We start from the raw sequence: 1153433 nt of genomic DNA, 5'->3' as shown, positions 1-1153433 counted from the left end.
TGGACTATGTGGACAGCCTGTCTGCATATACATCTACATACGTAATCGGCAAGCCAATGCACAGCGGGCGTCAGGAGGTTTATACTACTCTTCCCGTATATTTGAACGACGGAGAAACTACTTTCTATATGCCTATGAATGTACCTTAATTTCTCTCACCTTATTATCACGACCCTTACGGAAGATATCTGACGGTAGTAGTATAATAGTCACCTATGCTTCTTCGAATACTACCTAGAATCTCCCCATGGAGTTTCTCAAGTCCAACCCAATTTTTTCCTCCACGGATTCCGATTTGCGTTCTCTGACTGTTAGCGTTGCATTTTCGTATTGGCTATTCGACTTGTTACGATCCTAACAGCACGTATCTGAATTTTTTGATTATTCCGTGGAAGTCAAGGAAACACGATTAACCCTTGTTGTTGTTGTTGTGGTCTTCAGTCCTGAGACTGGTTTGATGCAGCTCTCCATGCTACTCTATCCTGTGCAAGCTTCTTCATCTCTCAGTACTTACTGCATCCTACATCCTTCTGAATCTGCTTAGTGTATTCATCTCTTAGTCTCCCTCTACGATTTTTACCCTCCACGCTGCCCTCCAGTACTAAATTGGTGATCCCTTGATACCTCAGAACATGTCCTACCAACCGATCCCTTCTTCTAGTCAAGTTGTGCAACAAACTCCTCTTCTCCCCAATTTTATTCAATACCTCCTCATTAGTTATGTGATCTACCCATCTAATCTTCAGCATTCTTCTGTAGCACCACATTTCGAAACCTTCTATTCTCTTCCTGTCTAAACTATTTATCATCGACGTTTCACTTCCATACGTGGCTACACTCCATACAAATACTTTCAGAAACGACTTCCTGACACTTAAAGCAATACTCGATGTTAACAAATTTCTCTTCTTCAGAAACGCTTTCCTTGCCATTGCCAGTCTACATTTTATATCCTCTCTACTTCGACCATCATTATTTTGCTTCACAAATAGCAAAACTCCTTTACTGCTTTAAGTGTCTCATTTCCTAATGTAATTCCCTTAGCATCACCCGACTTAATTCGACTACATTCCATTATCCTCGTTTTGCTTTTGTTGAGGTGCATCTTATACCCTCCTTTCAAGACACTGTCCATTCCGTTCAACTGCTCTTCCAAGTCCTTTGCTGTCTCTGACAGAATTACAATGTCATCGGCGAACCTTAAAGTTTTTATTTCTTCTCCATGGATTTTAATACCTACTCCGAACTTTTCTTTTGTTTCCTTTACTGCTTGCTCAATATACAGATTGAATAACATTGGGGAGAGGCTACAACCCTGTCTCACTCCCTTCCCAACCACTGCTTCCCTTTCATGCCCCTCGACCCTTATAACTGCCATATGGTTTCTGTACAAATTGTAAATAGCCTTTCGCTCACTGTATTAACCCTTAATTTTTATATATGATATTAGCAAATTTAATCATGGCACTTTTGTTGCCTTAGTCTGTGTTCACTTTCAGAACTCAAATTAATCATCAAATTAAATAATTTAGTACGATTGCATTCTGAACTGCTGGGGTATCCATGTATCACCACAATAAAATAGAAACGGTGAATGGCTGTGGGAGTATGAAGGAGAACAGTGGCGTATAAAAGTTTACAAAAATAATGACAAGTTTTCATTCATCCTTTGATAACTACAATCGAGCTGATAAATCTTACAAAAAGAATGACAAATGAAAATCAGGAAAGGAATCATGCTTGATTGGCAGGGCATTCATTGGTATGGGAACTATATAAGGTCTCTCCTGAATTAATTTCTACGAGGTGCATTCAAGTTCTAAGGCCTCCGATTTTTTTTCTCCGGACTGGAAAGAGATAGAAACATGCGCATTGTTTTAAAATGAGGCCGTGTTGATTGTCAATATGTTCCAGAGATGGCAGCACTGTGCGGCAGATGGAATTTTACCGCCAGCGGCGAGAATGAGAACTGTTTTAAATACTTAAAATGGCGACGTTTTCCTTACTTGAACAGCGTGCAATCATTCGTTTTCTGAATTTGCGTGGTGTGAAACCAATTGAAATTCATCAACAGTTGAAGGAGATATGTGGTGATGGAGTTATGGATGTGTCGAAAGTGCGTTCGTGGGTGCGACAGTTTAATGAAGGCAGAACATCGTGTGACAACAAACCGAAAGAACCTCGGGCTCGCACAAGCCGGTCTGACGACATGATCGAGAAAGTGGAGAGAATTGTTTTGGGGGATCGCTGAATGACTGTTGAACAGATCGCCTCCAGAGTTGGCATTTCTGTGGGTTCTGTGCACACAATCCTGCATGGCGACCTGAAAATGCGAAAAGTGTCATCCAGGTGGGTGCCACGAATGCTGACGGACGACCACATGGCTGCCCGTGTGGCATGTTGCCAAGCAATGTTGACGCGCAACGACAGCGTGAATGGGACTTTCTTTTCGTCGGTTGTGACAATGGATGAGACGTGGATGCTATTTTTCAATCCAGAAACAAAGCGCCAGTCAGCTCAATGGAAGCACACAGATTCACCGCCACCAAAAAAAATTCGGGTAACCGCCAGTGCTGAAAAAATGATGGTGTCCATGTTCTGAGACAGCGAGGGCGTAATCCTTACCCATTGAGTTCCAAAGGGCACTACGGTAACAGCTTCATCCTACGAAAATGTTTTGAAGAACAAATTCCTTCCTGCACTGCAACAAAAACGTCCGGGAAGGGCTGCGCGTGTGCTGTTTCACCAGGACAACGCACCCGCACATCGAGCTAACGTTACGCAACAGTTTCTTCGTGATAACAACTTTGAAGTGATTCCTCATGCTCCCTACTCACCTGACCTGGCTCCTAGTGACTTTTGGCTTTTTCCAACAATGACAGACACTCTCCGTGGCTGCACATTCACCAGCCGTGCTGCTATTGCCTCAGCGATTTTCCAGTGGTCAAAGCAGACTCTAAAGATGCCTTCGCCGCTGCCATGGAATCATGGCGTCAGCGTTGTGAAAAATGTGTACGTCTGCAGGACGATTACGTCGAGAAGTAACGCCAGTTTCATCGATTTCGGGTGAGTAGTTAATTAGAAAAAAAATCGGAGGCCTTAGAACTTGAATGCACCTCGTATTACAACGAAATCCGATTTCGTTTGCATGAATCCACTGTGAGGACAAATTCTATTCTAATGGAATCAACTACGCCCAGGTACACCACAAGCTATGGTTCATGGAGAACAGTGAGCTGTGAATATCATTTCACAACTCTATGCCACTGCAGCAATACTTTACCCTTTCACCTTTATTCAGGCGGCAACAGGAAACGGCAAGGTGTGGGCGAGGGGCAGAGTCAGCGGTAGCTGTAATATTCTGACGTGTGCACGAAAATTTGCGAACTACGCGGACTGGCGTTATGGTTATTAGGACGTAGCAAACTTCCCTATTAGACCCCTGAAATCCCGGCAGATTTGTGTGAGGTGCACCCGTTCACTGGTCTGGCCGACCAATTTGACTCACAGGCACGACAGCGCGTGCTGGAATTGTCAGACGTCAGACGGGCGGTTCAAGACGAATAAGTTCATCCTCGTGATACACGATCTGTCCGAGGAGATATGCAGATCCACTGTCGGAACAGTTGGAGACTTCCACTGCATCCTAGTCCACCGCAAGTTGCATGCCACGAGTCTCACTCACTAGCGAAATACCTGAAGTTCGCCAACAGGGAAGGCCCAGGAGACGAAGAAGCAAAGAATCCAACAAGTCCTATACAGGAGCCACATTAGCAAAAGAAAAAAAGAAAAAAAAACCGACTCCACGTCATACAAACCAATCGAACTGTCCTCCACTCATTGAATCCTCCCTCCTGATTGTCCTGCTAACCTGGTAGCCAATCCAGACACAGCGCCAGGGTTCCCATGCTGCGGGGAGCAAGCCTATGCTGTGCATATGCTGAGGGGAGCCAATCGGCGACTCAAATTCTCTCTTTTCTGAAAAAATAAGATTTTAGAATAGGAAGCATGGCCATGTTTCGGCAAAAAACGTCTACCTAGATGGGACCACAGTCCCTCATTTACTAAGAGACCTAATCTTTCCAGGCCAACTACTTCCAATTTTAGAAAGAAGGATGTTAAGCTTCCCAGACAGTTCTGCCAGTGAGATATGTATTCTTTCCGCTCTCTGAAAGAACCTGGCGACTTCCTGGCCTCAGGGGAATTACAGTCTTGCCTCCACTAAACACATGCACCAGCAGCTCTGATAGTATTGTCCCAGCCGGCCGCGGTGGCCGAGCGGTTCTAGGCGCTTCAGTCCGGAGCCGCGCGACTGCTACGGTCGCAGGTTCGAATCCTGCCTCGGGCATGGATGTGTGTGATGTCCTTAGGTTAGTTAGGTTTAAGTAGTTTTAAGTTCTAGGGGACTGATGACTTCCGATGTTAAGTCCATAGTGCTCAGAGCCATTTGAACCATAGTATTGTCCCAGCTTCTAACATGAGAATGCTTATAGTTGTATGACCGACGTGCCATTTGCACAAAAGCTCAGATTTCACCAGTCTCTGTTAAGGCATCATTTAAGGCCCACAATCCAACTTTCCCTCTGTTCTCCGTCGCCTTCACTACGGCTCCTCGGATACAAGTTCTCTACGGGCTACACGTGCAGTTATAAGAACATTCTGCTCACAATTTGCTCGTGTAAAAGAAGTCATAAGCCACACATACCAAATGTAGTATTGGGAATATGGTTATCATGACCTGAAATGTGAATATTAATCTGACCGATAGAATAGTTAAAGTGAGAAAGTGGCTTGCCACCTTTCAAGTGTTCAACTTGGCCACAAAGCCTTTCATTACATACCATCCAAATAAACCGTTTCAGAGTCCACGATTCAGAAATACCGAGAAATTCTCTCGCCTGGACTCTCATAAGTTCAGCAGAATCGCAACGGATAAAGTGGTATGATTTTTCCTTGCTTGGAGCTCTGGAATGCGATCACCTCAGTGGAGCTAAGCGAAGAAAATGTAGTGCGAAGTCTGAAATCGACATTCTGGGAGAGTGCTATGCTAACACCTTCCAAACAACATGGTTTACGGATAAACAAAGCTTATATACAAGTAGTCATGAGTCATGTGTACGGCTTCAAAAATTTTGAAGGCATATAAAGCACAAAATAACTAGATAGTGGGAAGAATAGACGAGGATACATATCTGCGGAAATCTCAACAAAAAAGGGACAGATTAGTGGCATGCGTGCTAATACTTCGAGGTATAGTTGACAGAGAGAAGCACTGTAGCTGAATAATTATAGGGACAGGTTGGAAACTGTAAAGTATGCCTATTGTAGTTGGTTAACACAGTGTAGGAAATAAATGGACAGAATGAAATCAATTAAAGACTCAATATTAAATTTAAAAAAAGGAAAGCCAGAAGCATACTGAACTGCAACAGACTCCTTACATGGGCTAAAATCACATTTGTGAAATTGTGTACTACGTTTTTATAGTAACTTAACAGCAACACCGCCGAGCGCACTGAACTGTCTGCTGAATGTTAGGGTGCAGAAAATTACGTTGACAGTGACCCAGAATATTTGAATGTTTCCCACTCCATGGCTACTTTTTACACGGACTTGTGTCCGGTCACAGTTGTTCGTGAACATAAATTTATTTCATTTCCTCACATGCTTAGTGGAAAGAATAGACGAGGATACGTATCTGTGGAAATCTCAACAGAAAGGGACAGATTAGTGGCATGCGTGCTAATACTTCGAGGTATAGTTGACAGAGAGAGGCACTGTAGCTGAATAATTATAGGGACAGGTTAGAAAGCTGTCTCACAGGCGCGGTAATACTACGGCCAACTAATACAGGAGGCGCAATTCACGAGGAGATTCATGTTTACAAAACAAATATTTCCGGGATGGTATCACTATTTTGTAAAAGAGTGCGGTCAGTGTAACTACAATTCATCTTCAAGAGGTATACGCATTGAGCATTTAAGATAATGTTAATAGGTGTAGTGATTGGACAGCCGTCCAGATCTGTCAGTTGACTAACAAGCACTTGTAGGCAAGCAAGTTTTAATTTAACTTTGTGCATGCTACGTATAACACAAAGGTTTCTCTGCAATAGTTACTACCCGACCATGATATTATTGCGCTTGGCCAACCGTGGTCAGTACCAGAAACAAGCTATACGTTACAGTAAACAAGTACGGTGGTGACTAAGGAAAGTGCATCGCACTGTGGATGATTTCAAGACAATTGTGCATATACTGTCTAGTGGTTCATCGCGTCCTCGTGAAATTCGCGATAAAATCTCAAGATAAGCTGTCTCACAGGCGCAGTAATACTACGGCCAACTAATACAGCAGGCGCAACTCACGAGGAGATTCATGTTTACAAAACAAATATTTCCGGGATGGTATTACTATTTCGTAAAAGAGTGCGGTCAGTGTAGCTGCAATTCATCTTCAAGAGGTATACACATTGAGCATTTAAGATAATGTTAATAGGTGTAGTATAACGTTAACTACGGTTTGGTTTCACAGATTTCTATTCTGAAGGAACACTACTATAGTAATAACATCGTCCTACACGATCGCAGCCAGGCACAGCGACAGCTATGCATCAGCTAATGAGGCACGGAAACAATGGGGCTGCGAGATAAAGCTCTCCTTTCCTGAGGTGAACAACAGCATTAGGTCTGCAGCAGGGCTATGAAGACGCCTATCTCGACACGAACAATGCCCGCCCCGGTATCCGATCAAATGCCATCACCCGGCGCTTGTTAGCAGCCTAGCGACGTTGCTACCCTCGCAGGAATTTATCACGATTTCCTTCGAGAACGCAAGTAAAACGTCCAGCTTGGTGTGTCCTGACTGGGGAATGTGTACGGCACTGACTACCCTCCTTAGGAGAGGCAGTGTGAGGATAGTTGCCAGTAGCTCACCAAGGCTGTCTTCCCGGCGCTAGTCGCTGAGAAGTTAGTCGGATAAAGTTCCTAGCTTTCACACGTCGTCTTTCGACGCGGACCGCCATCGAGCGAGAGATTTCTCCCATTAATTATGTCTCGTAAGAGGCAGAGTCGGCGACGCGTGTCATTCCTGGCGATGACCAGCAGAAGGCGCGCCGGACGAAGGATAGTGGCAAAGTTTTAATCATCACCTCCAAACGAAATACCAAGCTGCGACCACAACACTCGAAGTTAGCGCTTCTCGATATATTGACTCTTAAATGAAACAACAAGTTTAATGTTACCAGTCACTGTTTATTTATCTCCAAGACACGTTTCAAAGGTTTAAACCTCCATCAACAGGTGCATTTACATTTGATAGTATGACATTTGTGTGTGTGTTGTATTACGATTGCCGGCCGCGGTGGTCTAGCGGTTCTAGGCGCTCAGTCCGGAACCGCGCGACTGCTACGGTCGCAGGTTCGAATCCTGCCTCGGACATGGACGTGTGCGATGTCCTTAGGTTAGTTAGGTTTAAGTAGTTCTAAGTTCTAGGGGACTGATGACCACAGATGTTAAGTCCCATAGTGCTCAGAGCCATTTTTGTATTACGACTTTTTGGAGGAACTTGTGGCACCGTCTAGTGGAGAGACAACACACAATTTCAGAACATGGTTTTGGGTTTCTGTGACAAAAAAATTAAACATATACCTAACGATAAACATAAAATAAGTAAAATAGAGTACCTCCAGTGGTCACAGGTTTCTTTCACTGTCGTAACACATGTCCATCTCCTCCTCCGTCCTCTCTCTATCCATCCCCCCTTTATCTGTCCTATTCTGCTCCCTCTCTCTCTTTCTCTCTGGGTCTGTCTACCTCCTCCTCCTGCTTCTCTCTATCCACCTCCCCCTCGCTGTCTCGTCCATCTTCTCCCCCTTCTCTCTGACAAACTTCTCATCCTCCCCTCTCTTTGTCCACTTCTTCCTCTTCCTTCTGCGCTCATTAATCTGTTATCACTACCACCTCAACTCCAGTCGGAGTTCGGTGATTATTTTCAATGTCACATTGGCGGTTATTGTCCAATTGTAAACTTGCTCGAGGGCTTCATTTGCTTTTTCCGCAAGGAGTTCTCTTGTTTTCTCAGTGACTATAGTGTTGCTGTCATCAGCAAAGATAATCTTTCTCCATGACTAACAGAGCTGTTAAATCATTTTCGAAAGGAAGTAAGCCGCTTTGTTTCCATAAAAATGAATTTTATCTGGTGCTTGTGAACTGGTATCTCGAAACTTACCTTCCCGTGACACCAGTGGCGTTCTCACAAAAACGTTTGGGAGATGACAAAATGGTTGAGACTTTCGTGGCCAATTATTGATGTACTGGCTGATGGTTTTTTTTCTCGGTATCTACATTCGACGTTTGTTTGACGTTTCACCAGCACTTGTGGCTGGCATTTCCAAAGATTCACCCTCCACTTGCAAAGACAGTAATGAAATGTGAACTTCGGCAGTGCCAGCCACTCGTGCTGGTGAAACTTAGGAAAATAGTTAAACTTTGGCCCAAGATTCCAGATACAAAGCAACAGACGGTGTGTGAAGTGGAGATGGTACGTGGCGTATTGTTTCCAAGCCTAGTTGTTCGAATAGCAGTCTGTATAGCAATCAAATTGCTGTGTGGCTCGTGACAGTGGTGTTGTAATATGGGCTGTTTAATCTAATTCCATGAGTCAGTGTCACTCCTATATCACACCTATAGACTGAATCTGACTTTGGAAAGACGATACAATGTAGAGGAGTCGAGTGCGTTGCGTATCGCTCGAAGCACGTGGACGACGGCCTGGTGAACAATTCCGTGGCGGCAAGGAAAACAGCAGCATCATTACAGTTCTTTTTGTCAGCAGGCGAGAGTTTATGACCTGCAGCTGGACTCGCTCTGCAATGCGTCTGCAGAAATTCCGAGCCACGTTCTTCGCGGCAGTGACATAGTTCGCAGCGAGTCCCTTACAAGGCGAGGTATCTAATAACTAGCGCAAGGCGAGCGCACGGTCGCTGTGACAGCCGCTCCCAAGGTTTGACCGACTCTTCGAACTGGGCTGTCAGCGAAAAGCCGTCAAGCTCGAAACATCGCTTTACTAATACTCGTAATAACTGTTTGTCTGTTTGATCACGCTTATCTTCAAAACTACTAGACGAATTTTCAGGGATTTTCATACGTAGTTTGAGCTTAGCTTGGGGCAACTTTTAGGCTTATTTACTCAAAATCGGATCACAAAAAAAGATCTTAGTATATTGTTTTATCAAAAAACGGCGTGTCGTGTCTGTTCGTCTGAACATGCTACCTACAAGACGAATTTTCATAAGGTTTTCGCAGATAATTTGAGTGTAGCTTGGGGCATTGCATAGGCTTTATTTTATCGAAATCTGTCCACGAAAAGAAAACGATATCGTAATTTAAAATGTTATCTGTACTAATATTATAAATGCAAGTGCAGACACAGGTAACAGTTAGTCATAAGTAAATCAGCTGTGACCTGTAGTTAAGCAGTGGCCTGCTAGCCACGCAGCTCAAATCATATGACCAATGAAACATCTAAGCGCAGTTACCGCAGGGTCTGTTAGCTAACGCGTTTCCTATGTAGACAAGGACACCCATGTCGGACTGAAAACTGACGTTGGCCAACATCCAATTTTAGCAGCTCCTAAGTCCATCATGCCACACGGCAACATGGTAACATTTTTTTTTTCCCTTACGACAAATGCCAGTCTTTCAGCCAGCCAAATGGTATATAAAAAAAATGGTTCAAATGGCTCTGAGCACTATGGGACTCAACTGCTGTGGTCATAAGTCCCCTAGAGCTTAGAACTACTTAAACCTAACTAACCTAAGGACAGCACACAACACCCAGCCATCACGAGGCAGAGAAAATCCCTGACCCCGCCGGGAATCGAACCCGGGAACCCGGGCGTGGGAAGCAAGAACGCCACCGCACGACCACGAGATGCGGGCAAATGGTATATATACTTAGTCTATAATGAGACTACAAAAACTAAAAGTTAAACAAATATTCCATTTGGCCAGCTGTACAAGATGTCCTACACCGTTACGCTTACACTCATGCGGATGGAAGAGTATTAAAAACTGAATACTTTAAAATAAGTTCAAATGGTTCAAATGGCTCTGAGCACTATGGGACTTAACATCTATGGCGCATCAGTCCCCTAGAACTTAGAACTACGTAAACCTAACTAACCTAAGGACATCACACAACACCCATTCATCACGAGGCAGAGAAAATCCCTGATCCCGCCGGGAATCGAACCCGGGAACCCAGGCGCGGGATGCGAGAACGCTACCGCACGACCACGAGCTGCAGACTTAAAATAAGTAACTAGCTAACAGTAGGAAAAGAGAATTTAGTTTTTTTTTTGTGTAAGCAGATTACAACGTATAGCAACAACTTACGTTCATTGCAACTGTTCCAAATGCTGCATTACACTACTAAAAAACCTGAATTATGAACTCAAAAATCATTTGGCTTCGTAGTTTGCACACGTTGTGTATGATAGGCGTGTAGCTGCAGGTCCCACAGTGCTTACAGTACTATATTCCCCCAACTGTGCCTCACTCTGGTAAAGTATCGTATGGTTATTAATGAGTCTTCTCCTGTATGGTCCAACATCATTTCCTCAAATTCTACTGTGCGAACAATTCTTTGTCGAGAACTAGCTCGCAGTACCTCCTGTCAAACACGTTACTATACCCATTGCCCTTCCTTGGATGCACATTATGCCAGTGCTTGCTACTCCAGCCGACATCAGTGTCACTAATTTAGTAAGAAATCAATCTGAGTTTGAAAGACACTTTTGTACATACAGCGACCGATAGATTGTATAAGCACTGTATTTTGTAGCCAGACTGCAATGTCCCAGTACTCCGCCAATAAATTAAAACCTACTAATTTTTAAGCACAACCGAAAGTAATTAATACACATTGCCAGTCCAACATTCACCGCATTTGTGAATCACGAATCTGATTGATAAAGACTACTACATTCTTAATTTGCGCACCTCTTCGCATCTCTTGCTTCAGAGCCTGTTTCTGATATTCACACAAGACTGATGTCATGTGAAGACCAGACTAGATATTCGTGCCTTTCTTTTCGGCGGTGGGGGGGAGGGCGGTAATATTCGTCACAGATAACCGAGTTATCTGCAGAGTACCAGAGTCCAGTGCCTTTTACAAAAGACTCGCTAGCGACAGAAGTTGAAAGGGGAGAAAAGCAACAGAGGCATTATGACACATCGAGTAGTCTCACACTAAAAAGCTACGCCTTGTGACAACATCTCTGCGTGTCCTTGAGTAGCTGTTGTGTGTGCCGCAATAAAACGCCGAGGAAGCGTGCCAGAAGATCCGACACAGCTGCGGTGTCTCGATGGTCAGGATGAGATAAGAGAAAATGCAGCGGGTACGGAGGAGTCAACAAGTGCATCTCTCCATGATCTGTCGACCAGAGTAGCAGAATACAAAACATAGCACAGAGTCTGCAAGGTGATGCAGCGTTCGGGTACATCAGCGAAGACGCGCAAACCGCACCAATCTGAATGTCGAACGCACAAAAATTCATCCGAAACCAGACTTACGTATAGTTACAGCCAAATCAGGCTGCAGAATTATGTAAAAATGTTACTTACTTGGGTGCAACAATTTTGGGGGGAGATCTGGTGGATGTTTGGAAAAGGATAACTTTTGTTAATAAGTCATAGCTTGCGGAGGGAAGAGGGTTTCTGCGTCTCCGTGTACAGGCGTCGAATTCTGTTTTTCTCAATGAACATTGCGAATCGATGAGCGTGGACTTGTTCTGTCAAGACAGGCCGCAGAGGTACCTTAGAGCTATTAGCTAGCTGCAGGTGGAATAAAATGCAAGAGATTATTGTAAATGAAAACCATATACTGCATAAATCTTCGAGAACATTGAATTTTGATGGATCCTACAACGGCCAAAACAGAGACTTTTACGACAATATACTACTCCAATCTATCTGTTTTTGTACTATACTGCCGCAACATATCTATATTAAAAAGCCGTATAATCAAAGCTATTCGATCGATGAAGTTGGTTCTGACGATCTCCATCAACATAAGAAAATGTACCTCAGTGGCATGTCTGACATCATTATGGCATTGCTAATCAGAGTTCGGTTCTCGCATATCTTTCCCCTTATTTTCTGCTCAGATAAGCACCAAAGACATTCTGGCACGATGGCTGGGTTAGTACCGATGAGTCGTATCTAGCGGCGGTCGAATATTGAACGTTACTTATATCTTTTCATTTGGCCGTCTTTTTAACCTATATCCAACGATAAAGCACCTCTGAGTAACTGAGCCACCTGAAAGTCTGTGCAGCTCAAGATTCATATCACCGAGTACTGGCGAACATATGGCCCGCTGAGGAACATCTGCCGCCGTAGTATTTATGCATGAGGTGAGGATCCGTGAGGCGGTTCGACTCACGATTCAGCGAACACTCGTGGTGTAGACCATATGGCGTCTCTCCAGCGTCTTTCCAAACCGGAACGTGGAGACTGCTTTTCTTGAAGCATGTCCCCGCAGCATTACCGTCCACCACTTCGAAACGGTGTGTCCTGTTGTTGAAGCAATAACTCTCTCTGGTACTTCGCTCGATTCACGCTCTCTCCACAGCTGCCTCAGCAGTATTCGACCCGTAACGAGACATCCATGGTAGCTATTTCATTGCAGTGTCTTAACGTTCACGAATTCGAAGTCAATCCAGGTTACGCTGTTCAAGGCATGTGCTTTGTTTCTCATCTAAATTTCCTCTGCCACCCTCCTCTCTCTCTCACTCTCTCTCTCTCTATCTCTGTAGAGGACGAGAGAGGGCCGGCCGCGGTGGTCTCGCGGTTCTAGGCGCGCAGTCCGGATCCGTGCGACTGCTACGGTCGCAGGTTCGAATCCTGCCTCGGGCATGGATGTGTGTGATGTCCTTAGGTTAGTTAGGTTTAAGTAGTTCTAAGTTCTAGGGGACTAATGACCACAGCAGATGAGTCCCATAGTGCTCAGAACCATTTGAACCATTTTTTTGGACGAGAGAGGAAATGGTATTCGTTCGAGTAAGCTGCATGACAATTTTGCTGTCGATACTGTATATCTAGCATATGTATAATGAGAATAAATATTTTAGGCAACGTACACAGATACAAAGATACTCGTTTTTCCCTCGCTCAGTTCGCTAATACAACAGGTCACAAAATAATAAATATTTAAAATTACACTCCGAATTATTTCGACATCTGTTTCGATTAACTGTTTTCTATCCTTATCTACATACATAAAAAAAAGTTTTGCATCACCCCGGTTCCCACAACTCCTGAAGACTGTATCACAGACACAGTCCCTTTGACTGTTCAGAGATGTCACTTAACCTGCCCGAAGATGTAAACAACCATGCATGAGCAGCGCCTATTAGATGCAGGGTGTCACACAGCCGATCAGTTCCAGTCATTCCGTCAAGAAGGAGGTACACGGCTCATGTTGTCTGTAGTTCAACTATGCCTAGACGGTCAATACCGCGGTCAGATCTCGTCCGCATTGTTATTTTGTTCCAGGAAGGGTTCTCAACAAGGGAAGCGTCCAAGCGTCTCGGACTGAACCAAAGCGCTGTTGTTCGGAGAAACAGGAACTGCCGATGACATACCTCGCTCAGGCCACCCAAGGGCTACTGCTGCAGTGGATCACCTCTACCTACGGATTATGGCTCGGAGGAACCCTGACAGTAACCCACCATGTTGAATAATGTTTTTCGTGCAGCCACAGGACGTCGTGTTACGACTCACACTGTGCGCAAAAAGCTGCATGATGCGCAACTTCACTCCCGACGTCCACGGTGAGGTCCATCTTTGCAACCACGACACCATGCAGCGCGTTACAGATGGGCTCAACAACATGCCGAATGGATAGCTTGGGATAGGCATCACGTTCTATTCACCGATGAGTGTCGCATATGCCTTCAACAAGACAATCGTCGGAGACGTGTTTAGAGGCATCCTGGTCAAGCTGAACTCCTTAGACACACTGTCAAGCGAGTGCAGCAATGTGCAGGTTCCCTGCTGTTTTGAGGTGGAATTATGTGGGGCCAACGTACACAGCTGGTGGTCATGGAAGGCGCCGTAACGGCTGTACGATACGTGAATGCCATCCTCCGACCTATAGTGCAACCATATTGGTAGCATGTTGGTGATGCATTCGTCTTCATGGACGACAATTAGCGCCCCCATCGTGCACATCTTGTGATTGACTTCCTTCAGGAAAACGACAGCGCTCGACCAGAGTAGCCAACATGTTCTCCAGACATGAACCCTATCGAACACGCGTGGGATAGACTGAAAAGGGCTGTTTACGGACGAGATTACCCACAAACCACTCTGAGGGATCTACGCCGAATCGCCGTTGAGGAGTGGGACAATCTGGATCAATAGTGCCTTGAGTAACTTGTGGATAAATGTAAATGTCGTGTGACTAGGGTCTCCTGTCGGGTAGATCTTTCCCCGGGTGCAAGTCTTTCGATCTGAAGCCACTGCGGTGACTTGCGCGTCTATGGGGATAAATGATGATGATTAAGACAACACAACACCCAGTCCCTAAGCGGAGAAAATCTACGACTCAGCTGCGAATCGAACCCAGGCCTTTCGGATTGACATTCTGTCGCGATGACCACTCAGCTACCGGGGGCGGACAACTTGTGGATAGTATGCCACGACAAATACAGGCATCTATCAATGCAAGAGGACGTGCTACTGGGTATTTGTGGTATCAGTGTGTACAGCAATCTGGATCACCACCTCTGAAGGTCTCGCTGTATTGTATTACAACATGCAATGTGTGGTTTTCATTAGCAATGAAAAGGGCGGAAAGATGTTTACGTTCATCTCTGTTCCAATTTTCTGTACAGGTTTCCGAACTGTCGGAACCGAGGTGATGCAAAACCTTTTTTGGTATGTGTATTAGCGTACTGAGCAAGGGAACAAAAGAGCGTTCGTATGTTCCAGTACGTCCTTTAGAATACACGAGGTATGGCAAAACAGTCGCGTATTCGTATTCAAATGCCAGTTCTCTAAATGCAGCCAACATGATTCACGGGGATAACGTCGTCTTTTGTTACAAATTTTGCAATTAAGTTCCCGTAGCTTCACAGCTATACGTCCTCGCGGGCTATACCCGCCTTTTAAGATGCTAGCAACACGTCTCTGAATTGTTCGATGTCTGCAGCAATGCCTAATCGATAAGTGCTTCAAACTCTGGAGCAGAATAGTACAATTTGTTTCCTACCACTTGCACTGCCATTTCCCAGAATCCTTCCAATAAAAACAATTTGTAATTTCATATAATTTTTTATCACCATTAAACATTTGAATAACGTAAAGCAGTCCAGAAATTAATAGCTAATCTTGTGATCTGATCTATGCGGTTCTTTCTCTTTTTATGGGCACTGAGAGCTGCTGTACCCCTTTGCGAGTTTGTCGTCTTGCTCACAGTGCTCCTTTATGTTACTGCAGGAGCGTTGAGGGCCATGTTGCGGATACTTACAAGGGAACCTTCCCATCGCACCCCCCTCAGATTTAGTTATAAGTTGGCACAGTGGATAGGCCTTGAAAAACTGAACACAGATCAATCGAGAAATCAGGAAGAAGTTGTGTGGAACTATGAAAAAAATAAGCCAAATATACAAACTGAGTAGTCCATGCGCAAGATAGGCAACATCAAGGATAATGTGACCTCAGGAGGGCCGTGGTCCCGTGGTTACCGTGAGCAGCTGCGGAACGAGAGGTCCTTGGTTCAAGTCTTCCCTCGAGTGAAAGGTTTAATTTTTTATTTTCAGACAATTATTATCTGCCTGTCCGTCCGTCCGATGCGAGATAACTGGCCGTATTATCGGGCAAGGTAGAAGAATCTTTTTACCCATTCGCCAAGTGTACAAGTTAGGTGGATCGACAACATATTCCTGTCATGTGACGCACATGCCGTTACCAGTGTCGTATAGAATATATCAGACGTGTTTTCCTGTGGAGGAATCGGTTAACATATGACCTTGCGATCAAATGTTTTCGGTTCCCATTGTAGAGGCACGTCCTTTCGTCTACTAATCGCACGGTTTTGCGGTGCCGTGGAAAAAAAACACAGACACTAAACTTATTACAGTGAACAGAGACGTCAATGAACGAACGGACAGATCATAACTTAAAAAAAAAATTGTAAACTCTACACTCGAAGGAAGATATGAACGAAGGATCTCTCGTTCCGCAGCTGCTCACGCTAACCACGGGACCACGGCGCTCCTTAGGTCACATTATCCTTGATGTTGCCTTTCTTGCGCATGGACTACTCAGTTTGTATATTTTGCTTATTTTTTTCATAGTTCCACACAACTTCTTCCTGTTTTCTCGATTGATCTCTGTTCAGTTTTTCAAGGCCTATCCACTGTGCCAACTTATAACTAAATCTGACGGGGGTGCGATGGGGAGGTTCCCTTGTTAGTGATCGCTAAGTCTACAGGAAGGCGGATTTTCCCCTAGAAAAACTACGTGATCACCGACAGACATAATAGCGATTTGGTAACTGTGAATGGTAAGGAAAGACGATGATTACTGAAAGAACTATCACGAAAACTGGTAGTAAAAAATCAGTGGGGGCCACCTTAAGGAACATATTCGTTAGATTGTGAGAGGATTACGATGTGCAACAGCTGAAGATTAACAGTGTCTTTTTAATGTCACATTCATCAAGGCTAGACTCCGGCTTTGAACGAAGTGTAATATCCTGTCAGCGTCAAGGACTGTGATTTTCGAAACTAGTGATATATGGTGGACGAAATAAACTGTTAAGGGTGAACCGAGGGCGCTAGACACGTGCCGAAAGACAAGAGCTCGTAAACCACATACACAACAAGATTAATATCTCACAAGGCCGGCAACATTGCCTTATTATCCTACAACTCGCCACGGCTCGCACACGTCGATCCTTCGTGCTGTGGTGGTGTGCGTCTACTCTCTATGGCAAAGGCTTTTCTCTCCTACTCGGCGTAGGCAGAACACAGTTTATGGCCACTCGCACTGTCGGTGATGCTTATACCGGCGGATTCCTGTAACGGATTACTATTGAGTTCAAGAAGCGAACGGCTAGCCAGAACCAAAGTCCAGATCGATACTAAAGCTGCAGTATTCTACTAAGAGCGTTAATTGAAATTTTTAACACTCAAGTAAGCATCGCGCAATTATAAGCCATAGTGAAGGCATCCGCCACTTAACGTGAGCACTTCACGCTTGCCGGAGAGTACAAGTTGACGTGGCGTAAAATTGTCTTCAGTGCAGGATGGATCTACGAAAGGACGAGGCCTGGTAGTACTAATGCCAGAACCCACCTATGCCAGTAGTTAGCAGACACCTAAAGTGACGGCAATTCTGAAAAGCATTAACAACTGAATGTTTTTGTAATTAACTGCACGAGGTGGTCAGAAAAAGCTTGTAAGGGTGTTGCAGGAGAGGTTGTGCTGAGAAATGATTGTTAAGGAAAAAATTCGATATGTTGGGTTTTTTCCGAGTTATTTAGATTGAAGCTCGCCAATCAGGTCGTTGCGCGCGCAAATTTAACCACATGAACACGCTAAGCGTAGCATCCGTGGGTCCGTAAATTACTACTTATTCAAATGCTTATTGTCGTTTAAAATGTGCCTTTTTCAGAAGCTGGAGTTAGGAAACCAAATGGAGAACACGTTTGTGACACCGTCTCTGGGAGGATGCTTAAATATGCTCGCAACGACCTGATCGGCTAACTTCATTGCTACATAAAACGGAAACGGCGCAACGTATACTTTTTTTTTATCTTAACAATTATCTTTGAGCACAACCCCTCCTGCAACATCCTGACAAGGTTTTCAGGCTGTTTCTAACCACACTATATACGTGAATATTAACTCCGCCCGAACACGCCTCGGAAGCCCCAACGCTACTGATCGACCGCCGTGTCATCCTCAATCGATATGCGTCACTGGATGCGGATGTGGAGCGGCATGTGGTCAGTACAACGCTCTCCCAGCCGTTGTCAGTTTTCGCAACCGGAGCCATGACTTAGCCAAGTAACTCCTCAATTAGCCTCACAAAAGCAGAGTGCACCCTGCTTGCCAATAGCGCGCTTGGCAGACTCGAACGGTCACTCTTCGAAGTGCTAGCCAAGTCCGACAGTGCTTAATTTTGGTGATCGGACGGGAACCTGTTACCATTGCGGCAAGATTGTTGGCCATACGGGAATTCAGAAGCCCCGAATTTATGCCCGACCATTACATTTTCGCTGGTTTGGCTAAATCACTTAAGGGGAATCTCAAGATGGATTTTTTGACTACGTCACGGCCGCCCTTCTTTGTTTCTTCTCCAGCAAGGTTAGAGTTTCGTCTCTAGTGATAAGGGTGTCGAGACACAAGACTCCAAACTTAGTTCTCTTTGTTGCCATTGTCACTGTTCTGAACAACATCTCATTCTCACTTCCAGAAAATCAAATGTAGAGTATCTTTACTCAGGGAAATAGAAGATGTAGTTTTTTTTCTATCAACCAGCTGTTCTGTAAGCCACACTAGGCCTGTACACGTTACTGAGTCACGTTCATGTGAAACTAGTCGTTCGCTGGAGTTTGTTTTCACATCGATAATCGTAAAGTAAAAGTTGAGTTGATTTTTTAGAAACGATAAATTTATTGATACTTAAGCCACTTTATTAAAATTACGTAATCACACGTCTGTTTCATTCCAGTACTGACACACGATTAATTATTTACTGGTATAGGAAGCGAACTGAGACACCTAATTAATTCCCACCCGACGCACACACACATACACACACTCACACAAAATGACGTAAGGGAGCGGGCACGCGGGTTCCCGCGTGGAGGAATGTCTCGTACGGTCTGTTGTTAGAAACTGAATACAAACATGGCCACATGGCTAAAAGCAAACACTGCAGGTTATAATGAAAACAAAGGCAACATACGAGGGTCGGTCAAAAAGTAATGCCTCCCATTTTTTTTCTACTTAAAGAAATTAAGTTAAGTGAAAAATTTGAATTTGGCGCCATTCCTCAAACCTTCTTCTGCAATCCACTGCAGTAGTAACTTTCTGTGTCAACAGGTGGCAGCACAGCAGAAGTTTGTAAGATGGCCGACATCGATGTTCGTTTGAGACAGCGTTGTGTGATTGAATTCTTGAATGCAGAAGGTGAAACGCCCATACGCATTCATGAAAGACTGGAGAAGGTGTATGGTGTTGTGACAGTGGATGTCAGCACTGTTAGACGATGGGTTCGTCGTTGTAAGGAAGCTGAAGGGCAAACACCGTTGACTGACGAAAAGCGGAGCGGCAGGCCGGTGAGTGCAGTGACTCCACACAACATTCAGCAAGTTGATGACATCATTCGTGGTGACCGTCGGGTGACTGCAGATGAAGTGTGTCGCATTATTTCTCTTAGTAAAGGCAGTGTGATCACGATTATTAAACAATTGGGGTACTCAAAAGTTTGTGCACGGTGGGTTCCAAGAATGTTAACCGATCAGAGTAAAGAGGCAAGGAAAACAATAGCCTCCCAACACTTGCAGCGCTTCCGTTTGGAGGGAGATGAGTTTCTGAAAAAAATTGTGACCGGGGACGAAACATGGGTGCATTTTTTTGGACCCGAATCAAAGAGGCAGTCAATGGAGTGGCGTCACACAAGCTCGCCGAGGAAGAAAAAATTCAAAACTGTGCGATCGGCAGGGAAAGTTATGGCAACAGTTTTCTGGGATACAGAGGGTGTGATTCTGGTTGATTTTTTGGAGCAGGGATGCACAATAAATTCTGTTCAATACGTCACAACCCTCAACAAACTTAAAGCACGTCTTCAGCGAGTTCGCCCAACAAAATCAATGGCAGATGTTCTTCTTTTGCATGACAATGCAAGACCACACACCAGTCGTCACACCTCTGACGAGATTGTCAAAACTGGATGGGAAGTTTTGCCTCATCCCCCATACAGCCCTGACCTGGCACCATCAGACTTCCATCTGTTCGGGCCACTAAAAGAAGCTCATCGTGGGATTCATTTTGAAGATGAGGAGGCCGTCAAAACATCCGTGCGTCAATGGCTTAGGAAGCAGAGCTGTGATTTTTACCGTGCTGGGATACATGCCCTTGTTCAAAGATGGACCAAAACTGTAGAGATGGGCGGAGATTACATTGAAAAATGACAAAATGATCCTCAATGTTGTGGTTTTCAACCTATGTAATTGCATTTAAATTTCCTGACAATTAAACGTAGAAAAAAAAATAGGAGGCATTACTTTTTGACTGACCCTCGTAATTTCGTTCAGTACTGATTTGAAAGACATTTTCGCGTCAAAAGAGATACCATAAACTTAGATTTGTGTATTATTTATTTTATGATCATGTTACACTTTGCCGCATCCCATTCAGCATAGTTAAGTATCCTTCAATCAGTTCATGGGTGCACCCTAGGCTACCACGCAAACTATTTTAGGAATGCCGTCCTTGACTGCGTGCAGCCTCCATCCTTGCCGTAAAGTTGCGGGGAGCTGCAATCGTGCTTCTGTCTGCGAGCGCACGTCACTGCTAATGCCCGCCCTGGCCGGCACGTCGCGACCCCTGACACCACGGTTTCCCGCCTGGCTCACAGGTCCCTCACCAGCGACCCGTACCTGATTGGCGACAATTTGCGAGCCATTAGCGGACCCCAGCTTGTGGATCGCGACCTAACATCGCCCAGTCGCATCACACAGACTCTCGCTCCGCACGTAAAGTTACAGCCACTATCAATGGTCTCAGCGATTGAGGTGGCGGCGTGGTTATTTATTTATGAATTTATTTCTCCTGGCACAGGAATTGCATTCTGGAGGATGAAAAGATCTTGTCTCTCTAACTCACGAGGTATAGTCTCCCACACCGAGCGAAAATGTTCGAACTGTTCCTTTAAGGTCCTTCCTGGCAGAATGCTTTTGTACCTTCCTTACCTTCCTTAATCGCCAACCCTACGAAGTTTTATTGTTGGTTGCGTAATCGCCTTCTTTTTTTTTTTTTTTGACACGTATTACTGACACGTGACTGGGCCTCCTAGACCGCATCTCGTGAACAATCTACTTGTTTTTTTTTCAGTAAAGTACAAAATGTGTTCGCAGGAATGCGTCAGTTTTAACGATCCTTAGTGTAATACAATTGTTTGTCGGTGGATGAAGGAAGATGTCAGTGATGTAGATTTAGGAATAGACTTAAAAGACCAAATGTCAGTGGTCACAACTCTACTAGTGGACGATCATTGAAAGGAAAAAGTTCTGGAGAATTGTGATGGTGACCTTTACAGTTCTCCAATAAAACATATAACATGTTACTTAAAATGTGTGCTGAGTAGTGTTAAAGGAAAAATTTAAAGCCCAGCACTAAATATCAATTTTGGAGACATTCTTCTTGTATGTACGGAGCCCAAATGTGTAGGATCAAAGTGTGTAATTTAGTTTTATGCGAAAATAAAGTCACTGCAATTTTTCAGAATTTAAAATTCAGTTCCCTAAAGGTTTACTCGCATTTGTGTGTACTACTTAAAAATGCACAAAGCTAAGTGATGTTTTGTGATAAAAAATAAAATATTGCAGGATTTACCTTACACAATTAAATCAACAAGGATTATTTAAACAAGATTTAAATAATTGTAAAAATGAATATTATATGACTTAAATTAACAATTTCAAATGACTTGCACCTTAAATCTCGGTTTAAACGTAGGGGTCCTAGAGATCCCACCCCGTGGTATACGTTACAGAAAAGTCACCTCATGAGTTAAGGCTTAATTACTCTGAAATTATTGAAAGTTGATGTCATTGTACTTAAGTAATAAGCACTTTGGTAGGAATGTTTACTAACAAAGTTCAAAAGAGGGATCATCACAAATGTCGTTATTATTTACTTGACTTGCAAATGGCATCATTGTCCAGGGGCCTTCATAAATGCGTAGTATAAATATAATTCAATAGCTCTCGAGATTCGTTAATGACAAGCTTGAAGCTAAACTGCTTGTTCGCAAAATCCCATTTTTATTATCATTTCACGTTATTTAACCCACAGTCACAAACACTGCCGAAAATCACAATGAAAATTTGAACTTCGGAATGCACATAAAAGTTAAGAAGAGACCCATAGTCTTTCTGACCACACAAATCAAAGACGTTCACATCGTGTTCACTCTCTCAGATGTAGAACGAGTCTGACGCTATTAGCGCCCAGCAGGAATAGTATATGCATCGCAGATTGTTCTGGAAGCTTTCAGAAAGTTCAATTGATCAAATGTTATCTAGATAAGTTTCATTTTTAAGTTTTATAATTTTTTAATTTGAAGATTGAATTTCCCAAATGTAAATTCCTTTAGATTTATGAAAATAACAGGCAATGACGGCACTGTAAAATTAGAGTAAGTATTTCTAAAGTTACTGCTTATGTTAAGTTGGTACTTTAATAGGATATCGATTGTAAATCTATAAAAATATAAATATAGACATTTGTCTTGAACAACACCAAAACGATTTTACAAAATAAGAATAAGTAATAATATTCTGTTGTATACTCTTCTAATGTCCTTCACTGGAAAACCAATTTTCATGGCATAGCGTCGTAGCACAAGTAACTTAGATATACTAACGCAAAATAATACGTGTGAGGCAAGGTTTCGCTCAAGTACTAGAAAACTTTATAAATGTCCAAAATCATAATTATACACTTTATAATCAAAAAGTAGGTCAAACGCGCCTAGTAACCAGTTGGTATCGCAGATTTCCGTCGGGGCCAGAAATTCCGACAGGGCTTGGTTTATTTTAAGGAACAGTGGTCAAATCTCCATCAGACCGCCATAGTCTAGATTTTCCAAGTTTCCCCAAAGCTTTTCAGGCAAATGGCCGGCTGGTCTCTTTTAAAATAGGACACGGCCGATTTCCTTCTCCACTGTTGACGAGTCTGAGCTGGTGTTCCGTCTCTGACATTATCATCGGGATTTTATACCCTTTACCTAAGACATCGGAACAGTACCCTGTACAATGTTTCAGGGGCACTAGTAATTATCGGAGTTGACGATAGGCGAGAGAATTAAGAAAGAAAAGAGATATTTCCAACCAAACTCTCAGTATGTATGGGATTACTGAAATTTAAGTGTTACTCGCAACAGGTACATTAAGACGATCAACACACGAAAATGGCTACTGACATAAAGTTAGAACAAAAATCACCAATAGCGCCAAACCTATGTTTCAGACCTGACATACACCCTTCATATTTCGTTCAACGTACATAGACCGCTGCCACAATGGTCTTAACTGTCTTCAGTACCTACGTCAAGCGATGATTGCTCAAAAATGTATTCCTAAGGGACCAAACTGCTGACGTCATCGGTCCCTGTACTTAAAAACTACTTAAATTAATTTAAATTAACTTATGTTAAGAACTACACACACACCCATACCTGAGGGAGGACTCGAACCTCCGGCGGGAGGGGCCACGCAGTCCGTGACATGGGGCCTCAAACCGAGCGGCTCGATGATTGCTGATACACTTACTGTCTTGACTCATCTCAGACGTTCTTTTCCATTTATGGGAGTAAATTGACTGTTCTCGAGCGAGTGTTCGTTTCGTAGTTGTATACAGTGTGTTTCACAACGGTAGGCACCTCCTGACAGACAGAAAAAGGGTGTGTGTATATGTGTGTGTGTGTGTGTGTGTGTGTGTGTGTGTGTGTGTGTGTGTGTGAGAGAGAGAGAGAGAGAGAGAGAGAGAGAGAGAGAGAGAGAGAGAGAGAGTGAGACAGAGAGAGATGCATGCAGGATGGTCACGTTTGCAGGTTTACTTGCCCAGAACGGCAGAGATGTGGTCGCCCATTTTACCAGGCCTTGCAGTGTTGTTGCAGGCGACAATGAATAACACCGATTGTCAGTGAAGTATCTCCACATCGAAGTCTCTCGCAAGCTGGCGCTATTCACACAAGGCCTCTGGAAGAAGACTAATGCCAGAGCTTGTAAAGGGGGCTGACCAGACCGGTTCAGAACTGCGTTGCTTTCAGTACGACGCGCACTACGGTTAATTCTAAAAAGAGCCCACTCTTATGAGAATGAACACATTATTCATTGTACTAATACCCGTTTCTAAAATTTTGTACTTCTGAGTGTGAGGGACTATTAGATATGCGGCAGTATTTACGCTCGACATCGATCCCCACTGGAAACTAGACAGTGAATACAACAGAAAGCATTGGTTGGAGCATTTGAAAAAGTATTGAGTAATTCAGCTGGACACTAGGTATTTGTATTACATTAATTATGTGTCTTTGTACGGTTTAACATAAGAAGCAAAATGTAGAACATGCATCGACCTTAACGGCTTCAGTCACTTACACATCGCTTTCTGAAAGCAGTATTCACTGGAGTTGCGGTGTCTGGTCTGCAGTAACACTAACGGGGCTTTTATGCGTTCAGCAGAAGGCATCCTCATGAAGATGCAAATGTCTAAGCAATTTTACTATTTCGTGTTCCTACACAGTAATTTTACGAGTAATGTATCATTTTTCCTCGGATGGTAAAGGTGACGTATTCTCGGTGCCTGCACTCTATCCAAGCTACGCCATACAATTTTACTCGCACAAAGACATTACATATGCTTGGACCTCTAGGTACACTTCACGGTAAAATATTAGGCGTGTAGGACAAATTGCAAACATTGCCTGGATAATTCTAATCATTCCACTTGCGTGCATTTTAAGTCGCAGTTCTGTAATTCGACTCACGTACCAAAATATAATGCAACATCAAAGAACTTTCGATGAATGTGTAAACGAAAAACAAATGGTTTAGTAACATCTATAACTAGTATTAACGTTAATTAAATTGTGTATTCTCATCTTTAAAACTCTAAAGCGTGTCTGGTCGGTCTCTTCCTTGTTGACCTGTTGACAAAATATTTATGATCTATCAGCTCATTGTCTAGCCTATAATGTATTAATGTTAAGTAATTATTTCTTTTTTCACATAAGCTCTTTTCTGAGGTTTAATAGTACTGTTATCACTTGTGTTTGCAACTTTATGAATTCGTTCTTGCATGTTGTTTGACACATTGCTTTTACTGGTACATTAATCATCCAATACGGACTGTAACAAAATATTAAAGTCATAGCGTGTAGGCTTTCACGGCCGGCGTCTTCTGTAATTAAAACTTCCGGGCTAAGAGGCCGTGGTCCAATAGTAGAAATACTTCTCCCTGACGTTTCGTTGCCAGCTGCGGGCAACATCATCTGAGGTGAGTCTACGACTGGCTGCTAGGCCGTGGAGGTCCTGTTTATATAGAGCGCGTAGAGGGCGCCACCACTCGTCACGTGTTGTCAACAGTAAAACTATCTCTGGCTGGCGTCATTACTCTCGATCGAAGGTAATCGATTGTCACATCTTTGGTACAAAGTCGATCGCCATATCTTATTTAACTTCAAGCCTTCCTCTTTCCTGTTAAAATTATTGTGGTGTTAAAAAATCTCTACAGCCTCTCTATACATACGTGCATAATAATGCGATGTCTTAGCTAGCACGCTCGTCTCACTAAATTTTATTTCATGGTCACCTGTTTCAAAAACATGTTCCGCTACAGCCGATTTGTCCGTGTGTCCCAGTCGACAGTTCCCTTTATGTTCAGCTAGGCGAGTATTGATACTTCTTTTTGTGGTTCCTCTGTCGACTGGGACACACGGACAAATCGGCTGTAGCGGAACATGTTTTTGAAACAGGTGACCATGAAATAAAATTTAGTGAGACGAGCGTGCTAGCTAAGACATCGCATTATTATGCACGTATGTATAGAGAGGCTGTAGAGATTTTTTAACACCACAATAATTTTAACAGGAAAGAGGAAGGCTTGAAGTTAAATAAGATATGGCGATCGACTTTGTACCAAAGATGTGACAATCGATTACCTTCGATCGAGAGTAATGACGCCAGCCAGAGATAGTTTTACTGTTGACAACACGTGACGAGTGGTGGCGCCCTCTACGCGCTTTATATGAACAGGACCTCCACGGCCTAGCAGCCAGTCGTAGACTCACCTCAGATGATATTGCCCGCAGCTGGCAACGAAACGTCAGGGAGAAGTATTTCTACTATTGGACCACGGCCTCTTAGCCCGGAAGTTTTAATTACTGAAAATATTAAAGGTTACCATAATTGATTGTTAAATTAGTTGTTCAATTACTCACATGTGTGTAAAAATATCCAAGCGTTTTTACATTTGTAAATTTTAAAACACCAATGTGGTTCTGCCTACAATACGCTTACAACTTAGTCGTGTCATCGGAAACAGCGGCCGGCCGAAGTGGCCGTGCGGTCCTAGGCGCTGCAGTCTGGAACCGCGAGACCGCTACGGTCGCTGGTTCGAATCCTGCCTCGGGCATGGATGTGTGTGATGTCCTTAGGTTAGTTAGGTTTGACTAGTTCTAAGTTCTAGGGGACTAATGACCTCAGAACTTGAGTCCCATAGTGCTCAGAGCCATTTAAACCATTTTTTCTTAAAACAGCGTTAACTCAAGCGTCGAAAAACCAAATAGCACTCTACATCCGGTTTATTGGAATAATAGCAGAACACATGAATCAACCTCTATATCTGCGGAACATTGATCTCAAAGAAAAATATTTGAAACAATTGCTATGAAAATCAGTTGATTTTGCCTACTTAATTCAATCCGTAGCGTTTATTTGCTCCTTTTACGGAGAGAAAAATCTAGTGAGCTCTAAACTCTAAAAACACCTATTGTAATTTTTGTGTCAACTGAAGCACGGTTCTGACCTTGATACTTCATGTATTGAAGTCAGTCGCAACAAATGCCGCTATCGCAACTCATTTTCTGCTGCACTGTTAGGCGAATGTACCTGAAAAATAAGAGAAATGGTATTACTATTTACAGGCCAGTTCTGAAGAAGCAGAAGGAGCTTTGCAAAAATCAATCAAAAACTTGCCCACAAACAGCACATTGCTATATCCCGAGTCAGTTTTTTAAAAATATATATACATCATAGTCCCACTTTAAGAATAACATAGATTTGTGTATGATTCCTGAAACACATTTCACTACTGCTGTGGATCAGCCCTGGTTTTTTGCTGTTTTGTTCTGAATTTCTCAGTATTTTTCAAATCGTTTTCACCAATGCACATTTTTAGGAGGAGTACGCAAAGTCGAATGAGTACAAATGTAATAACAAATAAAGTAATACGTTTTTAATAAGCCTAAGTTTCACAAGAAACATTAAATCGCACTGAAGTAGTCTCAGCAAAGCCGAAAAATATTTGGGTAAACTTAAGCAACGCTATGCTTTGAATTAGGTGGACCAAGCTGCATGAAATATTACTATATAAGACTAAATACAAAGAACAGAGAATAAAATCACAACTGTTGAAAATGCTTGACAAAATATTATCAAACAAGATTCAGTTCGAAATAAAATAAATTTCATGATTGATGCGTCGGAATTGATCCTTCCTGCTTTCATGGTTGTTGACCTCTCGAGAATCTCGAGTACTAGATCAAGGAATGCATGTGTGCATGCGATATTTTACAGTTATTAACATCTTATCAAATTTTGTATGACAGTCAGCTGTAGATGGAACGATTTTTAAAGGGCCAGTTCTAAGAGTTTACAATATTTCGTGTGAATATAATACCTGCGTGATACGGTCTGTCCTAACAGATCGCTGACGTTGCATCGTACAGTGGTAATCTAATAGAAGAACCAGTCTTACGAACAATAATAATAATAACGAAAATCATTCATAAGTAGGCGCAGATTCTGTTCCACGCTTAAAAATTACTGGACGCAGTCATGGAAGATGCCATTGTAACTAAAATATTAATAACTTCAGTACAAGATCAAGCCACCGTCCCCTTGTCTATTTGTTACCTTGCGAAGATAATGGAGAATAAAATAAGTTTGAAATTGTATCCAGATTTAACTCGAGATATTCACCGAGAACACAACAAACAAAATGTTGAGATGTATACACGCACAAACGATAAAAATTAGTCACCCCTGGGAGGCATAATGCTAAAATTGTGCAACACCGCCGGTAATAATAACCTCTGTTAAGCAGGGAAGAGCATCCGCAAGTTTCTTCCGGTATGCCACACAAGCTCAAACCACTCACTGAGAGCAGAGCCCGTACAGTTACACAACTGAAAGGTTGATGATTACTATGTTCCACCTGCTCCTCAAAATAGTTCCAAAATTTTCCCTTGTGATCAAGCCCGGGCGATTAAGGGAAAAGGACAGGGTTGTTGTTGTTGTTGTTGTTGTGGTCTTCAGTCCTGAGACTGGTTTGATGCAGCTCTCGATGCTACTCTATCCCGTGCAAGCTTCTTGATCTCCCATTACTTACTACAGCCTACATCCTTCTGAATCTGCTTAGTGTATTCATCTCTTGGTCTTCCTCTACGATTTTTACCCTCCACGCTGCCCTCCAATGCTAAATTTGTGATCCCTTGATGCCTCAGAACATGTCCTACCAACCGGTCCCTTCTTCTTGTCAAGTTGTGCCACAAACTCCTCTTCTCCCCAATTCTATTCAATACCTCCTCATTATTTATATGATCTACACATCTAATCTTCAGCATTCTTCTGTAGCACCACATTGCGAAAGCTTCTATTCTCTTCGTGTCTAAACTATTTATTGTCCATGTTTCACTTCCATACATGGCTACACTCCATACAAACACTTTCAGAAACGACTTCCTGACACTTAAATCTATACTCGATGTTAACAAATTTCTCTTCTTCACAAATTCTTTCCTTACCATTGCCATTCTACATTTTATATCCTCTCTACTTCGACCATCATCAGTTATTTTGCTCCCCAAATAGCAAAACTCCTTTACTACTTTAAGTGTCTCATTTCCTAATCTAATTCCATCATCATCGCCCGATTTAATTCGACTACATTCCATTATCCTCGTTTTGCTTTTGTTGGTGTTCATCTTATATCCTCCTTTCAAGACACTATCCATTCCGTTCAACTGCTCTTCCAAGTCCTTTGCTGTCTCTGACAGAATTACAATGTCATCGGCGAACCTCAAAGTTTTTATTTCTTCTCCATGGATTTTAATACCTACTCCGAACTTTTCTTCTGTTTCCTTCACTGCTTGCGCAGTATACAGATTGAATAACATCGGGGATAGGCTTCAACCCTGTCTCACTCCCTTCCCAACCACTGCTTCCCTTTCATGCCCCTCGACTCTTAGAACTGCCATCTGGTTTCTGTACAAATTGTAAATAGCCTTTCGCTCCCTGTATTTTACCACTGCCACCTTTAGAATTTGAAAGAGAGTATTCCAGTTAACGTTGTCAAAAGCTTTCTCTAAGTCTACAAATGCTAGAAACGTAGGTTTGCCTTTCCTTAATCTTTCTTCTAAGACAGGGCGACGGACTAAATATTGCTCAAATTCAAGATCTTTTTCTCCGTACTGGAATGTAGTAGACAAATGGGGTTTGCCGCAATAAATAAAGCGTACATTGAAGTTTTTATTGGCATTCTTTATTGAAAAATATTGATATCTTCGTTGTGTAATTGGGATTTTTCCGAGGCAGCTCTGAAGGAGTTACATCGACGATTGTCGCTGTAGCTCCGGTTGTGGTTATCTGAAACATATCACCCTGATACTTACAGATGTAATTTTAGTTAGTCGTAGAGATTTGCAAAAAAAAAGAAAAAAAATTGCCGAAATTTTAGGTATTTGGTAAAATGGCCATTTTGGACCCCTGATTTTTGGCTGAAAAAAATACTAAATATAAACATAAAAAAATCGGCTACAATGAACTGAAAAGAATTCGATTTGCTTCAAGGGAGACCAAAAATCATTAAAATCAGGTGAAAATTGTAGCGTGGGCGACGACAACCATGCCGAAAATCATGGCTTTAAGAAGAATGCGTTTGAAGTTTGACAAGTACACTCCTGGAAATTGAAATAAGAACACCGTGAATTCATTGTCCCAGGAAGGGGAAACTTTATTGACACATTCCTGGGGTCAGATACATCACTTGATCACACTGACAGAACCACAGGCACATAGACACAGGCAACGGAGCATGCACAGTGTCGGCACTAGTACAGTGTATATCCACCTTTCGCAGCAATGCAGGCTGCTATTCTCCCATGGAGACGATCGTAGAGATGCTGGATGTAGTCCTGTGGAACGGCTTGCCATGCCATTTCCACCTGGCGCCTCAGTTGGACCAGCGTTCGTGCTGGGCGTGCAGACCGCGTGAGACGACGCTTCATCCAGTCCCAAACATGCTCAATGGGGGACAGATCCGGAGATCTTGCTGGCCAGGGTAGTTGACTTACACCTTCTAGAGCACGTTGGGTGGCACGGGATACATGCGGACGTGCATTGTCCTGTTGGAACAGCAAGTTCCCTTGCCGGTCTAGGAATGGTAGAACGATGGGTTCGATGACGGTTTGGATGTACCGTGCACTATTCAGTGTCCCCTCGACGATCACCAGTGGTGTACGGCCAGTGTAGGAGATCGCTCCCCACACCATGATGCCGGGTGTTGGCCCTGTGTGCCTCGGTCGTATGCAGTCCTGATTGTGGCGCTCACCTGCACGGCGCCAAACACGCATACGACCATCATTGGCACCAAGGCAGAAGCGACTCTCATCGCTGAAGACGACACGTCTCCATTCGTCCCTCCATTCACGCCTGTCGCGACACCACTGGAGGCGGGCTGCACGATGTTGGGGCGTGAGAGGAAGACGGCCTAACGGTGTGCGGGACCGTAGCCCAGCTTCATGGAGACGGTTGCGAATGGTCCTCGCCGATACCCCAGGAGCAACAGTGTCCCTAATTTGCTGGGAAGTGGCGGTGCGGTCCCCTACGGCACTGCGTAGGATCCTACGGTCTTGGCGTGCATCCGTGCGTCGCTGCGGTCCGGTCCCAGGTCGACGGGCACGTGCACCTTCCGCCGACCACTGGCGACAACATCGATGTACTGTGGAGACCCCACGCCCTACGTGTTGAGCAATTCGGCGGTACGTCCACCCGGCCTCCCGCATGCCCACTATACGCCCTCGCTCAAAGTCCGTCAACTGCACATACGGTTCACGTCCACGCTGTCGCGGCATGCTACCAGTGTTAAAGACTGCGATGGAGCTCCGTATGCCACGGCGAACTGGCTGACACTGACGGCGGCGGTGCACAAATGCTGCGCAGCTAGCGCCATTCGACGGCCAACACCGCGGTTCCTGGTGTATCCGCTGTGCCGTGCGTGTGATCATTGCTTGTACAGCCCTCTCGCAGTGTCCGGAGCAAGTATGGTGGGTCTGACACACCGGTGTCAATGTGTTCTTTTCCCCATTTCCAGGAGTGTATTTATCATTTTAAGGGACAAAGCTTGAAACTTACGGGATATCATTGATGCCTGGTCCATAATAACTATCGCCTCGGCTACTGGATGGCCGCTTTCTGCTACTTTGACCTGATAAGCCCTCGTTTTCCTCCTCAAAGCCCTTTTCGTCGCTGAGTGCATCGAAGCTGGGGCCTGTCTTCACAGAATCGGGGCATTCCTTCGCCGATTTTGATTTGAAGGGGTTTGCGACGTGCTTTAATGTATTAAGGCCTACATTGAATAGAAACACGGCCAAATTCGAAACAATGTTGACCATTTCGCTTCGGGTGGATGTTCTCTTTGGAACGTATCTCCAAATGAGACTATTGAAACTTTCGTTCACATTTTGTGTATAACCACTTAAACAATGTTCCAGCAAATCAGGTTGACTCAAATCTGTACAAACAGGGAGCGTGAGTACGGAACCAATTCCCTAACGGTGAGGCGTGAAGTGCACGCTCGTCTTCAAACGCTCACAGAGTCGTTACTTTTTGGAGTTCGTGCATAATATTTTGGGGAATAATCCTTCAATGTATATACATTAGAATTGCGTTCTTTGAACGCGCCTGTTATCATCATAGAGTCCGCTGTATATTCTTCACGATCCATCCTTTTTCATCCAAGGTTGTGAATTGTGAATAGAGCCAGCACATATATAATCCCTTGTCTGGGTAACGAGCGCTGCTTAGGTTAAGCTTGTTGATGGAGTGCCACTTCACAGTTCCCAAGTTTGCTGAGTAATTTCTCGGATTACCATTCCTAGGCAGACCGCCTTTGCCAGACTTCCAATTCTGCCTGCCCTGAGTAGATGTGTTCCGCCATTTCTGCCGCCAGGATATTATACAAAGTTCTCTTCCGCCATCCGAAAAGTTGACGTCCTCTTCAACAGAGAATGGGAATGAAAGACCCTCGGGCTTTGCAACCTAATACCGTCAGGGTCGAAAAAGCAAGAGTTGGCCAAGAGAGGCCGATAGAAAAGAAAACAGAAGATGTCTGACACAAGTAAGTGGAAGTAATGTGACATATAGCTAAGGGCCCAATGGTTGCCACCCATATCCTCCCAAGAAGCGAGCCCGCTGGCGGGACTGTACTTTGGTCTCTCACTAGATCTGGCATCGTTGACCCTATCAGAAGCATGGCCCCCGCCAGGACAGCATGTAGATTAACAGAAATAAATATGGTAATGTCCTTACGTATGAAGACGATTCTGAAGAAAGCGAAATTGAGCTAGAAAAAGCAATGTCAGTTAGGGAAAAGAGAATATAACCTTCAAATACCAACAAATAAAACTAAAATCCGGGATTGTCAGGGGAAATGCTCCACACACTCAAAAATAATAATAAATAATACACCACTTGAAGAGGTCTCCAACTTTACTTTTTTAGGATGCGATGTAAGCTATGACTTGGACAAGACAAGAAATATGTGGAATAATAAACAAAACATTCCAGAGCAAAACATGGAAGGAAACAAAATTAAAAATTTATAAAATCATGACTACACTGGTGGATTTCTATACAAAAAAGTGATAAAAGTAAAATAAAAGTAGCGGGAACGAAATTTCTTAGAAAAGTGGGAGGTGTTATCGGGGAAAACCTTATAAGAAATGAGGATATTAGGAATGAACTAGATATTTATAATATTTATGAAAAAATTGAGGAAAATAAAACATTATGATAACACCACCTACAAAGAATGAGAGAATCCCACGTCTGGCCATGCTTACCAGCCAAGAGGAGGAAGTGACAAATGTAGGAAAACCCAGAATAATGTGGCAGCAAAAAGTGAAGATGGAGAAGACACAAGTGGATAAGCTTTGAAGTGGAGAAGAAGAAGTATATCCGTCACGTAATGTTCAACGAGAATGTTGACGTACGCATCCTGGTTCCTGTTCACTGGAACTGATCTAAATGAGCCCAGATCATGGTACCAGAAACACGCCTAAAAATATCACAGAACGTTTCAGTCGTGAACTGCACCCTCCACATAATGTGGAGTGAACGCCTCACTGGGCCGTCGGTGCATTCGACACCCTGCATCGTCTCAAAAGTGACAAAAGGATGACTCATCGGACCACACTAGTGGCATCCAGTCAGCTATTGCTTAGTCTCTCTGCTTGGGCTACTGAAGCTTGATGTTCCGCTGACTACAATGGCCTTTTGCGAGGTACCTGGCTCCAAATGTCCATAGCATTCAGATTCCCTTCGCAGTGTTCGTTCGAAACAAGGATGTGATGGACCTGCATTCACTGACGGTATCTACTCCTTCCGATTTTAAAATCGACTGTCATTAACAAGGTGTGACACTCATCTCCGGTCCCTAATTGTCCACTGTCTTCACATTGTTCTATATTGCTGCGAGTGGTGTGTCATTCCTTGTAGATACATTGGACAGCAACATATCGTGCAACTTCATCCACGGTGTGGTCGTGGGTACGTCCACACTCGATGACTCATTTCTACCGTTATGTCATGTTTGCACTTCAGCACATGTTCATGCACTGATACCATACGACGTAGTGGCAGAAACCCAACACACTGATATGATTACATCAGTAGTGGCGCGTCATACGACCGCCTGGTTCCATTCGTACACCAGGTACAGCAATCCACTGTTAAGGGCGTGACTCATACTTCGTTTCAGGTGGGGTTAAGTTCTGTGTGCTTCCCTGAGCATTGAAAACAAAAATAAGCAGTATCAGGTTTATTTACTTCCTTGGAGGCATGTTCCGTCTTTGCAACTAAATGAAGCATCTTCAGCGGTCTGTAATACATGTTTGACTCTAGACACTCTAAATGACACACCAGGGAGGAGCTATCTGTATCTGAATAAGATGGAAATCACTGTAAATGTATGGATAAACAAATGGTTACAATTTCAGAAAAAACTGGATGGTATATTCAGGAGAAGGAGCTACACAAACTGAGCAAGCCAGTCAAGCGTTGGTCCACCGGTGGCCCTTATGCAAGCAGTTAATCGGCTTGGTATTGATTTATAGAGTTGTTTGATGTCCTCCTGAGGGATATCGTTCCAAATTCTGTCCAATTGGCGCGTTAGATCATCTGAATGCCAAGCTGGTTGGAGGCCCCTGCCCATAATGCTCCAAACTTTCTTTATTGGGAAGAGACCCGGTGACCTTGCTTGCCAAGGTAGGGTGTGGCAAGCACGAAGAGCGGCAGTGAAAACTCTCACCGTGTGCAAGCGGCCATCATCTTGCTGAAATGGAAGCCCAGGCCATGAAGGACAACAAATCTGTGCGCAGAATATCGTCAACGTACCGCTGTGTTCTAAGGTTGCTGCGGATGACAACTACAGAGGTCCTGCTTTGAAATGAAAAGGCAACCCAGACCATCAATGTTGACAACAGTGATGGTCAATGGCGGGTGACAGTCAGGTTGGAATCCCACCACAGTACGGGGTATATCCAGACACATCTTCGATCTGGAATCTCATTGACTGGAGTGTAATTGCCTTCAGCGACGAGCCCCGCTTCAAATTGACACTCGATGACCAACGAAGACGTGTCTACAGACGCCCCAGTCAGAGGTGGGATACCAAACTGAGTGTCGTCCTCCAAACAACCCGACAACCAGGAGTGATTGTCTCGGTTGCCATTTCTTTTCACAGCGGGACTCGTTAGGTTGTCGTCCTCGGTAGCCTTACAGCACAGCAGAACTTCTACAACATTCCACATCCCGTTTTATTGTCCTTCATGCCAGGCCATCCTGGGCGTTCAGTTCAGCAAGATGATGCCCGCCTGCACACGGCGAGAGTTTCTGCTGCTTGTCTTCGTGCTTGCCAAACCCTACTTTTGCAAGCAAGGTCGCTGGATCTCCCCTAACTGAGAACGTTTGGGGCATTATGCGTGTGGCCCTCCAACGAGCTCGGGATTTTAACGGTCTAACGCGCCAGTTGGATGAAATCTGGCACTATACCCGTCAGGAGTAAATCGGACAACTCTGTCAATCAGTACCAAATCGAATAACTGTTTTCATAAGAACCAGAGGTCGACCAACACGTTATCGACTTGCTCAGTTTGTGAAGTTCTTTCTCTCGAATAAGTCATCCAATTTTTATGAAATTGTAATAATTTGTTTGTCTGTTCGTGCTCCTTATATCTACCGATTGCCATCCTATTTGGATAATTCCTTCGTGTTGCATCTGATTGTTATACACACCCACACCCACACACAAAAATGCATTATGTAGTAGTTACAAGTATGTTACTATATTAGGTTTTCTCACATTATTCTTTGTTTTTAAGGCTAGAAACAAATTTTGCAGCACAAGTTTCGTTAGTTTAAGCTATCGTTTGGTCATACAATTTCCAGTGATGCTAGCCCATGTCTGTGATCCTGGAGATATGCTTACTTCGTCCCCGTACTCCAGATGGGCGTCCCCGGCGTTTTTTTTTTTTTTTTTTTACCCACATTTATTACAACACTTCACTTGCAGTTTTCTTTGAGTGTTTAACTTGTGTGTGTTTACAGTGTATAGTGTTACCAAATGTCACCGTGTGTTTATCTTTCGTATTTTCTTTGTGTTGTATGTGTGTGGTTTGATATTCGTTTATCTGTTTTTGTGTGTGTGTGTGTGTGTGTGTGTGTGTGTGTGTGTGTGTCGTTCATTTGTTTTGTTTTGTGTATGTGTGTTTTTTTAAATGATTTGGTATGCTTGTATTCCAAGAAATGTGTGTCTTTCCCCGACGACCAGAAACACCGCTGCATTGATACAAAGAAGTTTCTCACAAGCAATAGACATTGAGCAGACGGAACCTCAAAAAATGGTCGGGCAGCTTGAGAAACCCGGCTGGTACGTGCCTGCGGAATGACGTAGCAGAGACTGAGCCGGAGGTGGGAAAGAAGCGATCGGCGCTGCCACACATCTCCACGCTCTTTCTTGCGACGTGTTTCTTACCTCTTCTTACTCTCTGCTAGGTCCCCCAATACCACTCCACGATACAATTCGCCACAGTCGTCCAGCCAGTTACCATGTTCGCTTTCCCGCAGGCTCGTCAACGTGCCTAGTTATCAAAAGACTAGTGCATAAACAATCACAAGTACAGAATCAGTAAAGGTAACAGAATAACCAACCGGCGTTCCATAGCACATTAACGAATTCCGTAAGAGTGCTGAAAAACTCTTACAAAACCTCTTTAGACAAAAAGGATTTCTCTAATAATAATCTACTATGAGATTGTAAATTTCTACTTTTCACCAGAGCATCAACTCTGTATGGTGTCCGTTAGGAGATGCACCAAGTACGAATCTAGTTTCAACCATAACCATAGACGATCGCATTTTTATGCTTCTTATGAATGTTGACTACTTCTGTCTTTTCACCATCTGCAACCATCGAAAATGACCTAAGGTCGAATCTGCTTTCTTGGCTATTGTAGTAAACAGTACAATCAGCGGTGAATATGAAGTCGAAATTGTTAATACGTTTTTACGTTAGCTGCACATTTTACTTAGCTGTGAATCGTCAAACAGTGTCTGTTCCTTCAGACATGTATGCCCTTTTGGAGCACATTGTAATGTAATATACAGTCACTGCACTAACACAGACATTGTGTAAATCACGAATATTAAGTTCGCGATTAAAATGACGTTATAATAATCATTTCTCCCTGTTTACGTGAATGTCAATAAAATATTTAAGGCGGAGAAAATTGGGGACTGAAATTTCATGAGAAACCGCAACGAAAATCGCCTTTGTTTTAATTATTGCCTCCCCAATTCGCGTATCATATCCGTTTCAGTCTCTCCACTATTTTGCGATAACATAAAACGAGCTGCCATTCTTTGAACTTTTTCGGTTCATCCGTCAATCCTATCTAATGCGGATCTCACACCGTCTAACAATACTTCGGAACATGACGGAAAGATGCAGTCTCTTTTTAGGCCTGTTGCATTTTCTAAATGTTCCGCCAATAAATCGCAGTCTTTTGTTTGCTTTCCCCACAAGATTATCTACGTCATCGTCCTAATTTTAGTTCTTTGTAATTGTAATCCATACGAATTTAGTTCAATTAATGCCCTTTAGACTTCTGTGATTTATCTTAGTAGCCATGTGAATGACTTCACACTTTTCATTATTTAGAGTCAATTACCACTTTTCGCAACATACTGATATCTTACATAAATCATTTTGCAATTTGTTTGATCATCTGATTACTTTACGCGACAGTAAACGACAGCATCATCTGCAAACAAACAAAGAGGATTAACCAGATTGTCTCCTAAATCGCTTATGTAGATCGGAAAGTTCTTAACACTGCCTTGGGAAACGCCAGATATCATTTCTGTTTTACTCGATGACTTCCCATCAGTTACTACACACTGTAACCTTTCTGACAGGAAATCATGAATCTAGTCGCACAACTGAGACGATACTCCATAGGTACTCAATTTGATTAGAAGTCGCTTTTGGGAAAACTAAAAATATGGAATCATTTTGACGTCCCCTGTCGATACCACTCATTACTTCGAGAGAATAAAGAGCTAGTTGGGTTCACAGGAACGATATTTCCTTTGAGGTAATTCATAACGCTCATAATTTTGATTCTTCTATTTTTTTATTCTTCTACAGAAAATACGAAAATAAGAGGCATCTCTGGTCGACTTGTTGCAAGTGACATGCGGAAGATAACCATGCAGTTGGATGCTACTGTTATTACTCAATGTTAGCGTGGTGTAAGTGCGTAGGGAACGTGAAAAGTCAGCCAGTAATAGCAGTTTCAAATTACAGATCGACTTTCACTCTCGTAGAAACTACATGCCTAACACTTCTAATATTTTTCCTACAACACCCACAGACCTGCAAAATAAGCCTTTGCCATATTTACTATGGCTGTTATGATGCAGTAGAAAGCGCACGCAAGCATCATTAGATCGAAGAGGTGCAGCAGAAAACCCACTCCTCAGGCAAACATGAGAAGTCTCACCGTGATCGTTGTGGACTGCTGTTTGTTCGCTCTCACACTTTCCTTCGGTTCCCTAATGCAGGTTGGATCTAAGAAAGGCACATAGGCTTTAGCGCTCTCTCGACTTCGAGGTCACTTTCTTTGATATGACAAACATAGTTCTTTTGCATGAGTTGAAACATTAAAGGATCAGGGAAAAGGCTCAACAACGCTTCTTTCCATATCTGGAAAGTAGAAAGCAGGTAGTTATCCTCCAGAGTCAACAAACAGCGAGGACATTTGAAACTGACTGAGGTCGTTTAAAGTGGGAGGATGGCAGCTCGAGGAGTCTGGGTGCCACAGGGTTCCGTTCTGGGTCCATTGCTTATATATGCCACAACATGCCACCAAACATGACAAATTACTCGAAAAGTTTTCTTTTTGCATATGACACAAATGTTATTGTGGAAGACCTGGAATGTAATATAAATATTGCTGACAGGGCAGTCCGTAACATCAGCACTTGGCTTTCCAACAACAAGTTGACACTAACTGCAACGAAACAAAGTGCTTACAATTTCTGACATGGTACTCTTTCAAATGTTAAAATTTACTGTCCCATCGTGAGCAAACAGTCAGTGAAGACGACTGTTCCAAATTATCAGGAACCAGTAAACCCCCTGATACCCCATTTTTAGAAAACGGAGGTTTTTCACACATCTCTACGTTTCTGACGTCATGCCTACTGAACTATGTGTCGTACAATGGTATAATTTTGCAGGTACATTCATTGTTGCGTGTGGACGGCGTCTGCAAAATATTTTGCGCCGAGAGTTAGCAATAGAGAAGTAGTTAAACGTCGTGTCTGATGTGGAAGTTTTACTGCATGATCCTCGAAAATATAGTAAGAGACAAAACTTTTTTCCCTTCTTTATTCTGAGGGTGGTGGCTATAGCCCCAATAAAAATTATTAGAATAATAGTTCAAATGAATATTCTTAATTGAATAAAGTGTGATAGTACTATAGTTGGAGCAATCTTTTGTCATGTTATATAAAGTTTCGAAGGTGTGAAATTATGTTCAAAGTGTGTTTAATAAACGAAGTCTGTGTGAAAAATGTCAAGTGGATAAAAATAGCAAATTATAAAAGGCTTGTCATCGCTAAAATATTCAGAAACATAAAGCACCATGTGCAACAGGTGACTTCCATATACATATTGTTGACAGTTGTTTGTTGCATTGTACAAACACGGTACACAAAATCACAACTGTTTAATGTGCTGAACATATTCTAAAAAGTGCAGATCCCGTGTACCGTGTTTGTATGATGCAACAAGCAACTGTGAATAATATGTATATGGACTTAGCCTGTTGCACAAGGTGCTTTATCTTTTTAAATATTTTAGATGTCACAAACCTTGTATAATGTGCTATTTTTATCCACTTGATATATTATGTGTGACGTGAGTGTAAAATGAACTTGTTTTACAACAAAAATATTTTAAGATCTGAACTCTGTTGAAACCGGTTGTCATAAATAGAAAAAAATATTTTATGCAACCTTGGGTGTTGAATGTTGCCGGACTGTGTGGCCGAGCGGTTATAGCCGCTATAGTCTGGAACCGCGCGACCGCTACGGTCTCAGGTTCGAATCCTGCCTCGGGCATGGGTGTGTGTGATGTCCTTAGGTTAGTTAGGTTTAAGTAGTTATACGTTCCAGGGGACTGATGACCTCAGAAGTTAAGTCCTATAGTGCTCAGAGACATTTTGTTGAATGCTTTTTAACAATTAAACAGAGCACCCTTCAGCTCCCTCGAAGTACGAAAATTCAAAGTCTGGGTAATTTGTGCGCCTTGAGTCATGCTGTCTCAAGACACAAATTTTGGTGTTTGTCGTATTGAGTTAAATTGTTGACTTAATATTATACCTATGAACAAGTAGATTATGATAGTATTTTAAATTTGGTCTACAATTATACGAGAAACTGAAACCAAAATTTTTGTTGCCCCTGGAAGTTGTCAGATTGGCAAACGAATTGAGAAAGTGCACATTTTTAGCAGTCTATTAGTATAGATGAGCATAGTTGGAATGCTTTCTTGGAAGTAACACGTTCAAGATCTTGTGCGCAAACGAATGTAGCCGTCTTGATTATAAGAATAATCTCCACCATATGAGCACCCACCAGGAGGGTGGTCAAACTGATCCACAGTGTCAGTTCGCGATCTTCGTGTAGGCTGACATTCTAACTATGCCGTACTTGTACATACTGGCGACGGACAAGAACATGGAAGCACCAACAACACATTATCATACCTGACACGGAGCAGGTGCTGCTGGTGAGGTACGATGCGACATAGCCATACGCTGAACACAATGAAACGACAAATGAAAATTTGTACTAAGGGCGGGATTCGAACCCGGCTGTGCAGCTAACTTGGCAGTGGTTAGCGCACCTGCCTCGTGAGCGGGAGACCCGGGTTCGAATCTAATTTTCATTGGTCACTTCAGTCTGCGTTTATACATCTTTGTGAAACAGCCTGTGTCGGTGGTGCCTGGGTGCGACATCCCCCCCCCCCCCCTTTCCCCGGTGCCGCTGACGCCGTCGCGGCTGGGAGGCTATCGACCGACCGACCGTCCGGCGGCAGAGCCGGTGTCCAGCGCGGGGTGCGCAGGCGGCCCACTTGCTGGTAGTGTTCCGCGGGCGCTGCGTCAGCCGGAGAAAGCAGCGGCCGCTTTCATCGCCTTTAATTACAGTCCGCGGCTCGCGGCTCGTACCTGAACTGCCGTTGCGGCTGCCAAAACCTGCCGCGCGCGCCTCACAGCCACCTGCCAACGTCTCCGTCGAGTACCTCTACTGGTCCTGCGGACCATCTGACCGAAGTAGCTCCGTGTACGAGTAGCTCGAGCGCCTGCTGAAAGTCTTTCAGTTCCGCTCTGTTACTTGCGCGTCCCTCACCTACTACATAAATCTCACTGGGAAAGAGGACCTACAGTTTGTCGCGCAACCACCTGTAATTCCTGGCGATTCTTCACATTATTAAGTTAAAGACAGACTGAAATATTCCGTGATCGCACCGGGACTCGATTCCTCGACCTTCTGGTTTCTAGGCACGCTCTTTACCACTGTTCTTTCTGTTTTTCCGTCGTTCTTCTTCTCTAGTTCTGTGCGAATGTTGCGTGCCACCTCACAAATTCCATCAATGGCAATGTCTTATCAGAGACGGTGGTCAGTACCCTGACTGAACGCACTGACGTATGAGCCGGTAAATAACAAATATTTGCTGGCGATCGGATTGGAACTGTTGACTCGCAGCATACCAGCCAAAAGAATTAACCACTAGTCCACACTGCGTTACCATTAGGCCATCAGACCCGACCAAATATCTTCATAATGTTCAGCTACCAGGTGTCCAAGAGAGCTTTGCCATCGTGGGTTCAGGAAGCGAACTGTCAGCCCCATGCGCACACACACACACACACACACACACACACACACACACACACACACACACACACACACACACATATTCATATGGAAAAACTACACAGGTTGTTCCATAGGCGTGGAACAATCCTTCTAAACAAGAAGAAGTGCATAAACAGAGACCTAAAGTCAAGTAGTACGACATGAAAAAAAACAACTGTGAGGCTATGTTAACAATAAGATGATTATTTTGGATGCTGTCATCTTGGATTCAACTCGTAATTTTCAAATGGAAAGGAAATCACAGACGGTATAGCTGTCTGGGCATACGTGGATGTCTATTTTACCCAGGTCGTAGTGGTCGAATGGAGTGGCTGCCGCTCCCGATTTAAGTCCATTCCATTTGTATCTGTGGAGGCACGTGAAAACAGTTTTGCAAATATGATCAGAAATCTTATACACCTCAGGACGCGGATTGTCGACCTTGAGACCGTTTTGCGGTACATGTGTTGCTTAATGTTCACGAGGAATGTGTGAAAATTACTTTCTACTGTTAGTACACCGTTTTATTTATCATTCTACGCTACACTGTATAACACTATTGTTACACTTGGTTCTCTATGCAAACTGTAGAGGGAGACCCAAACTCCATTACAGTTAAGCAGCTGCCAGTGACTGTTGGTGCAGAAGTTATGGAAACATGAAGAGCTTGCATAGGATAGACTAGCTTGGGGAGAGCTTCCTCTGACCAATCAACGGATTCAAGACAACATAGAAACTGACGCATGAAAAAAGACTGGGATTATGTCTATGTTAAGCTTATACATTATGGATAATCTAAAACCTATGCCTTTGTATTGAATATAATTACAGAAAACTACGACCAGTCAGTTTTTTAAATACGTGTTTACTCCCGTTAACTGTTTTCGAGCCTTTTCAGTCTCAATTACAGTTACATCTTTAGTTCCAATGCGTGATGTTTGCTACGCCGACTCTACGTCAATTCACAGTAGTTCCATACTCAGGGAACGAGCGTAGGGGAGTAGAATCCTGCATCGCCGTTCCGGGCAAGGTCTTAGTGGAGGTAGTTTGCCATTCCCTTCCTCCGACCTGTTAAGAAGTCCCAAGTCTGTATGTGCTTCGTGTGCCTCACTATGGAGAGTGCCCGTACAGTGTAGTGTTGAGTTTGTGTTGTCATGGATGAAAGGAAGGGAGAAGGTGAAACACGGTGCCAGCACATAGCCTACGGCTCTCGAACAACACACGGGAACCGCCAAGCTTAACATCCTCATCCGGTGAATCACCATCAATAGTGTCACATACCGCCAGTTCGTGAGGCTCTGTGGAGAGATGTGAAATTTTCTGGGCCATTAGGCGACATAGAAGGAAGACTGGTCCTAAAATACGGTCGCCAATTATCCCAACCCACACATTCCGACTACACCGATGATGATGATTCGCTGTCACCATACCATCGGGGATTTGCATACTATCCTACAGCTGCATGTTATGAAAGTTGAAAATACCACTCCGCGTAAAGGTGGCCTCATCTGTGAATAGGGCGGGTGATACAAATCACGGAATCGTGGTTGCCTGTTGAAGAAACCTGTGACAAAACAACTCCCGACATGGAAAGTCTGTCGCTAGCGAGCTCTGCACACGCTGTAAGTGATAAGGGTAGTAATAAATGTCATGGAGAATGTTCCACACGGTCGTCTGGCTTACCCTGTACTGGCGCCAACTGCCTGGTACTGAACGGTGGTCGCCTTCCACATTGTTAATCACGTTTTCCTTCAAGTCTGCTGTCCGAACATTTCGGGCACGTCCTTCATGATTTCCTGCTTCCTGAAACGACCCTGCTCAGACAAACGGAAAAACACTGCTGCAAACATTCAATGCTGTGGTTGTTGTCGGCGGGGATAGGTCTCCTGATACAACCTTGCTGCCCGCCGTTGCCATTTACCTCTCTGTATATAAACACCATGTCGACAAGCTCTCGATTCGAATACGTAACCTGTGTGTACAACGTTGTATCACATACACTAGGAAGTGGGACAACAAGAGAAGTGAATCGGACACAACATTACCAACTACTATGGAACAAGAGGGCGCTAGGGCAGGACGTATGAAGAACAGTACCACGCTCTAGGAGGAAACCATGCATACTGTACCTGTGGTTGCACGGTAGAGCGCGTATTAGACAGCAGTCTCTGTAACAATGTATGATTGAATAAATGGTCTCTAGCATGGGAACCACGTACTTCCAGACATAAGTTCATTAGAACTGTTTTGTACCGTATCCTCTCGCCTATCAATCCCTAGAGTTTGCACAAGGTGGAAAAATCACCTTGTACATTTTCGGCCAGACTTGAGTCTCTTCCCTTGCTAGACTTATATATTTGTCATCTGAATATATTTTTGAACACATATCAGCCTCAAAAAAACTATTTTTTCTGATAATATATTTTTACTATTCATATCGATCCATTTCGTAAAATCGATCTTGAACCACGAAAATTGGTAATGATAGTTGTCAACTGAAATATTCTAAAAACAAACTTAAAGTAAACGTAACATCGTTATGATTCGGTTTAACATGCAAAAACAATTTCTATTTCCATTTAAAATTTTGCCATCTACAGTAAAATCGATCTTAAAAAAGAACAGGGCGCTTCTATTTCTCATATTGCCAAAATCTGAAACTTTTGTTATTGGCCACTAGGCCTATAAATCTGTACGCAAATAATTATTTCCAGAAAACATATACAACTAAATCCGAAAAATAATTTCAGTCATGGTGATTGTAATGCGGACTACACTGTTCTATAAGGTACTGTAAACTGGATTTGCAATCGATATACCGAACCATGCATAAGATATCATTGGATTTTCTTTAGAGATACTTCGCTTAACATCAGAGCAAGATAGATTTAGTAGCTATTGAGTTTGGTACATGTTACTCTCCGATCGACTGTATTCTTTATGTAGCTCAAGAATGTTGCATAGTTTATATTTGAGAAGTGCTAATACGTGTGGCAAGAACTTATTAATAAACGAAGGATGTGGTTAAAAGCAACACAACGTCCCAACGATTTGTAATTTCGACAACGCTGGAGCCAATATTCTAACAGTAAAAGTTCATATATGAATAAAGATACTGAGACCGACCTTGCAAAATAAGTAACACTTATCTGCAGATATAATGTAATTTCTATAATGCAGTAATTTAATCATTGTCAAAAACGTTATATGCACTGAAGAGCCAAAAAAACTGGTACACCTGCCTAATATCGTTTAGGGCCTCGGCGAGCACGCAGAAGTGCCGCAACACAACGTGGTATGGACTCGATTAACGGCTGAAGTAGTGATGGAGGGAACTGACACCATGAATCCTGCAGAGCTGTCCATAAATCCGTAAGAGTACAATGGGCAGGAGATCTTCTGAACAGCACGTTACAAAGCATCCCAGATATGCTCAATAATCTTCATGTCTTGGGATTGTTCCTGGAGCCATTCTGCAGCAATTCTGGACGTGTGAGGTGTCGCATTGTCTGGCTGGAATTTCCCCAAGTCCGTCAGAGTGCACAATCGACATGAATGGATGCAAGTGATCAGACAGGTTACTTATGTGAGTTTCACACGTCAGAGTCGTATCTAGACGTATCAGGAGTTCCGTTTTACTTCAACTCTACACGCCCCACACCATTGCAGAGCCTTCAACAGCTTGAACAGTTCCCTGCTGACATGCAGGGTCCATGGTTTCAAGAGGTTGTCTCCATACCCGTACACGTCCATCCACCCGATACAATTTGAAACGAGACTCGTCCTACCAGGCAACATTTTTCCAGTCACCAACAGTCCAATGTCGGTGTTGAGGAGCCAGGTGAAGCGTAAAGCTTTGTGTCCTGCAGGCATAAAGTGTAAACGAGTGGATCTTTGACTCCTAAAGCCCATATCGGTGATGTTTCATTTAATGGTTCGAACGATTAATGGTTTGCACGCTGACACTTGTTGATGGCCCAGAACTGTATTCGGCAGCAATTTGCGGAAGGGTTGCACTTCTGAACTGTTCTCTTCAGTCGACGTTGGTCCCGTTCTTGCAGGATCTTTTTCGAGCCGCAACGATGTCGAAGATTTAAAGTTTTACGGAATTCCTGATATTTACGATACATTCGTGAAATGGTCGTACGTGAAAAGCCATACTTCATCGCTACCTCGCAGATACTGTGTCCCAGCGCTCGTGCGCCGACTACAACACCACCTTCAGACTCACTTAAATCATGATAACTTGCAATTGTAACAGCAGTAACCGATCTAACAAGTGCGCCAGACACTTGTTGTCTTACACATGCGTTGCCGACCACAGCGCCCTATTCTCGCTGTTTACATATCTCTGTATTTGAATACGCATGCCTATACAAGTTTCTTTGGCGCTCCAGTGTAGTTCGAAAACTGTATGCTCAGAAACATGAATTCTTCGTTAGATCTTGATTTTAAGGAAGGGAGGGCATTATATCTGTCAGACTCGTAACAAAACTTTGGATACGGTCAGTTATCTAATGTTCCCTTGATTTATAAAATAGAGCATGGATCGCAAGACTGGGAACTGACTGAATGTTTCGTGACGCACATATTTGTGTTTTTGGGCGAAGATGTGTTACAAAAGCGAGAGGGGAACGGCCGCCTGGTCGTCCGGCCCCGCTGAGTTACGTGGTGGACGCGCCGACGTGCTCTCAAGTCGTTCTAATTAACAGCCAACAAATAAAGTTATTTCATTATTTCTGAACGGCGCGTTTAGCTCATAACGGAGGTAAAAGCGTCCGCGTTTGGCGCCACTGGTCCGCTTCAATTTTTTTTCACAAATAGAACTCGATGAATTAACTGGATACCTGTTTGCCTTTAAAATTTAGAGCTTTCCCGACGCTTCTTATCTCAACGAAGTTAATGTGTCGAAAATAACACTCCCCACTCGCCCAATACCTTTTTGCTTTTAATCATACTCCTCATATCTTTTTCTGGACGTCATTTGGCAGGAGCAGCCAGGACTGTTTCATCTTTGGTGGAAAGTTGCCCATAATGTTTACTTCTACATAATTTCTGATTACTGCATGACCAGTACAAAACTGACTCCAAGTTTTTCTCTTCTGGTACGAACAAATGCAAAGAGATCACAACTGGACGACTTTGACTATATCAGTGTATCTTAAATGAATTCGCAATTCCGAATAAGGATAACCTTTAGCTGTAGGATGGAATGACAACCAAAATTTGTGCAGGATCGGGTCTCGAACCCGGATTTCCCGCTTTTCGAGAGCTGTCGCATTACTACTTGGCTATCCCTCCACGACTCTCGGCCAGACCCAAACTTCCATGTGTCGTCAACCATGCGCCTACGACCTGTACTCGGACATCTGTTATGGGTGGTATATTCCCGTACAGGACAGACGTTTTTCGTGCTTATGCAGGGTGGTCAGAAACAGTCTTAAAAGCTCTTAAGGGTGCTATAGGGCGCGTAATGTTGAGAAATAATTTTTTCTTGCGTTTCGTACACAAAACTTGAACCCTCTTAACCTTTTACACCACGACAGTCACTTCATAAAAGAAATCAACACACATTACTAAGTGACAAACAGCATGATGATGTCAAAACAGGACACATTTAGCTTTCTAACTGCTTACAGTGCCATATTTTCACTTGGTGGGAGAAAGTGGAACTTTTATATTTTCAGCAAACTCGGCGAGAGCACCGAATAATCAGCATACCTACGATGTTGCAGCGCCCTGTGAAGTATGCAGCCCACCCCTCAGGACTCGGAACACCATCAGTTTAAATGTAACGACCCGGTATCTTGCCATGTTGAGAACTGAATAACTTGTGTTTTTTGTAAGTGCAGACCATTTGTCAAGAATCAGTCGTCAATAATACTTTTGAAGATTTCGTTTATTGCTCGTTCTGTTGCTGCAGCTGTGTTCTGCTTGACTGCGATGCTTACATCGTCAGAAAAGAGAAGGATTTCTGCTTTATCATTGTAAGATGCATGTTCATTTACATATACCACGGAGCCCATAACTTATCATTCATGTTGCTTCGTGCCACACTCCATAAGATACTGTTTCCCTGTCCTATTCGGCAGTAATGATTAGTACTGACTCCAAGCCAGAATCTGCCCTTGCAACTGATCACAACATCGGGTCATCTCTCCAGCTAGACGTGACTTTCGCTACGCCCTCGAATGACCTTTCGATCGACGCCGTAGGCCTGTTGCCATCAGACCTTTCCTGACGGTCCTAGCTGCCACTCGGGATGTAACGCTGGTACTAATCTTTGCTGCAGCCACCGTGCGGAGGACCAGGTATGGAACTGTAGGTGACTGCCTTTAGAAACCAGGATGTCAAATACGGACACTTCCCGCGGACCTCCTTTACCAGCAGTGATTTGGAGCTGACACCTCCTGGCCAACGTTTGGCCAATTCTTTGGGGGAACCATCCAGTATCCCACACGCTCAGAGCACAACCTCAGTAACATTTCATTAATTGCACGAATTGTCTTCACTGACTTCTGACATAACAATGTTAACAGACCCAATACTATGCTCTAAAGGGCACACTAAATTTTGAGTATGCCAAATATTGTTGCCTTGATCTCGATGCCTTCACACCATAGGAAATTCTACTGGCCGGCCGCTGTGGGCGGGAGGTTCTAGGCGCTTCAGTCCGGAACCGCGCCGCTACTACAGTCGCAGGTTCGAATCCTGCCTCGGGCATGGATGTGTGTGATGTCCTTAGGTTAGTTAGGTTTAAGTAGTTCTAAGACCACAGATGTTAAGTCCCATAGTGCTTAGAGCCATTTGAACCATTTGAAATTCTTCTTTCTTCGGTAGACTAGTTGATGAAAAACAGGAGAGACCATTACGTAGGCCTTCTAGAACATTTGAATTCAGCTACTTTTACCACAAGAATAATTAACAGCTTTGGAGACACAGAAATTAATAAATAATATTTTGCATATTTTCAGTCGCTGACGTCCAGATGGGTAAAAATCCTAAGCAAGTTCCATCTTAGGCACAAACCTCTTATTGCACAAAAGTAAGTAATTACATGACGGTTTCAAAAAATATTCTTTTCAAAAACTACGTTGCAAATGAAACAAAAATATAATTTTTCTACAGTAGAAAAAATTTTGACTGACAGGGATAAAAAATTAGCCATCTATTTACGAGAAAAAGTCACAGGATGGTTTTTCCATTGATGCACATTTTACAAATGTTCGTATCAAAAGTTATAATAACAGAGAAACAAAACAAAAATTATCACACACTAGCTTCCTCGACTACTGCGAGTATTTTTTCCCTTGTCCAGGACTGAGTCAGTTCTCTTCCCGATATTTGTAGGGTTACAGTGGCGTATATTATTTTAGGAACACACGGAGAATTATTTTCGTATTTTCCATGATTCTGAATTATACATAAATCGCCATTAAGTTTTGGACCAATCCGACAAATCTCTTCCATCTCTTCGTAAACTGTGCCAATCTTTTCTTCTCTGTTTACCTATTGAATCCGATTACGATACATATTCTAATTTTTCTTTTCTCTAACATTTCTACCTCTGTTTCCCTTTACTGATTGCTGAATAATCAGGTAAAACAATCCTATATGCCTTAGTACATATATCGCTAACTTATCTCATCATCTGGTAAGATATAAGTATGTAAGATGTCGAAGTATTTCTGTAGCACTGCACTTCGTATAGGCAGTGACTTCTTCTGTGACTTTTTCACTCTCTACGAACTGTTTCGATCCAGATACAAAAGTTCAGAAACTGATAATTGACGTTACATCAGAAACTTCCTGAGTTCTTCTTTTGTCTTTTCTATTTGTGTTAGAGAGAGTATGAAGCTTTTGGTAGCTTCCTTTAAAACTTCCTCTGTTTGGTAATTTAAGACAACGGCACGAAGATTTTTAAAGCCGTTTAGTGAAGGAGCAAGCTAGTCTTGTAACATGCAAAGTGAGTAATTTCCAGTCGTAGCTGGATTTGAACGTAACAAGAAGAGTAGGGCCCGTTTGCAACTGTGTACTGGACCTCGTGGCTTGGAGTACGGCAGCAACCGAGGCCAGATGTCAGGGCCCTGTACCGGCCCGGAACTTCGTTTTATTCTCCGGCGCAGCTTCAACTAAGGCTCCCCTGTCATTCGAGAATAACTGCGGCTCCGAAATCGCAGCTCTCTGGCGGGTTTCCCATTACCTTCAGCAACGCCGCCTTATTACTGCATTTCTCACTCCTTTCCTTATTACACTAATACACTATTACATGCAGACAGTTTCGCTGTGTAGCAGTCACTGCGATACATTTATGTACTTCATAAAACCTCCCTGTGTCAGAGGACCAGCCACTTTGCTCATTGCGAGCATGAAATAACATCTTAGTTGTACGTGATCCATTACAACAACAGATACATTGTAAACTAAATTGCTTAAAGTTCTGCGAATGACTGTAGGCAGCTTTCTGTTTAAGTTTCTCATGCAGTAAAACTGGAGTCCGACGCCTTCACCTGGAGTGCTTATTGCTTTAATCAGCGGCTTGTACGTGAACTTCTATCTTGACACCGATAACGCCACCACGTACAGACTAGTCGACTCTTGGCAACTGAGCTATCGGGTCATGAGGGGTCAGACAGCTGCCTAGTTGCAAGTGACATCACCTTTAGACGCAAGCACGGAGGTGGAATTGTGGCACGGACTTCGCGAGACAGCAAAACGTCGATGAGCCATCCTGACCGAGGACAGCCAACAGATAGCAGCATCTTAAATTCTGTGTGTAAAAATGCATCCATGCATGAGGAACTGACACATTCTCGCGCTCGTATACATGGGTACAAAAATATAAGCCTATATCTCTGACGTCGGTCCGTTATAGAATTTTGTAACAAGTATTACGCACGCGTATTAAGACATTTCTGGAGACGGAAAACCTCCTATTGTTGCGTAGAAGATCTATTATTCCTCGTTATTTTGAAACTAATTCCAAACAACTATATTCCATTATCTTCATCTGTTACGATCAATTTCGGAATTCTGGTGGCTTCGTCGTGAGGCACGTGCTGTGACAATCAAATTGCTTCGCCCCCGCAAAGCATATTTCCGAGTAATTATGGAGAGCTCAGTAGAGATCAAGATGTGTTTCGAAAACAACGATAGTATGAAACCCAGCTCGGTCTGGTCGCCCATGAGACCCAAAAAGTAGCAGATATCGGCAACTAGGCTGATCCATGTACTTTGACTTCCAGAAGGCGTTGGATACAGTTCTGCACTGCCGCCTAGAAAACAAAATAAGAGTTCACGGACAGTGAAACCAGATTGGATTGAAGAGTTTTTAGCAAACGGAACAGAGCATGCCATTCTCAGCGGAGAGAAATCTTCAGTGTAAAAGTAACTTCGGAAGTACACAAAGAAAGTGTTCCACGACCATTATTTATCAATATATAAATATGACTTAATGGATAACTGTGGATGTTCCATAAGGCTTTTAGCGGAGGATGGTGTTGCACACAGGGGAGTTGCAGAAGTCACAGTGCTGGATAACTAAACCAAAATGCAGGAAGTCCTGAAGAGTATCTCCAGTCGGTGCAGAGACTGGCAGTTGTAAATGTTATATATTTCGGATAAATAGGAGAAAGACACATTATTGTACGATTACTCGATTTCAGAACAAACACTGGAAACAGTGACATACGTAAAATAGTTTTAGGAGTATGTGTGCGGAGCGATCTGAAGTATGACGACCAAATAAAATTAATCTCGGGTAAGGCAAAAGTCCACACACACAAAAAAAGACTGTTCACAAAACCTTCGTTGACCAATGCTTGAACATTTCATGTCAGTCTTCGACACGTAACAGATAAGATTGATAAAGGAAACAGAGAAAATCCAAACAAGAGCAGCGCGCTTCGTTCCACTAAGCGCGGAAGTCACGGAAATGTCCAGTTATCTCCAACGACAGATGCTTCAAGAGAGTCATTCTGCATTAAGGTGCTAAATTTAAACTCCGAGAGCGTACATTCCTAGAAGCTTCGTCCTACGTGTTTCTCGCGAAAAGACTACGTGGGTAAAATTAGAGAGATTCGAGCTCCCATGTTGGCTTACCAACAATCGTTCTTCTTGCAACGTATTCACGATTGGAACAGAGAAATGGAGAGGCAGGGGGTCGGTGGATAGACAGTGGCCCAATAAGTACCCTCTGTCTCAAACTGGAAGATGTCTTGCGGAGTATAGAAGAAGATTTAGATGTACCCCCACAAAAGTGCCAACGCCAGATAGACAAATCCGTTGATGAGTAGTTGAAGGAAGAGTGACACATAGAGTTGTAACACTACCGCACACTGTCGTAAGTACGCGTGCAGTACGGCGGTTTTCCTAGCAGCTTTGGTCAATTAAGGTCGTACCCGCATTACCTGCACAGTAGATGTGTTGCATGTCTATCAGGCGTTACCTGTAGTCACAAAGATCGCTTTCTTTAAGTATGCGATCAGTGTCTTACTAGTTTCCCCTTCAAACCGAAAACGGTGAACCGTCTAGGAAGTAAGTGAAGATACATAAAAGGCCGCCTAACATATGGTTCGTTTTTGTTCCACATAGTTATCCTCCAGTCTGTTACGTGAAAACAAACAGTATTTATAGCAAAATTGTTGATTTGTTCCGTGAAACGGAGGGATGTTATGGTAAAAATAAAGAAAATAATACGTATTCATCACATAGCGCTAGAAAAAAACAATTTCCTCCAAAAACTGGTAATAAAAATACGCAAAACAAAAATATATCAGTTATCATTTCAGTACTTCGTCGAACTTTTATAAAACATGTTTCTGTTTCCAGAATGAAATTTTCACTCTGCAGCGGAGTGTGCCCTGGTAAGAAATTTCCTGGCAGATTAAAACTGTGTGCCAGACCGAGACTCCAACGCGAGACCTGTTGCCTATCGCGGGTAAGTCCCGAGATCGAGTCTTGACCTGGCCCACAGTTTTAATTTGCTAAGAAGTTTCATGTTTCTGTTATTGATTAGCAAATTTCGCAGTCATCATTAGTAACAGGAAACTCTTGCCTTTCATCGTGATAAAGAACGTTCTGTTGAGTACAGAGTAACAACAATAATTTTTTTGTTTGTGCATATAAAAACGTACTTGCATCAAAAGTAATTACTTTGATTTGAAAAAAGGTCAATAATTATTTATATTTTTTGTATTTGTGCATATAAAATGTACTTGCATCAAAAGTAATTACTTTCGTTGCAAAAAAGCGCAGAAGTTACGCGATCAACCAACTTTCACTCCTCACTAAATACGATTTATATTCCGTAAAGATATAAAATACACAATGGACTAACATCGAATGGTGTGCGGTGTGCAGAAAAAAAAAATGGACGAGAAGTCGTCATCTCACAGTTTCCATCTTAAACATTCACTTTCCCTACCAATGATACCAATACTACCAATAATCCTACTATTTAGTACATCATTTATGTACTGTATCAAAACTATCGAACAATAGTTTTGGGAGAGTGCGACTCTAATCACACACAATGAAAGTAATCACATCGTATCACCGACTGCACATTACCAAACAGCTGATTGAGTTTTGACAGTACCGTCCTCTATGTACTTCTTGTTCTGTCGTTTCTCTTCTTGCTGACATTGCATAACTTCGAAAAAGACTTCGTTTGGGTTCTCTAGTTAAATACGTAAGTGGAGCTTACAAAAGCCTGGATGCCATTTGGGCTTTACGTGGGCGCCAGTTTAGCGGGAGCTGTGAAGGTGTATGAAGATCACGTGCAATAGCCGAGGCTGAGACGTTCCCTAACAATCTCAGGCTTAACCATACCAAGTCTGTTTATTGACATACGTTGCAACGTGGTTTTCACCCACGCATTTGGGTGTCACCATCTAGCTAACTACCTGTTCCTGTACACAGAAGCAGTGCGGTTCATTGCTGGCGTTCTTCGTGGGGGAGTAAAGAGATAACGAACCCTCTGGATGGGGATCTGTAAAAATTCCATCCAGCCGGCTAAGCGAGTGTCCAGCCGCTGAAACGAGTGCGTCGAGTTGTTCCATAAAGCATGCGTGCCATGCGAGTAGAAAGTGCCGCATACCTGGTCACAGTGCCTCGTTCATTCATCCCACGCTGCTTCCTCGTTATCCTTGGGAGCACGCAGGCGTATCTCGGACCGCAGCGTACGCCGAGCACGTGCGCCTAGCCCATGACGCGCCCGCCGCTCATCATATGCTACATTCTTGAGCTAGCCTGCTTCTCACTTACAAGAACCACCAGACGTGGTGGTACCATTACGACTAGCTCACGTACCTATACTCAGTCAACTTACAGTTCTTTTGTGTAACTTGTTACATTCAATAAGACAATTGCAGCATGTGTCATGAAGAGACAGAAGTTCCACAGGCTCGCCGAGAATTTTGTCACATTCACGATGTGTCGTACTATATGTAGCTAACTTAATCATTTTACAATAGGAATAATTGTATTTAATGAACACTACCGGTGTTTGCCTTTTTACATATACGTCGCGAAGGTAAGGCGAATGCCGAAAGCTGTACTTTCGGATTCAGCACCCACCTGATTGACAGCCAACCATCGCAGCAAGAAACCTAAAGCTGCACCACATCTCCTACGGCGATTATAGTCTTATAACGAAATAACTACATGAGTAACGGAAGTCGTGAATCTCTTTAAAATTGTATTGAGCCTCTTCTTGGCTGTACTATAATCAAGTTCAGTTTTAAGAAGCGAGTTAAGATTGTTTATTTTGCGGCATACGTTGTATAGGGGGTGGACAAAGATATGGAATTTCGCGATAAGTTGATACTTGACCTTAAATGTAGGCGCCAGCCAAGTCTGCAGCGGGGTGTGCTGTTGTATTTGACTACGAACGCCATTGTGCAGTGCCCTCAGTACGTTGGAAGTGTCAGTCTTGGTCAGAAAAGTGTTCTGTGTAGTTGTAAGCGCATTATGCTGGAGCACAGCGAATTCGAAGGTGGGCAAATTGCTGGTGCTCGTATTGAGGGTGCCGAAGTGTTTTGTGTTTCAAGAGGCACCGTATCGAAGATTTATACTGTATACAGGTAAAGCGGAAAAATATTGTATGCTAAGCTACAACGCTGTCGAAAGTGTGCACTCAGAGCTCGTGACGGGCGGTCATTGAAGATGATTGCAACGAAATGTAAGAGACCAATAGCTGTAAAAGTCACTGCAGAAACAAATGTCGCACTAGGGAACACTGTCTGCACTAAAACTAAACGAAGGAAGCTCCAGAAGTAGGGAACTGCAGGGCGGGCTAGAATTCATTAGTGATGAAAATGCCCGTAACAGAAAAACGTGCTGTCGAAGCCATAACACCTGCACCTTGGAGCAATGGGAGAAAGTCTTTTGGTTGGATACGTCTTGTTTCACACTGTCTCCAATTTCTGGCAGAGTTTACGTCCCAAGAGTGAATTATGGGAAGGAGGGTGTGAGGGGGAGGGGGAGGAGGGGGGGAGGGTGGTTACGATTTGGCAGCGGTATCGAGGTATTCCACGGGCCCCAGAGCTACTCTGCAAGATTCCGATACTGACAAATATTTTGTGACATTTTGGCTGATCACGTCAACCCCGTAGTACAATGTTTGTTCTCCAATGGTGATGCTGTGGTACTGGATGACAGGAGTCATGTTTACACACGTCATAGCATTTTGTGAGCACGGGGAAGAACTGTCGCATTTCTCCTCCTTACCACAGTCACCAGGTACCAATGATAGTGAACCTTTGTGCTCTAGATTGAAGATAAGAGTGCGTGATCGCTGTCTACCTCCATCATCGTTTTGCAGGAAGAATTGTGTAAGAGTCCCGCGAAAACCATACAGGAGTTGTATTTATTCATTGCGAGAAGACTGGAAATTGTTTTGAACGCCAACCGCATTAGGCAACTTAATGGGTTGCGGTTTAGGTGTTTCCATTTCTTTTTCTTCCCTTTTCTGTATATCTCTGGCAAAAATAAACCCGCTTGAACTGTTTGCGATATAACAAATGATCACTGAATTACGCATACTATCTTATGTCGCTAAGAGGACGGCTATTTGTTTTGACTATTGTGGGGATTCTAATCAACTGGTTACTTATCTTTGAAAAAGTCTTTAAACTGTGGTACGTGTGAAATGTCAGGAAAAACATCTTTTTTATAATACTTCGCGGAGACATTACTCTGAAACAGCATTTTGGTGATTCAAAGATCGGAATGAAATATAAACTGTATGTGAATGAAAAATGTATACGCAAATTGCCTGGAAATAACTAAAACATATACGGATGTTGAAAACTTTATTTTTAAGTATAGCTGCTTATACAGAAAGAAGTGGTTCGCCGATTTTGGTTGAGTGTTTGGTTAATTAGGTTGTCTGGGCAACGAACAAAATCAACAACTAAATGTGACAAAACTTTTGGTAGTGATTAAAGCAAAGAATTTTCCTTTCTTGTGATATTCTTCCTAGGATGAAGCACACATGCATACATTCATGTAATGAACGGCATAAATTACAGTCAAAAAGCACTAAGCTATAATGAGGATATTCAGCCCAGTTGTCAATCATCTGTTTATTACCAAAACATGTTTCGGGACAACATTATCCCATTTTCGAGTACTAAAAATAAGGAAACAATATAAAACTATCCTCCTCATACCGATAGACATATAAGGATTTCAGACGTCCTGAGTTATAATCTACCCTAAAAAATTTTTTATGCCATTAGGCCTCGTCACAACTTAAAACCAACTGCACACCTACATTGTCAACTCAAACAATAAAATATAAAACATCACAAGCCGGTGCATCCACAATTCCGAGGTACAGTGTCAAACTGAAAGCCGCTACCACCACCCAACAACGACGATATTTATTTAAAGCGTAATCCTCAGCACCAACGATACTACTGTCTGTTATAAAATCTTTGACAAATTCCCGTCTGGTCCCAGCTCATTCTAACTTAAATGTACCTCCATCCTGTGTAAATCCTATGTCAGTGGTAAAATATGTTGGTGGCTGCTTCTTAAGGCGGATAACCTTGTGTCTGTCGGTATAAGGAGGTTTGTTTTATTTGTTTTCCTTGTTTTTAGTACTTGAAAGTGGGGTAATGTTGTCCCGAAACATGTGGCAAACATGTGGCAAAAATCACACGATTGATAACTGGGCTGAATATCCTAAATATTGCTTGAATAAAAGTTGTATGAGGGCTTCACATCGGTTAAAAAGCGTTAAATATCAAAAGAATTAGTGGTGGAGACGGGACAGCAGACGGTCAATTCGTAAACTATATTCTTCATTAACGTTTAATACTATGTGTTCTCTCAGACGTGACTGAGTAATGGTGTGCTTCTGGGTGTTCTATCGAGATTTTGTTTCCATTTTCTGCACAGTACACACATTTTGGCGACCAACCAAGCCGACGTCTTGAGTTGCTGCTATCTTTGTTGTTATATGTACTCGCTGCGTGCACCCTAACCAGACTGTGAATTGTTGTTAGTCTCATATCGCTGTTTATAGCCGATTTCAATTCTCTACGCCCACTCTTTTGTCTCTCACATACTGATGTTCCGTGAAGTGGAAATTCCCTCAGCGTTTCCCAACTCTAGCGGATGTGATGACCTGCGATACTTTAATAAACTGAGTGCAGGAGGCAAAACAATATTTAAATTTGAATCGCCATCCCCGATTGTTGGGTTTTCTAACATCTTTATTTCGATGGGCTCCTTTATCATGCTGGGCCAGATAGAGATTTAGAGCGAAACAGAGAAAGAGAAGCTTATCTACTCTTCTGTTTGCCCAGTATCCCCAAAGATCGGTGGACTCGTGTGGAAACATGGCATCCAGTTTATTTAGCTGCCTTCAACTAAGGTAAGTTCTCTGTAATGTTAAAAACGATCTACCTCTCCGAGAGCCGTGTGTGTATAGAACGCCATGCGAATGTGGCATGTCCTACGTGGGGCGTACTATCAAGGCAGTCGAGGAGAGATGCAACGAACATCTACGACTTACTCGACTAAAGCAACCAAGGCAATCAAGTGTCGCAGAGTACCGCCTCGAATATGATAGTGAAATGAAATACGATGAGACCAGCACCGTGCTGCGAACGCCGAATATCTGGGAGAGCATAATTAATAAGTCTATCAAAATAAAGATGTGTGAGGTTAATCGCTTGTTTTTCAGTATTCAATGAAAGTGACGTGAGCTCAATTTTTATCTTCACATCCGTACGCTGAATTTTTTTAAACAGAAATGTCTAATAATTGATATGTTACGCAACACAGGTTCTGAGAACAAACAATGTGATCTTTGGTTGTCACCAGCATAGTCGTTGCCAGTACCATTCAGTGAGAAGTGAGGGAACCGGGTATTGCTCACGTTACTGAGCCGTCTCGAAATAGCTATCACAGCACAGAGATACGAATGCAGAGGATTTTGGATTCTGGAAATGTGATTTGGTAAAGACTTATTTGAGAATTGTGGAGATTCTCAATTAACGTTCTCGCTGCATTGATTGCTCGCTCGTAATCTATGATAAGTTTGTGAAACGGAAATTTTCGGTGATTTCTCTTTATTGGTTCGGGTTAGCTAATTTGATTGTCGAAACAAGATAAGTAAAATTATCTGTGCACACGGTTCCCACTGAGAAGTTGTATACTTACCACTACTTTACAATTTAAGTAACCGATTTCATGGCAGAGTAATATTTTCTTAATGAGAAGCGAATTTTTGTAAAGATAGTTTTAACTGCTAAGCAATACATTTTTTAAAAGGTAGTCTCTTTTCATCATTCAGCAAGTTTAAGTTTTTCCACCACCTCCCCACGAAAATTTAGTTTTGTAATTGTGTGCCACCGGTTGCACTTTGTGGAACACAGAGGTTAAAACTGAAGCGTGATCTGTTTGTAACAGTTGTATGTCCTTGCATTGCACGGCATAAGCGTTTCTTTTCTCTACCTGTTTTTCTGCTGAACTTTGTTTTTATTATCACCATTTCCGAGCAGTAAGGAGTTTCCGTTGTCACAGGTAAGCCATGAAAATCTATTAGGGACAGTTTCACGTCACAGTTAGGACAGTAAGATCATTCACAGTTATGCATTGCATTGCAAAATTTTCTTCAGGTTCAGTTTTGGTGAAATTCAGTGCCGTTCTTGTTTCTTATGCAGACTTTCTCATTCTTACAGAGAAGTGTTATATTCGCGTTTGTGCCGTTTAATGTTTGGAATTTTATTTAGTCAATTTGCATAAGTAAATCTACAGGACATTTATACAGAAACATTTTGGACATTTATCCTTTCAAAATTCGATTTGCGATTTTAAGTAGAATTTTTACTCTGTTAGTTATATGGAGCTGCAAGTCACGTACTGTGACCTCAAGTGTTGTAACACTGTTCACGGCACTGCATGATACAGAATTTCACAGGACAGCTTATTCAGTACACACGTTTTTGGGTTGGGTCCGCCTTTAGCCAAACACAATTTTGTTTCTTATCCAAAACTTGTTTCATTGCAGTTGCAGCATCATCAGTAGACTTTTTATATTTTTACAGTGCCTGTAATACATAATACATACATAGATAATACATCAGGAAAATTACACCATGTGGAAAAAAGCCGTAAAATAAAAGCCCACTGATTATGCTGCAACTGCAGTGAAACATGTTTGGGATGAAAAACAAAACTGTTTTTTGATAAGACGAACCTCACTCAGAAACATATGTATTGTTAAAGCAAATACTGACAAAATAGCTTCAACCTCTAGAAGCTTATTTACTGTACATATTTACGTTTTCTAAAAGTTAACTGTAATTCAGTCATACAGTTTCAGACTGATGTGGTGTCTTCTTTTACCAGTCAGCATTTACGTAATCACACTACTTGCATTGCTCAGTGTCTCACTCCACAGAGAAATACACCAGAGTATAAGAATAGGAAACAAATGCAGTTAACAACAAAAAACACAAGTTACAGTCAGAAAATATAATAAATATAGATTGGGGTTTGAGTTTAAATAACGCTTGCTGTCCTGCACTGAATTTATTACAATCTGGCAGGCCATCTCATCCACCACAGTTGGAAAACACCGAGAGAATCTGCGTCTCACGGAATATCAGTGCGAGCAGTGAAAAACAAGAGAGCGCCAGAGGGCGTAGTGGGCTCCGGGAATCGACCTCGACTATAAACAACGGCGAGCGACCAGCAACACTTCACAGTCTGCTTGGAGTCCAGGAAGCGAGTAAAGGTAACAACAAAACTCGCAGCACCTGGAAGTGACGACTGTGTCAGTCGTCGAAATATTCCGCATGATATGGAAACAGCTTCTCGGCAGAACAATCTGAAGCTCAATTAACGGTTAATACTACTGAAAGTTGACGTTCACAGTCAATAACTCTTTCACAGTGTCATTCTTTCAGAAAAGGCTCTCATGTCCAGTTAATGAATAAAACTGACTGTTCAGAATAGTGTATGCGTCCTTAGACATAGGATAGTCTTGCTGTGATGACGGATGACGTAGCATGTCGCCATGGAGGGAGCGAGATATAAGGGGTAGCAGGTGCAATAAGACCAGCATTTCTATCGCCTCAAATAATTAATACAATTTTTGAGGATCAAGATTTGCTAAACTGTTGTATGTTACTTCGTTAAAAAGAACCTGTGTTCAGTTTGTCTCTGACCGAAACTGGTTGTCTGACGTAAGTTGTAAATCAGCAGCTCTTTAAAAACAATTAATAAGACATTGTACCCCAGAAAGGACATTTCAAGGCTCAGGATACCACAACTGTGCCACAAACTTGTAAAATAGATGTGTGACTGTGAGAGAGCCATTGGACAAAACGGAAAAAAGAGAATTATCAGGATATAATTTGACGCTTCATTCTTCCGTCCTATCTCGTTTATGTTTTCTATTGCTCCTCTGCCATTCTTACAGCTTGAAACTCGTCCACACTTAGTACTCTGCTCTTATACGTTCTTCCTTCTAACATCTGAAACTGTGAAGTTAGAAACTGAGAGAGATGGCGCAAAAGGACGACGGTTCAGGTAACCGTCCAACCATCCAGCTGTATGATTTCCGTAAATCTCTTAAGGCGAAAGCCGGAAAGGACTTTAGAAAACACATGTCCGATTTACTTCCCCAGTCAGAGTTTGTGCACCGTGTCTAATGGCAGCATTATCGACGGAACGTTCAACACTAGTCTTCATCCCTGTGAATCTTAACTTTTCCTTCCTGCGTAACTTCCTTAATGCGCGTCAGGGTGCTCACCTCCTCCCAGAGAAAAATTATTTTTGTGGGTATCTTATTCCTTTCATTCTGTTCATGGTCCGAGGAACGCTAACCTTCTGGTTTCCGATATTCTGTCCACGTTCTGGTAGCCTTCTCTTTCGCATCGATGTTTCCATCTGTCTTCACTATGCACTGCACTCAAGTATTTTCTTAGGAATCACGTTTCCAAAACCTCTGGTTTGTTTATGCCATGGATCATATACACACCAAAAAAAAGTTTTGCATCACCTCGGTTCCGAGAGTTTCGGAACCTGTAAAGAAAATTGTAATAGAGATTAACATAAACATGATTTGCGCCCTTTTTATTGCTCACGAAAACGACACATTGCATGTTGTAACACCATACAGCGAGACCTTCAGAGGTGGTGGTCCAGATTTCTGTACACACTGGTACCTCTAATACACAGTAACACGTCCTCTTCCACTGATACATGCCTGTATTCATCGTGGCATACTATCCAAAAGTTCATCAAGGCTTGTTGATCCAGACTGTCCCACTCCTCAACGGCGATTCGGCGTAGATCCCTCAGAGTAGTTGGTGGGTCATGTCGTCCATAAACAGCCCTTCTCAATTTATCCCAGGCATTGTCGATAGGGTTCATGTCTGGAGAACATGCCGGCCACTCTAGTCGAGCGGTGTCGTTACCTTGAAAGAAGTCATTCACAAGTTGCGCACAGTGGGGGCGCGAATTGTCTTCCATGAAGACGAATACCTCCCCAATATGCTGCCGACATGGTTGCACTATCGGTCGGAGTATGGCATTCACGTATCGTACAGCCGTTACGGCGCCTTCCATGGCCACCAGTGGCTTACGTCGGCCCCTCATAATTCCACCCCAAAAGAGCAGGGAACCTCCACCTTGCTGCATTTGCTGGACAGTGTGTCGAAGGCGTTCAGCCTGACCAGGTTGCCACCAAACACGTCTCCGATTATTGTCTGGTTGAAGTCATATGCGACACTCATATGTGAAGAGAACGTGATGCCAAACCTGAGCAGTCCATTCGGAATGTTGTTGGGTGCTGCATGGTGTCGTGGTTGCAAAGATGAACCTCGCCATGGACGTCTGGAATGAAGTTGCGCATCATGCAGCCTGTTGCGCACAGTTTGAGTAGTAACACGACGTCCTGTGGCTGTACGAAAAGCATTGTTCAACATGGGGGCGTTGCTGTCAGGCTTCCTCCGAGCTATAATCCGTAGGTAGCGGTCGTCCATTGCAGTAGTACACCTTGGGCGGCCTGAAAGAGGCATGTTATCGACAGTTCCTGTCTCTCTGTATCTCCTACATACACGGACAACATCGCTTTGCTTCGCTCGGAGACGCCTGGACACTTCCCTTGTTGAGAGTCCTTCCAGGCACGAAGTAACAACGCGGACGCGATCCAACTGCGGTACTGACTGTCTAGGCATGGTTGAACTACAGACAACATGAGCCGTGTACATCCTTCTTGGTGGAATGACTGGAACTGATCGGCTGTGGGACCCCTTCCGGTTAATAGGCGCTGCTCGTGCATGGTTGTTTACATCTTGGGCGCGTTTAGTGACATCTCTGAATAGTAAAACGGGCTGTGGCTGTGGTACAATATCCACAGTTAATGTATCTTCAGGAGTTCTGGGAACAGGGATGATGCAAAACTTCTTTTGATGTGTGAGGAATAGAGTTCACTGATGTAGAAGCGTTCGAGCTTGACCACATTCTCGTGCACCGTTATTTCGGCATTTCAGGGGATGCTGCTGGTTCACTGCATCTGTTTAGAAAACGGAAACATAGTCAATTAGATGCTGCTAGTTCATTGGACCTGTTTATAAAACAAGAACATAGTCGATTAAAATGCGTATTCTATTGATTCAATTTTTTTCCAAGAAAATCATCATCTACACTTTAGTAAGAGGTTAGACATTCGTTAGTTATTTACACATTCAGCTAGTCCACGCGAAACATACCTTAATTACCATCCTTCTGGTACTATACTTCTTTTGATTATATCCGAATAAGCGGTTCCTGATAACCACACGTGATGCCAAATCAGGCCTGAGGATTCTCACACTGACAACGCAGCTTAGCTTCTCGCTTATGATATTTGCGGCTTTTTGTATGAACTTGATTAAATGGAACAGTAGGATCCATTTAGTGAAAGCACTTTTATATTACGAACACATCCTTGACTGGTATCTATAAAATAGCACTTCGCAATATTCAGTTTCACTAGGTTTACGTAAGCCTTGAAGGCTGTCGCTGAAAGCCTACAGATTTCCAAACCCAAGTTGAAGGCGGTTTTCTTGGCTAACTTTTTCTGTTGCCTTCACAAATATTTTAAGTAACTGTCCTCTGTGATTCTTTTTACCGAAATTACTGAACACCATAAAATACTGTCCATACCCGAGTATTTTAAGCCTGCTTAATGTTTTATTACTGTAGGTTTGTGCTCCGAAGCCTCTTTGGTATTCCAGCCTGTATCTACTTGAACCTACTTGATGTCTTGAAGCTTTGACCCATCTTATTACTTTTGCCCTTCCCTGTTCCTCATCATTACAAATTAACTAAGCCTTGATGTCGCAGGATATATCCTATCAACCTTACCCTTCTTTTAGTCAAGTTGCGCTATAAAGCTCATTATCACAGTTCGATTCATTAACACCTATTGTTTATTTGATTTACCCATCTAATCATCAGCATTCTTTTCTACCACTACATTTCAAAAGCATCTGCCCTCTTCTCGTCTGTTATCTCGTCCTTACGTTCCAACTGATATAAGAGGCTACACTCTACAAAAATACTTTCATAAAAGGCTTCCTAATACTTACGTTTCACTCTTTGACTTATATGCCAGGCTACAGTCTATAAAAATACTTTCAGAAAAAACTTCCTAGTACTTAAGTTTATATGCGATGTTAACGTATTTCTCTTATACAGAAGTAGTGTTATTGCTATTGCTAGTCTGCATTAAAGTATTCGTATGGAGTGTAGCCATGTATGGAAGTGAAACGTGGACGATAAACAGTTTAGACAAGAAGAGAATAGAAGCTTTCGAAATGTGGTGCTACAGAAGAATGCTGAAGATTAGATGGGTAGATCACATAACTAATGAGGAAGTATTGAATAGGATTGGGGAGAAGAGAAGTTTGTGGCACAACTTGACCAGAAGAAGGGATCGGTTGGTAGGACATGTTCTGAGGCATCAAGGGATCACCAATTTAGTATTGGAGGGCAGCGTGGAGGGTAAAAATCGTAGAGGGAGACCAAGAGATGAATACACTAAGCAGATTCAGAAGGATGTAGGTTGCAGTAGGTACTGGGAGATGAAAAAGCTTGCACAGGATAGAGTAGCATGGAGAGCTGCATCAAACCAGTCTCAGGACTGAAGACCACAACAACAATAACAACAGTCTGCATTTTACGTAATCTTTACATCAGCAGTCGTCAGTTATTTTGCTTCCCAAACATCAAATGTGTTGACTACTTTTAGTGTCTTTCCCTCGTTTTACTTCTGTTGGCGTTCATCTTATAATCTCTTTTCATGACAATTGACCTGCCACACTTTTTTCACCCGACAGAATTACTTCATTGAAATTACGTCATCGACAGAGCTAGTTCATATTTATCTGCTTGAACTTTAAATCGTTTTCCAAATTACTCCTTGCTTTTCTTCTCTCCTTTCTCTATGCACAAAGGGCCTGTCAAAATCAGATACAATCGTAAGTCACTAAGATATACACGGAAACGTAAAATGTGCTCCTAAAGAAAGGATGCATGCTAGTACGCAGAATACACACTTCCAGCAGTCACACGTGTGCTTTTTTCAAATATTTTGAGCAAATTCAAGTATGAGGGCTCCTAACCTCCACTGCAGGTGCGTTCGCCTTTCCTTGTCCATTATTGATAACTGGAAAATGAAGTTAATTCTTAGTGTCCTGCTATTACTATTATTGTTATTATTTTCAGTGTATTTTGAGTGTGGAATATCGTATTCTACGTTTTTGTTTTCAGACTGATTGTCTTTTAATATGGTATTGATTTCTTTCCTAGAATTGTGGGAGAGAGATGTAAACTGAGTAATGATTTATTTCTTTAATTTTCCAACATCTTCTGTCCTACATTACTATAATTATTTTACACTTTGAGAGAATGACAGTTCTGAAATTTGACGATTTCATCATATAAGTAAGTCTAATGAGTTGAAATGTCATGAAAATGAGTATTTCAATGCGAAATACGGTTCCTGACAAAGTTCTTCAACAAATTTAAGATCACCACCTTTCAACCTCTGTGAAACTGTCACTGCTTTCCCGGGAGTGAATATTCACCCAGTAAATATTACTGGAACATTTTCAGGTACGATGAAACAATGCTACCGTATTTTGCGTAATACAAAATTTTCTTACACGAGTCTTTTCAATCCTGTCAGAAGTGGCATGCCGTTAGTAATCTGGGAAACCGATGTTTCATAAATACTTAGCAAAATTTATTCGTATCAGTAGAGGAAAATGTCCAAAGCGAGCATAACGAAGGCAGATGCAAAGTGGTCGCCAGCCCTAAAACTGAACGTGGAACGGAGAAAGCGAACCCGTCGTCGGGAGCCGGCTGGGAACAGGCGGACCGGAAGCCGTTTCGCCACCGGCCTTAACGTGCGCTGAGCTGAGCAGAGGCTGGGAAACTCGCCGAATCGAAGCCCGCTCACCGTCTCAAACATGTGAAAATATTTAGAGCGGAAGAAGTCGGCACAAAGTACGGCATACGAGTTGCGACATACTCGCAATAATGTTTCACATTGAACCAGGAAATATTTGTCATGCTATAAATCCACTCAGGGATCACAAAAGTTAATTAACCAGGTAATTAATTTCTGTCAACTATGATCATCTCCAGACATGAGTAAAACCAGTACCCTAAATAATTCGAGTCACTGGCCATACTACCTATACAACCAATGACGCGTATTATGTAACACACTGGATTTACGCCTGTCTGATGACGGTCATCGTTGACATAGATTAATTTAAGGTTATTAAAGTTTTTCGATCCATGATTGAATTTATAACAAAACAAATATGAAATATGTGTTTGTTTAAGCCTCCAAACTACTTTGCCTCCTACATTACTCTTAGCACCGACTTTCAGCACTTCCCTGAGAGGGAAATCTCCAAAAGAGATGGACTCTATTATCAAACAAATCAAAAGGAGACAATTACTGCTTACAAGTACAATCAAGTAGCAATGTTGCAGCATTTCGAAGTTTTTATCTAAACTAATTTTCAATTAGCTGCAAAACGTACTTAGCTTGTGCTGGTCGTATTCCTTCATTACAAGATTGCTTCTACTAGTATACCATTGTCAAGTGCACCTGTCGATGTTACAATTAATTTAGCTTACTTACCATTATGTGTGTCTCATATAACGTTGTTCTATAATTTCACTTACGTCTAGGTGGAGTGATGTTCAAAATGCGTCTTGGCGTGCATATTTGTCTAGCAACAAGTTGTGTAAGTCACGTAATTTGGTATGTATGGAATACTATTTGCAAAAGATGAAATGACAGTCCTCGCTACACGATGCTTTATGTTTACAGTCTAAATCTTATCTCTGAAGGTCAGAAATTGTGGTTGTACATCTTAGATATCAGAATTAACTGCCGTTAAAGGTTGACTATTGTTTTTGGGTATCATGTGATTTTTATTCCTTTTCTTTTACAAAAATTTAATATGATTTTCTAAATATTTTTTATGTTTCAAATCGATTTGTTCGTTGAAGATGACGTTGGGATATTTATTCGAATATGTTTAAATTTCCAATTGTTAGGCCTTTAGGTATTGTATGTAGAATTCTACATATAAGGCCCTCCATTACTCTTAGCACCGAATTTCAGCTCTTCCCTGAGAGGGAAATCTCCAAAAGGGATGGATTCTATTATCAAACAAATCAGAAGGAGATTATTACTGCTTACAAGTACAATCAACATTTTGGAAGAATTGGAAATTTACACACAAACGAATAAATAGCTCAACGACATCCTCAATGAACTTCTAAAAATAGTACATACAATACTCAAATTCCCTACAGCGAACATTCTGGAAGAATAGTAAATTTCAAAACATTCGAAGAAATATCCCAACGACATTCTCAACGAACAAACCGATCTGAAACTCAGAAATTATTTAGAAAACTTTACTGAAATTTTAGAAAAACAAAACAGAATAAAAACCAAATGATACACAAAACAATTGACAACTTTTAACTACAGTTAATTCTAATATCTACGATATACAGTCACCACCTCTGACCTTTAGAGATACTGTTTACTCTGTAAACAAAAAACATCGTGAGGCAAGAACGTCATTTTATCTGCCAAAAATAGTATTCTATACGGCCGAAATTACGTGATGCACACAACTTTCCACCAATGAAATATGCGCTTCAAGATGCATACGAACGTCATCCCACCAGGCGTAAATAAAATTGTAGAACAACGTAAATGAAGCATACGTAGACATAAGAAAGCTACATAAATTTGAGCATCAACAGGTACACTTGAAGATGACATACTAGCCGAAACAACATTACAAAGAATAAATACGATTAGCACAACCAAAATAAAATATTTATCAGCAAATTGGGAATCCATCTATAGAAAAAGTGTCGTAATGCTGGGAACCGAGCAGAGAAGAAATTTTAAAGTAAGGAAATGCGTTCTGACTATTGTCGTATCCGTCTCTCTGAGCCTCCATACCACACTGAAAGAAACGATCTCAGAGCACGTGTAATTCTGTTGTATTAAGTTTGAAAGTCGACGTGATGACTGCGGAGGCTGAGTAGAGCTGTATGTAGTTCCCTTACGTAGAGAATCATCTCTGGCTTCACCTGTAATGGATAAGGTAAACGACGGCAAAGGCTTCTGAGTCGTTAGGCCACTGTATCTTCTTATTCTAAATTCCTCAAGAGATAACAGCTATAGCCTTTCGTCTACTTGGCTACCAGTCATGGCGGAAGTAAACGTTCAGCCACAGCAACCAAGGAACATAAAGAACTACCAGGACACTATCGAGGCGGCACCACAACAACAATATTTTAGATTCTCTCTCTTTCAATACCTGCTTTCAGTGTTTACCAAATGACGACGGCTTATCAATAGCAGCCTCAAGAGTTTTACAAAGTAACTCCGCTTCTCCGCAAAATTTAAATGGCAGGGTTCAGCCATCCAGAGGCACCTGACGAATCCTGAAGAAGATCTCAGCAAGTGGATTGGAACTGAAGAAGTTTGAAGGACAGTATGATGCAACCTAACGATTCAGTATTACAATCACTAACGACTGCTATGGAAACTAAAATATAACCTAAAAATGTTAGGCCTGATGAAGATCTGACTCCCTATTCTCCCATTTTAAACGTCCTCGTGTCGAAGAACGTTAACGATTAAGTGGACAAATAAAAATCGACTCGGATAGGTACTACAAGGACCAGGTGAGGAGGGAAGTCTATAAAACCTAACTGAAAGGGCCGGTCATTGACGCGTATGCTATGGGATTCAGGAATAGTTAACCAGAAGAACGGAAGGAGCGGTAGAAGGTACAAACCCTATGAGTAGACAACGGGCAGACAAGATAGAAAAACATGATGAATAAAATGAAAGCAGTCAATTTCGCTCCTTTTGTCTTCCCCACTATAGTAGCGTGTTCGGTATATCCTTCGGCACCATTGTAACGCAACAAAGTTTCAGCTTATTTACTAAGCTGTCATACTGAAAAGTGTGCCAAAAGTAATATAAACGTTGTTGATTACAAGGAAATGTAAATGAAACATAAACACTGGATATACTTGTGATGAAAACTATTTCAACATCTCAGTGTGACACGAATTTGAAAAGCGGCGAAAAAAAATTTTTACCACGCAGGAACAAGTCGGACACAGCGGCTTTGACATGAAGTAGCATTTGAAACCAATACTGGAAACAGACAGAGAAGCATTCAATGATACACTTTTGGCGATGTTTCGTTCTACAGCCTTTGAATGAACGGTTGTCAGAACACGCAAACATGGCAAACAGGCGCTTCAAGCGTTCACAGTCTACATCCACATTCCACAAGTCATCTTATCGCGTATGGCAGAGGGTACTTTGTGTACAATTGTCCTGTACTAACCCGAGACAGACTGTTTTCTAACCTATTTCTTTAATGATGGCACTTTTTCGATTATCGTAGACAAGTGTCAGAGCTAAGTAAAGAAAAAATTCTGTCGTATCTAATGATCTGCTACGAATGGAAATTTCCCGTGAAACGTTCGAGCTCTTTATTACAATAATACTCCCGTAATGACTCCCCTAATGGAAACTGATACCTGCATAAACATAGTCACGAAGAACATTCAAGTGTATTGTACTTCCTCTGTTCTTCCTTCTACTCCATTATAGCTTTTCACTTGAGTTTCTGTTCACGTTTCGATGAATCACTTGGACAATTAATCTTTGGTTTCAACTCTGGGTGATACTTACATTTATGAGCAAGCACTGGAGTCGATGTTCTCTCTATTAAATGGAAGTAATGCATTATATTTGACGAAAGGTTCCATGTTTGAGCGGAGTGAAAACAACACTTCCTAGAAATTACATAAAAAATATCCATCCGAATTTTCATAGCCAAACGAGGAGTGAGAGATAGACATATGGGGTATCAAATTGACCAGATCTAGTACTGCAAAAACTTTAACTGCGTGATGGTAATCACGGTAGTTAAGGAAAACTTAATTATTCGTTTGAGGGAAAACTGAAATATCTCACGACTGCGTAAATTATTGTGTTTCGAGCTTTCTGAACGAAATTCGAAAGTAAAAATGTTAAAAAAAGGTCCTATTTTGTGAAATGATTCGTCTAAAAGTAAGAAATAAAATAGATTTGAGAAACATTTGACGAGCCTTTAAATGATGCCTGGAATCATGTACAGCAAATGAAATGCCTGTTGAGAAAATTAAAGTTTAGTTTTTAATGTAGAATTTTAAAAAGTACTGGAGGATATTTGCTCTGATGGAATTTCACTCTATGCTCTCCTTACGTCACTAACGTATGAGCATCTCAATTGCTTTACATGGTTTCCAGTATTATTCAAAAGTGTTTCAAATCTTGCCCTAATGTATTTTAGATCTTACTTTTACACAAGCGAGTTCACGAAAAATTTGACCGTTTTATTTTTAATTTACTTTTTTTTATTTCTTCTCTCTGCTGCACTCACAAACACTGGGTGATTTAGAGATTGTTCGAATGACCTACATGTTCTTCTAACGAATTCTAGCGTAAGCAGCTTCTCTAGAGAGACGTTTTCTAGCTTTTCGGTCTTGTTTTCTCAGATAGCTAGTTCTGATTAATTTCATTTATAAGCATTCCATATACCAAAAAATTTACTAAAAGTTCATCCAAATTCTTAAAAATAATTTTAATTATCCACATACTACATTTGAAGACTATATGGAAAGAAGGGATTAAGTCCAAATCACACGAAAATGAATTAGTGGTATCATTATGAAGTTCATCGCATGCACTTTCAGTTGGGTGAACTTAAATGAATGTCATGGAGTTGTAACCAGATCAAAATATGTTATACACGGAGAAAAAGGGTCAAGTCTGTCCAATTCAGGGACAGAAAGGGAGCAGTCCAGCAGGTGCGGATTTCTGAGTTGTATTGATTTTTTTGTTTGCTTTTACGGAAGTCACATTGTTAAATGCAATGTCATTGCTGATCTTTCTTATGTATTGCCGAAGCTAACAAGGAGTAGATTAGACATTAGCTTCTTTGCTTTGTGCTGTGGTGGAACTGATTTTCGTGCCATGATTTGTGATAATACGGAGCAGCCTTGACAATCGCTTCAGCACTTTGTGGTGTGGTAGATTGAATTGAATTTCGTGTAAAATCCAACTAAGGTCGGTGTTTCAACTGGTGATGGAATATCCAGCGTGAAGCTGCAGTGGTAATTCTAGAAAAAGACAGAGCTATATCACTGCATGGTATTTCAAAGAAAAGATTAGAAACTATGAGGAATTCCTTCAAAACTGAAGGCATGGCGCCAGTTGATAAACGAGGGAAACACGGAAAACGAGTTCATCAATTTTCAACAGAAACAGAGCAAACCATCTGCGCTCACATCAAGTCGTTTAAAGGGCAGTATGACAGCATAAATAAAACACAGAAACTGTATTTGCCTGAAGAACTCACAATCAAAAAGACGTTCAAGATGTTTCAAGAGACACATTCTACTTGTTCTGTGTCATACTAAACTCGTCGTAAAATATTTAATACAAAATTTAATATCTTATTCGGTTTCCCTCGAAGTGATATATGTAGTACTTGTGATAAGTTTTCTGTAACTTTAAAAGCTCTAGAGGTACAACTCACACATGCAACAGATGGAAAGGAAAGATCAGACGTTCAAAGTAATATTAAGAGAGAAAAGATTGAATATGAACTGTACAGCCATAAACTTAACGCATTCTATCAGCGTAAGAGACAATCTCGACAGAGAAGCAGGAAGTTTACAAACACAGAATCGATATGTATGGATTTCCAACGAAATCTTCCATTTCCAAACATCAGCACCAACATTCTCTATTATAAATGACAGCTTTCTCTATATCTATTTAACACATACTAGCTTTCACACAGTAATGGAATGTCTTATGTTTGTCCTGAAACTATAGGGAAGAAAGGTTCAAATGATGTTTCTTTGCTGCATTATTATGTTACTTCGTTTCTGGATCCTGAGCTTAAAAATTTCAAAATCTTCTCTGACTCAGGTGGTGGTCAAAACAAAAACTACACCCTCTTCAGGTTCATCCATAATATTGTCCATCACGCAAAGCAATTTGAATCAATTTGTGTGACATTCCCAGTAAGACGACATTTATACCTGCTAAGTGACAAAGACGTGGGACACATAAGATGTGAAACAAAAGCTGAGCTCCCAAGGGACTGGACAGACATAATTAAAGATATACGTGTGAAATGCACTCCTTTTCAGGTTGTTGAAGTTGATGGCTCAATGATACGTGACTGGACTGATTTCTTGCAACGAAGATACCGGCCAAAATGTCCATTCCCATCGCGAATTATTAAGAAGATGAAGATAGAATGTCAACATCCAAGGCTTATCATACGTCATGACACTTACAATGGAACTTGAATCACATTAGTTGTTACTGCTCCTGCTGGACGAATGGAAGAGGAACCATAACTTGCAGAAGGAGAGTTTTTGTTCCCTTCACCGTGTTACAAAGGTAGCCTGGTAAAGACTTTAGTCACAGTAATTAAATGAAACTAGGTCATATCAGTGTGTGAAATAGCAGGTCCTGCTTTATTATAACAAACCTGTTGAGATACCATGCTAATGAGGGATCGCATATCCAATGTTTCAAGACTGTTACCTATCACCAAGGAAAAGTATCGTGATCTACAAGAATTGAAGGTGTTCAGTGACACAGGGGCCCAAGAGTACTATACAGATATTACTTTCCGGCAGTGAATTTACAAACACGTTTTGTGTTATTTGTTTGTAATAAGTAAAAAGTGAGAAATGAAGACTCTGGGTTATAAAAACTGTGATCTCTGCTGATAACTGAAATTACGTTCTGTTAACTATATTTTTAATGTATGTGCCATTTATTGAATAATGTTGGTAGGTGTATACCAGGTGATTTAAAGATACAAAAGTTGAGATACCGGCCAATATTGTGATTTATACATTATAATTTACATGTGTCAATGAAAATAAAAACAGAATATTGATAAACGGTATTTGTCCCTAAAACCTGATCAGTCATGAACGTACTGTACAATAATGACTACACTCAAAGATGAATAGATCTTTGTCAAGGGAATTGCAGGGAAGTTTTATAGTGAAGTATCATCCCAATATAACGTTTCATTCTGACTTTTACAATCTATTTATTGCATTATACATAGAAATTAAAAAAATAGACATTCAGATAAAAAGACATACAGATCCAATTTTTAATAATATTTTTGTTCCACTTTTAAGGAATCCTAAAGAAAAGGTCATTGAAGGTACTGTATAAATTACAAAAGCATATTTCAATAACCAATGAAACTGTAACTTTTTAAACTTTAAAATTGCTCTCCTGAAAAATATATAAAATTGACTTAACCCCTTCTTTCCGTGTGGTCTTCATTTGCATTAACACCTTTATTTTTCTTTGTGTACATCCGCCAAACGTCCTGCACTGGAGCTGGCATATACACCAGCAAAAGACGTTCGCTCCTCAATTGCATCTTGCCCTGAAGGGAAGCCCCACTAGCCTGCCTCGACATTCGCACCATCTTTTTATTTGTTATAATGTACGGCGGAAGAGTTGAGACCCACATCTTTCTCCGACTTGTGATGGAGTCTTGCTTACCAGTTTCAGAAAAAAATTCGTGTTACTGGGACTTGTGAGACTTTTTTCTCCGTTCAACCACTGCTGGCAAATCACATTTTTCCACCTCAGTTCAGATGAATATACTCGTAGTTGCTTCAAACACTTTAATTTGTTGCATTGACCTTGATTTAATTGTAGCAAAGCAAAAAAATCTTGGGTTAACTTCCAGACTGAGAAGAACAAACTGTTAACCTGTCTCTTGCTTACGTGAAATACAAACATTTAGAATACTTCCGTTTAAAATTAAACAAAAATTAGTTCAGTCTTTAGTCTTATGGAATCTATACTAATGTGATGTCGTTCAATTCGGCATGACTTCAGAAGCTTGAGCTAGCGACGAAGGTGTGTAACATTCATTTGTCTGATCACTTCAGCCTTTCCTACGCCCAGTTAGGCTGGATGACGCCAGACAGGTGACGAGATTTTCACTTGTTCTATTTCTCCGTCATTTTCTTAGACACTGGCGTATTCAGTGTCTCCCTTCGTGTGACAATACCTATCGTTATTCTGATACCTGATTGCATACGACCAGCCTCTTAGCTGTACTTTGGCATAATATCAGATATTTATCTATTTCCCGCTCCAGACCAGGCATGCGACCTTGTAGCATGCGTCTTATTCAAAACGACTCTCCATTCGAGAGGAGTTTTTAGTTTCGCATATTGTCATTAGCTTTGTTTCCATCGATCTACCCCAGCTGGTATTCCCTCTGTCCAGCGAAGCTGGTTTCCCTCTGTCCAACAACGGACCAAAATCTTTGACACATTGTGATCTATCCATTTCAGTCATATTCATTCATGTGCTTCTGTTAGTTACATAAAGATATGAACACACAACAAATGACGCCAAATAACAGATCAGAGGGAAGCACTTCTGCAGTACGGATGTGAAACTTTCTGCACTAGGTGCTGGACCAGCAGCTGGCTGGTTTTCACTTTTCCTCCCTCAGCAAACTGTGCCTCAAGAGTGTAACAATGTTATCTACAGTCGTAGCGATAATAAATGGCTCTTGTGTTAATTGGGGTATCAGTTCATCACGTTCAGCTTCAAGCATTCAGGTCCGCTCACGTTTGCGTATAAGTACCCCAATCATCTCTACCCCAATCATCTCCAAGCTCTCCGACGATCGAGAATCCTCCATTTCATTTCTATTTATCCCTGTTTACAACAAAAAATAGCAGAAAACAAGAGATTTCTAGGACTAAGGATAAACGGTTAGTTCTCTAGGAAAATACATATTAATGGGCTGAACTAGAGTATTATCCAGCAAGAGTGACACGGTGAAGTTTGACTGCTTCTCACAGTTTCATTTCTTCATGTCATATGGGCCAATATTTTGTGACAACGCATTTCAGGCTGGACAAATCATGTCGAACGGGAGTTGTGTGTTAACATGTTAATTGATTTAGCCCGTACAAGCCTCTATTATAAAAGGCCAGCATTAGTATATTGATATCGCCGCACAACTTCTCGGTGATAATATTCGTAGTTAAGAAAACGAACTTAATTAAAACGAACATCAGTATCCGTCCAGTTAACGAAACACAGGAGAATCGTGTTGACGTTTTGAGAATGTCCTGAATTACTATCATAAAAATCTGCAGGATTCTGCAAGTCTCATTTTCGAAACAGTTCGACAAAATTTGAAGGCTGTTAAAGGCAATAGTTTGATATTCAGACCTAAGGCTAAGGCTTTTTTCCTAGCAAACGCTTTTTATTACATTTATAAATAGTTTAGACTCTCTGTGTTGTAGGTTAAAATTTATGGAAACAAATGGAATAATAGCAAAAATATTGTTCTATGAGTACTTAATGTCTATTCCACTATCTTATTCGAACTGTAAGTTATTAAAATGCATTGAAACTTTCTAAAAGAATTTTCATGTAAAGAGGCTAAATATTTTAGTAATTTATCCAGTCATTCTGACCTGATTACATTCATACCTATCAGAAGTTACAGTTCGTGTAAAAATATAGTTCCAGTAAATGGTGTTGCACTAAGTGAACACTAAACATTTCTTCATATCATGCAGAACAAGATCACGAGCCCTCTAGGCTGAACCTGTGGTGACAGACCTCCCAGGGGAAATTTTGCGATAACCTAACATAAAAAAAATATTTTAGTGCAATGTTCCAATTAAAAACTAATAACTCAGCATTTGAAGTTTATTACTTACTCGTAAATTTTTTCTACATAATTTACAATTTAATAACTTGATGACACTGAACACGAAAAGAATCTTCGTTTAGCACTTCCGCTTTTAAATTCATCTTTTTTATGACGATTAATTTGTATTTTATGGTGATCCAAATTCGTAATTACATATAAGCATGTAGAAACGTATTAGTACAATGATTCTTTGAAAAATAGGACTAACCTATAGGGAAAGAAATATAATATACGTACAGGAACCAAGAGGAAACAATACGACTGGAAGACCAGGAACGAAGTGCTCGGATTACATAGGATGCAAGAAAGGGATTTAGTCCCGTCTGAACATAGAAGAAGCAGTGACAGAAATAAGTGAAAGGCTCAAGAGTGGGATTAAAATCCAGGGTGAAAGGATATCAATGATAAGACTCGCTGACGACTTGACTATCCTCAGTGAAGGTGAAGAAGAATTACAGAATGACTCGTGTAATAAGTAGAGAATATGGGATGAAAGTAAACCGGAGAAGGACAAACGTAATGAGAAGTAGCAGAAATGAGAATAACGAAAAAGGTAACAACAATGTTGGTGGCTCACGAAGTAGACGAAGTCAAGGAATTCTGCTACCTTGGGAGCAAAACAACCCATGACGGAAGAAGCAAAGAAGACGTAAAAAGCAGACTATCACTGGCAAAAAAGGGCATTCCTGGCCACGAGAAGTCTGCTAGTATCAAATAAAGGGCTGAATTTTAGGAAGACAGTCCGGAGAATGTACGTTGGGAGCACAGCATTGTACGGCAGTGAATCATGGACAGTGGCAAAACCAGAACAAAAAAGAATCGAAGCGTTTTAGATGTCCGAAAGAAGAATGATGAACGTTAGGTGGACTGATAAGATAAGAAATGAGGTGGTTCTCCCACGATCGGAAAAGAAAGGAACATATGGAAAACACTGACGTGAAGAAGGGATAGAAGGATAGGACATGTGATAAGACACCAGGGAATACCTTCCATTGCACTAGAGGGAGGGTAGACGGTAAACGCTATAGGGCAAGACAGAGACTGGAGTAAATCCAGAAAATAATTGAGGATGTATGGAGTAAGTGCTAGTCTGAGATGAAGTGGCTGGTGCAGAGAGAAATTTGTGGCGGGTCGCCACAAACCAGTCAGACTGATGACTCAATAGAAAATAATAAAAATAAAAAAAATTTGCTGTTAGAGTGTTGTTCATCTACGAAGACGGTGCAGCCACCACAGCAAATCTGGGTGTGTACTGCGTAACGGTGACGGGCACTGCATTCATAAGACTGTAGTTCGGATAACGATAAATTTTTAAGTGAGTTCGATTTCGCGAAAAATCTCAGCCAAACCAGAACCCATTACTTTTTTTGTTTTGTCAAATCCAAACTGATGGCCATGTATTGTACACCTAATCTTCTTTTCTATTCTTCTGTGTATTATTCTTGTCAGCACCCGATACATGCTCTGTTAAGCTGCTTGTGCGGATGTCTTCGCTTGTATTTGTCTTTGCTACCTTCGGGATTGTGTGGATGATATTATCCGAAAGTCTAATGATGTATCCTCAGTCTCAAACATTCTACACACTTGCACACTATTTGTCACATTGATTTTAGAAATCCAAACTAAATGTTATGTATAATTTTTACCTTTTAAAGTTTTTGCAAGCTCCATCTAACTCTGGTAGAGATTCTCTTATGTCTTCCATGTGACGTCACCAGCTCCAACATAAGACACACATCTTTAATGTTGCCTACGCCTTCCACGCGGCGGGCACAGACTTTTCCGCCTCGCTCTAGTAGTTGTTACTTTTACAGACCTACGCCGACGTGATGAGGGCTGATCAGAAATGTTTATACGCGACCCATTTTCTATCGGTTGTAGCGGCGGCAAGATATGAAAGCAAGGAGCAAACACATGTTGTTTACGGCGTTGTCGGGGACCGGAAGGCGAGGCCGTGGCCGGCGGAGGGCCGGTAACAGGTAGCAAGTAGCAGGTGAGCCGAGCTGAGGTGGTCCTCCGTCCTTGTCCGACATACGCAGACGCGTTCAATGTCAGGCGGGGCGGACCGTTGCGCCACACGGTATGCGGGGCCCGAGGATTGGATACAAGGGCGCGCACCTCACTCCGCGTCAGCTCGCGTCGCCTTGCCTTCCGCCGGGGCTGCATCCCCGCGACACACATGCAGGCGAGGCCACAAGGCGCCTGACGCAACGGGACGCACCGCATCGCCCTGATGCCGGCTTGCCACCAAATGCGGAGCGACGATTCCGCGTATGGACGCGCACGCAATCGCCTACCTGCACTTAGCCTCAGTGGCTGTCTCAAGGTCGTAGCGTTGCGGCCGCCTTCGGTCTAATTGATTTTTCTCTTCTTTTCTTTTTTAGCAATTGCTCGTCGCCACATCTATGATAGCATAGTAGCATGGTCAATGGCTGCGTGCGACAACACTAGAAACGACGCATGAAGTTATTGACCTTTACTTCGTTTGGGACCACAGTCACGTAGAACTTTTTGAAAGAAATTTCCGCCATTTCACTGTTACCTATTGATTTATTTTACACAATCTTGATTTAGATTTTGTGGCTTTTTCAAGCGCATGTTGAACTGAAAATTAATAAAGCGTATATATCGTACAGTGCAGGCATAGGAACAAGAAATCGCTACGTATCTGATAACATCACTTACGTGTTAAAATGTATCTGTCCCGGCTGTGATGTGTCATCGGGTAACGCAAAGATGATGTGGCTCATGTACACACGCCGCTGTCCGCCTGCTTAGCTGGGTGGTAACGTACTTGCTTGTCATGCACTGGGCCTGGGTTCGGTTTCCGGCCGGATTGGAGATTTTCTCCGATTGGGGACTGGATGTTGTATTATCCTTATCACCGGCCGCAAGTCGCCCTATGTGACGCCAGCTGTAAAAAGACTTGCACTTGGCGGCCGGACCCGATTGGGACATCCCGGCCAACGATGTTGTACAGATTAGGGACGTGAAAATACGCAAATGAGTGGAATTACATAACAGTATGTAAACTTTGACAGTGAGAATTCCGCACAGTGTGAATCCGTGATATGCTGCAACTAGAGTCTCTAGACGCCTTGTACTGGGATCATAGAGAGCCCGGATAAGCTGCTGGAAAACACACTTCCATGCGGTTTGTAGGTGCGTTGCACGGGGACCATAATTGTGGCGGACTACATCACAGATATGTTCCAAGAGGTGTTAGGCGAACGTAGAGGCCAGCGAAGCTATGATACCCGTCGCTCTTCGAACGAGACTCGCACGCTCTTCCCTACTTGTAGCCAGGCGTCATCTTGCTCAAATTTGGCTTGTGGAACTGCCTGCAAAAGGGGCAGTGTATCGGGATCTAAAACGTTGCTGATGCAGTGGTTACTGTTCAGACTGCCCTCGGTGCGGAGGACGTGAGATCATACATTGTAGCTAAAGGAGCCCCAGACAGTGACGCAAGGAGTTTGTCTGCTATATCGCTCAACAATGCAGTCTGCCAGACTGCTTTCACGACGGTAGCGACTAATACGGCCATCACTACAGGACAACTTAAAACAGAACTCGTCCAAAAGCATTACAATTCGCTAGTCAAGGGTCTGAAGGCTTGTTGGTTTTTGGTCAATGACAGCCGAAGAAATGGCATGCGTGGCACCAGTCAAGCCCCTCAATAGACACCGTCTGAGCGTCAACGCAGCCAGGTCCTCACCTATTTCAGTGCTCCAACATCGAGCCAATGCTGTGGACGCAGCTGTTCTGTCGGTTGCGGTCGTGCGGACAAGGCGGTGATCTTCCCGCGCTGTGGCCTCACTGAGTGGTAAAATACCCGCCAGTCGCTGTGTACGATCCTTCTCTGTTCACTGGCTCCACCCAAACATCGTCGTTGTTGTAGCGTGTTCTGAACGAACTTCAAAGTCCAGGAGCGGATAATCCGTTTTACGAAGTCCAATCATTCCGCCCCACTCGAACTCGATGCACACCGGCACTTCCTTGTACGTTTCGGCTCGGTCTGATGACTGTGTACCGACTGAGCGTGCTCCAACCCTGACCTGTCCGGTGACACAAAAGACGGCTCTCCGGAGCTTATGTGCACGTCAGCTCTCAAGAATTTCATTCACTGTTGTACTCATTATCCGATTTCGAAGTTATTCAGACCATACCTTCTAGGAGTTGCAATTTTCACAGATAGTAACGTATTTCGGTCGATTTAAACGTCACCTCTAACACTATGGTGTTTGTCACAGCTGGAGAAACAGTTGCGACAAACTTACTTCCGTACAGCACGACATTGTGTCGCAATGTTTCAAAATTTGATTCTTTGTAGAAAAGTTAATTCATCCGACAAAATCTCGATTGCCACAAGGCCAATAATTTCATTGTTTACTACCCGAAACCACTTATACATAGCATAATTGTGATTTTATAAGTTGGATAAACTTTTTAAAAACCCAAAATCGAAAAACTGCCAATGATTGAGCAACACCGGTGGTACAAATTGCTATACAATTTGTTTTAATGATATCGACTAACACTAAGAAAAACGTGAACCATCTATATCCAAATGGAGATATAACGATTATTTCTACCCAAGAAGAAGAAAGGGATAAAAAGAAGAATAGGAAGAGCACGGTAATACTGTGAATATAACTCTTTGTATCAATGGTTTGTTGGTGAAGCGAACTGACAAAAGCAACAAGACTAGAGAATAATCCTTATGTCTGTATTTTCATAGACGGCTTCAAATGTGTAAATTCGTTCGAAGCACAGGAATTAGATTAAACGTTATGGTGCAATAGAAATGTTTCTAACACGTATCAGATTCATAGCCACAGAGTGTAAGGAAAAGTTTTCAGGTGCTGATGACTGCAGCTTAGCAAAGGAGGAAGACTGGCTACCCTTGTGTAGGCACCCATGGTAGCGTCAATGTAAGCCTAGTGGAATTCGTGTTCATCTCGCCGGAATTCTGTCAGCTTCAAACATTGCAGCTGATAGTTTGGGTCTAGCTTCTCCACATCTGGAACCGTCAGAGAGATGGGGAAGTTGTCTGACGTCAGCCGCTTATATGAAAAGGACGAGGCGAGGCGAGGTGAGGTGACGCAGACGCTTTCGCACGCACAGTCTCTGGATCGACTTCCGCGGCTCCTCGGCCGTGGCCGACATGGAAACACGTCTTCATCTTCGCAACTGCTCCGAGCCCCTTACTTCCGTTTCTCAAGATTCTGACGTACCGACACGCAGTTCTTGGGGCACGTCTTCCCCCTTAACGTTGCGCAGTATTCACGTGTACAACGTTGCAAGTGAAAGCCCAGCTGCATGAAAATCATCTAAACCTCTCTCCAAATACGACTGCATGACGTAAACCAGCGCATAGAATGACTGTTTGACTTGATATCGGTTTTCCTCTCATAGTGAGTTGTTCCTTGTCTCCTAAGCATCTAATGTCTTTCCCTAGGTCGGTACAATTCACACAAATTGTTAGAGCCACATACACGTTCTAGTTCACACGGAATCATCATACCGTTGCAGCCACAGGCTGAGTGACCCACTTACAATATTCAGCTATTGTTGATGGGAAAAGAAATCCGATAGAGGACCAACTGAAGAATACAAATGATATTTGATTTACGTTTTGGTTTTAGAACTTAATTAAACATAATAGAAACATAATCAAATTTTTAAGACACATCAGCTCGTTTACGATTTATTCCTGTCATTTTAGCAATTTTATTTTGACGGATTCGTACGATGATGACAGTTTATTCCCAAAATATCTGTCAGGATGTATTTTAATAATTCAAACAGTAGTGAAGGTTCCTCGTGACAGATTTATGTACCAATCGGAATGAGATGGTTGCCTTACCCCAGTAAGTGAAGTAGAATGAACCAACCAAAACATCGCCAACGAGACAGAACATTATTCGACTGGCAGTGAAAGTTATTCGGCAGTAGAGTGGTAAAAAAGTTTACAACTGTACGTGTTACACGTACATTGTTTGGTACAAGTTCCTTATCTGTGGATATTGTAAATTTGAATCAATCAAAAGTATCCTTCTATTTACACGGTGCCTGTTGGTAGACAAGGAAATGCTGACAAGGAAATGCTCATAAATTGGTTACACTGAACTAGCCAGCTACACAGTCTAATTGTGTGTCACCGGCCGGCTGCTGTGCCGATCGGTTCTAGGCGCTTCAGTCTGGAACCGCGCGACTGCTATGTCGCAGGTTCGAATCCTGCCTCGGGCATGGATGTGTGTGATGCACTTAGGTTAGTTAGGTTTAAGTAGTTCTAAGTTCTAGGGGACTGATGAGCTCAGATGTTAAGTCCCATAGGGCTCAGAGCCATTTGAACCATTTTTGTGTCAGGACCGAGGAGAAAAGAATGAATCCAAGCGAAAATGCGAGGGGAAAACAAACCGAATGATCATGTTTGCGAACTTAGCTAATGAATCAATGATACGTGCTAAACGATGCATTTGACACATAGACAGGTAAGTGAACACTTTCCAGTATTCAATCAGATCTGATGTCACCGACAAATTAGATGTCTTTACAGACTAAATTTTACAACAGTAGCACGCAAAAATACTTTCTTTACTTGTAGAGAACAACAGGGATAACAGATAAACGTATTTCTGATCTAGAGGAATTGAAATGCAGTTTGACTTCGATTAAGAGCTACGATATAAGCAGATTCGAGGTCTCCTTGTTTGCGTTTCGGCAGCGCCGACTTCCTAACGTTTTTTACAATGCTTTCTTCGTGAAGGTCATAGAGTATTCTGTGAACTCGGTTCCACTTTAAGTAGTGCGTTTCCTTACCGAGATATGTACTGGCTTGCTCATCAAATACGAAAAAATCGAACGTGAATCATACCAGTGACATTATGCTTAATTTATAACGTATGTTTCTTACAGAATCGATATTCCCTCCGTCGGTGACCATATTGTGGTGGCCAGAGCATGAATCGACAGACCAATGTAATACAACTGATATCGTTGGGGACGCTCTCTAATGCAGCTGTCTGTTAACTCCTGGCTAAAACGTACACCGAATAAAGAATTATCTACCTTCATCCACAGGCTTTGCTAAAACCTGTGTTTCGCGTTGGCGTCCACCTGACACGGTTGTGTATGAAAGATCTGTTTTGAAGCACTCTAGAGGATTGTCCTCAACAAACCTGCTCCGCAGAGCAGAACTGCGTAAGACTTTCATAGACGCCCCATGTGACACCAATTTTCGTGCACAGTCGGAGACGAAAAAAGATAAAATTTCAAGTAAAAAGTATCACCATTTCAGAAGTAAGAAGAAAAACCGACTTCAAATTTAAGGAAATGTTCAAAACTGGTTCAAATGGCTCTGAGCACTATGGGACTTAACTTCTAAGGTCATAAGTCCCCTAGAACTTAGAACTACTTAAACCTAACTAACCTAAGGACATCACACACATCCATGCCCGAGCCAGGATTCGAACCTGCGACCGTAGCGGTCGCGCGGTTCCAGACTGTAGCGCCTAGAACCGCTCGGTCACCGCGGCCGGCAAGGAAATGTATTTCGACATTAATCTTATAGTGAACTGCTTGCAGGCAATAACGGAGTGTTTGAAAACCTTTGTCGAATGTTACATCTGTTCAATCTGTACAAGAAATACTGAAGAACATTAAAATAGGATTATTATATCTTAGAAAGAAAGGTTCGCCTCTTAGTAACTGCAGGGTCCTCTACGGCCTTGATCCATCTGTTGTAAACATCCATTCAAACTATATCAACGATTGTCACTGAAGTTTGGTCTGATACTTTCAGGTGTGTTGCAAATGTTTTGCTCTTCGCTCGTTTATAAGAAGTACACTCCTGGAAATGGAAAAAAGAACACATTGACACCGGTGTGTCAGACCCACCATACTTGCTCCGGACACTGCGAGAAGGCTGTACAAGCAATGATCACACGCACGGCACAGCGGACACACCAGGAACCGCGGTGTTGGCCGTCGAATGGCGCTAGCTGCGCAGCATTTGTGCACCGCCGCCGTCAGTGTCAGCCAGTTTGCCGTGGCATACGGAGCTCCATCGCAGTCTTTAACACTGGTAGCATGCCGCGACAGCGTGGACGTGAACCGTATGTGCAGTTGATGGACTTTGAGCGAGGGCGTATAGTGGGCATGCGGGAGGCCGGGTGGACGTACCGCCGAATTGCTCAACACGTGGGGCGTGAGGTCTCCACAGTACATCGATGTTGTCGCCAGTGGTCGGCGGAAGGTGCACGTGCCCGTTGACCTGGGACCGGACCGCAGCGACGCACGGATGCACGCCAAGACCGTAGGATCCTACGCAGTGCCGTAGGGGACCGCACCGCCACTTCCCAGCAAATTAGGGACACTGTTGCTCCTGGGGTATCGGCGGGGACCATTCGCAACCGTCTCCATGAAGCTGGGCTACGGTCCCGCACACCGTTAGGCCGTCTTCCTCTCACGCCCCAACATCGTGCAGCCCGCCTCCAGTGGTGTCGCGACAGGCGTGAATGGAGGGACGAATGGAGACGTGTCGTCTTCAGCGATGAGAGTCACTTCTGCCTTGGTGCCAATGATGGTCGTATGCGTGTTTGGCGTCGTGCAGGTGAGCGCCACAATCAGGACTGCATACGACCGAGGCACACAGGGCCAACACCCGGCATCATGGTGTGGGGAGCGATCTCCTACACTGGCCGTACACCACTGGTGATCGTCGAGGGGACACTGAATAGTGCACGGTACATCCAAACCGTCATCGAACCCATCGTTCTACCATTCCTAGACCGGCAAGGGAACTTGCTGTTCCAACAGGACAATGCACGTCCGCATGTATCCCGTGCCACCCAACGTGCTCTAGAAGGTGTAAGTCAACTACCCTGGCCAGCAAGATCTCCGGATCTGTCCCCCATTGAGCATGTTTGGGACTGGATGAAGCGTCGTCTCACGCGGTCTGCACGTCCAGCACGAACGCTGGTCCAACTGAGGCGCCAGGTGGAAATGGCATGGCAAGCCGTTCCACAGGACTACATCCAGCATCTCTACGATCGTCTCCATGGGAGAATAGCAGCCTGCATTGCTGCGAAAGGTGGATATACACTGTACTAGTGCCGACATTGTGCATGCTCTGTTGCCTGTGTCTATGTGCCTGTGGTTCTGTCAGTGTGATCATGTGATGTATCTGACCCCAGGAATGTGTCAATAAAGTTTCCCCTTCCTGGGACAATGAATTCATGGTGTTCTTATTTCAATTTCCAGGAGTGTATATTTTACAAGGCATTTTAATCATTGTATCAGCTGTTACTGGTATAAGCTCCAAGATAAGAGACGACAGTCGAGAAACTGGTTACATTGTTTACAGTACAGTTATTTACAGAACTATTTTACTTTAATTTTGGATTGCTACTGTGACTGTTTATATGAATGTGAAAAACAAATGTAAATCTGGTTCAGTCGAAAGTGGTTTGAGTACCACAGTGCTTTACTAGGTATGGTCCTGTTGGAGGTGGCATGCCATTGTCTTGCTCTTACCTCTGAACTGACTCACCTGCCGGTTACAGGGGAAACTACATTTAAACGCGGATTCTGACCACGGTACGACTTGGCATTGTCACATTAACAAGTCACTGGCCAAGGTGAGAGACGTGAGAGAAAAAAATCCTGAACCGACAAGGACAAAACCTTACGCTTTTAGTTTCGGAGTGCGGCACTTGCATATTTTTCTTTTTCTGTTTTACTTTTTCTCTTTTTCTTCCCTTTCTTCTTTTCCGAATTTTTCCTTTTTTCTATTTCTTCTTCTGTTTCTCTTTTTTTCTTTTTCTTCGTAGTTTTCTGTGATTATCTGTTGCCTTTCGTCTTCTGTTTTCTTTTCTATTTTTATTTCTGTTTTTCATTTCTTTTTTATTGCTTCATTTCCTTTTTTTTTCGTTCCCTTCATTATCTCTTCTTTTTGCTCCTTTCTTTTTGTTTCCTTCTTCGCTTTTATTCTTTTCTTTCTCTTATTTCACCCACTGAGCCACAAGTCATAATATTTACTGTCGAATACAATTGCTGTATTTCTAGCAAGGTTGGGTTGAAACAGGTTTCTAACTTTTAAGTGATTACAATAACTGTTAGAGAAACTGTCTTAAGTTGCGTAGGTACTAGTTTCGGACGACTTCTACATTATGAAATCATCCATGTACAGAAGTCTTGGATCGCAATCAGATGTGCATGTAAGTTATTTACCACAAAACATCTAAAAGTCGCAATATACAATGTAGCATCCACATGTGGACACATTGTACGTCAAAACGTAAGTTTATGTTTTACCATATGGCACAGTGATATTTACGCGTGTTCGCTATATAGTATATTGCCATGTTTACATGTTTTGTGGTCAAAAACTTGCATGCGCCTCTGGTTGTAATGCGAGACTTCTGTACGTAGATGATTTCATAATGAAAAAATCGTCCGAAGCAAGTCATCAATAAATAAATAAAACTTCCTACTCAACTTACTACGGTTCCACTAACAGTTATTGTAATCGAATACAAGTGGTTGCACTAACAGTAAAACTAAAATGAGCAATACATAAACACTCTTACTTACAATTACAAAATATGCTGCAATTTTACTTACCTAAAAAAAAAGAAAAAGAAAAAAGAAAAAAAAAAAAGAAATCTCGCTTGACGTCGAATGGCGTTATGTTCCATACTGCTTGACGACAAACTTTATAAAGTTTTAATATCTCCGGAATTTCATATCAGACATTTCCTTTTTGAGGTAAATAAACATAATAAGTTACAAAAATTAATGATAGAAATTCCAAGCTCCTCTGATTGCTGTGTTGAGACATAAACTCAAAGTCTTTTTGCAACTCGAAGCTATTTGAACCGTTCCCGAGGAATTTTTATAAAAATACGATAGGCAATTTAACAGACTCGATCACAGTATCGCACATTGCACCAACTGAACATTTAAGTCATCGACATCATTGTAGTTGTCAGTAAGGATAATATCATGGCACGGAATATGATACTTTCATTAGTGCTCGTATATTTGCTGCACTTGATCACTCCTCTCAATTACAGCAAATCCAGTATAGTTCTCTCCTTGTAAAGATAATGAGCGGGTAGTAAACTAGTATCACATGCGTATTAAGGCTACATGTCATATATTTAAAGAGCACTTTACTACATGCTAACCGTAGTTCTGTAATAGCCGACATGAACAGCACAAAATGATGTTCATCTCTCTTAACGCCGCAGGTGCTGAGCGGTGCATCTTGTATTACATTCATAACGTTGTCCAGGTAGTTTTGCTGGCAATTATTTCTGTAATACATCTCTGAAAATCTATTATGTTACATTTCAGAAAACAGCAGTTATCGTCTTTCAACAGAGAAGCTTTTCTACACCATCAACAGACAACAACATTATTACCTTCGTAGTCTTTCAAAATGTAAAATACTATCGCTTATATCTTTAACATTGATCGTGGCATGACTTCCAACACTTCCATAATGTGAAGCATCTGTGTCGCAAGCATCTCTTCCTCACGCCTACATAGTAATCACTGTGAAAATATTCATTCTCAAACATAATAATGCATATTCATATCCAGTAGTCGCCAGTACAACCTACGTGAACATTCACCGACCGGATTCTTTGAAGCGCGGAGACCAAATCTGCAGTTTTTCAACGCAAAGTGTCGTCTTAACGAAGAGGAATCTTCAGACGTAAAACTGACTTCGTGCGTACCCCTAAGAAATGTTATAGGACCATTATTCTCTTTTTAGAATTCCGGACCTCAATCAGTAAAAACGGAATTCTTATGGGATGACGTTAGTGTCAGCCTGTTTGTCCATCTGACTGTTAAAAACCCTTTTTCTCAGGAACAGTTAGATGTATCAAGCTGAAATTTATGCCATATACTAAGGTCTATAATACCTAGGCACTGTAATAAACATAATGTTCTAAGTCAATGCAACCAAAAGATAGGGCCATTTATGTCATGCAGTTTCACACTCCAAAACTCACTCATCAAAAGCTGTAGGGTACTTCCCGTTGGTCTAGAATCGGAGAATTTTGAAATAAGTAAGAGTTTACTGTACAAGTAAAGGAAAAAATCTGGAAATATTAATTTGTAATTTTATCATATGGAAAAAAAATGTCATTTGCTATCTGGCTGTCTGTCTACCTGTCCGTCAGTTAAGTCCCATTTTTCTCAGGAACTGGAAGCTATATCGTGTTGAAATTTATGTCGGCTACTAAGGTCTATAGTCCCTTGGCGGTGAAAAAATGGTAAATTTCTAAGTCAATTCAAGCAGGAGATACGGCCATTTATGTTATATACTTTGATATTAGAAAACTCACTCATCAAAATGTATAAGATATTTCCCGTTGCTCTAAAATCATGGAGTAAGGTAATAGGTAAGGTTTTACTGTACAAGTGAAGGAAGAAACCAGAAAACTGTTAATCTGTCTCTATCCCACACGAAAAAATGTTTATTTCACCGTTTGTTATCCGGCCTCGAACTTGAAAGGCTTGGAATCCCTGGTACTGATATCTTGCCGGTATCAATGTCGATAACAAGGCAAAAATCGGAGAGATTCTCGATTCTTGGAGTGGATGAACTGAATGCATATATAATCACATTTATACGGAACCCTCAGTGGGCGAGCCCAGCTCACACCTGACCAGCTTTGTTCTCTTTGTTCACGCATTTTCTCATTTCTCAGGGTCGGCTTTCCTCATCACGCGGCACCTTCTATCCTGCTGGTAGGCATAATGTTCACTCTTAGCTTCTTCATATCACTTTGGATATTCGTCAGTCATCAGGTGTTCTTTCTCTCTTTGTAACCATAGACAGAGATTGGAATACGTCAAGCAAATAATTGAGGACGTAGGTTGCAAGTGCTACTCTGAGATGAAGAGGTTAGCACAGGAAAGGAATTCGTGGCGGGCCGCATCAAACCAGTCAGTAGACTGATGACAAAAAAAAAACTATAGATAGGCGCATTTTAACGACATAGTCCTCTATTTCCATGTAACCTCAGCCTAGAGTGAGAGAATTTTCGTTAAAAGCTATCTGCTATGAATTCTTTTCACCGAAATAAAAATCAGCCGTCAGTTGCACAAAACCATTACTTTTACTTTTCCGGTTTCAAAGATTATGCTGTCATCTTCAGAAGTTCAATGCAGGTGGAAATCGTAGGTAAAGTCACGACGAATTAGGCTCAGACTATAACGACCTTCTAAAAAGGTTAATTAAGAAATATAAAAAGTTTGTTAAAGCATATGTACAATAGTTAAGCGTTAGAAAAGAATGAGAAGTTAAAAACGAGTGTACAATCCGTCGTAAAAAGCCATACCTTCATTAAAGAACATTAAGCTGTGACACTTCGCCAACAACTTTCAACAAATTATTTATATTTTTACATAAATCTTTTTAGGATGTCTTTCTCGTTCGATCCTTGTTTCACTTCAGTTTTCTTATGGTTTAAACCTGGACTAAAACTCTGTAGATGACAGATAAATCTGTTGAAACCAATGAAGTGAAATTAAAATGTTGTGTGAAAAGAATACACACTGCATGTGTTGAAGAGCAGCTGTGAATAAAAATCCTGTTAAATCATGTCGTACTTTGTCTTTCGATGTTATTCCTCTCGACAGCAAATTTCTGTTGTATGAATCTTTTGTTCGTGAGCATTTTTTGATGCCCAGATTTTATTGCCGGACAACAGAGCTAGTGTTACAGCTGTTTTTTAAATGTTGCCTATGACTTTATGGACGTCTTTGTATCGCGTTGAACCTCGGAAAGTATACGTCACTTGTGGCAGCCGGATGTTATTGTTTCTGTTATGTCCGCTTCAATTTATCCGTCCTCCGACATTACTGATACCAGATACATAAAGTTTTTAACTCACCGTTACGAAGCTTGACATCTTTCGCTTCTTTGTTATCGAGGCTGACGTTGGACTCATGAACTCGGTCTCCGTTCTATTGGTGCTTACTTCATATCTTGCAAGCGCCTTCCTCCACTCCTCAAGTTCTCTTTGAATTTGCTAGATGTTATAAGATATAATGGCCACCTTATCAGCTTACAGCAGGTATCACGGTGTTACTTTCTGTATCTTTGCAGTTAGATAATTCATTACAACAGTAAACAAAATAAATAACCTAGTGGATAATATTGGAAGTTTCAATACGCTGATAGCCGATGTTGCTACTAGATACAGAGAAGTTGTAACGCTAGGACATTGTATCTAAATTCAGGAAGACCTAGAGAACATCGAGGCTTGTTACAGGTATTGGCAGTTGACCAACGATATAAACAAATGCAATACATTGCGCCAAAATAGTCATTAGCAACTGCGTAGAATCATATTATATTCCATACGATTGCAAGAAACATCGCAGTTCAGCTATACAGACGGAGACTACTTACGTAATGGAAACCTAAAAGGAACCGGCTGAAAAATACATGAATAGGTCCGAGAAGGTGAATGTTCATGCTGCATGTCGCTACTAAAAAGCACGGAAGAAACAAACAGTTTCTAAAGTCTTACAAAATAAAACGCTATCAGCCGCATGAAGATGAGAAGCTCTACTAACAACGCTTTTGCACATAGAATGTAAAATACGTTTGTAGAATGAAGCATAAGTAGCGGTATTCTTTATCCTTTAACTTATGAAGCTGCTCTGTCCGGAACAAAGGTATGTAATGTCTCAGCGATGTGTCATCGTCACTTTCCCAATACGCAATCCAGTTGTTTTTCCATCAGTCTTCTGGCTGGTTTGATACGGTGCCATCCTTTTCATCTCAGACTCGCACTTGCAACCAATTCCCTCAATTATTTGTCAGATGTGTCCCAATCTCTGTCTTCCTCCACATTTTTTGCGCTCTATATCTCCCTCTACTACCACGAAAGTCATTCTCTGGTGTCTTAACACATTTCCTATCCTATCTCCTCTTTTGTCAGTATTTTCATCGCTGAGTCTGCGGGCAACCTCTTCCTTCCTTACTTTATCAGTCCATCTAATTTCCAACGTTCTTGTGTAGCACCATATCTAAAATACTCTGATTCTCTTGTGTTCCGGTTTTCCCACAGTCAATGTCTCACTGCCATACAACGTGCACGAAACGTGCTATAACGAGCATATTCATTCTTCCCGTAGTCATCCCCTTCTCTCTACATTTTTAGGAAATAAATACAGTGACTGTCTTTTTACCTCGGTGTTGCTTGCGGTGTTGATTAATATAGCGTATGCAGCTGTATTAATCGACGCTACTTGTTTATGTGTGACTTCACCTAGCAAACATCCACCACTATAAAGAACTAATGGTAGTCTCCAAAGAGTGTGAAAGTAGCTACAAGGAATGAGGCCAGCATCACCGACCGCTTCCCTTAAGACTTATCTCCAGACACGAATCATCTGTAACGCTCTTGCTAAGCAATCTCTACTCTCTGGCGGCTCGATTGCTGCCAGAGATAAAGCGCTCAAGTCTCTCGTGATTCACGCAGGCTGAATAATAAATCCTTGCAAAAGTCAAAGCACTTTAAGACGGCCTTTGACCTCTGGTACTTGTTGCTCAAGTTGTGAGCGAAATTTTTGTACAAAGCTCACTCTCCTGCGTGACAGTTACACAGATACTCGCCATTAATTGGCGGCCTCAGGGTATCATCATGGGCCAAACCACTACCAACAGGACTAGCTCATTACGTCTGTCTTTATGATGGTGCATCTGTCGTTGAGATCTTTAATCAAGTGCAATATCTTGCGCAATTGGTGACTGTCTAGACTTAGCAGTTCGTGAAAATTCTATCAAGGAATTTCACGGGTCGTCCTACATACTGTCGTCATTCATAAAGTTTTTCGTAGTGTCTTACGGATGCAAGCCATAATATACGTTGATCGTAATACGACGGTTGAGAGTACTTAGAGGGTCTTCTGCTCCTTTTTGGACAGCTGTGCCGCTGTTTATTTATTCCTTTTTCCAATGTGTAGTATGAACAACACAAATACAATGATTTATAAAACCAGGAAATTTAACAATTTTCTAGCTGAACTTCATACAAACATCTCTAATATACCTTTTTAAAGCTTCTCTTAGGGTTTTGAAATACTATGAGGTGACAAAAGTCATGGAATAGCGATATGCACATGCACCGATGGCGATAATATCACCTAAGCAAGGTACAAAAGGGGAGTACGTTGGTGAAGCGGTCTTTTATAATCAGGTGATTCATGTGAAAGGCTTTCCGACGTTATTATGGCCGCTCGACGGGAATTAAGAGACTTCCAACGCGGAATGGTAGTTGGAGCTAGATCATGGGACATTCTTCGGAAATCGTTAGGAAATTCAATATTCCGAGATCCATAGTGTCAAGAGTGCGACTAGAACACCAAATTTCTGGTATGACATCTCACCATGGACAACGCAGTGGCCGACGGCCTTCACTTAACGACCGAGAACAGTGGCATTTGCGTAGAGTTTCCAGTGTTAACACACAAGAAACACCGCTTGAAACAACCGCAGAAATCAATTTGGGAGGTTCGACGAATGTATCCGTTAGGACAGAGTGGCGAAATATGTCGATAATGGGCCTGTGATCGCATCGGTTAGACACTATAATACTGAAAAACTGTGACCTGGTTAGGTGAGTACCGATTTTAGTTGGTATGATTCCAGTCTGCCACAGACTCCACTAAGAAACGGACGCAGGTTTTCAAGAAGGCACTGAGCAAGCTGGTGGTGGCTCCATAATAGTGTGGGTTGTGCTTACATGGAATGGACTGGGTCTCTGTCCCGACTAAACCTGATTATTGACTGGAAATGGTTATGTTCGGTAGCTTGGATACGATTTTGAGCCATTCAACGATGGAATTTTTATACGCCATGTCACCGGGCCACAACTGTTTGCGTTTATTTTGAAGAACATTCTGGACAATTCAAGCGAATTATTTGGCCACGTAGATCACCCGACACGAATCCCATCTAACATTTCTGGGACACAATCAAGTGGCCATTTCGTGCACAGAATCCTGAACCGGCAACATTATTGCAATTGTGGGCGGCTGTAGAGGCAGCTTGGCTTAATATTTCTGCAGGGAACTTCCAACGACTTCTTGAATCCATGCCATGTCGCGTTGCTGCACTACGTCAGGCAAACGAAACTCCGACACGATATTAGGAGGTATCCCATGACTCGTCACCTCAGTGTTCGGCATGAGGTGCACTCTAGAAGTATTCATTTGGCAGACCGGTTTTCGGGTTGCGGACAGTTTGCCATACAGACCTGTATCCCTATATTACCAAAGGCGAATGCCGGGTAGTGCTCTTGAAAATACGCGGTCGATTTCCCTCCCTGTCCTTTCCCAATCATGCTTGTGCCCAGTCTCTAATGATCTCATCCTCCATTTGATGTACAGACAACGTACGTATGAACTCTATTTGCTTGAAAAACTATAAATCATTTTCCGTCTATATTTGATTGTAACGAATTAAACTGTTAATGTCACTACCGTTATCTAGGATTTCTACTGGGAACTAAAAGGTAGAACATAATTAGTAAAAATGTATTACGCAGATATTTTTAGATATTTATATTTTGTTAGTTGAATTATTTTTAGAAAAATTCTTTTTTCTCTATATATGATCTATAACTACACGTTGAAATTATTACTTAATATGAGGATTGTTCGCAAACACTCAGGTTGTGAAGTTTGGGAATTATTTATGTGGCACTAAATTTGCACAATAGCTTTAGGTATACTTAGAAACTAGTTTTACTCACTTTTTGACTAAACTGCCACATGTGTTCCGACTTCTGGTGAGTCAAAGTACGGACATTCATTTACCATCACCGCACAAGTATTTAAGCACATCGCTTACAATCGTTGACCCCATCATCGTCTGCAAAAGTCTTTGGAGAAAGAATTTCTTCATCTTTGGAAACGTTGAAGGACACTTTCAGTAAGATCTGAACTGTACTACGGATGATCCGAAACTTCACAGCCAAATGACGGCAGAAGGCGAGCAATGGCTGTTAAGCAGCACTCGTTGTACGGACGGCTGTTGTGCAGTACACAGACGCTCACGGCAGCTTTCGTCGCTGTTGAGCATGAATATCGGGACGAAATTTTTGTAACATCTCACAGCAGTCATCAGGCCTGATAAAGAGTCCTCGAAGGAAAAAGTAGTTGAGGAGACGTTCTTTCCTATCTTTAAAAGCGGATGCCGTGGTACTTCAATTGCGGTTTTAATTATTTATGATGACTGTGTATGGCGCTAAGCAATTTATGACAAATATTTTCTTGCGGGTAGTGAGCTTCTTAACTTTCATTACCACCACAAATCCGCCTCGAAATAGTAGTACGAAGTTTTCAATTTGTGGGATTTTGAATTTAGTTAACTGCGCCATAAAACATACGGCATATAATCAGAATAATACAGAGAGAATTTCAGTCTGGTACTATACACATTAACAGCTCATTACAAATAGATGTTACATAATGAAATGGATTTTAAATGTTGTCTGACTAATATGTAGCCACCTCATGGGCTTGATGGGTAGCTGCCATTAGTTCTTTTAGGGATCTTTTGTTGGCAGAGCTTGCAGATGAGGCGATGATCCATGGTTCGTTCTTCTCCACATTAGCAAAGGGTGAGGTCGCAAGAAAATCCACACTTCTTCTGGTTGGTCTTTCACCTGCTGAATTTAGATCATAGCCTGTTGAGAGTTTTCCATTTCGACCAACTCTCTTCATGGTCAGAAGGCAATTTCTCAAATAGTACCGTCCATTCTCTTATGTTGCGGCCTCGGTTACACCAGGAATTTAGTTTGAATTCTGAAGGTTGTTCAGTAGGGATTTCTGTGATATGGAGGATACTTCGTCTTGATTAGAGAGGGGCAGTTGCTAGTGAGTACCCACACAGAGAATGCTTTATTCCTTTTAGTGCAACGGAACCAAAACTGAGGTTTAGTGAAGTGTTGGGCATCATGCAAAAAGTTCAGTATTTGACAACACCGAAAGTTGTGAAAAATAATATTTGCTCCAGTATTTGTTGACTCGTTCTCCTAATTTATGGACAATCCTCCGAAACTGGGCACGTATCTGCTTTTTCGACGGGATGTTAAAGAGAAAGAATGAGGAAAGAGAACATTTGTAAACAGTGTTTATCTTTAGTATTATCTTTCTGCAAGAGTAATAAATGGAAAATGATTAATCCATTGAAATACAAAACAAAAAAAAGTACGTGGTGTTTAAGCAAAAGACATCTAATAAAAATTTGATATCTCATGAAAAGTAAAAGCTCTCCAAAGAAACAACGCTAATCGTTTTCTAAGGTTAGTCAACAACGTCGTCTATATGAAGGAATGCACTACAAGTGTCCGGACCGAACGTGAGGGCAATATTTTACAAGCTATGGGATGTGAAAAAGTGCAATTGATACGAGAAAAGAAGGTAAGAAAGTAATTTTTTAAGGAGAAAGAAATTCACATTGAAGATATGAAGCATATTGTTAACCAACGAAACTTTTCACTGTGGTGAAAGTAATTAAACAGCCACCAGCGCTTCAGTTTTCTCAGGAAATCCGTAAAATTCGTTATTCAAACTTCAAGTGCCTTTCTGTAACATTTTCTTTGGAGGTTTACACCTGAAAACGAAGAATTTCTCGAATGTCATTACACATCTAAGGAAACAGCATTTTTCTCGCGCGTACTACCTATCTCTTAATTGCGTGAAAACTGCCAAGGTAAGCTGTGGAACATTGCAAATATTAATCCCACTGAAACATAAAAATTAATAAACGATGGATAACGTGTGTTGTGCGCGACGAGTTTAATAACATTACTCGTCACCAATTACTGTGTGATTTAGCGCAAGTGAGCCAATATATTCACGAGAAGTAATATTATGATGGAGCTTCCAAGAGGTAATCGTTGCTCCCTCTGAATAATTAGACCTTTTAGATCCAAGAACGGATACCTGCATCTCCTGCGAGTTCATTATTCCACGCTCATAATATTATGCGCTGGTCCGATCGGAGGGGACCGGTTTTCACAATAAAATACGTCAGCATTAATTAATCCAACCTTCAGGAAAGTTACATCTTTAACACACACACATCTCACCAATCGTGCGCTGCTTTGTTGAACATGGATTTCGCTATACTCAGAACCGTCCGTTTCCCATAAATCTATCAAAGATTATCTTGACAATGATGTCACAATAGCGTACTGTGGCATTCATAACTTCAGTGAACTGGTGGAATGTTCTGAAGTTCATCCCTCCGTCCTGCAGCCAAGTAACGGATGTCAGTTTTTTCATTAATTGTCTTCGTGTGTTGTGCAAAGTCACTCAGATTTCAATGAGGTTACACATAGTAGAAGATATTTGTTTCTTGTATTTACACCAGTCATCCATGTAAGTGCATTTACTATTTCCTGTCTCCTAGATTTGGCAATTGCAACTTGTTTCACCATTCATTGGGTACTTCAGAAGGAAGGAGACCAACGTTAAAGGAATAGTACGGACCATAATGAAGGGAACACCTCACTTAGTCAAGTATTCTAGCTTAAACTGTTCCCGAGATACAGCTGAAAGTCACGGTGTTTGCTGTAGTGACCATTTGACAGCCCACGGCACCTGGCCTTTCTTCTCTGATTTATTGTCTGTGGTAATAAAGATTGAATAACGATGCTTACAGTCGAAAAGTATGAAACGAAAGTGAAATTGCTTGTTCGCATTTTACGTACTTTTGCGCAAGTTAAAGAAGAAAAATTCTGTCTACATGAGCTGTAAATTCATTGCGTGGCATATTAAATAAAAAAAATAAGCGGAGAGCTAACGCTAACTGTGGGCGTTACAGTTCTTGTTTGCAGTGCTGCTGTCGTAAAACGGACAGCACAGTCATCTTATCTTACACCATATAATCGCCAAAGGTTTATCCCAATGTCATGAATAACGGACTTCCAGTCAAATCTTTCCTTTCTCTGCCTCTGTCTGTCCGAGCAGTCTCTTAGTTTTTACCTGCCCACGAGTCAAGTAAATGCAATTTGCTTGGGAGACGTTTTTGCGTACCAGCTATCGTTCGCCACTGCTACTGTAAATCCGTTGTCCTATCACAACTGTGGAACTGTAAGTTTTGGTTTGAATTTTCTCGGCAAATTTCGTTGAACTGTGATACCTTGTTCGCAATTTAAATCTATGTTGGCCCTTCCACTTGTGGTTATTTCTTTCTGACCATTTATAATTGTCTGCGGTCTGTTTGCTGAATGAAAAACAGATAGTTTGTTACCGATCGTAGGAACTATCCAAGTGCCGGCCGCGGTGGTCTCGCGGTTCTAGGCGCGCAGTCCGGAACCGCGCGACTGCTACGTCGCAGGTTCGAATCCTGCCTCGGGCATGGATGTGTGTGATGTCCCTAGGTTAGTTAGGTTTAAGTAGTTCTAAGTTCTAGGGGACTGATGACCGCAGCTGTTAAGTCCCATAGTGCTCAGAGCCATTTGAACCATTTTTTTGAACTGTCCAAGTCGCAATTGCACGCGTTGCGTCTACCTATTCTCCGCCGTCAACTGTTGCAACATTTCATCCTGAGAGTCGCCGAGAGATCTGGCTACTGAATTAGGCTGTGATGTTTTGTTGGTTATACGACGCTTCCTTAAATTTAATGCTGTCGAATATCATTAGTTTCATTACTTATTCTACTTGGTCAAATAACGTCATTTTTTGACAAAATCGCACCTAGTCTACCTCGCCTGGTAACGAGAAGAACGTGCTTTCAAGTAAAGTAAAATTACATCAGACTCAACATTTCTGACACTAAACACAAGTCCGAAATATGTCAAAGCTGAAACAAACAGTGACTGGTTGTCACACGCTATCGAATCTCTGGAGACTTCCTGTCGGATAAATGATGCTCCGAGCACTATACGCAGTATCCTGTTTTGATGAGATCAGTGGCACTATGAGAACCGTTACATAGCCACAATCAGTTTAGCTACGCCACTGCGTATTGATGTGACCATGTCAAAAACAAATGCATGCAGTGCAAGACAAATCGAACAAAGCGCTCCACAGCAATCTGTGCACAAACCAAATGTTTCACAGTCGAATAACTGAACTACTCACGGCGGCGTGGTAGAGCATGGTTCCCAAATCTAGAAAACACTAATTATCTCATGGCACCTGCGGAAGCAAGAAAGAAGCCTCCTCTGCAATCTTTTCAATGAAACTGGAGATTCTAGAATCCACAACAAGGGTTGAATTATGGCACGACCTAGTCCCGTTAAAGAAGTACCATTTTACGTTGTCAAATGCTGCTTCCAGGTCGACAAATTCTATGAAGGCGCCCCGGTTTTCCTTAAGTCATGTTTCCTTTACGTTGCAACATCAAAACTGCTTCTTTGGTCTCCTTGCCTTTCTTAAAGACTAACTGATCGTCATCTGAGAGATGTTCAATATCCTTTTCCATTTTTCTGTATATTATCCTTGTCAGCAACTTGGACGCATAAACCGTTACGCTAGTTGTGCCACAGCTCTTGAACTTATCTGGCCTTGCTATTTTCAGAAGCGTCTGGATGATGTTTTTCAGAAAGTCGGAGGTATGTATCCAGTTTCATACATCCTACATTCCAACTTGAATTGTCGCAAGGTTGCCTTATCTGTTTGCAAGTCTTCTAAAGCTATATTGAACTCCGCCTAACATTGAATCCATTACGTCTTCCGTATCGACTCCCATTTCTTCATCAAACTCGTTATCAGACAAGTCTTCCACCTCGTAGAGGCCTTCAGTGTACTCCTTCCAGTTACTTGCATCTGCTTTATCCTCTGTGTTAAGAAGAGCAATTCCTGCTGCACTCATTATTACCACCCTTGCTTTTACTTTCACCGGAGACTGTTTTCATCTTTCTTTACGCTTAATCAGTCCATCCGATAGTCATTTCTGTTTAGATTCCTTCACGTATTTCTCTCGGCCACTTCATCCTGGCTTCCCTGCACTTGCTATTTATTTTATTTCAAAGTGACTTTTACAGGGTGTTTCAAAACAAAATTACAGGTTATAAAGCTCTGTAGCATTTATTATATTCAACTTCCAATTGTAAATAATATATCAAATGAAATATCAACTGAAACAGTTTTTTTACAAGTGTTCAGTATGGGCACCATTCGTCACACAGTAAGTCGATAAGCGAGTTCTTCCCAAACCTTGATCAGAGTGTCTGGAATAATGTTACAACAGTGTCCTTTCCAAAGTAAAGTATATCAGATTAGAGGAGACTTATACAAAAAATCCCTTATGAACCCCTACAGGTCAAAACCGATGCTAAAAGTCGCATGGTGTCAGACCGTCTGTGAACGTGGAGGTGATGCAAAACAAATGTCATCCGGTCGGTTGCGGCCAACCTAGCGGTCGTGTACGTCGTTTAACCAGTCGCATACACAGTTGTGCCAGCGAGGCAGCAGAAGATCTTGTTGCCAAAAAGTTCTATGTTTCAGCTTCTTCCAGTTGAGGAAAGAGCCATAGTTCTAACGTATCAAGATAACAAACAGCAGTTACAGCTGATTCAGCGAAAAAAAGGTCCATAAACTTTCCATCGGAATGTGGCACAAAAGATATTCAGTTTAGGGGAATCTCCTTGCAACTGTACTATCTCCTGGGGATTTTCTGGCCACCATATGCGCACATTATGTATGTTCACATTTCCACTTAGGTAAAATGTCGATTCATCACTGAAGACGGCACCATCCAGAAAATCTTCATCGTCAAGCAGCAACATTTCGTTTGCAAAGTTGGCTCGTAAACCATAGTCTGAAGGCCTTAGAGCTTGTAACAACCACAAAATATATGGGAGTAGTTTTGAGTGTCTCCTTAAAAATCTCCACACAGGAGTCACTGGAAACGGTAATTCACAACTAGCCATCCCAAATGAATTCTTGGGGATACACGTGAAAAAGTCTCACTCGTTCAACACGCTCTTCAGGCACTCTTGGTCTTTCTACAGTCTTCCCCTTTGCAGGGGTATAAAAACAAAACTTTTTCAGTTGCTGTTTCATTTGATGTATTATTTATAGTTGTGAGTTGAATGTAATAAATGCTATAAAGCCATAAAACACGTATTTTCATTTTGAAACATCCTACATTTCTATACCACGAATTTCCTTGAACATTTCTACACTTCCTTCGTTCGTCGATCAGTTAATCTTCAGTTACTCACGGTTTCTTCGCAGTTACCGTCCATGTATCTATATTTGTCTGTCTAACTTCTGTCACTGCAATTTTTAGAGATGTCCATTCCTCGTCAACTGGACTTTCTACTATGGTGTTGATTAGCTCAGCATCTATACCATCGGAGAACCTCAAAAACCTACCATCATTCCTGATTATTTCAATATTCCACTTCTTTCTACTCTGACTATTCCATACGATTCTCTTAAACTTCAGTCTACACTTCATCACTACTCAATTGTGATTCGAATCCGTGTCTGCTCATGGGTGTACTTTACGATCAAATATCTGATCTCGGAATCTCTATCTGATCATGATTTCATCCAACTCAAATCTTCCTATATCTCCTGTCCTGTTCCAAATATACTCACATCTCGTGAGATTTTGAAGATTGTCTCCTATTACTACTGAAATTTATTGCAGAACTCAAGTCTTTCTCCTCTCTCATTTCTACTACTAAGCCCATGTCTTCCCATAATTCTTCTTCTATTCCTTACCCTATTATTGCGCTTCAATCTACCATGATTATTAGATTACAGTCTCTTTTTATATACTAAATTATATCTTCAGTATCCTCATATACATTCACTATCTCTAGTATAAGTCCTTGGATATCATGGGAAATATTGAAATCAATTAATTAAAGGAAAAATAGATAAAATTCAGCAGATTACTGAGGCTCAAAAAATGAGACAGACAGGGAGTGCAAAATGACCAAGCAAGGAATGGCTAGAGGACAATATAAGGATATAGAACCAAGCGAAAGATAGATAGCGCCTATAGGAAAAGTAATGAGATATTTGGAGAAAAGAAAAGCAGTTGTATGAATATCAAGAGCTCACATGGAAAACTAGTACTAAGCACAGAAGGGAAATCTGAAATGTGGAAGGAGTGTACAGAGGGGTATAGAATGGAAATGATGCCCATGTTATAGAAAGGAAAGAAGACATTGATGAATATGAAATGGGCGATATCATACTGCAAGGAGAATCTGGCAGAGCACTGGAAGACCTAATTCGAAACAAGGCCCCTGGAGTAGATGAAATTCCCTCAGAACTAATGATAGCCCTGGAAGAGCCGGCCATGACAAAACTATTCCACCTGGGGTGCAAGCAGAATACCCGAAAATTTCAAGAGAACTATGATAATTCCAGTTTCAAAAGAAGCATGTGCTGACAGATGTGAATATTACTAAACCATCAGTTTTAATACGGCATGGTTGCTAAATACTAACACGGATTCTTCGCAGAAGAATGGAAAAACCGGGGAAGATCAGCTTGGACTGAGGAGAAATGTAGGAATGCTTGAGACAATACTGACCCTATGACTTCCCTTGGAAGATAGATTGAGGAAAGGCAATCCTATGTTCACGGCATTTGTAGATTTACAGAAAGCTTTCGACAAAATTGACTAGAATGCACTTTTTGGAATTCAGGAAGTAGCAAAAGTACAACACAGGAACCGAAAGGGTACTTACAACTTAGACAGAAATGTGTTATAAGAGGTGAAGGACATGAAAGGGAAGCAGTGGTTAAGGTGGGAGTGAGACAGGCTTGTAGCCTATCAACAGTGTTATTCAGTGTTATTGAGCAAGCAGTAAAGGAAGCCAAAGAAAAAGTGGGAGAAGGAATTAAAGCTCAGAGAGAAAAACTAAAACTCTGAGGTTTGCCCATAGAAATTTCAATCTGTCAGAGAACGCAAAGGGCTTGGAACAGCGGTTGAATGGAATGTACAGTATCCTAAAAGTAGGATAGAAGATCAACATCGAAAAAGAAAACAAGGGTAATGGATTGCAGTCGAATTAAATGGTGGCATGTTGAGGGCATGAGATTAGGAAACGAGACATTAAAAGTAGTAGACGAGTTTTGAAATTTGGGAAGTAAAATAACAGACGATGGCCGACATAGAGAGGACATAAAATCTGGATTGTCAATGGCCAGAAAACTTTTCTGAAAAAGAGAAATTTGTTAGCTTCGAAAATGTAGCTTTAGTGTTAGGATGTCTTTTCTGAAGGTATTTGTCTCGAGTATAGCCATGTATGTAAGTGAAACATGGACGATAAACAGTTTAGACAAGATCAAGAAGAGAAGCTTTTCAAATGAGGTGCTACAGAAGATTAGATAGGTAGATCACGTAACTAATGAGGAGGTACCGAACTGAAATGAGAAGAAAAGAAATTAGTGGCACAGTTTGACTAAAAGAAGAGATCGGTTGATAGAACAAGTTCTGAGACTTCATGGGATCACCTATTTAGCATTGGAGAGAAGCGTGAGGGATAAAAATCGTAGAGGGAGAAGAAGAGATGAATACAGTGAGCAGATTCAGAAGTATGCAGGTTGCAGTAGTTAATCGCAGATGAAGAAGGTTGCACAGGACAGAGTAGCATAGAATTACATAGAACCGGTCTTCAGACTGAAGACCACAACAATAAACAACGAATGCTACACCCGTTGTACCGTTTTCTACTGCTGTTGACATAACCCTAGATTCGTCTGACAATAAATCCTTCTCATCTTCACAGTACAGTTCACAGACTCCCAATTGACTGAGCCTCTGCATTTCCTTTTTGCAGTTGTAAGCGTATTGTCAATTCGCTGGCTTAGTTGCGGAGTATTTTTGCGAGCGGATGCATTTTGCAGAGCACGGAACACGGAGCTGCTATGTTGTGTTGTGGGTAGTCTGCATGGGAAAGGCGTTATTATGGAAGTTCAAGTGTGGCTGCAAGTGCGATTATTGTGAAATAATGAGATATGGAAGTGAATTCAGTGAAAAGTGAGTACAGAATTAATTAAAACTGAGCAGTGCCGGCCAGCCGTTGTGGCCGAGCGGTTCTAGGCGCTTCAATCCGGAACCGCGCGACTGCTACGGTCGCAGGTTCGAATCCTGCCTCGGATATGGATGTGTGTGATGTCCTTAGGTTAGTTAGGATTAAGTAGTTTTAAGTTCTAGGGAACTGATGACCTCAGATGTTAAGTCCCATAGCGCTCAGAGCCACTTGAACCATTTTTTTTGAGCAGTGCCGCCGATAACGTATTTGAGTATACGCCCGTTTGCGTGTCGTACCATACAACATCAATCATCCGCGCCGTGTTCGGCCTCCCAAAATGAACTAATGTAAATCAGTAAAATAGTTTACCACAAAGGGTTGCTGTCAAGTGCCAGTGTCTTGTGAGAACATACGTTCGGTCATCGCGTTTCAGCATCATCAACAATGAGCAGCGTCGCGACGGTTACGCGTAAGAACTTTCGTTCGACCATTCGGCCTCTGCATCATCAACAATCACCCACGTCGTGCCGGTTACGCGTACGCTCGTCCAAGTGATAACTGTGAACAGATAATCACCATCATTGCCTGTGTATCTATCACCGAAGGTTCGACCAGGGTCAAATCAGCAAGAATGTTAGTCGGCATCAACACTTACTACTTAGTGTGTAAACAGTTCACCCGGAGATTTTCTTATCGTCTCAGAATATAATTGTTCATACCAGACGTAGGACAGAGTTGTCTTTAGTGTTGGTGGCTCCCCTAAACCCGTCTGCATATTTGTGTATATAATTTCAGGCAAGGCAGCAGCAGTGTGTAGCAGAACTAATACGACCGCCGCTGGAGTATCAGGTACGTGGCGTGGACAAGGCACACTGTCAAAGGGAGAATAGTTTAAGGGTTCAAATGGCTCTGAGCACTATGGGACTTAACTACTGAGGTCATCAGTCCCCTAGAACTTAGAACTACTTAAACCTAACTAACCTAAGGACATCACACACATCCATGCCCGAGGCAGAATTCGAACCTGCTACCGCAGCGGTCGCGCGGTTACAGACTGAAGCGCGTAGAACCGCTTGGCCACACCGGCCGACAGCATTGTGTAATATGCACAGCAGAGTCGATTTTTTGTTTCACAATGTCAATGCTCCACGTCGTAAAGCAGCATCTCTGAGGCGCTGGAGTGTGAATAATTGCGTCTGTGAAATAGACTGGCTTTACAAGAGTCCCAACCTAAAGTCAGTAATCGTACGCGTAACCGGCACGACGTGGGTGATTGTTGATGATGCAGAGGCCGAATGGTCGAACGAAAGTTCTTACGCGTAACCGTCGCGACGCTGCTCATTGTTGATGATGCTGAAACGCGATGACCGAACGTATGTTCTCACAAGACACTGGCACTTGACAGCAACCCTTTGTGGTAAACTATTTTACTGATTTACATTAGTTCATTTTGGGAGGCCGAACACGGCGCGGATGATTGATGTTGTATGGGATGAGTTAGAACATCTTCGCTCCAGATCCTTCGTCCAATATCATTATATCACTAACTCCTCTGGTTTCGGCTCTCGGCTAAGAAATCTGCCATTTATTTAGACATTCAGACACCTTACTGAAAGCGTTCCCAGTATAAAGGCGAAGGATGGACACATCCCATATTGATGTCCAGTAAAACGTGCCTGGATAATTTGAGCAGATAGTGTACTTCGTTCTAAACATCAGAAATTTAGACTTGAAACGTCCCCTTAGAAAAATTAATTAATTACTGTGCTGATAAACCTCTTACATTATTTGATTTTCAAACAGCTGTGCAGAACTGAACGCACTCAGACATTTCGCTCTTTACCTATTCTGATCAACACTAAATTGACACACAATATTTTTAGCGCAACGCAATCTGACTTTCAAAAATCCCTACAAAAGAATGGCCCTGACTAACAATAACCTATACCTTTCACAAATCACTTACCTCACAAAAATCTTCGTTACTCGAACTACTGCAATACAGCGAGCGCCACTACTGCCAGCTAAATTAAAGAGTCAAACTACTGAAGGCACTAACTACTGATAGGCATAGTTAGCAAATGAAAGATTTTGATTGAGAACAAACAATGTATTTACCTTAATAGTGTACAAAAGTCATAATATATATAGCAGTTCATGACATCCAGTCTTTCAAAACTCCGCCATTTCTCTCCCCACATCCACCACTGCTGGCGGCTCACCTCCAACTGCGCAACGTTACGCGCTGTTAACATCCAGCTGCCCAACACTACAATAGCCAACAACAATGCAAACCAGCCACAGAGTGCACACAGCACAGCCAGTGATTTTCATACAGAGCGCTACGTGGCGTTGCAAATATAAAAACCTAAACAGCCTACTTACAGACTGTTCTCTGTTGTACGGAATTAAAATTTTCCTATGATCGATATAGCCTTGGTTCAAAGCATTTTTGTTTGCCTGTACTGCGGCAAGTAAGGAAACTGAATAATGAAAATTGATTTCTGAGTGCCTGCGAACGCAGGAGGCATTGTAGAATACGAACAATATAATCGTCCAGCTGGACATGAGGAGAAAGGGAAGAGAGCCCTTCCTGTTAGAGCGAGCAATAAACTCAGTAAATTATCTGACTTAACCTGAATTTCGTTCCTCTGCAAGCGTGGGAAGTATCGCAGAAGGCATATAATAAGCGAGGCGCCGTTAACGGGACGAGCGCTTATTCTGCGGAGCGAGCCGTAAACTCAGCAGGAGGTTTTATTCTTCTGTCGCCGCACAGTTCCTTGGAAAAGCTGATGGCTACCCTTTTGCGACAGACTCGCTCGTTGGAGGTTTAACTGTCTGTCAACGAAGCAATGTGCCTGGTTGCGATAATTCCAGAGCGAATGAAGTTCTGAAATGTGCATGAATTGGCTATATGTTTAGTGCGTCCCTCCTAAGAGTCGTCAGGCGCATTTCCTCTGGTGTTGCGGTAGATATTTGCAACTTCATTTTTGCAGCGTGTAGCTGGAGTCAACACAAACAAATACGGATCATTATGTCTCTTTCAAGCAACGTCCAGCGTCGGTGGGAAGTGTCGGCTTGTTTCCCGTTACAAACAAAATTGTTCTTAAATCGGAATTTTACGTATCCATTCGACAGAGCGGTTCCAAATAAGTCAAGTGCGATATTCGTTTCAGCGATACGTATTGACAGGGACGGTAAAACACAAGGAATAATGAGTAGTCCAACAGCGACACCACTGTCATGGCCCGCGCCGACTGCTGCCGCCATGCAGGAAGGCGCTGCGCATTCGCTGTTCGAGTACCACCGACTATTCCTCGTGTTTTATTTTTCCTGCTAATAAGAATCGGTAAAACGAATATCGCACTAGACTAATCTGGTAGCTCTATATCGAATGGGTACGTGAAATTCCAGTTTAAGAACAATTTTGTTCTAAACGGGAAACAAACCAATGCATTCCGTCGACACCGGATGTCGCATGGCCGGCCGCTGTGGTCGAGCGGTTCTAGGCGCTTCAGTCCGGAACCGCACTGCTGCTACCGTCGCAGGTTCGAATCCTGCCTCGGGCATCGATGTGTTTGATGCCCTTAGGTTAGTTAGATTTATGTAGTTCTAAGTCTAGGAGACTGATTACCTCAGATGTTAAGTTGTTGTTGGTTGTTTTTTTTGGGGGGGGGGGGGGAAGGAGACCAGACAGCGAGGTCATCGGTCTCATCGGATTAGGGAAGGATGGGGAAGGAAGTCGGCCGTGCCCTTTGAAAGGAACCATCCCGGCATTAGCCTGGAGCGATTTAGGAAAACCACGGAAAACCTAAATCAGGATGGCCGGACGCGGGATTGAACCAGATGTCAAGTCCAATAGTGCTTAAAGCCATCTGAACCACTCTTGGATGTCGCATGAAAGACGTGATGAGCAGTCTCTGTTAGATTTCTACTGTTTAGAGAGGTAGTTTTATCGTTGTTCTCGGTTATGGAAGCAAAACAATAAAAATTATGGCACCTAGAATAAGTGACAGCTTAAAATGCTGTGAGATCTTTGAAGCACTCAGTAAAACAGTACAAGCAGTAAGGAAGGAAGGGTAATATACTGAACAGTATATTCAAGACCCCAGACGGAATAATAAAAATGGAAGATCAAGAAAAATGTTCTCGTATTATAAAGGTTATAAGACATGGATACGGGCTTTCTGAACCAGTGCATCGAAGATGCAATGACAGAAATAATAGGTAGGTACAAGAGTGAGACTGAAACGCAAGGTGGAAGGATATGTAATAAGATTTGCTGCCGATATTGTTATCCGCAGTGCGGAAGAACTGCAGGGCCTGTGTGCTGAAGATAAGATGAAAGTAATGAGGAGTAGAAGAAATGTTAGCGATTACATTGGGGATAAGAAGCGGACAAACTGATAAATGGTAACGTTGAAGCAAAACAACGCATGGCGGGCAAAGCAAGGAGACTGCACGGGGCAGACTTCCACAGACCGAGAGGGATTTCCTCTTTAAAGGAAGTTGCTAATAACGGACATAGACCTTAATTTGAGGCAGAAATTTCTAGAAATATAAGTTTGGTTTGTAGAAAAATCTGAAAGAACGTGTTCTAAAAGTTTGAGATGTTTTAAAATTTTATTTTTATAGGGGTCCAAAGCCTCAACTTGTTGTGAGAATTGAAACATGGTCTTAGGCACAGAACTAAGATGCATTTCCTATCCACATGAACCGCCGATATACTATAATGTAAAATGAAGCTGGAAGCTTACGTAGTGCTTGAAAGTATCCAAAGATCGAAACTGGTCAAAGGAATAGATAATAAAAAAATAGTCTACTTGGACAATATCTTCAAAAAATTTGAGATGTGGTTTCATAGACTGCTGAAAATAAGCCGATTGATAAGTTACTAAAGAAAATTAGAAATTGTAAATATGTGGTAAGGACTTGTGGGACCAAACCACTGAGGTCATCGGTCCTTAAGCTTACACACTATTCAGTCTAACTTAAACTAACTTACGCTAAGGACGACACACATACCCATGCCCGAGGGAGGACTCGAACCTCCGACGAGGGTAGCCGCGCGGACCGTGACAAAACGCCTCAGGCCGCGCGGCTACCCAACGCGTCGAAAATTAGAAATTTTGTAAAAGTGACGCTGGGAGCTTCGAAAGTGATAGCGGAATTCAAGACAGAATATCCCATGGCTTTTGACGCAAAAACAGGAGACAGGAAAGGAGATGGAACGTCACCATTCTTGCTGAACGTAATAATACAGGAACCTCTGAAAACAAAAACCGAGGTAGAATAGGGAAGTAACGTAGGAGTAAAAATGCGTGTAGGGACAGTATTGTATCTCTAGGATAGTGTGCTTTGACACACACGAAGTTTCGTGGTCCGTGGTTCAGTCTAGTGACCGATTTCAGAATAACAAGAAGGAATGGGCACTGGAGACCACAATAATCTGTTCTCGGCATTTTCTAATGTTTTTATTGTTGTGAGACATGAAATTGTATTTTGTGTAGCGTTTGTAAATATTTATAATTCTACCTTGTTAAGTGCCGTATAATATGTGGAAGCAGTCTGGAAGACATTGTTCTTCTGTTACAGAGTTTCATGCTGAGAAAAATTCTATGCGTTTTTAAAACAATGTTACATAACATGCGGGCAGCGAGGAGCTTCGTGGGTCGCGCACCTTGAAACGAAAGGTCGTCTTCCACCATGAAACATGTGATACTGTTTTAGCAGATGAGCTGATTTCTTTAATGTCTTATCAATTTTACCTATTTCTAAAACGCAAATTCGTTTTGGTTTTGCGTAGCTTCTATTTAAAAAATGTATTTAACTTCTAACTAAGGTTTGATAATATTTCCACTTAATCTGTTTTGTCTTACTTATAATTGGTACACATTAGAGTAATAATGTAAAAGGTAGGCTGTTAATTGCAGTACTAACAAGATTTTCTCGATTGCAACCCTTTTAAACTTCAGTAGAAGATTTGTTCTAGGTGCATGACCACATCGTACCTTGAAAAGTTTTCTATATTTGAAAAAAAAAAACTTCCTCTCCCGGAATAATTTTTGTCACTTCAAAACCAGACTACAGAACACAAAAAGAGAACGCCACCATTTAAAAGTGAAATAAGGAAATTATTAATGTCCTATTAGAGATGAGGAAGTATGAAAAGTGTTCCAATATACAACACTCTCCCCTACTGGGCTTTTCGGATTACGTAGCATTAATCACTGAATATCTACCTGACCTGAAAACATTGGCACGAAAGCTGTTTCAAAAAGCGAAGGAAGTTGAATTAGAGGTAAATGTCAAAAAAATAAAATTCATGAAGGCAGAAAGAAATTACAAGTCATAAAGGCTGCAAACCACGCAGGTTGTTTGAAGACGCGGAAGGGTTTTAATATTGTTGGTTATTGTAATCAACAGGAATGATGAGAAACAAGAAATAGAAACGAGAATCAAAGCGGCATCCATATTCACTCAACGAATTATTGTCATCCAAAATTTTTTCAAGAGGAACCAAAATAAGAACACATAAAATTATAATCAGACCAGTACACTGTGTGGGACAGACGTGCAGAGAATACATAAGTAATCGGAGAGAAAGATAAAGGGTTTTGTAAATAATATTTGTATCAGTTTGTGAGGGAGGAGAATGGCGAAGACAAAAGAACAGGGAGGTCGAGAAGATACACACGTCTAGGGGTTGTAGAGGGAACGTGGTAGATCAAGTTTTACGTAGTAACCTATGTCCGGAAACGTCATCCAACGATGCTACAGACTGTCAAAGTTAAAGGCGTTGGCGCATGTAAAAGTGTGTATATACACATTGATGCCGTGATAGTATTACAGACTTTCAAGGACGATGGAGACGGATAAATAGATCAATTTGAGGTAAGAGTTCCTGGTTCGGAAACTAACAAGTAGAAAGTTACAAGCGAAAATTATTCTGATAACTCTGACAGTGAAATAGACGTACCGGTACAGTTCTTGCTAAGAATGTAGGACATGCGACTTTCAGAGGTGGCTATACCGACCAAGACAAAAAAGTCCAGTATACATGGGCTCCAAAATTCATACTTGATGAGTTCACTTGTTCATCTTCGCTAGTATGAGACACATCTCCTCTATTGAACAACTGCTCATAGTTTCTTAAGGTATGCATTTTAGAGCACATGTTTAAGAGACTCTTTCCGTGCTTTGGTCCATAGTACCACCTCTGAAAGCTGATTACCCTACACTTTTAGCAACAACAGTAGCATTACATGTATTCCACTATCAGAGGTAACAGAACCGTTTCCGCTTATAACTTTCGACTCGCTCGTTTCCGATACAGGGTCCCTTGTCTAGAATCGATCATTTATCCTTCTCCATCATTCTCAAAAGTTTGTAACGTCATTACAGAATCACCGTTTATGTACGTACCATGTACTTTTACAGGCGCCCATGCCTCTACCTTTTACTTTCTGTAGCGTCGTTGCATGACGTTTCCGGACATGGGTTCCCTTGTAAAGCATGATTTACTAAGTCCCTTCTACAGTGCGTACAATGAATTGTGAAACACCCTGTATAATGGATCAGCTACTGTTGGAGAAGTCAAAACACGGAGACTTATATGGGGAGGCTATGTCTGCAGAAAAAACGAGGGATCAAAATTGAGAGAAGTGTCAGAGAAGAAACCAGAAGGACAAAGACCTTTATATCAACCGAAAATAAGATGAAGAGACCAGGAGACCACGGATCTTCATATAATTGAAGAAAAGGTAGAAGACGCCATGGACGGAACGCTGTGGAAGAGGCTGCTTGATAAGGTCAAAAAATAGTCAGAAGTTTGTGGGGCCAGCAGAGTAATCATGTAAGTAACATAAAGTAAGAAATGTGGACGTTCTTCACAAATTCAGCTAGGATAATAATATGTGGAAAATACCAAGAACGGGCAGCATGATAGGATATGAGTTAAGACATCAAAGAATAACTTCCATGGTACTAGAGGGAGCCAGAGAGGTCAAAAACTGTAAAGGAAGACAAGTACACTACTGACCATTAAAACTGCTACACCACGAAGATGTGCTACAGATGCGAAATTTAACCGACAGGAAGAAGATGCTGTGATACGCAAATGATTAGCTTTTCAGAGCATTCACAGAAGGTTGGCGCCGGTGGCGACACCTACAACGTGCTGACATGAGGAAAGTTTCAAACCGATTTCTCATACATAAACAGCAGTTGACCGGTGTTGCCAGGTGAAACGTTGTTGTGATGCCTCGTGTAAGGAGGAGAAATGCGTACCATCAGGTTTCCGACTTTGATAAAGGTCGAATTGTAGCCCAACGCGATTGCGGTTTATCGTATCGCGACATTGCTGCTTGCGTTGGTCGAGATCCAATGACTGTTAGCAGAATATGGAATAGGTGGGCTCAGGGGGGTAATATGGAACGCCGTGCTGGATCCCTACGGCCTCGTATCACTAGCAGTCGAGATGACAGGCATCTTATCCGCATGGCTGTAACACATCGTGCAGCCACGTCTCGATCCCTGAGTCAACAGATGGGGACGTTTTCAAGACGACAACCATCTTCACGAACAGTTCGACGACGTTTGCAGCAGCATGGACTATCAGCTCGGAGACCATGGCTGCGGTAACCCTTGACGCTGCATCACAGACAGGAGCGCCTGCGATGGTGTACTCAACGACGAACGTGGCTGCACGAATGGCAAAACGTCATTCTTTCGGATGAATCCAGCTTCTGTTTACAGCATCATGATGGTCGCATCCGTGTTAGACGACATCGCGGTGAAAGCAAATTGGAAGCGTGTATTCGTCATCGCCATACTGGCGTATCACCAAGCGTGATGGTATGGGGTGCCATTGGTTACACGTCTCGCTCACCTCTTGTTCGCATTGACGGCACTGTGAACAATGGACGTTATATTTCAGATGTGTTACGACCCGTGCCTCTACCCGTCATTCGATCCCTGCGAAACCCTACATTTCAGCAGCATAATGGACGACCGCATGTTGTAGTCCTGTACGGTCCTTTCTGGATACAGAAAATGTTCGAGTGCTGCCCTGACCAGCACATTCTCCAGATCTCTCACTAACTGAAATCGTCTGGTCAATGGTGGCCGAGCAACTGGCCCGTCACAATACGCCAGTCACTACTCTTGATGAACAGTGGTATCGTGTTGAAGCTGCATGGGCAGCTGTACCTGTACACGGCATCCAAGCTCAGTTTGAATCAATGCCCAGGCGTGTCAAGGCCGTTATTACGGCCAGAGGTGGCTGCCCTGGGTACTGATTTCTCAGGATCTATGCACCCAAATTGCGTGAAAATGTAATCACATGTCAGTTCTAGTATAATATATTTGTTCAATGAATACCCTTTTATCATCTGCGATTCTTCTTGGTGTAGCAGTTTTAATGGCCAGTAGTGTAAAATGAGGCTGTTGGATGTTACTGCTACCCTGAGGTAATGAGGCTGATGCAAGAAAGGAATTCGTGGCAGGTCGCGTCAAAGCAGTCAGGAAACTGAAACCAACCTCTCAGCTCCCCCACCCCCTCCCCTCTCCTCCCTCCCGAAAAACACGTAAGGAGAACATTGTCCACTTGAGTCACCTTATGATGAGAAGCCGTTGCGAAATCGATTCGCTCGGTAGCTGGGGTAGAATGCAGGGCAAAAGGAGTACGCTCTTTTCTCCAGTCGGATCGCACATCAGAAAGAGGTGTCAATTCAACCGGCCAACAAGAGTCTGATTCTACGTGCTCTAGTGCAACAGCTTCGTGATAAATGAAGACCGGTTGGCCACAGGGATGCTATTGCGGTCAACGCTACTGGTGCAGGCGGTGGGTCGAGCCGCCAGGGAACAGGATAGAGCGGATAAACAAGACGTAACGCAAATCAAATGGTTTTCGTGGAACGAAAAAAAAGAAAAAAAGAAAGAAACACACATACAAACGACACAATCTTTACTTTAGTGGCTTTCCATGTGTGTGCGTAACTGCTTGCCGAGTCTGCGACCGCTACTGGAAATATATTCAAGTTTTCTCCATTTAAGCAGTATTCCCCCATACGCTAGTGCTAGTCACTTCATACCGCACACTGTAATGAGCAGCTGCCACAGTCGATAACCATCGCAGTGACGTTGCGAAGGACATATACGAACCAGTTACTCTGACGAGTAGTTTCTCGGTATTATTTGAAGAAAGATTTGCAGTGACGTGTAAAGTTAGGGGAAGTTTACAAGGGACTTCTGCAATCGATGTTAATAAATGCTCGGCAGGGAAGGGGGAAGAAGGCTGTTAAATATGTCTCGTGGCGGCAGTGTGCAGGAGGTCGAGCGGTCAGGATTTGATAGTGGGCATCCAGGGCTGCCGTTAAATGACAAAACAGGACATTAAGTACAATGAACAGGATATATTTCAATATACGGAGTGCAAAGGGCGCCCAAAGGGTCGTAAGCTAGCAGGTTTAGGCCAGTCTAGGAGGTCGAATAATGAATTAAAATGGGCGACGGAAGGGGAAGCGGTTCATGTTAACTTACGTTGGTGGTCGGTCGCGAAAGGCAGAGCCAGAGGCTCTGCCTTCCAAGAAGACGTCTGTTCTGCTCGAGGTCTGAATTCCAAGAGAGAGAAGCAAGTGTGTGTTCCGCTCCGCAGGACGCTCCGGCGTCCACACACGTGATCGGTATCCCGCGCACGCTATTGGCTAAAATCAATGGCGTGAATTCGCTAGCAGTTGCAGTAGAGGGCTCAGGGCGTCTCCTGTCAGCAGCTTTAACTAGACAGAACTTCCTCAGTTTTGAAAGGCAAGCGACTTGTGTCACGTAGACACGGCGTGAATTACTCTGGGAGAAAACTTGTAAAGATTCCACTGGGCCTTTGAAATAAATTTCTTAAACCAATTCCCTAAAATATTCCTTGACTGGCTGCCATCCTGTACAGACGCTATCGAGATGAAGTTTCAATTATGTTGCCGGCCGGAGTGGCCGAGCGGTTCTAGGTGCTACAGTCTGGAACCGCGCGACCGCTACGGTCGCAGGTTCGAATCCTGCCTCGCGCATGGATGTGTGTCATGTCCTTAGGTTCGTTAGGTTTAAGTAGTTCTAAGTTCTAGGGGACTGATGACCTCAGAAGTTAAGTCCCATAGTGCTCAGAGCCATTTTTTTTTTTCAATTATGTTAAGTAAGACGTTATAAATCTAATCAGCTGACTACTGTACAAAATGGCCAAGCTAGGAGTGTGGCCGATAGGAAAGACTGTGAATTTAGGAGTAATAAGGTGCGATTTATCGGAAAGAAGGGATACAGAGGTTCTGTATAGGGGGAGCCACTGTGAAAACCTTCAGTCCCTCCAAGATCGATCCTACGCCTGCCAAAGCCAGTAACAGAGAGAAAGATCCGCTTCCCAGAATCGCTATAGCTAAAAACTCGCCCCAGCTGACTGGGGAAAGCTCATTCGTCGCCTGTGAAACGCCGCACCGTCAGCGCTGACACAGCAGCATGGAAAAAGGATCGAAAACATTGAGGCTGTTACAATACTTAATAATAATTATACACTGTAAACTACAATCAGCTTCACTGTCATCTGTTCCGAAAAAAGGCAGTATAGATTTCTAATACTCACACATTATGGTCACAACTTCTGAATATTTTTCTTGGTTTCAAAACTATGAATAAATTATTATGAATAAATACACAACGATTCACGCGTCGTTGACACAGAGGAGAGACCCACGTGACAAAACGGAGATCGCTGATAACCTCACTATTCAGGGCCCGTAAACATAAACACCAAACACCAAACAAAACAGAGACACTATACGTAAGTGAAGCAACATAATGAATGGTAAATGTAGAGTACCTGAGGACAACGTGCGAAATCTAATAATGGATAATTGTTGTAGTATATCGAATCCACTGAGAGCCATCCCCATATTTGTGTCCGACACAGAACATGTTAAAAGTTCTTCCCAACACAGACTGAAATCTATACAGCTTAAATAAATCTTCTTTATGAAATAAGCTTCTTGCGATCTCAAGAATGTGATGAACTCTGAACGGAAACTGCACTGTCAGGAGAATCCGAAAATATGACCGACAATTGCTGAGATGTTGACTCTATTCCTTTAAATGTGGGAAGCAGCACATAAAATGCCAACAGAAAGCGACATCTGCTCAGATGTACTGATAAACACAATGCACGATCTCCTCCTATACGTGAATATTAAGCAAAATAGCAAGCAAACAACCAAACATTTCTGCCAAGAGAGTAAGGTAATGCTGTATTTTGTCTAAAGGACAGATATCTCCATTCTTCTTCCACAGATAACTGAATGCGTCATGGACATTCCTTTTTAATTGTAAATTACTCAGGCTCCGTTGTAATATAATAGCATTTTTAATCTTCTTGACACATTCTTGTACACCACATATGCCGTTAGTAATCGAACAAATAATGACGTTCGTCATATAGCGAAAGCTAAATAACGACTACGTCATCGAGAATTACAAGGGACCCATCTGGAATAATGAGTAATATGCATATTCCCCATCATTCAAACAAAATAGAATTCTGTATTAGCATCATGCGACAGTTACCGAGCATTTGCTATCAGGCGGCTTTATGAAACGCTTTGTTTATTGCTGATCTCTATTGGATGGCCAGCAACAAATGTGGAAATATTCAAAATGAAAATTGTTTATTCGTTCCGCCTGTTAACAAAGACGAAAATAAAAATAATAGAGTATATTCTCAAATATGTTCCTGGTCCCATATCGATTCTCATTATCATTATCAAAGTCCTATCATTAGGCGCCACAGATGAATATTGTAGCAATATAAATGAAACTTTCCGCGTTAACGGTATTAGGACTGTTTCACCAGAGAGAGCAGAAAATAGAGATTGCAAGAAATGGCGAGAGCAGAATCAAGAGATCAAACAGAACTATATTCTAAATGAAGCCCGCAAAACTGAGGAATTGTGTTCGTGTACGACGATAGAATCAACGCTCATGTTAAAGAGCAACAGTGTAAAATACCTCTTTATCTTTGTTTTTTAGTGTGTGTGTGTGTGTGTGTGTGTGTGTGTGTGTGTGTGTGTGTTTGTGTGTGTGTGTTTTGAGTGCATGGATGCGTGTCGTTCCGCCAGAGAGCTAGTATCGTGCGGAAATCTAATCTACAAACGGCAAGCTCAGGGTATTCGACTGACTGAAAAGATCAAAGGGGACCCGCGGCCCGGCGTTCCTGTGACTGTGAAAGTAAGATCACGACATCGCCGGACGAAATTGCCTGCTTAAAGTAATGTCTCAATTAGGTCATGCGATCGGCACTACCTTCTCTGGCTCTAAAGTTAAGAGGCACGACAGCCCAAGGAGAAAATTGCGAGAGCGTCGAACATCTCGTGCAGATAGGAGTGCGGCGGGTTATTGAGGATCAGTGACCAGAACGCTATACAAGTTTCGTTGAATTGCCCACCCCCACCCCGTCCCTTCTCCCTTTGACCTTTCCAGTCATACCCGTTATATGGGCTAGACGTCCCAACGTAAGGTGAACTGGTACCACAACACAGATTTTTCTTGGAGACTAAGTTCGTCGTGACGACATCCTCAGATAGAACGTTCTCAACCTTAGTGCCGCGTCGCATTTGAGCCCGAGACCTATTTTACGAAAGCCCAGGAAAATGAAAGGCTGTGAACGGTAAAGGCAGTTCGGTCTCGGAGTTCCTGGGTATTACGTTGCTGTGAGTGTGGTAGCAATTGTTTTGGTCATTCCGTATATACCGTCTCAGAACGTTGTGCAGAGTACAGTAACACATCAAATATCGACATTTGAACAAATCAGCGGTTACTGAGATCAGACTCTCAAATAAGTACAAAAGCATGTCAAATGGGAAAAAACATGAAAGTCTCTTCGGGTTTGCTGCCGGATCCTAAAATCAGTTCTCAGAGGGACTCATCAGCAGAAGCAGAATTTTCCTGAAGATGGCGACCAGTTAAATCGCCGAAATATCGAGTCAAGTTGATTTTAGGATCCGGCAGCAAACCCGAAGAGACTTTCAAGACTTATTACGCCGGGAAAGCGTACGTAATCACGGGAAGAAAACATTCTCCCCACATCATCAATCTATTGGAATTCCGTCATCAAGAAGGCCAATGACATCAGAATATGCAGGATCGAATAAAAAGTAAAAATTTAGTAAAAGTACGCACAGACTGTGCCTTTGGAACGTTTGGAATTCTGAGAACAGAGATAAACCAGTTTTCAAGACGGAATCCTATTTCGGACATCCATGTTTTCGGCGCAGTAGGACGACAAAGTTGCAGAACGGGTCGGATATGGTGATAAGTCAGAAAATCAATCTCCGAACAGTACGTTGTAAAAAGAATTCATGATATGTTCTCCTACTATTGCATACATCGGCGGTGTAGAGACTGTCGCACGTGACGAAATAATGGCAACTTTGTATTCGCGAATTCAGTGGCAGCATGGATTCGAACGACAAGATTCTCTTCTGATGTTACGGAACTAGCAAACACCATAGTCTTCACAGCATGCCACAGAAGATAGTCAAAAAGTGTAAGACCTTATGAGCGAGGTGGCAATAAAACAACGCGACCTCTGTGTCAATCGATTTGGGTATATGGCGTCCACATTTGCGTCAATGTGAGTTCGATTTCTCGTTCAGTAGAGTAGGAAGAATGCCTCTCAGATGAACGAGATAGATCGGTCTAGTTAGCTCGGTTGGCATGAGACACAGCCCAATGATCTGATCACAAATTATATTCGGGCGAGAGTTTGGAGGCGTCGGGACATTCTGTTAAAAATCAGAACTCTCCTGAAAAAATCAGGACGAGTGGAGCCCCACTCTAAAAGAACGTTTTAATATGACGAGGCCGGCCGCGGTGGTCTCGCGGTTAAGGCGCTCAGTCCGGAACCGCGCGACTGCTACGGTCGCAGGTTCGAATGCTGCCTCGGGCATGGATGTGTGTGATGTCCTTAGGTTAGTTAGGTTAAAGTAGTTCTAAGTTCTAGTGGACTGATGACCACAGATGTTAAGTCCCATAGTGCTCAGAGCCATAATATGACGAGTCCCCCAACGCCCCTCCCCTTCCCAGTTTCCGTAATCGTGTCACTGGCCTTCCTAATCGTTAGCGCCAGTATGAAGCTGACAGCAAGCAGGAACTGTCGCTTACTGTTTATTTCAGCAATTTTAAAATATTTGACAAGATTAACGATCTCTCCAAGTGTGAAGTTCGTAGTTAAATACGGTTCCTGAAGGGAAAAAAGTCCGTCCTGTTGAAATTTACGAACTAATAACCGAAATTATGGTAATGTGATGAATGGAGTTTCAGTTCGAAAATTCTGTGTTACGTTTAATGAAGGACGAACAAATATTGTCCTAATATAATGTTTCATCCGCCTGAAGTTTTGGGTCGTTGTCATTGCGCTTAATTCCCACGAAAATACTTAACTTTATTGGCTGTCAGATTCGATGTAATATATATATCGATTCCTTGCGCAACTTGATCATATCGCGGTCTTGTAAACATTTCACGTGTACAAAGTTTGATGGGTTGTGCTGTTGTACGGTAGCTTAACGTTTCCAGTACTCCTATGCAAATGCAGACTCAACAGTAAAACGCTGTAAAAATTCTCGTTGATTAAAGGACACAGTGAGAGTGCAGAGTGCACATGTTGTGGAGCACCGACATAAGAACTCATATGAAGTCCAGCATACATAAAAAGCTCCTCTTCACATCAACAGATCAAGATACAAAATCAGTAACGATAAATGGTGAACAAAAAGTTTCCGTTTGACAGCGTTTGGGCAGCCTATATGCAACCAGCGCGACTCGGATGCGAGGAGTCGAGGGCTTAGTGTGGCCTCCGAACGGCAACTTTTTGATCGCGCATTGTGCTTATCGGCGAAGGTAGTTTCAAAGATGAATATACAACTTTCGGCAGAAGAAACCACATTTGCATACTGTACTGTGCTGTAGTCCATCGACTGCACGATTGCCATAATTAAATCACGCTTCAACAATAAGTTGTGGTGCTCGCAGGCAAAAACCAAATCAGTTATTATGAACGTGTTTAAGGCGTTTGAAAGAGTGTAACAGTGATATTTGAATCTCCCAGCAACGTGAACTTCGAGCGGATTCCTTCAATGATTAGGCTCTACCATCCAGATATGCCACTGCAAAGAGTGTTGAAGTGAACTTGGTGTGAAAGTGGAGGGCGTTTGACATCATGTGTATTAGAAGTGTTGTGAAAGTTCGAACTCAAGAAAAATGTTGTAGCAATTTCGATTAACAACACAAATACCAATTATGGAGGAAAGACAGGGACAAATAAAAGCAATCTTCATTTTTGGTTCTAAGAAATGAGTGAAAATAATTTAATAGATTTAGTACGTCCTGCGCATATTGTGCACAATGCTGTCAAACTGACGGAGATGGATTACCCGCTGATATAGAGCTCAGAATTAGTAAGATCATTCTGGGTCATAGTAAAACTATGGGTCAAAATAAAACTATGGTCACAGTAAATTTTTTGGTCATAGTGAAACTATGGGTCATAGTAAAACTAGAAGTAAAACTAGAAGTAAAACTAGATGGTTCTCCCTTCTACACCTGCTGAAAGGGTCATTGTTGTTTTCCAAGCATTAAAAATACTGCTTCCTGTCCCTTGACAATGTCCACTCAGAACGAAGGTTTTTTTCGAAAATCATCTCTCCCACCCTTTAGTGTCTTTCAAATCAGTTAAGTATTTTCTCTAACAGTGTTCTGTGCACTGAAAAAAATGTAACTGTAGTGGAACTTGCAGTTAAAATCAACATGTTACTCCTCAAATTAGAAGCGAGAAAGTATTAAAGATCTATAATACCCGCAGTAAAAAAGCGTTACATGAATTGTAAAACGAAATGTTTTATCTGTTCAAAAATCACTACAGTTCCCTATGATATTTGCACTGCATACAGAGTGAAGGATGTGAATGATTTATGGTACATCTTAAGGCCATAAAATGAATAGTCCTAAATAAAACCACTAACTTGATTAGTGATCAAGAACTGCGTAATTTTGTAAGATCTAGTGCCATTAACTTCACTGTGGATAAAGGAGAACTGTTTGACGAATACTGTTGAATAAAAAAATACTGTGAAGGTAAACTGCTGATTCATAATACAAAATCAAATGTTAGTATCAATAAAATATGGCAGGAAATTTTAACCGACTTTCACAATGAGCGAGTCTGTCTAAAACGTATTAGGAGCTTGATTGAGATCTCACTAGTTATTTCAGGTATTGATGCATCTGTCGAAAGAGTGTTTTCACTAATTAAAACTTTGTATACGGATTAAAACAAGACTCAACCCGTAAAAGACCTGAAAATGATAAAAACTACGTTTGTCAGTCTGCCTTGTTTGGGCATCTACAATTTGATATTAAATGAAAATAAATGTCCAAGCCAACACACAACACTAAAAACTATTACCCAAGAACCGCTAAGTGTGTACCATCATCTTTCAACGTAAACTGTGTGAAATTTGTCTTTATAATTATTTCCAAACTGTAAATATGCAGTTCTGTTCTTAACGTTCCATCAGTGGAATGTTACATTATGTGAAAATAAATTACTATGAAGCTTATATTGACGGTAATTCTATTTTCTCAATTTTTTGTGCATTATTTTGAAAATGTCCTGAATTTGGTTGAAATGAATGTGAGAAACCTGTTTCAGAATAAACCTCGTAATAAAATAGCTCCTTACAAATTGGTTGGTTACAATAGTGCTACAGTGGTTTCTGTGCGCGCATTTCGGGTCCGTGCCGTGGATTTTAAAAAAAAAAAACGTGTAGATAAAATCATAACGAGTGTTTCGCATTAGTGTGTAATTTAACTACCAATCTCTTTAAAACAATGGTTACACAGGCTAGAGTAGTGGCTCCGGAGAATCTCAAGTTTATTGTATGTTTTGTGGAGTGATGAAGGGGAACAAATATACCGAGTGTGGAAGAGACATTTTTCGTAAAACATACAACCACCTAAAGCAGATAACAAGCGTACATGACTTGAGCTTCGGTGGGCTCGGTGTAATACTGTGCAGAGATATGCCCAATGGCCGTTTGCCTCGTTTTTCCATTTGCTGTTTGACGCTGCCACAGCTCTCGTATTCGCTCCATACTGGACTTTTCAGGCTCTTAGCATTCCTTTCCACGCGATATTTCTTCTGACTTGCGTTTTCTATAATCCCAATCATAATTGCATGTGAGACGTCATCTTTCATTATTTTGTGATTTTCAATTTAATTCCGACTCTCACTCGGATCGCGACGAATATTTTTATCGTCTCACTCTGGGTGCTAGTGGTCCTCTGCAAGATCTTCTCAATGACATCCGTATCGGTGTCCTATGTAAACGCGTTTCCATGCTACTCAAATTTATAACTTTACATCAAGCTAATTCGTAACAATTACGCGCGTGTGCCTATACTCGTACGATGACGTTACAGACAAAACAATTATTGCGTGACAAACTCGTACAGACATGATCCATCTGATATGGACTCAACCATTTTTTATGCATTATTTGTGCCGTAGTTACTAGCGATTCAAATTTAACGGTATTTTGTCACACAATGAAGTTCGACCAACGAGCGAACAGACACTTTTACGTAAAAAAAAAGAGTACTTTTCACCCCATAGTCTGGTTAGGATTGCAGTAGCTGGAGCATGACATTATAAGTGGAATGGGAGGAAAGGAAATAGACGGTACAATGAGTACCAGTTGCGTGAGAAATTGCGCCAATGTAGTAAGTGGATAATATGACTGGCTGCCACCACGGGAGCCAGCGCACAAATTCTCTAAGATTCAGTTACTAATATGTAATGAAGTATAATTCAGATTTAATTGTCTATCAAGCTGAATACTCTCCACATAATTCAGACCCCTTTTTTACAACAATTTCAACTAATATTAGATTAAAGACATTCAAACGAATTATTTCGTGCATCATCGGCTCCACCAAAAATGCGTTACGAAACCAAGTGATTCAGGCTGTCTTGTCAGTCGCGCACGAGGGGTTGGACAGTATGGTTCATGTTAAAGGCTGCAAAGCCATATTCAATAGCTGCGATTTTGCGTGCATGGCAGAGAAGAACAGCATAGAAGTGTAGATCATTTTTGCGAATATATTTCCTTTAAGAAATTAATGTGGCAGACTACACGAAATGTGAATCTTGTAACCGTATAGGCGTACGTTTGTAAGATACATCGTTTACAGTTTGATTCTTTATTTGCGAAGTTCGAGTAATTCGTGTGATGAGACAATAAAAGAAAGTTTCTGACATCACAGTTTGGAACTTATTAGATAATTTAGAAGAAATGACAGACTTAGGCATATCACCTCTTATTTTACAGCCTCACCTAAATAACAATGAATTCACGACCTGAGCACTGCATCTGCGCTGGGCCATGGACATCTATAGAATATCTCTCAGGCTGGTGGAAAATTACAGAATTCCATGGTCCTACATTGAAGTGGCAGAACAGTCCTAGGCATATTGCATGCCCTGCATTTCCAGTTACTCTTCATTTTTGGTAACACGAAAGAGGGATAGGAAGTAGGAATTAAGGTGGAGAATAATTGTTGCTTTGGAAACAGACTAAACTCGTCACATTCGGTAGCTGGCGCTCAATTAACTTCTGACTTCACGGGAGTTCCACACAACCACTCATATCGATCAAATCCGATTATTCTTCTTTCCTTTGTACTGCCGTAGCCTACACATTCAGCATGTAACACCAATATCAATATAACTTATAATTATCTCACACAACTTATTTGTCTGCTTTTGTTTAATATGGCTTCTGTATCACGATGATCTTTGATATGTCGTATATGTGTTCTATTCATTATTTACAGGGTGGCAATTATTGAACTATAAGAAGAAACGTAAATTAGTTACAAACTACGGCGTGAACACACTTTATTCAACGTCACTGCAGATATTCGGATTTAGATAATGACATGTTCAAAATACCTGACATCATTGGCAATGATGTGGCGAAACGAATAGCGAAGTTCTGCATGAGCCGCTGAAGTGTCGGAACATCGATGATGTCGATGACCTCCTGAATGGCTATTTTCAGCTCAGCAATGGTTTTTGGGGTTATTGCTATACACCTTGTCTTTGATATAGCCACATAAAAAGGAGCCTCATATGTTCAGATCCGGAGAATATGGCGGCAAATTGAAGTACCCCAGAGCCAGAATGCGATTCCAAAAGTGCTCCTCCAGGACATCAGACGCTCTCCTGTTTCGATGGGATGGAGCTCCATCTTGCATGAATCACATATTGTCGAAATTAGGGTCTCTGTGGATAATGGGGATGAAATCATCTCTCAGAAGCTTCACGTACCCTTCGGTAGTGCCATCAAGAAATATCGCACCGATTATTCCGTTACTGGACATTGCATACTACACAGTCACCCGTTGAGGATGAAGAGACTTCTCGATCGCGAAAGTCGCATTCTCAGTCCCCCAAATAGGCAAATTTTTATTATTGATGAACCCAACCACATGAAAGTGGGCTTCATCGATAAACCAAACCATATTCACATTAGTGTCCTGTTCGTCGATTTTGTGGACAATAGTGCTGGCGAAACACAACCGCTGTCCCATGGATCTGGGGTTTAACGGCTGATGGGTTTGAATTTTGTATGGGAAGAGATGCAGGTCTTCAACAACAATTTGTCGCAGTGTCTCTCGGTTGACTCCTACCTGTTGTGCAGTTCGTCTGATCGATTTCCTGGAGCTGGTTTGAAACACAGCGACTTCTCTATGTTTTCAGGCGTTTTCACCCTTTGTGGATGACCGACACTACCAACACTGTCATCACGAACACTACCCGTTCTCTCAAAGTTGCGAAACAAATTCCTGATTGTTAGCACAATTATCTTCAGCTTGAACTCGGTCGCAAACTTCCTTTGAGCCACAGCTGGGGAAGTCATTGCTGGCATAGTAGGCCTTCACAAGCGCTATACGCTCAGGCACGCTGAACCATGACATTTGCGCGTGCATATGGCCGACAACAAAAAGACGCGTGCGCATGCGCATACTAGTTCCCATCACACTCCACGGCCAACCGTGCAGTTTGAACGTCCTAACGCAAACCGTTCTGGAGTTATGATTTAATTTCTTACAGTTCAATGATTATGACCCTGTATGTCAATGTAATTAACCTGTGCACGTAATTTTAAAATTAATAAGAGTAATAAGAGAACGGAAACGTTAAAATTTTACTTATAATACTGGTTCAGGCAGAGGGTACTTAGGTTTTTAATCATGTGACTCATGGAGCAAGTCCCTCTGCAAAGAAACCTGCGTGGTGGGAATAGAAAATGTGGATTTGGCGGCCGAACTGCAACGCTCCCCTGTGGCAAGAGTTAGTCGGTGGCTAGCATGTAAAGTGTTCGAATCTTACGAGCTGAGTGAGGCAAGGAGAGCAGCCAGATTTTAAATACAGCCTTGGATGTGGAAGAAATTTGGATCATTCTTGATGGCATACGCTCCGCACTACGAAAATCCGACGCTGATAAGAGAATTTTCACAACATGTTGTACAGCAAGAGCCATGGGTACCTTTGCAGCTTTTCTGTGCAACCGTAGGAGATCGCCACACCCATCACCTTTGGCTAAATTAACCAACTGCGTACGATAAAACTGGATGGACCAGTAGTTTGGTGTTTTCCGAGATAATAATGTTCTTTTGTTTAAACTTTGCGTTGAAGACATACATTTTATCCTTAGTCATTTCCCTAAATTGAGTCCTGTTTCAAGTGCTGCGATATTTCCGAGTATCCTACTTCATTGGACTGAAAAGTAATTGATTTCCATAACAGCATTTAATAGCTTCGTGGGGTAGTAGGTTCCTTTACCAATCAGTGAGTTTTGTTTCGAAAGTACTCCACATGTTTTCAGAAAAGGATAGTAAAAGTTTCACTAAGATGTAATTGCCAAGGAAACATCTAAAGTGCTTAGCTTAAATGTCATTCTTATTGAATTATCAGTACAGTACCAAAATTACCCGAATAAAACTGTTATCAAACGAAGTAAGCATTGTCTAGAGACTTGGACGGTTAGCCCAAGGAATAATTAATGTACAGATTTGTAATAATATGTATATTTCATGTGTTTGCAGTTAATAGTGTTTTACATACTGTGTGATAACAAAACGTGTTAGTCTCGATCTTAAACTGGTTTTAGGCTCGCCATACAAACTGTTGAGCCAGCTGTACTTTACGAAATACAATTACTGTTCTAATGAAATGCAATTACCAATTTTGCAATATTTTTGTTCTGTAATAAGTAACTGTTTCAAATGGCTCTGAGCACTATGGAACTTAACATCTGAGGTCATCAGTCCCCTAGAACTACTTAAACCTAACTAACCTAAGGACATCACACACATCCATGCCCGAGGTAGGATTCGAACCTGTGACCGTAGTGGTAGCGCGGTTCCAGACTGAAGCGCCTAGAACCGCTATGCCACACCGGCCGGCAATAAGTAACTGGTTACCATTATTCCAACTACTACAGATTAAGGGAACACAAGTCTTATGTGTGCTCTGTTTAGTACACAGAAGTGATAAAACAAGTAGTACCGTGAACTAATGACATAACGATTTGAAGATCATTTCAGTGACGATATTTCTCAATAAACTGATAAAAGATACTCATTTCCAAGTTACTAGTGCTCCACCACTAATAATAATTTACAATAACGACCATTCTCTCTGCTTTAATATGTAGATAGTAAGAGTTACTGAGAGCCAGTGCTGGCCAAAACGTTATAATACTCCTGTGTTATTCAAGACAGGCTCAAATGACTCTGTGCACTATGGGACTTAACATCTGATGTAATCAGTCCTCTAAAACTTAGAACAACTTAAACCTAACTAACGTAAGGACATCACACACATCCATGCCCGAGGCAGGATTCGAACCTGCGTCCGTAGCGGTCGCGCGGTTCCAGACTGAAGCGCCTAGAACCGCTCGGCCACACTGGCCGGGCAAGACAAGCCGCTCGTACATTGCTCGCTAAAGTGTAATACTGTCTCGAGCTCTATAAGCAAAACTAAACGAGCGAGGTGGCGCAGAGGTTAGCACACTGGGCTAGCATTCGAGAGGACGACTGTTCAAACCCGCGTCCGGCCATTCTGATTTAGTTTTCCCGTAATTTCCCTAAACCGCTTCAGGAAAATGCTGGAATGGTTCCTTTGAAAGAGCACAGCCGACTTCCTTCTCCGTCCTTCCCTAATCCGATGGGACCGATGACATCGCTGTTTGGTCTCCTCCCCCAAATCAGGTAACCAACGCAGAAATTGTAGTTCAGTATCAAGTAAAGTAGACACCAACAGTTAATTCTGTTAATAACAGTGCTAGTACTTTGTAAAATTTTGCCTAATTAGTATGGCGACTGTTTCTTTTTACCCAATCGGAGTTTACTTGGTTGCTAATAGAATGTTGGTTCGACTGCCGTTTTTTCTGCCATTACTCCTTTCAATAGATGTCTTTAGAAAAACGAAGAATAGCCCGATACCGGTTAAATCTAATTCCTTTCACAGGAGTATCATTATCGGGTGTGTTGCTAATTTAGTAGCAGCCGGTAGTGTTATAAGAACATTTTGCTCTTCGAGCCGAAGTGCGGAAGTGAAATCGTCTATCCACGTATTCCGTTTGCGTCGACAAAGTAAAAGTGGATGTTTAGGCAGAGGGAATGTTTCCGCGTTTTGGCTGCAGCACTTAGAGGCTCTTCCATCTATCAGACGAGGCAGCGGTGGCGGCTTAAAGCGCTGACGCGCCGACACGGGCCCCACGCGAAGCGGACACCGCATCGGCATTACGCCCTGTCCCGCCGCCCGCCCCAGGCCACGCTGCCTGTCTGTCCTGCCTCGTCCACTACGCCAGCAGTCCGCAGGCTGCCTGCTGCACACACCCGCCAGCCGCGGCTTCGTGCTCCGCTCCGCAACCAACCACTGCGGCTCGCTAATTATGATAAATTGCACGTCATTAGTCGTCTCGTTTATTTGACGCAGCTGATGCAAAATAGCTGATAAAGTCCTCGCTATAGCGAGTGCGTCATTAGCGAACTGTAGTAGCCCAAGATAACTGTCTAAAGTGTCTCTTGAATACATCACAAGCGGGAACTCAAGTTCTCGATGCGGTTAGAATCGTTATACAACTACTTAGTTGTCCATTCTCTTTGTACCTGAAGATCTTGAATTTTGTTAAGATTAAACTCATCTTAGCACTTCTGCTGAGAGCTACGTATTGTGAAATATGGAAGTCAAGTTTAATACAGCTGTGTCGTTGGTTTAACGTACATGATCGCTATGCTTCGATTAGACTCGCTGCTACATTCACCGAAAAGCTATAACTTTTCTTTGAACTTTATACAAAAGGTGGTTTCGGAACCACATGACTACAGGAGTGCAGGAGAACTCATACGAAGTTTTGAAGTTAGGACCAAAGAGCTTGTAAAAATAGACTCACCGAAGGGTTGCAGACGCGGAATGTTTTAAACCTTTGGCTGGACCCTGTAAGGTTGATGCAGTACGTTGTTCTGAAAGCGGTGCTGATATTCTTGATAATAAAAGCGGGTTAAAAGCTGTGAGCTACCTGGGGAAGTTAACCTTGCATTACTGAGCAACTGTTTCTCCAGGTATCCAGTCTATCTTACCAAATTCCCAACCAGACTAACATTAATTGTAATCTTTTAATAGTCATCTTACAACAACCGGTGATATATATATTTTTTATATTTTATTATATATTATATATATATATATATACATTCATATATATATATATATATATATATAATATATAATATACACATTCATATATATAAAGAGAATTTAAATAAAAAGAAATAAATCAGTTTATATTTGGACATTTATTTTAACATTGATCATCATTCCGTTAAAATTTCAGCATATTAAACTTGATTCATATCTAAACTCGTTCCTTATTTAGGATTGTGAAAATGTGAGTTTGTAATCTTATGGAACACATCAAATATGGAGCCAAGATTGGGAGACTGCATACAACACAGCATTCATAAAATAACACAAGAAGAACATTGAAACATATGCAGGAGGGAATTAACCACAACCAACTGATTCAATTTTTACCCAAAGATGTTACAGTCATAACGAAAACCTGTCCGTTATGAAATTACCACACTTTGGTGTACTAAATTCATACTAATTGTCTGTGAAATCTTCTCGAATAGAATAACTGAGGGCTACTTTGATGATTACACCACATGCTTCACGTGGTAAACTTGGTTTACACAAAGAGTGTAGCTCCACAGTAATTTTGATAATTAAAATAAATTACATAGAAATGCAATTTACAAAAGAAAAACCTTGAACCTGTCATCATACTACTAACCTAATGGGTCAAACATTTATATAAGCACGTGGTACTGGTCTCACAAAGTACACCCCACATGGGTTGAACATAAAGAAAAGTTGCTATATTGAAAAATATAGTCAAGGCGAGACGTTATAATCTCATGCACATTCGCATTTAAGATTGATGATCTTAGTTAGAGTTATGGATCATCAACGCGTGGTTCCACATTGCTCACAAAGTAGTGACAAAGCAAACTACTGGAAGATATTCTGAACTTCACACTCGAATTACACTGTGTTGCAATTTAAGATAACATAAGATATTTTATATCTGAACCTGAAACAAAGGTGATTAAATTTTCAGTTAGGCTGAACTTAAGAAATCCAGTGTCCTACGGACTTAGCAGAGACACGCTTAGCCGGAGATCTTACCACTTCAGACGCTCGCCGTGGACAGACTGGCATAGGCCCCTACCGAAGGTGCCTCACAGATACAAACAGAAGTGACCAGAGAGGCAGCTTCCTATACCAACATGACAAGGGACGGACAGGACCATACCAAGAATAGAAACCGCTTTGCTTTTAGAAAGCATAGCTACCTGTTCTGACGTTGGTCCTACTGTTCTCTAGCAGACAGGCTTGTCTGCTACCATCGAGCATGCAACTAGAAATACATTTGCTCATTCATCCTTTCACACAGAAGGGAAGGGGGATGACAGTATCTTATAATATACACTATATAAAAGAAAGCGCATGTAGGTTCCATATGAGATTGTGTGACACGAATTACATATAAACTGTGTTTTAAAGTGTAGTAGTGTGACAGATCATTCTTGTTTATGTGTAAAAGTAACACGTTCCACGCTCAGTCTCCTCCCAGATAGAGTCAGAAACACCACAGTAAATTTAGAAGTGGAATTTATGCCGTAAATGGCAACAGATTTAAGAAATTAACAGGAAAGGAATCCAACAGAGACCTTTCAACTCCATTGTGGTGTTAATAGTCTGGAAGGTTGAAGTGCTTGTAAGTACTCAGATCGTTCACTATATAGCTGGTGGTGCATACGTATAGTATTTGTCAGTCGTAACTGTACTGTCTACACATTCTTGTGTACGTGAAGAAAAATGAAGAAGAGTTGTGCAGCATTTAATCGCACAACTAAATTCGGGAAAAGAACCAATATTATCTCTCACAGATATGTTTAGACATTTTACATTATGGACTTGCACTTAAAGCACTTCCATTTTCAGCAGGGATACGTCACTGACTCTACAATCCTTTTTTTAAGGATGCTATGTTTGACAGTACCGGTGGATATGAGTCTCGAAAATAAAAACATTTCAGTTCAAAAATTTGGATCACTAAACAGCGACATGCTGCATTCGCGCCCGTGCTTACGTAATAAGCTGCATTTGGTTGTGAACTAACAGTTATGGAAAATTTCTTGTAGTATGTAAAAACACAAATTGCTGAACAGGCACTGGTTGTAGTTTGTTCAACAATTAGTTGGTATGTTGTAGTTAGATACTGAAATGAGACGCTATATTTATGATATAACGCAAAGGAAAACGTGTTATAAATTTAGCACCACGATAGTGCCTTTCAAATTGGTCGCTGTGCACGGTAGACCACTTACGGGGTTGTGCGGCATTAGATACTACAGAACTACCGGCGGAAGAAAATCTTTCAGGCCGGGTCGGAAGTCGTGCTTGTACAGCTCAGTCGGCAAAGGTCCAGTTTCATCTATTTCCGTCTCTGTCACCTTTAAAACATTGGAATTCATCTAACGATGTTTCCATTGAAATCTAGTTCTGCAAGATCTGCAGAATATCCATCTACGAGCCCCATTACATTTTGATAGACTCGAAATGTTTCGCACCTATAAATTTATTTCGATGTGAGAGAAAGCCGACGTATGAGAGTCCATGTTTGCCTGTTTAGAGATGGCTGGATCTGTAAACAGTGATACCTCAAAACCGCTGTTCTTCCAGTGCCAAAGTACCAGTTTGGGTGGAGCGATAGTCTTAATGAATAATGTTTATTTTTCTTCTGAATGCGGGCTTCGTCTCAAGTATTTTTGTATCCATTTGGTACAGAAGAAATGGCTGCTACTCAACACCTGTGGCCTTCTTAAAACATGCTGAACTGGTACTACTGTCGTTTTGTGGGGCTGTATGTGACTTCTGTTTGCGAAGAATATATGTCACTGATGTTTAAACACCGCCTATGCTCAGAAGTGAGACATATTAATATATGGATTCCCAGCTTTGAAATAAACTGAGCGGCTGATCCCGGCGGAGGTTCGAGTCCTCCCTCGGGCATGGGTGTGTGTGTTTGTCCTTAGGATAATTTAGGTTAAGTAGTGTGTAAGCTTAGAGACTGATGACCTTAGCAGTTAAGTCCCATAAGATTTCACACACATTTGAACATTTTTTTGAAATAAACTGAAATCACTGAAAGCCTTATAACATGCCAGGCCCTGTTAGGTTTCACACGAATTTGCTGCGGAAACAGCCCCTTTCCTAGCTCATACTCCTAGAAAATTTCTTGTGCAGTGAGTACTCCCGTGTGGAAGGGAAAGAGCGAAAGTCACTCCTACTTACGAAACGGGTAAAATGTTACTACAACCCATCTATTACAGGATCGCAAAGATTATTCTAAGTTCGAACATTATGACGTGCCTGTAGAAAAAGAAGCTTTACTGAAAGAATGAGTAAGAATTCAGGAAAAAAAAAACAATCATGCGAACAACTGCTGCTTTATTCAGTTGCGACAACTTGCAAATGACGTAAGTTAAGAGGTAAGTTCCGGCTTCCTCAATGCCAAAAAGGTGTTCGAGTCTCTTGAAGTACACCTTACGTCGTAGATCCTTTAATCTCTTTTATTTCTATTAGATTATTTGTTTTTAAATTGTTATTTTTTGTTTTATTTATCACATCGCTTAACAAAGCTACTGTGTCGCAGAATAGCTTCAGAGATATGCGGCTGTTGCGAATTTTTCACTATAGTATGTTACACAGAACGGTGAGGGTTCAACAGAATAGAAAGGGACATCTGTTGTCCCTAAGGAAAGTTAATTTGACCTCTAATGTTCCCAATATAAAAGAAGTTATTAGAGAGGCTCACCATTACTAGCAGATTATTCTGTAGGAGTGTATTGTCGCTGGACAATCGTAGGAAAACGAGGAAAGAAATGCACAAAATTTCAATTTAGAGCAATGAATGGCACATCCATGTGTTGATAAACGTAATATCATGCCCGTAACAAATAAGAAAAACCCTATAGCGTCCGACTACAAAATTAGTCGTGAACATCTGGAGCACAACACATCGTATAAATATTTAGGAGCAACATGAAATGCGAAGAACAAGTAAAATCTGCACTAATTAGGTTAATGGCAGAATTAGTTATGTTGAGGCTGGAGCTCGCCATTGTATTAGGATATGTTCCATCTTGGGCAAACACAAATTTTTTCTTTCTCCCTAGACACGTTAGACTGAAGAATAGAGTATCAGTAGTATTTTTCTCATAAAAAAATGTTTGGATGGACAACGAAACGGAATGTGTTACACAAAAACAAATTTACTTTAAATATTAAATTTGTTAGAAAGGTTCTGGTACAATGAGCGTGGTGAGGGAGGATTCTAACCTCCGCCGGGACCAGCCGCACTGTCCATGACTGCAGCGCCTTAGACCGCTCGGCTAATCCCACGCGGCAGTGATCTACAGCTGACTGCTCTAGGATCCTTAGGAAGTAGGAAAGATATCAGAAATCGAATTAATTCAGAGAGGCGCAGCTACGATCGTAACAGGCTGGTACACAGTAGCCTACATGAAAGAGAAAACAGATAGATTAGAGAATTTGAACGGGTGTCTTAAGCAGAATGGTACTGTCATTTTTGAAAAATATTTTTTCAGTAAATTTAGAAAACCAATTTTCGGTGTAGAATTTGCGACTGCTTGTACTAATGCATACCGTGAAAATAACATAAGAGAGATTAACGCGTGTGCAGAGGTATATAGTCACTGTTTTCCTCGGTCAGTATGTGAATAGAATAGGGCAGAAATTCACTAATACTGGTACTACGTACCGACCTCCTTGCACGGCACCGTGGTTTGTGAAGCGTATACATCGACGCCCACACTAGCGTCCATGGAAACTTACCACCTAGCAGGCCCATGCACAAGTGGTTACGACTGCTGAACTGTAAATCATCTATGCGAGAGGAATAATATAGTGTGAAGCTCCAATATGATGCAGTTAGAAGTTCTATGCGTAAATTATTGAATCAAGGGTCAAAATGGTTCACATGGCTCTGAGCACTATGGGACTTAACATCTATGGTCATCAGTCCCCTAGAACTTACAACTACTTAAACCTAACTAACCTAAGAACAGAACACAACACCGAGTCATCACGAGGCAGAGAAAATCCCTGACCCCGCCGGGAATCGAACCCGGGAACCCGGGCGTGGGAAGCGAGAACTCTACCGCACGACCACGAGCTGCGGACTATTGAATCAAGGAAGGCATGGATATACAGGGCTGTGAAAAACGGTATGGCCAAATATTTTGGGAAAAATTCCAAACCCATGGAGGCATAGAATTTGTTGAACGGACATGGGTCCAGAAACGCTTTATTTCCATGTTAGAACTCATTTTCTGCTTCACTTTATAACCACATTAATCATAGGAAAAACAGAAACAGAACATACCAGCATTACATGTAACGTTTTCTTACCTGAAATGTTCAAAATACTCTCTCGGTTTACGTTTCGTTAGAATGTACAGAAGTTGTAATTCTTAGGTTCCAATGCAACGAAGGTATTGTTGACATGTAAATCACTTCACTGCTTGTGTTGACAAGCGACTAACCTCGTGATTCTCCAAGCATCAAAATGGCTCTGAGCACAATGGGACTTAACATCTGAGGTCATCAGTCCCCTAGAACTTACAACTACTTAAACCTAACTAACCTAAGGACATCACACACATCCATGCCCGAGACAGGATTCGAACCTACGATCCAAGCATCAAGTACATAGCATCAACTGTTTAGTGTTCATCACGGACTATATGAGCACGCAGCATCAACAGTTACTGTTCATCACAGGCTTGGTTTCCGGTATGCTTTAATGGAAGAGAACTCAAATGCGGAGTTGTCACATGCCCATTTGCTGTACGGATTAGAAGGTGGTAATGGCCGTGGTGCTCAACGTTTGTATCGGGAGAGATTTCCAGAAAGACGGTTCCCCGACAGGAGAAAGTTTGAAGCAACTGACAGTCGTCTCAGAGAACACTGGAGTTTAAGCCTGCTACTCGGGACTGGGTTTGTTGAGATCTAGAAGGGCGAGGACACCTCAGCTGGAGGAAAAACTACTTCGTGCAGTTGACAAGCCTAGTGTCAGCTTAAGACAATTAGCTGCGATAAGTGATGTTGGACATACGACTGGACAGCGCTACATGAGATCCTGCTGCATCCGTGCCAAAATACTGGCTACTAGCTGTGTTTCAGACGTGACTGAAGGCACACGCCACGCAAATGGTGTAATGTCCTCATTCTGAATGCACTTCGGTAGTATGCGCTGTTTAAATATGGCATAAGAACTTTCCTTGTCCAGCTGCAGGTATTGGTTCAAATGGTTCAAATGACATCTGAGGTCATCAGTCCCCTAGAACATAGAACTACTTCAAGCTAACTAACCTAAGGACATCACACACATCCATGCCCGAGGCAGGATTCGAACCTGCGACCGTAACGGTCGCGCGGTTCCAGACTGTAGCGCTTAGAACCGCTCGGCCACCCCGGCCGGCTGCAGGTATTCGTATTAACATCAATGTGTAGGTGCTGTGATCGTGTGTCGTATCCAGTGGCGCCAGAAAACGACACCCTTGGCGTTCGTCCACAACGCTGTCCTCCAGTGCATGCCAGCAGACTGCGGTGAGCGCGGTAGCGTGTAACACGTGTGCGGTCACCACTGTAGGACAGGCTGAAGCGGATCTCGTCTGACCGCATCTCGCCACTCACCACTCCAGCGACATCGTTCACGTGCTCGCTGCACTCAGAGGCATTTGTGGTTTGTGACAACGGTACCAGAGACAACAGCACAAGTGCCATCAGCACGCTCTGCCTTGAATGGCGCTGTAAACAAGCTCAAATGTCGCACTGCGAAGGCCCCATTCTTAGAGACTCACCATTCTACTCTATACAAACTCACGGACCTGCTGATAATGCTTTCTTTAACGTCGGCGAGGAGCAAATACATTTGTTTCCACATTCCTACAGTGTCTGACGATTCTTCTGAGATTGGCGCAAGACTGACCATTTCGGTCACACAAATAAGGGAACTGAAGTTAGAACGAGTTAATTACTCAACGAGTTAATGGAAGGACCAGAATGACAATCCAATAATAGTACCAAGTGGCTTAATTTACGTTTTTCTCCTACAACGAGTGTAACCGTAGTAGTGTATTCGTACAGTAATCGGTCTATCTGCCTATTTATGCACACTGTGTTACATTTATTTACGTTCAGGATCAACTGGTAGTCACTGCACCACTCACCAAAATGGTTCAAATGGCCCTGAGTACTATGGGACTTAACATCTGAGGTCATCAGTCCCCTAGACTTAGAACTACTTAAACCTAACTAATCTAAGGACATCACATACATCCATGCCCGAGGCAGGATTCGAACCTGCGACCGTAGCAGCAGCGTGGTTCCGGGCTGAAGAGCGTAGAACCGCTCGTCCAAAGCGGCCGGGGCACCACTCACCGATCCTCTGTATAATAACGTGTTGAATTCTGTCTGCAAGGAAGCCCTGTATCCACTTATAACTCCCGTCCTCTACCAGGTAAACTAGCATTTTGCTCACTAATCAACAGTCTAAGACACTTATTTACACAACTTTTAAGTCTCCCGTCCAGACTTTAATTACTGTTAATCGCTAGAACATAATCACAGTGATTAAGCGAGATACCAGAGTCAATTACGTCGGCAAGTACGAAAGGAAGCTGATGCCTGGGTTACGGTCAGGACTGGAATCTGGAAGGAAGGAGCCGATTTTAACAGAGAGGAAACAACGCTCGGAGAGTTTAAAAATGACTTGTGGAAAACTAAAGAGGATTGAAATAGGTAACGACGAATGGAGTTCTCAGATTTATCCCATCTAGAACACGTCTGTAAGAAATTAGAGAATTCTTCTGATTCATGTCATGTGGTATGTCGTTTCGCTAGTCAACAGCCCAGGGATTACAAGGCACTCTGAATATTATTTCCGAGAAATGTTCAGGATTAAGGAAGAAAACGCTGTAGGGGAGACAGAGCAGGTGCAAGGGACGGCGCCGCGAAGCGGAAGCGCGCGGATCATCGGCGCGGCAGGTGCGGTAAAAGTGGCCGCCGGGGCTCGAACTGGCTGCCGCAGCGCCGAACGTGTGACGTCACGCCGGAGAAAGCTCGCCGCCGCCGCCGTCTAGGTTGACATTTCTCCGCATGCCGGCCGTGGGACAGGGCACGCACTGCTGCCACGCAAAACTCATCGCCACATCACGCGGAACCGCGTCCTGCCGACACGATGGAAGATCCTACCGCGTCCCCACGATTGAACACTTTGCAGATGTGACTTTGCACTTGTCAATGATTTTTGTATCCTTCTTATATATTGAATCTGTGCAGCTATGTAGTATCTATGTAGTATCTATATAGTGAAAATAATTTAAACCGATAAACCCAGGGAGGTTGCACGGACACCGAAACGAAAGCTTTTCTCTAGCATCACATTTTTCTGTGAGGATTTTTTAAACCGATAGAGGGAGTCTTCTGTGGGTGATAATTAATTAATCTAACAAACTCTGCGCGGTTTCCTGGCCTGGGACAATGAAAACACTTTTTCTAATATGTTTTGCTGTGTGGACAAAAAGAAAAACAAACAACTTTTAATTGGTTCAAATGGCTCTGAGCACTATGGGACTCAACTGCTGAGGTCATTAGTCCCCTAGAACTTACAACTAGTTAAACCTAACTAACCGAAGGACATCACAAACATCCATGCCCGAGGCAGGATTCGAACCTGCGACCGTAGCGGTCTTGCGGTTCCAGACTGCAGCGCCTTTAACCGCACGGCCACTTCGGCCGGCAACTTTTAATTCTTTATTACCAAGAGTAGACATTAACACAAGTTCTTCAATTACAGTAGAAGTTAAAAATATCTCCATTGACTTGTAAACCTACACCGCTGGTCGTGTCGTGTCTTACACCGTCACTGCAGGAGTGTCTTTCATTCCTAATGCTATCCGGGCAACCACATCCTCTTCTGATTCAACAGAGGTTTTGTAAATAAGATTGCACATCTTTTCTCACACAAAAATGTCCATATGGGGCAGATCAGGGAATCGAGAAGGCCATGGTACAGGACCACCACTACCAATACACCACTGGAAACTGTCGATTCAAAAATCGACCATTGGAGTATGTCGCCTCCCTGTCATGCCGGTTGCGCTGTCTTGTAGCGAGTAGCACGTCATCCAGAAATTCTGCAATGCTCTGGCGAAGAAACAGTAATAATATCTGTCATTTGATGGCCCACTGCCGCGCGGGATTAGCCGAGCGGTCTAAGAAGCTGCAGTCATGGACTGTGCGGCTGGTCCCGGCCGAGGTTCGAGTCCTCCCTCGGGCTTGGGTGTGTGTGTTTGTCCTTAGGATTAGGTTAAGTGGTGTGCAAGCTTAGGGACTAATGGTTCAAATGGTTCAAATGGTTCAAATGGCACTGAGCACTGTGGGACTTAACTACTGAGGTCATCAGTCCCCTAGAACTTAGAACTACTTAAACCTAACTAACCTAAGGATATCACACACATCCATGCCCGAGGCAGGATTCGAACCTGCGACCGTAGCGGTCACGCGGTTCCAAACTGACGCGCCTAGAACCGCACGGCCACATAGGGACTAATGACCTTAACAGTTAAGTCCCATAAGATTTCACACACATTTGAACATTTTTGATATCCGCTGCAGTCTCCCACAGCTTGTCGGTTTAAATAATTTTCATCCTGTATATACATCACTAAATTTGTCCGCCGCCACGCTTTCTGTCTGTATGTGAAGGCTAAACTCGGTAACTATTGTAGTGGTTTTCATACGCGTTTCACTAACAGGTGGGACGGGACGCTCGTACAATAGGTACAATAAAAACATTTCACAAGTACCTATTTTTCCTTTTCTTCCGCAAAGCGCATTTTTTCAGAATTCCCGTTGCGAAACCATACTAGATGTAGATGAGTAGGAAAAACGATCCTGCAGTTTTCGAATACAGTATTAGTGATTTGCTGCTTGATATAGCCACGACGATGAAACATCTAGGCATAACGTTGCAAAACAACATGAAATGGAACGAGCACGTAATTTGGAGGAGCATGCGTTTGTAGGGAACATAAATGATCGACTTCGGTTTATTCTGAGAATTCTGGGAAATTTTATCTCAGCTCGAAAAGAGGCCGCGATCTTGAGTATTGTTCGAGTATTTGGGACCCCCACCAAGTCCGCTTAAAAGAAGACATCGAAGCACTTCGGACGCATGCTGCTAGATTTTGTACCAGTAGAATCTGACACACACAAGTATTTCAGAAATGCACCGTGAAATCAAACGGGAATCCGTCGAGGGAAGAAGTTCTTTTCCTGAAACTTTTTTTTTAGGTATTTTAGAGAATCGGCATTTGCGACTGACTTCAGAACGATTCTTCTACTGCCACCAACTTACCTGTCGCATAAGGTCAGCAACGAGTCAAGATAAGAGGGATCAGGGCTGGTACGGAAGCATATAGACAGTCGTTTCTCTTTTCTCGCTCCATTTGAAATAGGAACAGGAAAGGAAATGACATGGTAAAAGGTACCGTCCGCCATGCGCGGCATGGTGTCTTGCAGAATATGTATGTATACGTAGAGATAGATGTCTACGTCTACATGATTGCTCTACAGTTCACAGTTAAGTGCCTGGCAGAGGATTCATCGAAACACCTTCAAGCTACTTCTCTACAGCTTCAGTCTCGAACAGAGCGCAGGAGAAACGAACATTTAAACATTTCCGTGCGATCTCTTATTTCTCTTATTTTATTAAGATGATCATGTCTCTCTGTGTGGATCGGCACCGAAGAAATAATTTCTCATTCTGAGGAGAGAGTTGGTGGTTGAAATGTCATGATCCTGTCGCAACGAAGAACTTGTCACCCCAATACGCGTGTCATATCTGTGGCACTCTCTCCCCTATATCGCAATAACACAAAACGAATTGTCCTTCTTTGAACTTCTTCGATGTTCTCCGTCAGTCCTATCTGACGCGGATGCCACACCGGGCTGCAGTACTCCAGACGAGGGCGGACAAGCGTAGTGTAGGCAGTCTCTTCAGTTGATTTGTTGAACTTCCTGAGCATGACTGCAATGCAATGGTATGATACATATTCGCATTCGGAGGTCGGTTGTCCAAATAGCCATTCGGCCACCCAGAGTCTCTTTGCATATTAATTATCTGCTTAGCTGTGTTTGCTGCTTACTTTTGTTGCAATTGATTTCGAAGCCTTCTGTGGTTCCCCCCTGAGGGAGTTCGGCCTGTGCCTGAAGATGAAGCTGTAACAACCTTTTAAATCAACTGCAAATAAAGAACAACACACACACAGTGCCTCTTAGAATGAAAATAGTCTCTATGGCTAGAAGAGAGAAATTTAAAACTTAAGCTCCCGTTATCCAGCGTCACGGAAACTAGATTTAGGGTTTCCGTGGTTCCCTAAATACCGTGACGACTGCCTCAGAAAGGGCGTCCGGCCATATAGTTAAATAATAACTAAATTTGCCAAATCCGAAAACACTCCTGACAAGGATGTAACGTGAGAACCAGAGGTGTATTAACAAACGTTTGTAATGTTTTCAGCGCGGAGAGCTCATTAAAAAGTTGAACCAAATACGTGCAGACGTCATATCCTCATATAGCTCACAGCACATAGCAGTAGGAATAAGATCCGAAGACGTGCCATGCTTTGCCTACAAAAATGTAACTAGTTTGGTTCTACGGAAGCTGGGAACATTACTGTACTCCAGTAATTTTATTCGGCTTGATGCGACCTGGCGATCACATGCTGTTTGTCAGATGAAGCCCATAATTTCAGCGTCATCTAGTACGGTTGTCAATATTACATAGTTTTCACTTCGAAGTTGACCAACGACAACAATGGAAACCACAAGAGTAACGTCTTTTGATGCTCAAACCCCACCACTTAGAGGAAGAGGAGCCATCCTAATACCGGTATTATAAGGCAATTTCGTTAAAGAAGTTGTTTACGAGAGTTATTATTATTATATTACAGGTAACTATTTACGACGTCACATTCACTGCTCGTAATTTTTCGTACAAGCGCATCTAGCACTTGATCTGTGGATTTGTTCTTCTTCTACAAATAATTTCGTCACCAGGTGACGTATTAACTTGTTGACGACATATTAACTTCTTAACCAAAGCTGAATTTTCCTTTTAGAAAAACTTTCAAACCCGAAATGGCTAGATATCTCTTAACTGAATAACGTTTGTTTCTGTGCTGAGAAGGAACAGTGTATACAGGGTGGTCCATTGATCGTGACTGGGCCAAATATCTCACGAAATAAGCGTCAAACGAAAAAACTACAGAGAACGAAACTTGTCTAGCTTGAAGGGGGGAACTAGATGGCGCTATGGTTGACCCGCTAGATTGCGACACCATAGGTCAAACGGATATCAACTGCGTTTTTTAAATAGGAATCCCCATTTTTATAACATATTCGTGTAGTACATAAAGAAATATGAATGTTTTAGTTGGAATACTTTCCATTCCATGGGAAGAATCACGGAAGTCATTCTCCACGCAGCTATGGAGTCTGACAAGAACATTGATCGGGAGAGAAGGCTTTCATCTTCTTAATTTCTGTCTATAGTTGTTGAACCTCGGCTGATCACCTATCAAGAAGCAAATGATATTAGCTTAAACAGTATTATTATGAATGTACTCAGTTTTGACGACCCTGAGTGCTTGAAGATATCGCTCTCTGGATGTGAGATTCTCTGGCTTTATCGAAAGTGGAAGAAATTCACTGACGTGCCAGAGTGGAATGGATTCATGGAAGAAGCCACAAATCACCGACAGTTAGTTCGTTCAAAAATAATGTGCCTCTCATTCTTAAACTATCCCGTCAATCATACAGATGTCAAAATCGACGTTGGGTCAGGGATGAACCGGATGAATCCTTCACTGGTTATATTAGGTTGCTCGGGACACGCAGTCGAGGACATCTCAAATAGGAAAGCTTCCATATTTGGAGCCAAATTCAATTGCAATAAGAGCGTCGACAATAAGCCTTAATCCAAATCTTTTGTAAATGAATGTACTGAGCCCAATCAATAGTGAAGCTAGAAATGACCGTGGCCTCACTGCAGAAATCACTGCATGTGACCAAGCAAGGCACATTTTTCTCCATTTATCTTAATTTCCTCGTTTGTTTTTTAAACTCAACGACACAATGAAATTGAGAGATGACTCAAACGAGGAAACGAGAATTGTGCAGGACACAAGGAAAAAAATTCGTGGTAAGTTCCTACATGACCAAACTGCTGAGGCCATCGGTCTCTAGTGTTACACACTACTAAATCTAACTTAAACTAACTTATCCTAAGGACAACACAGACTCCCATGCCCGAGGGAGGACTTGAACCTCCGACGGGGGGAGCCGCGCGAACCGTGACAAGGCACCTCAGATCGCACGGCTACACCACGTGGCAGGACAGAAGGAGTTCTGAACGTCTCCATCGCACAACTCGGGAAGACTCTGCTCTGCTAACGATGGAAACAATGACAAAGGAACGGAAAGGATGGCAGCCTCGGCTGTTTGTGACATGTCAGCCGAGGGAGATCTATAGATACCTCTACACCCGAAGGTAGAACATAGTTATGTGTGCCTATTGGAAATTTAATTTCGTTGATCAACTTTGACTTCCAAAAAATAACAAAAATGGAATTAATTTGGTTTGCCGGCCGAGGTGGCTGAGTGGTTCTAGACGCTACAGTCTGGTACCGGGCGACCGTTACGGTCGCAGGTTCGAATCCTGCCTCGGGCATGGATGTGTGTGATGTCCTTAGGTTAGTTAGGTTTAAGTAGTTCTAAGTTCTAGGGGTCTGATGCCCTCAGAAGTTAAGTCCCATAGTGCTCAGAAACATTTGAACCAATTACTTTCGTTTCAAGTGCATGAAAGCTTAATAGCGCCTAAAACTGAAAAACTATATGCTACAACTTTGATGAACTGACATTTTTCATTTGGATTAGCCGTTTTTGTATTACAGACGTTGGAGCCGACTTTTTTACAAGTTGGTAAAAATGACCAAATTTTGATAGCTGATTGCTGTCAAACGGTTGCACCAATTTTGACGTTTAAGTAGGTAATTCGACGCAAAATTAAATGCTCTTGCATTTGGTAAGTATAACTTTTTCAGTAGGATGCATAGTTTCCGAGTAACAGGCGAAAATCTTGAAAAAGTGCCAAAATTACGTTACTATTCTGCCACAGAAAATTATACCGAAGGTTTAGAAGGTCGAACACTTGGCAGCTACACACACTCAAATGTATACACAAGATAAAAAAAATAAAATCTTCTACCTAATTTTTGTAACAAAAGGGTGTTTTTGTGGCACCGTTACTGGACTCTTACGCACTCATTCTAACTGTTCACCGCCACTTGAGTCACAGTAGGAGCTTAGCCAAGTTAGACTGTGAAAGTAGAGAGCAGGTAAGCTCTAGAAAGGATACTAGCCTTGAGATGTCCGGCTTGTAGTAAATCTGCTGCGACATGCGTACTGAATTTAACAGACGGCACTGGTGTCTCCCGCCTAAACAAGTACTGATGTTCACAGTACCTCTTGATAGAAACAGCTATAGAATTTTTGATAGATGGTGTTCCGCTACTTTTAACATGAAGTTAATGATCTGAAATTTCAAAACGGCTACGCTATGCTACAGAGTGAAAGATTCATCCTGGAAACAGTCCCCAAGGCTCTTTTCTCCGAGGAGCAAGGTAGGCAGGAGCACTTGTCTGAAGTTTGCAACGCAGAAGAGAGACACAAAAGGAAAGCTTTGAGGGCGGGCGTGAGGCGTGCCAGGGTAACTCAGTCGGTAAGAGCATTGCCAGGAAAATACAAGGATCTGGGTTCGAGTTCCGTTCCAGAACGCAGTTTTAATCTACCAAAAATTCGTGTGGTATGGACTCTGAAGCGGAGCGTAACATATTATAGTGCCCTAAGTGTTTCTGTATTTCATTTCTAGGATGTGATCAGTTGTCTTAGTGGTATTTTGGCTGCGTGCGTTCTAAGCATTTAAGTGAGTCGAAGACCATCGCTAAAGTCTATCTTATCGTAGATGTAGAAAGTTTGTAATATGCTACGGTGGCAGCAGCGCCATAAAAGCAAATACTTGTCTATCCGTTTGACGTGACAGCAGCACCTATGGTGTTGATGATAGCAAAGATTTCTTCCGATGAAAATTAACGGGAGAGTTTCCATAATTTAATGAGGCGTAAAACAGTCATCACGATTAATGAAACAGTTATGCACCCAGATTATCACAGTTTATTAAACAACTGAACATCATAAACATATGTTTTATTGTTATCCATGAAATGTGGAGTAGCTACAGATAGGCTGTAAATAGTGAGAACAATCTTGATGTCTACGCTTTGCTTCCGAATGGTGTGCGAATTTAAACTCATCTGGCCCTTGCCACATATAAAGTACCTGTGTTGTAGAGACGACCGCATTACCTAGAGACAAGCTTAATGCAACCGTAGTGAGACACTTTCTTTGTTGGTGTTTCTTGAGAATCCTGGCTAAACCTAGAAAAATTCTTCCAAGATAATAACAGCCGTGTATTTAACAACACTTAACAATTGCACGATCGATAGCTCGCACAGCGTCTCCTGCATCACAATCTTTGGCGCAAAGGGGGCGTGGCAGGTTTGCGGCGGCGAGTGCCGTTGAGACAATTTTTCTGGCAGAGACGGTGAGTGAAGCAGTACTGACAGAGAAGTCTGCGGTGCAACGGACCGACTGATTGTTGAATTCACCGCCCATATGACTTCCACGTTGGTCTGGCTGAGAACCTTCTGGACACGTGCGACCTGCTCCGGAAACGGAGTGGACGCAGTATTCCTTTGGCCGATCAAGTATAGAGGCGAGCGGTGAGTAGTCGTCATCCACACACACGTCTTCTGCCGGCTCCCAGTTTTTCCACTGTTTGTCTCACGGTGGCTTCGGATGCTCAGTGAGCTGCTTTTAGTTCGTTGCTTCGGTGCCGAGACCCTGTGGCATTCATAAAGGCTGGTCTTGCTCTCCACTGTGAGAGTTATAAATGTGACTGGCTCGCTTCCAGGGCGTGTTGTGTCCTGCTACTTCCATATCGGATTCGGTTCAGACTTTTGTTTATGCTGTTCTCTGTTGTTGTGTCTGGCTTGACGACATGAGGAGCGTGTCGCTCTTATCAAAACATAACAGCTTCAAAAAAATGGTTCAAATGGCTCTGAGCACTATGGGACTTAACTTCTGAGGTCATCAGTCCCCTAGAACTTAGAACTACTTAAACCTAACTAACCTAAGGACATCACACACATCTATGCCCGAGGCAGGATTCGAAAATGCGACTTAGTGGTCGCGCCGTTCCAGACTGTAGCGCCTAGAACCGCTCGGCCACCCCGGCCGGCCATAACATCTTCCATTTGCTAATTGTCATTGAATTATTTGATGATCTCTTTTAAATTATTGGAGGTTTTGTAAGTTGCTTTAACGTTTAATTCGTCATTATTTAGGATGTTCAAAGTATTTTTGTCTGGTACGTTGTGCACTAAATCACCAAGTCATCTTCTTTAGTTATTTGGAGACCGCTAGCTTGTGCGCGTTACCGGGGCAAATCTTCTTGTATGTATTTCGGTGGCTATACTTCAAAGTGAAGTTTATGTTTACATAAGTAAGGTTCATCAGCCAACGGCTTTCTCCCACCTATGTTTTCCGTCCCAGATGACGGTTAAGTGTTTACTATTTCCGCTTCGTGGAGGGATTTGAAGCTGAATGTCGGTTTGCCGCTGAACTACTTCGCTATCAGGTCTAAGTGGAAGGTAGTTGCCTTGGTCAGTTACCTTATTAGCTTTTAGCAACGTTTCATAACTGTTTTGTCTTCAACGCCAACGTGTAATCTGATGAATTAATTTTTATTCGTTTTACTTAAACATTACTTCTCTGTTCATGAAGCTATCAGTGTATGTTTGTACCTTAGGACGTGTTCCCGCTGGTTGCTACGGAAAGGAGGAGTGTGGTGAGCAGCGTATCGGGGCTGCCCTAAGTAAATTCGTGTCCATTCGTCTGGACCACATTGCCCTACGTGTGGTGGTTTCATATCGAGCAGCATTAATTGTATTTTTGTTTCCTTTTAATGAAATTCTTTTTAGGTAAACTTCTATTATTTGTAGCATTTTATTCGAACACATTCAAGAAATGTTTATGGGCTAACCATTTGAGGATTCTTTTCTCAGAAGATTTTGTCAGATTGTTGTGTAACTTCAACTGATTCAGTACTATCTTGCTTCACTTATTAAAATTGGCTGTAAATATTAAACATTAGTAACCAGTCGCACACTAGATTTGTACATTTTTTCACAAAGAGAGTAACATTTTTTGTAAATTTAAATTTTCATACTTCATGTTCCCACGAATGACTTTTGGAGAGTCGAGATCAAGTATTTCAATTAACACTCTAACCTTTTGTTAGTTGATCTTACTGAAATATTCGATAAATTGTTGATCGATGATCAGTAATTGTTCTTAACCAATTTTATTTAACAGTTTGGTCTTAATACGTCAAGGCGCTGTTGAGCTAGTAAGTAAAGTCATTTTGCTGGCAAGCGCTAGTAAAAATTTTCATACGATTGACGTTCAACCCTTATTTGACACGGTCCTTCCACTCCCAGGCAACCTTACGCCTGTAATACGTGCCAGACCTCTACGTTCCCCGCTGTTAATATCGTAACTAATACTGAAGATGTATTTGTGAGGTCTTGTGGATCACTTGCGTTCTACTTTTAGACATATCTATTTTTCCGAAAGTCGTCAAAGTATGAACTTCAGATGTGCCCTGTGAGCTGTGTCTCTAACAACATACGCCGTTTGGCATAAATGATTGTAGCTCAAGACTACCTCTGGTATGCCGGCTCGGCGAGTTTGGAAGTCCACCGGAAGGCATGGACCTCGGGTACAGACGGTAGACAGCACTGCTCAAATCTTCGAGCGCTACGTCACCGCCACAGCGTTGTGACTCGGAACTATTCCCCTCTTGCCGGCGTAACAGTACTCGCTGCTGTCCTTTAATTCCAATACCGCAGCAGCTCAGTCAGTCAGTGTCGTGATTTCACTGCGCTCTGATATTAATCTCGCTACATATCGTTGGTTTGATTCTGGATTAGATACCTCTTACGTTTTAGATCTCGTTTCATTCACTAGACTTGTTATTCTGCCCTGCCCTCTCCATTATTTGTCTTTTTCTCTTTGTTGTCCACCTACTTACTCTGAGGCGACTTGCTGAGTCTGTTGCGAAATGGTGCGCCAAGTACCGCACTAGTCGCGATTTGACACAAGACGCCGGTCGGTTTGAGAGGTCAGTCTCAACCATTACGGGAGACACTTGAGCACCTGTGGTTCTGGTATCACGCCTTCTGTCCCTTAAAAAAGGTCGACGACTGCTGTCGGACGAGGATGTGCAGCAGGCAATTACGGACTTCTTCATGCAGCAGGGTGGTGTTTTACCAAACTGGTATTTTCAGCCTGGTACCTCAGTGGAATGAGTGCATCAATGCGACTTTGCCTCATTAGCATACGGCCTTCGAACGGAGTCGTTTTGATCGCCTCTCATAGTTTTGCCATTACAAAAGACATAAAATCCATGTATTTACCATACAAGTTAATACCAGTTACAGAAGTGAAACTCCTCTCCGTCCGAATAGGCCTCGCAAGGCGCAACGGTATTGACCGACGCCATGTCATCCTCCACCGAAAAATGAAATGTGTGTGAAATCTTATGGGACTTAACTGCTGAGGTCATCAGTCCCTAAGCTTACACACTACTTAACTCAAATTATGCTAAGGGCAAACACAGACACCCATGCCCGAGAGAGGACTGTAACCTCCGCCGGGACCAGCCGTACAGTCCATGACTGCAGCGCCTTACACCGCTCGGCTAATATCGCGCGGCATCCTCCACCGATAGACGTTACTGGATGCAGATACGGCGGGGTATGCGGTCAGTTCACCGTTCTCGCAGCCGTTGCCAGTTTTCGTGGCTATAGCACCTACTTCATAATCAAGTAACTCCGCAATTGATCTCACAAGGACTGTGAGCACCCCGTTAGCCAAAATCACTCGGCAGACTGGATTTCACCCACCCAAGTGCTAGCCAAGCCCGACAGCGTTCAACTACGATGGTTTGACGGGAACCGATGCTACAACTGCAGCAAGCTATTAGCAGAGAAGTGACACTCATTAAATTTTTAAAAACAATTTTAGTAATCCTTATGCAAAGTTATCAACACCCACATGACGCCAGAACAAAAAGAATGGTGCAAATACGAGAAGTCCACAGGTGAGTAGTCAATGTCGCTGCATAAGACATTATGCTTGCAAGGAACATTCTGGGTCTTCCGAAGGTTGACGGGGACATCTACTACGTAATTCCTGCATAGATGAATCAGAATGAGGGTATTACTTTCAGAACTGTCGGCATGGATTTTGCACGTTTTTTTCGTCTCTCACGCTAAAAAGTGGAGAGTCACGTTTTTCAGTATGCGCGGATGAGCAAAAGAACATTTAGATCCTGAACTGACGACATAACTTTCGATGGAAAATGGAGAATAAGCTCCTAAGGTCGGATTCTGTATGTACTGAGAAACTTACACGCAATTAATCCAACTTCGAATACTAATTACAATTTATAAGAAACGTCCAAGTCAAATACTCTCACTATAGTTTAAACGCTAGTATTCGTGTTCACCGTTAAAGGAATAAAATTTTAAGGTCAAGGACGTCGAATAATCTCGGAAAAATTAATTGGCTAATGGTCGATAGTCAATTCGTTCTTTTGTCAGGCAACGACAACTTACGCATTACAACTGTCGAAGTAACAAACGTTTCCTCTCCAGTACAACTAAGACATATTTTACCCGCTGAAAGCACTTCTTTTAATGTAAACCTCTGTTGTCTCAAAGACTCGTCTCCTGATTTCCAATAAGTTTCATTAGAATTTCTAAGTGCAGACTTAACTATTTCTCAATTAGACCTCTTTTCTTTTCACTTACAAGCTCCTGCTTGTTAGCTTTTGACCGGAAACAGGCCACTAAAAAATAAGAAGACAAACAGTAGCATTTGATGAATCGACGATTATTTTTCCTTTTTTCATCGACTGTACTGATCCTCAGTCTCCGCTCATGGGCAGCTACTCGGCTAAAATACATTCTCTTGGCATTTTTACTCCCTAAAAAAGTAATCCCCAGGGTCCTGCTGTCTGCTGCATGTCTTTCGTGACTTAAACACTCATATCTGTCGAAGAGACTGGTGCTTCAAAAGTCGTGTTCAAAACGGTCAAGCTGTTGCAAAACGCAAGTGTGATCATAGTTCGAGCCGTCTAACCCCATCTCGCATGGCATGTGTAACACCCGCGAATAATCGTTATTAATACATTGCTGTTTATGGAGGTACACTCGCATAATTTATTGCACACCTGCAGTAGGGCAAGCAGGATGCCAATTGAGAGCGGACACATGGAATCTGGGCCGGAGTACATTTAAACCGGTTCCCACCTCTTCTGCTGAGGCAGTCGCACTGACAGCGTGACCGGCGCACTAGTGGACCGCAAATTACTTGGTCCACCTTTTGTGGCGGATGTGGTGAAACATCGCTCTATTTTTTCAAAATAAATGGTTTTTAATGCGACGTAATTTTAAAGACGGAGGCAGCCCTTCACTGGGAATTACTACTACCGTAGAAAGAACGAAAACTGGTGTTTAAGTCCTTGATTTTTATGCCCACAAACGCAACAGGAGCAACGAGTTAACTTATGACTGCACAATTAAATATGAGCTAACTGAGTGTCACTTTTGGAACAAACCTCTCAAACAACGCAATGGCAACAAATTAGAACACGATATCGAGCTGCACTCAAAATGTAGACATCTACATCCACATGGATACTCTGCAAATCACTTTTAAATACCTGTCAGAGGTTAATCGAACCGCCTTCACAATTCCCTATTATTCCAATCTCGTACAGCACGCGGAAGAAACGAACACTTACATTTTTCCGTGCGAGCTTTGATTTCCCTTATTTTATTATGGTGATCGTTTCTCCTATATACGTCGGCGTCAACAAAATATTTTCTCATTCGGATGAGAAAGTTGGTAATTGAAATTTCGTGAGAAGATCTCGCGGCAATGAAAAACGCCTTGTTTTAATGATGTCCATCCCAAATCCTGTATCATTTCAGTGACACTCCCCTATTTCGCGATAGTACAAAACTTGCTGCCCTTCTTTAAACTTTTTCGATGTACTCTGTCAATCTTATCTGGTAAGGATCCCACACCGCGTAGCAGTATTCTAAAAGAGGACGGACAAGCGTAGTGTAGGCAGACTAGTAGATTGTTACATTTCATCAGTGTCCTGCCAATAAAATGCAGTCTTTGGGTAGCATTCTCCAGAATATTTCTTAAGTTTTCCTTCCAGTTTAAGTTGTTCGTAATTGTAATTCCTAGGTATTTAGTTGAATTTACGGCCATTAGATTTGACTGATTTATCGCGTAACCGAAGTTTAACGGATTCCTTTTAGCACTCATGTGGATGACCTCACACTTTTCGTTATTTAGGGTCAGTTGCCAACGTTCGCAGCGTACAGGTATCTGTTATAAATCGTTTTGCAACTCGTTTTGATCTTGTGATGACTTTACTAGTCGACAAACAACAGCATCATCTTTAAACAATCTAAGATGGCTGCTCAGGTTGCCTCCTAAATCGTTCATATAGATGAGGGACAGCAAAGAGCCTATAACACTATCTTGGGGAACGCCAGAAATAAATTCTGTTTTACTCGATGACTTTCCCTCAGTTACCAACTGTGACCTCTCTGACAGGATATCACGAATTCAGTCACATAACTGAGACAATATTCCATAAGCACGCAATTTCGTTGCAAGCCGCTTGTGTAGTACAGTGTCAAAAGCCTTCTGGAAAACTAGAAATACTCAATCAATTTGGAATCCCTTGTCAATGGCACTCGACACATCGTGTGAGTAAAGAGCTAGTTGTGTTTCATAAGAACGATGTTTTCTAAATCCGTGTTGACTGTGCGTCAATAGACTGCGCAAGCCTGATTTTTTTTCACGACTGCAGAAACTACCAATCGCTGGATATCCGCTGACAGGTGAACACAAGTAAGTGGTAGCCGTGGGATTTTGCGTTGAGGGCAGAATCACAGAAAAAGTGCAACAACTTATTGCCTCCAATTCTGTTTTAGGCTTAGCGATTCTCAAGTTGGAACAATCCGCCAGATTCGGCAATTATTTGGGGACGAATCAACGGGTACCTCACAGATCAAGGAGAAGTACAAGCACTTCAAAGATGGCCGCTCGGCAGTGAAGAGTGAAGCACGTTCTAGTACGCCTCACAAGGTACTAATGTAAATAAGGAGGACCACCAATAGGTTCTGCGTCGTCTTCATGATGCAGTGAGACGCAAACAGCCGGACTTACGGGCAGCGGGCAGTTGGCACACTCACCGTGATAACGTACCCGCTCATCGTTCTCAATTAATTCAGAATTTTTTGGCCAAAGCCAACACGGCTGTCGTTTGTCAGCCCCCTGTTCCCCTGACCTAGCGCCGAGAGACTCCTTGTTTTTCCCTAAACTGAGAAGACTGTGGAAGCTGCCAGATTTCATAACGGGGAAATATTATGCACAACTCGGTGGATTAGTTGCCCACCATCCAAAGTGACGCTTCCCAGCTACGCTTACAGCAGTGACAGCAGCTTCGCGAGAGGTTGTAGAAGCTGAAGGGGATTACTTTGCAGGTGATTAGAGCCAAACAACTGTATCTGAATAAAAATTTATTTTATATATAGCAGTCGGATACTGTTTGAACAGCCATTATAGTGCCGTGATGTGAAGGCCTGAAAGTGTCCAAGAATTGGAATTGGTTAAGAAACAGCCAAATAGTTTTTCATATTAGATGAATATAAAAAGCTGAAAGTTCAACTAATACTGAAACGGGTGAACCAGTACTTATAAAATGAAATTTCTTTTTCTAACTGTATATTTTTTAAGGTAGCTACACTCTGAACAGAGGATATATTAATAACGACAAGACATTGGTGAACAGTAATTTTTCTAGATTAACAATGAAATGTTAAGAATGTTGAGCAAGAGTGTTGTTATTGTCTGCAGTCCGAAGACCGGTCTGACGCAGCTCTCGACGCTACCCCATCCTGTGCAATCCTCTACGTTTCTGTATAACAGCTGCTGCCTACATCCATCTGAACCAGCTTACTGTATTCAAGCCTTGCCTCCTCAACAATTTTTACCCTTAAACATCCTTCCATTACCAAACTGACGGTTCCGTGATGCCTCTGAATGTGTCTTATCAGTCGATCCCTTCTTATACTCAAGTTGTGCCACAGTCTTCCTTCCCCCCACCCTCCCCCCTCCGCCCCCTCCACAATTCGAGTCAGTCCTCCTCAATTAGTTACTCGAACTACCCCCATAATTTTCAATATTCTACTGTAGCACGACATTTCTAAGGTTTCCGTTGTCCTCTCATTAGAACCGATAATCGTCCACTTTTCTCTGCCATACAAGACTCCACACTATACAAATTACAAAAGACATTATAACACTTATATTTATGTCCGACTTTAACAAATTTCTGTTTTTAAGCATCGCTTTTCTTGTTATTGCCAGTCTGCATTTTATATCCTCTTTAACTTGCCCACCGTTAGTTATTTTGATACGCAAATAGCAAAACTCATCGACTACTTTTAGTGCGTGACTTCCGAATATAATTCCGTCAGCATCATCTGATTTAATTCGATTCCATTTCATTACTCTCATTTTATATTTCTTGATATTAGCCTTGTAACCTCTTTTCAATATACCATCCATTCGGTTGGTTGAATTTAAAAGTACCCAGTGCGTCATGCCAGATATGAAATACAAGAATAACTCTACTAACTATAACAGAACCTTGGTTGCTTCATGTATTATACTACGAACATAATCCGCCTCAATGAACTACCAGTAATGAGAACTGTCGAGTTTCATAGCGTGTGAAAAGTGTTACCAATCGGAAAAGTCTTACGCTTTGTATGAAGAACAGTTCACTTATAGGTCTTGTTCTTATCTTCTCATAATATTGAGTACTGCAGCTACACTCAACGTATTGTTACACCTATAAAGAATAAAATCACTTGAGGAAATTTGCCTCAGCTAGTTTGTGAACTTTTCGAAAAACAGAAGTTAAATAAAGGTCAAGACTCAAAATCACGTCAGCATGCAGTAGAGTTAAACAATGAAAGACAAGATTCAAAAATTCGTCAGCGTGCAATAGAGATCAATGAAAAACATTGTGTTGTTCCAAAGGTAATTAATTGCTCAACATTCTACAGCAGCTAAAGAAACGCTGAATTTTCTGCGTGGAAGGTTATTTACTCAAAGGTTAGTAATTCCTACATCTTCTCTTAAGCTTTTCAGCCGGATAATTCTTAATTGTGCATCACAGTTAGCAGCTGTGCCTTGTAAATCACTCATGTGCAAGACCTTTTCTTATCTTAACAGTAATCTATTACTACCGGTGTCACGACCTCTGCTAACAGAATTACTAGATCTTTGCACAACATCCTAGATTTAATGAAAGCTGTCTAAGTAATCTTTGCTCCTCTGCTCCACTATATCCTCGTTTCGTCAGGTAAAAGGTATCGTCTGAAATACCGATCGGTAATATACGAGCTAAAGTAATTGCTAGGCAGTAATAAGACAGCAGTTCAAAATAATTCCCAGCGTAGCAAAACTGGATAATCAGGGCTAATCAGGGCATACCATACGTGGCCAATAGTCTCCACTCCGCGCTCTCTGTAACGTCAGGCTGCGCATAGGATACAACAGTGCACACACACAACATGTCCATACCAAGGAAGTGATTTTTGGAGGCTCGATTAAATGGAGAGAACAGGCTGACTTCGAACGCTACGCTACGAATTCCACTCTGTTCCAACCTTTTTACTTCGGAGTACCACTTGCATCCAACGCCCTCAATTATTGCAGCAAATTTTGTATTGTAGGCATCCACAGCTGTAGAACTGTATCATGATGACGTAGACGGCTTCAGCTGTATGATAAATATTTGTGATCTAACCAGTGTCATGGCGTTAGTCACAATTTCAGGGATACATATTTATTTCATAACTTGTTCAAACAATAACCAGTAGCTAACGCAAAATTCTCTGTCCTATTGTGATAAAAATTTTCAGCTGTCAAGAGATCGATAGTACAAGTCCCTGCAGTCCGCCATATTTTAAACTGGACTGTCGATCTCTTGACCATTGAACATTGAACATTTTTATCACAAGTGTACAGAAAATGCTGGGTCATCTACTGGTTATAGCTTGAACTAAGCTACGAAATAAACATGTACCCCTGAGGATGTGGCTCTAACGTCACAAAACTAGTTCGATCGTAAATAAATATTTATAATATAGCTGAAGCGGTGTATTTCATCATGTCTCAGTTATTAGTTGTCCGACTACGGTAACTGAGTGGTCAGCGCGACAGACTGTTAATCCTAAGGGCCCGGGTTCGATTCCCGGCTGGGTTGGAGATTTTCGCCGCTAAGGGACTGAGTGTTGTGTTGTCCTAATCATCATCATTTCATCCCCATCGACGCGCAAGTCGCAGAAGTGGCGTCAAATCGAAAGACTTGCACCCGGCAAACGGTCTACCCGACGGGAGGCCCTAGTCACACGACACGACGAGTTATTAGTTGAATACATCCGGAGTCTATCATCTGCTGCAGCTTTACCCTTTAAGGGTCCCTTGTACCATGCAAATGATTATCTGATGTTTCAATACATAAATATCCTTCTTGTCAATGTTTCTCATGTTCCTCTTATCGCCTGCCCATTTCTTACCTATCAGTCCACATGTATTGACCACGCGACTATGTGTCGCTGCTGTAATCGTTAGATCTGATCAATGGTGCGCTTCCGGGTGTTCTGCCGAGTTGTTGTTTCAGTTTTCTGCAGAATATTTTCGACGACCGATCCAGTCCTCTTCTTCAGCTGCTGCGAATTTTGTTGTTATGTTTACTCACTGTCAGGACTCCAACCACAGTGTGAGATATTGTTGATCTCCCGCCGCAAGTTATAGCCTAGTTCAATTCCTGACGCTCACTACGCTCTTTGATGCTCTTTTGTTTTTCAGTTTCGAAGTAGTCACCCTGTTTACGAGAGGTCCACTTTCTGATTTCTTGGAATTAATCGCGAAGAAGTTTGACGATGGTTTCACAGGCAGTAGATTGTTTCACGTACTGACATCAACTTATCCCGTGTTCGACGGAAAATATTATGAACAAATCGATTAGGAGGCGATGGGTAGCCCGTTATCACCAGTCGTGGCGAACCCATCCGTGGAACACTTTGAAGAAAACGCACCAGAATCCCCCAAGTGGAAACCAAAGTATTTCTATCGTTAAGTGGACGACGCGTTTGTGGTATGATCAAATGGAGTGGGAAAGCTTCAAGAGTTCCTGGAACATTTAAACTTTATCCACTGGAATAACTTTATCCATTGGAATATAAAATTCAAGGAGCCGGCCGAAGTGGCCGTGCGGTTAAAGGCGCTGCAGTCTGGAACCGCAAGACCGCTACGGTCGCAGGTTCGAATCCTGCCTCGGGCATGGATGTTTGTGATGTCCGTAGGTTAGTTAGGTTTAACTAGTTCTAAGTTCTAGGGGACTAATGACCTCAGCAGTTGAGTCCCATAGTGCTCAGAGCCATTTTTGAAAATTCAAGGCGAAATAGAAAAAGAAGGCCAACTGCCTTTCCTCGAGAGGTTAGTTAAGAGAAGAACGAACGGATTCCTGGGTTCAGTGTGTATAGAAGAAACGCACTCTCCCGTCCATCCCCATACCTCGAGCATTAATAATCCGCCACAAGGAAATTCCGTGCCAAAGACTCGGGTCCCGTAAAGCTCGAACACTTTCAGAACAACTCGCCGAAGAACTACCCCACCTACGAATAGTGTTGCGAAGTCATGGGTACTCAGATTATGAAACTGAAAGGGCGAAGCAACCAAATTAAAGACGCCCGAGAAAGAAGACGAGAATGACACCGAGGAAGAGAATCCAGAATCGCTTATCTCCATTACAGTGGAATATTGGTAGATTCCTGTAGACACGTAGCATCCAGCGCATTGTTCTCCCTTCAAATACGATAAAAACTGTGATTTGTAATGTTAAAGACGATGAAGGTCTTCGGAATTGGAGTGTGTATCACATCCCATGCGAATGTGACATGTACTATGCAGGAAGAACTGTCAGAACAGTTGATGAGGGATTCAAGGAAAATCAACGGCATATCCGACTAAACAATCAAGCAAATCAGCTGTCCCCGAGTACTGTCTCAAATATAATTATGAAATGAAATGCGATGAGACCAGTATGGTGGTGTTAACGCCAAGTTGCTGGAACAGTGTAATTAAGGAATCTATCGAAGTAAAAATGTCAGAAAATCTCATAAAAACGGATGGAGGTTTCGATTTAAGTAACGCTTGGGAACCGGCACTAAATTTATCTCGCCAGCCATCGTATCTACCAGAGCAGAAAAACGCCGAGAAAATTTGTGATTCACAGAATGTCAGTGTGCCAGGAGGTACTTGGATTGGAACAACTAGATCAAAGTAGTTGAAGGAAAGGCAGATAGTAGGCGAAAATGAACTGGAGAAATCACAAGGAAATGTGTTACCTGTTGAAGAAGTATCTTGCAAAATACTCGTTAGAATGACTCTCGGACATTCTTCGCCAGTCTGCAAACCTTACCAGGTAACATCGGCTGAGATAGACGAAATAGGGATGATCCAAAGGATACTAGTAAGTTCGTTTAGTAAGTGCGAAGGCGGCAGAAAGGTTGTGGTCAAACTCCAGCAGTGGGATATACAATTGTGGTCACGGACAGGTTTACTGTCAAAATTCTTAGAGCGCATGTTTCGAGACTCAAGCAACGTATAATTTCTTCCAGTATACACGGTCCAGTTACGATAGTGTGACAACAACCTATGTTCGGGAGAGGGGGGAGGAGGGAAGCACGGAACCAGTGGAGAGATTCATCTGACGTCCAAAAGGGCATGATCAGTAGCTTTCGGGCCAAGGGTGGAAAGCATTTCCGAGACAACATGGTTTTTGAACTGCTGGCGTGCCGGGCGTTAGGTATACCGTGCATGGCAGAATGTTGCTATCCAAACCCGGCATCGAGGCAACTGTAGTACACCATGGGCCATGGGTCACAGGGATAAACGACGATTGCAGAGATTTGTGCGGGCTAACAGACGTGCGTTGAGCAACTGACCATCCAGACGAACCAAGGGATTACCAACAGTGTCTCCTCAACTACAGTTGCGACTGCGCAGCAGTGGCCAGCTTCTTGGCCCTACGCTGACTCCTGTTGATCGGCGACGAAGACTAGAACTTGCACGGCAACACCGCATAGACGCCCACTGAGTGACGACAGGTGACTTTTTCAGATGAAACATCTGAAAGCAACAATCGTTGGAAAGCTACAGGCCGAAGGCTGAAGGAGCTTTATGGCCTGGGAAATGTTTTCGTGCGTGTCTACCAGCAGTACAATGCATCGTGTCACACAGCTCGCAGTGTACGTGCGTGGTTTAAAGAGCACCGTTTGCGTACTGCCCTGGTCACCAAACTCCCCGGATTTAAACCCAGTTGAGAAGCTGGGGACGATTTCGATCAGGCTGTTCGCACCATGCATCTTCAACCGAGAAACATAGCGCTGCAGACTACGGCACTGGAGTCGGCATGATTCCACATCCGTGTCAATAGCTCCCAGAATGTAACTGACTTCCTTCCTGCACGTCTCGTAGTGATCCGCTCTGGAAATGAGTTTATTCAGGCTTTTGACAGGTGGTCAGATGATGTCACTGGACAGTGTATATCTCGTAAAGTACATAAGCCCTACGAGAAATTCGAGCTCATTCACATTCTTTTCTTTCGTGCATCATTTGCGAATGGCACAGACCATAAGGTGTAGTATGGAGTGAGGAGGCGCTTTCTCCGGGCTGGGGGCGGTGGCGGTCTCGATGGCGGGAAAGCCGCTGCTCCGTCATCAGCCGTGGGCGGGCCGAGCAAGGTTAAGGTTCGCCATTTGCCCCCCTGACCCACATATGCCCGCGCAGTGCACTCTGCCAGGCAGACTCCTGCGTGTCAGCTCACCACCGATCGCCAGGGTCACCAACATTTCCTGCTTCGCCATTATTAGAAAGTGCGCGCCAACTCTACCGTCTATGTACATATATTCCACAATTCGACTTGTTATCGACAGTATTGACGTATTCGGAAGAAGTGCAACATTCGCTGAACACTAGAAGGAGAAACGATTTGCGCTAGACCAGCGCCGGCCACGGTGTCCCAAACTTGACGTGTACAGCGTGTGTGGGCAGCGTGCGGACCAAGGACCGGCCTGTCACTCGGCTTTGTCGGTCCTTCTCGGAAGTACCCGGAAGAGCGTGACGTTTCATTTAGCATTGCGGTGCGGTCGGGACAACGCTGACTCGGCAGAATCGTGGTGTCAGCGATGTTTACCCTTCGCTATTTGTTCGCGGTATGAAGGACGTTTACAGGTCCAGCGGCTGTTTGCACAAAAAGAGGCAGTCTACCGATCTATCATCACAGTGCTTTAAAATGAATGGGAATGACAGAAGAGACGGATAATATTCTCAACTCGCATAAGCGAAGGGCACTGCTTATTTGCGATGAAACGACTTTATAGTACACGCAGAAACAAGTTAATCTTCTAGATGAAAATGAAAGAGCAAAAAATTACAAAGGTTGACAGACAGGATTCATTGTTCTGTACTTCAAGAAGTAGTTTGTGCTAAATTTGCTGGCACGGAGCACATGAAGAAATTGGTGGTCCAGCTAACAACATTTCTGAAGTCGCGCCGCTTATTCCATTTTAGTTGCAACAGTTTTCAGTGGTAATGAATGTAGGGTATGGAAACTTCATATATTACTGAAAAGTGCCTTGGTTAAGTCAAGGGGCACACTTGGAACGGTTTTTCTATTTAAATCTCGCTACTGATGAATTTACGAAGCAAAAAGGAGTGCAGGAACGAAAATTACAACATCTGATACGGTTTTCAGACTTCGCATTTTAAGTGGACTCATCTGCACACTGCCCACAGTAAGACATTGCAAGGTAACTTTTTTTCAAATTTGATGGGGATGCATTTAGAAAGTAAATCGGGTTGAAAAGGGATACATTTTGACAAAGTCAGTCCAGCTCCCTAACCTGAGTGACGTTAAAGGAAGCGCGAGGTTTGAAGAATTCTTTGTGGCCTTGGAAGAATTATAATGATAGTTTTATAAAGGTTTCGAGGACACTGTCAGTCTAATGTTTTCGAGCTGTTTTCGAGACCGATTGCCGTATCAGTTGCAAGCGCCCCTGTGCGTGTGCAGATGCAACTGATCGACCTGCAAGGTAATTCTAGTTTTAATTACAGATATTTTTAAGTTACAACTGTCCAGGACGTCTACATTGCTTTTCGCAGGTAGATTTTTCAAATCTCCATAATGAAGTTGCAAAATTGCCACAATATTTCGATCCACATATTTGTGTGAGAGGTCTTTTTTCAATTATGAAAGCAAATAAGTCACGATTACGTATCAACTTTAGTACTAAAATTCGTCAAGTTGTCTGCGTCTGTCTGTACACCGACAGTTCGTACCAGATAAAAATTATGTTACGTCTTCAGCGCCCCAAAAATTATTAATTAATGCTGAACACTTGTTTTGTCTGTGATCTAAGTTGTGGAAAAACTTTAAATATAAAGTCAAGTCGTATGGTGTACGACTGTCTGCCATTTAAATGCGGCGCGTTCGGTGTTTTCCCCTCGTCTACCTCCTCGCGCTCAGACAGCGCGGCATGGCGGTGGGGGAAATGTAATGTGAAGCAGGGCCGAGTGCTTTGGCACTCGGGCCCAGGCGTGGCCCGCGAGCCGAAATCTTGGCCAATCCTGCTCTAGGCTAACACTTCATTAAGAATTATACAGAAAGACATGCACTGTTCAGCAGGTTCCATTTTCAATAGGCTTCGAACAGAAGTGAAACAATTTAGTGATAAACCCTAAGGATTCAAATCTAAGTTGTAAGGTTTCCTTGAGGAGCACTCCTCTACTGAATAGGAGATCCTAACAGTAATTGAGTAATTTTTTCTGTAACGCGGAATTTTTTCGAATGCTCTGTGTTTTATTAATTCTTTAATTCTTTTTGTATACTTTTTAATAAACCTTCTGTAAACCATGTATTGAGTCCTTCTGTGATCAACAATATTTATCTCGCACGGTCAAACGGAATCTCAGAGACAAATAAACGAATGCCTTATAGTGCATATCCTATTTATTCACATCTTGGGATTCGTACCTCACTATGCTGCGTCTCCTCTTCCAATTGCACAGTTGTTACTACATTAGTGTCCTGATTATTCTTGTTTTTCTCGTTAATCTGTTGGGTAGAACTGGGCCAAGAAAGCCTTATTTCTTTCCAGAATGTCTCCATGCTGCAAACAGTGTGCTGATTTCATTACATTGCCGTTTCTTACACATTCCCACTTTCTTAACATTACAGACGCTACTAGTTCACATCATTATGACCAACTACTAGAATCCACAATAACTTCCGCCTCAGTCACAGTAGACAGATGAGCAAGAACTGGCATAATTGGTATCTGGTCCCTGCATTGTTTACCACACCTGCTCAGGGGTGCATAGTGCAGGAGTCACACAATAAGGATGGCGTTAGGGGTTGCCCTACGGATGTTGCGTTGGTTTAAGACGCGTGTGGCAAGGCTCCGTACCTTTTTGCAAGATGCACCCTCTGCACAAGACAGATTCTCACGGTATACGGACAAACGTAACCTCTGGAGACGAATTCACCACCGAAGTGGGCAATGGAGCCTTCATCATGGATTGGTATTCGTGGAGAGTGCTGAGGAAATAATTCTACGACCAGCACCTTGCGTTTTTCAGCACTCTGACGTCCATCCGCCCTACAGAGTAGAAAACACGGGGAAGGAAATGTAAATCTCTTCCAATGATAACTAACTACATTAGAGAATTTGAGCAGCGTGCGCATCTGGTGCTCTTGATGATGCTCTGTACGTCGTGTAGCGACATGAAGCTCTGCGGAAACCTTGGTACTTTTCGAGAGGAGTAGACTATGTGCTGGCACCAGGTTTTATCCCCTCTCAATACTCGTTACCAACAACAACATAAATATGACACTACGCTATACACTCACTCAGTGTTTTCACGCGTACTAGACGGGTACACTTAACATGCCCTATTACCAAGTCACCAAGTGATGTCAGTTAAGGAGATCTGCGCTAGGCCGTGAGCTATACTTCATCGTAGTTACCACAAAATGAAAAGATGTTAATCGTTAGCAAATGATACTGAAAATTTACTTTCTCGGTGATGATCTCATTGTTGTGAGCTCGCATTAAGCAGCAGGAGGGTCACCAAACTTGTCGCAGAAGTATGTTGAACCTTGGCTGTACCTACCGAAACGCGCAGTTGTCCGCTATAAAACAACATCCACAAATGGCACCCTAAAGTAGACCAGATGTAAAATAAACGGACTGTAATACCCATACTAAACTTTTTTCTAGTTAAATACCTGAAGCTCATTTCTCGACAGTTTCTAAATGTCTGTCGCGTATTTTTTGCGCAAATTACGCAACTGGACAGTAGCCCAAATTTTTTCGTATCACATGAAACTGTACAGCTTATCCTAATAGTGCTGAGAGCTGATGGGGGTAGTGTGCAGTTATCATGAAAAAATACTGTCGTCTTGATTTGCATGCGCCTTCCACTGGGAGCTTTCTATTCTCCAGGCAGAGACGTGGGAAAAACTATTTTCCACTACTGGCTTTCCTATTTGGTCAGAATTTCAGGTTTCATTCCAGTTGACGAGAAAGGACAGAAGGAAATACATGCTACTCCTTGTGTCACGACTAGGGATGATATACATTCATCGGCTCATTAGCTCAGCCATAAGCTCATGCGGAACTTAAAGCGAGCAAATGTTTCGGCACTGGAGCCAGTCTTTGTTAATTGTTGGTATAGGCCATGGACAGTTTAAAATTTAGTGTCCTTGTTTCTCGTGGAGTGCGAAACATCGACTGCCACACAGTATTCCATTCGATTGCGTTAATTGCAGTCATTGACTTCAGTAATTCTAAATAACATTCAAGACTGTCGTGGACTTTATTAAAACTGAAGAAAACGTTCTCACTCCATCTGAAACGGTACCTGTCAGTTGTAAGTAAAATATAACATAAACCACACCTGCTGTAGTCTGTATGTGTATGTTATGAAGCACAGTTGCAACCAACAGTACAGTAACATCATGCGAAATAATCCCGATAACCCTTTCACGGGCACAGATAGCCATTTCAACAGTTTTAAAACACAGGGTTGAAACATTGTTAACTAATTCAGGAAACATGGTCTTAAAGTTATAGTTCTTTCCAGTTCCTTAGCTAAAGGTGCACAACCACAACAAAACACATTTTTTTAAAGTCATTAGTTAATCGCAGTTTATATGTAAAAGAAGTATTGAGTAACATGTGTGCTTTAATCTCGTAATGGAGTTACAGGTTTCCTCACATGTCATAACCAAAAGTTTATATTCACAAATGCTTTGTCTCTCTAACCGTCTTCTTAAATGCAAATCATTTTTGCCATCTATTGCTGACTTTGGATCTATTCAGCTGATGCCGTGATACTCTCGATAGAGAACTGAATCATAGGAAATCGAGTTCAGCATCACTTTTTTTATACAAATCCTCGAAAAGTTACATACTTGCAAAAAATAAAATAAAATAGAAAAATAAAAATAGTACCATTGTCGTTTGATGTACTCTGAAAAGCGGAAAAAAATTTTAGTACAGTCTGCAGTTCCGCGTACAGTCGTCGTTAAAGTCCTTATCTTCGCAGAGGGGCGTTGTAATACGGTGCTCAGCGTTCCTCCAGCTCTGTTAAATTTGCGCAGCGCTAGATATTGCTGCTAGTACAAGTCCTACGCTGCTGTCTTGCTTACGTCATACCGGAGGTGATTTCGTAGTTTCCTTCCTTCGACCTGCTCTCGTGAAGCCGTATTGACCTGGCTGATTCGGCGATCAAAGCTGTCGCCTGCTTGCTTTCTCCCCCTAATAATTATACAGGTTCCCAAAAAAGTTTTACCACAAATTTCTAAGCAATCAGCATTTGGGCAAGAGTCTGTGGAATCTCTAGAACGACGCATGTCGTTGCCAAAAGACTGAGTCCACAAAAGCAATTTACTGTACCATGAAAACCACATTGACGTGAGTCCAACGTTCCATTTATTGATATGAACGCGGATTACGCATTATATTACGATATTATTTACAATCATTTTATTAGTTCTCATTTTCTCGAATTATCAGTATTTTAATACCATCAAAAATTTAAGTGTCCTCAAAACCAACACATAACTGGACGTAAAACTTTACAATTATTGTTGGTGTATGTAGAACGTCCATTTCAAGCAGAGTATAACTGAGCTCTTGTTTGTCCATCTAAACAAAAAGAGAAGTGTGTGTGTGTGTGTGTGTGTGTGTGTGTGTGTGTGTGTGTGAGAGAGAGAGAGAGAGAGAGGGAGGGAGGGAGGGAAGAGAAAGAGAGAGAAAGAGAGGGAACTCAATTCTATAGATATCGGGCTATCACTGTTCACAATAGGAATATGTGTGAAGTTAAAGGTGTACAGTACTTGGTCGCAAGGTAAGCAGTTTTTCCTTGTCTTATTCAAAGCGCAGTTTGACGTTTTTCACATCAAAGATTTTAATAGTTACTGGTCCCTACAAATCTCCGTAGCCATCCGGAAACATAAATATCCCTAGCCTACCATGGCGTCTGACCGAGCGACGTCACGCAAAGGCTAAAGCAATCGTTTCGTATCCAACGCAGATTTCAATCCTACTTGTTTTTCATGGCTACCTTAATTATAGACAAAAATAAACAATGTAAAGAAGGGGCATGACCGATCCCAAGTAGGTACGAAAATAGTACTCGCCCTCACGTTTCAAGGAATCGACTTAATGAACTTCTTAAATTAGCCTCAGATTCATTGAAATAAATGCTACGTGAAGTGCCAGCAAACGCCCTTCATCGGATCACTGGATAGAGTAAGGTTCAAAGTCTTATGTTCGCACATACACTATACAGTGGCCGAGCGGTTCTAGGCGCTTCAGCCCAGAACCGCGCTGCTGCTATGGTGGCAGGTTCGAATCCTGCCTCGGGCATGAATATGTGTGATGTTCTTAGGTTAGTTAGGTTTAAGTAGTTCTAAGTCCAGGGGACGGATGACCTCAGATGTTAAGTCCCATAGTGCTTAGATCCATTTGAACCATACACAATACCGTATGTCAACATAAGCACCATGCGATGCTTGAGAAACATTGAAACGGTAGTTCATTTCATTCCACACATGAATCAACAGGTCCGTGTTTATTGAATCGGCAGCTTCAACAATTCGATTTATTAGATCTTGAAAAGAAGTTGCCATAGGTGGGACAGACATTGTGTTTCATTTATCCCCACAGAAAAAATGGTAAGGTGTGATGTTGGTGATCTGAGACGACAATAATAATGAACAAGATATTGTTGTCTATCTCTTCCAGCTCAGTGTTGTGCGATGTTGTTGTTAAGAAAACGCCGCACCTCAAAGTGAAATTGAGGCGAGGCGCGGTCATGTACAAATATGAAATCATTAGAATCTTCGTGAAGTTGAGGAAACGACCATTTTTGCAGCATGTACAAGTATGACATTCCTGTCGCACTTGCCTCTGCGGAAAAGAAAGGTCCACAAACTTTATAAACAGAGCCGGCACAGAACACATTGTTTCGGAGAGTGTCTTTCACGTTCGACGATAACACTATGATTTTGTGCCCCTCAAATTCTTACATTATGGCGGTTTACTTTACCCGATAGATGACGTGTCCATGACTCCGAAGAGATCAGTCGTTCAGAAAAAGTGTCCTACGTCATATCCTGGAGAACTGAATTGCAAAATTCGAACCTTCTGTTATGGTTGCCGGGACGCGATTGCTGTAGTAACTGAAACTTTTAAGGCTCCGTATGCAGACGTCATTGCAGAACAAATCAAACCGTTGTTTGAGGAAGTTGATGCTCCTGGCTTTCCGGTCTTGTAAATTACCGAGGGCTCCGTGTGAGCGTATCTTGGATACGCTGAAGATTTTCATCAAACGTGCGTGCTCTACCAGCTCTCTTTTCTTTGCATATGCAACCAGCTTCCAAGAATTTATTATGTTAGTCATAAATATAATTGCACAGAGTCGATTTCATGTTGCATCAACGGCGGAACGCACGTTGCACTTGATCAATGTATTGACTTCGCGCAAATTCCAACACGCAAAATGATTTCTCTCCAGGTTTAGTCTGCATGTTACTACAATCCAGCAACAGTGCAGCTATGTCAAAACTCTGAACCTTTCTCTATCCAGTGGCATCTGCAATGTGTGTCTGTTTTTTATGGCTTGTCGTCTGTTATAAGAAATTAGATTTGTTCTTTCTTGCTGAATCACCCATTACATAATGTGTGTGTTTGTGTGTGTGTGTGTGTGTGTGTGTGTGTGTGTGTGTGTGTGTTTGAGGGGGCTGGAGGGTGGCATTAGCAAGGCATCATATTTGCTATCTTTCCCTGTGCAAGGTGGGAAAAGTAGCGATCGATCTTCAACTCTGATGCTTAATCGAGATTTGGTACCCAATACATACAAACAATCGTACTTTCAGAATTTTAGCCAGAAATTGTCGTTAGCGAATGAGGATTCTAAAATGCTTTAATACATGCTTTTCTAAGACCTACGCCCGATTGTTTTTAGATGGGAGTTTCCTGTTTATCGGCATCACTAACACACACTGGTCTCCGGGGTATTTCTACCATCTAGACATTTATACTAATTTTCCTCAGTTTTTAGAATATTTTTTTTCAATTGTTCAAAATATTACTTAAAGATGTAAATACATCACAGCTTTACGCATCTCTGTCAAGTGAATGCCAGATCCTATACTAGTATGAACCATGTTTCAGACATTCGACCGTAATGTCGGTGATTGTAATGAACTTTTTTACAGTATCTTGTTACGGGCAAGTTTTCCAGCAGAAGGGTTTGAAATTTAGCCTCAAAACTAGATCTCAATCCAGTCAACGCTCACTATACGTTGCCATTAGAGGTATGGAAATTTCTTCCACTGCCAGATATCGAACCGGTTTCCGCCAGATGGAGTGGTGCAGCGCTGAAGTATGTTGATGATTCGGCCACTGATTAGTGTAAATGTGTAATAAAACGGTATTTTGTCATACATGGTCTCAGTTTCAAATTTTTATGTTCTCTAAACAGTTCTCGTACGTTCTGCCGCATCTGTTAACGAGTTTAATGCTATGTTTAAGCAAAATGATGTTTTTTTTCCTTTTTTTTTAGATGGTACAGTCTCAGCGAAGTCTGTGTTTGTATATCTCGCATTTTATTTTCTTAAACAACGTGGATCGGTAATTTATGGATCATTATCGGAGTATCCGGGAAAAAACTTCATTGTAATTACTGCAGTCGCCTTCAGGCGGCGTTGTGGGTGTGATGTCCCTGGTCGTTAATGGCCGTTGTATCCTCAGGAACCCATGGTACATAGAACTTTCGAAGAACCACAGTCCATACGTTTTCCCTATACTGTGACGATCGTACAGAACACTGTCCTCATGGTGCTAATTTCATCAGTCGCCTATACACATCAATGCTCGTGTTCTGCACTATCAAAAAGCGTCATATTAAAGGTTCCTTTTATACTAGTTGTAAATATGTCGATGTAATTCGCGTGCATAACAAGAATCTAACGTATCACCAAAGTTTTTGACATAAGGTTAAGCGTTCTAGGGACAGCTTCACTTCCTGTTGTTGAAGTTATGGCTACCGCTCGTCTACAGTACTACCGTGTTCGCTTTACAACAGGTCTCAATGTCTCCAATTTACTGACCACATACATTCACTCTAGCTAAAACACAACTGTGGAGGATGACCGATATTTGTCTTTCCATGTCTCTCATTGATTCATACGACACTTTTGTTATGGTATACATGCTTCGCTTTGTTGTAGTCGATTATACTGAAAATAGATTGCAGAAACTAAAATGTAACTTTTTCCTTTTACCAACCATGTTCGACAATATTCATGGTCTTGTGGACTATAAAGTACATAGAGCCGCAAGCAGCGTTTAAACGCTTATACATAACATCTAAAGACCACACGGAAAGAAGGGTTAAGTCCATTTTATAGATTTTTCAGGAGAGGACTTAAAAGTTTAAAACATTACAGTTTCAGTGGCTGTTGAAATATGCTTTAGTAATTTATACAGTACCTTCAATGACCTTTTCTTTAGGATTCCTTAAAAGTGGAAAAAATATTATTAAAAATTGGACCCTGTATGTCTTTTTATCTGAATGTCTGTTTTCTAATTTCTTTGTACAATGCACAAACTACATTGTAAAAGTCAGAATGTAATGCAATATTGGGATGATACTTCACTGTAAACCTTCCCTGCAACTCCCTTGACAAAGATCTATTCATCTTTGGAGTCTAATCATTATCGTACAGTATTACAGAGGTTGAAAACACCGCTTCAGTTGTAAATTACTTCATTTTCACACGACCGGTTTCGGACTGTTACAAGCCCATCCTCAGCTGTCGTAGCTGTGCTGTGGACCCCGAGCGCCGCGTGTACCAGGCGCGGTGTGCTGCCTATGAGCACAGAACGTGGGCTGACGTGGGCGACAGCTGTATTATTTGGTTGCCTTCGCGCCTGCCCGTCTGGCTTTGCTTCGGTTCCTTATGTGGTGCGTCCGGTTGGTATTTTTGCAGCAGACTCTGTGTTCTGCGCTCATAGGCAGCACACCGCGCCTGGTACGCGCGGCGCTCGGGGACCACAGCACAGCTACGACACCTGAGGATAGGTTTATAACAGTCCGAAACCGGTCGTGTGAAAATGAAGTAACGTACAATTGAAGCCGTATTTTCAACCTCTGCTATAATACTCAGTTGCGGATGTTCTTCCAACAGAATTGTTTATTGTACGGTATGTTCACGACCAATCAGGTTTTAGGGACAAAAGTGTTTATCAATATTCTGTTTTTATTTTCATTGAACTCGTGTAAATTATAATGATTAATAAGCCATGTCTCAAATTTTGTATCTTTAAATCACCTGGTATACAACTACTTACGTTGTTCAAAAAATGGTTACAACACATACACTAAAAATATACTTAATAGAACGTAATTTCAGATATCAGCATAGATTACAGTTTTTATAGCGCACAGTCTTCATTTCTCACTTTTTACTTATTACAAACAAATAACATAAAACATATTTGTAAATTCACTGTCGGAAAGTAATATTTGTATAGTACTCTTGGACCCCTGTGTCACAGAACACCTTCAGTTCTTGCAGATCACGATACATTTCCTTTGTGATAGGTAGCAGTCCCGAAACATTGGAAATGCGAAGTCTTATTAGCATGGTATCTTATTAGGTTTGTTATAATAAAGCAGGACCTGCTATTTCACATGCTTATAAGTCTTTACCAGCCTACCTTCGTAACAGGGTGAAGGGAACAAAAACTCTTTATCTGCAAGTTATGGTTCCTCTTCCATTCGTCCAGCAGGAACAGTAACAACTGATGTGATACAAGATCCATTATCAGTGTCACGATGTATGATAGGCCTTGAATGGCGATGTTTTATCTTCATCTCCTTAATAATTCGCGATGGGAATGGACACTTGGTTGCAAGAAATCAGTCCAGTCACGTATCATAGAGTCATCAACTTCAGCAACCTGAAAAGGAGTGGGTTTCGGATGCGTATCTTTAATTAAGTGTATCCAGTCCTTTGGAACGTCAGCCTTTGTTTTACGTCTGATGAGGTCCACGTCTTTGTGACTTTCCAGGTATGAATTTCGTCTTACTGGAAATTTCACACGAATTGATTCAAATCCCTTTGCATGATGGACGAGATAATGGGCGAACCTGAAAAGGGTGTAGTTTTTGTTTTGACCACCACATGAGTCACAGAAGATTTCCAAATTTTTAACGTCAGAATCCAGAAACGAAGTAACATAATGATGAAAGAAAGAAACTACTTCATTTGAATCTTTCTTCCCTGTAGTTTCGGGATAGACATAAAACACTGCATTACTGACTGAGAGTCGATGTATGTTCAATAGATATAGAGAAATATGTCGCTTATAATAGACAATGCTGGTGCTGACGTTTGGACATGGAAGATTTCGTTGGAAATCCATACATGTCGATTCAGTGTTTGTAAAGTTTCTGCTTCTCTGTCGAGATTGTCTTTCATGCTGTCTTTTATACTTTATGGTGGTGCAGTTCATATTCAATCTTCTCTCTCTTAATATTACTTTGAACGTCTGATCCTTCCTTTCTATCTGGTGCATGTGTGGGTTGTGCCTCTAGAGCTTATCACAAGTACTGCATATACAAGTATCACCTCGAGGGAAATCGAATGAGATATTAAATTTTGTCTTAAATATTTTACAATAAGTTTCATATGATACGGAACAAGTAGAATGTGCCTCTTGACACACCTTGAACATAATCTTCATTGTGAGTTCTCAGGCAAATATAGTTTCTGTGCTTTATTTATGCTTTAATGACTGGACCGTCCATTAAATGACTTAATGTGAGCGCAGGTGTTTGCTCTGTTTCTGTTGAAAGTTTATGAACTTGGTTTCTGAGTTACCCTCCTGTATCAACTGGCGCCATGACTTCATTTTTTAAGGAATTCCCAATAGTTTCTCATCTTTTCTTTGAAATACCATGCAATGATATAAAGGCCTTTTGACAAATAGACAATTCTGTCATAGTATTGTCTCTCATTATTCTGACCTTATAATGAAATGTATAACCACACAAAGCAACTACTGTCTCATCTCTGCGAGGACTTCGGCATTGTACATTGTCAATGGAAATCAGTCCAGTCAGGTGACAACTTTGCTCACTCCAGTTCTTCAGAAAATTGAAATTAGATATTAATGTAGACCTCTTTGCATCGGTCAGCTAATCAGTGCAATACTTCTTGCAGTTACAATGCACCTATTTCACCTATTACAATGCCTATTTCACCTGGGATTGTTCTTAGCTTTTTAGATACTTCAGATTGTCTACCATAGCTCTGTCTTTTTCTAGACTTACCACTGCAACTTGACTCTGGATATTCCATCACCAGTTGAAACACCGACCTCAGTTGGATTTTACACGAAATTCAATTCAATCTATCACACCACAAAGCGCTGAAGCGATTGTCAAGGCTGCTCTGTGTTATCACAAATCGCGGCACGAAATTCAGTTCCACCACAGCACATTTCATTTAACAATGTCAACAATGAGACTACCATAAAAGCAGACAAAAAAAAAAACAATACAGCTCAGAAATCCGCGCCGGCCTAACGGTTCTTCAGTCTGGTACCGCGCGACCGCTACGGTCGCAGGTTCGAATCGTGCCTCGGGCATGGATGTGTTTGATGTCCTTAGGTTAGTTAGGTTTAAGTAGTTCTAAGTTCTAGGGGACTGATGACCTCAGCTGTCAAGTCCCATAGTGCTCAGAGCAATTTGAACCATTTTCAGAAATCCGCACCTGCTGGACTTCACCTTTCTGTCCGTGTATTGGACGGACTTGATCCATTTTCTCCTTTACATCTTATTTTAATCTGGCTGCAACTCTGTGACTATACCCATCACACTCATTTAAGTTCACCCAACTGAAAGTACATTGGATGAATTTCATAATGATATCACCAACTCAGTTTCGTGAGATTTGGACTTCACCCCTTCTTTCCGTGTAGTCTTCATCTGAGACTACACTATAAACTATACCAATAATGACTTTATTACGGCGTAGCAATGTTTCCGTTGCTCTTATCATAGTAAAACAGTATCAAAAAAAGTTAAAAACAAAGACAGTACTAATTTCATTAAGGCTTGCATTCATACCAAGAAGGCTTAAAGCCAAATAAAGACGTGTTGCTTCACAAAGTATTAAAAGTTTTGAGCCATCCTTGTAGCTTTCATCGTGAATGATAAAAGCGGCACGGTATCATATACAGTCGTCGAGTAATAAATGATTAATTTATTCGATTTTATCTTACGATTATTGGCTATTTTAGCTGTTTTACCGCAGAATTTATGTGATAGTATTCGAGATATGATAAGGGGCAACAAAAATGTTTCCGTTCGAAGACTTACAGTCCATAATCGGTATGTCAATCAGTCATATCGCCGTGAGCATTGAGGCAATCATCACATCGAACACCAGGTTGAAGATGGCTGTTTGGTAAAACACCGCCTCCTGCTCTATGACGAAGTCTGTAACTGCCTGCTGCACATTTTCGTCCGACAGCAATCGTCGACCCTTCGAGGCCTTTTTTAAGGTACCGAAAGCATGAAACCACATGGGAGAAATCAGGACTGTAGTGTGGGTGCTCGGCGGCTCCCACTTGCGTTGGCGTAACTTCTGCGTTACGACTTTTGCGATAGGGGGATGTGCGTTGTCATGAGGCAGCAGCACCCTGTCACGCACCATTTCGTAACAGTGGTTTTCGACAGGCATGCTACCCTGTACACATTCTTCATTCTCCAATTGAAGTGTACTGGGGTTTGTCCTTCGGCAGCCAAGAACACTATAATAGCAAGCTGGTTCTGTTTGGACGCATTTTGTAATAACGTCGACATGGTTAACATTTTCGCATTTACCGTCTCCGCGTCGGAAAATACGAATGCCACCCTAATCCCTTGCCTATATGCCGGTGCTTATAATCGCTCATTGTAATCGCTCTACGTTGCATACACGAGGTAGCAACGCCCTCAAACAAACTTTTTGATCGCTTGTCAAGCACTATCAAAAGAAAGTCGAAGTTCCGAGACCTTTCTAAACCAGACTGCCTAACGCAGTGTAGGAATACGTTTCGCTATAAGAGAGTTTTCGGAACTCCAGATGTAATATATCAGTTGCAGGATGTTCGGATGAAATAGATGAAACCTCAAATCAAATGAACCAGGGCATGGAACCCTAAATCACGAGCACCGGAGCAATGGGGTTGCATATAAAGCATCAGAAATTACAGCACTTGCATAATATTTCATTGGTCCGTTCCCTTCTCTCGTTACCTTGTCCTGGGCAGGCGAGCGTTCGAAATGTCTGCCAGTTCTGCAAGTGTCTCGCATTAGCCGTCTGAGCCTGTCGCACGTGCGCAGTGCTCGTACACGTAGTCTTTCGAAACCTAAAACGTGGCTGTAGCCACTCTAAACAAAATAGTTCTTAGCTCAGATTACAGTGTCGATATTTATAAACTTCGCACTAGAGCATTTTGTGCATGAGGATATTAATGTGAGTCCCAGTCACTTTAATTTCTTATTCTTTGTGAATGTTTTTTTCAGTTTCCGGTTACTTTCCGTTGATTACACTTCGCCGTCACACCAGAGAGTTGCCCTTGATACATTCAGGCAGTCTGCGATACGTTTCGACTGAGTAACCACACCTTGCTTATCAGCCTTCTTGAAACTCAAAGCGCTCTTCCATTTTAACTCAGCTACTTGTGACTAACTGCGTGCCGAGGGAGATGGAACTGTGGTAAGCACACTGGATTCGATGCGGAAGGGCGACGGTTCAAATCCGCGTCTGGCCATCCTGATTTAGGTTTTCCGTAATTTCCCTAAATCACTTCAGAGATGGTTCTTTTGAATGGGCACGACAGACTTACTTCCCTATCCTTCCCTAATCCGATGGGACCGACGACCTTGCTGTTTTGTCCCCTTCCCCCAAATCGACCAACCAACCAGCTAAATGATCTTAACATAACAGACTTACTTCCTTCACTGTAAGAAAAAAAAAAACAGTCGAACTTATAAGTAATCAGTGTTTCGATATTTTTATAATATTTTCATCCAGAGAGGGTGACTTAGAATTAGTTTCCGCTATTGTATAAGATCAGTGATATTTCCTTAGTTGTTAAGTTCCAAATGGTGCAGCGAGTGCGTTTGTTGTCAACTTTGGAACGTAACAGATATTCACACAAATAAATTCAAAACGATTAGACGGAAAAGTTACCGTGTTCAGCACGATCCCAAAAATAGCTGAAGGAAGTGCCATTCCGCTTTCATTATAAATCGTAACAATCACTACCACTTACCGAGTTTCAGATGACGCTACGCTGGATGTTTTTGGCATTCCCCGAGATTGTGGTGAAGTAACCGCTTAAAACCCGATTTTCGTTGTAAAAAATGATCAGTTCAGGACTGCGATGTGATCTCATTTTTCATTGAGGCAGAAGAAGTTTGTGCAGTTACACTCACATCTTCATTTTGCGTCATCTGTCGTTTCAAGACGTATATACCCCACTTAAAATACGTCCATAATCGTAATCACAGGTAATTTACAAATACCGAAGGTAATGAAAGACATTATGAATGCTGAACAGAGAGCGGCTACTCGTAAAATATTACGATTTAAATTTACGTGGTTCGTTGATTTCTCGGCTGCTCTCAGTTCAGATGTGTCATAATTCGGCCTATATAATCAATCCAGTGATGACAGAACGTTTCTATCGGTCAACCAGATCCGTGATGCAACTGTACGGTACCGAGCTCTTTTCTAGAAATGGTTATCATTCAACTCGTAAGAATTAACCTAAAATGGAAATCAGACTTAGTAGTGCAGTTACAACCGTGCAGAAAACATCAGGTCGTAAAGTTTATGACGTCCACAATTGATAGTACAATGAGGGGCTAATAATAATGCTTTGTTCAACTGATGCTCTGAACTCTGGTATCAACTGACATATTGAAACAAGTCGAACTTTTTTTTTAATGGAACCGTATAATTTTCACAACTGCGTTCAGTAGCTCTTAGAATGATGAATAAAGTGATAACGCGTTCGTTACTATTGACGTTGAACCCTTCCGCGAAAGAGTTCGAATGCAGCCATTGTACTCTATTGCGCCAAGCAGAGCTCTCAAGCCAGGCTTCGTAGTTATATCCAGCGAGACAGGCCTACACTACGAAGACAGAACCTCATTTCAAAACCAACACAGATACAGCTTCAGTTACAGTTTTTGTAGATGGATGGCGTTTGCTAACTTCTGGACGCATCAGATGGGGCTTACTGAAACTATTTCAAATGTGTGTACGTTTCCAGGTTTTTGTGGAATCAACTGTAATTTCGTCAGGCAGTTTTTCCTCATTGGTCTACATGTCTGCATGCAAGAAATTGTGAAGCAGTAATGATCTGCCAATAGATAACGAAGTTTCTGCTAGTTTTGCAGTGGAGACAAGTAAACAGTTGAAAGACTTGATACAATGACGAAATCAGGCATGAGCATATTTACAACGCAATAGCTGATTATGGTCGATTTGCTTTTCAATTTTAGAATATTTCCCTGAGTCTTCCGCAAAGATTTTCAAGCTCAAAATTAACAAGAGTTACATCATTGTACTCGTCTTTTCAAGCGCTTTCGGATGCCGTTAAAAGTGTATATCATTCTATTTTAAAAAATCATATTTTCTTCAATATCTCGAACGATACAAGAGTTAAGATTCTTTATTACTAACCAAAGTACATGTCCCATAGTGTACTACCATTTGCCGAAAATGTTGTTTCTGTATCTACAACTGTTCACGAAACAAAAGGCGTATTGTATCATACGTGACTCACCCTGCAATACAAAGGTACTGGGAAAGTTTTGTAATACGACGCAACATTAAGTCGCAGGTGGCTGATTGTTGCTGTCTTGTGAGAATACTTCATACCTGCATTGTAGCCGCTGCACCAAGTCTGTGGGCGGAGCCGTTCGCTAGAAGGGTTACTTTGAAGTCCTTGTTATGGCATTTTGGTCACGAAGTGAGATTCGGGCAGTTTTGTGGTACAACTATGGGCAACACTTTGGAGAAATGACTGTTGCACTTGGTCATATGTGACCACAGCATAAAAATATATTTAGGTAGTACAGAGAACTTCAAACAGGAAATTCCACTCTGGACGACGCTGAGAGGACGTGAAGGCCACGATCATCAGTTACGGAGGAAACATTGATACTGTGAGGAAAATACTAGATGAAAACAGGCTAGCGACCTATAAGCAGATAGAGGTTACCTTAGAGCTATATGCACCGGAAATTCATTCTATTCTGCATGATCATTTCCAAGAAAAGAAACTTTGTTGTGTCTGTGTGCCACATAGACAGCTGGAAGAGCAGATGACACGATGTGTGACTTGGTGCTGGGAGATGTTAAAGAAGTTTTCTAGGTACTACCTCAGTATATGAGTAAGATCGTGTCAGGTGACGAGACTTGGCTGTACTATTATGACGTGCCGACTAAGATTCAAAACAAACTTTGGATCACTGAAAATACACACCCGCAGCTGTCAGAAAATCCCGATCATTAGATCGAGTGGAATTGTGGAGAGTGTCATTTTGGACATACAGAAGAGAGCTAATTGGTACGCTGAGCAGTGCCTGCCCAAAGTCATCCAACCTTTGAAGAACCTGCGACCGAAGTCAATAATGGACACTTGGTTTCTCCGTCACGACAACGCTCCATCTCAACCGCGCCTAAGCGTGCACAGGATATTCGCAGGCTACAGGACTGAAACTTCTTGATACAGGAACTTGGGAGAACTGGTTTAAGGATTGGTTTCGTAGCATGGCGAGGCGCGTTCAATGTGTCGGAAATTACTTTGAAAAAATTAAATAAATAAAGCTGTACTGCAAAATTTTCCTATTACCCTTTGTAATACCCTAAAGCCACGGCAACTTTAATGGCATGCGTTGCCGTTATTATTACATTCTGCTGATGTAATTATGAACTGTAAGTGCTGATGGACATATTAAACGCAAAACTAGTGACACCATCCATTCGAGCGTCATCGGTTTTACTGCACATGCTGGATTGTGGCAGATTTATGTTGATTTTTGGTGACAATCAGTTGAGTAGTACTTTGTGTGCCTGCAGCAGATTATCGAAGCACCGTCTCGTTTGTGGTTTTTTTTTTTATTTCCTGTGTGCTCTTTAGTTTAAACTCTTAAATTTCTTGCGTGTTCGTGTATATAACAGACAGATTTCCGCGTTTTAATGACTGCCTAGTGTATATTTCAGCCGTCTTTAGTATGGATGGGGGCCCTTCGTTCACGGATCCAGATGGATATATGAGGGGCTGGATCTGGGGATTCCAGGAACTTTCAACATGTACGAGGTGTCCCCCGATAGGTCCACTATTATGACCACCCCAGGTACTACTTGCACTGATGTTGAACCCTCACCTTTTGTCGGGCAGCGAAAGACTTCTTTTGGGGGGTGGGTGGGTAACGGTTCGTCTGACGAACAAACTGCAGGCGTTGTGTGTATCTGATAAACATCCTGAACCAGATGTAGTCGCTTGCCCTGTTTGAGGCGAAGTCTTGGCCTGCCAAATTTGGGCTGCCACAGGTGATGGGATCTCTGGTATCTGGTAGCTTTAACGTCAGGCGCGTAATGGGGCCCTAAGGGTTATAGCTGTGAAGGAGGGGAAGATTTCAGTATGCACTCTTGTGCATACTGGAAAGAGTCATCCCAGATGGGGAATGGGCGGTTCCAAATGCCAAGAAGAGCACGGGGTTCAGCCAGCTGCAGGTGATGCACGTCGGCGCCAACGATGTGTGTCGCCTTGAACTGGAAGAAATTCTCTCTGGTGCTTACCCGAAGTCGTAAGGAATGTCAATTTTTTGCTTGCGAGATTAAGATGGAGCTCACCATCTGTAGCATCATCGACAGGACCGACTGCGGACCTTTGGTACAGCATCAAGTGGAGGGTCTGAATCAGAGCCATTGACAGTCCTATGAAATGTAGGTTGTAGATTCCTCAACTTGGGCCATAGGATGGTGGGTTTTCGGGTTCCGAATAATATTTCAGGGGCCCACTACACACAGGATGCAGCTACATGGGTTGGCGGTTGTGTGAAAGAGACTGGGCGATATTTTAGGTTAGAGGATCTCCGGAAACTACAGAAAGGGCGTCACTCTAAAAGGGTGTAGGGAAAACACAGGAAGGTAAGTAGACCAAGGAGCAATCGGTATTGTAGTGGCTGTGTTGGGAAAGAACCAGAGCTCCACCCGCTAATAGAAAGCACTGAACCTCAAATCGTTAAGTCCTGGTTAAAGCCGGAGATATGTTGAGCCTAAACTTTCACAAAGGATCTAACCACGTTCAGAGAGGACATATTAAATACAGTGGGTGATGGAGGGTTTATTGTCGTCACATGTAATTTACTTTGTATTGAAATTGAAGTAGAAAGCTCCTGTGAGTTAGTAGCATGGGTAGAGATTATACACTACAATGGCAGTAAATTTATAATTGTTCCTTTTACCGACTCGGATGATACAATTGCTGAAAATTTCAAAGAAAACTGGAGTCTTGTGTTAAATAGGTGCATCATTCATACAATTATAGTTGGGGGTGACTTCAATCTACTCCCGATATGTTTGCGAAAATACGTGTTTAAAGTCGGTGATAGGCATAAAACGTCGTCTGAACGCTTTCCTGAAAATTATTTTGAAAAATTAGTTCAGGAACCCAGTTGAAGTGTAAATGATAGTGAAAACATACCTGACTTTTTCGCAACAAATGATCCTAGGCAATTAGGGAGCATCACTGCGGAAGTTCTCCCGACGCCTTCCTAAGAGACAGTCTCCGCTCCTTCCTACATACCTATGTAAGCGTAGACCAAATGTGGGTTGACTCCAAAGAAAAATATCGGCGGCAATTGAAAGATGTATACCAAATAAATTAATAAGGTATAGTACTGATCCCTAATGGTACCCAAAGCAGAACATTATTGAAAAAGTAACAGAAAAAGCCTCCCAAATTTATAAGTATTTATATATTGTCGATGTCTTACTGAAGCTCGAAACTTAGCGCGCAATTCAATATGAGATGCTTTTAATAGTTTCCGCAACGAAACTCTGTCTCTAAATCTGGCAGAAAATTCAAAGAGCTTCAGGTCGTATGCAAATACACCAGTGGCAAGACATAATCAGTACCTTCACTGCAGATCGCCATAGTAATGTTATTGATGACAATGCCACCAAAGGAGAGTTACTAGACACGGTTTCCCAAAATTCCATCACCGAAGAAGACGAAGTAAATATTCCAGATTTCAAATCTGGAGCGACTGCCAACATGAGTAATTTGAACGTTGATATTCTCGGTGTACCGAAGCAGCTTAATCCTAGCAACACCGACACATTTTCAGCAACCCTCATTACCTAGGAGGGGTATTTGATGCCCACCCTAAAAATACGTTAAAAAAGGAAAATTCTTAGTATTTGTTGATTTTTATTAACAACATAGTTTTTCAGGAAGTACTAACGTGTAAGTAACGTCCTGACCGAGAAAATAGTGAACATGACTTTCATTGTGGTAAGTGACATCTACTAATAAGCTTTAAATTTTGCGATAAGTTCAACTGAAAATTTTAAAACATTACGGAATCTGGCAGAACAACATATTAAAAACAATAAATATTCTTTCAAAGTTTTAACATATAATTTTAGATTACAATGTTTTCAAAGGGTGGACATAAAGTGACGCCCCTCCCTCCCCAACGTCTCTCCGCCCTTGATATTGCGAGGGTTAGCTCAATAAAGGAAAGGCATCCAGTCCATATCGGATACCAGTTAGGTTCTTTTCAGATTATGCTGATACAATAGCTTCATACTTAGCACAGGTCACACCAATACTCAAGAAAGAAAATAGATGTAACCCGCTGAATTAAACCCCATATCACTGACGTCGATACATTGTTCGAACTTCGTGACTTACCTCGAAGAAAACGATTTATTGACGAATAGCCAACAAGGATTCAGAAAATATAGTTGTGAAACACAACTAACTGTTTATGCACCCAGAGTAGTAAGTGCTATCGACATGGGATCTCAAACTGAGTCCATAGTTTTAAATTTCCAGAAGGTTCTCGACACCGTTCCTCTCAAGCGAATTCCAGTCAAATATTGTGCCTATTGAGTATGGTCTCAATTGTCCGAGTGGACTCGTGATTTCCTGTCAGGAAGGTCACTGTTTGCAGTAACTCACGCAAAGCCTTCGAGCAAAACGCAAGCGATATCTGGGATTCCCCAAGGAACTATTTAGGGGACAATCTGAGCAGCCCACTTAGTTTGTTTACAGACAATCCTGTCGTTTGAAGAGTCATAAAGTCATCAGATGGTCGAAAGCAACTGAAAAATAATTTCGGCAAGATATGTGCATGGTGCGTAAAGTGTGGAGTCATCTACATTAGTACTACAAGGAATCTGCTAAATTTCGGTCATACGACGAATCACGCAAGTGTAAATGCTGTGAATGCTCAGGGATTCCAGTAAAGAATAACTTAAAATGTAACAATCACAAAGATAATGTTGTTGAGAAAACGAACCAAAGACTGCGATTTATTGGCAGAACGCTCAGAAAATGCAACAGGTCAGAGATGCCTAGATGACGCTTGTCCGTCCCCTTCTCGTATGCTGCTGCGCGGTGTGGGATCCGCATGGGATAGGATTGACGGAGGGCATCAAAAAAGTTCAAATAAGGACTGCTCGTTTTGTATTATTGCGAAAAAGATGCGAGAGTGGCACGTACATGATACGCGAAATGGGCTGGCAATTGCTAAAAACAAAGGCGTTTCTCGTTGCGGCAGGATGTTTTCATGAAATTTAGATCACTATCTGTATCCTCCGTAGGCTAAAATATTGTATTGGTGCCCACAGCCATAGTAGGAAATAATCATTGTAACAAAATAAGAGCAATCAGAGCTCTTACGGAAACATTTAAGTGTTCGTTTTTCCTGCTCGTTGTTCGAGAGTGGAAAGATAGAGAAATTGTCAGAAGGTGGTTCGATGAACCCTCTACCACGCACTTAATTGTGAATTGCAGAATAGTCATGTAGTTGTAGATCTTCTTCTTCCTGTCCTTTATTACGTATCTCCTGATGGACGGCATGTTAATTACTGGATTTGGCAGAGGGTGCCAGGATGCCCTTCCTATTCTCCCCCTCCGCCTCTTCTCCCCCCACCCCCCCACCCCCCCCCCACCCCCCCACACCGCGGGACGGAGTTTGCGTACTCTGCCTGTCTGCTTCCAGTGTTATCCATGTGCAAGTGTAACAACGTTTTTTAAATGTTTGCGAATCGTGTGACTGAGGTGGGACTCGGGTAGCAGCCTGGTATCAACCGAGTTGGCTGTAGGAAACTGCCTGAAAACCACAGCCAGGCTGTCCGACATACCGGTCCATACCGGTACTCTTCGTTAACCCTCCAGGTGGATTCGACTCGTGGCCGGTGCGTCATTATTTATATTTATAGCGAAAGGTAATGTATGGCAAATAATCAAATGAAACGGAAGCAGATGAATACTAACTAAAATGTGCTCACAGTGCCGCAAGCCAGTATCACGCTAAGAAATCAAAGGTGTAACTTCTGAAGACGATCCTGAAAAGGCTCAAAAACTAGTCTGGAGGAATGAGTAAATACCTCAAAGCGATTGGTCGCAGTTGTTTGTGTACGTTCTGAGACTTCTGGAGGATATAGAGGCAAGAAGAAGTCTTACTGCATGTGGCGACAGTATTTTCCGGTCATATGAGGTTCTCGTCCAAAGTTATACCCAAATTCTGTACTGTATTGTGATATGGTATTGGGATTTCGTAGAGAACTCAGAACTAATTAAAATTTCATTGGATACTGAAATAAATTGGGCTTTTTCCCATTTGGTTTAAGTCCCTAGTTTTGTGCCCACTTGAACACTGAAGGGAGACCGTCATTCACCTGGACAATGAAAGTACTGATATCTTCAGAGCTGGTGCTTAGACAAAGCTAGATGTCGTCAGTATAGAAATGATATTTACAGGAGGAAAGAACCGACGAGATATCATTGACTAACAACGAGAACAACAGTGGACCGAGAACCGACCCTTGTGTCACATCTGAGAGAATATGCTTCCAGGATGACTTCTCGTTTTTATGGAAACACTCTGCTGTCTGTCAAATAGCTTTCTCACCAATTCAGTGTCCTATCTGAAAATTTTGTATGTAGCATCTTTCTGAAAAGTATGTCAAACTTCACGGTATCAGCTGCTTTTCTGAAGCCTAGCAGTGTGTACACTGTGGCCTCAGGGTTATCCATGACATATTTCAGGTCATCAGTTATCTTAATTCAAGTGTAAAGTCAGTGCACTGTTCGACATTTACCGTATACCTGTCTTCTACACCCTGCTTTTGCCTAGCGAGTGTTGACCCGCGGTGATTCGTCCCTTTGTAGGGCTTGGTTGTCTTGTGCCAAATTCAGACGTGCTGCGAGCGGGGCAGAGGCGTCCTCAATACGTATCACAGAGACAGTCGAGTTTTATTTCTCCAATGAGCAGAGTGCACTGCTTGTAATGCGGCCAATTAAAGATTCTCGATTGTCTTCATCCTCCTGTTCCAACAGGCTGCGAATCGAGCAGAGAGAATCCCAATCGGGGATATTTGGTACTTTCGGCATTCGTTGGATAACAAAGAGAAATCTCTGAAAACCTTGCTCGCAACTGGTGCATTGAGACTATCGTAATTTACTCCTTGGACAAGGTTATCAATTGTCTCAGACCAAAACTAAAATTTGTGTGTATGTATTTGGTGATAAATTCTCTATACCTACTGTGAACGGGATATGTCACTGTCAGAAAAAGTAATTCAGAGAATTTTATGTAAATATGAAGCAATTTACGGAATTTTGTAGACATACGAATAAATAAATGAACCGGTACAGCACACATTCATCTTGCCCATTTGTTGCACAATATTATAAAAAGATTTTTTTCCTGATCTATGTCGGACTGCAATGCGTGCGGAACGACGATGTAGTTACTGGAATGGAAAGCTCAGTATAATTTTCTTTCCCGCTGTATCTCGCTTGGTCGTGCAGAACGAAAAATGTTGACCAGCCAAGAAACACATTGTATGTTCCCGTGACTCGGTGCACACTGTTAGATAAGCGTTGCCCGACATAAATTGTTCGCCATTAGGAACAACGAAGTGGCGCCACAAAAACGTCTGCCCCCGTCACGGACCGCGCTCGCCGCGTTACGTGCTCGCTGTTTTTAGTCAGCCGCCGTACACGAAAGGGGCCCAGGCGCTGCCCCGGAGAAATCCCCGGCTCTCTATACGTCGAACCCCGCGGCTTCCGCATCGACAGACACTTCCCTAACCAGAGTCTCACTGCAGCTATTCAGCAGAAAGCGCTATGCCGTGTTCTTGCGTCGGTTGCTAACCTCCACATGAAACTTCTGAACTATGTGCGGCTAATGTCAATGAAAGGTAAATTGTTTAGCAGGTTCTTGAAGAAGATGCTGAAATTACCCTACAAAATGAAACTTTGAGCTTATGTCTTTCACGCCCAATGAGGAGTCATTTATTGTACATCTTCAAAAACTACGTGTGTTCATCATTTGTTATTGTTTATTGTTTTGATTTATACTACACCTACTGCAGTTTAAAAGAGTGTTACGCCAGACGCGAATCGTTTTTGCTTACTGGGTAGAGATGGGTAGTTCGCGAACGAACGGGTGCAAAGGAACGGTTCACCAAGATGAACGAAAGGACCGAGGAACGAATTCCAAGGAACGATCGGTTCGTAGTTCACTCGGTCACATCGGTCTACTTATAGTTCCCAGGAACGAGGAACGATCGGTTCATAGTTCACTTCGGTCGCGGGGGTCTACTTATAGTTCCCGGGAACGAGGAACGATCGGTTCATAGTTCATTAGTTCACTTCGGTCGCGGCGGTCACTTCGGCAGTTCTCGTTCCAGCCTCGGTCGCGTGCTCGTCTCAGTCTCGGTCTCCCTCGGCCGCACTCGTCGTTCTTCGCATGGACCACCTGTCTCAGTTCCACTGCCGACTGCTCCTAGTTAGTTCAGTATCCAGTTGTTCGTTTCGTTCACTGCGCTCGCCTATTTTACATGTGTTCCAAACTGTTCTAGCTCTTGGTTCCCGCTATTCAGCGTCCACGACAGGTAATCAAAAGGTATTTTATAGTTACGTAAATTACATAAAAATTACGTTGTATGTAATAGGTACGTCTTTTTAGGTAACAAAAGGGCATATCAGCTCATTTCATTATATCGATGAACAGCAGAAGACACACTTATAACAAGGCAAATTTTTTTTGTTATTCATGTATTTTTTGGTTTCATCGACTTGATTTAGCAGCTAACTTTCAATAATTTGCTTAATTTTTAGTGTAAGAAAATTCATATAAAACTATTTTCTTGTATCTTTCATATACAAAACATTACATTTAGGAAGGCTCTAATTAGTTTTAAGTTTGGTTGTTTCCAATTTGCATTATCTGCTAGTTTGGTTTCTTCGAAAAAAAAGTGGGTTGTGGGTCATTTTGGCTCAGTAGGAAAAGCGGTGCCTCTCCATTTGAAAAGACATAGATTGCCATAAAATCATATTTACTTATTGTCTCAAAAACATTTGTTCAGAAGGAGCTTTCGAACCAAAAACTTTATTACTGCAAACTTAATTATTATTATTATTATGCATTAACCTTAATAATACAACATAAAAACCTAATTTTAACTAAGTGACGCAAGTATGCGAAAACCGTATTTTATATTATGCTTCCATTAAAGTCTCTACTTCGCCTACGAACTCAGAGACAACGTGAAGTATTTATAGGGTGTAAACGATTATTGTTTACAACGTAGCATAGATATGTAGTGGAAGTCGAAACGAAGAATTTTATACAAGACACTTGTGGTCTATTAAGTTGGGAAACAGTCACCAACAGGTTTACAAGACTACATGAGCTATAGCCCATGCGCGTCACGTGAGATTTTCATGTTCTCTTCTCCAGCTCTCTACACATCGTCATAGATTGTTTCGCAATTGTTGCTTGCATTAGCTTGTTATTTCTTCACTGCCTAATTACTACATGTTTGTCTGTTTGTTGTATCTGCTCGTAACGGGCAACACATCGTCCGTAATTGGCGAGCAGTCTGTACTCGGGGCCGGTTTTCCGTGCGCCACCCTATATTATTTCCATGCGATCAGCCACACAAGGCTATGGTTGGCTAAACGACAGGTTCTGCAGAATCACAGAAATTACTTCTAAAAGTGTTAAGAATTCTGTAATGAATAAAAACTCTACACTCCAGGGTGGAGGCAAGTGTCCCCTCCTGGTGCCCTCCATCCTTCAGTCACCTACACTACTAGTTTTCAGTTTTTCATAAGAACCATATACCGAGCACAAATGAACGATGACTAGTAAAAATGAACGGTTCCCAAAAAAGAACGATCAGCAGTGAACTAGTTCCCAAGGATGAACGAGTTTGCCCATCTCTATTACAGGGTATCATCCTTGTTGGCTGGTGTTTATTCCTCCTTTGTGCAAGCATTCGGCTTTTTTCTCCCTTGTCCCTAGAACATGTTGTAGTCGAAAAACATTGGTAACACTTTTAACCTTCGCGATTTTTCTACTTGTAGAAACCACCTTTTTCTTTCTTTTATTTTGCAATTCACTCCACTTTTCTAAAACTGCGTACAAGTTGTCTTCACAGAAGTTTTACTGTGGTTCCACTTGTTTTGCCTTCGGTGACGAGGGACGAACCTGCTGTCTTCAAATCATGGAAAGAGTAGCAATGAAAGCCAATCACTAATGATGTTACTCTGCAAATAAATGCGAAACGCTATTGATGTAACAGTTCCTTAAATTACGTCACGCTGAGACAGAAAAAATAACAGTTGATATATGACAGCTGTTGCGAAAGATTGTAATCTAACCAAAAGCACACTGGTGTGCAAAACTAAAGACGGAAATAACTTTTGAATGATGTGTCACTGCCAAGAGAAACATAGTACGGTGAAACTTGGAATCTACATAGAAAGTGCAGCTGAGGATAGCATTGGAGTGGGTTTGCATCAAGCGGGAATTTGATACGTGCCGCATTTTCGGCACACAACTCTGGGCAGGAAATTAACGACTGCAGTACTTGAGCCATTGACGTGAGACGACTGGGCACTGCATGCTTCTTGACGTATATCTTGACAGTTTTCGGTACACTGCATGTCTCAACGACGTCCTGAGTAGTTACAATGTCTTGCTCCTATACTAAGCAAGACTGTCCACAAATGTGCATGAATGTTACATTCTGAATGTACGAGCACTTTTCACAACTATACCCATAAGCTCTCGATTGGCAGGAGAAGGAATGAAACAGGCATTTTCACCATTAAATGTCGATTCTTCGAGCTGTGAAGGAATTTGTCTGACGGATTCGACAGGAAAGTCCAGAAATTCTCGTTTTTGTATTTTAACCCTGCATCGTCTGCCCCAACATCTTCTGGTTATACGAGAAACGTACATTTTGCGCAACTCTCGTGGTGCACTGGTGCGCAAAACTTAAGGACGAAAAGAACTTTGTCGGCTGGGGTGGCCAAGCGGTTCTAGGCGCTACAGTCTGGAACCGCGAGACCGCTACGGTCGCAGGTTCGAATCCTGCCTCGGGCATGGATGTGTGTGATGTCCTTAGGTTAGTTAGGTTTAAGTAGTTCTAAGTTCTAGGGGACTGATGACCTCAGAAGTTAAGTCCCATAGTGCTCAGAGCCATTTGAACCATTTTTTGAAAAGAACTTTCGCATGATGTGTCTCTGCCAAGTAAAGCAGCTCGAAGAAACTTGCACCGTACGTAGAAAGAACCCCTGCAGTTTAGTACAAAAGGTAACTAAAAGAAATACGCAATGCGACGAACAAAATGAATATTTTACTCTTCTTCCTTTTCTGCCACTCCAGGATTAGACGTCGGATCTGTTACTGCCTCACCATCTCTTCTTCTGGTTGCTCCACGTTTTTATTCAAAGACAATAATTACACTGCAGGCTCTGCAGTGTTCCCAACTCTCGACATATGAGGGTAAGTTCAGCACTGTCGAACATGGTCGTTTTGATGCTCCATGTGTTATGGTGTGGAGAGACAGATGTCGCATGTGCATACTGACCCCTAAATTTTAGGACACGGGACACACAACGATCAACGTTATTGTGATATTGTACTCCTTCCCCATGTGCGCGTTTTCAGCGGCGCATTCGGCCCTGACTTTATTTTTATGGATGACAGTGCAAAACCCCATCGGAGCTGTTGAACGAGAGGATATTCGGCCAATGGACTGACCTGCCCGTTTCCCCGAGTTAAATTTTATCGAGCATGTGTGGGATGCATTGGACAGACGTTTTGTAACACGTCCACGTGCACCAACGGCCATCCAACATTTGCCAACCGCGCTGGTGGAGGAATGGAACGCCATACCACAACAACTCCATACTAACACGCCAGCCAGTGTGGGAGCACGTTGCAGAGCATGCATTACCGTCCTCGGTAATCACACAACTTGTTAAAAACCATGTCCCGCCGTTTTTAATGTCCAGGTGACCACCACGAATCGCGGTGACTGCAGTGCATTTACTACCTTTGAACAAAACCATGGGAAAAGAGGAGTATAAAAAGACCGAATAAGAGATGGTGAGACCGGAACAGGCCCTAGGCCTAGCATGGAGTGGAAGAAGAAAAGAAAAAATAAGAATGAAAGTGTCATATCTGTTCGTCTCATTGCGCATTCCATGTACATTGAAATGTAACACCCATCGACATTTATCATGAGTTTTGCCCAGTATAGGAGCAGGACGTCGTAACTACACAGGGCGTCGTTGATGCAGGTAATTTACCGAACTGTCAAGATCTCCATCAAGAAGAGAGCAGCGCACAGTCGGCCCACGTCAGTGACGAAAACCCTACGAAGTAATGCAGCCATTGAATTCCTGCACAGAAGCGTGTGCTGCATTTCCGGCACGTTTCGAATTCCCACTTGGCACTCATCCACTGCGATGCCATCGTCCTGTTGCGACAGCACCTTGTGACGACGAGACTCAGCCATCAGGGCAGCATGACATGGGAACTCTGGGCAGTGCAGTGAGCAGCCACCCGCAGCGTGGAGTGTGGCACCAGGCCGATGGCGACGGTGGAGCTACTGAACAAGACGCAACTATTGGAAACTGCCGAAACTGTGGGTTGTCAGTCCGGCCGGTATAGATATATATGTTTCTCCGGTAGCCACGCAGCAGGATTTATTGAGCAATTCTGTCATTCGGTCGCCGATTGTTAGGTTGATTGCTGAGAACCTTTTGGTGAGCAACTGGAAGTTTGAACAACGTACTACAACCTTGCTCTGGGACTTGGTCGCACAGCCGTTGCTCTGTTTACAACTGTCATACTAGCTTCCATTAGGACATTGCACTGTATTCCACCTCTATTAGTAGTGGCCCACGCCAGAAATACTGTTTTTATTAAATCGGTTTTAAATATCTTTATATGTGTAAGACAGTAGTCTTGGCCTAAGAGCTTTTCGACGTAATTTTATTTGTCCGTGTCTGTAAACTCGACTTGTTCGTTAAATTATTCCAATAATTTATTTAAAAACATTCATTGTAACTTAATACGTTCAGGGATGAACAAATAAAATTTATTTTTCTTGTGAATCACGACAACTATGTTAACTCTCACATTTGTGAGATTAATAAATTAACAGTGGCCTCCATATTATATATTTACCCCAGACACCCACTCCCTTTCTCCTTGCAAGAAAAATTCCTTTTGTTTCAGGTGAAACTTTGGCAACTAACATTTAATGTAAATGATGCCACAAATAAGTTATATGTATCAGTTTAAAACATCGTGCCGTTCCGAGATTCGAACCCTGATGCCTGCCTTGCGAGAGCTTTGCGCTACTAACTACGCGTCAAGGACTGACACAAAACTTGACCTGGTTGAACCCCAGTCCGGAACAAGTTAGCTAGCTCATTACATATCGATTTCGATAGGCTACTTTTGTAAACTCTATGCACAGCCACTGCATCGGAAACATTGCCTTTTCTGAGACGTAGTCATTTAACCAATCATTGGCCTTGACTGTAGTGCATGTCATATGCTTCTGGTTCGAAAAAAGATATTGTAGCGGTCCGTGTACAAAAGAAAAACAATTAAACGAAAAATTAAGTATAATGTAAAAGGAAATGGTGATTAAAACTTTTTTGTATAAGTAATGAATATCTGATGTGTTAATTAATAATCTCAGCTTATATACTAATAGTCAAAATGTCCACGGGTGTGCTGCCGGTCTATAGTGTCCAACGGGCACAATATTTCGGCGATCATACATGTCGCCATCATCAGGTGAACTGACGGACTGAGCTCCTGTGAACGTGCCGGCACGGAGATCCGTACGCTATGGCTGCTCAGAGGCTCCCTCCGCCGTCCGCGCCCCGCGCCTCGGTCGAGCGGTGGAACAGATTGCGACGGCGTCTGAGATGACGTCGGAGTGATGGCTCTGTCCGCCGTGGCCGTCACAACTATACGTTTGCTCGATTTACTCTTGATTAACCCGATCGCTGGTTCCCAAGCCTTGCTAAGATTATAGCCACAGTCACGGTTTATGAGGTCGTCATTGGTGCGAATTTCGATGGCCTCTCTAACAACGCTGTCCCAGTATCTCGACGTCTGTACCAGAATCCTCGTGCGCTCATATTCCATGGCGTGATTTTCCGACAAACAATGTTCAGCGACCGCCGACTTGCTCGGATACATCAGGCGAGTGTGCCTCTGGTGTTCACGGCATCGATCCTCGACGGTACGCATCGTCTGACCAATATACGACTTGCCACATTGACACGGAATCTGGTACACGCCGGCCTTCCTCAAACCGAGGTCATCTTTGGCGCTCCCCACCAGTGCACGAGTTTTATTTGGAGGACAAAACACAGTTCCGACCCGGTGTTTCTTCAGAATGCGAGCGATTTTCCCCGAGAGTGCGCCTGTGTATGGAATAAATGCAGTGCCTACCTCCTCCCTCGTGACTTCATCCATCTCAAGAGGTTGTGCTGCAGTGGTTGGGCGGAGAGCACGTTGAATCTGCCACTCTGAGCACCCATTTTTTCGAAATACAGTTCTCAGATGTTCCAATTCCTGGGGTAGACTCTCTGCGTCAGAGATAGTGCGCGCCCTATGTACTAGAGTTTTAAGTACCCCATTCCTCTGTGAAGGGTGGTGGCAGCTGTCTGCGTGCAAATACAGATCAGTGTGCGTAGTCTTCCGATACACCCCATGACCAAGGGTGCCGTCAGCCCTTCTCTTGACCAAGACGTCAAGGAAAGGTAATTTACCCTCCGTTTCAGTCTCCATAGTGAATTTGATATTGGGGTGTATGGAGTTTAGATGTGTAAGGAAGTCAAGGAGTTTATCCATACCATGTGGCCAGATGACGAACGTGCCGTCCACGTAACGGAAAAAGCAAGTAGGTTTCCATACGGATGACGACAGGGCTTCCTCCTCCTCATAAACCGTGACTGTGGCTATAATCTTAGCAAGGCTTGGGAACCAGCGATCGGGTTAATCAAGAGTAAATCGAGCAAACGTATAGTTGTGACGACCACGGCGGACAGAGCCATCACTCCGACGTCATCTCAGACGCCGTCGCAATCTGTTCCACCGCTCGACCGAGGCGCGGGGCGCGGACGGCGGAGGGAGCGCGCCGCGGGCGGAGGGTATTTAAATCGGCCACCGCCGCGACTGAACCCAGTTCCCTCTGAGCAGCCATAGCGTACGGATCTCCGTGCCGGAACGTTCACAGGAGCTCAGTCCGTCAGTTCACCTGATGATGGCGACATGTATGATCGCCGAAATATTGTGCCCGTTGGACACTATAGACCGGCAGCACACCCGTGGATATTTTGACTATCAAATACGCCGGGAGAAACTCAAGAATCATATATACTAATAGTTTAATTTGTGAACCGTGTAGTAGACTTCGTACAAAAATAACTGCCGGTTCTCTCGAACGATATCTAAATTACAATACCTTCGCTGAGCCGTGCTTCCTTAACAGATATCGTACTCCGCCTCAGTGTGAGTACATGGTGCTACATAACATACTTTAAAGAAAATTACACATAAACTAAACAAGAGTGAGTAATTAAATAATGATCAAGGTTAGTACGAGTAAGAAATGAGTACGCTGAAACAGTGAATGATTTCTTTACCTTAGCACTATTATTTCTTTTCAAAATAACGTGGTACATCAATCTGTTTCACCTGTCCTAGTAATATACAAGTACATTCTGTGTAATAATAACATTAAATGAGGTAGTCGAACAGTGGTGTCTAATTTCATCCTGTTTACCCGATGGCTGACGTGAAGAAGCGCAGAGGGAAAAAAAAAAGAATGAAGGTCACTAAAGACATTTGATGGACGAAATTTCATTACTGTGTTTCTCTGTGAGCGCTTACTGTCTCTACTAATAGCTATAGAGCTGGATGTAAATATTAAATGTATTTAATGAAATCATCACAGAAGCCAGCCTTTTCAAAACATGGCAAATTTTAGCTACACCATGTGAATACATTTGAAGTTGTGCACACAAATTTAACATCGAAAATAATTACTGCAAAACAGCTCTGTCCGTAACCATAGAACAAGAGCTACACTGAACTTATGCTCACCAATAAAGAACAAACATAAAACTCAAAGCAGCACTTTCCAACAAGAAATAAAACTGTACAATAAATTGGCCAAGGAAATTAAACATATTACTAAAGCAAAAGTATTTAAAAATGCAGTTAGAAATACGTGTTAAGCTGTACATTCTACACTGACGGGCTAAAACATTATGACCACCCGCTTAATAGCTTGTCTGTCAGTCTTTGGAACGAAATACATCACTGAGTCTGCGTATCAGACATCCTACAGTTTCCTGGTAGGTTTGTGGCATTAGATACCTGCGCACAGGTCACGTAATTCGCGTAAATAACGAGCCGCTGGTTTGCGTACTCGGTGATGGCGCACGATAGCGACCCAGATGGGTTCCATAGGATTAACATTAGGCGAATTTGGTCACCGAGATATCAACATGAGTTCACTATAACGTTCCTCAAACCACTGTGGGACAGTTCTGCCTCCGAGACAACGGCAATTATACTGCTGAAAGATGACATCGCCTCAGCCAAGGCATCAGGTGGTTCGCAACTGTCAGCGTGTCTTCGATTACTACCACAGGTCCATGTAAGCTCAGGAGATTATTTCCCACAGCATAATATGGCCGCCACCAGCTTTCGTCCGTAGCGCGCTGCACGTTTAAGTCATCGTTCACCTCGATGACGGCGTTTGTGGAAACGGCGATCGACCTAATGTAGCAAAAATGTGATTCACCGAAAGAGCCATTAGTTTTCCATTGATCTATGGTCGAATCCCGATGATCCCTTTCGCACTACAATCGTAACTGACAATGTCGTTGGGTCACCTTGTGAACTTGTAGGCATGGTCTGCTGCGGAGCTATATGTTCAGCAACGTAGGATGAACGGTGTGCTTCGAAACACTTGTGCGTGCACCAGCATTATGCTCTTCCGGCAGAGCTGCCACAGGTCACCATCTGTCCTATTTTACAGAGCCCCTTCGTTCTGTGAAGAGTCGGGGATGTCCAACCATTTAGCGGTTAGTGGTAGTTTCACTGTCCTATCTCTTTCCATAGATGGTCATGACAGTACCTCGTAAACATTTGTCCAGCTTCGCCGTTTTCGAAATACTCGTTCACAGCTTTCACGTAATAATAATCTGTACTTTGTCAAAGTCGCTTATCTCAGTGGATTTCTCCATTTGCAGCCCTTATCTTCGCTACGGCGATCTCCCGTCTGTGTCTGCTCCGCTTACAAACCTTTGTTACAGCATCACGTGCCCCCACCGCCACCAGGCGGCATCAAACATCGTTGTGGGCAATGGTCATAACGTTTTGGCTCTTCTTAACAACAAGAGTAGAGGTTTGGTAAAAAATGTAACTTATATAAATAATAATAACGATAATAAAACATACATCATTTCATGTACTACTTTCACACTGTCTTTTCTTTCCTTTTTCTTTTCCGGAAATACTTTCTCCCAGAGTTCTGTAACGTATAATACTGTACTAAAGCCTTATCCTGTTTCTGAGCTCTACATAGAAGGACGCTGGCTCAGTTTTTTCTGGCTGCCAAGTTGGAATTTGCGTTGCACAAATTGGAAACAGACATGTCTCTATGACCCTGACATTAACTGATTGTGCAGTACTATGAAACAATGTGTATTTAGTGACTGGGAGTGAGAAATGAAAAACGGTGCAAGACTAGCCTTTTATGTTATTAAAAAACTTCGTAAAACAATATTGTACTCTATTGATAAACCGAATAAGGTAGTTATATGAATGTGTAATATCATTAATTCGCCTATGTGGGCAATGGATCCACCTTCTTCAGTGCGGATACACATGTACAGTCGTGGACAAAACGAGCGAAACCCCTCGCCTTTTCGTTATGCTGATCCGCACAGCTTTAAAGTCTGCTACACAGCATAACAGGCAAGGCGACGATGTGCCACCAACATAGTACGCACAGGCATGAAATTGAAAAACTATCCGTACTTTATCAGACTATTTTAAATCATGTGTAAGACTATATTAATACTGATTAGTGTCTTAAACACAACACGTAAATACATGATATAAATGAAAGAAGAAACGCTAATTAGTATGAAATGTACTAATAAAAATGAATTTCAGCTTACCGAGATAACATAACTGTTTTAGTAAGACAAAGTATCCCAAATCGCTAGGAATTAGCAAAATATTATGCGCATTCGGCCGCGAAACATTCTGTGTCAACGTTCAGACCAGTCATACTGGATTACCGTTGCTGACCTACCATGAAAGTGTGCGAATTTAGCAATGCGTGAAGATTCATAACGAAATTAAGTTAAACATCATTCAGTGCCACACTTAAGTCAGTTCAGTTATTGACAGAAGCGGAAAAACTAGGCAGTAACATGTATGAAATTCTACAAGAGTTTCATATTGACATCCACAGGACGCCGGTACAGAATAAAGGCAACAATAAAACGTATTGGGGGGGGCGGGGGGGGGGGGGGCGAGAATTTCTTAAAATTGCTTTACTGATAGTCTATTTGCCTCCATCGAGATTAGAACCGAAAACAAACCAGATCTCCCTTGCAATAGCAAACACCTTTCACTACATTAGCAAACAACCCAGGCAAACAGCCCTCTATTATTACCCCAGACATGAATAAGCCGACAATTTCGCAACGAAAAAGGCAAAATGATCTGCAGTTCCTGTTGCATAGAGCTTTTTGGACTCAAAAACATGAATTTTCTACAGTTATGTCACCGCTTATGTGACAATCATTAGGGATGTTTATCGAAATAACAAAATACTGTTATTAGCGAGTAAATTTAGTAGGATAATTCTGCACCACCCCAGGAAATAAATGGCGACCTAGCTGCCAAACGTATTCTACAATCTTTCGAATTCTCCATTAGACTTGCCACAGCCAGAAAACGTTCATTAGCCGAAGTGTTTCTTAAGCTAGCTAGCAATGGGAATGCTCGCACTTATAAGACGCGGTGGCATTAATACTGGGATCTGAATTACCACGTGTATAGACAATTTTATTTGCATTCCTGTAAACGTGATTTGGATCGAAAGTGTAGTTACGATTAATATGCTAATGTATCGACTGCAACTAGAACATTTCGAATAATGAGTAGGGGGAATTATTTATGCGACCCTCATCTTCAGTAACTGTCGTAGCTATTTTCGTTGTTAGGATTTCGTCATCTAAATCAGTAAAAATGGAACCCTACTAGTCTCACATTCTTGACCGTCTATCTGTCTACCCAACCCTTAAAACCCGTTTACCTCGACTACGGGTAGACATAATAAGCAGAAATGTATCGCACTTCCTACGGTATATGGTTCCTTGGTAGTGTAAAAAAGTGAGCTTCTATATCAACGCAATCTAAACATACGGCCGTTTATGTAAAGAAAATTTACGCGAAAGGTCAAAAAACGGCTCTAAGAACTATGCGACCAAACTTCTTAGGTCATCAGTCCCCTAGACCTAGAACTACTTAAACCTACCAAACCTAAGGACAACCAACACATCCATGCCCGAAGTAAGATTACAACCTGCGACTGAAGCAGCCGCACGTTCGTGACTGAAGCGCCTAGAACCGCTCGGCCACCGCACCCGGCGAAACCCTTTTCACCTCATGTATAATGATAATACATACCGTCTAGTGAGGATAGACTGTATTCGCCAGCAACTCAGATCGTTTGATCACGAAACTTTTACGAAGCTACAACCAAATTTTGTTCGAAGTCGTCTACAATATCCACTTATAAACACCTTAGGAACGTCGTATGCGATATCCACTTCTGAAGACACTGTCAGATACTGCAGTACCATAACAAGTAGTTAAGAATTAATTGGTCCATGCATGACACTTTATTTCAGTATCAATTTAACGCACCTAGGTGTTTGCCTATGGCTGAAAATAATGTACAAAAAATTAGTAAATAGCAAACAACTTCGATGTTCAAATCAAGTGTAACTCAGATGTCGCAATTACAACATAATTTCGTTGTTACATCAACATGACTAGATCTACAGGATTTCTTTGCAATTCAGACTTACGTGCCTGGCAGTTTGTCAGTTTCATGCCTGTGCATAGTATGTTGGTAGCACTTCGTCGCCTTGCCTGTTATGCTGTGTAGCAGACTTTAATGCTATGCGGATCAGCATAACGAAAAGGCGAGGGGTCTCGCTCGTTTTGTCCACGGCTGTACGTCCGACCTCCTGTGGGAATTTCAGAGTAGCGAGTAACGAGTAAATGGACAGGGACCGCGGACAGGTGGCGCTCGGCGTGAGTGTGGGTCGGCTGTGAAGCGTGCCGCGATAGTTTGCGCAGTTGCGATAACGCTGTGTCCCGGATGAGCAGTGGTTAACGCACCTGCCTGGTAAGCAGGAGTTCCCAGGTTCGAATCGTAGTCCGGTACACAGTTTCGCTCGTCGTTGCTGATTCCGCGCAATGTCTCGGTGTAACCGACATCAATAACCCCTTTCGTTGACTTTCTCCCCCTCCCCCTGCCCACCACATTCAATTTATATATAAACAAGGTAGTACTGTTTTAAACAGAGTGGCCTCGTAATAGACAGGGTGTACGCTCCGTCCATCGACATATTGATCTTTGCCAGTTTTACCCCCGCTGTCTTTTCTTTTCTAAACAACAGTTTCATATATCGCGAAATGGCGTATTATTCGGACCGATTCCTGTGTCTGATCTGCCATTTATGGTAGGTGATGGGCGACCGTTGGAACCAGGTCGTCACGTGATTACAGATTCCGAAGGCATCTGGGACAGAGAAAGTTTGGCACTGAGAAGACAACACGTTACGAGTACCTCTGGTTCACTCTCAATCGTAATGCTGCTGTTACTACGATGGTGACGTCTGTGTTCTGAACGTGAGTATATCGGAAGATTGCACGTTTAATAAGATGGTCAGCATGTTTACGCTGCAGCGAGAACATTTGTGAACGATGCTTATAGCGTGGTGTTTGACTTCGTTACATAATAAGATTAAATATTGTTTAAATATATCTATAATGCCTTGATGATAACGTACATATTTGCTTAAATTAATAATAAATCATAAGCACGGAAGTATGAGCTTACTTGGTGTAAATCGTTCAAATAATTTGATTTTTACCTGCTTCCACAAGAGGGTTATATTGCCCATCTCAGGCACTGTTTACTGGGTTAAAGAAACGTGTATAAGTGCATGTAAAAGCAAGCATGCACGTCTGTCTACTGTTATACCGCTTTTAAATGTGTTGGACCACTTATGTTATTGTAAGTGAACACTGAACAGAGCCCTGACAAATTGTTTGATTCAATACCAAGAATATAAACGAGAAATCCGACTGTACTCGCAGCTCGGATTTCCTCTGTCCTCTCTAAATTTCCTAGATAAAGGCAACACATTTTTTTTAAACAGACAGTGTCAAACCGTTTTTCATACACGTGTAAGGTGGCAATCACTATGGTAGTTATGTTTTAAGGAATTCTTGTTGAACTCTGAGTAATCTCGGTAGCTGCTAAATTTCATTAACAGTAAAATGTCTATTCACAAAACACACATACGCATACACAAACATAATGAGGGTTCTTAAAATATGAAGCCCTATTGTATCATATGATTTGGGAAAAATAAAAGGTAAAGAAAAAGAAATTAAATGTAAAACGAAAAGTTACGTCAATGTAACTGCCAGAACATTTACAATTCGTGGACTTAGAAATAAAATCCTCCTTCCATCAACAATTTAGATAGAACGAGTAAATCCTGATTCTTCAAGGAATCGAATTGCCGTGCATAAAATAACTTGAAACATCTGATTACGAATGAGTTGATGTGACAAATATTCCGCATTAAGCATGTAAAAGAGAAAAAGTTTGGGAAAGGCTTGAAATTAAGATTATTGGAAGTAGTTATGTTATCTGTGTGTTCTCATTATCAAGCACTGGAATATTACAATCGTAATTTCCGCTCCGTTTCAAGGAAAAGGTAGTTTCTCACCCTCCTCAGTATTTATGACGTCATATCTCCTGAACTACGATTCGCACAATGATACACTTTTGCGCACACATTCAGCAGCGTATGTGGATATTGTAAGCAAACTGTGTTGGGAATACAATTAGTGGTAAAAAAAAAAATTAAAACGTCATGCCGGATACTGAAGTTTTACTGCATGAAAGTGTAGTAAGCAATACACTTTTTTCCTTTCATCGCTTTGTCCGAGGATGGCAAGGAGAAAAAGTTTCGTAACGCTCAGTTTCCAACTGTAAAACTTGTCTTACTGTGTTAAACCTTTAACATCAGGTTGTATCCCTTAATCACTCGATTATGACTGAATTTTAAATTTTTAATTTTAGTCAATAATCATATGAGATACTGAAAATGAAATTTTTTTTTTACCCTGAAAGTCGTTACGTAGGCAACTGGGATCGGTTCCATCAACCATGAACCGTGTTAGCCGTTCAATAATATACATGTCAACCACAAATGTCAGCCACCCACATCCGTTGCTTAGATGAAACATACTTCCTCAGATTATCACACGATGGGCATCATATATGGGAATATAACATAGACAGAAAAAATTATTAAGTTACACATGGACTACCGACAGGATAATAAACGTCAGTGTTAACAAGAGACAAAGGATTCAGCTTTAAAAGAAACTGAAACAGGCTATTTTCTGTCTCTCGGCGTAGAACTGTTGCAACCACAATGTACACAAAAGTGTTACCAGTCAAAAACAGTTTTGAGTATATAATTTGTTATGTAAATCTGTTGAACTCGTCGCTCTTTTCATAAATACGAGATCGACTGCAGCCACTCGATCTATTCCAGATCGATTTCTGCTGAAGAAAACTGCTTCGTTAACTATAATCTAAAACTCTACGAGAGTCGGTTCTAATGTAACATAACACTGCAAAAATTGTTTGAAATTATCCATCCCTTTTCTTACAGATGTAATTACAAATTTTCTTTTAGAAAACAATTCCCTTGCTCTATTAACATGTATTGGAAGTCAGAATCATTTCTTATTCGTAGTGACATAACACGTTTTGTGGGCGAGCTTCGCTTGGTAGCCGCGCGGTCCTAGGCGTCCCGTTACGGTTCAAGCGGCTCCTCCCGTCGGATGTTCGAGTTCTCCCTCGGGCATGTGCGTGTGTGTTGTCCTTAGCGTAAGTTGGTTTAAGTTAGATTACGTAGTGTGTAAGCTTAGGCACGATGACCTCAGCAGTTTGGTCCCATAAGATCTTACCACAAATTTCCAAATTTTTTGTGCCAGAGCAGCTTCAATGAAATAATCGCGCAAAGCAGAACACTGCTCATTTTTTTTTTTAGAAAAACGCCTTTGAAATTTCAGCGAAACATGATGTCAAAATATATAGACTCTGACGAGTTGTTTTACTCAGACGACCGGCCCCGGTAGCCGTGCATGTTAACAGAAGGCTTCTGGGACGAGGAGGTATGCCGGTCCAAGGTCGAATCCGACGAGGGGCGTTGGTGTACCGGCCAACCTGTGGTGTCCCACATCCCATTATCTAATTACCAGGCTGCTTCCCATGTTTCGCCTCAGATACACGCTACACTAATATTTACAACACTTTCTCACACCTACATGCACACATTACTCTACACTCTAACAGACTGAGTACACTGCTTCTGTCCTGGGGGTGTGAGTAGGAAACTTATGACCTGGGCTGTTTGGTCTCCTTAAAGGCTTTCTTAGCATAAGCACTTAAAAGTAAATATTTTAATTATTGTTTAATAATTAAAACACCGTTAAAATACATTGGTAACTCTTTGTATGAACAAAATCCAAACTGAGTTTCATAATTTCTGATCAAACGGAAGCATTTGATAGACGCCACGATACCTCTCTGCCTGGACAAAATGCAAAATGAGTTCTGTAATCTCATGATCAAACGGAAGCATTTGATAGTCACCACAAAACATTCTGTTTGATTTTTATTCTAGCTTTTTTCTAGCGCGATTTTTTATTTGATAAACTGATCAGCTATAACATTATGGTCACCTACCCAATAACCCGCCGGCCGGAGTGGCCGAGCGGTTCTGGGCATTACAGCCTGGAACCGCGCGACCGCTACGGTCATAGGTTCGAATCCTGCCTCGGGCATGGATGTGTGTGATGTCCTTAGGTGAGTTAGGTTTAAGTAGTTCTAAGTTCTAGGGGACTGATGACGTCAGAAGTTAAGTCCCATAGAGCTCAGAGACATTTGAACCATTTTGAACCTAATAACCCCTTCGTCCACCTTTGGCAATGATAACAGCGGCGACGCGTCGCAACATGGAAGCAATGAGGCCCTCGTAGGCCGCTATATCTGCATACGCAAGTCACCTAATTCTCATAAAATCCGGGGAGGGGCGGGAGGGGGGTGAGAAGCTCTGACGACACGTTCAGTAACATCCCAAATGTGTTCCATCGGGTTCTGAGCTGGCGAGTTGGGAGACGACAATGTCAATAACATGGACTTCAGGAATCGAACTGCATACACTACTATTAATTTTGTGACAATAAACTCCAGATATTTATGACCCAAACTCTTGGAACAGTCTGAAGAGCTGTTGAATAATAAAAAAATGAGATGTAGTAGAGTGAAAAAAAAGACCAAATGGGATTACATTTAAGTCATGTTTCCATTAGAGAGCGAAAAATCGATAAGCAAACGAAAGTGTAGATTTAATTGTACGCAAGGGAAATAAAAATGGTAATACACATATTTACGTTATTCCATTCAGACTAGTAAGACTTATTTTAAAAAGAAGCAAAAGTAATCCGTGCAAATCATTAAAGTCTATCCAACAACACTCCCACATTTTGATAAAATCTCACTATAAGGTGTATAAGGCGAATTACAATACGGAATTAGAACAAAATTTAATAAGATTCTTCAGTGGTAAGCTTCGGGTTTGTGAATAACAATGAAAATAAAAAAAAAACTTAACACTCAACCATTCGAAGTATCATAAAAATTATAACAATAAAAAAGTGAAGAATTATAAGTTTCCCAAAGCTACGTAACTTTATTAAGGTACTTTATTCGCAACTACTATTTCATGTCCATGTAGGTGCATCTTCAGGTTTATAATGGTTATATTTTCATAATGTAGATAGATAATTACGGATTCCCAGCTTTCGGGAAGTGATCCACGTTAAGAGTCAAACCAAACTAGTATGTTGTCATAGTATGACAATACTACATGATAACATGACAAACTAAAAATTGGGAATTTTTAAAGAAAAATGAAGAGATGCATTTTGAGAAATCTAACAGAAGCGTCAGGAAACTGAATAAAGAGGTAATTATGACGACAGTGAAAATGGAATGGAAATAGGCGCTACCTCTAGACAGTTGACAGAATGGTAGATGGACAAAGAAAGTTCTTTGCTAGACTACGAGAGTTTCGAAAATATCGAGTCAGCTACATAAAGGAAGGTGATTGATGATTTTATTTATTTCAGTGACATGTTCACGTAAAGTTCTTAATGGATATACGGGTTCCGACTGCCAAATCATTGTCAACAGCCCATAAATGTTATCTTGCCAATGGCCGTATCAGAACATTCGAGGAATCAATGTTTGCTTAACATTAGGTCTAGTGGGGGCCTTATGAAAACGTTGTCCCCTCGCATGTTCTGATGTAGCCGTAGCCTAAGAAGTTACTGATAATGATTAGCAAGTCGGAAGCGATTTAGTCATGAAGGAAGGTACATGAACGTTTGACTGAAATTAAGTTTATTGGTAAGAATAACGTGCTAGCTGACGTACGTTTCTTCAAAGAACGTTGAAGTCTGAAAAAGATATTTATGATGTCAGAAAACACGCAGAAGTATTATAGATGCGTGATGCTTTCGGAAGAACCTTTTACCCAGAGTGGATGACTAACGACTGAATATGAAACTTGTGATGATTATGACAGCAATAAATCCGATCACGAATTTCTATTTATAAACTGAAATGAGTAAGTGTGAATCCGAAGACATAAAAAATCGGATGTTCAGTTCACTGTTCATTTGGATTTGCACTAGGAATAAATGGAGGCCGATAGCGATGTCCAGAAATTAATGGTCATCGAGGTCCTCTTAAGTACAGGCGCTTTAAAATGGAGTAAGGAACTCACAATCTGTCTGGGTCCAAGAGGAGTAGGTACCCCAAATGTACTTAATCAAGGTAGGAAATCATTCCGACAGCAGATCTGGAATATTGTCAAATGAAGATAAATGGGAGATCATAAGAGTGACAGTTGTGTGTTTCTGAATGCACCGAGTGTGTTAACATTCAAGCTAAAAAAAATTATACTGACCATGCGATAGTGTAGAGAAGTAAAAAAATAAGAAATAAAAAAAATTCAAAAAAAAACTTCTCACCACGAAGCAATCATCCGAATGAAACGGAAATCGGTAGATGTGGTGTACATGTACAGACAAACAAATAATTACAATTTCAGAAAATATGGATAATTTATGCGGAGAAATAGTTTCACAAACTGAGGAAGTCAGTAACGCGTTGGTCCACCTCTGACCTTTATGCAGTCACTTATTCGGTTTGGAAATGATTGATAGAGTCGTTGGACCTCCTCCTAGGGATATCGTGCCAAATTCTGTCCAATTGGCACGTTAGATCGTCAAAATCCCGAGCTCGTGTCAGGGCCCTGCTCATAATGCTGCAAACGTTCTCAATTTGTGTGTGATCCGGTGATCTTGCTGGAAAAGTAAGGTCTGGCAAGCACGAAGACAAGCTCTAGAAACTCTCATCGCGTGCGGGTCGGAATTATCTTCCCGAATCGTAAGCCAAGGATGGCAAGCGGTGAAGGGGGCGTAGAATATCGTCGAGATACCGCTGTGCTGTAAGGGTGCTGTGAAAACAAATGGTATCCCAGATTGTCACTCGTGCATCTCGGGCTGTATGGGGGACGACAACCAGGTTGATACCCCACCACTGTTCGGGGCGTCTTCACACACATCCTCGCTGGTCATCGGGGCCCATTTGGAAACAGGACTCATCACTGAAGAGAATTCTACCCCAGTCATTGATATTCCAGGCCGAAACGTGTGTGTACTCGTAGACACCCCGGTCAGTGGTGCGGTATCAGCGTGACTACGCCAGCTATACGGTCCGACAACCAGATTTTCTTTTCATTGCAGCACCCCTTTGGTTGTCATCGGCGGCACCCTTAGCACAGCGGTACGTCGGCAATATTCTATGCTTCATATCGAGGTATGAAGCAAGACAGTGCCCGGCCACGCACAGCGAGAGATTCTATCGCTTGTCTTCGCGCTTGACAAACCGTACTTTGGCCAGCAAGGTCGCAGGATCTCTTCCCAATTGAAAACGTTTAGAGCATTACAGGCAGGGCCCTCCAACCAGTTCGGGAGCTTGACAGTCTAACGCCTCACCTGGACAGAATTTGGCACGATATCCCTCAAAAGGATATCCGACAACTCTATCAGCCAGTACCAAGCCGAATAAAAGCTTGCATAAGGGCCAGACGTGGACTAACCGTTATAGACTTGTTCAAGTTGTGGAGTTCTTTCTCTTGAATAAATCACCAATTTTTCTGAAATTCAGATCGTTTGTTTCTCTGTACATGTACATCACATCTATCGATTTCCGCCCAATTCGAATAATTCCGTCGTGGTGCGTCGTTTTTTCAACCTTCAGAGTGTATCTCGCTCCTTGGCAATGGCATCGCGCTGACAACAAAACTGAATGTGCGATGGACAGTTTCCGTAATAGTAGTGCTGTGAATCGCGTTACTTGTGTGTCTGTCGCATACTTTACGAGTTCATTACTCAAATGATACGAGGAACGAACAGTATATAAAGAGAGAAAGTCATGACAACGTGACACGTGCATGGTACGTGAGACGTCGTTTCGAAAATTTGCGGACACATCTGTCGTCTCTACGCCTTCAGCCTCGGGCATGAGAACTATACACGACACGTGCGCCCCGGTTCTGCGTACTGAGTGAAGGAAAAGAAAAGCATAGTGACTGATTGGCGTTCCCAGATCTGCGCAGAGAACGTGCAAAAGCTGTTAGTACCGTGCCAGCGCCTCCTTTAGCTGTGGGTGCCAACGAAGTTTGTGAAGAGGATTACGAGTGGCCCATTGGTAACCTGACAAATGACAAGTCAGCCGGCCGGCCTGCTGTCAGATTATCGAGCGCGGGCGCTCGCCAGCCGTGGCCCGGCACCCCTCAAAAGAACGCGGCTATGAAAGGCAGAGTCACGACCAACAGATCTCTCTCTCATACACTCCTGACAACTCAATGCTTACCAAATCTGCAAAGAATAATCTCAAAGCAGTCTGTTCGCAAAGCTGCAGCGTCAAGGGCATTCGTATGAAACAAAACACTTTCGGCAGATTTGAAAGTCTGAAAGATGTACGGTCTTCGTGATTTGTGATTCGTTAAGTCCTAGGGAGCAGCTAAATAAACAAGCTATGAGCATTTCAACCTAACAGTCATAATCTGATTATATCCTGTCTGATAAAATGAAAAAGGAGATGAAGCGTGGACATAAATTTACCGACTAAATAAGACTGCTGCTCTTGTCCTCAGACGGCCAGAGTGGCCGAGCGGTTCTAGGTGCTTCAGGCTGGAACCGCGCGACCACTACGGTCGCAGGTTCGAATCCTGCCTCGGGCATGGATGTGTGTGATGCCCTTACGTTGGTTAGGTTTAAGTAGTTCTAAGTTCTAGGGGACTGATGACCTCAGATGTTAAGTCCCATAGTGCTCAGAGCCATTTGAACCATCTTGTCCTCAGATCGAAGCACGATGAAGTCTTTTACCTACCTGATACATACAGTGTTACATTTATGCTAGGAGACTCTGTGTTATATATAATATCACAGTATATATGATGAAATATCTGTCTGCTTCTCATCAACGTCGGAGCTATAAACTGTCTGATTGAAATAGTGAAGTACACAGAAGGGTAGCTGGGGAGGTGGAAACGAAACGAAACTTCACGGTTTGGACAATATGTGATATTATTTCATGGATTACAAAATCGGCTCAAATTTACAAAGAACTTGGCAGGTATCAGTATGGTGTCGCTCCCCCCCCCCCCTCCCCCCTGGCCTCGATGCATGCACTGAGTCGGAGGGAACGATGTTATAAAGCTGTTGTATCCTCTTCTGACGCAAGCTCGCCCAGAACTGATCCTTGATATCCCGGAAACTGGCGCCGAAAATGAGTGGACATCTGACCTGGTCCAACACAAATGCAGATCTGGTGGTCCTGCAGGCTAAGAGAGTATTTCAACATCACGCATCAGTTCATAGAGACGAGTGCCGTGTGTAGGAGAGAGTTTTCCTGGTGAAGAATGGCACCACGATACTGTCACATGAGAGATAACACATGAGGACACAGGATGTCCGTCACGTGTCGTTGTGCTGTCAGAGGTCTCTCAATCACTACCAGCCGCGGTCTGTGACAGAAGTAACACCGCTGTGCCTCCCCAAAACAATGGAGAAATGTGGCCTCGCCCTAGGTGGTCGCCATACTCGCCGACGATGGTAATCTGGGGTAGTGCAGCACCACGTTTCATCGCTGAACACAATGTGACGCCATTCATCTGCAGTCCATGCCTCCCGGTCACGGCACATATCCAAATGTAGCAGTTCGTGTTGTGGTGTTAACGGCAGCCTATGGATGCTATGGTAATTCACTATTCCAGGCGCTCCTAGTCTCCGAAAAATGGTGCAGGATGACACAAAATGTTGCGGGGAGTCCATTACATGTTCTCGGATGACAGACGCGGATGCGAAGAGGTTACAATCTGCCTGGTGGACAATACGGCGACCCTCGCTTGCGGTGGGCAGACGTACTTCCCTCGCTTGCGGTGGACAGACGTACTTGACAGAACCTTGACGACGAGTATGTCTGCCCTCACGTTCTCATGCAGTTGAACACCGGGGCACTGTCACACCTGACAAATCTCGATACAACACATTTATACCAGTTGTCAAAATGGAGATCCATAATCAAATCCTTTTTTAACTCTGTGAAAGGCTGATAACGCTGTCTCACACATATACGCGGATTCTCCATATCCTTTACAGCGATATGTCAACATTTGACACTGTTCGTTCCCTTTATGTGCTCTGACAGGTCTGGTAAATACACTAAACATGAAAAGCTCTAACGGACTCTGTTGAACATTCTACTTGTCACTCTAATCATTTGCAACTCTAATCATTTAAATAATTACGAAAAATCCGCATCGATTGCACAAACTACCTGGTGTTTACCTAGGTTTCAGGGTGGGTAACCACGCCTTCTTCAGAACGAATATAAAACAGCTTGCCTAAATAGGCGTAGTCAAAGGCTAAAATTAACACCTACAGCGGCAAGACCCCATAAAATTTTTTTTACAAATACACGGTATATATGTACCAAGTCAATAATATTACTTATCTAAACCCTGTGTGTGCTGTCCCGCCCCAGCCAACGTACGTCAGATATAGATATATAGAGCAGCTGTCAAGCAAGACACAGGGCGCTTGTTCTGGAGGAGCAGGCGTCACGTCCCTGCCCGGCCTTCTAAATTCAACTTCATTAGGATTCAGGAGTGGTTCCTCTGAATAGGCCATGGCTGGTTTCCTTCAACATCCTTGTTCCGTCCCAGCATGTACGCTGTTTGCAATGGCCTCCACGTCTGCGGAACGACAAACATGCCGTTTCCTTAAAATAGCTCAGCTGATAGCACGATTCCCACAAAATACAAAGGGTCCCTGTTTCGACTCGGAACATTTAAAGCAGAGTGTGTATCAAGTAATGAAAGAGGCATTATAAAAAGTAATAATAAATAAATAAATAAATAACATAAAATAAAAAATCCTTAATGTCTATTGGTGGTCACATTTCGCTTCAGTTCTTTTTTTTTCTGTTTCTTCGAAGTATACATTCTTGATATTCTCTCACTGAAGAGCCAAAAAGTTACGACCTCTGCCAATCGCGAAACTGAACACCGCCTGGTAAAATTGCGGACAACGTGTCAGAATAACGAAAGCAGCGGAAGAGAGACGACGTAGAATCATGTTATCGACGATAGGGGTTGCAAATGTGGAAATACATTTGTATAAGAGATTTTGACATAGGGTAGATTTATGACACGTATCCGCAATTGCGAAGACTTCCCCGACTGCAGCGGCATTAGGTACGACGATATTACCTGTTGGTGACAGACAAAAATTTGGGCCGGACCTGGATTTTGAGCGGGTGTCGTGAGCGGTTGGCTTAACCACTTCGGCTACCTGAACACGGTTCCAGGACCGACACAAACTTCGACTCCGTCGCTCGCAGCTTTACTTGGATTCCCGCCATAGGATTTCAAGAAAACAAACGTATTCAACGTTGTTATTACCATCATCATTTTGTTCGTCGACGCTTGTAATACTTTTATCAACGCCTGAAGAAACAGGCATTGAAATTTGCCACCGATAGGTAAAATCTTCGTACCTAATGCAGCAGGAGTCAGAAAGGTTCCGCCGCTCCGAATAAACTCCATAAATTTAATGCAGCTACAGGATCGTCACAAATGCCTGTTTCTTTATACATTGATAAGAAAAAAAGGCAGATTGTGTGGGCCTGCGTCTCGGAACGAGCAACTCAGAAATGGCGGAGTTGGCTAGCTTTACGTATACTACTTTCGACAGTATTTATGGAAAGTGTAAACACGTGAAGGCGACATGGTTTTGGACACACATGCCTAGTCAGATAATGTAGAGGTAGGATTGTTGCCCACTCTGTAAATTAAGACAGACGCGATCAGCGGCAGATCTAACCATAATTTTTTATGCATGAATGAGTGTTTCGAAGCACACAGATCACAAGAACGGACCCACAAATTTACAGACCAATATCCTTAACGTCGGTATGCTGCAGATTTCTTGAACATATTCTCAGTTCGAATACAATAAATTTCAGTGAGAAGGGCAAGATTCTGTCCACGAATCGGCACGATTTTAAGAAGCATCGCTTGTGCGAAACTCAGCTTGCGCTTCTCTCACATGATATCCTACAAACTATGGATGAAAGGCAACATGTGAATTCCACATTCCTCCTGCCCCACTGCAGACTGTTAAAGAAAGTACGAGCACACAGAATAGATTCACAGGTACGTAAGTGGCTCGTAGGCTTCCTTAGTAACAGAATCCAGTTCTTTGTCCTCGACAGCGAGTGTTCATCAGAGAGAAGGCTATCGTCAGGAGTGACCCAGCGATTGTGACAGGGCCACTCTTATTTTTTGTGTACATAACTGATCTGACGCACAAGGTGACCAGCAATCTTCTGTTCACCACGACTGTGGTGTTTCCTTTGTCGGCGGGCAGGACGACGGTCTCTTTGCCTTCTCTGAGGGCTCGAGGTGCCGCTCTTCCTTCGCGTGAGATGTTGCTGGTGGTCGGTTTCGCTTTGGAGAGAATCCGACATGTTTACCTCCTGACTTCGTCGGCCTTGTCCTCGGTTAAACTCCGGACCGCCTGTTCCACTGTGGACATGATCTCAATGGAGGGGAGGTGAGCTGGCGTCAGTGCAAAGTTGAGTCCTTTTTCGAGTATGGGAGTGGCGTCGTCCAATAACTTCCCCGTGAGGTTAACCACGGTCCGTTTCATCGGCTGTGTCTCTTCTTGTTGTCTGCCTGGTAGCCTTGCAAACTTGTCAATCTGTTTGTTAGTGGATTTCAGGTGTGTCCAGTCAGCCTGGGCCCATGGAACTGATCATCTTAGAACATCTAAATTCCATCCACGATAATATACGGTGCACCATGGAAATCGAGACGGAAGGGAAATTAGCCTTTCTTGATGTACTTGTAGAGCGGAGATCAAATGGCACACTGAGTTACAGCGTGTACCACAAGCCTACACATACGGACTTACATTTACATGCCTCGAGTTACCACCATTCTGCACAACTCAACGGGATGCTCAACACACTGGTTCACAGAGCATACTCGATATCGGACGAACAAAATATGCACAAAGAACTCAAACACTTAGAAAATGCACAGCAGTCGACAGATCCAGACAGCCCTCAGACGACGGAAACACAGCAGAAACCCAGATGAAGAACAGTCTAAAGATGAGGAACCAGGCCTTGCCTTTCTACAGTATGCAGGGAACGTGACGTCAAAAATTGGGAGACTTCTAAAACAACACAAAACTGACACGGTCTTCCGACCACCGTCCAAGATACGTGCCTTACAGGGACAGTGAAAGACGGATTTGGCCTCAATAAAGCGGGGGTTAATAATATTCCATGTGGTTGAGGCAAATGCTACACCAGTCAAACAATCCGAACAGTCGAAGACCGCTGCAAAGAACACCAACGCCACACGCACCTAGGCCAGCCCAAGAAATCGGCACTGGCAGTACACTGCTTGGAAACTGGACACAACACGAAACACGAAGAGACCAAGATTCTGGCCCCTACCAGCTTCTACTGGGACAGCATCTTCAAGTTGGCCATTGAAATTCGCGTAACGGACCATCGCATAAACCGAGACACAGGTTTTCAACACAGTAAGGCATGGAAACCTTTACTTAGCTTCATCAAAGAGTGACGCCTCAAGCAGACATAAGATCCTTCCACGACGGCCGCCGGGGACGCTCCACGGGATTCTGCATTTTCCACCACCCCCACCACCCGGCGCGACGCCGGGGACGGAGCGGACCCGGGTCGCCGCCCGCAAACGGATTGTCGGCGGCCGCAATCGAAGGTCGGCCTTCGCAATCGGAATGTCGAAGGCCGTAATCGGACCGTCTGCGGAGGGAATCGAAGTCCGACTGACGGACATAAATAACACCGACAATGAGCAGACAGACCATTCCATCAGAATCACCTGATGATGGTGGAAAGGTTATTCGCCGAAATATCGTGGGACTTCAACGATCGCATCCGGCTGGACACCCGAGAGCCCTGGAAACAGAAACTAGAAAAATGCAAGTTAATGCGGATGAGTAGGAAAATCAAACCTGTAATGTTCGACTAAAGCATTAGGTGTGCTGCTTGATACAGTCACGTCGATTAAATGTCTAGGCGTAACGCTGCAAAACAGTATGAAATTGAATGACTAGTGAAGATTGCAGTACGAAGGCGAGTGGTTGATCTCGGTTAATTCGGAGGATCTTAAGGAAGTGCAGATCATCTGTAAAGGAAGCCGCGTATAGGACAATAGTGCGACCCACTACTCGAGCGTTTGGAATCCGCACCAAGTCGGATTCAAGGGACACATCGAAGCAGTTCAGAGGCGGGCTGTTAGATTTGTTAGTGAGAGGTTCTAACAACACGCAGTTATTGAGATGCTTCGGGAACTCGAATGGGAACAACTTGACGGAAGGCAACTTTCTTTTCGAGGAACACTTTTAGGGAAATTTAGAGCTGACTGCAAAACGATTCTACTGCCTCCAACGTACATTTTGCGTAAGGTTCACGAATGTAAGGGAAATTAGGGCTCGTACGAAGGCATATAGACAGTTGTTTTTCCTTTGCTCTCTTTGCGAGTAGAACAGTAAAGGTAGTAGTCATACAAGGTACCCTCCACCACGAACCGAACGGTAGCTTGCGAAATATGTATGTAGATGTAAATATTGTTGAACACGGCGCTCCATAGCAGACGACGACCACTATGCCTTTTACTGCTGACTCAGCGACATTGCCATTTGTGATTCCAGTGGGCACGGGATCACCGAGACTGGACCGTGGATCAGTGGAAATGTGTCGCCTGCTCGAGTGAATCACCTGCTTTGTAACACAAGATCGATCATAGTGTCCGGATACGTCGTCATCCAGACGAACGGGTGCTGAAAATATGAACCGCTCGAAGGACGCAACCCTCTGCGGGCGGTATTAAGCTACAGGGGACGTTCAGGGCTTCCACTACGATTGCGATGATATCTTAGAGCTGGATAACTGTCCGTGCAACTCGCCCAAAATCGTGCTACAGCACTGAGGAGCGTGAAAGGGAACTCGTTTTTGTCTTGTCTACAAATTCTCCCGATCTCAAACCGATGGAATACATCTGAGATGCTGTCGGGGGCCAGATCCGCGAGCGCAAACCACCAAGTAAGGTTCAAATGGCTCTGAGCACTATGCGACTTAGCATCTGAGGTCATCAGTCCCATAGACTTAGAACTACTTAAACCTAACTAACCTAAGGACATCACACACATCCATGTCCGAGGCAGGATTCGAACCTACGATCGTAGCAGCAGCGCGGTTCCGTACTGAAGCGCCTAGAACCGCTCGGTCACAGCGGCCGGCAAATCACCAGGTATTGCATGACGTATGCGTAAACTCCACATGCCTCTGGAAAACTGTCAAGGAATTGTCGAATACATGCCATGCAGAAACGCTGCCATATTGCGTATTGCATTCCAAAGGTGTAGTAACACACTGTTCGACAGGCTGTTGTAAAATTATGCTCATCGGTCTATCTACATAATGCGGTACACGCTTCTTTGAAACGCAATTTTTTTAACCGTCATTGAGACTTTATTGGTCAACGGCCTTGCCGCAGTGGTAACACCGTTTCCCGTCAGATCATCGAAGTTAAGCGCTGTCGGGCTGGGCTACCACTTGGATGGGTGACCATCGGGTCTGTCGAGCGCTGTTGGCAAGCATGGTGCACTCAGCCCTTGTGAGGCAAAGTGAGGAGCTACTTGATTGAGAAGTAGCGGCTCCAGCCTCGTAAACTGACATACGGCCGGGAAGAGCGTTGTGCTGACCACGTGCCCCTCCATATCCGCATCAAGTAACGCTTGTGGGTTGAGGATGACACGGCGGCCAGTCGGTACCGTTGGGTGTTCTGTTCCAAGGCCTGTTTGGACGGAGTTTAGGAGAGGCTTTATTAACCTCATTAAATGTACTAAATTTGAACATTTTCCTACGATAGAATTGGAATTACAGTTAACTACAGAAAAGATGTGTTAGATAAAAAATCCAGAAATACCAGTATTATATACTCGTTTGGACTAAAGGAGCTTTTTCTGTTACTTACCTGTTCTTTGACCTCTGACAGTGCTTTGTATAAACCAGAAAAACCAAGTTCCGAGTGCACGTCAGGTTGCACTTCACCTCATAACTGGATGGGGAGTTAGTTCACAATCAGAGCAAGACATAACCTGCCATGTCAAATAGGACCCTCATATCAAATAGGACCCTCACTCCAACCCTAGCGTTGAGGACAGAAAATGCTCAAGAAGAATCTCACAATTCAGAAGAATGCACTGCAGAGAAAGATTACGTCACTGAATCTTCCGGCAAAACTTCGGACACTGTTGCAGCAGTGGATCTATCGACAATGTCTCGGGGATCGTAACTGTGGCACAGGGTCTGCTACCCTGCGAGCGTTAGACTACGTGGGGAAAACACTTGCCGACTTCTTCGGAATCAGTAAGGCCGAAGTACCAGCCCGATCTTGACCAGTACACAACGATGGTCCGAGAGAAAGAGGAAGAGAAGAAACGGCAAGACCTGGAAATGGGTTGATGGTCAGGGAGCGGTTCGAAAGACATTCTGGAGAAGAGAGAAAACATGCAAATAGCGTCACTACCATTGACATGTGGTAACCATGGCAATGGCACGACCACACAAAACTGTATTTCTGGATCGGAAGTGCTGGAGAAATACTGATGCTCTGTTTCTGCACAAACATCCAATAATTTCCTGGACCGAGAGGGCATCTGACGGATTTGGCATAATGAGTTGGGAGGATTTCCATAACAACCAGGTGTACTTTATTGAAGAGAATATGGAATTTACAACACTTCTTCTGATTAACTGCAAAAATAACTTTTCTGGTTACCGTTAACATTTGCAATGATTAGGTTATGTGCGTAAAAAGTTCCTTTTTAATGTTAACGTAAGTTGAAGTGGACATGCAGTCTAACAGAGGGAAAGTCATTATTAAATCAGCCCAATGTGTAGTTTACACGTTGACAGGAAGCACTGCCAACATAAGAAATGACATGAATCCAAGAGCTGTGGATTAGTTTAGTTTGGTGTCTAACCCTGAACTGAGGATGTTGTATTATGTTTATATGATCATGTATTTACCTTAGGTTTGGCATTAAATTTATTATCTTTATACCTCAGACTAATTGTCTTCGTTATGGTTTATACCTGCCACTTTTAAAATTTAGAGAAAGATAGCGAAGTCACCTGAAAATACAAAACGTTTTTCTCAGTTTCATGTGATTTGCTTTATAAATTAACTGGTACAGCTGCATGTGTTTCAGTTTTTTAGTTATAAACCTCTAGAATTTATTCTCACACATAATTTAACTGTAAATGTGATACGAAATTCCCTTGGGTTTATACCCGTTTTTATTTCGTTTATTCGAAATACTTCTTTCGAAAATTTCAGTCTCTAATTGTTATTCGTCAGGATACGTCCGGCATTCTTTTTCGTCTTCATACTATTGTTACGTCTTAGAAAGAATGAACTAGTATTAGATGTTATGTTCAACCACTAAAATACGTGTGATCTTTGTTAATATTCTGTGCGCTTGATGTGTAGAATTTTTTTATGATGATATTGTTATTTTGTTATGATATAATTACTTCATGAATATCTTCTAGTGGTGTCACCTTTCAAACATTTATTCATAACTCAGCTTTTATTGCAAATAGCAATTAGCCAAGTCCGTAGTAGAATAAGAATCAAGGATATTTAAATGACGTGGATGGCTGTACGGCTGTTTCAGTGGTTAGCACACTGCACTCGCATCCGGTTATAATCGGTTCTTCCAAATTTAAGTTTTCCGTCATTTCTCTAAATCATCCCAGGCAAATGACCGGATATTTCCTTTCGAAGGGCACAATCGATTTCCTTCCCCACCCTTGACAAAATCTGAGCTTGTGCTCCATCTCTAATGACCTCGATGTCGACGGGTCGTTAAACATTAATCTTCCTTCCTTCCTGTTTCCTGTATAACGATGCTAAATCCCATTAAAGAAACAAAACAATAAAAACTGTTACGTCTCAACTGAACCGCAGGAAGTTGCACTGCGTCCCGATTACGCCTTTCAGACATCCAATACGCTCTCGTGAACGGATTCCGTTTATGTGTGTCGATCGGTTGTTTCAAGGTTTTGTTTTACAAAATGTCATTCCATTATTCATAAGCTCTCCTAAAACATGGTTAATGCCGCGCGGGGTAGCCGCGTGGTCTAGGGCGTCTTGTCACGGTTCACGCGGCTTCCCCGGCGGAGGTTCGAGTCCTCCCTCGGGCAAGGGTGTGTGTATTGTCCTTAGCGTAAGTTAGTTTAATTAGTGTGTAAGCCTAGGGACCGATGGCCTCAGTAGTTTGGTCCCCAAAAAATTTTCCATGGCTAATCATGTTTTGCACGGTCTGTTCTTTCCAGAGAACTGAATGTATCGCTTCCATCAGCCTCCAAGTCTCCGATCACAGTTGCAGCACCGGAGAACTTCCATGTACTGGTAGCTCGACAAGTTCCACAGGAATGTAAAATGACAGCTGCAGCCCACTATCGCACCTGGCCGGTACAAAACATGCCCAAGCAATGCCTGCTGCATTCCTGGGCGGGGCTTCAAAGCAGACGTCAGTCTGCGCTCCGTACAACATGATAAACTTCGCTAGCAAGCCCGCCTGCAATGGGAATGTTAATTCCACGCTTCGTTATGTTTCCATTTGGTGTTGCATACATATTCAAACTTTTGGGAGACATTAGAAAATAAATATTTATAATGTGGCTATAAACCACAAAACCGGTAGTGCGTTAAAGAAATTGTTTGAAGTTACTGCTGTTTGCCAAGTTCTTGCTATGAAATGTACTACGACAGCTGGGGTTGCCCCGACCACCGAGTCGTTTTGTAGTAATAGTTTTATCACACTCCCTTGTGGTAATGCTGAATTTACATTTACACTTGTCGATTTTGTTCCTTTAAGAACGACGTTTTGAGTTCTGTCTGCAAGGAAGTCTCAAATCCAGTGGCAAATGTGGTCTGATCGTTCCGAAGCTCGTATTTTCTTCACTAAACGGCAGTGCTGGATGGAGTCAAATCATGTCCACATAGACATCGTAATAAAAATAGTGTGTACAATGATACTTATAACTGAGGAATCTTGACATATTTGCGGCGGCGTCCGCAGGGCGAGGCAGCATGCAGAAGTTAGTACCTCAAGGCAGCACCACTAGCCAAGAGAAATACGACCCCGTAACGAATTTTTGATGTCATACTAGTCGGGTCGTCCGCCACACTTCGCTAGCGCTCGGCTTTGTGCATGAGTCACGGGAAATTAATATGTGACCGAGAAGGTACCCACTTAAAGGTCTTAACATTGTTGTGTACTGTCGAGAGTTTGCATGCATTTAAACTCGCCGCCAAGAATTGTTAAACTCGTCTGAAGTAGTTACTCGCTCCCAGCCGGAGACGGCTGCTGACACTCGTAAGAACTGCGGTGTCACGTGTCTTTCTCGTGGTTCTCGAAATAAGGACAATCGCTGCCAAACGCCGCAACGAATCGGAGGCATCGACGTAGACATGCCCCTAGCCACTACCGCAGCTGTGAAGCTATAATGTTAGAACGCAGGGCCGCTCTGTCCATTCTCTCTATGAAATCAGCGATCTATTATAAACATTACTTGCGACAGTATCGCCTTAGTACAGATCCGGCTGAACTTTAAATCCAGTTAAACACTATTGTACTCTAATGTGAAGCTATCATCGTGTAATGAAGTGCTGAATCCTACAAGTTTCAGTAAATTACTAATAACTTATGTGTATCCCGCAGTATCCGTTCGTCCTCCTCCTGAACTAGCCTTGCTTCAGTACGCCATAATATCATTTACAGACGAAATAGAATACAAAAAAAGAGAACTCAGCAGAGATTGTAAAGCATACAGTTGGAGATGACAGTGTTTTGGCAACAACATACAGAACACCAACTATCATATACACACATTACAGTCTCGTAGAAAATAAAGAAAAAGGTTTTGTAAATTTGAGGGTCTTCACGACAGAATAATACAGGAATACTATTGGAAGGGGAACCTTCAAATTCACAAGGTGTTGCAGTAAGCGATTTTGCTGCGGTTCGAAGAAACTGAAGGAAAACAACAAGTAGTTCACATCTCTTTATTATCTCTGGCAGTCGTAGAAAGGCTTATCCTTGATGCATACGTGATATAAGTCAAAATGGGTTGAATCATGGTTGATACGCATTCGTTCAAAGGTATTAAATGGTTCAAATGGCTCTAAGCACTATGGGACAACATTTTTGGTCATCAGTCCCCTAGAACTTAGAACTACTTAAACCTAACCTAAAGACAACACAAACATCCATGCATAGGCAGGATTCGAACCTGCGACCGTAGCGGTCGCACGGTTCGAAGCTGAAGAGCCTTGAACCGCTCGGCCACATCGGCCGGCACAAAGATATTAGCTAAGGGCATAAGTTCGTAGCGTATTTGTTTTGCATGTTGGTATTCCGGATGGTACGGGGTTATTTATCCATTGCCGTTTTTTATCTGTAGTTCGCTGTTGCTATCTGAGTTTAGGTAGTGTCATTTTGTCATTTGGAGATAGTGAGTAAAGCTGTGGACGGTAGAAAATGGAGTCCCGAGTGGAGAAATCGTAACATTTCCGACATATTCTTCAAATGGGTCAAATGGCTCTAAGCACTTTGGGGCTTAACATCTGAGGTCATCAGTCCACTAGACTTAGAACTACTTAAACCTAACTAAACTAAGGACATCATACACATCCATGCCCGAGGCAGGATTCAAACCTGCGCGGTTCCGGACTGAAGCGCCTAGAACCATTCGGTCACGGCGGTCGGCGACATATTCTTCTGTTTGACTTCAGTAGAAGGGTGACAGCAGCGGAGGCAGCCGGAAACATTTGTGCCAGGTACGGAAATAATGCAACTGGACAGAGCACGGCAAGAAAATGGTTTTCTCGTATTTAGGAGGATCGTTTTGATACTAGTGATTCTCCACGTTCAGGAGACAGGAAGACCTTCGGGGTTTGATGAAGATTAATCCACAATGATTCACGTCAGTACACTCGAGAACTGGCAAAGTGATTAACTGTCGTCATTTCACCATCGTGCGACATTTACACGCAACGGGGAAGGTTCAACAATCGGGACTATGCGAGCTGCATGTTCTAAGCCAAAATCAGAAGGTGGCAATATGTGTATCCTGCTCGCTCGTCATTAAATGATTCAAATGGCTCTGAGCACTATGGGATTTAACATCTGAGGTCATCAGTCCCCTTGAAATTGGAACTACTTAAACCTAACTAACCTAAGGACATCACACACATCTAGGCCCGAGGCAGGACTCGAACCTGCGACCGTAGCGGTCGCGCAGTTCCAGACTGAAGCGCCTAGAAGCGCTCGGTCACAGCGGCCGGCTGCTCATCATCAATTGGCTGTATCATTACTGGTGACGATAAATGGTGTCTTTATACTAACACAAGAAAAGAAAGGAATGGTTGAACCCAAATAAAGCAGCGCATCCACAAAAGATAATGTTACGCATCTGGTGCAAAAGCGACGGTGTGTTGTACTACGAATTGCTTCCCCGATGTGTAACCATCACTGCTGACATTTATTGTCAACAACTGAGACGTCTTGCAGACGCAGTCCATGGTCAATGACTAGAAAGACAGCGTGAAGTGATGCTACTCCACGATAACGTCAGCCCGCATACTGCTAGACTGACAAAAAACATTATGCACGAGTTGGATTGGGAAGCCATTCTGTACCCACCGTATTTACCTGATCCTGCGTCCTCAGATTTCCGCCCATTCCGCTTTCTATCGAACAATCTTCAAGGAACTTCTTTTCCACGTGAAAATGCGAAACGAACATGGCTCGATGAGTTGTTCGGCTCAAAACCACGTGATTTCTACAGTCTTGGAATCGAGAAGTTACCTCAGCGTTGGCAGACTGTTGTAAATGACTAAAGTCTGCCGGCCTCGGTGGCCGAGCGGTTCTAGGCGCTTCAGTAGGGACCCGCGCGACTACTACGGTCGCAGGTTCGAATCCTGCTTCGGGCGTGGATGTGTGTGATGTCCTTAGGTTAGTTAGGTTTAAGTAGTTCTAAGTTGTAGGGGACTGTTGACCTCAGATGTTAAGTCCCTTAGTGCTCAGAGCCATTTTTGACTAAAGTCTCTGTTTTGTGTATCTGTTGTGTTTATTAAACTAACGGAAAACGCTACGAATTTATGTACCAGCTCAACAGTCATCAGGTATAGTACTAGGGCATATATAACAACTCAAATACCGCACTGATAATAGCTAGTAACTAGCCGAAATCTGGATCCGCTTTAATAAAACTAGAACCGGAACGACAACTGATTGATGCTATCATTTTTAAAGTTTTCAGCTTGTTTTCGCCTGAAATTTTCGCAAATAACGCATGCTTCTAATGAATGGTAGGATCGCAGCGCAAAATGCATCTTTGTGGCAGACTTAAAGGTGCAAATCCTCGCCCATTGGCGTAACGTGGATTGGTTGAGATAGACGTGCGAGACAAGCACGCCAAGCTCATTGTAACTGGCAGAGCTCTTCTTTCGCCGCACGGTCTATAGTGACAGTACGAAAGGGACGTGGCTCGTGATTCACGGCTGTGAACAGCGTAACGTTTGCAGACAATACGATACGCTACAACAAGCTACGTGCAGCGTTTTGGGAAAACTGTCGGCAGTTTTTCCGGGATTGGTGGCTGCGCTGCTGCAGCAGCTTTCGTAACAGTGTCGCGATGGAGAGCCGAGGCGATCCGAAAAGTGCGAGGCGCGCTTACGCAACGCCCCCACCGTCGCCCCCCGAAATTAAAACAGCCCGCGGGGGTTGCGTAAGGCGGCGGCGTGCGGCGTGTGCCCGCGCGTGTGCAGTGCGCTCGCGAACGTCCTTCACGGCGCGAAATTCCTTGCCCGCGGCCTGCGGTGGATGCCGGCCGCTAGAAAGCTGGCCGCCCCGCCCCGCTCGGCCGGCAGGCTGTTTACACGCTACGCGGAAACCGGCGAGCCTAACCCTGCACCGGGCCACGCTCAGCTGCGTCTAGGCACCTCACCTCCTCCGTGAAAGAGGGTCGGGAAGAAGACAGCGTGACGTATCACGAGCGTCAGATTCTATATGCAGCTCGTGAGCGACGTGCGCCACTTGCGATACAACTCGTGGTGGTGAAGTCAAATAGGAGAGCGTGCTGAAAACCAACGCTTCCGAACTTTTTATTCTGTTCTTAACATCAGTTGAGGTATTACATGCCATGCGTGTTACTCGGTCGACCTTCCCGCTTCGCTCACGCAAGTTGCAGCCATCAGCCGCTAGATTGCTCTGAATTGTAGCGTGTATCATGGCGGCGTGAAACGTAAAGCCCTCGTCACAAGGGACGATTTAGCTAACATTGACGTGGCGCTCTGTTAGTTTCGTGACGTTACTAACTGTTATTTCACGCTGAGGGCCCATTCCGTCTCGTGAAACACAAAACAAATTCTGCAGTATTTCGGCAGCGTCCCACGTAAAGTGGAACCAATAGGAAGCAAGAACACTTCTTACGTCACAAGCGGAAAGCACGACGCCATAGGGTATTTGTCGTGTTTAGCAGAAGCCTATATTCTGTGAGTTTTATTTTATACGTTATATCACGTTAATATATGCTGTTTCTAAGCACCCGAACATTGAATGTCTAGAGATCGAATCGTTACTGGTACGATTTGTTGCAATAAAATGACGGGAAATGTCACATTGGTGCTTAAAGAGTTTTCTCATTTTTAGTTTCGCATTATAACTCGCGCATTTTAGTAGTAAGCAGTTTTAAGGCAACAACTCGTTGAGGGTTTATGAAAAGGTGTCGTTCTTCTTTGTGTTAGTTATAATTAAAAGTCGGTTAATAATACTAAAGCCTTTAGACGGCTGTAACATAAAATACGAGTTCGCTAATTTCACAGTTACAGCATAGTGTAGTTGACTTAGGTGCCACAGAATGGAGTTGAGGGTGGACAGCTACAGGGCTCGCTTCCTGCTGTTTACAGTTTCTTTTCTTCACCTTCCTGTTTTCAAAAAGTTTGTGGGACTTCCCTATGAAATAAATAAAAATAAAACTTCAGCTGTCGGGAGAGATTTTGTTCGATTTGGTGAACTTTAATAAACTAATGTCCTTACTCAGTACACATGTACCTTTCATTTTTTGTCTTATTGCACGTTCACAGATATTGAGTTTTTATTTATGTATACCATAGACAGAACAACATGGGCAGGAAAGTCAATGTGGCTTTTAATCGAGCTAAGGTAGGAATCCTGCTCGCGTCCATTTTCGTGAACAAACTTACGGTTTGCGAACCAAATAAAGCCGACAACTGCCGCTGAAGGACGCTGAGAGCGCTATCGCGTTAACCAGATCATGCCGTGTGCGGGCGGCGCTGTGTCTCGTGAAGTTTGCGTACACGTCAACGTTACCTGTTTCGTTCCGTGTGCCGAGGGCTGAACTATGTCGTTGCGCGAGAAAGAGCGAGCTGTAATCGACTTTCGAACTGCAAATGACGTTCTGTAGGATGGTGACTGTGTCGACATCAGTAATGGGAGACGTTGGGTTATTCGTGCTCATAATGAAGGGAACGCTAGTGCTAACCTCAACGTGTGTGACAGAGCTCGGAGTGGATGACCGAGTACGGCCACCGACGAGACTCATCACAATCGGACTGATGAACTCATGAAATAAAATCGTCTATAACACAGAGACAGTTGTCAGATAAGTGCGGCATATCACGAGAGCATGTACAGATCATCGTTGCAGAATTGCGGCACAGAAAACTGTGTGCGTGATGGGTCTTGATTTTCACAAGTGAGTCATCAACCCGATTCTGACGAGTCTCGTCGGTTGTCGTACACGGTCGTCCAGTTCGAACTCTGCCGCACACGCTGAGCTTAGCACTCCCGTTTCCTTCAGTACGAACACGAATACCCATCGTTGCGCGTTAATGAGGTCGATACAATCGTCACGGGACGCAGCTTTCATTCTTCTATGGATTTCAATTGGAGACACGTTTTCTGAGGTTAGAAACTCTATTACAGCACGCTGTTTTTCAAGCACCGACGTAATTACGTTAAACACCACCATATAATACGCTACAGTTCGAAGCCCACTATCGGAAGTGGGTTTCAATTCGCGCCAGCGATTTTTCAATGCCGATAGAGTAATATGCATGAGATATAATACCTCAACCGACATTGAGATCAGAATAAAAAAATCGGAGGTATTGCTCTTCAGCATGCCTTCGTACATCCACCAATTCGGATACAGAACTTCGGATCATTGTAACTGGCTGGTGTGAAGTGCATAGTTTTGCCTATAAAATGTACTCTTGAAATTCCTATTTTCCCGGTTTGCTGAAAACTGACGCCAGTTATCTTCGCTACGCGTTTATCCGTTACTGAACATAAATGTAAGATATTCATCATTTGGATTTGCAGCTCCTTGTGTTTACCGTGTTTGCAAGTAAAATTTTTGGATGTAAGGTCCGCCAGTTGTGCAAAACACAGTTTTCTTCCAGTTCCCAAACATGTTTCAGCATCTCTGTGCCATCATCTTTAGGTTTCTGTTGTATTTAATCTGTACTGTGATCATTTTTACTAAATGATTACAACATTATGTGGATATTTAGCTCAAACAACAATTCGTTTCTTTTTTTAATACATTTTCAGTCGGTCCGCATGATTTTTCAGGACCATTTGTGTATTATTTATTACAGGTAGCTTGTAATCTCCAACCAAACGATTTTGATAAGAAATTTTTTTTGTAGTTAACCTATCATTTTATGCCCCAAACGTAATTTAGTTTGTCGCGATATTTCGCACCTATATTCGTTTTTACTTACGTTTTTGTGTGGCAAGTCCTATTATCCTCATCATCATGGTGAGGTATTGTGAAGTACACGTAAATATAACACATATTTTCACAAATAAGGTCGTAAAAGCACTTTGCACTTCATCAAAACACACTGTAATTGTGGTGGTTGTGTGCCCCAGCCCCGTCAGTGTGTTTTGGTCAGACACTTTGTCATTGGTTCAGTGATTTAAGATTTTGGTAGCAGCACTACTCTGCCCTTTAGGAAATAAAGTTGCTAGGTATTCTGGAAATCAAATAATGTAATTCTATCGGTGCTGTGCGTGGCTCATATTCTCCACAGAAGATGAATCGCAGGTTCTAAAGTCAAGGCTTGTGTATACTGCACTACGCATCTGAAAGAACCGTTATTGTCCGTCACGTTCCTAACCTAATGCTGTAATCGCAGAGAAATGCGTACAAAGATTACTTGCTATTCACCAAATATATTCACTTGTCTAAATAAAATGCAAAAATTTAAAGCCTTCCAATGAAAATTTCCTCTCTCTGTTCCATTAGTTGTCTCAGAGTAGTTACTTTGCTGCGGTCTGACGTCAGTCATCCCACCGTTTGTAGCGCCTGTTCAGTTCCTCAGACAGGGCTGTTACGTTATCTCGTAGTTAGATAAATCGCGCAGATCACTGCACAACATCAACGCTGTATATTTCCAGCATTTTCTCTAAAGAATAATTCTCCTATTCGTTGACAAGAGTAGCCTGTTCCTTGTCAAACTTAGAAACATTTTTCTAGTGAATCTTTTTTCCTTGGCTTTCCTGTAATTCCTGTGACTTAGGCCGTAAAAGTAATATGCATTAAGTCAGTTGGATGCCTATAAGTAATCATTACCTCCGAGTAACTTATCGACGATCGTTTAGCAACCTTGTTCGGTATAACAGAAAATTGAAGCTGAAATACCTAGGCAATCGTACTAAAAATACTATATTTTATATTATTTAACACTTGTTATAGACTTCAACAGATTTTTCTAGTCGGTTAAAACACCCATTATTAGCCGGCCGCGGTGGTCGTGCGGTTCTAGGCGCTGCAGTCCGGAACCGCGGGACTGCTACGGTCGCAGGTTCGACCTGCCTCGGGCATAGATGTATGTGATGTCCTTAGGTTAGTTAGGTTTAAGTAGTTCTAAGTTCTAGGGGACTGATGACCTAAGATGTTAAGTCTCATAGTGCTTAGAGCCATTTGAACCATTTGAACACCCATTATGATACTTCGGGCAGAAAATTTTAGAAGTTGCGAGTAATATAATATTCTTCTAAGCATAGTAAACAACGGTGCATTCATTTGCAACTATTAAAAATGAATGAGATAACGAACTTAATTAAAGTTCATATCAAAATCGAATATATTTATCCTGCGGGAGTGACATGAAGTTGTAAGGGTAGTAAACTTGTATCCATTTGTATTTCATTCCACAAAGGGTAGCAACAAAGAAATGTATGGCAAACTCAGTTTTGTTAACTTTGCTGTAAACAGCTCACAGTTTTTATTTCACTGCGTAGCATTGTCGACTCGTATCCATTACGTCCATAGGCATGCGCAATACCAGCATACGTTATCTTCGCCCGCTGCGTGTTTCGTCATCCATGCGGGTAATACGCAATAGTTAGAGTTGGTCGAAAGTCTCCAGTTTGGAAGCAGTGATGTAGATGCCTTAATACTTGATTTAAAAATATCCATGTACAAATATTAACAACTTCCATGAAAAACTCAATAGTTATAACTACAGGACTCTTATTGACTGGAAAATAACTGCTATCAACACCATCCCATTTAAACTGATTAAGGACAACTCAGTGTAACATCATATAATTTCGAAACCTAACTGAAAACCTTGTTCGCTTCTTAGAGTACGTCTTGGAGACACTTACGCAGAAAGAAAAGCTTCATTTCCATTCCCCCACGATTTATGATTCAACACAGTGGTGAAGCAATATGAGAAGCGCTATTACCATTCCAATTTCAGATACTGAGAACGTAACTCACGGTTGTAACTACCTATTCTCAGGCTCGCACGTGTAGCGAAGAGGCGGACTTGTGTTATGTAATATATTTCACGACTAAAGTTTGTGTTTCACTAAACGTCGTTGTACCACCGATAAAGATTGTCCCTTATGCATAGTTGTCGGGACAATGTCTTTCTTTCCTTTCTGACATTTGTTGCAATATCCGTTATGTGAAACCAGATACACAGATATTAAAAAATAGATTCTGCCTAAAATTCCATTTTCATAGACACTGCCCATTAAGCTCCATCAGCACTTCGAAAGTTACCCGCCCTAAATGCCTCTCCTAAGCAAAGCGACAAAAGTACACATAGTAAGTATATCTCCAACTCAGTTACAATACCTCCCGTTCAGTGCGCCTTCTCATGTACAGCTTTTTTAAATTTATTGGCTTTTTTGACGTGTCCATACAGCCATCTCAACACTGTGAATGTTATATTACGGTTTGTTTTGACAAGAAGGAACGTATTTCAGTTGTTTATTACAGACAAACTATGGACGATAGAAACACATTGCGCACTGGGCAGGGAAGATTCAAAGTTTTATGTTCTCACAGACGTTCAACATTAGCACTATCAAATACTCAACAAGAATATCATGGGCTGCTCGATACACATCGAAATGGCAGTCCATTTCATTCCACAAATGTATCAGCAGGTCCCTGTTTAATGAATCGACAGCTTCAACAGTTCGATTTCCCAGCTCTTGAACAGTAGCTACCATTGGCGGAATAAAGGCTTTGTCATTTATGCAACGTTACAGGAGAAAATCGCAAGTTGTGAGGACTGATGGCCCCGAGAGGGCAAAGGCAATGAAAAAGATCTTGTTGTCCACCTCTTTCAATTCAACTTTGCGGTATGGTGTTATTGAGATAACGCCACACCTCAAGGTGGAAGTGACGCGGGGTGCCATCATACATAAAAACGAAATCATTGGGATATTCATGAAGTTGAGGAAACGACCATTATTGCAGCATGTCCAGGTATGACATCCTTGTCATAGTTTCCTCCGCAAACAAGAAAGATCCATAAACTTCGTGAACAGAAATTGCACAAAACATGTTCAGTTTCAGTGAGTCTCCTTCACGTTCGACAACAATGCCAGGATTTCGAGACCCCCAAAGTTTTACTTTATGGCTGTTTGCTTTACCCTATTGAAGAAACGTCTATTCATCGGCAAACATGAGTCTTTCGGAAAAAGTGTCCTCCGCAATATTCTGGAGACATGGAACACAAAATTCGTACCTTCGGTAATGTTCACCGAGACGTAATCGTTGTAGTAACTGCAACTTGTACGACTTCCTCTACATGCGTTGTTTCAGAACACGGCACACCGTTGTTTGAGAAAGTTCAAGTTCCTGGCCTGTTAGTCTTGTAGATTTCCGACGGCTGTGTGTGAACGCATCTCGGATACGGTTGACATTTTCATGAGACATACGTGGTCGAATATTGCTCTTCCCTTTGCATATGCAACCGACTTCCAAGAATTTTGTGTGCGAGGCATAAATATATTTGTGAAGAGGCTCTTTTTACATCAATGACGGAATACGAGTTGCACTTCGCACAAATTCCGACGCGCATAACGTTTCCTCCATGATGTCTTCGCTAAGTTGCTGTAAACAAACAACTGTGCTGTGTCAAAACTTTGAACCTTCCTCTATCCAGAGACATGTGAAATGTGTTTCTATCTTTTATAGTCTGTCTGAAATAAGCAGTTGAAATCTATTCTTTATTTTTGAATCACCCGGTACATTAGTTGAAGTTTCACCCTGATACGAAGTTACACGAACTTAACAAAGCAGGACACGTTCCAAAATGAACAAATTTTACTTCCACTATATATCTTACACTGGCTGGCCCTACGGCGAAGAAGCAGCAGATTGTTTCTCGTCGCCTGTGCGACTTACTTCTTATTTTCTTAAGCTCCTCTTCATACAATGCCCAAACTTTTAGTAGATTGCGGAAGCTATCTTTTGTTGGACGACTACAGTTAAGGCACCTGACTAAAGTCTTGTGCTCAAGGAAACTGTGTCCGGTTTCGTGAGTCCAGTGATGCACAGGTCGCCAGCAGGTCCTTCAAAAAATTTAGGCTGCAAACAGTTTAAATATCGTGTCATATAAGCACTTATTGAGCAGAATAGATGTGTTTCTCAGTAGCAAGGAAGAACGAGTGGTCGTAGCTCTTAAGGTATGCACTTTAGAGCCCATGTTTACTGGTCATTTTTTCTTGTTTTGGTCCGTACGACCTCCCCCCAAAATATGGGAAGCAAAGAGCTTGCAGTACATGAGGCCCACCGTCAGATGTATGAGAACAATTTTCGCTTATAGCTTTCGACTCGGTCGTTTCTGGACCAGCATTCTTTACCTCAAATTGATACATTTACCCTTCTACATCATCCCTGAAAGTTCGTAACATCACGAAACCACACTATAGAGTTTTCGGGAGCGTAACGGAGGCCTATCAAGTTGAAGTCGAGAGCCATGGTTTGAGGCGTGATCGGTTGATCCAGTTGGTAGAATATTGTCTGCTAAAAGGAAAGTCATGCGCTGGAGCTGCATAATTTTAACCTGACGAGGACTGTTTCAGTGCACATTCTGCTCCACAGTTAATCATTCATTAGTAAGACTCAACTGGCTGCTCTCATTCAATTTTGTTGCCATGATCTCACCATTTCCTGTCTATCATTATCACTGCATCAACGTTACACGAACGCCACAAACAAAAAGAAAACAAAGGAATGAAAACAAAGGAAAGTAAGTTCACCCTCAAACACAATAACAAGAGCTTCACTTTCACTGCACGCTCTCAAGTACAGCAAGCCGATGTTAAGGGACCACCATTCGCTCTGACACTACGCTAGGAATCCTCTTGCAGCTTGTGAAATCGCCTGACTGAACGCAAAAATCTGCTTTGGCTTCTGAATTTGGGTTATTACCGTATTGCTGCTTCTAAAAACTTTGTTACTGCCTACTGCTATTCCTAGATTCTCTGGTTAAACTATCTTGCTCTGTTTTGGCTCTAGTCGTCTTCCTACATCTTCATGACAACTCTGCAGTGCACACATAAGTGTCTGGTAGAGGGTTCTTCGAAACACCTTCAGACTAATTCACTACCGTTCCATTCTCCAACAGCGCGTGGGAAATATAAACACTTAAATCTTTCTGTACGATCTCTGATTTATCTTATTTTATTTCGATGATCTATTTTTCCTCTGTAGGATGTGACAGTAAAATATTTCCACTTTCAGAGGAGAAGGTAGATGATCGAAATTTCGTGAAAAGATCTCGCCGTATCGAGAAACACCTTTGTTTTAATGATTGTCATCCAGATCCGCTTACCATATCCGTGACACTCTCCCCCCTATGTTCCTATAATACAAAACGAGCTCCCCTTGTTTCGACTTTTCCGATGTCTTCCGTCGATCCTATCTGGTAAGAATCCCTTATCGCGCAACAGTACTCTAGCAGAGTACTCTATCAAGCGTAGTGTAGGCTGTCTGTTTAGTAGACCTGTTGCATCTTATAACTGTTCTGCCAATAAAATGCAATCTCTGGTTTGTCCTCCCCACAACATTATCTATGTGATAGTTCAAATTTATATTGTTCACAACTATAATTTCTAGGTATCTCCTCATACTTTTCTTATTCAGAGACGGTTGCCACTTTTCGCACCATGCGGATATCGCGCTTAAGTCTTTTTGCAATTGGCTTTGATCTTCTAATGACTTTACTAGACGATAAATGACAGCACCATCTGCATAAAGTTTAAACGGACTGCTCAGATTGTATACTAAATGTTTTATGTACTTTACAAACCGCAGAGGCCATATATTCCTTGGGGAACGTCGGATATCACTTCCGTTTTACTCGACGACTTTCCGTCCATTACTACGTACTGTGACCTTTCTGACGGTAAAGTACGAATCCATCTGCACAACTGAAGCGATACTCTTTAGCCAAGTAATCTGATTAGAAGTCTCGTGTGAGGAACAGTGTCAAATGCCTTCTTTGACTCGGCACGGAACAGTTGTGAGCTATTTCGCTTATTGTACTTTACTGTGTTCCAGTTTGTGAACAAATCAGAGTATTCGTGAAGACAGTGTCGAATATTTATATTTCAGACTCGTTGCGACAAAAGTGAAAAATGAGAGACTACCGACACTACATCGTGGTACGCACGTCCATTTGACGGTATTGATGGAGGACAATGAGGTAATTCACAGATACGAGGCAACTGAGAAACAGGCGTGCAGTTGGCAGCACGGGAAAGAATGTAGTGAGGGTTTAGTCAAGTTCTTTCAGAAGGACTTGGAGGTCGCTGCGTCCAAATCGACGACAGCGGCGATTGCGCCAAAGATTTCAAACAGCAGACTAGTCCCAAGTCGTGAGCAAATCCTGACAGGCTGCTGTCGGCGGTCGCAGGAAGCATCCATCACGGCGGTGGCTCTACTTAATTACATGCCAGATCGCTATCGGCCTTCCACCCCGTTAATTACAACTCGTTACAGGCCCCTGCCAGTTTCCTCTTTATAACGACGGGATATGCGCAAATAAAGAGTCATGTATTCGCACCGGGCTACAACTGTCCTTCAGTTGGATACTTCGAGCTACCTGCAGTCTCTCTCGTTCGGAACGAGAACATGCGCTCTTAAATTAAATTAACGCCTGAGAGCAAAAAAGAAAAAGATAGAAACGAGAAAAAAAGAAGAAATATCAGTCAGACGCAGGTATACACTAACGAAAGTTAGCATTTTTCGTCACCACGTAGTTAGAAAGCCTTAAGAAAAAATCGGTGTGGCGTAAGGAAACAATTACAGGACCAGTATAATGGAATGAACAGTGTAATGAGCACCGATTACGGATCAGAGTAAACTGAAGAAAGGCTAAGGTAATAATGTGTAGCAGAACTGAAATTAGCGATGAACTTGACATCAAAATTGGGGACCACGTAGCAGAAGACGTGGAAGAATTCTGCTACCTCGGGAACAAAAATAACGTATGAAAGACGAAGACTGAACACTATCGGAAGCAGAAGAAGAAGCCTATTTGTAGCAATCATACCCATTATCTGAGAAAGAAACTTCTAAGAACGAACGTCTGGTGGTCAGCAATGGTCTTGAATCATGGACTGCGGGAGAATCGGTAAAGAAGGGAATAGAAGCGTTGGAGATGTGATGTTACAAAAGATTGGTAAAAGTTTAGTTGACTATCAGGTATGACATGAAGAAATCCTCCAGAGAATTGTCGAGGAAAGGAATGTGTGGAAGATACTAAGAAGAAGAAAGGACTAGATGATAGGACATCTGTTAACAGTTCAAGGAATAACTTCCATAGTACTATAGGGAGTAGTAGAGCACAAAAAACTGCAGGGGAAGACACACGTTGGGATACATACAATAAATAATTGAGGACTTTAGGCTTAAGGTTTACTCTGATATGAAGAGGTTCACACAGGAGAGAAAGTCATGGCGGCCCGCAGCAAACCAACCTCAGACACGTGACAAAAACATGAAGCACAGAATTAGCAATAACACGCAGCTAGGTGTAACTTGAGAATTAGTGCTTATTCTGCAGAGTCACTCTGTACTGCTAGAAAGTAAATCCATAAAACTAAAAATGTAATGCCTTAAGTTCCATTATTTTGTATTTGTCTACGTTCCTCGTGAAATTTTTGTGTCAAGAAGTTTGACCCCCTGAAAAACCACAAGTAAACACAAACAAAACGAAAATATGTATTTGACACACAAATTGGGCAGGCGAGTGAGAGGAGATTTTCTCTCACTCACCTGTCCAATTTGTGTGTCAAACAAAGGAAATACAAAGCGAAAGCAAGAAAGCAAATTAAGTTAGTTGGGTAGTTCAATAACTAACGAAAACAGAGATGCAAACGGTATCGAAAGAAGAATCGTTGCGACGAAACAAGCTAGCAGAAATAAAATTAATTTATTTATGTACTACATCATATAAACACATTTGTTTGCAATATTTTTAGTTACAATTCTGAAGTCTGAATTGCCTCAAAAAAGAAGAAGAAACAGAGATGTCAACATGGAGAAACGAGACAGAAACATCCCGAATCAACAGAAAATTAAATGCGCAAGTACTAAAAGAAATGAACGAATAACAAAATATTAGTTAGTGTTTGTCCGCCCTCGGTATCTGAGTGGTCAGCGCGACAGAATGTCACTCCCAAGGGCCCGGGTTCGATTCCCGGCTGCGTCGCAGATTTTCTCTGCTCAGGGACTGGGTGTTGTGTTGTCCTAATCATCATCATTTCATCGCCATCGACGAGCAACTCGCCGAAGTGGCGTCAGATCGAAAGACTTGCACCCGGCGAACGGTCTACCCGACGGGAGGCCCTAGTCACATGACATTTACATTTTTAGTTAGTTTTTACATAAAAGAGAAACTACATTAGTCATAAAGAAAAACTTTAAAAAAGTATCGGTAAGAAATTGAGAGGTAGGCGCAGTGCATTCATACCGAAAAATGTGATGGGTGGAATGAACAGCAACGGTTAAAACCAAATGGTATACATAACGGAAGACATACCACAACAGACACCTCGTCAAGGTATTGATGTTGATAATAATGACGACGGTGATCAGAATGAAGTCATTGTAATGAAATGCTTCTTCCAGAAAAGAAAGGTGTCAACCTACTGAAATATAATAATAACCAAATTAAAGATAAAAGAAAATAGACGAAAACCACGCACGCATTTAAAATCCTCATAGACGTGTAGATAATTATTTGTTTACTATGTCGCTAAAATGATAGGTTCAATCAATATTGCACCTCTTTCAAAATTCTGGGAGCTGCCGCGATGAGATACTGTAACGTTACGCTTATGTAGGCGAGCTAATCGGCCGCCTCGAACTGGTACAAGGTAGGGTGAATTTGTTCGCGAAGCTGTGTGGTCCCAGGGCCAAAGAGCCAAGAGCGCGCCGCGGCTGGGTGGGGCGCCGTGGCCGCTCCACGTCATCAAGGGACCGGATGTGGGTTAATACCAACCAATACGGGGAATTATGGCGACGGTCGGTTAGGAGGGCAGACAATGCTCCATGAAATGGCGAAGTGTCAGACAATCTAAAAGACGGCTAAGTTACAGTTCTCTGAACTTCGACAATAGATCACAGTCAAATATTAATGCAAGTCTGAATACATCTGTGACCTAAGAAAAATGAGGCGCATCCAATGACACAACAACATTTCAATATCTTTAATACTACATAAATTAATATTACAACTCAATAAACATTTTCACAATGAACCTTTGAATTAACAACTTATAATTGCTTCCTGCCATTTCAACATGCAGTATCTGAGATGATAGCAATGTACGATACCTGTCGTATTCTCCACATTTACAAAGCCAATTAATACTGCATGAACATCTCACATATTGTCAAACTTGTGTAATTATTCAATGAACAGAAGTTTATTCAAATGTAGAGTGCAAGTGCTATTAAAAAATTGTGCTAATTTAAAAGTGGTCAGATGCGTGTGTTAGTGGACACAAAAACTGAAAAGAGAACCAAAATACACTTCTTTCAATAAATCGCAAATAACTGTTTAAACAATATTTAAGGGCAATCTGTAACCATTTATTGTGAGCACACTTGCGCAAGAATGCTGGTTTACTTATTTATGAACCAACTATTACTTATACTTACTGTAAATGAGCTGAGTGTAACCAAATGTTTATGAAGTATCTTTATTTAAATATTGTTGTAATACATTAATTTAATGCGTGAAGTGGTCAAGTAGACTCAAATGATACCTATAGAATGTAAAAATGTTGCGGTTTTGTGGGGACCGCCTTAAACCAATGGAAAAGTAGACAGTAGCAAAACACTATGGGAGTCAAGTGGAGACTGGGACGACTCGAGTGAAGAGCTCGAGGGAGCTATTTTGGACACTTTGTCGAGTTCTGGAAGAAGGAAGACATGCCTATGGTAATGTGCATGATTCAGTTGTATATGTGGTTGATTCTGGGTATTTGAACAGTCGCCGTCATACTTCTGAAGGGACTTTATATTTCGAGAGGACTGAATGTGCTCCAGAGTAGGACTCTGTTTTTCCGTTTGAATTACGTAACAGAACAGACAGGGTTTGAGTTACTATTCATTTCATCACGTGTGATAATTTGTAAATTATCGTGTTGACCTCTGAACTCCTTTGAGCTGGTGAATCATTGTGATCACGAAATGGACGTAGTTGTCACGTATCTTTGATAACATTTTAGTTTGTGGATTTTGCTAACGTTCTCGTAAAGTTCTCAACGCAATTTTAATTCATTTAAGAAGAGTATTTCTGTCTGTATTACACCTGTTTATCGTAGGACCACTTTCCGTTTATTTGAGATATCAAATCTTGAATAAAAATATTACGAAAAGAATAGTTGCTATTCACCATACAGTAGATACGCTGAGTCGCAGATAGGCACAACAAAAAGACTGTCAAACAAAACTTTCGGCCGAACAGACCTTCATCACAATAGAAAATGTACACCCACGCACACACCACAGTCTCTGGCTGCCAAGGCGTTGCGTGAGTGCGAATTGCGTTTGCGTGAATGCAAATTACGTTTGCGTGAGTTTGTGTGTGTGTATTTTGTCTATTCTGATGAAGGCATGTTTGGTTAAAAGTTTTGTTTGACAGTCTTTTTGTTGTGCCTGTCTGCGACTCAGCATCTCCGCTATAAGGTGAGTAGCAATTATCCGTTTTATAATATTATTATTATTATTTCATCCTGAATATTCCATTGTTTGATTTCTTGAATGAACATTATTGAACATGGTTATCTGTCGTCTGCATCAATTACTGACGTTACAATAGAACCCTTGTTACTAAACGATTTATTTTGCGTTACCGTATATTTTATTAAGTCGCAGTTCTAACCAGTGCATAGACCATTTGACTGCAAGAACAGCTACAGGTTATTATTCCGAGCGAATTAGCGGCATGGTATGAAAGCAGACGTGCGCGGCTCGACCTTACGACACAATCGAGCCATTCTTTTTAAACAGAGCCGTGCATTGCTCAATTATCGAAAGTACGAGTAACCACAGGTAAAGACGCAACAGGTTGGCTTGTATGTGATGCTGTTTAAAAGAGAAACTACTTAGCAACAGTAACCCCTAAGTACATTTAGTGATACATGTGAATGCCGTATGTAAGATTTGTCGCAAATGCAGTTCGTAGCAAAGAAGAAAAAAATTAAAACATCTCGCCTGATGCGGCAGTTTTACCGCATAAACAGCGAAAATAGATTATGCGATAAACGGTTTTCTTTGATTTTGTCGGGGATGTAATCGAGAAAGAGGTTCGTAAAGGTTTGAAAATACGTGTAAAATTTAGTGGAAGTTGCTAGGTGTTCTCATTCTCAGATACTGGATGAATGAAGTCTGCGTATTCGTCCGTCGTGTCCAACAATCCTGCTTTAGTCGCTCCTTTTCTTTCCAGATAGCAAGTGGCATGTGCACCAAGTTTAGTTGAAATCGGTCCTGTGGTTTAGAAGGAAATGGTGAGCATAGTTACATACATATGAGTGCATTTTTACCATGCGCATGGATTAGAAGAAAAACATTGCAATTACTTCAATACGAGTAATTGTGAGTAAGATGTACAATACCTTAGAGAAGGACTTCTGCATTTTTTTGTGACGGTTTCAACGATTCTGAGAGAGAGTTTCTAAACACGGTTTTCTGAAATTCCTTCACCAAAGAAGACGAAGTAAATATTCCAGAATTCAAATCAAGAACCAATGCCGACGTGAAGTAACTCGAATCAGATATCCTGGGTGTAGTGAATCAACTTCAGGTTACTTTCAGAGTCTTCTGGTACAACAGCTCCGTACTTGGTATCATACACAATGGCTCACTCGTAGAAGGAGTTGTACCTAAAGGCTGGAAAGTAGCACAAGTCACACAAGTACGCAAGGAAAAAATAAGGGTGATCCGCTGAATTATAGATCCATATCAATAACGTCGATTTGCAATAGGATTTTGGAACATGCATGCCGCCTTTGAATATTGTGAATTACCTCGAAGAAAACGATTTATTGACAAACAGCCAACACGGATTCAGAAAATATCGTTCTTGTGAAACACAACTATCTCTTTATCCTCACGAAGTAATGAATGATATTGAAAGGCAATCTCAAATTGACTCCATGCTGTAAGATTTCCCCAAGGCTTTTGACACCGTTCCTCACAAGCGACTTCTAATGAAATTGAGTGTTTACAGAGTATCGTCTCAGTTGTGCAAAAGGATTTGTGAATTCCTGTAGAAAAAGTCGCAGTTCGTAGTAATTGACGGGGAGTCATCGAGTAAAACAGAAGTTTTATCTGGCGTTCGCCCGGGAAATGTTATAGGCCCTCTGCAGTTCCTGACCTACGTAAACGACATACCAGACAGTCTGGGCAGACCTATTAGAATGTCTGTAGATGATGCTGTCATTTACCGTGTTGTAAAGTCATCAGATGACCAAAAAGCTGCGAAATGATTTCGACAATATATCTATATGGTGCGAAAAGTGGAAACTGACTGCAAATAATGAAATGTGCGAAGTCATCCATATGAGTACTAAAAGGAATTCGCTAAATTTCCATTACACGATAAATCACACAAATCTAAAGGCTGTAACTTCAACTCATACGTACGGGTTACAATTACGAATAACTTAAATTGGGAGGTATACATAGATAATGTTGTGGGGAAATAAAATTGACTGAACATGTGTCTACTAAAGAAACTGCTTACATTACGCTTGTCCGCCCCTATCTGCAGTAATGCTGTGCAGTATGGGATCCGCATCAGGTAGGGGTGACATCGAGAAAGTTCAGAGGAGGGCAGCCCATTTTGTATTATCACGAAATAGGGGAGAGGGTGCCACGAGTATGATAGCCAAATTGTGTTGGCAATCATTAAAACAAGAGCGTTTTTCGTTGCATCAGGATCTACTTTCATAATTCGACTCACAGACTTTATCTTCAGGCTGTGAAAATATTTTGTTGGCTCCCACCTATATATGGAGAAATGATTATCCTCGTAAAATATGAGAAATCACACTTCGTACGGAATGATTTAAGTGTTCATTTTCCCAGCGCGCCGTTCAACAGTGGAAAGATAGAGAAATAGCTTGAAGGTGGTTCGATGATCCCTGTGCCAGGTACTTAATTGTGAACTGCAGAATAATAATGTAGATGTATATGTAGAGAAATAAATTGATAAAGGACACCTGGGGCCCCTGTCGTTCAATAACACCTTAAAATTGACCACGGAGAGATGGTCTGGTATTATTTAAAAAATCAAATACTTTCTGCAGTATTATCTGAGCACGATTTTTTTCTAAAAGTTCTTGGAAATTGTAGGAGACCCTTTATAAGAAATGATTTGATTATGATATACCTCCACATTACAAAATGGAGACTTGTGACATAAGTTGCTGCCACTGCTCAAGAAATCCGAATCGATGGCGATATTTTCAAACATGTCAATAAGGCAATGCTTAGGACAAGCATTTGAAAACTGACACTAGTAAAATAGTGTTTGCTGTTACTGACCGGAATGAATCACTAAGTCATCTGCAACATCATGGAAAGCATTGACTTTTACCATCCGCCGTCTTCTCCGTAGCAGAGATCGCAAACGCACGCCTGTATGTTGAGGCTCGAATCGGAGGGAAGTCGGTTCGAAACCAGATGGTGGGTGAAATTAAATTTTGAAACCTCTCTGCAGTGGCTCATGAAGTGGGGGCTTTTGATACTGCTGATAATGATCCTTCCATCGGATGGAAACATTAAGATTGGCGGTCCCCTCATTGCTATTAGAGAGGTGTACGCTACGCGCCGGCATCAGGTGTAACCCTCTTCCTTACCGTCATCACACGTCACAAACGTAACACTACATTACATCCGCTTCCATTACACTCAACTGCACTCATCGAATTCACATACGACACATCTCTGACATATCTGCAAGGAAAGGGACCAATGTGCGACAGGTGGCTGAACCCATCCCGTTGGATACCCCAGCCTAAAACGCCAAACGACATTACATTTTTATCCTGCATTTGTGTCGATGCATCTGTGGCGGAGTGGTGAGTAGTGTGAGAGCCGTGTCAAAAGTTAAAAACGTACTCCTGCAGTTTACGTTCGTCTTGTTCCAGAGGTGACCATCAGAATGAAAGAAAAACTTCTTGTTGTCAGCTAAGATACATGAACATCGACAAAAAAGGCCACATGAAACCGCTTTTAACAGTGGAAGAAAAAACAACAGTGCCTCCAATTTGAAAAAAGTAACATATTTTGATCAACACTTTCAAATTAAACGAGGAGAAGATATTTTTCCGTAAGATTACATTGCGTGTGTCACACAGCAATCCCGGACGACCAGTAATTTCCAACTAAAGATGTAGGGACCCAATGGCAAATAAAAAAAAGCAACAGTCATAAATAATAAGTAGTCACCTTGGCGAAGGTTATGTGTGACAGGAGCGGAAGCGTCGGTAGTTTTTTTATCGGGGCACGACACAGTTAAAATATCTCACTATATCAGAGACAAAATTATACTCTGTATCTCTAATGTTTTGCTATCGCTGCCGCAAATTTGTTTTTTCTATTTTTTACAATAACTGAGGCACTAAAACTCTCCTCACTGCTGCCCCCTTGTCTTTCGTCCGTCTTCATGTAAGGACATATTTTTGTTACTTGTAAATTTAGTAACATAGATGATGATATTTAAGTTGACTTACACTTTTATTTAGTAGGCATTTGGTTGAAATCCATTTACTCCTAATGTATTCAGATTTTATCTTTCAGCTGTTTAACTAGGTTGGGAAGCAACTGGTTTAGTGACGTGTCGAATTTGTCCCACCAGCACGACGTCATATGCATATTTGCGTTTTCTACAAGTGGAATCTTGCAGTCCCATTTCCTTATTGCGAAGTCCGATTGGTGTTTTGTGTTATGCAAATCATTTGGGTGCATTATATTCTATATTATCACGGTCCGCCTTCACCCAGCTTTTCCGCACCCCAGATGACGACTCTGCACCTGACACGAAAAGAAATCCCAAAAAATACACGTAAAGGAGCCCCATTTGGTCAGGCAGGTGTTTTAATACTATCTAATAGCGAAATTACAATTATTCTTGTTCTTTAACGTGCTCCTGCTGTGATCACTGTGACTTATAACGCTACCGAACAATTAGTTTTTGGAAGATTTAAGCACAATCCTTTTATTATACGTTCATACTTTCTTTTTTCGTGGGATACACTGCAAGGCGTAGAAACAGACAGCCGCGAAAGTCCGCGCTCATATATTCAAGACAATTCTCAGCTACACGCCTACCAGTGTTCCCTAGTGTAACGTGTACTAATTTTTCATAGTAGGCCTGCAGTCTACAGCCTACAGAAAAGAACAGCATCGTTGCTAAAGCTGATTTTTTTTTTATACATAACGATGTTTGGTATTGTATTAGCTGGAGAAGTACCATCATTAATTAATCATTGTACCTGAAATAAGCACAGTCCCTTCACATTAATGCAGCCACCGACTACGTTCGAGTTCAACGAGCAGTAACCACTCACAGACGCCGCGTGGCAGTAGTAGCAGTGGACGGGATAGAAAGCGTGTCCGTGGGGACGTTATCGTAATGCGGAAATGTAGCGAATTATCTGACGTCCAAAACGGCTTTATCATTGGTTTTCGGGCCAAGGGTAGAAATCTTTCCGAAAACACTAACTCTGTAAACCATCGTCGTACCACCGTCTATTAAGTGTACCGTGTATGGTAAAATGGCGCTAACTAAAACCGGCGCCGAGGCAACTGTGGGGCACCACGGGCCATTCATGATAGAGGTGCATGACGCCTGTGGAGATATGTGCGGACAAATAGACGTGCAACTTTCGAGCAACTGACCGCCCAGATGAACCAAGTGTCTATCAACAGTGTCTCCTTAACAACCGTTCAGCGAACGTTGCAGCATTCGAATGGTGCTGACTGCTGTTCATGGGCGACGAAGTCTGGAATCTGCAAGCCAATATCGCACCTGGACGTCCACTGAGTGGTGACAGGTGTCCTTCGGACAGAAGGTAGCGTTTACAGCATGAAACGTGTGAAAACAAACACCCTGTGACAATCATCGGAAGGGTCCAGGCCAGGGGAGGGAGTGTTATGGTCTGGGGGAATGTTTTCATGGCATTCCCTGGGTGATCTCGTTATTATCGAAGACACAATTGATCAACACATGTATGGAATCTTCCTCGGGATCATGTCCACCCCTACATGCTGTTTGTTTTTCCTCGACACGATAGCATCTACCAGCAGGACAATGCAACGTGTCACATAGCTCACAGTAAACGTGCGTGGTCAGAAGAGCAGCAATACGGGTTTTCCGTACTCGCCTTGCCACCAAATTCCCCGGATTTAAACCCATTCTAGAGTGTGTGGGACCACTTCGATCGGGCTGTTCGCGCCATAGATCCTCAACCGAGAAACCCGGCGGAGCTGGCCACGGCAGTGGCGTCGGCGTGGCTCAAAACTGCTGTGGATATCTTCCAGTACCTCACTAACTACTTTTCTACATGTCTCGCAGTGGTCCGCTCTGCAAAAGGTGGATATTCTGGCTTTCAACAGATGGCCACATTAATGTGACTGGAGAGTGTAATATCGATTACACATAATGGAGAAATTTTGACAAGTTATTGAGCAGATGTTTACATACCTCAGTCACAACAGATCTACTGTGTCTCCAATGAAAAATTACAGATGACTAAAAGAATACTTTCCTGATTGTACCGAGCGAGGTGGCGCAGTGGTAGCACACTGGACTCGCATTCGGGAGGACGACGGTTCAATCCCGTCTCCGGCCATCCTGATTTAGGTTTTCCGTGATTTCCCTAAATCACTTCATGCAAATACCGGGATGGTTCCTTTGAAAGGGCACGGCCGATTTCCTTCTCCATCCTTCCCACACCCGAGCTTGCGCTCCATCTCTAATGACCTCGTTGTCGACGGGACGTTAAACACTAATCTCCTCCTCCCTCCTCCTGATTGTAAACAAGGCGCTCCCTTCATAAGGTCAGTGCAAGAGTTACAACACATAGTTGAATAGTCATCATTTCGACAGTAGTTTCGAAAACACTGCCTCAGTAAATATACGGGCTGATCCTCTGAGGAAACGAAATGCTACGCAGGTACCCGAGGTGAAAGCGGTATGTCAGAACAAACAGTGCATAAAAACGAGAGCACGCGTAACTTTCAGAACGCACTCGCGCTTTGTTATGTCGACAACTTTACGCTGACGCTTTTACCAGAATAGACAATACCCCACAAAGAAATCGTTTTGAATACGATATTTTCCACATCCTTCTCCTCTAATAATGTTGAAACAGTAGTAGCAATAACTGACGGCTGCTTTCTGCATTTATTGCGTGACAAGAATGCAACTGAAACATAACATAATTCGATTAGTGGAAATACAAATGGTTAATGTACATGGTAAAAGACGTTTACGTATATCACTGACGCTTATTTGCATTCTTTAACATTTGTTGCGTCAGTTATTCGAACATTTTAGTTCTGTAAGGTTATACAACACTTGCATAGAAACCAAAATGCACTTGCAAGACGCGAGGGGCATGAGAGGGGAAACAGTTGTAGAGAAGAGACTGAAACAGATCTATAGCTCATCCACAATATTATTCAGTCTGTACATTTAGCTAGTACATATAGCAAGCAGTACAGGAAACCAAGAAGAAATTTGGAAAGGGGATCAAAAGTTGACTGCAAATAAATAAAAACTCTGAGATATTCTGATATTGTAATTCTATTAGAGACGACAAAGGACTTGGGAGAGCAATTGAACGGCATGGATAGTGTCTTGGAAAGAAGTAATAAGATAAACATCACCAAAAGGTAACTGGACTGTAACTGAATTAAATCACTCGATGCTGAGACAATTAGAGTAGAAAATGAGACACTAAAAGATGTAGACCAATTTCGCTATTTTGCCAATAAAGTAACTGATGAAATCCAAAGTAGAAGGGATATAAAGTGTAAACTGTCTATAGCTAGAGAACCATTTATGGAAAAGAGGAATCTATTAACATTAATACTAATTTAAGTTGATGAAAAAATCTTTTAAGTTGTTTGGTCGCCTCATTTTCCTTTTCAAACGTCTTCATTGATCGATGTTTCGACATCCCTGAAAGGATCTTATTCATGATTCCAGCGGTGTTCCTTGATGGTAGACGCAACTTGAAGACTCATAAGATTTTGTCATTAAGGACAACGGCTAAGAAAGCCTGCACACTTATTTATAAATTTAGGTGTTTGGAAGTTTTTCTTGAATATATTTGTGTGGAGCATAGTCTTGTACAGAAGTCAAACATGGACGATTAGCAGTTCAGACAAGAAGAGAACAGAAGCCTTTGAAATATGGTGCGATGGAAGAATAGTTAAGATTAAATGGGCAGATAGAATAACTACCGACGAGATGCAGATCAGGGTCTGGAAAAAAGAAATTTATGGCACATCTAAAAGAAGATATTGGTTGATAGAACGCATCTTAAGGCATCAAGCAATCGTCGATTTCTTATTGGAGTAAAGTTTTTGGAGGAGGTTGAAACTGTAGAGGAGAAGAAGGACTGAAAACGGTAAGCAGAGTCAAACGGATGTAGATTTCAGTAATATTTGGAGACGATGAGACTTGTTCTCATCAAACCAGTCTTCTGACTGAAGACAATAAAAACAACAAAATGACTAGAATGCGCCACATGCTGAAAGTGCTGCGTAAGTCAGACAGACAGTACATAGAAGTAACCGCCTACAATACCGGTTGCATTCCATAGCCGTTGATGAGATGTAAGTTTTATTTAACCGTAAACATACACAAAAGGATAATCAGTAACATAGTACATATTCTGCGCATGGAACTACATAAAGTGTGAATTTAAATTTCCATCGTATGTCCAACAAGTGATTGTCTAAGATCGGTCTCCCTACTGCCATGTAGCCACATTCCTTTCTCCCCTGCCCCAAGCCTCCTTCTCTTTCGCATTTTCACTTTATTATCTACTGTATATGACACTGCACCGACAACTCTTCACGAAATAGACAACACAAAACATAGCTTAGCGCGTCGCTTGGAGATAAAAATGACAACCGCCGCCGTTATCCAGAGACATTGGTCGTTACGCAGCCCATGTGGCACACCCGGCTTTCGGTGGTACCCTAGATTTGTCCTGTCGGACTCCTGTAAGGTGACCTGAGGGGTATTGATGTCCGCGGAGTTTTCATCGAACATACAAGTCGTGTATTACCTCACAGATCATACAGATGTGAAGAAAAGAGCTATGTGACAACAGAGAGTGCACGGGATCGTCCAGCAAGTCCGCGTATGATGAGCAATGACAAACGTATCGCCAATGCCATTTCATCCCGCAAACATATTAGATGCGGTCTTACCACTATGGCTCCCATTCCACTGCTAGAAAGAACCGCGCGGGATTAGCAGAGCGGTCTATGCTCTGCAGTCATGGACTGTGCGGCTGGTCCCGGCGGAGGTTCGAATCCTCCCTCGGACATGGGTGTGTGTGTGTGTGTGTGTGTGTGTGTGTGTGTGTGTACATTTGAACATTTTTTGTTAAAAAGAAGAACCCTTCGTCTCAAGTAATTTTCGATGATATAATTTCCTCACGCCAACTTATACTGACGTCTACCGCGACTTCTAATTCCAGTGACATCATTCCATAATTAGAACGTCCAGAGACGGTACTCCTGCTCCCACGCCAATCTCTGTGACATCTGAAGTGCGCTCATCAGAGGGCATTTGTATACAAGAGTAGATTTTCATAAAATAGGAATTTGCAGCTTTCGCACGCTGAGTCGTCGAGTAATCGGTTGTGCTGAAAACTGTCAGTGCTCCGTAACAAGCCGAGAAAACCGACGACAAGCACGCCAGTCTCGATCTATTGGCTACGGAGTTGAACCTGCAGACAATCGCTTTTCCTTTTTCGCTTAATAGACGTTCTAGCACTAGGCCATACAGCCAGTGAGTTGTTTTTATTTTCAGCTATAATGACTGTACTAAATAAGCACTAGGAATATTGTCTGTCTACAGAATTGTAGGCTTTTTCGGAATCAATGAATGTAATAACTGTATTAAGGTTCCGCATTGTTCTGATCTTGAGAACTGTTTTCAAGTTAAAAATTTGCTCTGGGTACGATCTATTTTTTTCTAAATCCCTCTTGGTACTCGCCAGTTGTTTGTTCTGCTTCGTCTTCTATCTTATTCAGTGGAGCTTTTATATAATTTTGTAGGTGACTGGAAACAGAAATATCCCTCGGTAACTGTTGGTGTCTGTCCTATCACCCTTCTTATGTATCGAATGGATTATGGCTTGTTTCCACTTGTCTGGTACTCTTCCTTTCTCCCAACATTCTTTAATAACTTCATAAACTATTTCAGCTACCCGCTTCCCTCCCAGTTTCCACATCTCAACTAATATCCCGTATTCACCTAGCACTCTGGTGTTTTTCAGCTGGTCAGTTTGATGCAATGAGGATGGTTCCGAAGGTGGATTTTCCTATTGAGGATGTCTGAAAACTAGTCATTGTGTTGATACCTCACAGTTTAGAAGATTTTTGAAGTTTTTTGCTGGTAATTCACAGTTGTCATTGTTGTTTGTAAAGAGTTGAAGCTTTGAAGTGAAGACTCACCGGTTTGTACCCTTGTTATTTTTTCTTTGAAAAGTTTGCAGAGGTCTCTAGTGTTGTTCCGCCTAAAATCTGTATCCGTTTCTTCTAATGTTTTTTTTTCTTCATATTTTCGTTTTTCTTTGCGAATAAATTTTTTCTGTCTGTTCTTTGATCTCAGTGAATGTATTCCAACCTCTTTCCGTTTTGCAGGAGTCCCATTTTTCCAAGCTGTTAGTATACGCTCTATCGCTTCATCACACAACTTGTTCCACCATCTATGTTTCTTCTTCGTGGTTGTTTTAATTCTTGCTTCTATGACCTTATCTCAATCCCCCACCTTCTTTTTGTGAAGCTTTTCGACGATTTAATTTCTGTTGTCTGACAGAAATTTTGTGTCAATTCTACGGACTTTCTAAATTTTGGGGTGTGATTTCTTACGTTGAAATTGGGCTTTGATTTATAATGTATGATTATTTTCATTTCTCTTTCTTAATTAATACTGTCGACACGGCTCTGTGATGTTCGATAAAAATGTTCCTTTAGTGTATGATTATGTTGAATTAAACAATACAGATGTGTTTTTAATCACAATCCTCACTTAATTGCTTTTGCTTTAATTATTTCCCGCAAACAGTTTTCTCTAGTTAAAACTAATTTTATCTAATGTTCAGAGTTATAACTAGTTTTATCTAAAATTCAAACATATATAGCAGTAAATTCTAGTTACAACTATGAAATACAGCTGTAACAATGGCATTCAGTATAAACTAATTTTAACAAGAGAAAATGCCCTCTAACTAAAAATCTGTTTTGAATGCAACATAACACTACAAATATATTCTGTCTACGAATCCAGTCCCTCTTTTTTTAATTTCCACGTGTCCTGCTTATGTGCTTCGAAAAATATACGTGTTATCTCTACTTGTTCACTTTGCACAAGACTTCTCATAAACAGAATACATGAAATGTGGGTACAGCTGCCACAATGATAGCAGAAGTTTCGTCTCATATAATGAGACAGTTTGGTTACAAGAACGATTCTGATGTCAGTCGATCTAATCCTAAGCGTTTCCATGACAGTCGCTCACTCAGTGAGCAAGGCGCTAGATACAACTACTGCGGTTCCTATCTTCCCAACCTACTGGTGGCGCCGCTATACTTTAAAACAGCAGCACTTGTATTATCACATCTGGAACCAAGCTTATTTGACAAGGTTTTCATCACTTGCGCGCTGCAACATTTCAGTCCATTGCACATAACCTTGCAGTTCACAGCAAGGTTGTAACAATAACGTTAATGCGGTGAATTACTAGGCTGACATATGCAGTTGACTGACAAACTTATCAAAGAAGTTTGAGTTCACAAGTGCTTACGTAAGAGCCGACGTACATATCTAAAACATAGAAATTAAATCACAATCCGGTACTTGTAATTAAAAGCAAATATTAGGGTATACTTAAAGTGCTGCCATGGAAGACAACAAATCTCAAACCAAAATATTTATAGTTAAACAACTGTCTCTCGTGTTGCAGACTAATGACCATGCCTAACATAATTAAAAGAATCAAATATTGTTAAAAGTAATAGTAAAAACTCAGTTGCAAAAGACGAGTAATAGTTATTCTTATCAACAGCATTGTCTATCATGTTCGTCGACTAGGCAACAAGTTTCTCCTCCTTTATTTCTGCAGCGTTAGTCCCGCGTGTGACAAGTTTTGCTCGTAATGCATAATTTTCCATCTACCTTAGGCATTTATGTTATTTTTTCTGTAGTCGAATGGCCTTCCTGTTGGTGCGAGAATCAGCTACCGCACTGGAGGTAAGCCGCATGAAGCATCTTATTTGTCAATCGAGAAACACTTTTTTCTTTTTGTATTGTAAGTACTTGCATCTCATGTTTCTGAGGTCAGAGAACAAGCCAGAATTTGAACCAGTATTAGTTCGTAAAAGAGTGGAAAACAGTTTGAAAACTATGAATGACAGGTGCAAAATATACACGGCCTTGGTCAGGTGGACGGATTCGATCCAGAGCACGTCCATGAGCGACATTGGCCTTGTGGCCAAAATAAATCATAATTACTTTAACGTTACCAGAGAAACGAAAATTTGATCCTTCGAGAAGAAGAGTGACTTCGAGTTAATGAAGGAAGACAACTGGTAATTTATCAGTCTTCAACGCGTTAAAAAAACATGTAAAACAGAAGAACGAAGGAAAAGGACGTCACGTCAAGCCTTCAAAAAAAAAAAAAAAAAAAGGAACTGGTCAAAATGACAGCCTCATTGCAGATTCTGACGACGGGCGGTTTTTCATCAGTATGTGCAGCCATGTTTACAAGCTCCCAGTGTCACTCGTAACTTTTACGCGACGGAAAGTTTATTGAGTCTGGGATGGAATCAACATTGCATTTGAATAATGGACTGTCCTGCAGCGAATTTCAGCGTATATAAAACGATACCCTCCCGTGGTACAGCAGTTATTTAAACAACGAACAGAGTGCCTATGTCAAAACCGCTGCAGGAGCTTAAAGTTAGTAAGTAATTCTTACAATTTGTATTCAGGCCGTGTTTCTTCGACCATTATATTACTAAATAAAATCGAAAAATATGCTTCTTCTTTCACAAGACAATGCACTAAACTAAATCAATTACACTGCAGGCGTCTTACGTGGAGTATCACTCACGTATCCTTGAAAAGTTTGATAAATAGTGAATCCATAGATACCAGGATGAAACTAAAGCCTTACATTAACGAAACCACCAAAACGTGTTGAAAGAAGTAAAGATGATTAGTTTTAACGTTCCGTTGACTACGTAGTCATTAGAGACAGAGCACAAAGTTAGCTCAAACAAAAGACACAGGCGTATAAATAGCCGTCGGTAAATTGATCTATTTTCATTTCCTTCAGCAGTAATAAAATGAGCCATTCTCTTCTTATAGAACATGTTCCACAGGTTCCCTCAAGAATTCTCGAACCTAGTAACTTCGGATAACACATAAACCCAGATTCCAGTAGACTGTTGTGTATATTTTTACAGTAACTGGATATGTGAAAGATAGGTAGAGCTACTATAAGACGGTCAATCGCGAGATCACAATCGCTAGAATATGAATATGTTACTGCCGTGGTTTTGGCATGGTTTTATGTGTATCCATCTCTTGTGGGACCTGCACAACGCTCGTATCGTTTGAATTTTGGAAAACGGCTGTATTTATGCCTCTATGCATATTTGCGTTTGTGATATTTGTTTCAAAATCAGGAATACTCAAAACTGCAATCACAATAACTTTTCTAGTCAAAAGCAGTAGTTACAATATTTAACTATAGAAATAGTAGTGTGCCTTTGGTGAGAAATACACACAGTTTGCTCTTTACTATATTTTATGTTGTACTATGTGTTTCTGGATATTCACTTGTTTTCTTGCGTGTGCTCGTAAGAGTATTCTTTCCATTCGGACACTGTAATACGTACGACAACACACATGCAGTCCAGTAGGATAATTATTTAAAATAATGAATTCTCCCTGAAATAGACTAACATTATGTCAGCTCTAATATGCAGCTGGCTTCCGTTTTCTTTCCGAGACAAGCGTTTTTGCGTGATTTTATCACAGTAGTAAGAGATGATTGTGTCATCTTTCTTCATACGTTTCCACATCACCTCACTAACACCGAACAAAGACTCCCAAGGACGCAGCTTGAAAGAGTACCTAACTAATAGAAACCGTGCTCTATTTTGTAATGATATGCAGCTATATAGGTCGACACAATCGTAAATCCCAATTAACCTCTACGTCAATGGACAAAGGCTACTTTGAAACTTACGATTTTAACAGTGAGATAACTCTTGAAATCTTTATTATTTCCTTTGTCCCGTATGAGGTTTCGAGAATGGTCAGACATGTGGAAATTTCCTCCGTGACTCACCGCCTTGTGCCAGCTTCCAGTGTGAGGTAGCTCAGACCATAGGCCCACACAGGTGCGGACTACTTTTATAATACATTTTATTGAACTGAAGTGTTCTGGTACAGATTCCTGCATTATGATATGAAATAATATATGGCCAATATCTGTTCAGAGTGTCTGAGCTTCTAGGTAACATCACAAATTTGTCAAGTGAATTATGCTTATTTCCAAGTTCTTCCCCATTCATTCTCCGTCAGGCAAAGCAGTGACAGTTTCTGTCTAGCTGAGGACGTATTTAGAAATGATTAAATAAAAGAAAGGTGAAGCGGAACCACAGTAGATACAAAGAAAGACTATAGTCATTTGTAAACATCTTGTGTGGTTTCACTTGATGTTTATCCTCACAGCCATCTATTACTGTTCAACCAGTCTCTGAGTAAAGTTTCAGAAGACTTAGTATATTCTCTGTGCGCCTTGGTTCATATATTAGCAGAAATTTCCAGAAATGATTACAGCAACTAGCGCTTATCTTGAAACGTGTACGTTATTTATTTCGTATAGACTGTGAATCTACTGCCAAGTTACAAGCAGACTAGGAAACTTACAGGTTGTAAATACCATTCGGTAACAGATTTTCAGATTAATGCAGTAATTTTTTTCTACAAAGGAACGCTAAATTTCTTTATTAAGAACAGTATTACCCCCGCCATTTACTAAGCATGAACGCTGCCCACTCAATACCTGCAGGAAGCCTTAGTTTTTATAGAATCGAAATAATAATATAAGTATTGTATAACAACTGTTTTTACAGCTCAGTCTTCAAAATTAACTCTTCGTGGATTTTCGTTTGTGAGGAAGACTTCTTAAACTAAATCAATTACACAATTATGTGGGGTATCACTCAAGTCTCCTTAAAAGTTTGATAAACGGTGAATCCATAGATACCAGGATGAAACTAAAGCCTTAAAGTAACGAAACAAAGAAAACGTGTTGAAAGAAGTAAAGATCATTAGTGTTTAACGTTCCGTCGACTACGTACTCATTAGAGACAGAGCACAAGGTCTGAGTAAGGAAGGAAATTGGTAGTGCCCTTTCAAAGGAACCATCCTGCCATTTGTCTTAAGCGATTTACGGAAATCATGGAAAATCTAAATCATGACGGCAAGAGGCAGATTTGAATGCTCGTCCTCCCAAATGAGAGTGTAGTCTACTAACCACTGCGCTACCTCGCTCGGTAAAATGGGTTCACAGAGTTTCTTTTACAGGATAAAAGAGAATCGGAAAATCTGACGTAAAGGACTATTGGTGTTACATGTAGTGAGACTTGGAAGTCTTTAGCCAGACAAGAAAAATCTGTTATGTGGAATACCAAAGTTAAAATACTTTTTCTGAAGACAAAATCGCTTCAGCTGTAAGTATTTTATTTATAAGCACGATCAGTTTCGCGGTATTTTAGCCGCATCATCAGGTGCCATAAAATCAAGTCATGTTCTTCTCAAAGAAAGAGAATGGGACGACCCAGCGCTAATGGTCAGTAATTTTTCGTTGTGTAGCTGACATCTGTTATAAAATAGCGTAAAACAACAAAGAACGCTCCCGTGACACCGGGAGTACCAGTACTTTGTTAGCTAACGGATCTCCATATACCGAAAAAGTGATCAAAAACCGGCCGTAGATGCTCAGCTGTGGGATGACGCAACATTAAGCAGCACAGATCCCTCATTTGTTACGGCAAACTGTATTTTGTTCATCTAATCCTGTCACAGAAACTTTTGTAGGTTTTACAAAGATAATTCATGACCTAGGGCACTAAGCTTCCGTGAACCAGAACCGAAAGATAGAACATATGTTAAACTGTTTCATAGGAGATCAATATAGCCATTTTATATTTATGAGCTGAGGTTGCAGTGGATACTAGATACACGATTGTACGGATCAAATGTGAGTTCTCCATCGGAGTAGGAGTGTGTATTTACTATATGAAATAACTGTAGGTATTCTTTTGATGGAAGAACTGTGTAACTCTTAACTCACTCTCTTGTTTACAATTCCGTTCCTACTGCCACTCCGCTTCTGTATAATTTTAGTATCAGCTGCGCTATGGCATTACGTGCGAAGCAGCGACCATTACTTTCGTAGGTATATACCAGTTGGGTTATAAACGTTAGTTTTCTTATCTGTCATCAAAAATTGTTCTCCATTGTTTTAAACAGAATGAAACGATATCTAAACGATCATCAAATTTTCGAGTCATTGTCAGCTAGTGAAGACTCTGACTTATTGGACACACCAGATTTTTTACAAGATGTATCCGATTTTAATGAGAATGAAAGATAAATACCTCATCATGAAACTGGCAGTGAAATAGAGAACGACAAAAAGATAGAAGAAGAGAATGTTCGCGAACAAAAAAAATAGTAATACAATCTGGCTACTTTTATGGGAACAACTGTCACAAATTAGAATAACAAGATGGCACATCGAGATATTATAAAACAACTCGGCATATAATTTTTCAAAGCAAATATTAAAGAGAGGAAAATGAATTCCAGCAATTTTACTAGGGCTTTTCAGACTGTAATGAGCGATGTTCTTCACAAAAATTTTGAAATTAATAGCAAGGTCCAGGAATCTGCAGTGCAAGTCTCAGCAGGAAGTTAAGGGCGTCACGATGCAACATATTTCCACACTTTAGAGACATAAAAACAACCAAAACGTGTTGTAAATGTGAAAAACACGTGTGCTAAATGCATTCTAGTGACAAAAAGGTATATCTTGATCGTGATGATTCAAAATAAATGATGATTTTTTTATCGAATGTCTTTGTTTACTTTTTAATTACTCTCAAAACATGTTTCTAAACATTGTTGACGTATATTTTCTTTGTTTTAGAAGTTAATCCCAAAACCTATTTAAAACCAATGTTAATGTAAGATCCCTAATTGTTGGTAAGATTATGGTTTTTTCCTTCAGAAAGATTGATTTCTCATAAACAGAAGCCTTTCTTTTATTGTCTTGTTAATAACAGTTTAGAGAAACTTAGAACTAAATAAGTTCCAAGTGGTTTTTTTCTTTGGGGTTAAAAACGATCTCATGAAGTTACTAATATCAGTCCAAAGAGCGAGTATAGTTAAGGGTTAAGAATATGTTGACGAAAATGCAATAATTTTGTTCATCGTTGGTTTATTCTTCAGTATGACTACTTGAACACAAGTTTGCTTGACATTATAATTGCGTCCAAAGTCGACAGACTGGAACCTAAAATTGCGTCCAACTCCACACATTAATGCCTATTTGATTTTCTATTCGACTTATGTATGCTGCGCAAGAAAAGTGCACACGCACCTCTGCTAATATTTAAGTTCGCCTCGTGTGTGTAGGGACAAATGACAAACACGTCAACAAAATTATTTGCCAAGATGCGGTCATGACATCCAGAAGTATGTCTTTGCGTCGATTGCTTTTTTCAGTGCTTTCAGTTGCAACGTTTTAGCTTCGGTATGACGCTCTCATATCCGCGAACAGATCACACTTCTTCCCTTCTATTACTCAGATATTCAGTTCTTCTTCAGTCATCTCAAACAGAAGAGCACTACTTAGAGATTGAGCTCATGTGTATCTTGTCAGCAACATCATTCTTAAATAGAAAAAAGTGTTTGGAATTCTTTCAAATAACTAGTGTATAATACCCACACTGTTACATCTTCGATGTATAAGAATAAATTTATAGGTGTATCGAACAGTACATTTATCTACGTCAAAGAGCATTCCGGAAACAGCGAAAACGAAATAGTTGGCCAATTGGCAAAGAACACTATCAAGAAAGTATTATCATTTTTTTCTACGTCTGTCTTATACAACGACTATAACCGTAACGAAAGGGGCATTTGATGAATGGTATCAATTCTGTAAAACGTGCCAGATGACAAGAGGACGACACTTCGCAAGGATTCAACCATAATTGCTAAAAGAATATGATATTGAAAGTTATAACTCTCAATACGGCGTACATCAATAACAAGAACGTAAAATGAACACGGGTGTTGTTCTGCACATCTCTATAGATGCAAGGTTTTAACACCTGCATGTTGGGAAGATCAACTTTCCGAACTGGCAGCGCTTAACCGCCAAGCTGTTGCCGCTAACGCGTTCAGGAGGCAAAATTCTATAAGGCGATCGTAAAGCTGGAATTCCTCTAGCCACAAGTGTGATAAACATAGACCGACAATTAAAACTATGTCCACTGAAGAGACAGATATTCGTTTGGTGCACGGTGTTAATCTCTAGCCCTGTTATTTGTTTCGAATGATGAGTCACATAAAACATACTAGGTGTAAGAATAATTGCCAGTTCTTAACACACTAAGCAGTAGAATAAGAAACTTGACATATCTGTTATTTAGATAATAATATATACCTAAAATTCACTGTAAATGTAACAAATGAATATGTATTTGTAAACATTAAACAACAATGTAAACGGCTAAATAGCTGGCCAGCTAAAGACCGTATCCATCTGCATATTATAAAAATGGATGTACGTATGTAGGACGATTCCTTCGACCACCCGCTGTCGTTTTTGCAACTCCCAATGTTAAAACTGGCCTTCATAAACGACATGTGAGATTTTCATAGTCTCTCGCTCCCTACGCACAAATTATTAGTCCTACAGAAAAAATGAGTAGTACCGTTTTGTAGAAAAATTAATATAGTTAAATCTTGTACGAGAATACGCTCTCGCTAGAGGTCACGGTTTTCTAGTTATTCAAGAAAAACGAACGAAAGTGACCTTCAAACGCACCTCCACCCACACTCAGAACTCACCAGTCAAGATTTCGAGTATGTTGTTCGCGGGACTCCGTCCTATCACTGTACAAAAATTTCCGACTATACGAACTATTCCAGTATTCGACCTTTTTTGGTCTCTACTGATTAAGACATTACGCCACCAGCATAGTCGACTACTTCGTTAACATTATAAATTTAAACGTGCCCTTGAGGTTAATGAAAGAAAAACAACTTTTGTAAACGTTACGCTAAAACTAATTACGTTGACAATTCTATCCAGCCGTAATCCTTACAAGCATATTAGTTTTGTAGTTAGAAGGCCTGATAATTACTAATTAATTTTTTGATTGTGCACCGACAGGATCATTTTTCCGTTGGTTCCCTTCTTTTCCTGCTACAACAGGACATGGGATTCATATAAAAAGAACTTTAGGGGTGAATAAAATTTTGATAATTTACTTATGTGAAATTGAAATAACGCAGAATTATATGCTTTTACAACTCAGACCAGATTTTAGGTGCAAGGAAATTTTGCATTTGCTTCATTACTACGAAACGATGAGGTTCCCAGAAGCCTTCTGATGATGACGGAGAACTTTAGAGCTTGTTTTTCCGTGCTGTGTCATTTTATAAGCTAAGGTTTCTCCTCACATCAGATTTTACGTGGGTATTTTGTGGGTGCAAGTGGTATGAGTTTGAACCTCTGTATCTCGAAAACAGATAAAGATATCAAGAAAATTTTCAGGATTATTCGAGACCGGGATCTTAGGAATATGTTGCGCAAGTTTCAGCCATTTGCTGTGCTGGAATCCGCGGCTCGGTTTTGGTACCCAAAAACTATGTTGTTCGGGTTTTCTCTGGAATCTTCCATGAATTAAATGGTGCCTCCATATGCCCCTTAAGGTGCACCGTAGGCCACATGTAAAGCGAAAAGAACCAACCAATTTGCTCCATTTGCCTGAGCTGGAGGAAGTGTGTAATATTCAAATTTTGACCCTGTACTGTAGGGTAGTTACAGTAAGACTATCCTTCTGTTGGGTACATAAATAGTCCCTAGACCAAGGGCTATCTAAATCAGATGACCTTGCCTTTCTATTAGAAATAGAACTCGAGGTATGAGCCCCGGAAGAATCCCCCCCCTTTTTTTTTTGCGGCATTTTGGAACATTTCAGGTAGCGCATGCTGTCGCCTGCGTGCCGATGTCTAGCGGCGGACTTGGAGCGGCCACTTGTTAGCACAGAGCCCTCGTCGCTTTTGAGAGTGAAACCGTGTCCGCTGTTGGACGGCCTCGCGCTAGACAAGCCGCGGACCCTGCCAGCAGCGCCTGTGGCGTCACCGCGCGGCCTTCTGCGGTCCGGCCGCCCGTCTGCTTACAAACTGTGGCTGCCCGCTCCTCTCTCCCCCTCTTGGTCCTTCTAAATACTGTGTTTTACCCACCTTTCTTTATAGCTTACGCCTAAAGTTTCTGAGAATTTTGAACATCTTGCACCACTTTGCGTCGTCAGACGCTTTTTCCATGTTGATAAATCCTAATCATCGTGTCTTGATTTGTCTTCAGTATTATTTTCATTATCAACCTCCATGTCAGAACTTTCTTCTGGTGTCTTCATCTTTTCTAATTATGTTGACCAATTGATATCTGTTGAAAATGTTTGATGGGACTCTACAAACTCTCATTTAGCGATGATGGCAAAATATACTGGTTGTGAAATAAAAACACGTAACACGATTTTAAATCAAGAATATCAAGCTCATTTCGAAACCAGGTTGACAAAAATTCTTCTTGCTCTCGTATTTGAGATGCATGTTTGCACATTATTCGCTTTATCTTGCATCTACACTCGTTACACGTAATTATCTTGCAAGTGGTGTTGTTTCTCCTTCGTCGATTGTCATCGTTGGAAATATTTAAGACTTTTTCAGTTCGATGAAATTTACAAGATTAATCGTCCAAAAAATAACACAATCGAAAGAAGAAAATATTGTGGTTCACATTACATGGTGAAGATTGGGACGACAGCAAGCCCGTGGCTCGTACGTCACAGTTGTTGCTCCTGAAGCGCTTGCTCAATAGCTCCGTACCTCATCCTCTGAACTGCAGGAATGTTTAAAGTGATTAACGGAAATTAAGTTCAGGACTTTCGTGGCCGTAGCCAGTTACGGTGCCCATGTGTCCATGGGGGAAGTCTTTGCACTGTGCTTACGGCATAGGATGATATTTGATAGAAAAACGTATATATAAATGGCGATCAGAAAGCTTCCATTAAAACCGTGCAGTCTACATTCGGCATGCGAATCAGGAAAAATCGCCGTGAGCATGGAGTCACTCATCCAACCGATGCACCGTGTTTAAGATAACACTTTGGTACAACGCCGTGTCCCGCTGCATGAAGAAGTCGGTAACTGTCTTCTGCACATTCTCGTCCGACAGGAATTTTCGACCCTGCAAGGCATTTCTTAAGAAGCTGTAGGCGTAATAATCGTATGCGAAGAGATTAGGATCATAGGGCTGGTGCTCAAGTCTCTCCCATTTAAGTTGGCGTTTTACAACATTTACGACATGGGGACGTCCGTTATCATTAAGCAGCAGCAATCAGCACGGAACTTGGCGCATCATTTCACAACAGCGGTTTCTACAAACATGCTGCCCTATGGGCATTCTTCTTTTTCCATGGATGTCTACCGGTGTTTGTCCTTCGATTGCCAAGAACAGAATAACAGCACGTTGCTCCTGCTTGGAAGCATTTGGTTAAAACGTCGCCATAGTTCATGTTTCCACCTTTACCGCAAGCCACACGTGTCCCTTGCCTACAGATCGGCGGTTATTTACCCGCATCGGAGACACACTGAATTGCATGTACCTTGCAACAACGACTTCAAACGGAAACTTTTTGATCATGCCTTATATATCTGTATCTTAAGGTAAAGGAATTTCGGTGATGAGGATTTAGGTTTCAAGGAGGAACAAGGCCGAATATATTAGTTTGAGTAGCGAAACGATTTTGTTATAATTGACTATATCTGCAGAATCAGCTCCCAATGCTTCTTTTGAAACAGTTATTAAATGTAGCATCTCTCAGCTTCTATGCAGAAGTTATGCTGTGGCACAAAGTTTCAAGAATTCCGTTTACGGAACTAATGTGTTGTTAGAAGACTGTCAGAGGCAGGAAGAATTATTTTCAAAGTATGCTCTTCAGGCTCGGCAGATCTCTCGCACTCAACACATTTCACATACCGCCCGAAAAGAATGTAGTAGCACTAGAAGAGGTGGACGAGGTAGCTACAAAACGGCATCGCCTTTTGCTTTCCATCTTTCAGGGAACACCGTTGTTCAAGAACAAGATAAGCAAAGTAAGTGGCGACTCCACTTTGTTGCAGACAAATACATGTTCGAAGATCAAGTTGTATATCGTAGAACAACTAGACTATTTGTCTCTGAGATGCAGTATACTCTTGTACGATTAAGAGAGGACGAGGAAGTTCGGACCTATTACGCAATCCGTTACTATGTCCGCCTATAAGTGAATGTGTTTGTGGATTATCAAAACTGTAGTTTGTGGTTTCTCAAAGAACCATACACGGCTGTTGCAACCACTGACCATTCAATATTTCGTGAAGGCACCAGAGAGGCAGTTGTGACGTTGTGCTTGATAATGGAAGCAAGATTTAGGAAAATTAAGACTTTTCATCGGATTACGTTGGATAGTGTGAAATGGTGCAATATATAGGTGTAAGCTATAAGGAAAGACAGGTAATATGTAGTATGTACAAGAACCATAAAGGAAAATGTGAATGGAAGACCATGACCGAAGTGCTCGGATTAGAAGTGGTATATGGCAGAGATGCAGTTGTTCCGCTCCTACAATTCAGGTCATACATCGGAGAAGCAATAACGGAAATAAAAGAAGAGATAACGAGTGGTTTTAAAATTCAGGGTGACAGGATATCAGTGATAAGATTCGCAAATGATGTTGCTGTCCTCAGTGAAAAATGAGGAAGAATTGCAGAACCCGTTGAATCGAATGAACAGACCAATGAGTACAGGTAATAGATAAAGAGTAAACCGAAAAAAGACGAAAGTAATGAGAAGTAGCAAAAATGAGATTAGCGACAAACTTAACATCAAAACTGGTGACCACGAAGTAAACAACGACAGCAATTCTGCTTCCTTGGAAAGCAGACAAGTTAAAGCAAGAAAGATATCTATCAGTAATGAACATCGGCCTTAACGTGAGGCAGAAATTTGTAACGGGCTCTAGACAGCCTCTGATGTCCTATTCAGAGATTTGATTCAGTATTTGTTCATTCCACAGCTGGACAACCTAAAACGATTATACTTACGGTGGCGTATCACATAGGTCACCATGCTGGAGTACTTGAAAAAGAAGCGGTGGTTGCTTCAAAGTCGCTAGCAAACAAATGAAAAACAAACTTAGCTGAGCAAAAACTAAATAGTTAGAGAATATCCTTTATACTTCATAACAAAATATTTAACAACTGATGCCCTCCATTGGGAGCACTAGGGAAGCATAAAATAAATTTTATGGTCTCTCCTTCCGCTTGTGACGTACAGTGGTGACGTTTCTAAGTTATCAGGGTTAGTAAAGAAAGGAGGAAGTCCACGAAGAAGGCTAAGAGACTTTTACGCTCGGAGGAACAGGTAACACACTGTTAGCTTCCTGCTTGGACGATGAATAGTGATGCACGCAGAGGAGTTACGGATGAAGTTTAAAGTAAATCGCACCCCGGAGAGGTGTGTGGCGAGCAAGTGGATTAAAGGGAGAAAGGATCTACCGTGGTTTAATATCAAAATTCGGCAAATGGTGAGAAAACTGAGACTGTTGCACTCTCGGTTCAAAAAATAACAAAGAAATTTTGAGCATAGAGCTACTTAATACAGTCATAAGTTAAGAGAGAAAAGCTTCTACCCACAGATCGTCGCGGCTTTAGAAAGGAAGACTCGTATGTAAATCAGCTTGCCCTTTTCTCGCACGATGTCCTGCGAACCATAGATGAAGGGAAACAGGCACATTCCATATTCCTAGGTTTCGGGAAAGCGTTTGACGCGGTGCCTCGCTCCAGACTGTTAACTAAGGTTCGAGCATACGGAATAGGTTCTCATGCTTGTAAGTGGCTCGAAGACTTCTTAAGTAGTATAAACCAGTACGTTGCCTCGATGGCGAATGTTCATCAGAGGGGTGAGTAGCATCAGGGGTATCCCAAGGAGCTGTATTAGTACGACTGCTCCAGTTATCTATGTATGTAAACAATATGACGGACAGGATGAGCAGCAATCTGCTGATGACGCTGTATAGAGCGGGAAAGTGTCATCTTCGAGTGACGGTGGCAGGATACAGGACGACTTGGAAACAATTTTGTTTTGGTGTGATGGATGACACCTTGCTCTAAATGTGAAAACATATAAGTTATTAGAAATGAATTAGAAAAATAACCCTGTCATGTTCATTACAATATTATTGGTGTACTGCCTCATACGGTCATGTCGATTAAATTTCTAGGCGGATGTGAAACGGAACGAACACGTAAGGTCGATTGTATTGGAAGCGAATGATTTGCATTGGTTTATTAAGAGAATTCTAGGAATGTGTGGATCATCGATAAAGCAGATCGCGTACGGAACACTTGTGTGATCCCTTTTTGAGTACTGCTCGGATGTTTTGCTTCGCCACCAGATCGGATTAAAGGGAGACATCAGTTCAGAGGCGTGCTGCTAGAATTGTTATCGGTGGATTCGATCAACAAGCGAACATTATGAAAATGCTCCACGAACTCAGATGGGAATCCATGGGGGAAAGACGAAGTTTAGAGAACCGGAATTTACGAGAGACAGCAGAACGATTCTACAACTGCAATTAACATCTTAAGTACGGACCGCGAAGACAAGATAAGAGAAATCAGTTCCATATTGCAGCGCTTATGTTGTTCAGAAGTACTGCAAAGTTCTTTAGGACATGCATTCATTGGCAGTTGCGAATATAGACAACCATCAGCTGTACAATGGAATGATGACAGTGAAAATTTATGCCAGACCGGGACTCGAGCCCGGATTGCCGGCTTATTGCGAGCGGTCTCCTTGCCATTAGGCTATGCGAACACTACTTACAGCGAGACCCACACTTCAATACGTCGTGTACCATGTGTCTACAACCTACACTCGTACGTTCATTATGTGCAGGGTGTATCAAAAAGAATCAATCGATTTGAAAAAAATCGTAACTATTCTGTTAGCTGAGATATGTGCATGAACAATATACTGTTGGAAAGAACAAACCGTCAAATTTTACATGGTTCCCGCTAGGTAGCAGCAGTGTGCGCCCACTTCTGCTCTAGTAAAAATGGTGTCGGGACAATAGAAAGCGTTTTGTGTTCTATGTTTTGTGCAGAGCGGGTCAGTAATAACTGTTCAGCGTGACTTTCGTACTAGGTAAGGTGTGAATCCTCCTACAGCACAGAGCATTAGAAGATGGCATGAGCAATTCCAGCACAAATTTTCACTGTCGTCATTCCTTTAACAGCTCATGGTTATTCACATCCGTAAATTCGAATACGCATCATGTAGGAGAAATCAGGGCTCGTACAGAAGCATACAAAATAGATGGTCGTTTTTCCCTCGTTCCGTTTGAAAGGGGAACAGCAAAGGAAATGAGAAGCCGTGGTACAAAATACCCTCACCGTACACCGTATGGTTGATCAGGAGTATGTATGTATGTAGATGTAGATGACGGAGGAAGATTATGGTGTAATGTCTCGTCAACGATTCGAGCATTAGAGACGGAACACAAGGTCGGATTGGAGGAGGTTCAGGAAGGAAGTCGACACGCCCTTTCAAAGGATCCATCCCGGCATTTGCCTTAACCTATTTAAGGAAATCACGATAAACCTAAAGCTGAAATGTCGTGCAGGAATTTGAATCGCCGTTCTCCCTTATATGACCCCAATGTGATGACCACAGCGCCACTTCTATCGGTCCAGCATTAGCAGCGTTTCATATCTACCGACTCTTACACTCTGTAAACGACGCAGGTTAGCGCTAAGCTTGGCCTTTTTCGGCCAAGCGAGAAAAACAGATGCAGTCCACTGTGTCGGGACGCGTGAATGTCAGCTGCTAGAATAGAGCTCGCATCAGAGTAGCGGCATACTGGGCGTCGCTAACAGCACGCGGTTGTTTTGGCCTCGATTTTAGCTGCTCAACTGACTCCGTAGAGACACGGCGCCCCAGTGAGTGCAGCGGAACGCACTGCAGCCGGCGACGGCGCGACCGCGAGAGTTGCAGGCGGACCTCGTTCGCCCCGTTGCTGACTCCTGACGTGCCGTACTGCAACGCCCAACGAAACTTGACCCAGTTCGGAGAGGTTAGCCGGAGTAAATAAATACCAGCGCAGCCGCTACTGACAGCTGGCGCCCGGAGTGGGGGCACGCTCTCCTTTCTTCCTCCGGCTGGCACGGCTGCAAGCTAGCTGGCTGGACCTCACCTCCGACCCTATTCTGACACGTATTCCCGGGAACTTTCCTGACGCACTCTAATCCCTCTATAGAGGGCCGGTCCCGGTACCTGCCGTGTACCACTTCTGGGTCCGCATCTCACTTAAAAGGTCGCCACAGTGAAACGCTTGCTCTCTAGCACGAAAGAGGATTGTCAGGTTTATTGTCGGTTACATTCTGTAATAAAGTTTCATAATCTGACAAACTAGTCTGAGCACAAAAGAACTAACTATTCTTAAATACATTCATCACTTTTCAATCCATCCTTCTTCAGCCCTATTTCACTATTCTCCAGAATCATATACCAATCCCCTTCCCTTCCTACCCCCCCCCCCCCCCCTCTCTCTCTCGCTCTGTCTCTCTTGCTCCCTTAACTTTTACTAATCTAACTGGCGTTGTTCTTTTCCTTGAATGCTCCTCTAATTAATTTCTTCTGCGAAACTCATATACTCATAAACGCTCCCATCTTTCTCATAACATTTTTTTTTTCATTGGTGTGAGGCGTATTTGCTTTACAGTCATTAAAGATATTTGAAATCCTTCTTTTGTAATTACTAACTAGTTAGAACTTAGTAGTTTCAAAGACTGTCTTCCAGTACGTTTAATAATGTAAAGAAAGCTTCTGATATGAAGTTTTCTATTGCCTTGATCGCGTGTATGTGCAATGTATTACTAAGTCTCCATCTTCAAAACCAAGTACTACAGGTAGATATAAAGATGGCAGCTTAGTCCTGTCGAAACCAGTAGTCCAGGCAATAAAAAACTTCATATCAGAAGCTTCCTTTACATTGAATTAATTAACTGGTCGCTTTCCAACCGACAACGTCACGTATATATAACCATCAATAATCATAAGAGACTGACACTTCCTGACAGATTAAAACTGTTAGCCAGAGCAGTCATGGACTGTGCGGCTGGTCCCGGCGGAGGTTCGAGTCCTCCCTCGGATAAGGGTGTGTGTGTTTGTTCTTAGGATAATTTAGATTAAGTAGTGTGTAAGCTTAGGGACTGATGACCTTAGCATTTAAGTCCCATAAGATTTCACACACATTTTTTTTGTCAGCCAGAGTTGGGGCTTGAACCTGGGATCTCTGCCTTTTGCGGGAAAGAACTCTATCAAATGAGCTACCCGAGCAGGACTCACGACACTTCTCCCTCCCCCCTCCCCCTCCCCACCAAGCCTCCGCCCCCACCCCCACCCACTCAACTTCACTTCCGCCAGTACCTCACCTCGTACTTTGCAAACTTCACAGAAGTAGAATGAGATGTTCACTATGCAGCGGAGTGTGCGCTGATATGAAACTTCCTGGCAGAGTACTCCTACATACCTTGTGGGAGTAGCTCTCCTGGAACGAAGGCTACGGACGAAACTTGCGTTAGCCATAGTCTGGGGAATCGTTCCCGGTTTGACACACTTTTTATCTGCCAGGAATTTTCAAATCAGCGGACACTTCAATGCAGAATAAAATTAATTTTCGAAATGAAGGGGTGAAGATGGTGTTAGAACGCTTTAACAACGATATGGTAGTGCTTTGTGAGATCACACGAAGTCCATAAGTTTCAAGGACACAAAGAACATCGACCTTTTAACAACTGGAAACCATAAGAGACTGTTTTAATATTTTGATATTCTCTGCCGCAAAAAAATAAGTTAGCTAATTCTTCCGAGTTATGTATAACTTCCAGCTATATTCAAAGGTGGGTTTTTCGCATGAGAGTACGTTTTGCAACGATTTGAGTCGACCTGATAGCTTGTATCTTGAGGCTGATCTCATGAATCTGGGGCTAGCAAAACATAAAAGTTATTTTTTTCAATTGAATGCTTTCTATACGTGTAAAACAAGGGTGGAAAAGAATAAGTGACGGGCACAAAACGCAGAATTTATTTAATTTCAATTTTGTGTTAAACATTTTCAACTTTTTCAACACTCAAAATTGAATTTCGTTGGGTACTTTCATAGATGTATTCTTAAAATATTCACGCTGTATCTATCGAATTACATGCGCGTCTTCAAGCTATCGAACTAGTGATAAAACATACGGGTGCCAAATAATACGTCTCATTTAAGAACAGAAAATTGAAGTAGTTGGTGACATTTCCACTGACTTCCTGACCCGTTCTGAGACTGTCATTCTCTACATCTGTATTACTTTTACAGTCCTTTTAGACACGGTAAACAGTAGGAAGGGCGTATTGGAGAGGTTTAAAATAGTGTAGAAAGCAAGGTAACTATCTGATATTACTCAAATAGCCAACTTGAGTAACATCGATAGGAAGTTCTTCAGCTCGAACAGTGACCCATAAATACTTCAAGCATACCGTACAAAGAACTGTTTCTCAGGTGGCACCTTTCTATTTTAGATGGCCCTGGATGTAGTTTGTATGAGTTATAATAGGTGTCGTCGTGTGGGTCCTATGTCACAGGCGGGTGATTCTGGATGCGGGCGGCAACGAGGCGGCTGCGCAACATTTATCACGGCATTACGTATAATGTGGAACATGGTACCAGGAGTAGTGCGCTATGGCGGTGCTCTGCTGTTTTCTGTGCTTTGTTGTGCAGCGATGATCGCTGACGAAACATAGTACTACGACAGAATACAAGTTTAGCTTTATCGTTGTAGAAAATGTATTAAATGGCTGTGTAGCAGATTCTTTGTAAGCATCAACTTCTACACTGCATATCACGACAAGACTGCAACAATACTGCTGGCTCCACAATCATCTCTTTCACGAGGTCCTATTAGAAACTATTATGACAGCTGGCGGGTGCCAAAAAACCTGCAAAAACGGAACCGCTCCAGGATCGCCTTTTTGTCCGTCTTTCTTTGTGTCCGACTGTTAAAAACCCGGATAAACGTACCAGGTTGAGATTTACGTCACATAATAACGTCTATGTCCCTTATCGATGTAGTAAATAAAACCTTCTAAGTCAATGCAATCTAAAGATACAGCCATTTATGTCACATACTTTGATACTAGCAAAACGACTCATTAAAGCTTATAAGGTACTTGCTGTTTACGTATAATCATGAAATTTGGCCAGAAGCAAGGCTTCACAGTACAAGTAAATGAAAAAATTCAAAAATCGTTCATTTGTGACTATATCACAAAAGTTATTCTTTTGTTATAAAGTTATCCGACTCCAAACTTGAAATTAAAACATTCTCGAAACTCTTGAAATTCCTGGGGCTGATATCTTGCCAGTATCACTGTCAATACCTTTTTTTTTCTTTTTTTTTTAGAGATAACATCAGGCGGCATTAGATTACAATCTACATCGGCAAGACTGTATAGAATTTCAGAGGCATAAAAGTAAGGCAACACAATAAAAATGTTTCTTTGCTCCTGAACTACTAAGATATTCTTCATCACAAATTTTAACACTGGATGAACACATATATTGTTTCTGAGCAGAAGGCTTGTCAGTGGTTAAAAATAAAAATAAAAAGTACCACACACACACACATTTGAGATCGGTCCCTCTCCATCAGCTGTGTCTGTTACGAGGTCGCGGTATATGCTGGGACTGACAAGTACAAAAGTATGTGATTTTAACGCGAGACGAAGACCCATTGTCGAATGTGTCGTTATTTTATGAAGCACGCATATTTACTGATTTAACCATACAGGTAGAGTGGTGGCAGCCTGATGACGAGGATAGCATTGCCTCTCGAAAGGTGTTGTCGAATTGCGTGAAGCGCGAATAAAGTGACTGAATGCTACCGACCAGTCGTATCGTTAAAATAAAATGATTGTAAGACTGATCGATAGCTTCGACAGGTGAACCGATTCAATGTACGGCTCTCTCGAGCTTTTTCTCTCTTTCTACTTTTCTAAGAGCACTGCTGTAATCCACTGATCGCACTTTTGAATGATATCGTAGCATAGTACGTTGGCTGTCGTAGCTGCAAGGGCTTTAAAAGGTGACGCTGAATTTTGTACAGTTGCGACGTTATTGAAAGCGCAAGGAAATTGTCGAAATGCTATGGTGTTATTATATAGTTTATCTCGTTTAGAAATGTGAGACATTATTATTCAAAAAGCAGAATAGCCTCCACCTCACGTACACAATATGGTAGCATTGGATCAAAGCAAGTGTCCGTTGGCTGAGGAGGACAGGTGCGTCGACGGCATACTGCGTGGTACTGACATGCGAGTGCGAGGACTACGCACGGCGTCTACACGGGCGCACCTCTCGCCAGTCGCACTCCGCGTGGGGGAGGGGGTAGCAGAGGTGGTGCGCTCCAACTGGCTCACCTTAGCGGGTGCTGGCCGAGTTTCTTCCTTGTCATGTCGGCTGCGTCCCAGGCGGGGCTGGCCCCGGGCCGGGGGCGGGGGTGGTGGAGGCGGCGGGGGCGGCGGCCTCGGTGTCGAGGTCAAGCGAGTGATGCGGGGGCGGCGAGCGGTGTCGCGCGGGTCGACGCACCACGCGGCCAGGATCACTGCGCACCTCACTGCACCGGCACGGCGCGGCACCAGCGGCTGTGCTGTTCGCGCAGAGTCGCGCGGACGACTGAAGGCCGCCGCGAGCCGGAACATCGCCGCCCCGCGCCGCCCACAGTGAAAGTTGCGCCGGCCGCAGCGGAAAGCGCCCCTCCCCGCCCCCCCCCCCCCTATCGGAGAAGCTACTCTCTTCCTCCCTCCCCACGTTCTCGGAAGCAGACGCAACGACACTGCCATTCGACCTTGTAACCGTGTTACATGGGACGGTCAGTACCCAATGGCGTCAGCCATAGATCCAACTGGAGGGTCATGACACCCCTCCCAAAAAACATTTTAGTAAAATAGTTTATATTTCTGCCGATAACAATTCCTAGATTTTTCTGGCAACATTCGAAGGATAAAGTAGTCTCGAAAATGGCAATGGGTTGTAGAAAACGAAAAATATATAAATTATTTCTTGACGTCTTCCCTAAGAGACAGTCACCATTCCTCACATACTATTTTGTAGGCGTCCACCAAGTGTGCAACATATTCAAATAATTAAATTAGCGCACCGCCTGTATTTTACAGTGTCTGTATAGTTAGATCGAATGTTCCTTTACACATGTATGTATGTTCGAAGAAACAGACACTGCTGACGATCGATAACCATACTAAATCACCAATTTTTTCGCAAATTGCTAATATAGTACTACAACACCTATACAGGTTATAAAATCCTATACAGGTTATAAAATCCTATACAGAATATAAAATTTGTGCTGTAAGACTCGCTGGATTTCAAGCTTGTCGCAAGCGCTCGTTTTAACCACTGGGGTTATCTAAGCATGCTCCCAGCACCGTTCCAAATCTCCATAAATCCCAGCGATTGCTTCTCACAGTGCTCGCACAATTATGTGACTCCCACATAGCGTCAGATGTTTAATTTTTCTCGTCAGTTGACTTGGCTTTGGCATGCAATACGTAAGTTCAGTGTTTGTACTTTATAGTCCTGCAAAATAGAACGTATTTAATGTCAGAGCCATGGCAATCTGACGAGAAAAATAAAATAAATCTCTCCCTAAATGGGAACCACAAAATTGTGCGAGCGCTGTGGGAAGCAGACATAGGGAGAAATCGGGTTTGGGGTTCGTGCTGGAACCATTCTCAGGAAATCGAAGTGGTTAGGATGGCCACTTGTGAAAAGCGGTAATCCAGCATTGAATCCTGGCCCGGCACAAATTTTCATATGTTTCCAGTAAATTGTATAGCTGTTGTACCATATTTGCAATTTTAAATTACATTTCATGATTTAATACAGCTATCGATCATCAGCAGCATCTGTTCCTTCAGGCATGTATGCATTTCCGAAGGAACACTGCACCAGACACTGCCAAATATGGACACTGCGCTAATGTTTTTCATGCCAAAGCCAAGGCAACCTAACTAGAAAAATAAAATAAGTGTCTCCACAAGGGTGAATCACATACCTGTCGGAAGCAGACACCGGGACATATAGATTTGGGTAAGTCCTGGAAGCATGCTCAGGTAGCCGAAGTGGTTACAGCGACTGCTCACGACAGTTGGAAAATTCAGGCTCGAGTCCCGAGCCAGCACAAATTTTTATATGTCTCCGGTAAATTGCATAGGTGTTGTGGTACAGTATTCGCACTTTGCGATTACAGTTCGTGCTCAAAGGATTAGTTTCGACAGTAATTAAAGTTTCGTAATAAGTAAATTAAAGAGTCGGAAAAGATTCCCCGTGGTCAGGACACCTTGGGAGCATCCCACTTTTCAAAGAACGCAAAAGCTCGAGATACTTTTAACAGTTCCCATAACGAGACTCAGTCTCGAAATCGGGCAGAAAGTCCAAAGACATTCTGATCAGACGAGCGGCAAGGCACAAAAATACCTTGATAATTTCGTTTGTGCACTGTCCCACAGCCTCGACACATTTTTCAAAATAAAACATTGTCTGTCTTCGGATGTAACATTTTACTGTTTTTTTGCCATTGGCCAATTTCTACTGTACAGCCTACTTGCTTGATATTGACAATATGTCGAAACTGACTAGCAGTAAACAAATGAAAATAATTTACAGCTAATAACTCACCGTGTTTTCTTCGGAAAAACAATGACTGCAGTCACTGCATGATAGCGATGGTAATGTTAACAACGACAACACCACTAAAGCTAAGTTACTAAGCATTGTTTTCCGAAATTCTTTATGCAAAGAAGATGCACTTAATATTCCTGAATACGAAACATTCACAACTGCGGACGTGAGTAGTTTGGATGAAGACACGCTCGGTGTAGTGAAGCAACTTAAATCAGTTAAGGAAAGTAATCCAGTCAAGATAGTGCACCATTTAGGTTCATTTCAGGGTATACTGATGACGTAGTTCCGTTTTCCGCAGTCGAATACAACCACTCGCTTGATCAAAGATCACACCTAAAGACCGGAAAGTTACACAGATCACACCAAACCAGAAGAAAGAAAATAAAATTAATCCACTGATTACGGACTTATATAATTACATTCACTTGTAGCAAAATTTTGGAAACTATACTGTGTTCTATCATTATGAAATTCCTCTAAATATACGATCTACTGGCACCAGCACAAATACAAAAAACAATGTTCCTCTAAAACAAAACAGGCTCACTCTTCACACAGGGTGTCAAGTCGATTCCATATTTTTAGATTTCCAGAAGGCTTCTCACATCGTTCTTCACAAGCGGTTTCTAATCAAATTGCATTCCTATCGAGTATCGTCTCAGTTCTGCGACTGGATTCTTTATTTCCTGTCGGAAAGATCACAGTCCATAGTAATTTATGGGAAGCTGTTTAACGAAACTAAATTTATATCTGCGGTTCCCCAAGGTACATTAGAGGCGCTCTGGTGTTCTTAATATATTTAAACGATTTAGGAGACGACGTGAGTTGCTTGCTGTAAGGGTACGGATATCAGTTCAGTTCCTACATATCCCATATTGACCTCACTCGTATCTGTCGGACCGAAGCCCATAGGCGGTGCGAACTATAGGTACAGAGATTTGGTCGCCCGCTCTGAACGATGAATTTAATGTTTCACAAGAGAACCTGAATTTACTTTATACTGAATAATAACTGTGTTTGATTTGGAGGACTTTCAATTACAAGCAAGGTGGATCAATACTTATGAATTGTTATGTAGCACTACGGCTACCACCTTGAAGATGAAGTTATGGAATGAGTGAAATTCTTAGTTTATGAAAATTACTGATTCTAATTCTCAAATGAAATCACTTACCAGGAAAGTAGCAATGCGACCATCACATGCAAATCAAACACGTTAGTTCTGAAGGAGTAACTGCTTTATGAAAAAACTGAGTTTAAGACAAATAAGCATAGTCGTAACGATTTCAACTAAAAAAAAAAATTGATTCGCAGGTTCCTAGCAAGGAGATCCAGTTTTCCAGCTGGAACGAGGTGATATTTACTACCGCCTCGCATCTGGTGTGAAATAATCCCTCGCTTGGTTTTGGCAAGCTTGGGGCCAGGGAAACTGGATTCACTACATTCAGAGACCTTTGGCCTGCTTTTCCGGTAAGACAGTTTGGTTTTCGAACAAAATGAAGGTGGAAATAATTGGGCGAAAGACCATTCACGGAGGGTGCTGAACTTGTAGACACTGTAATCGACATACTACGGAAAGAGGTCGAAAACTGAAACAGCCCACAAGGTTTTCAGCTTACACATTCATTGGCTGGTGGCACCGGTTCAGGCATAGCCACAGTGCTCATTTCAAAAATTCGTGAAGAACACCTAGATAGAATTGTGAATACCTATTCAGTTCAGCCTTCGACCAACGTTTCCGCCACAGCTGAGTAACCATACAGCGCCACATTGTCATTGCGTCATTGAGTGGAAAATACTGATGAAATACACTGTATTAACAAACTATGCTCTGTATGGTGTCTGCTTTCGAACATACGATGCCCGGTGTAACAACTTGTCGGAGGTTACCAGAACAGCTGAATGCTGATTTACCCATATTAGTAGGGAACCTTGATCCTTTTCTATATCTGCATTTTTCCATAGCTGAGTTTGGCTCATTGGCGGGTCGTGGCAGCCAACAATATAGAGCCCCCAATGTTCCAGAGTAGTGGATGAACAGATGCTCTTCATCCCAAAATAAGAACAGCAGTTACTTTTTGAGTAGATACCACGTAATGTTAAAACTGCAATGTGTGACTTTCCAACCCGCCAATTCATAATGTCTGCTGGCTCAGTGGAAATTCTATTGCTCCTGAGGAGTTCTTCTAACGCATATCTCAGCAGTCTACAGCTGTGTTCCGTCGCGTGCCAGTTGGACACTGACATGAGGCCGTTCACCCACGAGATATTTAGTCATTTTGTGATTTGCTTTGATCCTCTGACGGCTTTACTAGGCAGCAATCGACAGCATCATCTGCAAACTATACAAGCGATGTAAAGAACCACGTTGGTTTTAGATTAATGTTGGCTCTTCAATACGGGCTTCTTTAGTTTAGTGTAGCATTGGTTTGGCATGGGACTCTCGATCCTGACAGCACTGGCAGATAGCTTTACTCCCAAGGTACAGGTATCAGGGCACTAAAGTACTGTGACATATGACCCATCAAACTCTTACTCTCACTAATGCACATAACTAACAAGGAGATCGCACAACATCCGGATTTTTGTAATTTTTTATATTTATGCTATGTGAAGTTCAGAACTCAAATATCCACTGCCAAAAGCAGTTCGACACTAGTCTTAAAAATTCTCTAAAAAATCGACTTTGAAGTATCCTGACCATGTTTAGTAGGCAAAAATGAGGCAGAACGTTTTCTTTTTTTCCGACAAGGAGTATAGCTCTATGGTAGAATGCTCGCTTGCTATATGGAGGAGCCTGAGTTCCATTCCCATCGCAATAAAGTTTTTAAACAGAGGTGTATGCTCTATGAACATTTCTGTTTAGCGTACAAAATACAAAAGCGGAAAAAAGTCAGTAGCACTCGAGACTACAAACTGCTGAATGAGGCCTTGTTCCGTTCACTATTTATGTCGTTTTTGTTTTCTTTCAGCTGTAATACCTATGTCATTCAAATATGAAACTGATCATATGTGAACTATGTAACACACTTAATTGTCATTTTTACGAAGGATGCACGTCTTCTTATTTCTAATTCATGTCGTACATAAAATGCCACTTTTCAGTCCTATCATAAATTCTTAGTTATCGATAATAAAAATTTGCTAATCAAGATTGTTTGATAAACATTACAAATTATTTTTTTCTATCTTTATGTATTTTACGCTTCATGGGAAAGCTCATAGAAGAAGAATCTTTGTTTAAAAATTTCATTTGGCAGGAAGCGAACCCATGCTCCTTCACGTGTCGAGCGAGCACTCAAGCACAGATTCACGCTGCTTGTCGAACTCACTTCAGCGTATTAAACACCGTCAGATAAAATCAAAGTGAATTTTTTCGAGAATTTTTGCTAATTGCATTGCAATGCTTTGGGTGAGTGATATTTGAGTCTTAAGCTTCACTTACCATAAAAGTGAAAAGAAACGATAGCATTGTGCTCCTCGTAACACATAAAAAATGATGAGATAGGTGTCTTCAGATCAGAAAAGTTTGTGCTACACACCGTATTTATTATACTTCAAGTTCATAAGAAACATCCCTACTACGTCTAAAAGTTCATTCACAGTACATTAGCATTCACAGGATTTCACAACTTCACTCGAGTTAGCCATTGCTTTTCTGATTCAGCACTGTGGCCATAAAATAATACACTATACGTTAGATCATTTTATGCAAAACTAACGTGAATCAACAGTTATTTATGTTCGTGTCTACTTCCCGCACTCCGATACGCTATTGTGCAAACCGCACCCGCCTTCGACTTATTCTACAGATTTCCTCAGATCAACTGCCATTCTGCAAGTCGGCAGATAAGCAGGCGCCAAAATGCTCCTACATTGCTATCATCAGGGACATTGTCAAAAGGTGAGTTTAAAACCTCTTCTCTTAGAGTATACGTACTGCTACTGTGATGATGGAACCAGTCATGAAGCCTATGGCTAAGTTAGGATTCAGTAAACAAGTGGAGTGTATCGGCGTGTCTACCACAATTACAAATCGAACTCCCCTGTGTAATTGTGCTGTGAATAGAAGCTCATCATTTTTTGTTGAAATAATAAAATATAAATTCCGTTAGGATCATGGGTCAAAAGGTTAATTCAAAACTTGTGTAAAAGATATTTGATGAGCAAGTTACATTAGGTTTGTTAAGTGGCAGGAGGGAAAAGAGTTCCGGTCAGGTGAATATAGTGTTATAAATACAAAATTAAATAGGGATAATGCAGGAGTAGGTTTAATAACGAACAAAAATAGGAGCGCGGGTAAGCTACTACGAACAGCATAGTGAACGTGTTATTGTAACCAAGATAGACACGAAGCCCACGCCTACTTCAGTAGAACAAGTATATTTGCCAACTAGCCCCGCAGATGACGAAAAGGTTGAAGGTATAATGAAATAAAGGAAATTATTCAGATAGGGAAGGGAGACGAAAATTTAATAGTCATGAGGAACTGGAATTCGATAATAGGAAAAGGAAAAGTAGTAGGTGAATACGGAATGAGGGTCAGAAATGTAAGAGGAAGCCACCTGGTGGAATTTTGCACAGAGCGTAAATTAATCATAGCTAACACTTGGTTTAAGAATCATGAAAGAAGGTTGTATACATGGAAGAGACTCGGAGACACTGGAAGATTTCAGATAGATTATATAATGGTAAGACAGAAATTTAGGAAACAGGTTTTAAATTGTAAGACATTTCCAGGGGCAGATGAGGACTCTGACCACAATCTGTAGGTTATGAACTGTAGATTAAAACTGAAGAACGTGCAAAAAGAAGGGGATTTAAGGAGAGGGGACATAGATAAACTGAAAGAAACACAGTTTGTAGAGTGTTTCAGAGAGAGCATTATGGAATGATTGCCAAGAACGGCGGAAAGAAATACAGTAGAAGAAGAATGGGTAGCTTTGAGAGATGATATAGGGAAGGCAGCAGAGGATCAAGTAGGTAAAAATACGAGGGCTAGTAGAAATCCTTGAGTAACAGAAGAGATATTGAATTTAATTGATGAAAGGAGAAAACATAAAAATGCAGTAAATGAAGCAGGCAAAAAGGAATACAAATGTCTCAAAAATGAGATCGACGGGAAGTGCAAAATGGCTAAGCAGAGATGGCTAGAGAACAAATATAAGGATGTAGAGGCATATATCACTAGGGATAAGATAAATGCAGCCTGCAGGAAAATGAAAGAGACCTCTGGAGAACAGAGAACCGCTTGTATGAATATCAAGAGCTCAGGTGGAAAATCAGTTCTAAGCAAAGAAGGACAGGCAGAAAGATGGAAAGAGTATATAGAGGGTATATACAAGGGCGATGAACATGATGACAGTACTATGGAGATGGAATAGGGCGTAGATTAAAATGAAATGGGAGATATGATACTGCGTGAAGAGTTTGACAGAGCACTGAAAGACGTAAGTCGAAACAAGGCCCCGGGAGTACACAACATTCCATTAGAGCTAGTAATAGCTTGGGAGAACCAGCCATGATAAAATTCTACCATCTGGTGAGCAAGATATATGAGACAAGTGAAATATCTCATACTTCAAAAGGAATATAATAATTCCAATCCAAAAGGAAGCAGGTGTTGATGGGTGTGAAAATTACCAAACTATCAGTTTAATAAGCCACGGCTGCAAAGTACAAAAAAGGAATTCTTTACAGACGAATGGAAAAACTGGTAGAAGCCAATCTCGAGGAAGATCATTTGGAATTCCTTAGAAATGTTAGAACACGCAAGGCAATACTGACCCTACAACTTATCTTAGAAGATGGACTAAGGAAAGGCAAACCTACGTTTCTAGCATTTCTAGACGTAGAGAAAGCTTTTGACAACGTTGACTGGAATACTCTCATTCAAATTCTTAAGGTGGCAGCGGTCAAGTACAGGGAGCGAAAGGTTATTTACAATTTGCACAGGCACCAGATAGCAGTTATAAGAGTCGAGGGGCATGAAAGGGAAGCAGTGGTTCGGGAGGGAATGAAACACGGTTGTAGCCTATCCACGATGTTATTCGATCTATACACTGAGCAAGCAGTAAAGGAAAAAAAAGAAAATTTGGAGTAGGAATTAAAATCCATAGAGAAGAAATAAGAACTTTGAGGTTTGCCGATGACATTGTGATTCTATCACAGACAGCAAAGGACCTGGAAGAGCAGTTGAACGGAATGGACAGTGTCTTGAAACGAGGATGTAAGATGAACATCAACAAAAGCAAAACGATGGTAGTCGAATTAAATCAGGTGATGCTAAGGGAACTAGGTTAGGAAATGAGACACTTAAATTAGTAGATGAGTTTTGCTATTTGGGGGAGCAAAATAACTGATGATGGTTGAAGTAGAGAGGATGTAAACTGTAGACTAGCAATGGCAAGGAAAGCGTTTCTAAAGAAGAGAAGTTTGTTAACATCGAATGTAGATGTGTCAGGAAGTCCTTTCTGAAACTATTTGTATGGAGTGTAGCCATGTATGGAAGTGAATGGTGGACGATAAACAGCTTAGACAAGAAGAGAATAGAAGCTTTCGAAATGTGGTGCTAAAGAAGAATGCTGAAGATTAGATGGGTAGATATGTAACTAATGAGGAGGTACAGAATGGAATTGGGCGAAGAGGAATTTGTGGCACAATTTGACTAGAGGAAGGGTTCGGTTGGTAGGGCATGTTCTGAGGCATCAAGGGATCACCAATTTAGTATTGGAGGGCAGCATGGAGGGTAAAAATCGTAGAGGGAGTGCAAGAGATGAATACATTAAGCAAATTGAGAAGGATGTAGGTTGCAGTAGTACTTGGAGATGAAGAAGCTTGCACAGGATAGAGTAGCATTGAGAGCTGCATCAAACCAGTCTCAGGACTGAAGACCACAACAACAAGAAGTGCAGAATGCGACAGCAATACTCTACAGAGGACGGTGAGAAACAGTAGCTGACAGGAAATAGTGTGCGTTTCGTTGGTAAAGGCATTTTTTTGTGGGTCACGCGCCATAGTGAAAGAATAACCATGAAGCGCCTGCAGCAGCAGCAGTAGCAACAGAGATCAGTCACTGCCTGCAGCCAGAACGAGAAGGGGAAGACAGTCACATTTGAAAGTAACTATTTGCCCACCCATTATTATTATTATTATTATTATTATTATATATTATTATCGTTATTATTCATTTATTAACATATTTGTTTATACTTACGTTTTTTTATTAATTTTCCAACAGTGCAACATGCCCCTGATGCAGTACTAACAGACCTGCTGGGAACCGGACACACACGTGATCAACTTAACACTGCTTGCTCCATCACAGCATCAGCAGCACTTAACAGGTGATCTTTCTCAACTATCTTCTATTCTGCATCACCACCACAGACGTGGCAGAAGCTGATATAACTTTCTCAACTCATCGAGCCTCAATTAAGGACTGTGAGAATACTGCTATTCACCAACACATATAAATAATTTGACAGCTAGTGGATCTAAACGTGTGAATGTTTATCACCCAGCAGTGACTTCGATGTAGTAATAGAAGTAGAATGTTCAACATCTTGGTGCTGGGTTTCAGTACACGTGGTATGAATGGGACACTCTGTGCAGCATGGGGGATTGCATTTAGAGGAAGATGATACCGAGTACAGCGCATCCCATAAACCTATTGACACACTTACGTTCAGAAGGAAGTTGTCCATGAGAGGTACGTACAGACAATCAATGCTGCAGTTAACTTCAGTAGACACACATATTTATATAAAACACTCAAGTGTTGTTAAGTTACGTCATATATACTGTGCATTAATGATTACTACAGACTGAGCCATTGACATTTATCTGTACGTTATAGCTGTATACTATAGCTTTGTGAACTATTTGTGTCAGTACAGTGTAAATATTAGTCAACTGAAACGAAGTATAAAGGCCTGTATTCATCCTGTGCCAAAGCCAACTAATATTGACCCTGTCAGTACGTCTGCAGAAGCTGATTTTATGGATGGAATACCTATGTTACGTTGTCATGCCTACAGAGCTGAATTCTGTACAGGCCAAATGTAAGGCGTATAGATAACAATTATTTACGAAATATTGCAGAACAGAATGACTGCAAAAAATAGTGACTGTTTATAATTATATATAAATAAAAATATTGCTTGCAAAATTATTATTATTTTCCATGCCATCCGTATCCTATCACCAACTGTCTTACAGCCACAGCTCGCTTTAGAGCAGTGCTGCCAATTTTATCCACAGAAGAACTACGGAAAATAACTCAGCATATAAACGCTTGCTAGTTACCAAGTGTCATTGTCCATGTGCAAGGCTCCAGCCGCCGCCGCTGCCGCACCCACAGCCGCCATCACCACCATTACAGCTGATGCCACCTCTAACGCTCCTGCAGCCACCTTGGAACCCATCGTCGATGTCTCTCTAACACCTAACAATAAAGAAAGAGATAGAGGCACCCCTCCGTCGATAGCCACACTCTAAATACGCCACCAACATAGGCATTCCTTCAGAAACGACTAACCACATTAGCAAGCCACCTCTCGTCCACGTAAGAGGCAATAGGACGAAATAGCAAGTTCAAAACAATTAAACTCGACAAGTGCTCTTGAAATTTAAATTATGCATATGCCACTGACTGCTGTAGTAGTACTAACTCTTTAAACCTTTATATTCTAATTGGATTTCCTGCATGATGTGCAGAGGCAGACAAGATGCTGCCAGAGAGAGACTGAGAGCCGCACCAGGTGCACAGTGAACTCCTAACCAGAAAAGAGCGGAAGAACGGTGCTTTGCCGGCCGCAGTGACCGAGCGCTTCAGTCTGGAACAGCGCGACCGCTACGGTCGCAGGTTCGAATCCTGCCTCGGGCATGAATGTGTGTGATGTTCTTAGGTTAGTTAGGTTTAAGTAGTTCTAAGTTCTAGGGGACTGATGACCTCAGATGTTAAGTCCCATAGTGCTCAGAGCCATTTGAGCCAGTTTTGAACGGTGCTTTGTGTGAATGGTCAGACAGCAGCCAGGCAGGGGCTGGGTCACGGACCGCCAGTGCCAGGGGACAATGCACAGATACACAGCTGCATTGTCTCCCCATTCATCCCGTTCCCCAGTCTGACTTGCGGGGCACACCATGTGCCAGGTTAACGAGGAAAACTTGTCTGGTGTTGTGAGGGGTTTTAGAGAAGTGCTGTCGGCATATCTCGGTGTGCAAAACGACAGGCTCTGGCTGAAGATAACATCTTTATAAAGTGTACTCAAAACAACGCTGATTGAACTTTTTGTGGGTGGCTGGTTGCCTGCCAAGCAGGCGCCAAGAGAGTAGGAGTTTTTCTTTTCCTTTTTGTTTTCCCACAGTGGCGAAAATCCACCGGCGGGAAAAACACGATCTTACATTGGTAGATGGCCCGTGACATAGCTCCTGATTCCTACCTCTTAAACTTAACTTAAGAGTGGAAACGCAGTTGATTGGGAGAATAGTTTTACAGAGGCGCTGGAGGGAAGATAAAAAGTATATAAAAATTCACGATGCGCCAGTGCTGGCTTTAAATTCGATGATTGGTTGGAAAATTTTTTGCACGTGAGAAGCAGCCTCCAGGCTGAGAGGAGCTGTATTTATAGACATTCAGACAGCAGACTCAACTGGAGGAGATTGAGAAGACGGACTTCGGCTACAGAGATGATGGAGGACACTTCGGCTTCATAGACTGGGAGAAAGGAGACTTCAAATCGAGATTGTGAGGAAAGATGGAGGACCAAGACCAGCTAACGCGATTATTCTCGATGCTAGCCATCCCTGACTCTGGGAAGAAATATTCCAGCAACAGCATAATAGGGCTGGATAGGGGTGTTAGCCTGTTAAAGTATGGAAGTAGTGAACCCTCTATTGGCCACTCCGCTCCAGTAATATGTTTTTCTTCAGTTTCTCTCATTTTCTCATTATGCAATCACTGCATATTTGCTGTTTAACTACGCTGTAGGATAACAACGAAAGGAAAACTGTATAATAAAATTACTACACTCCTCCATCTCATAGCCTTGTTAACAAATAGATTCAATCATTAACTCGAACCCCTATGTACTGCATGATTCAGAACTGTTTATAATGAATGCTTAATTCCTTCAACATTTAACATCCTAATTATTGAAAAAATGATGAATATATTTTACTTCTTGATTTTCCTTTAGTAGTTAATCAAACCCATATCCATAGGCAGAATTAAATGAAAGTTTACTGAGATCCCCTCAGCATACCGTGCACAGGACTTCATAACTTATCGCACTGTTTAAGTTCCGTTGTGCAACTTAATTAATCGACATTCGCTCTTGAGGAGCGGTCTGCTTCAGTACCTGTGTCTGTCAGATCATCAAGGTGAAAACCTCACGAGCTCGAGGGCTCTCTCAACCTTCTTAACGCTCTGGCTAGTGGACAAGCCATAACGCGCTTCTCGCATGTGAATGAGACACACACTGTTGCACCACTTCTTTCTCCAAGAGCAGTCAGGATTCAAATGAGAGTTAAAAGTTGATCAATACTCATAGTGACTAAGGTTTAGTGGGTGTGGTGTTAGATTCCTAAATAGAAATAGATTCCCTGTTACCATAACCCAACCAACTTGCTACCCTGCGATGACTACACATCTTATTATTTTTAAGAAAGAAAATATAATAATACATTGAGAAAACAATTTTTATATCTTCCTTTTTCAACCATCTCAGTGCAGTTTAATAGGAGGGCCGCCATCAACCTGACATCGTATATTCACATTATAATGTTTATAGCAGGGCACATCAGTCTTGAACACTTGGGCAGCCAGTTAAATCCGTGTGAAATATCATATAACAATGATATAAGCTATGTAGGAAATAAATAATAGTAAATACAATTTAAACTACGACATCCTACTGTACATCTCCTATAAATGTCAAAAAGCAGTTTACACACATATTTAGTTTTCAGCCACCTGAATATGTGCTTCTAATATCAAGTAACAAGATCCTCATCTTTTCTCTTGTAGAAGTCATAGTCCTACAGCTGAAGTGTCGTACCAGATAGGGTTGACAGAAGAGATAGAGAAGATCCAACGGAGAGCAGCGCGCTTCGTTACAGGATCATTTAGTAATCGCGAAAGCGTTACGGAGATGATAGATAAACTCCAGTGGAAGACTGCAGGAGAGACGCTTAGTAGCTCGGTACGGGCTTTTCTTGAAGTTTCGAGAGCATTCCTTCACCGAAGAATCAAGCAGTATACTGCTCCCTCCTATATATATCTCGCGAAGAGACCATGAGGATAAAATCAGAGACATTAGAGCCCACACAGAAGCATACCGACAATCCTTCTTTCCACGAACAATACGAGACTGGAATAGAAGGGAGAACCGATAGAGGTACTCAAGGTACCCTCCGCCACACATCGTCAGGTGGCTTGCGGAGTATGGATGTAGATGTAGATGTAGATGTAGACACATTCAGGAATAATTAGTTCTAGAATATTTAGAAGGTCTGGGCTAAGCAGCTCTCTTTAATACACCAACATCGTGCCATGACCATCCTTCTTTAAGAGTGGGTTAGTGGCTGTATTCAAAGTATGGGCAGATCATCAGTAGTCATAACGTATAATATGTACCCACTACCCGCGCACAAGTTAACTGTGAGTACTGCCACCCTGCGTTTATCGCGTTTTAGAGTAAAGTATCATAAATTCATTCATTTTTCGTGAGTGACAGCGAAAAACTAGCTGATGAGCCCAGTTTATTCACCTTGTATACCTGAAAAAAGTAAAAATGATCTATAAATTATTTTTTATTTTTTTTAATTTGCATGTACTGTTGCTGGTATTACATAATAATCGTATAATAATAATAATTGCCGAGCGGTATAAGGCGCTGCAGTCACGCACTGTGCGGCTGGTCCCGGCGGAGGTTCGAGTCCTCCCTCGGGCATGGGTGTGTGTGTTTGTCCGTAGGATAATTTAGGTTAAGTAGTGTGTAAGCTTAGGGGCTGATGACCTTAGCAGTTAAGTCCCATAAGATTTCACACACATTTGAACATTTTTTAAACAATAATAATAATAATAATAATAAAATAGTTTACCCAGTCGAGTGAGACCATTCAAAGAGTAACTATGTCAAAGTGCATAGTAACACTCCTCTCTGCAGGACACCCATCATATAACTATTAGTGCTGATGATGATGATCAATAGGATTGTATCTGAAAATATATACGCTTAACTAATAATTTTCTTTTCTTTTTCCTCGAAGGTGAGGCAGTCATGAGCAGCAGCAACCATCTGCTTTTGGAATAATGTTGTTTAACATTAGTTACAGTTTGTGGAAGAGAGTGTCATCCTTATACGTGGATAGCACAGCAGAACAGCTGGGCAGTATAGTATGACACTGTATTTTGATGTGATTTCGGACACGGTAGTACAGTGCAGTTGCCAGACGGTACGATGTACCTGAATGTGGTTTCGGATATGATAGTACAGTGCATTAGCCAGACGGTATAGTACGCTGCTGTTCCCAAATGCAGTTTTGAATGGGATAGCACAGTGCCTTAAACAGACTACAGCACAGCACTGCACCCAGACACGATAATGGGATTGGGTGTTGCTCGTGGCTTGTAAGGTTGAACACTGAGGATAATTGGTGGGCATGGGCAACTGTAGTGCCATGGAAACTAGAACAACTATTTTGGACTGCATTCGTATCCCCTGATCAGTCATCTCGAATTGACATCTCTGATTCAGACATCACTCATGACGTTATAAATTGCCATATTGGATCTCCAGCTTGGATTCTGACATTATCGATGGTTTCATGGCTCGAATGGCACTGAGCACTATGGGACTTAACTTCTGAGGTCATCAGTCCCCTAGAACTTAGAACTACTTAACCCTACCTAATCTAAGAACATGACACACATCCATGCCCGAGGCAGGATTCGAACCTGCGACCGTAGCGGTCGCGCGGTTCTAGACAGTAGCGCCTAGAACCGCTCGGTCACTGCGGCCGGCAATGGTTTCATGGATCGCCATCTTTAATTCTAAACTTAGAACAAAGCAGGTTAGTTTCTTTAGGGCGAAATCATAGAAATACAATTACCTGGGTAAGTGGTTTACTGTCGTGCATTCAAGGTGACTGAATAAAATGGTTGTAGGGGTGCAGGTTAGCTACATATAACTCATGGAATGTGATTCTGGTTTAAACATATCCATGCTGATTTCTACCTGCAGGGTAGCGGTACAGGCGGATGTAGACCAGGAAGATCATCCTTTGTTTAAGTGATTTACTGTTTTGGAATGTCATCTGTGAATAACATACTAGAAATTCATAGCAGAGACTTCTTCTGAAGTGTTCTGATGGGTAAACCCTATAAGGCTTCATCAGAGAATTGCATAAATTCTGTACACATAAGGATGTTATACATTGTACGTTTTACTGACATCTGTCAGGTTTCTGAAAGAGAATGTGCTATGTAGGATTCTCGTTGTTGATGCATAATTTCAATGTTCTTGGGTGGTTCTTACACACAGTGTGTGGTAATCCAGTAACATTGCAGTTATTTGTGTTGAATTCCGAAATAAATGATATCAATCATTATCTAACAACAGTACTTTCATGCCAACAAATCATTAAATTATTATAAATTACCACTACATTTAACTCTTAATCTGATGAAAATCCTGTAACAATGCATTTAATTTTGCTGAAAGTAAAACCACATTCATTGGTGCACTATGCAGTTCTAGTGACATAGACGTTGGAGACAATGGATACTCGAAGTCTCGTAACAGTTGTGTGTGTCCTGTTCCAGTGTATCATGGAGCTTATCTGGAAACAGTTCTGTGTGCTGCTGCAATATATTCATTATGGCTAGTAAGCCGGGACGCTAGGCGTGAGTGGTGGAAAGAAAGGTGCTGGAAATGTTATGTGTTCTACATAAAACGTAAAACATTCATAAATCACGTGAGGAATCAAAAATGCAGAGCTAGTCTGAACGATAGATCACCTTCTGTTTATAGAAAGGATGGTTAGGATTTAACGTTTCATCCGATGGAAATCACACCAAGGCATACTTACAGCGAAAATCAGTGTTAGTTAAAAATAATACTGTCACCATCAAGAGAGTGTGTTATCGCTGTGGTACAACTGGCTGAGAATCCATGGTTATCAATCTACTATAGCTATAGAGCTAGCAGGGAAGCTGTTGCAACATATAGTATGAATCTGCTATTATCGCCATGCTGAATTCACCATGGGACCTACTGTTTTTATCTGTTGAATCTACAACTATTACAACCACTAGTACTCTACCAAGTAAGCAACATCGATCATAAGTCTGTATGAACTATTATAGTGCATTTTAGTGTAAAAGAAACCTACAGTTGATTAGAAATGATTTAGAAATCTCTTGAAAACGGCTGATTTATATGTCAGTCGTTTATGTGTACTGTGTTGTAGGACATTCGCAGTCCAAATCAAAAGGGTTACTCTGCCATGTTTATAACTACTTGCAACACTTCTAAGTACAAGACTTTCGTGCTAATTCTGCTGAGCTATAAACTAAAACCTTAGAAACGCGACTACGTGGACTGCAATTGCTTTAGATTGGATGAAAAACGCTGGAAACCAAGTTGAAAATGAAATCCCTTGATTCTGACGCAAAACTGAAAACTCACGTTGCGTCTCCTACAGACATCAGAGTCCATCACATGAAGATGCGTGTGGGATGATATGAAGTACACCATTTCCCTGTAACATCTCGGATATAAATCGAGTCGTTTAGTTTCATAGCTGTAGTAATTGTAAGTTACTGACAGGAAGTGGTGAGCTTCTATCAGCTCCATGCCAACGTTTCTCTAGCCATTTTCATGACAGTTATTGTATGAGAGAGATATTGTGGTGATCTAGTGTTACGTTCTGTTTTTGTTCACGGCCTTAGTGCAGTATATTGTATAAGTTCTGACGTCAAACACTAACGCATTGCATTTGTCTGTTTCCACCGAAAGGCTTGCTTTCAGCTCGCTGGCTAGTGAGATGTGTATTGATAATACTCGTTTTTTTTTTTTTTTTTCAAACTATAACGAACTTCGAAAAGCTGATACTTTACTATAGGCAATGGCTAAAACAAAAAGAATGTTTGTAAAACCTATTTAGCTGAGATGAAGAACCCTCCTCGAGACTTACAGAGATATGAAAGATACATCATCAACGAACCTAGTGCTATTTGTTTACAAGATTCATGCTTCTTCTGCCACACTACAAAAGCGTTTCCTTGCATTCCTTCTAGAGCAAAGGCCTGTCCTGCATCTCTGATGTCACAGGAAGCGGTGGCTTAGATCTAAATTTAGAGTGTCCGAAATAGCACTGCGTTCTAATACACTGAAGACGCAAAGAAACTAGTACACCTGCTCAATATCTGTAGGGCCCTCACCGTCCGTTGTGGCCGAGCGGTTCTAGGCACTTCGGTCTGTAATCGCGCTGCTGCTACGATCGCAGGTTCGAATCCTGCCTCGGGAATCGATGTATGTGATGTCCTTAGGTCAGTTAGGTTTAAGTAGTTCTAAGCCTAGGGGACTGATGACCTCAGATGTTAAGTCCCATAGTGCTTACAAGGGAACCTCCCCATCGCACCCCCCTCAGATTTAGTTATAAGTTGGCACAGTTGATAGGCCTTGATAAACTGAACACAGATCAATTGAGAAAACAGGAAGAAGTTGCGTGGAACTGTGAAAAAATAAGCAAAATATACAAACTGAGTAGTCCACGGGTGGCATAGGTAACATCATGGACAATGTGAGCTGAGGAGCGTCGTGGTCCCGTGGTAGCGTGAGCAGCTGCTAAACGAGAGGTCCTTGGTTCAAGTCTTCCCTTAAGTGAAAATTTTATTTTCTTTATTTTTGCATAGTTATTATCTGTCCGTTCGTTCATTGACGTCTCTGTTCACTGTAATAAGTTTAGTGTCTGTCTTTTGCGAGCGCACCGCAAAACTGTGTGATTAGTAGACGAAAGGACGTGCCTCTCCAATGGGAACCGAAAACATTTGATCGCAAGGTCATAGGTCAACCGATTCCTCCACAGGAAAACACATCTGATATATTCTATACGACACTGGTGATGGCATGTGCGTCACATGACAGGAATACGTTGTCGACCCACCTAACTTGTACACTTGGTGAAGGGGTTTTCTTGTGGATGTGCTAATCACTCCCAAAAAAGTGATGAAAACATAAGAGTTTGTCACATAAACTGAAAATAAAAAATTAAAATTATTACTCGATGGGAGAATTGAACCAAGGACCTTTCGCTCCGCAGCTGCTCACGTTACCACGAGACCACAGCGCTCCAGCGTTCCCAGCATCCTTGACGTTACCTATCTTCCCACAAACTACTCAGTTTGTATATTTTGCTTATTTTTTCACAGTTCCACACAACTTCTTCCTGTTTTCTCAATTGATCTGTTTTCAGTTTTTCAAGGCCTATCCACTGTGCCAACTTATAACTAAATCTGAGGGGGGTGCGATGGGGAGGTTCCCTTGTTAGAGTCATTTGAACCATTTTCGTAGGGCCTTCGCGAGCACGCAGAAACGCCGCAGCGCAATGTGGCATGGACTCGACTAATGTCAAGTAGTGCTGGAGGGAATTGGTACCATGAAATCTGCAGAGATGTCCATAAATCCGTAAAAGTACGAGGGGGTGGAGACCTTTTCTGAACAGCACGTTGCAAGGCATCCCTGATGTGCTCAATAATGTTCATGTCTGGGAAGTTTAGTAGCCAGTGGAAGTGTTTGAACTCAGAAGTGTTCCTGGAGCCACTCTGTAGCAATTCTAGACCTGTAAGGTGTCTCATTGTCCCGCTGGAATTGACCACGTCCTTCGGAATGCACGGTGGGCGTGAATGGATGCCGGTGATCAGACAGAAAGCTTAAGCACGTGTCATCTGTCAGAGTCGTATCTAGACGTATCAGGGGTCCCATATCACACCAACTGCACACACCCCACACCATTACAGAATCTCCACCGTCTTGAACAGTTCCCTGCTGACATGCAGGGTCATGGATTCAAGAGGTTGTGTCCATACCCGTACATTTCCATCCGCTCGATACAGTTTGAAACGAGAGTCGTCCAACCACGCATTATGTTTCCAGTCATCGACAGTCCAATGTCGGTGCTGACAGGTCCAGGCGAGGTATAAAGCTTTGTGTCGTGCAGTCATCAAGGGTACACGAGTGGGCCATCGGCTCCGAAAGCCCGTATCAATGATGTTTCAAATGGCTCTGAGCACTATGCGACTTAACTTCTGAGGTCATCAGTCGCCTAGAACTTAGAACTAATTAAACCTAACTAACCTAAGGACATCACACACATCCATGCCCGAGGCAGGATTCGAACCTGCGACCGTAGCGGTCGCTCGGTTCCAGACTGTAGCGCCTAGAAGCGCACGGCCGCTCCGGCCGGCAATGATGTTTCGTTGAATGGTTCACCCGCTGTCACTTGTTGATGTCCCAGCATTGAAATCTGCAGCAATTTGTGGAAGGGATGCAGTTCTGTCACGTTGAACTATTCTCTTCGGTCGTCGTTGGTCCAGTTCTCGCAGTATCTTTTTCCGGCTGCAGAAATATTGGAGATTTGATGTTTTACCGGATTCCTCACATTCACAGTACGACCATGAAATGGTCGCATGGGAAAATTCCCACTTCATCCCTACCTCGGGATGCTGTGTCCCATTGCTCGTGCCCGACTATAGCACCGCGTTCAAACTCAGTTAAATCTTGATTACCTGCTATTGTATCAGCAGTAACCGATCTAACAACTGCGCCAGACACTTGTCTTATATAGACGTTGCCAATCGCAGTGCCGTATTCCACCTTTTTACATATTTCTGTATTTGAATATGTATGTCTACACCAGTTTCTTTGGGGCTTCATTGTAGTTATAGTCACAACAATACGTTTCCACCCAAAGTGCAGTGGCTGGAGGTGACTGTTTCTGTTGAGTGATTCCTCCTGACTTCATCCTAGGGAGCCACGATCTGTAGATGAATTTATAAAGTACCATGAGCAAAGGAACATATTTTTAAGCCGCTACTTGCAACTCCATTGTGTTGCTAGGTATTTTTTACACAAAGCAACAGCATTTGTAATGCGTTATATGTCATATGCTTCTGTGTGATGTAGACTGTGTGGCAATGTTTCATGCTGTCTCCATTGGGTTATAATAATGCCACACTGTGAATCTAGAAGCAGGAAAACAGTCTGTCGAGTTTTGAAACTGGTGGAACAATTATATTTAAGGGCAATGGCTATAGCTGTTAACTTACATGTGGACTAATTGCAGATCTATGTTTGTCGTTCAGGCACATTGAGACGTTGGTTGTTCCCAGTCCTGTATAACGAACTGTTTTCTATGAATTACAGGGTATGCCCTACAGTAAAAAGTTGTATGAAACATCTAATGCACATAAGTCCACAGGAACTTCGCATCGTAATCAGAAAAACACAGGCACTGCAATGCCGTATTTATCTGCCGATACCGGTCAAGCGACTTTCAAGAACAACGCCTGACCTGTTAGGGAATATACATAATGGATGTACGAGTACAGGTCGTAAATGCGTGGTTGACGACATATGGAAGTTTGGGTCTGGCCGTGAGTCGTGCACCGATAGCCAAATGGTACGTCAGTCTGCTTTCTGCAGCGCTGCGGCGAGGGCGTCCAGTTTACGTCCCGTCTGCGCGGTCCCGAGTGTCCGTAGTTGTTTATTATTTCGTCGCCGCTAGTTTAGAGTCCATCACCATTGACGTAATATGGCACATTCATACAACAAACCACCATCAAGATCAGTTTTTAACCCGATCATGGATGGGCGCGAGCTTTTGAAGTGGAAAGTTTTATGCGTGACGACGTTAAAATTGATCCACAAGACACAGTTGGTATCCATCGCTATCACGAGCAGTGTTGTTTGCGTCAAGTTAGTAAGTGACGAGGTGTGTAACAGAATCGTGCGCGCACGTGCGAACGATCTTACATTCAAACGTTCTGATGGCCATGTTGGGGCAGTCTTTATAGATCACGCGGGGTTTGGCCTCCGTACGATACGAGTCTTCGAACTCCCGTTCGAAATACCACCTGACGTAGTCACCGCGGCTTTACAGCCTTACGGCAGAGTGGTCAGCCACATGGCCGAAAAATGGACCACCTTTACAACGTACCCGGTTCTTAACGGGGTAAGACAGATCAAAATTGAACCGACAAAACATGTAACATCCTATCTTGTCATCGGCGGATGCAGGGCGATAATTATGTATGACGCACTAGCTCCGGGTGTGGCCAAGAAGGACACGACAGGTCGGATTGTCTCCGGCAACGGCTTGCGCAAATCCCGACAGGTGAAACTATGCCTCCTTCTGCGGTGACGACCCTTCCCCTCAATTATGCCGGCGTTGCACGGGCGGCCAACCTTTCCCCTGCCGACCACATTCGTCCGATAGCCGCCCCCGATAGCGAGGCCACGATGGATTCTGCAATACTGGATCCGGCCACAACAACGACGCCCCCTCCTGAGGATAATCACCGATCGACCTTGCAAAGAAACACGGATGATAGGATGAACATTGACCCATGGGTTGTGCCGACAGCGGCTTTTCTACCAGACGCCGGAGCAGCTGTAGAGATCCACCCACATTCGGATACTGAAACACACGTTCGTAAACAGCGCTCTAGGCGGAAACACAAGAGACGGCGGCATGCTCCATGGGACGAGTGCTTGCAGCGAATGTCTGACATGGACTGTGGACAGTCAGACGACCGTACTGGCGGTACAGAGGCCACAGTAACAGCCCATCTAACAGATCGCCATGGTGACGGTTTCAGTCCCTCCGACCCCATGGAACAGCAGGATCACACGCAGACAGCCGCTGCCGATTACCAGCCAGTAGCGCCGAAGGAGTCTGCGCCGAGTGTCGCAACAACCACCAGCAGCCGATGGTATTTCATGGCGACTGGGCGGACGACGGTGAGGAAAACTCCTTGCCCATAGTGTCGGACGACAAGCGGTGGAATTCACCCCACCAGTGCTGATCCTTTTCCACCATCAGTGACAGCGATGAGACAGCCTGACGTCACGTGCACACACCCCTTACAAGGGTGCTGATGGCCAACACAGGTGACATGGATAGACCTCAAACTTATCGTGTAGCGACTATCAACACCAACACTATACGGAAAAGCGCTAAGTTACCGTTGCTGCAGGATATGATGAATTCTGCTTCCATCGATATAGCCCTTCTCCAAGAGGTGTGCGTCGACGACTTTCCAGGTATGTACGGTTAAGACGTATGCGTCTCTTCAGCATCTCCCACATGCAGCGGCGTCGCTGTACTTCTTCGGGAAGGGATAGTGGCGGACGATATCCTCTTTCTGCCTGGGGCAAGGGGAACGGCACTCACAGTACCGGGTATCCGCCTTATCAATATCTATGCACCTTCAGGGACGGGCAAACGTCGCGAACGTTCACGATTCTTTGCGGAAGACGTCGTCCCGCTCTTCAAAGGCCGCCACTGCCATATGGTGTTCGGAGATGATTACAATTGCGTACTGGCACCCAGAGACCAACTCTCATAACATAATGCGTTCCCGGAACTCGAGACGCTAATCCGGGACCTGCAGATGGTGGACACTTGGGAACATCTTCAAGGCCATCGACCGAGATTCACACACATCACGAGTCACTCTTCCAGTAGCATCGACCGGATTTATGTTTCACGCCCTCTTGCCGCTGGGACGCGGAACTGTGGCCTGCATCTTTCTCGGACCACTCTGCTTACATCTGTACCATCACCCTACGGTGACAACAAGTGTGGAGAATTCGCAGCCCTTGGATATTAAACGTTGCTCACATGCCGTACCCGGATAGCCGCCAAACCGTTGAGGATACCTGGCATTCGTGTGAAAATCGCCTCCGTGCATATCCCACAACGATCTGCTGGTGGTTGGACGGCGCCAAACGGGCACTGAGGCGAACGTTGATAACCTACGGTAGCGACTACATCGCTTGGACTGATATACTCTCGATTTTTACTTCAGGTTACTGCGAGACTGCGATGCTATGGCGCCGTCTCCAGAATGACAAAAATGGTTCAAATGGCCCTGAGCACTATGGGACTTAACTGCTGTGGTCATCAGTCCCCTAGAACTTAGAACTACTGTAGGATGGCAAGAACTATGCCCCTTACATGAAGTCATTAAAGATCACCTAATTCACGTTGAACGAACGGTAGGGCTGAACAAAATGACTGACAAGGCACAATGCATCTTATAGAGGGTATAGTATGGACGTATTGGAATAATTAATGTCAGGTAATGGTTTTAAAGTAATTCACATGACATGAAAACTTTGTGGAAACGAGTCGATTTACTGGACGCTAGTTTACCCCAGGGAAGTATTTAGAGTTGACTGTGGCCGGCTGGGGAACAGTGAAGTAAAGCGACAATAGGCAGCTTAGGGCGGCTCAAGCTCTGAGAAAGCACTAACGCGGTGTGGCCTCTAGCCACCTTAAGATGAGTGACAGCATGGGTGGTTGACCCCATGTCGGTGTACCGGGAAGCAGACGGAGAACTTGTACGCCTGTTGATAAACGTCCGTCGTCCCGTTTTCAGTGAAACATGCGAGAGAGCCGCGGAAAGCTACGGTGGAGCAGTCAACAGAGGTCAAAATATGCGTGTTCGTGACTATAGCAATTTCACACTGAATTGACGGCCCTCAGAGTCTGAAGCAAATCAGGTGAAGAGCGACAGAATGAAATACGCCGGCCTCCAATGGGAACATAGGACCGAGGAATTTTAAGTACTCTCCTGGGAGTCAGAATTCCGGAAAAATTGGTGTTTGTGCAGATGCTAACCTTGATGGGTGACCTGGGAGGAGCTAAATAACAGAAGTTAAGAGGAAGGGAAATTTTGTGGGAATTTGTTCACTTCCCAGAGCAGGCATTGGTCGGCGCTGGGAAGCAAAGCATAATTAATGCGAATTGCGCTGCAATTGGCGTAAGTGATTTTGCTGGAGGGGAAACCGAGGCGAAGAGCAGACTGTGAGAAGTCTCTGTAGAGGACTTCCATTCCCAGCTTGCCTTGAGTGCGGACGTGGCGTTCTTGACTCAGCTTGCCTGAGAAAGAGTGAGCATCTCTGCAGTTTAGTACTTATCAAAGGGAATGTTTGGGCTTGGAGATAGGAAGTTTTGGTTCAGCTATGTGCTGAACAAGATAGCTAGGAGTGAATAGACAAGCACAGCCTTGCAGCACCATGAGGTCGGCCGACGTCCACACAACGACGCTGCTCCGCCATGCTGTATTCGGTGATATTGCGCCCGCTCTGGCCGCTGATTAATTTGTCGGATCACATCAGCAAAGTTTCCACGAGGGTTTCATGGCCGTGTATTGTAGAATTCTTCTCACACTTCACATTATGCCTGGTTCAGTCGATAGGAATTACTTTTGAGTATCGCGCTTTACTCCACGCAAACGCAATTTATTACCACTGCCTGATAGGAGAGTCTTGTAATGTCATGATTGAAGGTCTTGAGTTAAAATAAATTTGTGCTAATCGACTGCATCTGTTTTCAGTCAAGTAGTTGAAATCCCAAGTCACTTTATTAATTAATTTTATGTTCAACATTTGCATCTGGTGTTCAATAGCTGAATATAACATCAATGAGCACCCCTTTTTAATTAAAAGTGATCAATTCTGAATAAATTAAAGTCAACACTGCCACCGAATTCTATCAGGAGTCACAGGACCATATTACTTTTTTGCGTTATCCGATATTGCGGCAGTTTTGCACTCTCTGTTGATCTGTTAGTCAATTAGTTGGGGTGAACACACACCAAAACCAGCTATGTGATGGGTGGGGTGTTACACTACTTAAACCTAACTAACCGAAGAACATCACACACATCCATGCCCGAGGCAGGATTCGAACCTGCGACCGTAGTGGTCGCGCAGTTCCAGACTGTAGCGCCTAGAACCGCTCGGCCACCCCGGCCGGCTCCGGAACGACAAACGGCGGTCCATCGTGATAAACTCAGATCACTGCTAATATACAACGCCACCTAAAGAGGGTGGTCACCCGCTCGAGAACGCAGTATAGGATAGCGAGCGAACGCCCGCCTGTGTTCCACGTACTTCGTGAACGTAAACGATGCTTCATCGACACGGAGGCCGGTCGTCACTTCACCACGCAACAAGACATAAACACAGCGTTCTCGACCATTATTTCCAGCAGTTCAGTATCCTGATCAGATAGCACTGGAGGACGTCTCTCAGACGATTTACGGCACCGTCACCCCGGCATTAGAAGCGGCCTTGATGGAAGAAATTATGGAAAAAAAAGTGATCGACGTCATTAGAAAAGGAGCTGTAAACAAATCTCTGGGTCCTAAAGGCCTCCCCTTGGAATTTTACCGGACATCTCCAGATGTGCCGCTCCAGTGGTGTTTGTAGAAGGGATGACTATTCCTATTCACAATCCGTCCGGTGGCTCACGGATGCAGGACCACCACCCGCTGGCGCTATTGAATTGCGGCTTTAATATCTTTTCTCGATTGTTGGCGGCGCGAATACACCAGAGTTTATAATACATAATCTCATCCGATCAAACGTCATTAGGAGGCGACAATAATATTCAAACAGCACTCAGTGAATATCGTGACTTGATCTCACCGGCGACAGCATGTCATCCGAAGGGTGCGCCGGCGGCACTCGATTTCGGTCAAACTTTCGATCGTGTGGACCACGACTATTTGGAAGCGGTCCTCCAACATATGCAATACCCACAGCCATTCGTCACTGTCGTCGTGCGACTACTCCGTGGCGCGACATCCAAGGTGATCGTCAACGGCTGACTTACGCAACCCCTCACCATTTCGCGATCGATACGCCAAGGCTGGTCTCTGTCCACTTTACTTTACGCTGTGGCCATGGAACCACTCCTGTGCGACCTGCGCCAACGACTAACGGTTATGACGTTACGAGGCCACACTTTCCGATGTAAAGCATACGCCGACGACCTGGTAATTGTCATCCGCAACGGCGACGACACCGCCAGTGCACTGAATTGGATATCTGCATATAGCATGGCCACTGGTACCAACATCGCAAAATCAGTGGCGATGAACATCGGGTTCGGACTGCCTGAGGACAGCGTCGTCCCCTTACAGCTCAGAGATACTTCCAAATGCCTCGGCATTGATTTCACAGGAGATATACGACGAACCGGTGCTTACAACTCTCGATGACTTTTACAAAATGTTCGGACTGGGACTGGGATAGCCAACAACCGCCTACGAGCACTGGACATCGTTCAGCGGACCCAGTATGTCCACACACATTCAGCGTCACACATTCTGCACATCGCCCAGACATTGGCTATCCCATGAGTTCAGGAATGCTTTTCAAAATCAAATATGAGACTCTCACCCTTCCACCTAATCGGGGAGGGCTTGGCCTTTATCACGTTCATGACAGAGCGGTCGCCCTCCTTGTAAGCAGGTTTGTCAAACTATGGCACCGCCGTCCGGATATAATGACGAGTTTGTTATTAAAAGAACTAGCGCCGCCCTCCTTTTCGCCACTTGTGCCGATACTCCACGTCCCCCCGTCACTCTTCTACATCGGTGCCTTTTAACACGAACTCAGTTACGTTCGCCTTGCCTTACCAGCGACTCGACTGGCGACGGCACGGACGGTTTATCGTGTCCTGCAGCTTGGACGACCCGATAACATCGTGGAGAGGAAGCACCCGAACGTCAACTGGCGAGCTGTGTAAAGGACGATTCACCACGTAACACTGGACACCGCCGTCACGGCGATGTGGTATATCACTGTCAGCGGTAAGCAGGTGACCAGATCGAGGCTACATGCGATCCATTAGGTGGACTCCGCCATTTAGACGAGCTGTGGCTTTCCAGACAACAATGAAAACCGTCTTAGCTGTGGCGAGTCTATAGCAGTGTGACACTTAGTGAAGCAAATGTCAGCGTAGTTCCTTCGAGTGACGCCGAATCATATCCAACCCAAGACTATATTATTCCTAGATGAGACGTATTACCCACGCACGAAAACTAATGCCGTGACGTGGCTTCGTGGACATGCAGTGCATTATTTGCTTAAAAACGGCACTAAGGATACTTTAGACTTTTGGAACTATTTGCAGAAACGACATTGCAAGATCCTCTATAACCGGAAGTATCGACAATATTTTTTCAACTATTTGTGGAGTGCCTTCCACAACCCTCCACGCAGCTGAATCGTCACCAAAGTTACAAGACGACGATAGAAGACTACGCGGTGCAACTTGGGATCTACCTTGGTCATTGCGAGAAATCATACCTGATGATAAAGCAGATGGAGAGTTTCGTCGGGACCGCTCTCATTGTGTAGCAGTATTTGCCCCCTTTCCTCTTTTTGTCATCAGTGCGCAGTTTCTGTTTCCCATCCGGTGCAATGTGTAGTACCAGTTAATGGTGGTACGGATTCCACCCTGTGGTTTTATTTACTGGCTTCCTTAGCCTCACACTTTGTTCTCTTTCTTTTTGCTCTTTGCTGCAACTGTAAGTATGTTTTCAATTATGTGCGCCTCCAATTCGACGCAACAAGTGTACTCATTAGTTTAAGTTACTTACTGCTTAAAAGAAAAGCAAATTAAATAATTAATTAAAATTAAAAAATTAAATGAACATTCAAAACAATAAAACCGTTGCATCCTTTGTACCATATCCCGGAGGAAGAGACATTGTGGCCTGGCCTCGGGATGCAACCCCGGCCCACCTTGCCTTCGCCACCCCACGACCTGATCCATTTTCCATTTAAAAAAATGAAAAAAATGGTAAGGCGACAGCTCGCGATAAGCGGGAAATTCGGGTTTGATTCCCGGTCCGGCACAAATTTTCATTGTTGTCATTTCATTCTACAGCTGATGGTAGTCATTATTCGCAACTGCGAATTCGTTTGATGTGTTTCGTATCGGCTCTGGTAGCTGCAGTGCCTTTACATCGTAATTAAAATAACACAGGTTCTGCAGTATTGCATTATAAAATTGTATTCTCACAACGACTGCAAATACGAGTTTACGTCCGTTTATGGTTCGGAAAGGCCCTGACTGTGGTGATCTTAATTTGTGTTGACAACTAAGACCACCCTGAAGGGAAAACTTGCCCGTTGTTGCTAAAGAAAAGTTTCCTCTCCTCGTTATGCAAAATCTCTTGGTGACATTCTTAAGTGTTTTGAAACTGTTATGTAAATCGTTACGACTGTCCCGTTCTCGTTGGAAATATTTTACATACGGCCGTAAAAGTTTAAAGCGTGAAGTGCCTGTCACAGTTTACGCTGTCTTCACATGGAGACATTTGCCACGCTTATTCATACTTGGGCATTGCGTCAAAAATAACTCGACTAGGTGGTAAACTGGTTATGGCCCTGGATCCACATTCGCAAGGGAAGGGAATAAAACTAGCTTCTTGCCATCTAGATTTTTGGTTTCCCATGATTTCCTTAATCTATAGTGTTGAATGCATAACTGTACCTTCGAAAGAATACTGTGGATATTCTGCGTCATCTCCAGGTCGGTCGCGTCCTTTTCAAAGCAACCATACCGGCGTTTGCTTTGGGCGATTTACGGAAACCACGAGATAACGTTAAAACTGGTTGGTGGGAAGGTGATCTGAGGTATCGTCCTCCCGAATGCGAGTGCGGTGCCTTAACCAAACAGCTGCTCAGAGAAATTTGTTGTATGTGTTTGTCACTAACTTCGCACTTAGACTGTGATTAATGGAGAACTAATCATGTAAATGGTCACCGCTTAGCAATATTCTCGTAGAGACGATTTTTTGTACTTGAAAATCAGTTGATGCGTTCCAGACGTGAGATGACGCTAATAAGGTCCATGTAACATGCGAGTAACTAACGGGCCAGAGTTTTATTCATGATTAGACCAAACATTGTAATGCATGCCAGCAGGTATATTTTGACCGTATCGAAGTCGAAAGGAGCCTAGCACTGATATACAAATAAACGAATGAAAATTGCGGTTGTATGCATAAAGGACAAGACAGCTCAGAAAAAATGAAACACAGACACTCAAGCACTGACATTAGCACCGAATGACAAACAGGAGCAGAGCTCACATCTGTCATAAAAGACAGCCTAAAGTATGCGGCAAAGATTACGACATTGGAATCAGTCTCATTTCGAGCGGCTTGTACTATTAAATTATTGTAAAACCACATCACTCTTTCTGAGGAAGCGGCAGTAGGACTAGCGCACTAAGGGTTCCGTACAAACTATCTCTCTCTCTCTCTCTCTCTCTCTCTCTATATATATATATATATATATATATATATATATATATATATAGAGAGAGAGAGAGAGAGAGAGAGAGAGAGAGAGAGGAAAAAATGTAAATAGACACCCTCTTTTGTTTTGGACTTAAAGGCACCTTTGTAAAAATTCTACATTTTATACCTTCATAAACAACTATACCAAGTTTAAGAAATGATGAAAGATGAAACAATGATTCGTATCCATTATTTCTATTCGAAAACAAAGGTTTACAAAAAGCTTGTAAAATGGAACTTAAAAAAAGAAGGTGCAAATATGGGCATCCACGTACAAAAGTGCAAGAAATCTTTCAAAATATTTTAATGAAATGGGTGAAAACAATACAATACGGTAGAATAGTCTACAAAAAGCAACTTTCGTACTTTTATGCATGAAATCTGACATTATTTACAGTAATCACAAAAGTAAGTAACTCCTTCAGCGCTAGCACAATCTAAGTGTGTCCACTTTTGACACATAACACATTTAAACTACACCTCTCCTCTCGTGTCTTGAGAGAACTTTTCATCACGAAAGATGCAACCTGCATCGCTTGAGTCTGGTGTATCCCCATCGTTCACATCAAGGTCATTATCGCTGTCCACAAGGTGAGGGCTGCAGTAGCCAGAAGAGTCCAATGATGGATACGGTAGTTTTGTGGAACAATTTTTTTTTTAAGGCCTTTGGATTTTGCACCTCTGTCCATAGGGAGGCCTGTTACCCCAGAGAAACTCAACGACCTCTTCTTGAGAGCACTTTCATCAAGCGACTTTGTCAACTGATCTTCGTATGGCGCTCCAGTGATGTGGCACTCTGTTGCTGCTCTTGTCCCCGCGTTGTGGTTCTCTTCTTAAAGTTGAACGCAGGAGATATGTCGAATGGTGAAACTACATTTCTTTAAGTCCTTGGAGAGCTTGTTTTGAACCCATCCTGTTGGATGGGCTCTACCAATTGCACCAAGGGGACAGCCACTCATTGGAGCTTGGGACATTGGGACACGTCGGTTGTGGGGAAAATTATCATTGGCGGGACATAATGTCCCGAAACGCTCATCCATGCGGTAACTGTGATTGTAGCCCGTCTTTCTGCAGACGTTAGACCTGCAATTTGTTTCTTCCCTTGCTTCCCTATCACTTTTGGTACTTTGCTTTGGACAATGAACAGGCCTGTCTCATCCACGTTATAGTCTCGTTCTGCTGAATATGAGTGTTTTTGAAAGCATCTGACAATAAATGAAAGAAAACCCTCGCATTCTCTTAATTGAAGCCTAACGCTGTGGCATATGAAGTTCCACAAGGTTTGTGAATTGACAGCTGATCCTTCTGTCTCTCACGAAAAAAATCAGCCCAAGCTCGTCCTGTTTCTCCTCCTTTGAAAGGAGTTGTCAAACTATTTCTCTGGGCAAGTAAAAATGCAATTCTTCTCAGATCCGCCAAAGCGCAGCCAAAGAATTTTTGCTCCATCTCAAGGAGATAAGAATCTAGCTGTTTCTCGAGGTCTGCATTTAAAATCGATTTTCTTCCAAGCTTTGACTATTGAACCGCTTGCTCAGGGGGTTTATCAAGTTTAAGAAATCTCTGCAAAGTGGTACGAGGCACTCCGATTGTTCTCGCAGCACCTTCACAGAAGCGTCCTTTGCTTTCACGGCTGCTATGGCACGCGTACTATCTGAGATCTGTCCCACTGATGCCTATGGTTCTTACATTCATAGCACTTCATCGGTCTCGGCGTTCTGCTAGGACCAACAAAAGCATTAGGGTCTATTATCGCAATTTGAAAATTCTGTTTGTTTGTTTGTTGCTGTGTGAGTTGTATATATGAACTTTAAACAAAATTCGACAAATAATATCCCCATAAAATCCTTTAATTGTTTTACAAGAGAAGAGATGGTGTAATTATGGGCTCTCCTTAAATAGGCGCCCGTTTTTACACCAAACCCATGGGCCCATATTTACACCAACCATTCTTAATCACGTCTAACTTAAAAACGTATGTAACGAAAACGTGCTTCTAAAAGTAGCTTAGGATTCCGTTATTCTGGATATCACTGAGAAATTGTTTTAAACTAATCAGAAGGATATAAAAAGAAAACGATTTCACTTACCTGCCAAACGTCTGCAGTCCTGAACAAACACCAATTCACACAATAACTGACGCTGTAACCACACTGCTTGAAATTATGATCGAGAATCTCGACGCTTGTTTTCTGTTATCGATATCGGTACTGGTGCGATATCTGTCCTGGAAATTCCAACACTGCATCAAAATCTCTACAGTAGTTCCTGAGAGTAGCTCAGACATACAAAAAGAATCCAGCAGGGGACTTCGGTTTATATATGCAGAGCGAGAAGGTTTACTAAAATATTTTATTTACTTACTAAAACGTGACCACAGCTTATATTTGTGTTTGTTTCCAGTAATATTTTTCTATTATGTTTTTGATGAATCATGAATGCAATGTAAGTTGTAATGGAAAAAAGATGGTTTTATGTGATAGAATTACAGTTTTACAGTTGTCGGGTTTCGTTCCCTTACTTGTACCGTGAAACCTTGCTTCTTGCCAAATTTCACGGTTCTAGACCAACTGGTAATACCTGTGGGTATTGATCAATGAGATTGCGAGTATCAAAATAGATGACATCAGTGGCCGTATCTCTTGATTGCATTGACTTAGAAACTTCACTTTCTTGCACCGTTAAAGGACGACAGATATTATGCATAACATAAATTTGAACGTGATACGTCTATCGTGAGATAAATGATTCTTAACAGTCCGACAGCCGGACCAGACAGACAGACGGACAAGAAGAAAAAGAGATATTCGTCTACTACACGTATGACACGAAAGAAGAGGAGAAGTGTTGACACAGAAAAATTACGAAAAAATCGAGAAAGAAGCAGTACAAGAACTGGAAAGAGAAAACAAAAGCAGGGCCGGAAAAAAATTCAGAATTTTCACATGGCATCCAAGTTACGACAGTTAAATTACGAACATCGGTAGCTGTAGATAAGGACTGACGTGTAAAGACAACCGAATGTTACACGCATATCTAAAATTTGGTACTTGTATCATACTGAATGACAAAACAATAGTAAAAGTCTACCAGAATATTATCGCGACTCTGCGCACCATGCACCTGATTTACTGCGCTCATTGGCAGGCAAAAACTTATTTGTTATTGTATTTTGGTTTTCGGCCGAAAATGTTTTCGATAAATTGTCTCAAAACCACGTAGTAACAACAGTGTTGTAACCAGTGTTCTTGCAGCATACGATGTGATGAACATTTAAGTGTGTGAAATTTTCTTATATATTTAAACTCTGTGTTCCTAATCGTCAAGTTGGTATCTAAGAAATTTGTGAAACTTATTTTTGATACAGAAACATGTAAATCTCAGAGCAGAGCAACAAGACTATGTGAAAATTTATTTTGAATGGTACGTCAAACAGTTCGTCTGCAAGAAAGCAATCCGTATTCCATGAAATTTATGTACGTCATCCGACTGCAAAACAAAATGCCTCAGTTTAAAATGTTGGCGCTGAATATCGCTAATCTTTAGTCGTGCACACAATCACTGTACCAAGACTGTTATTGTAATTACACAGCAAATGAACATAAAAATCTTTTATTGGTATTAAGCCTCTGAAATGATACTGATATTATTTCTACAAATACACTCTGACAATCACAGTGGTCATGAACTTCGTTGGTAATTAAATTTATTGGCCTACCTGTGCGCACGGAACGCTCGGCTACCCTGTAATTTGTTACTATTGGCGGTAATGATGCGACGGCCAAAAATATAATTTCTTTTGCCGTATTTGCGATGCGCAGTGCAAGACGGTATCTTACGATTTTTCATAAACGCTTCTCAGTACACAACTCGCGATGCACAATGCGATTGTGCAAACAGAGCCCTGAAAGCAAATGAAAAAGTGGAACTAACCTTCATGACTGATAAATGAGAAGAAAGACTCCACATTTAACAGTGCCTCATTAAGCCATAACAACAATGCACGTTTTCATAAAGTTCTCGCACATAAGCAAGTTAGCAGTATTTCTTAATAGCTCTCCTGTGTACAGTCGCCTCCCTTGACAGTTGTCTCAACAGTAATACAAGATTGCTTCATTACAAAATTAAACAGCAACCGCCAACCATACGGAATATTCTAGCAATGAGGAGCTACACCGTTACCTTAAAAGTCAGCTTTTATCATTCTTCAATTAATGTAATCTCATTTGCTCAATATCTTTCCTCACAACACATTATCACGAAATTCTCTTTAAATAATGCTTCTTCCACTACACAGCAGGCCAGCTTCCATCCTTTTTACGCAAAGTACATCCCAGACTGTCCAAACGCTCTCTTACAAGTATTCTCTTACTTACTCTGACAAAGCAAAGTTATCATCTCTGATGAACATCTCTGAGTGGTAAGTGAGTGCACTAAGAGATTATTTACTGGGCAAAGCTAACCCACCCACAAAAATAAAAAATTAAATCAATAAAAATTTATTCAAACAATGAATTCTAGATCGTGGAATTCGTTATTATTTTTAGTTCTGTTCATTCCTTTATACTTCAGTTTAAAATTACCATCTCCAAAAAACTGAAAGTCCCAGTTAGTTATTATTTTATTAAACCTGTCTAGAAAAATAATTTTAAATGTATTAGCAAGCGCCATAAAAATTTTCTCCCCGTATCTAGTTTTTAAATATTCACAGCCTGTAATATGATACAATTCATTTACTTCTAGCTCACTAATCTTTTTAAACAAATTAGAATTGCTTGCATTATTTAGCTTCTTCAGTTGAGTATCCATTTATATAGAAGAAAAAAATAATAATATTAAGTTGTTTTATTCTATATAAATGTGACTAATAAGTGGGATGAATTTAAATTTGATACTTTTGTTGATAGAAATAGGAAACCAAGAGAAAGGAAGGTCAGTGTAATATTTGCAAAGAATATTTTAAACCATCTTTCTAGTGTAGAACATTTGAGAAGTGCAGACCATAGTGGATGATATATTAAAGCAAATTTAGGAAGAAGAATACTTTTTCGCTTGCTATTTTTACTTCTCCAACCTTAAGAGCATGCGAAATATCATTATTGTTTAAACTGTTCAACCAAATTGTGTTTTCCAGTAAATATTTAGATCTGTATATTGCCATACAGACTCCAGCGATTGGTGAATAACAGAATGGATCAATATTAGGTATTTCTAGGAACTGTTTTCTTAGTTCTAAAAAGCCTCTTCTCAAAATATCTGCATCAGAATTACAGTATTTGACAATTTCTTTCTTCCTATTGAACACATAACTGTCTCTAACTCTTGAGCTGTGCCATTTGAGAAATGCTTGTCTAACTTTTAACTTCATAGTGTCAGCACAATAATTCGGATATCTGGAATAAGTCCTATGCAATTTTCAATTTCGTGTGTATTGAACAAATGTGGGAAGTATCCCTTTCTCAATTATTTCAAATCAAATATTTTTGGAAAACTTATAAGAGGGCCTTTTACAAAATTACTGCTATCTATAATTTTTAGTTCTAAATGCTTTATCTCCAGTAACATCAGTTTAGTTCCTACTTCAAAATGTATTGTGAATCATAACCCTTAGCACAATGAGCTATCAATATACAATTCCTGTTTTTATCAGATATCAGCCACCTACAGAATTCTTCATTTGTCTTAAATTTATAAAAGTATCTCCTTTAAAATTGTGAACTATTATGAGATTCGGAATAGGTACACCAGTTTCTCGTTGTGCTTCATAATCAAACCGTATGAATGTTTCTGTATAGGTACAATTCACTCTCTTAGGGAATCCATCTTCACAGCATCTAAACTGTTATCAGCAACTATTTTACAGCATATGAAGCATTGGTAAACATAAAAATCTTTGAATTCTCCATTAATATAACAACCATCTTTATTACAATCCCCACCTCATCGCTACCTCGGAGATGCTGTGTCCAATCGCTCGTGCCCTGACTATAACACCACGTTCAGACTTACTTAAATCTTGATAACCTGCCATTGTATCACCAGTAACCGATCTAACAACTGCAGCAGACATTTGTTGTCTTATATAGGCATTGCCGACCGCAGCGCCATATTCTGCCTGTTTTCATACCTCTGTATTTGAATACGCGTGCCTATACCAGTCTCTTTGGCGCTTCAGTGTATAAATGAAAAGTCTTGGATCCAGTTTCTCAGGTTACATACATCTATCTGTCTGGCCAGAATGGAACTACCACATATCTCATGTACAACAACATCACAAATAAGTATGGTGATCATCAAAATAACTAGTTGTTATATACACACTGTTAGAATAGCTTACCATTAATGTCAGTCATGTGTCTATCAACTTCACTCATTAAATACCTTGACATTAGATGCATGACGAATACCTCACGATTTACTTTTCCTCAGTGTTTCCTCTTGCACAGCATTTTCGTGAACAATGTAACGTATGAAAAATGGTCCCTTGTATCAAAGAACTTGTGAGAAAGATGGTAAGACTTCACCAAAACCTTTCACCTACATGCAGTCGTTTGACATTCATGCATCCTTGCAACTTCTTCCTATTTTCAGCGGCCCTCTTCATGTTGGATAATGCTAAATCAATAACTTCATTATGACATAGGCGTCTCTGTTTGGGTAGTGGTACAACTTATCTGACTCGGCCAAGTGTCTGCTTAATCTTTAACACCAGAAGAAGGGACAATGAAGAATCATTTGGTAATTCATTCAATACACTTTGAAACAAATAGAGACTACTATCCCGAGTGTTGTGTTTGCTGTGACAACACAACCTGCAGGATTTCCCAAGCTCCTTCAAGCTTTCACAACGGTTTGAAGACGCATGATGCAAGGAGTTAAAGATGGGCTTAATTTTCATACGATATGATGAATGCAACCGACGCTGGGATCGGAACTGAGGTCCATTATTAGCTATTATCTTGTTTATGTGACTAACTTCCTTCAAAAAGTGTTTAATAAATGCTGCAGATAAAGATTTTGCTGTTGCTCTACTTAGTTTGGTAAATGACACAAATTTCGATTTAAGTTCCACTGCCACAAAAACAAATGAGTAGCTATTATTTTTCTGGGAAAGGGGTCCAAATAAATCGGCAGCTGCGAGTTCTCTTAATTTAGTAGGGATTATGGAAAATAGTGGACCAGAGTGGGATGCAGTAGGAGGTTTTGCCTTTTGACGCAATATACACTTTGGAAGCACATTACCAATACTTTTCTCCATACTGTGAAAATATCGTGTATCACATTGCTTGCAAAAAATATTTTCAGGCCATAAAATGGGCGTTACTAAGGTGAACGCACCACACAAGCTTGTTCATTAAGTCATTATGAGTACATACCACCCATAATTCTCTATTAATACTCATATTATTGAAACGAATATTGTTCTGCATCAGATAAAATTGTCTCACAGCTACATTGTACCTCTCAATCATTCCATTTCTCTTTGATTTCCCTCCATATAGGTTCCTTATCTTGTTCCTTAGGGAGCAAGTTTTAGTGAAATTTAATTCTCCAATGCAACCTTCTGAATGTATAAGACATTAAAGTTATTTTCCTGAGAGTGATATTGATTTGTCTACAACCTAACATCAAACGTAATGTCCCATTTCTTTTTCAACAACACGATGTGGACTGTTGTAAGAACTCACAGCAGGTTCAATGAAACCTTGACCTGAAATCGACTGGATGTCATTCTTTATTCTTTCTTTATACCGCTGAAGTAGCATAACGTGGATCAAAAAACTTTTTATTTTCCTTGACTTTAAATTCATACAAAAAATGTTGCACGGTAGCATCTTTGTTGAGAAAGACTTCAGAATGTAACTGTAAGATATCGGATGACGCTTGCGTATCTATTCCAGAAGCAGCCTCTGCACTGTCTACTTTATTACATGTAATTTTAGAGATGTCAAAAGACTGTTCCATTTCCTGTAATGTATTGGATTTATGACCAATGGCTTCAGCGGAAGGTTGTGATTTTGACGAAGATAAAAATTTCAAACAGTTGATGTCTTCTTCCTGTTTTGTAATCCAGTCCTCGAATTGCAGTCGTATTAACTTTCTATCGACTACAGCTTTTGCCTGAGCAACATTAAAATTCAGAAAGGCCTTGTTTTCAGTCAAGAAACGGCACCAAATATTACATAGCTAGTAAGCAGTGACACAATTAAGAAGTTATCAGAGAACCAATGACTTTGCCAAACGGAATTCAAACGTGTTTGGTTTCTAACCTGTACAGTTTTACCAGTAATAATATCCTTAATTTTGGTTCGTTACAGTGGAAATGTTTGACAGATAATTGAGGCCTGACATTTACTGAAAGCTGTCTCACTGATAACCGAAATAGGACTACCCGAGTCTAAAACCGCTGATTAAGAAGCCTGTCCAACATAAACTGACACTATAAGATGGATTAAGATGATCTGATCGTGTACCTTCTCAAATATCATCAAACTGGACAAAATTTATTCGTCTATCCTCTGAATCCACGACAAAAAATGTTTTTCCTAAGAAAATTTCACCAAAGTCCACTATCATATCTTTAGTTATGTTCCCTACTGATTGAGGATGTACATCTGTTTCACATTCACTATTATCATCTTACCAAGGCATGTAATTAATTACCCAGTCAAAAACATTGATTTCCCTTCAATTTAGTGCTTAGTCCTCAACAGCCGCCGACCGAGGTGGCCACGCGGTTCTAGGCGCTGCAGTCCGGAACCGCGCGACTCATGCGGTCGCAGGTTCGAATCCTGCCTCGGGCATGGATGTGTGTGATGTCCTTAGGTTAGCTAGGTTTAAGTAGTTCTACGTTCTAGGGGACGGATGACCTCAGATGTTAAGTCCAATAGTGCTCAGAGCCATTTGAACCATCCTCAACAGCCTCTCTGTTTACAGGATTATGGACGGTTTCACATAACACCTTTTCCTCATTTCGATTACTAATAGGCTCCCACTGTTCACAATGCATCATTTATATGGTATGAATACGGGAATTTTCTGCACCGACAGACTGGTCGTTTGCCTTTTGTGCCATCCGCCATCCCTGTGACGGCCCGTCACGTCTAACTTTATCACGAGGATTAGGTGGTCTAATCTCAACTACTTTAGCATGTCGTTCTGGAGTAAAATTTCCACGGTTGCGCCTCCCCTGGTTACTTCTTTCGTAATAACTGTTATTATCACTCGAAATAGCTCGTGCGTGGTTGTAATGATTGTCATGCTATCTGAAATCAGTGTTCTCATTTTCTCGATCTGAATTGAAGTTTCGTTTTTCACGCCGTTTACTGCTATTTCTTTCATGATACTGATCTCTGTCGGAATCATCATTATTTCATCCTAAAACCACAACCTCTGTTTCTGTGTCTGAAATCGCCGTGGTTGTGCGACTGATTTCGCCAGTGCCAATTGTTTGAATAATTATGGACTATTAGAGAATTGATTAGTCTCTTCATAAATGTTGATCCGATTCGCGAAATATCCATCACCTGATCTGTTTCGTTGGCGTCTTTATATTTACTTCGAAAGTAAAATTCCTGGCTATCAACTTCTTGCAGTAAATTGAAAAGCCTCATGTCGTCCTAACAGCGGGCTGCCAAAATAATGCATCGTTAGATTAATCAAATAAATTCTTATTAATTCAGAGAGACTTCACGAATTCAGTAAGAAGCGACTCTTGCGTATCATGTGCTGAAAATAATCTGCCGGGCCAGTAAAGTCGGTCTGTTCAAAATTCTTTAGCACAATGATAATGTTTTTGAATGTGTTTTGTGTTGATTCAGACCAGTATGCCGACAAGAATGCGTAATAAAATTCACCTTCCGTTTGGCATTCCTGTGCGATAGCTCTCATTCTTGTGGCTGGTTCAGATGCGAAATAGCCACACATATATTCAGGTTTATGACCAATTGGCAATGAAGATGGGAGACAGTACTGGATCTGTTGAATCCACTATCTGGTATGAATACCATTCGCAGAATTTCGAAAAAGTACGAACTTTCGAACTGTAAGAAAACGTCTGTAATCAAATGAGTCATTGTGATGAGAGCGTAAATTATTTTTCGCTCTGTGTGAACCATCCCCACTATTTTGTTTGCGTAACGCACTATGTTCGCTTGTCAGTACACCTACATGGCATAAATCAGAAAGTCCGTCAGATGTATCAAAATGTAAAGGATAGCTGTCGGTACAATCATTCCCGTGATTGATTTTCCATTCAACGTGCGATAATCGGCCATCCAGTTTCCTTACGTCAGACTTGTGCTGTTGATTAATGGTCATTTGTCTCTGTTTGAAACGATGAAGAGAGATATTTTTCCGCCTCTGGAAAGGACACAGGCTGCGAAGCATCAGAATTTTTGTCATTGTTAGTCAGTTGGGTCACGGTTACAGAAAGTTCATCTACCTGTTTGGTAACTCTATTTAACTCTTCCGGGATAACTGTTTCTTTAGCCTTAAATGACGTGCATTGCTCTTGAAGACGTTGTATCTGAGTTTCAGACTGAGTGTCCTACTATTTTAACAGTAAGATTTTGGCCGTTTCATTTTGTTCAACTCTCAACTTTACTTATTACAGAGCTGAATTCCTCATACACGTCTCGCCTAATCTGTTTCATCTCATCCTTGAAGCGCTTAATCTCTTTCCTAAACTTTCTTTAATCTCTTCTTTAAAACTTTGTTTTCCTTAACATTTTTAAACTCTAATATTAGTATCTGCAAAAGATCGTTGTCCTTATCTTTGGCACTATTACCGGAAGGAGTGGAGACTGGCTCAGTTTGATTAATAGCTGTGGTTGCAAAACCTGAATATCCAACCACAGGAGCTGATCGTTGTAGAAAATTAACATCCTACAGAGTCCCTGTCTAAAGCAGAATCCCTAACTCCACTTTCCTGTTCCATGTTTGATACCGAGAAATCACCCTGATCAGTCCTGTCAGACATTGTTCTGTCTGTCGCAGTTAAATCAGCAGTGTGAGAGGATCTCTGTTCAACTGTCCCTTCTCAGTAGACAAAATTACCAGAATATACATCAGCTCCAGCGCTAGCATTTGCCCTACCTCTTGCAGCTTTTGACAATTTGCAAACAAAAAGGAAATCACGCACACACAGAAGATCTACACCACACAAGTAACTACTGAAAATACTTCCTACAAATGTCAACGGAAATAGAAAAATATTTACGTTACCACTGACAGAGGTTACTCTATAAATGGAAGTCAAGCTTCTGATAGTACCACTGTACAGTAAAATGCCTAGCTTAAGTAAAGGACACGATAGTACACCCCAAAAGTAATCACTGCCTATCTGACATAATAATGCTTAAAGAATCAGTAAACAAGAACACTTTTAAATGGGAATATATCATTAGCAAAAGAAGAGCAAAGTTAGAATCACTTATTCTAATCATATAAATAACACTACAGATGCACGAAAATGGAATAATTTCAGTTGCACTACATTCTGTAAAATAACTGTCACAAATCGGTGTCAAAATTGGAGAAAATGCACAAAACTGTATTGCTGTTCAAACAAATAGTAACCGTTCTTCAGAAACTTTATCAACAGTAATAAATATGCAAAACAAACTGTGTTGTTGTAATGGTATACAGGGTATAATTACTTCAGTTGTTGCATCACAGACCTTCAAAGTAATTGCTGTCAAAGCTATAACTGAAATTTAATATGTACATGGTTGCACAAAAAAAAATAAATAAACTTTAACTGAGTGCAAAAATCAGCAGACTGCGGTACCATGTAATTACGCATCCTGCGAGAGAGGTCGACAAGTGGAAGTTCCTTCTATATTTAAATTCGTGTTTGTGTCACGTTAGTATCTAAGAAATGCGTAAAACTTATTTTTGATACCGAAATAAGTAAATTTCAGAGCAGGGCAACGGAACTATGTGAAAATTTGCTTTTGAACGGAAGTATGTGGATCCCAGCTACACGACGCGAAATCCAGACTAGCCGGTACGTCAAACAATTCGTCTGCGAGGAAGCAATCCATTTTCAAAGAAATTTACGTACGCCATCTGACTACAAAACAAAATCACTCAGTTTAAAATGTTGACCATAATATTGCTATAATATTGCTAATCTTTACCTTTAGTCTTGCAAACAGTCACTATACCAAGACTTTTTTTGTAGTTACACAGAAAATGCACATAAAAATCAACGCATCTGACTTTCTGATGAAACTACTTGAAAATTCACAAAACAGAACTTTACTGAAATCTTTTATTGGTACTAAGCCTCCGAACTAATACTGATACACTCCTTCAATCACTGTGTCTTCCAGTGGACATGAAATTTAATGGGAATTAAATTTACTGACCTAACTGTGCTGACGGAACGCTCGTCTGCTCTGTAACTTGTTGCTATTAGGAACAATGATATGACCGTCAAAAATGCCATAGATGGTATCTCACCAATTTTCATAAATGCTTCTCAGTACACACCTCGCGATGTGCAATGCGAGTGTGCAGAGTCATGAAAGTAAATGAAAATGGGGAACAAATCTTAACGACTGATAAATGAGTAAAAAGGCTCCAAGTTTAACTGTGCTTCATTAGGCTATAACAATAATACACTTTTTCATAAACTTCTCACACCTAGACAAATTAGCACTATTTCTTAATAACTCTCATGTGTAAAATTGCCTCCCTTGACTCTTGTTTCAACTGTGCTTCAATACAAGTGTGCTTCATCACAAAATTAAACAGTATACGTCAACCATATGCAATGTTCTAACAATGGGAAGCTACACAGCTACAAACATAGAAACCATGATTACCTTAAAAGTTGGCTTTTATCATTCTTCCATTAATATAATCTCATTTGTTCATTATCTTTCCTTACAACACATTATCAAAAAATTCTTTATAAATAATTCTGCCTGCCACCTGCCAGGCCAGCTTCCGCCCTTTTTAAACCAAGTACATTGTCAGACTGTCCAACGCACTCTGCTACTGTTAAACCAAGTACATTGCTAGACTGTCCAATGCACTCTACTATTGCTACTCTCTGACTTACTCTGAAAAAACAAAGTTAACCTCTCTAACGAACATCTCAGGTCTCAAACTAAAAACTCGCCTAGTGAAACAGCGACCATCAGGTCGGTGAGCGTTCAGTGACTGTTGTGCTCATTTCTTTAAGTATTACAATCTTCAAGACACTCAGCATAAGCGCTTGTGGATTACAGGAAACTTTAAATTGTGGACATTCACAGCTGTAGAATTGTATCACGATGAAAAAGACAGCTGTATGATAAATATTTATTTATCAAGCAACTAGTTTCACGGCGTTAGAGCCACATCTTCAACTTGACTACTGACTTCTTGACGGTTGAACACACTTATTACAAGACATAGGGTAAATGAAGTTAGTTAAAAGACTTAGCTGTCAGTGGGTAGTGATTTATATCAATGAAACAAGTTGAAAAGTTGTGCTGGACCGGGATTAGAACCTGGGTGACCAGTACACCATCTGGACAAAATGGTTCAAATGGTTCTGAGCACTATGGGACTTAACTCCTGAGGTCATCAGTCCCCTAGAACCTAAGGACATCACACACATCCATGCCCGAGGCAGGATTCGAACCTGCGACCGAAGCGGTCGTGCTGTTCCAGACTGAAGCGCCTAAAACCGCTCGGCCACCCGGCCGGCCCATCTGGACACAATGCTCACCACAACAGCAGGGATTGTCCTTCCACGCCTCCTGTCAGCCAAATTCTAGACTTATGCCACACACTACTGATGCAGTGCCTCTGCTTATTAGCCTCACTACTCATGGCATCTGGCCAATTCCTGTAAGATTTTGATCTTGGTGTGCATCTGGAGATGAAAACGTAGTAGTCACGGGCATTGGAATGCTGTAGTAGGGGAAGGTGAAGAAGAAATGGTTACGGGAGAATACGGGTTTGGTAGTGGAAATGAGAGGGGAGAAAGACTAATTGAGTTCTGCAAAAATTTCAGCTAGTAACAGTGAATACTTTTTTCAAGAATCACAAGAGGAAGGGGTATACTTTTAAACAGCCGGGAGATACGGGACGATACCAGTTAGATTACGTCATGCTCAGGCAGAGATTCCGAAACCAGATACTGGATTGTAAAGCGTACCCAGAAACAGACATAGACTCAGCTCGCAATCCAGTAATGATGAAGATTGAGACACAAAGTATGAAGATCGAGTTGAAGTTTCAGAGACTAATCAGGAAGAAACAATGTGCAAATAAGTGGGATGAGGAAATCCTAAGAAATGAGGAGATACGCTTGAAGTTGTCAGAGTATACATACGGCGATAATGAATAGCTCAGTAGGCAGTTCAGTTGAAGAGGGATGGACAGGTCCAAAAACGGCAATCACAGAAGATGAAACGAAAAATATAGGTTCAAGGATGGTAACTGCGAAGAAACCGTGGATCACAGAAGAAATACTTCAGCTAATCGATGAAGGAATGAAGTACAAAAATGTTCATGGAAATTCAGGAAGTCACTTGGGAATAAAATAAATAGGAAGTGCAGGGAAGCTAACGCGAAATGGCTGCAGGAAAAATGAAGAAATGGAAAAAGAATTGACTGTCGGAAAGACTGACTCAGCGCATAGGAGAGACAAAACATCCTTCGGTTAAATTAAAAGCAAGGGTGGCAGTATGTGGAGTGCAATGGGAATCCCACTGCTAAATGCAGGGAAGTGAGTAGAAAGATGAAAAAAGTACATTGAAGGTCACTATGAGGGGGAGACTTGTCTGATGACGTGATGTTGGAAGAAACAGGAGTCGATAGGAAAGAGAAAGCGGATCGAGCATTAGAGTAAGATTTAAAAGAGCTTTGCAAGATTGAAGAAGAAATAAGGTAGAAGAGATATATAACATTCCATCCGAATTTCTAAAACCTTTGGGGGAAGTGACAACAAAACGACTATTCACGTTGGTGTGTAGAATTTATGATACTGTGGATATACCATCAGACTTTCAGAATAACATTAGCCACATAATTCCGAAGATAGCAAGGACTGACAAGTGTTAAAAATATGGGACAATCATGCATGCAAGCTGGTGACAAGAGTAATATACATAACAATGGAAAAGAAAATCGAGAATCTGCTAGATAACAACCAGTTTGGCTTTAGGAAAGGTAAAGACACCAGAGGAAGTTCTGGCGTTGCGGTTGATGAAGGGAACAAGATTGAATAAAAATCAAGACACGTTCATAGTATTTGTAGACCTGGAGAAAGCGTTCGAGAATGTAAAATGATGCTACATGTTTTATATTGTGAGAAGAACAAGGGTAAGGTATAAAGAAAGACGGGTAATATATAATATGTACAAGAACCAAGAGGGAATTATAAGACTGGGAGACCAAGAGCGAAGTGCTCTGATTGAAAAGGGTGTAAGGGATGGATGTAGTCTTTCCCTCCTGCTGTTCAGTCTACATATCGAAGAACCAATGACGGAAATAAAGAAAGATTGAAGCGTGGGTAAAGGGATATGAATGATGAGATTCGCTGGTGACATTGTTATTCCCAGTGGAAGTGTTGACGAATTACAGAATGTGTTGGAAGGAATGATCAGTCTAATGAGTACATAATATGGATTGAGAGTAAATCGAAGAAAGACGAAAGTAATGAGAAGTAGCAGAGATGAGAACGGCGAGAAACTTAACATCAGTACTGCGGATAAGGAAGTAGACGAAGTCAAGGAATTTTGCTATCAAGGCAGGAAAATAACCTGTGACGGACGGAGTCAGGAGGACATAAAAAGCAAACTAACACCGGCAGAAAGTGCATTCATGGCTAAGAGAAAGGCCTTAATTCGTGGAAGAAGTTTCTAAGAATGTACGTTTGGAGCACAGCAGCATTGTATGGTATTGAAAGATGGACTGTGATAAAACCGGAACAGAAGAGAATCTAAATATTAGAGATGTGATGCTACGGAAGAATGTTTAAAGTTAGGTGGACTGATAAGGTAAGGAATGAGGAGATCCTCCGCAGAAACGGCGAGGAAAAGAATATATGGAGAACAGTGACAAGAAGAATAGACAGGATGATTGGACACCTGTTAAGACAGCAGGGAATAACTTCAATGGTACTACAGGGAGCTGTAGAGGGTAAAAACTGTAGAGGAAGACAGAGATTGGAATACATCCAGCAGATAATTGAGGACGTAGGTTGCAAGTGCTACTGTGAGATGGAAAGGTTGGCACAGGAGAGAATTTCATGGTGGTAGCATCAAACCAGTCAGCTGACCGATGACTCAAAAGAAATTCCAGAACTGATTAATTCCTCATCTCTTTTTTCTAAAATTAGAAGGCTCAACTCACATCAAAATTTTAAATAATGATATCAGTCTTATTTGTTTATACTGGACTTATGTGGTCTGGCTTTCACGTTTCAAGTCATTTAATAATTTACAACCATAATTATCATGATTTACTTAGACTTTCTTCGAAGAATCCGGAATTTTTCGTTTTTTGTTTGGGTGATATTGTTTTGTACGTACCAGGCAGCCTTGAGTATTATTTCTTGTAAAGTCTGACACAAAACTGCTTAAGAAATTTTAGTTGTTGATTCTGCAAGTACATTCTGGTACTATAAATAATGTCCTGGAGTAGAAGAAACTCGGTAAACCATCCATCAAAGGTTTTATGAAAAACGTGTGAAATGAGACACAGTTTGAGTTTGGGAAAGTTTTAGGTACAAGCAGAGAAATACTTCCATTACAAATTCAAGCGCAAGACTGCTATGCTCATGGTAAAAGTTTAGGCTTTCGTTATATTGATTATGAAAAAGCCTTCGATAGAAATTCTCAAAGGAATTGATATAGATCAGGAAGACATCTGCTGTATAGAAAATGTATATTGGAATCACACGGCTCAGGGTAAGAGTGATAATGAGATCCTTATAGCAGTCCTAAAAGGATGCATTCTGTCACGCCCGTGTTACTCAATTTGTACTCAGAGAGTATTTTTCAGGAATCGCTTGGAGATACAGTAAAAGGCGGAAAGGTTAACAGACTCTCCATCAAGAACATTCGCTAAGCGAATAATACAGGTATTGATAGCCGATAATGTAGATGATCTCCAACAGTTCGTAAGCGTAGTTGGAGATTACAGCAGGAATGTAGGTCTGAATATGATCACTACAAAGACGAATTTTGTGATTGTCGCATGACAGCCCGACTCCTTTACAGACTCTAATATACGATTCAGTGGCTCCGTAAAACAAAGAGTAAACAAGCTTAAGTGCCATGGACCGTGGCTCTTTGAATATTTGAGAACACACAGCGAGATAAAAATGTCGCATAGGGAACACTCGTAATGCCTTCATAAAATTTAAGAAAATTCTCACTAGATCTAAATCTTACTGTTCGATTTGTAAGATGCTACATCTGGCCTGTGCCTCTATACGCCTCCGAAGGATGGACACAAAATGTGACAACAGCAAGGAAGATCGAGACAGACGAAATGTGGATTTACGGTAGAATGCTTAAAATACTATGGACACTAGGAGAAACTTACACCACAGCACTGCGAAGAATACGCAAACATCAAGGAATGTTAACAACCCCTAAAAGAAGAAAAGCTGCATGCCTATGACGTGCATTAAGAAACACCAAATATATGCTTCTGCAGGACCGGGACTGGAACCTGGATTTCCCGCTTTACATGAGCGGTCGCCGTAGTCTCTTTGGCTATCCATGCGCGATCCATAGCCAGACCCAACTTCCATATGTCATCGTTCCTGCATCACAAATTTTCATTTTCGTAATTCTCTGATACAGCTGACGGTTGTACGTATTCGCAATTGCGAATATATTTCATGTACATCGTAACAGCTTTAGTGGCCGCAGTGTCTGTACGCATATCCGAAGAAACACTGCATCGTTCTTCTTAACAACACAAGTACTGCAATATCGTTGGTAACAGACTCTTAGGAATTTGATCAAGCGCCAGAACGTGTCGAGTTATGCCGACCGCATCACAGCAGTGCTGCAAGCGTTGCCGCGGTGGTGCAGGTGTGACTGGAAGACTGCCCAGCTTGCCCATTCATGTTCCCCAAAGTGAGAGCGTGGCACAAGTTTTGCGCAGTTTCTCAGATTCTCATTAAGCAGATCTTTTGTAGAGCTGCTTCCTTCTAACCATATGCCTGAAATATGTTTCTTTGGACAAACTACACAAGTGTTTCCAGACTTGTATCTGCGAAACGAAGTCTGACCGCAAAGTGTGCAGAATAAGAAATGAAGACGAATATTAACCAGCGTAATATACTAAATCTGCGGTTTCTTTGCCAGGAGAATCTCTTTTCGGAAGCTTCAGTCAGTTTAGACGACGACAAAAATTACTGAATTTGACTGAAGGCGCCTTGATGAAATTTTGGAGAAGTTTTCACTCTATGTTAGTTGCTTCGTAAAAGTTAACCTAAAATTGTATTAATTCTAAACTGAGTAATGTCATATCTAGGACCATTAGAGAAATATGAAAACATAAAACTGTCACATGAACTAATGGTTGCTTGTTTTTAATGATATCATAGAACATGGACTTTAAGATTGTAACTCAGACATTGTAATAACACAAGTTACATAAATAGAAGAGGAGATTTCTTTATAATAGCCACATGTGCGAGATCCCTACAGTTGAAAACTGGTGGTATTGTCCTGTGTTCTTTACTGACAGTGAAAACACGGTTATGAGTGACTGAAATGAAAGTATAGAATAAAGAAATAAAATAGGTGATTGAACTAAATAAATGAGCATACTTGTGAACTCCTCCTCCATCTTGGAAGTTTCTCCGGTATCTAAACCGTGGTACCCAACGATGACGTCATAAAGATGGTGATGAACTCAAAAATAGCTCTGTTACATTTCTGTAATTTATTTCGCATAATACGGTAAATATCAGAGTATTTGTCAATATATAAAACGTTACTGGTTCAGTATACTAAGCTGTTCTCGATAATGGAAAGTACGCTTTCCCAATTAAAATACGGGTTAACCCGTTGTCCGGGTTGTTCCTAGCCCAGCTACCTATTCTCATCCGTGTATGAGTAATTATTCCCCTGCTTCGTGGCGCTTTCTCGCAGCGCGGCCATCAGCGGTCCAGCAGGCCACAGCGCTCACGTCAACAGGTGTCACATCCGGCATAAGGTTGAAGTCCTGCCCTCGCTGTAATACGGCGCATGATAGCCAATCTTGACCCTTTCGTGAAGCGACTTGTTTTTTTTTTTTTTTTTTTTTTTTTGCGGCAAACGGGGACATGGACAATCCGTGTGCTTATAGAAACGTAAGACACCCATTTCTGATGCTCCTTCAAGCAAACAGTATGTAGTATGTTTTCAAAGCACCGCATTGTCTTTAGTGCAAAAAAACAGTGTGTCTTATTATTGCGGGACAATCACTCCGTCTGCAGTTTGGCACTGGATCTTCAGTGAATTTGCTCGACCGTAGCACTAACGAATTACTTGGCGAGCGTAAGTTGTGCACATCGCGACATACGCTGATGGAGTATAACGGCCAAAACATCCCTGTGTTAGGCACTTGCAGTCTTGCTGCAACTTTCCGAAATTTAGGATATTTACAGTCTTTCCTCCCGAGACAGTGCTATTTTTTATCCAGACGCTTTTGATTTGTTAGGCTTAAGCATTCATGACAAGGTACCCCGTTTCTTCCTTTTATACTCGGGACAATGTTGCTGAGTTATGTGCAGAATTTCAGGATATGCTTTCTGATGGCTTAGGCAAAGCCAGTACTTTTGTTGCCCCTGTCACAATGAAGAACTATGATTAGTCACGTTTTGTTAGAGCTCGTCCTGTCCCTCAGGTTCTTCGACAACAGGTGGCTCAGGAACTTACTATCCGCATGACAGTGGGGTCGTAACAGCCGGCCTTGTCATTCTAAAGAAGCCGTCCAGCAGACTCCAGTTGTGCATCGATTTTAAGAAAACTGTGAGTCAACAAACAGTCAATCGTAGCTGTACCTTGCCGCTCCCAGAAGAACCGATCGATAAACTGGGCGTCGATCGTTACTTTTCCAAAACTGATTTGCACATCGTACTTGCAAATACCTCTGGATGAGCAGTCGCAACCAGTTCTTGTCATTAACATTCATTGGCTCTTTTCAAATTTTTGAGATTAGCACTAGGCCTTATCGATCTCAAGGGTTTGCTTGATTGCGACTGACAACAGCCCTCAATTTGTTGCCACTGAGTTCGAACAATTTTGCACCACCTCTGGTATCAAGCATATCGTGTGTGCCCTGGAATCGATGGAATTCGACGCCCTTTCACGGTTATCGTGGTCCCGACAGCCAGCGTCATAGGGGGATGGACCCCTTTACAGATGGCTGTCCCACATGCCGCCTTGGGTCTCTCAGTTGCCATCAAGAAGTTTCCGTCTTTGTTTGCTGTTCCACCTCTTGATGTGTGTGCGTGCTCTGGCCGGTTTTTCGGCTAGTGTAGCGGGGCTGGCTGCTGGGGCGTGGGCAGGAGCTTGGCACCAGCCTCTGTTCCCGCTCACGTCTCCTCATTGCCACCTGTATCCAGGTTAACTCCCCCCTCTCCACAATCGTTCGCTCGTCTACACTACATGACGACGGTGAGGAGGTTTGGGAGGGGAGGGAAGTAACATCACGTATCGACACCGCCACACAGGCGTCGCAAAGCTGGCAACGGAATTGCAAGTTTCTGTCCAATGGCGATACCGGTTCCTGAGGATCATGTGGACCCAATAGCGCACTCCCACTGAGCCACGCCTCCAGTGGCTCTGGATTACGAGTGTCCTCTGCCGTTGGAATTTAGGACAGCTGATGGCAGCTGCTCTATCCATGTGGAGGTTCTTTGCTACGACACCATTGTTCGTGCCTAGCACAGCGAGCCTCATCCTAGTTGCTATTCAATGAGCTGGATTCTAATTATTGTTGTATATTTGTAATGAGTCTTTGCATGCTTGGCGAAGTACAAGTTAACTAAAAGAGGACCCGGGAGGCTGTAGGTTTTCCTTGCTAAAACTACAAGTTGTAGGTACATTTTTCTTGGAAACTGCTTAAGATATTATGGTGAAATTTTTACACGTTGTTAAACAGGCTTTACCCAGTATTTAAAAACGTTTTAGGACCAATGGACTGTAATATGAAAAATTTATATTTTTTTATCTGAATACTAATACTTTAACAAAAAATATCACATAGAATATCTCATTAGATTTTTTCTGTAACGTGAAATTCAGCAGAAACACTTTAAAATAGTAAACACACATATTACAACAACCTGTAAAACTTTGAGCTATGAATGTATTGTAGTTTTAAAGAAAATGGTACTCATAATTTAAAAAATCTAAATTTGGAAAGCTTTATAATCTGTTCCCAGTTTCGAACATTCCAGCTGCATAGGATGGATTAGCAAAGTCTTCAGTCTCATCTAACAGTTTTCTTTTTACATTTTTTTCTGTTGAAGTCTATTCTCATAATCATTTTGTACCCTTTCAGCATTTCTTGTTCTTTCAGAGCTTATCGCAGTCATGGACTGAATTGCGAATCATCTTGCCTTTAGTCATAGCCTCTTTAGAACTCCACTCTTAACCACATTTCCTTTATTGTAAACAGCTACTGCATCGTAGAATCCAAAATGTAGAGTACTAATTTCAACAAAAACCCTCTTGGGAGTCTACTCCAAATTACATTCATTTCATTGCAGTTTTGTGTTTTTCCATGTAGAATTTTCTCTAATAATGTTCCATTTGATAATTCTCTAAATATTGGCTTAATTTATTCCCTGATTGCTGCAGGTAAATTGTGTTTGTGGTTATAGATTTCCCCGATATTTTTTTTCAATTTATTGTACTTTGACGATGGACCAGGTGGACATAAACTGTGCTCAGGATTTGCATCTGTATGAAAAAATAACGCACGGATTGCCACTCTCATATCACTTACACATTTGGTACTGTGCCTTAAAGCCATTAACATCTCTGCAATCTGTTTATGACATCATCTTTTCCTACCTCCAATAGGCTTTCCATCAGCAAGTTACTTTTTTTCTCATTTTGTTTTGAGCTGCTTCAGTCTTGACCCCGTTCTCTTCTGAATGTGACCAATACAATCCAACTTTTTTACTTGGACATCATGACCATAGGGTTTCAATTCTTCGATTGTTTTTAAGCTTTTGAGGACACCATCGCATAAGAAATACCATGATACAGACCTTTCAAATATTTTCTTTACACCTTCCACTTCCGTACCAACACTGCTTCCACTATAATTAGCTTGACAGCTTTTAGAATGTTTATTTTTAATTCTGTCAGGACATCTACAATATTTTGGCAAAATTACAACATCCCATCTTCGCAATGTCTCCGTTAGCGGCAGTTACCGCACCACTGATTGACTGATACCCTCTCTTTTGTCAGGATCCATCTAAGCCTACAGTAAGGTCCCTTTTGTTGACACTGCCTTTGACACTAACAACGTCTTCAGCTGCTTTCTACCTAGTTTCTTGGGCAATATCTTCGAATAAGGAGCCTGATGTTTTATTGTAAATACTAAATTTTGTGGGAGGCTTGGGTAAGTTCATAAGACCACATATCATTTGTTCTGCGGTTGCATTTTCTCCAATAGAGCGAAGGGCATAAACCACTCTCAAATTAAGTTCAAATAACTTTTCTGACTCACTTTGCACAGAGTGACAATTAAAATATGTTACTTTATGATCACTCCTATCACATGGTAGCATTATTTCATATGCAAGGCCAAAATTTCGCTTGATTTGAAGCTCAAAACACTCCTGATTACGATTGTTACACTTGTTTTAACTTTTAAAAATATATGATAGTACACCCGTGCTAAATATTTCACTTACATTGTTTGGATCTGTTTCCTGAGCCATTTTACTGTAGCTGTCTTCACTAGCATTCAGTTTCCTCTAGGGTGCACTGTACTAGGATGAAGAAGCCTCACTATTTGCTTCATACCTAACCTCTACATTTTAAGATACAATCTTCCAAACATGCTTCTTCCCGATTTTTAAACGTTTCATTACTCACTCGCGGTATTTTCGCTAAAAAAAATGATATTTAGACAAGAATGTACCCACTCTGTCTACCTATTCAACACGCTTCAAAACAACACTCTCAAAACCGCGCTCGAAAACCACAAAGCAACAAACTTCGATGTACAATTGTCTTATTTTCTGCCAGAGCTGCCATCCTCTGTACAGAATCAACACAACGCAAAATCCCTATCCCTGTCGCCAAAGAAAACAGAGCGAAGTTCAAAAGATGTAAAAATCTATCTCCGGTGAGCAAAGAAACCCAACCAGTCAAACAGGTCGGGATATGCCCACAAAGAGCAGTGCAGGCTCATTTTATTTATTTATTTTTAAATACTTAGAATTAAGGCAGATATGTGATTCTTGAAGCAAATTAATCAGATAACTCGATAAAATTTTAATATGCAAAACACAAAAATTCCATGTTTTTTGTTTCCTTGTTCGCTTATCATTATTGCTCCTGTACAGCTTTCCTACAACGACAGTTGCCGTACGACTCTGTAGCCCACCTCTCCTTACCACTGTGTACAAAGACGTACACAACAGACAGTGTTTCGGATTCCCCACCAAGATTGAGTATCGACTTCGAGGAAAAGTCAGAGATCCTCAGGCAGTAGTTTACACCCACATGACACAGGCATGTCACATGGCCCCGTCCACTGACGCAAGAGTAGCAGTCAATACTGCAGCGTCCGTCTCAATAGCTGCGGAGTCAGCACGGCAAATTGCTGACCCAAAGGGCCGTGGTTCGATCCCCGGCCGGATCAGAGATTTTCTCCGCTCGGGGACTGACTGTTGTGTTATCATTACATTCGTATCGTCCTAACCGACACGAAAATCGTCTCCAATACGCTGTTTCCATTATTCAGATGACTGGATATGGGCACGAATCGAAAGCCAATAAATTGAGATAAAAGAAATACCACGGCCCCGCAATTGTGCCTCAGTTCCTCAATATTTCTGGAGTCTTCGGTTTAAGCCACTGACGATGAATGTATATGCTTTAGATAAGGATCATTCATGAACTCTGTCATCATCAATGACAGAAACCACCAGTTTTGGGACCGGTCTCCGCGCAGCGTGAGTAATCATAAACTATGTTCTGCCTGCACACAGGTGGACAGGGAAGTGGTGACGAGGTATTTTTCACCGTAAAATTATTCAGTGTGAAGCATGGATCCTGAATTTCTACAGTTGTGGTAGCAGCAGTTGCAGCGGCAGCAGCAACTGCAGCAAACAGCGAGAGAAACAGTGGGAATTCCAACAGCAGGAATTGCTGTTAACTACTGCATGTGGCTGCACCACCATCGCCTCCACCTCAAGTATTATAAAGCCACCAGCATCTCCTTGTTAATCTCTTAGATGGCTATGCTGTCGTTTTCGTCCGTTTACATCATCGCCGCTGCGTCAGCATTTCGTTAGCGTTCCACGAGGTGAGCCCGAATCGTCATTATTCTCCCTTGCTCTGTACTGCATCACTTCCACTCTTGTTAGGCCCTTGATAAAGTTTTTATTTATTTATTTACTACAATTAGCCCACTATATAAATAACGGTTTGAAGCCAGTATTGCTACTAATACAATTCTATTAATACAATTATTACTAAGACGGTTCTTTGTTAACATAAATACACGTTACAAAATAAAATACAAATATTGGAAAACATAAATAAATAATCATTAAAGGAAACACAAGTAGTAAAGAAAGGTGTGCTCGGACTATTTGGAATGGCGGGTGAAAAGTAACAATCATCATCCTCTTCTTATCTATATACAGGGTGATTCACGAAGATATTCAAATATTTTAATATGTTATTCTACAAGCAAAACGAAAGAAAAAAGTTCATGTAAACACAGGTCCGCAAATGTTACGAACTTACGGCTAATAACAGATTTTGCCAGAAATTTAGCAACTTCGCTAATACGAAGCCATTGCAAAACTGTTGAAATGGCTCTAAACACTATGGGACTTAACATCTTAGGCCATCAGTCCCCTAGACTTAGAACTACTTAAACTTAACTAACCTAAGGACATCAAACACATCCATGCCCAAGGCAGGATTCGAACCAGAGACCGTAGCAGCAGCGCGGTTCCGGACTGAAGCGCCTAGAACCGCTCGGCCACAGAGGCCGGCCGCAAAACTGAACGAGGTTAAAGTAAAGCAGGATTTCCATTTATTTTGTAGTTACTGGTCTCGTGAATCTAATAAAACATGTCCCACTCGTGTAGCTGCAGTAGTTTTCCAGAGCATCCAGAGAAGCAAAGATTATTATATAAGTAAGTTTACTTTCCGTTAAGAATGTAGTAACGTTTATGCCATTGTTGGCAACCGTTAGTGTGTTGTTTCAGTCGTTTCCTAACTTTGAAACGAGTTAGTTCTCTGTATTGTTCAGTGAAAGAACATAATAACAACATTGTATTTAAGTGAAAGCACATAGTAACTGTTATAGTCTGTAAGTTATTTATGAAATATAGATGCCTTTCAAACGTGACGGTAATGCTACGGCTGCAGTTAACAAATATCACGTACGTTATCCAGCTCGAAGCATTCCGAATGAACGAACCATTGGCGAAGTATTTCGAATGTTGCGGGAGACAGGTTCTCTACCCAGCGTTCATAAGAACTCGGTGGAGACATTTTTGAACATTTATTGTGAATTTACTGTGAAACTGTATGTACACTGTACAACTTCCTTAACACTGAGCTTTGTTTTTCCGGTTTACCATGAATTCACGTGTGCTATGGTATTCATAAAAACAGATTATCGGACACATTCATACAGTTTCAGTTAACGTTATTACCACCACTTTTACAAAATTAAATTCTCTACAACTTCTGTTGAAAACTTTGTACAATTGTCCGGAATTAAAAAAACTAATTCAGCCAAATAATTAATAAATTAAAAATTTTTACGAAATTACGAGTTTGCTTCTCTGGATGTTCTGGAAAACTACTGCAGACAAACATGTGGGATATGTTTTATTAGATTCACCAGACCAATAACAACAAAATAAATGTAAATCATGCTTTACTTTAACCTCTTACAGTTTTGCGATGGCTTCATATTAGCAAAGTTGCTAAATTTCAGGCAAAATCCTTTATTAGCCGTAACTCCGTAAATAAACATTTGCGGATCTACGTTTATATGAACTTTTTTCTTTAGTTTTAGTTGTAGAATAACATTAAAATATTTGCGTATCTTCGTAGATCACTTTGTACAGTAAGTCAAAACGCTGCTATATCAGACTTCTTACTAAGACTTAATTTTTTGGAGTTATAAGCTTATTTCAGTTCTATGGCCATTATCAACATGTGAGGTTGTTCGTGCATGTGTCTATGTCTATTTGTAACTAATAACAGTGTTTTCAGATAGCTTAATAAAGGTCATGGAGCGAAAATAAGTTTGTAACACCAGACAATAACATCTTAGCAAAAAAGTCTTTGAAAACAACAGCGTTTTAGCTTACAATGGAAATGAGCGTTTGACGTCATTGGCCAGGAGGCTTCTTGCGGGGCAGGTCTGGCCGCCTTGTGCAGGTCTTATTACATTCGACGCCACGTTGGGTGACCTGCCGGTTGGGGATGAAATGATGATGATGACAACACAACACCCACTCCCTGAGCGGAGAAAATCCCCGACCCAGCCGGGAATCGAACCCGGGCCCGTAGGACGGCAATCCGTCACCCTGATCGCTCTTAGCTTACTATATAACAGACTAAATCAGTTGCCCCTGCCCCTGGAATTTTATGCAATCTGGAACGCCTTCAAATACCACTCAGAAGATTTTCATATTCTCTCACTTGCAATGCGAAAACTATTATCCCCACAGAAAAAAATGAACAGGACCTTTTTTACTGGGTTGTGTTTTTGTTGGGAACTGTAATTTGCGAATTATTCGAGAAACGTTTGAGATACGTCATCTGCTAGACTGTTCAGGATGTGCCATTTGTTTCGATCTCTTATTTGTTTGCTGGGTCTTGTAATTCTACATTCAGTCTTAAATGTATTACTGTGTTGCGGTGGAGAACTACGTGTTCAGCGGTGCCGTACTCACCAGATTCACATGTGTTAGTTTCATTTAGACCTACACGATGGAGATGGGCAGCATATGGGCCATGTCCCCTCAGGAAATGGGCTATTCCTCTTGTGCGGTCAACGTATTTTAGTCTCATACGTTCTCGTATGTTAGGAAATTCCTCTTGCCATATCTTAGTCCGCCATATGTTAGGCTCCCTTCGGTTTGTTATGTTTCGTCCAGTTATGTCTTGCTTTTTTCTGTCTGTCTTTCTTTAATCAGTATGTCGCTGCTCGGTGACGAATAGTGATGTCAATGGGGCACATGCCCATGACCATACGCAGCGCGTCCATGTATGTTGCTCTAAAAGCTCCGGATATTCTGATGAGCACGTGCCTTCGTCCGCACCTTACAATGTTTTTGTACGTGGTCAGTCAGGGGCGGTGAGCGTAGTGTTGACTCAGAGTGCCTTTTGGTAGATCCACATAGTCTGTAGTGGAAGTCTAAATTCGGTTGTGTTAAGTTTATCTAATTTCTACCTTACAGTCATCGCGTTGTCAGTAATTAGTCTTGCATGTTCACTGAAGTTTAATTTATTGTCTATATGTATTCCAAGATATTTAGTGATTTCCCTGTTCTAACTGAGATACTGTCTAGTTTTATTATAGGCTTCCTTTTATGAGTCCCTTTTAATAACAGATACACTATTTTGTTAGCTGCTATAGACAGTTTATTATTCGAACACCAGTTGTTAATACTTTCAAGGAGTTGTGTGGCCTTTGTTTCTAATTCTAGTCTTGAATGTGCTGACGCTACAACCGGCAGGTCGTCAACGTATGCCACTACCCCTTTTGCACTGTTATCCTCATTGATTTTATTCAAGACAGGTTCGATAGCAATGTCCCAGAAGATTGGCTCGTAAATGGACCTTTGTGGACATCCTTTGGTAATAGTTTTGAGAACATCCCGGTGGCCAGACTTCGATTCAACTATTCTCTGCTTGCAGTAGTCTACTAGAGTGTTATACAAAGCTGATGGAATCCCTATATCTCTTAGTCTTCCGAAGAAAGCCGGCTACCAGAGGGCGTCAAAAGCTCCAGTATAGCCGCAGCGTACTTGTCGTCAGTTGTCTGTATTATTTCTGTTACTCTCTCTATAGCGCAATGTCCAGATCTACAGGGTGGTCCCGAATTCATGGTACAAACTTTAATGGTAGGTGCAGGACATTGTAACAAGGATATATTGTATAGGAATGTATAGTCCCAGGTGACGCGGTGAGGCGTAAACAGGGGAAATAACGGCCGAAAGGAAAACGAAAGATTTTATTGAAATCGTTGTTGACAAGTGTCATGTTTACAGTAAGTGTTCAAAATTGCGTCCACCATGAGCGATACATGCTTGACAGCGTCGGTGCAGCGATTGGCGTACACGTTCAAAGATGCCTGGTATTTCACGCACACCTGCAGCAGCTACAGATATGCGAGCAACGAGATCCTCATCTGAGTCAACTGGAGTCTCATAAACAAGACTCTTAAGATGTCCCCATAAAAAGTAATCGAGGCAAGAGAAATCAGGAGATCGGGGTGGCCAAGGGACTGGTCCACCACGCCCAATCCATCTAGCACCAAACGTGGCATTCAGGTAATTCCGTACAGCAGTGCTGAAGTGTGCTGGCGCTCCATCGTGCTGAAACCACATGCGGTTACGAATGGCGAGCGGAACATCTTGCAGCAGTTCTGGTAACACTTCTTGCAGAAAAATAAGATAGCTTTCGCCACAGAGTCGCGTGGGTAGTAAGTATGGCCCAATCAAAAAGTCGTTCACAATACCAGCCCACACATTAATACCGAAACGTTGTTGATACGCATGTGGACGCGTTGCATGTGGATTATCTGTTGCCCACACATGGGAATTGTGCGCATTAAAGACACCCTCGCGTGAAAATGTCGCTTCATCTGTAAATAGCACATGACCTACGAAATCCGGCTGCAACGCACATTGCTGCAACAACCACTGGCAGAAGTTCACGCGAAGAGGATAATCTGCCGGATTCAATGCTTGTACTTTTTGAAAATGGAAGGGGTGTAAGCGATTTTCATTTAACACTCTGCATACAGTCTGATGACTCACATGTACGTCACGCGCAACAGTTCTTGTGCTTGACTCGGGTCTATCAGCCACTATGTTCAAGATGCGTTCTTCCAGTCTTGGAGTGCGTACAGCTCTTAATCGACCAGCGTCATGTCTGTTGACGTCGAACGTACCTGTTTCACAAAGTTGACGATGTAACCGTTGAAAAATTCTATGATCCGGCATTCGTCGATTAGGATACTCCGCGCGATACATTCGTAACGCAGCTCTGGCGTTACCATTTGCACGGCCGTACATGTAATGCATGTCTGCTTTTTCTGCATACGTAAAGTCACCCATCGTCTACGGCAGCACAATTGTGAATGGCGCTTGTCCCTACTGCGATACATCATGTTCATCTACTGCCCTCTACCGGCAGTGACACCAACCGATCACTCCATTTCTCTTTCCCCTGTTTACGCCTCACCGCGTCACCTGCGACTATACATTCCTATACAATAAATCCTTGTTACAATGTCCTGTACCTACCATTAAAGTTTGTACCATGAATTCGGGACCACCCTGTATATTGTCTGAAACCGCACTTATGGTAATTTAGTCCGACTATCTGTCTGTGCGATTTTAGTCTGCCACATAGTCATCTTTCTTATATTTTCGCTAGGTTCTTGATAAGGCATATGGATACGTAGGTCTTTGGGTCATTCGGATCTCAATCGTCTGACATAAGTCCGCATACAATATGGCTGGCTCTGAGCACTATGCGACTCAACGTCTGAGGTCATCAGTCGCCTAGAACTTAGAACTAATTAAACCGAACTAACCTAAGGACATCACACACATCCATGCCCGAGGCAGGATTCGAACCTGCGACCGTAGCGGTCACGCGGTTCCAGACTGAAGCGCCTTTAACCGCACGGCCACACCGGCCGGCCGCATACAATACAGTCGTGCTGAACACATGTCTTAACTTGTGACCACATCTTAATAAATCTGTCATAACCACCGTTATCCTGTGTTTGATCGTTCCACCCCTTTTGTTGCACCCACATCACATTGTGGCTGCTTAAAGAACCATATTTCCACCTGCAGTCAGAAAGTGGAACTATTATATTTTTTCAGCATACTCCACGAGTGCACCTGTTAATGAACATACACTGTCAGTTTAATTATAACTACCTGGTGCTTGTTTCTCAATGATAAATATACTTTTTATTGAGATGAGTAACCGCGGTAAGGAGATACTACATCCCTTGCCATATACGGTAAATGGGAAATCCCCTATAAGCAAAATTACAACACACAAAACTCTCCTGAAAGTAGGCAAAGGAGTCCGAACTGCTTGTGCAAGTCTAAATTATTTAATGATTCTCATCATGCACCAACTAATTTCGCATAGTGGTAACATCCCCGCGAAAGTCTTCCTCCTCACCAGCTACTCATCACCCAAAGTAAATCTTCTTGGAATCAAATGACAGCACCAGTTACACTTTCATTTCCGATTACCACGATCGGTTTCGACCACCAAGACCATCTTCCAGCGGTTATTGGTCCGTTATCGTAGGAGTACAAAGGCACTCCATAGCTGCACCACTTCAGTGGACTAAACAACACAAAAGCTCGACAGTATCTGACTGAAGGTGTGTAGTGTGGAGCAGAAGGAGCGGCAATGACATTATCAAATGACGCAACGCATCGAATATACCGATGGCCCGAAGAGGCATTCAGCTCGCAGTGTATGGAGGGTGTAGTTCGGGTAGTAGGTGGTTCTGTGATGTTTGAGGGGTGTTTTTCTTGCAATGACTTGGGATCATCTTTTTAAGGTTACCGAGTACACGAGCTAGACTGTTTGCTCCAACATTCTCTGTGACAACTGCAACATTTTCTTCTACATCTTCATGACTAGTATGCTGTGGGCACTATAGTTTCCCAAACTGGCAACAGACACATTTGTAGTGCTGCACCCATACATTCCTGGGTTGACGAAGACTCAAGCATCAGGCCCACCGAATCACCCGTATTAAATACTTCGGACTATTTGAAATGGCAGGTGAAAAGTAGCAATCATCATCTTCTCAATATCTACATATAGTAAATCAAAACGCTGGTATATTTAGACGTTTTATTAAGACGTTATTTTCTGGAGTTGTAAGCTTATTTCGGCTCTATGGCCATTATCAGGCTATCTGTAAACATGTGGAGTTGTTAATGCATATATCTGTATCTATTTGTAACTAATGACAATGTTTTCAGATAGCTCAATAACGGTCATGGAGCCAAAGTAAGTTTGTAGCACCAGAAAATAACATCTTAACAAAATGTTTTTGAAAACAGCAGCTTTTTGGCTTACTATACAAAAGACTAAATCAGTTGCCCACAACACTTGAATTTTATGCAACCTGGAACGCCTTCAAATACCACTCAGAAGATTTTCACATTCTCTCACTTGCTATGCGAAAACTATTAGCCCTATAGAAAAAATGAACAGTTACTGTTGTAGGGAACTTAATGTAGTTAAATTTTGCACTGGGTTGTGTTTTTGTTAGAAACTGTAATTTTCGAATTATTCAAGAAACACGTACACAAGTGACCTTAAAACACATATATTTTGAATGAATTGAAAACTGTAGCCTCCAGCGAAAACAGACCGCAGTACAAAATTTAAGTACACTAAATTTCTTACAAAAAGGTCATGTTCATTTTCTTTTGTAGGACAAATAGTTTGTGCATAATGACTTAGAGAATATGAGAAACTCACATGGTTCGTAGGGTTGCATAAAACCCAGAGGTAGGGGTAGCTGAATCATGCTATATAATGCCCACACACGACATTTCTAACGCTGCAGACCCAAAGGAATTTCCAATAATACTCTCAATTTTGTAGCTCTGTGAAATCTAGAATAGCATACCTGAAGAAATTTGTGGACTCTCCTCACTGCCGAAATGAGGCCATCATCTTCAGTTACTGTACATGATTTATAAAAGTTCTTAAGAAAATCTGTGAAAACTTTTCCTGACTGTTTTGTCTGCCTCTGGTTCAAAAATTATGACGGTTCATATAGTGTTGTAGTTAGCAAGTCTGACTACAGCATGGAGCACATAAATTTGTTTTCCCGTGTCTTTTCTGTGTATGAAGTCTGAAGCAAAAATTTTATTCAGTCTCAAGGGATGAATAAAAGATCTTAAAGTAGTATCTCTCACCGGAGACTGTATTGCTGTAAATCTCTCAACCTGGTCGCTAATTTCAGGTCATCTTGAAGCAACAGTAACGTGTAGTCGGGAACTGAGTCACATATGATTTACAAAGCACAGAGACTTCATGAAAAGGAATATTTTCGATGTTTTAATTAGAGAATTATGATATGATAATTATGGCTATAATAGAGCATACAGAAAGATACTAGAATCTTTTTTTGTGTGGACTGTTTTTGACCAGAAATTCTTCGTGGATGGAGCTGAAATCGCCACAGTACTCCGGCTTTCGTGGCATGACTTATTAGTTCAGGATCCGTACAGAATCCATTTAATATACGGAGTGACATGATTACATGAGAATGTAATATGAAACGTGTTTTATCCTTCCTTTGAATTCGTCGTTATTTCTTACAGCGCGGATTAAAAACACAACAGTGTGATCAGTACATCTGCAAATGATCAGCTCTTTGAATTCCTCATTTCTCAACACCTTCCTACGAATTGTGTGCAGTAGGTACTTTTCAACGTCATTTCTTTCTTTAGAGCATGCCACAGTTGCTAAATCTCGTGGGGTTTACTACTTTCCTGTCGATAATGTACTATACTTATCATACTGGCAAAAATTAAAGCTTTCTATTTGATTATACTTCGACATCGCTGATTGTTTTATTAAAGGAAGTTCTTACCGCATTTACAAACTTCTGGCGAGTCACAGGTACTAAGTTTATTATTCTTTTCTGATGTTTCCGTGTTCCACTGACCTGAGGTATTTATCTGCGACGTTTGTGACGCTAAACTGGCTACTGCAGCAGCAACGTCTCACATTAGTAAGCGGGCATAAGAGGCAGTCAATAACTCCTAACGAGCGATTAATAACTACCCGATTTATTTCACAGAGATTGCCATGCACCACACTGATTAATGTCTACCAACCTAACACTTTAATGAACCTGTCTGGTAATCAGAGCTTTATCATGTACAACAAATGTTAGCCTTAACATAGGGCTTTCTTATTAGCCGACTCGTAATTGTGAGCAAGGAGATTAGCTTCTGTGTGTCATTTGTTACTCACATTTATTGCAATCACAGTGTCAGTTTTTCGGCTATCAATTCAACTGATTTTCTGAGTTTATCTCATGTAGGACGTTCTGCTTTTTAATTTGTTGCCATCCAAGCTTACTTCTTTTTACGTCCTGATGGACAGGAGACATTCACATGCTCCCATTGCTTGCAAGGATTAAAAAATTCAAAACATAGAATTTGTGGCGGATATTGATTACAAATCTTGTAAGAGACGCACAACGACAATTTCCGGTACAATAAATAAGAAAGAGAGAAAAATAATTTTTGATAAATATGTGGTAAAGATATAGAAAGAACACATTGTGAAATTGTATGACAGAGTACCTTTAGCTGAGAATGTAATAAGAAAAGAAGGTGGAACAGACGAAAAGAAATGATATTCTGCAAGAAAAATGCGACCTACGGGAAAAGACAGGAACTGTTACTGATGACATTCCTTCAGAATTAATCAAGTACACTGGCAACGGCATGAAACTAATGCTGCAGAAACTGATTAAGTCCTTCTGTAAGACAGGCGAGATACCAACATACAGAATTGCATCATGGATCCAATACCGAAGGAGGTGGCAGCTACAAAAGGTGAACAGTACCGAACCTTATGCATATCACATGCACCAAAAACATTCATAAGGATAAGTTGAAAATAAGTTGGAGGATAAGCTGAGTGAAGATCAATTTGAATTCAGGAGAGCGTTAAGACCAAGAGAGATGATTTCGGCACTGCAGCTTCTATTCGAAAAGAAGTTACAAAAACCAAATGTGCTGGTGCAAGCTGTCACCAGCACACCAGTTGGCAAGGATGTATCAAGAACATCGATGGCACGTGTCGGATCAAGTGCGCCTGTCAAGAGAGAGGCCAAAGAGAGACTTGTAAGGAACAGGCCGCCAACGCCCTCTCGACTGCAAGTAATTAGATCGCTGCAGCTGACGGGTGCGCCTCAGTTTCAGTTACTGTCTCATTCTTAAGTCACTACCGCAGTCGCTCAGTCACTAGCTCAGTCGCTGACCCACCAACTCGCACTCCAGTTTGGCGTCTGCCACTCGTAGCATAGCGGGATTTGTACTTCACCAGCAGTGAGGCTAAAAAAATGTTCAAATGTGTGTGAAATCTTATGGGACTTAACTGCTAAGGTCATCAGTACATAAGATTACACACTACTTCACCTAAATTATCCTGAGGACAAACACACACACACCCATGCCCGAGGGAAGACTCGAACTTCCGCCTGGACCAGCCGCACAGTCCATGACTGCAGCGCCGCAGACTGCTCGGCTAACCCCGCGCGGCAGTGAGGCTAACTTAGACTATTACGGTAGAGCTTATACTACAACACTTGGAGGACTCTCTTAAGATAAGTAGCTTCCTGTTTATGTAAATGAAGAACCCTGTTAACACATGTGTGCAGTTGTGTTGTAGAAAGAGGATACCGGCCACCAAACATCTTCTCCCTTGAATTCCTACGGAACAGGACTCAACAGTGGTGACGGGGACAAAACAGTAGTCCAATGTATGTTTCCCCTGCAGACATGGAAAATCCATTTGATAATGTTTCCTGACAGTATATCTTCAAAGCGATGAAGAACGCACGTCTAAAATACAAAGAACTGTGTGTGATACTCAGTTTCTATGAGAACGAAATGGTTTTAGTTAGGAATTTTCATAAGGAACAAAACAAGAAATTAGGAAATGTATGTATTCAGTGTTTACATCCAGGAAGCTATAGACCAAGTTAACGAAACAACAGAGATGAATATCAAAGTCAATGGACAGAAGATAGAACGTTGTCATATGTAGGTGACATTGCTGTTGTCGAGGAGGTGAAAGATCTAGAGAAGATCCTCAGCACAATGGAAAGGATTTTCTGTAACTATTAAGATACTCGAATAAAAATAAGAAGATGACGAAAGTTATGCAGTACTGAAGAAATATGGGAACTGGAACAGAGCACTCTACGTGATAGAGGAATTTATCTATTTGGGAATCACGATCATTTTAGATTGCAAAAATCGGAAGGAAATTGTTATCAGAATACAACAGGCCAAAATTGAATGTAATTTGAGGAATAACTTACTCGCCAGCAAGAACACGTCTGAAAATAAGGAAAAGCATTTGTTTGGAATGTGGCACTATACGATAGCGAAACTTGGACGCTAAGAAAACAAGAGATAGAACAACTAGAAGCCATGGAGTTTTGGTGCTACAGAAGATTGTTGAAGATCAGCTGGAGGGATGGAATTACCCATAAATACGTGCTAAGAAGAACATAAAAGATCAGATCTCTCTGGATGCACATTTAAGCAAGAAGATACAAACTCGTAGGATACATATTAAGACGTAATTACACCGCTGGAACAATAGGAAGAGCTGCTATTCAAAAAAGGTATCGCCGGGGATGGCCACGGATGCCATACTCGTATATGCACCAGATGAAGAGTAATGTATGGTGTGCTACGTATGCGGAAATGAAGGGGAAGGCAGAAAGAGGAGCAAAAAGCCATACTGCTACAAACCAAACTCAAGGTTGAACAATAATGAAGTTGAAGAAGAAGCAGAAGATTGACTGCTGACATTGAACAGAAGAGATTTCCAAACTTCTAGATGCAGTTTAGAGAAAACATGTGCCTCTGAGCTACAAAGACGATATCACACCAAATGTGACAAAACTGCACAGTACGTAACATAAATTGTTGTTGTTGTTAATGTTATAATCATTATTTCCGAGAAATGACTGTAAGGATAATGAAGCGGGATGAACACATATTGAGGCATAGAAACAAAGAACTCATGACCAACTGAATTACAGATAGCTATTCAGTTGGAGAGATTTCCTGTCCCCACGGTGAATAAAAGGAGTTCGGCGTATCATGTAGCTGTGATGTGCGGCTATAGGATATGAGCTCATTTGACAGCGGATAGACGCAGCACAGGCATCGGCGTCTTCGCGAGTGACAGTGTCATCTGCGTGCTGCTGCGCATGCTTCAGTCAGTTGCTGTCCTGAAGGACTATCGCGAATTATAAGACTGTTTAAACGTGGTCACTCTGTCGAAAATAACTAACATCAGGGAGCAGCCATGTCACGCGGGAAAAGACCGCAGGTAAGTTTTGTGCAAGTGATTCCTCATACTCATAGGTATTGGAAACAAAAGTCATCTTCAGAACTACCATAGGTTGCTGAGATATCAGTTTCATCAACTACCGGCGTCGAAAATCTGATTCTCATCAGATATCGTAAAATTATTTGCAACGGGCTTTTGGCTACGTTCTTACTGTGGCGTCAGGTAAAATAAAAATCATCCAGCGGCTCTGAAGGGGTTTTACTGTTAGATATCACAACATTTTATCATTATCGCCAGGGACGTCACTGAAAGAATGCTGCCACGCAGGCTGCTGCAAATAATTTAAATGATGCCTTAAGATGGTAAGATAGTCAAAACCGGTAGTTAATGTTTATTTATTAGCAGCTCTTGGTGGTTCTGAAAGATAACTTTTTTCCGCGGTACAGAAGCCACCGCCCTACACGTGCGTCTCTGGGCTCCACATGGCACAGGGATTAACTTTGCCGCAACAATGACTTCACAGTTCCTCAGATGCGTGACAAAAGGTCGCCAGGACTCACTAGTAGCGGTATGTTTGCCGCACGCCGATGGTAGAGTACGAATCCACCGAAAATTATAGTCGGCCGGTGTGGCCGAGCGGTTCTAGGCGCTTCAGTCTGGAACCGCGCGACCGCTACGGTCGCAGGTTCGAATCCTGCCTCGGGCATGGATGTGTGTGATGTCCTTAGGTTAGTTAGGTTTAAGTAGTTCTAAGTTCTAGGGGACTGATGACCTCAGATGTTAAGTCCCATAGTGCTCAGAGCCATTTGAACCAGCCACCGAAAATTACATAGGTGATGACCTCCCCGCCAGAGGCGACCGTTTCGTCTGCCATCATCCCTCGCCGTCAAATGATCCAAGAATCTACTGTCCCTCCCCCTACGCACATACAAATCGATAGATGTCGCTGCTGTTGAGCATACAATGACTTAAAAAATAAAGTACTGCACCAGTTGCATTTTCCATGCGTGACATAATGGGCATTGGGAGAGTTTACGTGAGAATTGTGTATACACTGAGGTGGCAAAAGTCGTGGGATAACGATATCCAAATAAACTGATGGCGGAAGTACGGCGCACACAAGATATAAAAGGGCAGTGCGTTGGTGGAGCTGTCATTTGTACTCAGATGATTCATTTGGAAAGCTTTCCACCGTGATGACGGCCGCACGACCGGTATTAACAGACTTAGAACACGGGATTGTAGTTGGAGCTACACGCATGGGACATTCCATTTCGGAAATCGTTAGGGAATTCAATATTCCTAGATCAAATGTGTCAAGAGTGTGCCGAGAACACCACATTTCAGGCATTACCTCACCATTCACAACGCAATGGCCGAAGGCCTTCGCTTAACGACTGGGAGCAGTGGCGTTTGCGTAGAGTTGTCAATGATAGCAAACAAGCAACACTGTAACCGCAGAAATCAATGTGTGACGTACGTAGAACGTATCCTATAGGACAGGATGGCAAAATTTGCTGTTAGTGGGCTTTGGCAGCAGACGACCGCCGCGAGTTCCTTTGCTGACTGCATGACTCGCCTGCAGCGCCTCTCCTGGGCTCGTGACCATACTGGTTTCTGACCGCAGCCTGGAGAGATGTCTCCAGATTTCAGTTAGTAACAGCTGATGATGAGGTTCGTGTGTGGCGCAGACCCCACGATGTCATGGACCCAAGTTGTCAACAAGGCACTGTAAATCCCGGTGGTGGCTCCATAATAGTGTGAGCTGTGTTTGCATGGACTGGTCTGGATCCTCTGGTCCAACTGAACCGATCACTGACGGTAAATGGTTATGTTCGGCTACTTGGAGACCATTTACTGCCATTCATCGATGAAACTCTTTTGGATGACAGTACTCTTGTCACCGGGCCACAGCTGATCGCGACTGGTTTGAACAACATTCGGACAGTTTGAGCAAATGATATGACCTCTCAGCTCGCTCGACATGAATTTCATCGAATCTTTATGGGACGTAATTGAGAGGTCAGTACGTGAAGAACATCCTGCATATGAAGCACTTTCACAGTTACGGACTGTTGCAGTATGGTTCAATATATCTTCAGGAGCCTTCCAACGACTTGATAAGTGTATGCTACGTCGAGTTGCTGCATTAAGCCGGGCAAAAGGAGATACGACACGACGTTAGGAGGTATCTCATGACTTTTTTCACCTCAATGTGTTTTGTTCTGCCTCTGTGAAAGATACAGTAAGTGTAAATTCTTATTTAACGCACAACAGACACAAAGCCGACTGGAAATGATTGTCATAGTAGTATGTTGAATAACGGTAAACTTCAGCTGTAACATTCTTTTCCTTTCCAGGATACGAGACTACTGTGAAAAATTAATTTTTAAAAATCGGTAAATTATTATTATTCTCGCGTCAGAAACATACACATTTACAGTTAACAATCATTACACCACATAAAATTTGACCACATTCCGTGCATTATCCGAGGCCTGATAGAAGTGATCCTGGATGCAGGAGTTTGTACACAGCCTACGCTGAAGCCTATGTTTAAGTGTCTGATCTTCTCCACAGTCGCACTCGACATTGTGTTCCTTGTTGTAGGCCGTTCTTGCTATACAGTGGATCTGCCCCCTCCGGATCTCAATCTACTTACAAAATTCCATGTTAACCATCCCTTCTCATAACCAGGTGGTAGACACGGCTGGAGTAGATTTTAAATGGCCTGTTGTAAGTCTTCATGTTTCGTTAAGGGTTACATCCAGCTGTGTGGGGTGACTTACGCTAACCAGGACAGCTGAATTCTGCAGCGTAATCGCACAGCGCCACTGCTGAAACTCGGTTTTTTTTTTTTTTTTGCTTAATTATCCCACTGTGAACCAACTAATTTTTAAAGATTATTCCTTGCGTAAATTAATCAAATTAGTGTTCATAGAACTCTTTTCGTATGTAAGAGATCCGTCGTGGGTCATTCGTAGGTTCAAAAATGTTCAAATGTGTGTGAAATCTTAGGGGACTTAACTGCTAAGGTCATCAGTCCCTAAGCTTACACACTACTTGACCCAAAGGACAAACACACACAACCATGCCCGAGGGAAGACTCGAACCTCCGCCGGGACCAGCCGCACAGTCCATGACTGCAGCACCTCAGACCGCTCGGCTAATCCCGCGCGGCCATTCGTAGGTATTTTAGAGTAACTTACAACATTCTTCCATTTCAATCCCTCAGCAGACCTATTCTAATTTTCGCGTGGCTTCCCGTTTTCTCGAATGGGAAGTACATACTTAGAAGAATTGGGTTAAGTTGGTTTGACTGCAGTATCTCGAAAGTCCTTCAAGAGAATTAGTGAGGATATTTTCATTTGTTTACTCTGGGTGGAAAGAATGACATCATCAGCGTACTGGAAACTCAGTAAATGTTTCTGCTGTAATGAGATCGCTTGCTAGGGTAATCTAAGAACAAAGATATTACAAAGCTTTGAGCCCAACTTACTGCCGATAATCTACACAATCTCCTCAAATGTACCATTTTGAGAGAAGAAACGCATACTTCGCAAGGACCTGATAGCAGTGCCGACAATAGCCTCTCTTGAGCAAGCACTGCGAGGTTGGTAAGTGAGGTGATTCCCTACAAAGACTGCAGTTGGATTGCTAAATGACTGGGAACTCAAAGCCTCAGTTGCAATGTTAATAACTGAAATCAGCGTGGCTTCCTCGGCTCATCTCCACAGAGCTGGGAACCCACTGATCTGATAATAGCTGCTGGCTGGAAATGTGCGCGTGACGTAGACGGACCTCACAGGCGGTACAGTGCGGCAGGCCGCAATTAGAGCCAAGAGAGCACGCCAGCACGCCTTTCTTCCTGGCTCGTACCTCCCAGCTCGAAGATTGCACGGAGCAACTGTCATTCTGGCCACAGGAACAAACCCGTTGGCCTCCTTTACTGGAGAATGCAGGTCGTCGCTCCAAATAGCGGGCAACGCGCCTCCAAAGCACTGTTGCAGATATCCATTTCGCTTTATGTTAAAAGATAAAGTTCGATGACTTAGTCAAGAGGAAGAGCTTGACAAATTGAGCAAATCAGTATCGTGCTGGTCCACCTCTGGCCCTTATGACAACCAAAGGGGTCATGTTACGAAAAGAAATGGTACCCCAGACCACCACTCCTGGCTCTCGGGACATATGGCGGGACAAGTCATGTTGGTATACTACCGCTGTCCGGGGCGTCTCTATACACACCTTCGTTGGTCATCGGGGCTCAGTTCGAAGCTGGACTCATTACTGGTGACATTTCTACTCCAGTCAATGATATTACAGGCCGAAGACGTAGCTGGAGACGCCCCTGACAGGAGTGGGATACCAACCCGTCTGGAGTGCAATTTCATTCTAAGCCCAGTTTTGGTCCCCTTCATGGCAAGTCATCTTGGAATTACATTTCAGCGAGATAATGGCCGCCCGTACACTGCGAGAGTGTCTGCTACTTGTCTTCGTGCCTGTCTTGGCCAACGAGGTCGCCGGATATCTCCACACTCGGGATTTTGACGATCTAACACATCAATTGGCCAGAATTCGGCACGGTATCCCTCAGGAGGACATCCAACAACTCTGTCAAACAATGCCGAGCCGAATAACCGCACTCATAAAGGCCAGAGGTGCACCAACACGATATTGACACGCTCAATTTGCGAACTCATTCTCTTGAATAAATAATCTAATTTTTCTGAAATTGTAATCATTTGTTCGTCTGTACATCACATTTATCGATTTCTCTTCCATTCGATAATTCCTTCGTGTACGTAATATGTTTTTGGCGTATTTGGCTACCAGAACTCGGTACATTACAGGCATACTGGATGATGGATATTGTACGAAATTAACATCACATGTTCATCTAGGAAGCGTAATACAACACGTAATGTTGTCAGTATCATGTTTTCAACATAAAGTGTGGTGATAATTAAACTTTCGACACTTGAGCCACGTCAGATGTAAAAATATTTACCGCATGGGTATTTTTATTTATGTCTCAAGTAAAAACCTGCTGCCTATTGTTACGTGACAGGTTGTACATTTTGTGATTTTACATGTTATGTCACACAAATTCATTTTTATTATTAGTTCATTTTTTGTAAAATTTTACAAACGGATAAAACAAAAAAATAAAGAAATATAAAAAGTACAAATGTACATATACAATTTTATTTAAATTTGTTGCTAACTCGGATAATGATAATAAATAAGATATATAATATGGAGTGGACATACTTCAAGCTAAAATTAAAATTGTATTTAATGGAAGAAACAAGAGGCAACAATAGTGTTGACTTAGATATGATGTGAGAGTTCCCTTTGTATCTTATATGTGTCTGGTACACAAGGTATCTACACCGAAATTCCATATTTTGTGAGGCAATTTAAAAATAGTAAATCTTTCTTTGCTTCACGTTTGACTTTTCCGTTGGGTGCAGGACTTATAGTTGCTACCCAAATTTTTTCAACATCTGACACACTTTCATTGTTTAATTAATGTCCGTAGAAGCGGAAATGGAATCAGTTCAGGAGAACTGTGCTTTGGTACGCAGAGGTTAAATCCATTATTATGGTCCAAAGGCAGTTTCTTTGTTTTTACAGGAAAGCAGCACCAGACACCAAGAGCTTAAAAGTATGGCACAGTCGGTTTCTGTAAACTGGCAGCATTGCAAAGTGGCATGGAGGAATCGACGGATCTCTGCAGAACAAGTTGAGAATATCCGCCAAACATTCCAAAGAAATCCACGAAAATCAGTTCGTCAAGCTTCACTAGAACTTCAGATGCCTCGTGCAACTGTTCATAAAGTCCTCAGAAAGTGTTTGCGTCTGTATTCATACAAGATTCCGATACTGCACGCCATAAAGCCTGATGACAAGCAGCGATGATACGAATTTGCATGTGAAATGCTTAACGGAATCGACCGGAATCCTGCGTTCCTGTCAAGTGTAATGTTTTCTGAAACTGTGAACAAGCATAAAGTTCGAATTTGGAGGTCGCAGAATCCACACAGTGTCACGGCAAACGTACGAGGCAGCCCCAAAGTAAACGTTTGGTGTGGCCTCATGTGTGACAAGATAATTGGACCATTCTTCTTTTCTGAAACAACTGTCACAGGAACGACGTACCTAGATATGCTGGAGATCTTTGTCCTTCCCCAGGTTGAAGACTTGAAGCCAGACCTTTGGTTTCAGCAAGATGGTGCTCCGCCTCACTGGTCGCTGGATATTCGGAAAGCTCTAAATGCAACATTTCCGGGACGCTGGATTGGGTGAGGTGCACCCATGAACTGGCGTCCACGTTCTCCTGACATCACACCGTTGGATATTTTTTATAGGTCTACGTCGAGGACAGTGTTCTTCACTGCAGTGCGGGACATTCAAAGACCTTCGTACTCGGATTGTGGAAGTCATTGACACCATTCCTTCGGTCATGCTGCAGCGGACCTGGATGGAAACTGAAAACAAACTCGACATTCTTCGTGTCACTGAAGGAGCTCAAATGGAAGTGTTTTGATTTGTTTTTGTAATTTTTTTCAAAACTTATCTTCACATACAACTTATTTTTGTGAAAGAAACAAAGTTATTTCGTTTAGTTTTGCGTATGGAACACATTTAACATAGGGAACTTCGGTGTAGACACTCTGCATATCTGTTACATATGTTGTCTTGACTGTGATAATACCTAATTAATAATGTATTGATTAATTAGGTTACAACGTGGTTCCGAACTTGAGTTAAAGTGTAGATTGGGAGTTGATTTAATATGTCACAGCTGCATCACTTGGGAGGGCTTGGTAAAACTTCGAGACAGTCACACGCTTGATGCAGCGAAAGACAAGAAAAGTCACATCTTCAGACATTGTTATAAGTTATGAAATGGTATAACAACCAACTAGAATGAGAGGTACATTTTCAGATTGATTCGATTAAGTGTTGGAAAACCTTAGTTTACTTTACTACGTTTATATGTGTACCTTGTCTTCACTTTCTGCGTGTGATGTAGCATCCGAATCAGTGTCTGAGTTCGTCTCTGTGTCGTTTACTACGTCCTACTGATCTGTAAGATGTGGAGTTTGTCCTACTCTAGCGCATGGTCTCTCCCGTTTGCATGCCTCATGTAGTGCTTGTGATACTTAGACTGCGATAGTGTTTATAGAATTCCAGTCATCCTGTCTGCCTATTAACTGTTCTACGTCTTGGTTCCCTCACCTGGATCTAATAGGTCCTAGGGCATCGTAGATTAGCATTATGTGTTCAGGTGATTCAGTATCACCACGGGCCTAAGTGTGAGTCTGTTTAGGCCAGACCTGTGGAGATGCACAGGATACAGGCAGTGACCCGTGAGAAACGCACCATGCCACGTGTTAGGCTTATGTACTTCATATTCATCCGTTCACGGATACTGGGGATGAAAGAGTATACCCATCTCCCCTTGGCAGTTGTGTACCATTCTGTCTGCCAAGTATCAATTCTCTACTTGTTTAATTTCCGTTTGTCAGTTCAATCTTGTCCAGCTGTTTCTCTTATTTAATCGTGTCTTCCTCTCTTCAGTCAGCAGGCTGCTGATCGGTGGCGAACTGTAAAATCCATAGGGAAAACTTCTAGTACCCCACAGTGCCCCAAACGAGGTCGTGCACAAAGCCCCCGAGATTCTGCGTAGAACATTCCCCTGGCAGTTCCTCACAATGGTTTTACATGTACCTAAGCATAATCGATGTGTGCAAGCAATAACCACAAAACAAGTTTTCGACGAAAAGAGTGCTGTGCAAAATGTCATTGTCTGTAGGGGTAGTCTGTACCGGAGGTGTTCAGTCTTGCAAGTTTGTCCATGAGCTTCGTCGCTTTGTTAATTGTTAGTTCAAAAATGGTTCCAATGGCTCTGAGCACTATAGGACTGAACTTCTGAGGTCATCAGTCCCCTAGAACTTAGAACTACTTAAACCTAACTAACCTAAGGACATCACACACATCCATGCCCGAAGCTGGATTCGAACCTGCGACCGTAGCGGTCGCGCGGTTCCAGACTGTAGCGCCCAGAACCGCTCGCCCACTCCTGCCGGCTGTTAATTGTTAGCCTGGTATATTCGTTAAAGTGTAAATGTCCATCAATATAAATGCCGAGGTATCTTGTCATAGCTTTCCTATTTATAGGTAAGATGATTAACTTTACAATTTTATTTCTTTTTGCCTCTTTGAAGTAGGTAAACAGTTTTGTTAGTTGCTATTGTGAATTTATTGTTCGTGCACCATTTACCGATGAACGCTAGGAGCCACGTGACTTTAATATATAACTGGGACGTGGAGTTTGCAGATACCATAATCATAAGATCACCAGTGTGCGCAACCATCCCGTTTGCCCAGTCGTTGTCTTTTAGTGCATTTAGTAGTGGTTCTATGGCTATGTCCCAGAAAATCGGTCCTCATATGAATCCCTGCGGAAAACTATTGGTTACGCTCTTTGTAAACTTTTTGCGATCAGTCTTCCATTTCACTATCCTGTTTTTACAACATTTTTATAGAGCCAGCGGAATACTCATCTCTGTAAGTCTTGCTAACAGCGCCAGCCACCAAAAAGATTGTCGAAAGCACCAACTATGCCAATTAGGATTGCTACTATGTACTGTCTGTGTCATTTCTATGGCCCTCTTTACTGCATCATTGACGGATTTGTGTGGGCTAAGTCCGAAGAGCTGCCGGTGGGACTGAAGTCTGTCGCACAGCAATCTCTCCTGCACTTTTGCCAAAATGTTAATGAGATGTATTGCCCTGTATGTCTTAGGGTCAGTCGGGTCTTTGTCCTCTGCTTTCTTAATTGTAACTGCATTTGCCGTTTTTCCATATATTCGGTATTCGTCCTTCTAGTAGAGCAGCATTCAGTAAGTCTGTCACGTTCGATATAAAGTGGAGAGCTTGTTTCATGGTTTCGGGGTGGATGCCATCTGCGCTCGGAGTCTTTTTGTTCTTTATTTGTGTATTGCCAATCCAACTTTCTCACGAGCAAAGGGATGGTGGTACCTTCGTTTCTCATCAAGTAATTTGAGAGAGTCAATATGAAGTTGGTTGTCCTGAGTGTGGTCATCGTCAGGAAGTAGTTTGTTGAGGAAATACTGTGCTGTGCGTCTCCAGTCTCCATCTGGTTTCCTCGGTGTTTATAATACTGTCGGGGTCTTGATTCGTTCAATCTGCAGTTTGAACAGCTCCCAGTTCCCATCCCCCCCCCTCATCCCCCCCCCCCCCCCCCCCATGATTTTGTTCTGGAAGACTGTCCCAGTGGTCTTTCCGTTTGGGTATCCAACTTTGCAGGAATGATGATCAGACTGTCCGCTGCAGGAATTGCGTTATTAATAGTATTAATGTCATAACTTGTCGTTAGACACCGGTACTGGTACGGAACTTTGACTCCATGGACCAAGAACAGGCAGCGTGAACGGCACACGTTACTATGATGTTTTACCAACATGTGATCCCTGCTCTACGGGAGAAAGGCACTTTGGACTCGGCTGTTTTGATGCACGACGGAGCTCCACCTCACACTGCTCGTGAGGTCACTCGGTTGCACCGTAATAGATTTGGAGAAAACCGATTCCTTGGCCGATCGTTCCAAAATGCGTGATCGCCAGATTTGCATCCTTGTGATTTCCGCTGTATGGTTACTTGAAGGACAGGCTTTATCAACGGTTCACTAACACTCCGAGGATGCTGAATACGAGCTTAGCGACAGAGGCAGCCAAAAATCCACCTAATATGTTTCGGGCAGCAGTAAGGCAATCTCTAGGACGGTTATGGGCTGTCATCACAGTGAGCAACGTCTGTAATCTGGAACGTAAATATGGTAAGCAATTGATAAATGTTACCCTTTCACGTGGAAATTTAATGTGGTTCTTTTAATGGTTTATTCATTATTTCTGTTCCATATGTCCTTAGAAATGTTCCCGCGAAGTTTCATTGTCCTACGAGCACTAGCTTTTCATAGGGGTCCCTTCAAGTAACGAAAGTTTGACTTTAACCACGAAGTAGGATCGGCAGCACAACAAGACTGTTTGCTGAAGATGGTATCGTCTACTGGAAAGTCTCATCGTTGGACCATAGTAAGCAATCCAGAAAGCTTGGGCAAAATTTCCACTTGGTAGAATGAATGGCAGCTCAGTTTATTTATGAGTAAATGTAAGATAATGCCTATAACAAAGAGACAGAGCATGATTGATCGGATTACAAGATTAATATCTGAACATCTTCAGCACGTCACATCGTATAAACGTTTAAGAGTAATACCAAGAAGCGGTATGAAGATAGATGATCACGTAAAATCAGTGTTAGGATCGGCAAATGGAAGACTTAGATATCATGGAAGAGTTCTAGGAAAATGTAGTTCATTTGTAAAGGAAATGGAATACAATGTGCCGCTGCGACCAATTCTAGAGTTTTGTTCCAGTGTTTGGAATTCTTATGAAGTAAGCTTGACAACAGACATCGAACGAATTCAAAGACGCACTGCGACGATCTTAATAAATATGTATGTCCCATACGAAAGTCTAATAGCAGATTTCGGAGAAAAACGTAAAATAGAATCTAAAAAACTACGAGGAACTGCTAATAAATATTCCTTTGTTCACAATCAGATTCAATCTTCAGTTCATCAACAGGTATCTGAAAGTAATTTCTAATAGCTTACATGGCAATATGGTGTAAATTAATATAAAATCTATTCTCCGTCACTGCTGTCAGGTACACTGGCCAACAGAATTAAAGGCTCAGTTTTTCGGAACCCCATAACTCGAAGGTGCGTACTACCTCCCTCTGTAATGCTGCAAAATCGTGGCACCCTGCTACGCCGCCGGCCGGAGTGGCCGTGCGGTTCTAGGCGCTACAGCCTGTAAGCGCGCGACCGCTACGGTCGCAGGTTCGAATCCTGCCTCGGGGATTGATGTGTGTGTCAGTTAGGTTTAAATAGTTCTAAGTTCTAGGGGACTAATGACCTCCGAAATTAAGTCCCATAGTGCTCAGAGCCATAGTGCTCAGAGCCTGCTACGCCACCATGTGACTCGACGATACTTCAGACAGCGAAGTGTGGACACATGCGAAAGAAAGGTCACAGCTCATAAGTTCATGTGACGTGTGATGTGGATTAATGACGTTACACCGGCATCAAACTTCACCACAATTCTGCCCGAAGCCACCGTGGGCGTGTCACACGATCGGAAGGTCGTCATACCCCCTCTTACCCACATTTCACCATTTCTTTTGACGCATCTACTACTGAGATCGGAACCGCGGCATTCAGCTTTTAAATCAAGCGTTTCTTACGTGTGTCCGATGAATACATTCCACCCACACCGCCGCTCAGAACCGGCACGAAAAGGCCACAGGGGTGGCATAAAGAGCCGGCCGCAGTGGTCGAGCGGTCCTAGGCGCTTCAGTCTGGGACCGCGCGACCGCTACGGTCGCAGGTTCGAATCCTGCCTCGGGTATGGATGTGTGTGATGTCCTTAGGTTAGTTAAGTTCTAAGTTCTAGGGGACTGATGACCTCAGATGTTAAGTCCCATACTGCTCAGAGCCATTTGAACCATTTGTGGCATAAAGGACCTCAATGAAACCACCCCTTTACCTGTGGCGTTAATTCCCACACACTACGCGGTTCGGTTGAAAACGACATTTCGCACTGCGATGAGCGTCAGGAGGAAGTTCTTCGCATCCTCTGACACTTCTGACATCCTTGAGCATTGCAACCCTTCTCTAAGGACGTTGTGGGACTGCATACACACAGAAAGCGTTTGCAACTGTTTGGAGCGCAGTGCAACCACAATTTTTGCTCTCTCGTACATGATGGAACCACCGTTCAAAACCATCCAACAAAATTAGAAAGTTATCTGAAGCAGCTAATGGAGCTTTGGTTTTTCCTGTTGTGTCCTTCTGTGGCTTGATTAAGGGGTGATGCGACGGTGACAGCTTTGCGACATTTGGCAAAACACTCGGTGCTACCCGCCGACATTTATTAATGGATCCCATGATGAAGGCCTAGACGCTTGCAGACCGGCAACCCCCTCTACACTCTGCGATTCTATATGGCTTATTATCAGGGGCAAGAGCAGCATTGTCACGGCGAAGCAGCAGCAGTGTAGCCAGCTGGCAGGGGCCTGGGATTCTCATCACGGGGTCTGTCTGTACAGGTACATTTTTAAGGTGGTTGAGAAAGGCGTGTGTGTAGCACTGACGGTTTTGCCGAACTGGGGATCTTAGAGGGACCCTTTGCCATTTTATTCACGCACGTGTCAATGTCGCGCAACCTCCGTGATTACGTCAGAATGGGACGCGAAATAGGAGGGATGAAAAAATAATAAGCACCCTTTGATACTTCGGATCGCGTTCTGCTTCCGTCTAAAGCTGTTGAACGGTCCCTAGTGCTTTCAACCTCTACACGAGAGCAAAAATTGCAATCGTGCTGCGCTCCAAATGGGTCAGATCATTTTTAATGGGCATGCAGTAACGTCCGTCAAAGGTTGTCAAGAACGTCTTTCTATCGCTCATCGCACTGTCAGTTCCGACCGCGAAAAGTGTGGGAATCAACGCCCCAGGAAAAGGGATGGTTTCATTGAATTCATTTATGCCATCCCTTGAGGTATTTTCGAGCCGATTCTGAGCGACAAGTGTGTGTGGAATGTTTTCCTCAACCACTCGTAAGAAAACCACGTGTTTTCAACGATGGGCGTCGCGAGTCTGATCTCCATCGCATAGGCTTCAAAAGAAAGGTGAAATTTAGTTAAGAGAGGCTCTGACAACCTTCCCATATTTTGACACGTTCACCGTGGCGTTGGTCAGAACTGTGAAGTTTGGTGCCAATGTGATTTCCTTGACCCGCCTTAGACGTCACACGAAATTCTGAGCTGTGACCTTTTATTTACATGCGTCGACACCTTGATGTTTGAAGCGTCATCGAGCTCGAAGGTGAGGTCGCAGGGCGCCACGCATTTGCACCATTACAGAGGAGGGTTACATGCACCTTTGAGCCGAATTTCAAATTTGAGTGTCGCAACGGGTGGGAATTACGGGTTTTCGAAGAAACATTCCTTTAATTCTGTTACGTAGTGTAGAAGCACAATGGCCAGAGTTCAGTGTACGTAGGGAAAAGAGTGGCCATGTGCCAGGGGACTTCAAAAAGCAAGATACTCACTATGGCAGACCAGATAACATTTACTGAATACTGTACTACACTGCAAATACCTAACTAATTTCGGGTGAAAGCTATCTGATACGCCTTCGAAGCCGATTTCATTCGAAGCTACTGTCTCTGCAGACGGGTGATGGAATACTGGGTGGGTCAGACAAATAATGATCGGTATAACTGTTCAATTTAATCTTATCTATCACTAAAGTTAATTAGGGGCACCTAATTTCAGGCACAAACATTTATTTATGAAGAGACACTCTGGTATGACATTTGGTTGTTTGTACAGGCAAAAGAAAGCTGACGAAAGATTATTTGCTCTAAAAAGAGAGAGGTCATTTTTATCAGTATTACGTCATATTTACGGTGAGTACTGCTGCTGATTATTTTACCTAAAGACATCATACAATTCAATGGTAACTTTCAAATGTGAATTGAGTCCATGGAACGCTATTTTTTGTTCGTCACTGGAGCATCAGAACGAGCGTTCTGGTACCAGCCCTGTCAACGGAAGTCGTTAAGAGTCGTTTAGTAGATTACGACGAATCGATTACGTGTCATTCTGCTTATAACTGTGTTCTACATGAGTATAGCGTCCGTTCCACGAACTAATTTGATGAAATTCTTTTGCTAACTACCGTGTGTGCTGCTGCAACTACTTTCTTTGTGGTGGCCATCCGCTTGGCTTCATCAACAGGATACACATTAAAGTGTGCGGTATATTCATTCCGAGAACTTGGGTCACGTTCCTCGGGAGTTTCGTAAATACTCTCCCTCTGCTGTACCCCTTTTCCACAGTTTCATCGTATAATTAACACTTCAAGCATTACGATTACCGTTCTGTATGGACTCATATGGCAAAGCGAGGCCGTGTTATGCAGCAGAGGAAGTGCGCGACGTGACGAAATGAATGTTTAGCGTCCTTCTTCTGGCTACAAGCTGTGCAGCTGCAATCGACAACTTAGATGTTTAATTTATGTTACTAGTCTTTTATGTTTGTGAATGTTATTGTTTAGCTGTTGTTGACGATAGGCCTAAATAATCTGTCCAACATTATCATCATGATAAATCTAGGCATATTCGATCGATACGCAGACATTCATCCAATTACCTAAACCAGACAATTAGGTGTGTCCAGTTTATCCATCTCGTACTTGTGGACTGTTTCAGTAGTCTTCATTACAGTAGATGTATGTATATTCTCAAACTAATGAGTAGAACAAGTTGAATAATGCACCAAACACAAACTACTTAACTCAAATAACGAACAAATTATGCTGTTGATCAGTCGAATTACGAATCTCGTAATGAAGAGCCGCTGTTATCGGCAGCCATAAAATATGTTTCGAGCTGAAATAGGTAAATGCACAGTCGAAGAAATAATACGAGAGACCTCTCGCTGTTTCCTTATTCTGAAATCAAAAGCTTCTGTCTATTACCCAGCATAACAGGTAAGCAGACACAGCGCTCTCGCCGTACAGCCATTTAACACGCGATCCATGTGTCTTAGAGGCAAGAAAAAGCTGGATGGCAACTGGACCAAACTTAAGAGTTAACAAAAAAAGGAATTTTGGCAAAAACAGTTTAACGAAATAGTTAATTTTCTTCTAGTGCAACACCTGGAAGGGAAAGAGCCATCTTCGAGTATCAGAGCCAGTAATACACTCTCCAGTCACATTGATGTTATCACCTGTCAGAATCCTGAATATGGTTCAAAAAATGGCTCGGAGCACTATGGGACTTAACATCTATGGTCATCAGTCCCCTAGAACTTAGAACTACTTAAACCTAACTAACCTAAGGACAGCACACAACACCCAGCCATCACGAGGCAGAGAAAATCCCTGACCCCGCCGGGAATCGAACCCGGGAACCCGGGCGTGCCTGAATATGGTCCCGAAGGATAGATGGATACCTGTGTTGATCCACAGTGCGTACCAGAAGGGCGAGATCGCCCAAGGAATGCCACGGAGACATTCCCCAAAGCATAACGCTCCCGCCTTCGACCCGGACCCTTCCGACGATTGGTGGAGGGCGTCTGCTTTCAGACGTTTCACGCCGTACACACCTTCAGAGACGCATGAGAAGAAATCCATAAGCCTTTTTCCTTATCGGTAGTAACGGGATTCTCTGTTTATTTATGAATCAAGTTATATCTAACGTTCGTCCTCGTAATCGTACAAACAAATTTTTTTAATGTTCCTCATTGTCCAACAGTTATTTAAAAGAAGACCGCTAAGCAGCCCATAGTTCGCCTGTATGAGGATAAGGACATGTCTAAAACACACACTAGGGTTGGCACATATAATCAAATCCAACGATCTGGCTTCTGCCTTTTGCGTACCCAGTCCGACGGACTGGCACACAAAACCGTGCTACCACACTGGCGCAGATCCACAACCCCGGTTTCTCGCTACACTTCAGCATAATTGTAACACACATTTCAGAGTGTCGGGTTTGTTAAAAAGTAAAACTTATTTATTAAGTCCAATCCGCTGACATACCATTGGTCAACAAACAAATATCGTAGTTCATGCAGCGCTCTTTTCACGTTTTCATTGCATTTCTGTATACTTCTCAGTACGTTCTTGTCATTGCAAACAAAAGCAAACATATAACTTAAATAATACGATAAAAGTGAATGTGCTTATTGACGGTCTTTTTCGTAACTTTGAAGAAATCTCGATGGGTACCAAAGAAACATGTCAATGTGGAACTGTATAGCACCAAACGAAGCTCTCGTAGCCATCGTTTGCAAACAACTAATGAATTTTTATGCTATTTTTCAGTAATGACACAAAAAATAAGTAACATGCAGATTTTTTGTTTAACGCGATATTTGCCTCTGTCATAGCTACTCTAAGACGACAACACGCCAGCTGTACACCGATAAGTTTAACGTGGATTCCAAAACTCGGCTTAGCCTACAGTTGTTCGTTTGCCATTGCCAAAAATGGAGGTCTTGGACTGCATGTTAAAATGTTAAAATATTTGCATCCAACGAGAAAAGAACACGATCCCCTAGGCATGCTAAGCTAGAACCAATCCAGCAGATCACACTGTCTTTTCTGACGCCTTCGGAAACTCACGATAAATCTAAAGTACGATGGTTAGACGGGTATTTAATCGACCGTGGTCCCGAACAAAAAGTCGGGCACAGTGATACTGCATGCTAATTCAAAGAAACAAATATCAGTCGATGGCCATGTATGCACTTTTGCTTGAACGTCATCAGCTGCCTCATTGAGTATATCTAGGTAATATCTTTAGTCGTGATGAGATATGTTGCCTCAGTGTTAACTACATAAAAATTAATTAATGGTTTCTACAGGAATAGAATCTAAAAACACTCTGAATGTTGTCAGACAGATTCTGTTAGAGAATATCTTGCATGTGATTAATTTCTATATTATTTTTATGTGTTGTATTCAGTTAGCTAATGAAAAAACGTTATAAAATGCAGTGTACTAATACAAACGAATTACAATTTACAATGAACTTATGATTAAATTATATTTTAATAAAACACAAAGTGTCCCTAAAACAACGTGTGTGTATGACTTGTAGGCGTGCGAAGTAACGCGTAACGAAACCCAGTTAAAAATTATTGTGCTACAGTTCCATCAATTAAATTTTTATATTTACAAAAAGCCAAAAGGTAACCCGAAAAGGCAGATAAATAAGTGTGACAGTCTGAAATATCATGTTTATCATCTTAAAAGATTTATTTACTGATTTTTACTTTGTCTACTTGTAGCTCTGTCACAGAAGAGCTGCTAATCAAAACAGCGAGAAGAAAAGTATGATGGAGAAGTTTTCTTAATTTCCTTACTGATTTTCGATCTAGTTGCTTGTAGCTCTGTTACAGAAGCAGTAAAAAATTTGTCTTCATCGAGGCAGAACAGACAGCTAATGCTATGTACATCTTAAATCACAAACATGCCACCACTGAACAGTCAAGCAAGTGCAGAGTTTTCTTTTCCATTGCCCCACTGAATGCTAAGACAGATAATTCTCAATGTGAAGGATAAGATTAGTTGTAGATACTGTGTAGAACAACATTCCTAGACGCAAAAATGCGAAATTACTAACTATGTGAGATACCTTAAGTGAGAATTATTCAGAATGTTTAATTAAAATGCTAAGAAACTATCAGTTGAATTTAGTAGGAGACCTGTGACCTACTCCAGGAAGTAATTTGACGATCACAGAGTTATCAAACATACACTGCGATGTTACCACATCTAAATTCGCTAGCTGTAGGAAGAGTACGTTCCCACAGCCGAACTGTTTCTTCTGATTTTCATCCTGTCATTTAGTTCACAGGATTCTATGTGAGGTAAGCACCGTTTCATTCTAATGTGTCGGAAACGTCTGACTAAATTGCCCGACCTGCGGTGACATCTCTCTATATCTACATTTATACTCCGCAGGTCACCCAACGGTGTGTGGCTTATTGTTGTATCGTTCATTGAAGTTATGATAAAAAAAAGTAGGAAAGAATTAATCAGTTGTAGGGAGTTTAAAACATTGTGAAAAAAATTCTAAAGAGTTCGAAATTCCGTTAACGAGGTCCACATCGTGTCGTACAAAAAAGAGCGCACCATGAATAAAGTTATTGTTTCAGGCTGTGCTGCTCGCAGATATCTATTTTTTTTTTTTAGTATTACATTAGAAGAAAACTGACCTTTTTGTTAAACTGTTTTTATTTAAGATTCGTTTTTGTTGACTCTTAATTTTATTCCATCTGCCATTCAATTTTTTATTTCCTGTAAGACACGAATGGGTCAGACGTGAAATGGCTGTACAGTCAGTTACACAAGAAAGTGTACACCATTATCTGTATAAAATAAAAGACACTATTATAAATGTATGTTTACATGAAAAAACATGTTATTAAACAGCCTGGCACATTAAAACTACGTGCCGTACCGAGACTCGAACTCGGGACCTTTGCCTTTCGCGGGGAAGTGCTCCAGTGATTGAGTTACCGAGCACGACTCACACTACCTCCTCAGATCTTTAATTCCACTAGTACCACGTCTCCTGCGTTTTGTTTGGAAGGTAGGATACGAGGGTACTGACGGAATTACAGCTGTGAGGACAGGGCGTTAGTCGTGCTTGGGTAGCTCAGTCGGTAGTCGGCCTTTGGCTGTGGTGAGGCGCACACGACTTGTTTGCGCCTCGCCTGTCGTGCTGCTTGCTAGCGAGCGCACGTTTGTTTACATCCGCGTAGCGGCTTGTTTCCGAGTCTGACTTCATTGATCATCATGCCGTTTTCTTACCGCCAAACGACAATTTAACTAACATTTCCGTTAGATCACGAACGACCCAAGGCATATGAGCTTGAACGTTTTATACGGAAAAAAATGCGCCTCCCGCCGCAAGATGTTCTCGGAATACATTTTTCGATCCTCAGTACTACTGTGTAGCCACGAGGAGTGGCGGAGCGGTTAGAGGCGCCATGTTACGAATTGCGCGACCCCTCCAGCCGGAGGTTCGAGTCATCTCTCGGACATTGGTGTGTGTGTTGTTCTTGACATAAGTTAAAGTAAGCTTAAGTAGTGTGTAAGTCTAGGGACCGATGACCACAGCAGTTTCGGTCCCTTACGATTCAAAATTCAAATGGCTCTAAGCACTATGGGACTTAACTTCTGAGGTCATCAGTCCCCTAGACTTAGAACTGCTTAAACCTAACTAACCTAAGGACATCACACACATCCATGCCCTGCGACCATAGCAGCAGCGCGGTTTCGGACTGAAGCGCCTAGAACCGCTCGGCCACAGCGGCCGCCATCTCTTAGGAATTCTCACACATTTGAACATTTGGGCGACGGGCGAATGACGAGCTGTGCGCCGACGTTGTGCGGCGTCACGCTAACGATCTCAAGTTCCGATACTCTGACGGACATATAGGGACTGTCGTGGTTGTTCACGCTGGTTTTGGTCTCCGAACGTTGCGGGTTTTCTAACTCCCGTTTGAAGTTCTGTCGGACGTTGGACCTTAAGGCAACGTCGTCAGTCACGTAGCTGAAACGTGGAAGACGTTAGTCGGTACCGGTGTCGGCTCCTCAGACGACGCGATGGACGTTTCGCCTGTGTCTCCTACACCCCTGCCGGAGGCAATACAAATGAACGACGACTGTCAGCCGGCACAAGCTGCCTGTCTCGGCCCCATGATTGTTGATCATGATTGTACCTACCTCCGCCTTTCTGCCATCTGGCCCCATGTCGGACGATAGCCGCCCGCTAACCGACACAGAACAGCATGTTACGAAGCAACGGTCGCCGAGATAGAGGAAGAGACAACGTCGTATCCCTTCTGATGACTGCATCCATCGGAAGTCTGCACAGAATGACGACGCTGCTACTGATGGTGCGCTGTCCTCTGATGCCCTGACACTTGACAACGCGACGTCCTTCTCTTCCTCCATCTCCAGTCAGTGTCCACTTCCGGACACCGACCTTCCCCCGCCTGCGTCTGATGCGGTTGCTCAAATTTCTGACGCTGCCTGTGGGCGCACCTCTGACAATGTTCCACTGAACCGGCCCGGTGACACGTCTGTCTCCCGGGCGGACGACGTCGATGCTGAGGATGGACATTCTGGAAGTGTACAGAACAATGCACTCCCCTTGGTGGGTCGATTCCCTCCCTGTCACAGTGATGTGCCCTTCCTTGGGGGCCTAGCAGGGAGTTCCCTATTAGACCCTCGTGATTGAATCGCCTGTCCTCCTGGCGATGGCAACCTTCCAGACTTATCGCATAGCCACGGTCAATGTCAACGCTATTCGCGTTCGCGTACGCCACAAACTGGCTATACTCCAGATGTTGACGTAGCTCCCCTTCAGGAGGTGCATGTTGCAATTTTCTGTGCTCCCCAGGGTTTTATAGCATATGCCTGTCATACTTCCTCTAATGGTAGTGGGGTGGCGATCGTGTTTCATGACAGTATCCTCGCTGATGCAGTTCAAAAAAATGTTCAAATGTGTGTGAAATCTTATGGGACTTAACTGCTAAGGTCATCAGTCCCTAAGCTTACACACTACGTTACCTAAATTATCTCAAGGACAAACACACACACCCATGCCCGAGGGAGGACTCAAACCTCCGCCAGGAACAGCCGCGCAGTCTGCAGCGCCTCAGACCACTCGGCTAATCCCTCAAGGCGCTGATGCAGTTGCCTATGCCCCTGATGCCAGAGCTATGTTCAAATGTGTGTGAATTCCTAAGGGGCCGAACTACTGAGGTCATCTGTCCCTAGACTTACACACTACTTAAACTAACTTATGCTAAGAACAACACACTCGCACATGCCCGGGTGAGAGCTCGAACCTCCGGCGGGAGTGGCGGAGCAATTCGTGATAAGGCGCCTCTAACCGCGCGGCTACTCCACACGGCCTCACCTTTACTGGCGTCAGGATCGTCAATGTCTATGCGCCATTTGGTTCGGGTCGCCGCCGTGAAGGTTCCACCTTCTTCTTAGAGATAGTCACGCCACTCTCCCAGGGTTGGAAGGATAAATTAATCATGGGAGGCGATTGCAACTGCACCCAGGCACCGAAAGACCAACTACCATGTCACTCTCCGCGCGCGGCGCTAGCGACAATTCTCCAGCACCTCAGACTAGTGGATTCTTGGGAGCATGTTCATGGCGATCGTCCAGGCTTTACGCATTTCACTAGCCATTCTTCCAGCCGACTCCATCGTGTTTACCTCTCCCGCAATATTGTCAGTGGGGTGCTGGCTGCTGAAGTCTGGCCCACTGCGTTCTCTGACCATGACGCATATATCTGCGCCATCAGTCTCTGCCGCCAAAGGGCGTGGCGCGGCCGTGGTCCAAGGAAACTGAACACGATCCACCTTACTTCACACGTCTACTGGCAGCTTATCGAGACTAGGTGGACAGCTTGTCGTCGACGCCGTGATGCCTATCAGTCTGCCCTATCTTGGTGGGTGCTCTGTGCAAAGCCTGCTCCCTGTAAGGCCTTGATTGGTTACGGAAAGAAGGTTGCGGCGTGGCGGCGACTGACTCAGGAATTCTATTTCACCATTCTCCGGGAATGTACTATGATGCCGTATTCACCAGAGCTCCAGGCGATGGCGAATCGTGCCAAGGCACAGCTCACGTCCCTCTCTCGCCACCACCTTGAAGGAGCCATGATCAGGGGGCGCACACACGATGGGTTAGTGCAAGAGCGTCCATCTGTGTATCATGTCATAGCGGAACGACAGATTAATGTTCTTACGACTGATGATGGGCAGCCTTTTGATACCTAACAGAATATCGGGTCTGCACTCCATGCACATTACGTGATTCCCACATAGGGGACATACACGCAAGTCTGAAGGACATTTTTATCAAACTACACAGTCACTGTAAAATAAAAACTAAAACTAAAATAACTGTATTTCATGCCAAAGCAAAGGCAAACTGACGAACTAATATTGTCTCTCCATATGTGGGAATCACGTACTGATCGAACAATATGGGAAGCAGAAACTGGGACATACGGAAGTTTGTGTCGGCCCTGGAGGCGTGCTCGGATAGCCTACATTTTAAGGAGACCGCTCGCAATACGCGGGTAATCCGGGTTCGAGTCCAGTCCAGTAAATGGTACAGCTGATGTATAATTGTACTCGCAGCTCGTGAATACATTTCATGTATTAGTAAATTCTGAAAATACGTTCGTTACAAGTGCTGCGTGAGTATGTATATGTATATGTATATGTATATTACACATAGGACATGTTGTGAGGCATCAAGGGATCACAATTTTAGTACTGGAGGGAAGCATGGAGGGTAAAAATCGTAGAGGGAGACCAAGAGATGAATACACTAAGCAGATTCAGAAGGATGTAGGTAGCAGTAGTTATTCGGAGATGAAGAGACTTGCACAGGATACGGTAGCATGGAGAGCTGCAGCAAACCAGTCTCTGTACAGAAGACCACAACAACAACTACAGACCACTGAAGATGCTTCATACAATCTGACAAGAAACGCATGTTCCCATGGAAATACACAAATAGGGTTTATTCTGTTGCGCACATGCAATAAAGTTAAAATCATATTATCTGCAACTGGTGACTGATGGGTAAACAATATTAACAGGTTTCCAGTGTGCAATTCGGATAGATTCGTCCACACGGGCGCCTATTGCGCTTCTTTGTTGTAGTTTTTTTACCACAGCTCGTGGGTTAGTGGCTAACATCGCAGCCTCAAAATCGCGGGTCCCAGGTTCGATTTCCGGTCGCGTCGATTTTTTTTCTTTTTTTTGCGTGGGAACTTGGTGTTTGTGATTTCATTGGCATTTCATCTCATTGTCATCGACGCGCTAGTCGCCAAAGTGGCATCAGATACAAAGACTTGCACCAGGTGGCCAAACAGCCACAGATTCCCGGCCAGTAATGCCATACGATCTGGGAAAATGACCAAGATAAGGATCACGAGAACGGTCTTACACTATAAATATTTATCCAAGCAACACAGCTGCAGTCAAATTGACAAAGTGCATCACGAGGGATTTGAATTGGTTTCGTACCTTAGTTTTAATTTTACTTTTACTTTTGAGGGCTTCTCCACTCTTCAGCAGTTGCCCTTATCCCATTCGCCAGCTTTCACGAACATGACAGTCTTCCTCTTTCAGATATCTCTTCCTCATCCTTCGAATCACTCCTGTTTTCCGTGTTAATCTCGGTCGTCCGCGCTTCCCCCTTCCAAGCGACGAACATTCCTGGATCGCTTTTCGCCTTCGTCCTACATGGCCATACCACTGAAGAGGCCTATTCTCAGTTCTTTGTACGACTGGTTGTTCCATATCCATTATCTCCATAATTTCATTTCTTCCCCACTCTACCCTGAATATCCTGCCTGCCATCTGTATTCCCTACACTCTGCTTCTCTGCCACTCGTCCAGGGGCCATCGTACTGCACCATATGTTAGTATACTTCTCACTACTGTCTGCAGAATCCTCTTCTTTGTTTCTTTTGATACACCCGGCTCCAGAGAACTCCATTTAGCATTTCAATTGCTCCCCTTCCCGGCTGGACCCAGCGTCACACATTTGCGTCACAGCTTCCCGAGGAATGGACAATCAGTCCTAAGTATTTAAATTGCTTTACAGTTTCAATAGTTCCTTGCTGCAGGACTATATCCTTCCCGCCTCCTACCACTATTACGTATTCTGTTTTGCTCATCTTCATTCTAAGTCCACGCGCGACCCCTGCTGCCGGAGGATCGATTCCTCCCTCGAGCATGGGTGTATGTGTTGCTCTTAGCATAAGTTACTTTAAGTAGTGTGTAAGACTAGGGACCGATGACCTCAGCAGTTTGGTCTCTTTTGGAATTCACACACATTTGAACACACATCTTACCCCGCCTCGTTCAAGTGCTTCCATTAACTTCTTTATCATAAATTTGGTATCCTGTCTACTTTGTGCTATCAAAACCTGATCATCGCAAATCACACTGAAGCGTCAAAGGCAGTTTTATAGGAATGCGTATTCGAATACAGAGATATGCAAGCAGGCAGGATACGGCGCTGCGGTCGGCAACGCGTATACAGGGTGTTACAAGAAGGTACGGCCAAACTTTCAGGAGACATTCCTCACATACAAAGAAAGAAAATATGTTATGTGGACATGTGTCCGGAAACGCTTACTTTCCATGTTAGAGTTCATTTTATTACTTCTCTTCGAATCACTTTAATCATGGAATGGAAACACACAGCAACAGAACGTACCAGCGTGACTTCAAACACTTTGTTACAGGAAATGTTCAAAATGTCCTCCGTTAGCGAGGATACATGCATCCACCCTCCATCGTATGGAATCCCTGATGCGCTGATGCAGCCCTGGGGAATGGCGTATTGTATCACAGCCGTCCACAATACAAGCACGAAGAGTCTCTACATTTGGTACCGGGGTTGCGTAGACAAGAGCTTTCAAATGCCCCCATAAATGAAAGTCAAGAGGGTTGAGGTCAGGAGAGCGTGGAGGCCGTGGAATTGGTCCGCCTCTACCAATCCAACGGTCAACGAATCTGTTGTTGAGAAGCGTACGAACACTTCGACTGAAATGTGCAGGAGCTCCATCGTGCATGAACCACATGTTGTGTCGTACTTGTAAAGGCACATGTTCTAGCAGCACAGGTAGAGTATCCCGTATGAAATCATTATAACGTGCTCCATTGAGCGTAGGTGGAAGAACATGGGGCCCAATCAAGACATCAACAATGCCTGCCCAAACGTTCACAGAAAATCTGTGTTGATGACGTGATTGCACAAGTGCGTGCGGATTCTCGTCAGCTCACACATATTGATTGGATCACGTTGGAATGAAGCCTCATCCGTAAAGAGAACATTTGCACTGAAATGAGGATTGACACATTGTTGGATGAACCATTCGCAGAAGTGTACCCGTGGAGGCCAATCAGCTGCTGATAGTGCCTGCACACGCTGCACATGGTACGGAAACAACTGGTTCTCCCGTAGCACTCTCCATACAGTGACGTGGTCAATGTTACCTTGTACAGCAGCAACTTCTCTGACGCTGACATTAGGGTTATCGTCAACTGCACGAAGAATTGCCTCGTCCATTGCAGGTGTCCTCGTCGTTCTAGGTCTTCCCCAGTCGCGAGTCATAGGCTGGAATGTTCCGCGTTCCCTAAGACGCCGATCAATTGCTTCGAACGTCTTCCTGTCGGAACACCTTCGTTCTGGAAATCTGTCTAGATACAAACGTACCGCGCCACGGCTATTGCCCCGTGCTAATCCATACATCAAATGGGCATCTGCCAACTCCGCGTTTGTAAACATTGCACTGACTGCAAAACCACGTTCGTGATGAACACTAACCTGTTGATGCTACGTACTGATGTGCTTGATGCTAGTACTGTAGAGCAATGAGTCGCATGCCAACACAAGCACCGAAGTCAACATTACCTTCCTTCAATTGGGCCAACTGGCGGTGAATCGAGGAAGTACAGTACACACTAACGAAACTAAAATGAGCTCTAACATGGAAATTAAGCGTTTCCGGACACATGTCCACATAACGTCTTTTCTTTGTTTGTGTGTGAGGAATGCTTCCTGAAAGTTTGGCCGTACCTTTTTGTAACACCCTGTATAAGGCAACAAGTGTCTACGCAGTTGTTAGATTGGTTACTGCTGCTACAGTGGCAGGTTACCAAGATTTAAGTGAGTTTGAACGTGGTGATAGAGTCGGCGCACAGCGATGGGACACAGCATCTTCAAGGTAGCGATGAAGTGGGGATTTTCCCATACGACCATTTCAAGAGTGTACCGTGAATATTAGGAATCCGATAAAACATCAAATGCCTGACATCGCTGCAGCCGGAAAAAGATGCTTCAAGAAGGGGCCAACGACGACTGAAGAGAATCGTTCAACATGACAGAAGCGCAACCATTCCGCAAATTGCTGCAGACTTTAATTCTGGGCCATCAACAAGTGTAAGCGTACAAAACAGTCAACGAAACATCATCGATGTGGCTTTTGGAGCCTTCGGCCACTCGTGTACCCTTGATGACAGCCTGGTCCTGTCAACACCAGCATTGGACTGTTGATGAGTGGAAACATCTTTCAAATTGAAACTTCCTGGCAGATTAAAACTGTGTGCTGGACCGAGACTCGAACTCGGGACCTTTGCCTTTCGCGGGCAAGTGCTCTACCAGCTGAGCTACCCAAGCACGACTCACGCCCCGTCCTCACAGCTTTACTTCTGCCAGTATCTCGTCTCCTACCTTCCAAACTTTACAGAAGCTCTCCTGCGAACCCTGCAGAACTAGCACTCCTGAAAGAATGGATATTGCAGAGACATGGCTTAGCCACAGCCTGGGGGATGTTTCCAGAATGAGATTTTCACTCTTCAGCGGAGTGTGAGCTGATATGAAACTTCCTGGCAGATTAGAGCACTTGCCCGCAAAAGGCAAAGGTCCCAAGTTCGAGTCTCGATCCGGCAAACAGTTTTAATCTGCCAGGAAGTTTCATATCAGCACACACTCCGCTGCAGAGTGAAAATCTCATTCTGGAAACATCCCCCAGGCTGTGGCTAAGCCATGTCTCCGCAATATCCATTCTTTCAGGAGTGCTAGTTCTGCGGGGTTCGCAGGAGAGCTTCTGTAAAGTTTGGAAGGTAGGAGACGAGATACTGGCAGAAGTAAAGCTGTGAGGACGGGGCGTGAGTCGTGCTTGGGTAGCTCAGCTGGTAGAGCACTTGCCCGTGAAAGGCAAAAGTCCCGAGTTCGAGTCTCGGTCCGGCACACAGTTTTAATCTGCCAAGGAAGTTTCATATCAGCGCACACTCCGGTGCAGAGTGAAAATCTCATTCTGGATCTTTCAAATTGTATCGAGTGGATGGACTTGTATGTGTATGGAGACAATCAAGAATCCACGGACCGTGCATGTCAGCAGGGGACAGTTAAAGCTGGTGGAGGCTCTGTAATGGTGTGGGGCGGGGCAGATGACATGTACATAAGCATCCAGTCTGATCAGTGATAAACTTAGTGAACTGCTTATAGATGTTAACCCGGAATTTATTGGAATATCGGAGCACCACTTAAATAATTTGACAATTCAGATGCTTCCTTTACCAGGATAAAAATTGGCTGGCTGTTTTTCAAAGAGTTGCTTACGGATTGGGGGAGAGGGCATATATGAAAAAAAAAAAAACCGTCCATAGACGTATCACGGTACAGCACTGAACAGATATCTGAATGTTGTGCAGGAGCAGTTGAATTTAGTGAAACTAAACTTGTAACTGTTGTTGTTTATAGGTCCCCTGACTCTGACTTCAGAGCATTTCTGCTCTAGCTAGAGAGGGTTCTTGGTTCACTTTATAGGAAGTACTAAAAATTAGCTATATGTGGTGACTACATCATTAATTTTGTATATGATTGTGCAAGTAAAAGTATGTTGGTAGATACCCTAAACTCATATGATCTGATGTCGACTGTTTCTTTTCCAATTAGGGTGCAGGGGAACAGTAGCACAGCCATAGACAATATTTTTATTCATTCTTCATTACTAGTTGGTCACACTGTTCGTAAAAGGGTGAATAGCCTTTCAGACCATAATGCACAAATTTTAACACGAAAAGGCGTTTTTACTCAAACAAATGTCATATATAATTACAAACTATGTAGGAAAGTTGACAACGGCAATAGAGAATTTTTTAAAACTCGTTAAGGAACAAGAGTGGCAGGGTGTTTATAGTGCCGCTAACATAGATGACAAATATAATGATTTCCTTAACACATTTCTCATGCTCTTTGAGAGTTGCTTTCTATCAGAACGTTCTGAACGGGATACTAGCAGTAAAAGGCAGCCTGGGTGGCTGACTAGTGGGATAAGGATATCATGTAGAATAAAGAGGGAATATATCAAAATGTCAGACGTAGTCGCATTCAGGCTACAGTAGCCCATTACAAGCCGTATTGTAAGGTGCTTAAAAATGTTATTAGGAAGGAAAAGAGCATATATACGCAAACAGAATAGCTAATTCACAGGATAAAATTAAAACCACATGGTCATTTGTGAAGGAAGTGTCTCGTCAGCAGCACATGGTCGACGATATAAAATCTGTTCGTAGTAAAAATATTTCTGTTACTCATAAGTCAGATATTTGTACAGTATTTAACAATCATTTTCTGAGCATTGCTGGTGAATTAAATAAAAATTTAGTTTCTACAGGGAATCATATAACTCTCCTGGCAAATGCCTTTCCGAGATTGATGCCTGAAACACTCAAAAATGTTCAAATGTTTGTGAAATCTTATGGGACTTAACTGCTAATATCAGTCCCTAAGCTTATACACTACTTAACCTAAATTATCCTAAGGACAAACACATACACCCATGCCCGAGGGAGGACTCTAACCTCCGCCGGGATCAGCCCCACAGTCCATGATTGCAGCGCCTCAGACCGCTCGGCTAATACCGCGAGGCCTGAATTACTCCTCTGTGATACTAAAAAGGGAGAGATTGAATAAATAATTAAATCACTGAAATCTAAGGACTCTCATGGATATGATGGAGCGCCTAGCAGAATATTAAAGTACTGTGCTACTGATGTTAGCCCTGTACTTACCCATATTTGTAATTTTTTCTTTACGAATAGTCAGTTTTCTAAACGATCAAGGTACTCAGAAGTAAAGCCGCTTTATAAAAATGGAGAAAGGAATAATGTAGGCAATTTTGAACTTATTGCTATTCCATCAATGTTTGCTAAAGTTATCGAAAAGGCTGTGTATGTAAGGATAATTGATCATTTTAAATCACATAATTCGCTACAAACAGCACAGCGAACGCATTGTTGTGGCCAAGATAGACACGAAGCCCACGCCTACGACAGTAGTACAAGACTATATGCCTACTAACTCTGCAGATGACGAAGAAATTGAAGAAATGTATGACGAGATAAAAGAAATTATTCAGATAGTGAAGGGAGACGAAAATTTAATAGTCATGGCTGACTGGAATTCAATAGTAGGAAAAGGAAGAGAAGGAAACGTAGCAGGTGAATATGGATTGGGGTTAAGAAATGAAAGAGGAAGTCGCCTGGTGGAATTTTGCACAGAGCACAACTTAATCACAGCTAACACTTGGTTCAAGAATCATAAAAGAAGGTTGTATACATGGAAGAAGCTTGGAGATACTGACAGGTTTCAGATAGATTATATAATGGTAAGACAGAGATTTAGGAACCAGGTTTTAAAATGTAAGACATTTCCAGGGGCAGACGTGGACTCTGACCACAATCTATTGGTTATGAACTGCAGATTAAAACTGAAGAAACTGCAAAAAGGTGGGAATCTAAGGAGATGGGACCTGGATAAACAGACTAAACCAGAGGTTGTACAGAGTGTCAGAGAGAGCGTAAGGGAAAAATTGACAGGAATGGGGGGGGGGGGGGGGGAAGAAATACAGTAGAAGAAGAATGGGTAGCTTTGAGGGATGAAGTAGTGTAGGCAGCAGAGGATCAAGTAGGTAAAAAGACGAGGTCTAGTAGAAATCCTTGGGTGACAGAAGAAATATTGAATTTAATTGACGAAAGGAGAAAATATAAAAATGCAGTAAATGAAGCGGGCAAAAAGGAATACAAACGTCTCAAAAATGAGATTGACGGGAAGTGCAAAATGGCTAAGCAGGCATGGCTAGAGGACAAATGTAAGGCTGTTGAGGCTTATCTCACTAGGGGTAAGATAGATACTGCCTACAGGAAAATTAAAGAGACCTTTGGAGAAAAGAGAACCACTTGTATGAATATCAAAAGCTCCGATGGAAACCCAGTTCTAAGCAGAGAAGGGAAAGCAGAAAGGTGGAACGAGTATAGAGAGGGTCTATACAAGGGCGATGTACTTGAGGGCAATGTTATAGAAATGGAAGAGGATGTAGATGAAGACGAAATTGGAGATATCATACTAAGTCGAAACAAGGCCCCGGAAGTAGACAACATTCCATTAGAACTACTGAAGCCCTGGGAAAGCCAGTCCTGACAAAACTCTACCATCTGGTGAGCAAGATGTATGAGACAGGCGAAATACCCTCAGACTTCACGAAGAATATAATAATTCCAATCCCAAAGAAAGCAGGCGTTGACAGATGTGAAAATTACCGAACTATCAGTTTAATAAGTCACGGCTGCAAAATACTAACGCGAATTCTTTTCAGACGAATGGAAAAACTGATAGAAGCCGACCCCGGGGAAGATCAGTTTGGATTCCGTAGAAATATCGGAACACGTGAGGCAATACTGACCCTACTACTTATCTTAGAAGAAACATTAAGGAAAGGCAAACCTACGTTTCTAGCATTTGCAGACTTAGAGAAAGCTTTTGACAATGTTGACTGGAATACTCTCTTTCAAATTCTGAAGGTGGCAGGTGTTAAATACAGGGAGCGAAAGGCTATTTACAATTTGTACAGAAAGCAAATGGCAGTTATAAGAGTCGAGGGACATGAAAGGGAAGCAGTTGTTGGGAAGGGAGTGAGACAGGGTTGTAGCCTCTCCCCAACGTTGTCCAATCTGTATATTGAACAAGCAGTAAAAGAAACAAAATAAAAATTCGGAGTAGGTATTAAAATCCATGGAGAAGAAATAAAAACTTTGAGGTTTGCCGATGACATTGTAATTCTGTCAGAGACAGCAAAGAACTTGGAAGAGCAGTTGAACGGAATGGACAGTGTCTTGAAAGGAGGATATAAGATGAACATCAACAAAAGCAAAACGAGGATAATGGAATGTAGTCGAACTAAGTCGGGTGATGCTGAGGGAATTAGATTGGGAAATGAGACACTTAAAGTAGTAAAGGAGTTTTGCTATTTGAGGAGCAAAATAACTGATGATGGTCGAAGTAGAGAGGATATAAAATGTAGACTGGCATGGCAAGGAAATCGTTTCTGAAGAAGAGAAATTTGTTAACATCAAGTATCGATTTAAGTGTCAGGAAGTCGTTTCTGAAAGTATTTGTATGGAGTGTAGCCATGTATGGAAGTGAAACATGGACGATAAATAGTTTGAACAAGAAGAGAATATAAGCTTTCGAAATGTGATGCTACAGAAGAATGCTGAAGATTAGATGGGTAGATCACGTAACTAATGAGGAGGTACTGAATAGGATTGGGGAGAAGAGGAGTTTGTGGCACAACTTGACTAGAAGAAGGGATCGGTTGGTAGGACATGTTCTGAGGCATCAAGGGATCACCAATTTAGTATTGGAGGGCAGAGTGGAGAGTAAAAATCGTAGAGGGAGACCAAGGGATGAATACACTAAGCAGATTCAGAAGGATGTAGGTTGCAGTACGCACTGGGAGATGAAGAAGCTTGCACAGGATAGAGTAGCATGGAGAGCTGCATTAAACCAGTCTCAGGACTGAAGACCACAACAACAACAGTTCGCTATGAAATGTACACTTCAGCTTTAGAAGTCGTTTAACAGCTGAAAATTCTGTATTCTCTTTTCTATGTGGGGTACTGGATTGATTGTACAAAAGGTTTCGAACCCTAGGCATATTTTTTTATGTAACCAAGGCGTTTGATTATGTTGATCACGAAATATTGCTCCAGAAGTTGGACCATTACAGAATACGGGGAGCAGCTCACAATTGGTTCACCTCTTACTTTAACAATATACAGCAAAAGGTCATTATTTATAGTGTTGAGAATGGCTGTGCTGTGGGGTCCGAGTGGGGTATGGTCAAATTGGGGGACGGGGTGCTCCAGGGATCAGTGTTGAGGCCACTCCTGTTACTTATTTATATATATGATATGTCCTCTAGTATTACAGGTAATTCTAAAATATTTCTGTTTGCTGATGACACTATCTTGGTAGTAAAGGAAGTTGTGTGCAACATTGGCTCGGTTTCAAATAGTGCAGTTCATGACATAAATTCATGGCTTGTAGGAAACAAACTAATGCTAAATCACAGTAAGACTCAGTTTTTACAGTTTCTAACACACAATTCAACAAAACCCGAAGTTTTAATTTCACAGAATGGGCACATGGTTAGTGAAACTGAACAGTTCAAATTTTTAGGTGTTCAGATAGATAGTAAACTGTCGTGGAAAGCCCACGTTCAGGATCTTATTCAAAGACTTACTCTGCCATTTTTATTGTTCGAACGGTATCTGAAGTATGAAGACGATATCTGTTCTTTCGGACATGGCGGACATGTCCGAAAGAACAGATACCGGGTTCATATAGATAAGGCTTACGGGCCAATGATCTTCTTCATTGCGTATATCTAAAAGAACGCGCTTACCAGGGATACATTCGGCCTCTACCTGATCTGAAGGCCAGTATACAAGAACACGTTGCTTTGATTCCACCGACATCTCCGGTGCTCATACTGAACAAAATGTATAAACGAGGGTCAATAATAAAAGCAACATCATCCCTTTCTCACTTGTCTGAGCTTTCCTGCCCACGTCCAATACCAAATTCATTACATATGGAAAAATTTCTGTAAGCCTTTCTTGCATGCATAGCGCGAGATTTGCACCTGGTGACCACAATTGGAACTAACTTTGCTCCAGCTTAAATCGGTTCCGCACAAACGCATTAGAATACCTACCAGATTTCGCTGCCATACGATAATTACAGCCCACACTGGACCTTGTGCGTAGCTGCACTTTAATTACAGCCAAGTGGTACATACTCGTCAAAACCAGGTACTTCTGTGGGATACAAGGGGCAATAGTGCCGTAATTGATCGATGCTCTCAAAGCTGTCTGTCCATTTTGAAACTCAACAGCTGGCTCTTCACCACTTTAAAGTTCCAGGCACTTAATTGTGAATAGCAGAGTAGTTGTATAGATGTAGGTTTAATAGGCGATGAGCCCTTAAACGTCAAGGTAATAACGCTGATCATGATCCCCACGACTTTCCTTTGTCTCCCCAAGTAAAAAATTGACTAAGATGTCAGCGACGCCCAACAGGCTTGGGACAGTGAGTGTTGCTAGTTGTCGGAAGAAATGGATTTGTGAGTGTATTCCAGGAATAAGCAACTCAATTAAGGGTAAAAATTAAATTTTTCATAAGTGTAATAATGAAGAACTCATAGCATGTCTTTTATGTCCTTTACATATTAATTCCGCGTTTTGTCATTTTCCACAATTTCTCTGCCACAAGCAGTGATAATTCTATAAATTTATGCCAAATCATAAGGGAATTTGGAACTAACTATTGGGTTGGTGCGTGAGTTCGTAGCGTTCTTCGGTAAGTTTAATAAACACAACATATACAGATAACAGAAACTTCCGTTATCAATAATAGATTCTCTTTCACTATTTACAATAGTCTGCCAACCATAGGGTAACTTTTAGATTCCGCGATTGTAGAAGTCACGTGGTTTGATGTGAAGAACTCGTCGAGCCATGTTCGAAATGCATTTTCAACCGGAAAGGAAGTTCCCTAATCTTGATGCTAAGTTTATCGCTGTTCCCATTTCTGCTGCTTCTCGTTACTTTCGTCTTCTTTCGATTTACTCTCAGTCCATATTCTGTACCAATTTGACTATTCATTCCATTCAATAGGTCCTGTAATTCTTCAATTTCACTGAGGATAGCAATGCCATCAATGAATCTTTTCAATGATATCCTTGCACCCTGCATTTAAATCCCGCACTTGAATCTTTCTTTTATTTCCATCATTGCTTCTTCGATGTATAGACTGAACAGTAGTGGCGAAAGGCTACATCCCTGTGTTACATCCTTTTTAATCTGAGCACTTCGTTCTTGGTTTCTCACTCTTATTGTTCCATCCTGGTTCTTATACATGTTATAATTACCTGCCTTTCCCTCTAGATTACCACTGCTTTTCTCGTAATTTCAAATATGTTGCACCATTTTACATTGTCTAATGCTTTTTCCAGGTCGACAAATCCTATGAACGTATCTTGATTTTTCTTCCGGCTTTGTTTCCATTATCAACCGCAAATTCAGTTCTGCCTCTCTGGCGCCTTTCCCTTTCCTAAAGCCAAACCGATCATCATCTAACATTCTCCATTTTCTTTTTAATTCCTCTGTATATTTATCTTGTCAGAACCTTGGGTGTAAAAGCAGTTAAGCTGCCTGTGCGATAGTTCTCGCAGTCTTGGGAACTGTGTGGATGATGTTTTTCGAAAGTCAGATGGTATATCGCCAGACTTGTACATTCTACACACCAACGTGAATAATCCTTTTGTCGCCTCTTCTGCCAATTATTTTAGATGTTCCCATGAAATGTTATCTACCGCTTTTGCCTTATTTGATTGTAAGTCTTCCAAAGCTCTACAAAATTCTGATTGTAAACTAGATCCCCTATCTCTTCCCTAGAGACTCGTGTTTTTTCCTCCCATCACGTCATCACATGGTGTACCCTTTCCAACTATCCGCCCTGTCCTCTGTATTTAACAGTGGAATTCGAATAGCACCTTATATCCCTTGCTTTTAATTTCACCGAAGGTTGTTTTGACTTTCCTGTGTGCTGAGTAAGTCCTTCCGACAATCATTTCTTTTTGTATTTCTTCACATTTTTCATGCAGACATCTTGCCTTGGCTTCCCTGCAGTTCCTACTTATGTCATTCCTCAATGACTTGCACTTCTGTATTCCTGAATGTCGTTGAACACTTTTGTACTTTCTTCTTCCGTTGATCAACTGAAGTATTTCTTCTGTTATCCACGGTTCCTTCGAATTTGCTATCTTTGTACCTACGTTATTCTCTCCAGCCTCTGTGATTGCCCTTTTTAGAGACGTCCATCCTCTTCAACTGAACTGCTGCTGAGCTATTCATTATCGCAGTATCTACAGCCTTAGAGAACTTCAGGCATAGCTCTTCATTCCTTAGTACTTCGGCCGCGGTGGTCTAGCGGTTCTAGGCGCGCAGTCCGGAACCGCGCGACTGCTACGGTCGCAGGTTCGAATCCTGCCTCGGGCATGGATGTGTGTGATGTCCTTAGGTTAGTTAGGTTTAAGTAGTTCTAAGTTCTAGGGGACTGATGACCACAGTAGTTAAGTCCCATAGTGCTCACAGCCATTTGAACCTTAGTACTTCCGTATCCAACTTCCTCGCTCATTGATTCTTCGTCGTTAGTTTCTTAAACTTCAACCTGCTCTTCATCTTCATCAAACTGTGGTCTGAGTCTACATCTGCCCCTGGATACGTCTAACAATCGAATATCTGATTTCGGAATCTCTGACTGACCCTGAGTAATCTAAGTGAAACCTTCATATCTCTCTCTCTATCTTTTCCAAGCATATCTCCTCCCAATGTCATTCTTGAACAGAGTATTCGCTATTACTGGCTGAAATTTATTGCAGAACTCAAATTGTCCCTCTCCTATTCTTACTACCCATATTCTCCAGTAACCCTTTCACTTACTCCTTCCTCTACAACCGCATTCCAATTCTCCTTGACCAATTGGTTTTCATCTTCCTTTACGTACTGAATTGCCTGTTCATTGTCCTCATACCTTCTCTTTCTCTTCCTCTTCTGCTCGCACTGTCGGCATGTATATCTGAACTATTGTTGTCGGTGTCGGTTTGCTATCGATGCTAACGAGAACAACCTTACACTGAACTGTTCAAAGTAACTCACTCTCTGCCCTACTTTCCTATTCGTAACGAATTCTATCTGTGTTATATCATTTTGTGATGCTGATGATATTATCCTTCATTCACCTGTCCACAAATCCTTGTCTTCTTTCCATTTCACTTCACTGACCCCCACTATATCTAGACTGAGCCTTAGCATTTCCCTTTTCAGATTTTCTAACTTTACCACCACGTTCAGACTTTTAACATTCCACCTCCCGAATCGTTGGACGTTATCCTTTCGATTGTTGTTCGATCTTCCTCTCATGGTCACCTCCCCCTTGGCAGTCCCCTCCCGGAGATCCGAATGAGGGACTAGTCGGAAATCTTTTGCCAATGCCGACATCATCAAAACACTCTTTCAATTAAAGTCACATGTCCTGCATGAAGACACTTCTCATCACTAGTAACGATACAGGGTAGAAGTGCAAATGGTTCAAATGGCTCTGAGCACTATGGGACTCAACTGCTGTGGTCATAAGTCCCCTAGAACTTAGAACTACTTAAACCTAACTAACCTAAGGACATCACACACATCCATGCCCGAGGCAGGATTCGAACCTGCGACCGTAGCGGTCGTGCGGTTCCAGACTGTAGCGCCTTTAACCGCTCGGCCACTTCGGCCGGCACAGGGTAGAAGTGATCGGTGTTGTTCACGAGTGAATTGATGACGAGCAAGAAGAGATGCACATGTAGCCATCCATTGATTTTTGTGATTTTGGCTTAGAACAGGCCGTCCCCAGACACTCGATTGTTTAACCTCCCCTATAATGTTGCCGGCAGAAGTGGCCGAGCGGTTCTAGGCGCTACAGTCTGGAACAGCGCTACTGCTACGGTCGCAAGTTCGAATCCTGCCTCGGGCATGGATGTGTGTGATGTCCTTAGGTTAGTTAGGTTTAAGTAGTTCTAAATGAAATGAAATGATCGTATGGCATTGTTGGCCGGGAGGCTCCACGCGGGGAAGTTCGGCCGCCGTATTGCAAGTCCTTCGGCGACTTGCGGGTCAATGATGATAAAATGATGATGAAAGACACACAACACCCAGTCATCACGAGGCAGAAAAAAATCCCCAACCTCGCCGAGAATCGAACTCGGGACCCCGTGCGCGGGAAGCGAGAACGCTACCGCAAGACCACGAGCTGCGGAGTAAGTAGTTCTAACTTCTAGGGGATGATGACCTCAGAAGTTAAGTCCCATAGTGCTCAGAGCCATTTGAACCATTTTGGCTACAGTCTGGAACCGCGCGACTGCTACGGTCGCAGATTCGAATCCTGCCTCGGGCATGGATGTGTGTGTGATGTCCTTAGGTTAGTTAGGTTTAAGTAGTTCTAAGTTCTAGGGGACTGATGGCCTCAGATGCTTAGTCCCATAGTGCTCAGAGCCATTTGAACCATTCTTGAACCATTTTGAACCTACAATGTTGCACAATGGTGAAATGATCACAGTTTATCGCATTTGGCAGTTCTCGAATATGCAGACGTGGATCATTGTGGATTAATGTTTTTCAGTTAGCTTCTTCAAATCCCGATGGTCTTCCTGAACGTGGGGAGTCTCTAATGTCAAGACGATCCTGCTTAAATCGAGAAAACCATTTTCTTGCCGTGCCCTGTGCAATGGCATTATCCTCATTTATCCCCATACATGGCGCTATTGTTTCTTGCTGCCTCCGCTTCTGTTACTCCTCTATTGAACTCAAATAGAAGAAAATGCCAGAAATGTTCCAATTTCTCCACCTGGCATTCCATTTTCTAGAACCTACAGCTAAACTCACTATCTCTAAATGACAAAATGACAATAAGTAAAGTGAAATAAAATGAATGAACTACAAACAAGAAATGACAATCGATATATAAACTCATAGCAATCGGAATACCAACATACAAAACAAAAACGCTATGGTCTTGTGCACCGGCCTAATAGCTGACCTTTTGCAACTGGACAGTATATAAAAAGTTAAGAATTTTTAACATGTTCCAGCTCTGTCAGCAACTGTGAAAAATAATACCTCAAAGATCCGCCTCACTTGCGAAAAGTTACTGGTCTTCACCCAGGTTTCAGCTAGAGTAATCTAGCCTTCTTCAGAAGTATAAAATAAACTAATACCTGCCATATTCTGGCATGTATTAGTTTATTTTATACTTCTGGAGAAGGCTAGATTACTCTAGCTGAAACTTGGTTAAAGACCAGTAATTTTTCGCAACTGAGGCGGATCTTTGAAGTATTTATTATAAAAAGTTAGACCGTTTTCGAAGAATAAGACTTAGAGGACGAAATTAGCTATTGCATAGTTGAAAGAAACGTCCTGAATTAGTCTGAACAGTTTTTAAAAATTACATGAGGAATGTAGAAATGTTGTGGATATATATATATGTGGAACTGAACCAAACTCCTCTGCAGTAGTTACTGCAATTTCAACACTTCAGCCGTTGATCATCACCGCACGCCTAGAGCTAAGGTAGCAGCCCTTGAAGATTTGATATTTGTCCTTCCTTAGTTTTCCTTGTAGTAGAACGATCTAAAACATGACCCCTCACCTATTGGAAGTCGAGTTATGGGTTGCTTGAATGAAGAAAAATCGACATTTATGAGCAAATTATTCTTGTTACATCGATGCGAAATATTATCATCCATCCTTCCATCCTAGACCCTGCTTCTTCATGCAATAATCTTGTCACTAAATTTTATTTCCCAGAACAACCCAGGGAGCTACTGCGGAATCGATCTGGCAGTCCTTGTGACAACGGACTGCTGTGACAGCTTAAAGAAAATCTGCTCTATTTTGTGAAGAGCTATTGACTGATCATAGTCAATTTCAGGCCATTTACAACGTTTCTGGAGTGTGTGAATGATTAAAAATTAGCTGTCTGGCTCTTAAACGAGTTCAGTGGTTTCTACCAGCCCGTCAGGAATAATCCGTACACCGAGATCGCCCTTCGCAATCAAACCGCGTAACTGATGTGAAGCGTGTCGGTTGCCGACTGGTTGGGTGAGCAGTACGTACAGCAACAGCAGTGATTTAGTTAGGTCGTGATGACAGGGAGATGGGAACGGAATTGCACGTCTCAGCAGTTATTGTCGGTTCACTACTCTTAGACACACGATCACCTTTTGTATTTTCTCGTCTGGGTAATAAATATCAGACTTTCAATGACATCGTGCTGTGTTGGGTAACTGTGGGATATAACTGAACAGAGGATATAATTTTACTGCATAACATTGTCCATTCAACCGTTTAGTACTACATTCGGTGAGAAAATCGAGTCATAAGGACTTACAGATTGGAGATTTCATGATCTGAAAAAACACGATAGCAGACAGACGTAAACGTCACGGAATGAACTCGCATCCCTTTGTGTTAGGCTCGTACAACCACTGATTTCAAATGGTTCAAATAGCTCTGAACACTATGGGACTTAACATCTATGGTCATCAGTCCCCTAGGGCTTAGAACTACTTAAACCTAACTAACATAAGGACATCACACAACACCCAGTCATCACAACCACTGATTTGATGAGCGAAACTGTATTTCGGTAATCTTGGCCTACTGAATGCACCTTCATGTAAAAACACACTGATCATCCCATCACCCCTATACAAGGATTGCAAAACGACATTATTACATAAAAATTAGGAAATATGAGCCAACTGAAGTTAGAGTTTGTTTTTCCCAGATTTGATTATGTGAATAACAAGACGACGTTCTCTTCAGATACAGTATCGTATTATATGATCATGTACGTAATTGAGGAAATATACAGGGTGACGCGAAATTCGCGCACTCGGGCTTAGCAACGCGACTCCTTACATGCCAGCGATAAAAAAATGTCTTTCACAAAATTTCGTCCGGCGAGTACATCCGGCAGGAAACGGACGTTAAAGAGTGGCAATGTGGAAAAACTTAACCACATGTATGGTAACTGCCTCTGTCAGCAGAAATTGCTGGTGTTGTAGAGTTGGTGCAGCGGATAAAGTTTTTGGATTAGCATGCAGTAGGTCAATGGTTCGATCTTGGTTTGGGGAATATATTTTTAATTTGGTAAATGTAGTCCAGGTGGTACGGAACCTGGCATCTTATTCGCCTAAAACGACTGAAGCAGGTCCTGTAGAAAATATTTGCACTTACATAATACAATCGTGGAAATGGAAGATTGGTCAGTTTTTAAAGCAGCACTTTCCACGTCGTGGGCGTGAATTTATTCGCACCATTTCATTTATTAGATTCGAAACCCGTTTTCTTTGTATCCTTCTCCATGGTACCATAGTTTCAAATTCGCTTTCATTCACACAGATTCATACAGTTTGTTTTCGGACGATGTACTGCATCTTGACACTGTTTATTTGAATGCAGTGATTCATTGTCGACTTTAAACAACTATGCATATGTACGACACTGCATCGTTTTCCATTCTGGTCTCCATCGTGTGCTGTGTTTATCTCCTGCGGTAAGCAAACACTTCCGCGAGGCGCTGCGTAGCCAGCGCTGCATTATGTTGTTGCCGCGCGGCTGGCTGTACAGTTTGTCTCATGACATTTCGCACGTGAAGATGACTCGTAACACCTTTATTTGAGGTCATAGAGTAAATATCTCGGGAGTGAGAATTGCGTTCTGCTCATGTTGTCAACATTAAACCACGATAGTCACGTGCTTTCGGGACTTCTCTGTGCGTGTGTGCTTTCCGCAGACCTTGAAGTTTATAATATCAAGAGTTTTTGTTGTGTTTTCACCGTTTGTTGATAGTGTAATAGCGATGGTGAATTACTGTTGTTGCTACGGATGCAAAGAAAAATATGTGAAAGGAGGGACAGCAACTTTTCACGGGTACTATGTTTAAAAATTTCGAGACGCATTATAATTAAGGCTTGATTCTGTAGACCTATTTTTGTACGATTTTATGACTATATAATAGATATTACGGCTCGTACAAAAGCTTAAAAACAATCGCTTCCTCTCGTAAATTTGCTAGTGGAACAGGAAAGGGAATGGTTAGTTGTTTCAGCAAATACTATCCTCCATGCATTTATCAGTGACTTGTCGATTCTGTATATAGATTTGAAAGACGGAAGACAGATAAATTCAATAGAGTGGGAGTCTTTAATTGTCTTCGTATAATATGTGTGTCCAAACCATTTTGTTTACTATTAAGTTACAGTAGGAGACCATTTTAAGTGTGTCTAGGAGATGGAGAATGAGTATGTGTAATTTATATTTTAGTTTCCCGAAGGATGAACAACGAGAAAAGATGTGGCTCCAGAAAATAAGGAGGAGTAATTTTGTCCCCACAAAATATTCCAAAGTATGTTCAAAACACTTTGAAGAGGAATGTTTAGACGGAGAAAAATTTGAACGTATGTGGCTGAAGGTAGATGGAATACCAACAATTTTTAATTTTCCACAGCACCTACTACCAATTTCTGCATTCAGCTTAAATACATTTTCTGTACTAATCAAAGTACACATTCATCTTCTTTGGTGTATTTTGCCTTCAATTTATTTTCTTCACCATTTGATTAAGAAGCGCAAAATATCAGTAAACATGTCCCCAAACTCTTTCATTTGTGTCACTTTCCACTTCCCTTGATGGTGATACGGGTTGACTGTTATATGACCAACTGTATTTGCTTTACAGCACATTTATTCTCCGATCACCTTTTTTCGCCCTTCTTACTCAGTCTACTATTTATTTAATAAACTGGGAGCAAGTATGTAAAATACGTTAAATAAACACTTCAAAGCGTCACCAGTAAGAAAAATTGTGCTTTAGGTCGCAAAAACGAGAAAATAAATAGTCAGAAATAGCAGAAAAAAAGGACGAATTAGCAGGGATAAAATCGCTAATGTGTGGCAAATTCGGTGTTTTTCGGACACTTGCAAAAGTACTAGCGTACTGTCAAGTCGTTTTGCAAGACTATCACTGCAAAAATGTACTCATTGCCGTATCATACCGAAAACTACCAAAAATCGAGTGCATCTGAACTGTGACACCTACCGCAAAGAAGATGAATGCAATATCACTTGCCCATAAAAAGTTACGTAGTTGGTTTATTCCCGGTATCAAATGGATACTGTTAAAATGTCTGCGCAACATATATAAATAATCCACGACACGTACGAAAAGAATCCGTCTGTACTAGGGATGTAGTGACATTCGAAATATGGTTCAAAATGGTTCAAATGGCTCTGAGCACTATGGGACTCAACTGCTGAGGTCATTAGTCCCCTAGAACTTAGAACTAGTTAAACCTAACTAACCTAAGGACATCACAAACATCCATGCCCGAGGCAGGATTCGAACCTGCGACCGTAGCGGTCTTGCGGTTCCAGACTGCATTCGAAATATACAGGGCGCTATACGGACAAACACACGACGTCCCGAGAACACGTGACCAGGCCGGCAATGTATGATGACAACACAAAATTTGTTCTGCGCATGTGAATGCTCACTCCAAAGATATTTACCCTATGTTAGAGGTCTACAGTTTTTTATCAGTTTTAATACTGTCAATTGTTTTTCCACGTCCATGTCGTTGCTGTAAACATTAACACTCTATGAGCGTTCATATGTTCAATTATCATAGCTATAATCTCTGTTCACTTTTCTTAAAAGAAAACACAGTTTTTCACGCGTCCACTAGACTTTCATGGTTCTTGTGAGACACGCTTCGCTGTCCTGATTGCTGCTAGTGTTTCACAACCCACACAACAGATAATCTTCTATACGATTGACACAATATAATGAATTTTTGTTCATGTGCACATTGTACCATACCGTAATAGCATGATTACAAAGATCATATACTGACAAAAAAATATAAGACAAGACGACTGTTAGAATCCTGCTCTGACCATAGGATCATCATTGAACGGTATAGATACCAGTACATTTCCATATTTGATGACACATTTTATTTCTTTTCATTTATACTCATTCATTCATATTTTTGTTAGAATTATTGTCAGATTATGGGACAGATGTCCATGGTCGGTCCATCTAACAAGAGAAAAGCTCATAAGAGCAAACGGAAAAAATGTAGCCGCGTAAGGAAAAACCTACCAAAAATGGTACACAACAGGAAAACGTTCCATAAATAGCGAATTCGGATACAGATAGAAACGCAAACTCACACGCAATTAACATTCGTTACGTATGTGCGTTTACGTAGATGAGGTTCATAGAAACATTGATGACTCATTTACCCTCGTTCCAGAATAAACAAAGTATCTATACAGGGTGTTACAAAAAGGTACGTCTAAACTTTCAGGAAACAGTCCTCACAGAAAAAGAAAGAAAATATGTTATGTGGGCATGTATCCGGAAACGCTTACTTTCCATGTTAGAGCTCATTTTATTACTTCCCTTCGAATCACTTTAATCATGGAATGGAAACACACAGCAACAGAACGTACAAGCGTTACTTCAAACACTTTGTTACAGGAAATGTTCAAAATATCCTCCGTTAGCGAGGATACATGCATCTACCCTCCGTCGTATGGAATCCCTGATGCGCTGATGCAGCCCTGGAGAATGGCGTATTGTATCACAGCCGTCCACAATACGAGCACGTAGAGTCTCTACATTTGGTACCAGGGTTGCGTAGACAAGAGCTTTCAAATGCCCCCATAAATGAAAGTCAAGAGGGTTGAGGTCAGGAGAGCGTGGAGGCCGTGGAATTGGTCCGCCTCTACCAATCCATCGGTCACCGAATCTGTTGTTGAGAAGCGTACGAACACTTCGACTGAAATGTGCAGGAGCTCCATCGTGCATGAACCACATGTTGTGTCGTATTTCTAAAGGCACATGTTCTAGTAGCACAGGTAGAGTATCCCGTATGAAATCATTATAACGTGCTCCATTGAGCGTAGGTGGAAGAACATGGGGCCCAATCAAGACATCATCAACAATGCCTGCCCAAACGTTCACAGAAAATCTGTGTTGATGACGTGATTGCACAAGTGCGTGCGGATTCTCGTCAGCCCACACATATTGATTGGATCACGTTGGAATGAAGCCTCATCCGTAAAGAGAACATTTGCACTGAAATGAGGATTGACACATTGGATGAACCATTCGCAGAAGTGTACCCGTGGAGGTCAATCAGCTGCTGATAGTGCCTGCACACGCTGCACATGGTACGGAAACAACTGGTTCTCCCGTAGCACTCTCCATACAGTGAAGTGGTCAACGTTACCTTGTACAGCAGCAACTTCTCTGACGCTGACATTAGGGTTATCGTCAACTGCACGAAGAATTGCCTCGTCCATTGCAGGTGTCCTCGTCGTTCTAGGTCTTCCCCAGTCGCGAGTCATAGGCTGGAATGTTCCGCGTTCCCTAAGACGCCGATCAATTGCTTCGAACGTCTTCCTGTCGGAACACCTTCGTTCTGGAAATCTGTCTAGATACAAACGTACCGCGCCACGGCTATTGCCCCGTGCTAATCCATACATCAAATGGGCATCTGCCAACTCCGCGTTTGTAAACATTGCACTGACTGCAAAACCACGTTCGTGATGAACACTAACCTGTTGATGCTACGTACTGATGTGCTTGATGCTAGTGCTGAAGAGCAATGAGTCGCATGTCAACACAAGCACCGAAGTCAACATTACCTTCCTTCAATTGGGCCAACTGGCGGTGAATCCAGGAAGTACAGTACATACTGACGAAACTAAAATGAGCTCTAACATGGAAATTAAGCGTTTCCGGACACATGTCCACATAACATCTTTTCTTTATTTGTGTGTGAGGAATGTTTCCTGAAAGTTTGGCCGTACCTTTTTGTAACATATAGATATATATTAGGATTTTCTATAACGTACATAGAAAGATAAAAAAAATTATGTTTACTGAGATAGCATTTGCACTAACCTCTACCGAGTATATGACTTTTTCAGAAAAATTAAAGTTCTTATTAAAAAATTGTATTCCCCTTTTGGATTTATACTTCATGAATACTACAGTGTAACTACTGGCATGTGAGCTTACAGACCAGTACATGTAAATTCATGCAATTACTTAAGATAACATCTTCACTGTAACTACTATTTACATATTTACATTTGTGCTATTGTGCATTTGCACTGGACATATTATTTTCATCGCACAGACACAAAAGGGGATTCCTACTGCAAATGTTTCTTAATGTCTCTATGACAATACAGTCCTATTAGGTTACCCGTACTGACATCTTATAGTACATAACATCCGTCATGTGGGATTGAGATTATTTTAAGTGGTCCTTCGTACAATAATTGCCATTTTCTTTGTCCAGGGGACCGGGTTTGAAGCTTTGCAATAGGTCTTAAGGGGATAGTCTTTCATATAATAAACATAATCTTTATGATACCTGGTCGATCAATACATACCTCATGGTACCTGGATAGCAATTTTATTAATATTGTTCAGCTTGTGAAGCGTCAATGCAAAATGCCTCTTTCACCTCTATAGTTGCGCCGATGTCACTCACGTTATTGGGTGCATATTTGTTTCGGTTAGTATGATACTTTTGTGGGTGATCATTTTCTAACACCAATAATTTTTGTTTGCCAACAGATACGTCTAATCCTTTTATAAGCGCAAGGCTCACACCGAACTCCCAATTCAGCTTCAACGTTAGGGTGGTCGCTGCCGGTAGGTAAGTATGTTCCCCAGGCTAGATCTACACTACTGGCCATTAAAATTGCTACACCAAGAAGAAATACAGATGATAAACGGGTATTCATTGGACAAATATATTATACTAGAACTGACATGTGATTACATTTTCACGCAATTTGGGTGCATAGATCCTGAGAAATCAGTACCCAGAACAACCACCTCTGGTCGTAATAACGGCATTGAGTCAAACAGAGCTTGGATGGTGTGTACATGTACAGCTGCCCATGCAGCTACAACACGATACCATAGTTCATCGAGAGTAGTGGTTGGCGTATTGTGACGAGCCAGTTGCTCGGCCACCATTGACCAGACGTTTTCAATTGGTGAGAGATCTGGAGAATGTGCTGGCCAGGGCAGCAGTCGAACACTTTTTGTATCCAGAAAGGCCCGTACAGGACCTGCAACATGCCGTCGTGCATCATCCTGCTGAAATGTAGGGTTTCGCAGGGATCGAATGAAGGGTAGAGCCACGGGTCGTAACACACCTGAAATGTAACGTCCACTGTTCAAAGTGCCGTCAATGCGATCAAGAGGTGACCGAGACGTCTAACCAATGGCAACCCATACCATCAAGCCGGGTGATACGCCAGTATGGCGATGACGAATACATGTTTCCAATGTGCGTTCACCGCGATGTCGCCAAACACGGATGCGACCATCATAATGCTGTAAACAGAACCTGGATTCATCCGAAAAATGACGTTTTGCCATTCGTGCACCCAGGTTCGTGGTTGAGTACACCATCGCAGGCGCTGTTGTCTGTGATGCAGCGTCAAGGATAACCGCAGCCATGGTCTCCGAACTGATAGTCCACGCTGCTGCAAACGTCGTCGAACTGTTCGTGCAGATGGTTGTTGTCTTGCAAACGTCCCCATCTGTTGGCTCAGGGATCGAGACGTGGCTGCACGATCCGTTACAGCCATGCGGATAAGATGCCTGTCATCTCGACTGCTAGTGATACGAGGCCGTTGGGATCCAGCACGGCGTTCCGTATTAACTTGCTGAACCCACTGATTCCATATTCTGCTAACAGTCATTGGATCTCGACCAACGCAAGCAGCAATGTCGCGATACGATAAACCGCAATCGCGATAGGCTACAATTCGACCTTTATCAAAGTTGGAAACGTGATGGTACGCATTTCTCCTCCTTACACGGAGCATCACAACAACGTCTCACCAGGCAACGCCGGTCAACTGCAGTTTGTGTATGAGAAATCGGTTGGAAACTTTCCTCATTTCAGCACGTTGTAGGTGTCGACACCGTCGCCAACCTCGTTTGAAGGCTCTGAAGAGCTAATCATTTGTATATCACAGCATCTTCTTCCTGTCGGTTAAATTTCGCGTCTGTGGCACGTCATCTTCGTGGTGTAGCAATTTTAATGGGCAGTAGTGTATTATAGCCTCTCTGCCCGTAAAAATTAAAAGCTCAGTAACAACGGTATTGATAAATTTTCCATTAATAGGAACGTGTATATAACGCTATCATTTCCAAATGAAACCTCAACCTGTGTCTGATACTTTATAATTTGTGCCTTCTTTTCCACCGCTCCTATAACTTTGCAATTAGTAATAGACAAAATCGGCAGTCTTTTTAGTTCAATTGATACTTGCCCGAATACTTTCCTTTTCTTCTCTATCAGCGTCGGCAGATTCTTGATAGAGTTCATCTTCGATTTCCTTACATCCTCATAGCGAATCCTACTAACGTTCTCTTGCATAGACCTATTGCCTTCATTCTTGGTCACGGTCTCCTGGCGAAGGCCAACAGGGACCGAGATTAGTTTGTTGACTTTGGTATATTCTGTTTCGGCTCCGAAGCTACCTCCACTATTTTCACATAATTGTGATTCTACAGTCGGAGGTGGTCTACTCGGGTCCCACCATTGTGGATACTGGTTATTCGGCATGGGTATAGCCTGTACATAATTTACTGGCTGACACGGATTCATAAAATTTTGCTGCAGCTGCCATAGACTTGGTCCTGGTTGTCGCCAATATTCATTGTCACCACGCATGTTTTTTAGTTTATCCTGATATGGACTGTCTGATTTGTTTTCATTTCGTCTTTTACGATTAGAATTATTATTGGCATTTTCATTACTTTATTGCCTTTGATTACTATTTGGATGCTGGTAGTCATTGTTTTCATGGTAATTATTATTACTACAGAAGTAATCATGTTATTGGTTGTAAAGATTTTTACTATTACTATACTTTCTATTGCCATGGGTTTTGTTTTTCTTGGGGCTGCCTTCGCCCCTCTTTCCATTGCTTCCGTTCCAGGAACCTTTTCTGGCCCTATTTATTGCGTCAGAATTCTTTCTGGCGTCTTCTTGGACTAAGTGTAAGGAATCTATCACAGATTAAATTCCTTAAGATCAGTATCTGTGACGTTAAACAGTTTCTCTCTAATATCTGTTGACAATCTGACGTTCAATACTCGTAATAGGTGCCGTGTCATATAAATGTATTTTTCAAAGTATTTTCTGAAAGAACCCTGCGTTATATACAATCTTTCTTAGCCGTTCTTGAGTCGACGCTGACCAGAACTGGTCGCGTAACGCCTTCTCAAATTCGTTAAATGTTTTGCATGTTTCTGCTGCGTTCAACGCCCAGAGCGATGCGTCAGCGGAAATGTGTGAAATCACAAATTGAATTTTCTGTTCCTCCGTCCAATACTTTGGAAGAACACTTCTATAGTTTCTAATAAAAACTACTGGATGAATACTCTTTTTATTCTCCTCGTTGAATACTCAGAATTGGCGATGTTTAATTAAGCGCTCTTCATGCGTTAAGGTACTTAAGTGCATGGAATTGTCGTCATTAGCAGGCGGTGTACTGAAGTTATTGCAAGTGAACTCCGCTTCATAATTCGGGTTTGTTGGTGAAACAAATTGCTAGAGTAATACAGATTGATTACCGAAACTGCAATAGAGGTTGTCGGTAAATCTTCATTGTTCTTTTTCCTGACAGTGCCAGCGTCCTCGTTGCGGTGTGCTGACATTGTTTCAAGATTGTGAATTTCAATGCTCAATGCCTTGGCTACTTCCGTTCGGACTTATTTTTGTACTTCTGTGGGGATATCATTCTGTACTGACTCCACAGTAGCAGTCCAAGCTTTGAACTGCGTTTCTAACTTATCTACTTCGTTTTGAAGATTATTCACTTGAGTTGGTATGTTTGCCAATGGTTTAATACTAGTCTTTATTGTATTGATTTCTTTGTTGAAATGAGTCGTAATTGCTGTATCGCGATCGACTAGCACATGATTAATTCTCATGGACTATTTCCTTATCTCGTTCTAGAAAAATATTGTTTATTTGTTCCATTAATTTCCTATCACGCTCCTACTCCCTGAGCTCGCATTGTTCTTTTATCGCCTTTTCTTGCCTACACTTTTCCTTTTCTTGACCCATGATATTGAACTTTTCAAAAAGTAATGCGAGCAATTTATTATCCAGTAATGGCATAGCTTGAGAATTGCTAATTTGTGCCCCTTGCCCGGTAGAAATATTATCATTCACTTCTAAAGCTTTAACTGCAGGAATGTCCGTCTGTGTTGACAACCCCTCAGTTTCATTTTCGCTCGGAATATCAGATAGTAAATCGTTATCATCTATATTTACATTATCAAGGACTTGCACTGAAGTGTGCGAAGGTTGATCTATTTGTGGGCCTGATGCCATTTCTGCGTCAGCATGCTCATTCGACTTTACTTGCTTCTTCGGTCTAACCATGTTTGACACTAATACTGCATAAAATATATCGCTGAAAATAACATTTCCCACAAAATACCTTACAAGTAACAGATATACAAATAACAATAGCTAAATGGGTGAAATGTGTGCACAAAATATCTACTAGACAATTATATTGAAAATATTACACTCGCAGCCGGAATACTGAACTTTTTTTTTTTTTTTTTTTTTTTTTCTTCACCAGTCTACTGAATGGTTTGATGCGGCCCGCCACGAATTCCTTTCCTGTGCTAACCTCTTCATCTCAGAGTAGCACTTGCAACCTACGTCGTCAATTATTTGCTTGACGTATTCCGATCTCTGTCTTCCTCTACAGTTTTTGCCCTCTACAGCTCCCTCTAGTACCATGGAAGTCATTCCCTCATGTCTTAGCAGATGTCCTATCATCCTGTCCCTTCTCCTTATCAGTATTTTCCACATATTCCTTTCCTCTCCGATTCTGCGTAGAACCTCCTCATTCCTTACCTTATCAGTCCACCTAATTTTCAACATTCATCTATAGCACCACATCTCAAATGCTTCGATTCTCTTCTGTTCCGGTTTTCCCACAGTCCATGTTTCACTACCATACAATGCTGTACTCCAGAAGTATATCCTCAGAAATTTGTTCCTCAAATTAAGGCCGGTATTTGATATTAGTAGACTTCTCTTGGCCAGAAATGCCTTTTTTGCCATAGCGAGTCTGCTTTTGATGTTCACCTTGTTCCGTCCGTCATTGACTTCGTGACCATCAATCCTGATGTTAAGTTCGTCGCTGTTCTCATTTCTACTACTTCTCATTACCTTCGTCTTTCTCCGATTTACTCTCAAACCATACTGTGTACTCACTCATTAGACTGTTCATTCCGTTCAGCAGATCATTTAATTCTTCTCCACTTTCACTCAGGATAGCAATGTCATCAGCGAATCGTATCATTGATATCCTTTCACCTTGTATTTTAATTCCATTCCTGAACCTTTCTTTTATTTCCATCATTGCTTCCTCGATGTACAGCTTGAAGAGTAGTGGCGAAAGGCTACAGCCTTGTCTTATCCCTTCTTAATACGAGCACTTCGTTCTGGTTGTTCACTCTTATTATTCCCTCTTGGTTGTTGTACATATTGTATATGACCCGTCTCTCCCTATAGCTTACCCCTACTTTTTTCAGAATCTCGAACAGCTTGCACCATTTTATATTGTCGAACGCTATTTCCAGGTCGACAAATCCTATGAAAGTGTCTTGATTTTTCTTTAGCCTTGCTTCCATTATTAGCCGTAACGTCAGAACTGCCTCTCTCGTCCCTTTACTTTTCCTAAAGCCAAACTGATCGTCACCTAGCGCATTCTCAATTTTCTTTTCCATTCTTCTGTATATTATTCTTGTAAGCAGCTTCGATGCATGAGCTGTTAAGCTGATTGGGCGATAATTCTCGCACTTGTCAGCTCTTGCTGTCTTCGGAATTGTGTGGATGATACTTTTCCGAAAGTCAGATGGTATATCGCCAGGCTCATATATTCTACACACCAACGTGAATAGTCGATTTGTTGCCACTTCCCCCAATGATTTTAGAAATTCTGATGGAATGTTATCTATCCCTTCTGCCTTATTTGACCGTAAGTCCTCCAAAGCTCTTTTAAATTCAGATTCTAATACTGGATCCCCTACCTCTTGTAAAGCGACTCCTGTTTCTTCTTCTATCACAGCAGACAAATCTTCACCCTCATAGAGGCTTTCAATGTATTCTTTCCACCCATCTGCTCTCTCCTCTGTATTTAACAGTGGAATTCCCGTTGCACTCTTAATGTTACCACCATTGCTTTTAATGTCACCAAAGGTTGATTTGACTTTCCTGTATGCTGAGTCTGTCCTGCCGACAATAATATCTTTTTCGATGTCTTCACATTTTTCCTGCAGCCATTTCGTCTTAGCTTCCCTGCACTTCCTATTTATTTCATTCCTCAGCGACTTGTATTTCTGTATTCCTGATTTTCCTGGAACATGTTTGTACTTCCTCCTTTCATCAATCAACTGAAGTATTTCTTCTGTTACCCATGGTTTCTTCGCAGCTACCTTCTTTGTACCAATGTTTTACTTCCCAACTTCTGTGATGGCCCTTTTTAGTGATGTCCATTCCTCTTCAACTGTACTGCCTACTGTGCTATTCCTTATTGCTGTATCTATAGCGTTAGAGAACTTCAAACGTATCTCGTCATTCCTTAGTACTTCCATATCCCACTTCTTTGCGTATTGATTCTTCCTGACTAATATCTTGAACTTCGGCCTACTCTTCATCACTACTATATTGTGATCTGAGTCTATATCTGCTCCTGGGTACGCCTTACAATCCAGTATCTGATTTCGGAATCTCTGTCTGACCATGATGTAATCTAATTGAAATCTTCCCGTATCTCCCGGCCTTTTCCAAGTATACCTCCTTCCTCCTCTTGTGATTCTTGAACAGGGTATTGGCTATTACTAGCTGAAACTTGTTACAGAATTCAATTAGTCTTTCTCCTCTTTCATTCCTTGTCCCAAGCCCATATTCTCCTGTAACCTTTTCTTCTACTCCTTCCCCTACAATTGCATTCCAGTCGCCCATGACTATTAGATTTTCGTCCCCCTTTACATACTGCATTACCTTTTCAATACCCTCATACAATTTCTCTATCTGTTCATCTTCAGCTTGCGACGTCGGCATGTATACCTGAACTATCGTTGTCGGTGTTGGTCTGCTGTCGATTCTGATTAGAACAACCCGGTCACTGAACTGTTCACAGTAACACACCCTCTGCCCTACCTTCCTATTCATAACAAATCCTACACCTGTTACACCATTTTCTGCTGCTGTTGATATTACCCGATACTCATCTGACCAGAAATCCTTGTCTTCCTTCCACTTCACTTCACTGACCCCTACTATATCTAGATTGAGCCTTTGCATTTCCCTTTTCAGATTTTCTAGTTTCCCTACCACGTTCAAGCTTCTGACATTCCACGCCCCAATTCGTAGAATGTTATCCTTTCGTTGATTATTCAATCTTTTTTTCGTGGTAACCTCCCCCTTGGCAGTCCCCTCCCGGAGATCCGAATGGAGGACTATTCCGAAATCTTTTGCCAATGGAGAGATCATCATGACACTTCTTCAAATACAGGCCACATGTCCTGCGGATACACGTTACGTGTCTTTAATGCAGTGGTTTCCATTGCCTTCTGCATCCTCATGTCGTTGGTCATTGCTGATTCTTCCGCCTTTAGGGGCAATTTCCCACCCCTAGGACAAGAGAGTGCCCTAAACCTCTATCCGCTCCTCCGCCCTCTTTGACAAGGCCGTTGGCAGAATGAGGCTGACTTCTTATGCCGGAAGTCTTCGGCCGCCAATGCCGATTATTTATCAAAATTTAGGCAGTGGCGGGGAACGAACCCGTTTTGATTATGAATCAAAGACGCTACCCCTGGACCACGGGTACCAATTAACTGAACTACTGCTGTTTAAAGCTGCTGTTGACAGAGTTTAGGTTAATCATGAGGTAGTAAGTAAACCATCAATAAGAACGAGTCCTACCTCCATAGGCCTGCCAACACCCCAGACGACATACACATACATGCAGCAACTACTCCCGTGTCGGATTCATGAAAAGAAAATAACGTACGTATTAATATTCTGACAAAGTACATCACAACTGTAAGGAATTACAAGAATGTTATGTATTGGTGTCTTACAAATTTTTGGGCAGGAGTTACTTATTATTATTAGCGTAACATGATGTTTTATTTAATCACTGTTTCTCCCGGCTAATGATCGTTATTTTGTAAAAGAAATCTCCACCTGTGAACGCGTAGCAATGTTGTGTGTCAAGCAGTGTAAATGGCTTTAAGTTCATGCACAAAAGTGATCTTATACAACCAGCAAACAAGCTAAATGTATGTTAAGTAATCTCAACTATCAAGAGTAATGATTTTCAGCAATCTTCAGTGCTGTTGCACAATAGCCTCATTACTAGTTGCAGATCGTCTATCCAATTTACCGCTACTGTTATTCGAGGCGACAACACTTTTCTTTGAGCAAAATGAACAGTTTTGACACACAATACCACACGCGCACAACACTAATGTATTGTCTCCTGTTAAGAATATTTCATGAAAGTTGTTAAGAAATAACCAGGCTTCATACATCTGCAGAGAAATTTTTTTATCACGTAACGTGCTGTTTGCACTATAGTTGTAGAGTATTCACAATCTAAGTGGAATTTATTACCTCTGAGTGGGTTCTGGGCTACCAGTACACAATTATTATCGCAATAATTGACCATCAAGATTTATGTCTTTTTAAAAATTCAATTTAAAACTGCCGCTGCAATATTTCACTTAGATGGCGGCTAACTTAAGACAATCACTTATTGAATCTCCTACAGCCACTGTTTTACTACTAACAAATAATATATATTAAATCTTTTCTGTACCTTTACTTCCCGCATTAACATTTAAAAGTATTTATCAATGTTAATCACTTATTATTCAGCATTTACCAATAAACCGCACTGTAGATCAATAGTGCTAATGGCTGCGCTCCATTGTAGCTGATAAGAAAACAACTTTTATATAGAACGAGAATCATATTGAAATAAAAGTTCAAACAAAACGGTTGATTTCAATGACACAAAAACTATTTTTCAAATATTACTTAGCAATATAACACAGTTTTTTACAGACTTCTGTGATACGAGACATCAATCACATCCGATCAGTACAACGGTTCGAACAAGAAGGAGGATTATCCTAGAAGACTCATAGATGACAAAAGATGGAGATTTCCATTACCTTTTTCCATAGGTATTGTCTGAGATACAAATTTTTACAGAATATTAAATTATGTCATTGACAATAATTATTTATTATTTTACTCATGATGAAGTCCTTTTTATTAATTTCAGGAGAATGTTCATTCAGATTCCACACACAATGATTTCATAAATATTTTTATGAATAAAATATATACTTAGATATTACATTTTCTTCCACTTATCACCATACATTTTTATCTTTTTCTTATTAATTTTCATTCTGAATTGCTAACATATCTTATTTAACTCTCTTAACATTCCAGTCAGAGTCCTTTTGCTCTCTGCCAATAATGCCATATCATCCACAAATCGTATACATTGTATCCTCCTATCACCAAGCCGCACTCCTCTATTTTGTTTTAAACATTTCTGAATAATATGCTTCAAATTTATGTGAAATGGTATTTGGGAGAGACAGCAGCCTTGCCTCACTCCCCTTCCAATTGCGCATACTTCTGTCATCTCATTCCCAATCTGTATTCGTATTTTCTGTTGTAGATACAGGTTTTTAATCAGCTTTCTATCGCCCCAGTCAACATAATTCTTCCTTATAAAGTCCGTTGATTTATTCCACTATACTCTGTCAAAGGCTTTCTCCAAGTCAATGGAAACTATAATTCCCTTGTACTTTCCCTCTTCAAAATCCATACTTTTCTTGTGTAATACTTTTTCCCAGTCTTCCGGGAAGTCTTCTATTAACATCTTAAATAAAATTTTTGCTGCATGAGAAATCAAACTTATAATTCTAAAATTTTCACATTTCTTGTCTTTTATTTTCTTCTCAATTGGTATCATTATTGCCGAGAGAAAGTCATCCACCCATTGACCTCTTTCATGTATCTCATTCCATAAATATGTTAACTCTTTCACACTACTCCCAAGGCTCTTAAGAGGAGACGGAGGCAGTCTTGCACGGATATTTTTGTAAATCCATATCTTTATCATTTTTTCTTCGATCTCATTGAAATTTTGAACACTTATGTAATGAGATCTAATACGATTTTTTTTAAAAAAATCAGAATTTTTACTACCAATCTAATGCAGTGAGATAATTTTGAATTTTTCATGGCATTATTATTTTAAGGTACACTTTTTCATAATTTCGAGGCAAATTCGGCAAATTTTTTAATGGTAAAATAATCTACAATAATTGCTGTACAATTAAGTGCAGTAACTTTTTGGTAAATTAATGCTATTGTTTTCTGTGATATTTTGGATTCCAACATTTTTACAAGCAAATTTTTCAATATATTATCAACCACAAAACTGTGTATAATATCTCGATTAAAATTTTGTTCTACTTAAATATTGCTTCGAAATAAAAGAATAGGTGTGTCAAATTTCATTGCAATCCTTCAAGTACTTTCTGAAATATATGTTCCTGAAAGCAGAAAACCCTAAGTTGCAGAAAAATCATTTTAAAGTTTGGATGAAATGTAAAAAAAAAATTATCTATCATACCTTAGCTAAAACTGCCCATATCCATATTCCATTTCTTCCTCATCATTCTTTACAGCTCTTTTAGCTTCTCTGCTCCTTTGCCTAGCAATTTTTTGTATGTTCTGAACTGAAGTCTCCGCCTTCGCGATTCTTTGCTTATCGATGATCTGCAGTATCTGCTCAGTGAAGACTCTAGGTGTAAAGCCCAACTTGCTGAGGTTATGAAGTCTTGCCACATTTCCATCATTAAACACTGCTGCAGCTTCCAAAGCAGAAATCCTCACCACCAAATTGGAAACAAACACAGTTTTTGGACATCTTTTCCAAATAAGAACATTGAAACTTTCATTTGGGTTCTGTGTATTCCCATGCAGACATTTTTCTAGCAGTTCTGGTGAAGCCAGTGCTCTAAAAGTTGGTTTAATGGCCATTGAAACCTCATAAGGAAGGTTATTTTTACGGGGTATAAGCTTCCAGAAACCCCTGGGTAACAGAAGAAATATTGAATTTAATTGATGAAAGGAGAAAATATACAAATGCAGTAAATGAAACAGGCAAAAAGGAATACAAACGTCTCAAAAATGACATCGACAGGAAATGCAAAATGGCTAATCAGGGATGGCTAGAGGACAAATGTAAGGATGTAGAGACTTATCTCACTAGGGGTAAGATAGATACCGCCTACAGGAAAATTAAAGAGACCTTTGGAGAGAAGAGAGCCACTCGTATGAATATCAAGAGCTCCGATGGAAACCCAGTTCTAAGCAAAGAAGGGAAAGCAGAAAGGTGGAAGGAGTATATAGAGGGTCTATACAAGGGCGATGTACTTGAGGACAATATTATGGAAATGGAAGAGGATGTAGATGAAAATGAAATGGGAGATATGATACTGCGTGAAGAGTTTGGCAGAGCACTGAAAGACCTGAGTCGAAACAAGGCCCCGGGACCAGACAACATCACATTAGAAATACTGACTGCCTTGGGAGAGCCAGGCCTAACAAAACTCTACCTGCTGGTGAGCAAGATGTATGAGACAGGCGAAATACCCTCTGACTTCAAGAAGAATATAATAATTCCAATCCTAAAGAAAGCGGGTGTTGACAGATGTGAAAATTACCGAACTATCAGTTTAATGAGTCACAGCTGCAAAATACTAACGCGAATTCTTTATAGACGAATGGAAAAACTGATAGAAGCCGACCCCGGGGAAGATCAGTTTGGATTCTGTAGAAATGTTGGAACACGGGAGGCAATACTGACCCTACAACTTATCTTAGAAGAAAGATTAAGGAAAGGCAAACCTACGTTTCTACCATTTGTGGACTTAGAGAAAGCTTTTGACAATGTTGATTGGAATACTCTCTTTCAAATTCTGAAGGTGGCAGGGGTAAAATACAGGGAGCGAAAGGCTATTCACAATTTGTACAGAAAGCAGGTGGCAGTTATAAGAGTCGAGAGGTATGAAAGGGAAGCAGTGGTTGAGAAGGGAGTGAGACAGGGTTGTAGCCTAACCCCGATGTTATTTAATCTGTATACTGAGCAAGCAATAAAGGAAACAAAAGAAAAGTTCGGAGTAGGTATTAAAATCCACGGAGAAGAAATAAAAACTTTGAGGTTCGCCTATGACGTTGTAATTCTGTCAGAGACAGCAAAGCACTTGGAAGAGCAGTTGAACGGAATGGACAGTATCTTGAAAGGAGGATATAAGATGAACATCAACAAAAGCAAAACGAGGATAATGGAAAGTAGTCGAATTAAGTCGGGTGATGCTGAGGGAATTAGATTAGGAAATGAGACACTTAAGGTAGTAAAGGAGTTTTGCTATTTGGGGAGCAAAATAACTGATTATGGTCGAAGTAGAGAGGATATAAAATGTAGACTGGCAATAGCAAGGAAAGCGTTTCTGAAGAAGAGGAATTTGTTAACGTCGAGTATAGATTTAAATGTCAGGAAGTCGTTTCTGAATGTATTTGTATGGAGTGTAGCCATGTATGGAAGTGAAACATGGACGATAAATAGTTTGGACAAGAAGAGAATAGAAGCTTTCGAAATGTGGTGCTACAGAAGAATGCCGAAGATTAGATGGGTAGATCACATAACTAATGAGGAGGTATTGAATAGAATTGGGGAGAAGAGGAGCTTGTGGCACAACTTGACTAGAAGAAGGGATCGGTTGGTAGGACATGTTCTGAGACATCGAGGGATCACCAATTTAGTATTGGAGGGCAGAGTGGAGAGTAAAAATCGTAGAGGGAGACCAAGGGATGAATACACTAAGCAGATTCAGAAGGATGTAGGTTGCAGTAGGTACTGGGAGATGAAGAAGCTTGCACAGGATAGAGTAGCATGGAGAGCTGCATCAAACCAGTCTCAGGACTGAAGACCACAACAACAACAACAACAACAACAACAACAAGCTTCTCCACTTTCCTTACTTTTCAAAAATTTGCAACATTCATTAGAATAGAGGCCATGTTGAGGTGTAGTGTCTGTCGATAAGTAATGGAACTAAATGGCTCATACTGCTTTCCTCATACTTTCCAAGCTTGTAAGGTTACTTCTAATTGCAGCACCATAATAGACTTGTAGGTAGTCATTTCTCTTCTTTGTTAGTCTGTTTTTACCTCCCAGTGGCTTCCCATCCTCTAGTTGCTGGCCTTTATTGTCTGCAACAAGTCTTCAGAGTCGTCCACCAATCCTCTTCTGAGTATGGCATAAGCACTCCAGTTTCTCAATAGTACAATCTTTTCCATAGGGCTCACTTTCAACTACATTCTTGAAAGCACTAGAGTCTCCATCTCCTAAATACTGTATGTATGTTACTCCATACTTTTGCAAAGATCTATGGAATTTCATACCTGCAGCTTCCATCCCACCACTAGATCCTGCGTAATTTCTGCTACAAACAGCTTTATAGGCTTCTTGCCATTCTGTTTCTATACCTGCATCAACATATTTCTTGTGCAAGGAACATGCAGAACAATATTTAGACATCGCCTCTAAGTCTACTACTTTTCCAGTGTCGACACTAATGATTGTTGAAACTCCATGCAGTGAAGTATGTCCCCTCTTCTTCCAGGAACTGTCACAGGAAACTGCTATATCGTTGCTAGTAGTTGCCCCCAGGACTGCCATTTTTATGCTCTCTTCACTTACTTCTGCAACTGCATTGAGAAGAGCAGTATTCAATGCAGAAAATTTTAGGGGAGGACCAGGCATGATCATAATACCACATAAAAGTTTTCCACCATCTCTTCCAATCGCTATACATCTTAGTCCATAAGCAAATCTAATATTAGCTTCTAGATTCTATTACTGACCTTTGATGTCTTGAATGGTCTGTCAGCATCACAGTTTTGACACAAAATGTGCAAAGTGCAAACCAAACCTTCTCTCTTTCCATCATCAACCAAATCCACATTTCCTCCACAAACAGAGCACTTGCAGGCTTTTCTAAGTGCTTCTGCCACCATTTCCAGATCCAAAATTCTGAAACCTGTATTTCTGTCATGATTTGTTTCTTCTGACACAATCCCTGTCCCAAGTTTTATTTTAGATGCTCTTGGAGACAAGCTAATGTTTGCATCTACAGGTCCAACCCTAACCTCAATGTCAGTTTTTCCCTTTATATTGGAAATATGGGACTTACTATATTTTTTAAATACTTTACCAGGCCTGGGCATTGTAAAAAGGGATCAACAGATTCATCCTTGCACAAAGAATGGCACAATAAATCAAGTGCCACTCGAATTCCATTGAACAGCACAAAACTTGTTTACAACACTCTACAGCCTTCTATACCACACTGATTGAACCAGAAAATGGCTCCACAGCCTTCTTTACAACACTGCTGTTATGTATAAAAAAATCACAGCCTTCTAAAGCTATATTTTATAGGTTCACAGGCCAAATTCTGCAATAAAATATTTTCTCCATTTGGTACATTGAAAAGCGGGCTTGGCGCATTACACTGCTTATGGTTTTAATTTTTTTATGCCATTTGTAGTTCGAATTTCAAGGAAAAAATTTGGGATAATAATCTCAATTATATTTACTATCAAATAAACAATTAAAAATAATTTCTAAACTTTTCATTATTTCTGCCACCGTCTGCCCTTAAATAACTGCTGATAAGACATCAGTTACACTTAATTGTGAATCTTTGTCTCCGTTACAGCCCTCTTTACTCCTCCTTCCAAGGCGCAGCAGCCTTTGTACTCTTCTATAACTCTCGTATCTCCTTCTAATTCAATATCTTTTGGTTTTTGAACAGCCTCATGTAGGCGCTCTACATATTGTCAATTTTTTCTGTTTTACGAAACGCATATGGCAATAAACAAACTGCTTACAATTAGTTGCATAGATGGTACATACCTCCACGACTCTACATATTCTTGCCATCACTTCCTCCGGTTTTCGAACCATAGTACCATTACTTCTTTCTATTCCCATAGTTATCCCGCTTTTCTTTGCCTAAGAGACTAGGTCAGCAACTAATCTATACATCATTTCATATTTTTCTTGCTTTTCTAGATTCTCTGTTTCCACTGAACGACATGGCGCAGTTGTTAGCACGCTGGACTCGCATTCGGGGAGACGACAGTTCCAACCCGCGTCCGGCCATCCAGATTTAGGTTTTGCGTGATTTCCCTAAATCACTCCAGGCAAATTCCGGGATGGATCCTTTGAAAGGGCACGGCCGATTTCCTTCACCATCCTTGACACAATCTGAGCTTGTGCTCCGTCTCTAATGACCTCGACGTCGATGTGACGTTAACCTCAATCTTCTTTCCTTCCTTCTCAGTTTGCTTGCTTCTCTATTGCATCCGTGTTTCCTTCCTGTTCTGTTTCGCTCCTTAATTAATTAGTCAGCTCTCTGCACATTCTTTTTCCTTCCACAGTTCCTACCGTCTTCCATTTCATTCTTTCTTGCATCTTGCCCAGCATTGTCTTTGTTGCCCATTCTTTCCTTATTCTTTCGAACTTCCTCAACTCTGCAGTTTCTTATGAAGATTCCTGTAGGTTTTGTCTCATCCTCTTCCATTTCTCGTTTGCACTTTATAAAACTTACAGAACTTTACAAAAAAATTATCACAGCAAATTCTGCGATTAGATCGCTGAGGTTACAAATGTTAGGAAAACTTAATAATAAAATCATTCTACTCTCTTTTGAATCGCGTTTTTAATATGACAATGTACATTTAGAAGTCACAACTTCATCATCAGACCTTCAGTTATTATGTTATGGCCTTCAGAGCGACGGCAATACGCCAGAAACCCATATTCCAATGAAGGCCATAACATAACTGAAACATTGATTCTTCTTGTACATTGAAATAGTACAGACGTTATTGCAAAGACAGTAGATGCATTTCATTACTAAGTTTTCCAAATATTTCACTGTCTCCGTTTTGGCTACCATGAAATTACGATTATTTAATAACATGTGCTAGTACTTCTATGAATGCTCATACAAGGAAACTGAAATTAGATCTGCTCACAACCGCTGCTCACGCACTATGACGTTTCCTCCCTTGGCCACTGTTCACGTATTAAACTTTCTTAGCAGTTTCCTTAGCCACAGACAGGTCATTTACCTAGTTACTATAGCTGATACCCAAAGAATATCAGTTTTTCTTGTTTGTAAAAGATGTAGCTAGAAAATTCTTGTTGGGTGATTAACAGCTTCAACTGATACGGCTGTCAGTACCTCGAAAGGGCTTCTTGACAGAGATACGATTAAAACCGCAGCTACTCGTGAGGCGAATGAGACCAGTTTATAGCCAATAGGGCTCTCAGAACGTAAACATCAGTCCCGTTTGTTGTGGGTGATGTGTAGATAAGCTTAATGTTGTAACAATGCAGCAGTAACTGGGTTAGTCACAGTGAAATTGAAGGAGAATGGTACAGCAACTGTGATACCACATGCAAGAGCGGTCTTGATTCATTTAATGATGTAGGAAGCAACAGGAAACCGCCGCCTTTCTCTACGATAATTTTAATAACTTTACTACTGCTATGTGGAAGACAACGCAGTCTCATGCTGAACATGTCCTACCTGACTACCTCCAGTGTAAAATGTTCTGGAGGTAAAGTAGTCCTTCATTTGGACTTGTAGGCGGGGACTACTCGAGCGATGCTATGTGACAAAATTTTCGCGGGTTATGACACTACGATAGCATTGCGGAAAGTTAGAAAATCTTGAGTTACAAATAGAAAGGTGCAGATAAATGTTTCTAGGAATCTGTAAGGTGTCACGGCCAGTAGAGGTGGATTTTTGGATTGGAAATTACAGATTATTCATACTGGTTAGACAACAGTAGAGCAGTTGCAGCTATGTAATGAATCGGAGAACATACACTTGAATAAAGAGTTATTTGCAGCTGATATAAAGAGTCCTTTTGGTGAAATTAAATGGATGTGCAACAGACACTGTAATCATACATACCAACCACTGACGCGGATGCTAATAAAATTGAAGTGCAATTATGTGCAAGGACGAATGTAACTCTAGCGTGATGGGTGATTAACCAGGGAATATAGCTGGATGGAACTTGGACCATACATAGAACGAACTGCTGCAGTATAGTACACAAAGTAAGTGGAAAAAATACGCACTGAGACGAACAGAGATGACACTTTTATTCCGGGACAATAACTAATCTGAAGTCACCGCGATTCATGATGGCTCCTGGACATTAGAAAAGGGAGATATGGGTTTTAATGCGGTATGTGATCACCACGAACAGCAATCCATGCTCTGTAATGTGCTCCCATGCTGTCCCTAAGGTTGGCAAGGACTTCCTGTGGTAGGGCGTTCCATTCTCCCACGAACCCGGTTGACAACTATTGGATGTTGATGGGTGCGTATGGACGTGCTGTAATACTTCCGCCCAATAATTCGCAGAAGTGTTCGACGGGATTTAATTCGAGTGTAAGGGCAGACCGGCAACGGCCTTGACGCAATGGATACACCGGTTCCCGTGAGATCACCGAAGTTCAGCGTTGTCGGGCATGGCTGGCACTTGGGTGACTATCCAGGCCGCCATGCGCTGTTGCCATTTTTCGGGGTGCAATCAGCCTCGTGATGCCCATTGAGGAGCCACTCGATCGAATAGTAGCGGCTCCGGTCAAAAAAAGCCATCATAACGACCGGGAGAGTGGTGTGCTTACCACACGCCCCTCCTATCTGCATCCTCAACTGAGGATGACATGGCGGTACGAAGGTCCCGATGGGCCACTTTTGGCCTGAAGATGGAGTGCTTTAGGGCAGACCTGTCCATTAGGTGAATATCCTCTCGTTCCAAGTCTCCTCTACGTGCGCTGTTCGATGCGGTCACGCATTGTCATCCATAAAAGGGAAGTCAGTGCCGAACGTAGACCTGTAAAGACGCACACAGGAAGTGTTCAAAAGTACGGCTGCCAGAACCCTCACGCAACATTATGCCTCCCCATGCCATAACACCTGAACCACCAAAACGATTATGCGAGACAGTGATCCCTGGATACATCAAGTGTTTCCACCACTCGCCATATGAGAATACGTCCAGAATCTCTACTTTAACGAGTCTGCTCTCATCTGAGAAAAGCACGCGATCTCATTCCCCGTTGCTCCCGTCTAGAGTTGCGCTCTACCAAAACTAGGGTTCAGTAGTTTGGTATAGTACATATATGACGTAGTAAAAGGGAGGATTAGCGTTAGTATTGATAGGTTTGGTGGGGTAACAAACAGAAATGAATGTGTGAGAGAAAAACTGGGAACCGACGACTTACCGACTTACTTTTCTTTTTGCAAAAAATTAGAGTCACACATCGTTCAGTGTTAGTCGAGTATGTATTTTATATCCTAACGAGATATAAATTGCATTTTATAAGTAATAAAAAATAGTTGATCGCATAACTTCTTCGCTTTCATGTAAAAGAAGCAGTTACTTTCGATGAAAGTACAGTTAACATGTACAAGTATAATCATCTGTATAATTATCGTTTTTTTTTTTTGTACTCAGGAGAATGTTCTTCATCATGATCGAAGGCAAGAGTTTTCTGGTATTACTGATAAGTGCAAACGTTGTTTATGAATAACAGAAACATGTTTCATATAAGTTCGACGAAGTACTAAAGTGATGTCTGATCTGTTGTTTTGTGTTGTCTTCTTTATATTTTATCCTTTTTTTGAGGAAATTGTGTTTTCTAGCGTTGTCTAATAGATCTGTATTGGGTTTTTAATTTTACAACATCACTCCGTTTCACGTTACAAATCAATTTTCGAATAAAACCAGTATTAAACATCGACAATTTCAATTTTGCTATAAATACTGTTTTTAAGTAACAGACAGGAGAATAACTATGTAAACCAAAATAATCCATAAATTACATGGCCCTTTATATACTCTCGCTTAGTTTCTAGACGGCCCACCGAGTCCGGTTTCTACGGCATTCTGGTAAGACACTGATCGCATAAGCAAACAAAGCGAAATGAGGTATCGTCCGATTGATATGCAACGCACTTAACATACTTGTAATTTTAACTGAATAAGGCTACTAGGAAAGTTGCCACAGTCTATGCTTATTTACGATAGTCTACGGTAGTTTTGCAACCATAGTCCCGTCTCTATGCTCTCGACACAGTTGAGAAGAGTGCCACCGATGTGCGAGTATCAATGGAACATGTCGAACTGTGCAGTATAAGATTGCGTGTCTGGCAATCCTGTTAAACGTGGTTATGATTGCACCCACTTTCTGACGTTGGTCGACCACCTCCTCTGATTCGTAAGCAGCCCATGCACGTGAAACAGTGCTATAAATAGTGTCAAACTCCCGGCTACACGCATCACACTTCGTCCTTTTTCCAGTTTCCTGTAATTCTTCCCTGTGTGAAGTCGTTTAGATGATGCCTCCAAGTCAAGCTGTAATGAAGAACATCACCACAGTGCACCGCAACTGCTCGTTGATTGATACAAACTGTCTTTTCCCGTTCATTCAGTTCCCTCGTGTAGGAAAAGCCGCATTTGGCGCTACAGTGACCTCACGCCATGTGACGTCTGACTTTCTGTGCACGACTGGGAGACCTCTAGTGACATGCTCCCGCACTTTCACTCATTTCTATTGAGTAATTAATATGTTGCATTACTTTATCTAGCTCGTCATTAAGTTTGCAGCACAGTATACGGAAATATTAACGGACTCGTAAAATATGTCAAAGCCGATGATACTTCAATCATAGCATAAGACTGGAGTTGAGTCTTTGCGGAACATAGTAAATAACGGGAGATTTCGGTCTCTGTAAGCGAAATGAGAGGGAAGAAAGATCAACAGAATTATGTGCTGGACACGAATTAAAAGTTACATAAACACTTTCTGAGAACTTCTGGAGAAGGAAGTACACGTGGAAGATATCAAGAGCTCAAAGAAGATATCAAATTGACTATATTTTCGTAAAACAAAAATTCAAAAATCAAGTCAAGGACTGCGAGTATTGTTAAAGTGCTAACATTAACAGTGAGCGCAGTGTAGTATTAGCAAAATATCAGTCGACATTCAAGAAATCAAATATAAAGCAGCAGGAACGTTGCAACCTAGGTGAGTTGAAGGAACGAAAACTTGTGTTGCCTTGGAAGAACACAAAAAAGGAATAATTGCTCTTCAAGGACGTACTGGTGTGGAACATCTAAGAGATATAAACACAGCAGAAAAATATGGCTGGAAAGAGACAGTCATGGATAAAAGATAAGACATAGGGTGTGATAAAGAAATAACGAAAATATAAAAATTTTGAAAGCGAATAGCAACAATATAGCCCACTGAAAAATGAAAATACTCGGAAATTTCGAAAAATTGAAGAATACGTGGAGGAAAACTCTTGATGCAGACGCAAAATTGGAATATCTATATGTAAAAGGAACTGTCCTGACTGACTCAGCATCGCCCAGCCCATCTATTAAGCATACAAACTTGAAATTTTGGGAGGACTTTCATCTTACAGCAATTTTTCGAATTCCACCCCAAACCGGATGAAACAGGGGTGAAAGGTTTTTTGAAAATATGTTGCTATTAAGACAGTTTTGATGCTCGAATTATGAAAATTGGAATGGTTTCTTGATCTGGAATAAAGAAATACGTGTTTCTGCTTTTTTTGGAAATTTAGTCCCTATGGGACTGAAATAGCAGATGATTTTTTTAAAAAAATACATTGTTAGTGTACTAACAGAGCATTTTTAAAGCTACGGCTTCCGTCTCCATAGCTGAGTGGTGCACTCTGCCTTTGGCAGTGGTGAGGCGAGCACTTCTTGTCTGCTTCTCGCCTGTTGTGCTGCTTGCGAGCGACCGTGTGTTAGATCACTTCCGTGTAGGACAGCTTGTCCTCAGCTCCGAATTAATCGACCATCATGGCCTTTTCCTATCGCCAAATCACGATTAAATTAACTTTTCCTTTGGATCACGAACAATCCAAAGAGTGTGAAGTAGAAGGTTTATACCGGACGAAATGTGTCTCCCGCATCAAGATGTTCTCAGAATTCATTTTTCAATCCTCAGTAGCACTGGATACATAAAAATGGCTAATAGAGCTGTACGCCGACATTGTGCGACGCCGTGCTGCCCATCTCAAATTCAGATAATTCGACGGCCATATTGGAGCTGTCACTGTTGATCACGTTGGTTTTGGATTCCAAAAGTCGAAGATTTTCCAACTCCCGTTTGAGGTGCTGTCAGACATTGTGGTGACCACCTTTAATCATTACGTCATCGTTCTCAAGTAGGTTGGCGAAAAATGGAAATGTTCGAAACATACCATGGTCTCAGTGGTGTCCGTCAGACAAAAATTGAACGAAGGAAACACGTGCAGTCTTCCTTGGTTATTGGCGGCTACGGGACTGTCGTCATGTACAATTGCTAGCCGCCCATTTGTGCAGGTTGTGGCCAGGAAGGCCATGTCCGTTCGGAATGTCTCCGAGGTAGACTGGTTCAGACACTAATCGGAGACGTCATTCACACTGCAGTGCCCACCTCTATCCTACGCATAGACAGCGGAACTGCCTGCTGTGCCCACTCTCAGTCGGCACCGGCGTGACTCCTCGACGACGCAATGGACGTTTTGCCTGTCTCTCCTACGCTGCGCTGGGGGCAGTACCAACGGACGAAGGCTGTCAGCAGACGCAAGCCGTCTGTCGCGACCTCGTAAGTGATGACCACTTTTCTGCAGTTTAGCAGCATGTCGGACAACAGCCGTTTACCATTCGACACAGAACAGCATGTGAGGTAGTAACTATCATTGAGGAAGCGGAAGAGACAACACCATACTCCTTATGATGAGTGACTCCATTGGCTGTGTGCACAGGATGATGACCCTCCTACTGATGACGCGCTGTCCTCCGACTCCTTGACACCGGACGACGCGACATCTCCCCCCACCTCCGTCTCCAGTCAGAATCCACCAGCGACACCGATCTTCTCCCGCCTGCTCCTGATGCAGACACCCCCCTTCTGTGTCTGACGCTACCAGTGGGCGAACCTCTGATAGAGTTCCACTGAACCAGTCCGGTGAGATGTCTGTCTCCTGGACAGACGAAGTCGATGCTGAGGATGGACGTTCTGGAGGTGTACCCTTGGTAGGGTCAGCTCCCTCCCTCTCACAATGATGTGCCCTTCCACGTGGGCCTAACAGGGCTCTCCCTATGCTTCCTCAGTGTTTTCATCGCCCACTCTCGTCGCCATGACAGCTTTTTAAACTTATCGCACAGCCACGGTCAATATCAATACCATATGCGTGCGCCATAAACTGAAATGATGTATGCCGCGGACGTTGCTCTCCTTCAGGAGGTGCATGTTGCAACTGTCTGTGCTCCCCATTGATTTACGGCTCACATCGCCCTTGCTTCCCCTGCTAATAGTCGGGTGGCGATCCTCTTACGTGACAGTATTCTCGCTGATACAGTTGCCTATCTCTCTAGTGCCAGAGATATGGCTCTCACTTTTAGTAGCGTCAGGATCATCAACATGTACGCACCATCTGGTTCCGGCCGCCGCTGTGAACGTTTCACTTTCTTCTCCAAGGCGGTTACACCTCTCACCTGGGTCGGCAGGATGCGTTAACCATGGAAGGTAACTTCAACTCCACTCAGGCGCCCAAAGACTGCCTGCCACGACACTCTCCATGCGCGACGCCAGCGTCAATTGTCTAACACCTTAACCTTGTGGACGTTTGGGAGCCTGTTCATGGTGATCGTCCGGATTTACGCATTTCACTAGCCATTCTTCCAATATTCTCGATTGTGTTCATATAAAATGGTTCAAATGGCTCTGAGCACTATGGGACTTAACATCTGTGGTCATCGGTCCCCTAGAACTTAGAACTACTTAAACCTAACTAACCTAAGAACATCACACACATCCATACCCGAGGCAGGATTCGAACCTGCGACAATAGCGGTCACGCGGTTACAGACTGAAGCGCCTAGAATCGCACGGCCACACCAGCCGGCTGTGTTCATATCTCCCGTGAAGTTGTTGGTGGGGTGCAGACTGCTGAAGTCTGGCCAATTGCATTCTTTGATCATGACCACTGACAAAGGGTGTGGAGCGGCCAAGGAACAAGGAAACTGAACCGATCCATATTACTTGGCCCTACTGCCGATAGCTCATCGAGTCCATTTCGACAGCTTGTCGTCGACGCCATGATGCATAGCAGCCCTGCCATTGTAGGTCCTTTTCGCAAAGCCTGCCCTCCGCAAGGCCTTGATTGGTTATGGAAACGAAGTCGCGGCGTGGCGGCGACGAACCCACGATTCCTACTTCACAATTCTCCGGGAATGGTCTATGATACCGTATTCGCCATAACGTTAGGTGGTGGTGAATCGTGCCAAGGCACAGCTCATGTCCCTCTCTCGACTTTACCTTGAAGGAGCTATGGTCAGGGCACGTACAGACGACGGGCTAGCACAGGAGCGTCTGTCTATGTATCATGTGGCAGCAGAACGGCTTTACGGTTGGAGCACTTTTATTAATGTTCTTACGATTGATGATGGACGGCGCTTAGATAGCCAATGCAATATAGGGTCTACCCTCCATCCACATAATGTTATGTTGTACTCTGGACAATCCCACCATCCAGCCAACATTATGGCAGTCTATCAACTCTCCTTTTTTCTCAGTTCCTGGTGATGCAATAATGAATCTCATTGCCGACGTCACGCAGGACGAAGTCCATGACGCTATCCAGGCAGTTCCTACGAAGAAGTGGCATGGCTCTGAAGGCCTTCCATTGGAATTTTATCTGACGTTTCGTCCCCTACTGACGCCGGTGTGGACGCAGATTTGTCCGTACCTTACGTCGCCTATCGTGCAGATTCCAGACTGTTTCTCGACGGTCACCTTATTCCCACCCACAAACCTAGGGGTACATCAAAGATATGCGATTACCATCCCTTTACGTTGTTCGACAGTAACCCGAAGATCTTTACCTGGCTGTTGGCTCCGCAGCCGACCGTGGTGGCCGAACGGTTCTAGGCGCTTCAGTCCGGAACCACGCGATTGCTACGGTCGCAGGTTCGAATCCTGCCTCGGACATGGTTGTGTGTTATGTCCTTAGATTAGTTAGGTTTAAGTAGTTCTAAGTTCTAGGGGACTGATGACCTCAGATGTTAAGTCCCATAGTGCTCACAGCCATTTTCTTGTTGGCTCTGCGGCTTTAACGGACGGCCTGGTACATGGTTTTCTCTGATCAGGCCTCTTTGGGAGGTGTCAATAACATTCGTAGTATCCTCTGTTGCTACCCAGACATGATCGCTAGTCGTGTGCTTGGACTTTGACCGCTATTGACTTCAGCCAGGTTTCGATCGGGCCGATAACGACTGCCTGGAAGGGGCGCTCCACAATATGTAATACCCTGAAACTAATGTCGATGTCGCAATGCGTCCCCTTCCAGTTTTCTCCTCAACCATTGTCTGAGTCCTCTCATCTCGATGCGTCATTCGGTGTATCAAGGCTGCCTGCTCTCTGCACTGTCGTATCCTTTCGCTATGGGACCATTGCTCTTCCCTGCCGCCTTTGTAGACATCTGTCTGGGATGTCTTTCGGTGACCATGTATGCAACTGCACTGCTTATGCCGACGATCTCGTCACCGTTCTTTATAGCGGTTCTGAGGGGAGGAAGTCACTGGCATGGGTTACCACCTACAGCGAAGCTTCTACCAGCTGTATTAGCGACCCAAAATCGAGCGTCATGGCTGTAGGTGCGGGGCTTCCTGAGGACAGCACTGCTCCATTGCGTGCAGCTACTACAGTCCGATACTTAGGACTCGCTTTCGCAAGTGATCTGGAGCGCACGATTGCTCTCAATTGCCGGCGCTTACTGTCCCAACTACGAGCTGGGCTATTAGGCCATCGTTTACGAGCTCTCGATCTTCTGCAAAGGACGCAATATATAAGTGTATATTTGGCGTCACGCCGTCCATGGCCCGCCGAATGCTGGCGGCGTTGGGTTCATACGTTTGCCACGGCTTGCTGTTAAAGATACGGTACGGGATCCGCACATGGTGCGGTGGCGGTTTAGGCCTGTATCATATCCCTTACAGAGCGTTAGCCGTTTACGTCAGCTGTCAAATGGTGCTGTGGCGCTGTTGTCCCACTTACCTTTCCAGCCTGGTTTTTGGAGGCCCTGCATCAAGCTCTTTCTCCGCCCCTGTCCAGCATTCGGTCATTCCGTTGTCCTTTTACTTCTGCCACTTTCTCCTCGAACTGAGCTATTTCCGTACTGCCGTATTGCCAATCTGCTTGATACCCGCGAAGGCGATCTATGGCTTTCTTCAGCAGAACAGGTCACCGAATGTGATTCAGGGGAAGAATCCGCCTGGCGATCGGCGTGCGCTCCTTAACGTGACAGTGATTTCCTGTCTGCATGGTGCCTTATGGTCAATGGGAAGCAAGTATGCCGGTCATGTCTTCACCGGTTCACCTTGCAGACACCCCGTTATGTGTCGCCTGTAACGTTCTGGACGCGGACGAGCATCGCCAGGTGTACGAGTCGTTGATTGGTTTCTGGTTTTTGATGAGAAAAATGCTGGCCTTAATGACCCGTATGAGTTCTCATCAGATATCTCCTCACTTGCTCCTGTTTTCGGATTCTGGATACTTCCCACAAACTAAGACAAACTCTGAAGTGGATTTGTGGACAGGTAGTTCACTAATTGTTTACTGACGGCGAGAAAAATGGCCTTGATTTTTAGCTCTTTCTTAATGAACGACATTGTGCAGTTGTCCGCAATCCCAAATACAGACAATTTTTCTCCAGTGTTCTTTGTATTGTTGAGCCGTGTCGGCTTGTTTTCCGAGCTTTTATGTCTTTGGTTCCTGGTACAATCAGATTCCTGTTACGACAACGGGTGGCGCTTCGGTCCTCTTGTAGCTGGCTTTTTAATTGAGGGAGCTGGAGGCAGGTTGCGGTGTGGTGGGGCAGTGAGAGAGAGAGAGAGAGAGAGAGAGAGAGAGAGAGAAGCGTGTGACGAACTGCGAGCGTGCAATTATGATGCCTGACCGGCGGCTGTTCGTCAAAGTGGGCGGCTATTTGCAAAGGGCCGTGTTGGTGTGGAGAGTTGGTCTCTACGCTTTGCGCCCGATTGATTATTCGGATTTGAGAGTGACTGTCTGCTGACGTGGGCGTCTTGATAACATTGATTTTCTGTGGTAACCGTCAGCCCTAACTTATTTTTGATCAGGGTACTTCTCTTATGGGTTTTGTCACACGTGCTTCTATGCTAAACTTACTCCCGTTAGACTGGTTTGCCCGCTGTTCTCCGCCACTCCGGACTTTAGCTAATACATTCCACCCCCCCCCCCCGCCTCCCCCTCCCCCCGCCCTCTCTGAATGAACTCCGTTTACGGATGATACATTTGAGTGTCTTTAAACTGTGTTTTCTTTTTTACTGCAATTTGTTCAGCGTTTCGGTGATCTTTGTCATTATTGCTTGGCTATGAAATTCATTTGTTGCAACATGTTCTAGGGCATCACATAAATTAGTGACTACCGATAACGAATATCGAGCTTGACGCTTAAGGTGTAAAGTTCTCGCTTTCCCGATTTATGCATGAATTCTAACGTCGGGTATAGTCGTTGTAAGCTCGATGAATGTTGGCTCGCTTCCTGTACTCAGTTGGAAGATCTTGGTGAGATCCAGCACTTATCTTAAAAGAAGGAATTTATTGTTTACTGTTGTATATTTTATTACTACTGTGATCTCGTAATTAGGTATTAGTGCTCAAGCAATTCTTGGTACATCTTAAGTTTACTTAATTTTTTTTTGTTTTGGGTGGAGGAGGGCGTTGTTAACAGTTGGCTCCATAATCAAATTAATTGTTTGGTCATTACTGTTAAACAATTAAGCGGTTCATCACCTTTGTTTAAGTTATGCAGTCATTGAAACAAAAAATGGTTCAAGTGGCTCTGAGCACTATGGGACTTAACATCTGAGGTCATCAGTCCCCTAGACTTACAACTACTAAAACCTAACTAACCTAAGGACGTCACACACATCCATTCCCGAGGCAGGATTCGAACCTGGAAGCGTAGCAGCAGCGCGGTTCCGGACTGAAGCGCCTAGAACCGCTCGGCAACACCGGCTGGCACTGAGATCTCAAGTCTCTTTCTTAATGCACCCTGGATTTCGGATGTTACTGCAACGAGAAGTTGATTCCTGCCTTCTCCATTGTTAGTATCTGTTATTCTCTGGTCACTGAAATGTTTTGCTCCGAAAAACTAGGCATCGATAATCCCAGCAAGAGTGGCGACTTGCCACTCCCTCTTATTCGCGACGTCTGTTTCTCTTCATGCACGGTAGTACTAAATTAAGAAATAAAAATTTAAGAATTTTAAAAAATAAATAAATCATCTGTGTGCTTTATACACCTGCTCCACGTTCTCTACGTCTTCCTTGGCTCCTGGAGAAGGGAGCGGTACATGGCGGCCAGGCGTTGGTTTACGACCCCTGCCCACAGCCGCCACCCCTCCCTTCGGACGCAGGGAAGGTACCTTTGGAAAATAAGTGGTCAGCGCGGCAGAATGCTGTTCGAGGGGGCCGGGTTCGATTCCAAGCTGTGTTGGAGATTTTCTCCTCTCTGGAACTAGGCGTTATATTGTCCCCATCATCATTTCATCATTATAGACAGGCAAGACGCCTAAGTGACGTCATCTAAAAATACTTACACTAGGCGACCGGTCTACGCGACGGGAGACCATAGCCACAAGCGTATCTCATTTCGTTTAAAGCTTCATCTCTGAAAACTGGTATTTTGCTTCTCCATTAGAAATAAAAAATTTGTTTTTCAGTATTTTGGAAATTTAACCTCTAAGGGGATGAAATACGGGATGAAAATTTTTATGGAAATACCTGAAATTTCTGAAAACTTGTTTGGCTTCTCGGTTGGAAATAAAAAAATACGTGTATTAAAAATTTTTAAAGCTATAACTATGAAAACTGGTATTTAACTTCTAAAGAAATATGTATTAGGAGACGAAAGTTTCTGTGGAATACCACTACAGGAGCTCAAAAGCCAGGATTAACAAAGACCTCCGACTCCAGCTACCTTAATGGATGAAGTAAGATTTGCAACTTTGGCTAAACTGAAAGCAGGTTATCCATGGACCAGTTTGGTTTTAGAAGAAGCAGTCATTCAAAGACCAACGGCCCTGCCGCAGTGGTAACACCGATTCCCGTCAGATCACCGAAGTTAAACGCTGCCATGCATGGCTAGCACTTGGATGGGTGGCAGTGTGGATCTGCCAGGTGCTGTTGGCAAGCAAGGTGCACTCGGCCATTGTGAGGCCAGTTGCGGAGCTACTTGACTGAGAAGTAGTGGCTCCGGTCACGGAAACTGACGGCGGCCGAGAGGGCGGTGTGCAGACAACGTGACCTTCCGCATCCGTATCCAGTGACGCCTATCGGCTGAGGATGACATGGCGGTCATTTTACGACAGTGGATAAATACAGAGCTCGACGCGCGATCTGTTGCGACAGTAAAACGCTCGTTGAAAGGTGGCGGCTTTGCGTCCCTCTCTAAACCCCAGCAGATGTTACTCTATAAGTCCTAAACGCCTGAAGCGATTCTAATAAATGCTGAGTCTACGAATAGCGCTCGAGAAGCTCTATCAAAACTTAGTTTCCGGTTTTTATACATGTAAAATATTCCGAGAGCTAAAAACGTATTTTAACATTAAATAAATCGTAAATTGGTAACAGTAGCGGCAGTACGAGAAAGTACGCTACAGTACTTATGACTGTAGAGTCATCTAAATTTTATTATGTTTGATAATAATTAATAACAAATAAAGGCAGATTAACGACATTTGCCCCCTCCCCCCCCCTCCCCCCGGCCCGTACTGAACTTCAACAAATATTTCTCAGTCTGGCCACGAATCCTTAGAAAGTGGTGTAGGCAGTGTGCAGTACATATGGTCGTTTTTTCCCACTCGAGATTGCGAAAGTTAGTTAAAGCTTTCCCAAATCAATTAAATGAATCGGCGCGTAGGATATCCTCCTACGTGTTCTGTGGAACGTTTTCGCAGATGTAGTCCCTTGAAGCAGTTCTCAAAGCCGCGGGCTTTCAAATAAAATAAAATCATGGCCCTCAACTACGTACCTACAGACTCAGAGATGAAATATTAAAAAGTTTTGGCTGGTTTCGTTGTCTAGGGACTGGGATACGTAGGTGCCGCATTACAAGCCAAATACTGCTGAGTATACAGTATACAATATGACTTTACACATGAATCGAATGGTCGAAGGTTCCTATCACTCGGCAGTTGAGAATTTTAAACGTAACAAACATTTATAAATGAAAGATTGCAATTAAATAAATTCTAAAGGTACTAGTTTAACGACTTTAAATTATTGGTACGATAGTAGAAGCATTTTTGAGAATGCGGTATATTTCTGCAAAACAGTTATTAGTGTCGATGGTCCAGCAATTAAATAAAATATAAGTTGAATAACGGGGAAACAATAGATTCCTGCTTCACGTAATTAGTTATGAACAACAACATACTTCGCGAGATATTCACTTCTAAACGCGTACTACGTCTTCACTGCAGAAACCACGGAAATCTCACAAGTGCAGAAGTCGGCACTACGAAATATTTCTATCTCCCGCGACCACGCGCAAACTGCTCCACTCTCCAAGTCTTTCCCGCGACTGTACGTCGCTGCTCCACGTCCAGCCTTTCCCGTGACCGTCCGTTGTACTGTCCAGGACTCTTGTGTCCTGTGCCGTACTCCGTGCCATCCTGTTCAGTACTCCCTCATGTCCTCTCCCGTACTGTCCAGAACTCCCCTGTCCTCTCTTGAAACGATGCTCCTCCCCAACTTCCATGCAATCTCCCCATGTGTCCTTTATGGAACGATCGCTGTGATTGACTAGAGCGCTCCCGCCCTGTCTCCAAGCCAACGCACACTCACAAACATAATGAAACACATTCGAAATACTGGATTTACATTTAAATAGCTTGAAATTAAATCAATATTCCTCCAGCTGGTCCATAAACATGCTCTAACACACATTATTAAAAACATTAAAAAAATTAAATGAACATATGTCAAAGGAATAGGACAGAAGTAAGCCAGTAGCCGAATGTCTCTGTGCCGGCCGGTGTGGCCGTGCGGTTCTAGGCACTTCAGTCTGGATCCGCGTGACCGCTACGGTCGCAGGTTCTAATCCTGCCTCGGGCATGGATGTGTGTGATGTCCTTAGGTTAGTTAGTTTTAAGTAGTTCTAAGTTCTAGGGGACTGATGACCACAGATGTTAAGTCCCATAGTGCTCAGAGCCATTTTTGAATGTCTCTGTGCTTTCTAAAACACAGTAAATAATTGACCAATTACTTCATGAATAGTATATATCTGATACAAATAGAGACATAGGTGAATAAATACATTTAGAAGCATGCAGCTACCGTTTTTTCGTGTAACTGTGGAGTACTTAGGGCCTGACGCGATCGATAGTAATCGGCCACTTTGACCTCCAATAACTCATGTACCATTCAAGCTATATGCATGTAATTTATACCAGTTTAGGTTTACACTAATAGCTTTCTAAAGACACGTCAATCAACAAAATTGGATGAACCTTTTAGATTTTGGAAATTCGTTGCTGAGTGTTACCTGTATAATTAATCGTCAGATACTAAACTTTAAATCAATAAAGATATTAAAAATCTGATTTCACCATCAGAACAATGTGCAAATAATGGTGATGTACATGTTTGTTTTTGAGGTATCACGATTCAGCTGGCTACTATTAATTTCTACATGAGCTGTGTAATGTCCGCCATTGTGGTTTCATAGAGTCCGCCATCTTTGGCACTCCGCGGCATCCAAATCTCCTTCATCGACACTGAGCCCATTCCACGACACAGCTTTAACATGGAATTCCCAGCCACGCTGTCGGCCTGGACCACGCGCTGGGGCTGCCCCTCTTGCTCCGGCTAACGTACGGCACCACGCCGTCGCTGACGGGTCCCGGCTTGCCGAGCGACCCGTGCGGCCACGCCAACTCCGAACTTAGAATATTCTCAGGGCGCCAAAAATCCCCCGTTACCTCACAAAGCGTATTGGATTCGTTCGGAGATGCAAACAAACTGCCTGTGTTGCTATGGATGGAAGTGTGGGTAGCTAATCTGCAGAGAGCTTATAGAGTTCCGGTTTCAAAACGATGTGAAAAAAGCACTGCTGCTCAGAACGACGTCAAACTAGAATGGAATATTATCGAGGAAGGGGGAAACGTTATGGAAATAAGACAAAAAATTAACGAAAATTTTCCTACTAGCTAGCGCCCCAAGCGTCATAACGTAAGTGATTTCGGTTACAAATACGATGGTTAAGGTGTGTGTTGCACATTAAACCACAGTTCTGTGCAATATGAACGACGGCACATGGTTGACACAAAATAGTTGTAACGCCATTAGTTATGTAAGTCAATCCACTGCAGCAAGATGGTACCACATCGGATCGGAAAAATCTGTTTTTCACTGTCTTCAGGCCAAAAACCGCATAAAAAGCAATAATGACATTGGTTTTTATGTCTCCTGAGGCCTAAAACGAGCAGTTAAATCTTTTTTTAACAGTCCAGAGACCAAAAACCGCATGAAAACCAGCAATGAAATCTGTTTTTAAATGTCGTGAGACTGGTGGAAGACATGTTCATTATGCTGTCCAAAGTTTTCTGGCAAAAATAAAAATCGAGAAACAGCATGTTCCACAACCGAGTGGAGTGTCAAAAGGGTCATATGTTCCATATTAGAGTGGTGTGTCTCAGAGGTCACATTCATAATGTGTTGCTCAGTGATTGCCTTTATGTTCTAGGGTTAAATACATTCTGAAACGCCATTACTGTGCAATTAATAACAAACACTATAAAACGGTTCAGAGTTAAACAGTCTGATACCGTTAATCTCAAAAAGTTACAGAAAATCGAGAGCATGGTTTGCTCAGAAATCAGACGTGGATTGCATCCTATTGACAAGTGAAGTGTTTGGCACATTACACAAATACATTGGAATGATTCGTATGTTGTCAGCAGAATAATAATCGTCATTTTTTACCGATGTAAATAGTTTGCTGCACAGTGGAATTAGGATATCAAACCTCTAATGACACTTAGGCTCCCCGTAGCATTTATTAAGTCACAGGTAGTTTCTAATAATGTTTGATTTAGAAAAGTTCTTAGTTCCTCACTTAAATATTGATAAGTCCCAGTCGTTCAGAATTGTCGACTTAGAACCACTCTCATGGCTTGCTCATGGCTCCTCACCTCTCTGGCATAGCTTCAGCACCATATGATGCTGCCAGTCTCGCTGTCTGAGATCCAGTCGTGGATACAGGTTTCCTACAAGCCAGTATAGCGATCTGTATTGCTGCTTAAGAGATCGAGTTAATCGTGTTAATTGCAGGTCCCAATATAATGTTAAAAACAGCCAATACAGTGTTGTCCAAATGGAGAGGAACCTCACATACTAATTAAATTGTGAACAAGTCAAAACTAAGAACCTCAGTAAAAATCCAAGAACATGGTGTGAAACCTGGTAAACTTCTGGTTCTATTTATATTCAGTTCACATGGTAGCAATAAATTAAATGCATATAACGTGGTCAGAAACAATCTGAAAAGCTTGTAAGGGTGTTGCATGGTAGCTAGTGCTGAGAAATAAATGTGGCAAAAAAAATCGTTACGTTTCGCAGTTTCCTATTTAATTAGGATTGAAGTTAGCCAATCACGCCACTGAAAGCGTAAATTCAAGCGATCCGCCAGAGAGGGTGTCGCCCAACGTGTTCTTCGTTCGGTTTCCTGAAATCGAACACGATAGCGGTACAAAAGTTGGACGTAGGACGTTAGTAAGGATCAAACCCGAGCCAAAGGCTGAGTAGTCTCTGTGAGCTATCGTCTACGCTATGAGATCAACTAACACTAATTGTATCCCGTAGATTCAATATTTTACTTTTGTTTTCATTTGTTGCCGCTCCCGACGCTAGACAATACTTTTGGGTTTCTCTTTCCAGTGTAACTGTCTCCTCCTTATTCCTTATTACAACACCCACGTCATCAGCATAAGCTCGTATGACAGTTTTCTCACCACTCAATGTTATACCTGTTAACCTTGCGCGGACAGTGCGGAGAAAGGGCTCTAAAGATACGGAAAATAAAAACATAGATAAGGGACTGCCCTGTGGAACCCCACGCCTTATCTTATGGGTTTAGATGTTTGGCCATTTATTGCTATTTTCGCATTCATACCTGTTGCAATATTTCTTAGCATGTTGACAATCTGAGGGTGGAAAGCCATTCTTGACAGCGTCGCAAAGAGGTATCTATGACTAACGCGGTCAATAGCTTTGTTGAAATCTATAAAGATTAAAGCACATGTTATACCTGTCACTGAGGTAATTGCAATGACGTCTCTGTATGCAGATAGACTTTCGAATATCGTTCTGGTCGGAGAACAAGATTAATGATGACAATATTTTGTTGGAAAAGGCAGAGAGTCTTGTTGATAACACGCGAAATTACTTTGTAATCAGAATTTAGTAGCGAAAGAGGCCGAAAATTGTTTAAGTTGGTTTTGCCTTTACTCTTAGGAATCAGTAGTATTTTACTTTCCTTAAACTCTGCAGGGACCATTTTTCCGTTCAGGACCTCATTCACCATGGAAGTGATCTTGTCACCAATTATAGACCAGTAGCGGGCATAAAACCCCACAGGGAGGCCATCAAGTCCCGGAGATTTTTTGAGAGGTGAGTTACGCACTGCCTCATGCACTTCATCTTTAGTAATAGGTGACAGGATGTCAGCGTTGTCTGTTCCCGACAATTGTGGACCTAAAATAGTGAGAAAGTCCTCGAGAGCTGCATCTTCCACTATGGTAGGGGCATATAAGGTTTCATAGTACCTGTGGACTTCGTCCAGTATTTCTTTCTGGTATGTGAGCCTTGTACCAGCATGCGTCTGAATTTCATCAATAAAAGTTTGACGTCTGTTTTTAGCATGCCGCACCAAGTGATACAGAGAAGCTGTTTCATCTGCTACGACTGATGTGGCTTTCGATTTAACTTTTAGTCCCTCTATCTGTTGCCGTTTAATGCTTAATAACTTTGCTTTTATTTTCTTTTATATCATTCAGACGAATTACGTCGTCATGTGCCTGTTGATATAAGTCTCTTAAAACTTAGTAATAAAACTCCATTTTATTCCTCAACTCCCTGTGCCTCGCTGCACTAAACTGCATGATAACTTTCCGCAGCCTTGGTTTAGCCCTCCTAGTCCACCAGTCAATGACTGTTGGGTGCTTGTCTGCTGTGCGGAGGCACATAGTCCACGCTACTCTTATTTCCTGCTCCAGTTCTTCGTCAGTTAAAACAGAGATATTCAAATTCCATTGGCCTCTGAATCGACGGGTTGGCTGTACACGTAAATTAAAGCAAGTTAAAAGTGTACTGTGATCGCTCAAATACACGGGAATAGTTTCAACGTTTAATAAAAAAATTTGCAAATTTGGTGACACGTAAATTCTATCTAGTCTGCTGCGGGAGCGGCTGGTTATATACGTGAACCCGACTGACGTCGGGTGCTGAAGTTCCCACACATCCTTAAGTTGTAGATCACTTACTAACTTTTTTAACTGTGGCGAGTAGTTGAAATTGGGTTGTTGATCTTTCTGGTTTGAAACACAGTTAAAATCTCCACCTAGTATAAGAGAACACGGATTTTTCCTCAATAAATAAATCAGTTCATCTTGAAAAAACTTCGCACGATCCAATTTATGGGAATTTACTGATGGTTAAGCACGGTCACATCAAAAATTTTTATGCCTATGGCTCTTCCTGATTCGAGTTGTTCGATTTCAGTCACCGGAATGGCTTCCCCGATAAGAATGGCTGTACCGATATTGGCTTCCCATAGAAACATTAACAATTTCAAAAAAGCCTGGGATTCGAAATTCCGTTATCGCAACTTCTTGTAGCAACGCGATATCTGTCCCAGACTGGTACAAGAATTCTTTTAGTGCTGCCAATTTCAAGGGTAGCTGTATTTTATTAGTGTTAATAGTAGGAATGCTATAAGCTTGCATCACAGACATACCAGAAGAAGCTATTTTGGATGATGATCGGTATGATTATAGCAGCAACGTGCTTCTCTACAAGTCACGATTCTTTACAAGCTGTGTGCCTATTACATGTACTAACTTCCTAGAAAAATTTTTACCGCTTTTAAACAAAGTGCTTGAGAAGAAAATTATCCTGAAATCCTGACAATGCATTGCTATAAGTCACTGTGGACTTTCTCTTTCTCCTCGTCAGTGTTGGCCCTGATGACTTCATATTTAATATTCTTTTTCTTGATGTCTTTCTTCTCTGGTGTGGCTTTCGCTTGATGACGCGTGACAGCAAGACCTGGTTTCGGTCGCAGCCTCCGACGGTGGCATGTTGTCTGTTGTGTTGTCTTGCTGGCGAGGCGGTGATGCTGTAAGTAGGCTGTTTATGTTTTCTTATTGGCAACGTTACGTAGCGCTCAATATGAAAATCACTGGCTGTGCTGTGTGCAGTCTGTGGCTAGTTTGCATTGTTGTAATACTCGCCATTGTAGTGTTAGGCAGCTGGCTGTGAACAGCGCGTAGCGTTGCGCAGTTGGAGGTGAGCCGCCAGCAGTGGTGGATGTGGGGAGAGAGATGGCGGAGGTTTGTAATTTGTCATGAACTGATATATATATTATGACTTGTGATGATATCAAGGTAAATACATTGTTCGTTCTCTATTAATATCTTTCATTTGCTAACTATCCCTATCAGTAGTTAGTGCCTTCCATAGTTTAAATCTTTTATTTAGCTGGCAGTAGTGGCGCTCGCTGTATTGCAGTAGCTTGAGCAGCGAAGATTTTTGTGAGGTAAGTGATTTGTGAAAGGTATAGTTAAATGTTAGTCAGGGCCATTGTTTTGTAGGGAATTTTGAAAGTCAGATTGCGTTGCGCTAAAAACATTGTGTGTCAGTTTAAGGACAGTCTTATATAAATTGTAAAAAGGGGACGTTGCATAATGCTTGTTTATTTCCTCCTTCGGCGCGGTGTTGCGCTTCGGAGTCAGCAGCTTGTTTACTTGGTACTTCCTCGTACTGTTCGCACTGTATGGGCTGTGCACTTGATGCGGTTATTGCAGCTGTGACCTCAGGCTCAGGGTCACATTTCCGTGAAAGGTCACTACCAGCTGCGTCACTTTCTGTTCGTGGCGGTAGAATTCCTTGTGTGGAAGTGGGAGCCACATCGACCTGCATTTCATCTCCTTTTTCCACTGCCAACAGATCTTCAGGACTGGGCTTCGGCTTCCTGGCAACGGGTGTTTCACAGGAAGAGTCCTCATCAACATTTTTTTCAGTGGGAATCTCGCTGTCACGGGACGGAATTGCAGCAGTTAATGCAGGTTTTAAAGACGGAAAGTCATTAACATTAAGTGCAACATTTTCAGAGGTAGTAACAGGATCCACGACAGCCGCCGGCTCTGTTGTATTATTGGCTGGCAACAAATCGTTGAGTGTTAATTTCCAGCGTTGCGTAAGGTTATTTTTTAGCACAAAAACACGGCGAGGGCAGTCCTGACGGAGGTGACCAGACTCGTTACACACATGACATGTAGGGGTTTGCCCTGAGTAAATAACATGCGCCTTGTGCATGTGGGAGGGAATGTTTGCCTTCACTTCCATCTCCACGGAGCGAATGCCGTTAAAGCACTGTAGGTTGAAATGCGAAGCCCACCTTTCGTTGACTATTTGCCTGACATTGAAATGACATCTTTAATTTTCGAATTGTCTACTTCTATGGGAATATTCAAAACCCTAACATTTCTAATTACAGACTCAGAATTCCTGAGTTTTACAGTACTTTTAGTACCATCACGGTGTATAAATTCCGTTTCATAACCAAATTTTTCCAGAAAGCGGTCTCCACTCACGGAATCGTTAAGCTTTACAAAAATGCACTATTCATTAGAGTCTAGCTGCTGGTACGAACAGATTCAGAATGAAGGCCAATTACCTCGGTAATCCAGTCGTGTATTTCAAGTGCAGAGGGCTGTACCCGACGGGTGTACTTGTCGAAGGTGAAAATCACGGTGTTTTTTCTCACGGAGTTTGCCATGGAGTTCTGCAGCGAAGAAATTTCGGACAACGCCGAAATCCCAACGGCACTACGTAGAAAGACGACACGAACGAAGACCAATAGCTCAATTTATAACGCTTAATTCACGTGCAAAACGCCAATAAACAATCACGAAACACGAAAACACTGGCGTAAACACTGAACGTTCACGGAGCAAACTTGAGGAGCGTGCGACCGCGGCGACAGCTAAAGCCAGACTGAACTATCAGCGGTAACTGTTCTTTCGGGAACAGATACTACCGTCATATATAGTTAAAATATGGCTTCTCGGCCATTGACCTTCTTTTGCGAACGCACACCCTATGCCCGAACTCGTACGGGACTTGGGGAAACATCTATTAGGCGCACTACGAATGTAGTGATGTGGACATGTTGGGAATGTGGGTCTCACGGGGAGCGTGCAAGGGATAAGTTCCTGAAGGCGCACTATCCTCTGTGCCTTCGGTGGCTCAGATGGACGTGTTGTTGGTTTATCGTAATGAGTAGCGTCTTTGTCCAGTAATGAGTTTTGCCGCGTGAGATTAGCCGAGCGGTCATTGATTTTTGGCATTTTCTCCTAGATGGACACACGAAGCTGCAACAGCATAAGAAATATGGGCAAGACTTCGCTAATTACTTGCGACTTACGTTTACCGACCCGCAGGCCAGATGGGGTGTGACGGGTGAGAGATGAGATAGACGAAGAAGCCGAGATAGACATCGATCACACTTACGGACCCTTAGTTAATTTCGAGAAGACGACCCAGTCTTACACCAACGTCTGGAGAACGAGTCGATAGATGGCTCTCGTACTCTATCGCACGTCGGGTCGTGTGCAGGTGTCGCCCCCGACACGAATTTCATTTCCTTGCTACAGGAGCATGTTTCTTTTGTATTTGTACTATCCGCAATGTCTTCATGTCTTTCATTTGGAGATTTTCAGTTTTAATCATTTCCTTAATTAATTAATTTTCTAATTAGCCACTATTTGTCAAGATATGGACATTGTACACACTATTTATGCGGTAGTGCAACAAAATTTATGTCAGCAAAGGTGGTAAGCCTGACAAAAAATGGTTCAAATGGCTCTGAGCACTACGGGACTCAACTTCTGAGGTCATTAGTCCCCTAGAACTTAGAACTAGTTAAACCTAACTAACCTAAGGACATCATAAACATCCATACCCGAGGCAGGATTCGAACCTGCGACCGTAGCAGTCTTGCGGTTCCAGACTGCAGCGCCTTTAACCGCACGGCCACTTCGGCCGGCGTAAGCCTGACATTGGAAATTAATATATATATATATATATATATATATATAAACGAAAAAATAAAAATTAAGAAAAGAAAAAACAAAAAAGTTGGTAGAGCACTTGCCAAAAAAAAACCAAAAAAGCGGTCTAAGGCGCTGCAATCATGGACTGTGCGGCTGGTCCCGGCGTAGGTTCGAGTCCTCCCTCGGGCATGGGTGTGTGTGTTTGTCCTTAGGATAATTTAGGTTAAGTAGTTTGTAAGCTTAGGGACTGATGAACTTTGCAGTTAAATCCCATAAGATTTCACACATATTTGTACATTTTGCCGGCGCGGTAGCTCAGTGTGTTCGGTCAGAGAGCTGGTTGCCCTCTGTAATAAAAAAACTAAGTGGAAGGATCAACAAACGAACTTGACCGGATGTCATGTGACGTCCGCAACGACCGAACACAATGATCAACAACGAACAAAATGAAAAAAAAAGGATGGGCAGAGCGTCTGCCATGTAAGCAGGAGATGCCGGGTTCGAGTCCCGGTCGGGGCAAACACTTGCAACATGTCCCCAATGAAGTATATCAACGCCGATTTGCAGCTAGGGCGTGCATTTAATCATCATTTCATCCTTATAAAACATAAGTTTCATTATATAAGCAATAAAAATTAGTTGATGACGTAATTTCTGCACTTTTATGTAACCTAAGCAATTACTTTTGATACAGTTACAGTTTACATGCACAAACACAAAAAAACGATATAACTGTTATTATTTTGTACTCAACAGAACGTTCTTTACCATGATCATAGCCAAGAGTCTTCTGTTAGTATTGACAAATGCGAAAGTTCTTAGCATTAGCAGTAAAATGTTTCACATAAGCTTTTGCTTTGCATCTTTTTGTCGATTTTACCCTTTGTTTTTAGGGAACTGTGTTGTCTAGCGCTATATAATAAATCGGTATTTTTTATTTATTTTTGCAACATCCATCTGTTTCACGTTACAAATCAACAGTTTTCGAATAAAACCTGAATTAAACATTTGCAATTTCAATTATGCTATAAACATTGTTTATATTTAAGTAACAGACAGGAGGACAGCTATGTAGAACAAAAATGTTCCATACCTTACACAGCACTTTATTTATATTCACTCGGTTTCTAGACGGTTCACTGCTTCCAGTTTCTAGGGGAATCTAGTAAGACACTGATCGCAAACGCAAACAAAGCGATCAAAGCGATCAAAATGAGGTAACGCCTGATAGGTGTGCAATACGCTTAACATACTGGGAAAGCATTTTCGATCTCAACTGATCAAAGCTAATAGGAGAACTACCATACCCAAGACTTGCTTACAACAGTCTACGGTAGCCTACAGTGGTTTTGCAGCTCTAGGCAAAGGCAATATGTATAATAAGCGCCTTGGATTGCAGCGGCTGGCCGAGCGAGCTACTGCGGTTACAAGGAGTTCTGCCATTCACTATAGATGGCAATAGAATCATTTTCACAGGGCTGGAGGGCTTCCAATTTGCACGAATTGTAATTCGTAAATTATTTATACAAACCTTACTTACAAATCAGTCTACTTACTAGGGAAACCGTATCAAAATCCCTAGAACAGTTCCTTGACGTACCGACAAAACCGCAGCAACGTACTTCCATTTACATTTATACCAGTAGAACAGATATAAAAGCATGGGAGACAGAATATGGATCGATGTAACATAAGTACTCGTAGAAGAAGATAAACGATAGCAAATTCCTCTTATTTGAGAAAATTTTTCCTTGCTGAAGTCAGTCTGCATTTTACACGCTCTATACTCTGGCCATTATCAGTTATTATACTGCCCAAATAACAAAACTCGTCTACTACTTTCAGTGTCTTATTCCCTAATCTAATTCGCTCAGCATTGTCCCATATAATTCGACTACATTCCACCACTATCCTTTTACCATCGTTGATGCTCATCTTATAACTACTTTCCAAGATACTATCCATTCCGTTCAACTGGTCTTCCAAGTCTTTTGCTGCCTCTGAAAGAATTACATCGGCAGTCCTCAAAGTTTTTATTTCACTTTCCTCCAAATTTCTCTTTGGTTTCCTTAACTGCTTGTTGAACATATAGACTGAATAATATTAGGGACAGTTGTAAGCTTGTCTCATTACTCAACTCTGATTCCTTTTATGTCCTTAGACTCGAAGCTGGTTTCTGTACAAGTCGTACATGATCTTTCGATACCAGTATTTTACCCTGCTACCTTCAGAAATTCAAAGAGTGTATTCTGGTCAATATTGTCAAAAGCCTTCTCTAAGTCTATAGGTGCTATAAACGTAGGTATACCTTTCCTTGACCTACTTTCTAAGATAATTCGTAGGGCAGAATGTCCTGAATGTTCCTACACTGACCTCGAATTCAAACTCAGCTTCCCTGAGGTCAGCTTCTACTAGTTTTTTCCATTCTTCTGTAAATAATTCGTTTCAGTATTTTGCAAACTTGACTTATGAAACTGGTATTTCGGTAATATTCACACCTGTCAGCACCTACTATCTATAGAATTGGAATTATTACGTTATTCTTGAAATCTGAGAGTATTTCGCCTGTCTCATATATGTCGCACACAAGGTGGAATAATTTTATATATATGTCGTCTGTTTTTTGGACATGTCCGGAAGAACGTACACCATTTTGATCCTGCAGACACTATGCATCAAGACACAAAGGAATTAAAGTCATTAGCTGCTAGTGGACATGTCCGAAAGAACTGACACCATAGTAGTGTGTAGTGTGTGGCATACGCTGAGAATTTGAGTCTGACAAGAGGCATGTTTGGTTAGTCCGTTCGGATGTGGTGACCGCTGTGTCTGGATGGCGTAGAGGTTAGCGCGTCTCCCTAGTAAGCAGAAGACCTAGCTTCGAACTCTGATCCAGCAAAAATTCTCAGCTTGTCCCATTGATTAACTCAATGCCCACCCGCAGCTAACGTCCTTAATTCCAATGTGTCTGGAATAATTTTGTCACAGCTGGGTCTCCCAAGGATCTCAATAATTTTGAGGGAATGTCGTCTACTGCAGGGGTCTTGTTTCGACTTAGACCTTTCAGCGCTCTGTCAAATTATTCATACAGTATCACCCCCCCTCCCCCCCCCCCCCTCTGATCTTCAGCTGCTTCCTCTTCCGTTCGTATAATACTGTCTTCAAGTGCGTTTTTTATGCAGAGGCCCTCTATGTATCTCTTTCACCCTCCAGCTTGCCCTTCATTGCTTAGTACTGACTTGCCACCTGAGCACTCGATACTGATACATTTGCTTCTTTTTTCTCCAATGATCTTTTTAATCTTTCTATAGGCGGTATGTATCTTTCCTCTAGAATACACGTTGCTACAGCCTTGCATTTGTCCTCTAGCTATTCCCGTTTAGTCACTTTGCACTTTCTGTCAATCTCATTTTTAAATATATGTATTCGTTTTCAGCTGCCTCATCTGTTGCATTTTTTGTATTTTCTCCCTTCGTCAACTAATTTAATTAGTCTAATTTAATTTAATTCACCTTTCGTGACGTAGTAGCTACGAATAGACAAGTAGTTTGTAACGTCAGAAAAAGCGTGCGCAAACTTATTATCTGTGTTTTTGATACTTTTTTCCTGTTCATTTTATTGTAGAATGGATTATGCCTATTTGCACGAGCTAACAAACAGTTTTAATTGGGTCACAAATAATTTGCCATTGTCTCTTTTTGGACAGTGACACTGTACCAGTAGCATTTTCTCCTTTTTTTAAAAAAAAACTGACACTTCAAGCATAAGAGACTGCCGAGTTGTTAATGCGCTGTGGCACTCTACTGACAGGTATGTATTTCGTGTACAGCCACTGTAAGTATTTGTCAGAAGATTGTGTCTATTAGAGGACGAGAAGTTGCAGCTTACAACTCCAGACCGGTAAATCGTGCTCAGCGGTCTCGAGAATACTTCATCTCTCTCCGCAATGCTGTAATAATGATTTACGTTGAATACACGAGAGTTTCCGGGAGGAGGTAACTGGTAGCCCATGTTCTGCCGGCGGCTCTCTACCTACGATGCAGCTGTTCGTCCAATGACTAGAGTCAAACGCAAGAAATTTATTGTGTCTTTCCAAAGGCTTTCTCTCTAACTCTCTCCTGCATTTTGAACTGCATAACTCCGTTGTATTATTGGGTTGCAGGGTATTAATAAATACGGCCACAGTAGCGGCTTCGCAGAGTATGAAGACAGGAAGTAGTAAGAGAAATTTCAAGTTTCGATTACTGTAATTTGCTCCGTGCTCTCTAACAAACGTCGACTACTAATACTTACTCAAAAGAAAAATGAATATTGCTCCTATGATAAGCTACTTACGTCGTCGACAGACAATGTAAAAGAGTGAACAAATCATGATCGAATACGTACCGCTCATTGCTTCAGCAGATCCACAAAGACGAAAGATTTATAGTGACGAGGTAGCCACTTAAGCTGCTGAAACTTCGCTGTTCGCCTAATAAATAACGGCAAAACGCGAAAGGAACGGAGGAGAGTCTCGAACGTAATTTCATTGTTTATTGCGAGTTGTCAGCATCTCATCCGTTAACTCAGAGGCTGCACACCCACCCTACAGGTAAGCAGGCAGCCCAGGCGTCGGCGTGGACTACGCTTTATGGGAAGCGGCTAGCGAGACGCGGAGGGCCCTGCTTCACTTTCAACTCGCCAGTGGGCTGCACCATTAAGCATTATGTTCTGTTAGCACTGACTTTCCAACGCTACGATGTCATAAATTCCACACCATGGAGATTTTTCCTTTGAAAGTAAATAGGTGGAATAAGTTACAGACTCACAGGATGACGTTGACTGTAATGGAAGCTACACTACATTACACATATTGAAATTTTTAAATTATGTTAGGTGGTCAACATGCAGACTATACAATATCAAAATCATACTTTTGTAATAATCGTATGTTAACGTTCTGACAGCTGATTTGGCCTATTTCATTTTATAGAGATACTTCTCCTCTTGTAGGCCTATGCACTGTGTATATCCAGCAGCACACAGACGTTATTCTGAAACTACACGCAAAACTTTCCAAATTGGTAAATCAAATAACATTATGTTCACCAAAGGTTTGCTCCTCCATTTCTTTTATTATAATGTCCATTCTCACTGGCATCCTAACTACGTTACAGTATTACAAGAGGAGAGAATATCCTGATTTCAAATACAGCCTAACGATGAATACGTATGTACAGGCGCCTTACACTTGAGAGAAACAGCCAAGTCAATTGAGAAAAGGCAAGTAGGAGCCGAAGTTCAAAGCTTGAACTAGTCTCGCACATATGTGGGCTAGCAGAACTACGAGGGGTGGTCAATAAGTAGTGTAACAGTTTTTTCTGAAAGTAGGTTGGTTTTGCTCAAGATTGCAATACACCATATTATTCCCTCTCGTTCGGCTACAAACTCCTATTTGTCAACATAATCCCCGTCCAATGCGACGGCCTTACGCCACCGTACTGGGATGGCCTGTATGCCAACAATATACCATTCTACCGGTCGACGTCGGAGCCAACATGTTGCTGCATCAATAATCCCATCATCATCAACGTACTGCTTCCCATAGAGAGCGTCCTTCACTGGACCAAACAGTTGGAAGTCGGAAGTGCGACATCAAGACCGTAGAGTGGCTGAGAAGGAAAAATCCAATGAAGTCATATGAGCTCCTCGCGAATGCCAACAGAGATGTACATTTGAACGGCAAAGTATGTGATTGTCATCCGTCGATCACCTCGAATGAGAGTGTCGGCGCATTCCAACACTGCAGAAGTCACATCTGTGTTACAGGAAAAATCACACCCGTCTAAAGGCTGTAAACTTAACTAAATGCTTATAATTACAATTACGAATAACTTAAATTGGAACGATCATATAAATAATGTTCTGGGAAAAGCAAACCCAAGGCTGCGAGTTATTGGCAGAACATTGAGAATATGTAGCAGGTCTACCAAAAAGACTGCTTATACTGTACTGTGCCTGTCCACCCTCCTCAGGAGTACTGCTGTGTGGTGTGGGATCCGATTAATATAGGATTGATGGAGGACATCGAGAAAGTTCAAAGAAGGACAGCTCGCTTTTACTACAGTGAAATAAGGGAGAGAGTGCCATGGATATGATACACGAATTGGGGTGGCATCCATTGCAACAAAGGCTTTTCCGCTGCGGCAAGACTTTCTCATGATTCAAACACCAACTTTCTCCTCAAAGTGTGAAAATATTTTCTTGGGGTCCACCTGTATAGAAGTAAATGGTCATCGTAATAAAATAAGAGAAGTCAGAGTTCGCACGGAAATATCTAAGTGTTTCCAGATTGAGATTTTCACTCTGCAGCGGATTAAAACTGTATGCCGGACCGAGACTCGAACTCGGGATCTTTGCCTTTCGCGAGCAAGTGCTCACCACCTTTTTTTTTTTTAATCTCATTTTGTTCCTTAGAGTTCGGTACAAGTGTTCGTGGCGGACGTCCCATGACGCCCGTCGAAGTTCGTTATTAATCCATTCACTCAGTCTTTTTATTATAGAGGGCAGTTAACCCTCTGACCGAACACGCTGAGCTACCGTGCCGGCGTACCACCTGAGCTACCCAAGCACGACTCACACCCCGCCCTCACAGCTTTACTTCTGCCAGTACGTCGTCTCCTTTACAGAAGCTCAGGTGGTAGAACACTTGGCTATGAAGACAACATTTTGGCACAGACAAAAAGCTGTAAGCCAGCGTAGAGAACTGGCGGAAAGCACTGGCGGCTGCTTTCTATAACGAGGGTATTGGAAAGTTGGTACAACGCTACGACAAACGTCTAAGTCGAATCGGCGACTATGGAGATAAGTAGTTGGAAGTTGTAGCTAACTGTTGCAAATAAAACAGTTTTGGTTTTCAGTGTGGTTTCCATTTCGCGACCTACCGTTCCTTATTTATGAATAGCCCTCGTAGATGTAGACAGATGTGTACGTACGGCCGGCACGCGGGAGGTCGGACTGATTTGCACGACCTTCTTGTTGTGATAGGAGACGCCTCTCCCAAACGACTCACTGTGCTTTTGTTCAATGCCAGGTCTCAGTGGACACTCCAAGCGCCTACGAATATCTGCTATGCTCTGGTTTTCCGCGAAAACGAACTCAATGGCAGCTCTCCGTTAGAAACCCCATTTTGAACGCTATGCATAGCGCCGACTGCTATAGGAATTCCATAACACTACAGGGTCTGAAACGAGGCTATTACACTATGTTCCACAACAAATTTCGCATTTTTTCAATCGAAACTGGCTGAGAAAAAAATTGTGTGCCGGTAATTATTGAACGCCCCTCGTATATTATATGTTCAGCAGGCAGACAATCACAATATCAAAATGATATTTTTTAACAATGGTGCGTTAACGCATTAACAGTTGATTTGGCCGTTTTTTGTTGAACAGGGAGATGTCTCGTCTTACATGTACTGTGTGTTCAGTAGCATTCAGACGTTATTATGAAACTGTTTTTCCGATTGGTAAACCTAATTTCATTATGTTCAGCTTAAGTTTGATCGTCCATTTGCTTTATTACAGCCTCCATTCTGACAAGCATGCTAACAATGTCACAGTATCACAACTGGTGGGAGCATTTTGATTTCAGCTACAGCCAAAACAGGAATACGCAAGTAAAGGTACCTTAGAGGAGTAGCGCAGTCAATTGAAAGAAGGAAGCTGGGAGCCGATGTTCAGTGCTTGAGCTAAACTCATACATTTGTATACTGGCAAAACTAAATTTATTAATCGGTCTTTCACTGATTTATAAGGGTGGTGAATTTGGAAGAATGGAAGCATGGAGCATTTTACCGTGCAGAAAGTTTGTTTACATCGACCTTAGTCGATCCTCTTGTCTTCAAGGTAACTGGAAGTAAGCCACTAAGAAAGACGGTAATGGGAATTGGTGATGCAGCAATAAATGTGTGACCATTTTTGTGATTTATGACCATAGTAACGAATAAATTCATGTCATAGTATGTTGCCCAACTATCAAATGAGTAATATGTTCTGTGCCATTATTAACGGACAGTTATGAATCGGTAGAAAAAACAAGTTTCGAATAGTTCACCGTTGGTTCAGCTGTGAGATTTTAACGCCTCTCTAACAAGCTGTGCAAAGGATACAACCAAATCGGTTTTTTTCTTTCCTTACATTTGTTTATACCTAAAATTACGTCATAATTTCGAATGTAGTTCAAAAGTCTTCTGAGTCGATTTAATACATCTACATGAGCAGTCTTAAATGTCAGCATTAAGAATAACTAGATTGTATCTGTGAAGATTAAAGGGAACAAACGATGGCAAAGATTTAGATTTCGATCACCACAATGGAACTAAAGAGGAGGAGAAATATTAAAGCAGCTGTTAACATAATGCTTATTATCATTTATCTTCGATAGATAAGGAGATAAAACATAATAAAGGGCAAATGCACACTTTCTGAGACCACTGTTTCGCTTCTACATAAGGCAGCATTATTATACTTTTGTGTTTACGGGAATATACATTTTTACTGGCCACTGGGCAGCTTCACATAGTTTTAAGAATTAAGTTTCCTTGTGCATCTAGTCTCATATGGATACAGTCCTTCCCTTCAACCTCTTTCCATAGGTTGGGGGTTGGGGTTGTTTGGGGGAAGAGACCAAACTGCGAGGTCATCGGTCTCATCGGATTACTGAAGGAATGAGAAAGAATTCGGCCGTGCCCTCTCACAGGAACCATCCCATCATTTGCCTGGAGCGATTTAGGGAAATCACGGAAAACCTAAATCAGGATGGCCGGATGCGGAATTGAACTGTCGTCCTCCCGAATGCGAGTCCAGTGTGCTAACCACAGCGCCACCTCGCTCGGTTTTTCATAGGTAGTCACGACAGAAGCGTGCGGACGGCATCACCAGCTTCGCCGTTTCCGCTAAGTTCATACCCAGGCGCCATGGATTTTCCCGTTTGCGGTCCATATCGCTGCTAGAATGATTCCCCATTCATCTTTGCTCCACATATAAACGTACCTTACCTCGTCGTGTAGCCCCAAATCCAACAGACTCCATTGTCTCGCGGTGGACGGTAGTCGTGATGTTTTCACCCATCGTTGTCTATTTTGTGTCATCTATAACCTGCATAACGTATTTTATTTCCCAAGCTCCACTACTTTTGCAAGTTGCATTTATCACAAACATAGGTATATTTTAATAATGCGCCTAATGTAATTGATAAGAATAAACTATTGAAGAACAGCCTTGATATAAATAATAATGAAAGGAAACTTCACTGGCGTCACAGTTCTATCTAAACGTGGTGACAGTATGTAAAGCGGTTTATAGGAACGGATTGTAATCAAAGTATGTTTGCACTTTTTTCTAACAGACGTTTGCTATTTTCAAACACCGCCGATAGTGCATTAGAAGCCAAAGTCACTGATGCTGCTAAGGTCTGAAAATACATTCCGTTGAAAATCGGCCGACTGATCTAACGAACGAATGCACTATACAAAAAAATGTTCGACTCACAGACAGTACACCGGGAAGTACGGCATCACAGATACCATCACATTGTCCTTCGCGTGAATCAGTAAGAGTAATGAACAACTGTTGTATTGGTTACTAAATAAGAAGCCATCAGCTTATAAACCAATGACTTCATTTAATGTGTTTCGGGTAGAATCCACCCTCAGATTTTCATGACGTCTTGGTGATCAGATACAGAAAGACAGTACGTAACAAACATACGTATCATGCCATGATCGCTTTTGTTGTTACATTGGTGATCAGATATACAAAACGCCCTAAGACAGAAAAATATTCACTGAAACAACAAAAAATTGTAGAACCGAATCGAAATATTTATCGCGCTTTCTGACGGCATCTGGTCTGCAGGGTAGTGTTACGAAGTAAGTAGACTGTGACAGTCTCTCATCACTCGAGCTGAGGTTCCAGATAGAGCAATTATTTTAAAGTAATTTAGATAACTGAAGACGAATCCTTTGACCTAAGAGTCGATGTGTTAAACTGAACAGCTTTAGGAGCCAAGATCACTGATGCTGGTGAGATCTGAAAATATCAATCGTTGGCAATCAGCCGACTAAAGTAATAAACGAACACACTAATCAATTTCTGAATGGTGTACATTTAGCGTGTAGATTAATTCCTTGCAGATTTATATTCCTGATAAGAAAACTAACTGTTCGCATGTCAAGCCTAATAGGAAAGATGGCTCTGAGCACTATGGGACTTAACTTCTAAGGTCATCAGTCCCCTAGAACTTAGAACTACTTAAACCTAACTAACCTAAGGACATCACACACATCCATGCCCGAGGCAGGATTCGAACCTGCTACCGTAGCGGTCGCGCGGTTCCAGACTGTAGCGCCTAGAACCGCTCGGCCACCTTGGACGTCAAATAGGAAAGAAAACATTATTCAAGCAAAAAAAAAAAGTGAAATATTTTACTTGTCCCCTTACAGAACTCATTGTAATGAAACAAAACGTAAGTTCGTTGTGCCTTTTCATTACCTACGCGAGAGGCTCGAAGTACGCTATCTAAAAACAACATTACATGCATTATGGGATCTTAATCATACTGATGAGCTTGGAAATGGATAACACGGTTTACTGAATTTGATAAACTGATACATATTACCATCAGTTAAGGCTCTATGGATTTATTATATGCCTGTGGTACATAGTACATAATTATATTTTTACGTAAACGAAACTCACCTATTTCTGCAACGTCTTTAAGTTCTGCAGCACTCGTAGAAAAAAAATCACCATAACACTACCACGAGAATGCAGCAGCAAAGAATTAAAGTCAGAATGTCTCTCACACAGAAGAATTAAAAGATGTTCTTTATAGCAGGCGGAGCAGTTACAATCTCTGAAAATCGCAACTTCTATCTTATCCTATACCGAAAACTGAATTTTGATTTGCATTTTTCATGCCATTACCGGTTCCGTGCATAGAAATTCACTGGCTAATAAACATTGTTCACTATACAAATGGATTTACGTATTAGAGAGCGTTATCATGTAACCTGAAGAGATAATATTTCAGATGATGTTCACGAACTTAACGATACAGAAGACACATAATAAGTTAAATTGTCGTTGAGCATACAGAAATTAATGCCAAATATACTTAAGTTACTGGCTTATGCATATAGAGAGATAATATTCTCTGAAAGTGTGTGAATGTGTATGTAAATGTGGTTTCCAAAAATATTTGTATGATGATATGAAGATCACTATTAGACCGTGGAATATGGCACTGTTGTACACATACAGGATTAGCACATGTCGTCGTACTGCTAGCCTCGTTGTCAACCGATTCGTCACCTAAGCTGTAAGTGCGCGAAATGACTTGTTGTTGCAGATGCGGACTGTCTCTTTATTGCGTTCGCCTAAAGAGTTAAATTCTCTACAAAGAAATAGCAAGCTCTTGGTTTGATGAAACATAATCTTCGTACATATAAAATTTGTCTGAACTACACTATTTCTTGTCACTAAGATAAGAGTAACACAAGAACACATATAAAAGTCATAAAATTCTCTGGCAGCACGAAATAATTCACAATCGATATCAGCGCTCCTCGCGGCTGACAAGGAAAGACGCTGCGCCATAACGAGAGTTACACATTCGCGCACCTGGCACAACTCAACAATGCACTGCATTACACAGCGAGGGAAATAAAAGCTCGGCCGCTACATTCGTATGGTGTCAACGAAACTTTTGTTATTGAGTCATCTAGCTTATTATTTTTGCCACAACGACGCACAGTCACACTCTGAGACCAAAAAAAAACGACCTACGACGAAGAAATTGTCCGAATGGGACGGGAATCGATTGTTCTTCTGTACATGTTCAGACAAAAAAATAATTACAAACGCAGAATAATTCGATGATTTGCTCCAAAGAAAGTGCTTCACAAACTGAGCATGCTAATAACGCGTTGGTCCACCTCAGGACCTTACGCAAGCAAATATCAGCTTGGCATTGATTGACAGAATTATTGGATGTCCTCCTGAGGGATACCGTGCCCCATTTTTTCCAATTCGTGCGTTAGATCGTCAAAACCCCTAGATGGTTGGCGGCCCCTGCCCATACTAGTTCAAACGTTCTCAGCTGGGGATAGATTCGACGACCTTCCTGGTCAAGTTACGGTTGTAACAAGCATGAAGACAGGTGAACATTGTCTTGCTCAAATGTAAGCCCAGGGTAGCTTGCCATGACGGGCAACAAAATGGGGCGTAGAATATAGTCGACGTGCCGCCATGCTGTATGGGTGCCACAGATCACAACCAAAGAGGACCTGCTACAAAGAAAAATAGCACCATAAACCATCACTCCTGGCTGTCGGACTGTATTCGGGCCACAGACAGGCTGGTATCCTACAGCTGTCTAGGGCGTCTCCATACACGTATTCGGCCTGGAATCTGTTTAAGCGGAGTAGAACTATCTCCAGTGAGGAGTCCCGCTTCGAACTGATGCCCGATGACCAGTCTGGAGACGCCCAAAACAGCGGTCTCATGCCAACCTGACTATCGACTGCCATATGGCCCGACAATCAGGAGCGATGGTTTGGGGCGCTATTTCTCTTCGTAGCAGGACCCCTTTGGCTGTTATCCGTGCCACCCATATAGAGCAGAGGTAAGACGACTATATTCGACGCCCTGTTCTGTTGCCCTTCGTGGTAAGCTATCCTGGGCTTACATTTCAGCAATATAATGCCCCGCCTGCACACTGCGAGTGATTCGACTGCTTGCCTTCGTGCTTGCCAAACCCTACCTTGGCCAGCAAGGTCGCCGGATCTATCCCCAGCTGAGAAAGTCTGGAGCATTATAGGCAGGGCCCTCCAACTAGCTCGCGATTTTGACGATCTAACGCGCCAATTGGACGGAAATTGGCACGGTATCCCTCTGGAAGACATCCAGCAACTCTATCAATCAAAGCCAAACAGAATAATTGCATGCAAAGAGGTCAGACGTAGACCATCGCGTTATTGACTTGCTCAGTTTGTGAAGCACTTTCTCTTGCTAATTTTTTCTGAAATTGTAATCATTTGTTTGTTTGTACGTGTACGCCACATCTACCAATTTCCGTCCCATTCGGACAATTCATTCATTGTGCGTCTTTTTTGTCTTAAAGCGCATAATAATATCTTCGTAAAATATTTAAATTGGCCATTTGCTGCATGTTAAGGACGTTTGTCAAGAGCACAGGCGTGAGGTTGTAAGTTGATAAATTACCTGTCTAGTCAAGAAGTATGATTAATGAAAGTCTGCAGTGCCATTTAAGCTCACAAAATCAACTTGTAATAATATGGTAACAATTTTGTTTTGTGTGATGGTCTGCAGTTTCACAAATTTTTGTTTAATTTAAGAAATGCGGAAACGTTAAGCCAACTTTGTCGAGCATTCCGTAAATTAAAGAACAAAATAAAGAAACTTACTAACGTATCCACGCGAAATCGGTCTCATACCGCTCGCATAGATATATGTAATGTACAGAGCGTTACGATACGATAAACTTCGAGGGTTGTAAAGGGTATCTTGAGGAACAAATTGAGAATAGAAACCCGTGACACGAAACATCATCCAACGACGCTACGAATTGTTGAAGATATAGGCGCTAGCGCCTTCGGCAGCAAACGTGACCTTGTACGCTGATTGACCATGGACAGAACGTGTCGTAATAGACCTGACAGCATTCTGGACATTAGATGGTGCCGATCGTTTCCACGTCTGGCACAACAACACTGTAGAGATCGCTAACAACTGTACCGGCAAAGGGTAAAGACAAACATACGCAGTAGAAACACAGCGCTCATTTGTGGTTCATCTCGCGCTGTTGTACCGCATCATGGAGAATTTCACTTGGTCCGAGGAGCGCGATATGCATTTCGTTTATGGTGAAGCGAGAGAAAATGGGCTCCCAACTTTATGCGTCTAGAACCAAAGATATCCAAATAGGCGTCAGCCCCAACATTCTATGTTTGCGTCTATTTATCAGCATCATCGTAAAACAGTTGGTTTCAAAACACCTCAAAATGGCGGAGGTTTCGTGCGAAGCGTACACACGCTACAATTTGAAGTGGACGTATTAAAGAGATTCGACGCAGACGCACCCAGATGCATTCACGTTGTGGCACACACATTGGAAAGCAACCACATAGCGGTTTGGAGGGTGATGCATGGCATCCAGTCCAATTTCAGAAGACAGAGGCGTTGACGACCCATGATTTTAATCTGCGTGTGAGTTCGGGCATTGGTTTTTCCAGCGTTGTGCCACGCAGCCGTATTACGCTGCCTATGTTTTGTTCACGGACGGGACGTTCTTCAACTGTGAGGGTGTGTTCAGTGCTCACAACTGTGACTTTTGGCGAAAGACGACCCCACAGCAACCACGAACGAGGTCATCAAGAGAAGTTTACCATCACTTTATGGGCTGGCATGGTTCACGATTACTTGATTGGCCTCTACATGTTTCCTCCCTGACTCACAGGCGATACTCACGCAACGTTCGTTCGAGAAGTGCTGCCGGAATTACTGGTGGAGGTGTCATTTGCAGTCCGTCGACATATGTTGTTCTACTACGATGGGGCACCGACTGACTTCAGTTTACCTCTCAGATCCCAGATCGGAGAGATGTTTGGAGACCGATGGATTGGTCGAGGTGGCTCTGTAATTTGGCCGCCTCAGCCACCTGAGCTCACCCCGCTGGACTTTTTCTTGTAGCGTCATCTGAAGAATGTGATGTGTGAAACCCCAGCGGAAGACTTAGATGCAAGGATACAAGCAGCGTGTGAAGCTGTTGGGACCATGCCCAGTATCTTTGAGCTAGTGCGTCAGCCAATGGTACACAGATTTCAGGCATGCCGTAATGCTGGAGGCAGACATTTTGAACACCTTCTCTAATTTTATTTAATTTCTTGTAGCAATAGAATAAATAATATTGTTGAGTCCTTGAAACTTGTATTCTGTTGTCCCGTACTGTGATTATTCTTATGTGTCCCACTCTTTCCTTTGAATTCATATTTCTTTTCGTTCAAATGAAATAAAAGCACCGAATTCTAGAGAAAACTGCCGATATTCACTGAACAAAACTGACTGTCGCAAACTGCAGCGGACTTGACGGCGATAGCTGCTGCGTATGTAGAAATTAACCCCTGTAATTTCAACGCGGTCGGTATCTTCCTGTTACATTCGGTGTATCGAAAAACATTGGCGGTTGTAGAGGGTTCCAGGGAAAAAGTAAACTGTCGATGGAAACCCGTGTTCCGAAACCATCATCCACAGAGGCAACGGAGCATCTAATTCTCAGGAGACAAGGCCTGCCTACGTAGCAGCTAGCTCCATCTTCTCCACTTGCGATCGTGGCAATCAGTCGTGATCAGTGAACAACAAACAACATTGCGAAACGTTCCTCGTGCTGTCCGTTAGCGTACAAGGTCATGTTTGCTGCCAGAGGGGTGGCCTACTGTAAGAGGCTGGCGCCTATAATTTCGACACAATGTAGCGTCGTTGAATGACGTTTCTGGACACATTTTCCAATCTTCAGTTTGTTCCTTAAGACCATCTCTACAACCCCTCCAAGTCTGATGGTACCGTTTTGTAACACCCTGTATACACTGTGTTAGAGGTACAAGTGCAAGATATTGTGACCGTTGGTATCTTAATATGTACCCACTTCACTGTGTTAGTTGTCTATCTTCCCGCAAACACGTCACATAATTTACTATCTGGTGTTTCCAGCAAGGTTGTAACTGCACCACTGAGTGGACTACGACTGTGGGTATAGACCGTTTTGCATCCACGCGTCCAGGCTTCAACGTCTGATCTGCCGTCCAGGGGAAATACATTAACGGCTTGCTCTTGCCACCGGTACTACAAGGTACTAACCAACCTAAAAACAGACTGCTTCTAATAACTATATTTATTATTCTGCAAATCGATTAAATACTGAAGTAGTGTTTTTCAGTACACTGTCCTGAGTCATCAATAAAAATATCTGCATTTATACCCCTTTCAGATAGATTATATAATGGTAAGACAGAGATTTAGGAACCAGGTTTTAAATTGTAAGACATTTCCAGGGGCAGATGTGGATTCTGAACACAATCTATTGGTTATGAACTGTAGATTAAAATTGAAGAAACTGCAAAAAGGTGGGAATTTAAGGAGATGGGACCTGGATAAACTGAAAGAACCAGCGGTTGTACAGAGTTTCAGGGAGAGCGTAAGGGAACAATTGACAGGAATGGGGGAAAGAAATACAATAGAAGAAGAATGGGTAGCTTTGAGGGATGAAGTAGTGAAGGCAGCAGAGGACCAAGTAGGTAAAAAGACGAGGGCTGGTAGAAATCCTTGGGTAACAGAAGATATATTGAATTTAATTGATGAAAGGAGAAAATATAAAAATGCAGTAAATGAAGCAGGCAAAAAGGAATACAAACGTCTCAAAAATGAGATCGACAGGAAGTGCAAAATGGCAGGCATGGCTAGAGGACAAATGTAAGGATGTAGAGGCTTATCTCACTAGGGGTAAGATAGATACAGCCTACAGGAAAATTAACGAGACCTTCAGAGAAAAGAGAACCACTTGTATGAATATCAAAAGCTCAGATAAAACCCAGTTCTAAGCAATGAAGGGAAAGCAGAAAGGTGGAAGGAGTATATAGAGGATCCATACAAGGGCGATGTACTTGAGGACAATATTATGGAAATGGAAGAGGATGTAGACGAAGATGAAATGGGAGATATAATACTGCGTGAAGAGTTTGACAGAGCGCTGAAGGATCTGAGTCGAAACAAGGCCCCGGGAGTAGACAACATTCCATTAGAACTACTGACAGTCTTGGGAGATCCAGTCCTGACAAAACGCTACCATCTGGTGAGCAAGATGTATGAAACAGGCGGAGTACCCTCTGACTTCAAGAAGAATATAATAATTCCAACCCCAAAGAAAGCAGGTGTTGACAGATGTGAAAATTACGGAACTATCAGTTTAATAAGTCACAGCTGCAAAATACTAACGCGGATTCTTTACAGACGAATGGAAAAACTAGTAGAAGCCGACCTCGGGGAAGATCAGTTTGGATTCTGTAGAAATGTTGGAACACGCGAGGCAATACTGACCCTACGACTTATCTTAGAAGAAAGATTAAGGAAAGGCAAACCTACGTTTCTAGCATTTGTAGACTTAGAGAAAGCTTTTGACAATGTTGACTGGAACACTCTCTTTCAAATTCAAAAGGTGGCAGGGTAAAATACAGGGAGCGAAAGGCTATTTACAATTTGTACAGAAACCAGATGGCAGTTATAAGAGTGGAGGAGTATGAAAGGGAAGCAGTGGTTGGGAAGGGAGTGAGACAGGGTTGTAGTCTCTTCCCGATGTTATTCAATCTGTATATTGAGCAAGCAGTAAAGGAAACAAAAGAAAAATTCGGAGTAGGTATTAAAATCCATGGAGAAGAAATAAAAACTTCGAGGTTTGCCGATGACATTGTAATTCTGTCAGAGACAGCAAAGGACTTGGAAGAACAGCTGAATGGAATGGACAGTATCTTGAAAAGAGGGTATAAGATGAACATCAGCAAAAACAAAACGAGGATAATGGAATGTTGTCGAATGAAGTAGGGTGATGCTGAGGGAATTAGATTAGGAAATGAGACACTTAAAGTAGTAAAGGAGTTTTGCTATTTGGGGAGCAAAATAACTGATGATGGTCGAAGTAGAGAGGACATAAAATGTAGACTGGCAATGGCAAGGTAAGCGTTTCTGAAGAAGAGAAATTTGTTAACATCGAGTATAGATTTAAATGTCAGCAAGTCGTTTCTGAAAGGATTTGTATGGAATGTAGCCTTGTACGGAAGTGAAACATGGACGATAAATAGTTTGGACAAGAAGAGAATAGAAGCTTTTGAAAATAACTGATGATGGTATAAGTAGAGAGGATATAAAATGTAGACTGGCAATGGCAAGGAAAGCGTTTCTGAAGAAGAGAAATTTGTTAACATCGAGTATAGATTTAAATGTCAGCAAGTCGTTTCTGAAAGGATTTGTATGGAATGTAGCCTTGTACGGAAGTGAAACATGGACGATAAATAGTTTGGACAAGAAGAGAATAGAAGCTTTTGAAATGTGGTGCTACAGAAGAATGCTGAAGATTATATGGGTAGATCACATAACTAATGAGGAAGTATTGAATAGGATTGGGGAGAAGAGAAGTCTGTGACAACTTGACTAGAAGAAGGGATCGGTTGGTAGGACATGTGTCGAGGCATCAAGGGATCACCAATTTAGTATTGGAGGGCAGTTTGGAGGGTAAAAATCGTAGAGGGAGACCAAGAGATGAATACACTAAGCAGATTCAGAAGGATGTAGATTGCAGTAGGTACTGGGAGATGAAGAAGTTTGCACAGGATAGAGTAGCATGGAGAGCTGCATCAAACCAGTCTCAGGGCTGAAGACCACAACAACAACAACAACAACACACCTAACACTGTATATCACTATGACTTGGGAAGATAAGATACAAGTCATAGAGCATGTTAAAAGAGTTTCCTGGGTGTGCGAAGTAGAATTTTACTAGAATTCGTAATTCAATAAAGGAAGTGGGAAAATTACGATTTTATGATTCTTTGGCAATAACCTTTCATCATAGAAGTCCATATTAAGGAGACGGATAAGGAAGACTGCGTTCATGAATGATCTCATGGAGCAAATGCATTATCATAACCTTCCAAACGCAAGCATCCTCTTTCACCACTTCAAGTGTAGTTTTACACTCCTGGAAATGGAAAAAAGAACACATTGACACTGGTGTGTCAGACCCACCATACTTGCTCCGGACACTGCGAGAGGGCTGTACAAGCAATGATCACACGCACGGCACAGCGGACACACCAGGAACCGCGGTGTTGGCCGTCGAATGGCGCTAGCTGCGCAGCATTTGTGCGCCGCCGCCGTCAGTGTCAGCCAGTTTGCCGTGGCATACGGAGCTCCATCGCAGTCTTTAACACTGGTAGCATGCCGCGACAGCGTGGACGTGAACCGTATGTGCAGTTGACGGACTTTGAGCGAGGGCGTATAGTGGGCATGCGGGAGGCCGGGTGGACGTACCGCCGAATTGCTCACCACGTGGGGCGTGAGGTCTCCACAGTACATCGATGTTGTCGCCAGTGGTCGGCGGAAGGTGCACGTGCCCGTCGACCTGGGACCGGACCGCAGCGACGCACGGATGCACGCCAAGACCGTAGGATTTTACGCAGTGCCGTAGGGGACCGCACCGCCACTTCCCAGCAAATTAGGGACACTGTTGCTCCTGGGGTATCGGCGAGGACCATTCGCAACCGTCTCCATGAAGCTGGGCTACGGTCCCGCACGCCGTTAGGCCGTCTTCCGCTCACGCCCCAACATCGTGCAGCCCGCCTCCAGTGGTGTCGCGACAGGCGTGAATGGAGGGACGAATGGAGACGTGTCGTCTTCAGCGATGAGAGTCGCTTCTGCCTTGGTGACAATGATGGTCGTATGCGTGTTTGGCGCCGTGCAGGTGAGCGCCACAATCAGGACTGCATACGACCGAGGCACACAGGGCCAACACCCGGCATCATGGTGTGGGGAGCGATCTCCTACACTGGCCGTACACCACTGGTGATCGTCGAGGGGACACTGAATAGTGCACGGTACATCCAAACCGTCATCGAACCCATCGTTCTACCATTCCTATACCGGCAAGGGAACTTGCTGTTCCAACAGGACAATGCACGTCTGCATGTATCCCGTGCCACCCAACGTGCTCTAGAAGGTGTAAGTCAACTACCCTGGCCAGCAAGATCTCCGGATCTGTCCCCCATTGAGCATGTTTGGGACTGGATGAAGCGTCGTCTCACGCGATCTGCACGTCCAGCACGAACGCTGGTCCAACTGAGGCGCCAGGTGGAAATGGCATGGCAAGCCGTTCCACAGGACTACATCCAGCATCTCTACGATCGTCTCCATGGGAGAATAGCAGCCTGCATTGCTGCGAAAGGTGGATATACACTGTACTAGTGCCGACATTGTGCATGCTCTGTTGCCTGTGTCTATGTGCCTGTGGTTCTGTCAGTGTGATCATGTGATGTATCTGACCCCAGGAATGTGTCAATAAAGTGTCCCCTTCCTGGGACAATGAATTCACGGTGTTCTTATTTCAATTTCCAGGAGTGTAATAATACGAAAAGCGTATGAAATAAATCACGTCTTTCAGTGTTTATAAGGAATCAGATTTTCGCATTAAATTTGTGTGTTTATGACATACCTGTATTTAATTCTCCTCATAATCACCACAGACATCTATACATTTCATGAGCCTGACTACGAACTTTTTTGTGAGACACGATTTCTATGACAGTGAATAGAGTGTAGCAAATAAATTTTCTACTGTTGCGTTTTCTACTCTTTTTTTCTAACAGCCTAACGCAACTTTTGAACTATCCCTTTGTAACCAGCCGCGTGGCGAGGCAAAAAAGCTGGCAGTCCTGATTTCGTTGATGTTAAATGAACGGGATAGGATTAACGATTTTATTTTAATCTCAGATGAGCTCTGTTGTGTTCACGTTTCATGGCTCATAAAGATACAGCAAAGAATATAACAGAATAGCAGCCGTAACCTATCGTCTGGTAACATTTAATCATCAGGACCACTCTGAACTCACTTTTCAAAGACTATAATGCAGCGGTTCAGGTCTCGTGAATTGCAGCACATCATTTAGACAGTAGATACGGAGGGAGTGTCAACAGCGTAAAAATCTACTTGTTTCCCACCTTTATCAGATCTGTAGCTTCATTCCCCAGACAACTCGCTTAAGTCAGTGGAGTTCCATATTAAGAGCGCTGCGTAGCTATCACGGTTACTTTATTATCTGACCATATTGTGATATTACATCTCACAGTACTTGCCGTTGTCTTTCCGCGGATTGGCCAAAGACTGAATCGGCATGTGGATGAAGTGAAACTGAAATTTTAATAACAATAAGCACTAACAGATTCGTAGTCCTGTGTCACCGCCACAAATGTATGACACTGCAGAGGTAAATCTAAAGAGTTAGGAAGAGAAGGTAAAAAATATCCACAGAAGAACGAGTCGTTTGGTCCCGGGTTCCTTTAGCAAGAGCGAGAGCTTTACAAAAAGTTCATCAAAATCCTGTAGCACACGTACGTGAGAGACGGTACGCGTCATGGAAGTAATTACTTTTAAAATTTCTAGAACGGATATACCAAAAAATTCAGGCAACGTGTTACTTCTCCCAAGTACACCGTATGAGATGATCATGAGAGAAAAATCAAAGAAATGAGAGTTCGTAATTGAATCCTAGCGCATTTCGTCCCTCGGGTAATATGTAAATGGAAAAGCAGAGAAATCACAGTGATGCTAGAAGTACCCTCCACCTTACATTTTAAGTTGACTTACGGAGTATATACCTATAAGCCAATGCATTATGACCACTACCTACCGCGAGACTAAACCATTGGTGGTGGGGGCACGGGACGCGATAAGCAGAGCATACAAGGTGTTTAAAAAATTGTTCCATATTTTGAGAGATGGTAGTACGGACCAAAACAAGAAAAAAATATAACATGGGCTCTAAAATGCATACCCTAACAACTCTGAACGTTTCTTGATCTTCGCTACCGTGAAACACATCCCTCCTACTGCAAGGTCTTTCTGTCACGAACGATCTACAAAATGCAGTAAACAAGTCAATGAACAAATGGGAAAGCATTACTGTGTTATTATGAAACAGCAGAGCTAATGTAGTCTGCTTGCTATTACATAATAAATGCACTTGTGAATCATCGCTAAAGAAGTGCTCAATATGGTCAGAATTCGTTGTAAGGCATGCTTCTGCCCTACGACTTAGAGAACTATACACTCTTTGAAAAACTCCGTGTTTGTCACGGATTCGTTGGCAGGCACTGATTGCTCGTTCGTGAAGTGTTTGTACATCAGTAATGGGGCTTGCATACATTAAAGATTTCAAATGCCCCTACAACCAAAAATCCAAAGAAGTAAGATCAGGAAGACGAACTAGCCAACGTACTTGACCTCCCTGACCAACCCATGCTCATTAAACGTCTGTGTGAAGTGTTCTCGGACATTCCGGAATAAATAGGCTGTTGCTCCATCATGCATGAACCTCATCTCCAGACGTCGTTGGAACGGTACCTGTTCTAGTAGGACAGGCAAATCATTTGATAGGACGTGACGATACCTTGCATCAGTCAGCATATTTGGTAATATGTTAGGTCCTAGTCACCTATATCCAATAATTCCTGCCTGTTCATTAACTGAAAACCAGCACTGATACTTTGCTTCCTCAACTCCCTGTAGATTTTAATCAGCCCACACATGTACGCTACGAAAATTAACAAGCCCATCAAGGGTGACTCCAGCCTCGTATGTGAACAGTATCTTTGTGATGAAAGATGGGTCTTGACCACATCTTTTCAACAACCATTGGCAAAATTCTGGAAAGCTAATCTGGGGGCTGAAGGGCTTGGACACACGGTACTTGATATGGATGTAGCAACTGTACTTGCAAGATCGCCCACGCTAGAGGATGGCTAATCCTGATAGTTGGTGAGATTCTATGCACTCTAGTTCCAGAACGTCTATCACTCGTTGCAGTACTCGCCTTTCAACAAGAGAAGTGCGAATGGTACGAAGTCTGCCACGATCCGCAATTGTTGGAGCTACGGAGCCGGAGTCTGCTAGACGCTGGAAAAACACAACTGAATAACTGTGCAGATGGTACTCTGCGTTCTGGACGTTTTTCAGCATAAAATACACGGCCTCCACGGTTGCTTCCACTTGCCATTCCATAACAGAAGGTCATGTCTACCATTTCGTGTGTGGAATAACAGACTTCCATTATTTTGGTTGTGCAAAGAGGGAACTGCAATATGAAAGGATTTCGCAGCTTATTACAAAACAAACTTGTTCCATTAGAACTAATGCATGAGTTGCACTGAACCAGAACTGTGAACACGGTTTATACGTAGTAACAAAACTAACAGATATTTAGTATACGCGGCTCTCATGGACTATAACAGAGGAATGTGCCCTCATCTGTTTACTAAATTCTGTAGGTCCTTCTTAATGGGAAAGAACTTGCAGTTGAAGTAATGCGTTTCACATTAGCGAAGATGAGCAAGTGTTCGTAGCCGTTGCACAATGGGATTGTAAGTAAGCAGAGGAAAAAAAGTTTGAGAAACCGACAGACACGTCGCTAAGTGGAGCCCGTCTGCCTGCTATGCAACAATGTTGTAACGAAATTTCATCACGAAAAGTCCAAAGCACAAACAGGCTGCGAACTCGTTCCATGAGACTTAGCGAGAAGGAAGCCAAGAACGATTGATTCAGCACTTTGACAACAATGCGTAGCAGACAGAAAGCTCTACGGCAACGAGGCTAAATGTTGAAACTTCACTTACAGATGTAATGAGAAAGCTTTCAGGATGCAAACTTTACATGAAAGAACACTCTGGAACTCTGCAATTAAACACTAGAGCTGCGGAGAGCGCTAACAAGCTCAGAAAAAGAGAGCACATTCTGCCATCGGTGTCAGGGGATAATGTCATCACCTGCTAACAAACCTCTGCACTCCTCAAGTTCATTCTCAGAGCGAAGCCATTCCATTCGCAGCACGGATACCGATTAAAGACAAGCTTTATTAAACTGAGGGATGCTTTGGTGAATCAACAAGTGTCTACAAGCTGCCACCAACTTGGAGTCCAGTGCTACAAGTCCTAAGCCGACTGGCCATGGAGGGGACACCTGATCTGCAAGTCGTAGTCCTGAAGGTCACAACGGTGACCTGAGAATAAAACCCAGGCCGATGTTCAGTGGATGAAAAACCGATCTGCCCATCTGCAGGCTGTTCAGTTTGGGCGCTGGGGGTTTGCATCGCCGCTACTGCGGTGGTACAAATACTGCCTTATCAGCTGTATGCTGGGACTGCCATTAGTACTGTCCATGTTGCTGTTGGGTCTCCCGCTTCACACCATCTCGCCAATCGTCAACAGAGATACGCAGTATTCTAGTAGCGAGGGTAAGCGCAGCTCCTTTCATCGAGAGCGCTGAGGCTCCTACAGAAATACAATTCCAAGTTGGGAGGGGGGGGGGGGGGGGTTCCAGGACGCCCTACCGCCGCACCCTCCTGCTTGCCGCAGCAATGATATGACTCATCGCAGTCACTGCTAGGCAACGCCAGGAAGAAGGATAGCTTCTAAAATTCTCGCCAATAAATGATTACTATCTGCATGATTTTGCATTAGCGCCCCGGCGCTCCACAGGATCACTCACCCCCGCACATCTCTCGTGCTCTTTATAGTAATGCCACGCCCAGCTTCTCTCATAACATAGCTCTGAAGGTATCCCTTTTAGAGTCCATGTTTAATGGACTTTTTTTCTTACTTTGGTCCATACTGACACCTCTCAGAATAAGAAATACTTTTTAACATCCTGTACAGGTGAGGCAGAGGTGAAAGGGGAATCATTCTGGCAACAATGTGGGCCGCAAATGGGAATACCTACTCTTACAAAGTGAAAATTTTTATGCGCCAGCACCTGTGAATGAGCATCCCTGAAACGACAAAGCCAATCGTCTGCTCGTTGCTACTGTCAGCAGCATCAATGGTAAGTGGTTGAAGGACTGTGACGAGGTGTTCGAAGCCCAGGCCTCATTGCAGAACATGGAGGTCGGAGGCTTGCCCCCTCTGGAAAGCAGAATGTGCAGCTATCTGTTCAGATCTAATAGCAGAGTACAATGCTATTGCAGGCACAAGTGTTTCGGAGCGTAACGGTTAGCACACAGTGAACATGGGGCTCTGCAAACAAATCACTAACAGTTGCCAACAATGGCATAAACGTTTCTACATTCTTAATGGAAAGTAAACAAATTTACTTATGTAATAATCTTCGCTCCTCTGGGTGTTCTGGAAAACTACTGCAGATACACGTCTGGGACATATTTTATTAGCTTCACCAGACCAATAACAAGAAAATAAATGGAAATAGTGCTTTGCTTTAACCTCGTACAGTTTTGCGATGGTTTCATATTAAGAACATTGCTAAATTTCGGGCAAAATCTTTTATTATCCGTAACTCCGCAACTAAACATTTGCGGGCCTATGTTTATATGAACATTTTGTTTTTAGTTTTACTTGTAGAATAACATATTAAAATATTTGCATATCTTCATGAATCACCCTACATATATTAAATCCTTTGCACGATCAAGAGTTTAGTTTACCATGAAGTTCTAAAAGATCGATCAATCAGCAATTACGAGGAGCCAGCACCTCGTGGGTGCTTTGAAGTCAATGCCAGCAATAAGTACTTACCATATTGGATCGATGTTGGATTGATAGGAAAACTTCACACGCAACAAACGCAAAACCTACTACGGTTCAAATGGCTCTGAGCACTATGGGACTTAACATCTATGGTCATCAGTCCCCTAGAACTTAGAACTACTTAAACCTAACTAACCTAAGGACAGCACACAACACCCAGCCATCACGAGGCAGAGAAAATCCCTGACCCCGCCGGGAATCGAACCCGGGAACCCGGGCGTGGGAAGCGAGAACGCTACCGCACGACCACGAGATGCGGGCAAACCTACTACGAAATTACAAAATAACGTCCACAATTCATTCACTGGGCAGCCAACACCATGTGGCTGATTGGAAGTCAGTGGCACTAGTGTTACTCTGTGTTGGATCGTTTTTGGATTAACAGCAGTAATTCACAAGCATCACACGCAAATGCCATCCATAACTAACTTCGGAAGCAGATGATCCTTTCTCCGCGCAGTTATGGTCACATGAGAGCACGTAACAACGACCAACAGACTAAAACAAGTAAGCGCAAATAATTCTACTCGTACGAATATTTAAGTATTTCACACCATTCACTCGATTATAGTTCTAATTTGAAACCAATACTTGACAATGCCTACTCATTGTTATAGTAGTTTCGACCACATGGCTGCCTCATATAAAGCGGGTGAGGCCCATATCACAAAGCAAAAAAGTTAAAGAAAATGAATAAACACGACTGGGGAGAAAAATGAATCCAGCAAACATTATATGTGCTGAAAGCACCACAGGATTAACTTTAGACTAGCGGATTTGAAATGAGCTCCATGTGCTCGTTATAAATCTAAGATCTAATCAAGCCCGCCCGGTTGGCCGTGCCGTCTAACGCACGGCTTTCCGGGCAGTAAAGAGCGCCTGGTCCCCGGCACGAATCCGCCCGGCGGATTTGAAGTGGAAGTGGACTGCTGTAGTCAAATGGTTCAAATGGCTCTGAGCACTATGGGACTTAACATCTGTGGTCATCAGTCCCCTAGAACTTAGAACTACTTAAACCTAACTAACCTAAGGACATCACACACATCCATGCCCGGGGCAGGATTCGAACCTGCGACCATAGCGGTCACGCGGTTCCAGGCTAAAGCGCCTAGAACCGCACGGCCACACCGGCCGGCGACTGCGGTAGTCTGAAACGTCCCCTTTGAACAATTATACAGGACTGTGCTTAACCTGACACACAATATTTTTAGCGCAACGCAATCTGACTTTCAAAATTTCCTACTAAAGAATGGCCCTGACAAACATTAAACTATACCTTTCACAAATCACTTACCTCACAAAAATCTTCGCTGCTCAAGCTACTGCAATACAGCGAGCGCCACTACTGCCAGCTAAATAAAAGATTCAAACTACTGAAGGCACTAACTACTGATAGGGGTCGTTAGCAAATGAAAGATATTAATAGAGAGCAAACAATGTATTTACCTTAATATCATCACAAGTCATAATATATATATCAGTTCATGACAAATTACAAACCTCCGCCATCTCTCTCCCCACATCCACCACTGCTGGCGGCTCACCTCCAACTGCGCAACGCTACGCGCTGTTCACAGCCAGCTGCCTAACACTACAATGGCGAGTATTACAACAATGCAAAGCAGCCACAGACTGCACACAGCACAGCCAGTGATTTTCATATTGAGCGCTACGTAACGTTGCCAATAAGAAAACATAAACAGCCTACTTACATAGAGAAAACATAAACAGCCTACTTACATAGAGAAAACATAAACAGCCTACTTACATAGCCCCCATGCTCCCCACAAAAATTTTTACAAATGGGATTGGGCAGTGGCCAATACAGATTTGAAAAATTTTTCATAATTACAATAACAAAGAAATCAAATGCACACACTTATTGATATTATGTTGGTCAAAAGCTAAAATTTTCTCACAGTCCATAAAGACAGTCCTAATCGTACATAACAGTAGAATAGCAGTGTTTTTTCTCAAAGTCTGAGCAGTAAAAGAAAATGCACACGGAAGTAGTGGATTTCCATGCAGTCTTGAAGAAGTAGTGTTGTCCTTCCAATGGAAAGACAGTGCTGACTCTTGATATGCATACAGGTAATGGGCCACAATAGAGCAAACCCACAGCAGAGTCAGTCGAAATTTTGAAGAGTATTGGTAGGTAGGTCATCACAGAGCAGACCCACTGTAGTCCTGGTAGAGATTACGGTATTGGTGGGCCACCAGAGGTGCAGACCCACTGCAGTCCTTGTAGAAATAATGGTATTGGTGGATCATCAAAGATGTAGACCCACTGTAGTCCTTGAAGAGATAGCCAGCAGCCATCTGTTGTGACTGTGCAGGTGCACAATCACCATTGAAGAGTCTTGCGGATAATATAGCAAGTCCATAACCACCACTTGTGCACTCACAAAGTTTTTGGAATTGTCCTTAGAACCAGCAATGCTGTTATCCAGTCCCTTGCTGAATCATTAACACACGTGCAAACACTATCAGTCCCTACTTCTCACATATTGTCCATGTACTATGACCAACAGAAACGTGTGCAGTGAAATGTAACTTAATTTGAAGAACTGGTGTCTGTACACATTATAAATTTACAACATGAAAATACAATTACAAAGGTACAAAATACATCATTAAAGAACATAACAATACAGATAACATTTGTAGTAAAACAGGCGTTACAAAAGAATAGAAATAAACATATACATCAGTGTTACAAAAATAGTGACATAAGTACATACATAAAATAATGAGAATAGTTTTCGAAACATTAATTTCACACATGAACATTGAAACAGAACAGAATTGTAAACAACTTTACAAAGAAAATAACATATTATTAATGCAACTTATATTTGAGGATAACAGTATTCCTCCTCATAGTGAATATAGCTTAGTATTAGAAGAGAAAAAAAATTCTATGAAACAGTACACAGAGACAGGAAGAAAACAAATACTCAAGGGTACACAAACACATAGTGGGATAACACCAATAGGAAAGGACAGGGTTCGTTTTCAGTGTAACATTTGGTACTGCAGTCCAACCCAAAACTTCATATATCTTTCCTCTTATTTCATCCTCTGTTTCCACCAAAAAAAATTCTATCTAAGCATGCTTTCTGTATTTATATGTTCACACATTTCTTACCTCAACATTTATTTCCAAGAAAATTCTACCTAAACCTGTTTTCTCAATGCATTTCTTCCAATTCATCGCAACTCATTCTCTTAGAGGCTACCCCCTCTTAAGCTAACTTAAATCTACTGAGCTCAGATGCTAAACTAAGGGACGAGGCAATGCAGCATCACATAACAAATCAACACAAACAGCAATGCAAAAAAAATGCAAATTGGCAAAGCTAGCAGCATAAATGAGCAAAAGTCAAATTCAATAACACTATGCCTGGCAAACAGCAGCAACTTATACCTAAACATGACATAGCGCAAGCAGAAAAAATATTACAGTAAAAACAACAATGCAGATAAGGGAAATGTATATTCACATCTTAATGTCTATGTAATTAAAGTGGTGCACCACAAGAAGTTATTCTACCAAAAAGTTACCAATTACTTGAAAAGAAAATTATGAATGCAGTTACTAGTTCCTTCTTATTGTTCTTTCCTTTCCAAGTGCTCCTTTTTTGAAGAATGTGGATCATAAAATAATTATTTAATAGATCTGTTGACAGAAAGTGTTCACATTAGCAAATGCATTTCATTTTATAAAAGCAATGCTGCAACACAGCTGAAAAACAGGTATCAAATGAAATAAGCAGTTACGCAAACCAAAGCATAAAAATATCATTCAATAGTCATGTGACATTTCATAAGTTAGTAGAAATTCTCTCAACTCTCGTAGAAAGACGCTTGTCGTAATCAGGTGTGCAGATGTACGAATATTTCCCATCAATTCATAAGCATTTCAGTAATTAGCACAAAGTGCGAGTAATCATATGTTTTCAAGTAACGAGGGTGTCGCATTAGCGATGAAAGGCACACCCTAATGGCTTGTTCTCCAGGTGTTTGACACGCCCCACGTCCCCTTTTTTTTCTACCTGTGCCGCTGAAAAGGGCTCGCAATAATGGCTTTTTCTCCAGGCGTCTGACACAGCTGGGTGCCCGCGACGCATTACGTGCAGGTGGTCACTTAACTTTCTTACGGAAATATTTACCGCTAAAGTGACAATCTGATATAAAAAATTTCACAGGTCGAGAATTTGCGTTACAAATGTGTAGAAACAAAATCCTATAAATACAACAGTGTCCAAAAAATTTTCAGTGGCATTGTGATACATTCACACATGTACACAGATTTCATAATTCTAAAGTACGATTCTTGGTTTCCAACATCCTTTTCCACAAATCAGAGTCCCTAACCACTACTCATTATTCCTTACCTTATAATACATATACATATTCGTCGACACTTCTTCAATATTTCATCATAATAAATACATAGCATAACCAAATTCCTCATATAGCACCAGCTTATTAATCATAAACATACGTCAGCAGCATAATACACATCGTCGTCGTAAAAATAACATCATAGCACCTCAGTCAAATCTCAAAATCGTCGTAGCTTCCTCCAATAATTAAAAAAATTCTCTGCTCATGTCAAAAGTGTCATCTGCCTCAAACGTACTTTAAAAATCATAATCCCTTTACCAAATACATCATTCAAAGCTCTCATAGTATCACAATGGTTCCGAAAAAATATGAGCATTTCACAAAGTACAGACAAAATACAATTTCATAAGTGTGAAGTTATCCAACTGTGTAATTGCGTAAACATGTGTCACTGACATAGTGAAAAGAATGTTTGTTTCTCTGTCAAATAATCAGATAGCTGTGTAATTCTGTGTTAGAGAAATATGGTACCGACGTGTAAAGTTGTATAAGCAAATACCATATTAGCTAGGGTTCCTTGTGGTTGCCACACACATGGTACACAAAGTAAGCGTGTACCCCCCTGAGGATTAATGTAATTATACCCTCAGGTGTTACAGATTACACCAATGGAATGAAATATATCACGGAAAACTTTTTTTGTAATTCAAAAATCTTTAAAAATAAATGTTTTAAGTATAAAATTGATCACTGAAATGCGTGTCCTGTAGCGCTAAATGTGCATCTTGTTGTAAGATAATCTCTGTGGAAGTGTCGTAGTTATTTTCCTCCGAAAGCTAAGTTCCGCAGAAGCCAATGTACTTACCTCATGATAAACCAAAGTGAAATGCTTTGCGTATAGATATCGTAGTTATTACGCTTATTGTTGTGATGAAGAAAGTACTGTGCTGTAACGTATTGTTGTGCTACGGAAAAACTGTCTCCTTGTAGCTATACCACAAAAGTTACTACTAAAATATGTTTTACTTTCCAGAAGAATTCAGAAAACTGTGCAGATATAAAACAGATACACCGCAAAAGCAACATTGTAACTTGTCACTCATTAGTAGCGTCGTGATAAAAATCGTGTAGCTGTCACATAAACTAACCTCTGTGTCATCTGGTATCTCTCAGAAAGCACTTTAAATACAGAATGTATTTTCAGGTAACCAAAATGTTGCATTAAAATCTCATTAGCAGTACTGGTAAATGTTCTAAGTATGTGAGCCTTATAGTCGTTACGTAATCGTGCAACTAACAAGGAGGAATGTATAAATAACAACACTGTGTCGTCTGTTCGCAATAACAATGCATTCGCAATTTCTGTTTGAATAAGTTCTCTTGGTTCTTGACTGGATATTTAACTTCAAACATTGTTGCATGGTAACAGTTTCTTAAGTCTGACAAAGCATACTAGAAATGTGAAGCGAAACGTTTTATGGCAAAGACAAAGTTAAAAAGCAGATTATCTCTCAGTAAGCGGTTTTACATGTGAAGTGTGGTGCAATCCTTTACTCTTCCTAGTATGCAGACTTTCAACTTCAAAGCAATTATCATGCGGTATTCGTCCGTAAAGAATACTGGAATTTTGCTCAAGGTTAGCGTCAATGTTATTTTTCTCTGAGCCAGCCGGCGCACGCGGCTGCCTGCGGTGTGAGTCATTGTCTGTTTCTTTGTTGGCGCGCGTCGTTACTGGGATTAGGAGGTCTAACTTCCACAAATTCGCCTTGCCGAGAGGGCCCAACTCTGTTTAAAGCTCGCCAGTTCTGATAGAATTCAGGTCTGTCGTTTCGTCGGTAGTTTACACAGTTTCTTTCGTGTCGCTCACGTGGTGGAGAATTTCTCCCTGAATCGTAACTGCGCGCTGAACTGTTGTGTCTGAAATTATTCTGTCTCCCTTGATAATAATAGTTCTGATTACCATATTGTCTGTTTCTATGGTTATCTCTGTCATATTCATTACTACGGAAATGCGATCTTTCTCTGTAACTATTATTACTCTGCCAGTGGTTGTCATATGGGTGGTGTCTGTTTTGATCACGATTTGCGTTGTAAGAATAGCCTTGTCGTGTCCAGTTATTATTTCTGTCGTCACGGAATTGTGACGGATGTGCCCTGTAGTGATTGTTTTCCCGTTTTCGCATCCCGCGACTGTCTGTGTCAATTTCTAATTCTTGTAATAGTCCCTGAAAAGCTTCAATGTCGTCTTTGCAACGTCCTGCCAAAATAATATGCCGTAAATGTTCAGGTAATTTGAGTAAGCAAATGCGGATGAGTTCTGAGGGGCTGTATGGGTTTGAAAGATACTGATTCTTATGCAACATGTCTTCAAAATATTTGACAAGACTGGAAAATTCAGATTGTTCAAAGTGTTTCATCATCATGATGCTATGTTTTACACGGTCTTGTGTAGCTTGAGACCAATACGCTGAGAGGAAGGCATGGTAAAATTCTCCTTCACTGTGGCAATCGTGAATGACCGATCGCATTCTTACAGCTGGTTCATTCTCTAAGTAACCACACATAAATTCTAATCTGTGTTCCAATGACCAGTTGGGAGGGAAACAATGAGAGAATTGATGGAGCCACGCTTGTGGATGAATGTCGTTGGCAGAATTCTTAAACGTTTTGAATTTACGTGTAGTAATGAACAGCTTATAGTCAAAATCATCGTGTCAGCGAGTAGCATCTCGGTCATAGTTACGTCGTGTCGGCGGTTCCATCTCAAAATTCGGTGTACCTTGCCAATTTCTTTCATAATTACCGAAATGCCCTGTGTTATTATTTTGTGGCTTTTGCGTATTTCTAAGTTCCTCTTCCCGTGTTGGAGCGCGAGTGTCTTCTGAAATACGTAATTCTTGTATTACCTGTGTCAGCTGATCTTGTACTTCCCGGATTTCTCTTTGGTGTTGTGTATTAATTTGATTCTGATTTTGTTTGAATTTTCTGATTTGTTCATACTCTTCTGTGTCAGTGAAGGCTACGGGTCTTGTGTCATTCAGATCATCATCTACCTTTGTAGATAAGTTAGTGACCTGATCCGAAAGTTCGGCTACTTTCTCCGATAGTGTACTTATTTCCTCCATGTGTCTTTCTGAACCAATTTTCAGGGTATCTACTGTGTTCTTTAAGTTTTCCTGAGTTCTTGCAAGTTGCGTAACCGAATCGGTAGATGCAACTGAGTCAATTTTAGCTTGCAAGGTCTCATGATTTTCATGAACAATAATTTGCAGTTCTTTTATGGCTGCTTCGTGATTCTCTAATACATTTTCATGACGCAAAAAAATAGGTTGGAAATGCTCACAAATTTGTGTTTTTACGTCATTACAGACTTTTTGACATTTCGATTCAATGTGATGTAACTCAGTAGTTAAATCTTCACGCGTTTGTTCAAGAGTTTGTTCCAATGAGTCTAACTTTTGAAGCTGTTGCTGTGTTTGTCTTTGATTTTGTTCCATTGTGTCTAACTTTTCAAGCTTTTGCTGTGTTTGTCTCTGATTTTGTTCCATTTGTTGCATTAATTGCAATAATAATGTATTAGTGTCTGGAATCTGTTTCTCTACGCTTTTCGGCAGTGCATTTGCACCGGCAACATTCACATTTTGACAAGCAGAAAATGTGTCTTGACTTATTTGAGAAAACGGTGATGACCCAAAACCTGAATCTACAGTATTTGCGAAATTGTGTCCTGTCATTTCGGATTCCTGAGGCGAGCTATTGCCGACCGGTCGATCGATAATGCTTCCCTCTTCACTAATTGTTTCACTGTCCACGCCATTGTTTGACGCCCGCTCCATTTCCCTGTGCACAGTTACCAAATTACTACTTTGAACATTAGTAAATTCATTACTCGGCGGCGCTGATAAGCTACGGTCGTCATCACTATTATTTCTCAGTTTAGTTTGGAGCCTAGTGTTACGTTTTTCACACGCCATTATTGTCACAGTATTTCACACGACAACACAGAAAAACACAATTTGAAGATCAAAAATAAGATAACACATTAACATAGCACTGAAAATAATATCTAGTTAATTGCAAGCGCAGCTGCGAAATACTTGCTGCAAATCTACATGCATGCCACAACTGTTATACTGCACAACAATGAAAAACTACAACTACAAAGGAAATTCTCTCTATAATTACGCGCTAGCAATAAACAAAATCTACACTAAATACACAAACTACAAGAAAAAATCAGAAGATTCCAGTGAGGTATCCTAGGCTAAGGGTCGACATATGAAACGTCCCCTTTGAACATTTCTACAGGACTGTGCTTAACCTGACACACAATATTTTTAGCGCAACGCAATCTGACTTTCAAAATTTCCTACTAAAGAATGGCCCTGACAAACATTAAACTATACCTTTCACAAATCACTTACCTCACAATAATCTTCGCTGCTCAAGCTACTGCAATACAGCGAGCGCCACTACTGCCAGCTAAATAAAAGATTCAAACTACTGAAGGCACTAACTACTGATAGGGGTCGTTAGCAAATGAAAGATATTAATAGAGAGCAAACAATGTATTTACCTTAATATCATCACAAGTCATAATATATATATCAGTTCATGACAAATTACAAACCTCCGCCATCTCTCTCCCCACATCCACCACTGCTGGCGGCTCACCTCCAACTGCGCAACGCTACGCGCTGTTCACAGCCAGCTGCCTAACACTACAATGGCGAGTATTACAACAATGCAAAGCAGCCACAGACTGCACACAGCACAGCCAGTGATTTTCATATTGAGCGCTACGTAACGTTGCCAATAAGAAAACATAAACAGCCTACTTACATAGAGAAAACATAAACAGCCTACTTACATAGAGAAAACATAAACAGCCTACTTACAAGTCGTCGTGGGGTTGTGGACCACTGCGGCTGTGACGGAGACGGAGCCTCTCTGTCGATTCTAGGTCTCCGGTTAACATACAACACAAAGATCTAATCACCGAATTTACTTGAAAAATACGCTCATGGAAAAAATCGCAATACCAATAGATAATTAATGATGATTAATGAAATTACTGGAATACACTTGTCTAGGTAAGATATTTAAGTTATTAACATTGCATGATGGTTAATGTAAGCGCGAGGTAATCCACTGAAAATGAGAAATGCTAATACATTATTAATCATTTCAACAGGAAGAATGTTGAATGCAACGATATAAACGTGGATGCATTGCGTTGTACAGGTGCCAGATGTCAGTTTGTGGGATGGAGTTCCATGCCTGTTGCACTTGGTCGATCAATACAGGGACGGTTAATGCTGTTTGTGGATGGCGCTGGAGTTGTTGTCCTATGAAGTCACATACGTGCTCAATTGGAGACAGATCTGGTGATCGAGCAGGCCAAGGCAAAATGTCGACACCCTGTAGAGGATGTTGGGTTACAATTGCGGAATGTGAGACAGCGTTATCCTGTAGGAAAATACACCTTGGGACGCAGTTCATGAATGGCAGCGCAACAGGTCGAATTACCAGACTGACGTACAAAATTTCAGTTAGGATGCGTGGGACACACACGAGAGTGCTTCTGCTTTCATACGAAATCGCATCCCGGACCATAAGTCCAGGCGTTGGTCCAGTGTGTCTACCACGTGGACTTGTTTGTTGCAGGCCCTCAACTGGCCTCCTAACCAGCACACGGATGTCACCGAGGAGGAGCCAACTTTCATCAGAAATTGCCTTCCAATGAGCTGTGGCTTGACACCACTGATGTCGCAAATGGCGGTGGTTTGGTGTCTGTGGAATGCACGCTATAGGGCGTCTGGCTCGCAGCTGTCCTTGAAGTAACCGATTTGTTGTGACATTGTGGTGCCAACTGCTCCTCAGATTGCTGTTGCAAATTAAATACGATGCGCCAGACTCATAACACGGTCTTCCCTCTCGGTACGTCCACGTGGTCATCCGGTGTCCGGTCGCCTTGCGACCGTAAATTCCCGTGACCATTGCTGCCAGCAGTCAAGTACAGAGGCTACGTTTCTGCCAAGTCTCTGTGTAATATCGCAGAAGGAACATCATGCTGCTCTTGCCCTTGTTACACGACATCGTTCAAACTCAGTGAGATGTTGAAAATGGTGTCTTTGTCGCCTTGAAGGCATTCTTGACTAACGTCAGCTCACGACGTCCTAGCTCAAAGGTAACTAATGCTCACGAACGTTACAGAGTGTGTTTGAACAAAACCCGATTTGCATCCTCATAGTGGACATTTGAATGTATATCATCTTTCAGATAAAAAAAATTATCCAGGTAGTGAAGGGAGACGAAAATTTAATAGTCATGGGTGAATGAAATTCGAGAGTAGGAAAAGGGAGAGAAGGGAACATCGTAGGTGAATATGGATTGGGGCTAAGAAATGAAAGAGCAAGCCGTCTGGTAGAATTTTGCGCAGAGCCTAACATAATCATAGCCAACACTTGGTTCAAGAATCATAACAGAAGGTTATATACATGGAAGAATCCTGGAGATACTAGAGGGTATCAGATTATATAATGGTAAGACAGAGATTTAGGAACCAGTTTTTAAATTGTAAGACATTTCCAGGGGCAGATGTGGATTCTGAACACAATCTATTGGTTATGAACTGTAGATTAAAACTGAAGAAACTGCAGAAAGATGGAATTTAAGGAAATGGGACCTGGATAAACTAAAAGAACCAGAGATTGTACAGAGTTTCAAGGAGAGCATAAGGGAACAATCGACAGGAATGGGGGAAAGAAATACAGTAGAAGAAGAATAGGTAGCTCTCAGGGATGAAGTAGTGAAGGCAGCAGAGGATCAAGTAGGTAAAAAGACGAGGGCTAGTAGAAATCCTTGGGTAACAGAAGATATATTGAATTTAATTGATGAAAGGAGAAAATATAAAAATGCAATAAATGAAGCAGACAAAAAATAATACAAACGTCTCAAAAATGAGATCGACAGGAAGTGCAAAATGGCTAAGCAGGCATGGCTAGAGGACAAATGTAAGGATGTAGTGGCATATCTCACTAGGGGTAAGATAGATACTGCCTACAGGAAAATAAAAGAGACCTTTGGAGAAAAGAGAACCACTTGTACGAATATCAAGAGCTCAGATGGAAACCCAGTTCTAAGCAAAGAAGGGAAAGCAGAAAGGTGGAAGGAGTATATAGAGGGTCTATACAAGGGCGATGTACTTCAGGACAGTATTATGGAAATGGAAGAGGATGTAGATTAAGATGAAATGGGAGATACGATACTGAGTGAAGAGTTTGACAGAGCACTGAAAGACCTGAGTCGAAACAATACCCCGGGAGTAGACAACATTCCATTAGAGCTTCTAACGGCCTTGGGAAAGCCAACCCTGACAAAACTCTACCATCTGGTGAGCAAGATGCATGAGACAGGCGAAATACCCTCAGACTTCAAGAAGAATATAATAATTCCAATCCCAAAGAAAGCAGGCGTTGACAAATGTGAAAATTACCGAACTATCAGTTTAATAAGTCACGGCTGCAAAATACTAACGCGGATTCTTTACAGACGAATGGAAAAACTAGTAGAAGCCGACCTCGGGGAAGATCAGTTTGGATTCCGTAGTAATGTTGGAACACGTGAGGCAATACTGACCCTACGACTTATCTTGGAAGAAAGATTAAGGAAAGGCAAACCTACGTTTCTAGCATTTGTAGACTTATTGAAAGCTTTTGACAGTGTTAACTGGAATACTCTCTTTCAAATTCTAAAGGTGGCAGGAGTAAAATACAGGGAGCGAAAGGCTATTTACAATTTGTACAGAAACCAGATGGCAGTTATAAGAGTCGGGGGGCATGAAAAGGAAGCAGTGGTTGTGAAGGGAGTGAGACAGGGTTGTAGCTTCTCCCCGATGTTATTCAATCTGTATATTGAGCAAGCAGTAAAGGAAACAAAAGAAAAATTTGGAGTAGGTATTAAAATACAGGAGAAGAAACAAAAACTTCGAGGTTCTCCAACGACATTGTAATTCTGTCAGAGACAGCAAAGGACTTGGAAGAGCAGTTCAACGGAATGGACAGTGTCTTGAAAGGAGGATATCAGACGTACATCAACAAAAGCAAAACGAGGCTAATGGAATGTAGTCGAATTAAGTCGGGTGATGCTGAGGGAATTAGATTAGGAAATGAACACTTAAAGTAGTAAAGGAGTTTTGCTATCTGGGGAGCAAAATAACTGATGTTGGTCGAAGTAGAGAGGATATAAAATGTAGACTGGCAATGGCAAGGAAAGCGTTTCTGAGGAAGAGAAATTTATTAACATCGAATGTAGATTTATGTGCCAAGAAGTCGTTTCTGAAAGTATTTATATGGAGTGTAGCCATGTATGGAAGTGAAACATGGACGATAAATAGTCTGCATAAGAAGAGAATAGAAGCTTTCGAAATGTGGTGCTACAGAAGAATGCTGAAGATTATATGGGTAGATCACATAACTAATGAGGAGGTATTGAATAGAATTGGAGAGAAGAGGGTTTTGTGGCACAACTTGATAAGAGGAAGGGCCCGGTTGGTAGGACATGTTCTCAGGCATCAAGGGATCACCAATTTAGCCTTGGAGGGCAGCGTGGAGGGTAAAAATAGTAGAGGGAGACCAAGAGATAAATACACTAAGCAGATTCAGAAGGATGTAGGTTGCAGTAAGTACTGGGAGATGAAGAAGCTTGCACAGGATAGGGTAGCATGGAGAGCTGCATCAAACCAGTCTCAGGACTGAAGACCACAACAACAACAACAACATCTTTCAGATGTAGAATCACTCCTACCAACTTACGTTCATGTCACACAACTTTAACTTGGAGTTGTGATTTTTTTCCACAGTGTACACTCGGGCAGTAGACTTGTCTTCATATGGTTTTTACAACACGCCCCTTTCTCAACGAGCCAAGAAAATGCACATAGTGGGTGGAGCAGACACACGCCCCCACGACGACGGCCAACAGAGCGTAGCGCACAGCACACGAAACTCTCGAAACGCTCTGATTGCTGTTCTGCGCCATTTACGATGTCGGCATTTAACGCCGGCGCGACGGTTGGAAGGTTATGCGGAGCACGGCGACGCAATTTGGCAAGCTTTTGCGCAGCCGGCGTGGCCTGTGGAGTCATAGGGGCAGCTCAGCGTAGCTAGCGGTCTTGTCTCCCCGCTGCTGAGAGGCGACTTTCGTTACTCAAGCGTTGCCTCACTCGTAATTCGATGTCGTTTCGAAAAGCGCAAAATGGTCTGTCATTTGCTGCATGCATGCTAATCCCATTTAGCGTCATAGCATTTCAATCTTTACCTGTTATTTTTCGGTGCTCCTCCTGTACATTCTCTCTTTCCCGCCCTCATCGCAAAGGGACATAATTTGCATGCCCACGCTGTGACACTGATATCCAGTAACACAGTACAAGTTTCAAATTTGCATGAAGTGTAATACAGATTTTGATATGAAAATGATGAGCGTTTCAGAGCTAACGCGCAAAGCAGCTAGAAGTGACGCCATCCAAACCGTAATATGAGAAAGATGGATGTACGTATCTTTGTATGTATGTATTTATGTTCCACATCTCCTCCTCAACCACTGGGCCGATTTCACTCAAACTCGGTACACATATCTGGGACGCATCGTTGAAAGAGTAAGGACCATTAACAGAGAGGTGGAGATGGGAATGAAAGTAAGTGTAGCTCACGACGCACTAATTCCCAGACTTCATTCATCCACTCTTTGAGAATGAGAGCGCTTGCAAGGAACCCCTCGACTGCGAGGTCGCGAAGGGCCACGCCTCGCATATTGTCTACCATGCAACCACAATATTACTTGCTAATGGCAACAGGGGGTGAGACCAGAGGTATCCAATGGTGAGCACAGCATAAGGCTAGAGAGTGTAGCTGAACTGCTTAGTCGACGAGTAACTCACAACTGCAACAGAGCTAGTTGTGTTGATACAAAGCAGAGCAATGGCACCTGTAAACAATGCAAACATTGCATAATGTCTACGACAACAGCTGCCGAAGTTGACATTTCGTCAGAAAGGAAACCAAGGAATTTCACAAAGTGAGAAAGAAGCGGCAGGTGAAATATTAGCGTTTCTGCAAGGTGAGTCAGTGGAATGTTTGGCGTCGTACACGCTCGACTGTACGGACAAAGTACATTGAAAGGCGTCTACTGGGGTACACTTATATGTGGCACCCGAATATTGTAATGATACTAATGTAAATTAAAATGAACCTATTATATTGTAAACGATGTATGTCTATGATGGGCTATATAAAGCAGATCGCTGACTTTGCACGGCCACAGAGCCAAAGATACTGCTTATGGTCTGAGATTGTAGTGTTGGGGTAAGAGAGCGCTTGGCGCACAGCAATCAATGTGAATCAGTCTGTGAGCGAAAGAAGATGCAGTAGGCAGATTTTTGTGGTGTGCTCGATAAAGCCACCTACTGTTAGATTATAATATAGGAATTGTCTCATACCAATATTTTGTGTTACACCACACGTAAAATAGGCAATTCAAAACGATGAATGATTTTGTAATGGAATGTAAAGTGAAATGATGAAATCTAAAATTGTGACAAGAAAGGATTACTGGATTGATATTACAAAAAAGCTTTACGAGTACGTGTACTACTGGAAATATGAGTGTGCAAGCAGAAGTCTCCTCTCAGTTAAGGTAAAGAAGTTAAGTTTTTATGAATTTCTCTTTGCCAGAGCGTTAGTGTAAATGAGTTGACTGATAATTTTTGACAGTGAATTCTATGTTGAGTAACCGCAGAATGTACCGGTACGTAAACAGATTTGAAACAGACTAGTTAGATATTTCCCTTTTGTAGTGTTTATATGGATTGTTAAGATGGTTATACATAATTTGACGATTTGTCTTTATGCTTTTTAGTGATGTTAGATAATACTTGACATACAAAACTCATTTTTTGTGACCACGTCAGCAAAAAAAGGTTTCGTTTAGTAAAAAGGAGGTAATGTTTCTGAGGAATGTAATTTTAGTTGCAGATGTTTCTAAAAGCCAAACTTAATTTCGAATACAACTTCACTATTGAAAAAGTCAATGTTAATAATTCACCCAAATCACTATCGCCCCCTGTCCAGGTCATGTTTTTTTAAAGAGATTGAATTTTTTTTTAAATGTTTTCATTTATCAGCCAACAGAATTCCATGTTTATTTGAAAGTATTACGGCCAGAATTGCACACCGCTGAGTCGGTAGTTGGTATATTTTATTCTTCTTCATGAGAGAGCAGATTATAACGCGATCCACCATTGCTGCTTTAGAGGTAAGAGAATTTTATGTGTTTGCTATGTGCACAGGGCCCAAAGTTATCAGTTTTGAACAGGGCCAAGGGACTCAGTACCTAAGCGGCTGAATGTATTTTGCAGTGACTGTATTTCTTTACTGGTATTGGGAGTTGCATTGCCCAATCAGTTCGTATAAAATTTTGCTAACAATAACACAGACTAAGCACACGACTTGCAGTTACAACACGCTACTCGATAACTCCAGTTTTGTAAGCATTCTCAGTTCGGGCATTCATTTAAGTAATTCAATAAATATAAAGAACATTACACTTAGCGACATCTCTGAGAGTCATTCACTGTAGAATTGGCTTTGATATTAAAATAGTTTATATATATATATATATATATATATATATATATATATATATATATGCTCTCTCAACCACTCTGTATCTATAACAGTAGTTAGATCTTTTTGGCGTATCGCAGTTTACTAACTTGTACAAACATTTTTGATTTGGTTATTGAATATATTTGTCGTTGACTTTATACTCTGTATTTGATTTACCATACTGTGCAGTTTTATTATGAATCCGGCGCGTAATTCGACTGTTATCGATACTGATATGAACGATTTACCGGTTAACGATAACAATATTGAATGTAACAGAGACACTGGTTCTCCCATGAAAATTTTCCAGCAATCCCAGGAGGATACCAATTAATATAGGAACGGCACCATGAAGGAACTAAACAGGTAAACGTGCAATATACTTTTTCTAACAGAAAGCACGCTGATACTGCCAAACAGTTAAGAGACGATGTAAAAGCTACCAGTCAGCGATGCAAAGACTCGGTAGACGACATTAATTATACTGACGAGATACAAAATTTTCAAAATCCAACTGATGTAATGCTCACCGCTAGGAATTTACAGGATGTCTCCGGAAATTACAGTGTCAAAGATAGCGACAATTCTGCGGTGCCTAATTTGCAGTGCTTCACAGACAATGTACATAGCGATTCTCAAAATAATGAACAAATTACTAACACTATAATTCTACCCGCTAATTTGACTAGAAATCAGACAGTAGATTCCAGTATTGCGGATGCCGCTGATCTGCACATGGCTGACGTGCACAATTCAGAACTTAATTGTTTACCGAATGAGTTCAGTGATTTACCTATTTTTCACAAAATTAATCAGATTGCAACAAGTGGGTTGTAGATGATGTCTCCACATCACAAAGCACAACACAGGTGATGCATCAATTCAAAAGAATGTGGAAACGTTGCTTCAAAATCTCATATAAATGATGGTTAAACAGAATAATAAAACTGATGAACTGTTCGCCAGTACACGAGAAAAACAAGATGACCCACTACTCTGTTCAGTGAATGGTTTTCTCAGTTCAATGAACGTTTTAATAAAAATTATGAACAATTTTACAGCGTACGAGAAAAACAAGATGCCACCACCATTCGCTTCAATGAACACTTTTCCAACATATGTGACTATCTTAAATCGTACGCAGAAACGGCTGATAACCGTTTCAAACGGGTACACACAGATATTAAGGCCACTGAAAATAATTCCGTAGAGCCCCTTGCAGACGTTGCCACGTCGTAAGCCTCACGTGTTATTAAAAAACTCATCGACAATACAGACCAAAATTTTGCTGAGGAATTAACCATGACCTCTATTAAGCAGCATGAAATTGTCCGTTCTTCCTCCGACGCTGCCATCAGCAAGACAGCTTGACAACCTCGGGAAACAATGATGAACCAATTGCGCCTACCAAATCTCCCGCGTCAGAAATTTCATTACATTTAATTGATACTAACGACAATACCGTATGGAGTGACGCACGCGACCGCTCTGTTGAGCCACCCATGCAGTCTGCAACAATTAATAGAGAAGGTATCAAGCCCCGTATTAATTATGATGACACTAACAGTAAAGAAATTTTCCGTCAACCCAAAAATGGTACATACAACGCCGCCCTTTGTCATGAAAACCTTTCGTTCATACCGCAGCTTTCCACTGCATCGTGTGCAAACACTTTGCTTAAGTCAACCTTTGTGCTGATAAATACTATTCTCCACAGACTGATTTGCAAAACAGATTCATAGAGGAAAGTCAAACCTCAACAAATTACTTTTATTTCCCTCAGATTAATGGTGCGACCAGTCAAACATCGGACGTCATATTCAGTCTCAACACAGAACAGAGTGTTTCCTTCTGTGACGCATACCAAAATGTTAGATTGACACTGCTTCGCAACGTTAAATTTTTTGAAGAACAGAACGACTTCCATTACATTGAACTGTGAAACATACTGTGCAAAAGCAATATATCACCATTCCGTTTATCTCTTTCAAAGCAGCTACGTATAATCATGACATCTTACAGTCAGAACGCAAAATTAAACAGCTACTACAAGACGACGTCCATTGCTACAGAAAATAAAACACAGCAACTTTTTGGAAATCACTTTCAGAATTTCACCGCGGATGCAGATGTTATTTTGAGCAAACAGTTTTACTACCGACGATAATCCAGACCAATTTGATAACACAGCCCTTAACAATGATGGTCACAACAGTTCGAATTTAATTCAACAGCCCACATCTAATTCTAACGAACGGCATATTCACTCTGATTACATTAGAAAACTGCAACGGACAGCAGCTTTCATAAAAAATTATCTTCTGGCACAGTTGACCTTACACTGTCAAGCAACATTTCTGATATTTCAGATAAAATTTGTGAAACCTCTCCGAGTAATACTTTCAGCATTAGTACAGAAAAGCCTAAGCCACGAAAGCAACATCATAGGAAGCACATTCAGAGGACCAGTGCATATGCAGATGTCATTTTGTGTGACACAAGGTTTTTATTATCTGCGATCAATCAGTTCTATCTAACGAGAAAGCCCGTCAGGATAATGATAAAAATAATTCCAAATTATTTTCGCGACAGACTACCCAAGAGGAAGAAAATATTTTATATTCCATTGACCGTTTATTTAATACAACCAAACATACAGATTCAGATATACCGAGCCCGCACAGACATTCCATACGAACTGAAAAGAGATCTGATAACGCTGAGATTTCTCAAATGTTACACATTATTCAAGGTCAAGTTGAGTGGGTAGTGCAGCCTATTGAAATCATAGAGGCCACGGACAAAGTGTGATGTCTGCAACAGATAAGTGCCCTGCGTCCTTGAAACCAGCAGCTGCGCTCTCAACAATAATACAATCGCGCCTCTCAGCGGCACGCATCAAGCAATGTAGCGCCTCGTCAACCAAAATAAAACGCTGCTCCACACATATCAAGCCCATTGACGTCAAACTTACTTCCATTTACTCGCAATGCCAATCTGATTTAACAGCAGTGCACAGATCCCATGAAATTAATCGCCAAGTCATCATCAGCAAATAAGTCAACAATATAATTACCAGGTTTCAATATCAGCAGCACCAAACTGTCATGCATATTTATTTGAAAACGTCGATTTCCAAAACTAATCACATCCACATTCATTTCAAAAATATTATGCCAAGCCAGCAACAGGGTTGGATCAATTATATTGCGCTACGTTTGTACAACGTAGTAGATGGTTCAAATGGCTCTGAGCACTATGGGACTCAACTGCTGAGGTCATTAGTCCCCTAGAACTTAGAACTAGTTAAACCTAACTAACCTAAGGACATCACAAACATCCATGCCTGAGGCAGGATTCGAACCTGCGACCGTAGTGGTCTTGCGGTTCCAGACTGCAGCGCCTTTAACCGCACGGCCACTTCGGCCGGCACAACGTAGTAGATTCTGCCATCACATAAATTACTTTTTGTTCTATTTTGCTTTCCTGGACTCTGACGTTACACGCGATTTTGACACTGATCCATTGAATTTTTCCATTTTTTACATCTTTTTTTTAGCTATATAACACCTGAATGGTATGTACAGAATTTCAATTTCCTCGTATGACAATAATGAGAAATTACTGAAATATCAATAAGGTAAGTTTTAGCACCAAGAATACGGCTGCCATTATAAAGAAATTATACGCACGCTTATTTCAGCAGCAAGAATTTCGGAAGAAAATTTAACAGCATTTATTCTACAAAATTTCTACGTAACCAGCTACTTTATTTACCCTACTGACATGCACCAATTTTGACGACATAGATTATTTCTTCAGTTCGACGTCTTCCATTCTGAAGACAGCACACTACTGTTATTTATATATTTTTTGATGCTTTGCTACTTTTCAGGAATTATAATACTTGCCAAGTTATTACAAATGTCTGTATTTATATTGCCAGCTTCCATATAAGCTTACTCTGGTTTACATATGAGTGTACATAATAATATGGCACAACACTATTTATCTTTTTACTTAATACTTTTCCCATGAAAATACATATTCTATTGCTATCTTGTTTTCACGCATCCTCGATTTTCCATGTTTCGTTGTGAAGGTGTTGTGTGGAATGTTTACTGTTTTATAATAATTATTATTATTTATTTGTATAACATTTATTTATCAAACCCCTACTCTGTTTTATTTAAATAATCCTTCAATGTATAAAATGTATTGCATAATAGTTACTTTTTAGATGTCTTGAAATAAGTGTATTTTTGCAATTTCTTTAATCTCTTTTGGTAATTTTTTGCACCGTTTTATTCCTTGGTAGAAAATGCTGTTTTGAATTTTTTTGTTTATTTTTTTCTTTGTAAATGTAAGTTGAGTCTAGCTCTTGTTGCATGGTCATGAACAGAGCTGTATGTGCAGTAATTACCAATGTTATTTTTGATCTGTACAACTGAGTAGTAAATGTATTCACATGGAGCAGTTAAAATCCCCAGTGTTTTGAACAGATTTTTACAATGAGCTCGACTAGTATTTTTGGTTATTATTCTTATGGCTCTTTTCTGGTGTTTGAAAATTGTGTCCGTATTTAGTGCATTTGTTCCCCAAAAAAGAATGCCATAGCTAAAAATTGAGCTTACATGGGAATCATCTGTAACTAAAAGACACTGCATGTTATACACTGATGATAGATTCCTAAGGGCATAACATGCTGATGACAGCAAGTACCTTTGTGTGTTCACACCACTTCAACTGAGAATCAGTATTCATCCCTAGAAATTTTGCATTTGTCGCATGGTCTATAGAGGTGCCCTCCACATTTAATTCAATGTTGTCATTTTTCCTCTTTGAACTGAAATTCGTGGCATTAGTTTTCTTTATGTTCAATGTCACTTTATTGCTTATTGACCAGTTATAAACTTCCTTGAGAGTTTAATTTGCTTTCTGTGCAAAGAGTTCTCTTGTTTTCTCAGTGGCTATAATCTTGCTGTCATCTGTGAAGAGAATTTTTTCACCATGAGTATCACTATTGGTAAAGTCATTGATGTATATCAGGAAGAGTATTGGTCCTAATATGCTACCTTGTGATACCCCTGTATTAATGTATTTTGGTTCTGATAAGTGTTTTACTAAATATTTAGGTCTATTTGAAGTATGTGTTATCTCTGCTCTTTCTACCCTAGGTATGATCGAAGCAGTCATTAGCTACCCCTCTTATTCCTGACGCTTCTAATTTACATGATAGTATCTTGTGGTCGACTGTAACAAAGGCCTTAGAAAGATCCAAAAATATGCATGTGATACACTCATCTTTGTCAAGATCATCAAGTACAACTTTTGTGAATTCTACTATGGCTGACTCTGTATTTTTACCACTTCGGAAACCAAACTGATCCGCTTAAAAGGTTGTATTTATTCAGGTAATTCATTAACCTGTCTTTCATAATTGGTCCTATTATTTTTGAGAAACCTGACAGCAGGGAAATGGGCTGGTAATTTGCTACGTCTTCTGTATTACCTTTCTTAAGCGAAGGTACAACTCTTGCCTGTTTTAACTGCTCTGAAAATGTCCCTGATGTGATGGATTCATTTATTATATTTGTTAAGGGGCCTTGTATAATCCCTATGCATTGTTTCAGAACACACATTGGTACTCATCTAAGCATACTGACCTTTTATTTTTTAGTTTTTGAACAGTTTGATTGACTTCATTCTCTGTGGTTGGAAGTAACATTATTGTATTTGGTGCAACATTATTTACAGTTGTTGTATTTTTATTGGGGATTTTTTTGCTGTAACTTCTCTGCAATACTCGAAAAATGCTCGTTTACATAGTTTGCTAAGAGTTGTGGATCATTTATTACCATATACCCCTCCCTTAGCAGTATGTTATTGTGCATTTGTTTACCTCTCCCCGTTTTCTTTTTTATAACATCTCCGACTGCTTTGCTTTTATTCTCTGCATTATATATTATTTTATCATTAAATGACTTTTTTGCAGCAATCAGCACCTTCCTGTAGATCTTTTGTATCTATGATAGAAATTTAAGAATTCTGGATCATTGCGAATCTTTTTCATGGAACTGAGGTGTTTAAGTATTTGGGACGACTTCTTAATACCTGCTGTTATCCATCTGTTTTTGTGATATGTTGATAAAGACGTGCATACTTTTGGAAATGTCTTTTCAAAATTCAATTTATATAATGTGGAAAATTTAGACAATTTCATATTCATATTGGTTTCCTTACACACTTCATCCTCGCTTTGTCTTGCTAGTTCTTTTGAAAAATCTTTAATTTTGATTTCTGACAGATGGTCCATAGTCCGTTGTGGTAGCGTTCTTGATTCCCGCGCTCAGGGTCCCGGGTTCGATTCCCAGCGGGGTCAGGGATTTTCTTTGCCTCGAGATAACTGGGTGTTGTGTTGTCTTCATCATCATCATCATTCATCCCCATTATGGTCGGAGGAAGGCAATTGCAAACCACCTCCACTAGGACCTTGCCTAGTGCAGCGGTGCAGTTCTCCCGCATCATTCCCTACGCTCCTCGGAGTATGGGATATTTTTTTTTTAGATTAGATTTACTTTCATTCCAATTGATCCGTAGGGAGGAGGTCCTCCAGGATGTGGAACATGTCAGAAAAACAACAATACATGACAAATATTTACAACTAAAACAAATAAGCTAATGTATCATTCCACAGGTCCCAAGTGGAATGATCGTCATTTTGTAATGAACACTATATGAAAGTCATTTTACAAGTACTAATGCACTGAATTTAAAATAAAGTTTTTATTTATTTATAAGGTAATAAACATATAATAAACTACTATAATACTTATTTACAATGAACACATTACTGCACTGAAATTGCGCAGAAGTTATATTGTACTTTATACAAATCAGTTGGTTTTACTGAGAAATTCATCAATGGAGTAGAAGGAGTTGGCCACCAATAAATCCTTTAGGCTTCTCTTAAACTGAATTTCATTGGTTGTTAAGCTTTTTATGGCTGCTGGCAAGTTATTGAAAATGTGTGTTCCTGAATAATGCACACCTTTTTGTACAAGACTAAGTGACTTTAAATCCTTGTGAAGATTATTCTTATTTCTAGTATTGATTCCATGAATTGAGCTGTTGGTTTGAAAAAGTGATATATTTTTAATGACAAATTTCATTAAGGAATAAATATATTGGGAAGCAGTAGTTAGTATCCCTAGTTCCCTAAACAGGCTTCTGCAGGATGTTCTTGAGTTCACACCACATAACTCTTACTGCACGTTTTTGTGCCCGGAAAACTTTTGCTTGGCTTGATAAATTACCCCAAAAAATAATCCCATATGACATTATGGAATGAAAGTAAGCATAGTATGCCAGCTTTTTCATTTTTATATCCCCTATGTCTGACAAAATTCGCATTTCAAACAGAGATTTGTTAAGACACTTCAGCAGTTCTGTGGTGTGCTCCTCCCAGTGAATTTATTATCAAGCTGTAACCCAAGAATTTAACACTGTCCACTTCTTCTATCTTCTTGTCATCGTATGTTAGACATATACTCATGGGACACCCCTTACAAGTTCTGAACTGCATGTAGCGTGTTTTTTCAAAGTTTAGTGGCAAAGAATTGGCTAGGAACCAGTGATTAATGTCCACAAATATTTTATTAGCTGATCTTTCTAAGACTGCGCTTGATTTGTTATTTATTGCAATGTTTGTATCATCGGCAAACAAAACGAACTTGGCATCATCATCTTGTAGATGCCGTTTGTAGGCTTGTAGCTTTGGGAATGATTCGATGCCTGATTTTACTGTTGTAATTTGACAGAGATGGTCTGATAGAGATCTTTTACAGCTACATCACTTTTTTCGCTGCCCATATTTGTGGCCACATGGCCAATTACTGATGCAGTCATTGTGGTAAACCTTGTTGCACTATTGACCAATAGGGACATGACAAAACTTTGAAGGATATTTATGAAGGAGCTGCTGTATTCATTTATGATATTAGTGTTGATGTTAATGACCCCACACAGAATTATGTTGACCATTGTACTTGAGACTTTATCTAGAACTTCTGTTAATTTATTGAAAAAAGTGTCCACACTACCACTGGGATATCTATACACACACAAAATGATTAATTTCTTGGTGATATCAAGCCCTGTTAATGCAATAGCTGATATTTCAAAGTTTTTCTTTACTTACTGAACAGAGGTCATGTCTTGATTTGAACTGTGTTCCTTTTCTGATATAAATGCATGATCCTCCACGCCTTGAAGCAGTTCTGTAGTAAGAGTTTGCCCTTTCACACAATCATAATCCATGTTGGATTTCTGTGTCTCTACACTAGTGCTCAGTAACACGAACTACCGTGCAGTTCAAAGATTGGAGCTCAACTTCTAAAAGTTGTATTTTATTTTTTATTGATTCATGGAGGATTGTTAAGTTTGTGAAATGCCCCATATTACTCTTTCCAATGGTTTGTTTTTCTTTGTGACATCTGGTATATGTGATGTTTGGAGTGTTAAAATCTGTTGTGAGTGATTATTTCAGTATTTTTTTAATCTGCTGGAGATACTCTTTAGGCAGAGGAACCTGCTGTCTGTCCTAAAAAAGACTTTTCCTACCCATAACAACAGGTATTTGACCATGTGTGCCCCGAGATCCACCCTCTATACTTCCGTGAATCAGCTCTATCAATCTTCCCTTCACAGTCCCGTTTAGGTGTAGGCCATGCCTAGTGAAACCCCATTTCTTGATAGTCCCGACGGGCACCAGAGAAACATGAGCAAAGTTAGCTGTCCTTAGAGCCATCTCTAGCCCCAGATTTATTCACCTCACAGCTCCATCAAGGTGTGGTCGATCATGACGCTGGAACAGCTAAACAAAGTGTACGTTAGGGCCATCAGTCAGGGAAATTATATTGTCCTGGTCATCACCTCTGTCATATGCCCCATTCATGTCCAAACTGTTTCCCATCCCGCGCATTATCACTATATGGTCCTATTTTGTAAAGTTCTTACATAAAGACCCTAAGTCCTCTATCATATGACTTAGCCCTGCATTTGGATTAAAGATACTGGTGGCCTGGTACGCTCCCCCTAAACTTTCCTGTAACTGAGGGCCTACACCTCGCCCGTGGCTACTACCATGCATTCCCAGTTCGGACATTCATTTAATATTTCAATAAATATAAAGAACTTTACAACATGAGTAGTACAATGATGACGATACGTACTTGACATGTGAAAGTGATATTGAAAGAGGTGTCGACCCATGTAGTTCATCATCCTTGTCGGCCAGACAGCAACAAATTCCGTCTCCAGTGAAACGTAGCGAAGGACAATCGTTGTCCAAGGAGCGGATGTTAAAAGTAATTTCTTACATGGAAGATCATCCGCAGCATATAAAAAAAAATTATGAACAGATTTAGAATAAATCCGTTCCAATATGACCGTGTAGTGCATAAGAAAAGCTACTCATATTCAAGGGAGGACAAGACGCGCTTTCTATAAAAACGGGTGTTTGCGCGTTTCACGGATGCACGATACAATTTCCAGACGTGCATGATAGTGACCTACTATGTTATCCATTAATTTGCGTGCAACATAAATTACAGTGCTTTCAAGGAAGCAGTGGATGTTTGCATGGCTTCAAACAGTGCTACAGAACTGGCAGACGTAAGAGAACGAAATTTCAAGCTCTTCACGATGCACAGCAAAATGCTTAATCGGCCCGAAAATCTGTAGATGAGAGAAACAAAATTATCCTATCGTTCAGTAAGAAATTTGTCTTTAACTCCGACCAAATGCGATTTGAAGAGGAAATGCACGTGAAAGGAACCCTGGAAATTAAGGGACCCAAAAGAATTGTATCAAGCTCAAGTACCATCAATGCCTTGACGCATTCGTATACAATTATGCCGACTGTTGATCTAGATGGTAAATTGGCTGCAAATTTATTTATTGTGCTGCGAGAATCTGATGATGCTTGGCCCCCTACGATTTCTGTGTGCGTGATGTTGCAAGGACAGTAGGAAATATTTACGTCACAGCAGGCAAGAGTGGGAAAAAGGACGTAAGAGAACTACAACTATGGTATGAGCCCTTCTTTTGGGCTGTAGTTGGTCAAAATAACTTTGTTTTGCTTGATTCCTGGTCTGCGTGTAAAAATCATACTCCCTTAGAGCAAACTATCCCTTTTGAAATGTATGTGACATAACAATTCACACCACCACAAACCACTGGACAAATTCAGCCTCTGGATGTCTGTTTTTCCCTTACCTATAAAACTTATTATCGTACTATCTGTAACTACACGTTAATGGGTAGCCAGTTTCACGATAAGCTCTAACAAGGGGAAAGCCTCAGACACGGCCAACCGATACGGTTCAAATTTGGCAGGTCGCTTGAGTACAACTTAAAACGAAGGACGCTAAGATATGTGGCTCAGCACCTTCCCGTTTTTGAGATAATCACCCCATAAATGTTATGCCTAGCGATCGACCCAAAATTTGCGGGATCGATGGATAATTGTAAATAGAGCATTTTTCACCACCAGGGATGGGTTCCACAAATGCATACTTTTCCAGAAATCGAGGATAGAAACTTTTACAACTGTCACTTATGCACCCATATCGTAAACGCTTTTTGCCGATAGCGCAACGGTTGCCGGCACGGTAGCTCAGCGTGTTCGGTCAGTGGGTTAGCTACCCTCTGTAATAAAAATTAAAAACAAAAAAAATGAAATAAGAAAAACATTGAGTGACTGGATCAACGAACAACCTGAACGGGTGTCTTGGGACGTCCGCCCCGAACAAATACAACGAACAATATAGAACAAAATGAGATCAACAAAGGATTTAAAAAAAAAAACGGCCAAGGTAATTGGCTGGGCAGCAGAGGACCCGGGTTCGAATTTCGAGGAAACTTAGCGGATGTTATTCTTCTCGTTTGTATTTTTCCATATCTTAGTTGATAGGGATAAGAGGGTTAATAAGGTAAGTAAATCAATAAGGAATGATAAAATGCCGGCCGGAGTAACCGAGCGGTTTTAGGTGCTTCAGTCTAGAACTTCGCGACCACTACGATCGTAGGTTCGAATCCTGCCTCGGGCATGGATGTGTGTGATGTCCTTAGGTTAGTTAGATTTAAGTAGTTCTAAGTTCTAGGGGACTGATGACCTCAGAAGTTAAGTCCCATAGTGCTCAGAGCCATTTGAACAATTTTTGATAAAAAAAAGTAGGTAAATAAATTTCTCAAATCTCTTGGAATAGTAAACAACTAAAATCTTACTCCTGGTGACTTTACAATGGCTCTTCCAGTCACTGTTACGTGTCCTCACTTTTTTTCGAACAACTAGATGGGTGGTACTCGTCATATAAAAGTCCGAAACAGATACACTCGAGGCACCAAAAACATCTAATGAATGCAATATTTCGACAACTACACTGTCCCTTCCGAAGAGTCGGCGAAAAACAAACTTGGTTTACATTTAAAAACATGTCTTTTCGGGAATTAATTTTGATGCGTACCACGCGTACGATATCATTGCCTTAAAAATCGGTGCTGAACTTTGGTTATGAACTATGCCGTGAATAGTTATTGCACCCGTGCGGTTGTGCAATTCCCTCTGGGTTTCGAGAAGCACACTTCAGTTCGGAAGTCTCGAAATAAAGTTTTTAACTGGCGATAGAAATAAACATCACACGGCTGGCACACAGGTGCCGCAGTTTGGTGGTATTACTTTTAGTGTTCACGTCGGTTGACCCTCGTCATCTATACACATTGTGTCGTACATTAGAGTATTAGTTTGTCCACCCCAGGAATCCAATATTAGACGAAACCCGCTATCAGCAACGTATGATTTTAAAACATTCTCAGGAAATGTTCTGTAAATCGCTTTGTCAATTTTCCGTATTTGGAGCTAGTAATATAAACATTTTTTAACTAATCGGTTAAACGATTGACCTCTTCTACAATCCGAGGACCAAATGTAACATTCGTTTCTTGTGAATACAGGAAAACCTTAGGCAACACTTTTCCTGAGACTATGATGGCATATTGCGCATTGTAAGAATGTGTTAGTTTTTTTTTTCTGCGACAATGGATCGTTTTTTTCCCTTATGCGATAACGTGCGTCGAATGTTCACCCTATAATCGCATCCTGTATGATCGGTGTTGTTCACGATTAAAACCGGCAATAAGCGACGCCGTAGGCGTGCTGAAAAGAGCCGCCACTTTCTGTATATCTTCTGTGTTTTCTACCTCCTTGTGGGAGACGTATTTAGTAACTTGCCGTTGACGAATTTTATATTCCAATTTGAAATTCCTTGCCCAAGATAATGATGAAGCAAACGCAAAATCCTTCTTGATCGTACACTGAAGCGCAGCACCTGCAGCCAACTCATGGAGAATTCTCGTTGTCACAGTCTCGTTACGACGACGGGATTCGACAAATCGGTCGTATGTATACTTATTTATCGCCTGGTATTTATCGCATCTTGTCCCTCCTTTAACGATATCAAAAACGGCTCTAAGCACTATGGGACTTAACATCTGAGGTCTTCAGTCCCCTAGACTTAGAACTACTTAAACCTAATTAACCTAAGGACACCGCATACATCCATGCCAGAGGCAGGATTCGAACCTGCGACCGTAGCAGCAGCGCGGTTCCGGACTGAAGCGCCTAGAACCGCTCGGTCACAGCGGCCAGCCTTAACGATATCATTTTCCCGCAATTTTAGGTCCTTCTTCCTTTTCGGGGCTGTTTTTGCTCCATTCTTTTGTGGTGTTTGTAGGTTCAAATTTGGATTATTCCTGGCTAGCACTCCTGCATTTACTTTTATTTCAAGGGGTATAGCGCCGTAGTTGAATCGTTTAGTAGCCGGCTCGTAATACTCATTGGGAACAGATGAAGCACAGGTTGCCTGCGACGTGAACATTTCCAGAGTGATACAACAATTTTGCCATTCCCTAGTCGTGATATCTGAATTATTTTCTGCTTCGCCTTCATGGTACAGTTCGTCAGTATCAACAAAAGTCATTTCGTTGGTCAGCTCCGAAAATCGCTCGACGATAGCCGCTCCTATCAATCTGGAACAGCCGGCCGATGTGGCCGATCGGTTCTAGGCGCTACAGTCTGGAACCGCGCGACCGCTACGGTCGCAGGTTCGAATCCTGCCTCGGGCATGGATGTGTGTGGTGTTCTTAGGTTAGTTAGGTTTAAGTAGTTCTAAGTTCTAGGGGACTGATGACCTCAGTAGTTAAGTCCCATAGTGCTCAGAGCCATTTGAACCATTTTTGAACCAATCTGGAACGCCGAGAAACAGAACTGCCTGCTTCCGGCAGTGCATTGATAATACATCTGTCTTGCAAGACTTCCCGCTTGCCGTCGTCAGTGACAGGCTCCCAACTATATGTTTCAGCGTTGGTCGAAGGGTGTGCATCCTCCATTATTCAGATTATGCAACTGAGAAATATGACACAACAAACAATAACTAGTTACTACGGCATAAACAGAAAAGCTAATTACTGCAAACTACATATAATACAAGTCATATGTTACTTACGGAAGATCGCTGATTTCTTTCACAAAACATATTTTATTCAGCGGATTATCGATGAAAATTCATGACATATATCTTCGAGGTTCGCGGCAGCCTAATGACGGAAAACAACTCTTTTCGATTAACAAGAGTCGCACGGTTGAGTAGCTGTGGTCCCTCGTGAGGAATTCGCAGCACTCTTACTCGGAGCTGTTTTCATAGGACAAGGCTTAAAAGTTTAATTTTTTACTAATTCACTCGTTTGGGAAATTAGTTTGCCTACCTTATTACTATTATTATTGGCTCTGAGCACTATGGGACTTAACATCTATGGGTATCAGTCCCCTATAACTTAGAACTACTTAAACCTAACTAACCTAAGGACAGCACACAACACCCAGTCATCACGAGGCAGAGAAAATCCCTGACCCACTATTATTATTCCGTGTTGAGTTGCTTACCTTATTAACCCTACTATCCCTACGAATTCTGATACATAAAACTACAATTTAAGAAAATGAAAATCGTACTGTTTCCTCGACATTCGAACCCGGGTTCTCCACTTCCCAGCCAGTTACCTTGGCCTATGTGGTATCGGCGCTCTCGGAGAAAAGCGTTTACCATTTTGGTACATAAGCGGCAGTTGTAAAAGTTTCTTTCCTCGATTTCTGGAAAAGTATGCGTTTGCGGACCCCATACCTGAGATGAAAAATGCTCTATTTACAATTATTATCGATCCCGCGAATTTTGAGTTGATTGCTCATCATAACCTTTAAGGGTGACTTTCACAGAAACAGGGGGGGGGGGGGGTTAGCCAAAATATCTTAGAGCCCTTCGTTTTAGGTTGTACACAAGCGACCTGCCAAATTTGAGCCGAATCGGTTGGCCGTGTCTTGAGGCCTTACCCTAGTAAGACCGACTGTTTCGCATTTGCTTGGCTACCATCACATTCCATTAGTTCTCATCCCCCCGTTACACCAATATGATTCTCTATGAATTCTTTAAGAGTGGATACCTGGCTCAACGTCCTACACGGTTTGCAACTCCCACGGAGTTCACCTTCGGTCTTGATGATGCGAACCTTTGTGATCACTGTGGCGCGCCATTTTTCTTTCTTTGTTCATGGTGCAAGTTAATGGTTTGTTCTGAACATTTCTTGAATGTCGACGATGTCCATTTTGTGAAGAGTAATACACACATCCCACAGAAGTGTGATCTCTGCACCTCCCAGATACTCATTTTCTGTCGCCCTTCTGATGCACATGGTGAGTCATTAGCAGTTAATATTTTTCCTGTCATAATTATTAGCATAACATTTTCAAATGTGCTTTCCTAAAGATTGACTTATAACAAACTTTACAATCAATTTCAATCGTTGTACGACACATTGTTCGGGAGATATAACGTCATTAAGATCGAGCTGAGTGAAAACGAAACTGCAAGACGAAATTCGCTAGATGTACAGTAAAATATCCGTACAAATATGGTGAAATATGTTAAGCACGAGTATACAAGGTGTTTGCAGAGGAAATATCCAGCGTTTAGGCTACGTGCGGTTAAGATAGTCATTCACATGTAAGGTAACATGTGGAGGGGTACCGTCATGTGAAAGTACATTCCACTTCGCTTTGTTAAAGGAACGTCTTCCAACAGTTCCACAAATGAATTTTCCAAAAAATGCAGGTACCTCTCTCCCATCAAGCGCTGATTGATAATAAATGGATCTATGAAAAGCTTAGCATTCATGCCGCACCAAACATTTATGGCAAAACAAACTTCCGCTGAAGCGTGCGTATTTTCCAGAGACCGTTTATGATTATTGCGTGTGTTGTCTATTCCATGTCGTGAAAACTGGGCTTCGTCAGTGAATAGTATGTATGGAAGCAAATGATTATTCCTAATTACCTAGTGACAGAATTCAAGTCGTTGGGCATTGTCGCCAACGTGGAGATTTTGGACACGCAGTGTGTGAAATGGATACAGGTTTTCCGTTGTAATGTTCCCATAGACGTGTCTGCCGGACATTCATAAGGAGGGACATTCTTCGTATGCTCGTACTAGGACTTCGCTCAACATTTGCGATAATTTCTTCCTGTTCTTGCAAAGTCTGTTGACGTGCACGCTCGAACGAAAAATGTCTACTTGGAAGAGAGCCTGTTGCACGCAAAGTGATACACACTTTGGTAAACATCCTGCGATCAGGTAATCAGGGAGCGCCTGTGGTATTCTTCTCTTGCAGCGGTAGCACTACCGACGCAGAAGCCATAAAGATACACCATATCTGCGTATTCCTCATTACTGTAGACGTGTGGCATTGTTAGCATCTATCCTTGGGGACCATGTCCACCCCTACATACAGTTCGTTTTTCATGGGCACGATGGCATCTACCAGCAGACGGTGACGGCGCAAAGTGTCACACAGCTCGCAGTGCGCGTGTGTGGCTCGAGCAGCACCAGGACGAGTTTACCGTACTCCTCTGGCCACCAAACTTTCCGGATTTAAACGCAATTGAGAATCTGTGGGACCACCTCATTCCGGCTGTTCGCGCCATGGATCGTCAACCGAGAAACCTAGCGCAGCTGGCCGCAGCTCTGGAGTTGGCATGGCTCCACATCATTATCAGTACTCTCCAGAAACTCAATGACTCTTCCAACACGTCCGCACTGCAAAAGGTGGTTATTCAGGTTTCTGACTGGTGGTCACATTAATGTGACTGGACAGTGTGTAAAACCCTACGTATTAATCCCATAGCGCTCATGAGACAAGAGTGATGCAAGTGAATGGAAGAACTGGTATAATGGAAAGTATCCTCTGCTATGCACTTCACATTGATTTGCAGAGTGTAGATATTGATGTAGGCTGACAGATATATGTGGATTATTCCATGCTGCTTCATCTCTATGCGAGATTTAATCAATCATAGTGGCTGGTGAGTGGTGGCATGCCGCTCTCTCGGCGACCTAGAACCAGATGTCAGTCGGTGGGAGATCTCGAGATCATACTGGCCTGGAAAACAGTCGATCACCGTCTATATCAAGGTAACACAGAACAGCACAAGCAACATTCAGTCCTGCTTTGTCCTGCTAAAAGATAATGTCAGACTGTGAAGATAGGGTGCGTCAGATATGTAATGCCTACTGCCCCAACTACGGGACGCCCTCGCCACAGGTACCGAATGGCAGCCCGGACTGTCACGCACGACGAATGGTATCTATCAAAATTAGTTCTCCTCCCAGTCTCCACATAACAACCCTTCCATATGCAGAACTGGGATTCTTCTGAAAAGGCGACAAGGTACCACTATTGTGTGCTGTGTTGTCATTGGCCGCACTGGTGTTGGGGAGCCACTCTCTGCTTCCAGATAAAAGGTAACCACAACGATCGTCGCCACGCAGACGTAGCTTGTGCCGCTGCAAACAGGCTCACCTTCTGACACAAGGAAAGCGACGAGACGGTACGATTCTGTTCGGCCGAACAACCATCATGTTGTTTATCATGGGCACCAGTCACCTCAGTTTTTGGAAAAAAGATTAAACCCATAGCAAAAGATTTTTATAGCCAAGATCGCATTAATTAATATTTTATTACTGACGATCGCTATTGGCGGCCGGGTGGCCGAGCGGTTCTAGGCGCTACAGTCTGGAAACGCGCGACCGCTACGGTCGCAGGTTCGGGTCCTGCCTCGGGCATGGATGTGTGTGAAGTCCTTAGGTTAGTTAGGTTTAAGTAGTTCTACGTTCTAGGGGACTGATGACCTCAGAAGTTAAGTCCCATAGTGCTCAGAGCCATTTGAACGACCGCTATCGGCAGTTGATCTTCAAAAAATTTTTGGTTGTACATCGAGTTCTATTATGTTTTTATCACTCATGCGATGTCGCCACTATGGTGGAGGACATAGAGCACGTTATACATAGGTTTGTCAAAAGAAAACCCCTATACGGTCAAAAAGACCGATGCAGATGAACATGTTCACACACGTAGCACTCCTCTGAGGCTTGTTAGTTCTTATGGTACAATTCACGATATATCGTAAAAATGCACATTTGTAAAAATGTTTACGTTTACATGTCATGTACAAATATTTACGTTTACATGTTTGCATATCTTGTAAACGTAAACGTTCTTCCAAATATGCACTGCAAGAACTAACAACCCTCAGTGGAGTGCTGCATGTGTGAACATGCCCATTTGCACAAGGTGTTTTTTTTCTTTTTTCACCTGCGTGTGGTTTTACTTTTGACAAACCTATGTATAATGTGCTGTGTATTCTCCACCGTTATAACAACATGACATGAGTGAAAAACTCATGAAATACTGTTTATACCAAAACATTTTTTTAAGATGAGAAGATGAGAGTTTGAACTGTCGAAACTAGTCGTCAGTAATAAAATGTTAGTTAATGCTATCTTTTTCAAGTTAGATACAGAACGCTCCTTCCATATTCTCAATATAAGAAACTGCAATAAATCCACTAGCGTTAAATTTCAGTAAAAGTTCTAGTTATTACAGTTTTCTGTTTCAAATTTGGGGGCAACCAGAGCCAAATTTCCACATTTTGAATGAAACGATCCGAACTGGCTGTAAAATACTTCTATTGTAAGTCACGGTCGGTTTTGCTTCAATTGAAGACGCATCTTCAGTTGAGCGGTACTAAAATAACAAAAAAATTGACAAAGAATCTTCAGAAAGATCTGAAGAACAAAGGGTTACTAAAAATAATATCATATATCAATACTGTGAGTGGCCTGACAGAGATTCTACTTAAAAACTCGTATCGAAATGGTAACTGCCTTAGAGGCACTCCCCATGATTCACGTCTAGTAACATCAAACAAGCGCACTAAAAGCGGTAATCCATACTTAAAATGAAAGGGACGGCATAGAACCTACAGAAATAAAACCGGGATTAACATCATGTAAAAGAAACGACTTTGTACACTATTGACGCACCTGGACAATCTCAATGGGAGTGCAGTCTTGCCTGCCGCCGCTGAAACACCTTCCTGCTCCTGGCACAATAAGGCTCTTCTCGTTAACGGGTCCATACATTGAGATTTTCTTGATCGTCACTAGTCTACAGCTTTGTTTGTTCCAGACGGTCTCAATCCGGGAATTATTTCTAAGTGTTGACAGTCCCTTGCTTCATCTGGGCGGTCAATTGCTCAACAGTTCACATCTTCCGCCCGTACAGATCTTCACAGCCGTCGTTCATCGCTGTCATCTATGACTCGTGGTGCACCACTGTTGCCAAGGAGCCAGTTTTGGATAGCTCCAGTTTTCCATCCACGCTATGCTTTAACCACAGTGGCATGCGGACAGTTTATAGACTTAGACCTAAAGTCAGCGATCACTCCCTTTTGGACGTCAGATAAATCGCTCTGTTTTAGCATTATACCCCCGTCGGAGGTTCGAGTCCTCCCTCAGGCATGGGTGTGTGTGCTGTCCTTAGCGAAAGTTAGTTTAAGTTAGACTAAGTAGTGCGTAAGCCTAGGGACTGATGATCTCAGCAGTTTGGTCCCCTAGCCCTTACCGCAAATTTCCTTTTTTTTTTCAGCATTATAACAGCGATCATACTGTTTTCCGCGTCCCCCCGACTGGCTTTATACACCTTCCACTGCCAGAGCTGCCACCTGCTGTCTGTGAGTAGTTATTGCACGCGATATCGAACACAGGCGGTGGTCGTGACTGGGTCGTGTACTATTTTCCTAGACTCATCACTTCATGTCGTTTCTAGAAACTTTCTAAATAGGTTTTCATTGGATAGTTTGCGTCTATCTTCAAGCGTCTGCCAGATCAGTCCTTTCAGTGTCTCCATCTCCCTCTCCGAGTGCGTCAAACAAATCTATGCTGTCCTTGTTTGTAAATGTTCAGCGTCTTCTGTTGGAGCTGTCTGCCAGTTCGATTTGACGCCCAGTGAGTATGAAAGCCATTTTTGCTGACAGAGGTGGCAGCTCTGTGTACTAACTTTAATTGCATATTCTTTCTGCTATACTGTACACGATAATAAGTAAAATTTCGGTATTTATAATCCTTCCTGATGGTTCAGTTTGAATAGCGGGCAGCGTATATCACCTACAATGTATAGCAGGAACGGTCGGGTTTAACTACTAGAAAAAGCTGCGTTGATAAGATCTTTTGTGTGTGCAAGATGTGTCAGAAAATGATCGCAAAAAATCAAGATCTCCATTTCGTGTCTGTTGAAAGGCCAGGGATTCTGTGCCAAGGAGGTTACTATGGAGAGCACTGGAAAAGGCTGGAGTGGGTGGTGGATTAACAGAAATGATGGAAGGGATCCACCACCGACACAAGGCAGTTGTGGACATTGGTTGTAAGATATCGGAAAGTTTTAAAAGAAGTATTTGGAAGTTGTTCTCGGTTTTTGGAATAGACAGTGCAGGAGTTTGGGTGTGACAGTATAGCATCAAAGTTTACATTAATTATTGTTTGACGACGATAAAGGATTTATAGCGCGGGATAAATATGATGCCATGTCTCAAATGAGAAAATTAATGGATACTTATAAACAATGAGGACTAACAGGCATTATGAATAAAACATATTGTTGGAAGAGAACAAGGAGAGGATCTGAATATTCCGTTTGGCCGAGTAAGAAATGTGGAAGTGTTCAAGTATCACCACTCGATAAGACTGGTCAGTGTGACGTGGACAGATCCCACAGCATAAGACGAGTGAGGGTGGCTATAAGATCATTACATGGTATCTTGGAGTAAGCGCAAATTCCAGACGATCAAGCGAAGTGCTGTAGTTGAAAGCATTCTGACATAAGGATCAGAATGTTGGACGTTGAAAGACACACAAAGGGAGGAAACAGACTGTCGAAAAGGACAGGATGCGGCAGAACATGAGAGCGACCTGCTTGGATCCGCTGGGGAATGAATAAGTAAGAATGGAAACGGATATGCTGGAACCACTCACAGATAGGAATGATGCTCAGACACAGAGGGTACGGACGCGTTCGACAGCTGTATGAACAACAATAGCAGTAATGTTTGCTCAACTGGCCTCCGTTAGGGAGGAGGAGGCGAGGGAGACCGAGGGCAACGTAGAGACGAGCTAAGCCAAAACTGTGGAGAGGAGCGGTCTGTCGGAAGAAGTTTGCCGGAAGAGGAGTCCGTGGCATCTGGGAACAGGCAGCTGCTGATAAGTGGAAACGACCACACTACTGGCCATTAAAATTGCTACACCACGAAGATGACGTGCTACAGACACGAAATTTAACCGACAAAAAGAAGATGCTGTGACATGCAAACGATTAGCTTTTCAGAGCATTCACACAAGTTTGGCGCCGATGGCGACACCTACAACGTTCTGACAGGAGGAAAGTTTCCAGCCGATTTCTCATACACAAACAGCAATTCACCGGCGTTGCCTGGTGAAACGTTGTTGTGATGCGTCGTGTAAGGAGGAGAAATGCGTGCCATCACGTTTCCGACTTTGATAAAGATCGGATTGTAGCCTATCACGATCGTATCGCGACATTGCTGCTCGCGTTGGTCGACATCCAATGACTGTTAGCAGAATACGGAATCGGAAGGTTCAGGAGGGTAATACGGAACGCCGTGCTGGATCCAAACGGCCTCGTATCACTATCAGTCGAGATGACATGGCTGTAACGGATCGTGCAGCCATGTCTCGATTCCTCAGTCAACAGATGGGGACGTTTGCAAGACAACAACCATCTGCACGAACAGTTCGACGACGTTTGCAGCAGCATGGACCATCAGCTCGGGTACCATGGCTGCGGTTACCCTTGACGCTGCATCGCAGACAGGAGCGCTGCGATGGTGTAGTCAACGACGAACCTGTGTGCATTAATGGCAAAACGTCATTTTTTCGGATAAATCCAGGTTCTGTTTACAGCATCATGATGGTCGCATCCGTGTTTGGCGACATTGGGGTGAACGCACATTGGAAGCGTGTATTCGTCATCGCCATACTGGCGTATCACCCGGCGTGATGGTATGGGGTACCATTGGTTACACGTCTCGGTCATCTCTTGTTCGCATTGACGGCACTTTGAACAGTGGACGTTACATTTCAGATGTGTTACGACCCGTGGCTCTATCCTTAATTCGATCGCTGCGAAACCCTACATTTCAGCATGATATCGCACGACCGCATGTTCAGGTCCTGTACGGGCCTTTCTGGATACAGAAAATGTTTGACTGCTGCCCTGGCCAGCACATTCTCCAGATCTCTCACCAATTGAAAACGTCTGGTCAATGGTGACCGAGCAACTGGCTCGTCACAATATGCCCGTCACTACTCTTGGTGATATCGTGTTGAAGCTGCATGGGCAGCTGTACCTGTACACGCCATCCAAGCTCTGTTTGACGCAATGCCCAGGCGTATCAAGGCCGTTATTACGGCCAGAGGTGGTTGTTCTGGGTACTGATTTCTTAGGATCTATGCACCCAAATTGGGTGAAAATGTAATCACATGTCAGTTCTAGTATAATATATGTGTCCAATGAATACCCGTTTATCATCTGCATTTCTTCTTGGTGTAGCAATTTTAATGGCCAGTAGCGTACTAAAGTAAAGTAAGTAAGCATAGTTTTTTGAGGACGTTCAGATATTTATGAGGAGGGATTGTAGCGCTGGTAATAAGCTCAGCATCCGAAACACAAGCAGCTAACGACCGTCGTGAAAGTGGTGTTTTAGGTTCAGAAATTTTCCCGAGCAGTTCTCGCACTACGCATTTGCTTACTGGTTCGCGCAGCACAGCACGACGTAACGATATACACAGGTATCGTACCGTTAGACCGCCATTGTTCGCAGCGGCCGGATGTAACACACTCGTGACGTGAAATCGACCACCTTCAACTGGTTTCATCCGATCCAGAAGCAGAGAGTCCTCGTTCAGGGCGTTGTGAACAACCTGGTCGTACTCAAAAGACAGCATTCGTCCTGCCGCAGCGGAATCTCTGTCTTGTCGACTAATGCGGGAGGCGGCAGGAACTCTTAGCCGAGTCGCCAGAGGAGCCGCTATACAGCCACCAGGGCCGAGTAGCGCCCTGCGTGGCGGCGTGTCGCAAGTGTCCAGGCTGTGATAGCAGCACGACGCATCCTGGCGACGGCGCTGACGACACAGGGGCCGGCGCGGCCTTGACACGACACCGTTAGCGTGGCAGGTGCCTCGGCTGGACACAACAACCACTTTCCCGCAGTTTCGCCTCCCTGTGCTTGACGATCTTCCTGTAAATTCACCGCCGCCAGGCAGGAGCACGCACTACGTTCTTAAGCGGCAGTCTGTCCGTTAGACTAATCTTTATTAACCTTTTCTATAAGGGAAACCTTTCTTAACGTCCACTTTTATCGTGAAATCTCTGGTTTCTTTCTCTGGTTTTTAAATACAAAATTCTGGAAGCGGATTATTTGCGAAAAAAAGACAATTACCTCATGTCTACACCCACATCTACATGATTACTCTGCAATTCACATTTATGTGCCTGACAGAGCGTTCATCGAACCATTTTCATACTACTTCTCTGCCATTCCACTCTCGAAGGGCGCGTGGGAAAAAGGAACTCCTAAATCTTTCCGTTCGAGCTCTGATTTCTCTTATTTTATTATGATGATCATTTCTCCCTACATAGATGAGTCTCAACAAAATATTTTCGCATTCGGAAAAAAAGTTGGTGACTGAAATTTCGTAAATAGATCTCGCCGCAAAGAAAACAGCCTTTGTTTCAGTGACTGCCACCCCAATTCGCGTATCATGTAAGTGACACTCTCACCCCTACTGCGCTATAACATGAAACGAGCTGCCCTCCTTGCACTCTTTCGATGTTCTCCGTCAATCCTAGCTGGTAAGGATACCACACCGCGCAGCAATATTCCAGCAGAAAACGGACAAGCGTTATGTAGGCTGTTTCTTTAGTAAATTTGTCGCATCTTCTAAGTGTTCTGCAAACAAAGCGCAGTCTTTATTTCGCCTTCCCCACAATATGTAATACAAGTATACAAGTATTTTTGCCTCTTCTCTTATGAGACGTTTCAAAGGAAGACTGTCCACCGTGTCCCGTTCTGAACATTGTCCTTCACTTGTCTGTAAGTCCGTCCTCTTCTATTGTCGTCCATCATTCCATTTCTCTTCCTACCTCTTGCTCTCATTCCTCCCACTTTTCCCTCTATAACTCTTTGTTGCAGATGTATCAGATGTATATGTCCCAGCCAAGATTTTTTCCTCTTTCTGGTCACTTCCAATAATATTGTTTCTTCCCCTATTTTCCTCATTATTTCTCTTTCTTCAGTCTGTCAGTCTTCTTCGTCTCAAGTATTCTTCTCCACAGCCACATTTCAAAACTTTCTTCTGTCTTTCTAACTGTTCATGATTCACTGCTGTATAACACTACACCGCAGAGATAAAATCTAGCAAATCTATTTCTGAGGTCCACTGGTATTCTTATAGAGATCAGTAACTGTTTCACCTTTTCAAACGCCATTTTTCGTACAGATATCCTCCTCCTTTCATCTAGACAGCTTCCATTCTGTCTCATTATACTCCTCAGGTCCATAAAAGATTTTACTTGTTTTTTGTCTAAGATTATGTTAACTGAAGATTCCTTATTGTTTATTGTCATCACTTTTGCCCTTCCAATATTTATCTTCACTCGTTATTCCTCGCCCCATCTTGCTTTACTCTTTGAAATTTGTTGTAGCTAATCTTCTGACTTCGCTAGCAGTGCTCGATCATCCGCGTATTTTATGACCTTTATACTTTCTCCTCTAATTACAACGCCTCTTACTCCCTCTATAGCTTTATCTATCATCAGTTCTTCTCCATATATGCTTCGGTAACAGCTTACAGCGACCACCATGCCTTTCACCCTCTACCCCTCAGTGCTCATATCTTCAGCTTCCTCATTCCCATATACACCCATTACTAAACTTCTATCTTTCTATCTTATGCTAACATCTTTCAAAACTGACAGCAGTACACTCCAGTTGGCTCTATCGAACGCCTACTCCCACTCGATAAACCAGATGTATTGCACGCCTCCTTGTTCGTTTCCATCATTCTCAGTCCAATCATCCTCAGCATTTCTTTTTCCTCTATACCCTTTCTGAACAAAAACTTGCCTCCCCAGTATTTTCTCCTCAATTTTTTTCAACTTTCCTTAGTATGATTCTCGTTACTGCCTTTTCAAGCTGACTGATAAAACTAACTGTCTGAAAGTCTTTGCATTCTTTTGCATTTCACTTTTTAGATACTGAAATGGCCTTATGTAGATTCTAAGGTGTTATTCCTCTGTTGCTAATTCCGTTTATTAGCTCAGGTAATTGGCTATGGATGTGGACCCAAGAGTTTCAGTGCTTTAGATGGTATTCTATCGCAGCTCAATGCTTTCCTTTCCAGAAACTCTTACTTGAGAGCATAGTCTATCCCTTGCCTCCCGTGTACTATGCCAATCGCCATCTCAGGCTGATCCGCCTTTAGGGGTGCTTTTCCAATCCAAGGGCAAGAAGATGTCCTTATCGTGGGACATATTCAGTCCGTGAATCGTTACTCGCTTTTGGGACAAGCACTGCCCCTTTACTGCCACGTAGAGGTCACTTCAGGACTTTCCTTTTATAGAGTCTAGAAACAAATGGATTTTCTTCGATTCTCCAGTACTTCCGGAAAAGGTGTCATTTTTTATTCAAAAAGAAATTTCGTAATTAGCCCAAAAGTCTTTAAGATTACGTAATGAAAAAGGACCAAAACAGCAGCATCATGAAGACAGCATACAACATTTGTTCAACTGGTAGTAGGTGTACTACGTGCTGAAATTTGCAGATGATCAGCAATTCAGTGCAACAGCACAAAAGTAGACAGGAGCGAAGCCATCTATTGTCGACAAAGAAAAGGCTACGTAACAGTTTTCTCATTCATAAATCTTGGCTAATTATGTTTATTTGTGATATCCCTTGTGTAGGAGGGGTTAGCACCTACCGAGACATGCTGGAATTCGACAGTGGCAGTATCGTCGCCCGTCAAGACTGTGGTTTATCCTTACGCGTTATTGGTGTTCACGGTGGCCGGAATCCAACTGCCGTCATGCGGATATGACTCAGTGGGTTCAGGATGGTCATACTCAACGCCACGCAGAATATCAACAGTCCCACGTGTCTAGCAATCGATGGGATACACATATTATACGCTTGACAGTACAGAACCATACTACGGCGTCACATATTTTTAGTCAGGAAATAAACTTGTTTCCAGCAAGACAAATATTGATACGAACAGTGTGATGGTATCTGGAGCATCGTGGACTGTCGGTGTCAGTTTTTGCGCCTTCCTATGGCACAACAGCAGTGAGAGAGGTGCCGACTCTGTACACATAAGTGTGATCGCATCAACTTTTCAGACAAGTCCAGGTTTTCCACGCAGCACCACGATGGGCGTATCCGTGTGGCTCCGAAGAGAACGAACGTTAGCATATTTCACTGGTCAACGTCAAACTGTCCCTGCAGCTAGCGTGGTAGTATGGGGCGTCATTGGGTGCACAACTCGTCATTTTTTGGTTTGCATAGCCAGTAACTTGGGCAGAAGACGTTTCATTTCTGGGGCTTACGTCGGGCAGCTGTGTCCAGCCCTCAAAATCTCCATCGCGTTATTCTCCAACAACGTAACACAAGACCGTATGTTACCTGTGCTGTTCCGACCTACCTCGATACTGAGGTTGTTCGATTGTTGTCTTGGCTACCACGTACCAAAGATGTCACACACGCTTAAAAACACCTGGTCATGGGTTGACGAGAGACTGACGTGCCGCCACTAGCCAACCACTGCGATTGACATCGTAATGAAGTGGCATGGACTGGCCTACCCGCATATTTCATCCAATTTCCGTTCTAGTCTTTCCTCAGCTGCATTGGAGCCACAGTCCCTGTCAAAGGTGCCAGATCTGTGTACTTCATATTGCACCCTGTATCACCTACAAATGTAATCGAGTGCTGTTCTAACTATACTGTACTAGTGAACCTGGCAATGCTGCACAATTGCAAAACATGCATGGAAACTGGATATACATCCTAATCTTCTTCTACCCCTCTCTCTGCCCATCTCTCTTTCACCCCTCTTGGACACTACCCGCTTCTCCTACCCGCCCCGCCCCCCACCCCTCTATTTGTCCATCACCTTCTCTGTCTATCTCCTCCCGCCTCCGTCTCTCTCCATCCCCTGCTCTCACCACTCTTTGTTCATCTCCTCCTTCCCCTCCGTATGTCCATGCCCCTCTCCTCTCTGTCCATATTCTCTTCCCCCCTATCTCTGATCCCGAGCCTCGTTTGTATTTATTGCAAATTCGCATTCCAGAGTACTATTCTAACCATAAACCGATAAGCCATATACAGAACTTTCCTGTTTTCTTCGAATAGGAGGAAGGAAACAAAATTACTCACTGTTACGCACACAATTTTTTAAAAATATATATAATGAGAAAGAATATACAGGGCGAAAAAAAATGTCGCACTTGGCTGTCAGCGTGCAATTGATTCCGTATTTCTCGATTTCCAAATGGCTTTTGACACTGTACCACACAAGTATTTTGCAGTGATATTGCGTGCTTATGGAATATTGTCTCAATTACGTACTGGATTCGTGATTTCCTGTCAGAGAGGCCACAGTTCACAGTAAATGACGGAAAGTCATCGAGTAAAACACAAGAGATTTCTGGCGTTGCCCAAGGTAGTGTTATAGGCCTTCTGCTGTTCCTTATCTATATAAACGATTTAGGAGATAATCTGAGCGCCGTCTTACGTTGTTTGCAGATGATGGTGTCATTTTCGTCTAGTAAAGTCATCAGAAGATCAGAACAAATTGCAAAATCTTCGAAAAGATATCTGTATGGGACGAAGTGGACCCTAAATAGCAAAAATTGTGAAGTCATTCACATGAGTGCTAAAAGGAATCCGTTAAACTTCGGTTTCACGATAAATCGCAAATTTTGATATCAACGTGTCCCCTTTATATATTGCAGACACATTTATATGTTAAAAATATATAGCCTATGTCCGTCTGAAAATTTGAAGTAAATCGGTCAAGAACTTTTCGACTTTTTGGTAACAACCTATCCCCTTTACACTTTACATATATATTTGTGTACTGTATACATAAAAAATATATATCCTATGTAAACCCAAATGTTATTAGAATATCCCTTAAAAGTCTGCAGTAAATTAGTCAAGATCTTTTCGAGGTTTTTAGTAACAACTTTCCCCTTTGCGTACTACATATACACCTTTATATCACGAATATTAAAAATATATGCAAACTTCCAGCATGCCGGAGTAGCTTGGGTCAGCAACTTCTGTTAATCAGTAGAACGGAAAACGTCCAAGTTGCAAATTTTTATTTTTTATTCATTCGATGACTAGTTTCAGGCCAAGGCCCCTTTTAAAATCATCATAACAAAGCCGAAAATGGCATTTCCGAAGATGTCAACAATGTGCAATGAACATTTACAGTGCATACAGATACAGAAGTCACCTGTATGCACTGTAAATTTTTCATTACACATTTTTGACATTTTCAGAAATGCTATTTTCTACTTTGTTATGATGATCTGAAAATGAGCCTCGGCCCAAAACTAGTCATCAAATAAATAAACAGTAAAAAACGCAACTGGTAATGTTTTTCGTTTTACTATAAAATATGTGTCCTATATTTGTCTCATTGTTCATTAGAGTATCATGTAAAAATCTGAAGTGAATTCGCCAAGCCCTTTTCGATATTTTTGGTAACGTTTCCCTTTTTATGTTACATATACATATTAGAAATTAGATATTTAAAAATATATATATAGCCTAAATCCGTCGAATGATCGTTAGGTATCATGCAAAAAATTGAAATAAGTTGGTCAAGAACTTCGTGAGATTTTTGTAATGTTTCTGCTTTATACATTAAAAAGCATATAACCAATGTCAGTCCCAATGTTCAATAGAGTATTAGATAAAAATTTGAAGTAAATCAGTGAAGAACTTATCGAGATTTTTTATAACAATGTTCCGCTTTATATATAACATGTATAAAATATGTGTCCTATATTTGTCTCATTGTTTATTAGAGTATCATGTAAAAATCTGAAGTGAATTCGCCAAGCCCTTTTCGATATTTTTGGTAACGTTTCCCTATATATATATATATATATATATATATATATATATATATATATATATATATATATATATATATATATATATAGTCTGTGTCTACCTGAATGTTCATTAGAGTATCATGTAAAAGTCTGAAGTAAATTGGTCAAGAACTTATTCAGATTTTTGGTAACAATTTTTTCTCATTGTATATGACAAATATATTTATATATTGTGTGTATTAGAAGATATATAGCCTCTGTCTGTCACACTGTTTATTAGACTATTGTCTAGCAGTTGAAGTAAATCAGTGCAGAACTTTTCGAGAGTTTTGCTAACTGGTTCCTTATATATATATATATATATATATATATATATATATATATATATATATATATATATATATCCTGTGTTCATTCGAAGGTTTATTTGGGTTCCAAATAAAAATCTGAAGCAAATTGGTCAAGAACTTTTAACTTTTCGAGATTGTTGCTAACAACATTACCCCTTAATACAGTATATGCTTTACACCACACATTATATAGTATGTACCATACGTTTGTCCCTTCAGTTATTAGAGTATTATGTAAAAATCTGAAGAAAATGGTGAAAAAATTTTCAGGATTTTTGCTAACAATCTTTCCCACTTGTATATTTGTATATTATACATATACTTATATACCATATACATTAAAATGTGTAGTACATCCATCCTAATATGCATTAGAGTATTGTATAAATATCTGGAATAAGCCAGTCAAGAACTTTTCAAGATTTTTTCCAACAACTTTGCCCCTTTTCTGTATATATATATCAGTCAAGAACTTTAAGATTTTTGGCAACAACTAGGGGCAAAATGTTTCAGATAAAAGTTGTAGATGACAAAAAGGGTCACGCATTGCTGCTAATTGGCGCGACCTTAAACGTGATTTTCTAGGTGATTTGGATGTTGAAGCGATTTTCTTAAATGGGAACGCTAATATTTCATTCAAGATTTGAAATGAGGGCAACCTTCACATATAAAATAATATGTTATTCGAGGTCATGGAAAGGTTCAGCCAGGGTCAAATAAGCAAATATGTTTTTAGTTCTAGTAGGTAGAGAAGGGATACAGCAAAATACAATATTTGACGCAGATTGGAAGGGGATATAAGGGGTTATAAATCATTATCAACAACCATGACTTTAAAGGTAATTATTGAACGTTATTTGAAGGTTGAGTTTTGTTTCATGAAAACCCCTGTGTATGACGGATTTGGAAAGAGCAAACAGAGATTTGACATTTAAGTTTGAATTAAGGTGTTTATTGGCAAAAATAAGTACATCACAGCGTACTGGAATGCACTGCTGTTGTAAGGTTGCCTGGGAGTGGAAGGACGAGGCGAAATAAGGGTTAAACATAATCTGTATCAAGATTTTTATTTTATTAACACTTCACAACAAAAATATCTTTACGACTAAGGCCAATGGGACCTTAACATATCAAGACAAAAATGTTCAATTAGATGAAATTATGAACAACTACTGATAATCTATGAACAATGTTGTCAAATATTTCAATGACATTAAATAACAACATTATAGTGTTAATTCAAATACTTGCTCCCATTTCTCCAAAATTATAAAAATTCATATTTTTCCAAAAATATACAAATCTTGTGTGCCACTGGTTACTATTTTCAAAATATTTACAGCAATTTTCAATAAGAGAAGCACGATAAAATTTTACTATTTGAAGTTACATAACAATTTCTTCAAAGGTTCTAAGAAACAGTGTTCAAATAGGTAGGCCACAAACAGCCTTAGAAAGTGGTTCCCTAAAATACAAGAAGTAAGACGAGTTTACCTAAAAAGGAGTTCATTAAAAGGAAACAAAACAATTAAAGCTGCTTTATGTGTAATCACCACGTGACTAGCAATGTGGTCCAGAGGAATGGTCCCAAAAATACTTAGGGCAGGCCCGATATGCTGCTCACGACACTCCTTTCTAAGCAACCAGTGAGAACATGCCCTAAGGCACAAACTTACAATGGTAGCCTGATGAACAGAGAAGTAATTTATAAGTAACACGAGTAAAACTTAGGTCATCAGATTATACACTGCAGCGTAGACAAAACATTTGTGAAAAGTCGCTGAAGATAATAATGTAAAAGGCCAAGTCAGCCACCTCCAGGAGTTCAGAGGCCAACAGAGACTGAGCTTCAGAACATGCCACGAGGAGAAAACGGTAAATACTTAACAGTCGCGTGGGACGGAAAACATAGGTGGGAGGAAGACACAAACGGTTGGCTGATGGACCTCACCTACGCAACACCAGCTTGACTTGGAAGTATAACCCACCAAAATACAAGCCCCAGTAACGTGCATAAGCTTGCGGGACCAAAATAATTAAAGAAATCGACTTGGCGATTTCGTACAGAAGGTACTAGGCAAGAAAAATGTTTTGGACGACATGATTAATGACACTGAACATAAAATAAATTTAAAACACACAATCAAATCATAACTCTATGCAGATACCAAATGGAAGCTATTACGCTCTGATACGAGTGACATGCTTCTAAAATCGTCTGTCCAGACACAGAAACAGGAAACAACAACAGGAGGCTGAACTGAGTCCAGTAGAGAAGCAGCAGGGCATAAACATACGCAGGAAGCCAACCAGTCCAAATTATGACGTTCACAGCTGGAAGGAAGATCATCTTCACAAATGCCGCGTGGTCTCAGCACCGATCAAGAACTAAAAGAAGCCTGACCATACAAAGCCGCTGCCGGATGTCACAGAGTGGAAAAACGTGGAGCCGCCAGAAGATGTGTGGATGATGACGACCCACCGCTCGCCTCCGGACCTGGTCGGCCAAAGGAATACTGTGTCCAAGTCCCTCGTGTCTGGAAGACGCTGAGCCAGACCAGCTTGGAAGTCACACGGGCGGCAGAGCTCTCAGCTGACCCCGTTGCCCCGCAGACCTTAGCTCGAGACAAGGACGACGATTGCATTGTTGCCGCTTCCAAGTGACGATTTCGGTGAGGACATACATGTGCTCTACCCTTGATGAAAGCGTCTGTATTGCAAATTATGTCTCCCGTCTGCTTGTGCAGAAATTTTTGCTTACCAACGCGATCAGCCGTGACAGCTCGCAACAAATGGAATAAAAATTCACTAAATAGCTCGCTACGATCACGTTAATGCTCGCATTGGCTAAGAAATTCATAACAGAGCTCTGAGAACACGACTAACCTCTCACTGGCTGTCGGAGATGCACGAAACAAGGCTAAACTCGACCGCCATCGTTCGTGACTCCAACTATAACGGCGCCGTAATCGGAGGAACAGAAACGGCTACTCATGCAACTCAGTCGCCCTTGAATATCCAGTGGCACGTGGTACCCTCCTTCATGCTGCGAGTGTAGGACACGCCAGTATTTCTTAACTTCTAATTCGAAGCCCTATTCGCAACGTTGAATTGCTCCGAGATACTGAACATGGGACTACTCGACGAGCCACTGTGATCGTGGCTTGAGGCGAACGCTACTCTACTTTTCCTATTAGAATGAGTGTTCAAACGTAGTACCACCAACTTCAATTCACTTAGTGATCCACTTTTCAAATGACCGTACACAGAACAGAAGCATATCTGCAGGAATGTCAGTACAGGCGTTCTAATGCGGTCCACCATATCTTGGCACTTGCCGGTACATCGTATCTTTTGAATATCTCCACTGAAAGAAATCCAGCGGCGTCAGGTCTGGCGACCTACCGGGCCAATTAAATAGAACCACCTACCCGATCCACAGACAAGTGTAAACACGGTCTAATATCTCCAGTGCTTCAATTGCTGAAACCACATACGTTGCCGAACATCCATGGCAACTTCCTACAGTAGTACCGGTAGTTTCTGTTCCAAAAACATTCGATATTTGCGTCCATTCAATGTGCCGTCTATAAAATACGGGCCAGTGAATTTCTTCCCTATGATACCACCAAGGACGTTGATCATCAGTTTGCCGTAACCAGTGGGGATTATCTAGAGTCCAGTAATAGTTGTTATGCCGGTTAACCCACTGTGGTTTGTGACTGTGGACTCATCGGAAAATAGCACCGCGGCAAAGCACGAGGAGGTAGTTTGTATTTGCTGATGCGCCCATTCACAAAACACCATCTGGTTATGGAAATCAATGCCATGAAATTATTGATACAGTGACACAAGGTATAAGCGATACTTGCGACGATGCAGTATTGTGACAATAATCCCTAAGGACACACTAGAATCGCGGTGTAATTGCCAGGAGCTTATCCGTGGATTGTAGCGCACTGCGAAGTAGTATAGCTATTTCGTTAGCTTTCTCTTGTAACACGTTTGATTCGTTTCCTTTTGCTGGTGTGTACCATGCCATCAGACATAAAGCAGCTCACAACTTTGTATAAGAAGGAACGAGAGTGAGCTTTCTGTGGAAAACGTTAGGCACACAAGGCAACAGCAGCCTCTACATTTCTCCTACATTCTCCGTAAACCAAGATCATTTCAATTTTTTCTTACATATTTGCAACATTTAAGTCCACCTACACTTCCATTCTGTAAATGATAGGTAGATTTGCAAGCAATAAACACTGCGCAAGCACTGTAACGTTTAGAGCCGATATCTGTTCTACGTCTGCACGATGCATGAGCTCGGGTCGCAGTGTATTGCCTATTATGATAGTTGTAGTTAGCTACATGGTCACGGAGGCGCTTAGAGTAGTCAAAAAAATTGCTCTGAGCACCATGGGACTTAACATCTGAGGTCATCAGTCCCCTAGAACTTAGAACTACTTAAACCTAACTAACCTAAGGACATCACACACATCCATGCCCGAGGCAGGATTCGAACCTGCGACCGTAGCGGTCGCCCGGTTCCAGACTGAAGCGCCTAGAACCGCTCGGTCATAACGGCCGGCTTTAGAGTAGTCCTCTGTTCGTTATGTCGGAGGAACTCAACGTTGCGAACGGGGTTTTCTATTAGAAGTTATGAAACACTGGCCAGTCCTACCCTCGCAGCATGAAGGACAGTCCCACGTGCCATTGGATGTTCGAGGGCCATTGAGTAGCATGTCGTAAATTGAGATTCTTTACCCATTTCTGTTCCTCCGATTACAGCAACATCTGTGGCGAAATGAAGAAAATGCTTCAGACAAACGGTTTGTAGATTTTACCGTAGAATAGTAATCTGCAATAAAAAACGGGAGTTCCCACTGAGGCCGCGCGGAATAGCCGCACGGTTAGAGTCGCCATGTCACGGACCGCGCGGTCCCTTCCGCCGGAGGTTCGAGTCCTCCGTCGGGCATAGGTGTGTGTGGGTTGTTCTTAGCATAGGTTACTTTAAGTTAAAGTAGTTTGTAAGTCTAGGGACCGATGTCCTCTAGAGTTCTGGTCCCTTCAGAACTCACACGCATTTTTAGTTCCCACTGAAGATTTCAAAGTTGCCACCCACTCTGGTGGTGGGGTAGCGGATCGATTGTGGTATAGTTTGATGTCCCACTCTGGGGCAAACAAATTGGAATCGTAACTTTTTTTGATCCGATATGTAGCTCTCGAGATATTTCAATGTCTTTACTTAAAATGAGCACCCTGTATATACTTATAAACTATGTTTATTAACAAGCTAACATTTGGTTCAAGAATCATAAAAGAAGGTTGTATACATGGAAGAATCCTCGAGATACTAAAAGGTATCAGATAGATTATATAATGGTAAGACAGAGATTTAGGAACCAGGTTTTAAATTGTAAGACATTTCCAGGGGCAGATGTGGACTCTGACCACAATCTATTGGTTATGAACTGTAGATTAAAACTGAAGAAACTGCGAAATGGTGGAAATTAAAGGAGATGGGACCTGGATAAACTGACTAAACCAGAGGTTGTACAGAGAGTCAGGGAGAGCATAAGGAAACAATTGACAGGAATGGGGGAAAGAAATACAGTAGAAGAAGAATGGGTAGCTCAGGGATGAAGTAGTGAAGGCAGCAGAGGATCAAGTAGAAATCCTTGGGTAACAGAAGAAATATTGGATTTAATTGATGAAAGGAGAAAATATAAAAATGCAGTAAATGAAGCAGGCAAAAATGAGATCGTGCAAAATGGCTAAGCAGGCATGGCTAGAGGACAAATGTAAGAATGTAGAGGCTTACTTCACTAGGGGTAAGATAGATACTGCCTTCATGAAAATTAAAGAGACCCTTCGAGAAAAGAGAGCCACTTGTATGAATATCAAGAGCTCAGATGGAAACCCAGTTCTAAGCAAAGAAGGGAAAGCAGAAAGGTGCAAGGAGTATATAGAGGGTCTATACAAGAGCGATGTACATGAGGACAATATTGTGGAAATGGAAGAGGATGTAGATGAAGATGAAATGGGAGATACGATACTGCGTGAAGAGTTTGACAGAGCACTGAAAGACCTGGGTCGAAACAAGGCCCCGGGAGTAGACAACATTCCATTAGAACTACTGACGGCCTTGGGAGAGCCAGTCCTCAAAACTCTACCATCTGGTCAGCAAGATGTATGAGACAGGCGAAATACCCTCAGACTTCAAGAAGAATATAATAATTCCAACCCCAAAGAAAGCAGGTGTTGACAGATGTGAAAATTACCGAACTATCAGTTTAATAAGTCACAGCTGCAAAATACTAAAGCGAATTCTTTACAGACGAATGGAAAAACTAGTAGAAGCCGACCTCGGGGAAGATCAGTTTGGATTCCGTAGAAATGTTGGAACATGTGAGGCAATACTGACCTTACGACTTATCTTAGAAGAAAGATTAAGGAAAGGGAAACCAACGTTTCTAGCATTTGTAGACTTATTGAAAGCTTTTGACAATGTTAACTGGAATACTCTCTTTCAAATTCTAAAGGTGGCAGGAGTAAAATACAGGGAGCGAAAGGCTATTTACAATTTGTACAGAAACCAGATGGCAGTTATAAGAGTCGAAGGACATGAAAGGGAAACAGTGGTTGGGAAGGGAGTGAGACAGGGTTGTAGCATCTCCCCGATGCTATTCAATCTGTATATTGAGCAAGCAGTAAAGGAAACAAAAGAAAAATTTGGAGTAGGTATTAAAATCCAGGGAGAAGAAATAAAAACTTCGAGGTTCTCCAATGACATTGTAATTCTGTCAGAGACAGCAAAGGACTTGGAAGAGCAGTTCAACGGAATGGACAGTGCCTTGAAAGGAGGATATAAGATGAAAATCAACAAAAGCAAAACGATGATAGTGGAATGTAGTCGAATTAAGTCGGGTAATGCTGAGGGAATTAGATTAGGAAATGAGACACTTAAAGTAGTAAAGGAGTTTTGCTATTTGGGGAGCAAAATAACTGATGATGGTCGAAGTAGAGAGGACATAAAATGTAGACTGGCATGGCAAGGAAAGCGTTTCTGAAGAAGAGAAATTTGTTAACATCGAGTATAGATTTAAGTGTCAGGAGGTCTTTCTGAAAGTGTTTGTATGGAATGTAGCAATGTATGGAAGTGAAACATGGACGATAAATAGTTTGGACAAGAAGAGAATAGAAGTTTCGAAATGTGGTGCTACAGAAGAATGCTGAAGATTAGATGGGTAGATCACATAACTAATGAGGAGGTATTGAATAGGATTGGGGAGAAGAGAAGTTTGTGGCACAACTTGACTAGAAGAAGGGATCGGTTGGTAGGACATGTTCTGAGGCATCAAGGGATCACAAATTTAGCCTTGGAGGGCAGCGTGGAGGGTAAAAATCGTAGAGGGGGACCAAGAGATGAATACACAAAGCAGATTCAGAGGGATGTAAGTTGCAGTAGGTACTGGGAGATGAAGAAGCTTGTACAGGATAGAGTAGCATGGAGAGCTGCATCAAACCAGTCTCTGGACTGAAGACCACAACAACAATATCCGTCCGCACGTTTATGTGAGTATCGTGTGAAATTTGAAGTAAGTCGATCGAGACCTTTTCGAGATTCTTTGTAACAACCTTAAAAACTGTAGCATATGTCTGTCCGAAAGTTCATTAGAGTATCATGTAAAATATGAAGTAAATCGGTCAAAAACTTACCGAGATGTGTGCTGCCCTTCATATAGTATAACAAATATAAATACACATCGAATATATTTAAAAATGTGTAGCGTATGCATGCCCGAAGCGTTATTAGAGTATCCTGTAAAAATCTGAAGTAAATCTGTCAAGAACTTCTGCGGACTTTTGGTAGAAACGTTAAACCACGACTTATCTTTACAGTAGTATAGTAATACAGATAAGAGTAATAAGTGAGACTCGATTATTTGCTGTCCTTGGTGTTACAATTTTGATAATCACCAGGTTACTTTTTCTAACCTAATTGTATTTTAATTAAGGTCAAATGTGTGTGAAATCTTATGGGACTTAACTGCTAAAGTCATCAGTCCCTAAGCTTACACACTACTTAACCTAAATTATCCTAATGACAAACACACACACCCATGCCCGAGGGAAGACTCGAACCTCCGCCTGGACCAGCCGCACAGTCCATGACTGCAGCGCTTGGCTAATCCCGCGCGGCTTTAATTATGTGTACTACTGAAGAGCAGATAACATTCTTACGGAAACCCCCATTTTAAGGGGAATGAAATGGCAACAACGAAACGACGTCATGTAAGGTTTAGTTTCAAGCCATACGCCGTAGTGTTTTAATGCGTTATGTGTGCTTGTAAACAGAGGAGTTTCACGAATTTTTCTTTACACGTACAACTTCATAATGCGATTGCACGATACTACGCAATTCATAAAGGAATGGAATATGGAACTTGGTCTGACATTTGAAGCGTGGAAGCGGAAAATGTACCTGTGTCAAATATTACCGTGTACAGGAGAATTAAAATATATTTTATGTCTTTTTCTACGTAACTTAAATGTATGCAAACAATTTAGAACGTGTTCTCACACCACATAATTATGCTGCTCACCTCATGAATGCAGAAAAATAGTACGACACCATAGAAACTGAATAATTTATTAAGATCATTCTACCAAGAAACTGACTGGATCTAAGTGCTAATAAGAAATTTTTTTCCGAAGTACAATTAATTCAGAGGTGTTATGTTTTATTTGTGGTAATACAAGTCCAGAAATACAGCAGACATATTTTAACTACTACAACTGTAGTCAACAAGAACCATTTTTCTTTTCTTTTAAAAATTTTACAAGAACATAACATAATTAAATTCAAGGAATGAATCCCTCAGTGCTGACTTCTGTTTCTGACATAACTAGAAATTTTTGCCGTCAGATGTGGCGATGTTTAGTGTAAACTCCGTGTCCTGTGGAGGAAGAAATACCAGCATCACTAGCAGGTCTTCCTGTTTCGTAACTGATAAACAAAGCTTGTCTTTCAGATGAAGTACAGCATGAATAACATCTGCCACGATCGTTCGTCTTTTGAACACACTGACATTTTTCCGTTCTTCTGTTTCAGAGTGAGAATCTTTATAGCTAATTACATGATGAGTATGAGACACTTTGATCACATTGCATTTGTTGATCTCACACGGCTGCATCTCTAAAATCAAAGAAGGCAGTTGTGCGCGTTGGAATGGCAATTGAAACTCCTGAGGAAAGCACTTTTCCCCGCAAACACAATGCACCATGTAGTAATGAATGTTGGAGTAAGTCTATAGACATGCAACAGAGTAACGAGAACACAACAGACCCGAAAATGCGTTTTTGAAAAGAAATGCCACTTACAATGTTTTCGATTTCCACTCTTCATCAGTATTTTCCGCTCTTTAGAGTAAATTATGGTCTAAAACGAACGAATTATCCGAATGGGACGGAAAACGGTAGATATGATGTACTTGTACAGATGAATGAATGATTACAGTTTCAGAAAAACTGTATGATTCATTCAAGAGAAAGAGCTTCACAAAGTGATCAAGTCAATAATGCACTGGTGCACCTCTGGCCCTTATGAAGTAATTATTCGGCTTGCCATTGATTGATAAGAGTTGTGGATGTCCTCCTGACGGGTATAGTCACGAATCCGTTAAACTCTCGCGTTAGATAGTCAAAATCCCGAGCTTGTTAAAGGTGCCACGGATGACAACCAAAGGGTTCCAGGTATGAAAAGAAATGCCACCCCAGACAGTCACTGCTGGTTGTCGGACGGTGTGGCGGGCGACAGGTTGGTATCCCACCACCGTGTGGGGCGTCTCCAGACACCTCTTCCCTGGTCATCGGGGCCCAGTTCGAAGAGGGAGTCATCACTGAAGAGAATTCTACTCCAGTCGATGAGACTCCAGGCCGAAGAAGTGTACGAAGACGCCTCGGACAGTGGTGGGGTCCCAACATGATTGTCGCCCGACAAACAGCCTGACAAGTAGGAGTGATCGTCTGAGGTGTCATTTCATAGCAGGACACCTTTGTTTGCCATCCGTGGCGCCGTTACAGCATAGCGACACGTCGACGATATTTTACGCCTCGTTTTGTTGCCCTTCATGGCAAGCCATTACGGGCTTACATTTGGACAAGGTAATGCCCGCCCGCACGCGCCGAGAGTTTCTACTGCTTGTCTTCATACTTTCCAAACAGTGCCTTGGCCAACAGTGTCGTCGGATCTCTCTGGGCAGGGGTCTCCAACTAGTTAGAGATTCCGAGAATCTTACACGCCAGTTCGACAGAAGTTGACAAGATATCCGCGGGAGGACATCCTACAGTTCTATCAGTCAATGCCAATCGGTGTAACTGCTTACATAATGGTCAGACCTTGACCAACTTGTTGTTGACTTGCTCAATTTATGAAGTTCTTTCTCGTGAATAAATAGTCCTGTTTCTCTGAAATTGTATTCATTTGTTTGTCTGTACATGTACATCACATGCGTTCTAACTACTGATATTACATTCTGATTCTTACTAGTTTTCCTTCCACTCGGCCATAACCCACCAACAATCTGACACTAACACCTCAGGTTTTTGAAATAGTGGAACATCAGGACGTCATTAAACACCTGTCGCATTGCACGTGAGATTTGTACGCTCCTTTCGTAGATGACACCGATGTTCCAGTGCAGCGACCGGTCACAGGTGCGGCACCATGCAAGCCTTAGTGGGGAAGGGCAGAGGATGGAATCGAGGACAGTCCAGTGCGCCGTACGGACTTTCCTTTTATTAGTCGTTCTCGCAACAGCGGCCGATTCAATTTTGCGGCGAGCACGGCCGTATCGGTGCAGAGATCTGCCGGGGTGAGGCTGCCCCCCGGAGCGCCGCGTGCGCGCTCGTCCGTGTCTTGGGCAGCTCGCCGTGCGATGTCACGCTGCCCTGAGCACTGGGCACCCAGCACCCACCGTTGCCCTTCCCTCAGCATCTCACCTCCACCTCTCCCGCCGTTTCTCACTCTTCACGGCTCATTTCCTCTCCTCGTGACGCATCCGTACCGCGTAGCCTTCCTTTCTGTCAGCCCATCCACTCTCGAGCCCTACGAGGATCAGACAAACATGCTGAGGCTGACAGAAAAAGACTCTTTTCTTTTTTAAGTCAAAACGAACTTGGTACTGTACGTAATCCCATATACACTTAACGGAGTTTCCGGTATGAGAACGCAGTTAAGAGAAAAAATACGACGGTATGTACAGGGTGTCCGAAAAGACTTTCCCTGATTACATAAATTGATAACTCAGGCTAGAAGTAAGATACAAATATGAAACTTCTGTCGAATTGTTTACAACTATCAAAGTTTTATTTCCGTTTTAGATTCGCAGTACGTAAGTAGTGGATGAGGTGCAGTGCCCAAGAAGCCATGTTAACCAATCAGGAGAAGGCACAGTGTGTCCTGTGGTACCATGAGACACGATCACCAACCACAGTGCAGAGACACTTCCAGACAACATCTGGAAGGAATCCACCTGATGTCAAGAGCTTTAAAGCCTGGTATGAGAAGTTCAAGATAACAGGATCGGTTGCTGACCTTCCGAGGTCTGGTCGACCAAGAACCTCAGCAGACAGGGGGGAGCTCTAAGGCAGTCTTTTCTGCGAAGTCCGAAGAAATCGGTGCGCAGGGCCTCACGTGAATTACAGATGCCAAAAAGCTCTCTCCATGACATTTTACACAAACGTTTATTGTTTCGTGCATACAAAGTGCAAATCGTTCAGGCGCCTTGTTGCCCAATGACAGTACGTACACGTCGATATGACTTTGCGGTCGAAATGCTATCACGTATTGAGGACGATGATGGTTATCTCAGACGAATTGCCTTTTCCGACGAAGCGACTTTTTATGTCAGTGGAGTAGTTAATCGTCATAATGTGCGCATTTGGGTTTCACAACCCTCTGGCGAGGTCAAGGAGTGCACCAGAGGCAGTCCAGAGGTGAATGTTTGGTGCGCGCTATTGCACAATCGAATTATCGGGCCATTCTTCTTCGCTGAGGCTACCATCACATCTGCAGTGTATCTGGACATGTTGCAACTGTAAGCTGTTCCTCAACTGCTTCAGTATAACCCCGATATCTTGTTTCAGCAAGACGGCGCACCACCTCACCTCATTGGGGTTTGGACGTCCGTGCCTATCTCGATATCACCTTTCCTGGGCGATGGATTGGTCGTGATGGGCCAACGGTTTGGCCTCCACGCCCTCCTGACATAACCCCATTAGACTTCTTTTTATGGGGCTATGTCAAGGACGAGGTCTACCGAACACGTGTGCCAGATCTTGAAACCCTGTGACAACGGATAACCACAGTCGTTGAATCGATCCCTCCAGTGATGTTGGCTAATGTGTGGACGGAAATTGAATATCGCCTAGATGTGTTACGTGCTACCAAGAGTGCTCATGTGGAAGTTTACTGATGTGTGAAAAAAAACTTTGATAGTTTGTAAACAATTAGACACCAGTTTCATATTTGTATCTTACTTCTAGCCTAAGTTACCAATTTATGTAATCAGGGAAAGACTTTTCAGACACCCTGTACTTTTTCAAAATATTGTTAAGTTTGGCAGTTAGCTTTAAATTGCCAGGAAAGTAAAATTATGCACTCCACAAAACGAAAAGTCGTCGTATCCTATTGCGATACTGCAATGGTGTCAGCCAGTTAAGTTATAAATTGAAAGCCGTGTTTCAAAGCTTCAGCGTTCCCTCTCTGCAGGAATAATTTTGGGCCAGGTTAGTTTCAAAGCAACACGTTGCAAACTTTAATGTCACTGACTGTCAAAGGAGCTCCTTCGTTTGAAGAAGAACGCTAGGAGCAGAAGCATACGTTCCTGGGGGCTAGCTGGCGGCTAGGACCAAGCGGTAATCGCATCCTTGAGAGATCTGAAGAGTTCCCTCCGTACTCGCTAATAATATGGACACACGGTCTAGCCACATTAATCTGATCACCGCCTGTGTTCGAAGTCAACAGACAGCAGGTGACAGCACTAGCGGAGGAGAATACATAAAGCGTGTCGGAAGAGGGAGGGGACGCAAAAAAAAAGTAATACGGAAACGGAGCTGTTTATCTGACTTCCAAAAGGGCATAATCATTGACTTGCGTGACAAAGATGGAAGTCTTTTCGGAATGGCTAAGATTGTAAACTGTTCGCGTACCCCCGTGGTTAACGTACACCGTGTATGGCAAAATACTGCTATCCAAAACCGGAGCCAGGCCAACTGTGGTGAATCACGGGCCGTAGATGACGGCTGTGGGGATGTGTATGGGAGAATAGGCGTGCAACTGTTGAGCAATTAAGTGTTCAGATGAGCCAACAATGCCTCCTCAACGATCGTTGCTGCGTATGGGGCCTCCACAGCAGGCTCCTTCACGCACCCATGATGACTGCTGTTCATCGGCAACGAAGGCGGGAATTTCACATCAGCTGGACGTCTGCTGAGCGGCAACAGGTGTAGTTTTCAGATGAATCATGCCTCATGTTCCTGTGGACAGATGGCTGTTGGCCTGTACGGAGTGAAAACGTGAAAGCAAGCACCCTGCAACAAATATCGGTCTGGAGAACGTATTCGTGATAGTCTCTGGGTGATCTGGTCATTCTGAAAGGTACAATGGATCAACACACGTATGCATCTATTCCTGTAGATGAGATCCACGCCTACATGCAGACTGTGTCTCCTCGACATGATGGCATCTACCAGAAGGACAATTCAACGCGTCACGCAGTTCACAGTGTACATGGATCGCTCGAAGAGCACCGGATAAGTTTACCGTACTTTCCTCGCCACCAGACACCACGGATTTTAACCCAGTCAGGAAAATGTGGGACCACCTCGATCGGCCTATTCGCACCACGGATACGCTACCGAGAAACCTAGTGCAGCCTCCACATCCCTGTCATTACTTTCCAGAACATCACTGACACTCGTCTCGCACATATCGCAGCGGTCCGCTCTGCAGCGAGTGGTTATTCAGGCTTTTGACAGGTGTACATTTGTATCGTATGTAAATTAATTTTTGAATTTAAAACCTTGCCTCCAGCATTTTACAGCAATAATTTTGGGCCAGGTTAATTTCAACGCAACGCCTTTCGGACTTCAATTACTAGTGGTCACCTAGATGTCGTTGACCTTTAAATAGGCTCCATAGTTTCAAGAAGGACGCTAAGAGCGCAAACAAACCTTCCTGGGAGGTAGTTGGCGGTTAGGACAAGCCAGCTAGTAGGATCCTAACAGATCTGGAGAGTTCGGTAGTTTCACGGACTTAGTTGTTTTCTGTGAACGCCTGTTTAGGATATGCAACGCCGCTTCCTTTGGACGCAAAGATGAAAATATAAAAACAGTACCCAAAATCCAATACAAGCCCCTAACCCAAGATCCAAATTTCATAAAAAAAGAAAAAAAAGTCCCACTATGATAGCATCACTTTAATAGTAGCAAGTATACTGAAGAGAAACAATGTAAAAAGAAGCAGAAAAGAAATCCAGTATAAAGAAAGTAAAATAGAATCCCTTTTGTGTCAAATTAAAGTAAAAGTAGATCGCAAAATAGCGTACTTATAAATCACGGAGTAGAACAAGTGACCTCAAAGAATACTCCTTGTGAATACTGTTTGAGGACACCGCGGAATACAGAAGATACAGTTATACATTGTTTATGTGCTCCTAGCGCTTGCTTGATCGTATTGTAACCTAACGTGTGCTCGTGTACGTAGGCGATACGAGATTGTTTTTACATTTTGGAGATTTGCGATCTGCTAGAAATCCTTAAGCTTGAAATAAATAGATCAGCAACTTTGAGTATATCATTACGTAGAGTGAAGATAGGAAAAGAACGGAAATTTGTCTTAAATTGATTACTATCAATGAAAGACTGAACTTTGTCGCAAAGTGATAGACTGTTAGTAATTTAACGAAAAAGGAAGTCAATATTCGTATCGAATTGTGAGAAAATACTTAGATTTCGTTAAAGCAACTGGTGAAATCTGGATCATATTGCAAACTCTTTGACAGAATTTTACGTAACTAATTCCACCCAGCTTAGAAAAAGGTCACTTCTTTAAGACAATGATAGTGCTTAGTAATATTACGTACTTACGTAACTTTTTATCAGTGCAACGATACAGATTAATAACAGAGCGCTGTATATATCTATATATATATTCTTTATCGCTCCAAAAAATGTTATCGTACTGATTCAGACTATTTAGCTTACGTAAACTGAAAACTTTAGTGGAGAAACTATTGCTGTATATAGTCTGTAATCATGATTAGTGCAATAACAGCAGTTTGTATGCATCTACGTGTATGCATCTACATGTGCTCTTACACGTCGGGGAGCATATGACTATTTGAGCTGGCCAGTACAAATAATACGCACTCAGCGTGAATACAGTGCAGCAGGACAGATTTCTTTTGTAGCGTTCCTCATCAGACAGTATACAAACATTCTACCGCTAGCTGGTCGGACCACGAAATTCATCAACGATCATTTTCAATACAAGGAGCGGTTAGAGATTGCAACAGAATATAGTGCCTGCCTTGAAACTTCGAGAATGAGATATTCACTCTGCAGCGGAGTGCGTGCTGATATGAAACTTCCTGGCAGATTAAAACTGTGTGCCGGAACGAGACTCGAACTCGGGACCTTTGCCTTTCACGGGCAAGTGCTCTACCATCTAAGCTACCCAAGCATGACTCACTACACTCCGTCCCCACAGCTTCAATTCTGCAAGTACCTCGTCTCCTACCTCCCAAACTTCAAAGAAGCTCTTCTGCGAACCTAGTGCCTGCCTTGACAGCCTGTTTTCCTGCTGGAACCGAGTTCTCAGCAGTATCGCTCAGCCTCACTTTTGCTGCTGCATGGAGCAGATACCACGTAGCGTCAGTATAGTCAGCGTCCCTCAAGTAAGACCTTGTGGTAGGCGTCACATTGGTGAAATTTTGGCAATAAGGCCTCACGCACTTTGAGGGGCTGTGAGAGCCGTTGGAAATCGAATATGAAGTTAACTATTCGTCAGACGTAAATGATCTACGTTATTCATGCAGTTCGAAGACATGCGTAACAGTCCAATAGTGGCTTCCTTGATGTGGAACCTGATCTTCCATACTGGTGCACTCTTTCCTCCCGATTTCAGTGTTCTGTATTCGTTTTCTTGCATATTTTTAATTCTTTAATGGAGAATACTTTGCAATAGATGAGTCATATTTGGGCTTCTCCCATTGCAGTGATTGTGGGATGGTCCTCGCTGTTCGCCTACACCCTCATGATAAGCTGTGATTAACAGATGTTCAGTTTGACTGCCTTATTCAAGTGTTTAAGTAGGACAGAGTCATATTATGAAAGAAAACACATGCAACACTGCTTTAATATTTTACAATATTCACTATTAATTTCATAAACCGGTTTTCGGCTGTCACGCCATCGTCAAGTACAAAGATAAATATGTGGTGCAGCGACATTTTGTAGGACCACAGATTTGAAACTAGTGTATCTACAGAACATCCGTATTTCCACAGATGAAAATGTTAATGCTAGATTTTGGTATAAAACGAGAGGAATTATTTAAGTGGAGCTGTGATGAAGATTATTTAACTAAGATAAAATATGGACACATTCAATCATGAACCACATCCAAATTACAGTTGTTCATAGAAGAAAATAAATTTAACAATAAACTTTGGTGATATGTTCCAAGGATGTGGCTGAGCAAAATATTCCTGCCTTTAATAGGTCCTAAATCACAAATACCTAAGATTTACTGGTCACATTAGGTAGATATGTGAAGCAGCTGTTATTACACAAAGTAGTTTTTTAATACGACAAGAGAAATTATAGTAAAGGATATAAAGGAAAAATGAGCCATGTGAGTAAGAGGGGTAATTTACAACATGGCCTAGATAGGATTATAAGACATATCTGCAGTTAGAAGTGGCGAGTAAGGGAACTGTGTTTGGGCCATTCAATACTAAGCTTGGGCAGACAGATGTATGTTTATTAAATTGCAATTCTAATTGCAGATCCTGCTCATCATCCTGTCCACGCCATGCTGTAAGTTACTCCTCTTACTAACTTGTCCCTTTTTTTATTTCATTTACTATAATTTCTCTTTGAAACGATAATGTAAAACTCCTAAAACTCGTAATTGCTTTCGTTGAAACTCATATTTGTAAGTGTGTGGTAGGCATCTGAAAATTGTATACAATTTATGTTGATATCGAACATGTAAATATCAGTGCAGAGCTACAGAATTATGTGAAAATTTAATTTTGAATTGAAATACGTGGAGCTCCAGCTACACTATGTGAAATCCAGACTAGCCAGTACATTAAACTATTCGTCTTGCAAAAAGTAATCTGTTTTGAACGAGATTTATGTATTCCATCTGACTGCCGAAAAATGACTCAGATTAAAATGTTGGCCCTAAATATTATTAACCTTTATCTTAGTCTTGCAAAGAATCACTGTGTCAGATCTGTTATTCCAATTACACGGGAAATTAAAATAAAATTTAACGTATCTGAATTTCTCATAAAACGGCGTGAGACCTCACAAGATAGCACTTTACTGAGATCTTCTGCTGGTATTAACCTTCTGAACTGATATGATATTTTCACAAACACATTCTGTTAATCACGGTACTTTACAGTGGACATGAACTTTTATGATAATTAAATTCATTGGCCTAGCTGTGCGAGCAGAACGCTTGTCTCTTCTGCAACCCGTAACTATTCAGATAATGATGAAACTGTCAACATCAAATTTCATTTGCCGTACTTGTGATGTGCAGTGCAAGACAGGGTCTTATCAATTTTCATAAAAATGCTTCTGCAGCATACAACTCGCGATGTGCAATGCGAATGTGCAAACACATTCATAAAGATAAAGAACGAAAAATGAGAAAGTTAATTTAACGACTGATGAATGAGAAAGATTCCAAGTATGTTTCATTAAGCCATAACTGTACACCCTTTCATAAAGTTCTCATAACTAGACAATTTAGCAAAATATTTCTTAATTAGTTTTGATCTGTGCAACTACCTTCATTGACACTTGTTTCAATTATAAGAAAAATCCATGCACTTCAGTATAAAATTTCTATAGTAAACTACAGCCATACACAATGTTCTGACAGTAAGAAACTACACAGTTACAAATATGAAAAAAGCTAGATTACCTTAACACTCGAGTTCGTAATTTTTCCATTATATTTACTCAGTGGCTTGAATATTCCTCAAAAAATATATCACAAAATGTTTTTTTTTCAATATTGCTGATTCCACTACACAGTAGGCCAGATTCCATCCTTTTCAAACCAAGTACATCACCATACTGTCCAATACACACTGCCTGCAACTCTTGGAAAGGAGTAACTGCTCTGACCAACATCTGTGGTCTCAGGAACAGACTTACAAGGACTGTGGTTATATCGATACTACAGATGGCCAAAACGTCTTGAAAATCGATTTTCACTTACTTGCTTAAGGTCACCAGTACAGTTTATCTGTTCATAACTTAGGGCCTACTAAAGACAAGATTATTTTGGTCAACCACAGCCTTGGAACATGTTACCAAAGTTTAGTGTTAAATTTATTTTCTTCTATGAACAATTGCAATTTGTATATAGTTAATTAATTAATGTAATTTAGGACCAATTAAAGACAAGATTATTTTGTTCAGCCACACCTTTGGAACATGTCAACAAAGTGTATTGTTAAATTTATTTTCTTCTATGAATAATTGTTGTAATTTGTATATAGTTTAATAGTTAATGTTTCACATATTATATCTTAGTTAAATAGTCTTATGTCGCACTTTCACTGAAATAATTCCTCTCGATTTAATCCTAAATCCAACATTAACATTTTTCACATCTGGAAATTGAAATACTCTATAGATACACTAGTTTAAAATCTTCGATCCTACAAAATTTCAGTGCACCACCACAGACATTCATTACTAGACTGCAAAGACGCATCTTTTACTGAAGCCTGACGTTTGATAAGGGAAGTTTGTGTATGGTACTACAACGATTTTCTGAAAGGAAATGACGTAAGCTTTGCGAGATGGTCTAAACAAGTTCTATAGTTGAGCAAATTTTTGCCTATTAGTTGAACATAACACATACATTGTAGAATCGTATTATGAAAAGAATATCACGCTACATATACATGCGTTTAAAGCAGACATTAGTTTTCGTAAGAACACTCATATGAATAAAGAACTTTTTATTAACGACATGTAGCACATTCTACTTGTGGAACACTTCCGTAACGTGCACACTATTCGAAGAAAAGACGAAGTTGTTCAAAACTGATTAAAAACACATCACTAAGCTACGTCTGGTAATAATGGATTTATTAAACCCCTTAAAATGTACATAAAATATTAAAATTCTGTAATATTTCAGATAAGGTTTTGTATCTTCTGAAACTTGAAAGAGTGCATAGTCGTCTCGTGAAGGGCTTTTCACACGCTGGCTGTGTACCGCGAGCCGGTGTTGGCGTTCTCCTCAGATCACTGTAACAAAGCTTCCTCAAACTGAATATTTCGTTCACTGCAAGATCTATTAGTTTTCCATTGGCCTTCTCTAAGGGATCTTATTTTACGAAGCATTTGATATGTGACAATTTGTAACCTTCTCGCTGGAAATCGTTCTGGCGCCTTGTTGTTCGAGTGTTGCATAGTGTCTCATCACAAACGAGATGCAAGTCAGCTAACCTGGTCAGAATGTGAAACCCATAAAGAACCTGTAAAAATGATTAGACACTTTCATACAAACACGTAACAATAATAACGTAATTACCTATCCAGGAAAGTAAATTACTGTTTGCAGTTATGGAAACTTGCCCTTGTTAACAGTAATATGTAACTGCATTGCAAATCAGATTATGTGCCAGATCATAAGATTCCATATCGGACTGCATACGAAACAATGAAAACAATTGTGATTGTCGGCCTAAGGGACGTCCAGTGTCAAATACTTCAAGAAACTCTAGTAGGGAAACGGTGCATCTTTGATATATATATGTCATAAAACAAAAGCGTCTCCCTTGGCGAAAAAATAATAAACAGTCAGTGGCAAAATGGAAGGTTCATTTAAACCCCTTGAGCACGGTTTCGTTCAAATTTACTGGGTTACATGATGGAGTGGAGGTATGTTAAAAATAGCTGAATGGCGTCAGTAAAATATAAATTTTCACGTCCATAATATTAAAAACGTGAATGGAGTAGTTCTTCACCAACGTACAGCTAATGCACTAGCTAATGCACTTGGGCTAAGGAAAGCTTCCAGTGAGAGAGGGTACTAGTAGCATGTGCGAGGAAAGTGCGCAATTGTGTTGAAAATTATTATGCTAAACAAGCTTAAAACGTTAAAATTAAAATTATGACACTAGAAATCATATGATATTTGGCTATGTACTTATGTAAAATAAATAAAATGGCAAACAACTGAGAATAACCTGTTATTGAAGGTTAACTTATTAACTATATGCCATTTTATTAATTTTACATAATTACGTAACCAAATATGATGTTTTTAACGTCATAATTTTAATTTGAAAGTTTTACTTTAGTTTAATATGTATTCACTGTTAACCTATTTAGGTTGTCACTGTTTTCCTTCCTTTCTGTTATTATTTCTTAAATATTTAGTTTTTCTGAGTCAATGGTGACTTTGTAAGAAATATTGTTTGTTCTATATAAAACTTGCAAGGTGATGTGCCTAATATTTTCACAATATATGATCTACAGACGAAAATAAACTAAACTATACTAAACTATGCCAAGACCGGCGTCCATTCGGAGCACCCATGAAAAGTGGACGTAACTTTGGCGTGGGCACTTACATCATTAAAAAAAGAAAATAGGTGCAGTATGAATCAATATTTTTGCTGTAGGTGTTGATACATGAAGATGTATAGACACAGTCTGTGTCAGACTTTGGTAAACTGCGTAGTTGAATTGCTTTGTTGCATGTGTTTAATGATAATGTTATTGCATTGCATTTCGAACAGCACATATATTTCTTTGTGTCATTAACTGTAAAGATACAGCATTGCATTTGTACAACATAGATAAACTTGCGTTATTTCAGTTTTTTGAGACGAGTCGTACAGTATGACTTAAAACTTTGACTTGATTATTATCTTGTAATTTTGAAAGTTTTGTTTTATTACTATTAAATATTTATGTATGCTCCAAATTGTTTTTGCCAATGTTATACAGCGATTTAAAATCTTAAGTAGTCTATTGGAGCACAACTAGTAATGCGAAGCCTGATGCAGGCATATCATTATTCGAATTATGAGCAATATTGGCCTTTGTGGTATGTTGACAGTTCGACTAAATTCATGCAGGCAAAAAAAAAGACGCGAAATGGCACTACAGACTTACACTGTACGTTGTTTTGAAGCCAGGGTTGGCGGGGCCTGCAGCAATCTCAAATAGCCCAAAACTTTAACATACCACTGTTCACGATTGGTTCGTGTTCGTTATTTGTGTCGTGTGCACGCAACAGCTGTTTTAAATACTAAACATTACAGTGCTTACATGAATAACACAGTGTCATGAAGTCAAATTTCGAACGTTATTCTGTCCTTGAAGGCGTATTGGCTCCGTACGACACATTTGGCCTCGTTAATGCAAGTTATTTTTTGTTGATATATTTAGAATAACCAAGAAGAGAAGTACGTGACGTACAAAGCATGCTTTCGTAATCCATTTAATTCCACTTTTACTGTATTTCTATCGATAGCAAGTGAACCTGGAACTCTCAATCCTTGTTCGTTACGTATTCCGCTTTCGACATTTTTAACGTTCTCGTTTCCAAAAGACTTGCCTACGTGTTAGCCCACACACGTGTGCAATGACGGGAGACCCAAGACATGCTATCGTATATTGAGCATGTCAGCAAAGTGAACGAGTGTTGAAATGTCAAAGAAAGAGACTAGCATAGAGGTGTACCTCCATACAGAATAGAGTTCTTGTTTTATTAGATTGTTAGTGCATTAGTATCACTATAGTTTACACATCTTCTTACTTTTAATCTTACCTGTGATCCATCTTTCAGTATGTGACCAATAATAGTAATTTACAGGGTGAAAAAACGGTGTAATTTTTTAAGAATGTTCCAGCAATGTGCAATACTATAAATAGTCTCAAACGCTTAGACCCCGTAAAATGGATATTTTGCTTCAACATGCGTGTAAGTCTTTTTTTTAGTAATGATAGCCTAAGCTGTTTAACATATAGACCTACCTTTTCAAAAGTTGTCTGTTTGCTTGTTTTCCAAGCACCTGCCCGCGAAAGGCAAAGGTCGCGAGTTCGAGTCTCGGTCCGGCACACAGTTTTAATCTGCCAGGAAGTTTCTTATCAGCGCACACCCCACTGCAGAGTGAAAATCTCATTCTGGAAACATCCCCTAGGCTGTCGCAAAGCCATGTCTCCGCAATATGCTTTCTTTCAAGAGTGCTAGTTCTGCTAGGTTCGCAGGAGAGCTTCTGTAAAGTTTGGAAAGTAGGAGACGAGGTACTGGCAGAAGGAAAGCTGTGATGACGAGCCGTGAGTCGTGCTTGGGTAGCTCAGGTGACAGAGCACTTGCCCGAGAAAGGCAAAGGTCCCGAGTTCGAGTCTCGGTCCGGCACATAGTTTCAATCTGTCAGGAAGTTTCATATCACAATAGAAATGTACGTCTACTTTCATCATCTGCTTCAGTTTACTCTTGAATTTCATTTTGAGCTTTTTGAAGTACACTCCTGGAAATGGAAAAAAGAACACATTGACACCGGTGTGTCAGACCCACCATACTTGCTCCGGACACTGCGAGAGGGCTGTACAAGCAATGATCACACGCACGGCACAGCGGACACACCAGGAACCGCGGTGTTGGCCGTCGAGTGGCGCTAGCTGCGCAGCATTTGTGCACCGCCGCCGTCAGTGTCAGCCAGTTTGCCGTGGCATACGGAGCTCCATCGCAGTCTTTAACACTGGTAGCATGCCGCGACAGCGTGGACGTGAACCGTATGTGCAGTTGACGGACTTTGAGCGAGGGCGTATAGTGGGCATGCGGGAGGCCGGGTGGACGTACCGCCGAATTGCTCAACACGTGGGGCGTGAGGTCTCCACAGTACATCGATGTTGTCGCCAGTGGTCGGCGGAAGGTGCACGTGCCCGTCGACCTGGGACCGGACCGCAGCGACGCACGGATGCACGCCAAGACCGTAGGATCCTACGCAGTGCCGTAGGGGACCGCACCGCCACTTCCCAGCAAATTAGGGACACTGTTGCTCCTGGGGTATCGGCGAGGACCATTCGCAACCGTCTCCATGAAGCTGGGCTACGGTCCCGCCCACCGTTAGGCCGTCTTCCGCTCACGCCCCAACATCGTGCAGCCCGCCTCCAGTGGTGTCGCGACAGGCGTGAATGGAGGGACGAATGGAGACGTGTCGTCTTCAGCGATGAGAGTCGCTTCTGCCTTGGTGCCAATGATGGTCGTATGCGTGTTTGGCGCCGTGCAGGTGAGCGCCACAGTCAGGACTGCATACGACCGAGGCACACAGGGCCAACATCCGGCATCATGGTGTGGGGAGCGATCTCCTACACTGGCCGTACACCACTGGTGATCGTCGAGGGGACACTGAATAGTGCACGGTACATCCAAACCGTCATCGAACCCATCGTTCTACCATTTCTAGACCGGCAAGGGAACTTGCTGTTCCAACAGGACAATGCACGTCCGCATGTATCCCGTGCCACCCAACGTGCTCTAGAAGGTGTAAGTCAACTACCCTGGCCAGCAAGATCTCCGGATCTGTCCCCCATTGAGCATGTTTGGGACTGGATGAAGCGTCGTCTCACGCGGTCTGCACGTCCAGCACGAACGCTGGTCCAACTGAGGCGCCAGGTGGAAATGGCATGGCAAGCCGTTCCACAGGACTACATCCAGTATCTCTACGATCGTCTCCATGGGAGAATAGCAGCCTGCATTGCTGCGAAAGGTGGATATACACTGTACTAGTGCCGACATTGTGCATGCTCTGTTGCCTGTGTCTATGTGCCTGTGGTTCTGTCAGTGTGATCATGTGATGTATCTGACCCCAGGAATGTGTCAATAAAGTTCCCCCTTCCTGGGACAATGAATTCACGGTGCTCTTATTTCAATTTCCAGGAGTGTACATAAGTCTATACCACTCCTACCGCGCTCTCAGTGCTCGCGGGTTAACGAAATAGGTGCGCCTACACTGGCGCGATCATACTTAGCTGCACACTGCGTCTGGGGGAGCGGTCACGACCACTTCCGCACTCTTTCATCACACAAGCTGCTCTGCTACCTTTATGCTCCCAGCTCGACAGAGAGTTTCCATACGAAAAGCTAAACAACGGCACAGTAACTGGCATTTCGTCTTTGGTATCGGTATATTAAAATAAAGTTCCCGTGGATATTATCCACCAATTAACGAGACATTACAATTACAATCAATTAGATACATTCACAAATAAATACACTATTACATCCATTACATATTAAATATATTTATCTGTAACAAAATCTGCAGATTCAGAATTAGAAGTACAGCATAAGTTACCAACGGATATTAAACGGAGAAAAATTTTGAATGGTGCAAAAGGTATTTTACAAGTATCTGCATTTTCGGCGTTACAAAGGGAAATACGCAAAGACTTCAGAAAAAATAAAATAATTTTAGTTCACAAGAAGACAGGTGCTGACAGACCAGTCTAATAATTCATGGTTGGAAAATACTGACACAAATTATTTAAAGAAGGATGGAGAAACTGGTAGAATCCGACCTTAGGGAAGATTAGTTGGCTTACAGAAAACTGTAGAAACACGAGAGGAAATGCTAACCCTACGACTGTATTAGAAAATAAATTCAAGAAAGGGAAACGTACATTTATAGATTTAGAGAAAGCTTTTGACAATGTAGACTGGACGACACACCTCGAAATTTTGAAGATAGCAGGTATAAAATACAGGGACCGAATGATTATCAACAACTTTTACGGAAACCAGACGGCAGTTACAAGAGTCGAGGGCCATGAAAGGGAGGCAGTTGTTGAGAAGGGAGTGAGACAGCGTAGTAGCCTATTTCTGATGTTATCCAATCTGCACACTGAGGAAGCTGTGGAGGAAGCCAACGAGAAATTCGGAAAGGGAGCTACAATTCAGGGACAAGACGCAGTTTTTCGACGACATTGTAGTTCTGTCAGAAACGACTAAGGACTCGGTAAGGCAGTTGAACGGAACAGGCAGAAACCAATGAAAGTAAAACGAGGGTAATGGAATGAGGTCTAATTAAATCAGGCGATACTGAGACAATTAAATTAGGCTCAAATGGCTCTGAGCACTATGCGACTTAACTTCTGAGGTCATCAATCGCCTAGAACTTAGAACTAATTAAACCTAACTAACCTAAGGACATCACACACATCCACGCCCGAGGCAGGATTCGAACCTGCGACCGTAGCGGTCGCTCGGCTCCAGACTGTAGCGCCTAGAACCGTACGGCCAATCCGGCCAGCAATTAAATTTGGGAATGAGACACTAAACGTAGAATATTTTATATAGGCAGTGCTGAACGGCTTTCAGGGAGGTTAAAAACTATTATAAAGTACACAGGTGTACCACTATTTTGTTATTCAAGACAATGGATTTCCGTCCAGCATCAGACCATCTTCGGGTCTCCTGCACCAGGAGGGGGAAATCAACGCGTGTTCATAGGTCTGCCAGGGAATATGCTGTTCGAAATTGTCTCGTGCATGCAGCCGAACTGATTGATCATTGTAGAACGAATATACATACCAGTCGTCTCCTCCCTCCGCCGACTCTGTATGGATCTCGCGATGTGCTGGCCGTGGTGGTGGCGGTAGCTCGCGCTCGGGAGTCGAGTGGTGGGCCTCAGTCCGTGCTCTGTCTTCGTCGTGCTCGGTGTTACGTTTCCGCTGCGTTTGGAGAATTTTCAGTGCCGGAGCCCACGCTTGACGAAGTGGAGTTCTGCTGCTCTTATTGATGACGTTCTCATGTAGCCATCCGAATGCGAGAATGCGTATGTCGGACAAACAGTTCGTACAATTGAAGAAAAGTGTACGAAACACAAACGGCACACCGACCTCCAGCAGCCTACAAAATCAGCAATTGCTCAACCCTGCCTTGAAGTCAACCACAAACTGAAATACGAAGATACAGAACTTTTGTACAACACATCCCACTATTGGGACTTTGTCTATAAGGAGGCTATCGAAATCTGACTACATGAGATCCTCGGCAACAAGGCCAATTGATTTTAACTTAGTTACGCGTGGGATCTGGCACTGACAACTCTCCAAAATCAGTGGAAACGGGACACCGAGCATGGCGAAGGCGGAGCGCAGACTCAGGATCGCCACTCGACTTCCGAGCAGGAGCTACCGCCCCCTCCGTGGCCGACACATCGCACGGTCCATACACGGAGTCAGCGGAGCAGGGAGACGACTGGTAAATATATGGCACACCCACTTGTCTAGGATGTCAATCAGCAGGAGTAATCTGATGATGGCACTTTGTACTGTCGAAAATTCGCTCTACAATCATCAGTCAATCTGGCTGCATGCCTGGGAGACTTTCAAGCAGGAGGAAACCGTACAACAAACGTATACAATTCTAGCTCATAACTATTATGTGTGTAGACATTAGCGAGACGCCCTGCTTGACCTACAGGACACGACAGTTAGTATAAATTATGGATAGGGACCAAAATAAGGGGCTGTCAGTTGCACTCGATCATCCAACTTTATTATTTGATCAAATATTACAAGAGCCCCCCAAAAAAAATTTTTTAACTCACAGCTTTAATCTTTGGGACTTAATTACCTGCTGAAAGACACTAATTTAAAATGGCCGAATCCCAATAACTTAAAACCCAAGCATAATCAGAAATTTAAAAGGCAAGCCTTATCCTAAAACAGTTCTTTAGTTAGGCTGAGGTAAACAAGTTAAATTCAAATCGGCTGAAGGCCTAGCACTTAAAATTCCATAACTTTAATTTTTTTTAACACCAAAGGCCTTACGTTAAACAGTTCTTTAATTTAGGCTGAAGGCCTTAAAAGGAAACAACTCAAACCCAAAATTGCCTGAAGGCCCAAGACTTAAAACTCAACAACATTAAATTTGTTAAGATGCCAAAGGGCTTACGTGAAACAGTATATCAAACTAGGCTGAAGGCCTTAAGAGCAAAACAACTCTAACTTAAAACCAAAATCGGCTAGAAGCCATACAAGTAGAAACAACAAGAACAAATTTTAAAAAAATAGGGCAGTACACCGAAGGGCGCTCAGATGTTCGAGGGTCGGCCTGGAATTCAAACACTAACGCTCGCTTTGATGAGACAGGCAGTCGGCATAACCATTTTCAATCCACTGGGAACCCAACCGACAGACAGTCAACAGACCAATGATCAAGATCAGTTCCGCTCCACACTTGAACCAAAACTCAAACGATTCTGACAGCGAAGACTGGATCAACAACCAGAACGGATCACAGACAACCCATTAGCAATGGACGACCCAAATACACGTCGTCTAATCAGACGACCGACCAAACGGCCAAGCAAGATCGTTGCCGCTCAAACGTGTGTGTCGGCAATCGTCGGTCGAGTGATGGCTATCCTTTCCTTCCTCGCTACTCCACGCCAATCAACCAATTCAGAGCCAGTACGACGACAACCTTTAAATAACTTGTCAGTCAAACAACATAAACTACACATAGTTTCACGAACACTTGCACTAAGAACTACACAATGCTAAAGGCAGTGACTGAGCAAAACAAGGACGAATCACGAGCTGGCACACACAGCCAACCCATAAGCGATCGCCGGCCAAATATACGTCGTCCGACAAGACGACCGACCGACGATCAACCAAAGTCGTCCCTTCTCAACTCATGTGTGTCAGCAATCATCGGCGAGTGATGGCTATCCGCGCCTCCCTGGAGCTGCATGCCCCACTGGTGCTACAACGCGACTACACCAACCGACCAACTGCTACACATCAGCACGGAAACAACACTAAAATAAGTGGGCAGTGAATATCACAGGTTACACACAATTTCACGAACACTTAGAAGAAGAACGCACCAATGCTAAAAGCAGTGACTATGCAATCACCAGGACGAACCGCGAGTTGAGACACACACCGCCAATCCATAAGCGAACGGCGAGAAAATACACGTAGTCAGGTAAGACGACCAACCGACGATCAACCAAGGCCGTCCCCAGCCATGTGTGCCGGCAACTGTCGGACGACTCATGGCTATCCGAACTTCACTGCCGCTACAAACCGACCGAACTTCTGCCGCGTCCCAACTGTCCAACTGCCAGGTCCGAACTCCAATGCTGGCGCGTTCCAATTGACTTCATTGCCCGGTCCGAACTGCACTGCTGGCGCGTTGCAACTCGTTAGACCACACACGACGACCAGGAAGTACTAGCAGTCCAGCAAAGATAATACGGCAGGGCCTATATCGATAAGTGCTGCTGCTGCCGCTCACGGGCAGGCAAGGCAGCAACTCAGTGACACCAGTAATTGAAAATTAACATAACGAAGAGGCAGGACGGTAAAAACAGGGTGTTAAATAAGAGATGGCACGAACACGAGCCACGCACGGCTCAATTAGATATTCACAATCATATGTTAATGCAAGAGCGTACTTACGAAAACAGGTCAGCTAAGCATGCTCACAGTTGCAATACCAATCGTAACTTACAGACGGTTCCATTATTATTATCAACTGTCTATGCGTATCATTTATGTCCTGACAACATTAGTGACGGTTGTGTGTGCCCTGTTATCACATTCTGAACTGAACAGGCCAAAGCCTTCGTGACGGAATCCTTATACATTCCAGAGATATAATGATTACTAATATATTCATGGAGGTAAAAAGGAAGGAAGTTTCCAGAGTGAGATTTTCACTCTGCAGTTTCAAGAAGGAAGTTGTCTTTACGTCACAAACTTGAAGCCAACGTCCACCATCTAACGTAGCCCAAAACATTAAGTTCGCCGCATTTATATTTCCGTGGTTCACTGCCGCGATGCTTCCCCGTGATGTCACTCTGACGCACCCTTTGTAACGTCCCCTTAGAAAAATTAATGAATTACTGTGCTGATAAACATCTTACATTATTTGATTTTCAAACAGCTGAGCAAAACTGAACGTACTCAGACATTCACTAAAGTGACACACAATATTTTTATCCCAACGCAATCTGACTTTCAGTAATCCCTACAAAAGAATGGCCCTGACTAACAATAACCCATACCTTTCATGAATTCTTACCTCAAAAAAATCTTCGTTACTCGAACTACTGCAATACAGCGAGCGCCAATACTGCCAGCTAAATAAAAGATTCTAACTACTTAAGGCACTAACTACTGATAGGCATAGTTAGCAAATGAAAGATTTCGATAAAGAACAAAAAATGTATTTACCTTAATAGTGTTCAAAAGTCATAATATATATAGCAGTTCATGACATGCAGTCATACAGATTTACTGTCTCTGTCCAGATCATCCGCTCTCAAAACTCCGCCATCTCACTCCCCACATCCACCACTGCTGGCGGCTCACCTCCAACCGCGCAACGCTACGCGCTGTTAACATCCAACTGCCCAACACTACAATAGCGAATATTACAACAATGCTAACAGCCACAGACTGCACACAGCACAGCCAGTGAATTTCATACAGAGTGCTACGTGGCGTTACCAATATAAAAACCTAAACAGCCTACTTACACCGTGGCCAGTTTTGGGGAAGGGGCCCAAACAGCGAGGTCATCGGTCCCATCGGATTAGTGAACGATGGGGAAGGAAGTCGGCCGTGTTCTTTCAGAGGAACCATCCCGGCATTTGCCTGAAGCGATTTAGAGAAATCATGGGAAACATAAATCAGGATGGCTGGAGACGGGTTCGAACCGTCGTCCTCCCGAATGAGAGTCCAGTGTGCTAACCATTGTGACACCTCGCTCGGTGACCATGGGGGACATCTGTTGACTTTTGCGGTCGTGTCCCAAATAGCGTCTGGTGTTTTGACTGTGTGGAAATGTCGTCGTTTCATCAGAAATGCAGCTTGCTTCGTTTACGGGTGTACTAGTCAGTCAGATCGTAATCTAAAGTTTAAAGGAGTCACATTTTATTCGTAAGTGGAGCCGTTGAAGCAATATATTCTTTTGTAAACCTGAATTATGATAGCGCTGTTTACTTTCACTCATTCACAGACCGCTGTCACTCTCCGAACTGGCGTACAAAGGCTGGGCTGCTTCCCCTCAGCACAAAAGCGTTATTGTTACCGGCCCCGTCCTGTTTACATGCTTGCTTGCTTGCTGCCATGTTTTCAACAGTCGTTTCCAGACTCTTGGATTACAAGAACATACGTATTTTCACATGGTTTGCCAGAATATCATACCACTTACGCCATAGTTCTCCATATGAAGCACATAGCAGTATTCTACCGATCACTTGTACAGTATGATTCTGAAGCTAAGGAGTGCAAATCATATCTCTAGAAACCCGAAACTTTTGCGAGATGCAGCAAAGTGAAATGTCCTGAAAACCACTGAGTAACTGAAAACTTATGACGTCTCTGAAGATCATTATGTGAAAAGTGGAAAATAGAGGAAACTGTTAGTTCCACTCGTATTTTTTAACGAATACTGATGTCAATGATAAAACAGATTCAAAAATCATCCTTCTACTTTACAAAGTAAGGTTTTTCTCCTGTCCGGAGAATCAGCAAATATCTCTTCCACCTGTCTTTCATCATCTAGATCCACACAACACACACAACAATCGATGTTCTCTCAGCCAAATAAAGACAGGAAATACATAGAAGCAGTCAACCAGACAATTTACTTGGAAGGGAATTATTGTCCAGCGCAAACACATGCTCCAATTGAATCTCCTCAAATTTCCACGGAGAACACACGCAATCACGAAGACTGGCCAACACATATTCACTCGCCTAGAGAGCGATACAGTTAGGTCAGCTACATTTCTGTACCCCAACCAGCCTCTCCATTAGGATAGCTCTGCTGTAAGCTGGAAATGTCAGTCGTTTCGGCCACACATCACCGCGGATACACGCTCTCTGATTGCTAGGCCAAATCGTCCTAGGAAATGTGTCACATATATTTTATCACTGTATTTACAATTAAATATTACGATTTCAGCCTCAATCTGATGACATTTGACAATGAGCGAAGTATCAGAAATGACCCCCCCCCCCCCCCCGACAGCTGTGGCTCTGGAATTATGAAAATCTGTAATATTCTTATGAATGTACGTAATCTTCCACGTAAAAAATCTTTCATTCCACTTACAGACATTGCAAGTTTCCAAGTCAAATGCATTTCTTCGCACGTCTGGACATAGTAATTTTCTTTGTACATGTCAGCACACTGACCACAATCTTCAATCACAGCGAATCTATCACACATTCCCTACTAAGTATAATACTTCGCCAATAAATGAAAGCTGGTGATATCAAATAATACTGAGTGAAAATTCGCGATGGATAGACAAGTCTCATTTGTTTTTCTTGGGAGCAGTACCAGTGTCTCTTAGGAAGAGATACGTAATCATCTTATAAGCGACCAGCTATTAAAAGAAAACACAGAAATTTGCAATATCGTTTGACCATTACACTGGCCTTTCAGATATATAGTGTTATGCTTTCTGGTATATATGCTGTCTGTGACTTGGAATCAAGTCTCTCCCTTCAACCATATACTGTCCTATAGAGATGTCTTTTAATGATTACATCCACTGGTTAATCATATCCATGGCACTCTCATATCTCGAGGCGATTAACATTTTTCGAGGCTATCTGCTACAGTAAAACTCCAACGTGCTTTAAGACAGCCCCTCTGCATCCAGTAACTGTCCCTCAGTCTCTCATCCAACCCCTCTTCACCTTTGTGCATGTCATCATACCAATTTAAGTCGGAACTGAGAATAAATCAGAGAGCACTATATGTAAAACATTCTGCAAACTGTAGAAAACAGAGTGAGCTGAATTAATATGACAGGACTGGCTTTTTTTGAATACTCAGTGGAAATGGGAGCATGTTGTCATAGCTCCTCCAACTATGTACAATGTGCAAAGACAGCACCAAAACGAAACTTTCTCTTGCTACATGAGGTAGTAGAAAAAGACAGTACATGCAGTTACACGAAGTGGAAGAACGATGAGGGTTTTTTGCTACTGCACTGCAATGCATCTCAAAACTATATACAGGTAGCACAGTCTTAAGGAGATCTGCGTTCCTCAGGGTGCATTTACATCTGCCTCCCAAACATTCTCTCTTTCATCATTATTGCGTCCATCCAACAGAGAAAAAGCTACAAACTAAAAAAACTCCACTGGCATCATCTGAGAGAGTTCTCAATAAAATTTTACCATACCCCTATCTTCTGACATATATATCGAAAATAAATACCGACTGTGTGCTGGCGTCTAGCGTATGTGGCGATACTATTAAACCTATAGGTATTCATCCACCCAGTGATCAAAGTCACCTGCACAAACCAGCATAAAGTTTCATCACCTGCACTGTAGGAGGACCATATCCCACAGTTGCAAGAGAGGGTCCATGTTTCGTTGTCTGATACATTCTTTTTTCTGCTGTAACACATTCAAGCAGTGTATGACTACAGTTTTGTACACCACCATACATTTGGTTTTTGCCACCATGACTTCGAGGTCTGTGTCAGGTTATAAACTGACTCCATTGGCTCTCACAGAAAACTGGACATCACATGGTGTAAATTATGCTGCTGCTCCCACAACACACATACAGGATGATTGAAACAAAAAAACAGTGTTTCTTATTGACAAAAAAGCTGAATATTGGTACGTTTTTACTTAACACCTGCTTTGTTTAACCTTTAAATCTAAAGGGAGTGGAAAGGCTGACCAATAAAGTGATCATTTCAATTCCAATGTGTTTATTAAATAAAAAAAATCTCACATAGACATTGACAGACGCCACTCAGACAAGCTTATTTACGAAACACTACATTAAATCATAAGCAAGTTAATAAATCATTAGCCATCGTTCTCCCATAAACATTGAGAAACGCCACTTAGGCAAAATATTTAAGAAACTCTCTCATTGCGAAAACTCATTAATAAACCATTAGCAACGATCTCATATAAAATTGACAGAAACGACTAAGGCTGAATTTGAACATAACTTTAACAAAACAACTCTAGTTAAGACAAATTATTTAAGACCCTTTCAATTGCAATACTTTAACGTTACATGTAAAATAACAGTGGGCACACTGCCTCAATTTTAACACGAATACTTAGAACATATTTATTAAAACCTAACTTGGGCAATCTTGCAAATTACTAGACTAGAGAGCCTAGCAGAGCGAAACCCGAAATTATTCAAATGCCCACTGGCTTGTAAGATGGGCTTTTAGGGCGCAGAAAGTTACAGCTTTGTACACTCATAAATGTGTAATAACAGAAGTAAGGCCCAAGCTTTTAAGGCCGAAATTTAACCACGAACGGTGGAACCGACTGATGGAAGCAATACTTAACTTTGAACCAAGACGTGGCTCCGTTTGCAACCCCACGTCGAATAGGCCACCGAAATGTGAACCCAGCAAACGCTACCGAATGGGAACACACAAGCTCAGGCGAAGTCCACCGCCCGTAAGCCAAACTTGTATTCTAAAGGGAAGCTCTGCGTTTCGGTTGCCCGCTGCCTCAGCTCACTGAAAGACAGACCACACCTGACAACAGGAGGCCAAATACCTTTCCTTAACTTTAACATTCAAGGTAGACCAGTAAATTAACACTATAAAATCAAAGCTGAACAACAACTAATTTCACTTACAAGTCCTTTGCTTAAGTGAAACAGGACCTGATAACAAAAGCTAAGAGTGGGAAATGAACTGGCTCACGAGAACCGACACTCACTAGAATCTAATGACACACATATTGGCCACCTTAAGTGGGCCTGCAAAGCTCAACACGGTAACCTTTAGAAACAAAAACTCAGATTGCCCGCAGCGGCCATATTGACATGGATTAACTGATATCGTAAGCAAATTAAACACCTACTAATAATAGCTAATGAACTAACATTCTCCAAATGCATCAATATTACGCGAAGCGGAGCACACGCTTAGTAAGAGGAATGAAATGAAATTGGACACACATAACATCACATCCTGCAATGTCTTACTGTACCAAGAGCGATCTCAATCACAGTTAACTAAGTGTTCTTAGTAATTAGAGTATTTAACTGGGTGTCCTGATGCTGGGGCAGTTTGCGGAGATGTCAGACCATCACTTTGCGAGACCTTAACAGCGTGTTCATCCAAGGAAGCGGGCACATCCACAGCTCACGAGGTTGCCGGAGAATGCACAGCTCCGGCCAACTCCTGCCGCCTCCAGTATAACCACGCGATAACTGCCGCCCGGCCTCAGGCATGCTGTCCTCGCTTCTGCTCGCCAGTCAATCGCCTACTCGCGCACTGTCGCCTTCCACTCTCAAAATGTTCCCTTACTCGCGGTCGGCACTCGCTTGTACCCCGAGCCGGCCCCAAGCCCCCAGAGACACCTCTGTACTAGGAAATCGATCATACTGATGTCAGAAATACTGCTGACGCCAGTCCGACCATGGCTCAAAGATATCTCAACATATGGAAACTGGAAGAGCTTTGTGGCATTGTGGAGCGTTTCCAAACAGCTATCTGAAGGTGACTGATGACCTCTACACTTAAACTCTTCTTTCAAAATGGCAGAGTACCAGATGGCTCTGTGTTCCATGTCAGCTGATTCCTCATATTGCTGTCACGTACGAAATCACTTTTTCAGTGCTATCCATCCCCGGAAGGTGCTGCCTCTCCACCAAGACTCCTTCTGCATCTCAGACAAGTGATGTCAGTCAGTCATTATGTGGTAATGTGGTGTGCGTACTGTAAGACCTTCGGTACACACACCATCAGATTATTTGACTTTTCGCTCTAACGAAGTAGGCGAGTGTCAGCAATATGTCTCGTGGTCTTATCGTGGCGTGTTTATCTTCTGCCGTTAGGTCAGTCGGTAGAAATGCCACTTGCACGCTTAGAGTAGCAGATTGATGGTGGCCAACTTTAAGCAGAACTTGATTAATTTTCACACACATTTATTAAAATAATAAAAATCATAAACCTTACTTAACTTTATTCTGGATGCTATTTACAATTGACAATCTGAAGTTCCTTTGGTCTTGGTACGTTAATCTTATTCTCACATATCTCTGATACTTGACAAAGTGTCTATTCATTTCTCTTCATGGCTATGGACAGGAATATGATAATCTTATTAGGCGCAGACTGAAACTTGACTATAGACTGGTACAGACAAATGCACACTAATGCAGACCTGTACAGACTGGCTAATCAGAGGTCCGCACACTCGCGCGTTCAGGTATCACTGGGCGAGTGTGTTCCGCGAGGAAAAAAGGTTCTACGTTAGCAGCAATCTCATTGGCTGCGTTACATATTAATACACGGATCGGCGGAAGCAGAATTTGGCCCGTCTCTAAGACAGTGCCATCTCGTAGCGTGGAGACGGATGAGCGCTACGCCTGCGCTGTTGTGCTTAGCGGAGCGCGCTCTAGTGGGAAAGTTGTGTACGCGCTGACTACGCGGAACTATGTACACAACAGGTAATGAACAGCATACCAGTGAATGGATGGGATGGAAAAAACACTGTGTATGCTCTGTAACAAACATCAGAGTTGATAGTGCGATCAATTTAAGCAATTTTACCAGTTTTTTCCCGTAATTTCAATGTTGGCCAATGACTCAGCAGCATGCTTCCCAGTTTATGTTTCATTGCTAACCCACCTCTCCTCCACTTTGCGAGTACCATATTCTAGATTGCGAATGTGGATAGATGACTGTGCAGTACAGCCATTCATTGTTTATTCTCGGACATATACACCAAAGTATACAAGATCCCTTATCATTTAGCTACAATATAGCAGGTCAGCAACTAGAAGCAGTTAATTCCATAAATTATCTTGGAGTACGCATTAGGAGTGATTTAAAATGGAATGATCATATAAAGTTGATCGTCGGTAAAGCAGATGCCAGACTGAGATTCATTGGAAGAATCCTAAGGAAATGCAATCCGAAAACAAAGGAAGTAGGTTACAGTACGCTTGTTCGCCCACTGCTTGAATACTGCTCAGCAGTGTGGGATCCGTACCAGATAGGGTTGATAGAAGAGATAGAGAAGATCCAATGGAGAGCAGGGCGCTTCGTTACAGGATCATTTAGTAATCGCGAAAGCGTTATGGAGATGATAGATAAACTCCAGTGGAAGACTCTGCAGGAGAGATGCTCAGTAGCTCGGTACGGGCTTTTTTTTTTAAGTTTCGAGAACATACCTTCACCGAGGAGTCAAGCAGCATATTGCTCCCTCCTACATATATCTCGCGAAGAAACCATGATGATAAAATCAGAGAGATTAGAGCCCACATAGAAGCATACCGACAATCCTTCTTTCCACGAACAATACGAGACTGGAACAGAAGGTACCCTCCACCACTCACCGTCAGGTGGCTTGCGGAGTATGGATGTAGATGTAGATGTAGATGTAGACAGTGATCTACATATTTCTATCACTTCGATCATAGTGCATCATTTACGATTACGATTGTCCATCTTTCCCTAAGTGAATGGGAGTCACAGTGCATCCTCGCATTCTTAGGATAAAGTTTGAGACTGAAAGATTTCCTCGTATTGTCTTTGACCAACCCTACCTGCAACACTGTCACCGATTTAGCTTGCAGCTGACCAGAAGTAGACCGCTACATTCCATGTCTCATGAAGAAACAAAGGGAGCTGGGTCCGTAAAGTGCTGTTCCTCAGCAGTCTTACTCACGGCACCAATCCAACTGCACAAAATCTCTCCAGATGCGCGCATGTCGAGGATGTTATGACCCATTGTTGGTGTATACTCGATATGAAAGTACAGTGGTGATATAACAGATGGTTAAGAAGAAGAAAACGTGTGGTTTTATGAATTATTGTACTCCAGATGGACAAATTTTGAAGCATATGATGTAAATCTACTGCGCTATCAATTCTAAAGAATTACTCTAGTTTTTGGAAAAAAACGACATTTTGTCTATGGAGCGCGTGGTTGATTCTCTTGTAAAAATTTTTGTTTATTTATAGACACAATCACATGTTTATGACACAGTCATAATCGGTTTCGGCCATACAATGACCATCTTCAGATACTAAAGGCGGTATACACTGAACACGGGTTCATGCGTTGTCAAATTACTTTAGTGTCTGGGGTCAGTACCAAGAAGGTGTTGGTAAGAGAGCAATGAACATGAAGACATGCCATCTAATTCCGGACATAAATGTCCAACATCTGACATATATCTGCCCTGTAGGTTTTCTATGCCGTTCACTATGGTGACGAACTTTAAGAAGATAAAACTATTTCCTTAAAACATAGTCTTTGTGATACATGCACAATATAGCTTTCTAGATGTGTATAGCACTCACTGTTTATATCTAACCATGGTTCAGAAATTGTACTATGCTCACATTAGTCCTGTATAAAATGATCGTTAGTAATGGAGTATGCCTCTTACAAAGAAAAAGACAAATGCATAGCAGCGGTGTTTGACATGTGAAATTACACATGCCACTAACTCTCTAAACAGAACATCTACCGAGCAGATGTATACATGGGATTGCCATTCCTCACAAAAAGCTGTCACTAATTTAGAATAACCACAGTTATGAAACCGAAGATTCGATTTTATGCCTCAAGATGCACCGGGGGAACAGAGTACATTGCATACATCTTTGTTCGGCTAGAGGATGGTGTCAAAACAGGATGGACATGTTTCTTCGTCATCACACATGTGTTGTAAGTCCTCTGATTGCTGAGAGATTTGCTGTTAAAGATTGCATGTAGATACTACTACTATCTCATGTTGCAAGAGAAAGCTTCGTTTGTGCTGCCCTTACAGATCGTACATAATTCGTGAAGCTATGACAACGTGCTCTTATTTCCAATGAGTGGTCAAAAAAGACGGGTCTGTCGTATTAACTCACCTCACCTTGTTTCTCCACAGGATGCAGAAGGTTTTTAGACATAGTGCTCTCCAAATTCTGCTCAGTTCTGACTTAAAATGGTATAATCACATACACAAAGCTGCAGGGAGGATGGATCAGAGACTGAGGGACAGTTACCGGATGCAGAGCGACTGTCTAAAACCATGTTGGAGTATTACTGTAGCAGATAGGATTGAAAAACATGACTCACTTCGAGATGTGAGAGTATCACGAATATGATTAAGTAGTGGCTGTAATAATTAAAAGACATCTCTATATGATCCAACGCAAGTAGGTGGTTGAATGTAGAGACTTGATTCCAAATCACAAACAGCTTATTTACTGGAAAGCGTATTACTATATATCTGAAAAGCCAGTGTAATTCTCAAACAATTTGTACATTTCTCATCACCTCAAGCTATTGTAGCTTTTTTAAGTGATTCATCGCAAAGCACACCATCTACTGTATGTGATCATTCTCAGTCAACCATCATCCTCCCACATATATAGCCCAGTGGATGTATCGCAGAACCTTTGACATGGCATTGAGACAGAATGTGCTACAAATACTGGAGAAATATGCAGTAGTTGTATAAGGAGTTGCAGATACCATCTTCATACCACGTTCCTTAGCCGAAACACATTATAAATTCAATGATGTCATTGTATGCTTACACCACTCGCGATATGTACTCGCACATTCGGACTGATAATAAACAGCCCAACGATCACTGTCTATATTCAATGTCGTGGTATTTGTGTGAAAGGCCACTTCATTCAGAGGGAATGCTGTATCTCGATTTATAAAACTTGTATAATTCTTAACATGGATACTGTTACCGATACGTCTGTGCACTGGCAGAACAAAGACCACTTGTGAAAGTAACATAGCCGCTGTAATCGTATTCCTTTTTTAATAGCTGGTCGCTTATAAGACGATTACTTCTCTCTTCCCAGAAAGCACTGGTATCACTCGCAAGAAAAACAAATGAGATAAGTCGATCCTTCGCGGATTTTCACTCAATATTGTTTGGCATCACCAGCATTCAGTTATTTACGAAGTGTGAAACTTAGTAGGGGATGTGTGATAGAATCGCTGTGATCAGTAGTCTAATAAAGTAAGTACACTTTGGTCAGTGTTCCGACATCTGCAAAGAAAATTACTATGTCCAGGCGTGGGGAAGAAATGCATTTGACTTCGAAAATTGCAATTGCTGTAAGTGGAATGAAAGATTTTTTTTACGTGAAACATTACGTACAGTCATAAGAATGCTACAGATTTTCGTAATTCCAGAGCCACAGATGTCAGGAGGGGTTATTTCTGATACTTCACTCATTATCGAATGTCATCAGAGTGAGGCTCCAATCGTAATATTTAATTGTAAGTACAGTGATAACATATATGTGGCAGTTTTCCTAGGACGATTCTGCCTAGCATGCAAGGAGCACGTATCGGCAGTGACGTGTGGCCGGAACGACTGACGTTTCCAACTTACGGCAGAGCCATCCTAATGGAGAGGCTGGCTGGGGTACAGAAATGTAGCTGACCTGACTGTATCGTTACAGTGGTACATAAAATCCGTCTTGATTTTAAATTTTTTTATTCACATGACCGGTTTCGGTTCATTCAGAACCATCTTCAGATCTGATATTTCAGTTGCAGGAGTAACCCGTCCAAATCCAGCAACTTTCACATGCTACGTCACGTCATGTGAATAAAAAATTTGCAATCAAGACGGATTTTAAGTAACATTACAAAATCACTGATTGCTGTTATCCCATAAGACATTATGTCTGTTTTTGCAAAACTGACTGTATCGCCCTCTAGGCGGGTGAATAGCGAACTAATAATATGTGTTGGGCAGTCTTCGTGATTGCGTGTGTTCTCCGTGGAAATTTGAGGAGATTCAATTGGGGCGTGTGTTTGCGCTGGTCAATAATTCCCTTCCAAGTAAATTGTCTGGTCGACTGCATCTATATATTTCCTGTCTTTATTTGGTTGAGAGAACATCGACTGTCGTGTGTGTTGTGTCCACCTAGACGATGAAAGGCAGGTGGAAGAGATATTTGCTGGTTCTCTGGACATGAGAAACGCTTTAGTTTACTTTGTAAAGTAGAGAATGAGTTTTCAGCCTTTTCCATCACTGACATCAGTATTCGTTAAAAATTTGAGTGGACCTAACGGTTTCTTCTGTTTTCGACTTTTCACATAAAGATCTTCAGAGACGAGATAAGTTTTCAGTTACTCAGTGGTTTGCAGGACATTTCACTTTGCTGCATCTCGCAAAAGTTTCAGGTTTCTACAGATATGATTTTCACTCCTTAGCTTCAGAAGCGACCGGTAGCATACTGCTATGTGCTTCATGTGGTGAACTATGGCATAAATGGTATGATATTCAGGCATAGCATGTGAAAATACATACGTTCTTGTAATCCAAGAGTCTGGAGGTGGCTGTAGAAAGCATGGCAGCAAGCAAGCAGGTCTGGGACGGAAAACATAACGCCTTTGTGCTGAGGGCAACCAGCTCAGCCTTTGTACATCAGTTTGGAGAGTGACCGCAGTCTGCTGAGAACGCTCTGATCGCATTATCCGGCAAGAGTGTGCGGGGGCAGTTGATTTGTGATCGTTGGCCACGGTGGATGGGCAGAAGCAGAGTAGAGCAGTGTAATTGAGGAAGTGTCTTTGGCAATAGTTTTTGTATTTCATGATTGTAGACCTCTTTGCCAGTGTTTAACTGTCAGTGCAGTATGACGTATGAATTTTTCCGCTCTGTATCAAGTATTCCTCGACAGTAGCAGAGCAGAGCAGTGTAACTGAGGAAGTGTCCTGTGTATCACTTTTGCAGGGATCATAGTTTTGCTGCTGAAAGTCTCGTAATTTGTCTATTTGTAGAAAATGGCGCAAAGTGCTCCCACATTGGCAGCAGCAGAATTTTGGCGGGTAAATTCAGTAAGAACTAATCAGAATGCTCCATTCACAAGAAGTTCCATGACGTCAGAGGGTCACAAGACATTCTTTGTGCGGGACATAGGAGCTTCTGCAGAATGGCTCGAACAATACGGTGGCAAGATATATACGGGAAGCTCTGTGACGTCTGAGAGTCACGTGACGTCATCATTGTTCGAGTTTTCAGAGACAAGTTCAGACTATACTCCTCCCGCTCGGACAGGTGGGATGCTGTCCTTTAACCTCCATTTTGCCTTTAGAGCATCTCCAGACCAGCAGCTGTAGGATATCGAAAATTCACGTAAAATTCCAGCCATGTTTCTCGTCAGTAAGACAGTGCTTCGAATTCAGTTTGTGTAACTGTTCTGATATTCCCTCTGTGATTAGACACCAGCGTGTGCTTCGAGAAGTGCAGAAAATATCGTCCCTAACTCCAGCAACACTACATAAAAACTAAGCCCACCCACCGTTTCAGAAAAGTGATGAACATCACATAAACTGTAGGAAATCTTTCTCTCTGTGGCAGTGCCTTCAAACAAGCAGCTAAAACTCGAAAATTGGTGCGTAAAATCAGATATTGCAGCTGATATCAGTTTCGGAATCTCTTTCTCATAAAAGTATGTGAAGTGTCTCAGGGAGATTTGACAAGTGTGCAGCGATCTTTTTTGAGTCTGTGTTCAAGTGTGCCAGTGATGGTATACCTCGGAATAAAACGAGTAATTACATTGCAGATTCGTAGATTGTTTAAATATTTTTGCATCATCTGCAAAACTCCCTCTCTCTCTCTCTCTCTCTCTCTCTCTCTCTCTCCCTGTCTCTCTTTGCGCAATGGTACATTTAGTTCCTGTAACGTCTTCACGTTATGCATGTGACAGTATTCCGCACATTGCGTGAACACCTATAACTCTCGAAGCAGTTCGTGTTCAACGACAAAGGTCATGCGTGCGCCGGGAATGAGAAGAAGGAAGGCTGCGGCTAATTCTAACGCGACAGGGAGTGCTTAGCGCGCGGTCCTGCAGCTGCCGCGAGGCCGCGTTGAGAGCTGGGCGCGCTCCCAGCCCCAGTCTCCGCCCCCATTGGAAGAGGCCACACACTGGAGTTGGTGAACGTCTTGCCTCTTGCGCTTCGGAAAACTGACTGAACTTTTATCGAACAAACTACAGTTACAGCACACGCATTTACAAGCAAGAGCTGCGAAGTGTAACATAGCCCCATCCTGCTGCGTCTTCATTATTTGTTGAAGCGTGTTTGTCTTCATCAAATGTCATTGCCTTCCAAACATCATGCAGGTGGCTATCGATGCAGTCCTCAGTTCCATGATTACAGCTAATACACCCATTAAATACCTCCTTTTCCAGCACGGAGATCTCATCCATCAAACATAGTAAACAATTACGTCCATCCTCCCAGTCCAGCAGCTGGACACACACTAAGTCCTTATTCCGCAATTTTTTCCCACACCGCCATCTTGGGTTACATCACGGTCGGGGAGAGGGGGAGGGTGATAGCGCCGCCTGATGGTGGTGTTCTGAACTAGGCAGTTGGACTCCGAACCCCGTGGTGAACACACTGGATCGAACTACTGTCTATGACAACTGTAATTGTTTAAATAAACAATGCATGCAAAATAAAGACTTATGTCCATCCTAACCACAACACCAGCACAGACTGAGTCCCACTTGCCTAATGGGGGACGGGATGGGTGGCGTGGAGGAGGGAGGGTGTTGAGGGGTTAGGGTTAGGTTATTGGATGTAGCCCAATTGACCTATTTTCCGGCCAAACTTGAACTTCCGCCATGACGTCACCACGACGTTGCCATACCCATGGCCGCCATCTTGGATCCGACATCTTGAATAAATCTGGCAAGACTGCAGCGTGGGGTTGCGTTCTTGTTGATGTTCTATTAGCGTTCGCCTCGAGCCACAGCCACAGTAGTGCATCGAGTAGGATTGAAGATTTGAAAGATGCTTCCCGCCTCCCACGCATGGTGTGGGGTGACAGGTCCAGTGTAATATCATTGAATGTCCTCCTCCGAGACAAGAGTCCAGCTGCTGGACTGGGAGGATGGACGTAATTGTTTACTGTGTTCAATGGATGAGATCTCCGTGCTGGAGAAGGAGAATTTAATGGGTATATTAGCCGTAAACATGGAACTGAGGACTGCATTGATAGCCACCTGCACGATGTTTGGAAAGCAATGACATTTGGTGAAGACAAACACTCTTCATCCGATGTGTAGTTTTCGAAATATTTCATTGTTTTCAGTTAAAATGATCACCCTATGTAATCGGTATGAAACCTTCTAGTGCCTCCAGGTCTCTTCCACTTCTACAAACTTATGTTATGATCCAGAATGAGATGTTCACTCTGCAGCGGAGTGTGCGCTGATATGAAACTTCCTGGCAGATTAAAACTGTGTGCCGGACCGAGACTCGAACTCGGGACCTTTCCCTTTCGCGGGAAAGGGATCTACTAACTGAGCTACCCAAGCACGACTCACGCCCCGTCCTCACAGCTTCACTTCTGCCAGTACCTCGCCTCCTACCTTCCAAACTTTACAGAAGCTCTCCTGCGAACCCTGCAGAACTAACAATCCTGAAAGAAAGGATATTGCGGAGTAATCTGCCAGGAAGTTTCATATCAGCGCACACTCCGCTGCAGAGTGAAAATCTCATTCTGGAAACATCCCCAGGCTGTGGCTAAGCCATGTCTCCACAACATCCTTTCTTTCAGGAGTGCTAGTTCTGCAGGGTTCGCAGGAGAGCTTCTGTAAAGTTTGGAAGGTAGGAGGCGAGGTACTGGCAGAAGTGAAGCTGTGAGGACGGGGCATGAGTCGTGCTTGGGTAGCGCAGTTGATAGAGCACTTACCCGCGAAAGGAAAAGGTCCCGAGTTCGAGTCTCGGTCCGGCACACAGTTTTAATCTGTCAGGAAGTTTTATGTTAAACCAAATGTTAGCGACGGTTAAATTATGCTCTGTGCAGAATTATATCAGATCGTTTCCTTTTCATTCCTTTCCGCTGACATTCACCTACTAGTTTTCCTTCTCTACTTTTCCTACTATCTATTTCCAGTCTCCCATCACAATGAAATATTGTTGCCCTCTAATTATCTGAGTATTTCTTTTATATTACAATACATTTCTTCAATCTCTTCATCTGCGCAGCTAGCTGACATATGAACTTGTACTACTGTGGTAGGTGTGGGCTTCGTGTTTATCCTGGCTACGACAATGTGTTCACCCTGCTTTTCATGGTAGATTACCTTCATTCCTACTTTCTTATTCATTATTAAACCCACTCATGGATTCCCCCTATTTGATTTTGTATTTATAACCCTTTATTCACTTGACCAGAAGTCCTGTTCCTCCTGCCACTGAACTTCACTACTTCTCACTACATCTAACTTTAACCTGTCCATTCGTCTTCTTAAATTTTCTAACCTACCTGACCGATCAAAGGATAGAAACTTCCAGCCTCGTATCTGTAAAACGCCAGTTTTGTTTCTCCTGTTGACGATATCCTCATGAGTAGTCCCCACTCAGAGATCTGAATAGTACGCTATTTTACTTCCGAAATATTTTAACCAATAGGTTGTCAGCATAATTTAATAACTCAGTAAATCTGCATACCCTCAGCAAAAATTACGTGTGTAGTTTCCCCTTGCTTTCAGTTATTCATAACACTAGCACAGCAAGACTGTTTTGGTTGATGTTAAAAGGTTAGATCAGTCAGTCATCCAGACTGATGCCCCTACAACTACACTGACTTTGTTAGGGTTTGTAGTTCTTGCAGTGAAATTATTGCTCAGTCTTCTCGTATCGTTCTTTTCAGCTCATATGCGACCTCAAATTGCCTTCCACTGCGATAAGCACGTCTTGTAAGTGTTCCCCAAAGGTTTTCCACGGAGTTCAAATCCTGGCTTCTTACAGGCGAGGAAAAGACACCAATATCTTTATCTTCAGACCACTTTTATACTGTAGCAGAAACATGCACCGATGCATTATTCTGTTGAAACTTTTGTATTCCGGCTGCAAGGCAGCGCGCGGGTCTGCTCCTGTAAACTGAAGTGTAGGCCAAATGTAGGGAGTGAGTAGGAGCAGGAAAAGGTGAAAATCTCTCGGTATTGCACTTAGAAATGGTTTTACTATATCACAGTATTAACTGAATACATAATAACGTGAATACCAAACTTTGCTCTGAGGAGCACGTAGGTGCGAAGTCTTAGACCAGTCGTAAGTAGTGCAAACTCTATATGAAGCGAAACTGAAGCGAAGTGTCCCGGCCGTCTGCTCTTGATCAAAATGGGTAGAATCTGCAGTAACGCTCGTAGAGCTGAACAGCGCCTGCTACAGCGCGCTGTCGTCGGTGTCGGTGTTGTGGTGCCAACTTATGAACTTGCACCTACGCCGTGGCATCGTAGCTATCGATACCACATCCCTCCCCGTGAAACGACGCACCGCCGTTGAGTGTGGCTTCCGACGGCGGGTGGAGGGACCCAGGGGCGGCGAATCTGAGGGGGCGGACAGCAGAACTGCCGGGGAGCGCTGTCCACCCACGACCCGAATTGCTCGTGAGGGGGCGAGGAAAACGCCCCGTGGAAAACCTGCCCTGGCTGCGCACCGCCACTGGGTATGCTTAGATAAGGAGGTGGAGCAACGACTGGGGCGGCGTGATGGCAGCCTCAGCGTCCATCGGTTCTGGCACCGCGGAGGAGCACGGCGGCGGCGACGGCGGCGGTGACGGGGGCGGCAGTGATGGCAGTGGCTGGAGGTGGCGCCGTGGTGGCGGCGAGAGGCGTCCATCTGGTGCAGGTGACCGACCCGGCAGCGGCGACGACAGCAGGTGCGCCCGCGGCGGAGGCGCCGTCGGTGGAGTCGTGGGCTGAGGCGGCGGAAGCCGCGAAGCCCCCAGTTCTGCCGGAAAACAACCAGCGGCAGAAAACCGAGGACGGCACAAACGGATCTGGTTCCGGTGTCGCTTGACAGTGCCGGAGGGACCAAAAATGACAAATAAGGTGCAGCCAAGCTGGCGAAGAATGCGCCCCTGCTCTCAGCGCTGCCTGCCGGAGAAAACGCGATAGAACACCAAATCATGAGGTGCCAACCCAGAACGAGGCGAAGCAGTGGGAGCGCGCGGCGGTGGGTGCAAGATCTGTAGGAGCGACCGATGGCCATGGCCATGTAGCAATTCCGCTGGGGAACGGGTACTGCGCGGCTGGGAGCGATATGAAGCAAGGAAAGTCCAGAGCGTGCACTCGCGAGAGTGCATGGCGTGCAACTTGCTCATCTGCGACTTAAACGTGCGCACAAAGCGTTCAGCCTCGCTGTTCGACTGGGGGTGGAATGGGGCTGAGTTCAGATGGCGAACGCTAGTAGCAGCACAGAACGCTTCAAACTCTGAGGCCATGAACTGGGGGGCCATTGTCGGAGACAATAACTTCAGGAAGGCCCTCGAAGCAAAACATTGACGTCAAAGCCCGAACAGTACTGGCAGATGTAGTAGAAGACATAGGCACAACAAAAGGAAAGTTGCTGTACGCATCAATGACTATCAACCAGCGGGTGCCCCAGAAAGAACCCACAAAATCAATATGAACGCGCTGCCAAGGCGCGGTAGGAATCGGCCACGCTAAGAAGCACTGGCGGGGAGCAGATTGATGCTCCGTGCAAGAGCGACAGTTAGCAAGCAAATTCTCATATGCTTATCTATACCGACCCAAGTGCAGTGACGACGCGCTAATTGCTTCGTCCGCACTATACCCCAATGACCAGCGTGTAGCAATCGGAGGATTTCCGACTGCAACGAACGAGGTACAATCACACGAGACTGATCATTGTCAGTTCGTAACAATATAACACCGTGGTGTAAGACAAGTTGTGACGTTGAGCAAAGTAACGCCGTACAAGGTGATCTCGGATCTGCGTAGCAGATGGAGGCCACTGAGTACGAATATACTGCAACAGAATCTGCAAAGAAGCGTCGACGACTGACGCGGAAGCAATGCGACGAAAATCCACCGGAAAACCATCAGCTAATTCCTTATCTTGTGAATCAATAAACATGCAGGACAGTTCGGAAGAATCAAACACTTCGTCAGGACCCATAGGCAGACTACACAAAGCATCAGCATTGCCATGCTGGGCCGTAGGCCGAAACAAGATTTTGTAATTGTAGTTAGACAAAAACAAAGACCAACGTTGCGACTTTTGTGCCGTATGTGCTGGAATTGGCTTTGACAGGTGAAACAACAACGTGAAAGGCTTATGGTCGGTGTCCAAATAGAACCTGTGACTGTACAAAAAATCATGAAACTTAGTTACTCCTCAGACAAAAGCTAAAGCTTCTTTCTCGATTTGTGAGTAGTTTTTCTGGGCAGAATTGAGCAACACAGACGCAAAAGCGATCAGGCGATCGACAGAATTAATGCAATGCGAGAGAACCGCTCCGATGCCGTGATAAAATGAATCGACAGCCAAAACAACTGGTTTGGAGGGATCGAAAGGAATCAAACAGTGATCACTCAACAAAGCAGATTTGAGCTTGTGGAGAGCAGCCTCACATTTCGAAGACCAAACAAAAGGAACGTTCTTACGCCGAAGGCAATGCAAAGGCGCTGCAATCTGCGCTGCAGTTGGTATAAACCGAATATAATATGTAATTTTGCCCAACACAGTCTGAAGTTCTTTCAAGTTCCTGGGCGCTGGCAAGTCTCTAATCGCACTAAGATGTGCCGGCGAGGGGTGGATAACCTGTCCGTTAATCATATGTCCTAAATACTGACTCTCAGTTTGAAAAAAATTGCACTTGTCTCCGTTACACTTTAGTCTTACCTGCAAAAGTACACTTAACAAGGCACGCAAATTCTGCAAATATTCGTCAGGGGTGCGACCTGATACAACTTTATCGTCCAGATAATTGGAACAACCAGGGACAGTGGCACACAACTGCTGCAAGTAAGACTGAAAAATAGCAGGAGCCGAAGCACAACCGAACGGAAGGCGGCGAAACTTGAACAATCCAAGGTGGGTGTTGATCACAAAATAGCACTGCGACTGTTCGTCGAGCGGAATCTGAAAGTATGCGTCCTGTAAGTCAATTGTGGAAAAGAATTTTCCCGCATCAAGCTTATCAAAAATGTCCTCAGAACGCGGTAAGGGAAACGTAGCTACCACTGAGGACTTACTGTAGACTTAAAGTCAGCACAGCCGTTTGGTTTCTTCATACACACTATAGGCGAGGCCCATGGCGAAGCAGAAACAGGTTCAATGACACCACTGTCTTGCAAATGCTTAAGTTCAGCAGCTACGGCGTCGCGCAGTGCGTGCAGTACCGGGCGTGCGCGCCGGGAAATATACATGGAATTGTCTTTAACTACAACATGTGCTGCAAAGTCCGTGGCACAACCAAGGTCATCAGAAAAGAGTTCAGCAAAATCATCGCACAGTGCGGCAACACTGTCTGCATGGTCACTAGCGTTGATGCAAAGTACATTGTCCTGAACTGCGAGGCCAAAAACTTCAAATGCGTCTATGCCAAAAATGTTCGTAGCATCCCTAGAGCGGAGCACATGGAAAGACACTGTACAGGTCGTTGCACCATACGTAGCTTGCAAACTACACACGCCGAGCACTGAGATTTCCTGTCCAGTAAATGCAGTTAGCGTGGAATGCGAACGACGAAGCGGTGGCGAACCAAGCAAGTCATATGTTGATTTGTTCAGTAAAGAAACTGACGGACCAGTGTCCAGCTGCATGCGGACCGAACGTCCACAAATGTGCAAAGTCACAAAAAGTTTCCTCGCATCACGCTGAATGCGAGAGGAAGTATCTGGCAATACTTCATTCACACGACAAGCTGTTGACGCATGTGAAGCAGAAGGCTTTGAATAAATGGCATTAACGTCCATAGGGTGAGGTGAATCATGATCATGGCGGTTGCCATTGCGGTGACGCCCACGCGAGTCACGCGAATGGGAGACAAGTTGTGAATTAGAGTTTCTCTTACTACACAGCTTGCACGTGTCCTTTCTTATTACAAAAATAACACTGTGCTTGACGGGATGGACAACTGTCCCGTGGGTGGACACGAAAGCAGTTTGGACATGATTTCAGTTTCTTAGTGGGTGCCAGGCCTGGAGCTTGTTTACGTGCGCATGAGCAGCGCGGTATGGCTGGCCGTGCTGGGGCCAGATGGGAGGGCAAATGTTGTGCCGCGCTAACAGTACACACAACCTGGGTCACGTCGAACGTGGAAGTAGCCATGTCTAATATATCTTGTCTGTCTAGAAAGTGCACTACTTCCTGCAAAGACGGGTTTTTAAATTTGAGGATTTGCTCGCGGATGCGGTGATCCGCCACATTATGTGCAACAGCGTCTCTAATCATTATATCCACATATGAGCGTCCAGACAAGCAATTAAAGTCACAATCAGAAGCTAGTCCCTGAAGGTCCACTAACTAAGATTTATTGGACTGAGTAGGGCCACGCCGGAGGCAAAAGAATTTGTAGCGTGCAGCTATCACATTTACACTGTCACGGAAGTGTGAGTTCATATCATCAATCACTTCGTCGTAAGTTTTAGTTACTGGGCGGGTGGTGGGAAACAACTTGACGAGCACACGGTATAACACAACACCCGCGTTGGCAATGAAAAAAAGCAAGCCGCTGTGTAGCTGGTATGTTGTATGCTGCGAAGTGTGCCTCGAGCTGGGCGATGTATTCTGGCCAGCGTTCAACGTCTGGATTGAAGGCACGAAATGGCGGCACCGTCGGCGACGGCGTCGGTACAGGCGGTGGCGTCGGAGGCGCCGAAGTAGCTGCAGTTTGTAGTGTGACCAGTCAATTAATGGCAGCAAGCAGCTGCGTCATTTGCTGAGCCTGAAAACGTACAAGATCGGACAGCGAAGCCTGTTCCTGTGGCGACGCCATGGTTTACACAAATGAAAGTCTTATAGCGACTGGGGGAAGCAGTCATTCACTCACACGGCCATACGAGAATATCACAAAAAACTAAATCAGTACCGAGCAAAAAACATAGGTAAGAGAGAAAAGCGGCAGCCTCGTCGCAAATTTTTGTATCTCGCCAGCAAGGCAGCGCGTGGGTCTGCTCCTGTAAACTGAAGGGTAGGCCGAATGTAGGGAGTGAGTAGGAGCAGGAAAAGGTGAAAATCTCTCGGTACTGCTCTTAGAAATGGCTTTACTATAGCACAATATTAACTGAATACATGATAACGTGAATACCAAACTTTGCTCTGAGGAGCACGTAGGTGCGAAGTCTTAGACCAGTCGTAAGTAGTGCAAACTCTATATGAAGCGAAACTGAAGCGAAGTGTCCCGGCCTTCTGCTCTTGATCAAAATGGGTAGAATCTGCAGTAACGCTCGTAGAGCTGAACAGCGCCTGCTAGAGGGAGCTGTCGTCGGTGTCGGTGTCTTAGTGTCCACCTATGAACTTGCATCTACACCGTGGCATCGTAGCTATCGATACCACAGAAACGTTAGACTTTCGTCCTCTAGGTCCCCATACATTCTAAACCATTAGGTCTCTAGCATATCAGTGTACGTTTTAGAGTTCATTCTGATATTAACCCAAGCAATGCATGATTTACCTTCAATGCAGAAGGCTGCCCAAATCATAACACTTCCATCACAAAAATTTCTGCTCATTCTTACCCCCAGCTCTGTTCTCTGATGTTGTCAATCAAACTGAAATCTAGACGGACTGTCTAAATTAAACTTCTTTTCATTACTGAAGATCACTTTGTCCCATTCTCAAGTCCATGACGTACGTTTTTCACCAACGTAAGTCCATCCTGTTCATGTTTAGGCAGCAGGTGTCTGCAGTCGTCTGTTGAGTACAAGACGTTTTCACTTGACAAAATTTGTTGTACACGTCAGGCAGTTACTGGCATCTGTAAATCAGCAGCAAGTTGAGAATAATAACGGTTTGTGGCCCTTGCTTTGCCCAAAAACAACCGTTTCGCGTCTCGGATAATTTTCTACTCTGCCCATATTTTCCGTACCATGCTCCCAATCTAGCGAAATTATCAATCACTATGCTTGAATGATTTAATTTAAGAGCGATTTCACGATTAGAGTGTCCCATATCTTTTTTCGCACTGCTTTTTCATCACATGACTACTGTTTTCCGAGTGGCGTTGTTACAATCGTGGTTTATGTACGCGACACACACTGTCACTGATGGTGTCTGTTTCCTATCTGCAGTAAAGGTACGTACACACACACTGACACCACACGGAGCTGACTGTCTTTATACCGAGTTGTCCCTCTGTTATCTGAATCGTTGATATTTTGTTATATGTTGTATTACTGTCCTTAAATGCAAAACCATTCGATTGCATTTGTCGGTATACTGGATCTCATACTAACGTATACGTACTGTGCACAAGTATCCCAAACGGTAATGTTAATTTTTCTGCAAATACCCATGCCTTTATACTGATTTCCACTACGGATCATATGCTAGTCCAAATAGTTGCGTTGGCAACCGGTCTTATCTACTCAGAACCACATATCAGAGTAGTCTGATACGTGGTTATGAGTAGACAAGACGGGTTGCTAACGCAACTACTTAGATCTGAGCCGGCTGCTGTGACCGACCAGTTCTAGGCGCTTCAGTCCGGAACCGCGCTGCTGCTACGGTCGCAGGTTCGAATCCTGCCTCGGGCATGGATGTGTGTGATGTCCTTAGGTTAGTTAGGTTTAAGTAGTTCTGAGTTTAGGGGACTGATGACCTCAGATGTTAAGTCCCATAGTGCTTGGAGCCATTGGAACTTAGATCTGAAGATGGTCCAGAATGATCGAACCATGTAATCTAATTGAACCAACAATAAATGAGAATTAAAATCTATAGAAATACTGAATCTCTCAAGACGATTATGTAGATTATAGCGAATGTGAATACTTCCAGCCGGCCGGAGTGGCCGTGCGGTTCTAGGCGCTACAGTCTGGAACCGCTTGACCGCTACGGTCGCAGGTTCGAATCCTGCCTCAGGCATGGATGTGTGTGATGTCCTTAGGTTAGTTAGGTTTAAGTAGTTCTAAGTTCTAGGGGACTGATGACCACAGCAGTTAAGTCCCATAGTGCTCAGAGCCATTTGAACCATTTTTTTGAATACTTCCACTAAAACACTTTTTTTTGGAGGGGGGAGGGGGGCAGCATAGGACCCCTGACAATCCCCCCGTCCCCCTTGGATCCGCGCCTAAGCTGAACACCGGAGAGCTACACTGCGGCAAGGCCCATGGCTCCGAGGCGGCAGGGTAGCGGGCGTGCCGCACGGGTCGTAATTTAGCGAGCGGGGCCTCGGCAACTGAAGAAAGCACTCGGCTGATGGACGGGTGCGCGCGCTGCAGAGGCCAATTCCGTCGGCAAGTGGCGGTCGTGCTCGCGCGGGTGGGCCGGCGCTCCGGATAAACGGACGGCGGCGCTCGTAAGGGGCCGGCCGGATAACTCGGGCGGTTCCACCTTGATTACCGTTCAGTCGGGCCCGCGAGTGTCGAGTTACGGTCGGCAGACGGCCGTTAGCACCGTGCTAAACTGACGGCTATTAGCTTTACGACCGCGACTGGCAACAACGGGCGCAGTTCGTACGACAAGAGCGTTCGCTACGGCGATATTTCACCTGCTGATGCAAGACTCCCGTCTGGCGCGCTCGCCAGCCACAATGGGCCATCCGGTTGTCCGTCTCTCCGTGCTACCAGAGCGCTTCTGCAACCATCACATTGGGCCAGCATTCGACACGACACACAGCTCGGCAGATGCCAAGTAATACGAAGATTTGGACACTGAAAATCTCTATAAAAATCAACATGAATTCCACAGACAGACCATCCCGGCATTTGCCTCTATCGATGTAAGGAAATCATGTAAAACCTAATTCTGGACGGTCACATGTCGATTTGAACCACCATCCTCCCGAATGCGAGTCCACTGTCATGAAAAGAGGTTATCAGATAACTGTCGAAAAAAGAAAAACAATAGTAATGAGAGAATTAAGTTAGGAAGCGAGACACTAAAAGTAGTAGATGACTTTTGCTACTTGTGCAGTAAGATAACTGATGAAGGCCGAAAGAGAACATAATGCAGACTGGCAGTACCAAGAAAAGAATTTCTGAGCAAGAGAAATTTATCAACACTGAATACAAATTTACAATGGAGTGACAAAAGTCATGGCATACCTCGTAATATCGTGCAGTGCAGCAACTCGAAGTGGGAAAGTCTCAACAAGTCACTGGAAGTTCCATGTAGAAATACTGAACTATGCTGCTTTTACAGCCGTCCATAATTGAAAAAGTGTTGCCGGTACAGGATTATGTGTAAGGACGGACCTCCCGGTTATGTCCCATACATTTTCGATGGGATTCATGTCGGTAGATCTGGGTTGCCAAAGCATTCGCTCTAATTGTCCAGAATGTTCTTCAAACCAATCATGAACAACTGTGGTCTAGTGACTAGGCACTTTGTCATCCATAGAAGTTCTACTGTTGCTTGGGAATATGTAGTCCATTAATAGCTGCAAATGATATCCAAGTACCCGAATATAACCGTTCCCAGTTGGTTTCAGTAGGATCAGAGGACCCAGTCCATTCTATGTAAACACTGCCCACACCATAATGGCGCCACCAACAGTTCGCACAGTGTCTTGTTGGCAACCTGGATCCATGCTTCGTGGGGTCTGCGCCACACTCGAATCTCACCATCAGCTCTCACCAGCCGAAATCGGGGCTCATTTGACCAGGTCACGGATTTCCAGTCGTCTAGGATTCAACCGATACGATCACGAGCCGAGGAGAGACGCAGCAGGCGATATCGTGCAGTTAGCAAAGGCACTCGCGTTGCTCGTCCACTGCCATAGCCCATTAACGCCAAATTTTGGCGCATTGTCCTAACAGATACGTCCGTCGTACGTCCCACATTGATTCCTGCGGTTATTTCAAGCAGTGTTGCTTATCTGTTAGCACTGGCAACTCTACGCAAAAGCCGCTGCTCTCGGCCGTTAACTGAAGGCCATTGGCAACTGCGATGTTCGTGGTGAGAGGTAAGGCCTGAAACTTGGTACTCTAAGCACACTCTTGACAGTGTGGATCTCGGATTACTGAATTCCGAAATGGAATATCTCTTTCATCTAGCTCGAATTGCCATTCTGCGTTCAAAGGCTGTTAATTCTCGTCGTGCGGCCATGATCACTTCGTATGCTTTTTCGTATGAATAACCTGAGTACGAATGACAGCTCCGCCAATGCAGTGCCCTTTTATATTTCGTGTACGCGATACTGCCGCCATCTGCGTACTACATAACGCTATCCCATCACTTTTGTCACCTCAGTGTGTTAAGGAGTCTTTTCAGAAGTATTTGTCTGGATTGTGGCCTTGTGCGAAAGTGAAACGTGAAAGATAAGCTGTGGAGAAAAGAAGAGAACTGCAGTGAAACGTCGTGGTAGAGGAAAGTGCTGAAGAATAGATGGGTACATCGCATAACTAATGGGCATGTACTGGATCGAACTGAGGAGAAAAGAAATCTATGTCTACGGTGCAACTTGACTGAGAGAACTGGTCGGTTTATAAGACACTTCCTGAGATATCACGAAATCGTCTGTTTAGTAATGGAGGGAAATATTGGGCAAAGATTGTAGAGAGGGACTAAAGCCTGAGTTTAGTGAGCAGGTTCGAATGGATGTAGACAGCTGTAGTTAACGGAGATCAAGAGCCTTGCACATGACAGTCTGTCGTCGAGAGCTGCATGAAATTAGTCTTCGGACTGAAGACACAACAGCAGCACCAGCAGCAGCAGCAGGAACAACAAGAACAACAACAACAACAACGTAGTAATAATTCCCGGTTTGTTGGTCACTTAATAATTTTTAAGAATTTGTTGGTGCCAGGGAATGTGGTGCCAGCGAAGAGTAATGATATCGTTTGATGTTTTTGCAGAAAAATACAAATTGCGTCACATGTGGTGGTGCGATAACCACCCGTTTTCAGCCATCTGCTGCCACGCTGCGACTTTCTATTCAGTGATTGTTCAAATGGATCTGTCCGTGAAAAGTCTGCTTGGCGCTTTCGCCGTTTCTCGGCGCCCGTTGTACTGGCAGCAGTTTCTTACTTACTATCCTCTTGTAGTGCAAGTGAAGACGATTACACTAAGGCGATCCAGTTTCCTTCACTCTGGCCTGTCGCGAAATAGCTAATGTACCGCCACTTTTGCCAAAACTAGTTCAACCAAAGTAGCCTACTTCTGAGGAGAGAACCTCACAGACAGCCGGATCGCCGATGCTACCAGTTGCGTGTGCTTTTTTTCTCCTTTCTGTTTACTTTCTGAGGGCATACGCGCTCTCAAAATACTTGAGAAACCAGTCTGTGCAACAACAAAAAAGTAGACACGTCTCTTAGTGTTAAGGTAGGATGGGAACTGAAAGATATGTAAGTATAATAAAAACATGTTTATAATTAGTGCCTGGGACAAAATGACCACAGCAAACGTTGCGTATCCTACGTGACTGCATCTTAACCATTTTCAAACTCTATTAAGAACGAAATAAAAACGAGAAAGAGAGAATAGCGCGTTCCTTTCTGTCTAGCTATTCCATGGAGAACAACGCAGTGTTTCTGCATCTACAGTATGTACATTGCATACCACTGTGAAGTGAATGGCAGAGGATGTTAACCACTGTACAACATGGTAGAACTTCTTCCTGTTCCATTCGCGTATGGAACAGGAGAAGAATGCTTGACTGAAGAGTAGCGCTCCACCAAAACCCCGGCTCAATAGGTGTGGTACACTACATAAATGACGTAGAAAACGTAGAATTACCTGTGTTATTGGTAGCACTGGCAGGGAAAGAAACATATATGAATATGTGAGACAGAAACTGGGAGCCAGCCACTTTCGTTTAGTTCTTTTGAACATTATTAGAACCGCACATCGTTCAATGTTGGTCCAGTGTGTATTTTATAACGTTGCAAAATATAAATTTCAATTTATAAGTAATAAAAGTTAGCTGCTCGTGTAACTGTCATGTAAAACAGAACTACAAAACTAAACTACGCCCAAATAGCGCATAAAGGCCCAACGATACCTAACGGCCGTTGTGTCATCATCACCCCACAGACGTCACTGGATGCGGATATGGAGGGGCATGTGTTCAGCACCCCGTTCTCCCAGCCCTATCTCAGTTAACGAGAGCAGAACCGCTACTTCTCGATTACTTACCTACTCAGTTTTGCTTCACAATGGCTGAGTGCACCCTGCTTGCCAACAGCGCTCGCCAGACCGGATGGTCACCCATTCAAGTGCTAGCCTAGCCCGACAGCGCTTAACTTCGGTGATCTGACGGAAACCGTGTTACCACCGTGGCAAGCCCGTTGCCGTAACTTTCGTCGAACAAAAGCAGTTACTTTTGATGCAAGTACAGCTTATATCCACAACCACAAAATGAAGCTATATAACTGTTGTTATTTTGTACTCAATAGTACGTTGTTCATCATAATCGAAGGCAAGAGTTTCCAGTTCTTATTGGTAAGTGTGAAAGCTGTGTATGAATAACAGGAACATGTTTCGTTCTTTTAATTCGTACTACAACAACCCTGTGTTTCAGGTTGCAAACCAACAAGGTTAAGTTTTATATAGGAATCCAAATCCGAGAAGGTCATCCAACGACGCTACAGAGCTCAAAGTTATAGGCGCCGGCGCTTGTAAAGTCTTTTCTACTACCTTTACAAGTGTGTAACATGAAACGAAGCACTCTCCGAAAAATACTTCACAAATATCCAGTCTGATCTTGAGAAGTTTTCAAAGAGGTGCAAAAATTGGCAACTTCCTTTAAATGTAAGTAAAGTAAAATGTACAGCTCACAAAACGAAGAGAAATAGTATCGTATGATCACAACATCAATGAGTTACATCTGGAATCAGTCCTCCGGCGCCTGTCATTTTGACACTCTGTAGCGTCTTTGGATGACGTTTCTGGACATGGGTTCCTGTCTAAAACTTAAATCTTACCTCCACAAATATGTAACATGAATTGTAAAACACCCTGTATATTAAACAGTGACAAGCAGTAGCTGACAATATTGGTGGGCGAGGTGGTCGTGACGCCGACACCGCATGCCTTATGCATATGGTGGGTGAATCACATGACAGGGTGGCTCACAATCACAAACAAAAAAAAGACTGAGGATGCTTGGAACTTTTTCTGTAGATATCACTTTACTGCTTAAAGATGTACCTAACACAGGCTTCATATTAACGCATAAATCTGTAATGAAAAAAAAAAAAAAAAAAAAAGTATTTCCCGCGGAACACTTCTCAGAGAAAATGCAGTCAAATAGGACTATCATGTCGCCATTATCGTACATCCAGCATGGTGATCATAAGAGGGATTAGAGAACGCCATAAAATACTTAAGTGTAAGTCTTTAGCCTGACGTACTGCAGGATGCACATTCCGGGTTCGGAGTCACTTGCAGGAATGTACTTCACCATCCACGAGAGAATTGGCTTGCAGAGTACCTACTGGACTGTTCTTTACGAGTACTGGCCAGCCTGGGGCTCTGGCGGATTAATATGTGAAGTGTGCTTTATTCGTCACAGGATCGCGGAACGTTCAACAATGACAAAAAAGTTATATGCCTCTGATTATGAATCACCGATTGCCATCCCGGTCAGAAAGGGAAGTGCTTATTAAGATTATTTCCAGATCAAGACGGTCGATGTTTGAGATGCTTATGCTGTATTACGTTTCAGGAGATGGTTTCGATTTTCAAGTACTTTACTGTGTGGGAAGACTATGCCAGTGGCTGTTCTGGTGTAACCACAAGCATCGGAACGAAGAGGAAGAACACAAGACCAGAGAAGGCGGTGAGGCGACGTCAGCCAATAGCCCACTGACAAGGACAGCGCCACGACAGGAGCGACCTCTGTGAATATAAAGCGCCGCTCCTGCCAGCCTCGGCCAGACATTAGTGGACAGTATTCGCAGAGTGTTAGCACAGCCCAGCAGAGAAAGCTTGCCAACAGGTCGCGTGTGGAAGCTGGGACTGCGTTTTAATAAAGTGTGTTTCCTCTCTATTTCTTATCCTTTACTTTGGTGAGGAGACACAGTGGCGTGCCGATGGCTACAGCGGTTCATGTGGCCTTGCTACGGTATGGCGTTGGCCAGAGAATACGAAGGCGACAGCCGGGGCTGGCAACTTCCAGCATCTACCCCTCCCGGACGATGAGCTTCGCCCTAACGTCTACCCTTCCTACCAACTCTAGCCCCACCTTCCCCCTGCCTCCTCCTCAGGACTCCCTCTCCTCCCCCTCCCTTCTCCTGAGCGGCTTTCCCCCTCCTACGCCCTTTCCCTCTCCTGTGCTCCCTTTCAATGTCTCTGCACTCCCTCCAGCCTTGTCCTCCCCTCTTCATCTCCCGCCTTGCCTGTCTCCTACCTCTTGGTGCGCCCCCTGTCCCTCCCTTTTCCTCTTCCTCCCGCCCCCATCTCCCCTCCCCTCTTTTTTCTTCCTCTCCGACCTCCATTCCTTCGGCAGGTCCCTATCAACGATTTTTGTTCTTTGTGAGTGTTCTGTCGTTTCCAGTGATCTTGTTTTTTACGTGTCTCCCTCTGTGTGATTTTTATACTGTGGTCAACTTTTAACTGGTTGACTCCACTGATTTTAAGTATTGCCTGCTGTGTTCTTTTAACTTTATGTCGACTTTTTAATTGTCTCCCAATGTCCCCATATTAGTTTATATTTTAACTCCCGTCATCTCCATTTACTGTATTTTTATGTCCCCTTTTAACCTCCATTTTTTATGTAAGAGTTCCCCTTGTATTTTTGTTAAAGCCATTTGGCTGGAGAGCAGTGGACTGTGCCACTGCCAGCCCTACCCTGCCTATATGGGGCAGGGGAATGAAATTACAATAAAGGAAAAAAAAACGGGGCTGGCCAAAGGCGGGGCTTTGTATATCGGGACGGGTCTTGTACAGTGACAGCAAGCGAACCTGCGATGGGTATTGTTTCTATCGTGACCTGACATAACAACCTTCGTCTGGCCATTGCTGTGGATTCTTTGATTGCTCTCGGGGAGGGTCATCAAACTAGAGCACATGAAATATTAGTTCAACTGGGGCACAACGCTTCCATGCTAAGCGCTTGGCCTCTGATGCAAGGGCACTGCAGTGCTAAGAGGTGGTCTTCAGGAGCGCCTCCATTCGTCGTTACAGATTGCAACGAGCCTTCGCTAATGTCTGTGCTATTGATTTCGCGTTGTCGACTTTGGGGTGATACCACGATCTATGGACGTTACCACAGTTTGTGCAACTCTCCATCATCTCACCACGTACTAATCGTGCAGAAGAACGTAGCAAGCATGTACGTATTTGCTGCACTGTATAAATTGTTCTGTTAACATATGACGCTGTGGAACCGCGCGGCCGCTACGGTCGCAGATTCGAACCCTGCCTCGGGCATGGATGTGTGTGATGTCCTTAGGTTACTTAGGTTTAAGTAGTTCTAAGTTCTAGGGGACTGATGACCTTAGCAGTTAAGTCCTATAGTGCTCAGAGCCATTTTTATGACGCTGTGATACTTGTTTATAAGTGTATTTTGTTAGAATAATGTGCTGCAGTACTGGATAAATGTTCTTTCTTTGAACTGAGGCGTGAGTATTTGGGTAAATTATAACTAAGAGCAATGGGAAGCATCAGGAACTGTCATGGCGTCATTTTTACTGTGGTAGTTCGGAACACCAAAGCAGCTCATCCCAGTAATATTTACCGCCATTTTCTAAGTAGGATAGTTCTGCTGTTGATGTTCCATCTTACTACGGAGTATAGTTCCGACTGACGAAGAGGAGGGGAGGTGTTGAGCAAAATTATTGTTAATAATCTGACATTAATTTGTTATTCTCATTTATAAGAAATACCTCCCAAACCAAACACGCTCCTTTGACTGCTGAGTACATAGCATAAATGAATGGCAAAACACACTCAGCCATCTATAGTAGTAACATAATGTAAAACTGTCTTGTCTGTCTATTTGCCTGTTTGAACATGTTTCTAGAAAATTACTTCGCGAATTTTCATGGGGTTTTCGCAACTAACTTTACCGTCCCAAATCAGCTTGAATCAGTTCCCTCTCACAAACAGTCAGATCTGCCCCAATATTTATCCCTCCCACCACTTTTCACTCTTCCCCACCTATCCCGCTCCATAGCAGGGCTCTTCACTTCTTTTCCCTCCCCATCCAGCCCCATAACATTCCTATTGATACCGCATAGCACTGCCCTACCCACACACCACAGTCCTCCTCACCCTCTGTCTTTCGCACTTTCTGTCTTCCCACTATCCACCCTAACGCTAATCATCTCCACAGTTTCCTACTTAACAGATACCTATCTTTTTCTATCCACAACTCTAAAGCCTCAGCATATTATCTCTTCCCGAAATACTTCTCTCCCACCGCAGGTTCTTCAGATTTTAAGTAAAAGTTCAGTGCTCTTTAGAGGAAAAATTTAACCTTCCTGCAAAGCGTTTTTAAAATGTGCACAGGTTGGTCAGTAACAGTTGAAAAGCTTGTATGGCTGTTGAAGGGTAGGTTGTGCTGTTAAGAATAAAAATTCGGTATGTTGCGCCGTTTTCGAATTAACTAACAGAAAGTAGCCAATCAGGCCGTTTGCTCGCGCGAAATCTAGTGACCTGTCAGGTACAAGCAGTGTCAGTTGTTCTCATAGCGTAGACGATAGCGCAAGAGAATTCTCAGCCTTTGGCTCTATTTCGATCCTTACTACAGCCTCAAGTCCAATATTTGTACCGCTTTCTTGTTCAGTTTTAGGAAACCAAACTAAGAACACGTTTGGCGGCACCGGCTCTGTCTGACCACTTGAATTTGTTCGCACAACGGCCTGACTGGCTAAATTCGATAGTAATTAACTCGGAAGCGGCACAACGTATCGAATTCAATGCTAATTAACTCGGAAACGGCGCAACGTACCGAATTTTTTCTTATCGGTTATTTCTCAGCACAACCCACCCTACAATAATCTTACAGGCTTCTCACACTATTTCTGACCACTCTGTATATTTTCATTTTCAGCTGTTAGTCCCCTGATTTCTGATCTGAAAAAGACAACAGTCTTAACGTTTTGTATGTTGACGCCAATAAAATTTATCTTATTTGTTGTTTTTAAGAGCGTGCATAACGTTTCTCCTTAACAACATTTCTTCCCATCTTTGTTACATTTTGCAATTTATCGTGGCTGAAGAGAGGAAATACGGCTGCCAACCCACCCGCCACCCATACGGGTCGAGAAAATCAAATAACAATATAGGAGAAAAATTTAAAAAGTGTTGAACTGGCACTCTGACGTCCCTTCAAAACGAATAGATCTTTCGCCTTTTACTAAAGATTTCCGTCGAGGGGAACAGACTCTAGGGAATTTTTCGTAGTGCTCAGCTATTGCTGAGCCATAATCACAAGCCGGCCGTTGTGGTCGAGCGGTTCTAGGCGCTTCAGTCCGGAACCGCGCTGCTGCCACGGTCGCAGGTTCGAATCCTGCCTCGGGCGTGGATGTGTTTACTGTCCTTAGGTTGGTTAGGTTTAAGTAGTTCTAAGTCTAGGAGACTGATGACCTCAGATGTTAAGTCCCATACTGATCAGAGCCATTTGAACTATTTGAACCATAATCACAAGAAAAACATAGGTAATAACGAGTGGCAGTAACAACAGGCAGATTGAATTGTGAGAACGAAGCGTGTGGTGTAGCGGAGCACGTCGGGTCAAGTAAATGTTTTGGTTTGATTTCGGATTGTGACACGCTGTGTCGCAGTATAATGAAATCAGTACATTTACCCTGAAATTGCTCGAGTTACATAAATTTCAGGAGACTAATATGCAAATAGCATAGAAGTACTGATAATGTTTTGGGTTTTTGTGATAAACTCAGAAGAAAGTCTCTCAAGCAATGCTTTGCAGAGGCGAATGTGAATGCTTTCTACAGCAAATCGTTATAAAGGCACAAGTGGCATAATTCTTAAAGGCCTTACCCAACCCCAGTGCTAGATATTTCGAGAGTGTTTACTTGCACTGCACTTCCACAACCACGCATAAGCTGATATTTGCGAAGTGAATGATGAAAGATAGGATTTTCTAAGTTTTTTTTGTAATACCAGTATATGGTTAGGAGACTGAGTTTTTAAAGACAAAATTACTTTTATTGCACAACTATGTGCTTTGTAGGTATGGCGTCAGTGATATTTCGGTTGAAGGAGGTTGGAAATGATTTCTTTTTCACTTATTTCCAAGAGAATTGGTAACAGTGGCACTGGCTTCTTCCATAATAATTACTTGGTTCTTTTGTTCATAAGAGCTGATGAACATGACATAGATGCCTAGTATTGAATTGAGTAGCAGTCTCCTGATAGGTATAATTTAGATATGATCTGTCTCAATGAGACGTAAATCTTGAATTTCAAGAGTTCTTCCCACACACAGAATGAAGAACTATGTATCTGCTGTTGACTTCAATGTTTGAAAGTTACTTGTGTACAACATTAGCCACACTTCGCAGTTTCTTTTTCAGTACCTCCGTGGAAGATGTGGCACGTATTACTAAAATGTTTACTGCTTCCAGTGATTTTTTTGATCCAGCTTACCTTTTAAGTAAAATTGATGGGGGCCCATCCTTGACGTACGCGTACACAGGGCTGGTGCGTATTGGGCACCAGAAGAACGATGAAATATCAATAAACTGCTTACAATGAAACTACTTTCCCTGCAGTCTAGTTTCGCTGTGGGATGCAGTGAAATGATATTGGCAGAGGATGTGGCAGATAATCACTTTGACCAGCCTGTTTTTTTATGCTTTGTAACAGTGTGTATACTCATTCCTGATTGTGAAGTGTAGTGTAGTGGAGTGGCCGTAGTTAGGTGACATTACACGGATCCAAGAGCACACAGTGTATGACAGATTGTAAGCTTTAGTATTACTCAAGCACCAACCAATACTTTCCTTTGATTATTGTGATTAAAGGCTTGTGTCAGAACCCATTCACAGAGTCACGCTGTTCTCTCAGAAACGTTAACCAAATCTGGAATATGATGATAACATCCTGCAAAGTGCACAGAAATATATATTTGAGCATCTATGAAAACGTAAGAAGTAACCACTGTTGTTATTGTTATTCAGAGTTAATGTTGTATTTACGTTTCTCTGAAATTCAGTTTTCTGTCTGTGGTTTAGCCCCTTAAACACGCCAGAAGCTCAAGTTGGTAGTTTTTGTGTTGCAATTGAATTAATTTTTGACTGCGGTGTGGTATTGGCATTTGTTCCCTGTTCACTGTGACATGAAAGCTAATACAAAAAAATAGTTTGTAGATTCTAAGTTGTACCGGCTAAGAAACCCTTGTGGGATGAAGGTCGCGCTTCATCTTTTTCTGATATGATACGAGGATTCCAAAACGTCTTGCATTTTAGAATGGAGTTTCTCAAAGTTGTTGTATTGTTGTCAAATTATCCATTATTTTATGAGAAATTTACTTTGCTTTTTTTAAAAAAAAGAAAAACGATCTTCTGCAAAATAATCTCTGTCCTGTTACTGTACCAGCTGGCCTGATGGAGCGGAAAAAGTTTCTAATGACCCTCCCTTGGCCACTAGCAAAATTATTAAGTATTCGGTGATAAGAGCAAAAAGAACAAACAGACAGGCAGCCTCGAAACTTCCCGCTGCAAAATTGATTATAACTACTGTTCTCTACTCTTACCAGGTCCTCTTCCTTCCTAGTAGTAAATGATTTAAATAAATCTGTCCTTTGGCGTTACTTTTGAATATGAAAATTGAAACTGACTTTTTCATCAAAAATAAAATATTTAGTGCTGTCGATCTTAATTACTGTTTTCTAGGCTGAAAAAGAGTAAATTATTAATTTTGCAGTAATGCGTGGCGTCTCCGGAGTTCAGTCGAGCGCACCCAGGTTAAAGTTCTTCTTAGCAACCAGCGTAAGAAACAGCTTTTCAAGATGTGCGTCTTAATGTAACTCTGAAAAATTCTTGACGCTTTTATTGAAGAGCAAGCCAGACGAATACGATTCTGAAAACTATGCATGATAGCCTGTGTCGGTAGGGCAAGTTCCACAAATTTTCGCATTTCACAAAAGAGAATCTGTTCATTCCAAAAGGCTGTGTTATTAAACAGGAATAGCAGAGTACTGCCTAGCATTCAAAATCCTAAGTCTTCTGCTTGCTTGCACTTTTTATTGTAATTACTAGGAGAAGAAACGAGAAAAGTTTTACCTTTTTAGGTAACAATTATTATTTCATACAAACGTCCTTCTCAGTGCTCGCCTATTATAGTATACAGGGTGTCTCATAATTAATGGCGTAAACGCATACGGTTGAAAGTACACGATACTAGAAGCAACGATGTCTCAGTAAACACAGGGTCGAAAATGTATACCTTAAGAGCTACGAGCAATTTTTCATCTTCGATACTGTGAAGCAAATCTCTTCTACTGCAAGTTCTTTGCTTTCCATATTTTGGGAACTGGTAGTATGGACCAGAACAAGAAAAAAAAGTCAAGTAAACATGTGCTCTAGAATGCATTCCTTAAGAGCTATGAGCACTTGTTCATCTTTGCTACTTTGAAACACAGCTCTTCTAATGATTTTAATCGTAACACGTTGGTATCATAGTTCAAGCATAAACATTCGCATAGTATGTGTAGATCTGCGAAACATATTGACAAAGAGATTCGTAGAGACATGCTATACACTGTGGTTCTTCTTCTACTTAACACTTCACATAAAAAATTGTGTTTGTGGGCCAAATAGCCGTGAAGTTACGGGTGTGTGATTGATAGTGTGGACACGACGTTGAATGAAAGTATTTGTGAGTATTTTCAAAATGTCCACGTGACGAAAAGCAATACTCTTGATTGGCGAAAGGGAAATAACATAATTACGAGTACCTTATATCAGCAGCTGTTGGATGAGTATCAAGTAAGACACAAAGCGAAACAAATGGGAAAGTAAGGATGCAAGTGGTCAAATATCGACCACAAACTCACACTGTTACATGAGATGAACATGCTAGTGCAGTGCGAAACTTTCGGAAGTGAGGGGCGGTATTAAATAAAGCACAAAAGTGCTATGTGATGACCTCTTGTGAATTACACTCTTTCAGTGGCTATTTTGCGTGTCTGCTTCCGCCATGGAGCACTAGTGTACGTGCCCCAACCCGCCATCTAATGTCCGGAGGTGCAAGTGGTGTTTAGCACAGTCCCACTTGAGGCACCGTCCGCACCCGGTAGCTGAGTGGTCAGCGCGACAGAACGTCAATCCTAAGGGCCCGGCTTCGATTCCCATTTGGGTTGGAGATTTTCTCCGCTCAGGAACTGGGTGTTGTGTTGTCCTAATCATAATTATTTCATCCCCATCGACGTGCAAGCCGCCGAAGTGGGGTGAAATCGAAAGACTTGCACCCGGCGAACGGTCTACCCGACGGGGCTCCCTAATCACACGACTGTATCTGTATACCTGAGGCACTGGTCTCCGATTACAGCAAGAAAGAAGTACCACACAAAATATTTCAGTGAAGAAACATTACATCATGAAGGGTAAATAGAGGTAGAAGTAAGGCTCTTCGCAGAATCTCCAAGTTTAACTAATTGTTCGAGAAGGAAATGGCGAAATGAGAAGAGGTGGCGTATTCTCGTAGGACGTATTGACGGGCTTGTGGCATAATTAGCAAGTGGTCATCCCTTTCCACGAGCACCGCAACTCTGCTCTTCTTACCAACCTCGAGGAATCAGATTCGGATAATGGCTAACGATAACCCTCCTATGGGCACCAATAATGTGTCAGTCTTGTTACGGCCATTCCATGTGTGACATCCATAGTACGACCACCAGTATCACTACCTACCATACAGGGTGGTCCATTGATAGTGACCGGGCCAAATATCTCACGAAATAAGCATCAAACGAAAAAACTACAAAGGAAAAAACTCGTCTAGCTTGAATGGTTGGCCCGTTGCTATAGGTCAAACGGACATCAACTGCGTTTTTTTAAAAATAGGAACCCCCATTTTTTATTACATATTCGTGCAGTACGTAAAGAAATATGAATATTTTAGTTGGACCACTTTTCTCGCTTTATGATGGATGGCGCTGTAATAGTCACAAACGTATAAGTAGGTGGTATCACGAAACACTCGCCAGTGCGGAAGGTATTTGCTTCGTGATACATTACCCGTGTTAAAATGGACCGTTTACCAATTGCGGAAAAGGTCGATATCGTGTTGATGTATGGCTATTGTCACCAAAATCCCCAACCGGCGTATGCTATGTATGCTGCTCGATATCCTGGATGACATCATCCAAGTGTCCGGACCGTTCGCCGGATAGTTACGTTATTTAAGGAAACAGGAAGCGTTCAGCCACGTGTGAAACGTCAACCACGACCTGCAACAAATGATGATGCCCAAGTAGGTGTTTTAGCTGCTGTCGCAACTAATCCGCACATCAGTAGCAGACAAACTGGGCGAGACTCGGGAATCTCAAAAACATCGGTGTTGAGACTGCTACATCAACATCGATTGCACCCGTACCATATTTCTATGCACCAGGAATTGCATGGCGACGACTTTGAACGTCGTGTACAGTTCTGCCACTGGGCACAAGAGAAATTACGGGACGATGAGAGCTTTTTGCAAGCGTTCTATTTAGCGACGAAGCGTTGTTCACCAACAGCGGTAACGTAAACCGGCATAATACGCACTATAGGGCAACGGAAAATCCACGCTGGCTGCGACAATTGGAACATCAGCGACCTTGGCGGGTTAATGTATGGTGCGCGTAATGTTCTACCGATGTTACTACAAGATGTTTCACTGCATGACAGAATGGCGATGTACTTCCAATATGATGAATATCCGGCGCATAGCTCACGTGCGGTTGAAGCGGTATTGAATAGCACATTTCATGACAGGTGGATTGGTCGTCGAAGCACCATACCATGGCCCGCACGTTCACCAGATCTGACGTCCCCAGATCTCTTTCTGTAGGGAAAGTTGAAGGATATTTGCTATCGTGATCCACTGACAACGCCTGGCAACATGCGTCAGCGCATTGTCAACGCATGTGCAAACATTACAGAAGGCGAACTACTCGCTGTTGAGAGGAATGTCGTTACATGTGTTGCCAAATGCATTGAGGTTGACGGACATCATTTTGAGCATTTATTGCATTAATGTGGTATTTACATGTAATCACGCTGTAAGAGCATGCGTATTCAGAAACGATAAGTTCACAAAGGTACATGTATCACATTGGGACAACCGAAATAAAATGTTCAAACGTACCTAAGTTCTGTATTTTAATTTAAAAAACCTACCTGTTACCAACTGTTCCTGTAAAATCGTGAGCAATATGTTTGTGACTATTACAGCGCCATCTATCACAAAGCGAAAAAAGTGGTCCAACTAAAATATTCATATTTCTTTACGTACTGCACGAATATGTCATAAAAAATAGGGGTTCCTATTTAAAACTTATGGCAGCGCCATCTAGCGGGCCACCATAGCGCCATCTGGTTTCCCCCTTCAAGCTAGACAAGTTTCGTTTTTTGTAGTATTTTCGTTTGACGCTTATTTCGTGAGATATTTGGCCCGGTCACTATCAATGGACCACCCTGTATAGTTGGGTTACTGCTTGCCCGCAACCTTGAACTTCCACCGTCGGAGGATGGTATGGTACTTCAAGTCCCACTGCCACACCTTCAATGTGCTCTCCAGTGATGTCATTGTAAGATAGAAAAATTTTACCCCCAACACCAAGACAGTCAGACCCCTGTCCATTGGTGACGCTGTACCACAACCGAACACAAAAAAGACGCTTTCTACCAGTCAGCTGGGCCCACACATAGCGATGTTCACTAGTTTGCTGCAGCAGCAGCCATCTCGATGGCTGCTGCTGGTGCCGTGTTGTCTACGAGTCGCTGCCGCGGCCGACTGGTAATAGGCATTTCCCGCTGCCGCGTAGCATCATCACTGCTACTCCTTCAGATGTAGAGCATGTACTGCTCCAGGACTCAGTAGTTGGCTGGAAACCCGCGGAGAGAGAAAATAAGGCTTTCCCTGCCAGCAGCGTACCCCAATACACGGGAGGGTGGCGATCAACAGGCGATCTGTCCGTCGAAGAAGAACGACGTCCGCTCTCCAAAACTTCGCAGCAGTCCAGACGAAACAGTTCTCCTTCCAACCATTCTGAATACACTTATCAATGAGACTGCATATACGAAATTAATGACATCCCACGTGATGTTGACCAAAAACGGCTGCATGGAAACACATCAACTTGGCCTGAAACAAAAGTTTTAAGTCATAGGAATGAAATTGTAGAAAGGGAAGACTAGGTATCCAGACCAATGGCACAACTTCTTGCGCTGTTATTATGAAAGTATATCCGAATTGTAACATAGACTGTGGTACAGAACAGCAAGGAACTTCCTTAAGCTGGGAATTGCAGGGTGAGCTAGAATCCCAAATCTAGACATCAGTGATGCAAATGCCCATAACAGGAAAACGTGGTGCCGAAGCCATAAATCCAGGACTATGACGCAATGGAAGAAAGTCATTTGTTCGGATGAGTTTTGTTTCACACTGTTCCCAACTTCTGACTGAGTTTACGTCTGGCGTATAGAGTCTGAAGCCTGCTATGCAGAGTGCTTGATGCCATGAGTGAAACGTAGAGGGGAGGGGGGTAGGGCGGGAGCGGGAGGGAGAGAGGCTCGGTGTCAATTTCGGCAACCATATCGTGGTATTCCATGGGGCCAATGCTTACTATGCAAGGTCGCATCACTGTCAAGGATTGTGTGATTATTTTGGTTGATGAGGTCCATTCCATGCTATACATTTGTTCCCAGTCGTGATGCTGTTCTCAATGACGACAGGACCCTTGCTCACACAGCTCGCATCGTTCAGAGGACGTTCGTGAGGACGAGGATTAATTTTCGCATCTTCCCTGTCCACGGCAATCACCGGATTTCAAAACTATTGAATATTTGTTGGAGAGATGGGTGGGTGATCACTGTCCACTTCCATCATCGTTAGCTGAACTTGACACTACTTTACAGGAAGAATGGTATGAGATTCCCTGTACTTATTCATTCCGAGACGACTGGAAGCTATTTTGGGTAGCAACGCTCTGGATAGTTACTCCTAGATATTTTACGGCAGATACCGTTTCCAGCGGTTTGTCATCAATAGTATAGCTATACAGCAGTGGATTTCTTTTCCTATGTACGCTGGATTAGGCTTGGAAATTTGTTCTGTTTTTGGCATTTCTATATATTTGTCCACCCCCTGGAAGTATCGTTAAGAAATAGACAGCTCTGTTGAGAAATTAATTTTCCAGTTAACTGTTTCAAATCAAATAATTAGAGAAATATAGTGTTTATTTCGTAATTTTTCACTCAGTGTGAGTACTTCAATGTGGTTTGGAACATCAAGTTGTCAGCTTTAAAATTTCGTAGACATTTAGTGAAATTTGTAAGCTAAACGTAAAAAGAGCCATTGTGGTAACATATCGAGTCGAATAAAGATTGTAAACGTTATAATTCATAAATTTTAAAAAGATTGAAGGAACATTATTGTAACACAAAAGCTTTTCCTTTGTGCAGGTGACGCCCTACAACTCCTATGTATTTAAAAAACGTCAAACACTGCTGATAAATAATTCTTTATTTACAACCGGTTTCAATTTTCAGATCACCTTCAGGACTCTTAAAAGTTACTTAACACAGCTTACACGACGGTATTAACAACGCAGCGTCCACACAGGCGGTTTATCCATGCAACACATACTACAGGCACTGCCCAGTTTTTCGGGGGAGAGGGGGAATTTACGTTAGCAGTTTTGTACTGAAAAAAAGAATACTGTTTAGTATCAAATGCGCACGAATGTACGCCGTTTTTCAAGCTATGGAAATAATAAATCGCTGAGCCAAATTCTGTTCTCAAATCTTTAAAGAATGCGTTGTTCTAATTCTACACTCATGCTCATAAATTAAGGATAATGCTGATACATGGTGAAACAACGCTCTGGGGGCGGTTTGCGGGTTTAAATCACCTCGGGGTATGACCATGCGGTGCATTTGACCTGCGGTCGTCGCACGGTGGCGCTGGCAGCAGTCCACATATGCAGAGGTGTGTTGGTGCATGTCAGAGAACGGTGCAGCGAGTAAGTGTGCAGACGTACTACGGTATGTTGATGATTTTCACTTATGGACCGTCATCATCAACATACCGTAGTATTACGCGCAACTGAGGAGGACAGGACCAAAAAATTGAAGTGTGCAGACGTTTTCAGAAGTGCTAATGGTGACTGTGTGTTGAAAAGGGCTCAAAGGACACATATTGATGACGTTATGAGGGGTAGAATACTAGGGGACTGGAGGCTGTTCAAACACAGCAGGTCGTAGCACGCGCCCTCTGTGTGCCACAAAGTGTGATCTCAAGATTAGGGCAATGATTCCAGCAGACAGGAAACGTGTCCAGGTGCTACAGTACGGGACGTCCACAGTGTACAACACCACAAGAAGACGAGTATCTCACCATCAGTGCCCACAGACGACCACTGTGTACTACAGGTAGACTTGCTCGGGACCTTACCGCAGCCACTGGAACAGCTGTCTCCAGACACCCAGTCTACAGACGACTGAACAGACATATTTCATTCGCCAGGAGACCTGCAAGGTGCATTCCACTGAACCCTGGTCACAGGAGATCCCGTAAAGCCTGGTGTCAAGAACACATTACATGGGCATTGTAACAGTGGTCCCTGGCTATGTTCACGGTCGAGTCCAGCTACAGTCTGAACAGTGATTCTCGCCAGGTTTTCATCTGGCGTCAACCAGGAACCAGATACCAACCCCTTAATGTCCTTGAAAGGGACCTGTATGGAGGTCGTGGTTTGATGGTGTGGGGTGGGATTAAGATTGCTGCATGTACACCCCTGCATGTCTTTGACAGAGGAACTGTAACAGGTCAGGTGTACCTGTTCAAATGGCTCTGAGCACTATGCGACTTAACTTCTGAGGTCATCAGTCGCCAAGAACTTAGAACTAATTAAACCTAACTAACCTAAGGACATCACACACATCCATGCCCGAGGCAGGATTCGAACCTACGACCGTAGCGGTCGCTCGGTTCCAGACTGTAGCGCCTAGAACCGCACGGCCACTCCGGCCGGCAGGTGTATCTGGTCTGGACGTCATTTTGCACTAGTATGTCCGCATTTACAGAGCTGCACTGGGTCCCACCTTCCTCCTGATGGATGATAACGCACGGCCCCATCGAGCTGCCATCGTGGAGGAGTACCTTGAAACAGAAGATACCAGGTGAATGGAGTGGCCTGCCTGTTCTCCAGACCTAAACCCCATCTATCACGTCTGGGATGCTTTCGGTCGACGTATCGCTGCACGTCTTCAAACGCCTAGGACACTTCAGGGGCTCCCACAGGCACTGGTGCAAGAATGGGATGCTATACCCCAGCAGCTGCTCGACTACCTCATCCAGAGTATGCCAACCCGTTGTGCGGCCTGTGTACGTGTGCATGGTGATCATATCCCATACTGATGTCGGGGTACATGCGCAGGAAACAGTGGCGTTTTGCAGCACATGTGTTTCGGGACGGTTTTCTCAAATTGTCACCAATATCGTGGAATTACAGATCTGTGCCGTTTGTGTTCCCTATGTGCCTATGCGATTAGCGCCAGTTTTGTGTAGTGCCACGTTGTGTGGCACCACATTGTGCAGTTATCCTTATTTTACGAGCATGACTGTACTTCATTAATCCACATTGTTGTGTCGGCTGCTACGAGAGTCACCATGGACACAAACAATAAAGGAGAGAAGTTGCGATAGCCAGCGGCAAGAATACAAAATGATCTGCGCAGAACACTTTAGCATTAATTCATCACTTTATTTTTAAAAAGAAATGAAACTTAACTTCTTGTGCCTCCTAAGTATCGTCTCCCTGTCACTCGGTACTGGTGTTATCTCTCGGAGTCTGCGGCCCAAATGGCCGACGAGCGGTTGGCGCCTGGTTAAATCAGCGTTGACAGGAGGCGCTGAGCTCTGTTTTCCTAGAGGTGTGACGCTGCCCGCTCTTTCCAGTGGCGCACGCGTCAGCGTCTTCTTGATGCCGTTTTGCGGCGCTGTATTGGTCGATGTGCAGTCGATGCTTTAAGGCCCGTTTCGCACTGGGACACTGGTGACAGTCACCAGAGACGGTCACCGGTAATTGTGATGAACACTCCTGGATCACCGGTGTCCGACACCGTAGGTAATTCCAACTGATTAGTTAGTGAAATGGACTCGAGAGAGGAGGAACTTTCGTTAGTGCTTCTAAACAAGAGGAGGAGCAGGTGAATGAAGACAAAACGTTCATTACACTTACATCCACTGCTACGAGGTCGGCTGGAGAAAATATTGTTATATACTCTTTAAGTCGATCTGAGGCAAGATGACAAGAAGTTTTTTCAGTATTTTCGAATGTCGAAAACTTCATTTGATGAACTGCTAGGAGAAGTTCAAAAAATGGCTCTCAGCACTATGGGACAACTTCTGAGGTCATCAGTCCCCTAGAACTTAGAACTACTTAAACCTAACTAACCTAAGGACATCACACACATCCATGCCCGATGCAGGATTCGAACCTGCGACCGTAACGGTCTCGCGGAACCAGACTATAGCGCCTAGAACCGCTCGGCCACTCCGGCCGGCGCTAGGAGAAGTGAAAGAAGAAATCACAGGAATGGACAATAATATTTGAGCTGTATTTTTTGGACCATAAGGCGGAGCGCCTTAAGACGACGATAAGACGCACACTTAATTTTGTTATGAAAATTTTGAAATATAAGTATTTTTCTAGATTTCTTCTTCATTTCCCCTGTAGGGGTGAGTTCATGGTTACCACGCTCATCCACTTTGTCCCTTCTTATCGCATTAAGTTTGCGTAAAGATACGCTTAATACTAGTAAATGCGAAGGAAAAGGGGTGAGGGATGCAAATGTGCTTGAAGGTTAGTGTCGTGCTAGCCTTTACAGGCGTAGCAACTAAATTTCGCTACTCTTTTATGGTCCGAAAAATAAGGTATTAAATTTGAAAAACATACAACTTAACATTCTTTTTCATCCAAGCTCTTCTCATTGAAATCAGGCAATAACTTCGTTATAATTTCTTGCCAAGCATTCGTTTTCACCACTGTGTTGGTATAATCATCGCTTTTGACATCCCAAATAGCAGGACGACTTTCTACTTCACTTACAAAGTCTTCCGTGTTAATCAAATCTAAACTCATGGCTACAACGTTTACAGTATAATGAACAACGAATGTTCCGCGTCAGTGTCTCAAAAATGACTGCCTGTCTGTTGGCAAATCGGCAGCGCTGTCCCTGTGATTTGTGTGCCAGAGCGAACACTCAATTCAAACTAATGCATGTCTGGCGGTGACTACTGTGAACACAGTGACCCTGTCCGTCACATGTGGCGAGGGTCACTGCTGGGTCACAGTATCCCTGTGAGGCGGTGTAGTACAAATGGTTCAAATGGCTCTGAGCACTAAGGGACTTAACATCTGAGGTCATCAGTCCCCTAGAACTTAGAACTACTTAAACCTAACTAACCTAAGGACATCACACACATCCATGCCCGAGGCAGAAACCGAACCTGTGACCGGACCGTAGCGGTCGCGCGGTTCCAGACTGAAGCGCCTAGAACCGCTCGTCCACACCAGCCGGCCGGTGGTGTAGTGTCCCGGTGTGAATGCTTCAGTTCAAACGAATGTATCTCTATCGGTGACCGTCGCTGGTGACCGTCACCAGTGTGCCAGTGTGAAACGGGCCTAAGACTGCACATTCCTCCACCCAAAATGCCGTTTAGGTGGTCCACCTAAACGGCATACATGAGAATATCACCTTCACGATGGAAGTAGAAGAAAATGGCTGTATTCCATTCCTGGACATACTGATCAGGAAGAAAGCGGATGGCACGCTGGGCCATTCAGTATATAGAAAAAAGACGCACACAGACCTGTACATCCATGCAACCAGCTGCCACCATCCGGCGCAACGCCAGTCAGTACTGACCACCTTGGTACATAGGGCGCAAGTCATTTGTGACAAAGAAAGCCTCTCAGACGAATTACACCACCTAAGAGAGGTATTTCGGAAAAACGGGTACAGTGAAACACAGATTAGCAGAGCCTTCAAGAGGAGACAGGCTGACAAATTTCAGGAAGAGGAAGAGGAAGTTAACAAGAGACTCACCTTTCTTCCATATTTGGGGCCCACATCAGACAAAACCGGGAGGCTATTAAGAAAATCAAACATAAATACATAAATACCGTCTTCCGACCACCGCCGAAGACGAAAGAGCTGCTGGGCTCAGCTAAAGACCCACTCAAACTAAACACACCTAGTATATACAGCATTGCATGCGAATGTGGTGTGCAGTACACTGGTCAAACGCAGCGCTGCATCTCTAAAAGGTGCGAGGAACACATCAGGCATGTTCGACTTGGACAGATGGAGAAATCTGCTATAGTTGAACATAGCATCAAAGAAAACCACACCTTTGATTTCGAAAACACCAGGGTGCTGTGCCGAGCCGGGAGCTATTGGGATAGCGTCATTAAAGAATCAATAGAAATACGGGTCCACGAGAATCTTGTGAACAGGGACGAAGGCTATCAACTGAGCGCGGCCTGGAATCCAGCATTAGCCGCAATACGCCAGGAACGCAACAAGAACCGTCCAGCTCACGAGACGCGATCAGAATGCTCTGACGGAGACACGAACGGCGCACCCGCTTCCCCCTCCACCCCGCCCGCCGGCTCCCCTGGACCCAGACTCCCGCGGCCAGGTGGTGGGGGGCACACCGCAGGTATAAAGGGACCGGCATCCGCAAAGTCTCGGCACTTCGCCAGAAGATCCTTCACAAGATCTGGGCGGCCGTCGCCACACTCTTCACACAACTCACGACTGCCCAACCCGGGCAGTACTGGGCTACCATACAAACAGCGTTCACCACACTGTTTACACACATACATGGATAACACACCACACCCCGCCCCCATCGCAAACAACCAGACACTGACACAGATCCTGTTCTGGAATGCAGACGGGATCAATAACAAAAGGGCGGAATTCGCCGCGTTCATGGAGCGTAAGGGTATCCTTATCGCACTGCTGAGCGAAACTAAGCTCAAACCACGCAACCAACTAAACTTCACCGGCTACTGCGTCTATCGTACCGACCGACCGGACGGCTCCGGTCATGGCGGAACAGCCATCATCATACACAAAGACATAGAACACACAAACATAGTGCTCCCTGAACTCGAAAAACTAGAGGCAACCGCCGTCAGGGTCATGTTCAACGGAGCCTACACTACACTGGTGTCAGTATACAACAGCCCTAAAAACATCAAAACACGCGACATCAGCACAATACTCAACATATCACCGCGCGTAATAGCCGCTGGAGATCTTAACGCAAAACACCCGGACTGGAACTCACGAATACGAAACTCTAACGGCAAGAAACTATACGAACATGCACTAGGACGAAACTACATCACACTAGCGCCGACCGAACCGACGCACATTCCCTACCGGAGGGGACACAGGCCAGACGTGTTAGACATGGCCCTCATCAAGGGCATAACAACGACACTCAACGTTGCCGTTGAAAACGATCTGCCCTCAAATCACCAACCCGTTATACTGTACATTGAAGAAACACTGCAGAACATGGAACAACGCAGGATGTTAGACTACAGGCGCGCGAATTGGACCCAGTTCAAGAAAACGCTTGACGGTCGCATCCCACCAACCCACGCGATTAACGAGACAGCCCAAATTGACGAGGCAGTCGAAACCCTCACCGGCGCCGTCAAGGACGCAATAGCCAACACCATACCAATCCGCACGCCACAACAACACAGTGCTGCCCTGCCCCAGGAAATCCTGGGCCTAATCTCAATGAGGAACCGCCTCAGGAGACACTGGCAGCGTACCAGGCGCCAGCACTTCAAACAGCACATTAACAGGCTCCAGGGTAAAATCCGGGAAAAAATACAAACATTCAAGACACAACAGTGGGACCAGAAACTCGAAGGGCTAGACACCACGCGGCCTGGCGTGTGGCAGCTAGCCCGACACTTCACCAGGGAGAAACTGCACACCCCCACGTTACAAGGGCCAGACGGATCAGCATATTCTGCGGAAGAAAAAGCGGAACTGATGGCCCTCACTCTCGCAGCGTCATTCACACCGAACCTGGATCCCTCAGACCCAGCATTCACACTTGATACGGACCAGGAGGTCACACGCATCTTGGCCCAACCAGCGCGCAACAACATCCGACAAGCTAGTACAGCAGAAATCAAATGGGCCATCATGCATACCACCGCTAGGAAGGCCCCTGGTCACGATGGCATTCAAAACCGTGTCCTCCAGGAGTTCACGGACAAAGCTGTAGACTACCTAGCACACATTACGAATGCCATACTCAAACACCAACACTTCCCCGCCTTTTGGAAGACGGCCAAGGTCCTGATGTTCAGGAAGCCGGGGAAAGACTACTCCCTCCCACAAAATTACCGACCCATCAGTCTGCTGAGCGTGCTCAGCAAGATCGTTGAGAAGGTAATATTAAAACGACTCACCAGGCACTGCATCACAAACGACACCCTGAGACCGGAGCAATTCGGTTTCAGGAATCACCACTCAACAACACAACAACTCCTCCGCGTCGTTGAATACATAACACACGGATACAACACAAGCAAGGCAACTGGGGCGGTGTTCCTGGACATCGAAAAGGCTTTCGATCGTCTATGGCACAACGGCCTAATACGCAAACTCAGTGACGCAGGGTTCCCCGACGGGCTCGTACGTCTCATACACTCATATCTCACGGTTTCAACACTGACGTGCAGGGCAAACAATCGACACGACATGGTATACAGGCAGGAGTACCCCAAGGAAGTATCCTAGGGCCCTTACTGTTTAACCTCTACATCAACGACCTCCCAGCTACACATAACACGACGGTAGCAATCTACGCGGATGACACTGCCATCCTTGCGCAAGATTGGAAGCCGTCTAACATTAACTCACGACTACAGACCGCACTCAGAACGGCGGAGCCTTGGCTGGTGAAATGGCGTGTTAGAGTAAACGTCGACAAGTGCGAGGCCGTTCTGTTCACTAGAAGACCGAAGCAACTGCGCAAACATCAGCACTGCAACCCAATAACACTACACACACGCCCAATACGTTTCCGCGAGAAGGTCAAATACCTCGGTGTCTGGCTGGACAGGAAACTACTCTGGGGGGACCACATTCAACACGTGACCAACAAAGCTAACGCGAGGCTCAAACAACTCTACCCTATGCTTAACAGGCGTAGCACACTAAACAGGAGGGTGTCTAGGCCCATGTACATGACACTTATTAGACCCCTGATGACGTACGCAGCCCCTGTCTGGGGATACGCTGCGCCAACTCGCCTGCGCCGTCTGCAGCTCATACAGAACAAAGTACTCAAAATCATAAGCAACGCTCCGCGCTACACACGCATCGCGGACCTTCACCGGGAATACCGGCTAGATACTATCTTGCAGGTATTCCAAAAACTCTCCACACGACTGTACAATAACACGAGACACTCGCGCAACCCGTTTATCCTTTCTCTGGGTAACTACGACCACAACCATAGATGGAAGCATAACAGACCAAAGACATTACTGGCTAGGAACTGAACATCTATGGTCTATAGAACGCTAACACGACAGTACTGGCGAGCCCCTGCAACACAGTTATTACTGGAAACCCAGATGTGCGACTAGCCGAAAAACAGGCAACCGCAGGGAAACCGTACTGTACACAGCACGCAAACCAGCCACACACACCCCCCTACACAGTCCGTGAGCCGATCTATGACCGATCGCCCACTAATCCACAACGACCTTGAACTGTTGCAGGGACGCAGCAACTGCAGCAAGCGCCGCAACAAGCTCCAACAACGACAAAGGTAACGATGCACGATACCTCGAACTAACACAACCACACCTTGCATGCACTGTCGCAGATAGCAAGCCGCTACTGCCCTTACTACCCGTCCTACTGTCGCAGAGGTTTTTTTCCCTAGGCGCTGGCCTTGGCACTTTTTTTCCTCTGCTCTTACAACCGCTACCCTTCGATCGTTTTCGACCACTTCTATCTCCTGATGGACCATGTTAATGAGTAGTCTTACCCAGACGCATGGATAACATCACAGCCTGCATCCTGTGACGCCTGATTCAAAACTAACATGCATACGGAGGTGACAGTAGAACTTTTGTGTTGGTCACCACGTTGGTGCGGGCGTGGAGGGGCCCCATCCTTTGCGAAAAAAAAGTCTCGGCACTTCGCCAGAAGATGATGAGTATGTCACTCGTCGAAACGTCGCAGTTTGAAGACACCGCCACCCGGCTGGAAGCCCGAGAACTCTTCGCCACCTCATATCTGTTGCTAAGGCGTAGGGAGACAGGCATGCGACCTGCTCTTCTTCCGCCTTCCGGCCAGTGACACGCGAAACCACATGTCTGCCACCCACTCACGAGTGAGGACGGACCGGTCAGATATTGCGTATCAGAAGATGCAGCAACACCAGTGCCACCAGGGGATTCCAACGGCACCAAAGGGAGCGCAGGTCACGTCCCCAGCGCCCCGATGTCGCCGCAACTTTGAGCATTAGCCAGAACCACGTCAACGGTAGGCAGCGCTGCTTCCAGCTGTTTACGGAGAGCAGCCCATTCTCCTTGTGTCCGCTCATAACAAGCGCAGTCCCTAGCCATATCGTAGTGTGTAAAAATAGATATAAGATCTCAAATGGCGCTATTGAGTTTGGAGTGTACGCAAAATATAACGAGGCGAATAAAGAACGCTAAAAACTGCTCTGCAGATTTCTCACTGTACCCTGAGACGGCAAGCTCTTAAACAGAAATAAATTTTTCTACTGAATTGGATGTATCGACTGTTTCCTGTGACTATAAACTCTGCTTACCCGAAAGCTACTGCACGAGATAAGTAAGCAAACTAAAATGCACTGATCTGAACTACATGGTGGGTACCAACACGAGATACAAACTTAGTGGCGTGACGTGGCTGTCTGGTGGCGGGAAAATAACACTTGGAAACCGCCTTACACGAGGATATGCACCAATATTTACGCAAAAATAAAAACTTACAGTAATTTGCTAACCAGTAGTCTACAGAGTAAAATACATAGGCATAGTTCACTTCTTTGCAGAAGCAAGTAAAAAAAAAAAAAACAGAAACTAAACTAACTTACTGCGTAATCAGACAACCGCTGCTCTGCTACCGCTGCTGGCGCGTCTGTCGGCTTGGCGTCTGCCGGTACACGTCTTTTTGCAACACTTTAAGAATAAGCATATGCAATCGTCCAGGGTCATTTTGCAATAAAATCACACCGTGCTGGACGGAGAGGCTATGCCGACGAGCAAAGTATCGACACACAAAACAATTCTGAATATTTTTCACTGAACGAGGCCAAGCAGTACGGATGTAGTGCAACAAAAGTTTCAATTCAGAGTCTGCTTCCATGGCCTGTGCAATTGATGCAGAGGAAAAGTTTGTAGAAATCGATCTGTCAGCAAGATGTGGCAAAAGCATCGAATTCAAAATCAGGACCAATAGGAAGGCGAGAAAGGGCGTCAACATTTGCATGCTTCGACGTGGGCCGGCACAATTTTGTACTGATACTGTGACAGTAACAAAGGACAACGTTGCAGCTTCTGAGCCGTGTGCGGCGAACAGGTTTGGACGGATGAAACGAAGACTGAAGTGGCTAACGGTCCGCCACTAGGTAAGATTTCCAAACAGATAATGATGAAACTTTGTCACGCCATAGATAATAGCGAGCGCTTCCTTCTCGATTTGGGAATAGTTACATTGATTCTTGGTCAATAACTTGGAAGCGAAAGCAATCGACCTGTCCTGTGAACCAAATCTGTGCGAGAACACAGCTCCGATTCCGTACGAAGAAGCGTCCACTGTCAAAACTACAGGCTTAGAGGGATCGAAATGAACAAGGCAACTGTAACTCGGCAAGGTATTTTTAAGTTTCTAGAATGCATCCTGATACTTTGGTCCAAACAAAAGGCCCACTCTTCCGGCGCAACGGAGCCACGATCTGGGCTGCGTTGGGTATAAATCGGATAAAATATGTCAACTTCCCGAGAACTGATTGCAGTTCCGTCACATTCCGCGGGACAGGAAAGTCCCGAACGGCCAGAAAATGTGAGTGAAGGGGATGAACACCTAGGCTATTAAGAACATGGTCTAAGTATAGAATTTCAGTGTGAAAAAAAGACACATTTGTCCAGGTGCACTTCAAATATGCAGCAGAAAGCACTTGAAAGCGCTTAAGAAAGTTACGGATATATTCCTTCTGTGTACGTCCTGACATCACAATATCGTCCAAGTAATTTGAACAGAATGGATCTTCTGCAGTAAGCTGTTCTAAGTACCTTTGGAATATGGTAGGCGCGGAAGCGCTGCCAAAGGGTAAGTACAAAAATTTGAACAGCCTTAAATTTGTCTTGACCATAAACACTTTATGAGACTCCGCGCCGGCCGGTGTGGCCGTGCGGTTAAAGGCGCTTCAGTCTGGAACCGCGTGACCGCTACGGTCGCAGGTTCGAATCCTGCCTCGGGCATGGATGTGTGTGATGTCCTTAGGTTAGTTAGGTTTAATTAGTTCTAAGTTCTAGGCGACTGATGACCTCAGAAGTTAAGTCGCATAGTGCTCAAAGCCATTTGAACCATTTTTTTGAGACTCCGCACCTAGCGGAATCTGCAAATACGCATCACGTAAGTCAGTTTTTGAAAAATAGCAGCTACACCAAGCCTGTCCATTAATTCCTCAGCGCGACATATCGGATAAACATCAATTATTGTTTGTGGATTCACAGTGGATGTAAAGTCAACACAAAGAAAAAGTCTTCCAGAAAGCTTTAGTAAGATCACTAAGGGAGAAGCCCTTTCGTGAGCCTAAATAGGAGTAATAACACCATTTTCTTGTCATTCTTTAAGAACACTTGCTACTTTGTCTCTAAATGCACGAGGGATGGGACACGCCCTATAAAACATAGGTTGCACATTGTCATGTGCGCCGAAAAATTATTTTCTCTGTCAAGTCCTTCAGAAAATAAATCAGGAAACTCCTCAGTCAATTGAGTAACACTGTCTTTTAGGGTGAAAGCAGAAACAGAAAGTACATAGTACTGAATATTAAGACCAAACAAATCAAATGAATCTAACCCAAAACTATTTTCACAGTCTCGCAAATGCGAAAGTGTAAATGTCACTGCCCTGGTGTGAGACTGGAATGTGGCAGGCAAACTACACGTACCAAGAACTAGAATGTCCTAACCGTTATCTGCAGTAAGTTGTGTGCAAGATTTTGACAACTGTGGCGAGCCCAACTGTTCACAAGTGGAACGAGCAAGCGATGTAACGGAAGGGCCAGTATCTAACTGAAGTCGTACACAGCGTCCAGCAATTACTAAGGTAACAAGCGGTTTGTTTGAGTGTCATTTCACTGCACATGGGCAGGGTAAAGGCACATTCTGAATCTGGTCATTACTGGTGCCAGTAGCCAGTTTAGAAAATACTACGTTCACTGAGTGAGAAGGTGCTCCGCGCTTACGAGAGCGAATGAGGGTAAGTTCTTTTTCTTTAGCTAGCTCACGGACTGTACATGACCTGGCTTTCCACAATCAAAGTAAGTCTTTTTCCACGAAGGGCAATGTTATCTGTTATGGCTGGAAAAGCAGCCGGGACATGATTTCACAGCAGACTCACACGTTGACACTTGTTTATTCTAACCATGGCGTGGCGGCCCGTTTGCGCGTGGTGGTCGGTCGCATTGTCGTACCTGTTTGTCACTTCGCATAGCACTGCAAATGGGAGCTACATCAAAGTTTTCCATGGCACTATCATACGGGTCCTGATGCTCAACAATTTGTGACACTTGTTTCAAAGTAGGATCAGGATGTCTGAGAATTTGCTCACGAATCCTACTGTCTGGCACAAAGTACGCAGTTCCATCACGAATCATTGTGTCCCTATAGTACTGTCCACGGCTACACTGTCGTGTCAGACCCTGAAGTTCAGTGACCCACTGACAGTATATCCGTTCCCGCTTTTTCCGCAATAGAAAGAACTTGTGACGAGCTGTAGTAACCTGTACTTGATCCTTGTAATACTTAGTGAGGGCAGAAACTAAATCTTCAGAAACAAGCAGCTCCAGCCTACTAATCGTGGATAACTTCTGAGCGAGGCGATAAAATCCTGTGCCGGCCGTTGACAAGAAATAAGAAAATTTCTCAGTACCTTGCACTTGATGTGTAGCACAATTAGAGTACAAATGACCGTAGCGCTCATTCCATTCCTCTTGGTGTTCATAGAAAACTCGGAACGGTCGAATGCACAGAAGCGGTATAGTGGATTTGGCTGGCTGTTGTGGCGGAGTTGATACAGCAGCGTTTTGTGCATTAATGAGCCGCTGGACTGCCGTCATCAACTGTGACACTTGGTGTTTCTGAAACAGCATAAACCGCATTAGATCAAAGCCAGGAACAGCTGGAGGCGTAGGCGCGGATGGTGTGGGAGGCAGGTTAGAGGCCATTTTAATGCGAGGAGCGCCGCAACAAAACAATGATACACAATTAACCAAAGCATTGCGGCTAGTCTGCAAGAAAGAACACAATTAGTAGCAATGAGCCTCTGAAAGAAAAGAGAGAAATATTAGTGACACGCTGTGATGGAGCGGCGTAGAGCGAAGGCAGCGTTGATTCTGGAATCCTCGTCGCCGGATGTTGTGTCGGCTACTGTGGGACTCAGCACAGACACAACTAGGAAGGAGAGGAGTTGCGGTATCCAGTGGCAAGGATCCAATACTATCTGTACAAAACACTTTAAGATTAACTGATCATTTTATTTCTAAAAAGAAAACAAACTTAAGCTCTTGTGCCGACCAGCGATGGGCGGCTGGTTATGTCAGCGTTGAAAGGGGGCGCTGAGCTTCCTGGAGGTATGGCGTTGCCCGCATCTTCCACTGGGGCCGGCCTCTGTGACCAAGCGGTTCTAGGCGCTTCAGTCCGGAACCGCGCGACCGCTACGATCGCAGGTTCGAATCCTGGATGTGTGTGATGTCCTTAGGTTAGTTAGGTTTAAGTAGTTCTTAGTTCTAGGGGACTAATGACTTCAGATGTTGAGTCCCATAGTGCTCAAAGCCATTTGAACCTTCCATCGGCACGCGGGTCAGTGCCCGAAGAGACTTTCAATTTCTTGATCCCGTTTCGCGGTGCTGCGCTGGTCGGTGGGCAGTCGATGCTTTAAGATTGCACACACATTCTCCGCATTACAAATCCGCGCAGGAATTTTCTGTACTTGCAGTGTTCCACTCACATCTGCCGCGCATTACTGCAGCACAATGTTGTCGACAGAGATTGTTTAGGATATTGTTAACGAAGCCCGCCTAAAGATCGTTTATTTGTTCAACTGCACACCAAAAGCTCTAAACTGCTAAGCGAAACAGTTGGACCCTCTATAAAGGATGAATTACCTCAAACTTGCACTGCAAATTTTTCAGAAATGGAAAGTGCTACTGATGTGCAGTTTTCACAGAATGGACTGGTATTCGAGGGCTCGTATTGTTAGCTAATCAACAGATTATAGTAATATTTAGGATTTGTGTTTTTTGCAGACATACACTTCTTTAAATGGAACAATGCCTATTGACGTTAACGAACTAAAAGTAGGGTAAATTAGACTGACAGTGGTGTTTGTTGCAGGATTATAGTGCGAGTCGTTTACGAGATATATTTTGAAAAGTTCCCACACTGACACTTGTACAATAGCTGTGGGAGCACACACTAAAGAACAACATAAGTGCATACACTAGTTATGTGTATTCTGTCCAGCAACTAGGCAACTGACCATCACAGATTGTGTTCGAAATAACCACTGGTAGCGGCAATACACGCTTCTAGTCTGGTATGGAACCACTGCTGCGCACGTGCTAGCATTCCACTGGAGACGTTCGAGCAGGCTGCAGTAATACGTCGTTGCATATCATTGGGTGTAGTTGACATGGCCTTCTAGACAGTATCTTTCAGCTTTCCCCACAGCAAAAAGTCTACAGCTGTCGAACCTGGAGAATGGGCCGGCCAATGTACAGGCCCTCTGCGTTCAATCCAACGATTTGGAAACAATTCGTGAAGATACGCTACAGCACTTCGTGCACTATGGACTGGACAGCCATCCATTATGTTGGTACCATAGGTTTCTCCTACTTTGCAGACGTACGTCTTCTAGCACCCGTGGAAGATAGTCTGCTAGGAACTGCGAGACTTATTCAGTGTTCCATCCATGAAACACGGGCCTGTAAGCTAATGGTTCGTTATCACACACCATATGTTTACACTCCATGGACGATGACGTTCTACCTGACGAAGTCAATGAGGATTGGTAACAGATCAATAGTGCATGTTTCGGTGGTTTACCAGGCCATGATTAGTAAATGTGGCTTCACCACTAAACAAGATGCGCGATACATCTAGAGTATCTTGTCTTAATGCCCACGTACACAAGTTAACACGATTCTCATAATCACTTCTATTCAGCTTTTTTTGAAGAGAGAGATATGATAGGGATGGATCCTATGTCGATGGAGAATGCGCAGAACACTTGCCTATCTCATGTCACTTCCTTGTGGTACTACGCGGGACAGTCTAGAACCGCGCGACCGCTACGGTTCGAATCCTGTCTCGGGCATGGATGAGTGTGATGTCCTTAGGTGGTTAGGTTTAAGGAGTTCTAAGTTCTAGGGGACTGATGACCTTAGAAGTTAAGTCCCATAGTGCTCAGAGCCATTTGAACCATTGAACTGAACGGAAGCTAACGTGCGGATCAACTGCAACGGCAGCAAGAACATTAATTTCCCCTCTTCTGTCGTCACTTGTTTTCTTCTGTTACGTTGTCTAGGTGCTACACTACCACTTTTACATGACTGGCTGAGGAGGTTGATAAATTCTTTCTGCACTCTCCATACATCATGATCAAGTCGGCTGTTTCTGAGTTGGTCAATCCATCGTCCACTCAAGACCGACTGCTTGGACTGTCACACAAAATGTTCAAATGTGTGTGAAATCTTATGGGACTTAACTGCTGAGGTCATCAGTCCCTAAGCTTACACACTACTTAACCTAAATTATCATAAAGACAAACACACATGCCCGCATCTCGTGGTTGTGCGGTAGCGTTCTCGCTTCCCACGCCGGGGTTCCCGGGTTCGATTCCCGGCGGGGTCAGGGATTTTCTCTGCCTCGTGATGGCTGGGTGTTCTGTGATGTCCTTAGGTTAGTTAGGTTTAAGTAGTTCTAAGTTCTAGGGGACTGATGACCACAGATGTTTAGTCCCATAGTGCTCAGAGCCATTTGAACATTTGAACAAACACACACACCTACGCCCGAGGGAGGACTCGAATCTCCGCCGTGACCAGCCGCACTGTCCATGACTGCAGCGCCTGAGACCGCTCGGCTAATCCCGCGCGGCGGACTGTCACACACTAACTGACTAGCAACTCCCAGTGCACTCTAGGGACACACAAGCACATGTAAGCAAACATAACAACATCGTACCCAACAATTACACAGCCTGAACAGCACAGACAAGTGTCAGTGTGGAAACTTTCAAAATACGATAACTCGTAAACCGCTCGCACTAGAATCCTCGCCGGCCGAAGTGGCCGCGCGGTTCTGGCGCTGCAGTCTGGAACCGCGAGACCGCTACGGTCGCAGGTTCGAATCCTGCCTCGGGCATGGATGTGAGTGCTGTCCTTAGGTTAGTGAGGTTTAACTAGTTCTAAGTTCTAGGGGACTAATGACCTCAGCAGTTGAGTCTCATAGTGCTCAGAGCCATTTGAACCATTTTTGAACTAGAATCCTGCAACAAACACCACTGACTTTTTAACTTACCCTATTTTTGCTTTGCTAATGTCAATAGGTATTGTTATATTTTAGAAAGTGAATGTTTGCACAGAAAATTCGATTTCTAAGTATTATTAGAATCTGTTTATTGGCTAACAGAATGAGCCCTTGACTACCAATCCATTCTGTGAAAACCGCACATCAGTAGCACTTTCCATTCCCGAAATATTTACGGTGCAAGTTTTAGGTGATTTACCCCGAATAGTTGGAGTCATGGACGATGGTATTGGAGTTTAAGTTCGTTCTGAGCACCTACATCCCGCATTCACCGACATCCAGTGAGCGACCAGCATTGCTCTGAGCGCTGCGCTACGAATGACGTAGCCAATGATAGCATTAAACTTCTTCGTTGCGAGTTGTTTAGTTCGGACTACAGTAACCTGACAGCTGGACAATCAGAATACTCCCAGAACCTGACAGCTCCTTGTTTGAAGTAAGGTTGACGATAATCTAGCTCAATCTATGCTTCAACACTAGCAATACTAACGCATTTTCCATTACGCGCATTGCGAAGGTAAGGGGGGCAGATGGTCCTTTATGCCCACCATAAAAAAATTTAAAAAAGAGAACATTCGTTAATTGTTATTGTCGTACATTAATAACATATTCTTTAAAGAGATACTGATGTGTAAATAAGGCCCAGAACCTGTAGTAATATCACGCACTTTTAATAACGTGTACTACTGACGGGGTCCTACAGGAAAATTAAAGAGACCTTTGGAGAAAAGAGAACCACTTGCATGAATATCAAGAGCTCAGATGGAAATCCAGTTCCAAGCAAAGAAGGGAAAGCAGGAAGGTGGAAGGAGTATATAGAGGGTCTATACAGGGGTGATGTTCTTGAGGACAATATTATGGAAATGGAAGAGGATGTAGATGAAGATGAAATGGGAGATGTGATACTGCGTGAAGAGTTTGACAGAGCACTGATAGACCTAAGTCGAAACAATGCCCCGGAAGTAGACAACATTCCATTAGAACTACTGACAGCCTTGGAAGAGCCAGTCCTGACAAAACTCTACCATCTGGTGAGCAAGATGTATGAGACAGGCGAAATTCCCTCAGACTTCAAGAAGAATATAATAATTCCAATCCCAAAGATTAAGGAAAGGCAAAGCTACGTTTCTAGCATTTGTAGACTTAGAGAAAGCTTTTGACAATGTTGACTGGAATACTCTCTTTCAAATTCTGAAGGTGGCAGGGGTAAAATACAGGGAGCGAAAAGCTACACTCCTGGAAATGGAAAAAAGAACACATTGACACCGGTGTGTCAGACCCACCATACTTGCTCCGGACACTGCGAGAGGGCTGTACAAGCAATGATCACACGCACGGCACAGCGGACACACCAGGAACCGCGGTGTTGGCCGTCGAATGGCGCTAGCTGCGCAGCATTTGTGCACCGCCGCCGTCAGTGTCAGCCAGTTTGCCGTGGCATACGGAGCTCCATCGCAGTCTTTAACACTGGTAGCATGCCGCGACAGCGTGGACGTGAACCGTATGTGCAGTTGACGGACTTTGAGCGAGGGCGTATAGTGGGCATGCGGGAGGCCGGGTGGACGTACCGCCGAATTGCTCAACACGTGGGGCGTGAGGTCTCCACAGTACATCGATGTTGTCGCCAGTGGTCGACGGAAGGTGCACGTGCCCGTCGACCTGGGATCGGACGGCAGCGACGCACGGATGCACGCCAAGACCGTAGGATCCTACGCAGTCGTAGGGGACCGCACCGCCACCTCCCAGCAAATTAGGGACACTGTTGCTCCTGGGGTATCGGCGAGGACCATTCGCAACCGTCTCCATGAAGCTGGGCTACGGTCCCGCACACCGTTAGGCCGTCTTCCGCTCACGCCCCAACATCGTGCAGCCCGCCTCCAGTGGTGTCGCGACAGGCGTGAATGGAGGGACGAATGGAGACGTGTCGTCTTCAGCGATGAGAGTCGCTTCTGCCTTGGTGCCAATGATGGTCGTATGCGTGTTTGGCGCCGTGCAGGTGAGCGCCACAGTCAGGACTGCATACGACCGAGGCACACAGGGCCAACATCCGGCATCATGGTGTGGGGAGCGATCTCCTACACTGGCCGTACACCACTGGTGATCGTCGAGGGGACACTGAATAGTGCACGGTACATCCAAACCGTCATCGAACCCATCGTTCTACCATTCCTAGACCGGCAAGGGAACTTGCTGTTCCAACAGGACAATGCACGTCTGCATGTATCCCGTGCCACCCAACGTGCTCTAGAAGGTGTAAGTCAACTACCCTGGCCAGCAAGATCTCCGGATCTGTCCCCCATTGAGCATGTTTGGGACTGGATGAAGCGTCGTCTCACGCGGTCTGCACGTCCAGCACGAACGCTGGTCCAACTGAGGCGCCAGGTGGAAATGGCATGGCAAGCCGTTCCACAGGACTACATCCAGCATCTCTACGATCGTCTCCATGGGAGAATAGCAGCCTGCATTGCTGCGAAAGGTGGATATACACTGTACTAGTGCCGACATTGTGCATGCTTTGTTGCCTGTATCTATGTGCCTGTGGTTCTGTCAGTGTGATCATGTGATGTATCTGACCCCAGGAATGTGTCAATAAAGTTTCCCCTTCCTGGGACAATGAATTCACGGTGTTCTTATTTCAATTTCCAGGAGTGTATTTACAATTTGTACAGAAACCAGATGGCAGTTATAAGAGTCGAAGGACATGAAAGGGAAACAGTGGTTGGGAAGGGAGTGAGACAGGGTTGTAGCATCTCCCCGATGCTATTCGATCTGTATATTGAGCAAGCAGGAAAGGAAACGAAAGAAAAGTTCGGAGTAGGAATTAAAATCCATGGAGAAGAAATAAAAACTTTGAAGTTTGCCGGTGACATTGTAATTCTGTCAGAGACAGCAAAGGACCTGGAAGAGCAGTTGAACAGAATGGATAGTGTCTTGAAAGGAGGGTATAAGATGAACATCAACAAAAGCAAAACGAGGATAATGGAATGTAGTCGAATTAAGTCGGGTGATGCTGAGAGAATTAGATTAGGAAATGAGACACTTGAAGTAGTAAATGGCTCTGAGCACTATGGGACTTAACATCTATGGTCATCAGTCCCCTAGAACTTAGAACTACTTAAACCTAACTAACCTAAGGACATCACACAACACCCAGTCATCACGAGGCAGAGAAAATCCCTGACCCCAAGAAGTAAAGGAGTTTTGCTATTTGGGGAGCAAAATAACTGATGATGGTCGAAGTAGAGAGGATACAAAATGTAGACTGGCAATGGCAAGGAAAACGTTTCTGAAGAAGAGAAATTTGTTAACATCATTGATTTAAGTATCAGGAAGTCGTTTCTGAAAGTATTTGTATGGAGTGTAGCCATGTATGGAAGTGAGACATGGACGATAAATAGTTTAGACAAGAAGAGAATAGAAGCTTTCGAAATGTGGTGCTGCAGAAGAATGCTGAAGATTAGATGGGTAGATCACATAACTAATGAGGAGTATTGAATAGAATTGGGGAGAAGAGGAGTTTGTGGCACAACTTGACTAGACGAAGGGATCGGTTGGTAGGACATGTTCTGAGGCATTAAGGGATCACAAATTTAGTACTGGAGGGCAGCATGGAGGGTAATAATCGTAGAGGGAGACCAAGAGATGAATACACTAAGCAGATTCAGAAGGATGTAGCCTGCAGCCGGTACTGGGAGGTGAAGAGGCTTGCACAGGAGAGAGTAGCATGGAGAGCTGTCTCAAACCAGTCTCAGGACTGTAGACCACAACAACAACTGACGGGGCAAGGAGGAGAGGAGGGGGGAGATACTTTATGCCACCGTAAAAAATAAAATAAAAAAATTAAAAAAATTAAAACGTTAGAAATGAACAGCAAAAACAAGTGTCGGTGTGTGTAAACTTTTCAAGCAAACATACCAACGTAAAACATACTTTTAAAGAAATATTGATGTGTACGTAAGGTCCTGGAACTGAAAATACTGAATACGGCATTAACTGGGGATAGTGACATCTGTTATTAAAATTAAAGTTTTGGGTGAAGTTTAACTGAAGTCTATAAACATTTATGAAATCTGGCAGAAGAATTCGTTAAGAACAATAATTTTTTGCAAAATTTTAGAATATAAAGTAACTGTCTACATTACAATAGTTTCAAAAGGTGGGCATGTAATACCCCCTCCACCCTTGGTATTGCGAGGGCTAATGTCCAACTCATTCAGATATACACTGACTCCAGGAATCATACTTTCTCAACCGGTGTAATGCAACGTTCTGCTGTGTGTCAAACTCGTATGGAGTGTTTTTTGTTCTATGCAGCAGATTTAAACTTTATAAGTTCACAACACAGCGCATAGCGTCTAAACACTGCAGTGGTCGCGTGCGTTACATATACTGATCGACCAGAACATTATGACCACCTACCTAGCAGCTGGTGTGTTCACCTTTGGCATGGATAACAGCGGCGACGCGTCGTGGCATGGAAACAATGAGGCCTTGATAGGTTGCTGGGGGGCAGTTGGCTCCACATCTACACACAGAAGTTACCTAATTTTCGTAAAGTCTGGGGATGGGGCGCGATGAGGTCTCACGCCTCGTACAATAACATCCTATATATGTTCCATCTGGTTAAGGTCTGTCGGGTTGGAGTGCCCAACACATCAATCAGAGCTCGCCGCTGTGTTCCTCCACACTCCTGGCCTTGTGACGTGACGCATTATCTTGTTGAAAAGTATAACTGCCGTCGGGAAACATGATCGTCACGAAGGGGTGTATGTGGTCTCCGATCAGTGTACGATAATCCTTGGCCGTCATGGTGCCTTTCACGAGCTCCACTGGACCCACGGGTGCCCACGTGAATGTTGTCCGGAGCATAATGGAACTGCCGCCAGCTTGTCCTCGTCCCGCATTGTAATTATCAAGGAGCTATTCGCCTGGAAGACGACGGATTTGCGGTCTCCCATCGGCATGATGAAAAATGGTATCGGGATTCATCATAACATGCAATGCTCTGCCACTACCGCAACATCCAGTGCCTACGGTCACATGCCCATTTCAGTCGTAGTGGCCGATGCCGTGGTGTTAACATTGACACATGCATGGATCGTCGGCAGCTGAGGCCTATCGTTAGGAGTGTTCGGTGCACTGTCTGGTCAGACACACTCGTACTCCGCCCAGCATTAAAGTCTAGTCTTCACATAAAACTTCCGGACTGATGGGCTGTGATCCATGTATAAAACTCTCCCCAGACGTTTCGTCTCCGACTGCGGGACACATCCTTTGAGGTAAAGCTCGCCGCTTTACCTCGGAGGATGTCTCCCGCAGTCGGAGACGAAACGTCAGGGGAGAGTTTTATACATCGACCACGGCCCATAAGCCCGGAAGTTTTAAGTGAAGACAATACCAGCCATGAAATCCTACATTGTATGATTAAAGTCTGATGTTAGTTCCGCCACAGTTCGCCGCCTATCCTGTTTTTACCAGTCTGCCCAGCCTACGACGTCCGACATCTGTAATGAGCTGTGGCCGCCCAACCTCACGAGATCTAGAAGAGGTTTCACCTTGGTTACGCCACGTGTTGAACACACTCACCGCAGCACTCCTCGAACACCGACATGTCGTGCAGTTTCCGACATGCTCGTGCCGAGCCTCCGGGCCACCACAATCGGCCCTCGGTCAGACTCAGGTACATCGCGCGCCTTCCCCATTCTACACACGGACAGCACTCTCACTGATACTACATGCACCGTGCGTTTGTCTGACTAGCAGTCATTCCTCATCAGGACACGCTGCTGTCCCCTGGACGGGTTTATGTCTATAGTAGGTCAGTGGTCATAATGTTCTGGCTGATCAGTGTATGATCCACTTGTGGAAATTTGAAATAATGAAGGTCTTGTAGCGATAGTGCTTTGACACTCTTTGTACATTAAGGCGGATTGTTGTCGGACCGTCTCAGTTGCACGAGTACCTGTCACGTGTGGTTGCAGCGTTGCCGACCATACGATAAAGTATCGCGACATACGATAATTACGACGTGAATACGATATATGACAGTATATTGCTGATAATTGTGGACTCTACGATAAGTTTTGTGAAGATTTAAAATGAAAATAAATTGTTACTTGCGGTAATTTCATACGTTAATAGTGTGTTTTCATATAATATTAAAGCCCATACTCTATTCGGTATAAGCAATTTCCTCTTTTTCATCCGTCTACTCCCGCAACAGTCCTGCGTCACTTAACTTTATATTCGCTTCTGGGTAATACTCTTACTTACTAGCAAATATTGTTTCACAACCCATTAGGTCATCGTCATCAGTTGCAGGCGAGACCGGGACTTGATTGCACGGCTTTGTTCTTAAATAATTTCAATTTTTTTTTGTTCTTAAGCAAAACTAACGGCTGCTGTTCTTTAAATAAATATGTAGTAGTGTATTCAAGTAAAAATAACGGAAAGTGACAACAGTGATGTAGATTCTCCATCGACTCCACAGAAGAAATGGAGGCTGCGTGGTGAGTTGAAATTAAAACGTTTGAAACCAAATTTCAGAAAGGAATGGTTGACTGATTTGTCTTTCAAAGACTGGCTAGAACCTGTTGGTGATGATGTATACAAAGCTCGGTGTAAAGTTTGTAGGTGTGAATTCAATGCGGAGTTCACTATGGTAAAAAATCACGCTAAAGGGAAAAAACACTTAAGTGCCGTAAAATATGTCGGGCTCCTGTAAAAGAAACTCGATTATTCATCACAATCAAAATCATCCGATACAGAGCAAGAGGGCTGTAGTATAGCTATGTAGATTTTTGGCAGGACACAACATCTCTAACAGCCGATCATTTAACACGTTAATTAAAAGTTCCATCCCCGATTTCCAAATTGCTGAGAACATACAGTTGCCTACAACAAAAGCCACATGAGTGATAAAGAATGTCATAGATAAATGTCATTTGGATGAACTGAATGAAGTTCTACGGAAACAAAAGTTCAGTTCCGTAATCGATGATTCTATCGACATTTCCACTAAGAAAATTTTATATATTTGTGTGCGGTATTTTGATGAAGATAGCCAAAGCATATACTAAATGTTGGCAGTTGTTACAACTTTTTGACGAGAAAAATGCAAAGGCCGCTCATGAAGATACCACTGCTAATCGTTTAACGATCTCCTACTTAATGCCTTGTCAGTGAATAATAATTCCTCTTGAAAACTTAATAGGATTGAGATGAGTGCAACATAATAATGATGGGGAAAGATAATTCTGTTGCTAATCGTCTAATTAGAGATTTTCCTGGTATTTTTTTACAGAAATGTATATGTCATTCATTGCACCTATGAGCGAGTAAGGCTTGCAAACAATTACCAAGAATATCCGAAGACAAACCAAGGGATACATATTCATTCTTTAACTGTGGTTTAAAAAGAACAGCCAAGTTTGTGGAATTCTAAGAGTTTTATATTATCGAACCTCACAAGATACTGCATCCGTCTCGAAAAAGATGGTTAATTATGTTAACTGTTGTTTCACGTATTCTAGAACAATGAAATGCATTGCAATTTTTTTTCCAAGTGGGAAGAAGAAAGAATATATATGCAGATGAACAGTTAGCAAAGTCATTCAGGGTCAATTTTGTAGGTGTATTTTTTATACTTCTCGGGTGGATTCCATCCATATTTGCGTCACTGAATCAATATTTTCAAAAAGAGGAATTAGTTGATTCGTTGGTTGATTTGTGGATTCATGGGACTAAACTGCGTGGTTACCAGTCCCTTGAGAAATTAATAATTTGTTCTTTGCAAAACATAAAAAGAAATCCTTCTCTACTACATGTCTCCTGATTATGTCAATACGATTGATTTCACAGACGTATATCTAGCAAACCCAGCCCAACTTGTGCCTTATACGCAAATGTATTGAGGCGTAGGTGTGATGGAGTTCATGAGCCAATCTGAAAACTTCTCACAAAAATCTTAAGTGTGATCTCTACTACAGAGTGCAAAAGTTTCTAATAGCATGTTGTTGTGAGATGAAAAAAGCGGCATGATTTCAACAATTCTATTCTAAAAACGTTGGGTTGGTTAACATCAGAAATAGCACTGGCAAAAAGCGCCACAAGGCTGTCGAGGCTTGTTCCATTTATGAACGTGGTTCAGACGGTTTCTCCAAAAGACAAAAGGCTCTTGGAAATGATTGAAGAACAGTGAAAAGCATTGCCAAATGCAAAATTTCCCGAAAATTAACAGTCTAAACAGGTGGACGAATTTTGGGTGTTCATAAAGAACGCTGAGGACCTTCATGGTAAGCAAGAATTCCTCCAAATATGAATCTTGTGCTAATGTATTAGTTTCAAGACGTTCTAGTACTGATTGTCAGCGGATCTTTAAAAAAACGAGTTCGGTGAAGACGCCATTGAGAAATAAGTTACATTCGGATACAGTTAGCGCAGTAGTGCCCATTTCCCAGCGTGTCATGAACTGTGTACAGTTCGAACTAATCAGTACAATAATGCATTCATGAACACATCCAATATTTACGCTAAAGAGAAGGACTCTTATCGGGGTAGCGATGACGATTTCTCCGATGTGGAATTCGATAACGATGCCTATTAGAGTGAACTTAATTATATTATTACTTGTAATTATATTGCGTATGCGGGACTACTTTTCAATCGGGGTTAGTGAATTTTCCTTGCATAAAATCTGTGATGCTTTAGACACTTCCGAGTTTATCTGGTTCTGAACGTAGATCAGTGCGTAGGATCGCGATTATAGATGTTTTGATTCGTAATTCGCAAATTTTATGGATAAATATTTTAAGTGATGACTTTCCTATTCCCGATTGAAAACAAGTATTGTGTATATCATACTATCAGCACTGTTGTTTTTGTGTTTTAGTATTTTCAGTATACTACAATTTTAGATAAAAAACGACAATTTTAAATACAAAATGACATAATTTTGTCATCTGAGGTTGGCAACGCCGTTTGGTTGTGTCACCAGAGCTCCACAGAGTCTTCGGTGTATCAATGTAAACCGCTCGATCAATTACATATATATTTTTGAAACACGATTTTTTTCTTACCCTGATACGTATTTTTTTCTCTTTGATTATTAGAAAAGTTTACTACATCGATTATTTTTTTAGTTTATAAGCATATTAAATAATCAAGTAACTTCATTAAATTTGAGAAACACGACGGATCAAAGGCAAGAATCTCGAATTCTATTCCAAATCGAGTTCTAGCGATGAGGGTGGTGTTCTGAAAGATAATTCTGGCATACTTCTAATGGAAAGTCTGCCATCAACCGCGCGAATCACTACTATGACTGCGGAAGAACACGAACTAGAAGTACTCGAAAAGTGCACAATGTGTTTAATACGTTTTCTGGACACGTCTTTCTAAGACCCCTTGTATTTATTTTTCCGAAAATCATGATCAGATTAGTATTTACCAGAATATATATTTTTTAAAACTCAGTCAAAGTCACGGCGCCCATACGATAGTTTGTAAGGGGAGGGGGGGGGGGAGGGGCAAGACCTGGAATGTGGAGTATTTTTACTATTTTGGAAGACAAATGGCAACTTTTAAATAGCCATGTCTCCGCCTTCGCCTTCGCGAAGAGATTGAGAAAGTATATGAGAATACTGAACGAGTAATTCAGTACGTAAGGGAGATGAAAATTTGATAGACATGGGAGACTGGAATGCGGTTGTAGAAGAAAAGTTTACGGGAGGATATAGGCTTGGTACTCGGAATGACAAAGGAAAAAGACTAAATTTCAGCTAGTAACAGAGAATACTCTGTTCAAGAATCACAAGAGGAGGAGGTACACTTCGAAAAGGCCGAGAGCTACGGGAAGATTTCAGTTACATTACATCATGGCCAGACAGAAATTTCGATTTCAGATACGAATTGTAATGTGTTCTTAGGAGTAGATATAGACTCAGATCACAATTTAATAGTGATAAAGAGTAGGCTGAAGTTTAAGAGGCTAGTGAGGAAAAATAAGTGCCCGAAGAAGTGGGATGGAGAAGTACCAAGGGACGAGGAGATAGCTTGACGTGCTCTGAGGCTATAAACACTGCGATAGGGAATAGCTTAGTAGGCAGTTCAGTTGAAGAGGAATTTACATCTCTAAAAAGGGCAATCACAGAAGCTGAAAAAAAAACATACATACAAAGAAGGTAATTGCGAGGGTACCAGGGATAACACAAGAAATACCCCAGTTAATCGATGAAAGAAGAACTACAAAAACGTTCAGAGAAATTCATGAATATGGAATATAGACATAAAAGTAACTGAGGAATGAAATAAATGGGAAGTGCAGGGAAGCTACGGCGAAATGGCTACAGGAAAAATTGTGAAGAAATCGAAAATGAAATGATGGTCCGAAGGACTGACTTAGCATATAGAAAAGTCAACAGAAGCTTCGGTGAAATTAAAAGCAAGGTTGGTAACATTTAGAGTGAAATGGGAATTAGACTATTAAATGTAGAGAAGAGAGCAGGTAGGTGGAATGAGTACACTGAAGGCCTTTACGAGGGGGAAGTCTTGTCTGATGAAGTGATAGGAGAAGAAAGAGGAGCCGATACAGAACAGATGGGGAACCAGTGTTAGAAGCAGAATTTAAAAGGGCTTTGGAAGACTTAAAATGGAATAATGCACAAGGGATAGACAACATTCCATCAGGATTTCTAGAAGCCTTGGGGGAAGTGGCAACGGAGCAACTATTCACCTTGGTGTGTAGAATATATGAATCTGGCGAAATACCATGAGACTTTCGGAAAAACATCATGCACTAAGCTCCGAAGATTACAAGACACGATAAGTGTGAGGATTATCGCACAGTCAGCTTAACAGCTCATTCATCCATGTTGCTGAAAAAATATACAGAAGAATGGAAATGAAAACTGGAGATCTGTTCGATGACAATCAGTTTGGCTTAAGGAAAGTAAAGAAGATACCAGGGAGACAATTCTTAAGTTGCGCTTGGTAATGGAAGCAAGACTGAAGAAACATCAAGACAAGTTCATAGCATTTGTAAACTGTTCGATAATGTCAAATGGTGAAAGAAGTTCGAAATTGTGAGAAAAATAGGGATAAGCTGTAGGAAAAGTTGGGTAATATACGATGTGTACAAGAACCAAGTGGGAACAATCAGAGTGGGAGACGAAGAACCAAGTGCTCGGATTAAATAGATTGTGGGACAAGGATGTATAGTCTTTCGCCCCTACTGTTCACTCTATACATCGAAGAAGCAATGACGGAAATAATATAAAGGTTCAAGAACGGAATTAAAATTCGAGGTGAAAGGATATCAATGATAAGATTCGCTTATGACATTGCTATCCTCAGTGAAAGTGAAGAAGAATTATAGGATGGAGTGAAGAGTCTAATGAGCACATAATATGGACTGAGAGGAAATCGAGGAAAGACGAAAATAATGAGAAGTAGCATAGTGAGAAATTTAAAATCAACATAGGTGATCATAAAGTAGATGAAGTTAAGGAATTCTGCTATCTGGTCAGCAGAATAGCCCATGACGGTCGGAGCAAGGAGAACATAAAAAGCAGACTAGCACTGGCAAAAAGGGCATTCCTGCCCAAGAGAAGTCTACTAGTATCAAACATAGGCCTTAATTCGAGGAAGAAATTTCTGAGAATCTACGTTTGGAGCATGGCACTATATGGTGGTAAACACGAGCCGTGGGAAAACCAGAACGGAAGAGAATCCAAGCATTTGAGATGTGGAGAACCAGTGAGGAAAGGAATATATGGAAAACACTGACAAGAAGAAAAGACAGGATGGTAGGCGATCACGGAATAACTTCCATGGTACTAGGGAATCCGTAGAGGGTAAAGGCTGTAGAGGAAAACAGAGGTTGGAATATATCTAGCAAATAATTGAGGACGTAGATTGCAAGTGCCACTCTGAAATGAGAAGGTTGGCATATGAGAGGAATTCGTGGCGGGCTGCATCAAACCAGTCCGAGGACTGATGGATTAAAAAAAATGTAGCCATAAAAAAGTTCCATTTCCAATTCTGTTAAAAACTTGTGTAATACCGACCTTTAATTCATTTTCTTGAAAGGAAAACACCTGGCTAGAGAATATTTTTTTCTATATAGTTTCCTTTCCCTGAGAGCTATGAGGTGGGCGCCCCCCACACTGCACCCATATATGGACGCCCTTGATCAAACCCAACTATGTCATTTTAGTAAAAATTTTGACTTCTTATTAATATTTTGTTGTTTCTTCAAATACAAGGAATTATGTTTACTTTTTGCTGATAAGTTTTGATAAACGTTAGTATGGACTACACATAAAACAGTCAACAAAAATGTTTTCAAAATTAAGTGACTTTTTTCTTTGATGAGATTCCTATTTGGAGTGCGAGCACTGTAGCATCAACGTGAACTTTAATAAGTTACAATGAATTTCGAGACTGCAGAAATCAGTGCCTGCAGTGGCTTGCAACTGTTGTTTTTTCTTCTTGCTGGTAATTGGATCGATGGTAGATACATGGTACAGTGAATCCTGGTACAGTGCTCAAGTTACTCCTCCCACATGGTGAAAATGCGAGTAGATATAATGTGTCACTTGATCAGTTTCAGTGTATACCGGCATTACTACGTAGAGGTCCAAAATATTATTTTAAATTTAATGTTTGAGAAAGAAATTGTTCCTAAAAGGCTGAATACGGTTTTCAGACCTGCAATAGTGCTGGTCCAGCTACAAGTAACATGAGCGAAAATTGTGGTTCCTTCAGCAACATAGTGTACGCCACAAATAAAAATGCTAAATAATCATAAAATGCTGGCTTTCACTGCCAGAATTTGCGGAAGTGCTGAAGGGGATAATGCATGACCCAAGGTATAATTGTCTCCCTAGCGTTTCACCTTCCAATGCTGGAGACATCATTACAGGCTGTAACGACTCAGAAAGCATTTACAGTCTCGAGCAAGCTCAGCAAGCCGAACTGTTTATATCAACGGTTCTCAAACGATTTTGCTTAAGAGTCAATATTGACAATGTAGGGTGAGATCTTGGGCTGCATAAGAAGGGGCCGGGTAATGAGGATACCAAACCATGATTACTGATAGCAGCTTAGCACCTGCATATTTCGAACCTACGTATTAGTATTGGAACAACGTTCGTACCACTCGAAAGGACCGTTATCCAAGATGGCGACGATGACGTAATCCTGTATGGCGGCTGTGACGTGAACCAAGACGGCGGATTTTGGCGGGCAGTTTAAATTTAGGTGGGAACGCAGCACGCCCACCTCTCCCCTCCCCCAAAGAAATGCCGGGAAGTTGAAATTCCAACATGATAATGCACCAAAACACTCTTATCTCTACTAAGCAAATAAAATGGCGGAAAAAGTACTTGTCTCTATTATTTAACCAATTTCAAGCAGATGTGTTCGCCACCAGGTCTGGACTCCAACTGGCTTAGTTCATATCGGTGCCACCAGAGGGCGCTCTCTGACATCAGGTGATGGTGCAAGTACCGTTATTCAAGATGGCTGCACCCAGTGCGTTCACCAAGACCTCCAGAGCCCAACTCACATAGGCCATATTGTGCTCACCAGAGGATGCTACAGTGACATCAAGTGACGACACAACATCGTCTGCTCTCTCTCCCGCACCGCGTCAGCCGCACGCAAGCGAGTGACCACTGATGCCACAGCCTCAAGCCCGTACCTTTAAACTTGCACCGGACATAGTCTTTTGTAAATATGCTAACGAATTTAACTGAACACAAGCGACACCAACAACACGCATCTAACCTGTCAATTACCTAAGTACTTAATTCTAGTTGAGTTTTAATCATATTCAATAAGTGAATTTACAATTTCAATATTCAATATGGTGTTCATTCATGACCTAGCACTCATCACCCCCCCCCCCCCCCCCCCCGAGAAGGCTGCACTCCTATTTACTGCTGTAGTCATGTGATTCGACTTCATAGAACCTAGGACTTGGAACCAATTTCCACCAATGCCACACCCACCTGGACTTGGAATCAAATAGTTAAAGTCTCCACCACAATCCTCAACCGTCCGCCACATCCCCCTATCAGCCCATATTCTCGGCCTAACGTGCACTAACGTGCATAGTACATGATGTAATCCAAGATGGTGGGGCGAAATGGCGGGAAAACGACTCTCTCTGTTATGGACATAACTTTTTATTTTGCAATCAATGTCTCCACCACGAGATCTAGACTCCAGCTGACCTAGTACTCTTTACTGCCACCACAGGGTACTGTCATCCCTCCTGTGACCTAATCCCAGATGGTGGTCTATAGGAGGAAACTAGCGCGAAAATGACTCAGACTCCGCTGGGCTGCTGGGAAAACTAAGGAAGGAGTGCACTCTATTTAGTTTGGAACATTTTATTTAGAAATCGAATATATTTATGACACTGACGCAAAACACTCGCCATGTTATGCTTGGAGTCACAATACACAGTCTGCAAACACGCAAACAGCTCCTAATTTATGCAAATAATTTAAGTACAGACATTCAGACTCCTCCTAAATATCTCAGCACAGTTATGTCTAGACACGCTTAGTACTTGTAAACTGTCCAAATAACGGATAGCACGGACTACAGACCTGCTCGTAAAATAATTCAATCAATGCTTGCAACCACCCTCCGCAAACTCCTCTCCAGTAGAGTGCACAGGCAACCCCAACGACGTGGCACAGCCGTCAGCGGTCAAATTACACACAGGCCCCCACCCGGGTCCTGCAAGCATTAGGCGGCGACATCTCATTCATACTTCATTTCTGAGAAATTCATATCCAAATACGTGTTCACCTAGACACACGTGCTGACGTGATTAAGCAGAAGCGAAGCCTCGAGCTGCTGCCGAACGAAGACGAAAGTTGTATGTAGGCGCCGTTGATCATGCGATGGGACAGGGGCGAAGGCTTATTTACAGAGCCTGCACACCAAGCAGGGCAGCGTGCGTGGTGTGTTCCTCGCTACCCTCACTCTAACTGTGGTCCGGAGAAGATGCTGCAGAAATCCATTCCAGAAGAGCAGAACCTGCTTTTATCTTAGCAGTTGTAATGGACCATACGTAACGTTTGACTGGCACTCGCCGCGTGTAGCTACTTACCATCGCAAGCGCATCTAACAACGTTCTCAATCTTATACTCAAGCCACATTGCTATCTAAAATAATAACCAAGTCGAACTCTAGTAAATTCCATAGTCCCCCAGAAATACTTAACTTGCGCTTTTGTAGTAGTTTTCGTCTTCTCTCAGCCTGTATGCACGGAAATTCTTGACCTAACAGAACCTCTTTACGAAAATAACGCACAATCACGTCCAATGGAGTCTTCCTCGCGGACCTAACGTGATACCCATTATATAGATATTATAGTACATGGATGGTGTCTTTTCAATCCCATCCCTGCATTGGTTAAATGGTTCACATGGCTCTGAGCACTATGGGACTTAACATCTATGGTCATCAGTCCCCTAGAACTTAGAACAACTTAAACCTAACTAACCTAAGGACATCACACAACACCCAGCCATCACGAGGCAGAGAAAATCCCTGACCCCGCCGGGAATCGAACCCGGGCGTGGGAAGCGAGAACGCTACCGCACGACCACGAGATGCGGGCCCTGCATTGGTTAGCAGATAACGATTGACTGATATGGCTTGTTTGAGTCGGGGAAAAAAGTTTTGGGGGATGTTAGCAGCGAAACAGTGAGACATGAGTGCAATAAGAGGAATGAGTCGAAAGCGGAATGCACAGTCATCAGCTATTCCGTCAGTGTGAGAGACGAGTCTAAATGTAGAGCTCATGAATGACATTCAGACTATAGTTTGGAGACCTACGCCAACGTCGTAAAAGTCTTTTATTTAAAAATCAGCAGATGTGTGGCGTGTTATGGTTTCCGCCGTAAGACACAGGAGGTAGTAGCAGCAGCAGTTTGAGGTGAAAAATACGCAAAGGGACTGTGTACACCGCTAGGAATGCTTGGCTGGCTGCACACTGCGCTATTCTGGGAGTGTAATGTGAAATCTCTTTCTCTGTGCTGGATTGCAGTGCAGCTGTACGTCATTGCGCAAGCATCGGTGCCTAGTTGACTTCTAAATGGGGATGAGATATTTATAGTTCGTAATTTTTCTCTGTTGGGGGGCGTAGAGAATAACTATGATAGCATGTTGAACTGATATGATTAAAATTGAACTGGAATTAAGTACCCTGGTAATTGACAGGTTAGATGCGTGGCGTTGGTGTCACTTGTGTTCAGTTAAATTCGTTAGTATATTTACAAAAGACTATGTCCACCGTGAGTATAAGGGTGCGGGCTTGAGGCTGTGGCATCAGCGGTCGTTCACTCGCGGGCCACTGACGGGGCACGAGAGAGACAGCAGACGATCTTATGTCATCACCTGATGTCAGTGTAGCTCCGTCTGGTGGGCACAATATCAACTAAGTCAGGTGGGCTCTGGAGCTCATGGTGAACACACTGGGTGGAGCCAGCTTGAATGACAGTGCCTGCATCATCACCTGACGTCAGGAGAGTACCCTCTGGTGGCACCGATACGAAATAACCCAGTTGGAGTCCAGACCTGGTGGCGAACAGATCTACTTGAAATTGGTTAAATAATAAAGACAAGTACTTTTACCGCCATTTTCTTTGCGTTGTGGTGCATTATCATGTTGGAATTTAAACGTCACGCCATTTTGGGAGGGGATGGGGTGGAGGTGGGCGTTGCACTTTCCTGCCAAAATTCTGAATAACGTCATAACCGCTATCTTGATTGACGTCAAGCTGCCTTCTAGGACAATGTTATCGCTGTCATCCTGGATAACGGTACTTTGGGATGGTACGAACATCGTTCCAATACTCATATTATAAGGTATCACACCAAATATTTTTAAGTGAAAATGAAAATAATATATTGGAACAACATGCACTTTTCTGAAAGCTTACATAGTGACCAATTTTCCATATCTAAGCGGGTACTGTGGCCAGTGCCATCATAATAGGATCCAATGTTTTTGTGATTTCCAGGCACATTGTCTTGGCATCGTCATACTCTATTTCCTGAAAGAATACCAAACGTCTGCAGCAGATCGTTTTGAATCGGACTTTTGTATTAGGCCAAAATAATAGAACAGAGATGGTTTTAAATTATATAAGTTAGTCAGTTCAAAAGTGCCACGAAAGGTTAGAATTGTGGATGATAGCTTTCAGTATAGCAGGTTTTAGTATTCAGTTTTATCTGTCATATTGTGCTTGGTTTTGGGAAGTAACCAATTCTTATTGGGGTGATCACCTTGGTCATTCATCCCATAGTGTGGTCACTTATCCCGATCGGACACCATGTAGGCATTTGTGATTCACGGAAGAAACTATCAAACTGAAACAAATAACAAGGAGCTATATTTGAAGGCCAAAAGACGTTCAAATACTGGTATTGTACAAAAATTATTAGTTTCCATACAAGTGAGGTAACAAGAATAATATAAATGATTGTCTTACATCAGACGACTCAAAAACAAAACAAAAAAGCTTAACTACACTACTGGCCATTAAAATTGCTACACCATGAAGATGACGTGCTACAGACGCGAAATTTAACCGACAGGAAGAAGATGCTGCGATATGCAAATGATTAGCTTTTCAGAGCATTAACACAAGGTTGGCGCCGGTGGTGACACCTACAACATGCTGACATGAGTAAAGTTTCCAACCGATTTCTCATACACAGACATCAGTTGACCGGCATTGCCTGGTGAAACGTTGCTAGTGTGATGCCTTGTGTAAGGAGGAGAAATGCATACTATCACGTTTCCGACTTTAATAAAGGTCGGATTGTAACCTATCGCGATTGCGGTTTATCGTATCGCGACATTGCTGCTCGCGTTGGTCGAGATCCAGTGACTGTTGGTAGAATATGGAATCGATGTGTTCAGGAGGGTAATACGGAGCGCCGAGCTGGATCCCAACGGCCTCGTATCACTAGCAGTCGAGATGACAGGCATCTTATCCGCATGGCTGTAACGGATCGTGCAGCCACGTCTCGATCCCAGAGTCAACTGATGAGGACGTTTGCAAGACAACAAACATCTGCACAGTTCGACGATGTTTGCAGCAGCATGGACTATCATGATAGTCGCATCCGTGTTTGGCGACAGCACGATGAATGCACATTGGAAGTGTGTATTCGTCATCGCCATACTGGCGTATCACCCGGTGTGATGGTATGGGGTGCCATTGTTACACGTCTCAGTCACCTCTTGTTTGCATTAACTGCCCTTTGAACAGTGGACGTTACATTTCAGATGTGTTATGACCCGTGGCTCCACCCTTCATTCGATCCCTGTGAAACCCTACATTTCAGCATTATAATGCACGACCACATGTTTCAGGTTCTGTATGGGCCTTTCTGGATACAGAAAATGTTTGACTGCTGCCCTGGCCAGCACATTCTCCAGATCTCTCACCAGTTGAAAAGTCTGGTCAATGGTGGCCAAGCAACTGGCTCGTCACAATACACCAGTCACTACTCTTGATGAACCGGGGTATCGTGTTGAAGCTGCATGGGCAGCTGTACCTGTACACCCCATCCAAGCTCTGTTTGACTTAATGCCCAGGCGTATCAAGGCCATCATTAGGCCAGAGGTGGTTGTTATGGTTTACTGATTTCTCATGATCTATGCACCCAAATTGCGTTAAAGTGTAATCACGTGTCAGTTCTAGTATATTTGTCCAATGAATACCCGTTATCATCTGCATATCTTCTTGGTGTAGCAATTTTAATGGCCAGTAATGTAAAATATAACGGAACAATCTTTCTCTGTCAGTCTCACTGACAGCGACAGTGATATGTATTACAACTATTCTGACCACTTCTCGATAGGCAGCATCACTGTTCAGGGTAAAAAATGTGAAATGGTCACTTTTCCCGACCCGATCACTTTACCACACCTCCCCCTATCGAGCTTACTATTAATTGGTAATTTACGAGGGTAGCTTGAAAAGTTTTCGGAACGGAATAGAAAAAACGCACTTGGTCCAACGATTTCCAGTGCCTTGATCCCATCTCGAAAATGCGTTTCTTCCAGGCCTGCAAACTAGTTGTCAAAAAAATGGTTCAAATGGCTCTAAGCACTATGGGACTTAACATTTGAGGTCATCAGTCTCCTAGACTTAGAACTACTGAAACCTAACTAACCTAAGGACACCATGCACATCCATGCCTGAGGCAAGATTCGAACCTGCAACCGTAGCAGCAGCAGAGTTCCGGAATGAAGTGCCTAGAACCACTCGGCAAAACCAGTTGTCAACTACGGCTATCAGTTCTTCGTTTGAAGTGAATCTTCATCCACCAAGAAAAATTTTCAGTTTTGGGAAGAGATGGAAGTCTGATGGAGCCATATCAGGTGAATAAGGCAGGTGTGGCAACAATTCGTACCTTAGTTCGGGTAATTTTGCCATGGCGACGGCACATGTGTGCAGGCGCGCATTGTCATTATGAAAGACGACTTTATTCCTTTCTAAATCTGGCTTTTTTCGCGTATCTTTTGTTGAACTTTGTCCAGGAGGTTAACATAGTTTTCTCCAGTAATTGCCTACCCAATGGGGAGATAACATACAAACAGAATCCCCTTCGCATCCCAGAACACTGATGCCATGACCTTTCCCACCGAAGGAATTGTGTTTGCTTTCTTTGGTGGCGGAGAATCAGCATGTGTCCACTGCTTTGATTGTTGTTTTGTCCGTGGGGTATACTAGTGCACCCAAATTTCATCTGTGTTCACAAAATGGCACAAAAAATCTTGTTCATTTCTCTTAAAACTGACCAAACATTGTTCCAATATGTCCATTCTCATGCATTTTTGAGCCAGCATCAAGAGTCGTGGTACCCATCTTGCAGATAATTTTTTTCATTTTTAGTTCTACAGTTAAAATATGATATACACTTTCAGATGATATCAGACAAGCATTAGCAATTTCACACACATTCTATCAGCGATCCTCCATGATCATTTTGTGCACCCTTGCAATGATTTCTGGAGTAGTGACACATCTTGGTCAACCACTGTGCGAATCATCATCTAAGCTCTCACGACCAAATTTAAATTCGTCTGTCCACTTCGCAACAGTTTAATATGAAGGAGCCGAGTCTCCCAGTGAAATCTAGAACCAGCATGAATGTCCTTTGCTTTCATACCTTTCTTTACGAAGTACTTAATCACTGTTCGAATCTAAATTTTTTCCATCTTCGCAAATCACTATGCGGGAACAACAATTGAGCCGTGTCACCACCACAGCTCTCTTCCAAGAGCACTGACTTTGCACATGTTTCCAGGCAACAGTTCAATGAATATTACATGAACAACTCGTTGCGCTAGCGATGACCTCTCGTCGTGACTCTGAGAATTTTCCAAACCACCTTCATATATAAATTAGTATGTTGTATTAATAATAGCAAATGCTATAGGAGACATGATCACAAAGGTTTAATAAATTTTTTGGATGTCATTTCTCTTTTAATCATTGCATGGTATTACACCAGCCGTAAGTTGGTTTCGTATTACTTGCTACATACATGTACCTAATTTAATGATGACTGCATCTATTATGTGCATTTATGAATTCATATTACTTCCATTTATATCATAGCTGCTGACGGGTGCTAGTTGCACACATTCGTTAGTTGTCGGCATTGGAGGACGAACAATAGAGTCTTTTCTCTCTCACTGCTATAAGCCCCGGAGTGGCTGTGCTACTTAGCACTCTCCACCTGACATAAGCAGCAAGCTTCATGCATCCCATGACCGAATTCACCAATATCAATTAAAGTTAAGTGCATCTCAAAATATTATTGTCTCTGTAAGAATTTTTGTTTGTAACTGAGCAAGAAAAATAAACTCTTATGAAGATCTTAATATTAGCCGACTTTTTGGATTCGGCTGTTTGTTAGTGGATACGACTGAGAATCGCTGACCGCACGATCGCTTGATTCAGGCCATTTGTGGCCTTTGACAACCACTGGTATATATGTATCCAAGCGAAGGGCGGTTCGTGGTGCCATCAGACCACTTCCCAAGATCGAAGAGTCGCGACGACGTATGCCATGGTACTTGTAGTGAGGAAGAGTTGGTGCCGTTTGTGTTATTTAGCATTAAGGCCCTTAACTTGTCTAATTTCAATCCTTTTTCTTTTCTGTTAAAACTGTTTTTGTGCTTCTGAATATCAATGGCCTCTCTGTAGGCCAACATACTATCATAATAATTAATAGATTATGGTAAAACCACAGTGTCAGAAAAACAAACTTGTGGTTTCCATGTCCTATAATGCATGATATGCTGCTGCTGATTTGTCCGTCTTGCCCAGGCAACCGCTCGTGTTCTTTAAGGCATGTGCTAATATTTCTGTTTGTAGTTCCTATGTAGGCTACTCTTGGCCACAAGTGCAAGAGAGTTTGTATGCTCCTACTGTGGCAAGACTGATGATTTACCTGGCTCTCAAAGGCAAACCATTAGGCAGAGCATTATAATTTGGACAGTGGCTTTGCAAGCATAGAAACCTCATCCCTCCTGTTCTAAACTCTCTCTCCACAAATCACCTCATCAGAGTTAGCACTTGGCCAAAATCACTTTCTTTTCATTATGTTTCTCTATCTGGCTGTGTGAGTAATGAGGTGTAATACAATCAAATCAAGGATCTACAACTGAATAATCACAAAACAATAAAAACCTAATAAAAAATCTTCTTAAGAAATAAAATTTTTCTTGAATATTAAATTCTCTTTGGAGATAAAATTCTTGGTGGAAACTAAACTCATCTTGGAAACTAAGTCAACATAAAACACCACTCTCCATCCAGGAGGCAATTTTGTTCTGTCAGTATGATGGTGTCTGTAATTAACTTGTTTCAGTGCTATGTGCTGTGTACTTCATTGACACCAACCTGTGTTTGGATTTTGACTTTATATTGTTGTCACAGCTTGACAATATGACAGGATTAAGCAGGGCCAATTTAAAATCCAAGCAACACAAGTGCTTGCTCCTGTTCTGACCTATATAAATGATTTACCTAAGACAATGGAGAGCACTTCACAACCAGCAGTATTTGTTGTTGACTTAAGTGTGTTGATAAAAAGAGTCCAAATATATACATTCCAGATATAGACATGAGAATAATGGAACACACACACTCCTAGTTCATAGCTTAGTTCTTAATCTTACAAAAACTAATATTAGCAAGTTAAGAACAAATAAAAATGTCTCACAAATGTCAGGAGTAGTGATCAATGGGTGTACACTGCAAGAGGCTCCATGTGTGAAGTTTTTGGGCACTTAGATGGACAATAAATTGAGGTGGGACCTGCACATGGATACATTAACCAAATAATCTCAGTTCTGCCTGCTTTGTTCTTAGAAACCTCTCTAAGTGCGTCGATTTACAAACAAGATTGCCAGCTGCCTGACAACTAATATGAGCTGTGCTTTATAACAGCCCTTTAACACCTAGTTTATTTACATTGTTCATTAACAAGATTGTTGAACTATTTTATAGTAGCATCACCATGATTTGCCCATTTGAAATTTTCATTTACAACACCACCAGGACATTTAGCATAATCTGTAGTTTTGATACATTTGTCTTCATACTTTTACTTCTTACATGTATTCCGAATCTCAATTTGTTGTAAACATATGTGTTTTGAATTTAAAATCGGTGGTGTTAATCATCTGCATAAAGTGTAGTGTGCGTAGTATTTATGCAATTTGTACAGAACGTGAGAAATAATGGGCTAAGTATTGACCCTTGTGGAATACCCAACAGGAAGAAACTGATTGAATAAAAATAACGAAATGTTATATGGTTCCCAACCTGATGCAATCCTTTCGATGCAGTGATGTTACAGCAACACACCTCTTGCTTTTGCTGCTTGTTTATCCAAACAACATCTCAAGTGGTTTTATAAATCTCAGTGGGATCCATGCTATTATGTTCAACGGAGTGAAAATCTGAAACTATGAGTGACCATAACTGTGGTGTCTGTATTACTGTTCAGCAATGTTAACCTTTATTTAATGTAGGCAGTCATATGATTTAATACAAATTTTTTGTAACGCCTTCTGTAGAGTAATCACACTTTAAGAAAATGATAAACTTTCTCTAGCATAGATTGTGTGTTGCTGTAGACATTCTGCAAACTTCCTACTGTATGATTCACTGCAAAATAGGTAACCAGACATTTGTTTTGGACTCAGCCTATTGCTCCATCAGGCAAAGCATCAAAGTTTTTCATTGTTCTCTACGTTCTGTATTATTGTGATAGGGGACCTGCACTTATCGTCCCAAGGTACTCACAGGACACAATTTACTTGAGATATCCTACATGTAAACACCAGTGTAAATATTGGAATAGGCATAAGCAAGAACACATACATTTAATAATTGCTAATTGTTTGTCTTCTCTCATGGCTATGCTCTTTCATTATGAAATAAACAATCAATGTCTTTTGTCCTCTGTCACAGTTGCACTGTTTCATTAGGAAATAAACACTAAACTGTTCTGAAGTGTGCACTCATCAGTCTATGTGAAACCAAAAAGCACCAGTGTTTGACATGGGTATACAGTTGCTTTCTGATAATGAATCAAACAGTGTAGAGATCAAGAAAGAGACGATCTTACTCATGACAATTCACTTCCATCTGGACAACTTACTGTCTTTCTGCACAAATGACTATTACCAAACTGCGACTAGTGGCAAACTTTTCTGCATAAAAATTTACTTAACTACATACTAATATTTTAGATTTTTTATAACAATTTGAAGACCATTTTCGTACCACTATTTTTGCTTAAACCTGGCATTATGATGTTTCCCCGTGTTTTCATTCTGTCTTCATGTCCATTAATTGCACAAATAAATCATCATCATGAATATGAGCATTCAGTAGTTTCATGATGTCATTAATTAAATGTGTCATATTTGTGATACTTGAGTTGTGGAGAGCAAGAGAGGATTCTGTTATTAATGATTTATGATAGTAATGTTTTACAACTACTGCTGAGTCACCTGCCTCCCAATGCTTCACAGTCCCCTCTTACACCTGCACATGTTCCCATACCCTGTGTCCTCCATCAGGATAACCACTTATAAACCAAGTTTTGCTGCAAAGGGGAGAGTCAGTGTTTTCTAAGACTAGAAAAAAGAGTATGGACTCAAAAGTACAACTTTCTAATCTGTTACCTGTGTCTATGGACCATTCACTTATCAGTCAGCTGCATTTTTTAATCTTGTTTTTCACCTCCATGATATTTGTTTCTGAAATTTCACTGATGATGTTGAATACTAAACGAAATTTAATCATTTTAAACTGTTTCCAGCATGTCAATGACAAAAATTTATTTTGCTAGTAACAAATCAATTTGTTAACATAATCAATGTATATTATAATCAGCTGCATACATTATCCAATTGTACAACATACTCCTTCTTGCCATAAACAACAACAGATTCTTAATAACTGATTTCTAAGTGAACATTTATTTATATTACCTTGCAATGCTTCAGTTAAATTTGTCAGACATTCTACATACACAGAATTTTCTGTACGATACCCATTAAAACATAGTGTTAGGTTATCTACAATCTGACCTCTCAGAACACAGTGGATTCAAGCTCAGTCTTACACATTAAACTGCAATTAACAATCCATAACAATGTATTACACAATATGAAGTACAAATCAAACGGCTTCTACAGAACAATGGTAGCAAATATATTCATTATTTCATCAGACTAGTTTAGTTATGAATGTTGAGCTGATTAAAGTACTTTTGTTTTTATTCCATCAGTCATATGCCAGATTGTTTCTGGTTTCTTCAGGTATTTGCTTCTGATTGGCCCCTCTCCCATAAGAATCACTATTATTTAAATATTTCTTATACGGTACATTATTCCACTTTGTGTTGCCTGTACTTTGTAGCATTGCACTTTGTGCTTGAAAAATAAGGAATCAGGTAACTGGTGTGAACACTGGCAGTTCATTACACTAATACCAAAGATAGTTTGTATATTAGTTCTATATATGTCAGGATTTCTTTTCTCTTCTCTCATTTTTTTTGGGAGGGGGGGGGGGGGTGGTGCAATGCATCAGTTCCAATAGTAATTTCTGTCCAGTCAACAAAAAGCATGTAAAATTAAGTGATATGATTAATCATCACTTTTCCCCAAGATCTTTCAGTATAATGTTAAAGTTAAAATGCTGAAGGAGCAGCACATATGGATTCCCCCCCCCCCCCCCCCCCCCTTCCCCTTGCAGTTGCTTAGGAGTATATGTTATGAAATGATAACATCTGGCTAGCCATAGGAAAAAACCAACATGACAAACTTGAGGGATAAGTAGGAACTGTTAGTACAGCATCATTATCATGTGTTAGTGAAACATATTACCTACTACTAACTTCATTCGATGAGGGGCATTTATTTAAAATAATCTGAAGAATGTACAAATTATGATTAACATTTATTAAATAAGGCTACTACAGATAAATAAAATACAATGTGCAAAACTGCGAAGTACACATCATGAATTGTGAACACTTGTTCATATTAGCACCGATTACTACACAACAAAAACAAAGCACTCTTACAACACAACCATTTATCTGCTGGAAAAGCTTACTAAATAAATTAAACTAAATTAGCGAAACATTTATTTTAATTACAATACAACAGTTTTGAGTGCCTGATCCCAGTCAAGGAGAGAAAGATAACAGGCCATCCTTAACGGAAAACAGCAGGTACTGTGGGTCATAATACATCACAAAATTAAAATGTTTTACATTTGAATGTTACCTATTCTGACACATGTGACACAATATTAATTTACAACACTATCAAAAATATATGTTTATCTATTAAACCCTGTTATAAATAATGGTTACCTTCACTAAATTTTGCAAAAAAGCTACTCTGAAATATTAAAATACTGCTGTGGTGATGAAATGAACATGAAAGTTGTTTTGAAGGCAGAATTGCGAGCAATTTTCAGATGTTAACATGAAACAAAGCTACAAAAGAGTCAATAACAGCAGTGATATAAATAAAATGTTGATATACAAGCTGGATATAGCATCATTTATATAGCATTTTTCCATCAACATTCGCAGTTTAGTGGAAAGGCAAAAAATATACACAGAAAACAGAATGTATCAAAACTAGGTAACATGTCTGCCCCCTAGGAACATTTATTATAAAGATGCACAAATTAGACCAGACTGCACTCTTCGCAATTATTCTACATAGTGCATTTCATTGCTTTTTTTGTTTCATCATGTACAGCCTTTTACAACACTTACATGTATAGAGTTATATTTAATGCAAATGAATACAATTTTGTTACAAATATAAAATAACTTTTTACAGCATACATATATTCACAAAAATGAGTTATACTTGTAGGACAAAATGAGGATTATTAACATCTTTTGAGCACAACATAATTCCACACAGATGGTTTACAAAAATAACAGGTACTTTTGTTCTTTGAATAGTGTGCACTGATGTGCGCATTTAGCACCTAGAATGGTCCATATCATTACTTATGTACTATACATTCAGTCTTCTAAAATATCATAACCTAGAGATACAAGTGTGTTCCGCCGCTCTTCAAACAATCCCTTTGCATAATTTATGTGATGTGATACCTGTAAAGAGAGTTTTGAGCAAAATCATTAATGAAGCAAAGAAAAACAGTAGACACTGAGAAGAAGAAATGTAACAGTTATATGCTCAATAAACACTGTTGAAGTGGTACTTTTGGATCAGACCTAAAATTATTTCTAGAAAGATGACCGTTTCTGCAAACTGACAGTTGCTTCACTCCATCAGATGAACTGGATTTCAGTTGGGATTTCTTTCTACCCCACTTTAACTAACTTTTTTTTTTTTTTTTTACTTTTATGGTTAAAATCTTCTGAATTTTTAGGCCACATCACATTATTCCTTAAAATTCTAAAATACTCAATGTTTCAATCTATCTGTTGGGGTAGTTTTCGGAATTGTTCTGGTGTCCTTGGGTGGGTGAACACTGTCAAAAACACAGTTAATTCTACCCTGGAAATATCCTGAGGATTATTCCAGTAGAGGGATACAGACATGTGCGGACAGGAAAGGGTCCAGATTTGAAGTGGTCACCACTAACTGAATATATTTGGTAAATACATGTATTTGCAGCACTGGTTTTGTTTGTTTTGTGGCCAATCTTGGATGCTACATTTTCTGAGGGATTGCAACAACTTACCGATAAACTGCTTGTTCCCTATTGTTATGTTTATTAGTTCGGGGGAAGGTTGGTTTTGTACAAGGTTGCACAAAAACAAACCTCCCATGCTTTGTCTCTCCTGTCTCCCACCATTTCCCAAAGTACCACCGTCCGGCCACAGAGGATTCCGCTCATAACTCAGTACCACCCAGGACAGGAGCAACTGAATTACATTTTTTGCCAGGGTTTTGACTACCTCTCGTTGTGCCCTGTAATGATAAATGTCCTGCCTACTATCTTTCCCACACTTCCCACAGTGGTATTCTGCCATCCAGCGAACCTACACAATACACTCATCCATCCCTACAAAACCTCTGCTCCCAACCCCTTACCTCATGGCTCATACCCCTGTAATACACCTAGATGCAAGACCTGTCCCATACATCCACCTACCACCACCTACTCCAGTCCAACCGCAAACATCACCTATCCCATCAAAGGCAGGGATAACTGTAAAACTAGTCATGTGATCTACAAGCTCAGCTGCAACCACTGTGCTGCATTCTATGTGGACATGGCAACCAACAAGCTGTCTGCCCACATGAATGGCCACCAACAATCTGTGGCCAAGAAACACGTGGACCACCCTGTTCATGAGCATGCCGCCCAACAAGACATCCTTCATTTCAATGACAGCCTGTGTCATATGGACCCTTCCCATCAACACCAGTTTTTCTGAACTGCGCAGGTGGGAACTTCTCTGCAATATATCCTACATATCTTAAACCTCCTGGCCTCAACCTTCGGTAGTCATTGTCCTTACCCATCCAGCACCTTCCCTGCTCCTATTCCAGCACTACATAACCTTCATTCTACCATCGCACTGTGTTTTTTTACTTCTCTCCTTTTCCATTAATCCTCCCTCAACCCCCCCCCCCCCCTCCTCACCACCACCGTGCACTCCTTTAACCTCCCGACTGCACATAGTTGCCCTACCCTCTCTCCATAGCGTCCTCGTGCACTCCCCAACAGCACTGTGCTGTCCATTTACCCTACTATACCTCCTCCTCCGCACCCCAGCCTCCTCTTTACCTCCACCCAGTCGCCACTCCCATTATGCACTGGTGCTGCTACTCACAATGTTCTTACAGTTGCCCAAGACCAAGACTGCAGTCACGTGTGTGTGTGTGTGTGTGTGTGTGTGTGTGTGTGTGTGTGTGTGTGTGTGTGTGTGTGTGTGTGTGTTTGGTGGGTGGGAGGGGGGTCTTTTCTGATGAAAGCCTTATGGGCTGAAAGCTTTATTTTTGACAGTCTTTACACTGTGCCTATCTGCGACTCAGAATCTCCACTATATGGCGAGTGGCAACTTTCCTTTTTATAATACTGTTACATTACATCCTGGATTTTCCATAATTCTGAAATCTTTAACAAAACAAATAAGCTTGCTGAATATTAATACTAGAAAAACAGAGCTGGCTCACACCAGAAGGGAATATCGGGAAATTCTTAAATTCCACTTGGACCACATATCACAGAAACTGGTGCTGTAAAGATTGCCATAATATCTAATGGGGTTTACAGGTGCCAAATGAGAAATAATCTTGGTGAAGGAAAGCATCAAAGGAAATCAAGAATGATAACGAGATGGTGTAGTGGCAGGATATTTCAGAAAAAACTTGGAGACTACCACAGGTAAATTTTCTGATCCTGCAATATGATAATATGGAGATACTGAAACTTATATGCTATAGAATGTGCTATATAATGATAAGGCTATTGCAGCATAAAAAGGGATGTTAAGAAAGATAGAAAATATTTCTTGCTTGGAAAGTGTGACAAGAAACAAATTATATGAACAGTCAATATGAAACGTTCATCTCTGTAGATGAAAATGTGTAGTAATAATGGATAAAATTCAAAAGTATTGTACAATGTGTGTTGGAAAAGTGTATGGCAAGAAAAGTCATGAGGTATGCGAAAAGACATCCCATAGTTCAAAAGCTATGACAGAAACTTGCTACAAAAGATATGAGTGTTTCAGTCCAGATTTGAATGAAGTCAAATTCTGGCTAAATAATGAAAATCTGAACAAAGTTGAAATTAGCTTAAGGAGAGCACAGCAAAAAATCTTCATTGAATTGAAAAGTACAACTTCGGTTAGTAATCTTGTTTTCTTGTTACTTCAAGTCATGAAGTGGATTAAAATACAAAATAATATATACAGTTCCTCAATGGTCTTGGTGTTGTTATTGTTGTCTGCAGTCCAAGGACTGGTTTGATGCAGCTCTCTATCCTGTGCAGGGTTCTTCATCTCCAAATAACTACTGCAACCTAACATCCTTCTGTAGCTGCTTACTGTATTCATATCTTGGTCTTCCCCTATGATTTTTACCCGTCCACACTTCCCTCCAACACTAAGTTGGTAATCCCTTGAAGTCTCAGAATGTGTCCTATCAACCGATACCTTCTTTTAGTCAATTTATGCCACAGATTTTTTCCCCATAATTCTGTTCAGTATCTTCTCATCAGTTATGTGATCTACCCATCTAATCTTCAACATTCTTGTGTAGCAGCACATTTCAAAAGCTTCTGTTCTGTTTTTGTTTAAACTTTTTCTCGTCCATGTTTCATTTACATACAAGGCTACACTCCAGACATGTACTTTCAGAAAACACTTCCTAGCTCTTAAATATACATATTCAATTCCATTATCCTCATTTTGCTTTTGTTGCTGTTCATTTTATATCCTCCTTTCAAGGGTATATCCATTCCGTTCAACTGCTCTTCCAAGTCCTTTGCTGTCTATGACCGAATTACAATGTCATTAGCAAACCTCAAAATTTTCATTTCTTCTCTCTGAACTTCAATTCCTGCTCCAAATTTTTCTTTAGTTTCTTTCACTGCTTGTTCAATGTACAGATTTAATAACATCGTAGAGGGGCTACAACCCTGTCTCACTCCCTTCTCAACTACTGCTTCCCTTTCATGCCCCTCAACTCTTACTACTGCTGTCTGGTTTTTGTACAAGTTGTAAGTACCCTTTCACTCCCTTTATTTCACCCCTGCGACCTTCAGAATTTAAAAGAGTATTCCAGTCAACACAGTCAAAAGCTTTCTCTAAGTTTACAAATGCTATAAACGTAGTTCAGCCTATCTTCTAAGATAAGTTGGAAGGTAAGTATTGCCTTGCGTGTTCCTAATCTCTCCAGAATCCAAGCTGATCTTCCCCAAGCTTGACTTCTATCAGTTTTTCCATTCTTCTGTACTGAATTCGTTTAAGTATTTGGCAACCAGAACTTATTAAACTGGTAGTTTGGTAATATTCACAACTGTCAGCAACTGCTTTCTTTGTAATTGAAATTATTACATTTTTTTAAGTCTGAGGGCATTTGCCTGTCTCATACATCTTGCACACCAGACAGAAGGCCATCAGTAGTTCTGATGGAATATTGTCCACTCCTGTGGCCTTGTTTCGACTTAGGTCTTTCAGGGCTACATCAAATTTTTCTTGCAGGATTGTATCTCCCATCTCATCTTTATCTATGTCCATTTATTTTTCTATAAAATTGCCTTCAAGTTTAGCTCCCTTGCACAGACCCTCTATATATTGCTTTCATATTTCAACTCTCTCTTCTTTGCTTATTACTGGTTTTCCATCTGAGCTCTTGATATTCATACAGTTGCTTCTTTTTTCCCCAAAGCCCTCCTTAATTTTCCCATTGGCAGTGTCTATCTTTCTCCTAACGAAATGTGCTTCTAAATCCTTACATTTCTCCTCTACCCATGCCTGCTTAGCCATTTTGCACTTTCTTTCTATCTCATTTCTTAGATGTTTGTATTCCCTTTGGCCTACTTCATTTGCTGCATTTTTATAGTTTCTGTTTTCATCAAATAAATTCAATATCTGTTGTGTTATCCAAAGATTTCTACTAGGTCTTACCTTTTATCTATTTGATCCCCTGCTGCCTTCACTATTTCATCTCTTAAAGCTACCCATTCACCTTTTACTGTATTCTTTTTTCTCTGTTCTAGTCAACCGTTGCCTAATACTCCCTCTGAAACTCTCAGTAATATCTGGTTCTTTCAAATTATCCAGATCCCAGCTCCTTAATTTCCTACCTTTTTCCTATTTCTTCACTCTTAATCTATGGTTCATAACTAGTAAATTGTGGTCAGAGTTCACATCTGCCACTGGAAATGTCTTAAAATTTAAAACCTAGTTCTGAAACCTCTGTCTTACCATTACACAAACAATCTGAAACCTTACAGTGCCTCCAGTTCTCTTCTATGTATATTATTCTTTCTCAATTTTTAAACCAATTAAATTATGCTCTGCACAAAATTCTTGCAGATGGGTTCAATTCCAGTCCCCCACGACTACTAAATTTTAATCTCCTTTAATTCTCTGAATAGTTTCTTTTATTTCATCAAATATTTCTTCAATCTCTTCATCAAGTGTGGAGTCAGTTGGCATATAAACTTTTACTACTGTGGCGCGTGTGGGCTTTGTGTCTAGCTTGGTTACAATAATGCAATCATTATGCTGTTCATAGAAAGCTTACCAATTTTCCTATTTTCTTATTCATTATTAAACCTAATCCTGCATTGCCCCTATTAGACTTTGTATTTATAATCCTGTATTCACCTAACCAGAAGTCCTGTTACTCCCGCCACTGAATTTTACTAATTCACTACTATATAACTCTGACCTAGCCATTTCCTTTTTTAAATTTTCTTAACTACCTGCCCAATTAGGAGATCTGACATTCCGTGTTCCGATCCTTAGAATATAGATTTGTTTTCCCTGATAGCAACATCCTCCTCCTCAGTAGTCCCTGCCCGGAGAGCTGAATGCGCAACTATTTTAACTGTAGAATATTTTCCACAAGAAGATGCCATCATTATTTTACTAAAGAGTATAGTTGCATTTGCTTGAGAAAATTTACAGCTGTAGTTTCTGCCTGCTTTCAGGTATATGCAATACCAGCACAGGAAAGCCATTTTGGTTGATGTTACAAGGCAGATCAGTCAATCATCCAGACTGTTGCCCCTGCAACAACTGAAATGGTTGCTGCCGCTCTTCCAGGAACCATACATTTGTCTGCCCTCTCCACACACACACCTCTGTTGTGGTTGCACCTATGGTATGGCCATCTGCATCGCCGAGGCACAAAGGGTACCCCAAGGCAAGGTCCGTGGTTTGTGGACATACTGACACAAAAAGGGGAAATGACAGAAGGGCAAACTACTAAATTTCATCCTGCAAAGTTGTTTTATTTACAAGAGTCATTCTAAAAGTAAAATAACTTTTGTTTCAAGCAGCTGTGATTCAAATTTAAACATCTGTCATGGCACTCCACAAGCTTTACTATGCTTTCTGCATACTCACTTGCTGCCAAGTTACTGAACTAGTCACCAATGTCTCTTTCAGTTCTTTGCATTGCCATTGGACTTTCTGTACAAAACACCTGCTATTTGGGAAAATGATGATAATCATTTGAGACCAAGTCCAAGCTATAAGGAAAATGTTCAAGAACTTCTCAAATAAATAGCTGAAGCAAAACATTTGCCAGTGTGGCAGAATGCGGGTGACTGTTACAGTGAAAAAGCACAGTGCCACTAGATAACAATCCATGCCATTTGTTTTGAATGGTGCAGCATAGTTGGTGAAGGCTCTGAGAGTAGGTCACTGCATTCATTGCCTTTCCTGTAAGTATGAAATTGATGAGACGGATGCTGTTTCAGTCCAAAACACTGTTTACATAACCTCCTTGGCACTCAGAACTTTTCTGTTCTTTTTTATTTATTTATCATGAGTTTGTGACTAACGAAATACTGTAATTAGGCATGAATGTCCTAAGAATCATAACTTAATGTTTTCTTTTTTTCCAAATTTATTTGACTTCAATACAGTAGTCAAGCCACAGTCGCAGTAAATTACAGAAAGCTTACATGACTAGTTTTGGTGAAGCTCAGAGACCACTATCAAATGTAACAAGTATAAAATGAGTCTGCTATTCATTATGAGAACCTAAATATAAGTTACATCTAACCATAGCACCTTTGTCATAGGAAACAATGTTGTGAATATCATGTTAAATTAAGCCTCTTTATGCAGTAATGGCAAAGAAGAAACAACATTGCAATCGATCACTGTAAAGCGTTTATCTACAGAGAACATAAAAATCTTAAGTCGTACATGTTGTATTACGATCAGCATAGTCCAACTACTTACATAACGAACCTGACAAGTGAAAATCTTGTCTTATTAATCTTAGCAATTCTGCTGTTATTCTGAAACATACATCACTGAAGTATGAGATGGAACCATTAACGGAAGTATCAGAATTCCCCTTGATGAAGTTAATGAAACAACATCCATGAATGAATACTGTATATTATTATCTGTGTATATTGGCTCCAAACTAACTGGTCAACTCTGAGACAAAAATCTCCACATTCCAACACCTTAAAGCTGAAAATACATAGCTTGTAATCTGGAACACAGCACTCAATAGCACTGTGTCCAAGAAACAACTGTTTGCTTGGACGACACACATACGGCCGAGGTTAACACATAATTGATCAACACAATGGCCACAGCGCTCAACAGCACTATGTCTAAGAAGCAACTGTTGTTCTAATGGAAATTCCACAAGTGTTTTGTAACTTATTTGTATTCAACAGTATCAAATGATTGTTATAATGACAAGAGTACATATTTGTGCATTGCCATCTGAGAACATGTATGGCAATCAAATTATGAGGGCAAGTCAATAAGTAAATGAATTTTTTTTCTGCTCCTCAAGTTGAGAGCACTAACTCAATACTGACATGCCTTAATGTCACTGTTGTTCATAGTATGCTAGCTGTTTTGGCTCAATTAATATTTCTTTTAGTAGTGACTTCAGAGAATTTTACTATGAGAGCTCTGTTTTCTGTATTCACCAATGAAGAAATGAAGGCAGTGATTCATTTTCTATATTCTGAAAGAGCTAAATTTGTGGTGATTATTGACAGACTGCAGCTGCAGCATGGTGACAGCTGTCTTGGTGAATGAAAGTATAAGTGGATAAACTGCTTTCAAAATGGTCATGTGTTGATTTTCATGCAGGAATTGAAATATCTACTTTTGCCCAAAGCAAAAAAGTTCAAAAGGAAAGCTGGTGAAGGAAAGATGATGTCGACAGTGTTTTTGGATATGAAAGATCCACTGCTAATTCATTACATTCCCAAAGTGTAAATAGCATATCATGACAGCTACTGTGAGCTACTGGAAGATCTGTAACCCAAAATCAAAACAAAGAGGAGAGTGGAAATTTCAGAAAGTATTGCTCTACTTCAGAACAGTACCAGCCTTCATAAAGCTAACAAAACAATTCCTGGCATTCAAAATCTTGGCTTTGAGCTACTCCGGCAACCATTATACAGATATTACTTAGCTGCAACTGAGTTTACCTTTTTGGTCTAATGGAGGAGCACCTGTATGAATCAAATTTTTTGTCAGATGATGAGGTTGTGCAAGTCTGGATGTGTACAATGCCACAAGACTGCTTCCAGAATGGAATTAGGTAGCTTGTCAAAATGATATGGATAAAAGGCATGTAGGTAAAAGAGGTTGCATGAGAAACAACATTCTTTCCAATTCCATTATCCTAACAAAAAATTTCATTAAAAAAAATTGGCTTTACTTTTTGACTTGGCCTCATGTTTTCTGCCCACATTTCAGTATCAGACTGATGATCAGATTAATGGACAGAAGTCTCCAGCCCACTAGGAGCAGGAAGTCATAAAATAAATGAAAATGCTTGCATTGTTATGTAACTATCTGTCATGGTGTATTAGTGCACCGCTGTTATTATACTTACAACTGCAGCCTTATTCTGTGAAAAGTTTCATCAAAATCAATGAACATAGCAGCAGGGAACAATCAGTTTATGGGTAAGTTGTTGCAATCCCCTGGAAATTGTTGCATCCCAGATTGGCCACAAATACATGTACTTACCAAATATATTCAGTTAGTGGCGGCCACTTTCAAATCGGGACCCTTTTCTGTCTGTGCATGTCTGCATTCAGTGCTTTCAAAGCTCAAAACATTTCCTTGATGTCATTTTTTATAAATCTGTACATTGCTCACCCAGTTTTTCCCTCTGGCGGAATACAAGACCACTTCTATAGTAAGTGGCCTATGCACAGCCAATAACAAGATTACTTTTGATCAAATTTTTTAGCATTAAGTATAATATTTGAGACAAAAATATAATAATAGTAATAATAATAATAATAATAAAATAAAAAATCCGCCATTGCCGGTTCCAAGCCCGGATCCTCATCTTACAAGTGATGACGGAGGAGGAGGGGGAGGAGTAACAGCCTTGTAAAAAAAACCTGGGTCCATCTGGCTCCGGATGGTAGCACCCTGTGAGGGCCCCTGCCTAGGGTTACGGGTGAAAACCGGTCAACGGTCTCATAGGCGGATGAGGAATTTTTAACTCCCAACGGCTGAGAGAGCGGAGGAACCAAAAATCTATAACTGCAAGCGTCTGTACCCAGATTGGGCGGCTTATGGGCAGCGTCTGTTCCCCATGTTAGAGGCGGCTGTTTCAAGAAAACCTTCTAACGCTAACAACGTTAGTCGTATTCCTGGTAGGTTACACAAGTAATCTCCCCCCAACTTTGAAGAATTTCAACAGTTACAATCTTAACGCATGATGGAAATGTCTTTCAATAACGAAACTACCCCAGGTGACCAATCCACCGCCGGCAACGACGCAAGCAGACCCATGGATTCTGGGGAGTCTGCAACACCATGCAAATCCAACAAGATTAAACCCAGAAAAATCTTCAACATAGCAACTCTCAACATAAACTCCCTCCTCAAAGTGGGAAAACTTAAGCACCTTACAGACCAGTTACACACGGAAGACATACAAATTGTGGCGCTACAAGAAACTCGCTTCACTGATGAAAACACATTTGAATCAAACAAATTCAGAATATTTAAAGGAAAACCTGGAAAAATTGTAATGAAGAAATGCCCTCAGCTTGGCACAGCTTTTGCTGTAAACACAAAAATTCTAAACTCTGTCGAACATTTTTGGTCAACATCATCGAGAACATCTTTGCTCACTTTTCGATGTGCAAATAAAAAATACACATTAATCAATGTTCACGCTCCCACAAATGACAAAAATAATGCTAAAAATAGGGAAGAAACAGATGAATACTGGGAAAACCTTAAGGGTCATATATCAGAAATCCCAGAAAACAATGCAAAAATACTTCTAGGAGATTTTAACGCTCAGATTGGAAAAGAAAAGAAATTCCGCGATATTGTCAGCAACTTTCCCACACACAAACGAACCAACAAAAATGGAGAAAGGTTAATTATGCTCTGTAAGCAGTTTAAACTCAAGCTAATGTCAACATGTTTTAAACATCTTCCCAGAAAACAAAAAACCTGGGTATCTCCGATAAAGAGTATCGGAGAATTTCAAATAGATCACGTTGCCATCTCCTCCAAATGTGAAAAAGAAATATTGAACACACGTGTCCGAAAATCTCTAAACCTCGACTCTGATCACTATCTCACAAAAATAAAAACTAAACTGATCCCACAAAACAAATAGAAAAGCAGAAACGGTGAATGTAAAAACAGAAATAAAATAAATTTTGATCTTACAACCCTGAGAAATTACAACCTTAAGTCCAACTCTAACCTCAAGGATTTTCAGAAAAAACTAAAGACATTCTCCCCTTCACAAAACCTCCAAGAATTTCAGAACAACTTGATTGAGGCAACAGAAACAACCTTTCCAAAAAAGAGCAAACCGATAAACCCGTGGTGGGACAGCAACTGGAATGAAGTTCTGCATGAAAGACTTAAAGCCTGGAAAAAGTGGAACTCACATAAAACTGAAAACAACTTTCATGAATTTAAGCAAACCAGAAAGAATGCCTCGAAAACTATTCGCAACACCAAGAGACAATATGAAAAACAACAACTGGACTCAATCGAAGAGAATTTCAAGAAATGCAACACGACAGCTTGGTACAAAACATTCAACCAGAAACTCCGAGGGTACCAGTCCCCTTGCCTAAACCTTATGAGAAATAATAAGACTCTCGCCACCAACAATACTGAAAACTGTGAAATCCTGGCTGAATATTTTGAGACACTCCTAAACTGCCAAACACCCATCCAGACTCTCAGTTTTACGCAACCAGAAACATTACCAACACATTCAACACCTCCGACACGAGAGGAAATCACAAACATAATCAAAAATCTCAAAAACAGGAAAGCATGTGGAGAAGACACAATTACAGCAGAAATGCTCAAGCTTGGGGGAGAAACATCAGTAGAAGCACTACACAAAGAACTTGAACAAGTATGGGAAACCACAAAATCCCAAGTCACTGGAAAACTGCCCTAATTCACCCTTTGTTTAAAAAAGGTGACAAAAGGGATGTTAACAACTATCGTGGAATATCAATTCTCCCAGTCCCATACAAAATTCTACCAAAAGCCCTGCTCAATCGTGTATCACCAATTATAGAGGGAAAACTTGGAGAATATCAAGCTGGCTTCAGACCAGGAAGATCCTGCACCGAACAAAATTTTAACCTCAAAACAACAATGAACTATTTATCTACAAGGAGCAAGAAATATTTCATAACATTCATTGATTTCAAAAAAGCTTATGACTCAATCGATAGGGACACACTCATCAAAACACTTCGAGAATATGAAATAGATGAAACAACAATCACCATAATCAAAGAAACATTAACAAATACATCAAAAGTAAAATTCCAAGGAGAAATTTCACGGCATTTCGAGGTCAAAACCAGTGTCAGACAAGGAGATGCGCTGTCCCCGGTACTCTTCAACTGTGTTCTGGATAAAGTGATAGCAGAATGGAGAAAACTCATGCAAAAACATGGAGTTGAGAAAGTCCAAATTGGAGGGAAGTGCTACAAAGCCATTGAAACCAACTGTTTTGCCTTCGCTGACGATCTCGCCTGTTTAGCTTACACACAAAAAGACACAATAAAACAAATAGAATTACTTAAAGAAACTGCTGAAAAAGCAGGCTTGCAAATGTCATTTCAAAAGACAGAAATCATTACAAATATCAAAAATCCACCAAAGAAAATAACTACGAAATACGGGAAAATACAGGTATCTAAACATTTTAAATATCTTGGTGAACTAATTCAGCCTGTGGCAAAAGGTCATCCAGCCTGCAGGGCTAGAATACAAAAACTAGAGACAGCAACTCACTACTGCCGACAAATGTATTAAAAAAAATGTATATCCAAAAACATTAAACTCAGACACTACCAGACCGTCATTAGACCGCAGATACTATATGCATCAGAAACACTGGCAAATTTTACATACGCAGAACAGATAGAAAATCGTGAAAGAAGAATTGTGAGGACAATTCTTGGACACAGGAAAATAACAGATGATCAAGGCAAGCCTGTATACAGACTAAAAAGCAACAAAGAAGTGTATACGAAGTGCAGCAAAATTATAGACGAAATTAGGAAAAGAAGATGCTCCGTTTATGCTCATATCATGAGGATGAACCCGAATAGGCTTACAAAACAAATATTTTCGTACATCGCAAATCTAAAAAATAAAAATTTATGGTTTATCAACACAGAAAGAGATCTAAAAGAAATGGACATGGATGAGGAAACAATATTTAACAGAAACCTTTTTAGAAAAGAAACTGAATTCATTCACGGGTTTCGGTGTGAAAATTAAGAAGACTTGTGGAACTAAATGGTCTGAAGAGAGAAAAGCCGCCTTCAGTGCAAGAATGAAAGAAGTGTGGACTGAGAGAAAGAAGACTTCCCAGAAGTGCAAGAAATAACTGTTTTCACGGTCTTTAATGGCCAAATTTGTATAATAAAAATAATAATAATAAAATAAATCTGCATACCAATCCACAATGGTAAATGAGTTCTTCATAAAAATGAAATGTTATTTGGCAAGTGCCTCCCGGCAGGTAGACCTGATCATCTGGTGCAAGTCTTCAGTGACTTGCACGTCAATCAGGATGAAATGATGATGATGATGATGATGATGATGAAGATGACACAAACACCCAGTCTCTGGGCAGAGAAAATCTCCAACCCAGTTGGGAATAAAACCTGAGCCCCCAGCACGACAAGCCAGCACACTGTCCACTCAGCTACAGTGGTGGACAGTTTCTTCATAAAGCAAGCAGTCTCGTCTCTTTCATGTAAAGGTAGTACTTTTTTTCACAACTCTACATTGTAGACAGAAAGATACTACCACCACCACCACCACCACCACCACCACCCCCTCTTTCTTGCATATCTTTTGTTCTTTTTTGGGTATGCACTTTAGGGAAAGAACCTTTCATGTTCTTTTAAGATATTTTTATAGACTTATTACTAACATTGTCAGTGTTACTGCAACTTAAAGAGTTTTAGTAATTGTGTCCACCTTATCTGCCTCTAATGTTGTTGTTGTTGTTGTTGTTGTTGTTGCTGCTGCTGCTGCTGCTGCTGCTGTTGTGGTCTTCAGTCCAGAGACTGGATTGATGCAGCTGTCCATGCTACTCTATTCTGTGAAAGCTTCTTCATCTCCAAGTACCTACTGCAACCTATATCCTTCAGAATTTGCTTAGTGTATTCATCTCTTGGTCTCCCTCTATGATTTTTACCCTCCACGCTGCCCTCCAATACTAAATTGGTGATCTCTTGATGCCTCAGAACATGTCCTACCAACCGACCCCTTCCTCTAGTCAAATTGTGACACCAGTTCCTCTTTGCCCGAATTCTATTCAGTACCTATTAATTAGCTACATGATCTACCCATCTAATCTTCAGCATTCTTCTGTAGCACCATATTTCGAAAGCTTCTATTCTCTTCTTGTCTAAACTATTTATCGTCCATGTTTCACTTCCATACAAATACTTTCAGAAAAGACTTCCTGACAACGATGTTAACAAACTTCTCTTCTTCAGAAACGTTTTCCTTGCCACTGCCAGTCTACATTTTACATCCTCTCTACTTCAACCATCATCAGTTATTTTGCTCCCCAAATAGCAGAACTGATCTACTACTTTAAGTGTCTCACTTCCTAACCCAATTCTCTCAGCATCACCTGATTTGAGTCGACTACATTGCATTATCCTCATTTTACTTTTGTTGATGTTCATCTTACATCCTCCTTTCAAGACACTATCCATTCCGTTCAACTGCTCTTCCAGGTCCTTTGCTGTCTCTGACAGAATTACAATGTCATCGGCAAACCTCAAAGTTTTTATTTCTTCTCCATGGATTTTAATTCCTACTCCAATTTTTTCTTTTGTTTCCGTTACTGCTTGCTCAATATATAGATTGAATAATGTCACAGATAGGCTACAACCCAGTCTCACTCCCTTCCCAACCACTGCTTCCCTTTCATGCCCCTCAACTCTTATACCTGCCATCTGGTTTCTGTAAAAATTATAAATAGCCTGTTGCTCTCTGTATTTTACATGTGCCACCTTCAGATTTTGAAAGAAAGTACTCCAGTCAACATTGTGAAAAGCTTTCTCTATGTCTACAAGTGCTAGAAATGTAGGTTTGCCTTTCCTTAACCTATCTTCTAAGATAAGTCATAGGGTCAGTATTACCTCATGTCTTCTAACACTGCCTCTCATACAGTTTGATAAGAAACAAAACCAACAATTTGATACACATATCATAGTAAAGTGAATATTGATTGGTGTACTACATTGTTCTAAGATTATTTACCTGTTTAGCTGTAATTTCATCATCACAGCGAACTCGTGGCTTCTTGACTGCCTCCTGCAGCACCACAAGCCTTTCACTGGCAGCTTCAGCTCTGACTGTCAGTTCAATATAATACATGGGGCTGCCACTGCTAAGTGACATTTCTTGCACTGCTTTGCAGAAAAACAAGTCACTGAAACAAATTCACATGTGTTATTATGTAAAACAGGTAGCAATATTTTTCTTTACAGGAAGAAAAATATGTTGACAAAACAGAAATCATGTAGTGAAAAAGTATTATCAAACATACAAAAATTTAATGGTTTTCAAATATACTGTAAATGACTAAGTAGTTTTCAAATGGTTTGAACTGTTTGAGTTGATTGTTTCATCTCGGGCCATGCTGCTAAAATCAGATAGACAAAGTTAATTTTTAGAGTTTGAGTGCAACATTCGGTCACTGTGATTGCACCAACATACAATATTTCTATATTTATGATGTTTAGATATTCACACTTATCAGTTGTATTAAATACCATGTGCAATAGACAATACAATAGTCAACGACTGCTACATCATGGGTATGACAAATCATCACCACCTACTGTCAACCATGCCGACTCACATGGAAGTTTAAAATAGGAGCTACCAGAGAAGTGTCCATTGGAAAAATAGCAATTCCTTGGCAACAATGATATATGTAAGTATTGTGCCTCCCTCAGAGTATCCATTAGGGCAACAGCAAAGGAGTTATAAATTCATCCATTAGACTATGGATGTCTGGGATCGCAAGGCTTGAACTTTGAAGTTACAGTTATAGTTACAGTGTGTAAACTTTTAGATGGCAGACCTCTCCCTAGTCCTGCATCGGTAGAAGTCGGTAAACGTCGGGAGGCTTCGGTACGCACGCAGTTTCGACTGCTGCCAACATTACGTAGCTGACTGTGTTGTACAAGGTAGCCATTGTCGTCTGCTTCGTTATTGTTTTGCGCTGTACTGTTCTGTGTGTTTTTATTGTGCAGTTGTGCTAAAGACTATCAAAATGAGTGAAGAGGCAGTTGCTGGCCCATCTCGGGAGTCGCCAACAACCCCTACCGGTAGGACTACGGTTAGAAGGAAGCCAGTATTACATAGCGATGCACGCAAAATTATATTGTGTGTGATTGAATTCTGCAAAAGGGAAAGGGGGCAGAAAAAATTGCTTCACTCCATTTACAAATCTTCAGTGAGAGCTGCTACACACACAGGACAAAGCATGCGCAGCATTGGAAGATTCAAACAGTTTTCCAAGAATCATCCTGGCGTATCACCACAAATGCCTGGCAAGAAAAGGTGAGTTTCCATTTCGATATTTTGTTCACGATCACTTTGAAGGAGCCTCCTATTTCGTCCGAATTACCTTATATTTACCTCCTCTATGGTATAGAAAGAATTGTTAAGAAGAAACCACTTTAAACTACATTTGAAAACACTTGTTCTACCTATCAGACATTTTATTTCCATTGTTAGACTGTCAAAGAGTTTTACGGCTCCATATTTTACCCCTTTCTGTGCAAAAGTTAGTTTCATTAAAGGATAATGCAGATCATTTACCCATCTTGTGTTGTCTTGTGAATAGCTCTGTTGCTCTCAAATGTAGATAGGTTGTTGATAATATAGTTTATAAGTGAGTAAATGTACTATGAGACTGTGGTTAATATTCCCAGCTGCAAGATGTAGATGTGTGAACTCCACTTATAATTCTAATTACTTTTTTGTACAATAAATACTTTATGCCAAAAAGAGGTGTTAAGCCAGAATATTATGTCATGTCCTTACCTAAAAGACAAGTCCTGCGACCAATATTGAGATTTAGTTAAAGTAAAGATGGAACTTATGGTGTGACACAAAAAGCCAGAAGCCACACATGTTAGGCTGCTGGAGCCAACTTGGGCGGCCTATGGGGAAAAAGTCACATGCCTGGGTTACAGTAGCCCAGGAGAGTGACTCAGGGGGCCTACTGAGACAAGGGATACGTTACTGAATTAATGAGGTGACGTTCTTAGATGGTTAAGATAAATAAGGTGACAGAATTAATGAAGCAAAGTCCTTGGGCAATAATTGCGAGAGAAAGAACGAAGCTATGAGGAGGGGGTGGGGGGGAGTCTTTTGGTGGGGGGTACAATATATCACAAGAAGCCAATGGAAGGCATAGGATGAATTTGGCAGCCTTAGAGGGAAAGACTTTCTAATCTCTCCATACAGCCTCTGAAACATAACTGAAGAAGTAATATAGCCAACGAAGCTTTGACATTGTGTCATGTCAGGGATGGCAGGCTCTAAGGGGAAAGGCAAGTGGAGGGGTCCAGCAGGAGATTCATAGCACACAGCTTTGGAAGAGAAGCAGACACCTGTAGTGGAGATAGGCCTGAGAAATGGTCATGGGCGGAGACAGCCATAGTGTTCGGCTGACGTTGCTGGGCGGAATTAGATAGAGGCAAGGCTCTGTTGATGCTATACTGAGATGACGGTTTCAGTTAGTAGATGGAACAATGATAGACAGTTACTGTCTCACTGCAAGGACTTGACTTTAGTGGGAAGACACCTCAGCTAGAAGGTCAATCTGACGAAGATTCCGAGTAAACTTCAATGTTAACAATTCCGTTTAGTGCTTGTTCATCTCATCATCCTCCCATCTCCTACATGTAAATTAGGGAATTTTCATCGGACAATCAAGTCTCCCATTCAGTTCAGTCAACCAACTGCATTCCCCATATCATGAACTCCTGTCACTCAATCCAAGACAAAACCTAATCTCAGAGCACAACAGTTATCCCGCAATACTTCAATGAATGAAAATATGCTAAATATGTCTAAGTTTTCATCAATATGCACTCCAAAGAACTTACAATTTTCTACTCCATTTATTATTTCTTGAGTATGTAACCAACTGTTTTAAATAAAGCACCAAAAAGAGCAGGTACAGAACACTGTTGTCCACTAAGCAATGCAAATTATGCTGACTGCAGTAGTGGTAATATAATTGTATTCATGGAACATTTCATTGTAAAGCAAGAGGAGTTCAATGACGTGTCTATAGTTGTTAGCTGATGTGGATGTTCAAAAAGAATGTGTGGTTTTGTTCCATTTAGCACTGTAGTAAAATTTGAATAGAAGGCATCTGTCATGAATTTAATATCTGGTACAGTTATGCACACTGCTTGAAAGGCTGTGCAGTTAAACAGAGAGAAGTTTACACAAGCAATTTTGATTGGAAGACACATTTCTCAACATAACAGGTATATGCATGAGATAGGATCATTAAAGTTAATACAAGATGCTCAGGTTGCAAGCTGGTGAATGTTTGCAAACCAAAATTGGGGATGATGTGCTTCGGCTGCATAAAATAATTGCCGACAAGAAGCACCTTTTACTTTGTTCATGCTGTTTGTGTATGGAGACTAGAGCTTGGCGCTTACTCTCCCAGAAACTACAACCATTTCACTCACTAAAGATCTTCAAAATAGTCAAATGTCTTGTGTACACACGTTGTGATAATTTGTTTTGCCAGATGTTGGCCTTTTCTGCTTATTATGTGTAACACAGGTTTTTGCTCCTTCCAACATATTTATCATTCCCAATTATATTGTTCTTAAGCTGACTTCAGACTCATCTACCACCTATAATTAAGTATAAGATGTGACTAATATTTTGAGGATGCTTTCAAGATTCTGCTGTTAATATTCTTATTTTTGGGTTGCAATCATGCACACATCTATTTAATACCATATTGCAATTAATTAACACAACTGTCTCAGGCAAGCAGAAGAATTACATGTTACCATGTTGATTTAGTTAAATTTCTGTTTATACAGTAAACTGCCTAAATGTTACTTAGAGATAACTAAGCAAACCGAAGACAGCCCACATCTAGCAGCAATAAATATAAACTAGACAATGTATTCATTCTTCCAATAACCGAATTGTGGCACAACAAGCGATACTTTTTAAAACTTAATATGTTACATTGAGGTGACAAAAGTCATGGGATGCTGCCTAACATTGTTTCAGACCTTCCTTTGCTTTATATAGTGCAGCACTGTGACGTGATGTGAATCGAGTCACTGAAAGTCCACTGCAGAAATACTGAGCCATGCTGCCGCTATAGCCGTACGTAACTGTGAAAGTGTTGCAGCTGCAGAATTTTGTGCACAAACTGACCTCACAATTATGTCCCACAAATGTCCAATGGGATTTGTATCAGGTGATCTGGATGGCAAAATGATTCACTCAAATTGTCCTGAATGTTCCTCATACCAATTACACACAATTGTGGCCTGGTGACATGCGTATTGTCATCCATAAAAATTCCATCATTATTTGGAGACATGAAGTCCATGAATGGCTGCAATGGTCTCCAAATAGCCAGACCTAACCATTTCCAGTGAGTGAGGTATCAGAGGACCCAGTCGATTCTGTACAAATGCAGCTCACACCATTATGGAACCACCATCAGCTTGCACAGTGTCTTTTTGACAATTTGGGTCCATGGCTTCATGGGGTGTGTGCCACACTCAAAACTTACCATCAGCTCTTACAAACTGAAATCTGGACTCATTTGACCAGGTCATGGTTTTCCAGATGTCTAGGATCCAACCGACCCAGGAGAGACACTGCAGGCAACGTTGTGATGTTAGCAAAGGCACTCATGTCAGTCGTCTGCTGTCATAGCTCATTAACACAAAATTCGCCACATTTTTTCTAATAGATACATTTGCGTATGTCCCACATTTATTTCTGCAGTTATTTCATGCACTGTTGCTTGTCTGTCAGCACTGACAATTCTACGCAAACACCACTGCTCTTGGTCATTAAGTGAAGGCACCAGCCACTGGATTGTCCATGGTGAGAGGTAATGCCTGAAAAGCGGTATTCTCATCACACTCTTGATATTGTGGATATCAGAATAGTGATTATCTTATTATTTCCATGTGCCCCATGCATCCAGCTCCAGCTACCATTCCATGCTCAAAGTCTATTAATTCCTACCATGTGGCCATAATCATGTTGGAAACCTTTTCACATGTATCATCTGACTTCAAATGACAGTTCCACCAGTGCATTGTTGTTTTATACCTTATGTATGTGATACTACCACCATCTACATATGTGTATATTGCTATTCCATGACTTCTGTCATCTCAGTGTATAATGCGTATATACTCTTTGAAATGCTTGTATTTATTTATTCAAATAATCCTTTTGGAGAGCATGTAAATCAACTTTGGCTTTTCTTCCTTCTCTCTCTCTCTCTCTCTCTCTCTCTCTCTCTCTGTGTGTGTGTGTGTGTGTGTGTGTGTGTGTGTGTGTGTGTGTGTGTGTGTGATTTTCTTTGCTCTCAGACTTACTTTATTCTTTGAGACTATCATTCCTTTTCTTTCTCGGTCCATGTCCTTCCATTTGTTTACCTCTTTCTTTCCTGAAATCCTGCCTTTAATGTTGCTTCTATAAAAAGTGTTCTGTTATCTATTAGGTGAATTCTAATTTCAGTGTTTCTCAAACCTCTGTCAGTTTCAGTGAAGCATATGGATTTGGTTTTGCAGCTATTTAATTAGCTAAAGTTTTGCTTGGTTAGTCTGTCAATCATTTAGTATGTGTCTCCATAAAACTGTAGTCTTCTTAATCAGTTTGCTTCTCCATTTTCAATGCTTAATCTTCATTTGCATTCATGATTGCACTGCTTTTATGTTCTAGCATTTTCCTTAAAATTCTTCTTTCAACTTTTTCCAATTTGTCATGATACTCAAATTTTGTTACTCTTGAGGTTTTCTGCTGCATACAGTGTCTCGGGCCTTACCATAGTTTTATAGTGTCTTAGTTTTGTATTCCAGGACCAAGATTGTTCCTTACCATTTTACACTATCCTTCCTCCCTTTATTGTTTAGCACTGAAGCTGAGGCTGTGTTGACTAATCTACACTCTTTGTGAGACTACCCTTAGTGTGAAGGGGAAGGTATTAGAATGGTGTGATTTCCTTCATTTTTGGCCCTGTCAACCTAAGTTCCTGTTGCTCCCTCTTACCCTTTTCCCACCTCCACCAGCTCTTTCCTCTGTCAAAGAAGAACCTGTAATTCTGAACAAGTACTGTTTCTTAACATAGATATATGCAGCATAGACGTAGTACTACTGATGAAGCTACAGCAACTGCAACGTGAGGCAAAGGTTGATTCCCTTATAAAAATACCCATAAAGCTAGTGTGGACACCCCAGACAGCTCACTGGTTACCTTGAGTCCACATCTGAAAACGCCCAATTTCTATTCATTGACTCATGAAACAAAAATAATTAGTTTCTCTATTTTAATATTTCAATTTTGGAACAGAGAAACAATGATTGATGTACAAATACTTACAGGATTAATATCTGTAGTAGCGGTGGGAACTGTTGCACAAAATTATCTACCTCAGCTGCATTTAATCTACACAAAGCCCATCATTTTACAATCTTTCAGTCCTTGTAAAAATTCATCCTTCTATTCTGCACTTTTTATTTCAGTACTTTTTTGTTTCATGTGACATCATATAAACACCTTTCCCCAATGCAAACAGTTTTTCTAACCTCTCTCTCTCTCTCTCTCTCTCTCTCACACACACACACACACACACACACACACACACACACACAAACCCCAGTGCGCGCGTGCCGCTGCTGCCCCCCCCCCCCCCCCCCCCCCCGCCTCCTCCTCCTCCTACTCCCTCTAATGAAACCTTTTATTGCTATTTCTTATTTTTCAGTTACAAATATATCTCATCTATTAATAAATAAGATTGATGGAAAAAAGTGTTTTATTTTGCTCACCCTAAATTTATTTCCAGAACTATATTGTGACTGGCTGCAGCTGGTCCACAAGTAAATACACGAATTATCTCACTGGACACCAAGATACGAAGATCTTCTGCTCCACTTCGTAGACACTCATATGCAATAAATCTGAGAAATATAAGCAATGTTGTTAAGAGAAACTTTTGGCAATAAGAAGTAATAACTAAAGAGAATGACACAAAGGATGAGTGTGAAAAGGACAGTCACAGGAAGCAGATACACACAAAAGACTACAAAAACACAATCTACTACATTTCAGTCCCTGTAAATATTACACACCCATATTTTTAATATTAATCACAAAATCTGTCACTCAACCCTGCAGCCCTTCTAATGGTGGTAAATGTCGATTTTACTCTGCATGTACTTCAAGAGAACTATACACTTCTTTGGAACAAAATTTAATGGTTGAAGCTTTGTCCTCTTATGGACTCAATAATCATAAACATAGAAGATAATGCATGGAAGTGACACCTGTTAAAAATAACCAAATATACAAAGCAGAAAGCAAACAAGGTGGAAATTATGTTCGTAACCCTAACATTTGTGATTTAAAATTATATTAGGAATCATGCACGGAACAAGTAGCAAGAAGTACAGGAAGCTGTCAAACCAACACCAAATCAAAAATTTCAGGCAGTTTCAGGAATACTGTTGCATAAGAACATACATGTAACAACAAACATACCATCTGTTTAGCTTCATTTTCAATCAGGAAAGAACGACATATTATCAAACATTAAGTGTAAGAAAAAGCTTAGGAAAATTAGTGTAATAATTAACTTTACTATACTTTATAGGTATACAATCTCTGACCATTCAGACCAAGTTAATGTGACATTACTGCAGATAATAAGATAGAAGACAATGTGCAGGTTATATGCTCCTGGGGTTCAAGAGAGAAGATGTGAGAGATTCAACAATTCCAATTCTAGAAATAAATGCAGAGAAAGAGAGAGAATTATAACAAAAATAATTTACAAGGTGTAAAGCCATGAAAAATATTTTGAAACAGTTTGCATAAACACGGAGAGTAATTTGGGAAAGAAAAAGCACTGTCTAAAGAAAAAGATTTGTGTCAGATTTTTGGATTGTTTAGTCTTAAAAAATTGTTAAATAATTCAGCATTGTGTTATATTCATCCGAGGTGAACTGAAATGTGTGACGATAACTTATGCCATATTTTTTTATTAGGTGAATTGAAATTTGATGATAACATATGCATTGTTTTAAATAAGACCATCATTACTGACAATTTTTCTGTAAATACTTACTTTTGCACTGCCAAATAACCTGCCCCCCCCCCCCCTCAAGAAAGTCATTCCTTTCAAATTTATCAATGAAACAGAAATTTTGGAAGATAAGTATGATTAGTACTGCATGATCAGCCTGACTGCAACATCCAAATGGTGAAATGAAAATAATTAAATTTATTGAGATGAGTGTCTCAAGCAGTCAGTATAAAATGAAATTACTTTATTAGAATCCTGGAAAAAATATGCACATTAATATAATTTAGAAGCTTGAGGTACCCATAATATAGGCACCAATTAGAAAAAGAAAGAACATGCACTAAAAAGAGTCTGTGGTATAGGTTTTAAAGTTGCAGCCCATGGACACCTACAAGTTGACAATGTAGGCTGATAATACTTAACAGGCTATCCAATAATAATCTATGTTTATTTCACATATGGTTATAATAGAGGGAAACATTCCACGTAGGAAAAATATATCTAAAAACAAAGATGGTGTGACTTACCAAATGAAAGTGGTGGCAGGTCGACAGACACACAAACAAACACAAACATACACACAAAATTCAAGCTTTCGCAACAAACTGTTGCCTCATCAGGAAAGAAGGAAGGAGAGGGAAAGACGAAAGGATGTGGGTTTTAAGGGAGAGAGTAAGGAGTCATTCCAATCCCGGGAGCAGAAAGACTTACCTTAGGGGGAAAAAAAAGACGGGTATACACTCGCGCACACACACACACACACACACACACACATCCATCCACACATATACAGACACAAGCAGACATATTTCACATTTCTGCTTGTGTCTGTATATGTGTGTGTGTGTGTGTGTGTGTGTGTGTGTGTGTGTGTGTGTGTGTGTGCGCGCGCGCGCGAGTGTATACCCGTCTTTTTTTCCCCCTAAGGTAAGTCTTTCCGCTCCCGAGATTGGAATGACTCCTTACTCTCTCCCTTAAAACCCACATCCTTTCGTCTTTCCCTCTCCTTCCTTCTTTCCTGATGAGGCAACAGTTTGTTGCCAAAGCTTGAATTTTGTGTGTATGTTTGTGTTTGTTTGTGTGTCTGTTGACCTGCCAGCACTTTCATTTGGTAAGTCACATCATCTTTGTTTTTAGATTTATTTCACTTATGTATGATTTTTTGGAAGTTAATTAAAAAAAAATCAAGACTTACAGTTCTGAATAATTTCTATCATTGATATCATAAAGATATCGCAATCCTGTGCTTTGTTTTGAGTCATATGGTGGCAATAGACCACTTGTACCTATGACACAACGAGTTTCACGGACTTTTTGGCGATTTATTCGTATTGAGCTGAAACATCACAATTAATTTGTGTATTACATAAACCTCAAAGTTGCAAAATAAAGTTCTACAATATCACATTAAACTAATACCTCCACACTAAATTTTTAGCATTTGTTACAGAAACAAGTAACTCACAATCCAAGCAGCTTACCTTCGGCTGGAATCTCTTACAGCACTTGCAGCTTCAGAAGCTAGATCCAAAACTCCAACAACAGGTTTAGTTACTGTTCCTACAAGTCCTTTACCAAGTCCAGAAATGAAGCCCTGTCACACAAAAAATAATAAATAAATAGGAGGCAAATACAGCAAGTATTATATTTTGTACTGTGCTATTTTGGCTTCCATAGTTACAGCTTTTAACCAAGATAGTGATCAGTCAGAACATAGTTACCACCCACTTATCATGGGAATGAGCAAGTAACTTTGCAAACAAGATGAATGAAAAGGGGCACAGCAACATCATTTAGTTATCTTTGTATGAAATGTGATTTAATCAAATTTGACTAACAGTCTAGTATAGTGGTCTAGGATTGTTCTAGGTATTAGATTTTGGGCATTAAACAGGGAAGTCTTCAGTGCTGACTTCTTAAAATTAGGAACTGAAAGTTATTGATTTTTTTTACAGGTTTAGATACCCACAAACCTGATCATTAATACAATTCTTACACATCATTAATATCTCAAAAGATATCGCTTTTATTGTAAATACAATCATGTGAAAAATCTCATAATCTGATTTAGCATGTGTGCATTGCTGGTTGATCACAAATTTAGAAGGCTCAAGCAACCACTCTAAAACACCCTACAATTGCCCAATCAAGTTAAGGGACACTTCAAAATCACACATCAAAAATTAAAGTTTGTCTAACTGGCACCCCATTATCAACTAAAATTGAGTGTAAATCACTCTGTCAGCCAATAGCTTCCCTCTTTTGAACATGCAAAAGGAAGGAACTTAAAATGTTGCCCAGAGTGAGTGCCATTCCACAAGCTCCATCTTATCAGAGGAAATAAGTGTTCATCTAAGGTTAGTGTCTGAGACAGAGGAGAACAACGACTACTTTGTTCTTCTTATAACGTGGAGGAAGAGAATGAGGACTACTTCATCCTACTTACAAAATGGAAGAGTACAGAATTTCATTAGAAACAACTTCCTGTTTATCACATCTGCCACTAACTCTCTCTCGTTTTGTTTTCAATCCTTTGCATTGCCCATGAAACAACAGCCTAACAACAGTCAGAAGAAGTGTTTTTCAGGGAGAATAATTTTGCTGCACTATCAATTTTCTTATTTCTGACAACACCACTATTTCTTGGCACCCAGCAAAATGCCATCTCACCTTCACAGAACAATTCTGTTCGGTATCATCTGGATTAATTTATCCACTGGCTGGATTGTTTGTAAAGTGAGATGACAAGGAAATTCTGACCATCTTGAAATGTCATAAAACACACAGAAATGACTTTGTAAATAAATCTAGTGACACAATAAGGAAAACAATAAGAGATTCTCCCCCCCCCCCCCCCACCCCCCCCCCCCCCCCCCCTTAGCTTATAAAAAAACAGCTATAGTACCATGTTCCTCCGACAGCATGTCATGAGGAGAAGTGCTTATAACATATCCCCCCATTTCCACTTTTAGCCTGGGTATGATAAGCACCATCAAGGATATGTGCTTCATTGCTGTTTGAAGACAGAAATGTTTGCTACATCAATTAGTGCATCTGGATGACAAATAGCTTGTTTTCTTGCAAGTTTTGCTCAATTACCCAAAAAAATGACTGTGCAGCCCAAGTGCTGATGAGAAGAAACTCTGACATAGACAGGGCTTTGTATAATGTTGAACCAGGTGAAAATATTACTGTATATTAATAGGTACCTCGCAAGTCTCAGCACAGAGGATGTTAATGGGACTGGTTGTCATGGTGGATGGCATTAAAGAACTACAAATAGGAATGTGTGGCTGATGTGTATACGGTAGTATCATAATCGAGTCTCACATTAACGAAAGTTTCACTGATTAATCTGCTTTCCAATTCTCACTGTTAAGAAAATTTAAAATGTTTAGCCCTCTAGTTTCATGGCATTCTGGTTTGAACTGCCACAGATGGCAGTTGTGTGCACGTGATGTGTGCTTGCTCGTGCGAATGAACGTGCGTGTGTGTGTGTGTGTGTGTGTGTGTGTGTGTGTGTGTGTGTGTTTCTTTTTCTGCTGAAGGCTGTGGCTGAAAGCTAATGTGTAAGTATCTTTTAGATGTGCCTGTCTGCAACTTAATATGTCATCTTTATGGTAAGTAGCAACCTAAATTTTCCCTACATTGTTAAAAATTATTTATAGCCACAATAAAAAGAAAAAAACTCAAAATACTCTCCTGGGGTACAACATTCTCTTGCGAGAATTGATAGGCGCACATTTTGAATGTCAACATATTAGAACAACCATTTAGCAAGGATCACAGCATATTACGAACTGTTCACTCAATCTACTATATATAATTAATGGCTGATATCTCCCAGTGGTTTCTGGCAGTGAGTTGAAGATTTCAAAACTGCTTTATTGCACACCTTTCTGTGCCAGATCACAATGCAGGTCCCCATTCCTTCTTGGTTTGGTATCACAGTGCATAAAATTTCAACAACTAATGACTTTATGGAATAAATATATTGGGAAGTGATGACTACTGTCAATATTTTTTTTCTTAAAAGGAATATGACAGGATAATATGAATGACTGTTTTGAAGATGGAAGTTTTAGTTTGTTTTTGTATGAGAAATAACTACTCATGACTTTTTTATTCAGCAACCACCCCCCTCATTATCACACTTGTTTTAAAGTTGTGGCTTTTCAAAGTATTTTGTACCATACTCACAACCTAGAAAATAAAGATGAGATAATCATTGCATGTGGCATACACAGTTCCACTGTAATGCTGAATGGTGGCTTCTGAAGCATTTTCAGAGCTTACAATGACAGGGGACTGATGGTGCTGACCAGCTCACGCTCTGGAGCCACCCAGCCTGTATATGCAAAGTTCTTTGAATTTCTTGCCATTTGGCACCACCAAATGGCAGATGCAACAAGTATTATGCAATTATGACCTCCAAACAGTTGGAAGGAAGTGTCTTGAACATAATAAGAGTACTCTGATTTGAAACTGCTGATGCTGACAAATTATACTGAAATTGATAATGGATGACAGGCTCCTAACTCACAAATCATCATCTTGAAATATTTGGAAAACAAATTACCTGTATGTGGGTGTACAGTACCATTACTGCTGCTCACATTATAAGTACTTGTAGAATTCAAGCCACAATCTATTTACTAGATCGAAACATTATTCTGACAATAGACTTTATTTCTATATGGAAAATAATGAAATGAAAGAAATGACAACTGGTCACAGAACAGAATAACATCCATAGTCATTTAAATGGAAAGGCTATAAATGGTGAGTCACTGGTGGCAGATCTATTTAATATTCATTTCTTAAATGTAGTAGAAAATATAGGGAAAATCAATTCAAGACAAAAATTGAAGCACAATGTTGAAAAAGCAGCTTTCATAAAATTCAATCATAGGATGTCTCACTCACTCTGCTTTTTGAAACTATAAAAATTTTACCTTCTCTCAAAAGTAAAACCCCACTTGCATGTGGTGGTGTTTCCAACAGAATACTAAAAAATTATTCACACATAAGACGTAATGCATCACTAACTTAGAGCTTTTCCAGAGAGCTTGATATAATTCATCATTAAACCCCTCTATAAGAAAGGCAATAGGAGATGATAAAGGTGATTGGCACTTCCAATATATCCACTGACCATAAATACTACCTGAGAAACACCACAAAGCCTGAAAGTACATTTAGCTTTCAACTGGTCAAGGTACAGGATGTTACTAATATACTGAGGAAAATGAAGAACAGTTTTAGTAATGACGTTTATGGTTTAAGTTCAGCCATGTTAAAGTGTGATTCAGTTCAACTGCCAGAATTGATAACACATGTAGTAAATACATATATTTTGGAGGCTCAGTTCCCAAAGGCACTAAAGTTTGTTAAAGTCACTCCAATACACAAAAAAGGCAGCCTCTCAAGTTGTGATAATTTTAGGCCTGTTTCGATTGTGCCAATCTTGTCTAAAGTGATAGAAGCTATATTAAATAACCAAATAGTAAAATACTTTGAAGAAAACAAAATCTTCACTGATAGTCAATTTGGCTTCAGATCAGGGTTAGGAACTGTTAAATCTGCCTTATTACTTTTAACACAGTGTGTGAAGCAACTAGAAAGCAAGCTAGTGGTTCAGAATAAACTCTCTGATTTATCAAAAGCTTTCGACACTGTGTCTCATGAAATCTTATTGAACAAACTGCAATTCTATGGCTTTACAGGAAGTGCTCTGGAATTGATGAAATCTTATCTAAGTAATAGAGTGCAGAAGGTGGTTTTTAATGGTGCAGAATCAGATTACTTACCTGTGGGCATGGATGTCCCCACAAGGTTCTGTACTTAGCCCAATTCTATTTATTATTTATATAAATGACTAACCATGTAACATAGTTGGGCCGTCAACTAGGACTTACTTATTTGCAGATGATCTTGCAGTCTGTATAACTGCAGAAACAGCACAGAAGGTGAAATATGAAGCAGACCAGTGCACTGTCAAAGCTGAAAATTGGTGTAAAGCTAATTCCCTTTGTGTCAACCGCAAAAAAAAAAAAAAAAAAAAAAAAAAAAAAAAATTTTTTACAAGACCTGTATGTATTGTGGAATAATAACACTGAACTTGAGCAGAGCTCAAATGCTGTTAATTTTCCTGGAATCTCAATTGATTCAAAATTATCCTGGGGTAGCCATAGAGAAAAAGTGGGAAGTAACATTAGCAAAGGAATATTTGCTCTAAGGAAGCTGCGTCTTTGTCTAAAAGTGCCAGTACTTAAAGTGGTTTATTTTGCTTTAATACACAGTCACATTTCCTATGGTACAATACTGTGGGGACATCAAAGCAAGGCAGCTAATGCCTTCAAACTAAAAAAGAAGGCAATAAGATTTATATGTAGCTTGGCACCCAGAGCTCACTGTAGGCCAAGCTTTAAAAAATTACAGATTATGACCCTGGCGTCAATATTTATACTACAGTGTGTAATCCATATTAAGGAAAACTATCCGAGTTATCAACAGTATGACATGCGACATAATTATAACACAAAAAACAAGCAGGACCTAGTTTCTTTCTGATGTAACAATAAAAAAAAAAAAACACAAAAGTGCTTCTTATACAAGTCCATAAAATTTTTTAATGCAATACCCCAACATATCAGGGATCTTCCAATTCAAAAAAAGTAAAAGAATTTCTTCTTGAGCTCAGCATTTATGAAACTGATGAATTTTTAAGGGAGGCAAAGAATATGGTATGACTACACTTTGTGATTAGTTTTTATATGCTTCTATATATGAGTAAGTCTGTAATTGGCTAAATTTACTATGCAATATCAATTTGTACCAGAAGTTTCTCTGTTTTGTTTTTGTGTGAAGGTACCTTAATTATCTGTGTCATACTTATATTGTGTAATATTTTTCTTGTTTTTGTAATTATTTGTGTAACATTTATACTATGTAACATTGACTTTTGTAATGCCTCAGATGATCTCTGAGGTCTCTACAACAATAAAAATCAATCAATCAATCAATCAATCAATAACTACAGAACTGTTTCACTACTGACATCATTTTCCAAAAATTTTGAGAAGGTGGTGTACTCTAGAACAATATCACACTGGAACAGCAACAGTATTGTCAGTAAATCACTGTTCGATTGTCAGAAGAGTTGCTGAATTGAGAATGCCATTTACACATTCATTCGCCACATTTTACGAGCATTAAATAATGAAACTGCACCTATCTAATGCACAATGTAAATCAAATTATTCTTCTAGATAAACAAAGATTTTATGGAGTTGATGGTATAGCCAACCAATGGATGTTATACCTAATGATGAGAATGCAGTAAAATGAACTTAATAATTCAACCCATATAAGCAGGGAGATTCTTCTGACAAGGGAAAAATCATTTCTGGGATTCCAAAATTCTCAATGTTAGGACCACTATTGTTCCTCATGTTTGTAAGCAACCTTCCATCTAATACGAAGCAAGCACAGTTATTTCTTTTTGCAGATGAACCCAAAAATACACACAACAGAAGAAATGGTAAATAGTTTTCAAAAGTATTACTGAATGATTTTCTGTAAATGATCTTCCACTAAATTTCATAAAGACATAACATACTGCACAGCTAGAGGTAATGATGATGAGGTCCCATACTCCGAGGAGCCGCACCACCGTACTAGACATGGTCCCAGTGGAGGTGGTTTGCCATTGGCTTCCTCCGACCATAATGGGATGAATGATGATGGTGATAACAAAAATGACACAACAACATCCAGTCGTCTCGAGGCGGGGAAAATCCCCGCCCCCACTGGGACTCGAACCCAGGAACTCGGGCACGGGAAGCATGAAAACTACCACAAGACCACGAGCTACAGATGCAGCTATAGGTACTACACCAAAGTTCAGTGTAACACATAGTGAGGAAATAATAACTAAGGGAGAAACTTCAAAATTTTTAGATGCCCTTACTGATGAGAATAAACACATATTTGAACTCCTAAACAACTTACTGTAGTTCAGTCACATTTGCAGTTTAACCATTCCACGTCTTACAGAAAGAAAAATCAGTAGGTGGGCACATTCTACATATTTTAATTCAACAATAGCATATGGAATAATGTTTTGAGGTAACTCATCTTTAAGAAAGAAAGTCTTCGTTGTTCAAACATATGCTGTAAGAATAAATAATATGTGGTTCTAACCCATGATTACGTTGCAGACACCTGTGCAAGGAGTTAGGCATTTTGACAATTACTTAATAGCATATTTATCCCCTCACGAAGTTTGTCGTAAATAACCCACCACAGTTGAAAAGGAATAACGATGTCCATAATTACAATACAATAAAAAAAAAAGACATGTATGTTAGACACACTGCTAACAGCTGGGGGGCAATCTAATTGTTATATTATTCTGAAATATCAGGTATGCCAAGATCACTTTTAAATATTTTTATTGATTACCAGTTTCAACAGATCTGTGCTTTCATCGTTGGATCTTGTAACACATTCTGCTAACATGTTACAAGATCCAGTGATGACAGCGCAGATATGTCGAAACTGGTAATCAACAAAAAGATTTACAATCAATCTTGCCATACCTGACATTTCAGGATATTAATAATTAAAAAAGACATTCGTTAGTCCACATTAAGGTTGTCTTTAACACAAAAAGGGGTGCACAATGCTGCCACCAAAAGTTTTGAACACAAACGTTTGACGGACAGCCAAGTTAAACTTGGAAACAAACAGAAAAAGTTTCTCTATTCTGTAGAAAAATTTCTATTTTTGTAATATGTAAAACATAGTGGGTACTAATTACTAATTCACATCTGTGTTTAAAAAAACACTTGTAAATGGTCAGCACGTAGCCATATTTACATTTGAATTTCATCATAATACCAATACGGACCTCTTTTTTAAAGTGATTTTTGATTTTTTTCCCAAAACTTCATGGAATGCTCTTTTTTCCTTTTTTAAAAAAGAACATAGAGTAAGAAACAGAAGTTTGTATTTGGAGATGTTGCAAACATGGTTAATATCTCAGCTTTAAAAAAAGGCAATCAATATGAAGAAGCTGTAGCATACACTGCTATTCATGTGTGCGAGTTGTACTCCAGTACACAATATACTTTTCTGTCCTTGGGATGTAAGTCCTTTTCACACAGAGAGTACTTTATTAAGCCTTACAACATGTTGCTGCAGGCAACAATCAGGTTCATCCAGCAGCAGTGCAGTGCCATTGAGGTATGACAACTGTGCAGTCTTGAAGAAGCACTTATCGTGATTTAAAATTACTGCAATACAGCTGAATTAGACATCTCACTCACTGGCAGCAGTTTTTAAGTTGGACTAGGCTACTTTACACCATGAAATATTGGTATGTGTGACATTGCTTCAACTCTACAGTATTTAATACTTACTTCAGCAATACTATTCAAGAATGAATTTTAATTTTTTCCCTTCATACACCATTGTGCTACAAATGCCATGTAACTTCTCAGTATAACGTAAACTTTACCTGCATGCCATCATTTGCAGCTCCTTCATATGTCTGCTTAAAGACACTGGTAACACCTCCAAGTAGGCCAAAACCTAGGCCTTTGAGTCCAGCTACCAAATGTTCACCACTACTGCTGTTTCTGACTTTGCGTATCCGCTGTCTGGTCTCCTCATGTTTGTCATCCAGAATGACTCTACCTAGGCCATCAGACAGAGATCCTGAAGCACAAAAACTCACGATTAATTATGAGTCACTAGTTATCGTGAAGCATACTGCAGCAATTCATTTTCAGCAGAAGTGAAAATGTTGCAAAAGAATCAAATAAAAAGAGTTTTGATCGTGTTTTCAACTTTTTTTTCATTATTATTATTATTACTCTTTCTTTTCTCAGATGTTATGTCTAGTCAAAAATGGAAAGTGATGCGGACCTTGATCAAGCGTGACTTCCTTTTAACTGTACGGTATACGATACATTGCATTTAGGAACATTCGCGTAATTGAACATGAATCAATAATTACAGATTTCTGTAGTTGTATATATAAGTTTGGATGTAGTTGTATTGTGTTGATGCACTGGTGGATATTGTGTGGTATGACTCCTGTAGTTGACAGTATAATTGGTATAATGTCAACTTTATCCTGATGCCACATGTCCTTGACTTCCTCAGCCAGTTGGCTGTATTTTTCAATTTTTTCTCCTGTATATTTGTTGTATTGGGTATGGATATTTCGATTAGTTGTGTTAATTTCTTCTTTTTATTGGTGAGTATGATGACAGGTTTGTTATGTGGTGTTGTTTTATCTGTTGTAATGGTTCTGTTCCAGTATAATTTGTATTCATCATTCTCCAGTACATTTTGTGGTGCATACTTGTATGTGGGAATGTGTTGTTTTAGTAGTTTATGTTGTATGGCAAGTTGTTGTTGTATTATTTTTGCTACATTGTCATGTCTTCTGGGGTATTCTGTATTTGCTTGTGATGTGATCTACTGTTTCTATTTGTTGTTTGCAATTCTGCATTTATCTGTTGTGGTATTGGGATCTTTAATAATATGCTTGCTGTAATATCTGGTGTTTATTGTTTGATCCTGTATTGCAATCATGAATCCTTCCGTCTCACTGTATATATTGCCTTTTCTTAGCCATGTGTTGGATGCGTCTTGATCGATGTGTGGCTGTGTTAGATGATATGGGTGCTTGCCATGTAGTGTTTTGTTTTTCCAATTTACTTTCTTCATATCTGTTGATGTTATGTGATCTCAAGGGTTGTATAAGTGGTTATGAAATTGCAGTGGTGTAGCCGATGTACAGGGTTATTACAAATGATTGAAGCGATTTCACAGCTCTACAATAACTTTATTATTTGAGATATTTTCACAATGCTTTGCACACACATACAAAAACTCAAAAAGTTTTTTTAGGCATTCACAATTGTTCGATATGTGCCCCTTTAGTGATTCGGCAGACATCAAGCCGATAATCAAGTTCCTCCCACACTCGGCGCAGCATGTCCCCATCAATGAGTTCGAAAGCATCGTTGATGCGAGCTCGCAGTTCTGGCACGTTTCTTGGTAGAGGAGGTTTAAACACTGAATCTTTCACATAACCCCACAGAAAGAAATAGCATGGGGTTAAGTCGGGAGAGCGTGGAGGCCATGACATGAATTGCTGATCATGATCTCCACCACGACTGATCCATCAGTTTTCCAATCTCCTGACTAAGAAATGCCGAACATCATGATGGAAGTGGGTGGAGCACCATCCTGTTGAAAGATGAAGTCAGCGCTGTTGGTCTCCAGTTGTGGCATGAGCCAATTTTCCAGCATGTCCAGATACACGTGTCCTGTAACGTTTTTTTCGCAGAAGAAAAAGGGGCCATAAACTTTAAACCGTGACATTGCACAAAACACGTTAACTTTTGGTGAATTGCTAATTTGCTGCACGAATGCGTGAGGATTCTCTACCACCCAGATTCGCACATTGTGTCTGTTCACTTCACCATTAAGAAAAAATGTTGCTTCATCACTGAAAACAAGTTTCGCACTGAACGCATCCTCTTCCATGAGCTGTTGCAACCGCACCGAAAATTCAAAGCATCTGACTTTGTCATCGGGTGTCAGGGCTTGTAGCAATTGTAAACGGTAAGGCTTCTGCTTTAGCCTTTTCCGTAAGATTTTCCAAACCGTCGGCTGTGATACGTTTAGCTCCCTGTTTGCTTTATTCGTCGACTTCTGCGGGCTACGCGTGAAACTTTCCCGCACGCGTTCAACCGTTTCTTCGCTCACTGCAGGCCGACCCGTTGATTTCCCCTTACAGAGGCATCCAGAAGCTTTAAATTGCGCATACCATTGCCGAATGGAGTTAGCAGTTGGTGGATCTTTGTTGAACTTCGTCCTGAAGTGTCGTTGCACTGTTATGACTGACTGATGTGAGTGCATTTCAAGCACGACATACGCTTTCTCGGCTCCTGTCGCCATTTTGTCTCACTGCGCTCTCGAGTGCTCTGGCGGCAGAAACCTGAAGTGCGGCTTCAGCCGAACAAAACTTTATGAGTTTTTCTACATATCTGTAGTGTGTCGTGACCATATGTCAATGAATTGAGCTACAGTGAATTTATGAAATTGCTTCAATCATTTGTAATAGCCCTGTATTTATATGAGTGATTGCTTTGTGTATTTTGCTAGTTTCTGCTCGTTCTAGAAAGAATTTTCTTAAATTGTCTACCTGTCCATAATGTAGGTTTTTTATATCGATGAATCCTCTTCCTCCTTCCTTTCTGCTTAATGTGAATCTTTCAGTTGCTGAATGTATGTGATGTATTCTATATTTGTGGCATTGTGATCGTGTAAGTGTATTGAGTGCTTCTAGGTCTCTGTTACTCCATTTCACTACTCCAAATGAGTACATCAATATTGGTATAGCATAAGTATTTATAGCTTTTGTTTTGTTTCTTGCTGTCAATTCTGTTTTCAGTATTTTTGTTAGTGTTTGTCTATATTTTTCTTTTAGTTCTTCTTTAATATTTGTATTATCTATTCCTATTTTTTGTCTGTATCCTAGATATTTATAGGCATCTGTTTCTTCCATCGCTTCTATGCAGTCGCTGTAGTTATCCAATATGTAATCTTCTTGTTTAGTGTGTTTTCCATTGACTATGCTATTTTTCTTACATTTGTCTGTTCCAAAAGCCATATTTATATGATTGCTGAATACTTCTGTTATCTTTAGTAATTGGTTGAGTTATTGATTTGTTGCTGCCAGTAGTTTTAGATCATCCATGTAAAGCAAATGTGTGATTTTGTGTGGGTATGTTCCAGTAATATTGTATCCATAATTTGTATTATTTAGCATGTTTGATAGTGGGTTCAGAGCAAGGCAGAACCAGAAAGGACTTAATGAGTCTCCTTGTTATATTACACGCTTAATCTGTATTGGCTGTGATGTGATATTATTTGAATTTGTTTGGATATTAAGTGTGGTTTTCCAATTTTTCATTACTATGTTTAGGAACTGTATCAATTTAGGATCTACTTTGTATATTTTCAACATTTGTAGTAACCATGAGTGGGGTACACTATCAAAAGCTTTTTGGTTATCAATGTATGCATAGTGTAGCAACTTTTGTTTAGTTTTAGCTTGATATGTCACCTCTGCATCTAATATCAGTTGCTCTTTACAACCCTGTGCTCCTTTGCAACAGCCTTTTTTGTTCTTCATTTATAATTTTGTTCTGTGTTGTATGTGTCATTAATTTCTGTGTAATGACTGAAGTTAATATTTTGTATATTGTTGGTAGGCATGTTATGGGGCAATATTTAGCTGGGTTTGCTGTGTCTGCTTGATCTTTAGATTTCAGTTATTCCATGTGTAAGTGTATCAGGAAATGTGTATGGGTCTGCAATGTAACTGTTAAATAATTTAGTTAAATGTGAATGTGTTGAGGTGAACTTCTTTAGCCAGAAATTTGCTATTTTATCTTTTCCAGGGGCTTTCCAATTGGGAGTAGAATTAATTGCTTGGGTGACTTCATGTTGCAAAATTATCACTTCAGGCATTTGTGGTATCATCTTGTATGCATCTGTTTCTGCTTGTATCCACTGTGCATGCCTGTTATGCTGTACTGGGTTTGACCATATGTTACTCCAGAAGTGTTCCAAATCTGTTATGTTTGGTGGATTGTCTATTTTAATGTGTGTGTTATCTATTGTCTGGTAAAATTTCTTTTGGTTTTGTTTCCTTCTATTTTCACTTTTTTTGTATTTTCTAAGTCGTTTGGCCAATGCTTGTAATTTCTGCTTCTTTTCATCTAATTGCTCTATCGCTTCTTGTTGTGAGACTTTACTTTTTTCGTTTTTTGTTTGACATTTCATTTCTTATAAATTGTGTTAGCTGTCTGATGTCTTTTCTCAGTTTTTGTATTCTGGTCTGTAGCCTGTGTTGCCATGCTGGTTTCGTGGGTTTCTTCTGTGTGTTGGTTGGTTCTGATCTCTGCCTAGTGTGTATATTTAGTGTAGTGAGTGCTCCTATATAAACCAATAGTTGTAACTCTTCCATAGTTGTATTTTCATTTATTTTGTTGTGTATGATTGTGTTGATAGTTGTTATTGTTGGTTCGACTTGTGGGTTATTTGGTGGTCTATGCAAGAATGGTCTAATGTCTATATTTGTGTCTTTGTATTCTATATATGTCAGCTGAGATTTTTCTTCTATATCTAACATGTGTGTCACTTCGTGTTCTATTTGTGCTTGTTCTGGTGGCTGTCTTAATATTTCGTTTTCCTCTGATTGTTTAATTGATGCGTGTTGTCCTTTGTTTGTTTGCTCTGGGATGTTTGAGTCCATTACTGTATTGTCTTCTTCTTCTGATTGCACATTATTTTGTTCCAGTATTTGTTGTACCTGTTGTTTGATGTTTTCTAATTCTGACTGGGGTATCCTGTTATTTTTTATTATTACATGGATCTGATCAGCTAGTCGTTGTTCTGTTAAAAATTTTAATTCTGGGTATCTGGTAATAAATTTTGTGTATATTTGTGATCTGTATCCAGTTGTATAGGTTCCTAAGTTTGTTGCTTGGTAATAACAGAACATGAGGTGTCGGTTAACTTCATCTAACCATATCATCCTCTGTCTTTGTTTTCCTTCTAGAGTGGTTGCAGGAAGCATATCCTGCAAACCATCTCTATTTGGATTTAAATCATTTTCCGTGTGGCTAGCAGTGTCGTTACCATTGTGGACAGGCATAGGGTTCAAGCATTGTCCCCGACCATGACAGTGCTTGTCCGAGGCTTCATTAGTTCTGTCCTGAACCAACTAATCACACAAAAAGGGGGGTTAGCCCTATTAGTGGTTTGTTCTTTTCCTCACCTTTTACGACTGGCAGAACATACCGGAGGCCTATTCTTTTCCCGGGCCTCCACGGGTTTTGTTATTATTATTATTATTATTATTATTAATAGCAATCAGTTTCGAACCTTTCCTTGGATCACCTTCAGGCTTTTCCTGTCATCAACAGTCATTATGGTGGAAAATGCCTGAAGATGGTCTGAGGAAAGGACCAAAACCAGTTGCTAATGAATAAAAATCTGAAAATGCGATTGAGACTGTTTTTGTTTGATTTTTAGCATGTTATACTCATCACTGCTTTACTCTAACAGAATCTTTCTAAAATTTGAAAATGATGTAGTTGTGACAGCCAATCCAGAAGGCTCCAGGAGACAGCTGGATTGTCCAATCACAGCTGTAACATTTCCATGAATGAAAATGAATCATCACACGATACTCCGCTGCGCCATTTTGTTTTACACACACACACACACACACACACACACACACACACACACACACACACACACCATGCATTTTCATAAATAACACACTCAGATATGAAAACAACAATTAACTAAATAACTTACCAGTGACTTTAGCAGCTGAATTGGAAAGGCCATGTGTAACATTCCTCAGAAGTGCAGTAACATTGCCCTCAAAAATAAGACCAGACATCCCCTCAGACACATCGTTCACAAGGCCAAGGGGGTTTCCCAAAAAATCGACAGATCCCAAGATGATAGCTGCCTGCCACTTCAGTTCCTGAAAATGAGTGATTTGAAATTTTTGTTAGATCAGTAATAAGAAAACTGGCAGATTATATCCCCACTATATAACATGCAGAATCACACCAAGACATTCAGAAAAACAATTTTTCAGCAATAAGTCTCCAGGCTAATGTGCGTAACGCGTCCAAGAACTTAATGGTCAGCTGAATTCTGGACGAAACCACAATAAATTATTTGCAAGAAACCTTATGAAAATGAAAAAAACATCACCAAATTTATGCAATTCTGCATACATTCTCGCAATCTTTAACAGACAGTTGACAGACTTCGTTGTTGTTTACTCTAACAAAGTTGAGTCACGTCTTTCTCTAGTACTTTCCTCCTCCTCCTCCTCCTCCTCCTCCTCCTCCAGATCCACAGGAGAGTATCAAGGTGATGCTGAATGAACTTAACTGGCAGATGCCTGAAGATAGATGCAAACTATCCTGTGAAAGCCTATTTAGAAAGTTTCTTGATACAGCTTTAAATGATTAATCAGGGAATATATTACTGCACAAACCTCCATATACTGTTCCTGTAGGGAGCGCAGGGATAGATAAGAGTAATTACCACACATATAAAGCATTTAAGCAATATTTCTTCCTACAACCCATATGTGAATGGATCAGAAAAAGTCCTAAAACTGGCACAATGGGAAGTACCACTCTGCCATGCTCGTAGCAATGGTTTGCAGAGTACAGTTGTAAATCTAGATGAATATTAAATTTTATTAAGTTAATGTGCACAACTATCTTGTTTTATGTCTTTTTATCAAATGAAATACAGAATAGTGATAAAGTTCTAGCTTTCAGATGGTTGATTACCAATGGAAATTAATCCTAAGTTGATGAAAGATTAATAAGTCTGCTCCTACATTTTCAAAAGTTTACACATCATCAGTTGAATAAACAACCACAGATGAAAAGACCAAAGTAATAAATAATTTGGCATTATACAGGTGTTGATTAAATCATTACCACAACAGGAAATTCAGCAGAAATATAATGGTGTATTTTATACTGATTATTATGAGAACACTATTCTTTTGCTTTAAGAATAAATGACATATAGAAAAATTACTTGTTTATGTTATTTTATCCATGATGGATTGTGTTGGCCTCTGTGCTTGTTCTTCAACTAAGGATTGTTGATGCTGCACGCAACCAGCTACAAATACTTTTAAAAAAGGTTTTATTTTATTGCCATCTTTTGATGGTTACACCTGTTTAAATACAGATTATATTCATCTGCAACATTTCAGACACTTCAGCAATTTATTCTAGTGAATGTCATTTCAATTGCTTTCCTCCACCTGCATTTCTGGGAGGATGCATACATATATTACACAAATAACTGTGGCACATAAAAACTTCACAAACTTCTCCATGTCAATTGCAAATTTCCACATGTACTTTAAATTAAGCATCTGTTTTGGATAAGCCAAGGAAAGGTATCAGTATTTATTCTGGATAAACATGGGAGCATATGAGGCAATACTGACACCATAACTTGTCCTGAAGGATAGACTGAAAAAAGGTTACAGGATTCTTCCGTATTACCAGTGATAATAATTCAGTAATATAAAGGTAATTTAATAAACTGATGTTGATTGGATGATTACAAGAACACACCTTGACAATGGGAAGTAAAGAAGGAACTGTCAAAAAGGAAAACAACGAGAAAATATAACATTGGTAACATTTGGTTTGTAGACCAAAGAACAACAAATATACTCTTAATTATTATCCCTCATGGTAAACCTTAAATTGTAACATTTGTAGATTTACAGAAAGCTTTAGAAAATGTTGTCTGAAACACATTTTTTGAAATTCTGAAGATAGCACGCATAAAATAAAGGTAGCAAAAAATTGTACAGAAGCCAGATTGTAGTCATAAGAGCCGAAGGGCATGAAAGCGAAGCAGTAGCTGAGAAGGGAGTGAGGCATGGTTGTAGCCTACCCCCAATGTTATTCAGTTTGTACACAGAATAATCATTTAAGTAAAACAGAGAGAAATTTGACAACAGTATGGTTAAGCTTAGAGAGAAAAAATAAAAACTTTATCGTTTGAAGATGATGACATCATTCTGACAGAGACAGCAAAGGACTTAGAAAATTAGTTCAGCAGACTGGACAGTGTCTTGAAAAGAGGTTATAAGATGAATACCCAGAAAACTGGAATGGAATATAACTGAATTAAATTATATGATTTGGGGGAACTGGGAGTATGGAATAAAACACTGAAAGATGTAGACAAGCTCTAGTATTTGTGCAGCGAAATCACTAACAATAGCACAAGTAAAGACATAAAATGCAGATTTGCAATTGCCAGAAAAGTGTTTCCAAAAACAGAGAAATATGTTAATGACTGATTTAAATTAGGAGTTTAGCATTATACATAAGTGAAATGTGGATGACAAACAGTTCAAATGAGAAAAAAATAAAAGCTTTAGTAATGGAATATTTGTTAAGAATGCAGAAAGATTAGAGGGGTCGATCAGATACGTAATGAAAAGGTACCGAAGTGGAGAGAAAACACATCCTGAGGCATCAAGGAATCATCAGTTATCTGTTTCAAAAGAGAGGAAAGTGAAGGCAATAAAAATTGTTCAGGGACACCAAAGCTTGACTACAGCAAATAGGTTCAAGTGGATGTAGATCACAATGTGTATGAAGAGATCGCACTCACACAGAACAGCCTAAAGTGGAGAGTTTCTTCAAACCCACCTTCGTACTGAAGATCACGCCAACAACAATGACAAAAATAATAACACAGCAGCACCAGCAATATACAAAAGTTTTATAAACAATCTAACCACATATTCAAGTGATTTTAAATTTAAAATGTTTCTGGAATCAACAAAACAAAACAAAATTACATATAGTAAAATTTAGCATAAAGGTAGCTTAACTGTCATGTTAAATTTATCCATACTCACTCTTTTTCTAGAAATTTGCTACAATTTGTGAGATATATACATTTACGTATGAAGCAGGGAGAAGAAATAAAAACTTCAGTTTGTGGATTATGACATAATTCTGACAGAGACGGTCTGGTCCTGGCAGCCAGAGACAGTGGTCATGCATGTGTGAGCGTGAATATATATCTGTGTGTGTGTGTGTGTGTGTGTGTGTGTGTGTGTGTTTTGTCTATTTCGGCAGGAGCCTTTTTGGCTGAAAGCTTAGTGTTTAGTAGTCTTTTTGTTGTGCCTATCTGCCCTGCCTACAAAATATCATAGTAATATCAGCTGCCACAACCTTATAGAAATATATTGTATTAATTTTCATTTCTCTACCTTCTCTGGCTTCTATTTATTTTATTAATCAAATTGTATTTGAACTAATATTCTAATCTCTTTAATACATTTCAAACTGATTTAAAAATAAATACAGTAGCTCCTCCTTACTGTACACACATCTCATACCAAAGCAACTAGAGATTTCTTTTATCCTTGCAATGTCTGTCACATTTTCCATCATTGTTGTTGTTATCATCAGTTGTTATTAGCAGTGCTTTTGTTAAGTGCATGATATGTACACTTAGTGTAAGTAATTTCAAAGGGTACTACATCAATAATTTCTGACATTTGTACCCCCCCCCCCTCCCCCCCATAGCAAACAAAGGAAAAAAAAAACACTCAAATTTCCATTCCAGTGTATGACAGTGGCTACAGGAGAAGAAAAAAAAACATACCTATTTCCCTTCCAGTGCACGACAGTGGCTACAGAAAATCACTCTTGGCAAAAGAATAAACTTTAGTAATGTATTCCCTTGTTCTTTCTATCAGTTATTTACAGCCACTTCCCAACAAGGCTTATTTGTCAGCGGGTAATTGCAGCTGATGAGCATGCATTCTATATGCAGTAAATATGATTACAGGAGCATACGAGGAAGTGTGCAGTAGCGTTTGTATAAGGCATGTTCAGAAATTAAGTGTACTGTGAACATAAAGCTCTGTAGAGGATGTCAAATTAAACACTTTTCAGCTGTCAATTTTCAACCTTATTTTATTGGGCAACCAGTTTCAGCATTTTACTACACCATCTTCAGGTCACTGACTGATGTGTAGGAATAATCTGCATCACTTGTGACCAAAACAGGGGCCAGCAATACTAGTATTAGTAGATCACAAGTGAGGTAGATTATTCCTACACATCGGTCGGTAAAATGCTGAAACTGGTTGCCCAATAAAATAAGGTTGAAAATTGACAGCTGAAAGGCATTTAATTTGACATCCTCTATCAAACAGCCAAGTCCCACAACCATTGCTAAAAAGATGGACATACAGAAATAACTCTGTGGTTTTCTGTTTTGTGAGGGTTAGAAAAGAGTGGTAGAGTGGGGTCTCTTGACCAGAGCAAGCATGACAGGAAAAGGATGGTAGGTAGACTCACATTATAGTGTCCAGATGCATGAATGAAGATGGTCAGAAATTGTGCCAAGTGCGAGCCACATGCTGAAGGAAATTTCTTTGTGAATCAAAATGGTTTATTGCGAAGGTGTTATGAACAGAGGTAGTGTATTTAAGTAGTGTAGGGAGTTTAATTGAGGTAGAACAAATGTTTATGACGAACACAGGAGTGGAAAATCATTTATTCTGACTGATGTATTGATGTAAAAAATTGAGAAAACATCATGAAGGTCAACAACTGACAATGGAGTAAATTTCTATGATGTTTCCACAAAACTCCAGAACTCTCTCATATGAGATACTCTCAGAAATGGTTGTATACCAGAAACTGTGTGCAAGATGAGTCCCAAAACAGCTGACTGAGCAACACAAGAAAAATTGGGTCAATAGTGCCCACACACTCTTGAGCAACTTGAACTGGAAGGTAAGGATTTTCTGAGCTCTATTGTGACTGGAGATGAAACAAGGATGGCCGATTGCAGGCCTGTGACAAAACAGAGTCATCACACCAATTACCCATCTGTCAAAAAATTTGAAACCACAATTTTGGGTAAAAAAATGATGGCCTCAATGTTTTGGGATCAAAAAGGCATTTTTGGTCGAATTTATGCTTCGGGGGGAGACCATCAACGCACAGTGATACTGTGAGACCCTAAAAAACTCTAAAGGGCATTCAAAACAAAAGGAGGGGAATGCCAATGAGGCAAATGTGCTTGTTGCACCAGATTGCTCATCCTCACAAAACCTTAGCCATGAAAGCACTCTTAGACTCACCTGGTTGGGATGTTTTGCACCACCACTCACCTTCCCGTGACTTGATGCCTTCAGATCATCATCTTTTCACTTACCTGAAGACACACAAGAGTGGAATTAAATGTTCAACTGACGAGCTGGTGCAGAAAGGGGTTCTGAAGTGGATGAAGGAGCTGGCTGAAGAGTTCATCGAGGAGAGCATAAAGAAGCTTGAACCATGGCTCATCAACGAACATCGAACAGGACAATGATTACATGGAAAACTAGTCAACAAGTATATCAACAATATCCTGCAATTCCTTTTTATTCAAAAATATTTTTTTTAATTACATAAAAATTTAGTAAACTTACTTTCTGCAGAGGCCTCATACATAATTGAATGCCTAATTGATGTACACCTCTTAACGTCACAAAATATTTAATTAGACAAATATCTATTTTAGTAAAAAATTAAAAAGTGCATGAAAGGAGACTATTAACATGTGTAAACTGAAGGGATTGGCAGAAGAAACTACTAATCCTCAATTTAGTAGGTATATGACTGAACACATTATCTGTTGTGTTTTCGGGTGTGTGTCATGCCAGTACATAGTAGCTGCCTACATACTGCTAGATAGCTCTGTCTACTATACATACTGTTTTCTCTTACGGTATGTATGTTCTTGTCTTTGAATTTAACCAAACATGCAATACGCAATATCTCAAAACATGCTCATGTTAGTACTTTCTTCTCCCTACCCCTTCAATTAGGAAAATTCTTTACATAATAAACTGCCCAATAAAAAAAGTAAAACACCCTGAAGGGGACTAAGAAATGAAATGAAACTTCACAGGATAAGAGAGTGTATGATTTTACTTCACAGTGAGTGCAAAATGTAATAAAATTTTTTTAAGGAACCTGACAGTCTGAGCCCACTTATCAGTATGTCATTGCATACCTTCTGGTGTGGATGCATGCACTGATTTGGTTGGGAAGGTTATCATAAAGTCATTGCATCCTCTCCTGAGGCCAACAATCCACAAATGTTTTAAATGGTCCTTGATATCCTAGATACGGGCACTGTATGGAGTTGCCATCTAATCTGCTCCTACACATGTTCTATTGGAGAAAGATCTGGGCCCCTTGCTGGCCATGGGAGTGCCTCAACATCATGCATCTAGTTCATAGAGATGTGTACCATGTGTGGATGAGAACTGTCATGTTGAAAAATGGCACCACAATAGTGTCACATGAGAGGGAACAGGATTTCCATGACAGATTGTTGTCCCTCACTTGCTACCAGCAAACACCTGAAATCGTACCTGACCAAGATGCCAGGAGTGGCACTGCTATGTCTCTTGAAAATATTGAAAGAGTGGGATCTCTCCCCACGTACTGCAGAACTGTGATTCATCATTGAACACAATGTGACACTATCATCAGCAGTCCATGCTTCCCAGTTACACCAGTATTTCATTTGCAGCTATTTGGGTCATGGTGTTAATTGTAACCTACACATGGGACAGTACTTTCCTAGCCCAGCTGTTGCAAGTCTCTAACTAATGGTGCAGAATGACACAGAATGATGAATTATTTGTTCTGGCAAGTGTTACAAAATGCTTGGTGCATAATACAGTGATCCTCCAGTGTGTTGGTCAGACGTAGTCAGCTGGAAACCTGATGATGATTATGCCTGCTCTCATATTCCAATGCAGTCCAACATCAGGCCACTGTCACTTCTTAATGCCACATGGACACTCCATGATGTGGCCAGCCAGCCAAATAGAAACCCACAATGAAGACCTTTTGAAACTCTGTCAGGTACTGACAACATTGTCTCACACAAGTGAGCAACATCTTTATGTCCTTCGCAGAGATCACTCAACATATGACAGTGGACAGTGTTAATGCCACTTATATACCCTACCTGGCCTTGTAACAACACTAATGGGTTCTGGTGGCCATTATACCTGTCACAGAGAAGTAAAACTCTAATCATTCACATACTCACCCATGGTGTGTATGTGTATGAAGTTACACTGACATCTGACCATGACTTCTGGGTGCTCCCCCCCTCCCCCCCCCCCCCACCCCTCCATTTCTTTTTCAGGTAGTGTATATCATTCTAAAATATGTCACACATCTAGATTTTTTTAAACAGTGATTGGTACATACCTCTTTGAAATGTTTGATTATAGAATTAACAAGGAAAAGACTGCTCTCAAACTGATGGGTTTTGTAGTATGGCTCCAAATCAACTGCGGCATCTTCAAATTTAATTAGCTTCAGTCCAAGTTTACGCTTGATAGTGCGCAGTTCAGGAGCCAACTTGTTAGATGTCAATACACTCAACCGAATCTACAATGGAAATTATGATAATTACTATCTGAAAGACTTCCTGCAATGTGTGAATTACAGAAATCATGATGACTGTCTACATTTCTGATATAAAGTTCACTGGAAAAAAATTTCAAACCTGGCTGGGCTCAAGACGTAAACTTCCAAAGTAATAGCGCTTTGTACTAATTGATGAGGCTTCAGTGATCAATCTCTGAGTCTCAACATCACTTTCTTCCATAGCTTCTTGGTCAGCATCCAACTGGCTGTACCCCACAAATAGGAAAAGTTTCAGTAGAAGCCTTTCTTCTATTGTAATAGACAGGTTCTTCACAGAGACCATCAATCGCTGAAATTTAGAAAAAAGAAACTTAGAAAAAGCAAACCATGATCTATTTTACAGTAACTCAACTATATGTTACAGTACCCCTAACCTAATGAGAAATAATTAAATTTGAAAAATGCAATAATACCAAATGAAATCACAGAAGGTCAAGATTAACTGTCTAGGAGGATTCACAATAAATTAACATCACAGAAGACAGCACAAGAAGCTGTGTAAGCCTCTTGGAATACTATATAACAACATGGCAGAGGTACATAGTAAAACTAAAAATAAAAACATCAAGACCCAACAAAAAGAACATAAGAAAATTACACAGTGAAATCGCAAAGGGATTTTGGTAGCATAAGGTGACAAAAACCATAAAACTGAAATGCATGAAAAGAAAAGTGGGTCTAACTACATTTGAAGGCCCTTGTAAAAGGTGATTAAAATTACAAGGGGCATTAAAAAAGAAACAAGCCGGAGGCATAATTACAGCTGGAAGTCATTGTCTCAGGTGAATCGTTTGCCCCTCAGAGTCTTTTTAAGGGGTCCGAAAATAGCGTAATCACAGGGAGAGAAGTATGGACTCTATGGAGGGTGGCCAACAACCTCCCATTTGAATTTCTGCCGCGACTGTGTTAGGCGTATGAGGCTTTGCATTGTTCTGGAGCAGAATGACCCCCCATCCCCCATGGGTGAGGATGCCGGGTCATTTTGATTTGATTGCTTGGGGAAGGATGGCCAAGGTTTGCAAGTAACGCTGGGCATACACTGTTGTGCCATGCTACAGGAAGCGAATCAGAAGGGGGGGGGGGGGCATCTTGGTCAAACAAGGACGTTAGCATAATGTTTCCTGCACTTGTGTGGATGGCCTTGACTTTTTTTGGTGGTGGTGACCTAGGATGCTTCCACTGGAGACTTTGTCATTTTGATTCTGGTTGAAAGTGATGACACCATGACTCCTCTCCAGCCACCACTCGTGGCAGGAACGCATTCCCTTCCCGAGCATAGCGCTGCAGATGAGCAAGACACTTGGCCATTCAATATGCTTTCTGGTGTGGTTGAAGACTGTGGGGCAGTCATTGGGCACACACTTTGCACATGTGCAGTTGTTCCTTCATGATGGTGTGAAAACTTCTGACGCTCAATCAGACCACAGCAGCTATGGCTTTCACTGTCACTTGGAGGTCCTGGATAATAAGTGCATCCACCAGCTGGGCAATGCCATTGGTAATGCAGTGTCATGCTCCAGACTGTGCATCATCGGCTAATGTCCTTCCCTGAAGTGCTTGTGCCACGCCTTGACCACTGCAAGGGACATGCAGTGTTCACCATACACTTGTGACATTCGTCAATGAATGCTCATTCCTCCTACTCCTTCTGCTGTCAGAAAATGAACAACACCTCTTTGCTCTTCTTTTGATGCCTCCATGTCACTGTTTGCAATGCAACTGGCAGTGTTGGACAATTGATGCATGCTGCTGCTAGCTCTATATAGTCACGTGACATGCACACGTGCCCTCCAGTGAGGGGCTGTGAATTTCCACGTTCTGGTCGGAACCACTCCTTGGTACACACGCCACGATATTACCCTCCTGTCACCAGTTCGTGCATTCCAGACTGTGGCTTGTTTCTTTTTGAATGCCGCTTATGTATAACAGCAGAGACACTTACGAAATGTGTTACGAAAAGACGTGAGACTGGTAAGACTGTGTACGAACTGACAGTGTCGTTGCTTCTCCCTCCGCATGACTGGCTGAATAATGCCCTGGACTCAATGCACTTTTAAACTTGCTGCAGTTGCTACAGGAGTTTTGAGAGCATCTGAAGTAAAGTTGTATCTGCTGGTGTCTTATGACAATGAACCAGCAAAAGAATGAACAGTACTGCACCATTAAATTCTACATGAAGCTCTGTCAACCTCCTACTGTGATTAACGAAAAGTTATAAATAGTTGATGGAGAACATTTCTAGCCACAGCACAAGTGCTCAGAAAGAAAGTTGTGTGAGACAGTGTGAGTTGGGATTAGCCCAACTGACTTTTCAAAATTCATGCTGGTTGTAATGGAGAAGGACATTCTGTTCTAGATACCTCATTACGTATAAGCTCAGAATATGTTCTAATTATATACCAAATGTAAATGTAGGATATTGTACAATAGTTCTGTGGGTCATTTCTGCTATCCTTTTCATAGATGGGTGTGTCATGTCTTGTAATGAGTGTCTGGACATTAACTTTGGTGCCAATAACAGCTTTATATATAGCCAGAATTTTTTTGTGTTTTGTGAGGGACCCTTTGACAATATTCAGTTACAGTAGTTACTGAAAGCTTCACACATTGTCCTATCAACAGACAAACATGTTTTGTTCAGTATCTCTCTGTCTATAATCCTATGCTTTGTTTTTACAATTATTGTGTAGTAAGAGTCTTTGTTGCTGTAGAAGTTGCACATCAGTTACTATATTACCAGGAGAGTCCCTCCTGCAATGGTGACACATAATTGCCATGTAAGTACAAGCACAATGTATATCTGACATCTGGAGCAAAAATATTTAAAAACATTCACAATTAAGATACCATACCACAATAACGCCGTAATTCTTCATATTATGTCACATAATTACATTCTCATCATAGGGGCTCAACTGATGGTGGTTGCCAGACAGAATGAAAAAGGATGCCAGAAATGTTTACATTTCAGATTATATCCTTCATCAGAAGTAGAGTGTCACTGTTATTCTAGAAGCTAAGGCCTCCTCTATGTGGTGAGTAGCTCTCTATACCCTTCCCATATATATTGGTATCACATGCGATAGTAGCCAAGCTTCAAGATTCACTGACTTAATAAAGAAATATGGTTTCAAATTGAGTTTCTTTGAATGTACCAGAGACACTGGGCAATCAGCAACATGTATTGACAATGTTCTAACTAATTATGTATATGAAGATGAGTATAAATTTTGTCTAATTCTAGATATTTCAGATTATTGTGCATTGTTCATTGAACTGCCACAGACAGACAGGAACATCTCACATGCATGAGAACCCATATAAGCAGGAACTTTAGAAAAGAAAACTTGCTAATATGTAGTGAGAAGCTAAAAGAGAAAATATGGACTTTTGATCATTGTAACTCAAGTGACGAAAACTTTGAGAAATTCCTAAATAGTTTTATTGGTGCATTTAATTAAACATTTTCACCTAGACTCTGCAGCAATAAAAAAAACAGATAAAGTAAAGTAGATTACCCAGGGCATAAAAATTTCCAGTGTAAGGAAAAGGCAACTGCATAGAGAACTAAAATATAATATAGATATTAATTTCATTGAATATGGTAGACTCTATAAAACCAAATTTAAAAGAGTTGTCATGGCAGCAAAACAACTGGCAAATAACAGGCTAATTTTAAATCATAAAAATAAGACAAAGGCTGTGTGGTCAGCCATTAAATCTCAGTTAGGTGTTAAAGCCTGTAACCAAGAAATATCAAAAATTGACATTGAAGGAAATACTATTGCAAATCCAACTCAAATACCAGAATACTTTATAAATGTAGCTAGGTCTGATGTACATATAACAGATTATCACAACAAAGTAAATCCCTTTGGGCTAGGTGAAAATTCTGAAAACTTTACAAAATTCTTAAAAGTTTCTGTGGAGGATGTGGAAAATGCTATTCTAACATTAAGAAACAAAAAATCTGCAGGTTGGGATGGAATACCCATCAAAGTTAAAAGTGGTACACAACAGAATCGCAAACCCACTAGCTGAAACAATAAATCAATGTTTTGAAGAGGGCTGATTCCCAGAGGTACTGAAATATGCTGAAGTCAAACCACTCTTCAAGAAGGGATCAACAGAGATGATGGTAAATTATCGTCTTATCTCGATTCTCCCAGTCCTATCTAAAATATTTGAAAAACTTCCTGTTGCACAAATCCAAAACTTTCTTCCAAAGTATTCTGTTATTCTAAACACTCAATTTGGTTTTCAGCAGGAGAAAAAAACATCATAGATGCAGTAAACAGTTTCATTGAGAAAATAAGTACATCATCAGAGAAGAGAAATACGGTGGCAGGAATTTTCTGCGACCTCACAAAGGTGTTTGATTCTGTAAACCATGCACTGCTAATTTACAAACTTCAAAAGTATGGCATTGGCAGCAGTGGTAGTGCCCTACAATGGCTTAAATCGTACTTATCCAACAGAAAGCAAAGAGTTAGCATCTCTTCAAATGGCGCATATTATTTTTAAAGTGGGGAAGAAAAAAAAAAAATTATTTCAGAGAGTTCCTCAAGGCTCCATATTAGGCCCAGTCCTATTTCTCTTCTACACTCCTGGAAATGGAAAAAAGAACACATTGACACCGTTGTGTCAGACCCACCATACTTGCTCCGGACACTGCGAGAGGGCTGTACAAGCAATGATCACACGCACGGCACAGCGGACACACCAGGAACCGCGGTGTTGGCCGTCGAATGGCGCTAGCTGCGCAGCATTTGTGCACCGCCGCCGTCAGTGTCAGCCAGTTTGCCGTGGCATACGGAGCTCCATCGCAGTCTTTAACACTGGTAGCATGCCGCGACAGCGTGGACGTGAACCGTATGTGCAGTTGACGGACTTTGAGCGAGGGCGTATAGTGGGCATGCGGGAGGCCGGGTGGACGTACCGCCGAATTGCTCAACACGTGGGGCGTGAGGTCTCCACAGTACATCGATGTTGTCGCCAGTGGTCGGCGGAAGGTGCACGTGCCCGTCGACCTGGGACCGGACCGCAGCGACGCACGGATGCACGCCAAGACCGTAGGATCCTACGCAATGCCGTAGGGGACCGCACCGCCACTTCCCAGTAAATTAGGGACACTGTTGCTCCTGGGGTATCGGCGAGGACCATTCGCAACCGTCTCCATGAAGCTGGGCTACAGTCCCGCACACCGTTAGGCCGTCTTCCGCTCACGCCCCAACATCGTGCAGCCCGACTCCAGTGGTGTCGCGACAGGCGTGAATGGAGGGACGAATGGAGACGTGTCGTCTTCAGCAATGAGAGTCGCTTCTGCCTTGGTGCCAATGATGGTCGTATGCGTGTTTGGCGCCGTGCAGGTGAGCGCCACAATCAGGACTGCATACGACCGAGGCACACAGGGCCAACACCCGGCATCATGGTGTGGGGAGCGATCTCCTACACTGGCCGTACACCACTGGTGATCGTCGAGGGGACACTGAATAGTGCACGGTACATCCAAACCATCATCGAACCCATCGTTCTACCATTCCTAGACCGGCAAGGGAACTTGCTGTTCCAACAGGACAATGCACGTCCGCATGTATCCCGTGCCACCCAACGTGCTCTAGAAGGCGTAAGTCAACTACCCTGGCCAGCAAGATCTCCAGATGTGTCCCCCATTGAGCATGTTTGGGACTGGATGAAGCGTCGTCTCACGCGGTCTGCACGTCCAGCACGAACGCTGGTCCAACTGAGGCGCCAGGTGGAAATGGCATGGCAAGCCGTTCCACAGGACTACATCCAGCATCTCTACGATCGTCTCCATGGGAGAATAGCAGCCTGCATTGCTGCGAAAGGTGGATATACACTGTACTAGTGCCGACATTGTGCATGCTCTGTTGCCTGTGTCTATGTGCCTGTGGTTCTGTCAGTGTGATCATGTGATGTATCTGACCCCAGGAATGTGTCAATAAAGTTTCCCCTTCCTGGGACAATGAATTCACGGTGTTCTTATTTCAATTTCCAGGAGTGTATGTTAATGGCTTACCATTAAATATCAGTTTCCCATCAGTTCTGTTTGCAGATGATACTTCTGTCTTAGTTGAAGATCAGGCTTTGGAAAAAATTCCCGAATCTGTGATCAGTACCCTCACTACCTTAGAAACTTGGTTTCAGCTAAATGGGTTGAATCTAAACATATCTAAGACTCATGTGATGCGTTCAAAACCAAAAAGTCAAAATGTGAGCAGATTAAGATTGTACACAACAAACAAGATACAAAAGAAACTGACTCAGTCAAATTCTTAGGTTTAAATGTAGATAAAAATTTGAGCTAGCAGGCACACATTGAATATCTGGCCAATAAAATGGGCAATTTTACATTTGCAATGCAAATATTATCAACTGCAACTGACATAGACACATGAAAAGTAGCATATACAAGCTACTTTGAATTCATTATTAGGTATGGTATTGTTTTTTGGGGTAACTCGACAAACAAGTGCAGATACTACAAATACAGAAAAAAAAATCATTTGAAATATGTGCACTGCAACTCACAAAGAACAATGTCAACCATTATTTAGGAAACTTAATATTTTAACTCTGCCATCCTTATACATATATGAGATTATTATATTTTTGTACACCACACATGAATTATTTGAGGGAAACCATTTTTTCCATTCACATGATACTAGAAACTAAGAAAATTTTATGCTCCCCACACACTGCTTCAGAATGTATGCCCAGGGACCTAAATACATGGGAATGAAAATTTGTAATAAATTAAAAGGGAACAAGTTGATGCAGATGAATTTAGGTTCACTTACAAGAAAGCTGTATGAGGTACTTACACTGAAGTGTTATTACTCGGTGGATGAATTCGTGGAGGACAAACTCGAAATTTGAGCTGGATACAATGTGTTACACATTCCAAGAAATATCCTTCTAGTTTTATTATTTATTAATGTAAAAATCACTGTAACTGTATTATAAATTTTTGACATGTCTCCTGTATCCAAACCAAACAGATTGCAAATGTACATCATGAGATGAATAAAAATACAATTCATAACGTTGGTCCTTCCTGGACTTTCAACTGCTTAAAAGAATGTTGAGTTTATATGCCAATAACAAAAGTACAGAGTGGACAGCCACTGTGGATTTAATAGGTAATGCAGCACATATATCCAGGAAATTATTGTACTATCAGGGGAGGAGGGGGCACCTACAAATATGCGCCAACACCAGGAAATGCAGTGGTTGGAGAGGATAGGCAATGAGGAATGAGATGAAAGCATCTTTTAACTTAAATGCCATTACACAAAAAGCATTAAAATTCAATATATAAGCTTAAAAATATTTATTAAATATTCACAGAAAACAAAGCAGTAATGAAAAAGATGTAAAGTTTAACAAATCTTGTTCTACAGAACAAGTAAGTACAAGGAAATTACTTGCATTTATGAAAGTAGAAAAGATGCTACCATTGAAAACAATCTCAGGTTTGTCTGAGCCCACAAACCCACAACATTTCATCAATAATCCAAGAGCCTAAAAACTGAAAGGTGCTTCAGCTTGTTTGGATTTATCCCTAACCGCACAGGACCAAAGAGATCTGAGAGAGTATGTTAAAAGCAGATTTAGCTACCAACATATGATAAAACCTGTAGCAACTTAACAGACTTGCTAGGCATATTATGTTGCTAAATGTTGTAGTGTTCCTGTTGGTTGTAGCTAGCTATTTTGTTCTTGAGCTATTAACTTCAAACTATAAATTCACTTATCTAGTTATTTCTTCACAGCCACCAATACTGAAAAAGCTTGGACTTCATTACCAAAATTCTGCAGTAGTCACTAAAAGTACATCACTCAACATAACATGTAGTTTTGTAAATGAATGCGACACCAGTTCAACTAACATGACATTTCAATAAAGGTATTTCACCTGATGCCAAGACGAAAAGCACATTTACATTTTATGTGAAGTTATTGGACATATGTTTTCAAAGCAAATTTTTTCCTGGACAAAAACGAAATATCTGAAGTTGACTTATATGCATATTGCACGGATTTTGCACTTAGTTTGTTTCATGATATAAGACTGGTTTACAAGGAGGAAATCTGAACAAAGACTGCTTAGCTTTCATTGATAATACAGTTACCCTCCTCTGTCAGCCACTGGAATGATCCAAGTGTGACCTTAGATCCCAGATGACAGGTTCCAGCCTCAACTGATGACACCAGGAGAGCAGCAAGTTGCATATTTAGCTTTCTGTGTGTGCTTCCAAAGTTTTATACTTTAATTCCTTCCACATTTTTGTATTTAAGAGGTGTAGTCTCACATTACAGTAAGTGTAAAGTGTAGATTCATGTAGTCTGTAGAGCAGTTGTCATTTCTTTTGAAAGGCCAGCCACACGTTTCAGTAGGGAGCCAGCTTCCTGTGGTGACACACAGGACAGCAGCAAGTTATATATTTATCTTTCTCTGTGTGCTTTTATGGTTAATATTTAAAATTTAGAAATACTAGAATGGATAGGAGTGTGTGCATCCTGTGTGTGGATGTAGGAACAACTGGCCACAGCTTGCAAACAGCTAATGATACTTTTGGCAGCAGTCAGTCGTTTTCAGGCTGCTGGCTCAGGGTGTAGCCAATCTGTGACTATTTGCTGATGGTTCTAAGGTGTACAGGAATGTGTGAACATTTAGTGACTTTAAGAGGATACAAGTTTGATTAGACAGAATTTCCAGTTGGTGTGATGAATGGCAGTTTGTAATAAATGTGGAAAAATGTAAGCTAATGCAAATATGAAAAGTAACCCTGTAATGTCCTAATACAGCAATAATAGTGTGCAATTTAAAAAAGTTGCAAAGCGATATGTAATGGAACAAGCACATAAGGATGGTATTAGGGAGGGCAATTGGTCAACTTTGATCTATTGGGTGAATTTTAGGGAAGTGTAGTTCTCTACAAAGGAGACACTGTATGGAATACTAGTGTGACCTACTCTTGAGTATTGCTTGAACAACATGCAAGTTTTAGGAAGACGCTTCGTGAAGTCAAATGGGAATCTCTCGGGGATAGATGACATTCTATTCACAAACAACTATTGAGAAAATATAGAGAACCAGCATTTGTAGCTTACTGCTGATTGATTCTACTGCCGCCAATGCACACGTTGGATAAGGACCACAAAGATAATAGAAAGTAGGGCTCATACAGAGACATGTAGAAAGTCATTTTTCCCTCATTCCATTTGCGAGTGGGAACAGAAAAGGAAATGACTCCTTACGGTAAAAAGTATCCTCTGCCATGCACTATACAGTGGCCTGCGTAGTATGTGTGTAAATGTAGAAACAGAAGACCAGAGACAAGTGATGCTACTAAACTACATGAATTAGTCCAGAAATTTCATATGAAAAAACACAATTATTGAATGTTACAACATACTGTGAATCAACACACAGAATAACTCAGAAAGCAGACTAGTTCAGATGTCTGAGAGAGTGGATACAAAAGCCAAACAGAAAGGGAAAAAAATGAATAACAATAGGACTCAGAAAATGGAACTGGCTTACAAGTGAACACAATAGAATTACAACAAGAAATGTGTATTCATCAAAGCAAAATTTTGAAGTTTAAACAAGATAAACAAATCTTAATGAGAATGTGGAAGATGCTACTGGTAGAACCAGGCATTTCTGTTCAGCTAACTGAATTACTTAAATCAGAGCATGTAGGATATTAAATAAAATATTACACACCATAATAACAATCACAAGGATAATGCCAATGCTTCAAAAGGAAATATGCAGAAACGGAAACATTAAACATAATTTAACAATACCAGAGAAGGAAAGTTGCTACTCACCATATAGCGGAGATGCTGAGTCACGATAGGCACAACAAAAAGATTCACACAATTATAGCTTTCGGGCATTCAGGCCTTTGTCAGCAGTAGACACACACACACACACACACACACACACACACACACACATATTCATATTCATGCAAACGCAACTTGCACACACCAATTTTGCATGAATGTGTATGTGCATGTGTATATGTGTGTGTACTGCTGACAAAGGCCTTAATGGCCGAAAACTATAATTGTATGAATCTTTTTGTTGTGCCTATCACAACTCAGTATCTCTGCTATATGGTGAGTGGTAACTTTCCTTCTCTGGTATTGTTACATTCCATCCTGGATTTTCCATTGTTTAAACATAATTTATAAATTCTTCCAGGCTAAATATTTACACACTGTATTATAAAAAACCTAGCATACCTGCCTGGATAGCCATGCATATTAAAGTGTCACTTCCATGATGTGGAGGAGCACCAGATCTATCCGGTAGAGTAATGACAAGGGTAGGTGTGCCGGTCAGCCTGAATGTGGCTTTTAGGCAATTTTCCACCTCCCACCAGGTGAACAAAGGACTCGTACCCAAGTTCAATCTCAGTTACATAATTTAAAAACATTTAGAAAACTTTTGTTCACTTTCGCATGGAGAACACTACAGAAAGACAGTTGTGGTAAACACTTGTTGGGGTGGCAACAGGATGGGCATCTGGCCATCCCTTAAATTAACATCACATCCACTAATCACCATACCAACCCTGCATCAATGTGGTACCAAGTTATAATAAAATGATGATGATGATGATGAAAACCTAACATCTCTAAAATAAGTGCAATCTCTCAATAACATAATTGATTTGAGATAATTTCAAACAGAAAGAAAAATCAGACAGCAACATACTGAGTAATCAGCTATGAGTTTTATCAGCAACATTGCTTTACCTTAAGTATTCAATTGTACAAAATGTATGTACGATTTCTTAATGTGCATTTGCAGCCTTATTTGTTTGCTTCACTTTTCATTTAGCCTTGCTCCCAGCTAATTCATCCTTTTCAACCTACATACTTCATCTTTTTAAAAGATTTAGCTCACCAATATTTGCACAAGGAATTATTGCTTCTGTGGATTAAGTAGATAACATTAAGGCTTCCTACTTTGGCTGCTTTCATACATTAATGTCATATACTATTATATTCTGGGGAACCAAACTCTTTGGGGGGGGGGGGGGGGGGGGGGGGTGAATCCACTGTGGAAAAAGAAAAAAAAAGCTATTAGAATAATGAATGGTGTCCATCATAGACACCCTTACAGGATCTTGTTTTGAAAGATAGGTATCCTTTCTAAAGCCTCATAGTATATTTTTCCCTTGTTGGCATTTACCTGTAACAACTTTGCTCTGTACAATGACAACCGTGAATATTGTTACTACAACACATGAAGTTTGTACATGGAACTGAAAAGTCTAAATCTGATTTAAAAAGAGGTTTATTACTCCAACATGTTTAATGCACTACCATCACACATCAAATGCCCTCAAAGTGTCAAAATTCACATTCTGAAGGAGTATCTAATAGAGAAATCTTTTTATGCGGTCCATGAATTTTTGATAGGAAATGAATACCATCACTAAACTTAAATTGTTTTACACATATTTATTTTGAGCACTATCAAAGGCATTCAAAAATCTGGTTTTTGGTATTCATGTATTTATTTGTTGAGTGTAATAGTTAGCTAAACTCTGCTTCCTGCTGATCCTTCTTCAGCATAACACAACTTTCTGTTAGTTGGATATATGTTTTTAATTTGATGTTTTACCTGCATAGTTTGCATTTATGTAAGTTACATCTAAACTACATACAATTTGAAATGTTCCCTATCCCTGCAATTCGCTCACTACCTGACTCTACGGAATAATAAATAAATAAATAAATAAATAAATAAATATTTCCATCTCTAGTCATTGCAGCTGGTTGGAGGTTGATTTGGGGGAGGGACCAAACAGCAAGATCATCAGTCCCATCAGATTAGGAAAGGATGAGGAAGGAAGTCGGCCGTGCCCTTACAAAGGAATCATCCCAGCGATTAGCCTGAAGCGATTTAGGGAAATCATGGAAAACCTAAATTACGATGGCCGCATGTGGGTTTGAACCATCATCCTCCTGAATGCGAGTCCAGTGTGTTGACCACTGTGCCACATCACTCGGTCGAGTCACTGCTGTTCTCTGCAACTTCTGGGTCTGTTCTTTTTTTATTATTATTATTTTATTTTTTTTATTCCTGTTTCCTTTATTATCAGTTGCTTCACATACATTTTCTTTTACTTTGGAATGATTTAATATTGTGACGCTTCTCCCTCCTCTCTTCGACCACTGCTACGTGGAGAACTTGGACGGAATTTCGGTCTGGTCCTCCCCCTTCCTGCTTCCTCCCCCACTACAGTGGAACCTTGCATAGAGAGCATAATTTATTCTAGAATCTTACTCGTAGTGTGAAACATTCATTAAGTAAAACAATTTATCCCATCTAAATTAATACAAAATATGATAATGCATTCCATGCAGAAAAAGTATAAAAGTTTTATGTTATTCATGCCCTTTATTCAAAGAAAATTATACTTACAGTATTATGTACTTTATTATTTATGATACATAACTAATTCTTTTTTACTAGGAAGCTATCTATAGTCATCTGTTTCTGCCAATGCTTCAACACTTGGCGAAGGTGCAACACAGCATTATTGTCAAATAAACTTGTAGCATGCATAGCCACTTTATTGGGGTGGTGATAATCGACGTACAATGCAACCAATTCCTATACTTTCAGCATTTCTCTTATTGCGCCAGAAGACTGCTGCTTTGCTGTTAGCACCTCTGCCACTGTCTCCTCGTCCTCCTCTGTAACTCCACAAGCTCTTAGATGGTCGTTTCTTGGTTGTGATCTTCCACAAGCTCATCAACAGCACTGTTATCCACTTCTAGTCCCATGCTCTTGGTCAAACACACACTCTCATTGACTACAGGTGCCACAGGTACTGACTCAAATGCTTCAGGGTCACAATCAACAATGCACTCCGGTCAAAGCTTCTTCCAAGCAGAAGTGAGAGTTTCCTTGGTAACCCCTTCCCACGCCTTTTCAATCATCTTGTCACAGGCAATGAAGTTAAAATGATATTTCCAAAATTCTCTGAGAGTGAAATTGGTAGCTTCAGTCAATTCAAAGCAATGCTTGAAGAATGCTTTAGTGAAGAGCTTCTAAAAGTTAGAAATAATCTGCTGGTCCATAGGCTGCAGTAACGAAGTGGTGTTGGGAGGCAGAAACTGGATCTTGATTAATTGAAATTCTTCAAGGAGGTGGTCTTGCAGGCCTAGAGAATGGGTAGGAGCGTTGTCCATAACAAACAAGACATGGAGTGGGAGATTCATCTCAAGTAAATATTTCTTCACCAATGGACCAAACATTTCATTGATCCAATCACAAAAAAAATAATCATATGTCACCCAAACCTTGTTGTTGAACCTCCACATCACATTTAACCTGCTCGTCTGGACTTAACACCTCATGAAGGCTCGTGGAGTTTCTGAATGGTAAACAAGCAGTGGTTTAATTTTCATATTGCCACTTGCATTGGCACAGAACAGCAGTGCCTTTTGATCGGGCAATACATTTTCCTCTGATGTTATAAAGGTATACTTCAGCAGCTTTTTACAGAATAGACCTGTCTGATCACAATTAAAAACCTGTTGCAGCAGATAACCCTAAGAATCTACGAGCATCTTGAAGCTGCTTGATAAAGTTCTCTGCTGCCTTTGTGTCGGAGCTGGCTGCTTCGCTGTGCCTCACAAGGCTGTGGAAGTTGGCTCTTATCTTAAACTTCTCAAACAATCCATGGCTTCCCTCATCATCCAGAATACTAAACCATTGTTTAGATACTCTTGTCACTCCCTTTGAATCATCTGTATCCTTAATCTTGCTCTTGCTCTTGAGTATAGTGCAAGTAGTTGATGTAGACAGATTGTATGTGCATGCTAAATCAGCAATGCTCACACCACATTCATGTTTCCAATGATTTTATGTTTAATTCCTAAGGTCACTTTGTTTCTATTATGGTCACCTTCTTGCGACTTTATCTCCGGGGACATTTCTACAAAGGGTATTAAAATTTGCACGCAAAAACAGCTCTGTATGAACACAAGCTGCACTAAGATGGTAGCAGAATGAGCGCTAAAGCCAAACTGCAGTACATACTAAAGACATTGTTCATATGCCACGGCCAACAATGAAAGGTGTTCATATTGTTGAACATTTCCCACGCCATGCATGAACAGCAGGTGACGTCACATTAAATGTTGTCACTTGTTATGTGAAACATCACTCATTAAGTGAGTCATTTTTTACAATTTGTTTTGCTCCTTATGCGAATTGCACGTTATGGATGTGTTCGTTAAGCAAGCTTTCACTGTATTTTCTTTTTACCATACATACCTGAAATAAAATCCACTCAAAACTGTGATGAAACAAAAGATCGGATTCCGTATAACCAACGCATCTTTGATGAACAAATTTATAAATGAACTGTATGAAAGGAATTAGTTCACACTGTAAGCTACTCACAATATTTGTGATAGTTCTGTTCTCTCAGTTTGTTTAGTTATTGTTGTTTCTATTATTTTTAGTGACAGCAACATAATTCATTATTAGCAGTGGCAGTGTTGATGAAATTGACACTTTATTATTTTAGCCCACTTATCGTGCCAATATTTCTACTAACATATACCAGATGCAGGCAGATACTCTTTGGCTGAATAATTAGATCTGCTGGAGTTGTACATTCATTAAACTATGCTGTCAGTGACCTCCATCTCCTTTTTCCCCTTCCCCATGCCCTCTACCCTTCATCTTTTTTTTCCAGTAACAATATATGCTGCATTAGGCCTGAAATTAAGTGGATGTTTGTGAGTATTTTTAGCAGACTTACCAAAATTTTTTCCTTAGATGATGGGCACTGCTTTTTTACATTGATTTAAAATGTTAAGTCGTACAATTTCAGGAAAATGGTTTTGCAGAAGTTTTACAAGGAGGAGGGGAAGGAGGAGAGCAATCACATAACAGAAGCTTAACATACTGAGAACCTGTGTCATTAAATAATAATAATAATAATAATAAAAATAAAACAAAGAACTACTTTCTGTAACAGGCAAGAGATTCTTGCTGATAGTATTCAAAATTAAGTGAAACCACTGCAATACTTGTAATAGGAATATAGTGAATTACCTTATATATTTCAGCATTAGTACTAGAACTTGCTTGTTGTTCAATCATAATCTCCAAAGCAAAATTTCCGCTTGATGTTTCTCCATGGTTTGATCGAGACTGAGTCACATAGAGCGGCACAGCACACTGTGCTTCCACCAACTGATTGTCACACTGTACATCACGTACACGTAAATACATTGATGTTTCTTGGTCTGACCATAATACCTTCAAGTCTATTTCTTTAAGTGTCAAATACAGTAACTCTTCTGCTGGTGTATGCTGTGATACGAGGCTCAGCCCAAGACCAGCTGGTAAACTGATTTTTACCTATAAAACATGCAGAAATTATAAGCTCATTGAACTAGCAACACATTTATTGCTTTGTGTAAGCTTTTAACAGCAATCTCAAAACATAATTACAGGCTGTACATCGTGCTCTGGAGAAGTGCCATGTCCAGATGGCATCCCAATCAGGTTTTACAAAGAGTACTCCACGGCACTGGGCCCTTACTTAGCTTGCATTTATCACAAATTTCACACCTCGAATAAAGTATAAAGTGACTGGAAAAAGCTCAGGTGACTCTTGTACATAAGAAGGGTGAAAGAATGGACCAGCCAAATAATGGATTAATATCAGTTCGCTGCAGAATTCTGGAATATATTTTCACTTGGAATATCATAATTATATTTCCTAGAGACGGAGAAGTTTCTGCCCACAAATCAGCAAGGTTTTAGGAAGCATCACTTTTGCAAAACTCCACTTGCCCTTTTCTCACATGTTATACTGCAAACTATTGGATCTACATGTATGTCTACATCTACACCCAGACAGACACTCCGTGTCACCATACAGTGTGTGATAAAGGGTTCCCTGTACCATTAATTTCCTTTTCTGTTCCACTCACAAATAGCGAAGGGAAAAATGACTGTCTATATGCCTCCATAAAAGCCATAATTTCTCTTATCTTCATGGTCCTTAAGCGAAATATATGTTGGCAGCAGCAGAATCATTCTGCAGTCAGCTTTAAATGCTAGTTCTCTAATTGCCTCAACAGTGTTCCCTGAATAGAACATTGTCTTCCCTCCAAGGATTGCCATCTGAGTTCTTGATGGATCTCTGTAATACTTGCAAGATGATTGAATCTACAGGTAACAAATCTAGCAGCACACCTGTAAACTGCTTCAGTGCCTTACTTTAATCCGAGCTGGTAGGAATCACAAACACTCTAGCAGTACTCAAGAATGGGTCATACGGGTGTTCTATACGTGGTCTCCTTTGCAGATGAGTCACACCTTCCTAAAATTCACCAAATATACTGTAATCGACCATTCACTTTCCCTATAACCATCCTAACATTCACATTCCATTTCATATTGCTTTGTGATGTTATACCTACATATTTAATCGACAGGACTGTGTCAATCAGGACACTAATAATGCTGTATTCAAACATTACAGGATTGTTTTTCCTACTATTTGTATTAACTGACTTTTTCTACATTTAGAGCAAGCTGTCATTCATCACACCAACACAACGTTATTTAAGATATCTTGTATCTTTTTACTGTCACTCAATGATGGCACGTTCCTATACACAACAGCATCATCAGCAAACACTGCAGATTGCTGTCCACCCTGTTCGCCATATCATTAATGGATATAGAAAATGATAGCAGTCCTGTCAAACTTCCTTTGGGCACTCCTGATGTTACACTTGTCTCTGATTAACACTCGCCGTCGATGTCAATGTACTGGTTTCCATTACTTACAAGTCTTCAAGCCATGCACTTATGTGGGATCCTATTCTATATTATCGTACCTTTGTTGGCAGTCTGCTGTGGGGCACCGTGTCAAATGCTTTTCACAAATCTAGAAACATGTAGTCTGCCTGTTGCCCTTAATTCCTCTACACCCGTCTTACTAGAACTAAGTGATGCCAGTTCATGAAGTGAGATGTTAGTAACTGCTTATCTGCTCTGTCTAGCAGGAACACTCTCCTAGCCTTCTTGACTGATTTGTTAACTTTTCTAATGATTGCTGCTATAATGACATCATGATCACCAGTCCTATTTCTGTACTGACATTGTCAATAAGTTCCAGCCTATTTGTAGCTACAAAGTCTAAGGTATTTCCACTGTGTGTGGACTGCTGAGCTAGCTGCTCAAGACTGTTTATAGAAAACTGTCTAGCAGATTCCATATTTCTAGATTTGTGGAGAGTATTTGACACGGTGTCCCACTGCTGGTTGTTAATGAAGGTACAGGCATTTGGAATAAGTTCACATATATCTGAGCACCTCAAAGACTTCTTAAATAACGGAACCCAGTATGTTGTCCTTGACAGTGAGTGTTCATCAGAGACAAGGGTATCATCAGGAATGGCCCAAGGAAGTGTGATAAGACTGCTTCTGTTCTCTATATACATAAATGATTTGGCGGACAGAAATCTGTGGTTGTTTACTGATGATTCTATGGTGTACAGTAATGTGTTGAGTGGCTGTAGGAATATACAAGATGACTTGACAAAATTTCCAGTTGGTGGCAGTTAGCCCTAAATGTGGAAAAATGTAAGTTAATGTGGATGAGTAGGAATATCAAACCTGTAATGTTCGGACATAGTATTACTAGTGTTCCACTTGACACAGTAAAGCCATTTAAATATCTGGGCGTAACATTGCAAAGCGACGTGGGGTGGAACAAGCATGTGAGAACTGTGGTAGGGAAGGTGAATGGTCAACTTCAGTTTACTGGGAGGATTTTAGGAAAGAGTTGTTCATCCGTAAAGGAGACCACATATAAGATGCTGGTGCGATCTATTCTTGAGCACTGCTCTCGAGTGTTTGGGATCCATACCAGCTTGGGTTAAAAGAAGACATCGAAGCAATTCAGAGGCGGGCAGCTAGACTTGTTACCGGTAAGCTCAAACAACATGTAAGTGTTACAGAGATGCTTCGGGAACTCAAATAGGAATCTCTGGAGGGAAGGCGACTTTTTTTTTAAAAAAAAAAAAAAAAAAAAAAAAAAAAAAACACACCGCTAATGAGAAAATTTAGAGAACCGGCATCTGAAGCTGCCTGCCAAACGATTCTACTGCTGCCAACATCCATTGCGAATAAGGACCATGAAAATAAGATACACGAAATTAGGGCTCATACAGAGGAATAGAGACAGTCGTTTTTCCCTCTCTCTATTTGCGAGTGGAACAGGAAAGGAAATGACTAATAGCAGTACAGGGTACCCTCCGCTATGCACCATATCTAAATCTCTTCTCCGAAAACTATGTGGAACAGATATTTCAAACCCTACCTTTGAGGAAGTTCACATGAAACTGGTAACATGCAGTTATGGCAACAATGAATAATAAAGTACAAAGGCCAATTAGAACAAGAAGAAAGATTTGAATGTTCAGCAAACTAGACAGAGAAACAATAGTGTGATACTTCAATGAGAAACATGAAACTTTTAGCTCAGGATACGATCACGTAGAGGAACTATGGCTCAAGTTTAAGAGAATAGTTGACCATGCACTGGATAGATATGTACCTGGCAGGGCAGTGTATAGCAGGAGAGATCCTCCATGGTAATCAGTCATTGTAAAGGAACTTCTAAAGAGACAGAGACTACTATGTAATGGGTACAAGACAAAATATAGCACTACAAAGAGATGCTGAATGAAACACGTTTGGACGGCAAGGGATCAATGTGTGAAGCCTACAATGACTACTGTAGCAGAATAATGTCAGAAGATCTTTTACAAAACCAAAAGAAATTCTGGTCATGTGTAAAGACTGTTAGTGACTTCAAAATTAAGTGTCCATTCACTCACAGATGAGATGAACTGAGATTAAGAATAGCAAAGCAAAAGCAAAAACACAATTTTATAAATGTTCCTTTACAAAGTAAAATCCAGAGTATTGCCCCAACTTAATTCTCGTAACACTGAAAAGATGAGTGAAGTATGTATTACTGTCAGTGGTGTTGGCAAACAGCTGAAATCTTTAAAATTGAACAAAGTCCCAGGGCCAATTCATGGCTGATTTAGCCCCTGTTACTATAATCTATAATAGCTCCCTCAACTAAAAATTTGTGCCCAGTAGTTGGAAGAAAGCATCAGTCACACTTGTCTACAAGGAGGACAACAGAAGTGGTCCAAAAACTACCATCCAATATCCTTGACATTCATTTGTTGTAGAATCTTAGAACAAATTCTGAGCTCAAATATAATGAGGTCTCTTAAACAGGACGACCTCCTCCATACCAACCAGTAGGGATTTCAAAAACATACATCATGTGGACCCCAATTTGCACATTTCTCACATGACATCCTGAAAGCCATCGATCAAGGTAGTCACATATATGCAATATTTCTCGATTCCCAAAAAGCATTTGACTCAGTATCACATGCTTATTATTGAAAGTACAATCATATGGGGTATCAGGTAAAATATATGACTGGATTGAGGATTTCTTTGTAAGGACAACACAGTATGTTATCTTGGATGGAAAGTCATCAACAGATGTAGAAATGACTTCAGGAGTACCATTAATGACCTCGCAGACAATATTAATTATACCCTCACGCTTTTCATAGATAATGCATTTATCTATACTGAAGTAGTCTGGATGAAGCTGCACAAATATTCAGTCAGACCTTGATATGTTTACAAAGTAGTGTAATGATGACAGCTCGTTTTAAATGTTCAAAAATGAAAAAATGAAAAAAACATAGTATCGCATGAATATAACATTATTGAGTCACAGCTACAATCTGTAAACTCAAATAAATACTTGGCTGTGACACTCAGTAGGAACATTAAGTGATCTATCATATAGGCTCAGTTGCGGGTTAAGCAGGTAGCAGACTTCAGTTTATTAAGATAGACGTAAACTATCCTGAGAAAGCCTGCTAACAAATTTTCAAGAACTGGTTATAAATGGTAACTCTAGGAATATATTACAGCCCACTGCATACTGCTCCCACAGGGATTGTGAGGACCAGATTATGTTAATTACAGCATGCACAGTGGCATTTAAGCAAACATTTTTCCCACACTCCATATGTGAATGGAACAGGGAAAGCCCTAACAACAGGTACAGTGGGATGTACCCTGTGCTACGCACTTCACAGTGGTTCACAAAGGGTAGATGTAGGTACATGCAGAAGTAGATGAAGAAACATATTACAATGCATTTTGAATGTTGTTTCAAAACGCTATTAGCTTCAGTACTGTCGGGGGAATATAACCAACACAAGAAGTTTCATGGAGTCACATTATGTTCCTTGCATTTTTTAAATCATTTTTTGCTGTCAAACTCTTATCCATTTCTGTGAAATTATCCTATTTCTGCCACAAAGATCACTACACTATACCACCACAAATATACAGTACTCAATATCAGAGCATAAATCTCTCTCTCTCTCTCTCTCTCTCTCTCTCTCTCTCTCTCTCTCTCTCTCTCGTATGCCCCCCAACCCCTTTCAATACACCGAGTGATCAAAAAGTCATTATAAATTTGAGAACTGAATAAATCACGGAATAATGTAGATTGAGAGGTACAAATTGACACACATGCTTGGAATGACATGAGGTTTTATTAGAACCAAAAAAATACAAAAGTTCAAAAAATGTCCGACAGATGGCGCTTCATCTGATCAGAATAGCAATAATTAGCATAACAAAGTAAGACAAAGCAAAGATGATGTTCTTTACAGAAAATGCTCAATATGTCCACCATTATTCCTCAACAATAGCTAAAGTCGAGGAATAATGTTGTGAACAGCACTGTAAAGCATGTCCGGAGTTATGGTGGGGCATTGGCGTCAGATGTTGTTTTTCAGCATCCCTAGAGATATCGGTCGATCACAATACACTTGCAACTTCAGGAAACCCCAAAGCCAATAATCGCATGGACTGAGGTCTGGGGACCTGGGAGGCCAAGCATGACGAAAGTGGCGGCTGAGCACACAATCATCACCAAACGACGCATGCCAGAGATATTTCATGTGTCTAGCAATATGGGGTAGAGCGCCATCCTGCATAAACATCATGTGTTCCAGCAGGTGTTTATCAGCCAGGCTGGGGATGATGTGATTCTGTAACATATTGGCGTACCTCTCACCTGTCACAGTTTACAGTTTAGACCTTGGCACCACAGAAAAATCTGAGATGTTCACCATGTACCTCCATGTTAGTAGCCATTGGTGTAAACCACTACTAGAGGTTTCTTTGTGCAAAATAAAATATTTTCTGTGAAATGATCAGCAGCACACATTTTAGTATTCACTGATCAATAGTCTATCTGACACACACACACACACACACACACACACACACACACACACGCAAATGCATGTGCATGTTCATGTTCATGTTTGTGCACCCTTGTCGATAATGCTACTCTAGAGCTCAATCAGTTCTCACAAAGACTGGAACCAATCACACAAAAACAGAGTACTATTATAATTAAAGAGCCCAATTTGTTTCTATGTATTTGAGAAAATGAAAACACAGGACCTTTTTATGAAGACATAAACATAACAGTTATAAACTTTCAGAAAGAAGCCTAAACACTAGGTCAATTTTAACATGTATTTTCCCAAAATGAAATTACTTTTCAGAACAGGCAACAAAGGTAAAGCTGTGAAGGTGAGTCAAGAGTTATGCCAGGATAAATCATTCAGCAAGATGATTGCCTGCAAAAGGCAAGGATTTGGGTTTTTGTTCCATTCAGTCAAAAAGTTTTGACCCGTCAGGGAGTATATTTTACTATTCCTTTCTCCGACTAAGATGGAGGGGCAGAGTTCTGGAAAATAAAAATGTTTAATCTTGTTTATGAAACACATTTGATCAGTTTGTGGATTACAAGAAACAGCAAATCACAAACTTTGCTCACAAATAGGTCTTCCTGCAGGAAAGATGCAGTTATGTGTTGTTATGTAGTTTCCTGTTCTTTTCTTTGGACATGTTGATGGGATCAGGTTCTGCAGCTTTTTTTGTACCCACTTCTGGCTGCCCACTCTTCCCAATCACAAACTGTTCTATCCAATGATTAGATGACACATGTGTTAAGACTGTTTAATTCATCACACTAAATCCCTCAAAAGCAACTTTGGATACTGCATCAGGTTTATAATTTCATAAACGTTTATGAGCTCTCTGCAAAAAGACTTTTTCTGATTTTTACCAAGTAAAAGAAAAACCTAAAAAAAGATGAAACAGGAACATTTAAAAATTCCAGTTAGAATCCTCATGTATTCGTTGGTTACTCCACTTCAGTGGATAGCTCTTATCATTATTTTTGCACAAAAAACTGAAATTTTTAAATAAACTTTAATGTTCTTTTTTAATTTCAAGTGGAAACCAGAGACAAGTAATTCCTATGAGTAATTTACTTTCAACACGATAAACCAACACACACATACTTATTTTCTTCATAAATCCAGTTTCCCTTAATGTTTTCAGCCCTGAAAGCTTGGAGTATTGATTTTATTTTTGTGCCTCCTGAAGGTAAAACCTATCCTGCATCTCTGTGAAATCAATAATGTTTTTAACTTTGGTCAATTTCATTGCCTTTCAGAATTTATGCCACCATCCAAATTTATATCTGGTGTAGTTGGTGCAGTTACTTTATTCTAATCTTTGAACTGACTTTTCTAGGTACAGGCTAACATATAGTTTAACATGGACTCCTAGCCATTAACTCACTGCTGGATGTGAAAAAAGTATGAGCAACAGATGAAAATCCTACAGCTGACAAGGTATCAAACTCCCAAACTTTTAAACCTGTAGTCTGGCACTTGTTGAGGTGCTATGTATTCCTTACCTTAAATAATAGTTCCCTTGAAAAAATAAAATTAATAGTAGATACAAGGAACAATGGTGCTATGATATATCTCATGCCTCATGCATTGCTGAAGTGTAGTTGCATGAGTAGAAATAAAAAATAATGTGTTTGTTAATGTTAACGGTAATCATGTACACATTTTCCACAAACTGACACATTCCATATCATTTTGATAAAAAAAAATCATTCAAATGATGTATGCAACATGTGACTAACTAACCAATCAACCGTTATTTATGATTGGAAAGGCTCAGCAGCTCAGTTGTTAAAAGCCAGACTACAGATTCAGAGGTATGGGGTTCGATCCACTGTCAGTCCTAGGTCTTTTATCTGGCATTTATCACTTCTTTTAACCTCTGGGAGTGATTTAATTTGAAAAATGCTGAATTGCACCACAGTTTGGAGTCCATGTTAAACCGTAGATCACTCTGTAATGAGCTGCCTAAATTAGATCAAAGTTTAGAGGTGTGTATCAACACCTACAACAGGACAAAGCCTAGTAAAGCACTGTAGTGTTCAAATTAACCTTCTGGTTGATGACAAATTTACTCACCAGTAATTACATCCCTTACTTCACAAAACAACTTCAACTTTAATTATATGTAGCTTCTAAGCATATGTTACTTCTGTGCATTTTACTTCTCACCAGTAACACTAAGTAAGGGAGCTGGAGCTCACTTCCTCTTCTTCCTAAACCCCCAGCCAACCCTTTAAAAACCAACCAGGAAAAAGTAGTTACATAAATCTGTAAATTTTTTCTAATTTTCTACTTTATATGTCTGGATATGTATTGTTCCAATACAATGTTTTATGACACTGTTCTCTTAATACATCTTTTTTCTCAATTTTAATGTTTTACAGTGTGTATCAAATGTGAATTACCAAGCTATACCCTCTCATTCAAGTCAACTATTTTGCAGAAATTGTTACAACACATTTCTGTTCACAACTGGGCAGTTTCCATAGGTAGATCTTTTAATGTGCAATGTTGTATGTGTGGGTCAGTACAGTGCATAAATTTACTCAGCTGGTGAGACGTGCACAATTATATTTTGGTCCTGACCCATCACAGCAGTACTGTTAAAGAGGAATTATAGCTAGTCTTGTTCAATGACATAAAACAATTTTTTCAGTCACAATGAGAAATTACCTGCATCTCTTTTGAGTCATTATGACTAACTCGTCCATCAGTGGATGTAGCACCATGTTTAATAGTCATTACTCTGTAATTGTGAGCATCAGCATGCTGCAACACAACAAAAAGGCATTAATGAGACTGATTTTTACTAATGATAGAATAATGAAAGCAAAATTATGAACAATAGGCAGATGTGTAGAAGACACAATAGTGAATGGAGAGTAAGAGATAAAACTAACGTTTCAGTGGTTACTGCAACACTGATGCTTATTGAATACTTCAAACAATCTCATATGACAGTTTTGAACTGCAGTTATAGTTTTAGTTAGGATTTTGGTTTTTTATGTGGCTGTAAAGAGAATATGCAAATTGTGCCCTTCAGTTTCTCCTATTAAACTCCCAGTTGAGAGAGTAAATAATCCCTTCTAGCATCCCATAATATGAAATAACCTGTGCCAAAATAGTATTACAAGGCAACATCAGATATGCCTTCAGATAACCTGCCAGCTTAAGAGAACAGAACTGCAATCAAATAAATAAAAATAAAATCTAAAGTAGAGCAACAACACTTTCATATAGTTATACCCACTAAAAGATAAGTCACAATTAAAAGTAAGAAGTATCAATGGGTTTCCAGCAATACAGAAAAGACATCAGCTTTAATAAATAAAGCAACTGCACAGAAAACTAATAAACACAAAACCAACAAATGTTTTATTACTGCAAGGAAAAACATGGACAACAGATGAAAATATAGTAATCAAAATTTACATGTTCTGTTCTCAATATAGGGTATAAAGATGTTTTTTAAGCAGCCTTCTTTTGTGTGTGGGCCACAGCTTCCCTATATCCTACCAGCAGATTGAACCTGGCCATTTGCTATACCTACCACTGAGTTCATTTATTTATTCCACTCCATATTTTCACACACTGGTTTTCCTAGCCATTTGCACTGTTCATTTTCTTAACACTCCCGTACAAGGTAGAAAATGTAACACAATAGAACAACCCAACATGGCTCTATCCCTTAAACAACTACTTTCCATCCTATCTTCCCTTTTTCTGCATATACTGCATTTTTATTTTGCTGACAGGCTCAAGGAAACTAATACAGTGTCACCCTCCACAGCATCTACACTTGGCTTTGGACAGAGTGTTTCAAAAAGACTGATCTGATTTCAAAACTCCATCTTTATTGATAAAAACATATTACTATCATGGACAAATTGCAAAATACTCACAAAATTTAATAAGTTTTTGCTATGAAAATGCAAAAGCACTGTGTGCCCACCAGCAGTATCACAAACAACATCTAAACGATAACTAAATTCGTCAAACTTTACATAATTTATCTGCTTTTACAGAAGTTATGGCAGCTGTTATTCTGTTTGTTACTTCTTCTATGTTACGATGTAAAGGGGAGATGAATACACTTTCCTTCGCACACCCTCACAAGAAAACATTTCATGTGGTCAGGTCTGGTGATCTGGGAGGCCAAGAATGAAGGGCAGTGTCTCAGGGTCTCGTGTGCCCTATCCAGTGTTGGGCTATCTTCAAATGCTGTGGAACTGGCTTTTTCCTCAATTTCAGGAGGACTCCGATGACTTCATTTTCCAACAGGATGAAGATCCACCACACTAGCACAACAACATATTTCAGTTTCTCAATGACACACTGCCTTGACACTGGATAGGATGCACGAGACCACAAGACACTGCCCTGCTTTCTTGGTTTACAAGATAGGCAGAGATAAAGCCCATGCAATTTGTTCTTAGGGAATACGTGAAGGAATGTGTTGTCACCTCTCCTTTACCTTGTAACATAAAAGAAGTGAAGAACAGAATAACAGCTGCCATAACTTATGTACAAGCAGATGCATTATATAAAGCTTACGATAAATTTAGCTTATCATCTAGATGTTGTTCGTGCTGCTTCTGGTGGACACAGAGTATTTGTAACAGCATAGCTAAAACTTTAAGATTTTGTGTATATTTTACAATTCATCCCATTCCTGTAGTACATTTTTACCAATAAATATGGAGTTTTGAGATCGGGTCATTCTTTTTTACACACCCTGTATTTTGTCTACTCTTATACTGTACATGGTATAATGTACATCTAAGTAGTAGTTAACGCAATCTAAGACCTCAATTTGCAATGAAAATAACTGAACGATTTTAGGCTTTTCAACTGCTTACACATGTAATTAACAGGTATTTTTATTCAGGTTTAGCTTCCAATTCACATACAAGAATTAAGTTTAACAGATATAAAATCACATGCACTGGTAGCATCTGCTTATTAACTTTTATGTGCATAATTATATAACCAATTATAATTAAAGCCAGTCAGTAGTCATTGTTACAAGCATTTACTTTTTTTAAAATTCTTTCCATGTACTGTTGCTCATACTTCTTGCTATTTAGGTTGGATACACACCAATGGCACACAGCTGTCACTATGCTTCAGAGTTATACTGGTATATCCACATTATATCAAGAATTACGAAGCTGACTATCATTTTAATACATCATGGCATTAAAATCAAGACCTAAGTGTCCATTATACTACGCAAAACATATCTCTGTTGTAGAAAAAAAAGTGTCAATGTCCCATCTTCAACTGACAATAATAATTCCTGTACAGACAATACTGAACTTTATAAAAGTTTCAGTGATGTGGATATGAATGTGTATCGAAATATAAAGTAGAAATCAGGAAGCAAAAAGAGTGGCACTCTTTTCCTAGCAGGCAGGCACAGCAGAAAACTATCAAACATTCTGCAAGATATTGATAAAGAGCTTCAAGATATTAGCATTGTCAACCCCGACGCAGTTATGAAAAATGTCCCTGTTGTAAAATCCCAAAAGTTCATGCTATAACAAAATGATTTCATAGTCTGTATTATGCATATGAATGACATAGCAAAGAATGAGTGAGATGCTTGTCTGAGATCTCTACAGAACCTTTTTAAAAATTAATGAATGTAGAAATGCTATAGTCATTATGATGCCATCCAGGCTTGTTTTAATTCACAACTCTTGTGTAAATAAAAAAATTAGAAATACAAACAGAAATTAGGAAACTATGCTTCCAGCACACAAATTATGATGTATTAAAGGTAGGTGAACTGAGCAGAAACCTGCACACTAGACATAGTACACACTAGATATGGAATGAATCTCAGTTATGAAGGGAATACATTTTCATGTAACAAAATCAATGTGGCAATGAACTACAGACTCCCACAGAGTGAAACATTTGGTATTAATGTTGCATTTTTAAGAACAAAAATACAGCTCCTGGTTTTGGGGAAGCTACGAAGGACAAATGTTTTCTTGTGTCAGATTCCACTCTACATGAAAGCTAGTAAGGAGGATCACCAACCCATATGATTTGGTCCACAAGTAACGAATCTTTGAAAGACTGCACTGAATTTCAGACCCCTGAAAATACCAGAGCCCACTGGAAAGACGTTTTACATGTTTTAGTTTGTAAAAATAACTCTTCTGAGTCATTCTGCATACAAAATCAATGCACGGAACTTTTATCTGTTCTCAATTGTAATTACAACTTTGCAGAATCAAAATTTGCAGAAAACATCTATATTTATTATCAGACTATTTAGTCTGTAAGAAAGAATTTTTTGGTATTAGACCTATTTCTGCTTTAACTCTATTTGATTCTGTATTTATAACTCTGTGCTCCAGCCTGACAAGTGGGGATGGGGGGAGTGTGGGAAGTGAGGTGCTATTGGTAAAATACCAGGAACCCAAGCCTCATGGGGGCAACCAAGTCTCTCAAGGGTTTGGATCCACCAGGTGCTAAGCTAGTAAATGCCACACTAATATTGTAAAATAATGTAGAAAGAAACAGATTGCTACTTACTGTAAAGAAGACATGTCAAGTTTCAGACATGCATAAATAAAAAACACTCACACTAAGCTTTTGGCCACAGCCCTTGTCAGTAAAAAACACACACACACACACACACACACACACACACACACACACACACACACACACACAAAAGCAAGTACAACTCATGCACACATTATTGCCAACTCCAGCATCTCGAGCCGGAATTCCGTGTCACGTGAGATCCAAATAGCAACCTGGAAGAGGTGGAGAAGAGAATGGCAGTAGTATATGGGTGCGGAGACACACAAATGCTGTCTGGTAGAGTGTGCAGGGCCTGCACTACCAAAATGTACACAGCCTGGAGGTTGTTGGGCAGAGAGGTGGGGGGAAAAGGGAGCAAAAAAGGAGAGGAGTGAGGGAAGATGGGCTTATGCATTGGCAGAGGGCTGCAAATAAACAGGGTGGGAGAATGATAGGATGAAGGGGGCAGGGGCTGTTGGCCAGAGGGTGTGGCGATAGCATGTTACCATAGGTTGAGACCAGGGTAATTATAGGAGTGGAGAATGTATTGTACGGATAACTCCTACATGCACAGTTAAGAAAAGTTGCTGGTGGAGGGAAGGATACAGATGGCCAGTGTAGTGGAGCAGCCATTGAAATCAGATGTGTCATGTTCAGCTACCTTGCTCTTGGCCACAGTTTGGCAGTAGATGTTCATCCTGATGGAAAGCTGGTTGATAATCATATCATTATAAAAATCTGTGCAATGACTGCAGCAGAGCTGGTAAATGAACACCTTTTCAGGAGGGGTGGGTAGAATCTCGGGCAGAACATCCCTCATGTCAGGGTATGAAGATAGGTAATCAAAGCCGTGGTGAAGGATGTGGTTCAATTGTTCTAGACCAGGGTGGTACTGGATGATGAAGGGGTAACAGTCTTTTGTGGCTGGTTCTTGGGGGTGTGAGGGGAAATGGTATGGAAGAACTGTTTGCAGACTAGGTCTGGGGGTAATGCCTGTCTGTGAAGGTGTCTGTGAATTTTTGTAACTGCAGCTATGCTGTCCCTCAGTGGCCAGGCTATGCGGGAGGGATTTTTTGTTGTGAAAGGGATGACAGCTGTCAAAATGCAGATACTATTAGAGGTTGGTGGGTTTAATGTGCAGATAAAGCCATCAGAGAGGAGGAGGTTAACATCTAGGACAGGGCACACTGGGCTGAGGAGGACCACATGAAGCAGATGGGAGATGAAGTGTTGACGTTGTGAATGAATGAAGACAGTGTGTATTGGCCATGAGTCCAGATCATGAAGATGATATCAATGAATCTGATCAATGAACCTGAACCAGACTAGGTGTTTTGTGTTTAGGGAGACTAGGAAGATCTCCTCTAGATGGCCCATAAAAAGGTTGGCAAAGGAGGATGCCACGTGGGTGTCCTTGTCTGTGCTTTATGATCCTTACCTTCAAATGAGAAGTAGTTGTGGGTTACAACAAAGTTAATAAAGTGTATGAGGAATGAGGTAGTGGGTAGTAATTGGTGACTTTGATGTGGGAGGCTAGATCATGGGAAGTTGTTGGTCAGTGAGCAATGGGGCATCCAGAATTGTTGGGTCTATGGGTCTTGGGGAGCATGTAGAAGTTGGGTGTGCTGGGTGTCATAGGGGTGAGGAAGGAAATGGATTCAGGGAAGATGTTCTGGGAAGGGTCTATGGTTTTAAGCAGGAATTGGAGTTTGAGTTGGACTTCTGGGATGGGATCATACTGGCAGAGTTTACAGATGGAGGAGTTAGATAATTGGCAGAGACCTTCTGTCAGGTAGTCACTGTTATTTGGGACAATAGTGGTGGAATCTTTGTCTGCAGCTGGGATGATTAGGTCAGGATTTGTTTTGAGGTTGTGTGTGGCTGTTCTTTCTTCTACTAAAAGGTTGGTGTTCTGAGGAAGGGGGCAGAATGATGAGGTTAAGTTCAAGGTAAGGAATCCCTGTAATGTGACCAATGGATGGTTATGTGATTTTTTTTTTTTGGGGGGGGGGGGGGGGGGGAGATCATAGTTGGATGGTGATATGAACTGTAGGAGAGAGGGTTCAATGTTCTTCAAGTTTTTACCACCATCTAACTGTGAACCTCCTCCCCCCCCCCCCCCCCCCCCCACCTCATCTAACCAACTGTTGGTCACCTGCCAGGAATTCCTTACCTCCAAGCTAGCCTCACCATCCTTCCCCAAGTTCCTTCCTCAGAAGACCAACCCTTCAGTAGAAGAAAGAACAGCCGTACACAGCCTCAAAACAAATCTTGACCTCATTATCCTAGGTGCAGGCAAAAGATTTCACCATTGTTCTTATGAATCACAGTGACTACCTGAAAGAAGGCCTCCACCAATTATCTGACTCCTACACCTATAAACTCTGCCAGAGTATTCCCATCCCACAAGCCCAACACAAACTCCAATCTCAGCTTAAAGCCTCAGACCCTTCCCAGTACATCTGCCATGAATCCATTTCCCTCCTCACCCCTATGACACCCCTCACAATCAACTCCTACATGCTCCTCTAAATCCACTAACCCAACAACCCTGGATGCCCCATTCTGGCTGGTTACTGTGTCTCCACTGAAAGAGTTCTGGTGCTCACAGACCAACAACTTCAACTGAATGCCCGTAATTTAGCCTTCCATGACAAACACGCCTACTACTTCCTTTACTGATTCTCCACCATTACCACCCCTTTACATCCTGGATCCCTTCTTGTCACTGTTGACACCACTTCCCTATACACAACCATCCCTAATGCCCATGGTCTTACAGCTATTGAACACTATGTTTGCCGATATCCTTCAGACTCTAAAACCACTACCTCATTCCTCATACACCTTACTAACTTTATTCTAACACACAACTACTTCTCATTCGAAGAGAAGGTGCATAAACAAATATGCAGCACAGCCATGGGCACCCACACAGCATCCTCCTATGCCAACCTTTTTATGGGGCATCTAGAGGAGACCTTCCTAGCCTCCCAGAACACCAAACACATGGTCTGGTCTAGGTTCACTGATGATATCTTTATGATCTGGACTCAGGGCCGAGACATCTTATCATTCCTTCACAACCTCAATGCTTTCTCTCCCATCTGGTCCTCCTCATCCCAGAGTGCCACATTCCTAGATGTTGATTCCTCCTCTCTGATGGCTTCATCTGCATATTAAACCCACCAACCACCAACAGTGTCTGCATTTTGATAGCTGTTATCCCCTTCACACCAAAATACACCCCCCCCCCCCCCCCCCCCAACATAACCTGGCCACCCGGGGGCAATATAGCCGCAGTGACAAAAATTCCCATGCTCAGTAGGCAGTGACAATAATTCCCATGCCCAGTATGCTGAGGGTCTCACCAAGGCCTTCACAGATAAACAATACTCCCAGACCTAGTCTGCAAACAGATCTCCTGTGCCATTATTTCCCCTCACACCCCCAACCCCCCCCCCCTCCCCCCCCCCCAGAAGCAGCCACAAAGGAGTGTCCCCTTCATCACCCAGTACCACATTGGACTGGGACAACTGAACCACTTCCTTTCCCTGGGCTTTTATTAGATATCACCATGCCCTGAAATGAGGGACATCCAACCCAAGATACTTCCCACCTCTCCTAAAGCAGTGTTCTGTCACCCACCCAACCTCCACAACATCCTAGTCCATCCCTATGCCACTCCCAATCCCAACCCCTTGCACAAGGGTCATAGCTGCATGGAAGGTCCAGGTGCAAAACCTGCCTAATCCACCCACCGAGCACTTCCTATTGCAGTCCTCTCACACCCATGAGAAGCCAGGATGCCTGCGAAAGCAGCTATGTCTTTTACCAGCTCTGTCACAATCATTGCACAGATTTTTGTATTGGTATTATTACTCGCAAGCTGTCCACAGGATGAATGCCAAACTTTGGCCAAGAGTAAAGTAGACCACCCTGCACCACAACATGCAGCTGAACATAACACATTTGATTTCAACGGCTGTTTCACTACCCAAACCATTTGGATCCTTCCCTCTACCACCAGCTTTTCTTAACCGAGCAGGGGAGAGTTATCATTACAACACATTCACCGCTTCTGTAATTACCCTGGTCTCAACCTATGGTAACATGCTGTCCCCACACCCTCCACCCAACAGTTTCCATCTCTCCTGTCCTATCATACTCCCACCCTGTTTATTTGCAGTCCTCTGCCAATGCATCAGCCCATCTTCCCCCACTCCTCTCCTTTTTTGCTCCCTTTTCCCCACCTCTCTGCCCCACAACCTCCTGACACCACCCCTGTTGGCAGCCTAGTCCATGCACACTCCATCAGACAGCATTCATCTATCTCCCCACCCATATCCTATATCCCTTCCCCACTCCCTCTTGCTTGCATCCCACCATGTGATGTTGCATTCTGGCCCAAGATGCTGGAGTTAGTGGTTGTGTGTGCATGAGGTGTGCTTGCTTTTGTGTGTGTGTGTGTGTGTGTGTGTGTGTGTGTGTGTGTGTGTGTGTGTGGTTGTTGTTGTTGTTGTTTTTTTTTTTCTGATGAAGGTAGTGATCGAAAGCTGTGAGTGTCTTTTAACTGATGAAGGCTGTGATCAAAAGCTGTATGTGGGTGTCTTTTAACTGTTCCTGTCTGTAGCTTGAAGTGTGTTCTTTATGGTAAGAAGCAGTCTGTCTTTTCCTACATTGCTGATATTCCTATCTGGAGTTTCCATTGTTTGATATTGTGTACTAATTTTTTATCATACAGTAAATAGAGGAACATTGCCCCAGCACCAGCACTGCTCATCTACTCTACATCTTTGATTTACACTTCAGTTCTTCCCTTTTATCATCTTTCAGACAGATTGAATACAATTCTATTTTATGTTTAATCTTGCATGCACAATATTTTCTTTAGACATAATCCACTAATACCACCTTGTGTTGGAGTCCAAGAACCACTTTCTTTAAATATTGTCGGAAATCTTAACAAAATATTTTCCCAACAAATGTACCTGGCAACAGCTGTGAAATGTCATTATAATTTGGTAGGATTGACAACAACATTCAAATATAATGAACTTCATTCCAAGATGATTTTACACAAAATACATAGAAAATATCTTGCATTCAAGAGTACAAACAAAAAATATTTCTATGCATATATATGAGATGTTGTCGTGAAAGAACTGTAAAAGGAAGTAAAGAGGTAATGTTCTTCTTTTGTTTATTCTAAGGACAATCAATTTACATGGGAACTCTCATTTTACTTTATGAGACATTATTTGTTTGTCAAAGAGGCTTGACCTTCAGGAGTCCATCTCAGTAAAACTGGAGAACTAAATAATGGCAATTTCCTCAGAATATTAAAACTATTGAATAACTATGATACAGTTCTTGCAAAACACATTAGCAAAGTCAGAGATGGACAAGAAGCTGTAAGCATTTACAAGCATATCATCTGTAAAGTGATACTCAGAACGAATTTATTGCTAGTTGTGCCCATAACCTCAGGAGTTCCATCTTGAAACAAAGAGAAAATGAGTTCTATTATTCAATTATTGTTGATGCAACTCCTGATTCAAATCATGTTGAAAAGACAACATTCATCCTGCATTATATTTACTTCTGTAAACTCATGCATATGAGATAAATGAATGGTTCTTGGAATTTGTAGATTATAATTAGAAAAGAGGACTTACTAGTGCACATTTAAATAGAATCAATACTTGTGAAATGCTCAATTCCTGATAGTGAATGCAGTGGACAACGTTATGATAACAGAATAACATGATAAGAAGCAATTGCCTGAGGCTACAGTTGCGTGTGTGAGTTGCATTTGCGTGCCTTAATGGCTGAAAGCTTTAATTGAGATTGCCTTTTTGTTGTGCCTATCTGTGACTCAGCACATGGTGAGTAGAAACTTTCCTTTTCATAATTTTTAAATTCCATCCTGGATTTTCCATTTCTTCAATGGAACCCTCTTGCAAAATTATCTGTGTGTACTTGCCATTGGCTGATACAGAGCACATGCAGCCGAGAGTTGTCATGGAGAAGATACTTTCTTCAGAGGGATTCAGCATCTTTACAATCTGGTCATTTGCAGTCCACAATGATTGAAAATTCTGAAACTAGGTGTTGGAAGTTTTTTTTATTCCATGTCTGATTTCTGTAGGAGAGCTCGGGTTGAAGCTGTAAAACCAATTGCAGCTAACTTGGATAAAACTGCGGGTGCTTCTGAACTCTCAGAAGTTAATTTAATCAGCTACAACAGGTTCTGTGGTACGGGGTGTTTAGGATACGTGAGATGCTTCAAGTGTTTAATCATGGCATCAATTTGGCTACAGTTGATGGTATCAATTGACTACAGAAAAAAAGTCTTTACAAACTCTAAATAATACCACTGATGTTGAAGTAATACACTTAGAGAGCTTATTAAATGACTTAAAATATTTTCACAAAAATTGAGGCACCATTCTCCCAGAATCTAAAGTTGTTACGGGGGCAATTTTGATTGATTCTGAATTTCCAGAGGTGCTTTCTGAAATGTGTGGGAACACAAGGAAATGAGCAAGGATAGAACACTTCATATCATAGTGTTATTGGCACTAGACATTTTGTTAATGTAAAAGGCAGTATAATACTTAGCTTTTTTGTTTTAAAGTGAAGTGAAGTAAGTTAAACCAATTTTTAAAAAAATTAAATGGCACTTCTACACATTTTACAATAATTCATTACTTAGTGACATCTGAAATGGAACTTGTAAGTTCATCAGTCGAATCCGTTTTCTCACTTGCCATTTAGATGTCGGTTGAGCTATCATCCAGTTCCCTATCTGTTGTGCTCTTGGTTTCCTGACAACTGTCTTCCTCGCTGCTTTTCAAAGCAATATTTGTTACTATTCTTTCAATTGCCAACTCAATGAAAGTAACATGGCACTGGTACTCTTTCTCAATATTTTTTTCTTTTGTATTCGCACACTCATTCATCATTCATACGATTGGCGTATCAGTTCTTTAAAAGCTGCAGTAGGAAACTGGAGACATGGTTTGTGATTACTCTGTATTTTACTACATTCCAAATGATTTTTTGATTGTAATAGAACATAACACAAGGCGTAACACAATAACTATTTCCAGTTTTCTGAAATAACAGAGGGCATGAACTTGAACATTTATCTTAATAAAGCAATGTCCAATAACACATTTTTAACTTGAACTGGGATGAAGAAAACTGTGTATTGTAATAATGGTGCTGGAAGGACTTCAAGGCAAAACGAGTATGAAATTCAGAGCGCATTCTTAGCAATGACACATCATGCAAGTGTGCTAGACACTGTTTTTCTTTCTATGAAATTTTTACAATTAAATACAATCAACATTGCGAATATATTTTAAAATGTTATTTCAATTTGTAGGCACATCAATCTATTCTTGTTGACTGAGAACATGTGGAAATCAGAAATGCGAATGCAGATAATATGATTGGAAAATATTTCATGCTTGAACCAGATAATTTCTAACATGCAACTGAGCTTAGTGCTGTTAATAATGGCTTGATGATATACTTGTGTATACTACCAGAGCTATTGCACCATGGAAAACTGTTAGTCTGCTTGAATTCCACTGGCAATATCTCATTCAATATACAGTACCTTAGTATAAACTGCATTTGTGAACTTAGGTTTAGTGTTTGACATGAAATTATACACAGTCCAGTCACATTAACTGATCACTGCCTATGTTTGATGTCAACGTGCAATAATCACTCACAGATGGCAGGCGGTTGCTATAGTAGTCGAGGGCACATAAAGCATGTTTGAGGGGGGCAGGGGAGGGGGGGAGGGATGAGGAAAACAGTGCAATCATTGTCACATTGTGAAAACAGAGCAACTTATCTAACATCCAAGAAGGCATGATCATTGGCTTTCTAGCCAAGGGAGGAGGCATTTCCAAGATGGCTAAGTTTTTTAACTGTTAATGAGCTGCCGTGGTTGAAGTATACCATGCATGGCCAAATGGCACTATCCAAAACTGGTGCCAAGGCAACTGTAGAGCACCATGAGCCATAGATGATGGGATGAACAATGGCTGCAGAGATGTATATGGGTGAACAGACATGCAACTCTTGCACAACTGACCGACTAGATGAACCAAGAGGCTATCAACAGGGTCTCCTCAATGAGCATTCAATAAACATTGCTGCATATGGGCCTCCACAGCAGGCACCTGGCTCAAGTACCACTGCTGACTGCTACTCATTGGTGGCAAAGGTTGGAATTTGCATGCCAATACTGCAACTGGATGTCCACTGATTGGCAACAGGTGGGTTTTTCAGATGAATCATGTTTTATGTTCCATTGGCACACCCTGCAACAATCGTCAGGAGAGTTCAAACCAGAAGAGGGAGAATTATGGTCTGGGAAATGTTATCATGTCATTCCCTGGGTCGTGTATCACCACAGGCTATCATTGGCACACCTACATGCATTTTGTTTTTCCTCAACACAATGGCATCCACAGGCTATCATTGACACACCTACATGCATTTTGTTTTTCCTCAACACAATGGCATCTAGCAGCAGACAATGCAACATGTCACTCAGCTGATAATGTAGGTGCATGGTTTGAAGAGCAAGGGGGTGAGTTTACTGTACTCCTCTGGCCATCAAACTCCCCAGATTTAAACCCAATTGAGAACCTATGAGACCACTCGATCAGCCTGTTTGTAATATGGATCCTCAGTACCTTCAAGAACCTCACTGACACACTTCCTGCATGCCCATGCTGCAAAAGGTGATTATTCAGTTTTTTTATAGGTGTTCATATTAATGTGACCAGAAATCCTAAAAATAATGGATACCAACCTCCCACAAGTTTTGGAACATATGTTTAAGAAGATCTGGGACGAAGAAAGAATTCCTGAAGACTGGCAGTGTGCCCTGATACACCCACTACACAAAAAGGGGGATAAGATGAATGTTAATAATTATAGAGGGATCTCGCTACTACCAGTAGGATACAAAATTTTGTCAAGGAAATTACTTCAAATCGTGGAGCCAGTTCTGGATAAAAAAATAGGTGAATATCAAGCAGGTTTTAGACAAGGTAGATCCTGTGTTGAACAAATATTTAACCTGAAAACACTAATTCGTTACAGAATCTCAAGAGGCCAGAGATTTGCAATAGTATTTGTAGATTTCAAAAAAGCATACGACTCGGTAGATAGAGAAACATTACTGAAAGTATTGGAAGAATTTAGGGTCGATACGAAAACAATTCAAATTATCAAACAGACGCTAACAAACAGTAAGGCCAAAGTTAAATTTATGGGTGAAATTTCAAGGAAGTTCGAAATTAAAACAGGTGTTAGACAAGGTGATGGTTTATCCCCAATCCTCTTCAACTGCGTACTGGAAAAGATATTGAGAATATGGAAAGAAGAACTCAAAGGCACCAAGAATGACATCAGAATTGGAACAAAAAAAGAAAAAATAGAAGTGGACTGTTTAGCTTTTGCAGACGATCTGGCAATAATTACAGAAAACGAAGAAATAGCTCAGAACTACCTGGAGAAACTACAAGAAGTTTCGGCCAGAGCTGGACTGCAGATTTCATTTGAAAAAACCGTGTATATGTCTAATCATAGAAATAACAAGAAAAATCTTATTACTAAATACGGCAATATTAAGAGAGTAGAAAAATTTAAGTATTTAGGTGAAATAATTCAAGTGAATGGTTTAGACAAGAGTGCAAACCAGGCGAGAGCAAGGAAAATGGAATTTGCTTTTCAAAAAACCAAAGACATATATAACAAAAAAAACATTTCGATTCACGCTAAATTAAGACATTATAAAACTGTCATTAGACCAGAATGCCTGTATGCATCGGAGTGCTTAACTCTTAACAAAAAGGGGGAAATAGAAAACATGGAAAAGAAAGAAAGGAAAATTTTGAGAAAAATATTAGGACCGAGAAAGATTGGAGAAGAGTACAAGCTAAAGAGTAATAAGGAAATATACAAAACTATTGAGAAAGTGAGTGAGGCAATGCGTAAACGCAGACTAACGTTTTATGGTCACCTGTCGAGGATGGATGGAAACAGACTAACAAGAAAAGTGTTTGAACATAGTAACAGGAACGAAAAAACCAACAATAAATGGATACAGATGGTGAAAAAGGATTTGGCCTATTTTAATGTCACCCGTGAGTCAATCAGGGACAGGGAAAAGTTTAGACAAATAGTGAACGAAATTAAGTGTTTTCCAGAAGAAACGAAACTAAAGAATAATAACAGGAAATGGTCGGAAGAGCGGAGGAGGAACCACTCGAAAATGATGAGGAAATATTGGGAAGAGAGAAAAAAAGATCAAAAAGCCGGGCAAGTGAATTGTTGAACGTGGTCCAAAGATGGCCGAAATCGAAAGAAGAAGAAGAATGTGACTTGGTTAAGTATTGATTTTTTATTTCATTCCAATAAGCATTTTTTGTGTGTCTGCAACACACCCCAAGTTAGGCTATGTTTAAAATAACAATAAAATTGGACTGCTATGTTTGGAGATGGGGCCAGTCCTGGCTCTTAGTGACCAACCAGAAGTCCTGTTAATCCTGCCATCAAACTTCACTAATCCCCACTATATCTAACTTAAACTTCTCCATTTTCCCTTTCCTATTTTCTACTCTACCATCCCAATTAAGTGATCTAACATTCTACTCTCCAATCAATAGAATGTCAGTCCCCCACGATGACAACATGCACCAGAGTAGCCCTCACCCAGAGATCGCAATGGAGGACTGCTTTACCTGTGGAATATTTTACTCAAGAGGATGCCATCATTATTTAACCATACAGTAAAGCTGCATGTTCTTGGGAAAAATAACAGATGTAATTTCCACTCGAAAAAATGGTTCAAATGGCTCTGAGCACTATGGGACTTAACTTCTAAGGTCATTAGTCCCCTAGAACTTAGAACTACTTAAACCTAACTAACCTAAGGACATCACACACATCGTGCCTGAGGCAGGATTCGAACCTGCAACCATAGCGGTCACGCGGTTCCAGACTGAAGCGCCTAGAACCGCACGGCCACACCGGCCGGCACATTGAGGTCATGTTGGCTGATGTTACAAATGTCAGATCAGTCATCCATATAGTTGCCCCTGCAACAACTGAAATGACTGCTGCTCCTCTTCAAGAACCACATGTTTGTCTGGGCTCTCCACAGATACCTCCTTGTTGCGGTTGAAGCTACTGTGTTGTTGAGGCACGTAAGCCAACCCATATTAGCTATATCTGTAGTTCATAGGAATTTATGTCAAATGAACATTTTCTTGAGTTGATGAGCAATGTTGGAAGAAAGGCATGGTACTCTTAAACAAGTTTCTGTTGCAGCTTTTTAGGCAGCCTCAAGGCAGTGAGCTATCTTGGTACTGTACAGGAATCATGGGGCAGGGAACTATCTTGATATTGTAAAAGAACTACTGAGGTCATACCACCTTATGGGATGTAATATGTCACTTAAATAACATTTCTTGAATGATCATTTGGACTTTTCCCTGGATAACCTTGATGCCATTAGAGATGAAAATGGGAGAATTTCTGAAATGGAAAAATGTTATAAAAGTAATTGAACTAACAATATTATGAAATGGATATAATACTACTTGCCATTTGCTAGTCCCTTACTTCCACCCACATATCCCCTTCCCTTTTCCTACCCCAGCACTGCACAGCTTTCTATTTACCCACTTACCTTATTCCCTTCTCTACTCCCGCCCCTCTCCCCAAAGCTCCCAACTGTGTTTAACAGCCCTACCACCACATCCCTCCATCCTCCCATAAGCAGCTCTACACCTTCTCCACCCATACCCTGCCATCCCCTTCTCCCCCCCCCCCCTCCTTATCCCCCACCACCCATGCCAGTTTGCTTCTCCTATCTGGCACAGCTGCTGTCTACAGTCTGGCCATGGCAGCCAGTGAGAGTGATCATGTGCGTGTGAGTTGTGCTCATTTGAATATGTGTGTGTTTACTTTGGAAGACGGTCTTTTAGCTGAAAGCTTAAATTTACAGCAGCCTTTTCAATGTGTCTTTCTGCATCTCTGACTCCTCTACATGGTGAGTAACATTCTATTATTTCCATAATATTACTGTTGTTATTCCCTTCTGATACTTCCATTAATTGCAATATCACAGTGTTGTCCAACTACTGCTGGTCCTTACTAAGCAGCATTTCTGAGGCAAAGTACTGTGGGAAATCTGGAAGAATATATATTTAAGTATGATTATTTACTTTTCTTTACTCCAATGTTTCTCATTTCTTTGATTCCTTTGCAGAGTGATAGACTTTTTGGCTGCTTGCATCTTGAAGTCTTGTTGCAAGAGGGGGTCATTTTACCAGACACATACAGGGTGTTTCTATCTTCGTTATATGAAAATAACCATTAATTATGAAAAAAGGTAAATAACCTGCAGAAATGTTTGATACAGCATTGAATGCAGTATATCTTCAAGTTTTACTTAAAAATGTCCAATGTGGATAACTTTTGTAACATGACAAATGTTCCATCTGTACTTAATTCCCTGACACATTTTATGAAGCAAGTCTTGATGTATGGTGCCAGCTGCTTGCATTATCCATTGTCGCAGCTCGTCACTGCTTCCCAGAAGTGGAAGAACAAACATTTTTCTTAAATGTAATGCCATACACAGAAGTCAATTGGGGTTAAGTCAGGTGATAGTGCCGGCCAGAATATTGTCCCATCACATCCAATCCAAGTCAGCACATTCCTACAGAGACACGTGACAAGTTCACGATGACAATGTGGTGGTGTGATGCGCCATCTTGCTGGAAAATAAATTCTGTGTCCATATCCTGTTGTAATTGAGGCATTCAATAATGTTCAAGAACACCAAGGTATGATATGCCAGTCATAGTTTACTGAGAAAGAAAGGAAAGGACCATAAATCTTGTTACAACATACAGCACAAAAAAATTACCTTAGGCAAGTCCCATACATGGTCAATTATGTGACACTGTTTCTGTTCAGCACATATGCGAACAATATGCCAATTTCCTTTACTGCAGGTATGTCACTGAACACAATTTTATTAACAAAATCATCTTCAGTCGCCATTTTGTTAAACATTTCTACACAAAACTCAACTTGTTTTTCTTTGTCACTTTCAACTAAAGCTTGCAAAAGTTCCAATTTGTGGTGTTTGAATGACAGTGACAGGGTTTTCTGTTTTACCTTCAGCACTGTAACACTAGGCATATTCATGCCTCATAGATTTACTGCTGCATCACAGACTGCTGTCCGACCATGACCAGCAACCTATGTGATATATAGCCCAGCTTCGGTGAAATGACTGTACCAATTAATAAAGGTTTGTCTTTGAGGTGGTGGCTAGTGACATTTAGTCCTGAATTGTCTCTGATCTGTAGTAGCAGATTTGGATTATGGAACCACAAGCAACACAGCACATGCTCTGCACCATTATATGACTCCATGATGACTGTTGAATTAGCTCATTTGCGCATGCCACAATATTATGTGCGAATAAAACTGAAGATATACTGCATTCAGTTCACTATCAAAGATTTCTGCAAGTTATTTACTTTTCTTCACAATTACACATTACTTTTGTATAACTAATTTATAAAAATTCCGTATAATTATTAAGCTGCTGTAAGAATTTGCAAACACAATTATTAAATGAAAACTGAGGTCAGTACAGAAATTCTTAAATTTGATCTGGATTCAGGGACCAACTATCTTCCAGAATATGTTCTTGTAATGGATTTTGTGTGTGTGAACAGTTATATCAAACAATTTCTCCATTTGCATCCTGTGAGTTACTGAAATGGATGCCATATGGGGTATTTCAGCATAGACCTTGTCTCCAATTGCTGTAACTTCCACATTGCAGGATGCTGAAACATCATAGGTATGTTCATTAATCAGTGCGCTGATGCAGTATGACCCGTGGTCTAGGGGTAGCGTCTTTGATTCATAATCAAAACGTCTTTGGTCCCGGGTTCGATCCCCGCCATTGCCTAAATTCTGATAAATAATCGGCATTGGCGGCCGAAGACTTCCGGCATAAGAAGTCAGCCTCATTCTGCCAACGGCCTTGTAAAAGAGGGCGGAGGAGTGGATAGAGGTTCAGGGCACACTCTTGTCCTAGGGGTGGGAAATTGCCCCTGAAGGCGGAAGAATCAGCAATGATCAACGACATGAGGATGCAGAAGGCAATGGAAACCACTGCATTAAAGATACGTAACATGTATCCACAGGACATGTGGCCTGTATCTGAAGAAGTGTCATGATGATCTCTCCATTGCCAAAAGATTCCGGAATAGTCCCCCATTCGGATCTCCGGGAGGGGACTGCCAAGGGGGAGGTTACCATGAAAAAAAGATTGAATAATCAACGAAAGGATAACATTCTACGAATTGGGGCGTGGAATGTCAGAAGCTTGAACGTGGTAGGGAAACTAGAAAATCTGAAAAGGGAAATGGAAAGGCTCAATCTACACACCTGGAAATGGAAAAAAGAACACATTGACACCGGTGTGTCAGACCCACCATACTTGCTCCGGACACTGCCAGAGGGCTGTACAAGCAATGATCACATGCACGGCACAGCGGACACACCAGGAACCGCGTTGTTGGCCGTCGAATGGCGCTAGCTGTGCAGCATTTGTGCACCGCCACCGTCAGTGTCAGCCAGTTTGCCGTGGCATACGGAGCTCCATCGCAGTCTTTAACACTGGTAGCATGCCGCGACAGCGTGGACGTGAACCGTTTGTGCAGTTGACGGACTTTGAGCGAGGGCGTATAGTGGGCATGCGGGAGGCCGGGTGGACGTACCGCCGAATTGCTCAACACGTGGGGCGTGAGGTCTCCACAGTACATCGATGTTGTCGCCAGTGGTCGGCGGAAGGTGCACGTGCCCGTCGACCTGGGACCGGACAGCAGCGACGCACGGATGCACGCCAAGACCGTAGGATCCTACGCAGTGCTGTAGGGGACCGCACCGCCACTTCCCAGCAAATTAGGGACACTGTTGCTCCTGGGGTATCGGCGAGGACCATTCGCAACCGTCTCCATGAAGCTGGGCTACGGTCCCGCACACCGTTAGGGCTTCTTCCGCTCACGTCCCAACATCGTGCAGCCCGCCTCCAGTGGTGTCGCGACAGGCGTGAATGGAGGGACGAATGGAGATGTGTCGTCTTCAGCGATGAGAGTCGCTTCTGCCTTGGTGCCAATGATGGTCGTATGCATGTTTGGCGCCGTGCAGGTGAGCGCCACAATCAGGACTGCATACGACCGAGGCACACAGGGCCAACACCCGGCATCATGGTGTGGGGAGCGATCTCCTACACTGGCCGTACACCACTGGAGATCGTCGAGGGGACACTGAATAGTGCACGGTACATCCAAACCATCATCGAACCCATCGTTCTACCATTCCTAGACCGGCAAGGGAACTTGCTGTTCCAACAGGACAATGCACGTCCGCATGTATCCCGTGCCACCCAACGTGCTCTAGAAGGTGTAAGTCAACTATCCTGGCCAGCAAGATCTCCGGATCTGTCCCCCATTGAGCATGTTTGGGACTGGATGAAGCGTCGTCTCACGCGGTCTGCACGTCCAGCACGAACGCTGGTCCAACTGAGACGCCAGGTGGAAATGGCATGGCAAGCCGTTCCACAGGACTACATCCAGCATCGCTACGATTGTCTCCAAGGGAGAATAGCAGCCTGCATTGCTGTGAAAGGTGGATATACACTGTACTAGTGCCGACATTGTGCATGCTCTGTTGCCTGTGTCTATGTGCCTGTGGTTCTGTCAGTGTGATCATGTGATGTATCTGACCCCAGGAATGTGTCAATAAAGTTTCCCCTTCCTGGGACAATGAATTCACGGTGTTCTTATTTCAATTTCCAGGAGTGTAGATATAGTAGGGGTCAGTGAAGTGAAGTGGAAGGAAGACAAGGATTTCTGGTCAGATGAGTATCGGGTAATATCAACAGCAGCAGAAAATGGTGTAACAGGTGAAGGATTTGTTATGAATAGGAAGGTAGGACAGAGGGTGTGTTACTGTGAACAGTTCAGTGACCGGGTTGTTCTAATCAGAATCGACAGCAGACCAACACCGACAACGATAGTTCAAAGAAAAGGTTACAGGAGAATATGGGCTTGGGACAAGGAATGAAAGAGGAGAAAGACTAATTGAGTTCTGTAACAAGTTTCAGCTAGCAATAGCGAATACCCTGTTCAAGAATCACAAGAGGAGGAGGTATACTTGGAAAAGGCCAGGAGATACGGGAAGATTTCAATTAGATTACATCATGGTCAGACAGAGATTCCGAAATCAGATACTGGATTGTAAGGCGTACCCAGGAGCAGATATAGACTCAGATCACAATATAGTAGTGATGAAGAGTAGGCTGAAGTTCAAGACATTAGTCAGGAAGAATCAATATGCAAAGAAGTGGGATACGGAAGTACTAAGGAATGACGAGATACGTTTGAAGTTCTCTAACGCTATAGATACAGCAATAAGGAATAGCGCAGTAGGCAATACAGTTGAAGAGGAATGGACATCTCTAAAAAAGGCCATCACAGAAGTTGGGAAGGAAACATAGGTACAAAGAAGGTAGCTGCGAAGAAACCATGGGTAACAGAAGAAATACTTCAGTTGATTGATGAAAGGAGGAAGTACAAACATGTTCCAGGAAAATCAGGAATACAGAAATACAAGTCGCTGAGGAATGAAATAAATAGGAAGTGCAGAGAAGCTAAGACGAAATGGCTGCAGGAAAAATGTGAAGACATCGAAAAAGATACGATTGTCGGCAGGACAGACTCAGCATACAGGAAAGTCAAAACAACCTTTGGTGACATTAAAAGCAATGGTGGTAACATTAAGAGTGCAACGGGAATTCCACTGTTAAATACAGAGGAGAGAGCAGATAGGTGGAAAGAATACATTGAAAGCCTCTATGAGGGTGAAGATTTGTCTGATGTGATAGAAGAAGAAACAAGAGTCAATTTAGAAGAGATAGGGGATCCAGTACTAGAATCGGAATTTAAAAGAGCTTTGGAGGACTTACGGTCAAATAAGGCAGAAGGGATACATAACATTCCATCAGAATTTCTAAAATCATTGGGGGAAGTGGCAACTAAACGACTATTCACGTTGGTGTGTGGAAAAGAAAATTGAGAATGCGCTAGGTGACGATCAGTTTGGCTTTAGGAAAAGCAACGGGACGAGAGAGGCAATTCTGACGTTACAGCTAATAATGGAAGCAAGGCTAAAGAAAAATCAAGACACTTTCATAGGATTTGTCGACCTGGAAAAAGCGTTCGACAATATAAAATGGTGCAAGCTGTTCGAGATTCTGAAAAAAGTAGGGGTAAGCTATAGGGAGAGACGGGTCATATACAATATGTACAACAACCACAAGGGAATAATAAGAGTGAACAACCAAGAACGAAGTGCTCGTATTAAGAAGGGTGTAAGACAAGGCTGTAGCCTTTCGCCCCTACTCTTCAATCTGTACATCGAGGAAGCGATGATGGAAATAAAAGAAAGGTTCAGGAGTGGAATTAAAATACAAGGTGAAAGGATATCAATGATATGATTCGCTGATGACATTGCTATCCTGAGTGAAAGTGAAGAAGAATTAAATGATCTGCTGAACGGAATGAACAGTCTAATGAGTACACAGTATGGTTTGAGAGTAAATCGGAGAAAGACGAAGGTAATGAGAAGTAGTAGAAATGAGAACAGCGAGAAACTTAACATCAGGATTGATGGTCACGAAGTCAATGAAGTTAAGGAATTCTGCTACCTAGGCAGTAAAATAACCAATGACGGACGGAGCAAGGACGACATCAAAAGCAGACTCGCTATGGCAAAAAAGGCATTTCTGGCCAAGAGAAGTCTACTAATATCAAATACCGGCCTTAATTTGAGGAAGAAATTTCTGAGGATGTACGTCTGGAGTACAGCATTGTATGGTAGTGAAACATGGACTGTGGGAAAACCGGAACAGAAGAGAATCGAAGCATTTGAGATGTGGTGCTATAGACGAATGTTGAAAATTAGGTGGACTGATAAGATAAGGAATGAGGAGGTTCTACGCAGAATCGGAGAGGAAAGGAATATGTGGAAAACACTGATAAGGAGAAGGGACAGGATGATAGGACATCTGGTAAGACATGAGGGAATGACTTCCATGGTACTAGAGGGAGCTGTAGAGGGCAAAAACTGTAGAGGAGGACAGAGATTGGAAAACGTCAAGCAAATAATTGACGACGTAGGTTGCAAGTGCTACTCTGAGATGAAGAGGTTAGCACAGGAAAGGAATTCGTGGCGGGCCGCATCAAACCAGTCAGTAGACTGATGATGGAAAAAAAAAAAAAAAAAATTGTAGTTCCACAGTCAGCCACCAGGTGAAAATAAGCTGCCTTGACAGAAGAATGGGACACATCCCCAAGGAAGCTGCCTTAACAGAAGAGTGGGACACATCCCCAAAGAAAACAGTTCGGTAGCCAGTGTGAATAACTAGTGACTCCAATATCGACCTATATGTCGGGAGTCTGACCTGTGTCAAACATGAACATTACACATGTCTGTTACCCTGCTTTCCATATGACAAAACCTGTACCATTTTTGGTTGTAAATATACCACCTCCACCCCTATTATGTACGTAATGTGTTTCAAGTTGTTCATCATTGCCTGTTATTGTCAAATGTCAAAAGTGTGTGAATTCCTATGGGACCAAACTGTTGAGGTCATCAGTCCCTAGACTTACACACTACTTAAACTAAATTCTGCTAAGGACAACACACACACCCATGCCCGAGGGAGGATTCAAACCTCCAGCAGGAGCAGCCTCGCAGTCTGTGACATGGCGCCTCAAACTGCGCGACTACTACGTGCGACACCTGTTATTATTCTTGTCCAACAATGTCCCTGTTCCTTTGCAATTGTCAAGCAGTGCATTATTCTACACACATACGTGAGGTGTAATTCAAAGGCCACAAAGAAAACACAGTGGTAATATTACAAGTCTACCTAAAAGTTGCAGAATTCAGTACTTACAAGAATGTGATATGACTGCTTCTCCTTCAGATCACTTATTTGCAAGACAGTTGTGGGTCCATCCATGAGAACATTGACTGCCAAAAATCCAGAACCTGGGCGCAACTTTTGCCTGCCAACAGCCTGCTCTATAGGTATACCTGTAACTGTCAACTGATGACATACTGGCTGTGGTGGTCCCAGCACAACCTCATTCCCTAAAATAAGGAATGGAAATGGATTATTAATCTCCATATATATCTAGATAGGAAATGATTACCTACCATAAAGGCATAATTTACAGAAATTACACATTTTCAAGCAGGAACAAATCAACTAATTTGATAAAAGGAGATATCAGAGTGTCTACAGCTGAATATGAGCAAAGTATTAAAGAGCTTTCCTCTGTATCAAGCAATGCTGTGGAAGATTTGTAAAACTGGTGGTATATTAAATGAATTATCCCACAATCAAAGTACAAGCTACTAAGCTACTGATAATTTGTTTCCTACTGTTGCTAATATTAAAACACAACAATTCAAGATGTTGATTTTGGACCTATTTAAGAACAACTTTACGCAAATTTTTAAAGTATAAGAGTTAACCATCACATGAAGATCTAAACCGACAGTGTCTTCAGAAGAAAAATAAAACCAGTACTATGTGGTGCTTCTGCTAATATATCACTGTTTAATGTGTTGGTAATTTCTGTTATCATTCTCTCTTCTTCAGTTAATAAGAGTCACATAGCTTTGGTAAACAAGACCAGAGGTAGGCATTCATCGGCAAGCAAACTGGTTTCCCGGCCACAGTGGAAACTAACTTGCTCAGGTGACAAGGTCCAGCCACATTCCAATTTAAAGTAGCATGTGGTGTTACCTCACAGTGCAAGCATGAAAAATATCTTTGCACTAAGCTGTCACAGCTTGCTGTTAATGGCTAAATTTTACTGACAGTGAGAAAAAGAAAGGTGTGATAGTACCAACAGAGTAAGCAATTCAACGGTATGCAAATTACGGAAGGAGGGACACAATGCTGAATAGAGCACACTTCAAGTATCTGCTGTAAAGCAGAGTAAGTAATATAAAAAAATCTACTCACCAAGTGGCGGTAGGAGAACACACACACAAAAAGGTTTAACTTTTACAAGCTTTTGGAGCCAGGGGCTCCTTCTTATGGCAGAAGAGTTGAAGGGGAAGGAAGAAGGATGAAGGATGAAGTAAAAGGACTGGAGAGGTTTAGAAAAAGGGGTACAAATCAGAAAAGTCACCCAGAACCTCAGGTCAGGGAAGACTTACCAGGCAGAATGAGAAGGAAAGATTGATTGTTGGGGACAGTCCCCAACAATCAGTGTGTTCTTCTGCTGTCACTTGGTGAGTTGATTTTTTTATCTATCCATTTACATTATATTGTCAATAACCAATTGTTTTCATTATAATAAGTAATAGGCACACAATAAATATTTCATTGAGCATAGAGATAAATGTGTTATCAAAGACAACAATTTCTGTAACTTTATGAATGATGCAAGGAAATACCATCTTTGCAAAAACTTCACAATTTTGTCACATATAAATGGACTTCCAACTTAGCAAAAAAAAGTCTGAGAAAAAGTATTCCAGCTATACAGTTTTCGATTACTTATATGAAATAGTCATTAGCAGACCAGAGAAAAAGTGATTTTTTTAAGGAAAGATGAAGCATCAGAATTAAAACAGCCAGTGATTAGTTTAGATGAACAGTGGATTCATAAATGCCACACTGTGAATAAATGTTGCAAAGTGACAGTGCGCAATGCCATTTTTTGTGAATGCAGTGTTTTACTTCTTGATCACTTCTCTTCTATGACTACAACAGGAAAATCGATTTTATCATACAGAAATGGATATAAAAAAATTAAATATATAGACATGGAAAGAGAAACTTTTGTCATTATTTAAGGCGTACCAACCTTCTCCTGTTACTTCCAGTGACAAAATTTTGCAGGAAAATGCTTTCCTCCCTAGTGCCATCATACCATGCAGACCTAAATCCTACAATATTACTCTGAAGTCTTGCAAAAATAAAGATCCTTACTCATAATGCATCAGGTATCTTGTGCTCTAAACCAAAAAATAACAGGAAATGGTTCCTGCTGCTAGTAAACAAATAATGTGTGTCATCTGGCCTAGAGCAAGCCACTCAATATAATGTTACCTCAGCAGTTTGTGTGTCAATTTTGCTGATTTTATATTCAATCAGTTTTTCAGTTGACCACACAAGACTGAGTGGACTTCCTTCAAGACCTCTTCACCACACAAAAATTTGAATTTGTCAACAGGAATCAAACTTGGGACCTTAGTATTATTACCTAAACATAATACCCATTAGATCACACAGTCAGTTTATATTTGTTACTGTGATATTAGCTTATACTCAGTGACGGATTCACAGGGTGGCCCAGGGGGGGAAAGTCCCCCCCAGAAATTGGAAATTCCCCCGAGAAATTCATATCTATAGTTGTGGTGAAACATAAATATTATCACCTGGTCTGTTAACTTGTATCGTTGTGACAAAATTTAAACTACGCCAGCTGCTGTTGCTAACGAAGTTTGGAGTCAACTATGGAGAAGTCGTGATGACATGCAGTTTTTACAAGCAAAATGAATGTGTAAGACAATAGGTGGCGGCTGGGTCCCTATAGTTTGGTTTCGTTACTTATCGGTTCGGTTTGGAACACTTAGCATTGATTGTTCTGTTTTTATTATTATTATTATTATTATTTTCGATTATTCCCATTTAAAGAGAGCGTTTGAACTTGAATTCCTTTATGATGATTGTTTATGTTTTTTTCTGAGACCAAATTTTCTTCATGTGTTCACTGTGTTGTTTCTTTCCCTCCGCTGTCCATTTGCATCCTGGTCTCTTCTGTGATGTGGTGTCAAATTTATGTTTTTTGATTATGTTCCTGAATTCAGTTCCATTTTCTGCATTGTTTACTGTTATGTGTGCTTGTCTGAGGTCCTCTTTAACTTCTTTTATTCATTTTGTTTTCATTCATCCTGTGGATATGTCCATAGAACTGCATTCTTCTTTGCCTTATTGTATCCGTAATCTTGTCTGTGTATTTATATAATTCTGATGTTGGTCTCTTCTTCCAGATTCCTTGCTCTTGTATTGGGCCAAAAATTTTCCTGAGAATTTTCCTTTCTTGTTTCTCTATTTCTTTGATTTTAGTTTGCCCACTTATTTGTGTTGTTTCAGATGCATATAGTGCCTCTGACAGTACGACAGTGTTGTAGTGCATCAATTTTGTGTTAATGGATATGGACTTTTTGTTATAATAGTTCCACGTGAGTTTATATGCTCTCTGTAGTTTTTTTATTCTTTCCTCATTGGCCTTTAGGTTATTATTATTAGTATTAGTATTATGGTAGTATTATTTCCAACACCAACAAATTAGCAGTTGCTGCATAATAAGTGTGCAGTAAATCTAAGCGTTGCAAGGTGTGTTGGCAATGCCAATTGTGGAATAAGTCAGCCTTTCCTCTCTCATGTCTTCCCTCACCGCACCTCCAATCGGCCTAATGTGTAAACTAATCCCTTAGCTACACAGCCCACCCTCGCTGTGAACTTTATTCTTATCCGCCACTCATATCTATACTTTATTTGCCCTTAGAATAAACCTGAGGTCGCAAAACACGTCCCCGAGTATTGATACGGAATTGGAAGTAGCATTTGACAGTATAAAAGATTGTTTTAATTTTTTTATTGCATTACTGGGAATATTTCCAAGATTTAATAGCCATATAGATTTTTCCTAACCAATGAATCCAAAGCTCAAACCAAATATTTGCGTACACTTGACAATGATTTTCGCAGTGTCAATGGGGATACACAATTTTTGCCTAAGAAGCAGTACATTCCACCATGAGTGGTACTTTTGGCAATGCTGATCTACGAGTATAATCTAAGCTTTCATAGTTGTATAAAAACTCAATGCATTGTTGAAATTGTTGAAACTGTTGTAAGGTTGTAACAGTCAGTCGACAGGTTACTATGGAAGTGTAATGTGATTACGTAGTGTACTACGCGCAGCCTTCGTCGGTTTATAACATAAAAAGAAGTGTTAGTGCTGAAATACAATGTTGAAACAATAAACTTTGATTTCTTTCTTTTCTAATAAAATACAGTGTATTGCAAAAGACAAAGACAAGTGTGAGTCTACTGAAAGAAGTGCTAGTGATTGTGACGATGAATTGCGAAGGTCTACCAAGTCTTCAGTTTTCCTTCCACAGTTTTCAAACGATAAATGTGCTATTTCTGGCCCATCCATAAACTGCAATTCTAAACAAAGTATTGAATGGAGATTAAGTATCAGCAAAAATGGGAGTGTAAGTACAATTGGTTGTACTTTGATCACAAGCGGGGAGGGGCTTCCTGAAAATTGTGTAAAATGTATTTAAAAAACTATATCAAAACTCTACAGAAAACGGGAGGAGTGTTTATTTCTGTACCTTTCACTAAATTTAGAAAAACTACTGGAAGCACGGGAAAACTAGAAAAGCACGCCAACTCAGAAAAACATGCAAGAGCCGTTGCACTTGGAAACTGTAGATTACAGGGCTTAAACGCTCCAATTCATGCACAGATATTTAAACAAAATGAAAATGAAAAAGCTTTAAACCGCCAAGCATTGTCTTCATTAATTCAAAATCTGTATTTCCTTAGTAAGGAAGAAATACCCCGCACAACAAAATATGAACCTCTAATTCGTAAGGTAGTACTGAAAAGCAACATTCATCTTGAAAAGTGGTTAAAATTTAAGAGTGAAAGGTCGACATATTTTAGTAAGTATACTGCGTCAGAATTGTTGACTTGTTTGGGAGAGTCTTTAGACTTTCAAGATGAAACGTTTCTCCGTGACAAATATTTTTCATTAATGGCAGGCGAAAGTGTCTTTAGTAGTTCGATATGTTGCACCGTCTCCATCGTTTGAAGTGAAGGAAAGCTTGTTATGTCTCGTTGAGTTGAAAAGCACTTCAGCTGAATCCATATTTACAGCAATTGATACTGAACTAAAGAAAAGAAAACTTTCTTACGACAGATTATTATCTTGTTCTTTCGACGGTGCTGCTAATTTTAGTGGTTCTATCTCAGGAGTCCATGCTCGATTGTCAGAGAGGAAGGGCCATAAGCTGCCATACAGTCACTGTAGGGCGCATGTTTTGTCAATTGCTGCCACCAACTCTAGGAATAAACACCCCATTATAAAATACACATTACATGTTGTTAAAGACATTTGCAAACTTTTTCATTGTTCTTCCAAGGGCAACCAGTTAATAAAAATACCCAAAGCTGTTGACATGCGATGGTTAAGTACCTATCAACAGTTCATGTTATTTTCCTAACCTACATGTCCATTAGAATGGCATGTGAACATATACACAAGGACGGCGCGGATTTAACAAGTTTAACTGGAGGAATCTTGTTAGAAATGATGAATTCCAATTTCATTGTAGGTTTAGTGATTTTATACTATACATTAAATGCAGTCTCAAACTTATGTAAAGTTTTGCAGAGACAATCACTTAAAATTTCGCAAATCCCTCTACTTGTTTCTGGAACTCTGGAACATTTAAGACACATTGGTTGTCTTTGTGACTGCGATGGTCATAGTGCAGAAAATGAAACTCATAATAAAATTAAAAAAACTGCAGGAGGACGTAATAAAAGTTAAAGGTGTGCTACTCACGAACGTAGAGGAGCAGATTTAAGCTATGAAAAGCACAAGGAAATTGGTTAAAAGTATGATTGATGAAATTGAGCAACAGTTTGATGAGAATGCAATAAAAGTGAGAGTTACTAAGTGCATATTTTGAAAGTTTTAAAAAATTTCTAGAGTTTAGTGATGATGATTGTAAAGAACTGTGCTTGATTTTGGGGCTTACAAACATTGACGCTGTTATTGCAGATTTGCATTCTTTTAGGTACATTGTTACTAATGAATTAGATGACACATCTTCTGATGCTTCTTTCATTCTGAGAGCCAACATCGGCTACGAAGCACTACGAACACTCGCTGAATGTGTATTGTGCATTCCCGTTTCAACTTGCAGTGTGCAAAGGTCATTTAGTACAATGGACAGGGTGATGACAAAATTAAGGAATAGGATGGGTCAGGAAATGCTCCAAGTTTGTGTGAAGATTTCAACTGAAGGGGACGACAAGCCAACAGAAAGTTTTATTGATGACGTCATCAAGAGATATGCCGTAAAAAATCCTCAACGTATTAGTTTGATGTAAGTGTGAGTTTTTTTTGCATGCAATAAAATTATTTTATTATTTAATATAATTAACTTAGGCTTAGCATAACAGCTTAGTACTGAACCTACATATTATTTAATTATATATTAGCCATCCATGAAAAATTTTAAATATTCATAGCGCTGCTACGTCTTTAGAATGCTACCATTTAAATTTTAAGCCTATAACTTTGTCCCCCCGCCCCCCACCGTCAAGCTATATATTCCCCCCGGGGAAAGTGGCTGGATTCATCACTGCTTATACTGATGTAACATTATGAAACTTGGATGGTCATGTGCAACATTACAAGAGAGTATGCAATAACTGTGGGAGGAAAGATAGTTGTACAAACAAAGAAACTTAAAATGTAATAAAATCAGTTGGAATCGATTGAAACAAAGAATTGGTTTTGCCGTTTGCAACTGAAATAGCAGATAATGACTCAACTGACACAGTTGTGGAAGACTGGGGAAGGTAGTTTTAGAGACACAGCCAAGATGAGATTCACTGTATGCACTGTTTCCGATTTTGGTATAAATACATAATTCATTCAGTGGTGCATACAGATATGTACTAGGACAGTGCTCTACTTCTCAGACCACTGGAGTATAAGCATTTATTGCTTCTCCTCCCTGCTTCTTGGGCATAAACATGATGGTGCTGCCACCCTGGCCAAGTAACCAGTTTAATTTACCAAGCAATTTAAGTAATTTCTTTTTCTTTTTAGTTTATTTATTTCAGTTTTAACATTTAACTAGTGACACAATATTTTAAAATGTTATACAGAAATTCAAATATTTCATCTTCATCATAATTTGTGTTTTTGCATTAAATCAGTTTGGACTTTGGAACATTCCAGAAGAGAAGAGGCGCCATCACTGGTCACTGATCAAAGATGACCCAGAGGAAAAATATGAAAACACTGCTATACAATATGATGACACAAGTAAGTTCTTGCTCGATAATGTAAAATTAAAATCATATTGTTAGATCATTTAAAACCATATTGTTAGATCATCAAAGCAAACAGGTTGTGGTTTTTAGCTTTCATGCTATTCTGACAATCCTAAAAAAATTCAATTTTATTTCACAACAAACAAAATCTACAGATGAGATCAGTTGAACAAATCATTAATTCACAGAGATAACCATTCTAATACTGCCCATTCACTCATGGCCCATTGAAAAATAGTGTATGAAATATATATTTTACGCAACTGGAGCAAAAATTTAATAAAATATGGAGTACTAGTTACTGAGGTTAAATAAATTCTTCTTCTTCTTCTTATTTAGTGTATCTATCTTATGACAAGTTTCAATCGGAGGCTCTCCATTGAGTCTTGTTTTTCCTTCATCTGTTTGTATGTTCATCCTCTTCTAATGTTAGCCATCATTCTAATTCTCTTCCTACCTCTTCCTCTCAACCTTTTCACTTTTCCCTCTATAACTGTTTGTTGCAGAAAATTCTTATGCAGTATATGGCCCAGCCAAGTTTTACCCCTCTTTCTGATCACTTCCAATAATCTTCTTTCTACCTGCACCTTCTTCATTACTTCCTCATTCTTAAGTCTGACAGTCCACTTCACCTTATGAAGAAGAATGGTTAATTCTTCTTTATAGCCACATTTCAGAACTTTCTTAATATATTTCTTCTTTCTTTTTAACTCTTGGAAAAATCACCGGGATAATGCTGTGGAAGTTCATCCTTATACAGGTAGGCAGGGTTTGGCTGCTCCATGACAATGTTTCAAGCCTGCCGTTTGGGTCAATCTTTAAGGTATTCTTCTCTTTCAAAAGCGCTCTGTAGGGACCAGTATACGGAAGGTGTAACAGTCGTTGTACAGTATAATGTCTGAGCCACAACTGTGATCATGTAAGCAGATCTCTATGGATCTCTCTCAGTACCTCACAGGTGGACCTGAATGCAAACATTTCATATGGTACCTGAAGTGCCATGCAAACTCTGTCATTGTTTGTGGAGTGGTCGACTGAATTGGTGCTGGAACAATGAGTTGTCCTGGTAACACACAACTGCTTGACACAGACTAGGCGAGCTGGCAAATACTGCAGATCCTCCTTTAGTATTGTGCACAATCCCAACAATACCAATAGCAAGGCACCTGTCCACATTTACGAGTAACCCATCAATGCCACCTTTAGCATGTGATGGAACCATTCCACCACTTCATTACTGGTGATATGGTAGCTAGTAATGGAAAGGTAGTTGCAGCCGCACAGTTGAAGAAGCTCGTTAAACAGCTGTGACTCAATCTGGTGTCCACAGTTAGTTTAACGGTTTGAGGAATGCCAGACCTCGTAAACCATATATGCACCAATGTCTTTGCAACTGCTTCTGCGGATATGTGTGGTATGGTAACAGCTTCGGCCACCTCAAGAAATGATCCATTACAGTTACTAGATAGGAGTGACCATCTGAGAAGGGTAACGATCCTACTATGTCCACATGTATGTGTGAAAATCTTGCATCTGGGGTTGCAAAATGTGCAGCCGGTTGTAAAGAATGTCTGCCAACTTTGCTGCACTAGCAACTTCGGCAAGAGTGTGCCAAATCACAGCAGTCCTTCTGAATTGTGGACCACACCACCTAGCTTGCCACTAACTTTGCTGTTGCTTGGATGCCCGGATGAGCCAAAATTCTGCGGGTATGTACAAGCGTTGTTTGCTCGGGATGTGTCACACCAGACACTCATGACACAATATGGAACAAAAATGTGTCATAACTACAAGGCTGTGTGTCCACTTTGGAGCAAGTTGTGCAGTACTGTGTCTTTTTGTTTCTTGGCCACTATCTCAGCTCACGGCACCGCCTGTAAGCTGGCACTATTTTGTGGCAGGCAACCTGTGGCAATGCTGTTTCTACATGAAATGTGATGGACAAGAGTTGTAAATTGCATTATATATCCCACTTGCTTACACTGCCGACGTGAGCCATGATCTCTCACCCACTGGAAGAAGCAAATTAGTGGTTTGTGGTCAGTAAAAATTGTAAAATTTATTCCTTCCACACATAACAAAAAATGTTTAATGGCTGTGTAGACCACCAACTACTTGAGATCAACAGCACCCCATTTCTTCTGTTATGGTGTAATGTTCTGTTAGTAAAAGGCAAGAGGCTGCCATCAACCATCCACTCTCTGCTGCAATGTTGTGCCAATTGTATTTTGGTTCACATCCATTACAGCCAGTTGGGCACTAATGTGTGGGTGAGTCAGCTGTGCTGCTTGTGCCAAACATTGCTTGACTTTATCAAATGCTGCTTCACTCCCCAAAGTCCAAGGACCTTCCAGCCGCTGGTTGTCTGCTTGCCCGAGAGTAGTGCAGTAATTGGTTCCTGCTGACTTGCCAGCCCTGAAAGTTGTCACCTTAGTAATTTAACATTCCTAGAAATCTGGGCAATCCTCTCCCAATTGTTGGCAAAGGCATATCTTACACTGCTGCCACATGTTCAGGAAGTGGTGATGGGCCGACTGATGAGACAACATACCCAAAAATACTGCCACACTCATTTGCCGAAAACACTCTCCGCAGTATTAATGACTATGTCATACTCCAGTAGGTGCTGAAAAAGCTGTCTCAAGTGAGACAGATGCTCCCAAACTGCAGATGAAAACATGAGGATATCATCCCTATAGAAGAATTAGGAATGGTAACCCACACAGCTCTACATGAATAAAACACTGCCATGTCTGCATGGCATTTCTCAAACCACAAGACAAATTTATACTGAAAAAGTCCAAAACGCATTAATACAGCAGGTGTTTGAATGTCCTCTGGCACTATCAGAATTTACAAAAATGCCTTTGTACAATCGACCACAGTAGTGACCTGAGCATAAGTGATGGCACTGTTAAACTCAGTCACTTGAGACACAGGGTGACGATCGGAAATTGTGGAGGGCACAAGTGCCATGTAATCCCTACATCACTGCCAGGAACCATCCCTTTTGCATACCATGTGTAGTGGAGCTTCCCAATGCCTATTTGATCAAGTCACAATACCTGCTTTCAACAGCTCTTTGAGCCCTGCTTGCGCTGTCAGGAGAATGTGAGGTGGAAGCGTATGTGCTGCTCTTTCAGAACAGTGGAAAGCCCTCAGGACTTAAACAAATAAATCACAAATAGGATAAACGGTCAACTAAACATTTATGTTATTTAACTGTATTGAATGTAAGAATGAAACAAGCAACCAATTACACTTATTCTATATGGTCAAGAGTAAAATGCAATACCCTGTATCCAAGTACCTGAGTGAGACAACAACATAAAAATTATGTAAAACATTATTTTCTACACGGAAATGTATCAGCTTCAAAAGTTTTTGCACACCTATTAAAATGTGAACTACTCCTGTTTGGTGATTACCTATTAGTTTGTATTGAAGACATTTGAACTTTGGGGATCATTTAAAAAAATCCTGCACACTATGCAAGCGCGACTGTTATGATGGTGTGATCAAGTTGAAATTCATGTCAGCTGTGAGCAAGGCTTAAGGTGTGATGTCTATATTTGTGTTTGCTGATTTGTGTGGCTGTGTCATGAGTTTTTCAGGTTTACAATGGAAGCTGAAACCTAGTCAGGCTGGCTTATTTGTAGTGTGTTGCTATGTCAAAATCGAATCCCCACGTGGAAAGAACACAACTGAAATTTACAACACTTTGAAAGGAATACTGTGGAATAGTGTAGTGGGTCGTAGCACACTATCACAGTATCACAGTGGCCTGGTTGTAAGATCAGGTAAGCACTGAGGATGACCCAAGGAAGTGGAAGGCCATCAACAGCAATAGGCTTCATTTCTCAAGTTACTGTTAACGAGACTTTGATGGAGGAGTGACAAAAACAAGTGAGAAAATTTCACAAGCCAGACTGCCTGTCTTCAGTTTACAGAATCATAACTGAAAAGTTGTAGATGGGAAAAGCTGCTGCCAAATGGGTTCTGCATGGTCTGAGTGCAGAGCAGAAAGTAGGTCACAAATGAATTGCAAAATTGTTTCAATGTTATCAAACTGAAGGGGAACAGTTTCTGAAAAGGATTGTTACAATTGATGAAACCTGGTTACAGGATTTTGAGCCAGGACTGAAGTTCCAGTCATTACAATGAAAAAGTCCCAACTCTCCACGCCCAAAAAAATTCTGCCACCAACAGTCAAAGGTGATGACCTTTGTGCATGACAGGAATGGAGTCATAGCTACAAACAGAGTGCCCCAGGGGATGTCTGTAACAGGTACATACTACAAGATGTTTCTGCAAAATGTTTAGCACCCAAAAACTCATTAAAGAAGGCCTGAAATGTTTGCAGCTGCTGTCCTCATTTCACACATTAATGGAAGACAGCACATTGCTATACCTGTGAGTGAAATGCGTGACAAATGTGGATGGGAAATACTTCCCCACGCACCATAGAGTCCTGATACGAGCCCATCAGACTTTGTTTCCCCAAACTGAAGGAATCATTCCGTGGAAAATGTTTTTATACATTTGAGAAGCTTTCAGTGAGGTGACCCAAGTAATCAGACAGCTCAACAATGAAGGGGCCCTATCTGGAATACAGACATTGCCAAAACATTGGAAAGCTGTCATAAGCAAAAATGGAGATTATATTGAAGGCCTGTAAAGGTAAGTTGTAAAATAAATTATTTTCTTCAGTTCTGTCTCATAGTGTGCAGAACTTTGGAAATGATCCTCATATTATCTGAGATTCACATTTAAGCTATATCCATCATCATTAATTTCTGCAAGAAATTTAACATAAGCAAACTACATGAACCTCATATAATTAACTTTTCCTTGAGATATTTGAGTCTCATCTTCATCTACAATAATGATAGCAGCTGAAGAAATGAATTAAAATTTGTGCCGCGTACAGGTGCTATTCCAATACAGTGATTATATAAGAAGGGGAAAACAAGCTGAAAACATGAACTGAAGTTTGTGTTAGAGTGGGCAATAGGCTAGGGTAGCCCATGCAGCTGTGTTGGGTGGTTTTAAAAGTTCTCTGAATCACGACGAGAGGTCAGCGCTAGTGCAACGGGTTGTTCACATAATATTCATTGGCCCGTTGCCTGTAAACACACACCACGTCAGTGCTCTTGGAAAAGACCTGTGGTGGTGACGTGGTTCTGTTGTTGTTCCCGTGTAGTGATTCGCGAAGATGGGGGGGGGGGGGGGGGGCGGGGGGAGGGGGGGGGGGGATCGGGATTTGAGCAGTGATTAAGTACTTCATAAAGAAAGATATGAAAGCAAAGGACATTTATGGTGATTTTCAGAATACACTGGGGACTCTGCTCCTTCATATTCAACTGTTGCCAAGTGCACAAATGAATTTAAATGTGATCGGGAGAGCTTAGACGATGATCCACGCAGTGGTCAGTCATGATGTGTCACTACTCCAGAAATCACTGCAAAAGTGCACAAAATGGTCATGGAGGATCATCGATTGAAATTGCGTGAAATTGCTCATTCTTACCAGATGTCATCTGAAATGGTATATCACATTTTAACTGAAGAATTAGAAATGAAAAAATTATCTGCAAGATGGGTGCCGCAAGTCTTGATGCTAGATCGATGCACGGCCACACAAGTGTGCCATCGCCATGGCAAAATTACACAAATTAAGGTATGAACTGCTGCCGCACCTGCCTTATTCACCTGATATGGCTCTGTCAGACTTTCATCTCTTACCAAAACTGAAAATTTTTCTTGGTGGATGTAGATTCACTTCAAATAAAAAATTGATAGCCATAGTTGACAACTATTTTTCAGGCCTGGAGGAAATCCATTTTAGTGATGGGATGAATGCCCTGGAACATTGTTGGACCAAATGTATTAACACACAAGGAGACTACATTGAAAAATAAAAAAGTGTCTGTGATGTAAGTACTTTTTTCCTAATCCATTCCGAGAACTTTCCAAACCATCCTTGTATAATGGTATAATGCCTAGAACCATGCCTAGTAAGCTGGGAGACCCTTGTTCAAGTCCTGACCATGTCATAAATTTTAATTCATTTCTTCACCTGCTATCATTATCGTAAACTATATAAAGTTTCATTCATACAGCAGCCCCTCTGAATTTAAAGATAGCAGCCACATCAAAATTGAGACTGATTTACAAAGCTTTGTGATAACAAGGCATAATTCATTACCGACATCTGCGCACTGCTGTCTATGACTTTCATTCAATCGTCTCCCTAAGTTCTATGCTAGCAATGTCTCAAATGAGATAGTTAACCTTCTGAAGCTGATGTACAAATAATACTACTGGTGTAACTAGAAAACTTTACACATGACTGTGGGCAAATACATATCCAAGATCATATTTCAAAAGTATAACACTGTCAAATTCAATCACAAATAAGTTCTAGTGAGTAGAAAATGAAGGAGAAAGATGCTGATCCAAATGCAATAGTTGCACTTTGCATCTCCATGACAGATCAAAGTCCCTAACTTCTTATTACTGTGGAAATAACTTCAGCTCTGTTAGGTACCTAGTGAGGACAGAATTTCACTTAGCTTTCTGATAAAGTCCTCCAACAGAGCCACCAAATTTGCCACTGTTGTCAACTGATGAGTGAGTAGTGATCTTGACAACTCTCTCTCTCACCATAACTTTATCACTGGAAAAGTGGAATTAGATTATCTGGCAGGACTTCAGCTACCTCTCATAATACTATGAAATGAGGAACTATTTCACCTTCCCACTTCTCCCAACGTGATGTTCTGCCATCAACCCAACACACTCAATATCACTGTCTGCCTTTTGCTCATTATTTTCCCAAGCACATGCCTATGTCATGTGAAAGATCCAGGTACAAGATCTGTCTCATTCATCAACCACCACCTCCTATTTCAGTTCTACAATAAACTTTCTTATCCCATTAAAGGCAGAGCAACCTGTAAAAGCAGCCAAATCATCTATAAACTTTGCTGCACCTATGGCCAAAAACCAACTCCACACCCTGAAGAATGTCACCTGTCAAACTGCAGCCAAAAGAGAACTACACCACCCAGTTACACAGCATATTGCACAAAATAATGGTGTTGACTCATAAGACTTCTACACAACCCAAGAAACTGAGGACCCCCCTACCTCCAAAACACCAGTTTTTATTAACTGTTCAGATGGAAACTCACTCTGTTACATAGCCTTTGTTCCACAACCTCTCTGCTCTAAATCTATTTCATAATCCTACCACGCCCCATGCCACCAAATCCAGCCACTCATCCCAACATCAGTCTCTGTCTGTTTATCCTTCTTCTGGAACCACTTCTTATCTTTTAAGCTCTTACTGCTCAACTTGACTCTTCAGGAGTCCCCTGTACTCTCTTCTTTGCTTCTAACATTCTTCTTAGTAGTTCCCTAACCAGCCCTAGAACAGATCTACCAATTACACCACAGAACATTTTTTTTCTGATACCATCATTTCCCTTCCTCCCTTCTGCCACTCCATATACCTTCAATGTCCCCACAAGTCAAATCAGCAAAGATCAATACCGCCCATGTCACATGTCAGAATCGGAAGATAAACTATTTCTGGGTGAGTTACAAGTGTTCTCTGGTTTCCTGAACATGATGAAGTATTATGCTGAAAGCGAGCAATTATTGCTCAGTACCTACCCTACTTGGTGAGCCTTGATCTAGCCTCTGAACACACAATCAGTATCTGATTCTTATCTTAGAATATATTTTCAGTACAAATGGAAACGTTTGGGCTGTAGAATATTACTATCTTCTATAACCTATGTACATAACATAATAGTACTAACATAGTTTAAAGTAACTGTTCAATTTTAATCACGCCTAAAAGTCTGACACATTTGAACTGACAACACCAGTAGCAACAATATTAGATCAACAAAGGAGTACTGATAGAAAGCCAATTAGTGTATTGCTGGTTTGACTATTCCATTCCTACAGACAAAAATAGAATCATCAACCTCGTTGCACACCTATGAATGTGTTGTCAGTCAAGGGCATATCATGGTCTGAGCAAATGGCATATGTTGATGAAGCTCTAAAATATTCACACATGTTCAAGGTGAGAGATTTATTTTCCCCAATTCAACAATACTAAGGAAAATACATGGATGTCTACATGCTGCAGGTTGGGAAACATTCGAGTGTACCTTGGACAAGGCGAGTTGAGGAGGCTATGAAGGAAACCATTCCCCGATACAGAAACTCTGACTGGCGATGAATGATGTAAGCACAAGATTTTCTGACAATACTGAAGTTGCATGCATAGTGTTGCGGAATTAACATCAAAATACTGTAAAAATATTAGCTGTACTGTAATAATTTTCTAGTGGGTCTTGTGTGACTGGATCAAGTATTCATTTCCAAGTGTGATGCTACTGCTGCATAGTCTCAGCGATATGTGCACTTCATGCTCATAGTCAAATAAAATTATACTGTGAGCGTGAGTTTTAGTCTTGTTAACAAAGCAGTTTAACTTATGGTATTATACATTCTTCATAAAACCTCTCATTACTCTGAAACTCTTACAATAAACATTAGGTGCAATAGTAGAGAGCTACAGCACTTATGGATAGGTGGTATTAATAATACAGAAATTAAATGAGAGCACAGGAAGGGGGAATATTAATGAAAAGCTAACATTATTGAGTGAATCTACTTCATCATTCTCACCTTTTCTCATTTAATTGCAATAATTATTTGTTACAAAAGCAAAATTAATCAGAAATAAACTGTTAACAGAAATCTGAATGAAATACCTACACATTTGCCAAGAAGAGCTTAACCGGGATCCTCCTGAAAAAATATTAGCAGCAAACTAAACAAAGCAGTAATTAAATATCAAAGAAAGATGTAAGATTAGTCTTTTAAAAAGAAACAATAACCACAGAACAAAAATTAGTAGCATGCATTGAAAAAGTTGTATAATTTTCAATCACAAGCTAAAGTAACTGCATAACAGATTTAAAACAAAATAAATAATTTTAATTTTGCACAAGAAGTGTACATCAATCTCCAATATAACTCACGCATAACAAAGAAATATGTACAACAAGAATAAAAAGATTGACATGCATAAACACATTCATGGTGATGCCTCAAACAAAAATGTAACAATTTTTTTTAACTCAACCAAGAAATCATATGCTCACCATTTGTGGTTTAATTTCATTCAAGAGAAATAAAATAAAGTCAACAGTAAACTAGTAAGAAGTGTTAAATTCCTAGCTTCAGAGGATAACATTTCACATTAATCTTCAGTTCTAGATGATCATACAGGCTGTTCCTAAAGAAATTATGAGGAGTTGGTATGAACTATCTGAAGGGAATACATAACATAAATAGACAATCTACTCCCAAGAGTCAATTAGATGTATCTGAATTTTCCAGGGACTGACATGTGACCAACCTGCACCATCACACAATTTCCACAGAAATACACCAACCACAGATACAATACAAGGAGAGGAAAGATTAACCATCTCTTATGAAAAATGTAACAATATTATGAAAAATGCAAATTCTATAGCTGAATTGGAGTAACCACCAACTTTTTATGTGGCTATCCAGTACCTAAAGCCTTTTCTTCATGAGGGATGATTGGTCTTTTGTTTATTTTTCTTTTGGATCCACTGTTAATTTATTACTTTTATTGTAATGTATTGAAAACAACAAGAACTCTCATTACAGTCCAGGTAACAACATCTGTACCATATGCCATAGTATGAGTATATTTAAAAGCAGCTACGCTAAAAAGCACTAGATCTCACATAACAATAGATAAAAAAAAAGTTAAACCCCAAAATTGATAGTAGCAAGATTATTGGGGAAAATTTATGTGTATATCAAAAGGATACTCTAATGGGAAAACGGAAGTTGCAGTAGATACAAAACTCAAATCCACCAAGCTAGAAACTGAATCTAAACTTGAGATTGAATGGGCAAGACTCAGTATCAGGTTTGAGCATAAACCAATAGGTGCATTTTCCATTTGACCACCCGACTCAACCCCAAATCTAATCAAACCTTCAGAGAAAACTTTATTTCACCAATACATATGTTCCTCAATCACACCATCATCATCAAAGGAGATGTTAATCATTCAGAAACTGGGATAGTTACAGATTTTTAAGTAATAGGAATGACAAAGGAACACTACAAAATATTACAAAACGCCTTCTCTGAAAACTAAGTAGACCAGATACTTTAGAAGACCACTCATGATGGAAATAAATTAGCCGTAATAGCAACAAATTGACCTGACCTTTCAATGCCAGATTCAATATGGACATCCTCAAAGATCACAAAGCATTTTTAGCAATAATGATTACTAAAATGAGGCGGCTTGCATATTCCCTAAGTAAAATAACGAGACAATCATATCATGTCTCTCAAAGAAAAATTCAAAACATTTACTCTTGGGCAGGAACATGTAGAAGAACTGTGACTCAGGTATAAAATAGTACTTGACCAAGCACTGGATGGATATACAGGGTGGTCCATTGCTAGCAACCGGGCCAAATATCTCACGAAATAAGCATCAAACGAAAAAACTACGAAGAACGAAACTCATCCAGCTTGAAGGGGGAAACCAGATGGCACTATGGTTGGCCCACTAGATGGCGCTGCCATAGGTCTAACAGATATCAACTGTGTTTTTTAAAATAGGAACCCCCATTTTTTATTACATATTCGTGTAGTACATAAAGAAATATGAATGTTTTAGTTGGACCACTTTTTTCACTTTGTGATAGATGGCGCTGTAATAGTCGCAAATGTATAAGTATGTGGTATCACGCAACATTCTGCCAGTGCGGACGGTATTTGCTTCATGATACACTACCCGTGTTAAAATGGACCGTTTACCAATTGTGGAAATGGCCAATATCGTGTTGATGTGTGGCTATTGTGATCAAAATGCCCAATGGGCGTATATTATGTATGCTGTTCGGTACCCTGGACGACATCATCCAACTGTCCGGACCGTTCACTGGATAGTTACGTTATTTAAGGAAACAGGAAGTGTTCAGCCACATGTAAAATGTCAACCACAACCTGCAACAAATGATGATGCCCAAGTAGGTGTTTTAGCTGCTGTCGCGGCTAATCCGCACATCAGTAGCTGACAAATTGTGCAAGAATCGGGAATCTCAAAAATGTCGGTGATGAGAATGCTACATCAACATCAACTGCACCCGTACCATATTTCTATGCACCAGGAGTTACATGGCAATGACTTTGAACTTCGTGTACAGTTCTGCCATTTCTCTTCTAATTACGGGATGACGACAGATTTTTTTGCATGCGTTGTATTTAGTGACGAAGCATCATTCACCAACAGGGGTAACGTAAACCGGCATAATATGCACTATTGGGCAACGGAAAATCCACAATGGCTGTGACAAGTGGAACATCAGCGATCATGGCGGGTTAATGTATGATGTGGAATTATGGGAAGAAGGATAATTGGCCCCCATTTTATCGATGGCAATCTAAATGGTGCAATGTATGCCGATTTCCTAGATAATGTTCTACCAATGTTATTACAAGATGTTTCACTGCGTGACAGAATGGCGATGTACAGGGTGATTCAAAAAGAATACCACAACTTTAGGAATTTAAAACACTGCAACGACAAAAGGCAGAGCTAAGCACTATCTGTCGGCGAATTAAGGGAGCTATAAAGTTTCATTTAGTTGTACATTTGTTCGCTTGAGGCGCTGAGTAGCAGTCGAGGCAAGCGGGGACTGGTCTACAGCCATGCTGAGAAGGCCAACGCCCTCGCCGACTCCTTCGAGAAGCAGTTTCAAACGGCTGAACCCCAGGATGAAGAGCATGAAGAGGTAGTCAATCGTCAACTGGCCGTCTTCCTCAATGCTGAGGAGGACCCAGAGGACGAACCCATACTTTTTGCCCCCGAGGACGTGGCAAGAGTAATCAGGTCCCTCCCTACAAAAAAGGCGCCAGGGCACGACAGTGTCACAAACCAGTTAGTCAAAAAACTCCCACCCACAGCGATCACACACTTCGCGAACGTCCTCAATGAGATTACTCGTTCCCGCGAGTTCCCAGCTTGCTGGAAACATGCGGAAGTGGTCGCGATACACAAACCAGGGAAAGACCCCCTATTCCCACAGCACTACAGGCCGATTAGCCTCTTGCCAACACTCAGCAAGATCTATGAGCGCCTCCTGCTAAAACCCATACAAGAACATATTACCAGAGAGCAAATTCTGCCGGATTTCCAATTTGGATTCCGGCAGAAGCACTCTGCCCCACAACAGGTCATGAGAATGGTTGAAGCAGCCACAGAGGGCTTCAACCACAGAGGCTACTGCGGGATAGTGCTACTAGACATAGCCAAAACCTTTGATTCAGTATGGCATAGAGGGCTACTCTATAAGTTGTACTCACAAGGGTTTCCAGGGAGCATAGTTCTGCTAATCAAGAGCTACCTCACGAATAGGACTTTCTCCGTCCAAGTAGAAACTGCCACCTCCACCAGAAGGTGTATTCGCGCCGGGGTGCCACAGGGATCGGTCCTGGGGCCTGTATTGTACAGTTTGTACACTGCGGACACTCCAACGGCCCCCCTGGTGCACACCGCGCAGTACGCAGACGACACAGCCTTCTACACGGGAAATGCGAACAAGGACCTGGTCATTCGTAGGCTACAAAGGGTTTTAGACGACACAGAAACCAGGGCCCGTCGCTGGCGCATCACCATCAATTTGGAGAAGACGCAGGCAATGCTGATTACCCGCAGGCTCGGAAGGCGCGAACCTCCTCAACGTCCCCCCCTCCACCTCCACCTAAATGGAACCCAACTCCCCTGGCGCAGAACCGCCAAGTACCTTGGCGTAACCTTGGACTCTCGTCTTACGTGGAAACCCCACATAGACGAGGTCCACAGGAAGGTCTCTGCCAGAATGTCCATCCTATACCCTATCCTGAACACAACCAGCTCCCTTCCCTTCCCAGTAGCAGTAAATGTATACCAGGCCCTGATCCGGCCGGTAATGGAGTATGCGTGCCCTGTCTGGGGATACGCAGCAAAGCAGCACCTGGACAAACTCCAGAGGCTGCAAAACCGCGCCCTCAGAAGGGCACTGCATCTACCTCTCGGATTCCCCACAGACGACCTGCACGCCGCAGCCGAAATCCCACTCCTGAGAGAGCGTTTCCAGGATCTGGCAAGGGCCTTCTATGAAGGTACTTCCAGATCCGGAAATGCAGTCATCCACTCCCTAGGTCGGTATGACATGTCCCGCAATAAACACAAGCGCCCTATGACGATCTTCAACGATTAAGTCGAAGATAAAATCCCAATACCCAGTCCCTAATCCAGTTCCTTCCTATATATCACCAATCATCTCGCCTACCTCAGGGAAGTACCAGACACACTCACAACAATTCATCACATATCACAGACACCAAAAATATATAGAAAAATCACACACACATGTACACAGGGGAGTAAAAGCCAAAAGGCTACAAACTCCCCCTCACACTTCCCCAAAGAGGGGAAAGTATTAGATGAAAGCAGGCAGGCTGACAAGGCATCAGCGTCAGTTGATGCTAAGATGGCGACCGCTCAACAGAAAGCTTTTTGTGTTATTGAGTACGGCAGAAGTGAATCGACGACAGTTGTTCAGTGTGCATTTCGAACGAAGTATGGTGTTAAACCTCCTGATAGGTGGCACTTATCTGTCCGTAACTACCTGAACGTCAACTACCCGAGGCGATGGATCGGCCACCAGGCAGCCCGTGACAGAGCACTTCATCACTGGCCTCCAAGAAGCCCTGATCTTACCCCCTGCGATTTTTTATTATTGGGTTATGTTAAGGATATGGTGTTTCGGCCACCTCTCCCAGCCACCATTGATGATTTGAAACGAGAAATAACAGCAGCTATCCAAACTGTTACGCCTGATATGCTGCAGAGAGTGTGGAACGAGTTGGAGTATCGGGTTGATATTGCTCGTGTGTCTGGAGAGGGCCATATTGAACATCTCTGAACTTGTTTTTGAGTGAAAAAAAAAAAACCTTTTTAAATACTCTTTGTAATGATGTATAACAGAAGGTTATATTATGTTTCTTTCATTAAATACACATTTTTAAAGTTGTGGTATTCTTTTTGAATCACCCTGTACTTCCAACATGATGGATGTTCAGCACATAGCTCGTGAGCAGTTGATGCGGTATTGAATAGCATATTTCATGACAGGTGGATTGGTCGTTGAGGCACCATACCATGGCCCGCACGTTTGCCGGATCTGGCGTCCCTGGATTTCTTTCTGTGGGGAAAGTTGAAGGATATTTGCTATCGTGATCCACCGACAACGCCTGACAACATGCGTCAGCGCATTGTCAATGCATGTGCAAACATTACAGAAGGCGAACTGCTCGCCGTTGAGGGAAATGCCGTTACATGTATTGCCAAATGCATTGAGGTTGACGGACATTATTTTGGGCATTTATTGCATTAATGTGGTATTTGCAGGTACTCACGCTGTAACTGCATGAGTTCTCAGAAATGATAAGTTCACATAGATACATGTATCACATTGGAACAACTGAAATAAAGTGTTCAAATGTACCTACATTCTGTATTTTAATTTAAAAAACCTACCAGTTCCCAACTGTTCATCTAAAATTGAGAGCCACATGTTTGTGACTATTACAGCGCCATCTATCACAAAGCGAAAAAGTGGTCCAACTAAAACATTCATATTTCTTTACATACTACACTAATATGTAATAAAAAATGGGGGTTCCTATTTTAAAAAAACACAGTTGATATCCGTTTGAGCTATAGCAGTGCCATTTAGTGGGCCAACCTTAGCGCCATCTGGTACCCCCTTCAAGCTAGACAAGTTTCGTTATTTGTAGGTTTTTGTTTGATCCTTATGTCGTGAGATATTTGGCCCAGTCACGATCAATGAACCACCCTGTATACTTAGTAGAACAGTTCATGGTGGGAAGTACACTACATGATGTACAGTTATTGTAAAGAAACATCTAAAGAAACAAGGACTACTGCACAATATGTGTAAACAAAGCACAGAGTTACAGAGACAGAGATCCTGGATGAAATGTGTTTAGTTGTCAAGAAGGCCTTCAATGGTTATCCTAGCATAATCTTTTCAAAGTATCTCTCACAAAACTCAAAGAAATTTTGATGATATGTGAAGTCTGTTAGTGGCACCAGAGTTGTGTCCAGCCACTCAGAGAGGGCACAGGAACTAAAATTGATGGTAGCAAAACAAAGGTGAAATGCTGAATGTTTTCAGTATCTTTACAAATGTTATCAACAGAGTAATGTTCCATTTAAAGTCAGGTACCATTTCATAGATGAGTGAAATACATATTACCCTATCCAGTCATATTAATTGGACCACTTGTCAAAAACCTGAATAATCGCCTTTGGCAGTGCGAGATGTGAAAGAAGTGAGTCAGTGAGATACTGGAAGGTACCAACAGGGATGTGGAGTTATGTCTACTCCAGTACTGTGACCAGCTGTGCTACACTTCTCAGTTGATGACCCATGGCGTGAGCAACATGATTTACATGGTCCCAACAATTCTTGACTGGATATAATATGGAGAGTCAGTTGCCAGGGCAATTTTGTAAACTCATCCTGGTGCTCTCAGAGCCTTGCACATACATTGTGAGCTATGTGACATGTTGCAGTGTCCTGCTGCTAGATGTCACCGTGAAGAGGAAAAATGAAGTACATGTCGGGGTGGACATGGACCCCATGGATATACAGAAACTTGTGTTGATCTACTGTGCCTTCCAGCATGGTGAGGCCAACCAGAGAATGCCATGAAAACATTCCCCAATCCATAAAGCTCCCTCCTAGTTTGTTTTCAGAGGTTTTACATCACACAAGCTAAAAGCCATCTGTCTGATGGAGCATAAAACATGATTCATCTGAAAAGGCTGACTGTAGGCACAAAGTGGACAACCAGCTGTGGTGATGGCATGCAAATTCCAGCCTGCATTGCCAATTAACAGCAGTCAGGGTGAATGTTATCAACCAGGTGCCAGCTGTGGAGGCCAATACGCAGCAACATTCACTGGACGGTCATTGACGAGACACTACTGGTAGCCTCTTGGTTCATCTGGGTGGTCAATTACTCAACAGTTGCATGTCTACTCACCTGTACACATCTGTGCAGCTTTTGTTCACTCCTGTCATCTATGGCCTGTAGTGCTCCACAGCTGGCTTTTTGCTACTTTTTGATAGTGCTATTGTGCCATGCAAAATATACTTTAACCACAGTGACATACAAACAATTTACAAACTTTGCCATTTTGAAAATCTTCCACTCTTGGCCTGAAAGTCAATGATCATGCCCTTTTTGATGTCAGCTAAATCATTCCATTTCCACATTCCAATAATGACTGCATTTTTTTCCACATCCCCCCAACACTTTATATACCTTTCACTGATTCTTCTGCCACCTGCTGTCTGTGAGTTGTATGCTGATGTCAAACACAGGGGACAGTAACATCAATGTGACTGGACCATGTAGTAGAGTTTAGAACAGTTGAAATCACTTTAATCAGATATATTTTTTGAGTGGTGCAGTAGAAGGTAGTAGGAAATGGCTGCTAAAAGGATGTGTAGCAATTTTACAATCCTACTGAAGAGTGTTTACACTATTCACAAAAACTATTTAAAAAAAACACCTAGCTAAGAGAATTTAGTGATTTGAAGTGACAATTATATGGGCTGAGACTATTAATCAAGTTATGAGATGAACTGCCTATGTTGGTAAGAGAGAAGATTGCACTAACAGTACTTTAAATAGCATCAGTTTACAAAGGAAATTGCTTACAAACTACTTGTGAGAAACATTTTAGAATTATGATCAAATGTGTAGGATTGTACCAAATAGAATGAACATAGGATACTGCTTATATACAGAAATGGGCAGCATGAATGGTCGCACATTTTTTTGACTCTTGGAAGAATGTTATGGAGGTAGATGCTGAAGAAACTGAACTTGCAGACTCTTGGAAAGTAGGTGCACACTATCCCAAGAAAGCCTACATACAAAGTTCCAAGAACCAGCTTTAAATGATGAAGCTAGGAATATACTACAACCACCTACATATTTCTCCAACAGGGATTGTGATAACAAGGTTAGGCTAAATCCAGTATGCACAGAGGCATTTAAACAGTCACTCTTCATGCATTTCATATGTGAATGGAACAGGAAGAAGCTCTAATAACCAGTATGATAGGAATTGTCAGTTAGACCATCAGTGAGAGAAAACCTCGCGTTCCTGCAGCTAGTAAGGCAAGTACACCATTCGTTTGTTACATATCTTTTAGGAGCTTGAAACAAGAGTGTTTTATTTTCAGTTATCTGTGTAGTTACTAGTTTATTTTTGAAATTTCTTGTGTGTTTGAGTGCTTACTCGACAAACCTTTTATTTTAATAACAGTGTAGCATACAGTACTACCGTTGTTATCGACACATGTATCAAACCTTGTACTGTACAGTCTTTTGTTTGTTTTGGTTAGTATAGCTCAGTGTCGGTTAGACTGTCAGTGAGAGAGCACCTTGAGTTTCTCCTGCTAATAAACTGAGTACACTGTTCATTTGTTATTTTTACAAGCTTCAAACAGGAGCGACTTCAGTAATGGATAGTAACTGTGATTGCTATATACAGATGTGAGCTGAGTTGGTGACCCTTCGCTCACAGTTCTAGGCGTTGTTGGCTTCCGTCACACAGCTTGAGGCTGCTGCCAAGGGGCACCACTGTGGGTCAGATTCAGATGCATGGATGCGAGGGACGTCGAGCACGTCCCATGTAACCCCCCCTCCCAACCGGCTCTTTGCTGTAGCCTCCTCGAGTACAGTCAGCACTGATGTTGACCTCTCACCCGTGGTCAAGTGAAGTGGCAGATGAAGCAAAAGACCTTCTGAGAGGCCGATCATAGGACCTCCCTGGTATGTTTGATGAGCAGGTTTATGTGGCTGATGAAGTCTCTAAGCCGGATGCAGTCGTCCACCCCATTCCAGAGGAAGCTTCTCGACCTGTAGGATCTGGGCATTCACAGAGGTTGTGTTTGCTGATAGTAGGGAGCTCCAACATTAGGTGCGTAATTGGGCCCCTTAGGAACATGGCTGCCAAGGAGGGGAAGGAAGCCAGCGTGCACTCCGTGTGCATACCAGTGGTAGTCATTCCAGATGTGGAAATAGTGTTTCCGGATACCATGAAGAGTACAGGGTGCAGCCAACTGGAGGTGGTGGCTCATGTTGGTACCAATGTTGTGTGTCACTTTGGATTGGAGGAGATTCTCTCTCGTTTCAGGCAGCTAGCAGAAATGGTAAAGACTGCCGGTCTTGCTTGTGAGATTAAGGCAGAGCTCATCACCTGCAACATTGTCAATAGAACTGACTGTTGTCCTTTGGTGCAGAGCTGAGTGGAGGGTCTGAATCAGAGGCTCAGGCAGTTCTGTGACTGTGTAGGCTGCAGATTCCTCAACTTGTGCAATCAGGTGGTGGGTTTCTGGGTTCTGCTTAATAGGTCAGGAGTCCACTACACACAGGAAGCGGCTAAATGGGTAGCGGGGGCTGTGTGGAAGAGTCTGGGCGGTTTTCTACGTTAGAGGGCCTCACGAAGCCACAGAAAGGGCATTGGTCTAAAAGGGGGCAGGTAAAACACAGTACAGTAGTTGTAGCAACAATCGATATTGTAGTTGTAAATTGCTGTAGCTGTGTTGGGAAAGAATCGGAGCTCCAAGCCCTACGAGAAAGCACTGAATCTCAAATACTTATAGGTATGGAAAGCTGGCTAAAGCCGGAAATAAGTTCAGCCGAAATTATTTCAAACTGCCTAATACTGTTCAGAAAGGATTGATTAAATACAGTTGGTGGCTTTTATTGCTCATGAAAACCACACATTGCAAGTTGTATCACCATCCATTGAGACCTTCACAGGTTGTGGTCCAGATTGCTGTACACACTGGTACCTCTAATACCCAGTAGCAATTCCACTTGCATTGATGCATGCCTGTATTCGTCTGGCATACTATCCACAGTGTTCATCCAGATTGTCCCACTCCTCAACGGCAATTTGGTGTAGATCCCTCAGAGTGGTTGGTGAGTGATGTCGTCCATAAACAGCCCTTTTCAATCCATCCAGTGCATGTTTGATTGGGTTCATGTCTGGAGAACATGCTGGCCACTCTAGTTGAGTTATGCCGTTATCCTGAAGGAAGTCATTCACAAGTTGTGCACAATTGCGGCACAAATTGTCGTCCATGAAGACAAATGCCTAGCCAGTATGCTGCTGATAGGGTTGCACTATCCGTCGGAGGATGGATTTACATATCATACAGCAGTAACATTGCCTTCCATGACCACCAGTGGTGTATGTCGGCCCCATCTAATGACATCCCAAAACAGCAGGAAACCTCCACCTTAATGCACTCGCTGTACAGTGTATCTAAGGCGTTCATCCTGACCAGGTTGCCTCCAAACATGGCTCCAACGAATGTCTGGTTGAAGGCATATGTGACCCTCATTGGTGTAGAGAACGTGATGCCAATCCTGAGTGGTCCATTCAGCACGTTGCTGGGCCCATCTGTACCGAACTGCATGGTGTCGTGGTTGCAAAGATGGACCTCGCTATGGATGTCATGAGTGAATTTGCGCATCATGAAGCCTATTTCGCACAGTCTGAGTTGTAACACGATGTCCTGTGGCTGCACAAAAAGCATTATTCAACTTGGTGGCGTTGCTGTCAGGATTCCTCTGAGCCATAATCCGTAGGTAGCGGTCATCCACTGCAGTAGTAGCACTTGGGCAGCCTGAGTGAGGCATGTCATCGACAGTTCCTGTCTCTCTGTATCTCCTCCATGTCTGAACAACATCGCTTTGGTTCACTCGAAAACACCTGGACACTTGGACACTTCCCTTGTTGAGAGCCCTTCCTGGCACAAAGTAACAATGCAGATGTGATCAAACCGTGGTACTGACCATCTAGACATGGTTGAACACACAAGACACACACAAGACAACACAAGCCATGTATCTGCTTCCTGGTGGAATAACTGGAACTCATCGGCTGTCGGACCCCCTCTGTCTAATAGGCGCTGTTCATGCATGGTTGTTTACACCTCTGGGCAGGTTTGGTGACATCTCTGAGCAGTCAAAGGGACTATGCCTGTGATACAATATCCACAGTCAACATCTATCTTCAGGAGTTCTATGAAACTTGGTGGTGCAAAACGTTTTTTGATGTGTGTAGTTACTGAACACTCCAAAGATAACTAGAGTCTCATTTCAAATAGGTACCCCACTCATACAATTATAGTCAGTGGTGACATCAATCTACTCTCAATACGCTGAAAAAATTATGCATTTAAAGCCGGTGGCAGACACAAAATGTCATTCAAAATTGTACTGAATGCTTTCTCAGAAAATTACTTTGAACAATTAGTTCATGAGCCCACTCTATGTGTAAATGATTGCGAAAGCACACTTGATCTCTTAGCAACAAATAATCCTTGACAAATAGGGAGTTTCACGACAGATACAGGAATTAGCGACCACAAGGCAGTTGCTGCTAGGCTGAATACCGTAACACTCACAACCATCAAAAAGAAATGCAAAGTACAGCTATTTAAAAAAGCTGACAAAAATGCTCTTAACGCCTTTTTCAGAGACAGTCTCCACTTCTTCCAACGTGATCATGCAATTGTAGAAAATATGTGGAATGATTGCAAAGAGACGGTATTGACAGCAATTGTGAGATATATACCACATAAATTAATAAGTGATGGCACTGATCCCCATGGTACACAAAATACGACAATCGCTGTTGTAAAAGCAACGAAAAAAGCATGCCAAATTTAAAAGAACTCAAAATCCCGAAGATTGGCAAAGTTTTGCAGAAGTTTGAAATACAACGCGTGCCTCAATGCGAGATGATTTTAATAATTTCCTCAACGAAACACTGTCTCAGAATCTGGCAGAAAACCCAAAGAGATTCTGGTCATACATAAAGCACACCAGTGGCAAGACACAATCAATACCTTCACTGCATGATAAGAATGGTGAAGTCACTGATGACAGTGCCACTAAAGCAGAGTTATTAAACATGGTTTTCTCAAACCCCACCAATGAATATGAAGTAAATATTCCTGAATTACAATTAACAAAAACTGCCATGATAAGAAAAATAGAAGCAGATATCCTCGGTGTAGCAATGCAACGTAAATCACTTAATAAGGGCAAGGCCTGCGGTCCAGATTGTATAGCAGTCAGGTTCCTTTCAGAGTATGTTGATACAATAACTCCATATTTAGCAATTATATACAACCACTCGCTCATAGAAAGATCCGTACCTAAAAACTCGAAAACCGCCCAAGTCACACAAATACCCAAAAAGGGAAATAGGAGTAATCCACTGAATTACAGGCCCATATCACTAATGTCGATTTGCAGTATGGTTTTGGAACATATACGGTGTTCAAACATTATGAATTATCTCAAAGAAAATGATTTATTGACACATACTCAGCATGGATTCAGAAAATATTGTTCTTGTGAAACACAACTAGCTCTTTATACTCAAGAAGTAATGAGTGCTATCAGCAGGGGATGTCAAACAGATTCCACATTTATAATTTTTCCAGAAGGCTTTTGACACTGTTCCTCAAAACGTCTTCTAACCAAACTGCATGCCTATGGAATATCACCACAGTTGTGCGACTGGATTCGTGATTTCCTGTCAGAAAGGAATTCATAGTAATAGACGGAAAGTCACTGAGTAAAACAGAAGTAATATCCGGCATTCCCCAAGGAAGTGTTATAGGCCTTCTATTGTTCCAGATCTACATTAATGACATAGGAGACAATCTGAGTAGCTGTCTTAGATTGTTTGCAGATGATGCTGTCATTTACCATCTTGTAAAGTCATCAGAATTGCAAAATGATTTATATAAGATATCTGTATGGTGTGAAAAGTGGCAATTAATCCTGAATAAAGAAAAGTGTGAAGTTATTCACACGAGTACTAAAATAAATCCATTAAATTTCGATTACGTGATAATTCACACAATTCTGAAGGCTGTAAATTCAACTAAATACTTAGGGATTACAATTACAAATAGCTTTAATTGGAACGATCACGTAGATAATGTTGTGGGTAGAGCAAACCAAAAACTGTGATTCATTGGCACAACACTCAGAAGGTGTAACATGTCTACTAAAGAGATTGCTTACAACATGCTTGTCTGCCATATCCTAGAGTATTTTTGTGCGGTGTGTGATCCGCATCAGGCGGGACTGATGGATGACATCAAAAAAGTACAAAGAACGGAAGCTCATTTTGTATTATCATGACTTAGGGAAGATAGTGCCAAAGACATGATATGTGAATTAGAGTGGCAATCATTAAAACAAAGGCATTTTTTGTTGCGACGGGATCTTCTCATGAAATTTCAATCTCGAGTTTTCTCCTCCAATTGCGAAAACATTCTGTTGGCACCCACCTACATAGGGAGAAATGATGATCACAATAAAATTAGAGAAATCAGAGCACGCACAGAAAAATTTAAGTGTTCATTTTTCCCACGCGCTGTTCGAGAGTGGAAGGGTAGAGAGACAGCTTGAAGGTGGTTCACTGAACCCTCTGCAGGCACTTTATTGTGAATAGCAGAGTAATCATGTAGATGTAGATGTAAATGTAAATGAAGTGCCCTCTGTCATCCACTTCACAGTGGTTTGCAGAGTATGGAAGTACATGTAGAAGTAGAATGTCAGCAATGCTCAACTACGAAAAATCAATGCCCAGATGAGCAACAGTACATTAAGATGAAATGAGATCAACCTGCATGTGCAGTTCATTGAGCTGCAAAGAAACATTTGTAGCTTCTTCAGAAACATGAATAATCAATTATAGTTACACTGCAGCAAAACTGGACATTTTGTGAACATGTAAAACAACTTGCTGTTAATTCAACAAAGGTCTATGACATTAAAAATGTTAATTGTCTTCAAATGCTTATTCACAATTCTAAGAATGTGTTATCAACCAGGAGTATTTAATTACAAAAACAGGCTCAAGTTCCAAAAAAACCGAAAGACATACGACAGATCACATTTCCCCAGAGGCAATGGTTACTCTAAATATGAAAATAGTTATAGCAGATGTAGTCAGTTTCCATTATTCACGTAAAGTTTCTACAATATCACACAATTTGGAAAGAAATGACCAAGGCATATGAGTCACTTCTCTGAATATTACGAAACCTATGAAAAATTTAAAGATCTATTGCTTTCTGCCTCTTTATGTGATGAGGAGGAGGAAGAAGAGAAGAAGAAAATGTAGTAACAATTTCTATCTTTACTGATAATAAATAACATTATCACTAAGTGATCTGTAGCACACATAGTAGAATGGGATCCATATATCTAATACAGCATGAAGATTTGGATAAAATGACAACTTTTTTGACTTAGTCTCCAATGGTAGTGTTAGCCAACAGCTCACCATAGTGTATGCTGAATTGTATATGGGTATATTTCGCAAGTATATTTTTCTGGTATTGAGATAAATGGAAGACAGCCAAGTACCATAACATATAGTTAGACAAACTACAAGAAACAGGCGAATAAAAGCTCTTTACAAGATAACTGAAATATGAAATTGTTGCCCTAAACAATGTGAGTTTAATAAGCAGCATATTCGTCCATCAAATTCTTGATCAAGGGAAAGGAAATGGACCACATATGGTGTAGCAATTAAATTGAGCAAGTACAGGAGGGGGGGGGGGGGGGGGGAGGCACACTTACACTATGAACTGCATCATAAGGGATGTATGTAAAGCCTAATCCATCTGCAATTGAACACCATAACAGGTACACAAATTTATGGAACCACAATTCAGAGTCAGCCATGCCATTATTTGGTAAAGAAACTAATCTACCTTCACAATGTAACAAAAATTCTTCTCTTATAGTTGTTATTAACAAGCATGCATCTGTAAATGATCACTGCAGCAGTACAAACAAGTGGTATGATAATTCTGGGATCTTCTAAGATGAATATCTGATACTACTATAATATCATAGAGTTTAGTGTATGTAGTGGTATTCCAAAGGCCAAACAAAGATGATACAAGAAGTATACTTATGGATGGGAAGGATTAGAGAATGAAAAGATCCATGGTACACAATTAGAAGAAATTATAAAAAGTGGAGAAAGTTTAAATCTGCATAATTTTGAGGCAATGGTGTTGGATGAGTCACCAAATTACACACATACTTTAAAAGCAACAATTTTCATTGTGCTTTGTTGCAAAGCATATTTTATGGTTTATAACTGGGAGCTTTCAATTTACACAACTAGTGTTCTGTTTATTCGTACTGCCAATTTATGCAAATCATCCCTGCATACAAAGCTGTATAGTTTTCCTATGTGAGGAATTTCACACATCGCCTTTCTATAATAATGCAAATTTCACCACTGACTGAACTGAAACAGAGTCACTGACCATGTGGCTGGGTGTATGCTTTCAAGTGGATACAAGGAACAAGTTTTGAAAATGTGCAGTAAGCTTGGTTACAGCCAGGACAACTAAGAGGAACAGTATGTATTCTATGGTGATCATAAAAGGTCAATTCCCAGTTCAACAGGAACATCAGAATAGAAATGTCATACTTGTGTGTAATCTCTTCTCTTAAGTAGCAATGATACTGAATTTTTAAGGACAGTGGAAACATCCATATGACACTCATTATGAAGTAGTAAGTGTCCACTTGTGTTGGGCAAGCAATCATTTACTTACAGTTTCGCCTAAGACTACTGAGCAGCTTGAGGTTTGTAATAAAAATAGAAAATTCGTTTTCTGGTAGCAAATAAAAAAGAAAAGAAAACAGAAACAAGAACCTTCAGTTCTAACCATTACTGTATTGCTTGAAAAACATGCAGCACATTATTGATAAAAAAATGGTGTGGTACGAGGTCCGTTCAAAAGATTCTGGAACATTTGTAATTTAACACCAATAGTATGTTGGAGTAAAATGCAGTTGGCACCCCTACACAAGCCTGTGTCTAATGTGTAATTCAGTTCTGAATTGAGTAGAATGCCACGTAGCACAGTTTGCGAATATCGACATGGCAGTGTTAGAGGAGCAACATGCCTGCATTATATTTTATGTGAAAGTCAAAAAAACCTTTATAGAGACCCACCAAATGAGGCACAGAGCCTACAGTGATGAGTGCTTTTAAGCCATACTCAGCATTACAAATGGTTCACATGGTTTCAAAATGGCAGGACGGAAGTTAAAGATTATCCTCAATTCATATCATCCCTTCAATGTCTACCAATAACGCTCATGTCAGGAACATCAACGAAACTGTTCATGCCAGTTGAAGACTGTCCAACAGATTGCATCAGAATGTAACATTTCAGCTGGATCATATCACGAAATCCTGAAACAGAATCTTGGAATACATCGTGTTGCCACCAAGTTTGTCCAACAGATCATGAGTCAAGACCTGAAAGACCTTCACCTCCTAATCTGTGAAAGCTTTTGGATCACACAAATGAGAATGAGATGTTCCTTAAGAGAATCATAACTGCTGATGAGACGTGAATCTATGGTTATGATGTTGAGAACAAGGTTCAATCTTCACAACAGGTCAGGAAAGGTTCTCAAAGACCAAAAAAAGCTTGTCAGATCAGGTCACATGTCAAAACCCATGCTGATAGTTTTCTTTGACTTTGAAGAATTAGTTCACCATGAATTCATGCCACAGGGACAAACTGTCAATCAATGGGACGTATTGCGACACCTGCGAGAAAATGTGAGACGGAAACTGCCTGAAATTTGGTGGGACAAGTCATGGCTCTTGCATGATGATAATGCACCCACATATTCATCACTGTCGACGAGTGACTAATCCACAAAAAACAAAATGACTGTGCCGCCTCATCCTCCATACTCTCCATACCTGGTGCCTGTGGACTTTTTTTATTTCTAAAGTTGAAAACCCCATTGAAAGGACAAAGATTTGTAATGTCAATTGAGTTAAAAGAAAATTCACAGATGGTGCTTTGCATGAACCTGCAAGAGGCTTACCCAGACTGCTTCTGGAAGTGGTGTTGGAAGCAGTGTATCAATTGTGAAGGAGAGCATTGCGAAGGAGACCATGCACAACAAGTAAAAGGTAAGTGAAGAAAAATTTTGTGGACAAAGTTTCAGACGTTTTTGAACAATCTCACATCAGCGAATGAGTACCTTATTTTCCCTTTCCTCATTCTCTCATTCTGAAGAGAGCTTGTAAAGTAGCAGGTAGTCATTTTTTGTTTAATAGAGTAAAACCTTGGTAATTCAAGCCCCAGCAATTTGAACCCCCGTTTAATTTGAGGTTGGTGATGGATGACAACTACATTAGAAAAAATCAAAAGAAAATCACGCATAAAATCGAAAATATGCAGGGAGTGGATGTAATCAGTGGCTGAGCTGCACGTGCATACATTGTTTACAATCATGCACACTTTAGCCATTTTTGTTGTTTCACTTGCTGCCAGCTGGCCAGTGTCTGCTCTGGCTCAGTTTTGTCAGGCCATGTTTAGTATTTATTATTGTTCCTACCTTATTTTGCCAATATCAGCTTTGACTCTTCAAAACACAAGAAGACATTTGCTTCTTTGGAAAAGAAAGTTTTAGCATTGTAAAGATTGGAAAGTGAGGAGACTATAAAAAAGATAGTCGCAGAGTTGGATGTAGGCAAAGTAACAGTAAGTGACTGGTGACACAACACAGCCAAACTAGAGCACTCATATTCTACCAAAGCATCTTGTTCTTCTAAAAAACATCAAAATTTACAGATCATAAAATCATGAAAACATCAGATTATGAAAACACTAGCAAAGCCTTTTATTTGTTGTTTACTCAACAGTGAGCTATAAGAGGTCCAATAAGTGGTCAGATGATTCAGGAGAAAGCGTTTTTATTTAGAAAAGAATTGGAAGAAGAAGGAGAAGAAAGTTTTTCTGCTATTTCTGGCTGGCTGCATTGGTAGAAGCAAAGATATGGGTGGGCCAGTTTGAACTCTGCACTGAAAAATTATCTGCTAACAGTGGAGCTGTCAAACTGATCCAAGAAAAAATACAAAATATAGTAAATCAGAAAAATCTGTCATTTTATCAAGCTGATAATTGTAATGACATACGACTCAATCATAGAATGCTTCCTACTCAAATGCTAGCAGCTAGAAATGAATCCTCTGCTACAAGTTATAAGAAATCAAAAGATAGAATAACGATCCTAGCTTGTAGTAATATCTTTGGGGGTCACAAATTGTCATTTTTGTTAATTGGTAAGTCTGCCAAAAAAAAGAGCTTTCAAAAATATACAGATGACAATCTTACCAGTTTTGTATAAGAATAAAAAAAGTGCCAAGATGGATATTTCAATTTTTTAGCAGTGGCTTTTTGACACATTTGTGCCAGAAGAAAAAAAACTTAACAAACAAAAAATTAATGCTCAAGTGGCTCCTTACTCTAGACAATGCAGGATGTCACCCCAAAGCTGACGAACTTCACAGCGGATATGTTTACTCATTTGTTTTATCTCCCAATACTGTTAGCCTCATGCAGCCAATGGACCAAGGAATGTTGGTGTATTTGAGGGGAAAAAAAGTGTTAGCCCAAGTTGTTGCAATCTCTTCTGCTCTCAATATAAAATGAGCCCAAATCACTAGAAGCTGCCTCGGGCGAGAGGGAATTGAGGGATGTTGTCTATTGTATTGCACAAGCCTGGGATTATTTAAAACCAGAAACATTTAAAAAAAGTCTTGTAAAATATGATAATGAAACTAAAATACATCATTAAAGCAAAACAAACATTCTGTCAGAACAAAATGACAATGAACAGTTGTTAGATCTTATTCGACATCTCTGCTGACTGATAATGAAGTGCAAATGTGGCTGAACTAAGATGATCAGTATGAAATGACCAATAGTACAACTGAGGAAATGGCAAACAAAGGAAACCAATTCTAATGATGAAAAGGAAGATGACAATGTTGGTGCCAACAAAGTGAGTCACAGTGATGGGATGGTGGCATTAAAATTAGCACTGCACTATATGCAGAACGAGAATGTGGCAACATCAGCTGGCTTTATGCTTCTAAGAAGATGGCAGGACAATGTTACTAAGAGCAAACAGTCTTCACAAAAACAAAACACTGTTGATTATCAACAACCTCTAGAGTTGCAGACAGGCACAATGAAAAGACTGTTAAACATTACTGCTTTCAAACACGGCATTCTTAAGCAAAGGAAACACACACATTCACAAAAACAAGCGCACCTCAAGTACACATAACCACTACAATTGGCAACTCCTACCAGAGGCTTTGGTCGCATGTTATAATGTCTAACAGTCTATTTGTTGTGCCCATCTGCAACTCAGTGGGTCATCTTTATGGTGAGTACCAATCTATTCTTTTCCTAATATTGTCGATTTTCCAACCTGGAGTTTCCACTGTTTGAAAAACTGTTGATTATTTTTCCAAAAATAAAATATGTACAGTAGAAACAATTGTAAACTAGTTCATGTAATATGTATGTATTTAACATACAATGTTTGAGTTTCTACTAGCATATTATTTCTAAAATAAACTAAGTAATACATTAACGATGAAACAACTTTGTTTTTTGTACTAATACTGTGAACATCAACTTCTGAATCTTTTTCAAATAAAAGAATTTTAAAATTGACAGTCTTCATGTTATTTGAGTTTTCACAAATTTGAGCTCTATTTGGCTCCAATTATCTTGAATTAGCAAGTTTTTACTCTACTAAGACTGATGAGCAAATTCAAGAACTTCAAGTTTGTACTTTATTCCATTCATGGTCTTATTACATACTTCTTTTGTCACAGAGGAGCAGCACTCTACCAGCCTTACAGAAAAGAAGGCAATGTGAAGCTGTTCACATATTAACTGATACTCTGTACAGCTGGCAGCCAAGCAGTGCCAGAGGATACAGCTGCCTTAGTTCACTTGGCTTCCATTTCATCTCCCAATAGTTAACTGTAGTCAGAACCCACAGTTGTGAAGAAGACAGGTAGATAGATTAGACGTACTTTAGTTCCATAGATCCAAAATGAGGATATCATCAAGAATGTAGAACATGTCATGAAACAAGACTACATAATACATATTTACAGAGAGAGAGAGAGAGAGAGAGAGAGAGAGAGAGAGAGAGAGAGAGAGAGAGAGAGAGGGTGGGGGGTAGAGCTTCTCCAGATCCTATGTGAAATGGCACTCATAGATGCAGAACAAGCAAAAAAATTTAACATTTTAATTTAAGACCCTAATAACATAATTGTCACAAAATAAGTAAATGTATAATACACTGTGGTGCATATGACAATATGATAACAGATTACTGTATGAATTTTGAACTTATTGTTGGTACTATTTTGCATAATAAAACAAAAAAGTGTTAAAAAAAACGCATGACTTAATTTAAATAACAGAAAAATGGGTCTAGCAGTGATTTGATCTTAGGTCAAAATGTTTTACGGTAGCAGCTGAGTCTACAGAGTAATACCGAAGCACCACTGAGCACGATACAGATACCAGGTATACAGAATGTTAAGTAACTAGGAAAGTGAGAGAAATCCTTATTGAAAATTCTTAGCAGGCTCAGAATTAAAAAATCAGTTTATTGGTCTGGGACTATCTGATTATGATGTTACTCTAGCACTCTAGGATAACACATCTATTTCAAAAGAAGTAAAAAATTAGGTGTAACCTCTAATCTGAATCAAATAACAGCAAGTGGGAGGAGAAATTGATCACTTAACAGAAATTCATTAATGGGGGAGATTTTTGATATCGTTCATTTTGTAAAGAGCTAACATTTTGTAAAAATGTAACATAAACAAACATTGTCCATCACAATGTCCTCCTTTATTGCTCCATAATAAAACAAGACCACAGACAGCCACCAAAACCACAAGAATGAAAATGTCAGTTGCAGTGGCATAAGCCTACAAGGAAGCGTTACAAAATCTTGTGTACTATTGCGATAAATGTTTTAGTATTTTATTTTTTTTAATAAGTCGACCTTACACACCTTTGAACAATTGTTCCTTTCTCCTGATCTCCCTGGGGAATATACAGCAAGTGGATAATCACACAAGGGTCATTCAATAATGAAAGAGACAAATTGGTCTGGAGAAAAAAGAATTTATTTTTACAAAACAATACTTTTTCTACTTTCCAATATAATCCCCTTCAAAGTTTATGCACTTGTTCCATTGGACTACAAGATTTTTTATTCCAGCTGCAAAGAACTCATTATCTTGATGTTTGAACCAATTTCCCTCGTTGTCCTGGAACCTCTTCCCACATAATGCCTCCTTCAGCGCACCAAACAAATTGAAATTACTAGGTGCTAAACCAGGGTTGTAAGGGGGATGAGGCAGTACTTCCCAGCCCATTTTGTCGATGGTTTCATGGGTTAGTTGAGCAGTATCAGAACGTGCGTTGTCTTGCTGGAGAATCACACCTCTCCTCTTAGATCCACAACTTCTCCCTCTCATGGCTGGCTTCACCCTGTTTAAAAGCAGATCCAAGTAGTATTGGCTGTTCATTGAACGCTGCTCTTCGAGGACCGTCAGTATCCCAAAAAAACTGTCAGCATGACTTTTCCTGCCAATACTTGAGTTTTTAATTTTTTCTCGACAGGTGAGTTGGTGAGCTTCCACTCCACGCTTTGTCTTTTTTCTTCTGGTTCATAATAGTGAACCCAAGTCCCATCACAAATTAAAATTTTGTTGAGGAAGTGCTCATCTTCTCTTTTCATAGCATTCCTTTAGCTCTGTGCACACTATCAACATTGTTTCCTTGTGTAGCCGTACCAACTCCTTTGGGAGCCATCTTGCGCATGTTTTGCGGTACTTCAGCTTGTTGCAGATAATGTTATGAACTGTACCAGTACTAACTTGAACCTTATCAACTATCATTTCCACAGTCACACAGTGGCCGGCATGAATAATGTCATCAACGCGACTTTCAAGTGGGGGAGTTGAAACTGCAACTGGTCGGCCAGAACGGTGTTCATCAGTCACAGAGTTGCAACTATTTTTGAACTGCTCTACCAACTTGTAAAAATTTGCACAATTCATACAACCTTCACCATAAACATTAGACATTCTGCAGTATATATTCACTGGTTATTTGCCTTCAGCAAGTAAAAAATGAATAACAGAACGTTGTTCAACTACTGTGGATGTTTCCAGCAGACTTTCCATCTTGAAATGTATTTTTGAGGTTATAAACAAAACAATGTTGATACATCAGCTGATCAGAGCTCATCCTAGTGATGCCAACTTAAAGCCATAAAAGTACCAAACTTGCCCTACTAACAGTTTTCCCCCCAGACCAAATTGTCTCTTTAATTATTGAATAACCCTCATATTTTCATTACCATTGAAACTGTCATTAACAGCATTATATTTAATGTAAGCGGCAGTATAAAAGATGCACAAATTGTCTTGCTGAAACTTCTTTGAATGTGTGTAACTAATGCCTGTCTTCTAGAAATACGGTCAACACAATCATTCCATTGCAGTTTTAATGACTGCTGTTTAGATCAAAGGTAAGACCCAATTTTTCTGGAGCACAGACCTCACAACACTGGTCCTTCATTACGGAGACTTGACATTTAAAGTAAATGGTACTTTACCTTGCCGTAAACCAAAGAAGCCATCCTTAGCTTGAACACACATGTTATAATGAGCACAGCAGAGACGTCCTTCAGCAGTAAATCTCCACGTTTGCGTAGACTGACGGCGGGCATCTGGACGTCGTAACACTAGAGGGACATATTGGAGTGGCTGAGGAGCTGGTCCAGCTATATCTAAGACAAGACCACCACTGCCAGATTGATCATGTGGTGGTGAGCTTCCTTCATGCTGCAGCAAGCCCTCACTTGACATCCGCCAAAGCTGAGATCTTACTCCATGCTCTTTTTGAGCTAACGTAACACGGTTACTTCCAGGTAACACCTCCAGAACAAGCTGCTGGCCTCTGACATCTAATGGATCACCGTGAACACTGGTGGCAAAGAAGCAATGATAATGTTTACTGGTTGACTAGAAATACTGAAAAATAGTTACACAGATTTTTAATGGCAAACAGGAAAATACCAAACCATGATAATTTTGAATAGAATCAATATTGCCTAGGTGAGGAGAAAGCAGATATTTTCTCTTTCAATTTTGGTTAAAAAACTGATTTCTTGAATAACTGACATTAAATGCGTTTTGTCCACGAAAATCTGAGACCCAAAATCTGTCGCATACACAACCTGAACTACTTTTCAGATTTTGGAGAACTGTGGTCAATGACAATAACGAATATGAGATGCAACTGATTACCAGCTTTTGATATTAATAATTATTTGTTTCAAAGCACAGTAATTGGAAAATGAAAGAAGCAAAAACAGCAAAAAATGCTAGTGGAAGCTATCTCACATTTGAAGCTCCTAATATAAAACTTAACAGAAAAACTCAGTACAAGCAACTGATTAATGAACTGCATAAATATTAAGTGTCCAAAATGATGGTAGTATCTGGCTTTGTGAGCATCAAGTCAAATGGAATATAGGGACTGTAGGCAAGCGGCACATTGGATTATCACAAAATCAAGATAATTCAAACAGAATCAAAACATAAAATCAATTACCAAATGAGTATTTAAAAAATGATGAACAGGGAAAGGAGACTCAAAGGAAAGAAAAAGAGGAGAGAAAACACAGGAAACAAAGATTTTAACAAAAGAGACTCATGGAAAGGTTGACTAAGGGGAGCAGCAGAAAAAAGCCTACTGTGTTCTGTAGGACCAAATTGAGGAGCAAATCTCCATGGTCATGAAACATGTCAGTACATGAAATTACAACTGAAAGGTAATAACAGATAAAATAAAATGTATGTGAATCATAAAAAATGTCAAGCTACAAGCTTATGAAAATGCAATCAACAATATAACACAGGAATCGGCTTATTTTTTCAAGGAGTTCCTCAACAGAACCGAAAGAGTGACCCATGAGGAAACTCTTCAGTTTGGATTTGAAAGTGCATGGATTACTGCTAAGATTTTTGAACTCTTGTGGTAGCTTATTGATAATGAATGCAGCAGAATAGTGAATGCCTTTTGGCATGAGTCAAGGAAGTACGATCCAAATGCAGATTGGATTTCTGTCTAGTAGTAACTGAGCAAAAGCTGCTAATTCTTGGGAATAAGGTGATATCATTTACAAGAAACAACAGTAAAGAATATACATATTGTCAGGCCAATGTTAGAATACTCTGACTAATAAACAGGGGTCGACAAGAGGTTTACAAACTTACACCACCTAGTGCCCGAACTGTCCACTTCTGAGCCAAAGATACCATTTGAGAATGGAAAGAGTTACCCCAAAATTTAATATCATATGTCTTAAGTGAATGAAAATATGCAAAGTAGACTACTTTCCATGTCGAACTATCACTCACTTCAAATACTATTTTAACAGTAAAAACAGCAGCATTAAGTCTTTGAACAAGTTCCTGAATGTGGACTTTACATGACAGTTTACTATCTGAACACTGACAGCAGTTTCCTATCTATCTGAACACTATTTGAAACAGTTCCAACATTGAACACAACATCCTTCATTACCAAGCTAATGTCATCAGTAAACAGAAATATTTTAGAATCACATGTACCAATAGAGCACACACCATTTATATAAATAAGGAAAAGGAGTGACTCCAGCACTGATCCCTGGAGCACACCCTCCACCTCTATTTAACCATACCCCATTCAGACCCCACAACACAGCCATTCTCAGTACTGTAGAGAATGACCTTTTGCTGTCTGTTCTTAAAGCAGGAGATGAACCAATTGTGAGCTACTCACTGTATTCTATACCGGTCCAACTTCTGGAGCAATATTTTGTGATCAACACAATCAAATGCTTTAGTTAAATCAAAAAAGATGCCTATTGATCGAAAACTTTTATGTAATCAATCCAGTATCTCACAGAGGAAAGTAGCATTTTCAGCTGTTAAATCACTTGTAAAACCAAACTATACATCTGATAGCAAATTGTGTGATATAAAATGATCAATTATCCTTACATACATAGCCTTTTCAAAAACATTAGCAAACAATGGTGCCTACGTTATTTCTTTCTATAAAGCAGCTTTACTACTGAGTACTTAAATCATTCAGAAAACTGACCATTCCTAAAGGAAAAATTACAAATATGGCTAAGTACAGGGCTGATATGTGCAGCACAGTACTTTAAAATTCTGTCAGATGCTCCATCATATCCATGAGCGTCTTTAGTCTTCAGTGACTTAACTACTAACTTCTCAGTATCACAGAGGATTAATTCAGACATCAGTCTCGGAAAGGCATTTTCCAAGATAGTTATATGATTCCCTGTGGAAATTAAGTTTTTATTTAATTCACCAGCAATGTTCAGAAAGTGATTCTTAAATACTGTACATATGTCTGACTTATCAATGAGAGAAACATTTTTACTACATACTGACTTAATGTCCTCGACCTTGGCACTGCTGACCAAACACTTCCTTCATGATATTTTTATCCCACTAGTCAGCTACCCAGGCTGCCTTTTACTGCTAGTACTCCGTTTAGAATGTTCTAATGGAAAGAAACTTTAAATAGCATGAGAAATGTGTTAAGGAAAGCATTATATTCCTCATCTACGTTATCAGCACTATAAACAACCTGCCACTCTTGTTCCTTAACGAGGTTTAAAAAGCTCTCTGTTGCTACTGGATTAGCTTTTTTACATAGTTTGTAATTATATCTAACATTTTTTTGTGTACAAAAACCTTTTAGTGTTAAAATTTGTGTAGCATGGTCTGGAAGGCCGTTCACCCTTTTACTAACAGAATGTCCACCTAGTAATGAAGAAGGAATAAAAATGTTATCTATGGCTGTACTACTGTTCCCATGCATCCCGGTTGGAAAAAACACAGTCTGCATCACATTATATGTATTTAGGAGATTTCCAACATCCTTTTTCTTACACAGTCACATATAAAATTAATTCTGAAGTCTTCACAATAACTAATTTTTGGTAATTCCTATAAAGTGAAGCAAGAACCCTCTATAGCTTGAGCAGCTCTGAAGTCTGAGTTAGGAGATCTACAAACTACAACAATTAGAATTTTAGTTTCACTAATTTTGCTGCCCCTGCACAACATTCAAACACCTGTTCAGTGCAGTGCTGTGATATGTCTACAGACTCAAATGAAATACTGTTTTTTTGCATACAAGGCTACTCCCCCCCCCCCCTTCTGCAAAGAACTCACTGAAAAACAGCCTCCTAATGAAAATCTGAAATCCTGGTAAAGGTCTCTGAATTGTCAATTAATTTAAATGGCGCTCTGGTATACTAATAATGTCGGAGTCAACATCTATAAGCAGTTCACAAACTTTATCTCTAATAACTCTTATATTTTGATGAAACATGCTAATTCCTTAACTACTTGGATACCTGACCTCCTCTGAAGTTGTTTTTTTTTTTGTTAGACACACTTCCTTCAAGTAGGAATACCTATCAGCTGACTTTAATCTTAAAAAAGGTGCACCTCTAACACCATCTACAACAGGAATTTTCCCACAGTGATCCCACCACTGCCCACTACACTGCCACATATAAGCGTTGTCAATCTCCACCTCTCATACCTATTGAGACGTAGGCCATGCCTAGGAAAAACTGATCTATTGATAGACTCAACTCGCACCACTTCAATGTGGACCAAGCCCACTACCATCTGTGCCTGCTCAAGCCCCATCTTAACACTCTTAACAGTGACATTAAGATGAGGCCGACTGTGATGCTGAAACAGTTGTACAAATGGCACATTTTCCCCCTGCGCTTGTCTCCCTCCACAACCTATCTAGTTCCTCCTTCGCATTCTGAACATGAAGGGCACAGATCTTATGCTCCTCATCCTCTATTGACTTATTTCTGCTCCAAATTCTGCATTTCCATCAGAGGAATTTTCTAGAGTGCCCACTGGCTTCCCCACTACATCCCCCCCCCCAATGAAAATACTTTGAACAACCCTCACACCATAACCGACTACTCACAAACCTATGACAAAGCACACACTTCCCATTCATGGTGAAATGTTAGCAGTTACTGAAAAAACTAAATGCTTATGTGACCTAAGTTCAATTACTACAGTAGAAAGATTTAAATAACTAAAAATATTGATTCTGAAATTTGCTAAAGCAACTACTTCTATTAATAGTACTAAACTACAACTAACACCAATACCACAAGAACTTCACACAATTTCTTATCTACAAGCAAAAGTTCAAGTGTCCACTAGAACACAATGGAATTAAACACACTGAATGAAACTTTTTACTTAAATGTTTCACTATAAACAGTAAAAAATTGTGGCTGAAAACTACTGTACTAAACATGACTACATGCTGAAATCCTCATTCCGTCTTCAAGATGTAATGTTTTCCCAGTATTCATGATGGTAAATGCTTTGACAATTCCAATGAAAAGGACACAGATATTTTCACTAGCTATCTTTGTTCATTCGCAGCTTGAGCTGCATCTATCAAGAAGGGCTCACCATGGAAATACTAGACCTTCATCTTCCTTCATTCTTCCACAACCAAAGCTGATACTTTTATCTTTTTTTTTTTATTATTATTATGCTGTCCAACTACTAACAATTTCCAAGGTCAGTGTTGTTAGTTCTCAAATTAGCACACATGAAGGTACTGATTTGAATAAAAGAGTGTTTTTGTTATGACTGCACTCGTGCAAAATCAGTTGTCAACTCTAGTTGCAGAATGGGTTTAATTATATGGTGTTTCAAAGTAGTCCCCACACATGCTTAATCAGATAAACAGCAATAGTGTGCTATTATAATATTATGGGTTTTGGATTATTTAACACAAAGAGAAATTCATCAAAACTTTGTGAAGGTTTGTGCAGAGTGTGATCTTTAATTTTCAATAAATGGACAGCTGAATTAAAATGTATCTGTTCTCTTGGAGCAAGTTTATGTGGAAGCATTCTCAAAACTGCAATCACAAACGAAAACAAAGAGAAACAAAATTTGGTACTGAGCAATCAGTGATTAAAGGTATATGAAACAACTGAAGCCATTTGCAATTTAGGTACTAATGTTAATGTATGTAAAACCTAAAGCTTAGCTCATTTCATGTACAATACAGAAAGTGAAACCAACAAATAACTAGCAGATCTCAAACAAGTCACAGTTAATAACAAAAATCATAATACTATAACTGAAACACTATACAAGACATTTAAAAGAGGCATTAACATGAAAAAAAAACTATGTGAATGCAGTGAATAATGCCATCTCTAAGGGGAAGAATGCAAGATACACTGCACTGACTGACAGCAGATGGATATCGGATAAGATAGCACAATGGGTGAGTAAACATAAAATTAACAAAGGATTCCAAGTCATGAACACACTAAGAAACAAATTAAAGCATAATATAACAAGTGACAAACATAGCAAAATTTTGAGCTTGGGAGTGTACAAATTCAAGTACAGAAGCAAAGAAAAGGAATACATCAGTCAAACCGACAGAAACTCCTTTACACAATGTAAAGAATGGACTTAAAAACTGAGTCATGGAGCACCATATAGCAAGCATATAAATGCCACTGGGAATGCTAATGTATGGCACCCAATCTGGTTTAAAAGTTCCATATCTGGAATAGAAAATTGCTCTACTCAACATTTTGGAAGACATTCAAATACACGCCAACCAAAAAAATAACTATTTGAATTCCTCAAATGAACAATGTAAGTTCCACTGCAGTACCTATCTTGATATCTTTAGAGATCTGTGGTAACAGAGCACTTATGCATATTATCTTCATGCAAGATAGCCCATCATAAATGCCTGTACCTTTATTACAAGAATTGTGGTTACCGTTGATGGCATCTTTGTGGCCTGGCAATGTCTACACACGCTGATGGACTGCCTCTTCCACCACCTGGTCCACTACTACTGTCACTAACACTCAGCCTGACCTCATCCAACTACTGACATCAACTGGACTCTTTGCTAGTGATGGAACAACCAACTGGAAACAAGTAATTCAGCTGGTTGTTGGAAAACAATTGACGCATTCAGTTGTAGTTTTACGTGTCAGTTGAATTATTCATTCACTCTTTCACATGAAACCAGTCTGTGGGAGCAATTGAATGAAAACATCTGCCACAGATGTACCTTTGCATATTGATTGAATTATTCATTCTTTCTTTTCAAATGAAAATAGTCGGTAGTTTTTCCTGTCAGTTGAGCCATGTATTTATTACCTCAAATGAAACCACTCATTGTAGTTTTAGCCGAGTGAGTTTTCCATTTATTCTGACTGAAACCAGTGTGTAGTGCTTTCATTTACACCTCCAGATATGAAAGCATCCCTACCCTTACAAGTTAGTGAACACACCTCAAGGAGTATACCAAAGTTAAATCCTGCATTATACTTGTTCATTTAATTATGTATTGAATGGAATAATTTTTCATTTCCTAATTTAAAATTGATTCATATATTGTGGATTCAAGTGTTCCAGGTGCCATTAATAAACAACTATTAAGGCCAACATATTGCTGATTTAGCCCCCCCCAATCGCCGACCCTAAACAAAAACTCCAAAAACCCCAAACATCTGGGTCAAATCAGATTATTGTCCTAGACACACACAGTCCATAGATGAAAAGGCAGCCAACGGCCATGAAGAACTGCAGGGAGTGGGGACTTGATAGGAGGGAATGTTTCCACACTTGCATTTCAGTGATGACAATGCCTGTGGGTGCACATGTCCTACAAATCAGTAGATATAAATCACAAATGACACTAACGAGCATTTGTGACAGCACATTACAGAGGCATCAGTGTTCAAATGTAGTACTCATTTGCAGTCAGAAACATGAACATAAATTAAGACATGTTTAATACAGCTTAATGAGCAACAGTCAAATAACATTTTGAATCTTCAGCTGCCTGGCAGATGGGGCATCATCGTGGTGTACGCAACTGCTGATTTTCAGTGGCTTCTCATTGTCTCCATAAATAAGTAAGGAAAATGCAGTGTGTTCCAAAATGATCTTTACAACTTTTTTCATATAATGAGTTTCAGAAATGGAGAGAGGTAGGAATGTGCGGTTTGTGGCATAATGTTCATAAACACCTAAGCTTCTAGTAGCCACTAATAGGCTCAATGTGTTAAGGAGACGATATTTTCTAGACCTAAATTCAGGAAACATTAAAAATTTTGATATTGCAAAAATGTCTTAATTAAATTTGTTACAAAAAGTACATTAATTTATACAGAACAAACACCACACACGTTTATACAATAAGGCGAGATGGGCAATGACCTCTTCAGTGAAAAAGTACACCAGGTTTGAACTCTTACAGGAATCGGTGAAATGCTCCAAGTAATGAGGATAACAGGCAAGAGACACTACAACAGTAGTGTGTGGACAAGTTGACAATTTGAATCTGATTTCAGGTGGGTTAGGAGAGTCCATGCAGTTGCAATGACCACCGTGTCTGGATGGCTTAGTGGTCAAAGGATCTGCCCATTAAGCATGACACTGGGTTTGAATGCCAGTTAGGCACAAATTTTCAACTTTACCCATTGATTTCAATCATTGCCTGCTTGCAGACAGTGTCACTGATTTATTTGTGTCTTAATTCAAAATGGCTGCTGGATTAAAATGGGGGCTGCTCTTTCAGAAATGTCTAAAACAACAGACACCATATATATATATATATATAAAAAGAAAGATGATGAAACTTACCAAACAAAAGCGCTGGCAGGTCGATAGACACACAAACATACACACAAAATTCTAGCTTTCGCAACCAATGGTTGCCTCGTCAGGAAAGAGGGAAGGAGAAGGAAAGACAAAAGGATATGGGTTTTAAGGGAGAGGGTAAGGAGTCATTCCAATCCCGGGAGTGGAAAGACTTACCTTAGGGGGAAAAAAGGACAGGTATACACTCGCACACACACACATATCCATCCACACATACACAGACACAAGCAGACATTTGTAAAGGCAAAGAGTTTGGGCAGAGATGTCAGTCGGGGCGGATGTACAGAGGCAAAGATGAAGTTGAAAGACAGGTGAGGTATGAGCGGCGGCAAATTGAAATTAGAAATTAGCGGAGATTGAGGCCTGGCGGATAGCGAGAAGAAAGGATATGCTGAAGGGCAAGTTCCCATCTCCGGAGTTCTGACAGGTTGGTGTTAGTGGGAAGTATCCAGATAACCCGGACAGTGTAACACTGTGCCAAGATGTGCTGGCCGTGCACCAAGGCATGTTTAGCCACAGGGTGATCCTCATTACCAACAAACACTGTCTGCCTGTGTCCATTCATGCGAATGGACAGTTTGTTGCTGGTCATTCCCACACAGAACGCTTCACAGTGTAGGCAGGTCAGTTGGTAAATCACGTGGGTGCTTTCACACGTGGCTCTGCCTTTGATCGTGTACACCTTCCGGGTTACAGGACTGGAATAGGTGGTGGTGGGAGGGTGCATGGGACAGGTTTTACACCGGGGGCGGTTACAGGGGTAGGAGCCAGAGGGTAGGGAAGGTGGTTTGGGGATTTCATAGGGATGAACTAAGAGGTTGTGAAGGTTAGGTGGACGGCGGAAAGACACTCTTGGTGGAGTGGGGAGGATTTCATGAAGGATGGATCTCATTTCAGGGCAGGATTTGAGGAAGTCGTATCCCTGCTGGAGAGCCACATTCAGAATCTGATCCAGTCCCGGAAAGTATCCTGTCACAAGTGGGGCACTTTTGGGGTTCTTCTGTGGAAGGTTCCGGGTTTGAGGAGATGAGGATGTGGCTCTGGTTATTTGCTTCTGTACCAGGTCGGGAGGGTAGTTACGGGATGCAAAAGCTGTTTTCAGGTTGTTGGTGTAATGGTTCAAGGATTCCGGACTGGAGCAGATTCGTTTGCCACGAAGACCTAGGCTGTAGGGAAGGGACCGTTTGATGTGGAATGGGTGGCAGCTGTCATAATGGAGGTACTGTTGCTTGTTGGTGGGTTTAATGTGGACGGACGTGTGAAGCTGGCCATTGGACAGGTGGAGGTCAACGTCAAGGAAAGTGGCATGGGATTTGGAGTAGGACCAGGTGAATCTGATGGAACCAAAGGAGTTAAGGTTGGAGAGGAAATTCTGGAGTTCTTCTTCACTGTGAGTCCAGATCACGAAAATGTCATCAATAAATCTGTACCAAACTTCGGGTTGGCAGGCCTGGGTAACCAGGAAGGCTTCCTCTAAGCGACCCATGAATAGGTTGGCATACGAGGGGGCCATCCTGGTACCCATGGCTGTTCCCTTTAATTGTTGGTATGTCTGGCCTTCAAAAGTGAAGAAGTTGTGGGTCAGGATGAAGCTGGCTAAGGTAATGAGGAAAGAGGTTTTAGGTAGGGCGGCAGGTGATCGGCGTGAAAGGAAGTGCTCCATCGCAGCGAGGCCCTGGACATGCGGAATATTTGTGTATAAGGAAGTGGCATCAATGGTTACAAGGATGTATGCCAACCTATTCATGGGTCGCTTAGAGGAAGCCTTCCTGGTTACCCAGGCCTGCCAACCCGAAGTTTGGTACAGATTTATTGATGACATTTTCGTGATCTGGACTCACAGTGAAGAAGAACTCCAGAATTTCCTCTCCAACCTTAACTCCTTTGGTTCCATCAGATTCACCTGGTCCTACTCCAAATCCCATGCCACTTTCCTTGACGTTGACCTCCACCTGTCCAATGGCCAGCTTCACACGTCCGTCCACATTAAACCCACCAACAAGCAACAGTACCTCCATTATGACAGCTGCCACCCATTCCACATCAAACGGTCCCTTCCCTACAGCCTAGGTCTTCGTGGCAAACGAATCTGCTCCAGTCCGGAATCCTTGAACCATTACACCAACAACCTGAAAACAGCTTTTGCATCCCGTAACTACCCTCCTGACCTGGTACAGAAGCAAATAACCAGAGCCACATCCTCATCTCCTCAAACCCGGAACCTTCCACAGAAGAACCCCAAAAGTGCCCCACTTGTGACAGGATACTTTCCGGGACTGGATCAGATTCTGAATGTGGCTCTCCAGCAGGGATACGACTTCCTCAAATCCTGCCCTGAAATGAGATCCATCCTTCATGAAATCCTCCCCACTCCACCAAGAGTGTCTTTCCGCCGTCCACCTAACCTTCGCAACCTCTTAGTTCATCCCTATGAAATCCCCAAACCACCTTCCCTACCCTCTGGCTCCTACCCCTGTAACCGCCCCCAGTGTAAAACCTGTCCCATGCACCCTCCCACCACCACCTATTCCAGTCCTGTAACCCGGAAGGTGTACACGATCAAAGGCAGAGCCACGTGTGAAAGCACCCACGTGATTTACCAACTGACCTGCCTACACTGTGAAGCGTTCTATGTGGGAATGACCAGCAACAAACTGTCCATTCGCATGAATGGACACAGGCAGACAGTGTTTGTTGGTAATGAGGATCACCCTGTGGCTAAACATGCCTTGGTGCACGGCCAGCACATCTTGGCACAGTGTTACACTGTCCGGGTTATCTGGATACTTCCCACTAACACCAACCTGTCAGAACTCCGGAGATGGGAACTTGCCCTTCAGCATATCCTTTCTTCTCGCTATCCGCCAGGCCTCAATCTCCGCTAATTTCTAATTTCAATTTGCCGCCGCTCATACCTCACCTGTCTTTCAACTTCATCTTTGCCTCTGTACATCCGCCCCGACTGACATCTCTGCCCAAACTCTTTGCCTTTACAAATGTCTGCTTGTGTCTGTGTATGTGTGGATGGATATGTGTGTGTGTGCGAGTGTATACCTGTCCTTTTTTCCCCCTAAGGTAAGTCTTTCCGCTCCCGGGATTGGAATGACTCCTTACCCTCTCCCTTAAAACCCATATCCTTTTGTCTTTCCTTCTCCTTCCCTCTTTCCTGACGAGGCAACCACTGGTTGCGAAAACTAGAATTTTGTGTGTATGTTTGTGTTTGTTTGTGTGTCTATCGACCTGCCAGCGCTTTTGTTTGGTAAGTTTCATCATCTTTCTTTTTAGATATATTTTTCCCACGTGGAATATTTCCCTTTCAAGGCAATTCTATTCAAAAAATTGTAATCAAACTTAATGAGTGATTGTTCAAAAAAACAGTGCAAGGCGCTACTTGCTAACCCGAACAGTTGCGGCAGGCTGCATAAAGCTACTGGCACCAACCCCACCCAAAGAAAGTGAGGGTGGGCAGAGGATGTGCGCCATGAAATTGTCTGCACAACCTAGCCCCAGGGCAAACAGGTCCGAAAACTCCGAGCACAAGAAATTCAATAAGTGGTAAGGCACTTGGTCCAACACCAGATGCACAGCATCGGCAATAGAAAAACCAAAAGCAGCAAAGGCTTCTAACACAAACAAATTTTTAGTACTCACATCATTAAGCACCAAGTACGTAAAGGAACAGTTCTGTAATTTTTTTTTTTTTTTTTTTTTTTTTTTTTTCTCCCCTTACCAAATGTGCTTAATGAAAAGTTTGTTCTGGCCTGTAGACAACGGTCAACACAATGACAAAACAGTATGAATAACAACATTCATCAATTCCTGAAATGACTCATTGGGGGGGTGGGGGTGGGGGGGGGGGGGTTGTACCGTAGAAAATAAGAGGGGCATGAAGGAAGTGGCACTTGGTTCTCCACATCAGCTTGGCTGCCTTTTTTGTACTGTGGCTACCCCCCCCCCCCCCCCTGCCCCCTACTCTACGTGCCACAGCTGCATGCTGTCAACAGCTTATACCATAGGGTCCTCAAACTGAAGGCACTCTGATACACCTCCTTATTTGGGGCTGAATGAATGATCATGTCTCTGACTCTGTGTCTGCATAGGACACCTGGGGCATACCCATGATGAACTGACACTTACGACTGAAGCCATGAAGCTTGGCTGCCCAACTCCATACAATTGCTGTGGCTGTTTGTGACACTGGAATAATTCAACACACAGAGTGATAATATACATTTATCCATAATAAGAAAAAGGATTCTTACAGACCTATGTGATGCCCATCAGGAATACCACAAAATGTTGTTGACTGACTTCTCTAAGCGTCTCAGTCTTCTGCATGTTCATCATGGCGGGGGACGAGAGAGGTGAAAAACCGATGGCTAAGCCCGTGTCAAAATAGCCAAGATTTGTTCCAAAACAGCCCTATGCACCTGTTGTTGTTGCAGAAGTGATTGGAGTGAAGCCTAAGAGGTGAATAGCACAAAAACCACAGAATCTAAAACACAATAATTCAACTCTCATTGTCACCACTTGTGTTCTGACTAGGGACACAAAGAAACATACAGCCATAAAAGAAACACAGTTTATACGGCCATAGAGTGACATCAACAAAGAGCACACTGAAACCACTTTACAAGTCTCGAACACATTTAAATATGAGCAATCGGAGGCCCCTGCCTGCCCTTTTAAAGATGCTACCCATGTCAGGTACCACTGCTGTAGTGCCTCCCACACATGGTAGACCTGCTGATGGTACACAGTAACCAGGCTGCCCCTTGCGGCCACCTCGGGTAGTTGTAAGCTTGCCATTTGAATGTCAGCATGCACTACGTCTACTGTAGTGGCCCGGCTTACATCCGCCGTGAGCCGTACATACTGTAACCAGCTGGTTGCTACACAAACTGTTTGACCAAAGCCTCATAGATGTGGGTAATGCTGACCGAGCACTGATGACAACGTGCAGACAATCAGGGAACTGATTCATGGCAATTGAACATTTTCTGATGGTGAGGATGTTCATACAGTGGTTCTCAAATGGTTCCATGGCCAAGGAGTGGACTTCTCTTGTCGGGGGATTGAAAGATTGGAGAGTTGGAATATTTACAAAAACTGGGTGACTGCTGAAAAATAATGTCATGTATCTGTGTCACTTTAAAGCATAATGCAGAATTCGATGAAAGTGACTTGGCCTGATACAGTACAGTGTAACTTACATTTCGATGTCCTGCAATACGGTCAATATGAAATGAAATAACTGGGATATGGCACTTTACCCATTTGTAACATCTGTTTGCATCACTGTCATATAAAATACCATACAATTTAACTTTCACTCTAACTGTGTGATGTGAAATGGAAATGTGACAGCCACGTCACAGAAATGTGTGAACGGACCAGAATTGCTCACTGCCAGCACATGCTAGCTTCGACAGGTATCAGTCGGAATGCACATTTAGTTATAGGCTAAATTCTGGCAATGTGTGGTGCGCATAGGTGCATGCCAGCAAAAAGCAACATACCGTGTAAGCTGGGCTATGGTATGTTGCAGACACTTATCCCGAAGTCTGATTCTACAAGCCATGGACCACAGGGGCTGAGTTCAACAAGAGCTCCCCTATGACGCGTATGGCAGTTTGGCTGGTGGTCTCCATTCATATTTGTTCCTGTTTCATCGCACCGCGAAGTACACGGCACCCTCGCAACAAAAAAGAAAGTTTAATTCATTCTAGACAAGCGTCCACTGTTCTCCCGCAGCCACGAAATCTGTCAACGCATTCTCAAGGCAGTGCACCAATGAAACTACTATGCAACACCGTTACCGTTATCGCCAGCTAATAGACATTGCAATCAGAATTTAGTTCGTCAAGTGTTCATTTACACATTTGTGCTGATTAAATACATTCATGATAAAAATTTACTTTCACAATGCCTGTCACCACAACCTACAACCTGAACGTAGTGCATGGGAGCAGCAATTAAGTCGGCTCTCTATACAACTGACATTTAAGCATTCCCGCTTCAGAGGGAATCATAAACACTTTGTTCCTATTTTATATAGATCAATGAGGATTGGATTAGATTATTAATAATAAAAGCCAAGAAATCTTGATGGTTACTTGATTAATTTATCTAGATAACAAAGATTAATTCCATTCTAAAAGTTAACATAGTAAAAAGAACATGTAAGATACAATAATTATTTTATCATTGTACATTATATACTGATATTTTTGAAATATTACACTTACTTCTCAAAGGTGCCAGTGAATGCGATGTATATAAAATTTTCATAAGTCAGTCCTCGACCAGGTCCTAGAGTTGCCATTTCGTAGACACAAGATGCACCTCCAGGTGCAACTAGATTTATGTAATGGGGCTGAGTGGGTTCATCCCAAGCATAAGCAATACATGATCTTGGTCTCACTACAGTCTGCAGGATTTCGTCACTGATGCAACTCTGTTAAAATAAATGTAAAACTTCTAGTTCAGTAGCAGATGTCTGTTACACAAGCCAATAACAGTTTTCACAAAGTTCTCTTCTACTTTGTTTACAAATCTTTTGGAGATCTGACTGTCCATTATGATCTTAATTTGTAGTTCCCTTACAAGGAAACATTCCCAGAGTGTGTATGTAGAGAGGGAAAAATAATGCAATACATATTATTATTATTATTTTTTTTTTTTTTTTTTTTACCCAATTTCAATTTCATATCCCAAAAGGTAATTTGGCATTTAGGTTTACAGGAAATATCTTCTAAACCATGAACTATGAAAACCGTTTTTCATATGGAAGATGAAATGCAATTCACTTTCTTGAAATTTTGCAAAATAACCCCACCATCATTAATTAATTTTGAAACATGAAAGCTTTTGATATAACACAAATTCAAGAAGCTTTCATGCCACTACCATTGATGTGTAATAAAGCTGATTTCTGAAGCACAATTTTTTGAAAATAAACTGAAAACCTGGCTGTCTTGAGTATTTTCAACATACCAAATTAAAATAGCAAAGCATTCACTATTATTCTAATTATTTCTTTTACTTATACTGTATCTGCTTTATGTTTTAAATAGTATTTTCATATTTTAAATTCATTTTTTTTACATGCATGTTTTTTGTTACTTGATAATTGTGAGTACAGTAACTAATTATAATGATACACATCATTGCAATAATGATAATCTGAAAATAAATGCTTGAAACTTTGTGAAGAGAACTGATACTAGTGACTGCAGTTTGAGTATACTGTTCCTCAATTGGAGATTATGATGTCAGTTATTCAGCAGAACTAGATCTGAAAATTTTCTCATGAAGTTCTTCCAAGATAAAAAGCCATATACATCCAACAGCTGCACCTGTCCTGTTGACACTTTTGGGATCACCAAATGGAAAAGTTCTTTGTCCTCGTGTATGACACTCAGAACAATTCTTTCACACTGACCACCCCGGGAATCTAAAAATAATACAGATTTTTTTTCCTGCAGTGGTGATGTGGTCAGATGTTAGATTACCACATTTCAATGCCATCACATGACCATTTGGGGCTTCAAAAAAAGATTCTCAAATTCTTGGTACCAACTCTCCATTAGTTTCTTTTAAAACTACGAAAATGGGAGTGGTGAGTGTGAAAACACAGTTTGGAGCATCGTACATGAGGACAAGGAACTTGTTCATCCAGTGATCTCTAACTGGTTGATGGGGCTGCTGGACATATATGGCTTTCAATATTGGAAGAATTTGAGAGATTTTCAGACTGTTCTGCTGAATGATTATGATGTCTGCCTCCACTTGAGAAACAATATAATCAAGCTGCAGTTACCAGTACATAAACAATTCTCTTCACCATGGTTTTACAATGTGCTCAAGTATGCTTGGTACAAATCTGGATATTTGGAGGACCACCTGTCACAATTTGAAATCCTGCTGAATTTTGTTTTATAGTGTGTTTCCCGTCACGTGTATTATGTGAAGAAATTTCATTCATTCAGTGTCCTTGGCATAAAAAAAGTTGTGTTTCAAACTTTTTTTTTGCAAATTATCATTACTGTAACAATTTAGTATCATAATAATGTGTTACTTATTGTTTTCAATTAACAAAATACACATATGTGAAATGGTAAAAAAAATTAATAATAATGACATTGTTTCTTTTTAAGGTATATCTTTATATTATTATTATTATTATTATTATTATTATTATTATTATTATTATTATTACTGTTGGTGTTGTTGTTGTAAAGCAGGTTATTTGTGTAATAACCTGCATAATCAGGGAATTTTCAGCTAGATACCAGACAACTGCCATACACTCTTCAATAACCAAAAACAACAATTTCTGCAAGAGTTGGATATTGAGCTAAGTTCTGTAATAGATTCCTATTTTATCAACAGTAATACCATGGATTTCATTAGGGTGACAGCATGTGTCAAACATTTCACAAAACTGTAGCTCAGTTTTAAATGAGATGCTCACCAAAAGGCAGAAGCACTGCATCATTGATAGGCATACAAACCAAAGATGTGGATAGTGGTAGAGTGAGAGATAGAGAGAGGTGGGAGGCAGTGAGGGGGTTCACATTGTTTTTGGCAACAGTTTGGTGATCGCCATTCACTCTATTTGACAACTGATTGTTGTTATACCAACGTAAAACAGTGTGCAGTAGTGCAATGGATCCTTTACAGCACATCCGCCACTCCCATAACCTTCCTGGCCTAAACCTAAGGTAACTCGCTCAGCCCCCCCCCCCCCACCCCCCTATCCCCACCCAAGAGCGTGTTCACGTGCCCAGCGGTATGCCACCTGCCCCCTCTGTCTGCACTCGTAGCTAGCCCACAGGCATCTCCACACTCTCCCACAAGCCAATACACATTTCCCTCCAATCCCCTCCCTGCCTCCCACCTCTCTCCATCCGTCACCCCACACTACCCCATACCCACGCCTCCCCCCAGTACAGTCACCATGGGACAATAAAGAGCAGGCAGTTAACTGAGCACAATGTAGGGAGACAAGCATGTGCCTATGAGTGAGTGAGTGAGAGTGTGAGTGTGAGTGTGTGTGTGTGTGAGAGAGAGAGAGAGAGAGAGAGAGAGAGAGAGAGAGAGTGAGTGAGTGAGAGTGAGAGTGAGAGTGTGTGTGTGTGTGTGTGTGTGTGTGTGTGTGTGTGTGTGTGTGTGTGTGAGAGAGAGAGAGAGAGAGAGAGAGAGAGAGAGAGAGAGTGTGAGTAGTCTCCTTTATTCGTAAATAACTCATAGTTTTCAACCAGAACTTTCCATACAATACTGTAGCTCAGTTTTATCACAACCAGCTACAAATCTGCTACAAATGGCAGATTATTAGTAAGAGGACCAACCTGCATGAAGTAATGACTTTGTTCCTATGAGAAACAAATGTCAGATGAGTTCAAGTTATACTATCAACTGTTCACTTCTCTCTCAGCCCTAAGTCTTGTGTGTTACCAGAAGACACTGCGCAGAATTTTATAAGAGATGTCAAAATAGGAAATAAATAGATTTGGAAATAGTCTGATACAAACCTGATAAAACTGCATGGATACCTCTGACAAATTGTCAATGCGTATTGGTGGAGGCATTGTATCAGCATCTGTGAATACAACACAGTATGTGGCACCTTTCAAAACTATTTCCACACGTAGCAGGTACATTTTACTGCTTACATCTCTGAAAAAATAAATTGCAATAACTACAGGCTTAAGCTACTTGGAACAAAATGGGTATAAATCACATTTTCACATTTTATACCTTATATTTACATGCAGAGAATAACTGATATCTATCTGGAATCCTCCAGACCACAAAGAGCCGGAAACATTAGGTAAACGAACACAAAGTAACTGGTCCTTGTCGAGCCGAGGCCAATGCCATGCTAAATTGCAATCAGGCACAGTCCTCAGGTAAGTTGCTTCAGCTCCAGGATCAGTCTAAAAAAAAGGAGGAACTATCAGTGCCAATCACAAGTGAGAAGACGAAGAAATGTTTCAATTAGCCCAATATCCTGTTGTTTTAATTATACTACAAGGATAACAGTAACCAAAAAATAAAATATAAGAATTACTAATAATTTCATCATAGTTTTCTGCAATCAGAATTTGTGCTGAGGGTACTAAAACAACCTAAAAACTTGGAGGAGCATTCAAATACTAATACAAACATTTCTATTCAATTGAAACACACAGTTTACACTATCCAAGTTACAGATATCAAACTTTTTTATTGCTGTTTAAAGTAGTTATAACTGTAAAGAATTCAGTTTAGTCCTTCTGCCACTACTTCTATCAATGAAAACTTGTTGCAGAAAATGAGTTGCATTCTATTTTATGCTACAGTTCTTACTCCTATACGACTTACAATCTGTATCTGGAAGGGAAAGGAATGAAGTACACAGATTCCACACTTTACGAGAGCCAGCATCAGTAGGTATTTACTTTCAGGCTAGGAAAATATCTTTATGAAAAAGTTAATCCTTTTAGTACTAAATGTGATTCAGTCATCACAACAATTTCCATAAAAAGTGCAAGTTATGAAATAATGAGATGTGGTGTCCTATACTTCCAAATCAAGGCAAATGTTGTAGTGTTTCTGTACTGTGAATACAAAGCAAGGTCAAAGCATGGCTCTAAGGCACTTCTTTCAGTTTATATGTTGTGCAATGACTGTTGTAACAGTCAAACAGCCATATTGTTATGTTTATGCCTGCAAGATATTATCAACAGCAAGGATGTTAGTTCAAGGAAGGAAGATTAGGTTTAATCTCCCATTGACATCAACATCATTAGCGACGAGCAGAAGCTAAGATAGTGTGAAGGATGGGGAAGAGAATCGACTGTGCCCTTTCGAAGGAACTATCCCAGCATCTGCTTGGAGGAATGTACGGAAATCAGGGAAAATGTAAATCTGGATGCTGAATGCGGGATTGAATCATCATCCTGCCGAATGTCAGTTCAGCATGTTGACAATATTAGTTTAAGTTAGCACTATTTTGATTACATGAAAATTAACTTGAGTTATGATGTATTTTCTGGTTTTGCAGAGGCTGTATCCAGTTTTGAAATAGTTATTGTTGATAACAACTAGTCATTTTATTATTTAAGACATGTTTGTCCACTGGGAAGAAACTAAGGCACACTACAAAAAACAACTTTCATTGGCAACAAATATGCTGAATTCTGCTTTTATTATAGAAACAGGTTGTATCACTGAAGTATAGAATAATATTTGTTGGTTTTCTGAACCAGAGTTTAAAACTTCATTTACATGATTTAGCATACTTAATTACCAAAGAAGACAATGTACATGCTCTGTATTTTTTCTATGAGTGACAATAGCTTCCAAACTATACAGAAACTGATATTATTCTTTTTAATGTTGTTGGGCAGTTCTGGAATACAGTAAAGATATAAAGGGGACTTCCAAAAGTGAGTTATGCATTATTATGGCAAGCAGAGTAACTTTTATCGAATGCTGCAATACACTTCAAAGTGACATAGATACATGACACTACTTTTCAATATAGTCCCTAAATCCTTGTACACAACAGTTCAGAATGTCCTCCCAATCATTCAGTTCCATGACAATAGAAATCTGCTCCTTGGTCACTGAGTCATTTGAGAACCACTGTGTGAATGTCTTCATAATTGGGAAATCTGCACCAACTGCAAATCAGTTCCTTGGTTGCCTGCAATCGTTGTCTGTGGCCAATGTTGGTGGACTTCATTCCCAATCAATATAACCCACCTCTTGTGGCCTTTGTCACATTTTTGGCATCATTTCATAACTGATGGACATGGCACTGAATTTGGCCCACACCAGAATTTCACAGGGAATCTACGTGCAGTTTAGACATTTTGGCACAAGGATCGCACTGTTCCACAAACTTCCACTTTGGAGTACATCTCACTCCCACACTGAGAAGAATCTGTTATCCATATCACAGTAGAACAGTCTCTGCAAGAAATCCAGAACATGAATTCTTTTCTGAAGTGTCACATTTGTTGCAGAGCTGTGTTAATGCGAGACACTTTATTTTTGAAGCCCCATCATAAATTCAGTGTGGCACTGGAAAAAGGAAATCTGAAAGTAGTAGTGGGAACCCTAGGAGTTAGTAGAAAAAGGGGAGTGGCCTTTCTCTGTGCCAAGCTCCTTATCATTTAATAAGTCCATCATGAAACAGTGAACAGGTTAACAATGTACATTTGCCATGAAGGCATTTCACTAGAATAGTGGCAGTCAGATAACTGCTCAAACGGAATTCCAAATCATTACAATTTAAGCATCACAGTCACATTCCATCTTACCACATGAAGACAAGGGTCGAGAATTTAGAGGAGGCATGTTCAGCTCTAAAAAAGAACCACATGGTGGTCAGTGCACTTATAAAATCCCAGAAAATATTGAAGGACTATTAGCATGAACTGGAAGGAAACCACTGTGATCAGCAAAGAAACTAAAAAGAACAATCATCTATTGTATATTCCACAGTGATTTGAAGTTCCACTTTTATCCAATTCAAGTAATACAGGAAGTGAAACTGTTTGACAGGTCTTCATTAAGCACATGATTTCACAATATGGCTACATTCATTGGCCCCAAGACCACCACATTTGTCAGTGTGAAATGCTTCTTTGTGGGGCTATTTCAAATGCACAAAGTATACACCACTTGCCCAATGACAACCTCTAAGTTGAAAACTATGATTCAAGAAGTAATTGCTGTAATTTCTATGGATTCATTCAAAATAATCCTTCACTCCCAGGAATACATACATTTGAATGACCATCATCTTAAGGATCTTTTCTAGACACAAACTTTCGGTGTTGTGACCCTTAAGGTTGTGGAATTTACTGTCTGCTTTCAACAATACAGCCTGTATATTAATTTTCTTCCCTTTTGGGGAAGTTAGTTCTAAGTTCCCTATTTCCTCATGGACTTCATTTCAAGGCGGTAACTAACTCAGCTGCATGTTGGCTTCCACCAGTCCACATGATTACTGCTGTTGCTACACGTCCTATGCAACACATCATAGTCTAGAAACACTAGATTAAAGATAAGTACTTTCTCTCTCTCTCTCTCTCTCTCTCTCTCTCTCTCTCTCTCTCTCTCAACTCTTAACTGTGCAAGTGAATTATGCACATTTGTGCTGCTGTCATTGTCTTTTGTCTATCTGCTTTATAAACAGCACAGCCCCTGCATACCATTTCTATTGAATCTTGCAAACATTTTTAATTCCGAAAAATACACCTTCTTCCTTCAGCCTGTATGTCTTCATGGATAGCTAACTAATCTATTCATTTCCACGGGTTTCTTTATGTAAGCCCAAATGATAATTCCAGTGGCACAATGTACCACTGTTGCATATGTTCCTTTCCATCAATCGAGCCAGTGCCGGGTCGGGACACGTACAGTGCTTCACCAATTTCACGGAGAGACCTGTTATTGTGATGAGGTTGCCATTCCTCTCTCTCTCTCTCTCTCTCTCTCTCTCTCTCTCTCTCTCTCTCTCTCTCTCTGGGAACAATCTGTGTTTCCCTTCTGCCTGCATACAGTGTAACGATGTGTCAAATGTGACAACATTTTTCAATGTTTGTGCATCATGTATCTGAAGCAGGACATGGGAACCAGCCCAGTATTTACCTAGGAGGATGTGGAAAACCACCTAAAAACTACAGCCATGGTGGCCAGCACACCAGCCCCTATCATTATGCCATGAGTCAGATTCAATCTGCTGCCGGTGCACATCACCATGTAACAGCAGCAGGTGCTTTAATGCATTCTGCTATCAGGGATGATACCAATGTTGCAGTCTTCCTCTACAATTCTGTCCTACTTTAAACTTTTGTATCACTTTCTATGTTCCTCACTTATTACACAACTAAGAAACAGTGAACAATGGTTCATTTTTGTACATTTTTGCTTTTTGATAGTAGCATTTCCTTTCTGAAACCAGAAAACAAGAACACAATAGTTGAAGCCTCAACAAATACAAATAAGCTGAAAACATCATACTCAACTTCACACAATCAAAGTATTTCTCTAGTCCTAAATCACCATAATTTTAGCTATGGTGCCTCTTAATTATCCCATCCAATATAAACAATGAAGCACATTAACTTTATTACTCAAGTCTAGCACTTGGATATTTAGTTGTCCCTTTTCTGATTAACAGTTTATTTCAAAGTTTTATTAAATACACTACATAATAGTGATTGTACTTATCTCGTAATATTCATTGTGCCTGAAAGCTTACTATTTTAAAAACAACGCCTGAACAAAATTGTAACAGGCATAATTAGATATCACAATAATCACAGACTTGTGAAAGAGCTAGTCCTCTTATAAAGAAAAAAAATTAGAAAGAAAGAAGTAAACATTCATGATGTTTAAAGCATAAATATATACATATAAGATATAAGAGAATGAGGTCTTTTGTATGGAACAAAGAATCGGTTTCGACAAGGATGTGGAAGGAAATTGAACATATCTTTTTGAAATAAACCATCACTGCATTTGTCTTGAGCAGTTTAAGGAGATATGGAAAAAAATCCAGCTACACAGTGATTTTAATACAATTCCTTCTAAATGACGCCACAGCTTTAGCCACTGTAGCACCTTGTTCAGTTAGTAGTCTTGGGTTGTGTTAATCAGCACAGGGCTATATTTGTAAATGCATCACCGTTCTGTAACACAGTATTTAAGTATTTCCAAAAACTATGACAAGGCATATGTATGTTAACACATGGTAGCAGTTATTTTGGCACCATAGATATCAATTTACTGACAACATCTTAATTGGTACCTACCGTACCACCTGTGAAGCATTTTTGGGCAAAAAGGAGATGATGACTTGACATATTGTGAAGTTGGTATCTTGGAGATAAAGTAACTATGTGTGTAACTCTGTGACGGCCACGACCAGGGCGAACTTCGATACCAATTAAATACACAAGATCTGGGCTGTTGCTTCTCAGAGCAACTCTCAGTCTGCGCACTTGTAGGCCTTTCTGAAGGTGGAAGTGATTGCACCACTGTAAAATAAATGACATAATAAAAAAGAAAATTCATTGCTCAAGATTCCGCAATATACTGGAAAGTTATAAGAACTTGTGATTGCTTTTATATGAATTCTTTTTCAACAAAACAAACATTTTCAGTGACAAAATGTAAATTCTGCTTACATGTGGAATTCCTTCTGGGTGCACTTTATTGCCAATCCTTGCAACAACTGTTGGAGTAGTTTCATGATCTGCAAAGGAAAACATAAGTGGTGCCACCATGCGTGCCATTTCATGCTCATCAAATTGCCCAGCTGTGTCTGTTGCAACTCCTTCCTGTCGAAATACTAGAGGGAGACCAGTTCTATTGTAGATCCAGAAAGGTACTGATACAGAAACCTAAAAAAGAAAGTAAAGTATGCCATTTCAAGGAAAATTCACCAAATATCTTTATGCTGGATTTTTAGCATTTACAGTAGTGAGGGTAATTCATGTGAAAAGTTAAACTATATGAACAGTTTCTTCCATATCTTTTTCCATCACCACAGTCTCCCAAATAATTTCCTTTAGATCATTTTTCTTGGCTTTGTTGTGGAACACACACATTTTAGATTATTTATGTACATCATTCTCAGGTCTGAATAACTCCAATTTCACATTACTACTGTGACATTAACGAAGTGTAGCCAATCAGATGTAGGATTTTGAGGCATATATGTCTTAAGATAAAAACTGACAAATGGCATGTGTATACCAATATTACATTCAAACTATATGAAGCAACAAACCTATGAAATAGGATGGCACATATGTAAATGTTTGTTTGAACTGTATAAACAGAGAGCTATTAATCGAGTTTAAATTGCCAAGCTATTGATAATATAATGACTGTTAGTCTTAACTGAATACAATATTGGAAAATGTTGGCTGGGATACACATAATCAACTAGTTACTATAAAGTGAGATGTTGCTCAGCGGCTAGGTATATAAACAAAATCTTTATCACACACACACACACATATATATATATATATATATATATATAGAGAGAGAGAGAGAGAGAGAGAGAGAGAGAGAGAGAGAGAGAGAGAGAGAGATCAAGGGGGGAGCGTAACTAGGTTACATTGGTCCAGACTGTGCAGTCCAACCAGATTACAAGTTGTATAGTGTAGAGAGTGTGGTAATCAAGGAAAAGGCAAATGAAAGGAAGGATGAAAGGGAACATAACATTTGGCACTCTCTTAAGAGAAATGATAAAAAATTAGTTCCTCAATGATTTGCATATGAATAATTTGAAGCAAAGACAGCCGAAAAAATAGATGCTCGAAATAATGTGACAATTTGCTTCTGACATCTCTGGAAGTAATTGTGGGATACACTTGAAAGTTTGCATGTAATAACTTACCAATACAAGGTCGTAGCATATAGAATGTCATTCTCCTACTGCTTTCCAATAGTTTACAAATTGAGAGGAAGAAGGTGCTTATAACAGTTTTCACAACGAAACTTTGTCTCGAAACCTGACAGAAAATCCAAAGAGATTCTGGTCGTATGTGAAGTATGTTAGTGGCAAGAAACAATCAATGTCTTCTCTGTGCAAAAGCAATGGAGATACTGTTGAAGACAGTGCTGCCAAAGCAGAGTTACTAAACACAGCCTTCCAAAATGCCTTCACAAAAAAAGACGAAGTAAATATTCCAGAATCTGAATTAAGAACAGCTGCCAACATGAGTAACATAGGAGTAAATATCCTCAGAGTAGTGAAGCAACTTAAATCACTTAATAAACGCAAGTCTTCTGGTCCAGACTGTATACCAGTTAGGTTCCTTTCAGATTATGCTGATGCATTAGCTCCATACTTGACAATCATATACAACTGTTCGCTCACAAAAGATCTGTACCCAAAGACTTGAAAGTTGCACAGGTCACACCAATATTCAATAAAGGTAGTAGGAGTAATCCACTTAATTACAGGGCCATATCATTAACATTGATATGCATCAGGATTCTGGAACATATACTGTGTTCGAACATTATGAATTACCTCGAAGAAAACAGTCTATTGACACACAGTCAACATGGGTTTAGAAAACGTTATTCTTGTGAAACACAACTAGCTCTTTATTCACATGAAGTGTTGAATGCTATTGACAAGGGATTCAGATTAATTCCGTATTGCTGAATTTCCAGTAGGCTTTTGACACTGTACCACACAAGCGACTTATAGTAAAAATGCGTGCTTATGGAATATGGTCTCAGTTATGTGCCTGGATTTTTGACTTCCTGTCAGTGAGGTCACAGTTCGTAGTAACTGACGGAAAGTCATAGAGTAAAACAGAAGTGACTTCTAGTATTCCACAAGGTAGTGTTATAGGCCCTTCACTGTTCCTTATCTATATAAATGATTTGGGAGACAATCTGAGCTACCATCTTAGGTTGTTTTCAGATGACACTGTCATTTATCAACTAATAAAGTCATCAGAAGATCAAAACAAACTGCAAAATGATTTAGGAGAGATATCTGAATTGTGTGAAAATTGGCAGTTGACCCTAAATAACGAAAAGTGTGAGATCATCCATATGAGTGCTAAAAGGAATCCGTTAAACTTTGGTTACAAGATAAATCAGTCAACTAAATACCTAGGAATTACAATTACGAACAACTTAAATTGGAATGAACACATAGAAAATGTTGTGGGGAAGGCTAACCAAAGACTGTGTTTTATTGCCAGGATACTTAGAAAATGTAACAGATCTACTAAAGAGACTGCCTACACTACACTTGTCCGTCCTCTTCTTAGAATACTGTTACACAGTGTGGGATCCTTACCAGATAGGACTGATGGAGTACATCGAAAAAGTTCAAAGGAGGGCAGCACTTTTTGTATTATCGCAAAATATGGGAGAGAGTGTCACTGAAATGATACAGCATTTGGGCTGGACACCATTAAAGGAAGGCGTTTTTAAAACTCAATAATGACTTTCTTTCTTTCCTCTTCAGCTGAGATGTACTAGCCATAAGCAATAGTTTAACTGCAGTTTTTAAACAGAGATAATTTATATGGAATAATATTCATATAATTAACACACTTTTAAATACTAAGTATTTTCAAGTTTGTGATTTATAAAACGCAATAAAATTTAATTTCAATGCTAGGTTAAAAACAAAGATTTCCCTGAGGGCTTTTACTTTTTCCTTGTTCTTCTTCTTCTTCTTCGAGTCACATGGACTTTATATCACTTGCTAGACATCATAAATTTTAATACTGCCTTCCCCACAGAGTACTAAACAATTATTGTATAACATAATAAAAGATGTTAGATTTAATTTGAGTACCATTTTCAATGCAGCTCTACCCTGTCATATTTTATTAGTGGCTTATATATGCTCACACAGCAAAACCAAATATAATTTTTAGGTGGTTTAGCATTTAGAACATTGTCTTTCTAATGAAAATAACTTAACATAGTTCGCAGAAGACTCTTTTTTATAAATGCAGGGCAAAAATAGCCACTTTTGGTGTTCTTAGAAAAATTGTCAACTTTGCCCTAATTTTGCAAACAATTAAAAGCTAAACATCAGATTTTTTTCAAGCCACTATTTTTTTCAGCAGAATCTGCTGCAAATTATCCATAAGCAAATCACAGATGAAGTCTTTTTTCATAATTTTGCTTAAGACATCGCAAAAAGTTGTGCAAGGTGACCTAATTTTTTTTTTTACTTCAAGAAAAGGTTACCAGAGATGACATGACTCAAAGTTGCTGAAAATGCACAGGTGGACTGTAGATAGCTGCACTGTATTTCCGGAAGTACTGAATTAATGACTGTGAAACTTTACCAATGCTCACTGGAAATGAGCGATTGTTCATAGTAAATTACATCAAAATCCCTGATCGTCCTGTGGAAACCACTACACCAATTGGAGTGGAATGACGAAGAGACAATGTCCAAAGGTACTGCCTTACCAAAGAATATGTTAGAGAGAAAGTTTACACAATCATTTAAGTCAACCATGTTTTTGCTCAGCAATATTACCTGTCACTGAGCAGTTCTATATCTCCTTCATCACAATATGGTGGCAATTAATGCAAGTGGAGAGCTAATTAGCAGTTTTTGCACATAAAAAGGTGTGAAGGAAATGCAATAGAGTTAGTACACAGTAGCTGCTTTCAGAAGCGGCTCTGCCTCTGATGGGGTAGGACAAACTGGGCACAAGGCACAGTAAGAGGTAAGGTGAAAGAGGGTATTCTTTTGCAATTGGTAATTATTATTGTTTAGTATTAGGAGAATGGGAGGATATAAGATATTTGTTCGTAGACCAGGTCTGAATCACCGTGCATGGCTGTGACGATCTTGGCAATATCTTAAGCATGCTGGGATAAGGACTGCCAATCAGTGCAGACAAGCCATCTACAGACAGCAAGACTGTAAAGCAGAGAATCTTTGGTGTGGAAGTAATGGTATACTATATTATAGTGAGAACTGTAGGTTTGATATGAATAGACATTTTTATCCAGCCATCAATCAAGTAAAGATCGGTGGCTAGGAAGGAAGGTGCAGGTGAAACAGAAGGGATCAGGAAGCGTTAAGGGAATAGTGTCTTGCCCAGATCCAGTTCATGATCATAGCATAAGTTACCTTGGGTTAGATTTTGGGTTTAAGATTTGATATGGCTATGAGGGACTACTCCAGACAGTCCATAATTGGGGCTCAGATGTTTAGGTGATAAAAATAAGGAATTTATCTACTTTTTATGTTCTAAATATACTTTAATAATGCGAAAAACAAGTAAAAATAAATATTACGAAAAGGGTAGTTGCTAGTCACCATATAATGGAGATGCTGAGTAGCAGGTAAGTACAACAAAAAGACTGTCGGAAAGTAAGCTTTTGGCCAACAAGGCCTTTGTCAAAAATAAACACACACACACACACACACACACACGCATGCAAATGCAACTCACATACACAAGATCACAGTCGCTGTCAGCTGAAACCAGAGTGCGAGAAGCAGTGCATGAGGGGCTAGGCAACTCTATGTAGCATATATTGCAGGGTGAGTTCCCATTTGTGCAGTTCAGAAAAGCTGGTGTTGATGGGAAGGATCCAGATGGCACAGGCTGTGAAGCAGTCTTTGAAATGAAGAACGTCACATTGGATGGCGTGTTCGGCAATAGGGTGGTCCAGCTGTTTCTTGGCCACAATTTGTCGATGCCCATTCTTGTGGAGAGACAGCTTGTTGGTTGTGCTGCCCACAATGCTGCATTCTATGTGGACATGACAACCAACAGGCTGTCTGTCCACATGAATGGCCACCGACAAACTGTGGCCAAGAAACAAGTGGACCTTTCTGTTGCTGGGCATGCAGCCCAACATGACATCCTCCACGTTGTCATGTCTATAGAATGAGGTACAGTGGTTGCAGTTTAACTTGTAGATCACATGACTGGTTTCCCAAGTAGCTCTGTCTTTGACAGAATAGGTGGTGTTTGTGACCAGACTGGAGTAGACGGTGGTGGGAGGATGTACAGGACAGGTCTTGCATCTAGGACTATTACAGGGATATGAGCCATAAGGCAAGGGGATGGGAGCAGGAATTGTGTAGGGATGGATGAGGATATTGTGTAGGTTCAGTGGGCAGTGGAGTAAAACTGTGGGAGAGGTGGTAAGGATAGTAGGTAAGGCATTTCTCATTTAAAAGCACGATGAGAGGTAGTTGAAACCCTGACAGAGAATATGATTCAGTTGCTTCAGTCCTGGATGTACTGAGTTACAAGGGGAATGTTCCTCTGTAGCTGGACATTGGGTCTTTGGGAGATGTTGGATGATTGGAAAGATAAGGCACAGGTGACTTGTTTTTGTACAAGGTTGGGAGAGTAATTACGGTCTGTGGAGGCATCAGTGAGACCTTCAAGCTGGATTGCTTGTAACTACAGATGTGAATAACTTGGGGGGGGGGGGGGGGGGGGGCACTGTCACAAGGGGTAGAGTACCAGTGGTTACAAGTGACAGATTAGCAGTTTTTTTAGGGTAGAGAGGGCAGAAACAAAAGATGTTCAGAGACAGGCTGAAAATGACATTCACATTGATGAAGCAGGCAACCAGAAAGCAAATTTTAATGTACACAATTCATGCTGACAGCCTCTGATTGAAACTAGAGATAATCAAAAATTGACAGGAAAATTACGTTCATCCAGTTGTCATTCAGCCAGTACACAAAATTAGTTATCGTTATTGCATCAGAATATCCGAGGACTAAGGGGTAAGCTTAATGAGTTGCTTATTTGTGTTGAAGAATTAGAGTTGAGCAAACCAGTTGATATAATCTACCTCTCTGAATATCATGTGACCACTGGTATAGATATGTTAAATGTTATGGATTCACGTTAGCTTCTATATTTCTGTAGAGAAAATATGGAGAAAAAAGGAGCTGCCATATTTGTCAGAAACTGCTTCAATTTAAAGAATATTTCTATTAATAAATTTTGTTCAGAGAAGCATTTAGAAGCTTGTGCAATGGAAGTTGTATTTCATAATGGAAGTTGTATTTCATAATAAGTCCTTTATAATAATAGGTGCATATACAGATCACCTTCAGGAAATTTTAACCTTTTCATAAAAAATCTGGAAGCCCTGCTGTCCCATCTGATGGCAAAAAACAATGTGGATTTATTGAAAAGCTCTGTCAGTGAACAATTATTGCAGTCAGTAACACTATCATTCAATTCAGTTCCTACTGTGAACTTAGCTACTACGATATGTAAATGCTCTGAGGCTGCTATTGATAACATCTTTGTAGACAAATCTAGGGGAAAAAGTCATGTCACAAAACCAATAGTAAATGGGCTATTTGATCATGACATGCAGCATCTTGTGTTAAATGTTGAAACTTGTCAGGATAAAAAATCTATTAAATCTGAGTACAGCAGGATAATAAATAAGTCAAAAATTGAGAAATTCAGGAAATTGCTCAGAGACATAAACTGGATAGATGTTTACAATACTTCTGACTCAAATGGAAAATACAAAGCATTCATTAATAAAGTTACTTCCACTTTTGAAAACTGTTTTCCTCTAAAGCTAACTCAAATCACACAGAAGTCAAAAAATAAACCGTGGATTACACAAGGAATAAATATATCATGTGGGACAAAAAGTAGACTGTATCTACTATCTAGGAACAGCTCTGATGTTACAATTGTAGTGCATTACAAAGAATATGGCAAAATACTGAAGCAAGTAATCCAGAAATCGAAGCAGCTTTATTATGAGAAAAAGGATAATTGCATCAGGCAACAAAATAAAAACTGTATGGGATATAGTGAAGACGGAGACAGGTGGGGGCCAAAAAGGAAGAGGAACAGATAGCTCTCAAAATAAATGAGACATTGGTAACAAGTACAGGTAGTGTTGCAAACCCCTTAAACAAGTATTTCATTTCTGTTACTGACAGCATGGGGTTATCAGGTTCTGTGAACAGTGCAATGGAGTATCTGAGACCAGAATTTAAAAATAACTTCAGTAAAATGGAAATGACTCTCATGTCTCCCAAAGAAGTAGCATTCATCATAACATCTTTAAAATCTAAATATTCCAGTGGGTATGAGAACATTTCCAGACTGGCTACAATATGCTGAAGTTAAGCCTCTTTACAAGGAGGAGGATAAGGAGATACCATCAAACTATCGACCAATTTCACTTTTGCTGGCTTTCTCAAAAATATTTGAAAAGGTTGTGTTCAAGCATCCTTAAGCATCTGACTGCAAATAATATATTGTCCAAGTCAGAGTTTGGATTTCTTAAGGGTTCTGATATAGAGAAAGATGTTTACACTTATAGTGAGAATGTACTTAATTCATTAGATAATAAATTAGAGGCTACTGGCATTTTCTGTGACCTGTCAAAAGCCTTTGACTGTGTGAACCACAGCATTCTCTTAAGTAAATTAGAATATTATGGTGTCACCAGCAATGCTGTGAAATGGTTTGAGTCTTATCTGTCTAACAGAAAACAAAGGGTGTCATTGCAAAATACCTGTGCAGTAAGCTGTCAGTCTTCATTTGACTGGGAATTAATTACATGTAGTGTTCCTTAAGGGTCCATCTTGGGTCCATTGCTTTTTCTTGTGTACATTAATGACCTCTCATCCGTTACATTGCCAGATGCTAAGTTTGTTTTGTTTGCAGACGATAGAAACATTGCAACAAGTAGCAAGTCAAGAACAGGTTTACAAACAGCTGCTAATCAAATTATCACTGACATTAATAAGTGGTTTAAAGCTAATTCACTGTCACTAAACTTTGAGAAGACCCCTATATGCAGTTCAGAACCTGTAGGAGATTTCCTTTCGGCATGTGTATAACATACAAAGACATGCAGATCGAAGAGGATGACAGTGTTAAATTTCTCGGATTACAACTTGATAATAAATTCAGTTGGAAAGGGCATACCACAGAACTGCTTAAGTGCCTAAAGAAGACTTTATTTGCTTTGAGAATGATGTCAGATGTAGGAGGTATAAATATAAAAAATCCTGCATACTTTGCTTATTTTCATTCTATTACTTCAGATGGGATCATATTCTGGGCAAACTCATCAAACCGACCAAAGGTTTTTTAGGGTGCAAAAGCATGTGATAAGAATCATTTGCGTTGTAAATTCAAGAATATCATGTAGAAACCCGTTCAGGAAACTTGGTATTCTAACCACTGCTTCTCAGTATATTTGTTCCTATTTCCCACCAATAGCTCAATACATAGTATCAATAATATGAATAAGAACAATCTACATAAAGACCTAAAATCACTTACCTTGGCCCAAAAAGGGGTCCAATATTCAGAAACAAACATTTTCAATAAATTGCCAGAAACCATTAAAAACTTGGTTTCAGATAAAGCATGGTTTAAACAGAGTTTGAAAGACTTTTTGATAGGCAACTTCTTCTATTTCATAGATGAATATCTCAACAGAGAGTGTTAAGCCATAATATCTGTTAGATTTCAGTTTTGACAGCACTTGGCCACAACAGTCAAGATTAGGTATTTTGTGTATGATTTATTAATAGAGCCTAACAGTGTTTCATTCTGACAGCATGTTACTTCTGTAAGTATTACCTTTTCCCATTTACTGCATTGTATTCACCTATTTCGACAATCTCCTGACATATGATCAGGGTAGTAGTATTATTTTCAAATGTTTTATGTTTTTATGTTATACTTTTTGATATGTTCCACACCCATGAAAATCATCTCTTTTTTTTTTTTTTTAATCTACAGAATGAAAGCTGAATCTAATCTAATCTCAACTAATCTTATGGCAAAAGATGGCTAGGTTGTATGGAAGGGGCTTCTTTGTACAGAATGGGTGGCAGCTGTTGAAGTAGGGGTGTTGCTCGTAGTTAATAGGTTTCATATGAACAGAAGTACTGATGTAGCCATATTTGAGGTGGAGGTCAACATTGAGGAAGGTGGTTTGTTGGGTTGAGAAGGACCAGGTGCAGCGAATGGGGGACAAGGTGTTGAGGTTCTGGAGGAATGTGGACAGAGAGTCCCTACTCTCGATCCAGGTCACAGCGATGTCATCAATGAATCAGAACCAGGTGAGGGGGTTTGGGATTCTGGGTGTTCAGGAAGCATTGCTCTAGATGGCCCATGAATAAGTTGACATAGTACAGTGCCATGTGAGTGCCCATAGCTGTACACCAAGTTTGTTTGTAGGTAATGCCTTCGAAGGAGAAGTAATTGTGGGTGAGGATATATTTGGTTGTAGTGACCAGGAAAGAGATTGTAGGGTTGGAATCCAATGCGCATTGAGGAAGGTAGTGTTCAACTGTGGCAAGGCCGTAAATGTAGGTGATACTGATATATGCCTCAGTCATCCATTTTCTCATTCAGAGGCAAGAACATGGAAAATGGCAAGGCAAGCTGCTTTAGTGTGATCTGCTAGAGGAACATTTCTGTCTACTTCTGCACATGCTGTTCATAGTATGGTTCTTATTCCTTGAAGAAATGGAGGATTGCAGGAGATGTGCTAAGTGAAAAGTTCCACTAAAGTTCACTGTACTGATACTATTTTCACCAAGTGCACTTGAATTGAGAAAGGTCAGGCTTATTGTCATTTTCGCTGTTTCTGACAGCAACTTTGTTATTGCCCAAAAAATACCTTGCCATGGCAGTACACAAGTATGCAGGTAAGACAACTATGTCGTTTAGGTTTTTCAACAGTATGATAACAGTTATCATTAAAAAACCAGAAGCCAGAATTATTTTCATGGTGATTACCTCTAAATATAATCTGGAATGTAAATGTAACTGGAATCCAGAGAGTTCTCAGATATCAAGTATCAAGCAGCATAGAAGTATAGGTTGTAAGAATGCAACAATGTAAAGAAATAAGTGGCAAGCAGTGCTGCTGGTTGCCAATGAACAACAAAACTACGTCACACATCAATTACAGTGACAGTCTTAAGTCTCTGAATCTCTTCTTGATGCCAACATCTAGTGCTTGCCAACTGAATATGATCCAGCTGTCATAATACACACATCAAAAAAAGTTTTACATCACCCTAGTTCCCAGGACTCCTGAATACTGACATTGACTGTGGATATTGTATCACAGACACAGTCCCTTTGACTGTTCAGAGGTGTCACTAAACCTGCCCAAAGATGTAAACAACCATGCATGTGCAGCGCCTATTATGCGGAGGGGGTCTGACAGCCGATCAGTTCCAGTCATTCCACCAGGAAGGAAGTACAGGCTCATGTTGTCTGTAGTTCATCCAAGCCTACATGGCCAACCGCAGTTCGATCACGTCAGGAAGAGCTCTCAACAAGGGAAGAGTCCAGGCGTCTCGGAGTGAACCAAAGCGATATTGTTCGGACATGGAGGAGATACTGAGAGGCAGCAACTGTCGATGACATGCTTCTCAAGCTGCCCAAGGACTACTATTGCAGTGAATGACTGCTACCTATGGATTATGGCTCGGAGGAACCCTGACAGCAATGCCACCTTGTTGAATAATGCTTTTCATGCAGCCACGGGACGTCGTGTTACCACTCAAACTGTGCGCAATAGGCTGCATGATGCGGAACTTCACTCCCAATGTCCATGGTGAGGTCCATCTTTGCAACCACAACACCAGGCAGCACTGTACAGATAGGCCCAACAACACGCCGAATGGACCGCTCAGGACTGGCATCATTTTCTCTTCCCTGATGGGTGTTGCATATGCCTTCAACCAGACAATCATCGGGGACATGTTTGAGGGCAACCTGGTCAGGCTGAACGCCTTAGACACACTGTCCAGTGAGTGCAGCAACGAGGAGGTTCCCTGCTGTTTACGGGTGGCATTATGTGGGGCTGACATACACCGCTGGTGGTCATGGAAGGCGCCGTAATGGCTTTACGATACGTGAATGCCATCCTCCGACCGATAGTGCAATCATATCAGCAGCATACTGGCTAGGCATTTGTCTTCATGGATGACAATTCGCACCCCCGTCATGCATGTCTTGTGAATTACTTCTTTCACAATAACAACATCGCATGACTATAGTGGCCAGCATGTTCTCCAGACACGAACCTTATCGAACATGCCTGTGATAGATTGAAAAGGGCTGTTTATGGACAACGTGACCCACTGACTGCTCTGAAGTATCTACACCGAATTGAGGAGTGGGACAATCTGGACCAACAGTACCCAGTGCCTTGATGAACTTATGGATAGTTTTCCATGACAAATACAGGCATGCATCAATGCAAGAGGATGTGCTACTGTGTATTAGAGGTACCAGTGTGTACAGCAATCTGGGCCACTACCTCTGAAGCTCTCGCTGTATGATGGTACAGCAGGCAATGTGTGGTTTTCGTGAGCAATAAAAAGGGTGGAAATGATGTTTATGATGATCTCTATTCCAATTTTCTGTACTGGTTCTGGAACTTTCGGAACTGAGGTGATGCAAAACATTTTTCAATGTGTGTATGTTCATGTAACAGGAATACTAGCGCTACCTTTTGCTCAATCATGTCTCCTTACTACCCCATAAATGTCTGGTTCTCTTCTTTTACGTACACATCCATTACCCATGTCCAATCCTCTGCACAATCAAGAACTATGTCTTTAAATTTCCTACCAACTGAAATCTAGTACTTCATTCCTGGGACAGATGATGGATTATACCCTCACTCAAACTTATTTCTCCATGTAGAGGAAATCCATAGCACTGTGATGAGCACACAGTGGCACACTTGTATGCCAGTAGCTATGGATAGGGCTTGGATTTTTATGTAGATGGCCTGGTTGTATAATGCAATGTTAAAAACAACATACAAGAAACTGATTGTAAACATTCTGCTTCCATTGCTGTACACAGCATGCCGTGCTGGCTCGCCACACTTCTGCCAAGTGGTTGGCAGCATGTTTATGATCAAAGTTCTGGAATGTTGTATTTAACATTATATATGACAACCAGACCATCTATTTACTGACTTCAACACAAGTCGGCAACCTGAAAATGTTCAAAGAAACAAAACTGGTCATAACACAATAAAAGTGTAAAAATACAGTTGAGGTGATTTTCATTAATTATTAACATACAAAAAGGTTAATGGGGTATTCCACTAGTATACACGAGTTTTCAACTGGACAAATTTTCCTGCTACATATTTCACATTCAAGTTCCAGTAAATTTCTTGTTAGATGTTAATGCATTTAATGGCTTGAGCAACTCATACAAAGAGCATATTTTAAGGAAAAAAGTCAATCTTTTAAAAATATGATGTAATAGGATAGATAAAAAAAATCTACTCGTCAAGTGCCAGTCACTGCTTGACGAGTAGATTTTTTATCTATCCAGTTATATTAAAGGGCATATTTTGCCTGAATCAAGGCTAAACAAGCTACACCACCTTTTTCTCTAATACACCCCATTTCATTTGCATTCTAAGCTGGAAGTAGATACTGACTCCTGTACCTCCAAATGCAGAAAATCATCATTCCCATAGCATCCAGCCAGTGGGTTAAGCCTATGGTCATCGTTCTTAAGACAGGTAGAAAGATGACTTTAAAGCTACTGCTCAGTCACTATTTGAGATTGATGCCTTCCCTAATGATGGCTAAGCTCTCATGAGGTTACTATCTAAAGGCTTTGCTTGGCCAACAACTATCTGCAGTTTGCCTAAGATGAAGACTCAAAGAAACTCATGGTAATCAGTAATCCTTCTGGCTTGCGTGAGTACAACTACATCCTCTTTGGGGTAGCCAGTGAATCACCTTCAACAATTCTGCCAATGGTTTCATACTGTGCTAATTATTTAGATGATATTATAGCTACAAGGGGGTAATGCTACTGAATCTCACAACCTTCTTTAACATACATGAGTGTGGATCATTTAGGTCATATTCTGAGTAGTAAAATCCTCAGTCCTATGAAGCAGCATATATAAGCTGCACATGAACTGTCTGCACCACTTAAATGCAAGGAGTTACACTCATTTGTTGAAAATCAAATTATTACAGGAAGTTTATTTTAATAACAAAACAAATTTAGTTTTCTTTAAACAGTCTCTCTCTCTCTCTCTCTCTCTCTCTCTCTCTCTCTCTCTCTCTCTCTCTCTCTCTCTATTCTTCTAAAATTGTGGCCTCTCTAGCTCCCTCTAGTATCACAAAGTTATTAAGTGACGTCTTAACATGCCCTCTCTCTTCCTCTAATGAGTGTTTTCCAGATGCTTCTGTCATGACCAATTCTGTGGAGAATCTGACTTCACAATAAAAGTGGCAAATTCAAATGACAGTGCAATTGTGAAAAAGTTGTCAAAACATCACAACTACACCTTAAAATCCTGCTCTTTTTTTATTACTTATGCGTCCAGCAACCATCTTGTTATTATTGAAGCTTTGCAGTGCAGCACTGGCATTATACTCTCACAAAAATGTTGACAGCACTCAGTAACAATCTGCCTTTGCCTCAAAAACACATCATGGTGGCACAAGCTAGCTATTCACACACCGGCGAGGCACCTTTGGTTATGTTTGCATTAAGAAATTCCACATCTATTTTTATGGAGTTCAGTTTCATCTTATCACTGATCACAAACTACCCTTTGTTTTAATCACCCATGTTTTCTTAACTTGACTGTTAATGATGTGCTTCTGTATGCAGAGGCAAGTTGCTGAAAAAATTTTGTGCATAATAATGACAATATTACGATCAGGATACACTGCTACTCTCCATTTAGAGGAGATGTTAAGTCACCAACAGACACAACAAAAAGACTGCTATACATCTGGGCTTTTGGCCAAGAAGGTTCTTCTAAAATAGAAAACACACATACATTCATGCAAGCACAACTCACACACACATGGCCATTATCTCTGGGCGCTGAAGGCAGACTCTTGGGCCTCTGGCCAGAGGCAGTAGTCATGTGGGTGTGAGTTGTGCTTGCGTGAATGTGTATGCATTTTCTACTTTGGAAGAAGCCCTTTTGGTCAAAAGCTCAAATGTATAGCAGTCTTTCTGTAGTGCCTGTCTGAGACGCACCTCCTCTATATGGTACTATATTGTATACTTTTCGGATTGTCTTTATTTTATCCAGTATTTTCCTTTGTTTGGTGTATCCACAATATTTTGATGACTGTATAAGTTGTTGAACTCTGATGTACACCCGAAAACACATGACTAACCACTCTCTGCTCTGTTTGATCCACACACCTTTTTGCTAGAAAGACCCAACAAGTTACAGCACTGCAAACTTTTTCGCAGAATTTATCATTACACAATCTGCTCTGAGACACAAGGTCTGCAAAATAAACTTCATAATTTTCTGATTACACTGTATCAAATTGCCCAGGTGACTTGCTGCTTCAACTGATAATGAAGTGCGCTCAAATGGATGGCCAGAGGGGGCCTTCTGTGAATTCTCCCTTCTATGGCAGTCCCGTCACAAACTGAGCTACTACCACCATACAAGCTATTTACAGGAAGGAGATATCTAAAATCCCCAACACACAAACAGATGACATCTAACGCAGACTCGGATGACAACACACAGCAACCTCCCAATGGTGCCTCAGGAATATTTTTGTGTACCTCTCATCGGCACAGCAACCACTTATCGCTTGGGCCTACCCACTGGTTACCTTCAAGGCATGAAACATTACCTGCTACTGCCAATTCTCAGTTGCATTTTTACTACTTACTCATTTATATAACTTGCTGTATGTGAATCTGTGAGCTCATCTACTGTGTGGACTTTGGTTATATTTGGACTGCTTCAAACTTGGTGAGATCTCGAGGATGCATTTATCTGGCATTAATCAAGTTGGTGTATGAACTGACAAAAAAAGAAGTTGACATACAAAGTTGGATGTGGGTAATAGGTTGCTCATATTGTCTGACTGGGGTAGGAATTCTTTCACTGGGATGACAGTACAGTAACCACTATCTCTGAAACATGTATTGTGGGGTGTTTCCAAAAAGAAGATTTCTGTAGTCCACTGCAGAGCATAATAGCCTGTAGCATGAGATGATGTGTCATGTTAGGTTCCCCACACCATACACCTTGTGGCACATAAGACATTCAGAGTAAGTCCTGTTTTGGTAGCAATACAATCAACTTATCTGGCTCAGAATCATCTGGTGTTCAAATGAAGCCCCAGTACCTTTGCAGATTGTCAACCGATAAAGCTAAATGACCCAAACTGTATGGTATACATTGGGCACATTTGGCATTTTTGATAAAATACAGGTGTTTTGCAAGGCAACAGATTAAGAACATTTCCCATACACCATTCAGATAGTAGATCAACCACATTTCTTTTCCCTGAGCAATACTTTTCACCCCAAGAGAGCTATCATGCTCCCTAAATACATACGGAAATGTGTAAGATTATTTCTGGATTTCAAAAGTTGTCATTATCTACGGTTGTGTGTTTATTTTCCAGATCTGCTACTAATGGGCGAGAGTCAAAGGTATTTTGGTTGTTCACTTCATTGTGTCACAAGAGAGAACAGCTATGACTTTCACTGCCACATTTGCAGATGAATCCTCAACGATGATATATAACAACATTACTGATGCACTTATACACAGTTGAATTGTGGGTAGGTTAATAAAGATGTATTTTATATAGCTCACACCACCCATAACTAAAATGTGTGCTGTCCATGTATGTTCTTCCAGGCAGGAAAAATTTAATTGCAGTATCATAAGCAGCCAACTATTGCTTATGGTACTGCATTTCACACTAACATGTGATTCATAACCAAGCATTTTATACCTGATGATGGTGCATAAGGCACTGAAATTAGTTATTACAAAGATACTTAGCAATCGAGATAGAAAATTTTTTATATTACTAAACTGATGGTTTGTCTTTTGTCGACTGCTTTTTCAGTGCAAGAATTGGGTTATTTATTCAACTTGGGCTTAACGAATGTTACAGCACAGAAGCTACTTTCCCTAAGAAGTGTCATAAGATGCTTTACATCAAATGGGTTGGAAAGTCAATACAAAGACCACAATAATGGACGTGAAAACAATCTTTTCCTTTAGGGAAAATAAGCACATCACAGTAGTATAAGTAATAATCATTTAATTATTTACAAAATAGAAAATAGAAGTTATTTGAACATTTTACATGGAACATACACACATTTAGCTGAACAACCAGAGAATACTCTAGGAAAAGGAGGAGGAGGAGGAGGAGGAGGGAAAAAACACCTATGAAACACAAGACAACTGAGATCTTCAACAAGATTCTTCTCAATACATATATAAAGCCCCCCTTTGTCTCCCATTTCACATTTGATTTGCATTTGTGCAGTGTAGTATAGAATTCTGTGTTTATGTATCATATGTATAATGTTGCCTAATAATACAGACATAATACAAAAAAAAGTCTTCCCCTGATTATGGTTGAATTGTACTGAATGTCAAGATCATAATGATTTTTGTTTTTTGCTTTCATCCTGGAAGTTTCAGTGCAACAATAAATGTTTATTCACAGAGCTTAGAGAATCTGTACTGCTAATGTTTTCTTCAGTCACTACCATGCTTCCAATGACAATGAAGAAAGGTAATAGTGGACAAAGAATGTCAAGGTGGTATACTGTGACAGCAAATATTAATGCTGATTATAAATATAAGGATCTGATTCTGTGACGTACCTTGTATCCTGTACCTCTTCGTACATTCACTGAAATCTGAAGATACAGTCTTCGCCCTTGGAGGTCCTGAACCCGAACACGTCCACTAAAAGAGCTACTTCCTGATGGAATTATCAATGTACCAATTCCTGGAAAATTTTCCAACCTGAAATTTATTTCCACTGCAGCCTCTGTGTCTACCTGTAAATGAAGAGATTTTGGCATCAAATATATATATATGCAACACATTTTGACCTCTATAAAAGGAGCATATTTTCCTACAGCTTAATGATTTAATGAATGAACTGTTAAAAAAATTTGAAAGTGTTTTATCCTGTTCTGATACCTATATGGAAAAATGAAGGTTGCAAAAACCTCAAGCTTCCCCCAAGAAGAAATATATGCAAATCTGATTTATGAACTTTGGACTGAAAACACTAAAAAGGGAAATGGAGGTTTAATGCAATTATTAGGACTTTCAAGCTTTGTAAAACACACACACATGTACACACATCAATCAAGTTTAGTGGAAAGGGGGACAAATACTATGTGAACCTTCAACATGAGTGGATCAAATCAGAATATCTCACATTGCGAACACGTCTTACACTGAACTTCAAAAGCTACTGGCATGGACACAGGAAGCCCTTGTCAAAACTATTCAGTAATTAAAAACAATGGCAGAATGCGAGAACAAAAACCACTCAACCATTATGTTATGAATTAATTAACCAGAAACCATTAAGAAATACACAAGCAAATAGATGTACCATTCAACCGTTTATCGATCACTATGATGGCTATTACACTCAAAACTTGCCTCAGTAACACAAATAATGCTAAACACATTTTGCCTAGAATGAACACTATTACAAGAACCATTGTGTAAACTGGCTCCCTCATCACTCTAATGAAGATCACAAAAATATTATTCACACCTTTAGCTTAAAGAGGTTTAGCTTAAAATAAGGACAAAAGGATTTTCCCATACATAACCACATATGATAAAATTTGGATCCATAGTCACATACCATAATGGCAACAACCAGACCACGAGTCATAGAGAAGAAATGACTAGATCACTTCAGTAGTGCTAGTAGCAGAACAGTATATGTGGACTTCCTGTGAACACCACATTCTGTCTCAGGTAAGTAATAAACTGTAAAATATATACACACCAAGCACAAAAATAAATAAAAAAAACTCTCACAACAACATAAAATAAAATATGTTTAGAAATCTAGCAATTTAGTACATCAGACTAAAGCAAAATTCATCTCAATTTTAACTGGTAGTCTGCTTAAAAGGAAGTAAGGAGGTTTAAGTTATAACGTATGCCTGGGTTGATGACTGCAGGTTGACAGTTGAACAGCTGATCTGTTTGTGACATGTTGCAAATAGCGATTTTAAATGCACTCCCTGATGGGCTCAAACCAGACTGTAAGGAGCCACTACAGCAAGAGTACGTTCGAGATCAGTACCTGCTGCACCAGATGAAGATGACTTTGTTCATCATTAGAACAGTATGCACAAAAATAGTGTTATCCTCTTGGCAGGGGATTAATACATATGCATTCTGTTAACCACACTGCATACATCTTAAAAATTTGAGGTTATTTAGTTTCATTGAAACTTCCTGAATATTATTCTTGAACATCAGCAACTCTTTTGAAAGTCAAAATATCATCATCCTTTACCTGATGTAAACTAAACGACTCTGCTGGACGAACATGTCCCTCAAATTTTTGGTCTTTTGACACACTGAAGTGAAGGTCATATGGCAGTAAGTTCGTTATGCAGAGAGGGCTGAACAATGTTATAGTATGCCCTGGTTGCAACCATGTACTTCTTGCCAGTGGTTTTTCAACAGGATAATTGTCCCGATGCACTGCCACACAAAATCTGTTACAAAGAAAATTACAAGTGGTTAAGAATACCATCTACAAATACTATTCAAAATGTCATTATGTTTTTGAATACCAACCTGTAACAAAGATCTCTGCTACTGAGACACTGCCGATGTTCTGTAACAACTTCCCCTGGTTTGCTAACATGATTCCATATGATTGGACGAGTGCAATATAAGTAACGTTGATCAACAGGACGTATCCAAAGCTGTGACATGACATGAGCGAGAGGTATAGGCATGGCAGTAGATGCAGGTACTCGCAAAAACTTCACAGCTTCTGTAAAATAAAACTATTATGAAGCAGTGTGACTATACGGAAATCAATATTATTTTGGTTCCTGCATGGTGAAGAGGAATCCAATGATAAATAAATGCTATTCAAGTCTATTTGCAAAAATTGTTGTTTGTATTGTAGTTACCCACTTAACTACAAAAGACAGATAAACATTAACAACACAAAAGACTTTATTCAAATACGACTACATGAGATATATACAAAACACATGATGTTGTCACAGACAGGAACCACACTGCAGTTCTCAGATCAAAACAAACTCACTATGAGTCACACTGACTTCTCGCACTATCATTGTGTGACAAACAATATGTCACCACAGGTTATAAGAAGTTAAAACATTTTGATAATATTGGACTTCTAATGAGAAGCTTGGACTTCTAATGAGAAGCTAACAAGCGATGTAATTATCTGTTTTTTACTAAATTTAAGAAGCAGCAGAATGAACTACACACAATTCTCAAAGTTCTTGTCAGCAATGAAGTGGAAGTACATGCATTACTGTTCAATTAATATGTAGTTTGGAAAGTTAAGCACTAAATCTTGAATGATGTTTTGAACATAAATGCCTACGATCTGAATTCACAAAAGCCATACTGAGACTTCTAACAATTTCATAGTTCTATTCTACAGTCAACACATCCAAATAAGAAAAGAAATCTATCATCCAATCTGAGTTATTGTTATAACAGTCCACAATGTGAGACTGTCCTGCTCCTTGTGGTAGCCATGGGATACAAAAGAAAGCATTTCACCTCAATGATTTCTTTTATGCTCTCAATTTGTGTTTCAAGGTCTTGAGCAACTACATTTTGCATTTGGGAATTGGAAAAGTAGGAGAGAAGTATTGCCTTCCTCAGATAGAATGCATGCATGGATAACTCTGTTGATAACCTGTAAAATTAGATTAGATTAGATTAGATTAGATTAGATTAGATTAATACTAGTTCCATGGATCATGAATACGATATTTCGTAATGATGTGGAACGAGTCAAATTTTCCAATAGATGACATAATTAGGTTAATTTAACAACATACTTAAGTTAATATAACAACTTTATTTTTTTGTGTTTTTTTTGTTTTTCTTTATTTTTATTTTTATTTTTTTAATATTTTTTTTTCTTAATTTATATCTAAAAATTCCTCTATGGAGTAGAAGGAGTTGTCATTCAGAAATTCTTTTAATTTCTTCTTAAATACTTGTTGGTTATCTGTCAGACTTTTGATACTATTTGGTAAGTGACCAAAGACTTTAGTGCCAGTATAATTCACCCTTTTCTGTGCCAAAGTTAGATTTAATCTTGAATAGTGAAGATCGTCCTTTCTCCTAGTATTGTAGTTATGCACACTGCTATTACTTTTGAATTGGGTTTGGTTGTTAATAACAAATTTCATAAGAGAGTATATATACTGAGAAGCTACTGTGAATATCCCTAGATCCTTAAATAAATGTCTGCAGGATGATCTTGGGTGGACTCCAGCTATTATTCTGATTACACGCTTCTGTGCAATAAATACTTTATTCCTCAGTGATGAATTACCCCAAAATATGATGCCATATGAAAGCAATGAGTGAAAATAGGCGTAGTAAGCTAATTTACTAAGATGTTTATCACCAAAATTTGCAATGACCCTTATTGCATAAGTAGCTGAACTCAAACGTTTCAGCAGATCATCAATGTGTTTCTTCCAATTTAATCTCTCATCAATGGACATACCTAAAAATTTGGAATATTCTACCTTAGCTATATGCTTCTGATTAAGGTCTATATTTATTAATGGCGTCATACCATTCACTGTACGGAACTGTATGTACTGTGTCTTATCAAAATTCAGTGAGAGTCCGTTTACAAGGAACCACTTAGAAATTTTCTGAAAGACAGTATTGACAATTTCATCAGTTAATTCTTGTTTCTCAGGTGTGATTACTATACTTGTATCATCAGCAAAGAGAACTAACTTTGCCTCTTCATGAATATAAAATGGCAAGTCATTAATATATAATAAGAACAACAAAGGACCCAAGACTGACCCTTGTGGAACCCCATTCTTGATAGTTCCCCAGTTTGAGGAATGTGCTGATCTTTGCATGTTACGAGAACTACTTATTTCAACTTTCTGCACTCTTCCAGTTAGGTACGAATTAAACCATTTGTGCACTGTCCCACTCATGCCACAATACTTGAACTTCTCTAGCAGAATTTCATGATTTACACAATCAAAAGCCTTTGAGAGATCACAAAAAATCCCAATGGGAGGTGTTCGGTTATTCAGATCATTCAAAATTTGACTGGTGAAAGCATATATGGCATTTTCTGTTGAGAAACCTTTCTGGAAACCAAACTGACATTTTGTTAGTACTTCATTTTTACAGATATGTGAAGCTACTCTTGAATACATTACTTTCTCAAAAATTTTAGATAAAGCTGTTAGAAGGGAGATTGGACGGTAATTGTTGACATCAGATCTATCCCCCTTTTTATGCAAAAGTATAACAATAGCATATTTCAGTCTATCAGGGAAAATGCCCTGTTCCAGAGAGCTATTACACAGGTGGCTGAGAATCTTACTTATCTGTTGAGAACAAGCTTTTAGTATTTTGCTGGAAATGCCATCAATTCCATGTGAGTTTTTGCTTTTAAGCAAGTTTATTATTTTCCTAATTTCAGAGGGAGAAGTGGGTGAGATTTCAATTGTATCAAATTGCATAGGTATGGCCTCTTCCATTAACAACCTAGCAGCTTCTAATGAACACCTGGATCCTACTATATCCACAACATTTAGAAAATGATTATTAAAAATATTTTCAACTTCTGACTTTTTGTTTGTAAAGTTTTCATTCAATTTGATAGTAATACTGTCTTCTTCTGCTCTTGGTTGACCTGTTTCTCTTTTAATAATATTCCAAATTGTTTTAATTTTATTATCAGAGTTGCTGATTTCAGACATGATACACATACTCCTGGATTTTTTTAATAACTTTTCTTAATATAACACAGTAGTTTTTATAATTTTTGATAGTTTCTGGGTCACTACTCTTTCTTGCTGTCAGATACATTTCCCTTTTCCGGTTACAAGATATTTTTATACCCTTAGTAAGCCATGGTTTGTTACAAGGTTTCTTACGAGTATATTTAACTATTTTCTTGGGGAAGCAGTTTTCAAATGCATTTACAAAAATGTCATGAAATAAATTATATTTTAAATTGGCATCAGGTTCACGGTACACCTCATCCCAGTCTAACTGCTGTAGGCTTTCCCTGAAATTTGCAATTGTTAAATCGTTGACTGAACGTACTACTTTGGAGGACTGTTTAGTATTGCTGAATGGAGCTATGTCATATATTGTAACTAGCTGTGCACCATGATCAGAAAGACCATTCTCAACAGGCTGAGCATTTATCTGGTTAAACTTATCTTGGTCTATAAAGAAGTTATCTATCAGTGAGCTGCTATCCTTTACCACCCGAGTAGGAAAATCAATAACGGGTGTCAAATTGAAAGAACCGAGTAATACTTCAAGGTCATTTTTCCTATTACCCTCTTTCAGAGAATCTACATTGAAGTCCCCACAAATAATAATTTGCTTCCCCCTGTCTGACAGATAGCACAACAAGGAGTCCAAATTTTTCAGAAATAGATGAAAATTTCCTGATGGGGACCTATATACAGTTACAATTATAAATGTGCCTTTATTTAATTTAAGCTCACAGGCACATGCTTCTATATGTTTCTCTACACAAAACTTTTTTGTTTCTATATTTTTTGCACAATGATAACTTTTGACATATATGGCAACTCCTCCTTTCTCCATATTTTCTCTCATTACATGTGCAGAGAGCTTATAACCACTTACATTTACCTTATCCATATCAGTAACAATGTGATGCTCAGACAGGCATAGTATATCTATTTCATTCTCAGCTTCTAAATCTTCTAAACAAACCAGAAGCTCATCTACTTTATTCTTTAAACTCCCAATATTTTGATGAAATATACTTACATTATTTTTAATTATACTTTTATGAGAACCTTTCCTTATTCTAACATTTGCAGTACTCTCCTGTCTGAGTTTCTCATTGTGCTTAGGCCTAGTTCCTATACCAGTGGTCACATGGTGTTCAGAGAGGCAGATTATGTCAACTGGGTTGGGTGACTTTAATTCATCAATGGAATTACATAGGACTGAGATACAACTTGGTGGAGATAAAATTTCTGGTGATTGGTGAAAATTTATAATTGATAGCTGTGATTGGTGATCCAATGTGCTAGAATTGTGCTGTTTAATTTCTTTCCTAAACTGAAGATTTGTTTCAATCCTGACCTCTCGTAGAACTTGACATCTTTCTGTCTTACCTATCCTAAAAAAGGTGCTGCTCCAACACCTGTAACCACTGGTATTTTACCATTCATGGCAGTGCCTCCCCCCCTTAAATTTCCTGCTATTACCCCAACATCTGTGTTCTAATCCAAGTTTGGCACATAGTTGTGAACCCTTATGAGGTTTGATACAACATACACTCTGACACAAGATAAAGGAATCATTACTTATACAAAATATTCATTCTTGTCACAACAGTAAGTCAGTTTTTAACTAAATGACTTAGCTGCAGCTTAGGTCACTGGCACAATGCAATGAAGCATAATCTATTTTGATTTGGACAAGTACAATACATCTTATACTGAGGTTCTGAGTAGTGTAGATAAATGACCAGAATGGTGCAGAAATTTCAAGCAGCGGTTTACTGTAGGAGTGTGACTCGCGCACAATCAGCACACACTCGATTCTACGAATAATGTGCCACTTTTGCAGACAGTGATTGATTAATTTCTCACATATATTTTCAGCAAGCTGAACCTAAGCACATACTGCTAAGTGAAAAACTCTAAATAAAATGTGAAAAAGAACAACTGAATAAAACAACAGAACATCTGAATTGGCAAACCTACTGTTCCTATCTGAAACTAAAGAAAGTAACATTCCAGTTCCTTCACTTTTGTTGTACCTCTCAAACTGTACACCAAATTCCTAGATAAGATACATAGCTCATATTAAAGATAGCTTGACGACTCGAGAAAAGCATGCATCTGCTTCAGCAAACGATTAACAATGAAAAGAAGACTGGTGCCATCTACAAACTGCATCCCAGAGATGCAAATATAATTCCTTTGTAGTCCACTGAGAATGAAATGGCACTACTAATTAACAATAAAAAACAATTTAAAACCAAATGTGAATTACAAAAACATAAATAACACCACATGCTCATTAAAGATAACAACAGATGTTTTAGAACTTAATAATGCTGACAAAACAGTGCTAGGTCACAAGGCTAACAAATCTATACAAAAATACAAAGGTATGAAGGAACATTAACAAATAATTTTGAAATAAACATGCTCCAGTTCATCAATAACAAACTCCAAAATGACAACACCTTAGCAGACAAAGCAGAAGAGGGTTTCACAATAATTGTTATCAATAACGATAGATATACACAAAAGACATCTAATCTCTTTTACAAAGATTGACATACATGAAGCCACTCTTGGAACACACACAAAAGTTCCAAGCTAAATTAATGAAATACCTGAACTATTAATAACTTCCTTTCATTAATAATGAATTAAAGACCCTGGTTGTAACAAATTCCGCAGTTCCTAAGGTCATAGTGCAGCTAAAGAATCATAGCAACAACATACCTAACAAGCCCATTGAAAATTCTACCAACGACCAAGTCATATATTAATGAGAGGACTACATCTCACTTTAAATGAAAGTCCACTTTTAATAAATCACGTTCAACTAGAAGGCACGTAAACCATTACACAAATTCATTCCCCCCCCCCCCCCCCCCACACACACACACACACACACACACACACACACCACTGTGCTGTATTGCTTGCTTCCTCGTCATCAGTTTCACAGAAAACAGGAATGTAATTTTTATGAATTATCATCTTATGATTAGAATACTACTGCAGAATCTGAATCATTGAAACTTCATAATCCTACAATCCTACCACTGACAGTGAGAAAGAAATTAAAACTGCACATTTTCACAGCAAAGCACACCCTTTTTATTTCTCACAGTCAGTTCCATAAGAAAACTTTTACTTTGCTTTTAAGGAGATATTTAGCTTACATACATCTGAATGTTTATTAGAATATAGTGTAAAAATAAAGAACAGTCTTTATACAGTAAAATACATAACATGTACCTTAAGACACCACACTGCTTCTACCACAATGTCTTTAGGAGCAGTAAACTGCTTAAGCTCCAAAGAGAGGTTAGTGGAATTGGAAGAAAAGTCGCGTAAAATCAAGAAAAGTATTAAGGTTATCAAAAGTATGGCAAAACAACAATCAGCCAACTGAATTCAAAATAAGTCTCGTTTCACCTGTGACTATGGCTACCCGCATTACAAACATGGTCAACATTTCATCAGATGCACAGGAAAGGATGGAAGGAAGAAAGAAAGGAAGATTGGGTTTAACGTCCCATCCACATCAAGGTCATTAGGGATGGTCCAGCTCCACAGGGGACACACTTGTAGCAGACCCCAATGTTAACAGTACTTCAGGCATAGCGTGTAACTAAGAATGAGCTGGACTGTGTTCAAAACACACCTGTCTGGTTTTAAGTAGAACTCTTGCCGGCATCATAGAAACACTTGGCACCAGCTTCCCCACATGAGGTGCCAGGATAGAGCCCAGGGGCATATACTTTGCAGACAACAGTGCCATGATCATGAGTAGTACATTGCCTACATCAACCACATACTCTCCAGGCATCGAGCAGATATCACTCTGCAATGTGTTTAGTCATCCAATGAGCTATTCTCTGTCACTTCAGTTCACTGAGCCACTGCAAGCAATTCAAATGCAGAAAGACCTCCACAATATACACCTCCCAATGTCAGCAGTCATCCAAACTGGTAGACACCTCACTGCAGCCACTACTGCCTCCACTACAAGCTGCGAGATGTCAACCAAAAACTTCACATCCTCCCACCAGCCTTGGACTTGGTGCTCCAAGACTGGTACTCTTGTGTGGCACTTGGACTATTAACAGTGCTCAGTATTCATCGTCCCTATACAACCTAACAGACTTTGAATTTAAATCATTAAGTGCCACTCCTCTGGATTTACGATTTATTATCCTGACTGTAGCTTGTTCAGTGACTCTGATCTTTGAGATTCCTTCAATGGAACTTATTATCCTTCAACATAGACAGAGATTTAGTGATGTTATGGTTTATCAATTGTTAACTTGTGGTAGTGACAATGTATACTGAATTTACACAGTTCATCGGTAAGAGCAATTTAGTTGTATTCTGACAATAATATAAAAAGGATAAACAGCCACTCATCACACAGAGGAGATGATGTGTTGCTGACAGGTACAACAAGAACATTGCTACACATTTTGCTTTCAGTCAAAAGGTCTTCTTCTAAAGTAGAAAACACACAGACATTCATACAAGCACAACTCTCACAAACATGACCACTTTCTCTGGCCGCTGAGGACAGACTGCCCATAGCAACTATGCCCGATGGGAAAGCAGTCTACATGTTTGAAAGATATTTCCACCGTTTGTTTGTACAAATTTCTTTATTTTATATTATTATCATGATTTTGGCATTAAGCTGAAGTACAACAATGTTGGGTATAACTAATACATGAAAGCATAGGGAACACAACAAGCGAAAATGAATAAATTACTCTTACTGTTGTTCTCTTTATATTGTTTGAAATGAAAAATTAAAATAATTTAAATTTTGCCTATTGAAAAAGATCTGAAATAATTAATTGTTCTTGTTTCATTCTAATAGCAATTCGCTCTACTTGTCTCTCTACAGAATAGAAAAATCAATCACAAAGGCAGTCGCTGATGGCAGACATGCACAAATGTGTGTGTAGGTTTCCCTCTTCATTCTCATTATGTTCAATTGTGTAAACAAAATGTGGAAGCAAAAGAATTCCATGAAACCACATTAAGAAGATATTCATGTTCAAATGTGAGACTTGTTACTGATAACCACTATAAAACTTGTAACACAATATAGGTTAAAAAACTAAAGCTTGCAGTCTTCGTAAACAGAGAACAATAGGCACAAAATCTAAAGCTTGCTGCCAACAATGAGGTCACTACACCAGTGACACCTTTGGTGAGAAGATTTTTTTGTCATCTTAAGGAGCATCTTGAAGAGGAATTTTTACATCTGACATCACGTCATACCATCATAAGACTGTGCACCTAGTACAGATTACTGTATTTCACGAAGAAGTAACAACGATTCATGAGAGCCCATTATAGAGATGGCCATCTCCAAAAAATACTTTCCCACCCTTCCAAATCCTGCAAACCTATAATATAGGTGGCCATGTGTATAGTCTGTGTTTTCTGCTGTGTTGCAAGGCTGAGTTCGTGTAGGAATGCAATGCACTTCTTGCAGAAATCTGTATGAAAATCAATGTTAAAGGTCGAGATAACATCAAAGGAAACCTAAAATGTGGACACTGCATTGAGAGAATAGGACTTCTCTCATGACTAATAAAAATGAACATAAAAAAGTAGGAAACATAAAATGCGGGAATGTAAAAATGTTGTTTTACTGTATAAGTATTCAATACAACTCTTTTCTAACCCTGGTACTCTCCACCTCTGAGATGCCCAGCACACAATCAATGAAGTTATGATGCACCGACGACAAAGCTACAGCAATATGTCCAGTGTATTCTCCCAGACAACCAAGCCCTGATGGGAGGGTACATCTAAAAGTGGAAAATTTTCCCCCGTGTGCACAAAACAGAGGTGTCAGCTTTTCATTATAATAACAGACTTGCAAACAAAGAGTTCAACATTTGCTTGCAAAACAGATGTCCTAGCTGCAACAGTCATGATTCAGTCATGACTGCCCCTACATATTACGATGTCTAGTAATGCTTATGTTATGTTTCAAAAGAACTCAAACTAGGGTATATGCGAATCAACGCAAAGTATTACTGCCACTATAAATTCAACATGGACACAATTTCTACTTGGTGCAAGTCACATACCCTCACTTGTGATAAGCCAAAATCTTCGACAAATGACCAAGACATTCAAGATCTTTAGGATTATCAACTTCAGTCAATGTGCCTAATTCTCATCATTCTCATAATAATTTCACATCTACAACAACAGAATTTTCTCCTTAAATATCCCTGAAAGTACTTGTACATACATTATTCTCCCCCTTCAGGTGAGAATATGCCTCATACATCACTGTGGCTGCCAAGTGCTGTGATTTACAACAGTGTAAGTGATGGACATACCAACGTGTGTTCATGCTGCAGAAATGAGGGACACTGATGTCACCTAAGAGTGACAGTGGTCTCAAGAAGTCAACCGTTAAAGAAATTGTTGAACAGTATCCTATAGTAATAGCTGTCTTCCTGTGGACTTCTTAATAGAAACAAAGATATGTGTGAACTATATATTAAATTTAGATCCAAAATTTTAAAACACACACACACACACACACACACACACACACACACACACACACACAACCACCACCTTCCTGTAACTTTATCTTGTATTATATACAAAAAATTTCTTACTGTAATTGTCATGCAACTAACAAATTACCAAGTAAAGTTCCCCATCGTGAGAATCTTATATATCAAGTAATAATTAATTCTGGGAACATAAAACTCCTAACTGATTATAGCAAAGCTGTCAGTTTTGAGAACACAAGCTGATTCCTAACTAGGTCCATTTATTCTGCCTTACAAGTGTTTAAACTTCTATCACAACAATTTTTTATTAAGTTTTATATTTCCACTGTGACTATTAGTCTTGGAAGAGAAAGTGATGAACCGTTCCTTCTTGAAGCGGTGCTCTACACCAACATATGATATTCCACATAAAGAATAAGATGAAACTCTGCAAATATGTGAGTTACCTCCTGGTTCCAGTGAACTGTTTTCTAGCTTCACCTCGACTGCTTCATGAAGCTTGTTTGATAACACTAGAGCTGACCTCACAGTCACTAATTTCTTGGCAGACCCTTCTAATGTTACTTCAAACACAATCCTGGCCTCTGGTACATCCAAGTACTGAAAATTAAAACATTTTTTAGTTTACTAACTGAATGTTAGTAAGGCAATAACACACAACATACAGAAACCTTTTATCTTCTCTAACTTTAGATAGCAACAGGTATGTAACATATTTAGAAGTAATATCAGAACGGTTACCATAAGAATTCACAATTATGACTCAGGTTTTCAGTTGCAAAGTTTTATTTTCTTTAGCAGGAATAAGAAAAATACATAGCAACTTTTGTACTTGCAGCCTGATAATTCAAAGTTTGTGCTTACAGAAACAATGAAGCACTTTTGAACTAAACATTCCTGCAATGCCAGTACAGTCAGTTTTAGTTAACAATTAGATTTGTCACATGTAACAGAATTTTTTTTATTTTTTTATTACTGCTGTGCAAAAATCTGACTTTCTGCATGTTAAACATTCTCAAGATGTCTTTGTTCCTTACATATTTGCAGTTGTTCTCCAATACGGAAATAATACCATATGTTGAAGGTCATTATTACTGTTAGATTTCCATTGGTGCTGTGTACCCAAAGAGCACTCTCTCGGAACCGGAAAGAACAGCACAGCAGAGCAAAGCACACAGTTACTATGAAAATGAGGTACACATTTACTTAACCACAGCATATATATAGATTTATTATTATTACAAATTTAACAACAGTCATCAGAAAAACTCAATCACTCACTGTAGACCAGAAAGCTGTTGAGGAAATCATATTTCCAACAAGAACCCATTGATGTATGTATTATTTATGAGAAACATGAATACATTATAATATCTGAATTCAGCACAGTTTCAGTGCAATAGTGAACTGTCTACATATGTCTTGTCAACTGATTTTGTTTTGACAATGGCTGCAATACTATATGAATTATTACTTGTTCTTTATAATGTACTCATAGGCTTTTAAATGTCTGTGATAAGCTTTTTAATTAAATAGTGTGCAGTGAGCAGATTGAAGAACATACAACAGAATGTTGAAAGCATATGAGGGGCAGTAACTTGCTGTCACTTCATCAGTAGTATAGAAGACACACAGGAGATGTGTATGATTACTGGCATAATATATTTTCATCCAATTTCTCACAAATAAGTCAAATGAAATAAGTATTTTGCCAGACTCCACACACAGTTTAGGAATATTTTATAATCATTAGCATAAAAAGGAGAAATTCAATTGTGAATATTGTTATAAACAAAGAGCCATCAGATCTTGCATTGTACCAATGGCCTCCAGGATCACCTGATCTCATGGTACACGATTTTTTTATTATCACTTGGTTGCATGTTGGGCATCCACTGGAAAGTACACTGAACATTTGTGAAATATAAATGAAAGCTTTGACATTGAAGATTATTACTAAAAGTACCCTAAAACTGCCCATGCATCATTTACAAGATATATCCTTAAAAGATTGTACAGTTCTGAAAACAAAAACTTTTTAGTTATTTGTGCAAGTTAAAATTGATCCCAAGTCTCTGTCTTCATTCACGTAGAAAATATAGTCTAGTAAAATTGAATGAATCTTTTTGAAACATGTTGTACATAGCACCAGGAGTTCCAACACTCAGTACATCGATATAAACACTTACACTAAAAAATTATACTTCTAGCTTTCAGATCTTCATGCTCTTACTTCAGGTAGGAAATTAGGATTTAGTGGTGAACATTACAAGGACCTTAGGTTGACAGGGATCAGTCTGTTGTAAGGAGGAATAGCAGAAAAGATGAAGTAAACTCTGTCAGAGTTACAGCAAAAACAGTAACCCTAGTAAATACAACACACTTATTTCTGCTTCCCATTTTCTCCTCCTATTTTAATCCATCTTTACTTCTCACTCTCTCCCTTTTATTATCTGAAGATGATACAGCACTGATCCATGTACTATCTTTGTCCTCAGACCTCCACCTCACAACAGATGAGCCCTTCTCAATCTAGAGTATGCATGACGTGCCTCTCACCCTCCTTCCCAACTTTCACTAACCAATGACCTCTTTCCCCCATTATGCAGGAACTTAAACTTCCAAAAGCTACGATTATTGTTTTCTGCTTTAATAACAATATTATGTAAAGCATAGTTGCTATTCACCATATCAAAGATGCTGAGTCGCAGATAGGCACAATAAAATTATTATTAAACACATAAGCTTTCAGCCAAAAATACCTTCATCAGAACTGTATTGTATTCTACGGAACTGGGGACCTAGAAATGACGGAGAGCCTTTGTCCCTACCGTAACCCTCAGTGGTTCACAACCCCACAACAGGCTATAGCAGTCCACTCATCCCACCACTGCCCCACACCGAACCCAGGGTTATTGTGCGGTTCGGCCCACAGTGGACCAGAACCCCCTTCCCCCTGAGAATGTCTCACACCAGCCAAGTGTGGCCCCAATGTTGGCAGGGTAGAGTAATGACAGTGTACGCATACGTGGAGAAAGTGTTTGCGCAGCAATCGCCGACATAGTGTACATGAACACAGTCTCTGGCAGCCAGGGCCAGTCTGGCCTTTGCAGCCAGAAACTCTGTGTGTGTGTGTGTGTGTGTGTGTGTGTGTGTGTGTGTGTGTGTGTGTGGGTGGGTGGGTGGGTGGGTGGGTGTGTGTTTTGTCAAATTCTGATGAAGACTTTTTTGGCCAAAAGCTTTTTTGTTTGACAGTCTTTTTGTTGTATCTATCTGCGACTCACCATCTCCGCTATATGATGAGTAGCAACTATCCTTTTCATTAATGCTGTCATTATTCCATCCTGGATTTTCCATTGTTTTATTTTCTATTTTAAGTATTTCTATCAGCAGTACTCAGAATTTCATCTCCTAATTGTAGATGCTGAAAAGTCATTCTATCTTCTTGTAATTTCACAAATTCCCTCAATTATATTTTCTATCTGATACAGTTGATTCAATAATCTATTTGTTACAATTTTGATACTGTGGTATTTCAAACAAGTTTTCATAGCCTTTTAAATTTCTTGAGTCTCTCTGCAAGGAGTAAAGAACAATAGCCCACAGCCTGTATTAGTAGCATTCAACACCCTTCAGTTAAAACTTCCAGGTTGAGAGACCGTGATTGATGTAGAAAACTAATCCCTGACATTTTGATTCAGACTGCAGGAAATATCTTTGGAGGTAAAATGGCAACTGCATCAACAGCTCTACTAGGGGCCAAAGAATTTACAGAGCTGCATCCATCAGGTGATGCTGATCCAGAAAACTGAATTGTCCCCAGTACTCTCTCTCTCTCTCTCTCTCTCTCTCTCTCTCTCTCTCTCTCTCTCTCAATCGTAAACTGAACTTTTAGATTGATGATATTGACATGTCCCGAGAAGACATATAATTCCTCTTTGACATGTGTCCATACAGTAAAGGTATCACCTATATGGCAATACCACTCAGCATGTCTTTTATTAGCAGTTTGCAGCACCCATTATTCAAAAATCTCCATAAACAAGTTCGTAACAGCTGAACTAAGAGGGCTCTCCATAATCAACCTGTCAATTTGCTCATGAATCTCACCACTGCATCGGAAACAGGCTGCAGCAAGACAGTCTCTAAATAAAAATACTATGTCAGTCAGAAAAATATCTAATTGTTGGGTTCAAATTAATGATATGGTTATAATAGAGGGAATCATTCCACGTAGGAAAAATATATCTAAAAACAAAGATTATGTGACTTACCAAATGAAAGTGCTGGCAGGTCGACAGACACACAAACAAATACAAACATACACACAAAATTCAAGCTTTCGCAACAAACTATTGCCTCATCAGGAAAGAGGGAAGGAGAGGGAAGGACGAAAGGATGTGGGTTTTAAGGGAGAGGGTAAGGAGTCATTCCAATCCCGGGAGCGGAAAGACTTACCTTAGGGGGGAAAAAAGGACAGGTATACACTCGCACACACACACACATCCATCCACACATATACAGACATAAGCAGATGTGTGGATGGATGTGTGTGTGTGTGTGTGTGTGTGTGTGTGTGTGTGCGCGAGTGTATACCCATCCTTTTTTCCCCCCTAAGGTAAGTCTTTCCGCTCCCGGGATTGGAATGACTCCTTACCCTCTCCCTTAAAACCCACATCCTTTCGTCTTCCCCTCTCCTTCCCTCTTTCCTGATGAGGCAACAGTTTGTTGCGAAAGCTTGAATTTTGTGTGTATGTTTGTGTTTGTTTGTGTGTCTGTTGACCTCCCAGCACTTTCATTTGGTAAGTCACATAATCTTTGTTTTTAGATATAGAAAAATATCTAATATATACGAAAATATTATGAATAGGATAGATTGCTTGTCACCAAAAGGTCTTCTTCTTAGTAGACAACACACACACTCATTCAACCACAACTCAGGCACACATGGCCACTGTCTCCTGACACTGAGGCCAATTCGGTGGCCTGAGACAGTGGTTATGTGTTATGAGTTGTGCTTGCATGAATGTGAGTGTGGTGTTTACATTAGAGCCAAAATCTCACATGTTTAGCAGTCTTTCTGCTGTGCCTGTCTGTGACTCAGTACCTCCACTACATAGAAGCAATCTATCCTTTATAAAATACTGTCATTATTCAATCCTGGATTTTCCATTCTCTAATATATATGAAATAGCAACAATGTACGAAAAGATGGACTGCAACTTACCATAAAAAGGGACATGTTAAGTTGCACACAGGCACAATTAAAAATTACATAAAGAAAGCTTTCAGCCAGAGCCTTTATCAGGAAAAGAGAAACAAGCACTATTCATACCCACAAGAAAGCACACTTCATGCACACATGACCGCCAACTCTAGCAGCTCGTGCCAGAAAGCAACTATCAGGTGCCATTGCAGCAGTAATATGGAGGGGGCTGGGAAGAGGAAGGGGAATGGCTAGTAGTGTACAGGTGGGGGGGGACAGATGAAACTGTCTGGTGAAGTGTGCAGGGTCTAGAATACTAACAGGCCCAGCATCAGGAGGTTGTGGGGCAGGGAGGCGGGAGAAAAAAAGGAGAGGGGCAGGGAAAAATGGATAGGTGCATTGGCAGAGGGCAGCAAACAAATAGGCCGGTAGGTGAGAATGGGGAGAAGATCATAGAACAGAGGGGATGTAAACTGTTGAGTGAAGGGTGTGGGGAGAGTATGTTAGTGTAGGTTGAGGTTGGGATAATTATAGGAGTGGACATTGTGTTCTAAGCATAATCGTCATCTCTTCACTTCAAAAAAGTTGGCAGTGGAGGGGAGGATCCAGACGGCTCGGGTAGTGATGCAGCCACTGAAATCAAGCATATTATGCTCAGCTGTGTGTTGTGCAACTGGGTCGTCTACTCTGCTCTTGGCCACAGTTTGGCAATGGCCGTTCAATGTGGTGGACAGCTGGTTGGTAGTCATACCAATATAAAAAGTTGCAATAGTTGCAGCAGAGCTGGTAAATGACATGGCTGCTCTCGCAGGTGGCCCGGCCCAGGATGGGGTAGGATAAACCTGTAACAGGACTGGAATAGGAAGTGCTGGTTGGGTGGATTGGGCAGGTCTTGAACCTGGTTCTTCCACAGGGATAAGATCTCCTGACACAGGAGGAATTTTTTGGTGTGAAATGGATGGCAGCTGTTGAAATGCAGGTACTGTTGGTGGTTGGTGGGTTTAATGAGGACAGAGATGCAGATGACGCCACCAGAGAGGAGTAGTTAAACATCTACGAAGGTGGGATGCTGGGTGGAGGACCAGGTGAAGTAGATGGGACAGAAGGTGTTGAGATTGTGAGGGAATGAAGATACGATGTCTTGGCCCTGAGTCCAGATCATGCAGATATCATCAATGAACCTGAACCAGACTAGGGATTTGTCATTTTGGGAGGCTAGGGATGTGTCTTCTAGATGACCCATAAACATGTTGGCATAAAAGGGTGCCATGTGGGTGCCCATGGCTGTGCTGTAGATTTGTTTGTACACCTTCCCTTCAAAAGGAGAAACAGTTGTGGCTTAGGGTAAAGTTAGTAAGGCGTACGAGGAATGAGATGGTGGTTTCAGAGTCTGAAGGACATTGGGAATGGTAGCAATCAATAGCAGTAAGACCATGGGCATGAGGGATCTTTGTGTACGGGGAGATGGTATCAACAGTGACAAGTAAGGATCCAAGAGGTAAAGGGGTGGGTGTGGTGGAGAATCAGTGAAGGAATGAGTTGGTGTCTGTGATGTGGGACACTAGATTACGGATTCATATGTGAAGTTTCCATTGTTAGAAATATGACATAGCTTCATTTGCAGGTATCATCATAAATAAGGGCACAATACCTAAGCTGACTCGGGTCCATGGTCATGTCTTAGTTTCTCAATAAAGTGCACCAAGTTTTTGATATTACTATCAGTTAGTTCTATGGCTGCAGCAATGTGACTAGACATCTGGCCACCTTACAGGTGGGAGACCCTACAGCACTCAAAATATGAATCTCTGGCTTGCAAACCTCTGGTAGGCAATACAGTTTGTCCTGCAGAGTTGTTTCTTATTGTTCGAGGAGAAAGAAGATTCTTTTACCAGCTGACTGGTAATTCTTAAAACTTTCCTCGTAGGATCCTACTGAAGCTATTACAAGTAAGACCAGTAATCTTCTTATCATAAATCTTCAATCTGGCTTCGTCAGCAGTAAAGACTATACTGTCACTATTTTCATTAATATTCCTCAGTGCCTTTCTTTCTGCTCATGACAAAAATTAATGTTAGGTGGCTTGGACTGAGGACGTCTCTCCTTTCACAGCATTTGCAATTACCCTGTCCACATTCGTGTTACATACTGTGTGACTTTGACATCAAATTGTTAAGGAAACTTTTTTCCTCACTTGCTTTTCCCTTTTCACAAAACTGTTTCTAAGGAGTTCACAGTCTGCAAGACACTATACACTAATCTTCCTTCCCTTTCGTTTTCTCAAACCAAAGATAGACTATCTTTGAAAAAGAAAATTTTCACCCTTTAATAATGACTTAATGCCATCTTTCAATGGTAATTCTAGTATCCTGCCACTGCAGAGATACTGAGGGTGACTCAGAGTGGTAGCAAACTCATTTGTACAGCATACAGTTCCATCTTTGACTGACATAACTCGAGGGACTGAAGCACACAAGTCACCATGGGGGTGGCTGTTAGCCCTCAACACCAAACATATCAGCAGTTTGTATTTCTTTACTGCAGCCTCCTTGCATTAATTCTAAAACACAACTGTTACTTTTCTTTCTGGGCCTTACTTAAGATTTGGGACTCTGTGTAATTGCATGTTTGTGTTTACAATGATTTTGGCTTTGTTCAATGATTCTGATTTAAGAAGACATTACTTTCAGCCACAATATTCACCCTCTACTGAATTTTCAACCTAGTGTCAATCTTCATTAACAGTTTCCATTGTTATGCAATGCTAGTAATACTTCTCACACTCACATTCACTCTGCTTTGCTACTGTCTTCTGGTACTTGCAATTACTAGCTGGCTCAAAAATTACAACCACTTGTAAAACCTAGTAACATGTCATCCAGTGTCTTGTATAATGTCTGGTCTTTTGAGATGCAAACACGTGTAGAGGGTGCTAGGCTTAAGTCTGTCAGTGTCAGAAGAAAGGAGCCTGTCCTCTGTATCCTAGTTGGTTGACCTACAAGGTCTCAGCTGATGGTGTAATTTACTGCACTCACAGTATAACACATCCTAAGTGAATCTTTGTGATGCTTGTAGTTCCCAACCACGAAATTCGGGCTAGCTTTCTTAAGCCAAGATTCTTCACATAGCCGTCATTTGACATTGACATCAGCAGTACAATGTGCTTTTAAAGTTGAGAAATCACAATGGTTTTCTTGCAACAATCATGGGTATTTGGTGTCTGTTTCTCTAAGCACCCATAACTATCACCATGGCTCAGTATTGCAATGTACAACATCAGTGCAGTGACATCAGCCAATACCAAACTTCCACACAAACTGATTATCTTAAAGGTCATTAACAGTCTGGATACAGATTTTCATGTGGATACTAGAGCTTCTATATGCCTAAATAACACTGAAACACACAGGCATATCAACTTATCACCTTAGGAGGCAACTTAACATCACCTGGTAATGTAATCAGTCTGTTACTTTAACATGAGAAGTAACAGTCCGGGTTACCTATAAACATGTAGGTATGTAGACTAATATCATTTTTGTCATGTTTTCACCAGTAGCAAGAATTGCCATAACCATGGGAGTGTGCATTTCAGTGTCTGCAAGTAAGATATTTATGTACTTGTGGTAGAAAAAAGAGCTACTGCTCAAAAGCTAGCATGAATGCTGTTTTCTGTTACATTTTTCTGTGCTGTGCTACATGCATGAATCCAATAAAGGTGATTCATTGCCTTGTCCTTATTTTACATACTGCTCCATCCAGGCATTTCTATTGTTGAATATCCTAATTTATGAGAATGTAATCTAGGTTGTGCGCAAAGCTTTGAAGTATACATACCATTAAAATCTGGTGTTAACCCTCATTTCTGTCTGGGGCACAAGTAATTACTTAAGGTGGTGCAGTACTGGCCACTATCCAGATGGCCACATTTCCAAATACGCACTCCGCCAGTCACAGAGTTGCATTTCCTACTGCTGCCACCCAGGCATGAGGGCACTGCCACAAATGATTACACCGCTGCCAAAGAGATGCAAGCATTCCCTCTCCAGAGCTCCAGCAGTGGATGTACTTAAGTTTGAACATTCGTGCACTGACCCCCATTTTGTGTGGTTGCCAGCTGAACAACATTTACAGACTTTCATAGTAGCCAGGGCTCAACATCTTCTGAATAGCCATTGTATTGATGAATGATAGATTTATAAATATTTTGTATCTGTACACATTTCTACATTCAAATCTACTGTTAGCAACTAACACTGCGTCTACAGCAACAATTATGTATTATTTTTATTATTTGATATTAGCTGTAGAATAAATTAATATCTGAATTCTCTGTTCATGAATGGCATCCGATCCTTCCTTCTGTATCCTCTAAAGAACCACGAAGTGTGGACGGAAGACAGCAGGTCTTGCGGGACCAATCACATCCATGCACTGTTGTAATCACAGAGCACTAAAAGCACAAGTCATCTTTGTAGTATATTAAAGCATCTATCAACGCTCAATCTAACAGAGATCTTAATTCAATTCCACATTCTTAAGAGCTACTTTCAAAGTTATCAAGAGGCCAGTCCTATTCCAAGATAAGCTGATGCTTATCTGCAATTAGTCTTAGTTGCAGAATCAAAGTGGTTTATGGTAATCAATGCATCTTCGTGCTATATCAATATCACAGATTACCTTTTGATGTAAGTGCTCTCACAATACTTCAAAAATATTTCAAACAGTTTGCACACAGGAGTGTTAGTGGGTTCAAATACAAATTAAGAGTGTGTCATGTTTCGAGCGGGACACTCAGTGCCTCAACCACATATTGAGTCACAGTGGTCCAGGTCCACACCAACCCATAACAAAGCAATCAACAGTCTCCCTCCATCTACAAATTTGTAGGAGATCCTGTCCTCCTTGTTCAAGATAAATTACTATAGCAAATTTATGCTAAATGATGAGCAGATAACATAAACCATCAATCAGCTTATAAATAAATAAATAAATAAGCATCCAATTTTAATGGCTCAGCACTGTCATGCGGTATTCTAGAAGGTAAAAAAGTGTTTGAAATCTGATTTCCACCTGCCCACATTGACACCATGAAAAAATTTAACCTTGATGATACACACACAAAAATTCTGCCATTTAGGCCCACCAATGGCACAGAATAACTGATAACATATGCATCTAAAACATTTACAGCAGCACAGATGAATAACTGCCTAATAGAAAAGGAGGCACTAGCTATTATTTACAGTATCTCAAATTTCTTATTCATAACAAAATTTCACCTGGTCACAGACCACAACCTGCTAATTTCACTTTTTGGCCCTGAGCAAAGCAACCATATAAGATGGGCACTCCCTTTGAGCAGTCACCATTATGTGGTCCACTACCAGCTTACCACTCAACATGGCAACACCAACACCCTGGCACATCAACCAATGGATTCTAGTACGAGTTAGATAAGTCAGAGGCACTTCTGTTTACACGGTCATGAAAACAAAATCGTAACTGAATACAGCAATGTGCAGTCACCAACATATTTATATTCAAAGATTAAAACAGATAATTTTAAGACAACTGACAGATAATTTTAAGGCAATTATCATGATATATACTTAGGATACTCACCGAGAGATAAGGATTCTGGTTTTCAGGCACTGCTTGTCGAAAGTATACCCCTACTTTATCAACAGAAACAGGAAGTGTACATTTCCAGCCATTAACCTTCACTAGAAGCTGATGAATAGTATGTTTGTGTGTGTCTCTATGGCGAATTTTTCCTGCAGAAAAAAAAAGAAAACAGATACTCACATTAGCAATTAATAGTAGAGGGAGGGACTGGAAGGAGCCTCAAGCAAAATTTTCTAAAATCTTCATCAGCTATTTGATATCCACTACTGGATTAAAGTCTCCCCTACGACATTCACATCCATTATAGTTTTCAGTATTACACCAACATGATGCTCCTACACAAATTTCTATTTCTATCTGAATACTTTCTGTAAGCTTTGTCTCAGTCTTTCCTTATGTCTGTTTAAAGCCAGAGAGATTTTTGTTACATCTTTATGGATTTCAAGTTGTCAGAAAAGACCACGATGAAGATGTAATAGATGGTGGGCAAATGGCATTTGAAAGCACGCAGTAGCAAAATACATGATTACTTCTGAAGTCCAAAATACAAGCTAAAATAATATGAGCCCTTGACCAATCAGTGGATGTTAAGTAGTGGTGGTGGTGGTGGTGGTGGTGGTGGTGGTGGTGGTGGGAACAATTTTGTTAGTAAAATTCATAACTTTATTTGTGGTACAAAAAAACATGCAGATAATACATAGCAGTGATTTGTTAGTAACCCCTCCCCCCCTTTCTCATACCTTCCATGTTTTAGTTTATTCTTTTGAACTTCTGCTGACTGTTTATGAATACCAGGTTGTTACCTGTTTCCATATCCATACATCAACAGTCCAGTATGTGTTTCTTGAATCTTTTCTTACCATGGCATCATGATATACAGCACAGTTGGCATATTCTTGTCTCTGAGAACTTTCCAAGTCCATCTTCCTCCTCCTGTGGAGCAAATTTTGGTTACAATTTGCTGACATCTACCACAGAATTCCATCTTCCTCTTTCATTTCTTTTTCCCAGTCCATAATTTTCAGTGATTCTTCCATTACCCCCCCCCTCCCCTTTCTCCCACTCCCAACACGTTGCTATATTTCAATCTGCAAAGACTTCCTAACTGTCATCCCATTTGAAATCATTTTTATTATTTCCTCAATTTGCACATACATTCTTTCTATTTCACTACCATTGGCTTACTATTTCTGTTTCAGAAATGTATGTATGCTTCTATAAACACACAAAAATACAGCCTACAAACTGACTTTTCCATATCATTAAACTGTAATGCTAAAACAATGAAACTAATGAAGTATTCAAAAATTGACAGAACAGTCCACAAGTGTACTCGTGGTGCTCTGTGTCCAATGCGCATACCAAGTACCAGTACTACACTCATGAAGAGTCAACAAATAAGCAGGGAAAAACTAAAGAAACTTATTCAAAACAGATTGGAAAAATTTTAGAACAACAGATGAAAACAATTACTCTTACCATGAAAATACTGATCCCCATAGAGGAATCCCTTCTTGAGGGGAGGGGGGGGGGGGGGGGGGGGGGGACATGGGTCCTTAGTTGAATCTCACATTACTTCAACTTGCTTGTGTCAGGCTGCTTCTGTTTTCTTTTCTATTGATCTCAATTAGTCAACTTTTTTTCTCCCCACCAAAATAGTATAAGGTTCTGAGGCTCCAGGTCATCTTTCATTTTCCTGTTTTATTTCTAAAAGCGAAGAACCCAAAAGAGTTAGGGTGGAAGAGGAGTCTTCTGGAATGACTTAACTGCAGAAGAATTATCTTTAAGGCAACCTGAAAACACTGTTGCCTTGCAGATTAGTGTTGACTTGTCAAAGGCTAGAGGAGGAAAACATCGAACAAAAATTACCTGGCCCTTCTGGATCGGTGTTTTGCTAAGAATTGGTAACCCATACAAGTAAAAAGATACACACTTAAAAGTCTCACATTGAACCTCAGAACAAAGCCGAACATGGAACAGGTACTAGGTCTAACCTTTGAGTTACAAACAAAGAACAATATCGCTAACAAATTGACACTTGACAAGTGAACAACATTTCTCGGTACTAGAAAATAAAATGCAGAAAAAGAATGTGAGGCCTGAGGCATAGATATGGAGAAATCCATTCATTCACAAGCCGCTAGATGAAGATAACTGATTATAGGTTTTAAAAGGAATTGACAAGAGCACCTATTTCTCAGTCTTTTTATTAGCTGAACCAGAGATCATCCTAATTACTGAAGTCAGAGCCATAATAAAGACATGAATGAAGAAACTATTTATTTGTTTTATCCCAGCAACCAATCAATTTATTTATTTTGTTTTCATTTAATATACTGTGATAGGTTTCAACTTTCATATTTTGCATCAATCTTTCTCCCCCCTACCCCTCATGTTCCCATTAATGCTGAAGTTACTGAATTAATCTTAAACCAATACCACTGTAGTTTACAAGCAGTTTCCAATGTAATCCCAATGCAATCATTTTGTGAGAGAAAATGTGGAGATATGGTGAGAGAGAACAAAGTGGAGCATGATCATTAAACATTATCCCTGCAAGTCAGACATTTTACTTACAAGTTCAAAAGTCCATATTTCTTACATCATATATTTCTTAGCGCAATCAGAACAATGTATTAAACAAATTCCATCACATCTCTATAAGCACAAAGTACTGAGCACCGTACAGCTCGCTGCTGAATTTTCTAAATTTTACTGTAGAGCTTGGTTTGTGTCCTTCATAACTAAAGATAAACACTTACTGCATTACTGCAATACAACACATGATGTTTGCCATAGGAAATTGATTATTGATCTGTCTGCACTGACATTTGTGGTAATAATAGCTAGGCATTCATTTGTTTACCAGTGAAGCAACTGGCTAGTACCAGCACAAATCAAATACTTTATCTACAACAGGCATTGAGGTCACTCAGGTGCAGGCTACATTTAATTACAATTTTTTCTATCTGATGACAAATGGCGCTCCACAACATATTTAAAGCATAAAGAATAATTAAATGTATCACTATTACCTCTGTCTTCATAGGTGAAGGGCACTGTTGCTTCAGGTGGAACTTCAATCCATTTCTCGTGTTGTTCTGTGTGCATGGTCTGGCCTTCGGACATGCTTGAGTAAAGAAAAGTATTATATATGCACACATTAATTTTAATCTGTATAAATACAATCATTAATTCAATGTTTAATCAGCAAGTCTTTATGAGAGCATAGAGAAACAGACTGGTACACTTATGGCACTAATACCAAAGAAACTTTATTTTTATTATGTTTTTAGTGAATATTTAGTTCAAACAGATTAACTGGAACACTGGTCAGTCATAAAACTCTTTGTTTTTAACAGTTTATTGGCACCAGAGATTAAATCAAATTAGTGAAAATTTGTTAAGATGCTGTTACTTTATTAGCTGTTATGAAATGAGTGGTTTCATTCAAATGCAGCCATGTTTCTCTTGAAGATGATCCAAGTGAAAGACATCCATGAATAGCAATGTCGGTTGCAAACATTGATGAAATGTGAATATGGGACCGAGTGAAGAAAAGAAACCGATTTTGTGCAAGGCTCTATTACTGTGAACAATATGTGGGACTGCCACTTCACCCCAGTAACAAATCTGCAATCAAATCACTGGATCAAAGCCAATGACTTGTACAAAAACAAAGTTTCAGTTCATTTGCTGGACAGACTTTACCCAATGTTTACTGGGATGCTACAGATACTATTCTTGTTGACTTCTTGCAAAGGCTACAACAATTGGCAGAAGCTACACTAGGTCTTTCGATCACATATTTGAAAAACCAGATTAGCAGTGTATGGGATGCGAACAGGAAAAAAAAACCTTAGAACAAAGAGGCTTTGACAATGGGGAAAAATGAGGGATTTGAGGTGAGAACTGCTGGAGCACCACACCTGTACACATATTCGGCACCCCTCTTTCTTCTGACCATCACCACATCTACAGAAACTGCCTGAAAATAGTGTCAAATCAAATGAAGCTGTTATTTACAGCTACAGGTGCATATTTCACAGAACTTTAGAAACACAACCAGAAATTGAATTGACACACTGAATATATGAAGATGGTATCTGTTCTTTTGGACATGTCCATCTTCATATAGTTAAGGCTAACCAGCCATTGACCAACTTCTTCTGTGCTGGATGCGCACGCATTGCCCGAACTCTTACGGGACTCGGTAAGATTGTCTGCCGCGAGTAATGAGTGTAATGAGCAGGGGCACTACGAATGCAGTGTGTGGACATTAAGTTGGGCATGTGGGTCTCACGGGGAGTGTGCAAGGGATAAATCCCTGCAGTCACACTATCCTCTGCACCCTCAGTGGCTCAAATGGATAGAGCATCTGCCAGGTAAGCAGGAGATCCCGGGTTCGAGTCTGGTCGGGGCACACATTTTCAACTGTCCTCGTTGATGTATATCAATGCCTGTCGACAGCTTAGGGTCTTGATGTAATTATCATTTCACTCACTGAAGGCGCCTCTGGACATTGGCTACTGCTGTAGAAGAGAATTATGACAAACAGTGGAACAATATTTACTCATAAATATTCTTTCACCATTAAACAGCAAAAAATTTCTACTTTTCTTTGTAAATTATTATTTACGAACACCATACAGATATATGTTGGTTTGGTGCTATGGAGAAATACAATATAATGAATGTATGTTGTATCCCACAGCACCTATCGCTTTTGTCAATGTCACTGAAAGAAAACATTTCATCATGCACTGATACATGTAAAGTGAACTTATCAGTTTCCAAATAAGCAAAGTTAACAGTAGCTTTCAAAATCCCGTTGAGCTATATAATAAATTAAAGTGGAGACCAATAAACAGATACAATTTTTATGAATTCCTTGAATGAATGAAGCAGAGAAGAATGGCACAAAGAAACCAGGGACTTTGATTTCACACATTCCAGCAGAAAAGCTTGGACTTTGGTCTGGAAGCTGCAACAAGACCCATCCCTTAATACAAAGGAGTCAACAGTTTCATGTGACATGTGACTTAGCAAGAATTTCCTAGGTTCCAGCAGATAAAGCAAATGTTTGACAAAAAAAAAAAAAAAAAAAAACAACATTAATGAGGTCAAGAACACTCTACTTCAGCCACACAAAATTAAGAAAAGTTTTGAATGCAAATAGGCTCTATCCTGAATTTCTGACGTGACGCACAGTGACATGACGCAAAAGTAACTAATTCCACTTTTAACAAAATTCTACACAAACATACATTATCAGCAAAATTTAAGAGATCTATGCTCTTTTTTTTAAAAAAAAAATAATAAATAAATAAAAAATAAAAAGAGAGAGAGAGAGAACAGTTGAAGACATATGGCCACCTGTGTAAGCACCCATGTCATATACCCCCTCTGATGCAATCACTGCACAGCATTTTATGTGGGCATGACCATGGACCACCGACCAGCTGTCCAACAGAATAAATGTTTGGCTCCAAACTGTGTACAAGAATAAAGTTGACCACCCAGTGGCACAATATGCTTGATTTGAATGGGTGCTTCACAATTCGTGCCATCTGGATCCTTTCCTTCAGCAAGAGCTTTTCTGAGCCATGTAGAATGTAGATAGGAGTTATCCTTGGAACACATCCTTTCCTCCCATAATCCTTCTGGCCTCAATCTCTGCTAACCCATTGTCCCCTTACCCTCTACCCAATAGTTTCCCCTTCTTCTGTCCTGTAATCTCCACCCAAACCATGCCTCCATGTCATTTTCTTCACATACAGTATCTAATCAGCTCCAGTACCCATGTGCCTCATGCGTAGCCCATGCCCCTACCATCCCTCCCTCCAGCATTCATAACCTGCACACCTGCTGTCTCTCTTCAAGCTGCTATCTACCTGTTTGCAACCCTTCTTCCTGCTTCCCGCATCTTTCTCCCTCTACCCACACACACCTAGATGCTAGAGAGAGAGAGAGAGAGAGAGAGAGAGAGAGAGAGAGAGAGAGAGAGAGAGGGAGAGAGATATTATTAATTCATGGCAACTTTTCCGCCTCTCTAATTGTCTGGCATCAGCAATAACCAGCCCATGGTACCATCCTCCTGGCATAGTCAAATACAACAGAAAGCCAAAATATCCTGGTGTCACATTAGACAGAATGCTGACATAACAAACACCTTTCCAACAGAGGTAAGAAAGTACAAACACATGAGTGAAACTGGTGTGGAATCTGGCAGGTGAGCATATACATCAGTTCCCCACAGAGCATCCCTTGCAATGATATACTCTGCAGTCAGATACTGCACACAAGTTTGGTTCTGCAGCATTATGTGGAGAAAGTTTATGTTATTTTGAATGCTGCAATAAGAATTATTAGTGGCATAGTCAATTCTAAATCTACAAGCTGGCTACTGATACTATCAAACATCTGCCCAGCTTATTTTCATCAAAGGGCAGCTCCTTTACAATCTTTGTCAGCAAGTTTCTAAAACTGAATCACTTGATTTTTGCAAAGATTTATTCTTGCTGCCAATAAGATGCCTAGAAACCGAAAGACCAATATACGGAGGAGTCAAAATGACCTCCACTGGATTCAATCAGGACGCTTAATCAAAATGTGAGTGGCGAGCCACAAAAACATGTGACCACAAACTTGCTAACCCTACAATTAATGTTGCAGGCTTTCTTCATCTTAGGGAAGTATAAGTACAGCTCATCATATTCCAGACCGGAGTAAATATATGCAAATACAACATGCACAAATGGGGCTTTTGCTCTGACAGTAATCAAACAATGGAAACTCCTGGTAGGAATATCAACAATGTAGGAAAAGACAGATTGCCACTTACCATAAAGAAGACATGTCAGGTAGCAGACAGGCACAGTTAAAAGACACTTATGTAAAGCTTTGCCCACAGCCTTCATCAGTAAAAGACACACACACACACACACACACACACACACACACACACACACACACACACGCAAGCACACCTCACGCACACACACTTGTCAACTCCAGCCTGCTGCTGCTGCTGATGATGATGATAGGTTTGTGGGTCACTCAACTGCACGGTCATTAGCGCCCGTACAAGTCCCTATTTTTAAACAGTCCAATTTTTACACTGTCCAATCTAGCCACTGTCATGATGAATGATGAAATGACAGCGACAACACAAACACCCAGTCCCCAGGCGGAGAAAATCCCCAACCCGGACAGGAATCGAACCCAGGACCCTGTGATCCCGATGCAGCAACACTCTAGCCACTAGACCATGAGCTGGGGACAACTCCAGCCCGAGATGCTTGAGTTGGAAGTTGTGTGTGTGTGTGTGTGTGTGTGTGTGTGTGTGTGTGTGAGGTGTGCCTGCTTGTATATGTGAATTGCGTGTGTGTGTGTGTGTGTGTGTGTGTGTGTGTGTGTGTGTGTGTGTGTGTGTGTGTGTGTTTTTCTTTTACCAATGAAGGCTGTGGCTGAAAGCTTTATGTAAGTGTCTTGTGTGTGTGTGTGTGTGTGTGTTTCTTTTACCAATGAAGGCTGTGGCTGAAAGCTTTATGTAAGTGTCTTTTAATTGTGCATGTCTGCAACTAGACATGTCTTCTTTACAGTGAGTAGCAACCTGTCTTTTCCTGCATTGTTGACTGTGGTGATATTTAGACAGTGAGCCACATTGTAAATAAGTGCCTTGACAGATGTTTCCCTGGTAGTATCAAACTGCGCTGTGTAATGTCAGGGTTGCAACGAGATGGCCTAAGTGAAATTCTCTGATATTCCACTGATTTCCAGACAAGTTTTAGCATTTTTCCTGACAAATTTTAAGATCTCGAGGGTAAGTACAGATGTAAGTTGACAAAAAAATATAAAGACTTCTGTATTTCTCCCCTGTGCGAGCAAAGACCTTTAATACTAACATCAACATCTTCTGTAATGAACTGTTTTTACATGGAGAAAGTAAGCCAAATGGTATGTGTGTTTCATTAAAACCACTGTTGTTTTTTATTTCCATAAAATGAAGCACATGTGGTGACAATAATATGTATTTCCTTGGAGTCGCAAGACAGATTTAAAATACCTTCACTGGTTTCAGAAGTAACCTCAGAAAAAGTAGGCCTGTTGAAAGAATTGTATAAGGCAGGGAAGAGCTGCATAAACCAACACTATAGGTGACCGCTAATAAAATATTGTCTCTACTTTGTTCATTATTGTTGGTTGTTACCCACTGTGTTATATCTATTATTTTACAGGTACTGTGTGATTTTTCTTTCGAGAAATATATGAGTATACAGCATGCAAATCACCAGCAACTGCCACAACTTTCTTCTTCTTATCATACACACTTTCTTACATATACACCAATTTCGAAGTGCCAAAATGTACTACAATAAATAAAATGTCTATAAAATGCCATACTGTACAATGTACTTGTGGTGAGACAATCACACTCTCTTAAATCCATCACCTGTGGCCTCTGGCCTGCTGAGGAGCACCTCAATCCTGGGTCCACGTATAAACCACAAAAATCCACCAGATTATGCCACACACAAACAGTGCCAGCCTATGAGCAGATCGGTGAGACTAGATCCAATGGGCACGGTCAACACATCAGTGTGAAACAATGGGCTTCAGATCAGCAGGTGCGATCCGTTAGAGATACCTGCAGAAATGGCCTGTGGTTTCGGCCCATTGCGGATATCCACCCGTGTGGCTAGCTATTCAATTGTCACAGACAGCATGTTGATGAAATGTTGATCAATCCATGCAACAGATAACTTGCGCAAACACTCTGAGAATCAATACTAATGAGGATAGGTAGCAACTCGCCTTAAAGGTGATCACCGAGCCACAGAAAGGCACATGGAAAAGACAATCACAATCTCATAACAAAATTTTTGGCAATAGGCTTTGTCAGAAAACGAGGGCACATACACATCCATACAATCACTCAGACATGACTCATGCACACATGACTGCTGTCTCCAGTTGCTCCATCAACAATCTCTGAGAATCAGATACAAATAAACCACTCCTCATGCCTCCCTGCCTCTCGTCCACAGCTACTGGGCTAGCAGCAAGAAGTGGTGGCAGCACTGACTGCAAAGCTGAGGGGAGTGGTAGGAAGGTGAGAAGCAGTAAGAATGAAAGTTTAAGGAAGCGGCGCATGTTCTCCGCTGTGCGCAGCCAGTGATGATGCATGTCAGTAAACAAACCATTTCATATGCTGAGACAAAAACAAGATTTTTCCAGTTTTTTTCTTTCTTTCTTTTCTTTTTCAAAGTTCTCTGATATTCCCCTGACATGTCTGATATTCTCTGATTTCCATAACTTGTGGTAAACCTGAATGTTTATATAGTGTAAATAGTTGCACTTGTGTAATTTTTGGTTGAGTACGTAAAACTATTGGGCTGTTGTACTGAAGCATGTAATAATGATGATGATAATGATACTACTGCTGCTGCTGCTGCTGCTGCTGCTGATGATGATGATGATGATAATAATAATAACTAGCAATGGAATATACCTTAAGCTACACCTTCATTCACATTTTAAATAACACAGAAGCTTCTTGACATACTGCTACAAGACGGAGCAAGCAAATCACGGGGAACCCAATCTCTTATACTTAAATACTGATGTGCCTGTTTTTCTTTACACGCAAACAATAACCAAAAGTAACTCAACAGCAGATGTTACTAACTGTATTAGTGACACATAAAATATTACTATAGCTAGGGTGGATATTATGGCTTGTAACAATATAGAGACCTATACAAAATTCAAATATTCTTTCCCCAAGCATTGACATGAGTTCCACTATTTACTGTTTCCTGGATATGATGAATGACGAGAACAAGCTGGATTAAAAACAGTAAGTACTGTGGAAACCATGTTGATTTCTACAGAGACGTTGTTTGATACGCATAAAACTCATCTAAGTGGAAAAAGTCTATAGTTATGTAGAGTTGTTTTGATAAACCTTTTCTCCACTCACATGTATGTTTTATTGTTCCAGCAGCCAAAAATAAAACACTGGTATGAGACAGCCAGGTAAATCAGATACTTAATATAGAGTATAACCTGCTAAACCAACAGATTGACCACTTCAACTTACTTCCAATTCTGCACTCACATATTTTACATTCTACTGTTTTTTTCATAAATGCTACAACTGAAAGAAGAAACTGTGTTGTAGACTTCAGTAAAGCAAATGCAAAAAGACAATTTAACAATCTGATATTTCAGTTTTCCTTTTCTGAAATGTAATGGATATTTCTTCTCTTCCAAAACAACTACAGGTGACACACTCATGGATCTTGAGTAGAACATCTATCTGCTTATTTGTATACCAAGGGGTTTATTTAAACACCCCCACCCCCAATAAAAAATAAAATAAATAAATAAAAAATCTTTATTCATTAGTACTGGTCAATAAAACTGCACTTCAGACTTATGCAAAATTGATTGAGCATCTGGTTTAAACCTTCCACCCGGCACCACACAATAAGACAATGCTACATATTCCAAATGGGACTTATGATGGCCTTCGAGCCCAGGCAATAGGCATCACAGGTGTGAATATGAGCCATTACCTGACAGCTGCCGCTGGATGCACCCAGTGCATTCAATAGTGGTTGACACTCTTCTCCACATCCTGGATGAGGTGCCCTACCCCTTCTCAATACCAGACCTTGTAGAAATATTGGCCCCAGTACTAACAAGTGAGGTGGCTCACATTTTCAGCTATTTACCCTGGTTAAGCACATCACATCAGAAGAGGCAGCATGCTCAGGGATCTCAGGTTATGTTACTCATATGAGAGGTGGCACAGCCATTAGCCTAAAGCCTCATCATTGTCACAGCCCAGAGTAACACTGTACACATAAGCACTTAAGTAAACAGTTAATCTATACACTATATATCAACTAGTTTGTGGACCACTACCACCTGCCAGGAACACAATATGCTACCTTTACTGAGCAAAAGTAAAGAGTGATGATCATCAGGTACAGGAAGCTTGAATGGCAGTTTTGAACATTGTGTCTGTGACATTGTAGAGTCCTAAGAAAGGCCAGACTTGACACTGCTTGACATCTCTTCCTGCACATGTATAAATTCAACCCACATCTAGTAAGCCATTGACTGTGCCCCTTTGCTCACTTAACTGCAACACTTAGCCATTCCTGACATTTCACTCCTGAAGACACTGCCAGTGATAATTGTTGAAAACTTGAAAATGCTAACATAATTGACACTGCTTGAAAACTGAGAGTATCTTATTCAGCCATTTCTCCACCATTGACTCTCTGGTGGTATTAGGAAAATTATTCCTCACTATCTTATTATTCAGTAGATTGCTTAATTGTGGTATTCAATGTACTTTAACAACAGGTGTCTTGAGAGATCCTAAATTCATTATCAGTTTTATTTCTGTTGTCACTTTGTATATTAAATGAACAATTAATTCTCAATGCTAGCTCCATCTTTAACATGAAAACTAAATATTTTACATATATATTACTTCTCTATATCCGTGACATGAGTATGGAACCACAGAGTCGAGCCTGTCTTGTTGTGTAGAGCATATGGTACAAAAGGAGAGCGGCGTCTGTAACCAGCTGGGCTATTCTTGGAATAAAAGTCAACTCTGGAACAAAAACACACTCTCAGTTGTAATAAAGTACGGAGTATGGAAATTGGATTCCAGAAAAATCAACTTCAAGGTCAAGTTCACCTGTCTTGTGACGTACTCCCATAATCTAGCATCCAATTTTCTTTAACAGTCTTGAACAAGTCTACAATAGTACTGGTAATATTTACATTCAAGATATCTACTGAAGTTATGTTCACATTTAATCTGTTTTCTAACGGACTTGGTGAGGAGGGTGATGATGGAGTGTGATTCCATGTTAACTGACACCTGAAAATAATGTCATTGACAAAATAAATGCTAGTAAGCAATATGCACAGGAACAGAGAGAGAGCCACAGACAAACAGAAATCATTGGGCAAGAAAAAGTCAAATTATTGGTAATATAACAATGAAAATAATCATTTTTTTACAATGTAATATAATTGGATACATAAAAAATCTACTCACCGAGTAGCAGCCGGAGAACACACATACACACAAAAGGTTTTACTATGCACAAGCTTTTGGAGCCAGTGGCTCCATCTTCCAGCAGAAAGGTTGAACGGAAAGGAAGTGGGGTGAATGAAAAAGAAATGAGGAGGTTCACGAAAAGGGATAGAGTTTGGAAAAGTCACCCAGAACCCCGGGTCAGGGGAGACTTACTGGACGGGATGGGAAGTAAAGATTGATTGTTGAGGACTGCACTCGACTAGATTTGTAAATCCAAGAGCTAAAAGGTGGAAGACAGGGTAATATCAAGACAGAGATTGCTGCTAAAACATTGCACACAAGTTAGTAAGAATGAAAAGCTAAGTGCATTGTACATAACAGAGGTGGGAGGAGGTCAGTGAAAAATGACAATGAAAGATGTAGAAAACTAAAGTGGAGTGAAGAAAAGAGTAGTTATAATGAAGAAATGCTGAGATGAAAGAAATTAATGTAACTTAAGGCCAGGTGGGTGACAAGAACCAAGGACATGTTGTAGTGCTAGTTCCCACCTGTGAAGTTCTGAGAAACTGGTGCCTGGGGTAAGAATCCAAATGGCGCGTCTGGTCAAACAGGCACTGAGGATACCATTGTCACATTGTAAGAGCATGCTCTGCAACAGGATATGCGTGTTGTCAGTATACACCCTCTGCCTTTGCCAATTCATCCTAATAGATAATCTGGTGGCAGTCATGCCAATGTAAAAGGCCAAACAATGTTTACGTAACAGCTGATATATGACAGGTGTCATTCCACAAGTGGTGCTCTCTCTTTGACAGTATATGTTTTGCCAGTTACAAGGCTGCTATAGGTGGTGGTAGGTGGGTGCATAGGGCAAGTCTTGCAGCAGGGGCAGTCACACGAGTAAGACCCATAGGGTAGGGAGGTGCAGAAAAAGCATAGGGGCTGACAACGACATTGCGGAGATTGGGAGGGTGACAAAAAGCTATTCTAGGTGTGGTGGGCACAATCTCAGACACAATGGATCTTATTTCAGGACATGATTTTAGAAAGTCATGGCCTTGTTGAAGAAGCTGATTAATTCATTCAAGACCAGGACAATACTGAGTGACAAGTGGAGTGCTCCAAAGTTGTTTTTTGGAGGGCATGGGATTCAAAACAGGATCATATGAAATTTAATTGGGAGAAGGTATTTAGACATTCCAGGAAATTAAACAGGTCAGCTTCACCAGAGATGGCATGGCAAAGAGGTCATCAATGTATCTAAACCACACTGTCAACTGGAAATATCATTTTGCGACCCAGTCCCAAAACCTTTCCAACAACAAACCTGGCTCTGAACCCAGCTTTGAACAGTTCTGACCAAAATCCCAATTTGATCCACCACCACTACCTCAAAATCATCCCTTACAAGCCTTCCGAGAATTTCTCACATCCAGTATTGCTTCACAATCTTTCTTCAGCTCCCAGCAACATGGCTCTAATCTGTCCTCTGCACAAAACCAGGCTTTGCATTCCCAAATGCTGATGACTCCATCATTATCTCCCAACAGACAAAGGATCTACCACTGTGGTACTTGATTGACAGAAGTATGTTAGTGAAGGTCTATGCCAGTTGTCTGACACCTCTACATACAGCATCTGCCATCAAGATCCCATCCCTGTGATTCCAACTCAACTGTTAAAATTTACCTTCTCCCAACTTAAATTCACATCGTCTTATTCTGAATCCCATGCCACTTTCCTTGATAATGATATTCTCACCGAAGGCCAGCTATACATATCTGTCCACATTAAACCTATTAACAAACAACAGTATTTACATTTTGACCGCTGCCATCCTTTCCATGTCAAACTTTACTCACCCCATACCGCCTTGGCATTCGAGGCAAACATATTTATTCGGATGCCGACTCTTTATAGCAATACACCCCCATTCTCACATCAGCCTCCATTAGACATAATTGCCCCACAAGCGAAGCTCAAACGCAGATTTCCCTAGCTATCACAGCCAATCCTGGTACTGCTGATCCTCTCAAAAAACAACTTTGGAGCACACCACTGGTGACTCAGTATTATTCTGGTCTGGAATGTATTAAGCAGCTACTTTAACAGGGCAATGACTTCCTAAAAATCATGCCCTGAAATGAGATTCGTTCTGTCTGAAATCTTGCCCACCACACCTAGAATAGCTTTTCGTCGCCCTCCCAATCTCTACAATGTCCTTGTCAGACCCTATGCTCTTTCTGCACCCACCTCCCTACCCTATGGCTCCTACTCCTGGTGACTGTCCCCACTCCAAGATTTCCACTACGCACCCTCCTATCACCATCTATAGCAGCCCTGTAACTGGCAAAACATATACTATCAAAGGGAGAGCCATCTGTGAAATGACACATCATGTACCAGCAATTACATAAACACTATTCAGCCTTTTACATCGGCATGACTACTACCAAGTTGTCAGGATGAATGGGCATAGCCAGATGGAGTATACTGGCAATACAAAATATCCTGTTGCAGAGCATGCTCTACAACATGACAGCCATGACCTCAGTGGCTATCTCAGCACATGTGCCCATCTGGATTCTTCACCCAGACACGTTTCTCAGAACTCCACGGGTTGGAACTAATGCTACAACATGTCCTCGGTTCTTGCCACCCACCTGGCCTTAATTTACCTAACTTCTCCTGTTTCAGCATTTCTTCATAGTAACTACTCCGATCTTCACTCCATTTTGCTACATCTTTAATTTTCTGCTCTGTCTATTTTTCCCCATCCCCTCCCACCACTTTATATACAATGTACATTGCCCTGTCTCCCACCTTTAAGCTCTCACGTTTTCGAATCTCATCCGGTGCAGTCCCCGACAATCTGTTTTTCCTTCTCATTATGTCCAGTAAGGGCCCCCTGACCCAGAGTTCTGGGTGACTTTTCCTAAACCTGTCCAGTTCCTTTCCCTTCACCCATCTTCCATCCCCTTCAATCCTTCTGCTGGAAGAAGGAGCCATAGGCTTTTAAAGCTTGTGTATGTAAAACCTTTTTTTAATTATTGTTAATAATAAATAATGGTGGTAATAATAATAATAATAATAATCCAGGGTTCCTTGTAAGTTAATTTTTCATTCCTTCTTCCAGATAATACATCATTACCTGCATGGTAATACACAGTACACATGTGTACTCAAGCTTTCACAGTCACTGCGACAGAAATGTAACAGGCATGCCTTTCTGACAGATTAAAAAACACAACCAGAGGTGAAAGATGTAATAAATGACAGAAAAATCCTTAGACTGCCTGGGGGTTGAACCTACGACCTATGGAACTGTAGTCTGGCACTCAACTATGAAGTCACACACCTTACTTTATAGAAACTCATAAATAAAGAGGACTAGTGTGGAGCTTTTTTTTTTTTTAATTAAGTGCAATACAGAAAGCTACATGCAATACAAAAAAAGTAGGAAAATGAGAGTAGCAAACACAGATAATCTTATTATATTAGAGGTGATTATTAGAGAAATATCAAACCTCTTAATATATCTAGCACAGATCTGGAAGAAATGTCCTTATAACCAAGAATGTGGCCATTTTTAGCTATTGTCAAATTTGAGAACAAGGATTTATCTATAAAGCTATCAAAAGCAATCACAGAGTTTTGATTACAACTGAAGCCAATTAACTATCAAATTAGAAAATGTCTGTACTGAGTGTCATGATACATTTTACATGAAAGGTAACAAGTTGTTCCATACTGAACAGTGAAGTATGCCCTTTCAGTATTACCAGAACATATTAGAAGGGTAGTAAATGCATAACCTTACAGAGTACTTTAGGCACAGAAGAAAGTTTTACAAGAACTGGCAGAAAAGATGTTGGAAACATAATTCATGAAAGCCAATGTGCCAGTGTTATTACTGTCAAAGAAAAGGAGAGCTAATGGATGAGTAAAATAAAGATGACAGGGCTACCATAACGTGAATGAAATAGCAGTCAAAGAGGCTTTCCCCATACCTATTATTTATCACTGAAATACTGGATCAGCTGGTAAGAGCAATGTACTTTCCCACTTTATTCTCTGCTAGTTGAAATCACCAAATACTGATGGAACCCCCCCCCCCCCCCCCCCCCCCCCGATTTAAAAAAAAAAAAAAAAGAAGAAGAAGAGAGAGAGAGAGAGAGAGAGAGAACAGCAATTAGTACAAATTTCCGGCACTATGAGCACAAGAGTGTGTCCACAGGATTGAGAAATGCATAAGCATTTTCCAAAGATTACTGAATGTTCCTGTGCCAGGGTTATAGGCAACAAAGTGTCTAGTATATATGAATATTATTATTTTTGTTAGAAACTCACTAAATCAGAAAATGAAGTTGCAAGAAGTTTTCGATAGGACAAGGAAGCACCAGCTGAACCTCAAGCCAAGTAAGTGTGAATTTCTAAGGTCTGAAGTGCCATTTTTGGGGCACAAGTTAATGAACAAAAGGATAGACGTGAATGAAAGAGATGTGGAAAAAATCAAAAACTTACGAGTCCCTAGGACAACAAAGAAAAAAGACGGGTATCTCAGACTCTCAAGATTTTACAGCAAGTTCATTCCAAAAATTAGCCAGATTTTGAATCCCCTGTACATGTTATTAAATTACAAAAGGGGAAACAGCAGCAAGCAGCGTTCTAAGAGTTAAGAGAAAAATTGGTGAACCCCTTGATACTGAGCTACCCTGATTTTGGAAAACTGTTTGTAGTAACCATCAATGCCAGAGGAGAAGTGTTACAATTGTTTTTGTCACACGGAAAGTTTGGTGCAGATTTGCTAATAGCATGTGTCTTGATGTCACTGATTAAAAACAGATAAGAGTTTACTGCGACTGAGTAAGAATGCTTAGCAACCTTGTGGGCTATGAAGCAGTTCGGACAATATGTGTACTTAAGAACTTTCACTACAAGCCTTTGACCTGTATTTTCAGTGTTAAAGACCCACTGTCACAATTGTTTAAGTTGTGGTTGAAGACCAAGGAATACCTGTACGATGATGTGTACATGATGACAAAATTTACGTACGTGCAGATGCAATAATTAAAATACAGCCCAGTGAAAGAGAGCCACACAAATGGTAGACACATGAACACTGGAAGAGAGCAATGAAATTAGTGTGGATGAACAGCCACGGAACGTGAAAGATATGCATGATAATCAATTAGAAGGGCACCAAGCGATCACAGGATGTTAGACCGCATAAATAGTATAAAACAGAGAGATAAATGAAGAAATATATCCTACAGTAGATTCGAACCTGTAACACTTGCCAGAAAAGTAATTTCACACACAGCAAAATGAAAGTACTGTTAGTGATTACAGACAGGGGAGAAATGGACTTTGAGAAATGCAGTATCAATATAGAGGGTCTATTCTATATATGTAATGAAAGCAGGAAACATGCACATACTAACATTTCAAGATGACTTAAGTAAGGTCACATCAGTGATCCAATAGAATATCGAGGTGTTGAGACAGTGATGAAAGAATTTGTGGAAGAGACTGTATTGTGGTATGGAATTAGATCAGTACTATTAATCAACTTAGTCTTGAATTTTTTGGACTGATAAGTAATACTGGGCCACCTAAAAGTAACAGAGCTCACACAATGGACCTAGAACAAGGGACATCAGTTCTTTTCACTTCTAAGAGAAGTAGCAGAGATTTGATAGAAGTAGAACAAATGTGAGTCGCATTTGTCTCTATTGCATAACTAGGCAAAAAGCCAGACAATTTTAAGATAACTCTCATAATAGGGAAAAATGTTTCAAGCAGTAAATATTATTCACACTTGAGCAATAATTGATTAAAGCCAAGAAACTTTATTCTATTACAACAGGTTTCTTGTGTCTGGCAAATCCATCCACTCCACTAGACTGTCCTTAAACAATCAAGGAGTTTTCTCTCTCTCATTCCATTGAAATTGTGAAAGGAGTTCCTGCAACCCATTCATTGTTGTTCAAGTATTGTGTGAAACTTATGGGGACCCAACAGATGCTTTGCTTTTGACATTATAGTTACAGAGGATGTAGACGACAGGGTGCAAATGTTATTCACAAATTGAACCACATATAGTCTACCTACATTTACTGATCTAAAAAAACAACACTGCAGTCATAGAAATATAACACATTAGATAAAAAAACAAATTCTCATTTTAGCTATTTAGGTTATGATATCAGTTAACAGTATGATGATAATACACGTATAAAACTACACAAATCCCAAACAATGTACATAACAATTAAATGCAATCTGGAAGGAAACCAAAAATGGAAAATCAATTCAAATTTATAAAATTATGATTGGTGGGTAGTTCCTTAGAGAAGTACAACATGGGTAATGCCCAAAACAGACAAAAGTCACACAAAAGCAGCAGGGAAGAACTTCCTTAGCTCTATCAAAGGGTATGCATTAAATGATAAAGTGGTTAGAGAGGAATTTAGATTTTTTAGCATCAACTGCACAACAAAAGTGGACATGAGGAAAAGGCAGAGGTTTACCTAAATGAGAAGAGAAATGTAGTCAGAACTGCTGGAGAAAGCAGTCATGCATGTGTGAGGTGCTTGCTTGTGTGAATGGTGTATTTTCTTTTTTGAAGAAGGTTTTGGCTGAAAGCTAAATGTGTTAACAGTCTTTTCGTAATGCCTGTCTGCAGCTCATTGCATCATCTATATGGTGAGTAGCAGTCTATCATTTTCCTAATATGTTTGATACTCCAATCTCAAGTTTCCAGTACTTAAATTCTGACAGTTGCCATCCCTTCCATGTGAAACAACCTCTCCCATACAGCCTTGACATCCGAGGCAAATTTATTTGTTCAGCTGCATACATTTTACATCAGTTCACCATCATTCTCACCTGAGCCTTCACTGGGCATAATTGCCCTACCAATCTAGTTGAAAATTAGATTTCCCAGGCCACCACATCCAATCCTGGTACTGCTGATCCCTCCAAAAAAAAAGGGTTCAGGAGTACAATTCTCATCACTCAGTATTATCCTGGTCTTAAAGATATTTGTCAGCTACTTCATCTAGGTTATGTCATGTATCAGCTGTTATGTAAACACTGTTCACCCTTCTACATAGGTACGACTACCACCAAGTTATCCAACAGGATGAATGAGCATAGACAGAGGGTGTAAACTGGCAACACACAATATCCTGTTGCAGTGTGTGCCCTGCAACAAAACAGTCATGACTTCAGTGCCTGTTTCACCACATGTGCCATCTGGATTCTTACTCCCAGACACAAGTTTCACAACACTTCAAAGGTTGGAACATGTTCTTGGTTTTTGCCACTCACCTGGCCTTAATTTACACTAGTCATTTTCTTTAATTTCCTCAATCTCAGCATTTCTTCTCAGTAACTATTCCTTTCTTCATTCCCTTTTAGTTTTATAAATCTTGTTATTTTTTGACCTGTCTATCTCAGATCCCCCTCCCCTCCCTCCAATAAAGCCTATCACATACAATGCACTTACCTTTCCGCTCTTCGTAACTCCTTCACAATGTTCCATCAAAAATCTCTGTTTTGCTTACTGCCCTAGCTTCCACCTTTAAGCTCTCAGGTTTTCAAATCTCATCTGGAGTTGTCGCGAACAACCCATCTTTCCTTCTCATCTTGTCCAGTAAGTCTGCCCAGACCCAAGGTTCTGGGTGACTTTTCCGAATTTTCCCCATTTCCTAAAACTCGCCAATCCTTTTTCTTCCTCTCTCTTCCTCCCCCTTCAATCCTTCTACCAGAAGAGGGAGCCACTGGCTCCGACAGCTTGCACATTTCTTTAAACTTCATATGCATTTTCTCCTGTCACCACTTGGTAAGTAGATTTTTTGTACCAACCCTATTATATTATATTATATTACATTATATATTAGACACATTTTTACCCCAAAAATATATAATTGTTTTTGTTGATATATAAACTTCATGTTTTTATTTAGCTGTAAAGGTACTTGTTACTTACCCCCATGGTTCAAGGAAAGGCTCCCATCCAGACAAGAGCCTGTTGTAATAATCACCACATAGACAGAAAGAGGAGTTTCCAGCACCACCAAGTTCCTGTTTCAGTTGCAACTGCAGAAATGTCAGTTCAAATAATGGGACATCAGCATCTCTGCAGTCATCTATTATCACCAAACGTAGGCATGTGGTCTCCACCTATCAAAAATATGGGCTGTTATGGGTGATATGTTCTTGCACACATATCAATTCATATAATGAATATAATAGGGAAACATTCCACACGGGAAAAATATATTTAAAAACAAAGATGATGTGACTTACCATACGAAAGCGCTGGCAGGTCGATAGAAACACTATCAAACACATACATACACACAAAATTCTAGCTTTCGCAACCAATGGTTGCTTCGTCAGGAAAGAGGGATGGAGAGGGAAAGACGAAAGGATGTGGGTTTTAAGGGAGAGGGTAAGGAGTCATTCCAATCCCGGGAGCGGAAAGACTTACCTTAGGGGGAAAAAAGGACAGGTGTGCGAGTTGCGAAAGCTAGAATTTTGTGTTTATGTATGTGTTTGTTTGTGTTTCTATCGACCTGCCAGTGCTTTCGTATGGTAAGTTACATCATCTTTGTTTTTAAATAAATTCATATAATTATTTACACTGAAATTTCTTTCACATTAATAATTAAGGAGTAAAGGAGACCACTCACCAAACAGCAGGGGTGTTGACTCGTCAACAGCCACATACAAGTCACTTCTATCTGGTGAGTCGTCTCCTACATTCCTTAATTATTTACATTCTGCCAGAATTTTGCTTACTATTATAGAAGCAATATTTCTGTGATAGTTAAAAAATTTACCACCACCATCTTTCAGTGGACATGTACAGCCATAAATGCATTGTTGTAATGACTAAAGCATACTGATTTTTGCAAGCTATCGTAATACGGAATTTTATAATTTTCATTTGTTGCATGAGATGTATTGGAAGTAACTCATGTTTCACTCTTAGATTATATGTCATCTATACTGTGGGAACAAAACAAGTGAAATTCTTTGAAGTACACATTTATGACCTATCTTTCTTCTAACAAGCATCTCATTGCTTTCTTTAGGGATTTCATTGCATAGACCAGTACATCTTGCCCACTCCTTTCAGTGGTAAGTACAAGCAGTGGAGAAGTCAGTTCAGTCATACAGTACAAATTGTGTGTGGAGGGAGCATACAGTGAAAGAAATTTTGGCAGCCAGTTAGAACTTCAGGAATTTGGTATATACAAGAATAAATAGTATCAATCTAAATCACAGTTTCTTTTTTACTTCTCTTGCCAAAGACCAGCTTTGGTTATAGTCCCAAATCAGTCACCATCAATTTTTGTGGTAGTGTGCAGGGGATTGCAAGAAGTGGGGGTGGGGATAAAGAAAAAGAGTCATTTAGACAGTTACTATTTATTCTAAAACACTGGAAGATCTAACGGTGCTCATTTGTGTCCTGTAGATGACAAGAGAAATGAAACCTGTAGTTTATATTTCCCAAGTAGTATTAGAAAAGGGTATGTAATGAACATCTAATTGTTTTATCTATTTTGAAATTTGAATGAGCAATCAAATAACCTTGTTTAATATTGGTTTCTGGTATGGATTTGTCATTAGGTGTATTACATATTCTCCACACATACTGTTAACTACTTTGTCAGTTTTATTGTATATTCTTTATCCTTTAATTTGGAGTACAACACCATCTAGGGTACGCACGCACACGCACGCACACCACTCCACACCCGGTTGTGACAATAATCGGGAGTTTTAGGTGCTTGGTTGTAAAAATCTTCTGAACTAAAAAAACTGAAACCATGAAATGTTCAATAAACCAACACTATTACATGAAGATGATTTTAGGGTGGCCAATAGGTAGTATGCCTGGCACACAATGAGGAACTGCTACTGGATGATAAGTGATTGATCACCAGCCTCAGCTCAGAGGATAGATACAGGTCTGGTCTTATATCTCCCCACTGCTAGCTTAATGCTAAAAGGAACAGGCTGGGTCCTCCAAGATCATGGTGGATTTTGTTTTAAAATATCGTCAAGAGTATGCTATTTATAAGTTAAGCCATTCATTGTAGCTTGCAGTTAACATTCCTAGAGACCACTAAGTGTTTCATCACTCCACTTTGTTCATCAGTTGATTATTGACATGGAAATGAACAACATGATCTGGATTTGCGAGACCCAGCCTGTTCATTTACGTTAGCTTTTTGTGCTTATGTACTTTTCTAGTACCACTGACTTCATACAATAAAACTACTCAAAAATGGCTTGGTAGCATCGAATAAACCAGGGAGGAAAATAAATGATTATTAGAAAGTAATACTGATGACTGATATGCAGATCCTAATTTTGTTCCTGGGAGTGATCGTGAAAAGAAATAAAATAACTGACCAGCAGCAGGACAGCAAAGACAACATCGACCATCCTGTCAGAAATGTGATCACTCTTCGCGTGAACCATCACCTTAATATTTGTCAAGAAAAAGACAAACTAAATGGCTGAAAAATGTTCCCAACCAAAATGTGCACTCCAGATCTCACAATCCAGTAACACATTTGCTTGGTGTCACTGGTGTAGCCAGAAATGCTAACAGCACTCTTTAGGCCTGTAGACTATTCACTGACAATGATTTGCTGGATTTCATATTAGAGAATGCAGATCACACAAAATCTCTTTACAAAAGTGAACAAAGTACTACAAGAAGCTCGAAAAAAGAGAAGTTTAAGGTAGTTTTGAGTGTTTTGTAGATTTCTATCTTTCCTCATGGAGGCAAAATGAATATGGAAGAATTTTGGGACGCTTGTGGGCAGTAATCTTTCCTTCAAGAATGTCACTGTGAAGATTTCATTTTCTTTTAGATGTGATAGATAACATTTACACAAGAGAGCAATGTAAAAAACGTGACAAGTTGGCCCCCAAAACTTGATGTTATGTAAGAATTTTATGAAAAAGATAATTGGTGGTAGGTGGTAAGTTACTAAGGGACCAAACTGTTGAGGTCATCAGTCCCTAGGCTTACACACTACTTAATCTAACTTAACCTAACTTACACTAAGGACAAGACACACACCTATGCCTGAGGGGGGACTCGAACCTCCAACGGGGAAATCTGCACGAATTGTGGGAAGGTGCCTCAGATTGCACAGCTGGATAATTGTAACTCACCATATAGTGGAGATGCTGAGTTGCAGATAGGCACAACAATAGTACTGTTGGAAAGTGAGCTTTAATGCCAACAAAGCCTTTGTTGAAGATGGACAAAACACACACACACACACACACACACACACACACACACACACACACACACAACCACAGTCTCTGGCAACTGAAGCCAGACTGCGAGCTGCAGTGCATGATTGGAGAGGAAACTGGGTGGTGGGAGTAAGGAGAAAGTGGGGACAGGAGGGTGAGGGATAGCAGGGTAGGAGTGCGAGACGGTAAAGAGCTCCTTGTGGGAGTGAGCAGGGACGAGGCAGAGAGAGGGTAGGGCAGCTAGGTGCAGTTGGGAGGTTATACGGGGGGCAGAGGAGGGGGGAGAGCTGTTGGAGACAAGAGGATAAGTAAAAAGACTGGTTGCACTGGTGGAATAGAGGACTGTGTAGTGCTGGAATGCGAACAGTGAAGGGCTAGATGAGTAAGGACAACGAAAAATGAAGGTTCAGGCCAAGGGGGTTACAGAAACACAGAATATACTGCAGGGAGAGTTTCCACATGAGCAATTCAGAATAGCTGGTGTTGGTGGGAAGGATCCAGATGGTACTTGCTGTGAAGCAGTCACTGAAATAAAGAACGTAGTGTTGGGCAGCATGCTCAGCAACGGTGGGGGGGTTCAGCTATTTCTTGGCCACAGTTTGTCGGTGGCCCTTCATGCGGACAGACAGCCTGTTGGTTGTCATGCCCATGTAGAGTGCAGCACAGTAGTTGCTGCTTAACTTGTAGATCACATGACTAGTTTCAAAGGCAGTCCTGCCTTGACGGGATAGGTGATGCTTGTGACTGGACTGGAGTATGTGGTGGTGAGAAGAGAGATGGGACAGGTCTTGCATTTAGGTCTCTTACAGGGATACAAGCCATGAGGCAGGTGTTATTTAGGGGGCAGGTGTTATGTAGGGATAGACAATGATATTGCATAGGTTCAGTGGGCAGTGGATTACCACTGTGGGAGCAATGGGAAGGATATTGTCTAGGACATTCCTGATTTCAAGGTGCTATGAGAGGTGGTCGAAACCTAATAGAGAATGTAATTCAGCTGCTTCACTCCTGGGTGGTACTGAGTCACAAAGGGAAGACTCATCTGCGGCCAGATGGTGGGCCATTGGGAGGTGGTGGGTGACTCAAAACATAAGGATATCTGTTTTTTTTTTTTTTTTTTTTTTTTTTACAAGGTTGGGAGGGTAATTATGGTCTGTGAAGATCTCAATAAGACCCTCAGTATATTTTGAGAGGGACTGCTAGTTACTGCAGATGTGATGGCTCTGGGTGGCTAGGCTGTATGGAACAGACTTCTTGGTATGGAATGGGTGGCAGCTGTCGAAGTGGAGTTATTGCTGGTGTTTGGTAGGTTTGATATGAACAGATGTAGCCATATTTGAAGTGGAGGTCAACAACGAGGAAGGTGGCTAGATGGGTTGAATAGGACCAGGTGAAGTGAATGGGGGAGGAGGGGTCACTGTGGAAGGGTTTGTAGGTGGATGAATCTGACAGCTGGCCATGTCCTTCTGCTAGGTAATCTTTGCGGTTTAAAACAACAGTGGTGGAGCCTTTGTCAGCAGGTATGATTATGAAGTCAGGATCACTTTTTAAGTGGTGGATGGAGATTCTTTCTGTGGATGTAAGGTTAGTTTGCATGTTGAGGGATTTGGAGAATGATGGTGAGGCATGGTTTGAGGTTAAGAAATACTGGAATGTTAACAGCGGGTGGTTTGGGGGCAGTGGGGGTGGATTACAGTTGGATAGAGGAGTGAACTGAATCAGGCAAGGTTCAACATTAATCTTTGGTTGAGTCTGATTGGTAGGATTGGTGGCAATAAATGATTCCCCTGTAGGGACCAGGAGAAGTCCTTTGTGATTGAATTTGGGGGTGGGCCAAAAGGTGAGGCCTTTGGAAAGGGTTGATACTTCTGCAGTGGTAAGGGTTTTGGAGGAAAGTTTCGGGACTGTTTAGGTTCTAGATTCTGTGTGGTGGTGGGAGGAAGTTTTTGAGGGTGGGGTAAATGTAGAAGGTCAGCAAGACATGGTTTAACAGCTATGATGGGACTTGGGGGAGGTTTGCACCTAGCAGCTTGTTGTAGATGTGGTGGATAATGGTAGTCCAAGGCGGGAGTAGGAACTCAACACGGTAGAGAGTTTTTTGAGTTAGAGTTATGCATGTTGCTCTAGTTCCCGGAGGGCAAGAGTTTCAATGTGTGTTATGGGATTGATCGCAAAGCAGGAGAATTTTACGGATGGAGAGAAGGTACTGCAAGGAGGTTTTGGGCTGACTGATATGGTTTTGAAGGACTATGCTGGTGAGAGTTAAGGACTGGTGGTATGAGAACAGATGGAGGTCATTTTGGAAGGAAGAGTGGCAGCTACAGATGGATAATTTGTTGGCCTTACCATAAGTTGGCAGATGGAAACGCAAAATACGTTAATAATTTTACAGGTATATTTGGGACAACAATCTGCAGGTATTTTCCAAGTGAGTAACACAACTGACAATGTTGGGTTTGGACTTTTATTGCCAGTGAAGGGAACAGGAAGAGATATTACACGTAACAATTTATTCACAAGTTACAATATTGCTAGAAAACTTTACACTGATTTTACACTTACGCTTATAGGAACACTGAACAAAAATAGCTAACACTTGGTTCAAGAATCACGAAAGAAGGTTGTATACATGGAAGAACCCCGGAGATACTAGAAGATGTCAGATAGATTATATAATGGTAAGACAGAGATTTAGGAACCAGGTTTTAAATTGTAAGACACTTCCAGGGGCAGATGTGGACTCTGCCCACAATCTATTGGTTATGAACTGCAGATTAAAACTGAAGAAACTGCAAAAAGGTGGGAATTTGAGGAGATGGGACCTTGATAAACAGAAAGAACCAGAGGTTGTAGAGAGTTCCACAAAGAGCATAAAGGAACAATTGACAAGACTGGGGGAAAGAAATACAGTAGAAGAAGAATGGATGGCTTTGAGGGATGAAGTGGTGAAGGCAGGAGAGGATCAAGTAGGTAAAAAGACGAGGGCTAGTAGAAATCCTTGGGTAACAGAAGAAATATTGAATTTAATTGATGAAAGGAGAAAATATAAAAATGCAGTAAATGAAGCAGACAAAAAGGAATACAAACGTCTCAAAAATGAGATCAACAGGAAGTGCAAAATGGCTAAGCAGGCATGGCTAGAGGACAAATGTAAGGATGTAGAGGCTTACCTCACTAGGGGTAAGATAGATACTGCTTACAGGAAAATTAAAGAGACCTTTGGAGATAAGAGAACCACTTGAATAAATATCAAGGGCTCAGATGGAAACCCAGTTCTAAGCAAAGAAGGGAAAGCAGAAAGGTGGAAGGAGTATATAGAGGGACTATACAAGGGCAATGTTCTTGAGGACAATATTATGGAAACGGAAGAGGATGTAGATGAAAATTAAATGGGAGATATGATACTGCATGAAGAATTTGATAGAGCACTGAAAGACCTAAGTAGAAACAAGGCCCCGGGAGTAGACAATATTCCATTAGAACTACTGACAGCCTTGGCAGAGCCAGTCCTGACAAAACTCGTACCATCTGGTGAGCAAAATGTATGAGACAGGCGAAATGCCCTCAGACTTAAAGAAGAATATAATAATTCCAATCCCAAAGAAAGCAGGCATTGACAGACATGAAAATTACCGAACTATCAGTTTAATAAGTCACAGCTGCAAAATACTAACGCGAATTCTTTACAGACGAATGGAAAAACTGGTAGAAGCTGACCTCGGGGAAGATCAGTTTGGATTTCGTAGAAATACGGGAACAAATGAGGCAATACTGACCCTACGACTTATCTTAGAAGCTAGATTAAGGAAAGGCAAACCTACGTTTCTAGCATTTGTAGACTTAGAGAAAGCTTTTGACAATGTTGACTGGAATAATCTCTTTCAAATTCTGAAGGTGGCAGGGGTAAAATACAGGGAGTGAAAGGCTATTTACCATTTGTACAGAAACCAGATGGCAGTTATAAGAGTTGAGGGGCATGAAAGGGAAGCAGTGGTTGGGAAGGGAGTGAGACAGGGTTGTAGCCTCTCCCCGATGTTATTCAATCTGTATATTGAGCAAGCAGTAAAGGAAACAAAAGAAAAATTCAGAGTAGGTATTAAAATCCATGGAGAAGAAATAAAAACTTTAAGATTCGCCGATGACATTGTAGTTCTGTCAGAGACAGTAAAGGACTTGGAAGAGTAGTTGAACGGAATGGACAGTGTCTTGAAGGGAGTATATAACATAAACATCAACAAAAGCAAAATGAGGATAATGGAATGTAGTCGAATAAAGTCAGGCGATGCTGAGGGAATTAGATTAGGAAATGAGACACTTAAAGTAGTAAAGGAGTTTTGCTATTTGGGGAGCAAAATAACTGATGATGGTCGAAGTAGAGAGGACATAAAATGTAGACTGGCAATGGCAAGGAAAGCGTTTCTGAAGAAGAGAAATTTGTTAACATCGAGTATAGATTTAAATGTCAGGAAGTCGTTTCTGAAAGTATTTGTATGGAGTGTAGCCATGTATGGAAGTGAAACATGGACGATAAATAGTTTGGACAAGAAGAGAATAGAAGCCTTTGAAATGTGGTGCTACAGAAGAATGCTGAAGATTAGATGGGTAGATCACATAACTAATGAGGAACTATTGAATAGGATTGGGGAGGAGAGGAGTTTGTGGCACAACTTGACAAGAAGAAGGGATCGGTTGGTAGGACACATTCTGAGGCATCAAGGGATCACCAATTTAGTAGTGGAGAGCAGCTTGGAGGGTAAAAATCGTAGAGGGAGACCAAGAGATGAATACACTAAATAGATTCAGAAGGATGTAGGCTGCAGTACGTACTGGGAGATGAAGTTTGCACATGATAGAGTAGCATGGAGTGCTGCATCATACCAGTCTCAGGACTGAAGACCACAACAACAACAACAAACAAAAATAAAACCAGTCTCAGGACTGAAGACCACAACAACAACAAACAAAAATAAAAGAGAAATGCCTTTTGAATTCTTGCCTAGCAAAAATAGAGAACTACATTATCCATATTCAAATTTAGTGAACATTTTACATTGGTGTCATATGTACCAAAGAAAAAAAAAGTTAAATCTTGCTGCCAACAATGCACACAAACAATAAAATTGATGTAGAATCAGGTGATTTGAAGTATCTAGAAATTATTACATTCTATAATTCAACAAAGAGTGGAGTGAATGTGGTTGATGCCATGTGTTATGAATATAATGTCGGTACAAATTTGTAGCACACAAAGCAGACACACATTTCTCCCATTTCTCCAACAACTGAGTTTGGAACTGGTAACATCATACGTGGCACGTATAGCTAACATGCACCAGTTAGGAGCAATGCTTTCTGGGATTACCACTGAAAAGGATATGGTTCCAGAAGGCAAATGAGATCGGTTTTATAAATGCAAAGACTAAAACACACAAAAAAGTGTAATTGTGGAAAAGGCCTGTTTCATCCCATTTTTTAATGTTACGTGAAGATTGTGCAGGATATATAAAAAAGTAACATGTATATTGAAAAGGTCGACATATATTTTTTATTAGATCGCAAAATGCACTAAAATGTGTAATACTGTGTGTACCAATCCTATAATTGTAACTTGTAAGGATGTACACACTTAAAATTTTTAAAATTTCAAAAAATGGTATTAATGTTTAAGAATTTTTTTGAATGTTGAGTAATTTAATATTCCATTATTTTGAGGAATCCAACCTTATTTTTTTCAGAAATGTGTGATAAAATTAAATGCTAATGAAGTATAAAAGAATGTTTTTAATTCAAAACATTCTTAATTGCAAATTAGTCTTATTAAAACATGTTTTGCCTTTGTGAGGGATTTTCAGATTACCTCAAAATTTTCCTTTGACAACATTTTAAAACTCATTAAATGGCTCTGTGCTAGACTGAAGCATGCATACAATCAGATGAATATGCAGGGATCTTTTCCTTTTACATTTTCGTAATGTGCTTCAATCTAACACAGACCTGTTTTAAGGTTTTTAAAATGTAAAAGGAAAAGGTTATTATGATTGATCTGATTGGATTCATGCTTCAGTCTAGCACAGAGAGATTTAATGGTTTTTAAAATGTTGAAAACATTCTCTGTAGTATACAGAGAAGTTGCAGCATTAGAAAATTGTAGCGAAATGCAGGAAGATCTGCAGCGGATAGGCACTTGGTGCAGGGAGTGGCAACTGTCCCTTAACATAGACAAATGTAATGTATTGCGAATACATAGAAAGAAGGATCCTTTATTGTATGATTATATGATAGCGGAACAAACACTGGTAGCAGTTACTTCTGTAAAATATCTGGGAGTATGTGTGCGGAGCGATTTGAAGTGGAATGATCATATAAAATTAATTGTTGGTAAGGCGGGTACCAGGTTGAGGTTCATTGGGAGAGTGCTTGGAAAATGTGGTCCATCAACAAAGGAGGTGGCTTACAAAACACTTGTTCGACCTATACTTGAGTATTGCTCATCAGTGTGGGATCCATACCAGATCGGTTTGACGGAGGAGATAGAGAAGATCCAAAGAAGAGCGGCGCGTTTCATCACAGGGTTATTTGATAAATGTGACAGCGTCACGGAGATGTTTAGCAAACTCAAGTGGCAGACTCTGCAAGAGAGGCGCTCTGCATCACGGTGTAGATTGCTCGCCAGGTTTCGAGAGGGTGCGTTTCTGGATGAGGTATCGAATATATTGCTTCCACCTACTTATACCTCCCGAGGAGATCACAAATGTAAAATTAGAGAGATTAGAGCACGCACGGAGGCTTTCAGACAGTCGTTCTTCCCGCGAACCATACGCGACTGGAACAGAAAAGGGAGGTAATGACAGTGGCACGTAAAGTGCCCTCCGCCACACACCATTGGGTGGCTTGTGGAGTATAAATGTAGATGTAGATGTAGAAAAAGGAAAACTTTAGGATAATCCAGAGACGCTCCATGAACATGAAATGCATTGCTAGTAAAAGAGTAAACCGCAACCAAGACGGTTTTTATTTCAAATATTCTACATACAGTTGCTTTACCAGATGGCCTCATTGAGTGGAAAACATCTTATATTTAAAAAAAAATTATAGTCACAGACAAGCACAACAAAACGACTGCTAAACAAGTTAGCTTTTAGCCAGAAAGCCTTCTTCTGAAATAGACAACATACACACACAGAGATTCATGCCAATGCATCTCACACACATGACCAACCAATTTCAGGAGGAGGACTTCTGACTGAAAGCTTATTTTTTAGTAGACTTTTTGTTGTACCTGTCTGCAACTTAACATCTCCACTATACAGTGGGTAGCAATCTCGCCTTTTCATAATATTGTCATTATTCCATCCTGGACTTCCCACTGTTTGTTTTATATAAAAGAAGTATTTCTGCTACTCCTGTTCAAAATTTATGTCTTACTTATTTTGTAACTTAAATAAAATGTTGTGTCGCCGCCATTGGTCCTAGGGTTAATCTCTCTCATGGGGAACAATGTCAATCATTTGAATGTGTAAAGACATTACTGACCCATAAGGTGCCCAGCTGTAATCACAAGCTGAGATTGTACAATGACTTTTAGAACTTGAGCGGATGGACTATATCTGCTACCCACAAGGTGAGGCTATGAAACTCAGTGCATAAAGGCCATTTAGTTTCAACTTTCTTAAGTGTGCAGTAACTTTGTCTACAAGCTAAAGTGAGTCTCTAGCAACTCACAGTGTTTTTGAATTTCAAAACAGCATTCCTCACTGCGAGCTTAGACGGATCAAAAGCTTCATGAGACTTGTTAACATCAACACAAGCTGGTTTCTGCAAAGAGAACTTAAAGCTATTAGTACCATCCCACTTTTGTAAACTCTTAAAAGTAAGTTGCAATTGATTGCTGTTATTGGAAAGTGCAGAGGTGGAGCAGAAAACAGCAAAACATATCTTTGAGTGCTATACAGAGCTTCTTATGTTGGGTGTTATTCTATTAAACAGTCACAAATAATGATTATTACAAAACAGAGCCAAGAGGGGGACAATTCTGCTGTGATCAGTGTGATACCTATAGAAATGTTTGAAGAGAACTATAAGGATATTGACAGTCAACCATGGAATCCACATTCATGGCACTCTCAGATGATGTTATGCCCCAGATGTAGAGGGTGGGCAGACAGGGATTACTACAAGTTGTCTGCATAAGAAGACTTGCTGAAGAGCCTCATCCTGATTATTAATCAATGAGTAAAAACTCCTGAAACCACACTGGTAACAACTGAGAATCTTCTTGGTTTTTGGTTCATAATCTTCAACACCTTCATTACGATGTTACTAATCTGAATACTTACATGATTATTTGAGTACGTAAGACCCTCGTTTTGAAAGCACAGTGAGAAAAACCTGTCTCCAAGGACAAGGAAAATGTACTATCTATCAAATTTAGTTGAAAACGGAAGGAAAATTTCCTTTTGACTGTATCTGATTCATTATTTGCTGTTGTAATATTTACTGGGTAGAGAAAAGGTCGTGGTACATTTTATCATTCATGGAAATGATATTACCACTGATTTTTCTAGAAACTCTATATAGTGTGTCCCATTTATCTTTACCACACTAAATAACTGTTTGTACAGATGCAAATTACAAAACGTTTCAAGCAAATGTTCTTTAGCAGTCATGGGGACATCAATCAGCACAACAACCCACATTGTAGCTTTGGTTTTTACAAAGATATGAACATCGGTATGACTTTTTTAAATGGCACCCTGTATTTTTTATCTGGTAATTCATTTCCTCTCCTAAAGACTTATTCAAAAATATATCACAGTGTATCATTCAGTGAAACACAATGATATTAATCACATAACACAACACGGACTTTGAGTCCAGGATCACAAACTCATCCATTTGCTGGAGCTGTCAAAAAACAAATGAAAACCAAGTAAAAGCATAACACAAAATTGACTTTGACTCTCCTGTACCATTGCCCAGTAGTAGAACATTCAAAGGTGCTCAAAAGTGATGACCCTGGACACAGATACACTGGTGCGCTCATTGAATGAAAGAATTATTTACTGCTTCCAGTGTTGCCTGCTGAAGAGAATTACAAGCATGCACAATATGTTCCTGCATGTCCTCTGGAGTTGTTGGAATATCACATTAAACAATGCCTTTAATGCATCCCCAAAGAAAGAAGTCCAGAGGATTTAAATCAGGAGACCAAGTACCTGTTCCTCTTTGCGCAATCCATCTAACATGATACCTTTGGTTCAGAACACAACTTGCACGCAAGGCATGTGCTGGACATCCATCATATTGATACCACATATGCATTCTGGTTCATAGCGGCACTTCAGCCAGAAGAGGAGGAAGAATTCGTCTGAGGAAGTTGGCATACGCTGTGCCATTTAGGCTACCATTGATGAAATAAGGGCCAATAATTGCAGTACCAAGCCTCCGACACCAGACTTTAACTCTCCACTGACGCTAATGTTCCACCTAAGCCATCGTTGGTTGTCGCTGGACCAGTAATGCATGTTCCTTGTATTTACCTGTCCTTTGTTTGAGAAGGAACACTTATCAGTAAATAGAACATTGGAAAAGAAGTTCGGGTTGGTGAGGATACGCTGCTGTGCCCTCTTGACAGAACTGTAAACGATTCTGGAAATCATTCCCATGCAATTCTTGACGTAGGTGTACATGGTAAGGATGGAACCAGTTACGTGTAATAATATGATGTACACTGGTTTTAGGAATGCCAATCTTGTGTTCAAGCTGTTGTATGCTCACATGTGGATTCATAGTAACAGATGTGAGAACAGTAACTTCAGCAGCTTCGTCTGTGCGAGTGCTACGACAAATGCATTGTCATGGGATGAAACTTCCCGTTTCCTGAATCATCGCAACATGACAAGAAAACATCCGTCGGGAAGGTGGGTTCTTGTCAGGATATCGCTCTCTGTACAGTTCCGAAGCCTGTGTAGCATTTTGCCTACCTTCAACAACAACAATAAAAGAAACTTTAAGTAGATGCAGTTTGTAGGAAGGATAGCATTTACTGTATGCCTACTCCACACAACAGTATTTAAAATAACTAAACTACAGAACTAAATGTACCCATATATAAGGAAACAGTACTGCAATTACTGTTCTGTTAACTTACATTCCCTATAGATGAGTAGCATTTCTACCTTCTCTTCGTTGGTGTACATTCTACTCACACAAGTCTTCAACTGACGATGGTTGATGGAATTCCAGGTGCGCATTCTACTTATGTTTACATTTGTCCTCTGTCAACGTCAGCACTTGGATGTGTTCCATTAACCTGAGTACCTGCACTGGGAGCATCAATGTCAATGTTGTGTTATGTAATTAATAACATTGTTTTTATTGTGAACGGTAAACTGTGATACATTTTTGAATAGGTCTTTTGGATAGGAAATGAATTACTGAATAAAAAATACAGGGTGCCATTTAAAAAAGTCATACTGCTGTACATATCTTTGTAAAAAACAAAGCTACAACGAAGGCAATCATGCTGATTGATGTCTCACTGATGGCTAAATAATGTTTGCTTGAAACATTTTGTATTTTGGATCTGGACAAACAGTTATTTAGGGTAGTCAAGATAAATGGTGCACCCTGTATTCCAGCAAAAGTTTGGGTCCATGTTAGCTTCGGCAGTCATACAAGTAACATGTTGTGCCATTGACCAATCAGTGTCAGCAGTGCTTACATGTAGGCTACACTGCGTAATTACAGCTCATATTAAAGACCTGGAATATGTGTTATAACAAATTCTGATGACTTTTCACGCTTTAGTGGAACTCATTATCCACTTAATTGAATTTAAGAACAGAGTCTGGCCCTGGGAGTGATCTCCACTAACCTGTCTGATGAACTCAGAATAAGAAGGGGACAGCAGTGTCATGCTGTACGACCAAAATGCAGAGGTTTTCCTAACCCTGGATGAAACAGATGTTTTATGTTAATGTGATGAGGTGCAAGATCTGGGCCACCTGCTGCGGTGTTGCTTGCTGGATGAACCTTGAACACTACAAAGTCTTTCTAAATACAATAATGAGGCTAATTCAACAAAAATTTCCCAGAAAACTTGTTCAAATGAACAATTAAAGAAATAAAGTCAGAAACTCTAGCCTTGATTTTTTCTTGCTGTCCTTAATGATTTTTCTTCTTTTGATCTCACAATACAAAATGTAGCAGGTTTCCTGTGATTGGACCACACACGAAACTGCTATTAATTTAGAGTTGTAACTATCATTCCACAAAGGAACACAGCCTCCTGAGTTTGCCAAAAGACACTGGTATTGATGTTCTGTGGCCTGATCCACACATTCCACCCTATCCTGTGAACTGTCACAGTGTTTGGACACAGCTAACTAGTCATACAGAGTGCAGTTGGCTCTCCTACACGTACATTCAGAGGCTTTCTTTCAATGTTTGCTGGATCTTACAAGTTAACCCATAATGGTACAGATGTCACTTGAATGAACATCAGTATCCACTTTCGACTGACATGCATCTGTGAGAGATGAAAAGCATAATGACAGGACAATAGCAGAAAATAACCCAAAGAAGTAGTGACAGGGGCATAAGTTCAGTACTGAGGAGGCATACATTCTTGAAGAATCACACTGATTCTTTGGCTGATACTGGTGGATAAGGTTGAAAAACGAAGATCAGGGCTCAACATCCCCCTAACATCAAGAGAGATGATGCACAAGCTCAGAATGTTTCAAGGATGGAGAAGGAAATCGGACGTGCCATTTCAAAGAAGACATCTTGGTATTTTCCAGGAGTGATTTAGCGAAATCACGGAAAAGCTAAAACTGGATGGTCAGATACACAGTCCTATGTCCATGGAGAAGGAGTACCACACCATAATTTTTGGATTGAGGCCCACCCAAAGAAAGAATCATAGGCGAGTTAATCAATGACAGTCTTCAAAGTCTGGCTGTCTACAGACTCACTTAGTGAAAAGTATAGCAAACATAGTGTAGCCATCCTTTGGAGAGATACTGTAGCTACAGCTGCTTGCTTCAAACGAGTGACACAACGCACAGGCAAGCTACCATTCAGTCTCGGTTTATGTGTTGATTTAATACATTCCCCGAGACAAAACTGGAATCCTTTGGATACTAGTGGTACACAGAAACTGTTGAATACTCAAATGTAAAGGAGCACAGCAGTCAATCGCAGAATCAGCAATTTATTCCAGATCCAGTTTTCAACAATAACATAATCACCATTGTGAGTTACCAGAAGAGTCAAAAGGCATAATGACATTGGAGCATAAACATTTGACAAGCGGCACCAGCATTTACATGGCAGAAGCTACTCAAACGACAAGTACTGGTTTCAAGGTCTGGAAACCTGACAAATAGGAGGAACTGATAGAGTATGACATGGTAGTCGGACAGTACAGCATGGTACACAAGGCTGTAATGCTGAATTTTTAATGAGGACACAGGTGGTGTAATTTTGAGTGTCATATTTTCCAAATCGCTAGTGGTACTTGGTAAAGTAGTTATGTTGCCTGACAAACTGTCATCATTTGGATCAGATACTATTAATTATCATATGGCAATTACACATCACTTTAGAAATACAAATAAAATATATACATAATGTGAATCAGTGTACTACCATTACACAATTCTTTAAATGATTCCAGTGTAACTGTCACATTCTCAAAAAGCTTCCTTAACACATAAGTAGGACAGTTATACTGTTTATGACAATAAACACATTCAGGAAAACAATAAATATTCTCTGTTGTTATCTAAAACTACTTGTGATGTTTCAACAGGAAGTCTCAATACACTGGTGGTCTTAGGTTTGTGGGTATTGGTGTCTGCTGGTGCTGACCAAATCTACTAGAACCTGTATGTTTAAATTTGCAAAGCTCATTTGTATACCACAAGAAACTGAGAAAGCCTGTGTCAATGCAAGTAGTGCCCATTATACCTGAGAAAGCACTGTTCAACTGAAGTGTGACAAGTGCCCTAGACGATGCCCGCCAATAGCTGTTTTACCACAACAGTCATCTATCATTTCTACATATACATCTATGTCTACTTGGATACACTGCAATGCTCGGCAGAGGGTTCATTGAACCACCTTCACAATAATTCTGTATTATTCCAATCTCGAATCAAATGTGGAAAAAACTAACACCTATATCTTTACAAGTGAGCTCTCATTTCCCCTATTTTATTATGAAGAACGTTTCTCCCTATTTAGGTCAGTGTCAACTAATTATTTTCTCATTTGTAGGGGAAAGTTGCCAACCAAATTTCATGAGAAGATTCCACTGCAAAGAAAAACACCTTTGTTTTAATGTTTTCCACCCCAAATCCTCTATCATGTCTGTGACACTGTCTTCCCTATTTCTCGATAATACAAAATATGCTGCTCTTCTTTGAACTTTCTCGATGTACTCCATTAATCCTATCTTGTAAGGATCCCACACTGCGCAGCAGTACTCCAAAAGAGGACAGACAAGTGTAATGCAAGCTGTCTCTTTAGTTTACCTGATGCATCTTCCAAATGATCTGCCAATAAAATACAGTCTCTGGTTTGCCTTTCCCACAACATTTTCTGTGTGTTCCTTCCAATTTAAGTTGTTCATAATTGTAATTCTTAGTTATTTAATTGAATTTATGGCCTGTAATTTGACTGATTTATCGTGTGACCAAAGTTCAACGTATTCCTTTTAGCACTCATGTGGATGACCTCACACCTTTCATTATTTAGGTGCAAGTGCCAATTTTTAAACCAATTTGCAATTTTTTATTTTTATTTTCTGATGACTTTACTAGACAATAAAGACAGCATGACCTGCAAACAATTTAAGGCGGCTACTCAGATTGTCTCCTAACCATTTATATAGATAAGGAACAGCAGAGGGCCTGTAACATTACCTTGGGGTACGTCAGAATCCACTTCTGCTTTACTTGCTGGCTTTCTGTCAGTTACTTTGAACTGTGACCTCTCTGCCAGGAAATCATGATGCAAGTCACTTAACTGAGATTATATTCCAGAAGCGCACAATTTGACTACAAGCTGCTTGTGAGGTACACTGTCAAAAGCTTTCTGGAAATCTAGAAATCGGGAATCAATTTGAAATCCCTTGAAGAATTCATAATGTGTGTTCCAAAATCTTGCTACATATCAAGCCATGAAACTTCTACCCATGTACCTGTTGAATTGTAAGCAAAGCACTAAATTGTCATACAAAGTAGATAATAAAATCACGAACTCCCAGTCCACCAGTGAACCTGTATTACAAGGTGTACCACAGGGCTCAACCCTTAGACCCTTTCTCTTCCTTAAATATATTAACGACATTGCACAACTCGCAAACTCCCATATTGTAAGCTATGCAGATGACACGTCAATCTTATTCCATGGGAGCGAATCTAAAGAGCTAGAATCTCTTGCTACTAGTGGTGTAACAGAAGAAACAAAATACTTCAATGATCAGGGACTCAAGGTGAATGTCACCAAATCTCAACTACTGACATTGAAAACAGGCAGTTCTCACCACAACAATATGAATAGTGTGTGTAATATCTCTGCAACAGAAAATGGTAACTGTAAATTCCTGGGTGTATATGTTGATGAAAATTTGGGTTGGACATACCACATTAATTTCGTATGCGGAAAAGTCAGTAGTGCCATATATCTCCTCAGCCAGCTCGCAAAGATAGTTCCTAGCCAAGCACTGAAATTAGTATATTATGGAACACTTTAGCCCTTTCTCAATTACGGAATTGAACTATGGGGCTGTCAGCTGATGTACATTTAAAAAGAATACTACTACCACAGAAAAGAGCAATAAGACTTATACATGGGATGGGACACAGAGATTCATGTCGTGAAGTGTTTGTGCAGCACGAATATCTGACAATATATTCTCTGTACATCTTCAAAATAGTTGTATTTTTTATAAGTCAACCAACAGAAGCTATCAAGGGCAGTGATGTACACGATCACAACACTAGAACAAAGTGTAACTATTTCGATAACAGAACAACGTTAAAAATGACTGATAGAAGTCCATATATTAGTGGTCTGATTTGGTATAACAAGCTACCAAACTCTCTAAGAACATACACGGCAAACGTTTTTAAAACAAAATTAAAATCTATTCTAATAGAAAAATGTTTATATTCTTTCAATGAATTTTAAGATAGTGATTGTAACATGAGGCATTAGCATATATGTTGTAATGCAATAAATGTAAGAAATAGACATAAGAAGCAACAGCTACATAATATAGTGTATTTTATAAGTACAAATATAGCCACAGTATTAAGTCTGACGTTTGCAAAAGCCATTATTACAATGGCTCCACGCAAAGAAAATGTAAATAAATAAATACATAAATGTGGGCCTGTAACTTAGTGGATTACCCCTACTGCCTTTTGGTGAATATTGGCATAACTTGTACAACTTTCCAGTCTTTGGGTACAGATCTTTCACCAAGTGAACAGTTGTATACGATCATTAAGTACAGAGCTATTGCATCAGCATACTCTGAAAGGAACCTAATCGGTATACCATCTGGATTGGAAGACTAGCTTTTACTACGTGATCCACGTTGCTTCATTATTCCGAGGATGTCTACTTCATCTTCTTTGGTGAAGGAATTTTGGAAGGCTGTAGCCCTACCTTGGCAGCATGTCATCGATAGTATCTCCATTGCTATCATGCAGAGAAAGCACTGACTGTGTCTTGCCACTAGCATATTTTAAATACGACTGAAATATCTCTGGTTTTTCTGGCAGGTTTCAAGACAAAGTTTTGTTGTGGAAACTATTGTAAGCATCTTGCACTCAAGTCCGTACTAATTTTGAGCTTCTGTAAAAGATCACCAGTCTTGGAGATTTTGCATTCGTTTAAATAGGGTGTGCTTTTTTCATTGTTTATGCAACAGTGTTCTGTCTTGTTTTGTGTAGCAAGGGGGATCAGCTCTGTCATTTGTCGATTTATTTGGTAAAAATCTCTCAATTGCTGTAGATACTATTTCTTTGAATTCAAGCCCCATCTGGTCTACATTTACATTGTTAATTTGGAACGAGTGGAGATTGTGTCTCAGGAAGGCATCAAGTGAGTTTCTATCTGCTTTTTTGAATAGGTATATTTTTTGTTTATTTTTGGAAAATTTTGGAGTTACAGTATTCAATTTCATTATGACATCCCTGTGTTCACTAATCTCTGTATCCATTTTAGGTTTACTATTCGAGTGGGAACTTGAACTAATTGCTCTAAATAATTTTCAGAGAATGCATTCTGCACAATGTTTTATGCTTATCTCCGGATTTAAACATGCATTTTCACCAACATATCAAGGTTAAATTGAAGTCGCCACCAACTATAACTGTATGAGTCAGGTATGTGTTTGAAATTAGAATGAGGTTTTCTTTGAACTTTTCAGCAATTGTATCATCTGCCTTGATATTCATGAATATGTATCACTCTCATGATACAGGCAGTTACGCCAGTGTCCCCATATTCTGTGACATGCAATTTCCATTGTTGCATAGCACAATGGTCACTCAAGCATGCTTGAGGTTGTTTGCTTGCTATGCTGTACTGTACTGATATTTATGAATGAATCATCTACTTTGTTATTACAAAATGTTTTATTATAACATAAAATAACCTATAAGTGATTTTATATTTACCTGATTTCTTTTTTCTTTCATCCCAAAATCTGGTAAACAGTTTTATCTTGTCACATAATCAAAGCAATATACACGCCAGCCAAAATAAGAGAATTCAATCCTCCAACTACAAGTTACCCCTTATAACCATTTTCCCAGAGGTGCTAGTCTTACACTGTCATGAGGCCTTTGCAGAGATTAAAGGAAATAGGCAGAATTTAGTGACAAGCTGAAGATTTGAGTTAGCCTGTGAGGTGTTTTCAAATAGCATAGTTGGCACTGAATCACACACAAAACAAAAATCTTCAGGTAGAAATCACAGATCAGGATACAGTTAATAATAGTACCATTCTCATTATTCTCTTCATTGCCAAAAGAAAAGTCTGTGGCTACGCTGAATGCGCAAAGAAAACTGTGTGTGTGTGTGTGTGTGTGTGTGTGTGTGTGTGTGTGTGTGTGTGTGTGTGTTTCGGGGGGGGGGGGGGGGGGGGGCGCTTGAGCGGGAGAGACTCAGCAAAATGATGTAATTAGCGAAGGCTATTATTTAAAATGTGTGGAAGCAGATTGGTCTCAAGTATGGCATGATTTCGTTCAGTGTACAATCACAAATGTTGCTTCCACAATGTTAAATTCTTATTTGAGGTACATTATAATCATCGATATGTGGTTTATACTGTTTCAACTGTTAAGTCTGCCACAATTTAAACATTTTTTTACACAATTTTATACTTACTGTGATTGCTTCAAAACCCAAAGCTGTGTGTCTATCTGACAAACTGTCAGAATTCTCTCTGCAATCTGGAACAGCATTCTGTGTAAGCCAAATAGCTGCATCATCTATATCACCATGGCAAAATTCCAGGGCACGAAGACAGTCCTCGGCTTTGAATCCAATATTCACTAGTTTGTTTACTTGATCTGCCAGCATAAAATGTGTAACAATCAGTGAAGACATACTAAAGATGGATAAAAGACACTTTGTAATGAACACTGCTGATCCAACATCCAATACTATTTTTTTTTCTGAACCATCACTACTCTGCACTGAAGGCCTACATGAAACAAAGGTCTTTGTCACATTTCTAAATTGCAATTAAAACTGTGTGGAATGAGACCATGCTTACATATATGGTGCCAGTAGTACATCAGTGCACCTACTTTTTACACAGCAGTTTGAGATATACTCCAAAAAACATACAAGAAAGTGTGTGGAAGTAGTGAATGCTGATGTAAAAAAGTTCCATTTAATCATTTATTGTGTAGTGTTTTTTGTGCAAATACTGTGTTAAATATTATCCTGTTTCTTTTATACATGTAAAAAATAAAAATGTTACATACATCTTATGTTTGCAGGCTGGTTGCTCTTGGTGCTGTGAGAGTCTTGAGCCTTGGCCCATGGGGTCTGTTTTGGTAAGCTATTTAGGATTTGAAGGAACATGCGCATATCATGATATGACAATCTTATAGTTAGATCCTTTGATATTATCTGAAAAATAAACATATACTATGTCAGACTGCAGCTATCCAAAGAAATAAATGTTTTATGGTTTTTTTGTGTTACCCTTACCTCCAGCACACTGTCATTTGATGCATGGCGAGCTATTTCTATGCTGATGTGAACAGGATCTATTATTGACAATGCTGTGTCATCTTCCATGTCCAATACACAGCTAAAAAGTTCGCAATTATTTAGTTCACAAGAGAGAGGTTTCTCCTCTATTTGTGGGCGATAAACAACAACAGAGTTACTCTGCAAGACATAAAAAGTGTTTATAAATTGTGATAGTGCAAGATATTTTACAATGACAACAAAATGTCTTAGCTAATACAAAGTACATTGAAATGACTAATGTAAAAGAGGAAAGAAATAAAATTTAATGCAATTAAGCCAATCAAAACTAGCTGTTGCAATAAAAATAAGTGATATTTAAGAAATGGATATCACCAAAAAGAAGTAAATAGTATAGTGTACACAATTCAAATGGTTCAAATGGCTCTGAGCACTATGGGACTTAACATCTGTGGTCATCAGTCCCCTAGAACTATTTAAACCTAACTAACCTAAGGACATCACACACATCCATGCCCGAGGCAGGATTAGAACCTGCGACCGTAGCAGTCACGCGGTTCCGGACTAAGTGCCTAGAACTGCTAGACCACCGCGCCTGGCTGTACACAATTATCTCCACTTTGTCAACATTACATTGTGCCCTGACCTATAAGGCAGGTTTTCAACAGTGGCAGTTTCTTCAATTTGAAATTATTACTTGTTTTCATTTTTTCTCATTTCACATTCTTGCAAGCAGGACAGGTGTCACAGTCATTACCAGCGACACTATGCCTCCACTATAATTGAATGCTGCAGATTTTCCACCTATAGCTCATTTTAGGTAATTTCATCATTGACATTCTAGTTTCAATATTTAATAACTGGTCAAATTAATATGTACTTAGCAATTAATCCAAAAGTATAACATGCCAAACACAGCGTTCAGTACTGTAACTTACTTTCAGTATAACAGCACTGGAGTCCCATTGAGCTGCATTTTCCACTAGCACTATTTCACAGTTTGTTATATTCATCTTTAGTTCAAATGCTGGAACTGTGTTACTGCCTGGTAGAGCTCCAGCTGTGCTATTTGCTCCTGATTTCTGTATTGTTTCATTTTCTAGATTTTCATGGAATGATATGAAAAGTTCTATGAGAAAGTATTTCAGCTGTTTATAATGAACAAAATAGAGTCCGACATATTTCACAACATGCAATAGTAATAAATAAAAACATACCTCCCCTGGGTACGTCTGCATTCTCAATTATGAAATTCCTAACAGCTTCCCACCAGTCTAGAATTGCCATGAGGCGCATGTCCTTCAGCAGAATTGTGAACATCGCACTATCCTGTCTCCTCCTAAAAACAACAACATATTTTTCCAAGAGTACAAAGTAAATCTGAGAGGGGGAGGGAGTCCTATTAAGTGATTTCCTACTGTATTAGTTCTCTGAAATGCTGGCATTTGTTGAGAGTTAATTTTTTTTTTTTTTTATTCATATGTTGTCATTATACAGGGTGAGTAAAAAGAACTTCACAACTTTGGAATAATATAGAAATTTATTGCAATAACTTACACAATCGGTAGATGTGTCAATTTGTAGCAAGTAACCTCAAGTTTTACATAAAAGTGTCAAGTGTCATATTGGTTCAATGTGACTACCATTTGTGATGCGGCAAATATCCCAATGGTAATCAATTTATTTCCACACTCGTTGCAGATAATCAGGTATAACTTGTGCAATGGCAGCGTAGATTCGATTTTTCCAGTCAGCTATATTGTCTGTTAAGACAGGAACAAACAAATAGTCTTTACTGAAACCCCAGAGAAAGAAATCCAGTGGTGTCTAGTCTTGGGAGTGAGGTGACCATGCGACAGGCCCTCCATAGCCAATCCCCTGACCTGGGAAGCAATTATCGGGAAAACATCAAATTTCCATGAGAAATTAAGGTAGTGCATGAACTTGCTAGCAGTAAACCTCCCCTTCGTGGTCATCTTCATCGACCTGTGAAATTACAAAGTTTCCAAGCACATCCTATTACGCAATACCAGTGACAGTTTTCTCCATGAAGAAGAAAGGACTGTACACTTTCAATTTGCTAAGGGCACAAAACACATTAATTTTGGCGCTGTTATGAATGTGTTAAAGGATTGCATGTGGCTTTTCACCATCCCATATTCTGTAGTTGTGGGTGTGCACCATGCCACTGATATGAAATGTTGACTCATAGCTGAAGATTACTGTGTTCTGGAACATGTGGTTGTCCTCTATCCGATGTAACATTTCTGCACAGAACTCCTCATAAGTAACCTTATCTGCATAACTAATGTGCTGTGTCATTATGAATCTGTATGGTTTCAAGTGTAAACATCCAGGTAGTACTCGCTGAACATTCTTTTGAGGAACGCCAATCTCGTGACATGCACTTAACGTTGATTTTTGTGGACTACAGGAAAAGCTCTCCCTAACCTGTTAGGCATAATCATCACCACACATGCATGCTGGGGATTTATCATGTTGAAGTGAACAACCCGTCTCAATAAAGTCCTTGTGCCATGAGCAAATTGTAGGCCTGCTTGCATCTTCTTTAGCATATTAGGTGCGAAATTTACACCTAACAGTTGTTGCACTGTTTGTTTCATGAAACCAAAACACACAGCAAGCACACTCTGCACCAGTGAAAGTAGCTATTGTAACTGTGTACTGTGTTGGTGCTCCTGGTGGCAGAATGGTGTACTGATGCACTGCATGAATCAAACTTGATGTTGTTTGCTATAATATATCACATGCAACAATTCTGTAAGTTATCTGAGTAAATTTCTACGTCATTCCAAGGTTGTAAAGTCCTTTTTGACTCATCCTGTATATTTTGATTAATGTATATACTGTATTTACCCAAGTATAGGACAACTCTGAACATAAGACAACCCCTTTGCTGTGAGTGAATCAAGCAGCAACATAATTTATGATCTTGGTTGTCACAAATATTAGGCATTTTTTCCAGATATGTTGCAATTTCTGAGATAGATCCTAATAGTAAGGGAGAGTTTTGTACCTTAGAACATTCTCCAGACATTCACTTCTACACTCCGTTCATCATAAGAATAAGCCTAACGTAAACAAGTACAAACGCAATGGCTGGTCAGAAGCCATAACACATGCACACTGGTGTTGTTCACTCTTGGAAGTAGGTCCTACTTCTGTATTAGATATATTATTGCTAAGCTACATTAAAAGAAACTAAGATATTCAAATGTATAACAGCCATCAATGTTTTTCTTAATCAAATTTTAGCTATGTAGTTTTTATTTAAAAAATCATGTACAGTCACATCCTCTGCACTATTGTCCTCTGTTGATGCACAGTATAAATAAAATGACTGAGGATGCTTCCTGTTCTGTAGTGAAACACGGTTAAAAAGTGCCATGAAATAGGTTGATCTTAATAATTTTCATAAATTTAGAGAGATAGTCAGCTTTGAAGTTTTCCATTGAACATATTAAATTCTGTTGAGACACAAATACCAACAGGACATACAGCAGAATCAGTAGCAGAATTCACTGAAAATCTATTACAGTTCACGGTCCGCTGGTTCAAATTTCATCTATGTCATTGATTTTTCTCATTCAATTATAAATAAATACCTACATCTCGTAATTGTAAAATTCATATTCTTTTGTGAATAATGCATGCCTCCTTGTTTCTAATTACATATTCCACATGAAATTCCTGTTTTCATTTCAAATATAAATTCTTAATCATTGATATTTTATGAAAGACTGTTGATAAAAGTTGCTTAAGTTAAGGAAACATAACAATTTAATTTTTAAGGCAAAAATGAAAAACCAGATATTCTTTATTTGGACTATGTCCATCATTTTATATCACATATGCAGATAAGTGTTGTAGAAACATGAAGAAACATGAAAAATAATCATTTTCACAGTATCGAGCACACCATACAAATGCCGTATTTTTACTTTTGCCACTGTACCAGTGAAACATGGACAATAACCAGTTTGGACAAGAAGAGAATAGAAGCTTTCGAAATGTGGTGCTACAGAAGAATGCTGAAGATAAGGTGGGTAGATCACGTAACTAATGAGGAGGTATTGAATAGGATTGGGGAGAAGAGAAGTTTGTGGCACAACTTGACTAGAAGAAGGGATCGTTTGGTAGGACATGTTTTGAGCCATCAAGGAATCACAAATTTAGCATTGGAGGGCAGCGTGGAGGGTAAAAATCGTAGAGGGAGATCAAGAGATCATTACACTAAGCAGATTCAGAAGGATGTAGGTTGCAGTAGGTACTGGGAGATGAAGAAGCTTGCACAGGATAGAGTAGCATGGAGAGCTGCATCAAACCAGTCTCAGGACTGAAGACCACAACAACAACAACAACAACAACAACAACAACAACACTGTACCAGTACAATATGAACCCTTCAGAACTGACCTGGAGCCAAGTTATGGGATTTGGGCCAAGAAGTAACAAGACTGTCAAGCTGCCAGATGTACATAAATTTTTCACATGTCACTGCCGAACGCTGGCGGAATATAGAATGGCTCCTCATAAAAGAAAAGGAGAAAATGCGTTGCCTGGTTGGCTTCATGGATTCTGTTGTTGATAGGCTTGTTACCAACATAGCAGATGACACATCCAGAACTGAAAAGTATTTCTCCGATTCTGATAAGGAACGAGCTAAGAGATTACCAGATGACTGACTGTAATTATCTGCAGTGGCTTCAGTATTCAACAGTATGGTGAAATCCCTGCAGTGTATTTTTGCATCATACACAGCTCACTCAGAAAAATTACCCTATGTTTAAGCTGGAAATTTTCATCATTCTTGTTTGTAATTAGAATATTATGTCACATAAGGATGAGAGCATTTTATGCTTCCCATCTGATCACCTAAGAAGCACACGGTAATGCTGGAGTTTTGCTGAATATTATTTCTTTCTCTTTAAAAATTAAATGGCATGCAAAGCTATACTGTTTCTTTGCTCATCTCTTTTTACATCTGAGCTGCAACTGCTCATGTCTTAACAGGTTAGTTGGACCACTGGCTGGGCAGTGCTGTCCCAAGTTTAATGTGCCAGTAAAGCTGCTGTCCCACATTATCGTTCAGTCTATGTGCATATAACACAGGATAAAACATATCCTTATGATCATACTTGACTGTACTGGTCACAGCTTGGCTTCCGCTCCACATGAAACGAAATCCAATGAGTTTCACGCAAACGCGGAAGAATACATGTGGTAATGTTTACATCAGGTTTATAGAAATTTAATATATTTTCTTATTCCATTTTGAAATGATAGCAATAGCTTTGTGTGTGCTGCAGTCTTTTTCTGAAATTACTAAAACTACTTTAGAAAAGCAAGGTGAAAAACTGTTTCGAGGTACAACATCCTCATATACATGGTACAGTCACATTAAAGTGACCACCACTTACATTAGACATTAAAGTGCAATAACCACTGTGTAAGTGGATGTAAAACTATTTAGGGATATGAAGTGGAATGATTACAAAGGCTCAGTTGTGGGTAAATCAGGTGGTATACTTCGGTTTATTGGTAGAATACTGGGGAGGTGCGATCAGTCTACAAGGTAGATTGCTTACAAGTAACTCTTGTGACCCCATTTAGAATGTTGTTCATGCGTGTGGGACCCATACCTAATAGGACAAGTAGGAGATACTGAACATATTCGGAAAATGCAGCACAAATGGTCACATATTTGCTTGATGCTTGGGAGAGTGTCACAGAGGTACTGAAGGAACTGAACTGGATGAACAGACAAACTATCCCAAGAAAGTCTATTAACAAAGTTTCACAAACAAGCTTTAAATGACGACTCTGGGAATATACTACAATCCCCTACATATTGCTCACACAGGGGCTGTGAGGATAAGATTAGAAGAATTACTACATGCACAGACATAGTCAATCAATCCTTCTTCCCATGCTCCCTACATGAATGAAATGAGAAGAAACACTGATTACTGGTACAGCAAGATGTACCCTCTGCCCTGCTCTTAACGGTGGTTTGCAGAGTGTAGATGTAGATGTAGATGGCAGATTGCAGCACTTGCAGTGGATGGTATATAAAGCTTGTTGGGGGATGTCAAAAACAGTGCAGTCACTGTCATAATGTGGAAATGGAGAAATTTCCCTGAAGTGAAAAAGGACATGATCATTGGCTTTCGGGGCAAGCACAGAAACATTTCCAAAACAGCCACGTTTGTAAACTGTTTGCATGTCTCCATGGCTAAAGTACTCTTTAAGGCAAAATAGAGCTATCTAAAACTGGCACTGAGGCAAATGTGCTGCAGCACAGGTCATAGATGACAGGGGTGACAACGGCTGCAGAGATGTATGAAGCTGAATATAAATGCAGCTGCTGAGCAACTGACTGCCCAGGCAAACCAAGGGGTAACCAACAGTGTCATCTCAACACGTTTTCAGTGGACACTGCTGTGCATGGGCCTCCGCAGCAGGTTCCTGGTTCATGCATGCATGCCGACTGCTGTTTGTCACCGATGAAGACTGGAATTTGCATGGCAATACTGCTACTGAATATCCACTGAATGGTAACACGTGGCCTTTTTAGATGAATCATATTTTATGCTCTATAACACAGAAAGAAAAACACCTTGCAACAACAGTCAGGCTGAAAGAGGGAGAGGTATGGTCTGGAGAACGTCGTTTTATTACATTCCCTGGATGATCTCATAATTCCGGAGGACACAGTCCACAGTCGATCAGCAGAAATATGCATCTGTCCTTGGGTACCACGCCATCTCTAAATCTAGCATTTATCCCTCAGCAGGATGGCACGTATCACCAGGACAATGCAACATGCCACACAGATTGCAATGTACATGTGTGGTTTGAAGAGCACCAGGATGCGTTTACCATACTCCCCTGGCCACCAAATTCCCCAGATTAAAACCCAATAGAGAATCAGAGGAACAATCTGATCAGGCTGTATGCACCATGGATCGTCAACCAAGAAACCTAGTGCAGTTTGTCATGGCTCCGCATCCCTGTTGGAACCTTCCAAAACCTCACTGATGCACTTCCTGCACATGTCGAAGTGGTCCATACTGCAAAAGGTGATTATTCAGGCTTTTGACAGATGGTCACATTAATGTTACTTAACAGTGTACCTTGTAACAAATATTCTATTCAAATTTAGAAATACTGCAACTGAGAAAAATCTTGTCAATGCTGTATTTAAAAGTCTATGTATTACATTGTTATTCTACTACATACCAATAATAGTAGGAGAATTCAAATTAGGAAGTGGTATTATAGAAAGCTTGTAACAAGTTGAAGAATTTTGTAATAGAAATTATTAGCAACAAAAACAAAATTCCATTTTTGGGACATGGAAAACTGTTATGACATTAAGTAAACTCAGTTCTTTTGAAAATATCATGTGTTCGATAACAAAGAGATCTTCCATTTCACGGTACAAGATGGTGCACTATGACAAAGTATGACAAACAGCCACACGTTATGCAACTAGTTTTAAAAATATACATAATGTTAGTCACCGTAAAACACTGTAAATGAATAATTAGTAATAACCACAAAATAGCTTTAACATATAGTACAGCACTCATGTATGTAAAGCTCACAATACTTACAAACACTGCATAAAACACAACTCATGTCTCACAACAACAAAAAATAATAGAAAATACTGGAAACTTCTTATGGCAGTCTCTAGTTAGTGTTCCCTCATTTTATTTCTAAAATATGTCATTAGATCGAAGAACCGATCAGGAATCATTGTGTTTCCATAGGTACACTATCCTCCAGGTATAACTATCTCCCCTATAACTGAAATTGCTATGAGGGAAAAGACCAGCAATGAAATTTATAATCTTGGTTGTCACAAATGCTTGGTAGCTTCTGAACGTGTCACGATTTCTGAGGTTGTGTTCAGGATGGAACCTAATACCAGATCTGAAACTGTTGTTAGTTAAAAGAGGGGCAATGAAATTTATTGGAAAAAGCTGGTGACAGTGTTCCCTCCCCAATCCTTCCAAATTCTGCAAAATACGAGGGTGGTGGGAAAAGTTCTCAGAACAGAATAAAAAAAAGTACTGATATCACTGAAACATTTTTAATTTTCTAATGTAGTCTCCTTGTAAATTAATGCACTTGGTCCAACGATGTTCCAGTGCCTTGATCCTATCTCGAAAATGTGTTTCCTAAAGGGCTGCAAAATAATTGTCAACTCCGGCTATCAATTCTTCGCTTAAAGTGAATCTTCGTCCACCAAGAAAAATTTTCAGTTTTGGGAAGGTATGGAAGTCTGACGGAGCCACATCAGGTGAATAAGGTGGGTGAGGCAACAATTCATACCTTAGTTCATGTAATTTTTCCATGGCGATGGCACATATGTGTGAGCATGCATTGTCTTGATGGAAGATGACTTTTAATCAGCAATCCCCCATGACCATTTTGTACACTTTTGCAATGATTTCTGGAGTAGTGACACATCTTGGCTGACCACTGCATGGATCATTATCTAAGCTCTCCCAACCAAATTTAAATTCATTTGTCCACTAGGCAACAGTTGGATATGAAGGAGCAGAGTCCCACGGTGTATTCTGGAAATCTGCATGAATGTCCTTTGCTTTCATACCTTTCTTTACAAAGTACTTAATCACTGCTCGAATCTCAATTTTTTCCATCTTCGCAAATCACTACGCAGGAACAACAGAGCCATGCCACCACCACAGCTCTCTTCCAAGAGCACTGACGTGGCATGTGTTTACATGCCACAGTCCAATGAATATCACGTGAACAACTCGTTGTGCTAGTGCTGACCTCTTGTGGTGATTCTGAGGACTTTCCAAACCACCCTCATACATTTACATGTGACCTCAACTGCCAAAGCTTCATCTGCAAAGGTAAGATAACCCATCTGTTAATCTATGACACAATGTAGCAACAATGACCTTAGCAGCAACCCATACTGTACGCTCAGATGATAGTCAACAATCTGCAGAGAAGCACTGTGTCAAACACTTTCTGGAAATCTGGGAATGTGGAATCTGCCTGTTGCCCTCCATGCATTGTTCCCTGGATATCATGTGAAAAAAAGGACAAGCTGTGTTTCATATGAATGATGCTTTCCAAATCCGTGCTGATTTGTGGACAGAAGATTTTCTGTCTCAAGGAAATTCATCATATCTGAACATAGGAAATGCTCAAGAATTCTGCAGCAAACAGATGTTAAGGATATTGGTCTGTAATTTTGCTGGTTCGTTCTTTTATCGTTCTTATATACATGAGTCACCAGCTCTTCTTCCCAGTCACTCAGGACTTCGCATGTGTCAAGAGGTTTGCAATAAATCCAAGCTAAGGAAAGACCAAATGTCATAAAGTTTTCTCTATAAAACCAAACTGGGATTCCATCTGGATCTGGCGACTTGTTTGTTTTCAACTCCTTCAGTTGCTTCTCTATGTCAGTGAAGCCTATTACTGTGTCAGGTATGACTATTCTATGTTCTTCATATGGAAGTCTGTGTGACAGTCAAATGATGGCATGTCTGTACAGTCCTCCTACACCAATGGTAAAATTTAAAATTACAGCTTTCTTTTTGCTGCCTTCTAGATCTCAACCAGACTCTTTTAAACATTGTTCAATTGGTCACTTATCATTAAAGTCAGTCAAGGCCACTACAGAAACAACTCTGCAACTGAATTATTTCGGGAACACTAGACTCTGTCTACAATATTTCCAGTGCGCCATTTTCCAGGCTCCCAGTGAGGGCATACATTATATGTCAACAAAGAGACAAATGCAATTTTATTAAAAGTAACTGGTATGTGATTTTACATTCTTGGTAGCAGAGATAAAGTGCTTTCAGGAGACCAAGAGAAAGTTACATCACATAACCTATTCAACATAAATGTTTTCTTGGTGTGTTTTAATTTACAACAAGTCACTCAGAATTATGGAAAGGTACGCTAAATGGAATACACAATGGTAAAGCAAGATGTAGAGAATGTTAAGGGAAACATAGGCCAAGAGAAGGAACTGATACACAGGGCAGAAACACATTCAATCAAATCAGATTCCTGACAACGCCTGTATAATGTAGGTCCATCATCCACATCTGCCACCCCATTCCACTTTTTTTCCCCTGCCCCCACGCTTCCTTCCCTGTACCCCATTATCTTAGCCTCACAGTTATCACATTGTTCCGGCAACATCAGAATACTGTTGACTAAGCTACAGGTTTTGCTTTATTAAATATAATTTCAGCAACCTACATAGGATGTCGATTTGCAGCCTTGGAATCAGTTCTCAGCAGGATGCAGCAGCAGCAGCATTCTACTGAAGATGGCGAACACGTGGATTGCCCAAATATTGAATTGATTTGACTTTAGGATTTAGCAAACCTGAAGAGACTTATTATGCCGGAAATGCCTACAAAGTCACAATAATTATTCTTACCTACAAAATAACAGTCTATTAGGTTTCTGCATATTTCTGTCATATCTGGCAATGTGTCTACTACGGATGTTGTAGGGTGAGAACCTGCAAGCCTTCAAACTTTAAGTTGGAGCTAAGAACTTCTATTAATCAAATAAGTACCATTCAAAGCTATACTGTTCTGTAATATGTTTGTTTCCACGGCCATCTTCACAGTAGCTGTTATAATCGATTATTATTAGTTGCCCATGTGTTCTGCCTATGAGATATTACACAATCAAGTCACTTTTGTAGGAAGTCTTCACAAATATTTTGAGAATTGTTTCAAATGTAATACTTATGTCTCCAGAATATGATCAAAGTGTTCAAAACTGGGATAGTTAGTTGATGACAGATTTTTATGTTAACAGTATCTGTAAAATTCTATCAGTGTACACGACTCTTCATTTCAACTAACCACTGTACACAACTTATTTATCACCTTTTGATGTGTTTCATTAATGTGCTTCAACATTTCTAAACTGTTTCATTTCATTTTACAAAAGAAATGTGGATAACACTGGCATCACATCAATGAGAGAGAGAGAAAGAAAGAGAGAGAGAGAGAGAGAGAGAGAGAGAGAGAGAGAGAGAGAGAGAGAGCAAGGATTATATCAGGGTCTAACCAACATTAAAGATTAATTATGGCTATTATATTACACTTCTTTTCAAGAACCATGTCTTCAGCTTCTTGCACATTTATATCACAATTTATCTACATCTACATCTACATGGATAGTTTGCAAATCACACTTAAGTATTTGGCAGAGGGTTCACCGAACCACCTTCACAATAATTCTGTTATTCCACTCTTGAACAGTGCAAGGAAAAAATGAACACCTATATCTTTCCAAGTGAGCTCTGATTTCCCTTATTTTGTTACAATGATCATTTCTACTTATGTAGGTTGGTGTCAACAAAATATGTGCATATTCTGTGGAGCAAGTTAGTGATCGAAATTTTGTGGGAAGATCCTGTCACAATGAGAAACAACTTTGTTTTAATGAAGTCCACTCCAAATCCTGTATCAAGTCCATGACACTCTCCCCCTATTTCTCAATAATACAAAACATGCTGCCCTTCTTTGAACTTCCTCGGTGTACTCCGTTAATCCTATCTGATATGGACCCCACACCACACAGCAGTACTCCGAAAGAGGACGGACAAATGTAGTGTAGGCAGTCTCTTTTTATGCACCTTGTTGTATCGACTTTTAACACTAAATGCATGAAGCAGCATTAGTTATATCCTTGCTTTTGTTTGTTCTTCACAACAAACATGTAGAGGACCACCTCATGAAACAAAGTGTGATTGATGGCCGACCTTCCTACAATTGTCCACCACATATGAATTTCATTACTAGTATGAGGAAGCAAATCTTTCATGAATGGTCACAGATGTGGAAACTCTCACAATACATGAAAGGAAGACATTATGCAGTAACACAGCTGAGCATTCTGCAAGAAACCTGTGTTTCACAGTTTATGCTATCTAGATGCTATACCACTACTATAACGCACATCACGTTGGGTCACATGTTATTCTTCACCTCTTTATAGGATGAAAGTTCAGCCATCTCAGTACTGCAAAGTGCATCCAATGAGATTGCAGACCTCATCCACGTGATACTTGGGTGTTAATGTTATAACAGACAACAGCACAAACTTCTTACAGCCTTGATCAGAGCAGAAATTCTCCAACCTGCAATGGTGACCCATCAGTTTCAGCAGCTGTCCACAGCAGACTGTCAGTATTGCCCATTTTCCGCAAAAAGCAGATATCTCTACATATGTGAATTGAAGTCCATTGTTCACTTCTGTCTGCACGTTCATGCTACTTTCAAATTTTGATACCATTTTCACTAACATATGGACCAATTTGTGAGGATGTTTTGTGTATATAATTTTAAGTATTTTGTGCTAATTAGCTGAACTACAATTAATGAAAGTCCCCACCGCTGTGAAAATGATTTTCCATCTAGCAGTGAAAGGCGAAGGGCCGCCTGACTATTGTGCCACTCTGGTGCAAGCATCACAGGTTGTTCATGAACTGCTGTATATTCAATCTCCCCTGAAATTTTATGCTGACAACACCTACAGTGTTTGAAATGTTTCAATGCCAAGTAACAGTGGGAAAATGATGCACAAGTGTGTTTCCTGTTTGGGATTGGGTTCCAGTGCCCCATAAAACATCTGTTGAAGCATAACACAAAATAATGTGAGATTTGCATAACAACCATAGCCCTATGGATAATTGCACCAATTTGTTCTCTGCTGACTTCCATCAAATCTTACCAGTAATCATATGAAGCCAAGGCATCTGCCATTGCCGTCTAGAGGTGAACTGCACTATTAGAAATCATCCATACATTTTACACACACAAGTTACCTGCCACATTTTTCTGTCTGTATGTGAAGGCTAATCTTAGACACTACTGTGCAAATTTTGACCTGGTTTTCACAAATACATTCAGATATTGTCCAGAATAATGTGAGTGATTTCCATCACACCAATTATGTTCACTAACTTAACTATGGTGTCTCTCACAGTGCAGGCTGTTACTGTGCGAAGGAGAATGCCCACTTCTCCTTCGCTACTCCCTGTAGCAGTGAAAGTTCTCGATCTCTTAGAGCCACCACTGATGCAGTAGTGTGATCCATTGTCCTGCCAAAAGCAGGATGACCAATTTCAAAAGTCGACTCAAAAACTAGAATTTGATATTGAAGATAAATGTAATAATGTAGAATCTGAATTTAGTGGAAAATTAAAATTTTGTGAAAATGTATGTAATGTTAAATTTAATTCTGTAAGATAGGAAATGAATATCTTGAAAGAGAGCACAGATCGATCTATGGAATTGATATTGATTATGCAATCGAAAATTCCATGTGTTAGTATACGAGCTGTTACTACAAGAGATGTCAGTTCACAAGTAAATAATGTAGAACAAAACTTCAAAGAAAAAATAGTCAACTTTGACATTATAAATGTAAGTAGTCTGGCAGAACCTTTTGAGCTAATTATAGATAGAGAAATTTCCGAGAGTATAATCTCCGGAAACATTGGGACTGTTGCTATTTCCAAACCTAATGATACTAACACTGTTATAGATGACTTGGGCAAAGAATTCAAACTTGTCCATGCCAAGGTAGAAAACAGAATAACTTTACCCGATGTTGTGTTATCTAGTATAGTGGTAATTGTTCTGTTGTGGGTAGACTTTCATACAAAATTTAACGAAAAGTACCGGTTTGCATTTGTTCAAGTGAGGTTCATATCAGATCCATGGGATCTGGGCGGAGTCACATCTGTCCCCCATGGGATGTTAATGTTCTGTGTTAATATCAAGGCCATACTGCTTCTTGTAGTATTAGCAATAAGTGATTGTATCATCATTCGTGGTCTCGAAGGTGTTATGTATGCTTCTGGTCCATATTATGTAATCAACTGCATAAATTGTGTTATTATATCAAGTCATGACTGAAGAATCTATTAGTGTTTTCATAATATGCTCTCTAAAAGCAGTTGGATTCTGATTTGATATATCCGCAGTTGCCTCCATAACAATTAGTGCCCGATGTAGATGTAAGTCGAGCGCACCCTCCACTCCAGTTAGCATTAAATCCCGAGTTAGAAGAAGTCCTTGAGTATTTAAGTCACCCATGCACTCCGCTCTAGTCAGCAAGTATCCGGAATCCCAGTATCAGAGTATAGTTAGGTCTTCATTTTGCCTAAGCTGTTCTTTGAGAGTTACCAAGAAATATTAGATTAATACCAGACAGAAATCTGTATGAAACGTTACATAAAACATAATTTTTTGCCCTTTGTAAGATATAATATAAATGTGATTCAACAGCCAGTCTCTTCCGCCTTCCACATATATGTAGGTTTTTATTTTTGCCTAAATTAGTCATTGTACGTAATCTCTTCACCAGTTTTTCCATACAAACATGTGTGTACAGGTATTGATGAACGGAGACGGATTGTGTGTGTGTGTGTGTGTGTGTGTGTGTGTGTGTGTGTGAGAGAGAGAGAGAGAGAGAGAGAGAGAGAGAGAGAGAGAGAGAGAGAGAGAGTGAGAGTGGACAGTATAATGCGATGGTACTATTGAGACATAGTGATGTCGAGGTGACATGAACTGAATAGAGGATTATATATGTGTATAAAAGTATAATATAAACTGAATAACTAGACAACTGATTGTAGTGTATAAATTTCTATTTTTATAGAATATTTTATACCTTTTATGTAATGTGTTGTAAATGGGGAGGGTTTGTATCGATTTTGAAAGGGATGAGTAATGTAGGTAAAAGCATGACTGACACTACACACGCATCACACCTTTCAGACAACCTTTGCAGACAAGTGTGACTGATTCTTCACCATTTGCCGTTCCATAGGTGCTGCTAAGATTCTTTATTCAGGGACTTAAAGGTGAAGGTCAGAATGTCCATTCTGCAGGAGACGTTTAACATCATACATCCTCCGGCTTCTCACTCAAGTACCGGCAAAGAAGGGATCCTGGGGAAGGGGGAGGTGGGAAGGGTTTCCTGTCCTTGGGGCTATCTTCTTTCACTTCTTTGATCTTAGCAACCATCTCTACTTCTTCCTTTCTTACTTCTCTACTGAGTACCTATCTATATTTCCCTCTTTCCACGTGAATATACATCTACTATTGAAGTACTTCTCAATTTCCGTGGTTCATTATAACCTGCAACTTATTTCACATAAGTCAGCCAAAGAATCAGGCTACACAAACACACTTAAGCATACACAACATTATATATAATTTTGTGTCTATCAACATACCAATGCTTTCGTTTGGTAAGTTACATCATCTTTTGTGGGAAAAATATATCTAAAAACGAAGATTCTGTAACTTACCAAACGAAAGCATTGGTAAGTTGACAGAAACAATAACACAAACATGCACACAAATTTCAAGCTTTTGCAACCCACGGTTGCTTCATCAGGAAAGAGGGAAGGAGAGAGAAAGACGAAAGGATGTGAGTTTTAAGAGAGAAGGTAAGGAGTCATTCCAATCCTGGGAGCAGAAAAACTTACCTTGGAGGGGAAAAAGGGACAGGTATACACTCGCGCACACACACACATATCCATCCAAACATAACAGACACAAGCAGACATGCTTGCAAGTCTTTCCGCTCCCGGGATTGGAATGACTCCTTACCCTCTCCCTTAAAACCCACATCCTTTCGTCTTTCCCTCTTTCCTGGTGAAGCAACCGTTGGTTGAGAAAGCTTGAATTTTGTGTGTGTGTTTGTGTTTCTTTGTGTATCTATCAACATACCAATGCTTTCGTTTGGTCGATACACGCATCCACTCTCTGTCGCATGGAATCCCTGATGCGCTGATGCAGACCTGGAGAATGGCGTATTGTATCACAGCCGTCCACAATACGAGCACAAAGAGTCTCTACATTTGGTACCGGGGTTGCGTAGACAAGAGCTTTCAAATGCCCCCATAAATGAAAGTCAAGAGGGTTGAGGTCAGGAGAGTGTGGAGGCCATGGAATTGATCCGCCTCTACCAATCCATCGGTCACTGAATCTGTTGTTGAGAAGCGTATGAACACTTCGACTGAAATGTGCAGGAGCTCCATCGTGCATGACCCACATGTTGTGTCGTACTTGTAAAGGCACATGTTCTAGCAGCACAGGTACAGTATCCCGTATGAAATCATGATAACGTGCTCCATTGAGCATAGGTGGAAGAACATGGGGCCAAATCGAGACATCACCAACAATGCCTGCCCAAACGTTCACAGAAAATCTGTGTTGATGACGTGATTGCACAATTGTATGCGGATTCTCGTCAGCCCACACATGTGTATACCTGTCCCTTTTCCCCCCTAAGGTAGGTCTTTCCGCTCCCGGGATTGGAATGACTCCTTACTCTCTCCCTTAAAACCCACATCCTTTCGTCTTTCCCTCTCCTTCCCTCTTTCCCGATGAAGCAACCGTGTGTTGCGAAAGCTTGATATTTGTGTGTTTTTTATTGTGTCTATCTACCAACGCTTTCCCGTTTGGTGTGAGAGAGAGAGAGAGAGAGAGAGAGAGAGAGAGAGAGAGAGAGAGAGAGGACTAATAATGACCCCTTATCACATATGTACAGAAGTATAGAAAATCTAGAATAATTCTACATCAAGTATGCATCAGAGGATACGTGAGTAAAGAAAGAGGACATAAGCCAGAGGAGAAATTATTAAGGAGGGTCAGTCTACCAAAAAGTCTGACTCTTATAACCCAAGAAAGCATAAAATATGTTGAATAATGGATGTAGGCATGATGTACGCTGGAAGCGTAGAAGCTGTTGCTTAAAGGAGGTCTCTAGGATATGAAGTGAGGTATTAAAGAGTGAGTATGAAGTGTGAAATAGATTTTAATTTTACCAGATAATATTTAATAATGGTGTACATATAGACGCATACTGGGGCAATGAACTATGAAGACCCTCAGGAAGGAGAAGGAAGACGCACCCAGTATGTATTGGATGAAAAGGGCACATAGGCAGACCCAAGAGAGGCTGACCTATACTGTGCGGACAGGGTGCCAAGAAGGGGATTGACCTGTACCAGAGATTAGGAAGTTAAAAGGGGAGTACCAACCAAAACGGAAGGAGGAACAGCATTCACAGAGTCAACTTGTAGATAAGGTATAGGTACTGTGCCTAAACGGATAAAGGCAGTATCGTGACAAAAATCACACATTTTACACAAATTATTCTGGTAAGTTTGAATTCTCTATTCTACTGATTGTGTCAGTTTGTATGTTTAAGAGTGTCTGAAAGAACACTTTTATCTGCTCAGAGTTCCTCCAGACTACGAGAAACTTTAAATAATGAAATGGATAAGTACTAAAGAAAGAAAAAGAAAAACAGTACAGAATGGTAGTGTAAAGAGCAACCATAATTAAGGGTCTGTGACACCTGAAGTTTACAACTGGAAATTGAGACAGAGTTCTAACGAACCCTAAATATTAGGAAAACTTATCAGAGTACCATTCAATATTCGAGGTTTAATGTCAACTTAGTGTAAGAGTAGAATGAAGGAAAAGGTAGTTAAAGTTTACTCTAAATAAGTACAAAGAGCTGTGTTAGAATGTATACTGCTAGAATTGTATGTGATATAAGTTTACCTAATGATTTTATAAAATATCGTGTGTTCGATTTACGGGGGTGGGGTAGATTTAGTGCTTCGAGAATTTCGGAGGAAATTCTAGAATCACTCAGCCTTCCACCATTTGGAACACCCGATATTTTAGATATGAGTATGAGAAACGAATCAGCCGACTGCCCATAGCTGTATGTGCAGGTCAAAAAGAACAGCCACGAGGAAAAAGATGGACACGACGGCACAAACAGCAGCAGACAAGTACTTGCTGCATGGTCCACAGTGTTTCATGTACGGGCAAAGAAGAAAAAGAAAAGTTTATGTAGTATTCTGTGTTCTTTAATTTCTGTGATTATTGTAAAAAGACTAGCGTACAAATGAAAGTAGTTTCCTAAGGACACTCATGAATTGGACTTGTTTGAGACTAGAGATTCTCGAATTACTCTATGTCTTGGTTATGATCGAAGCGAGACACATGTAAGCTATTTTGAAGAAGAGCAAATGATTCTAATGTTCAAAGAATGAGTTAGCTTGGCAAAGTTATTGTTGATGAACATTGAAAATATATTGTGATTAAACTGAAAAGTATTCTACAAGTACACAAATTATTTCAAGAATAGAAAAGTAGTTAGTAAAATCCCTTAAGCAGCGCCATATCTTTGGAGAAGTAGCTTTCTGGAGATCGACAAGTGGATTAATCAGAGAAGAGGATCGGCTACACACGCCATTGAATTGAGAGACGTGTGAGTATTGCACCACAGCACCACACTGTCTCTTGATGTCATCCAGAGAACGTTATAAGCTTTCCTGGCACATGCTGCTTAAATTGTTTAAGATGATGATACTCATTTACCTGATGATGTTCTCTCAACTTTAATCATAAATCTATGCAGTTACCCATAAATACAATTGCCATTATACTACACAAGTCAACAAACTGTAGAGACTTTGTGCTACCTGTGCAAAGCTGGGGAGGATTGCTAATCCAGCTATAAATTAGATGCAAAGGTTTCAGCATAACAAGATGTGGCACATATACTGTATTATTTTTAGCAAAAGGAATACCAGTGAGGTTGTCTTGATCTGATTGGTGTAGTCTTCAAGGGAATTCATATGTACAGGATACTCAGACACAATTTGTGTGTAGGAATGTCTACTGCTGTTGTGAACATTTCTTTCTCATTGTTAGAGTCATATTCTCTTTCATTTCAATAGTTCAAAGTGCATCATGGAGTTTAACTTGTATCATGGTAATTTAATATACCTGTGTTCTATATATGATATTGTATTACAGTTCTGCCAATATTCACTTCTAAGGCTAATTTGTTACAGCCTACGCCTAATTAATAATAACAATAATAATATTATAAATAACTCCTCGATATGTTTTCATTTATCTGCTGGCCAGTTATAGCAATGATTTCAAATTGGACACACCACGTCTTGGGCAAGGTATATCCATTTGATTCTGATGTCCGATGAGGCAGTAAGTATATGGATCGCCATATTGATATGATATGCTATGACATGTGATTAATTTTTACCTTTCGCAAGTATGAATTTATACCACCTATATATAGGGTGTTACAAAAAGCTACGGCCAAACTTTCAGGAAACATTCCTCACACACAAACAAAGAAAAGGTGTTATGTGGACATGTGTCCGGAAACGCTTAATTTCCATGTTAGAGCTCATTTTAGTTTCGTCAGTAAGTACTGTACTTCCTCGATTCACCGCCAGTTGGCCCAATTGAAGGAAGGTAATATTGACTTCGGTGCTTGTGTTGACATGTGACTCATTGCTCTACAGTACTCATTGCTCTACAGTACTAGCATCAAGCACATCAGTGCATAGCATCAACAGTTTAGTGTTCATCACGAACGTGGTTTTGCAGTCAGTGCAATGTTTACAAATGCGGAGTTGGCAGATGCCCATTTGATGTATGGATTAGCACGGGGCAATAGCCGTGGCGTGGTACGTTTGTATCGAGACAGATTTCCAGAACGAAGGTGTCCCGACAGGAAGACATTCGAAGCAATTGATCGGCGTCTTAGGGAGTACGGAACATTCCAGCCTATGAGTCGCGACTGCAATGGACGAGGCAATTCTTCGTGCAGTTGACGATAACCTTAATGTCAGCATCAGAGAAGTTGCTGCTGTACAAGGTAACGTTGACCACGTCACTGTGAGTGCTACGGGAGAACCAGTTGTTTACGTACCATGTACAGCGTGTGCAGGCACTATCAGCAGTTGATTGGCCACCATGGGTACACTTCTGCGAATGGTTCATCCAACAATGTGTCAATCCTCATTTCAGTGCAGATGTTCTCTTTACGGATGAGGCTTCATTCCAAAGTGATCAAATTGCAAATTTTCACAATCAACATGTGTGGGCTGACGAGAATCCACACGCAATTGTGCAATCATGTCATCAACACAGATTTTCTGTGAACGTTTGGGCAGGCATTGTTGATGATGTCTTGATTGGGCCCCATGTTCTTCCACCTACGCTCAATGGAGCACATTATCATGATTTCAAAAGGGATACTCTACCTGTGCTGCTAGAACATGTGCCTTTACAAGTACAACACAACATGTGGTTCATGCATGATGGAGCTCCTGCACATTTCAGTCGAAGTGTTCGTACGCTTCTCAACAACAGATTCGGTGACTGATGGATTGGTAGAGGCGGACCAATTCCACGGCCTCCACGCTCTCCTGACCTCAACCCTCTTGACTTTCATTTATGGGGGCATTTGAAAGCTCTTGTCTACACTACCCCGGTACCAAATATAGAGACTCTTCGTGCTCGTATTGTGGACGGTTGTGATACAATACGCCATTCTCCAGGGCTGCATCAGCGATCAGGGATTCCATGCGACGGAGGGTGGATGCATGTATCCTCACTAACAGAGGACATTTTGAACATTTCCTGTGACAAAGTGTTTGAAGTCACACTGGTACGTTCTGTTGCTGTGTGTTTCCATTCCATGATTAATGTGATTTGAAGAGAAGTAATAAAATGAGCTCTAACATGGAAAGTAAGCGTTTCCAGACACATGTCCACATAACATATTTTCTTTCTTTGTGTGTGAGGAATGTTTCCTGAAAGTTTGGCCGTACCTTTTTGTAACACCCTGTATAACTGATTGGACTTTATGTATTTATAGTTATTTCATGCTTCGTCCTGATGTAAAAAGATACTGTGATGATGATGTGAAACCAAAACCAGTACTTACAATAACAGACAAAATTAAACAACTATCTTCAATTTAAACACACACACACACACACACACACACACACACACACACACACACACACACACACGCACACACACACTATTTATTATATTGAAATAATTTTACTGACATTGTACAATGCTTCTGTTACTTTTCTAGATGGTCACGATGTTTTCCATGCATTTTTGGTAATGTGACAAGTTTCCCCAAACCATTGATGTAGCAGGATGGGTCCTGTGCTCATAACCAGCTGTTCACTGCCGATGCGACTTCATTATCAGTGTTGAAGTTTTTACCTGTAAGATGACCTTTCAGTTGGGTGAACAGGTGAAAAATCACCTGTAGACAAGATCTGGTGAATATGGAGGATGAGGGAACATTTTGCAATTGAATGTTCTGAGCTCCGCCTGGGTCATTCAAGCTGCATCATGCTAAGCATTGTTTTGAAGGAAGATATCTTTGTCTCTCAAAGTCCTGGATGCTTTCTTTTGATGACAGTTTGCAGATTCCTCAAGACATTACAGTACCTCTCTGCATTCACTGTGATGTGTTTTTTTTTTTTTTTTTTTTTTTTTGGTTGGGTTTAAGGGCACTCAACTGCTGAGGTCATTAGCGCCCAGTCACTGTTGTTAGAGCACATAGAATCTGTTACAACTCAAGGGGATGGGGGGACACCAGAAGGACCTGACAAAGATGCAGATAAAATAAGTAAAAAGGTTAAATGTCTTTGGACAAGCCAGTTAAAGTTATAAAACGCAGAATACGAGCAGCTGCTCGAGTGTCATCAGCTAAAACATCCGGTAAAGTAGATGACAGGGACAGGACAACACGAAATTGACTAAAACGGGGACACGACAATAAAATATGGCACACTGTTAATGCCTGACTACAACACTGTGATGTTGTAAGGGTTGGGTTGTTTTTTGGGAAGGAGATTAAAGGAACCATCCTGGCATTTGCTTGGAGCGATTTAGGGAAATCATGGAAAACCTAAATCAGGATGGCTGGAAGTGGGATTGAACCATTGTCCTCCCGAATGCGAGTCCAGTGTGCTAGCCACTGTGCCACCTCGCTCTGTTATATGTCGTAAGGCAGGTGGTGAATGAGTAACATCTTTTGACAGTCCCAAAACGTGGTTGCGACAATTTTACCTGCCAAATGTGCAACCTTCGCCTTTTACTATGGATCTCTCTTGCCAAGTTGCAAGCTCTGACATTTTGTCTCCCCCATCTGAATGCTCAGCCTTCCCCACAGAAAAAGATTAACCCCTGATTGATATCAATGGTGAATAGTTGTTTTGCTGCAGGAGGGGGAGGGGGGGAGGAGGGGGGCAGGGGGGAATAACGGAGTGCATCTCACAAGTGGGACACTTTGCAGTGACAACTCCATGCCAACTGGCAGCAACCGGCAAGATACTGTGGCATGCATCATAAGCTGCTGTGAAGATTGTTTCTACATACCAGTCAGACTCACCAGCCCTCAGTTGTCACAGGCACAGTTTATTTTGGAGAGAAATTAAAACAAGGAAACTTATTTACTGGATGACCCTCATATTTAACACCAAAAAGGAAAATTCTTGCACTCCCTCACCTATGATGGACTTCAGCTTGTACTTCTTTGTCAGCATGAGCAGTTTTCATAGGTTGAAGAATGTTGGTGAACACATTAGATCTCTTGTTCACTGGTTCAGCTGTAATTATAAAATTTAAATATCAACTCAGTTATTAGAATAAGATGAAAAAGATAAATTAAAAAAAAAAAGATTTGCTAACTTTCATTATGAACAACTGCTGATTACTTTGGTATGCAAGATTTTTTTAGACATATTTAACACTGTTTCAACAAAAACAGAACACAAGAATTTACTACAAAATAAAAAAATAAATATAGCAGAAGGTTCTGCTTAGAAGAAATAGGTGGACATCACACCTGGACCAACAGCTATAGATATTATGAAAGTGGGAGCCTCAGAGATCACCCCAGTATCAGCATAAAAGTCAACAAAAGGCAACATAGCAATGAAGATCAGTCTGAGTTTCGTAAGAAAAGCCACAATGGTTACCAACATTACACAATGGCTATGTGATTAACTTAATTTGTATTTTAGTTTATCAGTTGACTGTTACTTCTGAATCATTCCTGTACCCCCAAACTCTAATAACCCATGGGTTGGAGTGACTGTCTTCCCAGTAAACACTTTATTTTTCCTATTTCCTTGCATTTTCCCAATGAAAAAATTATTTTTTAATCAAAACTTTAGTTTCAATTCTGTTTTAAAAATTACATATATGCTAGCTTTGTCCAGTTGTTCCTATTTTGGAAGCTGATTAATTGAAGCTTCTTTACTGTTAGGTATGTTTCATTTAACATACATGAAGTCATGCTGAAACATCGCAAATCTGTGAAGTACACTTACAGGGTATAATATAGTGAAAGTCTGCGTGATTTTTAAGGATTGCACTTCTGACATGCTTCAATTTCACGTGTTGGTATGGTACCCTCATTGTTATTCCATTTGTTTCAGATTTTTCTTGAAAGATAAATATATGTTCATTCATTTTAATTGGATAACATGATTCTTCTGTAAGATGTGAAACACTCACCAACTACCTGGATATATAGTTTATTCAGTGTTATTCTCTTCAGACATGTGTTTCCTATGTAAAAACTAAAATCATTGCAAATGACATTTATCAATAGTACCATAATTCAGCTCTCAACAGCCTGAAAGATTTGACAAATTCTTTAGGGTCTTATCTTCCACTAAGGGGAAAATCCTGAGCTTTACCTTCATAATCATGAAGAACATGCAATGTCATGGACGAGTAATACACTTATGCTCATAAATTAAGGACAATGCTAATACATGGTGAAACAATGCTCTGATGGGCAGTTTTCAGGTTTGAATCACTTCGGGGTACGACCATGCGGTGCATCTGACCTGCTGTCGTCGCATGGTGGTGCTGGCAGCAGTCCACATACAAAGAGGTGTGTGGTGCATGTCGGAGTACGGTGCAGTGACTAAGTGTGCAGACATTTCCAGACGTACTAAAGGTGACTGTGTGCTGAAAATGGCTCAAATAACACATATTGATGACGTTATGAGGGGTAGAATACTAGGGCGACTGGAGGCTGGTCAAACACAGCAGGTCGTAGCACGGGCCCTCCGTGTTCCATAAAGTGTGATCTCATGATTATGGCAACGATTCCAGCAGACAGGAAACGTGTCCAGGTACTACAGTACGGGACGTCCACAGTGTACAACACCACAAGAAGACTGATATATCACCACCAGTGGCCACAGACGGCCATGGAGTACTGCAGGTAGCCTTGCTCAGGACCTTACCGCAGCCACTGGAACAGTTGTCTCCAGTCACACAGTCTACAGATGACTGAACAGACATGGTTTATTCGCCCGGAGACCTGCAAGGTGAATTCTACTTACCCCTGGTCACAGGAGAGCCTGTAAAGCCTGGTGTCAAGAACACTGTACATGGTCATTGGAACAGTGGTCCCAGGTTATGTTCACAGATGAGCCCAGGTATAGTCTGAACAGTGATTCTCACCAGATTTTCATCTGGCATGAACCAGGAATCAGATACCAACCCCCTAATGTCCTTGAAAGGGACCTGTATGGAGGTCGTGGTTTGATCGTGTGGAGTGGGATTATGACTGGTGCATGTACACCTCCGCATGTCTTTGACAGAGAAACTGTAACAGGTCAGGTATATTGGGACATCATTTTGCACCAGTATGCCTGCCTTTTCAGGGGTGCAGTGGGTCCCACCTTCCTCCTGACGGATGACAACACACGACTCCAACGAGCTGCCATCGTGGATGAGTACCTCGAAACATAAGATATCAGGCGAATGGAGAGGCCTGTCTGTTCTCCAGACCAAAACCTCATTCAGCATGTCTGGGATGCTCTCAGCCAACATATCGCTGCATGTCTTCAAACCCCTTTGACACTTCAGGAGCTCCGACAGGCACTGGTGCAAGAATGGGAGGTTATACCCCAGTAGCTGCTCGACCACCAGAGTATGCCAACCCATTGTGCGGCCTGTGTACGTGTGCATGGTGATCATATCCCATATTGATGTCAGGGTACATGCACAGGAAACAGTGGCGTTTTGTAGCACATGTGTTTCGGGACGGTTTTCTTAACTTATCATCAATACAGTAGACTTGCAGATCTGTGTTGTGAGTGTTCCCTATATGCCTATGTTACTAGCACCAGTTTTGTGTAGTGCCACGTTGTGTGGCACCACATTCTGCAATTATCCTTAATTTATGATCATGGGTGTATATGTAAGTACCGAGCGATCCTCGGGATAAGGAGTCACACCTGTTTCAAGAGTCAACAGCCTTCCCTGAGGGAAAGTTCAGAGCATTCTTTTGCCCTAGGATGGGAAACTGTTCCACAGAACAAAATAACCACAGGGCTAGTCACTGACATTGGGGGGAGGGGGGGGGGGGGGAAGAAACCACCTGTATTAAAATCACAAAAACAACAGTATGATGGGTTCCTCAAACATGAAATAATCCGGAATAGTCTCTACTCTGGATAAGTCATTCAAGAAAACTTTTGACATCTGTGAATGACTGGGCATTGAGTGTAAACTGCCTAACAAAAAAAAACACCGTAGAGAATGATAATGAGAGGCTGACAAAGCCCTTCAGTAAATTTAGAGTGACACATTTTTACCCAATTACTGACACTTTTGTTCACAACTACAAATGCAAATCTCAATGGATGAAGTTATAGACACATGCATAGCAATGCAGCCTTTATTTCATCATTTTTTCTGGTATGCATCCAGGATATTAATGATTCTTGTTCTGATAATTCACCTGATAATCTTCCAGGCATTCTTGAGGTAAGTTGCTTGCAAGACTTTTAATCATCTTACAAAATACTGTGGAGTAAATGTGCATTTTAGCCAATTAATCATCAAAGGAAGAAAGGAACATTATGGTTCTACTTTCTGCTGACACTGATATCATCATCTTGATGGCCTGACATGGGTTTGAATGACTGTCCTCCCAAATGCGATTCCAGTGTGTAACCATTGCACCACCTCACTCTGTGTTAAACTACCAGACACAAGAGCTGTATTTACGAGGTGGAATCCAAAATTTTCAGGACTGGTGCTGCCATCTGGAAAGTAGGAGTAGTAGATCTTTACACCGCTAGGTGGCAAGAGCTACATATCTGATGAGTCAGAGTGCGGAGTGGCATTCAGCTGGGAGGACATGTTGTGTGCCCACAGTGATTTCAGTAATACTCCGTGTTTGGTGTGTGGCGATTTTACGATGGATCTGCGAACAGAACAGTGCGTGTGTATCAAATTCTGTGCAAATCTCGGGAAAAGTGCTACGGAGACCCTTGCAATGATTCAACAAGTCTTTGGGGGACAGAGCATAAGCCGTACGCATGTGCCTGAGTGGCATGCTCGGTTCAGGGCCAGCCATGCAGATGTCAAAGATGATGCTCGCACTGGAAGGCCCATTAGCCACACAATGCCAGACATAGTTGCCAAACTTCAACAACTGGTTCGTGCGGACTGACGTCGAACCATTCAAGACCTTGCGGATGTAGTGGGTATTGGTTATGGGACATGTCAATGAATGTTGACTGATAAATTGGGCATGCATCATGTCACTGCAAAATTTGTGCCAAGGATCTTGACTGCCAATCAGAAGGCACAGCATGTTGAAGTGTGCACGGACCTTCGTCAGACTGCACCTGATGATCCAACCTTCTTGTCACAAGTTATCATTGGTGACGAGAGTTGGATTTACGGTTATGACCCAGAGACAAAGCAACAATTCTCCCAGTGGAAGAGCCCGGGCTCTCCAAGACCCAAAAAAGTGAGACAGGTGAAGAGCAAGGTGAACAGCATGATAATTGTTTTCTATGATGCCAAAGGAATTGTGCACAAAGAATTCGTCCCACCCAACCAAACAGTGAATTCCACGTACTACTGCGACGTTTTGCGACAGCTTCGTGAAAACGTGTGGCAAGGACGGCCCAAACTTTGGCGTCAAGGGAACTGGCTGCTGCATCACAACACCGCGCTCTGGCACATGTCCTTGCTCACCAAGACCTTTCTGGCAAAAAACAACATGGCGGTTGTACCCCACCCACCATACATGGCAGATTTGGCACCTTGCGGGTTCATGCTATTCCAAAACTGAAACTCAAGTTGAAAGCCCGTCGGTTCGACACTCTAGAGAGGATTCAAGAAGCATCGCTGGCAGTGATAAACACCCTCAAACAACACGACTTCCAGAAAATGTTTGACCAGTGGCAGAAGTGCTGGGACCAGTGTGTACATGCAGATGGGAATTACTTCGAGGGTGATGGTGACCATTAGACCAAAGGTAAGGTTTTTAACAGATGGCAGCACCAGTTCCAAAAATTGTGGACAGCAGCTCATATTATGTACTATGATCTCTTGACAAAGGAGCAAAGCAAGCAGTGGAAACATGCATTCACCACTACCAGTACCAATAAAGGCCCAACTACTATCAGGCATGATGATGCCGAATGTTTGGAGACTGCCATGGTGCGATGCTAACAGATTGTCAGCTTATGCCTGTAAGGGGGGCAGACCATCAGAGAAGCATACTACTAAAATCTCCTGATGAGATTACGTGCGTCTGTACAGATGAGGCATTGCAGGAAGCTATCCAAGGGGGTGCCAAATTTAAAAGAACGCAAAAGCCCCAAGACTGGTGAAGTTTTACAAAAGCTGAAAATTTAGCACAAACTTCAATGTGAGATGCTTTTAGTAGTTTCCACAATGAAACTCTGTCCTGAAATTTGGCAGAAAACTGAAAAACATTCTGGTCATGTGTGAAGTACACCAGTGGCAAGACACAATCGATACCTTCACTGCACAATAACAATGGCGATGTTATTTATGACAGCGCCACAACTGCATAATTACTAAATATGATTTTCCAAAATTCTTTCACAAAAGAAGGTGAAATAAATACTCCAGAATTCAAATCAAAAACAACTGTCAACATTGGTAACTTAGAACTAGCTATCCTCGGTGTGACAAAGTAGTTTAAAACACTTCAAAAAGACAATATATAAGAATTAAAGTCACCAATCTTACCTTGGAAACGTGTGTCAATAAGAAGTATCTCCTGAGATGCAAGGTCAATGTCTTGTGAGCCATCATTCATCAGTTCCAGCAGTAATCTAGACCTAATGAAATTTATTCCGGCTAAAGGAATGCCCTGTTGCCTTTGCAGTTGAAGAGTTACATTCTCCAGCTCCAACAGAATAGAAAGCAGAGTTCTGTCTCCTTCCTTTAAAAAAAAGGACATTTTTCAATTTTCTGACTTCACATTTAATCTGTAGATGGCATTTGCATTAGTTTGTTGTTTTTTTGTCTTAGAAAGATGCTTAGAATATCCTTTCAGTCAGAACATTACTTTAAAACAGCACACATTGTGTGTTGTGTAACAAAGAAAGCTAGGGAGTGATCCTATAAAACCCCATTACATTACTGAGAATATAATACTATATGTATACAAACTGAAATGATGAATCAAAATCTGTACAGCTCAAGTCAAATTTCAGGAGAGCAAACGAAAATTTTATATAAGATGCAAACTGATTACAGCATTGTTTGCAACATTGTTGGACAGTTAGGGTTGTTGTGCCAATTGTTCTGCACATAATTTACTGTGTTACTGTATGAAAGAGTCGAGAATAAAGAAATTCTATGTATTTGCCATAAAGATGATATAGTAACTTGCAGACAGGCACAGCGAAAATACTTACAGATTAGATTTCAGCAAAATTCTTCTTCAGAAAAGGACACACACACACACACACACACACACACACACACACACAATGACCACAATCTCCAACAGTTCAGAACAGATGCCGTCTGGTAACAGATCACACATTTCTGCAATATTCTAGGGCAAGTGGCATGAGTGTTTTATAAGAAGTCTCCTTTGTAAACTGATTGTGTTTTGCTAGTATTTTTCCTATGAAAGGAAGTCTGTTTCTGCATTTTCCTATGACTGCAGCAGTGCTACTGTTCCATTTCATTACCTAACAAACTGTTACAGTCAACTATTTGTAGGAGTTCACAGATTCCAGTTGTGACTTATTGATATTGTAGTCTTACGATAGTACGCTTTTTTGTTTCGTACAGTGCACAATTTTACATTTATGACCATTTAAAGCACGTTCCCAATCTAAACACCATTTTGAAATTTTATTAAGATCAGAATGAACATTTTATCGGCTTTTTTTTTTTTTTCAAATAGTACCTCATAACATATTACTGCTTCAGATATGAAGATGCTGAGGTTACTATAAATACTGACTGCAAGGCAGTTAATTAACAACATGAACAGCAAAGGTCCCAACACACTCCCATGGGGCACACCTTAGTTACTTCTGTACCTCTCAATGGTTCTCCATCCAAGTTAACATGTTGTGTATTCCCTACCAAGAAATCCTAGGTCCAGTTACAAATTTCGCTTAATATCCCACACAATACAACTTCCCCTAATAAGTATAGATGTGGTGTTTAGTCAAATGCTTTTCAGAAATTGAGAAATAAAGAATTTAAATGACTGCTTCATCCATGGCTTTCAGGACACCATGAGCTTCATGTGACTGGTGTTTCTGGAATCCATGCTAGTTGTCAGGGAGCAAGTGATTCTGCTCAAGATACGTGCTTCACTACCAGGGACCTGAAAATGTAGCAACTATTTTTGTCAAAATTAGTATTTGATAATGGCTCCTGTGTCATTGCTTGCTAAGGTTGATAGCATCATAAATGAGGCAGTTCAGGCTCAACCTCTACGATGCCTTAAACCACTTTAGATCAAAACACCTGCCGTCTGAAACTGCCATGTTACAGTGTCCATATAATACCAAACAAACAACATAGCAAACAAATGTACGTATTTCATTGTTCTAAGATGCTAGGTCTCATGGCAGAGTCCTAAACTGTATCTTAGAAGGGCTGTTCAACCTACTCAGTCTTGTTGCACCGGAGCATAGCTTACGCGCACTGACGTACTGTTGCATTCATTCCTAGGTGTGCTATTTATTTTGCAAACATGTTCTTACGTACATTCTATTGCCAAATTGGGAAATAGCAGTAACCAAAACCTGGTTAAATTTTCTATATTTAAATGCAGAAAATAAAGCTTTTTCAAATGTCCTTCGATAGTTCATCTGGATACAAGTCACTATGAAATTGCAATTATTTGGCATATTCACAATTTGGGGCAGAATTCACATTTATATTCGCATTTATACTGATTGTGAATTTTTTAGGTGCCTACTCATAATGTTTGAGCTCAGACTGTTACACAATAAATGGATGTCAAGGATGTTGGATGGTAGTTTTGTGGAACACATCTAGTATCTTTCTCATACAAAGGTATGAGCTGTGATTTCTTCCAACTACTGGGCATGGTTTTCTGTTCAAGGTATCTACAATAAATTATGGGTAAAAAAGGTGCAAACTCAGTTCAAATTCAGTACAGAATCTGATCAGAATGCAATAGGGAACTACAGCCTTATTCAATTATAACTACTGCAGTTATTTCTCAACAACTATATCACTTGTCTTTACACTGGTGCAAGAATTAAATTGGGTAAATACCCATGGACATTTGAACATGAAGTTCAGCAATTCTTCTTTTGCTTTGCTACCCTCAATTTCAGTTGCAAAGGTAATGGTGAGGCTTTGAATGCAAACCCTGGTGCCACTAACAGTCTTTACATATGACCACAATTTCTTTTTGTTTTGTGGACATTCCTTCAATAATATTCTACTATGGTAGTCACTGAAGGGTTTACACATTGCCCTCTTGACAATCAAATGCTTTTCATTCAACATCTCTCTCTCTATTACCCTAGGCTTTGTTTTACATCTAATATGCAATAGTCTCTGTTCTTTAGAAGTTTCTTTTGAGTAACTGTATAACATGAGCTGTTGTACAAGATGTATATCTACCAAGTGCATGGAAAAAACTATTCCTCTAAACCTGAGCCACAATTATTCTATACGCTACTCTCCAGAGCTACATGTTTCGAGTACCCTAACGAGATTCTACACTACTGCTTCTTTATCCAATTTGCTGAGCATATACAGGGTGTTTCAAAAATGACCGGTATATTTGAAACGGCAATAAAAACTAAACGAGCAGCGATAGAGATACACCGTTTGTTGCAATATGCTTGGGACAACAGAACATTTTCAGGCGGACAAACTTTCGAAATTACAGTAGTTATAATTTTCAACAACAGATGGCGCTGCAAGTGATGTGAAAGATATAGAAGACAACGCAGTCTGTGGGTGCGCCATTCTGTACGTCGTCTTTCTGCTGTAAGCGTGTGCTGTTCACAACGTGCAAGTGTGCTGTAGACAACATGGTTTATTCCTTAGAACAGAGGATTTTTCTGGTGTTGGAATTCCACTGCCTAGAACACAGTGTTGTTGCAACAAGACGAAGTTTTCAATGGAGGTTTAATGTAACCAAAGGACCGAAAAGCGATACAATAAAGGATCTGTTTGAAAAATTTCAACGGACTGGGAACATGACGGATGAACGTGCTGGAAAGGTAGGGCGACCACGTACGGCAACCACAGAGGGCAACGCGCAGCTAGTGCAGCAGGTGATCCAACAGCGGCCTCGGGTTTCCATTCGCCGTGTTGCAGCTGCGGTCCAAATGACACCAACGTCCACGTATCGTCTCATGTGCCAGAGTTTACACCTCTATCCATACAAAATTCAAACGCGGCAACCCCTCAGCGCCGTTGCCATTGCTGCACGAGAGACATTCGCTAACGATATAGTGCACAGGATTGATGACGGCTATATGCATGTGGGCAGCATTTGGTTTACTGACGAAGCTAATTTTAACCTGGACGGCTTCGTCAATAAACAGAACTGGCGCATATGGGGAACCAAAAAGCCCCATGTTGCAGTCCCATCGTCCCTGCATCCTGAAAAAGTACTGGTCTGGGCCGCCATTTCTTCCAAAGGAATCATTGGCCCATTTTTCAGATCCGAAACGATTACTGCATCACGCTATCTGGACATTCTTCGTGAATTTGTGGCGGTACAAACTGCCTTAGACGACACTGCGAACACCTCGTGGTTTATGCAAGATGGTGCCCGGCCACATCGCACGGCCGACGTCTTTAATTTCCTGAATGAATATTTCGATGATCGTGTGATTGCTTTGGGCTATCCGGAACATACAGGAGGCGGCGTGGATTGGCCTCCCTATTCACCAGACATGAACCCCTGTTACTTCTTTCTGTGGGGACACTTGAAAGACCAGGTGTACCACCAGAATCCAGAAACAATTGAACAGCTGAAGCAGTACATCTCATCTGCATGTGAAGCCATTCTGCCAGACACGTTGTCAAAGGTTTCGGGTAATTTCATTCAGAGACTACGCCATATTATTGCTACGCATGGTGGATACGTGGAAAATATCGTACTATAGAGTTTCCCAGACTGCAGCGCCATCTGTTGTTGAAAATTGTAACTACTGTAATTTCGAAAGTTTGTCTGCCTGAAAATGTACTGTTGTCCCAAGCATATTGCAACAAACAGTGTATTTCTATCGCTGCTCGTTTAGTTTTTATTGCCGTTTCAAATATACCGGTCATTTTTGAAACACCCTGTAAATCCTCCTCCTTTGTTGATGATACCAGTTTCAATGCTGACATACTCAAAGGGGTCTGTTTTATTTGTTGCTATTAGGTCCAATATATTTTCATCATGAGTGAGCTTCTGAACAATCTCTTCTTCGTAGTTCACAGAAAAGATATTTAGTAATGTTTCTCATAATGTCTTGTCATAATTGGCACTTGCAGAACTGCAATTTTCCAAAATTATTATTGAGTTATTAAAATCTCCTCCAATGATGGCACTGTGACGGGGGAACTTCCGTACCACCAAACTTAGGTTTTCTCCCAAGTTTTCTGTTATATCTAAAGGTGAATCTGCTGATTGACAGTAGGGTCAAATTTATGCCCATCCTTAATACCAAGTCTTGCGTAGACAATCTTGGGTGCAGTTTCAGTTTCTATCTCGGTGGATCCAAGTTTCTTGTCTACTGCAACAAATACACTACATCCATTTTCCATTAACGTATCCTTTTGATATACACTGAGATTTTCTGCAAAATCTTCCCTGCTATCAACTCCTAGATTTAACCAGTTTTCTGTATGTAGTACTATGTGAGCTCCACTGCCTTTTAGCAGCACTTCAAACTGTGGAATTTTTCTGTGAATGCTTTGCAGTTAATCACTACCATTTTAATACTCTCGTGTGTAGGGGGAATTTCTTTAGAGCTTATACTGAGACTTCCAGGTCTCCTACAGCAAATGTTACCTGAATGGAGAGTAGTTTAATCCAAAAACCCTCACACACACACACACACACACACACACACACACACACACACACACACACACACACACACAGTCAGCTATGTGGATAGCAGCTTCTGATGTGTAGTATACACTTGACCGATTCAGTGGGACCCTGCAGTTCTCAGTCCTATGATAATAGTCCAGGTAGTTGCTCTCTAGCTTGTCACATAACCTTCGCTATCTCTGGTTCAATCTTTCCATTAGACTCAGAACCAGGAGCCCCATGCTTAGTTGTAGCAACAATTCTGCAACTTGTGAGTTTCACTGAATATCCATGAGCACCGCTACTATTCTCAGCCCTTCTGCTATCTTGAATGGAATGATCCAAGTATGATCTCTGAGACCCGGTGACAGTATGTGCCACAATCTGCAGTTAGCTGCACACTGTTCTCTCAATGGCTGCTGAAACAACCTTTTGAATATGTTGAATGAGGCCCATAGGCACGTACACTAAGTGCACATAATGTCCCTCCCCATTCCTTGCTGCCATTTCTCCAACGCCCCCTTTCCACCAAAGCGAACACAAGTGAACACGCAACAGCAAATGAGAATTCTCACTGGTGTCAATGCTAGGCACGTCATGGTTCGTCATGCAAGGGTCATATTCTCAGGTGTTCACTTGTGATACACTGGTTGTTGGTTTTAGAGCAAACCATCAAAGGAAGTATGTGTCCTCTCCACTTTGGCACTAACTTCAGTGTGTTAAACAGAGCACACTCACTTGGCTGCAGTATGCTGCTTTTTGTGCACAAATTATTTTTTGTTATTTAATGAAAGTGAATCTGTTGTGATGGAGTGCATGTATGATAGCGTACTTCTGTTGATAGAAGAGTACAGATCCCACAGTTGCTTGTGACACCCTAGGGATCCACAATATGAAGCACTTAACCAAAAAAAAATAAAAAAATTTAAAAAATGCTTGGTAATAAATTGCCAAAGTGCTTAAAATGCCAACAGAAACAATGAAGAAGAAAACAGTCTCCTTGCTATTCTTAATTGGAATGATATGAGCCTTCTGGAGGTCTATAAGGTATAGCCACAGACACTTGAACTGCGTTTCAGTAACAGCACTTTCCTGAGATAAACTTACATACATTTTTGTGAATAATCTTAATGCTGCTGCTTTGTGGAAATGCAAGGGTATCATCTAAACTAAAGGAGAGTAAGACAAAACCTGGCAAAATCCAAATTAGTTCCCATCCTAATGGAGGATAACTGAATATTTTGACCTTTCCCGAGACAGCCATTGTGGCAAAATATTACCATTCAGACAAATTTTAATGGACCCCTTAGCAACCAAAATATTGGAATGACACTGCCGTAGTGTCCCAGATTTCCAATAATGATTATGATAATATACTGTAACAATTTTTGGTAATGGGATGTGCTAGTTACATCTTATGTATCTTTGAGTTAAAGGGCTCTTATGCTTTTAAATTTATTTTAAAGCTTGTTGGTTGTCATGCTCACATAGAATGCAGCACAGTGGGCATGACAACCAACAAGCTGTCTGTCTGCATAAATGGCCACCAACAAACTGTGGCCAAGAAACAAGTGGACCACCTTGTTGCTGAGTAGGCTGCCCAACATAACGTCCTTCATTTCAATGACTGCTTCACAGCCTGTGCCATGTGAATCCTTCCCAACAACACCAGATTTTCTGAACTGCACAGGTGGGAACTCTCCCTACAATATATCCTATGTCCCCATAACCCTCCTGCCCTCATCCTCCGTTAATCACTGTCCTCACCCATGCAGCCTGTTCCCATTCTAGCACTATACAGCTGTCATTCCAAATTGCACTCCTCTTTTTACTTCTCTCCTTTTCTGCTACCCCGTCCCCCCCTCTCCACCATCCGTCTAATCTTCCAACTGCACCTAGCTGCCCGACCCTCTCTCCACCTTGCCCTGTGCACTTCCCAGCAGCACTTCACTGTCCCCCACCCCTACCTACTATCCTTCCCCCTCCCTGCCCCAGCCTCCTCCTCATCCGCAACCAGTTGCCACTCGCATTGTGCACTGGTGCTGCTGCTCACAGTGTGGCTTCATGTGCCAGAAACTGCAGTCATGTGTGTGTGTGTGTGTGTGTGTGTGTGTGTGTGTGTGTGTGTGTGTGTGTGTGTGTGTGTGAGTTGCGTTTGCACGAGTGTGTGTGTGTGTGTGTGGGGGGGGGGGGGGGGGTCTATTTTTGACAAAGGTCTTGTTGGCCGAAAGCTTATTTGTGACCATCCTTTTATTGTGCTTGTCTGTGACTCAGCATCTCCACTGTATGGTGTATATGGTGAGTAGCAACTTTCCTTTTCATAATATTGTTATATTCCATCCTGGATTTTCCATTGTTTAATAGTTAGGGTTAGTCCCTTTTTAGTTAACATTGAGTTAATACTGCCCCACAGAAAAATATGGTGATCTAGTACATGTATGGTTAAAAAAACACCAAATGCCAGTTCAGCAAAGAAAGTGTGAAATTATTCCATCATAGATTAAATAAATAAGGTGGAAAGACTTACCTTAGTGGGAAAAAAGGACAGGTATACACTCGCGCGTGCACACACACATATCCATCCGCACATATACAGACACAAGCAGACATATGTAAAGGCAAAGAGTTTGGGCCTTTACATACTCTTTTGCCTTTACACATGTCTGCTTGTGTCTGTATATGTGCGGATGGATATGTGTGTGTGTGTGTGTGTGTGTGTGTGTGTGTGTGTGTGTGTGTGCGCGCGGGCGCGCGCGCGCGCGGGCGCGCGCGCGCGAGCGAGAGTGTATACCTGTCCTTTTTTCCCACTAAGGTAAGTCTTTCCGCTCCTGGGATTGGAATGACTCCTTACCCTCTCCCTTAAAACCCACATCCTTTCCTCTTTCCCTCTCCTTCCATTTTTCCTGATGAAGCAACCGTGGGTTACGAAAGCTTGAATTTTGTGTGTGTGTGTGTGTGTTTGTTTGTGTCTCTATCAACATACCAACGCTTGGAACCAGTGATTAAAGTACACAAATATTTTATTAGCTGATCTTTCTAAGACTACACTTGATTTGCTATTTATTGCAATGTTTGTATCATCGGCAAACAAAATGAACTTGGCATCTGGTAATGTTACTGATGAAAGGTCATTGATACACACAAGAAAAAGTAAGGGCCCCAAAATGAAACCTTGTGGGACCCCACATGTAATCAGTTCCCAGTTGGATGATGCCTGATAGCTTGATACATGTTTCTTTCCTAATAAGACCCTTTGTTTCCTGCCAGAGATATAAGATTTGAACCATTTTGCAGCATTTCCTGTTACACTATAATATTCCAATTTATTTAAAAGGATATTGTGATTTACACAGTCAAATGCCTTTGACAGATCACAAAATGTACCAGTTGCCTGCAATTTTTTTGTCTAGTGAATTAAGCACATTTTCACTGTAAGTGTAGATAGCCTTCTCAATATCAGAACCCTTTAAAAATCCAAACTGTGACTTTGACAGTATGTTATTTGAGATAAGATGGTTATAAAGCTGATTGTACATGACTTTTTCTAAAATTTTTGAGAATGCTGGCAACAGTGAAATTGGACGGAAATTTGATGCTATTTCTTTATCTCCCTTCTTAAACAGTGGCTTAACTTCAGCATATTTCAACCATTCAGGAAATATTCCACTGATAAACAACTGGTTACACATATAGATTAATATGTTACTTAGCTCAGAATCACATTCTTTATTTAACGTTGTTGATATTTCATCATACCCACTATATGTTTTTGATTTTAAAGATTTTATGATGGACATTATTTCTGCTGGGGTAGTGAGGTTCAAATTCATATTATGGAAGTTACTTGAAATATCTGGTCTGAGGTATTCCATAGCAGCCTCTACTGAACCTGACAACCCCATCTTTTCAGTAACAGTTATAAAATGTTTGTTAAAAAGTCTACAAAACTATACACATCTGTCACCAATGTATCATTTACTCTTAATGCTATTTGTTCCTCTTCATGTCTGGTTCTACTGGTCTCTTCTTTCACTATATCCCATATTGTCTTTATTTTGTAATCTGATATGACTATCTTTTCCTTGTAATATATTTGCTTTGATGTCCATATTACAGTCTTTAATATTTTGCAGTATTTCTTGTAATGTGCTATAGCATCAACATCAGAACAGTTTTCTTTTTGTTTTACAAGATACCCCTATTCCTGGAGTAGACTTTGCTCTAACCTTTGTAAGTTTTGGGGGAAAACAGTGTTCGAATAAGGTAAGCACTTTATTAGCAAAAGTGTTACATTTTTCATTCATGCCATGAGCACTGTAAACATCAGTCCAGTGAATGTCTCTGAGGAGTGTCCTAAAATAATCAAATATGTGTCAAATACTAAAACTTCAGAAAACCATCATTAGAAGTATGTACAATGTGGGGAAAAGAAAATCACGTCAACTACTTCTAAAAAATTTATGTATATTAAGTGCTCCCTCACTATACATACATGAACTGATTATCTTTGTACACAGTAACCCTGATTTATTTATAGCAAATCATTTTCAATATCAGAAATGAAAATAATTTTATGTTGCCCACCCACCGTTTAAAACTTTATGCTCAAACGCCACATTATTTGGTTATAAAAATTAATAGCAAAGTGAAAAGAGGAGAATTGCTCAACATAAATTTAGAAACACTGAAAAAATCCTTATATGAGTAACTAATGCAGAAATTTTACTATTCAGTAGAAGAATTCATAAATGACAACCTGAAATTTTGAGCAGGAGAGAGCAGGTATTTAGGGCTGTTAATTTTTAAAAGTTTGTTACTTTTGAAGAAAAATTATTAATTGCCTATTTAATTAATTATTCAGTACTGTATATTACTGAAACTATAAGGAAAATTGTAAACTAGTTTCTGTGTTTTGATGAATTTCCAGTAAATTAAGTCAATGACTTGAAATTGTATATTATGAGACAATAAACTTCTGTTCTATAATACAGTGATGACTTGACCAATGTAGACTGGAGTATCTGCCCAAACAATCGCTTAATGTCAAGCATGCTTAAGATTTAACATAAATATAAAAGCAGAAGAGCTCTTTAACTCAAAGATAAATAAGCTATAATCAGCACACCTCAATACCAAAAATTTTTACAGTAAATTATCAAAATCACCAATGAAAAGCTGGAACACTACAGCAGTGGCATTCCAATAGTTTGGTGGCTATAGAGTACACAAAAAGTTGTCTGAATGATAATATTATGCCAAAATGGCTGTCACTGGACGGATTAAAATACTCAGTTATCTTTCACTAGGATGGAACTAATTTGGATTTTGCCAGGTTTTGTCTTACTCTCCTTTAGATGATAACCTTGGGATTTCCACAAAGCAACAGCATTAAGACTACCCACTAAAATATATGCAAGGCTCATATCATTCCCATTAAAGGCAACAATGTAAATGTCTGTATCAGCGTCAGCTTTAATCTAATTATTTTTCACAGTTCTTTGTCACATTTCTTGTTTTTCCACTGTTAATTTCATGTCATGATTCACAACATGCTCTCACATGTCCCCCCCCCCCCCCCCCCCCTCAACTTGTTGAAAATCTTGTCATCACAGCACTTGGAATACCATGCCACTAGCAACACTTATTTCTTGGAAAATACCTATTTTATTTGACAATTTATATGTTATTTCTCAAGACATTTATCAATAAAAGTCCACTATAAACCTGACATATATCTTCATAACAATTGTTAGAAATGTGTAAATAATTATTTTCTATTTAGATTCTGACATTTTACATGAGATAATTAGCATTAAATATTTCATTACTCTATTAAGAATTTGTTTTTACCAGGGAATATGATCTTGATGCATCAGGACTGCTTGAGTAATAAACCAGAAGGTCCTCTACATTTTCTCCAATATTGTAAGTGAGAAGACCACGAATCAATTTGTACTGAGCCAAATCTACTGCAGCATGTACTGCTGATAATTTTCCATTAACACTCATGTCCGGTACTGCAATGAAAGAATAAAATGATCATAAAATTGTTCACTTAACAACTAGTATTCCATCAGATGCAAGAAAATGCAATTATATACACAAAGTGCTTAATGTCAACAGGCTTACAAAGTTATACTGGGAATTTAATCTATTTCTGTACAACAAAATGAAGTGCATAAAACACATGCATATGGTTTGAAAAAACATATGAGACAAATTACTTTCTCTGTGAGCAGTATGTGTGTTACAACAAAAATTGGCACCCATACTATGAACATTTGGGATCCCATCATTAAGGAAACAGTGGAAATATGATTATCTGAGGACTTCAATTCGGACAGTGGTTTCCAGCTGGACACTATGAGGAATCCTATCAATGGGGAAACTTTGTACTTGACCTATCTGATGTTCTTTTGTGTCTTTATGGAATGAAATCAAAAAGTATGCCTACAGAATTTGCATCAGAAGTCCATCCCTTCAAGTAACTTATGTGCAATGACTCATAAGCATACCACACATGTGTCAGCTGGGTCTTACACAGTTCAGTATTCCACCACCAGTATACAACCAAAGATGATCTTAAGCCTCTGCGCCAAAATATTGTTGCAGCATGTTACTGACATCTAGCAAATCTCCCAAAATTTCTTAAAACAATGTATCCACAGGGAAAGGTTTCCATGTCATAAGTGTATTATTGTTTTTTTGTAAAATGTGAGATTACCTGGCTCAATAAAAACTACAAGTCTTTCTCTCTGACACTCTGCTGGTATACACTGACATGACAAAAAAAATTACATACTTCCTAATAATGTGTCGCACCTCCTTTTGCCTGGCGTAGTGCAGCAACTCGATGTGTCATGTACTCAACAAGTCACTAAAGTCTCATGCAGAAACACTGAGCCATGCTGCCTCTATTGCCATCCATTATTATGAAAGTGTTGCTGGTGCATGACTTTGCGCACGAACTGATCTCTCGATTATGTCCCATAAATGTTTGATGGGATTCATGTCTGGTGATCTGGATGGTTAAAACATTTGCTTGAATTGTCCAGAACGATCTTCAAACCAATTGTGAACAATTTTGGGCCCGTAACATAGCACACTGTCACCCATAAAAATTCCATTGTTGTTGGGGAACATGAAATTCACGAATGGCTACATATGGTCCCCAAGTAGCAGAACACAGCCATTTCCAGTCAATTGGTCATTTGGATCAGAGGACCAGTACGTAAACACAGTCCATGCCATTATGAAGCCACCATCAGCTAGCACATTGCCTTGTTGACAACTGGGGTCCAGCGCTTTATGAGACCTGCATCACACTCAAATCCTACCATTAGCTCTTAACAACTGAAATTAGGACTGATCCAACCAGGTCACATTTTTCCAGTCATCTAGGGTCCAACTGATATGGTCACTAGCCCAGGAGAGGCACTGCACATGATATTGTGCTGTCAGAAAAGGCATTTGCATCAGGTGTCTGCTGGCCCAGCGCATTAACAACAACTTTCCCTGCACTGTCCTAACTGATATCTTTGCCGTACATTTCACATTGATTTCTACAGTTATTTCACACTGTATTACTTGTGTGTTGGCACTGACAACTCTATGCAAACGCCGTTGCTCTTGGTTGTTAAGCGAAGGCCGTCAACAATGAATTGTTTGTTGTGAGAGGTAATGCCTGAAATTTGGTATTCGCAGCACATTCTAGATACTGTGGATCACTAGTGTTGAATTCCCTAACAATTTCCAAAACAGAATGTCCCATGCTTCTAGCTTGAACTACTGTTCTACATTCAAAGTCTGTTAATTCCCAAAATGGTTCAAATGGCTCTGAGCACTATGGGACTCAACTGCTGTGGTCATCAGCCCCCTAGAACTTAGAACTACTTAAACCTAACTAACCTAAGGACATCACACACACCCATGCCCGAGGCAGGATTCGAACCTGAACCGCAGCAGCAGCGCGGCTCGGACTGGAGCGCCTAGAACCGCACGGCCACCGCGGCCGGCGTTAATTCCCACCATGGGGCCATAATTACATCAGAAACCTTTTCACATGAATCACCTGAGTACAAACGACAGCTCCTCCAATGCTCTGCCCTTTTATACCTCGTTATTCAATACTACCGCCTTCTGTAGATGTGCATATCGCTATCCCATGACTTTTGTAACCTCTGTGTGTAATGGAATGAGTACATACAACCACTATACTCACTGTGCAGTTAAGAAAAACAGTGGTGAAGAGACATATAAACTGGACTCGAAATGTTGTTGAGCTTTCAGACAATGTCCTGCTTCAGAGCTAATTATTATAAAACACTCATAAAGTGTGGTGGACAGCTGGAAGAAAGTAGCAAAGAGGGAACAAGACGTACTGCAGGCAATGCAACACTGCTGATATCATCCTGGTACAGACAGGTGAAGTTTTATGTGGCACACAATAAATCAAAGGAGTGGGCTCAGAAGAGTGGAGTGGAATGCAACAATGAAAGAGGGAGATTAAGGAGAGGAAAATGTGACCGTAGATTAACGGGTTAAAGTCATAAGCAGTATTAAGACAGGGATGGAGGTGAATATGGGGCAGGGGCAAGTGGAGATTGAGGCCAAGAGAATTATAAGATTGAAGGATGTGTTGTAAATATAATAGCCATCTACATAATTCAGAAAATCTGTTATTGGGAGGAATGATTCAGATGGCACAGGTTGTGATGCAACAATCATTCAGGTTGAGAATATTGTGATCAGCAGCATATTCTGCCACTAGATGGTCAACTTTGTTCTTGGCCACAGTTTGGCAGTTAGTATTCATTCAGATGGACAGCTGATTGGTGGTCATGTCTGCACAAAAGGCTGCATGAATGTTACAGCAGAGTTGGTACTGGACATGACTGTTTCCACATACAGCCCTGGCAATGTAGGAAATACTCATGAAAGAACTTTAATGGAGTATATTAGGGGGATGTGTCGCATCTTTTGGATATGATGTGCAATAAACAGGTCTAGCTGGTCTGAAACACGTGTTCATGCAAGCAATGTACTTCCTGCTCTGATAATTGTCTTCAACTAACATAAAACATTTGTATGTACCTACATTCTGACACAGAGTAGGTACAAAAATGTTCCTTCAGTTTCTCTGGTTCCAACGCATTTTTCTCCTTCAAGCATCTTTTGTTTCCTTACCAAAAAGTAGAAGTGTTGAGGCATCAATATGCACACACAAATAATGGTATTAAATCTCACAGATCATTTACTTTTTTAAGTTACAAAGCTTTTAATAAAGGCCAACATAGCTATTAATTATCATTCATAAATAGTTGATAACTGAGGTACACTTTACACGGTCACATATGCCTAGAGCTGAGAACTGCCACACTGCTTTCAGTTGCTGTCCACCAGTGGAAGATGCTAAAATTATTATAGAATTATGAAGAATTTCAACATAGCTGTCTTTCATACTGTAGCAAAAGCCACTATTGTAGCAGATACGCACTCTGGACCAGGCTGGAGGTCTGCTGTTCACTGCCTACTATTTGGGAAAAACCCTACAATTGTACACTGTTGGGCAGTCCTGTGTTGATATAAGAAGCCCACATTGAAAGCCCCCTCGCTAAAAGCTCTTGCCTTGGCCTCTGCAGCCATACCAAACTCTCATGATACATTTTAAAACTTCTCTCTGGCTAATTCCCTGAGCATATGCATTCTGTTACAAGTCACATTTCTACACATAAAAAGATGTAAATAACAACAGATTATGTGATTGAAATCGCATGTAAGATACGTTGCCAGAGCATTTAATCAATGTATGAGGGTTGACTGAAAAGTAATGCCTCCACCTTCGTAACTCTTCAACAGTTGGCAGCAATGGTATTCCACAGAGCCTGGCTTGTTCCGTAGCCTCTTCTCTACAGCTCCAGTTGGCAGGAAGCCTTAGCACTGAATGGCTGTGTTGTTACAGCGTAAAGTATGGAACCCTGTGCAGACAGTCAGTCAATGCGATTTAAGCAATGTGCAGTCATTGAATTCTTGGCATCAGATGGTGTCACACCAAAGGAGATTCATCAAAGAACGAAAGATGTTGAGGTGGGAACATCTGACCTGTGTGACAAACAAAGGATTGGACATCCTGTGACAGCAACCAATGAGTTTAACACACAAAATGTTGACAGATTGATTCAGAACATTTGTCGTATGACAGAGAAACTGAAGCACAATCGGCATTTCACATGAACATGTAGTTCACATTATTGCTTTGCTTGGCTATCAGAAGATGTATGCACGATGGGTACCTCGGATGCTGACTCCTGAAATGAAAGTGCACAGACTTGAAATTTGCCAGGAACTCCTCTCACGTTACGAGAATGAAGGTGACACCTTTCTCCATTCAATTGTGACAGGAGGGGAAATGTGGATACACCATTACGACCTGAAGACAGAACATCAGTCTATGGAATCTCGACACAAAGACTCGTCCCAGAAAAATAAATTCTATACGCAGCCCTCAGCTGGAAAAATCATGGTCACAGTGTTCTGAGATGCAGATGGTGTTACGATTTCATTGATCATGGAACAACAATAAATTCAGAGTGTTACATCACAACACTGCAAACTCTGAAACAATGGCTAAAAAGGGTCCAAAAGGAAAAGGGAAATGTTTCCCTGCAGCATGACAATGCCAAACCACACACTTCATGTGCCACCACAGCAGAACTTCAGAGACGGAATCTCACCACCGTACGGCACTCTCCATACAGTCCAGATTTAGCACCATCTGACGTACACCTGTTCCTGATAATGAAAGATGATCTGCGGGGACATCATCAGGCTTCTGATGAAGACATTGAGAGAACTGTGTGACTTTGGTTGAAGAAACAGAGTGTCGACTTCTTCTGTGACAGCTTCAGAAAGCTTGTTCATCGTTGGCAGAAATTTATCCAATTGGCCGGTGATTATGTGGAAAAGTGAATATTGGTAATTAAAGATCACATTCTAAGGATTATTTCTGCATTTGATTTATTAAAATATTGACATCCAAATCCAATTAACAAATGTGGAGGCATTACTTTTCATTCAACCCTCGTACAAAACAAACCCATTCTTACAAAAGAATCTGGGTGCATTCGATGTAGCATCTAGAAAACAATTCACTATTCTGATCTTACACAGTAAGAATCAATGATGAGAGAAAATTATGAATGTTCTGCATTCACTACTGTGGCATTACAACATACATTTCTTCAAACTTTCATAAATAGAACTTTTATTTCTTTAACATTGTTATGATAACCTATCCAAGGTTTTGCTATAACAAATAGCACAAACAATGAAACATGTCAATGTACCAACATTAAAACTGCTGTATCTGTGCATTCATGATTTTATTGACATACAAGGGTACAAAATAAAATGTGCTTCATCACTTTCTGTCATTCCTCAGTTGCTTCTAAGTTCTTGCAGAAGAAGATCCAGTGTGGGGAGTAAGCGGCTCTCACCCACATCGCGAGGACGCAGACATGAAAACCAGCCTAAGGCCAACGACGCCAGTACCAGTCGCTGATCACTGGTGCCGATTCCACACACACTTGCCAACGCTGAAACCACCATTCGACGCTGTCGGTGCCAGCACTTTTCACCGGCTCTGATTACACATCCGCTCACCAACGCAGCTAGAATTCTATGCCAGGTGAGTGTGAAATAAAAACTTTATTACTCTAGTAAGAAGTGTTACAAAATACTGTGGGGTGAACTTTTACTGTGTAATTGGTATAATTATAATTGGTATTAAATGCTCACAAGAGCTGAAGTCTATAGAAGCATGGACAGTATGCAACAAGTTGGAGGGAAGTCAGAACCAGCTATGGCTATGAGAATTACTAAAGAAGGGTCAAGTTAGTAAATCTGATCAAAACTTTAAATGTTAAATTAGACACTCACTTCAAAGCCCAGAGTGAAGCTCTACGTGCTCATTCCAATGCTCAGAGTGCAGCTTTAGATGCAATTTTTTTATATATAAAAAAAAAATTTAAAAAACCTAGACTTAATAAACTCAACAAATTCTAAATTAAAGGCTCGAGGTGAGATTGTAAATAAAGGACTAGATTTAGTAAATTCTCAATTGAAGGCTCAGAATGAAACTCTACATATTCAAACAATGAATATAGGTTCGTTAAATGTCAAAGTAGATGCTCAAAGTAAAGACTGTAGTAATCTATGCGAAGGCATGGGTCCTTTAATAACTGAATTCGATGTCAAATGTAATAACGTAGAATCAGAACCTACTGAAAACTTAGAATCTTTGGAAGACGTGTACATAGTGAATACAATAATGTTAAGAATGAATACTTTGAAACAGGGTGTAGATCAGCCTAAGGAATTAATACTGATTATTCAATCGCAAATTACAGGTGTCAGTAGTTGAGTGGATAATGTCGATGAATACTTCAAAGAGAATATATCTAACTTTGATATTATAAATGTATGTAGTTTGGAGGAACCATTTGAAAAAATTGTAGATCGAAAAGTTACTGAGAGTCTAACCTCCGGAAAAGTTTCGACTATTCCTTCTTCCAAACTTAATGATACTTGCAAGGTTACAGATGACATGTGGATAGAATTCAAGCTTATCCAAAACAAAGTAGAAAAAAATGTATCATCACCCAATGTTGTGTTACCTACGGAAGTGGTGACTTTTGCAGTGGGGAGACTTTCAAATAAAATTTAACGAGAAGTACTGGTCTGCACTTGCTCAAGTGAAGTTAATATGAGATCCCTCTTTCCTGATGAAGCAGCCGTGGGTTGCGAAAGCTTGAAATTTGTGTGTGTGTTTGTTATTGTTTTTATCTATGATGAGGTGACTTACCGAACAAAAGCGCTGGCAGGTCGATAGATACACAAACAAACACAAACATACACACAAAATTCAAGCTTTCGCAACAAACTGTTGCCTCATCAGGAAAGAGGGAAGGAATGTTTTCTTCCATTATATTGTTATTGTTTTTATCAACGAACCGGGAATGACAGGTGAGGTATGAGCGGCGGCAACTTTAAATTAGCGGAGGTTGAGGCCTGGTGGGTAATGGGAAGAGAGGATATATTGAAGGGCAAGTTCCCATCTATGGAGTTCTGATAGGTTGGTGCCAATGGGAAGTATCCAGATAACCCGGACGGTGTAACACTGTGCCAAGATGTGCTGGCCGTGCACCAAGGCATGTTTAGCCACAGGGTGATCCTCATTACCAACAAACACTGTCTGCCTGTGTTCATTCATGCGAATGGACAGTTTGTTGCTGGTCATTCCCACATAGAAAGCTTCACAGTGTAGGCAGATCAGTTGGTAAATCACGTGGGTGCTTTCACACGTGGCTCTGCCTTTGATCGTGTACACCTTCCGGGTTACAGGACTGGAGTAGATGGTGGTGGGAGGGTGCATGGGACAAGTTTTATACCGGGGGCGGTTACAAGGGTAGGAGCCAGAGGGTAGGGAAGGTGGTTTGGGAATTTCATAGGGATGAACCAAGAGGTTACAAAGGTCAGGTGGACGGCGGAAAGACACTCTTGGCGGAGTGGGGAGGATTTCATGAAGGATGGATCTCATTTCAGGGCAGGATTTGAGGAAGTCATATCCCTGCTGGAGAGCCAGATTCAGAGTCTGATCCAGTCCCAGAAAGTATACTGTCACAAGTGGGGCACTTTTGGGGTTCTTCTGTGGGAGGTTGAACATACCTACCGAAACGGAAGGAGGAAGTGCACTCATAGGGTCAACCCAGGTGTAAGGTACAGATGCTGATCCTAGGGGAAAAGGACAGTATCGTGACAGAAGTCACACATTTAATAGGAATTCTACATTCCACTAGCATTATTATGTTTTATGTGAATTTACAAGTGTCGAGAAGAACACTTTCATTTGCCCAGAGTTCCTCTGGACTACAAATAGTCCATAATTAATGGGGCTATTATGTACTAAAGAAGCAGTACAAAGAATTAGAATAAAGAGTAAAATACTCAAGTGCCATGAACACCTGGAGTTTATGATTGGAAACCCAAAGGTTTAGGCCCCACAATTCCTAGACATAAAAGAATTGTTTCCAACATTGAATGAAATACTCCCGTTTTATAATCAAAGTAAAATGAAAAAAGAAAAGCTAAATAGTAAATAAAAGGGTTATGCACAGTTAATAAAAAAGTGTGGAATTATGAATTGTTATTCTATGTAATACTAATGTACATAATGAGTATGTATTAAATACATGCGTGTTTGAGCTGAGGGGAGGGATATGTAGTGCTTCAAGAATTTCCGTGTAAATTCCAGAACCACTCATCCTTCTACATACTCGAACAAACAATATTTTAAAAATTAAGTGTGAGAGAACGTACATACTGCACGACACATGTTTGTGTGTGCAGGCTGGTAAGGAGTCACGAGCACAAGGTAGACGCGACAGACAAACGGCATTGACAAGTGTTTGCCACTCACGCCATGGAAGCTGTATTGGAAGAGCAAGAAGTAGTCATGTAGTATTTCTTGCTGTTTTGGTGTCTGTGATTATTGTTAAAGAAAAATGAACAATTGATTATAGACATTTAATTGTACTTCATGCGTTGGACTTGCTAGAAGTAAGACATGTTCATAATTATGTAGTTGCAAAAACTATGCTAAAAATGTATTTAACCAAATCTAATGCTAGACGAATCGGTTGAATTGCAAACATTCGAATATTTATGTGAGAAGTGGTGAATTTGTTCTTTGTGGGAGCAGAAATATATCAATGCCAAAATAAAAGTATTCTGTGAGTATCCACTTATTTCAAGAGGAGAGGAGAGAGAGAGTGTCCGATAAATTCCCCTAACCAGCATTATTCTTTGGAGAAGGAGATTTTGGAGATCGATGTAGCCAGCTATCGAGAGCAGACGATCAGCTGTGCACATCAAGTAAGTCAACTGATGTGAGAGAGGTGTGGATTTTGCTTGCAATCCAAAGTCACACCGCTTCTTATCGTCGCACAGCATTAAGAGGTTGAAACATTGTGAACAGAGCAAAATGGAGTCTACTTACAATATGGCATTGTCTGACTATTTTGCAGTGTGAAAACTACTGATGAACTACTGTAAGATTTCAGTGATAAATAGTAAGTGTGTCTAATGCATAGACGATAATTCAGCTAAGTAGTTCACTTCAAAAATTTCCTGAAACATTTAAGATGTTATCTTAAATGTTTCAGGGAATTTTTGTATGAAAGAATTTACTAAATCACATACTTTATCTTGTCAGAGCAATATTAATTACACATATATTGGACTATGTTCACTTTTTCAAATGAGACAATAGTAATTTCTGCTAGCACCCTCATGGATTACAAAAAGACAAATTTAATCAAGTTTCACTGTCCAAACTAAGATAAGCAGTTTCAGAGAAAACAGAATAATTAGAACTGCCTATTTTAAAGATTAAACTGATTGCTGCCTTCTGTAAAAGTAGTTCCAAATAAATAAATATGTCAGTAGCGTGGAAGGACTCCAATCATGCAATATTAGTTGGAGGCAACTTTAACAAAGATAGACTGGGATTATACGGATTCATTTAAGGTGCTGTGGACAGAATGTCTTGTCAAGAAGTTTTGAACATGTTTTCCAGAAACATGTCTGGAGTAGCTAGTTCAACAACTCACATGCAATGTAAATATTTTATAACTTGTAGTTACAAAAAAGCATGCCAGTGGTAGTGGTCATGTGTGCATGAAGTGTGCCTGCTTGTGAGAATGTATGTTGTTTTCCTTTGCTGAAGAAGGCTTTGGATGAAAGCTATAATGTGTAACAGTCTTTTTGTATGCCTGTCTTCAACTCAATGAGTCATCTCTCTCTTAATGTTGATTAGTTGGTAACTCTTTTTTCCAACCAATAGTTCTATTTTACTGTGTTCCATTCCATTTTATGTGAATTTCCTGATGATGCTGCTGTTCCCAATGTTTTCCAGAAACTTAACAATCCAAATGTATGGCAATGAGTCAGAGGCTTTTCTGCAGTCAATCCAGGACATACATAGATTTGTTTTCCAGCATTTGCAGTTTTCCAGAACCATTTTGTCAATCAGGAGTTGGTTTTTTGTACCCCTACTGAATGATAAGATGTTAGTGAAACTGTTAAGACGGGAGGGGGACTGACCTCCATAAGATATAAATCAAGTGCTATGACACGACTGGTTTGTTTAGAAAATCAAGTGCTATGACAATACTATGATTTGTATCTTCTGAGGGTTAGTCTACCTGTCATCTTTACAGTTTCACTAATATCTTATCATTTAGTGACATTTTGAATGTTGCACTGCTGGAGGTGACTGTCGCAAAAACATACAACATATCAAACCGATATCTTGGCTGAAACTTAACTGAAGGGCTATTGACAGGTTGATGTGTTAATGCTCAAGTATGTTTCAAGCTACTTCCAAAAATTTCAACATACCTATCAGGTGTAAGTATCCCCCCCCCCCCCCCCCCCAGAAAAAAAAAAAAAATCACACTCCTTTCTCCTGTCTGCTTATGATTAATAAATGTTTTGTTTCTTATTTCATGTCAAACAGTTCAATTTATTACAGTTCAACACTGATATCGATCTAACAGAAACTACCCTTCCTCTTCTTTTTATGAAGATCAGTCTTGGAGAAATTGTTAGACACTTTTTCCTCTATCTACTGCATGCATGCAATGGCATTCTTCCATTTTTTCCTTCAACATCCACATATTTGCAAGCAGCTGCAAATACAAGATACAGTGACACAAATAGTTATAAATAGAACCTACTCCACAAATGCTTCTGATAGTTGAGGTTCCGATCAACCTGCAGGTGCAGTTGACATTTCTCTTGTAAAAGTGATGGCCCTGCTCGCATGACATAAGCTGACATTCCCAACATGAGGCTGCCTGCAGGAGGAGACTGGTCATCCAAACACATCACTTTCCATTGTCCAGGATACAGGTCCATGTTCATCAGTTCAACTTCCATTACATCCAGTAAACACATTTCTGCAAACACAGATATCCAATGTTAGAAAATTTTATTACATATACAACAAAAAGGAAAAATTTACTTATAGCTGAAACAGTAAGGACTGCTGCAGGCTGACATACATACAGCACTGGTCCTCTTAAACATTTACTTCATTTTGAAAAATGGGATAATAGAAAAGAAGAAGAAAGCTGTGGGATCAGAGGATGTAGTAAGTACAGGGCACAAAATCTGAGGTAACACACTGGTAACTGTCAATACTAAAAGGCATAGCAAGCAAGAGATTAAATTAGTGTCTCTTCAAACATTAATTCAGTTGCCTGTTTTTCCTCATAAGAAAACACATTTTCTCCTCCCAAATAATATTAATATTCCTTTTTTTTTACTTTTATACTGAGGCTGGAAATGCATTTAGTCATCACTTTATGCCTTAAGCATTTACTCAAATATAATTTTGGAGCAATTGGAGCCTCAATTTGAATAACTAAGCATGATCTGAAATATGGTTACTCAAGGTGGTATAACATTAACATAATAACTGACAAAACTGGGAGAAATGCTAACCATAGAAGTAGTACTGAACAATATATGGGAATACAAATAATGATCAGATATGCAGGTTCAGTATTTTGGGATAAACTTAGAAGGTGAGCACATGAAAGGGGGTGACAATAGGAGAGTGATAAAAAAGATTTTTTTTAAGTAAAAGATTCTGGGAAGGACCTAAGGATTTGGGTAGGCACTGGAGGTCACAATGGATTTCTGGATTTCTGAAATGGGGTCCCAACATCAAGGCTTGTTGGTGGGGGTTTCAGACAATGGGTGGAGATCTACCACCAGGTAATGGCTGTGGTAAAACACTGGCTTTTTTTAATGTATGTATTCCAATCTCTCTTTCCCTACAGTTTTTACCCTCTACTGCTCCCTCCAGTACCATGATGTCTTAACCCTCGTCCTACCATTCTGCCCCTTCTTCTGGTGAGGGTTTTCTATCCTATCAGTCCACCTAATTTTCAAAGATCTTCTGCAGGAACTTCGACTCTCTTCTGTTCCAGTTTTCCTGCTGTATACAATTCTGCTATCACTAACATTCAAATCACATTGGTGTTTTTCCATGAAATAGTTACAGACATGTAGTTACTGAGACCTTATACCTGCTTGTAAGCTATCATACATGTCAGTGGAGCTACACTACACCACTACAGTGGTCGAGCCCTTGTCAGGAGCAGTTTTCAGGTTGTGTATGGAGGTCCTTTCTTCTGCTGAATGGTTAATGTATGAAGGAAGGGACCTGGGGAAGGACAGTGAGGCCAACTTGAAGGTATGGAAGGTTCACTGTGAGTAGGATTGGTGCTGATGGATAGTGTTGCCGCAAGATGGAAGTAGGATGTCAAAAGGGTGGATGGTTTATGAAGGTGGTGCCTGTAATGCTCTTCCAGGTATTGGACTACCATGATTTCAATTTTGGAGGTGTGGTAGAGGGGGCAGGGGGGGGGGGGGGGGGGGGGGGGGGGGGGGGGGGGGGAGGGGAAGAAGATTAATGTTTAACATATATTTGACAAGCACATTGTTAGAGACTGAGCAAAAGCTCAGGTTAGGGAAGGATAAGGAAGGAAATCAGGCATTCCCCTTTCAAAGGAACCACCCAGGCATTAGCCTGAAGCGATTTAGAAAAATCATGGAAAACCTAAATCAAGACGGCTGAACATGGGTTTGACCGCCATCCTCCCGAATGCGAGTCCAGTGTGCTAGCCACTGTGCCACCTCACTCAGTGGGAGGTGCAGTATATGTAGTAAGCATTGCACAGTAACAGTATCTTGCGGAGGGAGTAGAAGTGGTTCTTGGATACCTGAGCCATGGTGAGGTGTTTCTGCAGTCATGAAAGGAGGGGTGGGGTTCAGAGAACAGGATTTGTATGGCTAGGACACTGCGAGTGGGGAGAGGGTGGGGGGAATTCCTTGGCTTGGACAGCATTTAGGGAACAGTTTTAAGGTTTTAGCCATGGAAAGGAATACTTTTCTAAATTGTTGCAGTTAGATGGAGTAGGAGTCCATTGTGGGAGAGATGATGTTAGAAAATGGGAAATGATATGGAAAATGGAAGGGTGAAAATATTAGGTGGTTATTAGGGGAACTGAGTTTGAAGAGTGAAAAGGATGGAAATAATTGAGCTGGGAGCAACAGGGTGGTTTTGTGAGTTGGTATATTTGATCACATGTTAGTTATCAATAGCTTTCAACACCCATCCTACTCATAATGAACCCCTCCCCCTCATCAACCCCACACAGAACACCAAGACTATCTAGCTGACCTCTTCAATTAACCACATCCTCCGAAACAACCTCCCAACACCCTCCCAACACCCCACCAACACCAGAACCCAAGAAATCCAAAAACAATGTTGTTAAACTTTCCAACAAAAACTTCAATCCCACAGAGGATTGTTGTATCCGAAGGCTTCAACTTCAGCCTCATACCCAAGTTCAATCACACTGGACTTGTTAAAGACCTACTCCCCGCCCTGCCAACCCCTGCAGTGGAGATACTTAGGCCTCAAATCAATGCCAATGTAATGACAATATTGAACCCTTGCCCATCCAACATTGACCCTCCTACCTAACCACCCCTGCAACACCTTCCTTTAATTCCTTACTTCCAGCTTGGCCTCACCATCCTTCCCCAGGACACTTCCTAAGCATTGAACAGGAGAACAGAGATCCTGACCTAATCAGCCTTCCTCCAGACACAGGCTACACCACTGTTGTGATGAGTCACACTGAATACCTGACAGAAGGCATCTGTCAACTGTGACTACTCCACCTACAAGCTCTACCATAGTGATCCCATCCCAGAAGTCCATCATAGCCTCCAATCCCTACCGAAATCTACAGGCCCTTCCCAGAACCTTTCCCCTGAATCCATTTCTCTCTTCAACCCAACAACACCACACACACGCACACACCTTCTACATGCTCCCCAACATCCACAAATTCAACAGTCCTTGATGATCCACTGTAGCTGGCTATTGTGCTACCATTGAAATAATTTCGATCCTTGTTGACCAACACCTCCAACCAACTGGCCAAATCTAGGTGATATGTCGCAATCATTTTGGTTTAACCACAATCCAGTCCAGTGACATCGCTAGTAGGTGATTGGTGGATACATGTCACGTGGTGAAGTTCTCTCTCCCCCCCCCCCCCCCCCCATTAAGCAGCACGCTATGGCGGGGAGGGGGGGGGGGGGCGGTTGCTGAATGAGGTGCAACCGGAGACTGATGCTGGCAGTGGTTCTGTGGGATATGTGAACATTTCGTGCCAGATGACATGCTTTTTTTTGGTGAGATGGAGTTTGCACACATCCTTGTGAGGTGCGGAAAATTCTGTAGCAGCTTTGGACAATAGTTAATATGGTGAGCCGCGACAATGAACTGTGGGGAACAGCGCTGGCATTGCAAATCACTATAAATGTTATACATTGCATTCAGTTGCTGCCACTGAATTTTGAATTGGTGTCCTTCTGGACATTCCAAGGTTCTAATTGATAGAGATGTCTCACCTTATGGCTGGTTAAAATTGTCAAGGGTATATATCTTTGCTAAGTTTTGATTTTCAGAAGGAAGCTGTTTTGGCAGCATGGACATATTTAGCCAACAAATTTCAATTTGTAAAAATAATTATTAGACCATTCTGGTTCCCTGTGTCAAAGTCCAATGGGCACATTTCAGCCAATAATAATTGTATGTATGGAAATGTATGTCATTTCAGTTAACTGATTTCACTTCTCTGTTTGTTGCCAAAGCCTGATAATACTCTGTGCATTGGTTCCCATTGTAGCACAACATTGTTTGTAATTGCAAGCAGCCTGATGCGGGTTTGATCTCTCTTGTCCAGGCGATGAAATGGTCATTTTCTGGCTGCAGTTCGGTAATGGTGGTAACTTAGTTTCCCAGGATTAAAATTTCTAAAGAGAAAGGTATGAGCCCGCTCATAACTGCTAACATGAATCTAATGTAAACAGTTGTGACTTGACGCTCATTGGAGGCAATTTGTTGTTATGATGGATTTGCATAGTCACATTTTGCTGTTGGCAGACGCTTGCATGAGCACTGTGTGTCGTTGTTGTATATGGCGCATTTCCTTTGCAATTTAAGTTATTTTCGTTTATTTCTCTTGTTTATGTTTTATTGTTGAAGTATTATTCTGCAGTAGCGGGATACAGTAATATCCTTTGTTAGAGTATCGGTTCTTATCAGTCAAAATTACAAAAATTTAACTGAAAACTGAAGCAATGATAAATTCCCGAAATTCTAAAAAATTCCTGGGTTTTTTTCCCAGATCTCCTGGTTGTTCCGGGTCGTATACACCCTGATAAATGGAAATCAAGCTTTACTTTAACCTCGTACAGTTTTGGGATGGCTTCACATTAGCGAAGGTGTTAAATTTCAGGCAAAATCTTTTATTAGCTGTAACTCCGTAACTAAACATTTGTGGACCTATGTTTATCTGAACTTTTTTCTTTAGTTTTACTTGTAGAATAACATATTAAAATATTTGCATGTCTTCGTGAATCACCTTGTAGAAACAGGCAGGCAAGTATTCATACTGCCGTCTCATTCTGCTCTCCCACCCCCCATTCTTGAATGGTAACATTCCCTCCCCCCCCCCCCCCACCCTTTATTCAGTCAGTATATTGTGTATTGATCCATACATAAGTCATCAACAAATTCTTTAATTGTCAATGTAAAGGACCTGTTGTTGTTGTTGTTGTCTTCAGTCCTGAGACTGGTTTGATGCAGCTCTCCATGCTACTCTATCCTGTGCAAGCTTCTTCATCTCCCAGTACCTACTGCAACCTACATCCTTCTGAATCTACTTAGTGTATTCATCTCTTGGTCTCCCTCTACGATTAAGGACCTATGAGTACCATAACATATGAAACTGATCTTCATGCCACAATATATATCACACACATTGTGTACAACAGGACAGAAACATTCTTGATAAGATGATTGCAATTTAAGTCTTCACATCATCTCAAAGTTCGCTCTACAAGGGTTTTATTGTGTCACGTATATTTAATTAACCCAGCAATCGGAGATTTACTTTTATGACATACCATGACAATCCAACAGAGCAAAATGTTTATTCTGCTTGCATATATAATAAACGTCTTTCTTTTCTCCTCCTCTTTTCACAGTATGTTTGACTCAACTGCAAAATTTTTCAGCTCTTTTTTTTGTACTAAAAAGATCAGTATGGACTAACAATTTTGTGAAAGAAAGTTAAGCATCCAAAACTATCTTAAACACCAGTCACAAAAACAAACAGATTTATTAAATAAGGAACTGACCTGGTGGTGATGCATCTGGTGATATTTCCTGTCGAGAAGGTACTCTTATAGTCCCAGGTGACCCATACATCTTAAAACTGTTGCTCACGGTAAGCCTGCCCAAATCTGCTACTAGGATGTCTGATGAGAGTGAACTGACTGGCAGCATGATAACTGGAGAGCCTGCATGCAATTCCAGAAGCATGCGTGGTGCATGTGTCAATGATTTCGGTATCTAAAAGAAATTAAAAGCGTCTCAGCAACAGCTTGGAATGAATAACACATCTAATGTTTTGTATGAAGTGTTTGAATCTATGGATAACAAAAAGTAATTAAATACAACTAAAATGTCTCAGGAATGACAGACCATTACTACTACTACTACTACTACTACTACTACTACTAATACTACTACTACATCATCATCATCGTCATCGTCATCGTCATCGTCATCGTCATCGTCATCGTCATCGTCATCTTCTTCTTCTTCTTCAGCTCATGTGTTAGGAACCTCTCCTGGTTATTATTTCCAATACTGTATGCTCTTGTACAGCCTTTCAGTTTTGTATGATAAGTCTTTTCTTGTGTTGTATTATTCATTTTTATTTATTGGTAATGAAGACTATCATTCACTTTCACATCTGGGTGTGGTGACAGCAACAGACTCATAGGATATAATTAATGTCCTCTTGTGTTCTTTGTTTCTCAACTTTTAAAATTGCTCCACATATTAAATGTATTGTTCACTTTCTGTTCAGAGTCCTGGCTATAACCTACATTATTTCAAATCTCAGATATCGTAACTTTTACTTGTTCTATTATGTCATTGTGAACCATTATCTATGATCTTTTTGCCTCTTGTGTTACAATGTGCACTGACTGTTTCTTGGATGAAACTTTTATGATCTATTACTGCAGTGCAAACGTAAATGGAGGTGGGATTCATTGCCAGCAAACAAAATTATTGTCTGCCTGTAGAAGTGATCTGAGCATTGTATCTGTTTGGATTCCTTTATAAAATTTATTCTTCCACCTTATGAATTGGTGTTGACACTGTAATGGATCTGGGAGATGTTATTTTTTTACCGTATTTGTCGATACTGAATTGAAAATGTTTTCTTATATTTTTGTCAGAATTTATTATAATTTGTCTTATTATATGTTAATTTACTTCTGTTTTTGAGAGTAAAAGCATATTGATTACTATTAGAAAATGTATCGAAGAATAGCAAAGAAACTGATTGTGTAAAATATCTTTGACGTTGGAGTAGTCTTTGACTATAGTCAGTCCGAGTCGGAAGCTAACTATTGGTGTGTGTTGACGGAAGAACAATGTGAAGGTCGCAGTCATAAATAATTTTGAATTATGTTAACTATTATTTTTGTATCATCTGAAAAGAAGAAACTACATTGGAAAAAACTGTATTTGAAACACCAAAATGAGAGAAACACGTTGAACCACGTCATTTTCTGCAGCCGACAACGATGCATTGTGGAATCATACTTAGACAACTGAAGCCAAGACTTATATTTGCTTGCAAACGTCTAATGGAAAAGGTACTGTCACGAAATATGGCAAATTTAAGTTTATAAAAAAAACAATAGTGACCATATTTTCAACTTGTGTAATAGCCGGGAAGCCATATTTCAACACAAAGGTCAAAAAGGACTCGTTTTTGCAGTATCAAATTAGACTTGGAATGAAAGACTTACACACATAACTAGCAAAGTTGACAACAGAAATGCTCTAAGAAATAGAGTGCTAACAAACTAAGTAATTCAAACATAAAAATATTTTATAACAGTATTCCACAGAAAAATTTAATAATTTCTCTCATAGTGTGAACCCTCCAACATTTTTGTATTTAAATTCATGAATTTATTTACTGATAGTCACAAATTGAGCATCCATCTCTATTATACCATGTGCATCTTTCCTTCTTCGGAGCAAATGGACAGTTGGTATCATATCAATCAGACATATCACATAAAAACTGCCAACAGCATATATACAGATATCAAGCACATCAAAATCACCACCAATCACTTAATTTCCTACTCTTTTCTCATTTATTATTGCAAGCTGGAAGCTTCAGAAGTGGTAAGTACATGCAATTTATCATCACTATTATAACTGAATGTTCTGTTAATTGGCTTTCCTTCTTCCAACTGCTTGTTCTCCCTTACACCACAATTTCTTGTTTTTTTTCTTCTCCCCCTCCTCTCCTCTTTACTCACTCAAAAGGCTGTAATATCCTGTCACATTAGTTACTAATGCTGATTTTCACTAAATGGCCAAGTATTGTCACGTAAATCCTCAAAGCACAGTAACATGAATATGGTTTCTATGAAAATCAACTGTCTCATTCCAAAATAACTGCTTAATAAGCCGATTCCTTCACTGCATACATATTAGTTGGAGATCAAAGAGCTGAATATATATAACTGTCTGAAGAAATTCACTGTAATAAAGCTAAAGGTAAATGTTGTGTAAACTGAATATTTTTTTCATATCACTCATCATCAGTAACAAACACAGAAAGACAAAGTCAAAAAGCTTTCTGATTTTGTCTTTCTATAGCTGGCAATTTTCTATTTTGTAATTCTACAGTTGCAACAAATAGGCTCAACACCCACTACTTCTTCAGCAGCATAAGGAAATATTCAACTAATGCAGTCTTTACTAATGCCATCTACATCCATATCTGCATCTATATACATACTCAGCAAGCAACCATATGGTGCGAGGCAGGGGTTACTCTGCACTGCTAAGAGTCATTTCCTTCCCTGTTCCACTCGCAAATAGAGTGAGGGAAAAATGACTATCTACATGCCTCTGCACAAGCACTAATTTCCCTTATTTTATCTTTGTGGTCCTCATGCAAACTATATGTTGATGGCAATAGAAATGTTCTGCAATCAGTTTAAAATTGCACTTCTCTAATTTCCTCAATATTGTTCCATTAAAAGAACACTGTCTTTCCTCCAAGGATTGCCATTTGACTTCAAGACACATCTTCATAATACTTGCCTAATGATCAACTTCACCAATAACAAATCTAGCAGCACACTTCTAAATTGTGTCCTCCTTTAATCTGACCTTCCAGGGATCTAAAACATTTGAGGGGTACTCAAAAATGGCTCGCACTAGTGTTCTATACACAATCTCCTTTAAAGATAAATCACACTTTCCTAAAGTTCGCCAAATACACCGAAGTCAACCATTTGACTTCCCTACCACTGTATCCTAACATACTCTTTCCATTTCAAACTGCTTTGCAATCTTACATCTATATATTTAATTCATGCGACTTTGCGAAGCAGCACTTTACTGGTGCTGTATTCAAAAGTTATGTTGTTGTTTTTCCTATTCATCTGCATTAACTTACACTTTTCTACATTTACAGGCTTGTGTACTTCTCCAGTCATTCAATGGCGACGCCTTTCCATACACCACAGCATCACCAGCAAAGAGCCACAGACTACTGCTCACCCTGTCCATCAGATCAATGAACCATGGGGCCTACTCACAAAGGATAAGGTGGGTGCACCCAGCTTTTATTGAATGAAGAATATGGCAGATAGGCAGAACGAAGAGAGGCTGACCTATACTGTGCGGGCAGGGGCACCAAGAAGGGGATTCACCTGTACCATAGAATATAGGAATAAAAACAATGATGATGAGACTTACCAAACAAAAGCACTGGCAGGTCGATAGATATACAAACAAACACAAACATACACACAAAATTCTAGCTTTCGCAACCAACGGTTGCTTCGTCAGGAAAGAGGGAAGGAAAGGGAAAGACGAAAGGATGTGGGTTTTAAGGGAGAGGGTAAGGAGTCATTCCAATCCCGGGAGCGGAAAGACTTACCTTAGGGGGAAAAAAAGGACAGGTATACACTCACTCACACACACACACACACACACACACACACACACACATATCCATCCACACATACAGACACAAGCAGACATATTTAAAGATATTGGTCTTTAAATATGTCTGCTTGTGTCTGTATGTGTGGATGGATATGTGTGTGTGTGAGAGTGTATACCTGTCCTTTTTTCCCCCTAAGATAAGTCTTTCCGCTCCCGGGATTGGAATGACAACACTACTTACAAAGTTTGCCAAGGCAATCCCATTCCTGATGTCCAGGCGGAGCTTCAAGGAATCCTCAGAACCTTAGGCCCCCTACAAAACCTTTCACCCGACTCCATCAACCTCCTGACCCCACCGACACCCCGCACCCCTACCTTCTACCTTCTTCCCAAAATTCACAAACCCAATCATCCCGGCCGTCCCATTGTAGCTGGTTACCAAGCCCCCACCGAACGCATCTCTGCCTACGTAGATCAACACCTTCAACCCATTACATGCAGTCTCCCATCCTTCATCAAAGACACCAACCACTTTCTCAAACGCCTGGAATCCCTACCCAGTCTATTACCCCCGGAAACCATCCTTGTAACCATTGATGCCACTTCCTTATACACAAATATTCCGCATGTCCAGGGCCTCGCTGCGATGGAGCACTTCCTTTCACGCCGATCACCTGCCGCCCTACCTAAAACCTCTTTCCTCATTACCTTAGCCAGCTTCATCCTGACCCACAACTTCTTCACTTTTGAAGGCCAGACATACCAACAATTAAAGGGAACAGCCATGGGTACCAGGATGGCCCCCGCGTATGCCAACCTATTCATGGGTCGCTTAGAGGAAGCCTTCCTGGTTACCCAGGCCTGCCAACCCGAAGTTTGGTACAGATTTATTGATGACATTTTCGTGATCTGGACTCACAGTGAAGAAGAACTCCAGAATTTCCTCTCCAACCTTAACTCCTTTGGTTCCATCAGATTCACCTGGTCCTACTCCAAATCCCATGCCACTTTCCTTGACGTTGACCTCCACCTGTCCAATGGCCAGCTTCACACGTCCGTCCACATTAAACCCACCAACAAGCAACAGTACCTCCATTATGACAGCTGCCACCCATTCCACATCAAACGGTCCCTTCCCTACAGCCTAGGTCTTCGTGGCAAACGAATCTGCTCCAGTCCGGAATCCTTGAACCATTACACCAACAACCTGAAAACAGCTTTTGCATCCCGTAACTACCCTCCTGACCTGGTACAGAAGCAAATAACCAGAGCCACATCCTCATCTCCTCAAACCCGGAACCTTCCACAGAAGAACCCCAAAAGTGCCCCACTTGTGACAGGATACTTTCCGGGACTGGATCAGATTCTGAATGTGGCTCTCCAGCAGGGATACGACTTCCTCAAATCCTGCCCTGAAATGAGATCCATCCTTCATGAAATCCTCCCCACTCCACCAAGAGTGTCTTTCCGCCGTCCACCTAACCTTCGCAACCTCTTAGTTCATCCCTATGAAATCCCCAAACCACCTTCCCTACCCTCTGGCTCCTACCCCTGTAACCGCCCCCGGTGTAAAACCTGTCCCATGCACCCTCCCACCACCACCTATTCCAGTCCTGTAACCCGGAAGGTGTACACGATCAAAGGCAGAGCCACGTGTGAAAGCACCCACGTGATTTACCAACTGACCTGCCTACACTGTGAAGCGTTCTATGTGGGAATGACCAGCAACAAACTGTCCATTCGCATGAATGGACACAGGCAGACAGTGTTTGTTGGTAATGAGGATCACCCTGTGGCTAAACATGCCTTGGTGCACGGCCAGCACATCTTGGCACAGTGTTACACTGTCCGGGTTATCTGGATACTTCCCACTAACACCAACCTGTCAGAACTCCGGAGATGGGAACTTGCCCTTCAGCATATCCTTTCTTCTCGCTATCCGCCAGGCCTCAATCTCCGCTAATTTCTAATTTCAATTTGCCGCCGCTCATACCTCACCTGTCTTTCAACTTCATCTTTGCCTCTGTACATCCGCCCCGACTGACATCTCTGCCCAAACTCTTTGCCTTTACAAATGTCTGCTTGTGTCTGTGTATGTGTGGATGGATATGTGTGTGTGTGCGAGTGTATACCTGTCCTTTTTTCCCCCTAAGGTAAGTCTTTCCGCTCCCGGGATTGGAATGACTCCTTACCCTCTCCCTTAAAACCCATATCCTTTTGTCTTTCCTTCTCCTTCCCTCTTTCCTGACGAGGCAACCATTGGTTGCGAAAGCTAGAATTTTGTGTGTATGTTTGTGTTTGTTTGTGTGTCTGTCGACCTGCCAGCGCTTTTGTTTGGTAAGTTTCATCATCTTTCTTTTTAGATATATTTTTCCCACGTGGAATGTTTCCCTCTATTTTTTTATATATATATATATATATATATATATATATATATATATATATATATATATATATATATATATATATATATATATATATATATATATATATATATATATCTAAAAACAAAGATGATGTGACTTACCAAATGAAAGTGCTGGCAGGTCGACAGACACACAAACAAACACAAACATACACACAAAATTCAAGCTTTCGCAACAAACTGTTGCCTCATCAGGAAAGAGGGAAGGAGAGGGAAAGACGAAAGGATGTGGGTTTTAAGGGAGAGGGTAAGGAGTCATTCCAATCCCGGGAGCGGAAAGACTTACCTTAGGGTGAAACAAGGACGGGTATACACTCGCACACACACACATATCCATCCACACGCTGCCGCCGAGCCCAGGCACCGTGCCGCTAACGAAGCGATTGCCTTTGGTGACATCTTTTGCAATAACGACTGCGCGAATCGACGGTATCTCGTAAGGAAGGAAAGAGCAGCAGCTGCCGCCGAGCCCAGGCGCCGTGCCTAACACGCAGAAGGTCCCCGGCTCGATTGCGGGCGGAAACCCGTTTTCGTCGCACTCAGCAAGACACTTGCTACGATCTCTACTGTGACCATTTAAATCAACTTCAAACGTTCCATCAGCAGGGTGCACATGGCTCAAATGAAACATGAAACGGTTTCAGAACTGGTTGTCGGATTTTAGCGCTGACTTGGAGGCCTGGAAATGTGCGAAACAGCCGCCGCCATGCGATTTGTTACCACACCGTTGTACAAAACCCAAGGGCTCGTCCGGGATTTGAACCCGGGACCTCCTGCACCCGAAGCAGGAATCATACCCCTTAAAACCCACATCCTTTCGTCTTTCCCTCTCCTTCCCTCTTTCCTGATGAGGCAACAGTTTGTTGCGAAAGCTTGAATTTTGTGTGTATGTTTGTGTTTGTTTGTGTGGATGGATATGTGTGTGTGTGCGAGTGTATACCCGTCCTTGTTTCACCCTAAGGTAAGTCTTTCCGCTCCCGGGATTGGAATGACTCCTTACCCTCTCCCTTAAAACCCACATCCTTTCGTCTTTCCCTCTCCTTCCCTCTTTCCTGATGAGGCAACAGTTTGTTGCGAAAGCTTGAATTTTGTGTGTATGTTTGTGTTTGTTTGTGTGTCTGTCGACCTGCCAGCACTTTCATTTGGTAAGTCACATCATCTTTGTTTTTAGATATATATATATATATATATATATATATATATATATATATATATATATATATATATTAGTCCTAACTTCAATATTAAGTGCAATGCTCAGATAATTATTATTGAAACAAAAAGAAAAAGAAGAGCTATGTATTACGTACACAACTGCTGGAAAAAAAAAATATTATATAAACTGATTGAAATGTAAATTAGCGTTATGTGAATACGATCTTGATTTACATAATGAATGTGTTCAAGCTAAGGGGAGGGATATATAGTGCGCTGAGAATTTCAGGGTAAATTCTAGAGACACTGGTATTTCATCATCTCAAACACACGATATCTTAAGGATCAGTGTGTGAGAGTGGAAATGTGCCTACTGTGACATGGTTTATGTGTGTGCAGGACATGCGTTGTTAGGAGAAGACTAAAGTTGTGGCGGTCTATCGGCACTGACAAGTGGTGGCTGCGCATACCTTGGAAGCCATATGTCCAGTACAAGGAGTAATCCAAAGCTATTCTTTGGCAGTGAAATAGTAGTGACTGTTGGGAACAAATGAAATATGTTTTATCTAGAGATTGTTTGACTTGCTAGGAGCAAGAACTGTTTTGACAAGTGTTATAAAAACCAAAAGAAACTGTAATGATATATGTAAAGTACTAAGGTTTACCAGATGGGGTTGATTTGCGAGACGTGAAAGCGCATGTGAAACTTGTGTAGTTTTTTTATTGTGAAGAAGAAAATATAGAAATATAGCAAAGTTGATATGAAAGTATTCTGAGAGTAAGAAATCATTTCAAAAGTAGGAAAGTAGTTCAGTATAATTTCCTTAACCAGCATAAAATCATCTTAGAAGAAGCATTGTGAAGATTGACGCAGCCATTGGCTGCACGCAACACATAAATCACCCGCAAGAGACGTGCGAGTCTTGCACCCCAGTACCACACAGTCTCCAGTCCCAGGAAAACGTTAGAATGTAGGTTGTCGAACTACATGCTTAACGCAGTTTTTGGATAACATGTTCAAAAGTTCTTCACAAAGCTGCCTGTTCATACCACCTGCAATGAATCCATAGATGTTCCCATCTAGGCTACCTGTCCATACCTCCTGCAATGAATCCACAGATGTTCCAGTCTATATTTGTAGATTAAAGTCACTTTCAACTAACACTGCACGATCTGTGTATTTAACTGCTACTGAGTATAGACTTTCTTTGAATTATTCTAAAACAGTCAGGTGACTTGTAAAAACAGCACTTAACCTGAGTTCACCTAGACTGTTACACACATCCAGGTAACTTCATAGTCAGACTCAATTTTGAGCTTGATGGGCATAATATTTTTGCCGACTGCAATGAACACTCCTCCTCCTCCTATAGTGTCCGATCTGTCTTTTTTTGGTATATGTTCCACACTTCACAACATATTTCAGAGCTTTCTACTTACAGATCTCAGATGACTCTCAGTTCTGAGAACAATTTGAGTCTTCACCACTTCCACCAGTTGCCCATATGAACTGAGGATGGTCCCAAAAATCAAGTGTGAAACGTAACTGGTGCCAACATGAGCTACAACTTACAGACAACTGCACCTTACATGCCTGGCAGCCACAAGAAGGGCCTTCTCGACATCTCAGATGAGTTCCCCTGGCAGACATACGGAGTGCATATTGGATTTCTTTCCGGCCCTGGATACTAGCATTGGAACTTCCTATCAGTAGCAAATCCCTCCTCCCATCTGCCTGTTCAGACCCTGTTGAACGACTGGCTACACGTCCACTCACAGAGTGAATGGGTGAGGCCAGATGGCCAGTCTCCACACTGACTCTGAGCCTTGAGTGACACATACGGGTTACCACCTGCCCCATTTACCCTGTGGTGAAGGCAATTTCATTGTGTCGGATACAGTATGAGATGCCACAGCAGCTAAACATCTGGATGAAACAAGTGACACCTGAAATGTTTCACATGGCATGCCGGATTCTTCACCACCACAGCTCCCTTATGCAGCAGCTTCAAGACTGCTGACCATTGCCAAACTATCATTAGCTATTCGCAAACTGTGGCTATTTATCCCATCACTATGAACTGCTTCAAATATATCTAAATAGCAGAGCATTATGTTTCAGAAATATTGACAAGTCTCCAGCCTCACAATTGAGTATGTTGCTGCCAATATTTAGCTTTTGATTAATTATCTCTACTATGTAACACTCAACTCCACATCACTTGTCTGAGGAATTTATACACAAGTCAATGTTTGTTTGTGAAATTAAATCCACTGTTTTGGTTATTGGGTTTAAAACACAGTTGACTAATAGCTCATTACATGCCAAGAATTAGGTTAGGTCTGACAAAGCTGGATGAAACTGAATGTGCCACTGTTGGAAGAGACACATTAATAGCACTTGCAGCACCTTATTAATTAAGGTGGCCTGAGAGGTACATAAAGTAGCTCCATATATACATAAAGTGCATTTTTTTTACAATGTCACATCATCTTGGTAACTTTAGCATCTGAAAAATTGCACTGTATTTTGAACATAACGGCCTCTCTATTGCCTAGAGGTAATTATTTGCTGCCAAAGTAGGATGAGTAAAATTGATGTTAAGAAATAAAGATGAAACCAACAAAACTGGTGGAAGTAACAGAGGAATCAGTCTACTGGATGTAGAGCTGTCATCAGCCATCATTCATTTAAGAGTGTAATTTCCTTTCCTGTAGTTTCTATATACATTACTGTTGAAACAAGCATCTACATAAGCATGTTGCACATACTGGTATACAGAGTGTGTGGTTGTATTTGTCATGGTTTTCACCTTTGATGAGGTTCTGTTCCCAGCTGGTGTCGTCAAGCACCAGAGCTTTCAGCCTTCTGCAAGAGTATTCCTAGTACTTTGATTTATGTTTGCACTCAGCAAAATCTTTCTGAGTTTGTCCTTATGGAGCTTTACAGAGGCATCATGAGTTATTCTGGGACCAGAAACTCACCACACTCGTTTAGCAAGGAATTCTGTTATTACTCAAGTGGTGGATATGTGCAATTCATCTGACACCGATTAATCACAGTGGCATCTCTATGTTCAACTGTGATTTCCTGTTTGAGGTCCAAAACTGACCAAAGCTTCTGCTGGTAAAATTCAAACAATTTCTTGTTATCATGAATCTACATTCCACATCTATAAAGCACTGATAAGACAATAACTACATGGCTCATCATCATGTTTATTTGTAGATCTTTATCAAAAAAGATCTGGCAGTAAATTGTCCTAAGGTTGTTTGTGCAATACAGATTCAGATTTCCACATCATTTTCGTGGGTGCAATATTCAGAGACACCACTTCCAAAGTTGGAGAAGTGTGCTACCTGCTCAATATATGTCACACAGTGGAAAATTCAGGACGGAATAACAGCAATATGGAACTGTTGTTCCATAAACCACACACAATGGAAAATTCAGGACGGAATAACAGCAATATGGAACTGTTGTTCCATAAACCAATCACCAAGGACACTATCACAGTAAGGAAGAGCAGATTCCTGAGCAGTATATGGAAGCACTGGGGTTTTCTCAATTATTCATATGCACTTTTGTAACAACCGACAGAAACATGAACTGGAGAATCACTGTCCTTCGTTAACAGTGTTTGTTTGTTTAATCTTTTACCGTGAAAATGTTATCCAATTGATACACTATTCTTTGTTGGGTATGACCATTAAGTAGAGGGTAAAAACTGTGTGTGAGAACACACAGATGTGTTTAATCCCGCCTGTAACTGAAATACACAGAGAGATCACTTTGGTACAGAAATTAAGCAATCACGAAAGTGTGGAGTATTACTCCAGTCACAACTGCAAAATGTACACTGATGAGCCAAAACATTATGACCATCTGTCTAATAGCCTGATTGTATGCCTTTGGAATGAAACACATCACTGATTCTGTGTATCCTACATCTGACAGTTTGTTGGTAGGATTGTGAAGGTATGTGGCATTATACGTCTATGCACAGGTCACGTAATTCACACAAATAATGGGATGCTGATAAGTGTACTCAAATATGGCACCTGACAGTGACCCAGAAGGGTTCTATAGGCTTTACATCAGGTGAATTTGGTTGCCAAGATATCAATGTGAGTTCACTGTAATGCTCCTCCAACCACTGTAGCACAGTTCTAGCTCAAGACATGAACAATTACAGTGCTGCAAGATGACACTACCATTAAGGAAGACACCAAGCATGAAGGCATTCAGATGGTTTGCAGCTATCAGCGTATCCCCGATTACTACCACAGGCCCCATGCAAGAGCAGGAGACTGTCTCCCATAGCATAATACTGCTCCCACCAGCCTGTGTCCATGGCATGCTACACGTTTCGAGCCACTATTCACCTCGAAGATGGCATTTGTGGAGATGACCATAGATCTTAGTTGTAGCAAAAATGTCATTCACCTGGAGAGCCAACACATTTTCACTGATCGACAGTTGAATCCGTAAGGTCCCATGCCCACTGCAATCATAATTGATGATGTTGTTGGGTACAGATGTGGACACATAGGGGCGTCTAATGCAGAGCCCCATGTTCAGCAACATACGACGAGCTGTGTACGCCAGAATACTTGTGCATGCACCACCACTGAGCTCTTTTGGCAGAGATACCACAGATAATCATCTATCCTACTTTATAAAGCAGACAAGCCTTAGAACCACACATTCTGTGAAGAGTCATGGATGTCCAGTCATTTAGTGCCTAGTGGTAGTTTCACTGTACTGTCTCTTTCTGTAGATGCTCAGGACAGTAGCATGTGAACATTCAACAGCTTCGCCGTTCTCAAGATATTCATTCACAGGCTCTGTGTAATAATAATTTGCTATTCATCAAAGTCATTTAACTCAATTGATTTCCCCCATTTGCAGCCCATTTCTTTGCTAGGATGATGCCCTGTCCATGTCTGCTCCGCTTACATACTTCTGTTACCACATCACATATCCGCAACACCATCAGGCAGCATCCGACATCGCGGTGGGCAGTGGTCATAATGTTTTGGCTTATCAGTGTATAGAACAACCATAGCACCTTGAAACCACTCATGTCTTCAGGGCAATTTGTTGAAGGTCTGTTACAAGTCACAGAACACTAAGAATAGAAGTTCAATGTTGTTCTCTGCCTTTTTCTTCTGGTTATACGATACTGAAGAATATCTCCATTGCAACTCTGTAGGAGTGAATGCCATACTGAGACAGTATGTATGAAGACTTTTCAGAGGAATTGTACAACAGATTTTTCATGTCAGCTGTTACTAGATAGGATCCATTTCCTGCTGCAAGAGCCGCAACATTAGTATGTAAAACAAATTACTCCACCTTTGTCGTTTAATGCTACTTTAATATTCCATTGTGGAAGACTTATTGGAACAGTAAAGCTATTAAACAGCTATGATGGAGTTGTTTGTTTTACATATTAGCTCTTACCGACTCAGTTTTTCACATTAAAAGGATCAAGTGATGATTCAAGGCTTGATGGGATATTCTACACTTTGCATGAATTCTACGGAAATATTGTCTGGCCCTGGTCCACAGACATATCATGGTTTCAGCATCTCAGGAGCTTTTTTGGGCTCTATGAATGATGGTGCTGTCAAGATTTGTAAAGGATGTTGGGAGTAATTATAAAAGAAAGTCTTCTACAGCAGGAGGGTTACACTTCAACAGTGAATTAAAGTGTTCTTTCCAGCATCTCAAGATGTCTTAGTTATCAGTGATAATGTTAATAACGATGTAATCAGTCAGGGTTCCTAATGAAGTACAGATGGTATAGATATAAAAATCAAGTAGGTGGTAATGTGTAACTCATGTAGTTCATCGACTTTTCTTTTTTTTTTCTCTCTCTTTTCTTCTTCTTTTTACCACAAGTTATTCTTCAGTTTTCTTATTTCTGTCTGACAGTTCTGTTGCAGCTCTTAAAAATTAATCTTCTTCACACTAGAGACAGCACCTGAGGTACAGATGAACAGTGTTGTCTTTTGGCATTAATGAACAGTTAAATTTGTCTGTTTATTTTATCAAATCAGACATTCTTTCCTTTTGTTGAATCCAATGGCCATTTGTATCGATTCTACAATGATGTTTCAAAGTGTGGTACATTTCAGGTCTACTTCTTTTGTACTGACTGGATGGTGAGTCAGCTGGTCTGTAACAGAGTGTTGGTATCAAGCTGCATAGGTATTGCTTAAAAATGAGCACAGCTCAAACTGAATAGTGCAAATGGAGATAAAAAAATTGCAGCTATTGAGACACTATTACGTCTCTCATGTAATATACAACATAATAGTTCTTCCCCTTATTTTTTATTGTTATTTATCAAACATTTGGCTCATCATCCTGCCTCTCATTATCAACAGTACTATAACTAACTATCCATTACGTTTATCTTACCAATTACCACTTGTATTTCTGGGCTGATCATTTGGGACTGACAAATAATTCATAAATGTATCTAGAAATAACTTCATGGAATCTACACATACCTCTCTACCAGTTGTAGCAGCTCGAATACTGGCCATGACACCACGCAACTGTGAGAAATGATGGAAAAATGCCTGTATTTCAGCAACAAATCTCTTTGTATGGATGTATAGAACTGTTGACATTTCCAATTTCAAATGAGAATCATACTCGCGCTGCAGTGACACATCTTGCTGCCCATAGCTGAAAAAATATTGGAAACAGCTGACTCTTACTGAAACACACACAAATTTTAAAAAATAAATAAATGAATAAAATATTAAGTATAGTTGCATGAGTAGGACTAAAATAGTTTGTGTTCATTAATGTTAACACTAATCATATATTCTGTAAATCATACATATTCTGTGAGCTGACTAAGCCCACATAATTTCGATAAAAGAATCATTCAAATGATCAACAGAACATGTAACTACACTATGTGATCAAAAGTATCTGGACACACTGAAAAACATATGTTTTTCATATTAAGTGCATTGTGCTGCCGCTTGCTGCCAGGTACTCCATATCAGCAACCTCAGTCGTCATTAGAAATTGTGAGAGAGCAGAATGGGGCACTCCGCAGAACTCAAAGACTTCGAACGTGGTTCAGGTGATTGGATTGTGCCATACGTCTGTACGCGAGATTTCCACACTCCTAAACATCCCTAGGTTCACTGTTTCCAATGTGAGAGTGAAGTGGAAATGTGGAGGGACATGTACAGCACAAGAGTGTACAGGTCGACCTCATCTGTTGACTGGCAGAGGCTGTCGACAGTTGAAGAGGGTTGTAATGTGTAATAGGCAGACATCTATCCAGACCATCACACAGGAATTTCAAACTGCATCAGGATCCACTACAAGTACTATGACAGTTAGGCGGGAGGTGAGAAAACTTGGATTTCATGGTCAAGAGGCTGCTCATAAGCCACACATCATGCCAGTAAATGCCAAATGACGCCTCACTTGGTGTAAGGAGTGTAAACATTGGACACTTGAACAGTGGAAAAACATGAGGAGGAACAAATCACAGTTCACAATGTGGTGATCCAATGGCAGGGTGTGGGTACGGCGAATGCCCGGTGTATGTCATCTGCCGGCGCATGTAGTGCCAACAGTAAAATTTGGGGGCAGTGCTGTTATGTGTGGTCATGTTTTTCATGGAGGGGGCTTGCACCCCTTGTTTTGCATGGCATTACCACAGCACAGGCCTACATTGATGTTTTAAGCACCTTTTTGCTTCCCACTGTTGTAGAGCAATTCAGGGAAGGAGATTGCATCTTTCAACACAATCGAGCACCTGTTCATAATGTACAGCCTGTGGCGGAGTGGTCGCATGACAATAACATCCCTGTAATGGACTGGCCTGCACAGAGCCCTGACCTGAATCCTATAGCTTACCTTTGGGATGTTTTGGAATGCCAACTTTGTGCCAGGCCTCACGGACCGACATCAATACCTCTCCTCCTCATTGTTAAAATCCTATTCCTCTCTTAATATTTGCTGACACTGTTACACATTGTACATTAGAACTTGCAGTGATGAATTTTGTGTTTTAGATGGTACTATGATATAGAAAGCACAGAAAACCTAATTCTAAATAAGTGCACTAGGATTTGCTCCACATTTCTCCCAAATACAATTTGCCTTCATCATCAGTACCTCAATCCGTTACAACAATGTTTAGTTTTCTCGAATGAGGGGATAGTAACTGTCTTTTAATTTTCTTTTGGATTATCTTAAAAGATCTATCTTTCAACTGATTAAAGATTTTTACATCACATTTTCCATTATTTTTAACTTACTTCATTCAATACTGAGGCTGTGTTGAAGTGACAGAAATTAACTGTACAAATAAATCAGTTACATACACAGACAGTGTTAAGTCTGTTTTGCAACTTTTCTCCCATATTACATAACATTGTAAATATGGTAACATAAAGTTCTGTTGAAATGCAAATAATTGAAGAGTAAAGGCAATTCCTCACATAATGTTAACCGACACATCTGGAAATACTGAAGTCTACATGCAGCTGGGACACCTACTCTTGAAACTTGTATACTAACATAACGAAGAAACAGAATTCAAGTTGTAAGTGGTTTTTAAATACATAAAATTTGCAAGTGAAGAAATAGCACTGATAATCCACATATTAAAAATGGTATTCATAAAACTACCTGCTAGGTCAATTTAAAAATCATTATTTTATATAAGGAGTGGTCATAGTGAGATTCATAAGCTACATATTGCTTTTGCTTCAGTGTAGTGCAGCTCTTGAAATAGAGTATATAAATAGATAGAGCATAAAAATAATAATATTTTTAGAAAATAATATACACTTATACACTCCTGGAAATGGAAAAAAGAACACATTGACACCGGTGTGTCAGACCCACCATACTTGCTCCGGACACTGCGAGAGGGCTGTACAAGCAATGATCACACGCACGGCACAGCGGACACACCAGGAACCGCGGTGTTGGCCGTCGAATGGCGCTAGCTGCGCAGCATTTGTGTACCGCCGCCGTCACTGTCAGCCAGTTTGCCGTGGCATACGGAGCTCCATCGCAGTCTTTAACACTGGTAGCATGCCGCGACAGCGTGGACGTGAACCGTATGTGCAGTTGACGGACTTTGAGCGAGGGCGTATAGTGGGCATGCGGGAGGCCGGGTGGACGTACCGCCGAATTGCTCAACACGTGGGGCGTGAGGTCTCCACAGTACATCGATGTTGTCGCCAGTGGTCGGCGGAAGGTGCACGTGCCCGTCGACCTGGGACTGGACCGCAGCGACGCACGGATGCACGCCAAGACTGTAGGATCCTACGCAGTGCCGTAGGGGACCGCACCACCACTTCCCAGCAAATTAGGGACACTGTTGCTCCTGGGGTATCGGCGAGGACCATTCATAACCGTCTCCATGAAGCTGGGCTACGGTCCCGCACACCGTTAGGCCGTCTTCCGCTCACGCCCCAACATCGTGCAGCCCGCCTCCAGTGGTGTCGCGACAGGCGTGAATGGAGGGACGAATGGAGACGTGTCGTCTTCAGCGATGAGAGTCGCTTCTGCCTTGGTGCCAATGATGGTCGTATGCGTGTTTGGCGCCGTGCAGGTGAGCGCCACAATCAGGACTGCATACGACCGAGGCACACAGGGCCAACACCCGGCATCATGGTGTGGGGAGCGATCTCCTACACTGGCCGTACACCACTGGTGATCGTCGAGGGGACACTGAATAGTGCACGGTACATCCAAACCGTCATCGAACCCATCGTTCTACCATTCCTAGACCGACAAGGGAACTTGCTGTTCCAACAGGACAATGCACGTCCGCATGTATCCCGTGCCACCCAACGTGCTCTAGAAGGTGTAAGTCAACTACCCTGGCCAGCAAGATCTCCGGATCTGTCCCCCATTGAGCATGTTTGGGACTGGATGAAGCGTCGTCTCACGCGGTCTGCACGTCCAGCATGAACACTGGTCCAACTGAGGCGCCAGGTGGAAATGGCATGGCAAGCCGTTCCACAGGACTACATCCAGCATCTCTACGATCGTCTCCATGGGAGAATAGCAGCCTGCATTGCTGCGAAAGGTGGATATACAATGTACTAGTGCCGACATTGTGCATGCTCTGTTGCCTGTGTCTATGTGCCTGTGGTTCTGTCAGTGTGATCATGTGATGTATCTGACCCCAGGAATGTGTCAATAAAGTTTCCCCTTCCTGGGACAATGAATTCACGGTGTTCTTATTTCAATTTCCAGGAGTGTACAAGACCACGTCCATGCCTGATGCATCATGCAACACACAAACACACTGCACAGGTTTTAGTAGTGTGTTCGTAGGTACACAGAAATCTTCCAGTGTGCGCACACATTCGTCATTAAAAATGGAAAACGAGAAAACATCACCAAAAAGACCTCCACATGAATGAACCATTTCCTCTGATGTATCAATATAGTGTGGAAGTTATTTATTGTTGTGCAGAGCAGGTTTGTCTGACACCCACATCTGATGTGCCACACTGCACTGAACCTCCTTTTTTGGTTTTGCACAGAGCGGCACGGCTGGGTGGATGCACTTAATACAAAAGGAACTCCTCGCTCAAACTCACAACTGTGCAACCTTCTTGTCAATTTGACAACACTAGGTCAGCAGCCAGTCACGTTCATAGCTAATAATATGGTTAATTTTCTGTGAGCAGAGAAACTGTTCAAGTAAACTTGTGAGTGCTGCTTGTGACCTGATAGTTAAAACGTTATCTAATAAGTGTAAAGACACAAAGAAGAGAACAGTGTGTTTAATAAAGAGAGAGAAAAAAATTCCTATTTGTAGAAAGAAATGGGAAACCAATGTGTCTTTTGTGTTGAATGACTGTTACAGTACAAGGTGAGTACTCTCAAATCCCATCATGACACTAACCACAGGGAAGACTTTCCTCTTGTTTCCCAGTTAAAGAAAGCTAAACTGTCAATATTAAAGGAAAAATTTCAAGGGCAGAGCTTTTCCCCCTTTTTCACACTGAAGGATACTACACAAGGTAGTGATACCAAAAAAGCCCTGGATGGTGTTTTAGTGTCCACTGTATTCCTCATAGAGAACATTTAGCACCTAAATATTTTGAATATCCATAAAGTTATGCAGATGGTGCAAAGAATTGTGAGCTACATTTACTCAAATGACAAAAGACACAGACAGTTCAAATCCTCCATAAAATAAATCAGCAATACGATCTTCCTGACAATGTCTCTTGGTATTGTTTAGTGAGATAGCTATCAGAAGTAATTTTCTAGGCAGATTTTTCTAATTAATGGATACAATCAATTAAGAAAAAGGAAAATCTTTCCCTCTGCTTGATAAGCCACACTGGCTGTTACGTGTGGCCTTTTTTTACTGACAATGTTCAGCATTTACAAACACTAAACACATCATTACAAGAAAGAAAGAAACTTATTCTGGGTTAGCATAGTCTGTTTTCAGCTTTGATAACAGATTAAGACTCTTTCTGAAAGACCTTGCAACTAAAGAATTTGCTCATTTCATATGCTTGAAGGAAATTAATGAAAGCCTTCCTTTATGTCAGATGCAAATACAAGATTATTTAAACAGAATGTCTGTTCTGAAGAAATAAATGTCATATTTAGTGATTTCATGGCACTTAAATCTTTACTTTCATTCTTGAAAGATCCTTACATTGTTGATGATGTGGAAGATGGGTGTTCCATTTCACTGCTACTTCTTATGGACTCAGCAGCTATACAGTTGGAGTGAAGGGAACTTCAAGAGGACTAATGCAGTGGTTGTTCAGTTGTTGAATTTTGGACGAAGGTTCCAGAAGACAAATATCAATGAACAAGGGAGTGTGCCAAGAGACTGTTCCATTTTTGGAACCACTTATATGTGTGTGCTTAAGTTCATCAAATCTAAATACTGATGTGTTCTATCTGACAATCTAGGCACACCAATTATCAGCCTGGTTTTAAAATTATCAGCCCGATTTCAAACAGCTCAGATCAAAGCAAACAATGAGGAAAACACATCACCAATGTAACTTCTGATTTCTTGTTGTGTAATACAATAGTGTTATATCAATTACTAGTCCCTAAAAAATTCAGCTCACTCCTAAAGATAAAGTAAGGTAAGTGATGATGATAAAGTCCCATACTCCGAGGAGCGTAGGGGATGATGCGGAAAACCCGCACCGCCGTACTAGGCAAGGTTCTAGTGGAGGTGGTTTGCCATTGCCTTCCTCCGACCGTAATGGGGATGGATGATGATGATGATGAAGACAACATAACAACACCCAGTCATCTCAAGGCAGGGAAAATCCCTGACCCCGCCGGGAATCAAACCAGGGATCCCATGCGCAAGAAGCAAGAATGTTACTGCAAGACCATGAGCTGTGGACTAAGGTAAGTGGCCAACCCCTGGTCTACAGAATTCCACTGTGGATATTAATTAATTCAATACCGAAAATTTAGCCACATGTATATGCCAAGATACAACAGAACTATATCAAGACAATTCCCTGTGATTTTTGTAATGTACTACTGACCTGTTATTAATATATAACAAAACTATCATCAGACATTTTGATAAATTTTGTTTTTGTTTTGTGCAAGTTTTGTAACTGTGGTACACACTAATACTCTGTGAGCTGACAAATCAGTACAGCACAGCACCTACCAATGATAAAAGCACTCTTAATTACGAATATACTGAAGTATCTTCTTGCTTGATAAGTAATAATCTGGTTCATTAATTTTACGATTTCCACATTTCTTGATAATTTGTCATTGTTTCCACAATCTTATCCATAAAAAAAATTGTATTCTTTACCTAAAGTAAGTGAAATTAAGAGCTTCATGGCCTGATGAAATAAATCGCTCCCTGTAAAGATGACTATGTGGGGATACGTCCAAAAGGGACATACTTCCCAAGCGGCCATCCACATAAGTATCTTGGCCTCGAGAGCGGACAGTAGTGTGCAAGTTGGAGATATTAGCACAAGCAACCTCATGTGCTGGAAGGTTTAACACTAACGTCACAGATCTTACATCCACCTCCAAGTCTGAATTAATAGTATCTGGTTCCTTCACTGAAACAGACCACAAAAGGAGAATATTTAATCAATTACATCTACATATGATATCTGAAGTATTTTGCAAGTGCAAATGCAATTTCAAGGAATTCAAAAACTGACTATTAAAAATCATGTGAAATTTCACACAAAGATAAATAAAACATTAGCAAAGTTGTGAAAAAGAGATTTGAAGGTAAAGACCTCAGATATGATGGCATAAGAAATTAGTGAGTGAAAATAGGAAAAATGAATCAACGTTTTGACTTTTTCATCTCCAAAACCTGCTATTATTTGTAATACAAAAGTCGCAGAGCTTAGACGCTTTAGAACATCTGCAACATGCAACTTCCTGTTAACGAAATAAACAGCTAAGAATTCAGAATTTACCAAATATTGGAAAATCCACAACAGACTAATAATATGAATCAGGATTGCTACTCACCATGTTTAGAAGCAGACAATGCTTTTAAATCTTGCAATTATCAAGTTTTATCTAAATTCAGTGACAGTCGATTAGTAGAGAACAGTTATTGATTCTCAAGAAATATATTATTTTTCGAGTATTTAATTTACTCCATTAAGTTTGCTTGTAACACTTGCATAGTCAGCAAAGAGAATTACTTCTACTTGTTAGATATACAGGGTCATTCTTATTAACATATGAAAACCCCCAAAGCAACACAGATGATGCTGAGACAAGTAATTTAATATAAGAGCCATGGGGCTGTAAATGTAGGGAAATACCCTACGGATAAGAAATGAACATGTGACATTGCCAGATGATGTATCTCATAACAGAATGAAATTTTCACTCTGCAGCGGAGTGTCCGCTGATATGAAACTTCCTGGCAGATTAAAACTGTGTGCCCGACCGAGACTCGAACTCGAGACCTTTGCCTTTCGCAGGCAAGTGCTCTCCCAGCTGAGTTACCGAAGCACGACTCACGTCCGGTACTCACAGCTTTACTTCTGCCAGTATCTCGTCTCCTACCTTCCAAACTTTACAGAAGCTCTCCGTTCGCAGGAGAGAAACAATGATTGAGCAATGCAATACTTGCATTCGAGCAAACAGCACAAATTTTGAACATCTTTTGTAAATGCGATCTTTTGTAAATGTAGAAGTTACAAAATTATTGACTTCCCTGTAAGCAAGCAAAAGCTGTTCTTATTTTGTGTTTCTTTTGTTTTTTAATCATGTAATATTGTAATGCATAATGGTAAGGTTATTCAAAAAGTTTCTTTTGTGTGTAACACAGTTTATTTGGATCTCTATTAATGAAATCTGTCATAATGAGGCATTTAACCTTAAAACAGTTCCCTCTCCCAGCTGTAACCATGGCAAGCCTATCTTGATGTAGCTCTCCATTTTGTTCTATCCTGTGCAAGTCTCTTCATCTTTGCAGAGCTTCTGCGATCTACATCTAGTCTAACCTCTTGCTGCAGTCACAAAAATTGGCCTCCCTTTAAAATGTTTGCCCCCCTCCTCAGTTCCTTCTATTAGCAAACTGACAATACTTTGATGTGTCCCATGAATCAATCCCTTCTTTTAATCAAGTTGTGCCATAAATTTATTTTCTCCACAATCTGATACATTACCTCCATATCGAACCCATCTAATCATCAGAATTCTTCAGTAGCACCACATTTCAAAAATTACTATTCTCTTTTTGTCTGACCTGCTTAGAACCAGTGTTTCACTTCCATATACGATTACACTCCAGACTCCAATGTCAGCACTTTATAATCAGGTGCTGCATCATGACACAGCACCTATCCCTTATCTTGCATGATCAAGAACGGTCACCTACTGAACTACATACGAGACAGCCAACATAATTTCATATTTCTTTTTCCCAGGTTTGTGTTTTTGAATATTTTATGGTTCAGGCAATGAAGGATAAGCTGCAGAATGCCATTCTCATTCAAAGCTGGTTATTTGTAGGTTATCACTGAACAAAGTGCCAGATGTTTCAAAATGTGTATTGAGGTTCTAAGGCTTTGTAGCATGTATTACAGTCAACTTGCAATTATAAATAATACATCACACAAAAGAGTAACTCAAACAAATTTTCTTACAGTTGTTCAATGTGAGTACCAATCGTCACGCGGCACACATCAAATCGATAGGCAAGTTCTTCCCAAACTCTGATCAGTGTGTCTGAAGCAATTGTTTCAACAACTGCTTCAGTTCTGTTCCGTAAGTCAGGTAGATAAGCTGGTAGCAAAGGCACATGCCCATGATCCTTTATGAACCCACTAAAGTAAAAACTGAATGGCATCAGATTGGATGTAAATGGAGGCTATGAAAAATGTGCTCTGTCATCTGGCCCCTTGCAGCCAATCCAGCAGTCAGGTACGTCATTTAACCAATCCCATAATGAGTTATGCCAGTGAGGTGGTGCACTATCTTGGTGCCAATGTTATGTAGTTCAGCTTGTTCCAATTGAGGAAATGCCCTAGTTTTAGCACATCACTATAAGAAACACAAATTATAGTTGCTTCGCCGAACAAGGAAGACCCATAAACCTTCCGCCAAGATACAATACAAAAACATTCCATATAGGAGATTCTTGTTGCAATTGTACCTTCCTGTGAGATTTGCAGACCCCCTGATGTGCTCACACTTCCACTTAGGTGAAACGTTGATAAGAAAATAATTCTAAACATGGCCGTAAGTCACCACAAAGATGTCACTGGAATTGCTAATTCATATCTCGCTTTCCGGACTCTCACTTGTTAAATGCATTCTTCAGTCACTCTTGGTCATCCCTTACACTTCCCTTTGCAAAATCAGCTGGTGTCTTCAAATTGATGGTATCATCTATGGATGTTGCCGTCACTTGGAGGATTATAATGGAACTTCATACGGAATGCACACTGCACTGTAACAACAGATTAATCCTTGCAAACTGTAAAACACAAAAAGCTTTCTGTTCATTAGTTGCAATTTTTGCAAGTAGTGGTTTCTGACAGGAAGAGACCAAAAATAGGGCATGTACACAGGTATACAAATAAAACTGTTTAAGTCACTCTTTTATTTGATGTATTATTTATAATTATACATTGAACGTAATAAATGCTACGTAGTCTTAACACCCTGATACTCGTCTTGAACCATCCAGGTCACTGAATGTGCTGTTTTCTAAATGGCTTCCAAAGATTCAAAATAGTTGAAGTGTTTATCAAGATCACCTCAAAAACAGGTGAAGGTGAATACAATGAAGGGGATTTTGGAGGAAGCATTCAAAATTTCTGTATTCCTAGTGTGATAGCCACAACACTTAGGTCACAAACCTATCTATAATGAGCAACAAAGTAAATAGGGGTGTTTACTTAATAACTTCAAAAAAATAGACTATCTGCCAAAAAGAATTTCACTTGCTGCCAGTCAAATTACATTTTGCTGTCAGAATAGTTCACAGTGCAAAGGCACAATTACAGAGCACATACCTGTTGCTTCTGATGACCCCTCGGGTGAGACTGTTCTTGATATTGATGGCATTCCAGAGCCAATGCTGAAGAAGTCAAATACAACAACCCAAGACTCAATGTTGGCCACAATATCCAGGGAATTGAAATCTACTGTCACTGAACGTTGTACCTAGCAGTAAAATAAAGTAACAAACTGTATTCCTTAAATGTGGACTTCAGAATGACAAGAACTAGAATTTAACATGATAATCTCAATGCACCTTACACAATATTGCTTCCAGCAGCCTGAACATATGTCAAGCAATTTGAAATACGACAACTAGAGCATGCAATGTGATCAACAATTACAATATTAATGTTCTACTTAGGAACACAAGGATACACAACATCATTAAAGACACAATTTATTGGGGCATGAAGTTACATCAACAAGAGTACAATGAAAATAGTTTACATGTATCAAATACATTTAACAACTAAGGGCTCACAGGTCCATGCACACCCTAATTAAGATGCTATCCACATCAAGTGTCATTTATGTAATACGGCGACCACATAGAACACATGTTGACAGCCACCCTGGGTACTTGCTGCCACACTGTTGGCAGGCACTACACTTGCTGTTGTGGTTGACACCTGATTTTGTATATTAAAAACAGTTTTTGTGAAAGCCTGAACTGTAAAAACACTGGGTTTATTTATAAATAACTTTTCTGCTACAAGTCACAACTTTCTTTTATTCATATATGATGTATTTCGTGAAATGATACCCATTTTCAAGTGTATATTTCTTTGTACAATGCCATTTTTATGTAATTTTTTCGAGGCTGACACCTGACAATGATACAAGAGAACCAGGAACATGATATGACTATGTCTGCCAATTGCGTAAAAAAGCAGCTTTAAAGTGAATGTAATGATGCATCCACAAGAGATGTGAATGTGGTCAAGGATGCGATTTCCAACAAAGGCATGTGGTAGAACAGCCTTCGATGGCTCACTGGAGGTTGAGTAACAGGTGAACACTCACAATATAGCGGTGTGTAGTAAATGATGAATAGCTGTAAGCCCAAAATTTCTTTGATCACAACAAATTGTAATGAAAATGCAGAGGTTTAGATAGACCTTTAATGAACTGATGGCTTGAAACATCTTATTTCAAGAATCTCAAGTTTTAGTGCTAAATTCACCACATATTTATTCCTATGTAATGTCTCTTAGGTTTGGCTCATGACACAGTGAATCATCTTGCATAGCACTGGTTCACATATCATAGTACATTTTTAAGATGTGCTGTTCCTAATTTTGCTATTAATTGTTTCGTATTTTGGGTACATTATGTGACTTTTATAATGAAGCTGTGACTTTTATAATGAAGCTGTGACTTTTATAATGAAGCTGTGACACCAAACACAGCTTGTTGTGTTCCACATTTTCATAAACAGAGTAGATCCTTTGATGAGAGAGTCTGATAGGATATGACTAGGGTTAGTGAATCAGAATATGAACCAATATCAGGTTACAAGGGAGAAAAGTAGATAAAATATTGCTGGAGAAGCAGATATAAGAGCAGATACTAAGTACAGGAGGACAACATAGATAAGGAAACAGGAAATTTAACAAGATTAAGAGAAGATCCATCATGGAAAAAAATGAATGCATGTCTTTCTTGGGTGACCCATAATGACGTAACATTTAACACATACAATAATGTAGGAAAAGATAAATTACTACACAAACCTCAAGCATACAAAACCGCCAACTCCAGCTTCTCTAGCCAGAATGCAACATCACATACGATGCAAGCAGCAATCTGGAGGGGTGGGGAAGGGGAAGGGATAGTACTGTGTGGGTGGGGCGAGGGACAAATGCTGTCTGGTGGAGTGTGCAAGAACTAGACTGCCAACAGGCATAGCATCAAGAGGTTGTGGGGCACAGAGGTGAGGGGGAAAAAGGGGAAAAAAACAGGACAGGAGAGGGGAAAGATATGGGGATGCATTGGCAGAGGGCTGCAAAAAAACAGAATGGGATATGAGAAGCGGGAGGAGGTGATAGGACAGACAGGATGGAAACTATTGGGTGGAAGGTGTAGGGACAGTATGTTACTGTAGGTTGAAGCCGGAATAATTACAGGGGTAGAGAATTGTAAGGATAACTCCATCTGCACAGTTCAGAAAAGCTGGTGGTAAAGGGAATGATCCTGATGGCTTGGGTACTGAAGCAGTCATTGAAATCAAGTATGTTATGTTCAGCTGCAGGTTGTGACATAGGCTGGTCTACTTTACTCATGGCCACAGTTTGGCAGTGGCCATTCATCCTGGTGGACGATTGGTCAGTTGTCACACGAATATAAAAAGTGCTGAAATGATTGCAGCAGAACTGGTAAATGACATGGCTGCATTCACAGGTGGCCTGGCTTCTGATGGGGTATGACAAACCTGCAACAGGGAGGATGGATTGGACAGGTTTTGCACCTGGGTCACCCACAGGGATATGACCCTTGTGGCAAGGGGGTTGGGACTGGAAGTGGCATAGGGATGGACCAGTATGTTGTGGAGGTTGAGAGGGTAATGGAACACCACTTTAGGAGGTGGTGGGAAGTATCTCGGGTAGAATATCCCTCATTTCAAGCCACGATGATAGGTAATCAAAGCCTTGGCAAAGAATGTGGTTCGGTTGTTCCAGTCCAGGGTGATGAAGGGAACACTCCTTTGTGGCTAGATTTTGAGGGTAGGGGAGGATTGGTGGCTTTGAGGGGAAATCACTTAGGAGAACTAGGTTTGGGGGATAGTGCCTGTCTGTCAATACCTTAGTGAGACACTCAGCATACCAAGCAAGGGAGTTTTTCTCACCGCAAATATGCCATCCCTGTGTAGCCAGGCTATATGGGAAGGATTTTTTGGTGTGAAAGAGATGACAGCTGTCAAAATGCTGGTAATGTTGGTGGTTGGTGGGTTTAATGTGGGCAGAGGCGCAAATGAAGCCATCAGAGAGGAGGAGGTCAACATCTAGGATGGTGGCATGCTGGGCTTAGGGGAACCACGTGAAAAGGATGGAAGAGAAGGTGTTGTGGTTGTCAAGGAACAAAGATATGGTGTCTTGGCCATGGGTCCAGATCATGAAGATATCATCAATGAATGTGAACCAGACTAGGTGTTTGGTGTCTTGGGACACTAGGAAGGTCTCCTCTAGATGGCCCATAAAAAGGTTGACATAGGAGGGTGCCATGAAGGCACCCATGCCTGTGCTGCCTATATGTTAATATACCTTCCTTTCAGATAAGAAGTAGCTGTGTGTTAGGATAAAGTTAGTAAGGTGAATCAGGAATGAGGCAGTGGATTTGGAGTCTGAAGGACATTTGGAAAGGTAGTGTTCAATAGCAGTAAGACCATGGGCATGTTGTATGTTGGTGAATAGGAAGGTGGCATCAACAGTGACGAGTAGGGATCAAGGAGGTAAAGGGGTGGGGATGGTGGAGAGTCAGTGAAGGAAGTGGTTGGTATCTTTGACATGGGAGGCTAGATTATGGGCAACTGGATGGGCAACTGGTTGGTGGTGTTGATCAGTGAGTGCTGAAACTCTTTCAGTGGGGTGACAATAACCAGCCACAATGGGGATCCAGGACTGTTGGGATTGTGGATCTTGGGGAGCATGTAGAAGGTGGGTTTGCAGGCTGTGACAGGGTGAGGAGGGAAATGGATTGAAAGGAGATGTTCTGGGAAGGGCCTAAGGCTTTAAGCAGGGATTGGAGTTTGTGTTGGACTTTTGGGATGGGATAACTCTGGCAAAGCTTATAGTTGGAGGAGCCAGACAATTTGCAGATGCCTTCTGCCAGGTAGTCACTGCGATTCATAACAACAGTGGTGGAGCTTTGTCAGCAGGTAGGATGATTAGGTCAGGATTTGTTTTGGAGTTAAGTGGGATCAACAGGAATAAATGTAATTAATTTTCAGAGGAGAGAATCTGGGGCTTGCATCAACAATCCGCTCCGTCGTGAAGTCTGTGTTGTGCGCAGACAGTCGTTGACACAGTGCGGTTCGGAAGTAGATGCATTTTGAAAGGCAGTGAATAAACACAGAAAAGCAGAGAAAGAACGGACACTGAGAAGAGTAATGCTATAGAGAAGAGTAACATACAGCCACACAAAACTACTGTATCAAATTAGAAATTCCAACAACAAAATGACCTAGAAAATAACAGTGATGACATATTTATAACAGTGAATCAGCTTCAAAAATTCACAAATTCAACCACGGGTAATCATAAACTACTTTAAGAAAATGTCACCACACTCATGACCTGCCTTGTTCGTACTGTTGCTGTCATCGTTTATTTTTTGTTAGAAAGCTCTTTCTCAATACTCATTCAAACACGAAAATTTGCTACCTACAGTCACCTACGTAACTTGGATAAAAGTAAACCTGCATTCTCAGTGCTGTTCAGTAGAGAACTATGCCTCCAACTGTGGCTGGAGCAATGCAACTCGAGAATACCATTCAGTCTGTGAACACGCCTCAAGAGTCAAATCAACCTTAGATCACACACACTTTGTCACTTCATGAAAAGTATAGTTGTTAAAATGAGACCTTTCCTGCATAGAGAGATGTCTTTCAAACATTTAATTGCTGCTGTGAGAAACAAAACACTGAAAATCTGCCTTCCCCCACAATCAAAAGAACAAGCTGAAGAGAGCTACCTACAAATTGTGGCTTTTAGGTGTGTGGAGGAGAAGACAACAAAACTGCAAGCTGTTTCTTTCAAGGAAATTGGAACAGCTGTGTTGCCCCAGACAGTACATAACCATATGCACACAAATAATTTGGCCTCTACACATCCATATTAACGACAGTGCAAATATTCTAAGTACTGTAGGGAGTGAAGAAGACGGTTACGAGAGCACCTGGAGTGGAATCAGGATCAATGTTGTCAGGTTCTCACCACTGATAAGCACAGGATTTATTTTCCGCTTGATGATGATCATAGAAGTGTATGGACCTAGTCATATACTAATGCCCATCTCAGGCAAGCAGTTCAATAAATTCAGCAAGGCAGTCATGTTTGGGGGTGGTATTGTAGCGAACTTTCACCGCCCATCGTCTGAGCAGTTCTGTACGTCCCTAGCTCACTACAGCCATCTGCTATGGTACTGAGTTTCTTCCTTCATGCATCTGCTTCCTTCCCAAGCTGTTGATCCTGCTGTGTAACCAGATACCTGCCTTCTAGTCACTGGCTACCTGTACAGGACAATAGTTCGGCTCTTAGCAAGGGCCCCCCCCCCCCCCCAAGACGAAAATGCATGGGAACACCTTGCCAACCTCATGAACAGCTTCCTGTAGGAGGCACGAAGCAAACAAAAATGGCCTGCACTATCTACTGACATAAATCTGACTGAGCATGCTTGGAACATGTTACGCTTATAGTGACAAACCCTCCTAACACACTGAATGGCCTCAGGGCGACCACTGACGAAGAGCTATAGGCAATGAGGAACAGTTTCTCGACTACTTTGTGAGCACCATGTCAAGGACGATCCAAGGAAATTACAGTGAATGGAAAGGAGCAACATAGCACTGAAAATTACCCAGCAACTGGTTTTGATTTTATGGATGTAAAAAGATGAGCAGTTTCAGATGGGCTGCCTTTATTTCAGCTACTGTTTTGCTTTTATTTCATGTAACTGTTACTTTTTTGTGTTTTGCAAGGTTTATTATTTCATCCTCTGTTCCTTTGAACTTTAAACCCACACTCATTTGCAGATGAGTAGTTTATCATCTTGCATCTGTGTCAGAGGGGCAACCAAAGTTTAATTATCACCTTACAAAATAGAATAACAAACTCAATTTTTTGTTAGCTGGTTCATGTCCGCAGTCCTGGTACACAATTAAATACGCCCATCACATTACCACAGCATGCAGCTACAAGAGCCAAAACCAAATGGCACAGCCCATCTCTACTTTAGTACATAACTTTGTCTTTTCAAAGCAAAAGTTAAAACTTTATAACTGTCCCTTGTACCTACAATAATCTAATTTAATACATACACACAATCAGCATACTCATAGTGAACCAAAAATCAAACTCAACACGATAGACAAGTGGGACAAATACTTACAGAATTATAAAATGAAGCAAAATTCGGTGCTTTTGTATCTACAAGTACAACATTTATGTGCATGAGGTTATCTTCCCGGAACATTCGTTGAGGTGATCCGTGTGCACGTGGAGATGGTGGTGGTGTGCATGGGTATTCCACAGTCTTTGTTTTCTGGAGCGCTCTACCTATAACAAACAAAACTGAAATTAAATTTGTCTTATAATATTAATAGTTCACAGGATCAGCTGTTTGAATATATTATCTGGCATTCTCTCAGACTAAAAATCAAAACCGGCACAACGGCCACACACACATTAATTTCACAAAAAATAATGATTTAGAGGCACTAAAACAGGTGCACATGCTTTTCAACAAACTGATATCAAGGAATAATCATGTCAGATACTTCCCCTATTCACTAATGAAAATATGTCAGAGATAATAGGTCAAATATAAAACACCAATAAGTATTATGGCAGTTTCAGGTAGACACAGAAAAAAAATTGTACGGTTAGGGAAAGGAATAATACGAAAAGTATAATTAATAGAGATAAAAAATCAACACCTATTGGACATAAATAAAGAAAATTCTAACAAACATCAATAAAGGAGAAAAAATGGGGTGTGGACAGGACATCTACAAGAGGGACAGTCCATTTGCATACATTTGTCCTTCCTGCCTGTATGCTAGCGATCAATCATAAGTATTAGCCATGCAGCAAACATGTCGGCTGGTAAAATACATGAATAGTTCTAGATATAGACTTGCCTTTGATGTTACGTGTTTTGAAAAGATGGAATACGTGGTAATAGGTAGGTTCATGTTATTGGTTTTACTGACTGGATGGTTGCATGGATGGGCTACAACTTTCTAAGGTCAAGCACTTAAAAGACAACATTCCTACCTAACAACCTTGCCATATGTGCCAAAGTTATGTTCAAGACACCCTAGTAACCTTTTCAACAGCCTTGAAAAAATTTCTAGCATTTGCAAATCATTGTGGCCAACAACTATGACTGAAATGGGCACATGACCATCATTACTGGATGTTGGCGCAGCAGCAGAGCATTACATGGTCTGATGAATCCCAACACCTTCTTCATCACGCCAACAGGAGGGCGCGAATCCATCATCTTCCAGTAAAGCAGCTCCTTTACAACTGTACTGCAAGACGGAGACAAACTGGCAGAAGTTTCACTTCGCTCTGGGGAACATTTACGTGGTCATTCATGGGCCCAGTGGAGTTTGTGCAAGGCACCATGATGGCCAAGAAGTATTGTACACCAGTTGGGACAACATACACCTCTGATGATGTACACGTTTCCCAATGGCAGTGGCATTTTTTGACAAGAAAATGCACATGTCACAAGGCCAGGAATGTGCTGGAGTGGTCTGAGAAACACAGTAGTGAGTTCCAAATGATGTGCTGCCCCCTTCCCCTCCCAACTCACCAGATCTAATTCCAAATGAACAGTCTCAGAAAGCTACAACAAAAAAGACAGTCAGAAAGGCCAACAAGGACTTTTAGGCCACAAACTAACTTTCCGACAGTCGTTTTTGTTATGTCTTTCTGTGACTCAGCATCCATGCTTTATTGTGAGTAGCAACCATCCTTTTGATTATATTGCTAAAGTAACAATGGTATAACCTAAGCTGACAAAATATATCTACTTCTTCAAAATACCAGTCATGCTGCCCTTTCATGACCCCCGCCCCCTCCATCATCATCATCCTCCTCCTCCTCCTCCTCCACATCCACCAACTCCCTTTTTTCCCTACCGTTTCCTCACCCCTTCCACCACGCTTCTCTTCCACTACCCAACCAAATGTAAACCAGTATTTGACACATACTTTAGCATGTAGTAAAGGCCTGATGTTCACTAATGTGTCTGACCGAGCTCTTCATCAAGAACCTCCATCCAATTTTGCAAATGAACAAACCTGCTTCCAGATATTACCTGAAGCTGTAATATTTGCTGGTCTTCTGAAACCAGTCCCCAGGTGACATGGAAGTGATCCTCTGACCTCCGGAGGTGGCTGTACTGCTAATGTAGCAGCAAGATTTGGACATGACTTGGAGACAAATGAAGGCGGTTGCACATACTGACCATCGCTCTGTGCAGATGACACAACTATACAACGATGTTTGTCTCCAGGTTCCTTCATCAAATCCTCCATCAACAGAGATCGCAGGCACATCTAAAAGAGGAGAGAAAAGTTCTAAATTAATGAATTTATTCAGTATGTTTTTCCCATAATAAACTATCAAGTATCAGAAAATACAATAACACACAGTTTGTTGTGTGCAACAGCAATTACACCAATGATATACCCACATGTTAAATTATCGCTAGCTGTCACAGGCATAAAACTAGACCAGAACTAAAATACAAATTAAATGCTGTTCATTATCTAACTTATGTTAATTTTTAATAATTCTTTCATTAGAAGAGTTGGAAAAAAAGAAATCAGTAAAAGTAAGGGCAGATTGTTCAGGCACAAGAGGAAAGCATAAGTGCTCAAACCTTCGAATCAGAGAAGTAAGATGTGAGGCACGAAAGTACATGAAGTAGTTACAGTGGGCGAGAAGCAAGCGGAGTGCAGTGCATGAGAATGTCTAACACCTATGCACTGTTATTAAAACACACAGGAAGTCATGACACATTTTGCAGGTTTCAGAGTTTCAACAAAAAGAGGAAAAATTTTAGATGTAACACTCAATCAAGAACAGAATCATCAGAGATGGGGCAACATCTCAGACTAAGTACGGATGGGAGCAGGCAAATACCACAACGTTTTACAATAAAACACTATAATCATCAACTGAAACTAAGCAAGGAATGCATAAAAAAACTTTATCTTTATGGCCACAAAGAGTTCTAGCTCTTCAGATACAAGTTGTTGCAGAGTGAGTTTTCAGAATTTAGTAAACAAATATCCATTGTGTCATTTTTAAACAAAAAATTTTTCTGCCTTTCATTTTCTTTTATGTAGCACATTGTGTCTACTACATTTTTGCCTAGATCATAATTTATTTACAACCAATTACAACTTCACCGAGTTCATGAATTTTTGTAAATACAGGGTGATTCAAAAAGAATACCACAACTTTAGGAATTTAAAACTCTGCAACGACAAAAGGCAGAGCTAAGCACTATCTGTCCGTGAATTAAGGGAGCTATAAAGTTTCATTTAGTTGCACATTTGTTCGCTTGAGGCGCTGTTGACTAGGCATCAGCGCCAGTTGATGCTAAGATGGCGACCGCTCAACAGAAAGCTTTTTGTGTTATTGAGTACGGCAGAAGTGAATCGACGACAGTTGTTCAGCGTGCATTTCGAACGAAGTGTGGTGTTAAACCTCCTGATAGGTGGTGTATTAAACGTTGGTATAAACAGTTTACAGAGAATGGGTGTTTGTGCAAAGGGAAAAGTTCTGGACGGCCAAGAACGAGTGATGAAAATGTAGCACGCATCCAGCAAGCATTTGTTCGCAGCCCCGGAAAATCAACTCGCAGAGCTAGCAGAGAGTGCAAATTCCACAATCAACTGTATGGAGAGTCCTACGAAAAAGGTTAGTTATGAAACCTGAACGTCAACTACCCGAGGCGATGGATCGGCCGCCAGGCAGCCCGTGACAGAGCACTTCATCACTGGCCTCCAAGAAGCCCTGATCTTACCCCCTGCGATTTTTTCTTATGGGGGTATGTTAAGGATATGGTGTTTCGGCCACCTCTCCCAGCCGCCATTGATGATTTGAAACGAGAAATAACAGCAGCTATCCAAACTGTTACGCCTGATATGCTACAGAGAGTGTGCAACGAGTTGGAGTATCGGGTTGATATTGCTCGTGTGTCTGGAGTGGGCCATATTGAACATCTCTGAACTTGTTTTTGAGTGAAAAAAAACCTTTTTAAATACTCTTTGTAATGATGTATAACAGAAGGTTATATTATGTTTCTTTCATTAAATACACATTTTTAAAGTTGTGGTATTCTTTTTGAATCAACCTGTATATTTGGTATGTGTACAAAGGTTTTGAATTTATTTCTTTAACTATACCTGCCAGTGGACATCATGAAGGAGAAGACAAGCTGACATGTAGCGCAACTGAACAGTGTGCAAGTTGCTCAAATTTTGAAGCACTCCACTGAGCCTGAGAAACTTCCCTTTAATGAGCTTTGTTAGTTGCTTACACCCCATTTTTGCCATCAACCCATGTGGTGGTGGCCGGTTTACAGCTTAACCAGCATCACAAGTGCCCTGGGCAGTCATATGCAATGTGGATCATCCTTTTGCAGGGCCTCTCACCAAGTGTTGTTTAGAGTGTCCGAAATGCCACCTCATATGTATTCACTAATTCTGAACTTGATTGTCAGGCTAGCTCCTGATCACAACATTCGGATCAGGGCATTGACCTTGTCCGACCCCTTTTTAAGTGACATTGCTCAAACTGCAGAATCCCATGAGCTTATGGTGATGGCATGGGACATCCTTTCTGATAATTCACTATTGGCTGATGGCCCAACTGGATGTACATGGTAAACAGCCACTGGTGCCCCACTGTATAACCAAGGCGGCTAGACTCTTGCCAAGTCATTGTGGACTGCTGCTGTTGATGAAGTCAGTGCAGTGGCATCACTACACTTTCCGTCCTCGCCCATGCCAAGCTCGGCAGGCTCACGCCACTTGCAGCGTCATCGTTCCCGCCAGCAATATTTTCCAGGTCCTCAGCACCATTGTCCTTTCAGTCGTCCGACAAGACAGCTGTCTGATCTCAACTGTCATTTGATGCATGTTAGCCATGACTGCCAGCATGAGGGGGCCATGTGTGGGGTATGGTGGGGAACAGGCCAACTGGCAACTGTTTGTGACAGTGGATGGGCTGTGAGTCAGTCATCTGATGCCCTGGTGTTTTCACTGGACTCTGGCGCTGCATCCAAATCCCTGCATGTGTCGCCCCAAAGTATTTTGCTGACGTTGGTAGTGGATAGGCAGCCAGTGCAATTTCATGCAGACACAGAAGCGGCAGTCAGCCTAATTAATTTAGATACAATCAGGCTCTTGGGGTGCCTAGAGTTGCAATGGCCGTTTCGTCAGCTTACGTCTTACATTAAACTGCGTGCTCCTTTGTGGGAGCAATTATCTGTATCCACATGTTATAAGGATGTAGAAAGTCAACTTATCTTGTTAGTGGCCAACTAACCATAGGTGCAAAATACTTTTGGGCTTGTTGGATTTTCTGTTTTTGGCTCCCAGATAGCTGACAGAGTGCATTCAGCAGTGTCTCAATCCCATCCCTATTCACAATTTGAACCAATTATAGAGCTCCTACAGGAGCTGTTGGAGAACATCTTGGTCTGAGCAGAAAATTTTGAGGCCATTGTCGGTACCCAAACTTTGTCATCTCCACCCCATTCCCTTTGCCACATGCATCTTGGTAAACGCTGAGTTGCAGTGTTGGCAGGATCAGGATATTGTCTCCCCTATTTCGTCATGTATGTGGACCAGCTCTTTGGTGGTGATTCAGTCAGTTTTACAACACCACCTGGAGAATGGCCCTTGTTCCAAGCTTGAGAACTGGAGTTTTTTCCCTGGAGGTGAATGTTTTTGGTCATGTGCTTACTCAAGATTATTTTTTCCACATGAATGATGACATCAAGACCACTGTCAACCTACCAGTGTCCAAAAACCTGAAGGAGCTCGAGTCTTTTTGTGTAAGCTTTTGTAATATGCTCAGTTCATTCCCACTCCATGCCCACATGCCAGCCTCTCAATTACCTTCATCAGTAGTGCAATAAGTTTGTCTGTTATGCGGATTGTCAAGGCGCTTTTCAGTCTCTCAGGCAGTGTTTGTGCTCTGCTTCCTGTCTGACTTCCTTTACAGTGAGCAAACCTTTAACCTTGGCCTGTGATGCTTCCCAGAATGGCACTGGTGCTGTCTTGTCACACCAGAACCCAGACGGCATCGAACAACTCATCGCTTATGCATCACGAGTGCTAGCTATTATCTTTGGGGTTAAAAAGTTCTATGTCTTCTTCTATGGGGTTAAATTCCACATCAATGATCACATGTCATTTGTTTGCTTATTTGGCCTTCATTACAAGCGGCAAGATAGGAGTGTCCACTGGTTGCAGTAATTATTGATATGACATTCGTGTGCTATGGCGGCTACCAAGGGGACCTGATCTGGAATTTGATTGGCAAACCACATGGTTGTTGGTGGTCAATGCAATTTCCCATATGTAGCCAAGCTGTCCTCTGTTGCTGACTGCCACAGTTAGTGCATTCTTAGTCACTTTTGCCATCGATAGGCTCCCAGGACCCTGGTATCTGACAACAATCGCCAGTTTGTGCCACAGGAGTTTGAGGACTTTTGTGTTCACAATGATACTTAGTATCTGACTACTGCAGTATTTCACCAGGTTTCTAACTCGGAGTTGGAGCACTTCATGCATACATTTAAGATCCAAACAAAGAAGTCTGTGTCTGCCGCTTCGGGTGGCAATGCACTGTCGAGTTTTTTGGCTACATACTAGGACGGTGCCTGTCAACAGGAATAGTCTGGTGGAAAGTAACCATGGATGTGCGGGTTCCCCTGTATTTGCTGGACTCTTGAGTGTTATCTCACAGACAACTGTGGACCATCGTGTTTTCCTCCAAGGGCTACCATTTGGGTCCAGTCCTTCAGCCAGTGGCAGAAGTGGCTGTTAGGTATCATGGTAAGCCACAAAGTTCTGAAGTTGTTTGTGGTGGATGTTGGTAGGGAGCAAATCAGCTACGTCCACATCCTGTTGGGACATCACCACTGCAGTCTGCTGGTCTGCAGGCAGTCGGTTCATTCACAATGTTGTTCTGGGCAAGGGCTTCCACTTACAGCACTGTGTTTCACTAATGCCGCCCCCTCCCTTACTCGGCTTTCACCTGCAGCAGTGGCCCCCAGTGAAGCACGCATCTGCACCTGGCGATGTATAAAATAAGCACTCTTACTCTCCCTGATCTCTATTTGGATTTTATATACATCACTGGCATATTAGGTTTGCAATTATTCATGCCTTCTTTCCAATATAAATAAAAAGTACCCTTCACCAATGCCCAAGGAGAAATTTTCTCGGATTGCCATTAAATTTTACTTTGCTGTCTGTCAGACATTTCGTATAAAGTGACTGAAAAATTTTGTTGCAGTACAGTGCACCCTTTTTTGTGCCAAGGACAATCTTAATGTGAAGTAATGAATGTTATTTTTCCTCCTGGTACTGTAATTAAGTATTTCATTGTTCCTTCTGAACTGTAGTGGATTGTTTACAGCAAACTTCATGAAGGAACAGATACATTGTGAAGCAGTGGTCAGACTGCCGAACTTCTTAAACAGTTGTCTACGAGGTGATCATGGGTGAGTGTCACATATTATTCTTACAGCACATTTTTGCTCAAAGAAGACTTTCTTTCTTAAAAATGAGTTACCTCAGAACATTATTCCACATGACATTACTGAATGAAAACATGCAAAATATGTCAGCTTACTGATTTGTTTCATCCCATGATCTGCAATGATTCTAAGAGTAAATGTGGCAAACTAAGTCATTTTTGGAGGACCAAAACGTCTTTTTTTCCTAATTTAGAATCTCATCAATATGGAGCCCTAAGAATTTTGATGTTTCCACACTATTTATTATTTCTCCACCATATGTTACACTTATCATTTGTGCAGGACCTCTAGACGTGCAGAACTGAATATTCGCAGAAAACCTGTCAACAATACTTTTAAGAACTTTGCTTGCCAGTTCTTCTGTTTCTGTATGTATGATTGGACTGATTAAAATACTAGTGTCATATGCAAAAAGAACTAATTCTGCTTATTGTATACTAGGTGGAAGATTGTATACATATAAGGGGAACAGTGGTGGACCTTTGGGAACCCCACATGATTTCTCTCCAGTCAGGATTATGCCACTACACTACTTAAATTACTATATACAACTTTCTGCACTCTTTCAGTTAGATATGATATTATTCGTTGGTTGGCTATACCATAAATCCCATCAGACAACAATTTATCTAAGAGAATACTGTGATTCACACTGTCAAATACCTTAAAGTAGTTGCAGAAATTACCAACCAGCACTATTTTATTACTTAATGCTTGTAAAAACTGATGAGTGAATCTGTAAATAGCATTCTCAATCTAGCAACCATATTGAAATCCAAACTGTGATTTGCTAAGGATACTATTATTGCTAAAGTGAGATACTATTCTAAAACACACTATTTCTCAAAAATTTTCAAGAATGACGTCAGCAGTGAATCAAGTCAGTAGTTATTGGCATCTCTCTTACCACCTTTCTTGAAGAAGGGTTTAACAACAGCATATTTCAGTCTCTCTGGAAAAATGCCGTGAATCAGTGATGCATTACTTGTTTCACGTAAGACTGGGCTTATTACACGGGAACAAATTTTTAGTACTCTATTGGAAACACCATGCAAGCCAGATGAGCTTTTAATTTTTAAGAGGATGAATAATTTTCTTAATTTCAGGAGGAGGAGTTTTTGATACATTCATATGACTGAATGTCATTAAAGTTACTATTTCAACACACACCAATTCTATTGCTCTTTTGCTGTTTGTCCCTATGCTTTCTTCTATATTTAAGAAGTGATTGTTAAATGCATTTGCTACCTGTGACACATTATTTATAGCCCATCCATTCAGTTCAATAGATATTTCGTCTTGTTCTGTGGCTGGTTGTCCTGCCTCTCATTTCACTACATTCCGCGTAGAATTCTGTTGTTGGAAGTACTGATTTCTGACATTATGTGCATGTGCTTTGATTTTCTAATAAAATTTCTTAGTAATTTTGAGTAGTTTTTGTAGTTTGCAGCTGCTGGAGGATCCATACTTGTTCTTGCCACAAGGTATATTTCCATTTTCCTTTCACAAGATACTTTAATCCCTCAAGTGAACCATGGCTCTTCACATAGCTGTTTAGTGCCCTTTTTGATTAGCTTATATGGAAAACTATTTTTCAATAATGATATGAATTTATCAAGGAATAGATAACATTTTATGTTAGCATTTGATTCATTATATGAGCGTGAGTCAAATGAAAGCCTTAAATTTGAAATAACAAATCGAACTTTCGCACCGTTATCCTGTAAGTCGGTAAGCGTGCTACAAACAGCGTACAGAATGGCCTGTAGGTGGCAGCATAGTGCAGATGCACACATACTGTTGCAGTATCAGTACAAAGATGGCCGCCCCACTTGCGACTTGCACCAGGGAAGAACAGCGCTCTGTTATTCAGTTTCTGCGTAGTGAAGGTGTGAAACCTATTGAAATTCATCACTGAATGAAGGTTCAGTAGGTGATGCATGTTTATCACAGCAGCAAGTTTACGGATGGAGTAGGAAGTTCTGAAATGGTGTGACTTCAGTGGAAAATGCTCCTCGTCCAGGTCAGGCACAATGAGTTGTGACTCCACAGAACACTGTAGCAGTTCAAGCCATAGTGAAGGAAAACCACCAAGTGACACTGAATGACACTGCAGCATGTTTACAGATTAATCATGGGTCAGCACACCACATTGTGCATGATGTGCTCCACTTTCACAAAGTGTCTGCAAGATGGGTGCCATGGCAGCTGACTCCTGAAATGAGAGAAAGACGTGTTGATGCTTGTGAAGAACTCCTTCGGCACTTTGAACGAGAAGGTGATGGCTTCCTTGAAAAAACCGTTACTGGGGACGAAACCTGGGTTCACTTCCACCAACCAGAAATGAAGAGAGTGAGCAAGGAATGGCGCCATTCCTCATCAGCAAAACCAAAGAAGTTTTGAACAGAACCATCAGCAGGGAAGGTTATGCTGACTCTTTTATGGAATGAAAAGGACATCCTTTTGGAGCATTACATGCCTATAGGGACAACTGTCACCAGTGCATCATACACAGATCTCATAAAAAATCAACTGCGGCCTGCAATCAAATCAAAGCGATGTGGACTGCTGTCAGCAGGTGTCCTTTTGCAACATGTCAATGCAAAGCCCCACACTGCCCATACAACAGTTGCAACAATCACAGACCTGCATTTTGAGTGTCTTCCTCATCCACCATACTCACCAGACCTTGCCCCAAGTGACTTCCATATGTTTTGACCACTCAAAGACTCAATGGAAGGAAAGAAGTTCCGTTCTGATGAAGAGGTACGCCACGCGAAGCATGAGTGGTTGCACGCACTACCAAAAGAAGGAAGGAAAGAAGTTCCGTTCTGATGAAGAGGTACGCCACGCGATGCATGAGTGGTTGCACGCACTACCAAAAGAATTTTTTTCTAAAGGAATTTATGCACTTTGTAAGCGCTTGGGGACTTTCATTGAGCATGGGGGAGATTATGTTGAAAAGTGATACAGCTTTGTAACACTTCGGGGCAACAAACAATATTTAAAAAAATATTTAAGGTTTTCATTTGACCCAACCTCATTAATTACCTCCCACGTCATCACCTGTAAACTATTCGTAAAAACATTTGTCCTGGAATCATTAATTAGTCTAGATTATTTTTACTGAAGTGTATCCATACTGTAAAGTGCTATGTTATTTATCCAAACTAACAGTGCATCACGATCAGAGAGAGTATTTGTTATTGGGTAAATAGTTATTTTCTTACTCTGAGCTTCATCAGAGAAACCATTATCAATTAGGGTCCTACTGTCTTTATCCACCTATGTTGGAAAATTAATTATTGAGACAAATATGTAGGTTCCAAATAAGGTTTCCAGATCATTTTTACCGTCAGAAACCTTTAGAAAATCCTTACTGAAGTCACCAGAGACTATTAACTTCTTGCTTCTGTCTGACAGATAGCACAGTAAGATATCTAGATTCCTCATAAATAGTTCAAAATTTCTCAGCAGGGATTTAGATACAGCTACAATTAAAAGCAAACTACTTTTCAGCATTAATTCATAAGCACACATTTCTATGTTCTAATCACTACAAAATCATCTTCTCTCAATGTTTTTGAACTTGTGCTCTGTCTTAAAGTATGCAACGACTCCTCCTTTCCCTGCATTATTTCTGCTTGAGTAGGCTGCAATAGTGTAATCTTTTACATGTAACTTATCTAAACCTGTGGTTATGTGGTACTGAGACAGACAAAGCATGTCCATCTTTTCAGAGCTCTCAAAATTTTCCAAACAGCTACTAAACATTCTATTCACCAACAAATTTCCCTTTAAAAATAGTAAAAAAACCGTCTTATTTTTCATTACAGTTAATTAAAAACAGCTACATTATGTATATATGCAGTTTTGGCAATATACCTGTATGTTGGTTTCATAACGATGAGATCTATCAAACTGAACACTGAAGTCTCTTATAGACAAATCTACTAGGCCTTGTTCTCCTCTTCCAAAATCACCTTTCAACTCTGCTATGAATACTGGAAGATCAAAGGACACTGCAAGAAAAAGAAGAAATACCCACGACATTAATGAAGAGCTATACATCACATTTTTATTCAACCAAGCACTGCTAATAATAAGTGTGTGTGTGTGTGTGTGTGTGTGTGTGTGTGTGTGTGTGTGTGTGTGTAAACCAAATTAATGATTTCCATACGAGGTTATTTGTGAATATACTACATATTTTGGTCATAATCATTCAGCTCAAGCACAGTCCAAAAGATAGAAATTTCAGTACAACTACAACTACATTTTGCAGAAATTAATTTGGAACACTTGATGAACAGAGACAGTGCTTTATTAGGCTTATCCCTACTGAATATGGTATCCTCCTGCCTTTCTCTATTCTGAGAACTGACTCACAGAGTTACCCAGTGTAGCCACAGTCTTGTGTTTATCTTCACCCCAAGTGAAGATTTTCTCGTATGCATTCAAATTACTCAGTCTTTGATTGATTCCTGGTAATATTACATTTCTTTTTGATCATCATTAGTGTTGTATGCAGTGAATATATCATATTTACACTGTGCAACAAAAGTATAGGCTCACTTTTTCAAAACCCCATAATTATCTTCCATTGTGACACATAAGTTTGAAATTTGGCTCAAACATACCTACAAACTTCCTCTGCTACAATGCAAAAGCATGTCACCCTGAGATGTCCCCCTTGGGATTCAGCAATCCAAACAGCAAGGTGTCAATGCATGTAAAAAAAAAAGTCACAGCTGAAGTTCATGTGAGCTATAAGGTGGGTGGATGATGTCACACTGGCACCAAAGTTCACCAAAATTCTGCACAAGGCCACCACAGATGCTTCACATGATGGGAAGGTCGTCACAGCCTACCCTCTTTTCACCTCTTCTTTTGACGCTTTTATGATGGAGGTCAGAACCATGACACCCAACATTGAAATGACAGAGTTTTCTTACAGGTGGGCAAGGAAAACATTTCAGGCACACCATCACTAAGAACTGACACAAAAAGGACTCAGGCTGTGGCACAAAAGGCTTCATTGGGACCATACCTCCCCTTGGGACATCGATCCCTGTACTTTGTGCAGTCAAACATGGAAGTTTGCAATGCGATGAGCAACAGGACGATGTTCTTGACAATGTTTGACACTGCTGCTACCGGGTATGACCACTTGTATTTGGTGCATTATCCTTGTATCTGTACTAAAAACTAAACTCCATCCAAACAGGCCTTGGAAGGCCCAACGGTACTGACCAGCTGTCATGTCAACTCAGCCCACAGGATATGGAGGGGCATGTAGTAAGCACACCGCTCTCCCAGCCATTTGTCAGTTTACGAAACCAGAGCCACTACTTCTCAATCAAGTAGCTCCTCAGTTTGCCTCACAAGGGCTGAGTACACCCCCCTTGTCAACAACACTCAGCAGACCAGATGGCCACCCGTCCAAGTGCTAACCCAGCCCGACAGCACTTAACTGTGGTGATCTTACAGGAACCGGTGTTACCACTGCGGCAATGCCGTTGGCTTTGTATCTGTACATATTGTTTATTTTAAAACTGACATGTTAATGTCCAGTGATTTTCATGACCTTCACATGCATATTCGTGATGTGCAATGATACATAATACAGAGGGAGGAGATTGTGTGAATTTGTATAGCATAAGGTATGTTACTTTTCCAAGTGTCGTCATCATCATCATCATCATCATCATCATCATCATCATCATCATCATCATCATCTCAGCCTTTTCCCACATATGTGGGTTCAGGGTTGCTTTGCTGAATCCTTCTCTTCCATAAATGCTATCCAGTGCTCGTTCTCCGAGCGATCTTTTCTCCCGTAGGTCCCTTGCTATCTTGTCTTTCCATCTCAGTTTCGGTCTTCCTCTTCCCCTTAATCCTTCGATTTCTAGGTCTTCAACTCTTCTCCCCACGTAGTACTCCCCTCTTCTCTGCACATGTTCATACCACCTTAGCCTACTTTCTTGGATTTTCTTCCCTATGGGTCCCACTTTCACTGTTCCCCTGATGTACTCATTCCTTAGTCTATCCTTTCGTGTCACTCCACTCATCCACCTTAACATTCTTATTTCTGTCACTTCCATCTTTTTCTCTTGGGCTTCTGTAATTGGCCAAGTTTCTGCACTATACAGCATCACGGGCCTCATCACAGACTTGTAAAGATTTCCTTTCATTCTGCAGCTAACCTTCTTATCACACAGTACTCAACTCAGTTTCCTCCAGTTCATCCATCCACTATTTATCCTGTGTTGTATTTAGGTCTCCAGTCCTCCATCACTTTGCATGTAGGAGACTAGGTATTTAAATTTCTTGACCAGCATCAGTTGTTCTAATTGCAGGTTACTATATGCTCGATGAAGAAACAATACTGCATAACTGACAAATTGCTGATTTTTCGTTTTTTAGTCAGATGATGTCGTTGACCGTACATGCATCTGCTCTTAACGCCATAATGCTGAATTGTTAATTATTTACCATGAAAAAATCATCTAAAACAATACCATCTATGTGACACAGCAAATAAATAGATGGCAATACTATGGAACTGTAGAGAATTAAATACTGCCTATCTACAATCTATGGATTCCATAAACAATACCACGTAAACACAGGAGCAAGCGCAGCACATTGTTACTGCCTTATCACATATTTAACAGCGCTCGAAAGTGGTTCCATGCTTGTAGCTTCATTCGTGATAATGGACATCGATATAGATGACGAACTTTTTACTGAAGAAGAAATTGTTTCTCAGCTGAAATCAGCTTTTGAAAGCTGAGAATCGTTCACGAGTGTGACTGACAGCGGTAAAAAAATGGTTTTATTATTCACCTTTGAATGTTAGTGGAACCGCAAGTGTCTTATTGTGATATAAATCAGAGTGCCCCCACTTCACTAGTTTTGTGCTTTATTCATTTCTGCCAAAGATTTGTAGACTGTCCACTTTCTTGTAGGATCTTCCGTAAATGCAGAACAAACAACAGGTGAGAAAAGTCATAATGTTGAAGTTACATTTACCGAAGAAGAATTAATTTCGTATATGGTGTTCTTGGTTACTGTTCCTGCAACATCTAATGATGCAGGTAATTTTCTTGGCATTATTGTTAATAGTATTACTGATGCCGTTGTTCTCATAAATACATGAATTTCAGCTTCATCTTTGCTTAAATTAATTTATAAATATTTTTCCACCTAGAAACTTCAGTGGCTGTATCCAACAATGCTCAAAACGAAACCACAGTCACAGTTTCCACTAGAGACAACAGTACTTCACACTCATTGCTATGCGATGGTGCTCATTGCTTGCCAAACATTATGGATAAATTATCAGAAGATCATGGGAGCAATAATGATGCTGACAGTGAAGGCCACGAATTTTATGGTGACGCAAGCAATGACAGGAAAAGGAAGTCTAAACCATATCCTGAAGATTGGAATAAAAATGCCAATAAAATTCTGAGAATGTGTGGACAGGCATATATCGGATATAAAAGAAGTTGAATTGGTAAAATCACTCATGATACTCCAAGAGATACGAAAATTAGGTTCAACATGTACTTAGAAGAAGTGCCAGAAATCCGTTCAAAGGAAGTGTCATCAGTTTTCTGTGGATGATAGGCAGGCAGTATTTAACACATTTCGGGAAACGATGTCATGGGATCAGAGGAGGGTTTACGTCGTCAACCTTGTGGACATAATTCCGACCAAACGTCCAGGGAAGAACACTGGTGAATCCAGGAGAAAAGGGACGCTCATTTATAATTTGAAAAATGAGCTGGGGAAACAAAGTATGCAAAAAGATGTTTCTCAATACTCTTGGGATTAAAGAATGGACTGTCCGATATTAGCTGGGTAATTCCACACATGGGATGAGTCCTGATACGGAATCGTCATGACCTCGAATCAAAGAGAAGAAGAAAGATGAGAGAGCCCTCATGAAAGAATTCCTGGACTCTCTTCCGAAACTTCCATTGCATTACTGCAGGAAATCCTCCTCAAAGTTGTACCTTGAGCCTATTCTACAATCCAAACAACAGCTGTATGGACTCTATGTGGAAAAATGTCATGCAGAGAAGGTTTCATCATTAAGTCGGGCTACCTTTAACTTGATTTTAGAAGATTGAAATATTAGCTTATAAGACCAGTGCGACTTGTGTTGTAGTTACAGGCTTGGTAACTTGAGTGAAGGCGCGTGGAAGCAACACACACAATTGAAAGAGCAGACAAGGATGCAAATAGATGCTGACAAGAAAGAAGCCCAGCAGAAGCTCTGCTCAATGTACACCATGGACTTACAGGCCTTGAAAGTAGCTCCATTTTTAAGTGCAAGTGCAGTTTATTATAAAACAAAGTTGGCTGTTCATAACTTAACAATTTATAATTTAGAAAGTTGTGATACAGTATGTTACTGGTTCTATGAAATGCAAGGTGATTTGGTTGCATCGTGTTTTGCCTCATGCATCATGGACACCCTACCCAGAACGATTAAGGAAAATCCCGTTCAAGTCATTCTTTATTCTGACGGCTGCACATATCAGAACAGAAATGTGATAGTATCAAATGCTCTTTTAAGATTAGCAATTGATACTGGAGTACTGATTACACAAAAGTTTTTGGAGAAAGGCCATACTCAGATGGAAGTGACTCAGTTCACAGTTCCACTGAGTGCAACCTTAAAGGACGTGAAGTTACACTTCCTAGCCAATACGCTATGATGTCTAAAGAAGCGAGAAAAAAGCCACAGCCATATGAAGTCCATTACCTAGATGATTACTTTTTCATCAACTACAAAGAGAAAAGTTTGTGGCTGTACAACTCAATTAGGCCTGGAAGAGCTGTAAAAACTGAGCCTACAGTTACCGATCTGAGAGCGCTACAGTACCACACAAATGGTATTATTTACTACAAGTGCTCTTTCAACGAGGTGTGGCAAGAATTACCGAGGCGTCCGAGGAAAATTTTTGGAGATGTTTGCTTCCCGAAACTATACAAGGAAAGACTGAAAAATCAAGAAATCCAAATGGGATCATTTACAACTTAAATCAGTTCTTCCTAAAGATTGTCATAGTTATTATGACAACATTCCTTATGAATGAAAATTATCATGGAGGTAACTGTGTGATGAGTATCAGTGCAGTGTAATTCTCTGTTGCTGCTTTGAGTGACGTTTAGGATTTTTCTTGAAGAAAGGTGCAGACATTATCAGAACTATGTAAACAGTATATTAATTTAAAATGTTTCTATGAAATCTTTCAATAAAAAAGATTAATGCTCCAAAACGTGTTCTTATTAGCTTTCTCTGCACCAACATAAATATGTCAAGTCGTGCCAGGAGACTAACAAATACTGCCTAAGTAACAGATCATGGCATAATAATTCCACGTATGTGCCGTAATTAAGCTTTCTAAAGCATATCGTTTTTGTTTCACAATTTTAATTGATCCAATATTTCCTTGTAGTGCTACGATGCAAATTTAGCACCACTGTGAAATGCATTAGGCATTTTAGACAGTTTTTTGTCTCTCGTGTAAAATTCTTCTTTTGCTACTTATGCAGTATTGTTTCTTCACTGACGATGTAGATCTTTGGCATCCTTTGTACACATATACTCTGTTTTCACCCTGCTAATGCTCATTTCCCTTTCCTCTAGAGCTTTTCTCCACTGTTCAAGATTGTCTTGAAGTGCCTTCTGGTTGGGTTCACAGATTACAACATCATTGGCAAATATCATGCTCCAAGGTGCCTCTTTTTTCACATCTTTGACTAGTACATCCACGACAAGGTCAAAGAGATATGGGCTGAGAGCAGAACCCTGATGTAGTCCTACTCTCATTGGTAATGCCTTTCTTGCACCTGCACTGCAAGTGTCACTGCACCTTCATACATGTCTTCCACCACCCTAATATATTTTTCATCTCAGACATCTCCATACCTCTTGCCCCGACACTCTGTCATATGCCTTCTCAAGATCAATAAAGAACATATGCATTTCGGCTTGTACTTCTCTGTGCCTCTCCATCAGTTGCCTTAGTGCAAATATTGCGTCAGTTGTTCCTCTTCCCGGCATAAATCCAAACTGTTCTTCACATACCTCAGTTTCTAGATGCAACCTCTTCTCAATTATCCTTTCCCAGATCTTCATTGTGAGGGACATTAGTTTTATCCCTCTATAATTGCCACAGTTATGGATATCCCCTTTCCCCTTATACATGGGAACCAGTATACTGCTTCTCCACGCATGCGGCATTCTTTCTTCTTTCCCCATCTTCTACATTAGATCCCAGAGAATATCAATTCCCTATTCTCCCAGACTTTTCCATACTTCTATTGAGATTTGGTCTGCCCCAAGGGCCTTCAAATTTTTCATTTTCTTCATCGCATGTTTGACTTCTTCCCTACTTATATTTTGGGTCATTCCTTCATTTACATCAACATCTTCACACTTCTCTCGTACATTTTCCTCATTCAGTAGCCTTTCAAAGTACTCTCACCACCTATTCAGGATTTCCTCAAGGTCATGTAATATCACACCTGATTCATTCTTTATCTGCCTCATTGATGTTATGTCCTTGCTTTAGCAATCCCTAGGAGTTGCCTGTCACCCTGTCTTCTTTCCAGCTCTTCATATGCCTCTTCCATTGCCTCAGCCTTTGCTTTTGCCACTGCTCTTTTTGCCATCTTTTTAGCGGTCTTGTAGGGTTCCCTATTCTCCAGTCTTCCTGTTTAAGTCTCATTGTTTTTTGCATCTTTCTTCACTTTTATTGCTTTCTGAACCTCCTCATTCCACCACCATGCCTCCTTATCTTCTGGTGCTCCCTACTCTGGAACATTTACTTTGAGAAGTATCCATTGTTGTTTTGGTTTTGCACTAGATTTGTGAACTTATTACCCTGTAACTTGGTTCTATCCACTGCAGATCCATAGATGGCAACATACTCTTACTGAAATAGGTTATCGAAATAAATGCTTTACTCGCAATCTTGGCTTTTTGGAGTTTTACTTCTGAGTTTATTACACTGCAGACTGCCTCCATCCTGGCACAATGCCATGAATATATAATACATATGTCACCTAAGTTATAAAAGCAGCAGAAAGAACGAGAACAGAAATCATTCCCTAAATGAAGATATATGTGACAACTAATATATAAATAAAGATAAAGTATCAGTCCAGAGAAAAAAATTGTCTGGCAGCATATCTGAGCATTTAGTTATCTCTACAGAAGAACAGGAATTTTATCGATAACAAATAAAGTAACAAACAGGAAGAATACTGGAACAACAGGCCTTATATTAGATATTTTCACATAAGTAACTAATAACAGGGCACAGGAAAGAAGATCAATGTTATAAGGTAAGGAGTTAGGAAACACACATTTACAGGGTAGTTGTTACTGTTAAAGATTTAAGATGGGATGTGACCAAGTTTGGGTAGGTATATTGGTGAGTAAAGGGTAGGTGGCGCCATGGAAGGGAAAGGCTAGACATAGGTCTGGTGAACGCATGGAAGGAATGACCTGTACTGCGTCTTTTATGCACAGTAGGATGAGAGGGATAAACACATTCATGAAATTAAAAAAAGTATTTGTACTGCATTTGCCCACAGAATAAGATGTAAGTGCAGCTCTTACACAGGTATGAAGCTGTACAATGACTGTCAGTCACACTGTTGAAGTGTTCTCCAAACTAGTTGAAATATAAAAGACATGGAAACTTGTATTATTTTCAGTTCTACGTCTAAGCTAAATACTTTGTCTCTTCTATCTGCAGCATTGTCAAGTGTGCATCACTCAGTTATACATACCCACAACAGGTCAAAATTAATATTCTGCAGATTTTGTAATCATCAAATTGGATGGGAACAGAAAAATAATATTGGAAAACACAGCACAACAAAGACACACTCGGTTTGCCAGCAGAAAAATTCTGTGGCTTCTCAATAGAAACATTCACTTTCTAAAAGTGTAAACATAGCCAAAAGAAGGAAAGAAGCAAAGACTATTTCAGGAAAAAAAATTGTTGATCATTCAAAAAATTTTACATACATGTGAACTCCAGCGATGAGAGGTTAATCTTAGTTTTGGATTGAGATTCCTTGAATGTATTACTTTGCAAGATCACAGAAGCCTTTCAATTTCCATGCACACATTTTACTAGCAGACTACTAGGCCCAGCTGTAAAGTAAGAGGGGTGTTTTTTAAGTAAGTACCATTTCGAAATAAAAATAAACAAATAGACTTTACTGAGCAATTATATTTTTACATAAAAGGCTGAACTTTAATTTACTTTCCTACATAATTCCCACCAATATTAAGGCACTTACTGTATCATACAAACAGCTTTAAACAACATCCATTCAGAAACCTGCCACCTGAACCTAACTTTCAATAATTAAAAATGTTCTTTAACAATTGCATAAAAAACAATTTCTGATACTTGAGGAAACTCATCAGATGATGTCAGAATCATAAAGTGTCTCTTCTCTCACACATTTTCATCAACTTTCTGCTACAAATTATCAATAATGATTTTGTTCTTCACCACGCACAATCATACGGTCATCTTTAAAAGCTCTCACCCATCTCCGTACCATCCCATTGCTCATAAATGACAAGTAGTGTGCTTTATGCAGTTGTTGCAGAACATTTAAATTATCAGAATTTATGCCCAGGCAGCAGATTTCTAAAAGGATGGTATTCAAAAGTTGGTTGTACGATATGGTAAGTGCCTTAATACTGGTGGGAATATGTAGGAAGGTATATTAAGGTACAGGCCTCCATATAAAAATTAAATTCCTGCAAAAGTCTACTGGCTTTAATTATTACAAAACTGTACTTACTTAAAAATGTGCCTCATATAAATGAAGAATACTGTCATCTAAATCATGTATTTTGAATTAAAAAATGGATTTTCACACCATATTTTCTCAAATTCGAAGTTCATTGCCAGGCCACAAGAAGCGGTGCTGTTGTTCTCTGCTTCCGTATTGTAATATGGGCCGTGCACTTCTTATATTTTGTTGTTCTTTGAGATCCCACTTGTTTCAACCAGTCTGTGTCAGTGAATGCTCAATAACTTGGCTCATTTAATATACTGTATTATCAAGATTTCAAGATGTTAAATGGAAAAAAGTGTTTTATATAGTTCATGAAATCTAAAAGTAGAACCTAGAGTTGTTCAAAAACCACTTGACAATCATGAGCAGTAATGTGATTTTAGTTCACATTTTATTCAGTAATCTTCTCTATCCCGTTAGCTATCTTGTCGGTTGTGAACAGTTCAGAAAGAATCTTTCAGCAGCAGCAGGAGTAGTAGTAGAAGTAATAGTAATAGTACAAGGATAAGGGCAGGACAACATATTGCACGTAGGAAACACTAGGCCTCACAAAGCATGTCACAACACAAAGAAATGTCACTGAATGAATAGAAGTTTGGTCTATGATCTCCTGTAGTTACTAACTAAGGTCCTCACTATCATATTTAAAGTAGTAGCCGATGAATACCAATCAGAGCTGTAAGAAATGAAACCTGCTTGGCACTTGATGATAATAGTAAGGACTTGAATATCTTTCTTCTGACATAACCACATAGCTAAAAGTGTAGCATGTTAGCCTGTGATACAGAAAGGTGTGCAAAGCCATGTGAATTCAGACAGCAATCACGTTTATTGTCACATTAATGACTGGCTTAGCTTGGTCACTGTGGCAGTTAGGTTTTCAATCAAAAACTTTATTGTTAATTTTCCAGCGTATATTTGATGTTGTGCTGGATGGAAGTGGGTCGCTTCAGGTAACTAGGATGATAAAAATGGCAGCAACACAGAAACTCTCATCAATATGGAATGACTATAGCGTGGCACTCCTGATTTCTGAAAAATATAACGCCGATGACCTGAGAACTCTTTGTGGCAGTTTCACATAACTGTTTAACAACAACTTAAAAAATCTAACATATTTGTAATAAAATACAGTAGGAAATGATTACAATTGAAGTAACTTTTCATTATCAAAATGAGAAAATTGTGCACTGCACAGTAATATTTAATCCTGCAATGTCGATGATTCTGAAACAGGCAAGAATCTGCATGCTTCATACATCATGAGAAGCTGGCCAATGGTGACTCATCATACGTAACACAAAGGCTGCTTATAAAAGTTATATACAAGCAACTGTAGTACAAATATGATTTTCAGTGGAAAATCTAACACTTCTAATTTCTAACCCTGGTTCAAACGGCTCTGAGCACCTAGAACCACTTGCCCACACCAGCTGGCTCTAATTTCTAACCCTCCTCCAGCCTGCTGTCAGTCATAATTGGCAGTTTGCTGCTGCAGACTTGGAATATTCAAGGACACATAATATATTGAAATATATGTGCAGTCTGGTTGGTGGATGGTGATGGAGGGACGGGGGCGGGGAGGGGGGGGGGGGGGGGGGGGGGGCAAGGTACATGGTCCAAGCACACAAGACACATTGGTACCCACAAGTCAGATATGTATGACACACAATAAAGATGTCATGGAGGTGTGGATTTTGGACGGGGGTGAGCGGTCAGAGGAAGGAGAAAAATTGTTTGGTAGAGGGTATGGGACAGCCCACTAGAATGAATGGCCTCTGCCAAACCGTGGCCTAGAAGGAAGTTGAGTATGAAAAGGCACAACATGCTCGAGTTCAGTTGCTGCTTTACAACCAATGCCATCTGGATCCTTCCCTCCAGCAGAAGTTGTTCTGAACTACACAGATGGGTGTTATCCTTGCACTGCAGTTTTTGCTCCTCTAGTCCCGTAAACCTCCTGGATTCAATCTGCATCGCTGTCCACACACCCTCTATCCAAAATTTTTCCCTTCCTGCCTCCTGTTATTCACCCAATCCATTTCTCCGTTTCGTCATCATCATGCACCACACCACACTGGCTATGGTGCCAGTGGGTCACATGCCTAGCCAGTGTGTCTGCTACCGCTTCCTCCTGCTTTCCTAGCCTGCACACCTGTCACCTCACTCCAAGCTGCTGGCTATCCCTTCCCAAAGACTTCCGAAAGCTGGCATAGTTTTTTTTTTTTTTTGTAAGTAGCTGTTGAGGACTCATTTCAGTGAGAGGTCTCCTTTACTTCTAAATCATTTACACTTTGCCAGAACTTTCCTTACTATCAGTTATTATTGGTTTTCTGTCCTGAACTTACTGCAATTTAATTAAAAAGAATTACACCAAACGCGTTTCACTTCTATTTATAAAGCATCTTCCGTGGTTATTCTGCAAATCAAATACATATGTTTGTACATTTTCGGTCATTTTAGATTGAAAATAGTGTTTTGTTTATGAAGTTGGAGCGCAAATTACTTACGGTGTATCTTTACACTTTCTCTTTCTTTACATTTTCTCCACACCACTGCTTCTTCTGTCCTTGTTAGCAGTGGCTGATGAAAGACTTCCTTTCACATATTCATTTGGCAGTTCTTGACATTCTACAGTATTTCTTAAACTTCACCTTCATGAACTGAACTGAAGTTGCAGGTGTTTCTCACTCTGCACAGTATAGCAGTGTTTCTGTCTGTTCCTTGCATAAAAAGTTCTCGGTTTACTTGCCGCGTCAAATTTGGATAAAATCCCAAGCTTTCGATGACTACCTCCGTCATCTTCGTCAGGGGTAAAACTGACTGTCGTGGACCGGTGAGGCTTCCGCTTTTATAAGCAGTGGACGGTTTCTCATTAGCTGGATGACGTCACGGTGAATCCGATGCGTACTGAGGTGGCGGCCTCTATATCCATAGATTTTGTTTGCGCGCTTTATCCAGCGTTGCTTGCAGCGCCATCCATCGCAACAGGCGGAGAACTGCGAGGAATGTAAGAAGTCTCCCTCTGTGCTCTTTCTATATCAATTGCGCGCTTCCATGCATTGCTGAGTGCATAACCGGAATCTCTGTTGAAATTATTGTCACAGAGTCTAATTTCAACTGCTTCCCCTATGACAGAGTCCCAATAGTTTGAAGCGTGAGCAAGTAGTCTTGTTTCATCGAATAAAATCTTATGTTTATTTAACAAACTGCGCTCAGCCACCGCTGATTTTTCTAGATACCTGTATTTCAGGTGACACTGATGTTCCACACTGGGATCGGCGACAGTTCTATGGATATAGAGGCCACCACCTCAGTACGCATCAGTTTCACCGTGACGTCATCCAGCCAATGAGAAACCGTCCACTGCTTATAAAAGCGGAAGCCTCACCGGTCCACGACGGTCAGTTGTACCCCTGACGAAGATGACGGAGGTAGTCATCAAAAGCTTGGGATTTTATCCAAATTTGACGCGGCAAGTAAACCGAGAACTTTTTATGCAAGGACTCCGTCGCGAAAGACTTCGTAGTCATATTTCTGTCTGTTTGTTTGTTTTCATGTAGGTTGTGACTGTTGCTGACCTGGGAAACTACAACTTTTTATTTCTATTTTTTTTAATTATTTTGTGTGTGTGTGTGTGTGTGTGTGTGTGTGTGTGTGTGTGTCCACTTGTCTTGTATGTTTGGCAGAGATGTTAGAGGAGATGGGGGAAGGGAAATCGCAAAGTTAGTGTTTTTCCTTTTTTTAAAAAAAGGGGACAGAACCTGGGAGGAGATGGTAGCAGTAAATGAAGACTGTGGTTATACGTGTATATTTAATGTTATATTAAGTAGTCAGCTGTCAGTTTAAAGAGTGTATGGTTTGCCAGGTTATGGCTTTTTGAATGTGGTAGTTTTCTTGAGTGAGAAGGTGATTTTTGTTGTTGTTTATCCTTAAGATTTCCATGGCTGTATCTGTTAGGTTATGTTGGTGTAGGTGTTCTGCAGAAATTGATTTATTTGTCATATATTCCCATGTTCTTATATGCTCTTTGTACCTGGTATCAAAAGTCCTCCTCGTTTGAGCAATCAGTTTTACTTGTTGTTTTTGAGAAGTATCTCTCTCTCTCTCTCTCTCTCTCTCTCTCTCTCTCTCTCTCTCTCTCTCTCACACACACACACACACACCACACACACACACACACACACACACACACACACACACACACACAAATAAATAAATAAAAAGATAAAATAAATTAGTAATTTCACAGGTTGGCAATGCTCACAACCTGCATGAAAACAAATGAACAGACATAAAGTCTATAACACTGTGCAGAGTGGGGAACACACACAACTCCAGTTCATTTTATGAAGGTGAAGTGCGAATAACCCAAATGCAACAGAAGAAATACTGCAGAATGGCAAAAACTGTCAAGTGCAATGTGAAAGGAAGTCTTTCAACGTTAACCACTGCTAACAAGGAGAGAAGAAGCAGTGGTTTGGAGAATATGTAAAGAACACATACAAACATATGTATCTGATCTGCAGAATAATCACAGAAGATGCTTTATAAATAAAATCAAAATATGTCGATACAATTCTCTTTAATTAAACTGCAGTATGCTCAAGACAGAAAACTAATAATAACTTATTTTAACAGCTGTTTCAGAAGATGGCCACACAAACAAATATATTTCCTTACTATATTTACATCTTTGATATAGTTTCATACAACACTGACTGCTGTAGGTGAGATCTGTGGAATATGAGTAATGCAAATCAATGTATACCCAAGATGAATTCTTCTACATAAATATGAAAGGAATAACAAAATTGTAATGACCAAGCATGTATACAATGAATATCAGCTGCGACACAGATAACTAATTAAACATACGCCCATGAAGTTTGTAAAGACACTAAGATGGTAGTCTACTTTAAAACATTTTTAAGGACACACAAAATTAACTGTCAACACCAACCTTTCAAAGTAAGGGGATGCTTGTGCCCAGAAAGTTGCCCTGATGAGTCCACTGCATGAGTATGCAATGATTCTTCTAACCTGAGAGTGGATATACCAGATGTCTCCTCTTCTGCAATATCAGCTAACCTGCGGCTAGTTGCTGTAGGGGATGGTTCCAGTAATGGAGGTGTTACCAGAGTTGATACAGTTTCCAATAATTGTTCATATTGCTGACGAGAAAGTGAAATTTTTAACTGTGTAACAACAGTCCCAGTTACCTACAGCAAAAAATTTAATTTAAGACTTAAAGTCACAATGCCGAAATTTTCTTCCAGCTGTAAAATAAATAAGACAACATATATTTGCTCCTCTTGTTGTCAAGACCTGTTTGGTTTAAATAATACATTGTGTGGCTCTCATTAGAAGTAATGAGCAAGAACAGGTGCATAGCACAAACATTATTTGTTGAACAGTAATGAAGTGAAAAAAATGCAGTGGGAATGAAACTGGAAGAAAACAGAACAAAAAATGCATGAGACCAAAACCATTTACACTAAAAAGAAAGTTACTCTGGGCTAAATTCCCAAAGAAATAAATAAGAACAAAATAGCTAGCAATGAGTTGAATAATAAAGCACGGAACTATGTAAGCACAAGAAAATAATTAAAAAAAATAAAAAGATAACCTGTGAGGAGGACTTAACAGACTTAATGAATGAGTGAATGGAAGAAGCAGCTGCTGGATGTCCGTAGAACAGTAATTTTCATCTTAAATTTGGTGGCAGTGCAGAACAAGTACAAACATAGCTTGTATACTCTATCTTGGAATATCATTGTTATTTTGCCGTAAGTGTACCACTAGAAATTGGGACAGTAACCTGCTTAACTTCATCTCTGATAGCCTCCTGTAATACCTACCATTCTACCATTCAGTAGATTAACATTATTTAATGTCATTTCTACAGGAACTTTTTCAATACAAGTGTGTATGACACATCATCAAGAATTTCACTTGTCAACAAAAACAATTACTCACTATCATTAAGTGAATCACTACCTTAGTAAATAAGAGCCAAAGCATCCTGAATTAAAAAAGGCGTACATGGAAGTTCTCCTCATATTCTCCTTTTAAATATAAATGTGTGTGTGTGTGGGGGGGGGGGGGGAGGGGGGGGATGCATGCTACATTGTTTTCATAACAAATAAGCAGAGCATTGCGCTGTCAAAAACTTGAGCATGACCTTGCCACCAGTTGCTCTAATCCTGACAGGTATCTACATTTAAGACTAAACAACAACTGATTTACAGTTGACAAAGTGAAATCCAACTTTTAGAAATGTTGTCCCATATGGCATAGGAGCAAAATACACCTAATATTTACAATAACATAAGGAAAGGATAGATTTCTGCTCACCATAGGGGTAACACGTCCCTTTGCAGGCAGCCACAACAAAAAGACACTTACACATTAGCTTTTGGCCAAAGCCTTCATCAGAAAAGAAAACACACACACATTCAATTCACACAAGCAAACACATCTCACACACATGACTGCCATCTTCAGCAGTTCAGACCAAATTGCTGGAGATGGTGGTCATGTGCTTGCTTGTGTGTGTGTGTGTGTGTGTGTGTGTGTGTGTGTGTGTGTGTGTGTGTGTGTGTGTGTTTCCTTTCCTGACAAAGGCTATGGCCAAAAACTAATATGTCAGGTCTTTTTGTTGTGCCTGTCTGCAACTCAAAAAAATGTTCAAATGGCTCTGACCACTACGGGACTTAACTACTGTGGTCATCAGTCCCCTAGAACTTAGAACTACTTAAACCTAACTAACCTAAGGACATCACACACATCGATGCCCGAGGCAGGATTCGAACCTGCAACTGTAGCAGTCGTGCGGTTCCGGACTGCGCTCCTAGAACCGCTAGACCACCACGGCCGGCTGTCTGCAACTCAATTTGTCATAGTTATGGTGGGCAGCAGTCTATCTTTTCCTTACATTGTTGATATTGCAAAACAAGGAAAAGATAGACTGCAGCCCATCATAAAGATGATATTCCAAACTGAAGTTTCCACTGTTAGATTACACCTAATATTTAGACTGATGATTTTTACAGCCATCACTCAATAAAAGCAAAAGTACTTACTTTCATGTCTGAAAGAACAAAGAAGATTGGCAATCCACAGCTGCACAAAATACTTCGAGAATATATTTGCTGACTGTGAATTCCTTGGCATCAGCTATATTAGGTATAGATACACTACCCATTAGTGACCTATGAAGGTGTGCAGGAGTAGTCGAAATTGTTAAGGTGACCACTTGCAGTAAGTGGGAAATCCATAGCTTTGCACAAATTTTCACACCCCTAATGGGTAATGTATCTATACCTGATACAGTTACTGCCAAAGAATTCACAGCCAGTGAATATATTTTCAAATATTTTCTATAGCTGAGGATAATCAACCTTGTATGTTCTTTCAGAAATGGAATCAAGTATTACAAACCTAGGGTGGCATATAATGATGATAACCTTGATATCGATTCCTCATGGTCTTATTCGCCACATTGTGGAAATCCCAGTAATGTTGCAAGCATTAGATGATGAATATAGCTGACTATGACATAAAGCTGTAAACAGCGAGACATGTGGAGGTTTGGATCAGTCCAGGGAGTGTGCACAGAGAGCCGAAGCAGTTAAGGTGACTGTTCATGATAAGCAGTAAATCTAGTTTCGAGTCCCAGCCCAGCACAAATTTTCATTTGTCACTAATGGGTAGTATATCTATACCTAATACAGCTGATGCCATGGAATTCACAATCAGCAAATACATTTACGAAGCAGAAGTAGTGTAGGCATTCCCTTTATGTCCATGAAATAATGTCATGCAATTAATCAATGTGCATACTAGGATTTATTAATAAAAAACAAATCAGACAAAGGATTAAGAACTTACTGAGTTCAATAAACATCACCTCCAAAATCTATTACTGTACACACAACATCTAGTAATAAAGTAAAATAAATTACTTTTGTAAGAAAACACTGCAAATAGGAAGGTAGACCTGCCTGCATCAAGTCATGTAATTCCACTTCTTGAAATTCAGGAGGAGTCTCTGCGCCAAGCAGCAGGTTATCAGTTTGCTGTCTCATTAGCCCACAGTGCCTTTCCACCAGAAGACGCAAAGCTGTGTCATGAAGAATTGGCTTGCCCTCCTCCAAACAAGAATACAGTTTCTCTGCACGCATTGGAGGACAGTCAGGGTTCAAGCTAAATGAACAGCACATTTGTCAAAAATAATTTCATAATTTAAGATCATATTTATTTATTAACACGTCGAGTTCCGTAGGACTAAATTGAGGAGCAAATCTCCAAGGTCATGGAACATGTCAGTACATGAAATCACAACATAAAAGTAATAACAGATAAAAATAAAATGTTTATGAACCCGAAAAAAGTCAATCCATAAGTTTAAGTAAACACAATCCACAATACAACAAGAATCAGCTTAATTTTTCAAGGAACTCCTCAACAGAATAGAATGAGTGACCCATGAGGAAATTCTTCAGTTTTGATTTGAAAGCATGTGGATTACTGCTAAGATGTTTGAATTCAAGTGATAGCTTATTGAAAATTGAAGCAGCAGTACACTGCACACATTTCTGCAAAAGAGTTAAAGAAGTCCGATCCAAATGCAGGTTTGATTTCTGCCGAGTATTAACTGAGTGAAAGCTGCTTATTCTTGGGAATAAACTAATATTGTTAACAATAAATGACAGTAAGGAACATATATACTGAGAAGCCAATGTCAATATACCCAGACTCGTGAACAGGGGTCGACAAGAGGTTCATTAACTTACACCAGTTATTGTCCGAACTGCCTGTTTCTGAGCCAGAAAAATTCTTTATAATACTATACGACATAAGGGAATGAAAATAAGCAAAATAGACTAATTTTCATGTTGAATGATCGCTCACTTCAGATACCGTTCAAATAGTAAAAATGGCAGCTTCAAGTCTTTGAACAAGATCCTGAACGTGGGCTTTCCACGACAGCTTACTATCTATACGAACACCTACAAATTTGAACTATTCAGTTTCACTAATCATATGCCAATTTTTTGCTATTTTGCTATATTTGCTATTTTGCTATATTTTGCTATTTGGGGAGCAAAACAACTGATGATTGTCAAAGTAGAGAGGATATAAAATGTAGACTGGCAATGGCAAGGAAAGCGTTTCTAAAGAAGAGAAATTTGTTAACACAGAGTATAGATTTAAGTGTCAGGAAGTCGTTTCTGAAACTATTTGTATGGAGTGTAGCCATGTATGGAAATGAAACATGGACGATAAACAGTTTGGACAAGAAGAGAATAGAAGCATTCGAGATGTGGTGCTACAGAAGAATGCTGAAGATCAGATGGGTAGATCACATAATTAATGAGGAGGTATTTAATAGAATAGGGGAGAAGAGGAGTTTGTGGCACAACTTGACTAGAAGAAAGGATCGGTTGGTAGGACATGTTCTGAGGCATCAAGGGATCACCAATTTATTATTGGAGGGCAGTGTGGAGGGTAAAAATCATAGAGGGAGACCAAGAGATGAATACACTAAGCAGATCAGAGGGATGTAGGTTGCAGTAGGTACTGGGCGATGAATAAGCTTGCACAGGATAGAGTAGCATGGAGAGCTGCATTAAACAAGTCTCAGGACTTAAGACCACAACACCGTCAACAACAATGCCAATTCTGTGAAATTAAAACGTCAGGTTTCATTGAACTGTGTTGTTAGAAACTGTAAAAACTGAGTCTTACTGTGATTTAGTTTTAGTTTATTTTCTACAAACCATGAACTTAGGTCATGAACTGCACTATTTGAAACTGAGCCAATGTTGCACACAACATCCTTTACTATCAAGTTAGTGTCATCAGCAAACAGAAATACTAGAGGGCATATAATCTATGAAAATAAGGAACAGAAGTGGCTCCAACACTGATCCCTGGGGCACCCCCCACTTGACCGTACCCCACTCAGACCCCACATCACAGCCATACTCAACATTGTGAATAATGACCTTTTGCTGTCTGTTGCTAAAGTAAGAGGTGAACCAATTGTGAGCTACTCCCAGTATTCCGTAATGGCCCAAATTGTGGAGCAATATTTTGTGAACAACACAATCAAAAAATATGCCTAGCATTCGAAACCTTTTGTTTAACCCATCCAGTACCTCACAAAGAACAGAGAATATAGTATTTTCAGTTGTTAAGCAACTTCCAAAGCTGAACTGTAAATTTGATAGCAAATCATGTGATATAAAATGATCAATTATCCTTACATACAGAGCCTTTTCAATAACTTGAGCAAACACTGATGGCATAGAAATAGGTCTAAAATTTTCTACATTGTCCCTTCCTCCCTTTTTGTAAAGCAGCTTTACTACTGAGTACTTTAATCGTTCAGGTAACTGACCATTCCGGAAGGAAAAATTACAAATATGGCTAAATACAGTGCTAACATGTGCAGCACAGTACTTTAATACTCTGCTAGGCACTCCATCATAACCATGAGAGACCTTAGTCTTCAGTGATTTAATTATTGACTCAATCTCCCCCTTGTCTGTATCAAAGAGGAGTATTTCAGACATCAATCTTAGAAAGGCATTTGCCAAGACAGTTATATGATTCTCTATAGAATCTAAATTTTTATTTAATTCAACAGCAATGCCCAAATAATGATTGTTAAATACTATACATGTATCTGATTTATCAGTGACAGAAATATTTTTACTATGAACTGTCATATCGTCGACCTTGTGCTGCTGACCAGACACTTCCTTCACAACTGACAATATGGTTTAATTTTATCCTGTGAATTAGCTATTCTATTTGCATACCACATACTCTTTGCCTTCCTAATAACATTTTTAAGCACCTTACAATACTGTTTGCAATGGGCTAATTGCAGCTTGATTGTGACTGCTTCTAACATTTTGATATAATACCCAATTTGTTCTACATGATATCTTTATCCCACTATTAATGGGTGAGTATATTAACACAGTACAAACATTACATAAAATTTTTAACAGATAACAGTTCCACATTTAATATAGACTAAATAGACATTTATTGTTTATCTCTTTCTCATGAATCACTTACTGAAGATCTCGTGTGCCCCTGCGTATCGTATCCAGAGAAAACACATTAATATCTTTGATGTCTATGTTGTAGTATTCACGCCTTATCCATATGTCTTCAGACTCACTTGGCCAGCTGTTGTTTAGTGACATTTTACCCAGGTGTGCAACAAAAACTTCATAGCTGGAAGCACAGCGTGGCAGTACAACAACTGGGGAGTCCAGTACAATGTCCAGTCTAGAAAAAAATTATACATAAAAACAAAATCAGTGACAAACTGTGTCTATTTTAGTAAGAATGACTGCATAAAAGCAATATGAGTTACTTATAGAAATTTTATCATTTATGAAGAAGCAGCTATTTCCTAAACAAGATACTATTGTGTGTTAAGGGAACATTTTAATAGTGGTGATATTCCCTAAATGACAGTTCAAAAAGATGTACAAATGTAAACTTCTACACAAAAGATACATTTTTTCCAGGAATAAAATGATGCGAATTTTTTTTAAAAAAAATGAGGGAGTGGGGGAAGGTTAAATGCATTTATAATTATCGGACAATCTAAGTAATAGTTACCAATATACAGAACCATTTTTGTTCATTTTAAGGCAAAAATATTTTAATTTTCACTGTTTTAGCATGAAAGATGCATGCAAGGACACCATGAGGTATAAAGTCAGACTTTACAGACAACAGAGAACAGAGGCAAGAGTTGGGGGGGGGGGGGGCCAAGATAAAAATCATAACTGACAGTCAAACTCAACATTAAAATGAACTACAGACACACACATAAACCAGAATGTTTGTAGTACTGGGAGTGATTGGGAGAATGGTGGCGTGCTCACCCATTACAAGCAACATACAGCATTCTTTAAATAAGTGCATATATTTTTCTTTAGTTGTGTCAGCTTCCTCTGGATGCTCATTCTAACAGGTTTTTATACACTGAAAAACTGTACACAAATTAAATACTGAGTAGTTCAATATTTAACCCTTCTGCATTTTCTCTGAGCAGTAAATATTTACACAGCTTTGTGGTGAATGAAGTGCAATGAAGATGCAATGTATGGAAAATTCCTGATGGAATGTTGTATGCAAAAGCGAATCACTGATCACCATGCGAAAGAGACACTGACCTTGGCAGGCATGTATAAAATATTGAAAATTACTGAGCTTTCACACCAACTCCTCCTTCAGAGGTACCTTCATGCAAAAGTTAAGCAATTTGGCATCTTTTACACAAATTCATGTGTTGTTCACAAGGCAATGCTCTGACTTACATGGTCAAAACCTGTTTATAGAAAGAGAGGGGTGGAGATGGATGGAGGGAGGGAGGGAGGGAGGGAGGAAGGAAGGAAGTGAAGAGGGAGGGAGAAAGGGAAAGGGAGGGAGAAAGGGAAAGGGAAGGATAAAGAGGAGGGAAAAGCACAAAGAGGGAGAGAAGGAGGGGGGAGGGGGGAGAGGGAAGGGGAGGGGGAGAGGGAAGGGGAGGGGGAGAGGGAAGGGGAGGGGGGGAGGGAGGGAGGGAGGGAGGGAGAGAGAGAGAGAGAGAGAGAGAGAGAGAGATAAGAACAGTATGATATTTCTCTTGAAATGCTCAAGCATATCTTCAAAGATTGTAACAGATACCTGGTTTATTGTTAAATTGCATACAGGACCTTCTCTAAGTAGCCTCCTTCAAGTAACTATGGCAGAGGATCCTTTCCAGCCATTCAGACAATGCTTCATGCCCTACCTTCATGGAAAAGTATTCAGTTTCCTTTGTACTTTTAGCACAAGGAACAGGACATGCAGGGGCAGAATAGGATTGTAAAGTGAATGCATGGTAACTGGATAGGAAACTCTTCAAGAAATGTTTTTGTGTTCATCACAACGCAAGTAGACACATTTTCATAGCATAATAAGAACTCACGCTGGTCTGACAAGTGCATCAATTTGCTTTGAAAGGCATAATCTAGCATACTTACTTTTCCGTTTTTTTGCATGAGTCATTGTGGCTATGAATTCACTTGCCTAAACATCTGAGAAGTGTAGCTACAACAGAAACCATCAAAACCATACATGGTATTATCTTGACTTATAGTGGATATGTTGAGTAACAGACAGGCACAACAACAAGACTACTAAATAAATGAGCTTTTGACCAAAAGGCCTTCTTCTGAATTAGATAAAACACACACACACACACACACAAATTAGTGCAAACACAATTCACACACACATGACCACTGTTTCTGGCTGCTAAGGCCAGACTGTTAGCAGCTGAAGTGACGGGAGAAGCAATCTGGGTAGTGGAGGTAAGGAGGCAGCTGGGGCACTAATGCAGAGAGATAGAAGGGTTTTGGTGGAAGATGGTAAAGTGCTGTTTATGGGAGCATGCAGGGATGAGGTGGGAGAGGGAAGGGCAGCTAGGTGCAGATGGGAGTTTAGACGAAGGGTGGGAGGAGGAGGAGTACAGAGACAGAGTGTGATGGTGGTGTGGGAACAGGGAAAGGGATAGGTGAGTGAGGAAAAATGACTAATGAAGGTTGAGGTCAGGAAGGTACCTTTGATATGGACGGAGGTACTGATGTGGCTATCTTAGAGGTGAGGGTCAACTTCAAGGAAGATAGTTTGTTGGGTTGAGGAGGACCAGGTGAAGTGAATGGGGGAGAAGGTGTTGAGGTTCTGGAGGAATGTGGATAGCGTGTTCTCACCCTCAATTCAGGTCACTAAGATGTCATCAAAAAACCTGAACAAGGTGAGGGGTTTGAGATTCTGGGTGGTTAGGAAGGTGACCTCTAACTAGCCCATGAATAGGTTGGCATAGGATAACACAGTGCACGTGCCCATTGCTGTACACTGGATTTGTTGGTAGGTGATGCCTTCAAAGGAGAAGTAATTGTGAATGAGGATGTATTTGGTTGTGGTGACCAGGAAAGAGGTTGTAGGTTTGAAAACCATTGGGCATTGGGATATCAGTGTAAAGGGAGGTGGCATCAATAATAACAAACAGGGCACCGTGTGGTAAAGGGACAGGAACTGGTTTTTTTTTTTTTTTTTTTTTTTTTTTTGGGCGCACAACTTCAATGGTCATTAGCGCCCTGACTACGCTAAGAATGCACCGCGAGGCACAAGTTGACAACAACAACTAAAAGGGAAAACACAATAAAAGACAGACTGACAGGCATAGGATTAAAAAACAGCATCAAATGTCCTTAGCGAGGTTTGTCAAATTGATAAAACAAAGAACACGAGCAGCTGCTCGTGGGTCATCCGCTAAAATGGCATCTAAAGTATTAGGCAGGTTAAGATCGAGGCGCAGTGTGTTAAGATCTGGACAGGACATTAAAATGTGTGTAACCGTCAGCAAGTGCCCACATGGGCAGAACGGCGCCGGCGCAGCCGTCAGCAGATGGCGATGGCTGAACCGGCAGTGTCCAATTCTTAACCTTGCTAAAACGACCTCCTCCCGCCGAGAAGGGCGTGAGGAGGACGTCCAAGCCACGGGAAGAGGTTTTAAGGCCCGAAGCTTGTTGTCGGTAAGTGCAGCCCAATCGGCATGCCACAGCGACACAACGCACCGACAAATGACCCTGCTAAAATCAGACGAAGGGACACAACAAGAAGCTGTCCGAGGCTGGAGGACCGCAGCCTTGGCCGCGGCATCTGCAGCTTCGTTCCCAGGGATACCGACATGGCCAGGAACCCACATAAAGCTAACCGGCGTACCGACGTCCACCAGCTGCTGAAGAGAGCGTTGGATCCGGTGTACGAAAGGGTGAACCGGGTACGGATCACTGAGGCTCTGGATGGCGCTCAGGGAATCTGAGCAGATGACATAAGCAGAATGTCGGTGGCGGCAGATGTAAAGAACAGCCTGGTAGAGGGCAAAGAGCTCAGCTGTGAAGACCGAACAATGGCCATGGAGCCGGTATTGGAAACTTTTTTGGACAGGAACTGTGGAGAGTTGGTGAAGGAAATGGTTGGTATCTTTCATATAGGAGAAAAAAGCCTGTGGGTAATAGGTTGAAGGTGTTGGTCTACGAGAGGAAAGATTCTCTCAGTGGGGGCACAGTAACTGTCCAGAGGGGTTGGATTTACAGAATTTAAGAAGCATCTAGAACGTAGGAATGTGGGGCATGTTAGGGGTGAGGGGAGAGATAAACCCATCCCACAACCTCTCCCCAAAGTCTTAAGGATTTGAGGAGAGACTGGAGATCCTGCTAGAGTTCAGGAATGGGGTCACTGTGGCAGTGTTTGTAGGTGCATGAATCTGACAGCTGGTGGACTGGCTCTGGCTCTGAGCACTATGGGACTCAACTGCTGTGGTCATCAGTCCTCTAGAACTTAGAACTACTTAAACCTAACGAACCTAAGGACATCACACACATCCATGCCCGAGGCAGGATTCGAACCTGCGACCGTAGCAGTCGCACGGTTCCGGACTGCGCGCCTAGAACCGCGAGACCACCGCGGCCGGCGCTGGTGGACCCCTTCTGGTTCAAAACAGCAGTGGAGCCTTTGTCAGCAGGTAGGATTATAAGGTCGGGATCAGTTTTCAGGCAGTGGATTGCAGTTCTTTCTATGGCTGTAGGATTAGCTTGCACGTTGAAGGATTTGGGCAATGTTGCTGAGGAAAGGTTTGAGGTTAAGAAATTCTGGAAAGTAAACAGGGGTGATTAGGGGCACTGGGTATGGATCACAGTTGGATGGAGCGGTCAACAGAGTCAGGCTGGGTTTCACATAGGTCTTTGTCAGGATTGGTGATAAAGTGTTTCCACTGCAGGGACTGGAACAAGGAGAGGTGGTTTTTAACAAATCCAGCATGACTGAATTTGGGAGTGGGGCAAAAGGTAAGGCTTTTGGAAATAACTGATACTGCTGTGGGACTAAGGCTTTTGGAGGATTAGGTTTTGGATTCTGTACTGTGGTGGTACGGAATTTTTGAGGGTAGGGTAAATGCAGTAGGTCTGCAAGGCAGAGTTTGCCAGCTATGGGAGGAAGTTTGAAGGCTGTTGTATAGGTGGTGGATAGTAGTAGTGCAAGGCAGAAGTAGGAAGTAAACTGGTTGGAGAGCTTTTTAAGGTGGCACTGTGCATGCTGCTCTAGCTCCTCAAGGGCAAGAGTTTCAGTGTGTGAGATGGGATAGAGGACTTTGGGATTGCAAAAACCAGAATTTCTTGTCCTCAACTCTCACTTGCCTCATCATCAACATTCCCCAAATCCCTGAAGATGCAAGTTAACCTTACATCTGCAAGTAAGAACTACAATCCACCACCTAAAAACTGATCTTGACCTATAATCTACTTGCTGACAAAGGCTCCATCATTGTTGTTTTGAAAAACAAGGATTACCTGTCAAAAGGACTCTGCCAGCTGTCAGATTCATCCACCAACAGACCCTGCCACAGTGACCCCATTCCAGATATCCAGCATGATCTTCAGTCTCTCCTCAAATTTGTACACCCATCCCAGAACCTCTCCCCAGAGTCTATCTCTCTCCTCACCACTATCACTCCCAGCATTCCTACCTTCTAAATGTTTCCTAAAGTCCATAAACCTAACCACACAAGATTCCCCATTATTGGCAATTACTGCGCCCCTACTGAGAGAGTCTTTGCTCTCATACACCAACACCTTCAGCCTATCACCTGCAACCTATCCTCCTCCATAAAAAAAAAAACCAAACATTTCCTCCACCAACTCTCCACAGTTCCTGTTCCTTCATAACATGGTGCTCTACTCTTCACTATTGATGCCACCTGCCTTTACACTAATGTCCCTAATGCTCACGGCCGTACCACTGTTGAACACTACCTTTCCTAACACCCGACAGATTCTAAACCTACAACTTTCTTCTTGGTTCACAACCAACTATATCCTCAACCACAATTACTTCTGCTTTGAAGACATCACCTTCAAACAAATCTGGGGTACAGCAATGGGCACCCACATGGCACCATCATATGCCAAGCTACTCATGGGGCATCTAAAGAAATAATTCCTAACTACCCTCAGTCCTAAACCGCTCAACTGGTTCAGATTTACTGATTACATCTTTGTGATCTAGGTTTAGGGTGAGGGCACCCTATCCGCATTCCTCAAGAACCTCAACACCTTTTTCACTTCACCTGGTCCTCCTCAACACAACTATCAACATTCCTCGATGTTGACCTCTACCTCAAAGATGGCTATATTAGTACCTCCATCCATATCAAACATACCAACCCACAAACAATACCTCCACTTCTACAGCTGTCACCCATTCCATACCAATACGGCCCGCAGCCACAGCTGTAGTGATGAGCAGTCCCTCTCGAAACACACCAAAGGTCTCAACGAGGCCTTCACCAACTGTAATTACCCTCCCAAACTTGTGCAAAAACAGATCACCTGTGCATTGTCCTTCCCGTCACCCACCATCTCACTCACACCCACAACGTAGCCACAAAAAGAGCGCTCCTCTCATGACTCAGTACCACCAAGGATTGGAGCAACTGAATTACATTCTCCGCCAGTGTTTCAGTTACCTCTTATCATGCTCTGAAGTAAGGAATGTCCTATCCATTACCCTTCCCACCTCTCCCACAGTGGTACTCTGCCATATACTAAACCTACACAACATCCTCGTCCATTCTTACACTATACCGCTCCCAACCCCTTGCGTCACGGCTCATATTCCTGTAATAGATTTAGATGCAAGACCCGGTTCATACATCCTCCCACCACTGGCTATTCAAGTCCAGTCACAAACATCACCTATCCCATGAAAGGCAGGTCTACCTTTGAAACCAGTACGTGATCTACAAGTTAAGCTGCACTCTACATGGGTATGACAACCACCAAGCTGTTTGTCCGCTTGAATGGCCACCGACAAACTGTGGCAAAGAAACGGCTGGACACCAAGTTGCTGAGCCCACTGCCCAACACAATGTTCCTCATGTCAATGACTGCTTCACAGCCCATGTCATTTGGATCTTTCCTACCAATACCAACTTTGCTGAATTTCACAGGTGGGAATTATCCTATGTTCCCCTAACCCTCCCGGCCTCAGCCTTCATTAGTCAGGTGTTTTCATCCATCTATCCCCTTCCCTGTTCACACTCTAGCACTATACAGCCTTCTTTTCCGCCAATACGCCCAGTCTTTTTACTTCTCTCTTTTTCGACATCCCCTCCACCCCTGCACTCCATCTAACCTTCTGGCAGCACCTAGCTGCCCACTCTCTCCCCATCTCATCCCTGTATGCTCTCACAGGCAGCATTTTACCTTCACCCACCCTTCCCAGCCACAGCCTCCTCCTTACCCCCTCCACCCAGATTGCTTCTCTCATTATACGCTGTTGCTCACTGTCTGGTCTCGGCAGACAGAGACAGTGATCAAGTGTGTGTGCAAGCTGTACTTAGTTGAATGTATGTGAATATGTTGTTTACGTCTGAACAAAGTCTTTAAGCTGAAAGCTTAGTACTTACCAGTCTTTTTTGTTATGCCTTTTTGGGACTCATCATCATCACTGTATAGTGAGAAGCAATATCCTTTTCATAACTGTCATTATCCCATCTTGGATTTTCCATGGTCTAGTCTTGGAAGATGGGTGTACTAAGTTGTGTGAAATTTTCAAGATTGTGTTGTATGAAGAATTGCACATGATAAAGCTTTATGGACAATGGGCTATGTATCTACCATGGTGGATCACAAACTATTTCACACAATACTTTCAGAATCTGGTGCATTTTTTGTAAAAACAAAAGTTTTTTCTGTGTTGGTATGTGACAATGGATGAAACATGGAATCATTGCAACACACCAGAATCAGAATAAAAATCAAAACACTGGATACAAGCTGGTTCTTCACCACCAAAGGTGGGACAATGCCATTAGTGGAAAAGGCCACACCAACAGTAGAAAAGGCCACACCATCAATCTTTTGGAAATAAAAGGAATTGTGTTAATTAACTCTCTTCCAAAAGAAAACGGTAACTGGGCAGTAGTATTTATTTATTTAATCTGTCAACTTTCTAATGCAAGGGGGTACCAAAAGACACCAGAATTATTTTTTAAAGGCTATATATTTTCAAATTGTTAACAAAATAACATTACTGCCTCCAAAATACTCTCGATTACAACTAATACATTTGTCCCAATGGTGCTTCCACTGTTTGAAACATTTTTTGTAGTCATCATTAGAAATGGCTCATTTTTTTTCTTGGCTACTTCAATGTTTCCATGCTGGTGTCCTTTCACAGGATTACCAAAAGTTTCCCCAAGTGAAATTCACTGATATTTCCCTGATTTCCAGACAAGTTTTAGCATTTTTCCCTGGCAAATTTTGAGATCTCAAGCATAAGTAAAGACATAAGTTGACAAAAAATGTAAGGACTTCTGTACTTCTCCCCATTTTGTTTTGTTCTGTTTTGTTTTGTTTTGTTTTAGGGTGCAAAAACAACTAGTGTCATACGCGCCCACGTCAAAACTGTGAAACACAAAGATAAAGAGAGAAGTTAAAAACGACTACGTGTCAATCCCCAATGATGGAAGATAAGATAGGTAAAAACAGGGACGTGGAGAAAGGTATATTAAATACGTCATAGAGAAATGGAGGCCCAGAAATAAAAATTAGATGGCCTTCACCATATTACTACGAATGATAAAAAGTAAAGCATGGTTGACAACCCGTGCTCATTCACTGAAACAGCTGATAACTCAGTCTGCAAACCCAAATGGGAACATACACGGTCAAAAAACGGCATTACAACAGGAAATGGTGGACAGTTAAAAGTTGGGTGCAATGTGCACAAAGTGGTGGGGGAGGGGGGGGGGGGGGCAATGTCCAAAAAGGCAACAGCGTAAGTGGCCTCGTTTCCTGTCAGACCGACATGACCTGGAACCCATATAAACATCACAGTGGCTCTATCAAGAGTGAGCAATTGAAATCTTTCTTGCCCCCACTGCACTAAGAGATGGACGGTGAACAGTGCACAAAGGCTTTGAAGGGTGCCGGGTTAGTCTGGGCAGATAACACAATTGAAAATACTACATCGTTTGATGTAAACTGTGGCCTGATACAGGGCGAATATCTCTGCTGTAAATACTGAGCAGCGTGCCGGAAGCCGATACGTCAGTCCAAGAGCCATCAATGTACACAAAGGTACTATAGCAAAATTCCATGTGAAGGTCATGAAACTGAAGGCATAGAGCGAGGCTGGTACAGTCTCCTTAGGAAGCGAATGAAGTCCAAGGTTAACAAGGGCCACTTCACGAAGCCAAGGTGGTGAAGGGTTCACACCCACCAGGAAACTTGCAGGGAGCTTGAAATTAATCTGCCAGAGAAAGAGCCAAAAATAAACTCCAGGAGGTAAAAGAGAAGAGGGACATGCACCATACTGGCGATTAAAGGAGTGATCGAAGGAGGAGGCAGAGAATGGGTGGCCACATATGGCAGACAAACGGCATACATATCTGCTGAGGAGAAAGTTATGGTGGTAGGACAGTGATAGTTCGGCAGCTTCTGCATACAGACTCTCAACCGGGCTAGTGTGAAAGGTGCCAGTGGCAAAATGGAAGCCACAATGGTGGATAATATTGGGATGGTGTAAGAAGGACTGACGTGCAGATTCAAAAACAAAGCACCAATAGTCTAGATCAAACGGACAAGGGCCTGCTACAAACAGAGGAGAATATTTCGATTTGGACCCCAGGTAGTACCATTGAAGACACGTACGACGATGAAAGCCACATGCAGCAGGCTGCCAGGTGAGACGTGGCAGGACCAAGAGTGTTTTCTATCAAGCAAGAGCCCCCGGAATTTCGTAGTTTCAATGAATGAAAGATCAACAGGCCCAAGATGTAAAGATGGTGGAAGAAATCAACTGCGCTGCCAGAAATTCATACAAACTGTTCAGACAGTTGAAAAACAAAAGCACTGTTGATGCTCCATAATCAAAGATGATCAAGACATCACTGAAGACACCGCTCATTGAGCCAGGTCTGTGAAGAACTACAAGGGTGGCAAAATCATCAACAAAAAGGGAGCCAGAGATACTCAGTGGGAGACAGGCCACAATAGGGTTAATGGCGATAGCAAAGAGGACAACGCTCAGGGCGGAACCCTGAGGCATACTGTTTTCCTGGCTAAAGAAGTCCGACAAGGCAGAACTCACATGCACCTTGAAAATTCAGTCTTTCAAAAATTTCTGAAGGAAACAGGGCAGGTGGCCAAGAAAGCCCCACGTGTAGAGAATACGTGTAATACCACATCCCCTTGGGACCCTATATCATGTTCCAATCTCATCTCCAATCTCCCAAAGAGGGCATATATACATATAATATTAGTAACAATACCAGAGAAGGAAAGTTGCTACTCACCATATAGCGGAGATGCTGAGTCGCGATAGGCACGACAAAAAGATTCACACAATTAAAGCTTTCAGCCATTAAGGCCTTTGTCAGCAGTACAAACACACACACACACACACACACACACACACACACAAACGCAACTTGCACACACATCTGCATTCTCTGAGAGCTGAAAGCACACTGCAAACAGCAGCACCAGTGCACGATGGGAGTGGTGACTGTGTGGAGGTAAGGAGGAGGCTGTGGCGGGGAGGGAGAGGGATAGTATGGTGGGAGTGGCAGACAGTGAAGTATCGCGGTTTAGACAGAGGTCAGGAGAGAAGGTGCTGAGGGGGGAGGGGGGTAAGTAGCAGTAAGGAGAGAAATAAAAGAAATTAAAAGACTGGGAATGGCGGTGAAATGACGGCTGTGTAGTGCTGGAATGGGAACAGGGAGGAGGCTGGATGGGTGAGGACAGTGACAACCAACAAGCTGTCTGTCCACATGAATGGCCACCGACAAACTGTAGCCAAAAAACAAGTGGACCACCCGCTCGAGTAGGTGTTAGAAATAACGGACCACTCAGGACAATGGGAAGTCCAGAAGGATAAGTCCAAATGGGAATACATGTGCGAGGAGTCCGAAAGGAACGTGGGTGCTGCTTTGTTAAGGCAGAAAAGGTTAAGCTGATTAAGAAGATCAGCCAAGAGGACACTTCTTGGACAGGTTCTGAGAGAACCCCAAATGGGATGGTGTGCATTAAAGTCACCAAGCAGCAGAAATGAGTGAGGTAGCTGCCCAATAAGCTGGAGAAAGGCAGCCCTGCTGACATTGAATGATGGAGAGGGAAGTAAATGGTACAAAGGGAAAAGACTGAGTGAGGAAGAAAAAGGCATACTGCAACAGCTTGAAGACTCCCCCATGAGATGGAATGCCAACCTCAGGCGGAAGGTCAAAATGAAGCAGGAAGAAATGCGAAACTCGAAGCGGTCGTAAGGACGCAATTTTGTTTCCTGAAGGCCGAGGAGAAGTGGGTGCTGCAATTCTAAAAGCAGCAGCAAATCCTCTTTGTTGGATCAAAGGCCATGAACATTCCATTAGAGGAGAGCCATGATGAGAAAAAAATGAGAGGGTGTCACCTCGATGGCTGCCGAGTGGCAGCTTGTGAAGACTCGCTGCTACAGGGCACAGAGGCAGGAGGATCCTGCTCCATGAGGTCCACAGAAGCATCGGCTTTCTTCTGCTGTCGGCCTGAGGAGTTCAGTGCAGAAAAACAGTTGGTGATGTGCACCAGCAACATGGAGGCTGGCCAGTCAGAGGAATAACGTGGCAACACCATCGAAGAGGAACTTCGAGTTGGCGAAGATGACCATTCGCCCTTGTTGGAGCCTTTCCAGTTAGCAGAGGAAGACTCATGTGTTGGTTGGCTGGAGGGACATGGGAAGTCTAGACGGGAGTATTCCTTCTGTCCTTTCCAGCCTGCCGGTTGTGTAGCTAGTGACTTCGCCCCATGAGACAAGAGTTTGATGGCTTGTTGCACAGCTGGATGAGAGGACTGCAATGCTACCATGACACAGGTCGATTTCACAACCTCAGAGCTGAATTTCAGGTTGCATATCTGCATGGCCATGTCCTTCATGGAACAAGATGTAGCAAGAACAGTACTGTAAGTGCCAGACAGTAGAATGCAGGGTTTGCGACAAGCCAATAACTTGCGAGCGACCACGTAATGAACTTTTACCTTTACCTGGCTCTCCTGGACAAACCGCTCATTGAGATACATGGGACCATCTCGAGAGGAGGTGGCATGGTCACCACTGCAGTTGATACAGCAGAGAGAAGAAGGTGGACAATCACCCTCATCAGCATCCCTACCACAGGTTAAACAATTGGCAGTGTGTCAAAACGACATTCAGGTGTGGTTGATACGATGACACTGGTTACAGCGCATCGGGTTTGGAATGTACAGTCAGACTGTGAGAACTGCAAAGCCTGCTTTGATCTTGGATGGAAGTACCACTCTATTAAAGCTTAGAAAAACAATGTGTGTGGGCACTAACGAGGCATCTACCTTTTTCGTCACCCAACAGATGGCAATGACACCCTGTTAGAGAGGTACGTTTGGATTTCAGCCTTGGTCAGACTGTCAAGCAGCCTTGTTGAAAAAACATCACAGGAAGAATTCAGAGTTCTATGGGCCTTGACACGAACAGGAAAGCCATGGAGAAGCAAAGCGACAAGTAGTTGTTGCATTTGAGAATCAGAAGTAGTTCCTTTGCGTAAATGAGAGCAGGATTTCACAGGTCAGCGATTGCATCAACACCTTTCTGAATAATAAACAGATTTACCACTGCTAAGGACTGACCGCCTTCAGTACGTGAAACCATGAGGAACCGTAGTTCAGCTGGGAGCATTTTTGAGTCGTTAGCCTCATTTTGTTTACATTTTGTAAACGCTGACTGTGAAGATGATTGGCTCATTGCAAGAAGATCTCCCCCCCCCCCCCTCCCCCCCCCCCCCCCCATGCCCCCCATGATTGTTAGCATCTATGTGGCCATGCTCCTTCCGACTGGGTGTCCCCTTCACAAGAGGGCACACCTGCTTTAGGTGATTGTTCATGCCTCAGGTCACACCTCCAAAACACCTGACAGAGGGACCAATTGGTACTTTGGGAAGGTAGCAGCTCAGGCAATCATCCCTCCCTGGACCTGGCCTGTACGTGCAAACCCTACCTGTAGACCCAGGGCTGAGAATTATGCATTACCCAGTGACCTGTTGCACATCAGATGCATGGGCCAGCCTTCAGGAGTGCATAGAGAGAAAGAAGAAAAAAAGAGGAGCCTCTAACACCGAAGCGGAGAAAGGATAGGAGAAGGTGAATGAAGAAAGGAAAAAAGAACAAAAAACAGTGGTGAGACTATTCTTATGTCAGTTATGGCTAGAGCAGAACATTCCCAAAAACACCAGACATGTTCCCCAAGGAAAGGGAAAAAGAATAGCAAGAAGATAGACATGCAGCACAGAAGAGAAAAGATGCTGCAAAGGCTAGGGCTCCGTGGTAGATCTCTCTCCCTTGTGAGCAAAAATCTTAAGTACTAACGTCAACATATTTTGTAATGAACTGTTTTTAGATGGAGAAAGTAAGCCAAATGGTATGTGTGTTTCATTAAGACCACTGTTGTTATATTATTTCAACAAAATGAAACACATTTGTGACAAAAATATGCACTTCCTTGGAGCTGAAAGACAGATTTAAAATACCTTCACTGGTTTCAGAAACAACCTCAAAAAAAAGTAGGCCTCTTGAAAGAAGTGTACAAGACAGGAAGAGTTGTGTAAACCAACACTATAAGTGACCACCAATAAAATATTGGTTCTACTATGTTCTTGTTGTCGGTTATTAGTCACTGTGTTATGTCTAATATTTTACAAGTATTGTGTGATTTATTCTTTCAAGTGTTATAATGAGCACACAGCATACAAACTGCCAGCGACTGCCACAGTTTTCTTCTTCTTATTGTCCATACTTTCTAATATACAAATTATTTTCAAAGTGCCAAAATTTACTATAATAAATAAAATGTCTCTAAAATGCTGCATTGCACAATTTACTTGTGGTGAAACAGTCACAATTCCTGAAATCCATCACCTGTGGCCTCTGGCCTGCTGAGGAGCACTGCAAAACCACAAAAATCCGCCGCATTATGCCACACACACACAGACCTGCACTGCAGGCAAATTGGAGAGACTAGATCCAATGGACAAGGCTTGCACATTAGTGGGAAATGATGGTCTCCAGATCGGCAGGCGCGATCCACTGGAGACGCCTGCAGAAATGGCCTGCGGTTTTGGCCCATCGCGGGAATCCACTCGTGTGGCCAGCTATTCACTTGTCACAGACAGCATGTTGATGAAATGAGATCATGTTGATCAAGCCATGCAACAGAGAACTAGCACTAATACTCTGAGAACCAATACTAATGAGGATAGGTAGCAACTCACCGTAAAGATGATCGCTGAGCCACAGACAGGCACGTAGAAAAGATAGTAACACTCTCACAACTAAATTTTTGGCCATGGCCTTTGTCAGAAAACAAGAGCATGTACACATTCACACAGTCACTCAACACAACTCGTGCACAGATGACCGCCATCTCTGACCACTGCGTCAACAATCTCTGGGAAACAGATCCAAACAAACCACTCCTCCCGCCTCCCCGCCTCTCATCAGTGGCTGCTAGGCTAGTGGCAAGAAGTGATGGCAGCACTGACTGCAAGCTGAGGAGAGGGGTAGGAAGGGGAGAAGCAGTAAGAATTAGAGAGTAGCAAAGTGGTACATGTACTCAGCTACACCCAGCCAGTGATGACGCACGACATCTCAGCAAACAAACCATTTCATCTACTGAGACAAAAACGAGATTTTTCCAGTGTTTTTTTTTCTGATTTCCCTGACATGTTTAAAATTCCCTGATATTCTCCAATTTCCAGAACTTGTGGCAACCCTGTTTCATGCCCTTTTTCATGTCAGAAACAAGAAAAAGTCGCACAGAGCCAGGTCAGGTGAGGAAGGTGCATGGGACAGCAGAAGCATGCCATTTTTAGCCAAAAACTGTTTTACAGAGCTGGCTGTGTGTGCAGGTGTGTTGCAGTGGTGGAAGAACAAGTCTCCTGTGTGTCATAAATCAGGTCTTTTTTGAGGAACACCATGCTCCAAGATAACTCACTAACTTCTGACAGTTGATCAACTGTCTGGCAACAGACTGTGAGCATCAGCTCTCAATTTTTTTTTCAATTTTTTGGCCAAGCGGGCAGCTGATGGATGTCCAGAAAGAGGTTTGTCACCAACCAGCATGCCGCCATTTTTAAATCAAGCAAACCACTCATACACTTGAGTTTTTCTCATAGCATCATCTTGGTAAGCTGGTTTCAGCATTGAAACAGTTACAGCGGCATTTTTACTGAGAACAAAATAAAATTTCACAGCTGCATGTTGTTCACTTAAAGTTGCCATCAAAGAAAACAAAACAGCTTAACACAAACAATCACTGCAGATGAACAGAACAAGCCAGGTCGACAACATAGATGGCACTCAACTGGCAATGAGTTGTTCTTTATACACCTAGCGGCAGAAATGCGTACTAAACAAGCTGCGCCCATTGCAGTGTTATTCCAGATTTTTTTTTTTTTTTTTTTTTTTGGGGGGGGGGGGGGGGGGGGTTGCCCTCTCGTAAACATGGCTCCGATACAGTGGGAATTAGTGAAGTGTGATGGCACATCAGGACTTGGGGTCAGTTGAATATATGCTTATAAATACAAAGTAAAACACAGGGTAGTGCAGGAGTAGGTCTAATAATCACTAAGAAAACAAGAATGTGGGTAAGCTACTATGAACAGCATAGTGAAAGCATTGTTGCAATCAAGACAGACGTGAATCCAACACCCATCATAGTTGCACAACTTTACACGCAAACCGACTCCACAGGTGATGCGTAAAGAAAGTATGACAACGGAAAGGAAATTATCTACATAGTTAAATGTGACAAAAGCATCACTAAGACAGGTGACTGGAATTTGGTAGTGGGAAAAGGAACAGAAGGAAAAATAGCAAGAGAACAAAGAGAACATGGTCTGGGGAAAAGGAATGAATGAGGAAGCCACATTGTAGAATTTTGCACCCAGTATAATTTAATAATTGTTTATCTAAAAACACAGATGATGTGACTTACCGAACGAAAGTGCTGGCAGGTCAATAGACACACAAACAAACACAAACATACACACAAAATTCAAGCTTTCGCAACAAACTGTTGCCTCATCAGGAAAGAGGGAAGGAGAGGGAAAGACGAAAGGATATGGGTTTTAAGGGAGAGGGTAAGGAGTCATTCCAATCCCGGGAGCGGAAAGACTTACCTTAGGGGGAAAAAAGGACGGGTATACACTCGCGCACACACACACATATCCATCTGCACATACACAGACACAAGCAGACATTTGTAAAACTTAGTTGAATAACTAAGGAAGGATGTTGTATGCCTGGAAGAGATCTTGTGATGCTACACAGTTTCAGATTAATTAAATGAAAGTAAGATATTTTAAAACTAGATTTTAAACTGTTAAGACACCTCCAGGGGGCAGATATGGACTCTGTCCATAATGTTTATCAACTGTAGATTAAAACTCAAAAGAAATTGCAAAATGGTGTGAAGCAAGGAGATGAGACCGGGATAAACTGAAGGAACCAGAGGTTGTTGGAGGTTTTGGTGGGGGCGTTACGTTACACTGGACTTAAACGAGGGAGAGAAATACAGTAGAAGACTAATAGCTAGCTTTACAGGTAAAACAGAGAAGGTAGCACAGGATCAAAGATGTAGAAAGACAAAGACTAGATGAAATCACTGGATAGTTCAGGATATATTGAATCTAAGTGACAAAAGAAGAAATTATAAAAATGCAGCAAATGAAGTAGGTAAAAAGGAACACAGATGTCTACAAAATGAGAATATGCAAACTGGTTAAGCTGGAACAGCTATACGACAAATACAAGGCTGTAGACACATGCATGACTAGTGGGAAGATAGACACCATCTACAGGAAATTTAAAGAATCCTTTGCAGGAAAGAGAAGCAGCTGTATGAGTATCAAGAGCTCAAATAGCACCAAAGACGGGACAGAAAACGTGGAAGGAATATTCAGAGGGTCCATATAAGGGAAACAAACTTCAGGACAATATTACAGAAAGACAAGAAGAAGTTGGTGAAGATGAGGTGGACAGTATGATACGGCTACATGAACTTGACAAATCACTGAGACATAGGTGAGGAAAAAAAGGGCACCTGGAGTAGATGACATTCGCTCTCAAGCTAGCAATGAGAAAATTTTTCCACCTGATAAGCAAGATGTATGAGACAGGCAAAATACCCTTATATTTCAGAAAGACTGTAATAATTCCAGTTCCACAGAATGGAGGTGCTAACAGGTGTCAATACTATTGAAATATCAATTTAATATTCGTAAGTCATGGTTGCAAAATATTCACCCTTTTTTTTCCTTTCTACTTAGATGACTAGAAAAGCTGTAATACAGTGCCTATTACTTATCTTAGCAGTTAGGTTAAAGAAAGGCAAACCTACATTTAGAGAATTAGTGAATTTAGAGAAAGTAGTTAACAATGTTGAAATCAAATAATGGGAAATTGAGGATGGAACAACAACGTTATAAAAAGTATAGGTTGCTACTCACCATATTGAGGGGAAGTTCATGTGCAGACAGGCACAATAAAAAGACTGCTAAGCATTTGAGTCCAGTGTAAGTGGCCAGACACAATGACACTGTGTGTGTGTGTGTGTGTGTGTTTTCTACTTTAACGAAGGCCTCTTGGCTTGTGTGTGTTTTCTACTTTAACGAAGGCCTCTTGGCTGAAAGCTCAAATGTTTAGCAGATTGCAGATGGCTGGTTGGTTTGTTTGGGGTATAAAGGGACCAAAGTACAGGGTCATTAGTTCCTTTTTCCTGATGCAAGCAAGGCTCAAGGTATAAAAAACACCCAACACCACAACTAAAAAGAAAATGAATGGAACAAATAAAAAACGAGGAAAACATACACCACAAGGAAAAGTAGAGTAAGGGCTGGCTGATCACAATTATAAAAGAGGATGAGCCAGCCACTTTGCAACACATTAAAATGTCCACCCCAAAAAGACAAGGTGAGATGAACACACGTAGGGAAAAGACAACCATCAAGACAGACAAACGCAAAGAAAGTGAGACAGAGTTAAAATCGAGGGAGGGTGGCCACCTCAGAGAGAAGGCTAAATGCCCACCCTTATACAATATGAAAAAAAAAAAAAAAACTGGCGAATAAAATGTAAAACTAAATCTGTTGTTGAGGCACTGTTGCCCGACACTGAAGGTAGGGTGCTCGAAGTCTCCTTAAGGGCACGCAGTTTGTTGTGCGTACCAAGATTATGCCATTCCATCTACCAAAGCTGAAGAACCTTGCGGCACAGATGGACTCCTGGATGGTCGCTACCAAAGGATGGTGGGGGTAGCACTGGTCGATAGCTTGTAGGCTGCTCAAGGAGTCAGTAACAGAAGAAATGACTCGCAGGGCATGAGCAGATGCACTGAAGAGCATGAGAAATGGCCGCCAGCTCCTGTTGCAGTGAAAACACTGCAGCCATCTAGCAACGAGTGCTGTTCAATATGTCCTCCATGAATATACGCAAAAGCCAACGTGACCATCAGCCATCGAGCCATCAGTGTAAATCACTTCATGGTCCCAGTACATGTCAAGAATCGAGAAGAAGAGACAGCAGAGAGCTGCGAGAATAACTGAGTCCTTAGGACCATATGAAAGCTCCAGGTAAAACTTTGGCCTAGGTGTACACCTTGGAGCTGTAAGTGAATGGACCTCGAGTATAGGTGGTAAAGGCAAGGACTCCACTTCAGACAGAAGAGATCAGACACAAACAGCAATCTTAAGCCCTGACCTGGGCCTCCGATGCGGGAGATGAGCCGCCATGGATGGGAAAAGGAGATGGTAATACGGATGCTCAGGAGAACTATGAATGTGTGCAACATAACAGGCGAGAAGCTGTGCACGCCTAACCTTCAATGGAGGGTCTCCGGTCTCCACTACAATGCTGGTCACCAGACTCTTCCTAAAAGCTCCTGTTGCCAGTCGAACACCACTGTGGTGCACTGGGTCGAATAAACGCAATGCTGAGGGCACCACCGAACCACAAACCAAACTCCCATAGTCAAGGCGGCATTGAAGAAGGGCTCTGAAGAGCTGCAGCAGCGTAGAGTGATCTGTAACCCAGTTGATGTTGCTCAGGCAGCAGAGAGCACTGAGGTGCTGCCAGCACTTCCGCTTCAGGTGACGAAAATGAGGAAGCCATGCCAATCAGGTGTTAAAAACCAGTCCTAAGAATTGATATGTCTCCACTACAGTGAGTGGATCATTAAGGTAAAGTTTTGGTTCTGGATGAACGGTGTGATGCCAACAGAAGTGCATGACACACAACTTCACAGCTGAAAATTGGAAGCCGTGGGCTAGAGCTTATGACTGCACCTTGTGGATAGCTGCTGCTAGACCATTAATGGCCACTAAAAATAGAGATACACTCAATATAGAGCCCTGCAGGCCCCCATTCTCCTGGATATGAGAGGAACTATAGGAGGCACAAACTCGGACACGGAAAGAATGGAGCAATATGAAATTTTGGATAAAAATCAGGAACGGGACCCGGAGACCCCATTCACATAATGTGGCAAGGATATGATGTCCGCAGGTCGTGTCGTAAGCTTTTCGTAAATCAAAAATGGCGGCAACCAGGTGTTGGCATCGGGTAAACGCTGTTCAGATGGCGGACTTGAGGGAAACTAGTTTATCAATGGTAGAGTGACCCTGGCAGAAACTGCCCTAGCATGGAGCCAGTATGTCTCGTGACTCCTGGACCCAACACAAATGCCAGCTAACCGGACATTCTAACAACTTACAAAGAACGTTGGTGAGGCTCATGGGCCAATATCTATCCACACCAAGCAGGTTTTTACCGGGTTTGAGCACTGGAATGATGGTGATCTCCCGCCATTGTGATGGAAAGATGCCATCGCACCTGATCCGGTTGAAGATGATGAGGAGATGTCGCTTTTAGTCGGACGAGAGATATTTGATCATCTGACTGTGGATAGGATCTGGCCCTGGAGCTGTGTCGGGACAATGTGCAAGGACACTGAGGAGCTCCCACTCTGTAAATGGAGCACTATAGGGTTCACTATGACGTTCAGTGAATGAGGGGGCTTTCCTTTGCACCCGCTGTTTGAGGGATGCTCTGACGCGGAGGCTCGAGCATAGTGCTCAGCAATTGCGTTTGCATCAGTAGATAACACACCATTGACGTTAATGCCAGTAACACCTGTTGGGGTCTGGTACTCACAAACACATCTGATCGTCGTCCAGACTTGGAAAGGTGGTGTATGTCATCCAATGGTCGAGACGTACCTCTCCCAACATGCCGGTTTCTGTCTTTTTATAAGCTGGCGAACGCGGGCACGGAGCCGTTTAAAAGCTATTAGGTGGTCTAGGGAAGGGAGCCACTTATGTCGCTGTAGAGCTCGCCGACACTCTTTAATGGCCTCAGCAATTTCCGACGACCACCAAGGTACTGACTTTCTCAGGGGCACTCTAAAGAACTAGGGATCGTCTTTTCCACTGCAGAAGCGATTATTCTAGTGACCTCCTCAACTACCACATTGATGGCACCATGTGGGGGAGATTCAACGGTGACAGCAGGGGTGAAAGCTTCCCAGTCTGCCTTGTTTAAAGCCCATCAAGGTAGACGTCTGGGGAAATGGCGCTGGGGGAGTGACAGGATGATGGGAAAGTGATCAGTACCACACAAGTCAAGTGGGCTCTCCAGTGGACAGATGAGAGAAGTCCTGGGCTGCAGAGGGATAAATCAATGGCCGAGTAAGTGCCACAAGCAACAATGAAATGTGTGGGGGGCCCAGTATTTAAGAGGCAGAGGTCAAGTAGAGACAGGAAAGATTCAACACCTCTACCTTGGCCAGTAAGCACAGTGCCACACCACAAGGGGTTATGGGCATTCAAATCACCCAAAAGTAGGAAAGGTTTAGGGAGTTGATGAATCAGTGCAGCCAATGTGTTCAGGGGTACTTCACCATCTGGAGGATGTATATGTTGCAGACAGTTATTTCCTGCATTGTCCTTATCCTGAAAGCCACAGCTTCAAGAGGGGTTTGATGGGGCACAGGGTCACTGCATACTGAGTTCAGGACATAGAGTGTCAGGTGGAGTTTGTGTCTATTATAGTTGCTACGGTTCTTGTAATATCCCCTTTAGCTGTGAAGGGCAGGGGTCTACATTGCCAGGAACCAGGTATCCTGGAAGGCAATGCAGAAAGCAGGTGTAAAGCTTAACAGTTGCCGTAGCTCAGCCAGATGGTGGAAAAAACCGCAGCAATTCCACTGAAGGGTGACGTTATCATGAGGCTGGAAAGGCATGAAGCATAAAAGGAGACAGGTTACGCCTCAGGGTCATCTGCTGCCGCAGATTGAGTATTTGTATCTATTCCTATTGTGGGTGAGGCATCAGTGAGATCCAGGTCCTCAGGGGATGTTGAGATTTCCATCTCATTTGCAGGGAGTGGTGGTGTTGGGGCCACCAGAGGGTCCTTTTTCTTAGCAGACTTCTTTGTTTGCTTGCCCTCTCACTTCTCTTTAGGGGCTTGCTGGTAGGACTTCTCTGAAGTAGCTTCAGGCACGGATGACGACTGTGAAGCTCTTCATCCAGCAGCTTTTGGCTCCTTTAGCCACTGGCGAGTGTCCACTGTGGCATTAGTGGAGACCTTGGGAAAGAGGGTTCCAAGGGACCCCTTCCACACCAGTGGAGCCAGAGGAGGCTGTTGCTTCTCCAACTGGGAGGAGGGGACCAATGTCCCCTGTGGTTGGTGGGTGGGGGGGGGGGGGGGGGGTGCTTGCTCCCGATGTAGGTACTTTGGGAGCAACGGAAGGAGATTTTTCCCCCTACCACCAAGGAGGCAGATGTATTCTGGAGGCCCAGAGTTATAAGAACTGAAAGGCAGAAAAAGGAAATACACAGTGGTGAAGGTAGTGAGAGACAGTTGTAACCTATCCCCAGTGTTATCCAGTCTGTGCAATGAGCAAGCTGTGAAGGAAACCAATGAGAAATTTAGAAAAGGAACTAAAGTTCAAGGAGAAGAAACAATAACTTTATGGTTTGCCAATGGCATTGTAATTCTGTCAGCAATTGAACAGAAAGGATAGTATCTTTGAAAGAAATTATAAGCTTAATATCAACAGCAGAGTAATGGAACACTGTCGAATTAAATCAGGTATTGCTCAAGGAACTAGACTAGGTAATGACACGTTAACAATAGCAGGTGAGGTTTCCTTTTTTTAGCTACAAAATGAATGATGTTGGCTAAAATAGAGTGAATGTAAAATGCAGACTGGCAATTATAAAAGCATTTCTGAAAAAGAGGAATTTGTTAATATCACATATAAATTTAAGTGTAAAGAATTTTTTTCCTGAACATATTTGTCTGTTGTGAAGCTTTGTGTGGAAATGGAATGTGGATTACAAGCAATTCACTGAAGAAGAGAATAAAAGCTTTTAAACTCTTATACTACCAAAGAATGCTACAAGTTAGGTGGGTAATTCTAACAACAAATGAGGAGGTACTGAATCGAATTGAGGAAAAATAAAATTTATCTCACAACTAGATTAATGTAAGGGCTTGTTGATGGGACACATCCTGAAGCATCAAGGAACTGTCAACCTGGTGATGGAATTAACTGTGGGGGTTAAAAATTGTAAAGGGAAGCCAATGCTTGAACACAGTGAGCACTTTCAAATGAATGTACGTCATGGTAATGTGGAGATGAAGAGGAGGCTTGCACAAGAATTTAGCATGGAGAACAGTTTCAAAACCAGTCTCTGGACTAAAGGCCACAACAATAATACATCTGAATGCAAAAATTTGAGGAAAGAGACCTGATTTGCAGAACATGACAATATTATTCTAACAAAACAATGCACATGCCCACAGAAGTGTCTTGGCAAGCGGAAATTTGAGGGATCTGACATACAAACTTTTGGTACATCTGCCCTATTCCCCAGATTTAGTTTCCTCAGACTTCCATCTCGTCCCAAAAATCAATCTTCTTTGCTGGTCAGTAGTTTTTGTGCAACCAAAAAACAATAGCAGCTATACGTGGGTATTTTGCAGCACTTACAGAACACAACAGAGATAGAATAATGTCACACTGCTGGATGGTGTATGTTGATGTTAAAAAGAGATTATGGTGAAAAAAATTTTTAAAATCATAAATTCTCATTTTCACTATCAGGCCAAGAAAAAGTAAAGAATATTAGGGTGTAACATCCCATCAACAATGAGGTCATCAGAGGCAGATTATCAGACCAAGAACTTTTCAGACCACCCTCAATATGAATGTTGCTTTCTCTCTATTTCAGATCAGTGATGTCACATTTCCATAACATTCTAATTAATAGAACTACAACTGCTGAGTATTCTGCTCTCATACGGTATGCTCTCTGCAATCAATGTCTGAACACAATATGCCTTTTCATTGATGAGAAGAATTGTTTGGTGACCATATGCATTTTCAGCTCGTGTTTCATAAAAGGGGCACGACACAACAAAAAATTTCTATTCTTAAAAAATATGCTCACTTTGTAGTGTACATCTTCCTGGAGAGTTTCCTTTATAAAACATACATCTCTGAGGACATATAAGACATCTTATTTGATCTTAAGTGTAAGGAAGTGCAGCACCACATCTCTTCGCACAACATTCTTAAATCAACCTTTATACTTTCACCAGGGATTGTCATATCTGAAACGAAGGACTATCAGTATCAACACTTTTTCTGCTACTATCAATGTGCATTGTTTTGTTGCCTGATTTTGTTTATTCCTTGTTTTTAAAGTCTTGTTGTGTGGTTTTGTGAATTTCAAGTCACTTTTCATTTCGCTGTGTTGTTTTGTGCTTGTTTGTGGCATATTATCACACAAGATGCCTAGAATTCATCGCTTCAAACATAAAAAATTTCACCAGGGCAACACATACACATTAAAGTGTGCTACAACAAATAGTACACCAGTGGCAGAAGACTGCAACCTCTCAGTGCCAGTAAATGTATCACCACCAAGGGCTTCAAGAAAGAAATTTGTTCTTGGCACTAATGAAAATGGAGGCTGTGAATCTGAGGGTTCATGCAGTAGTGTTGTTGATATTAATACACTATCACAGTTAATATTTGACAATGTTATGAGCAAGCATTGCTTTGGCATGCAGTGTGTTTCTATGGTGGAAGATGAAATCGCAAGGAATGGCCTTGTAACAAACGTATCTGTACTCTGCAGCAAATGCAAACTTGGTGCATCTTGCGTGCCATCTACAATCATAAACAAAGGTATGATGTGGATGTGAGGGTAGAGTATGGTAAGCGCTGTACTGGTAGGGGAGAGAAGCAGCAAGAACGTTTTGAGCTGTGCTGAATCTTCCACCTCAACCAGGAAAATTTGAGGGATATTGTTGCTGAGGGCACACTTTGTTGAATGGCACTGTTACAGCAACATCTGTTGACACTGGCTAAGTATTAAATGTTGAAGTTTTTAGCAAATCTTATCACAGTTGTGTGAAAGGGATTCCAGATCATGAATGTAATATGAACTATAAGGGCTCAAGTAGAGGTATGGTAATACAGGGAGCTGTCAGCTTGTTTACCAGATCTGTTGGCATCCCACAGCCTGTGATATGTGAAGTATATTGTTAATGGTGACAGTAAAGCTTTACTTGAGGTTCAAAAATGTGCTCCATATGGAACTGACACTACTGTGCAGAAATTAAGAATATGTGGGGCATGTACAGAAAATACATAGCACTACACTTAGAAAGCTGAGACAAGATTTGTCATAAAAAAAAATAATGATCTAATGGGAAGGAAATCAAACGGAGAGGGTGACTGACTGATGCAGAAATTGACAAGCTACAGATATACTGTAGATTGGCAATAAGATGAAATACAGGGGATTTGAAAACATGAAGCAACCATTTTGGCTTTATAGTTCCACAAAAGGTCCACAAACAATAATCCTACTCACAATTTGTGCCCAAAGGGAAGTGAACCATGGTGTGGCTACTTAAAGTCAATTGCTGGTGGTGAAGAATATTATCACAGGAATTCTCCACCAGTTGCTGTAATGTTTATGGACTTTTTGAATGAGAAATTACTGAAGAAATGTCTACATGGAGGTACCCAACACCCAAAAGGGAATTTTAATCAGTGTGACGGAAAGATTTCCAAAAACAATTTTTGGGGGAAGAAACACACTTGGTATTGCTGCTTATGATGCAGTTTCATGTTTTAATGATGGTGTGCAAAGCAGGAAATATGTTTCAGAGAGAATAGGAACCACGCATGGAGTGAACTGTACAAAAGCTTTGTATGCAATAGATAGAGAACATGTAGTGAAAGCAGAAAAATAAGTTTTGGAAGTGACAAAAATCAAGATGAGTGTATCATACAAATGTGAAAAAAAAAGAAAACTGATACAGAAAGTGAAAAAGAACCTGCTTATAGGCTGGAAAATTCTAAAAGAATGCCAAAAACAACCTGAAACTTAACAGGCATTTTCTGCAAAACACAAATTTGTGTATGTAGGTACATTAATACCCAAAGCAAAAGTCATATTACTTTCAAACTTTGCATGCTTATAAAAAACAACCTCCTTAATGCAAAACACTATAATTTTCCACATCTATTAAAAAGTGATGGAAATTGAGATAATTAAATAAGAATTTTGAGTTTTTCTACACATGAAGTTTAAAATGTAAGTACTCATTCATTTTTTCAACAATTAAATAAACTCAAATAATTCCCAACACCAGCAAGTATGTTTAGTATGTTCAGTAAAATTCATCAAAGAATCTGTCTTACTTATGAAGAAAAGTATACTTACATCAAAAGGTGATTCCAAAAGTTAGAGAAAAACTGATGAGATTTTACATGCAAAAAAATATTCTGTTAGGTTTTGGAACTTCCACTACTAAGAGTGTGAATCCTGCCTTCTTCCTGGTCATGCTGAAAACGTTTTTTGAATTTATTAGGAAAAGTATTGGTAGTAGAAATTAAAATGTCCTGTGGTCTCTCTCCAGCTTTCAGTCAGTCATGGCAATAATTCCTACTCCAGGTAGTATCAAAGCTTCAATTCGTGTTTGTAAAATTAAACTCTTTTTCCATTAAGAAAGATATTACTTACTTTATATTGATGACCTGATCTAGAATTCCATCCTCACTGGGACTGTATGGTGTCTGTGTACTTGTTACACTATCCATCAGATCAGCTGCAGATTGTGAGACACTGCTCTGACCTCTTCGTTTTGGAGAAGGTGTCTCTGAACCAATGGCAGTAAGTGACGTGGACAACTTGTTGTTTGTATAAAAAGTCTGAGCTAGTAGCTCTGTCCTGTTAACAAAAGTTAAATATGAAGATTTAACCTGAATAAGCAAATAAACCTTGTCTATTTTAGAAAGTCTGACCACATGCACATTAATTTCACAAACAATACAATCAGAAATACAGTTACAATATCCTAAAAACAAATATTGTTAAATTTATCAAATGAAATTTCTATATGGTCTACCATACATTAATTTTGCCATAAATAAAACCTCACAGCCAATCCCATCACAAAGAATAAAACTATCTCATCTTCAGAAAAGATCAACTGTGCATGGATGAAATTATGTACTGCAGTAGTACACATGGAAGACAGTGAAGGGTAAGTGGAAAACAGAAAGAGATGGGAGAAGGACATAAAGAAAGATGATGATTATGATGATAATGATGATGATGATGATGATGATAAGGAGGAGGAGGAGGAGGAGCTACTGCATTACACAGAATTTTATTCATTTTAATCAAGTGACACCTATTTCTAAAGTTTTAGATGTTGATCGGTCATCATTTCCATTACCTTTAGAACAGAAAGAAAATGATCTTGCGTGCACAAGATAGGTTTATTTGATCTTCATATGTGATGTATTTAGCCTGTTCTAGGCATCATCAGACCATCTGGCAAAACTACAAACTTGTATAAGTATAAATTGACATTGAAGAACACAATAAATGAATAAATTAAAAATAACAAGAGGAACTCAGGGCCACAAATGTGTTTCAGGGGGTGGTGAGAGATACAAATTTCAACTCAAAGTGTTGCACCATATCTGAGCTTACCGACAAGCATTCTTGCTAGTATTGAACAGAATTAAGAGCCCCATAGGCCTGGGAGGTAACAGCCAGATAGCCACTGTCAATGCTTCATTACATCACCTCGAAGCAAAATGAAAGAAAGTAATAACAGTAAGAAAGATAAAACTACTAAAGTATGCAAGGGGTACGTAACATTGGCAAACAGGTATATTCAGTGAGAAGAAAAAACTCACAAGTGCAAAATAAACTCTTATAAAGGCTAGACTAATACACCTTTGGCAAATGATTGGGCATTCTAATAATAGAGAAATAGCTAAAATTTATAGCTAAAATTTTTAGTAAAAGTATTAAGCAATGCTAAACCAGAAAATTAACTGAAACGATGATAACTTACACACAAAGAAACCACCCCACAAACACAAATATGGTCTGTTCACAATGCTGTGAGCACCTGCTGTCTTGCTGGCAACTAGACTGCCAGAGCAAGTGTCAAGGTCCAGTGGAGACATAGTGAGGAAAGGCTCACAGGATGGTGCATTGAAACATAATTAATTGTTGGCTAGTGATTAAATAAAAATAATCAATAAGTAATATAAGTGGCAACCATCATTTAAAGATATGCATCTTAATATCAAAAAATGTTTGATGTTTAGAAAAGTCTTGTTCTTTTAAAATTCAAAAGTTTTAAAAAGATATGCTTAGAAATTTCGAACTCTTCCAATAAACTCAGTTTCTTACCTTTGTTGGCCACAAGAAGGGTTTTAATGTTTTCTAAATATGGGGGTCGATGACCACAAGATCTGAGGTGTTGGGCAAAGAAGGAAATTTTTTCACTTGACCTTTTCTGTCAGTAGATATGAAGGAGCATTTATTGCATGGGAGAGCCCTTCAAAAAAATCTTTAACATTAGTATACCAAAATAGTTTAACCAAGTTGTATGAAAATGACCCATGAAATGGAATAGCCACAAGTGTACTTTCGCACACTGTGGATGTAAGTGAATAATAGTGGAGACTACATCGCTTTTCCACTCGTCATATAAACAGTTCATCAGTGAAAGGCTTTAACCATTTTTATGTGCTACAAAGGACAGATTGTCTAACTCTTTGTTGATATTGCCATCAGAGAGAGGGAGTTCACACATTCATGTTACCGCAGCTCTAAAATAGCTGTGTTTATAGCTCCTTGTATGATTGGAAGAGGAGTGCACTGTTGAAAAACTAGTAGAAGGCTTTCAAAAATATTGAAGGTGATTTTACTGTCATTCAACTGTTGAGAGTGGTCAAGATAATTTAAGATCCCATCTTGGTCCATTATTGCATAAATGAAGATTAACTTAGGGTAACACTGACTGAACTCTTCAATCAATGACCCAGTCTCTTTGCAAGTGCAATCATCAAAACATCATCCACATATCTCTTGTACAAGATCAGTTTTTCACCAATAGAGCATTTTCATTTAATATATTCAGGTCCAAAAAGATTGACAAATGAATCAGCCAGGAAATCAGAGAGGCAACTGCCAATTGTGAAGCTGTCTCCTTGTTTGTAAAAGAAACTGTTAAAAGAAAAGTGATTATGGGAAATTAATATTTCCAGAAGGCCAGTGATCTCGTAAACTTTCTCTATTAAGGACTCTTTTTGCAATCAAGAATTTACACTTCCGTACAGGTTTTTTATATCTGGGGAGAGTAGAGAACAATTTTTGGGTTGGGCAGACAAGTGTCTTGTAGGCAGGTAATTAACTGTTTCCCATTACAAATCTAATAAATGAACAAGTGTTTTGAAAACAGCCAACAGTTTTTGATAATATGATTTGTATCTTTAAATGATGGTTGCCACTTATATTACTTTTTGATCATTTTTATTTAAGCCTGAGCCATCAATTATGTTTCAATGCACTATCTTGTGAGCCTTTCCTCACTATGTCTCCACTGGGCCTTGACACTTGTTTGGCAGTCTAGTTGTCAGCATGACAGCGCATGCTCACTGTATTGTAAACAGACAATATTTGCGTTCATGGGATGGTTTCTTCATGGGTAAGTTATCATCATTACAGTTAGTTTTCCAATTTAGCATTGCTTCTCACTTCGTTGCTTCATATTTTTATTAAAAATTTTTGCTGTTTCTTCATTCTTACTAATGCCCAGTCATTTGCCAAAGGTGGATTAGCTGAGTCATTATAGGGGTTTATTTTGCACTCTTGAGTTTTTTCTGTACACTGACTATGCCTATTTGCCTAAGTTAGGTACCCTTTGCACAATTTAGTAGCTTCCTTTTTCTTACTGCCATTACCTTTTTTCATGTTGTTTCTAGCTGATGTAATGAAGCATCAACAGTGGACACCTGGTTGTTCCTACCAGTTCTATGGGACTATTAATTACGTTCAACATCTTGTTATGATTAGCAAGAATGTTTATCAGTAAGACAGTTATGGTGCAATATTTTATGAGTTGAAATTAATATGTCACCACCCCGGAAACACAAATGTGACCTTGTGCCCACAGTCCAATTGGGGTTATGTCTTCATCTTTTTATTTTTAAGTCATTCATTTATTGTTGCCTTTAATAGCAATACAGTTTGTAATTTCTCCAAATGGTCTCATGATGCCTACAACGGGCGGAACATGATGCCTGTAAAGATTAAATGAACTTATTTTGTGCAAAACCAAGACTGTTTTTTCTGTTCTAAAGATCTATTATGCTCATGGCAATAGTGCCACTGTGACAATCATCGAGTGGACTGATTTTAATTTCCATTACCCGTAATGGTGTAATAACAAATGTTGAAGATAAAGGGAAATTACTACATACAGTCTAGTTCATCTCTTATACAGTCTAGTTTATCTCTTGGACAGCCTGACTGAGAAGTATCTTACAATATACATCATCAATGAATGTTCTGACTGTTTACTGCTGCAAGCATGTTGACTTACCGAGCTTGAACCAGCCCTATTGCCATTTCTGTAGCAGCTGATTTTATAGATCGAGCCAAATTTGTGAGATACTGCTGAAACTCTGCAACACAACACTGCAATTCTGCCACAATTTGAGGTGAGTGTGTATACCATACAGACGCCATACGGATCTTTATTTCTGGCCATTTCAAACCTATATGAACATCAAAACATTTTACATTTAATGGTGTAGACAGCTAATTATGTTATGTGCCACATATACTGTTACTGTACTTCTGTATTTCACACATATATGAAGATTTCTCATGTATCAAAAAAAAAAAAAACCAATTCTTGAAAATACAATGTTTCAAAAAGTTTGAAATTAGCATCATTTAGATATAGTAGGTGAGTTTCAGAAGATCACATACAGACAGTTAAACATTCTTACGGATACATACAGGACTGTAAAAAATATACTGCTAATTGGTGCCCTGATTTTCAAGTCGAGCTCTAATGCTTAAGGTGCTTCCAAACACTCAATGTGAAGTAAAATTCCAAAACATCCAATAAATGACCAATTACATTTAGAGAAGATCATCACTGGCATACTGCTGTCAAGAAACCATCCTCAAGTATCTCATAATATGAACAGGTACATCACCACAATGATACAATTAGTCCTCAATGTTCATGAAAGCAGTTAAGAGCATGACTGAAATTTCAGTCTTTGAAACTTTCATACAAAGTAACAAAAGAGCAGAATCCTCCCCACAAATATGATCACAATGCAATGGTTCCATAAGTACACTTCACATGCTGGAACATGTTATTAATCAGATATTCTTTTAATCAAAATACTATCAAAACACCACATCATTTACTATTAACAGTGGAGGAACATTGTGCACGACAGTGAATCAGTGGTCACTAATATAATATAGAGGGGATGATTAGCATTGGTGAACATAACAATAGAAAGCAGCTTTCTGAACATCACATCCTTCGGCCTCGCAACACCTGGGTTTTCTCATCTTCCCCAACCAATCCCCCTTCTCTTTCCTCCCTGTGGATGGAACTAATAGTTTTGAAAGCCAAAAATAGTTTTTTCACTTTTAAATATGACTAACAGCAGCACTGGAGTTTCACTTCCAGAAGGTACAAACTGGCCAGCCATTTTATCTCTTTGTAATATTCATAGTTTTCTCAAAAGTATTTTCTTTTCATTCAACGGAACATCACATTAGACAAAAACAAGGCTTGGAGTGGCCCTCAGTACATCATACAAATAAAACAAACAACAGAATAGGTCCTAGAAAAAGAACCTACGGGAACATATTGTATTATTGTTTTCCACTTTGAAAAATAATTTACTGCATTTGAAATGATAATCACTCTATGTCTTCCTTTAGACAATTACTCTTTGCAGAGGTGTCTAGAATTTTTTTTATTTTTAAATCTTTAGTGAAGTAACTTTGGTCATTATTTCCTTTCAGTTAACTGGTTTCAATTAATTTTGTCATTGCAGTACTTTGCAGAGTCATTTAAATCTTGGTACTGACTGCTTCATTTGCTCTCATTTTTTCCACCTACCCATTCTTTTTTCATTGGAGTCTTTGTGGGTGTGATTATAATTATTTTTATACATTAACATCAATTTGATTTCTTCCATTTTACTATCTTATATTTTCATCCAAGGTAACAAATTCATTTCTATTCCTGATTTTGTTTGAATTTTGTTTTATTTACAATTCCTTCTTATGTTTAAATCTTCATCTGCATTATTTTGGCCATAGTATAACAAGAATTTACATTTCAAATGTTTTTATGATAATTACCATCCAAAAAACATACATTTTGTAATGAAAATACATTTTTGACATCATTGCAGAGCCAATTAATACATTATTTTGTCTCTTATTCATTAACCAACAGCACAGGAGTTTCAGACATTAAATATTATGACGGACAAAAAAATAATTAAAATCACATGAACAAAGACTCTATATTTGAAAAAAAAAATGCACTCAGGCACAAGAAAACATGCAGGTTTACCCCGGACAATAGTATAAAAACACCCAGGACTTAGGACTTGCCTGGACACCCTCAAAACTAGGACAAATCAGGGGAAACCTGGACGTATGGTAGCCTTAAGTATGCAATACATAGGAACTGAGTATACAGGAACAGTTAACACACAATCAGGCAAGTGATCAAGTGTGCTTTACAGTTCCTTTCATTCCTTGAGCCCGAATCACAAAGCCATGCCTTGCTATTTACATTTTCAGACTGTACCAGTATTGCAAGATAAGGGTTTTTTTCAATTCCATGCCATTTTCTATACATCAGTTGCAGTACATCGTACTTTTCACTTTTGTTATATAGAAATGCATAATTTTTAATTCTGCAGTGCTGTTTTGCAGTCAAAGCTACATACAATGCCTTCAAGACGAACTAGCAATAGTTTGTACCATTTCAATTAAAAAGAAAGTAATACCACAAAACGCATCTTCATGCAGTTGGAGGTTCATTTGGAAATTTAGGGAGACACTTAAGAAACATCTGACTCAACAACCTACTCTGATTCATCTTCCGTATTGGCTGGTGAACCATGCTTCAGACCTCAGCACTATACATCACACTCAAGTTTCCTAAGCCCTCAGTGCACTAAACTTCATCAAAGATTTGGGTGAAATTCGATTGAGAAGCAGTGGTTTTAATGCCACAACAAAACCAAAAAGTCATTAGTATTGTAAAAACAGATAAATACTTAGCTGAACTAATTTTACACAGGCTGTCTGACCTGTTACTTTGGTGGGAACGAGAAAAGTAATGTATCCTCACTTGCAAAAATTGTCCATGCCAGCTAGCTCAGTTCTTGCAGACACATTTTTCAAAAGCTGGTCAAGTAATGACTGAGAAAAGAAATAGGTTGCTAACAAACAATATGTCTAAAATAATTTGTACGATATAATGGCTTGTAAATATTTCACTACGAGAAAGTAATGTAAATGTAACATTATTTTGAATAAATATTTGTTTGCACTTCGAGCATAGATTTTTTTTTTTATTTTTTTTAAACAAAAGTGTTGGCATGTTGATAGACACACACACACACACACACACACACACACACACACACACACAAAATTCAAGCTTTCGCAACCAACAGTTGCTTCATCAGGAAAGAGGGAAGGAGAGGGAAAGACGAAAGGATGTGGGTTTTAAGGGAGAAGGTAAGGAGTCATTCCAATCCCGGGAGCGGCAAGACTTACCTTAGGGGGAAAAAAGGACAGGTATACACTCGCGCTCGCACACGCACACACACACACACACACACACACACACACACACATATCCATCCGCACATATACAGACACAAGCAGACATTTGTGAAGGCCAAAGCAACCGTTGGTTGCGAAAGCTTGAATTTTGTGTGTGTGTTTGTGTTTGTTTGTCTGTCTATCAACATGCCAACGCTTTCTTTTGGTAAGTTACATCATCTTTGTTTTTAAATATTTCTTTCCCATCATAAGAAAAAAATTTTGTGAAATAAGAATAAGTAATTCCTTTTTCCAGACTATCAGGTATCAAAAAGGGCTGGAAGCAGATAAAAGATCTTGGTAACAATTGGAATAATTTGATCTATAGTGATTCCTACAGTCCAGAGAACAAAAAGACGGTCAGAAAGTGAGCTTTTGGCCAATAAGGCTTTTGTCGGAAATAGACAAAACGCACACACACATGCAACTCACACACACATGACTACAGTCTCTGGGGCTGCTGAGACCAGACTGACACTGTGATCCTGTGTGTGTGTGTGTGTGTGTGTGTGTGTGTGTGTGTGTGATCTGGCAGTCTTTTCGTTGTGTCTATCTGTGACTCAGTATCTCTGCTATATGGTGAGCCGCAACTACTCTTTCCATGATACTGTAACATTCTATCTTGGATTTTCCATCGTTTGCAGTTGGAAAAAAAGGCCATTAAATTTTTGTAGGCAGTAAAATTTTGCTTTCTAATTGATTAGCATCAGGTTTTTTTCTAAGTGGTCTTATCTACATCTACATCTACGTGGCTACTCCGCTACTCACAATAAAGTGCCTGGCGGAGGGTTCAAGCTGTCTCTCTACCGTTCCACTCTCTAACAGCACGTGAGAAAAACGTGCACTTACATTTTTCTGCACGAGCCCTGATTTCTCTTATTTTATCATGATGATCATTTCTCCCTATGTAGGTGGGTGCCAACAGAATGTTTTCACAATCGGAGGAGAAAACTGGCGATTGAAATTTCATGAGAAGATCCCATCGCAATGAAAAACGCCTTTGTTTTAATGACTGCCACTCCAATTGAAGTAGGATGTCTGTGACCTTAACTCCCCTATTTCGTGATAATACAAAACAAGCTGCCCTTCTTTGTACTTATTTATTGGTACTTTAAGGTGAAAAAAAGACCTATACAGTTCACTTGAACTGTTTCTTCAAACTAGTTCAACAAGAAGAATTGTCTTCAAGGAATGGTTCTGTAAAAAGTATTACTTAGCCCATCTCTAATTCCTTGGTTTTAGTAATTGATCAATTTAATAAAATGCAATGGAGATTTGTCTCAACTAAAAGAATACAGAAATGGAATCCATGAGTAATTCTGCAGCTCTTATTGATATCAAATGAAAATATATTTAATTTCTGAGTAACATGTTCAACAATTTTTAAGTTCACTATTCATCAATAAGCTTCATGGTACCAGAAGTATGCAATGCTTTGATAGAAGGACCAGAAGATTTCATTAAGGGATGTTTGAAATAACAATACAATTATTATTATTTTTATTTTATTTTTGTTACCAGCAGACAACTGTTTACACTATCAGTTCCCACTTCAGATATGTCTCGAGACAGTATGAAACTAATGGCATCAAATGCCAACTGCTTCCACGTCTCCTATGCAACTTCTTTGTCTCGCATTTGGCACAGGTTCGAAGACTTCACAATCTTTTGTATGCCTCATCAAGTGTGAGTCCCAGCTGATCCAACTGATTTTTTTCAGACTGTGATCTTTTTATACATTAACCTGGCATGAATGAGGTGAGAAATTGTTACACAAGCTATGAGGTGGCTATGAGATACCCAAAACCCTGATGACTGATTTTTGATACTACAATCGTGTATTAAGTATTTTTTACTTGGGATATTAATAATGGTGTCTATTAAACAAGATGAGTAAGTAAAATACTATGTTTAAGATATAAAACCTTTTTTGGGAGAAATAATGAGGTGCCTATATTTCCTCAGAAAAGTACAAGTTTCAGAAGTTTAACATATTTTTTTTTTTTGTACAAAATTCGAACAAAATCACAGATGAGGTGCTACAGTTGTTGCTATTGGTCAATGCACACCATGAACAGAGCACCAGACACAGTGTAGACGGCAGAGGGAACGCCTAGCACAACATAGGCATAAATACCGGACTCGTTCCACACTGCAATCAGTATCAGACAGCACCTGAAGAAGACTGCGAGTCACGCAGTTTAAATATTGTGCAGAAAAGACGTGAATAACTGGCAGAAACCTGATTGATCAACATGACAACACCTCGCTGGGAAAGCTTGAAGAATTACATTAGAAGTCCCTATGGTGAGCAAACGTATTTAAATATTAGAAAGCTAGACAAGCTTCGACAAAGGAAGAGCAGACTGCTCAGTTCTCTCTGTTTCCTGCTGTGATGCCGAGAAGATGACGTGGTTCCAGTATTTGCAGAATCAAACATCACATAAATTCGAGAGCAGCCAACAGAATTGAACATTGAGCGAGCTTAGCATTGGTCAGGGAGAGAGTACGTAACATGTGCCACCGAACTGATGTGATGTCCAGAGAGTTGCTGGCTCTACACATTTTTATAGCAAATTCTCTAACCCGACAAGACTGGGACCGAGTTGATGGCACCTTCTGGACCCTAGCTGAGTGCACAAGAAAGAAATCGGCGTGTTGACAAATAGTCAAGTTTGAACGTCTTAACAAAAAGCACAGCTGAACGAGGACGCTCGCACTGTCGTCAACCTGAGTGAGAAAGAACTGGACGCGACCACCTTGAAAGTATTGAGCAAGGGTCTCAATTTTGCAATTACCCCCAGAAATATTCCTGTTGCGGCCTTCATCAGTGTGGTAGAGCAGGTGGCCTTGGAACCCAGCACTCTATCTTCTGAAGACGCAATGTACACAACATCCAGACCCCAAGGGACACAAGTATAAGGATAGAATTAGAGATGACAGCCGAGTACATGTAACTAAGGATGTACATGAAATGGCACCTCAGACAACATACAAAGTATCTGAGGATGATCTTCCAAGTCTTGAGCAATGATTTGAACACAATTGGCCTGAAAATGATGCTGCAGCCAATCCTGGGTCGGGGACAAGAATTCGGATGGAACGCCTAACACGACACAGCATGGTAACGGAACGTCCTAATTCACAGAAGGGCTCAAATGACGCCATTCAGAACTTAATCCAGCTATACTGACAACGGATAATAACCAAAAAGTACGTGCACAGCATTTGAAACAGCCGTGGCTAGAAGAAAATGCTACAGCCGTTGCTATTGGTCGGCGCACACCACGAACAAAGCGCCAGATGCGACTAGGGAAGCTTGAAGAATTACAAATTACAGATTCTTTGATTAATTAACATAATGATATTATCTTCTAATTATAAAACAGAAAAAGAAAATAAAAGGTCTTACGAGATCAATTAGCTCAGCACCAAAATTACACCTACCAATCAGCACATTCTTCGCACGTAAAAATCGCTTCCTCCGTACATATTGACTACTCACACTTCGAACAACAATGTTTTGTTTTTCTGGTCTCACCACACCTGACATATCTACCAGTCAGTTTTTTTTGGAACTGGTGATGAAGTTTCTCCCAGTTGATCAGCAATCCTTTTTCGAATTTCTCTTGGAAGACCTACATTTTCTTGCCTAATGCAAAGACTGTCATTTATCAGATTCAACTCTAAATTACAAATGAAATCTCAGCACTTCATGCGTGTTTTGTCACCTTTGTTATTTTCTCTGTAGACTGTGATGGCATTTATGGCAGCCATATTGAGTATACCATAAAAAATTGTCAGGCCAACGTTAGCTGTTGCAGGCAACATCATAAGTGGCACTCAGTTCATTTGTGACATCGACACCAGCTTAAGTTGCATTGTAATAAGTGATCATTTCTGGTTTTCTTTTATCACCTGTTGATTGGCCTATGTTCTTATCATGGTGTAATGCTGACATAATCAGCTCAACTTTTTTTTAAGGTATGTAGGACACCAATATAACATCATTCTGGAATCCAAATCGAGAACTACATACTTCAATTCCTTTTTTGAAAATCTCACGTACACTTGTCTTGTTTTTATGGGCTGTACCAGCAGAAGTCAATGAATGTTCTTTCAAGAGATGGATGATAAGGGGGTAACTAGTAAGCCAATTATTGAACATCAAATTCAAATTCAAAAATGGTTTACAATATCATATACTTTATTACTAAGCTGGTAAGGCCCTGGTAGTCGTTTTCCTGAGTATACTTCCAGTTTGAGGATATAGAATGTCTTTACATTTACAAGAGCATATATTTTTATGCCGTATTTGGCTGGTTGGTCTGTCATGTATACACGGAAAGGACATCTCCCTCAGAAAGACAACAGCATCTCATCAATATTAAGGTTCTCAAACAGCATACAGTGTTGTTTAATATTTTCTGCAAAATTATCAAAAATATCTATTATAGCAGCCAGACTGTCAGTCTTTTTCCTTTCATCCCAAGTGTTCTTATCATAGAATCTCAAATAATTTTTGAGAAAGCAAAACCTCAGCAGTGATTTTGTAGTCTGAAAGATTGCAACTCCAGTGCCACCTGTATGCCACAAATAGTTCAAGTTTTGTCTATTTGAGCAGTTTAGGCCCGCTATATACAAAAGTCCCATAAATGCCTTCAAATCCTCCAAAGTTGCATTGTTCATGTGGTACTGCTCTTTATTTTCTGGATTTTCCCCTGATATTCCTTATTTGATTGTTTGTATGTCTAAGTATAGTATTCAACATACTATGAATATAATAGAGGGAAACATTCCACGTGGGAAAAATATATCTAAAAAGAAAGATGATGAAACTTACCAAACAAAAGCGCTGGCAGGTCGATAGACACACAAACAAACACAAACATACACACAAAATTCTAGCTTTCGCAACCAATGGTTGCCTCGTCAGGAAAGAGGGAAGGAGAAGGAAAGACAAAAGGATATGGGTTTTAAGGGAGAGGGTAAGGACATTTTACAAATGTCTGCTTGTGTCTGTGTATGTGTGGATGGATATGTGTGTGTGTGCGCGAGTGTATACCTGTCCTTTTTTCCCCCTAAGGTAAGTCTTTCCGCTCCCGGGATTGGAATGACTCCTTACCCTCTCCCTTAAAACCCATATCCTTTTGTCTTTCCTTCTCCTTCCCTCTTTCCTGACGAGGCAACCATTGGTTGCGAAAGCTAGAATTTTGTGTGTATGTTTGTGTTTGTTTGTGTGTCTATCGACCTGCCAGCGCTTTTGTTTGGTAAGTTTCATCATCTTTCTTTTTAGATGTATTCAACATACTGTTTGTTATAAAAAAGAGTCCAACATTCAGTCTCCATTTTGACACATTTTGCAGCACCTTTTACACCTGCATAATTGGTAATAATATTCTCTAAACGAATATAGGACAATACTTCATCCATTTTGTACCATCTTTGGAAGTATAAAAAATCCCACATACCTCAGGTGCCTGACTGAGCCAATAACACAGATTTTGGCTCTTCCAACTCATACAAAATACCCTCTAGCTCCGAATCACTTTTTTCACTTCTTTGTAAAACTCTGTCAATCTCTTCTTCACTCTCAGAGTCACAGGAACTAGCATTTGAACAGTTTTCTGAAACTACTCCTAGTAGTTCTTGTAGCCCATGTTTATTTTCTTCATAAGACTTCTTGAGAAATATAAAATCTAAAAATAAGTCAAAGAATACTGTAAATAACTATATATCTCACAAACTTGCTGATAGCTTAAAAATGTAACACTGACTACGAGATCGGGTGTGACGTACACAAGCCACCTTTGCACACATGTATCTCCCTCCGATGCTGGTGCAACAATAAATTCAACACTGCATCTTTCCTATCCCTCCCTAACCTCCAGCTACTGTGACAGCAAGATTTGTGTGGCAACAATGACTTTCAATAATCAGCACTTCAAAACACCTCAGGTATAACATACCCAACCTCACTCACGCCGGGTTAATTTTGACATCCCATAGCTCAGCACATAGATGAATTGCATTTATAAAACTCATAGTTCTCTCATTTTTCCACTTCTACATTGCTGTACACAACATACAACTACAAAATACATGGCTATATGTACACATGCACAGGAAACAAAGGTTAGAGCAAGAGGGAAACATTTACAGACAGAGACGGAGGTAGATAGTGCTCTGCAATACGAAATATTCTCCACCTTCAGTGGATAACACCAGCAATCCTTTGGCAATTACCTGCAACAGCTACCAACAGCAGTACTGTCCAGCTATACGGCAAAATTGCAGCAATGTTTATGGCAACGATCGTGCAGCCAAAAATTACCATAAAATATGGCCCTCTCAATGCACCTCACGATATTAGGCACTCTCACCATCACTGAATCAATTATTTCATTAAGATACTTCTTAGACAGGTGCACTTCAATACACGATGAACTTCCCACCCAGAACCACTGATTATTTGTTAAATCTTTCTTGATCGCTCATGGAAAGGTGTACACGGAATAGAGTAAGCAAGTTCTGGCCAGCACACAGGCAGCCACTGGGACAGGAGCAGTACTGGCACAATGTTTACACCACATTTTTTTTTTTTTAATAACCAAGCTTTAATGACAGTAGAAGTGACACATGCTTCATTATGAACGGCATAACCCCCCTCCAATGAGTTACAGGTAGCAACTGCAACAGTAGACACATTTCAGAACATATGAAAAGGTAGGGCAATATACATTCACTATGTAATGATTTTTAGAATGCTAGACAAAGTAGTTTTTTTATGGTCTACATGGTTAGTGGGCAGGCCACATAACACCAGCATCCCAAGTTTTCCAACTTCAGTCACATCAGTACAAACAAGTCCAGCAATCAAGGGAACCAACTAGATATACAGCTGTGGTAAAGTTGTAACACACAATCAACAGCAATTATTTCAAACCAAAATATATATGAACAAACCTTCTGTTAGTGATGTGTGACGATTCAGAGGTCTGCACACACTAAAACTCAGTGCATCAGTAACCTGGTTGTGGTGTTGCCCAAAGCTATAGAGGTCAGCAGCCAATCCTGCTAAAGAATCACGCTCTCCAAGTGGGTCTTTTCCAAGTGATAAGATGCGTGGGTGAAGATGACCTTCTGGTGTCAAATCCAACAACTGCAGTCCACCAAGAGATCCATGAATAACAACATCATTCCCTGTAAAATGAACAAATAAACACTGTGCTAAGAGACAAATGAAAGTAGTTTAATAACACATCCATCACAGTGTCAAACAAAGGTGGAAGAATCTCCAACATATCAGCTAGAAAAAGACAATTGTGAACAAAAGATGACAAACTTTGGCTTTTGAAGTAGTTCTTCCATGTAGCAAAATAAAGGAAAGAGTTCAAGGAAGCAAGACTACTCTGATGTAAAGTTCCTTAGGACTATGGATTAAGACAAATAGAGAAAGACTGACAGAGTGGGAAGTCAATACATGAGAGCTGACAACTTGAAAAGTTGAAAGTGCAGGGAGTGTAAGGTGAACTAGAAGTGGAGCACATGTAACAAAAGTTGACAGCAGAAAAGAAAATGGAAAGAATATAGTAACTACAAAAAGATGTGACACAAGGGTCATTATTTTTGAGATGGAATATTTGGGCAGTTCGTCCCTAGGTATCAAAATCAAATACACAGCTCTTACTATACAAAAACCATACACCTGCACAGTCTACCTTCAGATAGTACACAAAACTATCAGTTTCTGGATTTTACATACTTCTGCTTTTACTGAGCAATGTGTGTGATCCACTGCTCAAAAATTTCATTCATACATGAAATACTAGATTTTATGAGTTGCCAGAAATACAAAGATCATCTCAATGCAAAGAATAACAGAAATCAGATACTGAGCATAAAGAGCAATAAAAAGGCAAATTAAACAATGAAAAATCAGGGACTGAATAAAACAATATGAAATTAATAGATTGCTACTCACCACATAAAGGAGGTGTGAGTGGTAAAGAAGAACATTTAAAAGTGGCCACTATCAAACAAAGTTCTTCGTGACATGGACACACACACACACACACACACACACACACACACACACACACACACACACACACACACACGACGACCACTGCTGTCCTCAGCTGCTAAGCTCTGACCTTATACTATCAGCAGTCTTTTTGCAATGTGCCTGCCTGCCACTCAAACCGCCTCTACATAATAAGCAGCAAGCTAGTCATTTCATGTTGTAAAAAATGCAAATTAATTTACTCAAAGCATTTATTTGCAAATCGAGATTTAAAACCTGTATTCCCAATACACACACTTAAAAACCTTAAAGGCCATTTTAATAATTCTTTACTGTCATTTCAATTACATTATTGGACAAAAAATGAAATAAATATTAGTACTTACCGACTGTAGCCAGTATTTTTGCCTGTGACATTGTAGCAGTGGCAATTTTACGACCTACAATAGTTCCATCCCTTACAACAGCACGTAAGAGCAGCACATTCAACCTATGGAAGTCAAAGGTCACCTCTGTTCGTGTTGGTTCCCAGTTTGGTCCTTCACTTTCCTCTATGGGTTCAGGAGAAGGAGCTGGAATTCCAGTTCGAGTTCTTCCACTCCCTCCATTAAATTGCGGAAAGATAGTTTGCATGAAGCCCAGAAGTTCAACTATCGTCTCTTGGTTAGCTGCAAGACAAAATTTTATACTGACAATAAATAGTAGAGGGATGCATTATTATTACTATTATTATGCAGCATATTTAAAAGCATAAACACTGTGATCTTCATTCCGTGTATAAAATATTGCCTGCAGAAAACTTCAGAATACATTCCGGAAACAATCCCTTAGGATATGGCTATGCCACATCTCCACAATATCCCTTCTTCCACGAAAGCTTGTCAGGCTAGGTATGCAGGAGCACTTCTGCGAAATTTGGAAGATAGGAGATGACATACTAGTGGACTGTGCGTGTGGGACGTGAGTCATACTTCGACAGCTTTGTTGGTACAGCACTTGCCTGGGAAAAGTAAAGATCCAAGGTTCAAGTCCTGGTCCAGAGTTTCAATCAGCCAAGTAGTTCAGAATGTTGTTGCCTACATGGTAGTTATTGAATTTCTACATAATCCTACTTGAAATAAAGAACAGAAAATTAAACTGTTTCACACAAGTGCAGTCTGTTCATTTTTTCTTAATATCACATGTCAGACACACAATTCAACCAAAACTACCTGTCAAATGAAAGTACACTCTTAAATGTAAATAAATAAAACTATAGTCTTTAGCAAAGTAAACTTTTCTATGAATAGTTTGAACCATTCCTCTCCAACCTGAAAACAAGCTTCCATTCTCCTCAAGAAAGATGCATATGCACATGCTAGATTACCTCCAAACCTTCACAGATTAATGAAGATGTATGTTATACCTTTTGTTGCAGTTTAGTAGCATCTGCTATTTGTCTCAAACTACACTTCTCAAGTGGCCTTGCAAAAAGTAATCCAACAAATTTAGATCTGGAGACTGTGAAGGCTATAATGTTTCTTCCTCTTGGACTTCTTTCCATGAGCATGTTCAATCACTTTCAAAAATTGCTGCTAATTTGTAGATCAGTATATAATTGTGATCTAAATTTTGATCTATTTTTATTGCTGGTATGTAAAGAATGCAGACTTTTTTTTAAATTAATATGAATATTTTTTTCATAAAATCTATAGATTGCTCAATAGGCGGCCGAAGTGGCCGTGCGGTTCTAGGCGCTTCAGTCTGGAACTGCGCAACCGCTCCAGTCGCAGGTTCGAATCCTGCCTCGAGCATGGATGTGTGTGATGTCCTTAGGTTAGTTAGGTTTAAGTAGTTCTAAGTTCTAGGGGACTGATGACCTCAGAAGTTAAGTCCCATAGTGCTCAGAGTCATTTTTTTTCATTGCTCAATGGAGCTAGCTGCACTTTTTCCAGCACCTCTCAAGGAGACCAAGAACAATTAACAAACCCTACATGGTAACAGCAAAGTTATACACAGTGTTTCAGCAAAGCAGTTACATACTTTCAAGAGAGATACAGTGTACCTAGATGATGGCAAATCACACTGCAATGCATGGTCAGAAACACTTTCCTGGTGTGGTTGTGATGATGCAAAACACAAAAAAGGAATGACACGAACCGGGTGAAAAAACATGTTTATTACGGTTAGTACAGCAAACTTGCTGGCTAGCTTTGGCTGGTGTATGGGATAGATGGTGCTATGTACCGCAATGTCAGATGATGCAGCATGTGCATGGTCCTTGTAGTCATGCTCACTTAAAAGTTCATTTCACCTGCTGATAGAAGGGAAGTAGTATGGCACACTAAACGAATGCCAAGCTCATCAACATGCATCTGGAATATGGGACCACTAATTCCTGTGGATGAGATACACAAGAGCTGTAGTCCAAACATTACCCCAAATGGAAACTTCCCCTGCCACACCTTCTTTGCACACTTGCACAGGAGATGGTCTGCAAAGAGATCCTCCAGCAAGGAGAGAGAACAATGTGAGCGAATAGTAACATGGTAGCCAATGAGGAGATACGACAGTCATGTCAGGATTTTCCACAGCAGCATCTAGTGGGTCCTCCATGATAGCCCCATGCACCAGTATTGCACCCAGTGCATGCAGTTACTGGAGAAAGATGGTCTTACTCCACAAGTGGCATCTGTACAGTGGTATTTGCAGTTCTGTACAACAGTTCCACATTTCCCTGCCACCAAGTGTTGTCTGAATTGTTTTCTTTGGCCACCCACAAAAAAGAAAGAAAAAAAACAAAAAAAGCCTGTGTGATTTCAACACTGGATGTCGTGGTTCTGATCTCCCATCACAGAAGAGGCATTAAAAGAAGGGGTGAAATGTGGGGTGGGGGTAAGAGGGGTTTCACATCCTTCCATCATATGACATGTCCACAGTGGCATTACGCAGAAATGTGATGAAATTTGCTGCCGATTTGACATCATTAACAGTGGTGCATTTACATATAGGCCCACTAGGCACATGCCTTGGGGTGGCATCTTAAAGGGGGTGGCCTTTTTTGCTTTGTACTCATTTTAACCTTTTACATTTTAAAACAACTACACTTACAAACAACAGAAATTTTTAATATTGTTAAATAACTTGGTAGTTTAAATAAGCCTTAAGAACAAAATTCGACAATACAAGCTTGGAAATATACATAGTTTACTTGGTGACTGAATGGAAATATAACACTGGGCTTCTATCTGGTATCATCTTCATGATTGTTCAAAATATTTTGAAGTAAGCTGTCAGGATGGCAATCTACAATACAATGTTTGAAACGTTATTATTCCGAGAATGTTGTCGGCTTCTACTTAACCCTACCATATTTTACCTATGATAATACGGGGACCCCTGAAAAGCTGTGATAAACTAACCAGCAGTTTCTTAAATACTGTAACATGTGTGGGCCTCAGTATGTAAAACCCTACTCAATAAAATGTCTTGTAGAAATTACAGGGAAGTATCAAGTCAACCCTCCATTACTGTAATTAATATGAAAGCTCTGTGTTCTTCAATATCTGAGCTTTGACTTAATGACACTCATTTAACAAAACATGTTGATACTGGGAATGTTTTACATTTTTAAACACACGTTTATATGAAAAGAACAGGCAGAATATCTAATAATGTGTGAAATACACTTCCAACAGTTTAAATTTTTTTAATTTATTTATTTAGTTACTTTTTTTGGCAAAACAAGAAGAAGCAACAAACTTCCGTTTGTCTCATTTATTGTGCTGCAGCCTGCAAAAATCAAAGTTTCCACTTGGTGCAATCGAACAGTACGTGGCATTGCAAATTTTACATTAAACTTCTTAACCCAGCTTTTTTTCTTCAAGGAAAGGTTTTTTTTTTTATTTTATGTTGGAACAAAAGGTGCATTTGCATTTGTGTATCGACATAATAGCAGTGCTCACATAAATGACAACACACCACATCAACTGCCAACAAGAATACTTAAAAATTGTAAGTTATTCTGTCCCAGCGATACTATTGGGTCACAAACAAAACAAGTAGAGATACGCTCTTCAACTGATGAATATTTAAATATTTATGTATTCATCTGTTTGTCTCTATATGTGGTTGCGAGTGAACATATGATGAGTTCCACCGAAAATGTGTATTCCAATTGTACATTAAAAAGGGGTTACAGAAAATTATCGAGATAGCAAAGTTTACATTCATAATGACCATAGCCGTCTCATCTTTCCGTGATGCCTCGACAACCCTGCGTCAAGAGAATCGAAGCACACAAGAACAATTTGCATGAGCAGAAGAAGAGGGATGATCCAGAACCAGTATTGTCATACCAAGCTCTATGCACGATGGCGATAACAAGAAAAAGAAATACGTAAATTTAAATTCTGAATATATGTATTGAATATTGAGGATTTGGTGATATTAATGCCAGTTAAAGTTCGCTCAGGATGTGTGTACCTTGCAATTTCTTTCAATTATTCTTTCAAAACTTCCCTTTTAATTATTTGAGCAATTTTTGATCAGTTTCCACTATATATTATATCTTATTCCCCCCACTAATATTCAATGGCGACAGTTCAAAGGACAGCACCGAGTGGAATATGAACACACCTTTCAACTGTTGAGATAAAAGAATTTTGAGATAAATAATCCATTTTACCCTTAAAAGAAACTAATGAGGTCTTTGTTGCATCTATTACATGTCCATGAGATTTGGACTAATGAAAACTTTAAGGAGCAACTTAAATTCTGCCTACAAACAAGACGCGCCAGTAATGCGGATTTCAGTGGTTAAGGTAGGAAGCTGCTTTGCTGTATGCTTATATGGCCGCGCTTGGCACTGTCTCTCTCGCAGTAAATAATCTCTTTTCCTTCCAATTAATGTCCTTTACAGAAAGTGCATTTCTATAGGAAAGATGAAAATTTGCGTAAAGTCAAGATTGGAGTACAAAATAATTCATTCAAATTCTGTAAGACTGTAACAGAGAACAATCAGATTCATTAATGAATACGTATATAAATCTGTTTTATTTGAAAAGTACCGATACAAACAAAATGTCATGCTTAAAATCTTTTTTTCTTTTCATAATTTTGTTAAACATTGTTCACAATGGAGTCAAAGGAAATGGCTATTGTTGAAAACTCATTACAAAGTGCAATACGTCAAGATGTCGGAAATCCGAGCTTGGCAACAGTTGAAAATAACGCGCCTACTCATGAACTGTTCGATGGCTACCAAGACAACCAGGTTGGCATCCCACTATAAGAATTGATGACACTGGATGTAACTAATCATTATGACACTCGATGAGACAATTTCTCAGTTCTCACCGGGAAGCGTTTTTCCAAACAGTGAAAATGAAGCACGCGACAGTGAATCTTTCTCTGACTATTTGCTCACTATGCCATGAACGCAAGAGCAGGAAATGGTTCAAAAAAGCAATTTAAATACTAGTGACACCCACAATTTGGCACAACTCATGCAACTAACAACACAACAGCTTACAAAACAACAGGAATTTCGGGAAAATATACGACAAGAGTTTGCACAGCAAAATCAGGGCATTTAACCATTTCAAGAGTAGTATTAGTCAACAGTTCAGTGAGGTGAGCACAACTATACACACTGAATTATCTGACAAATTATCTGGTATGTTTACAGAGCTTGGTAAAGAACTAAAACAAGAAATAATTACCTGTGTGTCTCATAATATAAGTACACTAACAAAAAAAGTAACATCCATACATTATAAACAGGAACAATTTGCAGACGAGTTACAAAAACTTATTGAAGCATATTCTCAAATTTAGGAAACGGAATCCCAAGTGGATGCGTCAGTAAAAAAGTGACAGCTGCAGTCAGCAGGCTGCAAGACGTATGCAAAAACCTACCTACAGAAATACACAAGTTGGGTCTAAGAGTAGACCAGTTAAGTTTAGAGTCAGAATTTGCCAAAAAGCAGAGGGATAAGTTATGTGCAGATGTAAAGGAAATAACTGAAAAAGCTGAAGCCGAGATGCTAGATAAGGGTAGCACCCTTGCTGAAACGTGGTTTCAGAATGCAAAATTTATGTAGATACTGTAGAAGAAGTGCTAAAAGAGAGATAAAGTCAACTTCTAGCTAAAATAGACTCGGGTTTAAAGGAAGGTGAGGAAGGGTTACGAGACAGTGTTGCTAAAACTACTGACATTCCAAAACAACATGTGACAGAAAACAAACCTATGCTTTTAGAAAAATTAGATACCTTCACAGGTTACCCACAATATGGGGTTAACCTGTTGAACGAAAATAATGAAGGTTGCACAATGCAACAACACTTGCCGACAGTTGCACCTGTCGAGCAAGCACAGTTGCCATGCACTAAGCCACGAGCGAACATAAACATACCTGTCACTGACAGCGTGGTGTGTTTGTCAACATTACTTGCAGATGAGGGATTACTTAGGCATCGACAATTCCCAATATTTACTTCTGAAGGGAAAAGAAGACACCCTGTGTTCTTTATCAGAGCATTTCGAAATGTTTTACCTCGTACCTGGATGGAAGCCCAGAAAATTAGATTTGTTGTTGGTGGATACACACATGGTGACATTCTGCTATGGGCTATGGACATGACCACTATTATGAACAGTTTAAGAGAGCATTTCTGGATAAGTGTTGGTCTGAGGCCATACAAGAGAGGTTCAGGCATGAAGTATTCAACCCAGCTCTGTTCAATAGCATGTATGAAAGCTAAGGAGCTATTTGGAAAAATATTTGAATAAAACCAGATACTGTACAAACCTGGTATTTCAAGTAGACGTGCTGAAAACTTTAAAGAGCCATAAAAACTCATTACCATCCCGGAACACGATACCGAATACTTTCTATCTCTACTGGACTCAATAGAGTTAATAAATGAAGAGAGACCAGTACAACCAAAGCCTGTTAATATGCCAACAGCAACACAGAGATTTACGGACCAACAAGTAAACAACGGATTCATAGTATAACACAAATGGCAACCTTAACCCACACAGACCTATGGTAATGATAACGGTAATCACAGCGGCAATGGAAAAAGCCATAAATACAAAGGTGGATATAAAAGAAATGGACAAAAATATAATAAAAATAATTTCAATGGGCGAGTAGCATATGGCCAGCCTGTAAAATATGGCAGACACAAACTACCGGCAATAATTAGCCAAAATTAGCCAATCACTTGGCAAACACAAAACAATAACAGACAACCAAATAACCCACAGACATCGAAATTCGGCCAGCACATACGTGCTGAATAACAAGAGGCAAAGAGAATTTCAGTGGAGAGCCTCCCAGGAAACCAACTGGTGTAACCAAACACCAATGGTCAACATAGTGGAAGTTACGCCTAACCTAGAGATTGATGCCACCGCTATACCGGAAAACTTGAATCGGTCACGGTGGACCCCCGTTCTGTGACCTTGGAGGGGAGTGGGGGCACAAGCTCGATCGAGACTTGCTTTATCAAATACAATCAGGGTAATGAGGTGAGAGATGGCTCAGTATCAAGGTAATGAGGGTACACAGAAAAACTTGACAGAGAGCAAGGTACAAGCTGCTATTGAAAGCCAAAATATTTGACCTTGATGTACCCACTGTGCTTGACACAGGTGCTACAACTAATTTGATGTCACAGGGATTCTTTCAAGAACTGAAGAAATGTGGATGTGTATCCACACTGCCACTGCAAAATTGCAAGGTACAAACTGCCACTGCAAAATTGCAAGGTACAAACTGCCACTGGTCAGAAATCGAAGTGAGTCAAGATACAAGTCTTAATTCCCATACAATTAGGACAGTTTTCTGTAAGATGCAATTTTTTGATAGTAGAAAATTAATAGTTGATTGTTTAATTGGTATGGATACATTTAGGACATACGAAGTACAAATTGATATAGCAAAAGACCAATGTCATTTCACTGTAAATAACCAATTATTTGTAATAGACCTGATCAGGGGAAGTACTAATATATGTAAAACAGAAGTTACTCACAACCTTGCAGTTCAATTGATAAATCCCATAGTTATGTTTGTCAACACGTCAACACAATAAGCACAAAGGTTAGGTAAATCAAAGTACTTGTCTAAAGAACAGCAAGCAGAACTTACGGAATTGCTACTTGCTTATATACACGTATTTGAAAAAAAAAAAAAAAAAAAAAAAAAAAAAAAAAAAAAAAAAAAAAAAAAAAAAAAAACCTGGTATTATTACGGATTTCAAGCACAAAATGGAAGTGTATCCTCACGAAACTTTTTGTTCTACCTCATACCCTATACCATGGACAAAGAGAGAAGCAGAAAAGAGATTAACAGGATGCTTGAATGTAACATAATACAACCATCATTTTCCCCTTATTGTAATCCTATCTTGGCTGTGAGTAAGCCGGATGGCAAGGTGCACTTGGTTCTTGACACATGTAACATTAATAATATTACTGTACCAGTTCGAACACGTCCAGACAGTTTAGAGGAACATCTTATGAAATTCCATAATGCTAAATTTCTTACTGTAATCAACCTCCGATCTTGATATTGGCAAATAAAATTACACTAAGAAAGTCGGAAGTATACCGTCTTCGTATCCAGGGGCAGAAGCTTTGAATTTCAAGTATTACCGTTTGGATTGAATGTAAGTGCAGGTGTATTTATTTCCGCACTTGACAGAGTGCTAGGGCCCGAACTTTTGAGTAAGGTAACAGTATACGTGGACGACCTTTTAGTCGCTACACCCACTTGGGTAGAACATTTAAGACTAATTGAACAAGTATTGAGGCATTTTTCCAAATATGGAGTAACAGCAAATCTCAATAAATCTAATTCCGGACACACAAAGGTAAAATTTTTAGGACATATAATCTCTCCGGAAGGCATACTGTCAGATCCTAAAAAAACTTGACACCATTAGGAACTGTCCTGTTCTTCAAAACAAGAGACAATTAAAGGCATACTAAGGCCTAGTGTCATTTTTCAGGAAATTCATCCCTAACCAACTTATGAATAGTGATGCTCTACTCAATCTTCTCCGGAAAAACAGACCATGGGTATGGGACAAGCAATGTCAAACAGATTTCGAAAACATCAAGCGAGCCTTATTAAATGCTAATATTTTATCTTAACCAGACATGAAGAAAGATTTTTGTTTATGCACCTAAGTGTCTTCTCACAGTCTGGGTACATGCCTTTTTCAAACTGTAGAAGAAGAAGAAGGAAATCTCATTTCTGAAGTAATCAGCTTCGCCAGTCACACCTTATCTGAAGCTAAACGTTCATATTCAGTCACTGGGTTAGAGTGCTTGGCTGTAATTGGGTCCCTTAAAAAATTTGAATATTTCCTTTGGAGTAAACACACAAAAGTGTACTATGACCATCAGTCCCTATCGTTTTTGTTAACTTGTAAATTGCTACACCAATGGTTAGCCAGGTGGTGTATGTATCTTCAAGAATTTGATTTTGAAATGCTATATACAGGGTGGTCCATTCATCGTGACTGGGCCAAATATCTCAGGAAATAAGCATCAAATGAAAAAACTACAAAGAACGAAACTTGTCTAGCTTGAAGGGGGAAACCAGATGGCGCTATGGTTGGCCCGCTAGATGGTGCTGCCATAGATCAAACGGATATCAACTGCACTTTTTTAAAAATAGGAAGCCCCATTTTTTATTACCTATTCGTGTAGTATGTAAAGAAATATGAATGTTTTAGTTGGACCACTTTTTTCGCTTTGTGATAGATGGCGCTGTAATAGTCACAAACATATGGCTCACAATTTTAGATGAACAGTTGATGACAGGTAGGTTTTTTTACATTAAAATACAGAAGGTAGGTATGTTTGAACATTTTATTTCAGTTGTTCCAATGTGATACATGTACCTTTGTGAACTTATCATTTCTGAGGACGCATGCTGTTACAGCGTGATTACCTGTAATTACCACATTAATGCAATAAATGCTCAAAATGATGTCCATCAACCTCAATGCATTTGGCAATACATGTAACGACATTCCTCTCAACAGCAAGTAGTTCGCCTTTCGTATTGTTCGCAGATGCATTGACAATGCGCTGACATATGTTGTCAGGCGTTGTCGGTGGATCACGATAGCAAATATCCTTCAACTTTCCCAACAGAAAGAAATCCGGGGACGTCAGATCTGGTGAACGTGCGGGCCATGATATGGTGCTTTGACGACCAATCCACCTGTCATGAAATATGCTATTCAATACCGCTTCATCCGCACGCGAGCTATGTGCCAGACATCCATCATGTTGGAAGTACATTGCCATTCTGTCATGCAGTGAAACATGTTGTAATAACATCGGTAGAACATTACGTAGGAAATCAGCATACATTGCACCATTTAGATTGCCATTGATAAAATGGGGGCCAATTATCCTTCCTCCCATAATGCCGCACCACACATTAACCCTCCAGTCACTGATGTTCCACTTGTCGCAGCCATCATGGATTTACCGTTGCCCAATAGTGCATACTATGCCGGTTTACGTTACCGCTGTTGGTGAATGATGCTTCTTCGCTAAATAGAACACGTGCAAAAAATCTGTCACTGTCCCGTAATTTCTCTTGTGCTACTGGCAAAACTGTACACAATGTTCAAAGTCATCACCATGCAATTCATGGTGCTTAGAAATACGGTACGAGTGCCATCGATGTTGATGTAGCATTTTCAACACACACGTTTTTGAGATTCCAGATTCTCGCGCGATTTGTCTGCTACTGATGTGCGAATTAGCCGCGACAGCAGCTAAAACACCTACTTGGGCATCATTATTTGTTGCAGGTCGTGGTTGACATTTCACATGTGGCTGAACACTTCCTGTTTCCTTAAATAACATAACTATCTAGCAAACGGTTCGGACACTTGGATGATGTCATCCAGGATACCGAGCAGAATACATAGCACACGCCCGTTGGGCATTTCGATCACAATAGCCATACATCAACACGATATCGACCTTTTCCGCAATTGGTAAACAGTCCATTTTAACACGGGTAATGTATCATGAAGCAAATACCGCCTGCACTGGCGGAATGTTACGTGATACCATGTACTTATACGTTTGTGACTATTAGAGCGCCATCTATCACAAAGCGAATAAAACGGTCCAACTAAAACATTCATATTTTTTTACGTATTACACAAATACGTAATAAAAAATGGGGGTTCCTATTTTAAAAAAACGCAGCTGATATCCATTTGACCTATGGCAGCGCCATCTAGCGAGCCAACCATAGCACCTTCTGGTTTCCTCCATCAAGCTAGACGAGTTTCATTCTTTGTAGATTTTTTGTTTGACGCTTATTTCGTGAGATATTTGGCCCGGTCACTATCAATGGACCGCCCTGTATATAAAAGGAAATCAAAACATAATAGCTGACCTCTACCCAAGATACCGATACCAGAATTATCACTGGATGATAAAATATGACAAGCAGTACTCAACCTTGAAACCTAGGCTAAATATAGAATGTTTATACATTCAGAATGTTTATATATTGAAGAAGGGCTGTATACCGTCTAAGTTGTATACGTGTTTAATAATATTAGATTTAGGATGCTGGAAAATCACATTCTAGAATTTATGTTGTTAGTTGATAAGAAAAAAATTTTTTTCTTATAAGTAATATGTGTAAATACGCATATATGAAAGAGGTATTAGTGACCATCAAGCCACTGTACACTTATCTAAGAAGATTTAGTTTAAGTTAGTATTAAGCTTTTTCTTCCAGGGAACACTGAATTGACATGTCCTCAAGTGAAGAAAGATAAATGCTTGTAGAGTGTTGAGTACCACATAAACATAAGAAATGACCACACCGCAAGTAAATATAGTTGTAAGTTTATGATATGTATGAATGTGACAGTGTGAAAATGTGTATACAGGAATAAAGTTGCAGTACACGATGCTGAAGTAAGGTGGAGCACTACCAAACTATCAAGGGGTCTAAGCCTAACTAACGTGAGTGTCGACTACTCACGAGAGCGTCAAACACCTGATTTACATTGAAATTTTTATACACGTTTGATACTTATATAAACACTACTTTATGCTCATTTCACATAACATATACTACTGATGACAACTCTGTATACCTCAGCATACGAAACGGTTATCCTTTATACAATGAACATAACAAGTAAATACTGAATAAGTATTCAAAACGATTGGTACCGTTAGGTTTACAAGAGGTCACTGAAAATTGAAATGAAATGTATATCAATTTATGCCATAAAGGAAAAAAGAATCTTTTACTGTATGAATGTTATGTAAAGAATGTAAAAACAAAAACAAGAGTAAAAAGTGTACTCATATAATTGAAATTTAACAATGTAACGAAATTATAATTTAACAAATTGCACTAAACAAAATGACAATCAGACTGTAATGTATATAAGCAACAATAAAGGCATATCAGCAAATGAATAGGATAAGTTTATTTTTGTAACTGTATTTTTATTTTTTTTTGTCATGTGTATAGTATGTGGAAAGGACACTACAGAAATTTTGTGTAATGCAACGGTATGAAAGACACTCAAAAATAAAGCGCAAAAACGTATGAAACCTGCCTGCAAAGTGTCAAGTGTGCATGTGAGACATGTGGGTGTGCGTGTTATGAGCTAAAAATGACAATACTTTGCGTAACATGAATTTTGTGTGCTTGAAAACGTTGTAGAAGTGGCAAGAAACATGCCTTGTTGGTGGATGTCAGATGTACGACTGGTGTCCCCACTGAATAAGTGTGAACAACAGGGTAAAATACATTCTTCAGGCCGCTGATAATGGAAATCAGTTGTCACCACATCAAAGATTTCACAAGGGATCATGCCGATGAACACAAGCTCCACAAATTTGTGCAGTGAAGACTATGTGGATGCACGACATGGGCACTCTGACTTGAAAGCGAGCAGGAACTTTAGTGGACGTTAAGCTGCACGCGCATGCTTCGCAAGCTAAACAATGTGCAGATACTGACTAACAATAATAGGACTATGTGGTTACAGCAAACACTTTTTTTATGAAGGAAAACTTATGTATGTATGTGTTAAGGGAGCTGACATGCCTTTATAAATTGGTAACCACATAGGGTAACTCAAATGGCCAAAAAATAGGGGCTATGCCCATACTGGCCAGAGTTATCAACCCATAAAAAGAGAAATAAGCTCAAACACTGTGCACCTCCGTATGACGTCAGTGCACAATGGGGAGCAATTGTGAAGAATCATATTATTATTATTTCTTTCTTTTCTCAGACGTTATGTCTGATCAAAAATGGAAAGTGACGCAGACCTTGATCAAGCGTGACTTCCTTTTAACTGTACAGTATATGTTATATTGCATTTAGGAACTTTCGAGTAATTGAACATGTATCAATAATTACGGATTTCTGTAGTTGTATATATAAGTTTGGATGTAGCTGTATTGCATTGATGTACTGGTGGATATTGTGTGGTATGACTCCTGTAGTTCATAATATAATTGGTATGATGTCAACTTTATCCTGATGCCACATGTCATTGACTTCCTCAGCCAGTTGGATGTATTTTTCAATATTTTCTCCTGTTTTCTTCTGTATATTTGTTGTATTGGGTATCATGAATCCTTCCGTCTCACTGTATATATTGCCTTTTCTTAGGCATGTGTTGGATGCATCTTGATCGATGTGTGGCTGTGTTAGATGATACGAGTGCTTGCCATGTAGTGTTTTCTTTTTCCAATTTACTTTCTTTATATCTGTTGATGTTATGTGATCTAAAGGATTGTAGAACTGGTTATGAAATTGCAGTGGTGTAGCCGATGTATTTATATGAGTGATTGCTTTGTGTATTTTGCTAGTTTCTGCTCGTTCTAGAAAGAATTTTCTTAAATTGTCTACCTGTCCATAATGCAGGTTTTTTATATCGATAAATCCCCTTCCTCCATCCTTTCTGCTTAATGTGAATCTTTCTGTTGCTGAATGTATGTGATGTATTCTATATTTGTGGCATTGTGATCGTGTAAGTGTATTGAGTGCTTCTAGGTCTGTGTTACTCCATTTCACTACTCCAAATGAGTAGGTCAATATTGGTATAGCATAAGTATTTATAGCTTTTGTCTTGTTTCTTGCTATCAATTCTGTTTTCAGTATTTTTGTTAGTCTTTGTCTATATTTTTCTTTTAGTTCTTCTTTAATATTTGTATTATCTATTCCTATTTTTTGTCTGTATCCTAGATATTTATAGGCATCTGTTTGTGGTTATCCAATATGTAATCTTCTTGTTTAGTGTGTTTTTCCTTGACAATGCTATTTTTCTCACATTTGTCTGTTCCAAAATCCATATTTATATCATTGCTGAATACTTCTGTTATCTTTAGTAATTGGTTGAGTTGTTGATTTGTTGCTGCCAGTAGTTTTAGATCATCCATGTATAGCAAATGTGTGATTTTGTGTGAGTATGTTCCAGTAATATTGTATCCATAATTTGTATTATTTAGCATGTTTGATAGTGGGTTCAGAGCAAGGCAGAACCAGAAAGGACTTAATGAGTCTCCTTGTTATATTACACGCTTAATCTGTATTGGCTGTGATGTGATATTATTTGAATTTGTTTGGATATTAAGTGTGGTTTTCCAATTTTTCATTACTATGTTTAGGAACTGTATCAATTTAGGATCTACTTTGTATATTTCCAATATTTGTAGTAACCATGAGTGGGGTACACTATCAAAAGCTTTTTGGTAATCAATGTATGCATAGTGTAGCGACCTTTGTTTAGTTTTAGCTTGATATGTCACCTCTGCATCTATTATCAGTTGCTCTTTACATCCTCGTGCTCCTTTGCAACAGCCTTTTTGTTCTTCATTTATAATTTTGTTATGTGTTGTATGTATCATTAATTTCTGTGTAATGACTGAAGTTAATATTTTGTATATTGTTGGTAGGCATGTTATGGGGCGATATTTAGCTGGGTTTGCTGTGTCTGCTTGATCTTTAGGTTTCAGATAAGTTATTCCACGTCTAAGTGTATCAGGAAATGTGTATGGGTCTGCAATGTAACTGTTAAATAATTTAGTTAAATGTGAATGTGTTGAGGTGAACTTCTTTAGCCAGAAATTTGCTATTTTATCTTTTCCAGGGGCTTTCCAATTGTGAGTAGAATTAATTGCTTGGGTGACTTCATGTTGCAAAATTATCACTTCAGGCATTTGTGGTATCATCTTGTATGTGTCTGTTGCTGCTTGTATCCACCGTGCATGCCTGTTATGTTGTACCGGGTTTGACCATATGTTGCTCCAGAAGTGTTCCATGTCTGTTATGTTTGGTGGATTGTCTATTTTAATGCGTGTGTTATCTATTGTCTGGTAAAATTTCTTTTGGTTTGTGTTGAATGATTGGTTTTGTTTCCTTCTATTTTCACTTTTTTTTGTATCTTCTAAGTTGTTTGGCCAATGCTTGTAATTTCTGCTTCTTTTCATCTAATTGCTCTATCGCTTCCTGTTGTGATTTTACCTAACCTTTTTTTGTTTTTTTTCTGACATTTCGTTTCTTATAAATTGTGTTAGCTGTTCGATGTCTTTTCTCAGTTTTTCTATTCTGATCTGTAGCCTGTGTTGCCATGCTGGTTTTGTGGGTTTCTTCTGTGTGTTGGTTGGTTCTGATCTCTGCCTAGTGTGTATATTTAGTTTAGTGAGTGCTCCTATATAAACCAGTAGTTGTAACTCTTCCATAGTTGTGTTTTCATTTATTTTGTTGTGTATGGTTGTGTTGATAGTTTTTATTGTTGTTTCGACTTGTGGGTTATTTGGCGGTCTATGCAAGAATGGTCTAATGTCTGTATTTGTGTCTTTGTATTCTATATATGTCAGCTGAGATTTTTCTTCTATATCTAACATGTGTGTCACTTCGTGTTCTATTTGTGCTTGTTCTGGTGGCTGTCTTAATATTTCGTTTTCCTCTGATTGTTTAATTGATGCGTGTTGTCCTTTGTTTGTTTGCTCTGGGATGTTTGAGTCCATTACTGTATTGTCTTCTTCTTCTGATTGCACATTATTTTGTTCCAGTATTTGTTGTACCTGTTGTTTGATGTTTTCTAATTCTGACTGGGGTATCCTGTTATTTTTTATTATTACATGGATCTGATCAGCTAATCGTTGTTCTGTTAAAAATTTTAATTCTGGGTATCTGGTAATAAATGTTGAGTATACTTGTGATCTGTATCCAGTTGTGTTGGTTCCTAGGTTTGTTGCTTGGTAATAACAGAACATGAAGTGTCGATTAACTTCATCTGACCATCTCATCCTCTGTCTTTGTTTTCCTTCTAGGGTGGTTGCAGGAAGCATATCCTGCAAAACACCTCTATTTGGATTTAAATCATTTTCCAGTTGACTAGCAGTGTCGTTACCATTGTGGGCGGGCATAGGGTTCAAGCGTCGTCCTTGACCATGACGGCGCTTGTCCGAGGCTTCTTTAATTCTGTCCTGAACCAACTAATCACACTAAAAGGGGGGTTAGCCTTATTAGTGGTTTGTTCTTTTCGTCGCCTTTTACGACTGGCAGAACATACCGGAGGTCTATTCTTTTCCCGGGCCTGCACGGGAATTATTATTATTATTATTATTATTATTATTATTATTTCCTTCCTCTTGTTCTTTTTTTTATATGCATAAGATACATATAAATAAAATAAAATGTTATTTTGTACCAGCAATACTATTTGGTCACAAACAAAACAAGTAGATACATGCTCTTCAACTGAACGGCAATATGACTAGTTCTGCCAAGTTAATGTTGTTAAAAAATATGTATTCCAGTTGTACATTAAAAAGGGGTTACAGAAAATTATCAAGATAGCAAAGTCTATTCGTACACTCACGACGACCAAACCCATCTCTTCATCTCTCTGACACACACCAAGAACCCTGCATCAAGACGATCGAAGCACACAAGAATAATTTGCATGAGCAGAAGAAGAGGGACGATCCGAAACCAGTATTGTCATACAAAGCTCTACGCACAATGGTTGTAACATGAAAAAGAAGTACACAAATGTAAATGCTGAATTTATGTATTGAATATTGCGGGACTGTTGATAATAATTCCAGTTAAAGATCTTTCAGGATATGTGTACCTTGCAATTTCTTTCAATTATTCTTTCAAAATTTCCCTTTTAATTATTTGAGCAAAAATTTCCATTATATATTACATTTTATTCCCCCTGCCACTATTGAAATTGCATAACATATTTGATTTTTAAATTAGAAAGACAGTGTCAAGAATATTCCGAACATATTTGCATCCCAGCTAAAATTCTGATGATGCAGGAAATGGAAGCCTAAAAAGGGACTGTCTCATTTTCTTTACGAGACGAATTCCAGCCAGAAGGTATGCTTCTACTATTAACTGACAACAGAGAAACAGATGACAATGAAATTAAATTATTCTGCATTGTCATTCTTTCATACCACAGTTATGTTAAGTAATCCGAGTTGGTCAGTTTAAAGGAAAAATCTTTGTGCTTGTGTGCCATGTTTAAAGTAAAAAGCTTCATGCTCATGTGCAGTGTAGTATGACTGGAACTGGATACAGTCTTTCTTTCTTTCCTTCCTTTTACAATTTTTTCCTTTTGCTTTGACTGTTGGTTGTTAAGTGCCATAAAACGAATAACAGTGAAAAAAGCAAAATGAAGTGTGGCAGCATTTCGGAAATTATCAAAGGAAAGACGAGAACAAGAAGCCAATGTTCTAAAAACAATTGGTAGAGAAGATAAATTTTTCGCAAAAAATGTTGCTGGTTCAATTTCGAGTTCAAGTAGTATGGATGATGTTTCTGGCACTGCAGCTGTTGTAAAAGAAGTAAATAAAGACAAAACAAAAGTTAAAAATGAAGAAAAGCAAATTGTTCCCGATTTCGAGTTTCACGAAAATTTAAGTGTCGAGTCAGGCATTACAAAAAGAAATACCTTCATTAGTGATGAACCTGCTGAATGGTGTGTCAATGAATCAACAATCGACATTCTCTTACAATGTGGCATTAATCAAAATTGAAATGGTGATTTTTCTAATTAAAGAAGATCAATAGGTGATAAAACAAGAAATTTTAACAAAAAGGTATTTTACCGAAAACTTTTAAATGGTGAATTGACTTTGTGTGATTTTTCTAGTATACTCCTGTAGGACCGGTGCTGTTTTTTGGGCACCATCAACATGTAAATTGTTCAGAGGTAAGGCCGCAATTGGTACTAATGATATTGCAGATTGGAAAAATATTTGTAACATTTTATTTCATCATGATAATTAACTTGAACACAAAAATTCTGAGTTATCACTCTCAACAAGAAAAAAAGTCACTTGGAACAACAGACAACCATTTCGAGTCATATGTTGAGGCAGAAAAAATGTACTGGCGTAGGGTGCTGAAAAGAGTGTTTGCAGTAGTGAAGAAGCTAAGAAGTCATGGACTTTACCTACATGGACACATTGAAAGATTCCATTCATTACATAATGATCAATTTATGATGCCTTTTGAACTTTGAGCCAAGTTTGATCCTTCTCTCGCAGAGCAGATTGAACAATACGGAAACCCAGGGCAAGGACATATAAGTTAGCTTTCTTCAACAATCAGTGATGAAATAATAGAACTTCTTTCTGAATGAATAAAAATAATTATAATAAGTGAAATAAAATAGGCCAAATATTTATCTTTAATAGTAGATTCTAATGTGGACATTTCACATATTGATCAATTATCTTTCATATTAAGATATGTGAACGAGAATGGTGGACCTGTTGAATGTTTCCTTCTGTTTTTACCAAACCCAGGACACAAGTCCGAAAACTTAGCTGAGGCCATACTAAAAATCCTGTCTACAAATTCCATTGATATTACTTACTGTGGAGGCCAGTTATATGACAACACAAGCAATGTCAGGAACCTACATTGGTTTGCAGGCACACATTAAAGAATGAAACCTGAAAGTGCATTATGTGCCTTGTACAGCACATTCTTTGAATTTGGTCAGCACTAGTGTTGCAAACTGTTGTTGGGAAGCTTGTTCATTTTCCAATGTAGTGCAAAACCTTTGTAATTTTTTCTCTGCTACTGCACAGTGCTGGGATAAACTTCTTTCTTTCATGAAACCAGGAAGCAAAACGGTAAAAAGTTTATCAAAAACAAGCTGGTCTGCGAGAGAGGAAGTGTGTGTAAGGCTATATGAAGACTGGGAGGGCATTATCAATGCCCTCACACATATTGCCAATAGTACGTTTGAAAAACCAACTGCGCGAAATGAGGCTTCAGCATTATTGAATCAACTCAGCAGACTAGATACAGTATTCATGATGACAGTTTGGAAGGACATACTCCAGAGATGTAATAGTGTAAATCTGAAATTGCAAAGGGTAAATATTGATACTAAAATAGTGCATGAATTATATGAATCACTTTTAGGATTTGTTGCATCTATTCGTGGCATGTTCGACTATTACGAAAATAAATCCATGGAGATTGTGACTGATATAGACTATGAATGCATCTATAAAAAAAAATCAAGAAAATACAAACTTCATGATGACAAAGAAGTGGACTCTGAAGAAGTTTTTCTGACTGGAAGGGAAAAATTTAGAGTCGAAACATTTCTCCCAGTACTCGACAACTGGTACGCCAAATTAGCAAGTATGAAGGAAACATAATGAACACTGCTGGACTCCTTCACAGTTTCCAGTAACCTTAAGAACAGTTCACCTGACGATATTGCTGAATGTGCAGCAAAACTCCAAACATCATACGACACAGATTTAGAGCCTTCCTTCCCTAGTGAGTGTGTACATTCCACGGAACTCTTGAAACTTCTGATATTAGTGATATACCAGTTGAAATGAGCAAAATTTAAAAAAAAAGAGAGGTCACAGCCCGTGGTTCCAAATGTTTACATTGCTCTTAGAATATTTCTATGTAGGGCACTTACAAATTGTTCAGCAGAGCATTCGTTTTCAGCTTTTAAAAGATTGAAATCATACCTACGCTGTATGTTGTGTGAGGAGAGATTGAATGTCTTGTCCACTCTTCACGAAGCTGACCTCCTAACTGATAACCATCTGATGTATGAAGATATGATGAACGAGTTTTCTGCCACCAAAGCCAGATGCAAACTTTGCTGACTGGTGAGTTTATTTATTTATTCATATTAGTTTTAAAAATTTAAGATTATAATGTGATTTTTATTATAACTTAGAGCACATTCATTGGATTTACAAACTACGTATTATTTGTTTATTTTACAGAACAAAGAACTAAACCTCGTTTACGTGCAGACATGACCGAAGGCACCCGACAATACTAAACAATACCTAAATGACCGAGGCCACTCAGCAATGTACTGTCGTGTCATACTGATACTGTAGTATATTACAACTGATGCATATTCTTGGCATATGATGAAATGTATAGTTATAGCAGAAATATACGTTATTGGAGAGTAGGCTTAGCTGATAAAGTGTTAATAAAAAATTAAGTTCAGTTCTGTTGATAAATATATAAAAGCTTTGCTAATACCGTTAGAAAAAGCTATGGTGAGAGCAGTAGCTGCAGTACAAAACTGTTCAGCCCTTACATGGATTAAAGGTATTGTGTACACTTATTACGCAGCATCTAGCTACACAGATCCTAATGCTTTACAAGTTAACTATCAGTTTATAAAACAAATTTGATTTTTCCACACTAGTCTGTAAAATTATGTAATAGCAAATCCAGTTCTGTGTTTGTTCGTCTGTATTTAGTTATTAGTTAGTGCACCAAAATCTCTATTTCATTTTCATTTCTTATGCTTTCCTGCAGATTCACGTATTAATACCAAACATGTTGTTTTTTATCTGCTACACATTCAAGTTATTAGATCATAAAACAACAGTTTAATTTTAATTCTGAACGCATCTCTGTAAAAGTATGTATTTATTTCTAATGTATGACACATTCGCTTCAATTTTTAGATTATAATACAACTTTTTTTTATTTTCACTTTCAACAGTTTCATATAAAAGTACACATTAAAAGCGAATGTATAACAAAAATCCGTTGTCTCCTACGTGCTCTGCTGAATTTTTAGGCCATAAAACAAAAGTTACTTTCCTTGTGTTTGTTTCTGTTGCTTTTTAACAGAGGAATGTGTTAACACAATGCAGTTTTAAGTTTGTTTTATCCACTGCCGTACACCAAGTACACTTCAGGAACCATATTATATTTTGACTGAGCATGACTAGACCGCTGGCATGTTCTTCAGAAGAACAAATAGCAAAGTACAGAAACAGCTCACAGCACTCCCACACAAAACGGCAAATGTGAAGTGGTCGGGTAATAGTTATTATTTAAAATGCGCTTTTTGGGGGGTGGGGGGCATATAATATGGTGTGCCTAGGGGCTCAAAATTTTAAAATCCGCCACTGCAGCCACCATTTTGTTTACTGATGAGGCAACTTTCATGCTGGAGGGAATGTTTAACCCACAAAACACCCAGTGTAGTTAGAGGAGAACCCACATGCAACAAGAACCCATACAGCCCAGGGACAGTTTTCAGTTAGTGTATGGGCTAGTGTTGTCGGCTACCACCTCGTCGGGCTGTACTTTTTGCGCCACCATTTGACAGGTGCAACCTATCTCACCCTTATTTAGCAAGTATCGCTGTAGCTATTGGACAACACACACACAGCCTCTGCAATGCGTTCTGTCATATGGTTTCAGAATGATGGGGGCCTCCCACATTACAGTCTTCATGTGCATTGCCACATGAATGCAATGTATTGTCAACACTGAATTTGACACTGTAGTACTGTGCCCTGACCAGCAAGATCGCTTGACCTCACCAGCCTTGACCATTTCCTTGGAATACCTCAAGACACTGGTGTACACAACCCTCATTAACACCACTTTGGAGCTTGTTGCATGCATCATGGCAGCTAATGAGGAAGCCTGGAACACACTCAGTATTTTCCAGCACAGACCTTCCATGCACAGGAAATGTGAGGCCTGCATCACATTCTGGAACACGATTTTGACACTACCTTTCGACGATGATAGTTGTCTGTTTTTGTTCTTCAATTCAGTGTTTTATATTTGTACAGTCATTTTCACATACAAAAGAGTTACCCTTATATTTTATGATTCGGATAACTCGTAAGCAACACTGTCCATAACTAGCTAAGTTCTCCAGTCAATGTAGCAATATAACTTAAGAGATTAGAGTGTCGTGCAGCTATTGTCTCTCCTTTACTCAGGGTATTTGGATATTTTCATTAGAAATTTCTGTGACTTGTAAATAGAAGAGAGTACATAATATTTTGAACAGGAACCCATGGCCGAAAAAATGTTTGACAGGTAGGTATGCAACAGGATAGTAATGGTGGGGGTCATCATGTCGGGTCAGCTGATGTCATTTGACATCTATTCTATGTCTTTGATCTGTTTCAGGACTTACTCACATGTCTGAGTGTACACACTTGCAGAATACACTAACATGATCCTTCTGAATGGTAAAGCTCATGGTAATGGAAGAGCTGCTCATTGCCTTTATCAAGACCGTTCTCCACAACATCCGACTCCACTGCATTCCCTTTTCACCACAATCACTCGACAGCTTTGAGAAAGCTACCTTCAATGTCAGCAGGAGTGACTGTGATGCTCCGAGGAAATGCAGCACACCCCAGCTGGGCAAGGTTGAACTGCATCACACTGAAGAGAACCCGCCAACAAATTCATGAGCAATTTCTTTGGCTATTAATAAGTGGAAGCGAAAACATGTGATGCACTGGTGTATGTCTAATCAATTAAGTATTCACATTACCAATATGTTTTCAAATGGTTGTAGCATGGAAACTGCACATTTCCGAACATGGGTTCCAATACAAAATGTTATCTACTCACTCCCGTCCACTATTTCCGCATTACATGGTTAACATACGTAACTATTCGTATTGAATAAAATCAAACAATGGAAACTCCAAGTTGGAATATCAACAACATAAGTAAAACATAGATTGCTACTTACCATGAAAATGACATGTTAAGTTGCAGACAGGAGTAAAAAAACACTTACATACTAGCTTCCAGCCAATGCCTTTGCCAGGAAAGGAAATACACAAACACATTCATTCACACAAGCAAGCAACCTCCTGCATGCCTGCCCGCCATCTTCAGCAGCTCAGACTGGAATGCAACTGCCACATACAACAGAAGCAGCAATCTGAAGGGGGCGAGGTAGGGAAAGGGATAGCAGGGTATGGATGGGAGGTAGAGAGGAGCACTGTCTGGTGGAGTGTGCAGGGGCTAGAATGCCAACAAACACAGTGTCAGGAAGCTGTGGGACAGGAAGGTGGAAAGGGTAAAGAAGGGGTGGGGGTGTGGGGCAAAGGGTACCGAAAAACAAGAGGAGCACGGAAGACTTTGTCTGCATACAGATCTCCTATGCCATTTGCCCTCAAACCTTCCCCCTGCCCCCCCCCCCCCCCAAGTCCTCCTGCCAATACCAAAAACAAGTTACAAAGTTACAAAGGAGCCCTCTTCATCACCCAATACCATCCTGCACTGGAAAAACTGAACCACATCCTTTGCCAGGGTTTTGATCACTTATCATCATGCCCTAAAATGAGGGACATCCTACCCGAGATCCTTCCCACCCTTCCTAAAGTGCTGTTCTATCGCCCATTCAACCTTCACAACAACCTAATCCAGCCCTACACCACACTAAGTCCCAATCTCAACCCCTTGCCACAGGCATCATACCCCTATGGAAAACACAGATGCAAGACCTGATCATCAATTCACCCAGCACTTCCTATTCCAGTGCTGTCACAGTCTCATCCTACCCATCACGGGCTGGACCACCTGTGAAAGTAGGTGTATATACCTGCTATGCTGCAGTCCTTGCACATCCTTTTATACTGGTATAATTACCAATCAGCAGTATACTAGGATGAATGTCCACTGCCAAACTGTGGCCAAAAGCAAAGTAAACCACCCTGTGGCACAACATGCAGTTGAACATAACATGCTGCATCAATACTCGAGTTATCTGGATTCTGCCGTCCACCACCAGCTTTTCTGAACTGCTCAGATGGGAGTTATCCTTCAAAACATTCTCCATTCCTGAAATTAACCAGCCTCAACCTACAGTAACCTACTGTTCCCCATAACCCTCCACCCAACAGTTCCCACTCCCTCTGTCCTACATCTCCTCCCTATTCTTATATCCCACCCTAAGTTCCCATCCCCTCTGTCCTATCACTTCCTCCCTATTCTCATCTCCCACCCTCTGTGTGTGCCATCCTCTGCCCATGCACCTGCCCATCTTCCTCCTTTCCTTCTCCTCTCCTTTGTAACTCCCCCCACTCCCTGTCCCACAGCCTCAAGGTGCTGCACTTGTTGGCAGCCTAGTCCTTCCACATTCTACCAGACAGTGCTCTTCTCTCCCTCCCACCCATACCTTACTATCCCTTCCCCTTCCATGCTCCCTCCAGATTGCTGCTTCCATTCTACATGACAGTCGCATTCTGGTCTGAGCTGCCAGAGATGGCAGTCATGCACAATGCTTGTGCAAGTTGTGCTTGCTTGTTGAAAAAAAACATTTTTTCAGCTACTGTTCTATCAACTTAATCTTTGTTAGCAATTGTAATAGGTAAACTTCTAGCTGATTCCTCATTAATTAAAAAAAGTTATACTGAGTGGAACTGTCACCCAATGTTGTTTATGCTGTGTCACCTTCACATAGAACATATCTACCATCACATATCTATAGACTAGCTTGAAAAGGAAGTAGATCGTTTCATTTACTTAATAACTTTCTGACCAGGTGTGTGCATCCTCCAACGGAAATAGCTAAAATATATATTTCCATTAGTAATTTAAGTCACTCATCATTTGAGATGAGCAAGATACAGCTTCGATTCATTTTTCAACAATACACAGTTTGCTGTGCTCCTTCACAATGCTAGTTCAAGATTTAAACATTCTGGGCTGGACCAGTAATGGGAAGTCCTCATACCCTAAGCTTTAGGTGTTGTTTAGCACGTTTTTTGTTAATTATTTTGGAAAATACTCTCAGTATCCTCTCAGGAACTTGGGAGGTCGTATCACACCTTATTCTTTTGGGTGTCAGCCCTTTGGTTGCTACCAGGATAAAATATCAAAACTACATTCCACATTGAACAGGGAACACTCTTTCTTGAGTAGTTCTAGATACTTCCATACCGAAGAGTGGATTCCCGAGAAAAGTGCAAATATGTACACCATGACTACTTGTCCTACAAAGCATTTTCTCTTTACTCTCCCATCACATGGAAAAACCTTAGCATGATTAGCAGATAAGGGTCTAGTTTGATTAATACCAGAGACACACAAAGTTAGTGCATTAATGTTGTGTTACACGAATGATAACAAAGAATCTGCAGGTAAAGGCATGCAAAGGTTATAAACCTGTACAGTTTATAAAAATACAAAAATAGGTTTACTCATTATGATCTACAACTGGCAGCCCTTGTGACACTTATTGCTGTTTGCATTTCTCCAGTATGCCTCATGATCTGTTTTACTTCCTTAGTATCCAAAGAGTTTATGGTATCTTCAATTTCAATCATTCTGTTTGAGGTTATTTCCTCTTCACTATACCTGTATCCAGTTATTTTTTTCCCTTTATATTTGAACACTATGTATGGCAGGTTAGGTTTTTTTGTTCCTTTGCTTTACAGTAACAACTATCTATCTTTGTATATTGTCACTATCTGGGGAGGTTTAGTCCCCCCTTGTGAATTCCGAGCAGTCTTTCCCCACATCTCTTCTTCATGTGCTTTATTAAGGATATCCAACTGTTCCAAATAAGTTAAAACTGAGGTGACCTGACTCTTGTCCACTACAGCCCAATCATTTTCTCAGTTCATTACGTGGGCATCCTACTGATTAATCCTTTCATTAGATGACTAACACATTGTTTTATCTAAGAACTTTACCCCTGTTAGATGGCATTCAAAATACTTTCAGAATCCACCCCATTAAGGTAATATGGTTGTAATTCTAGGGTTTGTTTCTGCTGTTCTCCCTCAAACAAATATTTCTCTTTACATTGTCTCCCAAAACCTTTACAATTCTGGAAGTCCTTCACATTAAGGACTGCACATTCTCCAGTTCTGACCATCCAATAACCTCTTATGAATCTAATTTTCTTTCTATCATTCTATGTTTGTGTAAAAGCATCTTCTAATGTTCGTATAAAGCCTGTAAGATGTATTTCCCTTTCGGGCTTGAAACACAGAAACTTGTTGGATAGATGACTTCCACTTCCTAGACAAAATTCCTTCCATCTCTCATTTATTCCTGGTGAGTGAACAATACTTCCTTTTCATTCTCTCTTGTTTTCAGATTTCTTTAATTTCTCTCTCAAAGAACAGTAGTGTGGACTCTACAATCTCTATCTCCATTGTCCTCGCAGCACTTTTAATGTGTGCGTTTAGCGATCTATGCCATCCGCCTAGTAACTTCCTGTAACCTACTCTCAGTACGTTCTGTTATGTGTGTAAAATCTACTAGCACTGACCATTCTGTTTCCACTTCCGTAGTACAGTTTTGTCGCAACGTTTCTTTCAATTCAGTAATCAAATGACTATTAGAGCTCTCCTGCTTCTTTAAAGTTTTGAATTACTGTTAGTTTTCTCTTAACTTAGTTGTTACATCCAAGAAACATTCGTCCTGTAATATTCTTTACATATTTATATGAGATGACACTTCCTGCACAATTCAGGGACTGATGACCTTGGTGTCCCCTCCTCCAAATCAAGCACCTTCAGTTCAAAGCACTTCTAAATTATTGTTAAATTCCACTTTCAAGCATGTGTTATTTTTAATCAGCTCTTCTCCTAAATTAGTTTGAATTACTTAACTGATGATGCTTGTCAAGTTTTGTCACACTACTATTTAAAATCAGCAAACCTATCTAAACACATAAAAAAAAGTTTTGCGTCAAACACATAAAAAAAAGTTTTGCGTCAAACACATAAAAAAAAGTTTTGCGTCACCTCGCTTCAGACAGTTCTGGACCCTGTACAGAAAATTGGAAGAGAGATCAACATAAACTTCATTTCCATCCTTTTTATTGCTCATGAAAACCACACATTGCATTTTGTACCACCATACAGCGAGATCCTCAGAGGTGGTGGTCCACATTGCTGTACACACCGGTACTTCTAATACCCAGTAGCACATCCCCTTGCATTGATGTATGCCTGTGTTCGTCATGGCATACATACTATCCACAAGTTCATCAAGGCACTGTTGGTCCAGATTGTCCCATCTTCAATGGCAATTCGGCATAGATTCCTCAGAGGAGCTGGTGGGTCAGGTCATCTATGAACAGCCCTTTTCAATCTATCCCAGGCATGTTCAATAGGTTTCATGTCATGCTGGCCACTCTAGTCGAGCGATGTTGTTATCCTGAAGGCAGTCATTCACAAGATGTGCACGTTGCCTATGAAGACGGATAGCTCACCAATACACTGTCGATATGGTTGTACTATAGGTCGGAGGATGGCATTAGACCTATCATACAGTCATTATGGTGCCTTCCATAACCACCAGCGGCGTACGTCGGCCCCACATAATGCCACCCCAAAACATGAGGGAACCTCCACGCTGCTACACTCGCTGGACAGTATGTCTAAGGCATTCAGCCTGACCGGGTTGCCTCCAAACACGTCTCCAAAATTTGTCTGGTTGAAGGCATATGCGACATTTATCAGTGAAGAGAACGTTATGTCAAACCTGAGTGGTCCATTCGGCATGTTGTTGGGCCCATCTGTATTGCGCTGCATGTTGTTGTGGTTGCAAAGATGGACCTCGCCATGGACATCAGGAGTGAAGTTGCGCATCGTGCAGACTATTTCACACAGTTTGAGTCGTAACATGATGTCCTGTGGCTGCACAAAAAGCATTATTCAACATGGTGGCATTGCTGTCAGGGTTCCTCTGAGCCATAATCCATAGGTGGTGGTCACCACTGCAGTAGTAGCCCTTGGGCAGACTGAGCGAGGTACATCATCGACAGTTCCTGTCTCTCTCTATCTCCTCCATGTCCAAACAACATTGCTTTGGTTCATTCCAAGACACCTGGACACTTTCCTTGTTGAGAGCCCTTCCTGGCACAAAGTAACAATGTGGACACGATCGAACCACAGTACTGACCATCTAGGCATGGTTGAACTACAGACAACGCAAGTCGTGTACCTCCTTCCTGGTGGAATGACTGGAACTGATCGGCTGTCGCACCCTCTCCGTGTAATAGGCGCTGCTCATGCATGGTTGTTTACATCTTTGGGCGGATTTAGTGACATCTCTGAACAGTCAAAGGGACTGCGCCTGTGATACAATATCCACAGTCAACGTCTGTCTTCAGGAGTTCTGGGAAATGGGATGATGCAAAACTTTTATTGATGTTTGTATATTATGATGGTTAGAAGCTTCAAACACAACTGATAATTTCTCTATTTTTTCTTTTATTCTATTTAGTTCTTTATTTAAATTGTCCATTCTAAGATCACACACTTAGTTCAATTTATACCTGCCGTTTAATTCTTTGTTGAAATTGTTTAAATCTCCTACCTTTCTTTTATTTCACCAAAATCCTTAATTCCCATGTTTGATTTTACTTAGGCTATTAAATGTTTTTACAAAGAAATAGTCAACTTTTGGTCCATCTTGCTATCCTTTCACTAATAAAGTTTCAGAAAGACAGTCACTGGTATTTCTGTCTGACCTTGTTCACCTTTACAATCACTTGGTGTCTGCTCACCGTCAGCGTGTGTGTCTGGTCAGCTTCCGAAGTGGCAATGTTAGCTGCCTCAGCCCATTATTGCACGTTGAAAAACAACATCCACTCTCACGAGGACAATCACAGTGGTGGTGGCGTCTACTCCCCTAGAAGTGAGATCCGGCAACTGCACAATTTGCAGTAGTGCCAATCAGTGACAGTTGTGGCATTTTTGATTGCAAAACTTAGACAAAACACTGCTGGAGCAAATGCGATATAATTCTTGCCACCCACTGCTGTTATAATTATCAGTCTTCAAGAAATTACACTGGTTCCAACTGTTCTTTTGGATATTACAATTTGGAGATTATTATTGGTGAAATATTACTTTTGTTTATTTCTCATTTCTTCTTTGTTAACTTCCTTTAATTTCAGTCTTCTGTTCAGTAACCAGTTATAATGTTTCTTGCTCTTGGACTACTTCTCATGAGCATGTTCAATCTGTTTTGAGAAATGTCTGACAATTCGTAGATAGGTATATAACTGCAACCTCAATTTCAATCTATTTTTATCACTGATACGTATAGAATACAGTTCTCTTCTTTTATCAATATACATATATTTTTTCATACAAGCTACAGCTTGCTCAATGGAGCTAATTTGCCCCAATGTGTACATTATAATTCTGTGGCTGGCATTAAAACAGCACTCGGTTTAACTGGTTTTTCACTATCATCCAAATTTTTAGCATTATGACATCTTTCTGTCTGTATGTCAGGAATTTGTGCTAGAAATCCATGGCATAAAACTGTGACTCCCCTTGCTGGTTGCAAACCACTTCTCATAATGTGAACAATAAGGGTGCGCAAAAGAAGTAAGTTCTCCAACAAGAAAACACCATCCATTCATAACATAACAGTTGGACACCACTTGCTTCGATTATAAAATGCTCCTGCCACAGTAAAATAAATCATGTTGCATCTGGTTACATCTAAATATGGTAACAGAAAGACAAAGTAGAATGTAAATATTTTAGGACTAAAGCTAAAAACTCAATAGTAAAGGCAGTGAACCATCGAAAGGCACACAAACATGACTGAAAACTTTGCTAGCTTTCATAAGAATCCTCTTTTCGGAGACAGCATACATGACAGACACAAAAAATATGACTGAAAACTTTGTGCTTCCAGATGAATCCTCGTGTGTGTGTGTGTGTGTGTGTGTGTGTGTGTGTGTGTGTGGTGTTATACTAAAGTGCTCACAACATCTTTCTGTCTGTATGTCAGGAATTACAGTAGAGGTTTTGATACTATTTTAACTAATAGAAAGACTGCCTCACACAGAGCATTTGTTTTTATTACCGCTATGTCAGACAAGTCATCCAGCCATAGATACTTAGTCCTACCTGTGCAAAGCCAAAGGATTTATCAACTACTACTTAAGAAACTGAGGCTTTATAATTCTCAACAGATCAATAGACATTTATTCGCAGTTAGTAAAATGTCGTCTGCTATCAGCTAAGAACAAATTCCCGCTCTTATTTCCAAGCTAAATTAGAGTTCTTGTCAACAGCTCTTTGGATCAAACAAATAAAATCAAAATTATTTTTAAATTAACTTCATCTATTCCTTGAACGTGGTCAGGTAGTCCTACATGGAACACTGTAGCAGTCAGCTTACAGCATTTCATCGTGACGTTATTCCAATGGTACGTGTATTCTGAGATTTTTCTTGCAACTTTCAAGGTATCAAACAAAAACTTTCAATTCATGACTTGTTCTCACTTATTATATTACTTGTTTATCCACAAAACAGTGATAAGGCTATTTCTTCCATTTGGTCATGTTCAACTGTAAAACTATTTGTTCGCAAAATCCACTATTTCAGTTATGGCCATGTGACCATTATCAAGTGATGTTGTGTGAAAATTATGCATCAATGTATGTCAAAACTTTAAAAAATATCTGACATTTCATTATCACATCCACATGCTACCTATTTAGTGTTGTGATATTTTACACAAATCATGTAAAACCATTAAACATTTTCATTGTATTTAACAATGTTAAATACCCATCATATGGAAATAATGATAACATACATACATGTCAACCCCCCATGAACCATGGACCTTGCCGTTGGTGAGGAGGCTTGCGTGCCTCAGTGATAGAGATAACTGTACCGTAGGTGCAACCACAATTGAGGGGCATCTGTTGAGAGGCCAGACAAACGTGACATTCCTGAAGAGGGGTAGCAGCCTTTTCAGTAGTTGCAGGGGCAACAGTCTGGATGATTGACTGATCGGGTCTAGTAACACTAACCAAAGCGGCCTTGCTGTGCTGGTACTGCGAACGGCTGAAAGCAAGGGGAAACTACAGCCGTGATATTTCCCGAGGGCATGCAGCTTTACTGTATGATTAAATGATGATGGCGTCTTCTTGGGTAAAATATTCCGGAGGTAAAATAGTCCCCCATTCGGATCTCCGGGCGGGGACTACTTAGGAGGATGTTATCAGGAGAAAGAAAACTGGCGTTCTACGGATCGGAGCGTGGAATGTCAGATCCCTTAATCGGGCAGGTAGGTTAGAAAATTTAAAAATGGAAATGGATAGGTTAAAGTTAGATATAGTGGGAATTAGTAAAGTTCGGTAGCAGGAGGAACAAGACTTCTGGTCAGGTGAATACAGGGTTATAAATACAAAATCAAATAGTGATGAAATGTATAATGAGATAAAAGAAATTATTCAGACAGAGAAGGGAGACGAAAATTTAGTAGTCATGGGTGACTGGAACTCGATAGTAGGAAAACTAAGAGAAGGAAACGTAGTAGGTGAATATGGAATGGGAGGAAGGAATGAAAGAGGAAGACGTCTGGTAGAATTTTGCACAGGGCATGACGTAATCATAGTTAACACTTGGTTCAAGGATCATAAAAGGAGGTTGTATACATGGAAGAAGCCTGGTGATACTGGAAGGTCTCAGATAGATTATATAATGGTAAGACAGAGATTTAGGAACCAGGTTTTAAATTGTAAGACACTTCCTGGGGCAGATGTGGACTCTGACCACAATCTATTGGTTATGAACTGTAGATTAAAATGAAGAAACTGCAAAAAGGTAGAAATTTGAGGAGATGGGACCTGGATAAACTGAAAGAACCAGAGGTTGTAGAGAGCTTCAGGGAGAGTATTAGGGAATGATTGACAAGAATGGAGGAAAGAAATACAGTAGAAGAAAAATGGGTAGCTTTGTGAGATGAAATAATGAAGGTAGCAGAGGCTCAAGTAGGTAAAAAGACGAGAGCTAGTAGAAATCCTTGGGTAACAGAAGAGATACTGAATTTAATTGCTGAAAGGAGAAAATATAAAAATGCAGTAAATGAAGATGGACCGGAAGTGCAAAATGGCTAAGCAAGGATGGCTAGAGGACAAATGTAAGGATGTATAGGGCGCATATCACTAGGGGTAAGATAGACACTGACAGCCTTTGGAGAGCCAGGCCTAACAAAACTCTACCATCTGGTGAGCAAGAGGTATGAGACAGGCGAAATACCCTCAGGCTTCAAGAAGAATATAATAATTCCAATCCCAAAGAAAGAAGGTGTTGACAGATGTGAAAATTACCGAACTATCAGTCTAATAAGCCACAACTGCAAAATATGACACAAATTCTTTACAGACAAATGGAAAAACTGGTAGGAGCCGACCTCGTGGAAGATCAGTTTGGATTCCGTAGAAATGTTGGAACACATGAGGCAAAACTGACCCTACAACTTATCTTAGAAAATAGATTAAGGAAAGGGAAACCTACGTTTCTCACATTTGTAGACTTAGAGAAAGCTTTTGACAATGTTGACTGGAATACTCTCTTTCAAATTCTGAAGGTGGCAGGGGTAAAATACAGGGAACGAAAGGCTATTTACAATTTGTACAGAAACCAGATGGCAGTTATAAGAGTCGAGGGGCATGAAAGGGAAGCAGTGGTTGGGAAGGGAGTGAGACAGGGTTGTAGCCTATCCCCGATGTTATTCAATTTGTATATTGAGCCAGCAGTAAAGGAAACAGAAGAAAAATTCGGAGTAGGAATTAAAATCCATGGAGAAGAAATTAAAACATTGAGGTTCGCCGATGACATTGTAATTCTGTCAGAGACAGCAAAGGACCTGGAAGAGCAGCTGAATGGAATGGACAGTGTCTTAAAAGGAGGATATAAGATGAACATCAACAAAAGCAAAATGAGGATAATGGACTGTAGTCGAATTAAATCGGGTGATGCTGAGGGGATTAGATTAGGAAATGAGACACTTAAAGTAGTAAAGGAGTTTTGCTATTTGGGGAGCAAAATAACTGATGATGGTCAAAGTAGAGAGGATATAAAATGTAGACTGGCAATGGCAAGGAAAGCGTTTCTGAAGAAGAGAAATTTGCTAACATCGAGTATAGATTTAAGTGTCAGGAAGTCGTTTCTGAAAGTATTTGTATGGAGTGTAGCCATGTATGGAAGTGAAACGTGGACGATAAATAGTTTAGACAAGAAGAGAATAGAAGCTTTCAAAATGTGGTGCTACAGAAGAATGCTGAAGATTAGATTGGTAGATCACATTACTAATGAGGAGGTATTGAATAGAATTGGAGAGAAGAGAAATTTGTGGCACATCTTGACTAGAAGAAGGGATCAATTGGCAGGGCATATTCTGAGGAATCAAGAGATCACCAATTTAGTTTTGGAGGGTAGTGTGGAGTGTAAAAATAGTAGAGGGAGACCAAGAGATGAATACACCAAACAGATTCAGAAGGATGTAGGTTGCAGTAAGTACTGGGAGATGAGGAAGCTTGCACAGGATAGAGTAGCATGGAGAGCTGCATCAAACCAGTCTCTGGACTGAAGACCCCAACAACAACAACATGTCAAATACTTTTTGAAGTTTTGATATGCACTGAAGCACAATTTTGTCAGTACTCCACTGGGTAACGGCGTCATGGTCAAGACCCAATAGTGGATTTTATGAATGAACAGTTAAGCAGCCAAAGGCAACCACGATGTCATTTAAAAATTTTACAAGTTTGTGAACCACAGCCATGAAAAGCTTCTTCCATTTGAAAATATTTACAGGATTGTGAAAACGTAACAAGACAGTACCAAGCAAGCTTCTGATTTTCCCTTCCCCACAGCTTAGGCATGTCTTCAAAAAAATATGAAAATCATTCCATTTCACATGTAGAGTTTCTCAAACTATTCTCAAAAAGGAACCACTAATAATGCTTACAACACTACAGGTATTTTCCCAGAATTTCTCCTATGAGTTCCTACCAGGCAGCTTTTCTCTTGATTATTAAATCTGTGTGATATTTTTTCCCATTAAGCTATGTGGATGTTAGAGTCTATAATAATGTCTAAGTTAGGTGAGATTACAACACATGCCCACAAGTAGAGTTATCAAACTCTATAGTAATGAGAAAATTAAATAATCATACACCTTCCACTCTGCGGAGGTAAGTAGTAAAACAGTGCACATTACAGACAGGTGAAAAATTAGGTAAATAATCTGATATGAAAATTGCATTTGACAAGCAATCATCTTCACTGCTTTCAACAGCACAATTAATATTCTTTACCTCATTGAATTTGCACAACATGCACAGAATATCCATACCATCGCCAAGTGCTGTGTAGAGAGCATTCTGAAAACTTAAACTTAAGAACATTGAATTTTGTACTGTTCTGTGAAGCTGCACTTGGTCTCAACAGACCTTTCATTTCAAATTTTGGAGTAGTATAAATCCAAAACTGTGTATTCACTTCTTGAAAGTCTGTTACGAAACAGGCAATGAATGTTTGCATCAATCAACTTTCACCCACTTTTTTACCAAGACCTTCCAATTCTGTGACCTTTCTGTGTGTTTGTCAATCTGCTACCATCTTCCAATGTCACAAGAAAACATACTTTTAACATATTTTTCTGCATAAACATTTTCAACTTAACAGTCCTTTCAGTTGTCTTACCTATTATATCCAGGTTATTAAACTGGATAGAAGCAACTTGAAGTCCTTCTCCACTGCCTTCATTGGATGGACAACTGGCACTAACAAGCAGAATTTCAACAGTAATGAGTGCTTCTGCATCCAACGGCTCCATAGTGATGGATGGTGGCCTTGCAGGTAGTGGTGGGGAAGTGATATGAGGTGGGGATGATGGCACACCATACGTAGGTGAAGCAGCTGTAAACCAGAAGAACTTGATTAATTTTTGATATGCTTTCAAGTTCTTTTCAAATATAAACCAATACAATTCATTAGATGAGACCAGATTCATTTTTTGCTCCACAGACCCAAAAATGTGACGATTCTCATGGATGTGGAACATGTCAGAAAGTATAACATACGAAACATAAAACATTTGAATATAATACTTAGTACCCCGATCACATGTCAAGAGATTGTCAAAATATGTGAATACATTACATAAATGGGAACTGCTAATATTTAAAGAATTAATACACTGTCAGAATGGAACATTGTTAAATTTATTAAACACAGAATATCTAATCTTGACTGTTGTGATCAAGTGCTGTCAAAACTGAAGCCGAACAGACATTTTTACTTAAGCTTGTCTAACAGCCCCTGTTAAGATATTCATCTACAGAAAATAAGGAGTTGCCTGTTGCCTATCTAAAAGTTTTTTAAACTCTGTTCAAACCATACTTCAACCATGTTTTTAAAGGTTGCTGGCAATTTATTGAAAATGTGTGTTCCTGAATATTGGACCCCTTTTTGGACCAAGGTAAGTAATTTTAGGTCTTGTTCTCAAGGGAATTCAATGTCTTAAACCATTACTATAATAGAAATTCCATACCGTGGAGGGAAAAAATAGGAAAGATAGCTACTTACCTGCAGCTGATTGATGCACAGTGTGCAACCAAGCACACACTCACATGCCCACACCTATGCGCAAGTGCACGAATGCACACACACACACACACACACACACACACACACACACACACACACACAAAAGAGAGAGAATACATTTCACTATCTTGGGGTGGGGGGGGGGGGGAGGAGGAGGAGGGGTGTTGCAGGCTCGCAACACATCAATCAAATATTTACTTACAATATTTTATTTTGTAAATAACAGAGTCAAGCTAATAATTCAAAAGAAGTAAACACAGAAATATCAACAATGCACTAACATATAAAAACTACCAGCAGAAAAGGAAAAATATCAGTCAATCAGCTTTTGAATTGAACTGTCAACCTTATATCCTCCTACAAAAAGGTGAGGAAAATGTGAGCTTTGGGTTGTTTATAATTAACTATTATACAGTAAAATATTAAAAAACACACTGAGAAATGAGGATTAAGGTTGAAGAAACAAGAGTAAAACTTATTTATTCAGTATAATAAAAAACACTAAAATGAAAATAAGGAATGGGCAAAATTGAAATATTTTCAAGAAGCTGATCCCACAACATTTAAAACATTGTAGTTACATGTCTTTACAAGTCTCTGAGCAGAATAAAACTTTAACATGTTACAATCTCTCACTTACAGTTTCAAATGCAGCACAGAATATCCTATGATGCTGTAGAAACATAATGCAGAAACATTAACCATAGGATGCTTGATTATTTGCTTAATGAGTTCCATTTGGCAACAGACTTTTCACTGAAATGCAGTTTCATAGCATTATCACTGGGTAATATCTATTGAATTTCTATGTTTGTTGCAAGCTCTGGAGCAGCAGCCACCACAAGTTGAACTATCTGGTACGCGTACATTACTGTGGTCACACTCTCATTCAGTTTCCATACTGCTGGAGTGGTGGGATATTACACACTGCTTGCGACAAGCACATAAATAATTTTCAATCTGGTACCAACTTGCCTATGACAGAACAACTAATCATTTTTCTGAACTTATCACATTAACTGTTTGTCAGTCTCACTTTCACACAGTATGCTCCACAAAGAAAGCCATCCTAGACTTCACAAATTTAAGCTCTAGCAGGGCTAAAGATGAAAAATTATTCTGTCGGTATGCTACCCCGCTAAAGTCTTTGATTATTTGGATCATAAAATTCCACTTGTCAAAACTAATGTACGGCATTAACAATATCCCTCTTGTGTGGATGGAGTGTTACTTTCATGAAAGAAAGCAGTGTGTCACAATGGAAAGCTGTGTCCCAGCATGAAACTAACTTCATAGCTTGGAAATATAACATGTGGAGTCCCGTAAGTGTTGTTACTGGATGGATTCTTATTCTTATGCTACATAAATGACCTTCCCAAGTTTAAAAAATGCTGCCGATACAAGCATATTAATTAATGGTCTAAAGTCAACCTCATGAAATACACCTCAGATGATAGCTGTAAAGGCCTACAACCGATGGACCATGAACAGTTGCCTTCATTTCATGAAAACTCCTATTACACAACTCTAAATGTAGCTTTAGTGTTTCGTGGCTGAGGGGAAACAACACGCTACAACTGAAGTGTGTAGATAGCCAAGAAAAACTGTATGTTTATTAAGCATAAAGAACAGAACACTACGATAGTTTCTCATGACATGAGTTGCTCTACTTGGATCAGTCTGACAGCCTATGAGCAAGGCCTTGGGTGGCAGTATAAGTGTAGTGTGCTTGAGGATAGACAAACCCGAAGTATATGAGGTCATCCGCAATGGTGAGCCTAGGGTGCTCACAGCTGGACTAAGTCCCTGGATCCATCACCAATAGTGAGCGTAGGGTACTCAATGATGAATCAAGTCTGCCGATGCTGCAATGAAACGCTCCTCATTGGCTCTGTGAAGTATACTCCTGTCAATGGACTGCTAGGCGCAGCCAGGGTAAAGACCACAGTGTGATGTAAGCATGAAGTGTGAACAACTGATGGGTTGCTAAACACAGTGGAGTGTGAACTTGTTGCTGAGCAGTTCAAAAGCAACCTAAATATTTGTCCGGCAGAAGGATATTAGCAGAGGCACATGACATGTGGAAAGGAGAGTATGCCATGATGGCTGCTGTTTGTGGTGATGCTTAACTTCTGGCACTGAGTCTGGCACCACAAGGTATCGTGGCGGATGCTGAAGGTGTGAGTGTTCGATTGTTTTCATTTAATTTCCACAGGAAGTGTTGTTAAAGGCTGAACGCGGACACACCAAGTAGAAAAATTGGAGTTCTGCAAGCACTTTGCAGAAGCTTGTCACAATGAATGAAAGCAAAAGCAACAGATGTAGACCTTTTAGGTCACAGCCACAGATATGATTTGCTGTGCAGAACTACGAAGTACCCACCATGTATGGTAGTTCCTGCATTGTTTAGGAAAGACATTTTGCAATAGGCCCATGATCATCTGTTGGCGGGTGATGGAGGATGTACAATGACCAACAGACAGACATGCAGCAGAAAAGTTTTGGTGGAGAACCACAAAACAAGCTATTGACCACTAAATGAAAGACCATTTGGGATGTGTGCAAAGAGCAGATCTGAGTTACTAACAAGTGCCATTGCAAAGATTATCAGAAGTGACAAAACACTTTGAAATGCTTGGTTTATATACTCTTGGACTTTTTCATAGGACGTAGGATCAATGGAGAGACGTCTACAGACGTTAAAGTAACCTCTGGTGTGCCACAGGGGAGTGTTATGGGACCATTGCTTTTCACAATATATATAAATGACCTAGTAGATAGTGTCGGAAGCCCCATGCGGCTTTTCGCGGATGATGCTGTAGTATACAGAGAAGTTGCAGCATTAGAAAATTGTAGCGAAATGCAGGAAGATCTGCAGCGTGTAGGCACTTGGTGCAGTGAGTGGCAACTGACCCTTAACATAGACAAATGTAATGTATTGCGAATACATAGAAAGAAGGATCCTTTATTGTATGATTATATGATAGCGGAACAAACACTGGTAGCAGTTACTTCTGTAAAATATCTGGGAGTATGTGTGCGGAACGATTTGAAGTGGAATGATCATATAAAATTAATTGTTGGTAAGGCGGGTACCAGGTTGAGATTCATTGGGAGAGTCCTTAGAAAATGTGGTCTATCAACAAAGGAGGTGGCTTACAAAACACTCGTTCGACCTATACTTGAGTATTGCTCATCAGTGTGGGATCCGTACCAGATCGGGTTGATGGAGGAGATAGAGAAGATCCAAAGAAGAGCGGCGCGTTTCGTCACAGGGTTATTTGGTAACCGTGATAGCGTTACGGAGATGTTTAATAAACTCAAGTGGCAGACTCTGCAAGAGAGGCGCTCTGCATCGCGGTGTAGCTTGCTCGCCAGGTTTCGAGAGGGTGCGTTTCTGGATGAGGTATCGAATATATTGCTTCCCCCTACTTATACCTCCCGAGGAGATCACGAATGTAAAATTAGAGAGATTAGAGCGCACACGGAGGCTTTCAGACAGTCGTTCTTCCCGCGAACCATACGCGACTGGAACAGGAAAGGGAGGTAATGACAGTGGCACATAAAGTGCCCTCCGCCACGCACCGTTGGGTGGCTTGCGGAGTGTAGATGTAGATGTGAACAGCTGGTAACAGGTATATTCTGATGATAACAAATCATTTTTCCCATTAATAGCAATGATAGCGATTCGAGACCAGTGAGAAAGCACAGTCGCAAACGCAATGGTTAATAGTTGGATACTAACATTTTATGTTCCTGATACTGTAATTACAGATCACAGTACAAATTTTATGTCAGACCTTTTGAAGCAGTTCATCACCTGCTTTGTACCTGAAAACTTCAACCTAGTCCTTCCTTCACACAAGCGAATAGTCGTACTGAATGGATTTACCATACAATTTCACATATAATAAGCCGTTACACTGGTAGTCAATTGGGATACATATTTGCAATATGTCGTCTCAGAATATAATTCAAAAATAGAAATTAGTGCAGGGCTGTCACCAAATGAGATGAATGGCACCATCTCCTTTCAAGGTTCTGAAACCTAAAAATTCAGAGCCAATGATGCATCAATGAAGAAGTTCATGATATGAATAAGAAAACTTTGGCAGAAGATCAAACAAGTGAATACAAAAGCACACAAACGTCAAGAGAACATGGGGCAACATACAGGGAAATTACTGTATTATCAAGTAAATCAGAGGGTATTGGTAACTAACCTATACCCAAGAATAGGAAGAACGAGAAAGTTTTTAAGTAAGTACAAGGGTCCACATCGTGTGACAGGGATGACATCGCCTATGAATGTGAAGATATAGTTTCCGATGAAAACATCGGTTATTCATGTAGGCCAAGTCAAACCCTTTAGTGGACCGGCACACACATTGCCATAGATTCCTAAACCACCAGTGTTATGGAAGACAAATTCTAGGAACGCAAAGAAGCTAGGCCTTAAAAATGTTCAGTGTTCTTATAGCATACCATATCCATGAAGACCACATGTTAACTGTGTACATCTGTTTTTGTTTAAACCACTCGGATTTACATTGTTTTGTTTTGGGGGTTTTGCTCTCGATTAGGCTAGATAGTTTAATGAAATCATATTGTGTAGTATACAGAAGAATTTTGTTGTGCACTGAAGCTTTTGTAAGGAGGGCGGGAAAATGACAAGAAATCTCTTTCACTCAGGTGGCACGCCAGGCACCCAGGAATAACACAGTAACTTGGTGCTCTTACAACTCGTAGATTGGGGGATTGGGAGTGAATTAAAGAACCTCTCTCTTGAATTTGGAGTTGCATTCTAAAGACAGTGCGACATCCTATTAAACAGTCATCGGTGGACACCCGGTTTAACTCTGAATGAATGGAAGATGAGAAATGAGGTGCATTGTTTAGAAGACACTCTTGGGACTTGCAAAAAGAAGCAGAGGAGGAATATCACTGACTGCAACCATCTTATACGAAGCCAAGGTAACAGTTGAAGCAGGTAACTGACTGGTGTGAAGGACACTGACTTGGAAAATGAGAGGATGGATAAACGCATTTGGATACCTTTTCAAGATAGTATTTCAAACAGCAGATGATGATGATATCTTAAATTTAAATAACACACTGCGCCAGGTACAAGGAGTAAGGCGGACCGACATTACCATTCAAGTGAGAAAAATTAAGATGAAACCAGCTAGAGGTCGGTAGATAATTGTAGCCAGATTGTTAGAGATTTTGACAGATGGTATCAATATGCACAATTGGAGACAGTAACATTGCAGGAATCTGTTTTCCATGCCATACATGCCATTTCTGTAACTGAATTATGGCATTTAGTGGGACTAAATGATGGTAACTTTGCATTATTTTACCACACATCAGTAGTTGAAGTGGTGACAGGTTGAGTGTGTTTAGGTGTGTCAATATGTTTTCCAGTAGTAGGTTTAAACACCTGGTATCAATGTTTTATTGTATACCCTTAAGCTGTGAAGTGGAGCATGGTACGAAAATGAGTACAAGTATTCACTAGCGAAGTACCAGAATGGTCTGGACTGGCATGCAAGCATGTGAGGTACAGCTGTTCCTGGGAAAATCCAAAGCAATTGAGTGTTGGAGGGAAGTATTAACTCCTTATCCACGTTTCTATAGGTTGATTGTATGTTGGACATATTCATTATACACTCCAGAGAAGCCACAGGGTACGTCTAAAATGGAGTTTAAAAAGGGGGGGGGGGGGGACTCAATAAATGGAATGGTTTGCAATAAAGCTGGATGAAATTTGCGCTTACCAGGAACAGTTATGGGTACAGCAGTAATTCAGTTACCCTTTGCTGTTATGGCCAGAGCTGTTAGAGATACTGCCAATCCAAAACCTGATCTTTTTAAATAATACCCTAAACCCGGTTATCACATCCAACAGTACTACGAGAAGCAGCATAGTCAGGTTATAATCAGAAGCATTTCAGCTACGAGTGCTATAGTGGTTCTGCCTGTCATTTGTGTAATTTTCTCCATGACATTCTCAAAAACATAACAAAAAGCACTTATGACAAAAAATGTAGTACTCAACAAAAGGAAGCTTGATAATTTGTGAAAGAAGAACAAGCTACCTATAAATAAATGCATATATAAGAACAGTAACCCTATAAATATTTTCCAAGAGTTGTAAATACAACTGACATTCAATTGAATCACGAAATAAGGGCACTGCTAAAAAGAGCATGAAGCATAGTCTAAATCCAAAAACAAATCACAACAAAATAAAAGACACCATATGCACACTAAAGATAGCTGCAGACTTTGCAGAACCTAACGATGCTGGAACAAGCAGTACAAGACTACAAGGCTAGTAAAATTACACAAAAACACATAGGTCACTAAAGCAGCAAATGAAAATAATTTTACAATAAATATAGTTAAATCCACCAATAACAAACTTAAAGAAGAGTATAAATTACAAACACTTTAATTCTTTGCAAACAATCACATACATGAAGTCCATGTTGACCCAACACCAAAATTCCATGCTAAAATAAGAAAATGCCTCAATAACAGTAACTTCCTCTCCACTAACAAGGAACAATCTCCAGAGGTGGGATTGAGTTTTTGAAACCATTTATACGGTGATGATGGTTAGGGCCCCAGGTATGTCACCCTCTAGACATTCACCCAGGTGGGTCCTCTTTTGCAAATAATCAAGATTTTTACAATGATGTTCTAGAGCCTTAAAATAGCAGCTGTACATACAGTGGTGTTGTATCATAGTACGTAGTGTTTGAGCTAACTCAATTAATTGGTTTAAATATACTTTTTTTTTTAATTTCTAATCCTTGGCATGTCATTTTAATCATCATATTAACTTCTTCATTTGCTCTTATTTTTCTTCCTATCATTTTGTTTTTATTTTGAATATTTTTGCATGTGATTGTAATTAACTTCTATATTAATTTCAATTTAATTTCTTCCACTTTGTCATCTCATATTTTTGTCCATGTTACTGCATTCATTATGTATATTCTTCATTTGGAACATTTATTTATAAACCATTTTTTCCATTTATATCTTCATCTGTGTTATTTTGTTCACAGCCCAACAGGAACTTGGGTTTTGAATTTTCATATGTCGATTACCATCCAAAAAAATGTACTACTTGTACAAAACGTAAAATACATTTTTGACATCACTGCACAGCCACTATAAATGGATTACTTCATCTTCTCCTTTTAAACCAATAGATCAGCATTTTCAAACGTTTAAATAGTATGATAGCTGTTTTCATTGATTTAAACTCATCCAATGTGCCTAAAACAAAAGTTTTATGTACAGGAAGCGAAGCTACATCCATCTCTGCAGATAGTTTCTCAGTAAAACTTATACTTTTTGTGTAAAAAGCTGAAAGCCACAGTTTTGGGATTCACTCGTGTTCTCTCTCTCTCTTTCAATTTTGAGGCAATTATTCAGCAAAAAAATTTGATTTTTCAACATCTTTTAGTCACTTATAACAACTTGATAGTAAACTGGTTTTATTATCATTATTACCCATACTTATTGTGGTACTCCTCAAATAAGTAAACTACCAGGCATATTTTGAAAAGTTCACAGGGAAGAATGTAGTCACTGCTCAGTTTATATTTGGAGTGTTTTAAGATATGGGTTGCTGCATACTAAATACAGTTAACATATCAAAAACATTTTGAACCATGGAAGAAGGGCAATATCTCTTTCCGGTCCCCAGTAAATAACATATATTTTGACATTTGGTCACTATGAGCTATAACATGCAGCAGTCAACATCATGGTCATGCAGTAGGCGTATTAGTGACATACATTTCTCTTTCATATACCGAAGTCAGTTGCAATCACATTCTCAGTTAGTACTGCATTAAGAGCTATTTTCATTTTTCAAACTAGGAGCAGACAGCTGCAGATCCAGTGGTTGAGCTAGCTATATACCGTGTAAATAAATTTTTCCTGTCTACACTAACAGTTTCATTTGTGAAACATTCAGTAACTATTTTCAATCACATAATGTCCAACAAATGGTGTGTGTTAGAGCAAGCAGTGAATGAGAAATGGGATTTTGCTATTGATATAACCTAAGTCTTCTGCATTTTGGATGTTTTACACTTATCTATCCCCTTATCTATTTTATGCTAACATACACTTAAGCATCAAAGAAACTTATATAGGCATGCATATTCAAATAGAGGGGTATGTAAACAGGCAGAATACAGTGCTGCAGTCGGCGACGCCTATATAGGACAACAATTGTCCGGCGCATTGTTAGACCGGTTACTGCTGCTATAATGGTAAGTCATCAAAATTTAAGTGAGTTTGGACCTGGTGTTATAGTCGGCGCATGAACGATGGGACACAGCATCTCCAAGGTAGCGATGAATTAGCGATTTTCCCGTACAACCATTTCACGGGTGTACCTTGAATATCAGGAATCTCTGACATTGAAGTGGTCGGAAAAAGATTCTGCAAGAATAGGACCAACAATGACTAAAGAGAATCGTTCAAAATGACAGAAGTGCAACCCTTCCACAAATTGCTGCAGATTTCAACGCTGGACCATTAAGAAGTGTCAGTGTGTGAACCACTCAATGAAACACCATCAATATGGGCTTTCAGAGCCAAAGGTCCACTCGTGTACTCTTGATGACTGCACAACACAAAGCTTTATGCCTCACCTGGACCCATCAATACCGACATTGAACTGTTGGTGACTGATGTGCCTGGTCAGACAAGTCTCGTTTCAAATTGCATTGAGTGGATGGACATGTACGGGTATGGAGACAACCTCATGAATCCATGGAAACTGCTTGTCAGCAGGGGACTGTTCAAGCTGGTGGAAGCTCTGTGATGGTGTGCGGCATGTGCAGTTGGAGTGATACTGGACCCTGATACATCTACATCGACTCTGACAGATGATTTAAGCATCCTGTCTGATCACCTGCATCCATTCATCCGACAGACTTGGGCAATTCCAGCAGGACAATGCATCAACACACATGTCCAGAATTGCTACAGAGTGGCTCCAGGAACACTCTTCTGAGTTTAAACACTTCCGCTGGTCACGAAACCCGCCAGGCATGAACATTATTGAGTATATCTGGCATGCCTTGTATTGTGCTATTCAGAAGAGTTGTCACCCCCTCGTACTCTTACGGATTTATGGACAGCCCTGCTGTTTTCGTGATGTCAATTCCCTCCAGCACTACTTCAGAAATTAGTTGAGTCCATGCCAAATGGTATTGTGGCACTTCCGCATGCTCACAGAGGCCCTACACACTATTAGCCACGTGTACCAGTTTCTTCGGCTCTTCAATGTGTTACGTTGAATGTACCATATTTTTTCCCTTTTTTCAACCATAATAGATGTACCCATCATCATCTTCACTGCTGAACGTTTACGAGTTACAAAAGATTAAGCATATTAATATCTTCATCTGGTGAAGACTACATATTCCGATTCATTCATAGCACAACTGTCCCACATATCTCTGACAGCACCATTTCAGTGTGAATTGCCCATGTCCCATCTGTACTACATCCCTAACTCGCTGTGCCACGTCATGCCAATTCTGTGTGAATTGGGGCGTGGGCTGCTACAGAGTAGAGAAATATGACAAACCAGCAGTAGCAACATGCATTAATAACACAGGCCACTCTTTGAAAACTGAAGACAACTTGGAAATATCACACAAAATCAAAAGAAGTAAAAGAATGGACATGATGGAAGAAATTGAAATATTAACTCATAATACAAAAAATTGTGATAATATTCTTAACCAGACAACTGAATTTGAAAACTCAAAATTCTTCAAAAACCTTAAAGCAATACTAATGCAATAGATTAAAGATGTACTAGTGTGAATCATATGACTACCAGATCATCAGTACTGTAAATAACACTGAAAGAAATAATCGGTATTCATCCACACACTGATAGGGCACCATATTGTATTTATGATAGACTGTTTACTTCTATGGAGAAATGATTGTGTAGTGAAAGTGCATCAAAAAACAATGTTAAAATAAGCAGGCCAATAGTGTAATGTTGAACAGCTCCGTCAGTGCATCAATGATGAAGATGAAGCTTTGAGATGTCAAAATCTACATATAAAAATTATATCACACGAGTAAGCATAAACGTCTGATGATGAGCAAATCATGCTCAAAAGGCATTGCAATGAGTTAAATAAAACATATAATAAATAACTTAATGGAAATGGTAGCAGAAAAACACAAATAATTATTCACATAGTCATGGTTCCTGAACTTAGTCTGTGTGGCTACAGTTAATAATAATAAAATAATAATAATAATATCAATTTAAGAAAATTCTTTCTAGAACGAGCAGAAACTAGCAAAATACACAAAGCAATCACTCATATAAATACATCGGCTACACCACTGCAATTTCATAACCACTTCTACAACCCTTTAGATCACATAACATCAACAGATACGAAGAAAGTAAATTGGAAAAAGAAAACACTACATGGCAAGCACCCGTATCATCTAACACAGCCACACATCGATCAAGACGCATCCAACACATGGCTAAGAAAAGGCAATATATACAGTGAGACGGAAGGATTCATGATTGCAATACAGGATCAAACAATAAACACCAGATATTACAGTAAGAATATTATTAAAGATCCCAATACCACAACAGATAAGTGCAGACTTTGCAAACAACAAATAGAAACAGTAGATCACATCACAAGTGGGTGTACAATACTAGCAAATACAGAATACCCCAGAAGACATGACAATGTAGCAAAAATAATACATCAACAGCTTGCCTTACAACATAAATTTATAAAACAACACATTCTCACATACAAGTATGCATCACAAAATGTACTGGAGAATGAGGAATACAAATTATACTGGAACAGAACCATTATAACAGATAAAACACCACCACATAACAAACCTGACATCATACTCACCAATAAAAAGAAGAAATTAACACAACTAATCAAAATATCCATACCCAATAAAACAAATATACAAAAGAAAACAGGAGAAAAAAATTGAGAAATACATCCAACTGGCTGAGGAAGTCAAGGACATGTGGCATCAGGATAAAGTTGACATCACACCAATTATATTATCAAAAAGAAAGATGATGAAACTTACCAAACAAAAGCGCTGGCAGGTCGACAGACACACAAACAAACACAAACATACACACAAAATTCTAGCTTTCGCAACCAATGGTTGCCTCGTCAGGAAAGAGGGAAGGAGAAGGAAAGACAAAAGGATATGGGTTTTAAGGGAGAGGGTAAGGAGTCATTCCAATCCCGGGAGCGGAAAGACTTACCTTAGGGGGGAAAAAGGACAGGTATACAGAGATCTCTGCCCAAACTCTTTGCCTTTACAAATGTCTGCTTGTGTCTGTGTATGTGTGGATGGATATGTGTGTGTGTGCGAGTGTATACCTGTCCTTTTTTCCCCCTAAGGTAAGTCTTTCCGCTCCCGGGATTGGAATGACTCCTTACCCTCTCCCTTAAAACCCATATCCTTTTGTCTTTCCTTCTCCTTCCCTCTTTCCTGACGAGGCAACCATTGGTTGCGAAAGCTAGAATTTTGTGTGTATGTTTGTGTTTGTTTGTGTGTCTGTCGACCTGCCAGCGCTTTTGTTTGGTAAGTTTCATCATCTTTCTTTTTAGATATATTTTTCCCACGTGGAATGTTTCCCTCTACTATATTCAATTATATTATCAACTACAGGAGTCATACCACACAATATCCACCAGTACATCAATGCAATACAGCTACATCCAAACTTATATATACAACTACAGAAATCCGTAATTATTGATACATGTTCAATTACCCGAAAGTTCCTAAATGCAATATAACATATACCGTACAGTTAAAAGGAAGTCACGCTTGATCAAGACAAAATATTTTACTTTCTCAGACGTTAAGCCTGGTTAAAAATGGAAAGTGACGCGGACCTTGATCAAGCGTCACTTCCTTTTAACTGTATGGTATGTGTTATATTGCATTTAGGAACTTTCGGGTAATTGAACATGTATCAATAATTACAGATTTCTGTACTTGTATACATAAGTTTGGATGTAGCTGTATTGCATTGATGTACTGGTGGATATTGTGTGGTATGACTCCTGTAGTTGATAGTATAATTGGTATAATGTCAACTTTATCCTGATGCCACATGTCATTGACTTCCTCAGCCAGTTGGATGTATTTTTCAATATTTTCTCCTGTTTTCTTCTGTATATTTGTTGTATTGGGTATCATGAATCCTTCCGTCTCACTGTATATATTGCCTTGTCTTAGGCATGTGTTGGATGCATCTTGATCGATGTGTGGCTGTGTTAGATGATACGAGTGCTTGCCATGTAGTGTTTTCTTTTTCCAATTTACTTTCTTTATATCTGTTGATGTTATGTGATCTAAAGGATTGTAGAACTGGTTATGAAATTGCAGTGGTGTAGCCGATGTATTTATATGAGTGATTGCTTTGTGTATTTTGCTAGTTTCTGCTCGTTCTAGAAAGAATTTTCTTAAATTGTCTACCTGTCCATAATGCAGGTTTTTTATATCGATAAATCCCCTTCCTCCATCCATTCTGCTTAATGTGAATCTTTCTGTTGCTGAATGTATGTGATGTATTCTATATTTGTGGCATTGTGATCGTGTAAGTGTATTGAGTGCTTCTAGGTCTGTGTTACTCCATTTCACTACTCCAAATGAGTAGGTCAATATTGGTATAGCATAAGTATTTATAGCTTTTGTCTTGTTTCTTGCTATCAATTCTGTTTTCAGTATTTTTGTTAGTCTTTGTCTATATTTTTCTTTTAGTTCTTCTTTAATATTTGTATTATCTATTCCTATTTTTTGTCTGTATCCTAGATATTTATAGGTATCTGTTTTTTCCATCGCTTCTATCCAGTCGCTGTGGTTATCCAATATGTAATCTTCTTGTTTAGTGTGTTTTTCCTTGACAATGCTATTTTTCTCACATTTGTCTGTCCCAAAATCCATATTTATATCATTGCTGAATACTTCTGTTATCTTTAGTAATTGGTTGAGTTGTTGATTTGTTGCTGCCAGTAGTTTTAGATCATCCATGTATAGCAAATGTGTGATTTTGTGTGGGTATGTTCCAGTAATATTGTATCCATAATTTGTATTATTTAGCATGTTTGATAGTGGGTTCAGAGCAAGGCAGAACCAGAAAGGACTTAATGAGTCTCCTTGTTATATTACACGCTTAATCTGTATTGGCTGTGATGTGATATTATATGAATTTGTTTGGATATTAAGTGTGGTTTTCCAATTTTTCATTACTATGTTTAGGAACTGTACCAATTTAGGATCTACTTTGTATATTTCCAATATTTGTAGTAACCATGAGTGGGGTACACTATCAAAAGCTTTTTGGTAATCAATGTATGCATAGTGTAGCGACCTTTGTTTAGTTTTAGCTTGATATGTCACCTCTGCATCTATTATCAGTTGCTCTTTACATCCTCGTGCTCCTTTGCAACAGCCTTTTTGTTCTTCATTTATAATTTTGTTCTGTGTTGTATGTGTCATTAATTTCTGTGTTTATTATTATTATTATTATTATTATTATTATTATTATTATTTTGATAATTAATTATGAGTACAGTATGAAATCATTATCACTGATTACTAAATCTCACAAAATGAATAAGAAAGGAAAAAGCAACACTAAATGTGATGTAAGGAAAAAAATAACCACAGTACATACAAATGAAAGAAACATTATAAACATTTCTGATCTTTTCTTCAGCTAGGAATTAATTTTCATTCTTGAAGTTAAAAACTTTTCACTCATTAATTGTCTAGAACAGAAATAAATGTGTTACACACACATGTTTGTTTGACAAACAAATAAATTCAATTGTGACAGATGAGTGATGTATTTTTTCAACAAGAAAACCACAAACACATTTTAAATCCACTTTTTTATCTTTTTAAGCATTAGCAACATGATTATCAGAGTAGCTGCACCATATAGCCACTTATAACAAAAAAAAATCTTTATTTATGAAAGATTGTTTCAGCTTTATTGCCATTATCAAGTGCGTCTAGATTGATGTAATGTCCATATTATGTTGTTAGTGGACTGTCTTATAGTTATCATTTTTTTACTAATATGGTAAATGATGTTAAGACATTGAAAATAAAATGTTAATGATGCCGTGACAGTAATTTGACAATTCCAGTGTCATAAGAGTGGAACTGTCAAATTACTGTCACATTGTAGTTAACATTTTATTTTCAACTTATTCACATCACTTACCATCTCACTGAAACAGTGACAGTTATAAGATAGTCCACTAACAAAGTAATATGGACATCACGTTAATCTAGATGTACTTGATAATGGTGGTAAAGCTGAAACAGTCTGTCATAAATAAAGTTTACTTATTTTATGCAGCTATTTGTTGCATCTAATCTAATAATCGTGTCAGTGTCAGACATACATTACGCTGCTGGTCCTAAAGAAGAAAAATTTTTAAGCATTACATTGTATGCTCAATCTGTATATTGAGCAAGCAATGAAGGAAACAAAAGAAAAATTCGGAGTAGGTATTAAAATTCATGGAGAAGAAGTAAAAACTTTGAGGTTCGCCGATGACATTGTAATTCTGTCAGAGACAGCAAAGGACTTGGAAGAGCAGTTGAACGGAATGGACAGTGTCTTGAAAGGAGGATATAAGATGAACATCAACAAAAGCAAAACGAGGATAATGGAATGTAGTCAAATTAAATCGGGTGATGCTGAGGGGATTAGATTAGGAAATGAGACACTTAAAGTAGTAAAGGAGTTTTGCTATTTGGGGAGTAAAGTAACTGATGATGGTTGAAGTAGAGAGGATATAAAATGTAGACTGGCAATGGCAAGGAAATCGTTTCTGAAGAAGATAAATTTGTTAACATCGAGTATAGATTTAAGTGTCAGGAAGTCGTTTCTGAAAGTATTTGTATGGAGTGTAGCCACGTATGGAAGTGAAACATGGACGATAACCAGTTTGGACAAGAGGAGAATAGAAGCTTTCGAAATGTGGTGCTACAGAAGAATGCTGAAGATAAGGTGGGTAGATCACGTAACTAATGAGGAGGTATTGAATAGGATTGGGGAGAAGAAAAGGGCATCAAGGGATCACAAATTTAGCATTGGAGGGCAGCGTGGAGGGTAAAAATCGTAGAGGGAGACCAAGAGATCAATACACTAAGCAGATTCAGAGGATGTAGGTTGCAGTAGGTACTGGGAGATGAAGAAGCTTGCACAGGATACAGTAGCAAGGAGAGCTGCATCAAACCAGTCTCAGGACTGAAGACCACAACAACAAGAACATTGTCAGGAAAAGAGGTTCGCGGGAAACAAGAAACTCCTAGGATAAATAGTTGTAAATACTGAATCAGAATACATAAAGTGCAAATAAACGGCTGGAAGTTGCCTGCACTTTGTGCCTTTTTTGATCAACTGTTTAGAGCAATTTTTTGCTATTTTCCAACATGAATCTTCCTTTCTTTCACTGTTTCCTAATTCCAATGAAGAAAATGCTTAAGGACTACTGATAGACTGATAGTTCGAGATTCAAATTTTTATTTGCCATTTGTATTAACTAATCATTTCGCTTACAGTATTTCTTGAGTACTTAGTTTTCAATTATCCTGCACAGCAAAAACCCTGATCTTTTCTTTCAAAAGTAGAAGAAGAAGGAGGAGGAGGAGGAGGAGGAGGAGAAGAAGAAGAAGAAGAAGAAGAAGAAGAAGAAGAGTCAGTTCTTCTTTTTTTTTTGTCAGCATGGCCAACTTAATTTGTCAGACGTATGACTTCCTTTCGACAGTAACATGTAACATGGGAAATGTTGGAGTCTTGCACAGCTCCTAAAAATGTAACAACTTTTCAGCAGTTTCCACCCGTATGAAAACTTTTATTTCCATAGTAAATGAAAAAAGGACATATGTAACTTTCATATGAGTGACAACTTAGCATACAACAATAAATTACAACATATACATACCTCGTAATGAAGCTAGAGGGTCTAACTGGAGGCTAGATAATGCCTGAGTAAGTGCGATGGGCGATGTCGCTTTGAATGAACGAGGAGCTGTGGGATCAGGTGAACCTGGCGAAGTTGGAGATGTAGGTTCACTGTCCCGCAGGCTACCGCTTACACTGTCCATTCTGTACAGGAAAATAAGTGACATATTTAAAAGATGCACTGCCCGTTGCATAATTAATTTCATTATGTCTAATATGTTTTTTTCTTTTATTATTATTGTTGAAGTCCTAGCCAAAATTATAGATAGCTGACAAAAGTAACTTTAATATAATAAGAGAAATTTTCATAAACAACAGAATTTCATAGGCTCTAATGTATCAGCTGCAATATGGCGTGTGTAACTTACAGCCAACAGTATAAATATCTCTGAATGGAGATCAATTTTGACATCAGTTCGGAAATTGAACTCTGTTCGGAAATCTGCTCTACTGCCTAACACTAAATTTGGGTGCACTGGAAGAGCTTCATTATTGATCTAAATTAGCAATGAACATGCCTGGTAACATCTCTGAAATCAGTTACTGGCATAATTATCACACTTTGACCACAGGTATTAATTGTACATCACAGATACACAGCATATATTATCAACAGTGTCATGTTATAAAGCTGGAGGAAAGTAACATGGAAGATGTGCAATCTTCAAACTTCTCCCCAGCCTGAACCAAATATGAATTTGAGTAGGTAAAGAATTTAAAGATTTAGTTTACAATGAAAGAACTAAGAATTACCCTGGTTGACAGATTGATTCATGGTTCAGTACATCAAGAAGCACTTGTGCTAAATTTGCAGGCATGCAGCATGTGAAGAATATTTGATGGTATGAACAGAAAAATTTCTGAAGTCACACTCATTATTCTACTGTCAACCGCAAATGTTTTTGATGGAATTGTACACTGAGCATGGATACTATGTACATCTGCAAAGTACATTTTTTTTAAGTCAAGGGCCATGCCTGGAATAATTTTTCAATTAAACTCACCATTCTTGAATTTATGAAGGAAAAAGGAGTGCAACAACGAAAATTATGGATTGCTGACCTCGCATTTTAAGTGGCTTTGACTGCATACCATCCACAGTAAGACATTGCAAGATGATGATGAACTTCTTTCTGATCTGATTGGGATGCATTTAAAAATAAAATTGCATTATAGAAGGGATACTTTGACAAACACAGTCCACTTCCCTAAGCTCACTGCTGCTAAAGATGACAAGAGGTCTGAAGAACTCACTGTAGCCTTGAAAGAATTATGAAGACAGTTTCTTAAATGTTTTGAGGATGCTGTAGATCTTACTTCTGTTTTTGAAACTGTTTGCTGGTTCAATTGAAAACACCCCTGTGCAAGTGCAGATGTAACAGATTGATCTGCAAGGGAATTCACATTTTAATGACAAATTATTCTATGTTAAAACTGCCCACGATATCTGCATATCTTTCCTTGGGTAGAGCTTCCGTGTCACTATAATGAGGTTGCGAAAGTGCTAGAATATTTTGATCATCATATTTGAGCGAAAAATCTTCCTTCGGTTATGAAACTAATCAAGTCATGATTATATGGAAACTTGAGTACAGAAATCTGCGAAACTGTCTGTGTCTGTCCATATGCTGACAGTTTGTACTAGATAATAATCATGTCTTCAGTGTGCCAAAAGTAATTAAATAATACTGAATATTTGTTTTGTTTCTGATCTACGTTGTTGTGAAATCTGAAATATAAAACCAAGATGTATGCAATGAAACTGGCAGTTAAATGTGGCCCATTCGCTGTTTCCCTCTCTTTCCTCTCCTTTTGCTCAGAGAGTGCAGAGAGAGAGAGAGAGAGAGAGAGAGAGAGAGAGAGAGAGAGAGAGAGAGAGAGAGAGAGAGGGGGGGGGGGGGGGGGGAGTTTTGTGCAGCAAAGCTGAGCGCTACAACATTCCTGCCAGGATACGCCCAGAAAGTAAAATCTTGGTCGCCCCAGCCTTAAACTAGCCCCATTAAGTATGAGTCATCTACAAGAACTGTTACGACATCAGTTATTATCTGCACTTATTATTTGCATAGCTAGTGATTTTCTTAACCTAACCTTACAAATCTATGAATATATTTTGAGATTTAGCAACGTAAAACTGATGTATTCAGATATGTATTTAACATTTTTTGTGTTTAACAATGACTAATTTATTATTTACTTCTTTTTAACTCATATTTTCACAAAACTAATGTATTGTTTTGTAATGTCACTAGGTTGTAAACTGACAAATACAGCTAATCTGAGAAATTTCACCAGCCAAAGAAAATCTTAAATTTACATTTTTGTAACCGTTTTCTAAGTTCAGCTTGACCAAAGGTCATTTTCTGTGTTGATCTAAGGTCAATTGCTTTACACAATAAGTCATTTTGTTAAGTTATGAGTAGAAGATAAGGAACCGGGGTGGGGGGGGAGTGGGGGGGGGGGGGGTGAGAGAGAGAGAGAGAGAGAGAGAGAGAGAGAGAGAGAGAGAGAGAAGCAACCAACTAAAGCAATAAAAAGGAAGATTTGGATTTATCATTGTCAATCATGTGACCATTAAAGAGGGGACACAAGCTCAGATAACAAGTGTGGCAAAGGAAATCAGGCAACCATTTGTGGAAGAACTATCCTAGCATTTTATGGAAACAAAGGAGGAGTGCGAAGCAATCAAGGTATGCTTTAGATTCCCAGAAAGTTTAGAAAGTAGGAGAGATGTACTGGTAGGACTGAAGCTGTGCCAGGTTAGTTCAGACAGCAATTGCTTAGCTCACAAAAGCCAAGATCACTGTTTAGAGTTCTCAGTCAGCACACAGTTCTGTCTGTAACTTTAACATGCATTAACAACTTGCAGAAGTTAAACAAAATCTCCATTACACTTAACAGATTTGTCAGGAAAGACAAAATGTATGTGAAGAATGAGACAAATATGACTATTCAAAACTTCACTTGCAGTTTCTATTTGAATATAAATTTTTCTTTGCTTATATTTGTGTATTTTGATAACTAAACTTGCATTCAAATAGAATAAATTCATTAAAGACCTCATGAACACTTTCCTTGCCAATTAAATTAATCAACCACTAACTAAAATTCTTTGGATGCTATAATGATTCAACACTGAAACAGCACCAGAAACATTTTCACACCACTGACTATATAAATTTCTATCATTCATACAGTGAGAGAATAAGAATTTTAAACAATCCCAAAGCAATATCGCAATTTGTAGCCACAATTTCCATTAAGTAGAAACATTATTTACTTTTAATAAATTTAAAAGAAACAGAGTTTATACAAGATCAGCCCTTTTAATAGTGAGAGCTAGAATCACTATAAATCAAAATTTCAAAAATTGCCAATAAATAAATAAACACAACACGATGACAAAAAGGAAACTTCTTTACCCAACATGCTTATGACTTGCAACAAGCAGCTCAAAGTCTGGGCCAAATGTCTGTAATGCATCAGCCAACAGTAGACTGTGAACACTGAGCGACATGCTGGTATCAAATGGACGCTTCGTGAATGATGCCCGCACTCCTGAGACCTGCAGCTCAGCTATGCTACGGCCTCTGGACTGGACCTATGGATGAGACAAGCAGAAATTATTTTTCAATGCATAGTGTACCAATGCATAAACAAATTTATCAAATTATAGCAAAAACCTACCAAAACATTGAATATAAATATTTTAGGCACATTTTAACAGAACAAATATTTTGACTCTTCAGGCTCTCATAGCTTAGGAAAATAGTGAAGAGTTTGAAGCAGACTGTAAATATCACAGCATTAGCACTCATGCGATTTTGACAAATTATGCTACATCTGTCATCATGTACTTTTTGCTTATTGAACATCATAATTTATTAGGTAAAATCAAACAACAGAAAAAACAGGACAAAATAATGACAACATTATGACAAGGATAGATTGCTACTCACCAAATAGTGAAGATACTGAGTCGCACACAGGCACAACAAAAAGACAGCGAAACAAGTAAGTTTTCGGCTAAAAGGCCTTCTTCTGAATTGGACAAAACAAACACACACACACACACACACACACACACACACACACACATTCATGCAAACACATTTTACACACATACGACCACTGTCTCAGGCTGCCAAAGCCAGACAGAGGATGGGGAAAGGATGGGAGTAGGTGGGAGCAGGAAAGGAGAGAAATAAAAAGACTGTGAATAAGTGGGTGAACAAGAATGACTACCAAAGGTTGAGGCCAGGAGGGTTAGGGGAATACAGGAGATATTGCAGGGAGGGTTCTCACCTGCGCAATTCAGAAAAACTGGTGGTGGTTGGGAGGATCCAGATGGCACAGGCTGTGAAGAAGTCATTGAAATGAATAATGTTGCATTGGGCAGTGTGCTCAACAACTGGGTGGTCCAGCTGTTTCTTGGGTGAAGTTTGTCAGCGGTCATTCATGTGGACAGACAGCTTGTTGATTGATATGCCCATGTAGAATGCAGCACAATGGTTGTAACTTAGCTTGTAGATGATACAACTGGTGTCTCATGTAGCCCTGCCTTCAATAGGATAGGTGATGCTTGTGACAAGACTAGAGTAAGTGGCGATGGGAGGATGTATGGGAGAGTTCTTGCATCTAGGTCTATTACAGAGATATGAGCCATGAGGAAAGAGGTTGGGAGCAGGTATGTGGGATGGACAAGGTTATCATCTAGGTTCAGTGGGCGGCGGAATACCACTGTGGGAAGGATAATGGGTAGAACATTCTTTGTTTCAGAGCATGATGAGAGGTAACAGAAACCGCAGTAGAAAATGTGATTCAGTTGCTCCAGTCCTGGTTGGTATTGAACAATAAGGGAAATGTTCCTCTGTGGACAGATGGTGGGCCTTTGGGAGATGGTGGGTGACCGGAGAGACAAGGCACAGGAGGTCTGTTTCTGTTCCACATTGGGAGGGTAATGACAGTCTGTGAAGGCCTCAGTGAGACACTTGGTGTATTTTGAGAGGCACTGCTTGTCACTACAGATGTGATAGCCGCAGAGGTCTGAGGATTTTGTGGTATGAAATGGATGTGAGCTGTTGGAAGTGGAAGTATTGCTACTTTCTTTCGTTCATCTTGCTTTACCACCTCCCTGTCTCCTCCTCCCCTCATCATTCATTAATTCAACCATCTGGCTGGAAACTTACTTGTTTAGCAGTCTTTCTGTTGTACCTGTCTGTGACTCAACATCCCCACTACATGGTGAGCAGCAACCTGTCTTTTCATACTACTATAATTTATTAGGTGATCTATAATCATAAATCTGAAAAGTTCAGCACTTTTAGAATTGTACAAAGTGTACAACTTTGCTTTAGTCGTTTGCCAGTTGGTGGTGACAACAGTAAGTAGCAGGCGAAAGAAATAAATCGCAGATATCAGGCACTTAGCTTGGACCTCGGTCAACATAACTTCATTCAAACATTAGTCAATTTGTGCCTGCATCATAAAGTTGTTCTTCATTGAAAATGTCAGTTTACGAGCCTAATTCTCATCATTTGCAGGAGGTGTTATTGTTTTGTTTCAATGTGAAGAAAACAGTGGCCGAGTCTCATCAAATGCTCTCAAGTACATACGGTAAGGCCACTATTAGTGAAATAACATGTCGTGAGTGGTTTCAACACTTCAAGAATGGTAGTTTTAATGTCACTTACTGCCACAGTGGTGGAAAAGAGAATGTTTTTGAAGATGCGGAATTGGAGACGTTGCTGAGTGAAGACTTGCGTCAAACTCAAGACGAAATGGCACAATTAATGGGAATGACACAGCAAACCATTTCAAAACATCTCAAGGCTATCGGCATGATTCAGAAAGAAGGAACTTGGGTCCCATGTGAGCTGAAACCAAGAGACGTTGAACAGTATTTGTGTGTTTGTGAACAGTTGCTTCAGAGACAAAAACGGAGGGTATTTCTGCATTGCATTGTGACTGGGGACAAAAAATGGGTTCGTTACGATAAACCTAAATGCAAAAAGTCATGGGGATATTCTGGCCATGCTTCCATGTCGATGGCAAAACTGAATATTCACGGCTCCAAGATCATGCTCTGCATTTGGTGGGACCATCTCGGCGTCATGTACTATGAGGTGTTAAAACCAAGTGAAACAATCACAGGTGCTCGTTATCAAACACAATTAATGCATTTGAGCAGAGCATTAAAAGACAAACAGACGCAATACAGCGAGAGGCATGATAAAGTGATTTTGCAGCACGACAACGCATGACCCCACGTTGCAAAAGAGGTCAAAACGTACTTGGAAATGTTAAAATGGGAAGTCGTATCCTACCCACCATATTCTCCAGACATCGATCCTCTGACTATCACATGTTTAGATCAATGGTGCATGGCCTGGCTGACCAATACTTCCGATCTCATGAAGAAGTCACAAATTGGATCAATTTGTGGATTGCTTCAAAAGATGAACAATTTTTTCGACGTGGGATTCGAACACTGCCCGAAAGATGGGAGTAAGTAGTGGCCAGCGATAGAAAATATTCTGAATGATACATGTGCAACCATTTTGTTTCATTAAAGCCTCAAATGTTGGTGAAAAAATGGGGGAAGCAAAGTTGTACATCTTGTACACTGACTTCATTATTACTTCTAAACAGACAATTTCTGTCCATTATAATTATACGGGCTGTTATGCCATGGTCGGTTGATGAATTCTGTGTCAATTCCCAACGTTTCATCTCCGACTGCGGGAGACATCTTTAAGGGGGTCCGTAGCTCGATGGAAGGTCCAACACACTCACTGCAGTCAGTAGCGAGCCAGTGGGAGTGTTGGACCTTCCATCAAGCTTTGGACCCCCTTGAAGATGTCTCCCGCAGTCGGAGATGAAACGTTGGGAATCGACACAGAATTCAGCAACCGACCACGGCATAACAGCCCAGATAATTATAATGGACATGATATTTCCGGCAGTGAAAGTCTACACTTTAGTATCAGACAATTTCTGCTTCCTGGTGGGTAACATCAACCACGACTTGAGATGTATGTAATGAACCAATAAAATTATTCTTGCATCCAATTCCTTAAAGACAAATCCAAAGCTTTCTTTCTTTCTTTCATCCTGTTCTTCCATCTCCCTGTCTCCTCCACTCCTTATCACACATTAATCCACACATCTCCTATACAGTTATTAGTTGTAATGAGGCATTTACAACAAGACCGCTTTCACTGTTTCTGTATACATTAATTTTTTTCTAGCACCACACAGCAATCGGACAGTCTACATATTACAGTGAAACCTTGTATTAATGAACCCACTTTTAGTGAATATTTCTATTGGTCCTGGAAATTCTGTTTTAATGAACACCACTTTTAAGTGATAAATATTGAACAGTATACAACCCAGATATGATGAAATTTCTATCACATTCAAGAGTTCACACCTATTTCTTTTATTTTTGAATTAGTTCGGCTAAAGAGCTGATAGAGGGAATGTCAGTAATTTACAATCAATTCCTATTGACAATACATAGGTCATAGCTTCTCGTTTTCAGTTCCGAACAAGTTCCAATTCTCGCAATTTTAAACTGCTAGGTGATTTAAAAATATAAAAACACTACTGTGCACTTAAGGCATTATTAGCACTGGATGACTGCTGAAATTTGTACAAAGTTTCTTAACAGTTGACAAGCTAAGATGGATGCAGCAAGAAGAAAGCTCATTCTTATCATTGATAGATGCCCTGTACATTCACGTGGAATGATATTTTGTTATTTCATGCTAACTGTACTGCAGCCGCTAGGCCTGGGCGTAACCCATTCTGTAACAGCTAAATACTGAGTGGCTGTTGTGCACAGATCAAAGAAAAGGATGTAATGTGAATTAATGTTTTACAAATAATGCATATGTTTGTTGCCACCTCAAATACTGTAACTGAACAGCGTGTTGAACTGATTTACAAACTTCCAGAAATAAAGGATAATATTTAAGGTGGCTTCCTCCTTTATGTAATCACATATATCTGTCATTAGTTGAATAAAGAAACTCCTGAATACAAAAAAATTCTTCTTTGTGCCAGACGCTGCCTTCAAATTCAGACAGCAGTTGCTGATTTTACATGTGACATATAAATGCTTGTTGAGTTAGTGAAAAATGTGTGGCACATATGTATAAATTTTATGATTTGCTAGAGTCAAATCATATGCATTTCTGATTCAAGAGTACAATCTCTATGGCGTCAAACCTCCACATTATGATTATGGGTTACTTTGTTGGCAAATTGGACCCAAATCCACATTTAAGGAAAAAGTATTCTGATCCCCAGAGATTCGTTAAAAAGGGATTTTAAACAAATTACTTGTATGCTAACTAACAATTTAATTAGAAATAGTTCCCTAGCAGCATGTACCACATATTTATATATGCTAACAGCAGTGGTCTACTTGTCTGGGCTTTGCAGGATACAAGATTACCGAGGCTAACTACAGTATCAATAAGTCATCCTAACAAAAAGGCAAAAGTTAAAAGTACGACCCAGGACACATGTATGCTTCAGAATCATTCCAAATGTCTCAACAGAATTGTTATCAGGGGGTCATGTGCATTGACAAAATATCTTCATTCATGAAGAAAGATCTCTGCATCATTCATATGTGAAGGTGGCAGACATCCCTGGTGGCCCATTTCATGCTGCACAAACACTTCCCACATGAGTACATCATAATTCGCTTGCAATGTCTCCAAATCATGATAGGTATTTAATATCTCACATTCTTTGCCACATTCATAATGAATAAGATATGATACCCACGTAGTTAAACATTATTGAAGTCCATGTTTCGTTGTGACTAGTTAGCAGAAGTACTCATTAGGGACGGTGTCTTTAGTATCTTTTAATGAGTGGGTTGTTCTTGATAATACAGCTGCTCACACTTTGCTAAGCATCTGTGAAGAATGAGTGTCTACTACAGTGTGGGTAATTTTATTAGCTGTACGGTTTAAACAAAGACAAGTTACATAATGACAAACATACTGTCATGGAAAATCCAACAAAACATGTGCAGACTACATTTGTCTTCACGGTGATAATCTGGAATCTGGTTCAGGATAAGTTTTTCATATGGCAATCATGTTTATGTCATCTGTTTCTTAAAACACTTAGCCAAATAAGAACTACTTCCAACTAATTAATGTTACTTTATCTGACAGCAAACCTATCATTGTTCAGCAGCCAACGCTTCTGTCTTCCTTACGTAGAAAAGAAAATGTAGTAGCCTTCATTATGGCAATTGTGAGCAAGGTGGTGAGACAGTTCACATAATGAATTCTCATTTGGTAGAACTTAGATATGAGGTATGTGTTTAGTCTCTATTACTGCTCTGAATTGAACATAATCTTATTCCAAATTTGACATTTGTAAGCAATATTTTTGAAACATATTATAAAGAAGGCAATATTCACGAAAATGAAGTAATTCCCTCTTACATACATGGACTTACTTTTACTAAAATATGATATTCACTTTTTGTATAAAAATATACCTCAATTGAAAGGTGTTCCACAGTAAATTGTAACATCAGCAGACGGGACACTTCTCGCTGAGTTTTCTCTGATAAAAGGTCACTAGAGCCCCCAACTTCCGCCTCTCGTAGTATCTCTCCTTTCATATCACTTGTTGGTGTCATTTGAGATCTACAAGTATAGAAAATGATTAGCACACAGTACTCATATAGTTGTCTGGGGAACACAAGAAATTATCAATTTAGATGGCACAATTAACAAATAAAAAAGCAAATTTTCTGATGAAGCAATGGACAGAAAAAATATATAAAGAATGAGATTCATTGTATTAATAACCTATTTTCACAAAAACACTTAAAAGGAGGATTCCTGAAATACTCACCTATGAAAATGAGCCACCAACCAAACTAAATAGGATCCAGAAACTACCTTCACAAAAGTAAATTACGCACAACCGTACATACGATTGCATACTTGCTTATTGCTATCAGTTGAAACGCAAAAGAAATTAATGAGGAAAGTATTTTGTTGTATGCCTCACCTGAAAGGGGAAGGTAGTAAACCACCTCCAGCAACTGTAGACATGACTGTCTTTATTGCCTGGACTTTGTTCTCATTCATATGTACTACAAGTCGAGGCAATGTTGCAGATAATGCCAAATTTGGAAAATTCGGATCAACTGTAAACACTCGTCGTCTTTCCAGCATAATAGCTATGTTAAATCGGTCTAAAAGATGTAGAGTGGAAGTGCCCTTAAGATGTGCATATTTCCAGTTATCACGGACTCTTCCTACAAGAATCTGAAGATCACCAAGTTCCATGCGATACCTGTAACAGAATGTGAAAGGATTTTAACTAATGCTACAACTTATTGATAAATAAGGAATTATTTTCATCCATTACACTGAAAACAGATTAAAACACACACACACACACACACACACACACACAACTACTTGTGCCATTCATCTTCATCCTCCTCTTCTTCTTCTTCTTCTTCTTCAGCATCACATCAGGTGCCTCAGCACCTGTCTCAGTAATATAATCTGATCTTTGTGTTACAAATCGAATTTATTATTAGTGCAAATTCTCAATCAATTTGAAGAAAAATTGTGTCAACACTATTCTTGGGAATTTTCCGTCCCTGAATAGAACTGTCTAAATACCAAGAACTGACTCACTTGATACTTTCCTCAGACTCAGCCAAAATCCCTCTTTAATAGCATGATGTCTGGTAACTGAAGGATGTTAATCAAATACAATGTATCATATTAAATTTTCATTGGCTCGGTAAGTTCACAGGTTGTGGTGACATTGCACCAAAGGCTATATTTAACTTCCATAGGCTTCAGACTTTTGTAAGTTTTTATACTTTCGGTACATGAAGTTCACAACTCAAACATCAATCCCCCAAAGCAGTTCAATGTAGCTCTCAAAAATTCTTGAGAAAATCGACCTTTGAGTTCTTCAACGGACTTTAATTTGCAAAAAGTCAGACAGTTTTCAATGGACAGGGTGTGTCTATCAGTAGTGCCCAGGGTTGGTTATCACTGGATCACTGGTTTGAGGAGTCTAGTTTTGGTCATTATTTTATTATTTCACTCAATTTGAATACCTACATACCTAAATATAAAATTTATAAATATACACTGATCAGCCAGAACATTATGATCACCTACCTTATAGCTGCCATGTCCACCTTTGGCATGGATAACAGTGGTGACACGTCATGGCAAGGAAACAATTGGGCTTTGGTAGGTTACTGGAGGAAATTGGCACCACACTTGCACACACAAGTCACCAAGTTCCCAAAAATTCAAGCGGAGGGCGGGGGTAGGTGGGGCGACGTGCGATACGCACTGACACCACGTTCAATCACATGCCAGACGTGTTGCATTGGGTTCAGGTCTGGCAAGTTGGCGGGCTAGCACATCAATTGGAACTCACCACTGTGTTCCTTGAACCACTCCTTCACACTCCTGGCCTTGTGACATGGCACATTACCTTGTTGAGAAATGCCACTGCCATCAGAAAACATGATCATCATGAAAGGGTGTACATGGTCTGCAACTAGTGTACAATGCTTCTTGTATGTCATAGTACCCTGCACAAACTCTACTGGACCGAGGGATGCCCACATGAATGTTCCCCAGAGCATACTGGAGTTGTCACCAGCTTGTTTCCGTCTCACAGTATTGATGTCAAGGAGCTGTTCCCCTGAAAGATGATGGATTCGCACCCTCTCACTGGGCTGGTGAAGAAGGTATTGGGATTCATCAGCCCATGAAACACTTGTCACTGTGCCAAAGTCCAGTGCTGATGGGCACATGCCCATTTCAGTAATAGTTGCTGATGTCATGTTGACAGGCACAAGCATTGGTCATTGGCTGTGGAGGCGGTCCATCATTAGGAATGTTTGGTGCACTGTGTGTTAAGACACATTTGTACTCTTCCCAACATTAAAGTCTGAAATTAGTTCCGCCACAGTTTGCTGCCTTTCCTGTTTTACAAGTCTGTCCAGCCTATGACATCTGAAATCTGTAATGAGAGGTGGCTGCCCAACCCCACAACGTCTGGATGTGATTGCACATCGGTTTTGCCATGTGTTGAAGACACTCACTGCAGCACTCCTTAAACACAAACAAGTCGTGCAGTTTCTGAAATGCTCAAGCTGATCCTCTGGGCCATCACAGTCTGTCATCAGTCAAATTGAGATAGATTGTGTGCCTTCCCCATTCTACACACAGACTATACACTCACTGATACTACATGCACCATGTGTGTCTCCAGCAGTTATTGCCTGAACAGATTTACATCAATAGTAGGTCAGTAGTCATAATGTTCTGGCTGATCAGTGTATCCTAATTATATATAATCATCATTTTTATAAAAAATGCATGTATTCTTGTTTCTAATTACATACTGCACTCAAAAATCCAAGTTTCATTATAAATATAAAACACACACACACACACATGGCCACTGTCTCCGTGCGTTGGGACCACGTGTTTGCGAGTTGGGCTTTTTTGTGTGTGTGTGTGTGTGTGTGTGTGTGTGTGTGTGTGTGTGTATATTATGCCAGTCTGTGGCTTAACTCCTCCTCTGTGTGGAGAGTAGCAATCTCTCTCTTCCATAACGTGAATATCTGGCTTACGACCAGCAAGTACACTTCGAGGAAAAATCTGTGTACTCCATGCTATTAATAATATATGGCACGTATGTATTCAGGGACCTACTGTCTCAGAAATAAACTAAAAATACTTCGAACGAGCTGGTTCTGTTCTAGGTTTTCAGGAGGTTTCCCTTGTTGTATGGAAAATGCCACAACTGGTAATACCCACTTATATACACTCCTGGAAATGGAAAATAGAACACATTGACACCGGTGTGTCAGACCCACCATACTTGCTCCGGACACTGCGAGAGGGCTGTACAAGCAATGATCACACGCACGGCACAGCGGACACACCAGGAACCGCGGTGTTGGCCGTCGAATGGCGCTAGCTGCGCAGCATTTGTGCACCGCCGCCGTCAGTGTCAGCCAGTTTGCCGTGGCATACGGAGCTCCATCGCAGTCTTTAACACTGGTAGCATACCACGACAGCGTGGACGTGAACCGTATGTGCAGATGACGGACTTTGAGCGAGGGCGTATAGTGGGCATGCGGGAGGCCGGGTGGACGTACCGCCGAATTGCTCAACACGTGGGGCGTGAGGTCTCCACAGTACATCGATGTTGTCGCCAGTGGTCGGCGGAAGGTGCACGTGCCCGTCGACCTGGGACCGGACCGCAGCGACGCACTGATGCACGCCAAGACCGTAGGATCCTACGCAGTGCCGTAGGGGACCGCACCGCCACTTCCCAGCAAATTAGGGACACTGTTGCTCCTGGGGTATCGGCGAGGACCATTCGCAACCGTCTCCATGAAGATGGGCTACGGTCCCGCACACCGTTAGGCAGTCTTAAGCTCACGCCCCACATCGTGCAGCCCGCCTCCAGTGGTGTCGCGACAGGCGTGAATGGAGGGACGAATGGAGACGTGTCGTCTTCAGCGATGAGAGTCGCTTCTGCCTTGGTGCCAATGATGGTCGTATGCGTGTTTGGCGCCGTGCAGGTGAGCGCCACAATCAGGACTGCATACGACCGAGGCACACAGGGCCAACACCCGGCATCATGGTGTGGGGAGCGATCTCCTACACTGGCCGTACACCACTGGTGATCGTCGAGGGGACACTGAATAGTGCACGGTACATCCAAACCGTCATCGAACCCATCGTTCTACCATTCCTAGACCGACAAGGGAACTTGCTGTTCCAACAGGACAATGCACATCCGCATGTATCCCGTGCCACCCAACGTGCTCTAGAAGGTGTAAGTCAACTACCCTGGCCAGCAAGATCTCCGGATCTGTCCCCCATTGAGCATGTTTGGGACTGGATGAAGCGTCGTCTCACGCGATCTGCACGTCCAGCACGAACGCTGGTCCAACTGAGGCGCCAGGTGGAAATGGCATGGCAAGCCGTTCCACAGGACTACATCCAGCATCTCTACGATCGTCTCCATGGGAGAATAGCAGCCTGCATTGCTGCGAAAGGTGGATATACACTGTACTAGTGCCGACATTGTGAATGCTCTGTTGCCTGTGTCTATGTGCCTGTGGTTCTGTCAGTGTGATCATGTGATGTATCTGACCCCAGGAATGTGTCAATAAAGTTTCCCCTTCCTGGGACAATGAATTCACGGTGTTCTTATTTCAATTTCCAGGAGTGTATTCACAATTGAGAATCCTGTCTACCCCACTTCTCATTCCCAAGAGCTGTGATGAATTGAGCTCCACAATTGGGCTGGATCATAAACAGCCCATCCTGCTTTTGGATATGAAATGAAAATAAAAGAACAGGAAAAAAGATGAAAAAATGGTATATTATTGTATGAGATGAGTTTATTCCACAGTTCATTACACTCTACCAGATTACCAAAAAAGGCACGTTCGTGGCCCCTTAACAAAGTGCATACAACACCACAGTCAAGCTGATAAGGATAGCTATTTCATTTCAGCACGGAATTACTTTTCTTCTTCCTTTCCATGTGTGAGTTTCCCCTATTCTGTAACACCAATGCTAAAATTCTGGTACTGTATCCCTTACTGTAATTAGTCCTCAATGGAATAAAAAAACTGTTAGACAGTGCCATCAGTGCAATCTACATTGTACAACTTAATAAGTACTGATGCCACAAAGTTATTAAGTGATCAGTCTTGTCTTTGGAACTGCTTCATTCAACTGCACACATTCTCTAAAGGATTTTAACTGGGTGTCAATGTGGGCAGACTAGCTCATTGTGTCTGCTCATAAAGTCAAGCCATAATCTGCTTACAAATATAATCATTCACTCATAGCAATTTTATACAACACCTAGTTAATATTTTACTGTCACACAGATTTACGTGCTCCCTGATACAAAGATGTTGCTGGAGATATCATGCCCACCCCCACTGAGTGAAAGAAATACGAGTACTTCATGGGGCGGGGGAATGTAACTATATCCTTCCCCAACAAGAGAACATTCCCTATTCTTTAGTGTGAAGTTAGACACACAGTATCAGTTTAATTAGACTCCTCACAGTCTTTACCTATAGAGTGCTCCAGCTTTTGTAATAAATGAAGTCAACTCTTCTTTGAAAATTGTGTCTCATGTGCCAGTTTCCTTCAGAACAGAGAGTGTATGTTTCAAGATCTTAAGGATGGTTGGCCTTTGAAGAAGTGCACTAAGTGGACAATACAGGGTTATTTGTAAGTACTTGCAGGGTTTCATACGACTGCACAAAAAAAAAAAAAAATATATATATATATATATATATATATATATATATATATATATATATATATATATATATATATATATATATATATATATATATATATATATATATATATATATACCACTGGACACAGCATCAGTCAATATGTTTTGTGATGTAGTTGCAGAACACACCACTAGGGGACCTGTGCATCAGAACTTACCCTATAACAGAGCAACATGTGTGTTTTGTGTCAATGAATTCACTAAATGTGAGTGTGTTGTATCGGTTTAGTGATAATTTTATACCTGATATCAGGTGAAATCTCCGACAGACAAAACAATTCATGAGTGGCACGACACATTCAGTGAGACTGGCTGTATATACAGTGTTAAGAAAACAACTCAACTGGGATCATAAGCAGACGGGGTGGAGTGTGTACACAAATCATTCATCAGGAAACTGTAGTAATCTATGACGCATACATGCAGAAAACTGTAGATACAACAGTCAACTGTCTGGCACACTCTACGCAAACATCTGAATGTAATGCCATATTGACTCCATTTATTAAATGTGCTGACTGCTCGGGACAATGAGCTTTGTTTTGACGTTACAATGACTTGCAGCATCTATAGTAGGAAGACAGTTTTTCACAGAAGTTGGTTTTCAATAACACAGCCATGTTTCACGAGTATGGACAGGTGCATTATTGTACTGTTTATTTTGGAGCCGAACATCCACACGAGATTGTGGAGCACATTTGTGATTCACCTAGAGTTAAAAGTCCTTTGTGCCATGTCCTCTTCAAAAGTTTATGCACCACTTTTCTTTATGGTCGAAACTGTGACTAGTTTTCTGTACCCGGTCATACTGCAGCAGTAGCTTGCATCACAAGTACAGCGAGACAGTGCATACTTCATTTTGGAATGAGACAGTGCTCGATCACACTTTTTCAGCCATTCACAATTACTTCAATGCTGGACTGTCTCAGAACTGGAGGGGGCGTACTTCTCAGGATGACTCTCATCTTCTTCAGTGGTCCCCATGCACACGTTTTAACTCCATGTGATTCCATGTTATGGGGTTATGTTAAATATTGTATGTTACTGCTTCCACAGCCACTTAATTTGGGAGAGTTGCAAGGAAGGATAATTAATGCAGTCATAGACATTATCAATGATATATAGGGCAAAATCTATCGTATTGACATTTCCCAGTGTCACAAGCAGTGTCCATATTGTGCTAATGTAATGTTAGTTAAAACTTGGAGAGATGTTCTACAGACTGATTTGTGCGTATTTTTTCATGTCTAAATCAAACAATGTAAAGACTAACAGATTTCATGCAGTTGTACATATGAATACACTGACCTGTACAGCAGGTAATATGGAGAAAAGAAAGGCATACAGACTAATAAAGGGATTTAAGAAATCCACAAACAACCTAACCTGGATGGCAAAATATGAAATTAAATCTCACTCCTCCTAAATGCTTGTCCAGATACCTAACCACTGCAACACCTCACTTGGTAATTACATAAGAGACCCTATTGTGATGATGCAACTACAATCTGATTAAAACTACTTGGATACGGTCCTTTTCGTATTTCATCACACATGACAACCATGTCAAAACCAACACACACACACACACACACACACACACACACACACACACACACACAACGCTAACAAAATACACAGGCTTCATAAACAACACTAACCAAACACTACCGAATCCTTCTGCACAAGACACGATTCGGCATCATTTATACAGTTATTATAATCATAGAGATTGGCTTACACCAGATAAGCTTCCCATGACATTGCATGTAGCTGAAGTTTTGAAGGCTGTCAATTAATTTTTGTGACTGGGTCAACAGAGTCATAACTCAACAGCCTTTTGAAGTGTAATAGTGAAGTGTAGTGGTTAGAGTATAAAACTGACATGTAAAAGGTTGATGGTTCAAATCTCACCAAATGTGATGTTTTCTTTTATTTTCTAAATCTAATCAAAAGACTTCAATTATCATTTCTATTCAATTAACTGTTTTAAAAGTATTTTTTTATTTCTAAAACATCATATTGACTTTTTTATTTGCTCTTATTTTTCTTCCTATCGTTTGTTTTTCGTTCAGAATCTGTTTGTGCCAGATATAACCCGCAACCAAGTGCCAACCAGGACTTCTCATCGATTGGTAATGCAGCATCACATGTAGCCCAGGTGAGAATAGTTTCAGGTAACTAATGAGAGCGAGAAATTACATTTTGCTTTTACCACTAAAACTGAAATTTTGTTGTGGAAGATGGCTAGGCAAACAAACATATTATGAAATTTTTCTTTGTTTAGTTTACTCTTAGAGGTTAGTCTTAAACGCCATGAACAAAGCAAATATGATTTTAGTTCTGCTACAGATTGTAGAGCGCCATTTTTTTCAGATACACTGCACATCATGAGGTTGTGGTTACGACAGGACATCTGTTTAAATTCATGGCTACAACATCCATTGTTGCCACAGTTCAGTCGTTGGTCACCTAAAACCAGCCACTGACAGAGTATCTCCCGTTTCCGTCGTACCTCACAGTGGCCACTTCCAACTTTGCTCCACATTACACATTAACAGCATCTGTAAAGTGGCCCACTGTGTTTGCGTGTAACCTATAACAGAGCGGTAGCCGCCAGCAGATGTGGCAACATTGTAGCAGCAAGTGACAGACTGAATTATCAAGTAATTTTAATCGGACCACACTAAAGCAGCTTATTTGATGTCAAGGGTGGCTTTGACATGTCCATAGACTGAGCTACATTCATGTAAAGACTCACCGATATCAAAGTCAATGTGATTCCTGCTGCAGTAAGCAGCTTATACTAGTGTATTATGAAAAGGATACTTGCTACTCACCATATAGGAGACGTTTAGTCGCAGATAGGAACAACAAAAAAAACTGTTGGAAAGTGAACTCTTGGCCAATGAGGTCTTTGTTGAAAATAGCCGACATACACATATACACACTCATGCAAATGCAACTCATACACACATGGCTGCAGTCTCTGGCACCCAAGGCCACACTATGGGCAGCAGCGCATGATGGGAAAGTCAATAGGGTGAGGATGAGGAGGGGGCTAGGGTGGGGAGGGAAGTGGGAGGGAGAGCAGGTTAGGGGTGGGGGATTGTAGTGCTTCTAGTGGGAGAGAGCACGGACGAGATGGAGAGAGGGTGGGACAGCTAGATGCAGTCAAGTGGCTAGATGGCTAGATGGAGGGGGGGGGGGGGGAGTAGTAATGGAAAAGGAGAGTAGTGAAAATACTGAATGTGTTGATGGAATAGAAGGCTGTGTAGTACTGGAATGGAAACAGGGAAGGGGGCTAGATAGATAAGGACAATGACTAACAGAGGTTGAGGCCAGGAGGGTTACGGGAACATAGGATATACCACAGGGAGAGTTCCCACTCACGCAATTAAGAAAAGATGGTGTTGGTTGGGAGGATCCATATGGTACAGGCTGTGAAGCAGTCACTGAAATGAGGAATGTCATGTTGGATGGTGTGCTCAGCAACACAGTTGTCCAGCTGTTTCTTGGTCACAGCTGGTCGGTGGCAATTCATGCGGACAGATGGCTTGTTGGTTGTCATGCCCACGTACAATGCAGCACAGAGTTTGCAGCTTAGCTTGCAGATCACATGACTGGTTCCACAGGTAGTCCTGGCTTCAATGGTATAGGTGATGCTTGTGACTAGACTGGAATAAGTAGGTGGTGGTGGTGGTGGTCGTGGGTGGTGGTGGTGGTGGTGGTGGTGGTGGGAGGATGCGTGGGGCAGGTTTTGCATCTAGGTCAATTACAGGGATATGAGCCATGGTGCAAGGGGGTAGGAGCAGGGGTTGTGTAGAGATGGATGAGGATATTGTGTAGGTTCGGTGAGTGGTGGAATACCACTGTGGAATGGATGGTAAGGATAGCGGGTAGGAAATTTCTCATTTCAGAGCACGACGAGAGTTGGTAGAAAGCCTGGCAGAGAATGTAATTCAGTTGCTCCAGTCCTGGTTGATACTCCATCACAAGGGAATGTTCCTCTGTGGCTGGATGGTGAGACTTTGTGAGGTGGTGGGTGACTGGAAAGATAAGGCACAGAAGATCTGTTTTTGTACAAGGTTGGGAGGATAATTACAGTCTGTAAAGGCCTCAGTCAGACCCTTGGTATATTTCAAGAGGGAGAGCTCGTCACTACAGATACGACAGCCGCAGGTGGTTAGGCTGCAGCTTAGCTTGTAGATCACATGACTTGTTTCACAGCTAGCCCTGCCTTTTCTATTTTCAACAAAGGCCTCATTGGCCGAAAGCTCGCTTTCTTACAGTCTTATTGTTGTGCCTATATGAAACTGAGCATTTCCGCTATGTGGTGAGTAGCTATGATCCTTTTCATAATACTGTTACATTCCATTCTGGATTCTCCATTGCTTATTTTATATTAGCATACGTGACTTTCTAAACAAGAAAACTGATTTAATGAGTAATGCTCTCAGAACCCAGAAAAATAATTATGGCTGTTGATCGTGATCAAGTAATAGGCACCATTAAATTATTAACACGGCATATGTCAATTCAAAATTGCCATGCCTCCAAACACTACATCCTAGTGTTAAGGGTTGAAAGATTTAGGTTGAGTTTTCAGTAGAGGTGCCTCAAAATTTTTATGAACTATGATGATATTCATTGCACAGTTCATATTGGAGACAATATTTTGAGTTATTAGGGCAAAATTCAAGTGCCAACCTCACAGCTTCATTGCCTGCAAAAGGCAAGGTTCTGAGTCTGATTTCCAGTAAAGCACACAGTTTTAACCCTGTTAGATTACCCTTCAACTGTCACCCTTGGTGAGTGAAACTGGGCATCAAGACAACAGCAGATTTCTTTAATTAGCTCCTTCGTTCTGGCCCTCGGCTGTAATACATCAGGGACAGCTTGGTGGTACTGTCCAGTTGCCTCTTGTGCGAAACAATAGACATCAAGCATTGCTGACAGCACAAGGAGTGGAGCGAAGCGTGGCGTCACTTAAATGCCACTGTCACTGGCGTCTCTGGCTGTAACCAAGATGACGGCGTGGCAATGTGGCTGATGATTCCTTGGGGGGTGGCCGTGACCTCCCTCCACTGAGCAGATGGCTCTCTGTCCAGTGGTGGCTGCTTTCATGACTTAGGACACACTGCCCTGTACTGTGGTCAAGCACTACACCCCAAACTGCATTCCAGGATGTTGCTCTGGGTGTCACAGGTATGTGGTGTAGGCTGTGATGCTGAGACTAGAATATTTTAGTACACGAATGGCTGAGTGCTCATATGCTCCTGACTATATTTGTTTAGAGCTTAAGGGATGTACTCTAAACACTTCTGTGGTGCCAAGTGAGGAAATGCTTCCATTCTTCCCGAAGTGTATTGCAGCATTGGCTGTTGCTATACCACATTTAGCTGGCTCTGGTTCACAATGCCTGTTGGCCATGTTTTGCTTCACAACACATAACACTCTTTCCTGCCTGTGGTTGGCTCTGTTGGAACTCACTTCTGTTCTGGCTTGATACACTACATTGCCCTCCTTTTTATCAAGACTTGGTTCCTGGAGTCATCTAAACTAGATTATCCTTTACACTAGAGTTCCTGCTGACTGGCCCTACTGGTCCTGTTTCACCTCCTTAAGAGTTATTCTAACAACTGGTTTCCTTAACCCTATCACTTAATCTTACGCATTTCTACTGTGCTGCTTGCCATGCTACTTAACTCAAACACCATGGAACTTATTCCATTACTAGGTTTCTCGCACAATAACTTTTAACTCTTTATTCCAAACTTGCACGCTAAAATGAATCAATTATCCTTAATACTGCCCCCTTGTGCATTCATCTTCATTCTGCTGCTTTTACGCTCAGGGTATCCAATCCACTGGAATCTGAACGACAGCCTAATCCCAACTTCATTTTCTATGTACCAAAAAAAAAAGAGTGCACTCAGCAGAACAAGTGTCGCAGCAGTGGTTGGTACGACAATAATCACGGTTCTCTCTTTCCTGTACTGATTTTCCAGATATAAATTTACATGCTGCAATAAGGTTTCCAGGGAGACTTGTCCCTCCTGATGGTTCAAAAACATGTTTATATACTGCATTAATTCTGGCCTTAGAGTTTGATTTAAGTTGGTTAGATCTGCACCAGGTTGCACTTCCACGGGTTCCCCTGACCAATACAAACAAGGCTAAAATCTCAGTGGACAGATGGAAAATAGGTCCATTATCCCTCACACTGTTCCATTTAATAATAAACCACTCCTGTTTAATTCTAGCCTCTTTGCTGATTTAAGCTTCCCCTGTGCAAAACAACTAGCCACTACTACCACCTTGTCAAAGGTAGAGTACAACCAAAGCACCTGACCCGCTGAAAACACAATTCTGGCTTGACACTTCTTTATTGCATTCTCTTACCTCCTTTTGTCTCATTAGCAATTTCACTGTGCAGGAATCCTGCCCCTCTCTTATTACCATATTCAGACTGTATTTCCCCTTGGTAGCATTTTCGTAACTTTGCTTCCATCATTTCTACATATCTTCCCATGTCTTTTGCAATTAACAACAGTCGCTGAATTTTTACTCTCACACATTTCTTCAATATCCCCCATTTTACAGCATACACATGAACTATGTAGCAGTCTTAACATGCTTGTTTCCCTGTTATTGGTTCAGAAATGGAGATGTAAACTTTTGCACCATCAGTTCTCATCAATACTACAGTTACATTGAAATAAAAAGGTAACTTTTGTGTTAGAGTTCTAAAAACAACCCCAACTCTGGCAGCAGTTCCCTTCTGTACTTTCTTTAGACCATCTAAATATTGCTCTGGTGACAGCAAGTTTACCCCCAGCTGACCTCTCACAACCTGCTTCTGTAGTACTGTTACTTTCCCTTGTGTTTCCCAACACCATCTTCTAAGGACTGGAACCCTTTACTCGTAACTACTTGCCTTTCTAAGACTTCTACTTCTGACTAACGGCCCCTTCTGCATCTCTAGCATATCACATTACTTCTCCAGTCACTTGTAGTAGTAGTCTTGTGTTATTCAATACGTCCTTCCCTAAACTTGTAATCTGCATAATGTGCCAATCACTCATGGGTTTGTTCCCTTTTGCACACTACTTAACCTCTTCTACAGTGTCGTTCACCCTTCTAATGTCTTCCTCATAAGCATTGCCAAATATTGTTTTCATAAGCTGACCTCCAGCACTGATCAAACCCCTCTTCCTTCACGTATGGGGAGTAACCCACAGTACCTGGGTCATCTCACTCCTTACTTTCTCGTATGCTCCATGTACTCTCTCATATACTCCAGCACTTCCTTTGATCACTACATCTTCCTGCTTGGTGAACAGCACTCCCCCTTCCAGGTACAGATTCCTTAACACTTCCACCCCAATGAAGACCAGTAGTCCTGCTATGAACCGTGTCATCTCGTCTTTTTGCACATCTATGTGCAGGAATACCTATTAATCCTCCTCAATTTCAATGCTGCTCTGCAGCTGCTTATACTAATTACACTAAATCTATACCTAACAAAAAATATATATTAAACGGCTATCTCCTCTGTCTTAATCCAGATGGGTTCCTCATTACCGTTTCATTCACAGCCTATTGTTCACCTTCTGATATCTTTCTTCTCACTCTCCCTTTCTTGTTCACATCTCCTATACCTAGAATAACTTCCACACGCCCTTGGAAAGGTTTCAACTCCCCTATATGCACGATTGTTTTTCTCGCTGTCAATTTAATCTTGACATTCACTGGCAACATAGTCTGTACCTCTTGGTATGACCCCTGATACTCTGCAGAAAACTTCTTTGTCTTTCCCTTTGGTTTATATGAAGTTGACAGCATCGCCCCGCTAAACAACCTTACACTGTGGCATTCTTGCATTATGGGCCACTGCTTCTTCCTGTGTCTTCAATGCTTGCGTATTTGCCCTCTGTACTCTATTTCAAATTTCCCTTATCATGCTGGCAAATTCCTTAACAAACTCTCCAGTCTTCCCTTCCTTTGTTTTCAATATGTCGAACGGTGGAGGAGTTTTATGACCATATACTACTTCATATGTCAATAATCCTGGATTCATAATCCTGTATTCATATGCTGTTTTGAGTTGTAGGCAGAGAAGACATACTTTAAATAAATTTTGCAGGTGGTGTGATGAACTAGCATCATCCTGATTGTCCTTTGCATTCTTTCCCTTCTTCCATTGGGTTGTGGATGGAGAATACACATCCTTAACTTCTTCACATTCACTAACTTACACAATTCCTTGAGTAGATTTGACATGAAGTTCATTCCCTGGTCTTTTAATACTGTTTCAGGCACTCCAAACTTCAGTATCCAATTATTCAAAAGTGCTCATGCCACTGTTGCTGCCTAGTGGTTTGGCATTGCGACCATTTGTACATATCTTAAAATGATCTATAACTGTGAGTATGTACTTATTCCCTGCAGGTGTTTTATTGAATGGATCTAAAACATCAAACCCCAGAAATTTGAATGGTGCTAATGCTTCATGTAACCTCTGTAACTCTTGTTCGACACAATCTGCTCTCCGTGTGCACTGTATGCAATTCCACACATACTGGTTTACGTCCGTCTGCCTATACCTCCACCAATACCTTTCTGCTACTCTTCAGCTGGTAGATCTGCACACTATTCCTTAGCTTCGCTGGTACCACAAACCACAGTCCCAACTTTGTTTCTCTGCGTAACAGCTCATCCTGAACACAAAACTGTGACTGTTTAAAATACTGCTTACATTCGTCATTCGCTCTCTGTGCAGTTTGCCATTTCTTATGCTCATTACCCTCATTACCCACAATATGCAGTACTACTACTTTTCTCCTTAAGCCATCAACATTTCTGTGCTTCTCCTCAGGTTTATGTATAACTTTGAAATCAACCTTACTTAGTTTTACAGGCCATCGCATCAACATGCTAGAAGGATCCTTTAACCCTAACAACCAATTTACAGCTGCATGATCTGTTATTAATCTAAACTTCTCACTGTACAGATAACGTATTAAATATGTGATTCCATAAATAAGGCTTACCATCTCTTTCTCTATTGTGGAATAATTTCTTTCTGCAGAATTTAGTTGTCTTGATGCTTAAGCTACTGGATGTTCTACACCTTCTACCTCTTGTCACAAAACACAGCCCAGAGCAAGATTTGATGCATCACATGATAAAACAATTTCTCTATTAAAATCCAGAAATAGCAATACTGGGCTCGATGCTAAAACTTCTTTTAGCTCTTCAAAAGCATGGTGGCACTCTTCTGACCACATAAATTTATTACCTTTTTCTTAACAACTGCGTCAATGGTCTAGCAATACCCACAAATCCAAACCAGCAGCAATAGTTCGTAGGATTCCTTCCCTTGGATCACTGCATATCGCTTCCATAGACAATTATGTAACCGTGGTACACTAAGCACTACCATGGTTTTAAGCCTCTGAGGACTCCGTCCAACAACCTTTGAAGTGTTTCAGGTGTTTTGTCTCAATACTATGGTGCAACCTCTATCTAGTGATAACCACTCTTCAAAACCTTCACTGAAATATATTTGCGTTGTCCTAAATGGTCCATGTTTCTGTCATGTTTGGCAAAGGTTAGATGTCTGTTATGGTTTCTGCATTTAGATGTTTGTAATCACAACAAAACCTATCCTATATTTTCGTGTTGCATCCTTTTTTGAACGCAACTATTCCTGCCCCCTATGCACTGTTACTTTCTTCAATTATTACATCTTTCAGCTGCTGATCGATAAATTCCTCAAAATTGGCTGTAAGTATCTAGGTATTCTGTATGGTCTGCGGATCACTCATGATTAATTTCTTGTTGGTATGCAATGCTGTGTAATATGCGTAGATGGTAATAGCCCTTTTGGAAAAAGTAAATCCTTAAATTCCAATAGTAATTTTTCTGTCCATTCCCTATTGCTTCCTTCCAGGTGCATCACTTTTCCTTGTAAGGAAGTTTCAATGGCGTCTGGTAATTGTCTGTGGCTGACATCCCTCGTGTCCCATTCTTCTACCAGAATATCCATATTAGCAATTAACAACCCCTTTGTTAATCCTATGTCCTCTGCATTAAAATTATTTATAAAAACAAATCCCATCTTTTCACCCTTTATTTCTTGTATTCTTAGAATACCTCTATTAACAAAGCAACCCACCTGATCTAATAATCCATTCTCTTCTAATGGTTCCACCATGCATAAAATTCCTATCAACAAGCTAGACTCAGCACTGAACTAAATGATTTCCCAGTACCCTTTGGTACACAATTGTGAAAATCAAGTCTTAGTGTGATCGTTCACAGTTTAATGAGTTTGTTCGTCTTTCATGATACACTCTCTTCACATCACTACACTGGCAATGGCTTCACCTAACAAACATCAAGTTCCACCCTACGTTGCCGAAGATTGATTATGGGAGAATGCTAAATAAGAAATCTAACATAACTCACATATGGCACAATCTCTACACAATGTTAATCTGAACTGTACAAAAGCGCATGTAAACCAATCCTAATGGTGTGACGTCTTTATCCCCTACCCCATGCAAACTGTATTGTAGTGGGGTCCCACTGCTTACATTTCACCAGATCACTATTGGCAACTGATACATGCGCCCCTGTGTTCAATAATATCCTGCAATCCTTTTGTCCTGCTATTCCTCTTTTTGCACAGTCCACCTCTGCAAACAATTTCATAGCATCCAATCTTACTGGGTTTGACCATGGGTGGACGTGGGACTCCCCGCTGCTGTTTAACACCTTATTCTTACCCAGTCCTTTACTTCTAAAACTATTACTTCCTCTTACTTTATTCGCATAACCTTGACGCTAGTGACACTGCCTCCTTACATGCCCCATTCAGCCATACCTGAAATATTTTATGTAAGTTGCAAATACTGCCCCTTTACCCTGCATTCCAGTTCACAAATCAATCTCCTCACACTATATAGCTAACTGCATTGCTGTGGCAAATCTGCCAGACCCCCAGCCCAACCATGTCTTGACATTTTTTTTTTTGCATGAAAACCTCTGAAGATGGCATCAAGCACCCTCTGCTCAGCTCCTTGCAAAATAATTTCATTGACTGCAGCATCCTGTCTCCATCCACTGGCACATCCATTACTTTTCCTTATTCTATCCACAAATTGTTCCACAGCTTCTGTATTTCTCATAGTTATTACCCCTGATTCTTCCCTACAGTGTCTGGTGCTATTTCATTTTGTATATCTCTGAATTAACTCTTCTCCAATTTCTTCAAATGTTGCGGCTCCCCTAAGAGCTTCTGTATACCATACATAAGTTTTAGCTTACCCTGTCCGTCTCAATTTTTCAACACAAAATAATTCCTTATCAGACAAACCTTCCATCTCAGCCAAATTTCCAAGGTCTCCCACAAACGCCTGCACATCCTCAGTTGCCTTACCAGAAAAAGGAGCAATTAAACTTGCGACTGACAAACCTACACCCTACTGTCATGATCACGTATCTGTCAACCCACGCAGTTCTGTATTACTTGCTGTTAATTATGCTACCTTTTCTAATAATATGCGTACTGCTTATGGCTCTGACATACTTAGCATCTCTGGTTCTGTCAAAGCTTTGTCCTTGACAACAATAATTTTGAGAACTAACACTCACAAGACAAGAAAACAAAATACATTAACTTGATTCTCACATTGAACAGTGCACACTTATTTCATACATCTGTTTTCACTATTTGTAATGTGACATCACCGCTGCCTGTTAGCAACGAGGTGATTGTCTGAAATTAACCTAAAATTTCTTTCAATATTTTAAGTATCTGAAAATGTGAAGTTTTCAGTTAGCTAAACTTTCTCATCTTGCCAGTTTAGTTAGGTATTACTTATTTCTATTTCAGCTTTTAGCATGAAACTATAATCTCTTGCATCATTCTTTTTTAGCCAGTGTTGTTTCTAGTTAACAACCTATCTGTGATTAGCCTTTCCTTTAATTGGTAGTTCCTTCAAAACTGTAAAATTGGTTAGTTTATCATGTTCTGAAATGAAACATTGTTATTATTTAGTTCTGTTATTCCTCAATACAACAAATGTTTAGTAATTTTTTAAACCTATGTATTTTCTTGAAAACGGCAGCAGGCTAATGTGCAGTTTACATCAACAGCAATAAGCTTATAAACACATATTTACAGGATGATGCATAGAAAGTAAGAAGGTGAGGTGATTAGGAGTGCAATAAAACTTTACCTGTCATACAATTTTTGATGGAGAGAGATTTCAGATAAGTCCTCATTTCTGGATGGAGGGTGCAACACTAGGGAAGGCATCTGTGAAAGCTCAGGTTCACTTGTCTGACTTCCTGGTGGTGTGGAACAAGGTGTCTGAAATTCGTCTGCAAAATAATACGGTTCAAGCAATAGATTGAGAACACTAAAAGCAACATAAAATATTATTAGTTTCTCCGTGTTCAGAGGGTGCTGATTCCCAAACTGTATGTTTAATAATGAAAAGCCACTCCAATTGCTAACAAGAACTTTATTAAGTCTACGACCGGTTTGGGCATATTATGAAGTTTGTATTAGCAACTGGAGCATCTTTTCATTAACTAAAATAAAATATTGCAACAAAGAAGTGTGTGCTTAAGTTTAACTGTTTGAAAAATGCCAAAATGGGCGATTTGATAACAAGAGGAAAATAACCAACCACCAACATAATTCCTGCAGCCAATTAGCAGTGTCTTTAAATTAATAGCTACAGATATACTTTTACTTGAAGACAAAAAAAATCTTGAGGAACTCCCTAAAATGAGTAGAAAAGACAAATTAAGCTGAAAAATCTGTGCCTATGACTTATAACAGTAACAATAAACACAAGTACTGTCACAACAGCTCACAGTGCCAAGAGGCCCACTATGAAAACAGAGAAAAATGAAAATAACTGTATATCCCCAATGTGTTGTACTTAATATCTACAAAAGGTAAGTAAATATATGACATATCTACAAGTCACATTTCAGTTTTTTATCATATGGTTAACAGAATGAAGCACTCTTAAGTGAATGCCAGTGCCACATGTACTGACTAATTCCATTTAATGTTTGCTTCCAGCATAAAAATCACGTGAGATAAGAATGGTAGAACTGACACACAAGAGCCACTTAGGTAATAACTGGCACACCTTAGTGTATGAGTAACCCTTGCATCTGCTAGGTCATGGTGCTAGCATGCTTTACTGTCGCACGAGAGTTACCAAATGTTAAAGATAAAATTTGTCTGAATGCTGGTAATAATTTAAGTATTTCTAATAGTAAATATCATTGTATTGCTGTAAGTACTGCGATCCACTGTTGTTAACCAGCATGTTTAAAGAGCAAGAGAGAAATTTCAAAGTATTGTTTTCTGGAAAAGGATTAACAACAGACAGACTGATTAGAAAGGCAACACTGTCAAAGGAGGAACGACTTTGGAGATTTTGGTGGGGGACAGACACATTCAATCTGCAATGATACAGCATGAAGAATAATTACATACCAGTAGATATTTGTGACTAGTGTTTGGAAAAGTGATAACTTGCAGCAGACATTTTGGTTGGAAATATCGTACAAGAACCCAACCAGCAAGTTGTTTAAAGCTACAGAAGCCTGGAAATAACTGGTAACAAAGTTACTTGCTGGCTTGGGAAAGATTATGTTGTGTGTTACATTGTCTGTTAGAACAAACTTTTCAGCAAATAACTGATTTTTCATCTAATACATGTTTCAGTCAACTCTTTTGTATAAAATATTTGTGATCTCAATGCTGTCTCAATGTAAAAGACTTCATTTAGAGTTTTTGTCTGGTAATAACTGAAATTCTTTCCAGTTTCTCTACATACAATAAAATACTGTTGTTAAATGTTAATCACTAAAGGTATTGTGCCACATTCTGTAGGTTACATTGTGTAGAGTGCAGAGTGAAAAGTTGAAAAAAGAAGTTGAATTCAGGAAGGTCTCTGGCCTTAATAATTCACAAACTTTAGAACTCAGTTTCTACTAAGTGCCATGGTAACATGGCTACTGAACACAGAATACATGGTTATTATTACTTTATATTCTAACTGCAAAGCTACTGCTAATTCTCGTTGTGGTACAGTCACAGAATGAACTTAGCAATGACTAAAGAAGAATCGTTAATGAATTCTATGTTTTATTCAGTGAACCTTTTCACTAACTGATCAAGTTGCACTGCTTTCTCTCTATAGTGTTGGATGCCTGTAATGTCAAAGGAACTATAAATTAGAAAGACCGAAACTAATATCCTTTAGTGTAAGTTTGATGCTGAATATGGTAAATGCTGCATACTACCAATTGTCTTACCAAAAAGCTAGATAATTATATTTTTGCTTTGGACACTGGCTTGCAAAAGGAACTTTTTAGGAGCTCTTATTTCTGTTGAATGCTTAAGTTTGGTTAACAGTTTCTGTTATTCTTGAAGCCAAGTGGATGAATGTAATATCTCATACCTGTGACAATACTGGTGCGTTATACAGCAAGGTTTATAAGGATCACCATTATTTGTAATCTTAATATTATTCCCAATTTGTAAGTACTGTATCTGTGGTATGAAATTGCTCACTTTTTTTTTTTTTTTTTTTTTTTTTTTTTTAATAAGCTAGTAGTAGAACAATATATTTTTCATACATGTATGCAAATATTGATATTACACAAATATTGATATTTTGGGGCACCGGTTGTACTAAGTAAGTCTGGGTACAGCACTAAACACAGTGTAATAACATAGATAAACGCTGAACAATAAATGTGATGCAATTATTTTACTGTTAAAAGTAAAGAATGAACTTATTTTGTATAACTTGAAACATGTCGAGAAGGTACACAATCATTATCAACGATATTGTAAATATATTGAATGTACAGTTGCTTGACTACTGGTTTCAATCAAGACTGGTCAATGAACATTGTACTGAATGCCTGTTTAGAACTAGGTAACCAATGACTGTACAGAACAGGCATTCTGTGGCAGATACACACATAAATAAGAACCAGAAGAATCAGGGTAACTTGGATTTTCCCACATTCATAACTCTATATCCAACACCAACAATCAGCTGTAGTGAGTACTCCCCTCATTATCTACCTGGTATCCTCTTTACCTACAAATTATATTGGTGTTCTTTTATTTCAATGCCAATCTCATTCCCATTCTTTTGCCCACATAGGGCCTACACTCTCAACCTCCTGAAAGACTCAACCATACGTGAGAGAGTAAAGCACACTCACCAAGCCCACTGTATTGCAGTATCGAGACAGGTGCAAGGCCCCTTTAAAACACCTTCTTTATATGTCAACTTTGTTATAAATTATGTAGAGCCTTTTGTAGGCATGAAAGCTACAAACTGTCCATCCAGATAGTGGCCAAAGATATAATTGTTTCAAAACTTTTGAAAAGTTATTGATTCAGAAACACATTCACACTTTCTAAATACAATATATCCCCTCAGAGTATCTAGCCAGATTTGCAAATGAATAGAAAATTTCATGACAGCGTGACACAGTTATTTATCCTGGATGGAGAGTCAACACCAACTGAAGAACTATCTAGTTTCCCCCAGAAAGCATATCACTGTTGTTCATTTTATACATCAATGACTTATAAGATAATATTGCAATCTCAAACTTTTCATGTATGTTGGAGTTATCTACCTGGAGGTTCTGTCTCAGAGTTTTAGTAATATCCAGTTAGATTTCAGAAAAGTATCAGCCTGGTGCAATAGTGGCAACTAACACTTAATGACAAGAAAAGAAGGTTGTGCACTTTATGAAACATAAAAGTGTGACAAATATGCACACTTGTGTAGGAACTTGTGCGATTACTACAAAATTTTCACTTTTTTCTGCTCACTTATTGTTCTAACACAGTTATCAACATTCTACAACTGTTATGTAAACTTAGTGTTTATGAATGCAATCCATACAATGGCAGCTGTAGGAGACTCCAAAGTATTAATGTAAGACCCAAAGAAATGTCTCCCTCAGATGAAATTATTAAATTGCAAGTGATCAACTGCACAGAGTTCAAAGCAGTCCTAAAAAGCAATGGAGCTCGTATAACACTTACTGAAGATAGATGACTATACCCTGAAATAGACAAAAGTGAGATTTTTGGAGTAGATCTGTGTATCAATTAGATAGGCTAATGGCAAAATATGGCATTGCATTTGTTACAGCAGTTAAGAAACTTAAAATCCTCCAAGACAAATGGAAACTACACACGAGACTGTTCAACCAAATCTCGGTGTGAAGGGTGAAGATAAATTTTCAATTGGATCTTTGTACCTATCACTGGGCTCACCTTCAGATGTAATCAAAAACATTAAAGAAAACCCCAATCATTCTGTCATCACTGGAGAAGACTTAAATCATTCAACAACTGACTGGGATGATTACAGTTTCATTAGTGGTAGGACAGACAAAACATACTGCAGAATATTACTAAATACCTTCTCTATAAACTTCCTGAAACAGATAGCTCAAAAGATGGAAATAAATTACATCTAATGCAACAAATAAAACTGACCTCTTTGCTGTTAGTTATAAAACAGACATTCTCAATGATCATGAGGCATTTGTATCAATAATCAATATTGAAGTACAAAGGGTGGCAAAAGCAAGTAGGGAAACTTTCACATTCAATATGCAAAATAAAGAGGCAGTCACATCATATCTCAAAGAAAAACTCAAAACATTTATCTTTGGGCAGGAATACGTAGAGCTGTGGCACAAGTTTAAAATAATAGTTGACCAGGGAGAAACCCTCCATGGTCTACAATGAAGGAGGAAAAAAAGTGATTACTGGATAAGAGGTGTAAAACAAAGATTAGGGCTCCAGGTGCAGAGATGGTAAATGAAATATGTTTGGTTGTTAGGACGGCAATGCAAGAAGCCTTTAATGACTACCTTCGCCAAATCTTATTGAAATATACCTCACAAAATCTGAATAAATACTGCTCAGACATAAAGGCTGTATATGGTACCAAAGTTAGTATCCAGATACTCGTGTATGACACAGGATCAGAAATTGAGGCAAAGCAAAAACAGGAATGTTGAACCCTGCTTTCAGATGCTTGTTTGTAATGGAAAACACCAAAGTACAGCCCTGGTTTACTTCTTGCACCACTGCAAGGATGAGTGATACCCATTTTAGTGTCACTAGAGCTGAGATGTAGCTAAAATCGCTAAAATTAAACAAGCTTCCAAGACCCGATGAATCCCTGCCAGATCCTATATAAAAATGGCAACTGAGTTGGATCCCATTTTAACCATAAGATACTGTATGTGCCTTGAACAAAAACTGTTACTGGAGGAAAGCACGGGTCACACCCATTTACTAAAAGGGTAGCTGAACTGATCAATAAAACTACCGTCCAATATCACTGACATACATCTGTTGTAGAATCAGAACATAATCTGAGATCAAACATAGTGGTATCTTGTACAGTATGATCTCTTCCATACCAATCATAATGGATTCCAAAAGTATTCATCACGTGAAACACAATTTTCACTTTTCTCACATGACATCCTGAAAACTTTGGCAATCAGCTGAATGCAGCATTTCTTAACTTTCAGAAACTATTTCGACTCAGTGTATCACGTGCTCTGTTTGAAAGACTGACTGAAAAGTGGGGTGTCAGCTGCCTCGTTCTGCCTTCCTCAGCATCCTCAAAACTTTTCCCAAACATTTTGGCATATGAATATATTCACACTGTTTTCAACATGTAACTCACCTCTCACTCACTCAAGCTCCCATAACTGTTACTCGCTCACACTCACTAATCCATCGCTGTAAATCGCTCATTCCCATCCACTCCTGTATGCCATTCACACTCCCTCATTTAACCAACTCACTGTTATCATTTCTTTGTGTGTCTATGCCATTGTCTCCTGCATCAGAGCCACAGTCCCCTTTGTTCTATCCTACTAATACTGTCTCCTCTCACTGTCACTGTCTCCTCTTGCTCTATCTCTTACAACTGCTATCTCCTTCATTCCTTCCCACTGCTGCTGTCTCTTCTCACTGTCACTATCTCTCTCCTCCCCACTGTCATTGTCATAGACTCTGTCTCTCATTACCACTGGCTCTCATCCACTTCCGCTTTCTCCTCCTTTTTTCCCTCTCCCACTGGCAGTGTCTGCTTCACTGTTCAGTCACTGTCAACTATGTTCCACAGGCACTACATCCCTCTCTTTCTATCATACTCCCATTGTTTCCTCTGCTCTTTCTACATCACAGCCATTGTCTACTGTCTTCCAGTATTTATTACTTTTACATCTCCTTCACAATGCAAAAGTCTCCTCCTTCCTCATCATAAACTGCAAATACATTCACGAGCCAAAATTTTCAGGAAAGATTTTAAAGGTGCTGACAAAGGCAGAATAACGCAACTGGTACCCCACCTTACAACCGGAATTTTTTTTAAACAGGAGCAGATTTCCCTTTTTGTGCTCCGATAGAAGCATTTTTCTGCTAGTTCCCTTGTTTTTCCTGCTACAGCAGGGCATATCACTCATATACAAAGAACTTTATGGGCCAGTAAAATTTTGATAGTTTACTTACGTGAAATTAAAATAACACAAAACTAATTTTACACCTCAGACCAGATTTTACACGCACAAAAATTTTTCATGTGTTTCAGTGCTGCAACATGGGGTTCCCCAAACCCTTCTGATGATAATGGAGGCTATTTACAGCATATTTTTCCGTGCTAAGTCACTTTATAAATTACGTTTTCACCACACACCGTATTTTACATGTATATTTTATGTGTTCAAGTAGGGTAACTTTGAACCCCCTATATTTCTGAAATGGAGAATGATATCACGAAAATTTTCAAGGTTGTTTGAGATCCAGTTCTTAGGAATATATCTGAAGAATTTCAGCTATTTGTTGCACATTGCCATCTTAGAAAAACAGCTCACTTTCAGTACACGAAAGCCATGTTTTTCACATTTTTCAGGTAATGCTCATGAACTAAATGGCGCCTCAAGAAACTCCTTAAGGCGCACGATAGACCACATACAATGCAAAAAGAACCAACCAATTTTCTCCATTTGCCTATGCTGGAAGAACTGTTTAATATTGAAAATTTGACTCTGTATTGTAGGGCAGTTCTGTTAGGGCTACACAAAAAACCTGACCCTACCTTTCTATCACCAATAGAATCCGAGGAATGGGACCTGGAAAAATCCCATTGTTATGTGCAATGTTTTGGAACATTATTAACTAGTACATGCTGTCACACATGTGTATCCATTAATGAAATGGCAGTCAATATTAATTGCAACCTCAGTCTTTTTGCAGATGATGCAGTTACGTATAACTAAGTACTGTCAGAAACAAAGTTGCAGAAATATTCATCAAATTTTAGTAAGATACCAAGTGTTGTAACGACTGTTTACAATGATCAGAAATGTAAACTTGTGTACTTCACGAAACTCAGAAAATTAGCATACTTTGAGAACAACATCAACGAGTCACGACTAGATTCAGTCAACTCATATTAACACATGGGTGGAACACTTTTCAGGGGTATGAAATGAAACTATCACATAGACTCAGTACTATAATAGGGTGCACACAAAAAGGTGGGTGATGAGGTGATGTGCAGTGGCAAGAAGCAGTGTACCAAGTTACAATCCAGCTAAGAGTATCATTCTGAAGTGTCTGCCTGCAGCATGCATTTCAAGGTGCGCATAGAATATTTAGCATTGATTTTCATGTTAGTTTAGATACACTGATGTTTAATTAGATACTGTAGTGTTAATTATGGATGGCAAAAAGCAAACACCACAAGTATTATGTTAAGATGGAACAAGGTAGTTTTTACAGCACCTAAATTCTACTAGAGAGAGTCGGGAGCTGAAACAGTCGCTCAGACTTGCCAGTTATCAGGGTAGGTAACATCTAGAGGATGAGGCATGGGTCAGAGACAGAGTGCACAATGGTGACACCACAGAGCATTCTCTCTCTCTCTCTCTCTCTCTCTCTCTCTCTCTCTCTCTCTCTCTGCAGAATGCATCATGCAGCCGATTTCTTAAGTGCACACTACTATAGGTATGGGATGTTGCATGCTTCGCTCTGTTGGTAAGATGCAGGAAAATGCAGTCAATGGGAATAAAAGAGTATATTTAACACACACATAAAAAGGGCAACAATAACAGTCACAGGTTCTTTTTAATCATAGGAGAGCATCTGCCAAATGCTTGATGACAGATGCCTGTTATTAAACAAAAGCATGTTTACAAAATTTCAAGAAACACTATTAGCCACAGTAAATACAGATATTCTTCAGCCCCCTATGCACCATTCCTAAAAGGACTGTGAATAAAGGATTAGACTAATTACAGCATGCACAGAGGCATTTAAGGAGTCTTTTTCCTGTACTCCATACACAATTGAAACTCCCAAGAAACCCTAACTTGTAGCAGCCACACTGCTCAAGAGACCATTAACAGCCGGAGAATACAGTAACAAAACAAAATGTGAGGACAAAAGAAATTTATTCCCTGCTTACAACAACAATGTAGTGCATAGTCTTCCAGTCTTCTAAATGGAAGAGAAAACTACCATGTTTCATCAACTAGAATTCAATGTTGTCAACAATTTTGATCAATTCATTTCATTTCATGATAAGTATTGTCAGTCAACTGCTGCAGTTAAAAAATGAAGCAGTAAATTACAAAAAACTTCCCAAATGAGGTCATAGCTACATTTACATCAACTCTTACCTTCTTCATCACTTTCTTTGTTCTGGCTGGCATTAATGCTTGCTCTTGGCAGGTCAGCTCTATTACTGAAGTGGAATTTGCCAAAGTCCACAACAATCATGAGCGCATTTTTGTCACAGAAATGTTCCAAGAATATAATTTGTGGGGCAGAGATGTTCAGCTCAATATCCCACACTTTGCGATCAATCTGAAAAATTACAAGTGTTTCACTTACACACACTTTTGGCACATCTGCATTTCAACACAAACTACAATGGAGAAAGTTGCAACACACATTCTGGCATACAGTAAATATTGTAGTAAAGTTCCATGTTCTGGCCCTAGACAGGTCAGTCGGTCCCGACTGGCCAACATCTCATCCTCTGTCAACAGCATCATTGGGTGTAGTCACACTACTGCTCTCCTAGTCAGTGTCAGGTTTCTTGACCTTAGAACTACTTCTGATTGGGTGAGTAGCTCCTCTGTTGGTTTCACGAGGCTGAGTGCACCCCATACCACTCATCCCATGAATGAAAAATACCTGGCAGCCAGCCATGCTGACCACTCAGCTACAGAGGCGGACATCCTGAACCATAGCGTTCCCATGTTTGATGTATTTGCTGCAGAATTCTTGAGCATATTTTGAGTTTGCAAACAATCAATTTCCTCGAGAGAGAAGCTGCTATACACAAATCAACATAGATTTAGAAACAATCATGCATGCAAAACTCGCATTGCCCTTTTCGCACATGATACCCTAAGAACCACAGACAAAGCCAACGGACAGATTAAATATTCCTAGACTTCCAGAAAGTGTAGAAGCTGCTATACACAAATCAACACAGATTTACAAAGAATCATGCATGCAAAACTCGCATTGCCCTTTTCGCGCATGATACCCTAAGAACCACAGACGAAGCTAACAGGCAGATTAAATATTCCTAGACTTCCAGAAAGTGTGTGACAGTGCCAAACTGCATGTTGTTAAGGGTCAGAGCATACAGATAAGGTGAGCAGCAATCTGTAACTGTTTACTGAAGACACCATAGTGGATGGGACAGTGTCATCACTGAATGACCACACACAGGATGACTTGGAGAGAATTTGACTTTGGTTTGATGAATGCAACCTTAAGACAAAAATGTAAATTAATAAAGGCGAGTAGGAAAAACAATCCTATAATGTTTGAATACAGTTCAGGGATGTGCTGATTGACACAATCACACTGATTAAATATCTAAGTGAAACACTGCCAAGTGATATGAAATGGAACAAGCACATAATGTCAGTTGTAGGGAAGAAGAATGGTCAAATTCAGCTAATTGGGAGAAGTCTAGGAAAGTGTAGCTCATCTTTAAAGGAGACAATGTATGAATACTTCTGTGACTCATTCTTGAGTACTGCTGGAGTGTTTGGGATCTCCACCAGGTCAGATTAAAGTAAAACACTTAAGTAATACAGCAGCATTAAAAATAATCTACAAACTGAAATGGGAATATCTAGAGGAAAGAAGATATTCTTTTGACAAAACACTATTGAACCCTTAGAGAACCAGCATTTATGACAGACTGCAGAACAATCTTACCGCCATCAACATACATCTCACATAGGGACTACAAAGACAAGATATGAGAAATCAGGACTCATATGGAAACATACAGACAATAGTTTGTCCCTCATTTCATTTGTTAATGGAACAGGAATGGGAATGATTAGCAATAGTACAAGGTACTCTCCACATGCACTCTATGGCGGTTTGCTAAGTATGTATGTAGATACAGATGTCAATATTTGAGAAACTGATGTATCATCATTCTATCTGAATGAGGTAATTTAAATGTCCATAAAAATACTGGCAAAGGATACCAAGAAACATTTATGATTTACATTACTTGTGCAAACCTACCAACTTTAAAAAACAAAAAACCTGGAGATTCAGTTTTAAAAATTGGGAGGTACGAATGACCGAAAACTATGGCTCATTTTCAGTGAAATATTGAGACAACTGAGATGAATCTTTCCCTATGACATCACAAAGCTATATCATGGCTAAAAAAAAGTGAATAAAAACACTGGAACTACCCAAAATTTGGCAGAAGAGTTTCTGTAAAGTTTGGAAGGTAGGAGACGAGGTACTGGTGGAACTGAAGCTGTGAGGATGATTCTTAAGTGTGCTTGGGTTGCTCAGTCAGTACAGCACACCCCACAAAAGGCAAAGGTATTGAGTTCAAGTCTTGGTCTGGCACACAATTTCATCTGCCAGGAAATTTCATACCCAAAATTTGATTTGTAAAATAAGGGAAACGCAACCACTTACCTATAGTGGATTGGTGTGTTGTGCATAAAAACATGTAACTGAAAACAGTTAACCAACGATTTATTTCTGTTATAACACTTCAATCATTCAGCACTTATCACTCCATCACTTCCACTTTTAACACCTAATACCTGTTGTTATTATTATTATTATTATTGTTCATACAAGTAATGTTTTCTCAGTGCTTTTATTATTTCCACAGGCTCTGAAAGATAATTTGTCCATCTCATGATACACAAATGTCACATCAGCTGAGAGTACAAAATGCAAACAACGGATGTTTACTAGACTCAATAAAGTTTGGAAAATGTTCTGAATACTGCCTCAGGAGAACAGAGTCACATTTTTTTGCCAGAATGAGGAACAGAACACCAAATCAAAATACTATATTATAAATTACAGGACGAACAACATGCATTTGACATAGCCGTTTACACAAAAATACAGACTTTCAGGGGCTCTGACAACAAAATAACATTCTTAATCACCCACTCTAAAGACTTATACCTATTGTAAAAATACTGAATAATAAGCGACTTCAATTAAGCACAGTGACAACACACACACACACACACACACACACACACACACACACACACACACACACGCAAACAGAGCACAACACTTAACAGTAAAAGTATACATTCTACAAAATGCACGGATATGAGGAAAAATAGCAACTGATATACAGGTCGCATGTGACTTCCAGCTTTCTATAAACATTGATATGTATGTTGATTAGAAACAGTAGGTAAGGGACTTCCGACCACTGCCCAAAAAAACGGGAAATCGTGGGTTTTCATAACAAATGTATTAGGTTTGATGATAATTGACTAAAAATTTGGAGAAATTATGGAAAAATCGGGAGGGAGGAGAAATTGTGGAAAATCAAATGTCTCTTGCCTAAAACGGGAAAGTTAGCAGGTATGCTAGTGTCATTAAGGGACCAACAGTGTCTTAAAGTTGGAAGTGAAGAGATTCAATAGTTGGACACATGCTTCTGTCCAATTCTGATTCCTTTTCTGTAGAATTTAAGAATGAATATATTTTGTTTCCCAGATAAAACATAACTGCAGCATACTCCTCTTTGATTAGTACATGTATTTCCATAACTAATCCAAGTTTGGGCTACTACATATATTTCCATAACTACACCAAGTTTGGGTGATAGGGACAGCAGTTACATGTGTGTACCAGTCATATCACACAACACTTGGCAAGTGAAAAACACCAAACTACAAAAACTGTTGCATCACTGAATTTTAAAGTTATGATACACATCCCTTCTTAAAACTTGTGTTATAATTAACTATCTGAAGAAAACAGGGAATGTGTATCAACCAACACCAAATAAATACTGTTATGATGAGGATGAGGAAAGAAAACTAACTGTGACTCACTGGACTCATGGAGAACAGCTTATCTGTACATAAGTGAACAATGGAAAATCCAGGGTGGGATAATGACAGTATTGTGAATATTATATTGTGAACCGCAATCTATCATTTTCATAATACTGTCATTATTTGTACATAAAATACACTCATGAATAAAGATAGCCACAGTGACAAAGAGATGGTTCTCATATCCGTATGGCAATAGTTAGACATCTCAAGTGATTGGGATGTCGTGTGACCTTGCACTGGGCATTGGAATGGCAGTCAAATGTAGAATGAGCAAGATGCAATATCGGTGTCTTTGATTGCAGCCAAACTGTGGATGCCCAGCACATGTTGCAATGTGATGTCTTTTTGAATACATTCTTTTACAATGATATTAGAGAAGGAAAGTTGCTACTCATCATACAGCAGAGATGCTGAGTCGCGATAGGCACAGCAAAAATATTCACACAATTATAGCTTTCTGCCATTAAGGTCTTTGTCAGCAATAGACACACATACAAACATGTTTACACACACTCACGCAAACGCAACTTGCACACATGTCTACAGTCTCTTTCCATTGTTTGATTCTCTTACAATGAGATGCATATGCTTAATTAGGCTTCTAACAAATTACAATCTATTTTCGATAAGCACACTCATAATGTATTCAGCCTACCATCAACTGCCACCATTACTAGCATTTCTGGATAGTGAAGTTCTGTTGAGTTGAGACATACTACTGTGCTATCCTACTACTGTGTACATCTACAAAGTAACTGCTGATAATAATTTAACACAGTAACATTCCTCTCCAAAAGCTGATCGCTCACATGCCTTTTATTTAAAAATGTCATAGTAAGAAACACAAAAAACCATTCTAAATCACAAGACACTGTAATTAAGACATTGTATTTCCAGCAATGCTGCCTCTTATAATAAAACAGCAGAACATACTCATACATTTACCAGAACAATGATTCTAAATTTACATGAATTTATTTAAGAAAATAACTGTTTTTTAACTGTTCACGGCAGATGAACAAAATTGACTTTACACATAAATTTCCATTATATTTTTCAATTCAATTTTGGAAGGAATGTAAGGGTTTAACATTCCATCAACAATTAGGTCACCAGAGGCAGGGCATAATCTTGGAGAGGGCAAGAAAATACTACACTTCCTTTCAAAGGAAAATGGCATCATTCCCAGTGCCCAAATCTCTCAAGGCTCAAGGGTTCGGATCCATCAGCATCCTAAGTTGGCAAAAATCAACCTTCCATTGTAAAATATTTTTTATGTCATATTATAAATGTAAGAACAACTCCCCAGCACCAGCATAACCACTCTATCTCTCTCTTCCTTTCCACTTCAGTATTAAAAGTCGTACAGGTCAATCCATACAATTCTATTTCATGTTTAATCTTGAATACGCAACACTTTCTTGTCTATGCACTATAACTACTGTGAAATGGACTCAAAAAATACACTTTCTTTAAATGCTGTTGGAAATCCTACCAAAACATTTTCCCAACTAACTTTCACAGAATCAGCTGTGAAACATCATTATAATTTAGCAGGTCCGCCAACAACATTCAAAGATAAGGCACTTCCAATTCCATCACAAGGTGATTTTAAATGAAAATGAGTGTACAGAAAATATTTTGCATTCAGGAGTACACACAACATAAAACATTTCTATTTGTATACAGTTCTCCTGGAAGAATCATGAAACTGAAGAAATGAAATGACATTAAAGATGTACATTTCCCTTGCTGATGTTCGGAAGAAAAGAATTACCATTACTCTTCTTCTTCTGTTAGTCCGTAAAATAGCCAACTTACATGGGAACTCTCATGTGACTTGATGTGACATTATTTCTTGGTCAAAGAATATTGGCCTTCTGAGGTTCAGCTCTGAAAACTGGAGAGCCAAATAATGAAAATTTCCTTGGAATGTTAGAGCTCTTGTGTCACTAGGATCCAGTTCTTGCAATATACATTAGCAATGTCAGAGACTGACAAGATCTGGAAAGTGTTTACAAATACATTATCTCTCAAGTGATACTCAGAATAAATTTATTTCTTAGTTGTGCCCATCATGTCAGGGGTGCCATCTTGGAAATGAGAGAAAATTAGAAGTATTATTCAATTACTGTCACTGCAACTCCTGACTCAAATCATATTGACTACACAACATTTATCCTGCATCATATTTACTTCATGAATGAAGTTAGGTTTTTGGAATTTGTAGATTGTCATTAAAAAATTAGGGTTACTACGGACATTCAATTCCATCAACACTTGTGAAACAGTCAATTCCATGCAGTGAATGCTGCGAACAAATTTGTGATAAGTGAAGTAATATTAGATGGTCTTATAAAGGAGCTCAGACACTCTTTTTTTTTTTCATTGAAATCATCTTGCAAAATTTTCTGTGTGGTTGTCATAGGCTTAAGTCAAGTACATGCAGCCAAGAGCTGTTATGAAAGCAGATCCTTTTTTTGGAGTGATGCAACTTCTTTACAACCTTTTCAGTAGCAGTACATCTGTTCTGAAACAGAGTTGGAAGTTCTTTGTATTCTATGTCTGATACCTGTTGGAATGCTTTAGGTTGACATTGTAGTACCAACAGCAGCTCATCTGGATAATATAGCTATTGCTGTTGAAACTCTAAGTTAAATTTGTCAGCTGAAACATTCTCTGTGGTATGGGGTGTTCTGGATTCTTTGTTATCATTCAGATGTTTAATCATGGCATCAGTTTAGCTAAAGGTTGCTGGTACCAATTGACTACAGAAACATATTACTATAAACTCCAAACACAACCAATGAGTTTGTGGTAAGATGCTCTGAGACCTTATTACATCTTTGCAAAAATTGAGATGCCATTCTCTCTGATCTAAAGTTGTTGCCAATGCAGGTAATACCAATGCCGAATTTCCAGAGTTACACACTAGAAAGAGAAAATCATTTCATACTGAGGCCAGGAATGAAGCGAAGATGTGAATTCAGAAAATTTATTCAAGATAAATGTATTTCAAACCTTTCAGGACAATCTAGCGTCTAACTTGAAAACCTGATTAGAAACAGAGCAAATATTAGACGAAACATTTGGGTTTTATGAAAAATACTTAAAGATGACTGACAATCATCGGTCATTGAGGCATGCAAGTTATTTATCACAGAATACATATTTAGAAGAAGAAATTAAATATCTGAAAAAACTCATACTTCAAACTTTGAATACATTATTTTGGAACCATCAGAACTATTGAATGAGAAGCAAGAGCTTAAAATTCTACGATTGTTTCCAAATGTATATGCATGTATGCACACTTTTTATGCTCTTCTAGTGACTGTGGCTGAAGCAGAAAGGTCTCATGTTAAAGGTTGTCTCATATCAATTACACATGAACATCTCACAGATTTGGGATCCTCGAAAACTGAATATAATTTGACAAGTCAACTAGACTCTGATGCTATGACTCAAACATTTCTTGAGCGAAATGCTTGCAATGTACCACTGACAGTGTTATAGGCAAGTAGGTTACAATATGCTCCAAGCTGTATGTATGACTCATGGTGGCCTATATGCAAGTGGGCTGACGTCTATTCACTGAAATATGTGGACACACCATGGAGTGAATGAGGGAGGATCACTCCTTTTCATAGTGTTGCTGGCACCAGACCTCTTGTCAATGTAGAATTTGTTATAATACTTAGCCTTTTGTTTTAAAGTGAAGTGCAAGTAAATGAAAGCAAATTAAATAATAAAATGAAATGGAGTATACTTATATTTACTTACATTTTACATTAGTTCATTATTGAGTAGCACCTGAAGCCTAACCTGTGAATTTGTAAGCCATATCAGCTTTCAGCCTCGCCACTACAACTGTCTGCTCTCTTACTTAAGACAACTTATCTTTTCCCCTATGCCCATATGCTTAAAATTTTGGTCCAAAATGCACACTTCTTCACATGTATGGATGTTAAAGTTCGCCAGTCTGGGAGGGTCCAGATACCCCCAAAGCCTATGTACGGCACCCCACATTTCTCTTTTCATTTTCACTGTCTCCTCTCTCTTTTCCTCCTACTCCTTCTATCTTCATGCATCTCTCTCTCTCTCTCTCTCTCTCTCTCTCTCTCTCTCTCTTTTTCACTGACTTCACTGATAGTTTCTCTCTGTTACTATCACTGTCTCCACTTTCTTCTCACCTACTGGCACTAACTTTTCTCTCTCCCACTGTCACTGTCTCTTTGCCATTCTCTTTCAGCACAAAAAAGCATGAACACATTTGAATGCTGAAACTTTTGGTGAGGAAGACAGAATGAGAATTGAGGCAGCTGGTTCCCCACTTAAGTGTCAGGTTCTTTTCAGGAGGAATATACGAGGTCTGCTCAAGAAAGTTCCGGAAGACTCATAATTTCATGCCAATGTGTGTTGGAGTAAAGTGCAATTGGCATCCCTGCACACACCTGCATTTTGTGTGTCTGTTAGTCATTGTTCAGTGTTGTATTGACAAGAACGCTGTGTCGCACAATTTCGAGATGGCAGAGTTACAGGAGAAAAGTATTACATTTTGCATGAAACTCAAGGAAACCTTTACAGAAACACACCAAACGGTGCAGGAAGTGCTTAAGCCGTACTCGGTGTTACAAATGGTTCACAAGGTTTAAAAATGGCTGGACAGCAGTTAAAGACGATCCTTGTTCAGGATGGTCTTAGACATCTGCCAACGATGTCAGAAATGTCAACAAAACTGTGCATGCCAATCGAAGAGTGACTGTCTGAGAAATTAAAGAAGAATGCAACATTTCAGTTGGATCTTGTTATGAAATACTGACAACAGCATCTTGGAATCCATCGTATTGCCAACAAGTTTGTGCCACGGCTCATGAGTCAAGGCCAGGGAGGTCTTCACCTCGCAATCTGTGAAGAGATTTTGGTTTGCATGAATGAGAATGAGATATTCCTTAAGAGAATCACAACTGTTGATGAGACGTGGATCTACGGTTATGATGCTGAGACCAAGTTTTAGTCTTCACAATGGGTCAAGAAATCTTCTGCAAGACCAAAAAAAGTCGTCAGGTCAGGTCAAATGTCAAAGCTATGCTGATAGTTTTCTTTGACTTTGAAGGATTATTTCATCATGGATTCATACTATAGGACAAAGTGTTAATCGATGGTACTATGCCTGTTGCAATGCCTGCAAGAAAATGTGAGAAGGAAATGGCTTGAAATGTGGCAAAACAATTCATGACTCTCTCATCACAGCAATCCACCTGTACATTCAACGCTGCTGGTGCGTGATTATTGCACAAAAAAGGATATCACTGTGCTGCCTCATCCTCTGTACTCCCCAGACCTGGCTCCTGTAGACTTTTTCTTAATTCCACAGTTGAAAACCCTTTTGAAAGGATGAAGATTTGTAACGATAGATGAGGTAAAAAAAAACTGGCAGATAGCACTTTGCGTGATCCAGCAAGAGGTGTACCAAGACTGCTTCCAGAAATAGAAACGGCCTTGGAAGCAATGTATCAATTGGGGAGGAGAGACTTTTGGAGGAGACCAAGCACAATAAGTATACGGTAAGCATAAAAAAATTTTGTGGACAAAGTTCTGGAAGTTTTTGAACAGACCTCATATTCACCCTTTTATGCTGTGGCAGGAGGATTTTTCCACTATTGCCCCTCTTTTCCTTGCTACAGCAGTGAATGCAACTTACATAAAACCAATTCTACAGGTCAGTAAAGTTATGACAGTTTATTTTTACACTTTGACACACTTATATACATTGATATATGTTACAAACAACAAATATGTGCACATAATATAAGGTGGATACAAAATCATTTGCTTTGCATTTTTATCAGTACTCTGCTCATTGATCACAATTCATTGAAAAGCCCATTTTACTATTTGTACCATAAACAAGTGAGAAAGTTATCAGAAACATTTTACTGAATTTGCAGTCTTTCCAGTTTTACATAATTTTTGACAGTCATTTTACTTCCCTTTTATGCATGTTAAGACCCTTTTTAGCCCACTTTTTGTTACCACTTTGGACACATTTGTGCAGGTGTGAAGTGCCCATTATACAGAGACAGTGCATCATAAAGTTTAATTGGTGACAAGTGCTGATTAAAAGCATAGTTTGGTGACCTCAGAATCCTTGTGATGACCTTAGAACCCTTGCCATGTGTCCACAATGTCTGTTAAAACATTTTACCTTCAGACCGTATATTACTTGCATATTTTACTGCATAAGTATGACAAAACTGGAACCTCCAGATCTTGGTAGCACATAACGATACCGAAAAATGTTTTCAAGTTTCCAGGGAATGTCATCTCAAGAACACAATGCAATATTTTTTGACGATCTGCCATGAACAGAAAACACAGAACTGGCCATCCTCATAACTGATACTTTCATACCCAAAAATCATGGTTTTCTTGGGAATCACCCACTAACAAACAGTGATTTTATAAGCCACCTGAGGTTCATTCTACACCACACCTAATGTAAAAGAGCTCAATTTGCATGGGCTGGAAAAACTGTGTTATGTTTAAAATTTGATCTAGAACTGTAGAATAGTTACAGTACGCCATATCTCCCAATAGGTATACAAATGGTCACTAGGCCGAGGGCTATCCAAAACGGTTGACTCTTTACCTTTGTGATCAATAGAATCTGAGATATGACCACCTGAAAAATCAATTTTTTGAGTGCGGCTTTTTGGAACATATTGGCACTGTGTCCTGTTGTGAACGGACCAATTGCATTAGTGAAGATATGTTCAGTATTTAATAAGAAATTACATTTATTCTATATTTCATCCCAGTGTGCATTTTTTGTTTATCTCCAATTTTGCCAGAATTGTATTACATTTAAATCATGTCAAACCTTCTCTAAAATAACAATAAAATTGGGCTGCTATATTTGGAGATGGGGCCCAATCACACATCTGGGCCTGCCCCCAGTTCTGGCTCTCAGTGGCCCTGCTGGTGGTCATAAGCTGCTGTGCATTGCTATATTGACTTGTTGATATTTTTATAGTGAGTCCCAACAATTTGGTAGCACTTGTATGTGATAAAAATATTGAACATACACAAACACATGCATGAGGTTTCCACTGGGGAAAATATTTGTTTTTCAACTAAGAGACAGTAAAATTTAGCGTACACAGTTGTAACCAGTGGTTCTGGAAGGGTTAGTAATAATGCACAAATTTATCCCCACCACCCCACCAGAAATGCATTCTTACAACAGTAGTAAGACTAAGTTTTTGCATTACATTTTATACTGAGTGTGCATTACAGTTTAAATTTTAGACACGGGTTTAGGCAGAAGTCAGATGAAATGCCAGTTAAAATATAATTGTAATTTGTGAAGTTTCCTTCAGTATATTGCTTATTAAACCTCAAGAGCACAATTTTGCCCAATTTTCCTCTACTTTGCTCACTGTATGGCATAGTACACAGAGATTAGCTTGAGTGCAGGAATACTGTCAACTGATGTTTGAAGCTTATAGAAAGATCTTTTGGACTGAGGAGTCACAGTATATGTTGGTACAACTGATCACTGGGTACGAGAACAATGATACCACAGGAGTCAGCAAATCCTGATTGCTGAAAGACACTGCTGAGGCAAGTGGAGGAGGAACTGCTGAATGGGGATATTTACACAGGATGAAATGGGTCTCCTGAAATGACTGCCATCATGTCTTGTTGGCAGGCAATATAGGAACCCACAACCCAAACATGTGCATCTAGTTTTGTTCTTACAGTAGCCCATAAGCAACCTGTGTCTTCAGTCAGACAGTGCACAAAACCATCACCCCTAAATTGAGTCATACTGTTTGGAGTAATATTCCACATGTCTGGAGTGGGTCTTAAATCTAACTCCAAGGAAACTCCATGAACTGTGGTAAAAGTTAAAGGGTAATGGACCACAGCAGTGTGTTTATGGTATCTAATGAAATCCATGTCACACTGCATTGCTACTAGCATCAGGGAGAAAGGGAGTGTTACTTGCTACTTAGTATGTTTGTCCAATTCAGTTCCTAATGAGTGTACAATGCCATTTTCATTAAAGCTTATTCTTTGATCAAAGAAATAAAGAAAAATGTGCAGCAGCATAGATACAGATTAATAAATCTGCACTAAATGAGTGTTAATTTTAGTTAAATCTTAAAATGAAATATCTTACTACTTCTCCTTCAAGCATTTGTTCCCAGTTCCGTAAAAGTTCTTCTTTTGTTTTCTTTTTCATTGCTTCATAATGATGGCGAGCAGCAAGCCTCAACTCCGCATCTGGTTTTTTATGTGGCCTTGTGAAGAAGTCTACCAAAGACTTCACTGCAGCAGGGTTATACACAATGTCAAGAGACTGTGACTGGATATGTAACCTAAAATCACATATATAAATATATACTGTAGAAGGAAAATTCACAATTAAACTACAGATGTGACATAACAATAACAATAATAATAATAATAATAATGATAATAATGCAAAAGGCCATGAGGTTATGAATCCTGCTCCCTCCAAACATGAATTAATGCACATAGTCCTTTCAAGTCATGAGTTAAGTTTAAACTGGAAAAAAATACCATCCACTTCACATGCATACAAGACGATCATGAAAGAACTGACGGAAGACGATGTGTCTATTTGAACAATGCACCCCAATTCAGTGTAATTAATTGAATTCCTGGAAAATGACATCACTATTTTTCAGAAGGTGTCCCCTGAGTCACAGCATAAGAAAAACCAGAAACCTGTAAATGGTACATGTCACACAAAATTTCGAAGAACATAGATCAAAATTGCAGTTTTACATTACTCAATATAAGGAGTATTCGGAAAGTAAGTTCCGATCGGCCACAAAATAGAAACCACTGTGAAAATTATAAATGTTTTATTTGCAACAGTTAACTAAAAGTTCCAGTTACTTATGTACATCGTTGCCTATCAGAAATTTATCAGAGCATTGTACCAGCTTTCCAATGCCCTCATCACAGAAGGCAGTCACCATTGCTTTCTGCCAATTCTCTACGCTAGTCCACAGCTCATTGTCTGTGCCAAAATATTGTCTTCATAGCCAGCGGTTCATGTTAGCAGACATGGAATTCAGAGGGAGCCATTTACAGGTTGTATTTTGGGTGATCAAACATTTCCCATCAAAAATGCTGAAGGAGCATCTTCACTGACCATGCAGAATGCAGCTGAGAGTTGTCTTGAAGAAGGAAATGCACGACAGTTATGTTATGTGGGTTGCACAGCTTCAGGTGAAATTTCTCACCAGGCATTGGTTGGAGACACTATTTTCTAGGCGTCTTTACATGCTCACTGGGCACTCAGAACTGAAAAGAGCGATGTGATGTGTTTGATGGGTATATCAGAGGCACTGCCCAACACATCATCTTGGAGTTTCACAGTGGTTTCCATTGCACAACCAATCGGAACTTATTTTTTGAACACCCTCATACTTACCACAACAAATAAGGAATTGGGAGTTTCTTCTGTATAACATGTTCATATCATTCTGCCTGGTGCAGGCATGCGCGCAGGCGCGCGCGCGCGCACACACACACACACACACACACACACACACACACACACACACACACACACACCAGCAAAGCAAGTTAAAAATGGCACTGGATATTTACCAAATAATTAAACACAGTTAAACACAGTTTATGTTTCTTGGCAATGAAGATATTCACAGATATGATAAAAATTAAATTTAATACATGTTTATGTATTCTTAATGCAGTTTCCTTTCCAAAATTTCTACTGAACTGAAATTTGTTCTTTTTCTTACCCCAATTTGTTTCATCTGATCAAAAATATAAAAGAGGAATGTCTTGCAAGTTAGTTGATGGATGTGAATAAATTAGGCTCTTGCTAAACTGGCCATTCCTCACACATATGGGTGCCAGATAAGTGGGAGTGCCGGATTGTTGAGAGTTTCTAAAATTTAGTATAAACACATAGGGATCGTACTTTATCAAATCAAAAGATACATTCATTTTTACAGAAAACTTAGCACTTGTGTGTATACATGCGTATTAGTATCACTCAACATTCAATATGAAACATGTCCCAAATGTTAGTTGTAACCATGATGATATGCAACGGTAGTATACTTTACTACACAATGGCTTTACAAGCATTTCAGAGGTCGTTCCATGTTTCTAATTGTTTCATAATGTACTCCAGGAAGATGTCTCCAGCATCAGCACCAGTGGTTTTGAGATATCCTCATGTTCCCTCCTCCTATATCGTCTTCTTCATTAGTTTCATCGTAACTTTCCCGTGAGCTTATGATTACCTCTTTTCTGCTGAAGTTTGGTCATAAATAGTTGTTCATTCAACACTGTTACCAGTAGCAATGGTTTTCTGTGAAGAACCTCAGTTCAGTTTATATCTAATTTTGAGTTTCTGCTTGAGGTCTAGCATAACGTGTTTCCCTTTAGAAGCAATGATAATGAGCCATAAGGAAAGCCACAATTTCAAAGTGTACAGGAACGTCAAACATTGTAATTAACTAACAACATTTTTGCAGACCAAATTTCTTTATTGTAGGTGTCATTTCAGGTTGAAAGACTAGAAGCTGGAAGTGTGCTGGATTACTGCGAGGCTGGACTACTGAGGGCCGTATTAGCGAGAGTTTAGTGTAATAAGCTTCCGTCAAATATGAGAAGAAATATGGATACAAGTGTTAGGAAGTCTTTTCTGAAAGTATTTGCGTGGAGTGTAGCCATGTACTGAAATGAAACATGGATGATAAACAGTCATTGTGGTGCTACAGAAGAATGCTGAAGATTACATAACTAATGAGAAGGTACTGAATAGAATTGGGGAGAAAAGAAATTTGTGGTCCAAAATGACCAGAAGAAGCGACTGGTCAGTACAATACATTCTATGGTTAACCAAGTTAGTATTTAAAGGAAATGGGAAAGGGAGGGGAGGGGGGGTGGGGGAGAGTGTAAAAATTCTAGAGGGACACCAAGAGATGAATATATTAAGGAAATTCAGAAGGTGCAATAGTTATTCGGAAATGAAGGGATCTGCACAGGATGTAGTAGCATCTACTACTCATCTACATGGATACTCTGCAAATCACATTTAAGTGCCTGGCAGAGGTTTCATCAAACCACCTTCACAATTCTCTAATAATCCAGTCTTGAATAGCGTGTGGAAAGAACGAACACCTACATCTTTCCACATGAGCTCCAATTTCCATTATTTTCTCGTGGTGATAGTTTCTCCCTATGTAGGTCAATGTCAACAAAATATTTTTGCATTCGGAGGAGGAAGTTGGTGATTGGAATTTCATGAGGAGATTCCGTCGCAATGAAAAATGCCTTTACTTTAATGATGTCCAGCCCAAATCCTGTATCGTTACAGTGACACTGTCCCCCATATTTCACAATAATACAAAACGTGCTGCATTCTTTGAACTTTTTTAATGTATCTGGTAAGAATCCCACACCGTGCAGCAGTATTCTAAAAGAGGACGGACAAGCGTAGTATAGGCAGTCTCCTTAGTAGATCTGTTACATTTTCTAAGTGTCCTGCCAATAAAGCACAGTCCTTGGTTGCCTTCCTCACAACATTTTGTGTTCCTTACAATTTAAGTTGTTCTTAATTGTAATTCCTAGGTATTTAGTTGAATTTATGGCCTTTAGATTTGACTGATTTATCGTGTGATAGACGTTTAATGTATTCCTTTTAGCACTCATATGGATGACTTCACACTTTTCATTATTTAGGGTCAACTGCCAATTTTCGCACCAGACAGGTATCTTTTCTAAATCGTTTTGCAATCTGTTTTGATCATCTGATGACATTAGTTGATATATGACAGCGTCATCTGCAAACAACCGAAAGCGGCTGCTCAGACTGTCTCCAAAATCGTTAATATAGATAAGGAACAGCAAAGGGCCTATAACACTATCTTGGGGAACGCCAGAAATCACTTCTGTTTTACTCGATGACTTGCCGTCAATTACTACGAACTGCGACCTCTCTGACTGGAAATCACAAATCCAGACACATAACTGAGATGATATTCCATAAGCACGCAGTTTTTCCTACAAGTCGCTTGTGTGGTACAGTGTCAAAAGCTTTCCAGAAGTCCAGAAATACGGAATTGATCTGAAATCCCTTGTCAATAACACTCAACACTTCATGCAAATAAAGAGCTAGTTGTGCTCCACAATAACGATGGTTTCTAAACCCATGCTGACTGTGTGTCAATAGATAATTTTCTTTGAGGCAATTCATAATGTTCGAACACAATAAATGTTCCAAAATCCTGCTGCATATCGACGATAATGATATGGGCCTGTAATTAAGTGGATCACTCCTACTACCTTTCTTGAATATTGGCGTGACCTGTGCAACTAATGCATCAGCATACTCTGAATGAAACCTAATTGGTATACAGTCTGGACCAGAAGACTTGCTTTTATTAAGTGATTTAAGTTGCTTCACTATTCTGAGGATATCTACTACTACGTTACTGGTGTTGGCAGCGGTTCTTGATTTGAATTCTGGAATATTTACGTTATCTTCTTTTGAGAAGGCATTTCGGAAGGCTGAGTTTAGTAACCCTGCTTTGGCAGCACTGTCTTCGATAGTATCTCCATTGCTATCATGCACAGAACCTTGAACAACTACGGACAGGACACTTATATTCACAGGACATGTACATTAGTGTGTTCTGCAGATATGATCATCATTTGAACCACGTCGGCCCGAGGGTTCAAGGTCAACGTCAATATCGCGGCACAAGTCCACCTACTGGTATTTGAAAAGCAAATAATTTTTGCAATTTCTTGCAGTAAGGTGTGTTGGATTGACTCTTATCTCACTTATTCTTGTAACATTTTAGTGGTTTCTGTGGGCAGATAAGACAGACAACAAAGTTGAAGTAGTCTTACTGGCAGTTGATGTGGTGTGTTGTCATTTGTGTAAACACTGCTGTTATGTCTACATGCAAATGCACCTTTTGTTCCAACCTAAAATAAAAATAACCTTTCCTTGGAGAAAAAGAAGGTTAGTTAAGAAGTTTAATATAAAATTTGCAATGCCACATACTATTCGATTGCACAGAGTGGGAACTTTGATATTGTAAAGGCTGCAGCACAATAAATGAGACAAACAGAAGTTTGTTCCTTCTTTTTTTTCCAAAAAAAGTAACTAAGTAAATAGATAAAAAAATTTAAACTGTTGAAAGTGTATTTCGCACATTATTAGATATTCTGCTTATGTTATTATCATATAAACATGTGTTTAAAAATGTAAAACATTTCCAGTATCAACAATTTTGTTAAATGGGTGTCATTAAATCATTGCTCAGATACCGAAGACCACAGAACTTTCACCTTAATTACAGTATCAGAGGGTTTACCTGACACTTCCCCGTAATATCTACAAGAAATAAGTAGAGTTGGGTTTTACATACTGAGGCTCATGCATGTATTTAAGAAACTGCTGATTAGTTTATCACAGCTTTTCAGGGGTCCCCATATTTTCCTGGGGGAAAATATGGTAGGGTTAAGTAGAAGCCGACAACATTATCAGAATAATGACATTTCAAACACTGTATTGTAGATTGCCATCCTCACAGCTTACTTCATAATATTTTGAACAAGCATGAATATGATACCAGATGGAAACCCAATGTTAAATTTCCATTCAGTCAGCAAGTAAACTATGTATATTTCCAAGCTTGTATTGTCAAATTTCATTCTTAAGGCTTCTTTAAACTAGCAAGTTGTTTAACAATATTAAAAAATTTTGTCATTTGTAAGTGCGGCTATTCTAAAATGTAAAAGGTTAAAATGAGTACAAAGCAAAAAATGTTGCCTCCCTTAAGATGCCGACCCCAGGCCCATGCCTAGTGGGCCTATATGTAAATCCATCACTGTTGATGATGTGAAATAAACAGGAAATTTCAACACATTTCCACCTAGTGCCACTATGGTCATGTCATATGGTGGAAGGATGTCACACGCCTCTTACCCCCATCCCACATTTCACCCCTTCTTTTAATGCCTCTTCTGTGACGGGAGATCAGAACTACGACATCCAGAGTTGAAACCACAAAGGCTTTTTTTTTATTTCTCTTTTATGGGTTGCCAAAGAAAACACACTGATCAGAATTGACAATAAAAGCCCTCAGAAAGTGACCCGAGGGGCATCAATGCACACACCCTGAAGTACACAGTGTGATGGTTTGTTTGTTTTGTTTTAGGGTACAAAAACAACTAGAGTCATATGTGCCCATGTCAAAAGTGTAGAACACAAAGACAAAGAGAGGAGTTAAAAACAACTGCATGTCAATCCCAAACAATGGAAGAAAAGACAGCTAAAAACAGGGGCATGGAGAAAGGTCTATAAAATGCCCATAGAGAAACAGAGGTCCAGAATGAAAAATTAAGTGGCATTTGCCACATTGCTACACCGGATAAAAAGTAAAATGCAGTTGACAGCCTGCGCGTTGTTCGCTATAACAGCAGGTAACTTGGATAGCAAACACAAACGGGAATGTAAGTGGTTAAAAAAAGGGCATTCCATCAGGAAATGGCAGTCTGCCAAAAGTTTGGCACAATGAGCTCCCCCACCACTTAACAAATAGTGCTGGCTAAAAAGACAGTGCTTGATATGCAACCTAGTTAAAATGATCTCACAGTGAGAGGGCCGAGAGGAGATTGTACAAGCTGCTGGGAGAGGCTTAATAACCTGGAGCTAGTTCCCATGGAAGGAGGACCAGTGGTGACGTACCGTATTTACTCGAATCTAAGCTGCACTTTTTTTCCGGTTTTTGTAATCCGAAAAACCGCCTGTGGCTTAGAATCGAGTGCAAAGTAAGCAGAAGTTCTGAAAAATGTTGGTAGGTGCCGCCACAACTAACTTCTGTCGTCTAATATATGTAATGCTTCGCAGGCACAAAGATAAATACTGGCACCAAAACCTTTGCGTCAGTAAATAAATAAAAAAAAAGTGGAAGACGAGCTTTTTTTCTCCGCCCTGAGTTTCGACCACTGCATTTTCATACATTATCCAACAAAGTAAATACAAATTCTGTATTGTTCATCTTTGAATGTAGCAGCATTTCATTGTACTACGAAAATCCAACTGGCAAGACTATTTGGGATGTTTGTCGATATGGCCAACTCTGAGTACTGAATCTTTTCCTACCTGTGAGAAGAAATTGTTGCTAAAAGGAACTTTTATGAATTGTGAATCACATGCAGTATTCTCTTCACCATAAGAATAATACGAATATAAACATTTTGCCGTGTATTCTTTCGTGTTTGCTGCTATCTCATTTAAATCCTGTCTGCCTACAAAACTGAGTGAGACAACAGCAGACGCGAGAGAATACACATATCATGTCATGTTTATATTCGTATTATTCTTATGCCTAATAGCGATACAGTCAGGAATGAAGCACAGCAATTGACTAGATTTTTAAATCTAAGATGACTAATTTCTGTGCAGAATGTAATGTACTAAAGAGGCGTTTGCAAAGATTTTCAAACGGAGAAAAATTTTCACTTAACTCTTGTTCAGAACATCATCTATCATACGCAGTCTATTATTTGGTTCTTGTTGATCGTTATCAAAGAAAGCAGCAGTGTAAGTAACAACACATAGCAGTCTCTTGCCATTGTTTCGCTAATGAGACGATTACTCTCTTTGTTTTTTTAATTGTAAGCGGCGGTAGCGTGCACAAAAGCAAGCCATGCCACGAGCGGCGACAGGCTGTAAACACTCATTATCAGAATGCGACAAACAATGCATGACACAGTACAGTAATGCATTTTCAGCTTTTAGTGACGGAAACACCTATAACAAAGAGAACAGCACTTATCAGATCAAAGAAAAATAAGCAATCAATTCAAACCAGACGAAGCACGAGAAAAAGGAAGGGTACCCGTATAAATACGGACAGAGCGCCTGACGCATAGCAACGGCTACCTGGTAAAGCGTAACTGCTAAGCTTACGACTCGAACCGAACTACTATAGCTGTATCGTCATTCATTTGACCTAAATTGTGTCTCATATTACAATGGACCAACTTTGTTTCAATTTGGAGGTGCAGCCTAAAACTTTTCTCTCCCCTTGAATTTCAAGTCTCAGATTTCAGGTGCGGCTTAGATTCGGGAAATTTTTTTTTCCTCGATTTCAAGTCTCATTTTTCAGGTGCGGCTTAAATTCGAGTAAATACGGTAATAGGAGCAGCAACAGCTCACACTTGTGTGGGGTTTGTAGATGTTTTGCAGTGCCATGACCAGCCCTGGGTTAATACAGTTGTCAACCATGTTAACAGAGTGCTGAAGGGGGGAGGGGGAGTTAATGTTGGCAGAAACTAAATCTCACATCTGTGCTGTGCCTGTTGATACAATTAGGAGGTGGGGTCACTCTAGTCATGGCCTGCACCTGAATAGGAGCGTAGGAGGGCGAAGGATAGATTAGTTGATCTTGCAGAAAATGTAAGGGGGCCACATGCAGACAAAACAAAATACCTGTGATTACTGGAGTCAGAGGGACACATTTTTTAGGTTAGAGTAAGGTTACAGAAAGAGAGTACTGAAAGAGATTAAAACAGAACAGTGCCATAATGTATGTAGCAGTATCTGAAGAAATGAAATTTGTGTGGTTCATCAGAACATTAGAGGATTGAAAAATAAGATAGATGAGCTTCTTGTATGCCTAGAAAATGGGTTAAATTCTGAAGGTATAGATGTTTTGTGTCTCTCTGAACACCATGTAACTGCAGGTATGGAGAAGTTAAGTTTAAGAGATTACAGATTAGCATCTTATTCATGTAGAGTCAACATGGAAAAAGGAGGAGTTGCTACTTATATAAAAACTGGACACAAAGTCAAAAATATTGAAACAAATAGTTTTTGTGTAGATCAGATTCCTGAAGCATGTGCTTGTGAGTTGCTACTGCAATATACTTCTATAGTAATTGTAACAATCTACAGATTCCCTGAAGGTAACTTCCAGCTATTCATGAAAAATCTAGAGGCATTGTTGAGCTACCTGTCAAACAAAAAGAAGCAGTTAGTGGTCTGTGATGATTTTTATGTAGATTTCTTAAAAGAAACGGATAGGAAAAATGAGCTAGAATCTTTGTTTGGTTGTTTCAATCTAGTATCTGTTGTAAATTTTCCAACTTGTGTGCAGCAGGATAGTAGGTCACATATCAATAACATTTTCATAGACAGTGCTCAGGCAGAAACAATTAATTTGTACCCAGTTGTTAATGGGCTATCTGATCATGATGCACAGTTAATGGAAATAACACATAGCACTTTACGGGTTTCAGGCAGGTTCATACAAGGCAGGGGGGCTTATTGATGCGAACAGGGTACAGAGTTTTAAGAGCATCCTAGAAGAGGTAGAATGGGATGAAGTATACAAAAAAATGATGCTGATGCCAAATTCAATTTATTTCACTGCAAATTTGTCTCAATATTTCAGTTTCTTTCCTTAAACCTTATCCAAAAAAAGCCATTACAAAGTCAAGTAAGCTGTGGATTACTAAGGGAATTAAGATGTTGTGTAAGAGAAAGAGAGAAATATATTGACAGGCCAGAATACGTCAGGATCTGATGTTACTTGCTTACTACAAAAGATACTATAATATTTTAAGGAAAGTCATTAAGAAGTCGAGAAGCTTATGTCTTCTGACAGAAATTAATAATGTGGATAATAAGATTAAAATTATATGGAATATTGTCAAAAGGGAAACAGGGCAGCCTGAGAGTGCACAGCATACCATAGCAATAAAGCTAAATGACGATGATGTGACTGATAATTCACAAGTTGCAAGTATTTCTAACAATAACTTTCTGAATGTGGCAGCAAAAATAGGGTTAAAGCGCTCAGTTGAAGAAGCAAAAAAACATCTTAAGAAGTCATTCCCCATAACTTTATGCCTTTAGAAATAGCACCAACATCCCCCACTGAAATTAAGGGAATTATAAATATACTGAAAAAACAAGAGCTTATGTGGTGTTGATGGACTCTCTAACAGAATTTTGAAGTGTTGTTCTGATTTAATAAGTGGAGTCCTTCGCGATATATGTAATGCTTCGCTGGCACAGGGAATTTTTCCAGACAGATTGAAATAGGCAACTGTCAAACCTCTTCATAAGAAAGGGGACAAGAGTGACTTAAATAATTACAGACCAATCTCATTGCTGACTTCATTTTCTCAAATGTTCGAAAAAACTATGTATTCAAGAGTAGTCTCACATTTAAGTGAAAATTATTTACTCAGCATGTCACAGTTCGGATTCTGGAAGCGTCACTCGACTGAGAACGCGATCTACACATATACTCATCAAATAGTACAAGCCCTAAATAACAAATTATCACCAGTCGGTATTTTTTGTGATCTTTCCAAGGCATTTGACTGTGTGGATCATGTCACATTCTTAGAAAAACTCAGGTTTTATGTAACTGAAGGCTATACACACAGCTGGTTTGAACCATACTTAACGAACAGAAAGCAAAAAGTTGTGCTGAATAACACAAATAATGTTGGGAGGGTGGTAAATTCTAGTCAATGGGGAGTTATCACAGGGTTCAATTTTGGGTCCTCTGTGAATGATCTCACACTTAACGTCCAGCAAGCAGAATTAGTATTTTTTGCAGATGACACAGGTGTTATAATAAATCCCATTCCAGAAAAATGAAATGATCGTATGGCATTGTTGGCCGGGAGGCCCCATGAGGGGAAGTTCGGCCGCCATATTGCAAGTCCTTTTTAGTTGACGCCACTTTGGCGACTTGCGAGTCAATGATGATGAAATAATGATGATGAACACACAACACCCAGTCATCATGAGGCAGGGAAAATCCTGACCCAGCCGGGAATCGAACCCGGGACCCTGTGCGCGGGAAGCGACAACGCTACCACAAGGCCACAAGCTTTCAAAAAATTATTAAGTGGTTCTCAGAAAATGGACTCTCCCTAAATTTAAAAAAAAACTCACTATATCCAGTTTTGTACACCAAATAGTAGCATATGAACAGACCTCAGTTAACAGGGTAGATTTCTCCACATTTTTGGGTGTTCACATTGATGACAACTTGAACTGGAAGAAGCATATTACTGAGCTTCTCAAACAATTAAGTTAGGCTTCTTTCGCTCTTTGTATAATCGCTACTATTGGTAATAAACAGATCAGCCCCCTAACGTACTTTGCATATTTCCACTCAATTATGTCTTATGGAATTGTTTTCTGGGGTAACTCTCCACTTAGACATAAAGTATTGATTGCACAAAAGTGAGCAGTAACAACAATTAGTGGTGTTCACCCAAGGACGTCATGTAGGCACCTATTCAAGGAGTTAGGTATTTTAACTGCACAATCAGAGTACATATATTCGCTAATGAAATTCATTATAAATAATCCGTCTCAATTTGCGAAGAACAGTGATGTTCATATGTACAACACAAAAGGGAAAAATGACCTTTCCTATCCATTATTGAAGTTGTCAGTTTCTCAAGAAGTAGTACATTATTCAGCAACAAAAATCTTTGATCATTTGTCCAACAACATAAAGTGTCTGGCAGATAGCAGATCAAGTTTTAAATCTAGCTTAAAATCATTTCTTTTTGACAACTCCTTCTATTTCATGGATGAGTTTCTGTTTCAGAACTGATAAAAAAAAAAATTGTACCTCTAAATGTAGTTGCATGTGTAGAACTAAAAATTTCAGAAATATTAATATTAGCACTATTCATGTGTGTATATATATATATATATATATATATATATATATATATATATATATATATATCTTGTAAGCTGACTTGTTCCACATCATATCGATTTTTAAAAAAAAAAAAAAAAAAAAAAAAAAAAAAAAAAAAAAAAAAAAAAAAAAAAAAAAATCGAGAAAATGATCTACAGAACATTACATAACTTAACTAAACGATGGCAAAGTGACACAACCTGCTGGCACACAGCAACAGAGAGATCATCGCAGGGGATATAAGAGCTAGCAGACTGAGGTAAGAGACTGCAGCCTTGACAACAGCGTCAGTGGCCTCGTTTCATGTCAGACAGACGTGACCAGGAACACACACAAACATCACAGTAGCTCCATGAAGAGTGAGCGAATGACAGCTTTCCTGGACCCATTGCACTAAGGGATGGATGATACATACACACAAAGGCTTTGAAGGGCACTGCGAGAGTCGGAGTAGATGACGCAATTTAAAAGCCTGTGTCACCGGATACAGGGCAAAGAGCTCTGTTGTAAATACTGAGCAGTACAGGTAAGACAAATAGATGCTTCCATTCCCTGTTTTACTTGTTTTCCCCTGATTGAAGGATTTTTAATAGGTTTGTAATTTAGTGTCTCTGTCAGCCCCATTACAGCTTCCTCTGCCCCACCCTATCTCTCATTTTCATTGCATTAGATAAAGATATTCTTCTTTTATTACACACTTCACTTATAGAAAACAATATTTTTTCTATATAATGGAAGGAAACATTCCACGTGGGAAAAATTATACATAAATACAAAGATGAGGTGACTTACCGAACAAAAACGCTGGCAGGTCGATAGACACACAAACAAACACAAACATACACACAAAATTCAAGCTTTCGCAACAAATTGTTGCCTCATCAGGAAAGAGGGAAGGAGAGGGGAAGACGAAAGGAAGTGGGTTTTAAAGGAGAGGGTAAGGAGTCATTCCAATCCCGGGAGCGGAAAGACTTACCTTAGGGGGAAAAAAGGACAGGTATACACTCGCACACACGCACATATCCACCCACACATACAGACACAAGCAGACATATTTAAAGACAAAGAGTTTGGGTAGAGATGTCAGTCGAGGCAGAAGTGTAGAGGCAAAGAAGTTGTTGAAAGACAGGTGAGGTATGAGTGGCGGCAACTTGAAATTAGCGGAGATTGAGGCCTGGCGGATGACGAGAAGAGAGGATATACTGAAGGGCAAGTTCCCATCTCCGGAGTTCGGATAGGTTGGTGTTGGTGGGAAGTATCCAGATAACCCGGACGGTGTAACACTGTGCCAAGATGTGCTGGCCGTGCACCAAGGCATGTTTAGCCACAGGGTGATCCTCATTACCAACAAACACTGTCTGCCTGTGTCCATTCATGCGAATGGACAGTTTGTTGCTGGTCATTCCCACATAGAATGCGTCACAGTGTAGACAGGTCAGTTGGTAAATCACGTGGGTGCTTTCACACGTGGCTCTGCCTTTGATCGTGTACACCTTCCGGGTTACAGGACTGGAGTAGGTAGTGGTGGGAGGGTGCATGGGACAGGTTTTGCATCGGGGGCGGTTACAAGGATAGGAGCCAGAGGGTAGGGAAGGTGGTTTGGGGATTTCATAGGGATGAACTAACAGGTTACGAAGGTTAGGTGGACGGCGGAAAGACACTCTTGGCGGAGTGGAGAGGATTTCATGAAGGATGGATCTCATTTCAGGGCAGGATTTGAGGAAGTCGTATCCCTGCTGGAGAGCCACATTCAGAGTCTGGTCCAGTCCCGGAAAGTATCCTGTCACAAGTGGGGCACTTTTGTGGTTCTTCTGTGGGGGATTCTGGGTTTGAGGGGACGAGGAAGTGGCTCTGGTTATTTGCTTCTGTACCAGGTCGGGAGGGTAGTTGCGGGATGCGAAAGCTGTTTTCAGGTTGTTGGTGTAATGATTCAGGGATTCCGGACTGGAGCAGATTCGTTTGCCACGAAGACCTAGGCTGTAGGGAAGGGACCGTTTGATGTGGAATGGGTGGCAGCTGTCATAATGGAGGTACTGTTGCTTGTTGGTGGGTTTGATGTGGACAGACGTGTGAAGTTGGCCATTGGACAGGTGGAGGTCAACGTCAAGGAAAGTGGCATGGGATTTGGAGTAGGACCAGGTGAAACTGATGGAACCAAAGGAGTTGAGGTTGGAGAGGAAATTCTGGAGTTCTTCTTCACTGTGAGTCCAGATCATGAAGATGTCATCAATAAATCTGTACCAAACTTTGTGTTGGCAGACTTGGGTAACCAAGAACGCTTCCTCTAAGCGACCCATGAATAGGTTGGCGTACGAGGGGGCCATCCTGGTACCCATGGCTGTTCCCTTTAATTGTTGGTATGTCTGGCCTTCAAAAGTGAAGAAGTTGTGGGTCAGGATGAAGCTGGCTAAGGTGATGAGGAAAGAGGTTTTAGGTAGGGTGGCAGGTGATCGGCGTGAAAGGAAATGCTCCATCGCAGCGAGGCCCTGGACGTGCGGAATATTTGTGTATAAGGACGTGGCATCAATGGTTACAAGGATGGTTTCCGGGGGTAACAGATTGGGTAAGGATTCCAGGTAACCCCATTCCCGATGTCCAGGCGGAGCTTCAAGGAATCCTCAGAACCTTAGGCCCCCTGCAAAACCTTTCACCTGACTCCATCAACCTCCTGACCCCACCGACACCCCGCACCCCTACCTTCTACCTTCTTCCTAAAATCCACAAACCCAATCATCCCGGCCGCCCCATTGTAGCTGGTTACCAAGCCCCCACAGAACGTATCTCTGCCTACGTAGATCAACACCTTCAACCCATTACATGCAGTCTCCCATCCTTCATCAAGGACACCAACCACTTCCTTGAACGCCTGGAATCCTTACCCAATCTGTTACCCCCGGAAACCATCCTTGTAACCATTGATGCCACGTCCTTATACACAAATATTCCGCACGTCCAGGGCCTCGCTGCGATGGAGCATTTCCTTTCACGCCGATCACCTGCCACCCTACCTAAAACCTCTTTCCTCATCACCTTAGCCAGCTTCATCCTGACCCACAACTTCTTCACTTTTGAAGGCCAGACATACCAACAATTAAAGGGAACAGCCATGGGTACCAGGATGGCCCCCTCGTACGCCAACCTATTCATGGGTCGCTTAGAGGAAGCGTTCTTGGTTACCCAAGTCTGCCAACACAAAGTTTGGTACAGATTTATTGATGACATCTTCATGATCTGGACTCACAGTGAAGAAGAACTCCAGAATTTCCTCTCCAACCTCAACTCCTTTGGTTCCATCAGTTTCACCTGGTCCTACTCCAAATCCCATGCCACTTTCCTTGACGTTGACCTCCACCTGTCCAATGGCCAACTTCACACGTCTGTCCACATCAAACCCACCAACAAGCAACAGTACCTCCATTATGACAGCTGCCACCCATTCCACATCAAATGGTCCCTTCCCTACAGCCTAGGTCTTCGTGGCAAACGAATCTGCTCCAGTCCGGAATCCCTGAATCATTACACCAACAACCTGAAAACAGCTTTCGCATCCCGCAACTACCCTCCCGACCTGGTACAGAAGCAAATAACCAGAGCCACTTCCTCGTCCCCTCAAACCCAGAATCCCCCACAGAAGAACCACAAAAGTGCCCCACTTGTGACAGGATACTTTCCGGGACTGGACCAGACTCTGAATGTGGCTCTCCAGCAGGGATACGACTTCCTCAAATCCTGCCCTGAAATGAGATCCATCCTTCATGAAATCCTCCCCACTCCGCCAAGAGTGTCTTTCCGCCGTCCACCTAACCTTCGTAACCTGTTAGTTCATCCCTATGAAATCCCCAAACCACCTTCCCTACCCTCTGGCTCCTATCCTTGTAACCGCCCCCGATGCAAAACCTGTCCCATGCACCCTCCCACCACTACCTACTCCAGTCCTGTAACCCGGAAGGTGTACACGATCAAAGGCAGAGCCACGTGTGAAAGCACCCACGTGATTTACCAACTGACCTGTCTACACTGTGACGCATTCTATGTGGGAATGACCAGCAACAAACTGTCCATTCGCATGAATGGACACAGGCAGACAGTGTTTGTTGGTAATGAGGATCACCCTGTGGCTAAACATGCCTTGGTGCACGGCCAGCACATCTTGGCACAGTGTTACACCGTCCGGGTTATCTGGATACTTCCCACCAACACCAACCTATCCGAACTCCGGAGATGGGAACTTGCCCTTCAGTGTATCCTCTCTTCTCGTCATCCGCCAGGCCTCAATCTCCGCTAATTTCAAGTTGCCGCCACTCATACCTCACCTGTCTTTCAACAACTTCTTTGCCTCTACACTTCTGCCTCGACTGACATCTCTGCCCAAACTCTTTGTCTTTAAATATGTCTGCTTGTGTCTGTATGTGTGGGTGGATATGTGCGTGTGTGCGAGTGTATACCTGTCCTTTTTTCCCCCTAAGGTAAGTCTTTCCGCTCCCGGGATTGGAATGACTCCTTACCCTCTCCTTTAAAACCCACTTCCTTTCGTCTTCCCCTCTCCTTCCCTCTTTCCTGATGAGGCAACAATTTGTTGCGAAAGCTTGAATTTTGTGTGTATGTTTGTGTTTGTTTGTGTGTCTATCGACCTGCCAGCGTTTTTGTTCGGTAAGTCACCTCATCTTTGTATTTATATACAATATTTTTTCTGTAATATGTAATGCTATTACTGCAGTAAACTTATTCAGTAATTCATAAATACAAATGCATTTTGCAGCAAATAAAATTGGCAATAATGCAAACAGGTACATAAATATTTAAGCTTCCACAGAAGAATTATTGTCCAAAACCATAAACACAAGATAGATGTGCGCTAAATTGTGACAAGATGTGAGCATACTGTCATGCAACTTTGGGCAGTATTTCAACATTTCATTGGTGCCGGTGCTCGTAATTTGATTTGAGGCATTGTCAACAGAGTTGGTCATTGCCCTTACAATGGACGCAAGGCAGTCAGCCTATGTTGGGACTTGTGCCAGCAGCCAGATAGTGCCATATCCTAAAGTACAAAGCATTATGCAGAAAACAGTAGAGTTTCTGCTAATGTGTTATCGCAATGTATTTCGAATATTGTGAACAATCAGACGAAAGTAGTTTTATAGAAGTGTACGTATTTGCCAACAATTGGAAAGTGCTGTTTGCTAACAGTGCTTATATGTATGCATGAACACGAATTATTATTATTAAGATATTTGTGTCTATACCACTGAGAAACTTCAGTAACATTATGAAACTGAGCCATGGTTCTTGTTTATAACAAGTTTACTGACAGTATAACATCAGCATTTGTAAACTTTAAGGCAGTACTAGAGCGCAAAAATATTCTGATTTTACTTGGACAGTAATGTATAATCAGTAATTAGTTCTGGCCACACACATATGATTAACATTTACCAAATGGAAAGTGTAGCTTCTTATTTTCATAGAAGGATTTTCAGGATATACGAAAGTGTATTTTCGAGTTTGTTTGATGTTACTCTGAACATCGTAATTAACATTTTCAGATGTGATCTGGAGCAGTGTGGACAATAAACACTTGCCGCCTGCATACAGCTGAATGGTGAGTGATATAAAAACTGTGTTGTGCTCTGGTCAGACCTTAATGGACATACAAAGGCACTATGCACATTTTATTTCATAATGTGCCATATACAGGTATAGACAACATGGTCAAATGTCATAGTAGAAGCAGCACCAATACACACAAACCATTACTAGATACACTTACACAGACCAAACCTTTTAAATGAATATTACAATATCAGCAAACAAAACATCATGTTCAGATTTAGTTACAATCACAGAACAGGTTATTTTTATATGTTACAACAATACAAACAATGTCACCATGGCTGATGCATCAGTAATGACAAAATACAGAAGCCATGGAAGGGGGGTTGTTAATTCAACATATCTGTCATGCACTGACCTGCAGTCAGTTCCAGGAACAAAAGGCTTGTACTCGTAACTAAGTGAGAAAAGAGGTTCTTCTGATGGTCCAGCTCCTGCTGTTGCTGCACGTGTATTAAGTAGAAATCTCTGGATACCAGATGCAGGCGTTCGTCCACCTGGCCCTGGTCGAGGAAGGGCTGATGCAGAATCAGGACGATTCTGAGGTGCAATTAACACAGGAAACACTGAGTCTTGTGTCAGCTGATCACGTAAGTATATGGCCCCAAGTTCAATATCGAAACGATGCGATCCAGTTCGTGGCCGTGATTCAAAATCAAGTTTTACATTCTCAAACTGCAGCTCAATGAATGGTGTCCTACAAACAAATAATATACTTTTTAAGCAACAGCTTAGGGACAAATATAAACAAATCAGTAAGATGTTCAATACACAACTAGAGGCTGTAATTTAAGTTTTGTCATTAGAATATATACGTTTTCCTACAATGCTATCCTCTACAGCAGTGAGATGATTTGAACCCTTTGTTTTAAAACTGTTGTGATAGAAACAAGCAACATTATAATACATACAAAGACAGTTATTTAAAGAATAAACAAATATTTTGGGTAAAAACATAGAACTGCACTATGTGTTTAACGTAAGTATCCTTTTATCTTTACTCATTTCTGAAAAATCAATCCACCCTTCATATTGCACAGTTTCATTATTGATACCTGCTCATTAGTGATGGGGAGCTCGTGAATGAGTCGTTCAAATGAACGCTTCACTCCAGTGAAGTGTGAACTAACCACTCAATTTCAATGAACTGGTACTTCAAACTCTTCACAGCTAACACACTCCACACTTTCTTCTAGTTCACTCACTCTCTTCCCCTCTCCCTCATCCCATTACATTGGCGGTACGTCACTCATTCTCCCTTCACTTCAGTTCCCCCTCTACTGCCTGTCGACGAATCGCGCGGCGTTTGTGGGAAATGATAGGTTAGTGAGGGGTTGTGGCGGTGAGGGGCGAGGGGAAGGAAGTGTCAGCTGCTTCCTGCAGTGCTGACATCTTGCGGACCAATGAATATTACAGATGCAAACGAAGAGGCTGGCTGTGTGAGCACGCACAGCCAACATGAAAATAAAAGGTTTGTTAATAACACTGAAAGAGGGATTTTACCTGAAATCGTACCAATGACTGTAGGTGACAGTTTAAACTGTTTTGAATCTGGAGGGTTATTATTCTCAACAAAAATAAAATCTACAGGAAAACTTCTGAATAATTACCTAACGTAGATATATAGACTTTGTGACAGTGGTAAACATACACATTCTATTTTGGATTAAATTTTAAAAGGAACATAAAACTGGAATGCATTTCGTTTGTAGCCCTAGTTTTCAGTCCATGAATACAACAAATAATGTTTCACTTTGCAGATAAAGACTTTTTTGGGCGCTTCATGAGAAAATGTCGAGCAAGATTAAATGTAATACCTTCTTTATATGTGACAGGCTTCTCTGTTTATCTTTCCTTTGTCCCCTTCGACCATGCTCTATTTAAGTTAGCTCAGACGCTGTAAGAGCGTAAAACGTTGCGTGCACGTTACTGCATAGTTCGGCCATCTGTTGGTAAAATTATGAAGTATTACGAAGCTTTTTGTACGAGCGAGGCGAAGCGAGCGTAGCCGCGGCTGAGCAACTTCGCCAGGCTTCCGTACTTCGTGAATGAACTACTTCATTTGAACGCTTCACGGCAAAGAGTGAAATGAATGAAGTAGTTCATGGGAATGAACGAGTTCGACCCACCTCTACTGCTCATTATTAAAAGAGCTGCAATACTATCCACATAAGATACAAGGGCCAACCCTTCTAAACACTCATTCCAAAAATGTCTTAAGAAGAGAGACAAGTGTAGTGTGGAACTGAAGATAACAAGAACAAAAATAATAAAAATCTGACTACCAAAATATGAATAATGAGCAGTCAGTAATTCACAGGTGCAAGAGGACTAAACTCCAAACAAATAACAGGATGCCTATGGAGATATGAGAGTTAAAGGATGGGGATGAAAGAGTAGAGTCCCTGTCATTTACTCTAGAGTTTGGAGTAACAGTTTCTCCCCTCATTTTTCATCTTCAATCCTCCTGACACAGAAACTTCCCAAAGTTCTAAAAGTTGCAAATTCAGTTATTTTCTAACTTCTTGTGTGTGTGTCCATCATGCTCCAGTTCACCCACTTTTGGCCACTGGGAAGTAGAAGTTCCATTTCAGTATCAGATAAACTTACATGAACTGCCTTTATTTTCATTTATAAAATATTCTACTTCTACCAAGTGAATTCCAAGTAGCAGTGAACAAATTTTCACACTATGTGCAACAAGCCAAATTTCCAAAAGTTACTTACTTCTTCCGATCTTCAGTACTTGTGCACAAGTTGAAAGTACCCCACTTCAATGTGAAATTGCACTGTCCAAATACAACATCACGGCGTAGCAAAGTGTTATTTTCTAGTGTGTCTGCTAATGCGTCAAGTAACTGATCTTCTATCGGATTCTGTTCCGTCTGCTGCTGGGAGGATGTAGAAGTAGAAGCTGATGTAGATGGGCTGGTATACCACCACTGGGGAAACCACTGCATCAGCACACTACGGCCCGAACCCGTTTGCGGCGCAGCAGCTGGAACTTGAGGGGGACGCACTCGTTTCATTGCTATCTGTAACGAAATAGAGGAAAACTAAAGCCATAATGTTCCCCAGAATTTTCCAGTAATCTAGATGAGATCCAAAACCATAGAAAAATCTGCAATCAAACCCTTACATCTAAGACATAATAAAATTTGTCAATGGTGAGAACTCAGGCTATGAATTCAAAGGTTCTAGAACGGAATATAAGATAGTCCTGCCAGATTTTTCAGAATTTAACAATTTTTTCCTCTCAAAATGCTTTGTATCCACAAAAAATTCCAAGTAGCTAAAAGCTTAAGAGTCCACATTAAACTGACTAGCTGAGATGGTTCTCAGGAGATAGGAACTGCATATTTTCCATCTCTGACATAACCACATTTTAATCCACAATGCACCCATATTCGCAATGTACATTACACTATAACTGCATATACTGTTTCAGTTACACAATATAATCTGTTATGCTAGAGAAGTACAATACACTGCAAACCTTTTACACAATCCCTGACCAAACAAGCTTGAGAGATACCTTGATCCATTCGAAGAATTCAGGTAAGAGCTATTACTATAGTCTTAGTGTCACAGATAACACTCTGCACAAACAACACACTAATTTAATACAAAAGTAACAGGATTGGTTGGATTATTAAGGAATTATTTTAAATTTCCTGGCATTTTAAAACTGTGCGCTGGACTGTGACTTTAACCCAAAACCTGACATTCTGCACGAAATGTTCTTACACACTCATTTATCCAGGCACAATTCACAACCTGTACTTGACCTTACTTCTGCCAGTAACTTCCTTTTCCTCCTACATTTCAAAGTTCACAAAAGTTGTCCTGCATACCTTGTGGGACTAGCACTCCTGAAAGAAAGGATACTGTAGAGAAATGACTTAACCACAGTTTATGGGATTGCTTCCAGAATGAACTAACCTCAGGAAGAGACTGTTTCCTGAATGTGGCACAGCTATTTATCCACAATATCCTTTCTTCCAGAAGTGCTAGTCGTATGATGTATTTAAGAGAACTTCTTTGAAGTTTGGAAAGTAGGAGATGAGGCACTGTCAGAAGTAAGACTGTGAGGGCAGGTATCAGCCATGCCTGAATAGTTGCGTCAGTAAGAACACTCTCTGTGAAAGATAAGGTTCTGGACTCAAGTTTATGGCTGGCACACAGCTTTAAATTGCTAGTAAATTTGAAAACAGCACACTCTCCACTCCGGAGAAGAAATGAAAATATTTTTGCAACCTGAAACAGTATGCTTACCTCATGCGAGACTCATCAAAATTGATCTACTCAATGGGAAAGGAGAAACTGTTTCCTACAGACATGTTTTCGCTTGCTGCTGGGAAATCATGTTTGAGGCCCCAATACAATTCAAATAAGACAGACTGCTAATTTCCATACTTATTACAGTATAATTAAAAGAAGAATGTTGGTTTGCACACTGTAATGCTTCACTAGACACAATCTTAATGCAAGGGGTATGCCCTTGCATTCCTCCAATCTTTAACTGGCTTAGCAACCGGTTATAAGGGGACCCACAATTTGTATGAACTCCAAAGTTCAGCATTACCATGTCAACTGTTTCTCACATCATAATGAATCAGACAATAATAAAACAAGTAATTCAATGGAACAAGGCCAAACCCAAGAAGGAGGTTGTAGGTCTGGTATCAGCTGGGCATTTGGAAATATAGTGTTCAATAGTGGCAAGGGAGAATTGGGGATGTTAGTGTAGAGGGAAGTGGCATCGATAGCGACGTGTATGGTGTCATATGGTAAAAAAACAGGGACTGTTGAGAGTTGATGGTGGAAACTGTTGGTGTCTTTTATATAGAGGCTAGGTAGAGGTTACGGTCAATAGGTTGGTCCAAGAAAGCAGAGAGACTGTGGACGCGCAGCAACCAACCACAACAGAGTATTCTGGATGTTTGGGTTTATCAACTTTAGGAAGCATAAAGAAGAAGTGTGGGGAGTTTGGAGGAGCCCTGCTGTTATTCAACACTACCGTTCCCAATGCCCAACTGACTCCAAACCTACAACCTCCTTCCTGGTCACCATGATCCAGTATTTCCTCACTCACAATTACTCCTCCTTTGAAGGCTTTACCTACAAACATATCCATGGTTTAACAATGGGCACCTACATGTCACCATTGTATGCCAACTTATTCTAGGCCCATCTACAGGAATCCTTCCTAATCACTCAGAATCCCAAACCCCTCACCTGGTTCAGATTCAATGATGACATCTTGATCTGTACTGAGGATGAGGACACCCTATAACCATTCCTACAGAATCTCAACACCTCCCCCCCCCATTCGTTTCAACTGGTCCTCCTCAACCCAACAGGCCACCTTTCTTGATGCTGACCTCCAACTCAAAGATAGCTTCCTCAGTACCTCAGTCCGTATCAAACCTACCACAACCATCAGCACTACCTCAATTTCTACAGTTGCCACCCAATCCAAGAAATCCCTTCCATACAGCCTAGCCACCCATGGCTGTTGCATCTTTACTGATGAGCAGTCCCTCTCTAGACATACCAGGGTCTCACTGAGGTCTTGATAGACTGTAATTACCCTCCCAACCTTGTACAGAAACAAATCTCCCATGCCCTGTCTCCAATCACCCACCATCTCCCTCATACCAACCACCTGGCCACAAAGGAGCACTCCTCTCGTGACTCAGTACCACCCAGTACTGGAGCAACTGAATCACATAGTCTGCCAGGGTTTCAACTACCTCTCATCATGGCCTAAATTGAAGAAAACTCGACCCACTATCCTCCCCTTTGCTCCCAGTGGTATTGTGGTGCCCACCAAACCTACGCAATATTCCTGTCCACTCCTACTCCACCCCTATTCCCAACTCCTTGCCTCATGGCTCATATCCTTGCAACATAGTTAGATGCAAGATCTGTCCCATACATCCCACCACCACCACCACACCCTCCCGGCCCCAGTCTCCTCCTTAACACCATCACCCACAGACTGCTTCTCCTATCAGGTGCAGCTGCTGGCAGACTGGCCTCAGTGGCCAGAAACAGTGGTAACATGTGTGTGAGTTGTGCTTGTGTGAATGTGTGTGTGTGTGTTTTCAACTTTATAAGAAGGGCTTTTGGCCGTAATCTTAGACGTATAGCAGTCTTTTTGTTATGTCTGTCTGCGACTCATCACCTCCTCTATACAGTGAGTAGCAATTATCCTTTCAATAATATTGTCATTCATTGACGTAATATATTTCCTAGTCCACGAGTGACTTACATAGTCATAGCAGAGGTCTCTTTTCACCACTTCCAGACACTTAATAGTTAAACACATTTATTAAATCTATTCAGTGTTAGATAATTTCAGATTTTGTATCCATAATCTGAGCCAGAGCAAATAGTTCAAACATTCAAACCTTAGTCTTTGTCAACTAGCCGCCATACAGGATTGTTAACTGTTCTTTGCATATTTTTGCTACCATCAGATCATGTTTTATTTTTCTCATCACACTTAACATGTATTTTTGTCCAATTTTAATACATAAACTTGTGCCATAACTTTTACAAAATATCAATCCCATGTTGATATACTAATCACTCATCAACAACTGACAAAATAATGACAGGGCCACCATTTCATTAACACTATTACAGCACTGAGGTTCATTCAGATTTTGATAACTGTGATAACCTCTGATGCATCCTATCAACAACAAACACAATTAATGGACAAAAACAATTTAGCAGACGCATGGGACAGGTAGTCAAGTGGAAGGTTTACTAGTTAAAGTGACTACTGTCATGGTAGTAACTCAGAGCTGCCTGTCGCCTTTCAAAATATACTGCAAGTCCAGTGTATTGCATGCTTATCACTGTCAACAATTATGAATTCTCTCTCTCTCTCTCTCCCCCCCCCCCCCCCCCCCCACCCTCACTCACTCCAAAATACAGTGTAAATGAATATGAAAGCACTTGCTTTCTGGTACATGAAACATAGCAACAATAGAAAATAAATTACTCGTTTATCAAGCCCAACTTCATTTGGATTATTGGTGTTCACAACCACCAATTACTGATTTCTACAACTTCATACATAACCATTATGTCATACATTTCATTAATATATATTTTTGGAGTGTTTTGCAAATGAAAAACCAAAATACATACAAGACTAAGCAAAAAAATTACAGTGCATTTACAAACCTCACGAAGAATCCGTAGTTCATCCAAGCTTCGTTCAGTTTCTATGCGGGTGCGCAGCTGCTTGTCTAATGGGGCCGCACCCGGGTTGGCCAGACTATGGGAATACAGTTTTACATACTGCACATTATCTTTGGCACGTGAAAGTGCTTGCTGCCAACCTGCACTACCTGTCAAGGGTGTATCTGGCAAGAGCAAGTCATGGCAGCGAGCAGCATACAGCCACCACTGCCGAGGACAGACTGACGGCTGCTCCGTTGGGCGCCAACGTTGCCGTCTGAACAGTTTTCCTACTTTGTTAAGGCCTTTTATGCAGCCTACCATCTGTGCATACTGCCACTGGAACAAATCATTTTATTATTTATCACTGTAACACAGTAAACTAAACAACAGAAAGGTTTCATCAAACATGAAATCACTAAGGTTTCTTACTATGAGTATCAGAAGTGAGCCGCAGCTCGTATTTTTGTCTTTTCTCCACTTACAAAACAGCAACTATCATATTTATTGAGGACTCCAACAGCAAGATGGGAATCTCGCAGCACTGAAGTGTAATCCTACGGTGAACTGCTACAGCAGTTGCAACGAGCAGTGCCCCAAGGTTGATGGCCACAGCATTTTAGTGCCAACATGCTGGTTGAGTAGTTGACTGCTGCAGTAGGTTTGAGGAACATGTTTGATCTGTTATTTAGCTGTGGTAGAATATGAGGCCCATTTCACTGCAGCCTCACTCGTGGATTCTCATCACATCACAACCTAACAGATAGCATTTTAATGTGTATCTTATTTCTCTCGTTTCTGCATTTTTCCAGTTCACTGTGAGACTTCATTCCTGTTACCCACTGCCTCCAATAATTGTTCAGCTGTGTTAGCAATGTGAATTTAAGTATCATTACAGTGCATAAAAAGCTTGTGATCTCTTAACTACTAATGTAAAGTTTGCTAGAGAGTGATTCTAAAGAATAGCCACATTCATCAAAAAAATGCTAAAATTGAAAGAAGAAAGTTTTTTAAAACAATTTCTGATCCATACGCACTGACTCCCAATTTTCATCATTTGTAATTACCACTGCATTGTCTATGACACAGGGAGGATGTACTCGCTGTCTACAGCCATATAATACTCTTCATTCTTGGATGATCACAGCCAACAAGCAAAACACAAATGAAATAAGCAAAAATCAATTCATACCATGAATTCCCTTCCATACAACCTAACCACTGACAGTCGTCACACCTGTAGTGACAAGCAGTCTCTCTCCAAAAATGCCAAGTGCCTCACAGAGGGCTTCCCAGCCCCTATTATCATCCGAACCTCGTCCATGAACAGATCTCCCATCCCTTGTCTCTCAAGTCTTCTACACTTCCCACATACCCACTGTTCAGCCACAGAAGAGCACCAACCAAGTTGCTGAACATGCCACCCAATGGTACGTTCACATTAATGACTGCTGCACAGCCCATGCCATCTGGATTCTTCCTATGAACATCAGTTTTTCTGAACTGCACAGGTAGGACCTCACCCTGTAACATATCTTTCATTCCCATAACCTCCTTGACCCATACCTTTGCTAGTCCCTTGTCTCAGACCTTCCTATCCCTTCCCTGCTCCCACTCCAATGCTACACACATCTATCTTGCCAAGGCATCTGCAAGTCCTTTCCTCTTCTCTTATCTCTTATCTTCCCCCCCCCCCCCCCCCCCCCCCCCACAAAACAGCCTCCCAATGTAGCAGCCGTGTTCTGTCTCCATCTAGTCCCTGCATGCTCTGCTAGGCAGCACTAGCTTCTTCCCCAACCCTTATCCTGCTATCCTTCCCTCCTGCCTGCCTCACACCTTTTCTTTACACCAACCACCCATCCCTGATTGCTGCTCTGTCAGATGCAGTTGCAGTGTTTAACATTTTAACAATCTTTCTCATTGTGACTTTATGCGACTAACACCTCCTCTGTACGGTGAGCAGTAATCTATCCTTTCCATATTGTTGTTTAAATTTCTGAAGATGAGCTAATCCTTGATACTGGCCAAATATTAAATAATTTACAAGCAAAGTGGATGGATTATCATAATCAAGATAGACACAACTTCACCATTGATCGTTGTAGCACAAGTATGCATGCCCATTAGTAAGCAGATGATGATGATGATGATATTTAACAAATTTATGTTTATATAAACAAAAATTATTGAGTGTGTTAAGGACGCTGAAAATTTAATAGTGATGAGGGATTGGAATTTTACAGGAGGAAGAGAATGAAAAATATTAGGATGACATGAACTGAGGGAAAGAAATAAAGTGGAAGTCCCAGGTAGAATTCTGTGCAGACCACAACTTAATCATTGCTAACATATCGTTTTAAAAATGTGACAGAAGATTGCATATATCCAGAGACCTGGAGGCACTGGAAGGTATCAGTAAGATTAAATAGGGGTAAGACAGGAATTATATTTTAAGCTGAAAAATTTTTCAATAAGCAAAGAGAGTATTATCTATGCTAACGTGTGTGTGTGTGTGTGTGTGTGTGTGTGTGTGTGTGTGTGTATCACCAGTTTTTGTATTGACGTGTTTTTTCTGTTCAGATAGTCACAGAAAAATGAAGTAGTGAGCATTATTCTGAAAGTAACTGCTGAATCGTATTTATCTATATATTTTTGTGCAACCAATGTTTTACACTGAATTAGGAAAAGCTGTTTTACCACTGCATGAAACTTTGAAGGCAAACAACTATTTTTCTAAATACAAAATCACATTGCTGCTCACTACAACTAATTGGTACTGAATGGGAATAGGAGAGTTTGTGTGCTGGTAACCTTGTAACCTACGTTAAATACAAACAGCCACCGTTATAAAACCAAATCCTGTAGCTTATCTTCTTAAAATGACCTTCAAAGTGGTGACAAAATTAATTAAAATGTTATGTACAGCAACAAATTAACAATGTATTTATGTTATTAACTGATCCACACACATCAAGCATTTCTTTATCATTTATAACATACAGTTCATATTTGAGTGCTTGCCTTTAAAAAAAAGTATTAAAAAGTCACCAATATTGAACATCAAACCCACAATCCTAAAATACATATATCAAAAAAAAGTTTTGCATCACCCTGGTTCCCAGAACTCCTGAAAACAGACACTGACTGTGGATATTGTATCACAGACACAGTCCCTTTGACTGTTCAGAGATCTCACTAAACCCGCCCAAAGATGTAAACAACCATGCATGAGCAGCGCCTATTAGACACACGGGTCTAACAGCTGATCAGTTTCACTCATTCCACCAGGAAGGAGGTACACGGCTCATGTTGTCTGCAATTCAACCGTGCCTAGACCGTCTATACTGCAGTTCGATTGCGTCCACATTGTTACTTTGTGCCAGGAAGGGCTCTCAACAAGGGAAGTGTCCATGCATCTCAGAGTGAACCAAAGCGATGTTGTTCAGACATGGAGGAGATACAGAGAGACAGGAACTGTCGATGACATGCCTCACTCGGGCCGCCCAAGGGCTACTACTGCAGCGGATGGTCACTATCTACAGATTATGGCTTGGAGGAACCCTGAAAGCAATGCCACCATGTTGATTAACGCTTTTTGTGCAGCCACAGGACGTCGTGTTATGACCCAAACTGTGCGCAATAGGCTGCATGATGCGCAACTTCAATCCTGATGTCCATGGCAAGGTCCATCTTTGTAACTACGACACCATGCAGCAAAATACAGATGGGCCCAACAACACGCCAAATGGACCACTCAGGATTAGCATCATGTTCTCTTTACTGATGAGTGTCGCATATGCCTTCAACCAGACAATCATTGGACATGTGTTTGGAGACAACCCTGTCAGTCTGAACACCTTAGACACACTGTCCAGCGAGTGCAGCAAGGTGGAGGTACCCCCATGTTTTAGGGTGGCATTACATGGGACCCGACTTACGCCACTGGTAGTCATAGAAGGCGCCGTAACAGCTGTACAATATGTGAATGCCATCCTCCGACCGATAATGTAACCATATCAACAGCATATTGGTAAGACATTCGTCTTCATGGACGATAATTTGCGCCGCCACCATGCACATCTTGTCAATGACTTCCTTCAGGGTAACAACATCGCTCAACTAGAGTGGCCAGCATGTTCTCCAGATTGAACCCTACCATACATGCCTGGTAAAGATTGAAAAGGGAGGGCTGTTTATGGACGATGTGACCCACGATCCACTCTGAGTGATCTACGCCAAACTGCAGTTGAGGAGTGGGACAATCTGGACCAACAGTGCCTGATAAATTTGTGGATAGTATGCCACGATGAATACAGGCATGCATCAATGCAAGAGGACGTGCTGCTCAGTATTAGACGTACTGGAGAGTACAGCAATCTGGACCACCATCTACATCTACATTTACACTCCACAAGCCACCCAACAGTGTGGTGTGGAGGGCACTTTACGTGCCACTGTCATTACCTCCCTTTCCTGTTCCAGTCGCGTATGGTTCGCAGGAAGAACGACTGCTGGAAAGCCTCCATGCACACTTGAATCTCTCTAATTTTACATTTGTGATCTCCTCAGGAGGTATAAGTAGGAGGAAGCAATATATTCGATACCTCATCCAGAAACACACCCTCTCGAAACCTGGACAGCAACCTACACCGCGATGCAGAGCGCCTCTCTTGCAGAGTCTGCCACTTGAGTTTGTTAAACATCTCCGTAACGTTATCACGCTTACCAAATAACCCTGCGACGAAACACACTGCTCATCATTGGATCTTCTCCATCTCCTCTGTCAACCCGACCTGGTACGGATCCCACACTGATGAGCAATACTCAAGTATAGGTCGAACGAGTGTTTTGTAAGCCAACTCCTTTGTTGGTGGACTACATTTTCTAAGGACTCTCCCAATGAATCTCAACCTGGCACCTGCCTTACCAACAATTAATTTTATATGATCGTTGCACTTCAAATCATTCATACACATACTCCCAGATATTTTACAGAAGTAACTGCTACTAGTGTTTGTTCCGCTATCATATAATCATACAATAAAGGATCCTTCTTTCTATGTATTCGCAATACATTACATTTGTCTATGTTAAGGGTCAGTTGCCACTCCCTGCACCAAGTGCCTATCCGCTGCAGATCTTCCTGCATTTTGCTGCAATTTTCTAATGCTGCAACTTCTCTGTATACTACAGCATCACCCGCGAAAAGCCACATGGAACTTCCGACACTATTTACTAGGTCATTTATATATATTGTGAAAAGCAATGGTCCCATAACACTCCCCTGTAGCACGCCAGAGATTACTTTAACGTCTGTGGAAGTCTTTCCACTGAGAACAACATGCTGTGTTCTGTTTGCTAAAACCTCTTCAATCCAGCCACACAGCAGGTCTGATATTCCATAGGCTCATAAGGCGACAGTGCGGAACTGTATCGAACGCCTTCCAGAAGTCAAGGAAAATGGCATCTACCTGGCTCACTGATTTAATGTAAGACCAGAACTTCCTAGGATTTTCTGTCAAGTCAGTACATAGAATTTTACTTTTGAATTCACTGAATGCTTCACGCATAGCCCTCCTTACGCTAACTTTGACATCGTTTAGCTTCTGTTTGTCTGAGAAGTTTTTGGCTGCGTTTAAATTTGCAGTGACGCTCTATTTGCTTTCGCAGTAGTTTCCTGACTTTGTTGTTGAACCATGGTGGGTTTTTCCCGTCCCTCACAGTTTTACTCAGCACTAAAACACATTTTACGATTGCCTTGAGCTTTTTCCATAAACACTCAACACTGTCAGTCGGAACAGAAATTTTCGTTTTGATGTGTTAGGTAGTCTGAAAATGTCAATTACTCTTGCTAAACAGATAAACCTTCCTCCCTTTTTTTTTATATTCCTATTTACTTCCATATTCAGGGATGCTGCAATGGCCTTATGATCACTGATTCCCTGTTCTGTGCTTACAGAGTTGAAAAGTTCAGGTCTGTTTGTTATCAGTAGGTCCAAGATGTTACATCCACGAGTCGGTTCACTGTTTAATTGCTCGAGGTAATTTTCGGGCAGTGCACTCAGTATAATGTCACTCGATGCTCTGTCCCTATCACCCGTCCTAAACATCTGAGTGCCCCAGTCTACATCTGGTAAATTGAAATCTCCACCTAAGACTATGACATGCTGAGGAAATTTATGTGAAATGTATTCCAGATTTTCTCTCAGTTGTTCTGCCACTAATGCTGCTGAGTCAGGAGGTTGGTAAATGGAGCCAATTATTAACCTAGCTCGGTTGTTGAGTATAACCTCCACCTATAATAATTCACATGAACTATCCACTTCTATTTCACTACAGGATAAACTAATACTAACGGCAACAAACATGCCACCACCGGTTGCATGCAATCTATCCTTTCTAAACACCGTCTGTGCCTTTGTAAAAATTTCGGCAGAATTTATCTCTGGCTTCAGCCAGCTTTCTGTACCTATAACGATTTCAGCTTCGGTGCTTTCTATCAGCACTTGAAGTTCCGGTACTTTACCCATGAAGCTTTGACAGTTTACAATTACAATACCGATTGCCGCTTGGTCCCCACATGTCCTGACTTTGCCCCGCACCCTTTGAGGCTGTTGCCCTTTCTGTACTTGCCTTAGGCCATCTAACCTAAAAAACCGCCCAGTCCATGCCACACAATCCCTGCTACCCTTGTAGCCGCCTGCTGTGTGTAGTGGACTCCTGACCTATCCAGTGGAACCCGAAACCCCACAACCCCATGGCACAAGTCAAGGAATCCGCAGCCCACACGGTCGCAGAACCATCTCAGCCTCTGATTCAGACGTTCTACTCGGCTCTGTACCAAAGGTCCGCAGTCAGTCCTATCGACAATGCTGCAGATGGTGAGCTCTGCTTTCATCCCGCTAGCGAGACTGGCAGTCTTCACCAAATCAGATAGCCGCCGGAAGCCAGAGAGGATTTCCTCTGATCCATAGCGACACACATCATTGGTGCCGACATGAGTGACCACCTGCAGATGAGTGCACTCTGTACCGTTCATGGCATCCGAAAGGACCCTTTCCACATTCTGGGATGACTCCCCCCCAGAGTGCACATTGGTTTTCTTCCCCTCCCTTGCAGCCATATCCCTAAGGGACCCCATTACGCACCTGACATTGGAGCTCCCAACTACTAGTAAGTCCACCCTCTGCGACCACCCGGATCTTGCAGACTGAGGGGCAACCTCTGAATCAGGACAAGCAGCCACGTCCGGCCGAAGATCAGTATCAGGCAGAGACAGAGACTGAAACCGTTTTATCAGACAAACTGGAGAGGCCTTCTGTTCAGCCCTCTGGAATGTCTTTTGCCACCTGCCACACCTCAAGACAACCTCCCACTCTACCATGGGTGAGGGGTCAGCCTCCATGTGGGCAGTATTCCGGGCAGCCACAGCCATAGTCCGATCGAGGGATGCGTGGGACGAACTGGCCGTCCCCGACAAACCCCTGTCCGGACCCCCACAGTGAATCCCATTGGCAACAGCCTCAAGCTGTGTGAATGAAGCCAACACTGCCTGAAGCTCGGAGCGAAGGGATGCCGACTCAGCCCGCATCCGAACACAGCAGTCGCAGTCCCTATCCATGCTAAATACTGCTGTGCAAAGAATGTCTGAACTAATCTACAGAGAGCACAAACAATTTGACACAAAATTTAAACGGTTATTAAAATACAAGACTGCCTAGTAAATGCAGTAACACTGCTACTTGTGCACTGCTGACACACTGCTCAGCGGCAGAAGGCTAACTGTACTCTCAGTAACGTACAAAGCCTATTTGAAAGAAATAAACAAATGACAGACTACTAAGTGACTTTACACATCACATATATTAAAATGCAAATCTGCCAATGCTAAATACGAAACTACACAATGATTTGGCGGATTTAACTAAACAAGTGCGCTAAGAACACTCAACCAAATTTTCAACTTGACTACAACACTTATATGAATAAGCCACTTCCTGCTACTTGTGCACTGCTGACACACTGCTTGGCGGCAGAAGGCTAACTGAAGGTCTCGCTGTGTGATGGTACAACATGCAATGTGTCATTTTAAAAGCAATGAAAAGGGTGGAGATGATGTTTATATTGATCCCTACTGCAATTTTCTGTATGGGTTCTGGAACTCTCGGATCCGAGGTGATGCAAAACTTTCTTTTACGTGTGTAGTACAAGGTACTATTTGGCAGTAATATTACCTGAACTAGTTACCATGTGAAGTCAGATCAAATTATCTGCTACTCATAACACATAAAGAGTCTACATCATCAACCCTTCCCCCTCCCTAAATCCTTAAAATACTAAGAGTTCACTGAGCAGTACCATTTGTCTTAACTCACAAATTTGACAGTTACGACAACTAACACTGCTCTTACCATTGCCAACTAGCAACCATTAAACAATGACTACATATGAGATTACTATCTTAATTTTTCTTTCACTTACATCCACCAGAGTTAACGGGACCTCATCTAGCTGCAGATCACACACAATACGTGGCTGTGTCTTTGAACGTAGCGGTTGTTCACTCCTGTTCCGTTTAATATGTGCCTGTGCGCTCACGGGAGACATCAAAAAATGGTGCTCCCATGTAGATGATTTCGACATTTTTACCTAAAATTGTGTAACTTTCATTAGCCATAAAGTTAAAAAATAATAATGTTAAGTAATTGACTTAAGTATTCTAGAAAATTTTATTTTCTTGAAATATCATACATGTCCCATTACATCCAGTTACTTAAATTTCATCTGGCAGACATCTGCAACTCTTAACCTTTACTGAAATGGCAAAATTACATTTTAAATGAAACCTGGTATACTCACAGCCAGTTCGTCTAAAGGTAAATTCCCCAGCAATGTATTTACAGTGTCCCAATACAGAGCAAGTGTGTTCAGCTCCACAAGTTTGAAACTGGTGCCTCTTGCCTCCCAATTTGTGAATCGTGGTATCCATTTATCATCGCAGCTTTGAGCAGTCAGTGAGTCAATAGTCACACCACATACAAACATCTCTCCAGGTACAGTTACATCATCCTCATAGCGCACATGAACATCCTTTATTCTTAACTGAAAATATAGATGATATATAAATATTATGTAGATACTTAAAACTGATTTACACAGAAAAATATTTTCTTTAATTTGAGAAACTAAAGGAAAGAAAAAATACATTTGCTAAAATTGAAAATTATTTATAATAGCACACAGAGGAACAAAGTATAAAGTTCATGAAAGCGAAAGACACTCACAGTGGAATACATTGTAACTATAAAATGAAATATTTCTTTGCCTCTTAAAATCAAATATTCACAATCAGCAGAAAGGCCAACTAACTGAACATTCCCTCAAACAATTAATATTTTTATGAATCAAGCACTCAGATGAGTGTAAACCGAGAAATTAGATATTACTGATACTATCAACCAAACAGCACATAAGTCGTCTCTGTTATGCAGCTATATGGCATAATATATTGTAGACACTTATTTTATATGAATTTCTTGCATTCAAAATTTTGTTGTTGGCTACTTTGTAATGGTCCACAATTTCTTCCTTTTAAAGTAATAAAATTCTTTATGTAAATTAATAAATGTAATATGAGGTTTCCTGTTGATCTCTGTTTGAGATATAGCAAAAAATTAAAAAAATTGTGTCCATTGCTGATATGCCTTTTCTTAACCCAATTTCTTGCTAATCTGAAGCATTCTCCAATACACTTCTTAAACTATTACTCCAAAGAATGTACTAGATGATTGATCCCTTTGTAATTGGTATAACAACTAGCTTCCTTTGTACATAACTTTATCATGTTTACACTTCACTATAGACTTTTAGTCTTTTGGTGTGCAAAAGAGACTTATACCTAAGGATTTTCTGTTATAACTCCCTTAATAACTTCGGTCACTTTTCCTGCATATGTGCGGTCTATGCTTGTCACAACTAATTCTCTCACTGCAGTTTGTGATGTGTGTGTTTCTTCGTTCCATGGCAGTAGACTATCCACATCTTTTCTAAAGAATTTTCACAGTTTTGAAAATTATTCAACCTAAATATGATAGTACTATTATAACTACTGTCATTTGCTTTGCAAGTAGCATACCATAGGTAACTTTATCACGCAGATGTTTATTTTTGACAGCTTACTCTTCAACTTAACAATAAAATATTTTATCTGGTCCTATACATTCTGTACCAATAAAGTAATTCAAAACATTCATCAAGGCCAGCAACAGCTGTGAAATGTCATGTAGCCGGAAGTTATGCACAGCGTGAAGTTCTCTCGCTGTCTTTTGTTACAATTCACAAATACCTAACATATACATGAGTATAGTCAGTACTGTTATTATCTTATCAAATCAATAACTTTTCTTATAACCTCATTACCAGTGAATAAATTGAAAACATCTACAATTCATTATATGTATTTCAGTATTTTGTGGAATCTTGGAAACAGTTTCCCCCAACATTTGACTTTTTAGGATGATATAGAGATATGCCAAAAAATTATAATAGGACTTTTGAAAAAGACAGGTTACAACAGTCTATCAAAACTCAAGAGTTTATTTCCTTCCAAAATAGACAAATCTAAAAAAAAAATTCTTAATTCTCCCTACTTATAAATGTGTCAGTTCTTGGTTCACTCTCCTTAACTTTCAACAAGGCTTACTGTAAACTAGAACACAAGTATACTTCAAAATCCATGCTAAAATATTTTTGCCTTGTCTTCATTCATACTATATAAGTTCAAAGTTTAAACTTTAATTGCACAGGAACGTTTGATGTAATTACTAATGTTTTTTTTCAAAAACAATTTTTTCGGTGTAGTTCTATTAACATCAATACTATGTGAAACTCCTATTTATTGCCATTTGTGTTACACACATATAAAACCACATACCTGCAAATTTTCTACAATATTTGTCACGAGACCAGTGCCATAACTGAACCACGAAGAATAAGAACCTTCCTGCGGTGTTTCAGTTTCTGCACGCCATCTTGCTTCCATTGCATCCAGGAGATACAATTTATATTCCTGATCAGCATTTTCTTCTGCTTCTTTATTCCACTGAAAAATATTAAAAATTAATTGATTGTATCTTCAATGATTACTTACACTCACTCTCAGTAAAAATGCAGACAAGTTCCAAATAAGTACTAAGTACAAGTATAATATATACTTTAAACAATATGAAATACATGTCAAGAACTGCTTAAAATAATGTCAGGATTTAAGACATTTTTATAAAATAACCTCATTAAGTGTCAATGGTCCTGCTATGACATACAGCCTTTCAATAATGACAACCCATGGTGCACTTCTAATTTGACGCACAGGTATTTGGAGTTTCACTTTTCCAATAAAACCACTTCGTATCTGTATTGGAAGCCCAACTTGACGTAATGCATCTTTCCTTAGCGGAAGATTCTCCAATTCAACTTCTCCTGCAATGAAAGTAAACACAATGTAAAATTTAAAAGCAACACTCTGATCACACCACATTTTATACGCTACATTTACCACATGCAGAACTAAGTAATTTACATTCCACGTACATGTTGAAAGATAACAACAGAAAGTAATTACAAGCTCTTCTCTTAACTAAGGACATTCAATGTATCTATTGACTAACTGCTACTGAAGCTATAATATTTGCAGCCCTTTTTTTATTTAAATCTTGCAGCATGTTTTTTATGATTAAGGTACAAGAGTAGTAAATCTACTTTCTGCAAATTCTCTGCTTGGTTGTACAAGTAGTAGTTTTGTAAATCCTCGTCGCCAGTTTTGTAAAGGCCTCATCACTGCTGCTGTGGAGGCTATGTTGCCACCGAGTTTGTGAAACAGCTTCTAATGCCGTACACTGCTAAGACAATTTCTCTCTGCCACTACTACACAGCCATACCCCAGGGTCAGGTAACATGATAGAACGACGATTCTACAACACTCCAACAAATACGTAACGAAGTCACACAAATGAGTGAAAAAGGTTTACTTCGAAAAATGAAGTCTGCAACACTGCATGTAACATAACGCAAAAAAGGCCCTCAATGGCTAAGTGTAAACAACTGTAGGTAAACTTCACAGTAAATATTGGATGCAATTTACAACAATTGTCTGTTCACTTCTAAGAGTTAACTAAGCGACATTCCATGTCTAGATCAGCCCTGGACGATGATATATAAGCAAGTGAGTGAGAGCTGCTCTTCTATCTTCCGAGTAGGCTTCTGTCCATTGTCGTCTGGTAACTGGCAGATTTTACTCGGCCGGCAATTGGCCAATGCAAAGTCGATACCTTCATCCTCAGCACCGCACGTGGTGTTGGTGCAACTCACGGAAGTAGTGAGTCTCTATGGCACTGGCATCAGCTCGCGTCTTTGCACCTGCAGTGCTTTTGCCCTAGCTGTGTCTTGCTTGGATGACAGAGCAAGTAGTGCTATTTAACTTGCTAGTTAAATGGAATTAGGCCAAAAAAAGGTTGAGATATTGGGGTAGTGGGGAGGGGGCATAACAATAATCGAAAAATGTTACCAGTTCAATATGATGATGGATCAATTGTATGACAATGTCAACAGAAATGGTCTTATCAAGCCATTACACCTCTCTGGGTGACAACACCTTGAAGTAACACTGTCAGTGTGGGTGGGGAGGCTTGTGTGTTCGTGTGAAGCTGAGGGCTATGCCGGCTGTGGGAACCTATGGTCGGAAAGGTCTTGGCTGATGGACCAGACTTAGTGGGTCCCACAGCGACCTGTCATCCCACATCCATTCCTTGTCCTTTCCCAACTCCTCAATACCCAGCCCAACGTGTTATGTGATCTGTGCTGAGGGGTGCATGGCACATGGGAAGATGTGTCGCAAACGGAGTCACCTCCGTGATTAATTAGCCTCGCACCACATGGGGATTCCGTCGTGTGGACCGATTAGATTCCCAACTCTCATAGGACCAAAATGGACACGAAAGAAAATAGCAATACTGAGGGGCAAGTTGAGACCTCATGACACCCAAAGATCGGGGCTGAAACTGATGGAAAACATCCCGTCAGGTGAACAGGGGACAGACCTGTTCAAGAAGTGGGAATGGTTACTAAGAAGTTGCACCAGATTAAGATCAAAGACTTGTCTGGGGCTCAGAGGAGAAACTTCTTAGAGAACAAAAGCTAAAGGAAGGGAAAGACTGGCTTCCTGAACAAAAGTGGAGGGAACTAAAAGGGCTGGCACCCAATACCTCCAAGAAAAGACGGTCCCAGGGTGAAGGGGGGTGTACAAACCCCTTCTACATCAAGGGCAGGCAGTAAGAGAACAAGGGAGGAATCTAAAAAATCCTCTTCTCAGGGTAAGCATATCCAGAAAAAGCCAAGGCAAGAAATAGGGAAACAGACCTATAGTACTGCAGTCTTGATTTTTACGGTGGTGGTTATCCAGAAAGGCTATCCCCTGGTCAAGATCACCTCGCAGCAGGAGCAGCTCATGCACATGACTGTCTTTGAGAAGACTGGGGGGAAAACTGGTCCAGGACCCAAACTCAAATTCAGGAGAGAGTATCTGGATCACGGTGCTCTTATGTTTGTCTGTGAGGGGGTGGGTACAGTGGACTGGCTTAAGGAAAAGGTGCCCCTAATATCACCATGGGAGGATGCAAAGCTGCTGATAAAGACAGCAGCTGAGCTCTTCAAGACCACAAAGACATTGATCTGGCTGCCAAAAATCCTTAAGGATACCTCTCCAGAGACTCTGATTGATAAAATAGTGTCTCAAAACCCTACATTCTCAACAGAGGATTGGAAGGTAATCAACTTGAAGGTTGCACCAAACGGCCAAAGCCTTGTGATAAAAGTTGGAGAGAAGTCCCTGAAGGCAATGCAGGAACAGTACCTGAGACTATTCTTGGGGTTCTCGCAGGATGTCGTCAGGATAATCAAAGACATCAGAAGCAACAATGGCAGCTAGATGGAGACTGAATGTGCTGCAGATAAATCTGCAACACAGTACAGGGGACACTGCTGCCCCGAGTCATCTTCTGGGAAGACAAGAAGTGAACATGGCCCTGATTCAGGAACTCTATTTATATAAAGGGGGTGTATTGGGGCTCAGCAGCACTGGAGGTAAGCTGGTCTATGCTAGAAATATCAGAAACTCCAGAACGTGCATTTATGTAAAACATGGAGTCCCCTCTATGCCGATGGCAGACTTTTGCTCTAGAGACGTAGTGACCATCACAATGTCCCAACGTGAGGAACGTATCACGAGGAGGTTGTAATGGCCTCGGCATACCTTCCCTACGAGGACAGTGCTGCTGCTGCTGCTGCTGCTGCTCCTCCTCCTCCTCCTCCTCGTCCTCAGGGGGTGAGGTGACTAATGGAAGTCTGAGCACAACAGGGAGACCAACTATTGGTTGGATGCGATGCTAATGGCCACAACTTAGTGGGGGCAGCACCGACATCAACAGTAGAGGTGAGAACCTTCTAGAATTTCTTCCAACTAATAACTTGGAGATCCTCAATAGGGGCAAGGAACCTACATTCATGAATATAAGAAGGGAAGAGGTAATTGACGTAACCTACGGTTCCACTTTGATGGGTAGTTATGTCAAATGTGGCTTTAAAGCCATCCGCATCAGACCACATGTATATTAAGTTGGAGGCTGAAATGGGCATTAGACAGACCATGTCCTATTGGAATCCTAGGAAAATGGACTGGGAGGCTTATAGGAGGGACCTTAACTCAAGCCTAGTGGAAGTCAGTACTTCAATAAGGAATCCAGTAAGTTTGAGGAGGTAGCAGAGGCAGTGACTGCCCTCTGCCATCATGACCTCATACCAAGACAACTGCTCAATCACCAAGAAGTGCACAAATAAGAATGTATCTTGGTGGAATCACAGAGGAAACAGGTACGAAGACTGTTTAACCTTGTAAGAAGGAAAGGACCATGGGCAGAATATTGGGAGGCCCTTGTTAAATACAATCGTGCAATTAAGCAGGTGTCCTAGAAGGAGATAGAGGGTAAGGCTGTTCAGGCCAGACTTCACAAAAGCCTCTCTAGGATACCATCTAATCCAGGAGGAACTTTAAGGAAAGAGGATGAGGAATATACAAAGACAGCACTTGAAATGCTGGAACTACTCCTCAAGACTCATTTTCCTCAATGTAATCTGACAGGCAACATAGATCAGGACAAGATCCCTGTGAGATATCAGTTTACAGGTATTTGAAGGGAAAACTGGGAATCTGCCAGAGAATGTGTTGACCATAGTAAAATCCAATGGATGGTGGGAACATTCCAACTGTTCAAGTCACCTGGCCCAGATGGAATTTTTCCAGCCCTCCTGCAACAAGCAGGAGTGAACTTAATAAGGTTCCTATGCAGGTTATTTAGGGTTAGCCTAGTGGCAGGAATCATTCCTAACATCTGGAGGCAGCTGATGTTGTCTTCATTCCAAAGCCAGGGAAAATTGATCATACAAAGGCCAAGGACATGAGACCAATCAGTCTGTACTCCTCTCTTCTTAAAACATTAGAAAAACTGGTCAATGTGCATGTTAGGGAGAGGAGGTTAACTAGGGTCCCTCTACACATAAACCAATATACATATCAACTAGGAAAATCGTGTGAAACTGCACTCCACCAACTCGTTGGGAAGGCGAAGAAAGCAGTGCACTTTCAGGAAATAGCCCTCTGCATCTTCCTGGACATCGAAGGGGCCTTTAACAACATAACTTTCGAATCCATGGTTAAGGCATCAGAGATGTATGGCTTGGCCATTTGCAGGTGGATTAGAGCCACACTTTGTGGTACAAAGGCAGAAGCCACCATGATGCAAGAAAAAATGATAATCAACATCACCAGAGGCTATCTACAAGAAGGGGTCCTGTCCTCTCTACTGTGGAACCTTGTGGTGAATAAACTCATTGTAGAATTAAACTCTAGACAGTACTTTTGCCAGGGATAGACAGATGATCTTATCATAGTAATATTTGGAAAATTTTCAAGTACAGTCAGAGCTATGGCACAAGGAGCACTGACCATTACGCAGAATTGGTGCAGGAAACAGGATCTAAGGGTCAGTCCTAAGAAGATTGTTGTAGTACTATTTACGAGGAAGCAGATCCAACACATATATTGGAATCTCAAGCTTCTCGATGAAACTCTACAAGTGAAGGGGATAGTGAAATATCTAGGGGTAACCCAGGATGAGAAACTATCGTTGGCCACCACATAAGGAGCACCTGTTCCAAGGGGAAAGGTACTCTAATGAGTACCATAAAAGCTAGTGGTAAAAACTGGGACTTAAGCCCCAGGAGTATAGACTGAATATACGCCACAGTAGTAAGACTTATGATTACTTATGGGGGGGGGGGGGCAGGGGAGGGGAGGGGGGGCTACAGGGTGGTGGAAAAAGGTGGAACAGCAGGTAGCTGCTAAGGAGCTCGCTAAGGTGCAGAGATTGGCTGATTAGCCATTGCAGGTAGAATTAGCAGTACAGACTGGAAAAAACTGGAACTCACTGGGGTATCCAGGCTCTCACACTAAAATACTGAGTGACATTAGACATAGGTATGGTTGGGGAAATGCCGGCTGACTATATAATAACTCCCAGCTACTTCAACAATCCTTTCAATATAGTAATTGGAAGTAGAGAGCTCAGGGAGAATAAATTTCGACACCATACTGGAGACTTAGTCTGGTTCACTGACGATTCAAAAACAGAAGACCAAGGTGCTGGGGCCAGTGTACACGGAGTGCTATCTCTCTAGGGAAGATGGCCTCCGTGTTTCAAGCAGAAATATCTCCTATCAGGGTGTGCTTGGATGAGAATTTGCGAAGGTGCTACAGAGGTCGTAACATTTTCATTTTTTCAGCCAGCCAAGCAGCCCAGAAAGCAATGGCAGCCTCTGCAACAAGGTCAAAGATTGTGACAGAATGCCACAAAGTCCTAGTGGAGTTAGGGGAACGCGATAGGGTAAACCTGTTATTCACTCAGGGATTAGTGGTAATGAGCAAGCCGATAGGTTGGCCAGGATAGGGGCGATGACACCATTTATTATTATTGTCCTGACAATCACCAAGACGATGATCAAAATAAAACTATGAGACTGGACAAGGAGATAGCATGTAGAATATTGGGCTTATGTCCAAAAACAAAACCATGGCGAGGTATTGAGGCCGAAGCCATCTTCTAAGAGGAGTCTCTTAATCCTGGGCTTGAACAGGAGAGAAATGAAACATATGGTTGGACTTCTGGCAGGCCATGGGAATTTCAAAAAACACCTACACAAAATGGGGATAATAGAAAAAGACACCAAATGAGGGATTTGTGGTGCGGTCAAAGAAACCGCATCACATTTGATCTCCGAATGCAAGGCATTGGGGATTAAAAGACAGAATATTCGCATCAACCAGGCCTGAAGAAACTGTGTCTAGCAAAGCATTGGTAAAAGATCTCCTTGCACTGTTTGAGGTCACTGGTTGGCTTTACTAGAGATACAGGGAACGATACTGCACAATAAACTCTGTTTCGGTGCGGCAAGCACTGGGCTTGACCAATGCTGTTCTTGCTTCCCCGATAAAATCAAACCAAATAAATCAAAAGGCATTACAGGAGCTGAGAATACCAACAGAGCTAACAAGACTCATGAAAATGACCCTGCCCAACACCAACTGCAAAATAAAAGCTAATGGCAAATATTTCACTAAGTTTCCTATCCTTCAAGGACTAATGCAAAGATATTCTCCATCACCGACATTATTTAATTAGCTCTGGAGGCTTTCATGTGAGAACTGCCAAGTAAAACAGGCTGATCAGAATACAGCATTTGTGGATGACTTAGCCATGATTGTGAGAAACAGATAATATTTGCAAGAAAACTATGCAGCTTTTGAATGAGAAGAGGCTTGCTCATAAGTAAGGAAAAAACCAAATATATGATAAACACCAGAAACAAAGCAAGGTGGAGAGGTGTTGACCTGTTTGAAGTGTTTCAAAGAGTGTATCAATTAAAGTATTTGGGAGATATGGTTACAGAAGATAATACGGCACCAACTGAGATAAAGGTAAAAATAGTTGCAGGTAAGGCAATGTTATGGCTTCTGTAACATGTTGCAATCCTGCAACACTTCAAGACAGCTGATGATGCTGTTCAGTATGGCTTTGAAGTACGGACAGCAACAAAATAAGTCTAAAATGTTTTGGATGCATGGGAACTGGCTTGATGCAGCTCTCCATGCTACTTTACCCTGCGCAAGCCTCTTCATCTCCATGTAACTACTGCAACTTACATCTCTCTGCATCTGCTTACTGTATTTATCTCTTGGTCTCCCTCTACAATTTTTACCCCCCACACTTCCCGCCAGTACTAAATTGGTGATCCCTTGATGTCTCAGGATGTGTCCTACCAACCGATCCCTTCTTCTAGTCAGGTTATACCACAAATTTCTTTTCTCCCCAATTCTATTCAGTCCTCATTAGTTACACGATCTATGCATCTAATCTTCAGCATTCTTCTGCAGCACCCCATTTCAAAAGCTTCTATGCTTTTCTTGTCTAAACTGTTTATTGTCCATGTTTCACTTCCATACATAGCATACTTTCAGGAAAGATTTCCTGACACTTAAATCTCTTTCCTCCAGAAAAGCTTTTCTTGCCACTGCCAGTCTATATTTTATATCCTCTTTATTTCGACCATCATTATCTACTACTTTAAGTGTTTCATTTCTTAATCTTATTCCCTCAGCATCATCTGATTTAATTCAAGTACTTCTCATTACCCTCGTTTTGCTTTTGTTGATGCTCATCTTAGAACCTTATTTCAAGAAACTGTCTATCCCATTCAACTGCTCTTCCAAGTCCTTTGCTGTCTCTGACAGAAGTACAATGTCTTCAGCAAACCTCAAAATTTTTAATTATCCTCTCTGAACATTAATTCCTTTTTCAAATTTTTCTTGGTCAATGTACAGAGAGAATAACATCGGGGATGGGCTACAACCTCGTCTCACTCCCACCTCAACCATTGCTTCCCTTTCATGCGTCTTGATTCATAACTGCTGTCAGGTTTCTGTACAAGTTGTAAATAGCCTTTCTTTCCCTATATTTTACCCTTGCCATCTTTAGTATTTGAAAGACAGTATTCCAGTAGACATTGTCAAAAGCTTTCTCTATGTCTACAAAGGCTACAAACTTAGGTTTGCCTTTCCTTAACCTATCTTCTATGAGAAATCATAGGGTCAGTACTGCCTCACGTGTTCCTACATTTCTCCGGAATCCAAACTGATGTTCCCCAAGGTCAGCTTCTAACAGTTTTTTCCATTATTATGTATTAAAGAATTCATGTTAGTATTTTGCAACCGTGAGTTATTAAACTGTTTGTGCGGTAATTTTTGCACCTGTCAGCACCTGCTTTCTTAGTCTGGAGGTACTTGGCCTGTATCCTACATATTGCTCACCAGATGGAAGAGTTTTGTCACGGCCACTATCAGTAATTGTAACCCAAGGTTATCAGTAGTTCTAATGGAATGTTGTCTACTCCCAGGGCCTTGTTTCAACGTTGGCCTTCTAGTGTTCTGTCAAATTCTTCTCGCACCATCATATCTCCCATCTCATCTTCATCTACATCCACTTCTCTTTCTATAATATTTCTTTCAAGTTCATCTCCCTTGTATAGAACCTGTTTATACTCCTTCCACCTTTCAGCTTTCCCTTCTTTGCTTAAGACTGGTTTTCCATCTGAGCTCTCGACATTCATACAGCTGCTTCTCTTTTCTCCAAAATGGGTCTTTGACTTTCCTGTAAATGGTATCTACCTTCCCCCTAGTGAAATATGCTTTTATGTCCTTACATTTGTCATCTAGCCATTCCTGCTTAGCCATTTTGCACTTCCTGTCTATCCATTTCTTAGACATTTGTATTCCCTTTTGCCTGCTTCATTTGCCGCATTTTTATAGTTTCTCCTTTCATCAATTAAATTCAATATATCTTGCGTTATCCAAGAATTTCTACTAGACCTTGTGTTTTCATCTCTATGATTCTTTGCGACCTTAACTATTTAATCTCTCAAGGCTACCCATTCATCTCCTACCATATTCTCTTCCCCTGTTCTAACCAACCGCTGCCTAATGCCCCCTATGAAATTCTCAACAAGTGCTGGTTATTTCAACTTGTCCATGTCCCTTCTCCTTTATTTCCTACCTTTTTGCAGTTTCTTCAGTTTTAATCTATTCATAACCAATAAATTGTAGTCAGAGTCCACATCTGCCCCTGGAAATGTCTTATAATTTAAAATCTGGTTTAGAAATCTTTGTCTTACCATTATATAATCAATCTGAAACCTCCACATATAAACCCCTTTCATGACTCTTGAACCAAGTGTTAGCTACGATTAAATTATGTCCTGTACAAAATTCTAACAGGCGGCTCCCTCTTTCATTTCTTTCCCTCGGACCATACTCACCTACTATTTTTCCTTCATTTGCTTTTCCTGCTGATTGGGGCATGTGCAGAGTTGGAAGAACAGCAAGTGCCAAAGACAATGCTAAGTGCATTGTTTTGTTTTGTTTTAGGGTGCAAAAACAACTAGGGTCATATGCGTCCATGTTGGGACTGTAGAACATGAAGACAAACAGAGGAGTTAAAAATAACAACACGTTAATCCTAATCAATGGAAGAGAGGGCAGATAAAATTGGGGACGTGGAGAAAGGTTGATAAAACAAACCACAGAGAAATGGAGGTCTTGAATGAAAGAATAAATGTCCTTTGCCATACTGCTACGACAATTAGAAAGTAAAACTCAGTCAATAGCCCAAACGTTGTTCACTAAAACAGCCAATAACTCAGACAGCAGGTACAAATGAGAATGTAAGTGGTTAAAAAAAAAAGGGCATTCCATTAAGAAATGGTGGACTGTCAAAGGCTGAGGGCAATGAGCACAAAGCGGTGGGGGACAACCACTTAACAAATGGCAATGGCTAAAAAGACACTACCTGCTGACAGACAGCAACATAGAGATCATCGGGGGGGGGGGGGGGGGGGGGGGGGAGGGGGGAGGGGGGGGGGGAGGAGGGGAGTAAGAAGTAGTGCACACAGTCTTTGAAGGGCAGTAAGAGAGTCTGAGCAGAGCACACAATAGAAAAGACGAGTCGCCAGATGAACTCCATGGCCTGATACAGGGCAAAGAGCTCAGCTGTAAATACTGAGAAGTGTGCTGGAAGCCTACAGTGAAAGACATGGGTTCCAATGGCGAAGGCACACTTGACACCACACTCTCAGTCTGAGAGCCATCAGTGTACACAAATGTACTATTGTGACGTTCCATGGGAAGGTCGTGAAACTGAAGGCGACAGAGTGAGGCTGGAATAGCATCCCTAGGAAGCGAATGAAGGCCAAGGTTACCATGGGCCACTTCATGAAGCCTCAGAGGTAAAGGATTCACACCCAATGGGAAAGTTGCAGGTAGTATAAAGCTGAGCTGCCAGAGCAAGTGCCGAAAGCAGACTCCAAGAGGTAACAGAGAAGAGGGACGTGCCCCATACTGGTGATTAAAGGAGTCATCAAAGGAGGAGGCATAGGATGGGTGACCATGCATGGCAGACAAATGGCGTACATACCCTGATGAGGAGAAAGTCATGACAATAGGACAGTGGTAGTCGAGCATCTTGAGCATACAGACTCTCAACCAGGCTAGTGTAAAAGGCACTAGTGGCCAAACGGATGTCAAAATGGTGGATACTGTTGAGTCGGAAACAGCGGGTTTGGACATGCAAGCACATAAGCAAAGCATTGATAGTCTAGTTGCGAATGGACAAGGGACTGGTACAAATGGAGGAGGATAGTTCCATCTGCACCCCAGGACACATAAGACATTGAGGGACCGCGTACAGCGGGCTGCTAGGTAAGACACATGGGAGAACAAACAGAGTTTCCTATCGAGCATGAGCCCCAGGAATTTCATAGTTTCAATGAATGGAAGAGCAACAGGCCCAAGATTTAAAGATGGTGGGAGAAACAAAGCTATTGTCGATGCTCCAGGAGTAAAGACAATCAAGACATCACTGAAGACACCGCTCAGTGAGACAGGTCCATGAAGAACTGCAATAGATGGCAGAATCGTCAACAAAAAGGGAGCCGGAGATGCCCAGCGGGAGACAGGCCATTATAAGGTTAGTGACGATAACAAAGAGGATGATGCTCAGTACGGAACCCAGAGGCACTCTGGTTTCCTGGATAAAGGTGCCCGACAAGTCAAAACCCACACGCACCTTGAAAACTCAGTCTTTTAAAAATTCCTGAAGGAAACACAGCAGGCGGCCAAGGAAGCCCCACATGTAAAAAGTACGGAGGATAGCAGTTTTCCAGCAGGTGTTAAAGGAGTTCTCCAAATCGAAAAAAAGGGCCACAGTCTAGGATTTCCAAAGAAAACCATCCATGACATGGGTGGACAAAGTAATGAGATGGTCAACTGCAGAATGGTGCGCTCAAAATCCACCCTGTGCAGTCGTTAGTAAATTGCAAGACATGATCCACCATACCAGCCGAGCATGAATCATATGTTCCATCACCTTGCAAACACAGCTGGTGAGAGAGATAGGGTGGCAGCTAGAAGGAAAGTTTTTGTCCTTCCCAGTCTTAGGTATGAGTATGACGGGTTTCACACCAACATCCGGGAAATGTGCCCTCTGCCCAGATGTGGTGGTACGTATTAAGCCGAAAGTGCTTGCCTGCAAGAGAAAGGTGCTGCAACATCTGAATGTGGACAGCGTCTGGCCCTGGGGTGGAGGATCAGGATGAACTGAGAGCATGATCTATCTATCTCGTAGTAAAGGTGGCATTGTGGCACTCACAATTGTGAGAAGAGAAGGGTATCACCTGAACCTCCTCTGCTCGTTTCCAATGGTGGAAGGCAGGGCGATAGCGGGAAGAGCTTGAAATTTCCGCACAATGGCGGCCAAAGGTGTTGGAGATAGCAATAGGGTCCACGATGACATCATCTGTTACTGTCAGGTCGTAAATTGGCGAATGGACCTTGGTCCCAGAGAGCCATCAGAGGTTGGCTCACATGACAGAGGAAGGGGTGGAACAGTTAAAAGAACTAGTGAATGAAATCCAGCTTTCCCGAAGAATGCAGGACTTTGCACACATCTGTTTATAATGAATGCAGTTTGCCATTTTAGGATGGAGGTTAAAAACCCGGAGAGCACATCCCCATGCGCAAATTGCATTGCAGCATGCCTCAGTCCACCATGGGACTGAGACATGGAGTGGTAAAGAGGAAGGCCGAGGAATGAGGCATTCTGCAGCAGTAAGGATAACACTTGTGAGATGTTCCACTTGTTCATCACAACTGGGGAAATCTTGTTCTTCAAAGGTCGCCAGGGAGAAGTAAAGCCACCAGTCAGCCTCAGTATGCTGCCATTCGGGTGAGCACGCAGGTGTGGTAAGAGTCAGCAAATGGATAGCACATGGGAAATGGTCGCTTGAGTAGATCTCAGAATGAACAGACCACTTAAGAGGATGGGCAAGCTAGGCAGTGCAGAAGGATAGGTCCACATGGGAATGGGGAGTCACAAAGGAATGTGGGTGCTCCAGTGTTAAGGCAGAAGAGATTGAATTGATTAAGAAGATCAGCCAAGAGGGCACCTCTCTAACAGGTTCTGGGAGAACCCCAAAGGGAATGATGCGCATTAAAGTCACTGAGTAGCAGAAATGGGGGACATAGCTGCCCAATAAGCTGAAGGAAGTCTGCCCTGGTGACATCAAGTGATGGAGGGACATAAATGGTACAGATGAAAACAGTCAGGCGAGGAAGGAAAAGGCCAACTGCAACAGCTTGAAGATGGGTAGCCAGGGAGATGGGTTGACTATGAACATCATCCCATATGAGAAGCACGACACCCCCATGAAATGGTTCAAATGGCTCTGAGCACTATGGGACTTAACATCTATGGTCATCAGTCCCCTAGAACTTAGAACTACTTAAACCTAACTAACCTAAGGACAGCACACAACACCCAGCCATCACGAGGCAGAGAAAATCCCTGACCCTGCCGGGAATCGAACCCGGGAACCCGGGCGTGGGAAGCGAGAACGCTACCGCACAACCCCCATGAGATGGAATGCTGACAGGGGGGAAGGTCAAAACGAACCGGGAAGAAATATGAAAGCTCAAAGCGATCATGAGAACACAATTTTGTTTCCTGAAGGCAGAGTATAAGGGGATGCTGTGATGCTACAAGCAGCCATAAATCCTCCGAAGGCCATGAACATTCCACTGGAAGAGAATCATGATGAGGATGAAATGAAGAGGTGTCACCTCGGTGGCTGCTGAGTGATAGCCTGGGGAGACTCACTGCTACAGGGCACAGAAGCAGGAGGATCCTGCTCCATGGGGTCCAAAAAAGCATCGGCTTACTTGTGATGTCGGTCTGTGGAATCCAATGCAGAAAAGCAGTTGGTGGTGAGCACTGGCGACACAGAGGCTGACTGGGCTAGGGTATCACATGGCAACACCATCGAATAGGATCTTCGAATCGTTGAAGTCGTTTGCCTTTGTTGGACTTCTTCAAACCTTTCTGGTTAGTAGAGGAAGACTCAGGCGTTGTTTGGGAGATAGGAAGTCTTCACAGGAGTACTCCTTCCGTCCTTTCTGGCCTACCAGTTGTGTAGCTGGAGGCTTCATCTTTTGAGGTGAGTTCTCTTGTTGCATAGCTGGACAGGGAGATGGTGGTGCTACCTTGACACTGTGCAATTTCACAACCTCAGAGCTGAATATGAGGTTGGTTGGTTGGTTTTGGGTACAAAGGGACCAAACTATAGGGTCATTAGTCCCTTTTTCCTGACACAAGCAAGGCTCAAGGTACAAAAACACTCAACACAACACCTAAAACAAAAACGAATGGAACAAACAAAAAATGGGGAAAACATACACCACAAGGAAAAGTAGAAGAGGGTATTAAAACCGTAGAGCATACGGTAAGGGCTGGCTGACCACAATAATAAAAGAAGATGAGCCAGCCACTCTTCAACACATTAAAATGTCCAACCCAAAAAGACAAGGTGATATGAATGCATGTAGGGAAAAAATGACCACCAAGACAAACAAATGCAAAGAAAGTGTGACCGAGATAAAATGGAGGGAGGGTGAGGGAGGGTGATGACCTCAGAGAGAAGGCTAAATGCCCACCCTTAGATGGTACGATAATAACCCTCCTCACGAATAAAATGTAAAACTAAATCTGCTGTTGAGGCAATGTCACCCAACACCGAAGGTAGGCTGCTGGGAAGGTTGAAAGTCCGCCGCAGTGTGGCTAAAAGTGGGCAGTCAAGCAAGATGTGGACGACAGTCATATGTGAGCCACAGTGACTCCGAGGTGGGTGGGTCCTTGCGACAGAGGAGGTAGCCATGTGTTAGCCACGTATGGCCAATGCGGAGCCAGCAGAGAACCACAGTGTCTGTGTGAGAGGTCCACATGGAGATCTTCCACACATTCGTGGTCTCCTTAAGGGCACGCAATTTGTTGTGCGTACTGAGATTACGCCATTCCGTCTCCCAAAGCTGAAAAACCTTGCAGCGAAATAATGATTGCAGGTGGGTTACAGGGATGCCGATCTCCAGAAGCGGTTTCCATGTAGCTTGTTTGGCCAGCCTGTCGGCAAGTTTGTTGCCTGGGGTCCACACGAACACCATGGAATCACTAGACCATTCCAGTGCACAGATGGCCTCCTGGATGGTCGCTACCAAAGGATGGCGGGAGTAAACTGGTCAATAGCTTGTACGCTGCTCAAGGAGTCAGTACAGAGGAGAAATGACTTGCCAGGGCATGAGCGGATGCGCTCAAGAGCACAAGGAATGGCCACCAGCTCTGCAGTGAAAACAATGCAGCCATCTGGCACGAAGTGCTGTTCAATATGTCCTCACTGAACGTAAGTGAAGCGAACATGACCATCAGCCATCGAGCTGTTAGTGTAAACCACTTGATGGTCCCAGTACATGTCAAGAATCGAGAGGACGTGATAGCAGAGAGCTGCGGGGTTAACTGAGTCCTTAGGACCATTTGAAAGATCCAGGCGAAACTTCAGCCTAGGTGTACACCATGGAGGTGTGTGAATGGACCTCGAGTATAGATGGTAAAGGCAAGGACTCCACTTCAGACAGAAGAGATCAGACACGAACCGAAATCTTAAGACCTGACCTGGGCCTCCGATGCAGGAGATGAACTGTCATGGATGGGAAAAGGAGACGGTAATTCAGATGCTCAGGGAAACTATGAATGTGTGCAACTGGCGAGCAGTTATGCACGCCTAACCTGCAATTGTGGGACTCCGGCCTCCACCAGGATGCTGGCCACCTGACTCGTCCTAAAAGCTCCTATTGTCAGTTGAATGCCACAGCGGTGCACTGGGTTGAGTAAATTCAATGCTGAGGGTGCTGCCAAACCATAAACCAGATTCCCATAGTCAAAGCAGGATTGAAGAAGGGCTTTGTAGAGCTGCAGCAGCGTAGAGCAATCTGCACCCCAGTTGGTGTCGCTCAAGCAGTGGAGGCCCTTGAGGTGCTGCCAGCACTTCCGCTTCAGCTGGCGAAGATGAGGAAGCCACGCCAATCGGGTGTCGAAAACCAGTTCTAAGAATCAATGTCTCCACTACAGTGAGTGGATTGTCATTAAGGTAAAGTTCTGGATGAATGGTAAGATGCCAACAGAACAGCATTACACACGACTTTGTGGCTCAAAACTGGAAGCCGTGGGCTAGTACCCATGACTGCGCCTTGTGGATGGCTCCCTGCAGGCGCCGCTTGGCAACACCAGTACTGGAGGAGCAGTACGAAACACAGAAGTCATCTGCATACAGAGAAGGTGAGACCGATGGCCCGACAGCTGCTGCTAGACCGTTAATGGCCACTAAAAATAGAGATACACTCAATACATAGACAGATCCCTGCGGGACCCCATTCTCCTGGATTCCTGGATATGAGGGAGGGGAGGGGAGGGAACTACAGGAGGCACCAACTTGGACATGGAAAGTACAGAGCAATTGGAAATTTTGGATAAAAATGAGGAGTGGACCCTGGAGACCCCACTCATATAAGGTGGCAAAGATATGATGTCACCAGGTCATGTCAACTTACTATATGATCTAACAGCTTACAAAGAACATTGGTGAAGCCGATGGGCCGATAGCTATCCACATCAAGTGGGCTTTTACCGAATTTGAGCACTGGAATGGTGGTGCTCTCCCACCATTGTGATGGGAAGATGCCATCATACCAGATCTGATTGAAGATGACAAGGAGATGTCACTTGTAGTTGGATGAGAGATGTTTGATCATCTGACTGTGGATCCAATCTGGCCCAGGAGCTGTGTCAGGGCAATGTGCAAGGACACTGAGGAGCTCCCACTCTGTGAATGGAGCATTATAGATTTCACTGCGACGTTCAGTGAACGAGAGGACTTTCCTTTCCATCTGCTGTTCGAGGGTGCGAAATGCTGTGGCATAATTCTCTGACGTGGAGGCTCGAGCATAGTGCTCAGCAAGGTGCTCGGCAATTGCGTTTGCGTCGCCAGACACCACACCATTGAAGTTAATGCCAGTAACACCTGTCGGGGTCTGGTACCCACAAACACGTCTGATCTTCGTCCAGACTTGAGGTGACGTATGGTACCCAATGGTCGAGACATACCTCCCCCAACATGCCTGTTTCCGTCTTTGTATAAGCTGGCGAACACAGGCACGGAGCCATTTAAAAGCTATTAGGTGCTCTAGGGAAGGGTGCCACTTATGTCGCTGTAGAGCTCGCCGACACTCTTTAATGGCCTCAGCGATTTCTGGCGACCACCAAGGTACTGACTTTCACCGGGGGCACCCTAAAGAACAAGGGATCATGTTTTCCACTGCTGAAATGAGCGTTCTAGTGACCTGCTCAACTAGCACATCGATGGTACCATGCGGGGGAGATTCAATGGTGACGGTAGAGGTGAAAGCTTCCCAGTCTGCCTTGTTTAAAGCCGATCATGGTAGACGTCTGGGGGAATGGCGTTGGGGTAGTGACAGGAAGATAGGAAAGTGGTCACTACAATACAAGTCATCGTGGGCTCTCCAATGGACAGATGGGAGAAGTCCTGGGCTGCAGAGGGATAAATAAATGACTGAGTAAGTTCCATGAGCCACACTGAAATGTGTGTGGGCCCCAGTATTTAGGAGACAGAGGTCGAGTTGAGACAGGAAAGTTTTGACATCTCTACCTTGGCCAGTAAGCACAATGCCACCCCACAAGGGGTTATGGGCAGTAAAATCTCCCAAAAGTAGGAAAGGTTTATGGAGTTGATGAATTAGTGCAGCCAATGTGTTCAGGGGTACTGCACCATCAGGAGGAAGATATACGTTGCAGACAGTTATTTCCTGCGCCACCTTTATACTGAAAGCCACAGCTTCCAGAGGGATTTGAAGTGGCACAGGTTCACTGCATACTGAGTTCAGGACATAGACACAAACTCCACCTGACACACTATTATAGTCACTACGGTTCTTGTAATATCCCCTATAGCCGTAAAGGGCATGGGTCCACATTGCCGGGAACCAGGTTTCCTGGACGGCAATGCAGAAAGCAGGTGTAAAGCTTAACAGCTGCTGTAGCTCAGCCAGGTGGTGGAAAAAACCGTGGTAATTCCACTGGAGGATGACGTCATCATGAGACCGGAAAGGCATGAAGCATAAAAGAAGGCTGGTTATGCCTCAGGGTCACCTGCTGCCACTGATTGAATATTTGTATCCATTCCTATTGCGGATGAGGCATCAGTGAGATCCAGTTCCTCAGGGGATGCTGAGATCTCCACCTCATCCGCAGGTGCAGAATTGGTAGGGAGTGGTGGTGTTGGGGGCACTAGAGGGTCCTTTTTCTTAGCAGAATTCTTTGTTTGTTTGCCTTCTTGCTTCTCTTTAGGGGCTTGCTGGGAGGATTTCTCTGAAGTAGCTACAGGCACAGAGGAAGACCGTGAAGCTCTTCGTCCAGCAGCTTTTGGCTCCTTTAGCCACTGACGAGTGTCCGCTGTGGCATTAGTGGAGACCTTGGGAGAGAGGATCCCGAGGGACCCCTTCCACACCAGAGGAGGCTGTTGCTTCTCCGGCCGCGAGGGAGGGGACCGATGTCCCCTGCATTTGGAGGGGGAGGAGACCCCCTTGCTCCTGAAGTAGGTACTTTGGGAGCAACGGAAGGAGGTTTTCCCCCAACCACCAAGGGGGCAGATGTATTCTAGAGGCCCGGAGGGTCCACTGTTCATGGCACAGCGGATGGTACGACTGGTAATTGTGATTTCAATGGTAATGTAGCTGCAGCGTATGTGGACATCAACTGAATGGTGTTTAATAGTTCAAATTGATGTTTAGTCTCTTGGTAAGTCAACCGGTCCAGGGTCTTGTACTCCATAATTTTCCGCTTCCTTTGGAGTACTGTGAAGTCTGGCGAGCAGGGGGGATGCTGTTTTCCGCTGCTGATACAAGTGGGAGGAGACGCACAGGCAGTATCTGGATGCAGTGGTCATCCGCAGTCTCAACATGTAGCGTTGGAAGTGCAGTGGGAAGAAATGTGCCCGAATTTCCAGCACTTAATGCACTGCATAGGATGAGGGACGTACGGTTTAACGTCACAGTGGTAAACCATCACCTTGACCTTTTCAGGCAATGAATCACCCTCAAAGGTCAAGATGAAGACACCAGTAGCAATCCTGTTGTCTTTGGGTCCCCTGTAAATGTGCCGGATGACATGAACACCCCGCCATACTAGATTGGCACAGAGCTCATCGCCAGACTGCAAGAGGAGGTCATGATGGAAAATAATCCCCTGGACCATTCGAGCCTTTTATGGGAAGTGACGAAAACAGGAATATCACCCAGCTGGTCACAAGCGAGGCTGGGGATGCTGTCTGAATTAAGACTGCACTGCTTCTCATCTTGGACAGTACTGTCTCTTCCCCAAACTTATCCTCAAGATGTTCAACAAAAAATTGAGGCTTCATACGTAGAAAGGAGTCCCTGTCCATTCTGCTACTGACTAAAAACTGAGGCGAATATGGCTCTCTTCTTTCTCTAGCCCTACGTTCCTCCCATGCTTCATGGCGGGTCATCCGCCCTGACACCACACACTCCAATCAGGGACTCTCCCCACGGGCACCAGCCACAGCAAAGGCCACCTGGTATGATGGCAGTTGCCGGGAGTCCTGATGCCCCAGGAAGACAGGCCTCTACTCCTTGGCATAAGTGGGGAGTTTACAGCTCAGGCATCAGCAGTGCCATCACTGTGTTGTCAGGGGGCTACCATCAAGTGGGTACATGACAACCCCACCACAACAGACTGGCTACCATGCTGGATATTGGGTGCAGAGAAATCCAATACTATCGTGGGGGTGAAAGAGGACAGGAGACAAAGGAAGAAGATGACATACTACGAAAAAATGTCCTCGCCCAAATAGTCGAATTGCAGGTAGAGATGCAAAGCCATGACAAGAGATTCAGGAGATTGAATCTAAGGGCACTATGGATAACTCACACACCATGTAAGGCGTCCTTCCCCACATGGCCCACACTTCTGTAGAATTTGGAAAGTGGCAGGTCAAACCATAAAATGGGACCTGAACGTATAGAGCCAAAAAGTACCTCTTACAAGAGGCAGGGATACCTCGAGCCTATTCTAACCCCGGAACCCGCAGGGAGACTGAATTTGAGGTCTCATGTCTGCGTGGTCATGTCCTTCATGGAGCGAGAGGTAATAAGAACAGTACTATAAGTGCCAGAAGAATGCAGGGTTAGCAACAAACCAATGACTTGCGAGCAACTAGGTAAGGCACTTTTTCCTTTACCCAGATGTCCTGGACAGCCCACTCAACAAGATACATGGGACAATCCCGAGAGGAGGCAGCATGGCCGCCATCGGAGTTGATGCAGCGGGGAGAAGAAGGTGAAAAATCGGCCTCAAGCACATCCCTACCACAGGTTAAACATTTGGCTGGGCGTCAACAAGATGTTCTAATGTGATGAAAATTATGACACCGGTAGCAGCACATCGTGTTCAGAGTGTATGGTTGGACTGTGACAATTTTGTAGCCTGCTTTGATCTTGGACAGAAGAACCACTCTATCAAAGGTGAGGAAAAGAGTGCGGATGAGAACTAAGGAGGAATCTACCTTTTTCATCACCTGATGGACGGCAATGACACCCTGATCAGAGAGGTAAGACTGGATTTCGGACTCTGTCAGACCATCGAGCAGCCTAGTGTAAATAACATCATGGGAAGAATTCAGAGTTCTACGGGCCTCAACAAGAACAGGATAGCCATGGAGAAGTGAGGCGGCAAGCAGTAGGCGTGCTTGAAAATCAGAAGTAGTCTCCAAAAGCAAAGTGCCATTGCACGAACGAGAGCAGGATTTCACAGGGCTCGCAACGGCATCAACACCTTTCTGAATAATAAACAGATTTACCATTGCAAAGGACAGGCCATCGTGAAACCGTGAGGAACTGTGGTGCAGCTGGAAGGGTCTTTGAATCATTAGCTTCATTCCGTTTGTTTCATAGGCAATGAGCGTGAAGATGATTGGCCCATCGAGAGAAAATCCCCATGATTGCCAGCATCTCCAATGGCACGCTCCTTCCAACTGCCCCCCCCCCCCCAACTCACAAGGGTGCGCACCCACCTTAGATGATTGTTCACACCTCCAGGTTACACCTCCCGAACACCTGACAGAGGGAGCAATTGACAATTTAGGAAGGTAGCAGCACATGCAATCATCCTTCCCTGGGCCTGGCCTTTTCCAGGTGGTACTTACGAACCCTACCTGTTAAAACGGGGCTGTGAACTACGCGTCAGCCTGCCACCTGTTACGCGTCTGATGTGTGGGCTGGCCTTCAGGAGCACACAGGAAGAGGAGAAAGAGGAACCTCAACTGCTGAAGTGCAGTAAGGATAGGAGAAACAAAACTAAAAAAAAGAAAGAAGGAACAAAAGACAGCAGAGCGACTGTTACGATATTGGCGACTGAACATGCAGAACACATTCGCAACAACATTCCTGACATGTGCCCCATGGGAAGGGGTGGACATGCAACATGGAATGGAAAAGATGTTGCCCCACGGTAGCCAAGCACGAACCCGCCAAAGAGCGGCGAGCCCCTTGGGGGTATGCTAAGTGCATGGCTAGAGGGTAGTCACTCAGTGGGGAGACCACAATTGGGATGGCTGGATGATGCAGACACAAATCTAAAAAGGTCAGGAGTGCAGAACTGGAGAAGGCTGGCGAAGTGGTTGAGGGATGACTGGAGGAAGTAAGTGGATGATAAGGCCCTTCACTGGAAAAGAAAAGGAGAAAAAGAGTTGGCTAAGATATGTTTGCAGCCGGCATCAACCATTTTTATTGTACCCACTTGCAGCTCATAAGTTGCGTTGGGACTTTATTTGAAGAGGAAGTGAAGACAACATTGTTTGTTCCACCAAGAAACAGGCCATCATCTGAAGAATGGACGGGTATATCCCAGTTGTTTGAAAACGGCCTGCTGACTGTATTACAACTAATTTGCCTTTTGAAGCATCCATCTATGCAGTCTCCTTTCAATCACCGTCCAAGTCCGCAGGTGAATCCACACCAGAAAGTGGTCTCCGGAATGCAAATCTGTGGTTGCTCCTCACTGAACTGAATCTACAAGAACTGGGAACAAAAACGTAAGACATTGGCTAAAGATGACCCTGTAGCTGTAGAAAAGTATGTCATCTGACAAGAGTTCAAAAGGCAAATACACTCTAAATGCTTAAGGTGCTCAGAAATTCAACCCCTGGGGCATGTGGAAGACAAGCCCCACGGCATATTTTGTGTACTGAAGTCACGTATGAGGAGGAATGGGAAGGGGTATGCCTGGGAGAGCTGTCAGTGCATCTGCATCCAATGGATCACAAGGTGGAAGATATAAAGAACACACACTCACTGTGATTCAACCTGATGTGAGAACATTCACTGCAACTGCTCGTACAGCCATGTTAAAACCAACAGAAGAGGAGTGGCATCTGTCACCAATGAAAACAGTCACCCCATCCTTAGCCCTGTCTCCAGTAAGCACATACTTCCTCTAAGGGCGGGAGTCCCTCAATGCAGGTAAACAGATGCAGAATGGTCTCTCCTGAGCCAGAAGCAACAATTGTTCCAAATGCATATTAAAAGAATAAACCATCATTTAACTGTTATTATTATATTTATCTTTTGTACTATCCAGATTTTGGCTTTTATGCCACCATCAAATACAATTTTAAAGGCTGTTAGACCCTTATTAAGTCATGTTTGTCAAGGCTGTCTAAAGCAGGAAAACAAGGCTAACAAATGTCTTTAATATGTTAACTGCCAAAGAATCTTCGGAATCAGACAGGGGACATCTCATTGGCCTAATTCACGTACAAATATCCTATCTCACATTCTATTCTGTCATATTGCAAGAAACTTCTATGTAGCAATAAATAAACACTCTTTCAACCACCATATCCTTAGACTATACCAAGTAAACCTGACCCTCTCCAAGAACTATAGACACCTAAGATTTCTTTAAATGAGGCAGGTTATTTTCACAAAATATACACATGACTTCCAAGTGATGCCCTACTGCAGATCTAAAATACAAAATATCCCAATACCAATGCAAATTACCACCCTGTTAAACTTATTCCCTCACTAAGCATATGGAAAACTTATCCTCTATATCCCACTCACCATTATCATTACAGTCCTGCAAGTACATTTCACTTCACCAAATTTGGTAGAGCCACACAAGACAAATTTTATTTAGCAACTCCATTGTTGAGTATCCTTTAATGTGAATTACCATTACCAGATTGTTACCAAATGCAAAATTATGCAACCACAAGCTACTTTAAAACATATTTTTCTCAAATTAACAATGTATGAAAAGATACATTGCTACTTACTGTAAAGAAGACACAAGAAATTACAGACAGGCACAATTAAAGGACACTTACATAAAGCTTTCAGCCACAGCCTTCATCAGTAAAACACACACACACACACACACAAAAGCACATGATCGCCAACTCAAGCATCTCAGTCCGAAATGCAACTATCTAGTGGGATGCAAGAAGGAGCAGGGATAGTAGTGTACGGGTGGGGAGAGAGAGGAACACTGTCTGGTGCAGGCTGCCAACAGGTGCAGCGTCAGAAAGTTGCAGGGTAGGGAGATGGGGAGAAATGGAACAAAAAAGAGAGCCTCAAATAAGTAGAATGGGAGTTGAGAATGGGGAGGAGATATTAGGACAGAGGGAGTGGAAACTGCTGTTGGGTGGAGGGTGTGGGGACAGTATGTTACCAAAGGTCGAGGTCAGGATAGTTCCAGAAGCGGAAAATGTGTTGTAAGGGTAACTCCCACCTGCGCAGTTCAGAAAAGTTGGCAGTGGAGGGAAGAATCCAGATGGCTCGGGTAGTGGCTTCACTATTATGCTCAGCTGCATGTTGTGCCACAGGGTGGTCTACTTTGCTATTGGCCACAGTTTGGCAGTGGGCATTCACCCTGGAGGACAGCTGGTTGGTAGTCATACCAGTTTAAAAAGCTGTGCAAGGAATGCAGCAGAGCACGTAAATGACATGGCTGTTTTCACAGGTGGCTTGCATCCCACAAGACAGTTGCAATCCAACCCGAGATGCTGAAGTTAGCAGTTGTATGTGCTTGTGTGTGTGTGTGTGTGTGTGTGTGTGTGTGTGTGTGTGACTCTTTCACTGACAAAGGCTGTGGCTGAAAGCTTGTAAGTGTCTTTTTAACTGTGTCAATCTGCAATTTGACGTGTCTTCTTTACAGTAAGTAGCAACCTGTCTTTTCCAACATTGTTGACATTCCTACCTGTAGTTTCCTTCATTTGATTTTCCTCAAATTAGTAGTTTAAAAGGAAAAGCAGAAGCATTTCAGGAGTGTGTCAGAAGCCTGATATGGAGCAAGGATGTACCCCGAATCAGTAAAAAGTTTACATACTGGTCATACTATGTCCCGATCCTGACATATGTATTCGTAACCTGGGTTGTGAAAGGAAGAGACACAAGGAAAGTACAAGCTAGTGAGGAACAGTATTGGAAAGACAAAGATACACAGTTTAAGAAACGAGAGAATCAGAGAGTTACTGAAGGTGGAACCATTACCCGGAGGAGACACAGAAATCAAGGCTGAGATGGTATGGGCATGTTATGCAAATGGAGGATACACGAGATGAAACTGGAAGGAAAGAGACCAAGAGGAAGACTGAGAGATGGATAGCTGAAAGGAGTGGAGGAATGCGTACAGAAGAAAGGAGAAGACTGTCAGAGCAAGGTGAGGACGGAGTGATGGTGGCAAGACAGAAGGCGATGGAGAGGTCTCTGTTCCAAACAGACCCCGCCAGAGGCTGGAAACTATCCAAGATGACGATGACAAGTAGTTTAACAGGTTTGAAGTATATCTCAACACAATAGTCGTAGCTTAGGTGCAGATACAAAAAACAAAATAGCATCAACGGAATGTGCATGGATTCTTTCTGGTTCCCAAGGTATCGTAAGTAGCACATGATTGAACTGCAAGTGGTAAAATAGATCTGAAAATGTCAGCATGTGTATATATTAATACTGGACATGCATGGTCCGCATTTATATCCCAATGAGCCATTACTACAAAACCCCTTGAACTCTGCACCTTTGATGCAACAGACATATCCATAAAAAACAATAATCCACCATGAAAGATAATAAGGGTGTTCATCAGTTAGCAGCATTTCAGATTCGTTTCCAGTACAAGTTGACATGTGGATCAAATGGTCAGACGAATGTGGCTAAGAACTCCAGCATAATACACAAATGTAAATGCAGAAAGTCCTACAGAAGACATGTGAAACAGGCACTGAGGTATGAAGTGAGTCCATTCACGTCTCCTCTAGGGATCAGTGCAGCTGAGTATGACAGCTTGGAATATTCTTACACTACTGTGCATGTATGCCATGACAATCATGTCAGAAAACTGATCATTCTTCAAATACTTCACATATGTTGGCCTAGACTGTCAGCTATCGCAGAGTGGAAATTGATTTTCTTCTTTCCATTCTTCACAAATCATAGCCTACACAAAAAAGCACTTGATATTTTGATTGCAGCTGACAGCCAAACTAACACTGTGAGACAACAGTAATGATTGTCAATTAGAGGTAATAGGTGGTCATAACATCTTTATACAAACATTTCACAATATTCCTGACCTTTGACATTTCCCCCCCCCCCCCTCCCATATTGACACACAGTTCTGTCCTAAATTAACAAATAACTAGCTATGTTAGCCTAAAATGAAACATAATATAACTGCAAGCTAAGACTGTGATGTGATGGTTCTTTCCCAGCTGATCTTTTTTTTTTATCTAAACCTTATGGATATGGGATGTTAGTTATTTGTCACGTTTTTATCACATTCACTGGCTAAAGTTTACAATGGGCCGCCCATGTATAAGGCTTGGCTTGGGTTGAGTCCCACCCCTGACAAAGTCATCGTGTCTGATGCTAAAAATTTGTACCAAGACAAGAATTGGATACTCCAACTTGAAGTGCAATATCAAAAACGACAAGAAGGAAGTTTTTGGTCTTCATGTAACATCTTTACTGCCCTGCAAAACAACTCTATAGAGGAATATAAACTTGCTGCCGTGAATTCAGTGTCACCGTGAAAGACATTCCTTGCCAACATCATGTAAAGAATCAATACATAAAATCGCAACACTCAGACGCTGAGGAACAAAAGAGTTTCGCTGTCTCCTGAACCGACCTGAAATTTAGCAATCACGTTACTTTATGTATGCACTAGCATTATTCAAAAATTAAATCTTGGAAAAACTGATACATGGTGAAGAAAGATTTGTGTGAATGTTATGCTCTCACATAAATAAGCAAGCCGTCATAAAGACGTCTGCTTCTGAATTTCCGGGCAAATATAAATATATCAATCAGTCGTTGGGAACGGACAATCGACGAACTGAACTTACCTTGCAATAGTGCAATGCTAAGTTGATCTGTGTTCAGATTCTCAACGTATTTACCCAGGTAGGTGTTTAACACCCAAGCGACTAAGCCTTCTAACATCTCCCTCAAATAATTCGTTCAAATTAAGTGACGAACACCATTACGCTGAGGTACGACACTAATTCACGACACTGTTACGTTAACACCAATGTTACATCCAAAACAGCGCATGTCAACAAGCAGGACGGTTTTTCTCGGCTATATTTACTTGCGGCGATTTGTATATCGCGCACAAACGAGGTTAGATCTCCTGATTTGCTTAAGAACGACATGCCATCACTCCACCGTAACTTGTTCTTAGTTGTTTATAGACGTTGTTTCAGAATTATGACGGAAATCAAAACACAAATTTCTCGCTTCGCTCCAATTCATCTACTGTATACAGTAGCCCTTTAAATACTGCTTTCATATCTTTGCAAATTTATTCGAACACTTGTAGCAAAGACTACTTATAGTGATATCTGCGTAGTATGAAATGCCTTGGTTTAGAGTCGCACTTACTTCGTTGACCATGAAGTGCTGGGCACTGACAATTGTTAAAAAGTCTATTGTTATTCCTTCCAGGGCCCTCACTATTTGTCACTGTTTCCAGCAGATTCTGTTATTTCCCAAAGGCTGTAGAAAGAAACAGAACCCATGAATAATAAATGTGATGCAAATTATTGGAAAGAGTCTAACTAGTCACTGTCTTGTCCGTTTGAAAGTTAAAAACGAAGAATAAAATAGTTTTGTGTCAATAGATTTATCAACTGAATTCAGATGGAAAAAGCTCTCAGTTTATAACATTAAAAATATTACCGTGAACTGTACAGCTGAAACACAACAATTTTTTTTTTCTAAAAGAGACTGAAACACTCGGACCAGTGTGAAAACACTTGCTAAGCCCTATCGTGACTGAATTGAAACAAAAGGCATTTACACATTGAGAGTACAAAATTGTGAAATGGCAGCTAAACATGCCACGTAATTTGCAATTTCTAACATATCTTTTCCCTTCCTTCTCAACAACTTCTGAATCTTAGTGACACCCATACCCATGTCCTTTCTCATCCAGCAGAAGGCCGTTTCACACAACGCATACCAGAACCAGCTCCATATAACACACTGAAAGAATAAATACATGCCACTTTTTGAAAACGCTTGCTACTTTACTAAAAAGAAACTAAATTTTAAAAATATAATGATAATTGTATAGAATATGAAGCTCGTGTCAGCATTAGCTGTTATAGTAACAGAGGAGGTAAAAACTCATCCGTCGAGCCTTGGCCACTGAATTTTTCCAGATCTAATACCTTTCGTTCTATCAAGTGACTAAGTATGAGACCTCAATTGACATAAAGAGTATGTGAGGTGTCTGTGAGCCACAGTGGTTTGTTGAGATACTTTTTACATCATCTTCAAATTGCATAAGAATCAAAGTAGGACGAAACGCCATTCATTAGAAGAAGATGCTGGAGCGGATGACACATTGTCAACATATATAGTAACATAAGTAAAACAAGTTTGCCACTGAAGGTGGGCATGGTAGCATGAAACTAGTAACGGCATTTTTAAATAAAGCATTCAAAAAGTATTTATGGCTGGTTGGATACTTCATCAATAATCCTTAACAGCTGCATAGTTCGACAAGATCCAGCATGCATAAAATAACAGGTGTAGCAATTTTTCCAAGATTGGTTCTCCCAAGAACCTTACTAATTTTGAGAGAATTTCGTTTACTTCAGATACCTTGAGTCGGTTCAAATCTTCCATTACTCCGTCGAGTACTTCTCACAGTATAACTCGTTCCATCTTATATTCATCTACTTCCTCTTTCTTTCACATAACAAGTCTTCAAGTTTCTTTCCTTTATACTGCCCTTTTATATTGGTGTATCTAAACAGTGTGATGAATGGTATCAGACAACAAACAAAACAAAGGATACAAACAAATGTTCTTTATTGCCCTTCAGAATAGTCGCCACCCGCTACAACACACTTCGATCGCAGAATGGGTGTCACACGAACTTTGATGGCATTCACGTCCGCACAACGTCCATCTTTCATGGCCGCCTTCAAGTGGGAAAACCGGAGAAGTCCGCAGGAGTCACTTCAGGGGAGTACGGAGAGTGTTCAAGAACAGTTACCATCTTCTGAGCCAGGAATTGTCAAACACGGATCACGCATCGTGCAGGGGCATTGTCATGGGGCAGTATCCATTTTGCAGTCCTGTGCAACTCTGGCCGAACCCGCCATATACGCCGTAGCAATCGGTTCAAAATGGGCTGGTAAAATGCAGCATTAATGGTTTGACCTGCAGGAACAAATTCGTTGTGGATGATGATGTCGTCGAAGAAGGCGATCAGTAGTGTTTCCACCTAGGATTTTTGCAGATGGCTTTTTTTGGTAGCGGGGAAGACAGTGAACACCATGACATCGATTGCCGTTTTGATTCCGGATCGAACTGGTAGCATCGGGTCGCATCTCCCGTGACGATGGTGTTCAGAAACGATGGATCCTGGTCACACATGGAAAGAAGTCACCAGCGGTTTCAATCCGTTTTGCTTTCTGCTCGTCTGTGAGCTTTTGCTGCACAAATCGGGAGCAGATCTTCCACTTACCAAAATCATCGCAGACGATCGTGTGCACTGTCCCCTTGCTACTGCCCAATTCCTTCGCAATCAATCTGAGAGTTCGTCGCCGATCTTGTGCCAGCATTTGTCGCACTTTCTCGATCTTTTCTGGGGTTCTGCTTGTCGATGGCCGATCTGAACCTGGCTCATCCTCAGTTTTTTTTTCCCTACACGGAAGCGTTTAAACCATTCATAAACATATTTTATGCTCACGGCGTCCCTCCCGTACGCCTGCACCAACATTCAATGTGTCTCCGTTGCAGTCTTCTCCAATTTGTAGCATAACTTATGTTTACACGTGGCTCCATTGCGCTGTGACACTTCCTCTCACACTGACTACGTTCAAATGGTATGTTTACACAGCCACTCACACACAGTGCATGCCGTGTATCGAGTCTCTGAAGACCTATGCGCACGCACGTACACATGCGCCAAGTTGCCGTTCAGATACGACACCATTCACCGAACTTTATCGGTACACCACGTACATTTCATCCAACTTTCATCCTTACTTTCTTTGCATGGTACTGGCGTGATATCTCTCGACGTTCCTATAGCTGCTTCTTTTTTCTCCAAATGCTTTTTTGATGACCCTATACACAGCATATACTTTACAACTGGCCCTTAGTAGTGTAGTGATCCGGCAAAACATTTCTGTCAAAATTTCATTTTATAGGGTACACCAAGAAGATAATATGTAATTTTTTCTTACTTGTTGTTCCTGTTAGTTGTTTATTTCCACTCTGGTAGTTTGAATATATGGATTTTGCTAGTAACAATAACAATGCTTATCATTCACAAAACGAGTCAACCACATAAAAAACAGCGATTGGCATTCACTTGTGCGGGTTTATACGGCTCAGCTCGTATAGCATCATCCCCTTTTTCTAGATGCGATGGGCATTCCCCTGGCTGAGTCATCAAGTACACTTTACATGCATTCAGAAATCAACGTATGATTCGTTCGGAAATCAACTCAGAATGTGTTCAAAAACCAACAGGGATGCATTTCAAAGTCATATGAATAATGGATAGATCAATGTCCGTTAGATGCTAGGCGCTTTGTGAAATAAGGTTTTTTCTTTGAGAATATGAATTTGGAGCCCCCTGAAAATGCCGCCCAGAGCAGATGCCCCTGTTTGGTCCCACTAGATCTGGGTCTGCACTCTGTAGTCACATTCATGTATTTAACACTTTTTGAATCTAGTTTGCCATTGTTAGTAAGTTCCTTGTAGTCGTTGATACTGTAAAACCATCCCCCTGAATATCTGAATTATTTCAGTTCTATAAAGTAATGTCTTTCATTCTTGTTTGTGTGCTGAATGCACACTTGCAATCCTCTCTTTAAAAAAAGCATAGGCAGGACTAACTCATTTACACGCCAAAACAGACAGCAGGTGCCAAACAGCACCCTTCTAGTAAAATGGGGCACCCCTGACTCACTAGATCAAAAATATGTAAGGGCAGATTCGATGTGTCCAGGACAGCATCGATGCATGTATCCTTATAAGACACACATAATCTTTTATGAGTTTTGGATCCTTCTCTCTGTCAACTTGTTAGCAAGACATTATAAGGGAGAGATGCTGTCTAGTTGTTATCTCTATGGCACCATTGAGCTCTAATCTGCTTTTTCTCCTCCAGCCTTCAGAATATTGATCTTAGCTTGTCCCCTTCTTGTAAAATTCCTGTCTTGTTTGCTTGTCGAATATCAATATGATGATTGATTCAAACAGCTGTATTCAATTAAGCTCTAATAAGATTTGATATGTAAATGGCGCATCTTAGACATTAATAGGGCGTTGTCAGGGTGTAGCTCAAGTGTGCTTCACAGGTTTACAGATTTCAGTCAGTTGTTTAAAAAGTGCCATGTTTTCACTTTGTTCCCTTCACATATGGAACCTGGATAAATTGAGACAAGCAAAAGCCACTGAGATTATATCTGAAGAAATCGGTGAAGTACAGGAAATTAAGGAACTTGGACCAGGATAAGTATAAAGAACAAGAAATTGTTATGAATTTCCAAGGAAACATTAGGCAACTATTGACTGAAATAAGTAAAGTTATACTATGAATGAGTATATTTTACAGATCTAACAATGAAGACAGCAGAGGCATAACAAGGCCAAAAGATGAGGTGCAATAGGAGCCATTAGATAACACACAATACATTTAATTTCTTTGATGAGAGGAGAAAGTATAAAAATGCAGCAAAGGAAGCAGGCAAAAGCGGATACAAAGGTCTAAAAATTAGGCTGATAGAAAGTACAAAATGGTCTTATAGGAGTAGTTAGAGGAAATGGGCA

The 1153433-nt window shown here is 41.0% G+C and overlaps 1 protein-coding gene and 2 pseudogenes across 1 annotated transcript; 2 read left to right on the top strand and 1 right to left on the bottom strand.

Annotated features, from left to right (window-relative positions):
- Positions 1 to 260000: 260000 nt before the first annotated feature.
- On the top strand, positions 260001 to 264378 carry LOC124788881 (annotated as a pseudogene).
- Positions 264379 to 541201: 276823 nt separating this feature from the next.
- Positions 541202 to 541310, top strand: LOC124791111 (annotated as a pseudogene).
- A 50163-nt stretch (positions 541311 to 591473) lies between these two features.
- LOC124787832 (vacuolar protein sorting-associated protein 13D) lies at positions 591474 to 1148789 on the bottom strand. Its single transcript, XM_047254770.1, has 67 exons — positions 1148480 to 1148789; positions 1122726 to 1122916; positions 1122372 to 1122539; positions 1120298 to 1120540; positions 1119920 to 1120087; positions 1111442 to 1111777; positions 1106966 to 1107273; positions 1104597 to 1104935; positions 1087033 to 1087231; positions 1075143 to 1075329; positions 1066604 to 1066748; positions 1049028 to 1049315; positions 1048507 to 1048657; positions 1042397 to 1042575; positions 1038958 to 1039121; positions 1022006 to 1022221; positions 987584 to 987865; positions 986138 to 986374; positions 975888 to 976062; positions 971999 to 972205; positions 945868 to 946083; positions 942777 to 942978; positions 939734 to 939992; positions 925810 to 925946; positions 916456 to 916696; positions 914515 to 914681; positions 908421 to 908571; positions 904727 to 904985; positions 898413 to 898593; positions 884449 to 884662; positions 878892 to 879113; positions 867946 to 868112; positions 856794 to 856989; positions 851257 to 851356; positions 830028 to 830149; positions 829749 to 829909; positions 828808 to 828990; positions 828579 to 828726; positions 827974 to 828158; positions 807260 to 807453; positions 798916 to 799101; positions 798703 to 798828; positions 790226 to 790320; positions 787188 to 787339; positions 776803 to 776956; positions 766624 to 766825; positions 766337 to 766541; positions 764661 to 764840; positions 747678 to 747893; positions 747303 to 747527; positions 742249 to 742427; positions 742023 to 742167; positions 738735 to 738943; positions 724311 to 724681; positions 701328 to 701360; positions 685308 to 685504; positions 662342 to 662437; positions 653365 to 653673; positions 638311 to 638520; positions 638010 to 638192; positions 630511 to 630685; positions 624614 to 624813; positions 616572 to 616684; positions 616286 to 616426; positions 613835 to 613966; positions 607019 to 607190; positions 591474 to 592675 (listed from the first exon to the last, which is right to left on the bottom strand). The coding sequence occupies exons 1-67, from the start codon at positions 1148574 to 1148576 to the stop codon at positions 592586 to 592588; spliced, it is 12681 nt and encodes a 4226-aa protein (XP_047110726.1). The 5' UTR covers positions 1148577 to 1148789; the 3' UTR covers positions 591474 to 592585.
- Between the last annotated feature and the right edge of the window lie 4644 nt (positions 1148790 to 1153433).

This window comes from Schistocerca piceifrons, chromosome 3, assembly GCF_021461385.2.
Source record: "Schistocerca piceifrons isolate TAMUIC-IGC-003096 chromosome 3, iqSchPice1.1, whole genome shotgun sequence".
Taxonomy (NCBI): domain Eukaryota; kingdom Metazoa; phylum Arthropoda; class Insecta; order Orthoptera; family Acrididae; genus Schistocerca; species Schistocerca piceifrons.
This window is presented reverse-complemented; position numbering and strand designations above follow the sequence as displayed.

Excerpts from the sequence above, each read along its gene's own strand:
- LOC124787832 (XM_047254770.1), bottom strand. The coding sequence starts at position 1,148,576 with ATGTTAGAAGGCTTAGTCGCTTGGGTGTTAAACACCTACCTGGGTAAA. Across the intron at positions 1,122,917-1,148,479 it reads TAGCATTGCACTATTGCAAG|GAGAAGTTGAATTGGAGAAT; the intron begins GTAAGTTCAGTT and ends CTTTCATTGCAG. Across the intron at positions 976,063-986,137 it reads TCACACATCACTAACAGAAG|GTTTGAAATGGCCAGAAATA; the intron begins GTTTGTTCATAT and ends ATGTTCATATAG.